The sequence below is a fragment of the Melanerpes formicivorus genome, unplaced genomic scaffold, assembly GCF_026170545.1.
Source record: "Melanerpes formicivorus ecotype bairdi unplaced genomic scaffold, bMelFor1.0.p_v2 SCAF_14, whole genome shotgun sequence".
Lineage (NCBI taxonomy): Eukaryota > Metazoa > Chordata > Aves > Piciformes > Picidae > Melanerpes > Melanerpes formicivorus.
Window position 1 is genome coordinate 12123531 of NW_027142366.1, and position 1153433 is coordinate 13276963.

The following is a 1153433-nucleotide window of genomic DNA, read 5'->3' on the forward strand; positions in this document are numbered from 1 at the left end:
GCTTTCACACCCAGGAGCTTCCAAATGGTGAGCACAAGCTCCCCAAGGGGCCACGGGTGGCTGCAGAAGCACTGGCAGGAGAGGAATGGGAATCTCGTGGCTGACATCCAGAGCCAGGGCTGGTTTGCCTCAGATATCAATCAAGTCTTGGCCCCCTCCAAAGCCAGAGACCCCCCTACTTCTCCAAACTTCTTCCCACAGTGAGCTCATTTGTGAGCAATTTCTCCGGTTCTCCATCAGAACTAGACCAACATTCTCCATATCTGTTCCCTTGATGCTGCCAGAAAACCCTCAGATGACTCAACACCAAGAGGATTTTCTGGGCTGGGGCAGCTACAGCATAAGACTTTGGAGACTCCATCCCTGCATGAATAAATGGCACTCACAGAGCACTCCCCACTCAGTACAGCATCAGGTCACTGTGAGGAGCAGCAGAGCCTGCCCACCCATGCAGCCTCCTCCCACCACCTCAGCCCCTCCACACTTGGGTATCACCAGCCAGTCTGCAGATCTCCAGTCACGGCAGAGATGGGGCAGCAGGAGGGATCATCATCACTTCTCTGTGCAGCAGGAAGCAGGTAATCCCCAGGATCATTGCCAGGCTGGGTCCAGCATCTTGGCTCAGCTGATCAGGACCTCCGCTGACATCCATCAGTGCAGAGCCTTTCTTAGGACCTCACTGACCATGAAAGGGCAACCCTGCAGAGAAATTCCTTTCCCAGAGGTGGTGCAGCCCTCAGGCAGGTCACCATGGATGGAGGGACTCCAGGACCAGTCTGTGCCAAGCCCCAGCTGCCTTAGTTGGGTGTTGGTGACACAGCAGAGTGAGGCCAGGAGGCTAGGCCATGGCTGGGGAGGTGGGCTCAGGGTGGTTGCTCTGAGGAAGGGCCACCTCACAGAGAAGATGGCAAAAGAGAGCAACTCCCATGTGGGTCTGGAGGTTTTGGAGATGCTGCTGGGAAGTAGAAGGTTGGGAAAGTGGTGCTGGAGGTTTGAGTCCCAGCAAGGGTAGAGAGAGATCCCAAAGGGGCTGTGGCTCTGTTACCAGAGAGCTGCAAGAGCAAGGGGGCTCCCAGAATTGTCCTGCCAGGACAAGGGGTTCCCCAGCTGGGGCTAGCTTGTCCCACTGGCCAAAAGCAGACTTGGTCCTTTGGTGCAGCATGTCCATGAAGGCTGTGGCTGGCAGGCTGTGACTTCTTATTACCATGGCTGTCCTGCCTGTCAGTAGGCAGACACCAGAAGCCTCCTACCAACAATGAGCTGCAAATGGCTCCCCAGCCCAGCTGCTGGCCTGCCCAGGCACTCATCAGTGCTTCTCCAGGGCACAGCATCTCTCAGAGGAGCATACTGGTCCAAGAAGCAAGATGCAAAGAAGAAAATCACTCTGCAGGAGAAATAAGTGATGAAAATGTCATAGGCTTCCCTCAGCAGCTCCTGATGTGATCACAAGGACCCTTCACCCTAGCCCAAGATAAACCTGTGGCCAAAGCAGACACAACCTCAGCTGCTGTTGTCACTTCATGGGCTGGGAGCTCTCCTGGAGAAAGATAAGAACGAATTGAGACTTTAATTGTCCCTGTCAGGTTTGTGTGCAGGTAAAACGATTTCCAGAGCTTTCCCTGGGTAAACAAATGCTCCTGAGATGTCCTCACAAGGCTTACGGTACCCAGGAAAGCTGACCATAAACCCACGGGCCACTAGGTGGACTCACAATAAACCAGAGCTGCAGAATGAGAGCGCCTCACTGGCTTCCACATCTCTGGGAAGAACCTGCTCAAAGCAGATGCGCTAAGAGTGAGTATTACCACAGGCAAGGACAGAAAACCCAGCAGCCTGCATCCAGCTCTCCACACTTGGTCACCAAGTATTGGCTAGAACATGGCCAACAGACCAAGCAAAAGTTTCTTTTGGCAGCTCCCTGGCAGAGCTGACCCTCCAGGTTGGGTGAGCCAAGAGTGTGGGGACAAGCACTTGCTCTCCAAGCTGGACTGCTGATAGGGATCAGATAAAAACAGCCAGGCTGGAAGTCTGCAGGGCTGTAGGACAGACATCAAGGCACCGCTGTGTGCTGAGTTTGCTTTCTCCAGCCAGGCTAGTGACCACATCTAAGGCAGAAGATCTGCCCCAGTGTTGCAAAACAGATCTGCTTGGGAGCAGAGCAGCTAATATTTCCAGTAGTGTTCCTGACATCAGCCTTCCCTTACTTCCCAGTAGCCCAGCTGGTTGGGATCACTGATGGTGGATAAAGGAGATCCAGCTCTCCCACTAGCTTCAAACAGACTGAATTAGCATGGACTGCTATGGGACAACTCTGCTGGCAGAGAGTAGCTGTGCCAACGCAGCTGTCAGTGATGTGAGCCACCAGCCAGACCCTGTGCTCCTCCCCAGGGAAGATATCCACCATGCACCCACCTCATCCTGTCCCATCATGGGGACACTGAAGCAGCAGGCTCAGAGGGCAAGCAAGGAATGGCCTGGGGCAGGTGGGTAAACCCCTGGGTTTGCAGAGGGGCTTGGAGACCAGGGACAGGAATGTCCCAGTGACACTGCTTCTCCCTCCCACCCTGGCTCCATGAGTTGGGAACATTTCTGTAGTAATAATCTCTCCTGAGCCCAAGCACTGAGGGATGGAACAGTCCCAGCAAGGCCTGGGCAGAGCATAACCTGCTCCAGACATCTCCATCTCACAAAGGGCCATGATATGAAGTAGGAGAAGGATTCCCTCCTGCAAATGGACACTGAAGGGTGTCCTTGCTTGGCCCCACTCTCCTCGAAGCATCTCTTGGGCAGGGTGGGCCCAGCAGGGAAGAGCTGACATCTCTTCTCTCTGCAGAGTGGTGCTGCTGGGACATGTCTGGACAGTGTCCCATCCCAGGTCTCCCAAGAGGAGCAGCAAACCTGGTGGTCTGGAGCATGGAGAAGCAGGTGTGCAGAACACGGCCCCAGCGCGGACCCCAAAGGTGGGTGCAGGAAGGCACGGGGGGTGGGGTGCCTCTGAGGAGGGCTTGCACTGGATAGTGGTGATGCCAGTTGAGTGTGTGTGCTATGGCTTTTGGCAGAAAGGGTTGATCAAAACAAGGGGGAGTTAAGTGGTCTTGGATGTGACAGGAGTCTGTTAAGATCTCTTTGCTATGCAAGATGTGGGCAACTCTTCTCCAAAAGCAGCACAGGGGCCAGGTGGGGATACTCAGGTCTGGTACCCATGTCAGTTCATGTGCTCCTCTCCTACAGCTCCTTGCCCAGGTCATGTGCTGCTGGACATGGAGTGGGTTTCCAGACCTGAGCAAGAACTGGGAGGAGAGAAATTTCTAGGCAGAAAGCTGGGGTGGAACCCCAGGGGTTACCTGGGGCAGCTGGTACAGAAGGGCAGAGAAGAGAAGCTCATGTGATCAAACTGGGCTCTGATGCAGCCAGGGACAGAGGAACATCAGCTGTTAATGTTAATAGCCATTACTGGTGCTCTGGAAGGCAAAGGCAAGCAGAGCAGAGCAACCACAAGCTGCTGTGACTCTCCCTGGCTGGTCAGACAGGAGGAGGAGGAGGATGGGTGAGATTTCTCTGCCCAGTACTCTGATATTGAGCCCAAAATGTGCCTTGGCATTGCTGGAGGTGGCTGATAGTCAGGAGAGACGCTGCAGATGGCTGAGGGCTGCTGAGAGGAGAGCCATGGGGTGTTGGGTGATCAGCTCATACAGAGCAGCCTCTCAAGGCCTGGCATGAGCTCATCCACACCAGCTTTAGGCACCCTGCAATCTGGCAAGAGAAGGTGAAGCACAGCTTGGGGAAGGAGGCTGGTGCCAGGCCAGGCACAAGGGGAAATATCACGTGGGGAATTGAAGGCACAGTGAGAACCTGGGAACAGGCCAAGGTGCTGGGATGCTGCAGGGGCTCAGGGTCACACACGGGGTCTTCCCTCTGCCATGCAGACATCTGAACCACCATGGGTAAATGCTGGTAGCAGCAAAAACTGCTGCTTGAGCTGGCCCTGGAAGGAGGCCACCCCAGCTGGAGGGCTGGAGTTTTCCTTATTTTTGATGTGAGCAGTAAAACCTCTGCCCCATCCACCTGTTGCAGCCCTGGCCCTGACAAGGGAGCAGGCTAGAGACCCCCAGCATACCCTGGGGATTTGCAAGAGAGCACCACATGGGCAGGAACAATTTCCACTAGACCAGGTTGCTCAAAGCTCTGTCCAACATGGCTCTAAACACTTTGAGGGACGGGGCACCCACAGTTATGCTGGGTAACCTGTCCAAGTGTCATCACACTCACAGTGAAGAATTTGTTCTTCATACCTAATCTAAATCTCCCCTCTTCCACTTTGAAACCATTTCTGAGATCATCAGTGCACTCCCTGCTCAAAAGTCTATCCCCAGCCTTCTGCTTAGCCCCTTTAAGCACTGAAAGGCCACCAGAAGGTCTCCCTGGAGCCTTCTCTTCTCCAGGCTGAACAACCCCAACTCTCTCTGCCTGGCCTCACAGAAGAGAGCTTCCAGCCCTCCCATCATTGCTTTGGCCTCCTCTGGCCCTGCTCCAACAGGTACAACAGGTCTCTGTTGTACTGAGAACTCCAGAGCTGGCCCCAGCATTGCAGGGGGAGTCTCAGCAGAGTGGAGCAGAGGGGCAGAATTCCCTCCCTCCACCTGCTGCTCATGCTCTGGGAATCAGCCTAGGATAGGGTCGGCTTCTGGACTGCAGCCCAAGAAGAGCTATCGGTCTCCTCTTCCACCCCAGGACATTGTTTTCTTGGCAGACCATTCTGCCATTGCTGCCTCAGAAATATGGGTGCTCCAGGCATGGGAGGGGAGCCATACAGATCTTTCTAAGGGCGAGCTGCCCTTGTCTCCCCTGGCCATCAGTGCAGGACCTCGTTCTTCAGGGTATTTCTATTTGACTTCCAATTTGCAAAAGGTTCTTTAACAAAACCGTAATTCGGCAGCACTTGTGACCCTGCAAGGTCCTTTCAGATCGCAGCCCAAGGTTGAACAGCACCATCTAGTGCACTTCATCCCCAAACCGCCGTGCCAGAGGGACTTCACTCCTACCTTCCCATTCCAAGGCTATGCGGGGTACCAGCAGCCCACAGACCGTCAAACATCAGTGCCAGGGCTGGCCCGCCTTGCTTTGGGGAAGCTGGGGAGTCACTGCAAAGAGGAGAGTGAGCTGCAGATGAATACTCTCAGTGCTGAAGCTGAGCTCTGGCAGAAGTGATGCTGGAAGGCTTGTGGCTCCTAAGCCAACCTGGCAGGGAACTCACAGGGCTACCAGAGAATGTCCCTTCGCAGCTCTGAGAGATGGGAGTGAAGGGCTTGCAGGGGGACTCTGTGAATCCCACCACACAGCATGGTGTGCACAGTCCTGGGCTGTTTGGATACTCCCCCAAAGCCTTTAGACCAAAGCCTGAGAGCAGTTCATATCTCACTAGATAGAGTGTTCCTGTCTCACTAGCTGTTATTGACTCTTCCAGGCAGCAATGAATGTGTGCACCAGGAGCTGGGAATTGTTTGGCAATCCAGGCTTGCATGGAGACCAGCCTCAGCTGCAGGCTGGCACCAGATCTGCACCAAACCACTGCTGGCATCTCAGCTGTGGCATGTATAAGGCAGGGCCACACTACAAACTGATGGGAAAGGGAGAAGTGACAGTTTGGTTCATTAGTGTCCACCCTTCGCTGATGGACCTTTCAGGGCGATTCCTCCTCTGCATAGCCAAGGATGCTTGGCTTGTTTGATCACCTCTTTGATATCCTCAGATAAATCTGGGAGTAGCTGGTGTTGGCCCCTGGCAATGTGTAGAGACCAGGCTTCTTGGTGTGGGTGAATGGAGGTGTGAAAGACACCAGAGGGAGTCTAGGGCTCTCCCAGCCCCTCTTAGCCCTGATAGAGGACCAGAAAATATGAGGCACCAGCACAGCTTGGCATCAGCCTACATGGCTGGGAGCCGCTGGGTGCAAGAGAAACCCTTGGCACTTTCTCACCACCCCAGGTCCACTCAGCCCTGAGGAGCAGTAAGCAAAGACAGGGAAGGGTGGCAGCATGGAGGGGCCCTGCCAAGCCTGGGCACTTCAGCCACCTGCAACCTCATGCACCCATCACCCCCACTCCCTTAGTCCCCCCTTAACACAGAGAATTCTGGTTCTGGTTTCACGCATGAATTCAGCCAAGGCCATCAAATCTCGCTGGGCCTTTCTCTGGGAGATGAAAGGCACTCTAATACCTGATCATCTCTCACCCATGAAGTTGCTTAAGTGCTGTAATCAAGGGTACTCTGGGCTCCTTTGAACGAGCTGAGAAGGCTGAGGTTCTCAGGCATCCCCCTGCAAGGCAGGGGTCAGTTCTAACTCCACCTCCTCTCCAATTTCTCAGCATTCTTTCTGAAATGCGGATGCTGAAGCCCCTCCTCCTGTAGCACCCAGCCCCACCCCAGCCAGAACATCCTCGTGGGGAGCCTGCTGCTCCCGTCCTGTCCCTCCTGCCTCCTAACCTCTCCCAGAGCCCACACTCACAGGGTGTGGGTTTCTAGAAGGGCTCAGTGGAGAGATCCTTTTGCAGCTGCTCACATTCAACTACGTTTCATTCTCCCGGGACTCAGCTTATGAAGTTCTCTACAGCTGTCTTGACCCTGACTCCTGCCCCTCTCATTTCCCTGGCCCCAGCGTTTTTCTCAGCAGGGCTTTTTAATCTATTTCTAGACCATTGATGGAAACGCTGAATAGCATTGGGCTTCCCATCCAAGGCCCGGACACCCACTGAGTGTGCTCCCATTCTGCAGGGATTCCCCACTGATGGCTGTCGGTTTGCCAGCTCCCAGTCCCTTTAAGGTGTCCCTCTTGATGCTGTATTGTGCTAATTTTTAATCAGAATACTGTATGGATTAAGTCACATGCCTGAACAGAGTCCAGGTCTATTATTTCTATGCCATAACCTTTATCAGCCAAACTTGTAATCTCTTCAAAGGATGACATCAGAGTTTGACAAGAGCTATTTTCCAGGAACTAGGCTGATTGCATTAATTATATCCCCATCCTTTAATTCTTTACCAGCTGAATCCCACATCAGCTTTTCTATTATTATTCCTGAGATCAGTATTGCACTGTTACATGTAAATCAGCTCCGAGCGTCGCTCACATGAATGAGCACAAGGAGCTGCACCATCCTCCCGGGCTCTGTGCTGGGGTGGGAAGGGGAGCAATGCTGCCTTGGGTGGACTTCTGTGACTTTTGGAGAGCTGGGGGGAAAAAAGTGAATCCTTCCAAAAGTGTTCCCTAAATGCATAGGAACAGGGACATGCAGTAGAATGATTACACCCAACCCCAGAAACCATCCCTATCAGAAATATTTCCGAGTAATTTCTCATTTTGAGAGGACTCTCCCGTGGCTTATTTGCATGCACAGCGTTTGGGATGGCACCCAGGGGTCTGCCTGGCTGAGTCCCTGGGCTCTTGGTACATCACCACTCTCCAGGGAAGGAGCAGGCTTTGCGTTTCCCTGGCGTGCTACCCTTGTTCAATCTCTGCATCTGGTAATCCCCTCCTTCTTCCCGCAACGTCCCCTGTCACTCCAGGACCGCATTGCAGTCCCAGTGCTGGAGTACCCTGCCTGGCCAGAAGCCCCGCGGAGTGAGACACGCTCCCACCACCTTTCTCCGTGCTGCTTGGCTATCTCGGTCCATACAGTGCCACCTCTTGGCCAGTCCCCTTATCTCCCTGCCGCAGAACTGCCCTGCTCGAAAGAGCAGAACACACTGCGGCTTCTAAACCAACTCTAGTTGTTCTTGGAGCCCATTGCTGCTGCCGGACCTGCCACCATGCTCCTCCACCCCCAGGCCCACTGGTGTGTGGTCTCTGCTGGGCACAGCTTGGCTGAAGGCGCTGCAGTTCGATTCTGGACAGAGCAGTAGTAGCCCATGGTGCTTTTGAGGGCAGCTGTCTTTTCCCTGGTGATCCAAGCCATCTCCGCTGCCAGGTATTGGAGTTCTTCAAAGCACGACCCTCTCCCCAGACCATCTCCTGCCCGCGATGCTCGGACGAACTCTGCAGGCTCCTTGTGGGCAGAGGGAACGGAGCCCATGAGCGCGGCTCCAGGCCTGCCGGAGCCCCCAGTGCCAGGCTCCGGGCCACGCCGCCATGTGCGGCTGCACCTCGGCTCTCGAGGCCTCCTGGGCCGGTCCCGCTCCGCCCCCGCGGCCGGCCGCCGGTTCCGCAGTACCGTCCGGGGGCGCGGGGGGCGCGGCTGAGCCGCTCTCCCCGGCGCTGGGAGGGAGGCAGCGGCGCAGGCGGAGCGGAGCGGTGCGGGGCTCACTGCTGCTGCTGCTCTCCCTTGTCGCCGCCACAACCCAGCGGCCGCGGCCATGGGCGTCCCGGGCCGGCCGCTTTGTGCCGCCGCCACCCCGCCGCTGCCCGCCGTCCCGGACCGCCGTTGCTGAGCCGCATGGGCCGGGCCCCGCGCCACCGCCGCCGCTGCTCCGAGCGGGTGAGTGAGTGAGTGAGCGAGGGAGCGGGGAGGCGGCCCCAGCGCAGGCCCTGCGCCGAGGCCGCGCCGGAGGCCGCCGCCGGGCGGGAGGCACGGGGCCGCGCCGGGCGCCGCCGAGCCGGCGCTAGGCCGCCCTGGGCGCGGGGGGCGGGCGCAGTCTGGCGGCCACGGGCCGGGCCGCGGCGCGGAGGGCGAGCGGGGCCCGGGGCTGCGGCGAGGGCTCGCCCGGGTCGCCTCCCCTGAAGTTGCCCGGGGGCGGTGTGGGGGCCCCGCGCGGTGTCCTGTCAGCCCGCAGAGCCTGCCCCGGCCCGGCGGCTCGGGGTGGCGGGGTCCCGGCCGTGGCGGGGGCGAGGTTGCCTCTGCCCAGGAGGCGAGAGGGTTCCCCTCTGGCGAGAGGGGCGGCCGTGAACCGGCCACCCGTGGCTGGGCGCCTCTCTCGTCCTCGCCGGCTGCGGCCGGAGCTCGCTTGCTCTCGGCGGGCACCCCGCGGGGCTCCCCCCGGCCGGGGCGAGGAGCCAGCGCAGCCTTGCCGCAACAATGACCGACATGGCTGTGGGGCGGCTGCCCCAAGTGCCGAAAGAACTGCCCCAGGGGGTCTGCAGCGCCCAGGGGCAGAGGTCTGCCCTGAGGGCCGAGGGAGCTGCCCCAGGCGGTCTCCGGCATCTGGGCAGGAGGAACTAGGGAGCTTTACCAGGGAGGTGGATGCGAGTCCGGAGCTCACATCCATACCGGGGTGCAAACGACCTAAAACCGCAGCGTGGTGGGAGAACCCAGCCCCGCTGCGCGGTACCAGGGCAGTGGCTGCGTGCTGCGGGTGCCTCGGACCGGGTGTGAGAGCACGGCTGGCTCCTGCGGTGCCCGGCAGCGATCGGGCTCACAGGGCCTGGCCGGCTGTGCCTGGCTTTCCGGGGCTGGTTTGCGGTGTGCAGGTGAGCTGTAAGCACAGGCACGGCGGAGGCGGCTGTTCTTGTCTCATTAGGGGAGAGAGAGAGAATGGGTGAAAAATGGCAAAGCATCCTAAAGACACGTTCGGTGGGGTGGAGTGAGCTCTGAGAAGGAGGCCATGCTAAAAGGTGTGTTTTCTCTCATATGCCGTTGAGGTAATCCAGTGCAAGGAGTAATTCATCGGGCAGCTGGTGCTCTGCGGTACTCAGGGCGTCAGAGCTGTTCTGTAAAACAAGACTTTTGCTACTGTCTTTAGATGATGAAGTTACTTTGTTGAGCAACAGAAGTAGCAACCCAGAGATTGTCCTTCTCTACCTTCTCCTCCTTCCCCGCACCTCCCATCCTCCATACTGACTCACTGCTCTTCAAAAACGTTGTACTTGATCAGATTTCCTTCTCGAGGTGGTTTTCTCGTCTTCCTTTGATGACCTGAGATTTTCCCAGGCTCACAGCGTGCAGTGGAGTTAGTGTAAGTGAACCTTTTCTCAATGGCTTGCCTACGAAAAAGGGTGCCAGAGCTGAGCTCCTGTGCTGACATGCCCAACTGAAGCAAGAATGCAGTCCAGATGCCCAAAATATTGGGGTCAGCCATGCACCTGGATTCCCCTAGAGCCAGACAAGGCGATGCAGAGTAGCTCTGAAACACAGAGATCTGTGAGGACTGTGGTGCTGCTGTGTCACTGGAGCTTACCAAAGCCACCTGTGTTTGATTAAAGTGCAGTCTCATTTTCAGGACTAACTGGATTTCCTTCCAAAATATTTCTCACAAGCCTTAAATTCCTGTTTGGGGGTGAAAATTTGCTAGCTTGGTCACCAGATAAAAGCATGCTGTCTCATTATGACCTGGTGCTTGTGCTGTCCAGGTAGGCTGTGCAAAGGAGTTGGTGGCGATGCAGCTGGTGGCACGTGTCCTGTGGTTCTGTGTGGTACTGCTTGTAGATCTTTTGGATGCAGAGACTGCCAGATCCCAGGGTTCTGGAAAACCACTGCTGTTGGGAAGTTAGCTGTTGTTTTGGTGCAGCACCAGCTGTATTCTGATGCTGAGTGCTGGATATGAAGCTTTGGGATATCTTGCAACTGGCATTCTTGGAGGGTGCCTGCTTTGAGCCCAGCTCTGCACACTCTGAAGTTGTCAAGAGCTTTGCCATTGATTCTGCTGGAAAATAAGTGTCAGTAGAGTCACAGTGCAGAGCAAAACCAGCAATCTCAGGGCGTTCATTGACAGCGATACTCATTTTTTCTTTCATCTCTTTCAGCCACACAAACTTGTTCCCATTGGAGCTACAAATACTGGTGATTTGAGATTTGAGCTCGTCCCACACTGTTCTTGCGTGAGCAAGGACCAGAAAAATGAATATCCAGGGGAAAGGCTTCCCCTTGGACCTTGGAGGAAGCTTCACTGAAGATGCTCCGAGGCCACCGGTTCCAGGTGAGGAGGGAGAACTCGTGTCCACGGATCCCAGGCCGCTTAGCCACGGTTCCTACTCCAGTAAAAGTGACGTGGTTAGAAATGAGACGTCCACCGCGACACCGAGGCGCTCCGATTTGGATTTGGGGTACGAGCCTGAGGGGAGTGCATCGCCAACTCCACCCTACCTGAAGTGGGCTGAGTCGCTGCACTCCTTGCTGGATGACCAAGATGGTATCAACCTCTTCAGGACGTTCCTGAAACAGGAGGACTGCGCGGATCTGCTGGACTTCTGGTTTGCCTGCAGCGGCTTCAGGAAGCTGGAGCCCTGCGCGTCCAACGAGGAAAAAAGACTCAAGCTGGCAAAAGCCATTTACAAAAAATACATCCTGGACAACAATGGCATCGTGTCCCGGCAGATCAAACCAGCCACAAAGAGCTTCATCAAAGACTGTGTCATGAAACTGCAGATCGACCCCGACATGTTTGACCAGGCCCAAACAGAGATCCAGTGCATGATAGAAGACAACACCTACCCCTTGTTCCTCAAGTCGGATATTTATTTGGAATACACAAGGACAGGTGGGGAAAGCCCCAAAATTTACAGCGATCCGAGCTCAGGGTCTGGGACCGGTAAAGGGCTGCCTGGTTATCTGCCAACTCTGAACGAGGATGAAGAGTGGAAGTGTGACCAAGAGGCCGAGCCCGAGGCCAACAGGGACTCAGCACCTTCCAGCAGGCTCACACAGAAGCTGCTCCTGGAGACGGTCCCGCAGCGTGCCGCCTCAGCGCGGCGCTACAGTGAGGGGAGAGAGTTCAGGTGGGTGAGCGCCCAGCCACTGTCCCTTCTGTTGGCTGCCTCTGGGGAACGGGTTGGGGACCTGCTGTGAGCACGAGGTGATGGGAAGCCCTGGAGGACCTTGGGTGGTGGGGAGCATCTGCATTGGGACAGGATGACCTTGCCCGGGCACTTTGGTGCAATGCAAAGCTTTATGTGAAGGTAGTCACAGGTGTTTTAAGGGTGTCTTTGCTCATTCTTGTCTGATTGCCCCAGATCACCCCTGCAGCAGGCTCCTCATCTGGGAAAAGTGCTGCTGGATGTGGTCTGAAGGCAGGTAGGGCTTGGCGGGCAGTGCAGAGCCGTGGGCAGTCCTTGTGCACGCGCAGGCGGTTGAGCAAGTTCCAGGTGCAAGCTGGCTGTAGCCATTCAGTGTTCAGTTACTGGCAAGTGCAGCTCATGGTAAAATGCACTAACTGGAAGCTAGAGGAGATACCTTCACCTTGGGAGTGTTTGTGTAAGGGAAATGGGGTCTGCAGCGCTCCCTGGTAACGCCGCTGCTTTCCCTGTGAGATTCCCAGCACTGCATTCTAGCGGTGTCAAAGTCAAATCCAGTTAAAACCGTCCCCTGCTGCAGCTTTTCCCTTCATCAAAGCCATTGCTGGGTTTTTATCTTTAACTGGAGGAGCCGCAGAGTTTTGCAGCCTGTTTATTTTCTGGGTCCCCCACCCACTTCCAGCCAACATGGATTTTGAAACTTGCTGAGAGCTCAGTTAAAATTCCAGACAATTAACTTAGCAGGGAGCTCCGTGGGATCAATACGTGTGTGTGTGTCTAACCCTGGCTGAATCAACAGAACCCAGCCAGGACACATTCCTACTTTTCTCTCTCTCTGGGTTATGGTTTTTTTTTTTTCACATAAAATCTCCTTGTTTTAAGACCTGCTCAGGCTAAAATCTGACGCTTTGTGAAGATTATGAAACGAAGTAGCTGAACTGTCCTTTTCAAAGCCTCCTGCCTCATGAAAAGCATTTCTGTATTTAATCTCCCTCGGCCGTCCCTTTAGGCTGGCAGCTGGAAACGTCTCGCCCTGCACGAGGGCTCGTTGCCTTTCAGCTGCCCAAGTGTTTTGGGGTTGATTCCTGGGATCTTTTTTTTTTCTATAGCTTTTTGGAGGAGGAGATGTTGTGTGTAAAACACTTGGGAGGGGACAGGGGGAAGAAGAGAGGAATTCATGTTGGACTCCTGCTGTTTTAATCAGGAGTCAGGGGGAAAAAAAAAGAATCCCAGGGCCTGGGACTTTCCCGTGGAGTTAATAAAAACCTTGAAGGTTTCCTGAAGTGTGTTTTCAGGGTGCACCCCTGAAGTAAAGGGTTAGAAAAGGCTACAATTTGAGGATCTTTTTATTTAAGCACTAATGGCTTTGAACTTGAAAAATAACCTTTTTTTTTGGAGGTTCAGCTGTGTTCAGTTTCCAGAGCAGGTAGCAAAGTCTTGCATACAGCACTGTGCCTCTTGGCTCCGGCCTCAGGAAAACAGGCACTTTACCCCTTCTCTGAACCTATCTGTGCCAGATTCTAAACTGGTTTAAGAAATGTGTGGTGGGAAAGAAGCGTTTTGGAGTAGAATTCCTCAGAGCCCAGATTGGAACAATGTGAAATAAGCCTTTACCTGGGGGACGGAGGTCAGGAGGAGCACAGAGCTGTTAATTGTAGCGTCCAGCAGCCTGTCATTGTGGCTACCGACTCTCTGCTGACCTATGGGGTAGGGAGGAGCAGGACTGTTCACCACTCTCCCCAGAGCACGAGTCACTTCTCAGCCTGGAGAGTCTGAAGTGATTTATTTGATTGATTTATTTTTTGCTTGATGTTGGTATGTGGGCTCCAGTGGCATCCAGAGCACTGCCACGGAAGATGCTGCTGCCAAACGCTGTAAGCTCTGCCTTTTTTAATGCTAAAAAATCTGCTGAGGTACTAAGTTTTCCGAGGCGATTGTTCCTCTTTGTGCAAGACTCTGTGGGCTGAATCGCTTCCTGGCTGTCCTATAGCAAAGCTGTCTTCAATAAGCCGCTTTTTAAGCCGTAGCATCTTCATCCTGCAGACTTTTTTGTTCATTTACTGCCTCACCTCAGTAGCTGTGCTGGAAGCTGGTGGAGCAGGAAGCAATACCTGCACTCAGTGTGAGCAGGTGATCTCCAGAGGTTCCTTCCAATCCTCCCCCATTCTGTGATCCTGTGATTTGAAAGGCTGGGTCCCAATTTATTGTGCAGATTTCCACCAGCTTTTGTGTTTTGCCTTGCCTGTAGAAGAATTTCTCCTTTCTGTTCTGGAGGGAGCGTTGAAATACGCTGGTTTGCATTCTCTCTGAGGGCCTGCCTAATCCCAGGATTGAACTTCTATCCCTTGACTTCCACGGAAGCCCTGCAGAGAGGAGTCTGAGCAAACTCATCAGAAGGGTTTTTCTGTTGGCAAATGAGCATCTTGAACGGGCTCCAAATTTCTTCGTGACAGAAGGTTCATAAACCTCCACGCGGCAGCTCTGCTCTCGGGAGAGCAGACATGCAAGTTCCTGCAGGAGCAGAAGACAGCCCTTGCTCCGTGCTGGCTGCTTTGAAGGCGTGCACATAGAATCAATAAGGTTGGAAAAGACCTCGGAGGTCATCAAGTCCAACCTGTCATGTCCCTCTGTGTCCCAAAGCCAGAGGCAGGGCTGTTCCACGCCGTGTTTCTGCCTGCGTAGCAAAAGGCCAATAGTCATCATAGTTAGGCTCCTGCAAATTAATTGGACATTGGTTATGGATCAGTGAACTTCAAAGAGGGTAACCCCATGAAGATCTTGGGCATTAACTGGCACCATCTGAGAGCGATGCTGCAATGGCTGAGGGTGGCTGCAGCGTTCAGTGACCTGCTCCTGACACACCAGAGCGACCCCCGTGCCTCCGGGAGCAGAACTGAAACCTGCACCTGACAGCAGCCCAGCCTGGGGAGCTCCAGGAAACCACAGGTCCCACAGAGCTGGGGGGTTGGTGTTTGATGGTGAGGGGCCACGGTTGTGCCTCTTGTCAGGGTGGGTTTGTTTGGTGCCCTGTCAGAAGGGGCTCCCTTCCCATTTCTAGAGTGTTGGAGAGCAGCTCTCAGGTATTGCCTTTGCTTTCTTCCTGTGATGGGAAGTGAGGTGAACCCATGTCATGAAGTGCACAAGATGTTGAAAAGGGACCCTGGTGATGAGAGGACACAGGGTGTTGGGTGAAGTCTCCAGTTTTTGGGTATTGAAGAGAGTTGTGGTGAAGCTGCTGGGGATGGATGGAGACATTTCTCAGTGGGGGCATAGATGTAGCATAGGTTTGGTTTTTTAAAGGAAGCTGGCTACATGATCCAAGCTTTAGTTTCCACAGAGCTGAGCTGACTAAGCTCATGGTGTTTCACAAGGGTTGGTGGTTCAGATGAAAAGGATGGGTGATGTGGTTCTCTGCCAAGGGTGGTAAAAACCACCAGAAGAGTCCTTATGCTTGTGCCCACATACCAGCAAGCTCTCTGGACATGTGTGAGGTCAACTCTCCACAAACCATGCAACCAGCACCTCTTCATAACAGGGTATACAGAGCAGGGACGTGGAGAAAAGCTAAAGGAGCTCTAGAGGGATGTGACAATCGCTGGTCTGAGGAGCTGTGACATGCAGAGGAGTGGTGTAGGCTGGCTTAGGGAAGATGCAGGATCTCTCCATTGCTTAAGCAGCAGTCAGAAGCTGGGCCTGCCTCAAGAAGTAGCTGAAATTTAGCTGGCAGACCTAGTTTTGAGGTTTGCTGCTTCATTCATAATTAAATATTAAATTGCACACTTGTGACTCAAGACCCTGTGGTAAGGAATCGGTGTTAATTGTGCCCAGCAATGCCCAGGAGGAGAACTGGGCATGCAAAATCCCCAGTGCTGATGCAGGAGCAGTTCTTAGAGAGTCAAAGGCTGTGTCTTAGTGATGTGGAGAGCAGCATGGTGCATAGAGCAACAAAGCTGGTGAAGGGGCTGGAGAACAGGTCTGGCGAGAAGCAGCTGAGGGAACTGGGGTTGTTTGGAGAAGAGGAGGCTGAGGGGAGACCTCATTGCTCTCTACAGCTCCCTGAAAAGAGGCTGGAGTGAGGTGGGGACTGGTCTTCTCAGATGAGAGGAAAAAGGCTTGACACTGCACCAGGGGAGGTTTAGGTTGGGCATGAGGAAAAATTTCTTTGCTGCAAGGTCAGGGATTGGAACAGGCTGCCCAAGGAGGTGGTGGAGTCCCCATCCCTGGAGGTGTTCAAGAAACCTGTGGCCATGGCACTTGGGGACAGGGTTTAGTGGCCATGGTGGTGTTTGGTTGATGGTTGGACTGGATCATCTTAGAGAGCTTTTCCAACCCAAAGAATTATCTGATTCTGTGATCTCGAAGGTCTTGGAGCTTCATGAGAGCTTGTTTGCTGAAGCAAATCAGCTACTGAATGTCAGAGTGGTGTGTAAAGGTGGGAAGAAAAGGTTTGGGTATTGAGCTTGGATTCAAATTGCTGGGGCTATGCATCAGTTGTGAGCAACAGAAACCTACCTGCAGCCTGTGCTGAGCTGTGGCTCTTTCCAGCTTTAAAGAAAATAAGTTCTAGAAGAATGGTTTTGGTTCTGCATTGTTCTTGAGAGAAGTTAGAGTGTGGAGGAGGGGCCTGGTGGTGGTGACTGGAGCAGTGTAAGGGACACAGGACCAACAGTGGTGGTGCTTTGCTCAGAAGTTCTGCCAGCCTGCTAAAGCTGTCGTTAAGCTGATGAACCTTCTGCATGGCTGTGGAAAGGATTTGTGCTGCTGCCTGCCAAGCTTTCAAATGGATTTCATTTGAAGAATACCTTTTGTGCCCCCAGCTTTGCCTCTACACAAATCAAGATGAAGAAGTGGTGTATTTGTTGTTTGGTTATGGATCAGTGCCTTGGCTTCTTTTTGAAGACAGGTAGTTAAGCTTTTAGCACTCTCTTGATAAATGAAGGGTCTTTTCTCCACTCCTCCACCAAACAGCCACCTGATTTCTTGTGCTTTTTATTTTGCTTACAGAATCTTTCCTCTTAAGAGCACAAAAGAGGAGTTCTGTTGGTCTTGGAGAGGCTTAGGCTAGACACGGCAGTAAAAAAGTCTTGATGAGGAGTGGCAGTGTGGGCCAGGGACATGTCACTAGAGAAGAGGAAATCACCATCCTTGGAGGGCTTTGTGGCTGGGTTAGAGCCATGGCCCATGTGGTGCAGTGCTGGTGATGGCCCTGTTTTGATGTGCACTTACAATAATGGCACAAATCATGAAAGACTTTGAGAACCAGGCTGGAACTGGTTTGGGTTCTGCTTGATTTCAGATAGAAGTGGGTGCTAAAAGGCTGAGTGGGAGCTGAACCAATGTCAAGACCCTGAGAAGTGTACTCAGGAGGTGGGCCACAGGGTGGGCACACCTTGGTTTTGATCTCCCCTTCAAGCTACCTTTATGTTTTAAGAGTTTCTTTGTTGTTGCTATAATAGACTAATCCTTTGAATAATTAGTTAGCACTGGACGTTTTAAAATGAGTTCCTCTTGGATGTGTTCCTTTAATAGTCTGTTAGATCCTGGATTTATTAACTCTGGAGACAGGCTGTGAAATCCTGTTAGGACAGCCTTTCTTGGTGGAAAATGGGCTGAGCAGGCTGGGGGATGCTGGGGGAACACACGCTGGCCTTGTGTTGGGGTACAGCCAGTGATTTCCCCACCTTCCCGAGCCATGCCCCGTCCTCCCTGGCTGTGGTTGTGAGCAGCAGAAGGGCCTCCCTAGGTTTGGGGCTGCAGAAGGTGCTCCAAGAAGTTACAGCAGTGGCTGCATGGTACAAAACTCCCTGCCACCAAGGTGCCATGCAGTGGCCTGCATTTCAAATCAACCGTGGACCTGGTGCTGCTGCAATCAGTGGGAAAATCTGGGTTTGGAGGTGGCTGTGTAGTGCAGAAAGTTGTCTGTGTTTTAAGAAGACCTCAGAAAGGAGGTTCTGATATCCTAAATCAGTTCCTGGAAATATCATTGGATTATTAGGCTCATCCTTAAATCCATTAAGCAAATTAGAGTTAATCAGGCAAATAAAAGCAGGCAGCTCTGTAGCAGGGCCCTGTCTCCTCAGCCACAGGCAGCAGCTGTAGTCGTATTTTAATGTTCCATTTGTCAGTGGATGGATTCAATCACTTCCCTGCCTTATGTGGAGGATTTGAAATTAGAAACTGAGGTTAATTATCTGCATTAAATGAAATCTGTGAAGATGACAAAAGCAGAAACCTCCCCGATTTGGCATGGTCTGTTAAGCCAGGCAGACTGCCTCAGAAGGAGAGGGGTTATTTTCCCCTGGTTTTGTTCCAACTGAAGGGGTTTAGTCACAGTAATTGAAATGATTAAAAAGTCAAATTGCTGGGGAAAATAATTCTGAGCATCTTTCTGAAAACCTCTGACACTTGGTGGAGAGCAGAGCCTGGCTCTGCCTGCAGCAGCCGGCGCTGGGCTGTCCCAGGCTGGGTGAGGTCGCTTGTCCTTGGTACCTTCTTATCAGCCTCTTCCATGGCAGTGGGATGTCACAGCTCTGCTGCTAGGTTGGTGGAGGTGATGTGGGAGTGGAACAAGACCAGAGGAGAGCCACATTTCTGAGCACATCAGATATAAACCAGATCCAGCCCCATCCATCCTAACACCAGTAATTAGCTAATTACTGCCTGCCTCGCTTGGAACTGCAGCACTGGGTTCTGCAAAGAAGACACTTCTGGAAACTCACTATCACACAGTCACAGACTGCACTGAGCTGGAAGGGGCCCCCAAAGATCACTTTGTCCAACCCCCCTGCAGTTAGCAGAGACACCTCTGACTAGAGCAGGCTGCTCAGGGACACATCAAGTCTGATCTTGAATGTCTCCAGGGACGGGGCCTCAACCACATCCCTGGGCAACCTGTTCCAGTGTTTTTCCTACTGAAGGAGATCTGTGTATCACCTCCTTAGATGATCATTTTTTCACCCATTTAAAGGAATAGACATTGTAGCTCCACAGTAGTAATTGTAGTGCTAGTGATCCAGGACCTGATGCCAACCTAAATCTGCCCTGCTCCACTTTTCAAACCATTGTCCCTCATCTTATCACTTCAGGCCCTTCCGACCAGTCCCTCTCCAGCCTTCTTGTAGGTCCCCTTCAGATAATGAAATGCAGCTGTAAAGTATCCCTGGAGCCTTCTCCTCTCCAGCCTGAACAGTCCAAATTCCTTCAGCCTGTCTTCACAGAGGTGCTCCAGCCCTCTGATCATCTTGGTGGCCCTGCTCTGGACCCACTCCAACAGCTCCCTGTCTCTGTGGTGTTGGGATCCCACAGTGATAAGCTGGTTTGGGGGGCAATTTATTTGTTCAGAGGCTCAGGTTTTTCCTACTGCTGCTGAACTCAGATATGAGCTGCTCCAGGGGATAGCACCCATCTCTGCTTGCCAGGGGCAAAGCCGCCCCTTTGCTGGTGTATTGGCACCAAGCAGCTGAGGAAGGGTCTGACTCTTGTGAAGACTCTTCTGGAGTCTTCTCTTTCTTGTCTGCCATGTGTCAGGGTGAGCTGCTTTGCCTGGAGTCATGCCTCAGAAATTGAATTGCAGCAGGCCAGGCTTGTGTGTGAGAGCAAACCCACCATCACTCACAGCCCTCATCTGGGCTGTTGCTGTTGTAAGGCAGTGATGAATTTAAGTACAACTGTTGCAGTTTTAAGTCAGATTATCCAACTTCTGTAAAAGTCACATGGGAAATGGATTTTACCTTTGAAGACCCCAGAATACACTTCTGTTGTAAGACCTGGAGTTGTTTGGTCCCGTGGTCCCCAAGACACAGCCTGCCTTTAAAGTACCAGCTTTTAGAAGGTTCTTAGCTGATCCAAGAGAAGAACAGCTTCCCTCTGTCCTAATGAAAACAGTGGAGGGAGGGGAAGCTGTAGCTCAAGGGAAAAAAAACTCTTTGAAATACCTCAGTGAGATGTACTGGTTAACAGCAGGCCCTCATGGTAGCTGCTGGACCAGGGGATCTAATGGCCAGAAGCTACTTGGTCACATTCTGCCTCCACCCTCCCACCCCCACACAGTCCCTGTCCTTTTGTGGAGCAGAGTCTCTGTCCTCTCCCCCTCTCCATTTTCTTTTTTAATCTTTTTTTTTTCCTGGAGGTGAAGTTTTTCTGTCCTTTACCTCCAGCCTGTGTGCAGAAGAGTGCTGGTGCTGGAAGGAGGAGAGCAGTAGGAACGTGGAAGTGGGATTGTCCCTTTCCCAGCAGCCCATGTTTAGGGTGGCTTAGCTCTGCTGAAGATTCATGCCTTTGGTATTCCAACTGATTTACCCTTTGCAGCCATCAGGTTTGGTCTTCTCGTGGCTGGCATGCAGTGTTTTAGATAGATGGGTGAGATTCATCTGGAAAAGGGGCTGCTTTGTTCTGCCAGCCTGGTCCAGGTGGTTGCTCCAGGACCTCCAGCTAGTGCAGGATCCATCCTTTGGTAGCTGAGGACTTCTCCAAGCTTTCACAAGTAAAGGACAAATTTAAACCAAGTCACAGGAGAGCTCCTGGGGATTACAGGTAGGATCCAGGGAGAGAGCTGTAGGGACTCTGAATCCCGCTGTAGCCACTGGGTTTGATCAACTTTATCCTGCCTCTGCCCCATGGAAGTGAGGGCTGCAAAACCATTTGGCACCAGACATGCAAATGAGAGCTGGGATGAGGCGACTGCTGCCCTCAAGGAGCCCAAAAGAGGAATCAACAAATAGAAATTATTCTATTAGCAAGGGCAAAGTTCACAGGTTAACCATCATGTCAAATCAATGAAGTACAGCCTTGATCTCCTGCACAAGGGCTTTATTGTCCATAACCAAGAGTGCCTGAGCAAAGGCAGCAAGTTCTTGCACTCCAGCAAGTTCTGCACTCCAGCATTTGCAGCATACTGAAGAAAGGGAAGCTCTGTACAGACTGCAGCACAAAATGCCTCCGTCGGACATCAGCTTCATTCCTGCTTCAAAAGATCATAAACCATGCCCTTGGAACCTTCTTGCTCTCCTTAGGGCCCTGCCCAGACTGGATTTCCACAGGGTGTGCACTTCTCAGTTTCTTAATCAAAAGTTGGGGTCTTTGGCTGAGGAGCTTTGTCTCTGTGCCTTGAATTCAGTCCCTGTGACTGTCAGAACATTTCTTTCTTAGGAAATGGGAAGTGGTCCTTCTTGAGCAAGGCCACAGAAGAGAGCTGTTGGGTATGCTGGCAACTTCAGGGGTGTGCAGCATGTGTCTTGTGCTAATGTGCTAGTGCTGGAGGAAGACCATCACCCCAAGTCCTTTGTTGCTTGTTCCATGGCTCTGCCAGGAAAAAGAAAGGGCAGAAGCTGCTGCCTTAGTAATGGATGTGTTTATGTTTCATGTGTCTTGGAGCATCTGCACATGCAGGGAAACTTTGTTTTCCTCTCTTGGGAAAAGGTCCTTTGGAAAGGCTGTCCTGACCCTTTTCAAGATGAGCCAGTGCTGGCAAAAATAGATGAGCTTGAAAGGAGAGGGAGGCGAACAGCAAAGGCTGTGTGGATGTGTCACTGCAGCACAGGATTTGTCACCTTGTAAAGCAGCACTGCAGTCTTCCCCTCCAGATACATGTGGTGAAGTTTGTGACCCAGGGTGATTTGAGTGCTGCCAGCTGGGGAAATTGGCCAAACTGGAGGCACTGGAGAAGGCAGAGCATTCTGCTGTCCCTAAGTGGTGGGTTTGGATCTCTCCCAGAAGAGGCTGAAGGAGCCTGTTGAAACTGATCTGTGAACCTTCCTCGTGGAGGGAGGAAGCTTTCCATACGGGCATGGGAAAAACTTTCCTTTGGTAATCCTGGAGATAACAGGTCACAGCTTCACCCAGTGTGTCTTGCACAATAACTTGTGGTCAGGCCCAAGTGTCTATTTTAGAAAGGCATCCAAGCGAGGGGAGGTCACGCAGCAGCTTCGTTATCTCTCGCCCCGCTTAGTGACTCTCACCGCTTCCAGTCAGTTAGTTCCTTATTGCTCCCCTCAGTGTTTTCCAGCTGGGGGGTTCTGGTCCTGTCCTCACTGGATTTAGAGGCTCCTTTGCATGTTTGAAACCCCTCTGAGTGGGTGTGAGTGTTCTGCTGTGGCAGCAGCTTTGTTATGGAAGGCTCGGTGGTTTTATTGGACTCCTCAACCCTCCAGCCAACTGTTAAACAAGCTGGAGCTTGTCAGGGTTGACAAACCTCCGCGCTGGTCTCAGACCTAACCTACCAGTTTAAAAGGCAGTTTTCTTTTGTCTGCAGGTTTCTGGGTGGGGACCATCAGGCTTCTAAGGGAAATTCACTCAAAGCCTCTCTTTTCCCCCTCCCACCTCAGATCAGTTCAGTTTTGTGTTAACTGTTCTGTCCCCTCCAAAGGCCAGAAGGCAGCGCCAGCCTGTGCTCTGATGTGCTGCTGCCTGAGGTCCTCTGCTGCACACCAGGAGTGCAAGGAGCTGGAAGTGTGTGGTTGTATGAAAAACAAACCAACTGCACAATTGGTGGAGATAAAATGGAGAAAGTTTTTTTGGGGTGATTCATCCAGAATTATTTAAAAACACCTTGAATTTATTCTTAAAGCTTTGGAGGAGAATTCTTGCCAGGCCACGGTGTTTGTGCACCTGAGTAAATGCCTGCCTCAGCAGTTTGTTGGTGTCAAGTGCTCCAGACCTAAATCCCTTCAAAACTAAACCCAGCACCTTTGTCTCTGCAGGCTATTCACTGGTGAGGTGGAAGCAGGCGTAGGACAGGCAGGCTGCTGAGGCTCACACCATGCAGTATTATTTTCCATGCAGATTTGCTCTCTGGAGGTTTAGGTGGCAAAGGTTGAAGCAGCTGGATGACCCAAATATGCAGATGGGACTGGTGGAGAAGTGGTTGAGGAGCAGCTTTCTGTGCCCACAGCCACGTCAGGCACGCTAGGGCCTCTATCTGTCCTCTTCTTACATCCCTCCAGCAGTATGTTGTATGGATCTTATCAGTGCTTGGGGATCTAGCAATGCTTAGAAATATCTGAAGGGTGGGGGGCAAGAGGATGGGGCAGACTCCTCTCAGTGATGCACAGCAACAGGACAAGGGGCAGTGAGCACAAACTGGAATCCGTCTGAACAGGAAGGGAAGCTTCTTTGGTGTGAGGGTGCTGGAGCCCTGGAGCAGGCTGCCCAGAGAGGTTGTGGAGTCTCCTCTGGAGAGATTCCAACCCCTCCTGGACAAGCTGCTGTGAGTGCCCCTGCTTGAGCAGGGGCATTGGACTGGATGATCTCCAAATGTCCCTTCAGACCCCTTCATGCTGGGATTCTGGGATTGTGGTGGTCTGAGGAAGAAGGGAGGGAAGTTCCTTTGGATGATCCCTCTTGGATGAAGCAGGCTGGCAGTGTCTGACCTTCAGGGCACTGGAGGATATTGTACTTTTCCTTGCTGGATGCCACTGCATCTTCCTGCCCACCATGGCAAAAGGCAGTGGTTTACTTTCCAAGCCTGCAGTGTTCAGCAGCAGGTTTCCAGTGCTCAGAGAGGGACATTCTTCAGAAGCTGCTCTCTGCCATTGCCAAGCAGCTGGGGACGTTCTGCACTGACCTGATCCTTGTGGGTTGTTGTTTTGAGGCTAACACAGCAGCCTGACCAACTCCCCAGCCCAGGTAAGCACTGGCACGGGGCAGGGCTGTGGCACAAGGGGCCAGCAGGGCAGTGGCACCACAGTGCTGGCACTGCCGCATGCTTTCATCAGGCTCAGGGTGTGCTTCTCCTGCAGCCAGGGGCATGGCACTGTCTGCACTGCCTTTGACTTTGCTCTGCTTCAGCAGAGCCAAGAGAGGAGGGGTAGGATCTCTGAGACCCACATCTCAAGTTGTGACTCCACTCCAAGCATTATCCACACCCTCAGTCCCAAGGACAGTTTGCCAGCTCCACCAGACTGCTTGGCTGGAAGGGATAAGAAAAGCTGGGGAATGCCAAAACTGCAGCACTTGTTCTAGCCTCTCTCTTGCAGCTTCAGTCAAGAGCTCAAGGAGATCTTTCTGATCCTGCAGCAGCCTTGGCAGACAAATCAGTTGGCCCCACACTGATCTGCTTTTCTTTCTTGATGCAGTGCTGGAGCTTCTCTCTCAGAGCCGTCTGTCCCTTGCAAATGTTGACTTGGCCACTCTCAGGCTGGAGGAGGTGGCTCGCTGAAGCTTAGTGCCTGACTGATACTCCACTGACTTTACAGTGACCATAATGACCTTTTAGTCCTCCAGTGCCTGCCCACAGCTCTTCCACACACTCAGAAGGGCAGATGCATCCTGCAGCTCACTGGATTTGCCTCCCCAGTGGTAGGATACACTTCAGAGGCAGCATGAACTCAGTGAGGTCATCTGGGTTTTGGTCCCTGACGGTGATGCCCTGAGTCATATGTGTGTGGATTGCTCCCTTTCTCACCTCGTGGAGGTTCTTCTGTCTGGAGCCATCAACCACATTGCCAGCAGTCAAGCTACAAGCAACCATTTTTCTTTGTTAATTGCTGCTGTGGCTTGGCACCAGCTGTGTCAGAAACCCTCCCAGGTAGCCCATCTTGGGCTGTGGACTTGGGTGTAGCGTGTTGCCTCTGGTGGTACAGAGCAGCATAATCCTCTCACCACCTTTGGAAATCATACTGGAAGCCTGAGCTGAAGAAAGAAGGTGGGACTGGAGCCAAACCTCTGCTTCAGATGGGACAGTAGTGGCAGGAATGCCTATTGTTCACAAAGGTGTTGCCAAGCCACAGAAGGCAATTAGCAGGGAAGGAAAAGGCACTTCCCTTAGAATTTGTATTTTGAAGACAGTTTCTCTTTTTAAATGGAATGTTGCACATGTTGGTGTGTCCAGAGGCAGCTTGGGGATTGTGAGGGTAAGCAGCTAGAATCATCCAAGTCGTGTATCTGGGCACTTGCTAAAACGGGCAGGTTTGGCCAGCAGGGTTTGTGTTCAGTGCTCAGATAGCCCACTGTCAGCAGGGTTTGTAACATTGGGGTCTGGCATGGGGAAGAAGTGAAACAGCCCAGAGTGTAGGGGAGAGGTCTCTGTCCCACCCTCTTGTTACCAATGCACTTAAGGTGGAAACAGTTTGAAACTAAATTTCTCCTCCTTTTTAGGGCCACCTGTTAGTGTTGCAGATCTGAACTCTCTAAAACTGTCATCCTCTTCCAGCCTTGACAAGGCTTTCTTGAGCTGTCCCTGCTTCACTGAGTCCCCCTGCCCAGCTGACTGCAGCTGGGGGTTGCACTGGTGTTAGGCTGCTGGATTTCACCTTTCCTGTCTTTGGCACTTTGACAGAACCCTGGCCCAGGCTGCCAGAGAGTTTGTGGAGTCCCCTTCTCTGGAGCCTCCTGGACATTGTGATCCTGGGCAGGCTGCTGTGGGTGCCCCTGCTTTAGCATGGGGGTGGGACTGGATGATCTCCAGAGGTCCCTTCCAACCCCCACCAGTCTGTGGTTCTGTGATCTTAGTGCTCAGTGCAGCAGTTCCCTCTGTTCTGCCACATTTTGAGTGTGAATTTGGATACAGAGCAGGATTTCAGTGGTGGGCACCTCAGGGGTGGGAAATCCTTGCTGTCTCTCAGGAATTCTGTCCCCTCATGCCACCTAACCTGCTGCTCACAGCAGCCCCACTTCAAACTGGAGGTTGGACTACTCTTCCAGAGGTCCTTTCCAAACAGTACCTCTGTGGTTTTAATCCTTAACTAATTAAGTGCCAAGCAGATCCTCCTCTGTCACATGCATGTCTGAAAGACTTAATTAGCTTCTGTGCAGCAGTGAGTCCTGCAGAAATTCATACTCATGTGGGTGAAGTAATGGCACTGACAGCTGGACTGGTGGCCAGGAGACAGGGCCATCACAGCAGAGAATGGTGAAATGCAGCAGGAGAGGCCTGCAGCCCTGCTCCAAGCCATGTGAGCCTGCATTGAAAGCAAGGGAGGAAAGTGCTGTACCAGAGCAGCCATCTACACTGGACCACATCCTTTTCCATCTCTCCTCCTCTGCTCCTCAAGGGCTATGTTTAATTCTCCCATCTAATCTTTGAAGATGAGCAAGGTTTGTTCCTCCCCTCTCAGTCACTTAGTGAGGTTTAATTTACCCTTTGATCCTGGTTCTCACGCAGTGACTGTGTGGGAGCTGCAGCATTGGGTTACAAATAAAGCAAGGGACTTCCTGTGAAGCCTTAAATATAGTGACCAGCATTAAACTTGAGTTTGTCAAAGAGCAGCAGGAGCAGGTTTTGGTCACTGTTGTTCAGTCTTTGCTATGCACCTCGTGATGCTCCCATGGGTTAACAACCTGCCACAGGTCAAGAGAGGTGATTCTGCCCCTCTGCTCTGGTGAGGCCTCACCTGGAGCTCTGTGTCCTGGTGTCCCCAACACAAGAAGGACGTGGAACTGCTGCAGTGGCTCCAGAGAAAGCCACAAAGATGGTCAAAGGGCTGGAGCATCTCTGCTCTGGGGACAGGATGAGAGAATTGAGGCTGTTAAGCCTGGAGAAGAGAAGGGTCCAAGGAGACCTTAGAGCTGTGTTTCCATATCTGAAGGGCACCTACAGGAAGGCTGAGGAGGGACTGTCCAGATTTGCCTGTGGTGATAGGATGAGGGGCAGTGGTTTAGAACTGGAGCAGGGCAGATTTAGGTTGGGCATCAGGAGGAAGTTCAACCTAAGAGAGTGGTGAGACACTGGAACAGGCTGCCCAGGGATGTGGTTGAGGCCGTGTCCCTGGAGATGGACTTTAGTGTCGGACTTGATGTGTCCCTGGGCAGCCAGCTGTAGCTGGAGGTGTCCCTGCTGACGGCAGGGCGTTGGGCAGGATGGCCTCTGAGGGTCCTGTCCAGCCTGATGCATTCTGTGATTTGGTGATCTAAAATCTGTTCTCCTGGTGGTGGTGAACTTCTCCTTGCAACATGGTGACCACATGTCCTGCATCTCTCCTCCAAGGCCAGTGGAGGTGGGAATGGGCAATGGACTATTTTTAGACCTCAGCAGTGAGACATTCCAGGAACTCCGGCAGGATTTTTCAGCGCCGGGCTGGAAGATTTTGAGCACAGATAGGGAAATGTCATCTCTTGTGAATTGCTCTAAATTACCTGCAATTTGTTGGGAGTTGCCATTGGGAAGAGCTCATTGCAACTGGAGATATTTGAGGAAGCTTTTGATTACCCTGAGCTTGTAAAGTGTAATTGGCTATTTCTTAATTGTTGTCCTGTGTGAGGTGTAATTAGCTGTAATGCAGAGCTTTTATTTGTCAGTGCCACAAACAGGAAACCAAGAGTGCCTGATTGAGATAAGTTTGGAGACTCCAACATGCCTTGTCACTGAATCAGGTGACTGGTTTGTACTGGGACTAGTCTCACCTGTGAAGTCCTGGAGGCCTTCAGAGAGCTTGGAAATGTTAAACAGCATCTTTGTGTATCGTTGTGCAGAAGTCTGGCTTGTACTTGTCCTTCAGACAGCTCCTGTCTTGGTGAGGTGGTTGCAGCTCTTTAGCCTGGCTGTGAAGGTTCAGAAGGAATAGTCTGAACTGGAATGAATTGCTTAAGTGCAGTTAATGAGATGGGGTAGAGCCTGCTGATGTTCATGGCTCTAGAGATAATTCAGTTAACTAAAGTTTAGCAGCCTGAAAGAAGCCAAGAGACAGAGAATCCCAGTTCCCAGTGGTATGTGATGGCACCTGGATGGGGAGCAAACAGAATAGGGTCATACTGGACTTGGATCTGCTGTGGACCCAAAGCATGTCTTACCCCAGCCCAACATGGCTGCACAGGGACTTGACCCTCATGTCCCTCTTGCTGCCGTGGCTCATCTGCCCTTGACCCAACCATGCTGGTGTTCCTCTAGGACCAGGGCAAATATGGGATTGTGGGTCTAGGATGCTGGAGTGACTCAGTTGGAGGGTTCTGTGTTGGATGGCCAAGGTCTGCCTGTAAACTTGTGTCTCTCTGGGGTCATGTCAAGCTTGCTCATGCTGAAGCTTTCACTGTTGTCATCTTCCCAAGCTGCCTCTGTCCTTAGAGCGTTAAACATCGTTGCCTCATTGAACTTAGCTGGTACCAGGAAGTTCTTTGCTGTAATTCTGGGTGGGTTTCATGTTTTACAGCAGCAATAGAAGTGTCAGGCTGGGTTTGTTCACCTCCTCTTCATCTCCACCCAGGCTTGACTATGCTAAGCCCAGGTGCAGCTCTGGGGAGGAGTGGAGGAAGATGTAGCCCAGATTGATGTGGCCGGTCTGGGCTTTTGCTTTTGGTGTAAGGGATGGAGAGATGGAAATGGAAAATGAAAAGCCCTCTCGTTGCCCACTGCAGCTGTGGGAGATGCTGTGCCAAGGCAGGATGGTTTATGGTTTGGGGGTTGGACTAGATGAGCTTTGAAGGCCCCTTCCACCTCAAAACATTCTGTGATTCTATGGACACCACGGCTTCCATGCCTGGGGGTTCGTGTGCATGTGTCTTTTCCTTACACGCAGTCTGGAGATTGACATTTCCTCCTCACTGTGTCTTTAGAGCATGACTTAGAAGCAAGAACCACCTGAGAGCATCCTCCAGGGGCTCCTGGCCAATCCTGCTGCCCAAAGCAGCAGCACAAACTTCTTTTGGAGGAACCTCCTAAAACAAAACCTTAAAATAACGCCCCTCTCCACAAACACAGAATTGTTTGGAGTTCTGCTCCTTTGGTGGGGAGCTGGTGCCGAGGAGCTCACACTACCACACCAGGGAAGGCTGTGAGTCAGCACAGCCAACAGTGGCTCCATTGATAGCTGCAGGAGTGCCACTCGGCTCTGTCTAGGCATTGTTGGTGCTGGGCTGCAGCGCCGGGGCTCCCGGGGCAGGCTCAAACACCTCTCGCCAGCCCTTGGAGATCAAACGCTCTGAGTCAGGCCACAGACAGTCATGGTAGGGCCCAGAGTAATTTTAACTCCTCTTTGTTTCCTTTTTTCTTTTTTTAAATCAAATCCTGTTTTGAGAGCAGAAGGGAAAGGACAGGCACAGTGGGCTGCATGGGACCTGCAGCTCATGTGGCATTGCAAAGTGACTTTTCCTCTGCCTCCCAAGCTGCCTCAGGGGAAACTCTGCCTAGACCCTGTCACATTCTGGGACAGGGAACTTGCCAACTTTCTCCTCTCTTGGTATCCTCTTATTTCTCACCTCTCTCTGTAAGGACATGAGGCAGAGCTGGAAAATAAACACTTAGCACCCACACACCGCTCCTCTGGCTGGTTTTGAACTGAAAATGCACACAAGCCAGAAAGCCTTTCAAGAAGGGCTTTAATTCATTCTTTTTTTCATGTCATTTTGGTCAAAGTGGGAGAAGGCAGGAGATGGGCAGGTGGTGGGAAGTGGGGCTGTGCTGCAGACCTGCCACCAGCTTTCCACTAGGTTTTCCCTTCTCCTTTTCCCAAGGTTTGGCTTGATGTCAGGGGTGGGGAACCACATGCAAGGAGCCCACAGCTTCCAACAGAGGTTTGTCTATAAACCAAACCTTAAAGGTCATGGGCATGAAGGACCATAGCTATTAATGTAGCAGCTCTTCATGCCAGGACCAATATGGCATGCCATGCCTTGGCTTGGTACCATCCCCTAGGCAAGAGAGGGTTACAACGGTCACAGAAGACCTCAAACTTGTCTTTGGTCTATTAAACCGCGAGTACCACACACCTTGCTACCTCAGGCCATGCTGCCCCAAGCTCTCTTCAGGTGCTCTGAGCAGGAGGTGCTCACCTCCCATCTCACCAGGAGCCAGCCAATTTCCAGCATCACGCACAATCTCAAGTATTTTATTGCTTAATTTAGGCCATAAAGTGCCTTTGATGTGTTGTGCAATGCAACGTTCCTGCTGAGAAAGTGGGTGGGGTAGCTTGATGGTATTATAAAAATAAATAAACTGCCTGGCAGGATTTTGAAACCACATGGTCACTGCTCTTTCTCCACAGATAAGGTGGCTGTTGAGAGAGAAATCTTGCTTAATATCTAACTTTGGGTGATTTATTTCTCCGGCGTCTCTTTCATCTCCAGCGTGTATTGGGCTGTCTGTGACTTCTGAGCTGATTGTCTTAAGCGTGATCAAAGGAGCCCCGAGAGTGTTCTTGCTTTTCCCACTGCTGTTTGTCCAGAGCATGACATCACCTGCTCCTGCTGCTCCCCGCTGCTGCACCGGGCGGCTGCGGTATAAATAGAAAACAGAATGGGCTTGTAGGGGTGATGAAATTTGTTCCACTTGCCCGGGAAAAACAGAGTGAGCTCCCCGAGCGCTTCCCTCACGCCCGGCTCTCCCCTGGCAGGCAGCAGCGCAGGCTGAAGGCTCGGCGGTACCTCGAGCGGGGCGTTGAGCGGGCGGCAGCGGGGAGGCCTCGGGAGCGGGCGGGCAGGGAGCAGCCGTGGCCGAAAGCCTGGGATTCTTCCCAGGCTATGCAAAGAAGAGTTTGGCCTTGCTGGATCAGCAGTGTGGGGGTGGTCTGCTGCGATGGGCCCCGGCAGGATGCGCTGGGCCAGGTCACAAGGCCCCGCCTAGCTCCTGCTCCACAGTTCAGGTGGCGTTTCTGGAGCTCAAGCAGCTCTGATTCATTGTGGAGGCCCAGGAGGGGCCAGTGAGGATGATGGGCCTGGGAGCTGCATTTCTCACCCAGGAAGGATGCTCATTTTCTGATGTGTCCCAGTGCTTCACCCCCACCTAACCTCAGCACATGGCAGAGGACAGCTGTCCTCTCTACAGGCTTTGCCATGTCCTCATCCACAAACCTCTGCCAGCCTCCCCGGGGACACCGAGCAGCATTTTCACTCCAATTGTCTAATTGATTAACTTATTTAACTTGGAACATTTGTTCCCAGCCTGTGTTTGACTTTCAGTTTCGTGCTTCTCTTGCAGATCAGGAGGGTAATCTGAGGGACTGAAAGCTTCCTGTGCCAGGCTGTAGCTCTTGGCCTTAAAAAAACCTGATAATTAAGACCCAAAAAATTTCCTCTCTCCTTCCTGACCTTGCCTTGACACACCTACAAGCCCTCATGGAAGTCCCACCCTGGGTAAACAGCCCACGTTTGTATTCAGAGGAGAGCTGCCCTGCAGCAGAGGGTCAGGGAAAAGCGTTGAAGATAAGGTGTGGGTTTATCTGCAGCAATTAGTCCTCAGTGCTGGGCTCTTTGTAGATTTTCTAATTGGCTTGGACCTTGTTCCTCTGCAGCACGTGGTGACTGCAGGAATACTGAACCTGCAAAAACAGCTAAAACTTCCCTCCTCACTGAGCCCTTGGGGCACCCTGCTGGCTGGGAAGCAGAAAGCCACCATCATTTCTGCCCTGCCACTCCAGTAGGATGAGCTTGGGGCCACTCTCTCCCCATCGTCCTCCAGGTTTTGCCCATCCATCATTAAGCTGCTGGTGGTTCTCTCTCTGTAGTCCCCAGGCCAAAGCAGCAGGAAAGGACTGAAGCATGGAGATTTCCCTTTGGATGTTATGGTGTGGGTTATGACCAGGATCTGCATGGCTTTGGCAGTGCCAGCTGCTCAAGGAGTGCTGGGTCTCCTCTTGCTGCAGTCATCACCCTGTGCAATGGGGAACTCCTCCTCTGAGCAAACCCAGCTGTTCAGTTTCTTCTCAGTAAACCAAAGGACAATGAGTTTGTCCCTCAGCATTGAAAGCTGTGCAGCACTAACCTGGGTTTGACTGAATCTCTCACAGCTTTCCTGTGGGATGCTGAGCAGTGGCAGTGACTGCAGTTGCCTGGTCTTGTCCTACCCACAGGCCTGCTGCTGCTGGCCAAAGCAGCCACTCTGAGCCTGCTCTCCAGAGACTCAGCAGCAGTGGAACCTTGTTCACCTCAAGGTCATTTTGCACAGGTTGTTGTAGCTGAGGCACTTCTTGTGTTGTTTGCACAGTGGTGGTGTCTGGAGGTCCCACTTGCTGGGCTGCCAGGGGAGGACGCTGTGGTTTGCAGTAGGGTGGGGATTCTCCAGCCCTCGAGGAACAACATTGTCCTTAGTGACATTTCAGCTCCCTGTTGTCATGGCTGGATGGTGGGCAGGAATGTCCCTCTGCAGCAGTTGGGAAACTCCTCTGCCTCTGAGACCTTGGTGAAGGGGGTAAGGGACTGGATTTTGGGCTGTGGACTGATGAAAGGATGAGCTCAGGTGGCCTTATGGCCACTTCATTGCTGCAACTGCAGGTCCTAGAGGTGTCCAGTTGGACTCTGCAAGATGCTCAGTACACACCACTACTGGAACAACCTGCATCTGCCTGAATTTCCCTGTGGGGATGTTGGGGTTTAACCTGGGCAGTGCTCCTTCCACAGCAGACAGCTGTATTTCAATGTGGTACATAACCAGCTGGGTTTTTTTTTGTTCTCCCAACTGTCTTATGTAGAAGCACTTCAGGAGTGGCTTCAAACAGCATCCAGAGGTGTGAATTACAGCTGATGTAATTAATTTGTGTCTGTGGGGCTGGCAGTTAGGAAGAACAAAAATCTAATCTTGGAGAAGATTAGGAATTCTTTGACAAAGGTTAAGCCAGGGCACTGCTGCCTTATCATTGGTGCTGGTGTCCTGTGGCAAATCTGTAATTGAAGCCATGAGCAGTAGGCAGGCAGCTCCTCATGCTGGCTTTAAAGCAGCAGCATCTCTGCTCACCTCCCTGGTTGTTTTGCAAAGCAAAGTCTCAAAAATGGTTAAGCATAAAACAAGCTTGAAGCAACTCCAGATCCTAAAGTCACTGCAGGGGTGCCCATTGCAAGGGCACTGGGAGCTGGAGCCTGCTGTGTGACTTTTGAAGTTTCTCCTTCCCAAGCCTACTCCATGTTGTCCCCTGTCTCTTTCTGCTCATCTGTTCTCATCCCTCTCACCCTGGGGTGAGTGAGCAGCACAGACACAGTGCCGGAGGTGAGACAAGGATGGAGGAGGCTGGACCAGCAGGCAGCTCTGAAAGGGGAAGCCAGCCCTGCCTCTCCAGCCTTGGTGTGCTGAGCCCCAGCCCAGCTGCAGCAGGATTTAGTCCTAGCACACTTACAGCCAGCATGCCATGGCAAGCTTCCCCAAGCAGCAGTTTCCACTTTTCCTCTTTGGTGTCTATTGTTTTGTTATTTAGGGAACTGGAGCCATGGTCCAGCATTTGAAACGTGGTTAGCATTAGGGGGTTGTCTGCTTTCACATTGATCTGAGCCTGAGCACATCCTCCCCTGGACATCTCGAGGGGGCTGCAGCTCTCCTGTGGCTCCCAAGCTTGGGCAGCGAGGTGGACTTGTGTTCTGTGCCAGAAGTCTGTCCCCTTGAGTCTCATCAGAGCTTCAGAGTGCTGGCTTGGGCTAGATCAGTCACTTGGTCATAAATAGGTTTCCAAAAGAGAGGGAGGGTGGCTGAGTGCTGGTGGTTTAGATGTAGTCATTTTATGAAGAGCATCAGGCATAGGCTGCCTTCTGGGTTATTCTCATTGTAATCTCATGTGTTAATAACCTGAGGCTCTTCAGATGAAAAATGTATCTCCAAGTTGCTTTAAGTATTTACTGGCATGGGAAGTTGAAGACACATGTGAAGGAAAGGGCCATCTGATGAGCTGCTATTGTTCTCTTAATTCAACCCAGGGGTGGCTTTGTGTTTGCTAAGGAAATGGTGCAGTGTTCCCTGCAACATGTTCTGCATGTCCCAGCTAGTCAGCAGCAGTAAAACATTCTTTTATAGCTGTAGAATGTTACCTTCTCAAGCATGGCTCCTTTTAGAGCCACTGCCAGGACTGGCGTTGGCACACCTGAGCCCACTGAGGTGGCTTTGGGAGCTGCCATAGCTCTATGGTTCTAGCACATCTCCCTCCTTTCCCTTGGTACCTTGGGCTCTTGCTCCCTGCAGGCAGTGTGTGCACCTCCTCACCTAAAGGGTGCTGTTGGAAGAGAAATGGAGATGTGCTGCCTGGACTACATCCTCTGTCTTCTCCCCCGCAACATTTGGACAACCCCAAGATGCTTCTCCTGCTGGGACCCACTCAGAGTGGGTCCAAAAGTGTCTGTGGGTTCCACAGCCCTATCTACTGGGCTTTGGGGACCCAAAGTGGTTGTGGACAGAGCTTTGCTGTTGTGTGAGCCAAGGAAAGCTGCAAACAGCCTGGTGGTTTCTTTGGGCATGCCCCTAAGAAAGAGGGATGAAAAGCAGGAGCCTTAGCACAGCATCTCAGAGGGGGCTGCTCTCCACAGTTGGCTGGCAGTGGTCCTCCAGGAGCCATGTCCGAGCTGGGGAGGGAATCAGTATGCATAGTGGTTTCTCCCTTCCCTTGGTACATTGTTTTTTTTGAGGAGTGTAGGATGGAGAGGATTAGAGCAAGTTCTTAGAGGAGGAGAGCAGCCAGCAGGGGATGGCTGGTCATTTCTGCTCCTTTTGTGGCACAAACAATCTCTCCTTTGCTACTTGCAGGGACTCGGGAGCCTTTGTGATGTTTATTAGGCTGAAAGATTTGGAGACCTCTGCTCTAGATAGGTCTCCAGCTGAGAGGAGAATCTTAAGACACTTGTGATAGTGTGGCCAGAGAAACTTAAATAAATATTTAGGAGATTTTAGTGTGTTTGGCATTTGTCAAGAATGGTTTAGCAGGATGAAATCTTCAGTGGGAAGGGTGGAAGTCCAGCTGAAATGACAGAGATGTGCCGGGGTTGGCGTTGGCACATCTTCCACACTTCAGGGATTAGGAGGAATTGTGCAATAGCAGCATAATGATCTGCAGAACTGGCTCATTTAAACTTCAGCTGCTTTTGTTTAGGAGATGGACTTAAAATCTGAAACTGGGTCAAAATCTCTTCGTGCTCTAGAACTAAAAGTACCGCACATTTCAGACTTGTGTTTGAAGAGGTAGTAAGAAAGAGCCCTTACTGCTGTTCAACCAGTCCTCCTGGCATGAATTGCAGCCAGGCAGGCAGTGTTGTCCTGCTAATTCTTGGGATACTGATACTGATCAGGATCAGAAAAGCTTTTCCTGGGGTCTGATGGTCGCCAACACATCCTCTCCTGCTGATTGAATCAGTCTTTGGTCCTCTTTAGGACTGATGGAAACCATCTCCTGCCTGAAAACAGCAGCTGAGCAAGCACCACACTGGGGCTTCCCTCATTCCTCTGCATTCTTACCACCTTTTCAGTTAGGGTCAGTGTCAGAGTGGCATCACTGCTGACTTGCCCTGAACTACCAGGGACACAGAAATCTTCCTCAGTAGTGGTCTTTCTGAAAACGAAGCCCAAATCTTTGTGAGCAGTGTTCTGAGAGCTCTTGTGGCTCCATATCTCCTTTTTTCCCTGCAGCTGCATTTCCAAAAGTATGTGAAGATGCTTCTTCCTGAGGGGCAGCTGCTCACAGACATGCATGGCTCCCTGTCTCCTGGGGGTGGCCCTAGTCAAGGAAATGTGCAGATATTTCGTTGCCCCAACCTGTTCCAAACTTTTCCCAGAGAATGCACCCTGGAGGGAGATTGGTGAGGCTGGCATCAGGAAGAGCTGCTTGGGAAAGCCCTCTGCCTTGCTGCTGGAGAAAGCAGCCTGATTAATTATTCTGGTTGCTCATCTGGACTGAGGCAGACATCCACTGGTAAGACTGGGAGCACTTGTGAAGTTGAAGGTCAGAAATTATGGCCCTTCATCAAGCAATCCCACCTGGCTGTCAACCTGCTGCCTGCAGGCAGGTAACAAAATAGCCCTGCACATGGAGTCACCAGGGGTGGAATTCATCCCTTCCTTTATTGTTTGTTTAAAGCTGCCCAGCAGACACATCTGCAGCATGCACAGACATCTGTTGCCATCTGCAGCAGAGGAGATGATGCCATTGAGCAGCTGCTGTGTTAGCAGCATGCACACACCGCACAGAAGATTCTCTCTTTACTCTTGATGTGGATTTTTATGGACTCATGGAATTGTTTTGGTTGGAAAAGAACTCCAAAATCATCCAGTCCAACCATCAGCCCAACACCACTGTGGCTATTAAACCACATCCCCAAGTGTCATGGCTACACATTTCTTGAACACCTCCAGGGATGGGGACTCCATCACCTCCCTGAGCAGCCTGTTCCTGACCACTCTTGCAGGACAGCAATTGTTCCTCATCTCCAGCCTAAACCTCCCCTGGCACATTTTTTTTACACCATACAATGGATAAACACAGTCCAGAGAGATCAGTCCTGGCATAAGAACTGCTGCCAAATTCTGTTCTCTCTCCCCTGAATGTGCCAAGGTACCACCAGCAGTAGTTGGCAGCCAGGTGCTGTCATGTTGTGTTGTGCTGGTGTTTCACAGCTGGACATGAAGAGGTGCAGGCTCAGCCACTGGTGTCCAAGCTCCTGAATGTTTGGGTTAATTCACCCCTGGTTTTCACACACAGGTTCAGGGGTGAAAGTTTTCATCAGCTTCATCATCAGAATGTTTGCCAAGGACATTCTGACTCCTGGTGGAGTCCTGCAGGGAGGTTAACAGTGATGGTAAAAGATCTCCTTTGGTGCACAGACAGAGCTGGCAGCAGGGATTGCAGTCCTGCTTGCATCACATTTCCCCTTCTGTAAAGCTTTGTTGGAGTTGCTCCTGGCTTTGTCAGACTGGGTTGTTGGTGTTCTTCCATGCTGAGATTCTGCCTAAGGCTGAATTACTTTGGCAAATTTTTAGCAAAAACAGAGGGGTAGGAAATGGGTTGTTTTGCTCATGTCAGAGCCTTACAGTTGGCTTCTCATTGATAACCTTCCAGCTCTCTGACTTTGAAGCAGGGCTGTATCACTTGGCCAGCAGGGTGCTGAAGGTGGGAGGGGTGCTGGCAGCTTTAACATAGATTCATAGTATGGTTTGGGTTTGAAGGTACCTTAAAGATCATCCAGTTCCAACCCCCTGCCACAGGGAGGGACACCTCCCACTAGCCCAGGTTGCTCAAGGCCTCATCCAGCCTGGCCTTGAAGACCTCCTGGGAGGGAGCATCCACATAGCTTTCACTGTCTATGTGAGGATCCATCCAGCTTGATTAAATTATGAGCTTGTGACAATTGTGTGAGCTCTGTAGGAGATGGTCAAGAATTGTGACCACCAGAGCATCTGATAGCTGTGTTTGCTCATGCCTAAGACTTTAGAGATTGGGAACTGCAATTCTTGTTGCTGCTGATTCTGGAGTCTAGGAAAACTGCAGTGCCTGGCCATGGACCTAGGCTGGCCATGGTGTTCTGCTCCTGCTGTAGAAGAGGAACACAGGAACAGCAACACATCACAACTGCACATGATTTGGGGCCCATCCACTCCTATCCAAAATGCAGCATGGAACCAGAGCTCAGCACTGGGACTTTTGCAGTGGACCTGTGCTGACTGTGGTGCCTGGGAAGGTGTCAGGTGGAGCTGGAGCTGCTGAGGTGGTTTTAAGATCTCTTCTGCATGTAGGTTTTCTGCTGACATTTGGCCACAGCCTCATTGTTATTCAGAGCATTCAAGAGTCTCTCCACACCTCCCCATCTGCATTAATTCAGTGTCTTTGGGGGCCTCTCTCCCCTGTTGAATTTAGTTAGGTGTTCAGGAGGGACTAAAAAGAGATCAACAGAAAATCAGAGTTTGGTCACCTGCCCTTTTGTCCTTTATCTGAACAGTGGCTAATTTATTCAGAACAAAAAGCACATTGCTGTCATTGTCACTCTTCATTTTTTTTTCAGCTGCTTTGAGTTGTATAGAGACAGGTAGGAATTGAACCAGAGCTCAAACAGCTCTTCTATGGCACTTAGGTGAGCATGGTACTTCATCCATAGCCCCACAGTAACACCCCCCAGGTGAAAAGACGCTGTGGAATTCATGTAATAGAGGTAAAAGCCCAAATACCTGCCTGCTCCAATGGATGAGAACCAAGCCACAGAAATTCCATAAGGCAAAAATAGCACCAAAGCCCAGTTCTGGAAGCCAAGCTGCACCTGGTCTGAATTGAAAGAAGAGAAAGCGAGCACAGGACTTCCCTGAGCAGTAATCAAACAGTGTGGTAGGATGGGCTGCAGGTCTGTATGGACTGTTTTCATAGATCAGCCTCCCAGTGGCTGCCCTGGCACTCAAACTGCCATCTGCCCTCTGCTTTGGAATTTAGCTGGACCTTCTGTCTGGTATTGCAATGACCCAGAAGCTACCTTGTGAGCTCCTCTGCAGTTTGTCTGCAAGCTGCTCCTTCATTTGATTGTTTTCATTCCCTACCTCCTTTAGCTGTCTTCCACTACATATTCATGTCCATTTAAATGAAGTGAGCTGGTTCTTGAACCTTGAACTATTTAGTGAATACCTCTGGAGATGCTGTCAGGAAGTGGAACATGCCCAGTGTGGTCCTTCTAGTTACAATCAAGGTATGGGCAGTGAAGCAGCATTGCTGACTGACCTGTGTCAGCTGCTTTGGATGCTGATCTCCTTCTCTCTCCCTGCTGAATTCTTTGATTTGCCATTCAGCCACCAACTTTAGGTCTGTTTGTCAAAGTCCAGCCCCAGACGTGAGAAGCTGAATCTGTCATTTTTCAATAGGACTTTGTGTGGCCTTGGTGCAGTGATGGATGGCTTACAGTTCTGCCTGGACATGCAGTGACTGTCTCAAAAACGAGGACTGTGACAGAAGGCTTCATTCTGCACCTTCTAAGGAAAGCTTCCTACAACCCTTACTCAAAGGGAAGGCTGCTGGAGCATCTTCACAAGCCTGCATTCCCTCTATGCCTGTCTTTCTATGTTCTGGGGACAGCAGCACATTAGCTGCTGTCAGGCTGCTACTCTTTAAAGAAGGAGAAAATAACTAGGAAAGGAAAGATCCTTTTCCACAACATCTGCCTCCTTCAGACATGAGTCTCTGTGTGGTTCATTCCTTCTGCTTGTTGTTGCTACAGTTCTTCAAGGGATTTGTCATTGCTGTCAGTCTCTAATGGACCTTCATCAGAGCATGACTCAGTCCACCCTCACTTCACCCTAACCACTGTGTTCAGTAGCCAGGTCAGTGTGAGCTGACAAGGGAACATCAGATTGGAAGCTCCCAGAAGAGCCCAGGTTAGGATTTCTGCATTTATTGTGGTGCTGACCTCTCTGCAGAGCTGAGCAGCAAGTGACAGAGCAGCTTTTAAAAGAAATTTATAGCTTGCCAGTATTTTGTTGTTGCTACAACTTGCCTTTTATTAATGTGATCCAACCAGTGTCCTTCAGCAACTTTGTCTGGGCAGCTTGGGAGACTCCAGAGAACTGCTGGAGAAGCTGTTTCATGGGGCTGCACTTCTGAGACCTACTTACCTGTCATGGGTGTAGGCAGCTGATGCCTCTGAGTTCCTGCTCATTATAAAGCACTGATTTGAGGTCTTTTGGCAGGGGGAATCTTCTCTTCTGTCCAAATCTAATGGTCTCTTGACTTTAAATGTGTTCCCAAGATAGAAGTGAAGTTAAATCAGGCTTTGCAGGAATTTTTAATGCCGAGGTATGAAACGTCTCTGTGAAAGTCTTTAGCTTCCCTGAGATGTTTTTTCATGTGCTGCCAATATCTGATCCCACTTCTTGACCTTTAATATACACAGAGAGAGAAGATTAGGATGTTTCTAATCAGCTGAATCTCCCCTCTGGGAGCTCTATTTAATCCTTCCTCTCAACTCTATCTCTGCCAGCCCTTGCCAGCCCTCTGTGTGTTTGGTTTGGTTACCAGCTGAGGTTGGAGTTCGGTCACCTCAGAGGTTCTTGTTCAGTTGGGGTTTCTTGCATCCTTTCTGCAGGAGTTAAAGCACCAGTGAGAGGCTCTGCTTTGGAGGCAGACCTCTTTGTTTCATGTGCATTGGGGAGGCAACCCTGTTCAGTGAAATAAAGTCTTTTTTTGAGCAGGATTATTGCTAATCCTCCCCACCCAGTCATTAGGAGGGCTTCTCCGAAGGGCCTCAGGAGCAAACCTGGGTGGTTTTGAGGTGCTAAGTCTGGGCTCTCGTAGAAGTTCAAAATACTACATCAACTGGTTTCTTCTGCCACCCAGATTTGTAATTTCATTAAAGTACCAAGTTTGTTGGCAGTCAATTGGTGATGATTATCGAGTCTCATGCTATTGTTTTGATGAGGAGTCAAGTGAGGCTGGCGAGTCTGTGGTCGTGCAGCTCAGCTTACGCTGCGTGGCCCCACAGTAGCAGCAGGCAGTCTAACAGCAAGGCTGCCACCACTCCTTGTACAGTGGAGCACCTTGAGCTGCATCTCCCCTCTTCCTTTCAGCCCTCAACAGCACCACTCTTGTGACTTACAGATCAGGAAATTTATCCCTGAAAGCATTCAGACAGCAGATTGCAGCACTGGGGTTTGTGGCCTCCTGGCAAACCTCAGTGACCTAAGCAAGGACTGAGCTCAGACACTCTCTTGTCCTCTTTGATTCCAGCAGCTCCTGTTCCCCAGCATGGTCTGCCATGTACCTATCATTGTCTCTGCCCTGTCCCATGTTCTTGAGCAGTACAGAGGCTCCCCATGTGCATAGGAAGGAGGGGAATGATCTGGAGTCATTGGCCAATGCTGGATGCTGTATTCCTGTCCAAAAACTTACTCATCGTACCAGCCCTGGTCTTAGGTTTCTGAGCTTGCAAAGAAATCTGCTTGTGAGTTTTGGGGTTTTTTTAAGCCCTTTCTTGTTGAGCAGAAATTTTGGCAAAGAAACGTTGAGGCATTGGAGAATCCCCAGTTCTGCCTGGTTGTGCCAGGCCTCCTCAGATCTTTCCTTGGAACGAGCAGGCCAGAGGAAATACTTTCCATTTCAGAGAAGCATGGACAAACAATGTTGCTTTAGAGGGAAAAGAAAAGCAGCAGACGGAGCTGGAGCGCTGAATCCTGCTAGCCAAAAGCATGCTCCTGCCTTTATCCAATCATTCCTGGAACACAGTGTTCTTATTGTACTCCTCCTCACCCTGCTCAGCGCCTCTCCTCGGGCTCAGGGCTCCGAGATACCCCAGCCATGATGCTGAGAGCTTTGGGTAAGGTAAAAAAAAGGCATCCAGCACATCTCAGAGCTGGAGCCTCTTCCTCGCCTGGCACTAGGAGAATTTGTGTCCTGAAAACCTGGATCCCGTTAGAAAAGTTCCTGCTGTCTGGAAAACAAAGTACTCTCTGGCCTGGTTTAGTCATTAAGTAAATTTGTGGTTTGGTTGAGATGAAGAATAATGAAGAAAAGCTGTGGAAATCCCAGGATTAATTTGATAGTTTGCAGGCAGAGGTGCCTTTAAGTGGAGTTGCTGCCTTCTGTAGGCTCTGAGCAGACCCAGGTACAAACCTGGACTCCCCTTGCTGCCCTGCTTCAGAGGCAGGCATTTGGAAGTCATTGGTTTCACAAAAGGCCTCCCTATGCAGGATGGGGGGCTGCTGTGGGCTGGAGCCTATGTTTCATGAGTTACGTGGGCATCTGCACAGCCAGCCCACAGCTGGAGAGCTGGGAGCTGCCTTGGGCTGCTGGTTCCATCTGCCAAGGGAGCAGCACCCCAGGCCCAGGCTGGGCAGAACAGGCAATCGCTCGCTTGGCATCACCTGGAGACCTCTGAAGGTTGGGGCCTTGCTGCTGTTTTCACTTCAGCATTGGCCCTTTGGGGCAGAACCATGTCCTCCACTGTTTCTTCCCATCTCCTAGCTGCTCTGTCTGCCTCTCCAGAGAGGCAGAGGCAGAAGAACCCACACAAAGACCTCCAGAGTGTGGTGTTTCTCTCCACCCCAATTTACCTGGGGGTATCACACAGGAAAGCAGAGAGCTGGGAGCTGGCACTGGCTCCTCTGTGTGCTCATCCACTTGAACATAGATGTGTGTGGATAGAGTCACTTGTTGTATTGCACACAAGTGGCATTTTGGGCTAGGAAGCCCCTTGGCAGAGCAGGAAGTTCTCACCTGTCAGCTTGTTGCTGAATTTTCCACAGCTCTCAGTGTAAGCAGGGGAAGGGAACTCCATTATCAGCACTGTGTGCCTGTGTCCACACTACAGAGCCAGCTGGCCCCAGGGTAGCATGTTTGGAATGTCAAAGAGTGGGGGGTGAGGACTTGGGTTCCACTTGGTTCAGGGAATTTTGCTCTGGGCTCTTCTGACCCAAACTCTTGAGTAGCTGGAGCACATTGTGAGCATGCTGGGAGCATGGCATCTCCTGCCTAGGATTGGGAGCCTGAGCTCCTGGGCACACTGTGAGGATCACGTAGAGAGACCCTGTGGTTTGCAAAGGTTTGTGTTTCTCTTCAAGCACAACATGACCTTAAAGCATGTTGGTGGCATTTCTCTTCTGAATTTACTCCCTAGGCATGTGACCCTGGACAGGACCTCTCTGTTCTGGAGGTGTCAGGAGGTTTTGGTCCTCAGGTCAAGGTCCTCTCGCAGTGTTTGGGATGTATTTTGTCAGTTACAAACTCCGTTACTAAAGCAACTTTTTGTGGCAGTGTGGATGTTCAGCACATCCTTCTGCAAGCTTTGTTCTGTTCCAGTAAAATCACAGAATCATAGAATGGGTTGGGTTGGAAGAGACCTTAAAGATCATCTAGTTCCCCCTGCCAGGAACAGGGACACCTCCCACTTAGACCAGGCTGCTCAAGGCAGAATTAAAGACAATTCTGTGGTGCACTCCTTGTCAGAGAGGAGGACGTGGAGGCATGCCTGACTTGTGGCTGATAGCAGTGTACCCTGCATGCAAAATGAACACAGGAGAGGCTTTCCCTAGGTTTGTAGCTTCCTAAGTCACCACAGAGGCTGTTGAATGCCTGATGGAGCCAGGCTGCTCCAAAACAGCAACCAAATCGTGTCTATAATTAGGCAATGGATGCAACCCAATAGCCTCTATATTTTATAGCAAATGTCCCTGTGTAATGCCAACCTTTCATCATGGATGAGGATTCACATTAATCATGGCATCATTAAAAACCCAAACAACTCTGTTGGGGTCTAAATTCAGACTGATGAGTTGAAATGAATCCCAGCAGATACCTGCGCTTGTTAGATACGGAGCACAACCTTCTGCGACCTCGCCTGGTGTCAGGAGGACGGTCCAAGGGCTCTGCTCATCCGTGAGCAGACTTCATGCTGCCCTTATTTTCTCTTTTATTTATTGTGCATTGAGCTATTAAATAAATGGGGGGTGCTGGGATGGCCTTATTCTAGGGAAGACATGAGGCATGCATTGTTTTGGAGAAGGGTTTGACTTTATTGTGTGTCGGTTTTCACGGTTTTGATTTGCAATCTGTAAGCAGTGGATAAAGCCTTACACTGGGGCAGCAAATGAGCACAGCCTCGGCTCTGCAGGGAAGGAGGAACTCTGTTGTAGATGTATATGCAGATGAAATCTTGAGGGACTCGTTCTGCAGTTTTCTTGGAACATGGTGGCTGCATTCTGTTGTCTGAAAGCTTCTCCAAAGAAGGATGGGGTGGTGATAGGACAACACAGCCACAATATGTAGCTTTTATTTGCCTCCTCAGGCAAATTTGCTGTATTGCAGCTTCATTCTTAGAACCTGACAAATTCTAAACCACTTTTCTCATCCACCTTCCTGTAACTCATGGTCTCTTGGTTCCATTTAATTCATCTTCTGTACCTTAGTCCTGCCGGGGAGTTAGAATGTCCTTGGTAAACGCAAAGGAGCGAGGAGCTGGGAACTCTTGGACTGAGCTTTTGTAACTGTACTTTAATACCTCACAGTAATTACTGCAGCTCCCCATAAAATAATCTCTGTGTAGTCCCAAAATGGGGTTGAATGCCCCAGAATAAAAGAGAAGAGCCCTTATCTGTGCTTCTGGTTACATTGTTATTTATTTCCCTTCTCCCTCCAGCGTGGGAGGATGAATGAGCACGGACCAAGACGGAGCTTTGCAGAGGCAAGCAGAGCTAAAGAGCGTCGCCTTTTTCATCAGCTTTTAAAAGCCAGGCTGTAATCATAAATTCCCTGATAGCTGGAGCATGCAGAAGTCATCTTTAAGCCTACAAGTGACAGGCTGCTGTTGCTTTTCAAACTTCAGATTTCATTTTTTTGTAAGACACAGCTTTGATCTGGTTCCTTTGTAATGCTCCGCAGAGCGCCGGGGCCGCCGCACTTGCCGGCTGCAGGGCTGGAAGTGAACTTTGTTGGCAAGAGCCATCTGGAGACCTCAAAGAACAGATTAACTTGTCCAGGATTGATGTGATCTTTGAAGGAGCTGCCCTTGCCTAGAACATGTGTGATTAGCTCAGTGTTGGCGATGATGAAGTTGAGGTGCACAGCAATGTCCGAGTACCCCAGAAATTGGGAAGAGTTTTAAGTGGAGCAACCCTGAGGATCTGCAATCAAAAGATCAACTAAATCCCCAGGTTTAACCTCTTGGGCAGACTTTGCATCTTCAGGGCAGCTTAAATCCAGTCAGGAGTAAAGGTTTTCAGCTGTACATCTTCATAGACATTTTGTTCTTAGCTCCAAGAATTAGTGATGAAGTCCCAAAGCTTTCACAGTAGTCCCCAGTGTCTCTCTAATAGTTTTGTGCCCAGTATGGTGCAACTTTTATGTTGGTTGCTGGTGCCATGGATGGGAGAGGGAGACTTTTTCTGTTCAGCTTGTAGATTAGTGTCAGAATCCTGGTGGATGCTGCTCTGATCCCCTGTTTAAAGGTGACCCTGCCACTCGGGCGATCTTGGCAGCATGTTCTCTTGAAACATTCTGCAGGGATTTGCTTTGGCTCCTGCATCACAAGCTCACATCTGCAGCCTTTCACTTGCTTGACTGGTTGTGATCATGGAATGTGGTGAAGGATGTGACAGTCACTTGTTGGGAGATGAGAAGTAAGGGAACTCTGTGTCTGGCCAGCCGGAGACCCAGCAAGCTGCCAGTACAGGGACTTGCTGGAGAGGGTGCTGCAAAGGGCTACAAAGATGCTGAGGGGACTGGAATATCTCTGTGATGAGGAGAGGCTGAGAGAATTGCAGCTTTTTAGTCTGGAGAAGAGCAGCCTGAGGGGGATCTGATCAATGCTTCACAGGTGGGTGTCAGGAGGATGGGACTAGGCTTTCTTCAGTGGTGCTCTGTGGCAGGACAAGGGGCAGTGGGCACAAACTTGAACATTAGAAGTTCCATCTAAACATGAGGAGGAATTTCTTTAAGGGTGGTGGAGCACTGGAACAGGCCTGCCCAAAGAGACTGTGAAGTCCCCACCTCTGGAGAAATTCCAAACCCACTTGGATGTGTTCCTGTGTGACCTTCTCTAGGTGACCTTGCCTTGGCAGGGGGGTTGGACTGGACGGTCTCCAGAGGTCCCTTCCAACCCCCAGCATTCAGTGATTTTAGAAAGGTTTTGTTTCCCTGGGTGGGAGTATGTAACTTTTTGAATGGAAAAATTATTTCTTTTCACACTGGCTAAAGGGGGAGATGTCAAAATAATGAGCTGGAAGGATGTCTGTGCATTGAACTTCATCCTCACAGTCATGAAGGCAAAATCTGAAGTCTTTTCCAACCTAAGTGATTGTCTGACCTGAGACACCTAAGAAAAGTAGCCCTTAGTTTTGGTTTGCAAATGAGGCTCTGCAAAGAGTTCTCTTGAGAGACATGAGAATGTCAAAGTTTGAACTAAGTTGTCAGAAGCTGGTGTGAAAAACCAGGGTGGGAGCGCAGAAACTCAGTAATGGAGCCTTGCTGAGTTGCAGCTCTGGTCTGTGATCTCTGGGCACCATCCCTCAGCTCAAACATCACCCATCAAAAGAGGAAAGGAGCCATCGTGTCCTACCATGAGGTTTCTCACTGCTGTGGAGGTGGCAGGGCGTTGCAGCTGCTTGACCTGCCTTCAGCCCTGGTGAGAGGTTTTTGAGCTTCTGCAGAGCCCATTGTGGGGTGTCCTTCCTGGGGCTTGCCAACATCCCCCCATCTCCTGCAGCTTGGAGCTTTCCATGGCAACTCACAACATTTAGGTGGTTATCAGCTGCCTCATGGCTCAGGCTTGTTTAGGAAAGAAGTTCCCTCTCATGTTGAAAATGAGCTTCTCTCCCAAGCTGTGGTGACCACAGATTCAGAGCCTGTCATGAAAGGAAGAGTGCTGGGAGCGCTGGTGAAGGGGAGTGCCAGTGGAATGCCTTGGAGTTTTGTGGTTGTCAGTTTTATGAGCCTTTATCTCTTGGGTTTACCAATCTGGTGTCTCAAAATGCTGCTTCCTTGATAGTGCCAGGGTCTGGAGGTTCCTCGCCATGCCACCAGCTGCTTTGGAGAGGCGCTTCCCTCAGGGTCAGGCAGGTGGGAGACCCTGGCAGGAGGAGGACTGCCAGGCTGCCTGGATTCTAGAACCACTTCAATTCTTCTGAGTAAAAATTTTCTTCCAGAAAAAGTCAATGTCATAAAGATTTGATGCTAGTAACAAATGAGGATGGTATCAATGAAAGATGATGAATCTGACCCATCCCTGTTAGACTGGGAGCTGCTCCAGCTACACTGGAATTGCTAGCAGACCTGGGAGACCATGGCTCTCAGACCTGCCAGTAGAGTGTTGTGCAACTTATTCCCTCCAGTGAAACTTTTAATTCTGCAGGAATGAGTTGCCCAAAGGCCTTTCACCTCCAAGGAAGCTTCCTCCTTGTTTTTTCCCATGCTTGCTGAAGAATGTCACCGAAGGAGGTAGCTAACTGCTGAGAACCTGAGGGAGTGCCGCTTGGGTTTGGCTTTGTAGGCAGGGTCTGTGAAGTCTTCAGCACCACTGTGGGTGCTGAAGGTGAAGCAGTTCCCCAGGATGTCCCAGTCACAGTTTTTTTTGCACAGAGCATTGTGTGTTTGGCCAAAACTGAGGCACTAATATCTTTGACCTAACGTGGAAGTAGCCATTGGGTGTAGTGTGAAGGACACTGGGCATCCCAGGCTGGAAGGAAAAGGATGTCCATAGAGATGCAGTGGGAACTCCAGCTAGGGCAAGAGCTTTGAATGGGACCTCACCTCTCTTCTCCCTTTCATTGAAGCTCCAAGGTCTGCTGGTGCTGGTATTCAAAGTGCTGTGTGCTGGTCTTGATTTGGAGTGAGAGATCTTGGGATGGGATGCAGCCAAACAGTCTGCAAAATAAACCCTGAACAGGTAGAAGAACGCCCGAAGGAGATGCTTGCTGGGTTTTCTACCACAGTCTTGACCCTTGTCATCATGACCAGAATTCAGAGTGATCAGTGGAGGTCCTTATGCAAAGGCAAGGCAGCTGGTCAGGTTGCCTTGCTCAGGTCGCTGTGATCTCTTATGTAATTGTTCCCGATGTGATTATTTTGAGGGCTGAGCAACCGAGGGCTCAGAAGAGCTGGGCAGCTTTATTTCCGCCATGTGTGAAGTGCTGTGTGTTCATTTCAAACCCTTCATCTCTTTCTAACAAAAGTAAAATAAAGCAGAACCCAGAAGTCTGTCGGAATTATTGTGCAGTTGGACTTTAAACGCTCCCCTTCCCTTTTATCGCCGTAGCCGCGCGTGGAGCTCGGCCTGTGAGGTTTGCAGCTGACATTTCAAATCTCTCTGAGTGTGCCTGGAGGCCTTTTCAAGCCACCTCCCCTCCCAGATCAGAAGTGACCATTTTTTTTTCCTGTTAGACTCCGTGTTCCTTTAATGTTTTCTTCCTAATAGATGTTGAAAGAGTTCTTCAGAGACACGGCACAAAACATTCAAATAGTGACAGGAGCCAGCTGAAGAGAGCTGTCAGGGAGGGGGGCGCGTTGGGAGAAGGATTGAATACAGATGGGTTCTCCAATGTACTGGAACCTGTTAGGGTTGCTTTGAAACCCTGCACAGCTTCCACCTCCTTACACTTACCAAGTTTATGTTTGCATTGAGGTATGAGAGGCAGAGCTGAAATGAGCTAATCCTTCTTGTGTGCATGCTGAAGTGTGTAATGCTGACTACATACAACAGTGGTGACCAGACTCTTGCCTGGGTCCTCACTGGGAAGCACACTCTGCAGCACAGTCATCTAGAGAGGTCAGGGACTACCCAGCAAACATCTGCTTGCTCTTGGTGCCTCCAGCTGTTGCAGATCCATACCTGGACAAAGTCTTCTGAGGTTTGCTGCTCTGGTTTTGTATCAGCAGCTACCTCTCCACCGTGGGCAGCAATGCCTCTCAACTAGAGTTGGTTGCCCAAGACCTCATCCAAACTGGCCTTAAACACCCCCAGAGAGGAGGCATCCACAACCTCTCTGGGCAACCTATTCCAGAGTCCCACCACCCTTCTACTGAAAAAATTCTTCTTCAGATCCAGTCAAACCCTTTGCTCCTTCACCTTCAAACCATCCCCCTTTATCCTATTGCCAGACACCCTCATATTTTAGTCTCTATATCACAGAGCCTTCTGAACAGACTGCTCCAACAATCCTTTTTTCAGAGAGTCCTGGCAGAAGGTCCACAGGAATTGGCACTGTATTTTAACTGGGTTTTGCAAAAGCATCCTCCTCTTTGCCACAGGGAAGGCCTGAGCTGGCCATCATTCCTGCCTCAGCCCCCATCACACATCTGTCAGCGCTTCAGAACTGACCGTTCTGCATGGAAAGAGCTGCTGGGGGGTGGTGCTAAGATTTGCACTTACTGGATCCTGCTTTTTAGGGTGAACTTGTTCAAGTTATATCCAGACTTAACTATTTGCCCTAGAAAGCTGTTCTGAAATCTGATGGAATAAGAAATGAGGCTGCTCCAGTGCACATTTACAGTGACAAAGTTTGTGTGCTAGAAAGTGTCTGTGGTGAGTCGCCATCATCCTAAGGCAGCTCTAAGTATTCATACCCAACTGGCTCTGTGTTGTCCCTGAGCATGGAGAACCCTCACAATGTTCCCCTCCTCAAACAGTCATGGAAAACCTCAGCTGACTCTCTTCTGAGTGCTCCTTGCACTGCTCTGCAACTCTGCTGAGCTTCACCACCAAAGGAGAAACGACTCAGAGGTTTGGTTGGTTTGTGGCAAGCAAAATCTTGGCTTTCTTTGTGGGGAGGGTGATTTGTTTAACTGTCCCCAGAGTGGACCTAAGCCAGTGGGGCTTCTCTTGGTGACTGTTGAACATCTGTGATCCCTTGTGTTAGTTCTGTGTCCAGGAGCAGCAGGGCAGGGTGAGGAGGAGCTGTGTGAGTGGTCTGTTGGCTGAAGGCTGTAGCCCTGTCAAGTTCAAGTTGTAAAATACTTTGGTAATGCCTCCACTCTTCTACCCCATACCGTATTAGACAGAAATCATTCTGAAAGCCACCTGGAGTGGGTTGTTTGCTGGTCCCAGCTTGTGGTATAGCTGTCCTGTGGTGGTATCTGGCACAAATATGCAGGAGCTGCCAACTCTTCCCTTCACTGGTGTCTTCCTGCCCTCTGGTCCTTCCATCTGTGCACTTCTCATGGGTTTCCATGTCTTATCTAAATGTAAACTCGGTAGGGCAGGGACTGTTTCTGTTGTCTGCAGGACTTTGACCACTGCAGTGCAGCCAGAAGAGCTTTTCCCAGCAGAATAGGAAAGTACAAACTCTGTAATATGTCCTTCTCTGGAGGTGTTTGCTCCAGGTCCGCTGCAAACTACAGTAACCAGGTGCCAGTTATGGAGTTGTTGTGTAAAAGATCTTGCTGATGAGCTTCACGATCTGAATTCAAACAGAGCTCTGACTTTCAGAGCTGGTATCAGAGCTTGGAAAACCCAGGGGTCCATCAGCTTCAAGCTATCTTGCAAATGCTGCTCTTCAAGCAGAGGGGTAGGCAGGGAGAGTGAGGGATTAAATGGTGCTGTGTCCATGGGAGTGTTTCAGCTCGTTCCTCCTTCTGGCAGACTGCAGAATGACTGCAGTGACAAGCAGATGCCTTCGTGACCTGACCCTCCTGTGGTGCAGCAGAGCTGGAGGCACTTTGGCAGCAGTAGATTTTCTGTGCCTGTGGCAGGCAGTGTGAAGAGTGCTTGCCTGCTTGTTTCACAGGCTGCTTCACTGTTACTGCAGGTCTCCTCCTGAGCAAGGAACTCCCTTCCCAAGCAGCTCACACAGGCAGCCTCTTTTCCTGTCATTTTGCTGAAGAGAAGGAGGTTGAGGTTGAGCTGCTTGCACAGGTACTTGAACAGCCTGTCTGAAGGATAGGGCATGTGGCTGTGTACAAACTGGTCTCTCTAGATCCATGGGCAGGTTGTCCACTGGAAGAGCTGGTGTGCAGAGGGTCCTTCCCAGAGTGCTCAGAGGGTCCTTCCCAGAGTGCTCAGAGGGTCCTTCCCAGTGTGCTCAGAGGGTCCTTCCCTGTGTGCTCAGAGGGTCCTTCCCAGTGTGCTCAGAGGGTCCTTCCCTGTGTGCTTAGAGGGTCCTTCCCAGTGTGCTCAGAGGGTCCTTCCTGGTGGAATCTGCAAGTGTTTGATGTACCGAGTCTGACATGTGAGGTCAGCTGTGGGTACTGCCTCCAAGAAACAGCTGCTTCTTACTTTGCCTCCCTCCCTTGGCAAACAGCTTGGAGTAAAGATGTAAAGGCAGCACAGACTGGGTGAGCTACATGTCCTTAACAGCTGGAGGAGCAGGAGCCAGTTCTGACTAAGGAAAATGCTGTCTAAATGTCCTGCCTTGCCCATGACAAGGTCAAGCAGTGAGCCCACAGGCACCATAAATCCAGACAGGATCTGAACTTCCTCCATACAGTCTTGTTCCCTCCCTTCTTCATCCCTCAGTGTCATGGATTCCCTTCTGCTTCCCCTTATGAGTCAAATTGTTCATGGTTCTGTCGGTGCAACTTAGCATGAACACAGCTTACTCTGTAGCCTGTCACCACCACTAGGGCTCCAGGCAAAGTGTTTCTGCCTGGTGATGCAGAGGATGGTCATGGTTCTGTCTGTCTCATCTGACTCTCCTTTCTCCTGCAGGCATGGGTCGTGGAGAGAGCCTGTTAACCCTTACTATGTCAACACAGGCTACGCTTTGGCCCCAGCCACCAGTGCCAACGACAGCGAGCAGCAGAGCATGTCCAGCGATGCCGACACGATGTCTCTGACAGACAGCAGTGTGTAAGTAATTCCAGGCTGCTGGGACACCAGCATGTGTGTTCATCAGTGCTGCAGTCATTGTGTTGGTCAGAGGGAGCCCAGAGAGGTTTGGGAGTCTCCTTCCCTGGAGACTTTCAAGACCTGTCTGGATGTGTTCCTGTGTGACCTGCCCTAGGTGACTGTGCTGTGGCAGAGCGGTTGGACTCAATGGTCTCCAGAGGTCACTTCCAACCTCCACCATTCTGTAAGGCTTTGCCACAGCTGACTAGACCAAGGCCATGATCATTCTGACTTCCTTTTCAAGTGGGGTTGTTCTGTCACTGTGCAGGCCACCCAAGCCTCACTGGTCTTGGGAACATCTGCAACACAAAATGCTTTGAGTGAACTCAACTAAATGGTGCTGGGTCAGAGTTCCTGTAGTGCTTCTTGCCAGGGGCAGTGTTGGATGGCTTTGTAGTAAATGGTTTGAGAAAGAGCAAGCTGATCTAGTGAAGGGAGTCCCTGCCAATGCCAGGGGCTTGGAACTAGGTGACCTTTGAGGTCTCTTCCAACCCAAACCATTTTATGAATCTATCTTCTGGACAGCAGGTGGAGATTTCTGCTTTTGAGGCTTTTGCTGCCAAACTGTTCCTAGTCTGTGATTGCTCTGCAGTAGGATTGGTGTCTGACCAGCTCTAGTTTGTCTGGTGAGCCCTGCAGTTCAACACAGCTTGTACCAACAGGCCCTCTCCAAATCTGCTCTGCATTTTTCTAGTTCTGACAGCTCCCTAGATCGTACCCATGAGAAGCCTTGAAGGTAGTCTGCAATGGCAGAAAAAAAGGAGTTAGGAGATTTTTGTGGTGACTGCATCTGTAATACACAAAAAAATGGTGGAAAATATTCCATGTTTGGTCTGGTTTTAGTAGTGCAAATGCAAAGTGTCTCTCTGTAGAGCAGGACCCCTTTGATTGTTCTCTTGAAAGCTGTCAGGTTCACAGATGGAGGAGGGATTTTATAAAGGCAGTGCTGCAAGCACCGAGTCCTCCAAGAGGCTCCTGTAGTGATGCTGAGTGTCAGGAGCTGTCAGGCCTTGGTGGAGAAGCTTCCCAGCCCCTCTAGGCATGTTGTTAAATGGTGCTGCAGCAGTTCCCCACCTGTCCTTGGTTAATAGAGTGAGCTGGTGACTGTGGAACATAGCCAGGGGGCTTCTTTGTCTGCTGTGGTGGCTCTGTGTGAGCTGGTAGCATGCTGCTGTCTGGCTTCATGGATGCTTGGAGCTGTTTAAGAGCAGCTCTTGAGCCCGCCATGCTCCCTGGTGCCAGCTCTTCACACCTTATCCATGGTATGTTGCAAAATGGAGGAGGCAGACCTTGGCCAAAGGGACATGGGAGGTGGAGGATGCCCCCAAGACAGAAAGCTGTAGAGGACCACTAATGAAAGGCTGCATTTGATATGGATCCAGCTGCTTTGCCACATCCTTCTGCCATTCTCCATCAATTTATATGGAGGAGTCCTCAGGAGCTGGCAGGGGTCATGTAACTTCTTGTTATCAGGAGAGGCAGATGTAAGAACTCTTCAGAATTAATTAGCTTGTGGCCCCCTCCTTTCACTCAGCCCCGGTGGGCTCATGGCCTTGCCCTGGTGGTTTTACCCACAATAAGCTGTGAGCATTTACTCCTGAGCTCTTCACCCTCCTGATTTTTCTTGCAGTAGCCATCACTTGTTTCTTTCACAGGCAGAATCATTTCTGTCTGCCCATCCTAGGCACTCTTTTTCCTTTGCTCCTTTTTTCTTCGGGCGTTTTATCCCTCCTATGCCTACCTTAGGCTGCTTCTAGGGCTTTAATTACCCCTGATACATGTGCTGCCTTCTGCTAATAACTAACCCAATCTCAGTGGGTCGTTTTAAGTAAGGCTCAGAAATCAGAAGGGTGAATCTCTGATCTTTCTTCCTGTACACCTCAGCCTGGATGCATGCAGATTGATCTGGATGTAGAGCCCTGACCTTTGGCTTACAAAGGCTCTGTCTGTTTCCAGCACTGGCTCTTCATTACCCACTTTAAAGCTCCAGTGCCGGGTTTTGTTCGGGTTTTCCGTGCCGTTGCTGAGCCTCTCTGCCTCCCCATTTTCAAAGGGATTTTTGCAGAATTGCTCAAGGCAGCAGAAATGAAGAACAACCAGACGTGAGCTGAAGAAGGGACTCCTGCTGCCTGACAAGACTTGCATGTCTGGGCGCTTTGAGTTCAGGCCTCCTCTGAGGAAAATGGCAATGAAAGCCTTGTTTGCTGACGAGTGAGGTTCTTCCTCCGGCTGCTGTTTACACCCAGCAGTCAGGCTCAATAATGAAGAGCTCCAGCATCTGCTCCAAGGCAGAGCTTGCACTGGGCGCCATCCCAAGGCAGGGAGCAGAGGAGAAGGTGTCCAGGCAGTCAGGATGCAAACGCTGGCTGATTGAGGAGCACCGATGAACTGGGCGGGCACGCAGGGAGCAGCAGGTGCTCAGCCAGCAGTGGCCAACTTGAGCTGGTGGAGAAGGCAGACACAGCTTCACAGACTGTATTGGGCTGGAAGGGACCCTCCAAGACCATCTTGTCCAACCCCCCCACAGTCAGCAGGGACACCCAGCTAGAGCAGGCTGCCCAGGGATACATCAAGGCTGATCTTGAATGTCTGCAGGGGTGAGGCCTCAACCACACCCCTGGGCAGCCTGTTCCAGTGTCTCACCACTGATTGTGCAGAACTTCCTCCTGATGTCCAACTTAAATCTTACCTCCTCCAGTTCCAAACTACTGCTGCCACTCATCCTATCACCCCAAGCCCTTCTAAACAGTCACTCCCCAGCCTTCCTGTAGGTCCCCTTCAGACATTGAAATGCAGCTTTACATTGAGCAGTTGCTTGTACTCTGATGTACTGCAGTGGTCACCAGCTCCCTTCCACACTTTGGTACTGTACTGATCATGGCACAGAAGGGTTTGGATGTGGCTGCATGCACAAGCCAGACCTGGGTACTGTTCTGACTATCAGGCCTCCTGAACTGGGCCGAAGGGAGGCAGGCACAGGCCTTCCAGGAGCACCCAGCTCTCCAGAGGGATTTAAAAAGTCCTTTCTGTGCTCCCAGCTATAAGCACACTTGCCTAAAAGACAAACTTTCAAGAGGATGTCTTTCCAATCACTGGTAAATGTTCTTGTAATGGGTTGAATTTATAGAAGCAGTCTGTTACCAGGCCCTGCTGCTGGAGGAGTTTGCTTTTTGAGTGGTTTAAAAAACATTGCTCTTAAATGCTTGTGCTCTGCTGATTATTTTTCAGTCTTCCTGTGTCATAGGAATTCCTCTGCCCTTGTAGGCAAAACAGCCCTAGTCCTCTTTGCTGAAACCTGTTTTTACAGTCAGCATGGCAGCTGTGTTGTTTTAGCTGGTTTGTGTGGAGGCAAGGTCTGGAGAGGACATCGTGAAAGGCTCTGGTGAGCGCTGGCCCAGCAAGTGTGCCATGGCCACAGGTGGGGCTGAGTCACTCACTGCTGATGTTCCGTGGAGGGTCAGGGCTTTGGGGCTCTGTCTCCCCCTGGGCTGCTCAGAGCCTGCCCCGGGCTTGCAGCAGTGTTCGTGGTGCAGCCCTGAACTGCTCTTGCTGTCCTGATAATCCCCACATAGGGACAGCTTCTTTCCCAAGTGAAGGAGGCAAGCCAGCCCCAGAGTAGGGATGGCCATTCACCAAAGCAGCAGGGCTTAGGGCTGTGCTTACCCCTTCAAAGCACCTTGCAGACTGAATATTGTTCCTCAGGTGGCTGCCTGTGGCCAGAGCACCTGGTGAGTTCCCTGGCATGCTTCTCATGTGAGAAAGGCCTCTGAAGGTGCTGCTCTGATAACAGAGTAATTGGTAGAACTAGCAGGTTTGCTGTGGGTTTGTGTCCTGTCCTCCCTGTGGCCAGGGATTCAGAGTGGCCTTGAGTGCTGCTGCATTTAAACAGGTTCAAGGGCTTTTTAATGTAGAAGATCCCAAATGATGACTTCTAGCTTAATGGTTTGGTTTGGAGGCTGTCTGCAGAGGAGGAAAGACAGCCCTTGTAAGAAGAGTGCAGCTGCAGAGCCACAGCAACACCTCCCTGCCCTCTAGAGCCTCTTGCAGGTTAGTCTGGGGAGGAGAGCAAGCCCCCACCTTTCCCCATTATCATTAAATAAACCGTGGCAAGCCTCTCGCTCCCGCACAGAGCTTTCTGGTGCTAAAGAAAATCCCGTGAGGAAACAGGGGGAAACAGCTTGGGAAAGTTGCCTTTTAAAAGTAGCTGTGCTCTGAAGAAGTTTAGATTTGATTTTATTTTATTTTATATATATAGATAGATATTATTTCTCTATCTATTGAAAATCTCCCACAGCCAGTACCTGACAAAAGGAAAACAAAAGTAGGGGATTGGTTTTCCTTGCTTTCCCCCCATCTATTGAATGAGGTTTTGTTGGGATAAAATTAAAGTGCTTATCTTTGAATTTGCTTCCTCTGGTTGAGTTGGCACAGCACATTGAGCGGAGGAATGTTCCAAGTTCAGAGGTGGCATTGGGGAATCTAGTTAAAATGACATCAAAGGCAGCACAGCGGGGCTGAACATGTGTTTGAAGGCGGATAGATTAGAGGCCATTATCAGCCCTGCGCTCCTGTGCTGGGAACAAAAGTCTCTCTTTCCGCTGGGACTGCTGCTGGGGAGAATTAAAAAAAAAAAAAAAAGGGGGGGGGGGGGCGGTGTGGAATGTGGAGAAAGAAAGAAAGAAAAATTGCAGCTTCTAACAGAATGCTGCTTCTGCTGCAAACCGCTGCGTGGCTCCGGAGGGCCATTTGCTGTCCCGGCAGCAGGTTTTGTGTGGTGCTTGACAGGAGATGTTGGTGACGACCAGCGAGAGCTAAAATAATCCCCCAGATCTTGTTTATTTTTCTTGTAAAAATCATGAAAGCCCAGCACGGTGGGGTTGGAAGGGACCTCTGGGGATCATCCAGACCAACCCACCTGGTAAAAGCAGGGGCACCCACAGCAGCTTGTCCAGGAGCACAATGATCGGGGGGGGTTGGAAGCTCTCCAGACAACGAGACTCCACCATCTCTCTAGGCAGCCTGCCCCAGTGCTCCAGCACCCTCACACCCAAGAAGCTTCTCCTCCTCTTCAGGTGGAACCTCCTGGGTTCTAGTTTGCACCCACTGCCCCTTGTCCTGTCAGTGGGCATCACTGTGCAGAGCTGGACTCCAGCACAAATTGCCTATTGTTTCGTTGCCATCCAGCCTGTGGCGATGAAACCCTTTAAGTGTTGTGACTCTTGAAGTTAGTTCTCAAACAGAAGTTGGTCATTAATGACAACAAAACTGCCAAGGGAAAGCTGTCAGAGTCACAGTGCTTGGGGACACCGCTCCGCTCCCGGAACGTGTCACTGCCAGGCACAGCGGAGGTGATGCTCCAGCCACACTCTTCCTCCTTCTGCATTCCCTGCAGCCACCAGCCAGAGCTGTAATTAGCTGGGCTAATTTTCCCTTGTCTCGTTTGCTGTCCTACTAAAAGCACTTGCCATTAACCATGGGGTTTGTTTTCTTTTCATGGTGTTTCATTTTGAATGCGTGGGTTACTGCATGAAGCTGCATTCTTCTGATGTCATTTGGTGATGGTTCCACCTGCACCCACATTGCCAGGGAGCAGCTGGCGTGGTGGGAATGGGACAAAGAGCTGCTGGTGACTATCCCCTCACAGGCTAGTGCCTGGAGCTGGGGTGGGTTGCAGGCAAAGTGCTGCAGTGAGTGATGTTTCCCTTGCCAAAAGGCTTTCAAAACCTGGTGGAACAGTTTGGGGCTTGTTCTGCAGGAGCAGCTGTACCTGGCAGCTGGGGAGAGGGTGCGAAGTGCATTTGGCTTGTGCAAACATCTTGTGATTGTGAGATGTGTTTGGATGGGCTCTTTGCACTGCTCAGGGAAGGACACAGCAGGGGTGTGTGGGAGTGATTGGTGCTTCAGCCAAACCTAAGCTTACGCCCTCTGGTCACTTCCACATGTCTCTGTGGCATTGCCCAGTGGTGACTTGTACTGCCCCGGGGAGATGTGTAAAATAAACCAGGAGAACCCCAAAGTGCCAAGCTCCAGGCTGCCATTTGGCTCTGCAGTGGCTGATTGTTCTCACAATCACTCTGTGTCACCAGGACATGGGCCCACCTCCTTACCTCATGACTAGGCTCTGCTTCACTCACTCTCTCCTCATCCCCAGGTGCCAACAGGGTGGTCAGCAAGGTGATCAGCTGCTGAGAACAGAAATGCATTTCCTTGCTTGGCCTGAAGTCATGCTCAGCCAGAGATGCCATCAGGGGTTCTTAGTGAATCCTGGTGCCTCTGACCTCCACCACTGGGACCCACGTGCACCCAGTGCCCATCTTTGCAGAAGCACTCAGCAGAGCAGCTTTGCACCTTCCCCCAGCTCATGGCAGAGTCAGGGACCTGGCTTCCAGACAGTCAGACCAAGGATCATTGGTACCATTGTCCCTCCCTCTGCAGAGACTTCAGTCACCAGCTCTTGCACTAAGGCAAAAAACCTGACCAGAGCTGGCTGACTTGGGTCTTGCTGCCTATAACTTCACTCCCCAACCTTGTCCAGTCTCATCTGGGCAGCGGGCTAGGTTCTTCCACAAGGGAACTCCAGTACCAAGCCCATCATTTCTGACTGAGCTAGAGATCATCTTAAGAGCAGTGAAGCCTGCCCCTTCCCTTTGATAAGCCATTTGAGAAGTTGTCACACTCTTACAAATAGATTCCTTGTTCCCCAAGTGAGCTCCCCTCGGAGATGCTTACTGAGCTCCCACTCCTCCTCCCGCTCCTGGCCTGCCCAGTGGTTCACTGTGTATATTACAGGTTCTTTTATAGGAAGCACCCAACTAGAAAAGGTACCAGGATGTGGTCCAAGTCCTTCTTCCAGGGCAGCAGTCACAGGAGCCCTGCCCCTGGCAGATGCTGTGTAAGCCTCTCTGCCACCTCATACTGGAGAGCTGCTGGTGCAGGGACTTTGGTGAGCACCAGTCCCATGCAGGTTCCTCTTGCTCTGCTGCACCCTCCCTGGGGATGCAATACCTCAAACGTGAAGGGGTTTCCTACCTGCTGCTCTGCAGCAGCAAAGCTTAGCTCTACACTGTGTGTCAGTGAGAGGCACTAAAGCAGGACATGTTCTTGTTTTCTTCTGGCAGAGATGGGATCCCTCCGTACAGGCTCCGCAAGCAGCATCGCCGAGAGATGCAAGAAAGTGCCAAAGCAAACGGACGAGTGCCACTACCTCACATTCCTGTAAGTAGCACTGTCCCCTTCCCCAGAGGCAGATCTGCAAAACATGTCAGCTCTCCAGCATAGAGAGCTCTGCTTTGCTGCAGTTTAACCCCTCCTTATATTCAGGTGGGGATGTTTTAAGACAAAGATCCACCCTCATAAGAAAGAGCTTGGTAGGCTTCTGCCAGGCTCATCAGCCAGGGCTGCCCAAAACGTGTTGCTTTTCTTCACTGCTCAGGCAGTAGCTGGTGCTTTCTCCTGGAGGAGAAGGGAAACACTGGCTGGCATCTGCCTGTGAGCAGGTTACGTGCCCTGGGGTGAGCTGGAGGTATTTGTGGAAGGTGCAGGAGGCCATTGGACATGGAGGCTAACGTAGCTCTCGGGCAAGGTCAACTGGGGAGAAGGGTGACTGTCCTGAGCAGGCAGCCGGCAAATAGAGGTGGAACCTATGCTCTAGGGCTCTGCAAAGCCTGCCTGGGGACATGAGGCAGGAGAGCAAAGCAGGTGCAGGTGTGAGTGTTTCATTTGTCTGATGCTGTCTCCCCAGTTGCTCCAGGTCAGCAAACGGCTTCTGGGAGATGAGCACAACCAGGGGAGCTCTGCAGCACCATCTGCAGCTCTGCTCTTTGTGCGAAGTTACAGGTGACATTTAATGTCTAGCAGGGAATAAAGGTGCTTCTCTCCCCTTTGGACAGCTGGACTCCAGCACAGATCAAATAAGGAGGAGAAAAAAAACCCTCCATCTGCTTTTAGCAGAAGTGCCTTCATACTCACCACAGCTGTTTTCATCCTGCAGCTGAAAGCAGCACAGCAGCGGCAGCAATGCAGCCTCGTTTTAATCTGATTTAAACAACACCCCCCCAAAACCACCACTCTTTGTTTTGCCTTTTAAATTAGATTATTTTCCTCAGATTTAAGAGGGTCTCCTGTGCTTTGATCACTGACTTGACAATGAAAGCCTGGCTGTGGACGTTCCCTGGCCATCCTTGCTCGGTCATCTCTCCTTTCACAGTGTGGCTGCTGCTGAAAGGCTGCCGCTTGCCTTTTGATTGCGCTCGATGCCGGCTTTACTGTAAGCGTGGCTTTGTTAGGGTTGCAGTCTGAAAGCTTTGGCCTTTATTTCTTCTTGTTGTTGTTGCTGTTCCCCAACAGTGGGGAACTACTGAGTGCATATTCTCTGACTTCAAAGCTCGTCAGTGGCTTTAGCTCTCCGGATAACAATAATGGTGGCTTTCTGTGGATTGTGTGCTCTGGCAGTGCCTGGCTGAACTGCAGGTTAGCAGCTCAGAGTGGGGAGTATTAAATATGTATAGTGAGCTCTGCTCTAACCAACTTCCATCTGCCAAACACTTCTTTTGTTGCACTGAATAAGTGTCATTGCAGCAGCAGTTCCTTGCAGACTAATTAGTTTTACTTAGCATTAAATTTTATCGACCTTTCTTGGAAACCAGTTGTAAAAAAATAGGGGGTGGGGGGGGATAAAAAAACCAAGGTTTAAATTGGCCACCTGCTGCTTATAAATTTTTATATTCTCCTACTTATCTCCATGGCCTTTTAGAATTACATATTCCTCCTAAACTACACACAGATGCTTCACAAGGATTTTTCTGTGAAGCAGCCCCTGCTCCCGTTAGGTTCTGTGCTGTAATTTTTCAGTCCCAGGGAAAAAGGCATCTCGATGGGAGCAGAGGGCTGAGGAGCAGAGTTAGTTCTAGTCCTTCTCCAGGGAATAAAAGTTTAGTTCAGACACTCTGGCACCTCCTGCCAGCCAATTACTGACACAGAATTGGCATCGACTTCAGAGAGGCACTGCTGTACCCTCGCTTATCAATCAGCTGAGCAGGGAGCAGGTAATTAGCCAAGGTGTTGTGACAACAGCAGTGTGAAGTGCTGCACAGCCAGTCTCCTAAACCCACCTCTGCACACTCCCTGAGTTGAGCAGCCCTGGTTAGCAGGGAGCTGTGTGGTGCTCCCAGCAGCCCAGGGTGAGGCTGCCTTGCAGCCCATGGCTGGAGCAGTCCCTGTTGTGGTGTCAGCAGGCTTCAAACTGTGCAGCATGACTCAGCTGCAGCCTCTGAGCGAAGGTCTTTACGGACTCCTGTCCAGGCAGTGCAGCCAGAGTACATGCTGAGAACAGGTCCTGCCGGCCATAGCAGAGAGCCTCCTGCTTCCAAAAAGTCTCTTCAGGAGTCCTTTAGAGACCTAATGGTGTGGCCCTGCAAATGGGCTGACAGTCAAAGCTCTGGAGGAACTTCTCTCACTTTTAGCAGCCAGGACCCCCGGCGATGGTGTGCACACAGGAGCCTGCTGCCCGCTGCACTGCCCCCACACAAAGTAGGCATGTGCTGGCCATGCAGGATGTCCTGCTCTCCATTTTGGCATGTGCATGGCTGTGTTCTGCACCTTCCAAACTCACTGGCTCCCCACTGCTCTAAGGTTGGGAAAGCTGTTTGGGGAAATGGCGCTGTGCCCAGGAATGCAGTGGGTGAAGGCCTAGCAGCAATGAGACCTTTGTATGTGCATCTGGCAGGAGCCCATTACCCAGCCAGTCAGGGCTGTTTTTCATGTGGTTCGCCATCTCCTTCTGGGATCTGAGTCTTTTGGAGCACCAAGGAAGGAAAGAACTAGCAAGTTCCCAAAGGAAGAGTAAAAGCCTAGAGAGTGCAGGTGCTTAGGGACTTGGTTTAGTAGTGACCTAGCAATGATTGGACTTGATAATCTTGATGAGAACAGACTGAGGGAGCTCAGTCTGTTCAGCCTGGAGAAAAGGCAGCTCTGGGGAGACCTTAGAGCAGCCTTCCAGTACCTGAAGGGAGCTACAAGAGAGCTGGTTTGTAGTGCTAGGATGAGGGGCAATGGATTTGAGCTGGAAGAGGGGAGATTGAGACTGGAGATTAGGAAGAAATTCTTTAGAGTGAGGGTGGTGAGATACTGGAACAGGTTGCCCAGGGGGTTGTGGATGCTCCTCCCTGGAGTTGTTTAAGGCCAAGTTGAGCAAGCTGGTCTAGTGGAGGTGTCCCTGCCCATGGCATGGGTGTTGGAAGTAGATGATCTTGAAGGTCTCTTCCTACCCAAACCGTTCTATGGTCTGTATTTACCCTGGCTCAGGCTTTCATCCATTGCCAGGAGAGGATGGGAGATGCTCCTTTCTCCCAGCAAATTCTCCAGCATTAAGACAGGGGACTCCTTGTTTGTTTTGTTTAATTGCATAGAGAAGCCACTTTGGATGGTTTTGCTGTAGCTCTGCCCCACAATGAAGGAAGCTGCAAGGTGGCTTCGTAGTATTCTTGGGTTGAACAGAAAGTTTGGAGTTACCTCTCTGCTGTGCTGCATGAGTGAGGAGTATGCAGGAGGAGCCCTGGGCTTGTGCTGCTGGCTAGCTACAGCTAGAGGAGCTTTCTCTTGCTTCAAGCTGGGAAGCTGCTCAGAATTCCTCACAGCATTTGGTGCTGTTGTCCTCACACCTTGCAGCAGCAGGCTCCTCACTAAGCCCTGCGTGCTGCTGTGGTGGATGCTGAAATCCAGCTGTCTGTGAGCTCTGCCACCAGTCTCTGGTACAGAAACACCATTTGTGGTTTGAAAACATGACAGGGGGATGCATTTATCTGGGACACATTGGGCCCCCAAAGTTCTTTTCTCTTGTCTTCTTTGACCTGCCTTCCTGATGACATCAGCCGTTGGGAATCATGGAAGAGGCATCAAACCTCCTGCAGTGTTCATCAGCCTCCTGTATTTCCCAACACAGAATTCTTTGGCCCAGTTGGGTCTTTCAGAACCTTGCCAGAGAGGTTGTGGAGTCTCCTTCCCTGGAGACTTTCAAAACCCATCTGGATGCGTTCCTGTGTGACCTACTCTAGGTGATCCTGCTTTGGCAGGGGGGTTGGACTCTGTCTCCAGAGATGCCTTCCAAGCCCCAACCATGCTGGGATTCTGTGATTCTCTGGTGAGGCTTGTAGAGATTCCCCAGCACACATTGACCCAGCTGGAGTAACTAAGGTAAGTGTGTGTGAGTCCTCCCTCAAAGTGACAACATCTCTACTACAGACATGACTTTGAGAGGTTTGTCTGGGCATCCTCTTTCCACCCTTTGAGGCCCAGATACTCCTGTTGACTGTATGGGAGCAAGGCAAGCATAGTCCCCCCAAAGTGGGGCTTGATGCCGAAAGAACTCATTTGAAGCCTTTCCCTGGCAGGTGGTGGTGTGTAGAGCTGGTGCCCGCTGGGGAGCTCATGGGGGTGGCTCAGCTCCCAGCTGCACCTCTGGGTCTGCCAGCCTGGCCCTGGCCAGTCAGCAAAGCCTCTAGGTGAGGCTGCAGCTGTCCCTGCCCCTTTGCTGAGCCCTGTGTGCTCTCCCCACAGCGGACGTACCGAATGCCAAAGGACATCCACGTGGAGCCGGAGAAGTTTGCCGCAGAGCTGATCAACCGCCTGGAGGAAGTGCAGAGGGAGCGCGAGGCGGAGGAGAAGCTGGAGGAGCGCCTCAAACGCGTTCGAGCGGTCAGTGAGCTCTTGCCTCCCCTGCCAGCCTGGGAGCCTGCCTGCTGTATGCCACAGGGAGCTTCTGCTGTGGAAGCAAGTGGGGTGACCGCTGCCCTGCTGCAACACTTCATCACTTGCACAGGGACTTCTGGAGGCTCCTGTTGCCCCAGGAGCTTCCACAGTGCTGTTCCCCATCCGTGCAGGGCTCTGTGATCTCTCTGCTTTGAGATACCTGCTATGGCAGGGCAGTGCCCACTTCAGCCACCAGTCAAGGCTGTGGATGCTCTCCATCCTCTTTTTTGGCACCCTTACTCTCCTGGCTGAGCAATCACTTCCATAAGAGAATGGGGACCTTGTAATGGGAGTTCTCCTTCCCCTTTGGGGTTTTGTGTGGTCTCAGTTTCCCCCACAGATGATTACTGGGTGGCAGGTGATTATGCTTGGAGGTGTCTGTGTCTGCTAGCAGGCTGTTTTTACTTCAGCCCAAAGGGTTCTGCCCATCAGTGCCTAGCACAGCCCTGGAAAATGTGGAACTGATCAGGTGTAGCATTCAAACACCCTTTCCTGGGCAGAGAAACACACTGACTCCATATGGGTGGCTGGAGAAGCTCAGCAAGCTGTGTCTACTGGGAGCCCTGGTACCACTGGGGCCCTTTTTAGCTCAAGGCCTTTCTAGATAAACTAAGGCAAACATGAGACCTTCAGCTCCACAACAAGCTCCAAAAGAGAGAATGAGGTCTTGGTCACACAGAGTCACAGAATGAGAGGAGTTGGAAGCACCTCTGGAGGTCATCCAGTCCAACCTTCCAACCAGAGCAGGATCACCCAGAACAGGTTGCACAGGGCAGCATCCAGGTGGGTTTTGAATGACTCCAGAGATGGAGACTCCACCGCCTCTCTGGGCAGCCTGTTCCAGTGCTCCACCACCAACATCTAGAATTACCCATGTGAAGCATATTCATACCCTATCTTTTCTTGTGAGATGCTGCAGCTCCTGAGTACCTTCACATCTTGTGCTGAGGGCACAGGAGAGGACACCACAGCATTACTAAACATCCCCAGCATCACCTTCTGTTACAAACTGGTGTGTCCCTGCAGCTGGTAGCTGCTGTGGCCCTGAGGCGAAGGCTCTGTGCTTTAACCTGCAGCAGTCCTTAAAGCAGAGGTGTCAGTGCTTCCAGAGCAGCTGAGCTGCAAGGACTCAGGGCACACCCTCCAGCCCCACTGAAGTGATTGTAAATGTTCATCTAGAAGCTCTTTAAACAGAGCTGGAGGTTGTGGTATTAGCCTTAGATCAGGCCTGCGTTTCAAATGCAGAGGAGGGCAGAAGGATCTGGAAGGCTCCCTCCAGCTCCAGCAAGTTCCCTGCCAGTGAAGTGCTGGTTTGTGCTTAGATTCCTGTTACTCTGGAGTAGCTCTGTTGTCCTGTCTGTTACCTTGTGCTCTCTGGACAAAGCCAATGTAACCAGCAGCATTCTCTGCTACCATAGCCCTAGAGCACTTCTCCTCCTCCCCCTGTGCCTCCGTTGAAGTTCCTACATGTCCCAAACAACGTTATCCCAGTCCTCTGCCTCCTTGAAGAGGCTGCCAGCAGTGATACCATAAAATCAGTAAATACCTGCAGGCCATAGAATAAATCTAAGGCTGTTTAAACACATTTTTATGTGACTTAATCTATTTTTAAGCCCAGGACTCCCACGAATGCTCTCTGTGAAACCTCTTTGCTGTCTGCAGAATGTGTTTCACTAACTGGCTGGCACCTGGCATTGGCCATTCAGGACAAGCTCAGAGTAAGCAATTGTAGGGTTTTTTTTAGGTCAGCACCTCAGGTGCAGGAGCTGGTGCCATCAGCCAGAGGAGAGCCTGAATCCTGAGGGATCACAGGGCTTTTTTCTAGGACTGGAACACCAGGACTACAGGGTAACCTCTTCCTGGGTCCACATGGCTCACTGAACAACAGCAGAGGGAAAAGCACCAACCTTAGTCACACTCAGCAGTTACCAGCTTAGCAGAGAGGCTGGAAATATTTAGCAAAAGCTAGGAAAAAAGAATTTCTCTCCCACATGCTGAGCTGCCTGCAGGTTGCTTTTCAAAGCCACATCATGCAGTAACATGGAGAAGAGGCATCTGATTGAAAGCCAAATGCCTTTGACTGAAAAGACTGTAAGATTTCTGGGCTTCAGGGAAACCAAACTCTGAATTCATTAATTATTCTGAGCAGCTTGGGGAGGGTTTAGAGGATATCTCTGTTCCTTTATTACTTTTGGAGCCACCTCAGCCTCATGGCCATGCATGGAAGCTGCAATATCAGATCATACAGATCAGTATTGGGTCACACAGTTCAGTATGGGATCACACAGCTTACTGTGTGATCCCACAGATCTCTCTGTCTGAGCTGAGCACGTTGAAAATAAGGCCAGAGAAGCAAACCCAGGGCTGAGATTGTCACTATTTGAATATCAAATCAGAGGGGGAATCATCTGCATGATGATCACAAAGCACTCAGGTTTAGGTGAGTTGTGGTGCTCCACAGCCAGTAACAGCCTGATGAGTGGCACTGGGAGAAGGCAGAACAGGCCAGCGAGGTGTCTCTTGTCTGCAGCTCATCAGTGCAGACCTCAGCCTCCTAAGTCAAAGGGCAGGGCACCACTGACCTTGCTGGAGAGCAAAGATAGCTCAGGCAGCAGAGTTGAATCCTCACTCTCTGACTGCAGCTGCCCCCGGCAGAGGATGGGGGAGGTTTCTGGTGATGCTGTGTCAACAAAGCACCATCTAGTGGTTATGGCACCCGGGGCTGCCAGGCTTTGCCCAGCTCACCCTGGGAAGGTGCCCAGACATGGATCTGCAGCCCACACCACCCCTGTGGCCAGGGAAGCTGAGCTTGTCGAGGAGGCTGTTCCCCAGCCCTGTGGGTTTCTTTGGTGTTATGACTTCCTGCTTGTGCCTACTTGGTCCTGTCCTTGTTTTATCATCCCTTTTTCCTGCCTGTGCCAGCTGTGGGTAGGGTGAGAGTGCTGGGTGGGCAGAGGGGTACAGGTTAGGCAGCAGGCTCAGGCAGGGGGGTGCAGGCAAGATTGAGTGAGTTGGAAAGTCCCTGCTGTAGCACCAGGCATAGACTGAAGTCAGGTAACTCAGCTGAGGAGCACCTTGCAGTGCTCCAGTGCCAGGGCTTGACTCAGCTGTGCCCAATGTCCTGCACTGCAGCCCTAGCTTGTGCTGCCCCAGACTCATGCCCTGTGTTGTTTCTTTCACTGCAGACTGAGGCAGTGACATTTGTGGCAGAATTGGTATCTGCAGCCTTGACTCAGACCCTTGGCCTCTGCCCTGCCTGAGGAGAGAGGAAGTTTGGGATAGGGACTCCAATTCCTTTGTTAGCTGCCATATTCTCACTACTGGGGCTTCCCTACCTGGTGTTAGGCTGACACCAGTGCTGGGGGGGGTGGGAAACCAGCTGCCCCAGGACCTGCCTGCGCAGCATTCACCTCAGCAGCACTCAGTCCTGCTTGGGGTCCAGATCTCCTGCTCAGTGATGCAGATGAGCTGAGCCAAGACAAACCAGTGCACCCCTCTCCTTTCTTAGCCCACCATGATCTCAGTCTTGCTGCAAGGCAAAGTACCAAGTGCCAGTTACTGGCAAAACAGAGCTGCAGGCAGCCAGAGGCTTTCTCAAATCCCAGTCACCCACTTGCTGGACCACCCTGGGTTGTCAGTTCTGTGCCACCCTGCTGTGGAGTGAGAGCACAGCCAGGGCTCTGGGCTGCCAGCAGAAAGGACATGCTGCCAGTCCTTTGGGATCTGTGCCAGGGTCAGATCTTGCCCTGCACATCAGTTGGTGTTTAAACCCAAGAGTTTTCCAGAAAATAGGAACCAGCCCTAAAAGGCTCCCAGGGGCTGAGGCATATCATTAGGTTTTCATAAACTGCTAATAAGAGCTTACCCCGTGGCAGGGATTTAGTCAGCACACGCCTCAGCTTTTCTTGTCCCTGAGCTAGGTGCCCAGGGACAGCACTTGGCAGGCTGCAGTGCTGTGGCTGGAGATGAAAGGTGCCTCTGAAGTTCTTCAAAGCAATTTGTTAGAGAGTGGTGTGTCCCCTCCAGACGTGGGCATCGTGTCACCTCCCCAGGCTTGCGGCACCCACGCCTGTGGCACTTTCAAAGCCTGGCATTGTCCCCCGTTGAGGTTTGAGCCCCCAGGTGTGACACTGGGAGGAAGTCTGTTATTTGCTTTCCTGCTCTGTGGTTGGCAGCTGAGTCTTTGAAGCTGGTTAGCAAGTGATGGATGAGGACACCCGCCAGGCAGAGCTGGTGGCACTCAGTGTTTTCTAGCAGAAGCATTTATCTGGCAGGGCAGGGGTACTCCACTGCAGCTGAGTTCTTTACTGTGCCAAAGGAGGAGAGCAGCAGGATTAAAGGACTCACTGGAATCCTGCTTATGTAATTAAAAAGAAAATAGGAATCCTGACTTCCAATAAAGAAACTTCATAAGGATCTGAGTTTATGTTGGAGTGTAAAGGAATTTGTCAGCATCAAAACTGTGCCTGTCAGCATGGAGGAGTTTTGTTCATCCTGGCAAGGACTTCAGAGTTGCTGACAGCATGTCCTGGACACTAGGGAGCCACAAGAGCAAGTTCCAGCCCCTTCCTTTATCTGCATGAAGTGGCTTCCACCAGCCTTAGCATGCTCAGGAGAAAGCAGTGTTATACTTTCAAAACTCTTTCTGCTGCTGTTGACCTTCAGTTGCTTCTGGTCCAGGCCCACCGTTTGCTTTGCTTTGGGAACTGTCACTGGGGTGGGGACACCCCCTGGCCTCACCTGACTCAAAAAGTGGTTTTACCACATTTCCTGCATCTTTGGGCTCTGATGAGCTTTGAAATGTGCCAAAGCCTCGTAGGAGGGCACAGGTACAGTGCAGTAAGTTTTTTCTGCTGCTGGTTATTACAGAGCCACCTTCCAGGGCTTGGAGAGCTTTCTCATGAGGCTCTGCTTGCTCACACGTCCAGCTGAGTTGTGACGTTTAGCAGAAGAAGCTGCATCTGTCAGTGCTGGTTGTGATGTGTGGGCTGCACTTCAGAGGTTGCCTTTGGGAGACCCTTGTTAATAGTAGCACAGAAGGCAGGTACAGAGACCTGAGCAGCACTGCTTGGTGGCAGCAAGGTGACAGCCACAGCTGGAACTGCACATGGTCAGGTTGAGCATTAAGGTGTTTTTCCAGAGGAGGGTGGCACAGTCTGGGACAGGTCTCCAGAGGAGCAGTGGATCCACATCTTGAAAACGTTCAAGATCTGGCTGGACAGAGTGAGGCCTGACCCCTTCAAGAGCTGGCAGCATCCCTGCTGCAAGCAGGAGGTGAGACTAGGGACCCCTTCCAGCACCCCGCTGCCATTCTCTGATTGCCCTTTTTGCTGCCTTGCAGGAAGAAGAGGGTGAGGATGCAGATGTCTCTTCTGGGCCCTCAGTCCTTAGCCACAAGATGCCTTCTGCCCAAGCCTTTCATCACTTTGCTCCTCGTTACGCTGAGATGGGCTGTGCTGGGATGCAGATGAGGGATGCCCACGAGGAAAACCCCGAGAGCATCCTGGATGAGCACGTGCAGCGTGTGATGAAGACCCCGGGCTGCCAGTCCCCGGGGCCCGGCCGCCACTCTCCCAAGCCGCGGTCCCCCGAGAGCGGCCACCTGGGGAAGCTGGCAGGGACACTGGGCACCGTTCCTGCGGGGCACGGCAAGCACGCAACCAAATCAGGAATGAAACTGGATGCAGCTAACTTGTACCACCACAAACACATCTACCACCACATCCATCACCACAGCGGGATGAAGCCAAAAGAGCAGATCGAGGCCGAGGCCACGCAGCGGGTGCAGAGCAGCTTCGCCTGGAACGTCGATCCGCACAACTATGCAACCAAGGCACGCAACTACACCGAGAGCTTGGGCATGGCCCCCGGCCCCATGGACTCCTTAGGCTACAGGTGAGTTGAGGCAGCACCCCACAGGAGCCCCAGAGCCCTGGCTTCTCTAGGGAGCTCTCTCACAAATGGGCTGTGGTGGTTGAACCACGTTTTCTCATGGCTTAAGGGCCTCTCACTGCTCTTCACCATGCAGCAGGAGTTGCTGTAAGCATAAGGTTGTGTCCTGGGCAGCAGCAACTGCTCTCCTAAGGTGTCTCTGAGAGGACAAAAGCTGCCTTCCCTCTTGCAAGGCCTAACCCATTCACCAGGAGGGTTCCTTTCTCTTCCTGACAATGTGATGGACACCACAGTGCTGCCATGGCATCCTGGCCCTAGGGGACATTCAGCAGGGTAGGGACCCTCTGCCCAGAAAAGGCACTTTGCTGCCTTAGGGGCTTTTGTCCATCTTGGCCATTTGAATTCCTCCATCCCCTCCATGCTGAGGGCAGAGGACAAAGCTCCTCTGCTGTGGACATCCTGTTACTGGATGACTACAAAGGTGAAAGCAGAGCTCAGGGTTGCCCAGGTTGAGGATGGTGATGAGGCAGGCACAGGGGAGAGCTGTGGCTCTGGGGTGATGCTTTGCAGAGTATCAGGGGTGGGATGTTTAGTGAAGGCAGGGGCTGGGGCTGCAGTGGACAGGAACAGCTTTCTAGAGTGGGAGGCAGAGTGCGGAGGCAGCCAAAGCACACTGCTCTGCAGGGAGGGAGAAGCACCTACATCTGCCCTGCTTCTGTGGCAAGAGGTTGTTGCTTTGACAGAGCATGAGTATGGCCCTGCTGGGTCCACCCAAAGTCCCATCTAGACCCAGGACTTCTCTGCAGCACCAACTACAGCACATGGTTAAGGGGGTTATAAGAAACACTTTTGGAGCTGTCCTCTCTCTGGCACAAACTCCCAGGTCTTGGCAGTGCCCAGGTCAGAGTTTCACAAGAGAATGGTTGCCATCTAAACAGTCTGGTTTGACAGGCAAGAGGCTCCTTGCTGAGCCCAGCTGAGCTGCTGTCCCCCACAGCTGCAGGATGGTTACAACCTGTGCAAAAAGGCTTTCTTCTTGTTTACAGTGCTGCTGGAGAATTTCATCTGATACCCACTATCCTCGGGGGGGGAAGCAGAGAAGTTGTCAGCTTGCCCTGCATTTGTAGATCAGCAACTGCTCTCCAGGCCTTTGTTCCCAGCAAAGCTGCCCGAGGGGCTGTCACTGCTCTGTGCTGCTCAGGCTCTTTTTCCTGTGCAGAAGCAGAAGGAAGGATGTGAGGACTAAGGCAGGTGATGAGGATGGTGGAGGTCCCATGAAATGACAGGCTGTGGTACTGATAGGCCAGCATGGGTGGATTCTGTGTGGCCACCTGAGCATGGGGCTGCCCAGCTGGGCACACTGACGTGTGGGGGTTCTGTAGGAGCCTTGGCTGCAACCCTAAGCATAGCCAGAGTGTTGGCTACTGCCTGGTGTCTGTTTGGCCATGGGTTTTGAGGTGCCTGGGCTTCTCACAGAAGAAAGCAGCCCCCTCCCCAGGATGTGATCTTGTACCATGGTGGGAAGCCTCGGTTCAGATGGGGGTGAGAAGCGAGTGCTGGGCATGGCACATCATCAATCTGGGCTGTCAGTGAGTCTGGAGGAGATGAGAAGGGCTCAGGTCTCTGCTGTATTGCAGCACCAGGAGGAACTTCATGCTCTGAGCAAAGGGTTTGACACAACCCTTCATGTGGCAGATCTGCTGGGCTTTTTGCCACATAGTTGTGGCTCACTTGGCTGGAGGAGAAGTTCCCTGCAGGTGTCTGGATGGAGGAACCTGCTGTGCCTAGGTCTAGCCAGTCTTGCTTTTAACCTCAATCATACACAGCTGGTTCAAGCTATGGTAGCACTGGGGGCTGCAGAAGGAAGCCAGGACCACATCTGTACTGCAGGCAGCACCAGACCCCCAGCAGGGCTGACTGCCTGGAGACAGAGATGTCCATCCTCTGCTGAGGGCTGCAGGGGCTCGGCTCAGGCAGTGCTAATGTCTCAAGCTTTGTCCTTGCAGTGGGAAGGCCAGTCTGCTCTCCAAAAGAAATGGTAAGAAGACTGATTCAGGGAAAAGTGATGGTGCCAACTATGAGATGCCAGGATCTCCTGAAGACGTGGAGAGAAACCAGAAGATCCTTCAGTGGATCATAGAAGGAGAGAAGGAGATCAGCAGGCATAAGAAAACAAACCATGGGTAAGGGCTGGCAGGGTGAGGGGGTCTTCACACTGTTATATTACACCCTCTGCACAGGGCTCTCCAGTAGTCTGCCTGGTTCTGGAGACCCCAGGAAGACAAGAATCCACTAGGCCCAGGGGCTGAGACCATTTGGAGACTTAGGATTGCCCTATAAGAGTTGGTTTTGCTGAAGAATGACTTGTGGCCACAGGAGGGAGGTGGCAGCCCCAGGAGACTCACAAGTTGCCTCTGTGGTTCTGAGGTGGCTGAAGCAGCACACAGTAGGCAGGCAGTGGGTTTACTTTAACCTTTTGCTGTAGGTGAGTGCCTGGGTCTTCTGCAAAGTGCTGGTAGGACCTGCTGCACCGAGTAAGCAGTTGAGCACAGGTCAGAGCTGCCCAGTGCTGGGAGCATCCTCTGGGATGGCCTTGCCTGCCTAGAGTGCAGCAAAGGACGTGGCTGTCTCAGGAACCTCTCTGGAGTCAGATGGATCTGCAGGCACCAACCCTCAGGCATTGTTTGTGTCTCTGGCATAAACTGGTGCTTGCTGCATGGTGGTGAGAGGGTTCTAGGGTCTCATCCCCCCTGACACATCTGTGCTGGTGGCTGAGTGCTGAAACTGCTGGTGGGTTCTTCTCTTGCTGGACAGTAGAGGCCAGGGTGAGCTGGGACTGAGTTCCAGGGCCATGGGCAGTGCGAGGTCACCATGAAGTCAGGCAGCAGGTTCTGCTGCTGGTGCTGGGGAAGGAGGAGCACATCCCTGCAACATCTCTTTCCTTGGAGATGCCAATCAGCAGTTCATGGAGAGGCTCCCAGCCTGTGTCATCAGCACATGGCAGAGCCTCTGCTGGGGGAGTGTCATGAATGAGGGAGCTGCCTCTTGGTGGTTTTATCTGAAGTATTGTGCACTTGGTGAGAAGCCTTAAGCAGGTGTGTGGGCTTGTGTCAGGGTTAGGTTGCTCACTCTTGTCCTGAAATCACCTCTAGAGATGGCTGGTGCTCCCCTCTCCCAGTGGTGCCCCTGTCCAGCTGCAGAAGCAGTGGGTCCACCTAGGAGACTTTGTGCCTGTGCAGAGCAGCTCTGCAGTCCATGTCAACCCTTTGTCTCTGTGTGCAGCTCTTCAGGTGCTAAGAAGCAGCTGTCCCATGACGTGGGCAGACCTCTCTCCATCGAGCGCCCTGTGGCGGTGCATCCCTGGGTCAGCGCCCAGCTCCGGAACGTCGTCCAACCCTCGCACCCCTTCATCCAGGATCCCACCATGCCGCCCAACCCAGCCCCCAACCCTCTCACCCAGCTGGAAGAAGCTCGCAGGAGGTTGGAAGAGGAGGAAAAAAGGGCTGGAAAACTCCCTCCTAAGCAAAGGTACAGCAGTGGTGTCTGTGATGGGAGGGAGCAGGGAGCCTGCCCTGAAGGTGGGCAGCTGGAGCTCACATCCACGTCCTCTGCTCTGGTCTTCAGCTCCCAGCACCATCTGGGTGGCAGCACATGCAGGGGGCAGGGAGTTCTGCTTTACTGCCTCTGTTATGGTGGTGCTGATGCCAAAACTCACATTGAAGGGCTTGTGGGCTTGTGGTTTGTGGATGGAGAGGCTGGAAATGCTCCTGGAAGGGTGGGGAAGGGGCTGCTGAGAGCTTGAGGAGGAACTGGGCAAGGGGAGCAAACCTAGAAGGACATGGTATGGGAGAGCTCTCTCTGCTCATTCACAATGACTTCAGGGGTTGGTGCAGGAGTGGAGTTAAGTGCAGAAGAAGATGATGTATTGACTCTTTATCTACACCTCCTGCAGGCTTCCAGCAAGGGCTGCTGGTGGCACTGGGTGAGAGCAGTGCCCTGCAGTCCTGCTGCGTGGCTGTACCCAGGTCTGTGACTCAGCTCAGTGCCTGTTGCAGAGCTCCTTCTGCTCCTGGGTTTTCTTGTGGGGAACATTATTTGCAGGGCAACATGGAGCTCTCAGATGAAAAGCCTGTTTGAAGTGTCAGATAATTACTGTTAACAGCTAAAAGCACTTTGGCCATTAAGAACCTTTCACAGCTTTATAGCTGTCTTCTGAAAACTTGAAACTTTGCAGCCTTGCTCTTAGAACCACCTCTGTAATTTCAAGAAGGAGCTCTTTTAATTGCCAAGCTCCAATTATTTTTGCTTGCAGTGGCCATGTGGCAGGCTTCTGCATATTTATAGCAGAGCACTGACTGAAAGCTAGGTAATGAGAGGGCTGTACCCTCCTCAGGTTCAGGCAGGTTTATTTGATCTGCCTTCCAGTGGGTGTAATTGGATGGGGTTTATTAGCAGGGTCGTTCACAGTCCTACTAAATTCATGCACCTTCCCCAGAAATGTCCAGGTGCAGGTGCACACTTTGGAAACACCACCCTGGGCTGTGTGCACATGCAATTAATACTGGAATGGTAATGAGGTGTGTTTTGTGAGCACTGTGCTGAATGCTGTGCAGGCAGCCTGAGCAATCCCAGCTCTTCATGAGGCCTGCCTCTTCTCCTGCTGAGAAGGGATCTCTCAGGCCTACCCCATGCATGGAAAAACAGGGAGCCACCTTCTTTGTCAGGGAACTGTTCATGAAAAGCAAATGTGCCCAGGTCCAGGGGAAGGCAAGAATGGATGCAGTGATCCCCAGGGAGCCAAAGACACCCTCCTGGGTGCTGGAGTCGCTCTGCTGGATTTTGGCAGGGTTGGGTGCTCCAGCTGAAGCATGCCTGAGCTAGAGAGCTCCTGCCATGGTTAGCACAGGAGCCTGCCTGAAAATAGACCACATGGCTCTTAGGAGAGCAGAGGCAGAGGGAGAGCTGACATGGAAACACCATCTGTGATTTATTTCAGTCGGGAGCTGTGACAGGCTCTGGGAAATTGGAGCCAGTGCCCCAGGTTTGTCAGCAGCCTTGGGGAAGCTCGGCGCCAGCAGCAGGAGAGGTGGAGGTGAGCCCAGGGCTGTCCTTGAGGCACCAGCTTGGGCTGTCTGTGGGAGGAGAGGACACTGTGCCAGCTTGGCAGGGCCAAGCTGACCTTGCCAGCATGGTTACCTGGCTCACTAGCAGTGCCCTTCCCCACCTAACTGCCCACTGCCCTGGCTGGGGCCCCAGCAGCCCCACTCCCTCCCCACCACTGCCCTGCAGCTCCAGTGCCTGTTATCCCAGCACTTGCATTGTGTTGCAAAAGAAGCCTTTCCCTCCCTGTTCCATAGCACTTGGAGGGACTTAGATCTCAGATCTTGCAGGTATTGCAGGACTAATGTCTGGTGCTGAATAACCTGCAGTTCCAGCACTGGTGTCCCAGTGACCATCAAGGTCCTTCCATGCACAGCCAGGTTTGGAGCCATTTGCTGCAGCTGTCACCACTCACTTGTGTTTGCTGCTGGATGGGGTGATTAGCACCAGGGAAAAGAGCTTTGCAGCAGAACATGAATGTGATCTCAGTTTGGAATTCATTGGGTTGGGCCAAGCCTTCAATTCAGAGGAGCAATGCTGGTGGCTGAGACACCTTCTGCAATTGGGTGCACTTCAGGCTTTCCAAGGCTCTCCAGCCCCAGGGCTGAGTTGGGTGCTTCACCTCTGCATCACAGTGAGGTGGGATTGGTGCTGTAACCCAGATTTAGCTTCTCTGTCACAACACCACTGGGTTACATGGTGAAAAAATGAGGAGCAGTCAGCAGGTGCAGTCAGAGGAGTGCTGCCAGTTCCTCATGTTTTGTGCTTGTGGCAGATGCAGCAAAGGGAGGTGATCTCAGCAGGAGCAGGGTGGTGGCACCTGGCTGTGTTTCTGGGTCATACTGCCACCCAGGAGATGGGTGCAGGTGGAAGATTTAATGAGGCAGGGCCCAGAGACAATCTGGTGTCCTGCTTGGATAAGCCATGGTCTCAAGAGATCTCCTGGCGGTGATGGCAGTGGGGGCTGTTGTGTTGTCTCATTCTCCCCAGAGGAGCTCTTGCAAAGTGACATTTTCAGTGCTTTCACATTCAGCAGCTGTGCTCAGCCTGCTGGGCATCAGTGGCTGTGGCTGGGCTGTCTGCCTCCTGCTCCAGCTGCACGGCTCCGTCTGACCCTGCTGTGACTGCTGGCAAACACAGGGACACCCAAAGCCGTGGGGCTGGCCTTAGCCCAGACTCGGCAGTTCTGCAGAGTTTCTGCTTTTAGGAGGCATTTGGGGCAGTTTTGGTGGGGTCCAGTCTCTTCTCCAAAGGAACAAGTGATAGGACAAGAGGAAGTAGCCTGAAACTGTCCCAGGGGAGGTTTAAGTCAGCCATGAGGAACAATTTCTTCCCCAAAAGGGTTGTCAAGGCCTGGCCCAGCCTGCCTGGGGCAGTGGTGGAGTCCCCATCCCCAGAGGGGTTTCAGAGCTGGGGAGATTGGCCTCCTGCACTGCTAGACCAACAGAAAGCTAGCAAAGGTCACCTTCCATGCTGGCAAGTCCAGATGTGGGGCTGAGGGACATGGTTTAGTGACCTGGTAGTGCTGGGGAAAGGGTTGAACTCCATGATCTCAGAGGTCTTTTCCAGCCAAAACAATTCTATGGTTCTGTCACTTTGGACATCATTTTGGGGCACATCTCTGCTCTGGAAAGAGGTGAGCACTGCAGCTGGCCTGAGCACAGTCAGAAGTGACCTTTCAGGGATCAATTACACATCAGGAAGAGGAGGAAGGCTCCCAGCCACCAGCACAGTCCCTCTCTAGCTTCTAGGCTGGCAGACCTCTGCATCTCCCAGGCAAAGGCAGCCCTGGGGGAAGAGGCTCTGGTGCCTGCACAGGGCACGTAGCTGTGTCCCCAGGTCCCCAAGCACACAGCAGCTCTCCTTAGTCACCACTTGTTTCTAGCAGATTGAGAGCTGCTCTGGGACTCTGAGGTTTTCCAAACCCCTTCAATTAACTTCTGGCTTGCAGGGTTCACAGAATTTGCCTGAATTTATGACCCATTTTTCCTTTAAATGCCTCATTTTTTTCCTTCCAAGGATGACTCAATTCTTCAATGTTTTTCTAGCTAAAGGGCATCCTGTGCTTTGATATGGGCATGGGAGAGGCTCTGAGAGCTCCGCTGGCACCAGAAGCAGACCCTTGTCTCTGCATCTTCTCCAAAGGTCTCCCAGGCAGAGCAGGCACCAGGAAGGTTGTTCAGTTGAACTTTAGACCTCTCCTGCCTTTGGAAAGAGGGGAGAAGACTTTGTCTGCTCTGCAGTGCCCACGTGTGTGTGGACATGCCCTTCAAAAGGTGCTCTGCCCGCCAGCCACCGTTGAAAGGTTAGGGCCAGAATCACTTCCAAGCTTACCTCATTGCCTGGCAAACTCTGGGGTTTGTAGCAACTTTCCAGCCATGCAAATACAAAATCCTCTCTTTTTCACCCAGCCTGCTTTTTAAATATTATTTTAAAGCTGCCAATTTTGTTTTATGTGCCTTTGAAGGAGAAGGTTGCCTCTGGCTTGGACCACACAGGCCAGGGTAGCAGTTTGTGTAGGCTGCTCCTGTGTTTGCCCAGCGTTTACGGCACCCCAGCGGAGAGGCTGCACAGAAGGGCAAAGCACCCCAGGCTTGGTTCTTGCTGCCTTTGTCTGCTGCTGAACTAGGGTCAGGACCAGGCTGACACCTTCAGTCTAGTGATGGCACCACAGAGCAAGAGACCAGAGCGACATCCTGAGCCAGGAGAGCACAGGAGCTCTGAAGTCACTGATGTCTGGGGGGTGGCAGCTGTCCTGTCACGCTGCACGGATAGGATGGGCCCCAAAGCCTCCAGGGCACATCCTGCTGCGAGCTTGGCCCTCCATCGATGGGAGCTGTGGGGAGCAGGAGCAGCCCTGTCCACACAGCCTTGCAGGCATGGGTCAGCAGAAGCTGTGCTGAGCTGTTTTGGCCACAGCAGCAGTAATCCTGAGTGGTCTGAGTGGTGTTGTCCCCAGGCATGTGTCCAGCCCTGCCTGCTTGGTGTGCACCAGGAACATGCTGATATTGACCAGGGTCTGCTTGTGTGGGCTTGGGATGCTCTCAGCTTCCCAAAGACTCCCCAAGGGAGGGCCATGCCCTCTCAAAACCTGGGGACAGGTTTCTTTAGCCTGAAGGGGCTGAGGTAGAACCTGCACCCTCCTTGCAGCTGCAGTCTGGCCCCATCCAGCCTTTCCAAGTGCCATTTACTCCTTCCCCAGCCTCAGCATGCGGCCCCATGCCAAGGGAGCTGGTGGGCAGAGGAAAGGTTGCTCCTGAGGGCCCTAGGTGCTAACTGGACATCTCCACCCAGGCTCTGCCCGTGCTGCCAGCTGGGCTGATACTCAACAGGTCACTTGTGTTTTGGAACAACAGGTTGAAGCCCCAGAAGAGGCCGGGCAGTGGCACCTCCCAGCCGTGTGAGAACATCGTGGTCGCCTACTACTTCTGCGGGGAGCCCATCCCCTACCGCACCCTCGTCAAAGGGCGCGTGGTGACACTGGGACAGTTCAAGGAGCTGCTGACTAAGAAAGGGAACTACAGGTAAGGGCTGTCCCTGCACAGGCTGTGGTGCCAGCAGACTGGCACCGACCCCTGGCAGATGGTGCTGCCAGCAGTCAGTGATGGTGCTCCCCACCAAGGCAAGACCTGGAGGTGACGGAAGTAGGTCAGGGGCTCCTGGAGGTCCTGACAGCCTTCCAAGAGGGCTGCAGTTGGGTGTGCTGCAGTGGGGATGTGACAAGAGCCAAAGCTCTTGAAGAAGCAGGTTACAGGGACAGGGCAGATTGGGTTTTGTCCTGCAGCACCGTTTGCACCTTCCAACAGAAGCTGCTGAGCTGCCCTGTGAGGCCTCTCTAAGTCTCCCTTCCAAATATTAGCTGCCATGGGAAAGGCTGCCTGGAAATGCTCAACCAGCATGGGTGCCTTCAGCCACTTTTGAGAGAGCTCTGGGTGGGCTGGGTTTGGAGCTGGAGTTCCTGAACATGCCTGCACACACCCTGACCACGCTGTTTTGTTCAGTGGATGAAGGCAGGGTCAAAGGTGTGGCCCCAGCTGCCTCCATGTCTGAGGGAACTGCTCTACATCCACTACAAGCTCAGGGGCTAGGAAGGGCAATACTTGGTTTTGGGGCCCGTGGTGCCCCCGTGACCATTCACCTGCTCTGCTCTTTATCCTCTGCCCCCACGCCCCTGGGCTTCAGGTATTACTTCAAGAAAGTGAGTGACGAGTTCGACTGCGGCGTGGTGTTCGAGGAGGTGCGGGAGGACGACACCATCCTGCCCATCTTCGAGGAGAAGATCATCGGCAAGGTGGAGAAGATTGACTAAGCTCCAGAGCTGCCAAGGCATGAGGACAGGACTGTGAAAGACTCTGGGACCCGCAGGAGAGGGCCTGGGGCAGACGCCGGCAGCGCTGCTGCTGGCAGGCGCCAGCTGAGCCCGGGGCAGAGGCCGGCAATCTGCCCTGCTCTGGCACGGACCTGGGCAAGCTCCCAGCTGCCGGTGGACATCGTCTCACCTGAGGGAGCTGCTGGTGGGAGCCTGAGCTCCCTCTCCATGCCGAATTTAAGTGTAATGTAGCATTGTACAGTGCGTTAGAAAGTGTAATATGACCTTGTTTACTAAAGCTGCATATTTTTGATATATTGTAATAAAAGGAGAATATTTCCCATGTCACAGTGCTCTTATGTCAGTGTCCAACCTGCAGGTACTGCACAGCCACTGCCCAGCTGCTCCTCGCCTCCACAGCCCCCTGTCCCCCGCTGGGGACGGCCTCAGAGCGGTGCCAGGGCAGAGCTGCTGTCCCCCAGCCAACATGGAAGGCCCTGCGCGAGAGAGGCTGTGGCTCAGCTCACCTCAGAAGACCATTGACTCATTCAGAACAAGGTGGTCTCCCACCTGCCTGGCAGTCTCACCTGCTGGATGTGATAGGATGGTTTTGTTCCTCCTGAGCTTTCTTGTGACCAACTGAATCCCCAAAGGCTGTCAAGGTCAGTGCCAGCTCACAGGGCTGGGGCTTCCCCATGGGGTGAGGTGCAGCTCAGAGCCAGAGCAGCAATCTGGGTGCTGGTGTCCTGTGGCCCATCCACTTGTCCCCCCAGTCCTGTTTCCCTGGAAAAGGATTTACTTCCCAGGAGGGTGCTGCAGTTCCACAGGGGGCTGGCACCTGTGTGCCCAGCACAGGTGTGCCCAGACCCCTGGTGCTGAGCTCCAGCTTTTCGGTCAGGGGACTCTTTAGGAGAAACAGAAGGAACAGGAACTGATTAGACACTAAAGCTGGGGGGGGAAGTGTCTTTTTTGAGTCCTGTGTCTTCTGTTGGCTTTTGTGTCTCAGAGGGCAGCAGGAGGGCCCTTCAGCCTGCTGCCAAATGCAGTGAGGGTTCGTGATGCCAATCTGTGGGGCTTGTGTAGGGTCAGGGTACCCCATACAGCAGCCAGCAGCCTGGGAAGCCTCCTGGGCTTACTCAGACACAGGAAAGCTGGGAGCTGCACTGGTGCTCCCACTGCCACCATCAGCCCTGCCTTATTCCTAGCCCTGCGCCAGCTCCTTCAGACCAGCCCTCGCCCACCCACAGCAACCAGGGCAGCTGCTAAAGCCCAGGGACTTCACAGCAGTGCTCAGCCTGCCCAGTGCTGCGCTTGGTGGCACATTGGAGCTGCCAGGGACCCAGCGGCACAGCCTGCAGTAAACGTCACCGAGTGCCTTCCAGACGCAGGGCTGTGACCTGCCTACTCCCCTCGGGCAGCCCTGCCTGGGCCGCGGTGGTTCTCCGCCCGGGGCCGTTTCTCAGCCCTGTTTCCCGAGGGTGTGGTGCTGGTGATGCTGGGAACGTGCCTGGGATTTCCCTCTCCCCCTCTTCTTCTCAGGGGGTCCCCTGTAAATATGTACAGCGGTCGCCGGCGCCACCGGCTCTGCTCTCTGTGCTGCCCTTGTACGATGAACGTCTCAGAGGTACTTGGATAAAGGAAATAAAACCCCAGCTCCCTGTGCCTGCTGTCTGCTTCCTTCCCCGTGCAGCCGACACCCGGGGCCCCGGGGCAGGGCAGGCCAGGGGCCTGGGCACATGGCGGGGCTGGGGAAGCTGGGAGGGCAGCTCCCTGGACGGGTGGCCAAGCAGGTCGTGGTCCCAGGGGACCAACACACTACCTAAGGAGGAGTTCCCCAGGGCGTGCGACCTGCAGGCCCAGGGACAAGGGATGATGCCAGGGCTTGGAAGGGACACTGGAGGGCCCCAGGGACTGTGAGCCATGCCTAAGAGGATAATGTGGAGCCCTGTGTTGGGCTCCTGTGTCTGTGATCAGCCAGCAGGTAAACCCAGGTTCTCCACCTCTGCCCTAGAGAGGTCACAGCCAGAGTACTGGGTCCAGTTCTAGGCTCCCCAGTTCACAAGAGACTGGAGAGAATCCAGTGGAGGCTACAGATTCTGAGGGGCCTGGAGCATCTCTGTGAGGAGGAAAGCTGAGAGCCCTGGGGCTGTTGAGCCTGAAGAAGAGCAGCCCCAGATGGGATCTGATCAATGCTCAGCAAGAGTTGAAATGTGGGGGGCAAGAGGCTGGGTCCAGACTCCTCTCAGTGGTGTCCAGCATCGGGGCAAGGGGCAGTGAGCACAAACTGGAACCCAGGAGGTTCCATATGAACCTGAGGAGAAACTTCTTTGGTGTAAGGGTGCTGGAGTAGGCAGGGAAGGAGGCTGCCCAGAGAGGTTGTGAGGTCTCTTTCTCTGGAGAGCTTCCTGGGCAAGGTGCTGTGGGTGCCCCTACTTTAGCAGGGGGGTTGGACTCGATCTCCAGAGGTCCCTTCCAACCCTCACCCTACTGAGATAATGTGATCCCTGGGGCTGAGATGTGATTGTGGCCTGGGGTGAGAAGACTGCCTTTGGGTCACAGAGACCCTAGCTGGTCCTCCACCACCTGCACCCTGGCAGCTCTGCACGAGGGCCAGTGTGGAGAGTACTGGGCTCCCCTCAGGGCTTTGCCCTCTGCAGCCTGAACCACCCCATGTCATTGAAGGGCTGTCTGGATGACCAGAAGACCCCTTGCAAACCCTCCAGGGCCAAACTGCCCTGTGGTTTTGCAGGCTCTGCCCAGCCTCATCCCTGCTGTGTCCCTGAGACACATGGGTGTCCCCCAAGATATGCACCTCGTGGTGCTGTGGAGCTGCAGACACAGACCAGAGCCTGCACCTTTTCCAGGTTGTTTATCACAGCAAGAAGGGCAGGGCTCAGAGCTCATCCCAGGATTCAGTCAGCAGGGCAGAGCTCAGAGCTCACCCCAGGATTCAGTCAGCAGGGCAGGGCTCAGACCTCATCCCAGGATTCAGTCAGCAGGGCAGAGCGCAGAGCTCAGAGCTCACCCCAGGATTCATCCAGCAGGGCAGAGCTCAGTGTTCATCCCAGGTTTCACCCAGCAGGGCAGGGCTCAGAGCTCATCCCGGGATTCATCCATCCTCAGTGTGCTCGACTCCCCTGTGCTGTTCTCGGGGCTCTTGGACAGCTGGAGAAGGTAGCAGTGAGACAAGGATGGACTCACACCCCCCTGCCTGTCCCTATCCTGCAAAATCTGTGCCCCTACCCAGCAGGGTCTGGGAGTGCCCTGGGGTGGGAGGCAATCCCTGGCCCTTGGGTTGGGGAATGTCACTCACCACTGGTGGCTCCTCAGGCAGTGTCCCTCCATTTTCCAGGAACTTGGAGAAGGTCTCCACATCTCTGGCACCCTTGTACTCAACCATCTGGAGCAGCAGGACAGAAGGGAGATGAGAGGTAATCCTGTCCCCCTGGAGCAGCCGAAGCCAGGCTGGCCCCACAAGTGCCCCCACCTACCTTCCTGCCTGGCCCTGCAGGGAAGTAGTGCAGAGTGGGGAAGCCACTGATGGTGATGTTCTCCAGCTCGTTGGCTGTGGAGTCCAGCTCAGCAATGACTATGTCCTCGTGATCCTTGTAGCGCTCACCCAGCTCCTCCCAGGCAGCCGCCATCGCCTGGCAGTGGGAGCACCATGGCGCATCTGTGGGATGGGCACAGTGCTGAGGCATGAGCCAGGGGACCAGGGCTCTGCCAGCATCATGGCATGGAGTCCCCTGGGCATGGGCCAGTGACAGCGCTGGGGGCTGTGGCAGCGCTGGGGGCTGTGGCAGCAGCGGTCTGAGCCTCTTGGCAGAGCTCAGGGAGGCCCATGGGCAGCCCCACACTTACAGAACTTGACAAAGACGTTCTTGGTCTCATCAAAAGCCACCTGCTCGAAGGTCTTCCCCACCAGGACTTTCACAGGCCTCTTGTCCCAGTCCTCCGGGGGCTCTGCACTCAGCAGGTGGGGCTGTGGGGACAGCCAGGATGGCCACAACCCAGGTTGGACAGTGCTGGGGCCCCGTGTGGCACAGTGCAGGCTGGGGCAAGGGGCCTCAGCATGCAGCCAGGGTTGCTCCTGTGCTACCTTTTGGACCACCCCTTGCCCCCTGCCACCATCCCAGCTCTGTGTGTCTCCACATCAGTGGTCTTCTGCCTGCCTCCTTCCCATAACAACCCCTCCAAATCCTCAGGCCTGGCAGCAGAAGCATCAGCAAGCAGGGGATGGTGTTCCCTGCACAGCTGCCATCACTAACAGTCCACAGGGAAGCATGCTTGGTGCTCCTGGCACGGTGCCACGTCGCTCACCTTCACCCTGCCGTCCAGCACCGCCTGGACGAAGCTGCGGATGGCAGTGTCCGAGAAGGAGTCCTGCTCCATCTGGTACTTGCGGTTGTTCTCCATCTTGACCAGGCGCAGGGTGGGGGCATCAGCCGGCGTCATGCCAAAGAAGGGGAGGACTTCAGCACCGTATCCAGTCACGTCCACCACCACGAAGAGCACCTGGGCAGGGGAAGAGTGACACTGAGGCTGTGTTGCTCTGTGGCCACCGCCCCATGTCCCTGCCGTGAGACCTCCTCACTTTGCCCCGGAAGGTGCCGGCGGCTGCGCGGAAGCCTTCCTGCAACGCCAGCTGGTCTGATGATGACTTGTTGAGGAAGAGTATCATGTGGTGGGGGATCTTGGCACCGAAGATCTGGCTGGAGTTCTAGGGAGGAGCAGGAAGGTGAGGGCAGGGGAGCCATGGCCCTCACAGAGATGGAAATGTGGGCAAGAAGAGGCTGTACCTCACTGCTGAACTCCATCACCAGCTTCATGCTGTGGATACGGAGCAGCTGGGTCAGCTCTGCCGTGTCCAACCCCCGTGTCGGGTCCACAGGGAAGTCTGTCCGTCCCTCGTCAAACTGCCAGAGTGGAGGCCAGTGAGGGATGGAGGAAGGCCAGGCTGCCCCTGCCAACCCCCTGCCACCTCCTCACCTTCTTGAAGAGGCAGACGGTGTCAGCCGACAGCCCATACACCTGGAAGAGCTGGTCCTGCTCGGCCACACCGAAGGGCATGTCCACCACCTCGCTGGCCACCTCGAGAAACGCCTGGGCTGCCTCACCCCCCAGGTCCTGCACAGCCATGCCGTGAGCGGCCGCAGCCACCACCATGGCCACACTCCAGCCCCCACCCAGCCCCAGCCCACCTTGAAGAAGCCAACGACCACCAAGTCCTGGGAGCTGATGAAGGCGGCCGCGGTGTCGGTGTCCTGCAGCAGCGTGGCGCTGGGGCCGGCCCGACGCTGCATCCAGCGCACGATGCCCTCGGCGTCCATGCGGCCTGCCACCCAGACAGGGGCCCCCACCATCACCCCAGCCACCCAGCTGCCAACCCTTACACGAGCCATCAGCCCCTGACCACCCACCCACCATTGCCACCATGGCACTGTCTGCCATCACCCCGTGCACCGTGGCTGTGCTGTCACCTGCCAGCAACACCACGCTTTGACTCCCATCAAGACATTGCCACCCCTCTCACCATCACCCCTGCCACCTGCCCTTACACTCCAGCCCACCCCAGCACCCAGCATGGTGTCTTCATCTAGGAGTGCCACAGCCCTACCGGTGTAGGCGATGGGGTGGGTGCGGTTGCCATCACGGAAGAGCTTGAGCGTAGGGTAGGAGGTGACTCCAAACTCAGTGGCCAGGGCTGTCTGTGCCGTGGCATCCACCTTGCCCAGCCGCACCGGGCTGGACTCATTCTTCAGCGTGGTGGCTGCCTGGGCAAAGCTGGGTGCCAGCCGCTGGCAGTGCCCACACCATGGTGCATCTGTGGGCAGGGTGCAGCATTGGTGGTAGGGACAGCCCCAGGACAGCTTTTGGGGTGTCCCAAGTAGGCAGGGTGGTCTTGGCAGGTTGCTGAGGCAGGTAATGGCTGCTTGTGCCTGTTGAGCTCCAGCTTGTGCCCCTGCCCAGGTGGCCTGCACTAGAGCCCATGGCTCACACCTGCGCCATGTGTCCGTGCTCCATGTCCCACATCCTCTCCCTGTGTCCCTACTCCATGACCCTGTCTCCATCCCCCTGCCCTGGCACATGCCATGCCCTGTGACCTTGCCCCTCTGCCCTGCAGCCTTGCCCCTGCCCACCCCCACATACACCCCTGCCCACAGTGGGACACTTACAGAACTCCACCAGCAGCAGCCGGTGCTCACTCAGGGCACGAGCGAAGTTGTGCTCGTGGAGCACCAGGACATTCTCCTCCTCCTCCAGCTCATCTGAGAGCACTTCCTCCTCCTCAGCCACCACCTCCTCATCTTTCTCCTCACCCTCCTGTGCTGGGCACAGCCCTGCCAGTGACAGCACAAGCAGCCAAACCACCCAGGCCCTGCAGCCCTGCATGGCGCTGGTGCCAAAGCCAGTGCCCAGGGAAGAGGACGCAGATAAGGGACCCAGGGCGGGTGGTGCCAGTCCCCTGGGGCTCGTGGCCCTCTGCTACTGGCTGCCTAGCACTGCTGATAAGCAGTAGGACCAGGTGGCCATTTTCCAGCTGCCTGTCCCCACAGCGTGGTGGGGATGGCAAAAAGGGTTGGGTAGAGGCGATGGGGACACAGACAACCAGTAAGAGACCAGTCTGTAGGGTTTAATGGCGATGGAAGAGCACAGCCTGCGACCGGGCGGGTAGGCGGGCACGGTGCCACCGTGGCAGGGTCATGGCCGCGGCCCCAGCACTGGGGACGTCGCAAAGAGCAGGCAGGCATCGGTAGTTAAAAAAAACCAGCAATTAAAAATAACTTTGGTTGCAAAGACCACAGCCGCGGGTGCCCGCTCGCCACGGGACCCCCCACAGCCCCTCACACAGCCCAGGCAAGCGCGGCGGTGCCGGCGAGGGGTCCCCCAGGCTGGCAGGCACCGCAGCCCCGAGCCGGCAGGGGGAAACGGGGGTGAGGGTGGGGGGTGTCAGTCCTCCCAGGCCTTCTTTATGCAGAGGCCCCACTCCCAGGAGAGGTGCTCCGTCTTGTCGTCGTCGGTGACGAGGGAGCGCACGCGGTAGCTGCCCCGCGCCAGCCAGCCCCGCGGCGCCTCCTCCGCCGGCGTCACCACCTCGTACTCCTCCGCCCGCGGCGCGTAGCTGCCCACCATGAAGACGTCGCGGTCCACTGGGAGAGAAGGGCGAGGAGGGCTGGGTGAGTGAGGCCAGGGCGGCACGGACCCCCCCACCGCGCTCCCCCCACCCCCACTCACCGGGCCGGCCCCGGCGGTAGGTGAGGTGCAGGCACCGCAGCCCACAGACGATCTCCCTGTTCACCTGTGGGCAGAAGGCAGGGGAGCCATGGGTAGATGGCCAGCAGCACAGCGCCACCACCGCTGCCCTGAGGATGTCTGGCCTTGGAATGGCACCTGCAGCTAGTGCCCTTTCCTGAACCCACCCAGGAGATCCAGCTTCTTGGTAAGGGCTGGGCACTGAGCAGCATCAAGGGTTGCAAGAACCCCCAAAAGGGACAAGGGCTCCAAAATGGTAGGAACACCACACACCTGCCCCAAAGAGGGGCAGAGACCTCCAGGGACTTCTGAGAAAGGCAGAAAGCCAGCATGGCTGGGACCTCTGAAAGAGACATGGACCTGGAGGTGGCAGCCCTCAAAAGGGGCAAGGACCATGGGATTGGCGGCACCCTGCTGATGCTGGGGACAGTAAGGCTTTCCAGGATGGAAAGGACACAGGAGGACAGGGACCCCAGAGTGGTCAGGGACATCAGGCAGAGCACAGGGGGCCCCCAGTAGGGGCACAGACCCCAGGAAGGAAGGGCAGGGAGCAGACATCCCAAGGTGGCAGGGACTTTAGGGCAGCAGAGACCTATAGGTGGCAGGAGGGACCCTGTGAGAAAGGGAGATACAGGAAAAGGGACCCATGGGGAGCAGAGACCTCTCAGAGCAGGGACTCCAGGGTATGAGAGCAGCAAGGCCATGCCCAGACAATGGGTACAGGGCACCACACACCCAACTCACCCTGAAGGACACCTTCACCCTGTAGTCCACTCCCTCCTTCAGCACAAAGGCCTGGCCCTGGAGCACCTCCAGGTCTCCTGCACGGGAAAATGACCCATCAGCCCAGCTCCCCTTCCTCCTCCTCCTCCTCCCATGGGTACCCTCACCACTCACCTGTAAGGTCCATGGTGATGGGTCCAGGAGCCTGCTCACACATCAGGGTGAGCTTTGTCACCTGCACATTGGGAATGCTGGCATCTAGGAACAAGTGGCAGGGCACAAACTTAGACCCACCCATGTCCAGTCCCTTGGCACTGGCATCTCCACCCCAGCACAGCTGGAGGGGCATTGCCCATGCCACCTGTAATGGCACAACAGGTCACAGTATCCAGAGAGGGGGTGTTAGGAGCCAGAGTGTGCTGGGCAGCCCAGGCAGGAGGCATCTCAGGCCAGCCCTAGCACTGACATCAACACCTTTGGGGTAGGACCACGTTCACTGGCCCCAGCCACAGCTACCTGCTGGGGTTGAGGTGAGATGATCCCTGGCTCAGGAGTGGCTCAAGGTCAGCAAGGAAGAGGTAGCACATGCAAGCAAAGGCATCCAGCCAGCCTGCACTCCCTCAGCAGCTTGCATCCCACCAGCCTGCACATTTCCCCCCCAAGGCTGCACACCCCCCATTGGGTACTCCTCTGGCTCGCACACACCTCACCAACTGGCATATCCCCCCCAGGCTCCCTGCACCCATCAGGGCACCGGACCCGTGGAGCCCCCTCCCCAGCCCAGGTACTGAAGGCACCGAGGGCAGCACCAGGCTGGGGTGGCTGCTGCAGGAGAGGAGGCACTGCCTGGGCACCCACAGCCGTGCCAGCCCGGGCCCTGCAGCTGCTCACTTCATCTGTCATCCCAATGAATTTCCCGGTCCCTTGTAGCCGTTCCTATGGAAACTGCAGCGGTGATCCCATATCCATGGCAACCGGGGTCCCCAGGCAGCCATCACCCTCTCGGGGGGATGCCAGGGTCCCCGCACAGGTGGGAGGCAAGGGCAGCGCCCACGGGGAATGCCAGCTAGGATGTGTCCTCCCTGCTGGGGATGCTCCGTGGTGCTGGGGATGCCTGAGCCTGGAGAGAGCCTCCACAGAGCCTGCATCACCTGCACCCCTATGTTACCAGGGTGCTGGGGTGCCAGGGTACTGAGGTGGATGCCCAGCTTGGCAAGCAGCCCCCAGCCTTACCCAGGACAGCAGGGATGGCACCCAGCAGAGCCTGCTTGTACTTCCGCAGGCTCTCGTCCCCTGGGTCCAGCTCCTGGATCTCCTGCAGGCTCTTCTTCTCTGGTGTCTTATACGCCAGGGCCACGTCGGCATCCTCCTCCTCCTCCAGCGACAGCGTCACCCCCTCCTTGTCAGCCATGATGTCTGCAGGGGACAGGCAGTGGCAGTCCCAGGGACACCCGGGGGACACCCCCACCCCCTGACAGGCAGGCACCAGTGGGCAGGTGGTGTCTGAGTTGGCAGATGCCATGGATAGATGTGGGCAATACCCCATGAGCAACCGAGCTGTCCCCCTTCCTGGCGCTGTGGGGACACCACCAGGCTCCGTGTCACCGGGGCCTGGTGGCACAGCTGAGACCCGAGGCGTTGCCACCAGCTGCATTTCCACGCAGTCACAGAGCAAGGCAAGCTGGTGCCTGTGTGGTATGCACAGTCTCGGGGGGGGGGGGGTGTTTGCAGCCCACCATGGCCCACACATGCCCTTCACATCCTGTCACTGAGAGAGGTCCTTGTCACCACCCCACAGCCCCCTTCAATCCTGCTGGGTAACCACCAGCCCCATCTACCACCCTAAACCCAAACTGCCAGTGACTGCAGGGATCAAAAAGCAGCTCTGGGGCAAATGGTGGATCTAATGGGTGTAAGGCGGGGGGGGTACAAGGGTGGGTGATATCTCCACAGCCCCTGTCTCTGCCCTGACTGCTGCTTTTTCCTGCCCCCATCCATCACCCTTCTGACTGCAAGTCCTGAGCTCCTCAAAGCCCCTGGAAACCCCATCCCTGAGGACATGCAGGGGGCACAGTCTGGGGTAGGGGCCACAGGGCCAGCTGTGTGGATCCCCAGGGTAGCATGGGTGACCAGGGCATGGAGCGGTGGCCTTGCTGCACCCCTGGGTGCACCCTGGTAAAGGCCTCTGCACCCTGGCAGCGTGTGGCACCCATCCACACTGGCTCCCAGCTCAGGGATGCACCCACCCAGGAGCTCTCCCAGCCCTGCAAGGGTGGCAGGACAGGGTGATACGCGCTGGGTGGCACAGAACAGGCTGCCCGGTGGTAGGGGTGGCTGGGGGGGGGGGGGTCCCCCTACCCCACGGGATGCTCTGGTCCCCCGGGGCCTGGGGCGATACTTGCTCAGTAACGCCCTGGGTGCCCGGGGTGCCGCTCACCTGTTGGAGACCCGGGGCGATGCTCCCCCCTCTCCCGGGGCACCCGGGCGATACCCTCTCACCGCTACTCACCTCGGTAGCAGAGCGCCAGCCAGAGCAGCTCCAGCAGCTGCCCGCCGGCCTCGCACACATCCAGGCCGAGCATGGCTAAGCCGGACCGGGAGGGGGACCCAGCGCCCCCGGGGCCGGGCGGGGCGGCCGCTACCGGGGCCCGGGGCGCGGCTCTGCCGGCGTCGGCGACTCCTCTGGGGCCAGCGGCCGCGCTCCTCTCGCCCGGTGGCGCCGAGCTCGCCGGTGACGGCTGCTCCGCTCCCGCCCCAGCCCCGCTGCTCCCCCGCTGCGCTCCCCGGCGCTGCCCGGCGGGGCGGCGGCGGCGGCGGCTCCCGCAGACGCGGCGGCTCCGCTGCCCGCCCCCGCCCGCCCCCGCCCCTCGGCGCCGGGCGGCTCCAGCCCCGCCGCTCATGGGCGGCGAGACTGCAGTGAGCTCATCGGCCGTGCGTGCCCGCCCCGCGCTGCCCGCACACTGCCCGCTCCCTGCCTGTAACCCCAATGCGATGCCCGCAATTCACCCTGCGCTGCTCGCACCCTGAACGCGCTATCCAGCACGCTGGCCGCAATCTGACCGTACCCTGCCCGTGCTGCCCGCACCCGGCCTGTAGCCCCAAAGCACTGCCCGCACTTCACCCTGCAGTACCTGCACGCTGCTCGCACCCAGCCAGCACCCAGTTCGCACTGCCCACACCCTGTGTGCTGTTTGCTCACATCTTGCCAGCACATCCACGCTGCCCACAACCCCTCACAACCCTGCCGGTACCCTCGATGCCCTGCCCGCACCCTGCCCGCACGCTGCCGGCTCAGCTGCTGCAACAGCTACAGTGGTTCCCCCTTGTGCCTGCACCGGGCAGCCACCGGTACTCCCCGGGGCCAGCCCTGTGCTTTCCCGGCCCGGCGCAGAGCCACGGCCCCGGACGGTGCGGGGTCGGAGGAACTCGGTCAGTGGAGCCCAGTAGGCAGGGAGAGGGCCGGTGCCGGGTCCCGGGGTCGAGGCTCGGTGGTATCCAGCGCAGGGCGTGGCCAGGCCGGGGCGGGGCCAGGGGCGGGGCCGGGCGGGGCCGGGGTGAGCGGCGCAGCTCGGGGCGCGCTCCCGCGATGACCATCGGCGGCCCCCGGGGCCGGTCCCCGCGCCTCCAGATGCCCTGTCTGCGGAAGGTGAGCCGGGACCGGCCCACAGACGGCTGGCACCGCGCCGGGACCAGGCGCTGTGGGCAACAGAGGCGGCCCGGGCGACGGGCACCGGTACCCTAGGGACCGCGGGGACTGGACACTGGGGCTGTAGAGACTGGGCACTAGCCCTTCGGGGACCGGGAAGCGGGCACTGGGACTCTGGGACTGTGGGACCGGGCACAGGCACTTCACTGGGCAATGCAGATATCGGGCACCGGGCACCGCCGGCGGCACGGGCGTCGGGATCGCCGGGGACCGGCAGCGCATAGTGTCCCGAGGGACAGCGGCACTACCCCGGCACCGCCGCGCTGGGACACCCACGGGTAGTGCTCCGGAGCTGCGGGCTCAGACAGCGCCCTCCGGCCCGGGCTGCCGCCCCAGCCCCAAAGACGGCCCAGAAATGCCCGGGGGCTGGGTGCCCCAGATCGGGCTGCAGGATGCCGGGCTGGCCCTGCTCCAGGCACAGGGTGATGAGGTATGGCTGCGGGGTGCCAGGCTGCGCCCGGGCTGAACACAGAGAGCCCTGCATTGGGGTGGGGGGGTGACACGTCGTGTCTAAGCTGGGCATAGGGTTCCCTACATCTGGCTGTAGGGTGCCAGGCTGTCCCTGAAACTAGCACAGAGTACCCTGGGTTGGAGAAAGGGAAGTCAGGGTTTCCCTGGGCTGGGCACAGGCTGCCTTGGGTCTGGGTGAGGGAAGTTAGGCTATCCCTGAGCTGGGCACAGAGTGCCCCAGGTCCAGCTGCAGGTTGCCAGGCTGTCCCCAGGCTGAGCACACTGTTCCCTGGGCTGGGGTGGGGGAAGCCATGCCATGCCCAGGCCTGGTGTGCTCAGATGAAGGGGCTGAGTGTGGTGAGTGTTTCCCGGCAGATGGAGAAGATGATCGTCAGCATGCAGGACCCCGACATGGGCATCAAGATGAGGAACCAGCGCCTGCTCATCACTGTCATCCCCCACGCCATGACAGGTGGGTCCCTGAATTGGGGTGGAAGAGGCTGGTGGGTGCTCTCTGGGTGGTCCCGGCACTGCACCCAGCCCTGTGGTACCCCATGCTGCTTGCCTCCCCCCACCCACGGGTGCTCAGCACTGCAGCTGGGATCAATTATGCATTGGGTGAGCGGGGCGGGCACTCACCAGGGCAGGCAGCCCAGCACGTCCTTGGCAGGGCCTTCATCACCCTGTGTGACCCCACCATGCCATGCCAGGATGCCCAGCTTCTGAACCTCCCTGTACCCAGTCTGGGGCAACCCTGTGGCACCACCACTAATGCTTTTTTGGTCCCCAGGGAGTGACATCGTGGAGTGGCTCATCCAGAAGTACAGCATCTCCGAGGAGGGTGAGTGCCCTGGCACAGGCAGCTGCCCGTGCGGGGGCGATAGGGGCTACTGAGCAACCATACAGCCCCCTGCTGCTGCTGCTCCCCCCAGAATCACTGCACCTCGGCAACCTGATCGTGAAGCACGGCTACATCTACCCCCTCAGAGACCCCCGCAACCTGGTGCTGCGGGCAGACGAGTCACCCTACCGCTTCCAGGTACGCTCCACCGTGGCATGGGCACTGCTCTGGGATTGGTGCTCCCCCGGTTTGGCACTGTGGCCCCACATGGTGTGTGCCTCAACTCTTTTCCCCCACAGACCCCCTATTTCTGGACCAGCACCAAATGGCCAGCCACAGAGCTAGATTATGGTAGGTGCCTCTGTGCTGCTGGCACCAGCAAGGGCTGCAGCCCCTTCCTGGCCCACCCTGAGGTGCCACCACTCCTCTTGCAGCCATTTACCTGGCCAAGAAAAATATCCGCAAGCAGGGTGACCTGATCGAGCACGAGAAGGTGAGTGGTGCCCTCCCCATGCCTATGATGAGGACCTCAGCTCACCCAGGGGGGTGCAGGGGCAGCAATGGCACCCTGAGCCAGACAAGGAGACAGCTGGCACACTGTGCCCTCCTGGGTGACACAGCTGCTGCTGCTCCCTAGGACAACTACAACCTGCTGCACAAGCGGATCAACCACACGTGGGACTTTGTGGTGATGCAGGCACGAGAGCAGCTCCGGTGAGTGTGGGCATGGTCCCGCTGCACCCCACTGGGATGGAGCACCCTTGGATGCCAGGGAAGGCTGGGTGCCAGCACCTCCCCACTGCCTTTGCATGGGCAGGGCAGCCAAGCAGCGGAGGAAGGGCGACCGCATTGTCATCGACTGCCAGGAGCAGGCCTACTGGCTCGTCAACCGGCCCCCGGTGAGGATGGGCTGAGGGAGCGAGTGGTGCTGGGCTCATGGGTGCAGCCCTGGGCACGGGCCTGGCACTGGGCACAGCCCAGGCCCGCTGGGTCCCATCAGCCCCCAGCATGATTCTTATTGCAGCCAGGAGCCCCCAGTGTGCTGGAGCAGGGCCCTGAGCGCAGGAACAGCCACACCACCCGTGTCCAGCTGGTGAGCAGGGGGCCAGGCACCCCTGGGGCTGTCAGTGGGCACAGGGTACACCCCCCTGTGTGTGCCCAGCTGCCCCAGGGGGTGCCTGGCTATCCCCCACTAGGTCGTACTCATGTTCGAGGGAAGCCCATCTCTGCTAACATCTGTGTGTCCCAGCTGAGCTGGGAAGTCCACATACTTCACACATGTGCATGCCATCCCTCTGTGCCCTCACCCCTAATCCCTGTGGGAACCCTCTGCTGGGCCCTTCCCTGTGGCATGATCCCACTAACGCTGCCCCAGTGACCCCTGCCCCGGGCTCTCCTCACTAACTACCTGCTTTCTCTTCTCTGCGCCGTGTTCCGTGCCCTCTGCCCACGTAAGTGTCACTAACCTGGGGCCGGTGCCATGCTGGGGTTGTGGGGTCAAGCCCCTGGGCTGTGATGGCTGAGCCAGAAGCAGGTGGGGATGGGGCTGGAGAACACAGGCGTGGTCAGAGGATGCCAGGGCAAGGAGTGGGTCTGGATGCCTGGGTCCTGGCCCATGGTGGCAGTGGCAGGGCTGGTGGGCACAATGTCCTGGGCCCAGCACTTCCTCACCCGTCTCTGCATCTGCTGCAGACCAAGAACATGGATTACTACAAGCGGGAGGTGAGTGGGGCGGGGCTGGGGGTGGCTTCAGGGGACAGGGGCTGTGGGCACCCCTGACACCTGCCCTGCACACGGCCCCAGATTGAGTACTGCAGGAAGGCCATGGCCAGGACCAGAGTGAAGTCCTCCATCTGCCTTGAGGGGTGAGTGGCTGGTGGCTGCCCTGGCTGTGGGAAGGGTCTCCGTCAGGGTGTGGGGGCACCTGCACCCCTGCAGCCAGCTGCTGGCACGGCAGCACCCACACTGCCATCACTCTTGATGGGGAGCAGATGCTGAGCACCCCACCCCCATCTTCCCACCATGTCCCCATGGCTGCTGGGGCTGGTGGCAGTGGTGAGCTGGTGGCTCTGGCCACCCCCAGCTGGCACTCCTGGCAGGTACATCAAGTTCAACGAGCAGTACGTGCCTCACGACCCCATCATGTCTGGCTGCCTGCCCAGCAACCCCTGGATCACAGACGACACCACGTACTGGGCCATGAATGCCCCCACGTAAGCACTCATCCCCCCCCAGCACCCCACCCCAGGGGAAAGCTGCCCACTGCCCACCCCAACAGTGGTGTCCCCCTCAGGGTGCCAACCCCCACAAAGCTGCGTGTGGAGCGCTGGGGCTTCAACTTCAGTGAACTCCTCATGGACCCTCTGGGCCGGGCACAGCTCCTTGAATTCCTCAAGAAGGAGTTCAGCGGTGAGCAGTCTCAGCTCCACTTCCCCTCACCCCCTGCTCCATCCCAGCATCCCCACACACATAGTCACCTCATGGTGCCCCCACCTCACTCACCTGTCCAGCACCCCCAGCCCCATCACCATGGCCCAGTACCATTGTGCCATCCCAGCATCACCAAACCTACTGCCCCATCCTGGCAACCTCAAAGCTACCACCACATCCCAGCACCCCTAGACCAACCTGTCCTGGCAGCCCTTGACCCACTACCACATCCTTGCACTCCTTGACACACTGCCACATCCCAGCATCCCTAGACCTACCACCCACTGCAGCAGCTGGCTCCATCTTTGGCATTTGGCCCACCAGCTGGCTGAGCTGTGAGTGCAGCAGTAATGGCCTGGGGGCCTCACCCCATCCCCAACACTGTGCCCCCCTCCCCAGCTGAGAACCTGAGCTTCTGGGAGGCGTGTGAGGCGCTGCGCTATGGGGAGCAGTCCCGCATCGATGAGATCGTGGACTCCATCTACCAGTGAGTGCCAACGGGCTGAGGATTTAGGGGGTTGGGGTTTGGTGGGGGCCAAGCCACCATGGTGCTACATCCTGCTGAGAACTGGGTGCTCACCAGCAGCTGTGACTCCCCAGGCAGTTCCTGGCTCCTGGGGCCACACGCTGGGTGAACATCGACAGCAAGACGATGGAGAGGACGCTGGAAGGCATCAAGACTCCCCATCGCTACGTGATGGATGATGCCCAGATGCACATCTACATGCTGATGAAGAAGGTAGGGGAAGGCAGGGCTGGGCTGTGCAGGGCAGGTTTGGGCAGGAGCCTGATGCCTCTGGTCTCCCAGGACTCCTACCCACGGTTCCTCAAGTCAGACCTATACAAGAACCTCCTGGCAGAGGCCATCATCCCTCCAGAGACCAAGAAGCAGCGGTGAGAGCAGGGAATGCCACCCGGGGTGGTAGTGTGGTCCCCACCAGTGCTGACCCCACTCTGCCCACAGGGTTTTCCCCTTCATGCGCAAGCAGCGGCACTCCAGCCCCAGCCCGGCGCTGCTCCTGCCCGCGGGTGACAGCGAGGAGAGGAGCAAGAGCCCAGCAGCAGCCCCTGTCCCCGAGGAGGAGAGCTGAGGGCCCCGGCCCCCTGCCAGCACGGGAGACCCCTCGGGCTCGGTCACAGTGTCCCCAGCACGCCCCGGCCCTGCCGGCAGTAGCACTGAAGGAGAGAAGCCATATGCCCCCCCCCCCGGCCAGCCTCCAGGGCCAAGCTGGCCCCCAGGCAGCCCGAGCTCACATCCCTGCACCCTCCTCGCCCTCAGAGACCCTGCACCCAGCCGGCCTGGTGCCGGGTCCCTGCCTCCTCCCACTCCCCAGGCACAAGACAATAAAGTCCCCGTGGGGGAACGCCGTGGCTCCCGTGGTTTTCAGGGAGGGGTGACCAGGGCAAGGGCTGCACCTGGTGGTGGGGATGGATTTTACCCTGTCCTCCCTTCCTGGGCTGGCAGCACCCCATCCTCTGCCTGCAGCACCCCGCGAGGGTACAGACCTCAGGGATGTGTGCCCATGGCACAGCCACCACACGACTCTGCTCCAAGGGGCTCCTGGTATGGCTGAGCTGGCACACAGGGCACTCAGTCACCCTGCTGCCACTGGTGTACAGCCCCCAGGGAGGACAAAAAGCCCTTTTGAGGTGAGCCAGAGGTGCCACAGGTCACCATGCCGAGGATGCAAGGGTAGGGGCAGGCAGGGAGTGGGGCTAGCAGCTGGGCCACTCTGCCTGCCCATGACCATTAATCTGACCAGAGGTCGAGGATGGCACTGCAGGATTATTCCCTTCCTGGGAGCCAAGCCCAGCTGGGGGAGGATTAATGCTGGTGGTTATATAAAGGAGAGGGGGGCTGGTGCCCACCAGCTCTCAGCCTTGGACCCCAGGGACAGAGCAGGCTGGGGGTGTCCCCAGCCTGCAGTAGACTAAGTGGTGCCAGCCCTCCCCCTGTGTAACAGCATGTGGCCACTTGGGGTGCTCAGGACTGCAGCATCCTGCCCTGCCCTGCTGCAGAGCTGGGGACCCTGGCGTGGAGCAGAGGGATTTCTCAGCTCAGTGCTGGGGCACAGAGGGGCCATGGGGCAGGGGAAGCTGCAGGAGCCTCTGTCACAGCATGAAGCTTGGGAGCCTGCTGCTGGCAGCCACCAGGCAGTGACAGATGGTCCCAGGCTCCAGGAGAGAGCGCTCCCTCCGGCTTGATTCCAGTCCAAGCCCCGGCATGGGATTTTCATGCTGCTGGATTGCAGCAGGAACTCGGGGTGTAAAACCAGGTCACAGAGCCCCAGGCGGGGGGCAGGGCCGGGCTGGCCCAGCCTGGTTATTTAACTCCAGCCTCCTGCCACGCTCCCATCTCTGTCCCTTGCTTTAGGGCAGAGCCAGACCAGCTCAGCCATCAAAGCACCACCAGGACACCTGGATCCTTCCCATAAAGAAAGGTTCCTACCTTCAAGAAGCCACACAAAAGGGTGGCCAAAAAACCCTCCCCAAGCCCTGCATAACCTCAGCTGCAACGAGCAAAGCCAGGCACCATTTACAAACAATGCAAAAGAGGATTTATTGGAACCATCCCAGTTAGACCAAGTCCTACAGGGCACAATTTGCAATAAGTTAAAGACCCAAACCGAACAGTGTCAAAACCCACACTAACACGTGACACAGTGATAGATGCCATCATCACCCATCTGAGTTATTGAATCAAGGCACAAAGTCATTCATTAAATACAGCAAAAACCAAACCAATGAACACAGAGAAAGAAGCTGAAAAAAAAAAGGACTGGTTTTGTTAGGAAGGTGCTGGTTTGGCACTGATGCGTTTAGTTGAGCTGCCACAGGGGAATCTCTGCTTCCAAAGTCTCTGGAAACATGAATGGACAATTTAAAGCCAGAAAAGTGCCCCCAAAGCCAAAACCCAGCTCTCCCAAAGAAACATTCAGTGTGCCTAAAGGCCAGGTCTGAGTGGGGATTGGGAGAGGCAGAGCATCAAAACAGTGTGACCATGGTGAGGACACAGCCTGGGCACCTTGCTCCCTGCCAGGGGAAGCTTGGTGGGATAGAATCCACACCAATGCTCAGGTCAGAGAGGGACCTAAAGCTGGGGCTCCCACTGCCCAGCTCTCTGTTCTGCCCCAGCAAGCTGAATCTGACCCTCACAGCTTAGTCCTCAGCTGAGCCATGAGGTGGGTGACTTGAGCCAGAAGACACAGCAGAAGAGCCTGCCTGCAGCCCCAGAAATCAGCTTAGAAGGAGAGGAACAGAGGGGGAAAGCCAGCATTTTAAGTCTGGGGTGCTTTGGAGGTTGTGGAGTGCTCTCCTGGGAGAATCCCCAGCTTCCTGCATAGCCTGGATGCCCCACGACTCAGCTCTTTCAGCAGCACTCATCCCACACAGCTCCCTTGACTGCCCAAGCTATGGGGCACAGGGCAGAGGGTGCCAGGGCACCATTTGGGTCACAACCAGGCCAGTTGGAAGCAGGAGATAAGGGTCCAGGCAGACCACTGATGCTGCAGCTCATTTTGCTGCACGAGTGGGAGAGCTGAAGCTGTGTGCATGTCCCTGGGTGACATCAGCTGCCCAAGCCAGAAGCCACCCTGCAGTAGGTGAAAGCTCAGCAGTTGCTATAAGAAGTGATGCCCAACCTTACCCAAACTGATGCCCAGCCACAGGTTCCTCATCTTACAGTATTTTCACACACACCCAAGCTGAGACTAGGTAAGGGAAGGAGGAGCTGGCCAAGCCCCCTCCCAGCACTGCCAAACCTGAGAGAGGTTTTTTGGAGGTTGTGTCCTCCACCCAGCAGTTAGGGGTGGGAGGAAGCCCAGCCCAGCAGCACAGGGCCAGAGCTCATGTCTCAGCGTGGCTGCTGTGGGCACTGCAGTTCTCAGGACCGAGCAGCTGATTCAAACCATTTTCCAGGCTTTCCACCTTGTTTCTACAGCCCCCACTGGTGCCCACCAAGGAATGGGGCAGAGCAAACATGCCACACTACCAAAGTGACCAGGGGAAACACCATTCTCACCCACCAACCTGTCCCATTCCCTCAGGCTACCAGGCTGGACAGAGAACATCTCTTGCAGATCCTCACCCAGCACCACTCCAGTCCCCACGGCAGGGAGGCAGTGCAGAGCTCTCTTGCAAGCTGTGCTGCAAAGAGGCCTTGTGTGGTTTCCCTGAACAGCTCATGTCCATCTTGCAGCCTGCCCACTTCCTGGCAAAGGGGACAACGCTTGGAGAAGGCTCCTGGGCAGCTGCAAGGCTGGATGAGTGTTTGCAGGGCAGCTGGCACTGCCACTCAGGTACAAAGCTTCCCAGAGCAGCAAGCCCAGCTCCCAGGAAAGGTTAAAGTGTAATTATACTCTGAAAAAATGTTCTAGATCCTCTGGCACTTCAGAACCAGCATGAGAGGTGGTGTCTCTAACAGCAGGGGTGAGCCAGCCTGGGAATCAGGATGGTTTCCTGATCACCTACAATCACATTTGGGGCAAGGAGGAGTACTGATGCTAATTCAAGGTGGGAGACCAGCTCCCATTCTGTGTCACCAACGCTGTACAGCTTGGCTGAAAAAGCAGCAGAGACAGACACAGGTAGGCTGGTGACTGCTGAGTAGGGCACATGGGGCTCTGCTGAGGAGAAAAAGCCATTTTTTAAGTATAATGTCACTTTACCCTGCACTCTGCTGGCCCAGGTGACCCTCAGCCACATCGTCTCCACCATGGCTGGGGTCTACCACTACACCTCCCTCCATGACTGCCAAAGCAGGGGCCCAAACCCAGGAGGAGAGCAATTGCAGATCCACTCACAGGCAAGTGCCTCTGCCACAGCCAGGAGAGCTGACTCAGGAAGGAAACCTAACATCACACATCCAAGCTCCACAAGAAATCACCATCTCCGGCATCCCCAGCGAGCGTTCTGCTGCAGCACCAGCTGAGCCAGCACAGCCTGTGGGCACAGAAGGACGGAGGGGGAAGCCCTCCTCCCCGAGCTGATGACACTTCAGTGGTGGCCAAGCACTGAAGTCCCATCAGATCTGAGGATGGGTGTGCTGGCAGCTGCCCCTCGCAGCCTGGGCATCCCCAGACACTGGAGGCGTTTCCTTGCCAGCCACGCTTTGGTTCGTGGATGGAGAAAGGCAGCTTCTCACTTGACTCTGTGAGCTGGGCTGGCAGGGGAGAGGCAGCCTGGAGATGCCCGGCCCAGGGTGGCCTCTCCCCATCCCTTGGCAGGCTCAGGCTCGGCTCTGGAATCGCATCCTGTAGAGGCGGTCCCGGACGTACTGCTCGCTGTCCACAGCCACCTGGTTCAGCCAGATCACCCTGCTCTCAGAGACGTCCTCCTTCAGCTTCCTCTTCATCAGAGACACCAGCCCCGGCTCCTCGCCGGCCTGAGGGCCCCTCAGCAGCACGTAGCAGGCGTGGCGGCTCCGCTCAAAGAGTGCAGCTGGAACGCAGAGCGGAGGGCAGAGCCCAGCCTCAGGTCTGTGCTCAGTCTGACCACCAGACCCAACACCATGCACCCAGCGCCCAGGAGGTACCAGATGGCCAGAGTCCTCCTGCACCATCTCGCTGGAGGGCTGGGGGCAGAGGACTTACCGTCAAAGGCAATCACTTGCTCTGTGCTATTGCGGAGCTCCAACAGGACATTCGTGTAGGAAGGATGGAAAAGATACAGCTTCTGGAGAGGAGCTCTGGATCTCTGCAACCAAAAGCACCCCATCAGGACAGGGACCCACATGTCATCCCAGAGCCAATGCCAGCACCAGGCTCAGCTGCTGCCCGTGTTCCACAGAATACATCCAGTCAGGTACCTGTGCAGGCCTGCCCAGCTCGCCCCTGTTCTTACTGCTGCATGCTCTCCTCCCACCCTGAGCTCCCCACACGGAGCAGCTCTGTCTACTACAGGTGGGAGAGAGATTTTTGCCTTAGGGCTGGTGGAGTCAGTAAGGAAGACCCAGGAAGCTCTGCTGGTGCCTGGGCATGCTCCAAGACACAACCTGTCACGGCAGCTGCCTGCCTCAGAGGGCTCAGTTCTGCAGCTGAGCTCTGCATCAAGGCTGCCAGCAACAGTCCTGGCTCAGGGAGAGGATGTTCACATGGCCATGGGACATCACCATGTGCAGTACTGCCACAGAAGGCTCCCAGTCAAACAGCAGCAACACCAGAGGTACCAAACCTGCAGCCTCTCACCTCCCCTGCAGTCCCACACCAAGGCAGGGCTCTGGGCAGCGCAGTGACTTCGCTCACACAGCCACAAAGTCCCTTCTCTCTACTTAGCAAAGCTGAGGATGACAAAAGCTGCTGTGCCACCACCAGCTGCTAGCAGGGATACTGCTACAGATGTTCTGAGGACCCAGTAGAGACCAGATCACATGCAGAGATCTGCCTGCTTCTAGCAGACCAGGCTGGTCAGCAACCACGCAGGCAGTGCAGGAGGCTGCAGTGGCAGAGGCAGGGACAGATGTCAGTGTGAACCCTGGGAGAAGGTGGCAGCTGCACTCAGCTGTGGCCCAGAGTCTGGAGAAGAGGAAGCACCCGGCAGCACTTCTCACCGTTTCATTCCCTGGTGCCTGGTATTCACCCCAGATGAGGAAGGCAGACCGATGATCAGCAGTAGAAAGTGTGGCTGGCCCAGGGCTCTCTGCTCTCCAGTTCAGCTTCAGGTCCCACTGGACTGCACCAGATCCACTCTCAACGATCATCACCTAGCAGGGAGGAATGAAAAGGAACTCGGATCAAAGAGCTCTAACAAGCCATGAGAGAGAAGTCAAGTCAGCTGTCTCTCCAGCACACTGTCTATGGGAACAAGTTTCTGACACATGGGAAGACGAGGAGGTACTTCAAGCTGAGCATCACAGAGCTGTGAGACCTGGGGCAGGCCACGTCAGAGCACAGTCACAAGTTCCACAGCTATTTCAAGGGGTTCAGAGCTTCGTCACTGAAGCCCCTTGCTGAGAAGAGAATTAAAGTGCCTGAGCTGCCTTCAATAACCTGTTGAAAGAGATCCTTTCCCAGCCTAAAGCTTCCTAAATTCAGCCAGAGGGAACACAACCCACCAGCTGTCCTCGCCTCAGTGCCTGCTTGAGCTGCGACATGCAGAGAAGGGAAATTAAAAGGAAGAGATTTCAAACCTTCTTCCTGTTGGGGCTGATTTCACTCTCAAGGACAATACCAAGAACATCAGGTTTGAAGTAACCAAGCAGCGGCTCCCTAAGGGACAGAAAGAAAAGGGAGAGATCAAAACACGCCCTGATGGCCTGGGGACACCTTGTGCCTTCAGAGCAGCCTCTATCCTCCTACTACCCCCCCAGTAAGAGACTTGACTGCTACATTAGGTGAGGCTGGTACCCCTCCCAAGCCTGAGCATCGTCCCAGAACAGCCACATCATGGCAGGCACAGGTGAAGAATCAAAGCTTTGGGCTCCTCCAGTTTGAAGCAGCACCTGGTATTTGCTAGCAGAGGACACAAGACACTAAGCAAGGTCGAGATGTGACCACAGAGCAGGCTCCTGTGTTTGGAATTAAGAAAACAAAATAGCACCTGGGAGGACACTGTGAGCCTGGCAATGCCACCCCTGGGTAACCCTACCTGACAACGTGGGACACGTTGAGGCTCCAGACGCTCTGGAGGCTGCGTGTGCTGAGCAGCGTGGCCATCTCCGAGCTCACCACCAGGAGGTTCTCCTGTGACGGCCCAGGGATCTTCGTCAGGTACCGAATGTCTGCAGAGCTGAACAAGGACACAAAACGATCACCTGAGAGCCCTGCGGCTGCTGAGCCTGGAGAAGGGGATTTGAGCAATGCTCAGCAAGAGATAAAGGCTGGGGGGCAAGAGGCTGGGGCCAGACTCTTGTCAGTGGTACAAGAGGCAATGGGCACAAACTGGAACCCAGGAGGTTCCATCTGAACATGAGGAGAAACTTTGGTGTGAGGGTGCTGGAACCCTGGAGCAGGCTGCCCAGAGAGATTGCGGAGTCTCCTCTGGAGAGACCTCAAACCCGCTTGGCCATTGTGATCCTGGGCAACTGCTGTGGGTGGATGATCTCCAGAGGTCCCTTCCATGCTGGGATTCTGTGATTATGCTTTCTAGATTGTGGATGGTTTCATTTGGGGGTTTTGTTTTTGTCCCCTGCACAGTAAACACAAATAGGAAACCCAGCCTGGCTTCCTTCCTTTCCTGTGAAACTCTGACCAGGCCATCAGCATCAGCCCTCTCCCCAAGCTCTGGCTCTGCTCCCAGTCCAAAAGTGAGGTAGCCAGTAAAGAGCAAAGCCACAGCAGTCACGCTGTCAGGAACACCAATGCCCTCCACCCACCATCACCTCACACCTGAGAAGGGAGAAGCGGTGTGTGGCATGGTCAATGTTCTTCTCCCACTGAGGATCTTGCTCAAGGCCAGGAAGCTTCATTTCCATCCCAGTTGCTGCACTGTAGAGATCTTTCAGGGAATATGCATAGAGAGAGTTTTCTGTGCAAAAAAGAAAGTGAGAATGAGGGAGCTGAGTTTTCCTGCCCTTCCTCTGAACTCTCCTTTCCAGAGCTGGCAGATGAACTGTATTTTTAGGGCTTGCATCATAGAATTGTAGTGGTATTTTGAGACTCCAGTCTGCTTTTGAATGCTTTTAACATCTTATCTCCTCATAATCCAACTGTTCCACAGTAATCATTTGCTATAAATGACTATTTAAACCTTATATTCTCAAATAAAATTACCACAGTATGCAACAATCCCTGGTTCAAGCAGAATTCCTCCCCTCCCTTCCCTGAATGTCCTTGAATAGCTCTTTTGCCAGGTGAAAGCAGGACCCAGCCTTTCAGGATGCAAAGTCCTCTTTCAGACCAGTGATTCCACTCTGCAGGCTGGCCCCAAACACAACTGTACCTGTATAGAAAAGGAAGTATGAGGAGGAGGAGGAGGCCAGGTCCAGCCTCACATAGCGAGCTTGGCCATCCACATCCAGGCTGCCAGGGGAGCCAATTTGTTTGCCTGTTTTTCCTGAATGGATGAAGGTCTTAATCTACACAGAGAAGGGATTGAAAAAATAGAAAGGTTAAAGCTGGACCATGCTGTCACTGCTCCAGCTCAGGGGTTTTCCACAGCTTCTGAGCAGCTGGTACTGAACAGCAGCTGAATGGGAAGAGCACAGGCTTGGATGAAAAGTCTCTCCCTTGTTTTGGAGGTGTGGGCATGGGTTGGATGACCCCTTTGCTGTGAATACTTCTGCAAGCTTGAAAACCACTCTGAGCACAGCCACAGAGTTTACTGTCTCTGCCAAGCCCCCTCTGCAGGCTGGCACTGCTGGACAGCAAGCCCCAGCTTTGCTCAGGACAGCAAAGATCAATTTAAGTCTATGGAGCAGTGACAGTGATGGAGAGGACTGAAGGGCAGAAACAAAGCAGCATTTGAACACAGACAGAAACCTGTCTTCACATGGTAGCTCTGATAAATATTTCAAGTGTCCTAATCTAGTCCTCCCAAGGCTGACATGAGTCCAAGAAGAAAAAAAAAGAGCTGACAGGTTTCTTTATATTCTTTATGGAGGGCAACAGAATCCAGGAGAATGAAGGCTGAAATCAAGATGAGATTCAAATGTCTGGGTAACATGCATGGCCCAGGGAGAGCAATACACACCAGGGAAAAGAGAAACACCAGGCCAGGAGAAACAGCACCCACCAGAGATGCTGAGTCAGGCAAGAACCCTTCCCTCTTCCTTCAGAGGCAGGGATTAGGAAGGAGAAGGAAGTCAGTTGCTCTCAAAGTGAGTCTGGAGTTTGCTGAGGAGGATGAGGAAAATACTGGAAAGGGAGAGCAACGTGTCCACCAGCTGTTCCCAGCCTCCTGCACTGGGAGGAGACACATACCAGCTCTAGTAGACACCTTCACCTTGCCCTGGCTCAGCAGCTGCCCTGGGACAGTAACAGCCAAAGGTGTTCACACAGTGAATAAGAATACACACCAGGCTACTCACTGCGCTGCTTAACATCTCCATGTGCTGCTTCAGACCACCCCGCCCTGAACACCATCTTATGTTCCCAGACTGTTCCTGCTGAAGCTTGCAGCAGGCAGGGGTAAATGAGACTCTCAGAAAAAGCTAGCTGCCTTCTAAATCTCCTGCACACAGACCCTTCCCCACAGGCTGCTCAAAGCTCTGCAGCAGTGTGATGCAACATTCAGCTTCAGCCCTCGTTAGCAACAAAGCTAATTCACAGCAGGGCTGAATCTCCCTTTGGAGGCTGCCTTTCCCAGGGCTGCAGAGCTCCTCTTGGGCTCCCTGTGCCCTGTTTGATTTCTCAGAAGAGAATGTATTGTTACTGAAGTTGACAGAATGCTTGCCAAATCCAGAGGGAAGAAAGGATTCCATACCAAGATAGCTAGAGAGGGTAAATGGAAAACAAATCCAAAGGCAGTCTTGCAGAACAGAGACCACATTCAAACATTTCTTGTCCGCCTCAGATTAAAGAAAAAGAAGTCTTGAGATAATTGGGATAGCAGAAGCAAAGAGGAAAGAAAACAGAAGAGAAATGTAGGAGTGGGAGAGGATGGAATTTCTGATGACTCTGGCAACAACAAAGCCTTGGAGAGCAGAACCCTGTTTACTTATGGAGTACTCTGGAGGACACAGGGCTCCCACCCCTCCCATCAGACTGGCAGGGAACTGTAGCTTTAAACAGGACAGACTGTGCAGGCAGATGATGCCCTACCACTCACACAGGGATGCAGATGTTTTCTATAAAAATACTTTTAGCTACATGACTTTGCCCCTCTAAGCCATGGGAAAAGCAACGTCAGAAGGGAGATTACACAACCGGCAGCAACTTCTCCGAGTGAGCCCCGGACAGAATAAACCAGCACAGCAACACTAGGAAGGGAGCTGGGCAAAGCAGAGCACAGGCAGTGCTATGAGAGGCATCAGGAAAAGGCAGGGGTGGCACAGAAGTGCTGGCTGTCAGCCATGCTTTGATATAAGAGCCAAACATGTCAGGGTTTGTTGCCTTCCACTTCTGTGAGCAGAGCCCCAGCAAAGCACAAGCTCACCCCACCCAGGCTCCCTCCACACGCAGCCAGGAACCCTGGCTGAGGAGGGGCAGGGATTCCTGACTAGCTTTTCTCTCTCGTTTTTTTTTTTTGAAGCCATAAAACACTTGCAGGAACCTACCCTAAGCCCACAGAAATAAATCAGAGGCCTCTGGATGCTTCCTCTTCGAAGGCAAGATGGAAATAAATAGCATTGCTGCCAGCCGCTGTGGTTCAGCCACTGCTTTTATCACACCCTCAGAGCGACATACCTTAGCTCCTGTAGCAATAAAGATGATCAGGTCCTGAACTCCATCACTATCCACATCTGGAATCACTGACACAGGAGCCAGCACAGTGTAATTAGCTCCAAAGTCACTGGACTGTCTCCACTGAACTTCCCCTGGAAGACAGATGTATTGGGAAATGTTCACTGAACTGTGCTAGCTTGAGAGGCTTTCACCAAGTGTTTGCAGCAGCCAGCCATGTACAGCCTATAAGCACCACAAACCAGGCACACTTAAGCTCTGTGAGGCACCTTGGAGCATTTTTAATGAGTCTCAGTATCCACAGTTTTAACTTCTGATGGAAAGTAATTCTGGCTGCCTGCACAAGCACACCCAAACATCTCAGGTCAAATCAACCCACAGGGACAAGCTTCTCTACAGGTCAGCACATAGAGAGTCTTCATTGTGATCTAAAACCTTGCTGCCATGTACTTAAATCTGCACAGACATCTGAAAACCATAAAGCAGCCACACTGAGCACAGTCTTGCAGCTACTCACAACAAAACCTTTGTTTGCTGCAACTTGTCTCCTGCAGATGTTCAGCCACAACCGAGTTCCCATCCCACCTCTCCATTCTTCAAAGCACAAGCACAGCACAGTCAAACCTGTTTGTAACTAGAAATAGTAAAGCTTTGGCTTTTAAAACTGGGGTTTGTGTGTGTGTGTAGTTTCCCTTCAAGAGCTCCAGGCTAGGTGGGTGACTACTTCACACGCTCTGCCCAGGGCTGCTGGTCGCTTCCCAGTCACTGCTCAGCGGAATTCAGTGAGGCGCAGGGAGACCACTGGGAGTTCTGCTTTTGAAGGAAGAGTTAAATGACTAAGTAGGAGGTCAGAGAGAAATGCTTACCCTCCCCTTTAAGCAGGATCACAGACAGCAATTATCATTTCAGGAATGCATCTGCTCTTTGTCAGAAGAGCAGTGGCACTGCAGGCCAAGGAATTACTACCTGACCCTGCCTGCTATCATTTAAGGCAGGCTGCATTTCCAGCAGGATTTCTCCAAAGCTTTCACTGAAACACTGGAAAAAATACTTGGATTTGTTACTATGACAACAGATGTGAAGCAGAAGATTGCCCCTAGGAAATCATGGGAAGGCAGAGAATTTTACCCCTGATGAAAACAAAGAGGCAAAGGAAGGAGAGGACTGAAGTTTTCAATAACTATACCCTTGAGCACAGCCCAAAGCTCCCAGAGGAAGGCCTGGAATCTGCATGCCAGCACACAGGACTCTGCTCCTTGCTGCTCAGACAGTAGGTGTAGCTTTGGAGGAAGCACATCACCCTCTTAGAAGAGCAGTCTGACTTAACAAAAACAGGTAACAGGGAGACAGATTCAACACAAAGCTTTGAGAAGCTTTCATGCTTTAACACCTGCTCCTGAAATGAACCCCACCCTGCTCCACCAACAGGAGACGGCAAGACCCAGTCTGACATCCCTCTGGGTGTCATGGTGCCTCCTCAGCACCAGCTCACAGCAGAAGCAAGGCAACAGAAGCCAAGATGGAAACTAGAGAAGTGCCCAGACAGCACATCTCACCTGGGTGAGAGGCTGGGCTCTTTGCTCCAGAAGGAATAAAACTATGATTTACATGACTGAGTTCAGCTCTCACTTCAAGCAGCTGCAGAAGAAGCAGAGACTTTTCTCCCTGCCAGACATTCTCCAAGTTGGATTTCTGGTTTATTTGGTGATCTCTCTCACAGAAGCAATTTTATACAACTGATCTTTGTGGTCCCCTTTCTGCCACATCCTTTAGGAGGTCAGAACTGCTCACAGGGCTCACAACTATCCCTTAGGAGACTAGAACTGCTCACAGGGCCCGCCACACAGGCTGCTGGAGGATAAGAATATGAGGGGTGGTGTAACACAACACACCTGTCCTCTTCCTTAAGACTCTGTTTCTGGCCCTAGCAGAGATGGAGTACATAGCTACACAGACTTTTGCTCTGACCTGGAACAGCTAATCTTAAGCCATTGTGTCCCAGTTTGCTTGTAAGATTAACATGCAGGAATGTCAGATGTCCCACACAAACAGAATCCTGCCCTCCCACCCTTTCCTTATTGTTTGTTCAGGTCATTTCTTTTGGAGGCAAGCCTTAACATAACTTGAACTGATAGGAACACTCTGACTTTATCAGCATTTAAAGATCAAAACCACATCAGAAGCTTTCAGATGATAATCTGCCTGCTTCTCCTTCAGTCTTCCTACAGGCAGAGGCTGGGCAACCCGAGAGCCCTGGAAGCTCACCAATCCTCCACCTGGATGAATCATCAACAACTAAAGGTTGCTCTGACTGCTGTTTTTAGCACAATGTGATCTAAGTCAGAGTTTGCCACTTTAAATACATTTAGCCTATTTAAATACATTTTATTCTGCTCTGTCCTCCTAACCCCCAGTAAAAGAACTAGGCTAAGAAAACCCTTTTAACCTACTTAACCACACAAAGGTATCAAATATGTCAGTTTCTGGGTTATTCACTTTTCTACCTGAAGCAACTTTTCATCTCATGCTTTTTAGTTCACCCATGGAACATTTCCTTACCGTATTGTTGCTGTGCCCTGTGGCTTAGCCTGGTTCCCTCTCTCCATGCTTGTGCAATTTCTTTACTGCTGTCTTTAGTTACATGCCTTTGGCTCAGCAGTCACCTGTCTACACTTTGACCTAAAAGCAACCACTTCATTAATAGTCTATAAATAACCTGTGCTAAAGCCTACTGATGAGGGTACTAAGCCAGCTCAGTTGGTACAGAAGCTTTCCAGCTCTGTGCTCTACACTTCCTTCTGCACTGCAAATTAAAACCTGTGCTGGCTTTTCCTCAGATTTCTCTTGCATGGTGTGAGGGGTTCAACACCAGATACAGACAGGATTCTAGATATGTTTCCAAGCATTGTTTAGAACCTTGGAAAGAGTGGCTCTCCAAAGAGAAATTATTTCAGGCTTCACCAGTGAGGAAGGTTCAACATGCAATCAATGGCCACTGCCCTGTGCCTAGAGAAGTGCTGCCACTCTTTGTCCTCACCAGGACAGGTTAGATGATGATTAATTTCTCCATCTGTAGGTTCAGAAATGAAGAAGGCTTTCCAGAGGGACCAGGAAAAATCCTGGACTGCTGAAACTGTTGAGTCCTTAACCTAAGTGCTCTCCTTGATGACTTCAGCACCACAGATCCCTGAACTCTCACTCCTCTTGCTGCTGCAGGCACCCACACGCAAAATGACTGAGAAGCACTGCAAGTGCAGGTTTGTGTCCAACCCCTGAGATATAAAGTGACACTTAGAGCCAGTGACTGCTTCTCCTGCTTCAAAAGCTGTTGAAATGCTGGTCTTGTAATACAGCTTCTGGAATAAAGCACCAGAGCAGTGGCCAGCCTTTGAACAGGGGCTGAGAGTGCAGAGGCTTCCCAACGGCCCAGCACAGGGCTGTCCAGAGAACAAAACCCTTGCACCCATTGTTCATGGACCAGCAAGTCATGCCACACTGACATCCCTAGCCTCTGAGGTCTGAAGGTCACCAGGTGAGGTGAGCTAGCAGCAGCATCTTCTGTGTGGCAGCAGGACCCTGCTCACCTGTCTGCAGACTGACTGCCGTGAGGGACGTTGGCTTCCCCACCACCAGGCAAGCCTGGGCCCCAGCTCCGCCGAGCTGCTGGATGCCACACTGCAGCCACTCCACGTCCTCAGCAGCAGGCCTCTCCCACAGCACTCTGCCATTCGTGCCAGACACAGCAGCCAGGAAGGCACACGGAGAAGGCAGACCTGAGGAGAAGAGGAGTCAGAGAAACCTTTGCTACTCTGCGCCACCCAAGAGCTGGGACTCACTCAGGTCCTCTCCCCACCCAGCTACCTGGTTTTCTCTCCCAGACCCACAGCAGCCTCACTAATTACAGCTAGAAGAGCAAGAACAGCCCTTTTACTGCAAGGCTTTCTGTTTCTGAAGCAGCTACCTTCATCCAGACAGGATCTGTTAAAGCTGCCACTGCCATTGCCAGCTTTGAAAGCGAAGATGACATCTTGCACTTTGTCTTCATTCACGTCTTCTATAGCAAGAAACTGGTAGGCCCCTGGAAGGGAAGACAAGCCAGGCAGTGGTGAGGATTGCCTCAACTAACAGCAGAGCTGGCTGGAGCACAAACCAAATTCCTCGAGCCCTACTCACTGCCTCCATCTCTGACAGTGTAGCATGAGGACAAATTTGCTTTGATGTTTATAAAAAGCCATCTACATGAGGACATAAGTGGCAAAGGACATTTTAAACTTGCTGTCCCCCAGAGGGTTTCTCTTTTTTTAAAGCCAAGCAGCCAGAATTTGAACTATGTTAAACAAAGAACCAAAGCTGGTGTGGGGTTGCTATTCCCAAAATACACAGAAAAACAAACCCAAACTTATGAAACCCAGCCCTAAATATTCCATCTTTCTCATCCTCAGCTAAAAGCAGCCTTCTGCAGCTCAGAGCAGCAGAACTTGGGATTTCTGCACCCCCTCTCAGAGCTCAGGCCCCACTGGTGAGTACTGGCCCTGCATTTACAGCACAAGCAGCACATGCCCTCTGCACACAGGACTAACAGAAAGCTCTCCCAGAAGCAAAGGCTGAGCCACCAGGGAGCAGTACCCAGGTTAAAGAGACAACCAAAGCAGCTATAAATATCTGCAGTTTATCAAAACCCAACAAGATGCAATTCCTCTTTTTGCCTTCCTGTTAGCCAGGGAGGAAAGTCAGGAAGCCATACTGGCAGAGGGAGCACCAAACTGTCCCCATATCTCAGCTCAAACTTCAAGGAAAGTTTTACAGCCCAACCTCCAACAAAGATTTGCCCCTCCACAGCCTTCCCCAGGTTGTTTTCCCAAACGAGGTCAGCCTGCTACCTTCTCAGAGCTTCAGAGCAGCATCTCATTTCCCCACTAGATCCTGTAAACACCTCCTGGAAGGCCACTCCAATTATGACGGGCCACTGCTTATCCAGGTCAGGTATTCACAGCTCTTGCTCCCAAGGGCAGCATCCCTGCAGACCTGGCTCCAGGTCTTAGGCAGAGGTCCACAACTCAAAGTGGTGGCACAGGAAGGAAGCAAGCATTTGTTTTGCAAGCTCACCTGCGCTGTCGTAGTTTCGGAACCAGGTTCTTTCTGAAACTGGGCGCTCCGGGCAAGGAATGACGAAGGAGAAGGCAAAGACGATGATCAGACACAGGAAGAGGGAGATGAAGAAGGCAGCAGTGCGCCAGCGGGACAGCCGGGACAGCCGTGGGGACTGCTTGATGATAATCCTTCTCTCCACAGAGTTCTCGTGGTTCTCCTGAGCTTTTGCATCCTCAGGCTTCAGAGGGTGGATCTCGGCTTCCGAGTCTTTGTTATCCATGGCAGCTCATTCATCCGTACTCAGCCAGCCCCCTCCCCTTCACCTGGGAACAAAGGGGAGAGAGGTTAGAACAGATCTGGGGATATATCCAAAAAAGCATCAAAATCTGCTGTTGCCTCCTGATGGTCACGCTGGAAATGGGAGGTGAACCACCCCTGAATTATCACAGAGCTGGCCACAAAGCACTGCTGGGGCCGGGGGTCTCCCACGTGGAGTGCTGGGATGCAGAAATAGCACTCTTCTTTCTTCAGAGGAGATCGGCTCTGCCAGACCCAAACAACAAGGCTACAGTCTCTCTGGACCATGGAGTGACTGGCTTGGAGATCTCACAAAACACACCAAAAGCTCCTTTAGCTGCAAAGACTTCTTGTCACCTCCAGCGTATGCTGGGCTTACTTCTGTCTGGAGAGGTGAAAGGAAACACTTATGACCTTTACATCCCAGCACAGGGCTGCTCCCGTCTGTAATGAGCACTTGAGCTTCCCCAGGAGAGAAACAAACACCACCATATTCTCTACAGGAACAAACTGAAGCTGTTCAGCACCTTCTCAGAAGAGAAACCACTCCACAGGGTCAGTCAGAAGGCAAGGGAGGTGTGTGGTGTGACTTCCCTCCCCAGAGGAAAACGAAGTCACCAGTTGAGCCTCAAATTGGGCAAAGGTAATTTCCTCGGAAAGGAGGAAGAGATACCAACTGCTGTTGTATTTTCTCCTGATATAAATCATAATCCTGAGCTACAGTAACAGGGAGGTTCTGTGCTGATTTGCTATAAAAAGGGGGGAAAGGCAAAGCTGTAGCAGGCTGCAGAAGCCTGTGACCCATTACCACAGCACTCTCCAGAGCCTCTCCGACAGTGCTGCTTTAGAAACCAGCGGAAGGGAAGAAATCAAAATGGACACGTTCCAGGAGTCTTGGAAAAAGGCTGCAAGACAGTGTCCTAAAAAGTTCTATCAGCACAAATCAACAGCACAACTGAGCCAGCATTCCATGATCCTACCTCAGCAGTCACGTGCCTGGGTTGTCCACAGGAGCAGCTCGCTTCCCCAGCAGAAAACAGCTTCAAGTCAGCACCAGCACACAAGGCGGAGGGCTGGGGCTGGCACCTCCAACCACACTGGGGCTCCTCATGCCTCACCCTTTAGGCCCAGCTTCATTTTCAAGTTCAAAGCAGCACAAGATGAAAGCCACCCACGGGAGACAAGGCTCCTTCAGGCAGCTGCAGCTCGACTGGGCTTCTCATGTTCCCAGATTGTCCCTGTTCTGCTGCAGGGAATTACAGAATCCCAGCATGGTGGGGGTTGGAAGGGACCTCTGGAGATCATCCAGTCCAACCCCCCTGCTAAAGCAGGGTACCCACAGCAGCTTGCCCAGGAAGCTCTCAGAGAGATTCCACAACCTCTCTGGGCAGCCTGCTCCAGGGCTCCAGCACCCTCACACCAAAGAAGTTTCACCTCCTGCTCAGATGGAACCTCCTGGGCTCCAGTTTGTGCCTATTGCCCCTTGTCTGGGCACCACTGACAAGAGTCTGGCCTCATCCTCCTGCCCACTCCCACTTTAGCTCTTGCTGAGAATTGATCAGATCTCCTCTGGGGCTCCAGGCTCAACAGCCCCAGGGCTCTCAGCCCTTCCTCCTCACAGAGACCCTTCAGCATCTTTGTAGCCTCCACTGGACTGTCTCCAGTGGAGTACTTCTCAGTCTCACTTGAACTGGGAAGCCCAGAACTGGGCTCATTACTCAAGCTGTGGCCTCCCTAGGGCAGAGTAGATGATGAGGAGAAAAACCTTCAACCTGATGGCCACACTCTTTCTGATGCACCTCAGGACACCAATAACCACCTTAGAAACAAGGCTCAAGGTGAACTTGTCCATCAGAACTCCCCAGTCCTCCACAGAGCCACTTCCCAGCAGGTCACCCCTCACCTGTATTGGTGCAGGGGGTTGTTCCTCCCCAGGTGCAGACTCTACACTTGCCTTTGTTGAACTTCACAAGGTTTCTTCTCTGTCAAAATCTCCAGCATGAAAGAGCTGCAGAAGCCTCTTCTCTGGGTACAAATCACAGTGGGGAGAGACCTACAGCAAGGCAGGGGTTGAGCACATGAGGCAAGCAGCACAGCCTGGCACACTGCTGCCAATCCCCACCTCATCTCATGGCCTGCTGGACTTCCAAGGCTGGAGCTATGAAGCACTCACTCAAACCCAAGCATTCTGGCATCTGCTCTGACAGCACAAAGAGCACTAGATCTCACTCCAAACAATTTAATTGAAGCTGCACAGTACCAGGCAAATGCAATTAAATCAGTTATGGAGAAGGTGTATCTTATTCCAAAGACCTCATCTGCCCTTCAAACCAGAGACACCTTCAGAAGGCAGGCTGTTTCCAGATCAGCTGAAGGCATCAGACAAGGGTAGGAAGGTTCCAGATGTAAAGGGGAAGAGATTAAAGAGCTGTGCATTCAGCTTTTCCGTGCCAGCCAGGCAAGCACTGCTCTGTTACCAGAGAGCTACAGCAGGTTCAAGGTACAAGGCTGCAGGCAAAGGTTGAGCAAATGATTTACCAGGGCAGAGCAACCACCAGCACAGCCACAGGACATCAGCAGTGGGTTGCAGCACCTCCCCTGTGCTGAGGCAGATGATCATGTTTCTCTGGCAGATGGAACAGATGGTTCTTCTTGAACACTGCTGTAACCAGTGTCCATGGCACGGGCACCAGCACAACCCCACCACTCTCTCCAGCACAGCCCTCCACAGCCTCCCAGTGTGGAATCAGGAAACCTCACAGGCACAGCTGGGTGCTTCCAGAACCTAGGAGACTTCCTGAGAAGAAGCAAACCCAAGGTCTGTCCCACTTGCTCCAGAGGGACACCAACTTCAGCCATATGGCAGGCGTGTTTTTATGACTCACTAGGAATGACACCACTGCATCCAGACTGGGATGAGAACCATCAAAAAAGGGATAATTATCCTGATGGCCCCAGCAACTCCCCCTCTTTTGCAGCAACTGATTACAAGGCCCTCAAAGCCTTTTAAGCAATTCTTCCTCTTGTCCTTCAGGCTTTAGAGGATGCCCTTTGCACCCCTGCCAGAGCAGAGGCAGTGCCAGAACAAGGACCACAAAGGTCAAGGGCAGAGGCTCAAACAATGCAGGAAACCCCAGCAGCAGCAGCTGCCAGAGGACATGCTGGCAACATGTGAAGCTCTGGACAACAAAGAGGTCTGGTGATCAGTTTAATTGAAGGCAAGCAGAAAATGACAGTGTGTCTTTCAGAGGCTTTTACTGTCCTCTGGCAGCCAGCTTTTTGTCTCCTGCTGGCAGAGGACACAAAATAACTCCCTGGAACTTTAACGTGTCCAGGCACCTCACAAGGAGCTCCAGAGCCAGGACCCTGAGCTGCTGTGTCATTAACAGCCAGACCTCAGAACCGGCACCAGCTCTGCTTGGGGACAGGAGCTTCACCAGGAGAGGACAGGGGAGAAAGACTTGAGAGAAATCATCAAACAACACACTTGAGCTGAACCCACACAGCCCAAGGAGCACAATACAGAGGTCTTCATGGAATCAGAGAATTGCTTGGGTTGGAAAAGCCCTCTAAGATCATGGAGTCCAACCTTGACCTAACCACCAAGGCCATTAAACCATGCCCCCAAGTGCCACATCTACATGTTCTTTGAACACCTCCAGGGATGGTGATGTCACCAGCTCCCTGGGCAGCCTGTTCCAAACCCTGATCACACTCAGAACAAATACATTTTTCCCAATCTACAACCTCCCCTGGCACCACTTCAAGCCATTTCCTCTCCTCCTATCACCTGACACTAGGGAGAAGAGGCCAGCCTCCACCTTACTCCAGGCTCCTTTCAGGGAGTCTCCCCTCAGCCTCTTCTTCTCCAGACTAAACACTCCCAATTTCCCCAGCTGCTCCTCACCAGACCTGTTCTCCAGACCCTTCACCAACTTTGTTGCCCTTCTCTGGACCTGCTCTAGGACTTCAGTGTCCTTCTTGGAGTGAGGAGCCCAAAACTGAACCCAGGACTCACCAGTGTCCAGTTGCACAACTGCTTCCCTACTCCTGCTGGCCACACTATTGCTGATGCAGGCCAGGATGCTCTTGGTCTTCTTGGCCACCATCTCACACAGTTCAATTTGCTGGTGATTCATCTCCATCACTCCCCTTACTCCCAGCAAGAGGACAAGTCATGAGCAGTCCCCAGTTAACACCAAGGAGGAACAAAGACCCTTCCCTCTCCCACAGCAAGAACACTGAACTCAGGACCAGGGCTTTACTCACCTTCCCGGGGCACTGACTGTCCTCTTGCACTGAAGCTGCAGAACAGACTTACAGACCTGATCTGAATCAAACCAGTGAAACTGGTGCAGCAAGGGGTTAGCACCAAGCCACAGCTACATCCAAGAGGCAACCTGTCATTAACAGTCAGCCAGAACTGCCTGCCCAGCACAGAGAACCACAGGCAGTTGGATGTATGAAAACTGACAACAGAATCTATTGAAGTCTGAGAGTGATGGAAGGTTTCACTCATTTGCTACCCCCAAAATACCCAGTCACAGCATGTGCAATGTCACCAGACAGCAGCTCTTCCTGGAAAACATCTAGCAATGTCCTGTAACTTTGGCTGGGTATTCAGCATGTTTGTATCTTTGAACAGTGAGGTCAGATTCCGCCTGGCCACCGTAGGAAGCCAAATGCAGCATCTGGCTGGCTTGGGGCTTTTTCAATTTGCTTTAAGCACCTTATAGGTTGCCTTCTTGTTGAAGCCTCAAACTGCCAACAGTAAAGACAAAAGAGCTTCCAAGTTTTGCTCTGAATAAGATGCAATGTTCCCTTTGTGGTTGCCCCCCACATCCAGTCTGTTCCATTTGGATCCCCCATCCAGCACAGCACTGCAGCAAACTCACTTGGGCAGGCACGTGCTGTGACAGGAAGATACTGTTGGGTCATTTTAACCTGCAGTCCCAGAGTGTGGCCAAGAGGGAAAAAAAACCACACAAGATTTCCTCCAAATGAGATTTTCCTTTCCAAGTACAGGCTGCAGCTTGGACACAGGGTTATCACTTTGATGCTCATCTGCAGCTCACAGCTGTTCCTCCATATAAAGTCACAGCCACGAGAACTGTCCCAAGGAGACAATTCTCTTCTCACACTGGGGTACTTCTGCTTGTGTCCCTTTGTAAGGACAGGGTTTGAAACTGAGACCACACCAGAGACAATGCAGGCACCCAGCTCAAACACCTGCTGCTTATGGTTGTCCTCCCCTGCCTTCCCCCTTGCTATTTTCCCTCTGTTCACACAGGGCTCTCTTCAAAACATCAGGTTTTTCTTAAGTGACACTTAACCCTTGGGGGTGGACACAACACATGCCACAGAGTGTGCACAGAATTAGAACCTCCTCCAGAGCACAACCAAATGTCACCTTAGAATGTGATCCATCTGTCATCTGTAGGAGAAAAGCCTTCTTTTCTAGGTGTTTTCATTACAGTGAGGGGCTCAAGGAGACAATCTGTACAGCAAAGAGCAAAACACAATCCAGGACTTGCCCAAGGGAGCAATGGGAAAAGCAAAGCTCTAAGCTGAAGAACAGCAGTAAAGCTGCAAAGCTGTATGGAACTGATTACAGGTTGGGCCAGCAGCACAAATGTGTGCCCTTTATCACCCCAGAGCTTACAGACTTGGCTGGATCCAAGCCACTTGCCTGGATCCAAGCCACTTGCCCTCACCACCTGCTGCAGATCCCTTGTGTCAGCCCCACGAGCAGCAGCTAGGGAGCTGTTTGAATCTCTCGTGACACAGACATCCCCACCTCACCTACAGGGCTCCATGCGTGTGCCAGAAGCCAGGAGTTTAACACACATGGGGCCCTGGAGAAACATCAGTCCATGAAAACCTTTTAGAGGAGGCTGTGGACATTTCCTGTAGGTTTATTAAAGCACATTTTTTAAATGGAGCCCTTCTTCCACAGGTCCTAAACCCTGTGCTGCCCACCGGGTCCTTCCTGCACAGCCTAGAGAGGTTTATGGCCTTTCTTCAGCTGCTGCTATCCTTGTCAGCTATCTCAATGAGAAACCTCTTTTCTCCCACCAGAAATTGATTTTGTCTTTTCCACACATTCACAGACAGTTCCACCATCACACAGAGCCTCTCAGCTGCAGCCTCCACAAGCAGCATGTTGAATGGGTCCCAGTTCTGCCCAAGCACCGGGGAGGGCTTGGCTCCAGTCAGAGTGAGCCGCCCTCTCTGCAGGGCAGGCTGCCTGTTTGACTCTCAGCAGTTAGGTAAGATGGTTTTGCTTTCCAAAATAAGAAAAAGAGGGTGGAAATGAGATTGAACACATGAAAACATTTTCCTTTCTGCAAGAAATGCCTTAATTTATGCATGCAGATGAGGCTTGTGGCCTGCTGAGGAAGAGACACAAATTTGAACCTTCTCAAGGAAAAGTACTGAAGGCTCTGTGCCAAGCTCTGTGGAGGTGAGAGTTTATTTATTTCTATTTGATTGAAACACAGACCCACGCTTGCAAGTGCTGTGCAAGCGTCTCCCCAGGACTCCCACACAGCTGCCAACCACACGGGATAAACTAGCTCAGATCAAACAGAGGATTAGAGCAACAGGCTACCTCGGCAGAGCCCCAGGCTTTTGCAAATGGGATTAAATTCTTTCTCGAGTGTCCTCTGGGCAATTTCTTGAGCTGATGAAGACGAAGAGTAAGCCCCTTCCATCACAGGCACCAGGGCTGGAGAAATGCAGCTGGCAGCACTGAACAGCCGCGGCGTGTCACGTACGAGCAGCGCTGCTTCCCCAGCCAGGTGCGGCTGCAGGACAGCGCAGACACAGCGTGGGGCCCAATCCTGATGCTAGCTCCTGCCCAGGTTCCCGCTCTGGCACCGGGGTCGGCTTCCTCCGGCGGCAGCGCCCGGGCAGCGGGGACACTTGGGGAGCAGGCTCCCTTCCCTACAAAGCCACCCACCCCCGCAGTGCCGGAGCCCGCCGGAGGAGCGGCCTAGAGACCAAGCCCGGGGTGTCGGGCAGCCCCGAGAAGCCGCAGCCGCGAGGGAGGGCAGAAGCCCGTCTCTGCCCCGCGGCGCGGAGGGGCTAGCTGCGTCGCGCCGATCTGCCCGTCCGCCCCAGCCCAGCCCCCTCCCGTCGCCCTGAGAGGCCTCACCGCGGCCGGGCACGAGCGCAGGACCGCCCGACCCCCGCCCCGCTTCGCACTCACCCCGCGCGCGCCGCCACCGCCGTCACTTCCGTCTCTATCCGCCACCGCCCCCCAGCGGAAGTGACATCACAGCACGTGACTCTCACTCCCCGGTGCCGCGCCTGCGCGATGCGGCGAGTGGGAAAGCGCTTTGCGGAGGGGAGGGTTTCGGGCACGGCGGCAGCGGCGGCGATGCGGGCGGAGCACCCGCAAGAACAAGGCCGGGCAGCAGTGGGGAGCCACAAACACAGATCTTTAATGCGATCAGACCGCGAGAGAACAGCACAGTCACGTACAGGCTACCCGAGAGCGCGCCCGTCATTCCCCGGGCCGCCCCGCCGCCCCCGCGCTCCACTCACCCGACACGGAGGTTACAAAAACAATACGTGAAACCGCGGAATTAGTTGTAAAAACGGACAGGGAAAGGGGTGGCATGCACTAAGGACTAACACCGAGGGAGCGCCGAGACGGCCGCAGTGGAACCAAAATCATTAAGCAGCTTATGGGAGCCTGAAAGGGGAGAACCACCCGCGGGCCCCCCTCCACACTGGACACAGCACTCGTCCTGCTTCCACTGCGTGGAAATGGCAAGAGCGAGCTGTCTAATTTAAAATGCCTGCCTCACCGAGCTGAGAAGCAGTGGCCAGGCCTGTGCCCAGCTCGGAGGGTGGCAAGCATTTTACTCACACAATTCTCACAAAATACCAATCCTTGGGGTCTTGCCTTTGGCTGGCCCAGCACAGCAGCCTTCCTCCCCTGGTCTGAAATAAACCTAGTTACAAATAAGCTAGTTACAATATGCAAATTCCTGCCACACGCCTTAGGACAGAGCAGGTGTCTCAGTACCACACAAAAACTGCGAGACTCCTTTCCTTGTCCTGCCCCTGCCTTTTGTTCCATCCTGAGCCACCTTAGCCATGTTCTGCCTCACTGGCCTGGAAAAACACCCATAAAAGCCTTTTTTTCCCCCCACCCCACCCCCACCCCTCCTTTTCTTTGTGAGTCAGAAAGCTCCACAGAGGAAGCTCTGACCCGGGAGTGCACAGTAAATAGGCAGACTAGCTGTGGCTGTAACTCCTCTACAGAAGAAATCAGTCCAGATTTTCCACTGTCTTGTGGGCTTTGATCAGTAAAAGTACTAAAACCAGATTGAAGCCCGCCTTAGGAATGTGCTCCAGCCAATTTGGCCATCCTCACAAAGAGCAGCTTTCAAAATCGGAGCCAATTTTTGTCTGTCTTGACTTAACTGGGACAGAGAGGCACCCCCCAAATGCTGGAGACATAAAAATGAGGTGGCTAAGCGCTAAAAAGGAAGAAAGGAAAAAAAAACCAACAACATAAAAACCCAACCAAAACACTTCTGAATTTCTTTTAACATATATAAACAGAAGGAGAAATTAATTGAGGACGAGCACTACTGGCTTGCTCACAGAGGGTCAGGTAGATCTTTTTGGAAAGGGCTGAAGCATTACAAGCCTGAGGGCAGCTCCGAGCACGCTGGGCCAGGACAAACACAGCGCGCCAGCCGCTGGCCTGCTCTGGGAAACACAATCCATCCGGATTTATTTACTCCCTACTGAAACAACCCCCTGTTAAACAGTACGTAACTCTGCGTCTCTACAAACTCACAGCTACCTGCCAAACAATAAAAATCCCAAACTACAAAAGATGAGTCGTATTCAGTAAATATAAATGGGGAATTTAGGCTTTGTGTAGAATGTTTATCGGACTATTTACAGTGCAACACAGATCGGTTTGAGTTCAGATCTCGCCAGCTTCTCTCTCTTCTGATCTCTTGGAACGAGATTTGCCATTTGTGCTCTCGTGGCGCCTCTCAGAAGAGCTCTTCTCTTTTCTCTCTCTGTCTCGTGACTTTTCTCTTGAAGATCGATCTCTAGAAGATCTGCAGCACAAAGCAAACCAGCACTGTGAGCTTCACAACTGAAAGAGCTTTCAGATATGCACAAAATTACATCGTCTGTCCCTAAGCAGGGCTGTGGCTTAACACAGGTTTCTTACAGACATGTGCCTAGGTACTGTGATGCTGGGAGTGGTGTCCCCCAAGAGAGTACCTCTAAGCCCTCTCTCAGCTTTATCTAGGAGAATACATATTTGGGAGTGCCAAGTGCACCCCACAGTCTTTGTTACTTCCTTCTCGGAGTGATCCTTCCAAGCTGTTCCCACATGGACTCTCCAAGCTCTTTCCTGGCCCCTTATTGTTTTACTAGGCCTTATTAACATGCCTGCAATTTCTTCCTTCTCTATCACTCAGCTCCATTTCTTCTAGAGCCATTTTTCACTGTGCTGTAAGCTAGCTGCTTTCTGCTCAGCTGCTCTTAGCACCAGCTGCCTTTTCTGGACTCAAATGCTTTCTCAACCCTGGGATTATTATCTGTGTCCTGACAAGGGTGGTCCTTGGCAGCATCCTGGGTCCAAAGCCAAGATGATGGAATTTGTATTTCCAGCCCACAAGAGGGGCAAACCTTTTCTGCTGCCTGCCAAAAAGACAGCTACAGATTTCCAGCAGTGCTTCAATGTATCAGCCCACACAGTTAAGCAGGGGGCTTCATGCTGGGTCCCACTGAAACAGCTAATTTCCTGTGGTTCACACCAGCTTACTGACTAGCAAACTTTAAGGGTGCTGATCCTGAACAGGCTCTAGCACCTGTACCACTTCAGAGCTAGGCAGAGGCTTGCTCTGTGCATTTTACTCTAGAACTCAGTCTGTGGCTTTTCCTTTAAAAGAGGAGGAGCTGGCAGGTACCTCAGAGGTTCCAGCTCTCATTCATGCTGATTTTAAGGCTTGGAAGTACTACACAATTGATACATGAAAACCTCACATCCCTCTGTAGCACACCAGCCATATCATTGCCATTAAATTGTGTCATTTAACCAGAGCACAACATAAGTCTGTCTGATACTAACTCTTCTGTTCCCACAACACCTGCTGCCTGCAGTCCTCCTTCCCTGAGATTTCCTGAGACCTCCAGATCCTGTGCTGTTTCCTCTCTCAAGTGAAACCTCAGACCTGCAGATCCTGAATGCAGGGTTCCTTACTCTCAAGGTGACACCAGAAGCTACACTTTCAGGGAACAGGGTTTTTCTGTTCATTCTCTTGGTTTCGTTTTCTTAACCTGACCCTGGGCTTTCCCCAGCCTCAGTCATTCTGTGAAGTATGGCACCTAAGCAATGCCCCTACCACCTCAATGGGCTGATTTGAAGGTGTTCAAGGTTTTTGAAATCATCCCTTACCTGCTCTTTAGTAATAGTTAATACAGGGTCTTCCTCACTTCCTAATTGTCCAAACTTCTTTTCTTTAATTTTCATGTTCAAGACAGATTTAAAAAAGGACTTTAGTATCTCAGCCATTGGAGAATCAACAGCATTTACACCCCCCCTCAATTATTAACACTTACTTTTTCAGACCATTATTTCCCTCCCCTTCATCATCAATCCTTAAAACCTTAGCTAAAGTGACACAAGACATACAACAGTAGGATTGTAATGGAGTGGTGGTGCCTAATCAGGTCACACAGTGCTAAAGCACTCCCTTGTTAATTAGGAGCCTTTAAAAGAAAGCAAGATCTGTCCTCAGCAAGCACCTGGTGAGAGACTTACTCCAGGGCTTAGAAAGGCTATAAAGAAACATGATAATTCCTCTGTTTTTCTAATACTCCTATACATAGTCTTGCCTCAGACTTCCTCCAACAGAGCAAGTGTTCTGCTGAATTTCAGAAAAGCCTTAACACCCTTCTTCAGACTGTGGTGCTGCTCCTCAGTGGCAGGAGAACAGTACACTCCTCTTCCTAGCTGCTTCTTTCACTCCCTTCACTGCAGATTCCTAAGGAATCCTCTCTCTCCAGCAGTCTCCTAAAGGCAGACTTCCCTTAGAGATCCCAAATCATACACATCCTTCCCCATGCTAGCACAGAGAAAGCAGCAGGTAACCACCAAAATAGGACATCAAAGCTGCCTCTGAGTGACTTGGCTTTTACAGGCCTAGGGAGGCACAGTTAGCTCAAGCAGGCCTTTGTGCTCTTTTCATACAAAAAAACCAACAACTCCTCAAGGCTCAGCACTTCAAATCAGAGAGCCAGTTCTATTTCCTAGATCAGCTGTACAGTTACTGCCCTACTGCTCCGTGAATGGCTGCTGGGAAATCCTGCTGCAGCCCAGGAGCCAGTAGAGGAAACTGCAGCTCCTGACTGAGAACCCTGTTGCACTCCTGCTTGCTCTGAGGGACTGGGGACACTCATTGGGAAGCCCTTTCCAAAGCACTCGTGTCAGGAATACCTACTTGTGTTTTGAACTCCTGTCTCTGGACCCCCGTCGGTGACCTCTGCTGTGGCTGCGGGAACGGCTCCGGTGGCGTCTGTGTCGGTCTCGGGACCGGGAGCGAGACTTCCGCCGTTCACGGGAAGCTGACCTCGAGCGCCTTCGCCTCCTGTCCCGAGACCGTGACCTGAGGAGGACAGCCATCACCTCAGACTCAGCCCAGCAGTGCATCAGATCTGGATATTCAACCTATCTCCCAGGCATCCCCAAGGGACAGATAGGAGCAGTCACCCTCCAGCCACATCCCCACCACACAGAGGACAGATCACCCTCGGGGTGGGCACCTGCTTCCTCTCGGTGTTTGAAAGACATGAAAGAAATCAATTCACAAAGGACAGAAGGAAACTCCATTTTAGTCTCTGGGAATTGAAGGTACTCATACTGGGTACCTGACTATGGCTATTGCCTTCGTGCTAGCTCTTGCCTTCCTGTTGAAGTCTCTGATTTTAACAGGTTCCAAAACATTTCTAGTATTTGCAGAAACTGGAAGGTTTCTTTGTAATGCAAGAAAAACAAAGGCAGAAAGTCTTTAAGGCTCTCACATAAATCCACTATTGAGACTGGAAATGTACCTTTCCATTTCAGAGCTACCAAGAAAATGCCTCAGGCTAAGCTCCCTTTACTGGAAGCCCCCACTGGTACTGTAAGCACCTGCCCATGACTACAGCAGCACTCGCCAGCCATGCCTCACGCACAGCCAGGCCTGCGGAAGTGGACGAGAGGTCAAAGGAAGGGACACATGGAAGTGCCACCCCTCGTATGGCAGAATGCCAAAAGAGCCTCCCTTGTCAGTGCAGCATGTCAGAAGCAGGCTGGTTTCAATCTGCTTTAAAAGCCAACCAAAGGATGTCAGCGTATATGGAAAGTGGTAGAGAGGAGGATCTCCATGACCACCTTAAAACCAAGCTCTTCACAGAGGTGAGGCGGGAGCTTTAATCATGAACCTGTTTTTACAGAGACAGATAGGTAACAGACACATTTCAGAGTCTATTACACATTTAATGAAAAAGGCATCAAGTACATTCTTGGACTCACACTCTGGAGCACCCTCTGCCCTGACCAGGCAAGCCTGTATCCACAGGGTACATGAAACACCACTGAAGTGCCCAAGTGGTTGCTCTCATCTCTTTCAGGGAGCAAAACAAACACTGGGGCACTGAGTGAGCTCCGTTTGTGAGACCCAAGAAAAACTTCAGTAACTAGATAGAAACACAAGCAGGCACTTGAGAGAGCTCTAGGAGAAGTGCACACTCACCGTCGACGATCTCTATTTCTTGATCCAGACCTAGAAAGAAAAGTCAAGCGTGAGAATGCATGGGCAAGGTTTTCAACAGAACAACCCACCACCCTGGCAGCTCTTTGCAGGGAGACAATACCCCAAGCAATATGTCAGTTACAAAAAAGCTACCAACACCCCACTAAAGCATTTCATTATCTCCAGTTTAGGGGGCAGAGGGGATAGGAATTGATCAAAATCTGAAGAGCTTTGTAAAAGCTCATATTTCTATGTGCAGAGCTTCTGTCAGAAGAGAACAGGTCCACAAAGCAATTTCACCTCTGTCATTAAAACACCACAACAAATCTTCCTGATGCTGATGTTTGCTGAGCACACAACACCTACTCCTCACCCTCTGCAGGCTAACACCAACTAGGCAGACGGACACAGGATGAGCTTTCTGATCTTGGTTTTTGAGGTAGCTGCACATTAAAAAGGTTTGAATAAAGAGAAATCAGCATTTTCTCATAGAATTACTATGGCTGGAAAAGCCCTTTAAGATCATGGAGGCCGAGGCCAATCCTCCTCTAACACAGCCAAGGCTGGTGTAAAACCACGGCCCTCAGTACCACATCTCTGCCTCTCTGAAACACCTCCAGGGATGGGAATTTAACCACCTCCCTGGGCAGCCTGCTCCAGTCTTTGAGAACCCTCTCAGTGAAGTTTCTTCTAATGTCTAGCCTAAACCTCCCTGGTGCAACTTATGAATCATATGACTCTGAGGCCATTTCCTCCTGCCCTCACTCATATTTATTCAATGAATATTAGAAGGAAATTTGCATCAATTATTTTCTTCCCTGTTTGGGAAAGATGAGCTAGGAAAAACAGAGGGGACACAGATGCAAGAGAAGACCAATTACTGAGAAGTAACAGTGAGATACAATGAAAATCCTTCACCACAGGTTTGGAAAGCCACTTAGAACTATCCAGGCCTCGCTGTTCTTTCTTGCACAGCTCCAGAGCTCACTCTCAGCTCGGCACTGTGAGCATTAGCATTTGACAGGCTTCACGCAACAATGTCACAAGTCTTTCAACTTCTGAAGCTCCATTACTCAGCACCACTTCAAATACTACTCCATGTGTAAGATACTCCCTCCCTCTTTCTCTACTGCCACACTTCAGATCCAGCTTACACCACAACATCACACAGTCAGAATAATCTCTTTTGGCTTTGAGAAGCGGTTGTAGAGACTTAGATACCCACTCTGTCTGCTCCCACCCCCTCTGCACACAGACTCTCAGGGGGTTCCATTTACACAGCCACAAAGCTGCTCCAGCACTAGAAGAGACAACTTTAAATGGCAATAGTGAAGCATCTCTTTTAATAAAGTAATTTAAAACCATACCTGGATAAGCCAGGATTAGAAGAATCAGTGTGATTTCATCATGAAATGAGATTCCTCAATCACAATAGGAATTTTAAATAACCCAACATTCAGAAAGGAATTCAGGTAGGAGGGCTGCAAACAAGGTGAAGCTGAACCTGGGAGTCAGGCTATCAAACCATGAGCTGAAGCAACACACAGGACCACCAAATGAAAAGCTGATCAAATGAAAAGCTGATCAGTTTAGGAAGGATGTTGACTTGCTGGAACGAGTCCAGAGAAGGGCAACGAAGTTAGTGAGGGGCTTGGAACACAAGCCCTATGAGGAGAGACTGAGGGAGCTGGGGCTGCTTAGCCTGGAGAGGAGGAGACTCAGGGGTGACCTTATTGCTCTCTACCACTACCTGAAGGGAGGTTGTAAACAGGCAGAGGTTGGTCTCTTCTCCCAGGCATCCAGCACCAGAACAAGAGGACACAGTCTCAGGCTGTGCCAGGGGAAGTTCAGGCTGGAGGTCAGGAGGAAGTTTTACACAGAGAGAGTGATTGCCCATTGGAATGGACTGCCCGGGGAGGTGGTGGAGTCGCCGTCACTGGAGGTGTTCAGGAGGAGACTTGACAGGGTGCTTGGTTGTGTGGGTTAGTTGATTAGGTGGTGTTGGATGATAGGTTGGACACGATGATCTTGAAGGTCTCTTCCAACCTGGTTTATTCTATTCTATTCTAACCAGGAGAGGGAAGCAGTAGCCACACACCTCCTTTTCATGGAACAGGACCTGACAGAGCAGCAGCACCTCCTGGAGATGTCTGGCAGGCAACTCAGTTCTTCTGGTGGTTGCTGTAATTACTCCAAGTTCTTAATGTTCTTTTCCTCCTGATCACTTTATTTGCCACCAGGGCACACAAAGCCCTTCCACAGCCCCTGAAAAGCCTGGCTGCTCTTCCACACTACGAGCTGAGCAGCACTATGCGCAGCAAACTCTTGATAATTACCCCCCAGACCTCAGGAAGCACTCAATGAAACGGCACTTTCCTTACTGGCCTGCCATCAGTCTACAGCAGGAGACAGCAGATGACTGATGTCCAGAGAAGTTTTCCTTCTTTTTTTGTCCCTGCATCACACCCTAATGGTGTATCCTGAGAGTAAATATCAAGGTCTGCACTTCCAAGCATGTCACCACAGAATTTGTCTTAAGGGATCACTGGGTAACCAGCAGCCCCCAGCAAACACACACAGGATTTGTTTGTTTACCACTAGGGTGAACAACCCAGTTCACTCATTCCTGGGTGGAAATCACAGTTTAACTGACAAATTAATAGATCTGTGAAAGTTTGAATCACAGAAATGTTTTAGTTGGAGAAGACCTCCATGATTGAGTCCAACCACTGACCTAAGACCACCATGGCCACTAAAACAGGTCCCCGAGTGAGGTAACTGGAGAGATGCTGTGACAATGAGAACAGCATTCCTGTTTGGCCACTTCCCTTGTCTGACAACTGCAAATAACCACCCCCTCTGCACCAGGCTGTTTGACTGAGCTCTTGACACACAAAATCCCTGTTCAAGGAAAGAAGAAATTGTTTTTCCAGTTCAGCAGGCCAAAGGAAGAGGAGCTCATCCTGGGAACACCAGTGTTCCAGCCACTCCCAGTCTTCGTGGATAGAAGCAGCCACTCCTTGAGACCTCTCAGATCCCCCAGGAAGTGTTTTCCAAAACTGTGCCCAAAGCACCAGTTATTGTAGGAGTGTTTCAGAGCAAGACAGGCAGCCTGGCACCTGGCTTACAGACACCAGCTCCACTCTGCTGCCACCTCCTAGCCTAGAAGGGAGAGTGGCTGTGTGGGGAATTTTGGCAAGACTAGTGTCTTCTGAGCAGACCCAGCCCGCACTTATCTGGAACCTTCCCACACAGATGCACTAGATAAGGGTGTTTTATGCAGATGCAGATTCCCAAAGACACAAACTAGAGCAATATAAGCTTGAAGAGACTACAGTTACACATGGGAGGTTAAACCACTACCTGTGCAGTCACTCTAAGGTGAGGGGTTGTGTGCTTGTTCATCTTGAACTGAATGCCAGGGTGCTCATGCAGTACTTGCAGCACGTCCAGCAGCTGCTCCAGCAGCAGATGCTGCTTTCCTGCAGTGCTCAGACACAAGGATCAGAGTATTTCAAAACCCCCTTCACAAACCAGTTACTAGCTTCCACTTACCGTCTGCCCATTCTCTCCTCTCGCTCTCTCTCCTCCCTCCGTCTCAAACGATCCTGGTTTCTCTTCTCTTGCTTTTCTGCCACTGTTTTCTAGAAAAGAGTTCACATTGCATTTCAGCCAGGGATCTGCAGAGGGACTATTCAGGGAGCAGGACAAAGGCAGCAAGACAAAGACGTTTTTCACTGCATTCTGCTCGTCAAGGCCTCCATCAAGGTTCTGCTTTTCCTCACAAGCACCAACAGACATCAGTGCACTCCCTCCCCGCTCTGAGCGCCTATGCTCCAAGAGACAAGCCCATATGCTTTGAGGTAAGGACTGTGTCACCATGAATACATACAATGAACAGTGCTCTGGCCTCATGCCAATGATCCACCGAGGCACTGACCTCATGTGCTGCCTAATGAAGGCGGCACAGGAATCACAACTCTTCCTCCAGCATGCTAGAGGTCTCTGTTTCCAAGCCAGGCCAGTACCACAATTCCATTACAAAACATTCCAGAACACTTCTGATGGCTTCAGCTACTGAAAATCTCCATTGACAGCACTGTGTGAAACTTCAGTGCAAGCATTTCATTAAGAGCTTTCAAAGCAAAAAAAAAAACCAAAAACCCCACCACACAGGGAGACAAATTTCAGTCATGTCAATGAGAAAAATACAGGTGAGTGTATCAATGTTCTGAGGAAAAAAATCACAGCAGGGGTCTGGGTTTGGCTTGATCTAAGGTACTCAGTTACCCAGAATTTACAGAATAGCTGAGGCCATGCAAACCTCCCTTTGAAGTTTCAGACATCCTGCAGTCAGAAATTTCTGGGCTTTTACAGACACTCTGCAAAGAATCCTGCATCAATTTAATAAAATTTAAAAAAAGCTGAACATGTACAGAGCTCCAAGAGAAGGTTTAAACAGGCAGGATTACCCTCAGCTGATCCAGTTTCTCACGAATCTGAATGAAACCCAAGTGTAATTTGCCTCCAAAGTGGTCAGCAAGACGCCGGTCGTTGTCATGGAGACCCAGATATGCTGAACAGACTTCACACACACGCAGCTTCTGCTGCTGGAAACTGGAGGCAGGCATTGAATTCCTGTATTCTTCCTGAAGGGATGCAAAAAAACCCATACAAATGTCAAGGAACCCTTACACAGTCACACCCCTTCAGAGAAAACTCTGCAAAGAATTGCTCTGCTGCTTGCAAGAATCAGACTCCATCTAAACAAGGTGCTGTACAAAACGCTGTGAGCACAGCTGAGCTGACAGTCTGGAGCCCTTGCAAGCAGCTAGTGACCAAACAGTTCAGAGGATGAACTCCCCCTGCCCCAGGCAGCTCTCTTCACCAGATAAAAGTTTCTGAAAAGCTTTTCTTAACCTATGCCACTGCACTGCCAACTGCTTGCTGCCACGTGGCTGGAACTGAAAGGAGATGCCGAAACACCAGAAACAAGGCAGGAATCCCCCCAGCTGTTTGCTACAGCCTCAGCCCAGCTCAGCCCACTATTACAACTTATAAGACAACCAACACCATACCTCTGCCTCTTTCTTTTTTGCTCTGACTTTCTCCACTTCCATCAGGATCTTTTGAGACTCGTCAACATTTCCTTCAGCTCCCAGCTGTTCAGCTTTAGCTAGGAGTTTTCCAATGTCTTCATTCAGCTCATGTACCTTCTCTGCCTGTAGAAAACAGTGCAGTTTTTAAGAGAAAAAACTTGCTAAAGATGCAGGCTGACTGTTTCTTTCCTCTAAAAATATCACTTAATCAAAGCAACTGTTGAAGATGATCTTAAAAGGTTTTCCAAACAAACTTCTATGATTCTAAGTACAAGCAAGGCAGTCACAGACACAACAGAGAGAAACTAAACATAGAGAGAATCTCCACTGCAAACAGTGGACCATTTCTGGCTCACAGGACACGAGAGACCACAAAATCAGCTTCAGAAATGCTTTGTGTTGTCCCAACGAAGCAAGTTCCCAAAGAGGAAGTGAGAAGACACCAGCCATGGGATGAATTTCCTATTCTAAGCCATCTGTTACCATGGAATAGTGTGAGGGGGAAGCAGTATGTTTCATTGCCATACTAAAGCAACTTCACTTAAACCATTAAGTCTGTCCCAAGAAGGATCAGAGCAACATTTGAGGAGGATGCTGGAGTCCACATAGCCCTTGTGGGGTTTGACTTCCCAGTATCAGTGGTGTCAGAGGCAAGAGAGCAACAGTGCTCTTGGAGAACCAGGACAGTACCTTTGCAGACACTTCTGCACTGATCTCCTCCTGTGTCTCAGCCAGGCGTTTCTTGGCCAGTTCTGTTCTCCTGTCACACTCTGCAATGAAGGATTCCAGGTGATCCATCGCCTGCATATTCAGACAGGGAATTGTGAGTCAAGGTGCTCCCCATTTTGACAGCAAACAGCTCGTTGGTGCAATCCCCAACATACAAACAACCTCAAAAACAGATGCCTCAAGGAAAAATATGAGACTTTGCAGGAAGTGTAAAATTTGACCCCAGCCTTAAGCCTGTCACTTGTCTGGAACCTGACACAGTTCCTTTACTCTGACACACAACAGGATGCTCACTGCTTTGCACTGGAAATTTCACCACATTGAGCAACAGGTAGCAAAGTACCAGAGTAACATGAAAAGGGAAGACAGAATTGTTCTTCCACTTGGTTTGTTCCATTATAGAAAGCTTAATCTGGCAAAAGTGAAACAGAGCAGCAGGCTTTTAATGTCAGATCTCCTTCTGGGACAGGTGACCAGGTCACAATGACCTGGTACAGAGCAGAGGTGTGGGATGCAAGGAATGCCAGAGGAGCCTCCCAGCTAGCTGGACAGGTGAGGTTACAAGAGCTGTAATTACTTGGGCAATTTGAAGTCAGCCATCAAGCCAGCAATCAGGAAGGGGCTGCATGCTCTTGTCAGGTAACACATCTGGCTGAAACGCCCACTGAGCTCTACTGTTCAGGTGAGCAACTTCAAGAGGCAGTTTCCCCAGAAGTAAGCAGGTGTCCATACTCACATCCAGCTCAAAGAAGAGGTCTCGCTCCTTACTCGCGATCTCGTAATCTGCTCGCAGGGCCAAGTCGTGGATCTTGGTACATTCCCCCAGGTCCATTCGCTGGGGAACACAAAAGGGAACATCAGTGTAAGACCCCCTAGCTAGGGCAAAAAACAGCAGACACTTAGCTCCTACCAACTGTGTCACATCAAAATACAGCCTCTTGAGGAAGAGGAGCTTCCTCTTCACCTGTAAGGGACAGAACTAGCCAGAGAAACAATGTACTCGCTAGAACCACTCTTTTAGGTGTTCCTGGAACAACATTAAAACACCTCAAATGCTTTCAGTCCAGTAATAATCCTGCTCTAGGTCACAGCACAGCCCCTGAAATGGCTGGGAGGGAGTCAGTAAGGCAGAGGACGCTGCAGCAGTAAGTGCTGCAACGGACACTAACTCAAATGCCTCCTACTGTAGAGCTCCAGCACAGCAGAACACCCAGCTCTGCTCTCTGGTTAAAGCTTTCCTGGAAAGCACCTCTGTGTCAGGACAAGCCCTAGTAAGACACTGAAAGATAGCAAACCATGGAACACAGAATGCTTCCTGGCAAGAGCAAGTGGACTTAGACAAGAAGGGCTATGGCTGGTAGCAAAGCACAACCTCAGGCTCAGCAAGAACAGACTCCTAATTCTACAGCTATCTCCTTCCCACATCCAGCTGCAGCCTGGAATTACAGAACCTGCCCTGAGCTCATTCCTACACACAAGCCCATCTAATGAGAGGCTTCTTGAGAGCATCTCCCTGCCCAGAAAGCCCTGCCCTCCATGCTGCCCTTCACTCCCATTGCACTCCATGCTATTTAGAACTTATTTTTCCTCAACCTAGTATTTAACAGCCACATGAAGTTAATTATGCTCTCAAAACATGGACATTGCATCTCAGCTATCAATATAGAAGAGAACATTTCTCTTGTTCTTAAAATAGGGGAAGAATGTGACATTTTGCAAGCCAAAAATAAAGGCCTAAGTGTGAGCCATAGTATGAATGGCAGGGTACACGTCATCAAATGAAGGAACACCCCAGCCAGTCATCCCCTTCTCTCCCGGTCACCACCAGTCCAAATGAGCCCAAACCTGAACACAGGATCACACAGGACATTAGGGGTTGGAAGGGACCTCTGGAGATCGAGTCCAACCCCCCTGCCAGAGCAGAACCATAAAATCTAGCACAGGTCACCCAGGAATGCATCCAGATGGGTCTTGAAAGTCTCCAGAGAAGGATACTCCACCACCTCTCTGGGCAGCCTGTTCCAGTGCTCTGTGACCTTCACAGTGAAGAAGTTCCTCCTCATGTTGAGGTGGAGCCTACTGTGCTGTAGTTTATATCCATTGCCCCTTGTCCTATCACACGGTGCAAAATGCACAACAGGTGCCTAATGAAGCGCAGGAAAAAGCTAAATACAGCTAATGGGGATCAAGGGATCAACACAGAATCCTTGGGGGACATCACAGAGTAGAGCTGGGGGTGCTGGGGACACCTGAGTGAAGCAGTGTACTCAGACAGCAGCAAGGAAGTCCTGAGAATGAAGCAAAGCAACTAAAGTAAGCTCCTCCCAGTAATGCTCCAGGGTTCAACAATTACCTGTGTTCTTAGCATAAACAAAGGAAACAACTCCAGGTGACTTGTCACTATTTAATCTTCCTCATTTTGCTCAGATTTACTAGAAACAGGAGGCCACAGAAGGCTACAGAAACAGACACTGTATTCAGGAACAGTCCTGCTGAGATCTCTAATGGTAGGAATTTAATGCCTACAAAAAGAGTTTGGTACTTTGAGAGCTTTATCAAGTTCACCTCCAGGCAAGACTCTCCAAGAATGCTAGCAAGCCACTCTTGTTTTACCACAGGAACAACTTGCCATGATGTAATTTACATCTTCTGTTCTTATGGTTATTCCACTGAGAATCCTTCCCAGTAGGGGGAGGAAACAGCCACATTAGATGCCATGGGCATGGATCAAAAATATTCTTATCTGAACTCTTCTTGCAAACTGAGTCACAGCCTCAGAATCACAGAATGCTTTAGGTTTCAAGGAACCTTCAAAGGTCATCTAGTCCAATCCTCTTGCAGTCAGCAAGGACACCTGCAATTTGAGCAGGCTGCTCAGAGCCCCAGACAACCTGACCTGTCATGGTTCCAGGGATGGGGCATCTACCACCTCTCTGGGCAACCTGGGCCAGGCCCTCACCACCCTCACTGTAAAATATTCCTCCCTGTGTCTAGTCTAAATCTTCCTCTTCTAGTTCAAACCATCACATCTTGTCCTATCACAAAAGACCCAGCTCAAAAGTCTGTTCCCAGCCTTCTGATCAGCCCTTTATCAGCACTGAAAGGCCACCAAGTCTCCTGGAGACTGATCTTCTCCAGGATAAACAATTCCAACTCTCTCAGCCTGGCCTTACAGCAGAGAGCTTCCAGCCTTCCATCATTGCTGTGGCCTCCTCCAGACCTGCTCCAAGAGGTCGAGGTCCCTGTCTGTCCTGTACTGAGGACTCCAGAGATGGCCCCAGCACTACAAGTGGGGTCTCCATGGAGCAGAGAGGCAATGAAGAGCCCACAGCATCCTCCAATGTTCCTCTCCCTGGTTATGAAAAGATAACAAATCCCTCAACCTCTTCCTCTGGGGGGGGGTGTGCTGGAGTCTCATCAGCACACAAACCTCACATCTACCTCCACAGCCTTGGAGGTCACCTAGGTGCAGGTAGACTTCCCCAGGTATTGCTCATTTTGGACAAGATGTGCAGCCCTTCTGACTCAAGAGTCCTCTAGTCCCAAGGAAGCCCAGTGAATACTCACCCCTTCCAGATGATTGTGACTTGCTCCAGCCTACACCCGTGGCTGGTTTGTAATACAGGAACTGGCAGAGCCTAAGTAAAGACTTAACTCCCCCTACACTAAAGATTTCATGCATTTAGATGCCAGTGATAATAAGTCCTGCTCACATTTGCTGAGCAATCCACATCCTGAGATTTCTCTTATGATCTGCACTAAACTGCTGCTCCAGCACAGTCCATTTCCATGAGGAAGGCTCTTTAGCTGCAATCAGAGCTGCAGAGTTTTGCCCAAGTGAAAAAGGAAAACACAGACCCCCATGAAACAATTCTGCAGCCTGCAGACTTCAGCTCACTCCCAACTCCCAGTAAGGGACACAATAAATCCCCTGAATTCCACCTGCCAGACTCATCTGTCTGCTTATTAGTGGAGCTGTAAGTTGGGAGGGTTACCATCAGCTGAAGCCACCTCTGATGGTGCTGCAGTACTTCCACTGACAGAATTATGCTATTAGCTACAGAGCTAATTCAGTGCAGGCCACTAACAATCTACCTGACAGCTCCCCTGACAACAGCACATGTGCATGCTCAACTTGCTTGTGTTCTCCCTGAATGCTCCTCCTTTCCCCTGGAGACCAAAAAGAGAACCATTAGAGCTTGTTTAGTGACGAGTTCAGAAAAGTTTCTGGGGCCAAAAAACAACAATCACAAGAACAGGGCACATTAAAGTTATAGTTCTCATGACCAGGAACACTGGTGTGCCTCCACAGAGCAAACATTAAGTCTCCTGCAGCTCCCAGGAGCATTCCAGAGCTTTCCTTACAGCCTGGACTCCTTCCCTTATTCTGCACCCAAAGGTCAGCAAATGGAACTCCATCATATCTCACTAAGCAAAGCTACCCAAGGGATCCAACTACCTGCTGGGCCCAAATCAGCCTCCCACTACAGAATATCTACACACACGAGGGATGCAGCAGGAACAACGCCTTCAGGGGCAGGAGGTGCCAGAAGGCTGGGAGCATCTGGTGGAAGTTTCCAAAAAGACCCAAGGTCCTGATTTCTGCAGTAATACACATCCAGGAACGGATGCTACCCCATCCAGCTGAGGCCAATTCACCCCTACAGCTCTCCGGTTGGAGCACAGCGAGACGCCTGTGACCCTGAGAGGGATCACGAGGGAAGCCTGCACGTTCCAGTCCACATCCATTCTGTGCTGGAACTGCTGACAGCTGCAATGCTGTCCCTATTCTGGACATCACATGTCCTTTCAACACAGCTCTGTGCCACCAACACTTCTCTTGCCCCTAAAAGCCTGCTGATGGCAGTGTAGAAAGCTCCACAGCCACTTAAAGGCCACCACAAGACCATCTGAGCAACCCACAACAGCACTTGTGCAGAAGCTGTTTTCCTTCCCGCTCCCAGGTGAGATTCCTGAGCACAAATTCCACAGCAAGAAGGAAGAGACAACTCACTGCAGACAATTACACCAGAAGCATGAGAAATGGATTTCTCACTGTGCATCTCTGCCCTAGAAGACTCACAGCCCATCTGACCTTGGACCTCCATGCTTCAGCACTAGCTCCACATCACTTAGTTGAACCCCCTCGCCTCACCATTTACTTGCTTCCTGGGAACACGCCAGCCGAGGCAGAAGGCAGCCTGCATCGTCACACCATTTGGGCCCAAAAAAGCTGGCTAGAATCTCATGCCGAAAAATATACCCTACCCAGAGCAACCTGCACGGGAGATGGAGGTGGGTAGAAGGTGATTTAAGCAGCTTCAAAACTCTGAAAGGGAAATGAGATGAAGGCTGATAGAACGATGGCTGGAAAACATAGCTGAGCTTCAAATTAATGGAAAGTAAATAGCTATGGAGGTGTTCAACTCTTCCAGTTTCACTCTGCAAGAGCAGCCATTCAGAAGCTTAATTCTCAGCACTCAGAGCTGAGGCAAGATTTTACTAAAACTCCTTCTACAAATGCTGCCACAGAGTCCTGCTATCACAGTGACACAAACAGGAGTGTCAGCCCTGCCTGTTGTGGCAACCCTGTGTCAAAGCCAGCTCCTGAAATACCAGCAGGAAGGGCTATAAATAATGACAGTATCTTCCAACAATCATGTTAAGTGGATGGACGATGTGAATCACCACAGCATTTAGTGTCAAACTGCAAGGGTACAGATGGATTTCAAACATCCACCCTGCAGCTGTGTCATGCAGCAACCATCACAGAAGAGCTGCAGTGTTTTCCTTTGAAAGCTGGCCTACAGCTTTCATCCAGGTGTCTGAGATGAACACATCACAAGATCTGTCAAAAGCCCACGTGACCTTTTGCCCATGGGAGTCAAACCTTTGAGAATTAGCCAGCTTTGTCCCCAGAGGGCAACAGGAAGGAGCCTGCTTGGGCAGTGACACACTGCTCAGACAGATCAACTTGACAAAGTCAGCCTGAGCTGTAAACTGCCATTACCACATCAGCTGCCATGAAAAAGCTGACACTCCGTCAGGGAAACATCTCATGGCTGGAGAGAGGAGACTGAAAAGTTCCAAGGTTTAAGGATGGTGGCAGCTGATAAGAAAAAGCTTGCTACCCTGAAGATGCAGCAATGAACCAGTGTGCCCAGGACAGCAGTTTAGCTGTCTTGAGACCTCCACAGGACAAGATTCAAGCCCTAACCACCTCAAGCTGCAAAAAGAGAAATAATAGCAAAACCTCGTGTGTAATTGTGAGAGAAAACAAAACAACACATTTCAAGCAAATTCTGTGAGCTCCTGATTTCAGTAGTTTCATGCACAGGTCACAGAAAGTGGAATTACACTGCTCTTTGGGCACAGAAAGCCTGATCTCTCCTGGAAGTCCCCCAGCATGCACAACTGAGCCCTGAAGGCTGCCCCAATGACTGCCTCACCAGAATCCCTTATTGCAGAGGATATACTCACTGTTCCAGCCAGGATATCATGAGGACAGCAATCCAGGAGGTGGCTCTTGCAAACACGATCATCTGTGAACTTCACCCTTTGTCTGGTTTCATCTCCTGAAATTCATTTGTGGTTTTAAATAAAGAGCCATTAGAAGAATGATAAGAGCACAGAGACGACGGCATCAGCATTTCACCTCAATATGCAGATTAAAACACTTGGTGTTCCTGCTCCCCAAAGTTACTCAAAAAAAAAAGAAAAAAGGGTATTCTGGAACACTTTGAATTGGCAACAAACATTATTTTAGTGTTTATTCATCCAGTACGCCATGTTAAACTGTGTTGGTGAGCCAAGCAACGTCCAAGGCCTGTCATCCATATAAAGAGACAGCACAGCCAGAAAAGAACACAGGAGACAGACAGGCTGGAGGCTGGCTTGCAGCCAAAACCTTGCCTTTTTTCCTTCCCTCTTATTTACTGTGAGGAAGGGACAGGAGATACCAAAACCCAAGCTACTGGAGGGCCACAAATCACAGAACAAGGCTGTGCTGGACGGTTTTTATAAGTGATTGCTCTTTGCTCATCCGAGAATTAACGGCCCAGCATCCATTTGGGTTGAAAACCACATCTGCAGCGTGCTGTGCAAGGCCCGTGCAAAGCCGAGCCTCACGGCTCTCGGCCTGCCACACCACGAGTCCTTCCCACCCACGTCCCACCCTCGGAAAACATTTTACACTCAGGAGCCACTTAAACAAAACAGTATCAGAAAAGCAGCCAAAAAAAAAAAATATATATATATACAAGTAACAAAATCCAAAGAGAAACAAAGTTAGTCAATACACACTGCGAGCTCCAACATATACTATACCCATCTGCATTCTTCAAGACCTCAGCTGCAGAATTTTATGCCCACTGTTGAAAAGTTTTAAAGGAAAAGCTTTCTTGCCCACACCTGCAGTAAGGAAGTCAGGGGAATGATACATAAAAGTAAAGGCAAAGTGGCAATGGTATGTGACAATTTTAAAGCTCATCTGTGTATACCACACAGGCCTGTGTAAATACTAAATTATGAATATAAATTGAGGATTTGCAAGCATCCAGGAATTATGTTGTGTCCACTGAAAATGGTTTGGGGGCGGTTTGGGTTTGTTTTTCTTTTTTTTTTCTTTTTCTTTTTTTTTTTTTTTTTTCTTTCTAAGCTACACTTTTAAAGTTACTGGTGGGGAAAAAAAAAGCAAACACTTTTTTTTTTTTTTTTTTGTTATAACAGCTTTAAAAATTGGTTGTGACTCACGGCTCGATGAACATGAGGCTTTTCTGCAACTCCCTTGCAGATTGATGTAGGCAGGCAAAGATACACTGAACCTTTATAAATAAAATAGAGGGGCCACAATTGTTCAGTTTGTATGAAATAAAAATATGGGAAGCAATTCAACAGCAACTCAACACACAAAGAAAGAAAAGCACTTAATTCACTTACGAAACAAAGTGCAAAGGACCTGCACAGCCCTGCTAACGTGCCAACGAGAATTTAAGGACTCGGCAAGTCGCAGAAGGGAGATAACAAACGGCAGCGGGAACGTATTTTGCACAGGCTATTATAGTCCTTTTCTTGGACAACTACCACGGCCGACTCCCGCGGGCATACCTACCTACATGCCTCCGTGCGTGCGGCGCGGCCTGGGCACGGAGCTGTCCCTACAGCCTCTCTGCGGCAGCCGGGGCACGGAGCAGCGGGCTCCTCCCGGAGGCCGGCCTGCGCCGGCCGCTTTCTACGACCAGGGGCGAGGCTGGCTGCTCCGCCGGACAGCCCTACCCCTAACCGTGCTCCCTGTGCCGAGCTCGCTAGGCCGCTCTTTAGCGCGGCAAGGCCCGGGTCCGCTCCACCGGCCCGCCCAGGTGGCCGCCCCGCACCCCTCGCTCGGCGACGGCCGGGACAAGGCCGCTGCGGGGCGGGCTGGGCCTCCGGCTTGGGCCCACCGTGCTCCCCGGCACGGGAGGAGGCCGATCGCGCCGCAGGTCCGGAGCGGAGGCAGCGGTCGGGACGGGCCCGGCCGCGCGCGGTGAGACGGCCGCCAGGCCGCGGCGTTTCCTGCAGGCCCCGCCCGCCCCTACTCACCGTCCCTGGCCGTGCCCATGAGCTGGTCCAGGAGGGCCCGCATCTGCGCCTGGGCCGACATGGCGAGCGCGCAGCCGGGCCGCGGGGCGCGGCGTGCGAGTGGCTCCGGCCTGGGCTTACACTTAGGCCTGGGCGACGGCGGCGATAACCACGGCGAAGGCTCCGGCCTCAGCAGCAGCGGCACCACGCAGAAGGCGCCGGGCGGAAACGGCCCCTCCCGCCCCCGCGCGGCATGCCGGGAGCGGTAGTTCCAGCGGGGGAGGGGGATGGGCGGGGCTGGGGCTGGAACTGGCGGGACCCAGCAGCTGCTGTGCTCCGCCCTGGCGCCGAGGGGCCCGGCCTGTGGGTGGGCGCCTGAGGCGCCGACTGTGGCTTCTCCGCCTCAGGGAGATACCGCCTTAGCGGCAGCTGAGGAGGCGTCAGACTGAGAAATGGGCTTGGGGCGCTTACTGCTTGGTTTCTGCTGGATGCTGCCATGACCTGGCCCCCAGCAACGGTGCTGTCCCTGAGTGCCCTGGCACCTGTTCCCCGGGCTGGCCAAATGTGAACCCAGTAGCCAGGATACAGCGGCTGCTGAGCTGTACCAAGCCATACCAGCCCATGCCGAGCTGTGACAAGTCATACCAGACCATACTAAGCCATGCCAGCCCATCCTAAGCCATGCTAAGCCATGCCAAACCATCCCAGACCATGGTAGGCCTTGCTAAGCAGTGCCAAAACATGCAGAGCTGTGCCAAGCTGTGTCAAGATGTGCTGTGCCAGGCTGTGCTGGGCAGGCAGGCAACAGTGGTGACGTCAGGGAGCAGATCGAAGGGTGCCTGTGGCTTATCAGCTCCCACCTACCGTGTTTGCCCAGCAGTGCCCAGGCAGGACAGCTGCTGCTCCCACCCTGGCATTGCCAGTGTGAGTGTTTGTAGAGGGGAAGGGGACCACTGCAGCGCCAGTGCCCAGTTCTGCCCCTCAACAGGGTGCCCCTAGAGCTGCTGGCCTGGGGAGGAGTGTGGGTGACAGCTGTGCCTAGGCTGACATTCTCCTCACCATTGCTGCACAATGCAATTGGCTGGGGACCCCGTGTTTGACTGGGGTGTTCAGCATGGGGTGGACTCAGGGCAGGGTGGCAAGGGGAGCCTCAGGGGAGCAGACCAATTGTGAACATCCCAAGAACAGGGGCACAGGACAGCTGTGGAACTGGACTCTGGCTGTCCTCAGGCCTGATGGCCAGTGTCCAGTGTCCCATGCCCTGAGTGTCACCAGCACAGGTGGTAATGGGATCCAGGCACTGTGTAAGGCCTTGCCATCCTGTGCCCTCCAGCTGTCACAGACAGGCTGTCCTGTGTCCCCTGACTTCCCTCTGTCCCCGACCACCCCACATCACCCAGCCACCTCAATTTTGCACCCATCTGTGCCCCATGCTTATGCTTTGCACTGCCCCAGGTGGCCATACTGGCCTGTCCCACGGCCAATGCACAAATGACACCTGGGGGGTGCCAAGCTGTTCACCATCGTCATTGTGGGCCAGCACAGCCATAGGCCTTCCATGGTGATGGCATGGGACACCTCAGTGTGTTATTCATGGTGACACTGCTGCTGTCTTGAGCAATGTCCCCACCGTGGGGCTCACCCAGCAGCTTTCCACACAATCACAGGTGCTGTCTGGCGAGAGCCTCCAGCCCCACCACCCCTCGGGGAGCACAGCACAGTGAAGTGCCTGTTGCACTGGCTGTGCCATCTGGGCCATGTCCTGCCACCTTGAAAGGTCCCAAACCCCATCCTGGGGCTAGTCAGGGAGCCCTGCACCCACCTTGGAGAGCATAAAGCTGGAGATGGGGGTCTGGACACACATGTGGGCTGTGCAGCACCTGGGTGGACCCCCCGGAGAGGCTCTGGCCGCTGCAGTGGCAGTGCCTGTTTGCAGAGGCACGGCTCGATCCACAGTGTGTTCTTCAGAAGATCCCTACTCCAGGAGTCAAAATAGCATGAAATTTAATTTTACGCCTATTTGACAAAGCTTGATTTCGCCTCCAATCAGCGGGGAGATAAGAGCCCTCGGCACAAGTGTGCGGGCAGTTCGGCAGCTGGGGCTGCCGATTTAATTGGTGAATTTACAGGAACAACACTTGAGAATCCCCTGGCTAGTGAACCATTAAGGTGAGCCCTGCCTTCCGTCCCCCGTCCCTCCCCGCGCCGCTCTCCCGTTGCTGGGTGCTAAAGCAAACCGCGGCTCTGTTTACCGAGGCTACTATTACAATACAGCCACCAAATATTTGCCAGCCGGCAGCTCGCTGCTCCGCTATAAATACTTCAGGCCCAGGTGGAGGGACGGGCAGGGGGAGCGGCGCGGGAGCCTATGCATGGCCGGGAGGCAGCGCCAAGGTGAGTGCCGAGCCACGGGCCCGGGGGATGCCCTCCCGCACCCGGGGTGTTTCTCCAGCTAGGGATGACAGTGGGTCTGGCTCTGTCACTGGGGCATTGCCCTCTCCCCACGGCCTGGGCGTGTGCGGTGCCTTGGAAGGCTGAAACCCCCAACTTGCGCTGGGGCAGCACAGAGGCGGGGAGGGGTGGGGGGACACGCGGTGGGGACGGCACAAAAAAGGACGCGAGGTGACTTCACAGATGCTATCTCAGGCTGGGTACAGGACCCGGCACCATGCACGGTGTGGCAGGAGCAGGACTTGTCCCCCCAGGTTTAGTCCCCTGCCCCAAGACTAACTTTGGAGCCGAGACAGGGGTGATGGCAGTCCCAGGCTCATGACCAGGGATATTCAGCAATGAGACAGGGATGGGGGACCCTAGGGCACAAGTAGCACTAACTATAGAGGGGCCTCATCCAGCTCAGTAAGACCCAGTGGTGGCCAAAGCCCACCAGGGTGGCATAGAGAGGTGGCCAGTTTCACTCCACCACAAAGAAACCTGCAGAGACATTGTGTGGCCAGGGCACAGAGCTCAGCATCCCAGGGGCTCAGCACAGGGTGACAGAGTGCTGAGCCCCATTCACCCCCATGCACATGCCCAGGGTGAAGGGAAATATCCTGCTGCCCCATGGCTCAGGGGGATGCCACCAATGGCCTACGTCTCTGCTGCACCATGTCCCATGAATCTGTGAGGACATCACTGCAGCACTACATGTCATGACTTGGGAGTGTTCCCACTGTCCCACATCTCATGGATTCAGATGGACATCCCCACTGCTTCATGTCCCACAGCTTGGGTGGTATGTCCCTGCTGTCCTACATCCCATGTCTTAGGGGGGGACATTCCTGCTGCTCTATGTCTGATGCCTTCCTAGGGACATCTCTGTTGCTTGATGTCCCAGGGATCAGTTAAGATATCCCTACTGCCCCAAGTCTGATGGCAGGGACGATATCCCTACTGCCCCATGTCCTGTGACTCAGTGGGGACATTCCTGCTCTCCCATGTCCCATGGGGAACATCTCCATGGCCCTGTATCTTATGGCTTGGTGGGGGCATCCCCACTGCCTGTGTTCTGTAGCTCGTGGGGCACATTCCCTGCTGCCCTACCCTGGCCATAGCATGGCACAACATTGTCCCCCTGCCACTTCAGGGCCAGGGCCAAGTGTCACTGCTGACCAGTGGGTCAGGGAGGCTTCTGGTCTGTGTGCCACCCTCACCCTGCTGTCCCTGCCCACAGGGTGAGTCCAGGTCCCCGGGTGCCCTTGCATTCTGACATGGCCGCGGGTGTCATCCGGCCCCTGGCTGAGCTGCGGCTGCCCTCACCTTTCCCACATGGCCTGCTGCTGCCCACACACCCTGAGCCAGACTTTCCTGACCTCTCTGAGGAGGATGAGGAGGAAGAGGAGGAGGAAGATGAAGAAGAGGCAGTGGAGGAGAGCTTGAGGTCAGAGTTGGCCATCCCCAGCACCGCTGAGACCACTATACGGCTCCTGAAGTTTTCAGAGCTCATCAGCTGTGACATCCAGCGGTACTTCGGGCGGTGGGGACAGGAGGAGGCCACTGGCAGCCCTGGCGTGCCCGAGGACTGTGGCTTGCCCCAAGGCGCTGAGGCCCAGCCCGAGGCTGAGGCACTTCAGGGCAGCCCCGCGGCTGTGCACCGGCTGGGGCCGCTGGCTGAGCTCTTCGAGTACGGCGTGCACCGGTGCCTGCCACCCCGGGGAGCTGCCAGCAAGACACAGCGTCTGGAGAGGAAGTACGGCCACATCACCCCCATGCACCGGAGGAAGCTGCCGCCCTCCTTCTGGAGGGAGCCAGGCCCTGGTCCCACTGGCCTCCTCCACACCAGCACCCCTGACTTCAGTGACCTCCTGGCCAACTGGACGGTGGAGCCGGGGTTGGAGCTGCCAGGCACAGGGAGGGAGCTGCCATCCGACCCAGGCCGACCGGGGCTGGAGGCCGAGCCCTTCACTGGGCTGTGACCCCACTGTGGCCCTGGGGGCCCCTGGCCCTGCCACGTGCCACCCAGTTAATGATAAACCCAGTGGCTCCGGTGCCAGCACTGGGGCACCTGGAGTCGCTGGGTCAGAGCTGGCCATGGGACGAGCAAATAAATGACTCCCACCAGGCACCAGAGTGTGCGCTGTGCTTTACCACGCGCTGCTGGGGTGTCCCTGCCCCTGCTGACAAAGGTCTGCTGCTTAGTGCAGCTTCAGCCCTGGCAGCAGGAAGAGGAGGGAAGCGTGGTGCTGGCAGCAGCCAGCAGCCCGTGTTTACTCTGTGGTCCAAGTTGGTGGATCCCATCCCCTTATCTTGGCTGCACCAGGGCAAAGGGCAACATGGGGCCTCATAAAGCACCAGGCTGGCAGCCAGCAGTAGGGACTTGTAACCATCTTGGGGAGTTGGTGCACCCCCACAGCTCCCCTACCCCATGGCAGTACTGGGAAACTGGACCTGCCCTCCCATGGTGCCAGGAGAGCAACCAGCCCTTCCCCACAGCCTCAGTGCCAGACCAGGCTGTTACCAGGGCCCGGCCAAGACATTCTATGCTTTGTTGTAGCTCTTTGTCAGCCTTGAAAGGAAATCACACCCAGAAAGGGGCTGCTGCACCCCACCTTGAGCACTCCAGCCCTGCTGAGGAAGTGGGGGGCCTTAGCCTACCCTCATGCAGCCCTCCAGTATAGACCCACTGCACCTTCCCAGCAGCAGTGGGGACAAAGCTTGGCTTAGCTCAGCCCGGGGGGAAATATGGACAGACACAGCACTGAGGCTGGGCAAGAAGGGAAGCAAGAGCCAGGCAGCACCACACAAAAAATACAAACAGGCTTTATTTCACTACAAGATCCCACCCTTGAGAGGCCCTCAAGGCACCACAGCACCCCAGCCTGAGAGAGAAGGGGGCAGGCCCAGGGCAGGGGAAACAAGGATGGTGGGAAAGGGAACTGGCGGACCAGGATTAGACTCCTTATCCATGGGAGTGCGGTCTCTGCTCCCTGCCTCTAACCACATCTAGGACTGCTGGTGGCTTTTGGGGTACCTGGTGGGGCCCAGGCTGCTGGAAAGAATCAGAACAAGCTGCAGCAAGTGCAGGAACACACCCTGGAGTGACTCTGGACCCCAGTGTGGGTAGAGGAGAGAGGCAGCAGCAATGGGGGGAGGAAGGCAGGAGTGGCAGAGGGCACAGACTAGGGCCAACACTGTCCCAGAGCAGGCAGCTTCTCCATCCCTGCCCAAAACCCCAGCACTGTTTCCCTGTATGCAGGCTGGGGTCACAGCAGCCAAAGGAGCCAAGAAAGAACAAGAGGCAGCAGCTGCTGAACCACAGGAGCCCTTTTATTGCACAGCTGAGTAGGGCACAGCCCCCTCCTCCAGTGGGAGGGGCAGAGACAAGTGCCTACCCCAGGGCTCAGCCCAAGGAGCATGGGGCAGGAGGAATGGGGAGCCCCACCCTGTCCTCTGCTCCTCACACAGACCCTGCAGCCAGGACCAGGGTCCCAGAGAGGATGGGTGGATGAGGCAATGGAGGCCATGTGCCATGGCAGAGGACTGTACCCAGTTCAGCAGGACATTTCTTCTCCCCTGGCACACTCCAGCCTTCACCCACCCTCAGGGACAGCCTTTGCCAGGAGCTAACAGAGCCAGAGGGGCATTCTGATTCCTTGGGGAAGCAGAAGAAGGGATGAGAAGAGGCAGCAGATGTGGGAAGGCAGCAACAGGCAGGAAAGCTGGGGCAGCACAGCTGTGCTGGTGCTCCAGGCACCGTGATGCCTGCACAGGCTGGCCCAGTCCTCTCCCCACCTCCCATTAAAAGGGGGTCCCCAGGTCTGACAGTTTGGGGCACATCTCCGCTGGGCAGTGCCGCCCCACATCACGTCTGTGCCAGTGAGAGCTCTTCCAGGCCTTCCTTCCCCAACCGATACCTGGCCAGGTCCTTACGGGTGACCATGCCCACCACCTGCCAGGGAAGGGACAGGGTACAGCTGGTATGCAGAGCCTGAGGACAAGGAGAGCCTGTCCTGTCCCCCTGCAAAGACCCCAGGCTGCCCACAGAGTGAGCAGGGACTCACCTCGTTGTGATTGTCCACAACCACCAAGTGCCGTAGTCCCAGGGCTCGGAAGAGTTTGAACACCCTTGGCAGAGATGCCTCCTGCAAGGCAGGGTAGGGCTGTGTGGGCTGCAGCCCTCCAGGCTGGCACCCAGTGCCCACCGCATCCCCCAGGTTCTTGGGGTGCAGAGGGTCCTTGGCCGTTACCTGAGGCACGGTGTAGGGAGAGGGGTTCATGAACTCGCTGAGGTCAATCATGCACTCGCGCTCGTCCTGGGAGACGTGGATGGACTGGATGGGGGGGAAGCGCGGGTAGGCATCCCGGAAATCCTTCAGCTTCAGCCGTCGCTGCACCAGGCTCAGGTTGGCTCTTTCCACAAAAACCTGGGGAGGAAAGAGACTGACAGGGACCGTCCTGCAGTGCCAACAGGTGCCAGAGCCAGGGAGGGAAGACAGCAGGAGCATGGAGCCTGTTTCTCACCCACGAGCCCAGTGCAGTGCTGGATAACGCTGGGGTAACCCCAGCGCAGCACGGCAGCCCCCACCGTCTCCTCAGGTGGGCTGCGGGAGATGACAGGGACCCTCTACCACCTCTTTCTGAGCAAAGTAGGCAGCAAGGGGCCTGAGGTATCAGTGGAACAGGGACACTGGGACTCAGACACAGCTCAAATGGCCTCCACGCAGCATCACCCACCTTGTGCTTCAGCAGGACGATGAGCTGGGAACGCAGGATCAAACCCCGCAGTCCTGCCACCTGTGACAGAGCATCATGAGTGAGACAGAGCTGGGAAGGGGAGGTGGGGAGCAAAGAGGAGGGTCCCATACTATGGCCAGCCCACCCTTGCATGGCCACCCACTAGCAGCAGCCAGCCTACCTGCGTGGTATCAGGATTACTCTCCACCACTGGGAAGCCGTTGTGGTTGGAGGAGGTGTCGCTGAGGATGTCCACAACTGTGCCCACACGCTCGATCCTCCGCAGGCAAGTGACAGGAGTGCTCATGACCTCTCTGCAAGGAAGGCTTGGTGTGAAACACTGCCCCAGGGCAGCACACCCCACACAGTGCCCCAAATAATGCATCTCTGCAGCCCTGATGCCTCTTCTGACTCCACAACCTGCCAGGGATGTGGGGAAAGAGTGCACTGCAGGCCACACTTCCTGCTGGGGAAGGAGTTGTGCCAGTGGCACTGGGAGACAGCAGGTTTCTGGGACTGCATCACCACCTATATTTCCAGCTCAGGCCAACAGTGTGGTTCAAAGCTGCTGCCCCAGGAGTGACAGGTATCCCTCAAACCACCTACCTGGCTGTGAGGGAGTGAGATGTTACTGGGGCCTCCCAGTGCAGGAAGGGCACACTCTGCAGCTGGATGTGCATGTCATAGAGCCCCTGCAACAAGAGCAGAGCTGGCAGGAGAAGCCTGGCAAGGTACCAATGGGTACAGCCAGGCCCCACCACAGCTCCCCAACACCACCACCCCTGACCCACAGTCTCTCACTATGTCCTGGTGAGCACACCAGCCCTCACCTCCACAAAATAGTCTCCAACAATCTTTGCTGTCATCAGCACCAGCATGATGGGGAAGCCATAGGTGACATTGCCTGTTGCCTCCATCATGATGACAGTGAGACTCAGCGTCATCCGCACGATCCCACCTGTGAGACACACCCAGGGGGTTTGGGTGTTTAGGAGTGCAGGAAAACATGAGGCAAGGGAAAACCAGATCAGCTGAGGCTCCTAAGTTTCTGCATGGTCATGCAGGACTGCCCATACAGGCAGGGATGCCCTGGCCAAGCCCAGCCTTCACCAGAGTCCCAATGCTGCCTGTGCTTGGCAGGGTCCTTAGGAAGCAGACAGGCTGGTCAAGAAGCTGTGCCAAGGAAGTAGGGATCACATTTGCCCTTGCCACCTTCACCCTGACATGAGCTCCTTCCTGTTCATGACAGCCAAGACTATGTCATGGGAAACTCACCCAGCTGTGCCGCAGCTCCCATCAGAGCGTACTTCCCGGGATCAGCCCAGATCTGAGCACAGGAGAGAAGAAGATGAGTCAGCTGCTGGCTCCAAGGCATCCAGAGATAGTGAGGAGTGCCCTGGCTCCCAAACTCCCCCTCTTCCAAAGTGGGGAGGACTACCTGAGGCTGCCCACATAGCCCAGCTGCTGGCAGGGCTCCCTCAGCACATGGGAAATGCCAGAGCCAGCTCAGGAAGACATCAAGCGAGGAGCCTACCCACTCCAAACTGCTGTGCCAAGCTCCATGCACACCTCCTATCCAGTGGCAAGGGATGAGAGCCAGGTGTTGTGGCTCCCACCACTCAACATTCCCTCCAAGGACTCACCGAGCCTTTGGTCAGGTAGGACAAGGAGATGCCAAAGAGCCTCCCCCAAGCAGCGCCAATCAGCAGGGAGGGGATGAAGACCCCTGCAGACACCGTGAGGCCATAGGTCCAGCAGGCCAGGAAGAAATACATCAGTGTGAACATGCCTAGTGTCATGGGGTTGTAGGAACCTGAGGTGGAAAGAGAATGGACAGTCAGTGCTGGTCCCCCAGCCCAGAGGACACTGCAAGGGGATGCAGCCATGGAAGCCCCATGACAACAGTGTCCCCAACAGTGGAAGTCCCTCCCACTGAGGGCACCTTTCACCCTAGCAGCACAGGCCTCTCAAGCCTCTTTAGGTTGTTTCTGCCCTCCTTAAGGGCCCCACCAGCCAGTCAGTGCCAACTCAAGCCCTCCCATCCCAGTGAGTCCAGCACATGCTTTTCCCCCATCTGGTGACCTATGACAACCTGTCCCCTTCCAGCCCTACAGTTACCAGCCTCCCATGATGCAGCATGATGAGGGACTGCCAGTGATGGAGGATGGGGTCAGGAGGCCAGAGGTGCTGGTCCTACTGCCAGTTTCAGGATCAGCTCAGAAGACTAGGTCCTGCAACCCCCCTCCTTCCCTGCAACTCCCACAGCTGCTTTGGCCAGTCCTAACATTGCAGAGAAGGCACAGGATGGTCATCACTTGGGCTCAGGTGGCCAACCTGCACTCTATGGGCTGAGGGTCTTAGAATTTAGAACAGTCTGCTCCCTGTCCACATGCAGCTGGGCATGAGGCTCAGAGCAGCAGGCAGAGGGCACACTGTCATTACACCAGAAGCAAGGGAAATGGGAACTGGAACCTGGGAGCCAAACTGCATTTCTCAAGCACATTCAAACCCCAAGATTGATCTCAGCAACTTGCCCAGAAGGTAAAGTCATTGTGGGGCAAGAGGTCCTGCTAAATAAGCAAACAGCCAGAGGCATCTCCAGGGTGGACTTCAAACAGCCCTCAAGGGTCAGACCTGCTCCCACGCAGCTCCCAACAGCATGCAAAAGTTCATGAACAAAACCAGGTCCTTGTCCACTGGCTCCTGAGACCACAGTCCTTTGGCCAAGCTGTGCCACCAGACACAGCATCCACCCCCCCTCCTTCCACCACCACAGGAAAGGAGCAGGCACAGCGCTTTAGTGCTTTGCTGGATCTTATTGTGCCCTCATGGGGCTGTGCTGACCATCCCCTGCCTTATCCCATGAGTGGTCAGAAAATAGGTTGACCACCTCAGGCAAATCTAGTCCCATTCCTCTTATGTTCAAGGTCCTGCTTGCCTCATGGACAAACCTGGAGGATCATGGAAGAGGTTGACAACGCTCTTCTCAGGTGTGTTGAAAAAGGCAGTTGCCATAGAGTTGTATTCTCCATCAGCACAGAAAAGCTGAAGAAAATAAAGTTAGAAGTGGCAGATCTAAGCTCTCCCCTGTGCCAGGGAAGGCTGACAGGTTCAGGGGGACCAGCTCCCACCAGTGCTGCTTTGGGCAGCAAGCACACCAAAATCACAAGGGGGTCTCCACCTCTGAAGGGCATTGACTGTGAGGTACAGTTCCACACAACCCAGCAGAGTCTCGTGTCCACACTCAGCCTTCAGTCTCTGCCCAGGCACAGGGTGCCCTGAGGGGCCATTGTCCAGCATCTCCTACCTGCAGGGGATATGCCACCGTGCTCCCCTGGATGGGCTGGCAGTCTCTGGAGCAATAAATCATGACAAAGCCCACAGTTGCTGTCACTGCTGCCACCAGCATGGCCTCGACCACCTGCAGGCAGGGCCGGTGGATGTACCTGTGGAGGGAGCAGAGCAGGGGGGCTGGCACCCAGGGACAAGGGACTTGACACATCACACTCGGCATACAGACAGGCTGGCTGCTTCTGCTCCCTTTCCAGGCTGTCCTGTTCTGTGCTCTGGTGAAACTGTCATGGGGAACCTGGGACAAGAGGCCAGTGGCAGCAGACCTGCCTGCCCCGCATGGAGCCAGGCACAGCTTCCATGGAAAAGTTGGCATGATCCAGCTTGGGGAGACAGTGCAGAGCCTAATGGAGGAAGCTGCAGCCCCCTCACTGTTCCACTGACACAGGTCATCCCTCCTTGAGGCCACAAAGCCAGTCCTGGTGTTTGAAAAGCTGGTGACAAGCACTGGCTGTGCCAGACTGGGCTCAGATAGCTTTAGCAGCTCCCTCCCTTCTCTTGTCACTCTCAGAAGCGTGTGCCAGGTCTGCACAGTGTCTACAATTCTTTGGGACCTCAGGTCATTGGGGGCAATACTTGGCAGGGTCAGAGCAATGGTGGGATGCTGCAGGTTACAGCACTGACTGCAGGCAGCAAGAGGTGTGTGGCATCTCTGCATCCCAGCTTCCAGGGGCTACTCTTGCTCATATTAAGTGAGATTGCAGCCTTGCTCTGGATGGGAAGGCTGCTTCAAGGGAGCAGAGAAGACACCAGCTAAGCCCTGTCAACCACCTTAGTTACCCAGGAGCTCCTACCTGATCCTGAACATTGTTAACCAGTAATTGAGGGCATTGAACAGTGCCCCAAGGATCCCACCTGCAAATGCAAAAGAGGAAAAGCTCACCCAGGCTCTCCTGTGGCTGCCAAGGACACAAGGAGCTCAAGAAGCCCAGGAAGACATCAACAACCCATCAGACATGGCCAGCAGCCCCAGGACACCTGGACAATGTCAGGACCTGGCACCAAGAGGAGGCCAGTACCAGCAGTGGAGTCACTGGGGGCACCTCTGTGGGGGTGAGGGCAGCTTGTCTGAAAGCAAGGGGCTGCTCACGACTGTGATGCACTGATCCCAATCCATGGCTTTGCAGTACATGGATTACAGCCTTTGCTGCAGGGTAAAGGCTGGGGCAGGATCCAATTCCCACCCCTGCAGAAGCCCCACAGCCTTTGCTCCAGAGTTTAATGGATTTCCCACTCTCCCCAGGAAACTGGATCCCAAAGCTTTCTAAGAGGCAGACAGAGAACAGAGGAAATTATTCAGACAAACTGAAGTGAAAGAGCAGCACTCTTACCAACCACTCCCATGAAGATGAAGATAGGAATTTCCTGGATTGTGTATCCCATTTTCTGCAGGCAAGAGAGAAATGCATTTCAGATCTCCTGCAGGCCAGCACCCTGTCACCATTCACTGGGACAGCAAAGGACTGTACTGGTGAGCAGCTCCCAGAGCTGCCTCAAAGTCTCCTCTGGATCCCCTGCAGCCTCCAGACCCAGCAGTGGTTGTAGTAAATTCTGCTGGGGATAGGGGAGCTGGGACCTGGCCAGACCTCACAGTCTGCTAGGGCACAGCCTGCCTCAGCCCCTGGGTGATGTTTTAGGACAGTCTGGTGGCCCCAGGCTGCTATAGGCTTCTCCTAACACCCCCAACAGAGACCTGCCTGGGGAACATCCGTGCCATACCTCGTTGTCAAACCTGCCAAAGTTGATAAGGCCAGGGCTGGAGAGATCCCAAGCATTGCCATGGTAAACACTCAGGACAGAGTTGAGAGTGAATGTTGAGATCATGGAGGCAAAGAACTGGAAAGAGAGATGCAGGCCAGAGTCACTGCCAGACACCTCTAGCCCCATGCCCTTGCACTACCCCAGAATCACCCCTCCCAAGGCCCTTGGATTGGGCTTGGTACCCACAGTGTGGCAGGGACAGGAGGCCACATTCCCTGTAGCAGCACTCTAGGCATCTTACACTGACCAGGGGCTCACTCCTGCTTTTGCCTCTCTATTGCCATTAGGCACAGCCTTGAAAAGGAGATGGCAGCAAGATGCAGCTCAGCCAAGTCCAAATTCAGCCTCTGAGGGCCAGAGCCCAGAATGGGAGCTGGGATGCTGCCCCCTGGGATGTGCTACAGACAGCTGCCTGCTGGGCAGGGATGGCAGGAGGCCTGGGTTCCAGGGTACTGGGAAAAGGCAGTGCCTCACACCTGAGCTGGCAGCTCTCCACCTATTGCTCCTGCATCCCAACACTTACGATTCTCCACGTCAGGAACTGGTTCCAGAAGGAAGCCCCTTCCTCCAAGCTGAAGAGGACACCCCCTGCAAACACGAGACAACATCTTCAGAAGGGATGTCCAGACCCTTGGATGACAGCACCACCCAAAGCACCCAAATTCCAGCCCACATGCCCCTTACTGCCTCAACCTCACAGGCTGCAGCCAAGGGGCCAACAAGGCTACCAAGCCACCACCAGCGATGTACTGAAGGCAGCGAAGCTCCTCCACTGCCCCATCCAGGGGAGGCAACACCTGGCAGAGATGCATTACCCCCCTCCTCTCTCTTCCTGGGACAGCTCAGAGCAGGACCAGGCACTCTGCAGGAGGGCTCCCTAGACAGATGCCAGCAGCTGCTTCCATGCAAAGGGGAGCAACCTCCAACCAGACACGAGCAGGTGCCAGTGGGGGTCAGAGCCAAGGCACATACCCACAGGGGCACCAAACGCCGCCGAGACGCCAGCAGCAGCTCCAGCCGACACAAAGTCTCTCTTCTCTGTGTCCCTGCGGAAGTACTCAAAGATCTGCAACATCCAAGTGAAGGCAAGCTTAGTGCTGGCCACACACATCAGTTTAGGGGAGACAGAGCATGCCAGGCAGGAACCCAAGCCACCAGCATGCCTGTTTGGGCACAGGAGGGGCACCTGCAGCCCAGCCCCTCAGCCCTCAACACCAACCTTGAAGTCTCGCTTTAAAGACGTGGATCTCCCCTGGGAGATCCCAGCAGCAATCACTGCTCCAGAGTGAATCATGGGTCCTTCCTATCAGCAGGACAGCAAAGTCAGATTGGAGAAGAAGAGTCCCAGGGACAGTCAGGGGTGGCTGAATGTTGCTCACCATGTCATACCCCTGAAGAAGTTGACCTGGAGGACTTCCATCTAGGAAATACAGACCTTGCCATTTCTTCCCCTAAAATTCTCATTCTAGCAAGTGGCTCCTGTGACCACCAGCCCTCCCTCCAACCAAGGGAACAGGGGCTTCCCTTGCCTGACAGCAAGGTAGAAAGGTCCTAGTGGAGCACCCAGGTCTCCCCATCTAACATATGCAGGGACAGTTGCTGATGGACGCAGGCTGCTGTGCTCCTGCCCCCAGCCGAGCCACACAGCCTGGCTTGGTGGCACCACACACCCCAGGAGCTCCCAAGCCTGGTCATACCACAGCCACCTTGGCCAGCAGACCAGGGAATAACACTGGGAAGTCACTGCAGGACTCCCAGTGCCTCATTCCCGGTGTAGGACCAGTGATGTGCTGTGGCACACGTGCCAACAGCAGGTAACAACATGCCAGCAGAGTGCCAGAGAGCACTTTGTGAACATCACCTTCCCCACAGCCAGGCCACCGACCACTGAGAGGATGACCCCACAGACTTTGATCACCAGGGTCTGCAAAACAGAGAGGACAGACACAGCACATCACACAGCTGGCACGAGGGACAGCCACAGAGGGCATAGAGCTGCTGCAGGGACAGGAGTCAGTGATGCTGGGGAGCTGGTGATGCTCAGCCCCACCTCGAGGCAGTGCTGCTGATCCCAGGACAGATTTAACCTCCCCAACACTGCAGGGCACAGCTATGGAGCCAAGACCTTGTGCCAGCTGCTTCCCTGCTACAGCAGGGATCATCCCATGGGGACACAACATGCCCAGCCAGCCTGCTGGAGGGGTCTCACCACAGGCAGAAGACTCAGATACCACCATCTCCTGCTTCCTACCTTGAGGCGAACAACATGTGGGATCTTCACGCCATTGAGGTAACATTTGATCTGGGGAATGCCACTGCCAGCTGCCACGGGCTGCAGGGAGCAGAGAGAGCCTAAGTGCCAGCTGCCATGCACAGGCTGGAGACACACACTGGCCACCACAGACCTGTCTCTCAGCACAGGGCACACCAAGCACACCTTTGGGGAGGCTCAGAGATGAGATCAAAGCCTATCTACAGGCTCTGGAGTTGGGCTTGAGGGAGGCAAAGGTACCAGAGAGAAGCTGTCTGAGCTCTTGGGGGACACTAGGGTGTTCCCATCACCATGCCATGGTGAAAGGCCCAGTGCTGCAGAAGAGTCACACTCAGTGATCAGGGAGAGCATGGGCAAAGCCACAAGGAAGCCACTTCTGATTCACAGTGGCCCATTCGGAGCCACCACCCCCTCCCCTACCCATAACCAGCCCCAGACCCTGGCTCATCTTCCAGAGCAGGTCCTCAAGGCATCCAGCCAGCCTGCTCTACGTTGACACTCATGTATGCCCAGCATGGAGAGGCTGAGGGGCCAAGGCTTGAGAGCCTTGGGCCTGTGCCCGGGGCTGGAGCACACCTTCTGCCCCAGGCTGCCAGTGAAAGGCACCACATCCATCAGCCTGACAATCCCAGAGAAACTCAACAGCAGAGCTGGAGCCAACACCAAGGAACAGAGGCTACCTAGAGCCACTCTGGTAGGAATGCATTTGCCATGACACGCACTTGCATGCTTCCTGGAGACGTGATCCTGCTTGCCCTGTGTAGAGCCAAGGCAGGAGGCACAGGGATACCCCAACCCAGACCAGCTCCAAACTCTTACCTCAATGAAAGCAACGATCACAGAGCCCACCATCACCACACTGGCATTGAGGGTGGCCCAGAGTAAGAGGGAGAAAGACAGGCCCTCTTTCTCCGTGAACTTGTCAATGTCTGGGGAAGCAGCTCAAGGAAATGCTTGTATCAGTTGGGTCACATCCCTCCCACCACAACTTGTCCCTAAAGTGCTTGTTGGGCTTCAGTAGCACAGCACTTAGGGCAGCCAGAGCTGCTGTGAGGACCCTCCTCTGTAACAGCAGTGCCCAGCCACAGAGCAGCTGGGCATGCAGCATCACCTTGGGTGGCAGGGTCTGTGCCACTAAACTCGGGTGAGGAAGTGTTGCCCCTTCCCAGCACAACTCTTATGGCTACCAGAAGCAGAGGTGTCAGAGCTCCTGACTGGCTGGTGGGCACAGCATGGGAGGATACTGCCCTTCACCACACGGTACTTGAGCCCAGCCAGGTTCTCCACCACGATGTCAATGAAGCAGGCGACCAGGCCGGTGAGGATGCCGATCATGGCGCAGATCACCCAGCGCTTGATCTCCACTGTGCGGAAAGCCTGGGGGACAGGCAGCCATCAGAGCCTCTGCCAGCACTGGGGGAACTCCAGCCCACCTCACCAACCTCCCCAGCACAGCCCTAAGCCCAGGCAGCTCCAAGGAGACCTGTCCTGGGAAAACCAGTGCTGGCTGCCCCAGGATCACCAAACTTGGCCACAACTGAGTTAAAGTCACTGCCCCTCAGTGGGGTCCCCAACAGCAGATGTAGTTTACCAGTTTGCTTGCCTCCATCAAGCCCCTTATTTTGGGCTTGTTGCTGTGATACAGACTCCAAAAGCCCCTAGGACAGATGTTTCACATGGATCCAGAAGTCCCTGTGCTCAGGGACCTGCCCCGTGCCACCAGCAATGCTACCATGTGCACCCAGGCTAGCTTCCATTTGAACCATCTTGTGCTGGGGCCTTGCTCCTGAGGATTTTGGTGCCCATAAACCCACCAAGGTCAAGTGTTGCTTTGCACACACCTTCTCCTGGCACTGAGAAGCTCCCCAGCAACCAGGCAGGGGAATGGTGGGGGCTGTGGGGATGGTGGGAAGCAAGACTCACAGTGTGGTTTATTCTCCTCTCCTCCTCCAGGAACAGCTGGTTTTCACTGTTGTCATAGTCCAGGCTCTGGGTCAGGAGAGGGAGATCCTGTTACTGTCTAGCGCAAGGGGAGAGATGCCCACGCTGCATCCTCAGACACTCAGCCCTGCCTCTCCACACCCCCACACTATTTTCCTTCTTCAGGCTAATTCCTTCCCCACTGAAACCCCTCAGCTAGGCAGCCCTAACCCTCATCCCACATTCCTTACCTGCTATATCCCAGAGACAGAGCCAAGGCAGAGGACGGACACTTACCTCGTATTTGAGGGACAGGAGCTTCTCATTGTGGGGGATCTCATTGGGACGCTGCCGAGGGAGCTCCGTCTCCTGCAGGACAGGAGACACAAGTTAAGAAAGCCAGGTCCAACCCTTCCCTCACTGAATGACTGCTGGTTTAACAACAGTTTTAATGCTCAGGAGTGGCAAGGAGGAGTGCAGAGGGCAAGCTGCCTGCCAGGCCAGGATCTGAGATCATTTCTCACCAGCTGGTGGATGTATGGGATTTAATGCAGATGGAACAGGCTGTTGGATGTGCCTCTGCCTTCCTAGGCAGGACCTTTTCCCACAGGCAGACAGAGCATTTGTCCAGCTGGGTACCATACTGCCATGCTAACTGTATGCTCTGGGGGAGGGCAACCTTTCACCTCAGCAGGAAATTCCTTCAAAAGCAGGGAGCTATTTCAGGCAGGCTTCTGGTCTGGGGCAGAAACAAAATTGTGCTTACTAAATGCCTCTGACCATGTGAGCTGCTCCCAAATTAGGGCATTTTCTGAGTATGCCTGAGCAGTCCCCAGGCTGCACCCTGCATCATTCCCTGGCCTCACATTACAGCTACAGCGGAGCAGGCTCAGCCTGTGCTCCAAGACACCGGATTAAGACGTGATCCTTCCCATTTAACAATTCCACAAGAAATATTTAGCAAAAGTTGTCATCTTCTTGCTCTTCCTCCAGCTCTGGAGCTGGGGCAGGAACATCTGGGGAAGAAAAGCTTTTCAGGTGTGCATGGAGCAGGAGGAGTAGCTTGAAACCTGAGAGGTTTTGCAAAGTGCCCTCTCTGCCGATAGCCCTCTCCCCAGGGCCAAGATATCTTCCCCAGCTGCTGTCACACTGTATGTCCCCTCCCCTGCCTTCACAGCAAGCTGGGCAGCAGGCAAGAGAAGAATATTAAATGAAGGAGGAAGAAATCCCTTCCCATCCCACATGGTTGTTCATTTGCTTCCACAGGAGGAGGATCCCTGTGCTGGCAAGCTGCTGACCCAAGAGGTGGAGGGAAAGGGATGTCTCCGGGCCAGTGCTGTAGCTAAGGGGAAGCAGCAAGGGCTGAGGCAGAGCAGCAAGCAGCTGCCCACATCTCAAAAATCCCCCAGCCCAGTAGCAAGCAGTGGAATCCTCATGGGGCAGGCAGGATGTGAGGAAGGCATCAAAAGTAGACATAAGTGGAAGAAGGGGAGGGGTCTTGGTAACACTGTGCCACTCACCAGCTCACGGATGTCCTCGTTGAGGTCCACATTACTCAGCTGCCCGATGCGCAAGAAGGAGGAGGCAGTGAGCTGAGGAGAGAAGGAAAAATGAGGTCAAGTCCAGAAGGAGCAGACATGCAGGTGCTTGTGCTCTGCTCTCCTTGCCTGGCTCCTTTGCCACTCTGCCCATCACCAGAATCCCATTAAGTGCAGCACCCACAGAGGGCTGCTCTTGGAAGGCACTGAGGAGGTGGGACGCAGCACCCTGGAGGGAACACAAGGAAGCAGCAGTTTGCTAAGGTTTGAGCAAGCTGCTCTGGCAGAGCTGGCTCACCCAGGAAGGTGCCAGGCAGCAGTGGTTCTTGCAGGACTGGCAGCTAACCTAAGCCAGCCTCCAGCTGATGGAGCAGCCACACAGGCAGCAAACCAGTGCAAAGCAGCACGTTCCACACTCCCCTGGAGCTGGAGAGGGACAGACCGCCCGAGCTGAAAGCACCATCTCCACAGCTCCAGGCACACCAGGACATGCTGGGGCCATCCCTCAGCTCACACAGCCAGCAGAAAGGGATGTCAGAGGGCACATTGGGCTCTGCCCAGAGTGGTTCCCAGCCAGGGAGATGAGAACACCGGCATGTCCAGCCCCTGTGCACCATGGTCAGGTTGGCTGCCAGCCAGCACACGTAAGAGGAAGCAGGGCTCATTGCTCTGGGCACTGGCACTTCTCTGAACTGGCCCCAGTGTGATGCTGGGAAGGAGAATTTGCATGTCCCTCTGGGGAGCAGGTTCTCCTTTTGCTGATGACCGCTCAGGCTTGTTACTGGCAGTGCAATTGTGTAACACAGGAGTTTTTGAACTGAGGCACCTCTCATCTGGTTGATAGAGGCAAAGGCTTGGGCTGCAGCTGAGCCACCTTCTAGATGGGCAGTGCCACCAGGGCACCTGTCAAACAGGCAAGCTGCTGTCACCCCTCCACTGTTGTAAAACACTGTTATGCACAAGGGTGTGAGCAGTGCTATCACCAAAAGCAGCCCAAACACCAGCTCTCAACATTAAGACCTTCACCTTCAGAGCCTCAGCCCTCTCCAGCTCCCAGGCTAAAGGCCTAGAGAATAAAACAGGGATGGTGAAGAACAGCAGAGCCCTGGTATGTTGGTGCCTCTCTCTCTCTCTGCCAGCAGATCCCAGACTGAGCTCCTGTTGCTTTAATCCCCACCGATCCCGTCTGGAATGCACAAGCCAGAGCAGCTGGGAGCCGTGCACATCACTGCAGACCAAGAATATCCCTTTGTGTTTGCAGTCTGACCTATTTTCCCATTTCTCTGTCTGCTCCACGTTTTCATTTACTCCCTGACCTGCAAAAGGGTTTTGCTGCAGCTTCTCAAACCCTTTTGTCTCCAACAGCCAGAGCCCACGGGAGGGGCTGAGCACAGAGTGCCCTTTGAGGCTGCTCTTGGGCACCGGTTTGGTGAGACCAGCTAGGGCCTTTGATTCTGATCTGCCATGACTCCACAATCCCTGTGGAAAGCATCCAGGTGGACTCTTTTTGTGGCAGTCAGAGCAGACTCCTAAGAGTCAGGTACACCCCAGAGCTGCCTGGAAAGATGTGGATGGGAACTTACACAGAGTCACAAGCTGGAAGCAAAATTCCTGGTTTCAGGGCCCGCTGGTTCCCAGCTGCTCTGGTAGCTTGCAGAAGTCTCAGCCAGGCCCCCACTGTTCTGAGAAGGGGGGAAGGCCATGATCCTTGCCCTGAAATTCTAGGGACTGAGACCCTGCAAGAGGGTCCACCTGGCTTCAGGAAGCACAGATTTATGATTCCCATTAGATGCCACATGGCCAGAGCAAGGTCAAAGCAGTAAGATGGGAACAGTCACATGTGCCTTGTCCCCACCTCAGGCCTGGGCTCAAACTTCAGGCATCAACACTTCAGACAGGACCACACCTCTGGTGAAATTCTCCTTCTGCTAGCCATGGGGGTCTGCAGAAAGCCCAAACATGGCTGAACTGGTGACACCCACCCTAGAACCCTTCCATGTGTAGTGAGCAGCAGGGATACAGCAGCTCTGCTCACAGTGGATTAGGAGCAGCAGGACCCAAGCAGAGATGAATGCAAAGGAGCTGTGAAGCTGAGCTTCATTAGGGAAAGCACCATATTCTTAACAGGAACCCACCTCCCCCAAGTCCTGGCAGCCCCCCACATCCAGATGGGCAGAGCCACTCCGGGAGCAGAGGGCTGGCTCCCATCTCACCCAGCACAGAATCACATGCTACTTCCATCAGCACCTGACGTTTTTAAGAGGGACAGGGGAGATCAAGCAGCCAGGAGCTAAGACAGAAGGTTATTTGTCCATGGCTCAAAGATCCACCAAGCACGTGGCTAGTGCCACCCTCCCTTGGGTGCTTTTCAAACTCAGGCCAAGAGAGCTGCTGATCCCAGGACATTATGATGTTGGTGTGACCATGGTATGATTATCTCCACATAACACACACTGCTGCCAAAACCCATGGGACACAGACAGGTTAAGAGCTCTACTGTCCCAGGAGAGGCCCTCAGGCCAGCTGAGCTTGCCTCTGACAGTGGCACACAAATACTGATGGCACCCAGCCCACAGCACTTGCCCTGATTCAACTCAACCCATGGCAGCCCCAAAAAGACCATCCCTAAAGTAAGTGGCAGCTGAAGGCAGATACCAGCCCCAGCCCACAGCATCACAGGTCAGGGTGGCAGACAGCAGCACCACTGTCTCCCCATTTGGCAAAGGGGACCAGAAGACACACTGCTATTCATGATGCCACAGAAGTTTTACCTCCAGGCAGGGCAGTTAAAGAGCAATCCCTGTATGTGGACAGCAGAATGACTCCATCCAAGGTTGAAACGCTGCCAAACCAGCCTGCAGTGTGTGCACAGTGCCCGAGCTGTGCCACCCAAACGTTGCTAATAAGCATCTGACCCTGCTCCACAGCCCATTGCCACAGGGATGAGCCAGTCTGTCCCTGCAGGGCAACACCCAGCCCCAGCACCCACTGCCTGGCATGAAGACACCCCCCATACACTGCCCCTTATCACTGTGCTGCTACTCACTAACGAGCAGGAAGCACATGACTTTGTTATCAGTGAGACAAAGCACCATGCAGACTGCATCAGGACCCCACAGCAGCACTGCAGGGAAGAAAGACAAACTGCATCCTCAGAGCCCTCCCGACCCCAGCACACTCTGCTGAGCCCCCAGTACCTGCCTGGGTGAGGAGGACAGCTCCAGACTGCAAGGCTGAGCTGCTGGGTGGCTCACTGGCAGGGGAAGCCCTGCCTACAGCAGCATATAGGGGAGATGAGCTGCAGGACTTCTGAAATCTTTTTTTCTGTGACACACAACCATAGCTGCAATGGGCTTCAAAGCAACACTGCTGCTGCCACCACCACCCCCAAAACATGTCACACCAGGAGAGAATGAGGTTCTTCAGCTACAGGCCCATAAAGGAGGAGAAGGCATCCAGATTCTCCCCATGACATTACCACTCAACTACAACTTTGCTTCCAGCTTCCCCCTGCCAATCCAGGGCACACCTATTCCTTACCTCTCACTTGCATGAGCCTGACAGATGCCATTATTGTCCTGGCCCACTTGTCTTTCTCCAGGCACCTTGTCCCATGTGTCCCATCTGCAGAGGCACAGCAGAAGGCTAAAGCACCACCACAGCCTCCAATGCTACGAGCACTCAGCAGAAGGGACCAGACTTGCTAAAACCTTGCTGCTTGGAGAATCTCCTATCACCACCTGCAGATACAGGCTTTGAATCAGGGTTCACCCAGCAGCTTCTCCTTTCCCTGCCAAGACTTTCTGATTGCAGCAAGCAGAGCATCTCCACCCAGCCACAAAGACTGTGCTTCACACCCTGTTACATGAAGTGAAAGAAAACTGAAACAACATCACCGAGAGATCCAGAAGAAGCACACAGGGGTTAAGAAGGACAAGCTATCCAGCAGTAGACTGGCCCACATTCTGGTGACACCTTGCACATGCCCTCTGTCCCAGGCTCCCTCTGGAGAAGAAGCCATATACCAATACCAAAGTGATAGCATTTCCTGGGTAGTGAAGGAGAGGTTTTTGTTTTCAAGAAACACCTAAGGCAGGAAATGAGCTGCTCCTACCAAAGCTGCCCACCCACTGCAGCCCAAGAGCCAACACACATGGCTTGAGAGCATGGGCAGTGGGCAGCCCACAGCAGGCACACTGCTTAGATCTACAGGCAGCCTTGGAATACTCAAGGCACCAGAAAGTCCTGGTGAGAAGACAAAAGCTCAGCCAGATCTGGAACAGTGCTTAGCTGGCCCCCAAAACAGAGGAGAGCTCAGGCACAGTCCTGTAGCATCATTACCTCTACAGTCATAAGTGTGTTTATCCATTCCCCCCTCACCTCCCACTCACAAACACTCCATATCAGTCTCTCTCACAGTCAGCCAGGGAACTATAAACCTGTCTCCTTTTGTCACTTCAAGGTCACTTTCATTTCTGTTAAACAAGCACCTGAGAAAAGGAAGAGGCTCCAGTGAGGACATTCTTACTGTTTTACCACAACCCAAGTTTAAGTCTTCCATGACCTCAGCAGCTCCAGCCTCTGTTTCTCTGCCAAAGCTGTCCTGCCTTCCCTCCTCCATCGGTATGACTGAGGCATCCAGGTCAAAGGGCCATCCAAGGGAGGCAAACAGCTGCTCTACACCAAAAGCCAACCCTGAGGTGACAACCCAGCTGCCATTGCCAGGTCAGTGCTGCTGCCAAGGGCACATGCGGTCCAGGCAGCTACCAGTCCAGCACTTCAGGAAGGTGCTCACACTCCACCAGGTGGGACATGAACTCTCCATGCTGTGAAGGGACATGGTAACATGAGCCTCCAATACCAACTGCCTCTGCTGTAGCAGGGCTCAGGCATTTCTTCCATACCTTGCAATCCCTAGAGGGATTTCACAGCCATGGACATGTGGTGCTGAGGGATGTGGTTTAGTGGTGACCTGGTAAGGTAAGGGTTGGACTCGATCTTGGAGGCCTCTTCAAACTAAAATTCCATGATTCTATGATCCCAAAGCACCAGGAAGCTCTTTCTTAACTAACCCACAGCCACAAGATCTGGTTGATTTCTTTTTTAACACCCTTCAGACCTGCAGAATTCACCACATGGTCTTTAAAGACTACCCATGCTGTGAATAAAGGGGGTCCTGTTGTGCCAGCCAGGAAGATTACTTGTATTTTCACACCAGAGCAGCTGCAATGGCACAGGCAACTCCTTCCAGCTGCTGTGTCCTGCTCCCACAGCTCCACACTAGGCACTTCTAGCCTAATGAAGCCTGTATTTCCCTCTCATTAGCCTGCTGTTCTGGCTTGCCCAGGAGCAGGGCAGAACAGAATCACGCCCGGCAAGCCAGCTGCCAAAGCTGAGCCAAGGCTGGCACCGCTCCTGCCTGGGCAAGCTCAAGTTTCCCAGCAAACTCTTCAAAGGAAATTCGAGGGTGCCACTTGCAGCAACACCTCTCCCACCTGCAGCTGTCATAGAAGTGTCCCATGGACCCAGTCTGGCATCCCACAGGCCTCACCTGGCCTTGACCAGAGCTGTGGCATGCCTGAGTTAACCACACCTCATGCAGAGGAGAGACTGCCCAGTAAAGGCCTCCAGGTACACTGGAGAGAAGTTTCTTCTCAATTAATTAGCAACAAAGAATTGCCCTCCCTGTGTTGGTAACACAGCCTACCCTGAACTTGCCTGTTGCCAGCATGGTTCTGTAGGCACTGTACAATGCCCACCACTATGCCAGAGTTAGAGACTCTTGTCTGAGCTAAACCAGGGCCCCCACAGCAGATTCCCAGGATCACAATGGCCAGCTGGGCTTGGAAACTCTCCAGAGAAGGAGACTCCACAATCTCTCTGTGCAGCTTGTCCCAAGGCTCCAGCACCCGCACACCAAACAACTTTCTCCTCAGGTTTGGATGGGACCTCCTGGGTGCCAGTTTGTGCCTGCTGCCCCTTATCCTGTCCCTGGGCACCACTGACAAGAGCCTGGCCCCAGCTTCTTGCCCCGTTTTAGCTCTTGCTGAGCACTGAGAAGATCCCAGCTGGGGCTGCTCTTCTCCAGGCTCAACAGCCCCAAGGCTCTCAGCCTTTCCTCCTCACAGAGATGCTCCAGGCCCCTCAGTATCTTTGTAGACTCCACTGGACTCTCTCCAGTAGTTCCCTGTCTCTCTTGAAATGGGGACCCCAGAACTGCACCCAGTATTCCAGATATGGCCTCAGTAGAGCAGAGTAGAAGAGGAGGAGAACCTCCCTCGACCTGCTGACTGCACTCCTCTGAATGCACCCCAGGACACCACTGGCTTTCTTGCTGGCAGGAGCTGGGTGCTGAGTCAGGCCCTACGCTCAAATTTTCCCCCATGAGTGACCCAGGGTCCCGTGCCCCTGCCATGGCTGCCTGGCACCTTCTCCCCTGCCAGGTTCTGTTTTCCCCGGCCCAGAGGAGTCCCCTCTTTCCCCGGAGACTGCTGAAAGAACGGGGCCCAGACAAACCACGGCTCCCTGCCGGCAGCCCCCGCCTAGCCCCGGGGCAATGAACGTGGTACAGCGCTAGAGGAGAGGCAGACAGGAACACGACTCCAAACCCCGACCCCTGCCACCTTCCGGGGGCTCTCGACGCAAGGAGGCGCGGGGCAGGGCAAATTCCCACCCGCGTACCCTGAGTCTCTCCCGGTGCCGGCACCCACCTGCCGGCCGCCCGGCGCCGCCCCCGGGCCGGTACCGTTGAGCAGCGGGGTGGTCTCGCCCGCCTGCCCGTCCTCGTCCTCCTCGTCGCGGTCGCGGCCGGACCAGGACACCTTCTTGGCGACGTTGGCCATGCGGGGCGGCGGCGGCGCACAGCTCCGCCAGCCCCTGCCTCCCTCACCGGCCGGTCATGTGATCACCACGCCGCCGCCCTCACGTGAGCGATACGGTGGCCGGCGGGGCCGCGCCGCCCCGAGGCACCACGGGAGCTGTAGGCCCGGCCGCGGCTTTCCCTCTGCTTGCACGCTTGGCCTGGGCCCACCGCCGCCTCCCCGGGAGGGCCGGGCCGCGCTGGGGCCTGGCGCGACCGAGACAGCAGCACCCCCCGAGGCGGCAGGGCCGCTGCAAGGCCTCGCACCGGACCGGTCGCACCCGCCGTCTGCCAGCCTTGGTCGTGGCACGGCGGCAAGGCCCCAGCAGCCCCTGGCAACACGGGGCTTGGGGAGCAGCTAGGGCCGGTGCTACTCCTGCTCTCCACGCAGAGAATTTCACACGGCAGCTGTTTGGGAGCGTTTTGTGTGCTTCATCCGTACCCCTTGGAGCAGCCCAGCTCAGCCCAGAGCTCGGCACTCCCCAGGGAGCCTCTCTAGGCACAGTCCCATGTGACACCTGCTCTGGCACCTCTGGCTCACTCCTGGTCACAGGCATTTCCATGCTACAACTTCCCCCAGGGTCTGACTCAGTGGCAGATGCCAGCAGTGGCAGGGGACAGACAAGGGTCACCCACACATCACCCAGCCTGTGGCTCCAGCTGCCTGTGCTGAGCAGCTCCTGCCCTGCTCTAAGTAGCACCAAGTGTTACAGTGAAGACCAAGACCTGAAATAAACGAAGTTACTTCTCTTCCTGGAGCATTTTAATAGGATCAATGGAGCTGTACATCTTCTGGGATCAGAAAACAACAACCTCCCAGCTTTGGGACAGACTCCAGGATTGAGGTCCTCTGCTGTACCAGCTGCCAAGCCCCCTTTTCCCCATCTCCTGCGGTCCCAGTTGTGAGATGCCCCCTCTGCTGGGTGTCCCGTCACCCCAGGAGGACACAGCTTATGCCGACACCAGCATGTGAGCCAGCCAGGATTGCTGGGAGCTGGCATCATTCCCACTGCAAGGCTCATCACAGGCAGTGCTGGAGGCAGGGGCACACCACCTTCTGCACCTCACCCTGCAGGGAGGCATTTGCCAGCATGAGAAGGGGGCCATGGGACAGACCCTGGCCTGTTGCCATGTTGGCTACCTCTCCAGGCAGGAGAGTTCGGCTCCAGAGACCAAAGCCAGCCAGGTGACCCACAAAAGCTGTGGTGCCAAAGTCCCTGCCAGGGTGATCCTTCTCCCAGCCTAATACCAATGAGCCACCAGCGGGAATTTCATAGCCCTGCTGGAAGCCAGAACCAGCAGCCAGCAGCCGCCTGTCCACGTAGAAGCGGTACTGGCCCCGGCTGGAGGACCAGGTGAGGCAGAGGTGGTGCCACTTGCCATCCAGGAGCGGCGTCACTGGGAGCTGCCGAAACTGCCCTTCCCCAATGACAAACTGTGCAGAGCCAGAGAGGTCCCCTTCTTGGCCTCGCACAGCCAGCTTGCTGCCACCATCCTCAGTGATGTAGGAGATGAGGGCACCAAGGCTGGGGGCCGAGGTGGCCAGCCAGGCACAGAGTGACAGTGCCCGCAGCTCCTGGTGTGGCCCCAGCTCCAGGATGGCCATGTGCTTGGCAGAGGTGTTGGGGAAGAGCAGGACAGCACCAGTGTGGCAGGCTGGGGAGGTGGGGGTCCTGTACCTATCCTCTCCTGACTGCTGGGAGGCCAGTGACTGCTCCTGGGGGACCACAGTCAAGGCTTGGACCTTAAGTGTCACAGCCTGAGCTCCTGGTGCTGCATCATGAGGGAACTCTGCATCCTCCCTGGTTACTCCATGAGGCCTGGCATCAGCTGGCAGCTGATGCCCTTCTTTCTGTTGGTGTGGTTGCCTCTGCTTTGCCTTCAGGGGCTGACGGCTGAGGATACGGGGGGCCACCCAGCCCTGCAGCTCCTGCTCCAGCCGGCTGCCCCAGCTCTGCGCAGCGTCTGTGAGGCTGTGCAGCTTGGTGCCAGCCTCTGCTAGTGCATGTGGTGGGTGGGTGAGTGGGAGGCGAGCTGGGTTCAGGACACCCACTCTCCCCTCCAGCCGCTTCACCCTGCGTTGCAGTCGCTGGCTGGCAGTGTCCAGGCGAGCCAGCTCGGTGCCCAGGGCAGCTCGGTCAGCAGCAGCTGCCTCTGCCTGCTCTGCCAGTGCCCGGAAGCGGCCATCGATGTTGTAGGAGATGTTGTAGTTCTCAGCGATGCTCTGGAGATGGCTCAGTGTCACCTCTTGGAGCCGGAGAAACTGCAAGGGAGCGGGGCAGGGCGGGGTAAGCTCGGATTCCCCATGCCAGGCCCCTTACAATGTTGCTGACCCCCAGTCCAGTCCAAAATGCCAACTGCCCCTCACACACAGTCAAGCTGTGTCCCCTCCAGACCCTGGGCACTCACCTGCTTCTCCAGCCGCTGCAGTCTCAGCAGCAAGGGGGCAGGGCGAGCCATGGGCCCCAGATCCTGGGTCAGGCCAACCTGCAGGGCAGCACCAAGGAGCAGGCAGAGGGTCAACGCTGTCCTCGCCATGCCGCTGCTGGACGCTTTCTGCCGCACACCAGGGCCAGTGCTGGCACCCACGGTGCTGCCCCAGCACGGCCTCCACCATGATGAGATCTGCAGCTGCTACAGGCCGAGCCCAGCACAGGGACTGCCAGCCCCACAGCCCTGGGCCAGGCAATCTGCGGGGGCGGGTGGCCACAGCTCCCGCTCCAGGGGTTCTGGCTGCCCGAGTCAGAGGCCAGGAAGGGGGAGCTGAGCCGTGTGTGCGGGAAAGGTGGGGAGTGGACCACAGGGTGCATGGTGGGACAACCCTTGTGGGGCAGCTCCTGGAGGGCAGCAGGGTAGGGGAGCTGTGACTGGCACGCTAGGTGAAGGGCAGGGTGGGCAGGCAGGGCAGGGCAGGGTAAGCAGGACAGGGCAGGGCAGGGCAGGGCAGGGTAAGCAAGCAGGACAGGGCAGGGCAGCAGAGCAGCAGTGTGGTGCAGGGCCTGCTGCGCGCGGGCCACCACGAGGCGGCAGCACGCGCGCGTGGCGAGGCGCGGGCCGAGCCTCGGGGCCGGGGCGGGGCCGGGGCGGGGCCGGGGGCCGAGGGCCTGCCCCGTACCTGGGAGCTGGCGGCAGGAGGTGGTAACCCCTCGGGCTGAGGGGACCCGTGTCTCTCTGTCTCCCTCCTCCTGGGGCCAGCGTGTACACGCCGGGCATCCCGGCGCGACATGGGTGTCCCTACGACCCCTCCCTGTGTCCCTCCCGCCCTGGCCCCCAGGGTGCCCCACGTCCTCCCTTAGCGAGTCATCGTGTCCCCTGCCGAGCGTCGAGGTGTCCCCATGTCCTCTCTCGGTGGGTCACGGTGTCTTCCGTATTCCCCTGCCATGGGTTTGTGTGTCCCTGTGTCCTCGCACAGGGGGTTAGAGTGTCCCCATGTCCCGTGCTGTGGCCTGACCCTCTACCCGTCTCTGTACCCCAAGGTGTGCTGCCTCTTTGCCGCCAGCTACTGGCAACCACTTGAGCCACTTGGCAACCCCTCATCCTCCCATTTGCCCCACGTCTTCCATTCAGCACTAAGGAGATTCTGGTGGAGCTGGATGAGAGTTCAGGTATGGCAGCAGTGTCTGTCCCACAGCATGTGTTGCCCTGGGCATGGAAAGCCACCAAAGCCACCAGCTGTTCCAGCTTCTGCTGCTTGGGACCCTCTGAAGCTGTTTGAGACAGGAGTCTCACCAGTCATGGGTACTTCAGGTGGCTGGGTGCTGCTTGGGTGCCACAGGCAAACTTTAGATGTTACCATAGGCAGACCTCATGCCCTGCCCATGTGCTGTCCCCTCTGCAGGGTCTCTGCTTTGGGATGATAAGAAATCATGCTGCAAGCAGAGTCCCAGCCTTGCCGGCAGGGCATGGTGATTGGCTGATCCAGGCTGTGGGAGCACTGGGGACGTTGTTTCAGAACCCTGGAAGACCCTGGTTTGTGTTGTATTTTAATATCACTTATCTCAGGCGCTGCCAGGCTGAGTGCATTAGAGGGCTGATGGGTCATCCCTGAGCAGTGACTCTGACATTTTGTTTTCCCAATTCTAGAATGTTCTCTGAATCTTCTCACCTGGCCTGGATATCACTGGGATGTGTGAGAAGAGCACGGAGCACTACACTGAGTTCTGGAGCACAGGAGATGTGGCTTCAAGTGGTGAACATGGCTCCAACATGGTGACTATCACGGCAGTCAATGCTGTCCTTCAGATCCACCTTCCTGCCGCAGTCTGTCACTTATGTGGCTTGTTTGCACCATGCAGGCAGGGGCAGCCAGAAGATTGGGCTTGTCAGTGCTGGAATGAATACAGGGATGTATTCGTGGGGATGCCTGGGCAAAACAGTTCATTGCCTTGGGATGCAGGGATTTGTTAGAGCTCGGGATGTTGCAGGCTCTGTGAAAGCTGCAGGTGCTGCTGGGCTACAGTAGCACTTAGGCTGTGACAGAGAGTGTCCCCAGCACTGACATCCTGCCCTTGGGGGCCTAGGTGCCTTTGGCAGTGTTTTATACAGCAAGAGCTGTGCCCTGCCCTAAGAACTCAAATGGGAGTCTGTCCTCCAGGCTGAAGGACCAGGAGACTGTAGGCCTGTGGTAAAGTTCAGAGGGGAATTAATAGCAGACTCAGAGAAGCTGAGCAATTGGCTTAGGAGGAGTCCACAGGACACCTGTGGTGCCTGTCAGCTGCATTCTCCCTGACAAGGTTTGTAGGAGTCATCCAAGGTCACTCGCTTGGCTGTTGTGGGGCTTCACTGGGAGGTGGGAGGCAGCTGTGCACCACAAGTGCTTGTCCTGTTTCAGGCAGCAGAGTTTATTGTAAGCACTTTTATCACTGGGTTTTGCTTCATCAGCCTTGGTTCTTGGTCAGCAGGGAAGTGCCCTCTGAATCTCAGTGCCTGTAGGTAGGTGGTTACCTGCTCAGTGTTTTGTTTTCATTTTCCAGTGCTGCTCTAGCAGTTCATGGTTCTGTGTCCGCAGATCAGCTTTGAAGGCAGCTGGGTCTCTGAGCAGCTTCCTGCAGGCATCCTGTGCAGGGCTAAGGAAGCACTGGGATGTGCAGAGGTTGTTGTAAAAGGAAGGTTTCACAGAGCCTCAGGTCAGAACTTTCTGTGGCAATTAGAGTTACAAACTTAAGTACAGTTAACTCCTGTAGGGTTACAAGAAAATACCACAACAAATCTCTGCTGCAGTGGAGCAGAAACGCTTCTCTCTTCTGTAAACCCCCATTTCTCATATTTAACTTGGTCAGTCTTTCAATGGCCAATCATGAAATACATTGTGCTTTAAAAACTGATGTGACTGCAGACTGATGTCCTGAAGTAAGCCTCTCAAATAACTGTTAAGAAGGCTTTTATTTTTAAAGTCATAAAGACCAGAGAACTAGAAAATAACTTGAGACATATTCAGAGCCTATCAGCTCTCAGCATGTGCTATTTCACAACATTTGCTGGAGTTATTTGCCTTTCAATAACAATGGTGTAAGGTCACCAATTTGAACAGCATTTCAGGGTTCCTGTTAAATGATACTTTTTGTTCTTATACATTCCTTCTCTTTTTCAATTTTTGTTCAGAAGGAAAAGATTACAAATTTTATTCTTCCACTGTTCTGAGAATCAGCAACTGGCACATCCTAGAGATACTGACTCATTAGTGCTGAACACAGCACTCCTTACAGCTTCATTTCGGCTTGTGCCCACCATTTTCAGAATGAATGACAAAATCCAGATCTCTGACAAAAAATCTTTTATCAAGAGGATTACACATTTCTGTACTATCAAGTTTGAACAAGAACTTCAAACAGACTTGACAGTATATCACCCAACTTTCATCACCCGACTGGTGCAGCCATTCCTTTTAGCGTGCTTCACTTGTCGCTTGCAGAAATTTTCCTGTTGCAAAACAACTTCTACTGCTGCACATTCAGATTATTTTTTAAACATGTATTGTTACATATACCAAGGCTTTCAGTTCAAAAACATACAAGGTCTTAATTGATGATTTTGTAAGTTAGGCTGCGGATATACACTTAAGCCATATCTATGCTACAAACTTTGGCCAACCATCAGGGAGACTCTGTGTGATCCTCATCAGTGCCACACTACACATACAGGCTGCTGTAAGTGCCACTATACTGGGGGAAGAAAAATCCAAACAAATCTCTCCTTTCAGCAGAAGGATGCTCACAGTCTTGCTGGTATGAGCTACATCCACACTAGGACTCGTGAATGCTCTGCCAGTATCCTATGTTAGCACAGATACACCAACAGCGTTTCCTAGGCTTCCTGTTGCTTCAATCCAACTTCTGTTTGCCTTTCATTTTCTTTAACTGTTGCAACTGCACAGCTCCTTTTTGATTTTTAAATTCTATCTTCACAGCAGCACACCACATTTTCACAAAAGGCAGTATTCAGAACAGTCATTTAAAGAAGTTTATTACATCAGTGAATCAGCAAATAGAATTAATCTCAAACAACGCCACATTAGCTTTTCTTCTTTCACCTAGCTTTAGCTGCACTCAACAGTAGTAAAAAAATGGGCCTATAACATGTAGGATGGAGATGAAATGAAGTTGAGATGCACTTTGAGGACTATTCCAATACAATGCATTTTCAGCTTTTCTACCCAAAATGCAGCCTGTGTAGACTTACGCCTTACATTTTCATATCAGCGTGTTTGCTACAGAAAGCAAATATTTTATACTCAATAAAAAAACCTCCTACAGTATCTTTAATCTTGTAACAAATTGTTAATGAACTTGAAGTAATTTAGCTTGCCTTCACAGAAAAGGTGATGTTTACTGGATTGATGGAAATGGTAATCAAATGCACTTGGTGAGTAATGGAAATGCTCAGACTTTCTATGTACTGGTATCTTGACCCACCAGGTAAGTTTTCAGTTCAATAATACTCTGTCCTGCCTCAAAAATGAATGAGGTTTTAGAAACCTCATTCAGCTTTGCTCAAAAGTGGAAAATGCCTACTGGAGCATCATGTAGTCTTAAGTAAATTTCAATGCTTTTTAAAAAGGCTTTTAAAGCTCTAACACTTTAGGAATCTAACTGTAAGCCTTCTCTAATCATGATCTTTGCAAATTTCAAGTCCAAGCTTAGCTGAAGAAATCATCAAGATGTGGAAGTCTTATGTCAGTCCAGAAGCTGAAGAAGACAGTAAGTTTCCTTGGCTTTTAATTTGTTCATTAGTTTAAGATCCAAGGACCTACAGATTTCTCTTGGTAGAAAAAAAACCCCAAAAACCCAAACCCCAAAAGTCTTTTAAACTTATGCTCTACCAAAAAAATTAAAAGCCCAGAGATTTGCAGACATAATAAAATTTATTTAAATTCCATGCATTAAGGTAGCTACAAGTGTAGTCATATGAAACTGAAGGACAATAACTTCTTCTGTCCATACAATGTAGCTGTAAGTGAAATGAATGGGAGTTCCACAGTTACAAAGAAACAAACAAAACAAAACCCCAAAGAGGTAAATCTGTTTGTTTTGAGTTATTTCTGACTTCAGATACAGTCACTAGCCTGTATCTGTAAACTTTTGGGGGAAGAAGTGGGCTCTCCACAACTGTACAACTGGAAACATTTAGTAGTTTAAGACATTCTGAAGAAGCTCTGAAGACACCTTGTGACTACAAATACTCCTGGAAACGGGGCAGGGGGGAGAAAAAAAATCCAGTAGCCTTCACCCTACTTATTAGAATCAGGATAGCAGTTGTAGACTGTCCACTTTCAAAGTGCAGCTAAATAGGGTTTTATTATGCAGCTCCAAGTTGTACTGAGTAAGCTTTACTTTGAACCAGTTTTGCTTTAATTTCTCAAGAAAAAACTTCACTGGTCCTCATAAGCCTACATTGTTTTTGATATGCAAAAATTGACACTGTGCTTGATTCTGACCCTCCCCTCTTTCATTCAGTATGTGCAAACTCTTAGGGATTTAAATAGTCTTTCTCCTTTCTCAGTTCAGACTGATCTTTAAAACAGCAAGGATTATCTGGCCCTCTAAATTACAGCCAGGGTGAACCGAGCAACTTATGTAACTGGCACTTCTTAATTGGCCCGGTTCTCCCACAAAACGCAGCTCATATAAATACTAACAGGCACTATTGCCACAAGTTCTCTTAATATTTTGCAAGTCTCGCTGATTTACTGCTTGTTAGCGGGTTTTCCCCGGCGGTTAAGAATTTAACAACGCTGAATTTGCCACAAAGACACAATACGCAGTCCTAGCCTTCCAGACTGACTTACTGTCTAGTACCGGCGGTTACATCAACCTGAATCTGCTGAAGATATTAACAAACGTAAAGCTAATGGAGGTGCCACATTTGCATGAATGGTTGTGTTGGGTGGGGTGGTGGCGGCGGTGGGTGGTGGTTTTTATTTTCTCCTTTTTAAGAATGCGTTAAAAAAAGGGGAAGGGGCAAAACCTGATGCTTTTTATTCTTACAAACTTGGTTGAGAGCCCAATTGCCTCTTTAAAACTGTGTGTGCAGGGAGGCCGAGGAGTTTAGAAAAGTCCCGGGTAACCCAAGCTCCCGGTTACCGGCGAGTTAAAAAGCGAATGCAACTGCGTTACATCTGGATAAAAAAACCTCGTTCATCAAAAGCAATCCCAATACCGAAAAAGGATTTCAAATCGAATAGTTTATTAACATGGTAGTCATCTTTGTAACATGTGCACACACACTCGCACACTCTGAATGATCTGCCTGGAAAAAAACCCAAAAATATGAGGTCTTAATATATATGCTGAGGGCTTAGGGGGGGGGGGGGGGGGGAAAGGAAATGAAACATTAAAAAAATTCCTTTAGATTTGTCATAATTCTAGGCAATTACGTCCACATCGCTTACAAAGCTATTGCCGAATCTTTCCGAGGAAGCAGAATTTGGGAGTGGGGGGAGGAAGGGGGGGTGGTGGAAAAAAAAAGATTAATTTTTTTTTTTTAATATTTTATTTTTTTTTGGGAAAATTCAACAGTGGCATAGCAGAGCTCTCAATATGAGAAAGCTGACATAATGTGGACCTTCGCTGGGAAATTTTGTCTTTGCAAAATATGGCGGGGGGGGGGGGAAGGGGGGAAGTTTATCAATGGGCAGAAAAATAAGAAGGCGGTGTGAAGTAGGCTTTTGCAGAGTCGATTTTCCTCACAGTATTGTGCGGGGGGGGTCATTGAGAAAAATGCTTAGTCCTTCTCTGGAACCAGTTTCAGAACTTTTCCAATTGCAATGGTCTTACCTAAACCAAGGAGACAAATAGAAGAGTTAACGCTGATTGCGTAGAGAACGGGGAAAGCCTCTAAGCAGGTGAAAACTTCTCTCCCAAAACACAGGCTCTTGAGAGTATCAGAAAGTGTACAGAGAAGAATAGCTGCACTGCAGAATGAAAGCACCAGTGTATTTTAAATGCATAATAAAATCTTAAAAAGAGTAAAATTGCTATTCTCACATCAAGAATACGTTGTGAATTGTGGGAAGCCTGCTCTGCATTCACCTAAGGAGAACGCAAGGCAGAATCTTTTTACCAGATCTGTTTAGTGCTTTTGAAAGAGTTTTTAAAAGATGTTCCACAAATCTACAAATTTTACCAGGGTAAGCATGAGTTAAAGCCCAGCACATAACCCCTGCTTTCTAACTCCAGAGACAGTAAAGTATGGTATTCATATTGCAGCTGGACATTGCAGGATGCACTAAGAAAACAGTGCTGGTAGCTTTTCAAATTCAGCCCTTTTGTTTCCCCTGTGGTAAACCACACTTTTTGCTACTAGCAAGAACTCTGCACAGTAACTATTTGCTTAGGTTTACTCTTCCATTGTTACCCAGACTGTGTATGGTCTCCTACTCCAAATAAGTGCATTTTCTTTTTAGCAGTTAGCAGCTGTCAAGCAGTCTTACCCTCATCTCTTAAGGTAAAGCGACCCATCTGAGGGAAATCTTTGAATGTCTCAAGGCAGATAGTTCCTGCTGTCCTTAAACGGGCAATGCATACTTGATCTTGTTTCACAAAACGGGGCCGTGTCTTACTTTTTTCTCCTGTTTTTTTGTCTACCAAGCAGATTAAGGCCTGTTATTAGGAAAAAAGAAAAAGAACAAAAAAATAGGCAGCTGTGATTGCTAAAATAAGGGTTAATTTGCCTTGGTGAACAAAACTGATGTGATCTTAGAACTAAACAAACCAACCCCTTTTAAGATTCACTGCACAAGAGTCAGTCATGGCTTACCACACTTTTCAGAAGGTTTATGCTAACAGCTGAAGTAATTTTTGGCTGTGTTACAGTACTGAACAAAGATTCCAGTCAAGACTGGGGCACTGATGTATGAGTTGCTCTGCAGACGTATGTCATGACAGAACTCCTCACCCCAACAAGAAGATTGCCTATATTTGTCTCACAACTTAAAAGGATACTTACTGTTATCTCAACTTCTTCAATACAGGTGTGGATGTGCAGCACAGCATTATAACCTGGGCAGATAATGGATTTGTGCTCAATTATCACTATCTGCAAAACAATTGAAAAGAAGTGGTTTTTTTTTCCTCATTTCCATTATAGAAGAGCGGAGAATAACCAAGTGCAGAACTGTATTAAAACATATCGAACAATGCACACACAATACATTTTTGTGAAAGAAAAAACCCAAACCCCTAAGTTGTTTATGATATGAAAGAATGTAAAAATTGGCCTTACAAGCTTTTGCTTTCATGATTACAGGCACCTAAACCTACACTGAGAAGTTCCATTAAAAACAAACGCTGTTTTAAAATCTCAGTGATGCCAGAGTACTGGACATACATGCTATTGTCACTTTAAAGATAGGATAGTAAATATGAAATCTGAACTGAAATGTTCAGAAACCCCTCCCCAGCTTTGTTGCCCTTCTCTGGACACCTTCCAGCAACTCAACATCTGCCCTAAACTGAGGGGCCCAGAACTGGACACAGGACTCAAGGTGTGGCCTAACCAGTGCTGAGTACAGGGGCAGAATGACCTCCCTGCTCCTGCTGGCCACACTGTTCCTGATGCAGGCCAGGATGCCATTGGCTGCCTTGGCCACCTGGGCACACTGCTAGCTCATGTTCAGCCTACTATCAACTGAACTACTGAAGTTTGGATTTCATGAAACACAAGGGAAACATTGTGCTACATTTTCTCCCCCTGCACAGCAATCACATGCTAGTTATTCTACCTGGGCATCAAACGTGCGTCCGGAATGACAGAGGTTGTTGGGATCACAGAGAATAAATCCTGGAAGGATCTCTTCCTCTTCAATTCCCTTCAGTCTGATCTTTAGATTTTCACCTGGGGCTACTGAATCAGTTTCTACGTCATCAGAAAGGATTCCAAGAACTTCCACATTGTGCTTGAAGAAAGCAAAAAAGCAGTTTTCTATTGTGAATATTTGAAGTCTGGTACAAAACAACTGTAATATAACAGGATTTGAATAAGTAACTCCAGTACAGTTTAAACTCGTTATATTTGGTTCTGCAAGCTTAAGAGCCTTTCAAATACTTGAATGAGGAGTTATTGATATCTAAAATAGCATATTTAATAAGCTGTTTTAATATAATTCTGTAGTATATATGCAGTGGAAAGCAAACTAAAAATATCCACTCAATATTATTTCTCCAAGTGAAATGAGTTTAAAAATTGCAGAGGTGAGATACAGCAGATGCATATTATCTAAGAAGAAAGCAAAAGCCACATTGCCATGTGGATATGTTGCATTCAAAATGTAACATTCTGAATATTAACACAATCCAGGAAATCCTAGAATCCTGAAGTCCTTCAAGACTTCCAGGAGAGGAGGATACAAATACCAAATGTATCTTAATGAACTTTCTCCAAGCAAACAGCTAACATGCATTTTCTGATGTCCTATATGTTTTAACCTCTCTTTGGATTTTTGCATCTTCACACAGTTCTAGATACCAACAGAGAAGAAATATTGGAAGGACTGAGAAGTTAAATTGTTTCAGAAACAACTCCATTTTGCTTCCTGAAGTTTTAGTACAATCCTCATTAACTGCCAAAGTAAAAATAATTAAGTATGTCATCAAAAGCAGCATCTATATACTGATCATAAATGCTGTAGTTTTAGTTAAAACCACTTACACTTTATTAATTTCTCCTAATCATGTCTGGGTGTCAGATGCAGCTCAAGCTGTTCTGTAACAAGCCACTGGCTGTTAAATTACCTTATGAAAAGCAGATCTGAAACTGTTTTAGTCTCAATTTCAGCAGCTCTTATAAAAGGTGACACAGAAGTCAATCTAATTAATGTGTTTTGATTAGGAAACAACAGCTTTCAGTAAGCTGTAGTTTTAATCAAATGTACAGTATTGAAATACTTTCTAGCAAACTACCTCAGCCTACAGAACTGTAAGAAGTGTGGCATCTTGAAGCAAGATGACTTGAATAGGTGTAAGGACAAAATTTCCAGGCCCTTTTTGTAAGAAAGCAGTGGAAACAAACACTACCATTAGCCAAGCACACTATTCTCATCCACTGCTTTTCCCCAACTGTGTTTTTACATCCTTGATTTTTGCATTATCACATTCCTCAGGAGAGCATGACAATTCCAAATAGTCATCTTCCAACATGGAACCTACCTGCAAAACCAGCCTATTCTTAACAAAAGCAAACTTTAGGTCTTTAACTGAAACACACTGTGTACTGTTTGTGTCCTTCAAATATTCATTTTCCTCTATTTAAGGAAGGGGAAAAAAACCAACCAACAAACCCACAATAAAAAAGGGGGGAAAAAATACAGAAGTTTTGAGTAATTTTAACCCACAGCAGGAAAAAAAGTTTTGTGGGCCAACCACAGAAATCCAAAGCAAAACAGTTCAAATATGCTTCAATGATTTGTAGCCCTGCAATTAAGTTTACTAAGGAGACACTACTGGAGTTCTGAATGCTGAGGAATTAAACCATAAACACACCTGGGAACATCACTCAGGTACAACATGAGAGCTTAGTTGTGTTCAATTGAGAAACAGAAACTTCCCTGACTCAAAGTGATGAGAATCTTTACGAATCAAGCTCTAAAAAACAGAGTAATAACATTAAGTATCTAAACCTTACCATACCTTGTTTGGCATCATCACAAGCTGCTGTCCTTTGCAAATAGAGCCCGACTCCAGCTTCCCGAGGACCACAGTGCCCATATCCTTCACAAAAACAAATTATTATATACAAGTTGGAAACATTTCTCTCTATTTATGATACAACTCTAAGTATGATTGCTTTGCCTTTAGTTATTCAGCACTGCTATACATAGTGTTTTGGAAACTGTTCTGATGAGAGATTACAGATTAAGAGCCTCACATAGTACAAAAATGATTTACTTCCCACCTCGGTTCAACAGCTGGCAATGCAGACATATCAAAGAAATGAAAAACAGCCTCTAAAAGTACAGCAGATTGTCCATTTGCTGCTTTTAGAAAACAGTCCATCTATACTTTCAAAGCTATTATTTTCATTTGTACCTTGTATTTATCCACTATTGGCAGCCTGATTGGTCCATCAACTGAGCGGTTGAAGTTTGGCAAGTTATCCAGGTATGGAATAAATGGTAATCCACTAAAAGAACAGAAGGCATTTGTTTCAAACTTGAGAGCACCCTTCTATTTGAGAATTACTCAGAATGGCTAAAAGCAGTCCAACAAAAGGCATGATTTTCACTCTGTTACCACTAAGAACAGTGACCTCTAAGAGTTAAACGTATCACAACATCCCATCATTAGTGTCTGCTTTACCCTGACTGACATGTTAATATCCAGGAAGCACAGGTATCTTAAGTTACATTACAGACATGTTGCAGATGCTAATTATTCCTGCAAGACTCTTGCCAGATTCATAACATGCTTTGGAAATACTAAACCATAAGCAAAGTCCAAACTTGATTTGCATTGGTATGTTATAACTGCCATGAACATGACATCCAGTGAGAGACATGGCTTGTCACTAATTATAATACAGCTTCAAGCAAACTGGTCACATTAAACAATTACTCATTCTTGCAGCATGTCAACTGCAGCATTCCTGGGAAAATCAAGGGCTACTACAGCACTCAAACTCACAAAGCCTAAGAACACTGCTAATACTATTACAGAGTCTGCTAACTTTAATCTTCTGCAGTTAGCAAATGCTTTTATTTGGCTTATTGCATGGCTGTGTTCCTATTGCCCTGACTGCACTTCAAGCACTTTAGAAAGCACAGCTACCACATACCATGACTCTGCTTCTTCCTAACTTCACTCTAAAATTCACTTTCATTGAAATACAGCAAATATTCAGGCTGTTCAATTTAAGATACATACATATACCAAGGACAGAATTCTGACTGTTCTTTGAGGTTTGCACCAGTCAGTCCTGAGCATGGCATGAAATGGATATCCTTTTTGGGATTGAAGCCAACTTTCTTCAAAAATGGCACCAGTTTCTCTTTACATTCCTCATATCTGTAAAAATGACAAGCAGATAAAGTTTCAATGATTCCAGCACGAGAAAACCCACAGACATTTAATTTTCATCAACGAAGTTGCTCCGTGAGCAGCAAGCAAGCCTCATAAAGCTGTGGCTTATTCACATCCTCACCCCAGGCTTCCAGCACAACTTGGTATTGTCTATTCCACCCATTCCCTCTGCTCCACAAAGCATTGCATTTCCTCCATAAACCTCACTTAATGGTCTGAGTAAGCAGCAGCATGTATCTATATCTGCTTTTAAGACATAGATCAAGGCCAAGATAGCAGGCCAGACCAAGCAGACAGATACTGAGACCATGATGCAGGCTTTCAGTGCAGTCGTGTCTTGGTCTCTTCCAATCTTCTATACAATTTCCTAAGACTTAATGCAATCTACTTCTATTGCACTTCTTCCTCTCAGTCAGTTTCAGCTGAATTCCACAATGTCAGAATTTTGGGTCTTTCCACAAAAACTTCCATGATCCTTGACAGCACAGCAAATTCTCTGACAACTCTTATTATACTGTGGGAGAAAACTCCATCCCATTATAACACAACTATCTCTAGGGAAGGACTAAGTTATACTTTTTAGCACGCTGCTTGAAGAAGTGAGAAGAAAGCTGTGACAGAAGCCATAAATTAAAATCCTTTAGCATCATTTGAGCATTATGGCAGAAGAGAATAACTTAACTTTTTCATTAGTTACTTAAATATTACACAGACTTTCTAGTTATTTTTATCCAGCCTCTATCACTGCAAGATTACCTCCCCTCTTCTCACAACTGTGATCACAAACCACTCTAATATGTTATTTCCTTATCCAACTCAGCTTATTATTAAATAAAAACTCCAAATAATACAGGTTGGACACAAAGTGAACAGGATAACAACTGTTCTCACCAAATCCAAGCTAGGAGTTCTGCAGATATGTGGCCATGCAATCAAGAATCTGGCAAGCTGAACTACTGAAAACAGTCGCTTCCTTGTAAGTTCAATATAAAGTTTCCCAGTCAGCAACTAAACTATGTTAGAATGCATGGATCTGTTCAGCATAGCTGCACAGCTCCTACCAGTTGAAAGTGAATGTTTTAAAGTAGTGTAGAACTTCAGGCTTAGTTGAGAGGCATTGTGCTTCTGGTTTTTATGTAGTTTTGAAAACCCCTGTCTACCAGTCTACCCTTCTTCCAGCAAAAACAGGATGGGGGAAAAAACCAAAACATCATCTTCAGAATTACTTCAAAACATAAAAATCACTTTTAAAAATCAGTATCTTTTAAAGAGGGTGAAAATGTTAAATATCACACTCACCTTTCATTACTCCAGTTTACAGTTGGATCATCCATTTTATTAATAAGAACTATTAAATGCTTTACACCTGCTGTTTTTGCTAACATGGCATGTTCTCTTGTTTGTCCACCTTTCTCAAATCCAGTTTCAAACTCTCCTTTTCTTGCAGAAATAACCTAATTAAGAATACACATATTAGTAAGTTCTACAATGCTCTCAACAGAGCAATCAACAGATAATACTGTTTTAGGCCAAAATAACTTTGGGTAGACAAAACTACTACAAGGTTTCAAAATGCTCTGGCACCTCCTGAATATTACCCACTAGTTTCTGCACTGACAAAAAAAAATAGCATGAGACTTGTAGACAATTTTATGAAGCTGCTAAGTTACTCCAAAACCCACTCAACTTGGTAGACTTAACAGCTGAACATTTTGCTCACTGACTGTAACTAATCAAAAGGCTTAAACAAACCAACAAAACCCCAAAAGCTTAATCCACAGTATATCCAAATTAAAAGAATCTGGTCTTACCAGCACAGCAAGATCAGCCTGAGAAGCCCCACCAATCATATTTGGAACAAAGCTCTTATGTCCAGGAGCATCTAGAATAGTGAAGTGTTTCTTCTCAGTTTCAAAATAGGCACGACCCACTTCTACTGTTTTACCTTTGTCTCGTTCTTCTTGGTTTGTGTCTAAGGCCCATGAAAGGTACCTAAAAAAACCCAACAAACCAAATATTCTAATTCTGTATTAATTTTTACTAAATTTATGTATTATGATTAATTTATTATAAAATAACCTTTTTTTTTTGCTCAGCTGTTCTAACCATCCCAGCATTACTGAACTCAAGCATTTCCAAGACTAATAGCGATGTTTTATTGAATGTCCTGGGAGCTGCAGTGCCCAGAGATGACTCTCCCTCACCAAAACCCAACTTCCAGTAAATATATTCTCCACACATCATAGAATCAATAAGGTTGGAAGAGACCTCAAAGATCATCAAGTCCAAGACCTAATGACTACTAAACCACGGCACCAAGTGCCACGTCCAATCCCCTTATGATGCAACCTCAAGTACTTTGAGCATTGTCTCAGTTTGAAAAGCACCTCTGGATCAAGTATAAAACAATTCCCCTTTCTCAACACAACTAACTAAAAATTAGTTCTGATTTGCACATTTGTATTATGAGAACTGTTATTAGTTCTTGGCTATTTGCACATAATAAACAGAGGTTGGCTATGAAATAGACATCACCTTTATTCACCCCCGTCTTTGATAATTTGATCAAATCTATTGTCATCCCATCCTAATCACATTTTATCCTATTGGCCACTGACAAACCTATATCTAATTTAGAAACATAAACTGCATCTTTTAAAACATTATCTAGCTCCTCCAGGCTGTGAAAATTGGTGAATAGAAAGGGGAGAGAAAAAAAAATACACTCGCCAAGAAAAGCAGTGGTAACTACACTAACTGGCTTAACATGGCAGTATTTTCCCACCATTACCAGGAGCTCATTTAGCTTGTCTTTTGTATCAACTGATAATATCTGAAGAGACACTGCTAGCTCAGCTGCTAGAGATCAGGGAGGGGGCATCAAGGACTATTAAAACACAAAGATGTCTTTTCCAGCTCAAGAGGTTCCCGAGTCAGAGAAAGCACTAAACATTGGGAATTACAGATACAAGCAGTAGTTCTTTGTCACTGATTCTGGTCTAAATAGCATGGTAGATAGCATTTGGTTTGTACCAGTATGCACGCTCCTCTGGCCTGTGTTTCTGGAAGCTTTCAGCCAATTCAAGCATCAGGTTTTACTCAGCTAACAAGATTCAAGAAGGAATTTGTGCGGTAGCTGGACGGAAAGTTCTTTTCGCAGAGTCTTTTTTTAGGGAAAGGAACATTTCTGAAGTGTCTACTCTGCACTACAGTACAGAATTTTGAATTGCAGAGTAAATCTGCTCAAATTTCAAGGCTCTCAACGGATGAGATGAGCTAAAAACCAGTTTCCCACTTTCATCACTGCACAGAGAGAAAAAGCACACTATTATCTTTCGTAAGTTCATACCATGTTTCTCTGTTTTTTTCTTTAGCTTCTCTTTCATACTTTTCAAGTGTTCTTTTGTCCACCATTCCTGTCAAATACCTAAGAAGGTGGGGGACAGGGAAGAGGGGGAGAAAAAACAAAAGGCAGTTTTACATAAGCAAAACCACAGCTCCACATATATAAATACTTACACAATCCCTACAAACTATTTTAAAACACTACAATAGCCTGATGTGAGCAGCAGTGGAATTTTTTTCTCCACCAAAAGCCACACCATTATCTGATATGTAAAAGTATATCAGTACCACTTCAGCAGAAGTATGAGGATTGTTTTGTTGTTGTTTTTTTTTTAACTAATTATAAAATGCTCTGCAGAAGGAAGTTTAGAAAAGGAATTACATCCTGTTAACTCCATTTCTGAGACTACTTCAAAATCCAGTAAAAATTATGATGGGTGAAATTTTCACCACCACCACCTCCTCGCTTTATGAAATGGAAAGGAAAGTATTTGTGATTTTTTTTTTTAAGATATGACAAGTAAACTGATACTTTAAGAGAGATCTTTTAGTTATACAAAGCATCAAGTAGTATACAGTTCTATTATATTAGAACTTTCCCTCAGACATTTCTGCTTTATCTTCTAATAACAGTAATCTACCTAGAAAATGAATTGTAACAGTAAAAAAAAGGGTTAATGACTAAGTTGGTACAAGGACTCTAATTTTTTTTCCCCCCTTATAACAAAGGGATATTCTGGGAAAATGAGAGACCACAGAAGCCTTTAGGAACACAACACATTGGTAGGAGGGTTAGGAATAGCCATCTCCTTGTACAAGGAGAATACTCAGACGCATCAGATAATGAAATGCTAATTTGCTCTAGTGGGAAGTACAAGGTTAAATGTAGCATGACAATTCCAGCATTCCAGTTGGATCAAAACAAAACAAGATCAAAATGCCAAGACAAAGACCTCCCACTTTTGCTGAGAATATTATTTTAAAATCACAGAATACTTTGCATCAGCAGGATAGCATTCATTTATTTTTTTTTTCAGGTGCTGCTTGCTTTCCCTTCCTTGGTTTTCACAAACTGTAAGACTCAGCTGCATTTATTCAAATAAATGCTCATTAAAATACTGCAGCCTCTAGATATAGAAAATAGATATATAAAATAGAAGATTAATTATTGTAATTGCAAATTTTGAAATCAAATTGGGCCTGACAATGACAGCACCAGAAAATAAGGATATTCAATGTTTGGTTTTTCTTTAATCTTCACCAAACCCATGAAGTTTAACAAAGGGTATAAGCAGCTTCACACAGCATTTTAAAATGACAGACAGTCATGTTCTAAGAAAGGGATTCAAGTGTTTTAATTTAATAATGCAGAGTTGTTTCCATTAAGTGAAACTCCTATAGCAGTAAGATCAAATCTGCTAGATTTATGGATTTCCAAAGATGGTTAAGTAACTAAATTGACAAAGAGAGCAACATTCTACTTTGAAAATATTCATCTCTGCTGATTAAATCCATAAATATTGCTAATTTTACTTCATATTTTTAATTCACAAGAAAACCAGCAAGTATAAAAATTGTTTAAGGATTTCCTTACATTATTTGTCCTCCAATAGTTGATTTTCCAGCATCTAAAAAAAAAAAACACAACACACAAACCAAACAAAAAATAAATCAACCAATTGTCATTCATGACTTAAAAGAGAATCTTACAAAAAGAAAGCAATTACAAAAAAGTTAATCTATTTTCAAATACACAGATTTTAATTGTTTTTGAAGCACCTTTCAGCTTCCCTTGTTTCCATAATAATTCACTGTCAAACTGATTACACTGAGTTTTGAAATCTGTTTTCATACATGTAACCTGGGCATCATCCACAAAAAACTCCCACCTCAAGCAGCAGTGATCCAGAACAAGTGTGGGTTAAGAGTGTGGGAAGCTCTTGTGAAAGCCCTCTCTCTGCTTGCTTTCTCCTTTGTCCCTAACATCTCTGGGCTGCCCTTCAATATTGGGATGTAACTCTAACCACAAGACTCAAGAGCAGGTAGTAAGAGACTACAAATTAAATTTACTGTAAAACTGACAATTCTTCTGTACTTTTGACACCACTTAAGAGTCTTCTGAAGCTTGTTGAAACTATTCAAATGGGGACATTTTGCTATAATGGCTTCTTTTAGCCAACAACTATGCTTATCTGTTGTTCACAGCAGCTTGATTAGAATGAATACTTCTAACCTGCAGACATGGTGAATACAATACATCCCTACAAAGAGTGGGATTGATTTGTAACCCTCTGAGTTCTAGGCAATACACAACACAAAGACCCAGCTGCTCCACGTTCATGTACAACTTACCTACGTGCCCAATGAATACTACATTTACGTGCTCTTTTTTAGGAGCACCTGGTGGTGCTACAACAGACTTCGGTTTTGGTATTTCCTCCTCCTCTTCCATCATTTCCTGAGTGCTTTCTTCAGAAGGGCCTGCATCCCCCGTGGGACCACCTCCTAGCTCTGCTTCACTTGTTTCTTCTTTGTGGTCCCATGACTCTTCTGGGGACATCTCTGTCTCTCCATTTTCCACTAAAAATTAAGCAATTACATATATTCAAATAGATAATGAAATTAAAAACAGTGACTGTGGAGAAAAGCTCCTGTCCCAAAGATGCAATCACTCTGTATTAATGTCTTCCTACATAGCAGTGGCCAATTACTGCTTGGTTTTGAAAGGACAATTACTGGAAGATTTCAAATTGACTTGTGTGCTGACATCAGAAAACTATGATTCACAAGGATAAAGAGACTTCTGTTTTAACAGGGCAACAACTTTTACAAGGGAATAAACAAATGTGAAGATCCACTCAGACCATGATGCAAGCCTGAATACACAGACACACACTATCATTTGATTAGAAAGAAAAGCAGAGGGATAGTGCTTTCAGTTCTCTCCACTGCCCTACAAATAAAGGGGAGACAACTTCCATGTTCTGATTGCTCATATTAACAAAATACATGGAAGTGATCAGTAACCACAATTTCATGCACAAGAATTGGACTATTTTGTAATAGGAAATTATTTTCAACTAAGGCACTGATGCTTTTCCAGTGTCCAAGTAATCCAACTGTCAATTATTTCCTAATCCAAGTAAAGACACAATGGAAACTAGTAAGAACCAAAACTGCAAAGGCTCAATACGGGATTCTTCAGTTTTGTTTTGCAATGGTCCAGCAGAAGCATTACAGTGGTATTGTATAGTACTATCACAGGGAAATGGAACAATTCTCATCTTACCAACAGATTCTGAAATTTCCATGTTAACAGCAGCATTTGAACCTGGGGGTGGGGAAAAAAGGAAGGAAAAAAGGAACTCTTAAGGATGTATTTACCATGACAATATGATGAGCAAAGAAAATCTGAATTACTCAATTAGTAAAAAGATAGTTCAGATATTTTGGCACTTGCCCATGCTGCTTAATATACAGATTCAATTTTTAAGATTCTGCTTCATGCAAGCATCATGACCTTCAATAAACCACTTGGTCTTTATGTGTGCTGCTTGACTGGCTATAAAGTTGTAAATAACCACAGACAAAAACACTGCCTTACAATAGAAGTATGAGGATAAAAAGAATGGAGGTTGGAAAATATTCACAGAGATTTTTAATAAGGAGATTCTTAGCAATCATTTTGAAATCATGTTCTATGAAGCTGTGTTGCACACAGTCAGAACACAAAAACAATTACCTTCACAAGAGGCTGTCTGCTCCTCTGGAAGGGTCTCTATTGGTGCACCTGTGGGAGGAAACATTAACTCTTAAAACACATGACAGTAACCAATTTCCACAATCAGTCATTAAAAAAAACACCAAACCACAATTCCCAATTCTATTGCAATAAGTATATGTAAAACAACTCAGCCAAGCAACAAAAACACCTCCCCCTCCAAGAACTGTACTAAACCATAGCCTCCAAGGACAAATACTTGTAAAGAACACTATCTAAAAGTTGTGAACACACCTGTTGTAAAAACAATGCAGTTTTTTTCCCCACACATGTCAAGATCCTTTAAAGCTTAACACTTAAAGTAATTTTTATACACACTGTATTTTACCTGCCTGGGCTATGGTGGCTATTTTAAGTGTTAGCATCTAACTGCTATTTCAAAAGGTCAAATCTGTTCCACTGTACCCAAAGAAAATGTGTGTGTGGTGCCACAACTGTACAGCTTACAGGCATACCTACAATGCTATTGTATCTCAATTTCACATAAACACTGGGTAGAAAATTAAAACCAGCTCTTAGGAACAAATTCTTAAGCTATTCTGTACTACTTAGTATCAAGAGAATTCATTCATTCACATGCCTGGTTAAGTTTGCCAGTTAAACACCACGATACAGTTGCATTAGTAGGAGCGCAATCTTAGTGGTCATGTGCATATCAAAGCCACAAGTATGCATTTTGGATCGATCACTCAAGCTTCTCATGCACTAAACCATGCCACTAACCTGTATGTTGAGCTAGAACTAATTATGAAACCTACCAAGAGTGATACAATCTGATTAACAGTTAAAAGACATGATGCTTCAGAACATTATTCCACACGACTAAGAGGCCTGCTATAATTTACCCCTAAAACCTTAACTTATCTAGGTTTTTCTTAGTATAAATTCAAGTTTGAAACAAGTCCACCACCTTGGTTTTTTTTCAGCCACATACCAAAATCATACCCTATGTTTAGCTGTACTCCAGCTCTCCTTCAATCCTTTTGCAAAAGCACAGATCTTACAGCATTACTTGCTCTGTATGCATGATGGGACCTGAAGATGAAACAAATCCCCTCAAAAGAACAAAACCATACAGAGAAGGACCTGATTCTAAGCCTCTTTGCTTTCGTGCTGTTTGCGTATTTGCTGCAGACTTCTATAAAGTGGAGCAGTGCTGCAAAAGCTGGAAGAGGGCCAGAGGACAAAGCTTGCAGGCAGGGTGAATGTGGGTCACAGCACAACACCCAATGACCAGCAGCAAACAGTGGAGGGGCACAGAAACAGAGAGGAGGAAACTGTTCTGAGCCAGGTTTCCTACACTCCTGTGTTACATTCTACATGATCTGCACTCCAGGGTCCCAAACCCAAGGGAATAAGACTTAAGAGAATGATTTAATACAGTAAGTAAATGCATAAGGATAGAATACCTTCAGATTCCTTCTAAGGAAGGATGTATTATATTACTCCCATTTGAGAGCTGGAAAAGACTCAAATCATCCCGTTTATGAGCACAGTAAGTAGTGGCATAGAACCTAAAGCTTCCATTTTGTGCCCTATCAGAAGACTGTTGGCTATTTCACACATACAGGGTTGGGATGCATAAATATATTCATTACAAGAACACCAGCTTTTGATTTCACTCCTGTCCAAAATGAAGTATTATTAAATGCACTTGCCTCGAAACAGAACCTCTGCAAGTGGTTGAAGAGCAGTTAAGTCAACCAAAACCATTCATAATAAACTTAGCTTTACTTTCTGGTCTGTAATACAGCAGGCATACAGACAAGAAAGAGAAGTTTCTTCACAAATAACAGAGAGGAGGTAGGAAACTCTTAACCTAAAAAGGTCCACCTGTTGAATTTTTAATGAATCTAGGACACAAGAGAATCAATGTGAAAGCTTGTGTATGGATCCTCAAGAGTACTAATGACACACAATCAAGGGACAACAGGTAACCCAGTTATGAGCAGAGCCACTTACTAAGTTCTGGTTACTTTGGTACACAAGTGGCAGCCATTGAATTTGAAAGTGGACACTGAATTGTAAGAAACATACAGTGTTTCTTCAAAGCAGAAAAGGAGTATGAACTGACCTCAAAAAAAGTTCATTGTAAAGAAACAAAGTAAAACCCAAAGAATCTTAGTTTCCAAAAGAACAGGTTTTAAGTGATAAAAGTAAACACTCCCTTAGTAATTGTTCACTTCTAATATATAATTCCAGGTTATGTCAAGATAGTTCAGGCACTGGTACACTGCAAATGAATATCCAAAAGTTTCACGTTGAAGGGTGAGATTTTGCTCTGTGTGGAAGTGAACAGATTGCCTGAAGTATACATTTAAGATAACCAATTGAAAAAGGATGCACTCCTCCTGCTGCTTGGACCACTGGGTTGCTGCATTTTGCTGTCATCTCTTCTTTCCTTTCAGTCTTAGGGCATGTGTAACTACTGAAGCTCCATGAAGAGAGATGGCCTGACTGAAAACTGAATCCAACAGCTTTTGGATGGATCAGCAGTCTGAAGCAACTTATCAGCTAGGTAGAAGAGCACTACTAGTGCTATGGCAGAGAGGGCAGGAAGCCACTCTCAACAGTTCAAGGAAAAGCACTTCACCTTCTAAGTTTCAGTTCTGAAACATCTAGGTAATCTTTGGATCACATAAAAAATGAGATGACAATTCTGAATCTTGTTGACGTAGGCTTACTACCTTGGGCTCAATACTGGATTAGGACATGAGAAGAAGTCCAAACTCCACACTGTCCCTGTGGAAAAATGTTTGGGCAAATCCAGTGAACTGAAGTAACCTTAATTTTGTCCATGAGATGAAGGCAGTCATTGTAACAAAACACATGAGGGAAACCGAGAAAGGTTCTAATAGTCCTTGCAACTTAACCTGATCTCTCCAAAACACAGGAGTAGATAAGCAGTTTCTCATTTTGTGTTTTCTGGAAGTCAGGAAACTCATAACATTTACTGCTAACATAGCTTACTATTAGTGTAAAAACATCACATACTGCAAGTTAAACACAAATCTGTTCAGCTTGAAAATTCTAGATCCTCACCTGTAAAAATCATTCAGATGAGAATCTTCTCACACGAAAAGGATTCAAAATCAGTAGTTCTGATGAAGTTTGGTTTTAAAGCCAGAATATGTCTTAAATTATGTCAAATCTTTAAGATTTTGCATACCATCCTCCACACTCCATCTCTCATCACACCAGAAGTCAAGAACAGTTGTTGCAACCTTATTCACTGCACTGCACAAGGTGAGGAGCTTATCTTTAGCCCTTTTCAACATCAAGGCCCGAGGACATATCTCTTGTCAATGCCATAGGCAAAAATGGATACACAAGCTGCATGTATCTACTGGCAGATCACCAGACAAGGACATTATGGCATTCAGACAGCTGGCTGAAACGAGGTGAATTTTTTTTAAATACAAAATTCACTGGAGGAGTAGAATAAAATAGAATAGAATTAACCAGGTTGGAAAAGACCTTTGAGATCATCGAGTCCAACCTATCATCCAACACCATCTAATCAACTAAACCATGGCACCAAGCACCCCATCCAGTCTCTTCCTGAACACCTCCAGTGATGGTGACTCCACCACCTCCCTGGGCAGCACATTCCAATAGCCAATCACTTTTTCTATGAAAAACTTCTTCCTAACATCCAGCCTAAACCTCCCCTGGCACAGCTTGAGATTATATTTACACTCCCAGTAAAAACTCCGAAACTGCACAACTTTCAAAACATGGTAATGGGTGCCTAAACCATAGCTAATGTCTGAAAGCAATGCCACAAACATCCACTCTATCTCATTCACCTGTCTTTCTACTATAGCTGATGAGTTTGTTGCATGTCACATTACATTTTGTACTTGCCTTTTTGCTGTACAATACAACCAAAGCTGCACAGGTAGAATGAATTAAAAAGTTATGCCTGAACCTCTGAAAATATTATTTTAGAAGAGTATGAGCCACGAACCTCACAGCATTAAACAGTTTAGAATGCTTATTACAGAAACAAGAGACAATGGCTTTATAATGACATTCATGGTGGAATGAAACAAGATTTTCATTTATAGAATAGGTACAGCTGCTAAACTGGGATTCAGGGTTAGAAGAGCTGCAGTTAAAATACAGTACTAAAGTCAAACACAAGTGCTAAGCAGTAGGGCAAACTCCCATCTTTATGCAAATGGCAGTATTTATCAGAGGAGCACAGTAAGCTGAGGGGTGTCTCCACACAAGCAGACACCATTTCAGCGGTTCAGTGGTCACTCCTCAGCAGCAGTTACCTGAGCCACATCGTGAGTGCCCCCACAGAACTGTGCAGAGGCCATAATTTGCTGCTGCGCATGGCAGCACTCACAGCTCCCAGCCTGCTCTGCTGCTGGAGTGAAAAGCAGTACTGGTACCTCACAAATGAGGTAGACTGAGGTTAGCAGAACTGTTTGCACAACACAGCAAAGTAAAGGAAAAAAAAAAAGAAGAAAAAAAAGAGAAAGAGGTACATTCAGTTTGGAAGAAGTGTCTTATCTACAAAGCAGGGAGTCCCTTGCTGCGTCTCCAATACAGACACCAAGTTCCTCCACAGCAATTCCTGGAAGGCTGAAGAGCGAAGAAATGCATGACACCTTTCTGTATGTGTGATCTGAACACCTAAGTTCAGCACATATTTACACAACAATCAATCAGTTTCAACAGTTTTCATGAATGACATAACAGATGCTTGCCCTCACCCTTAAAAAAAAAAAAGGGGTGGAGGGGATAAAGGGAATTATGGCCAAAAAAAAGGGTCTGAGTCAAACAGAACATGAGAATTACAAAATTATTTAAAAAAATAAGATTCTTAATTAACCAAAACCCACAGAAAATTACTTTCAGCTCAAGGAAGTGCTAAAGAGAAAACATTTCATATTCAGTACTTTAAAATACACATAAATAAAAGGTTTTCAGGAGGTCAGTGTAAAGCAGTTGTTTTCAAAGTTAGCTCAGACCCAAAATTATCTTCTTGTCTCTGCCCCACTTCATAGTCTATGCCCAAGCTTCACCTGCAGACACACAGATGTATGCCCACTTTTGAAATGCATCAGTGTAAGAGCAGTTTTAAGATGACTTCGAAAGTCCTCTCTGGAGACTTTCAAGATCCATCTGGATGCATTCCTGTGTGACCTGCAATAGATTCGATGGTCCTGCTCTGCCAGGGGGGTTGGACTCAGTCTCCTGAGGTCCCTTCCAACCCCTAACATCCTGTGATCCTGTAAAATTTACCAAAATAATTCACACTTGTGCTGGATGTGTAAGACTTTACTACTTGCTAACATAGTAAAAGAGCAACCTTTTTCCTTCCTGAGTGGGAACACACCTGAAATTTATCTTATCTAAACCAAATATGCTTCTTCACAACTAAGTCTAAGAAAGCTTAGAGGGATTTTCAAGGAATATAATGAAAATCCCTTTTCCCTAAGGCCAAGTATTTGTACCCAGTTTATAGCTTGATTCTTGAGAGAGAGATGTGAACACAAGCTCTGTGTTAGAACAGGTAAGCATTCCACACTCTAAGAAAGATCTCTTATAACCCCCAAGGAATGGAAATTAAAACAAACCCACAAAAACAAACCTAGGCAGCCCATGGATATTTCTGTAAGTTAAGCTCAGGATGGTAACATCTACATGTGAAAGAACAAACTTTACACAAATTCTCAGTCTGTTATAAAGAAGAAATAACATTGCTTTACCTGCCCTAAACTAACTCCTCTACTGGAATTCAGTCAGTGTCATTTTCACACAGACCTTTCAAAACACACTGATTAAGCTTTTTACTGCTTTACTCCTTCGTAACAGATGAGCAGCTGCTTCTCTTGGTTGTGTGTCTCTCCTCACAAAACAGGAGAGAACTCTGAAATTCTGGCAGTGGAATTGCAAAATCAGGCTGCCAGTAGGAACCAAGAATTATCCCAAATAATTTCTGTGTTCATTTCGATAGAGTTAATTGATCTTTAAGCTAATGTCATGCCTTCAAATACATTAAATCAGTAGTTCAAACCAGGGTGCTAAACACATGGTCAGCAGACTGCATGTAGACTCCAGGACAGTTCTAGTCCACAGCCAGCTCCCAGCAGTCTGTCTTTTACCAGAGTCATGCAAAGGCCACAAGCGTGATGAATTATTCTAACAGGAGCAACACAATCCTGGCTACCTTCCTGGGGACGGCTCAGATGCAGACAAAGGACATCTGTGTAATACATTGGCACCTTGACTGCATCACACAGATATACAATATCTGATCATCTGGCGAGTCAGTGCCAAGACATACAGCCTTTTCCTGCACTGACTGCTTTTAAAGAGGTTGCACAGCTCAGCTGTCTAGAGAAGCTGATACAGAAGAGCGCTGCTCTAGATAGCCAAGTGATGACTCAAATCAAGAGTTTTTTTGATAAGGATTTAGACCATATACTGCCATTCACAAAATGACACTGATTTGCTGTCATGTAACCATGGCAAGTTCACCGTTGTGAAGTATTAACACTAACAAGTATTGCCTTAACTTTGCCAGTTGAGAAGTATTAGCATTACCACCACCCTGCTAGTGAGAGAATCACCAGCATATGGCTATTCAAATGTTGACACAAGTAAATGATATGATGACACAATCCTTTATAATAGCTTCCTGAATTGTGGACTACTAGTTTTAGACAAACCACACTCAGCAAGTTCATATGCAAAACCAAGTCTCAAGATCTGAATCGTTCAGGAGTCTTAAAATACAGCCTCTAGAGAATGGTGTAAAATCAGACGGCTGCTTTTGGGGAACATAATGATACACATAATCCAATTTCTGGAACTGAAGAAGACACTGAAACACCTTTTGTTTCTGATTGGGGTGGCAGGGTGTGTATATGCGAGACATGTGAATGTCCCAACTAGCTACAAGGTCAAGAAAAATGAAGACAAAACCACAAAGCTAGATGCTATAACCATTTCTTTACAGCATCTGACAGCTGAGGATGTCCAGCTGCTTGAATGTAACTAATTGAAGTGACTACCGCAGGTGAGTGAATATATTTAGGGAGTGAAGCAATCCAAAGGGCACTGATTAAGCCAGATGTCACTTGGCTCAAGACTGTAAGGTGCAAGTTGTCTATGCTGTAGTTCACAAATTTGCTCAGAAATGTATGTGGAATGGTCAAAACAGCTACTGAGTGAAGCAGCAGCGCTAATACCACCAAAAGCATAAAGGCTTTCCTTACACTAGCTGCTATGTGTCACAACACACTTCTTGTTACTTTGTACTCATGACACTTCCCGCCCCCCACCCCCAAGCACACTCACTGCATACTTCAAAGCATTGAACAATTTATGTTGAAAGGGACCCCAGGAAATTCTCTAGTTCTGTCTCCTGCTCCAAGCAGTCAACAACAAATACTTAAAAATTATTTCTAACATGAAGCCAAACGAACATAAAATAGAATAAAGACCATGCAGAAAACTGAGCAATTTTACCAAGAATCCTTTGAATATTTGAGAGCTATGCAAAAAAACAAACCATAAGAGTGCAAGCTAATGCTGCATTTGCAGAAATTTAACTTCTCATACCTGAGATCCAAAACAAAACTTAGGTAGCAAAAATCTTTTTAATCCACCCATGCCAGGAAGGGTTTTAAGTATTCCCTAGTATCTCAGGTAGTGATAGGACTAGGGGGAATGGAATGAAGCTGGAGGTGGGGAGATTCAGGCTGGAGGTGAGGAGGAGGTTCTTCACCATGACAGTGGTGAAACCCTGGAATGGGTTGTCCGGGGAGGTGGTCGGGGCCCCGTCCCTGGAGGTGTTTAAGCCCAGGCTGGATGAGGCTCTGTCCAGCCTGATCTAGTGTGGGGTGTCCCTGCCCATGGCAGGGGGGTTGGAACTAGACGATCCTTGTGGTCCCTTCCAACCCTGAATGATACTATGATACTATGATCTCCATACCATGGCTTGACAGGGAAACAAACAAAAAGCCCTCCAAGTGCAATTACATTTTATATAAGCTTCCAAAATTAATAAACCACACTGTAAGTCACAGATGCTACAGAACAGTGAAGCTGCAAGGTGCAGTTGTGGTTAAGAATGTTTAGAAGCCCTAACACAAATTTACTGCAAATGTATTTTACTGACTATCACACCTTGCCTTAATTTAGTTAATTTCACTAGCTCAGCAACTGCTATCTACATAAGTTTCCATGCTCACTGGAAGGAACTGTGGTACAGCAACATCTGGTGTAGACAGACTCAAGTCGTCTCTACTTCACATTTTCAACAAAATCCAACAAGAAAAGAGTTTATGCAAATTAGCTTGACAGACACAATCTGATAAAGGCAAGTCCTTGCAGCTACATTTGGAACATACTGGTTTTAATCTGTTCCTTAGGTTCAAAAATGTAAGTAACATATGCTTTGTTTTTGCAAAGAATCAAAGGATAACTTAATTCCAAGCTAATTCTGAAACTGTCTGCAAGTAAAAAATATTTTAGTGGCAAGCATCAGTCAGGTATTCTCCCTAATATGCAATTTACAATTCAAAGAAAGCACACACACAAATCAGAAGTTTTAGGAGTAAACTGCTTGGAATGCAGGTCTCAGGAGCTTCAGGAACTTCCTAATTTTAGAAAGTTAACATCTTGTTCCCTAAATGGCTTCTGTGAGCATTATTTCAGTCCTCTAAACACAAGTGATAGGATTTTTATACAAATTACTAACCTCATAGTTATTGTGCAGAAAATGGAACATTATTACACACTACAGCTGTACAGTGGATATCAGTTCCCAACCTACAACATCCTTTGATTAATATGGAATTGTGAAGAAAAGCATTACTAAGGACTTCAGGCAGCTTATGTCCTCAAACTGACACAAAGCTTTTCAGATTCTTCCTAAGAATCACAATTAATGTAGATACTCCCCAATACAAACCAGTACTTGTACTGCCCTCAATAGAGACAGTAAGAATTAATTTTTCATGACATTAGAAAAAAAAACAACAGCACGAACACTTAATTCCCTATGGGAGCAAAAGCAAACTGGGTTGCTGAAAAGTAACCTATTCAGCACCATTGCCTAATCACATGTTCTGACTTATTTCCTGAGCAAGCTCCACCTAGTTCTTCTAGCCAGGAGAGTAGTTGTCACCTTACTTGAACATCTGCAAGGACAAGACTGTTAATTACTTTCTGTAACCCAGTACATCAAACCTGGGAAAGCACGTAATGAGTATGGTATTTCAGTTCAGAAAGAAACTAGGGGGTTTGTTTGCTTTATTGTAAACTGCAGATTTTTGTCTGCTTAATCTTAAGAGACATCCAAGTCAATTACAGGAACTCAAACTTCTAAACCTTAAAGATGACATACAAGGATGGTGGTAAAGTCATGCCAGGCAGATTATAGCACTACGTAGGCAATGTACTCAGCAGCTAAGATGGAAAGAAAAGGTATCCTGATCATTCCAGATGACCAATAAAGGCATCTCTGAAATGGCAAAGCTCATCATAGGCCTGAGAAATAGCAAAAGGAGAGCATGAATAAACAAATACAATGAGCAGGTGAAGAAATCCAATTGAAATCCTACCAAAAAAATAATAAAATATATATTAAAAAAAATAAATATAGGAAGTCTTAAAAGAAACCTTACAAAAGCAGCCAGGGAGAAAACCCAAAGTTAACATACAAAATCCTAGGAAAGTTTTCAGCTATAGCATTGATTATATAGATTAAAAAAAAAGCCCAACAACAAATGCTTAAAGCTCATACTGTCATGGCCAAAAAAACCCCACACTAAACTTAATATTCAAAGGTGCATTGCTGTTCAGCACAGCCTCAAGCTACCTACTCTATCTTTACACCTGTAAACCTTAGCATACACATTTATCCTAAATGGAATGCAAGTTTGCTCATGGATTCTTGGAATTATATTTCATATGCACTTAGGGGTTGCCTGCCTGCATAACACATGAGCAACATTTTTCTTATGAAAAAAAAAAAAAAATCAAGAGTGCTGAACAGCTGCAGAGAACAGTATCTGACATTTGCTCCAACACACACACACACACACAAGCCCCCAAGTTCATATAATGATATGGAAATTGTAAAAATCCACACATGAAAGTTACAGGTTTTAGTTGTTAACATCCAGTAACTTTAAATCCTAGGGAGAAGAGGACTAATTAATATATTAAATCAGAATGCAATACATAATAAGCCACAATCAACAGGAAATTGTGACAAACAATTACAAGTAGTCACTCTAACGAAATTTAATTACAAGAATCAATATCTGAAATACTAGTCTGTTTCACACTGTAGTAATAGGGATATACAAAATTATAGAGTAAGGTGTTAAAACTCCCATACTCAAGCAGGCCTCCAACTCCTTTGCTGTAAGACTGACATTAAAATACTGCCACAAAGTTAGCCAGCATGTCTGATATGTGGAAGGACCCTCAGTTAGGAGCTATACGTTGAAGTAACTCTCCTTTTATTTCCCATATGCAAAGTAAATCTAGTGTAAACACTGGTTGCTTACACAAAGATCCTCTGAAATTAAAAGCAGGGTAAATTTCAAGCGATTCCTTTGACCGAGCCAGCTAGACAAACCTCCCTTCCCTACTAATCACTTACCAGCGTTGTATTAGAACAACCAAACACACTGCTTGATAATCTTCGAAAAGACAGCTAAGATACATCCAAACCATTGGTGACTGAAGCACTGCTGCTCTCCCCAGCAGCACTACATTTATTACCACCAAAATCTTCGACAACTTCTCGAGCTACGTGGTTTCCTCTCGTCATGGGCGACCCTTTGCGAGTAAAGCTACCAGGAAAACGTACACAAGACCCACACAGAGCCAGCCCACACCATACACTGCTGCTGCTTGAACACAAAACCTGCACCGCGGCCTGGCTCCCACAGCACACCCCGCAGAGCCCCCACCAGACGTACAACAGCGGCCTGCAGACCCCTTCCCATAGTCCCCACGAACTCTCCGGGCTGCATCAGACGCCGCAACCAGCTCCCCTACAACGCCCCACGCTCCCCGCCCCCTCGCCCCCGGCCAGACTCTGCTGCCTTGCGCCCCTTCCCCCCCGTCTCCTGCGCAAGGCTTCCCCTCAGTGGCACCTCCATCTGCGCCTACCTTCACCTCACGCTGACGAGACGCTCCTGCCGTGAGGTCCCAGGGCCCAAGGCCGGGTCACTCTCCCACCCCGCGGGCAGGTCGCCTCTTCGACCACCCTAAGCCAGTGCTGCCGCCCAAGCGCGCCGCCCGCACCCCATCAGCCTGACCCACTCGGTCCCTGGGCTGCCAGCCACCTCCCGGGCCAGCCCACCCGGCTCCCTCGCCCGCCCGCCGGAGGCTCTCCGCGCTGCGCTCCAGCCCCGCGTGGCCCAGCCCGTCCCCTCCTCCCCCGCGGGGGCCCAACAGCTCTCTTCCTGGGCCCCTCCGCAGCACGGCCCCGAGCTCTTCCAACATGGCCCCCATCCCTCCGCCCTCTGCGCCCACCCGCCGGCTAGCCCTGTCCCGGCGCGGCAGTTACCGGGGGGCGGCGGCAGGCCTGGCGGGGGTGAGGGTGGCGGCAGGCCGGGCGCCGGGCCCCCCCTCAGAAAGGACGGCACGAACTCGGCGGCGTGGACATTGGGCACGAAGGGCTTGGCGTTGACGTTCAGCTGCCGGCTGAAGGCCGCCCCGAGCAGCTCCTGCTGGGCCTCGGCCTCCGCGGCCGGCGGGGCGGACCCCGAGCCAGCGCCGCTGCCCGGCTCGATGTCTGCCTGATCCCAGCAGTCGGGAGCCGAGTCGCTGCTGCTCCCGCTGCCGCTCCCGTTCGCCTCCATTTTGTGGCTGCCCCACAAGCCTCTGCGGCCCCGAAACGTCTCCCAGCGTCCGGGGTAAGGGGGAAGCCGGCGGCGGCACCGACTCAGCACTCGCTCCGGCGATTCCGCGTGTACTCCACCGCCCCGACGCGAGCGCAGTATGGCCTCCCGCAGCTCCCGTACTCCCTCCCCACAGCTTCCCCTGGCGCCATTTTAGTAGTTTTTATGTCCCCAGGGGCCTCATCCCATAGCACGGCCGGGACCAGGAGTCAGAACTACCCTGCCCATCATGACTTGCGCGACCTCCTTGGCCCTCCTCCCCGGGAGAGCTGGGCAGTGTAGTTGCCTCTGAGCTCTCTGCGTGTTAAGGAACTACAATTCCTGACAGCCTTCGCGTTCGTCTTCCGTTTTTTCCGTCTCCGCCTTCGATTCTGGGAGGAGACGGGACATGTAGTTGGCGCGAGTGCCTCAGGCGGGACAAGAACTACCCGTCCCAGCAGGCCAGGGTCTAGTATTCCCTCAGGCGACACTGGTGTCTTGCCCCGCAGGGCTCTGGGAAGTGCAGTTTGCAAAGGCGGCATCCGCGGGTGGCTGGTCTGCATTCCCTCGTTCCATAAGCGTGTTGTTTCAGCTGCCGACGGGCGTGTGGAACGCTGCCTCGTCGCGGGAGACGAGGCTGTCCCGGCTGCTCCAAGTGGGCCGTCTCTGTCCCTTGCCGCCGGAAAGCCAGCCTGTCCCGCGGGAGTGAGCGGCGGGGCTTGAGGAGAGAGGGCCCGGCGCGGCGTGTCACCTCTCTGAATTTCCACACCCACCCCCCACCCCCCCCCCACCCCCCTTCAGGACTCAGCGTATGGGAGCGGGTGAAGACATGCTCGATTTAGCTTTTATCTATGCAAAATTGCACCTACGTAGTCCTAGAAAGCGCCGGTGCTGAGAGACAGTACAGTGACAGCACCTCCGTGGGGTCAGTAACCTCCCAAGTGAAGATTTGTGAGCACGTGTGCACTCGCCTGAGGTGAGCACAACGATTTCTGTACATGCCCAGCTGTAGGTTGACAAGATGTTGTAAAAGTTTGGTAATTCTACAGCATGCTTTCACTTGGTTAGTCTGTGGCAGCATTTAATCTTGGAATGTTCAGCATAAGTACTTAGAACTAGAAAAAACAAGTGCTTGAGAGATGGGAGTTTCTATGAGTGCTCACATACAAAGACTGAGTCATCTGCAGCGTTGTTTATATTAGAACACTGTAGGACAGGTTATGAAGTTGTTTTGAAAGCAGACGGGCTTCAAATAGAATCATTAAGGTTGGACAAGACCTTTAAGATCATCATGTCCAACCATAACCTAGCTACCAGGACCACTAAATGAGATCCAAGGTGCTACATCTACAGACTTCTTTGAATGCCTCCAGGGATGGTGATTCCACCGCCTCCCTGTGCAGCCTGTTCCAACGTCTCACCACTAAGAAGTTTTACTTAATGTACAATATAAACCTCCCTTGGCACAACTTAAACCCATTTCCTCTCACCCTATCACTAATTGCGTGGAAGAAGTGACCAGCACCAGCCACACTGCAACCTCCTTTCAGGTAGTTATAAAGAGCAACAAGATCTCCCCTTAGCCTTCTCTTTGTCAGACTAAACAACTGCAGCTCCCTCAGCTGCTCCTCTATGACCTGTCCTTCAAACCCCTCACAAGCCTCATTGCTCTTCTTTGGACATGCTTCAGGACCTTGATGTCTTTCCTGTACTGTGACATCCAGAACTGAACATAGTACTCAAGCTGTGGCCTCCCCAGGGCCAAGTACAGGAGCATGATCACTTGTCTACTCCTGCTGGACACACTGTTTTTGATACAGGCCAGGATCCTGTTGGCCTTGGCCACCTGGGCAAACTGCTAGCTCATGTACAGATGTCTGTCCACCTGTACTTCCAGAGCCTTTTCCACTGGGCTGCTTTCCAGCTGCTCCTCCCCAATCCTGTAGTGTTGCTTGGGGTTGCTGTGACCAAAGTGCAGGAACACTTGGTCTTGTTAAACCTTATTCTGCTGGCCTCAGCTCATCGATCTAACCTGGCCAGATCTCTCTGTAGAACCTTCCTACCCTTGAGCAGATCAACACTCACACTCAGTTCAGTGTCATCTGCAAACTTGCTGATGGTGCCCTCAATTTCCTCAATCCAAATAATTAATAAAGATAGTAAACAGAACTGAACCCAGTACTGATCACAGGATTTAATTCTCTTTATCACAACTTTTTGGGCTTAGCTGTCCAAGACAGTTTTTGATACAACAAAGAGCCCACCTGGCTATGCCACAGGCTGCAAGGTTCTTCAACAGAATGCTGAAAATGTAAAGATCTCAATTCAGTAAAAAATCTAGTGGATTTTTGGTGGGAGAACTACACACATTCCTGAAGAGGCATTTATGTAACATAATTCTGGCACAAGAAGCAGTTAATTTCTGGCTGCACACCAGCAGCAGCATGTATGGCCTTGACAAGCAAAAAATGATAAATGGCAGGTAATGCACACATGTTGATGGAAAAAAGTGTTTCCACACAATCACATTCAGGGAAAACACTAGTGGGTAGCACTTATAAAAGTAAGGAAGAAAAATTGCAGTGCACAATGAAAGACCACTGAGAGCTTAGCCTCATCAGAGCCTGAATGATATTTTAAAGACCTCATGAAAGCCACTCTCTGGTTGTTCTCTAGCACAGAGTTCCTTGCCAGCTTTCAGACACACATTGTCAGGACCTCTATTTTTCAAAGTTGAGTATAATTAAGGAAGATTCTCATGTGTGTTACTGTTGTAATATTTAGAATTGTATTAAACTACAGGTTGCTCAGCTGCCTGTGGTAATGATGTTTCTGTCAAGAAGGGATAAAAAGACATATGCAGTCCTCTTGAGGGCTGGGGTAGAAGCAGGAATAGGATATGATACTTTTTTCATCAGGGGAATGGAGGAAGCATTTAGAAGTAAAGCTATGGGATTAAGAAATAAGTTTCCATATCAGGTAGTTCAGATAGTGTCATAAGGAACACCTCAATACAGCACATGGAACTTCTTAAAGTTTGTTTGTTGTTGTTATTTTGTTGATTTGGTTTGGGTTTGGTTTTGCTTTGTTTTGGGGTTTTGTTGGTTTGGATTTTTGAATTTAAATACTAACCTTATTAACCAGTATGTATCTGATATGTTTAGTTTAGTATGGAAACAAGGTAACACCATTTGGGACAAAGGAGCTCATGGGTTACTACTGCTGAACGATAAAAATCCAGTGGAAACAAGGCTTCACAAATTCCACTGACGCAGTAGTTTGTTATTGTACATTTGTCATTATGAGCATTTAATAACTCAGGTTTGTAATGACTGCTATGCTGCATGGCAAGCTTGTTTTTTGGTTTGAGCATTGAAACAGCCTACAAGTCAGGAAGGGCTTAACTGGAGCCAGGTACTGTGTTTTCAGGGTTAATTAAGACTTACTTAAAGTTGCCAGTACACAGAACATGTAGGCAGTAGTTCTTACATACACTTTGACACGCCTATGAAGACTTCTTGAAGGTTTTTGGAATGGAGCTTAATTCTGCCAGCTCCTGAAGTATGTTTTTGGGCAGGGTGAGGGTGGCGTGGGACCAGCCATGTGTTTGATCAGAGGTATGGAAGTGTATACTGCCACTGATTTCAGGGGAAAAGAATTATTTGTGTTATGCAATATTCCTTCCTTCCTTGATATGTACTTACTCCCTAGGTACTTGAGTGAATACAAGCAATTAGTCCATGAAATTTCAGAAGATGCCAGATGTCCTCTGGAGTGTACAAACCTGTTTTGCAGGCTGTCTGGCACATAGGAATTGTGTAAATTCAAACACTACATTTTTAACAGGGCTAGTAGTTTGCTTTTCCACTTATGAACAGCTGGTACTCCAAACAAAACCTAAGTGGAATCATGATAATGTAATGTCAAACTATCTACTGAAATGCAAATTGTCATTTTGCTTGCACTTTTTTTGTTTAAATCTCTTTTTCATCAAAATGTGTAGAATAAATATATTAGCTCTTAATTTAATAAATACTAAAAACCTTTTCTTACTGAGAATCACCCATATAAATTCATCATCACATCATGACTGATTGGAATTACCAAAATACTGCTTAGGAAAGAAGAGGATGGAGCACCTCAGGGTTAAAACATGGAGTCTGTGACAGTCACAGTTCTACCTGTCCTTGCACTGCCTTCTAAGCTCTTGTTAGACCTTTTGCTGAGTCAGTCTATCTCATTAAATTTAGCTACTGGGTTACTGAGATGAATTAACTCTGAAGTGGTGTTTGACAAATGCCAGAGCTTCTATCAAGTAAGAATGGAACAGGACTTTTTCAGAGAGAGCAAGTCATTCAGGTATGAAACTATGTCAAGGCAGTAGCTTCATCACTAGTTTGCAGCCTGTGATAAGTCAGTCCTATAGCAGTGGAATGGAGGTCTTAATTCATATGGTATTAGGAATAATATTCTGTACTTTAGTAGTAACTTTTCACAGAATCACAGAAACAACAAGATTGGAAGAGACCTCAAAGATCACCAAGTCCAATCCGTCACCACAGACCTTATGACTAAACCATGGCGCCAAGTTCCACGTCCAGTCCCCTCTTGAACACCTCCAAGGTTCTGACAAGCACTTTACACCCTAGCAGATATACCTATGAAACACCAATGCTTTTGGTTCTGTGAACAGATGCAGTAAAGAAAGGTATATTTCACTGGAAGGTTTCAAACAGGTTATCAGCTTCAAGCAGTTAACAGCTCACCACCAACAGGTAATATATTTAACGCTATGAAATAGCAGCAGTCTGAGGAGGAAGGAAAGTGGGTTTAGAGTGCTGGGTTATGAATGAATTGACTCAATTTACCCTGAGATCAGATAAGTTCCTGAGCTGCTGCAAAATGGCAAAGAAAACATTTGGCTGAGATTGGGAGGAGCAGCAAAGGAGTAAGACTTCCCTTTCTGGTGTGGCAGCAAGCTGACATTAAACTGACGCACTGTGAGCCATGCCCTGAAATTTAAAGGTATTCAAATATGTACATTAGTTATGCACTTAAATGAGTAGTCTGATATTTACAATGGCTTTGAAGTCAGAGCGAGCCTTTTAAAACAAAGCCAAAAGAACAAGTTATTTACTTAAGAGGAAGAAAAGATGAGAGTTACAAGGTAAATTATTAAGAGAAAAATACAGGAAACTATGCTTGGCTATGAAAGTGCCATTCTAGAAGCACAAGGCTTTTATCTGAGGCTTATGTGAAAGAACAATCTCAAAAGACATTCTAGAAGTTCAGTTTAGCATTACTTGGAAGAAGAACCAGGTGGAGTTAAATGAGTCCAGAAAGTTTTTGTGGAAAACATGATTAAAGCCATACCCAAGTACAAGTGATACACCTCTTTTGAAGGAAGGCTGTGTAAGTGTTTCTAAATACCTTTCCTAATGTTAATGAGGCCTGGCACAGAATTGAAAATGCTGAACTAGTTTAAGTTTGATTAGGTGCCAGGAGATTAGAAATTAGTATTCCTAAACACTGGTAAATTTTCTTTCTGGGTAGTCTGTGAAGATGTAGTGGAAAACTAGAAAAGAGTTTCAGCATGATGGCTTTTTCAAGAGCTGTCTATCCTAAGCTTCACCGGTGTTCCTGGAAGCTTAAGGGAACTATAAAGAGGCTTTTATATTTGCACCACACAATGTATCATCTGAGATAAGTTATCTTGACCTGGAAACATCTTCTTATCGATTTGTTTGTTCCAGCCCTGTTATTTAACAAATGCTGGTGTTGACCTGCTACTCTCCCTCTGCTGGACACTCGTATTAATTGCAGTATTTGTGTTGTCTTACATGAATGTATTCTAAGTTATTTGATTGGAAAAGATTCAAATAAAGGTCTTCCCTGGTTTACCAAATGTAACACCGTAGCATTAGCTCTCCTCCACAGGTGAAGAATTACTCCAAGCTTGCAAAGCAGCAACCTCAAAGCAGTTTAGCAACTTAACTCTGATACATGTCATTATGGGTTTGTGGTTAAGAACTTCTGAACTCAATTCTTCCTTTTGAGGTCTCAAATCTAGAGTTAAAGCCTTTCTTTTGGAACAGTTAAAGCACAGACTGCAGGCCTCAAGGACATAAAATGTATTGGGTTTTACTTTAGATAGCAAAGTACTACGTGGGTCCATACACCAAAATACTGGCTTACAATTCGCTGTGTCAGTCTCCTTACTTCTCAAATACTTCCTGTGCTCAGCTCATTATTTTCCAAGGTAGTTATGTTTTTCTCACTTCTGTATGCATACACAATCATTCTTTCTCTTGCTTTATTTAGAAATAAGGACTGAAAAGTTTTATTTTTTACAAGTATCATCCCTTTTTTTCAGGTGACTCTTACTGGAGGTTCAGAGCTCTCAGCTGTGTGATCCAGTGCTTAGCTGCCCTCTTGTTGACATCTGAAAGAAATCTGTCAGTTGGGTGCTAGCTAGTTTTTTGTTCAAGGTGCCTTTCTCTGAATGCAGTCATTGCAGCTTACTCCTTAGACATAATTTCTTCGGTAGTGTTAATACCATGAGCCTCCAGACTAATAAACAGTAGGGGGAAGGTGGTTTAGAGAAGTAGTTTTGCTATCAAAACTGGGTTTATGCATATGGGGATTTTGCTATCAAAATTCAAATCAAACATATGTGGGAGTTTAGGTGTGCACACTGTGAAAAATCTGTACATAGTTTATAAACCTTCTGACAGTTGAAAATATTCTAAATAGCAGGACTGTTTAATGTGGGAGGAATATCCTGAGCAAGGCACGTGCATCCAAGGAAAGGAAAAATAGGATCACTTTAAGGATGCATACACTGACTGAATTAGGAATGGAAAGGGTAAAGACAGGAGGGAATCTGGTTTAAAGAAGGGCAGAGACTGTGGTTTTAGAGATGTGAAAGCCAAGTGTAGGATTGGTGCAAGGAGGCATCAGGTCAGTTAAGATACCGAAGCAGGTGAGACATCTTCTGTTCTTATGCTTTCATCTTGATAGCAACATTTTGATTTAATTAGAAAATTAACTTTCTATTTTGTTAAATTTAGTTTCACCTGTAAATCTGTTGACTAAGATACACAGATTCTCTGGAAGTGATAAATTAAAACAGAGAATATTTTTGCTCCCTGTGATAAATTTGAGAATCTCAGGGGATGAGATGCTGAGTTAACTGAGCAACAATGGTAGCTTTTAAGTGCCAGATTCTCAAGAAAGATTCTTCCACTGGCTGTAAGCTAGTATTGTTCTAGAAGAAGAGAAACAACAGAGAATTTGGAATTCTGGATGCCATCACATTGTTCATTTTCTATTTTGATACAGAGGTGAAAAAATGCAGAAAAGGTGGCTAGTGTTTAAAGTGAGGCTTATAGATGTGCAAGATGAGTCCTTACTATCAAACAGAATTCAGCTGTACATCATAGAACTTTTCTGGTCCGTGTCAATAAAGAATATTTTTGTGAGATAATGTTGAATTCAGCACTGAAAATATCAATACAGGGTGTTAATGCATGCTGTGTGCCGTTCTGTTTGTTCTCACCCTTTCCTGCAGTAACTGTCTGACACGAAGTTCAGAAATGCTGTGTTGACTGTTGGGTTCCCTAACATCTCTAGGCCAGATCTCCTGCCTTGTACGTGTGGGAGGAGTTTCAGAACACTTACATTTCTTATGGAAAGTTTGACATACTGGCTGGGTGTCTCCAGGGAGGTGGAAATAGAAAACTAGTTTCATGTGGGATTTTCATGTGCTTTCTTTTCCCCTTAATTCTCCAGAATTCCAGTTAAGGGAGTGTTTTGTGTTAGAGATCCCTTAAGATTTTGGTTTCAGTAATGACTAAAGCAAAATGGCTTTATTGTTATGAAGGAAGAATAACAGTGTCATGGGATTCCTAAAGCTGCTCTTCTAGAGCTAGTTGAAGTTGCAGAAAATACTTACTTCGTTATAAAATGGTGAGAATGAAGTAGTGAACTCAGTATGGGATACAGATGATGTCTGAGATTTAGCTGACAATATTTCTACTGTTGTCATTTTAATTACTGTTTTTAAGGAACATTTTTCTCTTTGGTTGTTTTGCTCTTTAATCTTTTCTGGAAACACCAGATGTAGCAAGAGCAGCATCACTCTTTTCAAAGCAGTGGTCTAATTAAAATGTGCTGAACCAAACAGGCAAAATCCACTTTGTTCTCAAGTTTGCACTGTGCCCAAATGACATTAAATGATACTGCATGTAAAAGGGCATTGTTCTGTGCAGCTTGTGAAAGTTAGTGAAGGTGACAAATCCTTTAATAACCTCTTCCTGTTTATTAGCAGTGTGCACCCCATTACTAGAACAGCTTATCTCCTCCCAACCATACACCTAACAAAATATAGATTTCTGAAAGTAACCATTTCAGAAGGTTGAAATACTTTTTTTTGGAGATAACTGCCTGGGCAGCTGCTGTTCCTCAAAGCGTAGTAACTGTTGGGAAGAAAAAAATGGTGGATTTTTTGTATATACATTGATCTCTCTTTTTTTTAGTATTTTTGTGATGTGACTTATAAAGGACTTTTACATTTGGATTTTTTCTATAAATAGCTGTAGAGAATTGGAGAGGACTCAGACCAAGCCTGTACTGTTAGATCTGACAGTGTAGGTCAGTTACCTTAGTAGGTGGAAAAAAATATACATGGTATCCAAAAGAGCTGTGCCAGCACAGAACGACCAAAGTAGAAGCCACTGCACAGTCAGAAGAATTCTTTTGTCTGCCTAGCTAACATTGTTTGTGAAGGGATGTAATAATCCTAGCAGAAAACTCTCTTTCTTTTGATAAGTGCTATGAAATTATGCCAGCAGAATTTCTGAAGTACAGTCAGGCAAAAAAGCTGGCACAGGCATGAACAGAGAAACCCCAAAGCAGCATCAGAACAAAGCTGCTCTGTTGAAGTTATGTGTGGTAAATAGAACTTGACCTACTGTTCTGTGAGAGGTGATTTTCACTCTTTATATTTAATAATTGACATAACAGCATTACTTTCTTCAGTTCAGAGTTTTCATTTTATTGTTTCAGTGTTGAAACTCACAATAGCTTTTAGAGAGTCAAATAGTGAAAGAGAAATGATCCTTATCTTTTTCAGGTGACTAATTTCTGTCACATAGGTAATACCAATTTAACATATGTTTAAAATTGGCACTAGAAAGGATTTCTGGAAGTCTTAGTCTTTTCTATATGTTTAAGAAAACCAATAGTCAAAATTTGGGTTCAGGGCAGGAAGTGCTCTGGCAGGATGCTTAGTGCCTGTGCTCTGCTAAAATGGTAGGTAACTGTAGGTCTTCTGCTCATGATAGAAGCTTGTAAATTTGGAGTGTGTGTGTACAGCTTCAAAGTACTACCTCCTGGTCTGCACTGTGTGGTTACCTACCTGTACTGCCTTCATCAGTGAAAATTATTTGATTTCTGGAAGTCCTAGTCAGCAGTTCAGTATCCTAGAGGAATTGACAATATGTTAACATCATTCTTCTAAATAACAAGTAGATGTACTATTGCTTCCAGATATAGATAAAGTTCAGAGAGGAATTGTCAGTCGTTAATAATCACATTAGGAGAGCAAAGAAGTATATTTCATCCTGTTCTTTGTTGTCCCTGCGAAGTTGTGGCACAGGAAAACATTCTGTTTGAGTAAAATTAGACAGCATTTCTCTGAAGTCAATGAAACTATACTAATAAAAGATTAAAGCATTGGACTGAACTTGTTGGTCCTGAAATTCACTTATCTTACTCGTGGATACCATGAAGGTACTTGCACCAGTATCTGCCTTGTCCAGATCACATGATTGTAAAGGTTGAACAGAATCTTAAAAGCAAAACCTCAAATCACTCTATACATAAGCCACCACATGGTGCTTCATCAGAAACAGGTTTCTTCCTCTAGTGAGTGAATGTATGAAACAAGTCAGAACCAGTTTTATGACTTGAGCACCAGCACTGACTTCTCAGTGACATTTCTGGCATCACCCCCGGTCTGTATTCGCATTTCCTTTTGTCACATTTAAATCAGAGTTCGTCAATTCTTGTTTATCCACTAGTCTTGAATAAGGGGAACAGGAAGCTGACAGCTGTGCACCTGGCCTACAGAAACAAGAGCAGAAGCCACGATAAGCGGTTCCATCTGCTAGAGGCTAGAACACAGATTGATCCACTAAAAACAGTTTGTGCATTACCACATGGTGCATTTCATGGGAAAATAAGTCTCATACATAGTAATGTGGTAGGAAATTACAATCCCTTATACAATATTTTTCTGTTCTCTTTCTGTGGGCAAAAAGGCATAATTAACTTAATTATGTCAAAGGGAAATTTACCTGACAATAAGCCTGTAGTTCTAATCTATCTGTGGCAGTGATACTGGGGAGAGGCAGTTATTGCAGCTTGCTAGATATTACTGGTTAATTTTGTACTTAAATTCTATCAGATGAAAAAGGCAAGATAAAACTAAGATGTGTAAGTTATTTTCATTGTGCCACTCTGTTCTTGGAGCTTTTTTCCCTGGCATTTGGTCTGCATTGTATACACACACAAATCTATGTCTGTTCAGTGTGCCCTATCACCTGTTTGAGGTGTCATTTGCATTCTACCACAAGCATGAAATCTGTGGCCCACCTGTTCATCCATTTTGGGTACTGGCGTTTTAGTACAGTGATAGTTCAAAAAAAAAAAGGGGAAAAATGCACATAATGTTTTGAATTAAAATTGTAAAATATTCATATTGCTCTTCTTTCACCACAGGAATGTAACCTTCCTAATTTATTTTACAACTATGTTTATGATTTAAAAAAACCCCCAACAACAACAAAACCCCCAACACAACAGCTAAAAAATGGACTAAGCGAAAAAGCCAGTCAAAAACTATCAGATTAGATAAGGCTAACTTGGAAGTGAGGAGTAATATCCCAGTGACTAAGTCTCTAGATTTCATCTTTCCATTATAAATTAAGGTCTTGAATGTATTTTGTAAAACATAATTATGAAGTAATTGTTGACTGTGTACTTTAGACTAATCACATTTAAAACCAGAAACCCATTCATTAAAACAGGTAATCCTTTCATCATCTGTGTGTTGTAAGTATTTTTTGTCCATTCTGGGAAATGAGCATGAAGGAAATTGTCTGAAGTTGAGGAATGATTAAGTGGCAAGCCTAAAAACTAAACTGGTTGTATCTTCTTATTACTGTGCCTCCTGCCTCTTTTTCTTCATCTTATGCTCCATGGACTGGGCAAGAAAAGCAAAAGGTAAGCATTGCATAGTTTGCTTATTACAGGAAAACATAATTACTGCAGCCCATCACCATGAAAAAAACATTCTAAGGACAGGAATAATTATGATGAACTGCTGTTTGGAGGTATTCTTGCTTTTTTACAGTTTGTAATGTTCAGCACCTGTTCAAGAGATGTCTTCTATAAATATCTCTTTTCTGTTTCAGGCAAAATTTACATTGAAAACTATCTTTGTGCAGCTGCTCAGTTTTTCTACCATTGTGAATTGCTAAAAAAGGAACAGTAATTCCTTGGGAGGGACAGAGTTAAATTCTTTTTACTTACCATAGTACTATGTAGTGGAGCTGTGACTGAAGTCTAGCCATTATTGGTTGCTGTTCTTAAGAGTTGCTAAAACCGAGAGCTGAAAAGCCCTTTGTAGATGATCTTCACTCTTTAACAACTTCTGTGGCTTTCCAGTTCCGTAATTACTGACCCTGATGGCACACTGCCCCAAAAATGAATACTTTGATAATTTGCTGATCTCTTGTAAGCCTTGTCATCTTCGATGTTCTAGTACACCACCGCCTTCATGTGAAAACTACTGTGGTAAGAGTAAGTAATATTTCTGCAATACTTTGTGGCTAGGCAGGGCATTTTCATGTTGTATTTAACATGGGACTGTAAACGTAGAAACTTAAAGAAATCTAAAACTTGTTAAGAGTTTACCAGAATAATATATGGGCTCTAAAATACTAATGACCTATGCAGTGTGTCTTGCAGGATCGTTAAGAAGAGTACATTTTTAAAGCTCTCAAGCTTTACTTGAGCTCTCACTCAACAGAAACAGAATTATCTCTTTGATATAGAAGTTTTATGTGTTGGATATCTTTACTGTTTCATTGGCTATGATTTACAATTAATTCAATGCATCTCTTTTATTTCCTAAGGTACTGATTCAAGCGGAGTTCTTTGGATTTGCTTGGGCTCAGGAGGAATTTTAATGCTCACTCTGTGCACCTTAATGGTCTTGTTTAAGTGGAAGCACCTAAAACACTTAAAAGAAAAACTGAAAAACACAGGTAAATGAGTAATATTCTTTATCAAATAATTGTAGATCACTGTATATTTTAGCTAGTCTTAGAATGTGTATATTTTGCATGTAAATTCTATTCTAAATATAGATTGAATTGGATTTATGGGATTGTTTTGCATTCCTCAAACAGTCTCAGTGAAGTTACTGAAGTTAGTAGGGAATAAAATATCCAGATGATAACTTGTAGAAGCAGCAATCTCTTTTTGTTGGTACCGGAACATGTCAGGATTGTTCTGTTGCATATTCATTCCTGGCCTACTTGCTAGTGCTTGAGAAGTCATTTATGAACCCTCAACAGCAAAGGATCTTTATCAAAGTTTCACCCTCTTCTCACTGAACACAAAAGGGATTCTAGCCAGGTAGAAAATACACATTCAACTTTAGCTTTCCATCTTATAAAATATTAAATAAAGTTACTTAATATTTCACCCTGCAAGGAGTGTATGTGATATATTTTGGGAACGTGAAAAGAAAGAGGTTATTTTTACATTTTGCAAATACTTGTATGTGTGGAATGTTCAGCCAATAAATGATTAGAAAATATATCCTAGATAACTTAAATACTTATCCTGAAGAATAAGGGATATATTATCATAGGCAAAAGGTTCTCATATGTAGCTACATCTTAAAACTTTCACAATATATTAAGATTTTTCACTAAAGGTAGAAACATAGTTAGAACATCAAGAAATTTGGATCTTCAATAACTCTATGTCTGGTACAGTATGATGCATGTACTAAATTAATTTCTGTCTATTTACAGACTCTTCTGTGGAGCTGAATAATATTCTCAAGGTTAATACTGAAAGCAGTGTGACTATAGAAGGAATTAGACACTCACTTCAAAGTGAAACATTAATGTATTCAGTGGAAGAATGCACTTGCAGTGACTGTGGCTTGGTAAAACCTCAAACTGGCTGTGAAACTTCGTTTCCATTACCAGCCACAGAAGAAGGAGCTACTGTCCTAGTTACCACAAAATCTTTTGACAGTTTCAACTATATTCTGGGTGTCATGTGACTGCAAGAGAGGTATATTTTTACTGAATAATAATAAAGTAGTTATTGCAGTATAGCTATTAATGTTAATACTGCAGTCAGTGGAGAAGGCTAGTACATAATCCTTACAGGTCTTCCATTGAACTTTCATTAATGTTGTCTTCTTATATCTAACATGTCTTTGTTCAAGTATTTATACATTATTCTGTGTACTAAGCTAGTGTTTGGAATTTTTAATTACTGAAAGTCTCTACTTTTTCTGCCTTTGGAGACTGTATTTACTTATGCCAGATACATATGAAAATTTGCAAATAAATATTTCATGTTAAACTTGTGCTAAAAAAAAAATGCTTGATGGCACAGATAAAATGTTCCAAGAAGCAGAAATAAAGACCCATATTGTATCTCCAGTCTTGTAAAAATCATTTCAAATAGCCCCTGTGATGCCTGGAATAGGAATGTTTTAATAAAGAATACCTTTGTAGAATGTGGAGTTCCTCCAGTTCAGGTAGTATCTTGGGGAGGTTGTGATTCGGTGGAGCACCATATCTGCAATTCCAATGTATTCCTGATGGTGCAGACTTTCCTTTATGTAAAGAAAAATTCTCTGTACTTAGAAGTTCCTGTTCACAGTGGAGACAGAGAAATTTAGTAAGGCTTTATTCGAATAAAGGGAAAGTCCACAGGACAATTCCTGGTGGTATCTCTCAAACTGCTGGGAGATGCAGCTCCCTTTTATCCTAATTTCCCAGCTGCAAATTTCCCTCTCCTTTTCCCCATTGGCTAGGTATTCAGAATTTACAGTCTTTCCCAAAATGCCTACTACATGTCCCCCTTCACATGCAACCCCCCTTACTGCATACATCGTATGTTCATTTAAATTAGGTTCTTCATGACTTTGGGCGGAGAAGTTAATATTTAGAAGTCTATTAAGCCTGTGCTCTGATCAGAAAGTTCCCAAGTTTAGGCTATGTTCAGTGTCTTGTCATCCTCTGATAGATTCCCACTGATTTACCTTGAATTTAAGATAAAGTTCATTTGCAGCTGCTGCTTTGTTGTTTATACACATAGATAAGGGAAACTGTCTGTTTCCCCTCCCTTCTTCTTCTTCTAGCCCCCTTCAGACAATTCTTCCTTTGTAAAGACACTAGTTACTTTTAATCCCATCATTTAAGTGCCAAGTGGTTTTCAGGACTGTATTCTATAAAAATTGATTTCTATTTTACGGTGTTTTTTTTTTTACTTACCCTTGTTATACATACAAGGACTACTGATAAGATATAGTCATGCTAGGCTATTGCATGGCCTAAAATTAGGAATATACTTTTGTCACCTTTCCTAAGCATTAATGGTGTTTTCCCTAATAAGAGGTCAATTTATTCTTTCCTGGAAAACTGCAACACAAGTGACAACTTTTTTCTTTTTTATTTCCTTTTTTTCCTTTTTAATTTTTTTTTTCATTTATTTTTTCTTTTTTCCCCTTTTTTCTTCTTCTTTTTTTTTTATTTTATTTTTTCTTTTATTTTTCTTTTTTCCCCTTTTTTATTTTTTATTTTCTTTTTTTATTTTCTTTTCCCTTTTTTCTTTTTATTTTTTCTTTTATTTTTTTGTTTTTTTTTTCCTTCTTATTTTCTTTTTTTATTTTTTCCTTTCCCCCCCTTTTTTTTTATTTTTTCCTTTTTTTTTCCTTTTTTTTTTCCTTTTTTTTTTCTTTTTTCTTTTTTTTTGAGATAACTATCTATTTCAGGTTCCTGCATTACTGATGAATGAAAATGTTTTGAGAGTAGTAAAATACTGCACAAAAATCTATGAACAATCATTATTACAGCAGCTTTAGGAGGCTGAGCACAGAGTTTGGGCCAGTTAGGAATGAGTTGTGTAGGTCTGGCCACAACATAGCCAAAACATCTGAAAGAGGCCTGCAGAGCTGTTGAATTTTATTATCTGGGAACTGCTTAAAACAGTATTTTATAACCACGTTAAATGTTAAAAATGCTTAAAACAATGTTCTGCTGCTCCACACAACGCACAGCCGTGTGACAATTACACCGGACTGTAGTGATAGTTTGCAAATATAACCAGCAAGATGATGCCTCAAAAAAATATCTACAAAATGTAAGAAAATTACTTCATGATTTTCACTTTTAAAAATTTTTAAAAATATGTATTTGAGGTTTCAAAACTTTTCTGCCTTTTCTTGAAGCATGAACCTTTCAGGAGTTTTGGCAAGTAACAGTACAGACCATTTCTTCTGTATTTTTCGCGCTATTTGCCCAGTTATCACCGCACCGGTCGGACTGTTGGGCTTCCTGTGAATTGCAGGGATCGCCACAGGAGCTCGGGCCGGGGCTGGGCGCCCTGCGCGGGAAGCTCCGCTGCCTGAGGCAACAGTTGGTCTCGCGCCTTTTCCTCAGGTGCCTGTGAGAGGAGAAGGAGACGGAGACGCGGGCGGCGGCGGCGGCAGCAGCACCAGCACCCTGTAGACTCTTCGGGATACAACTGCAGACCAAAACCGGGCTCTGCCGGCATCCCGGCACGGATCGGTGTTTACCTTCCGGGGCGGCGGGGCGGAGTTCCGGGGCGGAGAGTGCTCGCTGGCCGGCTCGGCTTTGGGCTGTGCGGGAGGAGGGATCGGGTCCGGCGGACGAAGGGTGTGAGCCCCGAGGCCACCATGAGTGGTGAGTGGAGGGCTCGAGCGGGGCCTTCTCCGCTCCCAGGGCGCGCTCGGTGGGGCCGCCGGGTCTCTGGGGCACTGTCGGGGCTGGCATGGGCAAAGCTTGCCTGAGGGGACCCTGCCGCTCCGCTGCCTGCTCAGTCAGCCGTGGCTCCGTCCCCCGAGGGCCGAGGCGCCTTTCTCCCCGGCTGGGCTGGGGTCGTGGCGTGGCAGAGGAGACTTTGGCCTCTCTTGTCCCGCGGTGTGTGGTGAAGCTCAGCCCTTGCCTGTATCACCACATCCCGCTCCTCATTTTGGTTCCTGAAGGCCCCCATAAGTGGTTTTTCCCCCCTTATTTACAATCCTGCAGACTTCTCTTGAGCGTGACAGTGGCTCAAAGCACAAGCCATGCTGGTCTAGGGGATCGCCCTTGCCTCAGCTGTGCAAAATCACAGGAAATATTCCCGAGAAAATAAATTACCAAGATAAAATAATTAAAAAAATATAATACAAGAGTTGGGGCTATTCAGTCGGGAGAAGAGAAGGCTCAGGGGAGATCTTGTTGTGGCCTTCCAGTGTCTCAAGGGGGCCTACAAGAAAGCTGGAGAGGGGCTTTTTAGGGTGTCAGGAAATGATAGGATTAGAGGGAATGGAAAAAAAGTATAGAAATGGGTAGATTCAGATTGGATGTTAGGAAGAAGTTTTTCACCGTGGCGGTGATAAGACACTGGAATAGGTTGCCCAGGGTGGTGGTATAAGCCCCATCCCTGGATGTCTTTAAAGCCAGGCTGGATGTGGCTCTGGGCAACCTGCTCTAGTGTGAGGTGTCCCTGCCCATGGCAGGGGAGTTGGAACTGGATGATCCTTGAGGTCCCTTCCAACCCTATCAATTCTATGATTCTAATATGTAGTTGGCGAGAGAGAAAAGAAGCATGTCAAATGGACAGAGTGGTTAGTTCTAGTATCTAGGGTGTTTCTCTAATTCAGGCTTGACCAGGATGTGTCAGTTGTGGATGATTACATTTCTGGCCTTCACGTCTGTGAGTATGCACAGTACTGAATGTTTTGAGGTGTTTATGAGGGGAAATACTGAAAAGCTTTGCATGAGAATTGGGACCCATAAACCTTGGAGCTGGAGGAAGCTTAGCCTCTTGAATGGGCCAGCATGGAGATTTACTGGGTAGGATGGAAGGAGAAATTTTATAGATTGTGCCTTGTGTAAGTGTATGTATTATGTCTTAAAACACATTGGAAAGTGATGAATTTGGGTTCTTTTTAAAAGAGGTGCTTTAGTGAATGCTTTTATGGGCCTACTTTTATAACTTTAGTAATGGAAGCTGTAGACAGCGCTCTGCACCTGAAAATTAGATAGTATGTTTTTCTCCCACTCTGATTTAATACAAGGTGAGATCTGTTGCCAGAGATAGTAAGAAACAAAAAAAAGGAAGAGTTAACAGGAGTAACTAAATGCTGCATGCTTTATGGATAGCAGTCACTTCTGAGAATGAAACCAAAAATGAAAGCATTTCAGTTGTATTTTTCTGTTTTGTTCTTGCCTTTGTGGTAAGAGGAAAACAAAACATTTTTATGGATGAAGAGAAGAGGCAAAAAAACCGTTGTGGGGGACCTCACTAGTTAGCATTGTGAAAAATGCAAGTAACAGTCAAATATTTTAGACCATGGAAAAAGGAAGTTTCTCAAATGTTTCAGATCTTGACACGAGATAGACTCAAATCTTAATTCTGAAGTTTGTAAGTGTCAGCATTTTCATATAGAAAACATCAGCCTTTCAGTGATGAATTCAGGCTGGGACCAGCCTTCTGCAGATATGTACTGGGAGACTCATCTTTACAAGCTCCTTTTATTCTGTAACTCAAAAGGCAAGGTGGCACCTCTGGTGGCATAAAGCCTCATCATATATTTATTTTTAATACCTTTATTTTTTTTTTTCAAACCAAGAGATAAATGTTGTGTCTCCTCATAAACATGTAGCTACTTAGAAGGTAATAATGCCTAAGGTGGCTTTAAGGCTAGTAGTCACTTGCACAGCCAAACTTCCTAACCTACCCATGTGTAGCTCTTGCCAAGACCTGTATGACTTTTCCGAACATTTCAATTAGACAGCAGTATCACACTGGTTTTGCACCTTGCCAGCCCTTACTGCAATACAATACTGGATAGTATTTTTCCACAATAATGTAAGTGGAACAGAATAGGACAGAGGAATGTGTATCATTATCACGCTTGTTTCAGATCAAGGCGATAGGTAACATTAATATCATGAAATACAACCATGTACTTTTTTAGCAGCTGGAACAGCACTGTCTACATTTGTTTCACTGCCCAATTTTAGAACTTAAAAGTAAAAGGGTTTTACCTAAAACATTGATAGAAGGGCCTCTTTCCCTAACAGCTATAATTACATAATTATAATGTATATTTTTGCAGCTACACTGTGTTCTAGTGGATGTGAAGGTACCATCCTGTTGATTTGAGCATTACTTTAATATTAATAATGCTGTTTACTGATTACATACTCATATTTTGTTGGACAGTGTTGAATAGGCTAAACTTTAAAGTTTACAAGAATACTAGAATTATGTGCTTGCCAAGAATTAGGAGTGCTGTCACTTGTTTAATAGCGGTTTCAAAAAGCATATAAAATTGGAGCTAGTTGAGGATGAGGCAGCAGAATCATAATAGTGTAGTTCAAAGTAATATTTAAATTAGGCCTATGGTTTATCTTGAACTTGTACACCTATGCTAGAGCAAGCTCAAGGAACTGCAGTCTGAAATTTTGCATACAAGATTGCAAAAAGTGTGTAGGAGCAATCTGAGATTTTGAGGGAGCTGGGGTTGCTTAGCCTGGAGAGGAGGAGACTCGGGTGACCTTCTTGCTCTCTACAACTACCTGAAGGGAGGTTGTAGCAGGTGGATGATGGTCTCTTCTCCCAGGCAGCCAGTAGCAGAACAAGAGGACACAGTCTCAGGCTGTGCCAGGGGAGGTTTAAGTTGGATGTTAGGAAGATGTTCTATACAGAGAGAGTGATTGCCCATTGGAATGGGCTGCCTCTGGAGGTGGTGGAGTCACTGTCATTGGAGGTGTTCAGGAGGAGACTTGATGGGGTGCTTGGTGCCATGGTTTAATTATTTAGGGGGGTTGGATTGGTTGATGGGTTGGACACGATGATCTTGAGGGTCTCTTTTGGTCTATTCTATTCTATTCTATTCTATTCTATTCTATTCTATTCTATTCTATTCTATTCTATTCTATTCTATTCTATTCTATTCTATTCTATTCTATTCTATTCTATTCTATTCTATTCTATTCTATTCTATTCTATTCTATTCTATTCTTTATTTTTACCCTGCATTCTACATGTGGTCCTGAGGAGAGCTGTACCTCTAAAGAATTGGATGGCAATCCTGTTTTCCTTTACTTACACAGTCAGTTTTCTTCTGCTGTAGGTGCAGATATTTCTGGCAGGGTGTGGAGAAAAGTTTGTTTTAAAAATAGGAAAGTGTGACTGTGAACAACAAAAAATGACAGGGGTCACAGAGACAGGTGCAGTATGTAAGCTTATTTTAAATTTTTAACTGAGTAGATGTTGATGGGAGAAGTCTCTTAAGTTTCTTAGGTTTTGCAACTTTATACTTATGTTTTCACAATTATTTTTAGACTCATGTATGAACTTCCTTTTTTATGACAATAATCTAAATATAGCCTTTTTTTTTTTTTCTGAGTAATGTTGGTTTTATGCATTCTAAGTTTTGTATTTGTGTATGTGTAACTGCAGTTTTAACCACTATTGTGAATCAGTAGAGGAGTATTTTGGTCATTTTGTAATACACTGTTAGTCCTTAAGTCAGCTAGAGCTGATCACACTTGATTGATGCCCTAGTCTGAAAAATATGCTGGTGGTTGTTGTTATTGTTGTAAATGCTTAGTTTGAAAAATGAAGCCTATAAAAGCAAAATCTTAAACAGAATTGGTAGAGATTAATTTTTACTTCACATCTACCTGAAACAACATGGCTATGTACTATATTTTCTAGGCGTATTTGAGAGGAAAATGTAATCTCTGCTTGAGAAAACTACACAACTTAATATTTTATTTTTTAAAGAATGTTAGACTTGAGAGTATTCTTTTTCTTCTACCTGCAAAATTTCTGTGTTAAACAGCAATAGAAGAGTTCTGACAGCATGCATTGAGTAGAAACCTTGGCCAGCCATCCGTGTAGACATTGTGTGGTCTCATAGCCCTGTTGATAGTGAAGAAGATGATCTGAACTACATATGGAAATTATTGGTTGTAATCACCTGTAGTCATAATTGCCATTAGCACAAATTTACAGGTAAATAAAGGCAACATACACATGACACTGCACTCAGTCAGTGTAAATATAAGGCTGTTTGGTATCATATGCTTTAGTTTGCTAGAACATCAACATAATGATCATGTGTAGGTTTCTCTATGTTGTGCAAATTTTATATTGTACCTGGTTGCAAACCACGTCTATGTTACCAAATAGAACCAAAGATGCCGAAGAGATGTGAATTTAAAAACTGACATGTTTGAAAGGCAAGATGTTACCCATGTACTTAGTATTTTCATTTGACAGGTCTTTCTCAGGTTGCAAAATGTTTAATTACAGACATTTGTTCTGAAGTAGCCTCAAACTGTTAATACAAAGAGAAATGTTGCATTATTCCTATTCTCACAAGTATATGGATAGCTTAGGACTGTAAAAGTAGCAAGTATTGAAATAATAGTTGGCCTCACAGGTGGTTGTGCTAAGAAGCTAGGGGCAAACTGTGCTGACTGCACAATTTGGAAGAGTGTTTGGACTTAATGATCTTCAGAGGTCCCTTCCAATCCCTCCCATTCTGTGATTATATTATGTTTCATATCACTGCAATATGCTTTATATCATGAACGTAAAGCCTCACTAAAAGCAGATTCTAGATGATATTTCAAAAGGTATTCCTGCATATTAGAGAAAGGCTACTTAAAACCTCAGAACACAAACTGCATTATTTTACTTAGAGAAGAGACATTAATAGATTTTATTGGACTATTTGACAGGGGGAGAAAGTTTTCAGGGCTCTGATGTTGGCCTGAATGTATTTTTCTTAAAAAAATAAATAAATTTAAAACTGTACTACTTTGTTGAATTTCAGGTTCACAGAGCAATGACACTAAAAGGCAGTTTCTTCTAGAACGGCTACTGGATGCAGTTAAACAGGTGAGAAATCCAGTACATATTTCTATAGTATATTTACTCTGAGTTGTCAGTAATTGCAGGTACAGTCTTTGCCTATTTTTCTCCTCTACCAGCTGAAGAAGAAATTTTGTCTTTGACACAGTATCACCTGAATTTGTGTCTGCTAGGAAACAACTATTAGGATTTATTTATGTATGTATTTCACCATGAGGTTCAGTGAGTAGAATTTCATAGACTGGATTCAGTTTAGGAGAGCTTGGGGAGCAAAAGAATGTCTCAAAAGTATGTTTTATAAAGAATGATTCTTTTGTAATTGTAGCACTAAGTTGAATAGCAGCAATGTTTGTTCTTGTGCATATACATTTAAAAGTCAAAAGCAGTAATTTTGACTCAATTTTGAATTAATTGAAGGACCTGGGGGTGTGGTGTTCTGGCTATCAAGAATATATTTGAACTGCAGGAGTAGTCCTTTAGTGGAACATGATGCTGTAAAGCACTTTCCGATTGCAGGCTGTATTTGCCAGTGCTTTGTTTTGTGCTGCTTCTACTTTTTCTTCTGACTTAAATGTTTCAGAATATTGATACTAAAATGTGCTTATTGCAGTGTCAGATACGATTTGGAGGAAGAAAAGAAATTGCTTCAGACTCTGATAGCAGGTAAGAGAGTCTGAGAAACTTCCAACAAGCTTAGATTATCTGATGAGTGCTAGAGTTGATGAGAGTAGGGGAAGATCATGCAGCTATAAGCAACAGGAAGTGCAGAAGAGGAAGAAGCAGCAATAAGGAAAGAGAGGGGAAGCCCATGTCCTTTAAGGGGCAGCTTGTAATGCTGCTCTTGTGCATCTGTTTTGCCTTTTATGAAGTGGAAAAGTCTAGTAGATTTTTTGTCTGGGAGGTCATGTATTTGCTATAATTTCTGTTTTTAACAGCAGCATCCTTTTTGGCAAAAACTACAAATGCTCCACGATCATCTTGAGTGTTGTTTGAATTATATTCTGCTTTATTAGTAAAGTTTTCCAAACACCTTTACATTCTCTATTCAGAGATTTGGTATAGACCTGCTCTATGGAAATGTAGTTAATTGTTTTTTTTTTCAAGTGATTTATTTTCAAATTCTGTTGCAGAGTCACTTGTTTGTGTGCTCAATTTGAAGCTGTGTTACAGCACGGTCTGAGGAGGAGTCGGGGGTTGGCATTAACAGCAGCAGCGATCAAACAGGCAGCAGGTTTCTCCAGTAAAACTGAGACTGGTAATTCATTATTTGTAACTATGCTTGAACAGTTGATCAATGCAAGCGAGAGAGTTTCTAATGGAAATGTTAAGCAGTGCACTGAGCTGCAGACTGTTGGTAGAATACTTAATACTTGGAAAATGGTTATTGCTTTCTTAATATAGTTTAACTTCCATATGAAATTTCTCTAGAAATGTTGGTGTTTGGAAATCTGCACTTCCTACAGTTCCATCATGAGTAGTATCACTGGTAAATGTCTTCTGAATTCTGTTGTTGTTTTTTCCTGAAAGCAGTTGCAGAATACCTTTATGTTTTTATCACATTCAGACAAATGAGTCTGGTATGAGTGATACTCTTTTCTCTCATGTAATCACAGGTGTCATCTTTTTCTTTACCACACTGGAATACTGCTGTTTAGACTATACACTCAAACTTTCACAACTGAAAAATTCTAACTCCATTAAAAAGGATTTAGAAAAGTGTAAGCAAGGAGGGGCAGGATCAATTTGTTTTCTCTCGCATGCATTTTTTTTCTGTGTGTTTGAGAAAACCTTTTAGCCATCTTTTAACATCTGTTTTATGCATATTCCAAGCAATATGTATTTGCTGCAACATTAATGACTAATGATTGCCAAAGTTTGCCATAGAGTACTGATTCAAGTCATACCATTGAATTATGTGGTATTTGTTTTTTTTCACCCTAAGCAAATGCTAAGAGGTTAATTGTAATAAATACGTCTTTATTCAGCTAAGAAACAGGAATATGTGAAATACTAGGTGTTTTATTGTCCCTTTGTTTCTCCCAAATGAGAAATTTGAGGGAACTACTAAAAAACCTTTAAGGATATTTGGGGACAGGGCAAGGAAAGTATTTTAGTGGCATGGGATCTTGTTGACTTTTAAATGTGACACTTTTGTTTTTTTAAAGTAAGATAAATTTGTCATTTGCATGTCTGAAAGTTCTGGTGCTACTCATTCCTTTGGACCTAGCTTCTAAAATTTCAGAATGAGCAGTAAGATAGAGTCCCAAAGAATTTTTTTTCTTTGCATAATATTTTCCCAGCTGAACATATGAACCTATTCCATGAAATGCTATCTTAAATGTGCTTACAAATGTGAATTCCATTAAAAAGATAGAATCCTTTAAAGTGTGTGTTTTGCTATTTCAATGAAGTGAGACATTCTCAGTGATTAAACAGCCAAAGTCCTGTGGAAATAAATAACTCATTTAACTGGGGAATTATACAAAGATGGTAAATGATTCACCTTTGTTCACCCTTATGTATAATTACCTGCTTCTTTTATGGAGTGACATAAAAATGCATTCAGATATGAGTCTAGCCTTTTTAGTGGGATGGTGATGATGATTATTATTATTCCAGAGCCTGTATTTTGGTATTATGTGAAAGAAGTCCTGAATAAACATGAACTGCAGCGCTTTTACTCTCTGAAGACAATTACTACAGATATTGGTAGAGGCCGGGCTTGGTTGCGCTGTGCATTAAATGAGCATTCCCTGGAAAGATATGTTCATATGCTGCTTGCAGATAAGACTCGACTCAGGTACTGTATCAGATATCTTTGTAATCCATTGACAAACAAAATGCTGGCATAAAGAAAAAATTATCAAGAACTTGTGCTCTAGTAATAAACCATATGAGCTGCTATGCTAGTGAAACCACTTAACCTCCTACTTTGGTTTGGTTCCCTTTGGAAATTTGGCAGCTGTTATGATAGTGGCTTGTGCCTGTATCAACATGTGACCTTGAAACTGGTTTAATTGTAGCACACAACAAAATATGCTTCTATCCTCATTTCATTTCCATCCTCCTTCCTAACTCGGTCCCTTATTCTTTCAAGTTTTCCACACTGAGTCTCTGACACCATATTTTGAGGTGCCTCTCTTATTCCATTAAAATAATACAGAATTGCAGTCTTGATCTTATCAGTTCATCCCTGGTAATTGCCTGTTACCTTTAGGAGGTGCCCATATTGTATTTGAAAAGCTTCCCATCCGTCAACCAGTAGGTAGGTACTACTGAAACTCACTTGAAAATGATTTTGTTACACTTTGTCAACCTTCTTGTTACAGAGTTACTGAGAATAAATGACTATGTCTTGTGAAATCCTAAGGTAGTTTGGATGTGCAAAATGCACTTCAGTTCCTGCTTAACTGAGTTCTACCTCAGAAAGGAGCTTTTGTCAAATAAAGATGAATGAAACAACAAAGGAAAAACATAATCTGAAAAATCATTGGATTCGTGTGTCAGTAATTATGATCATATTTGTTGCAATACTTGCACGGTATCAGGATTATCAGTATTCCTCATTTTTCCCCCCTTTCTAATTATAGTGTCTTCTATGAAGACTGGTCTTTTATGATGGATGAAGAACGCTCTAGTATGATCCCTACAATGGCAGCTGGTAAGACTTTTCTCTTAAATGCTGTTCTTGGCAAACTAATTCATTTTGGAAAGTTGTTTCTGTTTGTGGAAAGCTTCTTGAACACTCTCTTTGCTTATGTGGAGAATGTGTCAGATGCACGTTGAGGGTGTTATGCCAATTTATGCTATAAATTGATGAACTGTTAAAACATTAGATCTGGCCTTCCTCCAGATCAGAAATCTTTCACATAATTTTTCTAAGTCTTTATTAGTCAAGGCTAACTTTTTTCCTAAAAAGTAGCATAATCCAGAGGAAACAAAGTAAGATATTCCTGACTAGAAAACAGCAATGATAGATGTTTATCGTAAGACCCAAATTATAAGTAAATACATGTGAGGAGAGTAAGAACAAGAAATGATAACAGCTAATTTACTTTTCTAGAGTTTAAACACAAAAGTTCTGTGTTACTCCCTTTACCTTTTCTCAGCTACATAGTTAAATGCCTCCTTTTACGAGTTAGGGTTATGGGAGGCTTTTTATAGAGACTACAGGAACCAACAAATATTTAAGTTGCAGTGAAATGGTTTTAAATAAAAGGCAATGAATAGACTAGTTCACAGCACTTAGAGTGCAACAGCCACCAAGATAAATTCAAAACTGTTTGCATCAGCTTGAACAACATCTGAAAAAGAATAAATGGTACATAAAAGAATAAGAATTTCTGCAGAAAGAACTGTGGGAAGTCTTTTGGGGAAAGTCTTACACGTCATAGCTTTGTTAATCCTTCTGTCTCTGTAATATTTGTACGAGGTATATAGTGGATACTTGGTCTTTTTCCCTCCTTTCTTTTATCTGAAGGTCTGAACTCCATTCTTTTTGCCATCAACATTGATAATAAAGATTTAAATGGGCAGAGCAAATGCACACCCACCGTGTCTGATTTGTTAAAGGAATCAACGCAAAATGTAACTTCCTTGTTGAAAGAATCCACTCAGGGTGTTAGCAGCCTTCTTAGAGAGATAACTGCGTCATCTCCTGTCTCGATTCTGATAAAACCTGATCAAGACACTGACCCACTTCCTGTTCTTTCAAGGAATGTAAATGCTGGTAAGCAGTCTTGTGCTGTTAGTGTCATTCAGAAACTTACAAAATATTCAAGTGTATTTAAATAACTTTTCCAATTAAATTTAATGCACTACTGTGGAACAAAAAACCTTGAGTCTGAAATTTTTTAGAAATACTGTTATGAATACTGACTGACAATTGTGGTTTTTTTTCTTGCATCACCGTGGGAGGGGCGCTGAAGTGTCTTACTGGGAAAGTGATTTGCTTGCAACCTGAACTTCAGTGTCTCACATGATTATGCCTTGTCATAATTTTTCATTTTTAATGTGTTTTGGCACTTTATCAGAAATACACTGCCATACATCTGTTATTATAGTAAGATAAAAAGCTGGTCGTCTTCTTCAAGTAGTACTCATGTTTACAGTCTGAATTCTTACATGAAGTAGGTAATAGGTACAAATGAAAATCAACTCATATGTTCATTTTACTTTTCCATGTGTTAGCGTTAAAACCAGTCTGTAGGATGTTAGTTATTAACAAAGACCAAAAGTCTTAAATCTCTTATAATTTGGAACTAATTGAGCAAAGTGTGATGTTCATTATACATTTTCATTTCCAAAAATAGCAAAGGTGTGTGTTATCGTCTTCAATTCCAGAAGCTGAGCTGAGAGTTTTGCTTTGTAAAGGTACAAAACTGGAGGAAGATTCTGGGATTTATGTATTTTTCAATTAAGAAGCAAGCTTTCAGTTTAGGTTTTATATTGTTTTGATCACAAGAAAAAGGGAAAAAAAAATCCCACATGTGAATGCAAGTAGGAGTAGAAGCTGAGATAAAGTCCATTTTTTATTGGCATTTAAAATAGACTTTGTCTCAAAATATGGTTTGCAAAATAAACTTGTGGTAAAACTTGTGTTGTCTAGCACTTTAAGTGAAATTAAAATAGTATGTCATACTAAACTTAGGATAATTTTGTTAATGTGGAATAGACTTGTAAGATGAAATAACAGGATAGTTGACCATATGCTGTATATGAGTACAACATAATTTACATTATGTGTTCAGTACATGTGCATACAGTACATGTAATGAACAACTTACAAAAAAATGCCACTTTAAAAAAATGAGTTTGCTCAAATGCCATTATAAATTGAATGTTAGGGCATGTCAGATGCTGTCATTAAAGTCTATGTTCTTTGCTGAAATTCTGTTTGCGTACAGAATGGGTTTTAACATCCTCTTTCTCTTAAAATATGTTAATGTTTTGGATGGATGTCTTACAGCTGGATTTGAATTAAGACAGAGTAATTTAGTCCAAATGTAAGTTGTTGTGGAGTAAATTTTTGTTACTTCTTAGAGTGCTTCAACTTTGCAAGATATTTAGCTTCATGTGCACATCAGAGTCAATGAGAACAGATAATAATTTAAAAGTGCTCATAGATGCGATGTGGTCAGAGGCAATTTCAGTGTAGTTCCAGACCAAGAGCTAATTAGCTGAGGGAGGGAGCAAGTTTTATCTTCTCCATCTGTAAACGGACTGCTCAGTTTCTGGAATATGGACAAAACAAATTCTATTTGATTGCAAGTTGTGGATTTTGCATGTGTTCTGAGTTTTTTCTTTTTAATTTTGAATCCCCAGAAATGTTACATGTTTTGTAAATGTCCTCTTCAGTATACACTAGCCATATTCCGTGGGAGTAAGTGATGGGAAGGCTGACATATTTTAAATTGTATTTTATAAGTTTGTTGAACTTCTTTTTTTTTTCCAGGCCCAGTAGAAAACTCTTATGAATGCACCTTCAAAATATCTTTCAAAATCTGAATTATGAATGACATATAAAATAAAGATGGTAGATACAGATTTAAAAGTTCATTTGTGTGAAAAGATAATGAAATGCTTTGTAGATCTAAGTGTCTTTTGTTTAGTACATTTCTTTTAAGAAAAAACCCTAAGTTTATTATATTGTTTTTCTTCTCTAAACTGTGTAAATTTCTATGTTTCTACTAGATTTGAAATACAAAAAAGATCGAAAAAAGAAGAAGAGAGTGACAAATATTATCTCATTTGATGAAGATGATGATGAGCAAAATTTGGGGGATGCCACAAAGGCCCTGATTACAGGAGAAAGTTCAGAGGAGAGTGTAGACAGATCTTCAGTTTTTGTGTTACCTTCATCTGAAAGCACTCTTGGAAAAAATTTGAATGGGAGTGAGAGTAACCATTCGTGGAAGAGCAATTCAGTGTTCATGAATGGTGAATATGAGTACCAGAAACTGGATGTGAAAAGCATTGATGATGAAGATGCAGATGAGGATGAGCTGTATGGGAAATCATTAGGAAATAAAGGCACAGAAGGTGAAAGTGAAGCTTCTGAAAAGTAAGTAATGTTGCAGAAGCCAGCTGTAAATGTTCCATGCTTCCACCCCTGTTCCTTCATGGGTACTGGCAAATTTATGTAACTAACTGAAGTATAAATTTTTTTCTCATTTTTTTCCCCTCTTTAAAATTTGTTTAAACCATTTGGGTCACTGTAGTGATGATATTTGGTTTATAAGTTCCATTGAAAGCCAGTGTTTCAGTACTTACTATCCTTGAAGTTCTCAGTTGGAATTCTTGTGTGGTATTGCCAGACTGTAGTTCTGGTATATTTGGTTCCCTTATTCTTTGTATGATCTGAACTCTATTTTGACTTAATGGTAAGCTCACATTTTTAAGCAGAATGTAAGCCTGTTATCATCAAAGTAGCTAGCTAAACAAGACAAAACTGAGGGAATAATAATCATCTTAAATACCAATATGCCCTCATCTGCTTTGGAATGCTCTAACCTTTAATGTATTTACATATCTCTGAACAAAAAAATTGTCAGGCAGATTAAAATGAAGATTTATTTTTTTTCCCCAGTTATATCTCTGGAAGAAACACAAGCATTGTGAACATGACTCTTAACTGTATAAATAGGCTTTGTTGTTTGTTTGGTTTAAACCTAGGCCTCATGCAATAGGCACATGCAATTCTCAGATATGCAGTTGGTCTCCTCTGCAAGTCCTGAATGATGACTCGGATGTGCTATTTCCTGTCAGTGCCATTGGCTCTTACTCCCAAACAGGTAGGTATTTTAATTTACTGAATCACAGCAAACTTTAGAACAGAATTTGTAACATGGGGCGATTCTAGGAAATAATGAGATTGCAAGGATATAGGAGATAGTGAGCAACCGAGATGAGAAGTTCAATTAAAATTTATTCTAGATCTGAGTCAGGTCTCCACATGAGTAGATCCTCAGTTTAAGAAGATTTATTCATGTCAGAATAAGCCCAGAATTTGTTGTGATGAAGCTATGGTCTTGTAAGGTATTTTATTAGTGGTTAAATAAGAGGTATCCTTTTTCTGGATATGAGTAAGCGGGAAGTGTGTGTGAGAATTTGAATTCAAGTGAGTCTCCAAAAGATTAGAGAAAGTGTACAGTACTGGATACAGTTGAATAGAAGCTGTTACTTGTTTATATAGAGGACGAGGAATGATTGGCTAAGAAATACTTCTTCAGAGAAGGATACAGGAATCATAGAGTCATAAAATCATATAATGATTTAGGTAGAAAGGGATCTTCAAAGGTCCTGTAGTCCAACCCTTCTGCTGTGGTCAGGGACACCTTCCATGATCAGGTTTCTCAAAGCTCCATCCAATCTTTCTGAGTTAATATTTTGCTGGCTTTTTATAAAACATTGCTTTCATAAAACTTAGAGCAGATATTCTCAATTAAGTAACCACTTAAAAACTTCTCAGTGACATTCAAATAATGTTTCAATTATAAAATTTGTCATACATTTGCATATACATTGTATGTGCCAGGAGTTAAGTGTTATCTCTTAAAGACAATTAACTGTCAATTGAAGGCCATTGTGAAAAAGTACAATTTAGTTAAGTTTGGTGAGAAAAATAATGTGAATCGTAAGATAATGCTGCACTGCCCTCTGCTGTGTTTTAAGACATGTACAGCTTAAGAAATGGCAGTAGTTTAAAAAAAAAAGTAGTACATTTTGACTTTTTTTTTTTTTTCCCTTGTGTTCCCACATTCTTCAGCTTATGAAGGAGTGACTTAATAGAATACTTTATACAACAACTGTTAGAAAATTCTAAGTCCGAAGATTTTTGAGTGTTTGACTGCAGCAGATTGAAAATTGGAGTTCAAGTAAATGTTACAATGTACCAGGAGCTAGAGCTAGGGATTTGTAACTGAACTCTAAGGTCAGGAGAGCAAGACAAGACTTAGTATTCCGTATCACTAAGGTTGGAAGAGACCTCAAACATCATCGAGTCCAACCTGTCACCACAGACCTCATGACTAGAGTAGGGAGGTCACTACTGCCCACTGCAGGCTTGAACTCACGACCTTCCCATAAGGGTCTTATTAGCACTGGAGACAGGACTGGAGATGACAACAGTAAACTTAACAGAGGGTTACTGTTAAACAAGGGTGATTTTTATCTCCTTGATAATCCTACTTCATTTCATCACTGTTTTGAAGACAATGCTCAGACTACTACAGATGATCAATGGCAGGCCTATGCAGATCCCTTCTGGCACAGCACACAGATAATGTTCAGTTCTCCTACTGCTCCTCTTTTTGGTAAACCCTATGGTCCAGCATGCAACCACAATGAGAGGGCACTGGGCTAGTGAAAGGGTCTTCATCAGTTACAGGAAACAGCCACATTCTGCTGTCTGATTTCAGCTTTCCATGTTATCATGGGGCTTTTCTGTACAGTCCAGAACTGAGAGTGTGCAGACAGTCTGCACTAAAGGCCCATCATTGCAACCCAATTGTCAGTCAGAGAGAGTGATACACATGGGTATGGTCAGTCTCTCCTCAGCCAGAATGACAATTTGATGAGATTGAAAGCTGCCTTAGGCAGTTGTTTGCTTGTCTTTGGAAGTCACACTTTTGCTAGATGAATGATACCAGAGTTAACATGGGTTAGCTTTTCCTGAGGGCAGTTCAGTCCAGTAACTAGCAAGCTCATTATTATTATGACAATACTTTTGCTAAAACATGTTTAATGAGCTGTTGTAAAATATGTGGTTTAACCCAATATTTTGGTGTATAGGTCTCAATACAGATAACTAACAAGACATATTTGAAATGGATTGCAGTATAATCTGTAGTGCTGTATGTTAATATCTGTGTTTTCAGTTTTAGTCTGTTGCAATGCTTCAGGGATGTGTCAGGGCATACCATATTTCCATGTGCCAAGAGAATGAGAAAGCCTGAGTCAAAATTCACTTGCTTGGAACAAAAATGAAATGTGCATTTTGGGAACTGAGCTTCAGTAAACTACATGTTAAAAAAAAAAATCACCTTTCTCCTCCATAGTCCTTCTGACATAGCTCTAATTCTTACTGACTTTTTTCCCCTGGAATTTCTGCTTTTTAAGTTCTATGCTATTTTAGCTCGTGATTTTAGGATTGTTTTATTGTAACCCTTACATCATGAAATACAGAGAATATCAATAAAAGGAGATTTTTGTTTCTTCCCACTTTAATGATAGGCCCACTGATGTGTGTATTTCAATCATGAGAGTTGTGTGTCTGTGGACAGATGCTGTACTATCCATGCTTTTAAAAAAATGTCACACCTTATGTTTGGTTACATAGGCTTAAGAAGCCAGAGGAAAGCTGTGGCACTGTGTTGGGAGTGCATAAAAGTCTTTTCAAGGTTTCATGTACTGGGGACTGACCACAAGCTCTTTTCCTGCAATTCACAAATGGATTTGTAACAAGTATCAGTTGCTTTGTGGTGGTTCAGCTCCTGGGGCTTGCAAAAAAACCAATTTCAGTAAGAAGGCTCTTCATAGATTTACAACATTGTTATCAACGTAAAATGTACATCTAGTTTATAATTTAGGAATTGTGCAGTACTAGGGGTTTTTTTTCATAAACTGATGTCTGTGTTCCTAAAGGGCTTGACAATCCTGCTGACATTCAGGGTGAATGTGCAGAAGCCAACCTAGGAGAAAGAAAATGTTTAAAAGCTTTAGTAAAGATGAGTATTTCTAGTTAAAAATGTAACTAACTTCCTGTGGTTTTGTTTTTATTTTATTTTTCAAGTATTGTTAACTGAAGAAGGCTAATGCTTGTGCATTCTACTCTAGGTAACTTGGAGAATGGAGAGGTGAATGAACATGTTCATGCAGTAGAACTGGTTCCAAGAAGATCTGATCTTCCTTACAGGTATGTCTCTGTTTTTCTTAAAAGAAAAAAAAGCTTTACCCTATGGCCACCAACTTATTACCCAATATATAGCTACTCAGTGCTGGAAAACAAATTGTTCATTGGGGTACTTTTGCAAATGTTTGGAAAGAAATGTAAAAGCCTGCACTTTGCATAGTTTCTTATATTGAACATTTTCTAATTATCTTGAAGGAGTCTTGTAGCCATGTCAGACAAGAGACTTAGTTCTCTGCTTTTGAAAAGAGATTTTATGTTGGTTTCTATGTTCCTCCTTCTGTGTTTTCCATTAGTCTATTGATTCAGGTATTGTTGTGTGTATTCTTAAATGAGATTCACAACTGATAACATTAAAGGATAATTAAATGTAAATTGATTGAATATGGGTGAATATGATGACAATACTGCTTCTGGAATGCTTTTTTTCTTAAGTTTTGTATTTTTTTCTTTCCCCATTTATTGATGACATTGTACTTTTATGACTAGAGTGGAAGTCAGTACTCCAGCTCAAGTGAATACTTTAAGCAGTATGTTGCCTTCATCCACTGTGCCAGAATCCATGACAATTAGTAAGTACTTCCTTGATATATCTAGATTGATGGAATTAACTTTGAAACCCTTTATTTCTATTTTTATTTCAGTGAGATCTGTTTAGAGAGGCATACAGCAGTTCATTTCTGGTATGCTGGCCACATTAGAAATGACTGCTCTAAAATTAGTTCAAAAATTGGCTGATCCCAGGTTATGGTTTGTTGCAGCTGGTATGACAGGAGCTTCTCTTTCTACAGAGAAACTGATGTCAGCCTTATACTTGATGTGAATTGAGTAGTAAAATGAACAGTAATGACTTCATTTGAAATCTCTACAAGCTCTGAAAACACTAATTGTAGGTTCTGATGTGATCTTACTTTTTTTGGCCTTCTTTAAATAATGCCTAGCTGGAAAAAAATGCAAATTAGCCTGGATCTCAGTCTGTCGTTTTCATATGGATATCTGCTCCAAACATAAATATGGGCTTTCATAATCAGAAACTTCAGTTAAGCTTAAGGTGGAGGATGGCCATATTTCCAGTGGTGTTAAGAGTTAAACTGCACAGGATAAAATAGCATTTGCTGTGGAAAGAGATTAACAGAAGCACGGGCAGTTTGTTTAATCCATCTTTAATATTTTTACTTCACAGAAATTTATAAAACAAAGAATTCTTAAACCAACCAGCTGTTCAAGCACATAAACCACTATGGCTTTGTTTTTCTAACTCTACAGAGAGTTTTGTAACTGAACTGGTTCCTAAAAGTCTGGGGTGTGTGTTTGTCTTTTAATAAATTTGAATATATACAAATTTAAATTATACCTTTGGGGAAGTTAGAAGTCATGCAGCCAAGATTCTTTTTCCAAGATTTCTTTATGGAATCATCAAAATGAATGAACCCTTGAAGTATTCTAATCTCATGCTCTAATGTGATGTTCAAACAGTACTTGTGTCAACGTAGGTTAAAGGAGGTAGGCCTGGGTACTGTTTGAGGCTCTGGCAGGGGTCTGCTGACTGAGATTTACGAAGCTGAAGAATCCTTTCTTACAAAGTAGTTTAGGAAGTGGGAAACTAATTTGAGACTTTTAAGTGGCATAATTGAAGGTGTAGATAGAGTTACTGTTGTTAGTTATTGTGATACTTTAGTCACGGGAGTTCTCTGCTCATGTTTGTTACTGCATTATCCTTTTGTTCTTACACTCTAATTTTATATTTCAGCAAGAGTTTTAAATGGGAATACTTCTGTTTTTATCAAACCCTTCATTTTATTGTTTGGTAGATGTAGTAGGTACCAGCAGGGGCCGCAGTTGGTCTCCTTCAGTTGCTCATGTAGCTCCTGTGTGAAGACAGCCATACAATAGAAAGAAAATCTTGTGATTTTCAATTCTTGATACTAACAATTTGTAAATGAAATGAACCATAGGATCAACAGAAGCATACATGCTATCGTTAGTTTCCTACTCCAGGGAAGGTTTTGGTGGAAGGAGTGGGGGGAAGCGTGTCAAAACATCTCTAAAGCCAGTAGAACGCTTAGTAAATAATCTCGTTGTCATTGTAATAAAAATTCAGCTGACTATACATATAAGTTAATACCTTTATAATAGCTGGTCCTGAATACATTAAATAAAAATGGTTTTGTCAGGTTATTGTTACTGGTTATAGATTCTCCATACAGGAAGAATTCAGTGCTATGACAAAGCCAGACACCGAAGCTCTTTTTCTCTGTTGCAATTAGCAGAAGAATTATTAAATGGTGAGGCTTATAGCTTGGTTGCATAGCAACTAATTCTAACACATCAGACAAGAAAAATGGAATGCAGTAGTGCAGTGAGAAAAGCTGTGAGGTCTCCAGTGGCTGGATTTTTGTGCTTCTTATTTCTGAAGACAAAGCTTGAATTGAATTTTTGAATTTAAAAAATTTTAAATCTATTATTCTCCTGCTTTCTTTCCAATTTAATAGTATAATTCAAATATTTTTTTTTCACTTCTTTTGATATGCAGGCTAGAAAGCTGTTATTGGAAGATACAAAATAGTGTTTCTGCACTTTGGAATTATTTTCCTGAATTTATGTCCCAGCAGATACATCTCAGAAAAATACTAATGCCACTGAAGAGAAATCCTAATCCTTAGTTAGTTTCACTGATTGTGTTAGACATAATTTGAAAAAGTGCCCTACTTTACTGATTGTTATCTTATAACCAATTTTATAAAGAACAAAGTTTGTCCAAAGTTAGAATAGAATAAACCAGGTTGGAAGAGACATTCAAGATCATCGCGTCCAACCTATCATCCAACAACACCCAACCAACTAAACCATGCAACCAAAACCCTGTCAAGTTTTATGTTTGTGTGCCTATTCCATTTTGGTATTTTTCAGTTTTTAAAAAAAAAGTATTTATCTTACCATATCTGAATCAGAGTTAGCTTTATGTCTGCTCCAATTATTGTCATTGGAATATCATACTCTTGTACTGCAGAGAGATCTGTCCTACCAGTACAAGTCTCCTCCTTTTATTTTTGCTGTTGAAAAAAAAAAAGGAAGTTTCAGAACTTTTCATTTTAGAAGGATGCTACTTTTGTTCTTCTTGACAAGGTTCTTTGATTAGAGTACTGCTTTTATTTAGTAAATAATTGGGAACTTAGTTTTTCCATGATAATTTTCTTCAGTTTTTAAAATTGGGCTTAGCCATGAAGATTAGCAAGGGTTGTAGCATTGTACCTGATTCCATATTTTTTCACATATTCTTGGGAAAGCCCACAGTTTTTTGTAGTCACTGAAGGACTTTATGCTAGCTGTGTAAGTGTTTTTGTACTTTGTCCTCTAGTTTCTGACCTTGGTTGCCACTGGTCACTGCCACGTAGTATATTCTTGTGACTTCTCTGAAAACACAGCTTTGGAAAGGTGGTGTATAAAATTTTCATCATTGAGAGAAAAGATGCAGCTCATTTTATGGACATTTTTTTCGTCATCACCCTTCTATACAGTAGAAGGCTAACACACTATTGTCTAATTTGTCCCCTGCTGAAATTTACCCTATTAACAGTGACATAACTGGATAGTATTTACAAGCTGCGGAGCACTAAATAAGACCTTAATAGCCATTGTTCATGCAGGTAGCATAGGGAGCATGTCTTTAAAGGTCAGACTTCTGATTTAAGATGTAACTAATCTGCTGGAAGTTTTATTTGTTTCTGAAAATATCTGTGTAAATTTGCACTTGGGAAAATAGAAAACCCATTCCTGTAGACTGCTCCCAGCCCACCCTGGTATTCTGTCTGCAGGATTGCAGAGGAGTGCTGCATGACCTTGTGTACTGAGAGATGGTTTCACTTAGAGCTCATTCTTCATAACAGGTGATTGCAAATCATACTTACCCAATCTTTGGCTAAACAGCAGAAGAGTTGTGAAACTTGTGACTTTTCTGGAGGTTGCTGGAAAATTGACAGGTGTTTCTTAAAGTATGGCACTTCTTTATATATTTCATGCTCTGAACATGGCCTTATAAAAACTTTAAAGAAGCTAGATTTTTGCATGTAGTATGCAAATGAATTAAAAAATGTTTTCAGACCAATATTTGCTCTATTAGTCTTTAGGCACTACAGATTAATTTCAACAGTCAAAGATAATTTTTGGTCTTTTAAGAAGTGATGTTTAATATGACAAAACTAATTAGCTCTTTCAGCTCTTTCCTTGATTGTTATATTTTTTACTGATAAAGACTGGTTTGGAATTGTTGGTTTGCAGTGGGAATCTATTTTTTAAGTTGCAAAAATATCTCTTAAGATTGCATATTTTGAGAGACTTCACCAGTTAAGTCAGTTTCATAAATACAGATATTACAAGTTATCACTTGAATTTAGATATGTTGGTGTTTGATGATGATTCCTAATAACAGTAGTGTACCTTTTTTCATTCATGTTACTTAACAGAATGCACAAAGCAGTTCAGAAGTAGGACATAAAGTCTCAAACAGTTTTCTGATGTGGATATACTTGGCCATCCTCCCACTGTTTTATTTAAAAAAAAGAAGAGGGAAGGGGAAAAAAAAAAAAAGACATGGGAAAAGATTGAGGTTGTGAAGTCCACAAGTCAGAAAATGCCAAATTTATGTTGCTGCTACCACCCCAATCTTTTTTTTTTGTTTAATTTAAAATTTATTCCTTTTTCTAGCCCACAAAATGAATAAGGCATAAGTCTGCCTAAAAACGTAGGCTATCATTATATACTGATCTCAGAGGCATCCAGAACACACAGACAAAAGCTTATGAACTGCAGAAGTTCTGGCAGGTTTGAAGTGAACCTACTACAGCTGATGATCACTGGAATGACTTTGTTTACATTCAGCTGACTGTTCTGACATTCTGCTACAATATTTCAAGAAGCATAAGGGAGAGTAAGAAATCAGGAGTTTTTAGAGTTTTAAATGTTACGGCTGAATTAAATAGGATGGTGGCATTTTAGTTCTGTTCAGTTACATCAAAAGATCACAAAGTTACATTTTCTGATTTTTCTGGGCAATTTGCCATTTATTTAGTTGCATTAGTGACTGTTTTACTTCCTTATATTTAGTGTGGATGGAGAGGTTAAAGAAGTGTTGATGGTAAACCATATAGTGTTTGTTTTTAGTAGTTGAAAGGAAATACATTTCATCTCGTTAATACTCTTCTCTTCAAGAAGAAATAACATAGGTGTAAGCAGAGAAGCAGTGCTGTTGCTAGGGTAAGCACAGGCCATACAAGCCTTCCTGGAATCCTGGGCTTTTAGCCAAAACTAGTTGTGTTGATGCTTTCTTCCACATCTCCACTGCCATCTGTAGTTGACCTAAATTACCAAGAAATACTGAGTATGAAGTATGTTTGCTTCTGTGATCCTAAATTAAGCATTGGCTTTTGTCCTGTATGTCATAATGAAATTTAGAGTTTCTGCTTAATTTTCAGAAAAAAAATGAGGCAAATGGAAGTAAAAAGCTTTTTAACATCTTTTGTTTCAAAAGGCTTTTTTCTTCTCCTTTTTATGCGAACCATAGTCTTTAACAGAATCTTGCTTTCATGCTCTGCATACTTATGTTTTGGAGAATGGAGCAAGAGGAAATGGGATTTCAGCACTCATGCAGAAGATTCTGGGTAGAATAAGGGAAAGAAGATTAAGTTATTAGGCAAGTTAAGGTTACAGTTTGAATAGACTGGTAATATTTGAAAGATTGAGACAATTTGTAATAGCTTCACTGTTTAAATGTTAATAAATCAGTAGACATTTAAACAGCCTGAGTGTGCATACAGGCAGTTATTGTAGAGTAGTCACCCCAGAATAAGGGTCAGAGCCAGCAGCACAATACCTTGTCTGAGTAGCAATGGCTTTAATTTCTTGAGAGGCCAAGAAATAATAGCAACTAACTCAGAATGTACATTATCATTTTAATGACACTCTTGAAATATTTAAAATGCCATTGTCTTGGTGCTTTCTTGAGGAGGATTCTGAATTCTGCTTTATCGTTAAAGATCTTTATTTTGTTAGAGAGCATTGCTATACTGAAAGCCTACTATGAATGATTTTTGATTGTATTGTACACTTGTGCAAGGCTTGAACACTTAGTGGATTATTTTGCTTTCCTCATCCTTGGAACAATTTTTCACATCACAGATAGGCTGCTGGATTGTGATCCATTTGCACAAGTCTGCATAGTATATTTCAGGGGTGTTGTAGTCCCTTAATTTTCCATTGTTAAACCCAGCAACAAACCCCAAAATGGCCCAGACAACCCCCCCTCAAATCCCCCAGCCTTTCCAATCTGCCCTCAAAGTGGCAGCATCTCATCACAACCAAAAGAATACTAATAGTGTGTTGAGTTCCCTGATAACCAAGTTTGATATTTTCTAGCTAGATGTAATATTTAAAACTCATACTCTTGGGTTTAGTATTTGTTTGGTTTTCCCCTCAAAGAAGCTATTATAGACCATCTCTGGAAAAATGATCATGAAAATCATGGAGCATGGCATATTTTGTCATATATAATCTTTCTAGTCTTAAGTTTTTCTACAGTTGCTGCATCAGTTCTAATGGTTACCTGGTAACTTCACTGCAGTGTGAACTTCACTCTTGCCAAAAAGGGTACTCTGCCTTTATTTCCAAGAAGGGTACTCTGCCTTTATTTCCAAGAAGGTGTTCTGTTCTGCCCTGACAGCTTTCTGCTATGTGCCTTGTGCCAGCAATATTAATAAGCTCAACAGTAAGATCACTTGGTAACTGCTTATCTAAAAAGTAGCCCAGCAGAAAGGAAAAACCCAAACAAATTCGATTTTGAGCTGGATTGCTTGCTGCTAGGACAATGTGTGTGTATAAACACCAGTGCCAGAACAAGGGAGGTGGTAGCAATGATAGGTAAGGCAAGCTGGAATGTGCTATTTGCTGAAAGCACAGCCTTAGGAAGAGTGGTTAAAGTAGCCATGTAATCACAGCTTTGGTTTTGAATGCAATTAATAGTCTTGAGGGAGAAAGCAGAAGTCTCCATAATTTGCATTATTTTTTTAAATATGTATTATTATTTAAATAGTCATAAATGCCCTTTTTGGCTTTTCTACAAGGTTTGGATGTGATTTTTTTCCCCCTCCAATAGCTGTATAGAAAACTGATATAAAGACACTATGTTACTGAAGAAAATAGTTATTTTTTCTGTGCTGAATTAATGGAGTGCAAAATCCTTCTAATGATCTACTGAAATGTTTCTTGCTAATGTCAATTAATTCACAAGCTGTAAGTGGAATGGGTAGGAAAATAATTGTCTACTTTGTCCATGGCCAAAGAAGAATAATTTTTTATAAAAAACAGGTCTAGCCTGAAGGAATTGGATTGGCTGATTTCAAGTGATATGAGAACCTTGCTGACAGAGGTATTTACCAGCAGATTACTAATGCCAGAAGGGAGTTGTGGTGGACACAGTAAAAGCTTTGACGTTTTGGCCATTACTGGAGTTGGACAGATTTGATCTGGTCCAAAGGACAATGTTAAGTATTTTTTAACTGGCAAGAAATTCTGTAACTGTTAGAAAATATTAAGAAAGATATGGGTACATCAGTGAACTGAGAATTCTCTAAAGGAGAAAAAAGTTGTCCAATGTCTTTGCTTCCTTCAAGAAATTAAATAATGCCAGTTCTGTTTGTATGATTTCAGGGAAAGCACAAAATATTTGCCGACGTCTGGTTTGAATATTTGTGGAACTGGCTTATTTATTATATATAAACATAGGAGGTTTTCATTTAACTTTTGTGAGGGATGCTTTATAATTGTGTCCCTACAGAAAGTCTCATAAAATTATTGATGAATATACATGAAATTGTTAAAAATATATATCTATATGTATTTTAGGACATATATACATCCTGGTGTTTGCTAGAAACCATTCAAATCGTAGAAGACCACCTGTTTTTTGTTGTAAAATTTGATTCCTGCAAGATCTGAAAGTCAGTATCTGTCTCAGCTTAGATGATTAAGCCCTAATGTTAATAATATGATTAAGTCCTCTTTTTTTTCCACCCCTGTAAATGTACAGTAAATAGTAATAGTGCAGCTGTGCAGGTGTATGCTAAAACCTTTACAATAGCAGGAGTCTGGGTGATGCAGTGCTTTGACCTAACACTCTGCTATATAATATTTGATTACTCAGGTGTCTGTTAAACCTAATCCCAAAGATGTCTTTAAAATTTCTAAAAATAAAGTGAAAAATATGTTATTCAGAGTAATGCCAAAGTATTTTTTTAAAGGCATTTTTAGGTAATTAAGAGGTTTGTATAGGAAATTACAAGGTTCAGAAAACCCATTGTCTTTAAGACAGTGTTGAATGCTGATCTTGAGAAGAAACGCTGTGAAGAAGCAATGACATTATCTCTGCTCTGGTGTCACTGTAACAATTTTACTTCCTGTGTTGGAATCTGTAGCTAGGAAGGCAAGCAAACTTCAGAAGTTAAAAAACTAACTGTGTCTCATTAAAGTGCACATAGTGAAAAGCTGCATTGTCCTATATGTGTGCAATGAACACAAAACAGCTGCAGCCACAGGCAAAGTTGTAAACATTTGTGTTGAAGCCAGACATAGACTAATCTGATTTGATCAGTACTTATGGTACCACGTTAAATAATACAATTTTGAAAGACTGCTCAAGTCAGTGATGAGATTAAAAGCATTTTTGGTGTTTTGCTGAATAGCAGATGGAGTTGGCATCATCTGCTGAATAAGTGATGCTATGAATGTGACTTCTAGATCTGAAATGAACAAAAGCACACAGAGAAGTTAATCTTTTTTGTCCCTTCTCTTTAGATGAACTTCGTCAAGCTATTGTGGCCATGATGAATAGAAAGGATGAACTGGAAGAACAGAATAGGTAGTTTTGTTTTTCTAGTCAAGAGGCACTATAAAAATATCTGTTCTCTAATACAAGCTGTTCTTTGTGTAAGCTGTGGCTAATTTTTGTGTGATCTTTTTATACATATGTATACATTATTTTTCTATGAAAGGTAAGCTTAATATTTCAATATTCAATGCTTGATACTGAAGAGTAATGTTTGCAGGTCAACTTTTTCCTTTGAATTGGAATCACCTCTAACTGTGTGTGTTGGGAGCTTTTGCTAGTTGTTTTTTTCAGAATCAGAGCTTATAGAGAAAAGATTGATAAGGTCTATTAAGACAGTGTTCCAAATGAGTAAAAGTTTGTCCTTATACAAACATTCAGAAGATTTCCTTTTTTCCCCTTCCAGTGCAGAAATGATGTAGGATGGCTAACAATGTTACTCTGAAAGTGGTTGTTGTCTGGAGTGTCTTTATGCCCACTTGGAGGAAAATGACAATGTAAAAATGATGTTGCTCGTGCAAAATGCTATCAAGCCTACTTTATAGTTAATCTACTGCAGTACATTGTTAGTTGAATAAAAATACAAATTTATTCAAGACATACTGTTTTTATACTGTAGTAAGGATATTTTGGCAATTTATGTTTTTCTAATTGTTGTATTTGATTTATTTTTTGACTGTTGAGACCACCAACAGATCCTGTTTTTCTGCCTCTTATCTTCCCCATTCCGATAAATGCAATTTATTGCCTCATTCAACTTGGCCAAAGGACCAGGATGTTTTGTATTTTACCATTATGTATCGTGCTGACCTTTGCTATCTCACCAAAGGTTTTATGCAGAGGTTTATGGCAGTGCTCAGCAGAGACAAGAATCCTTCCTTTTCCCTTCTCTTGCTAGTAAATATATTTGCAATAGGTTATTCCTGAGATGTATGGACTTGCACTGAAGCACTCACTGCATTTATTCTACTTGGTGGTACAGTACATACCATAATACATTGTCTTTTGGGCACGTTGATGATATTGTAATAGAGATTAATAGTAAGCCCTTAGAATTGTTTCTGTTTGACTGTTTTTCCTTGTATCTTTTCATAACTTTGTTTAATCAAATCAGGTCAATTTGTTACATTAAGTAATTAAATTTTAGGATAACATTAATGGCATAATTCAGGCAACCTCCTCTGCGATTTGTACAGTGTCCTCTAATTATCAGGTAGTGTTCGCAGTGTTCTAATGGAGGCTGCTGCGTTCTTCCAGATCTCTGAGAAATCTGCTTGATGGAGAGATGGAGCACTCTGCAGCCCTAAGACAGGAAGTGGACAACTGGAGAAGGAAAGTAGCAGAACAGGAAGAGCGACATGCAGTGAAAGTCCAAGCCTTGGCACGGTAAGAAGGGCTGAATTTGTCATGAAAAGTGACTACAGTGGAACAAGGAAATAAAAGGTTCTACATACAAGTGAGAAATACTTTCAAGTAGTTTAGTTTTTAGAAGAGCACAAGTGATTTAGGACTAAAAATCCTATGGACTTCAGTTGAATTTAAGATGGGGGGGAAAAAAAACAGTGAAAGATTTTCTGACAAAGGTAGTTGATTTGTTGTTTCTGTATTGGAGTGTATAGAAGTGGATGCGTTGGTGCACATGTAAAACTTTTTGGTGTTTGTATTTTACCCCACCAGTATTTCCTCTGGTACATCTCTTATATAGTTACACACTGAGATTATGAGGACCCTTCTGCTCCAAACTATTTCTTACTTCAGTGGGAGTTTTTCTGAGTGGTCTTGTTGTCAGTTAAATTGAGTAGGAATTGTTATATCTTTTATTCATTGCTTTCAGTTATATATAATGTCAGTGTCAGCACTGCTGCTGACACGGATACTCTTCCATATGTACCTTCACATAAATAAGCGGTAAAAAATGGATTATCTGTCTTCTTCAGTGATGTTTCTATCCTATATATCTTCCTTTGGTCTGATTATTTAAGCATGACTTCATTTTCCTTGAGCTGAAGTATTTTTTTGTGTCCTGTCGTCAGATTTTCATGTCTGACCACTTTACCAATTGCTTTGTCATGAGTAGCAGTTGTTGGCAAACAATAGCAGCAGTACCAATTTCTGAGGGGGTGCAACCCTTCCCCGTTAGCTCTAGGCAGGTCAGATGGAACAGGTTATCAGGACCATTTCCAGTCATCCAGTCATATCTCCATAGACACAGGCTCCACAGTGTCTCTGAGCAGTATTGCTAGCAGTGACCCATTGGCAATGCATTTCCTAATGCGCTGCAAGATACTTTTGGCTTTCTGTGCTGCAGAGGGTGCATTGCTTGCTTCTGGTCAGCTGCTTGTCCACAAGGATTCCCAAATCCTTCTCTGTAGAACTCTTTTCCACCCCCTAGTATGTATGATACCTACCACTAATTTTCCCTTGGTGCAGGATTTTTGCATTTTCCTTTGTTGAACTTCAAGGGATTCATTTGAGTCCAGTTCTCCAGCCTGTCCAGGTCCCTCTGAATGGTAACAAAACTGTTTGGTATATTAGCTGCTCCCCAGTTTTCTATTGCACTTGAACTTGCTGAGGGTGCACTCTGTCCCACATTTGGGTCATCAATGAAGGTGTTAAATAGTATTGGTTCCAGTAGTGATTTGTTTCCGCTTGACTTCATGCCTCAGCTGTTCAGAAAGAAAATAATTTTAACCCCCTTTGTCTAAATGTAATTTAGCTTAGCAAAGACTTGACAGTAAATGCTGCTGCACTAGTATGATTTTCTTCTAACAATTCTAGAGCTCTAGAGTAACCTATGCTGCCTAAGATCTTGGGGATGACTCATACATGTAGTAAACAACAAACCTATCTCACGTGTTAAATAAACTTAGTAATCTGTGCCTTATCACAAAGAGAAGTGATTGCTTCCTGCCTGTATGTGCCAGTTGTAGGCTACCACAGCCAAGCTTCCTATAAGCTTTTTATTGCATAACAGAACTAGTAGCTGAAAATTATGAATATAAACTTTTCTTACTTAGCAACAAAAACAAAAAGTATTCAGCATGTTACTAATGCTGCTTTTGATGACACATCAAATTGAACTACTCATTTGGAGGGAAGGAGAGAAGCATAAGTGGGTTTGTGATTCATGTGATGTGGGGCAATTGAGACAATGCAACTACTTCATCATTTTATATTCACATTTCAGGTTATAGGAATTGTATTCATATTTCTTTGACTCACTTCCCCCACAGTTTTAGAATTTGCAGTGACATGTGGATGAATCAGGTATTTGTCATGCAAAAACCTTTTTAAAGCATAGGTAAGGAGCTTTAATAACAATATCTAAAGAGATGCTCACTTAGACTAGTTTTTTAATTTTAAACAAGTCTATTTAATTTATTGCTATGGCGACTGGATATGTTGTGTTGATTGTTCTTCCAAAGGCCAGTTTACTTTATCACATGGTGAATAAAGTGTTGGAAACTGCTTAGGTACAGTAAATTCTTGTATCATGTTGGATGCGTCTCTTTAATGATTCATTGCAGCTCATTTTCTAGCACAGAAACTTCACATACAGTTATTTTGAAATGTAGCTTTTTCTTCTGAATGCCTTCCTTGGTTCACTTTGTGCACTGTAGATGCTGCTGCTGCAATAGTAAGAGTAGTACATTTTTTTATAATTGTTGAAGTGATTACTTTTGGCTATCTGCAAAATTGATTTATTCAGATGGTTTTCTAGACTCTCCAAAGAGTGTTTAGCCTCCTGGGCAGAATGCTAGCTTACTTACAGAAATTTTCCTGACCTTCCTAAGTTCTCTTTGAAAAATGGAATAATTCTTAGGTCATTTTAGTTTCAAGTAATGGTAATCTCTGTATTCCTTGTGAAGTGTTAGAATGGCTTTTTTTGTAATGGCTATGATACTGTATTCCTTGCAGACACATACAGACTTCTGGTGAGAAATCTTTTTATCTGGCTGTTTTTTTGTTTTTTTTTTTTTTTCATGAATGAATTGTTTAAACTTGTTTTAATGTAGTATATAGATTATTTGCTTTCCTGAATATCAGCATCCATTTCTGGAAAAATTGACTTTGTAGTTTAGGAAATCAAAAATATCATGAAACATCTAAAGTAATCAAAGACTGTTGAAATTTGATTGGTAATCAGTAGTTTATTCTCAAATATGTAGCAACTTCCTACAAAAGGAAAGAGTAAAGGTTTAATAATTCACAAAGCTGATTGGATATCCATAGAAATATGAAGATAGGGACATGCATAGGGTGTTTATATATAATTGTGGCATTGCTCACAACAGCAATTTATTTTTTGTCTGTATGTATACATATAATATATTGGAGGTGTGTGCATGTGTATATATGCACATGCATGATGAGGACCATTGAACATAGTTGCATTTGTTTATGAATATTTCTCATTCTTAAATAAATTCCCATAAATAAATTGCTTACCTTTTTGTGTATAAGCTGTTCAACAGCTGTAATCTGTTAACATGAAACCATGTCTGCTAATCAGATATGATTTCATAGAATCATAGAATGGTTTGGGTTGAAAGGAACCTTTAAGGGTTGACTAGTTTAACACCCTGCAGTCATCAGGAAAGTCTTTAACTAGATGAGATTGCTCAGAGCATCATTCAACCTTATCTTGAATGTTTCTATGGATGGAGCATCTGCCACCTCTCTGGGCAGTCTTGGCTAGTGTTTCACCACTCTCACTTAAAAAAATTTCTTCTTTACATCTACTCTAAGTCTTCCCTCTCTTAATTTAAACCCATCATCCCTTGTATTGCAACAAAGTTTGTCACCATCTTTCTTAAATACTGAAAGGTGACAATAAGGGCCCCCTGGAGCCTTCTTCAGGCTGAACAACTCCAAGTCTCTCAAGTTTGTCTTCATAGGAGAGGTCTTACAGACCTCTGACCATTTTGTGATCCTTTCTCTGGACCCAATCCAGCAGGTTCCTCTCTTTTTTGGTGCTTGTGAGCTTTGATTGAAATTCAATTTGTTAGAGCCCTTCCGAAGTATAAACTAATTGTATTTGCCATTCTAAATTTCCTTGTCTAGGATTCCATCTTTATTAATCACCAGTTTATTTAGGTAGACTGTATAATTTTTCTGCCATCAATGTAGTCTACCATAGAAAAATCTAAATTGCACAGTTAATGAGAAGTTCCTGATTATGAGATACCTGTTTCACTGATGTGTTTATATAGTCCTGGAAAATTAGTTTTCCTTGTACTCTGCTGTTGATGTGCAAGTGATTTTTATTATTTTTGTCATTGTGATGACATAACACAGATGTAGCTTATTACTACAGATAGTATATTTATTTCCTTTGAAAGGGGCTTTCATCTATTTTGAGAGAGCAGTAATATTTATTTATTCTGTTCATTTTATCAACAGAGAAAATGAGGTGCTAAAAGTGCAACTTAAGAAGTATGTAGGAGCTGTCCAGATGCTCAGAAGAGAAGGTCAAGCAGTGGAAGGTAAGGATAAAATGAAGGGAAGGTAAGGGAAGGGGAAGGGTTTATTTTGCTGTATGCTGCCAATGAGACACAATTTGTTGGAGGGAGATATAGTAACCACATGATGGGAGTACTTCTGGACTTGTATGAAAATTGACAATGAAACAATAACCAGTGAACAGACATATCTCTGGTTTACAGAAATCCTGGAGTGGATCCCTGTAGATATCCAACCACCGAATGTTCCATAGCTAGCACTTCAGCCACACAGAACAACCCTAGTGCTGTTGGGGGACATGGTTCATGCTTCCACATGCTGCTACCCATGACAACATCAGCCTTCCCCATGTAGAAAAATACTAACATCTGAAAAGATGGCAAATTCTGTTTCTGAGGGAACTGTCCCTGATGCATCTCTGACTGGGATGGTTGCTGTTCTGTCAACAGTTTTGTGGTGCAGACTGATATCAAGCAAAAAGAATGTTTTGTGATGGTGTACTGTCAAACTAGTGCTGAGCAGAAACAATCAAGAAGTCTTTGCTCTCTTTACTGAGTCATCACCAAAACAAATGAAATCATTTTTGTGAAAGTGGGGTTAGTAGGAGATAATTGCAATTATTTGCCTCTTCTAACCATGATAGAATAGTATCTCCTAGTAGTGAAAATAGCATACTTGATATCCTTTCCTTTTGAAAAAAATACTGATAGATTTTTGAACTGAACTTTAAAGAGTGTTTTCTGCTAGATGAAGTGGTCTGACTTTTTTTTTTTTTTTTTTTCTTCAATAAAGAGCTTTCCAGAAAAATATATCAGATGAAAAATTCATTTAAAAAATAATATGTGAATTAATGTGATATTGGAACATAAGAATAATATTAGGCTGGGGTCAGAGTGGCTGGAGAGCAGCCAGGCAGAGAGGGACCTGGGGGTGCTGGTTGATGGTAGGCTGAACATGAGCCTGCAGTGTGCCCAGGCGGCCAGGAGGGCCAATGGCATCCTGGCCTGCATCAGGAACAGTGTGGCCAGCAGGAGCAGGGAGGTCATTCTGCCCCTGTACACTGCACTGGTCAGGCCACACCTCGAGTCCTGTGTCCAGTTCTGGGTCCCTCAGTTTAGGAAGGATGTTGACTTGCTGGAAGGTGTCCAGAGAAGGGCAACAAAGTTGGTGAGGGGCTTGGAACACAAGCCCTATGAGGAGAGGCTGAGGGAGCTGGGGCTGCTTAGACTGGAGAAGAGGAGACTCAGGGGTGACCTTATTGCTGTCTACAACTACCTGAAGGGGGGTTGTAAACAGGCAGAGGTTGGTCTCTTCTCCCAGGCATCCAGCACCAGAACAAGAGGACACAGTCTGAGGCTGTGCCAGGGGAGGTTCAGGCTGGAGGTCAGGAGGAAGTTTTACACAGAGAGAGTGATTGCCCATTGGAATGGACTGCCCGGGGAGGTGGTGGAATCACCATCACTGCAGGTGTTCAGGAGGAGACTAGACAGGGTGCTTGGTTGCATGGGTTAGTTGATTAGGTGGTGTTGGATGATAGGTTGGATGCGATGATCTTGAAGGTCTCTTCCAACCTGGTTTATTCTATTCTGTTTTGAGGAGAGAAAATGTCTTATCTCTACATAATACCGTTAGTGTTTTGGAGATCAGTGTTTGCAGGCAGGTTGGAATAGTGTCTGTCTGAAGACCAGACATGTTCCTTTCTTTTCTGATTTGCTCTGACTCTGAAGAGCTGATGTTGTATCTGAGAGGTAATGAGATATGTTATCACCAGTGCTACCCATTTTTCTTCAGAGGTCAGTGGTGATAGGCAGGATAAATTGGCATCTTGATTCTAAATGGTCTTCCAGTGGTACCTGTATTTCCACTGACTAGAGGTGGTGTTTGGAGAGTCAAGGAGGCTTTCCAGAAACTGGCACCATCTGTCATATATATATATATATATATATATATATATATATATATATAAAAAAACTATATAAGCTGTATAAGTGGCTATGTGAACGAATACTCCACTGATTCTGCCCTTAAAGGCTAGTTACTGTACTTACCTGTAGTTGGAAAACTTCATTCATCCTTAAAAGGATTTTTGTTAGTGAGACCACATGTTTTTACTTCCGACTTTGCTGGAGTGTACTGATTCATATTAAGAATTATTCCCGAAAACCATCGCTTAAGCTTCTTATAATAGCAGAAATTATCCTTCATTAGATACTGACAGTTTCCATGATGAGTGTAATTATAGGAAAAGAAAAAAAAAATATTTCTAGGCTAGCTATATTCTGCCATGTTAAAATTATGCAAATCAGTGAGTGATAAGAATAGAAACTGAGTAGGATGGTCAGATTTTATACATGAAAAAGGGGGTTGGAACAGTACCAACAATTCTAAAAATGAATACATGCATGCTTTATGCTCAGAGGATATTTAATCAATCCACTGTAATCTTCTGTAATGTCTATCATGAATGACCAGAATATGTTTCAGCTATATACATTATTTGTAGTTAATTTTTCTTATATCCTAACTTCATGCATTGTCTTTTTAATAAAACCAATATTTATTTTCCCTTAGTTGCCACTGGAGATTTATGTGAAATTCGTAGTAGTACTGGAGCATCTGACTCAAAAAAGTACCTCAGCATGTAAATAATCCCTGAGAGCTAAGATGTTTAGATACATTCAAATAAAGAGAGTGAAATAATTTTTTTCCTTCCATCAGATTTATATAAACAGTATCCCTCATGGTTTATATACATAACTTGCAGTATCTCGTTGTAAACATTCACATTTTTCAGCTGTGAGCCTTCATAGTGAATGCATTATTAGAAAGAGCTATTTGGACTTCTCAATATATGTATTGCTGTTTAACTTAAGGCAAGTCACTGAATTCCACTTGTGGACCATAACAATTGGTCTTAAGTGATTTTACTCTTAATTAGCTCACATGCTTGAAGGGAATACAGAGTATATTTGCAAGACTTGATTTATTACTGTGGTCTGAGTTTGTGACAGTTTTGTGAAGAAAACAGGATGAAAAACTTGTATTTTTTTGCTTTTGTCATTGTAAGTCAAAATTCTTGTTGGTTTCCTATATACTAGTTTACATGCTCCTAAGTTAAACCTTCTAACTAGCCTTACCACATAGACAGGGACACAGAACTCTGATTTGTTTGAACTTGGAGAACTCCAAGCTCTCCTCTTTCGCTGTAATATTAGGAAATTGTCTTCTACAGGGAGGAGAAACTCTTGCATAAACCTAATTTCGGTACTGCTCTCTGTTATCATAATGAGTAATTTCAATGATGATTAATCTTCTTCCAAATGGTATCAAAAGGCTGCAATGTATTGTAGATTTTAGAACACTACATGTTTATACTTTCTGTGAAACTATTTTTGAAAGAGTCAAAATAGATTGAGCTTCTGCTGTTATTTTTATGACTATAAATAGAGAAGAATCTACGTTTGCCACAGTAATCAGATCAGATGCTATTGAGTATGGCTTTTGAATAGTTTCCTAAATTAATAACTGAAACTCAGCATAACACTTTGCCTGACAGTGACTTAAAAACACAACAAAAACTGCACTCAGCAAATGTGACTAGTCAGAACCATGTCAAGTTCAGAATATCATACCAGCTTTCAAAGTGAGAGATCACTCTGTAGACTGAGTAGTTTGATATTGTTTTTTTAAATACTTAATAAATGAGCACCCTGATTTCTCAGCCATCAGCAGGAGTTGAATGTGTACCATTTTTCAAACCTGCTTAGGTACAATAATATTATGTATAGGAAAATGCTGATCATAGAAGTTTCTGGCTGAACAATTCAAGCAAGATTTATGAGACATACCTCTTAAAATAGCTTTCAAAATTCACTTAATAATAATCTTCTGAATGTATATATTTTTCCTCAAAGCAAAAATCAGTTCCCAGGCTCAAGGCTATTTAGTCAGATGAATTAAGATGTCTTCTATCTACCATATAGTGCTTGTATATATAATTTAGATTTTGAAAAATGGTGAAAGCATTTGTTAAACCTCTCTTTTATTAGGGGTTGTTTACTTTATATTTGCTAAGCTGTGTTTTTAGAAATTCATGATCCGTGAGGAAAAGTTGAATTAGAACTTGGAGAAGACTTAGAGTAGGCCTTAAAGCAATCATCAAGTATATAAATGATAGCTAGGAGCAGGAATAGAATAAACTGCAGTTTTAATTCATTGTGGATAAGAAAAGAAGTAATGGGCTTAAATGGCAGGTGAAGGAAGTTTGATTAGCTATCAGGAAAACCTTTCTGAGAAGAATATTTAAATTTAAATAGATTGTGCAGGGAAGCATAAAATCTCCATTATTGGAGGTTTCTAGGAATGAATTAGACAATTGACTGTCAGGAATGAAATAACTACAGCTATTTCTGCTTTACACAAGCCCAGGAAATACTAGATGAAGTATGGAGTGTCCATTCTCAGTCCTATTTTCTGTAGTTTCTGTGTTATATAAGTAGTCTGTACAAGTGCTGTGACATGATATTTTGGAAGAGAAGTAGAAAAAAGGCATGAAAGAGAAGCATAGGCTTAATTTTCAAGGTCTTTGGCTAGGAAGTGCAGTCACTTCCTACAGATATTAGATGGCTGGAGTCAGGGAACAGAAAATGCTTTTAGTTTGCATTCTGTATCATTTGAGAGTCCCTGTCTAACACTGGTTACAAAAAAGCTCCCTGCAGCATTTGTATTACATCCTATTTTGACTTGTAGTAACTGTTTCTTTCAGAGCTATTACTTCTGAACAGCTTGTCTTAGATGTTTATGAAAGTTAGCATTTTGATTTGAGATCTCTCTTTTTTCAGTTCTGCCAAATATTTGGAGCACTGATGGTGAATTTACTATCCCAGAGCAAAAGCAAGCGGAAAACACTGAGGAACTGGCCAGCTCTTATGAAAGAAAATTGATAGAGGTAAAGTTTGTACTACACAAATTTTACAGAATTGTAATTGTAAGATAATACTTGAACCCATAAGTAGTTTCTTTGCTTAGTTGTCTTTTTTTTACCCATTGTAAAAGAAAGTCTGATTTATGTGTTAAAAAGAAAAAATGGAAGATTTACTTCTGTGGTAAAAATACAAATTTCTTTATTCAACTTCAAAGCATATTTAAAACAAATTGATAATAATTTTCCTAACAAGTGTACACATTTACACTTTGATTTTGGAAGTGAAGGTTTTAATAAATAAACAAGTTCCTTAAGGTTATAACTGGTGATGGGGAAGTTGAAAGTGTCATAGACAACAGTTTTAAGGTGTGGTAAAATGTACAGTACATGTTTAGAGACGTTGCTGTTTTGCCAGTTGAGCTTTAAAATGAGGGCCTACTGAAATCTGCAGCTGTTTCTGTGCTTTCTTACTGTTTTCTGATTGCCACTGCAATACAAAATCACTAGTTCTGTTACGTGACCACGTTACAAAAAGTTCTTAATGCAAGATTCACTTTAAGGCTAATGTAAAATTCATTAATGAAAAAAAAAAGAAAGATTAGAGTTTCATCCTAAATTTAAATAGAATTATTTTCCAGACAAAAGTAATGAAATTTAATATCCAATACCCATATCTCCTATTAAATATTAAATGAACATTTTTATAAAAAGTAAAACAGTTCTGTATGTCTTTCTCTGGCCCAAAATACTCTGAAATGGGATACTCATATTAACTGATAAAGTTGAAGATGACTAAAAATGCAAGTCATACATCAAAGAGATTAATATGGTGCTTCTAAAACATTTATACTTGGTTATCCCTTTCTCACAGGACCATGTGAAACTAATTCTCTCCCTAATGCATTCCCTTGGTTGAGTTCTTCTGAGTACTTTTCTCTGTTCTGTACCTACAAAAGAATATCTTAATTAAAAACTCAGGTAAAAGTCTCTTCATCTTTAAAAGCAGCTTCCTTAGTTCTGCTAAGTTTGTGCTGCACATTCAGGAGTTTGTTTTTAACACGTCTGATTTTGTGTTAGGAGTAGCACTGAGGGCACAGCATGGATGCAGCCACTGTAGAATCTTGTTATAAGTCACATCCAGAAGAGAAAGGTTGGTTCTGAATCTTACTTGCTAGTTGGTAACAGCATCTTTGCATGCTCAAAGTAGGATCTAGCCTCTGTAACATTCCAGATATATTGTTCCTTTTTCTGTCCACAGATGCAAGATGTAAGATCTTATTTTCAAAGGTTAGCCTGCATTGTGTTGCAGATTCAGGACTAGGATAAAAAACCACTCTCGAATGCTCTTCTGACAGTTCCATTCAGCTAGGTTTGGGTCTGAAAAATGTTCAGACTTAAGCAGTTTTAGTAACTGTGACTTTGTGCTTAGTAGACTGTTTCAGCTGAAGACAAAGATTTCCTTGAATTCCTTGGTAGCTGATCAGGATATTGAGGTCTCCCTGAGGAGAAATGACTAGCTGTCAAGAGGATAAAAATAATGGCTCTGCTGAGTAACTAGAGATTTTTTTTCTTCGTTTTTTTTTCCATTGAAATAATTTTGTTCTTAATAATATATTGAAGAAATTGTCAATTTCTTACCAAATTTATTTATTAAACAAAAAAAAGTACGTATTGATTTTCTTGCATTAGGATCTATAAATGGATTTATTTAACCTTTATTTATTTATTTATTTATTTATTTATCTAATGGCCTGCATCAAGAACAGTGTGGCCAGCAGGAGCAGGGAGGTCATTCTGCCCCTGTACACTGCACTGGTTAGGCCACACCTCGAGTACTGTGTCCAGTTCTGGGCCCCTCAGTTTAGGAAGGATGCTGACTTGCTGGAGTGTGTCCAGAGACGGGCAACAAAGTTGGTGAGGGGCTTGGAACACAAGCCCTATGAGGAGAGGCTGAGGGAGCTGGGGCTGCTTAGCCTGGAGAAGAGGAGACTCAGGGGTGACCTTATTGCTGTCTACAACTCCCTGAAGGGGGGTTGTAGACAGGCAGAGGTTGGTCTCTTCTCCCAGGCAACCAGCACCAGAACAAGAGGACACAGTCTGAGGCTGTGCTAGGGGAGGTTCAGGCTGGAGGTCAGGAGGAAGAATAAACTTTATTTAGAATAAACCAAACCAGGTTGGAAGAGACCTTCAAGATCATCGTGTCCAACCCATCAACCAATCCAACCCACCCAAACAGCTAACCCATGGCACCAAGTACCCCATCAAGTCTCCTCCTCAAGTGACTCCATTGGAGGTGTTCATTGGAAGTTTTACACAGAGAGAGTGATTGCCCATTGGAATGGGCTGCCCGGGGAGGTGGTGGAATTGCCATCACTGGAAGTGTTCAGGAGGAGACTTGACAGGGTGCTTGGTTGCATGGGTTAGTTGATTAGGTAGTGTTGGATAGGTTGGACGCGATGATCTTGAAGGTCTCTTCCAACCTGGTCTGGTCTGGTCTGGTCTATTCTATTCTTCTCTTCTATTCTTCTCTTCTATTCTCTTCTATTCTCTTCTTCTATTCTATTCTGCTATTCTATTCTTCTATTCTATTCTAACCATGTGGATAAACAAAGATTGCAACTAGCATTTCTGAAGGAGTAAAGAAACTTAGAGAAACTTCTACTGTTAGTGATTTTTCGAATAAATTATCTCTATTGTTTTGGACTAACCCATTCTCTTTCTTTGTGACTGTAGACCAGTAATGAACAAGTAAACGTGTCTAATTAGAGAGAACAATACTTCAACTTTCTTTGCAGTTTTAGGCTTAGATAATTGTGTACTCTTTTGCAGAGTAATTTTAGTGGTATATTTAACCTGCATTCTGTCCAAGTTAAATGCTCACCATGTGCTAAAAGGTATGAGAGAGATGTTAAAGACTCGATTCGTGACACTGAATTTTCATTTCACCTGGCTTAGACTGTTCCTGTTAGACTAGGGAATGAGGAGACTGGCCCCTCTGCAGGAATAACTGGCTTGTGATGTACTGAAGCTTGTATCACAATCTATTAGTCCTCTATTGTTCTGTAGAAATGTTTAAAAAACAGCTTAAAAAACCCCAAAACCCCACCTGTACAAGAAACATTTTCATAGGAGTTGGAATTTTTCTACATAAATTAACCAGGAATTGTGCAGTTTTTAAAGTTCTGCAGAAACCTGCGGTTTGCCTTTTAATGAACTTGAAAATACTCTTGTGCATCTTCCTAAAGCTCACAGACTTAACTTTTTGTGTGGTAGGTGTAGTATGGTATTTTTATGCCTGACAGATTGATCTCTGAGCATTTGGTATGTGAGGCTGGGAACGTGCATATGCCGATCACATGAACTCACTTTGTTCAAAGAAGTACACCCAGTAGATTAGAGCTAAGAGTTGATTTCTGAGTATTAGGTATTCATGAGATCTGACATATGTCAAAAAGGTTATGTTTAATGTTTTTTAAATTGCTGACAAATTATGCAGCTCTTCTGTGAAGTTGAAGTGTTTCAAACATTTGAAACAGTATCTACAAAAGATAATTTTGGTTATAGAATCATGGAATTGCTTTGGTTGGAAAAGACCTCCAAGGTCATTGAGTCCAATCATCAATCTAAGACCACCATGGCCATTAAACCATGTCCTGAGGTGCCATGTCCACACATTTCTTGAACACCTCCAGGGACAATTCCACCACCTACCGGGGCAGACTATTCCAATGCCTGACCACTCTTCCTGTAAATAATTTTTTCCTAATATCCAACCTAAACCTCCTCTGGTACAATTTGAGGCCATTTTCTCTCATTGTCACACCACCTCCCTGGGCAACCTATTCCAGTGTCTCAACACCTTCATGGTGAAGAACTTCTTCCTAACATCCAATCTGAATCTACCCACTTCTACTTTTGCTCCATTCCCCCTAGTCCCCCCAAGATCCTAAAATGTCCCTCAGCGGCTATCTTGGAGGCCCCCTTAAGATACTGGAAGGCCACAATAAAGTCTCCTCGGAGCCTTCTTGCTTACAGTAAACCAATTTTGGCAATGTCTGAGGCAATTATGTGAAAAGGCTGTGACAGCCACTGGGCAACTTACTTACCTGCTTTAAAAACCCCAGCTCTGACTACAAAGAATTGTTTGCTTGTCATTTTTTTTCCTCATGCTTTCTTTCCAAAAATCATTTTGGTTTGTTCTTTTATTACTTTTGATTCCCAAGTGGTTCTACATAGTAGTGGTAAACATAGAATCTTTTACTGTATTAATAATGTGTGCTCTTGGCTGTTAATGACATTCATAAGACAAGAATAAAAAGAAACCTTTATTTAAGAAATAAACTCTCAGATATTGAATAACTTGGTTGAAAACTCTGAGTGCTGTTTTATTGATTTACCATGACCCATTTTATTCGAAATCGATGAAGTTTTGTGTTTTTTTGACAGGGTTATGTAAAGACAATGATTTCCCCCCCCCCTTAGATATTAAATTGCCTGCAAATACTATTATTAAATAATAGCACTTACTTGCTTAGATTCAATGTTGTCTCATAGGACAGAGTTGGGAAAGAGCATTTTGTGAACCAAAAAATCGTTGTCTCTTAGCACTGAATTAAGAATGCAATTTGTATCTTTTTTGTTTGTTCCTCTTCTGTCAGTCATATTATTTATTGACACCAACTTTATTAGTGCACTTGCATCCAGTCTAGGTATTTTATTTTAGCCTCACTTCCCCTTTTTAATAAGAATTTGGGCTCTTTGAGTATGATTTCTGATATGGTCAGAACCAAATCTGAATGGTTATCTGGCCAAGAGAGTCTTGGGCCACTTGGGCTTTAATTATCTGCTTTAAACATATTGCCATGGAGAAAAACAGCCATAAAGATTATTGATGTTGCAGTAGGGAAAATTATTGCTTAAGATTCAGTGTGGAATGAATAAAGGAAGATGTGATGACATAGAATATAACTGAAAGCATATAATTACAGTGAGACCTCTATTGTTTTTAACAGACCTTGATGCAGGTAAAATTAGAGGAACTTAATATTCAGATGTATGTCTTATTGCTCCTTTTGGTTTACTGTAATGGTAATACATTTTTCTTTGACAAAGAGTACTGAAGTCTCTTAGTTATAACAGTGATTTTCTTCAGTACCATGTTTGCCAGTTTGCACTTTTGATAATATGTAAGAAGTGATTTGCTTGTTTATTTGCTTTAAAATTGTCTTTTTATTATTTAATTTTGCTGGGCACACTTTGTATTACTTCCAGTGTTTTGAGAGAACTCTTGAATTTACATGTTCATTGAGTCTGCAACTAAGAAGTTATTTCAGAGACATCCAAATTAGAGGGAGAGAAAACTGTGAAGATACTGCATCAGAGAGTTTGGATTTTGTCCTTTTGATAGGGACAGGCACTGAAAAATCAAACATGATTTCAAATATGTGAACTACTGGGGTCTTATAAATTTGTATATTGCTTTTGATAACCAATCAATCAACTCAGTACTATGTTTTGGTTTTTTTTTCCTGTGCATTTCAACTAGTAGCATACTGCATCTTTTTCTATGTGAAATACAAGAAAAGTTCTGCCTCCCAGCTTTGGCTTTCTGTAATTAACAGTGAACTGCTAATATTAACCTGAGACAGGTTATGAATTGGGATGAGTAGTATGGAATTTATCCAGAATTATGACATTATATTATTACTTTATCTAGTAAAGTTGACAGTTTCGTCTGGTGTGCATTTGCCATTTATGAAGCAGCCCTGCTTGGTAAGTGGCACCTGCTATGTTAGTCATATGGATTTAGACATCTTTTGTTTCTCAAAATGAGCTTACTAATTACTATTAAGTGTTTGACGTCAAAGAACCTTTTTTATCAGACTGATGGTGACTGAACAGTTGCGATATGAATACAGTGTCATTAGTTGATAATGTGGAAGTCCTAATGTTTGGATTTTTGTCAGAAGGAGTCAGAAAAAGAGTAATTATGGGACTGGGAATTTACTGTTGCTAATGGCATTAACTGCAACAAAAAGGCTTGGCAAGGTCAAAATCAAAAGCAGTAAATTAAAGCTGCTTTAGTACACTAGAAGTACTAACAAAAAAGCTTTTGATTGTTGAAACTGTCTTAATACTATGTTAAACCTTTGCACTTCAGAAAATGAGGAGTGGAACTAAAGGTTAACTCAGATGTGTGGCAAGATTTTTCTATTGTGATGTTTAAGATACAGCATCAATATTAATATCAGAGTGCTTATCTAATCAGGCTAACAAAATTTTATTTTTGGGGGTTTAATCACTCTGAAATCTTTGGCTTTTGTACTTCCTTAAAGTCCTATTACAGGGAAAATTTGTTGTTTGTTCCATTATCGTTATTGGGGTTTAGCTTGGAATTTGCTGCACATTTCAGACTAGCTTGGAAACTCAGAGTGAATGAGAGAAGTCAGTCTCGACACATTGTATCTGGGCTTAGTTTAACTCCTTTTGTGCATATGATGAATGATTGGATTTTTAAGGACTCCCTCTAATGTTAAAAGAAATTGGAAAAGTATACTTGGAAGTTCAAACTCAGTTATAATTTTTTTGGGGTATGTTCTTTTGAGTTTTAATCCATGACATCAGCTTCTGCCTTGTCAAATTGAAGCTGTTTTTTCTGTTTGCTTTGATTGTGTGGAGGATGCAGGTTGTCTGGAACAAAGCGCTGAAGTAAAAGTAAGGCCTAAAATAAACAAATTGAATTAAACTGCTTTATCTTGGGGAACTTCCCTGGGGAAGAGGAATAAGGCAGAATGATAATTAAAGAAAACTAAAATATAAAATTCGTAGATAGTAGTGAACTGCCTCCAGAAGGAAAGCTAGCAACTCTTAAGAGATTTGGCAGTAGTCTAAGTTCCTGTGCTGTCCTTGAAGGTCAATACTCATTTAACTGTGCTTTCATAATTCTACCCTATTGCCTCTACTGCTTTCCTAGCTTTGGGTGGCTGCCTTGGGACTGTTGATCTGGTGCTCTACCTCTGAGAGTGGCCCTCATCAGGATTCCTTTTTTTTTTTAATACAGGAGGCATATAGGGAGGATTTACATTTGAACTTCTGACAGCTGGAGTTTTCTGAAGAGTCTTTCTTTTGGCTTGTGAATAATTCTATAAACCCTTTTTGGCTCAAATTTCTTTGAGGCTCTGAGTGACATTATCAGTTCAGGACAACTCCCTTGTGAGATATGTTACGTACTGGTGGATCATCCATCATAATCAAAAGTTTTGTTCAATTTTATTGTATATTGGTTCTGGTAGAAGTAGGTAGAAGCCTTGGTGAATACACATTCCAAATTCCTTTTAGCCTTGCTCCCTATTTCTGCTGGTTTTCCTCTCATGTTCTCTTGATGATAATACATTACTGCTACAATTTAGGCTTTTGCTATTTGGGAGCTTTTTTGCCTTTTGGAGTTCTTCCCTTTTATGCTGTAGGCTTACACTTTACTTTTGTCTAAGAAAAATTCAAGAGCTCAATATTATCTTTAACCTTGATTTCAGTTTTATTGTTTCTTGCTTCTCTTGGCAGGGAACCAATGTAAACATAGTTTGCTCTGTAATTTGGTATAGTTTTCATCCTTGTTGTTCATTCAGCTCTGTTCACTCTCATGAACATCCTGTGTCAGCTGCTGGTTTCTTAATACTTGGACTCAAAAATGGAGAGTGCAGACACAGCTAGAGTGCATGTCCAAAAGGCCATGCTTGAGGCCTCATTTAGCTGTGTTTTGGTGGAATAAAAATTATAAATAGAAATTGCTGTGCATGTAAGAAATAAAATACTGCTGCCTTCCCCCTGCTCCCCCCAGCTTTTTTTTGACTTTTTTTTTTCTCAGTTTAGAGTGCAATTATCTCTTGGCTTTGTTTTTCAGGTAGCTGAAATGCATGGGGAACTGATTGAATTCAATGAGAGGCTGCACCGTGCTCTGATGGCTAAAGAAGCTCTTGTGTCACAGATGAGGCAAGAACTAATTGATCTGAGAGGGCCTGTAAGTGTGTGTTTGTTACACTCTAGAATAAGCTCTAAACCGTTACTCTGGATGAATGAGTGTGTAAGAAATAACAGCTGTCAAGCACACCTTTTTGGTATTTTTAATAGTGTTTGATTGTGTTTAGGAGAATTGAATGTAAAATAGGTCTTCAGACACTAAATGGTTTTCTACCAACTATCGCTTCACTTTGCCTTTTTGTGCTGAAAGAAAAGATTGAATTGAAATGTGAAAATGAACTGGGAAGAAACAGGAGTCAGGAATGTTTCAAATAATTGTCCATCTTCTGGGGGAGACATATTTTGATAGGTTGTGTTCATGGGATAATGTGATTTTGCTCCTAACTTTTTTGTTTGTGCTGGAAGCATTCACGCCTCTTTTATCGTAAGATTTGCGTAGAATGACTGATGACAATTCTGTGTATATTAGTGTGGCAGGATTTCACCTTTTATTTTCAGCCTTTTAGATGGAAACAATCACATTGTTGTATTAAGAGATGGCAAATGATAAATCACATGTATACTGTAGCTGTACTTTCTTACTGGGAGATTTTGGACTGTATGTCCCTGTTCAGAGATTTTTGGTTTTACTCACATATCTCTATATCCTAATCCAGTAGTTAGATATTGATACTATCAGATACTGATATGAGTATCAGATACTAAGAGAAAATTAATTCCTAAAGCTTTTTAAGAAGTAGAAAGGATACTGTATTTTTAAGTGCTAGGTTATTGTTAGTTGTTACTAGCTGCTATTGCCCAAACTGAAATGATGCATTGAATACAGACCTAAAGATTTTTGTGTTATTCTGAGAAGAGGATAAATTTCAGTTACATGTTAGTAAAAGAAACCTCTGTGCTGGCTGTCTGCTACTTAGTAACTTTTAATTAGAACTTGCAAAGCTGGTAAAGTTTGTAATTGTCAAAAGTTGTGGGATATGAATATTTGATCCCACTTTGACTTGTTGAAAAATAACAGCCAAATTCTTAACATTTTATTATTGAAATAGTATATATCATTTACAGTTTGTTATAAAAATATCTTCCATGCTTTTTCCACTATCTTTTCTTTTCCTTGCTGATAATCTATTTTAGTGGCTGTAATTTCTAAATCAATTGCTTGCAGTGATATTTCCAAATGTCTAGTTACTGGTTTCCAGAACTTCTGCAACCAAGAGAGGAATGTTAAAACAAAAAGTCTGTGTTTTCAAGAGTATGAGGCCATCAATGTGTTTTGTATAATACATCAATAATCATCTCAAGATCAGTAACCAATCTGTTCCAATAGAGATGGGCAAGCACTGGAACTCATTCATGACATCCTTGTTCTTATTGATGCAAAAATTGTACTGAAGTTAGTTAGAAAAAAATTAAATATATATATATATGTAGTGGTAGGATTTGTCACTTCAGATGGAGGCAAAGAGGTTGTAGGCACGATCGAAAAATGTCCATTCTCTGACACAGAGCCCCATTTTGTACATACAGGTCCCTGGAGATTTGAGTCAAACATCTGAAGATCAGAGTTTGTCAGATTTTGAAATGTAAGTTTCATAACACTCATATTTTTCTCTCCATACTGTCTTTATGGGAAAGAAGAATAAGGAAATAGGTTCAAAGATTTATTTTTTTTTTGTAGATTATTTCCAATAACTGAATTCTCAGCTGTGGTGTTCCGTTGTTAAAAAAATACAGAGGACTGCACAGTCTGTGCCCTGGTGTAGTTTTTAATAACAGATGTGAGAAGTTGAGATTTATGGAGATTGTCTTGGAGTGCTCTTTTCACTGAGCTGTGTTAGGATTTTAACAAAGCACTCTTTTCTGTTGCTCTGGATTGATAGATGCTATTCATAATATCATGGACTTTATATTTTTTTCATAATAAATCCTTATCAATGCATGTAAGTAGTGCTTAAAAAACCCACAAACAATAGAGCTGATCATCCCAGATGATCCTAAACTGTTGTGATTTGGAGTTTTGTCTTTATTGGTAAGACTAATGAATCTTGCTTTTTGTGTTTGAGGGGGTGATTTCTTTGAATCATAGCAATTTGGAAATGAATTACAAAGAATGAATGGAAATGGCTTCTCCATAATTGTGCAGTGCTCTTCTGTTATATAATGAACTCAGTTTTGTGGACCAAAATGTTGAGTTTGTTGAAATGAATAGCTTTTGTTTCATGTGTATAATCAAATGTTGTCAAATTCACACTGTAAAAGAATCCCAAGCCTGAAAAAAAACCACAAGTCTGCAAAGGGAATTGATTTAGTACTCTTTTTCAGTTGTGATAGGTCTAGAGCACACTTTCAGATACAGCGAGTATAAAAGTTTGTCAGAACTACAGTGTTTCTGCTGCTCTGTTTGAAACGTTGTTTTGTTGATCACTTTGATCATTAGATCACTGGAGGTAGTTGATTTGCAGTTCTTATAAATAAATGTTTGACTATTTTAAGTTTTTCTCTCTTCTCCTCAGATCAAACCGTGCTCTTATTAATGTCTGGATTCCCTCAGTCTTTCTGCGTGGAAAAGCTGCTAATGCATTCCATGTTTATCAGGTAAGTGGCTCTGTGCAAAGGTTTCTGACTAAAATGGCACATTTGAATAATCTAAAGATTGAAGTATAATTTCGGTAGAGAACAGTTAATAAACAGCAGCAGTAACTTTGTACATATTCATCCATAGGATTGTGTTGATTATCCAAATAGTGTATTTTGAGAGTTGGCTTTTCATACTTTAAAAGCATGCTGGTAAGATGGCTGTGTTGGGCAAGGAGTACAACAATTAGATATGAATCACTAATGGCTACTTCAGTATGCATATACATATATATTTCAGTTTGGAGGGATATCAGTGACCAGAAATGCTGCTAGACAGAGACTGATGTGGCATACTGTACTGAGTCAAAGACATTTTGAATGGTGCAGTAAGACTTCACTGTGTGTCATTGGAAGTGTTCATGGTGCGTTCAGCTTCAGCTGGGTCTGAATTTAGGGATATGCCCTCTAGTCTGCCTTGTAGTTGAAGCACTGAAGTGTTCCTTCATCCCTGAATTGTTTCTTTCAGAATCATGATATGGTCCATGGATAGAATGGCACCGTAATCGTTAAACACTCTTTAATACATTGTCCCAGGCTGTTTGTATTTATTTGTCAATTATTAGCAGCTACAAAAATTTTCTACATTTGTTTCAGCTGTGTGTACTTAGCTCTGAACAAGATTTCTGAAGCTGTTTAACATTCCTCTCAGTCTGATTTTTGTAGAATTTTGAATCATTTATGAAGTGTTGGCAGATAGTTGAAAAATGCAGGAAACACCTACCTTTGGGCCAGTAAAAGACAATGAAAAATAAGACTTCAACTAATGGAAGGAAAAGCTAACAATACTGAACAGGTAGTAATTTGTTCAAAAGCATTGAATAATCAGTCAAATTCAGGAACATTAGCATTTGTGGAAACATAACTTGTTGACAAGTACAGGGGTTTTTTTTTGCCTTTCAGGCTCTTGCATATTCTTCCACTTTGCTGTCACTGGCTACAGGCTCTTAAACCCAGACACCAGTCTGGTAATGCGGACTTTCTTAGATGCATCAATATCCACCCCAATACATCTCTCTTGCCCTGATGCTGTTGCATATGAAAAGTTAACATAATTTCTAACTGTCAAATCATGGCCATGACTTGTTGCAGTGAGAGACCTCCTGCAAAGGAAAACAGGCCATAATTTTCCATGTAAGTTGGGAATAAAAAGTTAACTTAAACTATTGCCTTCTCAGGCGTGTTTACTAGTGGTCTGTTGTGCACAGATTTTCCCTCTACATTTGGTTGGTTGTCAAGAAGTAGAAACAAAACAATTGTTGCAACTGCTTGTGGATGAGCTGTAGGCAGCTCTTTAGTAAGAGATGTTGTGACAGATGAAGGAATAGGAGGAAAACTGTATACTATTAAAGGTTGTGGGGAAAAAAGAATTATTCAACTTAACTACACTTAAATGCACATCCAATTCTAAATGGCATTTTCACTAAAATTTATACACTACTTGCTGTAACATCCACAGTTGTGTGTTAATTCAACTTTAATATTTTTTAAAAGCAAGTAAACATTACCTTTAGAAGGGAACTAAAACTTCTGTAATTCTTATAAAACTTTGATCTTGGTACCTGCTTAGATGTTTCCTTACAGAAAAATACATCAGTAGAATTCCTGACAGTTTTCAATCTCAGTAACAGGAATATGAGTGGCAAGAACATATGTTTAGTAAATTACTTTGTTTTCTGTCATTGTGTATGTAGGAAGAAAAAAACCAAACAACTTGAACTTATAGTAGCATAGTACTGTGATAAAATACTTGAAGTGATTTGCCACACCTCTGATCAAATATGACATCATATGCTTGCAGTATATTCTGCATTCTATAGCTACCAGGAAAGCATTGATTTGTAAAAACTTCAGAATAGCCTCAATAGCAACACTGTGCATTTATCTTGTTAAATCTGTGCCAAAACATGTACTCCTGATTACAGGGAATTTGATTCAGTGCTGAAATTGTGGAAGAGAGATATTTACCAGGCTACCAGTATTTAATGAACAGACAAGGAGTGGGAGTAACAATTAGGATAAATGACTGAGCTTGTTTCTGAGAGTCCTCTTATTCATAATAAACATTATTTTTGCTGCTTTATCATTTACTTCTCCAATGGCAGAAAATTAGAAGCCATGTATAACACTTTGTATCAACTACATGAGAAACTTCTTGTATATCAATGTAAATGAAAGTAGCAATATTGCAGAATGTTGATACTAGTGAGGTCATTACCAACATCTCTTGGAGTTCAGATTTCTTTGCCAGTACTTGAGTAACTGTAACTTGACATGTAAAAACTTGCCCCTGGTTGTGCTGATCAATACTGAGAGAAAAGTTGTCAAGCATACTTTGGAGAAAGCTCAAGTGTGCCAGTTGGAACAGGCAGTTTGAAGGTTTGGGTAACCATCATTTTTAGGTATGCTAAATATTTATCACTGTATTTAAAGCTAATAAGAAATTAGCCTTAAGCTGCTTGTCTTGTGTGAAAATTGGATGTATGAGTAATACTTTGAAGGTAAGATGTTGCTGCCAAATGAAGATTTACAGAAAGGCATGGACCTTGACCATTGGTTTTCCAAATGTGGTTCATACAGATCCATTTCTGACATGGTTTGGTTTCCTATGCATTTTGTGTTATTAGAGAGCTAGAAAGATTGTCCTTCTTGCCTCTATTGTTACACACCAACTCGCTAACCTTTGCTGATTTGAAATTGTCTATCTCTGCAGCATTTCGCTTGATGGAGACAGGAAGACAGTTTGACAGTGGAGACTTTCTATGTCATATTAATTGTTGAAGCACTTTAGAGTTCTTGTCCCTTTTCTGTTCCTTTTTGCTCATAAATACATGCTTTCTAGCAGATAATAAGCTACTGCATGCATATCACATGCCTTGGAAATGACCAAAAGATGTTGGAAAGTATAGCAGAACACCCAAAATAATGTGGAAAAGTATGAATGTATCAGGTCCACAGTATCTGTCATCCTTTTGTGCTTATTAAGAATATATGAATTAGGAGACATAAATCTGAGTAGCTGTGCCTCTTAAAAATAAATGCAAATTTTGTATTTTTACTTCTTAAACCAGGAGAAGAAGCAAAAAATGTCCATTTGCATATTGGGAGAACTTGACCTGGACAGAACATGACTAGACTCAGGCAGGAGTTGTGTTATAGTGCTTAATTGTAATTAATTTGTAATGCTGATGTGTAATGCTGTAAAGCATTTATTTTTGTGTCATTTTAATATTTTGAAAGGTTTCAGATGTCATGTTCAAAATCAGTACATTTTCCAGCCTTAAAAGACCCAGATGTTATAGTCTTCAGTGAATATAGAAGTTTGCAGCTTCAGCATACTTGTCAGATAGTTTCAACCATCCAATAGTTCATTTAAAGATTAAGAATTCTGGATTAGCTCAGAAATAAGGTTGTGGACTCTGAAAGCAAGCAACATTTTATAATGAATCTCACTAGATGTAAAAATTTCAATCAGACCTCTGTATTTGTAGAGTTAAACTGCACTCTTGCAGTAATGTTTAGCTGGCAGAATTTGCTGGTTATTAATATTAAGAATTTAAAAGCAAGGTCTAGAAACAGCCAAATTTTATACTCTGTGGGTTCAAGGTGACAGTTGTAAGCAGCAGATTAATCAGTTTTCATGATCTAGCACTAGCTAATACTGTCTTAAAAATTAACAGAGCCATAAATATAGATCATTCAACTGTGGATGTTACAGCAATTAGTGTATAAATTTTAGTGAAAATGCCATTTAGAATTGGATGTGCATTTAAGTGTAGTTAGGTTGAATAAATTGCTTTTTCCCTCCACTTTTTTTCTGGTATCTCACCATTTCACAAAGCTGGCAGACTTTCAGATAACTGCAATATATAAGTGGTGACTACAATAAAGATAAGCAATATATGTTGTGATGCAGGGGATTTAAAATTAAATAGCCATTTAGGTCTTTGTTTTCTCTTACACTGAGCAGTCCTCTGAGGACAAAGATCCCTTCTGAGAGTAGGGAAGTTCAGTTTTGTCATGCCCTGCGATATCATATGGGACTTGGTGTGGTAAGTATAAAGGTAGGGAGACTTCATATTTCTGCATAAGCTACTAAGTCATAGTGTGGAAGATGATTTCCATTTGATTTCCAGTAGGAGAGTATGGAGAGGTGGAGATCTAGTATTCTGCTGCATGAATGAAAAAAATGTTGAAAAAATAAAGGATTTATTCACTAGAATTTAGACATGTTTCTGGAATGAAAGGGGAATGCCAGGGGAAGTTTAGGCTCGAGTTGAGGAGAAAGTTCTTCACTGAGAGAGTTGTTAGCCATTGGAATGTGCTGCCCAGGGAGGTGGTGGAGTCACCATCCCTGGAGGTGTTCCAAGAGGGGTTTGGACATGGCACTTGGTGCCATGGTCTAGTAGGTATGAGGTCTTGGGTGACAGGTTGGACTTGATGATCTTTGAGGTCTTTTCCAACCTTGTTGATTCTATGACTTTTCACATGAAGGGTGATTTTAAATGCAGAACTCAGTTACTGGCACTTGAAGATTATAGAATTTATAAACTGGAAAACTAGAGGAAGATTGATGTGTAAAGAAGAGCAGATATTTGGGATGGGAATAGGAATTTAAATAAAATTAATGTAAATTCTATTGTAAAAGGAATAATGAAGGCAAAAATTCACTACTGTAATATTTACCTATAAAAAGGAAATTAGTTAAAAAGTGAGAAAACTGGTAAAACATAACACCTAAAAGGGGTATCTAAGATGGTTTGCAGGCCTAGTGGACACTTTAAAACTTGGGGTATTGCTCAGAGGCAATACATAACCTATTTTAAGAAAGGAAAACCAAGGGAAGGATGGCTTACTAGTACAATAAGGAAAGTTATTAGAAGTAAATAGATATATTTTAAAAAATATAAAAGAATTTAAGGTATCTCTAAAGAAAAATAGGGGAGTGTACACATTCTGGAGGTAAAAAAAAGTAAAAATAGTGTTACAGGCCTCTAAGAACTTCCATAAACCATGAAATCTAATGGTTTCTTTTGTACATGCTAGGAAGAGGCCACTTGCTAAAGTGACAGAAATATTCAAGCTGAAGAGGAAGGTGTCAGAACATAAAGCAGTAATGTTTTAACATCTGTGTTCACCATGGTGGTGTTCTGGGGGTTTCCTGTTCTGGATTATTCCTTGTGGAGAAATAGCAGATTATCTGTTGTGGAAGATCTTACTGAACTAATAGAGGATAAATCTTCACATGCAGTTCACCAGGAATTCAAGGGCAAAATGTTTGAATGCCTGATAAATAGCTTCTGGCTTGGATACCAGAAGATTTTAAAGTAGATAGTGTGACAATTTTTGAAGGGTTTAGGGAGATCTAAACCCAAAATTGTATGAAATCATTAGGAAAGTAATAGAAAAACAGAAAACTCTTATGCTGTGTATAATCTCTATCTTATCTGTGTGCAGTTCAAGTTGTCTCTAAAGAAGTGTATCAGAATGGGAGTGTGGGTGAAAAATGAAGCTTTTTCATTTGGAGAGCATATTAGAAATTCTCAGCCTGCAACAAAGACAGCTGAGAGGCGAACATGATAGCAGTCTTTCAAATCATGAAAGACATGGAGAGATTTTTAACTGTTTCAGAATGCAAATTAGAGCATCTATTGAAACTCTTAGCATGCAGTTTCAAGACAAGTGAGGGTGTTTTTCTCCACAACATAATGGGGGTAAAGGACATCTTGCCACAGAGCTTGTGAATATTGAATGTTTCACAGAATGATTGGGGTTGGAAGGGACGTCTTGAGATCTTGTCCACACCCCTGCTAAAGCAGATCCACTTAAATTAGGTGGTTTACATGAGTGTAGAAAATAATTGGGCCAATTAAATTGAAGGAAAATAAATCCAGACACAAAGATTTCCTTTCGTAGGAGATCCCTGGATAACAGTATTGCAGAAGATACACACCTTGTCTGGATAAGTATCACTCTTATTTTTGTTCATATTTAAGTGTACTTGCTAGAATACATTTTGTAATTCACCAGAATTTTCTGAACCATTGAAATCAATATGCTTTGTGATAAAAGTACAGTGGAAGCATCTTAGAGGTTGTGGCATAGGATTAAGATGAGTTGCCCATGTTTGTAATGCTATGCTGAGGTTGACTATTTTAGTCCTAAAATGGAAGTAATAGGTATGATGAGGAAATGTCTTTCCTTCCACTATTATTTCTTTCGTGCATAGCAAATGCATTCTAACCTTCTCCTTTCTTCATACTTGCTGAGCTTTGTTTTGCTTCAGGTTTACATCTTGACTCCTGTCTTGCTATTTGTTCTTTCTGACAGATTACTAGTATAATTAATTTTGCACCTGAGTGGAAAGATTAATTAAGATGACCAGTTGATGTCCTTCTTATGAATCAACAAATCATAAGGATTAATCAGATGTTACTGAATGAAATTATCTGGGCTGTGACAGGAGCTCAGACTAGATTGTCATAACGTAGCAAGAACATTAGAACAATTACAGCTATCCACTTTGAAGCTTCAAAGGTTTTACTCTTTTCCAAGTTGGTGATGGCTGTTAGTAAGTAGTGAACTGCCTAGTTATTAAGCATTACAGGACCTGGCCACATAGGAATAAACTAAGATATTTTACACAAAGTAACAGTTAAGAAAGCCTAGTTCTTTAAGCAGACAGTTGAAATATTAGGCAGCTTTATGAAATTAGGGTCATGCTGGCAAAAGTCTGCTCTTCCCTTGTAAACATCCTGTCTTCTCTTGTTTACTGCTTGCCTTGTGATGGCTGCTATTTGTGATCTGTGCAGTTTGATGCCGATCTTTTTGGTGAAACTTTTGTGTGAGGGAGATGTTGCTCAGTCAGCCTACCATTAGAAAATATTCTCTTTTCTAGTATATTCACAGGGATAAAAAGAGGATCTAGATCAGAATAAAAAAAATCCTGTGTTTACATTTTTACCTCTAGGTGGTGGTGGTTAGTTGCAATTTCTTCAGTGCCTGTGAAGCAAGATGGTTATTGCAATAATACCATTTTATCACATTTCTTAACTGTAGATTGTCTTTTTATTTTCTGTACACATATGAATTCCACTTTCCTGTGAAGTGTGCAGCAAATGCCATTAGTCATGCCTTTTATTGCTATAATTACCAGTGGCTGACACTTAGGATAATGAAACCAAGATTTTGTGATTCTTAAAGTGATATAAATATTTGAATGGCTACTTGCAAATCTGCCTTGTTTGCAGTGCAGTAAACAAATAAGATTAATGATGAACATGCTAATCAGGCATGACTGTTGTTACTTATTAAAGCACAAATTTTTGTCTATAATCAAATAACCATTCTAGCAATTTTTTTCTCTTTGGTCTGTATATTCGCATTTCTTTGACAATTACCTAATTAGGTTAGGAAAAACATGGGCATTTGAAAGAGAATGTGGTGAATGTTTTAAATTGCTCAGGGAATGAACCTAAGAGTAGTGCTTCCAACTTTCTGTAACATGATCTTAAAATACTGTTCTGTGTTTATATGTCATATGTTAAGGTATTTTCAGTAGTAGAAAACTAGTGTTGCTGTAGGGTGCAGCATGATAATTTGGGATGAACACGCACAAAACTGTATTCAGCAGCTACAGATTTCAATGTTTTCCTCTTAAAAGTCTGTGAATGAATATGGATAAATTGGAAGTGATAAGAATAATCCTAATGACTTTTAAGACAGTTTCAAACTATGCATCTCAAGAAGCTTGGTTTGTAGACAAAATTTTAAAATACCAAATGTGCCCACGTGGCCAAGAAGGCCAGTGGCATCCTGGCATGCATCAAGAATAGTGTGGCCAGCAGGAGCAGGGAAGTCATTGTACCCCTGTACTCAGCAGTGTTTAGGCCACACCTTGAGTACTGTGTCCAGTTCTGGGCCCCTCAATTTAAGAAGGACATTGAGACTCTTGAACATGTCCAGAAAAGGGCAATGAGGCTGAGGAGAGGCCTCGAGCACAGGCCCTATGAGGAGAGGCTGAGGGAGGTGGGATTGTTTAGCCTAGAGAAGAGGAGGCTCAGGTCTCAGACCGTATTGCTGTCTACAACTACCTGAAGGGTAGTCACCATCTCTGGAGGTGTTCAAGAGGGGATTGGACATGGCACTTGGTGCCATGGTTTAGTCATGAGTTCTGTGGTGACAGGTTGGACTTGATGATCTTTGAGGTCTCTTCCAACCTTGGTGATTCTGTGGTAATTGTTCTCTGTTATTCCTGTTGTATGATCTGTATTTGATTGATGAAGAGATCTGTATGTCTTAAAGGTCTAGATTAGAATACATTTACCCTAACAGTTTTATACTCAGGATTTACTTTGCTTGATTTCCCAACTGAATTTGCATTAAGTGTCTTGAAATACCTTGGCTTGTGAATAGTGTTCCCTGTCGAGATAATACAGCTTTAAATGTGTACTACATCGTGAACTCTAATATGCCTCTCATGCTCTATTATATGATTGCCAATAAATTCAATAATGCACAGGGCTCCAAATGTTGCATTTGAATTTCTTACTGTCTAAAAGAAATCAATATCTATGTAGATAGAGAAACAGGAAGAAATTCTTTGGCAGTTTTAGCTAAGAAATTATGCTATGTTTTTTCAGTACTTAAAAATTTAAATTACAGTGTACTGGATTCCTTAATTAGTTAACTGTGGGTTAGAGCTTAACAGGTAATGCTGAACTGCATGATTCATTAAACCACATATGCAACGATAAATCCTTAGTTAAATTAGGATTTCCATATTAAATAACGTGGTTAAAAATAGTTTAAGCTTTTTTGTCATCCCTGTCCCTCACAGGGAGGCTGAAATGTGAATCTTGGGAGCGTATACAAAATTTCAAACAATATGGTGGGTGAACTGAGAATAGGCAGGGAGAGAGGTTAGAGCTGGATGAGTAAAGACTATTTAATATAGGTTTTGCTGCATTAAATCAGTTTTATTGTAATTATGCAAAATACTTGCATTACATGTTTCCCTTAATTTTCCTTCAGAGGTATACTGAATTGTTAAAACAGATGGTCTCGTAGGTGTTTATTATCTTTCTTCTGCCTTTATTTTCAAAATGAGAAAGAAATGTGAATACTTTCTGCAGCCTGTTACAGTCATCCTATCTGAATTCTTGGTACCAAAACCAGTTGAATTTTTGTTTACATATGCATGTTGGGGGCCAGCCTCTTCAACTTGATGACAAGACTAGGGGGAAATGGTTACAAGCTGTTCTGGGGAGTTTCAGGCTGGATATCAGGAAGGGTTATCCAATATTGGAATCGCCTGCCCAGGGCAGTGGTGGAGTCATCAACCCTGGGAGTGTTCAAGCAGCATGTGGACCTGGCCCTTAGGGACATGGTCTACTGTTGACCCTTTGGTGCTGGATTGAAGACTGGACTGGACGGTCTTGGAGGTCGCTTCCAACCAGATACTCCCTGTGATATGTAACTCACACAATACCCTGAACCTCTTGTATTCTTAGATGTGATCATTTTGGAGTGATAGTTTTTGGGTTTTGTCATAATTGTGAAACAAGATGGAGTACTTTAGTAACAAAAAAAAGTTCTTGTTATTCAATAGAATCTGATGATATTAGTATGTATGAATATTTTCTACAGTGAAATACTACAGTTTGTTGGAAGTTGCATAGTATTTGCATGATAGATTGTATTTTGTTTCAAGACAGAATCCTCTTATAAATTTGAGAAACTAGGTGTCTGTAGAGAGAAGAGTTCTTTAAAAAGACCAAACCAAAGGAAGGTTGCATAAGCTGATTTGTGGGAGATGATATCTAACTTGGCTGCACTGGACTTCTGAAATGCCATGATTACTTAGTGAATTTTTTGGTTCTTTTCTGAGGACTTGGTGAATCTAGAGAAGGACCATGTTAATGTTTCTGTGATCAGGAAAAGCTACAACTCAGTGTTGGAAATGGTCACGTCAAACCCCAAATTAAGTTTTTTTTCTAGCACTCACAAAAATACAGTTGTTATTGCCCACTCCTTATGGAATGGTTGCTGGCGCTGCTTTTTTGCATAAACATTCTTCTGATAATTGCCTTACAACTTACTAAACTACCATTTTTTGGTTGGAAAAGCTAGGCAGTGCAGTGGCATCAGCAATCTTCCAGCTTAATTTGTGGCGCAAAATGACTGAGAATATTAACACACACATGAGAATGAATGAGCTACAAATTCTACAGGAGTAGCCATGGAATAGATCACTCTGTGTCTTTGAGGTTTGATGCTTGCTTTGTAGTTTCTGATTTGCGCCGTTTCAACGTTCTTTTCAAACGGTGAGTTCATTTCTGTGGAGCAAGGGTTATTCCCTAGTAATGAGTGAAATCTCAGCTTTCTCTAAGTATATTTCACTTCTGCATGAAGTTTTCCTAGAGAATGTACTTAGCATGTAATTGGTAATATGCTAATGAAATAATTAAGTGGCAAACAAAAACAGAATCACAAAAACTACAGCTGTGTTAAATTGCATTTAATGTCCTGTACAAGCAGAAAGAATGAACTCTGTTTGTTTTCCAAACAATAACATTTCTAGTTTATTTTTCAGTGTAATTTTTTTTAGTAAGTAAATTGAGTTTCATGCTTTGCATGAAATAATGTTTTGCACTTCTGATGCTACAAAGCTGATTTTCAAAGTTAAAACCCCATGTTCAGTACACAGAAATAAATTTTATAGTGGTATTAAATTATTTTTTTCCTTTGGTCGCTGGGTAGTAGAATATGTTGGAATAAATGCTAACAAAAAGTGGTAACAATGTTGCCCCAGAGCCATGTTAATATGAGCAAACTGTGTTTGTCTTGATTAATATAAAAGTAGGAGAGGATAGGACGAGAGAGAACAAGATAAACGATCTGTACACTAGTACACAGTCAGAGATGTATCTATGGATAAGTGATCCTGGAACTTAAGGTACCATTGCAGCATGGATGTGAAGATATTAAGCCATGAAGCTTTGAAGAGAGAAAGAGATGTTTGTTCAATGGTGTCTTTAAATCATTTCCTTCCATATTTGTGTTTTGCAGGTTTATGTTAGGATAAAGGATGATGAATGGAATGTTTATCGAAGGTATGCGGAGTTCAGAAGCTTGCATCATAAATTGCAGAATAAATACCAACAAGTGAGGACTTTTAACTTTCCACCAAAAAAGGCCATTGGAAACAAGGTACTTAACTCAAAGTATCAGTATCCACACTCATGAAAAGAGAGGTGACTATCATTAATAATTTTTACAGCTTCCAGACAGGTGATAATAAAAAGATATATGGAAATTATCAATAAAATTTGTAGGTCTTGTTGCTGGGCATAAAGTGCAGACATAAACCCCTGACTGATACTATGATACTATGATAATGTGGTTGTTCATTGCCTACCATCAGAGTGAAGGAAAGTACTTCTGAGAGCTTTCCTGGTTTTGTTTTTCATATATTAGAAGCTCATGCATTTAAAATTTCATTTTTAGTGGAAAATTTTGTAATAGAAACAATGTATTTTCTTCTTTGTTACATAACTAATTCTTTTTTGAAGTGGTGGAGTATCAGCCACTTCAATAAATTACAAAAGCCTTCTTTTAAGCTTTTTTTTTCTCCAAAATAGTCTTTCATCTTTAATTACTTTAAATAGTAATTGAATTACAGCTTCGGTTGCACAATTGATGCATAGAAAATTATCAGTTGAGCAACTCATTAAAAAATTTGCATCACTTACTCTTTCAGTGCTTTAGCTTTAGGCTAAAATTCTACCTTAATCTTGTATAAACCTACAATCACTTTCTGTCATATCAGATCTCAGAAAAAGTATCTGTTCTTTACAGTAAGAAATGGGTGCCATCCATTGCACTCCTGAAAGAGGCATAAGCCAGTTATGTAGCTGGAAATGACCAGTGATTATACTTCTGGCTGCCTGCTGTAAATAGCTTTCTAAGTGGTACTTCCACAGCAGATTTGCATGAGCTTACTTCAGTTATCACACAAGCTTATTTCCACAGCACATTATAAAGTCACAGAATGGTAGGGATTGGGAAGGGTCTCTAGACATCTAGTCCAACCTCTGTGCTAGAGCAGTGTCACCTGGAGCAGGTTGCTCAGAATTGCATCCAGATGGGTTTTGAATATATCTAGGGGAGGACACTCCACAAGCTCTGTGGGGCAGCCTGTTCCAAGGCAGTGTCATCCTCAAAGTAAGTTAGTTTTCTCTCATGTTCAGATGGAACTTCCTGTGTTCCAGTTTGTGCCTATTGTCCCATGTCCTATCTGTGGGCACCACTGAAAAGTCTGGCACCCTTTAGATACTGACAAACATTGATAAGATCCCCTCTCATTCTTTGCATCTCCAGGTAAACAGCTCCAGGTCTTTCAGCCTTTCCTTATAGGAGAGGCATTCCACTGCCCTCAGCATCTTCATAGCCCTTATGTGGACTCCCTCCAGTAGTTCTTTAACTGTCTTGACTTGAGGAGCCTAGAACAGCACACAATACTCAAGCTGCAGACCTGAATTGTGTTGTTAATTGCATAACTTCAGTAGACTGTTTGGTACTGTGGGACTAATGAAGGTGATATGCTAGATGTTAGTAGCGTTGAAAGAGAGTTTTGTTGCAACTGATACCTCTCTTGATACCAGCACTAATCTCCAAGACAAGAGGATACTGTGTTCTACTCCACAATCTAGAACCACTGTTGCAATTCTAAAATACTATCCACTACTTTACTATGCAAAATATTGGAGCTCTGAGGGGGGAACTTGACTAGTAGGGAGCAATATAGAAAAAATAATGGAGAACCATCAATTTGCATGCACAATTTTCCTGCTGCAATAGAAATCAGGGAGATCAGGATATATGTAGATACACATATGTACCAAACCTTAAAATTTCAAAGTATGCTTTTCTTGAAGTTTTGCATTTTTGTTGGCCTTAAGATACTTTGGATCTTTAGAATTCATATTTCCATTAATACAGCCTTTGTGAGTGCTGCCTTCCTCTCAGGTTCCTGATGTCCAAAGGACTGGTTTCATTCCATGACCTAGAGTGTGCTGAATTAATGTGAAGCTCATGAAGAGAAGCTTCATATGATCTTAATATTGATTGCAAAGGGACTCCTCTATGCTTTTGCATAATAACACTACCTTAATTTTTCAAATTTAAGATGAGCCCTTGCAGGTAGCTTCTGATTCTTTGCTAGTGCTATGTTGGCATTTCACTTCTTAAAATGTTGCTTTCAGACTAACGTTTAAGCAATAATATAGGAGTATGTACTGGACTTATTATTCTAACCTTTTAAATATTGCAGTGTCCTTAGAATCTCAGCTGCTACACTGTCCAGAATGGGTCTTAGTAACTGAGTAAACATCTAATTAAGTATCCTCCTGCAAGGGTATTGTCCCAATAGAGGACATATCAAAATAGAAGTGGTTCTTTGCTTCCACAGAAGATGTGAATTCAGTGATTGTTTAAGTGTATAGAAATTGAATAAGGTAGCTATTCACTGAATGCTGACTTGACTGCATGATATCCTTTGCTTTCCTTTAAAACATTGGATACCCTATATGGTAAGAATACACAGCACTTTCTGAGATTAGAAGAGAGTGACTTTGCAGTGACTCTTAACTGCATAGGAGGAACAAAACAGAAATCTAAAATAAGTTTACTTTTAGGAGATGCAGCTTTTTTAGCCTGTGGAACTTCTGGAGTTTGTAAGCCATTTCTCTAGCCATAGCTTGTTTTGTGCCCAAATCTTAGTTCAATAAATTAAATGTGTCCCTCTCACATATCAGTGACCAGGCTAAGTGGTGTGGTTTTGTGTATGTGTCTACATGTATAGACGTGTACACGTGTGACGACATCTGAGACAGCATTTAGGACATATATGAAGGTGGCTTCTGGAATGTACCTTTTAATTCTGCATGATCTATTCACCAGCAACTTTATACTTCACCCATACATGCCAGTAGAAATCCTGCCTTTGAACTGAGATGACTCTTATTTTTTTCCTGCTGGCTTAGTTGCATTTTTTATCAGTGTCTGGTCTGTTTGCCTGTTGCTGAAGATAGTGAAGAGTTTAAGGCAGTCTACAGGATAGCTTTTTTAGGATTAAAAGATACAAAAGGTTAAGATTTTTTTGCAAATTGTGTTTTCTGATTATAATGTTTGGTTTTTAACTGTTCATCAAGTAAAGAGTTGTCTGTGTTTATATATGTGGAGTAATTTGAAGCCATTCAAATTAGAATTGTAATATTTTTTCTCTTAAGGATTTCATATTATGCCCTTGATGTTACATCTCCTTACATTTTGGGCCAGCAGGACTTGTCTTTTCAGAGGAAAGTACCCTTTTAAAGCTTCCTTTCAGATGATGGAGGTACTAAACTCCCCTTGGAAAGGGATAAAAGGAGAAGGAGCATGAGAGGAATAAGTTTGTTTTTTTTTTTTAAGGAAACCCTCTTCTGAGTTCTGGAGAAAGAAGCAAGTGAAAAGGCTGCAAGGCTTTTCATCATGCTTAGGTCAAGGAGGCTTAGAAGTCAGAAGTACAGATATATGTGCTTTTGTACCTTATCGGGTGCAGTGGCTTGTAGAAACTATCCTTTTATCAGAGTAGTTTGTCAAAGTCATACTGTTATAAGGAGCTATGACTTAGCAGAGGAGAAAACAAAACTTCTGGCTAATTCCTTTGGGGCAGTGGGCTAAATAATATTTCTTAGTACTAAGCTTTGATAACCACTGTCTTCAAGTAGAATTAGTAGAAAATTATGACTCTGATGTTTCAGAATTGGAATACATTATTAAAGGAGAAAAGCTTTGGAAATATAAATCCTTAAATTCTATATTAAAAATTTGAAGTATGCTTTGGTTAGGAAATGTGTGGACATGTCACTTCAGGACATGGTTTAATGGCCATGGGGATCTTAGGTTGACAGTTGGACTCAATGATCTTAGAGGTCTTTTTCAACTGAAACAATTCTGTGATTTTGGATGTTGCAATATAGATGTTTTAATTCTATACTCTATTGTCTTTACTTAACTAGTTTACTGAGTTATTGTCATACACTATTTTGCAAATAGGTCACAGATAGAAAATAATCAATACAAACAGAAAATAGTAAATAATTTCACACTTGGCATACTTATTAAGATTTCTAGTCATAGCACACCTAATTTCTGACACTGTGACACTATTGCCTGCACACTAAGAGCAACTACAGAGTATTTCAGATTTTGAATCCTGATCCTCTGGGTTTTCTACTGGAAAAGACTGCAGTTGATGTTTTATGCATACAGCACTTGAAAAAGAGCATTCAGTTCTTCATTTCCATTTTTTTTTGTCATATTGCTATCTAAGAGAAGAGAAATAAGTCAGTAGGAAATGGTTGGCTTTTATATGACAAATACTTATCAGCAAACACTTCATCTTCAAGTTCTGTGGTATGAAATGTCTTGAGTTACCTGAAACTCAGCATGAAGGTTAAAGCCAGCACAGTGCAGAGCAGTGTATCACGTTTTCAGTGGTTTAATTTAAAAGGCAACTGTTTGCCAACTCCTACTTCTCCATCTCTTTCAGAATGTCTCACTGGATGAAAGTGTTCCTTTGGTGCCCAAGTGTAATTTTTTGGTGAAAATAGTAAATTGAGTCTCTTTCTTTACAAGTTACCAAAAAGTTGATGTTAATGGGTGGTGAAGTTTAGGAAGAAGCAACCCAGACTATATAGGGTCTACAAAACAAAATTTTGCCTGTCAAGGTGTTTTTAGTTTTGCTGTCTTGCAATCTTACGGTTAAGAAAAGGAATTTATCACCAAAAAAATATTGAAGCTAGAGCCCATAGAAACAGCTCAGATGGTGTTGCTTTACATCATGACATTAAGGGGGGGAAAAAAAAGAAAGTCATGTAATTTACATGCTGCTTGGACAACTGCTAGATAAAAATATTGCAGTTTTATAACAACTCATGCGTCATTTAGGTATTCTAGTAGCCTCCAAGTATAAAAGGAAAATACAAAAATAATTTGCTAACTTTATTTCTTATTGTGATGGTGATGCTAAATTGCCAAGTTACTTGGATCCCTTTCAGAGATATCTTAGCAGGGACACCTGATTACAGAAGTAAAATTAAAATCTCCTTTCTCTGAAATTTAAGTTTTATTCACATTCTTCTGCCTTTCCTGCACCTATCAATATAGTTGATTTCCCCCCCAACATATTGTTGGAAGGGGTGTTTAAAGATCATCTTGTCCAAACCCCCTGCAGTGAGCAGGAAGATCTTTAACTAGATAGATCAGGTCACTCAGATCCTTGTCCAATATGTTGCCATGGATGGGGCATCTCCCACCTCTCTAGGCAGCTTGTGCCAGTATTTCACCACCCTCATTGTAAACAAATTCTTCTTTGTGTCTAGTCTAAATCTTTCATCTTAGTTTAAACCCATCACCCTTTGGCCTGTCACAACAGGCCCTGCTACAAAGACTTCATAGCAGAGGTACTCCAACCATCACCCATTCCAACAGGTCCACATCTTTGATGTACTGGGGGACTCCAGTTGGACACAGGGCTGCAGATGAGGTCTCACCAGAGCAGAGGGACAAAATTGCCTCACTCCACCTACTGCAATGCTTCTTTTGAGGCAGCTCAGAATATAGTTGGCCTTTTGAGCTGTGAGTGCATATAGCTAGTTCATGTTCAACTTTGCATCCACCATTATCACCAAGAACTGCTCTGCATCCTGTCATCCCTCAGCCTGTGCTTGATACTGGGGTTTGCCCCAGCCCATGTGCAGGACCTTGCACTTGGCCTTGGTGAACCAAGGTTCATGAAGGCCCACTTCTCAAGCTTGTCCAGGTTCCTCTGGCTGGCATGCTTTCTCTCCAGCTTGTTAACTACACCACACACGTCATCTGCAGGCTTGTGGAGGGTGCCTTGATCTCACTGTCTGTGTCAGTGATATTGGCAAATTCTAACCTTACTTGCTCTCCAGGAATGTTTGGCCATTGATTGTACTCAACATATTCGGTGTAAAACCTGGCGAGAACTAAATATTGAATACTTGAGATCATCTGAAACACTGAAGATACTTCCTGCATGAAAGAGCTGATTTTCTTCATTGTCCTATGTGAAGTATCTTTACATGAAAGCACTATAAATAACAGGCACTTGATACTGATACTCCTCATTCAGTCAGTTTTTATTGTAGAAAACAGAATTGTTGTATCTCCTTTAGATGTCTTAGATGTTGTTGTGTATCAGCAGACTACGTAAGACTGCTGTATTGTTAGCCAGATCTGTCCAGAGAGAGCTTAGCTAGGAGAGTGGTACCTGGGCTATTCTGTGTCTTCCCATAACCATCCTCTCAGCAATTCTGTGGCAGTCTGCACCCATCTGTATTCTCTTAGCATCCCCTCTCCTGACTTGCTGAAACTAGCCAACAAGAGAGAAGTGGCTTAAGTTCTACTTGAAGGATTTTCCTGGGAAGGGAAAATACTTACTGAAATGTAGTAGAGAAACTATCATTACTGAACTTTAAAGGGGATTTTGACAGCAATGTCTTTCACTTGCTGAGGGGTTAGAAGAGAAATTGTAGGTCTTTGTTAACCTGTTTGTGAGTTTGGCTCTTTGCTATGGGTTCAGTGTTTCCTGGTTTTTGAAAATATATTTTGTTTTTTAGGGAAGCTTATATATATATAATATATATATATGTACTCATAAGCTTGTACACTGTGAGCTCTGTGTGTGTCACATTTGTAAAGCTTGGAGTTCGTTGGGTTGGATTTACAGTCTGTTTTTATTGCTCTTTAGGGCATTTTGCAAACCTGATAAGAAAGAAAACTGCAGTGTTGGGGGAAGCACTGAACTGAGACACATTTTAACTAATATTTTTGATGGTTATTGCTGTAATATAGGCTACTGAAAAACTGCTTCTCAATTTCATGAATTGTTTCCCAGAAGCTCCTGAATGAAAACATAGAGTAGACTGATAATACTTGGTCTGGGGAGAAAAAAATTCCCTGTTAAAGAGCCAAGTAAAAGATGAGCTCTAGGGGGTCTCTCTATAGGCTGCAGTTCTCTGCTGATACTTTTTTGATGAACAGTTGATTCCTGACCAGTTGACAAATTGACACATAGTTGGCATTTATGTCCTTAAATTATGAACTATTTAGATGACACTCTTATTTTGTTAGCATAACATTGAAATCGAGCTCTTTTTGGCATCAAACACATCACTAAAAAGAGATCAGTTTTGGTTTTATTCTCAGAATTTCTTTGAAGCTGTTGAGAGAGGTTTAGCCTTTTGGATGGATGATACTGCCAGGTATCTTAGGGAATATACTTGGTTCCAGGATTCTGTATGTGCCCCAGCCAGTTTAGAGAAGTACAAGACATAGTTTGAGATTTATTCTGTGAGCAAAGAATTTATCAAAATGAAATTGTGTGTTCTGATTGGGCATAGGTACTACACACTTTTATGTATGTGTTAGTATGTTTGTGCTCTGGACTTGCTTGGAGGATGCTGTACAACAACATTGTACTCTAAGAAAGCACAGACAAAACCTTAGTATTACTATAAACCTTAGTAGCTATAATGCTGTGATATATAAACTACCCTCTTACTCAAAAGAAAAGACAAGACTGTTTTTCAAAAATTATCATTTGAGTAAACCCCATATTTGTGAGCCATAGACTGATCTTGTAGCTCTTCTGGTGACCTGAAAAGGTTGGCACAGCTGCTGAGCTGCCATTTCCTTACTGAACAGCCAAGCAAGTCTGTGTGGTACTGCAGGAGATGAAGTGCCTGAAGTCTCAAAAAATTAGAAATGATAATGAAAATGTTGTAATTATCCACATAATTTTTTGCTAGATTGAGGGCATTGACAAGCCCATAGCTCACCCTTAGCACGTCATCTGCTGGATGGTTTTCAGTAAAGCCTGTTTTAAATGACTTTGTGTAAAAGTATTACTTTGTGGTATCACTGAAATGATGGAAATGCATCATCCATTTCAGGAGAGAAACACACAGCAATAATTCCCATTTTATAGTAAATTCCTCTTTAAAGAAAGATTTCATTTCAAGGCATGACAGTGCCTTGATTCTTTCTCTGTATTTTACTCTCTTAATTCCGGTTTGTTCCACTGAACAGTAAATGTAGAAATTCACAGGCTATTACAGTGGGCAGTTTCATCTGTAGTATGCCCTTATTCTATTGCATAGCACTAGCTGATTCTGCCATACAGAAACTGGCAGTAGAAGTGGGATGGAAAATTTAACATTGTATAGGTTCATTAATTTCAAAATTGGTTTTGTATAATACAGTAGTGTTTGGTATATTGAGTGTTGGAAGCTGTGCCTCTGTAAAACTGTTCCCTGATGCGATAGTTACTGAATGTCAGGTGCATTCAAGTCATATTTTATTGTGGCCTTTCCAAAGGTGTCAATTAGCCTGTAAAAATTAATACTTGCCTCAGCAATTGAATGGTTAGTTAGCTTCCATTTCAGCTTCTCCTTTCCATCTTCATTTTGAGATTAATGATTTGGTATCTTGTAAACAGAAGAAAAAGGATATAATTTTGCTAAGACTGGGTGACCAAGATGGTGAAAAATATTAGGCTACACTGGAATAGCCTGAGTTTATTTCTTCATTTGCACATTTGTCTTTCAATGAATGTGATGTTACCTTTATTTAGGGTAAGATGCATTGTGTACTAGCAGAGGCTGTTACAGCTCTTACTGAAGTTCTAAAGCTCTATTTCCTTTTATTTTAATTGATCTGGATTGAGTCCTGAGTTGTTTTGTTGTTTGATTTGTTTTTCCCTTTCCTCCAGTGCTAACAATAGGAAGAACATCAGATTCAGTGCATTTTATGTTGAGTGTAACAGCACCAAACACAGAATATAAAAGTGTTTTATCTGACCCTAAGTCATGGTAGGTAACCATGGCAATCTTACCATTTCCAGCAGCTCATGGAAAATATTTGAAACATCTTAAGGGAGCTGTCCCATTAATAATGAAGAATATCAGGTGTTTTGCCATCTGTTACATACTAACAGGGTATAGGAAAGACCAGCAGTTGTGTGAAACAATTTAAACTGCAAGTTGGAATGAAGTTAGACTTGTAATGAAAACCTGCAAAACAGCAAGCAGGAGAATGGTGCATCAGACTCTGCTTTTTAGTTTTTATAGCTTACCATCATCATCTGTTGAGATTCCCATGATGTGTTCACAGACTAAAATAATTTGACAAAATATTTTGAGAGACATTAATTTCAGGTTAAAAATATTTTCCTAGCTGTGTTTTGATGCTTCTGCAGTCTGAAGCAGGTTTGCATGTTACCAGAAGTTTTGTGGTCTCTTAATCACAATCTTTCCCTTTAATTTTTGCTTGTACATAAAAGTATCATTTAGGAGCTGGGTTAAAAAAATGTGAACCAGATTTCAGTTGTAGATGTTTGTGTCCAATGAAAAGAGGCAAAGCGTTAGCTTTTTATCATTTGAGGTTGAAAATGTTGGCCTGGTTTTGAACTAGTTAACAATTGTTAACAATTATTAACAATTATTTACTGTTTTGTGACAAAACTATTACTGCAGCAACTTGGCAGTAGCAACTGTGTGGCCAACCTGCTGCTGCAAAATTGCACATTTAATGATGAAGTATAGACCTAGAGCTGAGTTATTTTGACCTTGGCTTATATTACTTCTGTCAGGACGGTGGGCCTTAGTACGTGCCTCCTGAGTTTCATGGTAGAGCCTTCAGTGTCTTAGAGATCAAATTTATATCAGGCTAGAAAAGCATTTAATGAACTGCTTTCACACTGAGGTTAGTTTTCCAGGTTTTCTGTGTTTTGCTTGAGTAAATTAAGAAAAATAGCTGTATTAGAGGCAGTAATTTGATCAGCTGTAAACAGCAAAAAGCAGGTTTTTGCAGTCTTAATTAGAAAATTACTTTGTGGCATTGTTATCTGTAGTTAATGAGATTCTGTACAATAACATTGGGGATAGAAAGTACCTACAGTCAGCATTTTGTTGCCTCTGAAGGAAGATGTGCTTATTTAAATACATGTGTAGTACAGAAGTCATGCTAAAAAAAAAGGTTCTGCTTAAGAGCAAATTTGAACATGATTGCAATGATTTCACTCAAAATTGGTGTTGTGGAGGATTTGTGGCCTAAACCCTTAAGAACTGAAAAACTTAACGAGTGTGGTTCTTTTAAATGTGAGTGTTTCCTAGGGGTTTTGAAAACATGATTGATAGAAGTGATGAAAGTAGAATCAAGGAGTGTAATGGGGTGAGGCCAGTCCTTTGGAATGGCTATAAGCTGAGGCTGTGGCTGCACTGGGATCAGACTTGTAAAGGAAAGCAGTGCTCCTCCTTCCTTCATTATATGCTGGAGAGAATAACTCCATAACTGAAATGGTCTCACATGCTAAACACCACTATTACTCATGTGGTTAAAGCTTTCAGAAACAATGTTGTTCCACACAACACTTCTCCAAGACCTCCAATGTCTTACACTTTCATTTCTTCTGCCTCACATAGTTGCTGGTAGCTAATCAGTGTTCCTACCAGTGTGTTGATGTGATGCTTTAAATCATGGGAAGACAAGGCTGTCCTTTGAGCTAGTAAAAAAAAAAAAGCTATGACAGAACTCAATGAGAAAAAGAAAAGTAATAACATTACTGTTGCACTACACTTCTCTTTATTAGTTGCATTTCATTTTATTTTAATATTATGTGTTGCCACATACTGAAATTTTTACTTTAACATTTCCCAACAGTGTGTGTAGACTTCTGTGCCACACATTTGTCCAGACTTAGTCTGTGCAGCAAGGCATGGAGCAAACTGTTGCTCTGTTTTGTGTAGTAACTGTACTCAGTTGTGGAGTAGTGGGTGAGTGACTGCAGAGTGGATTGCATGAAGTGTCAGCAATGCAGCTTCATTTTTAAACCAAGTATCAGTTTCCAAGAGTTTTCAGACTTCATTTCTTCATTTATCAGTAGATCAGTTAATACCAGAAGCTCTTGCTACACAATTTGTATGTGTAGCTGTATGCTGCTGAAAGCCAGTGTGACTGATAAAATAGCCCAACAGGTAGCAAACCATATAATGCAAAGTTTAAATTCTCACATTGATTTTAACTATTGCACCTATTAATATAAAACTGGAATGTGAATCATAAAAAATGAGGCTATTTTACAGGATTAGTTGCCAGTATTTGCACATCTCTCTTAATTTTGGTTGAGTTGTCTTTTGTTTTTTTAAATTCTGTGAACTTAAGTTGCTCCTTTAAGAAATGCCATTCAGAATCTCTCTCATTTTCTTATGTCATCTAAAAACATTGTCCTTCCTGGGAACATTTCCTAATGAGAGATAAGAACTGAACACTTTCTCTATGCCATGGTTATGCACTGCCTTTCTAAGACTGTAGTATTTTATGGAGATCTGCTATTAGGAAAACAGTTCTGGTCCTTAGACATTCTGCCAGGAAGAGAGTTCAGCATCTAGCCAATCAGATCCTGGGCTGCATCAGAAGTGTGGCCAGCAGGTCGAGGGAGGTGATCTTCCCCCTCTACTCAGCCCTGGTGAGACCCCACCTGGAGTACTGTGTCTAGTTCTGGAGCCCCTATTACAAGAGGGATGTGGAGGTGCTGGAACGTGTCCAGAGAAGGGCCACAAGGATGATCAGAGGGCTGGAACACCTCTCCTATGAGGACAGACGGAAGGAGTTGGGGCTGTTCAGTCTGCAGAAGAGAAGGCTCCGAGGTGAGCTAATTGTGGCCTTCCAGTATCTGAAGGGGGCCTACAGGAAGGCTGGGGAAGGACTTCTCAGGATCTCAGGTAGTAATAGGACTAGGGGGAATGGAATGAAGCTGGAGGTGGGGAGATTCAGGCTGGAGGTGAGGAGGAGGTTCTTCACCACGAGAGTGGTGAAACCCTGGGATGGGTTGTCCAGGGAGGTGGTTGAGGCCCCATCCCTGGGGGTGTTTAAGAGCAGGCTGGATGAGGCTCTGGCCAGCCTGATGTAGTGTGGGGTGTCCCTGCCCATGGCAGGGGGTTTGGAACTAGATGATCCTTGTGGTCCCTTCCAACCCTGAATGATACTATGATACTATGATATTTTTGTGAGACAAATATTTTATCAGGTTGTGGGATTTTTCCCTTTATCTCTAAGAAGGACAGACTCAAGGCTTTTTTTTTCCATACTGCCAACATATTTCTATAGACTTAGTAAACACAGATCATCAAAACATCATATTTCATGCTTATTAAGAACATTTTGTTATGTTACAGAATTGGAAAATATATTCTCTTTGCATTTATATTTTCCTTTCCATTTTTAGGATGCAAAGTTTGTAGAAGAGCGACGCAAGCAGCTACAAAATTACCTAAGGAATGTAATGAACAAAATTATTCAGACCGTGCCAGAATTCACAGCCAATCCCAAAAAAGAGACTCTTATTCAGCTGATGCCCTTTTTTGTGTAAGTATCTGTCAAGTAGTCAAGAAAATACTAAGGCTTTTTAAATCACAATTTTACTTAAAATACAATGCTAACATCTGCAAAATGTTTGGTTTTAAATAGAAGGATCCTTTTCAAAGTACAAGTGCTTTTGTTATATTTAAATGAATATATGACGTGGAGTAATTATTGTTTATTTCAATGGTGACTTTGAAGAAAAAAAAGTGAATTTGTGAAGCTTTGAAAAATGCCAAAGTGACCTCAATATCTGCATCCATGCAAACTTTTTCAAGCATCAGGTGTTCTGGATTAATTTTATTTGGTCTTTGTCAGTTTAGTTTTGCTTTGGTTTGCTAGGGGTTTGTGTTTTTTGTTTTCAGTTTATTTATAGGCTGAGGGTAGGCCACTATTATTGTACTTATGAATCAAATTAAAAAGTCAACTGTGGAAATCTGTCAAGCTGTGGAAGTCCTTTGATCTGAATTTTATAACCTACCGACCCGTGTTCTCATTTCAGTAATGTTAATGTTGAATTCTTGTACAGAAACAGTATAAAACAGTCATCTGTTAAGAATCTCAAAAGAAAACCTTTGATATGCAATCATACAAAGGATATAATCTCTTAAATTAAATCTTTCCATTTTGATGTTCACATCATTCTTTGCCAATTGTGAGATTTAGATCTATTTAAGAAGTATTACTAATGAAATTTCGATTCTGAAGGTTAACTTACTTCTTTCACAAATAATTTTTCAGTGTAATATTTTTTCAGTACTACACTTGTACAAATGATGTATAGATTGAATATGTTTAGAGTAAGTCATTTGCTGTCCACAAACCTCTGCACAGGGATTGTGCATCTATGCTGGTGAATCTGTGAACAGATTAACTTGCAGAATCAAGGCCAATTTAAAGTTTCAGTAGGAGCATTCATACTTAGCTGTACTATTTGCATGGCCTTATGCAGAGTTTCCAATTTTCAGATTGAAACTTTACTTCAAGAAAGCTATATTTGTTAGAATATGTAATAGGGAAATGGAAGAATGCCAAGATGTATTTTGTGGCTTTTATGCTTTCTTATTTCTTCTGGAACTGAAAAAGTAAAAGTCCATCTTGATGATGATGATATAAATGGTAAAATGGTGTTTGCAGGGACAAACATCTTAAGAGACTTAACCTTTTCTCCTTAAGAACCTCTTTAGTAGAATTTGACTAAGGGCTCTAAAGTTTGAATTGGTTTCAAGTACTTCCAGTTGTGGCTTTTTGTTAAGTTATTTTAAAGAATTTGTCTTCACATTGTGCTTCATTTTGTTTTTTAAAGAAAATAGGGACAAATACAAAATACACTTGCGTTTGAATTTTGAGCTAAAATAATTTTTGCTCTTCCTGTCCAATTATATTTTATTTTAAGATGGTTAAGTATAGCTCTGTGAAGTAGTGAACTAATAATTTCTTGTCAATTTCATTTCATTGCTTGCTGCTTTAAATGTAGAGTAGGAAAATAAATTCTGAACAGTGTGCTATTTAAGGTCCCATCTTTTCATTGGCTTGTTTAAATGATTATTCAGAGTTCCACACCAACAAGCAGTAATGCAGAGTAACATCTGTTAAGTCAAGGCTAGCGAGTTTTTACTCCTCAAGTAGTTTGCTTATGAAAGAAATTCAATTTCAAGCTTTGTGGGGTATAAGATATTTTAATAAATTATGGTTATGGTTTTCAGCTTTACACTGAGTTGCTTTGTAATTATCATTACTTCAGCAGTACAAGTGGTCATAAAGATAGCAACGCAGTTAATACTAAAAAGTGACAAAAATGGGCAATAGCTTCAACCACAACTAGTAGATTAGGAAATACTGTAGATGCTCTAGTTAGAAATACTGATTGATGGAAAGCTTTCATAGTAGCAGTTTGTAACTTGAACTGCAGTGCAGTGTTTACATGCTTTAACCAAAATGGTTTTGTTTTTGCCAACACGGTTTGTCAACAATTTGTAAACACCACTATGATGCACTGCATCGATGCTGACCTCCTTTGGGTGTAGCTATGCAATGAGCTGCAAAAAGACTATTTTTAGAGGGGTTTTGTGTTTGTCAGTTTCATCTTTCTGAACACGTTGCGTGAAGCAATGGACTGTAGTGGACTCGAGAATAAGTTTTGATATCTGGACACTATGGCAAAAAGTTTTGTTTGTGTATGTGTCTCTGAATTATTCCCTTGGAGCTTCTTCTCAAATAATAAATGTATCGGCAGTCTCTCTTAGCAAGAGAAGATAGTTCACCATGGGAATAGTAGTGGGATTCTGGAAAAGGTAGGCTGTTGAGCAAAATAAATATATACCTCACCTGCAGCAGACAGAGTGGGGTTTTAATGCATTTTTCTACTGAGATATCAAACTCTGCCTCTGCAGCTAGAGCAGCAGTATTAAATTAGTATAAAGAACCTTCAGACAATGATGGAAGGAGCACATTTTAGAAAGTATCATCACTGCTAGGTTATCATTTGAATTCAATGTCCTTTATTTTCTGAGTGTCGTGACCTGGACCTGTTGGTGAGTAAGAAAAAGCATCTGAAATAAAAATGCATTTCAGTTCTACTTCCTATTGCCAACTTCTCCAGTATTGTTCTTCCTTAGTGGGTTTTGAGCTTCATCAAGATGTCTTGGACATGCTGGACTCTAAAGTGTTTATTACATGAATCTGTTGTAAACTTTATACTGTACCTGCAGTTCTTCTATTCTGATATTTTAACAATATTTTAATATAAAGCATGTCAAGTAGAGATATAATAATTCTGAACTATTTAATTTGGGGTTTATAGCACAAATATGTTAATAGTTGCTGATTATATGTTTCTTAATGAAAGAGTTAACAGTTACTAAACATTAAGAGTTTAGTCATGGGACTGTGCTCCAGAGACTAGTGATACCTTGGAGTCTAGGAGAAAGAATTGCAATCTTAATATGCATAAAAAGCCTCTGGGGTATTAGATTTAGGAAGCAATTGCTTCCTAGGGGGGAAAAAAAAAAAAAAAAAGAAATTATTTGGTGTTAAAGAGTTTCTTCTCAGTGCAAAATTAAATGGACACACTTCAGTGTGAAAATTAAAAATCCCATAAAGGTTGTGGCTGATTAGGCATCCTATGGATAGAAATTACAGGGTCAATTTTAATTAATCACTTTTAAAATCTGGTTTAATTCCTGGAATATGATTATGGTGAACAGAAAATGAGATTAACCTCTTCAAGACTGAACCCACAGCATATTAAATGCTGGAAGGAATATTGCCTAAAAGGTTGTGTTCCTTTGTGGATTTCTCCCTGTCAAATGCAGTGAATTCATACAGGCAGGCACAGATTTGATGAGGCAAAACACGATCTGTGTGAAATAGCCTGCCACTGTTACAAAGAGATCATTTTCTTTCGAAATTTGGATGCAGTTAACAGTTTGCAGTAAAATAATGTGAATCAGTTTGCTAGCATTTCTCTTCATTATTTTATGAAATGCTAGTGGTTAATCATGGAAGTGTAGTTTGTTTTGATACCTTATGCTGGGAAGTGTGATTGATGTTGTATTCTTTCTGTTGTAGTCTCTATCATTTGTAATCTCTTTGTATTTATTTTTTTAATTTATTTCTATTTTAATGCTGCATTAGCTCAGTCACAGGTTTGGTCAAATACTTTCCTTTACAATCCATTTTCCTGTCCTAATGTGAAAAAGAGATTCTGTCTCTGCTCATTTGCCTATGTACATGACAAATGACAAATTCTTTGTAATAATAAAATTGACATCACAATTTAAATTTTCCAGTCCATGCAGTGCAAAACCTAAATCAAGAATTGGCACTGCTGAATTGGATTCCTCCATCTGCTAGCTGGTGAAGGCCTCTCTCTTAATACTTATTAAATTACCATTGATTTGCATACACGATTGGTACATTGCATATAAAATAAAACATGTTATTACATGTACACTTAGGTTTTAATCACATACTGATCTATCAAAACAAAATCACACATATTAGCTCTTTGTAAATACACATTTAAGAACAAGAGAGGTCTTTGAGCAAAAGTATCATAGTTCTTAGGACCATATAATTGTTTCATTCAACATGAATCATCTTTTACATACGTCATTCATGTATGTGAAAAGCTAAAACCTGTGAAAAGTTGTGAAATGAAACACTAAAAAGTTGTGATGTTCCATTTTCTGTCTCTGTTGTCTTTATATAAAATGGCCTCATAATAGATGTAAACTGAAATGCAAGAAAAAAAGGAAAATACTTTTTACTGTTAGGGTGATAGAACATTCTAACGGGTTGCCCATCACTCTGTCCTTGGAGATGTTAAAGACCTGACAAGACACAATCCTGTGCAACCTTGTGCAAGTGGAATTGGCTAAGGATTCTCCAGAGGTGCCTTCCAATTTAAAATAGTCTATAAATCTATGATTGCCCGAGATCACAACCTGCAACTTCACCTCAAATGGTGTTTTACATAAACCCCACGCAAAGAAGTGTTAGCTAACTGTACAGCTGGTCAAACACATGTTATGTGTGAACAAAATGCAATGATATTCAAATAAGAGTACTGCCACTTATTGACTCTTTTGCTTTGGAAATGCAAATGTTTGGATTAAAATATATGCATGAATGATACAACCAGAATTTTGTGAATATTTTCACAGATGACTGTGCTGAGGTTTTTTTATCTTGTTTTCCAGGCCGCAGCTACGTGTTACAACAGTTTCTAGATAATGACTAATTATATGTTCTGCTGTACTGCAGAGCTGGACATTTGTTCTCTTGTGGTAGCTGCTCAAACATATGTTTTAAAGAAAGCAGAGAATCTGCTCAGTAAATTGTCAGGAAAAAGGCTAGGCTAGAGGTTCTGAGAAACTGTTGTCTGTGGGATGTGTTTGAACACCAGAGTAATCATCAGTTCTCTGTGGTGATTAGAGGGTTGTAATGTTCAAAAAATAGGTTGTCTCCATTTCACCACATAACATTACTGACAACATATTTGAGAGCAAAAGTTGTGTTTTTAGGGCATTTGTGTCAGTTGTCTTTGAATCACCAAGTTAAAAGGTAGTACATTATGTCACTGTTTGTACCTCTCTTTTTTCTGAACGTTTCTTGCTTCCTGGAAGATAAAGTTATGGGAAGTGCAACAGAGAGATACAGGTCCACCTGACAGGCAAATTGCAGTACCACTCAGTCAGCCACTGAAAAAGAAATACTGCCCTTGAAATGTTCCTCTAAGATATCTTTAATACTGAACAGCATGTAAAGCCCTGTATCTGCTTTTGGTCTCATTCAATTTGCAGTCTGTGGTGCCAGTATTCTACTGTGCATTATCAGATAAACAGTAAGATTAAAAGCAAAGAAGCAAGCTATCCCTGAAATAATGCACAGCAATTTCAGTGCAAAATAAGGAAGTTTTAATATGCTAATTTCTAAACCCATGAGCTGGTGATGGCTTGACAGTTCTTAAAGCTATTAGTGTACATATCTGTGCTTTATAGTAGAATAAATTACAGTATCCAGCTAATGTGTTGTGGCTGGTGGCCAAATTTTTACCTAACTGCATCCTTTGAAGTTGTAGATTGTGCTAGCAACTTAGCACTGAATGACTTCTGTATCTCTTTCACAGATCTGAGTTGTATTCTGTAACAGTAAGCAAGCACTCTGATAAAGAGGAATATAATTTACATTAACAAACTGGGAATAGCATTTGCCTAAATATGTGACTTTTAATTAGTAAAGCACCTCCTAATGCCTGAAACATGCTAATGAAACTAATTTATTGCTATGTTAATTGATTGATCTACTCAGAAAACTATGTGGAGACATTACACAATATTTAGCTTTCAATGGAATATGTTGCCAAGCACTGATGATTGTTGAAGTAAAAATATCTTAGATATATAAATTTGATTAGCATGTTCAGATAATGCAGGAAGTTGCAGTGCAGAAATGTATGGTTCTGTGGAATTTTTGCTCATGATAGGATGAATATATCTTATTTGGAGTGGATTGTCCTTAACAAACATACAGTTGTCTCACTGTTATTCTTGGTTTCTGCATTCCTCACTTTGTAACTGACAGTTTTGTTTTTAGTCTCTCATAACCTATGAGGCTTGACATCAAACTTAAAAAAAGTATCATGCCTGTTTTGATCTAACTGAAATGTGAAGAAGTAGGACAAAAAATTGTTTGCTTAAAGCGTATGAGAATTCATACTTTCATCTCTTTTCTTTCTGCAAGAATGATATTATGATGTTACGCTGTCATTGGGTTTTGGCAGATATCGACACTGAAGATCTGTATTACATGGCATTCTACAAATGTAATAAATTCTCCTTTCCCTGCTCTGCTCTGAGGGGTTAAGATGGCCTATGAATGTTAGAGGAAAACAAGGAAGGAAAAAAACATATCAGAGGATACAAGGAGGAGAAACAGTGATAAAGAGGGCAAGAATAAGTAAGGAGAGAGACACAGTAAAAGGAAGATAGGTTGCTTATAATAAGGGAGTATGAAGTAAATACAATCCTTTGCATTTTGGATCAAAATTTAAGCAAAGTGAAAATCTGGAGTCAGAATATATGCTTTGATGTTTATAAAAACTTTTCTTGGAGTTGTCAATCCTTTTCTCAATTGTAAAAGTAGAAAGGAATAGAAAATGTTTGATTTTTCTTAATTCTCTTATTCCTCTCAGCTGCATTTCTATAGATTCTATTTCTCTTCCCAGCAGTTGGTCATATTAAGGGAGATTTGCCAGCAGTGCCCATGTAACTTGATTTTATTCAGATGCAAGAAACTTTCTGTGCACGTCTCTGACTCCTGCCAGACAGTTTTCTTGCTCTTCCCATACCTTCTTGCTCTCACTTCTGTGTTCTCAGTCTTTCACTTTTAAGGCAGTACTGAGCCAAAAGTGTTTCAGAATTCAGTAGAAGTACAATTAAAAACATTTTCTCCTGCAGATTATGGCTAATAGCAAACATATTACAGAAACACATCCTTCTAATCTCACCTTAACGAAGCACCTTGGTGTTCAGTGTTGTGTTGTTCTAGGACTAAGGCAACTTGATGAAAAGGCATTTGTCATTTGTTTGCCTTGGTGTGATACTCAATAAAACCGGTATGTCCTACAGCTGCTGCATAATGCTCAAGCATTTTAAGTATTTATTGCCTCATCATTGAGTCTTGCCATTGAAAAACCCAGCAATTTCACTTACAGTTAGTATGATTCTTAACAATTACCATCTCAATAAAGATAGCGAGACTTGCTCTGCAAAGTTACTTGCTACCAATTGCTCAACAGGCCTCACAAATAGGTGTTTATGAGCCTGTGTCCATCAGGTAGATTTTTGTTACGCTTCTTTGTATTCAGTGACCTATACAGCGCTTATGAGAGAATAATTCAGTGTATACTGTACTAGAATTGAGTATTCTCCAGTCATCATGGGAAGTGTTTGAGGGCTTGTGATCTTTTATGGTTGCTTCAGAATAAATTCTTGTTTAATGCTGCCTGAGGCAAGAAGAATGTTACAACAGGCAATACCAATATTTTGTGACTGAACTTGGTGAAACAAATCAGGGAGAGGATATGGTATGCTATTTCCTTTGTATGTTTAGAAATGTACAAGAAAAGTTCTCCATTGCATGGTTCAGAGGAATGGGGGCAAAAATGTAAATCAGACAGGTTGACAGTAACAGTCAAAAGGGACATTGTGTTGCTATTGGTAGCTAACTGGTTTACATTGGTTTCCTTTATAAACACATGCTTTATGAAGCTCTGAAACAAATGGAGATTGCTGAACAAAGCCACGTTCAATGCTATAGCACATTTCAGTGCTGTACAAAATGAGCTTTTAACAGTGCTGTGCATTTTCTGATAGGCTCTAAGAGTTAGTGAAAATGCCAAGTGACCTTCCCTGAAAATACAAAATCATCAAATTACCTAATATTTTAAAATTGAATACCTTTATAACATGCAGAAATAGTTTAATGTCACTTTGAATCCCTATTAGTGTTCTTGAGTATGCTTGTTTCCCAGTTTGTACAAGGCCCAATCACTTTTCTTAGTCTAGGCAACTTGAGTTGAGTTGGAATGCTGGTCAGTTTAACTAAAGAACTGGTCTGATAAAAATATCTTTGGAGATATATATATTCTTTTTTAATTTAAATTTTTATTTGGCCCCAGGAATTGTATTATCACTTTTTGTCTTTTCCCTCCCAGTTAACAAGAGGCTTAGTAATGAAAGACCAGTCTAAGAGTCATCCTTCTTAGTGGCATTTACTTCTTCCTTTTGTCCTGCTGTTTTACTGCTCGCTAATAAACTCAGCAAGTCTTTAGCAAGAGATGGTTTTTCTAGACTCTAAAGTTTATGGCCCTAACATGCCTAACTTCTAGCAGTGCAAGAGAAGGTTAAGATTTTCTCATAAAAGCACACGCAGTTTTGTGTCGTTACAGCAGTGATCCTTGTTTCCTTGGTAACAAGCAAGTCATATGCACTCCTTGTTACAAAGTGAACTCCTTATATATATTCCGTACTGCAGCAGGTGGTTATGGGATTGGTAGCAAAGAGTGGGTTCTAGAGCCAGTAAAGAAAGTTTCAGTTTTGAGGCTGGGTAAAATAGGGAGAACCTATTTGTAACTCTCTTCTTTGCTTTATATACACCATAAAAATAAACTAGGAAAGAGACTTGCAGAAGTACAGTTTTAATTTCTGCCACCCCTGTTTTGCTGTCTTACAGTTCTTAGTTTAAATTTATGTTTCTGTCGATGAGGTAGTAATATAACAACAAATTGTAATGCTGCATACTCAAAAGTACAGGTTGATTTACACCAATAAAGTAAAAGCTTTATTGTGCTTCAGAATGTAGTCAAAACAGCTGAAATTGTAAATTATCTTGAATAAAAACAAGTTAGTTGGAAGATTGATGCATTTGAGCACCAGTTATTGACATCCAGAAATGAGTAGTCACAGTTAGGAAAAATGTTGTGGAATAGGAAATGTGTTGTTTGTGTCTCACTTCTTCAAGTGACTGTGACTCATTAAGACTCTCTATCACTCTCCACCACTTTGAAAATTCTTACTTCTGTTGCTTGTATCATTAATGGGTAAGAGGTTTCTTTCTACTTCCTGTGGTTGGAAAGTTTTATTTGTTCCATGAAGATCAGGTTGTTGTTTTTTTTCTCATTTCTAGTGGCACCAGTGATAAATGAGCCCCACTCTTTTGAAGTCCAGTCAAAAATCTGAATTAGCTGTCCATTTTCTCTGCTGGGATTTTTACAGCAAACATTAGCCTGGTAACTGAAAATGCTGCTGCTTAAGGCTATAAATTGTAATTGTGTAAATTGTGAAATAAAAGATACAGCTACCATCCATTCCCACATATATCTTAGTTATAAAGTTAGAATGAAGTAGAGCAAAACAGATATTTAAATAAGTGTGGAGATCACAGCAGAAAGAGGTAGCTAATAAGGTTTTAGACATCCAGCCATTGCTCTGAGAGAATATCTAATGCCCTTTGCAGAGTTCTGTATCTTAAGGTCTAAATGTGAATCGACTCATTTTCCATTGCCCATCAACAAAATCTCATTATTCCTTTCAGTGTACTTCTTGCATATTCCCCTAACGGGCAAGTATTTGCCAAGGTGTATTTGGTTAGCTAAGTCATAAACTGTTCCTAATTATGAACACACACACACACACACACACACACACATCCTACTTTTATTTTATCAGTATCTAATTCATAAACAGTAGATCCAATAGCCTTTAAAGCTCCTTGTACCAATTTTGAATTGGTAACAAATTTTTGCATCCTAGTTATGAAAAGTGGAGTACTAGAAATGCTAATATAAGTAAGTGTGCAGTACTTCAAAGTACCATCCTCATTCTTCGTAGCATCAAAGCATTTTATGATGGAATAAGGTATCAAGCAATCAATTTACATTTTTTTTTACTTTCAGCAATATTGACAACCATCTTGAAACTTTTTCTTTGTAATGTGAATGAAAGAACAAAGTTGTTCATGTCAAGCTTAGACATGTGATAGTTTTACTTGCTATTCAGATACTGAACTAATGTTTGTTTCTTATAAGCACTGTTGTTTTGTACCAATATGCTCACTTTACCTTCTTTTTACTGTCTGTCAGCGCTGGTTAATGTATTTAATGAATTGCACATAGGAACAGAATATGTTGTTAGGGTGTACAGTCCAGTGTGTAGGTTCTTATTTAAAATAAGTTAACAACAGTGCATGATACCAGAATAGTCCAGATTGCAATGCTAGGCAGTTGTTGGCTGCAGTTGTTCTTTTAACTGGAGTGACTTGTGCAGTGAGAACTCTCAAGTGAGGTTTTCAGCTTGGAGAAGTGTAGTAAAAATGCCTTAAACTGGTAGTTTTCCCAAAATATATTTTGGAAGGTAGAGCAGTAAAATACTGCATACTTTGAAATCAGTTTTTGCTCATGGAAGTCATTCAGTAGATTCTGAGGTAATTTCCTCCCCCCAGTGCATACATATAGACAGTACCCATCCTGAAGCCTTAGAATACATATCTGTATTTCCTCCTTAAGAAGCTTTTTCCTTGCAGAGTTCTAAAACTCCATTGTCTCTGTTCATTGCTATCAATATACTGTAAGTGGATGTGATATATAAAATATAAAATGTGCATTTGTGGGGCATATGGGCATACAAAATGAAGTCTAGGTGACTATTTTAATATTGTTCAAAATACAGACATCTGTGATATTATCTGTATAAGGCTACTGTGCTCATTCTCTAGGCCTAAGGTATGAACTCAATGGGAAAATAAAGGAAATGGAAACACCTGGCAAGGTAAGATAACCAGCAGCTCTTACAGATGCAATATTATGGTTGATTCTGACCATATTTGTATCTCTGATTCATTGTGGCATTCTGTCAGTCATTTCATTGTGTGCGCTGCTCAGTCTGTGCACATTGCACAGCTCAGCCAGGCTTGCCTCAAAGTCTGCCTGTCAACTCAATTTACCAGTCTTTCTTTGTTAAATCAGGTCACACTGAGAGCTTGAGGTGTGTGTCTTCTCAGTTCAGCAGGCTCTGCAGTGGGTTAATGTGCCATTTGTATTATCTCCAGATGGAATGCTAGCGTTAAACTTCAATCTGGAATAAAAACAAATGCATGATTTAGGTCTCATACAAAATGATAGTCAAGAGTTGCAAAGTATAACAATGGAAACAGTAAAATACAAACCAGTGTACATAAGGCTGGTTTCTGTTAACCTCCTAGTCTGCATCTGATTACTAGCAGTTGTAAAATGATGACATTTGGCATTTTTACATCTGAAAAGAGGCTGACATCTCTACAGGGTTGATAAAAATTTTCTCATAAGCACACAGAACGTATTGCTACCTGAATAGCTAAGAGATCTTACAGGCTTTTCTCTCTTCCTTACTTTCAGATAGCAGTAATTATGAAAGTTTCAGATCTTTTTGTGTTCATCAACAAGTACACGTGATATGTAAAGGAAGTTATGTCCCTTGTTTCCTGTGGCAGTAGTCTTGTCGAAAAATTCAAGTTAAACAAGACCACACTTGGCCAAATCTACGTGAGTTCCCTGTAATGAAGTTGGGGCTTTCAAAGATTAGTTTTTGGCCTACTGAAATCTGAAAAACACTTTGTAATATTTATTCTACAGCTGCACTTAAACTAGCTGATCTATAATTGCTTGTTAAATTTCTCTTTATGGAGATTATTTTAAGAAAATTGCCAGCTTCAGATATTCACAGTCAAATATCAGCATATGTAGCTGAGTATTGCATAACAGCTAGTTCAGGAGATATATTTTGGAGAATTTATAGATAGTGGAAGGGAACCATCTGCAGGTCTCTTACAGAAAATAAGTGTACCACCAGAAAGTGTTTTGGAAAATATAAACATGTTGTTTTGTAAGAAGCCATCTGGTCAGTCAGAGCAGTCTGTGTGCAAGTGCAGATGGATATGAGAGCTCTGGGATCCATAAGCCTTAGCTACCCTTCAGGATCTTCAAAACAATGTGTTAGAAAAGACCCCTTTTGATGATGTATTTATTATTTTTCTGTGTACAGTGATAGTACAAATGCTGCAAAATTTTGGGCTCTTTTTGGTTTTTTGAATGCCAGAATACTGGAAAAGCCTCAGTCTGGAGACCCATGAGAAGTTCAAATTTCTGCTTAGAAAAGTCATGAATGTAATAGACCCAGCTTTTAATGGGTGACGACAGGTACAGACATCATTGGCTTAAATTGAGAGTATATGTTCAAGAGAAAGGCTTTGACTTGCCATTTTCAGCTTGAATCCTGTTACAAGGGCAGCTTGGTTAAGATCCTTGCTAACTGTGCAGATGACCTACAAAATCAGTTTTATTCCAAGACTTTCTAAAGTATGGAAGAATGGAAGAAATCACCTTGCAGTAAGTGTATATTTGATACATGAAGGCAGCATTCTCCAGTGAGAGCAACATTTAGTGGATTTGTTGTTTAGGAACCAGAGTCTGGGTGACATGACCTAGCAGGTTAGCGGTATCTCCTTTTGGTCAGGGCAATAGACTTGTGTTCTCTTTTCAGTTCTCAAACATCTATTGTCTTATCACCAAATTGCCTTTCTGACATTCTGTGGAATTGGAAGTGGTATTTTTTCAAGGTACCTGATGCAGAAAAACAAGGACCAATTCCTGTAAGTCACTGCATGCTTTCATTTCCTACTGATGAGAGTCACAGTGGGGCACAGCAAGCATCAGTCAAGCAATGTTTGTGTTCTGTAGCCCTTAGATCAGGCCTTTGTGCAGAAGTAATCACTCTAGATTAAGGAAAGGACCCTTTTCATATTGGGTGGTTCTCTGTGACATTTGCAAACAATTTTGGCACAGGATGGCATTTGCAAACAGTTTTGGCACAATGTATTTATGTAATCCATTATCAGAAATACGCAAGCTAAGCTCTCAAACATGAGTTTATGATGTTTGCTGCAGATCTCCTGAAATGTCAATGTCTCAGTTCAGTTGCCCTCGAGAAATCTGTTAGGAGGAGAGGAAAAAAAGAAAAGAGAGAGCAAGTGTTGAAAAACACTGTTCCTTAAATGAGAACGTGTGTGTAAATAGACTCCCATATGTAAATTTGCCATAATTACAAAAATGGCAAGATTAAAAGAAATAATAATTTGCTAATGAAACAACATGACTTCAACATTTTTCTCTTAATGGAATCATTAGATTTGGAGTATTGCGATGCAAACCTGTTCTGTAATGCTTAGTTCACTGGGAAGAAACCCATAAAATAAGTTTAATTGCTTTTCCACTATGGAAAAGATTTTGAGGAGTAAAAGAGGCTTTGCTGAGGGATGGATATATAAGCTTTATTTGTTTAGCATGGGAAAGAGTAAGGAGTGCTCATGAAAATGTGGTTTAGAAAAATCTGTTTCTACATCTTATCTTATACTGCAGTCTTCCAGTGCTTATTTGTACCATTTTCTGTGCAGCACTGTCGGTAATGGATAAATGGATGCATCCATTCAAATATAGCCAGCAAATAATCTTCATAAGGGAGGTATCTTTGTACTTGTGCACACTCTTGGCTTTAATCCAGACCATAACAAGTTTGTTTATGCCTAACTGCACAGTTTTTCAAAAGGAGGTGGATTATTTCTTTCCCTCATTTGAACTTGTATTGAAAAAATATTTCAGCAGCCATCAATTTCTCATGTGAAAACAGCATGAATTAGCTACACGCCATCACTGAAATTCAAAACATCCTACAGAAGCTTTGTTCCTTGCTTTTGTTAGTCTGCCAGCTATAAACATAGTCCGTTCAATTCTGTTGTATTTCAGCTGCTATTTTTGTGGTGTATTTTTAATATGTTTGGCACTTCTGTGGTGATAGCAGAATCTATGAACAGTTAGTTGAAGGATTTTAGAATAACATTGTAATTATGGGCATTCATCTATTAATAACAAAAATTAATTATATGTATGCATATACCTGCCATATCACTTCACATCATTAACCAGTGAGTAAAGAAAGTGTTTGCTGCTAGGTTTTTAGGAATATGCTTTGAACTGTTTCAGAGGTCTCCAAATACATTCTCTGTAGGTTCAAATTGGGCCAAATGCTGGTTCAGAAATGCAAAATGACCTAAACTATGTGGAAATAATACAGGTAGCTTCACCACACAGCTGCGCTTCACCTGCAGAGATTGCACCCTCTCCACACTTGTAACCCTTAGTGATTCAGTGTAATACTAACCCAGGGACAATGTGACCAAAGTAATTTGTGTATTTACAACATCAGTCTAGGGGTAACATTGGGCTGTTCTTGTCTGTGATTATGTAGTCAGAATATCTGCAGAGTTCCTGAAGCAGAGATTCTTTGTAGTGGAACAGTCTTCTTCAGTTTACTTTTGCTAAAACAATGCAGTTTAGTCAAATTGCAGGAAAGATTTGTACTGAGAAGGCTGATGTTACTGTCTCCAAGAGCAGACCAGGGTAATTTTTCTTCACATCTTCTCATATGAACTACACAGTCCCCCAGAGTGTGATGATACCAACAGCAGTACAATTTCTTTTCAAGAATTTAAAGGTGTAACAGAATTACACTGAAGAGTTTCATAGAACCTGTGATATGTAGTAAGAAGAACCAGTAACATGAGAGTCTGCAGGGACTGCAGTTCCCTGTAGTTAGGAATCTACCTTGTAAATTGTGTAACTCCTGCTTAATTTTACAACTGCAAAATGAGCCAAGGAGTCTGTCTCTTACTATTCTGTGTCCACTCATTCTGAAATGTTGTGTCTGAAATTTTGTCCTAACCTTTAAGAACTCATAAATTATTTATTTATAAGAGAGTTTGTTTATTAGTCTTAAAACAGTTTCTGGGTAAGTCATACTGAACAGCTCTGAATGTCTGGCTCCTTTAAAAATCTTTCAGTAGACAACTCCTACATATTAAAAGGGATAAATCCCAAAGCTCCAGCTATTGAGAATTGCTAGGTGTGACCAAAGGGAAATAAAACGGGTCTGGTTTGCATTGTCAGGCAGACAGAATATTTTATCATATTTTTACTGTTAGTGCTACAGCTGAGTCAAATGCATGTAAATCCTGAAGACTGCAACAAAATCCAGTGGCCAGCTTTTTCTAAGCACAGGGTAGCTCTATGTGTAAGATTAAAAGACTGTCATGTCTAGCTGTCAGCCATTGTTAGTGCAGTCAAGTTTGTATGTATCACCTGCGCACCTATGTAGGCCATAAACAGTCTTCACATCACATCAGCATAGTCCTTTGCTTTCTGGCAAGGAGGTGGTGTAGGCATACACTGTATAGAGTGTCTCCTAAGACTGCTCCTGCTGCTTGCAAAGCAGGACTACCCTGACAAGGATAAAATGCCTCATCATCTTACTACCTTCTGGTACTGTATACATTCATGTGTTATATTGACCTCTAACTACAGATGCTTCATTGATCTATCTCTGAACCAGGGAGGGTCGGTCAGCAGCTTTTTCAGTTATCATTTAGTTAAAAATTTATTCAGAGCCATAAAATGTCCTCTATCAGGGTTGCCTAGTCTTCCTCACACCAAAATCGTCATGTGGCTGCAAGTCACAAACCTTTAAAAGATGATGAAAGAAGGAACTTCATGGGGAATTAATAGGAAAAAGATACAAGTGCCTTTCTTGTGATCCCATAACTTCTGGGATAAAATTCTGCTGAAGCAGATCCTTTGTGTATCAGCAGCTATTTACCAGCTTCTCTATGCAGCTGAGAACATTCAGCAGCTCACAAGTTGCTACTGTCCATTTGCCAGGCGTGCAACTCTAATGCTGGAGTTGCACTTAAATGGCTGGCAGCGATGTGAGAGTTACAGGTGATCCCTGTTGTCCTGGACTGGCTTTTTGTTAGTATTCTCTCCAAGGGCAAGCTTATTGCCAATTGTATTTATTTGTATTTTGAACTCGTTGGCAAAGTTGCATTAGCATTAGAGGGGTACCAAGATAATAAACATTGTAAATATTCTGAATCTGCTGGTACCTGGAGTACTAACCCCAGATTTCAGGAGCTCATGGCAGTGTACTGTGCATTTAACTCCTGCTGGCATCAATAACAAATTTTTCTCCCTGTTTGCCTAATTTGGAGTTGTAATTAAAAAAAGCATGAGGCTATATTTTTTATTGTTATTTTCTTTCTTACAGAGAAAATAATTGAAATCTATCTAAACAGAAAATGTGATTTTGTTTGCCAATTACTGTAATCTTCCTTTTGCTGGGTGGCCTGATGGTTGTTTAGTTTCTGTCTAATCTGGCTCCCGTAGTCATTTACTGGGCAGTGTCATACCTTCTGTGATTAGCTTTGCTTTCTGTGTTGGATTAAATGTAAACATTAGTGCTTGTCTTCATTACTGAGAACAAAGTCAACATTTCCCTTGTTATTCTGTTGACAGTACTCAGTTCTGTACTTTATTTACATATTTTCCCATCTTGATTACTTTTGTTTATTTGGAGAGTATGTGTTTAATTCCTCTATGCCAAGCCTCAGCTCACTCTCTATGATTATGTTTCCAGGAACAGGTGCACTATTTTCTATGTGAGTTGGTTTTAGCTTAGGGAAACTAAAAAGAATAGGTTAACATTAACCTGTCACCCAAGACCTCATGACTACTAAACCATGGCACCAAGTGCCATGCCCAGCCTCCTCTTGGACACCTCCAGGGATGGTGACTCCACCACCTTCCTGGGCAGCACATTCCAATGGCTAACAATTCTCTCTGTGAAGAACTTTCTCTTCACCTTGAGCCTAAACTTCCCTGGGTGCAGTTTGAGACTGTGTCCTCTTGTTCTGGTGCTGGTTGCCTGGGAGAAGAGACCAACCCCCACCTATATACAACCTCCCTTCAGGCAGTTGTAGACAGCAATAAGGTCTCCCCTGAGCCGCCTCTTCTCCAGGCTAAACAATTCCAGCTCCCTTAGCCTCTCCTCCTAGGGCTTGTGCTCGAGGCCTCTGTGATCTTTTCCAACCTTATTGATTCTATGATTAAGAGCAATCTACAGGCTCCCACAAACTGAGATTAAGGCCTGTATTCTTGAGTTTTTCCTTCATGGATCACTGTTGGGATCTAGGTTATGGTTAGAGTGCAGTGAAGTATTAAAAAAAACAAACCCTACCACAAACCCCAGAGTGATTGCTATAAAGCACTGATCTTCATTTTTATTATTGCCAACATATTTTCCAGGAAAGAGTTATGATTCTGTAGGATTCTATGAGTGGGTTTTACATTTCACATTCATAGCTGTTACTGTTAACATGACATCCATTCAAATCAGGATCCATCCCTGAGAACAGTCATGGCAGCTCTCTCCTGCCTTGTGGCATATGTTAATATCATGCTGTAATCTTCACAAGAAATGAAGACACTTGAGAGAAACAGCTGATATCTCTTGATGGAGCAATTAAAACTCAAGCACTTGCTTGGAAGATCAAAACACCATGTTTTGCTCACAACTTTTCTTTATCATTCCATTTACATTTACGGTAATTTTAAAAGAAGAGTTTTATTCTTTAGTAATGGTAATTATTTGTGCAGGTAGTTTTTTACTTGTAAAACTCAAAGCAGACAGCTAAGTTGCATCATTCCCATGGAGACTATTTAAACTACGTTGAAGTATAAATGCTTGTGGGCAAATATTCTTCCATGGCTGAATTTGGAGCAAAGAAGAGTCAGGGAGCTTGGAGGGGACAAAGCTTTGCAACAGAGAAATGGCAGCTGACTAGATACACCCGGGCCATTACTACAGCTCATAACTAAAGCACCAACAGGTGTTTGTTCCCAGAGCAACTGGAAACATGGGTGGCAGGTGTCCAGAATAGGAGACTGGTAATTGTGTGGCTGAATTATGTGATGTTGAGGGTTAACAGTCAGACATGGTGACATAAGGCAGGAATATTCAGGTGTTTAACATAAATTGGTGTAGGTATGTTGGTGAGCTCAGTATCTGGTAAATTATAGGGATGAATAGGAAGGAAGAAATGTTTTAGGATTTCAGATTTTTCTTCCCTGTGATGTTGACGAAATGAGGTAAACTAGATGAGATGGTAATTTTTTTAATTCTTTTTTTGTGTGTGCCACTTGGCATGAAAGGTAGTTGACTTTTTGCAGGTTTTGTTCTGTGTAAGCTGGAGGTGGGTAGCCCACAGATGTGAACACATAACTCCTTTCACTGGCTTCCTGTATGCTGGTGTCTGAGAACAGGCTTTCTGTTGTTAATTCCACTGCCAATCCTATTGATTATGGGTTGTTTAAAAGCTAATTTGGTAATTAAGGTTGTCTCCATTCCATGTCATTGTTGCGTGCAAACAGCTTGTGAATATGGAGGAGGAAGTGCCTGGCTAGTCACTGTAATGCACTGCTGTCTCAGCACATTGAAATTGCTACTTGTCAAACAAGAGTTTTACTCCTTTTATTTTCACATATATGATGCTTTGTGAATCCTGATGCATGTCTTCTGGGTTTAGTTACCTCAACATTTTCAACAAAAATGTATCCTAGATCTGTCTTTGCTTTCCTTAAAGATGATAATTACAGTACTGGCAGGAAAAAAAAATCCAGGTATTCACCTAACACTGTTCTCCTGAAAGTAAATCCTACATTTTATTATTATATAAACACCCTTGGAACATGTTCTACTTCTAAATCATTTGTTCATTAAATTACCTATCACTGAGAAGTGGTAGATCATACTACTTAGACAAATTCACCTAACCACCAGCAGAGTAAAATGTTGGTGATTTCTAGATGAGAATGGGTGGATACTGCCTCTCAACTAATAATTGAAATACAATTTTCTATCAATTACAAAGAAATTGTGTATTATGGTGAGCTTTCTTATGTGTGGTCGGTGGTTTCTGGCTTTCTAGTTAGTCCTGAAGGGGTCATCCATGTGAGTACTTGTTGTACGCGGTGTATTTGTGCATGATGTTGCCCTAGCTGGGGCACCACCAGAGACAGAAAGTAACAGTGCCTAAGTGCAGGTTTCACTATACAAGGAATGAGACTCCAGGTGTAATTGTTGCTCAGATGTAAACTAATGGAAGGTATTTTTACAGGGTTCTGAGCATTTCCTGATGAGTGTATCTCATCCAAAATCTATCACAGCTATTATTCATTTTACAGGATATTTTTAATGGTTAATAAACATTTTGAGTACAGTAACCATCTTGTTCTGCTAACTTCAAAGTAAAGTTAGTAGGGATAAAAAAGAGACCTGATCATCAGAATTATGTACAGTGTCATGGTTTACAGAAGAATTCAAATATCAATGCAGATGAAATTTGTGGAGAAAATCTTCATGCTGGTATGGAAACTGTTTTGTAGCATGAGAATATTCAAGTCAGGATCATCCAAATTATAACAAATGGAAGCATGATTATGTGTAATTATTTCACAGCAAGAAGAGATTGAATACGTCATTATGAATACTGTGTTATGCTGCAGAAGTATGTATATGGAGCGGTGTATTAATGAAACAGTTGGATAGAATATTAGAAATAATGCTTGTCATTTCTTGATCAATTCAGATCTGACCTTGATAGGAAACAATTACTCAGATTTTAAGCTGACAACATTGCTTTAATAGTGTCTTCAGGATTTTCAGTGTCAAAGAGAGGGATTATCTTACCATATCTTTCTCTCTCTTCTGTTAATAGCTGACTATTTAAACATCCCAGCTCAGTCTTTTATATTATTATGTGGAGGTTACCACTTCTCATTAATAATTATATTTCATTTCTACAAAATTGGGAGTGATGGCAGGAATGTGGCTTCAATTATTTTTACACTTTGCCAACTGGAAACAAGGATTTTACCCAGACCACTGCAAAGCAGGTGTTACTAGAGTATATAAAATGATTTGATGAAGTCAGAGTCTTTCTTAATAATGCCACTAAAGACGTGTTTTAGCTGATTGTAATTGGCAGAAGGTGCTGAGATATGTTGTATTAGCAAGTCAGAACTAGTTCTCATTTGTCTAATAAGGATCTCAGTATTATATAGGCAACTTTTTAAGGAAACTGCCTGCCTGAAGTTTGTTTGCCATGTGAAATGTTGAGGTTATAACCAGAAATTAGATTATTCTCATGACGAAAATATTAATTGAAGAAACTGGCAAGAAAAGTGTCCTCAGATTTATCTGCTGGCTAATGCCATTCTTCTTGAACTATGTTTAATACAACTCCAGCAAAACTAGAATAATGAATATCTCCAGAGATACATTTACATGTGAGATACCGATATATGAAGTACCTGATCCTGAGCTTTGCTACACTCCCAAGATGTGCTTATTTCTTCAGCTCTCTGATCTCTGGCTGGCATGGTAGTATTTCCAATTTTCTAACGATTTTTCTCTCTCTAATTCTACTCTGAAGGGTAGACAATGAGATGGGAAATAAATATCTTCATGTCAGTGTTCCCAACATCAGCTAAGAGAATACTGCAGTTCATATGTGTGTAAAGAAAAACACACAAAATGCAGTTTACGTTTTGATACGCAGCAAGAAACGAAAGGTATGAATAAACTAGAAGCTGATTTAAAAGACCAGTTATTTTAAGCTGTTTTCTATAGATGCACCTCAGGCAGAACTTGACACCAGGACAAAATCGATGGAACTGAATTGGTATCCAAACAAATGCTGGGCAGATCAATCAGGAATGCTTAAAAGCTAAACAATGACCTGGTGGGAAGAAGGAATTGATTGCCTCAGCAGGTTGCTATTTTCTTCCAAATGGGACAAAGCTAGAATGTAGAAAAGAACTTGATCTTTTAATACTTGGACATTCCACTGCTGAACAGGGTAATGCCTTGCAAGCAACTGGCTGCCTGCCAGACTCAGCCTAGAAAATTAAACCCTGTTAAGACTTGAGTGGCTAAGAAGGTAATAGGATGAATGAAGAATATTTTATTAAAGCTGAACAGGTGTAACTCAGACAGATGTGGACTTAAAGAGTAGGTTCTTATCACAGGGACTTGGGGTAGTTGTTCTGTAAAAGTTATCCTAGAATAGCTACTTCCTGTGTTAGATTTACATATTTTAAATTTGTGTTTTAATCTAAATAAAACCATCAGCTAGATGAACTCTAACTCAGTCCCAGAAACCTGGCCTGGGAACTGTTTTTGCTGAGTAAGACAAATGTGGGGATTTGCAAGCATTGTGTGTAGGTATGCTTATTCTGCCCTCCTCAATCCTAAACAGATTGGCCAAAATAGATTCAGACCACGTATCTCAATTTCATCTTTGTATGCATTTGCCAGAAATACTGACAGAATAATTTTTAAGTCTTCATGCCTCTGCCCAGGAGTTCATGGAATATCTGGCCAGTCAAACTGTCAATAGATGTCTTGTTTAGTGCCACATATTCTGAAGTATGACTTGACCTCAAGGCCAGGTCTAAACTATTAAATCTAGTAAAAGGAGCCAGAAGACATGGAAGATGAATCTTTTCTTCCTACTTGATTACCATGCATTTGGAGGTGGTTGGTAATTTTAGTCCCAGATTTAATAGTTAAACTTTCTGGATGTTATTTGAAAGTCAGCATTTTAATTGTAGACTAAAAAGAGAGAGCTGAAAGAGACAATAGAGATGGTAAGTTTTCTTACCAGGAGAAGAGAGGATAGAAAGGGGCTTAGGATATTAAATGTATGAGTTTTAACAAATATGCTAAGCTTTTTATTTGCTATCTGACATCTGTTTGCGAGGATGTTGATAAATTCAATTTAAGCGCTAGTTTTCTTTTCCATGCTGGATGCACAAAGAGCTAATTCTTGAGATAAACTTACATAGTATAATGATTTGTCTTAGAATTTCAGTTGTCATTATAAAAATTAAGATACTTAAGACAAGTTCTGTCTGTTCAGCTTATCTGATATATATCATTTAAATTAACAGAATAGCTGGCAACTTTTGTCCTTCATTGACAGACATTGGTGTTTGTGTCATTATCATAAGAGGATCTAATTACCTCAGCCTTGCCTGTGAGGGCAGAATGATGTTGATTCATATCTCTTCATTTTAGAGGAATTAATTTTGCACCTTTCCCACTTTTTTTTCCTTTGAGTGGCAGTTTTCCTCCAGGAGGGAGAATTAAGTGACTTCCCACTGGGGTGGCACTAATGTCATTTTGTGGAAATGCCAGCAGGAGGAGCTTGTGTATTAAAATGTACTTTCAATAAAGCAATCACCAAATTACAGTAATTGCACATAACACTGTGCTTTCTTCTGCCATGTAAACTACCACGTATTCCTGAAGTAGTTGTCTGTCGGTCTAATAAAGCTAAAGTACTATCAGCAGAGGCCATCATGCTGGTAAATTATCCTATTTTAGATTGAGAAAAGCCCAGTGGGGTGAACATTTATTCCATTGTCTATTTGATATTTAGATGCTTTTGTATTTACATGTTCTGAAAAATACATATTTGAAGACAAAATCTGAACCCTCTGAAGCCAGTGTTCCATGCTGTATTTTACAAGCATTAGAGTATCAACTGCTTAGCTGCAATTTTATAAATAGTGTAAAAATAATGAGTAATAATATTCATGTTGCTAAAAGAAATGCATGCTAATGAGCACAGCTGAAATTGGATTCACATGATCAGAATTCTCTACAGCAACTTAGATAGCATTGCTGAGTTTCAGAATTAGAAATCATAGGACCAGAGTTGGAAGTCCAATTACCCTTGGCTACCAAGAAATAATAATGTATGCTAAATTAATTTTTAGGGGTTTTATTCTAGTGGCAAGAAAAATAAGGAATTAAAGATCTGACTTGTTAATCTTGTTATTAAAGAAGAGGAGGACTTCCTAGTTACCTAGGAAAACTAAATGCTATAGTAGGACTGTGGTGAATCCTTCATTATTTTAACTAAGGTCATGTTAGACTGTCCTGTGCAGAAATGTACAGTACATTGTCATTAAACTACTTAATTTTATTTTGTTGATATTTAGCATCTGAACTGAACACATTTTTTTGTCTATACTACATTACAAAAATATATTTTAGAAAGTAATGGCCAAGGTGTGCATTTTAGGTAAAAAAGCTGATGGCTACCAGTGATGCAGCTGCCATAACAATTGCTCTGCTTCCTGCAAGTGCATTTTCCACTCAGTCCCAGAACTTGTGGAAGGCCTTTGCTTTGCTAAGATCTCTCCCATGTGGTTGCTCAAAATGCTGGAGTCTAACCTGAGTGTGCCTATGGCTTTTGCAGGGCTGGCTGACCTGTGAGGAAGGTCACTCTGCATGAAAACAGGAACAACATAAAGTTAGCCATTGTCTTAAAATATATCTGATAAGTGTAGGTGAGCAATTCCTCCCTTATGGACTTGTTAACACAATCTGAAGATAGGTAATGTAAGTTGGGTTTTTAAAAACTGGTAAAAATAAGCTTGGCTTTCTATCCTGTGTATTTATATTGCTTAGCTGAGTTGCAAAATGCAGAATTTAGTTTTATTTATTGATCTGTGTGTAAGCAGTATAATTAAAAACCATGTGGAGTCCTCTAAAAGAATGGCACGAGTACAATGCTATCCCTTTATACTGTAGTGTTCCGAGGAGTCTATAGCCTCTGAATACCACCTAGGTAAGCTGGAATTTTTTGTTACTGCTTGTTTTTGAACTTAATGTACTTCTTCTTGGAGTCTTTTCCAAAAGGCTCATTCATGTAAGGTTAGAGTCTGTTGTGGGTCTGAAGAGATTGAAGAATTCCCAACAGGGATGTATTACCGGTGTACTTCATCATGTAATGATACATCCATCCATAATTAGAGGATTGTTAAGTAGAGTAGAGCATCATCCAAGCTCTTGTCTATTTTGCCTGTATTTTTTATCACTTCAAAATGCTTTGCCCACCATTTCTGAACTGCAAGTCATAGAGATATGCCTTTATCCTGTAATCTGCAATCTTCCAGAAAGTATCAAAAGTTCTACTTCTCATTTTTGAAAGAGCCCATTTTGTAATTCACACTTGAGACACCAGTAGAAAGAATGCAGTTCTGTGTCGCTGAAGACGTGTGCTGTACTTTGCAGTCATGTGCCAGGCTCTCATAACATCTGCTTTTTTCATGTTTGGAATAATTAGAGAATAATTTATGTATAACATAAACTAGCTACTTCTGTCTTGTATTTCTTGTCTTCCTAGTGATATTCCACCTTCTGGAGAAGCAGTGAGCAAAAGCAACCGCTCAAGAGTGGCTACACGCTTCCCCAGACTATCTCGCAGCCATCAAAGGGAGCCACGAAACCTGGAACCTCAGAGTGGTGATCTTTGACCCTCTTTCAGAATTGTGAATACTGGCACCACATTCTTTAAGTTGTTCTGTGATTCCTTCCTAGCCTATATTTATAATATAAGCTCCTGAAGAGACTACAGCTGCATCAACTTAAATCCTGAAAGGAGACATTTATTACTAAGGGTCATATCCTGATTAACGACTTTGGAAGGCAGTAATCACTTTCTCAAAAGAATACGAGGGCTCTTCACGAGAGCTCAGCAAACTGAGAGGCATTTTCTTTGTTTTGTAAAGCTGCATTGCACATAGTCTCCTTTGTTATCTGAAGTTTTTTTCTGTTACTATGAATTCTGTGTTTGTACATGTACATTTTTGTGTTTCAGAGAGGTGTGGGTATCATGTCAAGACAACTTTTTTTTTCCTTAGAAGAATAGTTAAGGTTATCACTACTTAATACGTCAGAAGGATGTGCTTAAAAGAACCTCACTAATTTATTAGCTTTTGTAAATAGGAGGACTGGGGCCTTTTTAACTGTAAATCTCTGACACTCATAAAGGTTTTTAAAAATCTCAACAAAGTAGATGACAAGGGAAAACATTACAGGTGGGGAAAAAAAACTTTTGTACATTTCTAGTTAGATATTCTTAATAGCTTTCATCTGTGGGAAGTGATTATTAAAAATCAGAGAATGTAATAACTTTTTAGTGACATTTCAGTCTTGCGCTAAGGCTGCGTGCAATAGTATTGATTTCTACAAACCACCAGAAGCATACACAAAACTAGCATGGTGCAAAGTAGTGTTTTCAAGTCTTGGGTCACGTTTTGTTATTAATTTGTTGCTGATATTGCAGAACAGTCCATCATTAAAAGGGCAGGGTGGAATTCCTCCTCTGATTTTGTAAAACTCTTCACACGGTGATACTTAAAAATTGCCTGTAATGAAAGTGCCTGTTACCCATCACCTCTTATTGAAAAGTAGTTTGCAATTCTACTACTACTGTAAGAGCAACTAAAAGAAATGACAAGAATTATTACAAGTGGTGGAAGTCCTGACATGGATTAACTGGAATCCAGTTCAATACCCATTAGCTGCACTGCCGTAGGCAGTTAATTATATGTTAGCTATCTTCTTCTCTTCATTAAGTTTAAGCAGCGTACATTCACATTTTCTATCAATTGTATTCTGGTTTTCCTTTGTGTAAGAACATCTTTCTTCTCAGAAACTTTTTTTGGATAATGTTACTTAAATGGATGTATCTTGTAATTTTATTATCCATTCATTATATTAAATTCTCACGTCAGTTGAAATCTAATATTACCCTGCAGAAAGAAACAAGCCGATGGTTAGGAGCAGATTATTTTACATTGGTGCTTTACTGAAGTTCTAGGAAACTGGAACTTCTGTTCTGCAAATCTGTGACCATCATGTGTTGTTTAGTCAGGTAAGTGGTCCATTCATTTCCAGTGACTTTTCTGGAGTGAGCAGGGGTTACCCACAGAGACTGGCATCAGAGGGCTTGTTTCTGTATAAGCCTCAAATGCCAGATTCATACCATTGAAATATGTAGCTTAAAGATTGCACTGACTAGCAAAATGGAATTCAGTCTTACTGATGGTGTGAACTACAGTGGAACGTTTGTTTAAGAAAAAGGGAAGTGAGGGCTTGTCAGTTAATGCTTCTGTGGACTCCTCAGCCTGATACACTGCTGATAGCTTAGTTTGTTGAAAAGTAGCTATAATGGTGGTCCCACTTTGAAACAATTCTAAATTAATTTTTCAGAAATTAATTTCAGAAAGTGGAGGTTTAGTTGATAAAAATTTAACTTGCATCTATTAACACTGAATTCCAGGTAAATTGGACAGAAAACACCCTGTGGCAACCTTTGTGATGTATCTGTGAAGCTGTATTCATTTTCTGGAAATAATTCACAAATTAAAATGCTCCTTAATCAGAAAGTTGGAAATGGTAAGAAATCTCATTTAGCACAGACTAAATTTTAACTTATTTACTGTAGTTGCTTAGGAGTTTTTTGTATCTACATTTGGCTCTTGAAACTATTTCATTCCTGACTATCTTGGCAATTTTTAATGTATGTAAATCACATAAAAACACTAAACTTGTTTACTACCAACAAATTGTTGTTAGCTTTAGCTGAATTCTGTATCAGCTCCTAAGATTACAAACAATGCAAGCAATGTTCACTTTGTGATACAAGATACCATAATGAGTGCATTCCTAATCCATTTAAAAGCTTATCTGTGGTTTCTCTAGAATCTCAGAAAATAAGTAAAGCCTTTCTTCTCAAGATAACTTTACCACTTCAGACACCTGATTATTTTGAAGATCAGGGAGGTACTTGCATGATTCCAAGTAAACACCTAGTGATATGAATGGCCAATTTTTTATGCACCTCAAGACATTCTAAAATGCCCTGTCTTTGAGAGAACTGTGTGCATCTGTCACAAGCCCCACTTCTGCTTATTTACTGGAATCAGCAAAGGCTGTTGAAGAAGGTTGACCAACTGGTATGAAAAATGCCAAATAGTTATATTGTTCTTATAAAATACTTGTAAGTGTAGCAATGATTCTATCAATTGAATGATTTGATCAGTTTCTTCTGTCACCTAATTTCCATGCGTGTAGGTACAATATCTGTACAAATCTGATTTCCTTTGCTACTGACTGGTAGCTCTTAAACCTTCATATGGGGTCAGTGGCCAGTGCACAGTGAGTTGATGGTTCCTTTGGACACCACTGTCACACAAAATGGAGAACTTGGGACACACTGGTCCCTAGGGCTGTTCCTGCAAACCTCAGGCTACAGTCTAGTGTGAGTCAGTGTAGAGGATTCTGTAATATTAATTTCCATTTCTGTTTTATCTTTAGACATCCTAGGTTTCTTAGGGCTGCTCATCTGGAACCTTTAGTGACTATTCAAAATCAATTGTGAAAGTAAGTGGTACTGCTTTTATTTTAGTGCCATTCTCCAATCAAATGCAAGACAATTTCCTACAAAACACAGGACGGGCAAGATTCTTCCATCTTTGGCAGATGTGATTGTCCATCAGTATTCATTACATATTGACTATGGTTTTCAGAATCCCATTTCTTTAGAGATTCTGTCATTAATTACAGAGAATACATTGAACTGACTTGGCTTCTGTATTAAATCAGGTTTCTCAATAATAATGATAAATTCCCAAGGTTTATGTGAGGCAGGATATTGACTTAGTTATAAAGGCTTAAATTGATATGTCCATTAAATCACATGCTCTTAGGAAGAGTAATGATTTCAAAGCCAGTCTTTTTGTGGAAGGTATTGTTGATGTGATAGTTGTAATCAAATGATGCTATCTTACAGAATCTACTGCAAGTTGTACACTATCATGATTGGATTAATACAGGTGATTAGAGAAAGAGCATGATGATATTAAAGATCACTGGCTCAAAACTGTGAGCTATTGCTGAGGTGCATTTTTTTCTTGTGAAGTAATGTTTTCTGATTTGGAACAATATCTGCATGGTAGCTGTCGAAATAATTAGTAAGAACCTGCTAAAAAATGGGGTTGACTGGCTCAGAGCAGCAAGCTAATAATGAATGAGAGTCAGTGAGCCCCAAGTGAACTAATAATCCTGTTTTTCAGGGCATATTAATGATGTAGGACTATGGTATTTTATTAACAGAATCAATGATTAGTATTTTCCGATCTGGATGTTGTTCCTTTTGCTTCAAAGCACACAGGGAATCTTAGTTCTGCAGTAAGATTTGTGCCATTTCCAAGTTTCAGTCATCCCCATCCCCCGCCTCAAAACTTGTTTCATGCAGTATCTTGGAATTCTGAGCACAGGTAATAAATACCTGTGGATAGTAATATAGTAGCCTGCTTGGAATTACTTTGAGACACCTGTGGAACTAAAAGAAAAACACTTTTTCACCAAATTCTACAAATCTTGGTAATAGCACTGTGCTTGTCTAATTGGATCTGTAATATATATGAAAGTAAATATTTTTAACATCAGAACACAATTTTCTCCTTGGAAACAACAATAATACTTCTTTATCTGTATTGGAGCTTGAGCACTTCTGGAAAAGTGGTTCAACAACTCAAGAAAGTAAAGAAGTATTCCCTTTCAATTTCTGTAGGTTAGGGTATTTCAGTCAGCACCCTACATCACACAGAATACTAATTTGATTATTATTTAATCATTAGAGTCGTTTCATAGCATTATGTATTGAAAGAATCAATTTAATATATGAAATTATATATCTGAAATGTAGCCTATGTTTAAAAACATCAGTTAACCTACTTTGTATTTCACATCTTGGATGGAAGACAGAGCACCTGTTCTGCACAGTGGTCTGACACTGTACATTTCAATTATTTCTTACTCTGCACTAACTGTGCTTTTATGGTCCAGTTGTAGAAAACTTAGATTATTTATGAAATGTCATTCAAAAAATAATCAGAGCATACTTCTAATTGATAATAACTGCTTAGTTTTGGGCTAATAACAGCATGAATTTATACTAGGAAACAGCACTGAAATGTTTAGATAGGAATTAATTTTCCAGATCTATAAATTGCTGCAAACATCTTTACTTAAAAAAAAAGAAAATAAGAGTTTGTTACTGCATTGAAACACATTTATTGCACTGCCATGTGGGAGATCAGTTTCTTTAATGAGATTTCAGAAATTATGTCCCTACCGTGACAGAAGTTAAACTGTGGTAGCTGTTTGGTGGGTTTCGGTGTTTGGTTTTGGTTTTTTTTCCTGAGCGGAGTACTCGAGATGCTATAAATGATAGAAACGTAAACCTGGTGGAAGATCTTGTATGTGGGACCAAACCTGTTGACAACTGAAGAAGCTGGATTTCTCTTTTGCTTGGGGGAGGGAGGTGTTTGTTGTTCCTGTTAAACTGTATTAAAGTATTAACTCTGAAGCGTATTATATATGTACAGTATTCACGTAAGTATTAATCAGCCATTTGTGATATTATTTTAACTTGTTATGCTAATGTTTACATTATAGAATTTTAAAGCAAATGTGTATATATATATATATATAAAAAATTTTCTAAATACTTTCTTGGGTTTGTTTTTGTTTTTATATATATCCTGTGGTAATTTTGTTGTAATCTGGTTGAAATATGCTACTTTACCCAGTAGAAAATAAAAAAGTAACATCTCTTCTTGTATGAAATAGAGCATGATTACACCCTGTTTGCTTTCAGCTGTTTTCATGATTTTTTTCTGTAATGTATGGTATTTTTTTTTCCAATGAGTTTCTAGAATGATGTATGTAGAGATCAGACTTTAATTTGTTAAAGTCTTACTATTTCATTGTGTGAGAGGTAATACTACTGCCAAGGGAAGTTAGGAGGGTAACTTGCCTTGCCTTCTATTCATTGCTAGAGCAGAGCAGGAAATGCCTCTACCCCCATGTTTCTGCCCATATACAATGAGCTAAATTCCATGCTGCAAACCAGAATCTTACAGAAAAATAGGCTAAAAAAATCCTTTGAGTGGTAAGTGAGGGTTTTTTGTAAGAGTTGATTTAACATGCTTCTGTTATTTGTGGCGTTTGTCTTTCTTACACTCAGAGTCCATATATGTATGCTTTCATTGAATTATAACACTTTTGGATATTCAGACTGACACTTTCCAAGTTCATAACTGGATTCTTCCATACCCTGTGAAAACAAGCTGCTAGATTTGGATGCTTAACTGAAAAGGAAAGTTTTAAATTGGAAGCGTTATATACATTTAATCAATCTTTATTTTTAAAAGGGTCTTGTATCTCTACTCATGTGCAGCTTACAATTGTTTCATTCCTTGAGGCCATTCAAAAATTGCACCGTTAGATGCCCTTCCCATGGAGCTTTCCTTTGAGCCAGCTGCCATGCCCTGTCCTGCAGTGTGCACACTGGGCCTGTCACAGAACAGGCTGAGCCTCTGCGCTTTCTGCAGGTTGTTCTGAATGCCAGGCATGCAGCTGTTTGTGCTTATTCATTCTCTCTGAAGCTTTAGAGACTCTTATTTTTGTGCACTTGGACTTCTGCTCTTTACACCTTCTTGTATTTTGCTTCCAATATTTTTGGAGTCTCAGTTGGATCACAAAGACCACCCTTCCCCCCATTGTCTAAAATTTGTGTCTCTGGTAGTTCATCCTTCTGTAGTGCTTCAGCTCTGACTTTAATTTCTCCATTTTCCTATTAAGAATATTTACTTTTATTCCTGGTGCTACATGTTGTTCAGAAACAGCCAAAGTACATCAAGGCTTTGTTTTACTCAGTGTCTGAGTTCTAAGTCATCAATTGTGTATGGCATAAGCCTTTTTATAAACAATCCCAGCTCTTATCTGACAGGGCTGTCAAATACAAGGCCTTTCCCTGGGCATTACTGTTACTATAAAATAGATTTTGTGTTCATATGATCATAGAATCACAGAATGAGGTTGGAAGGGACCTCTGGAGAGCAAGTCCAACCGCTCTGCTTAAGCAGGATCACCTACAGCAGAAGAAAGGATGCAGGTGGGCTTTGAAAGTGTCCAGAGAAGGAGAATCAACCTCTCTGGCCAGCCCGTTCCAGGGCTTTCCCACCCTGACAGTAAAGAAGGTTTTTCTTCATGCTGAGGTACAACTTCCTGTGTTCCATATATATATATATTTATAGATATAAAAATATGTATATATCTTCACTGTCTGAAAAATATTACTAGGTTCAGCTAGTATAGCAAGAAGAGAGTTAATCAGGTTATTACTAATTTTAAAATATCCTGATTTTTTTTTTTCCCCTTACTTGGTTCCCTGATTTTTTCAAGTGCTAATTCATCCATGAATTAAATAATTTGCACGTGTGTCAAGCTTAGTGACAGATTCTACATCTCAGTTTCTACTAGGAAACTAAATTATTATTATTAATGTTCCAAATTTTATATGATATATGAAAATCAATTTTCAGCAGTGGAGATCCCAGGTGCCTTCCAAAGTGGGAGTGTAGGCTTATAGAGAAGTAGGAAATGAGATTGTTACACTTAAGTAACTTTCATAGAATCACAGAGTTATAGGATCGTTAAGGTTGCAAAAGATCTTTAAGATCATCAAGCCCAACCATAACCCAGCTACCATGACCTCTAAACCATATCCTGAAGCCCCACATCAGGCCTTGAGGTGGCTCAGTTGGTAGTGCATAACACCCTTAATGGGAAGGTCGTGAGCTCAAGCCTGCAGTGGGCAGTTGTGTCCTCCCCTACTCTAGTCATGAGGTCTGTGGTGACAGGTTGGACGCGATGATCTTTGAAGTCTCTTCCAACCTTAGTGATACTGAATACTGAATCTACACTCTTCTTGAACACCTCCAGAGATGGTGACTCCACTACCTCCCTGGGCAGCCTGTTCCAGTGCCTCACCACTCTCAGTGAAGATTTTCCTAATGTCCAATCTGAACCTTCCCTGGCACAACTTAAACCGATTTCCTCTTGTCCTATTGCTAGTTACTTGGGGGAAGAGACCAACACCAGCTTCATTGCAACCTCCTTTCAGGTAGCTGTAAAGAGCAACAAGATCTCTCCTTAGCCTTCTTTTCTCTGGTCTAAACAACCTCAGTTCCCTCAGCAACTCCTTTTATGACATGCCCTCCAAACCCCTCACCAGCCTCATTGTTCTTCTCCAGATATGCTCCAGGACCGTGCTCTTTAATTGCTTTTGCACTTCTGTACTCAGCCTCATCACTTCCAACCTGTAAGACCAGTGATGGATAATACTCAGAGGGCTGTACAAGACTGGAGAGTTTTCTGGGAACATCTCTCACAGCTTTCCCTGAGGGATGGGTCTTGTCACCTTAGGGGGCCCTCTGTTCCCCTCAGAAGGGACTTACCTGTGACAATTACTCTCCATTTTTTCTTAACACCAGTAGTCCTAGTGTGGGGCTGGCTGAGTCACCCCAGGCAACCCCCTGCATAGAGCTTTATCTACTTCCTCTGTACCCTGGTCTTCCAGTTGTGGAGCCCCATACCTGCTGTGTAAAGTGCAGCTGGAAAGGTGATGGAGGCTGGGAGGGGATTCACCTGCCTCCCCAAGCAGGGACCTGTTTCCACTCCTCCCTGTGTTTTAGGTCTCCTATTGCCTGGTGGCTGGAGAAGAGGGGAACTTCTGCCTCTTGACAAACCTCCGTCCACTGCCTTTGCCAGAGATTGTGATGCCCCCAGTCTATTTCTCTTTCACACTTCCTGATGCTCCTCAACTTTTCCAATTTCTCTTCCAGCTCTGCCACCTGGCTGAGCAGATCACTGACCTGCTCATACTGCACACACAGGTGTCCTCTCTGCTGTCCTCTTGTACCAGTGCCAATGTGCTCCCTGCAACCAGACACTTAGACAGTTTGTGGGGGAACTCCAGCTACAAGTCAAAGCAGGTAATGCTTCAGACATTTGTCGTCAGAAATATGTATCTTGTCTCCATAGGTACATAAGCAAGTCTATTTCTTAACTGTAAGACTAAATAAACAATTAGCATGTCCTTTATACTGTGCTGAATGTACGAAGGATCTGCTTTTCAGACCTGAGCTTTAGGTGCACATTAGTATTTTGTAGCATACAATTTAGCCATTCACTCAAATTGATCTTGAAGGAGCTCAAAATCTCAGTAGGCTTTTGTTTAATACAGTGATGGAACACACAGTTCTTTGTGCATCCAGAGTAATAGATACAACTTACAAGCAGATAATAAGATGAGAGGCATTTTGTGGTGATACTTTAATTTGAAACAATATTTGAGATATAACTGGCATTTTTGGAAACCATCTGGTTGATATTTTTTAAGGGTGGGGGGGGAAAAAGTGTGAATTGGCAAACAAGCTACATCACTACCTCTGAGTAATTCTGCTTTATCAGAAAATAGTAATTGGGTACTAGAAACAAAGGGAGAGAAAAGAAAGCACACGTTCTGATGTATCAATTAGCAACAGAAAAAGGCGTGAGGAGTTCAGTGTAGTAATACATTAAAAAAATAACGAAGAATTGTACCACATCAAACTTTTACCATATGGTCCATGATGAGATACAACAAAATAGATAATATAACTGTTACAGATTCTGTCAAGCCATAGGACCCTTTGGATATGTCAATAATTAACAAATAACATCTGTTGTCAACTGCTGTACTTAATCATCATGGGCAAGATTCTCCTCCCTACATGACAGAGGTAGACTATGATATTCTGCTTTCCCTTAGTGACTGAGAAAGCCTTCATGCAGAACTCCTGCTGAGAGGTAATTAATGGCAAATCTGGACATGCAGAAACAGCAGGACAAAGCTAGACTAGCAGTGCAGTGCTGACTGAGAGTTTTGATTTACCTTTGGCTAATTTGAGTCAGATAGGCTTTTCCTGACTGCCTTAATGCCCTACTGTGTATAGAGATTCCACTTTCAGAGTGGATGAGGAACTGTTTCAGATAGGCAGACAGCCTGATAGCCCATAGCACCATTTAAGGATGTAGAACAGAGATGTTCTTGTTTTGCAGACAACAGGAACAAAAATGTGTTGTTAGAACTTGTTAACTGGCTCCTTGGATACAGAGAAACTATCAAAAACAATGCACCTTGAGAACCAGCACCAATATAAGAGAAACTGAAAAAGGAAATTTAGTATCCTGAAGAAATTAAAAGAATCAAGTCTCAATTTTTCCCTCAGTTGCAATAGTAGTGGATGTCTGCAGGAGCTAATCTATTTGTCCTCCCCACTTCAAAGTCCGTTCCATCCTGAGAATGTTACAGGATTCCTCCAGACCAGCGGGTGCATTGAAGTAGCTCTGTGCCCTTTAAGTGCAGCTGATAGAGAGAAATGGGGATTTGAAAGTCAGAGATCTGACCTTTCGTTCCTATCCACATGTTCAAGAAAGGGTTTTAATAGACATCTTGTGCCAGAACTACTTGAAGTAATGAGATTTTGCTTTAATCTTCATTAGGATTCATTACACAGATAATGTATGATTCATTACATAGATAATGCATAATCTAATTAGATAAGATAATGCTCAAAAGTCTTTAATAGGAGGTGCTTAAATTGGTAAACAATTTTCATAAATTTAAGTAAGATTGTTTAATCACAATTGGTTGCTACTTCAAGTGTCACTGTGCTGATGTAGTATGACTTTGAAGCAGCCCCTCTGCTCCCGCTAACCTGGTCTGCATGGAATAAGTCAGTCTCCCAAGATGATAGCTTTTTTCTCTCCAACTAATTGTAATAACCAAACACCAAGTTTAAACAGTAACTGACACAATAGTATCAAGTCTGTTGATCTTTGAGGTCTTTTCCAACCTTATTGATTCTATGATCAAGGAGCTCAATTCCATTTTGAGAGCAGTGTTCTTTACTTCATCCTTGACTACTTTGCTTTGCCAACACAAGGAATTACTTTGCTTTGCTCCCATTCAATTTGGTCAGGAAGCATGTAGACAAACACCTCCCTTTGGTTTTGACCCATGACCAAGAGTAAAGTCTGAAAATCCTCTCTCCAAATTTGTTGTTGCATGTAGAGTGTTCTGATATCATTTAAAGAACAGGATCCTTTCCTGAGTTTCATGTCAATATACTATAAATGTCGTTCTCTCTTGTTGCTTGTGAGCTGTTGGAGTTACATCTAGACTTCTGTTACCTTGACTGTAAGAAGGAAGCTGAAGAGCTGAACTTGTTACTGAAGCCCACAGAGATGCATTTTTGGTTGCTCAAAAAGGAGACACAAAAAATAGGGAAAACATTGTCTGACCCGACAATGTAATTCTATTTAAGAAACAGAAATGTGCTGGATAATATATGCAGACACCTCTGTCATGAAGCCTCATGTGGTTTCACACCCAATTATGTGTGACCACCTTTGGTTACCATAGCAATTCTCTCTTAATTAGAAACTCACCCTCTGCTCATGGCCTGTTTGTGCTAAAGCATGAAATTCTGCTACATGCCTAAGCACTTTATTTATTTGTTTATATATTGACTGCAATTTACCGTGCCAAATGAATTCTTTATGCAGTAGCACTCTGTTTCTTTGATTCAAATATTGATTTGACTTGTAAAATTCTTCAGTATGTCCTTGACCCACTTCTAGTTTGTGTATAATGGCCAGGCAACCCCAAGGAAGAAGGCAGTGGTGTTAGAGATGCTAATATATGTAATAATATGATCAGATAGGTGGAGGCAGCTCTTTTACTGCTACTCTGAGTTGTTCACTGAAGAAGGAGTCATTGCAAAACATTCAACCTGTGTTCAGGCTTAATTTCAGAGCAATTTCAAAAGAAAGGAGTCTGCACCCATATTGGCTGTACTGGCTGTATTTGTGCCCAGCATAGAGAGGACAAAAACCACTGCAGGGTGTTTTGACTACAGGTGTAAGGGATTAGGAGATGTCGACCAGGTGATAGTTGAGCTCTCTCAAATTTGTAAAAGATTTTTTTTTGTTTGCTGCTTCTGCCATCTTAGGCTTAAATCTGATACAGAATCTCAAATACTGGATTTAGAAGTAAAATGCAATTGTCCATTTTTTTGAATGTGCCTGGTATAGACCAAAATGTTGTTTGTTACTAGTCTGACTGAAAGCATTCCTTAAGAAATAAATAGTTCATAAGAAACACGAGTAAAGTGGGCAGTAGGCATTTATCTTTAATTTCAATTTTACTCTTAATAATTGTTCTTGAGCCAAGCTGTGTGGCATTATTACCATAAGAAACCTAGCCTATTTTAAAATCTAATGTCACAGTGCAATTCATTAGGGTAGAATGAGATTATCCATCAGTCAAAAGCTTTACCAAGTACTCAGGAGAGCAGTCAGCATATATACACCTGTGTTTGCCAACACTCCCAGTATAAACAAATGACTTGTTATATGGTATATCTGTTGTGACTGGATTCTGTTTTTCTGTGAGTCAGCTCTTCATTTACTGAAATAGAGTAAAATGAGTAAGAGAGTCAAATTATAGGGAAGAAAGTCTGCAAGCTGTGTAATGTCCAACACATTTACAGAGAGGAATGATTATCCCACTTTGTGCTCTTTATGTGCTCCCAATTTCACTTCAGATCCCTCCTGCCACTGGATTTCTCCTACAGGATGGAGTTTCATAAAAAGCTCATGAATAACCAAGTCTCCAGTACCACACAGATCCTGACAGTCTTTCTCCTTTCCGATTACTCTTCTCTATTGCATTTGTGTTCCTCTGTAACTGCCAAATTGCATTACATATGACACTGTAAAGGCTTATAGCATGCCTATATAATGAAGGGAATAAAAGCAGTTTTCTATTACTACCACATTAAATTGGGATTGGATTTTGTATTATGAATTATCATCTTATTGCACATATTGTTAACCAGGAATGTAATGTTCCATTTAGATGTGACTGAGCTGGATGTGAGTGAATTTTAAGCATCTGAATAAGGGAAGAGGAGGGTGAAAGAGAAGGAAGGAGCATGTGTAACATTTTTAGTTTTTCAGATTATCTTCAGTGTATCCTAAATTCTCATACAAAAGCCTTTCACTCAGGGAGGTAAAAAACTTATGCAGTATGTTTGACTATAGCTGTCATCAGGGATAGTCTGAAAAATCCTTAATTGTGACATTGAGGAAAAGAAATAACAACAGTGTCCCACAGAAAACTGTCAAACATGAGACTCCTCTGGCTGTGCAGGGGGCATCCACATACGGATCCGTTCTAAAGTGGTTTAAAGCCCTACCACAGAAATCTATTCTGAAGGCTGAGGCTTTTCCTCGAGACTCATTCGTTTTAAATTATTTAGAGTATAAGGATCATCAATAAAATATCAAGTAATTTATCTGCTCAAGATGAGAACTAATGCATAAAAGGTGATGCTAAGGTTGTAGATACATAGCATTTAGTTGTAGATAAGCTAATGTGGGAAGTATTTTTTGAAATAACTTTAATTTCCCTTTGCTTTGATGTGTACAATCTTTGTCTATTTGTGCTTCAGCTGTTCATTGTTACGTAACTGTTCCCAGTGGTCTATGAAAATCAGGTTCAGTCTGAGGTTAAACTGTACCTTGTCAAAGCAGAGCTGTGACCCAGTATGAGCGACTTGTATGACTCCATTTGTTTTCCAGCTTTGTAAATCTTTTGACTCCCGTATGTGCATGCGTGGGAAGAGAAGAGCAGATGTGAGGGAAAGGTCAGGGATGCTGTGAAGTCTGTGAGGCTTTCCTTTTAGTTTTATGAGACTTAGATGCCTCCTTACTGCAGGTAGGTAAAAACATTCCTCAGTGGACAATAATGTTGGCTATTTAAAACAATTAGGAAGAAAAGAAAACATGCACATACCAAATGACAGCCAAATCCAGTATTGACTCACTGTCAGTAAAATACTCAACTGACAAGAAGGCATATAGACATATCTTCTATATCCATATCAAAGAACTGAATATCTGAAACAGCACTGAAACTGGAGAGCTGAGACAGTTTGTGTGACTGCATGTGTGTACACATATGTATGTGTATAGATAAATATACTCAGATACACAAGAGAGCCGTCCTTACCACTAATGCAAAATCCTACATGTAAGAATACAGACTTTATAAATTATGTAGCACAGTTGAAAGAAAAGAAATGTTGATTCCCTTTATATTTGGGGCATTAGGGAATGAATTGTCCTGGGTTACTAGGAGAGTCACTGATATAATCAAGTGTCACTACATGCTCTGTACAATATCAGGTGAGAGATCTGAGTTTAATGCCTAAAGCAGTATGGCTCAGGGACATTCTGTCACAGCTCTTTTGCTTCTAGCACTAAGGATAACTAGAACATTTTCCCTCTGAATCATATCTGCCATCAGTTCCCTCATGGAGAAATGGAAGGCATGAATTTTAAAGAAGTGTGGCCAGTAGGTTAAGGGAGGTTTATCTCTCCCTCTACTCCACTCTCATGAGACCCCCACCTACAATACTGCATACATTACTGGGGCCTCCAGCATAAGGAAGTCATGGATCTGCTTGAGCAGATCCAGAGAAGGGCCCCAAACATGGCCAGAGCACCTGCCCTGTGATAACAAACTCAGAAAGCTGAGGTTGTTCAGCCTGGAGTTCTGGAGAGACCTTACCGTGGTCTTCCAGTACCTAAAGGGGACCTACAGAAAAGATGGAGAGGGACTCTGTCAGGGAATGTGATAGGATGAGGGGTAATGATTTCATACTAAAAGAGGTTAGATATAGGTTAGGTATTGGGAAGAAATCCTTTACTGTGAGGGTGGAGAAACACTGGAACAGGTTGCTCAGAGAAATTGTGGATTCCCCCTGTCTCAAAGAATTCAAGATCAGGTTAGATGGTCTTTGAGCAACCTCCTGTAGTAGAAGGTATCCCTGCCCCTGTCAAGGGAATTAGAACCAGATGGTCTTTAAGGGGCGCTCCAACCCAAACCTCTCTATGATTTTATGATTCTATAGAGACCTTCATTCTTCTCTTTCTCCTAAAGAACTGAGTTAGAAGTTCTTTGAGGCTATATGTTTCCATATATAATAGCTCTCACATGCAGTACCTGCCTTTGCTAAAATACTTGGAAGTGACAGAATTGTTTAACATTTTCCTATAAATACCTACGATGGAAATGTATGGTGGGAGGAATTTTTCATACTTGTCTGTGTTTTTTAAAAGCAAGTCTCTCTCCTGTGTATGTTAGATTACAGTACAGCTTGTTTTAAAATTTTAGGGCTCTTCAACTTCTAGTGGCTGTTGGAATGACTCTTTTTCTCTCCTTTGCCTCTGTCATTCCATGCTACTCAGGAAGCATCATCTACATGAGAGGGATTTGCTTGAATACAAATGTTTTCCTTGACCAAACTATTTCACACTGTAGAAAAGCATCTCTTCCAACGTGGATTAATATGTCTGTTAAGATCTCAGCTGGTAATAACATCTACTAAGAAGTTTTTAATTCTGTTACTCATTTAGAATGGCACCTTTTATTTACATTGATATAATAATGGCATTTAGCTCTAATAAGAGTTCTTTGTATTGCACAGGAGTTTTCCCAATGCACTAGAGAATAGAGAGAAAAAGAATTTGCTTCTTTGTACTAGAGCAAATGATGCTGAGGTTGACATTACAATAAATGGCAGTCCTCTGACCAGTTCAAGTTATAATGTTCTGTTAGCTATAAAACAGGATAAACAGTGATCATTTTCCCATTAAAGGTGGGTTAGCTGAGGCTGTAATAGAGTACATGGTATTTTGAGATCAATGCCACTATAGATTAACTGTACTGTATATTGAGGGACATTGAGAAGGATTCTCCAGGTGTGCCATGTTCTGATGACAAGTACAGGGGAAATACTATCCATGGGCTGAGCCTACAGCTCCTGTAGGAGTAAAACCTGCCAGTGTAGCTTTGTCTAGGCCATAGCCCAAGGTAACTAGCTGTTATGACTCTTGGCCTTTGAGTTCTCTTTATCTCCTATTTGTTTTCTTCCTTTTGCTTGCAGTTTAGGGCTTTACAGGCACTTACAATTCAAGACAAACAAAACCAAAAATACCCCAATCTAAAACAAGCCACCAAAGCCATGTAATTGATCACCTTTAATCTGGAGTGAAAAAAATATCCAGAGTCAAAATATTTTTTTTTTTACATTTCTGTATGTGTTTTAGACTTGTTTCTCCACATCTAGCAAACATGGGTGACCATGGTTCATTTTGCAACTGGATATTGCACACTGCTTTTCTCTCTCTGGTGTCTGGTTTGTGCTTACCGTACTCATATTTTCCTCTGTTTCAGACCTGCATTACACAGCTTGGAAAGCAATTTGTCTGACCTGCTCCCTGGCTGAGAGGCAGTGCATACTTGTTGTATAGTGGTTGACAAGTTATCTGGAAGGTACTTGTTCTGGAAGGAAGCAGAAAAGGTGGTTGCTATTGTATGATTTGAAAGGAAGATTGATATCAAACTAATGCTTGTGTGGTGCTGTCATTTTTTGTGTTAGTGCAAGAAAGGAAAAATGTGCTTATACATGGACACTGAGTAAGAGAGATATTTCCATAGACTACAACTGAATATAGGCATTTGGGAAGACATTGTTTTGGAGTGAAAAGGGAAAGGACACTGAATGGGTAAGTATTGGAATAGATGACATACGGCCCAAAGTTAATAAAATAACGCCATTAAACCCCCCATCTTCAGGAGTATGTTTGTTGAGAACCTATATGCTAGTTATCTTTCTCTTATTCTAAAGGATACAGCAGATTTTCATGGATGGAGGAGAGCACAGTTCTTACCTAATGAAAACTGAAATGTAGTTGAGAGTAGGCTTGAACATGCCAGGAATGCTTAATTGGAAATGGCAAGAGGGTAGTCTATGGAGAGCCACAGTTGTTGCTTGTGTGATGTTCACTTGCTTGCATATCAGAGCTCTCATAGTAGTCAATTAGTAAATGGCTTGAAATAGAGGCAAACATCTTTCACTGTTGGTTTTTCTTTTGTTTTGTTTTGGTAACAAGTTGTGCCTGAAAAAGGAGGGACTGAGACTTTCACTGGTGAAATCTCTGCAAACGTATTTCTCCTCCAGGAGGCAGTTGGTAGGAAGGATTTCCAAGGTATTTCCAAGGAGTATTAGGAACCAGCTCATGTTCTGAGTTTAAATGTGCCTCTCTTCGAGTGGTTACATACCCCCTGTACCACAGGGCAGCAGACATGAATGGCAAGAAAACAGTAATTCGGGGAGAAAAGTTGTTTATTCAGCAGTCGTACAACTTGAGCATAGAGGCTACTGGCATAAATAAATGGAAGCAATTTACATACGTACATAGAGAGCATCGCATGCGATTCTCATTTGTAAAGCAGCGTAATGTACTACAGAGGCTTTTTAGTGTGAAAGAAAGGCATCGGAAGCAATTCTGAAACATATAAAGCTGACTATTTGTGTATAATGCTCCCCCCAAAAGAGCCACCTGAGGAAAAAAGACTTCTGTAAAGGGTATTGTAAAAAATATTAAAGCAGCATACTAACAGAAAACCTGTTGTGCATTTAGTCCAATATTTACAAAAGGGCTTATGCTCGAGGACTACATTCAAGCAGTAAAACTGTGGGACTTGTCTCCCCCTATTCTCAAAGAAGTAATCTTTCTACTTTCAGATATATTAAACCCCTGCAAAACCACTTATTCAGGTGGTGAATTCACATATTATTCAGATAGTGATTTATACCCAAAAGCCTTCATAAACTCTGCAAAGCAAAACATACTTTCCTTCAGCAATGAAAAAGAGATGCTTTTTTTGCCCAAGAACTATAGAAAAACAGAATCAGAAAGTTCCTCCCACCTGTCATTCCTTTTTTTGTCTTCCCCAAGTCACCTTATTAATACAATTAACACAGTACTGTTTCTTGGTGGAGATCTGTAACAAGGAGCTCCATTATTTATTTCATGTGGTGTTGGTGAAAATCACATGCAATGGTCTCTACTTGAGATTCTTGTATTTTCAGCTTCATTAAACTGTTGGTTTTGCTCTTCATATTAAGCAAAATGGCCTACTTTAGTTTGAAACAAGTTTTTAGCAACCAAACTAGATACATTGAGCAGTTCTGTACATTTTGTGAGATTCAAACATCTCACTAAAATAGGTCCATGTTGTAAAAATATTACATATATGCTAGAAAAAGGTATAGCTTAAAGTGTTTAGTTCTTAATGTATTATGAAATACAAAGCAGATACATACTTTCTGACATGTAGGGTTTTGTAATCATCTTAAGAAGTCTAGCTTCATGCCAATAAAGACTCAATCTGTAATCAAGTTTTAGTAGAGTAAGATAATGCATGTATTAATATTTTAATATAGTAAGTGCTCAGAGAGACAGTGGAATGTAATTTTGGTAGGCAGAGATATGGAGACACTTACACTTGCTGGCCAAATCTTAGCTTCCCTTGAGGTGATGATTTTGAAGCCCATTAAGCACATTCTTAAATTTTTTGTTTTGCATTGTTTTGCTTTTTGGTTGTTTTGTTCCTGTGGAAGAATGGACTTAAACTCAACCTTGAACTTTGAGGTAGCACTTCCATGTTTTCATCCAGCATAGTTCCTTTTCCACATTTTGGAGTAATTTCAGTGTGGGATTGTCTGGCTGGTGAAGTAATGAATCTATTTCCAGGGAGTAGGAGAGGAGCTAAGGAGCCAGGTTCACCTAGACCACCATGCTAGCACAGTTCCATGTCTCCTTTCCTCACCCCTGACATGATTTTACACTGAGTGAAATGAAATTTGGCCACAAGACTAAGGCAAGACAAGACAAGATGGTAGATTTGATGGCCTTTGTATTGTCAGGAAAACTTCTGGAAGTAGCAGTAGTAGCCACAGTGAAAGGGCCACCATTGGTGCCATTTATATTTGACTTAACTTGACTTAGAAAATGCCATAGTTGTGTGACTTAAAAGAGAGCTCTAGGGGTGCTCAGGACAAGAGGAGCATGTTACAGTTATGGCTGGTCTGCATAAAAATTGAGGAAAACTGAACTGTAGAATTCATTAATCAGTCTGTTGTGTAAACCAAAAATTGCCTTGAGCACAAACGCCAGAACAACTTTGACATTAGGGAGCTTAAGCTGCAATTTAGCAAAGTTAAAATTAATGTAATCCTATCATCCTTTATAAAATACTGAATTAAGACTGCTTGAGAAAATAAAAAGTTAATCAATATCACACCTACAGAAATGAATACTATGCCCACAAATAAGATCAGCCAAAAGCAGCATGCACATCTTAATCAGGGAACACAAAAGCAAGACCTCTGGGGGAAACCTGGAGTGGTTGTCTAGGAAACAACAACAAAAAACCAGTCTGTGAATACTGCTGGTTTACCAAGGAGTCAAGGTTCACAGAGACAGTGCAACTTTGCAAGGGGCAGATTCTGAAAGTAGAATTTCTTCTGAGAATTCTCAAATGATGGAAAGCTTTTTGAAATGTTGCATGATTTAGACAAAGAGGTGTGATTCACGAGGCAAAAGCCCTGGTAGCATTGTGGGTAATTCTGAGCCACTCGTCGCACCGTGAGCACAAATTTTGCAATTTTATGAGTGCCTGATTGTTCCAACTACCTTCAAATCCACAAGTAAATAAACACCAATGAGAATCAGATACTGACATATTTATTGTGAGTGTTAAATCTGTGCATGGTACTTGCTAGACAAGTTAAGAGCCAGCACACAGTACTGTACTTCCCTGGTTGTAACGGTGGGATAAGGTACTGGCTAAATTCAAGTGTATATATTAGACTTTTAAAAATTTCATGCACATCTTAGTTTTCTGCATATCCATCTGAAGTGTCAGACAACTGTGACATACATCCTTTTATATCAAGCACCCTTAGGTTTTTTTCTAATCAGTTCCTGGTTTTTATGTGTGAAAGGCAAATTGAAAGTTCATGAATTAAAACGGCATCTGCAAATTACCTCACCAGCCTGGATATCTGCAGTTTCCAGGAGGCTGCAGTAAAGGATGAGCTTTGTAAATTGCCTGGTCAAAGAAGAAAGAAAGGATGGTGTTTGTGTTGGATTTTATTTTTTCCCTCTAATTTGCAGCAGGACAGTGTTATAGAAGGTAGAGAAACTGAAAGTGTTATTGATTGCAACATTTTTCCTGTCATCTTATTTGACAGGTATTTTGGATCAAGGATATCAGTACCTGAAAAGAGCCCTTTGACTGTAGTCAAGAAATAGTTCCAATGTAATATTACAGACACAGTGAGTGGTCTCCTCTCTGAACAGCAGGTGTGTGCGTTATCTCTGTGGTGCAGGAGGAAAGGCCATTATGATAAGGGGTGATCAGTAATGCCAGTTTCCCTGACATATTTTCTGTCATCCTCCTGAATTTCATCTCCTCTTGGATATACCTGTCGACCACCCCAGCCTCATGGAGATAGGCATTAAGTGGGGCTGAAATCTAAATACAGCAACAGCAATATAGATCTATCAGTCCTGAGGCTGGTTAGAAAAGATAGGGAGAGTATTTTCAGAGTTCCTGTTTGCAGTTATTTTGGATGAGCTCTGAGCTGTTGCTGCCCAGGCACAGGTGGCATTTGGCTGGTGTGAAGCCAGGAGTGCACGCAGATGGGTGAGCTCCTTCCCGCCGTGGACCCCGCAGGCAGCTGAGCCCTCCCTCAGGCATCTGAAGGAGGTTCATGTGCCCTTCAGCCGCTCTCTTTTCCAGTCAAAATCAAAGTTTCAGGCTTTGTCAACAAGCTTTCCTCTTTGCACAAAGCATCTGCCAGCTTCTTCGCTTCAGAGAGTTTTTCTCCTCTGAAAGGTCACCTCAGCTTCCAGCCACCACTGCTGGCTGCCGATCAGGGTTTCTGTGCAAACTTTTCCTTAGTCATCAATCTAAAGTCTTCCCATACTTTCTTCCTGCTGGGTGCCCTTCTCTAGCAACCTTCTCCAAATTAAAGCTTGAGTGATTTGAATGGGAGAATCTTATGCTGCACTGTGCTGTCTTTGTGTTTTTCTTAAGCATCTGCATGCAATCCTCCTCTGCTAAACGAATTCCTATGGGGAAGATGGCTTCACTGCTCACTGAATCTCTTTAACTGCTGCATTTTTCTGGAAAACATCATTGACATGTAGCAGAGTATGCCTGTAACAGCTAAGCAAGCTCTGCCTCAGTGTGAGGGTAAGGGGAGGATAATTCCATTCTGATCTTTGCATTACCTGCAGACTTCACATTAACATCTTTCTCCTTTCAGGTGGAAAGGGACCACCTGCATCTGTCAATCCAATGAGAAATTTTGGCTGCTGCAGATGGGGTCAGCAGGATTTGACCTAAAAGCATGTGTGTGAAGGGTGGTAAGAGTCTGGCCTATTCATTGGACAAAGTGCGTTGCCGTACAATGAACACTCAACCAGTCACATAAGTGTTGTTGCAGCTGACCTAGAACTCTTTTTTCTTTGTTTGCTTCTGTGCCTTTTTTAATCAGGCAGGCAGAAACGTTTGCTTTGATCAGTCATCTTTCTATTTTCTTCTTCCTTTACCCCCAGGTGCCAGCTTTTATCATTTCCCACTGCTCCATGCATACAAACACTATAAACAAGTAGTAAAGTGTCTGAGTCATCAGATATAGTTCCTCAGGGAGTCCTGCAGAAGAGCAGTAGATCCTGATTTTTGCTACTGTTGCTGTGCTTATGTTAAGAATCCCATGGCACTGATCTGGTACTCATTTGTGAGGAACAAATTCATAACCGGATGAAGAAATTCAGGAAAATCAGAATATTTGTAATCTTCTGGTGGGTCTTATGTGCCTGCTGAGCAACAGACACATATATAGCAGCAGCTCTTTCCTGATGGGTTTTAAAGCAAAAGTGGGAAATGGCTGCTGTCATTAACAACTACTGAATTTGCGTATTTATTATATTATGACAATGAAGAGCAGGACTGTGAATAAACTAATGTTATAACTGATGAGGGATGCTTTCCAGATGGTGCCTTATGCAGAATCTTATTTCTGCAACAATTGCTGGTTTGATGCCTTTCCAAATGCTGCATTTTTCAGATAGTATCTTCTAGAGAACCATCCTCAAAGTATTCCCTCCAGATTTGATAGCTCTTGCTATCTTAGAAATTATGGTTTTTTCCTCTCTTCCTACTTGGTGTTCTTTAGAAAACAGTATCCAAAGTCATACATGGATATGGAAACACTCAATGAAAGGTCCATAAAATATGTATTGAATACCCTTCTTCCACCCTATTATAACCTTCCAACCTTGTGATTTATATGTATTCCAGTTGTTGTTATTTCTGTTGTTGAAAGAGTGTAAAATAAAGTCAGCATCAACCCAATCTTTCTAAAAAGTACTTGCTGCATCCAGAAAGAATGAAGGCAGATAAAGCACACTGATAGCACACTAGTGTGGCTGAGATTTAGCATCAGTATCATATGGTCATCAGTATCTGGTGTACTGTAAATTATTGAAGCTAATCCTGACAGTTGTCCCCTGTAGCTTGTGAATTTAAGAGAGTGATAAGAGCCTTTAAACACGTAGAAGTCTTTGGCTCATAATAATTTTGTAATGCCACTGGATTGAATTACCCATGGCAAGGGCACTGTCTTAAAAAGAAATCTAATGAATCCAGGACATGTGCAAGTGGAGCAAGAACTGCAGTGATAGATTTGCTATAGGTTTCAAGAATTCCCAGTACTGATACTTATACTGCTGGGAGAGGCCTACCAAAAGACATGGATACTTTGGTCACCTGTTTGTAGCAAAGTAAATTCCAGGGGCCAGCACTTACCTGGTATCTCCATGTCCACACTGCTACACACCACATGGTGTGGAAAAAAGTAAAGGTAACCTTTTCCAAGCCTCCTGTTTTGAGAGAAACACCAGTCTGTTATCGTGATATTCATGTCCCAGTCTAATAGACTCCTGTTTCAGAAGTTGCTTAATCTATAGTGCCACCATTGTCCTGTAAGAAGGGATTGGTTATGGCATTGCCTAATACTATAGCTGATAGCTACTAGTACTTGGTAGCAGTAGTAACTCCACAAAGAACATACATGCCTGATGTGATCTTCATATTCATCTTCAGGACTATCATCCTAGTCTGAGGCTCTTGAAAGCAATGGTGTTATTTACATGAGCCTTCATGTGTCTGCATGTGTGTGCACTCTCAGAGACAGCCTTTTTAACTTGGAAAAGTATCTCTCTTCTACATAAAATATATAAATGTTTTTATTATCTGAAGTATGCAGCATTCACTATGACTAATAAAGGCCAGAAAATGAACATAGATCTTACCAGACAGAGATGGGCTTTTGCCAATGCAGAGTGACATCTATAGAGCACTGTGCAGTCTGGCTTGATACTGCAAGTTTGTGCAAGCAGGCATTAGGGAACATGTTGAACTGTACTAATGAGTATGTGGACCATAGCTCTTAGTTTAAAACCTGATGGAAGAATTTAGCTGGGAAAGCATTCAGGAATGTATTACCTAATAATAATAAGTAGCTTATTGATTGTTAGAATAATTTAATGAGGATAGCACAAGGAAGACAAAAGGGATATACACTGTGCTTACTCTTAAGCTTTCTGGTTTGCTCTGTTTGAGTTCCTGGATGTTAAAAGACAGCACTGACTTTAGAATCATTGTTAATGAAACAGAGTAAAGTGGAAAAAGGTAGGAAAGAGTGCAATTCAGATCTAAAAGTAACAGTCTTGAATATTATATTGGACCACATATTTGATCTTTAATGGGATGATCAAAAATTAAGGCTTTAGAAATGCAGTACTATGAAATTGTGTGTTTGTGTCATTATTCAGTAAAATAAGTTTTTATACAAGCTTTAGAATTCTATATATGTTAGTACTTGTACATAAGCCAGTACTGCAGTCAGTGCTATAGCTTTTGTAGTTTGTAACTCTCTACGTTTGCAGCTATTTTTTATTGAAGTAGTACTCCTACATTAATTATGCTTAATTTTAATAAATTGCTCAAGCTCCTTGACTTCTGAATGCACAGTTTCTAAGAACAGACATAGCACAAGTACTACATTAGACATGGGCTGACTTTGACAGGGCAAGAGAGACTTTGTAAATGCATGGATGGCACTGTGTTATTAACTAGGAATGTGTTCCTCTCAGTAAAGATCCCAGGATGCTGAATTTGATTAGGCAGAAGAAATCATAACCAATATTCAGTTGATGTTTGTCTGTACCTGTTATATTGATAGCACCTATTGGTACTTTAAGAACATCTTGGAGGCATGTCTGGAGTTAAGACTTCAGTTAAACAGCTATGTAGTGCTTATCCATCACACTGGATTTCAGAATTAAGTGAGTAGGTTCAAAACTACAATTATTAGTGTCTAAAGAGAGTAGGTGTATGACATGCCTTGACAGCAAATAGAGCAGGTGAGAAATATGTATTGAACTAGAAAATGATTGAGCACAAGAATATCCTTCCTGCTTCTATTAAATGTGACACGGTGTGCCTGAGTGTTTGGATGTAGATTACTTGACGTTGCTAAACTCAAACATGTAAAAATTGATCAGGTCCCCAAAGTTATGATCAATTCAACATTTTAAAGAATGTTCTCAGTGGTTTTTTATTTTGGGGGGATATGAGCTAAAGTGCTGCTGACAGATGATCTTTGTGGGTTATTTTTGGATTTTTTTTGAGGGGTATTTTAGTAGATTTGAACATTTTTATATATTTTGATTAAAAGAAAAACCACAAAAGAACTGATATTCTTCCAAAGAAGCATGGTAAGGATCCCCCCCCAAAAGAACAAATCTTGTTGTGTGCATATTGGCTAGCAGTGTCTGGCTCTTTTTCCTTTTTATAGCCTACAACTTAGTAATATACTTAGGCTAATGTTGTTTCTTCATCCAGATTATAGTACTCAAACATTTCCCCCCAAAATCTTCTTTGTTTTGTTTTGAACCTCTGGGGAGAGTGTGTCAAGGAACAAGGTTTTGGAATCTCAGCTATAAATCTGGGTTGATATTAGGGATGTTAGTACCTTAGATGTGGCCAGGCACACTGTTAAATACTACCATTTTCCTGGGGCTTCCTTCTCCTGTATTTTGCGGTTTATATGAAACAAGAAAACAAATAAATAAGAAAAGCCCTCCAGAGCTCTTCCATTTATCTGTATGGATGTTTTCTTTCTGACAAACTTGTTAGTGAAGAAAATAAATCAGAATTTTTTAAGGTTTGCCTAATGCATGCACTCAATGGAATTTGATCCTAGCTGTAGTGACTTGGTGGATACAAACCCCAAACCTAATGTTGACAAAAAGAAACACAAAAGCACATCTCTTTTAGAGTGCATAAATCTAAAAGTTGAAGCCCATGGATAGATACACTGTGATCAGTAGATCAGAAAGACATTCTCTTTGAAAACAAGCAAGACAGACAGCTTTTAATGATATGAATAAAAATAACTTGCTAGCAAGTCGATTCTTACAAAATAACCTTGTCCCCATTTGTAACAAAGGACTTAAAGTTCTGTTTTCAGGCAGAGTGGAATTTTTAGAGCAGAATTCCAGGTTATTGACGTTGTTGGGTGACATTTTGTTCCAGTTTGCCAGCTTAAAGACCAGTAAGCAAATGGCTGCCAAGCAGCATGGCTAGCCAGAGTGTGAAACCAGTTTGGGGAGCCTTTTATTGTCACTGTGTTTTCTTTAACAAAAATGGAGCAGTAAGCAGAACTGAGATCAGAGGGTGCCAAAATAAGATTTTATTTTTCATAAATATTTGATGCCAAGTGTCAAGGGAAGAGGTTATGTGCTTATTTCAGCTTAAGTACATGTTTTGAACAGGCTTTGGACAGATGACCTCCAGAGGTGCCTTTCAAAATAAAATTTCCTCTGCTTCCTCTGTGCTTGATGTATCAACAAAGAGTATCTGTATGTATGAAACAAAGTGAACTGGTGTCTCTGATACCTTTGCAGACAACACTATGCACAAGTAGATGGGTTGCCCCTGCTGTGGGGATTTGATAAACTGTGCCTTGGTAATTGATGTCCCTTGCAAGCCCTTGCTTACTGAAGAAATTGTCACAGAGTATGTGAGTCTGGAATGAGTTTTATCATTATTTATCTTTGACAGTTTGTCTTGGAGCCTGAAAGTCTTGTGTGTGTGTGTAGGGTGGTTTGTGGATTGGTTGGTTGGTTTTGGTTTGTTTCTCATGAAATTCAGTCCAATGAAGTGACTGGCAAGCTCTTTGCTTACTCGAGATTGGTATGCCTGTGAATATTTTACCATATAGCAATGTGAAGGATGGTATAACTAGCCACCATGTGACATAGCTCTCTAGTTGGCATATGAATATGAAAATATGTCAGTGAGCTGAGGTTACTTCTTTTTCTCTAGTACATCAATAAATGGAAGTATTACATGTGCTTAGAGCTGTAATGTGATTATGTCTCCACAGGATACCAGGATTTAATGTGTTACATAGAAAGTTCAACTTATAGTATTATTCTCTTGCTTACTGTTATTTTTCAACCACTGTTGGTTGAAAACTTGAGCTGACAGTGAAAGTAACACACATGACATTTGTATTTTTACACAAGAAAAGTGTCACTGATAGTCATGAGAGAGGTTTCGCAGTCAATGAGCGATATTGTAGAAGCATAATTAGTTGGATGATGGTCTAGCATATGAATCTAACAAATGTATTCCTTTATCTGCAGCAAGGTAATTTGTCCACCTTAATCTATGTTTCCTGTAATGGTTGTAACAAAGAAAATAATTCCATTTGATTTTTAGCTTCTAGGAAGCCAAGAGAAATTGTAATTATTTAAAATTAACAATAATTTGGATCATTTGAGATCATATCAAAACAGGGCTTGCGAATACTATCCTAGCCTACTCCTTCCAGAATCCAAACCAAAAATTCCCAGGAATTTTGTTAATTTTGTTGTGATCATAAGCAGACTTTAAACTGGATCAGAAGTGAAGTTGTAGTGTCCAGCATCCCTTTGACAGCTTCTTTTTTCCATATTCAGTTCTGATAGCGCTGTGTTCTGACATTCCTTGTGTATACAAAGGAGAAAGCGCTTTGGAGGGCAGTTATTAGGTTCCTCCTAATGGATGGTTGCCAAAATTACTTTTCCCTGATTTGGTGCCCTGTAATTCTCCGTGAACTCTGTAATGCTGCAGGTCAGTCTGTGTTGAAATGAAAAACCAGCATGTCTGGAGATGGACATCTGAAAGCAGGGATATGTAAATATTTTTGAAGCGTGTAAGTTTCTCTGCCAGCGTTTGCTTTCAGAAGTGCCACCTTTCATCTGCACATCCATTTTGTTCTCTCTTCTTCCAATGTAAAAATAACCAGTCTTAAAGAGTTGCAGGTACATCATTGTAGGACTTAAGTAAGCTGTAATCTGCAGACAAAATAACCAGCAGTTAATCACTTTCATTCCTGTTCCTTTGCTCTAAAGCACAACATGGTGGTTGTAGCAATTGACCATCATGAAAGGCATTATTCTGACACTCTGCAGCTCTCCTGGCATTTACAGTAGAGCTTAGAGCCTGCAGTAGCTTTTCAAGTCATCTCAGTTTTTCATGCTACATAACAGCATAGTTTGCTGAGCCTTTTTCCCTGAGTCCTGCTTTGACTGAAGCACTTAAATATGGTGGTGCTCAACTGGCTTTGAAAATCTGATCAGTTGTTTACTGCAACAGAAGGAACAACAAAAAAAAACAAAGATCATCTTGGCATTCAGGATTTCAAAAACTGCTGTAAAAACACTTGGCAAATTTCATTTTTTGCCCCTAAGATAGGAAACCATCTTCTACCAATGGTCCTCCCAGAATTTAGCTAACTTGTGTGGTGGACTAAAAGTGAGAGTTTGTAAGTTTGAAAAATACTCTGACAAACATGAACTTGTGAAAAAAAATGGGGCAAACATCCTGCCCCAGCCAGGTTGTTCTGCTGTCCTTTCTGGAACACTGTCTTCCAGAGGTGCTGCCTTGTTATCTCTCTCCAGCCTTCAGCTGCATGGAGTTGCAGGAGGACTGACATTGGCTATTGGCACAAAAATAAATGTGTCAGGCTACAAATTCTTACATCCGGAATTGTGGTGAAAAATAGATTTTCTTAAATAGGAACAAAGCTTGTACAATTCCTCTGTATGATTGAGACATACTCTGCAGCAGAGAATTGGTAATGCTTCCTGTTGCTTTTAAAATCTGTGCCTCATTTTGACTGTGGGTTTCAGTCTTCTGAACAAATGCTTTTGCTCTGCAACTCAGTCATCCGAATTTCTTTAGTCATATTACACCACCTGGAATGGAAAGAAAAGGAGATGTTTACTGAAAATTGCAATCTGCTGGAGGTGAATTATCAGCTCCAGTTTTCTTGAGACAAATATTGAAGAGAGTTTTGTAAAGATTTTAACAATTTGTAGCTCATTGACAGGTTTAATCAATACCAGTGTGGAGGCTTTCAGCTAGACCTTTCTGCAAAGATCGTTCAATGGGATAGCTGATGGAGATGTCTCTGGTGTGTGTCGTGCTAGATGGCAGTGTTGAAGAGGCTCTCTGTGTCGTATAGCAGACTCTGGTAAGTTTAAAAATATGGCTGTGTTGAGCATAAGTATGAACAGGGCTTTTTCTCCTGCTTTCTTCTGCCACATGCATACATTTTTCAATGAGATCTCCACTGCTTTTAGGCATAGAGTGGTCTGTGTTGTGTGGCAGTGATAGAGGGAACAGTGATCAGTCTCACACTTAGTCCAACCAGGTGGTCAATATGCTTTACGATCTGACCAGTTGTGGAGCATCCTTGAAAGGTGGAGACTTCTTTGTCTTTTCAAAGAAGCCTGGGAACCAAACTTACTATCTACTCTGTCATAAGCATAAGAAAGTATGGCGATCTATAGTATATTTGGTGTCTCAAAGCAGTGTTTTGCTGTCTTGCTCTCAATTTCCCTTAAACATTATCATCCATCAGAAAGTGGAAAATATGCTCTTGAGCATGAAATCGAAAGCGTATCACGAGTGCAACCGCAATCTGAAGCATACCTCACTGGGAGTTTCTCTTTAACACACAGTGTAATTAATGTGTAAAGATGAGGGAGAGTTCTAATTATGCATTACTGATTATGGCACATTATAAGATCATTGACAGCTGATTAGAAACTTCCAAACTCGTTCAGCATTCAGAGGCTTTTTGTAATCAAATATAAATTTCAAATATGTGCCTTTGTATGTAACCTTATGTAGATTCTGTTTTCAGTGGCATTTAATGAAAAGCACACCAGAACTTTAGAGGGTTCAGTGTTGACTCGTTTCCTCATGCACTAATTCCATTGGAGTAAGCATAAGAGCTTTTGAAAAAGTTCAGCAATTTAATTCACTAACCAAACATATAAACATAAATGCAGAAAATGGATCCTTTATAAAGGAAGGATAGAAAGGATAAATAGGAAAGGATATAAAAGCATATACATTTTCTTGATAAAGGATAAAGTTACTATCCTTTTATCACTTTTGTCACATAAGACAAGCCTTGCTGTCTTACTCTAGTTCTTGGTTTCTGAGGTGAGTGTTCCTTATTTTCCCAACTGTCTCTAAATAGTACTGTAGCTGAAAACTTTTGAAGTGCACAGAGACTGAGGAACCAACTTCCCAGCCCTGGACACCCTACTTTGAGCTTAGGTCTTGAACCATTTTGCTGCTTGAATGGCTCCTGCTGCTGAGAAAAGCTGGCACCTTAGCTGCTTGTCAGCCAAATAAAGGATCTTGCATGATTTTGGCTGACAGTGGTACCTAGTGACATAACTGTGGGCTAAAGGAAGTGGTCATACTTTTTGACCAATTGCAGGTGAAAATGTTTGAATTAATTAGTTGACACCCCAAAATTCACCATATGATTAGCTGAAGAGTGTATTACCCTTTCTGAAATGAAGTAGGGTTGCTTCGTATGCAAATAACTTATTCAGCAGTTTATCCAAAGGATACTCTGAAATGTGTTCAATAAAATACCATTTGATTTGCCTTAGCTCAGAGCAGTAATGTCCTAATTTACAAATAGGGTAAGGAAATAAAATCATCTGGTTGATGCTAAATACTAGGTATTAAATTTCCCCAGTACCTTTGCTCCTTTTAACACTGCGCTTAGTAAAATTTAATGGTCAGGAGCAGGGATGATGACAGGTTGACGTTTCCCTTCCAAACAGTTTGATACCAGGTCAAGTAATGAAATTAGGATATTTTGGAGGATTACTAAGATTTTAATTTCCTCCTCCTTTGATGTCACTTAGAAAGTGGCTAACAATTCCAGCACATCAAAATGTTGTTGAATAATGTTTCTGAAGGCTTTTAGAGTCTTAATTTGAGTGAAACTTGGTTTGAATTTGCAAAAGCTGTAAGACTATTCAAACTTTTTTACTAAAAAGCTTTCTTTGATAAATGGTTATTTTTATCAAGACTTCTAAGTGCATTAAAATGCATTAGTCACATGTCTTGTTCAGTACTCATGACTGAAATATTAGCTACTCAGGGCTGAGGTGATAAAAAGGTGCAATGCACTTGACTACTCAGTAGTACATTACTTGCTGTCATGGTACCAGTTTTCAGGGAAAGCTCAGTCAAAGGAAGTGAGGTCTGTGGAAAAAAATAAATCTACCATTCTATTCTTTTTTCTAGGAGCCAGAATGTTGACAGCTGGCTTGACAATTCCCTTGACTCTCTCTGGGCATAGGTGTTAATTTAAAGTAATTTAATTGAATCTCAGCTGACACCATCAGTGTCTGAATTCACAAGAGCCTCCTGGAAATGCCGCTTATCCTGTTCCCTGTTCGGTGTTTCGTACTGTAACAAATCCTGTGCACAGTTGGAGACCCTGTTAGGTTTCAGCAGTGCAAATGCTGGACATAATTTAGTTTTATGGTAGCATTAAAGTAGTGAGTCAAAGATGAGCATAAATGATGAAGAAAAGGTTGTCTTAGTTCCTCAGCACAGAAAGAAAGGGTTCTGTATTTGCTAGGTTTTTATTGGGATAAAGACATCAGATTTCAATGATTTTCTTTTAGCTTGACTGTTGTTGCTAACTGGGAGGCTTCTCAGTGAAGCCCTCTTCCTCACCTTGCCCTCACCTTGCAAACAGACACACATTTTATAGTAAAATGAGTGGTTATGATTTGGTTAGGCAAACTCTTTCCTTGTAATGTGTCAGGCTACTCCAGCATTTTCCTACAGAGAAAACCGCTCGTGTTTGAAGCCACAGATGGGCTGACGGGTCAGTGCAGAGTCATAAAGATCTAAATGGCATTTATCCATACAGTCAAAGTCATACCAAAAAACCAAACCCCAAGCCTGCCAGTTTTGGATTATTTTTTTAAACAATAGCATTTCCAAATATTTTGCTTACATGTTTAGAGTAATTTCTACATCTACATTATCTGCTGTAGTAGTATAGAAACTTCTTCAACAGAATATTTCTACAGCTTGCCATTAGAGGAAAAAGAAAGAAACACTGGAAAAGAGAGCAATAAAACAGTGAATTGAGACACCCCAGAAACAGGTATCTAAGACCAAAGTAAATTGCAGCAATTGTCTTCCAGTTGTTACATGTATATAGAGAACTGTAAAAGAAAATTGCTACATTTTCTTGCAGCCCATAAGGCTGTAAGTTCAGAAGGTAAGAAACAAACCCTGTCATTAATTATTACATTAAGGATTTATACTTCCAGAGCTATGTTTTTCTTCATTGGGGTACAGTTCTAGATATCAGATCTCAATACCTAGATCTCAGAGTAAGAAGAGATTTATCACTTTTAAATGGTATTAAAGATTCATTAGAATTAAAAATGGTTTGTGTTTGCCAAATCATTCCCTCTAAATTAATTTATTATTTTGTGATAAGCAGTAATATTCACTGGTTAGTCTGGAAGTACACCCTAAGTGTGTACTAACACAATACTGTCACTGAACTAGGACATACTTTTGGTATTATTCTGGAAAATGTTGAGTGCTGCTATCAAGCAGCAGTTTGATCTCTCTCTCTCATTAACAGACCTTACTTAAGATGTCATTCATTCAGAGCTAATGGGAGGAATAATTAAATATCCTTTGTATGGTGGTAGTTGAAATGGTAAGAAGCCACCAGCAAGCTGCGTGGGCAGATGAGCTAGAATTCACACTGTACCTGACAGGTGAAGTTTTGCCCTGGAAGTGTGCTTGAAGCTCTAGTTTTGCTCATCTTTGAGGGAGAAAGTGAAGACAGCCAGAGAAGAATGAGAGAAGTAATTGGTAGTAATGTGAAGAATTATGCCCCTGGAGAAATAGAGATCCCATTGCAAACAGTTTTACAGCCAAGAAATACTTGGAATTAACAACCAATTGCTCTGGGTAAAGGAGACAACTGTTTCTGGTACTGGCTAATAACTTTGCTTTTAAAAAGCCTCTATCCTCCATGCTGCTGCCATGGTTAAGTGAGATCTGGTTGTGGAGCCAAATATGAGCCTCTGTCAGATCTCTGTTTTCACTGTGTGGTTTACAGCCCATTACAGTTTCTCTGCTATGGCTCTGTTGGGCTATGTCCTAGTTTCAGAACAATATCTTCACTATGTTTCAGTCCCCAGATCTACACCAGAGTTAATTAAAACTGGGAATGCTAATCAGCAGATCTTCCTGTAGCTGTGATATTTCTAAGGCCTTAACTGCAGTCACTGTTCCAAAGTCAAGTGACTTTTGCCTTCTAGCACTGTAGGAGACACTGGCACAGTGTTCCTGTGTCACAGATCCTGGAGTCTGCAGTGCCAGCATTCCTTACAACTGGAATTTCTGAATAGTGGCAAGTTCATTCCTGGATAGTGTGGCTTCAAATACCTCAGGATAAGGGCATAATTGAATTCTATACCAAATACCTGCCCTACATCTGCAAACCATGAAACAACAGCCAGACTCTTTGCTGCTGAATGTGTAAGAATGATAAAAAGGACACTGAGTAATTCAATGCCTGTCTTTGCCATGAATTAGATTACATCTATGTATTATAGCAGATGTCTGTTTTGAGGTCCTGAGACCTTGATTAGGCAGACTGCCCTAATGAGGGCATCTCTGTTGCCCTTACAGCCTGTACAACTACATTTTCTTTCCAGAGTATACTATTAGGAGGGCAGAGGGAAGTAGTAGCACACAGATGAACTAAAATGTAGGTAAATGTCCAGAAGCATTGCAATTGCAACTGCAATTGCTGAAGTCAACAAGGGGAAGAATTATTTACTTTGTTGCTTTAGATAAAAAGGAATGAGAAGCTTGGGATCCAGTGGAAATAGTAAGAAATAATGTAAATGCTTGAATTTGCATTGTGTAATGTTCTCTGAGAGCACGGAAATTTCATGGGTAACGTTTCATTTCCACAGGAAGTCTTGTGTTTATATTTAATTTCTAGGAACCCAAGGGCAAAGCAAAGCAATTAAAATGTTGAAGACTTAAACATAAACTTCAGAAGCTTCAAGTAAAATACCTTGAGCTGATTAGTGGTACAATGCATCTTTAATGAGAAATGAATTAGGAATGCTTTATTTCTGAGGAGGGTAAGGAGAGCCGTTAGATATCTGCATCGATAACAGAGGGCTTAGAAATAATCTGACACTAGGAGTTGCTGTTCTAGAAAAAATAGGAACCTCCTGTATGGCCTAGTGCCCAGATAAAAAGCAGTGAAACAAACAGATGTGTAAATGGCCTTTCTCTGCAGATCGTATTGTAAGGTGAATTTTGACAAAGTCCCCTCACTCTCTCGATGTGTTTAGACTCCCCTCTCTGATATGTATCATGTTCCTCCATTTTTTGTCACATTGTTAGTTTATCTTGATGTCTGATTTTAATGCAAAGTAGTTTATATTAAAAAAAAAACCAGTCTGTAAAACTTAGAATTAATTTTGAATGACCCACATATGAAATATGTATTTATTTACCCTGCATTTACCCACAGCAAACACAATCTTATTAAAAACAGGGCTCAGAAATACACTTTGCGAAGTATTTATTCTCAGTTATCTTATTGTGGCAGTGTACCAAAGGAAGGGAGTGAGAAAAGTCCTTTGATTGGGAAGATTGGCAGCTTTTATGGTTTTAAATGAATTGAATTTTAAATATGCATTTATTATCTGGGTTAAATTGCTACAGAGTGAAAAGGAATGCTGTTCTCTAAACAATAATTGGTCTATTTCAGCTTTCAAATTGGGTCACAGTAACAGACAGCGTTCTCCCTTCTCTGTTCTTTCCCTTGCTCTTTTTTCTTGCTTTCTTGAGAAGATGATTGAAACTCTAATCATTACTGTGCTGAGGCAGTGTATTCATAAACCACAATTTTTTTCATGGAGGATAGATCTTCTTCCTTACCTCTGTTTTGATGGTATGGTATTGTAAGACAGACACCTTGAAGAAGACTGAACAAAATATGCTGAAGCACATTGAGTACAGCAGTGCCAGTAATTGGTGGAATTTATCTTTGGTGAGGAACACTTCACCTGCTGTATGGCTAAAATAAAATCACATTTATTAATCTTACTCTATTTTACAGTTATCATATTCCTGTAAGTGCCTTTTAATCAAAACAGAAGGGCTGAGGATGGAGGGGAGATGACAGTGCTGGTCTGCAAAGCTCATGTGCTACATTACTGCTTTCCTGTTGTATCTCAAATTGCTCTGATAATTGAACAGGTTGGGTAGAGCTGGGGATAGAGGGAGACATTGACTCCCTCCATCTGCCACTGTAACCTTAAGTAAAGGTTAGGAGACTTGTTGTAAGTACATAAACCACCTAGATTATTGCAGTAGTCAGCAGACACTTCTTCAGGGGCAATTCTAGCTTGCACATCCATGACAGGATAGGATGAATTACCTACTGGAGTCACATATCTTCATCTGAAGGAAGTTGTCCAGACTGACACACCAGCCTTTACACTGGTTATGACAGCCCAAAACTTGGAACTGCTGGAATGGTAAGAGACTGTTCAGCTTAGGCTTATGAAAAATGAATAAGATTCATTGTCTTTGCAGTCCATGTGCTGTTCACACCCTGGTGGTGTGTTGGAAAAGCCATGTTCTGTGGTAGGAGTGTCTGTGTCACCTGTATCCAAATACAAGTCCCTGGTTTCCTAGCTGCTGTGCTGTTGGCAAACTATTCAGAAAGTGGCTGGATAGGCAGGTTGCCATAGGTGGGACTGTGGCTCTCAGTTCTTTAGAGCAGGGTGAGATACCTGCCTGTATTTTTATGCCTTTTGTTGTATGGGAATGGGTAAGACTGGAGCAGACATGAGTAATGGCCTTACCAGTTTGTTTAACAGGCCACATTGTGTTTTGTAACACTGTACCTTTCTAACCAATATTCAAGAAAGAGAGGGCTAGGTTTAGAAGCTGCATGTTTCAATGGCTGCCTACCCAAAAGTGACATAAGAAGACTTTAATTTTAAACAGGATCAGGCTGTAATGGATCTCCTAGAGGGGAAAAAAGAAAGCTGTTTATTAGTTGAAATGTACTAAACTACCTGCATTTGACAAAGTGCTAAGGAAGGAAATTGCTTCCAGAGAAACAAATGAAAATGTCAAATAAAAAAAGGGTAATGTCCCTCTGGCTTGTGGGTTCTTTGGTTTGTTGGCTTGGTTTCATGTTGTGTGTGTGTGGTTGTTTTCTTCTTTAGAGGACTGGTTTTGGTATGTTGTTTTTCTATTACTTGAACAGCTTTGGGTTTGTTGCTGTTGCTTTAGTTCTGTGATTTGCATAGGGTTGTTTTTGTTTTGTTTTTTCCCTTTTGTGTATCTATCTGCTGCATTGGTGTTGGATTTCATTTAGATTGGAGGCTAATTTGATAGTCTAGTCTAATGCTCTCCACTGAGCATCTTCCAATGAAAATGTGTCTGGGAGCACAGTGCCTGCATTTATCAGCCTTGAATTGCCTAATCTTCAGCTGACTGAGGAACAAACAATTAATAAAACCCTTTTATGCTGGGGCAAATGGGATTAGAATGGGTGCAAATGACTTGTGAGACCTTGCTCCATGGGAAGAGGAAATAATTTGTCTTGCTGAAACAGCTAAGCTAAAAAAACTTCTCCAAAACCCTCTACAAATCTCTCATTAAGACCTCCTTGTTAGTCTGCTGTCAGTTGTATGAGGCTGACAGCATCCACTGCTCTTTCAAGCTGCCCCTGGAATAAATGTGGAGGACATGGAAGCTGCCACGTGGCTGTTTGTCGTGGGGGAAATGTAGCAACAGATTGGCATGTTGGAGTTCACATGCTTCACCATGAAAAGGTTTCCTCTATTAGCTCTTTTTTCCAGTGCATTTCTCACATTCACCTGAGAAATTTGCCTCTCTGTTGGCTGTTATTTTGGTAGTGGTTCATGGTAACTGAGACTGACATGCTGGTAGCCTAAACCACCTAGTATTGCATCTTCATATCTGCCAGTGATGTGATGCCTCACATGACAGCATGGTGTAGGAAGAGAAAGAAGTTCCTAGTAACTGTAGAATATTAGTGAAGCAGGAACTCCTGAAAGTTGCCAGTGCCAACCCAGCATTTCTGCATGGTGGCTGTTTATCACGAAATAGCAGGTAATGGTGGGGCTTGCCTGGCAGGCAAGCTTTCTGATAGTTAATGTATGTGTAAACCTTTCCCTTGCTTTAAAGGATATTGCTGTGCTCAAGTAGCAGTTGCAAGGGAGGCTTAATGAGAGCATTAAGGAAAGAGGCTTATTCACAGCATTAACATTAGCTGAAACAATGATGTGTTAGCCTGCAGTGGCTTGTACGGTGACATGCATAGACAGAGGAGCTGTGCATTTTTAAAGAGTGAAATGTTCAGGGTTTAATACTTTGTATATTTGCTTATGTCAGCTCTGTTATTTGTTCTCACAGCAGAATAAAATCAGCTACTTGAGGATAATGTCTGGGAAAATGAGACATGAGAAAGAAAACAAGCTGCTATGGCGAGGTAAGGAAGGCATTGTTGAAGCAAAGTGAACATAGGTCTGAAAACAGAGATGTTAGACGAGACTTTACTTCTCTTACTGCCCATTCCCAACATAAAATGTGATTTAGTCTGTCACCCCCAGACGTTGAATGGTGTGGTCCTATCAAAATATTGCCTCTATTAAACCTAACAAGATTAGATGCTGGACCCAAATGGGCTGAAGGTTAAGTGGTGCAAACAGAGCCTGGTCAAGGCTTAGTGAACTTGTTTTAAAGATCTGGAGGAAGTGTTCTTAAATTGGCTGTTTTCAGTGACACTGGTAAACCAAGAGTGAGCTCAGAGTGTTTTGGAGCTTTTTTATCAATTTGCCTCCTGTAGATAGGTCTCCACCTCAGATTGTACTTAATTAGGTAGCATTTTGTTACTTCTCCGGGATGCTCTGGTGTTCTGATAGGAACTTTCCACATTTAACGAGAGTCATCAGGGGTTATCTCAGCCTTTTAGCTGCACACAGGAAACCAAAATTAATTGTGGTCACTTGATTCCCCCCCTGCCCCGAGTCCACAGAAATGCATGAGGCCTCACTTGCTCTCTGTTGCATCAGCAGTTTGAACTTCTTGTGACATCTTGTTTTAAAGTCAGCCATATGCTGACAGAGTTACGATTATCAGCCCTTTTGGAGAGAGAAAAATAGTGTCCCCAACATCAAAAGATGGGCTTTTAAAATGCTAATCAGTGTCTCCAGGGGTGGATTTTTTTTCATATTTTAACATAATATGAATTATTTTTCTTTACATAAACGTGATGTAGCACCACCAGGACCATTTCAAATTAGTTAAGACATCAGTCTTATTTCTAAAGTAATTATGCTAAGAAAAGTGATCAAAGGAAATTTGTCATGCTGGTAAAAAAGCACATTCTATTTCTTTTTTTCCCTTTTCTTACCTCTTTGCTTCATACAGCAACATGCTGTGGTTAAAAGCCCTTCCCATGTGTTACACAATTCCATCCACTTCATATGAATGAGAAACTGGGTGAAGTTCCCAGCTGGCATTCAACATAAGAAATGTTTTGAAACAAGGTGCATTGCAAGGGCAATGGTTTGTGTGTTTATTGCAAGGGTCACCAACCCTGGCTGTATTTAAAAGTCATTTGGATGTGGTTCTTGGGGATATGGTTTAGGGGTGAACCTTGTGGAGTAGGGTTATTGGTTGGACTTGGTGATCCTGGGAGTCTTTTCCAACCTGAATGTTTCTGTGATTCTGTGAAATGTTTGTTTTATTGCAAGGGAAACGTTTATTTGTTCTTCCACTGTCTTAGACTTTGGGATGCCAAGAAGCTTAGTGTGTGTGTGCGCTAACTTAGACTGTGCTTATTAAACTAAGGCAGTAGCAAAATGAGCAACTAATGAAGTGCTGGTTACCCCTTCCTGTTTCAGGCCTAGTGTAGGGAAGTCTTAATTCACTGAATGAGGCATGGGCTCGAAAAGGTCAAAGTACTACAGAAGCCATTCCCTCATTTCAGCTAATGTTATTTTCATCAGAATGCCATCCCAGCTACAAAGTAATACTTATGCACACAACTTGCTGTTCTCTGACATTTTAATTTTTTTCCTTTTGAAAACTTGAAAGGTGAGAACCAGAAAAACCCAAACAAGTGCTTTCCATGTTGCATGTCATCATCCTACGAGATTAATCACAATTTCACCAAGCCTTTTGGGATCTATCTGGGTTTCTCTACATTACTGTCTAGTTCAGTAGACAGTAATAGAAGGGACATTCTTAGGGATTGCCTGTCCTCACAGCTGGCGAGACAGACATCTACGCAAGAACCTATGTAATGTGTGTTAGCTGCCCAAATCCTCTAGAACAGAACAGACTAGAATTAACCAGCTTGGACGAGACCTTTGAGATCATTGAGTCCAACCTATCACCCAACACCATATAATCAACTAAACCATGGCACCGAGCACCCTGTCCAGTCTCTTCCTAAACACCTCCAGTGATGGTGACTCCACCACCTCCCTGGGCAGCACATCCCAATGGCCAATCTCTGTTGCTGGGAAGAATTTCTTCCTCACCTCCAGCCTAAACCTGCCCTGGCACAGCTTGAGACTGTGTCCTCTTGTTCTGGTGCTGGTTGCCTGGGAGATGAGACCAACCCCCACCTGGCTACAACCTCCCTTCAGGTAGTTGTAGACAGGACAAGGTGGCATGTAATAAAAATCAGCAACCCAGCTTTAGTTTAGTTTAGAAAATTCCAAAGTAAAGACAAATTTGGTAATACTTTTACACATGAACATAACAAGATATTCTTAGAGAGAAATTCTGAAAGAAAGGGAGAGTTTGGGATATAAATAAACCTTTATTTATTTGTTTATTTTAGCACAGCTTCAGCTTTGTGCTGAGGTGGTATCTTCGTAACAAAATGCCAGTGTTTCTTACAGTGAAATGACACTTGAGAAAAGCACAGGAAAATAATTACAAATAAGAATTCTGCTTGTATAAAAATCTCTTTTGTGTATTAGTACACTGTAACCCTGAAAATAAAACATTAGAACACTCTATACCTCTGCTATTAACATTTTCCTATTTGTGGAAAGACTTCCTCCCAAAGTTGTGCCTCAGTTTCCCAGGCTTTCACATTGGGCACAACAGTCCATACCCCAGTTAGCTCATGTACCTCTGCTGAACTTCTCCAGCTTTATGATGTACATGGACTGAAAGATTTAAGTCATAGTGAGACTATTCTTCCCTCTGCTGTAAACTAGCATCATCTCACTCCTGAATTTACTGTGCTTATTAAGTATCTCCCAGCTACAGAGGACCGAGTGACTTAGAGTACAGCCAAGTACAGTGCCCACTGAACTGGGCACTTAGGTACCTACCTAGTTCAAAGTAATCTAGCCTTAGATTGCCAGGTGTTCTCTTGAAAATGAGACTGAAAATGTTCAGCTAGGCAAAGTCAGAGAATAAAAGCAAAATAATTTCCCTTCTTTCTGAATCAGACGTTGCCTCTGCTCAGGTAATTGCCATGGGACAGAGTCCATCTTTCGTGCTGTCCATCTGCAGCTCCGGCTGTATCGCCACTGCAAGAAGTGCTACAGGAGTCATTTTAGACTCTCACACCTACCACAAATCAGGCTTGAAGGAGCCATCTAGATAAACTGTGGTGACTAAAATGTAATGAAACTGACTCTTCAGCACAGGATCTCTTCTCTTTCACCATTTTTAAGTATCTGTAATGTCCTCCAGGGAACCATGTTGTATGTGACTAAACAAAAGGGATAGAGTGCCTTACTTTCTCAGCCAGTATTGGTTGTGTTTGTCCCTCTTCAGGTGCTAAAGCAGTGCTGTCTCTGTTTCTAGATAACTTGTGGCATGGACTGTAATGTGCTCAAACAAAATACTCAGATAATAAAACCAGGTATGTGTTAATGACATGAAGACTTCTTTTGGGGGGTGCTACTAAACAAAAAAAGTGGATTGCAGCATATACATTTCTTTCTATATAATTTATTTTCAAAGACTTCTTCCAATGGGGAAAATATACTTTTTAGGGTAGTCAACATTTGATATTGTATAACATTACAGTAAGGCACTGTTAAATTAAATCTCAACATCAAAGGTTTCCCCTTGTGTAGGAATCAACAGTGACTTCTGGTAACAGCACAGCATATTCTCCCCATGCAATTTTTCCAACTTCTGAAGCTAGAGTAAGAATATAGCAAACTGAATGGCAGTTAAACTTTAAAGTGTTCTGCTTCTGTCAGTGGCATCTATGCAGGCTTCATTTATAGACTTTTCATTATATAAACCCAGGATGTAATGGGAGGCAACCCAGGCTCTGACTGCAAAACAGAATGCTCTCCTGTTGCTGCTGGCGCTGAAGAGCTAAGAAAATAAAGTATGAGCAATGGGCAAAAATACTACCTCTAGGTAACAAGATCTGATCCAAAGGTTGCTAAAAGTCAGCGGGAATCTGTTGATTTTAGAGTGTTTGAGATATATTTTTATAGAGTTAAGAAGTGCACCATTTTTATTGCAACACAAGTGACTAAATGTATTGATTTAAAAATACCCTATGAACTATAAAACTAAAATAGACCTGACTTAAAGGGCTGTCTGGAAGCTACAGCTCTCACTCTTTCATACACTGCTGGATAAGACTTCCTTGTTAGAGAGAAAAAGTAAACATCCCCAGAACATTCCTTTTCACTGATACATTGCCACATTAGTTCTGCTGTTCTTCCCCATTCATCACAGGTCTCATTTTCAAAGAGAGAAACCTGTCAACAACTTTGTTGTTATTTAGGGTGATGGCAAAGTGAGAGCTGTTCTGGGGCATGGTGCACTATCAGAAGTCTGTATCTTCAGCCTGGGGGAACTTTCTGAAGCTGTTGTCCTATGTGGAAAAAAAAATCACATCATTTGACAGAGCCTAATTTTGCTTAGCCAGCATATCTAGCAGCTCTTTCTCTATGCCTTGGCTGCTCAGCTCATTCAAACTGTAGTATCTATGAACAATCTTTTCATCTGTCACAACCACCACTCGAAGCCCATGCGTGTCTTCTCCCAGCTGACATCCTATTGCTGATGAAACCACCATTTCCAGTCCTCTGTAGGATCCTCCAGCATTCCTATGGTAATGTCCAGAAAATACAGCTTTAATGCCTGTTTAAAAGGAAAATAAAAGAGACAAAGAGAATGCATTTAGTTAGCAGCTGCAGTCTATGTATAAACTGTGTTTACAGTAAATACTGTTGAGGTTTTGTGCTGAGGCTTTCACAGCTGCTGTGCTTGTAGAGGAAGTTCTGTAGCAAGTACAGTTACAGGTGTCATGTTTATCTTCATTCTTGAATGGTTCATAAAGCTTGAAATTAAATCATTTACTTGAGCTTGTATTCTCAACAAGTAATTAGTAAACAGCAATAAGTCATTCTAATAGTAATAATTAGTAAAAACGTAATTCTGCTCCACTAGCTGCTTAGGGTTACCGGTTGCTGACTTCTTTATGCTGACTGCAAGGTGTGTTTGTCATCTTGCTGCTCCTTTGGCTAGAAAGAAGGAACACTCTAGAGGAAACATTAACATTACAATAAAAGTCAGTAATAGAGAACTGCTTAAAGAATGATGCTACCAAAACATGAGTTGAAATCCAAGGATTGTGGAGCTGTATTTATCAACTCACAGCCAGAAAGTTCATTAAGGAGAGCTTAAACCTACTTCCCCAAGGCCAGTGACCTTAAAGAAACCAAAACCCCCCAAAAAAGGCAAGCAGGAAACATAAAGGAGAAGATAATTTGTAATCTTTTCTCAAAGACATCAGGGGTTATCACAGATGGAACAGAGGCAGTACATCAAAGTAAACTAATAAGCAAAAGAGATTGTGAATTATATTAAGAGGGGAAGAAGGATGACAGTAGCCAAAAAAGGAACAGTGGACAATCTGCAAGTGGAGTCAGGCTTGCTAATGACATGAATGAACATTTACCTGGCAGGGGGTACAAACAAGGCAGGGTTATTCTGATTTCCTCTGTATTTTTAGTGACTTAAGGCTGTTCTGTTTCTTTCTTTTTTTCTTAAATAGACTTTTTATATTTTGGACTGTATTAGGGTACAAAAAAAATCACTCCATAAAAAACCAACTTAATACATCTGATCTGTTGCAGGAAACAACAGCTGTTTAAGTGTCATCCAAGCTTGGTCAGGAGTAGAGGAACAGCTAAATGACAAGTAGCAGCAGGTAAAGAGGACAAACATACTTCATGTTTAATGTACCTTGAAATCCTTGCCTGAATCATTGTCTGATTATGCACAATGTTTAAAGTCATGGCCAAGGATTCTTCCTCCTCTCCAAGAATATGGTAATTACAAAAATTAATGAAGTTTGCAAATGCTATCTTTGACCAACTTCTAAAGATGATCCACTGCCAGCTGTACTTTCCTGCCACACTCCTCAGTAGCTAGGAGATTGCTGCAGAAATGTTGAAACCGTTTCAAATTAAATGAAATTGTGTCATCCCAATCTCCAAATCAGTAATTTCCACTTCTTGTTTCTTCTGCCTTGCAAACATAAATAAAATGGCAGGAGCTGTAGTTTCTCAGAAGGGCCATCCAGATTATCTTACAGAACAGCTTCCCCTCCCCCTTTGAGGTTTCATAAATTTTATCAAGCATCTTTATTACTACAACATAATGAAATCTTGTTCAGCCTCAAGACTCAAAAAAGCAAGGGAAAAGTAATCTTGATGCTAAGTACTTATCTTTCCTGTCAAAGATTTTAAACCTACCAACACCACAGTTGAGAATCCAGCTTCTTCCTTTCATAGACCAGCACCTCATTTCCAGGTCATGCCAGCATCCTTCACCATCTAGCTGTTCTATGCACTGCTGACAGATACAGCTGAGCAGCACAGTCAACAGCATGTAGTTTGGCAAAACAATTATTCATCAGCTTTCTTGCTAATCTGAGACGATGCATGTTTTATTTTGAATGAAAATCTGCAGTTAGTATAAATAGCTAATTTTGCAAACAGGTTTAGGGTGTAATTTTTGGCATTCTTCAGTGTAAGACCCTTGGATTTCAGACTATTACAGCTTCCTGAAGCTGCCTCTAATGCTATTTTATACTGTTGTGAAACAGAAAAATTATGGACCAGATGGCTGAAACTGCTCGGCTTTTGTTGCTGTTGTTGTTGTTTTTTGTAATTGAGTACAAAACATGTAAATTAATTTTATATTTTGTTACAGCAAGTGTTGATTTATGATAGCATTAGTGACAATGCAGACGTTGGCTGATGCTCTTAAACACTTTTAAGTGTAATTTCTCTACTGAGATACAATAGGTTGTGTGCTCCTTATTTGTAAGGACACTTTGACGGTCCTACATAAAGCATCTGACGATACATTAATACTGAGTGACTCAAACCCCACTAAGTAGTCCCTGACAGTCTTGGCTACATAGCCAGCAGGTTATCGAAATGACTGCCTGAAAATGAATCTGTCCCATTAGATTGCTATATTGGCTAAAAATCCGCTGTGCTATAGTAGAACAAATATTTTCCTGGCAGTATTCTATAGATGCTGTGCCTTGCTGAATAGAATTGTATTTATATTGAAAAATAAACTAATAAGCAGAAGTCTAACCCTGTGCCCATTCCTGAGGAGAAGAGTGAAATTTAACACCTGTGGGGTCAAGTGCCAGCTGTTGTGGGGCTTTCCTCTGCAGCGATGGTCCTGCTTTCCACCCCATGCTAAAAGCCCTTCTTAAATATGCAGCAGTGATAATTATCTTTCCAACTGTAGTTTTTATCATTCCAGATCAATAATCAAGCCTATAAAGATGTACAGGGATGCACACTGTGACGACAATACCAAACTTCATTTGTTACTTTTCCATATGTTCCACACTTAACAGAAAAGGTAACACCTATGTAGTCTTGTTCAAGTAGTAGGCCAGGGATTGGTTTATTTCTGAGATACTATAACCTGAAGTGCCTTAATAAACAAATAAATAAATAAAGGGGGGTGGGGGTGGGTGGGAAGCTAGCAACAACTGATTTTGCCTCAATTTTGGAAGAATAGAAGCAATTTAAGCAGAGCTGTGATTAGGAGCACTCTATAACTTCAGAAGGAAATCCTTATTTCTCTAGCCAGAAAAAACTTCCACCCATTCTCCTACAGTAGACTTAAGACTTCTTTCACAGTGATTAAATAAAAAGGGTAGTAGGTGAACATGTCTTAAGAGAGCAATCCCTTTGCTTTCGCAGGAGTGATGTGAGGACTGATACAAAATACATAAACTAGGCTCAAACTATAGTTAAAAATTAAGCAGCTTGGAAAGCAAAATATAAATTATTCTGCTGTGTGCCTGGTAAGAGCTACATGTGCTTTCATCCTTCAAAATCCAAACCCTTCTCAAACAGCAAATTACTCAAGGTGGAAAATAGAGAATGAAATGACCTTGGCATTGGATAGTGGTGTGTGGGTACTGTCAGCTAGAACTTGTCCGTTACCCTATTTTAATTTATCAATCCTAATTATCTGCTCGGTGTAAACTGCTCATCCCTCTGATGTAGGAGTTACACTTGCAGGTCATTCAGCATAATAGCTTTGAGAGCTCGCTCTGCATCAGCTGCAGGAACCTAGCAAAATAGTTTGGGTGGGTTTTGGTTCTGTTTTTTATAAACTTGGGAGAAACCCAGCAAGACACCCTCAAAAGGTGATGGTGCACTATCAAAGCTCTGCGGCATAACACAAGTCAGGCAGCTTCTTTTCTTCTTAGGCAAAATACTACAACTGCACCTGCTAACTGCTGACACTTAAGGTATTTTGGTTTGGAACTGAAGACTGATTGGTAAGCAGTGACATTTGATACCTGAGAGCAGAGAGAACCTGTTTTAAAACCTCTTATCTCCGGCTGGCTGTGGGAGCAGGTTCTGCCTAACCAAGCTGCTGTTTATAGGTACTGTTCGTCCAAATGCTGACTTTCAGTGTAGCTCCTTCATTCAGCTCCTAATCGCACTAGGTGGGTATTCAGTGGTGAAATGCTCTTGTGGATCTCTCTGCTCAGCATTGGCCTCTGGCAGAATTCAGTACCTGCTTTATACAGCTCCCAGTGCAAATTTTGCCCAGACTTCACTACTTGGGCATTCTTTATTTCCAGTACTAGTATTAATTCTTGTTATCGTGGTGTTACACAGAATCAGAGTGGTTAAAGGTGATCTAGTTCCAACTCCCCTGCCATGGGCAGGAACACCTTCCACTAGACCATGTTGCTCAAAGTCTTGTTCAGCCTGGCCTTAAAGGCTTCCACAGCCTCTCTGGGCACCATCCTGAACAAAAACCCAAACATGTCACTGCTGTGTATTAATAGAAGTCTAACTGATGTTGTTTTTTCTCAACAGCACGTTTTTGTTCACTCAACTGTATTTCACTCCCTTTTGTTCGTTAGCATAAGAAGGAAATCTGAACCAGTCAATGCAATAATACTAAGATGACAAGCAGGCAATTTACTTTAAGATTCTTTTTATGTTTAAGATCAAAAGCAAGAGCAGAGATGTATGCACTCAAATTTAATTTATTCATTTCAGATGTTTTTTCTGAAGTAATACTGTCAATTGCCTAGCAAGTCCTCCCCAGTTTTTTTCCCCCTCTAAACTCTGTGAAGAAAGAAGAGTGTCCTGCCAGGCTTCATTTCTATAGCCTGCTTTAAGGTATCCTGAGGTCAGTTAAACACATCCAGCTATACAAAAGGTAGGTACAGCCTTTGCCACCACAGAAAACACTTCCCCCCCAAAAAACCCCAGGAGGGCAGTGATTTGGTTTTACTCCCTGGTTTGTGAAATGGCAGTTGGGAAAAGCTTTGACATAAAAGCTGTATGAAACACTAAAACACTACTGTGTAAATAAATGTCCCAAGGATGACACCTTCACAAGCATTCATTATTTCATTTTTTATGAAAGATAGAGTGATTTGAATGTAAATGTGACTGGAGGTTTCACAGTATCCATTAACCTAAACAAGCAGGATCCATTACTGCAAGACACTATTCATACCTAGTGCATTATTCATTAAAAAAGGGGAAAAAAAGAGGATTCAAATCAGAGTAAAGTAAAAAACTGTGAGGATAGTTACACTAAGAAAAAGCAACATGCAAAACAAACCACATGTACTGTCTCTGTGCTCAGCACTGCTCAGGCCACACCTGGAGTCCTGTGTCCAGTTCTGGGCTCCTCAGGTTAGGAAAGAGGTTGAGCTGCTGGAAGGTGTCCAGAGAAGGGCAACAAAGCTGGGGAGCGGTCTGGGGCACAGCCCTGTGAGGAGAGGCTGAGGGAGCTGGGGTTGCTTAGCCTGGAGAAGAGGAGGCTCATGGGAGACCTCATTGCTCTCTAACTCCCTGAAGGGAGGTTGGAGCCAGGTGGGGGTTGGGCTCTTCTCCCAGGCAGCCAGCACCAGAACAAGAAGACACAGTCTCAAGCTGTGCCAGGGGAGGTTCAGGCTGGAGGTGAGGAGAAAGTTCCTCCCAGCAAGAGAGATTGGCCCTGGGGATGTGCTGCCCAGGGAGGTGGTGGAGTCCCCATCCCTGGAGATGTTCGAGAGGGGCTTGGATGTGGCACTTGGAGCCATGGTTTAGTAGCCAGGAGGGGTTGGGTGACAGGTTGGACTTGATGATCTCTGAGGTCTCTTCCAACCTTATTGATTCTATGCTTCTATAATCACTGTCTGGTGTCAGACTGCATAACAATACCCTGGGTACTGAGTATCTGCTGGGGCAAAACAGGCCTGAACTGCCAAATGTGGTTTTGATGAGAACAGGACTGGAAACCAGAGATCCAGGATAGTTACCGTACAGTGTCAGACACAGGTGTTGCTCTGTCTCTTCCAGAACTGTACTTGGATTGTGAGAACACTTAAAACCAATGAGCTTCATGCCTGCACACCAAACATAACGTTTTCAGAATCAATCGTTCTGCTAAAAATCAGAATCTTTGTTAAAAGAAAAAAGTTTAAGTACAGGAATTGATTCTGATCTTAGTAAACCAAAGATGTCTTCCTGCCATGCAATTTACCAGCATTTGCTGATCAAACACAAAAAGTCCTTTTCGGTTCTGGCCTGACACAGCTACATTGGAAAAACAAAAAGATTCACTGCTTGCAAAGATCTAATTAGAACTCTTTTCCCCACAGAGCAGTAGGAGAGCATTAAAGAATGAAATACCTGTGTAGGTGCAAAATCTGTGAGTCCAAAGCAGCATAAATAATTCATGATAAAACAACCAACCCAAACATGGATTGTTCAAGAGTCAACTGAAGAGATGTAATACATATGTTGATAAGCTTTAGTCTCTTCCTTAGCTTGACTGTGAAGTGAGTTAATAAATACTTTGCTTTTACGCTAACTCAGACACTGCATCATATCAGTTCAGACTGTATGGCACACAGTGGCTTTGGCCAAGCCAGAGATAAGTGCTGAGGAAGGTAATTAACAGCTCATGTAATTCTGCATGCTACCTTTGATGTTATCTCTATGTTCAGAATCTTTAAAGCACAACTTACTTTTAAAAAAGTTTCCAACCCAATTCGTATTTTACTTTGGAAAAGCCAAGTCAAAGCCGTGGTACCAATACTGTTACACTGCTCATGGTTTCTACTGCAGACATTTCTCAACAGAAAACCCCAAACCACCCCTGCTTCCCCTCCAATTTCCAGTGTCTGCATTCTAAAGCCAACTCACCAAGTAAGCAGTGATCAGAAGAACTTCAGCAAGCTCTTACTCATTTTAACAGCTCTGGCAAGATGGACAGCTTTTACCAGCACTTCTCATTTCCTCTCGCTTCTCTCTTCAAGCTTTGTGAACCAAAGCAGCACACTGCAGTAAAAGGGTTTTTGTCTTACTGAGAATGTTGTATTTGGCTACTGGTAAACTGACTCACTGGCCTAATGGGGAAAGAGATCTAACAGATCTACTCAGATTTACTTTGGATGTTTCATAGACAAGATCAGTACAGGAAGGGATGACCAGGCTGACCAGGCTCAGGAGCCACTGCACATATATATAAAACCATCACAACCTCACAGCCTGCTGTAGCTCTGATTTATAACACTCTTTGTAATCATGACCATCTTACAGCGACTCTGAGTTTCCAAACAACCCCGAGCAGAATAATGACCTGAAAAAAATGGAGTCCTGTATGAAATATTCACCACCAAGAGGTCTGGTCATAGTGGAAAAAAAAAATCTGAGAGAAAATTTTGGCTACCCTGGTGTTGTTAGCACGCTGGTGATTTCATTTCTGACAAGGCTCATACAAGACAATAGTTCATTACCTGAAAGGAAACTACACCCTGAATAACATGCAGAAGGCAGGTTGTCTGTTAGCAGAAGCTAAGGTGTGGCATCTTCTTCCCAGAGATTACTATCTTACCACTGAGAAACCCTTCTAAACAACAGTTATGTGGCACCAGGGAACAAGATCAGCATGAGTTTGATGTAATTGTACTGTAACAGAACATAGGCGTTTAGCTGTCTCATGGATGATTCCCATCAGAGTGACTACATCCTGGACTTAGTTTATTGTGCAGTTGCAGTCCTGTCATCCCACCTTCTCCCTTACTTGCTCCTCTTGCAGAAGAATGCAAAGAAACAGAAGAGTGGGCATGTTTTCAAGTTCATCTAGGTAGAAATGCCTTCAATATGTGGACCAACAGACTTCCTGTTATAGGAGTAGTTAAGCCTTCATGAAAGGTCTCTATTTTAAATGTGAAATACTAGCTGAGTCATCTTTGTGCTTTACCAAGCAGATATCAGGTATATTCCATAACAACATATCACACACCTGTGTCCTAACCATCACAAAGTAGATGTTTGCTAGCTTCATTCAAGGAATACAGGCTGACCCCCAGTCTCAAAGTTGCAATGATTGCAGAAATCCAAATAGGCCAAAATGGGATGGAAAAATAATACATCCATATTTACCTTGAAGTATTCCAATAATTTCATAAACCCCACACATGCAGAAAACAATTATTCCTCACACTATCAGTTAATAGCTGGCCTAGAATTCAGACTTGAGCTAGTTTAAATTCTAGGGGTGTCTGACTACGGTTTCTATAATTACACTCACTTCCATGGCTTGCTTCCAAACCCCCCTGAATTCAGAAGAAGCTGTTTTCAACTCTGCTTTCAACTCAAAGCCATTTGCGACAGGTTTGCTGTGTCTGAAACGCGCCTGACCTAGCCTCAGTTGGAAATCAAACTGCTCAAGCCAGCGCTACGGACAGTGTAAAAATACCAGAAGAAAGTTACCAATACAAAAATAAACCAAAGAAAAGAAGGCAGATTTTCCAAATTAGGAAGAGAATGCCTGGAATAATCAGCATAGGCAATCAGTAGCAAGGCTTTATTTAGACTGAGCCTTCAATTAAATAAATGCTTTTCTCAGCAAAAGCAAATGAGACTGAAAGAGACCGAGAAGGCTAAATTAGTGCAATATGAATGACATAATAAATATGTAATGGGTACAGTACAGACCTTGCTTCTCCTCTCATGCACTCTCTAGAAAATTAGGGGCAAAAAAGTGGTTCTGAGCGGGTAATGGCATTTATCACATGGTCCAGATTATCGCCCTTGAAGTGCTGATTAATGCACTCATTTTTACAGTAACTGCAGACAGGGACCTTTGTTTACAGCATTTCATTTACAGCTTTCTGGCTCCCAGTGCAGGCTACAGGTAAATTTCAAAGAAAACATTTCTTCACCTAGTTGTGAAACATTTAAGTGTTTAACATTAAGAAGGACATTGAGACACTTGAACATGTCCAGGGAAGGGCAATGAGGCTGGGGAGGGGTTTGGAGCGCAGCCCTGTGGGGAGGGGATGAGGGAGCTGAGGTTGTTTGGCCTGGAGAAGAAGAGGAGACCTTCTTGCTGTCTACAACTGCCTGAGGGGAGGTTGTGGCCGGGTGGGGGTTGGTCTCTTCTCCCAGGCAACCAGCACCAGAACAAGAGGACACAGTCTCAAGCTGTACCAGGGGAAGTTTAGGCTGGAGGTGAGGAGAAAGTTCTTCACTGAGAGAGTTTTTTGCCATTGGAATGTGCTGCCCAGGGAGGTGGTGGAGTCACCATCCCTGGAGGTGTTCAAGAGGGGATTGGATGTGGCACTTGAAGCCATTGTTTAGTTAGTCATGAGATATTGGGTGATAGGTTGGACTTGATGATCTTTGAGGTTTCTTCCAACCTTGGTGATTCTGTGATTCTGTAAGTGCCACATCCATTGTGAAAGCTGACCTTTCAAAAATCAGCTGAACAAACCTATAAACCCCTCACTGAATTGCACTGTATCAATAAAGGCAATGTGATGCACTAAGTCCCTGGAAGAAGAATTCTCAGAGATAGGAAGAGTATTTGGAAGAACTACCATTATACTGGCTTCTGCTCTTTGCAAGGGTTTGGCTAGTAGGAGAAGCTACAGGCGGGGCTATAGGGATCATCACTCCGTTCCAGTGACTCTGCTTTTCTGTTAGCTGTTCATGTTTCATGGTAAAAAATAGGTTAAAACCAGAATTATTCTTATGTAACAAAGTCACTGTCTTCATTGGCCACAGCCCTCACTCAATCAGGGACTGAAGAGGAGGATATACTAGCAAAAGCTGATCCTATATATTCCCCCCCACCCCCAAGCTGCAGGAACTACAGAGGAGCAGCAAATAGACTTGCAATGGAAGCAAACAGGTGATGCAGCACCTCCACAAAGAAATGAAACACCTGAACGTTACCAAAACTCTGGTATCCTTTCATAGACAGGAGAACAAACTCAGCAGTATCCAGGTGCAGGGAGATGCTACTATGAGAGTTGTGCGTCTGCATATACACCCCCACACATCCATGTGTAGATAGGTCATTTTTCAGAGGCACTGTTTCTGGCAAACACAAGCACTGCAGTCAGGTGGATAAGCTGATCCCGTGCACATCCCATGCACAAGCTGCCTTGGCTTTCTTCCTTGCACTTGCAGCACACAGCTGCTTTCTGAAGCGCTGGACAGCGTGGTCAGTTCGGCTGCAATACCTGTTCTCAGAACAAATTTGCACTCCAAAATTAGGTTCTTTCAGCTTCCCTACAAGAGTGTGCATCAACCACAGGCATTTTTTGCCATACCTTTTTTCTCCCCTGGGCAGGTGGTGTACCTCATTTTTTCAAGACTCTAGTGCTGTGTAGTGAATGATAATATTTGGTAGTCTTTGTAAACAAAGCCTCTTGTGAGGAATAGAATTGATTTTATCTCATTGTAATTTGAGAGTGCTCACATCACCCCATCTGCCAAGCAGGTGTTACAGCAGCAAAGAAAGATGTGAAAGCATCCGTCACGGCACTGTTAAGAGAATTGTTCACTGCTCAGGCAGTTCTCTGAGAAAAAATCCAATCATTTTGCACCAAAAGAGCTCCAGTAGAAGGAAATAGCTCCACTGGTGTTGGGTGGGGATCAACACCCTCTATTTCATAACCTTCTCAGTCAACCTTAAATATCAACCTTCTTCATCAGAGAAGTTGTCTGAATAAAACAGAACTGAATGACTAGACTTTACAGCACATAGCACTATTTTAATGAAACTATGTTTGCAAACATCATCCTGCAGACCTGCAGGAAAACTCTCCCTTACATTTGCTGTGCAGACTGAAGACCCTGCAGTTGGTGGTCAGGGGATCTGTGTAGTAGGAGAGAACTTTGCAAAGTGCAGTGATGTCAAAAACTTCTTTATATTAGAGAGCACTGACCAGAGCTATATAAGAGAAGGATCTTAGTCTCACTTGTTTTTCCGGTATAATCAGAGGAGAAACAACAGACATAGCCAAAGGGTCACTCCAGATCACCTAATTACACTGCTGGTCTGAATAAGCCTTTCGAGGTGCTGTCTGCAGAAGGTCACTCTCAATTTCAATTTAGTTTTTGTGAATGCCTCTTGTGACCTTTCAGTGGAATTTATTTGCTACTTTTTCCATTTGAGTGAGGCTTTTCACAGAGTTGCAACACACCAAACCCTCCTGCTTTGCTGAGTGCTCTAAGGCTCAAAAAGTTTTTATCAACCAACACTCCAGCCCATGGATAAAACAGATTTCAAAACTTCAGTTAAGAAGAAATGTTGCTTCATGTTATTACAGACCCCCATGAAATAAATGCAATTTGTACTTGCTGCTGAATTTCTGCAAAAAATGCCCGTGCCAGCATGCTGGACCCCATCAGAGATGGTCAGTGGCCTGGAGAAACGCTGTTCTTACACAGTGACACAGGAAGTGTCAAATTTGGTCACTCCACCTGTACTGTACGTGCAGAAAGTCAAAGCTGAAAGCTGTTGATCTAAACCGCTGAAGCTAAGAGTATTTAAGTCATCTTGAATACTGATAAAGCAATATATAAGCAAGCACTGAGATTACTCAGTGTATGGGCTTTGCCAAAATCAAGGTCTCAATGGCAGGAAGAGGAAAATATTACTCCCTTGTCAACTTTGATTACACAACAAAGTATATAATGAAACCTAGCATATGTTGTCTGGTAAATTTTAGAAACAACAGCTTTCAGCACTCCATGCTTTAATTTTGTGCTTAAATATATCATAGCTGTGGCTGTTCAGAAAGCTGCTTCTTCCCTTAATACCATTTTGTCATAACATTTCTAAGAGGAGACCGTGGGTATCACACTCCTAATGAGGAAAGGTGTTACAAGTTACAGTACCTATAAGCACAAACAGAATGAGAATAAGATGCCATTTAATAGAGTTCAGTTGTTCCTTGCCCCCTTACGTTCGAATTGAAACTTCCTAACCAAACCTGAGAAACTGCTTTGAAGAAACTTAGATGAACTTAAAACTTTTTAATTAGGACAAACCAAACTGGAGACTGCAGGGAACTTCCTTCTATATTTCACATCTGTTATCTAGCGATTCTCTCTTGGATGCAAAATCTCTTATCTCCCTCTGAACCAAGAAGTATTTTCTCACCACTGTTGGTGCACAAAACCCAACTATTAATTTAAGCTTTGTTCAACGGAGCTCACAGTTGCTTGAATGTTTTATTTCATTAGAGCTACTAAAAAACATTTATTACTGTATTTTGTTGAGTAATGTAAGTAATTCCGGTGTGTCACTGATGGTTCTCAGAACAAAAAGGCTTCAAAAGGCTGTCTATAGCTCAAAATACCCCAGCTTTTTCAGACCATAGAAAAATCTTTAGTATCCTAAGCAAAGAATACTGAAATGGGATTTGTTGGACTTGTGTATTGCATAAACTGCTTCATTGAAAAAATCATTTATGACTTCTCTTTATCAAAGACATGGGACATGCAGAGCAGACTTTTCACTACACCACTACTACTTCATTATTTCCCCTACAAAGCTATGAGCAAGCCTATATATACCAGCACTGTAAAATTCTTCAAAGCTGAATATGCATTTCCTAGAGCAGAGTTGAGTGACTCCAGCAGATCTCACAGACGAGAACGTCAGGTCAGCTCATTCACACTTCTTGCACACACCGTTTTGTCAGTGTTTTACCTTCTGCATGTAGAGAAGGCAGAGCTTTGACAGCTGAGGCTAAACTTCCAGATATTGGTATTTTCATACAAATATGCTTTCAGAAATGCATTTTCACTGCAATGATAAACTGTGTTCTCAACTGAGGTGATTTTCATTGTCACTGCAATCGCTGTTTCAAGGACAATACTTGTTGCAGTGCATTTGAAGAACAAATGGTCTAGGAGGATTTCTTAGACACGCAGCATTACTTTGCATAGTAGTAGTAGTACATATTTACAAGTGCCAGATTTTCAATTTATAAATATTTATCATAAGGACATGATTTTATCTTTAATTAGCCCAACTGTTAAGGACACTTCTAATGTGAGAAATGCAATTCAGTATTTCATACCAGATGTAGCCTCTACAGCAAGTCTTTTATCTCAGCTTGTAAGGAGCTGATACGGTACTTAAACCCAAAACATTATGTAACATATAAGTGATTAGAAGAGATTAACTACAGAAGAGCTGGGCTCTGAATTTCAAGGAATAATTTTTCTGGAGTTTCACACCTCACTTTAAAGTACCATAAGTATCTGATTATTTCCCACATACACCTATATGAGTTCCTTTGCTCATGGCAAGACCTGCATTACTAGATTGTCCTTCCTTTCCTGTCTCTAAACCAGGTGAGTTATGGCTTGTGTCTGAAGAAAAAATATAAACATGAAAACTGGGACAATTCCAGGTCTGATCCAGGGTTAGCAAAAACTGAAATATGATGCCTGTCTAATAACATTGCATTGACAAATGCAGCAACCCCCAGAACATGCAAAACAAACCATCAGAGTGATTAGAAACACTGAAGCAGAGAACGAGAGACCAGAACGAAGGAAGCACTGGTGAGAAGTTAGTGGGAGAGGCCAGGTGGGCTCATTAGAAAGCAGACTCACTTTCTTTTCCAGAACAAGTTAACCCAAATTTCTAAATTAAGTGCTATAAGGAGTTAGCCTTCTTAAAGTAAGTCATGTTTAAAAGCTCTCACAAAAAAATGCAAAGTTGATTGTGATCTATTAGCAATATTCTGTGTTTCAATCCTTCAAGAATCAGAGAAACATTCAGGTTGGAAAAGACCCTCACCAAGTTCAACCAATAACCCTACTCTACAAGGTTCACCCCTAAACCATATCCCCAGGCAACACACCAAAACAACCTTTAAACGCATCCAGGGTTGGTGATTCAACCACCTCCCTGGGCAGCACATTCCAATGCCTGACCACTCCTTCTGTGAAAAATCTTTTCCTAATGTTCAGTCTAAACTTACCCAGTCACAGCTTGAGGCCGTTCCCTCTTGTTCTATCATTAGTTATCTGTGAGAGGAGACCAGCACCAACCTCTTCACAATGTCCTTTCAGGTAGTTGTAGAGAGCGATGAGGTCTTCCCCCTCAGCCTTTTCACACTAAACAGCCCCAGCTCTTTCAGTCTCTCCTCATAAGATTTATTCTCCAGGCCCTTCCTCAGCTTCGTTGCCCTCCTCTGCACTCATACCAGCACTTTGACATCTCTCTTGTATTTAGGTGCCCGAAACGGAACACAATACTCAAGGTGTGGCCTCATCAGAGCTGAGTACAAGAAGACAATCACCTCCCTACTCCTGCTGCACACAGCATTTCTAATACAAGCCAGGATGCCACTGGCTCTCTTGGCCACCTGGGCACACTGCTTGCTCATATTCAGCTGCTTAAATGGATGAACTGAACTGAGGGGAACACCACTTTCATGTCTCATGATATGCTGGAATCGATTTTTCTTTGGAAAAACAGAGTCAGAAAATAAGTGGTGCCATTGCATACCTGTGCATCTATCCTGCCTTGCTAACTGCCTGTTTGCAATCCACTGATAACATTTTGTGGTCTTACAAAGGTCACTCTCCAAATGAACAATAAAATGGAAACAGAACGCACCTGTTACTAAGGAAACTCTCAGCCAACTTACGAGCCAGCTAGTTTTTCTCAGCACTCTGAGAGTAAGCAGCACACTGAGCTGCTTACTCTCTGTATTCATTTAATTAGAAACATGTTTGATTATTGGATTTTGAACAGTACCTATTGACTCATTTACTGATTATATAAAACAGCAAGCAAAGGAAAATGTTTTAACATATTCATGAAGGAACTGAACAGCACAGCATGGTGGGAGGATTTTTAGGGATCGGAAAGAGGGACACAAGAGGAAATAATGGAGAGGGGGTACAAATGGAGGAGTTGGGGAATTTCCTTCATAGAGTTGTGCTGCATTGCTGTCTTCCCATTCTCTCTTTGTTTCCCCAATCATGAAGCCTACCCAACTTCTGTTTAGGCCTCTGGCTACACATTAGGAGAGTCAATCTAAACTATCCCTCTCATTAAACATGAGAACATAACGATGAACATTACAACAAATATTACAATATAACATTCTGCATAATTTCTTTTACTTCTTGATTAATTGTATTCCCAGTACTGAGTGCTGCCAAATGTTACTACATCATCTGGATGACAGGAAACTCTACAACAGAACTGCTTTGATTTCTACATTAATGCTTATTTGCTGGGATACACCTCTCTGGCAATGTGCTTCAACAAGCTCTCCAATGCACTAGAATGTGCTTTTAGTCAACAGTACTTATTTAGCTGCCCAACTCTCCAACTGCAATACTTTCTGTGATATTAACACTAGTACAATAACAGAGAAAGATATTATGAAGTATTCTCAGTGTGTCTCCTCATGGGAAAAAAAATCCACTTGCAAATGTCTGTTCCCTGGAGAGCCCTCAGATAGCTATGAATTTTGGCCCCATTAATTCGAAACAGTGGGAGACTCAGAGCTTAGAAATCGGGCTGGTTTTGGATGAGTCCAGACTTAATCATTATATGGTAAATTTGTAACAGTATCATAAACCCTTTGCATTGTTCAGCAATCCAAATAATGTGCTCTCCTACAAATACAGAAAAAATGGCACTGATGCAAGGATGGCAGGCTAGCAGGAAATTTTGAAGGACTAACACAACACAGGAATATGAAGGCAATCAACAGGAAACAATGGGAGCAGGCAGGAGGAGAAGTGTAGTGTGTCTGTCTCCATAGCATTCAAGAGTCATCAAACACAGTAAGGGATTTGGTACAATATGCTTGTTTTGGGATGGAGAGCAGGTGGAACTCATCCCAGAAATGGCCTCTATTAGTAATGGATATACCAAGGATTGATCTTAGCAGAGCAAGACTCTTTCTAACACAGAATACACCTGGAGTGCTCTTCGTTTAAAACTGGCTCAGTGTGGGAGAAAACAACCTCCAAGGTAATTCTGAATTCTGTTTTCATGTTTTATGTAAAACATGAATTCTGTGTTTTTCTCCTATGGCAATGCCTGCACTCCTTAGGCAGGAAAACCTCAGGCTCTCTTACATCTATCAGTACTTGCAAAATGTAATCCTTGTTTACTTTTAAGGAGGTTTTTTAAAAGGTTTACATTTTGTTTGGTATTTTTTACAGGTGATTAGATTCAGCTGGCAATTCTGACCTACAGGGAACGGTGAGGCTTTTAAGCATGAAGTTCCTGTATTTTGTCTGGCAGCATAAACATCAGCAAACTGCAATACAAATGGGAGAAGTTACCTGCTTGATGGAATTTTTCCAGTATCTCTTGTCGAACTGATTTTTCCAAGTTAAAATAGTCGTGATCTTCCTCTGGATTTCTCAGGAACAGAGGGATGTGCTGGAACACTATTATATGCCCGCATTTCTGTTTTGCAGCAGCAGCCAGCTGCTCATCGAGCCATGCATCCTGGGCTTGCTTCAACTCAGGGCATTTGGAAGAATCGAAGTACAACTGGGAATTCAGCACAAGAAAGAAAACACCTCCAACCCAAAAGCTGAAGTAGTCATCTCCCCAGTTCTTGCAATAATCATCTATTGTTTCTCTTGTGGGAGTATTGCCGATATCATGATTTCCACTCACAAATACCAGTGGTATGTCCTGGTCAGTGTTCTTCAGAACATTCTTTAGATCTTGCTCTTGGTCCTTTCTCCATTGAGAACCTATGGAAAAAAACCAAACATAGAATCGTAGAATTGTTAGGGTTGGAAGGGACATCAAGGATCATCCAGTTCCAATCCCCTGCCATGGGCAGGGACACCTCACACTACATCAGGTTGCTCAGAGCCACATCCAGTCTGGCCTTGAAAACCTCCAGGGATGGGGCTTCTACAACATCCCTGGGCAACCTGTGCCAGTGTCTCACCACCCTCATGGGGAAGAATTTCTTCCTAACATCCAAATACAATACAAATATCACCCTGACATACTTTAATGTTTATGCTGTCTTTTCCTACCTTCCTTTTTAGCTTTTGTTTATGTAACTATGCATAGTATGAAAATAATCTGTATTAGATATGCTCATGATAATATGCAGGGATCTAGGCTACATCTTCACTTTATTATTGTATGTCCACTCAACCCTTTGCCTTCCACTTCTTTTCCTCCCTTACCAAAGAGCCATTTTCAGTAACTTGCCTTAAGCAAGGCTCTGGGGAGGAACCAAGATAGCATAGCAGTAGGTGATAACAATGGTCAGTGTTGTGCTCTTTTCATCTATAGAGTGATGAGGTAGTGAAAAAATGCAGCAGCCTTGGATGGTGTAACAGCTTTACACAAGTGTTAAAAACAAGTCCACTTCTGGTTTACACTTCATGGCTATGCAAAGGAATTAAGGTTGGAAGGTTTGTGGTTGGGTGTTGTTTTTGGCTTTTTTCATTAGAAGGACCATTTTAAACAGGAAAAAAAAATGGTGGCAAATAATTGTGGCAAGATATTTATGTGAAGAGTCTGTTTTAATAACAAGCATGATGTTCATTTCAAAGCAAGGTACTGATGTACTTTGCTGGGGTTTCCAGGATCTCTGTTTTAATATTGTCATGGTTATCAGGAGTTTGTCCTTGTCTAGGAAGGTTTATGTAATTTCTAGATTAAAATCACTGGAAAAAAATATAGAGAGGATTAAAAAACCCCAAAGTAGTTATTGTAATGATGACAAAGGTTTGCTGAAGTGTAGTCTTTTATCAGAGGTCATTGATACGTTTAACATTCACTAATTAAGTGGAACAGTTATAAATTGTATTCTGTCCTAAGAGACAAACACAGACCATTTCACAAATAACAGCTGCATCTTTTTAGCCAAGAAGTTGCAGCAGGCTTTGTACAAGAACTCTGAAGTCAGATTGCTCAGGTTCATTTGCATACAAGTCTATACAAACCAGTCATTGTGTATTTTAACAGCTGTGGCCCATTTCTGTAACTACACATATGTATTATGGGACTCCTGTAATGTAAAATTTTTTCCCCCCTCCTTGTTTCTTCAAAATACCTCTGATCACTATGTTGACAAACACTAACCTTTAGTAACTATTATTAGTGAAGACTTCAATACCTTTTTGACACTCTACAGGTACAGGCTTAAGTACCACCTTATTTGTGTTAGGAGAAAAAAACCGTTCACATTATGTGTCAATATAAAGAGAGATGTGATATTTGATATGTGGTGCACAGAGTTAAAAACCACAAGTCCCTTGTGTTTAACTGCTGCACGGGGTAGCAAGTTACTGTAGCAAACTCTGAGCAACTTGAGAAATACTGGGTACATGATAGCCATGGTGGTCCTGAAGGTAGGGGACAGCAGAACAGTTTGTGGGGTATTTAATGTACCAGGACTATGGTCAGTTTAGGATGTCCTTCCAGTTATGGAAAATACCCTCACTGATCCTAGAAAAAACCATGGCAAATGACATCTCCTAACCTATGGAAGAGATGGAGTTGAAAAAATAATGCCCAAAATTGAACTCTATCTGGCACACTTCTTTCTGCCACTGTTTTTTGTTGCCGCTCCCCACTTTCCTATGCAAAGAGCTGGAAACTTCAAGCTATAGATATGAATGTATGGGGGTGGGGGGCAGGAAAAGGCAGGAGGGAAGGGTCTGTGAAGATGCATGTACACACATTACACCATCTTAATCTCCATGCTATCACTTAGGGAAATTTAGCTAACAGTTTCAGAGTATAAAGACATTTACACATAAGTTACAGAAATAATGTGTAGAATTCTGTATCCTTCTTCCTAGTGGTGAAATTCCAGCTCTAGGGACTAACACTAAGATTAGATTTGTTGACAGCAGGGCACTGGTTCCCACGTTTAATGCAACATTATTTCTATAGCAACACAGAGACATATTCAGTGCTTTATTGCAGAAAACAGATTGCTCAAAATGGAAAACAATGTCTCTGCCCAAAGAGTCTAAGAAATCATAATACAAAAAGATTGTTTAGGACAATTGTGTCTGGGCTTGACCTAGTAGAAGGTCAAACAAGTTCAAAAGAGAAGCCCATGGAGATAAGAGAGGGGAAAAGGCAGTGATGTCTGTAATTTCTGTTGTAGTGCTAGAGAGGAACAGCTAGGACATGGACAGTAACATCAGTTCTAATACAGCAGCACTACCTGTCCTACAATGAGCCACATCACTGTGCAGTGTCCCCTGAAGGCACCTCCCTCTATGTTTACAAGTATAGGCAAACTGCTTACAGAAGAGACAGAAGTGATGAAGGAAGCCACTAGCAAACCACAGTAGTCTCTGCCCTGCCATGAAAATTAGTCCCTTCAGTCTCTACCAGGCACAATTAGCTATAATATTTAATTACTCCAATTGCTATGAAGAACATTTTTACTTGCTGAGATGTTTTTCTTTGGCTTAGACAGAAGTTTGTTGTCAAAAAGTGAATAGGAAAAGAATATAATACCAAGAGGTAATGTAAAAAAATAACACGAGTGTCATTGTGGATGTAATTGAAATTAATTTCTCTTCTGTTTATCCTGGCATCATGTGCAGTGACATTTTTAAATCCCAGGCTAGAATAGTCTGGGTTTATGTTAGGTTCTGTAAATATAGTCTCACCCCAAGATGAAGGGCTTCACAAATTAATAGCCCATAAAAGGCAGTTTGGCTTTTATGAAAAACATGAAAGTGAGAACTGTTGCTAGTCAGTCGCCTGCCGTTTCCCACAGCTTCCCAGGCTGTCATTTTAGAGAGCTGAGCCATGTGAGCAGGAGCATAAAGGTGCAATGTCAGTGTCTCTGTTGCATGACATCTTTCTGTTGTGTGTCACTATTTTTCTAAACGCTTCCAACATTCTTTCCTGCACTGCTTAAAGGAGTCAGGGCAACCTTGCCTTCGCTCCCTGAAAGAGCAGATTTCAAGGAAGTACTTTTAGAGCACTTTCTGCTGATGCTGGCTTCAGTCAGCAGAATTCACAAAATATTCTGCCAAAGAAATAATCATTTAGCTACTAATCCACAGTTACAGCTTATTTGGTGTTCCACAGGAGAGAGCACCTCTATACCAGAGTGTTTGGATCGGTATTTTTAATGCATGAGCTATGAAACCAGCCTGGAGTATTGTTTACCCCAAACCTGCTCTCTCTGATGCATGCTGATAGGAGTTTTTGCATGAGGCAACTCTTGACTTACAGCAACCTCCACCAATGTTCAACTTTTCCCCCCAAAAGTATTACAAATGAAAAATTAGCCATTAACAATAGCACCATTATTCTACTGATATGAATTAGGAGAGGGAAAGGAGGAGGCTATAATGCTATTATGGGGTGCTGTCCCCAGGCTTTTTGGTGCCAGTTAGGAGGTACTCCCCCCTCAAAAAGGGAAGAGAAATCTGTCAGGCCCTGCAAGGGGGCATGAGTTTGGTGTGAATGGTGAGGACTTTGGCCTGGATGTCCAATTTATGTCATTGTCTAAGAGATGGAAGCTCCAATGAGGTAATCTAACCTTAATTTTTAACAATCAAACCTATTGGTCATAAATTCACATAAATACATCAGAGGTCAGCTACTCAGTGTTGTGTGATGACACTGCATTTCAGAGGACCTTCTACTTTCCAAAGGTCTTCTGAAAAGTCACTTTCAAGGATCTGGCTGGCACAGGCTGACTCGGTGGCAGAGCAGAACTGCTGCAGCTCAGCTTGTGACACTGATGTTGCTGCTGTTTCGAAACCTTCTTTTGGGGATGGGTTTTCTCAGAAGCCAGGACAGTACCTGTCTGGTTACCTGTTCTGCAGTTCTTGACACAGACAATACTGTGTCATGGTTTGCCACAAACATAAAAACGTGGACCTGACTTCCCAAGTTTGGCAAAGGGGGCCAGAGTACAAACTTAGAGCCCCACTTGTGCTTTGCACTAAGTCATGGTGGTCTGTCTCTGCATCAGCTTCGCTCTGCCTAGCCTGAGGAGCAGCACAGGCACTTCTAGGATGAAGCTACCCAAGATATGTCTTCAGCCAATTTAATGTGTAGAAATGCAGCACAATCTTTTCTTGAGTTTCTAAATCACTCAGTCTTAGTATCTCAACATATCTTAAGAGTGTCCCAAACTTAGAGGTGTTGCAAACATTCAATTTGTAAAGGAAAACACAAATTCTCAGTTTGAAAAAGTTAAAAAGAAGATTGTCTATGAGCTTTGATGTGAGCAACACACTTGGAAAGTCCTGATTAAACCACTGCAGTCTGCCTAACATTTAACCCAAGAACACCTAAGAGCTAGACTGAAGATTAAAATCCTCTACAAAATATCAGATAGAAACATTACCCAAATCTGATACAAGCAAAATGAAAAATGTCAAACCACCACTGATGAGAATGGAATTTATAAATACATTGGGTCCATTCCTACTGTAATTTATTGTATCAGGAGAATTATTCTGACATCAAAAGACAAATAATTCTTCTTGGAAGCAGTCACACGACTGTTATAGACAAACAAAAGAGAGATTTGTTTAGTTTTCCTGGGCTTCACAGTGCATCACAATTGCTTGAATCAAAGGGTCTAATTATTTTGTGCACTTTCCTGTTCTTGAGATGTTTGTCCTTTTTTTGTTGTTTGTTTTCTTGATTCTCTGTAGTTTTTCTACTCCTCTCCAAGCCATCTAGAAGACCTTCCCTAGTAGTGTTCCATAACTTCCTAGCGACTAGAAGAGAGGAGCCCAAGGCTATATTCACAGCATGCTCCTTTTGTAAGTACCCTGTGAAACACATTTAACCCCTCTGTAGGATCATAATCTCCTGTTCAAAGATGGCCTTTCATCTCTGCTGTCGTTTTGGATACTTGGCTGTTGGCTCCAGTTTAACAGGGCTACAACTAAGCTCCTACATAACCTCTCTAAGGTCTCTCAACTGAGCCTCCTACCCAGTAACAGCATCACTGCTGTGCTTGTCACTTGGAAGACAGCACAAACCCCAACCCAGTGCTATCATCAAGATCAGACTATTTTACAGGCTCCTTCTGCAGTCACATCTTTGCTGCATCTAATTTTTATGTGGTGCCATAAATAAAAGTTTAGCTGAGCTCAAAACTTGTCACATCTCACGGCAGAGAGTTTTCTGTTATCTTTGCAAATGTAACCCAGCATCCCTTCACAGCACTGATGCAGAAGTTTTCCCACCCCAAAGCTCTGACATGATTCCTCACTGTGCTGTCTTCCTTCCTAATCTTTACCATCTCAGTACATGCAACTCCTCTTAGCTGTCATGGCCAAACTCTTATCCTCTTCTCATTTGTTTACGTGTTATCATCCCATAAAATCAACGATTCTTTTACTGCCCATGAACAGTTAGAAAAAACCACTTTCCATTTTCCCTAGGATCCTACAAAAATGTGGTAATAATTAGGGCACTGGCACAGGAAAAAATCTAATCAGGCCACCCAGTGCAGCCTCACTGCTGCTGTTGTTAGTCTGTACTTTTTTCTGGTTCTTGTTTTAAAGTTGCACGTTTGCCCCCCAGCGCTGGCCACGATGAACTCACACAATTCCACAGTATTAGATGCAAGAATAAGCTGATCAATCTTAATTAACCCAGCATGCTCATTTCCTGAATTTATTTATGTTTTGGTTAGTCTGTGCTGTTACAGCTAAAATGTCTCCTCTCTCTTCTTTACACATACATACTTCTAACATTCAAGTAGCCTGGAAACAATCTTATGATGTGCAAAAAAAGATTATGCGGTTTAAAAGGTGACTTTATTCACTGCTGGACGAACTGAGTACTCAGTCTAACTTACAGAGATCCTCATCTCGTTAGTTGCACTGAAAAGCAGGAACTGAAATACTCATTTATCTACAGCTGTAAGCAACTGATTTCTCAGTACATTAGAAAGAAGTAATAACCTGTGCTGAGGCACAAAAAGTGATTACACGAAAGAATTTTGGTGAAAAATAAAAGATATTTGTTAACTTCAGGCACTGAAGCAAGCAGAAAACTCCCGTTTCAGCTAATAATTAACAATTATAGCATTAAAGCAATGACAAAACCCCCAAAGTGAACACGGAATCCTCTTAGGGGATCAGCTGCTCCTGCAGTTTTGGTGCATGACATTAAACCTAATGGCAACATTATTCTGAGTGCCAGCCACACAGGTGCCCACTTAACAACATAATTCATGGTGCTTACTGTTCCACCTTCTGCTGTGAAAATAAGCATTATGCTTCACTTAAGCACAACTCTGCTCTTACCCTTACTCCTAGCTACACAGAGCTGCCATAGCATAAACCATCACTGCCTTTGGGTCTGTTCTGATGAAATCATAACCACGAAAAAAAATACCACAATGTTACAAGAGTTAAAGCAACAAGCTTCATAAAACCAGACTGAAGGTATGAGAGTCCTGTTTCCAATGACAGTTCCATTTTTAAGAGACACAACAAGATTTTAATCTTTCACACTTCCTCCAAATGACTGCCTGTGAGAATTCTACAGCTTTTTGAGGCCATGTTTTCTTATAAGGAGTTACACAAAATCACAGAATTGTCAGGGTTGGAAGGGACCCCAAGGATCATCTAGTTCCAACCCCCCTGCCATGGGCAGGAACACCTTCCACTAGATCAGGTTGTCCAGAGCCACCTCCAGCCTGGCCTTAAAAGCCTCCAGGGATGGGACTTCCACCACCTCCCTGGGCAACCTGTAGCAGTGTCTTACCACCTTTGTGGTGAAGAACTTCTTCCTAACATCTCATCTAAATCTACCCTTCTCTAGCTTGGATCCATTTGTCTGATGAAACTGTCCTCACCTGTTAAAGAGCAACACTTGCAGTAAGTAGGTACCATGAATTACAAAGAGGTGTGCTTTTCCTGCTGTCTAAGGCATTGTCTGGCCTTACAAAATCTTTGCAATCAGCACAACTGCAGAGTGAAAAGGCACTTAGTATCAGCCAGAATTTCTTCCGTAGAATCCTTGGGGCTTTCTTAGCCCAATCTATATTTTGTTGTGCCTTTGTTCCTGGCTCCTGTTGGCTACAAGGTGTTCAGAGAAGACTTTACAACACAAACAGGAGGTGCACTATGGTCAGAGCAATAACACAGCTTGCTCTGAGACACAGACAGGAACTGGATGCTCTTAATCACTTCCTACCCATTAAAACGGCATTACCCTCCACTGACTACATAGGAGTTGGCAGTTTGGAAAAGACTTGGTTCAGCTTGACCGAGATAAAATTACGTGGGCCAGATCTCCTGCCACTGATTTCCAAGGAAGAAGAAAATCCTTTACAATTCAGAGAGACAGAAAACCCTGGAAATGTGCTTGGTAAAAAGCACACAAACTAGCAAGACCATTCGGATCACTTCGATGGGCCATACCTACACTGACTTTGTGAAAGTTACTCTTTACAACTAGAAAATTGAACAGAGGCAACAAAGATTCTAACACAATGTATTTACTATGCAATGTGCCAAATAAACTCACTGTGGATGTCTGCTCCATGTGTGCATTTTCAATTACTCATAGGTAGGAGTTGAGTTGCTAAAGCTGAGAATATGATAGGCTAAACTAAAACTTCCTGGGCTGAGAGAGAAGCAAGAAAAGAAATTATAACTGGACTAACTATACTTCCACATCTGTATAAGTTTTTATATACAAGATAGCTAAAATGCAGTGCTTGAACTAGTACTGAATCTAGTACTGATACTTTTATCATACATGATTTGAGATAATCATAATTAATTACATCTCAAAGATTCACATATAGAGATTCCTTAGTTCAGCTGTGGGCTGGACTACAGCTTGTGGTCTAAAATACAAATAAACACATACTTGCTAAAGATTAAATATTTGCTGTTGGCAGCCCAATGGTTTCTTTGCAATGTGACAGTGCAATATATTGTCAAACATGCATGCGGAATCTCTCATGCTTCCCTACTCTCAGGCTGATTAGAGCAAATTGAATTTCACACTAAGCAGTTTGGAGTCTTAGAATGCTCCATTAAGTTTTACTAGAATCAGATAATTAGTATAAACTGTTTATTTCTGCAGCTATAGTGACATATCTTGAAATACACATTATTAAGGATTTGACAACGTGCTGCTTACCTACATTCTTAGACTTCATTCATAGTTTCATAGTTTCATAGTTTCATTCAGGGTTGGAAGGGACCACAAGGATCATCTAGTTCCAACCCCCCTGCCATGGGCAGGGACACCCCACACTAGATCAGGCTGGACAGAGCCTCATCCAGCCTGCTCTTAAACACCCCCAGGGACGGGGCCTCGACCACCTCCCTGGACAACCCATTCCAGGGTTTCACCACTCTCATGGTGAAGAACCTCCTCCTCACATCCAGCCTGAATCTCCCCACCTCCAGCTTCATTCCATTCCCCCTAGTCCTATCACTACCTGAGATCCTGAGAAGTCCTTCCCCAGCCTTCCTGTAGGCCCCCTTCAGATACTGGAAGGCGACAATTAGGTCACCTCGGAGCCTTCTCTTCTGCAGACTGTACAGCCCCAACTCCTTCAGTCTGTCCTCATAGGAGAGGTGCTCCAGCCCTCTGATCATCCTTGTGGCCCTTCTCTGGACACGTTCCAGCACCTCCACATCCCTCTTGTAATAGGGGCTCCAGAACTGGACACAGTACTCCAGGTGGGGTCTCACCAGGGCTGAGTAGAGGGGGAGGATCACCTCCCTCGACCTGCTAGCCACACTTCTCCTGATGCAGCCCAGGATCTGATTGGCTTTGCGGGCTGCAAGTGCACACTGAGAGCTCATGTTGAGCTTTTTGTCCACCAGCACCCCCAAGTCTCTCTCCTCAGGGCTATCCTCCAGCCAGTCACTGCCTAGCCTGTATTTGTGCCTGGGATTGCCTCGACCCAGATGCAGGACCCTGCACTTGCTCTTATTGAACTTCATGAGGTTGGCCTGTGCCCACCTCTCCAGCCTGTCAAGGTCCCTCTGGATGGCCTCCCTTCCCTCCAGCGTGTCTGCTGCACCACACAGCATTAGTGCAAGAGTTTGGAGAAGAAAATAGCCAAGAACCTTGCTGGTTTGGGCTACATCCTACTGAGCATATCAAAGTTTTGGAAAGTGTACAACAGCAAAAGAAATGGATGCAGAAAGTTTCTTTAGATTAAGCTACCTTATTGTTAGGAAACAAAGTAAAACTCAAGCACTGCTCATGTTATTTCAGGTGACAGCACAGAACAAGCATTGATTAGTCAGTGACACATTTACTAAAAGATCACCTTGTAGTCAATGAATAAAATGTTTACTTACAGCCTGATTCAGTATAAACATTTCAAAGCCAAGAAAGCCAATGGCACCCTGGGGTGCCTTAAGAAGAGTGTGGCCAGCAGGTTCTCCTCTCCTTTTAGTCTGCCCTAGTGAGACCATAGTTGGATTACTGTGTTGTGTTCTGGGTTCCCCAGTTCAAGAGAAGGAACTACTACAGAGAGTCCACTGGGGGCTAAAAACATGATTATGGGAGTGGAACATCTCTCTTGGAAGGAATGGCTGAGAGACTCAGGGCTGTTTAACTGGGAAATGAGAGGTCTGAGACAGGATTGTATCAATTTTATTCAAAGGGCAGAGGGCAAGAGGATGGGGCCAAAGTAGAACACAGGAAATTCCACCTATACGTAAGTAAAGACATTTTTCTTTTGAGGGTGACAGAGCCCTGGAACATGCTGCTTAGGGATGTTGTGGAGTCTCCTCCTCTGGAGACTTTTAAAACCCACCTGGGCATGTTCCTGTGCAACCTGTTCTAGGTGAACCTGCTTTAGCAGGGCAGTTGGACTAGATTATCTCCAGATGCTCCTTCCAACACCTACCATTCTGTGATTCAGGAACAGGGATTTAACTGACAATTCTGCTGGAACTGCATGTGACAGTAGAACACAGCTGCCTCCCCCCAGATATGCCAGGCTGATAGGACCTGAAAAGCACCACACAACCTTGCCTCTGTTAACAAACCAAGCAGCCAGTTCATATGGCAAAAGAGAGCAAACATAGTACAGGTGACATGCTGCCAGGCATTTTGAAAGCTGGAACCATAGTTTAAGACACCATTTTCTAACCTGCTCATATGATTGTTAGAAGGACAAATCAAACACATTCTTGCCTTACAGATGAGCAAGGGAAGTTTTTAAAGAACTGTAATATTTTTGGTTAAAAGCTTTACAAATATCTCCCTCTCTACACACTTCCCTTAAGGACTAACAGAACAGCTTCATTTTATCTGGCAGTATATATTATTTTTAATTAATGTTCCTTTGTTTTTGCAAAATGGGTTATTTAATGGTTTAAAAGCAATGGTAACAGCAGTTCACAGCCAGATTTTCTGTGGTAAAATTGGGTTTTTTTGGGAAAGATATTAAGCATTTCTCTTCCTTTGTAGAATGCCTTAGTAATTTGCTGTATATAACATTAAGCACTTGAATGAGACCTGACATTGATACATTTGCAAACTGAATAAATTACAGAGAAATGGCAGCTTATGCATCTGCATGCAGATTCCAGCATTACATTTATATCACATCTCCTGTTCAAAACCCACCAGAAACATACCTCCAACAACTCAGTTACTGAAATGTGAACAAGCCAGTTGATACCTGATGCAATGAAGTACAGCAGCCTGCCTACTAGAAAGGCCATCAGGTCATATTGACTACAAAACAATAGTGAGTGCACAAGTGTGCACAGAAACACCTATGAAATATTTGCTAGGAGGGCAGAACCGTCACATGGAAATGACTGTGGACTGTATGAACTCTAAGAGGAGTTGTCTTGGATTTGAGTGGACAGAAACTCTTACCCCTTCCCAAAGGAGTAAAAGAAAAATGCTCCACACAAGATTGGAAAGAATTGGAAATCTAAATGGAAGTACTATTCATAACTCTATAGAGCAGTACAAAACCATACAACATTCATACTCGGCCTTGGCCCAGTTCTCTCCAACCTGGGGCTTGCCAAAGCCTCACCAGGCCAAAACACCAGGCCTCAATGTTCCCAAACAGGCAGACAACTGCTCCCCTTCGCTAAATGCAGCAGGCCAAAAGGCCTCAAGGACTGCCCTCCTCCCCCCCAGGCCAAACTGCACAGCAAGAAAACGCTTGCCAGCTCAAAGCCCTACTTGCCTGCAAACCAGATAGGAGCCACCACAATGCCTGGAGAGAGAAGGGGCAGAACAGACAGAAATGTCCACTTACAAAGGGGTTGCAGGCTTATGGAAACAAATTAACACAGATTACACTTTCTGGTCCACCTCCTGGGCTATCTAGTCCCTGGAAGATTGGACTCTATGGCTCTTAAACCCGTAAGAGTTGTGAAACTCAGTATTATCTCAGTGTTCCCTTCTTGCGGATTCAAAACCAAAAGACAAGTAGCAGGACTTCTGGGGGTTACCAACTTCAGTGCTTACTGAAAACAAGTTTTCACTGGCCTTCCCTGGTGAAGCCCAAGACCGGTTTTGTAGGTAAGAGAAGGTAGAACATTCATGATGGGCTTAAACAGTAATTGTTTTGAACTATTAACACTTGCTATGTTCTTTCCCCCAATTTAGAAAACTAAACAAATTAAGTTTTGAAGTTTGCAATTCCATGCTGCAGCCAATGCTTTAAGATTTAGTATCTTTTGCATAACTTATTATCACTTTTGGAAGAAGTCATATTAATGCACTCAACATCTAACAGAGACAAGAGACAGAAATATGGAGGACTGCGGCAGTTGCACATCAAATTTGGGCATGGGAAAAAGGCTTAAGATAATCCATTTAGCAGCTCTCTCAGGAGAGGGGATGCCTTCAAACGTTACAGTGATTAAACAGAAATGAAGCCATACTGCTGTCTGGACACCAGAGCCATCAGCTCTGCTATTCCTCAGCTCTGAAGCTGTCTATTCCAAAGGTATGTAACTTCACTCTCTACAGCATATGTGTCAGGGTTCTAAGGAGTACTGACTGTACCAAAGGCAGTATGCCCAGCTTATCTTACATACTGATCATCAAATTGCCAAGCAGAAGTCAGAAGTGCAGGTTTGAAATCATGTCCCTTAATTGCTGCCTAAATATGAATTCAGAATCCCAGTATTTGGCACCTGCTTTTGAAAATCTTGGTGCATGCCATTGCCTGGATTACATGAAAAAACACTGTTTGCATGGAAAGCAGGATAGGGGACAGAATTTTGAGGAGACATGTAGCCAGCAGTTTTGCTTTTCTCATAAAGCAGAGTGTTGCCCCAAATCATAATTAGTGGAACTGAGCTGATATGCTTTACTGAGGCTATATGGAGGAGCTACAGTGTTAGTAAAATATGCAGAACTTGTGGGGGAAGAAATGTACACCACAGATGCATACACAAACAGCACTGTGTGCAATTGTGGAGTTGGCTGGCAGGCAGGCAAGATGCTCCCACAGAAGTTAGGAACCCTGGAAGCAGTGGACAGGGAACAGGACAGGCAGGGGCCCAATATGCTGCTATGTTTAAAGCAGCCTTTTTCTACCTTTCAGAGGTACACTGCCTCAAGGACCAGTAACAGACCATCAATGTGCTGCTGATTGTTTGGAGACTACTTTTTTCAGCTTCTCTCTCTACTGTCAAGGCCTTTCCTGTCCCATTCACAGTAACAACATGTACCTGGCCCCAAGCTCCAGCTCACACAGCAGGTTCCTCTAACAAGCTGGTAACAAGCCCAGTAGGCCAGGACTGCAGCACTGCAAAGTCTGCCCAAAGAATATTAGTGTAGGGCTGGTGGCCTGCAGGTAGCAACAGCAATTTTCCTCTGACTATGCTTCTGGGCAGCAACAGCATTCACACCTAGATGTGACCACTCTCTAATTTCCCAGGATCATTAACATTCTCTTTTAATATTTGGGAGGTCTTTGGCAACATGAGCATATGAAATGGCATTCCCAAAGGATTAGGGGGGTGCCATGGGTTAAACAGATACTGGCCAATGTACACCTGTAACTGGCTGCAATGCACCTACAAGCAGACTATGGAACACTGTACATACAGGAACCATCTCTCTGCAGGTCAGTGCACAGCACAGTTTGCTTTTTACATCAAGACCAGCAGACTGTTGCTCCCTGCTGCTGAGTTCCTAAAGTTATACTACAAATATGACTATGTATTTCTATGTTGCCTCAGCATATGGATCTCTGTTGGATTAAACAGCAGTTGTTGCTAACACTGCTATTCTTTTTGGCACTCTTAAATTTTACAGACAGATATGGGAAAAAATATGAAGCTCAACTGCAATTTAGACATTCAGACTCTAACAACTGCCTTTAGCTGCAGCCTAACCTTGTCCAGCTCCGTAAGTCTGCCCCTGCTTTCTGTCCAGAAGTCCTTCTGGCACCTTTAGTTGTGCTCACAGGATGGAAGATACAATAGATAGCACAGTAAAATCATGAGGATATGTAACTGTCACAATCCTGGAAGATCTTACAGTCCAGCTACAGCCCAACAAAGAAAGTAAAGAGATAGCAAGCAAAAACCAGGACAATGCTTATTCTACCCAGTAGAAAACTACTGAACACACATGGCAAAACTGTCTCATGTTAGGGGAATACTTTTAACAATGTAAGAACTTAATCAGCCTTTTCATTAGCCTGGATACAAAATTCATATTGTAATTATACACATGCTACAAAGCTACTGTCCTTTCTCATGGACTCCTCTACAACAACATTGCAAACATTGAAATAAGATGAGGAAAGGCCACAAATATTCCAAATTTTCTGGAAAAGAAGGAATCTCAGGATCTCAGGTAGTGATAGGACTAGGGGGAATGGAATGAAGCTGGAGGTGGGGAGACTCAGGCTGGATGTGAGGAGGAGGTTCTTCACCATGAGAGTGGTGAAGCCCCAGAATGGGTTGTCCAGGGAGGTGGTCGAGGCCCTGTCCCTGGAGGTGTTTAAGCCCAGGCTGGATGAGGCTCTGTCCAGCCTGATCTAGTGTGGGGTGTCCCTGCCCATGGCAGGGGCGTTGGAACTAGATGATCCTTGTGGTCCCTTCCAACCCTGAATGATACTATGATACTATGAAAAGCCACTGTAAGAACTATATCAGTTTGTTCTTTTCTGTAGGGCAAACCCCCCTGGAACCAGGTGTACCAATTTCAGGGCCACTGCTGAGCTTCAAAATGGCACAAAGCAGCTCCAACTCTTGCAAACAGGAAAACTCCTTGCAGCTTCCCTCCTTTCACACAGCCTCTTCAAGGAGGAGGAATACAGCACAATAATCTCTTTCCTCCCTTAAGTTTTAAAAAAAAAAATTAAAAGTGTCTGAAATGAGCAAAACCACTTAAATATATTTAATAGCTATAGAATGAATTAAAATCTATTAAAAACAAGTCATACAACAGCAGAACCTGGGAACTAGGAAAGAAAGCATGAACAGGCACAAGTGCTTAGCTTGTGATTAAACAAGATGGACAATTGCTTCTGAAGCTAATGAGAGAAATGAAAGAATGGGCAGGTAAATTAAAAGAAGTGCCACCATTATTAATTCACTAAGCATGTCTAAAGAGCATACAAAAGAATTCTTGTATTGGAATCCAGTTTATTTGAAATATGACAATGTAGTCTCCTACCATCACTTACACAGCTGCCTAGATTGATTTGTTCATTGCTAATAGGTACAAAAAGAAGGTGGATCCTTCAAATTAGTCCTTTGAAATAGCAGATGCATGTGATGTGGGCATCCTCCTACCCCCTACACCTCTCAGCAAAACAAAGGAATTCTGAAATAGAGCACAACATCCACACCTCTGACCTGTCAGGTGCTGTTTGCACTCAGTTTAGCAGAGCTAAAGGTTCCTTCACCAGAACGAAGTGTTTCAGAGATGTGTTATAAATAACAGTTTGAAGCCTCTAATTAAACAATTATATAGTATAAAACAAAGGTAGAGGAAAAATTGACTTGGATTTGGACTTAATTGACTGAAAAGGCTGATGTCAGATTACATAGCACCTGGGCAGGAAATGTGTATTCTAGAGATTATGCCTTCACTTAAGTAAAGAAATTAGTACAAGTATCACAGTGTACTTCAAGTGCTGGAATACTCAATTCTAGTGATTTTGATGTGTTCTAATTAACATACACACACAAATGAATCTAAACCAGCAATAATAAACATTACTTGCTCACTGATCCATTATCATATTGCCAAAAGATCAAACTTAATCAAGTTCTGTCAGGGTTCTTTTTAATTATACACATTACTAGACAGTCTCATTTCATTTAGGCTCTAAACAGCTACATTTTATTACTGTTAGAGCTAAGTAAAGTTTGCAGGAGACTTGCTGTCTTGTTCTTTCACCCATGTAAGCAGGGCAATTAAAGAAAAATAATTAAAGCTACATCTAAAGCTACATCACAAAGGACTTTGCTGGCTAGAGCTGATGCCTATCAAATTCCTGACAGCAGTAGCATCATTAAAAAAGTGCAGTTAAACAATTTCTTCTGAAGGAATTCAGTCTCATAAAAATAGCTGCTGGATTCTCAGCTTCACAAGTCAGTGTTTCTCCATGTTTCACTCTGTCTCAGCAGGGTGACCTTGGTTGCAAACATCTGAATTCTCTGCTGTTGTAACAACAACAGTGGTGAAATGCAGAAGCTGCTTCCTGAACACCAAACTACATTCCAGGTATAGGACAAAGAAGGAAATAGAGTACTTCATGCTGAACTGAAATAGGAAAGACACAAGAAAGAAAGAGAGCAGGGCAGTTTGCTCTAAGTGTGGAGGGAGCTCTTTTATGGACTAGACAGCAGGTTTGTGGAGCTTGTGAGTCTGGATTACAGGAGAGGTCAGCCACTAAGAGTGGGGGTTTGCCACAGACCACTCAAGGGCAAAGAAGCAACTCGAAAAAGTCTACGGATCACAGACCCTGGCTCTCCTAGAAGACTAACCCCCCTGACACCTCCTGACAACAATCCAGCAGGGAGGTTGGGACAATCTCTAGACAACAGTGGGCCAGTGAGGGCCCCCTCCTCCTAGTGCTGCTACTCACAACCACAGAAGTGCTAGGGTATGTATTAATCTCTGGCAGGTTTGGATGTAGCAACAAACATAATGGAGTTCAAGATCCTGAGAACAGATATGGGACATCAAGACAGCAGACTGGCTTATCCAGGGAACTGGTATTGTGAGGGAGGCAGATCTGAAGGAAAAGCAGTTTCAGGGAGCTGATGTGTCTTCTAAGACAAGCTCCTCCTAACACAAGAATGGTACTTCCTGAGAGTGAGGGAAAGGGGTGAGAGGGACAGGGATGACAGGAGAAAAAGGAAGTAAACTATCAGGAAGATGACTTGGCTAAATACTGAGTACTGATGGGAAAACAAAGTCATAAAAAGGAGATGGAAGGAAGACAGACTTGAAAGAATATTGAAAAAGTACCTGGGCATGCAGGGCTGGTGTTGGGAAAACCAAAGCTCATTGAGGGCTAAAACTAGCAAGGGGCATGATAGCCAGCAAAACCTTCTACTATTACTAAATACAGAAGAAAATACAGGCCCACTGCTGAGAGAGGCAGTGACAAGTGACAGGTACTCAGTGCTGCTTTTGCCTGTTTTCACTGACATTTTCTCCTGAAGTTAAAGGAGCAGAGGAAATATTGGTAGCGAAACAGGATTCAGCCAAGTATCTCCTGAAAAAATTTCAGCCCAAGCAAATCCATAGGCCCTGAAGGGGTGCACCCAAGAATACTGAACGATCTGGCTGATGTTACTGTGAAGCACCTCTCTATAATCATCAAAACCTTCTGGAGTAACTTCATTACAGTCTGGATGAGTGAAGAACTGACTGGGTGAAAGGCTGGCTGGATTGTTGGCATCAAAGGGTAGTGGTTAATGGAACAACGTGGGAAGTTTTCATAAAACAAAGCAGGAGGTTCCAACTCGATGTGAGAATAAACACTTTTAGAAATAGATGTCCAGAGTTTCAGAGAAAGGCAGTGAAACAAACACACTATCAATCAACAGCAGTCTGCATTTTGCAGACTACCATTTGCCATACCAAGTTATGGCAGACTACCGTAACACACACCACTGTCTTCTGTCATTATCACAGCACATGTAGGTGTGAGTATCGAGTTAAGAGAAATTATTTTCAGTAACATAGTTGCACTGTAAAGTATTGCTTAAATTCATGAGTATGTACCACAATATTAGTGCCACCAGGAATAGATACCCTATTCTTGATTATGTAATCAAGAAAAACTTCTGAAAATAATATTCAGAGTACAAACTACTTTTAATCAGCAACTAAATACCAAGATACTGGCACTGATTACTTCGTTCTCTAATGACATCTGTAATGGATTCCAAGTGCTGTGCCTGATTGCTTCCCAGCTGATCAGGATTCTGTTCATCACTTCTAGCTGCTGGAATGCTGAGATTTCTTGGAGTTCTTTTGCAAAAGGCTTCAACACTGCTTCAGTACATTCTATAAAACAGTCATCATAAACTTTCCACTTAGTACTCCATGATAAAACATATTAAGAGAGGGAAATCTGCAGGTTCCCCTTCCCTCCTTTTTATTGAGAGGTCTTGATTACAGACAGACACTGGCCAATCATCATGGGCTGAGTTGAATCTGCTGCTGATGCTGCCATCATGTCAAGCAATAAGCAATTATTAGACCAATTAAAACACAGTGGCTCTAGTGAGGTGTTCACATGATTGTTTAGGCCAGTAGAAACCCTTAAGACCACTGAGTAATAAACTGTTCTTTCTGGCAGTGTCTTGGAAATTGCATGAGGCAGCTTCATGTATGTATATAATGCACATCACACAGAGAAATGATCCATTCAGCTCCTCTTGCACGTTTGTGAGCAAAATTAACAGATCATAACCTTCTGCAAAACTGACAAGTTGGCATTTAAAATGTTACCAAAGTCTGAGGCACACACTGATGAAAGGCACAGTAATGACTACAGAGATCCATTATTAGGGGGGGGAGGGTGATCACAAAAACTGCCACAAGAAAGACTTATTAATTGTACCTAGCCATACAGTACCCAGGGGAAGTCAGAAGACTGCTGGCTCTCTGTAGCTGGCACTTTATTAACAGAAAAGCCTCAGAACAACATTGTTTGAAGTCAGTATAGACAAAACTAGTCAGAACTATATGTTGTGTTATGAGCCTTTGAGACATATCCAGGGAAAATTAAATTCAGAATAGAATAAACCAAGTTGGAAGAGACCTTCAAGATCATCATGTACAACCTATCATCCAACACCACCTAATCAATGAAACCATGCAACCAAGCACCCCATCAAGTCTCCTCCTGAACACCTCCAGTGATGGTGACTCCACCACCTCCCCAGGCAGCCCATTCCAATGGGCAATCTTTCTCCAGCCTAAACTGTTTCACTCATTTATAGATTAAATATATTAAAGATCCTTTTCAACAGGATGCAGCACATCTGTTATTTTCCCTGAATTTTCTTCCCCGTAGCAAGGGATACTGAAGAGAATATTTAAAATGCTTACACAAATGAAAAGTCTTAATTGAAATGCTTATTAAAACTCTGCTACAGAAGACCAGATGATTCTTAGGAAGAGATTATTTTATGATTCTGGGTTAAACCTGTGCTTTGAAAATTAATGGAAGAACATAAACCAGTAAAACAACTGCTTAAAGGTAGACTTTACATTATGATCAAGCTACTGAGGTGTTACATAGTAGATTTTATCAAGCTTACATCTGCTGGCTCTTATACCTTCCTGCTCTAGCACTAAAATTGTGTTCTGGCCAAAAGGAAGTCTGTAGCCTATAAATAATGAGAAGTCAAATTGATTAACAATTTGACAACTAAAGTTTTAAAATTCACTTTGTGGGACACTGAAAGAATTAGTGAAAGGTGTCTAACATGCTCGAAACCTTGCTGTGCAAACAAGAGCCAGGAAGCACAATCTCAGACACAAGCAGAGTACAAACCTGCATGGTTTGCAAGCTCACTTGGTGGATTGTTGTGCCATCAGCTACGTAGTGAAGGTGGTGTGCAACTCTTCTTATCAAGCCTAAGAAATATAAGACACTGCTTTGATCTGCTTTCCAGACCACCTGTTAACTGGTAACATCACATTTTCTTTCACTTCCAAGAAAAACATTTGTCTTCCTAAAACAGAAAATACTACCAGTCTGTTTGAAAATTGTAACTGTCAAACTTTGTAACCCACCCTTCTAGGCAGTCTGTGGCTCCTCCTCTGGCTGTACACAGGAACACGCTCATTTCCCAGCACACCCCAACAGGAGAGCACTGAAACTTGAATTTGCTGACCTTTATAATTTTAAAACTTCAGATATTGAAGCAGCTGAAATATGAAGCACTTGACAGCCAGAGAATTCTCTGAGCTTCATGCACTTTAGGAACTCAAAAAGCTGTAGCTACTTTTTGTTCTCTTCTTGGTATTGTTTTCCCCCCAATGCCTGAGCGTGTGTTTGTCTTCTCAGAGCATTTGTTTAGGAGAATCAATTGTAACATGTATTCCTGGGCCAGTGGGAAAAAAGCAACTAAAAAAGGTACAGCCCTAAAATCAATTATACAGGAAGTCAGAGGAAGAAATTAGAATGTCTCAAGAATCATCTATAAACACAACAGAGTAGCATACCAAACCCTACAAAATAATATTGTGAAGTGAAAGAAATTAAATTAGCCTTGCTGCCAGCCTGAAATATAAAGAAAATGGAGTTGAAATCCCCATTCTACAATTTCAATTGCCTTACCTGGCATTCCATGGATAAGGTCTCCACACAACACAAAGAACTTGGGTTTAGGGTTTAGTTTGTTAATGGCCTGCACTGCTTGCTCTGCTAATTTGATTTCTTCCTCCCATTCATCATCTCCATTTTTAGTGTCTCCAGTTGCCCAAGCTTTCATCAGTCCAAACTGAGGATCTGCTCCTTGGATGAAGTAGAAGGGCCCCTTCCATTTGTACTCATCATCTAAGAAGAAAAAGACCCCCCCAAAAAATAATGTCAAGCACTAGAGAATCTTATAGAGAGAATGAAAGTTTCCACACATCATTATATTGACTGCTTTTCACCTAAGTAAGTTCAGGCCACTTCGAGGGAAGTACAGAATTCTGCAGGCATTCATATAGGACAAAGGCAGAAGTACAAAATTTTCCTCTAATGGGTTGCTGCAGTAAAAGAAAGTATATTAATCTAATTATACCACATGGTAATTGCAAACTGATTAGAGGAAAAGTGAAGACTTCAGCAAATACTGCTGAAAAGTAGAAGACCACAATACAGCACAAGTGCATAATGTTGATTGCTTTAAGACTCCAATTATTGCTTCTTTAATTAACAAGTTATAACATATACAACACATTTCACTTTTTATAGTTCCAGTAGACTTGCCATTAAATTATTAAGGAATTAAATGCTTTTTGTTCTCATACTTTCAGAGAGAAGCTGGATGTAGGCCATTCTTTGGAGTTGGAACTGAAGCCACTCAACACGACCAAGGTCAGCAAGCACAAAATCCAGCAGCTAGCAGCAATAGTGGAAATGCTAATTTAGAACTGCCACAATAGCTCCTAAGATCTGTGATAGAAAGGTGAGAACTCTCAAACAAATCTTCATTGGTAGAGTCAGTACAGACAGAGGGTATGACAGAACTCATCCTCCCACAATTTTCCTGTATACTTATTTCTCTGATACTATAGGATGGAATAAACCAGGTTGGAAGAGACCTTTGAGATCATTGAGTCCAGCCTATCATCCAACACTATCTAATCATCTAAACCATGGCACCAAGCACCCCATCAAGTCTCTTCCTAAACACCTCCAGTAATGATGACTCCACCACCTCCCTGGGCAACCCAGTCCAATGGCCAATAACTCTTTCTATGGGCACACTGCTGGCTCACGTTCAGCCTACTGTCAACCAGTACCCCCAGGTCCCTTTCTGCCTGACCACTCTCCAGCCACTCTGACCCCAGCCTGTAGCACTGCATGGGGTTGTTGTGGCCAATGCATAGAAACCAGCACTTAGATGTGTTAAATCTCATGCCCTTGGACTCTGCCCATCTGTCCAGCCTGTCAAGGTCCCTCTGCAGAGCTCTCCTAGCCTCTAACAGATCAACACCTGACCCCAGCTTGGTGTCATCTGCAAACTTACTGATGATGGACTCAATATCCTCATACACATCATTGATAAAGATATTAAAGAGCATGGGGCCCTACACTGATCCCTGGGGGACACCACTAGTGGCAAGCTGCCAGCTGGATGTGGCACCATTCACCATCTTTCTCTGGGCTCAGCCTCCAGCCAGTTCCTAACCCAGCTCAGAGTGCTGCTGTCCAAGCCACGAGCTGACAGCTTGGCCAAGAGTTTGCTGTGGGGGACAGTGTCAAAGGCCTTGCTGAAGTCCAGGTAGACTACATCCACAGCCTTCCCTACATCCACCAGGCGGGTCACCTGATCATAGAAGGAGATCAGGTTGGTCAGGCAGGACCTGCCCTTCCTGAAACCATGCTGGCTGGGCCTGATCCCCTGGCCATCCTGTCAGTGCTGTGTAAGTGCACTCAAGATGACCTGTTCCATACTCTTGCCTGGCACTGAGGTCAGGCTGACAGGCCTTTAATTCCCTGGCGCATCCAACCTGCCCATCTTGTGGATGGGCATCACATTGGCCAGCTTCCACACCACAAAAGGAGGATACACAGCACTACAAGCACATTAGAAAAAAAAAAATTAAGAAAGAAAAAACCAAAACAAACTGGCAAAGCACCAGGCAAACAAAGCAACACTTGGCCACAAGTTTGAAACAAAATTGAGTGCTGTTTCCTAGACTTATGTCTCAAGATGGAATTAAATACAAACATGAGTACACTGTGGTTTCTCCAGCTGTCTACATGCATTCATTTGTGACCTGAGTATTTCGGTTTTGACAGCTGGTTTTGCATTTATGCATTTAATATTATTGTGGGGTTTCTTAAACAGCAGTTAACTGTTAAAAACCTCATTGACCACATCAATCTGCAGTTGAATCTAAAAAATGATAAAGCAAATAATTTAAAGTTATAATATAATCCGTAAGTATACTCCTATATTACGTCTCTCTGATCTGAAACCTGTTTGAGGTTAAACTAATCTTCTAATAACAGCACATAAGCAAGTAGCACAGATTGACTTTTGGTTTTCTTCCAGATGATCTAGAACTGGAGGCTCTCATTTTGCAAGGGGGATAAGTTTCTTTCAAGGAAGTTTAGAAAATAGGTCAGAATTCATCTCTTGTACCATGGACATGGATAGATTGAGAAGGAACACGAGCAACTCCCAGCAGCTCTTTGCAATTGTCCTTTGTTGCTATGGCATCAGATCATTTAAAAAAATGCAAGCTCCTATATTTTAGTTAAAGCAGCACTTAATTTCTAAGCAAAATTATTTATGATCTGTTAGCATTGCCTGTTAGTTCATACCACCATTCACTTGTTTTAAATAATAACCATGTATTTTATAGATAGGAACTTTTAGCCACTTAGTAACTTAAAATTCTGAAATTGCTTTCATTTTTTGAATTATGTAACTTTTTCAGAGAACTGAAATGTTCCATCTATCCATGAGCTGACAACAGAAACTTTATGGAAGCAGCTGAAAGGCACAAAGTAATGTAGGGTTTTATTTTATGTCTTGCATGCTAAAATATGACTGCCATAAAAAGCAACTTACATGCTGCATCAAAGGCATTGTTTGTGCAGAGAAAGCTATAGGACAAAAAAACCACCTGGAAGCTTGCATGAGAAATCCTTGATGACCTATAAAAAAATAAATCTGAAAAAAAATGAATAGTCTGAAACAGGAGCCTGTATTGGAGGGGTGGCACCATCCTCAAACTCATAACATGGGAATAAAAGCTCAAGTTTTTGAACATGGCAGGATTTTAACACCTGTCCCTTTTCCAGCAACTTGGTGCACATTACTGATAAAGCAAAACCTACTGGTTTTGTACTGATTAATCTGAACCAAGTAATACTGACCATAGTAGCCTAAGGAAAATAGAGAGAAACAAATCTATCTATTTGTACAGGAACCACTCAGAAAAGACAGCTAGTCTTTGTTTCAAAAGGCTGTGTTGCCCTTTACAGAGCCCCAGGGATGGTACCTGGTGGCCAAAGGCAGCTGGAGCATCTGCAGCAGGCCGGGTAGGTGTCAGGCAGGCTGACTGGCACAGGCAGCGGGACTGGAACAGGTCCCAAGTAACAAGGAGCTTCATATATAATGCTTGAACAGGGAGAGGTCTGGTAAGCAGGCACTGCACAATCAGGGAGCAAGCACAGCTGATACAATACAGGTTGCCAAGCCAGACCAGGGGCTATTCTAATGTATGCTTCATGGAGTGTTTTATTTTCTGCTTTATAGTCATGCTAGTACAGTAGCTCTCTAGGTTTTAAGTAACATGAATGCTTCCAAGACTGTGCACAGATGTACCAGTTTGAGTGGGTGAGTGATGGTCATGTGAGGCAGAGAGAGAGACACTGATAAGATGAATTTGAAAAGAGAAGTTTAGTACACAGACAGAAGTGGCAGAAGAAAGAAGAAACAGAAGATGCAGGGGTGGAAGTGAAGAAGGGTGGGGGAGAACAGGAAGGAGATAGGAGGTGAAAAGAGAAAGGAACTGAAAATGATGCAGAAGTATATGTTTTACACTCCTGTAGGGGGAAAAACCCCCAAAAAATGATAAACTGAAAAAAACCCACAAAGTAGGGACAAGAGGAGAGGTCCAGAAACCTGGGCTACATAAATAACATTTACTTAAAATGTTAGTTTTATTAGCTAATCTTAATTCAATAATTTAGTTAATGGCTACTTTGTAATATTTGATAACTTGCCCTATAGTTAAAAAGAAAGCCAGAGTAAGGTTGAATAAATATTTTCTACCTTTGTTTTGTTAAACCAAATTCCATTAGCTTATTACTGAATTAGTATTTACTGACTGGAGTTTAGTATGTAGAAAAAGAAAATAAAGAAAAAGAATATATGGGAGCAAATTACTATGTGGATACAGTTGTGCTTCAATTACTATAAAGTACTATAAATAGAGTTGTACTGATGCAACACCAGTGGTGCAAATTTGCACCTGCACCAACTCTGAAGCCTGTTCTGAACTCAGCCCATCCAGGAACTAAGTCTTAATTGCCCTCACTGGTCTGTTTGCAGAGGAGTTTATGCAAGTTTTTGCAACTAGTGCAACTAGTTTTGCTTAAAACTCCTGGAACAGAACTCTTTCAACAGACGGGGGGGCAGCGATGAGAGACAGAATGCAGAAACATTCCACCATGACAGATCCAAAAGTCTTTTGCCTAATAGTTAAATGGTTGATCAATGGACAATGTTCAGATGATTATTAACAAAATTTCTGTACCTAATTCTCTGCCTTCCTAGGTGCTTTCTGCACCCTCAAGCAGAACAGGTACTCTAGCTAAGGAAGCTTAAGTATCACAAAAAAACTGGGCCATTTTCTTTTTGACTTTGCACCAAATCCCAAGAAGAGTGCTCAGACAAACCATTCTGCTAGGGGAAATGCCAAGGTCTGGCAGAGGGTTAGCAACAAACAGCATTGGGCACAAGTGGTGGGAAGGGAAACAGCTGGTTTTGCAGTGATCACGTTATGATGATCCAGGTCCTAGATGTTACTCCATAAGGTTTCAATGAAACAGCAGGCACAGTGGCTGTCATCCCTTCAAATGCAGCAAGCAATTACTATTATGGGAGTGACATCAAAAGCATCCTTCTCATTAGGAGTTTCAATTCCCAAGCCTTTAGATGAGCTAGGTAGGTAAAGCAGCAGCAGATTAGGACTCAATAAACTTTCTGCCCTCTCCCTTACATCAAAAATTGTGCAGAGCTGAGATCACCCACAATATGACTCTTCAGCCCTATGAGCACAGAGGTTGTGTGCAACTCCCTGAACATACCACAGCAACATAAAATGCAAATGCCAGACAAAAGGCAGCAGATTTCTCAGACAGTGGATACACATGTAGTTGTTCATTTTTGAAGGACAAATGTCTGTGGAGCAGCTCTTGCACACTGAGTCACACAAAACTCTTATCCCAAAACTTTTGTTCCTAGCCCTCCTTGAGAGCTGCACAGTTGAGAGCAACAGAAGTCAAACTTCAGAACATCTTGTTATGCCTCAGTTTCAATAGCTTCTCACACTTTTTCTGCTCCCATGCATGCCAAAGTACAGAGAGAGGATCAATACAATGTATTTTTAGTAGCACAGGCTGAAAAATGGTGCCAGCTTCTAATTTTATCTAAGGATTAATTCTGTGAAGGGCCAAAGTAGTCAGTTAAGAATTCACAAAGACAACCTCAGCCACGTACTGTGATTATGCATGAAAAAGCACTCCAAGGACCTCAGTGGGATTTAAGCTGAGCTTCACCATTTCTAGAGGACTATAGCTAATAACTCACCATTTCTGCCCTTTTTGCTTTTTCTGAATATGTCCTACCTTTTCTCCCCTCCTCTCCAAAGATCACAAGCTTATACAAACCACTGCAACCTGGCCTCTGACAGCCACACGGCGCTGGTGGGATTTCCAGTGTTTCCATGGGGGGATTTTTTACAAAGTACATAGGGTGGCTTCAACAGTACATTGGTTTTCTTCTTCCTCTAAAAGTTATGGCATTGCCTAGAACAAATCAGTTACAAAAAGTTAACTCCTGTCCATAGTCTCTCTATCGACACCAGTGTATCAGAAGAGGATGGCCATGGACACTGTATCATGGGCAGTAATAAACTTAAAGGCTTCATTCTCATGTTTAGTTTGCCAAGGGAATTAATTTCACTTCTCTGAAAGATCACAAAATAGCAGAAATAAGTACATGGTTTCCTGCCCCTCAGCTGTCTCTGCCTAGAAAGTGTGCCTGTGACTTTTTCTAAGTAAAATTGGACAAGAAGCACAATCTTGTTTTCCTAAAGAAGCAACAGGCAGGAAGGAAAATGGAATATTTTACATGAAGGCAGTATTTATACACTATAAACAATAGGAAAGACAAACTTTTTCCTTGCAATTTTTCTGCAGTTTACCTTTACCTTGTTTTCATTCCTCAGAGTCCTGGAATAGCTTGAAAAACAATAAAGGACTTGCATTAAATCTTAAACAGTTCCTTGATTAATATTAAAACATTATAAACAACTGTGGCTTCAAAACCACCATCATTACTGTATGTCCAAATACAAAGATTTCAAGCTAATGGAATATGACTTCCTTTCAGCTATTTTCCATGTGTACCTGAGAGACTAACAAAGATAAGACTGCTGAAGGTTCTACTGAAAAACCAAGCCAACCCATTATGAAATGTGCAATTTTATGCTTCAGTGAAAACAAAACTAAACAACACTTCAAAACATGGATAAAAATACTTTTTTTTTTTTTTCAGAGAGAAAATATAACTCTTGAAAAGAGTAATTATTGTAGAGATGAAGTATAGAGAGGCTAAACTACAGAGATGTCAGTGGAAACACTGACATAATGAAAGTTGCTCAAATAAATTAGGCACTGCTGCTATTTTTAAAAGATACACTTTTAAACTTCTTAGATAACTATCAAGGTAGGAGATGCCCCCTCAGATACAGTTTATTTGTACTGAGGGCTACAGAATGCTAAACTTGTCATGTCTTTATGCCCGCCCCCAAATTTAACATGTAAACTCATTACAGAAACCTTACAGCCCAAGACTGTAGGTGTGAAGGGGGGTGGCTTGCATAATGACAAGGTGAAGTCACAGAAAGTTGCTCAAAACCCACATAAAAATTTGCCTATTTCGTATGAGTTGGAGACCACATTGGGAATGGAATATGCTACTGGGAAACTGTTCTGATCAGTGCTCAAAAATATCAACATGGAAAAGCTCTAGAACAGTAATTATAATGTGCCAAGATCCAACACTCATGTGAAAGCGAGAAAAAATTAGAAATCAATTGTGGTTGCCTTTAATGTCAAAAGATGGCTAATGATATGTCATTATGGTGCCTTTTCAAAGTACAAAAGTCCTTGAAGGCAGCATGGAAACTATTCAAACACATTATCTCAGAGGCTCAGACCATATGCACAGCATCTGCTAACAACTTCTGAAAGACCACAAAGAATCCAGACTGCCTAAACATCATAAACAGCATCCACAAGGATCCTAGTAAGACAAGGACAGCATCTTTCAAAAAGCTAAAGCATTGAAATAAAGAAAACAGGAAAGATTTTTATGTACTGGAAGGTGTATAAAAGGTCCAAGAAGTGAAGAAGAACTGGATATAAATTTGAAAACTAATAAAGCCCTTCTTAGAGAAGTTATTAGCAGGTAGCCTACTAGACACTAAGGCTAACATGTTCCAGACGTGCAAGATGCACATAAAGATAAAGGTGAAACAGAATAATGTCAGTTTCTGTAGCCACATTTATTGTGAAGGAACTTGTGAAGATGTAATGCCAGGGACAGACAGAGTATCAGATCCATCTCAGATAAAAATATCAGCAGATGTTTCAACAAGTAGACATGAAGTAATAAACCATGCATCCACTGAAGAACTCAAACACAACAAACAGCTAACCCCTGGGGATTTACCTCGCACTTCTCACAATTAAAACTGCCTTTGCAATGGAGGAGCAGGAAGATGGCCAGCAGCACATCTACATTTAAGTGTCTCTTCAGCAATCTAGTAACTATAGACTGCAAAACTGGAATCTGTACAGGCAAGTTGGTGGAAACTGTATCAAAGACAATAACTACTGCACTTATGGACTCTTCAAAAAGAGTATAGATAGCTCTACATGGACAAGGGAAATCTACTTGATATTGTCGCCAAGAGGTATCTGAAAGTAGCTTACCAAAGGCCCTTAAGGAAGCCAAATTATCTTGAAAAATTATAAGTCCTTGCAGGCATAAAAGCTGGTAAAAATAAGAAGCAGACAAGACACACAGATCCTACCTGAATCTATACTGTGATCTACACTCTTCAACACATAAACAATCTGTAGCAGCAACTGAACAGTGGGGAAGTGAAATCTGCTAAAACTATGCCATTTGGCAGTGCAAGAATGAGGCCTGGTTGAGAAGAACCTGACTTCATCTTGCACTAACTGTGCAATAAAGTAGATGAGCTTAAATGGGGCAAAGTGCAGGATACTGCAGGTTATTAAAACATCACCAATTTCATAGAAACAACAACAGGTCTAGCAACTGCCACAAAGAAAGGTCACCCTAACATTCAGTAATGGCAGAAGGCACACAGAGGAAAGGAATAGAGAGCAGAGCAAAGTAAAAAACATGAGAAGCAATTGAATAAACTTTACAAGTTTGCAAAAGATTGGTGAGAGAGGCATGACAGAAGAACATAAAATGATATGTGGAATAGAGAATGTCTGTATGCAATTCTGGTTACCTGCCTCTTCCACGTAAGGGTTTTGGAACCATCAGCTAAACCTAGCAAAAGACAGGTTCAACAGACAACACTTCTGAACCAGTTAAGATGATGGCATTATCACTTGTTTAGTTTGTTGAAGAAAGGCTTCTCTCTATTTTCACAGGAATGCTTTGCATAGCATACTACTGGCATACCTGGGACAAAAACCAAAACCAACCAAACATACAAAACCCCAAACCCAACCCTCAAACCAAAGAGCTCCATGACATTTTGGGAGAAGTGGCAAAGACATCATTTACTGAAACAGTCTTGCTTCTTCACTGTGGCAATGCCAGCGACGAGCAGCGTGAGCAATCTGGCAGTGCAGGCCTAGAGCCTGACATGGTGGTAGGCCATGCTCAGCATAAGTGCAGAGCCAGCTAGCAGTGTAGCAAAACAGTGCTGTGCCTGCAGCATGTAACTAAAGCAGGACACTGGTAGCTATAAACACAGAAAGTTATCTTGGGACAACAGGACATGCACCTGCATCAACAAACCTCGTATGTCATTAGTAGTTGGACCAATAATCTATAATAGTGTGATGTGTGGTCACTCATGGGAACCAATGGAGCTATGCCAACAAGGCACTCCAAATTTATATAAGTTGCAGAAGTTCCCTTGCTACACACTTCTGCCTTTCCTTTCCCTTCTTCTTCTTTGCTTTACTTTACTCGCACCGTAGGCCTGCAATACTGGAACAATAAAGGAACAATACTCGATCATGTTGGTCAGCTGTATTGACTCCAATCTCCATCCCATTACTTCACTAGTATAGAATAGAATTAACCAGGTTGGAAATGACCTTTGAGATCATTGAGTCCAACCTATCACCCAACACTATCTAATCAACTAAACCATGGCACCAAGCACGCTATCCAGTCTCTTCCTAAACACCTCCAGTGATGGGGACTCCACCACCTCCCTGGGCAGTCCATTCCAACGGCCAGTGTGTCTCTGTGAAGAATTTCTTCCTAACAGCCAGCCTAAACCTGCCCTGGCGCAGCTTGACACTGTCTCCTCTTGTTCTGGTGCTGGTTGCCTGGCTACAGCCTCCCTTCTGGTAGTTGTAGACAGCAAAAAGGTCTCCCCTAAGCCTCCTCTTCTCCAGGCCAGGCAACCCCAGCTCCCTCAGCCTCTCCTCATAGGGCTTATGCTCCAGACCTCTCACCAGCTTTGCCGCCCTTAATAAGGGCTTTGTTGCCCTTAGTATGCTTCTAATGCACAATTCACACTGTTAGGAAAGTCAGAGAATTAATAAAAAGGTACAGCCAAAGTATACATAGATCTATTTATATAGGGTATTTATGCACTGTTTGCTATTGTGCTTTGATTACATGGGTAATTCAGATCACTAACCATGAACTTCTGATGCACATACATCACATATAAGAGCAAGTTACAGGTATAATTACCACATCATGTGAAAGCAGATTGAAGAAATTACTATTAGAGACTAGGGTGTAGAAGAATGATTTCATAGAAAAGGTAAAAAGAAAAAAATGAAATTAAGCTCTCAGTGGTAACTCTCTCATTTTAGAAAGAAAATGTATGCTAAGCCATAGCAACAGTAGTAAATGTTTTGTGTGGCTACCTGTTTAAGAAGAGTGAAACCTAAAGAGTCAGGAAAACAAAAAAATACGAACAACTGATTTTCATCTTAAACTGCAACGAACTTTGCCTCAGTTTTATCAGCCCTTGGTTCTGGATTGAGTTTCTTTTTCCCCCAATCATTTGGTTATAAAAGGTTGTGCTGAACTTTAGCCTCTTATGAAATAGCTAAGTAAATTATTCACAAAAACCCCATGTTGTACTCAAAGACTGGACTATGATAGTCTAAAAAGTCCTGAACAAGATTAAAACCAATAAAACATATAAAGAATACCAAACAAGGACACTTCAGGAGAAAGAAACATATGTGGAAAACTGATACCTAAATCACATCTTTTCTTCCTTGTTAAAGAAAACTTTCAAGAAGTACTTTGATAAAGCTTTTGTTCAGGAATTTTTACACTCCTATTGAACATTTCTTTTGTCAGTTTCATCACTATACAGTTGATATAACTAGATGGCTTGTCTGCCATCTGTCCTTTCAAACAAATGCTAGGCATTCTGTTTCAAACCAACCACACCATCTGCAATTAATAGGTTGCCAGAAATGCTGTATGCATATACTTCACATGCTCAGAGTTGGCGATTTTTATTTGGCAACAAGCAAAACCAAATATTTCCAATGAAATTCAAGAAAATACCACAAAGTTAATGGGACTGGATAGCCTTGCCCACCTCACCAAACCAATGCAAGCTGTAATTTATAAACAAAGGAAATACCCTCCATGCGTGGCAACAGGAAAACATTACTCAACACAGAGCTTGTTACTCACTTGGAAAACCTAAGCACACTATAAAACCTCCCCCCTTGGAAGACTTTCACAAACAGGTGATACACAGATACATGATCAACATGTTTCCCTGTGGCCCAAGCCACAGCAGTCAACAGGTGGCTGACATCTTTGGCTTGGCAGCAGTTCACCTGAGAGGAGGTAAATCTATAAGCAAGTCTCCCATAGAGCCGACTTACACTCAGGCGTTAACAGCCAAGAAGGTTAAACAAGCGTCGTTTGCACAGCGTCGAAGCATCAGAGACTCTGAGAGAGACTGAAGAACCTCAAAGAAATAGGGATCTTAGCTAGTTGTGTTAGGGTACACCTGCCCTTCATTTGGGTACCATAAGTAATGAGCTACCTGTAACCTGTTAGGTCAACACTACAGGAACAAGCATATGACAGAATGCTGCCGGCACCAATAGTTTCACAAGCCAAGACGAGATTTAGCAACACTGACAAGCATTTTAAACCGAATCTGGTGATGGACACTGCCATCCGCGCTACGGACGGACGGTGGGCCGGACAGCGGGCCGGAAAGCGAGGGCCAACGCTTCAACGAGCCTCTGCTCTCCCGTGAACAAACTCAAGGGCCCTCGGGGGAATCCCGGCACAGCACAGCGGCAGCAGACACCACAGCTCCGCACGCAGCCGAGCCGCACGCCGAGGGCGGCCGGCTGCCCCAACAGGCGCCTCCTGTCACGGGCTTCCTGGCGCCGGCGAACAGCTCAGGGATCTGCCCCAGCCCCTCAGAACACCTTCCCTACGCCTCCCCATCCCAGGCACTACGGACTCCTCCCGCTGCCGCCGGGGAAAGCCCTCGGCTTCCTCTCCGTACGCCCCTCCCGCACCACCGGCCCGCCTGCGCGGCGGGGAAGAGAGCCCGCCGGAACCCGCAGCCCTATGCCGAAGTTCCGCTCGGCACGGGCCCCGCCGCGCGTACCTTGGCGGAAGGCGGTCAGAGTCCTGCCCCGGGCCCTCAGAAACACGTTCCCCTCAGCCGCCATGGCTCCCACGCGCCGTGCGGCCGCTGGCGAGAGCCGCCGCTCGGCCCGGGACCGGTGAGGGGGTGGTACCGCCTCCGCCGGGGGCGGTGCCTAGGCGCGGGCGGGTACACCCGCGGCAGAGGCACGGCAGGCGCTATGCGGAGGGATAGAGAGAAATCGGCGAGAGCAAGGCGGTTAGGCAGGGAGGGACAGGCTGCGCTAGGAGAGAGGCGAGGGACGGTCCTGGAACGCGAGGGATACTGTGCAGTGGCTACCCGGCGCCGCCATGTTCGGGAGGCGGTGGGGGCCGGTTGTGGCGGGAGCCGGCGCAGTGACATGGCGGGTGCGGGCGGGCTGGCCTCCGGGGAGCGCAGCCTTAGGGAGCGGAACCTGCCCCAATGGTCTGGTAGCTTTTAAATGAATAATACTGAAAAAGTAATCCACTTTCTGTATTTTTCAGCTTCTACTTAACCTGTGACCTGAGGGGATGTGCTCCAGGTCAGAATTCCTCTTTAGCGTTAACTGCACTCACAAAGTTAGACATCACCACCAACTGCCCTTTGAAAAAGAAAGGGGAAAAAAAATCTAAAAAGCACAATAACAGTATCTGTTTGCCCCCACTGCCTGCTCTCCCCGACCCCAGGTACCTCATGACTGGCCCTGCCTTGGCCATGACTGCACATTGGTGGCTTCCGTTCTCAGCACCAGGCTACACAGTCGGGTGATGATTGAAATGCATGGACAACCCTCGCACAGCAATGTTTTCTTAATCTTTTCTTGAGTCCCTTTTGACCTGCGAATACAGTAAGGATAATACAGTTGCAATTTCCCAGTTGAACAGCTAGGACCCCATTATTCTGCACTGTGTGACATACAGAGTTTAGAGTGCCTCTTTATTGATCGTGTGAAATCAGTAGCAAAGTACTACATAAGTTCTTGTTATCAACTGAAGTGTATTCCTAAGGCTGGATTATTTTTTGCATCTGTAAAATGGGAGTGTTATTATCCACAAATGAAAACAGTTTCATTTCTGCTTGTAAACTGCTTGATGTTCATTACACGGAAAGCGCTAGAGGAATTTCACACACACCACCCCACCCCCTCTTCCCCTGTTTATGAGGCATTTGGTGTATTAAGCAAACACATTTTTAACTCTCAGGTGCATCCCATATCCTAACACCATCATAGGAACAGGTGCTCATGGTCAAATGCTGTAACTGTGTTTGATAATATAGAAGCAATTGGCATCATGATCCTAGGGTATTTTTGACCATTACTGTTTCTTTCCCATCTTCTCATCTGCTTAATAGGGCTGAGCAGTCACATACCAGAATACATGACTGCTTCATGACTTCAGCTCTAAACTCTGGATGAATTTTGCCAGTTGAATACCATCAAGATCAGACCCAAAAGTATAGAGAGAACATTATTGTTTTGGTAAGATAGTACACGGTAGTTTTGTAGTGCAAGGACATAAGCTTGTGATCAGCACACCAAATTAAGTTTGTTTTAACCTGGGTATGTTGCTAAAGGCAACTGTCTTTCTTAAGCCAAGTTATGCATGTCTGGAAGACTGAATCAGACCTGGCAGAGATGTAAATTCTAAAATCTTCTAGATGTACCTAAGCCTGTGTAATTTCACAGCTTTTTTTTTCTAGGCATGTGTAGGGGGCTATCCTACAAAATTCTGTTGTCAGTACTGTATTTGATCTTTTTGCAGTGTGGGTCACAGGTGAGCCTCAGGATGCTCAGCTTTTTATAAGTGATGAGTATTGTGACTATGCAGGGTCCCTATGTTGCCTTCTCTTCAAATGGAATCTTGTGGTACTACATGACCTTGAGTATTGTCTACTGTATAGAGGATCCCAGAAGAAATTTCCAGTTTGTAATTTACTGACATTTCCTTCTGGTTTTGCAGCCTGAGTGCAGAAGTGTTTTCATCTGCAGAAATAAAGGAAGATTTACATAAAAACGTGAGAACTGAGCCTGTGGAGTGTGTGTGCAGGAGGGGGATTTCTGCTCTCTCCTGCTTCCTTTACTCTGCCAAATTTGAAGTATGCATTTTTGAAGCCAAGACCATGGACCAAATGCTATACAGCTAAACTCATTTTACTATGACTAAATCGTTTAAAGTTACTAGTGATCTATGTTAGTTTAATTATAGACTTTCATGGAATTACTCCAGATGAAGCCTAGATAAAGCAGCAAAATTCTGTCATAGGACTTGAATTATTATACAAAGTGTCATGAATATACTGACACTGAATAAATAATTTGCAGTACCACGTGTATGGTCTTATTTATAGAGTATAAATTGGGAATGAATTTGAAAAGTTAGTGTGAGCATACAGGGAGGATTTGCCATTCTAGGTTAGCACGCAGTGTGTATTGAAAGTAAGACACATAAAAACTGAGAAATGGAGGCACTGAAAAGGAAATGCTTATATAAGGTTTTGCTTAGTAATGACTGTGGTTAGAATAGTGCAGATCTGAGGAGTCCAGATCTTCACAGAATCACAGAAACATTCAGGTTTGAAAAGACCCTTGGGATCACCAAGTTCAACCAATAACCCTACTCTACAAGGTTCACCCCTAAACCATATCCCCAGGCAACACACCAAAACAACCTTTAAACACATCCAGGGTTGGTGATTCAACCACCTCCCTGGGCAGCCCATTCCAATGCCTGACCACTCTTTCAGTGAAAAATCTTTTCATAATGCCTAGTCTAAACCTACCCAGTCACACCTTGAGGCCGTTCCCTCTTGTTCTATCATTAATTACCTGTGAGAGGAGACCAGCACCAACTTCTCCACAATGTCCTTTCAGGTAGTTGTAGAGAGCAATGAGGTCTCCCCTCAGCCTCTTCTTTTTCACACTAAACAGTCCCAGCTCCTTCAGTCTCTCTTCGTAAGATTTATTCTCCAGGCTCTTCCCCAGTTTCATTGCCCTCCTCTGCACTCGTTCCAGTACTTCTAAGACTATTCTAGTACACATTAGATCATGCTGCAAATCTTTACAGTTCTTAACAATTTGGAAGTTCTGACAAATCCAGTAGCAGACACTCTAGTTTTTACTGCATTTTAAAGTATGACTATATGCACTTTCAGAGACCTAGATAAAGTACTAATAAAACAAGTGTGTAACTCTAAAATTTGCTATCTCTGATGAACAATTCATATAAAGAGCAAAATAGTCAAAGCAGGCCTTGAAGGAGGGGGTCCTTTCTCTGTTCTCAGCAAAGGATAAAAGGACAAGAAATTGCATAAATGGAAGACTACAAAAGGTGAAAAGGACAGAAGAAGGCTGGTCTAGGCATTTGAATTAAAATTACAAAGCATATGCAGATTTGAAACTAAACCATTTTAATCTTGCACATACAATAGAATGACTATCTGCCATCTGGAAATCAGGGAATCCAATGAAAGTTAGAGGTGTAAACAACACACACTGGATTATCAACATCTGTTTTCAGTACATGCTGATATATAGGAGTCCTTGAGGGATAAGTTAGAAGAAATAATAGGAATTAGCAAAACTTGATGATATAAAAAGAATCACATTGTTGTGTGTTTGGAGACAAAATGGATCTTATACTAGCCCACTCTGTCTCTATCTCCTATCTTATCCTATCCTTTCTCCTGTTTCACTGCAGAGAGCAAAAGACTTCATGAAGACTATGCCAGTATAAAAAAACTGAGCAATCTAAAACATTACAGATTATGATGAAACTTGAGGGCTGCTCCTTTGACATCCTGTATGAGCATAAATTAATCAAAACACTAAAAAGCACTGTTTAAAAAATGTCCTGTTAATACTTGGCCTTGATACCAAATGACTTTCCATTCACAAAGGGCCATAAAACAATATAAAAAACATTAAAAAATATTTTGCCCAAAACAGCTTTAAAAGACTGGTTGACTGAGACCAGTATTTTGTTGCTAGGAAGGGAACAATGATGACTTTGATTATTTCCACAGTTAAGAATCCACAATGTAATTGATTTTTATCTGACTCATTTAGTGTGGGCAGGCTCCATTTGTTCAAGAAACCTGTAATATATTCCTTGAATCACTGTAACTATGAGAGATCTAAAAGTTGATGTAATGAGTTAAACACACTATTTAACTCAATTTGTTTTGCACACTGAATTCGCATTTCTGACACAGATACAGGCTCTATCTATATCTATTGGTTGTTATTGTGTGCTGCCAAATATTTAAGAGTTCTACTTTATTCAGGATGCCTCTGAGTTTGGATTTCCCTGACAGGCTGGACAGATGGGCAGAGTCCAACGGTATGAGATTTAACACATCCAAGTGCTGGGTTCTGCACATTGGCCACAGCAACCCCATGCAGTGCTACAGGCTGGGGTCAGAGTGGTTGGAGAGCAGCCAGGCAGAGAGGGACCTGGGGGTGCTGGTCGATGGTAGGCTGAACATGAGCCTACAGTGTGCCCAGGCAGCCAAGAGGGCCAATGGCATCCTGGCCTGTATCAGGAACAGTGTGGCCAGCAGGAGCAGGGAGGTCATTCTGCCCCTGTACACTGCACTGGTTAGGCCACACTTTGTGTACTGTGTCCAGTTCTGGGCCCCTCAGTTTAGGAAGGATGTTGACTTGCTGGAACATGTCCAGAGGAGGGCAACAAGGCTGGTGAGAGGCCTCAGTTTAGGAAGAACATCGAGACACTTGAACGTGTCCAGAGAAGGGCAACGAGGCTGGCAAGAGGCCTTGAGCACAGCCCTGTGAGGAGAGGCTGAAGGAGCTGGGATTGTTTAGCCTGGAGAAGAGGAGACTCAGGGGTGACCTCATTGCCCTCTACAACTACCTGAAAGGTGGTTGTAGCCAGGAAGGGGTTGGTCTCTTCTCCCAGGCAACCAGCACCAGAACAAGGGGGGACAGTCTCAAGCTGCACCAGGGGAAGTTTAGGCTGGAGGTGAGGAGAAAGTTCTTCACCGAGCGAGTCGTTCGTCATTGGAATGTGCTGCCCAAGGAGGTGGTGGAGTTGCCATCCCTGGAGGTGTTCAAGAAGGGATTGGACGTGGGACTTGGTGCCATGGTCTAGTCATGAGGTCTGTGGTGACAGGTTGGACTCCATGATCTTTGATGTCTCTTCCAACCTTGGTGATACTGTAACAGGTTGGTGAGGGGCTTGGAACACAAGCCCTATGAGGAGAGACTGAGGGAGCTGGGGTTGCTTAGCCTGGAGAGGCGGAGGCTCAGGGGTGACCTTATTGCTCTCTACAACTACCTGGAGGGAGGTTGTGGACAGGCAGAGGTTGGTCTCTTCTCCCAGGCAGCCAGCACCAGAACAAGAAGACACAGTCTCAAGCTGCGCCAGGGGAGGTTTAGGCTGGAGGTTAGGAAGAAATTCTACACAGAGAGAGTGATTGCCCATTGGAGTGGGCTGCCCAGGGAGGTGGTGGAGTCACCGTCATTGGAGGTGTTCAGGAGGAGACTTGATAGGGTGCTTGGTGCCATGGTTTAGTTGATTAGGTAGGTTGGATTAGTTGATAGGTTGGACACGATGATTTTGAAGGTCTCTTCCAACCTGGTCTGGTCTGGTCTATTCTATTCTATTCTATTCTATTCTATTCTATTCTATTCTATTCTATTCTATTCCATTCCAAGACTTCATTTTCAGGCACACTGAATACTTGCACCTTTTATTGAGTAATTGAGACCTGGGCTGCCAACAAGTTTGGAAGTCATGACCAGTAATGACACCAGTGAATGAGAGAGCTAGACGAGAAGAAATTATTTGATCTAGTGCCTTTTTGTGAGACATTAGGTATGAACTCCCATGGATCTTTGGGTCATAAATTTGTATTACAAGTGCTTGACATAGAAAAAAATGCATAGCAGTCCAGCAGGGATAGAGCTAGGTGAAAAAGTCAAGGTTTTAATTGAAGCACATGCTTCCAAAATTATACAGAAAATGTGAAATTAACAGCTACCCAAGAACTTTCTGATTTAAGTGTTCTCCAGAATTATTCCAGTTAGAATTGGACAGCGTTTGCCCACTATCTAAAGTTTATGATTACTATGTGGCTCAGTTGGTAGCGCATCAGACCCTTAATGGGAAGGTTGTGAGTTCAAGCCTGCAGTGGGCAGTAGTGCCCTCCCTACTCCAGTCCTGAGGTCTGTGGTTACAGGTTGGACTCGATGATCTTTGAGGTCCCTTCCAACCTTAGGAATACTGAATACTGAATACTGCTTCTCATAAAGACCCATCCAGTCATGAATGACAGGGAATTGGGCATTCAAATAGATCTGAAGAAACTATTCAGTACTTATATATGTGTATGTGTGGTTTGAGTACTACAGGCTTTAGGTATATATTAGTAGACTTAGTCTAAGGAAAAAATATAGATTTAAGAGCTTTTAATTCACATCTAGATCGTAAATTTGAACTTATTGGACTTTTCCTATTTTTAAATAAACGGATTTTCCAAGTGAAAGCAGCAATCTGGTAGAAGAAAGAGTATTTAGTTTATGCAACTATATGCATGACTCTCAGATTCCTTTCTGTTTCTTTGCTGATAAATGACATTTTATTAGGGAAAAAAACCCACAAAACAAAAAAAAAAAAAAACCCACAGATGATCATTAAGTACAGTTACTATTTCTGCCCAAAAAAAAAATCAAAACACCAGCAATCCTTCAAGTATTTAACTTAAAAAAAAACCCCAAAACAAACACAAAGCAAACCAAAACCCGTTCAGATCACTTAGATGTTTTTGCAGCTAGGCATACAACAAGGACATTTGTGGTTTACTGTTACATTGGTTCGCTCAAAGTGCATTGCCAATGTACTGGGCAAATCCCTTTGTCTTTTAGCTCAAAGCAGCAAATTCTGTTTCAGAATGGAAAACACTATTTTTACACTGCAGGTAACAGGAAAACTTTTTTTTTTAATAAAATGATACTTCATTCTTTATCCTTTCTTGTATGAAGAGAATTTGCCCTCATTTTTAAAGGAGAATTATTTGTTTTGGTCACCTAAATTTAGCAGGCAGGCTCTTTGCAGCTCACTTGCTTAACCAAATACTCATTTGAGAAGCACATGCACATCACTGTTCTGAGAGGATGTAACAGACAGGGCAGACTGACTTCAGAGTACTCTGAGAAAAACAACAGAGATTACAGGAAAAGTGTGAAAGAAGAATCATTGTCTTACCACTTTGCAAAGTTGTAGCTTCTGCTACAGAGTAAGGCTGGACACCACAGAACTGTCTGCTGTGCAAGTGGAAACTGTACTTACACATCAGCAGACAAGTAAACTCTATTGTTGATTTGGCTACAAGGGTCTCAGACTACCGCTACTCTTTCCTCAAAATATACCCATACCAATAGATTGCATCAGCAGGAGAGGATGTTATCTGTCTTACAGAATTATTCTGTCCCCTAAAATCCTCACAGAAATCTTCTACACATTAGTATTCACTCATGTTGTGTGCCAGGTTTTGCGTGTGAAATAGATCCTAAAATTGACTTTACCATCTGTGATGTCACTAATATAGCAGTCACTGAACTTCCTGAAACAGGATGACTATGAAGGACGCATTTATTTTGCCACAGATTTCTATAAAACAAAATGTTTTTTCTTTCCCCAGTAATTAAAGTTGGGAGATGAACAAGGAAGGTACTCTGGGAAAACCACAGATTAATTTAAGCATAAATGACCCATTTAAGTTTTTTTTATTTTAACTCAAGTAATGACTGAAGAAAATTAGTTCAGAGACTGATGAAGGATGGTAATTACCTGAATAGGTAATTATTGCTATTACAAACCTCTTAGTTTAATTTGTAGGAAATATGATATGAAAATTAAATAGTATTTGATTTTTTTATGTTTTAGTGTGGACTAGCTGTGTCTAGCACTTTTGTTTCTCAGAACTTCAAGGACCTTTCCTTTTCTATTAATGATAGTATTAGATAACCAGAAGGATCCATTTTTCAACAATATTATCTCAGTAATAAATTACATTTTCCACTTCTCTCAGGTTCCTGGTCTAGACCTGTAGGTGTTTTACAGGCCTTGGGTACAAAGAGATAAAGATCAAATCTGGACACGGATAGAAGCATACAGAGGCTGATTTATGAGTGAAGACATAACATGCACCACAAAACTCCTACTTTCAAAGTTAATAATAGATGAGGACAAGACTGCATGCCCTACAAGGCAAAAGCAACCCACCTGTTCTGTACTAGCCCTTCAACTACTCCCTCGCTCACTGTGTTTGCGGTGATTGTTTTCAGATCTCTTCTGTTTGTACTTATTCATAACAACTAAGTCAAGGACAACACTCTGTGTATTCCCAGAGTGGTGTTTTTCCCACACTGGTTTATTCCCATAGGTGTAAACTTTCAAATTTTTCAAGTCTCTGTTACAGATGTAACAAAGTCCAATGTCCAGAGAGGGGAAAAAAGCAGGATTTAATTGACAATAGAAAAGTGGTTTTCCCACTCTTTGAATTTTTCCTGTTTTTAAAACAATGGAGAAATAAACATTTATTTCTGGAAATGTTGATTAGTCTTATTGATACATTCCCAGATTTGCTGAAAGATGATCACAATAAAGACATGTCCCCTGTACAGCAGGCAAAATAAATTATCTAAAGTTCCCCTTCTCTAGCTGATCTGGAACCACTGAAGATAATTTTGATGTTTGCTGGTTGCTTGCAGGCATATGCAGTAGGAAACGTGTTAAAAGCTCTGTATTCCACACAGCAGTAGGCAAAGAATGAGAAAAATGTGTTCAATGTTTAGCAAATTTACTCCGTGGCAAATGTAGCCAGTGGCCTTGTGAAATGAACTGCTCCACCGAGTTTTGCTACAGAATGTAGCTTCATTGTAGCTTTAAAATCAGGTAAAAGTAAGACCCTACTGCTATGAAGCCTATTTATACTGGCTCAACAAGCATGGCGGCTTCATTGAATGCTGTTGTTCAAAAATGGCTCTGAAAATGGGAAAATTACATAATGCCAGTCCACAGAAGTAGAGAGACTGAAGGCTATTTGTCTGCAGGGACACACTCAACAAGCAGAAATGTAGCAAACCATGTTTAACCATGACATGTTGAGAACACTTGTCTGACAACAAGCAGCCTGGCTACAAACATATGGTCTTGAACTTATGCAATGGTCTTACTTTACAGAAAGCTGCTGGAATGAATGATAAAACAGGACAATCCTAAAAATAGTGAAGTGTGATTAACATGTTTTTTTGCACGCAGTGGGATGGATTCATCAACCATAACAATTTTTTGAATAATTACCCGTGCTGAATTTTTCATAAAAAAGCACAACAGTGTAATTATTGCAGTGTGAAACCCATTTGAATTAGAGCAAGATAACTTTGTCATTGGTAGGTAAATTCATAGTGCCAGAAAATGTTCTTCTCCCCAGGTTCTAGGAATTATGTGCCTAACATTCTCTTGTAGCACACAGTACAAGCCACTATGAACAATATTTATCTATAGCTGAACGTAAGGTATGGAGGGAAGTATTTAAAATGTTTAATTATTCAAATGAAGGAATTAATTTACTGTGCCCTTTTTCAGTTCCACAATATTTCTAAACATCAGAAGACCTTAGTGTGCTAGGAAAAATATAAGTGCCTAGGAAGAAATAAAAACTAAAATAAGGGAAAACAAAACCTGTCCTAACAATTGAAGCTATCCACATTGCATATGAAGTCATTTGGAGCTACATGCACAAATCCAAACCATGATATATTCCTGTGGATTTGGGCTCCTGAATGGAAGGAAATTGGATATATGAACTTGCCATTTCTAGTAGAGCATAGGCTGGTGGTGTTTGCATATTAACAGCAGAGCCAAGACTCTTGCAGAGATGGCAGGATTGCTAATTAGTATTTGGTATTTACCAACTAACTTCAATATAAAGAAAATACAAATTTACTTTTACTGTCTTTTAATTAAATCTGTAGCACATGCAAATTCACAGTAAGATGGGTGGTTATCCATGTGTCTCTTCCCTATAAATCTTTTTTATATTAACATCTTAGCATGAATGGAAATAGTCTTTTCAGGGAAAAGGCACATCAGATTCAAGTGCTTATAAATGCAGTACAAAGCTTTGATCTTTAGTGTTTAGGTATAGGCTTTCAAGAGATGTCTTCTTACTCCCATTTCATGATGAGTTCCATAATTCAAAATGTAACCTTTTGAGTTGCAGATGCCACAGGAATTGTATTGTATTCCAGTGAAAACCTTGAAGAAAGACCTTGAATGTGGACAAGGTGACATGTTTAGTGGATGAGGAAAAGACTGTGGATGTCATGTACCTGGACTTTAATAAAGCTTTTGATATGGCTCCCCCCAACATCTTCAGTCTGGACAGGCACATTCTTTGCTGGATCAAAACTGGCTGGATGGTTTGCCCCAATGACTGGTGGTGAATGTAGTTAAATCGTTAAATCCAGTTGTGGCCTGTCACAAGTGGTGTTCCCCAGGCCTTGGCATTTCTGCCAGTTCTATTTAACATCTGTATCAATGACCTTGGCAAGGGGATTGAGTGCATCCTTGGTAAGTTTGCAAACAACAGCAAGATGGGTGGGAGTGCTGATCTGCTGGAGCCAAGGAAGGCACTGTAGAGGCATCTGGACAGTCTAGATGAATGGACTGAGACCAATTGTATGATATTCAACAAGGCCAAGTGCTGGGTCCTGAACTTGTTTCACAGCAACTGCATGCAGTGCTACAGGCTTGGGGAAAAGTGGCTTGAAAGTTGCTTGGCAGAGAGGGATCTGGGGCTACTCAGTATGTAGACTTCTAGGTTCATCCTTCCAAGGTGTCTAACTCTCTAGATGGTTTATAGAAAGAGCTTATGTATCTGAGTGTGCATCTGAGAGTCCTCTCTGAAAGACAGGCATTATGGATGAACAGTTTCAAGTCAGGTATTTGGAACAGAGTAACTGGCTCTGGGGGAAAATCATATCCATGTATACACAATATATATATTCTATACATATTTTGTGTATAAAACTTGTGACTGCTAAATCTGATTCAGTGGGTGAAGATCTTGATGTAATATGCCTGCTTGACGTACAAAATATGATGTAACACTCAACAAGCTGCACTTCACTGCAATATTTACTTTTGTATATGATAAATTTCTGTTATTCCTGATGCCCAAAATGACAATACCTTTTAAACTTTGTCAGTTCTCACATGATTCTAACCTAGTCTTATCTGCCACTGTATTTTTTGATATTTTCTGCAAAAAGTATTCAAGACTTCTGAATTTGCCATTGCTGAACTTTTGGCAAAACAGCACTCATTGTTAAACTTACAAGCATACCTAGACAGAGATCTTCACCTTCCTTACTGGAACACACTGATTGGAAGACACCTATTATGTTTGCCTCTCTAGAAATCTTTATACCTAATTTGGCTCAGTAGAAGGTCAGACTAACTGGAAACCAGGTTAATTTACATATTTATTGTCAGGCAAACTATAGCCAAAGTTTAAATATCATTAAAGATAAAATGTGTCCCCATAAAAAAAGTTATTTATGCAAGTCAGCATATTTTAATTCATCTATCAAGAAGGAGGAGGAATCTGTGCAGAGAATCAACATAAAGACTGTATAATATTTGTCTGGCCTAGGTCCTCACTTCAGATTTACTTGGGACTGAACTGACTGTTTTTATAAGGCTAAATTTGTTTCCAGTGCAGATTTTGTAAGCTAAACTGTAGTAGGCATCTTCCCACTATGCATTTTAAGGCACTGAGAGATCTGTACATGGTCTGTTCATGCACTTGCCATGCTACAGTACTTGGAAGTCCATCAACTGTAAATAAAGATGGGAAGCTTGTCTAGGAACAGGCTGGGAAGCCCTGACCTAAAGAAGCATCTGTTTCCTTGCTGTCAGCCAGAAATAATTATATCATAAACAGACTGATGGTAGAATTTCCAGTCATTCCTTCTGGCTTCCAAAGCCAGAAGATATCTGTGGTTCTGGTGTTGCACTCTATTTTTGCCATTTGGATCCTAATTGGGCAACCAGGTACCCTTTGTCTTAATAAAAAGATTGATCAATTTTTTTACTAACAACCATCAGAGAATACTGGCTTTTAACACTTCTGCCAGGTTTGCTTAATTGGACTCTTCAGATGAAAAAAAGCTAGCATAAGGTTATACTAGTAGTCTCAAAGCTCTGATTTTCACACTTTAGCACTAATTTGCTTCTGGATAAACTTCGGTTAATCAGATTTCTGCAACTCAAGCAAAGAGAGTGAAATTCACCCCGGGCAAAAGGAGCCCCGGTCCCATTTAGAATCATTAGAATTTAATCTGCTAATACTCTCCCAGCACTTACTACTTTATCCAGCTTTTGAGGTGTAAGTGTTTTGGAAGTATTCAGGTATGTACACAGACAAGGAATTTCAGTAACTAAAATCCATTCAGAATTAATTTCTCAATGAAAAAATGTGTTATGCTTAACTCCTAATATATTGAATAACAGATGTATAAACCCTGGAGACTGGCATCTAGTTTGCCCACAAAAGCACTTGTTCCACTTACTCCTGAGAATAGCTGGTTCTGCTTCTGCAGGTGAAAGATTATCACCTTATCCATACCCACTCAGACTTTGACTTGTAACAGTCCTGCCAGCAAGGATACCAAATAATATAACATGTAATGGCATTCTTGTACAACGCAGCTGTTAAGAAGCAGGGCATTTAAAATAGCAATGTTTACTATTTGAAATTCAGAGTTGAGCAAATATCTTGAGAAGGTTGTGTGAACCATTATTTTTCACGCTTTTCCCTTCTTGAAGAAAAGACAATGACAGTATTTCTGGGTCCTTATATAGCCTAGTCTAGCAAGTATTTATCTTACCTTCTAGATCAAAAAAAACCCAACAAACAACCACCACCAAACAAACTGAAAACAAACCCAAACCTCTCATCCTTGTACAAATCCTATGTAAATAAAAAAGGTACAAGGTAGAAATTAACTTAGAGAACTTTCTGTTTGAGCTTTTGAACAATGACAAACATCATAAAATCACTCTGGGTAAAACTTGCTTAAGACAACTGGGCAGGTAGATAGGTATATGAAATATGTTTTTGCCAAGAAGGAGAACACACATTTACTTATCAACAAGGATTTTAGAGGATAACAAACCCACATCTGGGTCAAGGTAATCCCAAGCACCAATATAGGGTGGGGCAGGGACTAGCTTGAGAGCAACCCTAAAGAAAAGGACCTGGGGGTGCTGGTGGATGAGAAGCTCAACATGAGCCGTCAGTGTGCACTTGCAGCCCAGAAAGCCAATCACATCCTGGGCTGCATTAAGCGAAGCATAGTCAGCAGGTCAAGGGAGGTGATTCTCCCCCTCTACTCTGGTGAGACCCCACCTGGGGTACTGTGTCCAGTTCAGGAGCCCCTATTACAGGAAGGATCTGGATATGCTGGAAGGTGTCCAGAAAAGGGCCACAAGGATGATCTGAGGGCTAGAGCCCTCAGTCTGGAGAAGAAAAGGCTCTGAGAAGACCTAATTGTGGCTTTCTAGTATCTTAAGGGGGCCCACAACAAATCTGGGGAGGGACTTTTTAGGGTGTCAGGGAGTGATAGGACTAGGGGGAATGGAAAAAAAAAAAAATAGAAATGGGTAAATTCAGATTGGATGTTAGGAAGAAGTTCTTCACTATGAGGGTGGTGAGACACTGGAACAGGCTCCCTGCGGAGGTGGTAGAAGCCTCATCCCTGGAGGTTTTTAAGGCCAGGCTGGATGTGGCTCTGGGCAACCTGATCTAGCATGAGGGGTCCCTGCCCATGGCAGGAGGGTTGGAACTAGATGATCCTTGAGGTCCCTTCCAACCCTAACAATTCTATGATTCTATAACATATCATATGTGTGTCATTTCTGAAAATCTAATACACCCCTCTCATATGGTCCAGACTATGTAAAAGTTAAGAGAGTATTTTGCAGTTTCTGCAAGTAAATTTGTAAAGATCAACAAGACTCAACAGCTTTTTAGGACAAAATCATAAACTTCTTGTGGTGAGTACCATGATGTGTGGGGGAGGAGGGAGAAGTGCCAGCTGGATCCATCATCTATCCTGGCAATTAGACTGTGTTCATCACCATGGTATCAGAACACCTTTACAAGCTCTAAGGGTAATTGCAGTAAAGGATCTCTAGTTTCTTCTCATGTCCTAGGAGGGATGACTTTGTTATTCTTATTACTATAATTGTGGAACAGGTAGGTGAAAAGAAGGGATTTTACATTTTAATCTTAAGAAGATGAGATTTGTCATTGTTCCACTATATCAGGGAATGAACTCCACAGCTGTATGGCAGCTGCCAAGAAAACGTTATCTGTTCATAGTATAGAGATGACTATTCTCTTGTCCCGGAGGAATGCAGGCGTAGTGAAAGGTCATGAAGTCAGCAAGAACTAGCTTTCATCCTCTTACACTGTCAGGGCACAGGAAAGTTGCTTAGGATGGATATAGGCAGGAAGACTGAACGCGCTGCTGATTTTATTGGCTTTCATGGTAGTGCGGGCAGTTTCCCTCAGCATATGTGCTGGAGAGTTGTCCTTGTCACTCTGCCAGCAGGCTGTGCCTCCTCTGGGCTTCAATGTACTGATGGACATAGAGACCACAGCTCTGTCTGAGTAAGTTTTGAGCAAAAAATGTGGTTATCTGCACTGGATCTTAAAGGTGCTCTGAATGTCAAACTATTACTTATTAAAGTATTTCAACATTCTATCATATTCTGGCCATTAGAATGTGGTGCTTACCTTTGTTGGATTTGTCTTTATCTTTTTCTGTATGCATTAATGTTAGCTTGTGGGTTTGCTTTCATTGTGAATAACACTAACATTATCAAATGACCCCACTGAAACAAATGGAATTTTATGTTTTATTAAAAAAAAAAAAAGGAATAAAAATAAATGTTGATCCTTGGAGTGGAATTTTCACTCAATTGAATTTAATGGTAATATTCCTGCTAACACTAACAAGACCTTTTCCTTTGCATGCAGCTGTCCAGTAATTAAGCATAGCCAACAGATCTAATACTAAAACAGTTCTTTGCAATGAGATAAAAGACTGAAAACTGGATTCAGTTTCAGGCTTTGCATGAAGGATCTATTTCTGATCTTGCTGTGCAAGTGTTTTTTCTAACTTGTGCTAAACATTTTGACAGAAACAAGTGAAATAATTGGGTATTATGAGATATCTGCCTTTTTTCACTTATGGTCATTTTATGTGTTGCAATACTTGCATTGTTTATGTAGGAAAGTGATCCTATTGTTCAGCCATCTAAATTATCTGTTTCTTCATCACATTATTAAGGCTCACTTCAACTGTTCTAGTTTGCATAGAAATGACATGGAGTTTCCTTTGTATATTTTTTTTTTCCTTTTTAAAGAACAATCACTATATTCACAAGGAGAATTTGTTAAACTGGAAAAGTCACATTTAAGACTTCAAGGTGTATATAAATTACAAAATTGACTTTAAAGAGGCCAGCTTTCCATTGTGTGTGAATGAATGACAGACTAATTCACACACACAAAAACTGTGAGTTGTCCTTTTACCAAGTACTCAGTTACACCTAGCCCTATCTATATATACATTATTTCCATATTACACAGAAGTAGTCCTTTTGCAACTTCACATTTTACCCCAATGTAACTTGTTTATACAAATAAACAGATCGAATAATCCATTCTAAGAACTACTCTCAGGTGCCAGTGTTTTGTATTAAAAATTTGTTCAACCTTACTGCACTCTGCAATAACGCCCTACATATGTGTTAAGAAGCAGATAAGTATGTTATTAACTTTAAAAGATATTTAGCAGGTTAGATAATCTGCTGATTTAAGAAAACACAACAACAAAAAGATACCACTAGAACCTGCTGTCAGCATCTTTTTGCACCACTTCTCAAGACTCCCTAATGTTCATTTCACAATTACAGTAAAAATCTTTTATTTGTCCTATTATTTATCCTGCTGTGGGATCACTGCACTGTCACAATAATAAATAGGCAAATATATGTTACAAAACCACAAGACGAAAGAAAAAAGAGAGTAGTTACAAGAAGTGTTCTGCTACATAATATTTACTTTAAGGTTTTACTTTCCAGTGAACTATTGATATGATGCAAATAGCAGGGGGTCTGAATTGATGCATTTTCATTCAAGACAGGTGTAACAGGATACCTAGATAGATATTCTGGATAGATATTCCATATATGTAAGTATAACAGAGTTGCACTATGCTGAGAAATAACAGCCATGAATCCTGTTAACGTTATCAGAATATTCTCCAGAAAGAAAATGTAAGAAATGGCATTTACTTTTCCACCTTGAGATCATCATGGGTTTTTGACCCACCTGTCAGTATAGCTGGTTGATGTATGATTTCTTCTCGCTGGCTATCACACTAGAGGACAGAGAAGCAAATCCCTTAGGAACCAGATTTCATACTGCTCTTTACATTGGCTGTCAAGTGGAGTCAAGAAGGGACAGTTGTTACCATCTGCTTAAAAGTATGGTCTGGAATGTATTTGTGCACGTCAACAGTTTTCCAACATATGTGCCTAAATTTAGTCTCCGAGTTCATTATTGGGCTGGTGATTTCAGTGTAAGCTGTGATTATTCAGCATCCCTTGAACAAAGTCACCCAGTGCAGTTTCCATTTTAAATCAGTGGAAAGACGGTTGTTGAATTTCATAGATGCTGAGTTGGGCTGTGGATATTTAACCTTTGGCAACTACACTGACTATCTTGGTCAGACATGATAAGTGGATCTGATAGCCAGATGAAAACTGCAGTGTCATATAATCAAAGAAGCATTCCAGAACTCAGATCATTATTGCTTTCTCTGTACTTCTTACTTTGTCTGTCTTGTGACTTTTCATTTTAAAATTCTGAGCATCTTTTAGCATCCTTTAAAAATGGAACTGTCAGAGAAATTTTCTTCATCATAAATCTGAAAGTTCCTACATCTATATATTATTGCTATATATAAGATACAAAATACATCAAGCCTCAGATGGGCATGTTGTGACAATGTTAGGGAGAGACATCATTGAAGCTTATTATCAGGGAAGCACACTAAAAAGGTCTAATCTTGAGTAAGAACTTTTGATTTTGGTTGCCTGACAGTACATTTTGGAAGACATGCGAAATACACGGTGGCTAAAGTCTTTTGTTAGTTAAGTAATACAGCAACTTTACATTTCTGTAAAGAGCACTCTTCACTTGTGAGGTTAACAGCTCATTTGTATAGCCCTTGAGGGTTAATAGTGGTAAAACTGACAGACTATAACTGGCTCACTAATTTGACTTCTTGTTACAGGTTCTATCTGTGGATGTTCCGGGACTGGAGAATGTTTGTTCTAGACTGAAACTTATCTTCTTCTTAATCTCAGTTACTGAGGAGTCAGACAGCAGAGCATTAGACATTTTTTCTCTGCTACATGTCCTCTTCTACACCTAAGCATAGCTTCTCTGTGCTTAGGCACAGTATACAGCCTATTATACTCACTTTAACCTTGAAAATTTGTAATGCTATTTTAGGTCTGTTTAGAAAGGCTTCCTCTTTGCCTTGAAAAATTGAACTGATGAGAACAAAGGTAGTTGGGGTTTCAGTTGGAAGGATACAGAAGATGTTCCTTTTTTTTTTTTTTTTGATCCTCTGTAGCTTTTTTTTTTTTTTTTAACAAGACATAAAGGTTTTGTTGGCACTACTTTGGAATGATCTGCAGAGCCACCTTTGTCAGTTGCAGTAATCCTCAGACACCTGGCCTATCATTCCAGATCTACATTCCATGGCAGTCTGATTTATAACATGCAGAAACATACCTTGTTCACAGGTAACTGCAATAGTGTTACAGTTAAAAAGTAACATTAGTTTTGCCAGAGAGAAGCTGACTGGCAGTTTTCCTTGTTCACAATCAGAGCAATAGCTGTGCAACAGGCAAACCTGAGGGCACAAGCCATTTTTCAGCTGTACAGCTGAAAGCTGCTTTAGACAGCTTGGCACTTATTTTCCCCTGCTGTACATTGAAGATCTTTGCAGTGTACATGTTTCCTCTTGTGTATGCACAATTACTCCATTTACCTTCTAAATTTATCTGAATTCCTTCAAATTAAACTGAAGCTACAAGAACTCTCAGGATTTTAAGTCCACTCCAAATGTGAAGGCTGTTACTGCCTGCTTTAGCCCCAAACTCTGCAATTAACTATAGTTTTGGTTTTACAAGAAGACTCAAGAGAATAATATTAGGTGATAATTTCTACATTGCAGAATTGCAATAAATTACCTTCTGCCTCAGTGAGCCATGAAAACAAGTCTCAAGTTTTTTTCATTCATGAAGCACCTCCTAGCTCATTAAGATCTCTTGATGGTGATTCCTTTGCTTTGTGGAAAACGTATTTTCATACTTGAAGGCAATAGCTACAAAATGCTCAAAGTTTGTAAGCTGTTCTAGTTAAAGTTGTTATGACTTCATGAAGTTACAAGCACCAGCTCATTTTGTCCTGGTCTGTATATGCACCCCCCTTTTTTTTTTTTTACTGAAAAGAGACAGGTTAGTTTAAAAGATGCATGCTCAAAATATATAAAAGGAGAAATATATTTAGTGTCCACACAGTGCAGGCTGAGATCTCACACATTGCTGCACTGATACTAATGATTGCAGTTACTGGCTAAAAGAAGAAAGACTTATGAAGTGTTTACTGTGTAACTAAAAGAAATACCTAGATTCAATTGTGGTTTAAGCACCCATCAGTCCTAACAGCAGTGGAAAGCATACTCCTCACAGGGGAACGACAGAACTTTGTAGAACCAAATAGGACTGTCTGATCTGTGCTGGTTCAAGAATGTGGAGGTGTTCAAAAGAAACTTATGGGCCACGTCAGTTTAGGGTTCTTTACAATATCTAAATCACAGAACTGTTTTCAGTATCTATAAACCTCATGTTGCTTGTAACCTCCTTGTTAAACACATTTTACTTCTTCAGCTCATGTCTGTCAAGGTATTTTTTTTCCTGTCTCAAGCTACCCTCTGTCCACAGCAGACATCTTACATCTAACTGTGCTGTTAAAGACAGTGATTGCAAACAATTGGCCCACTATAACACAATCATCACCTCTTGTTTTCCAGCTGCACTACATTTTGTATCTATACATGCAAACATCCCATTACAGTATGAAATAACTATCAAGTAACAGACACGGACTGCTTCATTCCAATTTCCACATGACATTTCTTACCCCAAAATACCTTTCATATCAATACTACCTGAGATCAGGCCAGTCTAGCTGCTGTTTTCTGACAGATTTTACCAGCTTTGGAATGTCTCTTAATAATAATTATTGAGCTATATGGCATTTCTTGGGCATTAATGATTGAGTAGAAAGCTCAGTGCTCAGTAAAGGAGTATTCTCTCTAGCCTGTAATCAGTCCCTGGAAAATACTTTAAGGTTGCATCAACATTATTATTAACAAATATGAAACACAGATATTGGAATATGATAATTTCAATTGTTCTGTATTCTTCAGATTTATCACCACTTCAACATTCAGGTTAACTCATTAGATTTCTCTCCTAATTTCACTGTTTTTCAATACTTTTTTTATTTACATTAAAAACCCTGCAAGAACCAGTTCTAAGAGTGTACACAATTAAACACAGAACTGAACATGTATAAGGAACACATACATACCTAGAGTAGAAGTGTGCATGTGTTTATGTAACTTCTGCTGAGACACAGCTATATGCTGCTACAAAATTTACCAGGAAAAAAAAAACCACACATACGCCTGTTTTCTAGGTTACAGTTGAACAAGCATTGCCATTGATCCACATGTCAAAATCTCAATGAAAACCAGTTAAAAAGAAAGAAAAAGGCAAATATAATAGGAATACTTGATTTTGTATAAGGTCTGTGCTTAATTCACTTAACTAAATGAGTATCTGCTTGAGTAAAGACAACTCTCTAGATTCTAGGTGAAGCATTCATCTTCTCAATTGTTTCAGAGGCAAAATACATTTCTTATGGGATAAAGCTGTAGAAAAGTAGGTGATTATTACTTACCTTAAAGCAATGTCAGAATGAGAAGTCTTGAGAGCGGACAGCAATATTTCATGTTTCTCAATTTGATAAAGACAGCTGAAATAAATGAAAAGTGTATTGACTGAGTTGATCAAGAAAAGCCTTGTAAGGAATCATACAATCATTAAGGATAATGACCCAAGATGTGCCTCAATACTGCATGTAATACCCATTTATCTCAAATAGGTTTCTTGTTTCTACCATTATACTTAATGGGTTTATATTTCGATCATGTAGATGTGCTTACAGCTACATACTATGAAGCCATTAAATGCTGCTGGTCCAGTAAAAAACAGGTTTGTGCCCTAGCCTAGAACAACTCTAGTTCATAATTAGAATTCTAATTCTGGTATAGCTAAAATAGCTTCACTGTTAATACAACTAACAGGCACAAAGAGAATAACATCTAGAGTAACTTATGATTAATTAAGGTAACATGATTTATGGATTCTAGACTTGATGGGTCTGAGCTAAAGTCTTATAGCGCCACAGGTTTTTGTTTTCCTCATGGAGCTTTAACCACCCTCCTTTTTTTCCCCCAAATACATGCCACTTAGGGTCAGATTCTGATTGCATGGCCCTGAATCCCACAAATGCTGGAGTAGAGCATAAAGCCACAGGGCTTTTTATTTATTTGTTCATGTATTTTAATGTAGAGGAATTCTAAAGGAAAACTCCAGGAATTCAGTGGAACAAGAAACTTTTACCATAGCTAGTAAGGATTAATAGCCCATAAAATATTTTTGAAAAAATATTATTTCTGCACATGCACAGCACTGATCATGCAAAATATGTAAGCAGCTTTTAGCAGGCAGGTCAACGGGGAAACTTGCGTAATCTTAAGCGCCTGACAGGACTGGACCTTAAATGTCTCCAGACACAATAATAAGTATGGAACAGATTCATTTTGTGCAGTATTCTCAGCACAAACTGCATCACAAAGTGTTAAATAATAAATAATAGCAGAGAGAAGTATGCACAGGAGAGGAATGATAGATTTCAGAGGAGACTTGAAAGAGGATGTTGATGAGGTGGAGGTTTTACCAATTAAATATTAAAACCTCAAAATGCTGGTTTGGTCTGGGACTGATTGTTTTACTCTGCTGAGAAATAAAGGGGCTTTCTAACCTACCTACTGGACAAAGATACAAGGCTTATTGCCAGACTGTTCAGTGGAATCATCACTGTACTCAGAGTCTATTTTTAAGAGACGGCAAAGGATCACAATTAGCAAACTACAGCCCTCTCCGATTCCAAACGTCTGTTTTGTCCTCTGCCTCACCTTTCTGTTTATTTACCACTTAACAACTCCACCCGGAGTTGGCCCAAGTTCCTGAAGTGCAGCAGCAGTATAGCCCTTGGCAAGAGCAGGTGGGAGAAGGGTAAGACGCCATTACAGAGCCCCAGTACACCAGCCCCTCTTCCTCAGAGACACCAGTAGCCCACAAGGCTGCAGCCAGGCTCTTACAGACGTGCCCCCAAGAAAAAGGGAAGGTGCTTTAAGCACCAACCCGCGCTGTTAAATCACGCCATAATGGGTTTATTTCCTACATTTGGTGGCAGCATAGTATTCAGGATAATATTATCGCTACTTGCGCAGGTTACTGCCCAACCAAAAGATGGAGATGAGAGAGTTAAGTGACAGGGATGGGGACTGAATCACTGAAAAGTCTTTCCCAGAGTCAGTTCTCAGTTTGGGGGAAGTTATTTTAATTCCGTGTCTCGCAAACAGCCCGCAGCCTCAGTGTGTCCTCTGGAGCCAGTCTGACTGGCATTCTAACAAGATTTTTAAATAAATGATGTGCAGGGGCAGCTCCTGTTTAATAGGCATAAAGGCAGCCCCTCTCCGAAGCATGCAGTACGAGTAACACGGTACCTGTGCACAGCGCGCCGGGGCGCGGGCAGCGCCTGCTCACGCCTATGGTTTAGCGGAGGCACGGCCCCATGGACACCGCCCCGCCATCAGGACCGGCCTGTGCCTCACAGGTGAGCTAATTCCGGAGAGCGCGGGCTTGCGAGGAAAGCAGTAACCGGGAGAAGGAGCAGTCACCGGGAGGAGCACTCGTCGGGAGGGCGACGCTCTGCTCTCTTCCCGCGGAGCTGCCGCCGGTTCCCCCGCGGCGCCCACCTGGGCCCGCAGCCCGTGGGGTGCCTGCGCGGGATTGAAGCGTCCCCGCGTCGTCTCCCCCCGCCCTGGCCAGGCGCCCAGGCCGGCGCGCGCTGGCCGTTATCCCCCTCAGTGCGGCGCACGCGGGGCGGAAGGAGGGGAAGGGACGGGACGAGGAGACGCTCCCGCTCTTTTGGAGACGCACCTGTGGGGAGCGCCCGCCTAGGCGGGAAGTCTCTTATGTAAGGGATGGTGGGGAGCGGGGCAGGCCCCGCGGTGGGACTGAGGGGGGGGGGGCGAAGGGGGGACCGGCTCCGCGCATGGCTGTATAAGGGGGGAAAACCCCCACAGAGGGAATGATCGGGAGGGGAAAACCCCACAGAGGGAGTGCTTGGAAGGGTGAGACTGCCGGCCCCTTTGAGGGGCAGAGGGGTGCTCAGGCTGGGCAGGCCGGCGAGCAGCTCTGAGTCTAAGGCACTCAGCCTTCCGCGGGCGCCTTGGAGGACGGGCTGGGCTCGCCGGGCTGCCTCGCTCTCACCCGCACGCCACTCGCTAAGGCGGATTTCCCCTTTGGCGGCAGCCTTTCTCCGCCGGCTGGATGCCACGGCGAGTCCGTCCAGCCTCCCGCACTCTCCCGACGCTTCCCTCGGGTTCCCCCGGCTGCAGGCGGGGCTCGGCGGGCGCCGTGGCTGGCTAAGGGAGTTTGTGGGAGAGACCGCGCCGGGCTCCGCAGGGGAGCGGAAGGTGGGTGCCCCCGGCGCCTGCACCAGGCAGCACGGGGGAGGCTCCTTGCTCACCCTCTTTCCTCCTTCCCGCCCCTGCAGCGTCCTCGCCTCAGCCCTCCCGCACCGTGGTCGCCTCCACGCCCCTCTCGCCATCCCCTTCTCCCCAGCTCGCCGCGCAGCACAGCGCAGTGCCCCGCACTCCTACTGCCACCTCCACCCCTCAGTCCTCTTCCTCCTCCTCCCGCGCGCTCCCTCTCCCGCGCACTCCACAAGTGCTGCGCGCCCGCGGGCTCTTCGGTGGCGGAGCGGCGGCGGGCACTGCCCGGGGGCGGCGTCCTCCGCCCGGCGCTGTCCGGCCCGCTTGGGGCTGTCCGTGGTGCTGAAGGCGAGCGCGGGCTGAGCGGACGCCCGGCCCCTGACGGAGCCCCTTTATGTTTAGCTCCTGGCGCAGCGCAGCATCCAGCAGCTCGAGCGGCGGCGGCGCCGGCAGCAGCGGCAGCAGCATCGCGGAGCCGCGGCTGGAAGGCAGAATGGAAGGCTTTATTCGGCTGCTTTTCGGCTACTTGGTGGCGGACCTTCTCACGTTGGTGTGTCGGGCTCAGGAGAAAGCTGGCCAGCAGCTGGGGAGCTTCGTGGTGCTCTCGGGAGGAAACCACTCCAGCCTAGGGGAACAGCTAGACCCCTCGGAGCCACCTCCCACCCCGGACTTCTGCAGGGGCTACTTTGACGTGATGGGGCAGTGGGACCCCCCCTTTAACTGCAGCTCGGGGGAGTTTATCTTCTGCTGCGGCACTTGTGGCTTCAGGTTTTGCTGTAAGTTCAAGAAGACAAGGCTGGATCAAAGCACCTGCACAAACTATGAGACACCGTTGTGGATGAATACCGGGAAGCCTCCTTCCCGCATAGACGACCCTCTGCATGACCCTACCAGGGATAAAACCAACCTCATTGTCTACATCATCTGTGGGGTTGTGGCAGTCATGGTGCTGGTGGGGATCTTCACCAAACTAGGGCTGGAGAAAGCACACAGACCCCAGCGGGAGCACATGTCCAGGTAAGCCTGAGTGCCAGGCAGCAGTGTCCCCTTCCCCCCTACCTTTAAAGAGGAGAAAGGAGCCCATGTGTTCCTACTAAGCAAACAACTCCTGCCAGGCAGGCTGCATTCACCTGCAAGGCAACCAAGAGAGACCAACTTTTGGTGAGCAGAGTTCCTGTGGTTTCACAAGTCCAAGTTATCAAAGTACATGCATACTGAGATAGATTAAAAATAATTGTGGCGTCTGCACAGACAGTAGTCCATATTTATCTGCAGTGTCTGACCCTCTCCACAACAAGATCCAGCAAATGTTCCCAGATATACTGTGAATTAATAGGGAGACAAACAATCCTGAAATCAGCAACACTGAATTATAGAAAGCCTGATGGGTTCTCTCTCCCAACTGCCTCAAAGCTTGGAATATGTTTTTACTTCTCAACAGAAAAGTGTAAACAAATGTCATCTCTCTCACCCTCTCCAGATGCAAAATGGGTTTGGCAGGACCTTCCCTATTCCCCCAACCCTTGCAAGTGTGAGCTATTTGTAACATTTCTAGGATGTGAAAATGAGCCAGGGTGGAAGGAAAGAGTGAGACACAAAAAGGAAAAGCTATTGTAGAATTTCTTAAGATTTTTTTTGAGTTATTGTTGAGAGGTAAAAAATGGAATGTGAAAGTGATGTCTCATCCATACATGTGTGTTGTAATACTGTATACCACAGTATAATGGCTAAGTTATATCAAAGAGAACCTCCCCCACCCAGAGTAAGGCATGCTATGTACCTTCTACTCCAGATACTGGCAGCCTAGTGGTGGATAGGCAGGTGGGCAACTCAGGACAGAGCCCAATAGTTTTAACATATTCCAAGGCATAACACATTTGTCAAGTTTGCAGTCTGTCTGATTCTTTATGCTAATCCCAGGCATATGAAAGTGAAGCAGATGGGGGAAAGGCATTAAAAAAGGCAAACAGCTCCATTAAAGCATCTAAATAGATTCCAGCATATTGGGCAGCTTTAGTGATTAAATGCAATTAAAAGAATACCTCCTACTGGATGTGCAGTGTGGCAGAAAGCTTCCTCTTGCCCTGACTGGTAATGGTGTACTTCACAATCTTTAAAGCTGAGATGAAGAGTCATCCTTAGAAAGACAGTCCAAGAGGTCAACTCAACATCTGGAGCCTTATTTTTTACTGAAGTTTCTGCATGGTTTTTTGATTAACTGCTTATCTTCAAATGAACAGTGAAAAGCCACAAAAACACTCCTGCAAATGCATCACTAGTTCACTAGCAATTATTTACTATTTATAAACTGGCTGATATGGATACACTTACTACTGAGGGACGAAGCACATTGCAGAAATTTTAGTCAACATTGTGTGTCAGTGGTACTTTGACAAAGACAGTTTCTGTTGAGCACAGTATAATAATCCTTTAGACATTCTGAATATTCTCAAGTATCAAATTGAGAAAAAGAATACATGGATCCCAATTTCATTTTAAAATCTTGCTCTAAAACTACAGATCTTGTTTGGAAAAAGCTCTCCCTTGCTCTTTCTGTAATGTCTTCATGCAGGCAAAAAGGCAGGGCTCGTAACAGATACAAAAACCAGGACAGAGTGAAGGTACATCCATCCCTGCTTATATATGGCTTAATTAGGTCCTATTTCTACTAGCAGAATTTTTTTTTTTTATCTAAAATACAGGTGTGAAGTATTCTGAAAGGATATTCTGTCTTAGTTTATGGGAATAGAATTACAGGGGATTGGAGAATCATTGTGAAATCCTTCAGTCATGTATGCATAAAGATTAGGTTTCTGAAGTGGTTCTTAGAAAAGGTCGTCTGTTACCCTGATTACTTAACGGTGTCTGAGATCTTGTACTTTTCTTGCCATGAAAACATTCAAGTCAGGATTATACAGAAACTTAGAAAGTCATGATCACATGGAAAAACAGTCACCCACTCAGTACACATAATAGCTAGTCATGTTCTGAAAAAACAGTGCTGTAGCTTTGGGTTTTTTTTTAAGTTCTCACATTGCTCTTACAGCTGTGGGGTGGTCTTACCATTCACTTGCAAAAAGAGTTACATTTGTGAATCCCTTTGGCAACCTAAAAATCTGTTCATTTACTGAAGAACTGAAGTAACTTCTTTGTCCCAAATTGTGTTAAAATATTGCATTCTGGCTCATTTTTCACTACTAATGCTCTGTAAAAAAAGGCTGCAAAGCTTAAGGAAGAAATAATTTATCTGTTAAAAAAGTTAATAGTACCAACAATGAAAATAAGATGTAGCCTATATTCATATTAATGTTTTTTATAACACTCATCACTATAATATCAAACAACCAAACACAACACTTCTCAGTTGTAGTCCAGACCCTTATTAATAAGCAAAACTAATGTAGCATTGACAATGTTAGGTAGGCCAAACCAAAAGTACTGAGGGTTACTCCATTTTGGCTGGCAGCAAGAAACACAGAAAGGGTGATGTGTCATCTATTTTTGCGAGCTACGGCTGTTTCCATTCTCTTCCTTGGCCAATGGCTACATGAAACATCTGACTCTTCTTAATTCCTATGAACAAATTCACCTATGGAAGAGATGCTGCAATCAAAAGAGACAAGGCATAATGTAACCTGACATTTTTATGAGGGCTGATTTTTTTAATAAGTGAACAAAACACAACTGGTGTAAATGATATATTTCCAGTTTTGATGGACTAAACATATTTAAAAATGTGAGCAGAGACTTGACACATGAGAGTAAGAACATTGCCTTATAAACAGGAAGCAAAACTGTGCCACACTTATTAATCCCTTGCATTATTTCATCTTGCAGTCAGTGAATCTGCTGTTGAATTAAGGTGTGTGCAAGGGTGGTGCAATGTTAGCAAAGGAAACTACAGGCTTGGTGAGAGTTGTTTCTATACACTTGCTTTCATTATATTTTGTTTATTGCTATAACAAAACAAGCCAAGAACATGCCAATAATTTCATGGAATTTTCCTGAAATATTTGACAATGAAGAAGCATTGGGGAAATGTATTTATTTAGTGTAAATAATCCGGGGGGGGGAATCTTTATTGGGCATGTCCTCTCAGGAAAAAAGAGCCACAATGTGTCCTTTTTTTTTTTTTTTTAGTGAGCTTGTTACTTTCTTTTGTTTCAAGAAAAAAGGGCAAGTGTGACACTGTTGATATTTTCTTTCTTGTTAGATCAGTGCTTTTCAGTAAAACACTTACTGTTGGCATGGAACTGTAAATCTGGAAGATGAAAATGTAGAGGAGACTACAGTACTAACTCTACACAACATATTTCACTTTAGACATTATGATAATGCTTTGCTTATATAATTCTTCTCATTTAATAATTTGTTACTTGACATTAAAAGATTATTCTCTTCAACTACAGCATCCAAGAAATAAGTAATAATAGTAGTATCCAAACAAAATAACTCTTCCTTTATCCTCCTGCTTTCTAGGAGAATAGGGGAATAAGATGGTGTATGTTATCAGATATGGCAAAGGGAAGGAATGTGGCAGTGTTGTGCTTAAATGGAAACAGAAACTCATCTGTCTCTTGAAGCAGACTTAGAAGCTCTGTCAGGCATATGAGGGCAGCATGTTCTTGCTACTTAAGACTGCATCAGTGGGACATCCACTGATGGGGCTCCATCAGTTAAAGTGGAGAATACTCTCTTGAATTTGAGTGGAAAGGGAGAAGCTTCATTTCTACTTCATGGACCTTTTTTTGCAAATACAACCATACCTTTGTTTTCTTCACTAGTCTTTGTGGAGAATGTGCAAACAAGACAAGAACTGAAAGGACGGTATTTACAATCATGCTCTATGCTATAGCTCCTCTTTCTTTCCAGTAGTGCTTCTGGCAGTATGTTAGCAGCCTTCCAAATACTGTGAACCACCTGAGCTCTTCTTTCTCCTTTCACAATGTGCTGAGCTCACAAGCTAAGCCTTTTGTTGATCATTCAGAAGGCATGTACCTGGGGCCAAAAATAGTCTGACTTGCCAAAAATCCTGAATCCTCTAAGTGAAATTATTTCCCTTATGGGTTTTGACCTGGTTTTGAAAGCAAAATGTGACAAGTGACTTTTCATGGAATAACCTGTGTTTTGGCTTCCTTAAGCTTCTACCTATAAAAGAAAGGCCTGTCTCCACATGCTTTATTACACTTGAAAGTAGTATTACATATTCAAAGAGAAGAATCTTATAGCAAAAGAAATGCTGTGTTTTTGTGATGCTTGACTAGTTCTGGGCCCTGAACTCCAATGCAGGTAATGGTTATCCACTTTTATAGTACTGCAATCAACATCAATATACAGGACCTACTGATATTGCTACCTGACTAGAAAGTTATCTTGAGTTTTGCATTTTATAGCAAAGGTGTATGTATATATATATGTAGTTCATATAGAGAGAATTTTTCAGTGGGACCAACAATTTCCTCAGATAATAAACAAAATCCATATGAATATATTCAATTGTGACAACTGCATGAAGATATTATTACAGACCTTGGCCTATGTGGACATTTTCAAAGCAAACATCTGTTTGAGGATTTTATAATGTACTGAGTCACAAACTTCCCTTTATCCATTTCATTATATGGGCAAATCTCTAAAAGAACGAAACACAGGTACAGCATATCCTTTGTACTTCAGTGATACAAGCTGCTACAGATAAGGACAAGCTCTTTGTTATATGAGATATTCTGCCCTGAAAAAATTGTACAACTTTAGCTAACACAGTATAAACATAGGTGCTACATAGGTGCTGCATTGTTAAAAAATAGAACTTGATGGAGAGTAGTTCATTTTTCTTAACAGAGTGGGAGTTGGACAGCTAATTCCTTAAAACCCCTTCAAATAAAAGCCTCTCTAAAATGGCAGAAAACTTAGTGGGCATTTTCACAGGCAGGCAGTAGTTAATCTGCTGTCATATGGGGTGTTAGTTAAAGTCTCTAGTGAACAATATTTACCATCAGATTAAGGGCAACAAGGAAAGCATTTCTGAAACCTCCTCTCACAAAGTTGTATCTCACAGTTTTAACTCCCCCATTGAAGTAAGGAACTTACCTTTGCTGTTCTTCCCTTCCCAGAAATGTCTCCAGTTGCCTCTGGAATTAGATTTAATATTGATGTCAGTAATTTCCTTTGCACAGACACATATTTGCATAAATTTACTATATATTAATGGCTTTTGTCCCCACTTATTTTAACCGTTTTGCAATATACTGCTTTCCTTCTGCATCATTTTTTACATACCTTTGTGAGATTTCTTCTGTTGCATTTTTATTATTCTGCTATGTAGGCCAGCTCTGCTATTTCTGCTGTATAAGCAGTGCTTCAAATGGGAGCATTGCTCTGATACCATTAATCATTTTTTTACTGTCTTCTGACCTTTTACAGTACCAACAGAGTATTCTGTAACATGTTGATCACAACTGTAACTAATATTTTAATAACATAATGATAGCCATAAACACAATGAAACATCAGTATCTTTCAGCTGTGTACCAAAGCTGTGTACAAAACTGCATTCCTGCAATTTGAAAGCAAGATCCAGCTCAGGATTCCTCTCTGTCTGTAACTTAAATAAGGCTACTTTTTACTACTTAGAAGTACAGTGCTTCTTGACCAAGAAATCATTATGTCAGAGAAGTACAGTGGAGGAGCTAGATAGTACTTGCCTTAGCTTTCACCAGTGAGTGTGCTTATTTTTATTTATTAGTTTATAAGTTAGTCTTTCTTGATGCCTATCTGGCACACTGTATGTAGTTTTGTGGAAAATTAAACGGTGCCCAGAAAATGCATCCATTGCCTTAAAAAGAAAAAAAAGCCCAGGGGTCTAAAAATTAAAACTAGTAAACCAGAAAAAGAAGACAAATAATGGTCACTAATGCATTGACCTGAACAGAAAAAAGAATTTCATTGAACCCCGAAGACACTGGTAACACATACCATAGCTTTCCTTTGCCTAAGGCAACAGCTTCTGCAGGTGGGCCAATTACTTTGCACGCACAGTAGTTCAGGCAGCTATGTGGCATATACCTACGGGCTAATCCTGCTTCTACAGAAGTCAGTTGTGAAACTCCATACCCCAAAATCACAGGGATTGCCATGCTGAGAGTTTCAGAACTTAAAAGTCAGTAACTCTGGCTGCAGAGGGCTGGTACAGTTGCGTGTGCTTATCTGTATGCCCAAGAATAAATTTACACTCAGTAGGACACTTGGCAGTGAAACTAGTCCTTAGCAAATACACCTGAGGGAGATGAATCTGTCTCTCAGGTAGAGTTATTGCCTGCAGATCTGCACAAAAAGTCCACATCCAGCATCAGGTTGAGCCTGGCTTAACTGTCAGGAATCCTTTTGCTTGCTCCCTCTTTGCTAGCATAAAGCTTTCATCTTGTTTCTGTACTGGCTTCAAAACAGGAAGGATTGTTCCTGTGTAAGTTTTGCTCCATCTTAATGACTAGGACATTCAAAAGTTAGCCAAGGCATTTCTGATCTTCCGTTCTGGATGGGAAAATCTTAAATCCCTGTTCATGAAGAATACTATGCCTACTGGATTTCTACACGAAAATCATGTGATCTTTCAACTTTGGTGACGTTTTTGAATGAAAAGGGCCGAGACCACCGTTGTGTGCAAATGCGTGTATGAGAATTTACTTCGTCAGGCCATTGCTGGTCATGTAGGTGTGAAGATATCTAGTTTGTGGAAGCTACACAGACAGGGTCTAGGTACTGAGGTGCTCACCTTAACCAAGAAGGCAATGTTACTGACCACATGCAAGGGCAGAACAAACATCTCAACAAGCTTAATTTACATTCTTACAAAGCCAAGACAGGTAAAGACCATTATGTGTGTCTGTGTGTTACTGCTGGCACACTAAGACAACCTAAAAAGAGCCTTAGGTATGAAGTCTCACTATGAATCTGATGCCCTGATTTTCCTGTGAATAAAGTTGGTTTCTCCAGCAGCTAGTATGACAGAGTGCATCTTAAACTTCAAGTCCTTGCAATGTATTGGTAGTATCTTGCAGATTTCACAGTTTAATTCTGATTCTGTTTGACTTTCAGGGCTCTTGCTGATGTTATGCGACCTCAAGGTCCCTGTACAACAGATCACATGGAAAGAGATTTAAACATTGTAGTACATGTGCAACATTATGAAAACATGGACACAAGACCTCCTCCAAATAATTTACGTAAGTTGCATTATAACTTTTTCAACATCTAGAATGCTGGCACGAAAATGAGCATTATGAACCTAATATTGCTGGACCTCAAATGGGTATCAACAGTACATGGGATCTTGCAAATTAAACATATTCCTTATTTCATATTTAGAAATATTTCAGATTTCTTATTGCAAATAGTGCAACACTAAGAGAAAACCATTTTGAACAGAAACATTATTTATTATGATTATTTTACTAATATTGGGTTTGTATCTTTGTCCCTTTCTATGCAATGTTTTTGCTTAGCTCATTAAGCTATGCCTTATTCTGTGTTTTGGTATACTAAAATACATGTGGTTAAGCTTACAGAAAGATTGAAAGAGATGCTTCATAGGGCTGTAATATCCAATAGGAAAGCAGTCTCATTAGGCTGGTTTATCATCTCCATTAGTGAAATAGTCACAGGCTTTCCTGGAGAGGATGTGGTTGTATGTGGTTTTCATTTTAATTTTTTTTTTCCTAAGGGAAAGGTGAGAGAAAGATCATTACTTTAAGTTTTAAATAATTTTTTAATTCTGTATCTGCTATTACATGTTTATGTTATTGAAGGCAAGGTAAAAGTGCACCCTGAAGCTTCAGAGGAAATAGAGTGACATTTCAAGTGGTAATGAAGTCCTAAGCAACTTATTTCTCAGTTTTACATTAGACCACAGTACAGATCTTTCCCATGCTCAGATAGCTTTTCCTTTTGTGATACACAATCCTACTGCAATTTTAATTTGTGTTTATGTATTTATATATGTTTATGTGTTTTATATTAATACATATATATGCATACAGATTATAGATAATATATTTTACAAGTGCAATATATTTATAAAAGAAAAGGGTATCATTCAGAAAGGTTTTGATTGTGAGGCAGTGGATCACTTTATTCTGTGCTGTAGATCAATACAGACATGCATTTTACTGCAAATATGCTTTTACTGCATTGGTATTTTGATTTTGAAACATTCAAAGTATATGCACTAGTCTTTTACTTATCTTTCTGTAACTATAGGAAGCAGAAAGTTTGCTTATATTTGGACAGCTAATGAATTTGATTTGGACTGCATTTTTCAGTTGTGAGATTTTACTGCTTTCTTTTGAGGGAAGAGTGTAAAAACAATGGGAGAAAGAAAAGATTCATATGCTGCATGCACTCCTGATGGTTGTTTTTTGGTAGAGGCTGACTGTAATTTCTTATGCGCATTGTTACAGAGTAATAGGAGAGAATTTAAGCTATGACCTCTAATAAAGATACCACATAGAGTGAAGTGTGACACCTAATCTGTCTGCACTGCTCTCCAGCAAAGTACTTCCACCTTGGCCTGTGCAGTGCTACACTGCAGAGGGGGAAGTATTATATACTGCAGCATTACATCCATAATTGTGTAAAACCACACTACTTCTGGAGAGGAATTTATGGTTCTCTTGCAATCAAAGGTGTTCTAGCCCCCTGGAGCTCTGCGGTGGTGAACTTCTGCAGGTTCAAGGAGGATGGCAATATGCACTATATCATCCTTTGCTCTGTGTACTAGCTCTTTGCTAATCTCTGATCCTCCCTGTGACCATGTTTTCAAGAAGAAAGATGCCAAATTGTAGAATTATAATTTTCTCCCCTACATGAAATGTTTATTCAGAGTCCCTGTTAAAGAAGGAGCCAGAATATGAATAGATTCTTACTTCATAGATTGTATCTAGATTTTTGTAATCATCACACTGAGATATTTTGCTTAAAACTCTTTGTATGCCACAACATATGACACAACACAGCAGGTATTTAAATTCATTGTTTCTTAGATCTGAATTCAGATTTAAGCCTTACTTCTATAAAGTCTTACATATAAATGAAACTAGGAGCCACACAGTTGCTACATCAAGGAAGGAAAAAAAAGATGCATTTAATAGTACCTTAGGATCTTGGCTTGTGATGACTGCAGACATCTGTACCACCTCTGTCTTGGAATTTGGTCCTCTGGCAGAGATGGAAGAGTTATATATGAAACAGCTCTTGCACCATTGCAATCTACAACATAGAATCAGTACTGCTACTTTGGAGATCTCTTAATTAATTGAGTAATGAATAGGGGCAGCCCCAAGACTGCTTCACATCCAGCTCAAGTATTCCAGCTACAAATGGAAACTTCAGAAGCAAGCAGCTTAGATGATAACTGTTTCAGTTTTTAATCAACTTTATGGATTAAGCCAATCATTTTGGATGGTTCAGCACAGGCCTTCAAGTGTTAAATTAACAAGGGCTTTCCATAACCAATATTACATACATTTACTTCATACATAGTAGATCATTACTTTCTATTTGTTGCCATTATATTCCCTCATAAACACATCTAAAACATGACTAAATGACCTATGAGAATTAGCCAGAACATCATAAGTGATTAAAGTCTGTGGAGAGCATGTGCCTTTATGGTGCAGAAGAAATCTTTATAAAGAAAAACTGTTAAGACGGATTTTTCCAAGTCTAGTATCTTAGCACTTCAAAATTTCATAGTGGAGTTCTGAAACACTACGAGAATGGATATTACTTGCAGAAACTTTGGTATTGCAGCATTACTTGTTATAGTGCTGGAAAAGTGACAGTCTTTGGCTATCTTTACAGGCATATAAACAAGAGTGAATTACAGCTTTTGTAGAAATTCTATTTCAGATCTTTACTTGTACAGAGAAAATGAAATGGCTCAAAAATTATAGCATCAGACACTTTGATATGTATTTTGAACTACTTTTTTCTATGTTACCACTTTCTATGTAATAGCCATCCCAAAATCAAACTTTAAAATTTGTGACTTTTCACATTGGTCCATAAATCTGAAGAGAGCAGGAGGAAATTTTGTAGGCATTATACCCCTTCTGTATTGTGCCTTTCAGAACACTGAAAACAAACTACTGGAACCCCAACTGTATTAAGAATGATCTAATGTGAATGTCCATTTGCTATTTCTGCCCTCTTGAAAACATTTTGCTGGTGCTGTCAACCCATTCTGAAAGTGTTTTGTGAAGGGAAGCTGACAAAATTGACATGATCTCTGGTACTGAAAATGAACATGGTTTTGGATGGTTTATTACCAGAGGGCAAAGATTTTCTAAGTTGCCTGCAGCTAGCACAGATCTTTGCCAACACTAGAAGTCCAACAGAAGGCAAAGAGCAGAGATCTCTTTTCATAATTTTGCAGTTTACTCAGTTTCTTGTCCCTTCTTTTTTTGATACTCAGAAAAGAACAGACACATTGAAGGTTCTGGAAAAACACAGGTTTTGGTAATTTGCCCATGTGAATCCAGACAACCTAGATGCTTTTTGTAAACGCTGTTTTGTCCTTAGTGGTTGTGAGTTGCCGTAATTTTGTTCCAGAACTGTGCTTTACTTAGGATTAATTTTCTGTTATTTCTTTTCATTCACACACACTAGAATGTCGTGATGTAAAGAAGCAGGAGATACCTATCAAGAATCCTAGCATATAAGTTTTCTACCATGGAATGCTCAAGAAAATATTTACTTTTTTAAAAAAGAGGACATTTAAAAGTTATATTGAAAACATGAAACCAAACACAAACCTTCCTGAAGAATTTGATTTGTTTTATTAATCTCTGACTGTCATGAATCTTAAAAGCAGTTATTTCTGGTGTTGTTTCTAATGTGGAAACCATGTTAGTAGACTGAAATAATTTAAGTTAGTGCAATCCAGAGTCACTTTTCCTAATAATCAGTAAAAGCCTCCCAAGATAAAGGTAATTTTAAAGGGAAGTCACTTCCAGATTATGGAGGTTTAAAAATGACAAATGCTAGCCTTTAGTTAGTTTGACATGTATGGATTATTTCTTCATTTTGCATCTAACATTAAAAAAATAGAAGTGAGTTGTAAACACATCACTCACTGAAGTAAGTGTTGTACTCTACTGAATGGCTAGTTTTAAAACTGGCCAAGGATTTGCAGCATGTGATTAAAGTGACTGTTTCTCCTTCTAAATATATGCAGGGGAATAATGTGTTTGCTGCTGTATTTGATTGTCAGTTGTCCTGGATACTTACTGACTACACATGCTAATGTAGAAAACAAAGCTAAGACATTTCTGTAACTGGTACATTAAGATAAGTTAACTTTTGTTACTTCTTTGTTTCTGTTGAAGTTCTTGCATGTTGGAATAAGCATTCTGCAGTCCTATGCTTCCCCTCATTTCTGTAAATTGAAGCTCAGCCTCTGTTTTCCAGTGAGAGAAACTGTCACCAGTGTGACACTGAAAACACAGAATTTGCTAGAGTTTTTTTCAGTCTCTTTCACCATGCTTTTTATTCTTGTTGTTGAGCACAATGGTCTTTGGCAAACTCATAATTTTTATGTGTAACCTACATAAGCATGTTTAGATCAGATGATTCACCTTATTGCATTGCCTAAATGTAATCCCTACTGTTGCTTATTGGAAATAAGCATACCAGCATATTAAGAAACTTGAGTAAAGACAACTACTTCTATTTGAAATGCAAAGTTCCTGAACTATATGAAACATGATAGATAATTTATTTATACAGTAACTGTTGGACAGTGAATTGCATAATGCTGAAGAAACAGTAATTGAGAATGTGCAGGTATTACTGCAACATTGGTGATAGGGGCATTGACATTCTTCAAGAAACCTTGTTCAGACAGAGGGCTGCTAAATCCAAAGGACTGTATGCATGGCCTCACTGGTGTCGAGGTTCTTTGGTTGCAGTAAACCACTTTTTTCAAGCATGGCTATATGCATGAGTCTGTCCCAGAGGAACTGTTCTGTATTCTGCAGAAACTTCAGTTGGCTGTTCATTTCCTCACTCAGAAGGGCAGGGTTCTGGCCATGTTTTATGAGTGAAAAGATGGACAACACTAGTAAGTTTTCAGCCAAGAAAAAGATAGTTTTAGTACAGTGACAGAAAGAAGTGAAGAAGTACTGCTGATGGAGTACTTCAAGACAGTGAAGAATGAGGGGGAATAAAATGGCTATCTTAATTGGAGGACATACTTAGTTCACAAGAAACTACAGTGTTATGACAGAGAGATGGGACTGTAGACACAAAGTATTGGGAGTTTGTTTCCACTTAAAGCCTTCGTCTTCACTGCCAGTATGCAAAACCTAATTTTACTGGGGTTTCTCCAATCTATGGCAGGAAGAACTTCACGCTGTCCCAACCCCCCTGATCATTCATATTCAATTCCTGAGGTAAAAGCCCTAGGGGAGGGCTGCTTACTACATTTTGATTGTAATATACAAGAAGGAGGGAAGAAAAAAAAATCCACATTTACATGATATGCTTTCGAAAACTAATCATCCTAGAAAAAACCCCACACTGCCAGCCATGTCAAAGAAATACTGTATTTGAAAAATATAAAACTATCTGGAGACTACTTTTTAAACCTCTTCAAATTAATTTCTACATATGGACTTAATCTGAAACGATGATACCAGTACAACTTCAAAGCATTAACAAATCGGTGATGGAAGTTTTGTTAATATAATTACAGCTATATCAATAGCTCTAAAGCTTCCATGCTGGAAACAGTTTCCCACATAATCTTGGAGTCTGAAGATGCATTTCTCCTGCAAATCAGTCAGCCACTGTAAAGCAGTAATGTTTAATCAGTTCTGAATGTGTTTAGCCTCACATTCATTAATATACAAAATGTTTCTAATTTACATTCAGATTTTAATTCAGATGCATGATGATGATTTGAGTGAAAATGCTATGAAACTTCTTGAAGCACCTATGAGTATTTTCAAGCAAGTGAATTACAACCTGAGAAAGAACTCCTGACTTTGTCTAGGAAAGAAAAACGAAATACTTCATTTGTCATTGACTGTTGTACATGTCATCAATTCTTTTAGAAAGCAGGATGATTTTGAAAAGGCATCTTATACAAGGTATAAGGTATTTACAAGGACACCAGTCTTTTCCAAGTGTACTATGTCAGAAGTCTAGCAATGCTCATACAAGACAATTAATTGGATGCCTTTGAAATCATCCTGTCAGGTTAATCTGGCACATGAAAAAAACCCAACAAACCAAACCAAAAAAAGCTAAAGCAAATAGTAAACAGAAAATACTGCATGAACAAAGACTGAGGAATTGCATCTATAGATCTATAATCAATCTGTGAACTTAACAGCATTATGTATATTCAGTGGGTGTCCTCTTTATTCCAAAATATTTCTTTTTAGATAGGATTTCAGTGGAAACTCTATGAGAATGTTATGCATGCTCCCTGCAAGTTTATTTACTGGGCTATCTTTTGAACCACATTGGGCAGGTCTTCACAGGCTTTGCTCCATATAAGCATTTCCATTAGGACTGAACAATAACGTTTTTGCTCTATGTTTCTTCATTTATTGTACAATAAGAACAATTAGATTAGATTACTGCCTTGCATCCTATCATTTACTTCTAGTCAGCTTTTAATTCAGATAAATTTGACATATATTTATTAAAAAAAAAGTGTATTGGGGAGAAATAAATTTAATCACTGACATTATCCTTCAGTGTCAATAATTAACATTGTGGTAATAAAAAAGTATTTAGAATATAATTTTACACTTTATAATGTAGTTTAAAAATTTTAATTATTTAATAAAATAAAAATTATTGTCATGACAGAAGAGAGCATCACTGTACCAGACTATTATATACAGGCAGCTTGGAGTCACACAAGAGCAGACTTGAAAAGCACCTAAGAAGAATGAGGCTCATTTTGCTGTCATTGGGGTGCAACTTAACATACTTTAAAACGTTGCCCAAATAGCACAGGGATGTATTTACCGTATACAAAATGAAAAGTTCAATATCTAAATGTAGTTTGGCTTTGGAAAACAGTTGTATGTTTCCCTTATGATTCCACTTCTACTGCTGTATTATCAGCATAATTATTTAATAAGGGCTTAGTTCCGTGGGTGTTTGTTGTTAGACAGCGATACGTCCTCTTATCAAATATTCACCTGATGAAAAGGCAGTGCTTAGAAGAACAAGCAGCCTCTACTGTTTTGGCACTTTGCAATCTAAGTTTTACTTACTGAATTTTATTAACAAAGTGCTATTCCTATTAACTACTATTCAGTTCAACGTCCAGAATTGTATTTTATCTTTGGACAGGCACACTGAGTAATAGTGTACTCAATGCTGAATAAATCCCAGTGCAAAATATTCCCACTCTTAACCACAGCTCTTAGCAAGATCAGTGCTTCATGCCTGTTGCAATCTTTCATGACACTGGGATTCCTGATGTCAAAAACTAGTACAGAAAACAATGCCAAACTGATAGGAATCATGTTTTGGCAGAAAAACAACAACAATGCAACCTTGCAATGATTGTATTCTGCCAGATTTTAGCTCCTTAAAATGAAGAGGATAGAGACTGAGAGACTTTATTTTCTTTTTTTTTTTTTTTTTTTAATATGGCATGAGTCACCTAATTGAAAGACAAACAAAAAATACCTTTTGCTTTTCCTGCTGGTTTGCCAATACCATCACACAGACAAAGTACACCTGTCTTTTCCAAGGCAAAACAATATTGTTTTTAACTCTTAACTTACAGCTTAATTGTATCTTTACATCCATTAATTCCCACCCTCATATTTTGTCTCAAACCCCATAGATTTGTAACACGTATCATAAAAACATAAATTCATTAATATACCTGTTTCTGCCCATGAATTTAGGCACAAGCATTAACTATTGCAAACTGAAAGCAATAGCTAGGCATGTACATGTTTTATCCCTCTGGCTGTGTGAAACTTTGACACTGTATTTTAGATGTTAAAATGCCCTCATCAGAAATTTAACATTCTGTAAAATTACTTCCCTCTCCATTTCTAGATCAGTCATACCAACTTTGTCAGGCAGAATCAATGCAGTGCTTACAAAATAAAGTAGAAGAGGTTGGCTGCATATATTAAAAAGCTTATGAATACCTATTGCTGTATTACGAAGCAATTGTGATATGCCATGCAGTGGGAGACACTTCTATGAATTTCAATCTACTTTTTCAATCATAAATGACTTTTCAGTACCTTTGTTCTATGTTCTCTGCTTTACATCATAACTTCCCTTGAAATGTACACGTTGGCTCTGATTCCAGTTTATCACAAGATAAAGTCAAGAAGGGAACCAAGTGTGATTAATATTTATGAAATAGCTGTGATGTTGATCTTTATAATAGTAAAAGTAGTTGAAAGATATCTCTGGAACCACGATACAGAACTACACTGATGATAATTTCTAGATCACAGTGTAGATTTTAAATGTTTCTTAGCTATACTAATAAATTTAATCTTTAATTTTCCATTACCATGTTTAAGTAGCTTTTAAGAACCCTTCAGTAACATTTTTGATTTTAGCTCTTAGAGGAGAGTTGGACTCAACGATCTCTGGCACCTACCATGCTTTGATTCTGTGATTTAAGAGACATGTTCATACACCCAAGCTTAAGATTATAACTATGCCTCTGAACTCATTATGAGTTTGTAATGTAATTCAGTTATCCACTTGTCTTTTACCATCTACTCCTTACCAACTACAGGTAATGAAAAATTTAGGTATTCATACACACATAAGCATACACAAAAGAGAGTGTGCCTGACAAAATTCAGATACTTCTGGATTTAGTAATTTGTTTAGCTGGAAGTATCCAGAATAAACTAAGTGTCTTAAACACAGATTTGTTTTTTAACCTGAAATGATTGTCCTCATTGTGTTAGTTCACCTTTTACACTCTGCAGTACTGTCCAGAAAAATCCCTCAGCTTTTCCTATATCAATTTACTTTTCCAGGACTAATGTGAGCATTCATTACCACTTTTGAACTGTGTTTTTATTTTCTCTTAACATATCCTCCATACATACTATACCCTGTGCTTCCTATTTCTGTCTCTTCTGCTACTTGTCACAAGCTGGTCTTCTATGACTACAAATAATGTTTGATAATGCTTATTTTGTTGTTTTAAAAAGTCTGTGGTCAGCCATTCTGGACAACATATGAAAGAATACCACAACATAGAAAAGTATGGCAAATGACTGCTAGCATTTCTTCTTATAAACAGGGTACTGAAGACTTACTGTTTTCAGCCACACATTGGTAGTGCACATGATTCAGAGGTGAGGGCAAGCACAGCATATGAACCTTGCAACAAGAGTAAGATTTTGAGAGTGATCACAGTAACAGCTAGTTTAAACCAATCAGGTGGAATTCTGATTAGGCGAAAGTCCTAGTAAAGTGTTCACCATCTTTAATGCTTCAAGGACTTTACTCAGAGCCACTTCAACTCGTTTAGGATCTCATAAATATTTTATTAAGGTGAATTATGTTTTTGTTATTTATCTTGAATAAGAGGAGAGATAAAGGGATACACAGAAAATTTATCTAACAGCTTCACAAAAGTACACGACACAGCTTAGAGAATTCAGTGTTGGAGAAGGAAAACTGCATGTTCATTGCCAGGAGTAATAAAAGCTGCTCAGGGGAAGTGCAGTAAAAACTACCAAATAATTTACTAATTTGGTAAACCCTCTTGAGAAGTGTTTTGAGAAGGAGGGTAGAATTAGTTTCCAGCTAGATGTACTTTCCATTTTTATTCTGATTTCAGGAAAGTTTGGGGGTCTCAAATGAGAAAAATCTTCATGACCTTGGCACAGAGGGGAAAGGGAACCTTTCTTGCTCTTCTTCCATGCTCCTCCTCTTTAGCAGCACAGCTGCTGTAATTGAACAACAGTTGTCACCCCCACTATGCAGAACAGGCCTCTTGGAGGGCTTGTGAGGATACTGAATTCTCAACTGCTGAACCCTGGCACAAAATACAATTGCAGGTGGCAGCCTTCACTTAGGTAAATGGTCTAAGATTTCCCTGGAATGTTACATGAGCAGACAACCATGCACAATGGAGATCTGTTTTACTGAGACGCTTCCAGGTACAAAGGGAGCCAAGTCAGCACATTTGCTAGGGTGTAGTTGGCCAAGAACAGGGAGACTAACTGGTCTGGTAGTCTGGCCAGGTAGGTTTGACCTGTGTAAAACAATATGTTTGTATCATTCAGAGGCAAATTAATAGTTGAATTCTTGAGCATCCCTGTGTTAAAAAGAATGAGGCCTACTGACAATATTTTATAAAACAGCTTCCAACACAGGAAAAGTAGTCCTTTCAACATCATTCTCATCCAGGAGTTAAGCTAAAGGAAGCTGATAGCAATGTATATGTCTTTCTTTAATTATCTGGGGCCCAGAGGAGTTGCTGTGCAACATGCTCTCAGCAATTTCTGCTGGGGGCTGGGCTAAGAATCAGGGATGCATTTTTTTTCCCCTAAGAGCTTTGCTCTACCTCATCAAATAACTAACTCCAGTTTAAAGAACATATTTTGCATCTATAATAATTTATTAAACTATTTCTCCTTTTTTCCAAAGCTGGAAGGTTGGAGAGTTATGTTTCTCCTAAAGTAATTCACATTCTTGTTAGGGTTTCAAGTGAATTTCTGAAAAGCCAGCGATACTGTGAGGAAATGTTCCTTATTCTTTGTCAAAACCAAACCTGGCCACCATTTTTATTAGAACAGCTTCAAGTTTCTAGTCATGGCTCTTTAGTAAAATTGCTGTTTAATGCTTTAATTCATTAAATGAACTCCTATGAGGATTTATTAAGCAAAATAATTTATATTTATGACTACTTTCCCCTAATTTCAACACTTTGATTTTCTTTAGTTCTTGCTTTTCCTCCTTGCTTAAGGACCTCCACTTTGGAAAAGAGGTCTGTGAAAATGAATAGTTTCTCTCAAAAATAATTGGCCCCAGAAAGGATCTCCAAGAAAGTATAGAAAATCATAAAAAAGCATGAACTCTGTGGAATAAGACATTTGCAGAAGTGTTGTTTCAGACATTTAGCTAGGAAAAAATATCCTTTTTAAATAGAGTTATAATGAGGAAAAAAAAGCACTTCTATCAGCCATCTCTTTATTCTCTAGTACACATTTGGTTTATCTTTTGTCTGCAAGTTCTTGCTTCAACGTCAATGCACTAAAATGATACCTTGGGAGCCCAGTATCCTACTCCTTCATCGTGCAAAGCTAGGATTGTTATAGAGAGGCCATGCTAAGCCTGGATAAAAAATATTTGTAGCAAAACCAGTAACAGTTACCAGAAACTTCTGAATCTTGAATAATATTAAAAGTAAACTTATTTATGCTTCTTTGAAGATGTCCATAGTCTAGCAGATATAGTATGGAGGATAAGCAGATAAAATATAATGTACATTATTAAAGTAGCTCTTTCTCTGACTTCATTATATTAATACTATAATGTTCACATCTGATAATTACCTAACTCACTAATTATTTTTCTGATTGCAATCCTATGCCTTTTATAGAGAGGTCTAAATAACTATATGCAAATAGATTAGGCTTCTTTCCTCTCAGAGTAAGCAAATTACAATAGAGAACGAATCACCAGTGCTGCAGGATTCTTTTAAAATGTGTACAAATAACACACTTTATAATATGATGATCTTGCATTGTTGTAATCTAGCATTTTATAGCCATTAACATTTACTTGTGGAAAATCTGGTTTACAATATTATTTGCAGGCTACAGCTTATTTCCTAAGTAAAACCATTTCCATAGAGACATAGATGAAGATGCCTCTGGAGCCAGTGTTACCTTGCAATGTATGATTCAGCTATCCTGTTCTATGCATAGGGAATTATTTTCAGATTTTGTAAGCATCAAAATCAGCCAAACATTTTTAGAAGGGAAGACATACTGTCCATGAGACCTGGTCTCTGTAACTTAGTGCTTTACTCTGTTGAAACTGTCCACTGGAATTCAACACTAGCGTACCCCTTTACCACCTCTTACATTAGGAAGAGGAAGGATTGTGCCTCTCCAGTCCAAACCCTCTGCATCTCAATAATCCATATGCGGTACCTCAGTTTCTTCTTGTGTTTCTTGATTTAGTCTGGACAAAGAATCCAAACCTGTTTCTCTCAGTTATCGATTCTGCTATACATACACTGACAGATTATCAAACAGAACAAATGAAGCAAACAATTGGAGATGTTGTACTTTAGCCTTTTGTCTCCATTCAGCCATTTTTTTTTCTCCTATCAGCTGTAGAAATACATAATCCATGAGATCTTGAAGACACCAGAAGGGACAAATGGGTTAAAAGCTACCAAAGGGAGTAACAGATAGCTAGACAAGAAAAATTACATTAGCCTTGTTCTCTTTAAAGTAAATAAATCTAGACTTACTTACTGAGTGCAACAAAATGCTATAGGGTATTGTTAGCACAAAATTTGGAACTGTAAATCAAGTAAGTATTGAGATGCTGCTCTGAGAGTCTGTAATCATCAAATAGGGAGACCTAGCCATCAAAGACCAGGAATGTGAAGAAAACAAGAGAAGAGGATAAAATGATCTATGGGACATCCCCTTCCCTGTGGATCAAAGAAGTTCTATCAGGATGATGCCTGGTTTGTAGCTCTATATTAATCGTATAGGACAATCTGAAGAGAATTGGGATATGCTCACAGAAGAAGATAAAAGCTCAAAACTTGGCAGATGATTTCTTAATTGTTAATTATTCTTATTTCTGCTTTATGTGATATTGTTTGCTAGAAGCTTCCAAGTGGAAAATCCACAAAATACTAATGCAGCATTAATCCTCCTCTGTGGCTTTCCTGAAGATACTGCACAGCTTCAGGAATGGAAAGTCATTGGCATTAAGCAACCTGTGGCTAACTAGCAAATTGCAATGGGACAAATTCTAAATACATATTTGCCTGTGTGAAATCTATGTATGTAGTAGTGGATTTCCTTGCCCCATATGTCTGTAGCCGTACAAAGTTTGAAATTAGTGCATCCTAGAAGTTGGTCAGCATGAGCTAGTAACTTCAAGAATATTCTTCTCATAGTTACTGACAAATCTTTTCAGCTCTACAGGAATTAACACAAGAGGAATAATTTTCTCTTGGTTATTATCCCAGTAAATTAAAAGCAGAACATATGCATGTCTTAGTTCAACATTACAGCGTGACTGAATCTTGGCAGTCAGTATACCATGATCAAGTGTCCCTGCCCATGGCAGGGGGCTTGGAACTAGATGATCCTTGTGGTCCCTTCCAACCCTGAATGATACTATGATACTATGAATATTCTATCATCTGAAGAATCCTTTTGAAATATTTTCATAGTAACTTGCAGCCAGAGATTTCACTGTTCTTGACCTGTGTGAGATAACTGCAAGTGGTATGCAAATTGCTTGTTCTGTCTTGTGGATTTATATCAGTGACGGGTCCTAACTCTGTCATTCTCACTGGTTTTCCTCTGGTTAAGACATGGAGTGCTTTTTCATACTGTACCCAGGACTATAGGAATTGCACACTTACTCTTGTGTTGAAACAATTCCTGACATGCCCCCTGTATAAAAAATAGAGGCCTTACAACTAGATCTATGTCCATACAAAGCAAACCTGAGGTGTTTTTTTCAGTCTGCATGCAAGATGAGTGCCTCTGGGCATCAGACTGTAGAAAGGTTTCAGAAGCTTGTTTGGAGCTGGCTGTGATCCAACAATACAACATCACATTCATAGTTAGATACCTACAACTTGATAGCACAGGTTGCTGCTGCCACAGCTATCTGAAGTTGTATCCACTGCTATCACTACCAGTCAGAACAAACTAGGTTTGGCAAGCTGCAGTATACAATATCAGGAAGCCTGGCAGATCCAGTTCACAATTGAGGATCAGCATAGCCTTAACATAAAGAAATGCCAGATGAAAAGGTAACTTGCTCAGAGTGGATGTGTTGAATACATGGGATAAGAGAAGCTGTCAAAGAAAGATGACAATGAAGAGCTTCACTTCACAAGGAAGATGTCAGAAATCACGCAGAGAGAGTGGGTTTGATTTAAAATGCTCCAGAGATTCTTTTTTCAGAAAAAGATTCACAATTTCAGTACTAGGTAGTTTATAACACCTGGAGCTGCCTACATAGCTCACTGATCTCCCAGAACAGAGAGCTGGGTCTGCAGAGCAGTCATTCTGGCATGAGTAAATTTACCTGGACTGACTACGTGGCACTGTATCAACTTAACTATTTGGTAGATGTTTGGGTGATAAACATCACATATTTTTCTTTGTAAGCCACAGGTTAATATTATCAGAAGATAGTAAGTAAAAACAATCCTGAAAAGCAAACTAATTTTATACCAATAACAACAACAACTACTCAATGATTTACCTACTTGTGACTGAAAAGCAGTCCAGGCAAAGTCTCATTCTTCACACCCTGAAGGAGTACCTAGTGGATGATGCCATTGTTTCAGCTCAACCTCTCCCTCTCACTTGATCTCTTTCTCACTCATGAAAGCTTTTCTTGCTTTCCTGTTTGTGATTCTGCATTTCTGTGCTTGACAGTTGTAATGAAGAGATACCACAGTGACAAGGCAAGTACTCCAGAAAAGTACTGCCAGAAGAGATGAAATGAAAATGCTAATACCTGATAGCAATTTCTGGAAGTGATCATCAATATGTAAATTTATGTCATGCCCTGTAACAGAAAAAACAGTATTTGTTTAATGGTTATCACTAACTTAAAAAAAAAACCCAAACCAACAAAAATCAATGAAAACACTTAGAAATACAGGGAAGAAAACAACTAACAGTTAAAGTGTCATTGCAGCAGAAGGACCTGTAAAGGTGATATGGGGAAAGACAGCATACATTTGTCTCGGTTTCAACACCAACTCTAGCTGAAAAAGTGTTGTGAATTTTCAAAAGCTCAAAGTTGTGAGACTTGGCTTAGAATACAAGTGTGGGGTTTTAAAACAAATAATTCTGTTTTCTTACACACATTAACATTCTTATCACTTTAGGATACTGCATCTCTCTATATGTTCTGCAATGGAATATGACCACCTTCTCTCCCCACCAAATTTCTGAGCTTAGACCACTATTGCACAAAGTATACACAGCATCCACAGCAACATAATTCAAGATATATTACCCTCACATGTGTTATGTAATATGTACCATATGTACCATGTGTACAATATGTACACATCATATTCACAGGCCCACATTGAATCAAAAGAGTAAATGGAAAGTAATGTAACACATTATTTTCCTCCATTTTGCTGTCACCTCACCTTTATTAGCAGGGGAAGAACCTGTTTGTTATTAATACACTTTTATATGAATATATAAACAAAATTGCCTTCTAAGAGATGTGCTTTCTAATATTAGCTGCAGTTGCTGTTACAAGATTCCCTGAAGTAACTCACTGCACATTCTGAAGCAAACAAAGGTGTTTTAGCAGCGGCAGCGTGATTTTTCACCCATTATTTACAATAGTTTATAATTATGGGAATGATTAACTCTACAGGCAAGGAGATTTGTATCTTCAGATTTTAGGAATTAGTGCAAAATAATGAGAAAATGACAACAGCATACTGATGTTGCTACAAAACCAGGGAAAGTCAGGTATTGTCTTTCAGTGTCTTTGACAGTCTTTGAATTTCATCCACTCTCTTTTAAATAAATACACTTGAGATGCAACAGTATAGTTTGTATCAGCATAATGCTGTAATAATTTCAGAACTATAATACAATAAACACTATCATTGTTTACATAATCAAGATATTCTCATCTCATAATCCAAGGATGCTTGTAACAATCTGTTGTATCATTTACATTAACATTATTACCTACCCTGGGTACACGGAGATGTAATTTAAAACAGAAACAACAGTGTATTGGGGATAAGGAAATGCTGAACAAAACCTTAAGGATTTCTGGAGGTCACAAACATCCTGGCTGTTTGCCAGGATCACAGTTGCTGACTTGAGAACACTTTCTGTTTTCCCTGCAACTCCAGGTTAACAGAGTTACTAAAATAAACCCTTTGAAGAAATTAAGAATAGGTTCTAAGGAGGAGCTCATTTTAGGGGGCAAATGAGAGAACCCTAAGTTTTACTACATCTATATTGCTTCAAATAAGAGTATCAAAATACACAAAAATGTAAAAGACTACAAGGCTAAAATATCTACTTTTGTGCAATTCACTAGAAAAATTATGTTAGTTAGCAATGCCAGTTCAAAAATCAGATATAAAATCCCAGTGTACAAAACAGCATCTATTGAAGTGAACAGGGGCATTGACAAGAACACACTGTTGTGAAAAAAAACACCAAAACCACCACCACCAAACAGACAAAAAACCAACCAACCAAACAACACACACACACAAAAAAAAGCAAAGCCTGAAAGGACCGGATGGTGATGAAATAGAACATGGAGCTTGTCACATCTGGATCTCCAGTCTAAACAGTTGTAGTGTGTACAACAGGGGATAGTTTGCAAGTTTGCACCCTCAAATATTTGTTACTACATTTCTAATCTTTTGAGTATTAAATAATCTGGAAAGAAACAAATTTGTCCATTTGTTAATAGTGACAGTAACCTGTTCTGACTTGCTAAAAACAGAGATGAGAGTGTTTATTAGCAAATGTTTTATTTATCAACACGTTTGGTCTTAAGGAAGAAAAAGAAGTCTTTTAAACAGGGCACATTAGCTTTATTGATAGACCAAGTTTTGGGTGGAATTGTTACTTGGGGGAACTAATTTTGTGACAGACTCTCAGAGTAACTGGGCTATTTGGTAAGGTGGCATGCCTCTGCTTTCTCTTCTCTTACTGTTGTTACAGCACACTTTGGGCTAAAACAATCTCAGTGGCATTCAAATTCCTTCGCTGTGGGAGGAAAAAAGGGAAAAGCAAATGGGCAACCCTGTGATCCACAGCAATATGCTCACATTGGCCAGTCTACTCCTCTGACTGCCTCTTAGCTGCATGAGCTGTGTAGATTCATAGCTTTTAAAGGCAAGTTCTATTAGATCTATGATCTGTACAGACACCCTTTGTATAATACAAGGGCTGTAATTTTACCCAGCAGCTCCTATAATCAGCATGTGGGCCGTGAAAGCCAAACTGCTGATATCCTTTTGTACTGAAGGTCATATTTCAGTGACATTTTTTTTTCAAATGGTAAAGGCTTGTTCAATTTTTTTACTTGCTTTGTTGTCATATATGAATACAAACCAGAAGGGTAAAATATACTCACAATCCTAAGAGTTCCGTTAAACCCTAACCGATAGTAGGAAAAAGAATACTACTAATGCAAACAGCATATACAGAAGATTTTGCTTCCATGTGAATGCAATTAGAGCTTTTCCCTTAAGCTAATAGGATAAGTAACTATATGAGGAAATCAACAGCCACTGCAAATGTGCAGAAGGGAGAGAGTAGTGTTTGCTTGGTGTTCAATGGTCCATGTGTAATAAGCTGGCAGTTCCATCTAGTTCCTACTGGACAAATGTCTGCATCACAAATTCCTGCTTCTCCCCACCCCCAGCTGCACATTTGGAAGTTTCAGCGCTGAAGCCAAGGTTGAATTAAGAGAGACAGGGCTACATTTTCAAAGCTATTTTAATTTTCATTCTATAGATAAAGATATGCACACAAATAAATTCCTATTGCATATATAGCAGTGTGATTCAGGATATCAGTTAATTTCCTGAACTTGTATGCCTTTCACCAAATTATCCTGTGAGAGCTACTCTGATAATTTCTAAAATTTGGTCTCCCAACCTGATATAAACAGATTAATACTCTGTCTCTTGAGACTAAAATAATGTTTTATAGTTTTCAGTAGTTGCACTGATTCCTGGATGATAGTTTTGTAATAACGTACACAAAGGATCACAGTTCCTATTCATTTTTTAACAATGTTGAAAGGATTCCTCAATACTGCTAGTTCTTCCATAGAAAATGTAGTGTGTACACAACACAAACAAGCAGTGGTGGTTTGGCACAGTCATTGTTGGCATTAATTTGGGGTATCTTATTTTTCTATTTTGCATGCACAGATACTGCACTTCAAAACCCATATTGAATAACCTCTGCAGCAAACTATGGTTATGTGTAGCTCCCACAGCTCTACAAATAGAACAGCGAGAAATTGCCAGTCTTACATTGGTCCATAATATTTTAGCTTGATCTTGGCCAGGACATGGACCATTTTTTTTGTAATGTACCACATACAAACCATATTCAGTTGGACTTGTCCATGCCCAACTACATGGATTAAGGTGAGAAGGGCCAGGTACAAAAGTTGGCCAATAGTTACCTTAAATATCTAGAGCCACACCATCCTTTTTAGGAACTATAGCAAGCACCAGGGACTGCTGCCCTTTCACAAGGAAGAACAGGGCATCACTGAAGTTGTCCTTGGAACAGCAACCCCAGATAATGCTGTAACTTGCTAGGAGACAGGAAGGCTTGCATAGACTTGAGGCTGCACTCAAGCACATTGTGACTGAAGAAAACACAGAATTAGGGTGTAAGTGGTGGAAATACAAAAGACTCTTCTCAACTTCCTTTAGTTATGGGCAGTCCTTAATAACACAGAGCTCTTAACACTACATTTACAGTGCTATGGTTTAATGAGTCAACAAAAGCTAGGAACAATCTTTTATTTTTTAAAATCTTGAGTATTGACAAAGTCATACTGGTTTTTTAAACATTTCTAAAAAGGAGTGGCTACTTTCACATAAAAATATTTCAAGCACTACATATGTCCTTCTTTGTCATCTAAACCAGAATCTATACTTTTTACCCTCAATACTTGCAGGTTTGAAACAACATTTAGCATAGTTGGAATGGGGGACATGAGTGTAATTCATCCTCTTATTGTTATAAATGGTTTCTACTGTATGAAATGTGTTTTAATTTGTGGGCAGTATCTTGATAACCTAATCAACTCCCACTTCCCTATCTAACGTCATAAACTTCAGCCCCACTCTCTGCCATCTCTGTGGTTCTTTAGATGCATACTGACTGGTTGTATCCCATGAAGCTTTTATAACAATAGCAACTTCAACTAAACTATGTCACTTGGCTTCATCATATTTCCCCCAAAATGTCTTTGCCATCAACAGTCCTGAGTGGCAATTCTCCCTAGCTTTCCAGCATGTATAGGTCACAGGTAAAACAGCATGTTCTTGGCAAATGTTAATGAGTTTACAGACTGCTGAGTGTTACAATGACAAATTTGATAATATTTCTCTACTGACTTTATGCAGTCTTGGCACTGCAATATTTTTATCTTATATGAGGTCTCAAAGGGCCCAATCCAAAGCTCACTGAAGTCAAGAAAAAGAGGTGTATTAAGACAAGCAGCTTTTTGATCAAGCCTGAGACAGTGTTGTAAAAACATCCATGCACAGCAGCACCTTGCACCACTGCAGGTTTCTGTATCTCATTTTCTTTGTGGCTTCCCACCTGATCAGGCAATCTATTAAAGTCCAAGCAGTGAAGGCAGCTATCTTGAGTCAGATAATTTCCAGGTTCCTAGAAAGAGGCAACTTTATGCCCACATTACTGTTATAGCTCACATGGTATTGTGAGGGTTTACAGAGAGAAGGGGGGCAGAATGCAAGCAGCAGTGATTTCTAAAACCCTCTAGCGAGTCTTCTCCTTCTGCAGTAGGATCCCTCTCCTGCTTTTGCAGATATTTTCACCAGCCTTCTTGGACACAGTTCACTTTGCAAAGTAATCGCTATAGCTCTTACATAGGGGTAGACTGCAGACTGAAAGCAGAGAACGTTGCCCTCCTGTTTAGTTTCTCTGCTGATACTGGTACAAACAGAGAACTGTAGTCTGATGTCTTTCCTGGGCATTTTAATATATTCACAGATTGAAAGTTGACCTTTGTTTAGAAAGTCTTTATTTGAGGAGGATGCAGAGATATTTAGTTACGGTGAATGACAGCATTAATTATATAGCATTTGATGTAACCAGAAGTAAAGCTACTTTTAGAAAGAAAGAAAACTGTTTACACTTGCTTTGTTGAACAGTCTTCTGCAACAAGTTAATTTAAAAATACAGATTACAAAGCTAATATTTTTCAGATGAGACTCTCAATGAAATGTTGACCAATTACTGTAAATATCTGGTGGTAACAGATCAACTATCCGTGTCACTGAAACATACATCTTAAACACCAAACCATTGATAAGGGCCCAAACTAAAATCACTAAACTCATAAAGGCAATTGTTCACTGTTGTTTGAAGCTCTTCATATACATGTGTGAAAAAAAGTTGTATTTAATAGTTCAGTCAGATTGTCTCAGTTATGTCACACTTTGAAATCCATATGGTCTTTTTTTGGTATAGGAAATGGTTTTCAATCTACCTTTCCTCGGACATTTAAATATGGGAGAGTATAGCATCCATTTATTTATCAAGATAAATAGAGATCAATGGAAGATGAATGAAGTAAAGCAGACTCTTACAGAAAAACTAATGTAGCAGTATGGCATTGGTGTTCAATCACCCCAGAGTCACTACAAGCGCGGCTCCCAGCCAAGATGTTACCAAGCGAAGACATTTATTACATGCAAGGTTATATACTCTTTTTGAAAGCAGATGTGTCACATCTTAATTGGTTATTTTCTACTGGCATGCATGTAAGCAGGGCATACAATAGGTTAAAATTAGCAAAACAACTTTTCAGCACATCCAAATTCCACCAAGTCTTTCTTTCCAGTTACAAGATGTTTACATTCTTTTCTATGTCAAAAACTAAACGTAGCTTTCTCTAATTCGAGCAAAGGCAAATCTTCCCCTACAAACTAACTAAATAGTTAGAAAGGAATGGATAAATAGGACTGCTTTGGGCTTTTTTGTTTTCCTTTTTTGCAAGTCATTAAGTTTACTTTCACACAGTTTAGGGCCTAATAGCTAGGCATGAGTTACTATAAACACCCATTACCTCTGCCAGATAAACCCTTTTCTGTTAATGAAATAAATTTTGTGGGAGTTTTAGTGTCATACTGCTGAACATGTGGAAAAGGTTATTATCTAACCTGACTAAATATGCTGTCTTATGCAAGTATCAGAATTTTCTCTCCACATTAGCAATTCTGTTGTTTAGTTTAGACACTTGGGGGACTGACTGCTTTGGAGAGCCACTAACCATTTAAATAATAGATTTTATTTTTATGTTGAAACTGGTTTTGAAACACTTTAGTTTGTCAGCATGGTCAGGTACTTCTGAAATTCAACTGCATGACTATTTTACAGTTTCCTGAGAGCCCACTCTCATGGTAAAGACACAGAGGATGACTGTTTTCATTTCTGGTTCCAGTTTTTCCTAACACTCTGGGAAAATAAGTAGCATAGGCAGTAGTCCTTTCCATGCAAAGATAATCAAAGATCCTCCTCAAGGCACAGTCTTAATCCCTCTTCCATTCCACACAGCTACAATGAAAAAATACAAAATTCCCCAAGTCCTCAATATTAGAAAAACTAAAACTACATTTTCTGATCTAAGACACCTGCATTTTTCTTTCCTCCAAAGCATCTGCTCTAGTCAGTGCAACGTATCCTCTATAAACACTGTGTACATTCCACATACATTCTAAATATCTGGTGAAGCGGCACTTTGATTTTTTTTTCAGGGTGAAGGATGAATGTGCAGTGAATTCACAGAAAAAGCTGTGTGTAGAGATTATGCTGATAGGTGCAATTTATTTTTTATTTACAATTCTTCTTTTTCTTTTCTCTCCCGCTGTCTGAATTCAGCATCAAACAACTTTGCAATCTCACAATGCTGCTTCAAACTCTAAAGAAAGGGATTATAGCCAAAGCCAATTTGGGGTAGCTATACAAGATTACATGGCAGCTACAGAGTGCAATGTAATCTTTCTTACCTTTGTATCATGTAACCACAATATTTTTTCTTCTCCCCCTTCCCTTGAAGGATGACCTTGTCTGAGTTGCTCCCATCTAGGAAATGTGCTAATTGTTATTACTTTACTTCCTAACATGAATTATGTTTAATCCCATGCTTGCCAAATGCCTGAACAGTACTGTCATTGTACGTTGTGTTCTGTTTGGAAATACGGAGCATAAGCACTGTTCAAGGTAGCACATGGTGCATGATCCTTTTAGCTCTTTGTTTTGAAGGTGAACTTTAAGAAAATGCTCTTCATTATTTTCTCCTTCTTACTGTATTGGAAATTCCTGTGCTAGTTTTGGAGAGACATTAGAGCCTACTGGTCACAACTCTGACATCTTTAAACACAGCTTCATTAGGGAACTAAAGATGTCAACGACACACAGAGCAACAGCTGTGCTGCCTGTTTCAGATGCAATAGAAAGTGCCTGGAGTCTCAAAATCTTACTATTTGCATTATACCTATCTTGATTTTGTAAACACAGACAAGTGAAAGAAATAACCTACTATTCCAACATATACTTAAAACATAATATATCTTATAATTAATTGTTTGACTTAATATTATAAGTGCATTTTCATGAATTAGCAGATTTAATTTTCTTTCCCAAACAGTATTTTTTCAATGCCACCTTTACATGGCAAGATAATGACAGCAAATTAGCAGTTTAAAGTTATATACCATGCACTTCTGAGCAAATGTTTGGCTATAGTTTACTACTATCAATTAACTGTTTCCACCTACAGTGGTCATGATAGTGTTTTCAATATGAAAAGCAAGTCAAGGGAGGTGATCCTCCCCCTCTACTCAGCTCTGGTGAGACCCCACCTGGAGTACTGTGTCCAGTTCTGGAGCCCCTATTACAAGAGGAATCTGGATGTGCTGGAACGTGTCCAGAGAAGGGCCAGGAGGATGATCAGAGGGCTGGAGCACCTCTCCTATGAGGACAGACTGAAAGAGTTGGGGCTGTTCAGTCTGCAGAAGAGAAGGCTCCCAGGTGACCTAATTGTGGCCTTCCAGTATCTGAAGGGGGCCTACAAGAAGTCTGGGGAAGGACTTCTCAGGATCTCAAGTAGCGATAGGACTAGGGGGAATGGAATGAAGCTGGAGGTGGGGAGATTCAGGCTGGAGGTGGGGAGGAAGTTCTTCAGCATGAGAGTGGTGAAGCCCTGGAATAGGTTGTCCAGGGAGGTGGTTGAGGCCCCATCCCTGGAGGTGTTTAAGACTAGGCTGGATGAGGCTCTGTCCAGCCTGATCTAGTGTGGGGTGTCCCTGCCCATGGCAGGGGGGTTGGAACTAGATGATCCTTGTGGTCCCTTTCAACCCTGACCAATACTATGATACTGTAAATATAAGGCAGTATCTATATCTCAATACAATATTATATATAGAAGTGATGAGGCACAAATATTTCTCAAATGATTAAGAGGCTTTTCACAAAAGCTTTGACAAGTCCATATCTAAAAAAATCAATAGTTAAATGAGCCTCAGACTCCAAGATTAGCTAACAGATCCTCTAATTCATAGTACCTGATATTTCATACCTTAAAAAATTGCCATTTAGTCATTACTAACATTTCAGCAGAACATTAGTGTAAGTTAACTTTATATGGCAACGTAACCAAAACCATTTCAGCATGTTTAATTCCATATTATATGGAAATGGTGAATGTAATCCAGAAGCTGAATTTCTCTACCCAAAGCTGTCTCTTACATTTCTGCCCAGTGCTTTTCAGGAAATAAACACTTAGTTTGGCCAACAATTCATAGGGAAACTGCTGCTGGTTCACATGGAAGTATACAGGTAGTCTGTTCAGTAAGTGCCCATGATGCCAGCAGGTCAAATTAGTAAAGAAGTTTAGCAAACAAGACTTTTGGAGTCTTGGAGTCTTTGGAACGCATTTATGTTGGGTTTAAGAACTCCATCCTGCTCACATTGTAAAACATTAGTGCTCATCAACTCCTGCAAAACTAAGCAGAACTTTGCTTTTTGTGTGGATTTTGTTGAAGACTATGAGGGGGTAGTATGCCTTCCATTTATAGCACACCCACAGGTTTTGTTATTGCACTTTTATTAAAGTCATGATAGAATCATTAGCTGTGCAAATTGTTTTCTTACATAAGAAGAAGAGAATGTCATGTTGTTTTGGTTCAGGGGTGAGTAGCAGCCCTGGTACCACCCTACTGCTGTTGTGGCTACTCCCTCACTTTGCAGGCCCTGCTGCGGCTGGATCATTTCATCTTTACTCTGGATCACAAGGCTTTGCAGTCACTCTGTTCCCATTGTCCTGCCAGGAGAATGCAGTGAGTGGTGTCATGGGTCTCTAGTGGTCCCTCAAAACTGTCCTCTTGTGCATATTGCAGTCCTATCTGGATTATTGTTGTCCAGTTCTGGGCTCTCTGGAAAGAGTCCAGTGGAGAGCCACAAAGATGATCGGGGATTGGAGCATCTCTCTTGCAAGGAGGGGCTGAGAAAGCTGGGCCTCTTTAGCTTGGAAAAGAAAGGACTGAGAAGGGATCTTATCAATGCATATAAATATCTAAAGGGTGGATGTCATGAGGATGGGGCTGGACCCTTTTCAGTGGTTGCCAGTGATAGGACAAGGGACAATGGGTACAAACTAGAACACAGGAGGTTTAAGGGAAAAACTACTTTTACTTTGAGGGTGCTGCAGTACTGGAGCATGCTGTCCAGAGAGGTTGTAGAGCTTCCTTCTCTGGAGACTTTCAAGATCCACTTGCATGCATTCCCTGCGCAACCTGATCTAGGCAAACTTGCTTTAGCAAGGGGGTTGGACTAGATGATCTCTTCCAACCCTACCATTTAAGGCCTTATTCTATGATTCCGTTGCTCTTGGGAAAGGCAAAACTCAAGGTTTTCCCACCCAGCTCCAGCTGTCTCATGGCTGCCATATTCTCCATATGTCATCCTTCTTGCTATAATCCTGTGATTACAATAATCTACAGTAGTTCCTTTGAAACAATGCACCATCCCTTAACACACACACACACACACACACACACGTGTGCATGTGAACAATAAAGACCTGTTATAAGTACTAAAACTATGCATGGTTTATGTGCCTGGCTCAGTGTAAAGACTTTGCTGACCCATATGTCTCAGGTATATTTCATAAAGCCTGTGGTTCATGCAAATTGTATCCTTCTGTTCTTTGTGGCTGTGGTTTCACAGATAACATTTTCAGCAATAACACCTCTCAGAGTGTGCTCATTTCAACCCCCAGCCATTTTCCTTTTCCAGCCTCTTTATTGAGCAGCATTGCCCTCCTCTTTCCCACCACTTGCAATAGCATTGCTGCTTCACAGCTGTCTTTTGCGTCAGCCTGAAGGGCTGTTACAACTTTAATAAAACTTAGGAGAAAAAACCTGTATATGTAGTTAATGTTAGATAGGTTCCTCTCACATAGTCCTCACTGTGGCTTCACAAAATGGGGTTGGAAGAACACCAGGGCAGCAGGCTGCAGCCTTGGGGTATGAACAAGCTCTTCTGTTTGCATCCCTCCACTTTTAGCTGCAGGAAGCTCATGTTTCTGTAGACACAAGGTTTGTTTTCAACAATTTGGTGTCCTTTTGAGTTTGAAATGTGAGAGAAATAAGCTGGCTAATCAGATTTGAGCCAGGAAGTGGGCACTCCTAAATTAATGGCTATTTTCTTAAGGACTCTTAATTCCTTTAAGAACCTCTGATTTCCTTTCTTGCTGATTCCCCAATAGCTCAGAGTTAAACAAAGCAAATCCATTCACATATTTCAATATACCAACACAAGCTGCATAGTCATAAAGTAATTGTACATTAATCCTGTGTTCTTCGCATATGTATACAGACATATTAGACTAGGCAAGTCATTCTTCCTAGAAGAGCTAATCAAAGGTTTTAATTTAATCAGTTCATTTTATATTCATCTTTTCTGTTTTGTCAGCCTAATGCACATAATAAAAATTTAATCTCCTCATTGTTTTAGTAATGTAGACCACTATTTTATAATGGGTACTTGTCTGACAGTTATAGCCAGATAAACAACATTGGCCTGCCTATCAGGGATTGGAAATAACTTTTTTGTAGTCTATGTCTTGCCTGAAATATTTTATTCCTCAGCAACACGAGGGGCTAACAAGAAGCCTTTTTTTTTTTCCCTGACATTTGGTTGGAAATTTAAAGATATAAATAATTCCCAGCCTGTGCATAAATTGTCTACCATATCATGGTTTCCTGAGCCTCCTAGGAGTTCTGTGAGGCAGAACTGTGGAAAGGTAGTGCTATAAAACCCCCAAACAGCCTTGTTTTGCTCACTGAAAACCATTAACAATCATCAAAATAGTGGTGAGTAGAAATGGGGTTTCAACCCACAAGGCATAGAAAAGTGAACAGGAAACAAAGTGATTTTTCTTTCACAGCCACTGCCCTTTCATGATGGCCAACAGAGCACCAGCAATAGCATGAGGGCAATATGCTCCAGTGTGGCAACACCTTGCCCATTAGAAGCTTTCAGAACACACTGAAAATAAGCAAATGGTCCCTGTGCTATGAAGCCCAAAGAACTGCAGGCCTTGCCTCCTTTTATCATGGAAGATGCACACATGTTCTTTTTCATTATTTTTGTCTTTTCTTTCAGCCAATGCAGACAATCAGGCAACCCTGGAAGGAACACAGCATCTCAGTGACTGCACTGTGGAAAGCACATTCTCAGCCTTTCCAGGATGTTTTACACTGATATTTTCTAAATAAAAGCAACAGGTTCCTTTCCCCTCATTTATTTTTTCCCTGTCAGAAAAGCCTTTCAAGTACCATTTGTAACTTTTGAACTTGTTTATGCTATCATTCATAGCACTGCCATTATCCCCTGGAACATATTGTTGAGAGAGGATCTCCTTTCTATAATGCTTTTTTTTTTCCTAGCAAATTTCATAGAGATACTGATTTGAATTAATTGAGCAGATTAATAGCAGTTGCCTGATAGATTAGAGGAAGCCTGATATGCCACACATAATTTATGCCAGGATTCAGACTAATTCAAGGCTCAGAGAGCTGAAAGCCTCCTTTGTTCTGTACATAGATTACAAGATGCAGCCCCCTGACAAATCCAAAATTACAAACATGCTGCATTTGCTGTCAGGAAAGCTGCCTGCAATTAAGAATTTTTGCCATCAACAGTAAGAGTGAAAACAGGAATATAATCAGTGACCCTGAAACGTAGTCAGGTATCATTTGCCCTTACCTTTTATTTATTGGTATGAAAGAATTAATCCTGTTTGTCTCAAAACAGAAAGGTTCTTAAATATTATTCTGTTTTTCTATATAGATGTAGCTACTTGAAACCATTTGTATTAGCTGTATGAAACATATTAAACCACTTAAGATTGTACTATAATCATGCATGTACACACACACATTTGTAGTTTTGCATAAATGTATATAACAATAATCCTACTTGGACTCCCACAGATGAATTTAAGTAGGTTTCAGAGAAGCTAGCAATCCCTGGTAAAAACATGCCATTTTAGAAAAGGTTTTTTTCTCAAGCTGTAAAGTGAAGCAAAGGAAAGGCACTTTAAAACCACATAGATATTTACAAGTAAGACACTTCTGTTCTTGCTGCTAATAGGCTGTTCATTATCTTTTAGTGGTGCTACATAAAACCATCTCCTTTATTTTTTCACCCCTGAAAGCAAAAATGCCACTTATTTGCTTTGGCCAGCACAAGATTCTTTTGTCCCCAGCCTTTATAGACCGAACAAAGGAACCAGGATGACATAGAAAACACTCAGAGTTATCCATGAGAAAATCGTCCCAGTGTAGGCCTGCAGAAAGCCCACTATAGAAGGTATGCCAAGACAGCCTCACCCTGTTAATACACAAGCTGCTGAAGAAAAATGGGCAGTGTAACCAGCTAGGCACTGCCACTACACTTCTGCATTCACTTTCTGACAAGCTAGAAGCTTCTTAACACCATATGCCTGTTCTGTAAATACAAGGCTTTATCTTTCCCAGTGTTCCTAAGGTTCTTGCTACTAAACCAAATCTTTTTTATGACAGCTTTCCAATTCTCTCTTTCCCACAGACTTTGCTTGTTACAGAAAATGCCTAAAACACAAGTAAAATATGCAATCCAGGACATCAGCTAGCTGAGCAGACTGAGACCACTGATTGGTTTTTAACAATTTTGTACAGGTACTTTGTAAAATAAATGATTTAGTAGAATAAACCTTTATTTAGAATAAACCAAACCAGGTTGGAAGAGACCTTCAAGATCATCGCGTCCAACCCATCAACCAATCCAACCCACCCAAACAGCTAACCCATGGCACCAAGTACCCCATCAAGTCTCCTCCTGAACACCTCCAATAATAGCTTATAGGGAAAGGTTAGAAGGCTCTCTTTTCTCATGGTGCACTAATTTTAATGCTTTTATTATGTTTCCTGGAATACGTGGAATCTGTGGGCACAGTTTCAGGTCCTCTCCTGTTGTTTTGTGGTGGTGTGCTCCTGCAGCTGGAGATGGCATTTCTGAGAAAGCAGGTGTGTGGCCAGAATATCCCCACGACTCAGTAATCCCTGGCTGCCAGGGCTATCCCATAGGACTTTTGGCTGCCAGTTATCATTAACTTTAAATCCATTATTATTCTGTGAGGGGGAAAAAAAAACCAGCATCTTCCCAGGCTTCCCAGATCTTGTTTGTATATCACATGGAGAGGAAGTACATGTTGGTTGTGTAAGAAAGTTTGCTCAGTACCAATTTGGAATATTCATAAGCAAGTTTTTTAAAGCACTGCAAGAAGGGACCCAGTATTTGCAGAGAGGAAAGAAAAGCAGTCAACAAACTGAAACAAGTGACCTGTAACAAAGAGGCTTACAGTCTGATATTGTGGTGCATAAGAATACATGGAGGGTCACAGTACCCACCTTTGCCATGTAGTCAGCTATTTCAGGATTTCATCACTTTTTCTTTTATTTGAGGATGATTTCTGTGTTGCTTTCTTATTTTTTGTAAGAATTACCCCATTTTAAAGGGCTGTGACTTATAGAGCTTTTTCATATCTCTTTCACGTGCTTCTCATACAGTTGAGGTTATGCTGCCTTTTTGTGTACAAACACACTAATCACAGAAATTAGAGAAGTATTAAAATATACTTGTGTCACTACTCTGGAGCTGAAGTCATAAATAAAATGATATTGCAGTAGCCATGCACAACAATTACCTCAATTAATATAAGTTTTTAAAATGCTGCATTCTTCAAAGTGCACTGTACAATAATATATAGTCAAAGAATCAAAATTTAGGCTGGAAGGGACCTTCAGAGGATATCTAGTTCAACTACATGCTAAAACCAGATCAGGTTGTTCAGGGCCATGTCCAAGCAAGTCCTGAAGTCTTCAAAAGGCAGAGATTCTGTAACCTTGCTGGGAAACCTGTTGTAGTATTTAACCTGTAGAGCAGCACCTTTGCATCTTGTACTGTTGCATGATATTAATTCACAGATACAAGATCTCATTCTTTCTCTTGAATTTCATGAAGTTCTGCTCAACCCATTTCTCTAGCCTGTCTGGGCTGGGTTGGTGTGAAGAGCATCTGTTTCCTCCAGTGTATTCAAAGCTCCCTTCAGTTTGCTGTCATGCACATACTTGCTGAGAGTGTACTTCATTCCCTTCTCCAGGTCATTACTGAAGACATTAAATATAATTAGTCCCACTGCTAATCTGTGAAGGACCCCACTAGCTACTGCCTGCCATTTGGACTTAGCACCACTGGTCACAATACATTGATCTTACCACACCAGACAATTTTTCACCCACTATCTCATCCACATCTCATTATGGCAGACAGGGACAAAGACCACTCTAAAAATTAGGGTATAAAACATCCACTGTCCTCCTCTTCTCTACAGGGCTCGTAACCTCATCTGAGAGAGAGCATTGAGGTTGATCAGGCATGATTTGCCCTTTCTAAATCTCCTCTGGCTGCTCTCAGTCATCTTCTTTTCTTTCATGTGTTTAGAAATGAAGATAATCCCCTTAAAAGCCGTAACTTTACCAAGGACCCAGGTGAGATTGATCATGGATTTTACTGCAATAAATTGTGTTGTTAGTATTTCACTTGTCTCAGTTAAAAAAAAAAAAAGAAAATTAAAGCCAGATAAATTATTTTGGCTTCAAATATGGGAAAAAGCTGCTAAGTTGTTTGTAGCAAGAAACATCTCACTGACTGAAGAGGGATGGAAGCAGCCTGTTACCAAATACACATAGTAACCATGAGTCAGTTAATTTCACACACTGCTATAATGGAGATATTTTACTACTATTGTGCAAAATATTGAAGTACTTTATTAAAAGGCAGATAAATAACATCTTTTCAGAGGATGTGTGAATAATAAAGCCAGTTAAAAAATACCAACCTGAATCACTATTAGTCTTTGGGACTCACAGTTAAAAAATACCAACCTGAATCACTGTTAGTCTTTGGGACTCACCCTGTAAAGTGCTGAGCAAACACTTACTGAATAAAATGTGCCTTACTGAATAAAATTCTAATTAGAGTAATTGAGCTCTGATAGCTGCTATGTCATTAAACATAAATTGGCTTTAAACTAATTGTATTTGCATTGTATTATGACTTCTGTTAATGAATGCATTAATGTTTATACTCTGCAAATTCTTTTGAAGTGAAACATTAAAGTCTATACAACTTAATCTGAGGTGGAATGCCATTTGAACACAAACGTGGCACACCACTAGTGCAAAAGGTTCACTAAAGTAATGTGGTCCAGATCTTCACTGTTTATGATTAAGAGCAGTAGAAGAAAAGTGTCTGTCAGTTTTTTTGGACTTCATTCTAGACAAGGGGATCTGTGTGCTGGTCTCTGCAATGTAAGTCAGGAGATGGTTTGGGTTTTTTCTAATCTGGCCAGCTACCACTGGCCTTGCAGAGCCTATGATGAAGTCTCACTGAACAGCTTGCTCTAACTATACATCCTATTCCAGTAGCAAATTGTACAGTGGGACCAAATAGTTTCAAACGAAAGGCAGAAAAATCAAACAGCTGTTTTCCACTTAAACAGAATTCCCCACCAACCAGCCCAAAATAAGGAGGTAGGAAATGTACAGTGATACTGGATACACCATAACTGAGCTACATACTGCATTCTTCTTGTGGCAATGAGAATGAATACCAAGCACTCAGTCCTGACAGACCTCTCACGTTGGGTGGATCAGGAAAACTCAGTTCCTTAGCAATGCCAGCTCCTGTTGTGAAGCCTTATTGGCCTTGCCTAGGAAAATACCCCACACCACTCCGAAACAACACAGCGAGCCCCCAAACCAGCTTTATGCAGGTTTAACCTGAAAGGGAACCTCAGGCCACAGTGACATATTCAGAATAATTATCAATAAGCAAGTATTTGCTCTGGGAATTCTTTACATATAAAGCTTTCTTTCATATAATTGGTCTTGCCTCATTTCATTTCAGCTAACAACAAAGACTAAGACTTACTTGACTAGTTGAACTCAGAAACATAAAGCCTGTGTTGCTGTTCTTGTACCTCTGCCACATAACTTGCCACAGCTTTTTTTACCAAAACATTACAATTTCTACAGTACAAAATGCAAAAATAACCCAACCCCAAACCCTGTACTAATCTTCTTACAAACAATTACTTTCATCAACATTTCTGTGTTGACCTTATTCACTGGAATATTTGCAGGAGGCAAAGACCGGAAGAAAGGAAAATAGACACAAACTTGTTTAAATATTCTCATGAATATTCATGGGAACAGGTGTGCATTATTTTCAAGTTATTGCTTCCATAAGGAAAAGGGTGCAACTTATGAAAATTAGACACAGTTCAAGAAGCACACTGTAATAAAAGTATCAGGGAAAAAATCTGAATTTAAAATCTGCTGCTTTTCTGTTAAAAATGCTTGCCTAAAGCTTATTTTCAGGAGTTTGCATTTCCAAATACAAGTAGGCTAAAATAAAATAATTGATTAATTATATGCCAGCTGACCATTAATTTTCTTTCATAAACCAAATCATCCAATTGTCTGATTCAACTATGTTGAATATTCAGTGGCATCCCATAACTCTGGAATAGAAGGCAAGGATCATTTTTTGTCTAAATAATTCTAAACAGCTGGAAATCTGAAACTCCATTTGTCAAGACACTAGCACATGTCAAAGAGCTTACAATACCTGACACACTGCAGGACAGATCTTGCTGTTTCTGTCTTGAACATTTGTTGGTGTTCAATTTCTGTTAAGCTTAACTCGCTAACTAATACCACACTACTACTGCTACTTGGACTTCAGAAACTTGGAGTCTGTTGTCTTTTGGTCTAGATATGTATTGCAAACGTTTTATGTGATGTGAATAGCTGCTCTATAAATCCAGACCAAAACTAATTCTCTCTGGGTGTGAGCATTACCTCCAGGATTTGGGTAAAGGCTGAATGTGAACTTCCCTGGAACTTGGTGCTTCCAGGATGGTTTTGAGTTGTACTCAGCCACGTGAGATAAGATGAGAACAGCTATTACTGTCACAAATGATAAAGCCAAAAGTAAACAAGGGAATATCTTGACGAAGTAGTGGTTTACATTTTGAACTTTAGAATGGAAAAAAATCCCAAACAATTAATGCTTTTTATTTGCTACACACATTTTACCTGCAAAGTTTGATTAGCTTCCCTCTAATAGTGAAGTCTACACCACTGCATAAGTGGTGTACAAAGGAGGGACACCTATATCCCTCACTTCATGTAATGAGTGATACACTGCACTGCACTTTAGGCATGCAAATAATTGACCTGGAAATCTCAGGGGAAAAGGAGACATGGATATACTGGTGGGCAAGTCTGAGGCCTTTAAGATATACTGAACTCACCTTGCAATTTACAGCTCTGTGCATGCACCTGCATTCCTTTTAGCATGAGTTAGATTTACTTCATACTTGACATCCAAAGAAAGAAAATCTAGGATGATCTGACAAATCATGCTTTTCTTCTTAGTATTTGCCAGCATTTCCAGTGTAAATCACTAGTAAAGAAGTTGTGACTCTCCCAATGGATATTAATATGTGGAGCTAAATGGATGGAACCACCAAGTTTCCTGGCATTTTAAGAATGACAATTATGATGTGTCCAGTACTATAAGCATACCTTTTATACCTCCTGAAAAGTCAGGTTGTCTTCATAACAAGACTTTATTTTCTAGAACGCTGCTGCACATTCTACTAGAAAGCTTTCAGTAATTGCATATTATATGTATATTTTAAACAAATGTAAAGCCATAACCAACACTGCAGTTTAAGTGTAATGACTAATTTTTACTTTTTCTACTTTAAATTTCTATCAGCTGTTTCTGAAGTGCTATTGGTCAAAGGCAATAGTGAGAAGTTCTTTTTGAAATTAATCTCTCTCCCATATGTCAGGATTAAAATATAGTCTTACTGCAGCCTAATGAAAAACATTGAGCCTGCCTCCCTACAGTATTCAGTTTTCACCAGAACAACTCTGTTGACTTAGAATCTAAGCTGTGATTAAAGGAGTGTGGAAAAAAAACCCAGGAGCTCATACAGAACAGATTTAATAATTTATAATTTTTTCCCCATCAGTAACAAGGGAAAAAATACTACCTATATACACCTGATAACAAAGACAAACCTAATTACTGTCATTTCCAGGCTGGCCATATTAGGTCAAGGAATTCTTAGAACTTACAAGAGGACCATTATGACAAAGGTATTTTGGATAAAGAATGTGTTGTAGAAGGAAATGTAGAGAAGAGATAGCACGAGAAGTAAAGTGCTGCCTTGGTGTCATGACAGCACCCCATTCCACAATCTTCTTTCTACAGTGCTACTCTCCCTATGAAAATACACAGGAAATGTGATCTTTGGAGTGTATAGGTCTCTGTAAGTTAGATGAATAAGATTTTTCATAACAAATAAAAACCTACTATTTCAGATGGTGGCTTTAATAACAACTGGGAAATGTAAACAGTCTGCACAATGTTGTACGAAGATTAAAGGTGACAGAAATATATTCGAGTTCAACAGATTGTCTTGTGGTGAAAAATAACTTTATACAGTAGTTTAAGTGCTGAATAAAATGTTTTGTGACAGAAATTTCCTACAAAGGAAAAATTGAAGCAGGCATGTTTCCAGTCTAGGGTGCATATACTTGACATACAGCAAAATTCACAAATATTTAATTGTTGTTTTCACAAAGTAAACACAGTGAGCTCTCCACAGTTTTTAGCCAATGTCCTGTCTGATTACACTACTTTGAGCTAAACGTTTCAACAGTCACAAGCAGCCTTTGCTAAATGATTACCTATGATCAGCCCTACCTGATTATCAGTGACTGCACTAGCTAAAACATTCTGGAATATTTGTCCCTTAGGGCTTTGCTCACACTGTAGTTACCCCCACATGACTTTTTGCTCATTTGCAAAGGTGGATGACTACACAACTTGTGGAAGCCTCAGCTCTTGCCTAACAGTTAAAATTTGACATTGATTAGCATCATCAGTACAGGGTTTGTCCTCTTCCACCCTACTGTTTGCAATGCTCTTATATCATCTATGTTTAGGAACTAAACTGACTTCCCTACATGTTCTGCTCCATAGCATTACAGTTAAAAATCTCATCCTTGTCCAGTAAGTACATGTCTCTGTTTCAAGAGCAGACAGATGCTCTTTACCCCTTCCCAAAGGAGTAAAGAAAAATGCTCCACACTGGATTGGAAAGAATGGGAAGTTTAAATGGAAGTATTATTCATAACTACATATATTAGTACAAAAGCATATAAACCACACAAATCCATAGCCCACCTTGGCTATGGTACCCCCAAAAAGCCCCATTAGGCCAAACCTTTCCACAACCTCCCTCCAAACCAGGCCAAAAACCCCAGGCCTCAAATGTCCCCCTGCCACCACAGCTCTCTACCCCACCCCATACCAAGCCCAAGTGACGCAGCTAAAAATTCAGCTTTCCAGCTCCAGGATGCTCAAGGACAAAACCCTCACCTCCCCTGTAAATATGGCACAATGAGAAGAGAGCAGAGAGAGGAAAGGGCAGAACAGATAGAAATGCCTTTTTATAAAGGGTTGTAGGGCTTATGGAACTGAAATAACAGATTACATTTTCTGGTCCGTCCCTGGACCTTGCTGGTCCTCCTGGAGGTCCTCAACTCTGTGGTTCTTAAAGGCATCCAGCCTCAAACCATAACAGTACAGCATTATGGTATCTTTGTCTGCAGTGATAGAGAAAACTATAGCTTTGCAAACAAAGCTAAGTTGAGGATAATTTAGTTTGCATCAAAACCTGACTACATTTCATCTAACATTTGGCCACTACACTTACTCTGTGGGAGGAAACAAGAACTTAATAGATTATAAAGAAAATGTTCCTGCCTATAGATCATGTCTCCTTTATTAATGTCTCATGACTGGTGAATTCAGATGTATTTTGTAAATATAATTATTTTTTTTTCATATCAGTATTAGGAAAGAAAAGCAAACAAGACCAAATCTAATTAATGAGATGCTTTAGAAGATTATTTGAAGCAGACTGATTACCATGTATCTGTCTTAATTACAGTATACATAAACCAAATCATATGAAATATTAATCTTCTGTTTTTAGACAAAAAAGAATCAATACATAGAATGGAAGTTAAGGTTTTTTTCTGTGCACTTAAGAAATTAAGATAGCTTTATGTAGTTTTAGGATAGTTCTGGAATTTGACAATTAAATTAAAACAACCAAAATCCCATTCCTCCAAAACAAAAAGTTCTGAGTCTTCAGAACTAAGCACTTGACTGCTTTTTTAAATTGAATCATTAAATATAATCTATAATCCACTTGCTTCTTGCAATGCTAAATAAAAGCATAAATAATTTAATTGAAAAATTCAGGAGAATCAATTTGTGACAGATAGAATGGTTCTCACACAATATTGAGCAGCTACAGTTCTTATGTAAAAACCGTATTTCCTACATGATCATAATGAATGATTTCAGAAATGTTAATTATTTTGTTTGACTTCTCTGGTTCTCAGAGTCTTACTTCTTACTGACATCCTAAAACCACAGCTCTAAAGCTCAGCCCTGTGTTGCACCCTGCAGAAGATTCAGATGCAAATGTGGAACCTGATGCATAGGGAACATATTCTCCATGCTTTAGCCCTTAGACTTGCAACTTACATTTTCTGAGTTCAGATTTGAAACTCTTTTCATTTATGTTGCTCCTGTGCACTGAATACAAGTTTTAGTCCTTGATCTCCAGGATTTTAAGACCTGAAGTTATGCCCCAATATGTTGTGGTGCTCTTCGTGCTCTCCTCTCCAGTGGAGCAGTGAGCACCACCCTACCTGCAGTGCAGAATAATTGGTTTCAACATGCAGCAGAATTTCACACACAGAGGGCTAAAATGTTCAAGTTTGAGTTTCTAAAAGATACTGTATGAACCAGTAAGTGGTAAACAGGATTCCACTGTGGTTTAAAGTGGTAGAGAAAGTGAGGCAGGATAATGCAGGCAAGCTGCCAAATAGGAAAGTCAGATTTCTCAGCACAGACAGGACCCTTAAGCTTACAACTGTACTAGTAAACAGAATGAGCTGGGAATAACTTTCTGGCTTGAGGTCAAATGGTATTGCAAAGCACATGGCCATACAGCTAACTTCTCTTACATCTCAGACAGGGTGGCACAATACAAACTGCCTGTTGGGAACAGTTTGTGGCCTGTGTTGTCACCCAAGCCACATCCAGACATGCAGGTCAGTGCTGCTGGGCCACACCAAATCTGCAGGGGCTGTGCAAACTAGTGAATGATATGGAGAATTGTGTGCTAATGCCATGGCTGACAGAAAGGCTCTATTTAATTTACTCTTACAGTTTGATTATCTGAAAGATTCACACTTAAGCAGAAAGGAAATTCAAGCAGATTCCAACCAAAACAGTGCAACAACAATAGCCTAAAATTTCAAGTTAATTTTAACCTCAAGTATTTTGTGTGCAAGTTTTGCAACTCTGGTACACAGAGTCTCAAGCCATGCATGCATGTTGGGCCAAATTAATTAGACTCAGGGATTGCACATCTCTCATTCTGGAGTAGCTGGTACTCATAGATTACTTTACTAACACTAGAGTACTGTGTGGCTTCCACTGCCCTCTGGGGCTGGCAGTCACAAGGATTCAGAGACGTGAACACAGTGTTGAGCATACCTCCTCCAATTTGCTCCTGTTCCTTCTCTCCTCACATCTGTTTATGGCACCATGGCTTCTCTGAAGGTCAGCCGTGCAGCCTCCAGAGTACTAAGATTTTGTAACTAGGATTTGGCATTTAAAGTGCTTTTATTTTATTTTTAAGCAGTATTTTTGCTTTTTCTTTTTGAGTATTAGTTATCCAAAAATGTCAAAGACAAATTCCAAGCCAAAAACCTAAAAACAAACAAACATTTATTTTTCACTCTTTCTGTCTGTGCATACACACCCACAGAGCTAGTTTTCTCTGGTTTCTTTTCTTACACTGAGGACAACCATACAGGTTGGGGCTGTTGGTTCATTTGTTCAGCCGATTTTGCAGAACTGTCCTTGGCATTCAGGGACAAATAATTCATTCCAATCAGCAAAAAGGAGACAAAAGAGATAATCCAATACTGCAGTAGATTTGCAAGCAGTTCAAGGTCTTATCAGGCTTAAATATCTTTTTTTTCAAAGAGATGTAGAGGTTTCTCAAAGAAATGTATAGACCACTATAAACTTGAAGTAATAGTTACAACAGAGACAGCAGTGCAGAGGCAGTATGTGATTTCAGAGTCAGATGACCTTGACACTGTAATTATCAGCACACAGTCCATTATTGCTATGTCTTTAAAAAGACAATGATTACCCCTACGTTTCCTGATTGTCAGGAAAAGAGATTTTGATACTCATTTGTCAATTACTTGGAAACATTTAATACCAACTGTAGTTCCAAATTTCAAGTTCAATTTGCTGAGAGAAAAGATGCCAGTAAATTTTCAGTCTACTACACTTGGGCCAAGACAGATCTTAAGATAGCACTTAAAAAAAAAAAAAAGACAGACATAGGTACCATTACCTATCTACCAACAGATACAATTTTATGGTTTTTTCCTTCATAATAAACAATTTTGCTCAAGAGTAAAACACATCACTGACTTCACATGTAAAGCAGGAAGGAATTGTTTAGGAAACAATACAGGGACTAGGCCTTCCTATTGGTTTTAGTGCTCATCATTTGACAAGGTTTGACCAGGACCAAATCAATTACTTGGATTGCATTATTTCACTCCAGCCTATAGACATCATGCTTTAGCATGAAAGGAAGCCTGAAGAGAATTGGGTCATGATGACTAAGAGTGCAAAAAGTAGCCCAAAACCCAGCCAGATCCTGAAATTAAATACCTGCTCTCTCTCTCTTCTATCTAATAGCTGCAAAATGTTCTTTGTACTTCTAAACATAGCAGGGATCAATTTAAAGATAACAGAAACAGAGGTGGCAGTCAGTGGCTGCTCTTAACCTATTAGAGCAGCTGTACCTCATTTGGATAAAACTCCTATTAATCTCAAATTCTATGTGAAAAACAAAAGTAGGCATTAAGATGCCTTTCACCACTGGCTTGTGCTGATGGCCAGCATAAGATCTGTGCACCAGGAATTTCTAAAGTCAGGTTTAGTTGAGGCTGGACCCCTCCCCTACTGGCAGCATGCACTGGCCAGACATAAAACAACTCATTAAGAAGCCATGAACCATTGTCTGCTAAAGAAAGCTCCCCAAACCACAGACATATTCTACCACAAAATCACATTCAGCACATCATAAAAGGGAAATGTAATACAAGCTTGTTCTTAGTTTTTTCGTCAGCTGGTTGTAACTGTAGGTGACTGAGAGAGGCCACGTACCTCAAGGGCTTCCAAAAGTTTTGCCTCTCTTGGGCAAGGAGATACAGTTTGCCTTATGGTTCCAGATGGTTACTACAGATTAGCACTGCTTAGCTACGTTGCATTCTCAGAGCAGGCAAGCAGTAATTAATTGATTCCATCTGTATCTACATTTGGGCAGTGAGTGATTTATAGCGACCATTCCTACAAAGCAGCAGAGGGTACAGGATTAACAAATCAGCCCCAATGGGCTGTAGTGCTGTTGAGAAATTGACAGTACTGACAAGGCCCTCCATAAAAACATTGAGACTGAGCTATTGCAACCAACTTGCTATAGCTTGAAGATTGAATACAGAACATGCTATGCTACAGAACAGTAAGAATTATTTCAAGACAAAATTTGTCCAAATGCAGATACCGAAAATGGGATCTAAAACTACTATTGGGTAATTTTTGCATAGAAGGTCACATCACCTCAGATAATTGAAGCACTTTCTATCAAGATTTACCAGCTGAAGTTGAAGCAGAAATTCTGTCAGTGACTTATTTTAGGAAGGACAGAGTGCAAGATATTACAGTGCATATACTGAAATTGTCTTCCATTACTGCTCTTGGAGTCCCTATTATTCTGATAGGTTATTACAATTACATATTCACGAAAGAACAATATAACTTTTCTCATTGCTACAAAGCTTCCAATATTTACTGTAAGTAAGGATCTTTTAAAGATCAAAGTTCAAAGACTGTTCAAAACAGCCTCATATGTGCCACTACATGTGGTCAGGGTTATGATTCATATTGTGTGAATATTCTTATTCTGAATCAGTCAGCTAGTATAAAGGACTTTGTAGGATTTGCATCAAAAGTTCCCTGAATTAGTGTGTTTGCAAGTGGTCTTCCTGACATTGGGAAGCTCAGCAGAGAACCAAATTCTTCCTATTTACCTGCTTAATTCATAAAACAAGATCTATGGCAGTTCCTTATTTCCATAAGGTAATGTCTACAGTATTGAAATGATACTATTGTAGTTTTGAAGTATGTGACTTGTATCACAGAAGCATCTGAAGGACAAATGCAGTACTATTCTTGTTAGTGATGGCAGTTTTTCTTCAAAGGAATACTTGCTGGGATTAGTACTTGAGTACAGTCACTGGCCCTAGACTGATGGATGAAATAGGCTGGACTTTGGTTTAAAATGTGTCTGAATATTTTGTACATTTTGGTTAGAAGCCTAGGCAATTCTCTAAGTGTATTCACTTGATCACAAACCATTAAAAATTGCCAGGTAAAAATTTGATACTTGGAAACAAGTGACTTCTCTGAAAGCCAACCAGCACTCTTTGGTTTACAAAGGCAAACATGGCTCATGCAATTTATGCTCCTTTGCAGTCCTGGTACAAAACAGGTGACTGTAGTGTTTCAGCATGGGCCTATCTATTATTAAAATAAACTTGGAAGTACTCTATTCTGGCTGTGCTCTAGTAACAGCTGTCAGATTGAGCAGCACTTTGTAAATCACCTTCTGTTTAACATGCAGGTGTTAAGAGTTATTTATAACTGTACCGTATAAACGTCACAAAAGATGTTTGGTGATTCACAGACGATAACAAAGTACATACTGTGGGACAGACATGGGAGAGAAAGCAGCATGTTTTTTAGACAGAGCCATTTGGAGTTCTTCACACTATTCCTGAGCAGTCCCCAAGGGCATCAGCATTGTCACTGGATTAGACTTCTACTCAGTTGCTTGAAAACCCAGCTCTGCTGAAGCTAGCAAGAATGTTGCCCCTGTTTTTCTGAAAGCCAAACTTTCACTGATGGCTTCATGTGACAGCAGTATAGAAAAACTGAGTGAAAATTTGAGTGTGGTAGGTTTGCACTGAGTGCAGTAATCCCCTAGGTTCTATCTACCTCTGAACCATCTGATACTGTTCATATATATGTGACATATATGCTGTTTTGCTAAATACATAGTAGATGACAGCAAAAAAGTGGCCCAGGGGTTTCACCAGCCTGAGGGGAAAAAAGGCCTGTTCTGGCAAACTTGCCTAAAACTGTGCAAAGCAAACTTATTTCTAATTTGACAACTGTGATCTCTTTAACATCAGAATTTTCAAGAAGTCAGCAAAAACTTAAATGAAAATTTAAAGTGTCAGAATATCCTGTGAAAGGAGGTCCCATGCCACTTAAAGCTTGATGAAGGGCAGCTTTCGAACAGATTTACTCTTCTTTTCAGCTTTTTGACCAGAGAACATATGTGTTCTGAGGACCTTGACAGCACTATGTAGAGAGCTAACCTTGGAGCTTGCTGTTAATGTATAAGACAATTCAAAATAAGCCACAGATGTTTCCTCAGACTTTCAAAATATACATGCCATTGACCCCATGGTTTATGAATATATTTAATTTTTAATCTGAAGGCCTTTGGTTATGCTGTTGGCCAGCGTTCTCATGCCTAGTGATCTTCAGTCTCTTTCATGGCTCTGATCCCTGCTTTGGGATTTCTTGTTGATGCTCATCACATGCAGATAAAATGTAAGAATTTAAAAACCACTGATAAATTTGTAATTATTTTATCTATGCATTGCATATGCATTGGTTAGGCTGCACCTTGAGTACTGTGTCCAGTTCTGAGCCCCTCAGTTTAAGAAGGACATTGAGACACTTGAACGTGTCCAGAGAAGGGCAACAAGATTGGTGAGAGGCCTTGAGCACAGCCCTTGAGGAGAAGCTGAGGGAGCTGGGATTATTTAGCTTGGAGAAGAGGAGGCTCAGGGGAGACCTCATTGCCCTCTACAACTACCTGAAGGGTGGTTGTAGCCAGGAAGGGGTTGGTCTCTTCTCCCAGGCAACCAGCACCAGAATAAGGGGACACAGTCTCAAGCTGCGCCAGGGGAAGTTTAGGCTGGAGGTGAGGAGAAAGTTCTTCACCGAGGGAGTCATCAGTCATTGGAATGGGCTGCCTGGGGAGGTGGTGGAGTCACCATCCCTCGAGGTATTCAAGAGGAGATTGGACGTGGCACTTGGTGCCATGGTCTAGTCGTGGGTCTGTGGTGACAGGTTGGACTCTATGATCCTCGAGGTCTCTTCCAACCTTGGCTATACTGTGATACTGTGATTACCAGAGATTTAAGCTCTGATGAACAAAGAAAAGCTTTCTTCCTGGTTACAGGGGTTCTTTCTCCTTCTGCTCTTTGTGATGTGTTTGTCTCACTCAGGTATGACTGAATCTGCCAGAACCAATAAAGGTACCACATTATTATTTGCACTACTTTAAAATCTGTAGGGATGTAAGTTTTGGTCACTTACATACATCAGAAACAATTGTTAGAAGCATTTCCTAGCCATTGAGTGAATTTAATTCTTTGTGGCTGACAACAGTAGTTTTGACTGTAAAAGATGGCACAGTGAATTATTTCAAGGACAAAAAAATACTTAAGCAAAAATTGACAGATGGAAAACAAACTTAAAAATAGTATCAGCTGTACAATTCATGTTAAAAATTTATGATTGTGATGCAACAGAAAAGGTACAGATGCATCCAGATATTTTTTTCCTTCTTTCAAGTTTAGAATTTATTTGTCCTTTACTCTTTTGATTTACTCATGTTTTATAGCAACTTTCAGAAAAATCATGCTACAGTAAATTTGTCTTTTCAAAGCACCTCTAAAACCTCATACCATTACCTGGCAGCTAACGCAAATCTAATCAACTCATCAATTGCTTGTTGAAATAATGTCTTACAGTTGCTCTTGGACAACCTAACTACTGCCCCAAACCTGCAAGCTCCAATACCACCTATAAACCAAGTGAGCAAACAAAAAACCCACAGGCTTTACTAAGGCAGAAACAGTCAAACAGATCCTGACAAAACAGACCATCTAAATGCTATATTTATTTAGATTCTTCACACTCTTTCTTTGAAATGAGGAGACAGTGTCCACATATCCTTCACAGTTCATTAATCTTACCGGGACACAATGGCATATTAATCTAAAGTAGTGAGAAGAATGCTGACCACAGCTGACTGTAATACACACAAGATGTCTCATTGCATTTTTTGGGAGAAAAATGCAGCAGAGTATCCTGAAGGATGTAATTCCAAATGTAGGCATCCCCAGCATTTGCTTAAATAAAAATGCAAAGAAACCTTTGCCAAGAATTCTTTTGTTTTACTTAAAGTAACTTTGTTGTTCAGGCAAAACCCCGAAAGATTTGGAAAGTTCTCTGTTATACTCCTTTAAATTCCACCCAGGAGTGAATTTATAACTTCATTGAAATGGGCTATAAGAGATGAGATGGAGACATCTGCTGATTAATTAAAGAAAATTAATTTTCTTTAATCAGTCCCACGGTAAAAGACAATGAAAATGAGTATTAGAAAAGAGAGCTCTTTGTGCAGCTTGACAATTGAAGAATGTATATTACAATACACAACTCTGGAGCGTACCCTGGCATTGGCAGGCTCACTATGATATAGAATCTTGGGAAGAATAATGATAGCAGATTCTTTGGCTCAGCTTTCACCACTTTGACTGATGGATAGAAGTCGGTATCGCAGCTGTCACAAGAAGTAATGCCACTGACTGCCTGTTCACTGCTTTTTCTGTCTTCAGGAATTAGATGTTTGAAGTCACATACGAGCAATCATTAGTTTAATAATTTTGCTGATTTGTGTTTTATCAAGCAACAGATATTAACCTTTGAGGTTTTGAATTCTTAATGCAGTTTCAAATCATTATAGTTCTCTGCAGCCCACTGATATTTCTCCCATACTATTACAGTTGGAAAAACAGAAGTCGATATAGCAAATCTAGAATGCATTCATGAACCAGCAACATATGGAGCTTGGAAAGAGCTGCTTAGCACAAAACCATTTTAAATATTAAGAAGCATTAACATCATAATACCAGTAACTTAGAACTGGACTGTAAGGAACACATACACATGTTTCTAATTCTTGCAATAGCATATTCCTATTTTACTGTATCTATTTGGTTTTAAAACCCTTTCTTGTCTCCTCTCCTTCCTACTTGGAATATATTTTCACTTGACTGAAGCATGCACCCTTCCTAGGAGACCTCACTATCAGTCCTGGTTACAAGCACTCCTCAAACTGTGATTTTCTGTATGTCAATGTCCTATACTGATGCGCTTTTTTGGTGTCTTACAAAACCCAAACAACCAGTACCAGAAATTATATAATTTTCCAGACTTTCCAAAATTAAATATAGATGTAAAATTCAGAATAATCCACTGGATGTAAGGATTGTGTTTTGGCACAGGCATTGCAGAACTAAATTACTCAAGAAAAACAAATATAAGATAATCACTTACCAGAGATTAATTTTGATGATACCAGCTTCCCTGCCCCTTAGTTTCCATTAACTACAATGCACCGAGGAAACCACTACAGCTATCTGCCCAGACCAGGAAGGAAGTGCTCTCCCCACCCTTCCATCATCATGGTCAGGTGGGGCCATGACTTTTAAGTAGACTCATCCACTCCTTGTAAGGAAGGATTCTGAAATCCTCTAGGCATTGATTAAATCAACATGGTGTTAGGCTTCCTCTAATTTTATTGAGGTTTGAGAGATCCTGGGAGTGAGTACATTGACATGAGTAAAAATCAGTATGAGTTAAAATATACTTATAAGAGTTATATGAAAAAATAACATGGAGTGTAGAAGTAAAGTAATATCCCAGGTGTTTGGGCTGTTTTATCTAACCCTTAGAGGCTTTATTCAAGGAACATGCTGCTACCAGCTTAGACTCCATCTCCCTATTCTAAGTAATGGCAAGAATTGGAAACTGAGAACTTATGCTTAACACCTATGTATTTGATACAATTAGAGCATATATAAGCATCAATTAAACAAATATTCTCAAAACCTTAAAGAATCTGTAGATTTTTATCTGTAGGAATACGTTGCATTTTAAATAATGTCTGTATTTTTCCCTTTAAGAACAAAGACAAAAATGGGGGAAAAAATGATTTAATTTGATCTCCTGTGTTGTTGCGATTAAAGTTCAACTGGTTCAAAGGATATACATGGCAGAGAAGACTGTTTTATGGTAGGAATAACTGGACATGTTTTCATGTTAATCTAACTGAAGAACAACTCTTTCTGACAGCAGCTCTTTCCTAAGAACTGTGTCTTAAATCCAGTTCCTCACAAAGGGGAATTAGTGGAGCAGGAAGCTCTGGCTGTTCTAAAAGGCAGTTCATGCATTGCACTACATTAGACTTGTTTTCAAAAAGACAAGTAACACAATCTCTTACACTGTTTTGCCTCTTTAGCATAATAATAGGTGTACATATCTTATGCCATGTAGATTTTTTAAGTACTTCAGAATGCAACTAAGCAAATGTAGTAAAACACTGTAAAGTAGGAGGAATGTGGACAAGATCAACTCATGTTTTAGTCATATTAATCACTTTTCTTATGACTGAACTGTTAATCTACAGTTTGCTATTAGTTTAGTAAAGAAATTAAATATTTAGGAATTAGGGCAACAGAAACTACTTGCCAGAGGTAGAATGATCTACCACAGACAAAGGAGATTTAAACATGAGTTTGTATTACTCACAGAGGCATCCTCGGGCTCTGTTTTTGATTCTTCTCTGTGCTGTCTGAAGATGAACACTGGAATGCAAATGGAAGTTAGTCTCAGATCATCCTTATGCTACCAGATTTTTTATTATTGTACCCTTACTGGCATTCTGGCTTTTTATTTTGATTTTGCCATTTTTCCAAGCAAACGGTTTAGAAAAGCTAAGTAAGAAATCTCTGAATTTGTAAATCTGAACTAGAAGACTATTCTTAGTACCCACAAAGAATCAACTAGATCTACTCCTCAGTCTCCTTGGCCCAAGGTATCTTTCTAGCTAGTAAAAAGAATGCCAAAATAAGAAGGAGCTGCTCTTCCCAGAAACAGGTAACATGTTTCAGGAAGTGAAAGCTGTTAAGAAAGAGAAGATGAGCCAGGCATTTAAGATCTTAGTCAGTACTGATCTTCTAGGGCTTTGTTAGTGTGAAAATGTTTTGGAAAATAAAATAATGATTAAAAATTTGTGTAGATAATTTGTTCAGAAAACCTTTAATCGGTGCTTGTTTTAGCTTGCTCTCACGTGGAACAGCCAAAACCAGGCAGTTGCCCAAGACAGCAAACTGGGACAGTAGAACAGCCACTTTCTTCCCAATTACTTTTCCTCTACCAGAGCTTGGAAAAACAGAGGGGTTCTGCTAGTAACCATATGCTAGAAATTTTACAAACTGATAAAGGAAGTCAGCTCACCTTACAGAATGCTTCTCACTTCCACTGGGAAAGGAGAGAGGCATGAGAAGGAGGCAGAGTTTGAAAGACAGTTCATGCTACAAATATTCAAGCTTCCATGGAGAGAGGCTACTTGACAGTGCCCACTGGTCTCAGCTAACTGCACTCTGTGAAGGGGAGTGTGCTACTTGAAAGGTTATGAGCTGGTTCTGGCAATGCAACCCAAATGTAAGGAGGGAGAAATAGGGTTCATGGGGGCCAGGGCTTCCATGTGTGGCTCCATCCAGAGACAGGTCTGGTTGAGAGCAGAAGCTGAAAGCAGCTTAGTGCAGAGGACTGCAGTGGTGGGGGGTGAGAACCCGTTAAGGCCATTTATTAACAGTTGGTTGCTATTAAATTAGCCTTCCAGCACAGCCTTTCTAGCTCCCTGTGTGGTACTGACATCATGGAGTAGAAGCAGGAGTATTTCATCCTGATATTTTTTCCAGCACTAGAGCTGGGAAGGGGAAATGTGTCAGAGGATGGCTCCTCCCATTACCATCACACTGGTGTGTGGCTTGGTATGCCATCCTTCAGGGTCTTGCGAAGGAAAGAGGAGTATGCTGAAGATGTGTGACGTTTGCTTTTCTATTCTAATTTTCTTTCCCATGTCATGCCTCTGTGTGTCTCATGGGAGCTCCAAGTGATTAGCCACAAACTCTGGTTGATGATCCCTTTAAAAGCAGTTTGCTGTGCTCCTGTAGAAAACCACACTGTCCTTCAGGCAAAAGCAGCATATACAAAATATGATGTATTTGCTAATATTGTGTCTTTCACTCTTTGAAGCTGCCTGTAATTACCTATCTAGGGAATAGTTTGATGTTTACATTTTCAAGTATATGGCTGGTTGTATTTAGCATAATATTTTTCATTTTTTCCCTTTCTTGTTGCACTTTTTGTAGCCATAAATTAAATTACATTATGTTACAACAAGAAAGGGGATTGAAAACAAGACACAGCATTCATGAAACCAGAGACTAAGAACCAGTAAAGACTTTTTAGGTGGTGGCCATCTCCCCTGAGTATCTGGCTATTACCCATGACGTATAACGCCCAAAGGGATCCACTGACTAGTTTGACATCACTTCTCAGGGAGAAAAGCTGGCCAGCTGCCACAGCCTCACCCCCTGCAGCCAGACCAAATGTCTCTTGCTCAATAAAGCTGGCTTTGGGCCTTTGGGTTAAATCTTCTCTTGGATTTAAGAGCATAAATTCTGAAAGCCTTTGTTGGTTTCAAAGGAGGTATTCCAGATTTACAACAGTTTTCTTGTGATTGGAGGCCAAAGTGAGGTCTAGAGTACATAAAATATATCCAGGCTTTTGGTCTAAATTTATTAGGTTCCTTTATAAAGCCTTCAAACAAGATTTATCCTCTGGTTAAAAATACATTTCAGTTGACTTCATTTTTGTCAGCCATTGAACAGCCTCCTAAAAATCTTCTTTTGCCACTAACACAGCCTTTATTATTTATATGATATATGTGTATACATGTGAACAGCGCCACAGAAATAATTCCAACTATAAATTTACTGTCTTCACAAAATCATTGTGGCTTTGTGATTTTTCTTGAATTCATTTATTGCTTTCAAAAACTCAATCTCTAGAAATTGGAGTAGAGTAATTTATATTCTTTAGGTGGGTAATTAATTTTCTTCACACAAATAAACTGTTAATGGAACTTTACGGCTGCAGACACAAGCTGCGATGATCTTGAAGGCCTCTTCCAACCTGGTCTGGTCTGGTCTGGTCTGGTCTATTCTATTCTATTCTATTCTATTCTATTCTATTCTATTCTATTCTATTCTATTCTATTCTATTCTATTCTATTCTATTCTATTCTATTCCATTCCATTCCATGCCATTCCATTCCATTCCATTCCATTCCATTCCATTCCATTCCATTCCATTCCATTCCATTCATTCCAAATAACGGCCTCTAGGAAGTAGGCACTGACATCAGTGTTTTGTGTTTGTTTCTGCAGGCAAAATGTCACTCTGTGTTATTAGGTTTTGGGCAGTACTTGTTTGCACATTTTGGTTTTCAATATCCTGGTCATTAGAATAAGCAAGGCTTAATGATGCCTATTATAGTTTAAGTCTTTGAATACTTAACATATTCTTTAAGTATTTCCTGGAAAAATTCCTGCTGATTTTTATCAGATGCTTTATGTGCTGCTTTATGATATCAGCTGGCTTGACACAGCATTCAGGAATCCTAGACATTTTTAGAGAGATAAGCTACTGGCATGTTAGCCGGGTCTGTCTCTTCTGAACACTGCTTTGTATGAGCACGTTTTCAGCTGCAAGCACTGGGAAACATCAACCACGAGTTGTACTTTCTGTGCAGTCTGCTTCAGGCTACTTATTTTTTAACTGAAGAAAGTTTCAGACAGAGCAGTCCAGCCTTTAAAAAACATTTAGCCTAGCTCAGCAAGTGAGTGGGAGAAGGGCATAGAAAGTGGCAGTGGGGATGGAAAGTAGGAACCCAAGGGAAGGAAACTAATTTGGGAGACAGTTATTGGGAAGGGGAAAGACAGCTCAGAGAAGGAGGATGGAGTAGGCTATTATAATAACCAGCGAAGTCTGCATTGAAGTGAATATTATTAAAGAGATGAGTTTAAACTGGAGTCTTGAAAACTGAGCTGACAAAGTTAGAATAGAACTGGAGAAGGTAGAAACAGAGGAAGAAAGTTTTTGGAGGGAGAGGGAAATCTGGAAGTGTTTTCTAGGAAGACTTGCTCCATTATCTTCCCATGGATCGTAGTGAGGCTGACTAGCCTGTAGTTCCCTGGATATTGAAGAAAGAAGTGACTTTTATTTTCTTCCAGTTCTCAGGAACCTCTCCTGATCGGTCTTTCAAAGATAATAGATAGCCAACCTGCAATGACATCAGCTTCTCCTCAGCACTCATGGGTACAGCCTGTCAGGTTCCATGGACCTGTGCATGTCTGGTTCCTTTAAGTACTCCCTAATCTGATCCTCTTCCTCCCAAGGTGAGTCCACTTTTCTCCAGATCTTCCCAGTGGTCTCAGGGACCAGGTATTCCCAGAAGATGGTCTTACCAGTAAAGCCTGAGGCAAAGATACTTACTGAGTACAGTTATCATTTTTATGTCCTTCGTCACCAGGACACCAAGCTTGGACAGTGTCTCTATTTTCCTCCTGGGTCACTTCTCTCTGCTTCCATATTTTGCATAGATTTCCTTTATGGCTGAATCTTGTAAGGAGCTCCTTGTTCATCCATGCAGGCCTCCTGCTGCCTTTACTTGATTTTCTGCTCACAGAAATGGACCATTCTTGAACTTGGAGGTGGTGATCTTTGAAAATGAGGCAGGGAAGCTGCTGGAAAACATGTCCTGAATGTTAAATGCTGCCTCAGAAAAACACATTCTAGTGCATTTGTCAAAGGTTTCCTGTCCTCCTCTGATTAAGAAAGACACTTAAATGAATTTTTTCATAGCTGTTCATTTCTTATGCTCTGTCTGTCCTGAGCTGAGGCTCTGACTGACAGAAATGCTAAGCACTATTTATTGCAACCAAGAAAATAATGATTTGTAATTTGAACATAAAGAGCTTTATTGCTCCAAACACCATGTTCAGAGCATCTCAACAGTGCACCTCCAAGTTAGAGGATACTTTTGACCTTCATCTCTCTGTGCCTCAATTAGATGCCAGCCCTTATCTTGCAAGAGTTTGTGAAGCTAAATTAATTAGTCAATGTGAAGCCCTCAGAGACAGTAGTGATAAATGAGACAGAAAAGTCTATGCAGGAACTATTTCTCTTCTGAGACCATTTGAACAGTGAGAAACAAATAAGACTGGTGCCACACAGAGCACAAAAAGTGTATGAGAATGTGCTGAACAGCTTTTTGTAGAACTCTTCACCCTTGGCACTTAAAAAGGCAAAGTTCCTATAGAAAAAAGTGCTGAGAGATTATGAAATGCATATACACAAAGAATACAAGCACAGTTATATAGAGCATCTTAAATTCTGGCATTTTTCAACATTTAAATGATGATTTTGTAAACTTTGAGGTGTTTCTACATGTAGTTATGATAGAGTATTAGCTCAGCAGAACAAGTGGTAACATCAGGAGGTTTTGTTGTTTGTCACAGCCCTTCAGTTTTCCCTTGTGACTCACATTTTTGTTAAGATACTTTCATTATTAACACTAATGAAACTAATGAAATTCTGAAATGAAACTACTATTCACTAATGAACTACAGGAGTATCTCTGGTAACGTAAGAAATAATCTCATTAGAAATAACATGTTTCTTAGACACAAAACTGAACCATGACATAATGGAAAACATCTGTATTGCAAGGACAAATATGTATTTTATTTTCATTAGTGCAATGGAGCATAATTTCTTTAGAATTATGGTACTGTGACCACTGCAACTCTGTACATATTTTGTTACCATCCTTCATTTGATCAGGTTTAAAGCCTGGCTACAAGCCTAAGCTAGAGAATCAAAACATGAAGACTCTCTCCTGTCACCTTTCAAAAAACTTGGATTCTCTAGTGCCATATGGAACATGAACTTCTGATACAATGCTTGCCAGTCAAACAAAAAAATGAGAAACTTTTCTCCTGTTTACTTCAAAGAGATTTAAAATCAATGAACTTCAAAACTGAAAATGCAATCTGTTCAATAAAAATTTTGCTGTGGTTAAAGCCCACTTGAAACCATGGAGTCAGCATGGTTTTATAGCAAGCTGAGACTGAAAGAAATGGGATGAGTCAGTGGCCACATGCTGCTGGACCTTCAGTACTTCTTAAGTCCATCTAAATATGTCTGTTTCACGTTGCTGCAAGGCTGTTCCACAGCCTAACTTGCCTGCTACTTAGAAACCTGCTTCTAATTTACCTGTTGCCAGTTAAAAACACCTGGGTTTGTACTGTCCCTTCTTCCTCTGTGGTATTCACCTTGCAGATATGTTTTCCAAGAGTAATCATACCTCCTCTCAGCCTTCTTTTGTTGAGCTGAATGAGCTAAACTGTTGAGCTGCCTCTCACAGAATAGACTTCTTGTGCCTATTCTTTTGGGAATGCCCTCTCTGCATTTCCCATGTTTTGATTTCAAGTTTTTGATCTAGCTGTCCAGAACAAGAGTTTAGAGAAATTCTTTCAAATACTTCCAATAGCAACCCTGTTATTTAATCTTTTCAGGCTGCAAAACACTTCATCTGTACTTACAAACACTGTACTACCTAGTAAAAGGCACGTTTTCCACAGCTCTGGCTTGTGAAGGTTTACAGGTATCCTAAATTTAAAATGCCCACATTTTTTCCCTAATCTGCTGTTCAGCACAGAAAGAGAAAAGACTGGGACAGTGCCTTGTGTTGGGAACACAAACAATATGCAGTGAAACTCTGAACCAGAGCTTAAGTCTCACCAGAGTCAGAGCAACTCATCTTTTATTGCAAAAAGAGCAGCAAAGAGCACATAAACATGTAACCTACAGGAATGTTTTGTAATACTGAAAATTCCGCAGAAAAATGATGATTACTGCCTAGTAATGCTAAAAGCAAAACTGTAGAAATGAGCTTAGAGAAAGTCAGTCCTATTCCTGCTGAATACTCTGTAGGGGTAGTGAATGGTGGGGGTTGGAGTAGGATTCAAGTTTCATTGCTTCTATTTAATTTTGGGATATCAGGAACACATGTAACACAGCTCCTCAGGCAGCCTGGCAATACTCCAGCTCCCTGCTAAGTCAGTCCCCCACGAACGTTGCCACCTGCCCCTCTGCCAGCAACCCTGGGTAGAAACTTGTGTGAATCACTTCTTGCGCCTGGAAGAGGTTGCATGACTAACTGCATCCTTTCCATGTGAACTTGCAATCACCACCATAGGAAGTTTACACTTTTATGTCATTTATACAGTGAAAAACTATTACTCTGAATTGTGACAGCTGTCAATTTTCACATAATTAAAGAAGGCTCAATGCAGCACAAAAAAAATAGTAACTTTGCACTTATGGTCGCTCCCATCCACCCCCTCCCAAGAAACAAATATATAATTTGATCAGATTCTTTATGAGGGAAAAAAAGTGGTACTCAGAGGGAGCTGGAATCTGAACCTTCAAGTTTTAACATTTATACTATGAAGAATTTTTCATTAATGACAGTAATATCGGGTTGATGTGTCAGGTACTTCACAGTCTGAGATACTGTTAAAAATGTTACCAGCCACAGAAATTCCAAGAGGAATCTGGGTATACAAAGAGAGGAGTGCTGCTGGAACTGGATAATGAACAAAGAAGGTCTGGTTGGGGATATGAATCACAGAAAATTCCAGTTGGAAGAGAACTCGTATATCATCCAGTCCACCCTTTGACCCAGCACTGAAAGGTCAACACTAAACCAGGTCCCTAAGCACCAGGTCCCTAAGCACCAGGTCCACACGCTGCTTAAACACCTCCAGGGATGGTAACTCCACCACTGACCTGGGCAGACCACTCCAGTGTTTGATAAGCCTCTCTGTGAAGTATTTCCTAGCATCCAGCCTCAGCCTCCCCTGGTGCAGCTTGAAACTATTTCCTCTAGTCCTGTTGCTTGCCACCAAAGAGAAGAGGCTGTCCCACTCTTAGCTCCAATGATCCTTCAAGTAGTTGTGAATGTTGGAGGCAGCCTTGGCTGCAGTGACCATGAGGTGGTGGAGTTAAGGTGATACAAGATGGTATGAAGTTAGTAAGTAGAACTGCAGGCCTGGACTTCAGGAGAGCCAACTTGGACGTCTTCAGGGATTTACTTAGAGGAATCCCATGGGTTAGGGCTGTAGAAGCTAGGGGAGCCAAAAAGAGCTGATAAATATTCAAGCACCACCCCCTCCAAGCTCAAGATCGGTTCATCCCCATGGGTAAGAAATCAAGCAGGGGAGGCAAGAGACCTGCATAGATGAGCAAGGAGTTCCTGGAAAATCTCAAGTGGAAAAATGAAGTTTACAGTATGTGGAAAAAGGGACTGGCCACATGGGAGAAATATAGGAACACTGCCAGGGATGCTAGAAGGAAATCAAAGCCCTGCTTGGAATTTAATCTGGCAAAGGATGTGAAAAAAAACAAGAAGAGCTTCTTCAAGTGTATCATCAGGAAAAGGAATACCCCTGTTCCCCAGGGGTCACTACTGGGTCCAGTCTTATTCAATGCATTCATCCATGACCTGGATGAAGGAACAGAGTGCAGCCTCAGCAAGTTTGCTGATGTTATAAAACTGGGAGGAGTGGCTGATACACCAGAAGACAATGCTGCAGTTCAGTGAGACCTGGACAGACTGGAGAGTTGGGCAGAGGTGAACATGAAATTCAGCAAGGGCAAGTGCAGGGTCCTGCACCTGGGGAGGAATAACCCCACGCACCAGTACAGGTTAAGGGTTGATCTGCTGAAAAGCAGCTCTGCAGAGAAGGATCTGGGAGTGCTGGTGGACAGCAAGTTTGCCATGAGTCAGCAATGTGCCTTGTGGTCAAGAAGGCAAATGGTATTCTGGGGTGCATTAAGAAAAGAGTGGCCAGCAGGTCCCTTCCAACCTCTACCATTCTATGATTCTGTGATGTGGCATGCTCCAGTTGATGACAGAAATAAATCTTTTACATACAATGTCAAAGGCAGAGTTCTTCAGCCTACACAGACACAATGAAAAGCAGGATGATCCTAGGTGATAGTTTTTAAGTCTGTAAGTTTTAATTCAGGATTACACAATCATTCATTTGACTTAAGGAAAGATGAGAAGACCAAAGAAAGAGGAGAGGTCTTCAGAATTGTGCAGTTTGTGACAGGTACCAAAATTTTGTCCAAGAAGACCACACAAGTAAGTGAATGAGAGACCAATGAATTCAGTGAATCATATGACTCTGAACCATCCAATTGTTTCTTTGAAGGCCCATAGGTCTCTGAACAGTTATGTGAAACAATTTTCTTATTTCATTTTCTTTTTTACATTTTCAAATGAATAGTTACAACTATTTTTATTCATGACAAAAACTACATGTTTTGTGGGCAGTAGGAGTGCAGTTCTGTCTGGTAAAGAATTCTGTGTTCACACATTTCTTCTATGCAAAAAAAAGATTATCACCTTTGCAAAAACATTTTGCCATTGTGAACAGGTTTGAGTGATTTTGCTCAAGTCAGTAATAGTTCTCTGGGTTAAATGCAGAACTGTTTTATAGTTTGGCCTTTTTACTCTCTACTTGTTCTGCCTGGGTCTCCTCCACAACCCTCAATTTTCCCCCATTGCTCCCAGTTTCACTATATCCATCCCAAATTTGCCAACTCTGACACCATTACCCAGGTAATCTCAGCTTTTGTGGTCTTGGTGATGCAGTTACCGTGGTGCCTTGCGAGATGTTACTCCTCCAAAGGTCTCCAGAACACCTCCCCAGTTATCTGTGAAGCTGGGCCTTCTGTTCCATTTCTCACAAAACTCCCCCTTAGCCACCTGTGAAAGCCAGCCATCCTGGATGGCTGCACATCCTGCACAGCGCTATCTGTAACTTTAGTCATTGCCCACACTCTTATCAATCACCTTCAGTGCTTTCTCATGTAATGTCCAGTAATTTTCCACATCCTGTTCCTTTGCCTAACCTCTGGCCTAGTTATTTGCTCACACATTGATTCCCTAAGTTAGGTTTTCCATATTTCTTTTTCCCATCCTTCATTCATTGCAGGTGGAGCCTTTTCAGTCTCCTTAATTTTCAAATCCCACTGCATCATTTAATTATAAGCTTCTTCCTCACTTATCTTTCTCCCTGCTCAGTTGATCCACTTGTTCCCCAGATTAGGGATGTTACAGGATAAATTCTTCTTTTTCTTTACCTCCTCCTATCAGCCTGTTAAAATCTGTCAGTTGCTGGCCTCAAAGAAAATATAGTTAACTGCAGAAAGACTTCAGAAAAGAGAGGAGTCTTACTGTCAGGCAGAAGCAAATGGAAGTGCTTATCTCAGAAACAGTGGTGGAGCACTAATTCCTCCTTGTACACATCCTAAACCACCTCCTGCTGTCTATTACTGAGTGCAGAAGTACAAACTCTGATGCAGGAAGATAACCAGGTGCTTTTACATGTGTATTACAGAAAAGAGGCAGTATTGACATAAGATTAAGAAAATTAGGTCTTCTTAACCTGAAATACTTTGACACTGTGTGCCCAGCCCCCCCTCCCCCTTTTTCCCCCTTTTCCCCCCTTTTTTTTCCTTAACACAAATTTATACAATTCATGGCTCTTTGAAGGATTTCAAATTAGGAACTCAAAACCTGATGTGTCCAAAATAACAAGAAACTCCAGAGATTTTGTTAATAACAGGGAAATATTGCAGACATATTCTTATGTACTCCCATCATAGTGCAGTACTGAGACAGATGTAGCATGCTGCATTACAGCTTTTTGTCACTTCATATTTACTCTCTACTCAAAGCGAGATCCAGCCGGTGCTGTAAGTCTCTGCCGTAAGGAGTTGAACATAGCACTCCAGCAGCAAGAAGAGGATCTGCAGAGTAGGAGGAGGCAACACAATGTGTTTGGAAGTAGATGTGGTACTGATGGGACTACTTGGGTAATTAAAGCGAGCAGGGAAACTGAAGTGATAATACAGGCATCAGGATGACTCCAGTGAACTTGAGATTGTTATATTGTGTCGGGATGAGGCTTGCCATTTTCTCCTTTTCATTGCTCTCTCTCAAATTTATAGAGTATAACAGAGATTTGAGAAATGAATTATTCAGATTTCATCAGTGTCTTTTGCTTATAAGCACACATTTTGAAATGAAAAAATTACAACTTCTGGACAGTCTGTAATGATGGGGGGTTTTTACGATGCAGAACTTACAGTTTGTCTCTTGCAAATGAAATATCAACTGTACCTACAACATTTCCTATACAACCAGATATTTAATTTCTACAGCCTGACTAAGTATTCTTTAACAATTAGTGCATTTCTTTAACATTAGGTATGGATTTACCAGTGTAGCATGTGTTACTTTTGTCATGTCTAAGTGGAGCAGCCATAAAAGATGGCTCTGCCTCTTAGATGAGGCTGCATCCTACTCTGACATTAATTATCCAGAGGTACAAGAATGTCCCCCTTTTAACTGCAGTGTTAAATTCATCATATTCTGAACAAAACTGTATTTAAAACCCCACAGCAAATGCAAAGAAAAGCTCTTCTCTCTTAAATGTGCCTGGAATTTCACTACCATGAACTTTTCATAAATTCAAATTTCATTACTGTCCCTTATTTACATTGGACTGGAGGATAAAAATTGAATTGGGAAAAAAAAAAACCAACTTATAATCTCCTCTTCAGATTCACCAGCCTCTCAATACTCCCAGCCTGCACAGCAGAAGGCAGCTAGTATAGTAAGGATAATCTGAACAGCATCGTTTCAACGCGAACAAATCCAGAGGCATCTAAGGCTTTGGAAGTTCATGACAACAAGGTGTTCTCAAACACTTTTCATGGGGGCAACCTCGGTACGGTAATGGGTCGTAGCTTTGCCTAAAGCAATCCTGGTTTTTTTCTGAAGTCAGCTAAAAGCTAGATCAGGAAACTCCAGAAAAATAGTTCATTGGTAGGCGGGAAAACTGACATTAGCATTGAGTTAGGGGCCTTGGATGAAACAAACTGCCACCAGAGGTTATAAAGGACTGGAAGCTTTGATGTAGCTGGAGCAGGGCTCCTTTGTTTTCTATTTGTAAAAGGCTCCCCTGTGGAGGTTTTGTTTGGGTTGTTAAAATCTGTTTAACTCAAAGAGCTGACAATAAGCACTTGGGAGCAAACTGCCTCTTTGAAAGTCTTTTTGCTGTTCAACTGCATTGGCCAGCCCTGCCAGTTTATGGCTCTGTTAGCTCTCACTGCTCCGAAGGCTGTTTAAGCAAACAATTAGGCTTTGCTGATCACTCTGAGCACCAGAGGGGCAAAATACGCACTTTCTCTATAGCCTAGAAGACACGCAGAACAAAAACATTTTTTCACTCGATGTTCTTCATGCCACGGTATTGGGCAGCTTGAGGTTTCTGGGTTTAGTAGTGAAGGGCAACCTATGCTTAGCAAGGGCTTCATTTCAAATGTACCAGAGCCCTGGACTAAGCGCGAAGTGTTAAAGGTGTTGTTTTACACTTAATGTTCCTTGAGTAAGGCCATCTCTGTTCAATGCCTAACAAAAATGACTGATCAAGGTCGTTACGTGTTACCCCCACACCAACTGACCTGCTAACTGTTACTCACTATTTCCAAAATAAACTAATGGGGTTTCTGCCTCATGCTCACTGCATTGGCTGCTGCTTTCTCGGCCAGGACCTAAATGACAGGCACAACTGACAGGTTCACCACTGACTGTGTCCTGTGCATTTAATCCTGAAGCAAGAGAAAGAGGAAAATACAACATGATAGTTAGCCTCATATTCATCTGATAAAGTGATCCTTGCAATCCAGGTGATGTGTGGTGGGATGACTGCATATCATGTCAGCTGTCAGATCAGGCACCTTCAAAGTATGATTCCACCTACAGGAATGTGCCTGTGCTACCCCATTGCTCCCTAAGTCCACCTCATAGAATATAATTTGGAATGTGTGCGCAAGCAGAACAAATTCTGCTCCTAGGTGTATGCCATGGTGTGTATTAAAATGTACTAGAGCAAAATAATTCATAGATCAGCGATCTCTTGTGCTAGGTTCAACAGAACCATACAGAATTAAAAGATGGCCTTGGAAGTTTGCTGTGTTCTGGAAAGTATTCTGGTGAATTGGTGAAATCTTTGCCTCTAAAACCAAAAAGATTGAGAGATAATCTGTGCAAGAACATCTGATTTTTATATGGGAAAGCAAAGAAGCCAGATTTTCACAAGTTTTTCAACCAATTCTAAACAATATTTAATCAATTCCACCTCTGCTTAATTGGAGACTGTCTTTTTCCTGCAGCCTGAGATATCTAGAATAGTGTAATTCCAGCCAGGTCTTCTCCACACTCACTATTCCAGTTTATTGGAGTTGCCATGGCTAGAAAGATGATGGGCACAGTGTAAAGAATGCTTTGGTACCAGCACCATTTCCTCCCCTATAAACAGTAACAGAAAGAAGTGACTGAGAGTGAACTTTCTATGCTCATTTCTATGTAAATGAGCAAGAAGGTCCTTTAAGTTTGTCTCTGTGCTCAAGTTCCTCTACAGATTTGTAACCACAGCTAGCTTCATTTACTCTCCTGACAGTTAAAGAATCCATTTCCACTGCAGAAGACACTGGATGGAAAGTCACTACATAGCAGTTTGAGAAAAACAAAGAAGGAATTTTGCTTAATACAATTATTTTATACTGCTTTTATCTATCAAGAATGGCAGCACTTTTTAGAACATTTGGAGAAGGCAGGAGGTGTTTTGTGGGAAGTAGTAATGAAAAATTCATGAAGGATTAAAAATAGTTGGATTTTTTGGGTTTAATTCAGAATCTCTTTATATTTCCCTTAGTTTCCTTCCCTATTTATACTGACTATAAACAAAGAACTTGTTCTAAAAAAGTTAGATGAATGGGAATGAACTAGAGTGAAATAAGAAATAAATCAAATATCTCTAAAGTATGTGGTTAAACTCTAAACCCTATATCCATACCTGTGTCAAAAGTAATATGGTTTGCTCAGATATTCAGACCAACCCAATTTATCCACAGTTGCAAGGAATTTGTAGGTGATGAATTCCCTGAGAACCTGTCCATTTTCATTTTTTACCTGAGAAATGATGACCTGAGACATTGCAGTTGCATTTAGCTTTACCTGAGCCTTTTGCTGAGCCTGCACTCCCCTTTCCCATTGCTTGAATAAAGTGTTCCTGTAACACTGGGCTGTGGAGACTATTGGGAGAGAGAGAAAAGGCAAGAACAGAGATAATTGATGCTATTCTGAATCATGCTATCTGGAAGATCTCTTCAGCTGTAGCCCACTAGATACTACCAAGAGGAGTACTTTAAGTGCAGTTCTTTAGTGCAGGCAGCCTAACACACTCTTTTACAATTCCTCCCAATTTAGCCAGACATTACCAAGCCTTCAAAAGAATGCAGAAATAAAATAACAAGAGAATAGAGAAAACACTGGCACTGCTTACAGGGGAACGTAAAGCCCCTACAAGAAGGCTGACAATCCATTTTGAGCCTAGCTTACATGACACCAGGGTATAGGTATTTGAAGGATCATTTCCAAACTGGAATCCTTTCTACAGCTGTACCTGGGCTTCTGCACCCTTCCCAGGGTGATTAGGTCTCAGAGAAGCTAAGCAAACATGCAATCTATTTCTAACATCTATTGCAATCAAGCTGTATCTGTTCACAGTGACAAAACTGAAAAGTAGGTATTTGGTAGTTTCATACAAAGCTGTAAGCAAAAGATGAAAACTTTCTACAAGAAAGGGGAGGGCAGTGGATATTTGCTACCTCAGCTTTGCAAGGCTTTTGAGATCATCTCCCATGGCATCCTCATATGCAAGATTAAGAAGTTGAAGTTAGATGAATGGACAGTGGGGTGGATTGAAAACTGGCTGAAGGAGGGAGCTCAGAGGGTTGTGGTCTAGTTGCAGGTCTGTAACAAGTGGTGTTCCCCACGGGTCAGTACTGGATCCAGTCCTGTTCGATACATTCTTGAACAACCTGGATGAAGGGCTAGAATGCACCTTCAGCAAGTCTGCTGACAACACAAAATTGGGAGGAGCAGCTGACACACCAGAAGGCAGTGCTGCCATCCAGCATGACCTGGACAGGCTGGAGAGTCGGGCAGAGGGCAATCTTATGAAATTCAACAAGGGTCCTGTACCTGGGGAGGAACAACCCCACGTGCTGGTACAGGTTAGGCACTGAACTGCTGGCTAGCAGCTCTGTGAAGAAAGGTCTGGGAGCAAGAGGAGGAACTTCTTTACTTCAGGGGTGGTATAGCACTGGAACAAGCTGCCCAGAGAGATGCTGGAGTCTCCATCTCTGGAGTCATTTAAAAACTGCCTGGAAGCTGTCCTGTGTAGTCTACTCTGGGTGAATCTGCTCTGGCAGAGGGGTTGGGCAAGATGATCTCCAGAGGTCCCTTCTAACCCTTACCATTCTCTGAATCTGTAAATTTCAGAAGGGTTTCAGGGTTAATATTATTTTTGCTTGTTTTCTTTTTCTCACTCTAAATACGATGAGCAGAATGATGTTGCCATGGTGAGATTTTATAATGTACTTAAAAAGCACTTGTTACAGTTTTGTACCACAGAGCCACCTTGACTTATGTGTGAGCTGTAAAGATACAGGAAAAATCACCCCAAAGATGCAGATAGTCTACTGTCTCAGATGTTTGCAATACCTATTTAAAGTACAGGTGTCACAAATATTGTAGGAGCCACTATAGCATATGGAGATCTATACATTTGCAGCCAGAAAGGGAGAAACTGGTTGAGTAAAATCAATACAGCTTACACCTAAATGGTCACCATTATCTGAAGTCCAGCACTGCAGTAAACTAAATTAGAGATTACAAAAAACCAAAACAAAACACAGAGCTCTTGCAATAGACTCACATGAAATGCAGTGGGTTTGCTATAAGCACTACTTTGCCACTGCAAAAGCAGAGTTCTCACAGATTTCTGAGATACAGCACCATAGATACTTCTCTCAGGAAAGCAATAGCCTGGGGGCTAATGCTGCACTTCAGCTAAGTCTGTGCTGCTCTGAAAACAGTAAACTCTGGAGCAGTTATGGGGTTACCATGCTCTGCTTCCTCTCCATCTGATTTTCTTAATGACATCTGGAAGCATACCTGTGGGCAGTGTGCCCATACGCTACTGGTGGCTTCCTTTTTCCCTTGGCATACTCAGGCATGTGAGTAGCCAGCAAGTTCTAATTTTCCTTGAGAGCTTACTGTCTGCATAGCTGAGAAAATTCTGGGGCTCATCTTAAACAGGTAACACAGGCTTCTGCCCTGGGATTTCTCCAAGAACTTCAGAGCAGTTAAAGCTCTGGCACACCTGTAGCATGTCCATACTGCTGGTTTGTCTGGGATAGAGCTAAACAGCTCCCACTAGAGAGGATAAACTTTAATTAACATCTTTTAAAAGCAAATGTAAGCAGTAAGGCTTTCTCACTAGCCCCAGAAGGAAATATAATCCGTCCTGAGTTATCACTAACTGAAATGTCATGCTACTCTGTGTCCAGTTGGGAAAGGGGAAACAAAGATCAAAACTAGTACTTTCAGTTACAGTCAGAAAAGGGCCCTGCCGTTGCTGTCTCATTATGTCAGTGCTAGTGTGTGCCAAACAGCTCTACTGGAAGAAATAAACTCCCTGAATTTTCAAAGTGCCTCTTCTGAGACTATGGACTCTGTGCATCCATATGAGCTTGAACAACAGCAGAAGGCAGCACTTCTTGCACAGGCTGCCTTCACTTGGGTAGTATTTTGCACAGGATAAAGGAGTCACTCTGATTTCCTCCCTTTCATCAGCACTAACTCTTGGCTTCATGTTGTCACAGTGAGGCAGCCGCCTCAAAATGCCAAAGAACCAAGGGAAAGACCCTGCAGTAACCAACAGCCTTTCACTACTAGAATCAGGGACTTGAAAAGCTCCAGCAGAACTATGGTGATTTATATAGAATTTATGTGGATGATGTATGGTGGTCCCCTGAATCAAACTAAAATCATGTGTATATACACACACACACACACACACACACACACACATAAATACATGTAATATGTAGTTATCTTCTTTAAGGTTTGTCATATTGTATCTATATTTCTGGAATTTACTTGGATTACAAAAGGTTAAGTAGATTTTTTTCAAACCACTATTTCAAACATAAACACAGCACTACTATTTTGAAGAAATGAGAAAGCTGCTAAAGAGCCTTTCAGTACTAACCTAAAACTGTAGCAATTTCTGATTGCCTTGAGTCTATATGCTGTATTTTAGAGTTCTGGAATGGCTGAATAAAAAATAAATAAATCACTGGTCACAATCACTTTCAATACTTATGAATCATTTAGTTCAAATACAGGCACTCAGCTACTGACTGTATAGACTATACCTCCTGTGAAGATAAACCTAAACACTAATTATTGTTAGTAAGTGGTGTATACTAAGGTTAAATACCCTCCAATGGATTGGAAGCAGGTGTAAATATTTCTGAATGGCTTTGATCCAATGTGGGTCCAGCCTGAAAGCCACAGGGACTGTACCATTATTACAGTCCAGTGACATGAGACTAAAATATGTTCAAAAGGCAAAAAGAACAAAACTACAATATTAGGAGTAGGGATTGTTTTGGTTGTATATGATGACTGTACAGGTAGCATAAAGTCATCATAAATGAGAGTAGCCATCCATCCAAAGACAGCTACTACTATTGCTACGGCTGTAGGGGGCTGTGGAATGGTTCGCTGGTACTCCCGTACAGGAAGAGTGCTTCCTTGTTCTGGTAAAGCTTTGGTTACTAATGAATATTTAGCATTTGGAATCTGAATAATTGCAAAATATTTCCACAACCATGCACTATGGCCTTTGACCTTTCTTCTGCTGAAATCAGGGAGAAAACTTTCATAGACCAGTCCTAAGAGGTCAAGGCATGGGATGAAGTCCAAAGAGATCAATATCCACTATCAGACATGTATGAAATGTTGCACTTAATAATGTTCTTCATCTAACATAAATGAGACAGGTGTGCCTAGAAAAATGAGACTCATAAATCCTTTCAGTTTTCAGAATATATGCATATATTATTAAGAAACCTCAAATATACTCTAATCTTGATCCACACACACACACAAATCAACAAAACCCCACCAAAGAAACAAACAAACTAACAACCAACCTAAATAAAAAGATAAGTGATCTATAACCATACATTTTGGAGTAATATTTTCGGGTCCAAACATCCTTTAACACTTCCTGACTATTTGCAGCCTATGTATGGTCTGAAAAAATCCATTTATACAGTGCTGTAGCTAAAACAATAGGAAAATGTACTAGGTTCATGTGTTTTGAAAGGAGAGTATTTTCAGAACTCCATCTGAACACACAAATACTAACTAGCAAGAAAAAGAAAATACAAATAATACAAATTAATACATATTTTTTTTTTAAGAGGAAAGCAACAACAGTGGTTATGTAGGAAAAAACTACACTCAGCAGGGAAGTTTTCCAAAGTTCAGAACTTTGACTGTCTTTATGAAATATGTATAAGCTGTAACAGCCCATTCCTAGCTATGTGCAAGTGTATTTGAAGTATTAAACCAAGGGCAATTTGGAGTTAAGAGACAACAGAGAGATTTAGAACAAATCTTCAAAGGTGTGAGCTGACATATTTTCTTAATGAACATGGGTTTCAGAAATGGCTGCCTTGATTATTTCTGTCATAAAAATTTAAAATAAGTCACTTTTGAAGGAGAATCTTCCATACAGCAAGAGTTCAGCAGTTAGTAGGCCAAAAGAGGGTCAGCCAAGCTGCCATTACACCCCAAGCTGCAATGTGGTGGTTCAAACCATGGCAGCAATGCCTGGTGTTGCTACATGCACCACCTGCCCGATCTCACTGTCAGCCTGGAGATTTGCATGGTGCCTCTTATTCATTTACAAACTACCTTCAAATTATGCCCTCAGAGTTCTGACTGCTGAAACCACTAAGCTACAGGGGAATTCAATTATGGGTTAGGTTTTAAATAGTCTGTAATTTTAGTCTTACATTTCCAGCTTCCTACATAATCTAACATGTACTTGACAATGTACCTTTGTCAGACTGGCTTTGGGTCCAGCTGCTCAGGAAGACAAAGGGTGACACAACTGATGCAAGGTGAAAGGACATCTCCCTCCATTATGCTTGATAGGCATTATTTATCTCCCCTGCCCTCTGTCCCTCTGGAGGAGAGACAAATGTGATACTCCATAGCTCATTCCAGATCCTTACTAACATGCCATCCATGAAAGCCTTGTGACAGAATCTCTCTTTTTCCTTCATTGTGGAAGAAGAGCACCTATAAAAGAACATGAAGCCTAGCTAGAAATAGCCTTGTGGAAATTGTAACAGTAAAATGGAATATAAATATTGTTCATGTTGAAAAATGCAAATCATATTTCAAGATTACCATTGTTTTAAACCAATATCGCTTTAAAACAGACCCCTGAAATAACCACACGTATACATGCATTCAAACACACAGAGAAACGGACAGACAAGACATTATGTGTAACCAAAAAAGCCACTCCATATCAAGCATTCACTTTTGCAGTTGCTTAAAAGACAGGAAAAGCAGGAGACTTAGCATATTCTATACAAGTATTTATGGCTACACTCTTCTCCCTGTGACGTAGACACACGTTTTTGTACTCGTAACATCTACACATACGCATTAGATACGTGCCCTATTTTTATCCTGTCGTACAAGTAAAGGAAAAGATAATCATGAAGCCATTTCCCTGACAAATGAAACAATGAAGACAAAAACATTCTCTGTGGCCAGCCATCTTGTGTGCTACTTGGCAGAAATGACAATGTTTTTCAATATTGCCTTGCCTTTCTTTTCCCGTTTCCCCCCCCCCCCCCCCCCCCCTTCTGTGTTTTAGCAATTTTAAAGTATTTTTACAAGTGGAATAACTGCTCAGATTTTTTCCCGTGGTTCATCCAGTGTGTTGCAGTGGTTTCCATGGCTACAGTATGTGTGGTTGCCGTGGGGACGGCGGCAGCCAGCGCTGGCATTGGCTCCGCTCGCCCAACGGCTGCAATTGAGGGCAGAGTCTGAAGGGAGAGTGAGGTGCAGGTGATGCACACTGTGATCTAATGCCTGAACCCAGAAGTGCTTGATTTGTAATATGTGAGAAGTTTAATTGAATATTAAGTGGATTCCTCTTTTGAAGTAAGTTATGTGCTAGTGGATTAATTTTGCATGAGCAAAAGAATTCTGATTGCAGGGAGACAGGAGGTATGCAGAGAGGAACCAAATAAAAGTGTGGCGGTGACTCAGTATTGATGCTGATTTCTGCATGGAAGGCCTTGCCCATTTCCTTAATTTTGATTGAAATAAGAATTACAAGAAAATGCTACTATCAAGAGTTGGGCAAATGAGGAAAAACATACTTAAAGGCATATTAAAAAGCAATAGTACCAGACTGTACGTTACACTGCAGCAGCCCCTTGAAACACAAAGGCTGTGGGGCACATTGTCTGCAACTTCTTAGGCAGGAACTCACCTCTGAATTAGTCTGTAAGGCAGAAACACTACTGTCTGAGATTACCTCCATGGAGTACACCAGGCCAGCTAGCATGTGATTTTGTACAATGCACTAAGTATTTGTTATCTTTAAGAAACTTCATCTTATCAAACAGCTGCATAAAACAATCACATGATTCTTTCTTTGCTCTAAGGTTTCTTTTCTCTGTGAGCAGTTTCCTTCTTCCACTGAGTTTCAGTGGATAGTAAACTGTAGCTAGATGGTAAACTCTTGGAGAAGACATTACCAAATCAAATGCAATGAGCCTTCAAAATGGCTTGGGAGTCCTAATTACTCTGACAATACTTCTTCTGGTATTAGGATGAGTAATAACAACAGATTGGAAATGCTTTGAGCAGAGCAAGGAAAAATAACTGCTGCAAAGGAAACAGATAGTGAATACTGCACTGAGAGAGGATGTTTCAGTTGCCTCTTCTTGTGAAAAAAAATTGTTATTATATGATTTCTCCTTCTTACCCAAACAGGCTGATTCAAATAAGAGTTTGCATTGGTTGACAACAGTCAGTATTTATGTCTCCAGCCTCCTTTACTGATGCCTCAGAGTAAAGATAATTTAACTCTTACCAATAGCTAAAAGGAAGTCCCACAAAATCATTGCAAGTCATTATCAAATCAGGCTTTTGCCAGCCTTCCAGCAACCTCCATGAAACCCATTCTGACTACTGGCATAGCTGCATGATACTGGAAAAGCATTAGAATATTTATTTCTTTTTTAATCTTTGCAAGCACCTCCTCAGTGGAATTTCTGGGATCCTCTTACAAATTCTGTCATTTCCACTTTGAATGCAAACTGTTCAGTAGATAGTTTCCAAAATACACAAAAAGACTGTCCCTATTTGAAGAGCTTCCAAGTGAAAGACAGATCATCCAATATATTTCAGAGGAAGCAACACTGGACAGTTTATACACAGTTTGAGCTTAATGAAATCCAAGATGAAATAAGAGTCAAATTAATTCCTTATCATTAGGAAGTCCATCACTACCATTGTATCTATGTTTCTAACTTTGGAGCTTTGTTCTTTTTATATCATGTATTTTGGCTTTAACGAGCCAATATTGCAGATGTCCTTTGTGCAACATGACCCAGTCTCAAACTCTTGCATTGCCTTTGGCAATCAACAGTGAAATAAATATACACATATGACTCAGTATTGTAACTGTGACTAGTATGCTAACCTCACTCATTCTTTCTGTCTATCGCAGTTATTTCTGGGGCACCACACTATCTGAATGCTAAAAATTGTCCTTGACAGGAGCTGAACCCACACATGCTCAGTTTATGAAGAAGCAGTGTAATTTCTGGCACTAGAATGCCAGTTCGTTAGGGAAGAATTAATCTCTCTAAATAAAATAATTGACCAGTATGGTAGCCCCAGACTTGAGGTGGCTTAAACCAAAACTTGTTTGTAGTCTTCAAATCCTGGTAGTTGATCCAAGATTTTCATTTTCCTCCCACCCCCACAACTCATTTTTCCATTTTAGGATCAGGGAGGGGACCTAAAATACCATCAAAGACATATTTCTGGTAGGTCTGCAACCAAGAAATACAGAAAATCTGAGGAGTAGTAGGCTGCAACCCATATCCTCTCAATTTTATATAACACTCCATGCAGTTGGGTACATCTCTGGACATTTTTAGATGCCCACATTAGCATTTCTTAGCAAATTTAAATTTGGGAATATGCTTGGAATTCTATCTTGTTTTATCTTTGAGAATAGCAAACACAGGCAAATAAATCATATACTATGCTTAGTAATAATACTAATAATAGCTACTTTATAGAGAGTATTTCCCTAAGTTCAGATATGTTTATATTTTGATGATAATGAAAACATGAACAGAAAATGGGCAGAGTCTCGTGCTCTTGTAATTTTAGTATGCTCTGACAACAGTTATGTGGATGTCATTACACAGAAAATTCCTTGGCTTCGCAGACCTTGTCTTGCCTCAAAAAGTGGTACTTTTTAAATTATTGCAAGGTTAACATATTAAAGATTTGATGTGTTACAGCACTCCTGGAGAAGGGACACTTGCAGCAGGGGAGCTTAACACAGCACTCCCTGTTACACAATGGGAATGACACATGCCTTGTGAATTTTCATGATGGGTTCTGTGTTTAATTATTCTGTAGAAAAGACACACCTTTTCCAGTTAATGCATAAGTAAGTGCTCTCCTAATTTGCACATCCAGCAGTCGTTAAGGAGGAAATTTAGTGCAAGTAAATTGGCATTTTATATATCTAATGTGGTAATTAATGTCACTGCTGTGTATGCAGAGTGATTATTTTAAAAGTAAAAGCATGTGTTCTAAGTCATATTGAAAGAAAGCTAATCATTCTGTTTACAACTTGAAACTACTGAGCAACCTTAAATACCTGGCTGGCTCTAAGTATGGACTCTTTCCCTACACAACAGAGAGAGATGGAGTCCTTAAAACTTTAACTGAGAACTGGAGCCTTTTTCAGGACATACATGCTAGGTGTCTAAAGTGATGGCTTTGAAACCTCCCCAGATTTTAACCTGTGTTGCATGCTTCTCTCGTTAGTTTGTAATTCTTCTCATAATGTTCAGCAGGTCTTGTCACAATGAAATGGCAAGGACAAAGTGACTTAAGAAACCATTGTTATTGTGTTCTGATAACATTTGTGAGGGCAAGCAGAGAAAATTTTAGGTAATAATGCATAGAGCCATAACCTATGGAAAGAAAATCCAATTTTTGATGCCAGGGCTAATAAACAGGCAGATGTGAATACAAGAGGGGAAAAAAGGAGCTTTTCTGTAGATACCACAATATATTGCCTGATAATGATCTGACTTGGAGAGAAATTGGTTTTCCTGGGTAATCAGGAGAGTGATCTTTACATGAAATCCACACAGTATTGTACTCCCATTGCACTGATACAGGACCCATGTATTAATTCATGCCTACACAGTGAACTAGGCTGAAAACAGTCCTTCCTTCTTTGCACACCTTCAGGAAAAGCTACCTGAAGTCGTCCCCTAGCCTAAGTTCATCAGGTTACAGATTGTCCTTTCCTAAGTTTGTCCTAAAAGCAAAGCCCAGGGAACCTGAGAGGGTTACCTATGCTGGTGCTAGTGGACTTTTCTCTATGTCCCAGAAAGAGAATTAGGACAGAATTTACCTCCTTTTCCACCTTCATTATTTCTTTAACCCTCATAAGCTACCTTCTTTCCCCCACCCCCCCAATTATAGACAATAAACCCCTAGAATTTAACAAAATATTTTACAATTCTGTTGAAAAAGTTCTCAGAGAAAAAGTAACCAAAACAAAAAAACCAGATTGCCATTCAAAAGTGAATGTGGTAATGCCTCAGGCAGTGCCCTATAGCCAGGGGCCAAGTTTTGTGTCAGGACCCACCCTAGAGGAAGTGCTGCCAGCTGGAAGAACAGAGGAATCTGAAAGGGATAACAGAAAATATTCATGGCACTAATTTTAAATGTCACTCATACTGACATTCAAATACATCAAACATGCTTGCTTTTATAAAGGACTGATTGTTTAATATCTTCTTATCAGGGCAACAGAATAAACACTTTTCACCATTCTATCAAGTAACACATAGAATAACTCCGAACACACTGGACACAAGAATGGAATGAATATCCCTTGTGTTTACAGAACAGTATAAAATATTATGCTAAATTTTGTGTTGCTGCAATCAGTAAAGGAAAATATATATATCTGAGAAATACTTCACAATTCTCTCATGCCTGCCCACACAAGGAGCACTACTGGGTGAAGTTCAGGAGTGTGGATGCTACAGGAAGACTGGTTCAGCTACAGTAGTCAGGGCTATCCCTCCCATATTTTTAGGCAAAACTACTGATCAGATTCAGTTGCTCTTGCAAATATCACATTTCTAAAGAGGTTGCATAGACAGTGAAATGAAAATCAACATGAAACAATTACAGTATTAAAAAACCTCCATTATTCACAGGTCCCATTCTCTTAACCATGGTAATAAGGTGAAATAATGAGTAGCAAAGTAGCCAATATTTTTTTCAGCAGGGAAGCAATTGCTCCATGTGGATCTGAGTGCCTTTCAGCACTTCTACTCCATATATTAAAATATCTTTTAATAATCTGGGCAGCTTCCTCTTTTCTTCAGACATGGAGACTACATGATAGGTGAAATCACTGCTGATGGAACATTCTCAGCTATTATTCATAACCAGAAGTTTGCCAATATTAGTCTCTACTTGCATGCTTACTACAGGAATGTCAAAAGGAAAGTTTTTTGGCTTTTTCATTCTAAAATTGTATTTTCAATTAGCCTAAATTCAGTATAAATGTGGCAGATATTTTAATTATAGACAATCTTGAATTTGAAACAGCATGCAGTAAGGAGTCAAGGAAAGATACAGAAAGGTGAGACAGAGAAATGTAGGAGAAAAAAAAAAGACAACTTTATGCAAATATTAATAAGAGGGGAAAAAAGAGATCAAACAAAATTACTAAGCAACATGCTTCCAGATTTGAATGATATACAGGGAAGAATTAGCAACAGCCCCTTAATTTGTTACTAAATTACATTAAATAGCATTTTTAGACCAATTATATTGCTTTATAAGCAACAAGTTTTTTTCAGAGGACCTGAAGTCTCCAGTCAGTATTCATTCCAGCTGACATTAGGCTGATCTACTTACAGTGAATGACGTAATAGATCAAAGGAAAAAATTAAAAACAACCCTCAAGAAAGCCAAACTAAATCAACCTCCCACTGCCCAAAGAAGAGTTCTGGCAATGGCAAGTCTCTTGCACAAGACTGGCAAAAAAGGGTGAAGCCAAACAGTCTTACTGCAAGAACACATCAGAGTCAGGACTTAAAAATACAGCTGCAGCTTGCAGCCCATAACATAGATGCAAGAAGCTGCCATAGCCTGGGGAAAAAGTTGAGCACTGAATTGTATCACCTGCCTGCCTGGCAATCATCTCCAACAGACAGAGTAGCTTACAACAGAGCATACTGGTTTTATATCTTGCTCAGCAGCACCCTGGACTGAAAGAGGGAATCAGTTCTCACTTGTCTATTGGAGAGGAGGAAGCCCCTAGAGAATTCTGCTGCAGCACCTTAGCAATAGGCAGACCTTAATTTGTTCAGTGTTTAAATCAGAAGACATAAAGTGAACATTGTTCTTATGGTGAAATAAGAAGACTAATTTTCCAGTTCAAACAGAAAGTTCTAAAACAATAGTAAGAAGCATGCAAGAAAACCATACAAGAAAAAGCTTCTGACGCTATCAGACATTCCCCAATGCAGTTCTCCAGACTTCCCAATGTCACCAGCCAGATGTGGCAGCCCAGCATTCCTGGGCAGCAGCCTCTGTAATGGTTGCAGTAGAAAACAGAAATCATCAGGCAGGGCAGAAAAATGAAGAATGTTGTTTCCCTTTCTCAGGCATGGAAAAGGAAGCAAAATGCATGTTTTTACAAAAGAAACACTCCTTTTTCCTGAAAGCATCATAAAACCCCTAATAGAGTTAGCTGTACATCTGATGCTAACACATCAGTTAGAAGACTGGCTGGATTTCCTATAAATTATAAACTGAAAAGAACTGGCAAAAAGAAAAAAGGTGGTTTCCTGAGCCACATCTTTTGTGATGTAACCACATCAACAGTGAGCTCTAACACAGAGAGAATCTGACCAGCAACCACAGCAGATCCAAGAGTCAGCCCAGCCCTGCCAGCCTCAGGAAGGTGGAGAGAGCAGCAGCTGGCAGGGGATTTGGTGGAGGCTGGGGAGCAGCAGCCACTGGTTTTCAGGTTGCTGCTCTATGGCAGGCTTCATGGGGAACAGCAAGCAAATGAGTGAACGTGAAGATGAGCTGAGTGGGAGCTAGCTCTTTAGGATGGTTAGAATAGCATAGCCTAGTTATTGCTAAATGAAAATTTGTGTGGTGGAATGGAAAGAAAAATAATCTAAAGTAAGAAATGTCAGATTCCTCAACTTGGTCTTCATTGAAGCAGCACTAGAGGATTTGTCTGTGCTAAGATGCAAGCCAGCCCTTCAAGGAGCTCTGTGTGTGGCATTCCCCACGTGCTAACTCTCTTGAGGTGGCTTTTCTGCCAATGGCAGTGACACAGAGCTGCTTGCAAATGCACACTTTACAACAAGCAGCACGAACCCAATCGCTCCTAAGTGATTACCATTCCATTAGCAAACAGCAATATCTACAAGTCTCACACAATCTAAAGACAAATCAATTCTAAGTATATTAGTACTTTTAACACTTCCAAATTCTAAGTTAAATGCTTTACAAATTACATAATCCTCATTTAATTACTTTAATAAATCTTGCTTACAGATGACTGTGAAAATAAGTGAAAACTAATTCACTTTGTCTGTTCTGTCTGCAGTACTGACAAAAATATGGTCTAAAAGGTGGAGAAAAAAATCTTTAATTTAATATAATCACAGTATGCTAGCAGCACATGTTATTTTCCCTCTATTATAACTTGATATTTTAAAGGAAGGAACTCCTTATATGTGAAAGGACTTTTGTTCCATTTATTACAGAAAACAAATGTTGACTACTAACTTAAGAGATTTCTATTTTAAACACTGTTACCCATTTTACAGTATCAACGTCCAAGATTTTACTGCACAAGTTCATCTGTTATAGTAATTTGTTAATGGCTAGTGATCAAAACACAGAAGGATTTGGTCCAGTATGATTACAAACTATTGGCAGCCCCTGGGGCCATACAAACCAATTAGACATTTTGATCTTGCCTCTCTGGCACAAATGTATCAGAAAGGCAAGGATGCCACTGAGGTGTAGAAGAAAAACATGACATGATCATGAGCTGTTAATGACACTCAGAAAGCATCAAGTTACCTGCTTCACCATTTTTATATTGTCCATGTTATTAATTGTCAGCATCCTACTAAGAAAATGAGTTATTCCTACACTTGCAGTAAATAATCATGCAAGATAGGAGGCTTCCTCATGGTCTTTTAAACTGATTCTGAATGTCTGGGTAAGACTTCTTTGACTATCACAGAATTTTCAAGGCTGGAAGGGGCCTCAAGGATCAAGTAGTTCCAAACCCCCTGCCATGGGTAGGTACACTTTGCCCTAGATCAGGTGCATATACAGACTACATGTGCATTCATAAAATGTGAGGATTGAACCAAGAAAACCCAAATTCCATTAGCACTCTTTTCAGCTTCCTTTCTAGTGTATAAATTGACAATTTATCTAGGAACCCAAAGGAGAGACAAAGCCCCCCAAACTGGCAGAATATAAGCTTCTCCAGCCAAAATTAACCACCGCTATCTCTCCAGTAAATACCAGTATAAATCTCACAGTGTGTGAGGCATGCCTAAGGATGGGAAACTTGGTCATCTGTTTAGACTAACATTCATCAAGAAAATACCTTCCAAATCTTTCTTTCTCTCTTTCAGAAGGCATAATTTCTGGTGCCCTATCTTTCAGAAAGGAAGATCTCCACTGTAATAGCCTTTGTAATTTCACAGTCATGCAAACATTCGCACAGTACATAGATTCAGAAGACTGAATCTTTCAGTTATTGTCTTATGAGTTAAACTATTCAATTATTTCAAGTATTGATTTACAATTTCTTACTGACCTAGTTCCACCTGAAGCAGATCTGTTGCCAGCACTGCCTTTATCAGAAGTGCTCCTTTTGAGGGCTTAATAAGAATAGTTATGAATACAGTTGGTTTCTTCAATGCATTTGGAGATTATTTCATCATACAGAAGATTTTTTCATTTTATAAATGAAAACAGTATCTGATTAGTAGCTGACATATCATTATATGTCCTAGACAACTGCATACACACACAATATATTTCCTAATCACTGCACAGTACTATTTACATCACATTGCATGTGCAATATTACAACTCAAAAGCATTTTAAGCAGTCTAATTTTCTTCAGGCTTGGCACAGCTCTTTTCTTATGATTCCTGAAATCTGAACTCTGATCTAAGGAAGTGAATACTGTGGACATTTCCATTGTTCAGCAGTGAGGAAGTGGATTTGCATTCAAATGAACAGGGGGGAAAAAAAGGAAAGAGCAATGGTCTATAATTAAGACAGTGCATACAGAGATTCATTGTAAAAACTCTAAAAGCTGCTGATATTTTAAAGGAATATGTAGGAAAAGAGAGTTCAAGCATGCTGGAGCCTTTCCAGTTGAGCTTTTGGCAGGATACTTAGTTTAAGTGACCCAGTTGGAACCATTGTACCTAACCAGGCTAACTGGTGTAGATGAGGCTAAGAGCAGGATTTAGTTAGCATGACACTAAAAATACTGTACTGACCTGACAGCAGTCTCTGCTAGAGCTGTTCCTAGTGCTATTAATAAGCTGAAAAGCTGGACTTTGCAAACTAAACAATACCTAGTATTTAAAACACCTGGCAATGATAGATATGGGACCAAACAGTTTATTCCACTAGAACTCACACAAGGTAAGGGGAGGAGACCATTATTTTGAAAATGAAACTGGTTCTGAGAAACTGTAAGTTTGTTTTGCATCTGGCAGTAGGAATCTCCACTCCCATATACCCTGATACCCCAAAGTACTACTGGGTGCTATGAAGAACGCTGCTCCAAGCAAAGACTGTGACATTCAAGGAACTAGTAAGAATTTGAAATAGTAGCAAGAGTGCTCATATTTAAGTGTTCCTATTTTATAATTTTTTTCCTTTTTCTTTTTTATTTCTTTTTCTATATTTTTTTTCCTAGAAAGACACTGATTTCTTCAGCAGGCAGTATGGTGTCTGTGTGGTATTGGAGTAAGTCTGTGTGAGTGCTTTCTATCACATCAGTCAGAGGCCATTAAGCTGCCACAGTATAAAATCAGAAAATTATCTTTTAAAGGAGCATTTTTTAACCATTATTTGGGTATTTTCCTTCTTGTCATCACCAGAAACACAAGATTCTGACATTTAATCACTGCCTTCTTGTCAAATGGACCTGAGTTTGAAAACATCCTCATTAATGTTAATGATAGGCTACAAGATTTTTGCAGTAATATTTTTCTTCTATTCATGGATTATATTGGTTTGTTTGACCTTCTTATGGAGTTGAAAAGCTTTAGATGTTATTAATAGCCATTCTAATTAATTAATTGCCACTCTAATTTCAGAATATGCAATACATATAATACTGACTGAAACTTCCTAGTGACTGCTTAGTCTGTACGCACATAGTGGATGAGAATTTGGTATTCTTTCCTTCAAATAAAATCCTTTGGACCTGCTGGATATATTGTTATTTGGAAGCCCACTAAGTAGAACCCAGTTTCCATAAGGCTTTGAAAATCCTAAAAAAAGTTATAATAAATTAAATAACATAAAATAATATAAAATAAAATAAAGCAGAAGAACTTGTCAGCACAAATGGAATGTAGGGATAATGGCAATTAGAATTTGCACATCTAAATTATTTCATCTACGTGTGGGCAAGTCTGTGCCTCACTGGATGCAGCAAGTTAATAGGACTGTAGCCCACAGTCCATAATCTTGACTTTATCTTACTATGCCTAGTAAATAAGTGCAGCTATAACTAATAAGTAAGCCCCACTACTTTTAAGAAAAAATGTCTGGAGAAACCTATTAAACACGTTCTTTGATAACGATGAAACTTCTCAGTCCTTGAGAACTCTCATTTGGAGTAACTCTTACAGAAACTCTTCTGTGTTCCACTTAGATCAGTTTATCCTGTTCCCAGTCTATAACTTCTCAAAGCAATACTGCACATTTGTGCTTTTTTTACACTTGATACTCTGCATGAGAACATTGCCATTTTAATAAGTTACATGTTTACAGCTGGAGAAAAGAAAAGCATCATTTGCACTATCAAAATTAATATCAATTATCACTGTTTCCTGAAAAAGCAGGATTGTGGAGCTCTGTATGATTTGTCTTGATGGTTCTTCTATCCATTGCAGATACAAGCTAGTTTTCTATTTTTCTGTGCACTGAGACTATGATATGGCTGTTAGATTTTTCCCTGGATCCAAACTTTAAAAGCGAGACAATGCTTTAAATGAAACATAATGTTTCTACTGAAAATGCATCAGCCAAAACAGCATTCATTTTTTTCTTCTGTAGACATGTTATCCTGCTAGCAGTAAAATGAATAAAATGTGGAAACAAATCTGTTTTAAAAGTTTCCAGCTTTGCTTGGTTATTCAGTTCTCCTTGGCTGCACTCTAAATTTCCATCATTTTATTTCATATACAAACTGATCTGCAGAAAAATTAGATTCAGGTAAACTTGGGAAAGTCAAGATATCAAAGTTCATGCTTTCTCCAGAGTACACAAGGTCTTGGACCTGTCCTGGTCAGCACTCACCAGGGAAAACAATTGCCATGACAATGCTCTTCTTGGAGTGATGTGTTTGCAGTGTGCAGGATAGATGCAATACTCCCCCTGCTAAAGGCTACTACCCCATTGTCAGAGTGGGAGCAGCAGTTAGAGTTGCTCTGTATTGCATTTTAAATGGCTTAGGACTTCCTCTAACAGGGACACCAGCTAAGCACCCTGACAAGCAGACTGACATTTGTCACGCTCATCTAGAGAAGATACTTCTGTCATGTTTGAGTATGTTGACTGTATCAAACAAGCCTGCAATTGTTTCCCCTTTCAAAAGAAACACGTGTTTTCAAGCCAATGTTATTTGCAAACTACTGTCAGGAAATTTTGCTATAGGAAAGTTAAGTGTATGGTGTGCTCACATTTATTAAGTGTACAGCAAAGACTGCAGAGAAAATTGTCTGCTGTTTTGTTCATGAGCCCATTCATCTGTTCTCATAGAAAATCATTATTTATTTGTTTAGATTTGGCTGTCACGGTTAAGAATGAGTAACTCATTCCTGAGCTGCGAATGCTTCTTACTGAACTGGAGCCTAACCCCCTATTGAAGAGTAGGAGAAAACACAGAGAGTTTGTTCCTTTAAATCCTTTCCTAAGGCTTGCTTGTATCTGAATTATCCTACTTTTCATTTTATTCAGCAGCTTTCACAGCTACTACCTGTTGGTGGATTTGTGGTAATCCCATGCATTATTACCAACTCAAGTACTTCTCATCAAACAAGATGTTAAGTATCATGGTCTTTGGAATAACATAGTGCAGTGTGCCCGAACATCCATGTTTTAGGAGCTGGTGATCTTTCCATGAGGCACTGTTTCTTCCATTGATATTGGAGAAACTGTACACAAACATTGTCTGCATTTAGTTCCTGTGAACACTGTATATTACAATGGCACAAGGACAACCAATCTCCTCACATAAGGTACATACCTGGGATTTCAGGCAGTCCTGTATGCTTTGCACAGTGTTAGTAATCATGAGTGTACAACAAGTGTACCCTATGGATTTCCTAAAATTTTACCTTCATCCATACCATCACTTCCTTCTTGCTTGGTACCCTGTAGGTGATCTGTATCAGTAAGTTTCTTGTGCATTCATTCCCTCATTGTGGAATGGATATGAGATAGCTCTTAGCAAATAACCGTATTTCTACTTTCAAAGAAGGGAATTACTTTACTCACTAAAAACATGGAGCTGAAGGTAAGTTATCAGCTCATGTAAATCAGTCAAGCTCCATTAACCTCAGAGGAACTGCATCAAATCAGCCAAGCTGATGACCAGACCCTTAATTATTCTCTCAGTAATAGATTTCTTTGACCTTCTGCCTTAAGACTCTGGCCACTACATAGTTTTTAAACCTCAGCTTTTCATAAGCAACTGGGATTTCACTCAAAGGAACTCAGATATTGAATGTGTACTGGGGATTCTTACTGTACATTTTAAACATCTCATGCAACATTTAGAATTTTCGTTCTTGCTTAGCTGAAAATAATGCCTTTCCTTAACTGTGTAGTTTAATTGAGGTTGCTTCTTTAACCTTATTACTTCTAATTGAAGACAACAATAACAGAATTTTGGTGTGCATAGAAAGAAAAAAAATGCTTCTGCCTAAAATTTAAAATAAATTACCATGGCCCTGTTGGCTTTTCAGAAGTAAATGTCTCCTTTTACTCCTTAGAGGATACAGTCAGTGCAAAAAACTTAGCTAGCAATGGGCTTAAGAATAACTAGTTCCCAAAGGATTGTATTTCAGAGACTTTGCTCAAGATCTAAAAGCTGCAATGGCATCAGATAAACTTTCAAATGATCAAGCTGGTCAGGTTTCATTGACTCATGGATTATACCGTGTTCAAGTGTCCCAGAACTCCTCCAATTTAGGACTACACATGCCAGGGAAATGGTGTTAGCACAGTCACTTCTGCATTGCCTATTTGCCTTGCTCCTTGTGAGCCAGTACCCAGATACCCTGACTACATGCACCACAGTCAAGCTAATTCACTTACAGGTTTCTTTCTGAAGTGAACAACTGTTTTCCTCTGAGAAGACACCCTGCCACAGCTGCTATGCTATTTTCCTCTAAATTCACAGTATCACAGTACATTAGAAATTGGAAAGGACCTCCAGAGATCATTGGGTCCAACCCCCCTGCCGAAGCAGGATCACCTAGGGTAGACTGCACAGGAATGCATCCAGACGGGTTTTGAATGTGTCTAGAGAAGGAGACTCCACAACCTCTCTGGCCAGCCTGTTCCAGTGCTCCGTCACCCTCACTGTAAAGAAGTTTCCCCTCATGTTGAGGTGAAGTCTTCTATGTTCAAGCTCATACACATGGTTTCTTGCCTTATTATTGTGCACCACTGAAAAAAGCTTCACCCCCTCCATTTGACACCCACCCCTTAGATATTTATACACATTGATGAGATCCCCTCTCAGTCTTCTCTTCTCAAAACTAAAGAGACACAGGTCTCTCAGTCTCTCTTCATAGGGAAGGTGCTCAAGTCCCCTAATCATACTCATGACTCTCTGTTGGATTCTCTCCAGCAGGTCCCTGTCTCTCTTGAATTGGGAAGCCCAAAACTGGACACAGTATTCCAGGTGTAGTCTCACCAGGGCAGAATAGAGGGGGAGAAGAACCTCCCTAGACCTGCTGGACACACTTCTTGATGCAGCCCGGGATACCATTTGCTCTCTTAGCCACCAGGGCACATTGTTGTCCCATGGTAAACTTGCTGTCCACTAGGACTCCAAGGATTTTCTCTATTGAGCTGTTTTCCAGCAGGGCAGCCCCTAACCTGTACTGGTGCTGTTGTCATTCCTCCAAACAGGCAACATGGGTACTGATCCTATCCCTGTGGATCCTGTTCGCTCCTCCAAGGTCAGCTTCTCAGTGGCCTTGTATGCCCTCACAGCATATTGAAGGACATATAATCTACACCTGGCATCATACCATAAAAGCACAATCTTAGGAGCATTTTGGTGATGAGAGAGACAGTTTTACAGAAATGCCATGGATCATTTGTGACATACACATGCCTAAGTTCATTCCCAAACTCTTGCTCATAGGAAAGGAAATGTGAAACATCTCCTCTTTAGTAGCTGAAACTCTCTTACATATAATGTGGATTGATACAAGGTTATTTCACTCCCAAACTAAACTGAATAGCAGCAACTTCTTGTCAGGATAAATTAAGTGGAGGCAAAGATCTACTAGTTTGCGCATCAGCTGTATGGGTGTTTCTTACTGATGCTACACGTACTAAAAGCTAAACCAGCACAATATAATAGTGAAGCTGTCAGGTGGTTTAAGCTCAAGATTCAAATCAACCTTGAAGTTTGTACAGAATGTCCTCCACATTTAAACTGTATGTTTTTTAAATTCATAGCCTTCTTGCTGAGAGAGAAAATCAACTGGCAAAAAAACCTGCTTGTGATTTTTCATTCTGCTCCTGCAGTAACTGCAGAAGGTATCTCGATGAACTAAAAAAACTACCCTGACATCATCAGTGTCAATGGAAAAGTAAAGAGAAATTACATGCATATCTAAACAGCATCTGACACCGAGAATTCTCTGTACAGGGAGAAAACCTCTAGGGATGTCTGTGACAGAGAGCAAAGATCCTGAATCAGTACTGATGACACAAACCCTGGGACTAGAAGGAGTTGTAGCAGACTGGCACTGTGAACCAATTAGCCACAATGTGAAACAGAAACGATACATCTTTTTGCAGCGCCACACTAACACGTAGTCAGCCGCGCTGCCTTTGGAGTGCCAGCTAATTCTCAGAGGTACCTCTGAAGATGCCGCGATTTTGAAACTGAGCTCCACTCAGTGAGTGAAACATGCTCAGTATGTTCAAAGTAAAATCTGCACTTGGATTCACCTTCAGTTCTTCATTTCAGATGTGTAGCTTAGGTTGCTATGCACTGTTTTTCATACACAGGATCTACTTGTCAGATTAGGAAAAACGCTTTCTCGAAAAACTGTTAGATCCCTCTCCTCAGGAGTGGAAGTGGAGCCACCAGTCAGAGTACCCAGGCAAACCAGTCCCTTTATACCACAAAGATTTCTTAGGACAGTTGTTACTGTCAGACACCCATTTATTTACCTCCTTCATGCTGAAAAAGCAGTTTTCTTTACCTCCTTTGGAAGCTTTGGGGATAATGACGATTTAGGAAGGTATGGCTTCAGCTAAGCTCTCTTAGTCCCTACAGCAAGGAGTCCTAAGTCACAGCAAAGGCAGATTGCAAAGGAATTTTCTAGCATAGTATTTCTTATTTGTTGTGTATAAAAAAGCAATATAGTCTTCTGTCTTGCTCCAAACTTGTTGAGGAAAAAGCAATAAAGAGAGAGAAAATATTTTTTAAAAGTTTTCCCAAAGGAAATCCATAATAAACAGCTGAATGAAGGGACAGACTAAACTGAACAAAGGACCACGTTACCTAGAGGGAAACTCGGGCACAAATTCAGCAATTAAAACTAAAGGTAAGAGCAGAAAATAAAAGCAGAAAAAATGAACATTTTTCAAGTGGAAATTATCACCCATATCCAGAGACAACAGACACTTCATTTCCACCTCACTGCAATGCAAAGTTAATCAGGTGTACCTAAGCCACCGTCAGCAGCTCTGACCACACACAGAGCAGTATGGGGACACTTTCCCTGTCTTTCTGGAAACGGCACTGCAAATAGGAAACAGAAATACATAGAGAAATCCTGTCAGTGGTTAAATGTGGAGTTATAAATTTCTAGCAGCAAACTGCTGATGTAAACGGCGTTGGGATCTTCGCAGATGTCCATGTGTGAAGTTAAACCAGAACAGGTTCTGCACTGCCAGATGACAGTGTAACATCAGGTACATGAACTGGCCTGTGAACAAGCTAGCTCTTTACATTGTTCTGAGGGATAAAGAAGCACTAACATTCATAAGAATCTAATTTACAACATTTTAACAACATTTTATGCTAATAGAGACATCCAAGGGGCCTTTAATGTAAACAAGGCCCTGTATCTCAGACACTATTCCAGTTCATGCATCTGTTCAATAATAAATACTTAATTACCTCCAGGGTTTCTGGGGGCCTAATTAATAATGTGTGTAAAGTGCTCTGAGATCCCTTACATGAAAGACAGCAAAGAAGAACAAAGTACAAGATGTATTTTGTGAAACATAATGTTTTATAAACCGAAATAAAGCAAAGAACAAGGATACCAAATTGACAGGCATGACTTACTCACTAGTTTTCATATCCCCTTGCCTTCTCCACTGTGTGCTCCCTTTACTTAAATCAGGCTTGTGATTTAAGATGGATGAGCAGTTATTCCTATTACAGTTGGATATTATCATCTTAGAGGATAGCATAGCACAGGTGCATTCAAGCCTGCAAGTGGTGCACATAGAAGTAAGTATTGGAAGGCCATGTAACAGCATTGTAGGATGTGAAGGTTTTTCGCTTGCCCTGCATATTCTCTGCAGCCTTGTGCATACAGTCTACAAGAGAATCAGTCCTGTTCTCTGGGCTGACACTTGTCTTGACACTCCTACTGTACCTAGAGGATGAGCTATGTGTCCATTCACCACTGGAATTCTGCTGGACGGGAAGTGCATTTCCTAACCTTTAGTGAGGTCAGCAAAATGTTCACTTTCACATCTAAGCATGGTTTGTTTTTCCCTAACCCCCTCCCCCCACCCAGTTTCTTTGGTGCTGTTACCACACTTTCAATTTGTAACTATTTTTATGATCTCTTATTTCATACATGTAGAAACCTTAAGACATTTGTCAACCATTCTTAGAACCTAAAGATGATTTAATTTTCAGAAACAAACCACATCACAGAAACACAGGAAGACAGATGGGTCATTATGGCCAGGATGTCTATCTGTCTAGCCATCCATCTAGAAATGCAGCTCCATAAAAGCCTGCATAATAAATAAATAAGTAGAAACAACAACAAAGAAACCCCAACCAAGCCAGAAAAAAACACCCAGACCTATGGGTTTGGGGTTTTTTTGAGTTTTAATACTTGTACCCGTCTTATGTGTACAAAATCAGTTCCAGATATAAATGATCCATATCAGCTGCTGTTACAAAGGACATCATTGTGATTCAGTGGAGGTGAAAGGAACAGGGAGTACCAGGTGACAGACTACACAGCAAGGCTTTACATCACACTGTCAAGGTCAGCCCCTTTGGGTTCTGTTCCATCAGCTGTAATGCCGTATCTGCTTGGGGAAAGATAATCAGGACAAAGCAGAATTTATCTAAACAGAGATGCAAATTCAAAGTGTTTTCAAGTAGAGCCTTGAGTTCATGTGGATACTGTCATTCTGAAATAAAGCTTTAGTTGACCATAGTAAAATTAATTTACTTAAAAAGAATTTGTTTCTGATGAGAGGCATGAATATTGTAGTAAACTAATTTAGTCCCTGTCTAGACATGCTTCTAACTTACACTCCTGTAGTAGACTTGTAGAACAAAAGATCTTATAAAATCTTTCTATGCATTTCTTATCCTTTGAATACCAGCAGGAAAAAATGGAAGTACAGTCATGTTCAGTGACTACTGATATGAATTGTGGTTGAGGGAGGACTGATTTTAACAGAGGCTTATAATTTTGTAGGTGAAACTCTGTGTTGCCAATTGTACTGAACTAAATAAACATTTTACCACTGCAATTAAATATGGATTTAACTAGCAAGACAAAACTACAACCCTCAGACAGTAAAAACTGAGTCACTGACAAACTCAGCTTGTGACTCTTCTGTATATCAGAATGACTGCAACACTTCTGCTAAACAACATGCTCTGTGTGAGAATGGGCAGAAATCACCAGCCATCAACACAGCTTCACAAGACAGGGCTGTCTTCAGGATTTCACTGTACTCTGGGCTACTGCTTAAATTATATGGGCATGGTTGCTTAATGGATTTCTGATCCTTTCTTAAGGCAAACATTTTCTGCTTTCTTGCCAATAAGTGCTTGTCTTGATATAAAGTCAGGCAGTAACACAGAAAGCCAAAGCAGTGAGAAGACAGAATGCAGAAGCAGGAACTTGCAGGTGGCAGAAAGGACACACACACCCAGTGCTCCCCAGTTACTCCCCCAGGAGGTAATGACTGCTGCCATACTAATGGAGCATTTCACACCAATCTTACCCAGACACACTTTTGTGAAGCTGGCACGATACAGAGAAACTCTCTGGAGCTATTCCATGTTTTTCAAGAAACTGCTTCACAATGCAGAGTAAGTGCAAGATACTTTGAGAGGCACTGATGAAGTCTCAAGTTTCGCTAAACCTCAAAACATATGCATCTTGTAAGTTTTGCTTATGGGCTGACTAGGAAATCTTTTCTCTTTCCAGAGGTACTCTCCAGTGTTTGGTGAGTTTCACTGGGCAGTTTATGTGTACATAATACATGATCTTTAAGAAGAAAAACTATGTTTTCATTTATGTTGAGTTGAATGAGAAATAATTCCATAATGAGGATAATGCAGTACTCAGGAGAAGTGTCTGAAATACCATTTTCTTTGATTGTGACACATCTGTGTTTAAGACATATCTGGTGGTAGGGGACTGAATCTTAATGTAACATACTGCATGTTGGCTAGACAAACCAAAGGAAAAATAGAAGGAAAGGAATTAAGAGAATGATCCTTGTGAAAGCAAGGTCATTAAGTATGATCAATGCCCATTTGGACAACTCACAAATGCTCCGATGCTCATATGCAAATCATTTGAGTGGTTTAAAAGACATTTGAAAATCGATACATGAACATTCTGTTAAGTGCTTAAGTGGATATAAAGAGTATGCATGCTGTTCTCTAGCATTTGACATGGTAAACAGGCAAAACCTTGCTTCATTAGTGTCACCAGGTAGTGCTGGACATTATTTATATATCTGCTGTCTTTTGACTGTTGAGTGACAATGATTAAACTTGTAAAATCTGAGATCAAAAGGCTCAGGACTACATCACCTGCTACAGAAGGTATTAATTGGTCCATGTATTTATTTACCTTAGGCTATTTCTGCCACTTACCACAACTGCAGTGACATGAACTTTCTTTTCATCAGAAAAAGAAAGAAAATTCACAACATGGCAATTCTTGGCAAGCTTAAGCAAGTACAAGTTTTTCTTGTCACATTTCCAGGTCTTTCCATAGTGTTATCTGTATAGTAGATGATAACAGCATGTGCCATATACAGCTGCATCACACAAACAAAAATACATACAATAGCAATTGTATGCTGCAAATTTTCTGTGGAAAGCTTTTCCTACACAATTAGGCTGTGACAAAGGAGCTGCTTGCATTTTCAGCTTCACAGAAGTATAACGACAACATTTGTAGGGATCTGGAACTTCATTTATGGTGCAGATCACTACATGTAACATACCTCTCAGGCACTGATTCTTGTTGCAAGAAGCCCTTTAGCTCTATTTGATACATTGTAAATGAAAAACATAAGAGAGTAGAATTTTCAAAGGTTTGGCTGGGTTTTAAAAACAAATATTTTTGCCAGTCCAGTGCATGGACTCTGAGTTTAGCTTGGTTGTACTACTCCTTAAAGAATTACCAAGAATTTTCTCTTGACACTGCAATTCAGACGCACAACATATAATCCTTATAATTAAACTGGGAAAAGGCAAACAAAGAAACTTCAATTTGATTAAAATAAAGCTAGTTGTATTTTTTCTGTGATTAGTTCCATGTTTGATTACTTAACACATTAAAAGCTCATTACATGCTATGTTAGGATTGGATCAGGGAACTATACTCTTGTCTTGAGGTTTTCTAGTTCATTTGAGTTGAAATATTTTCTGCCATACCATAATTTAATTATTTTTTTAAATTTATGAAAAATTAATCATTTGAAGAAGCCACTAAAAATAATGGGTTTGATCTTACAAACAGGCTCAGTAGGATTAATCCTTCAAATCAAGAGATGAAAATGAAGTGCTACAGATTGTGTGTTCTGGATAAAAAAAAATTTGACGTGGAATCAGATATTCTTAAAAGTTAATCACAGAAATTTAATAAACCTTAAGGAAAATAATAGCAGCAAACAAAAAAAGATAAAAAAGCTAACAATGGGACACCTTTTATCCCCAGAAAAACCCACAGCAGGAACATCATAAGCATTTTTAAAACAAGAACTTGACATCTTCTTAGGATGACCATTTCATTGCTTACAGACAAGAATATGAACAAAGGTGAAAAAGTTGTCTCTGTTATAGAAACAAGACACCAAAAGGACCCTATCCCATGAGAGGATAACTGAGGAGGCTTATCAAGTTCAGTGGCATTAAGCACATGAAAATTAAATTGTGCAAGCGTTTATAGTACAAAAGTTAGCTGCCAAACTCATGTCAATGATGAAACACTTCTGTTGCTAAAGATTCTCAAGGGCACAGAATGGCTGTCAGCACTGTGCTATAGATCATGAGCACTTCCGTATTTCAGACTCGACCTTGATCGTATTTCTCTCTTACTTTTGTAGCCTATCGTTGATGTTCTCTGCAGGTGTCAAATACAGCTCCACTCCACCGCCAACTTTCATGTATATAGCATGCCACTTCTGCCAGATGATTAATGTTCCAATTCTTAAAAGTAAACACATTTCTCTAGTTCGAATTCTACACCAGGAGATAATATTTTAAGAAATGGCAGTTCCAGTTATTTGCAGTTACTAAAAGCATTCATCTTTATTTTTAAGGATTGAAATTTAATAATGGTGCATGGGGGTTACTGAGAGATTTATTTACTATGTTAGGAATGATTTATGAAAGCCTTGTTATGGGAGAGGAAATGATTGCAACTGAAGGTGAATTATTGTGCACAGTTTAACCACAGAACATCTTAAGTACCTGTAAAAGTATAATGACAGCTTTAGGGTTCTGATGGAATGAAACATAGTTCAGATTGCTTAGTCAGCTAGGAACACACCAGTGATGTCTCTCCTGAAGCTCAGACTAAAGCTAAACATTTCCTTAACTTCAAACTAATTCAGTGACTGTTCTTCCTTTCTCTTTCTCTGTTATAACAGGGAAAACCTCTCTTCCAAGTTTCTAACCAGGGCTTTAGAAAAGATAGTTTTTAAGTAATATATTTCAAACGAATTCCAGATCCCTGGTCACTGGAGCATGCCATCATCTGAGGAGTGCTAAAATTCAGACCTGTGAAGTTTTTTCCTGGGGCTACCTACTAAGCATATTGAGGATTAAAGACAGTTCTGTTACCATTTCTTGTTAATGAAAGACTGAAAATAAGAGAAACTCATAAAACTGTAATGCAGCTGCAGAGCACTATGTAAAAGGCAACATGTAGCAAAGAACTATCCCAAGCAGCAGCACTTCCCAAGAGTGGTAATCGTATCGCTAAGGGCAAGGAGCAGGGTTGTCAGTGAGGTGAAGTGACAAAGAGAAATCTCAAACAGCCGGAGGAGATCACAGCGGGATCCACGGCCGTGGACTGTTATGCAACAGGAGGAGAGTGGTGCAATGCAGGCACTGCCTGAACAAGGAATTAATCTAGGAAGTTAAACAGTCAAAGGGATTTCACATGTTTCTTAGCATCTGCTGATAGAACTTCATGTTGCTTCCAGATTAAATATGGTTGTAAATAATTAATGAACTTCTCTTACAATTATTATTACCTTACAGTAGTATCTTATCTATGAGTGAGAACAGGTATGGCAGAAAGTCTAGGAATCTTCATTCTTCCCATTTGCAGCTTACCACAGTAATGCCCATTCTCCTAATGAACACAAAGCAATCACAGATGTCAAGAACAGCTTGATGCAATATACTGGCACACTCCTAGGGAGTGATACCAAGTGTCTTATCATTCCTTCTAATGGGATTTTTGTAACTTATTTATTTATTTATCTTATTGTAAGAGTAATTTCCTAGCAATGTGCCAGGTAAAGAAAGATTCCACAGCGCATATAAGTCTTTGCTTCTACTCTTTGCCTTGAAGAGGATGTTTTCACCTGCTGAAAGCCACCAGAAAGGCATAAAGATGAGAAAAATGTTTGTTGATGCCATTACTGTTCAATGACATGGAAAAGACAGCAGAGGGAGTTTTATCATCTTAAAGTTTATTCATGCTGTGCCTGTCCTTCTTCCTGCTACATGCTTTTTGTAAGGGTGAAGAAATTCTGAAGAGAACGATTTTTAAAAAATAATATAAATATTAAGAAATGTAGATGCTGGAATATGGAAGGAGGAAAAGTACAACACTGAACAGATGAGCCTCTGCAATGTATGTGAAGTTTGCAAGTAAAGCACAGATTGCATTTTGAATAATGCATTTTGTATAGAAAGCTCTCTAAATAACTCAGCAGAGAACACAGTGTGTAAGAAAGACAATTAAGCAATTCTGACAATTAAGCTATGGTCTACCTCAAAATGAGAATCATTATTTACAGCTGAGATTGGGCACTGATGATATTTATAAAACAGCATGTTTAATGTAGACTGGAACAAACCTATGTCTTTGTAATACATAAAAATATTAGGTCAGCTTTGAGTATGAAATAAACAATAGGCCAAAAGAGTCTAATCTAGATAAGTAAAATGTGTTCACATTCAAGGATCCTGTCATGTAAGCATCCTAGTGACATTTTACAAATCACAAGAAAGTAAAATGGGAGCTGCACTCAGCCTCTAATTTTAAAGTTGTAAAACATTACTTCTAAACTCTGAAGGCAGTTTCAGAACTTGCATTTTGAGGGACTGTGGCTGCAGCTGAGCTGGGGCAGCACTTAAGAAAGCCTATCTCTGTCCTCTCAGAAATACAAGTCTCTTGTTACTGCAAAGTTGTGATGTGGAAGTCAAAGATGTCTTCTACTCTTATTGCTACATCTATTCCCTGCAGAAAAGAAAGCAGAAAGAGAGAGACAAAGTCTCAGATATTTATTAAATTCAATGATAATCAGAAGGGGAAAGCTGACAGTCTCTTCCAGAGTCTAGCCAAAGTACAAGGCAACAGCAAGACAAAGCAGCAAGGAAAAAGCAATGAATTCTTAGTAAGACTGAGATAATAGGCGTCTTCCTCTTATCACTTTAGATGATAAAACAAAGCTGAAGACAAGCTAAAAAAAAAGTTTATGATATTTTATCACTCAGTACTAAGTCTCTGCTCAGCTTAATGGTTTAAAACTTGATATTTAACTGTCATTTTCTATGATCTCATGCCAATAGCTGGGCACATTAATACACCGCTTTTATTGACAAGTCTTTAAATAGAGAAGACAGAGCACTGGCCAATTCAGATAAACCATGAAAGTCTACAATAAAATTGTGAACTTGTGCTTTTCAAATTGTATTTTTTATAATTTGCTGAAGTGTTTCCATTTTCTATTTTGTTTTCTTATCAGTCTTGGAGATCTTTTGATTTTGATTTAAACTTTTTGTTGTGGTTCTTTTTGACCCAAAAAAGCTCATAAACAAAAAAATTGCACTGAATCTCTAATCAAGATAGGATAAAGATATATGAAATTCACAGAATACTGAGATTTATAGAGAAAGCAGTTCATTTTCAGACAGTGTAAACTGCAAGATGCCAGACTGACATTTAACCTTTTCATGAGGTCACACAGTGGCAAATACTAGAAATTAACCAGTAAAAACAAACTGTCTTGAAATGCTTGAGAACACCTGCCTCAGGACTCTCCCTGAGCTGTAATTGTGGTTATGAGATCAGTGAACCTGGAAGCACAATCCCAGACAGAGGAGTCCTTCTGGACACCATTCATCCTATTCTGCCAATCCAGAATACCCAACCCACATGGCCAAACAGAAAAAGATCGTTTCTTGTGGCTGGTGGAGGAGCACAGTGGAAGGAGAAAAGGCATATCCACAGTTTCCCTGCGGCCTATGGGTTACAGCCTACCTCTAAAAGGATTTTAACAGTGACCTCAAGATAAAACTACCATCAGGTTGGCAAACACTGATAGGCTTTGCTGGCAATAGCACCTCACCTCAAACTTCTGTTTGCACTATCATAAATTTCAGTGGAATTACAAAAATAATATCCTCAGTATCAAGAGGGAGCCGAGTCGCTCAGTCTTTCAGATTTCTTGTCTAATGTAGCTTTTTAGTAAATATTTAATAGTCATATGTTAATAGCTAATTTACTGAAACATGGCTCTCTGTCAAGGAGCACTACAGGAATTTACTATACAGCAAGCTACTTATCATCATAGAATCATAGAATGGGTCAGGTTGGAAGGGACCATTAAGAGTCATCTAGTTGCAGCCCCCTTGCTCTGGGCAGGGGCATCTTTCACCCTTGGTGGGGGACACTCCTGAAATACTAAAAATGTGTCACTGGAAGTATTACTTAAATGCTGCTTGGATGGAGGATGCAAATCCTTTTAGTTGGCTCATTTAAGAGACTTCAAAAGGTAGTCTTTGAAGTTTAGGAAAGACCTTTGAAGTGGCTGAATATGCAAAAAAGAAATTAGAGTGTTTAGCACAAAGCACTGAACTTCATTAAGTGTTTTTATCAATTAGAAAAATACAGCAGGTTTTGCATAGCAAAAGAAGAAAACTAGGATATCCTGTTAACAAAAATTACAGGTATCTCCTGACAGAGCCTCTGAAGTTACTTAAGGGCTGCTTAATAAACCCCAGCCTCATTAGGGGTACAAAGACTGGACACACTTCCTTCAGAGATGCACCTACCTATCAGATAAAGGTAATAATCTGTGTTCTTATCAGCCATTTTGGTTATCTGCTCCTGCCCATGGGACAGAGCTGCAGCTTTGTAGTGTCTTGTGTAGTTCCCTTACATGCATATGCTTAGAACAGGGCAGCATCTGCATTTGACACAAACACTTCAAGCTATGAACTGTATCTGCTCTGATAAATTGAAAAGCCTGAATTGATTTTACTCCTGTTAGGGCCCTCTTTAGGCAGGATATGTACTTGAAAATGCATTATTGTTTTGCACATCATTAAACCTATTTTATCACTTTTGTAAATAAACACCAGTAGTCTTAAAGACCTCTTCTGTTTTTGGTTTCAACTAACAGATTTGGTGAAGTAGAGCTGATAGCACCTGAGATGCAAACCATCTACTGCCATGGTACAGATACAAAGATAGTAAGAGTAAAATTCTCAGAGTAAATATGGGGACAGCTACCAGGATGAAGTCTGTGCACAAAGCTGTACCACCTGTATATACATGGCTAGCAAATGACCAAGTATGCTCGCAGTACACAGGGGATGTCACCCTGCCTGAGAGAGGTTAAAGCAAATGTTGAAGAGTTTCAAGCTCAAGCCCTAATAAATACTCTTGCAGTAAACAGTTCATCCCTTCCAGAGGTGCAAGTTCTTTATGTTCTTGCTTATTCAGTCATAATAATGTACTATGCAAAGAGGCAGAACAATTTTCCTACAAGTAATATTTGAAACAGAATACAATTTACATCAGCAGTTTCTGTCTATAACTCATCTGTAGCTATGTATACATGAGGAGCTGGTGAATATTGTTATTTTGATCTGGGAAACTTTCCCAACCTGCTGTTTCTGTCTGCTTGATCAAAGCACTGAAGTTACGTGTTTGGGCTGCTTTGGGCTGCTGATTTTACAGCTTCTAATTCTTTCTCCCATAATAAGGGTAACTAAACAAGATGTGTTTTCTGATGAAACTGCTTCTATCAGAAAGGAAAAAAAAAGAGAGATAAGAATGCTGTTATTGGTGATCTGGACACTGGATTGCTGTAGCACCTACGTGATCACAAGCAGGAGCTGTCACAGAGAATACCATCCAGGCATAAGAGAGGCAACAGATGGATTCAGAAAACAAATGGGGAGTCCGATATAACAGTGAGACAATATTTGGTGACAAGAAAAGAGAGGTCAAAGCACACCAGCTGCATAATCACTCAAAATCTTCATTCATCATATGCAAAAAAAAAAGGCTTTAGGAAGCCACATGAAGGCAGACAACCATTAGCTCTGTGAATGCCGCCAGGAAGCTCATGCTAAGTGTGTAGATCTGCGTTTGAAAATGTAACAGATGAGTTATCAAGCTGATGTTACTGCTACAGGAGAATTTGGGAGCTGATGTATTAAGAACATCAGGGCTGACAGATGAGACAAGGATATAGCATAAAAATTATGTGATACATGTTGGAACATTTTAAAGCTTTCCCAGGTGGGATCCCTTGACAAATCAAGGGAAAAAAAAAGTGTCAAGCCTCAGCTCTAAAAGGAGGAAAACAACAACATGGATAAGAAGAATCACTTCTGAAATAGGAAAAATGTCCCTGATAAAATGAATACTAACCCTTCAGCATTAGGATTATCTTTCACCAGGTAGCCAACATCTACATAACACTTGTTTTGCCTGTTGGCTATCGTAATACTTTAGGGTAGAGCTAGTAATAGAATTGGCAGAGCTGAAAAACAACAGTAAAACAAATGGTGTATTTTTATGGTATTTTAGTCCACTAGAAAGCAGAAGGCACTAAATGCTCACATAAAACCCCCAAACAAACAAAGAAAACCAACTCAAAGAGCACTTTCAACCCAAAGTTACTCATAGCTGAGATTAGCCTGTTGCAGATTTGAGTTCAGGACAAAACCCAAACTTGGAAAGTTCAGATACATAGGTCTAAAATTCTGAAGGTATCAGAGGTTCATCTCTGCTGGTTTGAGATGAAAACCAAAACTCATTGTAGCATTGAACTACTACACTGTGCAATACACAACAACCACTTCTAAGCAATATCCTACCACATAAGCCTTTACCATCAACCACATTTAGACACTGAGTCTTATAAAGCTAACTAAAGATTAGACAAAGAAGATACTGGAAAGTAAAAAATAATTTTGGTATTACCAAGGATTTTTTAAACCTTTCACCATTTGGACATGTATAAAGAATGTGTGTGACACTTTGGGAAGTCTGGGGTTTGCACATATTTTTGTAGAAAATAGTAAGCTAGCCTACCAAATGAACTAAGGCTTTGGTTATGTTTACTTATACAAATCAAGAGTTACAAGGTCAGAATTTCAGTTCCTACAAATGGTTTCAGCTCTGATGACTTTGTATGTTACAAACTAATGGAGCAAAGAGGACTTACACTCACTGAAGATTTCACCCACACCGCTCCAGACTTTTTTGAGGAGTCAGAAGTGGAAATGATCAGCATTTAAATTTGCCCATTGGCAGCAAACGGACATTTAGATCTTTCCAGGCACTTGGACCACAGAGAACATCATTTGAACGACATGGATGATATGTTCTCAGTAATTGCCATCTAATTTCAATCTGCCTCTCTCCATTTAGTTCTTTTTTATGGCTTCTTCCTCCTGTCACTCCCACCCTCAGCCTTGGGGACTTTTATATTTCTCTCCTTGGCTGGCCCCTTTAACAAGGCCATGCCTTGTTATTTTATTACTCCTTAAATGGTCCTCTTGGACTCTTGGAGATTAGATGTTTGGGAGCATCTGCTCTCCCAATCTGACTGCATTGTCTGAAGCTGAAATATGAAAGTGTTTTGATAGGATTTGCTATGAAGGTGAAGGTGCACAGTTGGAGTAGCAAATAGCTGACAGCCTGAGAAGCAGCCATTTCTTAAGTCACTCAATTAACTAGGTTAGATTTCCTGTGCAAAAATGAGCCTGCTTGATCCTTCTAATTCTGCCAGTTTTTATGCGTTTGCTTGCAAATGTCTTGATTCTTACGATATCTCAGGTATAGCGCTTCATCTTATACAACATTTAGCATAGTGTAAGAAAGAAGAGTCAAGTCCTACTTGCATTAAGTTGCTAGTAGTTACATCATTAACTTTAATAAATGCAGTATCAGGTCCTGGTGTATTATTTTGGGTCAACCTATAGGTACTTCTGTGTAAATGTACACAAAGTGTAACAGTTACACTGAAATGGTTTCACTTTTTGTACAGCCAAATGAAATAGTTCTGACTGTTCAGGCTCTTCAATTTTCAAGTCAGCTATATCTACTTTTTGACTTTCTAAGCTTGCTGAATCATTGTGATGTATGAGTCATACTTGGCATTATTGTATTATATTGTCAGATGTAAGAAAAGAAAAATAACTCCATTCTGCTTTTTAAAAAATGTAAACTTATCACATACAAGCAATGGTTTTGTATTCTCAGTAATAATGCTTTATAGCAGAAATTGTCACAAAAATATTTTACTGATTAAAGTAAAAAAGCTTAAACTCCAACCAAATCATTGACACATTTGTAAGCATTAATCCATCATTTATCTTAACCACATCTAAGCCAGAAGCATTTGAGATCGCATGTGCTTTACGAGGAAGTGAAGTTTGACTTGATATCCTAGGGCACATCTTTTCCTTCTCTTAGAGTGCTACAAATGCTTAAGGCTGACTTTCATCCCTAAGGTGTCTGCCTGAATGCAGTAAAGGAAGTGAGTCTTACTCGTCTACAAGCCCAAAAAAGTTTGTAAGCGTATCTTACGCAACTGTCCTATCTAAAATATGTCATTTCCTGGAGGCAAGACAGAAAAAAACACTCAAGAGAAATAGGAAACTTAAAAAACTTATTATGCACTGGATGGTTCCCCTTAGCCTAATTCTTACCAGTTTGACTTTGGTTTCAATACTTCCTACTTTTTGGAATTTTAAGGGTTCAAACTAATACATAAATCTGATCTAAGTTTAATTCTTGTTAGAGTCACATTGACCTTTGTTCAGTGTGAAAAGTTAACTGAAGAAATAAAAGAATCCATTTCTAAAAAAGAGGTGTGGGTAAAACAGCTTGCAGGCAGCTTGCAGGCAGCTTGTCTCCTTAAGAAGGTCCAGTATCTTGAACAGATTTTTTGGTACGTTAGGAGGAACACTTGTTAATGTCAAATATAACAGCCCCGCTTATGTTACTCAATAAAAGTCTCCTAGATAACAGCACTGTTAATCTGTACAACCCCTGTGCCACATACCTGCAGTGCCACCTACAAAGGGGTGGTGGCCAAGCTCTCCTTTCCCTGGAGGTAAAGCACATGTCACTCCACAGGGCTCACCCTCCCTAAAGGCACTCTCAGACATTTTTGCTGCAATTTCACTTTCTAGTCTTCAACAGTCTGCTACATTTCTCAAGTGTGTTTAACACAAGAGGGATGTGAAAGACCCTACTTAAAGAGATCCTTCAGAAACAGGATAAAAGACAATTTACTTTCTTGCAGCAGTCAGACAGGCCAAACCCAGACTTATTGGGGTAAGTTAGCACTGAAGGAGTTAACAGTTTCCTTCCTCCACTCCCAGATTCTCTGCTTTTTAAGTAGTGGGCATATTTTACCTCACCTTCACCTGAAAAGGTGAATGAATTGGCAGCACTAGGAAAACAGGAAACACAACATGTGGTGGTGTGATTAAAGATTTTATAATGTATTTATACTCACTGGTAAGCACTTCTTAATTTCTGCAGGCTTAGTTTTGCAACCTTGATAAATAAATATTTTAACACCTTTGCTTGTAACTTTTCTGAAGTAAAAGTATCTTATTGGGTGAGAGTGACAATTATCAAAGTGAAGGTGGCATTACAAACATTTACAAGTTAAGCCATACTATATTTATTGGTCACAGTCATCACATTATCAATATGCTTAAACCAGGTTGATATTTATGCTCACCAACAGACCACCAAGATTACTATCAACCAAAAGAATGTTTTCTGCCTTACACTTGCAAGAAGCATTTCCAAGAAAGACATTTAGTCATAGCTTTGTGTGCAGCCCAAAGTGATGGCTGTAACACAAATACTGATATGAGCAAGCTTCTCAGACCTTGACTAATTGCTGACTGCTGACTGCTCAGTTTGTGAAGTCTGAGCTGAGCTACAAACACACATAACAGCTCTGCAGATATGAATCAGAGCAAGAGCAATTAGTTAAAAAAAAAATAAATAAAATCAGAAGCTGTTAAAAATAATCCATGTAATTTATTTATTTTTTTTACTTAATTGTCCAAAATTATGCACCCCCAGCCTTTGCCCTGTATTTAGTCACTCGCAGAATCAAACATGCATGATTTTTTTGGGGGTGAAAATAGGCATTTGTGTCTAGAGTCTTGATCTGCATGTGTCAGTTCAGGTGTGCATCCACAACATAGGAAATGGCACAGGAACACTTCTCAGTATTTTTAGCTACTATTAAGGTTCATAAATGACCAAAGTTGAATATAAGACAAAACAGTCACAAAAAAATATGCTACTAGACAAAATGAAATATGCTACTAGAAAATAAGAAGGAAGTCCCTACCAGAGATTTCAAGTGAGTTTTCTCTGCAGTTCAGGAAAACTCGTTGGAAGAGAACTGACTAACATAAGGTAAAGTCAGGATGCTCAAGGCCAGAGCTGCCATTCAGACAGGTTTTGGATTGGGCTGGAGTATTGGAAAAAAACAAAATGCAGCATGGACATATGTTGTAGTCTTACACCTTCAGACAAGCAACCTACAAAATTCTGCTGTAAAGGAAATGGGAGTGCTGGTGGAAAGGAGGCTGACCACGAGCCAGTGTGTGCCCTTGCAGCAGTGAAGGCCAACAGTATTCCCAGCCTGCACTAACATGAATGTCACCCATAATTTTTATCCTTTAGTCAGCACTCATCAGACCACAGCTAGAAGAGTGTCCACTTAATGTACCAAACACTCAGCATTATGGGAAACAAATCTGTTATTCCCAGAGGAAAATAAACCAAAACCAACCAACCAAAAACCCCAAAAGAACAACAACTAAAGCCTCCAAACCCCCAAACCAACCCCCTAGAAAACCCAAAATAGAATGCTTGAAAGGTGGAACATATGAAAGTGTTATTTGAGACATGTACTTTAATCCCTCGAGGTATTTTCCTACTTCACCCTCCTTTCTCCTATATCTTTTTAGACTTTCATATGCTTTATGAAAAGGATGAAAAAGATCTTAAAAGTTCTATTTTGGACTGAAAACTCTTTTCTTTCTTATCGCCCCAGGACATATTGGATTCCAATAAGCTACATAAAAAATCTATTTGGGATTTTCTGATATTCTCTCTGTCCTGACCTATTATTGTATCCTCTTTCAACACTTTGTGAGGACAGCAGTGTAGTAAGTGGATATTCAGAGGCTCCCTGCATACGTGGAACTCAGATGCAGCTGCCAAACAGCAAAATTCAGATTGTTGCTCACATTGAGAGTTGTGGGGGTTGTTTGGTTTTGTTTGTTTGTTTGGAGTTTATTTGGTTTATTTGAGTTTTTTGTTTGTTTGGGTTTCTTTTCATTTATTTAAGTATTTATGTAAGGATAAAAATGCTGAGCAAATACTGAGTAAAACTTCAAGCTTCACAGACAGGCATCTTGTCTGACATGGAGGCATAAAAGTCAGTCAGAAATTCTCAACTTTTTTAATTGGCACTGAGCAAATCATCACAACTGTTTGAACTCATCTTCCAATTTAAATTTAAAGTTTAGTTTTAAATTGCATGTCTGTACATTAGAAAGAGTGTGGCCAGCAGGTTAATGGAGGTTCTTATTCTCCTGTGCCTGGCACAGGTGAGGTCACATCTGGAGTGCTGTGCCTAGTTCTGAGCAACCCCAGTGCAACAAATGTGGACATGCTGGAGTGAGACCAGCAAAGGGTTGTGAATAAGATTAAGGGGCAATAAGGAGACAATAGCAGAGCTGAGAATTAAATGCAGATCCATCTACCAAGATACATTTTTCAACATTTATACACTTTAAACCTGTAATCTATGTTTGGATGCAAGTAACTACTTTCTCTCCCTCTCTCTCTCTCTCCCTCTCTCCCTTTCTCTCCCTCTCATTAATACAGGCTTTTCCCAAACTGTGCTAGCTGCAGCATTCCTAAGATATAAAACTGATGGGTAGCAAGTCTTCCAGCTACCTGTGTTCTCATCTGAAGGCTTGTGCTAGTTCTTGGAGGCACATCTTGTGGTTAATTCTTTTGGGGTTTCTCCTCACAGTATTATTTCCACAGTGTTTGATCCTACCTGAAGGTCACGAGCTAGTACCATTATCTTGCAAAAGTGTTTGTCCTCGAACAAATATTCCTTGCCACTACCTCTAGTTATCTTGAACAAAGATAAATTAAGTTGGCATGAGAGTGTAAGGAAGGAGGAAAGTAATAAATAATAGATCAGAAAATGAATATATTTAAGCCCTGCAGAACACAATAGGAAAATTCATTGCATTTTATCAAAAAAAAACAACCAACCACCCACCCAAACAACACAGCATCCTTAAAATAGCGGGGTGGCTGCTGCCATCTGAATCCTCTATGCATTTGCAAATTAAGTAGTACAAGTTTTGTGCTGCTTGATATAAAAAATTAAAAGTTCAATTTCTAAAATGCCTACATGTGTATTGAAATGGACTTTTCTAGTTCCTTCTGTTCTTTGGAATCTTCAAAGTTAAAAAACCAAACCCAAACAACAAAGTGAAAAAAAGTGTGTTTGTTTTCAGAAGATCAACATTAGGAATGAAATTGCTTTGTGTATGGATAAAACTGTTTCACTGCATTTAGTTCTAGCCAAGCCAGCCTCTCTGTTGTTCCATATTTCTTGCACTTCAAGTTCATTGCTCAAAGCAGCGTTCTGGGGAAGGTCCATGCAAATCTCTCTATAGGGAGTTCCCTGACCACACTGGCATATCACAGCAATTCTATGTGTACCTGCTTTAATGTTCACATTTTCTTGTGCTTTTTGTTTTTTAATTTAAGAAGATTTTCATTATTAATTATATATTTTAATACTTTTTGAAGCTAAGCATTAAGAACTCTTCATTAACATCTTGTTTATCATAGATCAGCTCATTCAATTATTGCCATAATAAACGTGTCTACATCGCTATGCATACTCACGCCAACTCGCACAAACCTAGGAGCACTTTTGAGGAAGTAAGAAATTCACAATTATGTTTTAACCCTTTCCAATTTTCTTTGCATTTTCATAGGCATTTGAAATGTTCTGTTTTTAAAAACCCTCTTTGAACTCACAGGAGGGGATTAGCCTTTTCAACTGACATCACACGCTAAGTGCACATGAATTAATTAGCAGTGGAGTACCTTTCAAAAAGAATTAATTCCTTTGTGATGGAAATCAAACATCTTCATATTGTTTTTCTCTTTTTGGCTCTTACAACTACTCAAAACCCATTTTTCCTACTTAACACATCTCACTGGGGCAGAAAAGTAATTTGCAGAGTGACTTGACAATCTGTTACACTGCACCAATACAAGCTCCTGTTTACACAGATGCTAAATATGCCCATGAAAGACTCTCACAGTTTTGAATTTAGCAAGAACCAGAGAACCTATATTGCATATCCAAGGAGCAGACTAAACTAAACCCTTAGATCATGGTTACTGGGCAAAATATGGCCATATATACACAGTTTTGAGGCTATATTTCAATATATATATTGTAACAATGCAATTTGAAAACCCCCATAGTCCTAGAATTTGTATTCAGTGCATTATCACTTGGAAAGTGAAGTATTTCAGGTAAGGGCAGGCACCAACTGGTGAGAATGTAACAAGCTTAACCTGGATTATGCACCATTCAAAAGCTTTTGGTTTTTTTTCTTTTCTCACAAAATACCAAATTTTGTGTCCATAAAGAACACAGAACCTTAAGTACATATTCTACTTAATTTCTTTTTTCTTCAACAGCCCACAGAGCTTCACTGACCAGAGCATAGGGAGTTTCGCCTTCCATGTTCTTTCTAATCCATTCCACATTTTGCATTTCCCTTTGGAGACCATCAGGAAAGCAGTCCATCTAGACTGTGACAATACATAATAGCTAGTACTAATTTACATTAAAATATGCATAGCTGTTTCAAATTATTTTTGACTTATCTGTCATACCTGCAACCATATATAAAATATTAATGAACTTTTATTCACAAGGTAGCTTTATTCTGAGTGTCTTTTCTTGGGTGAGGGATGACTGTGAGGAAAAAAATGTTAGTTCTGGTTTACTAAGCCTGAGGGGGTTTATAAGTCAAAACAAGCACTTGTAAACTCAACAGAGACTGAGGTTCAGGATTCATGATTGCTGCTAAGAATAAGCCCAGTGAAAGACTGCCTTCCAGTATTTCCATGTTGCTGCTTCTTTAAATCCACTATCAGTGTCCTGATTATCCCTGAGAGGGACACTATTAACTGAACACTGTCAGAGACAGTGAGCTATTTCCCCAGCACTGGATAAGCAGGAGCTAAATCTTCCCTGCAGACGACTAAGGTCATGCACCACGGGCATGCTTTTCTAGCTGGCCTAAATCAGCTTTCTCACCAGGAAGCAAAACAGGAATGTAAGGCAGGTCCATCCTGACCAGTGCCCAAGCTATTTCATTGAATGTCGGATCCTGACATGATAATGCACCAGGCAGGGTTGACATACTAGAGTACTATGTGAATCCTTCCACCCAAATGCCACAGGAGGAATTAAAATGTGCACCAGTCACAAAGCTCTTTGGAAAGACAAGCATGCTAAGGTTTAAAAAAACCCTCCAATTCAAATGCAAAATTTACATTCAAAGTGCTGGCAAGAGAAAAGGGAATTGCGTGGTGAGTTTACCAGATAAACAGAACTGTTAAGAAAGAGGACAGAGAATTATTGCCAAAGTTACAATTTAGTTTGGAGCATAATTAAAACCAATCTGACCGCTAGAGTTTCTGGTTGGAGTGGGATCCCTGTTTCGTCCCTTTATACTAGATTAATGTCTGTGCCAGTTGGCTGTATTGTTTCTATGACAAGCTATGATAAAATGTGCTGGGAAGACACAATTTTTTAAAAACAGAGGTAGACAAACATCTCCCAAATCTAGTCCCCTTCAAATTCTGAGGAATCCTGAATTCCAAGCAACTTGACTTTTTCTGAGAGGTATGATTTATGTTGAGGTTGCCTATACAGGATTTAGACGATTTCTATTTGATTCATGGCATAGAGGTAGATCCCTGATATGGTTCAGCAAAAGTTATTTGATGGCCTCAGTCTTAATGCCCTTTCCGATGATAGGGAACAATCACACAAGCAAGTTTAGAAACCACATTGGATACGGCCCAGCACTGAGACAAGTAGGATGCAAATCAAATAGCTCCCTAGATAGTTCTACATTGGTTTGGTAGTGTTCCTTTGGAGCTAAGTAGACAAATATTTCAAATTCTGATCTTGTACAAGAGAGAAAGTTTAAGCTGCCTTGGTGATAGTCTTTTGTGAGAGCATGTCTAACCTGTCTCATGGATTATCTGTCTTAGTATACTGGAAGCATTGCAGGCAGTGCTCTGTATTCTAATAGGGTACTGTAACAGAGACAAGATAACTGAAAAGCTGTAGCATTTAGGAAAGAAATGGAGGCATTCAGGAAAAGTTGGTGTGCTGCTTAATTCAGGGACAATAGACTAATTCATACTTATAACTTGAGAATATGTTTAAAGAAAGAATGGATAATATCGGACTATAGGCATAAGGAGATAAAAGTAAAAGGGAAATTAAGAAACAATGCTGATGGACCCAGTGACCTTTGCTGTTCCGGTAATTACAGTCATTATGTTCCTAAGTTACAGCATTCTCTCATGGCTGTGACTTGTATTCTATGAATAGGATCCTTAGTGTTAAAGTAAATCAGGACTTGTGCTATTTTGGGTTGTAAGCTAATAATTAAACAAACTAAAAAAACCCCAACATTCTACATTCCAATCCTTCCCCCATGCTTGAATAATAGGATGAGATAGAAGCTGACAAAAGATATTCAGACACAAAGCTGATACTTTGTGCTAAAATCTTCCCATTGTCTGTACACACTTCAGCAGGTGTGCTAAGTGATTCAGGCTGGGTATTTACTTAAGAACACAATGTTGCCAAAGCCAAGGCTTCACAAACTTGGTAAAATGCTAACTTTCAAAAAAGCATCCATTTTGAGGGTTGATTTTTTTTTCTTTTAGATTTTTAAACTTTAAGATATACTTCTGTAAAACTTTCAGTCTTCCTTTTGTGTAAGTAAGGCCTGACCATGCATGCAAATGATCCCTCTTCTCCCTTGCTCCTCTTTAGATGAGTTTCTTCTGGATAAGAGCTGTGACTCCGATACAAGTACAGTTTCAGAAGGTGGAGTTTCAGACTTTAGAGTTTTAAAGACATTTAGGCACTTAAACATGCCACCAACATTCAAGTGTGATATTCTGCCTCTCTAGGCAGTTAGTCCCTGATGCATGTATACTCCTATCAGGGATGCTACAGCTAGAATGTAAAAGACAAAGGCACATAAAACCAAACAAAACATCACTCTCTACAACTACCTGAAGGGAGGTTGTAGACAGGCGGATGATGGTCTCTTCTCCCAGGCACCCAGTACCAGAACAAGAGGACACAGTCTCAGGCTGCGCCAGGGGAGATTCAGGTTGGATGTTAGGAAGAAGTTCTATACAGAAAGAGTGATTGCGCTATGGAATGGGCTGCCTGGGGAGGTGGTGGAGTCGCCATCATTGAAGGTGTTCAGGAGGAGACTTGATGGGGTGCTTGGTGCCATGGGTTAGCTGTTTGGGTGGGTTGGATTGGTTGATGGGTTGGACGCGATGATCTTGAAGGTCTCTTGCAACCTGGTTTGGTTTATTCTAATAAAGGTTATTCTAATTCCTGATACAAAAATGTGAACAGAATCAGGTGGTATCTGTATTCAGCAGAAGGTGAAAAAACAAGGACAGTAATCTGTTTTCTTCTTAATTCCAGTCCAGTCAGTTGCTGGAAGAAATCCTTTTAGAAAACCTGCTGTGAAGAGGCTGCCAGCCTCTGTTGACAGAATCAAGGCTTATAACTTATGCTAAAGGGTTGCAAGGGGAGAGCAGTACCTCTCATGCTGTGGGGAAGGACCATGTCACCACAACAAGGTCAGGAGGGGCTGGGAGGGTCATCACCCATATGGGAAGAAGAAATTAAAATATTTTAGTTGATGATGAGACAGATGGGCAGGTGCCTCTCCTGCTCAGCTTGCTGCCTTTCTCTGCCCTACACAGTAGAGAACTGAAAACATTATAGAATAGAATAGAATAGAATAGAATAGAATAGAATAGAATAGAATAGAATAGAATAGAATAGAATAGAATAGAATAGAATAGAATAGACCAGGTTGGAAGATACCTTCAAGATCATCACATCCAACCTATCACCCAACACCACCTAATCAACTAACCCATCTAACCAAGCACCCTGTCAAGTCTCCTCCTGAACACCTCCAGTGATGGCAACTCCACCACCTCCTCGGGCAGTCCATTCCAATGGGCAATCACTCTCTCTGTGTAAAACTTCCTCCTGACCTCCAGCCTGAACTTCCCCTGGCGCAGCCTGCGACTGTGTCCTCTTGTTCTGGTGCTGGCTGCCTGGGAGAAGAGACCAACCTCTGCCTGTTTACAACCCCCCTTCAGGTAGTTGTAGAGAGCAATAAGGTCACCCCTGAGTCTCCTCCTCTCCAGGCTAAGCAGCCCCAGCTCCCTCAGTCTCTCCTCATAGGGCTTGTGTTCCAAGCCCCTCACTAACTTTGTTGCCCTTCTCTGGACTCGTTCCAGCAAGTACATACATTTACATTAGTACATACATTTCACTCTTAAGTGGACCACTTATTATGTCTTGACATTGATTAATGCATAAAAGTTGGGATCCCAGGATTGTTTTAGATAATGTAATATCACAGAATCACAGAATGCTAGGGACAATTGGTAGTGATTCTGGAGATCATCTAGTCCAATGCCCCTGCTGATGAGGGTTCACCTGTATCAGGTTGCACAGGACCACATCCAAGAAGGTTTTGAATCTCTCCAGAGAAGGAGATGCCACAGCCTCTCCAGACAGCCTGTTCCAGTGCTCTGGCACTCTCAAAGTAAAGAAGTTTTTCCCCACTTTCAGATGGAACCTCTTGTGTTCCATTTTGTGCCCAGTGTCCTATGTCCTGTTACTGGGCACCACTGAAAAGAGTTTGGCCCCATCTTCTTTGCACCTATCTTTCAGGTATCTGTAAGCACTGAGAAGATCTCCCATAATCTAAAATTAATTTAAAATAACAATGTTACTTAGTGGTTTTAAGGTAGTAATTAATCTGTATCACAGTGCTGCAACTGCTGCTCTGTTTCAGCCTTGAAGAAAGCTGTAGGTTTCCCATTGTGTTATTCCCATCCCCAACATATGGCAAGATGCCTGAGGCTAAGACTTTACTGGGAGCAGGAGTAATTGCCAAATGAGCACTTTGAACTGTTACAAAATCTGGCCTCTGCTGAGTCATGTGTAACACACAACAACCTATTTTTCTTTTTACTATGTAGTGTCTTCTTACTATTATTATGTATTCTTCCTGCTACATGAAGTGGTTTTGATATCAATGGTGTAGGAGCTCTATGCATTTTAGTTGGAATGACTAAAAGATTGAAAATAATATGTAGAGAGATATCTGCTCAAACCACTGAAGGACGATTATCCCATGAGATGAATCAGTAACTCCATTACGTTTTCAGGCCAAGTTCTTGTTACACAGTTTCGTGTTATAACTGTAACACAGATCCTCAATGAGAAGATTCAAAGGCTCTTTTTCAACACAACTAGCTGTTATTTTATATTTGCTTTTACTACTTGTTTGCAAATGGAGCTTTGATGCCTACAGAAGCTCCCAAATCTGATCCCCCACTGGTATCGTTCTCCCTTCCTATAAGCAAATACAGCACTTAGCAAAAGCAGAGCAGATGCTTTGTCTGTAGAAATTGGATTAGTTAAGGGAATTGACAGTCTGGAGTATTGTCATGTTGACAGAGCTTTTTAGTTTGATGTGAATTCTTGGGGTCTGTGGAACAGGGCCTGTGCATTTAGGTGGGTTGAGAGGTAGAGAGAAAATGAACTAGCACATCATATCTTCTGTTTCCATGCAGTTTAAAAGCATTTTGACTATTTCTAGACCCTGTATCACCTGTACAGAGAACTTTTTAGGGAGCAGCAAGTTTAAATGCAAACAATGTACTCTATTACTATTACTACTATTATGCAAAATCCTACTGAAAGGCAGAAAACTTTCCAATAATTTCAATTACAGCCTTCCAGTTACCAACCCTTTGGAAAGTCAGTATGCTCTGGTTGACTGCACAGAAAGTAGTGTCTTGTCCAGTCATAGAGACTGGCAATTATATAATGTTACACATTAAAGCAATTTCATCGTGATGCACAGATAGTCCGCGGGGTAGTTCAAAGCATTAAAAACTGTACATGCTTATCTGAAGTATCCCAGCTGACCTTGCAAAAACCTGCAGTAAATGTTAATGGAATACTGGTATGTCTTGCAAACCCCAGAAAGGTAGCAGCTCACATCAGGCAGGAGTTACTTGACACAATTTAATTCTGTATTGCTTTGGTTTTGGTTTATCTAGAAGGCAGCAAGCACTGCATTTCTGAGAACCCTGGTTTGAAATCAAGCAGTATATGAAGAGTGACTTGAGAATGTTTTAATAGTTTTGGTAAAAGTTGAATGTCAGTTGCATCACAGTGACAATCTGTGTAGAACTTTCAAGTATATACTGGCTGTGACAATATTTTACTTCTGTTGTCACAAGAGATACCATCTATATATACTGCCATGTTGACTGATTCTTGGTACGGCAGCATTTACAATGGGTGGCACTGTAAAAAGCTGTAAACTTTTATCATCTCATTTTCAAATTGACAGAAATTATTATTCAAAAGAACTGCTACAAATATTACAGCTGTCCAAAGACATTCCAGGCAGTGAAAGATTAGCATTGGGAAATTGTTTATCTGGACAAACTTGACCTTAACTTCTTTTGCCTGAAAAAAATCCCTACTATTGAGGGCTTCTGAGATGCTTTTCTACAAAACAAGATCCAGATTTTCCAACCAGCTCAGCTTTTGCCTAGACTTTCAAAGAAACTAACCAGATACTAAGCACCCATTGAGGAAAATGTATGCTGAGAGCAAAGCAAGACAATATGCTTACCCTCAAAAGACCTTTCAGCTTGCATTAGAAAAACTTAGGAAACAAGTATAGAAGTAGAGATGATTAGACCTTTGTGAAAAAATATTTATGCTAACATTGAAACCTTACCTAGTATTGACTTTTTTCCCAACTAATATTGTTTCTCAGATTCAGATTGGATTCAGATGCAGTTTTTGATATGCCAGATGAACTGGACTGTGCAGCTGCTAAATACACTGGGATGAAGATTAGGCTCTGATTTCTATTTTTCCAACAACCACCAAAAAAAAGCAGTAAAGGTTAGCAAAAACTTATCATTTGTCATGAATGAGATTTCTCCTTCATTTCTTATTTTAGCCAGCTCTGTGGAACACCATGAGAGAGGTGAGGTAAAGGAAAGGCAGGGGTTAAAATACAGGTAGCACTACTGCCAAGGACAGCAAGCACACCCACGTGTGGGGAAAGTCAGGTAACATTCCAATTGTATCCATGTAGTTTCCAGCTGAACATTATATTGAACATGAGGGGGTTTAGCTCACGTGCACACAGCAGGCATAATGTCATTCCAAACCTCACAGGTTACAGGGAATATCCATGACCCAAAACTGCACAATACATTCTCCTCCATCTTTTCCTTACTGCTGCAGGATCTGCTCTCTGCAGATAGAATAAATAGCTGAAATCTTTGCCTTTAATAATATGCTCTGCTGTTCTGGAAGAGTGTATTGATAGAAAAACAGCTGGGAATGTTCAATCCCTGTGAATGTGGATTTCATCAAGATTTCAGAATTGTTTTCCAGAAGATTTTGTTAACACCCTGTACTGCTCTGTCCTGAGAGACATCTCAGGATAGAGCAGAGGCTGGAGAAGATGCCAATGTACTGAAAGGGTTTAGAAGCAAGAAATCAACACATTACAATAAGTGTAGCGCAGTGCTGCCTGTGCAGCAAACAAATAATTAAAATGTTTAAGCCAGCAGCTTCCAAAACACAGGAGTTCATCAGCTTCTTTTCTCTCCCTAGAACTGGAGGAGGTCCAAGAAGGAGCAAGTGTATCACTTCCATTCTCTATACTGGAGCATCCTAATTGAAATTTGGAGAGTAGCAAATGATTTATTTTAGGAATGGGCATTAGAGAAAAATACTTTGGGAAACTTCAATGTCTTTTGAGCATGGTGATCACATCACCATTCTTATCGTAACAAAGCCCAACTTCCTCTGGGCCATAAAACTTGGACAGAGGCTAACCCTGAGCTGCTGAGTAGCACATGACTCCAGACTGGTTCTGCTATATATCTAAAACCAGATCAAAACTTCCAGTGCTTGAAATACCAATGCAAGCATACTGTAGGAAATCTGCAATCTAATCAATCTTTGTTGCTATCTGATGCTAACATTTTAGTTTTATACTTTTGCTTGGACTTGTTTAACTGCAGCAATTGTTGGCAAAAGATTTATTCCAAAAAATTCTGGTACCATTTAAAGAACTGTAATCTCTACAACATGACCTGATTTGGCCATGCTATTGAAACTCAGAGGTGAAAAGTATGACCTGACTTTATTGTAAGTAGTATGGTGGCACTAAATTTTAGCCAGAAGTGACTGAATTAGTTTAAGTAAAGCTTGCTCCCTGATAGGGTTTGTTCATTTATGCTCTTCGAAGACTAGTTGGTGAAGCCATCTTGAATACCTTCTACTCAAAAAAGCTTTTCTTTCTGGGAGGAGATCAAGATGTTGTCATGCAATGATGAACAGTTGAAATGGTGGCATTTTTCCCAGAAAGAGTGATTATTCAAGGATTTGTCCAACCAAAGGACAAATAAATTATTTCCAAAATCTCTGTGAAAATCTCAGTCTGATCAGAAATCTCAGGATTCTGTTTTTCCCTGATGAATGACACATTTTAAAATGAGAAGCAAAGCTCTATTTGTCAAAATCTGAATGAGTGACTGCACTTAAAAAGTTTAAAAATGTGAAAATGTGGAGGCAATACAGCTAATGAACCATGCAAAAGCATTTGACGGATCCCAGTTACTTACTGCTGTGTCTTTTGAATTAAAAAACAGAGCTGTGTTGTCAGGACTCATATACTTGAATAATAATGTTATTTCTATAGAATTCCCTTTGTGCTTCTCAAGTTGTGCTTTATTTTTAAATCTAACTTTATTTGAAAAGATTTTCATTGCCAAACTTCTTGAACTTACGTCAAATTGGGTACCATGGAGAAGGTCACTGAATGGACATTACTTCCTATGATTTAATGTGGCAAACTGATCCCATACACTGTAGTACTGTGCACCCGTTCTGTCATATGGGACCTGGAGAATTACCTCCAGAATGGTGAGTTAAACATTAGAGATTTTAAGAGGTTGTGTCACTTTTCTTCAAATTTAAATACTAGCAAAAGTACTCAATAAAAATGTTTCTGGATAAGAATAGTGAGGCAAAATTAAGATGGTGCTCAAACAGGGTTAAAGCAATGGGATGAGAAAACAAGCAGGAGTGCTCCCTGACAACATTCACTGAGGAAATGAAAACATTAATTCCACCTTTATAACACTTGTTGATACCATACTTGACATACACTGTTTGGGATAACAGTATGAGAACACTGTAATAGACAAATGTTGCAGATCACAAATGACACAAAACATTTTTGCTACTAGTTCTTTAGTATTTGGAAGAGAAGTATTTTTTCATTTAACTGCATCATGAACAAGAGAGCAGCAAACTGCACGAAGGAAAGCGTTCATTTAAACCTCACAACAATGCTGGGAAAAACCCCATAGCAAATGGGCATGGACATGTAACAGCTGGAGTAAAACTGTGAAGGCCACTAAATGCAAGTCCTGGGGCTTGTATTACTGATTCACCCCAAACCTCTGAGTACAAGCACACCACATGAGGATACTACATGATATAATTGCCCTCTGAGAGTCTCCGAAGGTATTGCAATAGATTTACTGGACCAATACACATGTCACAGTTACACTTATTTAATTTCCCAAGTGAGCTCTAGCAGAGCACTCTTATTTGAATAACACCAACAACTTAGAGCTCTAAAAGCTTGAGACTCATGCAGTGATTTACCCAGGAAACTTAGTTACAAGGAGTGATTGAAATTTATAGTTGAAAGAGTACTGCAGCCAGTTAGGGCAGCAAGATCTGTCTGTCTTGCACTTTTAGCCATTACTTCAGAATTGCGTCATTAAGACAGCAGCTCATAAGTGCCTTTGCCATTTGCCTTTCACATTATTGCAACTACTCTATCTCAGCTGCCATTTTTTATGCTGCTTTAAATGACAGTAGAATCAAGACTGTGCTCTGAATACATCAATTTACAAAGAGAATGTGACTTAAGTGAAGGCTTCAGAAGAGCTTACAGCAACCTAAAAATAGTTATTTATTCTATGTAACTTATTATTCATGCTCAGTTTAATAAACACTTTACAAAGGATGACAAATATCAAGTAGTTCAGGCAATAAGACATCTCACAAACTACACATTCCTGAATAAAACTCAAACAGTTAAAAAGTTAAGCAATCAGTGTAAAGTCATAGAAACATGGGATGGCTTGGGTTGGAAGGAACCTTAAAGATCATCTAGTTGCAAATCCTCTGCAATGGGCAAGGAGATCTTCCACTAGAACAGGTTGCACAAGGTGACCTCTAACCTGGCCTTTAACGCTTCCAGGGAGGAAGCATCCACAAATTCTGCGGGCAACCTGTTCCAATGCCTCACAAACCTCACAATAAACAATTATCTCCCAGTATCTAATCTAAATCTACCTTCTTTTAGTTTGAAACCACTGTCCCTCATCCTATAACTCTTTCAATACAACCACCCAGCCAGTTCCTTATCCAGAGTGGTCTATCCACACAATCCATGTCTCTCCAATTTAGAGACAAACTCACAGTTAAAACTTTAAATACCACCTCCAACAAAGTAGCTCTACCTGAACTACTTGATAACTTGAGAATAGAATAGAAAAGTAACAAAGATGATATATGCAGGTGGGAGAAGAAAAAGCATATTACATGCTGATCTGATTACCACACAGAGAATATTTTCATGAGTATATATCAAGGGATGTGTCTGCATCTGTAAGCTTTTGATCCCATTTGTACATGACCTACCCGAGGTGCTTGGGGCTTTTTTGGTTTCACAAAAAGTTAATAATTTGTGAGTATTTAAATTTCAGAGCTTTAGTCACTTTGAAAAAGACTTTAATCATCATAAATCAACTCATGAATGCATATTGAGATTAGTGAAAACTAACAGAAAGATGTATCACAATGCAGAAGACAGGAATGTGATTATAGTAACTTTCTACAGCCTATATAATAGGTATTATGTAGCTACAATGCTCCCTCACTCCTGGAATGACACACAAATTGAATTCTAAAGGCACTGAATTCTAGACAGTTCTATATAAATGTTGGAAGTCTGGTAGACTTTATGTTTTATTTCTTAATCCTGCAAGCATTCCTTCAGCAACAGTCTCTCACCAGTCAATACCTCTGTCCAGAAGGGATTAGTTAGTCAATAGTGATTCTCAGTAAGCTAGAAACACTTGCTCAATGTAACTATGTGTTCAAGTGAAGCTGCAGACATTTTTGCTTTCCTGTCAGGATCATATTCAGACTCAGCATCTTTTTAAAACAAAATATTCCAAAAGGTCATGAGACCATTAAAAAGAGGCAAGGATCAATGAAACTCCTGAGCATTTCACTCACTTCACTTCCAAAGTTAATAGGTTTATTAAAAACTTCTCCATCTGAACAGCTGTCTCTCTGAGGTTTCCAGTAATTACTAAGTCACACCATAGTAGAATTTACAAAATGCTTAAGTAAGAAATTTAAAACTTCACGAATCTCCTGGTCCCATCATTGCCATATTACAGGAAGATTTAAGTGTTGGAAGCCTCCAACGAATGCTACATCTTGTCCTTCCACTTTGCAACATGCTGGAATGCAGTAATGAAACAGGGGTTAGACAAACTGCATTTAATCCGGTAAATGTGCAGTCCATTCTAAGCCTTATGGAAATTCAGCATGGCACACTGACAGAGCTGCTTTCTTAGACAAAAGAACACTAGGCAGAGAGAAAAAAATAATTATTGAGCTCAAGCTCACACCTGGGATCAAGGTGCTATCAAAGTAATAAAAAAAAAAAAGGAGACATTACTCCTGGATTTTCTTCATTCTATCTCAACTATTTGTTCCTATTGTCAAAAAACTTCCAAATGCCTCCAATGCAATTAAATGGTGCATACAGATAGAAGCATGTGGATGTGCAAAGAATCCCTTCTCCCTTTCCCTGCTATTACAGGGGAACTAATACCAGCAATAAATCCAGTAAAGCTTTGTCTGCTATGTGTCTCCCGAACTACTGGGCAGGAATGCATTTTCTTTTCTCCTTGCATTCCAGTTCACATCTGAGATTCAGACAAGATACAGCCTTATGTTTGCAAATGAACACTGTTTAAAATCTTGGAAGCAGAGTTAGCAACAAAATATGCAAGCTTTTCTATTCCTAGCCCAATGCCTTATTCCAAAAACTTAACATTTTTCCTCTTTCCTCCACATAAAAGAGACATAGTCAGCTTTTAGCTGTGAATGAACATCATCAAATGGAATGGTTAGGCTGCTGTTCGCTAAATAGATGCACTTACAAACTCTACTGACCTTTGACAGGGAAACTGATTTTACTAAGGCACCATCCACTATGTTTCTCGGGCTTAAGGACACAATAAACAGCAATTTGCTTCCTAGAGTTTTGTGAGTAACTGCAGCAGAATGTCAAGCTTCTGGGTTGTGGTCAGTGAGCTCAAGCCCATCCTCCCCTTGCCTTGTTATAGTAGTTGTAAATCTTTCTATACGGAGCTTGAGGAAAAACATTTTGTTGAACCTAAATAGTGGGAAGGGAGTGAAGCACATAATGCATCCCAAACACCATGGTGACTATCACGGCAGCAGCACTATAGGAAATACAAAGTCATTTCAGGCAAGGAAAGTGAAACAAATATTTTGAAACATTGCTTAAACCACACAAAGTTAGAAGGACTGCAGGCATTAGCTGCAACTGCATGGAAAATGTGTACAGATTTAGGGTTTTTTTGCTTAAACCCCCTTACATTTTCTTAGCAAATGTAGATTCATTTTGGCTAGCTTTTTCTTTTTCTTTCACATTTATGATCCTTATTCAGTCAAATACTGGCAAAAAAAACCCAGTGAGGCAAGAGCAGAAGATCAAATGTCAAACAGACTTGCTATGAGCCTGCTTCACCTCTTCTCCCTTATGGCTACCTCTTTTTGCTTAATGCTATCCTATACTCCTCTTACACTGGTCCATGTCTTCCAAGAATTTCCAGTGATCACATACATATTCCCACTAACACTTGAAAACACTGACTTCAAACACTGACCCCTTTCCAGTGACTGCCAGTTCAGCTGCCCACTTCTCTATTGCTGTCTTACATCTCTGCAACTATTTTTAAGAAATAAATAAATGAACATGGGAAAGAACATTGCAACCTTAGTTATGCTAGTACCAGGTGAGATCCATTGTTCCTTACATCTGTTTTACTTTTCCCTGAAGTGCTCCTCTTCCTATTCTCTAAACATTAGACAAATTAGATCTGCAGTGAACTTTGGGCTTTCAGCTTCCTGTGCTCTTTTGTTCTCCAATTCATCTGTCTCAGAGCTCTCTATCAGCAACTGTCACCATAGAAACTGAGCACGTTTCAGTGATTACGTTTGCTGTATTATATAAAACTTCAGAGACAGTAAAAAAGTTTTAGAAAGGATTTGTAGGTGGGCCTCAGACGTCATCAGTATCGGAAAGTCTGTTCTGCACTGATCCCAGTCCTCTGTGTATTCATCTCAGGTCTGTCAACTAGTGGGATTTATTAAAGCCTGGCTGGCATGGTAAAGTCAGATCTGCTGCAGTAGTTTAACCTGTGGGTCACTCACAAGATTAAGATCAGAGACAAGTGGCTAGGATCCACTAGTTGGATGAGAACACAGAGTGGGAAGCATATGGAAAACTATCTTAAGAAGACATCAGGCCCCTACCTGTTCTTGAAAATACTGCAGCATCAGCATGAAGGGAGCTGCACTTGTCAAAATGAGTAGTGCTATAACTGTCATCAGCATGCTGGCAGTCCTAGGAACGAGTATTTTCTTTGTGGACACCAGAGAAAGCAGCTGCCAAGTACTGTGATTGTTGCTATTGCAACCATTGCTCTCAGTAGCTATCAGAATCTTAGCCAGAGCACCATCTCCTCTTAGTTATCTTACCTATCAGCATCTTCTTGTTGCTAATGTCAAAGCTATACAAGCATGAGGTAGAATGTGCTGGTATTCAGATTTCTACCTACAGTCAAGAGGCAACAGACTTATGTGGTGGTCTCCATCTACAGATTCAGTTTAGCAAGGTATTTAGGTACATGCTTGAGTAAGCAGATGACTACCACCAACTTCAGCCTCTTCAATGAGAAAAAGCCCAAAGAGACCCAGCACTGCTAATCTTTCCAACCTGCCAGAAGTATTTGCTTTTTGAGAATCACAGGGCAACAATAACACAAATAGTAATGTGAATGTTAATTGTGCAGTCAGGCCCCAGGTATGCAAAAGCACTACACTGATGAGCAACCAGCTCTGCTCTCAGGACCCTGCTGCTGCCCATAGGTGCTGCATTCCTGCAGTTTGCCAAAAGCTGTGGGAGTAACACAGCTGCTCGTACATTTCAGCTTAACAAAACAGATAATCTCAAGACTATTATTAAAATAATTTGAAGTAGATGTAAAAGTGACCCCTAATTAATGGGAATGATTCAGTGTGTACTTCTGTGGAATACCAGTCTATGCTTATTTTTGAACCACAGGAGAAAAAAATGTCAGAGTTGAGTATGTTGCTCAATTCGCCTTGTGTGGAATATTACTTAACACAATAGGAAGATGGAAACAGAAAAATAAGAAAACACTGACATACATCACTATTTAAATCTATCAGGCACATGCAGACTCCCCCAGTATGACACAATAGGTGTAGGAATACCAAGCTGGTATACTCCCTATTCTTCATTAGAAAAAGATAATTCCACATGGGGCATTTTAATCTTTTCTGGAACCATTTCATAATGCCCTAAGAGCTTTGATAATTTTTAATGTCTTTTCTACATAGACATTTTTCCTAAGGTCATTGTTGTAAGCCAAGTAAATGCTGCACAAGCACTACACAAAACCAGAGAAAATAAAAATATTGATTTTTTGCTCTTCTACTAATTCCCAATTAGTTACACAGAAGCTCCTCTGCACATGAAATGGTATTCATGTCATCAGCATTTATTTAACTCTCTGGGCCAGACTCTGCCCTCTTTTCTACTGTGTAAGTGACAGCAATCCAGCTCTGTGTGCAAGTGGGAAGTATTATTCTGAGTGTAATACTGAAAGAGTAAAGGTCAACAAATCCTGTTTCTGACCATTAAAGATGCATATGAAATTTGATAGGTAGTCACAGTGCACATGCACTGACTATTTTACAAGAATAAATATCTTGAGTAGTTACACATTTTGATAATTCGTATTAGTGAAAGAAGTTAACATTCCAAGCATCTTCTTCTCCAGGGAAGAAAGTACTGTAGATATAGGTTGATAAATTAGGCCATTACACAATAAACCAACAAGCCCTGGGTACAAAACCCTGCTAGATCAGTATCTAGCATACATTTTGTATTGGCACAAAGACTTTACAAGATTTAGGGCAACAAAAAGGAACAGCCAGCATGTGGACTTACACACTGCTCAACAGAATACACCATGATATTTACCATGGCAAATGCAGCACTGGAATAGCAGACTAAGGATGTCTTTTCTGGTGGAAGTAGCATAAAAGGCTGAAGAGCTCCTACAGACATCTGTGGGAGAGTCTTCCCGTGGCTCCCTTGGTAGGGGAACCGACCCTGAGCTCAGAACAAAGCAGCCTTTGTGCAGTCACTCACAGAGGCAGCACAGGCTGGACTGGGAAAGGCAAGGCACAAGCAGCAGCAGGATAATGGCACCTCCATCACACAGGGGAAAGGACCACACTGACAAAAAGCAATGAGGACTTGGCTGTAGCTATTGCTTTCACAGTTTTAGTGGGTGAAATTCCTGGAGTGTTGTGAACAGTTCCAGCTGTTGCCTGTGCCTCTTCCAGTGCTGGGAACAGGGGGTTAGGATCTATACTCAGAGCTGTGCACTCTGATCTTTTTGGCTGCTTTGCCAAATGAGAGGTGAGGAAATTACTGGGGAATGGCCCACCCTTCTGGAGATGGAGCAAGCAGAAGGTAGATTCTCTCCTTTTTTTTGCATTCTACAGTTTGTGACATGGGATGAGGGTGAGGCAGTTTCAACTTAAATTAAACCTTACACTGAAGTCAGTGCAATTGTCAGTGAACACAAAAATAAATTCCTTCTAACAGGGTAAGTAGACTTCAGATGCCGGCTTGAGTGCAACAAGCCCTCAAACCTGCCTGCAGGAGTTAGCACTGCAGAAGTTAGTGACATGGACTTCAGTCTGCCACAGCGAACTACTGCAACCATTGAGGCAGATAAAACCAGTTTGTTTACAGATCATGGGTGTCTTGTGGATAGGAAAAAAAATAGAGCTTTTTATTTATACTGCAAGTTGCATACAATATATTTGGTATAAAAACTGAGCCAACAATATTGGATATTGTAACATCACCTTTCCAAACACAACTAGCTAAGAAGTAATTTTCAGAACAACAGATGTGGAGGTTTACAACAGATCTGTATCTCTTAGTGCTATCGTTACTGCTACTTCAAAAAGCTTTCCTAAGACTACCTGTTTCATCCTACTCAGTGCTTGCAACCATTTCTTCCTCCTCTTTTTTCCTTTATTTACACTTAACTGTATTGGCAATATCATTACTAGTAACCAGCAGCATGTGATCTCTGCTTTAAAGAGACAAGATCTCTTGCAGAGAAATTAATCAGCACGAAGCAGGCATCAGAAACTATTTAGGTAATAATGCAGAAGATGGACAGCTGCCTTCAGCAGAAAAACAAATTTTTCTCTGTTACAAATGGGTGATTATATGGCTTAAAAAAGGAGCAAGAGAAAGTAAAAAATGGAATCAGAATGAGGATGCATTGTAGAGAGTCTCACTCTCTTTTTCTCTGTGTAAGAGAAGACAATGTGAAGGTCACTACACAAAACTCAGGTAGAAAAATAGTCCTGAGTCCTGAAAAAGAGAGAGGAATTAAAAGAATGGAGTTTCAAGGCAGAGTGCTGGCAATGCAAATCACCTAAGAGTTAAAGGGAAGGCAGAGATAGGTGACCTTACAGTGGCAGTCTGCTGCAGGCCACCTGACCAAGAAGATGAGGCTCTCTGTAGACAAGTAAGAGCAGCCTCACATTCATAAGACCTGGTCCTTTTGGGGGACTTCAATAATCACAGTATCTGTTGGAGTGACAACAAAGCAGAGCATTAGCAATCCAGGAGGTTCCTTGAATGTGTTGCTGATTCCTTCTCCAAGTGATAGAGGAGACCTTGTTCTCACCAACTGATGTAAGAAAGACATAGATCTGCTCAAACAGGTCCAGAGGAGGGCCATGAGCATGGGCAAGGGGCTGAAGCACCTCCCCTATGAAGACAGGTTGAGAGAGCTGAGGCTGGTCAGTGTGGAAAGAGACCTTATAGCAGGCTTACAGTACTTAAAGGGGGTCTGCAGGTAAAATGAAGAGGGACTCTTCATCAGGAAATGCAGTGTTGGTATGAGGGGTAATGGTTTCACACTTGAAAAGAGGGTAGACGTTAGAAGGAAGTTCTGCATTGTGAGGTTGTGTCCTCCATGGAAGTGCTCAAGACTGCATGGGGCTTTGAGTAACCTGGTCTACTGGAAGGTGTCCCTTCCTGTGACAGAGGATTGGAACAAGATGATCAAAGTCCCTCCCAGCCCAAACCAATCTATGAGTCTATGACAAATGAGGCTGATTTTCCTGTAATGACATAGAGAATCTTCTGTATTATGCATTGGAAGACAGAGGGAAGCACAGGACACAACTCACTTGTACAGTCCAAAGCAGAATAAAGCAACTACAGTGAATTTATTGATCTAAAGAGAAAGATAAAGCCGTAGGTGTAGAGAAGAACATTTCTCTTTGTTAGAATCATGATTCCAACACATTTACTGACCATTCAACTTAGAAACTGTCTTCATTATTGCCATAATTCTACTCACACTCATTATTCACTTTGACACAGTGCACTCTAGATGAGCGAAACACAAGGAAATACAAGTATCACTTCCCTGCAATTTAACAGTCTTTTAATTTGCCTGCCCAGTGGGAAGGACTGAATCTATGTTCCTTCTGATGAGAAAGCAAGAGTAAATCTGCACTGCTGAGCAGCAGTAAATTTGGCACTTGATGCTAGGAAGTATGATGTAATAGGGGTACTGATGAGTCCCTCTGGGTTTAGAAGTCTTTTAGATCTCCTGGTTTTGGTGTGTTTGCAACAGCTTAAAATGCAATCTAGTCACTCACAAAGACATTTGCTGAGTTTAAGTGCAAGTCCACCTGTGACAGCATTTTGTCTGCTAGGAGTACCTATGTCATATGATTCACTAGACAGAAGACAAAAGAGTAGTTATCAAAGGGCAATGTCAGTGGTTTCTGAGCAATAAAATTCAGTCTCATCAATAACCTCTACCCAGAGCCCTCAAAACTCTCCCAAGAAACAAATAAAAAATCATTGGCTTTTGAATCAGGGCTTGGTAGGATTGCCAGAGAGAGCACTGCAAAGTAGAAAAGCTAAACAAAATCGGATGTTGTTCACAATCACACAAGGATGAACAGAGCTTACTGGGGTTAGGCTTCCTTCCCGCTATCCACTCTGCTATACTTCCCTGTCCTTATCCCCACCATTTCCCCCTCTCCCTGGGGTTGCTTCTAAAAAGAAATAATATATATTTTTTTAATTAAATGTCATGACCCATTTTACTGTGTAGACCTACAGCTGCATCTGTGCAACTGAACAGGTTGTAAACTTCATCATGGTGGGACAAACAAGAGACTGGGAAGAGTGGAAGCATCTGAAATAGGCTTTGGTGGCAATAAGAGTTGCAAGAAGACACATCAAAGATGTGAACAGAATTTTGCTTTGGATTTTTTTTCTCTCTACTGAGATGAATTATAATAGAAGCAAAAAGATGAACAGGTGAGAACCAAAATCCAAGCATTTGAAAAATGAAGCAGGGGAAACAGGTAATTACACTTCTTGTGCACTAGCTGTGACAGAATGTTAATCTTAACACACAGCTCAGGGTGAATAAACAACTGCAAAAAGCCTAGATGTGAATATAGGTAAAGAAAGAAATGTTTAAGAATACTGCCACATATCAATTAACTGCTTGCTCAGAACAGATTGATTTCCCACCAAGCCCTTCAAAAGCCCGGTTTGGATCTCAGAGCAGATATAGGAGAGAACTCCCTTCCTCAGAAATTGATGTGAAAATGGAACATTTTGTTTCTTAAGTTCTGTGTAGGCTGAACAAACTTTTCTGAGAACTAGTATTAGAGTTATTACAAGCACTGAAGTTTCTGGTTGCTAAGATGCACTGACCTCTCCCAGGGAGCACATTGATTATCTGATGTATCTTTCACAAAAGCAAGAATGCAAAACACAGTTATTTGGAAATTAATATACAGCCTTTTCAATGGAGGAGTTTCAGACTAAAGTGGCTGTAGCCCACTGGGTAAATGTCATCCTCAAATGGGCATCAAAAGCAGAGGAAATTTGTCATTTATTTCTGTCTCCTATAAAAATATAAGGCTTGGTAAATCATGTTGATTTTAAGTCTTCTACCACTGCTTACGACAACTATGCTTGGCAACTAATGGCATTTGGGGAGCAGTTTGTGCACATTCTGTATCAATGTTATGAAATTTGTAAAGCAGATGGAGTCTCTCTGCTACCGCAACCTAAACACCCCTGTGGCTTTTATTTGTCAAATACACACATTGCACAAACATCCTGATTGCCTCTGCATCAAGGAAATCAATCATATCCTGAGTCCTCAGCAAGAGCCCTGCTCAATCCTTTATGGCATGACGTATTTCTGTGACTGAGCTGTGACTGGAAGCTGCTCACAGTGTCACCGGCCAGGCTGTACAGGGTCCTACAGATGAACGCTTTTGCTTGAGACAAGATTTGTTATGGAACATTTTCAAGAATATTTTCAAGAACATGAACAGATGAAACACTGTGGTTTTACTGTAAATTTGGGTAGCTGAGGAAATGAGACAAAGATCCAATGGGTGAGTGTATTGCCCATTTTATATGTCACAGCTGTGTGGCTTCTTAATAGCTCAGCTCTCCACAGCAGAGTTTAAGGTTTCCCAGTTGACTTTACTGCTATATTTAACAAACTAAATATAGAGAATACTTGACTCAGATTTGTAGAGTGCTAGTGCACTGTTTCTCACAAGACACCCAGGCTGGCAAACACAATTTGTGCCCTGGAATAATGTTGTGTGGTGTGTCTAGGGACACAACCCCAGAACTGCCCTTGGGGTTCTTCCCTGGTAGCCAGTAACATACTGGGGGATGTGGAGGCAGGGCCAGGGCACTTCACCTCATGTCTGGATACCCTTAACCTCCATCACCAGGGGGACTCTTATTCTTTTAAGTGAATTTTCCCTAATCTAATTCTAGTAACATTTCCAACATTTCTAATTACATAATTATCCACTAGACTAGTGAGAGGGGAGGGTAATTTTTAATTGGATGGAAGCTTTGGGTGAATTTTTAAAATTCTGATGAATATTTCTTACTATGCTAAATATAGGTTAACTGAAGTAGTCATTTTTTCCTTCCTTGCAGAGACAAGTGTTCTGTCTCCTTAACTCCACCTCCTAAAGATCCCCAGTAAATGTTTTACGTTTGTCCTTTTTGGGGGTACACCAGACAAGCTATTGTGCTTTACATATCGCCTTTGGGATGCAACAGGACAGACTGGCCAGGGAGGTAACATCTGCTTCTTGCTGATCTTAAGAGTTTATTCCTTTGCCTTGCTTGGGTTAGACCAGCACAGAGTAGTGCTAGGATGACACCCTTTGTTACACACTCACTTAGAAGAAACCTTTATTGTGATAAGAGAGATGCATGGGAAGTATTCTAATCAATGTTTACTTTTAGCATCTGGGCCTTAGCTCTAGCCTGCTTCATTGTCATTAGACCTATGTTGCCAGTGAAAGTACTCCATGCTATACAACCATGAGCATCAAATTAAAATTCACTTCTAAGATAATGTTTTGTGTTTTTAAAAAAGAAAAAAACCCAAACACTAAGATTTGTCAACAGTTTTGCCTTATTTAGATATTTTTTTTCCCCTGAGGAACTTATGAACCAAGCACTATATCTGAGCTTCTTTTGTTTTTCAGCTGTGGTAATATCAAAACACATGAAACCATCAATATATTCTGAAAGCTGTTGTAGCACCTTGCTGTTAGCACATCTCTTTAAAAATGAGATTTAAAAGAAAGAAAGCACTAATGCTTTACTTGAAGCATATTTTATGCATTAAAAATGTCACTATTCCAAACGATTCCTTTAACAAACCCTTACAGAGATCACAAGGTTAACAAGGTAACTAGATTATTCAGACTCAGGCTCTGCTGGAGCAGGAGTGTTAGCTGGAAAACAATGAAAGATCATGCAGAAAGAGAATGCAACACAGATATCAGACAAATGTCAAACTATCTGCACCTGGAACTAACAATGGGCTCCTTATATTTCTCACATGTATGATTATCGCTGAACACTTTTATTTACACAAGAAAATTAAAGCAAATCACTGGGGCAAGGATCAGCACAATTTACCAATCTCACTGAAATTCATATTGGTTGGGTTGGTCCCTGCCCATGGCAGGGGGGTTGGAACTAGATGATCCTTATGGTCCCTTCCAACCCTGAATGATACTATGATACTATGATTTAATGTTTTAGCATCTTAACTAAAAAAATCAGTATTTCAGTATGAGCTTTGGTCTAATTTCGACATATCCTGGCTAAACGTGGTTCTATAAGAACTTCCATTCTGGAGAGTGGAAGACAGACTGTGCCTTCCATGTGATTAGAAAGCATCTGAATGTCACAGAGCAATGGCTGTTGTTCCCCTCCTTTATAAAGCTTTTGCTTCACTTAAGCCTACGCTTGACTCAGCTAAAAATACGGTATCAGAACATGCTACGATAATGACAACAAAGTACAGGAAATACTCTTAAAGTAACATGTGTGATATTTTTACACTTTTCATAATTCAACAGCTAAAAAGAGAGACAACCATAAAAAATGACACAGCCATTAATTCAAGCATATAAGCAGAAACCACTCTGAACAAACCTTTTAGCTGTCACAGTGCTGTTCCTCCTGTCTGTCCACTTGTCCAATAATAAAGGGAAACTGCTTTGTAACTAGAAACAGCTCTCACTTTGTAGCCTGTTCTATTAATTTTTATATCTTTGTAAAAGTCCTACTACTTGAGGGCATTTGTGGAGTCAGACAGTATACCAAAAGATAACTTAAAACATAACTCAAGAAATAAGTTCTAGAAATCAGAAAACCCAGTATCCACTTAGACAACAAAACACCACTACGTGGTTCAGGGCAGGATATTTACTCTTAGGAGCACAGAGCCTGAGGGTTTCCAGAAGGGAGTGGTGACAGAGCAGTGCTGAAGCTGAAGGAGAGAGCGGGTGTGCAAACACACTGCAAATAAATCCCTCTCCCACAGAATCATTGTCTTTTCAAAACTGTGAATCAACCTCTGACCACTGGCACAGCCAGAGTACCTATTCTTTCAGTGTTCACAGTTTCTTCATACTCATCTCAGGGAAACTGATAACATTTCTCTCTACCTATTTTTCTAAAGATAGTGTGAAATTCACAAAACTCTTCCCAACTCACTCATGTACCTGAAGGAATTAATACTCAAGATATGACTTCAATACATTGATATTAAGATACATCTCTCCAATATATGATGCATATTTTTCAACAAAAGACTTCAAAAGAGCAGCGGAACCTTCCTCTGCTTCCAGCCTGTAGTGCTATGGTAGCTTCTAGGTAGGTACAGAAGAGGTAGAGATGGCTCATAGTTTCTTGACCTGGTCAAGTACTTCAGTAAGCACTTATGAATTATTTAGCAGTGGTTTAAAAATTAAAATGCCTTTGCTTTTTTAGAATAGGAGATATCTGACTTTAGTGTGCCACTTTCAATCAGGAATTGAAGTAGAGATGAAGTAGATGCACTTTTGGAGGAGATCTCAATTTTTACTGCTATGGCTGCCAAGCAGGGTGAATGGCACCACTAGATCATTTGCTGCTGGAAGAACTGGGGCTGTAACCCACTCGTTAGCCTATTAACACTTCTTAGGCAGCACTTTTTGTTGCATATTTTCGTCCTCACAGCTTCACCTGCCCTTATATAGAAGTCATCAGTAAATGACTGGGAAAGCTACCAGGTTTGCAAAACTAATGTTTTTCTTATCATCTGTTAGGAACAGAAAAGATTCACTAGGAGCAAAGGTCAGTCAGCTAGGGCACCTCTTGCCATTAAGTAGAAAGTATTTTCACATCCTTCCATACACATAGATAAACCAGCTACCAGACTTAAGCAATTAAGCTTCATTTCAGAAGTAGTTGGGTGGGTCAGAAGGAAAGAAGTTTTCTGGAGTACACGTGGACCTGCCTTAGAAACGTGCACTGAGACTATCATACAAAAAAGAATGGTTACAATCCATGGATTTTTAACGTGGGACCTTCATTTTGACATTTAATAAAGCAAAAAAATAGATTGCAAAGAAAACAAATATAAGAGAAAGCAGTGGAAGAATAAAGAGGACAGGTATCCTGGCAAGTTTATAAACTGCCTGTGCCAAAATGGAATCAAACTGGGCTCTCTTTAAATCTGGTTTGGTTTAATCATGCTGCCATTATAGCATCATAAAATGCTTTGAGTCAGAAGGACATTTAAAGGTTATCTAGTCCAATCCCCCTGCAGTAAGCAGGGACAATAACCATCCAGCCCCTCTGCAGTCTGTGAATAAGCACACACATGAAAACCTACACTTCCTTACTCTCTCTTTCAGGCAGGCAAGTGGGTTTGGGTTTTATGTTAAAAAGGTAGTGTGTTTTCTAGTGCTGAATCATAGTAAATGCTAAGTTAAAAAGTTAACTAAGTTTCAAGCTGAAAAGATATTTTTCTTTTCAAGAATCTTATATGTTATCTGTCTTCTCATGGTCCATCCTACCTTTAAAAGATAATGTATCAAACAGAAGGATAAGGAAAACAGAGAGAGCTGTACTAATGGAGAGAGACAGTTATCCAAATAGGGTGGCTGTCTGTCTCTGTTAGGATGCTTGCTTTAAGAAACTCCAAGAAATCTCTAATAAAGAGATTATATACAACTCAATACTTACTGTTGCCAAAAAAAATCAAATACTTACACAAAAGAGCAGGCACAGGGCAAATTTCAGTGTTTCTGAAATGCATCTCTCACTTCCAATTGCTTTCTATTTTTTTATACTTTGAGATGCCTGTCCCACTTACATAGATACAGGCCAAGCCCCATGAAATACTTTTCATGTCAATTTATACACTGATGGGAAGAAAATCTCAGTTCACCATGTCCCTTCACAGATGTTGCAATTCACCTTGATGCTGCTTTTCCAGCGTGCTGCATCAGGCATACCTGTTCCTATCAACCCAAATCAAAAAGGTTATACAGAAATAATATATTTTTCTTTTTTTTTTTTTTTTTGTTAATACTGATTATTTAAATATATGACTACAAATATAAAACACCATTTCAATATGTTATTATGTTTGGGCAGAAGTATTTCAAAGCTACAAGCAGAAGTTGAAAACTGTTACCTTCCTAAGAATTACAATTTTTATCAGGGCACGATGCTACATGGAGACGCAGGGCTCTCTTAGCTTGTGGGTTACAATGATTTAGCATTCTACCTAAAGCTTTTCTTTCTTTAGGTGGACTGTTCTGAGATTATATTCTGTGATCATTACATTAATTAACAGTAAAGTAAATTTTAGAGAGAATGGTAGGCTGAACATGAGCCTGCAGTGTGCCCAGGCAGCCAAGAGGGCCAATGGCATCCTGGCCTGCATCAGGAACAGTGTGGCCAGCAGGAGCAGGGAGGTCATTCTGCCCCTGTACACTGCACTGGTTAGGCCACACCTCGAGTCCTGTGTCCAGTTCTGGGCCCCTCAATTTAGGAAGGATGTTGACTTGCTGGAAGGAGTCCAGAGAAGAGCAACAAAGTTGGTGAGGGGTTTGGAACACAAGCCCTATGAGGAAAGACTGAGGGAGCTGGGGTTGCTCAGCCTGGAGAAGAGGAGACTCAGGGGTGACCTTATCACTCTCTACAACTACCTGAAGGGAGGTTGTAGACAGGTGGATGTTGGTCTCTTCTCCCAGGCACCCAGTACCAGAACAAGAGGACACAGTCTCAGGCTGCACCAGGGGAGGTTCAGGTTGGATGTTAGGAAGAAGTTCTATACAGAAAGAGTGATTGCCCATTGGAATGGGCTGCCCGGGGAGGTGGTGGAGTCGCCGTCATTGAAGGTGTTCAGGAGGAGACTTGATGGGGTGCTTGGTGCCATGGGTTAGCTGTTTGGGTGGGTTGGATTGGTTGATGGGTTGGACACGATGATCTTGAAGGTCTCTTCCAACCTGGTTTGGTTTATTCTAATAAAGGTTATTTACACAACATATAGTAATAGGAGGAGGCGGGACAGGTTGGTCACACATTGACATATCAGGAATCACAATCACTGATCTTAGATGAAGGAACACTGCCAGAACACACCTGTGGAATTCCTGAGGATGTATCTTTTTGGTTTGGCTAGGACCAAGCGACGTGCAAGTATAATGATATGAGCCCAATGGAAAGACTCACAGAACACCTCCCCCATACAGTCACTCAGCCCACCAGGAAAAAGAAAAAAGATCTTGTTTAGCATATCTTTTCCGTCATTCTGTAATATTTCTGTATATAGTACCAAGAATCAAGGCTGCTTCTTTTTTCTTTACAACGACAGCAGCTTAGAAAGTCATCTCTGTTCAAGATAACACTCTAAAGCAATATGCGTAAGAGATTTCTCTTGGGTGATACAACAAATACAAGAATTGACAACGAATCTGTTCAAGCTGTTACATGGGAATTGATACCTAGCTACACTGAAATGAGAGGAGCATGCTCCAGAATGAATGTGAGAACAGAATTTAAAATTCCTTGGGCTGCTGCCCATAAGGTGAGCCCACTCAGTGTGAGCACCAAGCAGATTGTGTCAGCAGAGTCTATGCTCCAGTGTTCAGCAGTTTCAGGTGGAAAATAGAAATTTCACACCATTTCAGTAGTTATGCATGCAGTAAACTCAGTCTTGCCCTTTAGCATCCTGGTTAATGTGAAGTAACCATAGAAGAAGTCAACAGAACTGTACCTGGTACTGGAAGTGGGAGTATTTGGCCCCGAGAGCTTTAAAAGAACCTCAGTGACAGAAGGAGATCAGGCACAGAAAAACTGTTTTGTGAGGGTGTGGGGTTGGGGTTTTTGTTAGGTTGGTTGCTTGGTTTGTTTGTTTTGGTATTGGTTTTTTTTCTTTTAAGTTTATGCAGTAGCAAGTGCCCTATCTTCTTGAATTCCCAACCTTTACTTAATTTTCTGTGGTGAGACAGGCAGTGCAATAAAAATGGACAGACTTTTCGCATTACTTTAGGTACAACTGAGTATAGGGCAGAAGAGTTCACTTTTCCCTACATATGCCTTCTTGCTGTAAGAGAAAGAATCAATGCCATCTCCATGTGCCATAGGCCTGGCTAAGCAGAGCATATACCCACAGTTAAAGCAGATTCAGATCTTCCAGGCACATATGTATGCTTTCACTGACAATTAAGATGCACTCTTAACATAGTTTGCCCTCTTTTAACTTCAGCAAATTATAGGTTTTATGGGGGAACATCTTCCAAGGAGCAAGTGAGTTGTGCTGATGAATCTCAATTATTTGCTAATGAGATGTGTAATTCCTAAGTACCACTTTGAAAATGTACCTCATACTGTTTGAATGTATCCTTGTGTTCTCTAGGGGTGAGGCAATTTCCTTGAACCTTGAAATGAGCTGGTAGAAGGAATCAGTACTTCATGCTTTCTGGGAAAAACCTACATTGCATGGAGCTGCATCAAAGCAGCAACTGTTGTGGGCAGGGAATGATTATAATGGTGTGAGGCTGAAAACTTTATTTTAGACTCCTGCATAATTGCAACAAGAGAATCTCACTGATGTGAGGCTAAGAAGAGGCAAAAGTGAATGTACTGCCATTTATTTATTTTTAAATGGAACGGACAGTTCCGAAATTGAATGCTTGTGCACAGCTGGCAAACTATGGACAGAGAAATAATCAAAGGGAAAAAAGGGAAGGGATAGAGAGAGGGGGAGAAAGAGGGAGAGAAGGAGAGGAAGATTACAAGTAAAATCACCACAATGGAAATGCAGTCTCAAAATACAGGAGTTATTAGTGTGGAAGATGCGTGACCACATAAAGGATAACTAAAAGAACTAGAAATGGAATCAGAAATAAAGTCATATTATTAAGCAATTTGACAGTAATTATTACTTTGCTTATTGGTTAAGTGGGTTTGCATAGTAAATATAGTTTTAGACATAAAATAAATTTAAACATTCTGCCTCGGTAATATTAGAAAAAGACAGCAAAATCTGAAAGCTGAATTTGGCTGCCATGTACTTCATTCATAGAATCATAGAATCAACGAGGTTGGAAAAGACCCCAGAGATCATCAAGTCCAATCCATCACCCAACACCTCATGTCTAACTAAACCATAGCTTCAAGTGCCACGTACAATCCTCTTTTGAACATCTCCAGGGACGGTGACTCCACCACCTCCCTGGGCAGCACATTCCAGTGGCCAATTACTCTTTCTGTGAAGAACTTTCTCCTCACCTCGAGCCTAAACTTCCCCTGGAGCAGCTTGAGACTGTGTCCTCTTGTTCTGGTGCTGCTTGCCTGGGAGAAGAGACCAACTCCCACCTGGTTACAACCTCCTTTCAGGTAGCTGTAGAGAGCCAGAAGGTTTCCCCTGAGCCTCCTCTTCTCTAGGCTAAGCAATCCCAGCTCCCTCAGCCTCTCCTCACAGGGCGGTGCTCATGGCCTCTCCCCAGCCTCACTGCCCTTCTCTGGACACATTCAAGCATCTCAATGTCCTTCTTAAACTGAGGGGCCCAGAACTGGACACAATACTCATGGTATGGCCTAACCAGTGCTGAATACAGGGACAGAATGACTTCCCTGCTCCTGCTGGCTACACTCTTTCTGATGCAGGCCAGGATGCCATTGGCCTTTTTGGCCACCTGAGCACACTGCTGGCTCATACTCAGCCAGCTGACAGCTGTATCCCCAGGTCCCTTTCTGCCTGGCTCCTCTCCAGGCACTCCGACCCCAGCCTGTAGCGCTGCATGGGGTTGTTGTGACCAAAGTGCAGCACCCAGCACTTGGACTTGTTAAATGCCATCATGTTGGACTCTGCTCATCTGTCCAGCTGGTCAAGGTCCCTCTGGAGAGCCCTTCTACCCTCTAACAGATCAACACCCGCTCCAAACTTGGTGTCATCTGCAAACTTACTAATGGTGGACTCAATCCCCTCAACTTGATCATCGATAAAGATATTTCATAGGATGGGGCCCAGCACTGATCCCTGGGGGACACCACTAGTGACTGGCTGCCAGCTGGATGTGGCACCATTCATCACCACTCTCGGCTCGGCCTTCCAGCCAGTTCCTAACCCAGGACCCTAGGATGGATCCCATCAGGTCCCATGGACTTGTGAGTATTCAAGTGGCTCAGCAAGTCCCTAACTACTTCCTGCACCCTAGACAGCCTCCTACCGTCACATCTCCCACCAGCCCTTCTCTATTTGAGAACAGCAGGTCAAGCAGGGCCTGACCCCTGGTAGGCTCACTTAACAGCTGCATCAGGAAGCTGTCCTCCATACACTCTAAGAACCTTCTGGACTGCCTCCCCTCTGGCAGGTTAAAGTCACCCATAAGGACAAGGTCTGATGATCTTGAGACAGCCTCCAGTTGCTTGTAGAATATTTCATCAATCTTTTCATCCTGGTTGGGTGGTCTATAACAGACTCCAACCAGGATGTCACTTTTATTAGCCCTCCCTCTGATTTTAACCCACAGGCACTCAATCCTTTCATCTGCAACCTCAAGTTCTGTGGCATCAAGAGATTTCCTAACATACAGGGCCACCGCTCCTCCTCTTCTCCCTCGCCTGTCTTTCCTAAAGAGCTTGTAACCCCCCAGTGCAGCACTCCAATTGTGTGAATCGTCCCACCATGTTTCTGTAATAACAACTACATCATAGTTTTCCTGGTGAACCAAGACTTCCAGTTCCCCTGGTTTGTTACCCATACTGCCTGTGTTGGTGTAGATGCACTTCAGCTGGGCTGCTGATTTTTCAACTAACTCTAGTTTATGTCCCTCTCTCTCTCTCTCACCCACCCCCTTCAAACCGAGTTTAAAGCTGAAATTTAAATTTGAAATGTCCTCTTCTGATGTGTCAAAGTTGTTAAAACAGCATGCCCCAAAAAGGTAGCAATCACAGGAAAAGTGAGAGGTCTAATAATTAATGGGAATGATGTAATTACATGGCACTGGGAACTAAAGCTTTGCAACAGACTGTTTAAACAATTAAATAATTGAAATAAGAGTGCTTAGAATGAAATTTCTGAGCATAAGCACTAGTGAGCAACTATATGTGACTAGAACAATTTCTACAGTATCTGCATTACCATAAGCAATTCATACTTCTGAATGCAACCCCTCCTGAAGATCTCTAGTTTTCTTTGGAGGTTACCCTGGTTCAGTTCTGCAGAACTATCAAGAGTGATTTTGGGAAATGAAGATGAAGTACCAGCAAATTTGAAGTTATCTTGAGGATGAAGTCAAGATACCTAAAATCACAGTCTCCTTTCAGACTCTGGTACCACCATCACCATCTATCAATGTCATGTGTGAATTCCCACTAAAAAATTGGCTGGAGCACTCCGGTTTAGAGAAAGAGGAATGCAGGAAATCTTGTGTCCTCTAATTCACATTAGTCCAAGTCTGCCTACACAGTAAGTGTAAGTAGTGGTGTGATTTTAAAATGCGTAAAAGGAAAAAAAAAAGTACTTGCCATGAATTTGGAGATGGTAAATGCAGTAGATTAAAGTGAAAATATATTTATCCTCTTCTGTTTGCCATTTGCTAGCTCTTCTCAGACACGTAACTTACTCTGTAGAAATCTGCAACAACAAATTCATGCATATTTTCTCACATTACACTTCTTAGAAACAAATAACTGGCTGTGGGTTAGCTCTTTCCCTAGGGCTAATTAAGAGTTAAGCTACCCTAAGAAGTTATCTTTGGAAATTATAGCTATTGTATGCTATTAAATGTCAGTTACTGGGGTATGCTGATTCCCACTGCATATTTATTAAGATTAATTTACAAAGTGTATTGAACATTTAAAAAATGTTAACAGATACAATTATTAATAAATCATCCTGACAACAACAAAAAATCCCTCTTGTTCTTCAGTAAGACCACGAGGCTCATTACATCTTTAAAATGAAACTATGACTGTTCTGTCAGATACAAAATTAGTGGTTTTCAGCTACCGCACTCAAGCAACTGTCTCAGCTGCACAGGGATGTTGGATAGTGTCAGTGTGGTAATTTTCAATGTATATAAAATATGCTGAAGGGTCCCTTCCCTCTAGCTGGCTGCCATTTCTGCCTGCATTTGGCGATATCTTACTGCCTTCTAAATTCCCAGGCCATGTTTCTGTAACAGGGGAAACCAGCCTGAAGGGCTGCAGAAGGAAGTGCCTCTAGAGGTTAGCTGACAAGTAATAGCTTCGGAAGTTCCCATGTCAAAGATGAAAAATTATTTCCAAAGTCCCTTGTCAGTGTAGATTTCAGTATTTATTCAATTTACACAAGATGACTTGAGGACACAAATGACTCTGCCACTTCATCATTTACAACCAATCCCCCAACATCTACAACAGCTGCTCACAAGAAAACACAGTGTCAGGGAACCTGGGGTTCTTTTCATATGTTTGTTCATTTTGTTCTTTTTTTCATTGCTATGACCTTTAAAAATAATTATTTGTGCAGATTTAATTTGATCCTTCATGAGTTGCTCTCTCATCTGCTCTTCTTTCATATTTCCTTTTAAATCTCTACACAACATGGTCAGTGGGTGCATTCCTCTGATTTTTGTGTTGGCCTTCCCTTGAAACATATTTTCCTAACATTTGGTTCTCTATTAGCCTGTGTCCCTGAAAACACTACCAACATGATTAATCAGCTACTGATTTTTCTCTCCTGCTCCTTTTATTAAAACATTTGGAAGATTATTCTTTGCTACCCTGATGACTCCTTTGCAGCTTGGAGCTGGCAGCTCTAGTTGTTTTTCCTAGGGTAATTCATCTTCTTGCTTTCTATGCACAGTTACTAACAAATCAATCAAACTCCTACCAAGAATTTAGCAGAGGCCTCGGATGGCAGGCTACACTATTTCAACTTGTATTAAAAAGGGACATGTGAAAAAGAGACAGAATTGTTCCCTCATTTTGTTTGAATGGAAACAGCTATTTATTTAAATCTCCAAGTGCTTGTAAATCAGAGGCATACGTAACAGAAGTAGCACAATCTCTTTGGTGTAGTAATACATAAATTCACCACTAAATTTTTTTGGAGGGTCTGGATATAAAGCTGTATCCCTGGGATGAAAGCATCATGATGTTAAACTTGGTAAAGATTAATTGGTTGTAATGATCAATACAATTAGGAGCACATTATGTAAATATGATGAAAACAATTCCATTTAGGGGGGAGGTGATTATAGTATGTGACAAAATTGTTTCCTTTCATCGGTCAAGTCAAAGTAACATATTTCACTATAATATAAGGACAATAGTATTAAGAAACCATTAAATCAAAACATTTCTCTGAGGTATTAATTAGAGAGGATTCAGTTTATGCACATAAACCTTTTTACTCTTTTTCTTAGATAGGTCATCTCATAAAGAGCTCAATGTTTGCAGTTCTGGGTTTAAAAACCTGCAGCTAACGAAATGGAAAAAAAAAAAGAGGAAATAAATAAAATGGTATTTTTCATCATCTTTTATATGATACCTCTTCAAATATACGGCATGTGGAAGAAATAAATGCAGTTCTCCCCTGACTCCTATCAGCTATTTTTAAGGACAAAAAAATATGGTCTCTGACAAAGTTAGGAGCTGTTTGCTCTTTACAGCCATTCCCAGTGCCCCCAGCAGGCATGGAGAAGCTGCATTCCCTTCCTTCCTCTCTGCCAACAGCCACTCAAGCTGATCAGCCAGGCAGGGACAGAGAACTCAATGTACAGGCAATGAACCTGAAAAGAACTGGGCAGCCTCTCCTCTGGGGCCTCACAAAAGGCCTCCTATAGTTCCTTTGCACCAATGCCCTACTACCCAGAGCTGCACTGCATGGCTTTTCTGCCATTCTTCTCTTGTTATTCCTTTTCAAAATAAGTGGAGGAAGGAAACTGGGCAAAATGTAGATTCACACCGCTGCAACAGGCAGAATACTTGTTACTGTGACTCTGACCCCATCAAAATAACTCTCACACTCATATTCCTGTGTATGCTAGTTGAAGAAAGAGCTCAGCTGGCTCCCTTCCCACTCAGCCACCCAGTCTTTGCGTCACTGAAGCAATTTGCTCCAGCAGACTGAATCACTCTCCCAACACACTGGGTGTGCCGCAAGTGCTGTCTCGCGTTTTCAGCTCTGAAGAGGCCCTTCTGTCCCTGCTGTACTTGTGGTGGGACAGAAGGATGTGTGCAGCCCTGGACTCATGCAGTCCTGGGCTAGGAGGAACCTGGTAATCCCCTACATTTCCTCTGGCTCTGGGGAGAACAGTTCTGCCAAAATGCAACACATCCATCTGCTATTCCATCCCAGCCCTCCTGGGCTTTATGGGATGCTTTGTGCTATGAGGACTGAATTCACATCTACCCACTCATGTAAACACAGCTACACTCCTAACTGCATGTGAGCCCAAGATGTGGCTATTACTCCTGCAGGCCTATGAAAGAAAAGGGACTTTTCTATGGTGACAGATAAGCCCTATTTGCCATATTGGTTATATGTTTCCTGCATTCCCAAGAGAGAATCTCACCCCTGATGCATAATCTTTGGGGCATTCTGACACTAAGTAACAGGAGATGACCTTTGAATGAGCTGCTTACAGAGTGCAGCACCTGGCCACCCAGTGACACTCCTCTGTCTTAGGGTCACAAGTTGACATGCCTACCTAGCAGTGTGTTGCATAATGAGCACCTGAAGGATGCACAAGTCTAGCTGTAAACAACCTCAGCTACCACCCTGGACCTTGTGTCCACAACAAAAGGAGAGCGACATTAGCTCCAAAAAGTTGTGGAAGTTGTGGAAAAGTAACAAAATTTAATGGTCTAGTTATATCTTTGTCTTCAATGAACTACAGAAACAGGTTCTTCTATGGGCAGAGTACCGTCTCACCTATATAAGCATTGTTCAGAAAAGAACAGAGAATAAGGAAAACTAAAAAACTACATTCAGAAAATCAGTTTCTAGTTTTGTATATTTCTCCACAACATTATTTACTGTTGCTTATTGTCACTATTTGTTTCTAATAACAATGGGGTTCTGACAAGTCCTTGCACATATTTTTAAAGTTTGAGCTGAAATACTTAGTTTCTTAAATATATGACTCTTTCATTCTCTGCTTGGAGGAGGCCTGGCTGAACTGAGGACTTACGGTATCAGACACTCTGTGTCACTCCTTCTGTTTCCTTCCTTTGTCACAATTTAATATATCCCATCCTGCTAGCTGCTATGAATCAAGAGCTCACTTTTGATTGGAAAAGAATTCAAATCAGTGAGCAAGTGGCATGACATATTTACCAGCTACAGCTGGAGTCTAGGTTGGTGGTTTTATTGTGCTCTATAGGTCATAAATGTTTTTCTTATGTCTCATACCTTTGTCTGTGTAGAAAGCATCAGCCTATGCTGTTGCTGTTTACAAGCATATAGATCAAAGCCACTTTTCTCAGTCCTATATATATGTATGTATATGTGCACAGAAGCAGTACGTTTGCATCCTTCATCAATCAGCTTGGTACAGGGGGGCTCCTGGAAAAAAGACAGGGTCTGGTTTTGAAAGTGTAGGCAAGAATAATTGCCAAGATTACCTTTTCATTATCCTCATTATCCTAGTCACATGCATAGTTTTTGTCCAAGCAGCCTTTTGTCTGTGAGGAAACAGAAGTGAAGAGGCAGCTGAGACAGTATAAGATCGAGCTTGGTGCTTGTAAAAAATCAAAATGAAGTCCATGCTTATGACACAGATCAGCCACAAGCCTTGTGTCTGTCTGTGACAACTGAATTAGAAACATTTTTCAAACAGTTCATTCCTACACAGAGGCTAAACATGTAAAGGTCAACAAAATGCTGAATTATTTCCTATTAAAATTTCAGTTACTGAAGGATGCTTTTCCACTGCAACTGAATTTTCAAAAGATTTCATGTGAAGCTTTGCCTTTATTTATTGATTGATTGATTGATTGATTTTCCTGCTTATGCATCTGCCAGGAGAATATATTCTGCACTATAGGCTGCTCTGGAGATAGTTGCTGCAAGACAGAGGAATTCCAGATGCACAGCATTGCTCAGTAACAACTGAATATGCATCCCTTTGTTATTGTTCACTACTGGAAAAAACATCACAATGCTTACAACTAAGAGTAATAAAGTAATGGGAACAGTTTATACTTTGTGCTTGGAAGGGTTCTGAAATTTCATTTACTTCTGGTTTAGATGAAAACTAAATATTTTGGCACTTCACAAAAGGCCAGTCCAGCACTGAAGCTCTGGCTGTCCTGCACTTCTCTGGATGGGACACAGCTGTGGAGCTGGGCAGCTGACTGCTGAGGAGCTGCAAACTGAAAAGCCAAAATCCCAGTGCCACATCAGTGCACCAGGAAAGCTGCACAACAGCCAAGAGCTGGAGCTGTCTCCTCAGCAGCTTGTCAGATGTGCCACAGAAGATGAGGGAGTTGGGGAGCAGCTCTGAGCTTTTGCTTTGCCATCAGCTGGCTGGGCAAGCATCAGAGGTACTTGGCAGATCAGCTGAGAGAGACTGAACGAACATTCAAAACCTGTCCATTTTTCATTAGCCTTTGGTTAAAACCAAATTGCCCCTGGGTAATGCTTTGATCTTCACAAATCAGCATTCTCCAGTCAAAGCATTTTTGACCAGATTTAGCAGAGGCTCCAAATCACAAATTCCACGAGAGCTGGAATTCTCTAGCAGACTCCTTTACAAATCCACTCTTTTGAGAGCATCACATTCTTGGGACCCAGGCCTGACGCCATAGGCTTTAATGTGTTGGGGATTAGAGCCCAATGGATTTCACACTAAGAACAAACAAGGAATAAACAAGATTCTTTAAGACTCTTGTGAACTACAGTCTGTTTCTGAAGACTTGGGACAAGAGAAAAACATTATATTTATATGAATTTACAGTATTTAAATTTTTAGTTCTCATTTTATCCTTCTTGAAGAGTGAAAAAGATTAGTAATGATTTATGCTATTTAGGAGTAGGGAAAAAACATGAATAATGAATGCCATTAATGCCAGCAGCAATTATAATTGAACTGCCCACAGACACTTATTTCTGCATATTTTTCCCCTCACTGCTACTACTATAGGAAAACATGAATTCACAACTGAATTTTATATAATTTTACATAGCTAGAATTAAGACTCAATATTTTCCTTACATGAGGGTCATGATACTGGCATTTAGTTGACTTCAATAGCCTGTTCTAATTGCACTTCATTTTAGAATCAGAACAATTCATTTGAGACTTATCAGTGCTGAGCCACAGGCCTGAATTTTTACTGCTGCATATACTCCTTCAGCTTCAGGTGTTTTGGAAAACATAAGTGAAGGCAGAATTTAACAAGTCATTAATTTATATGTCCTTTCTATTTGCTCAGAATTATTACCTTATATTAACTCTTCTAGCTTTAGTGCTCTCAGAAAATAAACACCTTGATTCCAGGATTCAAATGTCTTGTTCTTGAGATGGTGGCCAATCTCCCCAAGCAAACACTTACTTTACCTTAATCTCCTCTGTGTATGTACTTCTAATTCATTGTGTGGTTTTTAACTCTTTCTATGGCTGCAACATTAACACAGTATTTGCAGATGTACTGCACCAAAACAAAAATGTCACAAGATTTCCTGTCTATAAACCCAGTAGCATCATATTCTGGCACAGCAAGTAAGCCACTGGGACATGCAATTTTTATACACCTACTCAACTAACCAAGGGTCAAAGCTGGTGTTTTTTATACAGCCTATGGGGTTTACAACTTCACTCTTTTTCTGGAGTAAATATATCAGACTTTCTTCCTAAAATCAAAGTGGCCATAGCTTATTTCATAATGCATCATTCTCCTCGTGTAGCTATGGATAAGACACAGATTATCAACAGTATCTGCACAGCAACCACAATAGGCAAAGTAAGAATGGACTTCAGGGTCCAGAGCCTGTAACCCTTTAACCTAATGATAGTATTGCTCTCATGTAAAATGCATTACACTGTCAGAACAGAGATTCTGGATGAACCAAGCATATATACGATCGCTAGATACAACACATTTAAACACATTTGGTATTACACAGCTAAAAATGTGGGAGTGGGTGGTTGGTTCACATAAAACTGCTGCTAATGCACGATAATTGCTGAAATTTCAGAGGCTCAGCACATCTCAATTCTGCTTTTGGAAACAAGCACAACAATAACATACAAAAGTACTACAATTATTTAGATTATTAATAGCTCCTGTTACTTATAGTTATGTACAGCTATATCATTCTGTACTGTTGATATTGGCTCTGATATTGCTTAATTGAATTCTACCCAAAAATAGGTAGGAACTAAAGCTATTTGGAGGAAGATATAAGACAATTTTATAGCATGGTTTCCAGTGCCTCATGCCAATCTTTACTATTTCCCTACAACTGTAAAGGGGCTGATTCCTGAAAACAACAATTCCTGTTAGAAAGATTAGTGAAACTTGGGGTTTTATTCAAACCCCACTGCATACAATCCACCATCATGGATTAGCCTGAGGGATACACAGGTTTTATCTAGGTGCCTGCGTAGTGCCACTGTGGGGATGGCTTTAGATGTTTAATACATTATGCTCAAGCACTTTTTATCAAATGGATCCCATACAGAAAATAAAATACTATGGGTGACACTCTGCTCTTGTCCCACCTTGCCCTCCATTGGGCTAGGACTTCACGTGCATAATGTCTCTACGTGCACAACATGATTACCTAGAGTACGCATAACCAAACTGGTAGCAGGCTGGCTGGCTTGGCTTTAGAAGCATCAGTGCTGGGCTCTTCCAGACACAGCTGTCCCTGCTGAGACATCCATATGCAGAGGACCTTCTAACTCAAATGTAGTCCTATCCAGAGCTAGGACTTTAGAAGTTCAGACTTAAAATGCAAATATATTGCTTTTCTTCCCCCTTTAGACTGTTTGTGTTATCTTGTTATACACTAGATGACATCAGTGGCTGAGCAATGAGACTCCCCAGGCAGACTGGTATAAAATGAACAAAAAGTCAGTGACCTTGCTGCTAGCAGAACAACTCATTCATTACAAATTACAGCACCTGTTTTCACCTTTGCTCCATAGAAAGGCTTCACATTTTAATATCCTGAAGCTTAGAAAACATAGTTTTCTTGCCAAAAACGTTGTCTTGGAAAAAAGGTGTTTAATTCATTGCCTCTTTCTCAACTTCAGACAGAATGGATTAGAACAAAAGCCAAACTACTCCATCTGGAAGGGACTTACAACAGTCATCTAATCCAACTGCCTGGCCACAGGGCTGACCAAGTTAATGTTTATTATTAAGGGCATTGTTCACATGCCTGTTAAACACTGATAGGCTTGGGACACCATCCACCTGTCTAGAAAGCCTATTTCAATGTTTGAGAACCATCTCAGTAAAGAAATGCTTGTTAATGTCCAGTGTAAACCTTCCCCAATGCAACTTTGAGCCATTCCTGTCACTGTATCCCAGGGAGAAGATCTTGTATTTAACAAAAGATAAACTCTGTTTCAAAGTTTTTTCATTTATTTGTGGTTTTTTTTTTATGTGAATTCCCCTAAGCACTAGAGGATATAACAACTCATTAGTGGTTCTCTGTAGATATAAGTGATTCTCCTAGACAGGAAATTTAATCAAAAAGATCTTGTGGTTGAAATCAAACAAGGGTTACTTGTTCATATACTTTCTGTGCATTAAGAACACAAGTTCTAATATAGGCATCTGAGCTGCTGGCTACAAAATTACATTGTATGTGGATTGTACTGGATGTGGAAAGGCTCAGTACTAAATGTGCAGCCTTAGAACAGCAGACTCCTCTGACTTGCAGACATTATTGCTATTTTCTTGCTTAGAAAGTTTTGTCTGACTTGATTTTTATTTCCAACCATTTGATAAAACAGGGCCGTAGGATAGCATTGTACCTTTCAACCATTTCTTCTCATTCAAAATGGAAACACTCCAACTAAGCTGCCTCATGATACTACCTTGCTTTCTAACCACACATGAATCCATCCCAGGCCAGTGCAATGAGCAAAAGTGCTGTACAGACCACTTAAAATGAAAAAGACATTGTTGTAGTACAATAATTCTCCACCTTCAAATGTAAAAAACACTGGCAGAAGTATATTAAGTGCTTCCAAAAGATATAATAGTAGCACTATTTATATTGTAGGTCTTTTGGTGACTTCACCATGAGCGCACATGGTTGTAGTGGTGTAGTCAGGAATTGAGGCACTGAATTCTGAGTCTGTGGCTGTTTAATGACTATTTGTTCTCTCCTTGGAAAGAGAAAGGGAGGTTGGTTACCCTGCCTGCCATGCTAGGGACCCCATACAACTATCAGCAAGAACCAGCCTTGGATGAAGCATGACTGTTTTTTAATAGGTCATAAAAATTACAGAATTATGGAGTGTTAGGGGTTGGAAGAGACCGCAAAAGATCATCTAGTCCAACCTGGAGCAGGGTCACCTATACCAGCTCACATGGGAACACATCCAGGTAGGTTTTGTGTCAAATACTACACAAAAGATAGGAACATGGTAAAAAAATCCATAATTAAGATACAGAAGGGACTATTGAATTATTGCCATGGGATTTCTCTTTAATTATACGGGAAAGCAACTGTTAACCACAGTATTTCTGGCTGTAAACATACAATAGAGAGAGAATTTTCCTGAAGTATCATTAATTAACGTTGGAGGTAAAATACAATAAAACAACAGGAAACACATTCACAGCATATTCAGTTTCTGTGGGAAGTTTGAGTAATGATCCGTTATTGTAAACAGAGATTATTTACACTAACACGCTGTGAGAAGCAATAGTTCTGACAGAATTAATACAAGGACATAGCCTTTGGTTACAGAGGAAATTCACGGGCATCCAAACATCAGAGCTTCCAGCAGGCTCTCCTTGAAGCAAGCACTGTGCCTTTTTCTGCCTGGCAAATTCTTATCACATCAGGAATAAATAAATAATGATAAGATTGTATGGGAAAGTTTTCATTAACATCTATGTAACACCGAAAAAGTTCATTGCTGTGCAGGAAGCATCTTGCTCATGAGCAAAGCCTTCCAAACAGGTAACAGTCCCAGGGATGAAAACCTGACCTCACGTCTAGCTCCTGTTGATATTGATGTGCCTAGAGTTTCAGTTCTTCCAGGGACTGTTCATTTAAGCTGTCATAAATGAAAGCCCACAGAAAACAGGCCCTCAGCACCTGACTGTATTTGACACTAAAGCACAGAAGGTTGAGGCTTTAGCTTCCACAAGTTTCAGAGCAAAATGCAATTGAAGGAAGTGCAGGAATGCTGTTGCCAAAACAGTTTTGCTACTATCAAGAAAAGAAAAGGACAGCATACAAATCATATGTGTGTGTGCCTGGCAGGAGTCCACAAAGCCTTGTTCTTGGAAGACATTCTGAGAAAGCTAAAGAGGCATTCTGCAATTCATTAAAATAATGCATGCAGAGTAATAGGTTATAACTAGAACTAGCTGAGAATAGAAGCATCAATTTTACTTTTCCTTTTTGGCCTGCAATTTATTCTTGAGATGAAGAACTGCACTGTGAAAGACCAGTGGGTGACAACAGTCCAGCTAATAAGGAGATGAAACAGAAATGAAACAAAGGTCATCATTTAAAGGGATATAAATTGGGTCTCCTATTCAGCCTGTCTTCTGACATGTTTTACTTGAGGCAGGTAGCATTAGGCAGGCACTTGAAATCTGTCCTGGATGTTGTCTTCATGCCAAGATGAACTTGGGTTCAACAGCACTGTTAATTAGTATCATTGCTAAATAAACTGTCCCAGTCCTGTATTCATCATTTTGTATTAGCTAATTATGGTTCTTAAAGGAACTTAACTTTGATGTAGTGCCACTGTAAGTAATTATTGAAACCAAACACCCTGTATTTCTGTTTGAGTATCAATTTATCAAGAGAGGAAAAGGTCCTGTTTTGAAAGGTTTCTCACATTTGGTAAACCCATCCAACTTACCCTGCTGAAAGGCAAAGGACTGTGAGACAACAGCTTTTTATTTGGATTGTAACTAAATAAACAAAGTAAACTCCTTTAAGCCAGAAATGTCAGTCATTAGTGCATTGTCTCATTTAGAAAAAATAATGCTGCACAAATACAGATACTGGTGAAAATACTATATACTGGACTCAAAATAATGCTCCTATGGTTTAATGAAAGACAAAACCAGAGCTCAGGGAGCTGTCGTGGGATAGCAACCACCCCACTTCCAAAGCATCAGTGCAAACATAGCCCACGTTCATTTGCAGGGGACTCAACTCATTTTTATTCAGTGGCTTTGTGAAAAAGGTTGGTGGTCTCAGCCAACTCTCAAGTGACAAAGTTATACAACACAGCTCTGAAAAGGAAACTAATAAGAAATGTTTCTAATTAGGAAGGTTAAAAAAGATGAATGGGCTGAGACATTCTCACTGAGCTATGGGGCTTCTGCATGAGGTTAAGGCACACTAGCAATGAGGAGCACAAATAAACACCCCGACATGCACTGTGATGAGGCTATGAAAGGTAGTGTGAATCTAATTCATCAGCACCACATTTGTAAATGTGATGAGGTATCACTACAGCAGAGATGTTGAGTAACTGCAATTCAGTTTCTAAATATTGGCCTAACTCCATTACAGTAGGTGTTCATAAAATACGTTCAGACAGAGCTTTGAAATATTCTAAATTTGTCCGATTCTGCTATTCTTGAAAAATCTCCCTTTCACTGGGAACAAAGTAAAGGCTGATCAAAACCTCACCCTAAATAAGACAGTTTCCAAAGTATTGGATCTACATTTTCATACTTTTGCCTCAACTTACAGATTATACAGTGCTCCAGTTTCTAATAAGAGAGAATAATGAGCAGGATAGTAAGCAGAGAGAGGCCATATAAGGAACAACCTAGGAGCTGGAAGACTTAATAAATATTTTTTTCAAATAACAACATTCCAAAGAAATGAAAATAAATTGTCCAATGAATCATTTACAAAGGCCAGAGTCTTTGCTGTAGACTCACACTGGGGGAATTTATATTGTAATCAGAAAAGTAGGATACCTTTTATTTTAAATCAACTTAGCAGCGACTAGGAGATGATCATCTTCCTCTCTTTTTATTGCTGTTATGCCACAGAAGAGTAGTATGTGCCTGGGTTAATGTACATCTGCACCGAAAAAAAGTGCAGCACATCTCCAGCTCATAGCACAATAGTTCACACAATCTCACATGCTCAGCCTTACATAACTAATTCATTCTTATTTCCACCACTGGACAGATAGAGGCTTTTCCCAGCTCGCTCTTCAAGTCAGCTGCATAACTTTAATAAGAGTTGTTCTTGACTAAGCAACTTGCCTATGATAATGTAGCCCATTATTCTCAGAGGAACAGAGTGACCTGCGCCTAGACTACTGCAGTTACTTCGATAACTGCTTTCAGTAAAGACTATTTAGAAGAAAATATTTGCATTTAGGCAAAACACCTCTGTTCAGGAGGATGAAGTCTTTCTAAAGCCATTGAAATTTGCTTCTTCAAAGCAATAACATTTTCTTATGTATTGAAGCATATGTTCAGCATTGTCCCTTTAACAGTAGACCTACCACTCTACAAAAGGCTGTTAAAATGCAAAAATAGAACTAGGTCATCTTTATGCTGCACGTCAGCGTATGTGCATGGACATTATTGATCACAGAAATTACACATAAGAGGTTCTTAAAATAACACAGGGGCTGAGACGGCTGCTACCACAGTTGCCTTTTATGTCCAAAGCTTCAAAATAAAATGGGAGCAGTACTGAAATGATGAAAAGGAAACTAACATTCCTGTTGATTCAGGATAGCCTATGTCCCAATTATGGAAAGATATATAGGACCCCCAAAGACTTCATTTTTGTTTAATTTTAGTTATTAAAAGCTAGCATCTTCAGATGTTAGAACCAAATTGGCCCTTTCAGGAGATGGTGCCTCAGCACTCAAAAAAAAGTCAATAGTTTTGAGAAACTAACCAAAGTCATCATAAGTAAAGGCAGAGGACACACCTGAGGACAGGAAACACAGTTTTCAAGAGCACTTGGGAAAATTATAGCAGGTTTCTACTTGATGGCCCAGAAAGATTGATCCTGCTCACAGAGAGAGTCCTTTAAGTGCCATTGTCTTTAAGAACTCATCCAATGGATGAAGTTCTATAAACTGCCAAATAACAAACAAACAAAAAGCTTTGCTGTAGAGCCTTGAAAGAGAAGAAAGAACACAAACAAAGTAATTTAGTAATCATTTAATTACTGAATTAAGGGACAGCGGAAATAAAGGGAGGAAGGAATATAAATCAACAGTTAATTCATCAGACTTCTTAGAGCATCAAGACATGGTAATGAATAACAACTAATAAAGATTTGTCAAGAACAAATGGAGCTAAATGTAAGTAATTTTCTTCCATGACAATGTAAATGGCCCTTTAGATGGGGGGGGGAGGGAATTTAGATAAAATAAATCTTGATTTTCAATAGGATTTCAGAAACTGTTTCCAGAAAGTAGGTGCAAAAATGTCTGAAGAATGCATTCAGAAAATAGTCCCAAATGAGTTGTTTTGGTTATAATGGAAAGATACACTGACCCGGCTTCTGCAAGCATTTCTTCTGTCTCCAATATTATGCAATAGTTTCATTAATGAGGACAAGGGGACAGAGGATACATACACTCACTCAATTTGTGGGCAACACCAAGCTGGAAGTGATGTTGAAGTTCTTGAAGGACAGAATTAGATTTTGAAAGACTAACAAATGGGAAAATGGTGGGAAAAAAACAAGGTGTTTCCTTATTAAAGGAGTTGTAAGGTTCTATGTCTAAGAATAATCCTGTAAATGAACATAGAACAGGAAGGACATGTTAAGGAGTAGTCTGAAATAAAAGGATTTCTGGACTTTAGGGGATCAACACCATCATGCTAATGCCAGAGAAGAAATGGTATGCTAGGTTGCATAAATAAGTGGAGATGCTGCGAGACATAAAACACAAGAAGATTTGGGATGGCAAACCTCAAGATGTCTTCAGAAAGAATGGATTTCTGAAACCTCTAATTATTCTGTATGAGAAGACAGAAAACAATGTTATTCTGTAGTGCAGAGACTTCAAAATACATGAAATGCTGCAGCACAAGGGATAGTAATCATCTCTTATCCCTGAAGGATCAGAGAACTAAAACTTAAAGGACTTAAACTGCCTTGAAGGAAATGTGAAACAGATAATAGGACAAGCTCTCTAACAGTGAGGACAGCATTACAACTAGACCAGGTTGTGCAGGGAGGCTGTAGAGCCTCTCACTGAAGGCTTTTTGAAAACACGACTAACATCCATCAAGAGTACATGTAGCTCTTCCTGGGAGGAGTATAGGATAAATGAGGTAATCTTTTGAAAAGCCAGCCATAGGAATCTTCTATGCAACAAGATAACATGCATCCTACCCCATCACTGCAAATTTTGTTCTCTGCTGTTCCAAAAGATAACAAATTATGGTTATTTCTCTGAGAACAGAACTTTGATTCTTTACTGACCTTTTCAGTTCATACTCTGAGGTTCTGTCTGCTTAACACAGACTAACAAAAGTAGCACCAATATTAGTAAGACTTACACATGCAGATTGGGAAAGAAGAGGTCCATAAGTGGATATTACAGCTTCACATTTGCTTTTCAAGTTTTAATACTAGAAAATTCTAGTCTTTTTCTTCTAAAGAGTTGGTATGTTAGGACAGCTAATAGACAAGTTAGTGGAATGTCTGAAGGAAGGGAATTTTTAAATATATTCAAGCTGCCTAAAAATGTACACTTATTGGTCATCAATAACTATTACAGTAAGAGCAAGCAATAAACAAAGGACATAAACATTTAGAATAAGCATTATAATGACAGGCTCATTCCCATCAAGTACATTAATTGTGGAAAGAAAAGTAATTTCATTGAAAGACAAAGCAGGCAAAAGAAAGAATCGAGGTGGCTGGTACATCTTAGCAGACTCTTTTTATTTCTGTGAAAAGGTACAGAGGTGTTTGATTTGTAGAACAACTCATACCTCATGGGAAAGTGTAAAGAACATTATTCTGGGCAAAAAAACACCCCTCTGCTGTGTAAGTCACATTCACTGAATTTATCTTTTCTTAATTTGCATAGCTAAGGATATTTGCAGTGCTCAAAGTGTGTATAACTGGTGGGTTTAATTAATTTCTCAGCTCTGCTACTTGAGGCAAAAGAAGATGAAGGAAACAAAAAACATGGGTGGGAGTGAGAACTCAGCACTGCTCCCTGCCCTCCCACAACTCAAGCACTGGAAATTGATATGAAAGCAGGGTCTTGGTATCTCAAGAGTTCATCTGCTTATTGCCTTCTTAAAGGTTATAATCCTCTGTTTGTGAAGATACAATGGGTTGCTCTAGAGAAGATTACAAAGTCACAAATCCTATCAGAGGATTATAAGTCTGTCAGGTTGTAATTAGGAAGGAAAAGCAAACCTTCAGAGGACACAAAAATAACCTTCATAAAAGGAGATATGGTGTCACTTAATGAAAGTCTTCATGGAAAACCAACCTCAGACTGTAGTGTTTTTGCTAAGTAAGCACCCAGAAAATATTACAAGAATGTGAGTGAAATTGTACAGCATGGGGTCCAAGGGAAACGAAAAGCAGGAGAGAGGCTTCCAGTCACTTCAGTCACAAGGCCAGTGATATCCCGCACCATCCCTTCTCGGATGGCAGTAAAGCAGCCACCTGATTTCACAGAACTCTGCTCCTACACACTCGGGAGTCTAACCAGAAAAAAGAGCCCAAACCTGACCATGATGAAGGACCCCTCTCCTAGATCACTGTGACCACAGCAAATTCAGTACCTCACTGCCTCAGAAATAGTGGGAAGCTTCAGTCACCAGGTCTTGAATTTGACTGACACACAAAAATGCCATTGTCTCTCTCCCTATTTGTAACCTGTCACACAGAGTTCAGAAATACTCATGGGCACAGATTTAAACATAAAGTGAGAAGGCAACCCTGTTTCAGGAAGATTGTATGCACTTCCCTGGTTGGACTCAGATAGCAGTGGAGTCCCATAACTCTTAGGCCACATTACTACTGATTTTCCTCTGTGTCACTTCACCTCAAAAACTGTTATTCAAAGAAACCCAATCTAACACGGGTGAGTGTCTGGAGGATGGAAATAGAAAATTAAACTGAGGGGAAAGGGTAGGATCTGTACTGTAAAATTAGTGCTGTTGTCCTCATCTGCACTTCAGATGAAAGTATTCAGAACGGAGAGTCCATCTGTTTCTGAGCATGTGCACAGCACTGCCTTCATGTGACAGCAGCACAGAATTCCACTGCACTGGAAGGAAATTTGGCAAATTTTGCCATCTCAAAAGAGAAACAGGGCATTGTTTGAGTAACAACAGCACTCTGACTACTGAGCTCACTGATGTTTGCAATTTACCTCTCCTGCTAGAGGAAAGTCAGTTCCTCCTATGATATACACCATGGGCAGAGCACCATGGATTCCTTGACCTGTCTCCTTGACCATTTTCCCCACATCCAGATGAGTGACATTGTCTCTGAATATCTGCTCAAGAACCTCCCTACAGTAATGCTTTCTCAGAAAGACTGTATCCACAACAATCCTGTTGATCTGTGTCTCAAAGTAGATCAACACGGTGCTAAGAGCCACTCTACCATCCTATCTCCTGTCAATTTTCAATTTGATCCAACAGGAATTTTGGTGTCAGTCAGCATTATGAACCCTGCTAATTCATAAACACTTGCAGCAGGGGATACACTTCCCTGGCCTATGCTCCATGCTGTCAGCACAGTCCACAACACCATTGTGCTATAAGGAGTTTAATACCTTTTTCCATCTGTGTAACTGAAGATGTTCCTGTGTCAAATATTTTTCTGTTTGGGGGAAAAAAGTTTCTCTTCAGAAACCCATTGAAATTATCCATATGTGAGAGACTATGCAACCTCTACCATGGAAGACAGCAACATATCAAGAGGTTAATCATGTAGGAAGTGGATGGAAAACATACAGCACTAGATGTCAATATGCTGCATGACACTTGTGTTCAGTGGCACCATGGAGAATCAAGGTTAGAGCATGCAGCATAGGACTGGCTCCTTGATTGCTTGATAGGACAGGGGAAGGCACAAAGCAGTATTTTTGGTGACAGGCATCTACACTGTAGACTGTCACTTCCATTAAACAGAAACATTTTTTTGTCTGGATGAAATGCCATCCCACTCATCTCAGATCCTTTTTGTGATGGTGATTAGACGGGTACATTGTCTGTGTTACAGGAATGTTTTTGTGATACAGTGCAGAGACATAACAAATAACTGGCTAGCATAAAGTGCCATGAAAAATATGTGTTGTCTCAGAACTATGAGATTTAGGGAAAATATGACTACTCACATGACTTGTGCATCACTGAAAACAAGAAAGTCTGCATATTGTAAGGGATAGAGACTTATAGGGATTACTTATGATACCATTATATACAGAATAACACACCTCCATGTGCAACTAAGGGTAGAACCTCATCTTAAAAGCTGCATTGCAATATAGATGACAGAGATTGGAGTCAATACAGCTGACCAACATGATCGAGTATTGTTCCTTTATTGTTCCAGTATTGCAGGCCTATGGTGTGAGTATAGCACAGTAAAGTAAAGAAGAAGAAGGGAAAGGAAAGGCAGAAGTGTGTAGCAAGGGAACTTCTACAACTTATATAAACTCAGAGTGCCTTGTTGGCATAGCTCCATTGGTTCCCATGAGTGACCACACATCACACTATTATAGATTATTGGTCTAACTACTAACGACAGGCGAGGTTTGTTGACGCAGGTGCTTGGGTGTTGTCCCAAGATAACTTTCTGTGTTTATAGCTACCAGTGCCCTGTTTTAGTTATATGCTGCAGGCACAGCACTGTTTTGCTACACTGCTAGCTGGCTCTGCACTTATGCCGAGCATGGCCTACCACCGTGTCGGGCTCTAGGCCTGCACTGCCAGATTGCTCACACTGCTCGTTGCTGGCATTGCCACATTGCAAGGCTTCAAATGTTGAGAAATGGCAGCAGTTATAATCAAACCTTGGAAAGACTGTCAGATGAAGGATGATCAAAAGGAGTGAAATTATTTACTTCAGAAAAGAGGCTAATATTTGAAAAGTAAGGGGGGGGGAAGTCACACAAAATAATAGGTACAGAAGCTGGATTGTGAGCATTTATTCCTGGTAAAATACAAAATCAGTTAAACTGCAAGGCAGAGATATTAATTTCAGATAACAGGAATACTTTCCAGTTTAGGACTTGTACTAGAGTGTGGAAAATGTTGCTGCAGAGTAACATTAATTTAACAAGAGCTCAAATACCATTTCCTGATTATGTGGAGAACACGACCACATACAGATTTGTAACAGTTAATGTCACACAACCGGTGGACTAAACTGGATGGACTACACGTATTATGTATATTCTATATGTGCACAAACAGCACATTATCTAATGGGTGTACAGCTTCATTTTGATGCAACAACTGTTGTAGAACAGAACTCCTGTACCCTCCTAAATCAGTGCTGCTCTGGATGGGAACAAGAACGTACTTTAAAAATGCAAACCTGAAGAAAGGGGCAATGAATCTAAATCAAAAGACAACGATAATGGCAATAAAATACCCACAAAGAGAGAAATCACTCAAGTTACATAGGTGTAGGAAAATGCATGCACGCAAAAGCTCAGTTCAAGAGCATTGGGACAACCTACAGAGAGACAAGAACAAGTATACAGGCCAAGGATTTCAGTTTCAGATTTCAGGCTCAGTCCCATGACTGAAGAATTCATCTTATCTATGAAGGAATTGGTCTGAAAGGCACAATCAAGTTGTTAAAATCCCACAGCTTTCATCATATCTGGGATTTTTCAGAAATAGCACCTGTGGTTTGTTGGTGAGAGTTGTAGGAAAGTGAGTATGAATTTGCAGTGCTGGAGGAGATAATCTTGCAATTAAATATAATAAGAACAAGAAGGCAAATATGTGTGTTGGTGGCAGTGCAGTTACAGATAGGAGAGGAGCAATCACTTATATCTATCATGTTTTCATAGCTGTTATTTTCAATTTCAGTTAGTTCAGGGCATATCTTTTTCTCCTGAGTATCTGAAAATGCTCAGCTATTATTATATTTTGCTCTGAATTTTTCCTGCCCCCCCTCCCCCCCCAACTTCACAGACTTCTTTTGTCTGTCTTGTTCTCACTTCTTTTGTATGTGTGTCTGCAGGTGGCTTTTGTAGCAAAACCTCATTCTGCTTTGCTGCCCTTCCCCCATCCTCTCCTGTTTTGTTACAGCATCCCCTGTCTCATTTGTTCTTTTCCTTACACCTCTAACTGCTCATTTACTAATAGATTCCATTCTGTGCCTGTGGAGGCTTTTTTCATTTTCCCTGTCTTCAAGCACCAAATCACTGACTTCATTGTTACAGAAAGGAATAAATCCCCAGGCCACTCTATAGAAAGGTTTCATTCCCCCATGGCTGAAGAGAAGAGTAGTGGTTGATCTTAAGGGATATTCATGGCAGGCTGTTGGCTCTCAAACAGTGAACAACCTTATTTTTGCTAACCACCTACTAGCAGTCAGGTTGGATGAGGCAATGAGCAACCTGGTCTAGGGGAAGGTGTCCCTGCAAATGCTAGGGGGGGATGGAACTGGATGACCTTTAAGGTCCCTTCCAACCCAAACCATTCTATGAATCTATGAATCCCATCCTCTAAGCCTGAGTACTTCCCACAACCCTGAAAGCTTCTTGACAAGAAAAATCACTAGGTGAGCACAACAATATACTCTATAAACAATGCAAAAATCAAAACAAACAAAGAAACAAAAGTTTTGGGGCTTTTGACTTGTCCTACTGCATCCATACACGTGTATCAAGTGTTTCTGCATTGGGTTATTTGTGTTTAATAATTGCTGAGATGACCATTCCTTGATTTCTGAATGAAGTGCAGAAATTGGATATGACATCAACTTAATGAGACAGAGTGATGCATAACTACAGCAACTAATGACATTATTCTTGTCACTATACTGCACACTAAAGCAACTCCAAAATTAACAGTCAGGGAGGGCCGAAAACACTCAGAAAAAAAACAAACAATTAAAAAACCCAACCAAACAAAAAAAGCATTTTCATTGGAAAAACGCAGCAAACTGTTATTTCTGATATCTGGATACAAGTTTCAACCACACAGGCTGAGATACAGCTCAAGATAATAAAAAGATAACCTAATGATCAGTCTTCATCAGCTACTGGAAATGTGACTAGAAGCCAATACCTTAGCCTTTTCCAAAGGCTCAGTGTTGGGGGATATGAAGCTCACTCCACTTTCTCTAGCTTTACACTGGTTTTAGTGCAGCTTCCTTCCAGTTCTTTTCAGCCCCATTTGCCTCCCACAAACTTTTCTATACCTAGATCACTGAGGCAAACAACAGTCAAAAGCACTGCTCAGCATATGAAGACTTTTTTTGGAGATTCTTTTCCCCCCCCTGTATGTCTCAGATTCTGCCCAGCAGACATCTAGCTTCTGTGTGGTGAGCTCCAGAATGCTTTTACAAAATAGTGGTAGAAGGACAGAGAGCAAATTACTAATGTTCAGAATGCCACCTCAAAGCCTTGGGAGGTAGGGAGCAACCTGGCACCATACTTCCTTGCTTCAACAGAATATAAGAGAATTTGTGAACAGGCAGGTTTTTAACAGTATCACCACTGCTAATCAGGTCTGACTATTCATGCTAGAAGCTGCAGCACAAACACTTTTTTGACTCTTTGTGATGTTCACATTCTCTGTCTTTCAAAAATAAATACATAAATTGGCAGAGGCACAGTGCAGCTGGTTACATGGAACACAGCTATGCTAGACAATCTACTGGGGTCATGACAGAAGAAATGCATCAGCGTAGCCACAACTTCCAAGTTAAAGTTGTCCCCATTCAACGAAGCCAGCTATTTGCAAATACCAATCACAGAATATCTGGTTTATAATTATAAAGGATGTAACTCAGCAGGAGAGGTCAATGATAAAGCTGCTAGGGGTTTTTCTGGGTAAACTTTCTTCCAACTGAAACCCATCCATTTTATCTCAAAATATTTTGAATAATCCAATAGATTGTGATCTTCTCCTCAAAATTTAACACTTACTATTTTTGTCCAATTGCAGGGAAAAAATGTCAAAGTCTCAAGAATGGAAAGATCTTGAATTTCACACTGAGATCTTGCAAAGCAGTTTTTGTGAAATTTCTTTATTTCCTTAGTGAATCCCTGATCAGTATTGCTGAGACTGAAGCAGGGCGGGCAAGAACAAAACAGCACTGCCAAGGCCAGTATCTTCTTTCGGTACGAACGGGGATTACCCCAGTGTAGCTAGGTAAAGTAAGTCCTGCTTACAACCCGCAGGCTGCTCCCGGCTGAGTCGGGCTCCCTCTAGTGGTTAGACTCCCACTGCCCATCATTGTGCCGGCTGCAGGAGCTGAATTGCACCCATTGCTACTTCAATTACGCACATTTCCTAAATAGCATCCAAATATAGGTGATTTTACCCATCATTATTATATTAACTGTGTGTGAAGAAAACAATGTAAATGCCCCATTTGCTAATTTCTTTCAAGAAACCCAGAGATAAGGAATCAGATCACACAAGGTTTGGCAAGCTTGCAAAGAAATGGAATGTTCATTCACCAGTTACGGACAGTTCAGCTAAACTTTAGTATGATACAGATGTAGGCAGATGTATATATTAAGCTGAGATTTTCCTTCTAGGCCCTAGGAGTTAATTCCAATGAGAGTTTCTTTATAAATAGGAATCACTCTTCAATCTAGTTCAATGCACTTTGCCAGACTTTGGCCTTTTGCTCAATTTACTTTGTGCAAATGGCCAGCAGAACGAGTAATGTGAACTGTGTCCTCTAAGTGATGATTTAGTCTTGTGTAAGAATCTGACTAAAAGTGAGAGGCACTATGAAATCAGTGTGACACTGAAAGAATGACTGTCATAAATTTCATAATTCAGGAAAGTTTTGGGCTTTTAACAAGACAAAACAGAAGTCAAAGATGATCTGGAAATGGAAAATATATTTCTTTGTATCTTCATAAACACCAAGGGAACAAAACCTCAGCAACATTAGTAACCCAGCAACCGAGTAACAGCATAGTCTGCCACTAACACCTGGACAAAACACAAGTGCACCAAATTCATTTCCCTTGTTACATTCCAACTTTCTTCACTACTTTTAAAGAGATAACTGAACAAAAATGATAGGCCTATGTAAGAAACACACCTAGAAAAACTACACCATCAGTAAACCTTTTCACAGGCTTCAGGAGCTCTTGCTCATGCACTCAGCTTCATTCATCAGCTGTGGAAATCCAAGTGCCTCAATGCCCTTAAAATCCTGTTGAACTTCAGGGATATTTGGCTCCTGCCAGATCCTTTGGGCACTTGGGGGGTGGTTCACCCACTCTACCATGATAAGCCTTCTTTCCCCTAATTGCCCAGCTTTCTTTACACATGACCATAAGCCTGTGTTTGATGTTGTGAGAGTTACTGCATTGTCACCAATTCAGTACCATGGTTTCACTGCAGAAGGAAAATGCATTCACCTGTTATTTCCAAAGCCATGATAAGGTTCTAGAATTGACAATCGGCTCCAAGTATCTCCAAAGTCTGGAGAATGACTCTCCAAGAAAGGTAGAGTGACCATGCTGAAATCTGTGCAAAGGCACATTTGCAAACTGACTGCAGCATATAATTCTGACCACACTTTTTAGAGGCTGGAATCAAACATTAAAAATAACCAATATATTATGGTATATCATAGCAAGAAAAATATCCAGAGTGTGTTAGCTACTGAAAAGGAACAAATCAATTACAGAATGGATATGGGGTAAGCGCTGGCATGAAACTGCACATAAGCAGTAATTAGCTTCTGCTTTCAGATATGTCTGTTGGAGAAGAAGTTATCTTGGTATGACATTGTGATACCTACAGTCAGGTACCCTCCCTGGGTAACTTGTTGCAGTAAGTTCTAATATCCAGTCTAAATATACCCTCATCGAATCTTATGACATATCCTCTATAACCTGCACTGGGATAATGATGTTAAAACCTTAAGACTGATTTATTTTTCCTTAATACTTGTCAATTTTCTTTAATACAGATCCACCACAGATGAATAATGTCATGCCAACATCTCCCCTCCTTCCCCAGATGGCACATCAACATTCATATCCCAGCCTGGGACAGATCACAAACCCGTATGAGCAACAGCCCCCAGGCAAAGAGCTTAACAAGTACGCCTCTCTAAAGGCAGTTGGTAAGTAAGAAACACGATGCATGACTTCCTTGTTAGATCAGCATGTTGCATTTGTTGTCAGCTGACATTCTGCTTCAAAGTTTAAAACAAAGTCTTGCTCATCTGGTCTACTTCATGATAGAATTTCATCTAGAACATCATGTTCAGTGGGAAATGTATTAAAAATTAATATGAGGACTACAAAATTAACAGGAGGACTACAATTAGTGGTAAGAAAATAACATATAAGAATTGGTGATCATATGCATGTGTGTTTGTTTATGCATACAAAACCACACCATACCTACTGGACACCATTTTCCAGCCAGTTTTACCTGTGTTATAGGCACAGCATTCAGCTCTAGCTCTGTATGCCCTGCATATGCCTACCTATGCATTTCAGGTTGCATTTTTCATACCTATCTGATAGCACGAATGACAAACATCAGACGTGCTGCACATTTAAAGGGTATAATTTAGACACCTGCTATATACTTTCAAAAAGGCAACATGCTTCTGAAGTAGGAGCTTACACATTTTCTGCAGGATGTGCATTAGTAGGTCACTGGAGGAATATTCTGAGGCCTTATGATTGCAAACAATTAGTGCATCATAAAGCTCCTAATAAAGATCCTGTTTGTGGCTATTTTCTGTAACTGATTCATATTATACGTTATTATTTAAACCAAATGGGAGAATATCCTCAAAGAAACAGTTGTGTGGGAGGAAAAAAGACAATGGCAGGTAAATATTTCATCATAATTTTCATACTGGAAACATAAGCTGATAATACTTTACAGGGGTTGTAAATACCTGCTACACACTATGTGAAGACAGAGAGTTTATCACCTTACATTTCTGGCACCTTCTAGACAATAACAAATTAAGAAGTCAGGGGGTCCATTCGTAAAGAGCTTCTCACTAACCCTTGCTCAACTTACACATAGTGTCATAGTATCATAGTATCAGTCAGGGTTGGAAGGGACCACAAGGATCATCTAGTTCCAACCCCCCTGCCATGGGCAGGGACACCTCACACTAGATCAGGCTGGACAGAGCCTCATCCAGCCTGCTCTTAAAACACCTCCAGGGACGGGGCCTCAACCACCTCCCTGGACAACCCATTCCAGGGCTTCACCACTCTCATGGTGAAGAACCTCCTCCTCACATCTAGCCTGAATCTCCCCACCTCCAGCTTCATTCCATTCCCCTAGTCCTATCACTACCTGAGATCCTGAGAAGTCCTTCCCCAGCCTTCCTGTAGGCCCCCTTCAGATACTGGAAGGCCACAATTAGGTCACCTCAGAGCCTTCTCTTCTGCAGACTGAACAGCCCCAACTCTTTCAGTCTGTCCTCATAGGAGAGGTGCTCCAGCCCTCTGATCATCCTCATGGCCCTTCTCTGGACACGTTCCAGCACCTCCATATCCCTCTTGTAATAGGGGCTCCAGAATGGATGCTAACACAATTTCCCCATGAATTTAGAGCAGCATCCCACTGCCTATTTCCAGACAGAGTTATTTAGCTCAGGAACTTAAGACTTAAGAATCTAGCATCAGAAAAAATTTCATCACAACTGACAGTCCTTTATCCAGACCTTGGGATAGCAGACTTCTAACAAAATGTACATCAAAGTCTCTTCTCAAACAGTTTAGCTTTGCTGTAGTTTCCTTGTTTGTGTCTTACAGGGCGTTTTTAAATCTGTTTTTAAAAGACAAAGGTTAATCGCTTTCTGCTGAGTTTTGAATACAGTAACTTCACGATTTCTCCTTCAAAAGGTGATACTGTATAATGTGCTGATTATCACAGATTTATGCACTGATACCAGGTTTCTGCAGATGTCAATTTAGGTCAAGCCAGTCATCAAAGCTAAAAATTACTTAAGTGTAATAAAATGAGAGATGAAACACTCAAAAGAAACTTCTCTCATCTGCCCAAGAGCCACGGAATGTAATTGTTTTTTTCAAATCATTACATGAGAACTTCGTTATTTCTTGAGTGTCTGGGTACAAGTTTTTAGAGGAGCTAGATTATAGCCATACAGTTAAATCAACCTTGAAATACAGTGCACTTCAGCTCAGAAGTTGTGTAATGTCTCTCAGAATCTTAAATTAAATTAAACATAACTTTCAGCGACATTTTCTTCCAGGAGGATTGCACCATCTTCCTATGCTTTGTCCTATCCTTCTTGATTTCAAACCGTAATAGCCAAGTTGTAGAATCAAGAGAATTTTCACAATAAAAGTACAGAAGTGCTATGTCATTTTCCAAACTTCTCAGCAGAGAACAGTAGAGATTTGGAAACCGCTACATGTTCACACCTTCTGTTCGGATGTAAGGAGCAATAGTTAAATACACTCAATTTTAAACCACTTCCAGACTCTCATGGCCATGATTCTTCCCAAGTAGAATCTCTTGAGTACCTCTCAAGGTCACAGAGAAGTTTTTTCCATGATGCTAGCCAGGCCTAGGTTTGTGACCACGCTGACATCAAGCTAGCAATAATTTGGCCGTAAATGGCAAGAAGTTTAGATAACTGAAAAAGTGATGCTTTACCAGACACAGTATTAAATTAATCTTCACACAGCTGCTTTCTTATGAACTATGGAGGTCCTAAAACTTTGACTGTCAAATTTTAAAAGTGAGCTACTCATCCCTCAGTAACTGGCTGCTGTGAACATTAAGTTCATGCAAAAGGAGCAAGTCACAGTAAACTCTAACCTGAATTGGGTTTGGTACTTGCACTAAATTCAGTACCAAGATTCAAGGACTTGTGAAACAAAGAGACACCGGTGCCATTGCTATTAATTTGCACTGTGTTACTGAATGAGAATGACCAATATGTTGGTAGTGAGGCCAGCTTGATCTCTAAGAAGCTATTTGACAGCTGCACCCTGGACTTCAGACCATATAGCTTAGCAGAGCACAGTTGGAAGTTGGACTGTTCACATGTATGCAATGCAGTGTGTGCACTGCAGAGTGTCTGCTTCAGCACAACAGGAGAGGAGAGCTGAAAAGTCCAATGTGAATATGTTTTACTTAAAAAATGAAATATTTTTATATGAACCAGTTCAAATTGTGCAGCCAAACCCTTACACATCCAATGAAAGAGAGTATCTTCCTCACTCCTTCTTAGGAATATCTTTATTTGTTGCAGCCTCCAGAACCCCTTAAATACTGACCAGAAGCCACTGACCAAATTCACCTTTTCCACTGACTGTCTGCTGGTATTTACATCTGTACAATGAGAGTACATTCTGTGCCTATTTTATGTTCTCAGGTGAATGCTTGGAGTACAACAAGGTTATAGTCATATGAGATTTACTATTTTCCTCACTGCATCACAATTTTACTGTCCTACTTTAAGATACACACCACCAAGGAATAATCAGCAGAGGGCAGAGGACCCCTTGGAAATGAGACAGAGGAACATGCACCTTCTGAAAGCATAGATAAACAATCTATCTCCTAATATCTCTAGCCTGTCTGACTGACAGGGGCACTCCATTCATTATTTGGCCACTATTGAACAAAAGTGCCAAATTTGTCCCACCAAAGAATGTCAGAGAATGCATTTTAGGGAAAAAGTTAACAGTGTCTAATGCCAGCCCCACTAAAAGTTGTTGCTGAATGTCGTGTGGCATTTTGATTTTTTTGGTCACCTGAGATGACATGATCCTGGTTTCCTTCAGTGCTTTTGCAGTGTTTTATTATTTATGTGAAAAGTGCAGAAAGAGGTTTTTCTGCATAAATTATTCTTATTTCCAGTTCATCAACCATGTTTTCACTCCATGCTTTAATGGTTATTGCTCACTTAAGCAATCCTGACATGCCTAAAGCTACAAGTAGATGGAGAACTTGTATGTGAACACCTTCATGAAATTCAGGTCCCAGGACATATAAAGGTAGCTCATCACAAATTTTTGTACACATCATTTGGACACTCATTCAGAAAGCGTGAACAGACCAACTTCAGATTGCACTCAGCCAACCTGTAAGAGATGGAGTCCATCCTGCGGCTTAACAGTATAGAGTCACTATGCTGCGGCATTAGCTGTATTTATTCAGCCACATTGTTCTGCAAGTTTGACTCAGTAACAGTAACAGTAACTTTCCTAAGTTCCAGGGAGTGCAAAGGGAGTAACATTTTTTAGAGCTTCTTGCAAACATTAAAAAATGCCTCAACCCCAACTTTCTAATGCCTTGCAGGACTGGGAGAAAACCCAGCTGCTGGAGAGGTTCACAGACATACATGTGAAAACTGAACACATAAAACTTTCTGCTGTGAGGATGATTAAGGGACTGGAGCATGTGCCCCATGAGGAGAGGCTGAAAGCCCTGGGGCTTTTTAGTTTGGAGAAAAGAAGACTGAGAGGAGATTTAATAAATGTGTATAAATATCTGAGGGCTTCATGTCAAGAGGGAGGGGACAGGCTCTGCTCAGTTGCACCCTGTGATAGGACAAGGGGCAACAGATATAAACTACAGCACAGGAGGTTCCACCTTAATATGGGGAGAGCACTGGAACAGGCTCCTCAGAGAGGTTGTGGAGTCTCCCTCTCTGGAGACTCAAAATCCAGATGGATGCATTCCTGTGCAACCTGCTATAGATTGTATAGTCCTGCTTTGGCAGGGGGGTTGGACTTAATGATCTCCAGAGGTCTGTTCCGACCCATAACATCCTGTGATCCTATGATCCTGCAGTTTAATCTGTTTTGATATTTCTTCCATAAAATGCATTCTTCCCCTCTCTCACACACACAGAACTTCAAGGAACTGACTGGGCACAACTTAAGAAGAGATAACTCAGCCAGTTTAACTTCCTGCCAATGAAATAACAAAATACAACAAACAAAATTCCTCCCTGAAACTAAGACCCAGAAAGCCTTCAGTGATGCTGGGAGTTGTAGTCTCCTGTGGGATGAAATCAGATCTAATTGATTGGATATAGTAGGCTAGAAAGAGAGTATAATTGGCAGCAGATTCACCGTCACATCTCTGAGTCTACAGCTTCCAGCATTTCCTGAAGCTTCACAGTTCTTTGATCCCAAAGGAGACATTAGACAGTGCTCCAAGTGCTTGCAGCCACTAAACTCCAAAGTGAGATTCTGCAAATATGTCACTCAAAGAATAAATATCTCCTGTTAAGGTCACTGTAACTATGTAGAAAACCCTGTGATTGCAACTGTACCAATTGCACAAGGCAACACCACCCTCTAAAAGGTGAAGCACCTGATAAAACAGCCTGGTTTGTTTGTATTTTACATAGACATACACCAAAGGATCCAGAGGGAAAGACCATCATAAGGCTAACTACAGGGTGTAATCTTTGACCATCCTCCTCTCTGATGATCCATCAGTTGTATAAGTAACAGGCCGACAAAAGTCACAGAAAATTCAAACCCTTTTGTTAAAAAATAAGTTTATCTTATGGAAACAGTTTGATTTTTATAATTCTTGTGATAATGAAAAGGAAATAAAAGAACAAAGGAAAGGAGAGAGAGGGCGAGAGAGAGATCACACCACAGGCTGATAAAAAAATAACAGTAAGATGAGTCCAGTTGACTACTAGACAATACTTGTCTTTCAGGCTTTTTTACTGTTGTCTTACTGTCTTCTGTCTTTGAAGACTGCAGTCTTCAGCTTCCAGTAACCAGCTTTATTTCCATCTACTGAGATCAGTGATGGCCACAGGAAGGAAACTAGTACATCTAAATCAAGCATGGAGTAGTCAAACCTATTTCTATGAAATATTAATGAATTATGCATGAGATGTTTTACACATTAAGTGAAGACATGAGTTAAAATTTCTGCTTAGACAATATCATCAAATAAAAGTGAATCAATAAAAATCAAAGCTCAGCTCACACAAAGGCAGTCTAACAACCTTAAGCATTTTCACTTGCAAGCCTTTTTAAACACCCTTCTCCTTAGCTGTTTTATTTATCACTATAAACATAAGTGTACATGTAACCACATTTCTCATTCTGCAGTGCCTTTTTCCCCCATTATTTAAGACTAGTGGATGAACACAAAGACATGAAAGCAACAGTGAACACTTGCAGACAAATAGCAACACTGTGAGATCCCATATAAAGTTTAGATTTAATCTGCATTGTGACTTTTACAGTTTCAGCCATGTTGAAAGTCTTAAGCAAACAAATAATACCATGTTTGGGTTCTAACCAAATTCAAAGCCACAAAAACTGTTATACTCTTCAGCTTTGTACATGGATATATGTCAACAGAAGTAGCATGATGCTCCTCAGAATTACCCTTGAATACCAATGACGACTCATAAGACAACTGATAGAAATGAATCCTTTACCAACAACGTAATATAAATAGTAGCAGTTATCTGTCTGCTATTTTGGCTCTGCAGAGGATGTTCTAAAGAGAGCAAATGTGTTTAAGAGAGAAATTACACAGATAAAAGCCACAGAGATCATTGCTTTACTCCTACACATTCATACTATGATAACAAAAGGCTTTGGCATGGAGGGAGGAAGAGCAATGACATGATTTGTAATGTACACAGTTAGTTTTCCCACAAATCCTTCCCCTGACAGATTACTTGAAAAAGAATAAGAGAAAAAGAGATGCTGGGATAAAACAAAACAGACCACAATCTGATATGTAGTAGCTATGATATTACAGCATCAAAAATGTCACCAGCAGAAAATTGTCTGTCCCATCCTAATGACAATATTAAGTACAATAGGTAATTTTTATAGTTGGAAAGTCTGCAAAGCTTTCTAGGCTATGGAAGGGGCTCCTGTAAAAAGTTCACTTTCCCTTGGTGGGAACGTGCCACAGTGGGGGAGGAGGACATGCAGCTCAGTGCTGTTGGTTCTCTTTTTCACAAGTGAGGGTTATGATTACAGTTCTGGGAAAAAAGGTAGAGGCAGGAACTGAGCACTCCAATATGGCAGAAGACCTCTGTGTGTGTCTGCACACTATTAAATATTCATTGAAGTGAGCTTTATCACTGATCCTGCCTTGACTGTCTGTCAGCCACAAAAGCTTTTGCATTATGTGAAGGTAGGCTTCACATAAGGGTTCTGTTCAGAGCAGGCATTATTTCTGCTTTGCCATTGGGTTTGCTCAGTCTTCATGAAAACCTTATGAAACTGAGTTTCTTCTGACTGCAAGTTTGGCAATTGCCAGGGAATACGATTTCTTTTCGGTTTGACATAGACCTCTGGTTTGGAAACCACTGTCGATTATGCACAAGACTTTAATATTACAAACACCACACAGCTTAATATGAGGGAGACAGGAAGAGTGGGAAAGGAGAAGGAATAAACAGAAGTGGCTGTGTGCAAGTACAGCTATGGAATTACTTCCTAATTTTTTTCTCTTGGTTAATAACTGCATTAAGAAGGATTCCTTCTGGCAAAAACAACAGAAAAATACAACTTCCTGATAGAAACAGCTTATGTCACAGATCATTTTGAAAAGAGAAATATCAACTTCTATTGGAAATGATTGATAGACTATTCAAAATGATAGCAGTTAAGAAACAGATCAAACAAAAATAACTCCTGCTAAAATAGTTATTACATCACTGGACATTTTTTCATTTTGTTTGCACAATCTGAAAAGTCCTTAGGCCTCATCTAATATTGCAAAATAACAGTGCAAATCTAGTATGATGCCAGTGGAAAGAGTAACACAGGTTTATGTGAGCACTACAAACATGTCTTACTTATGTATTCAGAGACCTGGACTGTGTTCTCATGCAGCTTTCCACATCATCACAACTAGGAGTGTTTGTAGCTGATTTGCAGCTGATTTACATGTACATTTAAGTGTTACAACCCCCTGTATACTAAGAGAAACAAAAACATGTAATAAAAAGTGCTAAAACTGAGAACGAAATTCCACACACAGAAGAATGCCAACAGCAACGTGCGAAAAAAATGAAATTGTGCTCACGCTAAGAACTGTTATTACAAATAAATGTGGTCAGGATGGTAACAGTTTTTTCAGTCAGCATTAAGTAAGATAAATTGACACCTTAAGGAAAAACAAACACTCATTTTTAGATGCTGAATCACATTGCAGAACGCTGTGAAATTTTCTCCAATGTGACCCACATTACTCAGTGTTCAGCCTGCCAGGACAGTTCACCTGGTTTGCGGTCCACTCCCAGGAGCAAGGCACATTGCTGTGTGCAGACTGCCTGAATTACTCTGACTGCAGCAGTAGGGCCTATTATTGCACATGACTGCACAGTTTTTCTGCAAACATACAATGAAGCACTGCTCCTAGAATACTTAGGAAGCCCTGCCCCTAAACAAACTGAAGGTCTGCACTGACCAAAAAGGTTACAAACAATTTCATGTTATTGTTGATGTATGAAAGCATTGCTGCAAACTTTTGACACAATCAGATTTGTCCTAACTGATTTGCTTGAAAAGCATTAAATACTACCCAGTGAAAAAGTAAGTAGGATTACTGAAGGAAGAAGTGGAAGAAGCCTTTTAAGCAAATCTCCTAAGTGTTAACCTCTTTGGCTTTGGACAGCATTTTCAGAAAGCAAGCCAAACCCTCATTTCTGATAATCAGTTTATGCTGCAGTCATGCTTTATTCAGAAGTTAAGCATGACAGCATGACTCCTTACATAGTTTCTATTTCAAAAGGAAGTTTTCTTACCATGTATAAGGTTTCTAGTAAAACTCAAACTGAGAAATATGCCTAAATGAGATAAAACAAAATAAATGTTTCCCAGTAGAACATTCTATATTTATTTACCATTGTAGATGCTATGAAAGGACATGAGCTCAGAGGCCTTTAGAAAAAAAAGATGAAAAGCCAGATTTACAGATGCAGGACAGCCACTGGCTGCATTTTCAATGAAAAGTCAGAAATTTGAACACGTAATTTATGTAGATTTCTTTCGCAATTTCATCCATTGGTTCCAAGAATAGAACTGACAATCTTACTTCCTTCCCAAGTTTATAATTCAATCTATGATATTGAACCAGCAATTTAACATCTTGAGGCTTGAACTTAAAATGTTAAATTCCTTGAGGATGTAATAAAGTAGTGCAATCGTTGTCTATCTGCATGCAACAGATTCCAGTTCTCCTGAAAACACTTGCAATTTCAACATTACTTCTACATGGTATAGCCATCATATTCCCAGGTTGGTAGAACCTATTGATTCTAGTAAATTAGAAAAGCTCTGGTTTTCTTACACTGGTCAGATACAAGTATTCTGCATGTTGTTGGTCTCTAGACTAGGTAGCGACGTGTGTGTGTCTGGAGCATTTTGACCAGAATTAAATCATGATATCACTGCAGCACTTTGCAAAACTGTACCATAAATATTGCAATTTAAAACTATGCTAATCAATGCAGTCAAACAGACAAAGCACAATTGGAAAAGCTGTTTTACATATTCAAGGCAAAACCTGCCTAAATCTAGTAAACAAATGTTTATTGAAAGAAAAATATGACTTTGCAGTGCTGTGGTGGTTTTTTTTGGTCACAGAAGAAGGATGCTTCTGCTCACAGACATGGGGCTGCTCTTGTGTTCCAGGAAACTGTAACCCCATACACAAGGGTACACACAGTGCCTGATGCCTGAGGAGTTAATCAAATTCTGTCTCAGCACTCTCAGCCAAGCAGCAGCCTTTGCTGCCTGTAGTGGATAAGGAGAACATTGCTGAGACTGGAGGCTCTACTTACCAAGTCTAATTACATTCCGATTCTAAAGCATTCCTAATGCATTTCAAAACCCAGAAATATTCTGGCCTCTTCAGTCTTTCAGAAACTGTCATATAAGTAATCAATAGAAAAGAAATGTTTGGGCCTACATATAAATGTTTCATCATGTCTCATTGTGAAAGTAGTATTTTATTTCACCGGCAAAACAAAATGCAGTCTGGTATCTGGAGATGGACAAGCTCCTCTCGAGCAGTGTCTGCAGAAGAAAAAGTTGATATGGCATGTCTTTTCACACTTGGTCTCTCTCCAGATAAGTATAAGAAATGAAGTGGTAAAAGAGGCCAGAAGAACAATAATGCAGATCCACAAAAAGTAGATTCTACCAAAATTATGAAATTTATGGTGGTTCTATGCATTATGCATTTTCTTTACCTCTATCAGTAACAGGGGAAGAAATACGAGAAAGTATCCAGAGACATAAAATGGTATCTGCCTTCTCAGAATGCCTCAAACCAAAGTAAATTTGTATTAGAATTTTGGGGAGAAGAAAGGCAAATATTCAGGAGAGAAAGCAATGCATTGCAGCGCACAGGCCGAATTCTGCATTCTCAGAGGTCAATACAAGAACAGAGAAGGAGACAGTAAAAAAAAAATATTGCCTTTGTTCTTTCTTGTAATTCAGCATGATTTAAAATTGTCCCATTTTATACACAATCTTTCAGTGCCCCTGACATGAGAACCTCCAACAACCAACCATGAAGTAGATACATTCCTTCCTCTTGGTCACATACAGATCTGTCAGATCGTCCTACACCGTTAGCATTGTAGGAATGGAATCATGTCTACTTACAACATCTAGCTGTACTTTGTTTTCCAACAGACTTCATGTTATGCAAAACAAATTCTTCTATGCTCTATGATGCCTGGTGAATCCCTTTATTGGAAAGACAGGTCATTATTTGTGTGCTTTACTGGATGGAACACACACTATTCAGTGAATTTATAAGATCAAATTCACATCTGAGGATAGCTAATAGGAACTCAGTCCATGTTAGTTTTTTACCCTCATCCAAGAAAAAAAAAACAACTTCTGCTAGTGTGGAAGAGATATTTCTTTGATTTGCAGATGAACTCCTCCAAAACCTCACAGTTACCTTATATCTTGGATCCCTGAATATTTTGTCTTAGACATCAGCTTAGAAAAGCAAATGAGTAAGGAATCACACACTCAGGCAGGACTGACCACCAAAGGCAGCAGCCTAGTAATAACCTGGGCAAGATTCTTGTGTTGTCTTTAAGCTGGGATTCATAACACTTTTGTCTTTCCGTGAGTTTTCACTTTCCTTAGAGAAATGTAAGGTTTTCATTGCTTCAGGTAACTCTACTAACTTCTCAGCAAAGTTATGGCTGTAGAAGCAAAGCCTTGTTATAAACTGTTAAATATTAGATAGGGATAGCTTTACTGTTACAAAGAAAACATCCACAAATAGGCAGTTAGTGCATTTTAGGTGTTACCTGGTGTGTCATTGTACTAGTTTCATTGCTATCCTCTCCCCAGCACTTTCCATTGGCTTGCTTTCTGTATCTCTAGCCCCAGTTTTGAAATACAGTCTCTTTGCGGCTAGAGGAGAGCTCTCAGTTCCACAAAGTGGTTCTTAAAATACATCCAGATAAGAAACAATTCTGTGAAACATCTACTGAGACATAGGGTTCCCTACATATTGTTGTATCTTCTAACTGTGACTGCAAGCTTTCACTGAAGATTATTTCCTTTTTTAACAAATGTCTTCAGAGCTTTTGTAAGGGCTCACTCCTTTGTGGATTCTCCTCTTTCACTTCAGAGGTTTTTTCCCACTCCTAGGTGCCTACTTTGACAAAACCTGTACGACATAATTGTCTTTTAGGATTCTACACATCTCCCATTGCTGTAAGAAGTGGTGCAAGGATTCAGAGCCATTTTGCAGACCCACAAAGATAAGAGGATTGTCAATGAGGAAAAGAGTAAAAATTGCTGCTTTAGAACTACACAAGACCTCCTTATTTAGCTGCACTTTCTACACAGAAACTCTTGTAACTGCAATATTTTACAAGGAAAAGAAAAGCACTGCACAATGCTAATGCATGTTTCACAGGACTCTGTGTCAAGAGTCAGCCACTTTGATGACTACTTAGGGAGCAGAACAGTATTACATAGCTTTAGGGCCACCTCTTGGCACAGATAACATACACTTGAGTAAGCACAATGAGAGACTCTGGACCTGTTACAGCCACAAGGACTTTTGCCAATTATTTCCAAGAAAACATGTTTTCATCTATAGCATTTACTCTGTAAGTGACTCACTGGTTTGTTTTTTGAGTGACTCAATGATTTTATTTTATAACACATGAAACTTTCAAGTCTGGTCATGGTCAATCACTATAAGTGAAAGAAGAAACTTTGTCTCTGTTAGTGGCAGATTTAGGCAGAATAGTGAATCTTGTATCAAAACATACCATCAAAAGCCTATTCTGGCCACTTCATCTAAATGAGCCTAAAATCACTGAAGGTTTCCTAGGTGTTCCTCTAACTTTACTATGCCATGTAGCTTGGTAGCTAAACCCTCTCAAAACCAAAACTCAAGGAAAGAGGCAAAGGTCCCAATCTGAGACATCTGACAAGGATACTGACAAAGTCAAGATCAAAATAAAACAGACAGTTGTGGTCACTTTAAGGCAATGCTGGACTCAGATAGGAGTGAGGAGTGATCCACCTTTTAGATGATAAATTCATGGTTGTATAAGAATTTAAATCTACATTCTCTGGCAGCAAGGTGCATCCCAGCTTCTGCTGGGTGGTCCTCACCCAGACTCACATTTTGAAGAGCTTGTGCTGTGGAGCAGATGAAAATTCAAGATTTATTAGTCTAGAAAGACAAAGGAATACAAAGCATCTCTTTAGCTTAAGAAAGTGCTCAGCTGGGAGGGAGAAATCCTGCTTTTGATCCTTACACCTTTTCTACATATTTTCAGTTATTCATTTCATGCACAGCAGGTACAAAAGCCCAAGTTCTCCCCCCTTCAAGGCATGCATCTTAATGTTGGGGAAAAAAATTCATATTTCAATATTTTTTCTACTACAACAGTAACTAAAATTATGGGTGCATTACCCTAAGGATTAAAAACCTTACAAAAATATTAAAAATGTAAATATTTCTATAATTAGTTGCCAAAACTGGAGGAAGGAAACACAATGAATTACCCTTGGAATTAAAGCCCTTCTTTTACTCTTGTTCATTGGGCAATTTTGCAGCTCTAGTTCTCTAGTCCTTTTGCAAACACTAGAGTGATATCTTTAAATCCTGTTTTATTGATTTATATACAGAAGATGGTGCAAAAGGCACTTCTATATCATCTTTCATCTACAAATCTCAGTATACTCTACAAATAGCAATTAAACTTCATAACACTTAACTGCCTCCTCCAACGTGTTAACAACTTGTTTTATGGCTGATGAAACCAGCGCAGAGGGAAGTTGAGTCATGTACTCAAGGTCACAGAATAAATCCATCCTGTAACTCAAAAATGTCACTTTGCATGCTTGAAGTCCATAAAATATTTATAGGAGCTGGTTAAGAAAAGAAGAATTCCTGAGATTCACAGTTGATTTATAAAATCGTTGGCACTAAGAGATCACAAACCCATGCTTTTCCTGACAATATATTTGTTACAAAACCATGCTCAATACTATTCTGAATCTTGTCTTCTTTGAGAATTGGAAGTTTTCTGCACTAAACTAGCATCAGCCAGACTGGGGCAGAGCACACTGGTACTATGCAACCTATAATCTAGTCAGTATGCAAGAATAAAGACAGCTTCAAGACTTGGCAAAAGCTCTTTCAAACCACTGAGCAATATGGTTTTATCAATGCATTTTTCTGCTACTTATCTCCTGCAATCTTTTTTTCCCCCACCCAATTCTGGTAACACTTCTATGTGTAAAACTCTGTGTGCATGATGAAAGAAAACTGCTTTAAGGAGGTTAAAACATTAGATTAAGAGGCTGCCTTTCACTATTAGCACTTAACTCCTAGGCATACATAAGAAATTCTCAGACAAAATCCTGTAAACCATTATTTGATCAGGACAAACACAAACAGCAGCTCTCCCACACTACAAAGCACATGCAGTGAGCCATTTGTCATATGTTTGCCAGCCTTTGGCTTGACTTTGCCAGATCAAAGCCTGCTTTGTTCTCTTCAAGTCCAATTTCCAAACAACAGCTGAGAAGTCCCTAGAAGAGAACTAGGTTTCTTAAAGCAACTCTAATGTAGTTATATTTACAGAATTAATAATTCCACTTTCTGTATGATCTTCCCTAAGAAACCAACAAGGGGATAAAAATTTATATATAACATAGCATAAACAAGAGCAAACCCAAAGATGTGTCACAGGCACAGTACTTGTGAGGCTGATTTCTTCTTGGTTTAGTTTTTACAGTGGGGGTGTTGTTTATATGCAGCAATAATACAATTTACTCTTCTGTGAGGACATCAGTCTTGATGTGTTTGGAGATCTGAGTAACATATCTAATGTCTAACAACTCAGAGATGCATGAACACTGCTGGCAGTGGAAAAAGGTACAAGCAAGAAAAAAATAAAAAGAAATGAAAGAAGTAGCTTCAACTTGTGGCTTTTTTTCACTTACTCATACAAAAGAGAAAACCAGCATGAAAAATCAACCAATGCAGATATCTGCAGTTCTTGGCCATTATTTACATAACTGCATCACCACCATCTTCTTTTTAAACAGAAGTGATTATTTTCTTTGCAATCGATCACCAAAGATCTTGGTTATGCAAAACGAATTGTTGCAGCTTTATTAAGATAAATTTTGAATTGCAAACTTAATATTTGACTCCTTCCTTACATGAGATTACCTTACTTTTTAATTTTTCTATGCAAATTAAACCAATTTAAACATGGGAAAAAGCAGACAAATAAATCTATATAAAGATCTGGACATTAACTACACTGAATTTAAATGACATGAGCTAGCATGACTTTTCATACGTAGACAATGCCTAAATCATAAGATACAGAAGCCTGCTCCCCAAACCAGCTGACTTGCAGTGTCTTTGATATAAAAATGTATACACCTAAATACTTGATTGAATATTCATGATGCCACTGTTTTTCCTCAATTATTAACAACAGATTAATGAAAAATATAACAATACAGACTGTGTTTCCAACCTGGGTTATTCAACTTGTATATAATACTGTTTGGGGAGGTTCAGTGAATATTAACATATAAAAAGTACAAGCCATATTCAGAAATTAAGAAGACAAAAGAGAGAGAGTGATAAATAAGTACAACTTCTAGATGGTTCAGATTACAGATCTTTAATTGAAATAATTCACCCCAAAATCAAAGCAGAACTTAGCAGGTTCTCTTTGTAACATATTACACAGCTATCAGGAATTGCAACTGTCACTCATTGATTAAAAAAAGAGAGGGAGGGAGATGAGTAAGACTTACAAAGCCTAATTTTACAGCACAGACAAGCAATTTCAGTTCAACAGAGAGGAAACATCTTCTCTGACAACAAAATTAAGAATTTAAGAGCAAAGTCCTGTTGCAGTTGTTATAGAAAAAAAATACCATGAGATAATAAACAGCAGATCCTTGTGGTAATATTCCACCCTGTTGAGAAGCCAGGACAAGGAAGATGAAGAAGTGAAAGCTGATCTTGAAGATTAATGTGGTCCTGATGGGAATTTCACCATTGTGCATAAAGATACAGTTCAGAACTAAAGAGAAGGAGAAAATTCAGAGCGCAACAAAAGCCTCCTAGCAATTCTAGGGAGAGAGAAAAGGAGGAACAATAAACAAAAACAGTGCAGGGAATTAAAAACCTATTCATGATGAAGGCAAAAGGAACTGAGCTGTACAGACAGCTACATGCACAAGACTGCTGCAGAGAAACCTTAGATGGCATAGCTTCAAGGAAAATGGATGGATCTAGTCAGGGCACAGCAGAAGTCAAATCCAAGCTGACACAATCCTATATTCAAAGCACACCATTAATGATTAACACACCACTATGTTAGTTGATCTACATATTTGGCACTATGTTATATAAAATTCAAGATTTTTTTTTTGGGGGGGAGGAGGAGAATAAACTCTCTTTACACAAAAAAGCAAGATTTTACAAAATGAAATTCAGTTAAGATTCCCTTAAGCCCCTGGTACTAAGTCTCAAAATTTAAATCAGTTGCTGAACTGCTGCAGAATGCCTTTAGCTGCCTAAGCATGGTTTGTACTTTTAAGCAAGGCTAAATAAATGCCAGCAATAACAACAGTCATCAGACTTGAGCATGCAGTGGAAGACAGTAGTCTAGGAAATCACAGAGGGCAAAATCTTAATTTGAGAACTGCAATGCAGTATATGTTGACAAGGCTGTTGCTGTATTTCTTAATGGCATTGACCCCAGAAAATTCTGTTAGAACCTGGGATTTAGGCTTTTCCTCATCTGTAAAATTACTGTCTGAATACCTGAGCTTCAGCAACCAAAATATTTTCAGGCCTCGAAAGCACTAGTGTACTTCCAACAATTTAGAAGAACAGACCCCACTCTTCATTTTGCCCTAACCACTATTCAACAGGAATAGATCCACACCACCTGACCTTACAACCACCACCTGAATGGTGCTTTGCATTTAAAGGGCTGTGGCCTTATAAAACAGGGCATCCCAGAATGCCCTAATATTTCTAAGAAAGTCCTAAACTTCCTATGCTATGTGAGATGAGCAGCAATAAGATTCATAGGACCTGCCCCCATAATGTAACTATCAGCATAACCTGAGTAATTCGGGGCAGGGCACAACCTTTTGTTAAAGGGCAGCAGGTTTTTGTCTGCATGTATGAAAAGTCTATCATAATAACATCCAAAAATACAACACAGAGAGAAAATAAGGGGTGGGAATTGGCATGGATTTACCCTAGTGATTAGAGAGGAAAGGTGGCATGGATTTCTCCTACTGATGTACCTGTGTCTAGTTGGCAGATGTAGCTATGCATGACCTGCTGTAAAACTGCAGTATTTTTCTGAAGTCCAACTGATGTTTTTTGTCCCCTCTCTTTTTCAAATCCAAATAGCCGACAAAGTCAATGATGACTTCTACACCAAGCGCCGACACCTCGCAGAACTGGCTGCCAAGGGGAGTCTGCCGCTCCACCCAGTGCGCCTAGATGAGGAGAGAGCTTACACAATCGACAGTGGCCTAACCAAACAGAACGGGCAGAAATCCAAAATGTCAAAGATCCACACACACCCACTAGGTTACAATGCCCACTACAAGACCTGGGATCCCACCGACCAGTCTCTTAGACGGCAAGCGTACACAAACAAGGGGAAACACGGCATGCCAGACCCAACGTTAAGTGATCCACTGACGACCCGAAGCCAGCATTATTTGGGCCCACAGCCATACTTCATAACTAACAGCAAGACAGAAGTAACTGTTTGAGTTTGCTTTCTTTTTTCCTTTTTTTTTTTTTAATGAATCCTTTACAAAATCACACTCAAATACACACACAACACAAACACTCAACTGAAAGGCAAAAAATACATTTAAAAACATAAAATAATAATTACAAAAAAGGAAACAAGAAGGAAGAAACTTCCACCTGGACACTCTTAGTATCCAGCCAACTGTAGGCCGAAGAGTGGGTTAATACCATTCAGCAATACACACTGAAGGTTGAATTATAAACTCCATTTGTATTTCACAATGGAACACAGACCCTTGTGACTAGATTTTTTTTACTTGAAACTAAAATCCATGATGAGAAGTAGCACAATCTAGAAAAACTTTCTGTCTGCTTAAACATTTACACTTTGTTCCTGCCTTGAGACAGAGGAAGAAAGAGAAAACAATATACTGTAACATATTATTTCAGAGAGGAATTTTGTATAAAACCTATTAATAATCAATAGACCTGTAAAAAGCCAAGACCAAATATCTTGGTACAACCCCTAACATCTATTATTTTACTTCTACACCATCCTATAGAAAGTGCAAAAAAATATATAGACAATAAGGGACAAAGACTCTTTCACAAGAAATTCATGAAGACTGTTATGATTAAGAGCATATGGGAACTTTCTGGCTGGTAGAGAATTCTGCAGGATGATAACAAACAGCAGAAGATTTTATTTCAATTTACTTTGTTTGATTTGAGATTTTTGGGAACCTCCAAAATAAGAAGAGACGTATGACACAGAAAGCTGCTGGGGGAATAAGGGCATCAAAACATTCCCTCTCAGTCCTCCTGTTTTCAGGCAGATGGTAACAATTCTCACTTTGCAGACTGTCAGGACTTTTTCTTCACCTAAATGTTTTGCCTATCTTCAACTGCTTCAGACTGAAATTAAGCGTGGGTGGTGCCTTTACTGTATTACTATTGTTCAATGATAGTCTTGTTTCTCAAAGTGACCCCTCTGTTCCTTTAAGCTATTTCCTCATGTTTTGCTAAGGATGACAAGGGTTCTGCCCTGCTCAGCCTCCTCTGTTTGTCTCAAAGGGAAACTGGACTATATCTCCATGCAGTGGTTGCACAGTCGAGACTATTTAGTTAATCCCTCCATTTTCCCAGTTTAAACTTTTCCCCTCCAGTCTCTCATTTTGTACTTGCTTTTAGCCATGGTAGTTCTTTGTAGTTCAACTAAATGTTATATGGTATATTGTCTCTACTGTTTGGCTTTCTATAGTGGTGTTCCCTCTTGGTGGACTATTTGGCGGAAAAGGCTAATAATGGATTAGCCTCAAACGTCAGAGATCTGGGTTTAAACTAAACAATTGAACTTGTGGTCTTGACTGTGGTTCTGATGAGCTGGATGCCTTGTTCGCATGAGTAAAACCACTCTTGAATTCGGCATTAGTAGTAGACTCACAGTCCTGGGCCTGCAAAGGCTTTGGCACATCCACAAAGAGATAAACAGAGTTGGGATGGGACGGTGGTGCTGCAACAGCCTGATGGCAAGAAATGCACTCAGTCTTTCACTTAAATTCCTGCCCTTCCCTCAAAGCAACTTATTTGGCTAAATCCTAACTAGCTATCTCACTAAAGTTGTATTTTCACCAGCTGTTAAATTCTTCTGGAGATTAGTTTTGGAAGAGTATGAAGGGAGGAGTGAGATCTGTGATGTAAGAAGAATAGGAAGTGGCATTTCTTACCGTACTCAACTCACTAGCAGTGTTCTTCTTAGTCAAGGATGCAAGGGCTAAGAATTTGCAATGTGATTAAATAGAGAGCCCTTTTTTTAGCTATACTGAGACTGATTTACATCCTGAGAGCACCGGCACCTCTCCATAAGAGCACTGCTAAATTGTACAATCATATGTTTTAAGACTATCAGAAGTGGACAAAGCCCACAGGACAAATACTTTGCACACAACCCAGATTCTCCATTACCTTACTTTTATTCCTTTAATCTTTATTGCCTTCACAACTGGCTGACTTAATTTGACCCTTTATGGAATGTTGCTGTTAATCCATATGCTTTAGATACACATTACAGCTACACTCTAATTCACACAGGTTTCGTGTAACTTAAACATATTTTACGTGGAAATATTTTAGTAACTGTATGTTCTGTAAGTAAACCCGTGTTAATACTTGTTAACTACAGAGTTTATGATACCAATAATACTTCCTACAATAAAATGTTGGTTTGTTTTTTAAGAATGTTTATTTGTAAACATATGTATTCACTATATTAATATGAATTTCTTACCTGGCAATAAAACTGATTCTATGTGAATCCAACTTGCTGGCTGATTCCTAAATTTGTATTACCAAGCCAATATTTTAGTATTAATTGAGCTTCTGGAGCCTCTCTCTGCAGCCCTTGGGGTTCATCTCAGCATGAATGGTGGTCTGACTCTTCCATTGGCAGTATTGTGAAGAAAAAGTTCTTTGAAAAGCAGCTGCATGTTGTGTGCATTACATACGTGCAATGACAGTTACAGACAAGGAAACAATACCCACAAGACATTCAAGCTTTACAAAGCTGCATGTGCCCTGTAGGCCTCCAGGCACCACACACAGCTTGTTTCACTTGATCAGTCAATTAGTTTGGAGTAAAAAAAGAGCAAAGTGTGCATAGGGCCAGATCCAGGTCCTCATGAATACATGGGAGCTCTGCAATGAGTTTCAGCCATGTTTCAGGATTGGAACTACCCACTATGCACAGATGAAACACTGGTGTATGCTGCTTTGAAGTCTTTATATGTTCATTACAGAAAAACCTGTACCCATCTGTGTACCAAGACTGCTGGAACATAAAGTCCTTTACAGGCTTTCAGTACTGCTAATGGCTCATAAACCTGACAAAGAACAGAAGTTCAGAAAAGTAAAGTGTTTGGGTAGCTCCTCTTTGCTTTGCTGCAATGATATCTCCAGAACTCAGATTTTAGATTTTAATAGATCTGGGAAAAGATTTATGCTTTACCCTATTCTTATATGGAATGGGTATTGAATTTTCAGTACTATATAAATAACCTTTTGCAAATCCCTTCTGCACACAGTCCTGCACACTCTATTTAATCCTGGTCTCTACACAAAGTCGTGAAGGACTTCCAGTGATAAATATAGTCTTTACTGTAATTATATCATCTTTCTATTTGGCATAGATAATTTAATTTTGCTAAAAACAATTATGACAGGAAGTACTATTGTATTAGATTATATCATCTCATTTATCATCTAGTGGTGACAATGTGAAAATAGGATGAGTACCACATTACTAAAAAATAAGCGTTGTTATTTTTCTGAGTGGGAAACTCATATTATTGTCTCTACTGATTATATATGGCTTGGGATAACTGGTGGCATTTATTTCAGCATTAATCTGTGTATAGTAGTAGCAATGCCATTCTATCTTGGGTATGAATGCTGGTTTTGGCCAAGATGGAATGAAAGTAGTTTACATTTCCAGTTATCAAGCAATTGTTCCCTGTATTGTTTCTAAAATATCATTACTTGATCAGTAAAAAATAGCTTCAAGGATACATTAAAATGTTAATTAAAAGTAAAGAAAAAAAATCCTATATTAGTTCAATAACAAAGCCCTAAAGGTGTAAAATGCTGTTGCAAGATATTAGGAACTGCTTGGATAATTCCTGGTAACTAATCCTCTAAAAATGAGACTGGTTGGGGAGACCAAATGTGAGGTTTTCTAATTCCAAATAAAATTATTGATTTACCAGTAGTTTGGCAGAGGATGTAGCATACAGTGGCATTATTTCAAAAGTCACCTGGAGTCATGGCACTTTCCTGGTTTATAAGATGTGCATTACATTTACATTACATTCCATACAGCTGCTGCCCACCTTAAGAGGTGAGATGTACAAGATGCCACATCCTTCAAGCCACATTCAGTGAGTCCCATGAGGCTGCACACAGAAGAGTAGATGCCTAATGTGGTAGTATAGGATTCAAGCTTACCTCAAGTGTTTGCCTATGACATGAGCAGTGTTTTCTCAACAACAGGCTTAATGCCAAGGGATGACAATAGAAGTGGTGAAGGAAGAGGCTGTGCAAAGTGAATTTGTCATTGGTAGCTTGGGTTGTTACTCATAGAGCGCACCTCTTGCAGCACTTGCGCTCTGCTCTAGCAAACTGCACAATCAGACCAGCTGGCTCTCCTGGTATATATTGTGTTAGACCATGTTTAGGAGGGCAATGGCAGATAAGTGTGACTAATGAGGGAAGATAAACTTCCATGTTTCATGCTAAACCACTAAATCAATTCAATTGAAAAATGTGACATAATAGCACATTAATCTCAGCCTACAGATGGGGAAAAAAAAAAGAGCCAGCAAATGCTATTACAGCTAAAACCCCAGGGGAAAGCTTTCAATGTAAACACCAACATACAGCTCTAATTTGAAAAGTGGCTGTAAAAAACAATTTGCAGAATTCATGCTTTAGAGATTTTCAGACTCAAATTAGCTCAGCTTGCAAGTAAGATGTGTCCTTATACCTGCCAACTCAATCTGGAACATGAGTGTTAAACCAGACTTTTCCTCCCCATCCAGTTGCATTAATGAAAGTCAGGACTGAATTAGGAGAGTGGTTATATCCTGTATTTGCAGAAAAAAATGCTGTCAGACAAAAGCAACTGACAGGACCTAGTAGATGCTTCTTCAGAAGACATACCATAGACAATTTGATGCAACTCACTCAGTTGTGCCAGCCCTACAAGGTTATCAAAACCTAAGACAGATGTATTTGTCACCAGTGACAACAAATGACATTTTTTGACACTGGAAGAAAATCAGTCCTGACCCTATGTCTTCCTGTGTCAGAATCTGCCAAATAAACAGTGCTCAAACAGGCCAGGGCTTCCTGGATAGGCCCTCCCCATCCCAGGACTCTTAGCAACATAATGGTCCTGCTTCAAGAGCAAGGTGTTCTCTTCAATTTAATTTTTCATCTTCAGAGTTTAGGGTCCCTTTCTGGGAGACAGAAGCTACGGATTCAAGCTTACATGTTGTGGAGACAGGTCTAGACCCCCAGTCTACTACCACTGTTCTGGTTTCACATGTGAAGAGAATCAAATGTTACTTGTAGCTAAGAGCATGATTCAATGTTAGAAAAATTTTGGTCCTTCACAGATGCATGAAGAGACTCTTTGTACCGATCTCTCTCTGCAGGCAGCTTGAGATCAATTTTGCATCCAAACCCCAAATACTTTTGCAAAATGCTGGGGTTTTATTGTTGTTGTTTGTGGTGAGTTTTTTGTTGTTGTTGATTTTGTCTTGGTGGGTTTTTTTTGTTTTTTGGTTGTTTTTTTTTTAGTAAAGGCAGAATTCATTTTATTGGTCTATCCAGAGCATAACAATACACTCACTTAAATACACAGCTGTACCTTGTCTAAGTCAACACTAGCTTGTTTCACTTAGCAACTTCACCTTCATTTAAATTGTAAGAGGGACTGCTGTCTGTTAATAGGGGTTGATGCTGCAGTGACATAGTTCATCTTCTGAACTTGCACATCAAATGTTGTGTGCATCCCTCACAATAAATAAGGCTGGGAGTACAACAGGCTATCAACAGTGATGATCTCAAATCAAGAGAGAATGTCAGGCAGTGCTGCTGCTCAAGCTGAGGTTCAGCTACAAACTAGAACTGAAAAATGGGAATAATCACAAGCTTTTTCAGTGGCCATTGTCAGGGTTATTATGTCAAGGAAACAAGCCCCAGCATGTGTGCCAATGGAGCCACTAAAACTCCCTGAGCAGAAACAAATTATTCTTTAAACTGCATGCAGCCATTGGCCTCATTTTCACTCTCTCATATTTGGGTTCACACTAACATTTTGATCACAGATTTTGCCAATGTTAGTGCATATAATTCCCTGAGGTAATTGGTCCCCAAGGGAAAAGAGTACTTTACCTGCTTCTTAATATTTCTTTAAGCAACAGAAATATTGCAAATTGTAACTGTGCTCTTTTTCCCTGCCACAGGTGAACAGAAACTAGATTTTGCTTTGTCCTTTCACAAGTATGGAGAGACCTCAATGACTCCTACTTTTCTGTCTCTTTTCATGGCAGTGTTATGCTCCAGTATGGAGTGTTTGCATACCATCGAAGAATAACCCTGATTTGGAAAATCCACCTAATTATCTTGCTACATTTTAGAGATATTATATTACTTTTGAAGATGGGATCTACATCCCTAATTTGCTTCACTACTTTTGAAAATTAAATACTAAGAAAGCCACATGTTAAAGAAGAGACAGTCTAAAGGAGGAAAAGTGTCCTTTAAGGCTGTAAGGGGAATGATAATATTAAGAATGATAGAGAGCAACTTGACAGGATCCATTAAGGCAGAGACAGCTTGTGTATGCTATTATGCACAAGACTCTGCACAAGTATGCCTATGCAGAGGGAACTGTTCTGATTTTTACTAACAGTGATGTATGAAATGTATTTTTTTTCCTGTTCCAAGAGATGCATCTAAAGAGCACAAGGTTAAGAGTGCTCATAACAAAGGTGCCCCATTGAACACAGCAAGAGACACAACATTGTACAGTGTGACTCTAATAGCAAAGGCCTTGATCCTGTACTGCTGAGTTGGTGGCAGGCTTGTCAGTGTGGGAAGACCAAAACCCAGGCAACACACATTCACTCTTTGATATGAAAAAATGTTTAGGCTCCACTACAAGTCATTTCTTTCAATCAGACACCAACTAAATGGTACGTGAAAGAAAATGCAGCAGACAGCTGACACAGATCTCCTGGACTCAGTCACTGCTGAGACTGCAGTTCAAATAAATAATGCCTGCAACACTGCCTAGTACCAAAATGCAATTATCCTGCCAGGATCTCAGCTACCTGGTTGACACAGCTCATAATGGTAGGGAAGTCTCCACTCTCAGGTTGTTGCTTGACTTCAGTGTGCATCTTCAGAATCTGTGAAAAACAGCCACTACAGCCAATAGGATACTGCAATCTGCATAGAGTCAAAGTGCAGGGTATAAAACATATCACTTTTTACAATTAGCATCAAAACATACTGAATTTTGAGGCCTAGCTCAAATTTCCTTGTGATTTGCTGCCCAGCTTCTCAGAAACCTCTGCCTTAAGCACTCATCCTTGTTTTGATTAATATTTGGCTGCTTACTTACCAAGATACATTTTTTTTACATTCTCTGCACAGAATGAGTGCCACAGCAAACACTGGTATGCCTCATGCTCTTACTGCACTGTGCAAAATAGGTTATTATTTATTGATTATTTTATTAGCTGAGATATTCTCCAAAGATTGCAGCATGAGTTTTCAGCAGGAAATGCCTATTTCGCCACTCCCAAACTTACTGATATTCACAGTTCACTTATTTTTGAGGTTGCACTTCCTTAACAGGTTAGTAACATTTACTTTAAAAAAAGAATAATCTATATACACTACAAAGGCTATTCTGTTTCTTTTTATAATAGGAAGAGAATATATGTGTACTTGCAAAAAGATTGTGTCTGTGGGGAGCGTGAATGAACTGGTGGAAGAGAGAGGACACTACACTTTAGAGACAATACTGAATCCTTTACAGCTCTATCTGTAATATTACAGCCCAAACCATTGTGTAATACAAAAGCACTACAGAAAGTGAAGTGTAGCCAGTGCATTTAATAACTTCAGGGAAAGATGAAGTTGTCTTTCCAATAATGAATTTCCACCATGTTCCATTATATTTGTGTACTCTTAACAGTGACCTTTCAAGATGGGCCACAGTTCAGAAAAAAAGGTAACATACAAAACTGCATAGCTAGTCTTTGCAAAATATTACAGTAATCAGAAGCCCTGAAAACTCTTTTCTGTTGTCTTATCTGAAAATGTGAGGCACATGTATCTCTTACACGTATATATAGGAAAACAAGAAAGAAGGGGCCATGCAAGGGGCCATGGTGTGCAACACCTTGTTAATTCTGTCAGCATTAGAGAACACCAGCCAAAGGGCATATTACCGGTATTAACAGCAGCAAGCAAGCATGCATTAAAATGGTTAAGCAGGTAGCATTAATGGTGTGGGTTTTTCCTCTCTCCTCTGCACTGGCTTTGGCTTTTAGTTGTTTGCAGCTGCTTGACTGGTTGAATTTGGGTTTGTTAATATCAGAAAGGATGTATTCTCATCAACAAACAAAAAAATGAGGAAAAGGCAGATTATCAAAACTGTCCACTAGATCAAGAAAAAGTTACAAAATATAAGAGGTGACTAAGGCTGCAGTAAGAAAAAAATACATAGAACTGATAGTTATGCCTTTTAATCACTAAAGACATTTTACACCATCTGCTAATTTCCCCTCTGTCAGCTGCACAAGGGAACCACATGAGAGATGCCATAATAAACAGAGGTATTTTTCCCTCTTGGAGATCATAAGTCTCTAGAACCTGTGGCATATATGTTCACTTACACTCAAGCTGTTAATATATACAAGTGAGAAGAGAACCAGTATTTTTATCAATGTGGAATAGCAGCTGAGACAGACAACACAACCTCCGCAGAGGGACATATCCATATGTTACACAATAATGAATGCCAGAAAAATAATACAGTGTTGGGGCTTCTCTTGGAGGACTCTATTAAAAGGCATTTTAACTAGAGGTTAAAATAACACACCACATAGAACTGACATAGAACATGATATTAGGAAAAAAACCCAACCCACAACACATTTGGAAATGATCCACATTAGCCCCCGACCTGTTTCTATTACCCACTTAGGACACATACTGCCTCCTGCCAAAGCCCTGCTATGCATATACTATATTTTTCCATCTTTTCTGTTGCCTAGTAAAGGGTTTTGAATTTGCTGCCAATTCAATCCCTAAAGCACAGATGGGAATAAAAAGCATCTTATCTCCTTGCATACTATTCTGCATCATGTTTTCCACTATTTTCAAGCTGTACAATCTCTCAAGCTGCATGACATGAGTGTTTCCCTTAGGAGGCTATTTCACATAGACACAGAATTCTAATACCCCTCGTGCATATTCCTGTAGGTAAGGTTTGAAGCTGTGATAAAGAAGCCCTCTGCTCTCATCAGTTTTCATCTCCTTTCAGCAACAAGAGGAAGAATTGCCAGAAAGCTGTTTAAAGCTTTCTCGATCCAAAACTTCATATTGACTGAGATGCTAGCAGAGAAGGCACTTTTGGCACTCAGTGAAAACAGAAAGTATCTCCTGAAGGATCCTAATCACAGGTGCAGGTTTCTGTCCTGAATTCTCTCAGTGATGCCTTAAAAGTCAGTTGCTCATTTCTAATGGTTAAATTCTGCCTCCAATCAATAAGGTAGCAAGTAGCAGCAGATATCATACAGTTTATCAAGACTTTTGATTCTGGTTTGTGTCACATTTTCATCAGAAATTTGAGGAATGTGGGTTACATTAGTGTACTGCAAAGTATGATAATAATGAAATTGCATAGCTATCAGTAAGATTCTAACCAACCAAAAAGAGGAATCACAAAAGTGATCAAAGCATATTTGTATTTCATTGTCTAAGCCAGTAAGGAAACAGTATTACATTTACAGTTAACTGCTGTCAATTTAAAAGAGAAATGCAAAACAAGAATCAAAGTGTTTACCATATAGAATGGTGGTATGAAATCAATGGGACAGAGCACTAAGGACTAATGCATGGTACCATACACACAGAGTTATATATCCATATGTATACATGTATATATTATAGATAGGGATAATAGCACAGACATACACATTCTGTCATAACAGCTCAGGCAACAGACCTGCAAAGTATGGTGCTGAGAATTACAACACTATACAAAGTGACTGGGAGTCAAGAAAATCAGAGGCCAAATAGGAAAATCATGTAAAATAACCTTGCCGCTCTGCTCAGATGTAATAAAGCCTCAGCTAGAATACTGTGCCAAGCCTACCAGAGATAAGCGGGTTGCTGGAGAGTACCAGGGAAGAGAAAAATCAGTAAGGTCGTTGTAATCAGTTATTACTTAACCAGTATGAAGCAGAGGTGTAATGAAAACAAACTGTGAGGAAAACAATGAAAAAAACCCTACAGTTGTTTATGCTACAGAACATGGGGACACTACTGGAGAGATATGATATAATTTGTAGCAGAGTTACTGAAAAGAGGGTAACACAGTTCATGTCTAGTGGAAATAGAACACTGATTTAGATGACTTCTCCTTGGAGAAGGGGAAGGCTTCCACAGGACCTCCATGTAGTAATGCAGTTGCTATAAAGATGATGGAGGCTCTTCCAAGGAGACACATGGAGAACGGACAGAAAGGTTCAAGTTGCACCAGGAGAGGTTTCAGCTTCATTTTTTTGTTGTTGCTGGTTTTGTTTTTCTTTACAGCAAGAACAATCAGTTAATGGAACACCCCTATCCCCTCATCACTGGATATTTTATAGATGTGTATGGACAGAATGCTAGGCTCCCTTTCCCTTAAAAGGTTAGACCACTCAGCTCATCAAAGTTCCTCCCAACCTGAGCCATCCTCTGAATTGTAAGCTTCTCTTCTCATACCACTGGCAATGAAGGTAAGGAGTGACTTACATAAACACCAGTGTTAGTACTACTCCATTGATTACTAACAAGCACAGAGGACTTCTAATTTTAAGACATCATATAGCCAGTAATTGACAATAAATCATGTTGTAAGTGGCAGCGTAAAGTTGTTTGTACTATGTAGACTTTAGAAATACAAACCCTTCTTCAAAGAACTTGATTTTGAAGTAGAATTACCTGAGGCTAACACAGAATGAGTTTTGAGGATTCGATCAATTTGCACCACAGAAAAGTCAACAATTTTACCCAGGATTATAATTATATTCAGTCAGGCCTCTCCTCCCCAGAACATCACCATGCTCTAAAAGGCTGATGTCCTTTTGCCACTCCTTAGAGAATCTGGTTTTGATCATTTATCTCAACAGACTTCAGCATCATCCTAACTGAAGGTGGCAGAAACTCCAACAAGGTTATTAGGGTTCTGCCGTTTGGCTCACAGCGTTTGTCAGAATAAGTGCAAACGCGAAGCCAAGAGACATCAAAGCATTGGTGAGGAAAGGGGCCTCAGACATAGAGAGGGATGTTATTTTCATAGTGTATTTAGCTCATTTCAACAGGGTACACCAATTATGCCAAGGAAAGAAAGAAGAAACAAAACCAACCAACTAACAACAACAAAAAACCCAACAAGCAAACAAAAATACAGAAACTCACTTCAGAAGTATGACTGGAAAAGAGAAGGAACAACCCTGAGTAGGTACAGAAAGAAACTGAATTGTGTAACAGGGAAAGATTCTGTGCATAACTCTTCAGCATCTCTGTAGCCCTCCCGAAACTACTTTTTCCCTCACAACTTGTCTAGATGGAACTAGTGTAAACTGAGTGCTGAGTCTGCTATTCAAATGATAGCTATCAGGGAAACTTAGATGTTATATTAAGACTTTACAGGCAATGAGTATTTTCAGTAATGACTTAGAGGACAGACTAGAGAGTACACTTGCAGAAAGGAGTAATTTTTGTCTTCAAGAGCTTGAAAGACATGATTGGAATTTGAATAGTCTTGATGATCCAAGTTATTTCAGACCACTACAGAACTGCAATGGCATTTGCAAAGTACTGCTAACATAAGGACATGAAAAACAGACAAGGCAGGAAATGATGGACTAGGTAACTCTTCTGTAAAAAGTGGGTTTGAGTTCAAAAGTTGTATAGAAGAGAATCAATACAATCCTTCTACTCAGATAGGTAAGGCTTTAACCGAAATAGAATCCAGCACTCCAGAAATGAAGAACAGCAACGGTCAGATGATTAGAAATCACAGGGATAAAGAAGAGAGCAAAAGTCAAGATAAAACAAATCTATATTTTAGAGAGTATTTCTTCCTTTTATGCTAGAGAAAAGACATCTATGGAGAGACATGATGACAAGTACGTAAAGAGGTGCTGAAAAGAGGAAACCAATATACCACATAGGGACACAAGAGAAAAACCTAGTTGGTATAAGGACAATTTAGCCAAGTGTTGGAAGAAAAACCTTTTGAATGGCGTGGAATGACAAGCAGTGAAATGGATTATATACAGAGGCTGTGGACCTTCCATTACTAAATGGTTTTAAAGAAACACTGAACTGATTCTGTCAAGAATGATTTAGATATTGTTGAACCCTTCTTGAAGAAGAAAGATGGACTGAATGATCTCTTCTGTTACTGTTTTCTTTGAGGACCACAAGAAAGATGGGACCAAAACCCTGTTCCCCTAGGAATGAGGGGTTTCTTGCACATTTCTTTATCAGTTAGAAGCATGTGAAAGCTTCAATTAGCAACAGAAAGGTATCCAACATTTCCCCAAAATTCAACGTTTTACACTGCAATTGCAAATCAGTGCATTATAGACCCTGGATAAACATACAGCAGCTAAAACTGCCCTCACCTGGCCGTCAACCACCGTCTTTAAAAGACAAAAATCCTGATCTCCAATATAACATCCCACACAACTGATGTGATCTCAGAAGTATGGAAAGAACCTTCCTCTACAAGACAGTTTACCAATACAATATGAATAAATCATGCCTCTGAGTTCCAAGAAGGCATTTCAAAGGGTACAGTGGAGAAGAGGTAAAAAGGTTAGAACCAAGAAGCAAGATTTCACTTCTGAAAAACATGGGTTCCATTTCTCAATCTTAAATGGATGTCCTAGGTCATTTAGGATGACTCACTTCCTTCCTTTTGCTATTTCTTCATTAATAAAGAAAAAAGAAAAAAGGGATAAAAATAATTTATCTATAAGTTGACTGTCAGTTCCCTGGGACAAATAGCCCATAATGTTTAAGAGATACAGGAAGAGAACACATTCCCACTTGCTCCCAGTAGCATTTCTACAAGCTGTAGTCAGTCGAGAGAAGCACACACAGGGTTAAAACTTGAAACAGATAAACTCACTGAGAATTTAGACAATGATGTCACTGTGACCAAAAGTTGGCCTTAAGACAAATAAATGGGCTTTCAGTATTCCCTGCAGTCATTTGCTGTCCCTTGGCACCAAGATGAAATCATAATGCTCTGCAATTACAGATAGAAGAGACAAGACATGAGAGCTCTCCAAACAAGCCAAACATCCTGGAAAGTAAAAAAGAAAAAAAAAGGCCCAACAACTTGCTGCATGCTCATTCTCCAGACTCGAGGATAACCATCAAGACAATTTTCTTCTTATTAGCAGCTGTTCAGAAATCAGTACTAGATTCATTACTTAAATCAGTGGGCTTTCCCAGACAAAAAGAAAATTATGAAAAGAGGAGGACTCGAGAATAAATTAGCCAGACTGTAACAATGTCACAAACACAAAACCCTACGGCTCTGGAATGTAGAAACTACAAAAAGACAAATCCCATGTTCCCAGAATAACTCAGTGTAACCCCACATTCTTTTTTTTAGAATAGAATAGACCAGGTTGGAAGAGACCTTCAAGATCATCGTGTCCAACCCAGCATCCAACACCACCTAATCAACTAACCCATGCAACCAAGCACCCTATCAAGTCTCCTCCTGAACACCTCCAGTGATGGTGACTCCACCACCTCCTTGGGCAGCCCATTTCAATGGGCAATCACTCTCTCTGTGTAAAACTTCCTCCTAATCTCCAGCCTAAACCTCCCCTGGTGCAGCCTGAGACCGTGTCCTCTTGTTCTGGTGCTGGTTGCCTGGGAGAAGACACCAACCTCTGCCTGTCTGCAACCTCCCTTAAGGTAGTTGTAGAGACTCACTCCTGAGTCTCCTCTTCTCCAGGCTAAGCAACCCCAGCTCCCTCAGTCTCTCCTCATAGGGCTTGTGTTCCAAGCCCCTCACAGAGGATGGACTCGTCTACTGTAGTGAAGACTCCTCTGAGAAACATTACCAGATGCATCAGATGAAAATTAAGGAAATCTTATGCACTGTTTGGCTTATAATTTAAAAACAACTTTAAATTATATTTGAGGAAATGTGTGACTGTTTGAGGCTGCGCCTTTAAGAAAGGGACACCATGGCTGAATGTTTTATAAACAAAGGACAGGTCTAAACTAATTTCATTGGTGGATTGGTAGAGTGCAGCTTTAAGCTTCGAGTCCAGCTGAGACTTTCCTCAGTCTCAGTTCACTTTCCCTCCTCCCTTTTCACAGCTTGTGGCTTCTAGGCTCTCTGCCAGACTGACCTTGGACTGATAAGTGTGAGGCCTGCAAACCTACTAACACTTTGCTCTAATTTATAACTGCTTTTAATTAACAACTGCTCCTTTTCTCTCTTTCTAACCCTCTCTGGGGAAAAAGGGGAGAGAAGGGGGTACAGGGGGGGAACCCTCCTCCAGCAGGGGGGAGGGGAATTTCATTCCTGTATTACTTTGCTGTATAATTCTGTGTATATATTGTAAATACTGTAAATTGTGTATATATACCCTGCATACCCTAAACTGCTTGTAAATACAGCATTTTCCCTTTTTGCTCATCCGGCTGTGGTTAGCTGTGGTCAATTTTTTTTTCCCTTCACTTTGTTGGGGGGAGAAGGCCGGGCCTTCCCCTCAACCCATGACAAAATGTTGCCAGTAGATATCAGTAATATGCTTAAAATAATTACTTTGAGGTTTGTTAGGTATCTACATGCAATAGCATGGAGTGCTCTACAGGTAATTTTGCAAGTACTAAATTTATGGGCTGGTATGGTAGTGAGAAAAGGTCAATTCTCCCCCACACACAAACCACAGCTAAGTCAGTCGGAGAAGCAATATGGAAAAGAGCTGTATTTTTACAAGCAGAATGAAATGCAATGAATGTATACACAATATACAGTATTTACAGTATATACAAAAATATACAGGAAAGAACGTAACACAGAAAACTCCCCTCTTGATGGAGGAGGGTTTCCCCCAAAGCCCCCTAGTCCCCCTTCCTCCTTTTTTCCCAAAAAGTGTTAGAGAGAAAATGGATATTAAGGGAAATTTTGTTAGTTCAAAGCTGTTGTTAAGGGAAGAAAAGAATTCGTTTCTTATCTCATTAGTCCAAGGTCAGAACTGCCAGGAACAGAAGAAAGACAGCAGCTGTCCAGACTGACTGAACAGACTAAAAACCTGAAAGTTACATTCCTACTAATCTACCAAAGAAATTCATTCACAATTATCTTTGTTCTCCTTTTTACACCAAAACATTCAGCTAGAGCATTCCGCAGCTGTCCTTTTCCTTAAAGGCACAGCCTAAAACTGGCACAATCCACCCCTTCTAAACATTTTCACTGGCTGTTCATACTGCCCATCCAGTCTAAAACAATATCTACAAAAACTGTCACAGTTGGTTTTCAGTTCTGCACTGCAGCAGAGATATTTGTGAAAAATGGTGAGACTGACAGAACAACTTGCTCCCTCTTTCAGGAAAATCACTACTACCACTACAGAGGAAAGCACTATAAAATAAATCTAAGTTGAAATTTAGCAACAGTACAGATATGCATGTAAAAAGCATATCCCAGATTTACACTTGCAAAGCATGAAGTAGAAAAAAATGAAATGCTAATTGCAAAGGCAATCATCACCTCATATAGAACGTCACATAAATTTCGGCCATTGATTTTCTAACTGCTGTCAATGCTTTGAAGTTGTTTTGCTTTACCGTTGCTGTTTGCACGAGAATCATCGTCTTCAGCTTTGTAAACCTATGTCATGGTCTCTACTAAGTAGAGTGCTGTGAAGTGTGTTGAAAAAGGATGGTTAAACAGGACCTTTATTCTCAATTGTACTGGGTAAGAATCCATCTCCCTTGACAGACTGTGGGAGAAACTCATATATATGCCAAAAAAAAAGCCACAATTCCTTTTATTCTACATATCCATAGGCAACCATTCTCCACAAGCACTCCAGATCTGGTTGAATACAATTATATATGAAATATAAAAAAAGCATCCCCACAAGTTATTCTGCAGCTAAGAGATAGCTTCTCCATCTCATTACAGAATTGGTTGCTTAATATTTATAAATGTAAATTTAAAACAATTGTTCAGCTATTTCAGACAGAAAGTGGTGATACTTGCTGAATAATGCTGGCAATCATAATTTAAAGAGTTTACAAGCACAAGTTTGACTCTTGAAGAGAAACAGTTTGCTAAAAGAAATACAAATTGGATTAATATCTTTAAAATCATTATAAATTCTAGATAAATGCTTCACCACTGACGCCAGTGGGATCACTTCAAGTATACTGATCTCAGTAAGAGGCAGCATCGTGCCCAGATGTAATCCTTACAAATACTTTTCCTACTGACCTCCACAAGGATTAGCTAACACTTGGTGACTCTTACTCAGCAAGGTATTTAAGCACATGCCTTATATCTGACAGTTATCTCATAGTTAAGGGCAGAGGGTCTGGACCAAAAGCTAAATATGTTCTTAAGCATCTTATGGCACTGGGCTCAAGCTGAGAAAATACCTTTTTGAACCATGTGGAGTTATTGAAATCAAAAGGATAGCATCTGAACTTGCTGGATTACTTAACCTAATACAGCAAGCTGCTGTCTGCAAGCTGAGCTCAGTTTTGCCCAATACTGACTTCCGTGGCAAGCTTCTTGTGTTACAGTAACTGTTCTAGTCTCAACAAAAAAAAGAGGAATTAGCTAAAAACTTCCATTCTGTGATCTAGCACACTACCTGATGTTGCATTCATTTTATTCACTATTCACATAAAGACTAAAGTAACATATAGTAGGAAAACCTAGCTTACATATTATTTCAATTTCTACATGTATCGTGTCCCTTTTCCACCGGGTACTATCTTCTAAGGAAATGAAGCTACAGTGTTGTAAGATGATTGTAGATTTATCAAAATTAAGAAATACATATTTTTAATTTTTTTTAAAATAAAATGCCACTCAGTATACATCCTGAAAAGGGAAAAAGTAAAGAATAAGGAGAACAAGCACCTAACTGCAAAATGGGAAAATGAAGAGCCCTTTTTCAAGCAGTATCAATAGGAATCAATAGTTTTGTGAACAGAAGTGGTCACTGGTAACAAGTGGTGAATTCTGAAAGGCCTAAGCAACTTAAGGTGCTCTGGGATCACTTAGTAGATCTTCATAGATTTTAATTTCTTGACATATTATTCCTGTTTGTATGTAATTTTCAATTGTATTAATTTTTCTTTCTGGTGGTAGCATTTAACCTAAACAAATCTATTTTCAAATTGGAAGTATGAATCTTTACTTCTTTACTGAGGAAAATTATTGATAGAGCATTACTCAGAAGAAGGATACATTAATACATCAAAAATGATCAGTCTTTTCATTCTCTGTAAAACCAACGCATGGGAAGGGCATAAAAAAGCATAAGGAAGAGACATCCATTTTAGCATGAGATTTTTCAACTTTTTTAATGGCTATGGAACTGAAAGAGAAGCTGCATTCTGATCCTGGAGGGAGTTTCTCAACTGAATTAATTAAATCATGTTCACTCATGTCGTAAAAGATTTGGAAACAAAACTAGTTTTATTTTTATTTGTCTTCCTTATTAATAAAAGTAAGCAATCAGTTGTAGGACTCCCCTAAGAATGATTTACATCTAACTAGCCTGTAAGCTTTTATACATGAGATCACTCTTGATTTCAGTATTAGTTTTGTGTTTTTACTAGGTGAAAGGTTGACTTTAATAAAATGTTTTCACTTCCACACATTATCCATAGATGGGTGGTTCGTGATTTTTCTCTCACCATACTTTATCTTCCCCTAAGTGACTTTATTCAGCTTGCATGTACTCTCCAGCTTTCTAAGCACTAGCAAAACATACATCATTGGATAAAACAGCATCTCCAGTTTTAATGGAAAGTTGCAATGAAGACAGATATTTCATAAATGTCTAGAAAGATGGATAGCAAGCCAGAGAGAATTTTAAAAAATAGACAGTATCAATCTACATAATAGCATTCCCTGCCAAGAAATGGCCTATCTTAAGTGTGTGTAAACAGCAATATTATTCATGGTTACACCACAGTGTAATTGCTTGCTGGATTTGAATGAGGTTCCCCTGAATATAAATGAAGAGACAAAGTGAAGAATAAAGAAGCAGCTGAAGCTAGAAATCAGAAAACTTAAAATGAAAATCATGAAGTCAGATGCACCTCCTTTTATTGTGTGTGAATAGGAATGAATATTAAACCCAGAGATTTATAACATTAGCCAGTGAACAACAGAGAAAGCAATTGTTTCCCAGTCATGTTCTGCCAATGTGCCTCATCCCTGACACTCAGCATTATTGCCAGCAGAACCATAAGCTTGTTTTAAATAAAGTCCTTAAACTGGTTCAAACTCCATCAGAAGAACTGGTGATTGTTAGGAAGACAGACACAGTGAAGAACACTCACAAATCTGTATCCCTTTGTGCCAAGGAAAATCCAACATTGAGGTCATTCATGCTAAAAGGCATCAGCCAGGCCTGCCACACCTTCAGCGTGTTGATTTTTAACTGAAAAGTGTAACAAGAAACAAAAGGGAACTTAATCTGCCATTTTCAGTGTGTTGCCATGATTTGGAACAAACCCAAATGAGTAGCAATGTCCAATTTGTAATTCCCTTGTTTGGAAACTGGAGCAATAGCATTATACCTAAACCTTTTCAAAAAAAGACCAATACAGCAGGTGATCCACCTGAACTGCTTTTCCATATCATACTGGGACCTCATCCACTAGACTCTCAAGAGAAGTAAGAAACCAGCACAAAAATTGCCACAAAACCCTTACAACAGAAAATCTGGCCTGAAGCAGCTTGAAATGAGAAGACAACCTCCTCTCTGTAGCCAGTACAGAGATGATGGGACACTTGACGTGGCGAAAACAAAGAAACATCCCACAATAGATATAGCAAACTACTACCAATAAAAACAGTGAAAAGATACTGTATGTCTTCTTCCAAAATGAGCATCTCTCTATGAAGCACACAGTTGGCCTTTGGATTCCTCTACACAAATTAGGGCTGTTTTCCTCAAATATGGACATCAGGACAATGTTAATAATAAAAGACAGGAGCAAAGACTAAGCTGAAGGAGTGAGAAAAATTTTACTCTACCCAAAGAAAACCATGCTGGAGACTGCAGTGGCAATCACAGAACAGTGGATATATTGGCTGTCCTGTGAGTCCACACTGCAGCTAAATTTCTGCAGAGGCTAGCTGAGCTGGACAGTTTTCCCATTACAGCCCCACCTCCTCCACAAGAGAAAGAGCTGAATTCAGGTTAAAAAAAAGAGAAAGGTAGAGTCAGACATCTGCTTTATGAAACATGATTACTTTTGATTCAGAAAACTTATTTAATAATTCTGAAATATTTCTGCTGCAGGCATTTAAAAGTATTTCTAATTTTCTAAATTTGAAAATGAAAAGTTCTTACACGGAAGATGTAGATGTGCACTTCTCTGTTCAAGCAAGACTGATGAATCGGAACCTTCTAAAAGCCTGAGTTGGAAAACTATTCTTTAATGACCTTCAGCTATGACTGTTTTGTTTTGACATCTAGGTAACATTCAGCTATACTGTTTTTCCCTTGGTAAATGCAAAATTTACTCCAGCTCCTGACATAACAGTATTAATTTCTGAAATTTCCCATGTGCATCCTTAGTCCCTAAACAGGCTATTTCCTAAAAGAGTAAAGCAGCCCATATGCATTCAGCCTTCTTTCAAACTTCTTGAAACAGAAGAAAACTCCTGAAAAGAATTAAAGGATTTGGCAAGATTTAACTTACAGTAGAATATACACTTGGATCAAGTTAACAGTTTATTTTTCTACTCTTTTAAGTCCAGTTGTACTTGTTACCTTGTTTATTTTATGACAAACTGTGGATTCATCCACTGTACACTGTCAGCTGAAGTGGGAAGTTGTATTATTCAAACCTAGACATGGTCTCCTTCTGTAATGAGAATAAACACTTATTTAGAGTTCCTGAAATCCTATTTCACAACTTGTTCAGACATAGCGGGACAAAAAGGGAGCCAAAGACATTCTGATATCAGTATTTCCAGGAGTTATTCAGTGTACTTCAGACTCCACATGTTACAATTTTGATTACAGCAGATTATTTGCATACTGTCATTTCCCCAAAATACAAAAGCTACTTAGAAATACAACTACAATTGGAGTTGATAAATGTTTAAAATTGTTAAAATGAAATAAAAAAAAAAAGAAAGGAATTGCTGCCAGTCCTCCTGAGCAAAGTTGTAATTCTGGAGTTTCAATGCTTTCAAAACTTGCTGTGCTTCAAACAAGAAATTTTATGACAGATGGGATTCCCAAACTTAGTTTTCAAATGCTGGAGTTAATTTTAATTTTATTCACTCAAATGTTAAATCTTGGGCAAACATTGTTACAAAGATGAAATCAAATCAGGCATAAAAAATTTCAATAGAAACACCTGTGCCATCTACAGAGCAGTTATGTTTGAATGAATACATCTAGAATAATATCTATTATTAAAGCATTATAGATAACAAGTGTTGAACCCAGGAGATAATCCTGAGGCAGTCCAACAAAAAGACAGAGTCAAGGGGGGAAAAAAGTACTTAAATAGCTTTTTACGTTGCAAAGAGGCTAATAAGAACTACTGTACGACATTGTTCTAATAATCATATATAATAGTTATAGGATTTTTTGATTCAGAAGGGGACATCATCTTTCCCTTTCCCAGATCAGGCTGTAGAACGGGTCTTCCCCAAGATCAGGAAGCTCTTAGAGATGATAATGCTTTCCTCTTGATTCTGGTGCAAGCCCTTTTTGACTCTGACAAATGGTTATGCCTTGGACAGGAAGTTATTTGATAACAGATGTGAGTGTAAACTTCAAAGATGGCCAGAGAATGAGAAACTACCTTGACAAACTTCACCATTAAAAGCAGCTGAGTGGCTCTTTCAAGTTTCTTTCTTAATGCAATGCCGACATGAATGAAAGGAGAAACTACAACATCCAAGTCAATGCAATGTAAGTTAATTAGCTTCTAAAGAGCTTCAATATGTCACTTTAAACTATTAGGATAAATTTTATCTCTTTAAATTAAAAAAAAAAAAAAGGAATAATAATTAATATCATTGTTTCCCAGATCTCTGATGGGAATAGAAGTTTGGCAGCAGTTTTATAGCTGTCCGCCAAGTCATCAGGCATAGAATGTTACTTCAATAATGGATAAACGGCAACAGATTTGAAGTCAGCAGGTACGTAACCTAGGGACATAGAAGCATTAATTAAATCAGTATAGGCAGGCAGAAGCTCAAGAGGAAAAACCTAAACAAGAATTTGGGAAGCACTGATAAAGCTTGATTTTCTCTCTGTACAGCTTGTGCCTCCAGCAATCCAGCCCCTAAGATGCAAGAAAGCTGTGAAACGAGTTCTCAACACACTTGTCAATCACTGGACAATCACTGTATCATGGTCAAAAGGTACTTCTAGGGCCTGCAGGAAAATAATGGAATGAATATATGATGTAGGATTATCAGTGACTAAGCAACTGCAATTTTGATTATTGCAGCAAAGAGGCTTAAACAGAAGGGGGAGAGTGATAATGGATCAGTTAAGGATTATAATTTTTACTCTCTTTTCATTTCAAAGACTTTTGTTGTTGTTTGTTTCAACGCATTTGCTAATTTCCGCTTTCTGTATTAAAGAGAGAAAGAAGCTGGTTCTGCAAATTGTGAAATGAAACTACATCAGGTGGTATTCTTTTCAATTGCAAATACAGGGTTTGGAAAGGTTCATAGGCAGAAAGAGGTATGTATTTGTCACTGGAAATGGCTGTTCCTTTGTGAGGAAGATGCAATACAGAATCAGAAAAGAATAACATAGATTCAGATGAAATTTGACTCTGTGTGTATGAACTTCTATGGAAATTACTTGGTTTATTGTATGCAGATATGATTAAAAATCTAGCAAACTGTCAATTTTCTAGAGTCTTTATTAGTGGTCTGAACAAGAATGACTAGTAAATGAGAAATAACTTCCAACTTTGGTCTAAATAATCTGTATTCTATTGGTTCAATTTGCAAGCCAATATAACACATCAGTACTTGTTCTCTTCATAGAAATCTGTCACCTTTCTATCATGTGAAGAAAGTTTTTCAAAATGTAACACATCAGTACCTGTTCTCTTGATACAAATCTGTCACCTTTCTGTCACATGAAGAAGGTTTTTCCATCTGGTTAATAAATATGGAAGATTAATGCTGTCAGCTATTTAGGTCAAGTGAAATTAAATTAAGATGATGGTTAAATGGAAACTACATCGTTGTTCATGTTAGAATGCATCCTACAGAGCCAAAAATACTAGCCTAGAGCAGGAGTTTGTGTTCCTACCTCTACATATTCTTATTATACGAATGCAACACTTCTGAAAGAATCTGGCTTCATACCAACTTTCAGCAGAGCAAGAGCAACACAAAGAAGATTGTTCCACTCTTCAGAAATGAGGTGAAACAAAAAGAACATGGAATAGAGAAGTCAGAGTAGTATTTGTCTTATAAAAAAACCAAAGAAAAAGAACAGCTTTTGCAACATCACATGTTACACAGTATCACAGTATAACTTAGGTTGGAAAGGACCTCGAGGATTAGACCCCAGGACTAGACCATGGCACCAAGTGCCACGTCCAATCTCCTCTTGAACACCTCCAGGGATGGTGACTCCACCACCTCCTTGGGCAACCCATTCCAATGACTAATGACTCGCTCGGTGAAGAACTTCCTCCTCACCTCGAGTCTAAACCTCCCCTGGCGCAGCTTGAGACTGTGTCCCCTTGTTCTGGTGCTGCTTGCCTGGCAGAAGAGACCAACCCCTTCCTGGCCACAACCACTCCTCAGGTAGTTGTAGAGGGCAATGAGGTCACCCCTGAGCCTCCTCTTCTCCAGGCTTAACAATCCCAGCTCCCTCAGCCTCTCCTTACAGGGCTGTGTTCAAGGCCTCTCCCCAGCCTTGTTGCCCTTCTCTGGACACATTCAAGTGTTTCGATGTCCTTCTTAAACTGAGGGGCCCAGAACTGGACACAGTACTCAAGGTGTGGCCTAACCAAAGCACAATGACTTCCCTGCTCCTGCTGGCCACACTATTCCTAATGCAGGCCAGGATGCCATTGGCCCTCTTGGCCACCTAGGCACACTGCTGGCTCATATTCAGGTGGCTGTCGATCAGCACCCCCAGGTCCCTCTCTGTTTGGGAGCTCTCCAGCCACTCCGACCCCAGCCTGTAGCTCTGCATGGGATTGCTGTAGCCAAAGTGCAGCACTCGGCACAAAAATGAGGGAGGAAGGGGACACCCACCTAGCCAGCCAGATCAGCTGAATCAACCCTGGCGATCAATGGGGTGACAGATGTCGCAGCCAGATCGCCCTCACATCCAGAACATCACATGTTCAGAACATGACTGATCATTACATTTAAAAATTAAAAAAAAATAAATCCTTGCATTCTGATCATTATCTTTCCTGGTCTTAATTTACATGCCTATATAACAAGATGGAAATGTAACATTAGGGAAAAAAATAACACAGCACCTGAAAATGCAATGGGCTTTCAAAGCATTATTACTTTAGATTTGTTTTATTTTTAGCAATAGATAAAATATGTATCCAGGTTTCAAAAAGATGGGTCTGCCATTACCAGTTTGTGGACCACACCCTAATCTGCATTCTTAGTGAAACTGAAGCCAATCTAGAACACTCATCTGGAAAGGGGTCCTGTTTCCCAGGTTTTTTAAGAGATGGAACAGGGCCTAATGGGCAGACTGGTGACAGAAAGAGCGCTCTCAGAGTGGCTAAGGCAACCACCTCAAAATACCAGAAACAGATGACAGATCTCCACAAGAAACCTTTTCGTATATGCTCACAGCAGTTCAAATAACAGGTATTTTCCATTCTCTTCTCCCTATCTTAATGTGCAGCCAGAATAGGATTCTTTTTTCCAGCGTGATACTTTTCTATAAAGCCTTCAAACTGAGGGAGAAGTTGTATGCTTCAGTTATTTAATTTATTCATGAAATATTATGCATTTCATGCTACCTCCCCCCCAGGAACTTCAAGCAAAATTTGCATAAAATGTGTGCTTGAGAAAGGTATTTCAAATTATTTGCACTGCACTGAAAACCTACCTAAATCATGAAATTCATTTAGTTAGCCTTTGATGCCAAGACTCTAAAAGAGATGTTTTCTCACTACCAGAAGTCTTCTATTAGTGAATAGTTTACCTAGAGAAAACTAGATCAAAACAATTCCAAGTGCTAATTATGTTCTGCATATGAAGTTGCCCCACCTTCGTAGGCACAAAGAATGAATGGACAAGTTTTAAAATATAAACTCCTCAGACAGGCAATTAGAAAAGTACATCTCTACTGAAGAGAAATGAACAGCAGAGCTCAGTTTCAATTCACTGAAAATAATCCAGCAGTGTAGTCAGAACGGAAGAAGGACACATCAGTTACACAGGACCTGTGCATTAACAGCAAGACTAATCTGCATAGGCATGTTGTACAGCTCTCTCTAGAGTCCAGGTTAGAAGAAACAAGATGTGACAAAATGGAAGAGCTGCAAGTGGAAAAACTGAAAGCATCTGTGAAAAGGTTCAGCAGCCTTGCAGCAGCCTAATCAATCACCTGGTAAGTATGTGATTAACACACTTGGGAATTCCTGGAGTGTAATAATAGGTGGATAAACTGGGTGATACAATTTTGCTCTTTCTGCTGCTACAACTGGAAAGCAGCCATTCATTCTGGTGATGACAGCTATACCCTCTGGCCATCACCACTAATTAAATAGCTATCTTTCCTATTCCATTTTTCCCCTAGATACAGATGCTATCAAAGATAGAATATAGAGAAGGAACAGGAAACAAGATTTAGGTAGTAATTTTAAGAGCGAAGTGAGACAGCTTGAGAAATTAATGCAATCTCTTGGAAAACAAACAATGATTCTGTCAGGAAGGCAGGTGCAACAGTGTGTGAGGTGATGTGTGCATGGCCATACTGTTCTACTTAAAACTTCATGCTTTTAGCATCTCCTAAAATTACTAGGTAAATGCATAGCACATCCTAATGGGAATGGTTTATGGATAGTATGTTTGAGTGTAATGTACTAGCCACAAGTTATTGCAAGTTACAAAGCAGCCTGTTCCAAAATCAAGACTGACTCTGTTTGAAACTCTCAGCACACTGTCACTTTTTCCCAGAAAAGACAAGCGCTCACAACATTGCTTAGCCAAAAGGTCATATTCATAACATTATTTGTCCAAGATCCAGCCCAACATTTATAGGTCCCTGTGTGCACACTAGAAGCTTCATTCCAGTGCCCAAACCCTCTTCTGCCCTGGTAAACACAGGAGTTAGAAGGGGAAAAAACAAGTTTAAGCTTGAGGTGAGGAGAAAGTTCTTCCCAAAGAGAGTTGTTAGCCATTGGAATGGGCTGCCCAGGGAGGTGGTGGAGCATTTATATTAGTGCATCTGCATGGTTACAAAGACTGCACAATACAACAAACAGGAGAAAGATTTGGCTAAAGTGATCTGCCTAACTAAGGTCAATTCCCTTTTCTAAGTGCATCAGACTGCTTTTCTGATGTGCCTCATATACTCTTGTATGTATCTGTCATATGGGGGAAGGCTGTGAGACCTGGGTCTTCTCAGCTTGGGGAAGAAGAGGCTGAGGGGGATCTTATTAAGGCTGAAGGGGTGGTTGTCAGAAAGATGGGGCAAATCTCTTCTCTGCGGTCTCCAGTGACAGGACAAGGGATGATTGGCATAAACTTGAACAAAGGAAGTGCCACCTAATTGTGAGAAGTAACTTCTTCACTTTGAGGGTGGCAGATCACTGGAACAGGCTACCCATAGAGGTAGTGGAGTCTCTGTCTCTGGAGACTTTCAAGGCCCTCCTGAACATGTTCCTCCATGATCTGCTTTAGGTGATCTTGCTCTCGCAGAGGGGTTGGACTAGATAATCTTCAGAGGTCCCTTCCAATTCCTACCATTCTGTGATTCTATGATTCCTTATGGTTTCTGAGAACAGAGTGTTTCATAACCTCTCCTAGTTACAAGCTGCTATAATAGTAAGATCATAGAATACTGGTATGTTACAATAGAGAAATACTGTAGAAAAAGGACATACATGAAGAAAAATAATGAAAAATACTGACAAGACTAAGGGATAACAGGTAATTTCAACCTCTTAGTATGGATCAGCATGTGGTTGTACCAGTTCTCACATAAACAAATTAGTTACTCTTGCCCTAATCTTTGCACCAACATCCTCTCTCAAAGATTCTTGCATGTAAATGTGGCTTTGAAATTAGTCTTAAGTTTCAATCACCAAGAACTATCCTGTTGCCTGCTCCTTTGTGGATGAGAACAGTAGTCTCCATCCATTCTTATTGTATTTAAAACAAACCAAAACAAAACACAAAAACCTGCAAAAGCCTCTCATTGCACAAGCATGCCAAATGCAGAAAATTAACAGGAGAAAGCAGAACTTCAAATGAAAAGGGGGACTGCAGATCACTAGTGCAACTTAAAAAGGGAAATAAAACATCCAGTACTTAGGAAGTAATTGAATCCCACACTTCAATCATATTAATTAGCAACTTAATGTCCTGACACACTTTCTCGGGCTAGATCCTGGCAGCTAGATTTAGCGTAACGGGTACAAGGCACACTCAAATTGCAAATCTCTGTTGCTGTGATGGGTGTCTAAAAGAAGGGTCCAAAAAATATGAAAATGTGTTCCTTGCACAATAGTTCCCCAATTTGCAGCTCTTTGTTCACTCATACTTTTCCTTGGGAGATGTCAAAATACTGACATATCTTCAGAGGAATTCTGCAACTTAAGGCATTACTGCCCCAAGCTGTAGATCTCAGCCTTTTCACAGAGGTCATTCACGGCATTAGCTTAATAGGAGATGCCAACCTGTCAGCTGAGGAAGGTGGGATCTGCACACACATCCTGCTCTGTCAACTCCTGTATGGGCATGCTAACCTATGGCACAGAAGTTGGTGATATAATGCCAGGAACTGTTGCTACAACATTCATCACAAGATGTCTTCATCCTAAATATGAGCCTTATCGCAAAACCAGTTTTAAAGTCTTTTAACTTCAGTACAGCCAAATATTAAACCTGTGAGCACTGTGCCTGACATTAGTGTGACTATAAGATGGTACTTAAGTACCACGATGATATCTTGCTGAATTCAATTTTAATACATTACATACTGGTATTTCTAAACCAATTATTGAAGAAAAAAAAAAGTTAAGCCAGAACATACCAGCAACCACCTCCCCAGGAGACTGCATTAACTGAAGCAATCATGTAGTTGACACATGGTTTCTATTTCTAATGAGGCATGCCAACTAAAGTGAAAATAAAGGAGATACAAGCCCTGATACTTCCAGATAAAAAATAATTAGTCTCAGGACAGAAAGAACTATTATCCTGAGAGCTGACTGCCCAATGGCTCCCAACAGGTTTCTTGTGCTTTGTGACTGCTATGGCCTCAGAGGACACACAGACAACAGGTTTGACCTGCTATGGATGCTCCTGAATAATGTTTCTTTAAGGGACATATTTAATATATGTCCATATGTCTTTCCTTTTGACTTCCTAACTCTTACTGAAGTGATTAGAGCTGAGGGAGTTTCAGATGGGTAGAAGACAGAAAGTTTATGTACATACAACTATGAGTATCACCCTTCATTAACTTAGTACAATTCTCCCTGGGACAGGAGCTAAGGAGATAGCTGAAGACCTTCCTGCAATATTGGCAAAAATTGAGCAGATGATTGTGGCACTGGCACAGGGAATTCTCACATACTCAGTTCTCATCTGCAAGGGAATACATCCCAATATTTTCAGGAATAGTTACACTAACAACAGCTCCTAAGACATCTATTTAATGTTGTTTATTACCCTGCAGCAACAATTAACTGTGAAAAAAATAATGCCTGAGGATCTGTAAAACAACATTAAGATTTCACTGATCCTCAGTATGTGTTAGGATACACATCTCTATACAGATATATGCATATATTCAAAAATATATCAATTTGCAATGTAAACTTCAGAAAATACAGAACTAAAAGATAAATTAAAATGCACCTAACTTTACTCCCATTCTGAAAGAAGCAAAATGTAAACATATCATTAAGGGTTGGATTAGCATGTCTAATTCTGTGGAAATTATAATATAGATAAAAATGTAAAAGTGCAATTAAAAGAATGAAGAGAGAACATTAATAGGATGAACCATACACTCTAATGCAAAGTGAAATGTAAAACTCCAGACCTGTTTTTGAAATTACTAACTGCAGGGGAAAAAATTACAGTTTGTTCCTGGGAAAAGACTGGTAATGTGTGGTTACAGGTATCATACAAAACCTGTTCACAGCTTCTAAAACTTTTTAGGTATCATTTATCATTCACAGATTCATAGAAGGATGTTTTTCGTTCCATGCTTTACAGAAGGAATGGAAGGAAGTAGAATTTTTGTTAGAAATACTGCTGCATAGATTATTATTATTTCTTCTTAGGTCCACAGCTACAGATTAAAATGACAGCTTTATGTTATCCATTCTGTGACTTTTCCCCTTTGCAGTCTAAGCATCTCAGAGAATTTCCATTTCTAACTATTAAGAAAACAGTTTTAAGTACCCAGTTAGAAGTGCAGACAGTCCCTGTTTCTTGATACAGTGGTTTATATTATCTGAATTTAAATTTCACTTTGAGGGCTGTTAAAATGTTTTCATGTTACAGAATAGTTTGGTCAAGACCTGCTTAAATTAATCAAAGGTAAACCAAAAAATACCAGTGGTAAGGGCTTTTTTTCTTGGCCCTGATGCTGATGTAGGAGAAGACGCACCTCCTGAAGACTAATGATCAGTTATAGTACTGAAATAATTACATCCTTTTATTTTGAAAAGTGATGTATAAACTCATTTCCATAGTAACTTTGTCTTTCTAACTGTGGAATTTCTCTGTTGTACCCAATACACAATACTAGTTTGCCTCTGAAGTCTACAGAATGAGATGCAAGCGTTGCAGTTGTATTTTGTGTATTTACAGGTGCAAGAGCTGTCAGAAGATTTGTATCCTTATCTCCACCCTATTTTGGAATTAAGATTTCATTTTTAACTAAAACATAAACATGTAATCAAGTGATTCCCACATTAAGTGACCTCCCTGCAGTAAAACCTCCCTTTGTATCATGTGAGTTTTCTTGCTGCTGAGCAGAGAAAATAGATTCTGACCATTTAACTCCAGCTGATAGAGTATAATGCCCCCATAGAAAGCTATAGTCACACCTATGTCTAGAATGCCAGTTTCACAATATCTTTTGAGAATCATTAGAAAATATGATAATACCAAGAGTGCATGTATGCACAGACAATCCACAAACAGACAGAAGAAATGGTGGGAAACAAGCTATTCTTTCAACCACTGCAGCCAACTCATTATTCATTTGCTATGGACAGAAAGCAGCACCCATTTTATGTTTTCAAAACCATTACCGTTACAGAGAAAAATCACTGGTTTTGTGTACAAAGTAGAAATACAGTGTTTGGTGCCTTTTTAACCCACTAAAGGGTAACTTCTGGTGAAGTTAACTTTCATAATTTACTAATTTGCTCTTAATTTTCTAGCAATGAAAGTGTACAGGTATGACTCACAAAGACATTTTAAAGAGATATTTTTATCTGGACCTCATAATTTGGAGGTTATAATTAGACTTCAACAACTAGAATCAGGGATTCTATTACTGTATGCACTTTGCTCTACAAAGAGAATTTATTTACAGTGTTCTTATAGGCACAACTTCTTAAAATAGATAGTTGACCTAACTGGATTTCAAGCCCAGAAACAAGTAATTGTTCTTAGGTGCAAGTTAGTGGTGGGTCAGGTGTCCTAACAACACACTAACACACGCACCTCAATAACTGGCTTAAGGTCAGATAGATCTTTTTAGTGAAAGGAGTATGACAGCTTCCACAGTTTAATGTCTACATTGCCATAGGTGCAGAGGGCTGAAGAGCTGCATTTGGTGAAGCTCTACAGACGGCTACCTCAGCAGAGAAGCCTGCAGGATCAAAGCTGTGCCTCCAGGCTAAGACCAATGAATCCATTTCACGGATGACTTGAACCAAATTTTGATGCAGAAGTGAATCATTAACTCATTGTCTCTGTGTGGCACTAATATTTGTAAGCCACCTCAGATAGATCATGGCATAATTCAGGCTGGAAGGGATCTCAAGAGGTTTTCAAGTCCAGCTTCCAACTCAAAACTTCCTTCTGCTCATCTTTCTGAACTTCATTTATCTATCTATCTATATGTATATAACACAAATACATTTCTCTGCTGTGCATTGTAAGCAAATCCAGTTTAAGAAGGAGACGGCATTCAAAGATACAATTTTGCTCTGAAAAAAGCAGCCCATCTAATTCAACTTGCAAAATAATACAGAGTATACAGCATTAGCTTTAAGGTCATACTGGCTTTTCTGTCAGCAGCAAAGTGCACAGAGGAGTTAATGTTAGAAATTAAAATGAAACAAAAATGCTCTCTAATGAACTAATATACGTGGGTAAGGTAACATCTGCTACTTTGTTTGTAACAAATGTGTCAAACATTAGATATGCCAGCATTTATGCACATGCTCTGATGGAAGCTGGCGATTTTGCTTTATTCACCCAGCAGAAAATGGATGATTTTATGTCAAGGCAGAGTATCAGACCTCAGACCATTAAGACAGAAAGGTATCACTTTCTTACTTTCTTCTTAAAGAGACAGTTCTTCTGATAACTGCTGTAGGCTGGATATCACAGAATAGTAGTATTAATGGAAGTGATTTGGGAGCAAGGAAAGAATGCATTAAGACGACCTAAACTAAATCCTAGTAAGAAGTGGTTAGTAAACTGCACTAGGTCAAGATTAACTCCAGGACATGAGGTGACTCTGTCACTTCCTTTGTGTTTCTTGTTCCTTACCAGAAAATCTTAACAGGAAAATCCCAGTACTTCCCAAGGCAGTCTGCTAGCACAAAACCCACAGAGGATATCCCCTATTTCTTCCTGAGGGACCTCCATAGAAAGTCTGGGGAGTAATGAATATCACTAGATTGGTTAGTGCCCACCTTAAACAGTAAGCAGAAAGGATCTATGCCAAAGCCTATTTTTTTACAATAGTGAGAATGTAAAGTCTGAAAAGGTGATCTTGGAAGAAATTGCAAATTGACTAATGCCCAGTTTTCTTCTGTGATTATGTAAACTGATCACAGACATTTATTTGCTATAATGGACAACATCTTGAAAGCCTATTGCATCTAGATTAAAGATTTAACAAGGAACTAGACTAATTCCTCCATTTTGTTTGTAAAGTTCAACAGTTCATGTTAAGTAAAAGATGCTTTTAAGTTGCCTTCAGTCCACAAAACACAAAGTCCCTAAATAACAGAAACACAAAATCCTATGAGCCAATGAAAAAAATCTAGTTTCCAAACCACTTGTTTAGGTTCTTTTAAAATAAATCACACCTTGCAAAATTGCTAACATGGAGCAATTGTTTTTGTTTCAACTGTTTTCACGCAGAATATTTCAGCTGGTTTACCCTCTTAAAACTTTTTTTTTAAATCTCACTTTGGACAGACATGAAACCACAACTCACTGGAATAATATATCATAACATTACATTTACTTATTACTGAAGCATTTTCTATGAGGATTGAAATTGCTGTGCTTGTTACTGCCTCTAAAACAATAGCCAAGATCACTCTGTGGTCATAACATATGCTACTTAATCCATGATAAATAACTTTAAATTTTTTTAAAAAAGGCATTTAAAATTGGGGAACTTTATAGGAGAGAATTCTACTTGAGAACTGGAATATCAGAACTATCAAAGTTGTTTGAAAGTGCTGAGCATAATAAGGACAGATGAGTAGGTATGAAAAAGAGGGTTGTAAAAAGATAAACTTTCTTTATAGTAACTCATAAGAATATCCTATCTGTTATTGAAGTTCTTTCTGCAGTTGCATTTAGAGACTGAAAACTGAGAACAGAAACTTCAGTCTTACCTGCTGAACACACTATTGGTGCAGGAAGATCTTGACAATACACAATGATTTATAGCACATTCATTTCGTGCTACAAAAGGAACATTTTTTCATTCTATAGGTATTGAATGGCTCTGACAATTTCTAGTGAAAGAAAGGTTGTTCCTAATGTTACCCAGCTCAGGGACATGCTCATTTTTCAAAAGTCTACTTGATGGTCCCTAATACAATAGTATGTTGTGCACAGAATGCTGAAAGCTATATGCATTGACAAAGGATCCAGATTCTCAACTCTGCACTCTCAATTCTGCCCATGGGCAGAACTCCGCTTGAACATGGAGAACTCTTAGCACCAACATAAAATAGTGTTTGCTTGCACTGTCAGGGAGAAGAAAGTAGAGGACTGGGCCATGATGGTCAGGAGCACAATGTAAGTAATTAATAGCTCTTTGGTGGTGGGCAAATGAGAACTTCACAGATATTACAAATTGCTGTTTAAGAAGTTTCTCACATCAGTTTTGAATATTATCTACAATAGTTTGGATTACAGCATTAATAGCACTGGATTTCTTCTTTTTATATTAAAATAATCCAGGAAAAGGCAACATAACTAACGACTATCATCACTCCTTTCCCTTCTGTGCTGCAGAAGTCGGAGAGACTCCAAAACATTCAATTCTTTGTTGCTCAAATAAATCAGAACTTCTTGGCACTGTGATCACTACCTTCTAAGATCAGTATACAGGACTTAAGGAAATGATGCTAAATTCTCCAAGTGTCAGAGTAATTTGATGGGGTTTTGGATGTGCAGAGGGAATGGCTGTTCAGCTGCTACCTTCCTTTTAATTCTGAAAATGGAAATTCATTTATAAAATCATATTCAGTGCTACATATCAGATACAGACAGAACTTAGTTCACAAACTCATTTCAAATGATAAGCACAAAATGTGTCTCATGCATCCCACAAGCAAACACTGTGTTAACATTTAGGAAAGCTATCAGTGAGCTACTCAAAAGTTTAAATGGAACAGTTTAAATTGAGATGTTTAAAAGTGAAAATTAAACTGATGGCTGTGGCCCAACTACCAACTGCATTTTGAAAGTACTACATCAAAATGTGTTAAAGGACAATTGCATACAGTTTTTAGCATCTTTATAGTTATATATATATATAAATTATCCATCAATTCTCCAAACTGAAAAGCAGTATATATCAGTGGGAAACTTGTAGGACAGATTATGGCTTCAAAAAAATTCCCTAACTATGGATGTCAGCAGAGACTCTCATGATTCTTACAAAACCATTCAAACAGGCAGTCTGAGCTCTGATTCAGGAAAATGCTCTGATATTCAGGGTATCATTTCACAAGTACTGAATACTTAATGAGGATATCTTCCTCAATATTCGGCTGCATTTTCTCTTAAAGATCTTAAAACAGTAACACTAATCAGTATACTAAGATGAACACATGTTTTAGGTGAATGTCTTCATCAATATCCAATAGACTTGAGTGATCTGCAGCTGGTTAGCCAAACATGCATTTTGATTGCCACATGGCACAAACCAGAATTTGTGGTCTTATGTCAAGGCTGCTGTGTTAAAGCAATTTTAATACTCCCTTCACTGATATTTGAGAGGATGAAAAAAATCAAATCTCTGTTGTGAGCATCAAAATTCATCTCTAGTGTATTATTTCATAAAATCTGGAGGAGATAAAGGGGTGTGGATCAGTCTGGTTGGAATGAATGAACCTTGAAGAACACCACCCAGGATACTTGCGAATTATCCAATACAGATTGGTCTGTAGTGAGGAATGTGTTTATTTAAAAGGCACCACCTCAAAGATCAGAGATGTAATCTGTTATTGCAACCACAGATTCAACACAGACACTTAAGTTTACTCCATCAACACGACACTTATGAAATGTTAGGTAAAAACACAGGAAAAAATATGCATAGAAGCACATCACAGTTTCAACTACAGCCAAGTCTGGCAGAAGTCTATCACCTAGTGACAGCTTCCTTTTCTCTCAGTTAGGATGATATAAGGAGAAATGAGTGAGAAAAGTCCTGGGCTTCATTACTGTAGGAAGAAAATGGTTCCCAAGAGAAAAAGGATCAGCAAGTTGAAGTAGTTTGATATAATGGTCAAAGTCATAAACATTTCAAAATGTTTTCAGATTGTTCAAGCCAACTATATTCATGTTCAATGCATTAAAAACCAAACTTGATGACAGACAGAAAATAGTATTAGAGAATTGTCAAGGAAAGGACTGAAACTTAACTCCTACATCTGTACCACCCACTGACAGGTTAGAAGGAGAGTTGCCTGGTATATAAGAATCATAATTGCAAGTTCTTCCTTTGATTTTGGTATTTATTTCCCTAAAAGACAGCTATCATGTGCCTGGGACATGTTAGTCACTGTGTATTTCTGAACAGTGCATGTGCCAATAGAAAACAACATTGATAGAAACACCACAGTCAGAAGATTAATGTCATTACTTTGAGGTTACATATGCAGTGGGAAATCCTCACTGAACTAGTCTAGTGAAAATCAGAAGTGAAAAAAAAAAAGAGGCATGAATAGTTATTTTCTATTATTTCTATTGTTTTAACACCCCCCTCCCCAATCTTCCTTCTAGTTTAAATTCTCTGTTGTTTCCTTCTCCTTACTGATGCAGCTGGAAAAGTTACATAAAACAGTGGCTTAACACCTTCACTGCAAACAGTTTGCTAAGATAAGGAAACTATAAGCAAAAAACTTGTCTACACTGTTAGCAGGTAACATGTTATGATAAGAGATGTCCTTACAAGAGACCGAGTGGCTTTTATCAAACAGACATGCAGCTCTGCAGTGTGGGCCTCATTAAGGCTATATAATGGTGTTTAGATAAGCTACAATACGGAGCTCTCAAGACAGTTTTGAATCTGTTTCCAATACAAGATGGATGAAACAAGCCAACAAGAGGAAGAGATTATATTAAATACAGTTCTTTTGCTGTTTAATTAATTAATTAATTTCTTCAAAGGAAAAAAAATCACTGTTGAAAAAAACCCTCTCTTTTATTCTTTCTCTCATAATGACTGTATCTAATGCACTTCAGTATATACACCCGAACAGAACCTTTCTGCAGAGGTAAACACCTGCAAAAGGCTTCCACGTGATGCTTGCAGTTCAGATGAGCTCTCATAGCAGACAATTTATGTGAAGAGTTTTGAAAACCATGTTTTCAAAAGGACTTTCTCACCTGGGAAAAGGACAAACATTTTTGCAAAATGAAATTAAGTAGGACCACTGTGAGGTAACAGATACAGTATTCCAAAACTCAGTTATTAAAAAAAACAAAACCAAAAGGGCCACATGATGATAACATAAAGACAATTAGTCTCTGACTACCATATAAAACAGGTATGAGAGGGAGGCAAGGGTCATGCAGACACTAACCAAAGTAATAGAATGTAGTAAATCTACATTCTATAAAATCAGAAAACCTGCCTGATGAAAGCAAAAACCAAACAAACACTGTATCAAAGAGAATTCTATATTCTAGTATAAACTCAAAATAGAAATGGTTTTTTTAATATTGATTCTCAGGCCTCTGAAAACAGAGCGTTCTTTACATTTCTAGATCTTTCTTTCAAATCTAAAACTGAAATCTGAATTCAGTTCTGTTCCAATGAGACAACCAAAATGTTTTTATTGTATATATATCATTATTTTGATCTCTTGGCTTTGCCCTAAAACATTGGCAAAGAATATTCAACCTTGGTATCAGAATTTCATTCACCCTCTAGACGATGATAACATTCATTAGCAAGCTTTGCATTTGGCATGAAGACAAAAACTTCTACTGGTTCTTTGTATGCATAAGAATGGTCTCTGTCAGCTCAAAGCATGTTCACTTATGCTTTGCTCAATTTGGCCTTCGTCTGTACAGATCATATATGAACTACTCAGATTTAGCCAATGGGATTTTAGAAAGCTTTTCCCTTTGTATTCCCCAACACTCAAAGTACCATCATAGTCCTTAAGGATCTTAGAACAGCTAACTACTTTAAGTCTGTGCATTTGAAGGGCATTGATTAAATTTCATAAAACTCTGTAGATGGTTTCACTCAGAATTTAAATAGCTTATTTCATGTGGCTTAATTCATATTCACTTTAATGTAGATCAAACCAAATTAAGACCAATTTAATTATGAGTAAGGTTTCTTATACAGAGATTAAACCTTGTTTAAGCTGCTAAAAATTTTCAGTCACTGCATATGCTTACATATTGTTTTATCCTCAGTGACAATACTACATTGAAAAATGGCCACGTCACTCTGATATTTTTGCCCAAGCCAGTTGTACTTGTGCCCTTGTACACTGCAGTTTGTAACAGCCACAATTTTGAAACGATCCAAACTGAAAATAACTTGTTTGAAACACAGCTACTGCCAAGAGCAACATATGACAGCACCTCAGATTTGGCAGTTGCAAATCCAGGAAAGCCAGGCTGACCATTCAGTGCATTTCCTTCTCTCTACTGACTGATGCTTTACCTTTTATTTTCCCCCTGCTTTTGTGCATGCCAGCATTACCTTTGAGTCAATTACTGCAGAGCACTTGTCTTAACAAGCGACATTATTTAAAACTATTAAAAAGGGAAGTTTAACTAGCTTTCTCAAAGTTGGGGTTTGATCATAACATCTCTTCCAATAACAGCTTTCTTCCTTCAGACAATACACCTGTGTGATGTGCTTGAGACCAGAGTAAATGCCATCCTATTGGGATCCTCTGTGTTCAACCACACCATACCACAAGCTGCAGTGCCAGCCATTTTTAGTGCATGTGAATACATGCGGATCATGATGCTTCTGAAACATATCCAAGTGCCTGAACAAAATCACCTGTGATTTCTGTTAGTATTGCAATTCTTTGCTGCTTCCAAATCCACACAGTTGAGGGCCATTTTACACACAAAGCAGTTACAACACTAACATATAAATGCCAAAGATGCTTCAAAGGTCTATTAGAGCCCATTTTCCTTTGAACTGTGGTGCCTCCCGAAGTACACACAAATTTCACTGAAGCTGAATTTAAATTTAGATCACAGCTTCTCACAGAGAGCAAAATGTATATAAGACATCATGCTTGCCAGATTGACAGTTTCTGACCAAAGCTAGAAGAGCTGGATCAAATATAAATGGGAAATAAAAAACTTAAACTTTTATTTCAGTTGGAATAGGTACAGGAACTTATCTACATTCATAGCAACTTATTTTCATTTCACAATATATTCTAGGAGGAGTCTGCTTCACTGCGTTTTCATATTTGAAATCTGATTCACAGCAGTGAAATTATGCAGGTAACTCGACAGGCTGACTCTTCTGGTCCATGTGGGATAAACTCCAGGCATTCATGTGTTTTATATATTGCTATAGTTGCCTTCAAATCCAAGCTAAAAAGATGTATTTAATATAAAACTTGGAAGCAAAGGCAACTCTTGAATGAGTGAGTGCCTGAACTTCATCCCACACATTTTTAGAGCAGACACAAAAGTATTCTATCAGAAGTTACAAGTTTTCCTCAAGCCTAAGTGTTTTGGTTAGGTTTAAATAAAACCCAAAGCTGTTCTCAAATTCTGCCTGTGCTACACAGAGGCACACAAGTTACCCACAGGCTGAATTTAAGTGGTGCTGCTTTAAATGGAGTTGGAATGACCTCCAGAAGCCCTTTGCAACCTATAGTAGTCTGCAGTTCTACAAACAGCCATAACTGATGGCAGTATGTAATTATAAATCAGAAGTGACACCTCTCACAAAGGAACTATGCTGAGATTGTGATTCTTCTATTAATGATAGTTCAAAACTTAAGGTAAAATACCACCACTGCATCTCTATCTATAACTGTGTATGTGGGTGTTTTTTCTCCTGTGTGTTTTTTTCCCCTGACTCTGCCACATTTGGCTGTGATGTACGGGATGGTCTAGAGATCTAGGAGGCCTGTTTGTTTGACTATGCATAGAAAGCCTTGTGACTTGTCACAGTTAAAAATGACAAATATTTACAAATGGAAAGAAAAAATATCCAATGTCATTGTGCTAGGTTTCTCCTTGTTCACGATTAACTTATATCAAAGAGTGAAACAGTATACATAGAACACAACCCCAAGAGAAAAACCACAGTATTTTCTATATCAAAGTCACCACAATGCTATATCTACATTCCTTTACTTGCAGCTTTTATAACAAAGTGATTATTAAATTTGCTACCCCTTAAGCAAGGGGATTTAGTCCTCAGCAAATATGTGAAGATATAGCTGCAAGAGCTGTTCTTGGAGTGTAATGCGAAAACCGGTGAGCTTGTCTAGTCAAGACACAGACACAGTGCTAGGAGGTTCATGGCATTTTTCTTGTGGTTTGGGTGGGGTTTTTTGGTGGGGATGGGATAGGGTGTTTTCTTTTTTGTTTTTGCAGGCATTGCCACATGTATGTCCAGTGCCCATATCTTTTAGATAATATAACACTGTTTCCCTTTTCATGAAAACTTTTATTTTATGGGAACACATACCTGAGGAAAGATGGACAATAAAAAGGTTTTGACATCTCTGTCAGTACTGGTTCTTTACAAAGTACTGTGCTCAGCAACGTGCAGAGAAGTCTGACTTCCACTGATTTTAACCAAGCAAGATTTTCCAGAGACTTTGACTGTCTGGTTTTCCTACCTTTACCTAACTTTCCTCTGCTTACGAAGGAGAACATACAAAAGACATCTGCTGTAAAGCAGTAACATCTAATGGAGGAAAACCACCAGCTTGTGCCAGCAGAACATTTTTGGTCGTAAAAGTCTGATATACAGACTCCCTTGCTGATGGAGAATCTAAAGTTCATATCTCAAGACTCTTGTGTGGCACTTTCCCTATGAAAACATCTGTAAGGTTTAGAGAGGTTTTGGTCAAAAGAATCTCTTAGTGAAATCAGATCTTCAGTTAGTGGGAAACCATAATCTCACATGGCATTGAGGGACTCTTCCTCATCTGGAAAACATAAGCCTAATTTTAAGTCTCATTTGTTATACAGCAAAGTCAGTCAACTATTTTAATAGTATGATAAAGTAATCAAAATTCTATGCATTTAATATGTTATTGTTGTGATATTTGAAGAATCAATATCCTGGTTGAAATTCTAACCACCCTTCTATAATAAATCCCAACATACACTTTTACTGTCCTATATGGATCAGATCCTAATGTCATTCACAGAGAACTTAGTTAAAATAAATAATAATTCAAGCTACTGAAATAATTCTACATCTATTCAAGCAAGGGCAAGCAGAGTCTGCACAATTAGGCTGAGTTAGTGGTTTACTTTCCCTGTTGTTCTTCCTGAGATAATAGTTGATATTTCTACATTTCAATAGTGAAAGTATCCAAAACATCTTACAATAAACATTATCTTACTAATGGAAGATTTAATTGCATCCAACTAAATTCACTAACAGTGCTCTCTACACACTTAATTTGAAACAGCACAGGAAACATTAGGTGGCTCAAGGTTTCTAGGGTTTTTCCAATTATTTTAGTGATAAACTTCAAATCAAGTTGTACTTGATGATCTGTTTCCTAATCAGAAATTCACCTATATTTATGAAAGCAGCCAATGAGAATACAACATAAATTGGGAGAAAGTCAGTTCAGCTAAATTTTGACATGTGTTTAATGCATTTTTCAAATAAGTTCATGCGTCAGTTTCTCTTGCTTGTCCCTCATTGCTGTCACCCCCATCACAGTGAAATCATTAAAAGATCAGATTTTAGTCACAGAAATTAAGGTCACTAAGAGGCATACAAAAGAAGCCACTCCTTGATGTGAATATGGAAGCTTTTTGTTTGTTAGGTTACCATGTCGTTTGAAAAAGCTTATCACTTGCTCACAGAAAAAGTCATCATTTGCATGAAAAAGGGATCTCGGCATGCAGTCTTAATAGGAAGGTTCCACAGCTGATCTCTGCTGCAAAGACTGCCACAGGAGACCATGATAAAATTCTGGTTTGGCTGAGAGCTTGTTAACTATAAACCTGATCATCGTCATCATCTTATTTTATACGCGCACACAATTCATTAACATTACGGTTCAGCAAATAACAGGAGGTTTTGCTACCCTCCTTGTACTGTAACCCCTCAAGGGTCATGGGTTTTCCTCAGGAGAAATTCTGCATTCCACAAGCATGAGATTTCCTGTGTGGCTGCAATATGCTTCAATTACCATTACTGTGCATCTAGAATAATTTCACTGTGGTATAAACAGGGTACCAAACACAAGGAAGGTAGAATCCTTCGTGCTGTTGTGTGTGGCTACATAGGAGGCAGTGAAAATAAAGGTCTGGAAGTTTGCTTCCTACCATTCAGTGTTAAGATTAAAGTATTTCCATTCTGTTCCATAAAAATACTTTCCAATCATGATAGATAAAATAAAGCCTACTTGTTGTAAAGCAGAAATGGCAAACAGCACATGCCATGCTCTGAAAGTTTCTCATTCAGATATGCTGCCTTCTCTTTGCAGGCAAGTCTCTAGAAGCTTTGGGGAAGTTTATAGATCTATACAAACAATAGTATGTTTTGTCACTCAAGGCTACACCTCAAGCCAAACCTTCTTACTTTTTACTCTACCAGGAAATAAGAACAGACAGAACCATTATATAGTATATAAAAGATAATCTAACAGAACAGCATGTTACTGAGTGTCAGGTTTCTGTGTCCACCCCAAATAAGAGAGCTAGAAAACACAGCCTCAATACACAGTGTCCAAATCAAGAGACCCTGCCCTCTCCACCTGCAGAAATGATTACAGCACAGTTCAGGGTATTTGCCAGGGCAGGCCATCATGAAATTGGCAGAGAAGTGGCAGATCCTGACATTTTTAATGTGATCCAAACAGAGAATGAGACTAATGAAGAGGTGGAATGTGGGCAACAAAAATGTACCCACATCACATATGCCAAGTAAACAGAAGAATGGCTGGTACCTCAAGCTTGAGTCCTGACTATAAGAAAAAATTTGCACAGAATTAGCTGGTGTGCGCACTGCAATAGACAGCCTTAAGCTAGCAGCCAATTTCCTAGGACGAATCAAGGTTACTAACTGTTAAACTGAATTTAAAACAAAACAAAGCCTATCTGGAACAGAACTAGATAAGTGAGCACATGAGGAAGGTAGTTGCAGAAGAAAATGTACAGTATACTTGATACCATTCTATGTCGTCTTACTTCAGATCTGTGCCCTGGTCACACCACAGTCTAAGCAAGTGCAACACCCCTAAAGAAACTTGGAACAGCCCCAACTCAAGAATTAGAGATTGGTTCAACTCAGCCACTTCGAGAACAAAAATGAGGTAGAAAGACAGGAGAGCAAAAACCCCAAACCAGCTAACACACAAGTACCCTGAGTGCCACTGCTTCACCTTCCCCCTGCAAAACCCACATTGCAAGTGTTATGTGTCTCATGTCCAGGTACTGATGGATAGCAGGCACAAGCTCTTTTCCCCATTCTTCTCTACATGACCAGAGGCTACACGATGTGATTGCTTCATTTGCATGACTTCCCATCTCAAGGAAGACTTTACTTTTGTTGTCTCTTGAGACAGTAACTTTGTCTGCAGCGTGGGCTGAACATTTGTTACACTGATAAACACCACTGCTGTGTCTGATCAAGGCCTCCAGGTGCTAGCTGCACTACAAATAAGTAATAGAAATTTATAACAATTCCTTCCCTAGTGACAGATTATTATCAGTTTGTGTTGCCAAGATAGTTCACTACTCTCCAATACCTCTTAGAAATGAAGGAACAAAGGTTTTAAGCATTTTCACTTCTTTCTTTGTTACATAGAGATGAAAAAAATAAAAAAGATAAAAGACAGAAAAGCAAGAGGAGATTAAAAGGGCTCTAAGAGTCTCCTTTTTTACCTCAAGCCTTTGCAAAGCCTCAATAAACACTGACCCCATTGCATGCTGCTTACCTCCAAGTGAACATCCCCCTTATTAAGCTGATGAGGACAGACCACACTTAGCCAGCACTTCCCTTCCCTCTAGAAGGGAAATATTTTCCCCTGTTCTGATCATTGGGTAAACAGCTTACCTGACCTCAAGGACAGTGATTAGTCTGAAGCCCTCCTTGCATCACAGCCCTATTTACAGAACTCAGATAAAATATTTTTAAAACAAACCCCAATGAGGTTTGTGGGGTTTGTTTGCTTGTGTGTAGGGTTTTGCTAGGGGTTTTTTGCAATTATTTTTGGGTTCACCTGGCTCAATATGAGCTTAAACGTCTCTATTTCAGAAGCCTACTGACACTTCAGAGCATACAACTTCTGGTAAAGCAACAAGTGTTATCACCTCTTCGAAACAGGCTTGTGAGTTCACCTCTTGCAGGGTTTATTGGGTTGCTTTTAAAAGCTGTATGCAGAGAAGCTCTCAAGAAAGTCATCCTATTGCCACTGAGGATTCAGCAAATTGCTTTTAGACAGGGAGCTACTATAATGCAGGAGAGTTTTTCATTGCTGACCCAATTACATAAAATTTTAACAAAAGGGATGTTACTGCATAACATTAAGAGCGCTGAAAATTACATCCAAAGTTACATAGTTCCTCCTGTTGATGATTCTTACTACCCAGTTTTAATTTCACCCATTTCTCTGCACAATGCATAAAACTCACATGTGTTAATTCATTCAGGTAAGCTAAAGTGTCTTCCATACAGAAGTCTTCATCTGAAAATTATTATTTATGAGGTGTCAAGTGAACAGTGTTATAACTGTAAGAGACTATTCAGTAGAGACATGGGACACATTAAATTTTAAGAAACTGACACTCTTTGTTAATTAGAAATGCCAACATTTGACATTTTTATTCCCAAGAAAATTGATTTATTATAGATCCATTTAATCTGAGGGGAAAAGTTGCTGCTAGGATTTCTGATTCACATTCTACAAAGGTAGAATTCCAGCCACAGTGCAGTAGAATTTTAGATCACCTTATGCAGAGTAAATAGATATAAATCAAAGTCCTGTATACCTAAAAATCTGAGTAAGCACAGCTGTGTCAAATAACTGCTTTCCACCCACTTTCTGATTCCTCATTTCCAACCTGGGACTGTGGAAAGCACTTTTTAAGCAGTTCTAGCAGCTAGAAACAAAACCAATGATTTTACCACTCAGTAGCCAGTGCCAAGCAGTAGCTTTTTTGTTGTTGCATAATTTTGTTAAAATAAAATTTCCTCATTTTCAATACTATTTTTGTGCCTGGCAGTTTTATCTAATGAGGGCTGTTGATGCACAGTAAAAAGATTTCCTTCTATAATTGTGTAATACCACCATGGAGCACTGATAAGTCTTAAAGAGGTTCTTTCCAGAAAGAGGTCCTTTCCAGAAATCGCTATATTACCCCTCACCAAGATAGTTAAAATGTTGGAATAAACTACCTTAAGCATCAGTATATAAAAAAATAAACCACAAAAGCACAATGGTACAAATTGATTTTTTTTCCCCTAACACAAACATTTAACTGTCTCATGTGACCAGCTTATAGCCTCCCAATAAATTAATCATAGTGGTCGAAAAATTTGCACAACCAGAGTAATAGAGATAATGGTGACTCATATGTCAACATAAAGTGAGGAGAGGGTGAGACACACATTTTGCCACCTACCAAAAGAACCTGCATCAGGACCAAGAGGATACTTGACTATTCAAGGCAGTACTTGGCCGAAGTTCATCAGCAGTGATCCTTTCAGCCTGAGTCAAACAAAACCTGGTTTATTCTTACAACTGTGCCATAGTGTACAAGAAACTTGTTATTTTTCAATATGTAACAACAAGTTGGTGTGCTTGAGCTTCTTTGTTATTTATGCAGAACATGAATGCTTCTGCAAAACAAACACAGCAAAACCTGCTCATAATGGGCACCAAAGGGACTTGCACTTTTCAGCTCTTTGTAGCAGCTGGTTGAATAAAACAGGGTAATTAGACACTAGCACTCAGATGGCTGAGATTTACTGACTGTGAGAAGTAGCGCTGCCCCAAGTGAAGAAAGCAACATAAATAGATCTGGCTTGAGGGGTACCTTGGACATTGTCTTCATGAGGCATCAGTATGCCAAGTTTCCCCTGTGAAGGATGAACTGGCAAATCTTCTGCTGGCATGGGGTTAACATGCAAAGAGAATAATAGAGAGCCTATTTGAAGCATCTGGAGCATCGTACAGCTTGAATATGACATACAAGAAGAAAAGGTTCAGGGGAAAGATGCAATAAGAAAGGTATAGCAAAAAAAAACAAAAATAAAGAAAAAGGCATAATAAAGCAGAGACATGTAATAAAGAAATTGAGCTAGAATAATCTTCCAGACTCCACTTACACCTTTAGATCCACATTATTAAAGGCTATTCTATGAGGAGCTGTTGCACTTTGCTTAAGTCTTTACTGTAGGTTTCACCTGCGTCCCTACAAGTGCTATTGCCCAGATGACATAAATCCATTAATTTATTCTTCTACTGCTTGTTGCCATTTCAGTGCAGGAGTTGTTACGTGTCCTTCTGTATTTTGAAGTAACACTCTCCATGGTTTGCTGATGGGGAAAGCAATCCTTGGACATTTGGCACAGAGATTGTTGCAATTTATCTGCATAGACACAGGTGAGAATAGACCAAATGAGAGCACACCACCACAAGAGGCAATCTGTTCATACTCCACACCAATCATATGGCCTAATTGTGCAGCAGACTTACCTTTATCTGTGTCACCATGGTTATTTCCCAACAGTTTGTTTTGGAAGAGGTGCAGAAAAATGTTACAAAAACAAAGCTTTGTGAGAGCCTTCCTAGACACCACTTACCAAAAACTGCTGAAGGCAAGTGGAAGACGAAGGCAAAAGAAAGAACAAAAGGAATAGCTTGCCTTTTGTTTTCCTACCGATGTTCTGAAATGCCCTTTCAAAATGGTTTATCTTGAAGCATACAGACATGTGGTAGAGGCTGGGCATAATTATTTAGACTTACTGACTCAGATGTTACCTTTACCTGGTTTGTCAGTTGTCATGCACCATCTGACAATCATGTTGAAGAGATAAAGCACCAAAGTGACTGTCAAAGACAAATCTAAAGAGCAGCTGTTTAGGTAGAATTTTACAGAAGTGAAACAACAGTCCACAAACTCATCTATGAGACACTGGCCTTTTTGTTTTCATACCAGGATTTAAGGTCAGAGACCTGCAGAGCTACTGTATTTAAGTTAAGGTGCCAAAGGTAGGAGGCATTCATAACAGTTACCAATATTTTGCTGTCAGACTATGAGGTCCTATCAAAGCTCTTGGATATGTCTGCCCTTAACAGACAGTTAATCCAGTCTTAACAGTCTGGGTATTTCAAGTCATGATGCATTTATAAAGCTGTAGACATCACTAAACTAAAGGAGTTTGCAGTCATCCTGAAGGGACCAAACCAAAATTGATGTGAAATCTACTGGAGAACTGTATCCTCTCCATGTGCTCTGGACTAAGAGACTGGAAAATTTCTTGCCTTGCTGCAAAAATATTGATGCTCTAACAGCTGCTAGATGTTAAGACCACCTTTGGAGGTATTTCTTTGGCCCTACTAGCAGGAGGTAAAACCAGGAGTTGGAGTGACATGTTCTAGGCAGCTCTGAACTATATCTTAAAAGTCTCTTCCAAGCAAAACAATTCTATGATTCTATTAGATCCAAAAATTCCATGTTCTGTGATAAATTTAATGAGTGATACAATACAGAATTAAACTCCAGAGTGTTCAAAGACATGACGGGACAGCGAATGGAATGGAATGGAATGGACCAGACCAGGTTGGAAGAGACCTTCGAGCTCATCGTGTCTAACCTATCATCCAACACTATCTAATCAACTAAACCATGGCACCAAGCACCCATCAAGTCTCCTAAACACCTCCAGTGATGGTGACTCCACCACCTTCCTGGGCAGCCCATTCCAATGGGCAATCGCTCTCTCTATAAAGAATTTCTTCCTAACATCCAGCTTAAACTTCCCCTGGCATAGCTTGAGACTATCAAATTCTCACTGAAATTGTGTTGGAAATGGGTGTCTGTTTCCAAAGGTTCCCCTAGAAACTAAAATTTTACCTAGGAATTCATTTTGCATTGTTCTGCCTTATCCCAATGCCACTGCCTCCTACAAGCTTCCTTCTCTAAGAACCTTTCAGTCATAGAAAGTACAAAGTCCTGGTGATACCAAAAGTAAATAAATGAATATTTTATTATTTAAGGTAATGAATTCATGTTATATTCTCATAATGTAATTTAAAAATCCATGACAAAAGTATGCTGGAGGACACTAAAAATACAACCTATGAAATTAAATCTAAAAGCAAAGCCTTCCATCCTGCTTTCTTGAGGGAGAATAATTCCACACTGAGAACGTACAGCCATTCAAAGTAAAAAAGCAGATATAAGAGCTATAAGATACCAAGGGATGGGACAATGAGAACAGTGAATTAAATACATAGAGATTAATCAAGACAGGGACATATAATTTGTATGACAGAGTATCTTCAGCATTTTCATGAAAAAGGAACAAAAGGAGCATATGGAGAACCAGTGTCAGATTAACAACTAAAGATGATTGGATCACTTAATACTCCTGCCCCTTCCAATACTGTTTCATCACACTATGCCCAAGAGGTACCTTCCCAATAATTCCTATTAGAGAATGGACTAATTAACTGAGCAGAAAGACATTCAGAAACTCCTGTCAGTATAAGTCAATGATTAAATCTGGCACATGGCTTTTAAAGTTTTTGATAAATAGGTAAGATTTTCAATTAGTGTAGATTAAGTAGAGATTTACAGATTTCAAAGGCTAGCAGTTTAACAACTGTTTCAAATCTTCAGTAAAATGTTATTTGGTAACAGATGTTAGTCTCCTTTGCTTCTAAATCCAAAGGCGAGGAAGAATACCTTCTAAAATAGCTTTGTTTGCAATTTCATCTCAAGGGAGAAGGGGGGAAAAAAGTACTTCAATAAAAAGCCATAAAGAAAACCAGTTTTCTATTCACAGGAGCTAATTATGTTTACTAAAAAAAAATTAAAAATAATCAGAAATTACTTTCAGTAAAAAGCAAATAACAGCAGAGGGAGATAAATAAAAGCCCAACAGAATTGCTTCATGTGATTTTGCAATCACAGCATTTAGTCACAGCGCTGAAAAAAAGAATAAAAAGTTGCTTTCCAACAATACAGAAATAATAATGTTACAAGTAGCCAGTCAACAGGGGCAGAAAATGGGTAACTAGAGGAGAGTGACAGAACCAGCTTTTAGTGACACAGAGATAACAAAGTGATAAAAAAGCAGTAGAAAACACTGATGTGAACAAGTATTTGCAAACACCAGATAAAGAACAGCAGAAGGCAATAACTCAGGCTATATAACATGGCTGATAAAGCAGCCTTGCAACACTAATCACCTACAATCCCAGGACTCCTTTTTTTGTGAGGAGCAAATAACTCATTGTTTTGATAGGGTAGTAAATTTCATGCATAATTTTGAAGTGCTGAATTAAGATGCATCCCTTAGGAAAGCAGACAGTTTTCAAGTAATTGAGAAATGGTCATTGGAAATGGAATTACAATGCAGTTTGGATAGAACAATTCCCATATGGAGATTCCTGCAAAGCTGGACGTCCTTATTATTAGACCACTCTTGGTGCCCAGAAGCACCATTGCTTCTAACATTTGCCTCTGCACTAGTAATTTCTGACCATTCCACCTCCTCTCTATGGGAAGAGGAGATCTAGCATGACAAAAGAACAGACAGGTTATAAGAGAGGATGTACAGGCTTTATAGAAATCTCCCACAGCCATCTATAAGTACACACAAACCCTAGCAAAAGATTATCTGAGCATCTTAATTTGCTTCCTCTCTATAAACCAGGCAAGCCTCAAACAAGTTTTCCACGTAATCAGGCTTCTACCCATACACAAATACACTGCTCAGAAAACAGCTAAAGGGCGCATAGATCTAACTAATAAGAGTATGGCCAAAGCCCAGAAAGAAATGTCACTTCAAAACTATTAAAAACTGTCTTTAAACATTTGTCTTCATTGTGTTTATGAGATCCTGAGGTATAGAGAAATATGTGGCTGCACCTTGGGCCAATAATAAATTCAACAATGGAGCCTCAGAATGCAGGTAAATGACATGAGTTGGACACAAATTAGACACAATAAAATAACGGAATATTCGTCTCAGAACAATTTATTAATAACTGACATTAATTGTACCTTTCCTCTCTGATCTGTGAAGCTGTTCTCAATCATATAGTTTCAAATTTGCCTGCTCCCTGCTGTTATATTTTAAATGACTCCTCTTTGCACAGCCTTATTTTTATATTTTTTTTCTACACATCTGTATTAGAAGTAGAGCCTTCACACTTGCTAAAGGCTTCTGCCATCTGCATACAACAGGTTAAAGATAGCATCAGGAAGGAATCAGAATTCATACCTCTGAGAAGGAATTCTAGTTTTTGCTATACATAAAAATATCCCTGCATGCTCCCATTAAGAATAACCAAAAACACAAGTATGAGTCTCCTCTCTGAGCCTTCAGCTTTAAGATTGTCCCAGATCCTGACAAACAGCATGCAATTAAGCCAACAAGATCAGAAGAAGAACAGAACAGGAAACATATTTCTAAACCTCTCTGGAGGGTGCCATGTTTGCATGTGTTGATAGGACTACTGCCTTTACTTTGGTGATTATACTGCAGACTGCTTTATAACTCTTTCCTAGACTGATAAAAATGCACCTGATTAGAGCTTCATTGCTGAAAGCCTACAAGTTCTTGATGCACAGTTTCCCTTTTATAACAGACGTTCCCAACTGTTACCATTGCCCTGACTGGTCTTTTTTGAAGGCTGATATTGCAGTGATATTTTGTGGTGTACACCCGATAAAGGTGTATCAAACATTAAAGATGGCAGAAGATAAGCTTTTATCACCTAGAGCTATGTAATATTTTGGCCACTCTGAAACTCTGACAAATTGACAGTCATCCTCAACCCTATGAATTCAGCCTTTGCTTCCTCAGCTGCAAATAATTCTAAGAGAAGTCAAACAAAACACACTAAGTAAATTTTAGGGACTTATTAACCTGCTGTACCATATGGACCTTGGTTCTTGATTGCACCTAGTGAAATCAGGAAAAAAGCCCAAAGACTAGTGTTGTGTATGCAAACTTTAAGCCTTATTAAGAAAAAAATCACTTATTAGGAGAAGTCCTGAAATACTGCAGCAGAATTTCCTTGTCTTTAACCATTTTGACTGATAGACAGACTCGGACGTGGTGTCTACTGTTGTTCCATAAGGAAGAAAATACTGGTTTAGAGTATGTTGTATGTAAGTGTTCTTTGTCACCTTGTGCATTTTTGTGCAAGATTCCTGCCAATTTAGTGTGGTAGCAAATCTCCTGCAGAAACCTTAAGTAGAAAAAGAAGTATAATCTGAGAAGCTTTTCCTCACTGTTGTTAGGTTCTGACTGAAAAAAGTCAGTTCAGAGAATCCACAACAGCTCTCAAATTCCAAAGTCAAAACTGAAAGTTTGGCAGGTATTAAGTCTTAATCTGCTGAGCGTCACTCTGAATAGTTTTAAGGTATTCCCTGTGCAGGAGCAGAAACCTTTTTTTGGAAACTGACCAATATAATACTGTCACTGGGTACCTACTACTCAATCTGGGTAATTTTTCCCTCCCTCTAATTAACCACCATTTAACGGTTCTGTTGGATTTACATTTTCCACAGGCTCTAGACAAGTGAAGATTTGCATATTACTTCTGTCAAAAATCAGTTGGTCTTAATTACAGTTTAGTTGTGGTTTGCTTTACTTGTGAAGGATTTATTAGGATGAGAGGCACACAGTGAATATTCCTATACCTTTTGGAGCTGGGTTCTGCCACAATGTTTACATCTTTGGCATATATTTCAAGCATATATACAAATATTTAGTCAAGCATTTAGAGGCACAACTCAGGCTTAAAAGCACCAAATATGAAGTGCTAGAAGATTATTTATGTCTGTATCTGTGAAATATGAGGTTTCTTTTTTGTATTTAATCTTCATGGCTGTAAAGAGACATACAGCAAAGTCTCTTAACTAAGTTCGCATCTTTTTGTACAGCAATATTAATGGAATATCTAAAGCAAAACAGTAAACAGACTCAAAGTAGTGGGCTGAAATCCCTGAGAAAGGTTTAAGAACAAATTTGCTAGAGGGAGAAAATCTCTTTTACTTCTGCCATCTGCTATAGCTGGGGGAAATACCCCAAACCAAGATATGGAGTATCAAAGTCCTTTTGAAGTCATAACACAGCTTCATACAAGACTGTATGCCTCTTGATTTCACTTCAGTGTTTGTGTGGGGTACAGGTCTCCCCCACTGTTGAAATGACAAAGTTAATGTTAAGATGTTTTATCTGTTTAGTTACTTGGAAAGTTTGCAACCATACTAAAATTTCCCCTAGTATTAGGCTATTTTCAGTTGTTTTATCTGTTCAGTTACTTACAAAGTTTACAACTATACTAAAATTTCCCCGAGTATTCTGCCAGCAACACTAAAATGTTAATTGGTATTAAAAGTCATTAAACCAAAAAAGAAACTTCCGACATTCGTCCTCATCAACTGTGCCACACAGTGGTTAAAAAACCCAACCAAACAAAAACTAAAACAAATTTTATCATGAAGTATAATGCTGAAAAGAAGGAACTATAATCACAGAGTTGCTAAAAATGCTTGACTGTGTTCAGAGCTATAGGCCTGAGTGACTTAAGTGTTTAATTCCCATTGATCTTAATGGAACTTATGCACCTCTATTCTTTCATGCATCTGAGACTTGCATTCCTAGGGCCTTTCAATCACGGTGAAAAAATGTACCCTACCACTTGCTAAATAAGTTCAGTCTAGGTCGTATTTATGTCAGCTTTCATATGGGCAATGCTAGCAAAGAGAACAGCAATCATTTTCATGTAGCTTGGGGCTTGAAACAAGCTCTTACTTATACAGGAGTAAATTCTGAGTAATTCCATTTACTTCATTTGATTGGATCTGGCCTCTTGACTCTGACACTGCCTGTGGTTAAAAAAACTGTGCTGTAACATTTTTTTTTTCCCTCCAAAAGAAGACTGCATTTTAAAAAGAACGCTTACTAAGAGGAATGTCAAGTTTTTGCATCACTTATGGAGACTACTAGCATCTCTATATGGATATATAAGGACAAGCAACCAAAATGATTTTTTTTCACAACAAGAAGGGGGAAAGTGAAGCAGAAATATAAAATTTGCTACAAAATATCTTCACCTTACACAAACAACTACTTTCCCCTCCTTGTGCCTTCAAAACAAAACCAAACAAAACAAAACCAAGAAAAAAAGAAGAAAAAAAAAAGGGAAGTCTAAACACACAAGATGCCTGTAGTTGTGGTTGTGTTGCTGTATAAACTATATTGACAAGGGCAGAAAGAGCCACGCTAGAGATCATTACTCCAGTAGTTAAGGGAAAAGAAACGAAAACAAAACAAAGGAAAACAGAAGTCAGATACCTAAACAACTTCTTTCACTTTCTTGGTTGCTCTAACACAACTATTCCCAGCAGCAGCCTGGCAGGCAGGTGCAGGTATACAGCTGCTACTGTGCTGGATATCACATTGCTGCAAAGGGGAGCCACTTCTAAGCACGTACAGAACACCTTCTATCACCCCTTTAGCAGAGTTTCGAATTTGGCATATCTTTGTGTCACTACTCTTGAAAATGTTGGCTTTGCTAATTAAATATATAAATATTCCATAATAACTTACTTACAGTTCCCTGTGATAATTATTCTTTCCACCGAAAAATATGGCAACTGGAATCCTATGCACCACAGCATAAACTGTGTATGCCAAGAAAGAAATCAAAGTGTGTCATCACTGTTGATAGAAGGATAAATATAGTTGAAGTCAGATTAATATTTCCAAGATTACTCATTTCTACTTCAAAAGAGAAGCAAAGATCACGTGGAAAATGACAGCTACCCATCTGGGCCTAGAAAAGTCACCATATGGATGTCTTTTTACTAATTATAGATAAATTTTTGAACTAAAGGATTTCAAAGTAGGGATCTGTCAGTTCAAAAATATACTTCCCCTCCTCCCTCATTCAGGCAGTGCTTTGGTGCTGGCTAACCAATTAAGCAGAGCACTGGATCATATAGATTGGTGTCACCTTTAAGATGAATTTTTCTCTTACTTATATAATATGCAGTCACATTTGCAGCTCAGAAGAAATTTGTTTCAATGATTTCTTCCTTCCCCCCCTCCCCAACTCCCCCAGATCAGAGGAACCTCTATAATCTTTTAGCCCAATGACACACATATCAGAGGCCACAAGATTGCCTTAAATTACTGTTTCATGAACAATATGTCTACTTGAACTGTAGCATATACTCCTGGAGATCATCTAAGTTCAACCTTCCTGCCCGAACAGGTTCACCTAGAGCAGATTGCACAGGATAGTGTCCAAGTGGGCCTTGAATGACTCAAGAGATGGAGACTCCACCAACTCTCTGGGCAGCTCAGTCCAGTATTCCACCACCTTCAACATAAAGAAGCTCCTCTTGTCCTGTCATTGGGCACCACTGGTAAATGACTGACCCCATCCTCCTCCTGACACCTACTAATTAAGGATTTATAAGCAGTGATAAGATTGCCCTTCAATCTTCTCTTCTCCAGGCTAAAAAGCTCCACATCCCTCAGCCTTTCATCGTAAGAGAGATTCTGCAGTCCCCTAATCATCTTTGTAGCCTTTTGCTGTATCCTCTCAAGTAGTTTTCTGTCCTTCTTGAACCCAGGAGCCCAGAAGTGGACATAGTATTTCAGGACAGAGTAGAGACTAGTGTAACATTAAGTATATACACCTAATATGCAAATTGCTTCCTCTCCCACAACAAGATTTTTTTGTTGTTGTTGTATTTTGTCTGCTGCATCAACTGATTCTCTACCAGATTACTGAATTGGCTGCATGTGTTTGTAGACCAATCACATGGTTATTCAGCCTTTGTTTTGATACACTAACAGAGTGGCCTTCTTGATATTGGGAGATGTTTTGCTATAGTTCAAGTCAGAAAGCTAGCTGCTCTAAACTCTGCTGCAGCTTTTGGCCTCCTGTTAGAACTGCGAACACTAGTCAGTACTCTGATAGCAATTATCTGAGTGCCAAATGCAGAGGCTGTGCAGTCTTTTCCTGCCTGCTTAGCGGTTTATAGCATTTACACATGGATTGCATTAGCCTTTTTGTCACTACAGTGGAAATTAACTTCAGCACATAAAGGTAGCTGGTGTGAAGAAAACCACATCCCTAGTCAAGGTGGAGAAACAGGTTTTTCCCAATCATGTAGAGTACTCAGACTGTGCTCATGACCTCTGATAAAGTCTCTTTTTTCCTCCTCTCTGCTGACTACACTATAGGTTAGGCAAGGCAAAAACACTGGATGTTACTTCTATCTCCCAAATATGCTAAGGGTGAAGAGATGTGTAGGGAAGACTTCAAAAAAATTATAGTTGAGATCTGACCAACAGCTGTGCACTTCTCTGCAGATGACAATATCACAGTATCACAGTATAACTTGGGTTGGAAAGGACCTTGAGGATCATCGAGTCCAACCTATCAACACAGACCCCATGACTAGACCATGGCACCAAGTACCACGTCCAATCTCCTTTTGAACACCTCCAGGGACGATGACTCCACCACCTCCCTGGGCGGCCCATTCCAATGACGAACGACTCATTCGGTGAAGAACTTTCTCCTCACCTCGAGTCTAAACCTCCCCTGGCGCAGCTTGAGACTGTGTCCCCTTGTTCTGGTGCTGCTTGCCTGGCAGAAGAGACCAACCCCTTCCTGGCCACAACCACCTTTCAGGTAGTTGTAGAGGGCAATGAGGTCACCCCTGAGCCTCCTCTTCTCCAGGCTAAACAACCCCAGCTCCCTCAGCCTCTCCTCACAGGGCTTGTGTTCAAGGCCTCCCCCCAGCCTTGTTGCCCTTCTCTGGACACATTCAAGTGTCTCGATGTCCTTCTTAAACTGAGGAGCTCAGAACTGGACACAGTACTCAAGGTGCGGCCTAACCAAAGCAGAGTACAGGGGCACAATGACTTCCCTGCTCCTGCTGGCCACACCACTCCTAATGCAGGCCCTGTGCAGGACTGTACAGTGGATTATGCTTTAGAGCAATTGCCTCCAAAATGTACAAGCATTTTATTAAAATATGTAATATTTTTGCCAACTGTTAAGTATTGTGAAATAGCTTCTGGGATATTAAGGTAGAAATTACATATTTCCAAGAGATGTAAATGTGTTACAAGAGAAACCAGGTTCATTCTTAGCTGCCTTCCCCAGGCTTAGTTTGCTTAGGATGGCTCAACAAGTTTGCTTAGGAAGTTTCAACAAAAGACCCCTCTCCAAACCTGAGACTCAGAGGAAGAAAGGAGGAAATCCCTTTGAAGAATAAACAAAGAGAATTTAGCTTGTCTGCTGATAAATGCATTGGTATTCACGGAGTTAAGGGATTGGCACAACCAAGTTGTTTATGAGCTGAAAATATGAAGCACAATATGAATCATTACAATTCCAAAGAAAATAAGATCTTTTTGAAAATTATCAACAGCATATGCTTATGCTCCCTTAAAATTAGCTTCAGGGCACTTGTTTGTATCCCATGATAATACCAAGCCTGAAACAAAGAAGAAAGTTTCTATACTGTAAATTTTCTTCAGGAGTGAGTCCAAAAGCACATGGGTATGCAATGAGCATTGTTCAGTAAAAACCATACCCAAAGATTCTGTCCTACCAGAACTACTAGCAATGCAGCCACTTAATTAGAGCAACTAGTTTGGTGTTTTAAATGTAGATCTTCTCTGTGAAGGGAAACAAGTAATGTGAAATTAGGTATTTCTGATACAATAGTAACTTTCTAAACACATGCAGATCTGTTTAGGAGAACAGGGTATAAGGTAATGATCTCTCCATCCATTAAGATGGTTTAGCAAAAATGTACTTCAAATGGCGTGGCATGCGTGGTGGGGGTGTTTGTGTGTTATCAGTGTACAATATCGTACCCACAGACAAATTACAAACATTAAGCCTATTTGGCATGTTATTCTATGACACAATTAGTGTCATTGTAGGTATCTAAATCTATAGCAAAACCTGTTCTCAAGCAACTACAAAATAAAATAATCAGACCCTGAACAGAATGTTAGAATATTAGCCCAGACAGAAATCAAGATATTTTTACTAAGGACTTTAATAAAGACATTCATGATTTAATGGCACATTTCTTTGACTTAGCACAGACAAATATCAAAGTAGTAAGACTGCTTAACTTGAACGACAAAGATATTTTCTTTCATAGAACTTTAATTAGCAAGGGATGCTCTACATTCAACCTATCACTCAAATCTACTGTGGGTATCTTAAAAGGACTTCCTACTTACACCATGCATGTGCCATATATCATCTGTCCTAAGTGCCACCTCTATCCTGTATTACACCAATGATTTTCCTTACAGGTTATTCTGATTTATTTTTAAAATCCATATTAAATAATACAAAGAAAAGGGAAAATCCTTGCCTGAACAGAAAAGGTATTTGTTTCTCTGCTAACCATAAATAAGAGTTTGCTGATTTTTACAAGATGAAAGGTTTTCTCTTTTCTTTAATAGGACATTTCTTCTCTAGGCACTATTCTTAAGTTTTATGTTTATACTAAATAAAATAATTCTTACATGACATAGCGTATGTCCAAGGTGCTTTGCAGACCTGCAAACTGACAAATGGAAAAGGATGTACCTGTCTAGCAGCCTGGTTGAACAACAGGAATTAAGGTATTCTGAGCACGGGGTGGGGGTGGGTGGGGTGTGCAGCAGCCTCCTTTGTGCTTGGTGAGGATTGGGCTGGCAGCCTCATGAAGAAGGGGTAGCACTTGTGCAGAGCCAGCACAATCAGAGCAGCTGCTGAGGTGATAAAGGTTCCAGTATGCCTCTATCTTGGAAATGTGCTAACTCTAGCCACCATGGGAACTATCAGATGTCAGCAAGCATAAGGTGCTTGTAGGAGGGCTGGCAAATGGAGGCCTCTCATTAATCTATTTACAGATGAATGATGCCTTTTCTACAATCTCACACAGGTGTTTAAGTCAACTTCTGTTTATTACCCAACATACAAGAATCTGCACTGAAATTTGAGAAGCTGCCACTGGAAATGCACTCTCTCCTTTCTCAGTGGAATACATCTTGATCTTTTCTAGCATAGCTAGAGGAGAGGAGGAAACTTCACAGAGGGAACCTATTTCTCTTAAGCAGTAACCTAGAATTTTACAGTTCAAATAAGCATTCAGAGCAGCATCTAAAAATGCTAGTCTCAGTAAGTACTGATTAAGCTTTTAAGAACTATGAGAGCTTTAATTGTGTATTTATTTTGTGTGTGTGTGCAACTGTATTATTATGACAATTAACAACCATTTCTAGCTTCAAGTCACGGCTGTGTATGGCAACTTCTCTGAGGACTAGATAATCCTATGAAGCACGTTTACATCTAGGAAGCTTAGAGTGATTGATGATGTTTTCTGCCTAATTCTTGGAAGTGATGTGTGCTCATGTAATAGAAAGTTACCACAATGCACAATCGTGCCCAGCAGCAGCTTCAGACTGTTGAACAAGTTTTAGCCTGAGTTGGCATGATCATGCTACAAAATATTACTACACAGTAACACAGTCTGATCTAGGATAAAAAAGTGATGCTTGACCTGTCATTCATGCACTGATGTATATGAATTATGCCAGTAAGAGCTGATGGCCTTGCTCCTTTGTTTATCAACATAAGAGTGGATTTCCACAAGACAGAAAGTTCCACAGTTTTGCAGGTTTTAGGAGCCAAAGCCTTAACTCAGAAGGCACACTGCTTTCACCATTTATTCAAAATGTACTTCTAAACCTTTAGTTTCATCAAGGGTAGTGAAAAGTTAAGGATGCCAATCGAATAGTTATGGTTTGGAGAACAGGCTGTATAAAATTATCCACTGTTTTAACATTTATGAAATCTGTAATATCAGTGGGTTAAACCACAATTCCAGTTTTGTATGATCATTTTAACAAAGGATTACTCTTCGTTGGTACATGATGTTGCCATAATGAATGTGAAGCACAGTGACTGTGCTTTAATACACAGTTTCAAACTTCCTATGAAAATGTAATAACTTTTGCTGTTTCAAAGAAACATCTGGATTAACAAGTGCTTGTGCCATTACTCGCATGTACCTAGTGTGTAACACTGCTGTCATTTCTTCTGTTTTCACCCTCTGGAGAACATAAGAGAGAGAACAGAAAAATTCCCCCAAAATATCTTCTAGTCCCTGTGGGTTGAAGACAAAACAAAGATAAACATATGCTTCAAGGCATGAAGTCATCCAAGAAAGCTGTAGTTCAAACTTTCTTCTGCCTCCTGCTTCTACAGTTCTTACACAACAGATCAAGATCAGAAGCACAGCAAATGGTAGGCAGACCCTCAATCAGTCAGCTTTAAAAAATGGGTTTGAGTTCAAAAGTAGGTAAACTCCTCAGATATAAATAATACAAAAAAACTCAACACCCCCAAAAATGGTCAAGGAACCAGGAAGCATGTAATAGGATTGTTCAGTACATCTGGTCAGTGGTCTTTTCTCACAGGATATAAGAAATGAGCTTTTCTAGCAGATGGAGAGGAAGGAGGGGCAGCCTATGTTATCTTTTTAGGGAACCTTCACCTAGAAAAGTAGTTTGACAGGCAGGTGTAAGTTAACATAATTTACACATCTCTATAGCTTGGGTAAGTGTAGCCTATTAGTGCAGGATGATGTAACCTATGTGACAAGAGGTTCAAAACTGGGCAAAGATGAAAGAAGATGTGAGATGAAAGAGCTACAGTATATGCTGTGCAACTTACACCATTATTCCTATCACCTCTGTTCCCCAGCTCTTATAGATTAGGAGTGAATCACGATCTGCATGTAAGTATGAATATATTGAAAGAGCCATAGGCAGCAACCAGGGAAGCAATAAAATTGGACAAGTATTTGAAGGACACTTCAAAGAGTTTTACCCTAGAGAAAAAAAAAATTGATACTCTTTTTTTATCTGATTTTCTTTCCTCCTATGGTGCATTTGCACTGCAAGAAAAAGAACTATTTCCCTGTCTTTCTGTGCACTGAGGACCAAAACCAGCAAATTTGGGACAGGGCATATTATATTTTGTGTTTGATCACTCAGTAAGGAGAAAAATAAGTAAAATTCAATATTTCATCTCAATTTCCAACAGAAGTCATTACGTACATATTATTTTATTTTCCCACTCCCCTAGAATTCCCAAATCATTATAATGGCCTGGCAGCCTGGCTGGCTATTTTACTTACTACCTTTAATACAAGTCTTCTTGGAAGTCCTCTCTTCCAAATCTGTATTTAGAATGTATATTCACCAGATATACATCAACAAAAGCAACATAACATTTCCCTCATTGTATTTAAACAGCATCTATCTCATGAAGATGTGTAACCTTACAGGTTCATATGTTACAGAATTTCAACTAATTCAAAATACATATTTGTAAGTTCCTTCCCAGTATTTGCATAAGCCTGTGGCACCCCTGTGGCAGGTGCATAAAAGGCAGATTAAAGTGCCTTTTTTCCTAGGAAATACCCAAGTATATCCAGTCCCCTGCAATAGAATGTCTGCTACAAAATAAGCTAAAAAAAGCAGCAACTATTTTACTGGCAGGATCACTAAAATATAACTCTTCAGGCTATGAACTTACGGACAGACTGTGGTAAAGAAGATGGGATGTGGTAAGTTATTGAACTTTGGTTATTTGTGTCACTTATTAACTTCCAGATATAGAACCTGAGAGAGCAGGAATAAGATGGACAAAGAATATTCAACATCACGTGTTAGAGCATTACATCTAGCTACAGGACAGATGAATAGAAAACTTTAAATTTCTATGCCTCTTTACAAATAGCTCAAAAATAATAAAGTAAACCCCACTGTAACTATGTTATTTCAGTGTTCTTGTACCTATATACTGCTGTGTGAAGAAACCAGGCCTCAACTCCATAAAGTCTCCAATGTCTAGCAGTACTTTTTCCTCCATCCTGTGTGCCATTCTCTGATACCTAGTGCTTACCCCCTGCCCTCCCCTCACAGTGCTTTAGATCTCCTGTCTGTGGGAAGCTCTTTCTTCCTCCTCAAACATAGCCCAAGCAATGTGTAGAGCTGTATAATAACCTCCTTGCTTCTAAATATTTTTGCAGATCGACAGGATCTCATCAACGAACAGCTTATGTAGTCACAGAAACAGGTAGAGACCAAATTAGGGCCAACATCTTGTCATTGTCCATCATCCACCAACTTCAAAGTTAGATCAAATTATTTGTTCAGCACTTTATTTGATTATTATTTGTTCAGCACTTTATTTGATTATTCACACCACAATATTTCTGGGCAACCTGCGCCAGTGCTGGACTGCCCTGACAATGTAAATCTTTTTCTTTGTACCTAGATGGAATTGTTCTTGCAGTATTTGTGCTTGCTGGCCTTATTCCTTTTGCTGCATACCTCTAGAAGACTCTGCCTCTGATTTCTCTATAACCTCCCATTAGGTTAGCAATTAGATCTCCCTGACCTTGGCCTTCTCTAAGACTGAACACCTGTAGGTCTTGGTCTCCTGGTGCATTATCCTTGAGCCCTCTAAATATTTTCACGGTTCTCATCCATACTGGCTCCAGTATATCGATATCTTGTACTGGAGGTAAAAAGGACACAGTGGAAGTCAAATTCTCCTCTGTTTCTTTAGCTATATTTAGAGAAAGACTGACTTCCACTTTTCTCTAAGTATCTTCAAGGCAGAAGGATTTCTTGCCAGTTCTGGGGCTAGATAGTATTTAAGGGAAAAATGTCAAACAAGATGGGTTCCACATGCATTCAGAGTAACAGTAGCAGCAGTTTTTCACAACTATCTCAAAAATCAAATCATTATCTTTTCTACTTTGAGATCATACATATCCCCATCCTGGGATGCACGAAAAGCAATTCTACCCAAATCTAACACAAATAACCTTTATAAAGCAATACATAGTCTTTAAGCAAAACATAGTAAGTTAATGGAGAAAAATAACCATTTCTAAAAGTAGGGTCTCTCTTCCTACCATAAATCAAAGGGGCGCATCAGGAAAGTAGCCAATATGTTTCCACAGCAGGCAATGTCTAAAGCTTCTATGTTATACATATGAAGGTGTTCGGGAGACTTACCAAACAACTCTGATTCAGGGCTGAGTGGACATCTTTAGTTTGTATTCAGTTTATAAACTTTCCTTTGAGTACAGATTGATTTTAAAGAAATGAGGAAAAGACCAAATGAAAAATAGTAATAATTTCAAGTCTGATCAACTGAAAGTAAAGATTGAAAATTCCTTTACCAGTCTGTTCACATATTTATTCTTTGAAACAGCCCTCAAAAGGGGGGCTTAATAAATAATATTTAATAATAGCTTCAGGGTTCCTCTATAGGAAAACATAACAACTAGAACCAGAGACAGAAATATTGGACACAGGAGGACAAATATATCCGCATTCTAATTCTACCAGACCCTATAATCTTGAATTAGATTCACAGATTACAAGCTTGAACAGATATTTCTGTAATAATTCAGTAGACTTTATGAAAGAGTAGTTATCCATTAAATACAAAGTGCAACTGATAACAACAAGGTTCAAACTGCCTCAAAATATCTTCTTTGAAATGAAAATAAGTAAACTCCCTGTTCAAAAATACACTCTTTGGGAGTGTATTTTGGGAAACTAAAAGACTAAAAGCTAACCTCTCTCATTAGCCTGCTAAGTAGCTTTTCATACTTGCAAATTCTCCAGAGCCTTTGTAACATGGAATCATCTGTACCTTTAGAAGCTCTCTGCAAAACAATTACACGAGCATAGCCCATATCAGTTAATCCGACGTTTTGTAATGCCTTCAGCTTCAAGCACTAATTGTTCAATGTTCTGTTCTCCAGAATATATTCACAAACAATTCCCATGATCCTGAAAGTCCTTGCTAATTACCCCAATGATATCCATTCTTGCTCTACTGTCATCCAGCTCTATGATTCACCTCTATTACTCCTACATGGCCAGTCTTTGCTGAAGACAGCCATCTTCTTCATCTAATCCAGTCCCTCCTCTCTCCTTCCCCAGCAAACAGAGTCCAAATTACCACAATCTTCATTTCAGAAAATAACAAGTCTGATGGAGGGGAAAAAAGCAGTTCCTTGTGACAGAACTGTAGGCTGCTAAAGTCTTCCTGATGGAACATACATATCTTGTGCCACAAGACTCAGGTACGAGGGCAATGTGACTCACTTACTCTAGGGCATATTTTACCCAGTTGACAGGGCTTATGCAGGTGCAATCACAGCGTCAACCATTTATATAATCAAAACACAACCCTTCAACCTGCATAATGTGTTATCTTGTGGAACAGTAACAGGAGAGTATCATCTGTCCTAAGGGTGAAATAAAGCAAGCATAAAGTTCATAGTACATCCTCTGGCTGATTTGTACACCAAATCTGGATCACGATTCTTGATCCAGTGAATCTACAGCACTGAGAAAACATGTTAATGATCACCTGATAAATAATGATCAACATGACTTAACTTTGAAGAAAGATGGAATAATAATTTTGTGATGTCCTTGCAATAAACTAGCAGGACTCTGCATAACTGTAGCAAGCTCTTACAGCACAGTGCCTTCTAGAAAAGCACTGCTGATGTCTAGGCTGGTATATTTAAAAACAAGATTGACTGCAGGCTATTTATAAGAACTTCTGCTTGTGCACACTAAAAATGAAAGAGTTTAGGCTAAGAAATGCACTGACTTCATGTCATTTGTTTCTCCTTCAACATAAAATTGCACCTCAAGCTCCTCCCTGCCCCCAGCCCTGAAATTCCCAAATAGTTAGGCAATAAAAAAAGCAAAGAAAAACAGTGATGTGAAAATCTAGTTGAAAGAAAAATCACATTCTTCTAAATTATTTTCTGTCTTGAAGAGATTTTTAAGGTGGTCAAATTTGCTTTCTGATTTACAGATTACTTATACCTGGATCTCTTGCCTGGTCCTCATAAATATGCAAGTGGAAAAAGAGAGACTCAAGAATACATAAAACCTTTTAATACAATAGATAGTTGAAATGAAAATAGTTCCTTTCTGTCCTGACTTAAAGCTTTATTTATTGCTGATGCACTAAAGTGACAATTGTCTTAAAAAATCCCTATTTCATGCAAAGAAATAAAAGTACAAAACCTATTTTTAACACAGTGAACAACAGAGTCATGTACAAAAGAGTGACTGCTAATGCACGAGGTTTTTCTCACCAGAACATTAAAGAGATCGTTGAGAAAAGAAAACATATAGGAAGAGTGATACTTAGGACTGTTTTCTGATAGCTGGAGCTTTCTTGAATCAAAACACAACTTCCTTGAGTTTGTGTTGTGATATTTATTCTCCCCGAGTGTTCTGTAGTTTTTCTGCTACCTTGGCCTCTTACTTTGCTTGAAACCTAGATCATCTGAGGTAAGCTTCAAGATACACTGTGGTATGTAACAGTTTAATAATATGATATTTACTTCTCTTATCACGCCTATGAAAAAAATCTTGGATGTTTATTGTAAGTTGTTGCAAAATTTCAGTACCCAGATAATACAGATATTACATCATTAAAATTACCTGAAATTTCTCATATGGTATCAGCACATGAGCATGGAAATTCATCTCTGGTTTGCCTGGTAGTGTAAGGGCATGATTTGGAGGCAGGCAGGCAGGCAGAAAGAGGTTAATAGAAACAATAGCATGTTTGGAAATCTCAGTGGAGTTGGAGCAATAATTACAGATCAGCCTCTCACTAAACAAACCTTTCACTGCTCTCTTTGATTCTTATTCATTATTTTCTACAGTGACAAAATAATTTTGTGAATTGACCATGACTGTTAAAGGATGATACTGCAGTCCAAGGTCGCTTACTAAATAGTTAATATCACTGAAAGAATTTGTAAGTTCTTCCTGCATTTGGAACATTGTTTTTAACCACTTGCAGTATTCTAAAATGAAAACAGCTGTTCCATAAATAACCTGTCAATAGAGGATGAGAGATTCAAGTAATGTGAAGTTCCCATCTTAAACATGCTCCAGAGCTATTGGATGAGGTCTTAAACCCAGTGTTACCAGGCAACATGTTAACCAAACCAAATGTAATTTTTATACTTTGGTGAATGTTTTGAACGTTCTGATCTCTAGGTTTTAGTGCTTTCCATCATTTGTTCACTGTAATTACACTCTATATTTGTGCTCCCTCCAGTTTGACTAAATTTATTTCTGTCAGAGTTCCCATAAGGACAAAGTTCATTCCATGACAAAAATTAAAGTTTTTGAATAAACAGACACCTGGAAAGACTGTGGGTGATTAATTACTCCAAACAATTTGCTAGCAAGGCATTTCACAATGTTAGAATGAGATTTCTGTTTCTCAAAGATTTCATACTAACTGATCCAGTTCAATGCCAAGACCAATTGCTTTAAAAATAATCCAAATCACACAACAATTTTATAAAGGTAGAGCCTATAGTCCCACTTCTGCTAATTGATCTAGCTGATGTATGCATACTGCATAAGGAAGAGCCTCTGCTCTCTTAATGTGAAGCTTTTTCAGTTTGGGATGGTTTTTTTTTTAAATACTTATTGCTGATCTGTGGCAAGGACAAAAGGAGGGTACATGTTTCCCCCAACAACTGGTGAAAAAGCCAGAGACTGAGTGTCCAGTTCTGGGCCCCTCAGTTTAGGAAGGATGTTGACTTGCTGGAACGAGTCCAGAGAAGGGCAACGAAGTTGGTAAGGGGTTTGGAACACAAGCCCTATGAGGAGAGACTGAGGGAGCTGGGGTTGCTTAGCCTGGAGAAGAGGAGACTCAGCAATGACCTTATTGCTCTCAACGTCTACCTGAAGGGAGGTTGTAGACAGGTGGATGTTGGTCTCTTCTCCCAGGTAGCCAATACCAGAACAAGAGGACACAGTCTCAGGCTGTGCCAGGGGAGGTTTAGGTTGGATGTTAGGAAGAAGTTCTATACAGAGAGAGTGATTGCCCATTGGAATGGGCTGCCCGGGGAAGTGGTGGAGTCACCGTCATTGGAGGTTTTCAGGAGGAGACTTGATGGGGTGCTTGGTGCCATGGGTTAGTTGTTTAGGTGGGTTGGATTGGTTGATGGGTTGGATGCGATGATCTTCCAACTTGGTTGTTTATTATTATTATGATGACTATTATTATTATTATTATTAGCTCTCAATTTCAGAGCCAGGTGAATACTTCACTTTCAATTACACTCTTTTACTGAAAAGCCCATGTGTCGGTCAGCCAGAGCTTGGCTGACTCAAACTTGTTTCCATTTGCTGCAAAACATTTCACAATTTAAGAACAATATTTATGTTTCAGATTTTCCTCAACTCTGTTGCATTAGTCACAAGACTGGTCTTGTTCAGTAAGCACTTGCACTTCTGATTTTACTTATTCCAGGTACATTAGCATGCCTGATTTGACTTATTTTTAAAACAAAATTTCTCATTAAATATGATTTTTAAAGCAAAAATCAGTCAACCCTCTACATATGTAATGGTTCAAAGCTTTTATAGTTCAGTTTGAAAACACATCAGACTGAAACGCTCACGTGTAGTATTCACTCTTTGTTCACACTGTTCCTTTCAAACATGTCACGTGAACGAGCACAGCTTATTACTGATGTTGGCCCATTAAGAAATCTGTTTTATGCTCACACTGGCTGTGGTCTACTGAGGGCAAGGAAAAAATAACAAGAGACCCATTTGCCTGTGTGCGCCTCTGCAGACAGTATCCATTTTCTAAGTATCAGACAACACACTAAAAGATCTCTGAGCTTGGCTTTTCATATCTCAAACCTCTACTTAATATATGAAAAAGTAATGCTCAGTTAATAAGGAAGGCTTAAGCAACTATTCAAAGGAAGATTGAATGACTTGCAAATGCAATATAACTGGTAATCAGATGGGGAGGTTATCCAGAGTAACTGATCTGTGCATCTGCTCCATAGAATCTTCACAGCATTCTTATGCCTGAATTTAATTTATACTTCCAAACCCATCTCAGTCTAATTATCCTAAATTTTACAGAATATGATAGAAGAGCAGAAGATACAAGTTGGCACATCACTTAATTTCTTTCTACATACTTTAAACCTGTATACCAAAATATGGAATCTCCAATTAACACAAAAAAGCATGACCTTAAATGAACACAAAAAGGCATGGATATCTGCTCTTATGAGAACTAAATGGTGAAATTCAAACAAAATAAAGAGGGATTGCACTAAATCCAGATGTCTCCCTTTAAAAAAAAAATACACAAAACCAACTGACAATCTCTTCTCCTTTTTTCTGTTGCTCCAGTTTAACATTAACATGCAACATTTTTGTTTAAAAAACAAAGACCAAAAAGCCACTCAGGTTTTGTTGTTGTTGCTTTGTTTTTAATAACAAACACTTTTGAAATATAGAAATCGTGGAAAAAAAATACAGATGTTTTGTTTGGCTTATGCTTAAGTGAAAATTAAAAATGTTGTTTCAATTATGACTTTGTATCTCAACTCTGAAACAAAAATTACTAGGATTTAAAAAGTAAAATGGCTGATTTATTAGAGCTTGTGAATTGCCTGCTGTGCCCAGGCAGTAATGTTTTCTAATGTGTACGTCTATATCAATATAATGACAGCACCATGCTTCAGATCAACTGGATACTAATTACAGATTTACCTGATAGACTGGAATGGCTCCCAAGGAGCTGTTGCACTCTATTTAGCAAGTAAGTGATTCCTCTAAAAGCTGCATAAGGACTTGTAATGCTAAATAATCTCATCTGGATACCATTTTGTAATACAATTAAAAAAAAAAAAAGTTCTAATGAGCTTCAGCTAATACCTTGCAAAGATGTGGCAGGCCACTGCTTGGAGCTCCAGACACCAAGGTTTTCCTTGAACCCACAAAGCTCATTTGCACAGAAGAGAGATTACAGCCCTTGAAGCGGCTCCTCAAATATCACATTTAGTATCTCCTTTAACACTGGGAAAAGCAAGAATTCTCCATTACATGCATTGTAAGAACTAGGGTACATCCATTGAAATGATGAAGCACAATATTCAACAAAAAACTAATTTATTTTTCAAAGAGCACACAATTGGATCATGTATCTCATGACCACAAGAAATTGTGAAAGCAAAAGGAGTAAGTAGGTTCAAAAAAGGAGAGCACAGGGAATACAGCCAACAGACCTTTAACATGGTCTGGCTATAACCTGACAGTCAAAAGTCATCTAAAAGCTCTCATTTTTTGAAAGTAAGAGGATAAGTTGATGAAATAATTGCTTTAAAGACCCTAAATATTATCCACTCATTTTTTCATGTCATGGAAGCAGTTCAGGCTGGTACACAGCCTATAGTATGTATGGTAACTCCTACCTTCCACTGTACAGCATAAACAATCCCACTGCATCACTGTGGGAAGGTGTTACTCAATGTGAGCAGAGTATCAGGTTGTGAGCTGCAATCATTGTTTACACAAACTTGGAAAGCCTTAGACAAAGACAAAAAAATGACAATTTTCAATGAATGCTCTCCAAAGAGGTGACTAATTTGTTCATGACCTGTTACTAAAAATTTAATCAGTGAAGTGTAAAAGGTTCTATACTCAATATAATTGCCTGCCTATAATGTAATAGTAATAATGAAAACACCTACAGTAAAAACTTGTTAACTCAGTATGGGATATATGATCTCTCCAGTCTAAAGCAGAGAAATTATTCTGAGGCAGCATCTAGCAGAATTAGACCCTTGCTTATGCTCATTATATCTTTTTGTTTCAAAAGCACAGTAGCATAATCAATTGTTCCCATCTCATTTGGAAAATCAACACTTACAGTTCCTATTATGAATCACTGTTCTCCTTGTCTATCACTTAGAGCAAATATGTTTTGCTGGTTTTTGATTGTTCTTGTCTTCCAGGTTTTCACTTCTGGATAATAAAATGCACATCACTCACAATGCTAATAATTTGGTGATTTCTGAAATGCATACCCCAGACAAAGAAATGAAAATTGCACCGAAACAAGTTAAAGCAGAATACAAAATATACTGCAGTTTAGGAATGTTGTATTCAGATTACAGTGTGAACAAGTGAATTCTTGTCATTTACCTAAGCTTGTCATTTACCTATCCTGCTCTACAGGAAAAATTGATACTTATCTTTAAATAATTTATATTGTATTTGGTGTGGTAGCAAACACTTTCGTGCTAATCTGGATCTGAACTTAATCACTGGATACCGGGAGGGGAAAAAAGGAGAAGAGCTGAAGAATTCTAAAACTCTGGCATATGTAACTGTAAGCCTGCTCACTCACTCACTCTCCACAGATACTCTGGTTGGGTTTGTTGCAGTGATTCTTTGCTTTTGTTTTAAAAACAACAAATACAATTTACCAATAAACACACAAGAGTGAAGTGAGTCCACACAGCAGATCATAGATGAGACATTCTTGGAAAAACAAGTAAAGGCCAGAAATAGCCATTGCTGCTAGGCAGAATTCCCTGACCCCAGGGATATACAGTAAGTCTAAAACATTCTGTAAGAATTAAGCTTTATCACATCATAATCAATTATCATCTGGAAAAAAATGACAGTTCTGCATAGTAATTTGATGAGAAAAATGTATCTTGTATTTATCTTTTGTTATTTATTTATTATAGGGTATAAGTCTGTATTTTGCTAATGGTTAAGATCTTCTTAATTTTCTCACAAATAATCACATAAAAAATAGCTTGAGTAACGATGAATAAGAAGCCTTACACCTTCCCTTACAGGAAATACAATTACAGTAACTCCTGCAATCAGACTGAATGTAAAAGGATTATCTGTTCAATCTATTCACTGAGTGCCTCCATGCACACTTCTTCAAATCAATAGTTAGACTTAATAAAGAACTGTAAAATCCTTAGCTATTAAGAGTAAGGGGGGAAAAAAAACCCTTAAAACAGTATGTACTTTTGAAGTGTCTGCTCAGTAAACAAAGACTTCCCTTTTTCTGAAAAAGAAGAAAAGAACACCACATTGTATTTTAATGCTACAAAAGCTTAACAAACAGGATTCTCTAAGGAACCCAAGGAGATCAGGCACCTATTCCCTTAACGTCCTTTGAAAATCGTAGCATTTATCTTTAGAAGTGCTTGCAGCCAGCTGGAGTGAGGCTGGCTGAAAACATCCCACCAGAATTTTACAACCCTGAAGTCATGTAAATTGTACCACCCTCTTGATTTGCCAGCTTTTAAGTAAGAGGCATTTCTGTTGCAAAAATCGCAAGTATACCCTAGCATGCTCTAAAAGGGTGGGGGTGAGGAAAGCACACACTGAGCTTAAAAAAGAGGACGGAAATATAAGAGAGCAAGATGCTCCAGGGGAGGCAGGTGGTCTGTGAGATGCATGGGAACCAGCCATCCTTGAGCTGAACAGCAAAACAGGACTGAGGAACAGAGAGATGCTTTGTTGGTCTCCCCTGCTAGGAGTTCTATAAAGGGAAAAAAGAAATAATCACAACTGAAAAGGGTTATTTGCTGGCTTGTACTGAGCTGAGAAGATTCATTATGAGGCTTAACCGTGTAACTCTGTGCCCTGAAGGCAAATACCACCAAGGATGCACTTGCCTCAACCCATTCCAGACTGGGCATCCCTGCTGGGAAGGGAACTCAGAGCCTCTGGGAACTGTGTGAGTGGCACTGGCAGAAAGCTGGTGGGACTGGAAGGAACAGCAGTGGGGCCGAGAAGGCTGGAGATAAGACAGCCTTAATCTGTGCCTTTCAGTGTTAATGATGTATTAATTGGAAATATAGCTGGAGCTGAGACTTTCAGACTTGCTTTGCACTGCTGAGGAAAAACTGTCCCAAGGTTCACATCCATTGATAGATGGGAAAAAAGAAATGAGGAAGGCAGCCCAGACAACTGCAAGGGAACCATAAACCATAGTTCATGACGGACTCTTCTAAGTCTTATTCCTAGTGATAAAATGATTGTAGTTCTTTCCCAAGAGCATTCCTACCACATCAGAATTCAGAAGCAACTGGGTTTTTTTGGTTGGTTTTGTTTGTTTTTTTCCCTTAGAAATTTGAACTATATATATCAAACTGAACTTCTTGCTCAGATACAATATCATCATTAGTGAATACAAACAGACCCAGACTTTCAAAAACTACCTTGGAAAAAGGACAGCAAATGCTACTGATAACATTTTGTTACGCAAACAGAGACATGTGAAACCTTTGACTACTTCAAATTGATTCTTGTGCTGACAATGCTGTATGTTTGTAAAGGTTTATGAATAAGGATCAAAGGGGTTTTTTAATAGCTCAGAAGCCACCAACTATTCTTCTCAAGATCTGGGTAACTTTGTTCTGTGACTGCATGGATGGAAGAATTACTTTTCCAATACAAGATTTGCATTTTAACACCAAAGAAAACAGCTATGTCTTATATAATACAGTACAGGAAATACACTTTCAAAATTGCAGAAGTCTATTGAGCATACATGGCAAATTATAAGAAATGTAGCTGATCTCCTATTAAAGGGCTGATTCTTCTGCAAAACATGCTGCATTCAATACTCAAGGAAACAAGTTCAATAAACAAATATATACCATCACATGCAAAAAACAGTGAAGTCAAGCACAGAGAGCTCCTTTCATGCATCATTTCTGATTGTCCTACTTTGCTCTGTCAGGAACAGCAGCGACAGCTTAAGCGTTAAAGCTTTTTGACATTGCAACAAACCAAACAAAGCCTAGTTGCACATTTATTTTCTGCCACATTTAAAACATAAACAAAATAGGGAGGTCTTGGCATTCTCGAACAATGGCAGCCACTGGGGACCGTTTCCAGAGATGATGTTTTCCTCACATAAGGATTCTCACTAGCTGAGTAGAAAAAACATACTTGATAGCCAGCTCCCGCAGCCAGGCTGGCCAACACAATTATTGCACATTCTGTCAGCACATTTCCTCCCTTCAGCTTTACTTCTCCAATCTTTTTCAATATTGTTAAAATGAGCAATCATTCGTGATTCACACTCCCAAAAAAGGCAGAAACCAACAATTCCCAATGGCTATAAATTATTAATGCAATTGTGCCAATCACAGAGAGCTTAGTGCTTTTAAAAATGGAATGAGATGATCTGCACAGTTATTTTCAATCAGATTCATCTCTTATTAGGGGGCATTATGCATATGGCTTGCTTTCAGAAAGCTATCTTCTTTAAAAAAGATTATTGCACAGTCATTTCTTATGAAATACTATGCAAACTCTACACTTAGATACTAAATCAATTTTTTGTTTCAGGAAATAATTATAAGTAGTGAGTATTTGCTTGTGTAGATAGACTGATTCTTTCCAGTGTTAAAAGGCTGTTCTGTTCTCAGTTGTTACGCCCATTCAAACCACCCTTGCTTTGTGTTGCCCCTGATTTACACCAGTCTAGCAAATATATAGGCAGACCTGGTGGCTGTGGTGTAGCATTTGCTGCAATAGCTTTAACAGGCTGTAACAGATAAGTTTGTAAGAGTTCCTGTACAACCTATCTGTTGAAATATAGCTGGGTTATATGGCTGTCTCATAAACTACAAGCTACAAAAAAAAAATCTTCCTTTCTGGTACACAAAAATGTGGGGAAAAAAATACTGTCAAAGGCAGTTGAGATTCAATTTTGCAGAATCTAGCAGGTGGTCAAGAGGATGATTCTGTGTGTTCTCTGGTAAATGCTGTTCAACATTAGATTTTGGATTTTGTCCTCCCAGGGCCCGCACTGGAGAGTGTATGCAAGAGACTACATAAACTGGAGACACAGGATGATTATATATTTACTGTTGCATCTTTAAGAGGCTTGTAAAAATCTTTTCATACTTCCATCTCCATATGACATACACAGATTATCCCAACATCACACCATGGTGTCTAAGACCCATCAATACACTGAATACAAAGAAACAACAATCAAATTCAGTAATGTCTCAAGCTGCAGGAGTAGAAAAGTCCTATTCGCTTGACCATGCCTGGCTAGCAAGGTATAATCTGACCTGCATTATATTCAGATAATTGAAGAACTGAAATACTGAAATCACAAGTCTAAAGATAGTGAATGAGAGCCTATAAGCATGTTCCACATAATGGAATTTAAGTTGACTCAAGGAGTTTAATTGACTCAACAAAAACACCAGTAGAAGACTCAAGCACATGCTTAACTGCCTTCCTCAATATACGCCAAAAAGCAGCTCTCACTTTCTAAGACCTTGCTTTTCCCCATAAGCATCAGCTTCTTTTATCTTGCATTGATGGAAAAAGTGATCTTTAAAGCACCGAGCTGTCAAAATATTGCATCAGGATTTTGCTATATTATTTTACATATTCCAGCTCTGTATTTCAAGTACTGGCAATCCTCATACCAAGCACATCTTCTACAATATGGAGAATAGTCTGCTTCTTGTGGTCATATGCCACGGTGCCATTTAACAACATGTATTCCCATCTGTGAATCTGCTTTATGGCATTTGGCTTGTACTGTATTTTTCCCATCTAAAAGTCTGGCAATAGTTTCTCACTATTATTCTGATAAGAGTGTGGGTCAAACTCATTCTACTGTGAATGTGCATTTGTACTTGGAGAGAGTGAGTGATTGATTGGTATCAGGCAGAAGTGACTTCTCCTGTTACATTTCTGGCATGTTATTCTGTGGTTAATCAGTTCTACTGTGTGTCAGTCAAACCTACCAGATGTGACTCTAAAGGATAGCTGTTAGTTGCCTGATGTCTGTTTTGTCACTGATGTGGCTAGAGTGCTCCTATAAGTTAACAGCAAAAGAAAAAGGGGAAAGGAAAAAAAAAAAAGGAAAGCAGAAAGAAAAAAATGAGAAAAAAAAGAGCATGTAGGCATGTAGCATAGCAAGGATGAGGAAGCTGTATTTAGAAAATAGCTGTATTTGTCTATCTCCATTTCCAAACATTCAGTCAGTTGATTTTTTTCAATATGAATTAATCACAGGACTATCTGCCCTTGTTCAATCAGGAAAGATTCAGGCAAAGCAGTACTTGGGATTTTTGGTATGTCCTGGGGAGGGGTAATAAAGCATTATTATTAATTATTTACATGCTTAGCAGTTCTGGAACACATGCATTATGTATTATCTGCACCAAAAACACCACAGAAATTTGATTCATGACTATGCCTTTTCGACTGAAGCAGAGTCCCACTGAAATAAACACTGTCATGAAGACAGAAAGGAATATCGTTCTTTCCCAAAAGGACCTTAAATTTCAGCCACAGTGAAGGACTGAAATTCTCCTCATTTAATTAAAAAACATAAATTCATCCAGTTTTAGATACAATATAAGTCAAAGGCTGGAATTTGAAATATCCCAAGATTCCTTTTCCATTCTGTTTTATATCTGAGACTGGCCCCAAAATTGCCAGATATTTGACAATCAGTAGACTGGAAATCACAGCTCATATTTGCGACAGATTGTCACGGTAGGGCCAAACAGGCCCAGCACAAACCCAGACAGGCCCTGATGTGTCTACACAAGGTCCCACTCTCCCCACTCCTTTCTACAGAAATCGGGGAAAGGCGGGGAAAGGCACAAAGGGACAGGAACTAACATGTCTGGTAAGCAAGATTCCGTCTGGGGCAAGAGCACATGTACTGGCCACTGCTTCTCCCTGACCAGGCCTGTGTTTCTGCCTTTTATGGCCAGAGGCTGGTAGAATCTCTTTTTGTTGGGTAACAGTTTGCTGGCATCAGTTGCCCTATTGGCCCAATTGAACCTCAGGCAAGATATATATATACAGGGCAATTTCTAGCTGCCTTTGCCTTGCCTCTGTTTGTCTGCTTGGACCTGCCTTACTTGAAGCTGCCTCGAGTTGCCTGGTCCAGAGCCTGGGATAAAAACCACGAGCCTACTCACTGTAAGTTAGAGAAGAGCTTAGGAGCTGGAGCCAAGCCTTGCTTCCCCTTGCAACTAGAATTTTGCCGTGCCTCATTTTACCCAGGAAGATGCAAGAGCCTGTCACAAGAAGAATCATAAACAGCCTGCTCTCCTGCTGAAGTCAGACCAGCCCCGAGACCCCACAGCATTCCTGCTGGCAACCAGGCATGCTTGGTGCACGAGAGCACCCTAAAATCCTCAATGGCTAATACACAGCAGCAGCACTCCCCACTTGGGTGGAATCAGCTGTGAGCAATTAATTCATTGCCTCTTTGACTTAACAGTTCTTGTCGAGTCTTCCCTGCTGCGGTCGAGTGCCATTTTGTTTCTGGGGACTCTCTTTCTCTGTTATTCTTACCGGTTTGCTTAAAACTGTTAAAATTGTTATATTTCCCTAAATACTGTACATTCCCACTGTAAATATGTATTCTAACTGTACATAATTTTTTGCAATTTTAAAAAGTTAATAATTTTTTTAATATCCATATTTGCCACATCTTAAATATAAATTTGATCAATTCCTTAACACACGTGTGGTTAGATTAATCAAATTGCAGGCATTTAAGTATAGGGATATTTATTAAAATATAATCTTTAGTAATTGCACATTCAGTTCCACTGAATCTAAACTTTGTTTATGGATCTGAATAAACCTGCTACAAATTTTTAACAGAAGGTTGGTACTTCATTGCTGCTCAAGACTGTATTATATTTATGTTTTACTTACCATAAAAGCAAACTTATACTGTGCATTTGCAAAACCTTTCAGTAGCAGTTAAATCCACTGCCTGCAGAGTTCACTTATTCTCTTCATTCATTAGTTTCAGCAATATTACTTGTTTCAGTAGGATTTGGCTTCAGAAAGCCTGCCTGTCATTTGAAAATAAAACATGTAACACTTGCAGCCCAACTGTGCGCATCCCATTCACTTACACTGGAAACAAGATCACCCAAGTGCAGTGCTAGGCCTGTTTGTTATGAGGTAGAACCGAGTAGTGGAATTAAACAACTCACATGGCCTGAAGCCTGTCAGGGAGCAAATTTTGAAATAACCTCCACATTTTAAAGCTTTGAAATATTAAAAGTATATTTGAAATAAACAAACATCAAAGTTCAGGGTGCCCTTGGTAGGTGAGCACGATTCAGGAATTGCTACAAATCACCATGTTTATTTTCTTGTTTTCTGGCCTTTTTTTATTATTATTCTTTCTTTTTAAAAAATATTTACTACTGTATAATGGACTAACACTAGTTTCTGAAACAGAAATTGGATCCAAACATGAATTATCATGGGAATTCCAGGGCACGTACTTGCCCTAATGCAAATCTATAGCTACTGATAGCTGACAAAATTTACATTAAAATCTATTCCCAATCTACAAATTGAAATTATGCACAAGGTGTCTGATGGAGAACATCAGGAAGGTAGGGTTTTTTTCTAAGTGATGACTTAGGAGATTTTTTTAATTTTGTTTATAGCAAACCATAACTTATATCAAGCACAGATTATAAACCCTGCAAATGAGAATAGAGATGGTAAATGTGCTTCATTTTGATCACACAGTGAACATGACCCTTTCTCTTCTGACACCTTAGAAAACACAGTTATGCATCCAATGCAAAGCACAAATTGACTTTCATTCACTGACCTAAAATATTTATTTGCCTTTCCTGCTTTTACTTTTCAGTGAAAATGACACAGTGTCTTATGCACACCACTAAACAGCACTGTGGTGGTTTTACATTTTACTAGTAGGTCAAAAATAGATAAAAGATCACAGTCATTAGTCTTAAACTTCCTGTTCTACTCAAACGTGTGTCATAAACTAGAAGTGAGCTTGAGTTTTTGGCACTTCTCTAATTGGTACAAGTGCTTTGTTTTCCACATTGCTGAGGTATCATTATTGTGGTACAGAGGGAAGAACAGTATGTTAATTGTGAAGAAGAATCATGTCTTCCTTTAGCTAAATAAACAATACTGAGAAATGCAGAGAAAGGAGTCAGAATTCAGCAGATATTTTCACAGCTTCTTACACATTTAATATGTGTAAATGCATGCATATGCCTGTATATATGCACACAAAACACTCCGAGTTTTTTCACAGACAACTTCCTTGCACCATAAACAGATAAAGTCACAACAAGCTTTAGCTTTAATAATTCCTTGTAAGCAAATGCAGCACAGGCATCTGGCAAGGAGGATACTGGATGTAGACAACATTGATTATGCCAAGAAAAAGGATCTAGATGTGATTTTAGAAAAAAGAGCAGTTTGACAGTAAGTATATTTATAATACTGGCAGCATAGAAGAAACATGATGCTAAACTTAGAAAGTCAAAGGGACCAATTAAGGAGAGGTAAGTGAAATACTGTGATTATAACCAAGTCTCTCACAAAGGCAGTGATCACCTTTGTAATGTGCTTAGCAATGCTCTCTTATATATGACAGAAAAATTAAGCACTGGAGAATTTTACACTGTAAAAACCTCTACAAAGGGGATAAACAAAACACCACAGAGCTGACCTCATCCTGTTAGGAATTTAGGGAAACCATGCTTCCATCCTTTATCAATTTACCCATCTCTGCCTGTGCTGTAACAGCAGTTCTACAGAACTTAATTAACTGGCACTTGCAAAGTACTGCAAAGTTAATATTAAAGTAGCTAAACAAGTGCCAACTATTACAATTTTTAATATGGAGATCTGCTCCTTGGAAAGAGATAAAATTTTACTGGACGTGCAGGAATAGGTTAGGCCCCTGAAAAAGCAGTGAGAAAAAAAACTCAAACTCAAATCCTGTAGTTTTAATTGGGGTCTCTCAACCTAAAATCTGCAAGATAAAAAATAGCTGTTTGTCTGTCAAACCCATTCCCTTCATATTAGTGCTAAGAAACCTTTTTGGTTTTGGTGTCCTGGGATGTGGTCATTAACAGCAACAAATTTGGCACAAGTGACAGGAAGTTGTGTGGAACTGCATCGTGTCACTCCCACTCCTCTGGGTAACACTGGTACTTCATAAGAGCCAGGGAGCAGGTTCTTTTCTGGAGTAACCCATTTACATGGATCTGCTCTGACCCTCAGCAGGCTCTGGTCCTCACAGGGAAAGGGACCATTACAGTAAACATGTAAGAGGATAGTAACAGCACATATCTACAGGAGAACAAGAACACTCTCAGTAATATTGCCTCAGCCAGTGACAAGTATATATGTAGGCTCTCAGACAAATATGCCATTAGACAGCTACATTCTATAGTGCAGAATCACCGTGCTAGTTTAAGATTCAGTCCTTAATGGCTTTCTGACAAAGCTTTGGCTGTAGCTGGAGCAGTAAGTAGACATGTCCTTTCAAACTGCCACTTTATTTTTAATGTCTTCATCGCAAGCTTACTAGTAGTACGCTGTTTGTACACATTTTTTTCCTATGCATTCACATTACACAAAACAACCTGCTCTGGTAACTACCTTTGAGCACCTTCAAATTACTTGTCTATTACATCTTTGTTTCCTTCCTGGACAGTTGATCAAGTACAAAAACATAAGCTATTGTTGTTGGACCCACAGTATTAATGATGAGGTTTCAAAATCTGTCTCAGGACAGCACTGAGGAAATCTATTACTGAGGCTGACTTACTTCATAAACCTGTCAGGTGCATTGGTCAAAGCATTTATATCAACATCTCTAGAGAGCTGATGGACTCTTATGTAAAAGAAGATATAAATACTTTTATAGCTCCATTACTGTTTTGCTCCTTAGGATGCTCTAAGTTTTTACACTACTGGAAAGACAGGATTAAATAAACTCAATTCCCACAATGAAAGCAAGCTGTTAGGTTGTGAAGTAATGCTGCCAATGCAGTGTCACTTTGGCAATGCGTTCCTTATACTGTTTGTCAGCCCACTTTGATCAGTCTCACCTGAATTTTCTCACAGTCTCTCAAATTACACGCGTAAGGGACTGAGTGCTGGGAGACTCTGTGTGTATGTGTGTTAACTGGTGGCCTTACATGTTGCAGAAAAAAAGCATGCTTTTTGTAGATCACAAAGTATGAATGCTGAAAACATGTATTGCAAATACGGAAGTCTGAGTAAGGAATTTCTTAACCTAACATTCAAAACGTCAGTCTCATCATCTTCTTTCAGATCTATGAGTCTGACCAATGAATCAGATTGAAAGTTTGCTGATGGGTAATCCTAGGTACTAGTAGTAGCACACTACAAATCTGTCTCAAGATTTGTCATGTAACAAAATGTAATGAAGTTATAACAAATAGGTTTTTTTTAATTATGTTTCCACTACACTTAAGGACACTGAATGATTGATAGCATTTACCTTAGAGGAGACATGGTTTTCATTCATTATGTTGTGGAAGATCTAAAGTGGCTTATAAAGCCTCTTGGCCTGGCACTAGATTTCCTAACATTTTCCTCACTACAACAAACTTCTAGAAAACAGACACAATTTTAAACCTTGATATAGCTGCATTCCAACCCCTTCAAGTCATTGAGATCATCCCCTCTACTCCTCCATACTCCTACTTCATTGTACCTGAGCACAAATAGCATTTGTAAATGTCATTTGGGTTGCCACGAAGGCCTAATAATAAAAAAGATAATGCTTGCTCTTAAGAAAAAGTAAGTTACATACACTTCACAGCATTTTACCCACATTTGAAATTAATTAGATGTTGGTCTGAGACTCCAATCAAAGATGAAAAATGAAACAACTCTGCAAAAAATGTCATATTCACTAAAAAACAGCAAGAAGTTTGAGTAGGCTTTCTCCCAGTCTTAGCACCAGTACTTTTTAGATTTGTTGATTGTCAGATGACAGAAATAAAATTAAAATTATAAAAAATGAAGGAAAATCGTTTGGAATGTCCAGGTGCAGAAACAAGCATCCAGATGCTCTGTTCACATCTTAGCCATAATTAGTCAGAAATCTGAAATCTCAGAAGTATCACATATAACAAAAGATTATTTCTATTTTGTGACAGGTCTCTAACTGCTTACTGTGATTAAAACCAAAACCCTAAAATCTCTCAGCTGCCTAGGTAACACATTTTCTGATGTTCATTACTAAATGACACACAGAAATAACTTAGCAATGAAGAAAGCTCTGGATAAGTCACAGAAATAATATCAGAGTCCCTGGGTTCTCCTATGTTAATAAATAAATGACCTTGTGTTATATCATATCTGCTGTCTGCTAGCACCCTATGTCACTGAGCACCGGCCCATCATTGCCATAGCATCAGGCTACTTCACTGTAATTCTTTAGCAAGACATTATTGCTTATTTCCAGTTGGATTTAACTGGAGATTCAGCTCCTGCCTCCCAAAGCTCAGCCCACAATGCTGGTCCCTGGTCCCTCCCTACCTTGTTTTCTCTTCTGTTGTAGGGAGAGAAGAGCATGTAGGAGTACTCCATTGCTGAGATGAACGGGAGAGGGTTGCTCTCAAAACATCTTGCAGTCATGTTTTGCCACAATTCTGCCACCTCCTAAATCATGTCACTGCACAGAACATCTTGTGAACCTTCTGCACCAGGAAGGATTTGTAATCACCTGCAGTATGTGAACACAGAAATAAGATTATTTTGGGTTTGGCTGTTAGGAATAGTGGTTAATGTCTTCATCCCACAATAAAATACTGGAAATCAAATGAGCAGAGCAAATCAAATCAAATGAGAAGTGCAGACCACATAGCTGAAGTTCATGCACCCACAATCACACACAAAGAATCGTGAGGAGATAAATGAAAACAAAACTTAACTACCCAGATAAGCCCTAAAGAGAGGTTGAGCATAGGATAGCAGATAGTATAATAGAACAGATGGTTCACAGTGCAATCAGAGTTAAGTCATGAAATAAGTCCAAGAAGTTTATTATCTCTTGAAGACAACAGGTATTGGTACAGAGAGAGCTGCAGCTCTTCTCTTGATCAGGAAGTCACGAGTTTCATCACTGTCTCAGTCCTTGCCCTTTGCACTTCAGATAGGTATGTTCTGCCCACCCACCCACTCACATTTCTAATCAAAGCCTGAGTTCAGAACGCATGCAGTATTATGAGTCTCAAAAGGTATTGCAACATTTGGTAGAGCCAAACATCTTGCTTAATTCATTATTCACTACTTAAAATTTTGTCAGAATTCCAGGCATGAAGTGAAAGAATAAAAATGTGAGATAAAGAAGTTAAGCAATCGCACACCATCATCAACAACATAAATAAATCAGAAAGCCCATATGCTGAAATTCATGAATCCAAATTGCATGACAAAACACCCTGAGACTTCACAGAAATATCACAAAGTCCAGGATAAAGCATAAGAGGGGGTTATCTCCAGTAATTACCACAACTAGAAATGCCTGTAACTGCATGTTTTTTCTATGAACATGTAGCTTTACTGAGTGTGACAGTAAACATCCCTTCCTGATGCTTCCTGTAATCGTTCGCATCCTCCTGGAAACACAGTGGTGATCAGGGATACACAAAAAGCTTTGCTGTCAAAGCTCTCCACCAAAACCTACAATTTATGTAGCAAACAACATGCTTTTCAGATTTCACTGAATCAAGAGAGAACTCAAACTTTACCATAAGTCCTTGTACTCAAGGAGCTCCAGAAGAGGACTGTTAGAGAACTGGGTCTCAGTATTTCGACCTCTGGGTAAGGATGTACTCTCCATTAATCAAAAGCATTTTGACAAGTCTCTTGCAAGCTGCACAAAGAGTGAAGCAGCTTTGTAGCTTTGGCAACCCAGCTTCAGTCTTTCTTTGCACTACATTGGTGATAAAGTGGAAAAGCACCACAGCACCATACTCTTTTTCTTTTAACAGGTTTGACTTAAGAGTTCCAAACCCGATTTTAGCTGCATAAGGGTATTTAACAGGTATTACAGGAGTCTAAGCAGCAGACTGAGCCACAGATGGCAAACAAAGTGTCCACTTCAGGACAATAGGAAGATGTGAAAGCTTAAAGGACAGGTCATCTAAATTGTGGTTACAGAAGAAGTTGCCCCTGTGGAAATGGGCTGTAGTCACTGAACAAAAGACATTGCTGTCAGGTAGACTTAGAAAATGAGACTACAAGGCTTTCTCAGTAAGGCTGTGTACCACTGATTTGATCAAAATAGAAAGGACTCCCAACTCTTCTAAAATTCAAAATACAGCTGATCACAAATCATCAAAGTGCACTTCACTATGAGCAGTTTATACAAACCTCCAAATCTTCTTTGAAAGGCTACAAAACTTGATAGGCAAGTCAAATGATACAAACTCCATGATAATGGGTTTTGATATACTACTCCAAATTTTGCAAGGGAAACCCTAAATTTTAACTGCTTTACAGTGTCACTAAAGAAGATTTTAGTATATCAGTCCTAGAGAAATAAGATTTTAATAATACAGAGGTTTTATATGTTGAAAATATTATCTATTGCAAAAGTTAGGTTTTGTTGTTATCTGGAGAGACTGACTAAAATTATTGGCAGAGTATTAATAGTGTCACAAAGTTGTAAACTGTGGGTAGAAAAAACATACGAGAAAACAGGATGTTATCAGAAACCTTCAGGCTAGAAACCTGCCTTTGAATTCCTAAATGTGTGATAAGAAGAGTTATATAACACGGTTAAAACTCAATAAACAAAGCCTGTCTGCTCAGGAAGCCAGAATTAGACCATTTGCTTCCTATAAGGAGAAATGTTTAAACTTCCTTCTCTGTCAATGGTAAAATTATGAATAAACCTAATGAAAAAAAATATAGAATCTGTGGGAGTGAAGAATATGCTTGGCTATAACTTCACTTTTGTTTAACCACAGAAATACTGCTTGTTAAATGTTCCTCTGTCTTAAAATACTGCATTTGGTAAGATAGCTCTCTATTCTAATCACCCACAGAGTAGGAATAAAACCAAAAGTGGGGTACTGGAAGAGTATCTCGTAGTCTAACCACCTTCATTTGATAAAAATATCTAGAAAAGAAAAATCAGCTTTAGTCAGCTTAACTGTATCCTAGTTAATTGTTAATGACCTGGTTTAAAACTACCTGTACTAGGGAAAAGTGTCAAGCTTTTTACAAAATTACCAGAGACCACAGAGTAGGTTTACAGCATTCTCTTCTTTTTAAAAAGTGAGTAAAAGTAAGGGCCATCAAGAGTTCACACAAGCAGCATTCAGTCTTTTAAATACCTTCCTAACTTCAGAAAGTGGCCACTTCTGTTGTTCAAATACCGGCTGAGTCTTCAAACTGCATGGTGTGTATTTGATGTAAGGGACTATGTTGTTTCTACCTCTTTCTTCTGCTCTATGTTAGCACATAATCTGAGTAAGACCAACTGCATACTCGGATTTCTCATTCTGGAAATGAGTTTTGTAGAAATTACAGACATCCTGACAATGGACAGTTCCATTACAAGAGGCATAAGAAGTTTGGTCGCTCCTAGGTTATTGTGCCTTGTAAAGAAATGAGAGAAGCTACTAATCGGGGAAGAGGGAGTGAGGAAAAGACGGAACATGAATCAGCAGTGCACCCTTGGGGCAACGAATGCTAACTACACAATTAGCAGGAGCACAGGCAGCAGGTCAAGGGAACAGAGTATTCCATTTATGCAGCAGTTGTAAGATCTCAGCTGGAGTACTCCCTTCAGGTTTTTTATCCTTCAACACCAAAAAAAAACCAAAAAGACAACGACACTGATATACTAGAGACAGAGAGACAGTCAGTTAAGAGGCTGGAACACGTAAGGTATCTGGAGATGGTGAAGTCAAAGACAGGGTCTTCTGGTAGACTAGCAAAAGGACAATAATGAAAGCTTCAAAGTTAGCTCTGCTTTAAACAGATAACCTTTGGAGGGGTCTGTCAGTTTATTCTGTGTTTTTAGTCTGGATATAAACATGGTGTTTCAACAACTTATAAAATAAATAATAACATGACAGCAAGAATGTGCACTCATCATCGTCCACTTTTCATTTGTGACTTTACTGTACAATGATAAAATGTCTCTCCACTGTACCATGTGGTAGTATTTCAATAACAGTTCCTTTATACTAGGTACAATGAAGGTACAAAAAGCTATACTCTAAAATCACCATTCTGCAGTGATCCCAAAAGAACTGATTACAAGAGCTGCCCAAGCGTTTAATAAGTACACAAATAATTTCACAACCCGACTGCTCCTTGACACCTTTTCTGTAGAAGAACTACTTTGAGAGCCAGCATGCCCTAGTATTAGAGCAAGGAGAGGTGGGAAACAACACAATTCCTCTACCAGCAAACAGGGAGGTGAGAAGCTCCATGGAGACTGCAAACAGCCAGCTTTGAATAATCCAGTTCCCTGGATGGAAACTGGATGAGGGGGTTCCAGAGATCCATTCTGGTTCATATCTGTTTTGCTGTCATATTACACATTGTACAGAACAGGATTCAACACATAAGCAACCTTAAGTCTGAGATATTACAGTGGATAGAGCTACTTTTCTTAAAGGAAAGTAACTAAGCAATTTAACTCTTAAAATGTACTCATGGGTTGGAAATGCAGAGGTGTGCCCATTTAACTCAATGTGTGAGCACAAGACCTTCAACTATTCTAGTAGTGAAAACAGTACTGAGAAAGCAGTATCACCCAGTGTGCCGTCACATCCTCAGGACAGAACAACTACTTTTATGAATGTCACTACTCTAAGAAAGCAAATAAGCACTTGAAATAACTGAGCAAGGAAAGGAGTGGGAGGTTGATGTGTAAGCATCTTCTTTGCTAAGTAAAAGCAGCACAAACTAAATCCTCTGAATGTCTGGAAGCCTATTTGAGCAGAACAGTCCTGATCTGTATGACTTTCTACGACTATCTGGGTGTCAACAAGGAGAGTATTATGCATAGCTTGAGTATGCATTGAAAAAAAATAATATAATTTGTCTGAGTTATGGATTTTTAGAAATCAGGAATAATCCTAACATAACTCAAAATATTTTTTTTTTAGTTCTGTGCTTATTCATGAATAAAATAAATTAGATGGAAATCACATAGATGGCTTCATAAATACTGTATACAAATCAGAAGCAGGCAGACATGTATCTTGCTCTGATCACATTCCAAGAAAACTCAGCTTTTGAGCTACTTTGCAGGAAAGAGCAAAATACTAATCAAATCTATGTTTCACAGCAAAATAATCCAGAGATTGACTTTTTTTTGTTTGTTTGTTTCTTTCCTACCACTTTTATTACCACAGCAGGGTTACCTTGGTAGCCTAAACCAACACTCATTCAGATCAACAGAAAGGCATACATGGCCTCCATCAGACACTGGGCAAGTCTTTATGAAAGTAAATCCTCTGCAGCAACATTTGTGACTCTGGATGGTTGTGGCAGGTCCCTCATCCATGGCTTGCCCTACAACACCTAGAGCCACTGCAGAGATGGTGCAGCTGCAGGTGCCTCCTTCATGAGGTCTTGTAAGTTGTGTGTGCAGGTGGCTGTGTGGAGGAGCTGCCCTTTGCAGGCTGCACCATTCCTTATACAGGCAGCTGCCAGCAGGAGGAAGAAGCTGGTAATTCTTCTCAGCTCTCCATCAGGGCAGTATCATAGTATCATTCAGGGTTGGAAGGGACCACAAGGATCATCTAGTTCCAACGCCCCTGCCATGGGCAGGGACACCTCACACTAGATCAGGCTGGACAGAGCCTCACCCAGCCTGCTCTTAAACACCTCCAGGGACGGGGCCCCGACCACCTCCCTGGACAACACATTCCAGGGTTTCACCACTCTCATGGTGAAGAACCTCCTCCTCACATCTAGCCTGAATCTCCCCACCTCCAGCTTCACTCCATTCCCCCTAGTCCTATCACTACCTGAGATCCTGAGAAGTCCTTCCCCAGCCTTCCTGTACCTGGAGAAATATTGAGAAGCTTGGCAAGAAAACTGGTTATGAGGTTACTGACCTTCCATTACTTATTTTCATCTGGTTTTAGCAAGGAATGACAGCAAAGGGTGGGTCAGGCCTGTGCTGGAGTTTGCAGCAGACCACGGTAAATGATGGTGTTAGTCTTTCCGATGAATTGATAACCTGCGGCCCCTGAGCCTCAAATAATGCCATTAAATTAAATCCAGCTTTGTGTAAAAGATACATGCTGCTTCATTTCTAATGTACACATACTCATTAGATAGAAAAAAGAATTCACTGCTGAACATTCATTACAGAATAATAATTCTATTGTAAAGCAAAAGCAGCATTTGAGTTTGTTTCTGATACCACGTGGTGGTATCATAGAAATGTACAACACAATGAATGCAGTGAGAATCTGCTTTATGTACAGTGATTTGTTTCAAAATGTATTTAAATATTATACTATTATCCATACTCTGAAAATTGGAAAATAAGTATGATGAAGATACATTACTTTCCTGTCAGTAAATTAGAGAGTATTATTAAAACAGATGTTCATGAAGATCTACTAAAAGATGGGTTTCGTCTGAAGGCAAATGTTCGAGTTTCTAGTATGATGATGACTTTATGACTGGGGGCTTTAGAAATGTCTTAAGACAGTTTTAAGTTTTGCCCAACATTTGGGATGGCTTCTAACACTGAATTTTTTTACAGTAAGATACGTTACCTCCTGGAACTGATAAGTTATTTGAAAAGCTTAAAATGGATCTTAGTGGAGTTCTTAACAGAATGCACGTTTTACCATCTCTACTACTTGTGCTTCTCACAACAGACAAAATCCTGCACAGAGCTTGATGGCTAACAGCAAGTTAGCTGAAATTTTTTATTTGTCCTCAAAATATTTTTTATTCAATAATAAGCTGCAGAGCTTTAGCTTGAAAAGTATGCTGGAGTGAGGGAGATGCAAACTCATGAGAGGAGCAATTCTTTACCCAACAGCTTTTCAGGTGAGCTCAAAACCTTTACTTCTGCCCGTGGGCCCTTAATCTACTTTTGTATGAGGAGTTCCCCTGATCACAAACATACCAGTTACTCTAGAACACAAGATGGAATTACCAGTTCTTCTCATCAACATTTTACCCTTTTGAATTAATGGTGAGTCATTCTGTTAAACCAAAAATGGATCTCAGGTGTCATATACCCAGCTGTCCAGGTTCATTTTCCTCTTCCTTTGTAAACACCCAGTAAGCCAGGGTAGAACACAGGTTTTCCAATGGCAGCTCCACTCACTGTGCTGTACAAGGGCCATGACCCCGTTCACAACTGCTGTTGTTCAGCCCTAGCATATTTCTGCAGATGCTGGTTTCACTTGAACAGAATGGCACCACCCACAGCCTCTCCAAGGGAAAACCTCCTCCTACCCTAAAGCCATTCTGTTGTGCCAAGCCTCTTCTCTCTTCCCAAGCCTTCATTTAACATTATCTGCTCTTGGCCTCACATCAAGATAGAACTGTGTAACATAACTAATACACAAATCAGCAGTAAACATTCCACTGTGATACCAGATCAAAGCTAGAAAGAACTGACTAATTTTGGGGCCCACTGTACCATACCCTGTCTTTGCAGATCTCCTGTCACCACAGTGACAGGTTTCCCATGCACAGACCTAAATACTGAGATTTCAGCATGTCAAGAAATATTAGATCAAAAGAAGAGAATAAACTGACATTTTCCACACAATAAATAGCTTATCATTAGCATTATGTAAAGTGTTATGACAAACTTCATTTTGGGACTACTGATGAGCTTGGAAGTTATTCTTTAATCATTAACATTCTAAAGCTGCCTTTGAAAAGGAAAGTCTCTACTCATGCTCTGGTACATCTGTTTTGAATTTTGGATTTATTGGCACTGAAATTAACAATACCACAAAGCTTATCACCAGCCATCATCCTAGGGCTTTGTGTATCTGTTTCAGCTGTTCAGACTTCAGAGTTACTTTGATTCACATCACGGAAACTCGTTACTCAAATCCTTTCACTAACAGACCCCACTTCAGAAGGACACTTTTGGATCCCAAGTTAGTGAAGGCAATGAGATTAATCTGCCTTCTCTTAAAACAAACATACTACATTACAAATTATAGAATTGAATTTTATTTGAAAGTTGGCTAGAACAGACTGGAATTTCTGAGTAAATAACCTGACCCGGTGGGCCTAACAGCTTAAAATAAAAGGATTTGTACAGATCTTCTCCCCTCCAGTTACATCCTCACTGGCTGAATCCTCTGCTTCTATCATCCTTTCTAACCTAACACATTTCCATGGCTTCTTAGTTTCCAGTAAGCTCTGTGAGCCCCTTCTTGATTGCTTCAGATAGAGAGTATTATCTGCCACCACCTCTACTTCTTGCCTGTGACCTGCAGTCAGGTTTTCTAAGAGGTGCTCCTAATCACGTTCTACACTCTTCATTTCTTTCTAGCTTTCCCCCATGCTATCTGCTCCAGGGTACTGCAGAAAGTTCTCTGAGCTGGGAACACACAGCTACTCTGCAACAGGGTCCACTTTCCCATTTCACTGGCCAGTTCCCCTGGTGCCAGGCAGAACAAGGCAGTCTTCCTCTGACCCCTCCAGGCAGCCTACCATTTACAACAGCTGTGATCACACCAGATATACCATTTATCTTTCACATATACATAAAATCAACCATGTTATGAAGGAAACCATGTTAGAACTACTTAGATACCTTCCTGCTGGAACATGTCCAGAGAAGGGCCACGAGGATGACCAGAGGGCTGAAGCACCTCTCCTATGAGGACAGGCTGAGAGGGTTGGGATTGTTCAAGTTTGCAGAAGAGAAGGCTTCAAGGAGACTGTATTGTGGTCTTCCAATATCTGAAGAGGGCCTACAAAGAAGCTAGTGAGGGACTTTTTCAGGTGTTGGGTAGTGACAGGGCTAGAGGCAGTGGATTCAAGCTAGACGAGAGTAGATTTAGATTAGACGTTAGGAAGTTCTTCACCATGAGGGTGGTGAGACACTGGAACAGGTGTTCCCAGGGAGGTGGTGGAAGCCCCATCCCTGGATGTCTTTAAAGTCAGGCTGGATATGGCTCCAGGCAATCTGATCTAGTGGAGGATGTTCCTGGCCATGGCAGGGTGGTTGGAAGTATCCCTCAAGGGATCCTTGAGGTCCCTTCCAACCCTGACAGTTCTCTGATTCTGTGAATAGGGCCATCCCTAATCATATCTTTTCCAGTAGGACCCATAAACGCTAGCTGGAGCCAAAACTGCAAGGTAAGGAAACATTTTCTATCTTATCATGAAACAAAACAGGAATAAATGGCTGTCAGAGTCAGACTCCAAACTCAGGAACTTTTAACTATAAAAGTATTAAGCAAATTGGTTTGTTGGGCAATGCCTAATACAAAAAAGGAGGAAAGCTCAGCTTGGAGCTTGCCAGCTCAGCCTGTAACTTAAGCTCATAACAAATCTGAACACTCAAACACCACCCTTGCAGTCAAGTGAGATAAAGAAATGGTTTAGAGGTGATACAGTAATCAAGAACACGTGTTTCGAGCACTTTTGAAATTAACTGATAAGACCAAACCAGTATTTCTCAGATAGTTCAGAAGCCAGTATCTATACATAACACTGTTAAATAAAAGTCAGGAGCAGCAAATACAGTGAAAGGTTAGTATTTGGAATGCATTTTTTGCTGTGTTTGAAAAATAGGCTGTAACTAACAATCATTCAGTCACAGAATATAAACCTCTTATCAGTTGCCTCTGAAACTAAGCTTAGTGCACCCACTTGATATAAACTTCAGTACTTGCCAGGACTTACAAAATCAAAATCAATTGTTCATACTTGTATTCTAAACTGGGAGGGGAGGCAGGGAAGAGCTTTTGACTTCTAAAATTTTCACACTTTCAGTCTAATAATCAAAAAGAATAACTGCTGGTATTTTGAAGGTATCAATATACTCCAGATGGTACATTATACTTTCCTCCTCCCCACAATTTTTGAGGCACATTTCAGTTAAGATAACTGCAGTTTTAAATAACCTAACATCTAGGAAAAGAAACCAAATGTAAGCAGCACATGTAATCTACTGTTTTGCTTAATCTACATATTATGCTTACCTGCTGTGAGAGTCTAATTCATTCAGTTCACTTTGTTAAAGAAACCTCTACATTATCTACATTATTCCTTCCCTGATCATCGAGTTATCAAGGAACGGACACTCATAATTACTGCAAAATAATTCCATACAAACAAAATATAACCATTGCACAAATATAGATATTTGTCTGTTCTCCCCATAACACTTTGTATTATGTGCTTAATCGAGGCAGACCCATGTACCTTTCTGCAAGACAGAAAGGTACACAAGCAGAGCACCAGTCACCATGTCCCATGCCCTCCACACATTGACATGTACAAAGGCCATCTGACAACTGGGCCAGCAGCTCCCTCTGCATCACATTTTCATCTTTGCCAAAAGATTTCCACAGTAGACGTTTATTTGATTCTATCCATACTCTTGTTCTTTTCTGTTCATTAAAAGTCTGTCTGCCCATAAGATACTGTTGATAAATCTGAATTAGTTTAAGCTACATAGCTTGATAGCTCATATTAGCTTCTTATGAAACATGTAATAAGACAGAGGCAATGGCAAAGGAACATGAAGAGCAAGTTGTATTTTGATTTCAGTGATCACTATCAGACAAAGAGAATGCCATTAATAAAAAATTTACAGCTATAGTAACATACAGCTAAATCTCAAGTGCCATTAAGATCCATAACTATGTATCGAGGTCAAAGTAATTCATTCTTACTATTAAAGAAAATGAGCCCTCTAATAATTTATCTTTTAAATTCCTACCAAACAGTAGATATTCTTCTTTCAGTAGAAATTCACTTATAATTTGGCCAAATTACTGAATGTACCTTGAGGTTGGAGCCTTCATCACCTCTCTCAAGAAGAAACAGAAAAGAGTAACTGAAAACATTTTCTAATAAATAGCACCAATTTACCATGAGTACAGATCTGATCAGCCTTATTAATTCCACTATACTGTGGCTGGCCTCCTCCTCGCATAACATTTCAATGCTGAATGTGTTGCAACCAAAGGATAATTATGTAAGGAAAAGAAAGTCTATCGCCGACAAGCCTAGCCTCTTGCTTCAGTTCCTACTTCTTCATGATTTCTTCTTTGACCTGATGAAATTCCTTTCCAAGGAACTATATGGTTCTAATGCATGTCAGACAAATTAACAACATTAAAGAACTTTAAAGACTTAGAACATAAACAGGGTTTCCAAACCCCATGACTGTTTATGAGCTTTTTTAAGCTTACAGGTCTTTCAAAACTCTACCAAAGCTGCCTGAAAGGGCACATAAATCCAGCCATATACAGAGAAGTTGCTATGACAAACAGTGGTAAATCTGAAATTCTTCAGAATGCTACTATGGTCTTCAATCACAGGAAACCATCTTTAGATGTGGGAAAGATAATATTGTAAGATCAAATAAGTACATGAAAGCCTCTTGTTCTGAATGTACATGAAGTTTACTGAAAGCTTTTCTTTCACAAGGATGTTAGGAGAGTCAACTAAAACAAAGGGACTATGAGTAAGTATGACAGAAAGGACAGCAAAAGTGCTCCACAAAAACCTGCTTAATCATAGGAAATCAAAGAACAAATCAGCAAATCACACTTCTTTGGCGCTTGCCAGCTGAAAGTTTTGTTATAAATATCAGGTGAAAAAACAGAGTTCCATAGCCTTCTATTCTCTAAAATAATAAAATCTCTGTGCCCTCATTTCCAAGTTTCTAGGGTTCACTGAAAGACAAGAAATGTCTTCAGTAAAATATGGATGTTTCAATAGTTTTCCCTCCACACCAAGGGTTACAAAAAAAAACCAAACAAAACAACCACACTTCATTTTTTTTCCAGCAAGAGCATAGGAGAATTTGCCTCCTCTAATATCATATCAAACTCTCCACCTAATGTGTCTTGAGTTTTCACTTACTGAAAATATTTAACATTATTTACCCCAAAGCCATCCCTCTACACTGTGATGCAGATAAGCAAATAGTCATTTCTTCTGCCATAGGTAATTTGAAATGTATTTCTTGTTACATCTCACATTTCCCCCTCCTAGTTTAGAAAAAATTATATTTGTCAAGAATTAGAGACTGCTCCTTTCCATGAACCCTTAAAGTAATACCCAGAGCTTTGTACAACAGCAATTAAAGAAAAGATGAATTCTGACACAAGCCTTATTTTTTATAATTGCAAGAGAAAATGTGAAATTCAGATGGGTCTTGTTAGTGCTAAATGCACTCCTACTGACTTCAATTTGTTTTGTTCCATTAATTTATCATCTTACATTTGAAATTATTTTATAGTCTATTAGGAAAAGGCCTCAGAAGCATAAAGCAGTGCGATAACAGAATGAAGATGCAGCTAACTGTGATATTTCAGAGCAATTTGAATACTACTTGTGAATACACTATTATTCTAAATGCAAGCCTGCCACTTTTTATGCCTACAGCATATACAACATTGTTTAATATTGACAAATCTGACAGTCTTGGTGCCACAACTCAGTGAACCCCATCCACATGAGCCTGCAACCCTTACTACAAGTTCAGCTGGAGAAGACCTTGTAATTTGTTCACCAGTAACTGATGTGCCTTTGCACTGATGATCTCTCTCTGGTCTACCCAAGTCACTTTTTGAACAGCACATGCAGTGAAGAAGGAACTTAAAATCATTTCTAGCACGAATAAAGTATTTCAAAATTGTTTGAAGTGTTTAAAACCAAAAATCAATGCAGAAATTCATTCTTGGGAAGAATGCCAATACATAGAGGAAGCCAAAGCACATTATTGATTAATACCAGCATCTAGCTTCATTTTAAAACCACAAAACAATGTTCATGAACACCTCTCAGTATGACAAGAAACCCAGTAATTCACCAAGGTGGCCTCCGGCATGGTGTGGCTAGCAATGTGAAGGGCAGCACTCCAGCTTGCCCCCAAGGGCAACGAGGCTGTCATAACAGTACTGTGCAGCATCTCAAGGGAATGGGACCTGAGCAGAGTTTTGTCTTCTCACATCACAGAGCTTTTCACTGGAAACCCTCTCAGATTTCAGTGAATGAGCTCCTATCAGGTCTTAGATGACTTATATAAATGTACTTTCTTCATATAACAGCGAAGTAAGGTGAAGCTCATCTTTGCCAAGTCTTTGCACTGATCATAAATGGGTTTGCCTGAGCCACTGCTCTACCTTGGTTGAGGTAAATACTTCTGGACTTGGTATATTCCTGAGGATCTTTCCTGCAAGTCTCACTGGATCACCATGGCAATATTTTCCCCTTGCGGTAATTATATATCCTCCCTGAATATCTAAGGTAGCTACAGTCTGCAGAAATAAAAGTAATTATATAGCAGTCAGTGTAATACAGCTGTGGACAGCAGTAAATAAAGTGTTTGAGGGGATGGAGACATTGCAGAGCATTAGTAAAGTTGTGAAAGAAGAAAATAAGCCTGTTCCAGGTTGTGAGAATATACAATTTAATCCATGTAGAAATCTCATTCATCAGTAATTACAGGAGATAAGAATCTTCCCAATTAAGATGCGACAGAAAATGCTTTCATTTAATGTGTTCTGAGAAGTATCACATCAAAAATAATTAGAGAGAGATGTAAAAACTTTTGGATGTTTTAAATATATTGCCTCCTTTGAAATTTAGAAAAGCTTCAAAGAAATGTCAGGTTCTGGCATGCTACAGAAAGAGTGCTTCTGTTTAAAAACAACAACGCCTTTCCCCTAGTTTTATACATATTTGATGGAGCCACTCAAAAAATAATAACTGAAAAACTAATTTAAATTCAGACAAGATCCTTTGGATAACACTTTTAGCTCAGTGGTTGGAATTATTAGGAATGAGCCTGTGGCAAACCCTACATTGAGAACATGACACAAAGGAGTTTCTGTCAAGCTTTTTCAATTATTAGTCTTCTCTTCCTGGTTATTTATATTTCCTACCAACTCACATGTAAAAGTCATAGAGCAGTAACACAGGAGCCTCATCTCAGCAGAAGAGCCTAGCAGCCTGTGCTAGCAAGTCGTTTGCATTTTCACAGTTTAGATTTTTCTATGGGAGGCAAGAATGCAGTTTTTTGAATCTTACGTTATTGTCACATTTTTACAATGTCTAACCATTCATCATGCCTTTGGTAGCCAGTCTTCAGGGCCCACTCTCACTCATTAACTAATCAATTACACACTCACTAATTTGTTTTATTCAAAGATGATAAAGTACAAGAAAAAGGCAAATACGGATTTCATTCTAGTACTTCAAAAAGATTTTCTTAAAACTCTGGTTACACAGCCCTGTTCTAAGCCATAGATGCCCAGCCTTCCATATGGATTTTCCAAGCATCTGTGTGAATTCATTTTGATTCAGGTTACTTATTGTACTCACTCAGTAGGCTATTTCATGTGATATGGATTGGCTAAGCACTGTCGTCAACTCATTTGAAATCAATTCATTTATTGTTCACACCCTGTACACCATTTTTGACAGAGACATGGAACAATGAAACAAGAAGAAAGATCCACTGGAAGGCAAATAATAGCATAGAAAAAGGTAGGAATATAATAGTCATGGTCTGTAGACAAAAGAATAGAAAAATCAGAAACATGGAGATTAAAGACAAATACTGATCAAAGACAGAAAAGAAACAGCAGACAACCAAGAACCTGTGATCAAAATCTGACATAAAGGAGCAGAATTTGGCTGCAAAGAAGCAACTGGAACATCAGTAGTCTCAAATCACCTCTTACGTCAGATGTACATCCATATTTACCCATCATTCATAAAGACGGGATCAGAATCAGGACCTATACTTGCAAATGAAAACTATATTTGAATACTCAGAGGTATTTCTTGTGAGATTATTTCTCCTATGGTAGCATTCAAAATACTCTGTGTTGTGCTGGAGATACTTTAAACCTTTATTATTACAATTAATGGCTTGCGTGTTAAGTATATCAACATCTACTGGATAAAGAGCTGTTAATGAACCACTGATGAGCCCTATAAATTGGTGAATGTTTGGTAGATGATACTGTAGCATCTGTTCTAGGGACATGTGCCTACAGCAGGGACACAGTATCTTTCCAAGACATCTCAAGAAGCCATGAAGACCCACCCTGTGAAGATGACAGTACTTCTGTAATGTACCTAAAATACTACTTCCATAAGATACAGCTAAGAAAATAAAAGCTGTAAACACAACACTGCTTTCTACTGGCTTTACAACACTTCACAAGATAAGTTAGGTGCTGTTCAGTAAAGTATTACAATACAAAGTTGCTGAGAAAAGTTTTTCATTAAATGGACTTAAAGGACAAAACATTTAAAACTTCAAACTTCCAACAACTGGGATAGAAGAACAAGTTAAAAAAAAAACCAAACTATAGTAATTTCCAGTGAGACTGAATCTACTCTACCACTATCTTGACAGCAGCTCTGCAAAAAGCAAGGGCACTTCCCATATTATTTTAGTAAATCTCTAGTCTCTACACATAGCACCTCAAAGAAGCTCTCAGAATTAAATATGCCTCACAACAAGTAAAAAAAACTGTCCTCCTCTTTATCCCAGATACTGTCATGATGAGTTTTCTTGCACTGGCAGACATGAGGAAGTTATTATCTTAAGACAAATTTGTTTGTATCATTTCCTGATCACAAATGATAGCAGAACAGAAAATATTTTCCTTCATAAATCAAAACTTTTACAGCTATCCTAGCAATGGGTTACAGTACATTAGCATCTCAGTCTACAAGCTGCTGATGAAAGAGGAGCTACACAGTTAATGATTTAATCAGTACACTATGTTAATTACAATTGAGACAGAAATCAAGAGGAAAATGAAATATAGAAATAGCACATACAGGACCAATCCTGCTTGCTTCATTCACTGTGGCATTCCCATTTAGATTCAGTGTGACTAGCTCCAGAAGCACAACTGTTCCTCCACTGCAAATAGTCTGCAAAGACCCAAAATCTGTGGTCAGATCTGTCCCTCAGCCTTGAGGGAAGCTGACAGAAGGGAAGGACAGTCCTGCGATTAAAACCCTGCATGCACGTGCACACACACATACTTTTGTTCTCTATTTCACTAATTATGGTCTTAAACTACATCCAGAAATGGGTGAAAAAAGGACTATGAATCTGTTTTCTAGATTCAAGTGTTTCTAAGATAATAGGGTATTTTTAATTTTGCAACACCTAATCTGAACCAAACATTCTCCATCCCTAATGTAAGTGGTATATATTTATACATATGTATAAATTAGGTATGTGTGTGTGTCTTGCCACAAGGATGTATTTCAAGCAATTAAACCCTTGATAATAAATGGTTCATCAGTCCACAGGTGAGGTACTATAAGTGATTGCTCCTGTAGGTAGTAATCATCTGGTGCAATTGCTAGAATTATAAATTCCCTCTGGGCTGATAGGATTTTATCAACAAGAAACAGTGAAGTAAAAAAGCGTTCGGCAGTGAGGTTTTTCTTATAGTCTGAAACCTAGTATTAGAAATTTGCCAATTGGAAATGAATGTCTTTCCCTTGAAGATATCTGATCACTGAAGAGCTGTCAGAAAAAACATGTAACCACTTCCAGAATAGCTTCTTTGACCAGTCTATTCTAATGCAAATAAGAAATTTCAAGTTTTTTTTCCCAGTCACCACAAAAATATATGCAACTCTCAAGTGTACTGAAAGTGTTTTCCCATGGGCAGAGCATCATTCTATAAATCTATATAGACACTTAAATAACATCATCCTAGTTAAGTTAAAACACAACAGTTACTTACTATTATCACTGTCAACCTCTCAGTACAATTTATGGATTGTATTTGAAACTATTATTTGCCAAACCACCAGCTCCTCTGATAGCAGTCTGAGGAACTTTCACATAGACTGAACTTAGATCACTGAAGAAATTGGAACATTATGTTTACATTTTCATAAACCCCCTACCTGTTAAGTATACCATCCTTTTCCCTATTTTTTTCTACTAGTTTTCTTTAATCAAATATCAAAGCAGTAAAACCAGATGTGACAAATACTACTCATCACAAATACATCCACTCTGCTAAACCACAAATAAAATAACAAAACAATCTAACCCTTATTTCCATGTCAAATGGTTTCAACTATTCGGAAAAAAACCCAACCAACCAACCAACACACCCCACTTCTTCCTAACCTCTACATTTGTCTTACTAAACTTGTTACCTTAAAAATAATTTTTAAAAAAGTATTTACAGGGCGCCAGATCATCCCCTAATCACAAAGTGTTTAAGCATGTGGTTTATTGCTGGCTTTTTCAGGAGTAGGTGGGGGAGGAGGAGTATCTGTCTACTTGGCAAGGAGGTCACTAAATTGTGCTGTGCACCTCTGTTGCATTTCCAAACTGGCATTTGCTTCCAGTTGGGACACCAAGGACTTGCATGCCTTGTTGGATGTCATCCCATGCAATACTATTCACCTACAAAAATAAGTTCTAAGCAGACATCATCATTTAAAATGATACAATAGTAATTTATACACATTTTAAAATGAGTTCCCCAATGAATACAAGTTTTAATATAATTTTTGTTCACTTCTGCTACAGCCTTTCCTTCTCTTTCCTCTGTTAAATCTTTCCTTATAATCAAAATGAAACTCTTGAGGTGTTTCTGATGTGTTGTTTTCAGAACATGCTCAATGCACATCTAGATGCTTTAGCATAACAAACAGCAACAATAAGAACTTGATATATGTAAGACAAATTATAAAATGAGACCTTGGAAAACACAACAGAGGCATCAATGAATGGTTGAAGGGTCATCTCTGTTAATTTGATTACTCTGACACGGGAAACCTACTTGCACTGCAAAGTAGCAATTACAGTGTGCTCAAATTAGACAAGAGCAAATTTGTAGCAGTAACCCAATAATCTAAGAGCCAGCTAACCCAACATTTCAAACCATTGACCTGCCTGCTTTGCGGAAGCATTGGAAAAAGGGTGATGCTTGTTTTGACATGAAGCAGAAAACTTACCGTAAAAGACAAATACACATCTGCCTTAACACCCTTCCTGCTTCCGGTGTAGAATTACAGGGAACCAAGAAAAAAATATGGGACAGTGGCTACTATAAACAGAAACCCCACTATTTCAGAAGGAACTTTTGAAGCACCATTCATTCTTTTGAGGACAGGCATTTATTAACCTTATAACCAGGTACCAACAGCAAAATTAAAGAATTGAAGGAGAACAAGTACTTTGGGGAAGGATTCTCCAAGGTCTGCATTGTTAAGTTAGCAATGCAAAGTAGTGATTCTCCTGGTTTATTATTATTGGCTAATCTTAAGACTCTTCCAAATTTCCTTTGGGAGTGACAGTGTATGCTTCTTCCCTGTTCTTTTTTATTTTCCTTACTTTCAATTGTTGCAAACTGTCAGTGGTTCAGAGTGCCAAGCAGCTCTCAACTCTTCTGACTTCCCTGATTCTCTAAGATAATTTTTCTTTCCTGTATTTATATGGTAAACATAATGTTCACATCAATGCATGACACACAATTATAGATTTACAGTTTTTCAGTTTTGAGATATTTGGACTAGTCTGATCATGGTCATCTGTTTAAAACTTGCAGAATTTCCTGCTGAAGAACATGCACAGTTGTGTCCTGTAGGATGTTAATTAGCATGGCAAGGTACCAAGATGCTAAATACTTTGAATTCAAGATATTTACTGTCTTAAGATATAAATCACATAAAGCATATCCAGAAAAACCTGGAAACTGCTGTTTGAAGTGCTATCATTTTTAAGACCACTTCAGCAGCATAGCAGAATCAGGGCATTTCTAAGGGAGAAGGAGGAAGAAAGATCCTATATAAAAGAGAAAATACTCTCAGTCTCTCCAAAAGTCAAGGATGAGTGTAATGAAAAAAGAACAAATATTTAAATTAACTTTTTGAAATGTATTATGTATTTGGAAGCAGAGTCTTAAAAGCTAGCACTAACTGATGAATGGGGTAAGCTGACATTACCTTTTTAGGCTGATAATAGCTTTTGAAAATTCAACCTCAGAAGGATCAGAAATGAAAAACAAAGTGCATCAAGAAGATGAGGCAATTAAAAAAAAAATGGGAGCTTTGTGGAATTAGTGAAAGCAGCCACACACTGTTCCCTTTTTGGAAGCACTCCAATTCTTTAAATCAGATTAGGGTCAGGCCTAATTGTTTCAAGCACAAAGATGTGTGGTATTTATATGCTGGGTGCCTTCTTTTTTGACTGATTAGCTTTATGAAGATTAGCTACCAGTAATTTCTGAAATGGCTACTGTAAGATAATTAGCTCACAGCATGCTGCTGTTTGCACTGCCCAGGAGAAGAGTCTACTTGTCTCAGCTGAGAGAAAGATTACAGAAGATATTACAATCAAAGCAGAAAGCAAAGTTTCTCCAACAAAGTTCCTGCAAAATTTGATTCAGCTATTTTCAAAATATATTTTATAAATAGTATATGAAGATTGGTATGACCTGAATTGTGCTAGAAAATACTCCAATAGATAGTACAAAGTGCTTCCAGAAGGGTTTTCCTTCCATGGTGTCTCTTTCAGCTTTCATGCTATGTGGTATTTTGTTTAATCTTTTTATGATGTTCATAGAGAAGGAACAGTGATGCATCCAATGAGAAAATGGCACTTTTATGGACAGCTTACAATATGATTGATGGAAGTTTCTTCTGAAAGCAGTCTCAAGAAAAAACACCCTGGAGCCAGAAATATGCTTGCTAGGGTATTCGATAGCGATTCCAATCATAAAGCCTTCATAAAGACAAGTGGAAGAAATTATCATTTTCCATGGAACTACATGACATTCTGGTTCCCAGTTGCAGAAGATAAGGGGGAATTAAACATGCCTTGAAAAGAAGCAGCAGGACTTTTCATGTGAAGCTAAAAAATGGCCAAGTCCAAAGACCAGCTCCTTTAGATAAGTCTAATCACATTGATGTTAACAGGAGCAGTGAAACCCCTTATAAATTATTCAGGATAGGTGACTTTTAGAAAAGTTTAAGCAGCTGAGCAGCTATCATAAAAGCCAGCCAAGAATCCTCAACCCAATAGTGACATTTGTTATGTTAAATATGCTAATATATTTTCCATTTTGTTTCTATGTGCTCTATTATTTAAACTGAAATATTTTTGATAAATCTCCCAAGTGCAGCTGAGGGTCTGGTTACCCTTTGAACTGGGATTCATTTTATGGTGTTGTGCATACCATGAAAACTTAAGGCACCCAAAAGCTTTTAGGGTGCTCATACTCTGGGAATGGTTAATACAGATACAGCACCAAAACGATGTTTTTCATTAACTAAATTCACCTTGTCAATCTGCAAGACAAAGACACAATTAACACAAAGACAAATTAACACAAGCAAGTACACAAGAAGCTCTCTCCAAGATTTTGTACTGCAGTGCCTTTCAAACTAGCTAGAGATGTACTGCAGAATCAATCTGTGACTTAACAGGATTTATGAATTGCTGATTTACAATAGTGAAGTAGCTACCATCTTCACCCAGTTCATATCCAATTTGCTTTTTCCCTGGAGCTACCTGTAGTCACTGTTCAGCAGATATTTATAAGAATAACTCACAAAATTAGTCCATTTTAAATACAGGATTTAAAATACTTTCATCACTGCTAAGAGGAATTAGGTTTTAGCTATGTTTCTTTTGTTCCACCATGTCCTGGTCATGATACTGAACTAGAGTGGAACCCTTCTAATATGTCTGTCAGTGAAAACTTTTTCCATAAATTTAATCTCAATTCCTATTTTATTATGCACAAAACTTTTGGTGGTTCTTACATAAAGCCCATCACAAAATATGTGTCAACATACAATGACTCAGATAATGAGTAGGTGGGAATGTGTGACAAGTAGAATTTCTTAATGGAAAACTTAATGAGAGTACCAAACAAAATACCTATTAGCATTAGGAAGGACTGAAATATGATTTAAATCATTACTAAAAAAATTTAAAAATACCAAAACCCCACCCAAGCAATATTTAAATGTGAGATGATGAGTGAAAAAGAGAATATTAAAAGTTACTTCTCCATAGAAACATATGAAGTCATTGATACACCAGGATATTGTGGTTGCCTTAAGCTATACCCAGCTACAAGTCTTCAGGCTGCTATAAATAAGGTTTGTTAAAGTTCTTGGCTTGGAAGATAAAATGAACAAGAGTTTTTAATCTCAGGAGAAACCATGGTTAAACATTATAATTACTGAGACCAGCTATTTTAATATTCTGTTAATTTTAATGACCTTATTCATCAAAAGGCGATGAAAAGGATGACTAAACCTGAAATGGAGAGAGTAAAATGTATTCTGCTTAAACAACAAAGGATTTCAGAGATTCATGGCTCACGTTTAAATCTCAACACACAAAGTAATCTGAGTCATAACTCTCTTCTCTGTAATGTTAGAAATATAGAGAGATACTAAAAATTGTTAAGCAACATTAGAGAAAGCAAAGGACTAAATGAACTAGTGCATAATCCTGCTAAGAAATTTCAAAGCTAGATAGTGACACTCTACAGTATAATTTGATTGGTTTACTTTACTACCTCTCTTCCCTTAATATTAAGGACTTAAAATATCTACATGTAAATTACATGTCAAGAATCTTATTATCTCATGTCTCAGATATTGCTGTATCTTTTGTTCTGGCTTAATAATGGCTATTCAGTTTACTATTGCAAAAGCAAGTTGCTTACCAGTAACTAGACTACAAACACCCATAACAGACAGGAACAGAAAAAAACTTATGATTTGTTCTTAGCGTGAATATAGCCTCCCTTTTGGAAGATTACTTTGAGGATGTCAACCTATATCTCACATTTGTAGTATACCTGCTTGACAAAGTTAAACTAATCCTTAGGAATGCAAAGAGGCACTCTGTGTGTCTGGTAACAGGTAGATATACAACAGTTTGAACATCAATTTCAGAGCTTCCTGAAAAGATGGCAGATGCTACCAATGAGCACTTGACAGCTGAATGTGTGCAGACTGTTAGGTCTGAAGAGCAAATCATGGCTCTCCCAAGCAGGTAAAGCAAACATGACTACTGGTTGAAGTAGTAAGCCACATATTAAGAAAGGCATAATTTACAATTTATAGCTGCCCTAGAAGTTATATTTATCTTCTGCAACTATGATTTTTTACATACATTAAAGAAAGGTAAAAAAACCCCAAATACTCTCCAGTAAAAGATAGTAGAGTTTTCATCAGTTTTTCATGTGGATCTTCTCTGTGATCTCTAGAGTTTAATCCTCTATTTAAGCTCTACAAGCTGCATCTACACTGTCACATGAAGATTCATTGCTCCACCAGCCAGATCCACAAGAAACACTCTTGGCACTTTTCTGTGATGAATCGAACATAAATGTGCTTCAGATCAATGTTTAGCAACTGTATAAACATACCCTTCAAGCTGTGAGATAAAACAAAAATCCCTGAAGAGCAATGAGGGCAAAGGCAGCCTCATAAGGAGACATTCTGACCCCAGAATCTGGGGAAAGTTTTATTTCCTAGTGGAAATCTGGAATGATGAAGATGAAAACACAACTTGAGTGCTCTCTCTTTTCCGGTAATTGTTGCACTGGATCATGAAATTAAAATTATCAAGTCATAAAGATCCTGTATGGATTTCCAGAGATAATGCCTGTTCTCGCTAATTGTGTCAGCCTGGAGTAGCTGATTAGAATAATTAATCTAAACTTCTGATTACCCAAAGGAAGAAGATATTCTTGGATGCACAGGTGAAATATAATAATTGAGACTTCAAGAAGCTAATACACAGTAGTTAACAAGAGTATTTCAGAGTCCTTTTTCCTTCTCTTGCTTTCTAAGTAAGGATAGAGAGGAATGAGGGGAGCACATTGTATTAAGCCCATTTCTTTGCTGAGGGTACAGTGTTGTTGAGGTGTTAGATTCCTAAATGACAAAAGAACTGTGCTAGTATTCTATATTTCTGTACTGTAGTATTGTTACCAACTGTTTCTAGTACAACATTGGATGGTCTCAAATCAAACATGGGTTCTCATGATGCCCAGAAGTCACAGAAAAGTCCTAGCAGAATCTTAAAGATAAAAGTCAGGAAATGAGGAGAGGTTAAAACACTGAACTTTTGCCACCATAGTAGTCACAGAGAAAACCACAGAAAGGCTCCAAATGTCTTATAACCTAGAAACAAGTGACCCAAAAAGTCAGTCTTTTCTATAGGTGTACTCCACAAGAGTCCCTGCATTACATTCTTACATGCAAGTTTCCCCAATTTCACTAACTGGTTTATATTGCTATTCCACATCTGGACTCAGATCTAACCTAATCCTATCCTGGGTAAAAGTAACCAAAACAAAACAGATTATAAGTATCTGGACAAACCCCCTAACACCTGTCGAAAAGAAAGATCTAGTAACTGTGATGATGTTCCAATTCTGTCAAGTCACTGGAAGAATATTTGAAAAGCTCCAGATAAGCAGTTAATGGATACATTTAGAATTTTCATTGACAGAGTCATGTGTTTAGTTGTCTTCAATTATAAATCAGGAAAGCTTCAGCAACAGCAGCAGCTGAGAATCCAACTTAATCCTTTTATTATTTTCTACTATCTCAGGAAGAGAAGGACAGTTACGTAAGTCATAATTGCAATATAAGGTTCCATTTAATTCCTTAAGAAAATAGTACAATGAATTTCAATTGAGTGAAAACTGGAAACCTTCTGTTTGCTCTCAGCATGGACACTGATGATGAAACTTTGCTTATTGCTGTAACCACTCTTCATCTCTCATCCGCAGAGAAAAATTATGGGATTTTCACTTAAAACTCTCTATTAATTCCATCCTTTGTTCATAGTGCCATCGAACAGGAGGCACATCAACTACACACTGGACTGAAATTGCAGTTGTGTTGCTGTATAAGCAAACATGCAGTTAAGACCAGGAAACCCTAACTTAGGAGTCCAGATTTGGGTGCTGCCACAGAGCAGATGGAATATGAGACACTTCCTCAAACTCTCAGCTGCTTTGAGTGAGTACCAGCAGCACAAACGTGAACATATCACTGTGCAAAAACTGCCAGCACATTTGAGAAGTTCATTAAAACTCAGGATGCTTCTGACTTGTCTTTAATTCTGTGGGTAAATAATTGCCACTTTACAATACTCTCGACCAGAAACAAGGGTATCCTTTCAGGTGCACAGCTCCCTGCTCCCAAAGAAGTTGCATTTTTATCCCTAGGAGTTTCATTTCAGGAAAGGTTCTGCAATTGCTGCGCACCCAAAAGCAGTTCTATGGCAACCTGATCAGAATAAGGAAGGTAAATGAGAAATAAGTGAAACCAAGTGGCACCAAATTGCCAAAAGAGCTTTTCCCTTGCCTCAGGGAGGCAAAGCATACTGCTGCTCAGGCCATGGCTTGGAAAAATATTCTGAGACAGTTGTCTTATTCTTAAGCTGGAAAGTTTGTGTGCTTTCAAAAACCTGCTTAACTCTTTGCATATAGCTTATTTAGTTATTCTGTGCCAGAAGGATCTACTTGACTTTCTGAGTATTATGCTGAATGAAAGAGAGACGTGTGGGAAGGAGGAGGGGCTCACGCTGTCATGTGTTGCCAGGGGCTGGTTTCATTTTGAAAGGCTCGCAACACTACCATTTTCCATGTTAAGTGGAACTGCTTTATTTTAGACCCTCAGAAGAGCTTAAATCAGAAGATAACATTTCTCTAGGCTAATGTACTAACCTTCAAAGTATTAGATTTCTGAAGTCAAGCACTAGCTACTTTCCTACAGTTGAAATGAGTATGCCTTCAGGTTAATCCAGAGTTAGATGTCCAACAAATTCACTACTGTCAATCAAGCACAAATCACACAGACCCTTTGCTTCCAGAGGAAATAAACTCCTACAATTCCCAAGAATAATCTAAAGGCCGAATATCTAGTCACAAAACCAGTCCTATTAACTAGAAGGAAGGCACCCTTTCTGGGCTTCCCATTGCACTGCTTTCTTGGCCCCAAATTGTCCCACAAGTTTAGGTGTAGGAGGGAGACAACCAGCACTATTTTCAAGGCTTATTTTAAATGAAGACAACTAGTTATGCTACATACATGCTGGTGCTCTAGCATCCAGAAAGACATGGATGGAAAATGGGATCTACAAAGATTAGGCAGCATGGTAGTAATAGAAGAATTGTGCTGTTCATGTGAATTTTACTTTAATTTTTCAGGGAACAGTTCACCTTTCTATTTGCTGTGCTGATGAGGCACCAAAGTATTGTAGAAAATAACATGTTCCATGCCAGAAAAGCAATTCCACTCAAAAGCTAGAACACTAGGGCTAATTAGAGTGGCTCACATACTTTGATCAGGGATATATTAATGTTTTGTATGAGACCCTGCTCTTAGTTAAGTTTTTTTTACTAAATTATCTCGCTAATGCTTCCTGATTTCAAATGGGAGGGGAGGGAGAGAAGATGAAAGGAAAAGTTTTAAACAACTTGTAAATTTAAGAATGGTTTGCTAAATGTCTGTTTGGCTTCATAGAATGTATAATTGTTTTGTCTTATTAACACCTTGCTTTATTTATATCACTATTTATTAAACCTTGCATGATATACAGCACAGGAGAACCACAATGCTCTGGGTATTTTGTGCTTTATTCCACATTTGCTATTATTTTCTTATTGCTGTGAAGGCAGGGACCATAGCTGTGATGCAAGCACAATAAATAGCAGTAGTAATGACCTGTATCAATCCATACTTGCCCTCCAGCTACATTTCACATACGAGTAAATTCTACTGAATTTCGTGAGACAATTTTGTACCTAAGGAAGCCTTTTAGCTGCATAAGTTTTTAGGAATCTTCAGCATCCATACTTTCTGCATTTCACAGTATCACAGTATCACAGTATCACAGTATCACTTAGGTTGGAAAGGACCTCGAGGATCATCGAGTCCAACCTGACACCGCAGACCCCATGACTAGACCATGGCACCAAGTGCCACGTCCAATCTCCCCTTGAACGCCTCCAGGGTCGATGACTCAACCACCTCCCTGGGCAACCCATTCCAATGCCGAATGACTCGCTCGGTGAAGAACTTCCTCCTCACCTCGAGTCTGAACCTCCCCTGGCGCAGCTTGAGACTGTGTCCCCTTGTTCTGGTGCTGGTTGCCTGGGAGAAGAGGCCAACTCCCTCCTGGCTACAACCACCCTTCAGGTAGTTGTAGAGGGCAATAAGGTCACCCCTGAGCCTCCTCTTCTCCAGGCTAAACAATCCCAGCTCCCTCAGCCTCTCCTCATAGGGCTTGTGTTCAAGGCCTCTCACCAGCCTTGTTGCCCTTCTCTGGACACGCTCAAGTGTCTCAATGTCCTTCTTAAACTGAGGAGCCCAGAACTGGACACAGTACTCAAGGTGCGGCCTAACCAGAGCAGAGTACAGGGGCACTATGACCTCCCTGCTCCTGCTGGCCACACTATTCCTAATGCAGGCCAGAATGCTATTGGCCCTCCTGGCCACCTGAGCACACTGCTGGCTCATATTCAGGTGGCTGTCGATCAGCACACCCAGGTCCCTCTCTGTCTGGGAGCTCTCCAGCCACTCCGACCCCAGCCTATAGCTCTGCATGGGATTGCCATAGCCAAAGTGCAGCACTCGGCACTTGGACTTGTTGAAAGCCATCCCATTGGACTCTGCCCATCTTTCCAGTCGGTCGAGGTCCCTCTGCAGAGCCTTTCTACCCTCTAATTGACTAACATCTGCCCCTAACTTTGTGTCATCTGCAAACTTGCTGATGACTGACTCTACCCCTTCATCCAGATCATCAACGAATATGTTGAAGAGGACAGGGCCCAGCACTGATCCCTGGGGGACACCACTGGTGACTGGCCTCCAGCTGGATGCGGCACCGTTCACGACCACTCTCTGGGCCCGGCCCTCCAGCCAGTTCCTAACCCAGCACAGAGTGTAGTGGTCCAATCCACAGGCTGACAGCTTAGTCAGCAGTTTGCTGTGGGGGACGGTGTCAAAGGCCTTGCTGAAGTCTAGGTAGACCACATCCACAGGCCTCCCCACATCCACCAGGCGGGTCACCTGATCATAGAAAGAGATCAGGTTGGAGAGGCAGGATCTGCCCTTCCTGAATCCATGTTGGCTGGACCTGAGCCCTTGGCCATCCTTCAGGTGCGCAGTTATTGCTGCCAGGATAATCTGCTCCATCACTTTCCCTGGCACTGAGGTCAGGCTGACTGGCCTGTAGTTTCCAGGTTCCTCCATCCGACCCTTCTTGTGGATGGGGACCACGTTGGCCAGTTTCCAGTCATCTGGGACCTCACCAGTGAGCCAGGACTGGAGGAAAATGATGGAGAGTGGCCTAGCTAGCACATCCGCCAGCTCTCTCAGCACCCTAGGATGGATCCCATCTGGTCCCATGGACTTGTGGATATCCAAGTGGCTCAGCAGGTCCCGAACTAACTCCTCATGGATTTCCAGGGATTTCAGTGCACTTGCTCATTTTCCCAAGTCTTTTTCACCAGTTGTACTGCCCAGTTAGAAAAGCCAGGGTTTATACATGAAAAGGATGAGGAATTTCATGGCAGAGAAAGAAGTAAATTAATTCAATCTTACTCCAAAACTGCCTTGGATCATATTTATATAGTGACATCTTTTGTGATAACGGGGGAAAAAAAGAAAAAAAATAGGTATGTGTGTGGATATATTTACACATATATGAGATTCCTTATACATGTAGCAAAAAGTTTTAAAACTGGAAGTTTGATGACCATTTCTTTTTCCCATCTGCATGTTTAACCAGTTGTGAGTCTATCCGAGCATTTTGGTTCACATTTCTGTCACTGAAATCCTTGTTTACATAGGTCAATCAATTTTCACTGAACATGAAGGAAAACACTGCCTTAACTACAATGATATGGTAACACGGTTTTCCAAATTAGAACTGAAGTTCTACTTACAGCCAAATGATTGGGGTTTAAAGAAAAAATCAACCAAAACACACACACACACACACACACACACACACACACACACACACAAAACCCCAAACACACAAGAATTCCCCAGGAGAGCTTCAGATAGTGTGCCTGCTTCTTAGAGACCCCGCATGTGGCTCTTTTTCATTTACTCAGTCCCTGGCAGAATACAGAGCTTCAGTATTTCTGAACATTATGCTCCCTTTATAGCCACATGCCTCAAAATGGTCTGAATCTTTTAGTCACACAATGATACTGGAGCTAATGGGACACAAATGGTGGTTACTGACAAAGGCAGACCTCTCCAAGGAAATCTTGTTGGTCTCAGAATAGCTGTGACAGCCCCACTGACAAATTTCAGACCCCTGAATGATCACACAAGTACAAAATCACCTTTTTCTTTTAATACACAAAAGTAGTTTGTAATTGTTCAGAAAAAGGAACCTTTCCATCTGGACTTCTAGGCTTCGATGCCTGCTGCACAGACACAATGCAAGAAGTAATTATACTGCTCTAATGTTAATGTAATGGGTACCTGCACAATAGATACTTGATAGAGAACTCAACCAATATGCACAGAAAAAGAGTTGAAACATATACAAGACACTTCTAATTCAGCAGTCACAGACAGCTCACAGTTATCTCAGGGAGCACAAATAGACTGGAGTATAAGACAGGAATGAGGACTAGCAGAGACCCAACTCCCATCTCTCAACAGATGGTTAAGATCTGTTAGTAATTTTGATCCACTTTCATCACTGTGTCTAGCAGACTTTGGTTATTCACATGCTATAAAATCTGCAATGTGTTTTTCCTCACACTTCCTATTTCTTCACTTCGATGTCAGAATCACAAAGTATTTTTAGGTTGTGGGTTTTTTTCCTTTCCTTTTTCCTTCTAGCACTGGGATTCCTGTATCTCCTTAAGCTGGAATATTAATAAACAAGAAGGACCAGCTACTTTTTCCATCCACAAAGGCTTAATTTCACTATGACACACAGTAGATGTCAGCAAACAGCTGAGCAGAGAGACTACACAGCAGGGATCAACCAGTCTGAAACCCTGGCCGTGCTGTAAGTCGGTTGGCCATCACCAGCCCCAGCTGGTATTGCCACAGGATTTAATAAAGCAGCTTGCTGCCATTTTCATTGTCATGTCTTTAGCATCAAGCAGTTTACCTTTTCTAAACTAGGTACAAATGTGTCTTCTGAGGTTAAGAACTACAGAATGAGAGACAGGCTAAACTTGGCAGGGACTTCTAGCAGCTCATCTGATCCAACATACCTACTCAAGCAGGGCCACCCAGAACCAGTTGTCCAGATTGTTGACCAGTCTGCATGCAGACAACTTCTGAATGTCTCCAAGAAGGAAAACTTCATAAACTCCCTGAGCATCTTGTGCCAGTTCTTAGTCATTCTCACAATAAACAAGTGTTTCCTGGTATTTATCCTTAAAGATCCATTCCAGTCTAAACCCTTCTATGATTCCATGATATTCAGACAAAACCTGCATTTCAATTTGTGCCCATTGTTTGTGGTCCTGCCACACTGGACACCACTAAGAAAAGCCTGGCTCCATCTTCTATGGACCCCTCCTTCAGGTATCTAGATACACTGATGATATTTTCCTGAGCTTTCTTTTCTCCAGGCTGAACATCCACAGCTCCTTCAGGCTTTCCCCACAGGACAGATGCTCTACTCCTTTCATCAACTTCATGACCTTTTGCTGGATTCTCCCCAGTATGTCCATGCCTCTTATATTGAGGAGCCCAACACTGGATACAGAGCTTCAGGTGTGGCCTAGGTCATGCAGGCCATCTAGATGCAAAATGCAATCTAGATGCAAAATACAAGTTCATTAAAAAAAATATATAAGAAAACTCATGGCAGGCATTCCTAAACTATGGAAGTACTGAGTGTCTACTGGCTCTATCATGGCATATTTGGGTTCATATTTCAGCTTCCTAGATTCAGAGTCATCCAGCAGCAGCACTGCAATATCTAATTCACACAAACACTGCTATTCCAACCTGTTATTCTATGAATCTATGAATCTTTTCCACATATTCAGACCTGCTTTCTTGCAACTTTCCACGTGATAGCTCCTGACTGAGGACCACTCTGTCTGTTAGTCTGTGTTCACAGACCCTGTGGACTTTGAGCAGCAGTGATTCAATTAGAATTCACAACACTCAGTATGGCTTATAACACCAGAGATTTCAAGTCCTGGGCACTTGCTGTTTAGCTGTAGTTAAACATACTTGACAAGGCTGTAGCACAGTCATAGTTTCTGGCAGCACCCAGCAATGCAAGGAGCTGATGCAAAAGTCATTTTCTTCCATTCTGTCAGCCACACTAATCATCTCCTTCCAGCTGTGCCACAGTGCCAGAGGCTGCTTTTCAAAGTTTGCTCTGACATAACGGCAAGACACCTCGTGCAGAGCTGCCTGGAGCCTATCCACTCCTCTCCGACTGCAAAAACTGCAGATGGACCAAGTAGGGTGCTCTGCATCAACTAAGATGATACAAACTCAGGTCACGCCCAGAATACAGGAATGTTTATACCCAGATTTTTCTCCAGTTACAAGTAAAACATAAGCATGCAGTAGTACCAATAAAGTTATTACATATATGTATAATGTCTACATATTACAAATATAAAGTGTATGTGTGTATGAAGAGGTATTTCTGTTTAACAGACAACATTGGGTTCGGAAAAGCATATGCCTGTCACTGGACATGACAGGTTACAGTCCAAACTCAAAACCTGCATTAATGTTGTCAGCTGCATTCATCATGAATATATGAATAGTCTATATTGTGTTAATCTGCCTGGCAGATTAACGCTGAGATCACTTGAGAAAACTTTGAGATATAAGAGAGAGATTTCAAACTTTAAGGACTCTCATGAACAAAGTCCTTTCCATGTTAGGAGATGTGCATTGCTACCATCCACGTAACATTCACAACCTTATCCTTCAAGAGAATGCACATAGTTGAAACAAGAAGAAAACCCCTTTTGACTGAGACTTCTAAAACATATCTTGTTCTCTATGCACTCACTGATGCAATGCTAAATCAGAAAGCAAATAAATTCTATATATGGTAATAAAAACTACAGGGACTATCCTAAAATAGCAAATGCTTTTCTTCTCGTTTATCAAGGTGTCCTTAGACTTTCCCACAGCAATGATAATACCTAGCAACCAGAGTAATATAATAAAGGTCTACTTTTTAGAGCTAATCAACAAGTGTAATGTAACCTTTTGTTCAGAGCATTAATTTATCAACTGTGCTCATTTCCTTCCCGCTCTGTTTTTTCAGACTCCTAATATCAATGAGAAGCTGCAGAACCCACACTGAAGCACATCCATCACTTACTCAAATGCTGTCCTCCCGCTTCTGTCTCGCTCACACCATACTTACCTCTCCTCATATAAAACATGTAACAAAGGATCCTAAGTTTGAACTCTAGAGATCTGAAATTAAAATGAGTGCATAAGGCAATTCTCATGAACAAAAATACTGGCCGGCTTATACAGCCCATAATATTTTTGCCTTTCCCTGGAGACTGCAAGACCTTGTTTATTAACCTCAGTATTCCTTTTTATTGCAGGCAACACCACCACATACTCTACTTCATAAACTTGTTGTGGACAACTTTAAAATTCACCACATTTTGTCTCCACATTTCCTGTCTGCCTATTCCAGAACCCCACACTCATCATGGCAAGAAACCATCTCATAACTTCTACTTAAGATTTATTGATAATTAGTTTATTATGATTTTACTTTGAGTTACCTTTTAGTTCAAATTCAGCTTTTCACTCACTGGTATTTAAATTCTTCATATATTTAGAGGTAGCAGTGCATTACAAGCCATACCTTTTACCATTTCTTGTCAGATTGGATTTTCATTCACAATTAACCCATCAGTTTTCCTTGCAACTGCTGACCAGGATGGGTTCGAGTATCCTACATTCAATTCACTAGTGTCTTTAACATAGGCATTAATTTCTGCTGTAAACTTCCCCACGCAACAGCTCCTCAAATCACATGCCTATTTTTGCACTTTTATATCATACAGCAGCTAATAGTTTCCTTCTGATCAGCAAGAAGCCATTACACAGTGGTGGGCTTTTGACTCTTGATTATAATTGCTGAGTATCCAACTTCAGCAGATTTTTCTCAAATGCAGTACTCAAACTTTCATCCTATTGCTATCATTTGAATCCTCAGTATCATCTATTCTTGCCTATTTAATATTCTACTACTAGTCCAAATTGGTGCTATCTTCAATTCTGAGTTAGAAGCAAATTAATTAGCACATTTGCACCAAGATCACAAGAAAAGTTGCCTGGGAATTCTACATGCATAGGTTTGGCACTTTCCTCCTCACTACAAAGCACTGTTATATTCTTACGAGCTGCTGCTGACCTTTTAATCTTTGCATTAAAATCTGCACAGATCATTAGTTATGCACCCAAATCAGTAACTTTCTATTCGGCACTATACTCTTGAAATCAAGACTGATTAAATTCTTTCTCAGTTATCCTCACAAAAATAATCCCTTAAGGTCACCTGATTCATCACTGGTAAAGGAGCACCACATGTCATATTCCCCTTTCCATTAACATTTGTATTCATTTGCTCTTATTGTTAAAAAACAGTCTAAGGACTTACATTTTATTGACAGTGGAGTCAAGAGTTCACAATGTCTGTCTCACTTTTCTTCACTCCTGATTTCTTCAGAGCTTCATTTTGGTTTAACACGAGTGGATTTTAACCAATGATTTCCTGATCTATTGTATTTCACACAATAAGCATTTCTAGAATATCCTCATTAATAACCAGGAGCACAGCTAAAATAGAAAGTTTCTCACAGAGTTGGTGGTTGCTTCATGAAGAAACGTGTCACCTATCCTACTAGACACTATTATTGAGTATCTAGACACTATTATTGATATCAAAATCTGTTCTTCAATCTACATTCAGGAAGTCAGAGTTTTCATAAATTACATAAACCCCAGTAGCATACATCAAGTTTTGTTCCAACACCCCATCACATAATAAGGTACTAAAAAGACAAAACGATCAACGCTATCAAGCCATCATGTCTCCGGAAAAAAAACAAACCAACAGTCAGAAATACAGAAGGAAATATCCCAGAATACTTTTCTAGGAAAGGCAATTTTTTAGTTGCAGCCTATTCTCACCATGAGTGAACAAAACACAATGGTCTGTTTTACTAGCTCTGTTAGGCTGTATAATAGGATGAGAGCTTAATATTAGCTCTATAAATCCTCCTAGCATGAGCAGATTCAGGTTATGAAGACAAGTGTTTTTGTTTTCATTCCTAGCCTTCAGAGTGTGCATACATGTTTCACCATATCTAACTACTCTAGGATGGCAGAGAGACTGAATAAATACATGATTTATATTCCAGCCTTGCAAATTATAAACTGTGCAGGCAACCAATATATAAAAGTACTGGGCATCATTTCTCAACACACTGAACTTATTTCCCCCTCCTTTCATGCATGATTCCCCTTCAATGGCAGAGGTCAGTTGTGATGGCAGCACAGAAAACAGTATAATCCAGCTGAAGGAAGTGGAAGTAAAATCTAGAGAACTCAGCTGAACTATTGCCATCACTAAATAAGGGCTTGCCATGTGTGTGCTTGCAGGGAATAAATCTGATCAATGTATGACAATAAAGAATGAATGCTGTTTTCAAATAAAAACTGCCCCTAAAATCTGCCTCTCCTTCTTGAGGAATCAAAACGGATTTCGATAAATGAACAAAAGATGAACGAATAAATAATGACAGGAACAGGTAACGAGGTTGAACATAATGGCTTAGAATTGAGAGGGCCTCATAAAACATCTACATAATTCATGTTATTTCATGCAACATCATTCACAGCATTCAGCTGTATTTTATTAGCTACATTCTTATTTATTTATCCTAGGGAAGCCACCGTATTTCCGGTGAGGAAATAAAAATGTTCCAAGATTGAAGTTACTACAGATACTGTGTAACTCCTGTCAGATAACTATTAACACATCCCTGTTCCCCAGAGATCTTAAAAACTAGTTTTAAATAACAGAGCAACTGGACAAATTACATGCTTTTCTAACATCATTAGATGTTTTCCACATGAGACAGGCTTGAAAGACTAAGGCTAGAAACACTTTAACTCTCCCTATATAATTAGTATTTTATGGCCATTCTTGCTCTTCCTTGCGCCTGTATCTTTGAAAACTGGCTACCTTACTTTTTGTTTCCAGGAATACCTGCAGAATCTCATATCCACTGAACAATTTAATTCTGACACCTCCAAATTTTTAGGTTAAAATAACACAGATTTTCAAAAACAAACAAACAGCATGGAAACCAGTTCCCCAGGTGTAACATTAACATATGCTCAAATGCACAACAGGCAAACAGTTTGCAAACAAAGTTTCTAAAAAGCATTAATAAGATAAAAAAAATACTCATAAGAACTCAAAAATACACATAAGAACTGTGGTGTTTGGGGTTTTTTTTGTAAGGAAGGGCAAAATTGGAGTGAGTAACAACTGAATTACTTGACTTTTGAACTATGGCTTTCCTGATATGAGAAAACAAAATCTTTTTTTTCAAGCAACTCCCACTTCAGAAACCTAATTTTTAAGCTGCTAACTTTCACTAAGTAGTAGCCTAAGTGCTCCTCTATGATTTTAAATGAAAACACAAAAAGGGCTGCTAATTCAGGCTTAAGTTAAACACCTATTCCCCATATCATGTGGGAATATAACAAAAAATATATAATAGTGAATTTTCCTTTACAGAGATTTTTCTGCAAAAGGTTTGGTTTTGCTTGTTTGCTTTACTTTTTACAAACAGCAAATTAGTCAACATATCTAGGCAACTACAATGAGTGATTTCTTTCCAAGAGGATTTCATTCCTATTTAGGAAACATTTTCTCTTAGGTTTATTCAGTGATAAACGAAACTTTCCCAGTTGTGGCTCACAAGTTTATGGGAAAACTGATATTAAAAGCTTAAAATTCCAAATGAAAATACTGATGTCCCAAAACAGCTGCCAAGATCTGCAAAAGTTATAGAGACTGGTAACTTGTGCATGAGCCTTTAAAATCCACTCTTCTCAGGCCTTACTGGTAAGCATTTGGATAAACAAATTCTGATTTCTGAAAGACTAACAGAGCTGACCAGACTCTTTCCTTCAAGTTCTGCAAAAGAACTACAGAAAGATTTAGAGGGAGTAAGATTTATGTGGAAAAGACTGTACACGAAAGATGTATGGGGAAAAGACCGGACAGGAAATTAGGACACTATTTTAGAACAAGCTCACCCTGAGATCTCAGCAGTGGCCTTGAAGCATGATCACTCTTCCTCAAACTTTGCCAGCAGTACACAGCTGCTGGCTGCAGAAAGCCTATGAATCTCTCCATGATTGCTGTTATTTTTGAAAGCACTAAACACACCATCTGAAAAAACAAGTCCTAAATACTTGAATTTAAGGATAGAGAATTATGATTAAAGTCAAGCTTCACCAATTCACTGTACATTGTTCTTTAATGAGCACATTGATCCACTTTGTGCATTTACATTTTTGTAGTTTTTTTTTTAATTCCTCTTAGTTAATCTCAAGGCACAGGGAGGACTTCTGGCCACACAAGAAAATGTTGTGTTGTGGGGGTTTTGTGTTTGATGAAATTTGGGGTGTTTTTTGTTGGTTGGTTTTGGTTTTTTATGAAAGAGATTATGAGCAATAATACAAACCAACATTCTGAACCTTCAGCAGAAGGACTTACAACACCTCTTTGTATTCTGTTCTATGTTATAAAGGGCATAGGGAAAACAAGGTTCTGCAGAGGACAAAAAGTTACAGAAGACAGAAAATGAATCAAAGCAATCACAAGAATTTATAACATTAGAGCTTGAGCATAAAGGCTTTCTGGTTTTGAACTGCAGTTCCCTATATTGTAAAGCAACCCTATTCACATAAATGGAGTTTTTCTTTAAAGGAACAAAAATCTATTCCTCTGCCCTTTCAAAACTTGAAGTTTTGACCAAATTACAAAGTGCATGACCTGTAACATTAGATGAGAAAGCCCTTCTCACAGCGGAATTATGGAGAGCTGATTCCACCTTCAAATCCCAAACACAACTCTGCAAACAATTTTCCCTCTGGACAGATTAAGAGATGTAAGCACATATGACAAATAGTAATCATTCAGTTCAGTGGGCTAGCAGAAGATGCTAAGATGCTACAATAATGAAGATTTAGGAGATAAGGACAGAATAAAATATGTTCCTGCAAATGATGGGCTTGCTCCCAAGTAGTGCTTGAGGAACTAGAATAGAAGTAAATAAAAAATCTGAAGCATAGTGACAGCATGTAAATTTAAGGCTCAATCTATGATGTTCCCACCAGGTTGTACTAGGAATTTGGTCAGGTCTTTAAAATAAAATCAAATCTTGTAAAAATACAAGCAAACAGCATGTGAATGTCACAACTTCCTTCAGCCTCAAGCATTTAAACTCATTTAGCATCATTCACAGATTTTATATGAGCCCTGTGCTCAGCAAATGAACTCAGTGTGCACCCTTTCACTTGCTGTACTGCCAAAACTCAAAAATAAAAGCAACAGAAAGCCACATCAACAGAGATAAGAGTGTTTAACTGTATATACCTGTTTCGTAATAACACCACTAAATATAGTCTACCCATCCTTGGGAAGTGGAAAGAAAACAAAAGGCATTTGTAGTTTCAGGAATAGACTAGACTAGACCAGACCAGACCAGGTTCGAAGAGACCTTTGAGATCATCATGTCCAACCCATCATCCAACACCATCTAATCAACTAAACCACAGCACCAAGCACACCATCAAATCTCCTCCTAAACACCCCCAGAGATGGCGACTCCACCACCTCCCCTGGCAGCCCATTCCAATGGGCAATCACTCTCTCTATGAAGAATTTCTTCTTAACATCCAGCCTAAACATCCCCTGGCACAGCTTGAGACTGTGTCCTCTTGTTCTGGTGCCACTTGCCTGGGAGAAGAGACCAACCCCCACCTGGCTACAACCTCCCTTCAGGGAGTTGTAGACAGCAAGGTCTCCCCTGAGCCTCCTTTTCTCCAGGCTAAGCAATCCCCGCTCCCTCAGTCTCTCCTCATAGGGCTTGTGCTCCAAACCCCTCCCCAGCTTTGTTGCCCTTCTCTGGACACATTCCAGCAAGTCAACATCTTTCCTAAACTGAGGGGCCCAGAATTGAACACAGTACTCAAGGTGGGGCCTAACCAGTACAGGGGGAGAATGACCTCCCGGTTCCTGCTACAGTTCCTGATACAGGCCAGGATGCCATTGGCCTTCTTGGCCACCTGGGCACACTGCTGGCTCATGTTCAGCCTACTGTCAACCAGTACCCCCAGGTCCTTCTCTGCCTGGCCGCCCTCCAGCCACTCTAACCCCAGCCTGTAGCACTGCATGGGGTTGTTGTGGCCAATGTGTAGAACCCAGCACTTGGATGTGCTATATCTGATGCCCTTGGACTCTGCCCATCTGTCCAGCCTGTCAAGGTCCCTCTGCAGAGCTCTCCTACCCTCTAACAGATCAACATCCACCCCCAGCTTGGTGCCATCTGCAAATTTACTGATGATGGACTCAATGCCCTTATCCAGATCATTGATATAGATATTAAAGAACAGAGGGCCCAGAACGGATCCCTGGGGGACACCACTAGTGGCAAGCTGCCAGCTGGATGTGGCACCATTCACCATCTTTCTCTGGGCTCAGCCTCCAGCCAGTTCCTAACCCAGCTCAGAGTGCTGCTGTCCAAGCCACGAGCTGACAGCTTGGCCAGGAGTTTGCTGTGGGGGACAGTGTCAAAGGCCTTGCTGAAGTCCAGGTAGACTACATCCACAGCCTTCCCTACATCCACCAGGCGGGTCACCTGATCATAGAAGGAGATCAGGTCAGTCAGGCAGGACCTGCCCTTCCTGAAACCATGCTGGCTGGGCCTGATCCCCTGGCCATCCTGCAAGTGCTGAGTGATTGCACTCAAGATGACCTGTTCCATACTCTTGCCTGGCACTGAGGTCAGGCTGACAGACCCGTAATTCCCTGGTTCATCCAACCTGCCCTTCTTGTGGATGGGCATCACATTGGCCAGCTTCCAGTAATCTGGGACCTCTCCCATGTGCCAGGAGTATTGAAAAATGATGGAGAGCAGCTTGGCCAGCTCATCTGGCAGCTCTCTCAGCACCCTAAGATGGATCCCATCCAGTCCCATGGACTTGTAGGGATCCAAGCAGATAAGGAGATCTCTAACTACTTCCTCCTGGATCACAGGTGAACTATACTGCTCCCTGCCTCCATCTGCCAGCTCAGGAGGCCAATTGTCTGGGTTTAAAATATGTCTCCTGCAATAACACTGCCAAAATACACAAAGAACTTCTTATAAGCATCCTTTATACTCTGCAACAAATCACCTACAGGATTTGCTACACTACACTCTGAGCTGCTGTCATCAAAATCAACTTCTGCAATTGAAGACAAAAAAACAAAACAAACACAAATAGTGTCAAATATATCCTATGATAATACAAAAAAAAACCCAAACTCCAATGATGAGAATGGCTAAAAGTTTTATTTATTCTTTTGTGGGGATAAGATTTCTTATGCAGTGCATTTGAAACAAAGAACTATATAAAATTTGTTTTGCATAAGTGAAAACATGCCACTGGACCAAGAATGTAGGAGTTAATTAGAAAGTCTCATTAACAACTATATAGTATGTACAGTATTCCAACCATATCCTGGGAGAGAAGAACTGCAGAAGAGGAGGAGGAATACAGAGCAGGGAAATATCTACATTTCTTTACAGTTAAGATGCACTCCTCAGGAGAGAATATGCTCCTTTCCTGTGAAAGTCACTCTCTTCTCCACAGCTTTGAGACCTTCCAAAGTGAAATATAAAATTAATACTGCAATGGAGCACAGTTTGGTGAACACAACATCTTTTCTGATTTTGTAGCTTGGAAGAAATTTTGTGCCTTGGAAGAAAAATGATTGCACAGGTGGGGATGGGGTCACTATGTACTACAGTGTTATGCCCTGCTGAGACAGTCAGGGATGTGGAGAGTGTATTTCGCAGTGCAGCCAGGACACACTTCCTAGAGCTAGGGCTGCAGCCTTCACCCTAAAATGCAAAATAGCCAAAAACAACAGTACCTGGCAGGATCTTTCTCCATGGGATGTCTGACCATCTCCCCAGGCTTTTACCTTTTCTGTATCCACCTTAGGAATAAGAGAGCCTCCACCAGGCAAAGTGTTCTCAGTGTCTAGCCTGTATTTGCTTCTCTACAGTATTACGGCCAAGACACAATCTCAGAGACTACCGCATGTGAAGCAGAGCCTGCAGGGCTAGAGGCCCTTACCAACACAGCTCTCGATTCCTACCACATTTTGATATCTACTCTCTTTTGTGCAAGGAGCTAATTTTTTTCTTCCACTCCAGGAGGAGTATGCATTATGGATGGACCATCACTCAGCTAACAAGAGTACTGAGAATGTTCCTGAAACTTCCTTGTTCTCTAAGTAGCATGTGGATCTCAAACCAGAGAAGTCCAGTAGACCAGCTCCTGCTGTGCTACTGTGACCAGCTACTGGCAAGCAATTGCAGTGTTGGTATCATTTATTTCAAGTACACTGTATTATACAGAGAACAGTTATTCCCTTTAGACTCAAACCCCACCTTTCAAAAATACCTACAGCACTGTTTGACAGCCACGTTTTCTGGATGGACCTCCATGCAACAGTGTTTTTAAAATTTTATTTCATATCACCATGAAATGATTGCAGTGTAGTTTCTAAACAATAACACAAGTCACAAATGTTGGAGCAGCTATACAAAACCTCTGTAAAATACTGATTGACTCTGACGGCCTTTATACTGAGTTCACAGGTACAGTGGAACTTGGAGAAGGTTGAGTTCTCCAACTGAACCAATATTTAATAATTTATAAATTCTCTTGAATACTTTACCCTGAAGATTCTCTGGAATCAATCCCATTTTAAAAGCTGCAGCATTATTTTTCTTGAACGTAACTTCCCCCCCAAACTTGTCTGGTTCTTTTGTTTTAGCCATAAATAAAACTCATGAGCTTTCTCTCTTTCCTCTCTTTCTAGTGCATTATATATACTTTTTTGGGAAAAATGTCATTGCTAAAGTTAAATTTGAAGGGGACAAATACACACAAAATCCCATGAAATCTGCAGACCTAACCTCTCTGAGTTTACATTTTTGCCTTTTCAGAAAGGGTTAAAACTCTCCACTTTTCTTCTAACACAGAATAACTGTACCATGTAATCATTACTGCAACTGTCATACATGTGTTGTCAATTCTTCAACAAGCATCTAATGACCAACCATAAACCTTGTAGCAAGATGAAGGAGCTACCTATCCGACCATTTAGCAGCAGTAACAATCCATCTGTTGTACATTATTACTTCCATGAATCACCATCTTAATTTCAAAACAGATGACTGAATAGTGGCATAATTCACTAAGATGTTAAAGAGAGAATATTTTGTTTGTGATTACAACTGCTTACCTGAAATTACATTAGTAGAAGCTTAGGCTATAACTGTGTGAAAGACAGTTAATGACTGGAACTAAACACCAGGTTTTGTCTTCAGAAGTTAGAAAACAGCAAAAGTTTTGGAGATAGTAGTCTTGTGGAAATAAAAGTTGATATCATCATTCCATGTGATACCTATGCACAACTTTTGACTCCTTTGTATCAGGCTCTAAGCCAATACAAATAATTTTTTCCCTAGCTACTTCCTAACTTCATGGAGTCACCCTTTAGAAGCAAAAAGCAGCACAGAGAAATGTACCCATGCTGGGTGCCCAGGGGATCAATACAAGAGACAACATGCAAGTGCTGAACTCTTTACTTCTGGGTACTATAGTGGTAAGAGAATCTTTAATTTAATCAATTTTCTAGCCTACAGTACTAAGAAATAAACAATAACTAACGCAAATCTCTCCAAAACTATCAGCAAGTGTTTCTGTTACTCAGCTGATCAAGCATGTGATGCTTCTTCCTAATTTTAAATATCAGAAGTATATTATGTGCTGTTAAAACCTAGTTCAAAAGTTAAGAAGTCAACAGGAATCTTCTCATTGACCTCACTGGGTTTCAGTGTACTTAAGGAACTCGTAGCTGCACAAGAGGGGGGCATAAATTTACTGGTAAATTGTTCCAAAACATGACTTTGGAACAAAACAAAACAAAACAGGAAGAAACTAAAGAACTGGAACACATAACATGTGGGTGCAGTGATCATTTAATTGCAGACTGTAAATGGTGTCTACTCACAGTGCAGAAAGCCTGTGCTTTCAGAAGTACAAGGCGGCTGGGGAAAAAAGAAAGGGGCAGTATAAAGCAAAGAGTAACAATGTCCTCCCTCTGCTCAACTGCAGAGAGTTGGAAGGGTGCCTGTTCTTTAGCATCTGGCATGATTTTGTGCCTGTTACATATTCTGCTGCTTCATAAATTTGCCCTGACAAGGAAAGTATAATCTTCCCTTAGATAGTATAGTTATTACCCTCTCTAGATGATGAATCTGTTTTCTACTTTATGAGCATGGTGAGAACAGCAAGAAAGCTAACCAGCGGCTGGGGCTAGAGGTTCAACCATGTTGAATTTTTTTACTGTAAGAAATCACAACGTTGTCTTTGAGCTTCTCTTTACTACTCTCTGGCTTTACAAATTTTACTTGCTACTAAAACACAATAGTTCTCATCACATTTGCTGCAGGATGTCAGAATGTCCCATCACCCTTCTGCACACCACCATCAGTCACGCCACAGGCAGATGACTAAGGCAAGATCCCCCAAGATGTTCTTACAGCTACATAACTGTCCTAATAATGACATGCAGCTGCCTGTAGCAGAGTGCTTGCAGCAGCTGATAAATTCATAGTCTACTTGCTGTCCAGTTATCACTGTGTTGTAACAAAAAGCTATTGGTAGGTGTAGATACCACGGGTGAACAAGGTTCTGCACTTTGTATTGCTTGTCTTTTAATAACTATGTTGGGAATGCAGAAGTAACCAGTACAGTACAGCTTTAATGAAATTTAGAGCAAAACAGTACTAATGTGTGTAGATCCAGGCCCTGGCACATACTGCAGAAGGAGTTATGTGGCCCAAGGAAAGTTACTGCACAGTATGTTTGATAACTATGGATTACAACTGACCCACCATCTGGCACAAAAGAAAACAGGGTCACACTTCCAGCACAGAGCAGACACTGAGGAGTCTGCGATTACTCTGCCAGATAATACCGTGCTTGAATATAATATATTGTGCAGTCTCATTAACTGCATATTTTAACTCTACAGGAGTGTAATAGTTTGCCATAAAAAACACATTTATTAAGCTGAAGTACATATTGCTGCAATAGAAAAAGAGACAGGAAACTCAAAATTAGGAGACTCTCACTAATTGCTGAAATTTTTCCATTGTGAAAAGGTAGGAGATCAACAGTCTCAAACTCAGTCCACCATATGATCACTCCGAGAGAAATGTATGAAGCACCTAAACTTCAAAACAGGACGTGGTACATTAGATGGACAGGAAGAGTCAGAAAGAGCTAATTCCAGGAAAATCTATTTTCAAGGGCATGGCCTTAGCAATAGAATAGAGAGGAATACCACCAAAAACTACCAGAAGTGCAACACTTACCCAAAACAGTGATGCTATTACCTCACAGAATCTCATAATAGCCCCAGTTTTACAGAGCTGAGTCAGAGCTGGCTATCCTTTTTATCATTTCATCAAACTAGCTCTTCTGTCACATCATCGGAGCACTGCTGTACTAGGTTGCTCAAAAAATAAAGGGGGGGGGGAATATTCTGGATTCAGTTCTGAATCTTTTGTTCAGGCAAAACTCCTTGTGTACTTTCTGGTGGATATGAGGCCATTAGAAATTATCTCTAATGACAAAAAAAAAAAGAAATAAAATCAACATGTACTAAACCATAAAGAGAACACCAATGCCAAAAGTATTTTGGGTAAGTTGACAGGAAAGAGTAAATAGATATGTGAAGAACAATGTAAACTTCCAGTCAGAAGTGACAGCAGGAACCTCTCTCTCCTGTGTTGGACTCTTCTGAAAAAAATCAAGAGCAACAAAGAGATAGAAGATGAATTTTTTCTTTAGATCCTGAGTTTTAGCTGCACCGCATAAATAAATAATAGGGAATTCATTATTTGTTTGTATTTCAAACAGATGTAGTTTCAGCTCCTCCAATCCCATGTATACAACGTAGATCTTTAGATCCAAATATGGCATGAATCACTTCTTACCCAGAATGTCAGTCCAGACATAAGCACTGATGTTCTTAGCAGACACATCAGTCCAGCCATTGCCACTGGAGATGTATAAAGCCTTCAGTAGCTGTTTTTGGCAGATACAGTAATTTTAGTAAAGATGCCTAGCTTTCCCTTAATATTCTAACAAGATGCTAACACCTGCAGAGCCTTTTATGATTTCTATTACTGATAATGTACAGAAAAATTTATGCCAAGACAGTAAACAGAGCGAACCAGTTCCTTCACTGATAAAAAACAAAACCCAAGCAACCAATACAATGATGCCAGAGAATCTGCTTCTCAGCCTTGCCACAAGCTGTCGTGTACATCATTCAAACACACGTCATATTTTCCCGCGTTAAACTTTTTGTCTCTAGATACTTTTTATTTCACTGTAGATTAAGAGAGAGTAGCCACTTCTAGTTTTGCATGTGAATGCCTTTCTCTTTTGAAAAAAGTTAACATTTATTCTGGAGACAATACAGAAAAAGATCAAGGAAAAAAAACTCCTACAGGCAAGTTTCCTATTTAGCATTTGTGTTACAAAGATAAGGAAAACACAGACATCTCTCTTTTCCATAGTTCTATCCAAAATAACTATGACCACAAAGCTAACAAAGAAAAATGCAGCTGGGAGGATCATACTCTTTCAGGGTAGCAAAGCTGTAGTCTTAAGCTCCGATGTTGCTTTACCTTTGCTTTTCCTCTGCAAACAATAATTTGCAGATGAGCTAGCAAAAGGTTGATATAAACAATATCATCTTAAAATACTCCCACAAAAATCGAAGCAGTTATTTTTACTTAAAATATTTAATCTAACAAAAATTTTCAAGATAATAAAGAAAAAATATATACAAACATGATTGATCAGTACCTCTGGCAGCATTAATCAACATAAGAAATAACCAGGCACATTACAAGGAAAAAATGCTATCATGTAAGTTGAATTTATGTGCTTCAGCATTAATACACATATATAGAAATATTAGTTGTAAACATGATATCATCTGCATGAGTTTTATGGAAAAGACTGGGGGGAAAAAGCTTATGACATTACAATTGACACTATTCACAAGTATGTACTCCAGCATGGAGAACACAAAAATCAAAGGTATTGTATTAAATTACTTTTCAAATACTGTATTTGAAACACAGTCCTATTTTTGTAACAATGGTTTCAAAACTTCCACTCCTTGGTAAATCCAGGCACAGTTAGATGCTGTATAAACAGTAAAGCCATCCTTAGTTTGGTCTGCTTCATTACATTATATCACACATTTCTCTATAACAAATAGCTATTGAAACAGGACTGTCATCTGCTAGAGCTGCTGCTTGGTAAGCCTGCTTGCTACTTTGTTTTCTTACCTGGAAAGTTAAAATGACCCTTACCATTACTGCAGCATAAGAGGCAGGAATTCATGTAGGTTATTTCATGTACTCAGGACAGGTTATGAGAACTCTTTCCAAGGAATTGTTTTACCCTAACTATCATCAATAAGGTCTGCTCCACATAAACCTGTCAGGCTTCCTGGCTTCAGAAATATTTACCAGGTAGCAAGCACAAGGGTGGGAAAAATCAGTTCTTGAAACAAATCCTCTACGTTCTCTTTGAAGAGCAGCTAAGCTTCTTCATACCAACAGGAACCAATCTCATTCCCCTGCTACCACTTGTTTCACATGAAGTGGATAGTGCTGGATTGTGGCAAAGAGACAGCAACAAGCCAACAAAAGACAGCAGAGTGCTTAAAAATGACAAATTACTTCTCGATGGATGCCTGTAGTAGCTCCTTCACCTGTTAACGCAGATGACATTGAGTCACCTCATGACATTGGTAATCAAATAGTTAATGTATCTTAGAGGTTCTGTAACAAGTAGACCAGTAGGACACCACTTCAGATATTCAGTTGAACTACTTAGTCATTCTATTTAAACTACTGTTTCAAACAATATAGACAGATACAACAAAAAAATGTATACTTCTGTCTTGTCCAAAAGTCTGCAAGCTTTCTCAGAGGGCAGAGCAGACTAACCAATACCAGGGTCACAGGAGTTAGACCCCATTGATCACACTGAAAGGGGAGCAAATGTTAATTTACTCATACCAACACACAGGCCTGAGAGTAAACATGAATTATGAACTTTCCAGACTCTGCTATTATTATCGATGAATCTTAAATAATGAACTGCTCAGTACTTGCAGTCTCTTCCTCTTCATACAGTTTTGAGGCACCATGCTCCTAGGCATGAGGAGAAAATGTCAGAAAATCAGGAATAACCAATTTTGGATTTGGTTAAAGGGTTCACAGTGTCTACAGCTGGATGCTATTTTAACAGATTTTTACTTCATTTCTCAGTGATTATAACCACTTAGGAGTTTGATTATAATTTTCTTCTAGGGGCTCATTTTATAACTAGGCCCAATTTGATTCATATCCTCCATCAGCAACAGGAGACTAGAAATCAGCCATCATTATCATCTCACTTCCATTTTAGAGAGAAAGAAAAAAAGTCACCAATAATATTCTTCATGAACTTTGGGATTATTTTAACCCCTGTTTCACTGGATGCTATTAACACCTGCCAATGGAAGTTTCAAGCAACTCTTACTAACTTACTTTCTAAAAAGAGCAAGGAAAATATCTGGATAAGAAAAGCAAACTTAAAAATAAGGAGAGCATATCCAGAACAAGCTTAGTGGTAGTAAGTTCTTTGTTAGTTAAAGAAACTAAGAGCAGTTGAAGACTTCCAGTAACATGGTTTTCTTTTTTTTGCTTCTTTCTTCTGCTACTCCTGATTAATTAGAAAAAAGTCTCAGAAAGATAATTGTGTGTTTCGCTGCCCTTTAAAAGGCCTGTAAACAAAAAGACTGAAGTACTTTACAAAAACATAAATGAGTAAATCAATACACCACCATCTGGGTTTCGGAGTGAGAGAGAAACCCTGTGTTTAACAATCAGTTAGGCTGGCCAAAAAAATCTACCCACTGACATGTCAAGTAACACTTGGTAAATGATGAAGGAATGAGAGGCAGAGGCATTAAATGGTCAGAAAACACCCATACCTAATCCACAGAATAAATAAAAGTAAACACAAATGGGTGTTCTGTGTGCACAGACTGAAAGGAAAGCAGAAGGTTGGTTAAGACAAAACCAAAGGTGTCATCCAAAGTTTACAGGCCTGTAGAATACACAGCCTCTCCCAGATAATTTTCCTGGATTCTGCCTTAAAAATGCATCCTTATCTCCGAGGATACATTCTTTTTCCTCTGATTTCTGTTTACTTTTTTCCCCAGTCACTCTACTCTCCAACACATGAACTGCTTAACTTCCTTCTGACTTAAATTACTTCAGTTTTCTTAGTATATTGCTGCTACAGCTGCAGCACACCCAGTCCACCTCTGAGAACACCGAGGAAATACCCTAGAGAAAGCAACTTAACCTGCTGCAGGACTCATGGGCATCCTAACACATCTGCACTTCTGCAGTTTCAATATGGCAAAGTCACAGGTACCACTGAAATGAAATACCAGGGGCACTGAAGACAGCTTGAGATGGAGTTCTGCCTTTTAGGTCCCACCTTTATTATCTGCCTGTTTGCCTTCCAGCACTCTACAACTTTTGGGATTTTGACATTGAACTTTTACTGACACAAAAAAAAAAAAAAAAAATCAGAAACTCTTACAAACCTTCCATGTATTTTTAAAATTAAAAAAAAAAAAAAGACAAAAGGATGCCTAACATGAAACCAACTGAGCTAGATGCCCAAACAACTGAATTTTCAAAGAGAATTTTACACACTCCAACTGCTTCAGCCCTCCTTCTTCCCACTTCATCAGCCTCAGTCAGCTCCCAGGCATGCAGTATGGATAGAACCTCAACATTCTGGGGTCAGGTACTGTCTCCAGGCAGCATCACTGGGAATTCATCCAGTTCAATGGACAGACTTCGAAACAGACCTCTGGAGCAAGACAAACGTTGTTAATGACTGTACTGCACTTCGACAGGAGTAATTTCTATCACATTTGGATTCAAACTGCTTCAACCTTTGTCACAGAGATTAAGATTTAGAATTAGGTTTGCCTCATAAAGCTCAGGTCAATTTAGTAGTTGGTGCCAATTTGAAGTTGGAGTAATTGAATGTGGAAGGGCTAAAACTATACAAGAAAATACTGCTCCCCAAAGCCAAACCTTTAACTCAGAGAGGAAGTAGATGGGCATGTGAACAAATGTGTTTGCTTTGCAATTGCTATGTTTTCATTTCAGTTTTCTGTGTCATTTACCAAAATTCTTCAATAGTTAGTTTTGGGGCTTGGTTTTTTGTTGTTGGGATTTGGTTTGGTTTTTCATCTTCAGTTTGTTCTCAGAACTGAAAGGCATCAGCAACAGCTCGAAAACAAGCCCTGGTTCTTCTATTAATATAGGTTTTATTGTGCATGCTAGCACCTTCCTGGCTCACAACAGCTTAACAGGGTACCATGCTTAACAGCATGCAAAGCAAGAACTACCTTCAGTTCTGATGGCTGCATACTTCTGGAAGCTGAAAACGCTGCCAGTGTACACACACAAGTGGCACCACACAGCAGTTTAAACCACCTAATATAATACTGTGGAGTTTGCAGTTTGAAGCAGATGGATTTGGTAGCCCCTTTGGAACAGCTGAGGTAAGGAAAGGCAGTTTGACAACAACCTTGCTTTATAGCTATGAGAGTTGCTTTAAAATATTGTACTGCAAATTCATTCCTCATGTACTTGACAGTAGCCATGCATGCAAATCCATGTGTCCACACAGACAATTAGTGCAAAATAGCCACCGTGATGCAAACCTGTAACATAATTTGCAGTGCATTAACTTATCTGTGTTGAAATACTCACATTATTAACAATTGTTTTGCAAATGTATGGCAGTGATGCCAAGCTGTTGAAGTGTTTGCCAACTTTGTGGTCTGTGTTCCATATCTAAGTGTGTCTCAGAGACAATTCATGCAGAGCATAAAACACAGAGGTTATAATGACAGATCAGTGCCCAAACCAGAATTATAGGCAAGCTACACAGACTAATCCCAGCCATTTTTCAGGCTCTCTCAAGATATTTTAAAATCTTGTGCTGTCTACTACTAATTGAGTTTTCCATTAGAACCTCATGACATTTATAAGGAAAATAAAACCATCAAGCAAATACCTGTGTAACTGATTCAGGAAGCACAAATATTTGTGCAATGCTCATGTTCAAACAATTAATTAATTCTGAAATTGCTTCAGAAAGAACCAGACTGTAACAGAAAAAGGTTTCTTTGTTCCTCTACTTGTTGTTCTAAAATAATGGACAGAATATATTGCAAAAAATATTTGTATTCCTACTGTATATATTATTTCAGGAAGAGAAGCTGATAAATGTTTAAATCATTATCAAGAGAAAATAAAAGGGAAATCAAGCAAAAGAACTCCTTGTTTCCTCTATAAAGGATTGATCAAATACCTACAGTAATATCAGGCAACAGCAATAAAATTGTATTCTCATTAATACATTTTATTTTGTGCAATGTCTACTGAAACTCTTTATAGATTATTTTTGTGAAGAAAATTCAAAGGCCACTCAGATGGTTTTTACTAATTAAAAGAAGTCAGTAATACAGTAATAAGAACGTGTGAAGAGACTCAGTGGTGACATTAAGATGAAAATATAATGAGGTTCTACAAGAATGTTATGGAACTCAACATAATAAGAGTAGACTGCGGAAGCACAACCTCCCCTCCCCCCGGTGTGTTAATTTTCACTGTTTACATTAGATTTTAAAACACACACACACACACACACATTTTTTCTTATTTCCAACACATAGCAATCAAAAAGGCTGTGAAAACTTTTCCCATCACACCTCCATTCAAGACGCTGTCTATTTTGTTTCTCCTTCTGAAAACCACTATCCAAGAGGACCTCTTTCTCTCAGGTCAGCTAGATGCTGAACCTTGGAACATGAAGATTACTTGGGACAGGACTGTGAACATTCCCTATCATCTTCTTCTATCCTGGACCAGCACCAATCTCTGCTTCGCAGTTCCCAAGACAGGTGGGTAAGATCCAATTGAATTGTACAGACCTCACTGATGACCAGGCATGGTCGAGAGGCTGAGATGTGATGCTACAGATCATCACAGTAACAAAGCATGTATTACCCATTTGAACTATGACAAATATTTCAGTCATTAGCTCTCAGCCAAAATGGACTTTAAAGCCACTATCAATCACAGTCAGCGTCAAGTAAAAGACTAGAAGAGCAAAACAGTATTTCCTATCATAACACAGTATATTGCACTCTCTCCTTGCAGGTTATATTTACACTGGGCATGTAAAATGCACACAAGAAAGACACATGCATATATGCATGGCATTCACAAATGTCTCAAATGCTCACTGAACTCAAACAGCTACTGGAAGGCAGGTAGAAGACAAAAAATACCTAGGTCACCTGCCAGGGATCAAAGCTCTTGCTTTACATGTAACTAGTTTCATTCATTCCCTTCACATACAGGAAGCAACAACCTTCTTGTAAGTCTCTCCATATTCCCCATTCAGCAGTAAGTTCTAACCCCAAAGAGATGGTGTTATTAGAGCTTGGACTTTGCCTGTGACTGCTCTCCTCACAATAGAAAACGCAATCAGAGGAAGAATTTATGTCCTGCAATTCAATGGATGGATGTGCTTCTACGTAACTTCTTTAGTAATTACTTCTGTAAAGTATGTTTTCCTGTAAGTGAAATTCTACACTGTACAGTCATTTATTAAAATGTATAATTTATTGTGGCATTTTCCATATTCATGTCATTACTTTCCTTCAATACAACATTTTCATAGTCACATTTTCAATTTATTCTATTCATCTGGAGATAATGAAAGTTGCAGGGCAACTTATAAGCATCCAAACAGAAAAGTGTGCTATAAACAGGAACAAAATCAGAAGACAGGACAGAACAGGGCACTTACTAATAGAAACTCAAACATAACTGCAGAGGTAAAAAGTAGTGCAAAGTAGTCTGTATGTAAAGCAACAAAATATTCTCTAATATTCCCCTGAGTTATGTAGTCATTCAACTGTAAAGAACACGTTAACAATCCTAATTGGCATTCTAACAATTATTGCTGAGGGAACAATAAAAGGCAGCACAATGTCTTCAGGGAAAACTGAAAAGGAAATCCTGAAGGACCTATTTGGTTATTCTTTTTTTAGCCAGAAAGCTCGGAAGAGGCATCATCTCCTTTGTTATTCACACAAACACTGGAGCCCACTGTGTGCCCTCTGTCACAACACCCACAGCAAAGCAGGCATGCGTAACTCCATTAAAGACTGCAATATTGGAGCAAGGAGCAATGGCTAGTGGAAAGAAAATGCCAGGAGGAGAGGCAAGAAAGAGGCAAAAAAAGGAAAAGAAAAAACAGGATACTCGTCTCCTAGTGCTGTGGTTTCAATGGAGCAGGGAGGGAAGTCATCACCTTCCCAAGGGGAAAGGCAATACTTCTCCAGGGCCCTGGGAAAATGTTGCTAGCTATGACAAGTTGAGCCCAGCCAGCAACTAAGCATGCACCCAGCTGACAGCTCACTCCTCTTGCAGCAGTGTGGAAGAGAATCAGAATCTAGAAAACTTGTGGATCGAAGTAAAGATAAGGGGTTGGGGGGTGGAAACAAACACCTCATGCTATGTGTTTACCCTATAAACCTTTTGCCACCTCTAATATACTCAACTGTGGGGGGATACAGAATGCAAAACAGCAAGGCCCAGCACTGTGCAAGCACTGTTCATCTAAACCGTTGGTGTGTCACTGATGCTGTTTGTGTCACAAACACAAAGCACAGCACCACACCAGCAACCATGAAAAAAAGTAATTCCACCCCAGCAAGCTCCAATACAGTGGGATCCTGCACTGCTCCAGCCTGCCGAGCTTTACAGCTCTCCTACACACTCACTATCCCCTTGCCTCAAATCCCAAGAGAGGCTGCCGGTGAACCATGCCTATGGAGGAAGAGTGATTTCAGTGAGAGTAGACAACTGACTTTAGGAATGAGTAATGTTATGCTTGTAAAAAAGAAAAGAGCATCCTGAAGGTTGTTTTCTGAAGTTTCAGCATTTGTAGGTCAAATGAAAATGTTGCCAAGAGCAGATGAAACCAGACAGTGTTGCTAAATTTCTGTGCAAAATCCTTGTGACTTAAGGGAGTAAAGGAGACCTTAAGTATTTAACAAACTCCATTTATCTCTCCTGCAAAATAGTTCACAGACATCTTTTAAGTACCACTTTATCACAAATACACCTGACATGAAAATAGAAGCAGATATATATATGAGAGAGTCTTTTTTTCTTTAGTTTTATGCCTCTTTGTATCAAATCCTGGCAACTGTGGGGAATACTTAGCTAAAGAATATTATCTGCTACCCAGAAAGAAAACTTATCCCCACTTTCAATTGTAAATTACTTTCATAATTGCAGCTGAGTCTCTCATTTTTCCTCTAACGTGACCTGCTCTGTGAAAATCAATATCTCATTATCCAAGCCATAAGGTGAAGCAATTCCAGATCAGAATGCACAGCAAGTCTCTCCTCCCGGCTTGTCTAGAATGGTATGAATGCACTGAACCTTGATTCAGTGGGAGTTTTGCCGACAGACTTAATGTAAAGTTATTTAATAGCTCTGTTTCATTCAGAGGCAGCATACATTTAAATAACCCAAACTATCTGAAATGAAAACACTCCATTCTGCTGTCTAATGTCAAAATTATGGGGACTCTCCGCTACTTTCCAATAATTGCTGGAATCAATTATTGCACAGATGATTTCAAAGCAAACATTGCCATAAGCTACAACTTCATCGATGATCTAAAATAAGACTACTTGGAAGGTGTTTCAAGAACATGAACCAATAGCAGATGTACTATGGATTTTGCTCCCTTCCAAGACATTTCAAATTCAAGATCATCTCCTCAGAGGTAAGCAGATTTTACAGTGGAAGTCAGCACTTCATACTCAGTTTACTTAATCCTTTACTCTGAGAACACAAAAGAGGAGAAACAAATACAGCCAGGGGAACTGAGGGCACTTCAGCTTTCTGTTAGCATTGACTCATATACCCTAAGTCATTCATCTCTGTAAGCACAGAACAGCTGCATTTAGTGCTGTGATTAATTCTGCTTAGAAATGAACCTGCATTCCCAGATACTATGCCACTAACTTAAAGAGTTAATTTATTTCAACTTCCCAAACCTCTTTTTATTTTAGACACTTGAATAACTTCAAGTAAGCTAGTCATCTTGATTCCTTTTGAAGTCTATGAACAGAAACCTATCATGCACCTAAGTTGTTTTAGATGCCAGCTTTAGCGTGAGATGAAAGTAAGCCTGTCCATTAATTATAAAGAGAATCAAGATGCGTAACTTACATGTAGATAGCTATACTTAAAGATAGAAAAGGCTCACCAAAATTTCATTGTTCTTCCAAGTGAAATTCATACCAAAAGTATCATCCCCGGAGGCCATTAGGAGTCCAGACTTGCCCAGTACATTCGTACTGAAATTCCAAGACTCTTGGTTGGGTACCTGCTGACTACTGCAGCCCCTACAGACAATCTCACATATTCAGCTTCTAAACTCCAAGCTCAAGCAGTGAGCAACTTCACTTTGCTACGTGTTTACTCTGGGATTTTATCACATACATTTTCTTCCAAGCATTTTTTTGTTTTAGTGTGCCAACAGTTCACAGCAGGTACCTGAAGTGATGGCAAAAGTTTCTACACTGAAAAGTGTAAATATCAATAAAAATTCATTTTCATTAGCAAAGGATATTGTCCAAACACCACAATACGCACCTGATCGCAGTTAAAATTCGATACACTTAGATTTATCTATCTACTCCCTTGTCTGTACAGTTTCTCTTTATGAATATTTTTAGAACAGCAAAGATGAGAAGAAACAAACTCAAGGATGACATGATTACACCTATTTGATCAGGGAAAACACATTTTCTCTTTACAATGGGATTTCAGAGAGACTTTTTACAGACATTGAATCTTAATTCAGCATACAGTACAGGATCAAACACACAATTGAGTCTAGCATGTAGGAAAAATCCTGAAGGCCATATTCTTCTAGTGAATGAGATGCCCAGGAGGAATAAGGCTTCTTCAAGTGTTTCCAAATATAACTTTGTTTTCCTCCAAAAACTACTTCCATTTTCTGCCTTTCAATAATTTTGCTACTGAGACAGGCTGAACAAAAGCCAAGAACACAGACCCTGGCTTGATTGTGTGCATACAGAGAGAAAGAAAAAAAATCCTGCCACAAGGAAGCCTGCACTACAAATATACAGCACTAAAGGCAAGAGCAACACAGACAACTAGTGAAGAAAAATTGCACACAGAAAACAGAAGTGATATTACTGTCTTCATTTAGGAAAGAAGCAGAATCAGGAAAGCAAAGTAGTATCATTGAGTAATTTCAGGTCTTTCCTTATTTGGAATACAATAAAAATTTCAAACAGCCTTGGGTGTCTTATCTATTATGACCAATTTCAGTGGGGAGAGAGCTATTTCACCACTAAAATCTCAGTGAAGCTTGATTGTATCCATGGTACGTGTGCTACAATACTTGAGGACTTCTCTAAAACTAACTTGAACTTAATAGTACTTCAATATTATTCCTCACTTGTGTATCAGCACTACTTCTTTGTAGTGTTAAAAAATGATTGCCAGAGCACTACCATAAAGCAAGTACTCTTACTGTGCCCAAAAGAGCTCTTACTTCTGGGCTGTCAAAGTAGTACCTTTCTAGAATTCAAATATAAGACAGTCTTAAACAACTTGGTTTTGAAAGAGTAAAGTGAAAAAGGTCTCTCCCATGCACCTCTCTTGTTCCCTTAGAGCTCTTCAAATGTCCACATCTCTCAAAGCTGCAATCCTCTCCAGAGAGGATACTGAACTGGAGAACTGATATTTTCAGCATATTCATTCCATCCTGGGAATTAACAATGGGCAATTAAGACAGGAAACTGAGTTACCACAAGTACTCAAAATAGCTTTAGAAGGTTGAAATTATATCTAAAGAGAAAATATCATAAAAATATTTTCTAAATCAACAAAATCCATAAAGTTTCTGCAAGTCAAAAGGACATTGAAGAGCATTAAAGCACTACTGTGATCAATTATTGTGATCAAGTATTAATAGTTTACAGAGCAGTGACAGCAAACGTACACTCTGCTCCTAGCAGTCAGGTTCAACCGGTCATCACACAAACCAAAAATGGGCGGGGTTGAAAGTTCATTCTTTTATTGATCAAGTTTATAACAGAAAAAATAATTAGTATCTACAATTTATTTGACATTCCTGAAAATATCTGACCATATGTCGGATGTTTGTTTAACTTTCTGAAGTTTATTTCAAATGCTTGCTTTCCTAAACCTCAAATTTACCCACAACTGCAAAAACACAAGGGAAATGAAATTAAAAGGATAGCAGCTTCAGCTATTCTGAACACCTTTCTAATTTTCTTTACATAAAGTTTTTCTGCTGTTAAATTACTTCCCCCTGGATGGAATAGTAAGAAAGCTTAGACCAAGCAGATAGCTGGCTTCCGCGTTGGCTTCAGTTAATCTACAAATAAAAATCAGCATCATGATAGATTGTACATGACTGTTGCTTGATGACAAGTGTAGGTAGAATCTGATTTGGAGATTTATTTTTAATTCTTTCCTTAATTTGTTCTTCAGAAACACTTCAGGAAGAGAAGAACAACTGAAATAGAAGGGATAAGTAAATTCACCAGTAGTAAACAGAGAAAATAAATGAAAATAAGTCCTAAGAAACACAGGCAGATTTCTTTAAAAAGGCAGAAAGGTAAACATTCTGCAATTTGGTCTTTCAGGATCAGACTGATCCTGAGCCTCTCTGAAGTGTGAAGTGCTGGTTGCCAGGAGTATACTTATGGCCAATTGCAGTATCCAGAAAGAAGAATGTATCCTGTATTAGAGCACTGCCAGTTTGGTGTGACAGCTCTCACAGGCATACTATCTAACGTAATTTTGATCATCTTAACCTTTTTATGTAGTAACAGAAAAGAGCTGGTGTGGCACAGTACTATTAAACAAAACAATTTAAATGCAGCAAGTTCAAGACCCTCAAGCAGTTTAACTCTGAAAAGAAAGATTCACTGCAGCTGTGAATATTCACAGCTCTGCTTTAGTCTCTGCAGGCTTCTTCTTCAGCTATTTGTGCTATTAAAGCCTATTTGGACATCCACAAATGATGGTAATTGAAAGGGAAGGAGAAACAGATCAGAACATTATTTTGTTTTGTAACCAAAATAGTTCTTTTCAGGTAGAACTTGTTTCTATTAAAAAAAAAAATATACACACACACACATATATATATATATGTAAAATAAAGGAGAACACATTGTTTCACCTGACTTTCAGGCAAAGCTATAGCTATAGCTTATACCACTCGTATTTGCAAGATAGAGAGAGAGGAACTAATTTAACTCCCCTAAGTATGTGAGCATAGATTAGAAAGACAACACAGTCTCCAGTTGTCACCTGTAACAGGTCACGTTGAAAATGAAACCCAGGTTTCTTTTCCAAAGAATACAGAATGTTACTTACTATTTGGCACTACCCACTGCATTAAAAACAAAACAAGAAACTCCATCAGTAATAATTTAGGACTTCTTGGTACAGAGAATCACCACAAAACTAAAACTGTTGCCACTGCCATTTTTTTGGCTCCTTGTGCAACCCTAAAAATAATACCTAGCTTGAACATCTCTGAAGTAATCTGGTCCAATTTCAGACCTTAAATTTGCAGCTTCATTTCCTCTAATAAAGAATGGAAATTACAACTTTTTTTGCTTTCTCTTGTACTTCTCCAGGTACCATCAAGATGAAAGTTCCCCATATTCCGCACTTTCTATTGTAATGCTTTTGCATAATGTCAGATCAACTGAAATTTACACAGTAAAGGTAACTCCTGTGATTTGGTAATATATTCCAAGATTTCACTTTTTTTCTGAGGCTGACTTGTAGCAGTGCTTACAAAGCTAGCCCAGCAGTATGCTGCTAGACTTACACTCAGAAAAAGATACAATCTTTTTTTCCATCTTTTTGTATTTGGCAGAAGAATGCAGGTGGATTAGATGGCTAATGTGAAACAACACTGCCCAAAGAAAATGCAACATGTACTTTTCAAATATATGTTGCCATATCTTATTCACAATTATTAGTGTCTAAAGTATTAGACTTTTGAGGTTAGTCCAAGCCATTTAACCTTGTCATGACACTCCCTAGAATAGTCCTAATGATTAACCCCACAGAGGGATCGGATGTTATCCTCTCACATACTTTATATGTGTACTACGAGGAAAAGCTGCTGAGTGTAAAAGTTAATCGCTTTTTCTTGACGTGCAGCACACCTAGCACTGCACAAAAATGAAAGCCTAGGGATACATCACTATCACATACACAGAAAGATCTGTTTGGTTTGACTCATTCTTCATGGCATCATCATTTTCAGACTACACACTTCAAGCAGAGCTACATCAGACACCTCTTTTATAGGCACATGAATTGCATTTCTGATGAGCTAAGTGATAAAAATTGTTTGGGGCGATGAAGAGACAGACTTCTAGTTATAAACCTTTGTACAAATGTTACTCCATATGGGCATTTCAGGGAAAAACGATGAAGAGGAAAACAGGGCAGGAACATAATCACATCCTATTTGAAATTCCAACACTTGGACATGGGTTTGGGTTCTTCTAAAGTAAGAATACAATTTACCATAATAATATTGTTGCATTTTTTATGGTATCTCTGTTGTTCTGCTTAAGGAAGAGACACCAGTATACTATACTAGTTAATGAGGGGAAAACACAACTTGAAACAACAACCAAGTGAAGCACTTTTTGTTCCAGACTAACTCCTCACAAATTCTGTGTACAACTTTCCATCACCCCTCCACCCCACTTCATACAGTCACGAGTCTCCTCAGAAAGTACATTGTAGCTAAGGATAATTTGATTTGCAGAAAAATTAAAGCAAGTTGTTTTCTGTTATGCTTAAGTCAAGCAATTTCTCAGAGTTGTGGGGGTTTTGTTTTGGGCTTTTTTAGGCTTTATCAGGCTGTGTGTCATTTCCAGACCACACCATCAGAGAGTTCAACATACTAATTCTCCTCTATTGAATGTTAAAACAACTTCAATTTTTTTGATTATTTTTTAAATTTAAAAAAAAAAAAAAAATTATACATTTTGGGCTATTTTAATTTCAGTCATCTAAAAAACAGTACAACCAACAAGTAGAAGGAAGTAATTTTGCTTGCTATTAAGCAAAAAATGGCAAGATTAGTTGATTTTGGTTTTATCATTGTAAAGATGGAGATAGAAGACTTCTATGACGAAGTGACATTTAAGGCTATTAAACCAAAACTAACTGGACAGATTTATGTTTTTTCTCCAGTCATTAATGTCACTGTCACAATTATGTTCACCATAGGCTCTAGATAAAATATATCTAATGTATTTTATCAAGTAATTACAAAGAGCTCTGCTCAAAAGCTATGGCCAGTCAGAAAATCTGGATGGATTATTATATAGAGATGGCCACTGAGGGGTTGATTGGAAAAACCAGTGCCACTAAAATATTCTACTGTAAGATTCTTTTGTGAACAAGGAATAATCATATATGTAAGAGACACTGGTTGTGTGTTCCTAATTGGAAAGTGTTCCCTGTTTGCTTCACTTTTTGCTTCACTGATTGCTTCACTTTTCCATTTGGATTTGCAGTCAAAGGCTGAGGTTTATTCAGTTTTACCCCTGCTCCTCTGAATATCATACTGAATCTGAATTCAATATCCACTTATGGATATTCACCCTATGAGAAAACTCTCATTTAGAGGTACCTTGCACTGGGGAAAAGATTATTCATACATCAATAATGTGTTGGGGTTTAATTCAACCTATAAAATACTTGGAGACTCTTAGAAGATCACCTAACAGTTTAATTACCTGGGCTTTTCTACCACTTACACCTGCAATCTGACTTCAGAAGCTCTGTCTTCTAACACAAATGCTCTCACATGATTTGCATTTGGGTAATAGGTAAAAGAAATGCTCATATAAAGACTAGTTTTATTTTAATTCTACAAATAAATATAGTATATATTCACCTTAGCTTCATTTACTTGTTTTTTTCCCACTGTGGCTGTAACATATTGGATGACTTCTTTTTTCTTGGTCAACACTTTTAAAACAGAAATACTTGGTTGGTTCTGAATTGCACTCCTAAAGCAATAAAATATATTTTAACATCAACCATCTATCTGGAGATCCCTTTATATTTTTGCTATTTTCTCTACAAAAAAATGTGTTGAAGCCTGACATTTTTCTGGCTTCGTTGCAGCTCAATTTCCACAGCCCTTTATTTGACCCTCTGATTTTCCCCAGTGCTCTCCCTCTTCCATGCCTGGTTTTAAAGGACACAGTGTGAATTGTAGCAGCCCAGAAATCAGTCATGTGGCTTGATGGCAGGAAATAGTAGAACTACAAGGATTTCTCATCTTGCTATCCATTTGCAAACTGCCCATCATGGACTGAATCAGCAAGACTTAACAGCGCTCATAATTTTTTTTCTATTACAGAATTCTGTTCCAAAGAAGCGTTCAGCACACTGAATGAGATGCACAGCCTGCCTAAGCTAACAACTCAGAAGCCTGGTCATCAGACAGCTCATTTTTAATACCATCCTGCAATGCAGAGTTTCCAAATAGTGCATCATTTAACCACATCCTGAGAATAAGGCTGCCTTCAGCTGCAAGTATACAGACACTGGCTTATGTTAATAAGTCACAGACATTTCAGGTTCTCTTTAACCAAACATTTCTAAATGAACACCCCACATTTGTCAGCCTCATTCTTCCAACGTTATTTGACATTTTGTGATAACACAAAGGCCTCTGAAAGATGTCCTGAAGCCTCAGTTATGTCCTCAAACTTCAGTTCTTAATGAAGAAAACCACTAAAATGATGCTTTTGATGTTCAAAATTATTTACCTTGTTCTGTCCTTATTGTGTCTTTTCCAGTTTATTTAGTCAGACACTTATTTTGTATACTTATTTGTAAATACAAACCCACAAAAGTTTCTATTCTACCTGTTCAGCTAGCTCTTTCTTATGACTTTTCCTTCTATTATTAGAGCATCTAACATCTCACTCATGCATTCACCCCTATCTCTTTAATGAGGAGTACTTAAAATGCTCCATTTGGCTTTACAAAGTCCAGTCGTCTTCTGCTATAAATGGGGTCATCTTTGCAGGGTGGATAAGTTCCTATCTCATCAGCATAGCCTAGTGAGACGCAAACTGCATACCACCAGTGTCTCTCAGAAGACCCACACCCAGAGGATACAGGAAAACCCAGCCTCAAAGGAGTTGGGCTGCTTGGGCACAACACATGTGAAGCCAATTTGCCCAATACAAAAAATATTGCAACAAACCTGACACAAAAGTCATGAAAACCTCCTACTACAGACACAAGACAGTGCAAATATCAAGATGGGTAACTGTTGTACTTATAAGACAGAAGAAAATAAGCTTTCTACAATAAACTGTGGAAAAAGGAAGAAATGTTGCTGCTAAGAAGGCTGGAAGCACACTGTACATGAACATCAACTGTTTTACCAACTAAGACATCCTAATTAAATTTCTCACAAGAGAACAGAAGTAAACCCTTTATGTAGGAGCACCTGGTTTAATTTGTTGTTGACATTTTAAACCCTAATACATTTTTACATATAAGCACAGATGGTGTTCAGTGCTATTTGATTAACCTTTTCCCTGTGGCCCTGACTAAGAACCATGTATGCTCCATTCAACCTACATATTCAGAATAGAGTTCAGGAGGTTTACATGTGCCCTGGCATGACATGAAGCAGATAACTACCTGGAAGTTACTGGGAGGTACAAGCCAAACAAGAAAGCCAGGGCTTGTGAGACCAGTTTTTGTCTCCCTGCCTACAAAAATCAGTAGTTTATCCACTTTCTGTGGTAATCTTTCTTCATGAAAGGAGGTGTTACCAAATTTTTCTGTATTATTTGGGTCTGACTCTGTTTCAGTTAGTTTTACTGTGAGACTTGTTACAGAAAGCATATTCCCCAAGCTCTCAGAAAACATATTACCCAGCTTCAAAATCTCAGCTGACAAAACCATATTTATATGTGCTACCAAGGACACTGCAATGTTTGCATGCATACCTGTTAACACCTTAGATGGATACACCTCTACTCAATAGGTATGCTTTCATCTTTCCCACGGTTTCTATTGGTTCAAACAGTAAAAGGTAACATGTCTCCTCAAATTACAAAATTCTGATAACAGATAAGGCTGGTAAACCAAAAGTTTTAAATATTCAGATTAGTAAATATTCCTTAAAACCAGTGTTCCAGTAGTAAAAATATATATGTGAATCAAGAAACCCATAAAAATCAGTAAGTTGTCATCTGCTTAAATTATGAATATTCTTTCTTTATTCAATGTTATCAAGGCAAAACCAGAACAAACCAACCAAAAAAACCCCACCACACAAACCAACAAAAAACCATGTGAGAAAGAAAACTTGACAACTCTAATCAAGTATTATCATCTCATTTGCATCTCTGCAAGAGAGACATGAATATGCAGACGCTACTGAAAGCACAACCTGCTAAATAATGAACAACATTTATTTAGCATGCTTACTGCCCTTTGTATTGCTTTATTTATTAAGAAACCTCGCTCATCATCTCAAGTCACAATAAATGCCTCCAATATTATCCATTAAAATGTCATCACAGGAATAAACATCCTTCAAGGATTCCCGTTTCCAATGCACAATCCAGTGACTTATGTTTTTAAAAATATATATTTGATGTACTTTAGATTCTATTTAATTTTTAAACAGTGCTATCTTTCCTTATCTGTTCAGCTATGAGATCCTGAGTGACATTAGTTTCATAGTTTCATTCAGGGCTGGAAGGGACCACAAGGATCATCTAGTTCCAACCCCCCTGCCATGGGCAGGGACACCTCACACTAGATCAGGCTGGACAGAGCCTAATCCAGCCTGCTCTTAAACACCCCCAGGGACGGGGCCTCGACCACCTCCCTGGACAACACATTCCAGGGTCTCACCACTCTCATGGTGAAGAACCTCCTCCTCACATCTAGCCTGAATCTCCCCACCTCCAGCTTCATTCCATTCCCCCTAGTCCTATCACTACCTGAGATCCTGAGAAGTCCTTCCCCAGCCTTCCTGTAGGCCCCCTTCAGATACTGGAAGGCCACAATTAGGTCACCTGGGAGCCTTCTCTTCTGCAGACTGAACAGCCCCAACTCCTAGGGTAAAAGCAAAGCAAACTTTATCACTAAACAGCATACCAGATGTTTGGAGAACTATAAAAGAAAACTATAAATACAAGAAAACAGAAGCCATGGAGAGTCAGGAGGAGGAACAAAAAGAGGCAACAGTTGGCAACAATCTTTCTCCTTTTTCATTATCCTCTATTTACCTTCTATTTACCATGTTGATTACAGTAGCACCATTGGTGCACTGACCGAGCATTATCTTTTAGAAAGCCATCATCTGTCTCAAAAGCTGTTCTTATGGAAGTAGCAAGCGTGGAACGAGTCACCACCTCTAACAGACAACATCTCTTTCCCAAGTAATTCAGAAGCGAGCACTTGAGTGGTGAAATTTTTGGCAGTTTTGAGACTCTCAGTCTCCACTCAGCAAGACTCTGAGTGACTGGATCTCACTTTAAACTTAGCACTGCTTTATGTGAAGCAGAGGTTGGACTTAATGACTCCCAGAGATTTTTATCTGCCTATGTTATTCCATACAACAAAAAAATTCTCATTGGATTGCAGAGGAGGGGCCAAGAATCTACTGGGGAAAATCAACTGACACAACTTTTAGGGATCTCCACAGATAACACACTCAAAGCACACTGATTTTTCACTTCCCAATTTACTGGCCAGCTGAGCAAATTTTTGAAATTGTAAACACAAGCATCAGTAGACAAACTTCTGAAAATAAACATTTTCATGAATACAGGCAACCCTCAAGGATGAATACAAAGAGGTATTAGTCAGCTGTCATTGCCAGTGGTCCAAAAAATCCCTAAAAAATCTTGTTTAAAACCTTTGATCAATTCTTTTCACTTAATGGCAGTAAGGAGACTCATTGGATTGCCTTTCCTGGCGAGATAATCTGACTTTAAGGGCAAGATTGAAGACATTCAAAGTTCACTATTTCTCTCACTTCTCCACTGGAAATTAACAGCTCGTGGTTATATGCTATTCCGTTTGGTGCCAACATTTTCAGAGTCTAATGTTATCTAGCAACAGGAATGAGGTCAAGAAACTAGTTCAGCTACATTACTTTCTAGTCTCTTTTCTTCATCAAATTTACTGATGCCAATTAGCAAAGTACTAATGAACCTCTACCTATACTAAATGGCTGCTGCAATTCCTAAAACAAGTCAACTCCAATACTAACTCTGTAGGAAAAAAGTGGATTGGATCACAATATGCATTCTAGTTAATGAGGAGTATTTAACGTGCTTAACTGGGTCATAACCAGATAATTGCATTGACACTTTATTGCAGCCATTGTTTAGGGTAGTGATACAACAGTTTATAAACCAGTTATGGTACAGACAGCTCAAGACAGCAAGTGCTCTGCTTCTCATTTCACATGATAGTTCTGCAAACTGATGATTGACTATTAACACTTTTGCATGACTATAGTCAGAATCACACAGCAGTATTATAAACCTGCTACAACTAGTTTTCTGAAAGCACAACACACCTGTGGGCAGGCAGAGCTGCAGCCAAAGCCATAAGTGAGCATTCTCTAATTCTATGTAACCCACTGTCCAAATATATACAGGACCAGACATATAATTTCTCAACAATTTCAGATCACATAATAAGTAAACATTTTTGAAACATTATGATCTATTGATGTAAAATCCTAGTGTCTGAAAATGTATGATACCATAAAACCACCTCTCATTTATACATTCTTCATGGGGAAAGTGTGATCTTTATTCTCATTTGGAAAACCTTTTTCTCATAATTACCAACAGGCCTAAAAGTTGCTTCATTGTTTTTCAGGATTACACTTAAGAAAGTATTGTTGTTTACCACAGGAAAAATTTTCTAAAGCCTGTCTTTCTTTAGGAGCTGATATAGGACTGTGGGGAGAATGTCTCAAATTCACCAAAGCATCCAACTAACAGAGCAACTCACTAGTGATAGAACCCAAGATTATACCAAGACTAGATTATTGGAACATGTGAATGTCCAACTATTCAGTGATTCACATTAAGACATTTCACACAATGATGCCAACTTACAGCACCGTCTGCCTACTTTGTTATTGTGATGTCAAGTGTGACTGGGCAACAAAAATCTGAGAAGATGAAAAGATAACACACCTTCAGTATGAACGGAACTGAAAAAGAGAAAGTGCTGAAAACAGTCTTTGTTCCTTGGAATCAGGTTAACTCAGTACTCAGTCTTCACTAAGGGGATGAAGATCATTATCAAGATCAGCTTTGAATTTCCAAAGACAATATGGTATGCTAAAGTTTAAGTTTTATCTTAATATCAATAAATTGAATATGCTGTAAATATATGTATGTGTATAGTATATATTTTTGTAGTCTCATTTTCCTTCTGATCCTTTAAAAAGCAGTTTTCAGAGCCCAGCCTACTGACTTTGACTGTCCTTCATGTAATACACTGACTTTCACTTGCTAAGAACTGCTTACATGAAATCAGATTAATATCTTTACAGTCACTGCTATGCATTTCAATGTTGTTTTAAAATGCTAACAAACAAAAGAATTCCTACATTTCCAACCAATGATCTCTCCTGGTTTCCTGTTTCTCACTGCATCCAGTTTTGGGCTCCCCAGTTCAGGAAAGACGGAGAAGAGCTGGAGAGAACCCCATGGAGAGCCATGAGGTTGATTAGGGAACCTGAGCATCTCCTCTGTGAAGGGAGACTGAGATGCCTGGGGCTATTTAGTCTTGAGAAGAAAAGACTCAGAGGGGATCTCATAAATGTGTATAAATATCTGAGGGCTGGGTGTCAAGTGGAGGGGGCCAAGCTTGTTTTGGTGGTGCACAGTAATAAGGCAAGGTACAATGGGTTCAAACTTGAACATAGATGATTTCACCTCAACATGAGGAGAAACTTCTTTACAGTGAGGGTGACAAAGCTGCCCAGGGAGGTTGTGGAGTCTCCTTCTCTGGAGGCTTTCAAAACCCACCTGGATTCATTCCTGTGCGGACTACCCTGAGCGATCCTGCTTTGGCAGGGGGGTTGGACCAAATGATCTCTTGAGGTCCCTTCCAACCTCTAACATACTGTGATACTTCACTGCCTTCAGCAATGACAAAGTTACAAACATTATTTCAAATAAAGAACACATTATCAGTTGCAGCGTTTCAGTTAATCCAGAGCAAGACAGTAATAACTTACCTAGATAATGAAATCAATTGTCAAGGTCATTCTGTTGGATGAATGAGAGAGGCAATCCTTTAAAAGTACTTGTCAGTACACTTAGTGGTAGATGAAGCATGAAACATTTTTTGACAGCATATAAAACATTAGCATAGTATTATCAAAGTATTGTTCAGTGATCATTCTGGGGTCTAGCCTAACAATGGGATGATTAATCCAACAGCAAAGCTAAACACACATCACAATGCCTTCCCACTCGTGCAAGTGAGAATGCTGATGAGTAGTGAGAAATAGAAATTTTTTCCTGCTTCTGCACTTTCTCCTACATGAAGGAGGTGTTAGTGTGAGAAGACTGTTAACTGTCAAACACAAAACTTCAGACTGATTGAACGTGTAGAAAGGAGCAGCAGAGATAGCCCATGATCACCAGAAGCTATACACCGAACTTATTCCAAGAACCATCAAAACTTCTTTCAACAGGAGGAACTATACAGAGCTATACAGCAATAGCTACAGCAATTTTTACTCTCTAAGGAAAAACCCTGACAGCCAGAAGTCAAAAAAAGTACTTGCACAAACTTGAACCATTTGAGATTAAAATATTATTTTCTAATTATTTTTCTAGCATGCATTTTGCTCTGCTGATCTTCACATATTTCAAACCCAAACTTATTTCTTTGTATCACTCCTTTACAACACAAAAACATAATCATCTCAAAAGAAAACCATCTTACAGCATACAAATGTCTCAGTTGTCCTACTGTGAAAAACATGGTTGAGAATCATAAAGCACCCTGTGTCTAAGACATATAAAGAGCAGTTGAAATAAAGGACTGGAATAGTTATGCTAATAAATAAAAGCTCTGTGTACCGTTGGCAGAGTTATCTATAAAATAACTCAGTCTTGGAACATGAAATACAGTGTAATTGTTCAGCTTAAAGCTTTATCATACTTGAACTACACAAATCAATAGTTATTACAAAATTAAATAGACTTCCTGTATTCAAGTTTTGTTGGCCAAAACTTCTACTTTGGAAGAAAGATGGTTCATTGAGATTAAACACAAATCTATTTTGTATGACTCCCAAATACCTTTTTCCCTACTACTGATGTATGCTAGTAGAACAGTTGAAAACGATTGATTATACTTCTTAAGCTGTGGCTACTCCATACTGTCTTACAGAAAAAATGTCTTTTGATATTTTCTTTTTTCCCCCAAAGCAGCAATTGAGCAGACACATGAAGCTTCCGAACAGTGCACACTCCCTTCAGAGCATTCACTTAAGTAATAGTACATAAAAATCTAACCACATAAACATGGATAATCTTGACTTTATTTAGACAAAATATCAAGATCTGAATATAAGGAATGAATATAATGTAAATACCATAATAAACAATACTACCTTTGGAGTCTTTTCTTAAAGCATTAGACTTATTTTTCAAGGTACTGGAGGACTCAAGGGAATGGCTTCTCCCTGTGTAAGTTTAAGTCTGTTTTGGTATTTCTTGGACAAGGGAGGATGGCTTATCTCCTTTTCTTATGGGAATATAAAGTCTACAGCCCAAAAGTGCCTGCTTGGGAACTTGTGGATAATCTCACTGTTTCCATCCTTTTCAGGGCCTTTAGTAGATGTTTTTATAGAAGATTTCTTGTAGTTCAACACCACTATTCTCAGCCTAGAAAGCCACAACTGAATCTAAGAGGGAAATTTTATCCAAGACCATGGAAGACAATATATCCCAAGACTGGTTCTGATGTCCTATGTATATGAACATTTGGCCATTTGCCAAAAAAATAAATTAAAAAAAAAAAAATAAAGACAAGTTTAGAGTCAGGATGCGACCAAAAAGTGGTTCAATGCTTTAAGTCTAGTTTGTGCACTCCACCCAGAGCAGCCAAGCAGTGTCACAACACTGATGGATCCCTGCAGTCCAGGGGCAGCTCAGGCCAGAGGGCATCCTGGGGGGCTGAAGAGGCAAACCTGAGAGACGTAGACACACTGACTATGGCTCTACAGCTAGTTCACATTAACGAATATAGTTGCAAAAGATATACAAATACGCTCAAGAAAACAGTTTCACACAATAAACAACCCCGAGGCTTTGATTTTTAAATATCAGTCTTCGAGGAAAAGAACCAAAATAATTCACAATTAAAAAAAAATAAAAATAAATTAACAAACCCCAAAACAAAAACATTCCCTCACCTTCATTTCACCTGCCTGTTGTCTTAATACTCAAGGCTTCCATTTAATTTCCCCCCCATGACTACTGACATCAGGGAGTAAAGAATCAACCAAACCATTGCAGAATAGAGAATAGGCTATTTTACCCTGCTGAGAAGAACGTTTTCAAAACCTTATGCAATTTTTACAAGAATATTACATGGGAAGGTTGTTTCCAGCTACTGTAATATGTACATTATGATAAATTGATGTTTTCTGAATATTCATCATAAGACTTCTCACCCCAACCCCCTCCCACCTCCCCAATTAGGGCAATGAAACTTCAGTAATGTTGCTTCGTCTTGCAAGACACTACATTTCTTTTTCCTCTCATTAACTCTCACTATGATACATGTATTAAAGATTCATTTCTTTCACTCTGCTTCTGCAAAACACCAGATTTATAAAGGCATCATAAATAATATTCAGTGATGGAATATCTTATATTTACTTAATTTCACTTTTGAGAGAGAAAGTATTTTCTGTCCAATTTCAATTTTGAATCCAGAGAATACTAGTCATTGGGTTTGAATAACAGGTTTTTATTAAAATAAAATATGTGTATGGATTGATAAGTTCTGAAGATCTAAGTGTTCTGTCTGCAGCTCAGCAAGTATAGTAAACACAGATAGCTGTGATGTGAGTTTTTTTATACTGCCTTGCCAACAAGGCTTGTCGTAAGCTAGTGGAGCCATTGATAAGGGTGACAGAGTAATTCACTCTCGGCACCTATTTTATTTCAGCCTGGGTTATGAAACTCAAGCCAGGGCATTACCTAGTGTCTGTCATCCATCTGATTTTTGCCAAGTAGGAATTAAATTCCTTTAAACAAGGTGACTAACATGCCAGATGGGCTCTTGCTCTCTTTATCAGCATAGACCTACTCGTAATAGAAGCTTCTATTATAGTAGAGACCACAAAAGTAATCAGATGTAAATATAGTTAGAGACACCTTCAAATTTTGTTTAACACAAGACTTTGACAAGGCCCTGAACTCAAAGAGCAACTGTACCATGTAAAAGCAAGTGTAACCAACACACTTTAAAGCAAAAAGTATCAGAGAAACACTGAAGGTCAGAAGCTGTCAGAGCATACAACGCTAGGACTAGCCAGCAAGAGCTCACACAGACAGTGCAATGTAAAAAACAAAATCAAACAAAACCAAAACACAAACCTAACCAAACAACTTTATATTTAGAGAAGTTTTTTCTGTTACTTGTTATTTCTTAAATAGATAACATAATTTCTCATGATTACCTCAAAGCTTCCACAGCACTCCTATTTTCCAATATTATTTCTATTGCAGCAGGTTATTGCAGATTATATTTCTTACGTTATTAAGGATTATTTTATCTTCACTGTGATAACATATGCAAATAAATCATCTTATGTTTGTGGTATAACATTGTTTTTCTATAGGTTAAAATTTCAGGGTTTTATCAATTTAATCCCATAAACATCTCATGAGTATTCCGTTTAACCCATCTGCCAATTCTATGACAGTAAAGACAGAAATTCATCTGCAGGCACTTTTAAAAGAGAAAAAAAAAAAAAAGGAAAAGAAAGAGAGAAGGGAAGACTCAACATAAGATGTGCTGTAATGGCCAGAAAGTGTTCATTTCTAAGGAAGAAGAATCTCTAAATATTAGAACTCATAAACCTCCAGACAAAATAAAAGATCAACCACTGAAATCCTCATTCCAACCCCAGTTTTGTTAAGATTACGTGGCTTTTCAAAAAGCCTTCTTCTTCCAGCACACACCCCATAAAACTACAGAAATACAAATAATACAATTTTGACAGCCTAAAACTCAGTTAAAAATGCAAAACTCATTCAGAAACAAACAAGTAGGTAGATATGTGGCTGGTCAGCCATCAGTGTGAAGCTGGATCAATCTTCTCACTACTTATCTTGCACCTTGTCAAGATGCACACCTATAACCAGCAGTTAGTGCATTACAAGTGTTTTAAGAGAAAGAATATATGTTTAACTTTTAGCCAGGAACTCAAACAGAGAAATGTCTATCTGCTTCTTAAGCTCTGTAATAACTGTTACATTAACACCTAAAGGTTTGCTTGATAAAATGCAGACAAGAAAAGCTGGTAACAGGTAACACGCAGCTCATAATAGAAGTTGGGAAGAAAATAAGCAGCAGCACATCCCTCTCTCAGAAAACTTCCTCTATATACTCATATAAGAAAGCAGAGAACCCAAATTTGGGTTCACCATTTTTCTTTTTCTCCTCCTTTTTAAATAGAAAAAGAAAGTGAAATTTTCTTAGCTATCAAGATGATGTCTGAGATAATCTGACTTGCCTTTAAGATAGTGCTATTCAGACATAAGGCACTCTTAAGAATCCTTCATTTTCTTACTCTTATTTTCCTTTCCATCTGTAACATTCAGTATATGCAGCAGCTGCCTGCAATCCATCTAATCTAAAACAGTCATTTCACTCTAAAACATTAAGTGCATGTGTTTTGAAAAATAAGTCATGTAATATTCTACATTATTTAAAAGCTTTCATCATTCTTTGAAGGCTACTGTAAACAGTTGCTGCAGGGGAGTTCATTTAAATATATTCACTTTGAACTGCAAATTGTGTATGCTAGAAAACAGAATGACAGATATGATTTTACCTTCTTTCCTGCTAACTGTTGTTTACAAAAGTTATAAAATCTGTTTTAAAATGCAAGGGTATGTCAAGTTTTAGGCAATTAATTAACAGTGTTAGAATTAGTACCATGGGCTCACAACACTTGATGGGCCTTGGGAGGAATTAAGTGGCATTCAGATTAGGCAAGCAGAATTGCCTTTGATCAGAATACACAAGTCCACAAGGAAGCAGTCACTGAGATCAGGATCTGAGCCCACTGCTAAACACAGGCATGTGGAAAGTGTGGAATATCCCTAGCAACTGAACACTTCTGATTTTTTTTTCTAGACCATAGATATTAGCTTCAGAAGAAGACAGACAGAGTTGAGTGAGCCATGTCAGTGAGCCCTTCTCATTACCCACATACTTAGCACAGTCATTTCACCCTTTTTGTTGTACATGAGCATTTTGAGAAGCATGATGTACCATGCAAGATGGCATTTGCAGTGTACCATGAAGAGGAGTTTCACTGATGCCAAGTACTTAGGAACAGGATAGAGCATTCTGTAACTGATGCTTCAAGCACCACCCACAGGACCACACAACAAACATTTGTAGAATATCTTATTTTATTCTACTACTTCTTACTACTATTTCCTAGTAGTAACAAAGCTCAAGGGTGATACTGATGGTTTGGGTTTTTTTTAAACAGATCTTATCAATTTCCAGAACTCAGATCTTGTTTCTCAAATAATAATAATGCCATTAACAACAAGTTCTTTACCATGAGGGTTGTGGAACACTAGAACAGGTTGCCCAGGGAGGTGGTTGGGGCCCCACGCCTGGAGATACTCCAGGTGAAGCTCAACAGGGCAACCTGATCTAGTTGAGGATGCCCATACTTACCAGAGCAGGGTTGGACTAGATGACATTCAGAGGTCCCTTACAACCCAGACCATTCTATGATTATTTCAGCAATAAAGTTAGGTCACTGTGTTGAAAGTGCACTCAAAAAATTAAGATTAGTTTAATTCATTACTGGAAGTTTCTATGGGTTTTAGATGTACAGGCAGCACCATGCTTTGTGAATGTGTGTGTGCATGGAAACAGAGCACTGAAAAAGAAAACACTCTAGCAGAATTGCATCAACACTGATTTTAACAAACATTTTGGCAACAACAGCTTCAGCAGTGTCCTTGGATCAAAACTCTGCACAGATAATGAGTTTGTATGCATCAATAACTAAACAATTATGCCAGTTTTTGAGGCTTTTTTTGCCAAACAAAGTGTTTCAACAATACTGCTTAGGCAAATTAAAAACTATTAGGGCAAAAAATTACTTTCACTCCAGATTCTCACCATGGATTATCAAGTTAAATATATTTTTTTCATATCTCAGTCTTTAATTTATGCACAGACCAGAACTATTAACCCTAAATGGAGGAGTTAAGGATTTCATTATTATTTATTTGTCTGCATCTGCACCCCAGTTGCACTGTGTGAAGACGACAGAAACTGGTCTGTAACACCTACAGCAAACAAAGACTGCCCAGCTGGAGCCCCTCTTCTCCAGCCACGCTCAGCTGGCTGCTTCTAGTGACTACACATGTGCCACAAGAATGCCCAAACCAGTCAAAAGCCACTGAATAAAAGCACACTGCACATATTTCTGTCGAGTCATAAAAATGCCAAATATTCTACATAAGCTTCTCTCCCTAGCAAAAGTTTTCTGTGCCACATCTCTGTACTTCAGGCAGAAACCTATAAAATGTTTCTAGCATCTAAGAAATGATGCCATCATCTAAAAATAGTCTGGGTTTTCCCCTCAAAAATACAGTATTTTTGCCAACAGCTCTGCCTTCTATTTTGCATTAATATTTTCACTCTCTGTGCAGAGAGCTAATAAAATTGACAAGAGGATCCCAAAGGCACAGAATACAGTGGAAATCACATGAGCTGAGAGTGAACAACACAAAGGTACTTATATAACAAAGAAAAAGTTACATTTTCTTCCACCCATAAACCAATAGCAGGAAGCTTTTCACTCAGGGATGGAAGCGCAGTTGGAGATGGAAGGCACATTAGCCCTTTGTATCATCAGTGTAAGGATTTGCACAGCACATGCACAAGTTGTACAAGTGCAGAAGTTGAAGCATTGCATAAAGCCTACTTTGCCTGCAGGAATGTTTAGAAAGCCCTATCAATGCCAGCTGTGGAATAGTGATCACATAAGCATTAGAGAAAGCAGAGCTGTACACAAGAGCAAGCACCAGGAAATACAAGGTAGATCTGAGCAGATTCCTACCCAAAAGATTTGTTTATGATTTAACATCAATATTTTTAACAAAAAAAAAACAAGACAGAACTATTGAAAGGTTTACCCAAAGCTCCACATATAAAGCAGAACTTAGGGCACAGGCTGCCTACCTGTCTACCTTGACCCATCAGCTTGACAGTGCTCCTTCCCTGAGCTGTGTGAAGGGCAGTTCAGGTCCCTCAGGGTAACTCTGAGAACATGCCTCTCTCCTATCTTACACAAAATGTGTAAGGACAAATGCCCTAAAGATACAACTCTGTTTTCCTGTTTCATTTCCAAGCAGTGGAATTTTGGAGGTCAAAACAATGGGTGGTGTTGAATGGAAAACATTTTAATGAGATAAACAGCAAATTCAAATTTGTTTTGATCCAAAGAGGTACATATCATTTTTCCACTTGGTCAACGACACTAAAAAGTTCATTTATTTGCATCCTGTGTAAAGCATCCTAATCGCAACATGATTCTGTAGCTGTAAATAATCTCTGCCTCAGACTTCAGCTTAGTGAAACAGGATAAATATGCCACTGTCTGGATGAGTACCTGCACCCTTTGCTTCAGATTATCTCAGGTTTATGATTTTTTGTGTTTTGACTGGGGGGGGGGGAGGGGGGGGGGGAAGGGCACTCCCTCTAGAACAATTATTTTTTAGATAAACTTATCTGGATCAAATACCTTTTAGAATATTTCAAATGAAGGGATGAAATTCCCAGCAGTGATGAGTTCTATTGTACTCTTTCTTTATGATTTTAGCACTGTGAGGAGCTGCAAACACTGTTCAAAACATGCCCAGGTGTGCAACAGATCTACAGCAATTATGCCAAACTCAATTATTCAAGCCTCTCATGTGTCTGCCAGAACCATTGTCTTCTGATTTGCAAGATGGCTCCAATGAATGAAACAATCTCCCCATTCTCTTTAGGTAGATAGTATTCTGAAAGCTAAACAGATCACCCAAAACAGCCAGGCATGCATTTTACCATTTACAACCAGGAACTGCTTTACATGAAAATCTTAAATGCAGTGTTTCCTGCATGGAATATTTTATAGGAAGTTTCTAAATGTCTTGCCTGAATAACAGACATGGCATCTTATATACACATGAAACCTTTACATTTATCAAAGTTATAAATGCTCACAAACCTCCCACAGATGGTTTCATTGGCCAGTTGGCACGCCAGGCTGCTAACAGAACAGAAGCTATGGCAGATCAAGCTGCTTTAACTCTGCTGCTAAAGAGTCTGATTAAAGAAAAAACACTCTGATATGTTTTCATACAGCTTCCATGCCTAGAGAGAGCATCCAGCCTAGAAAGAGTATCCAAATAGGTCTCACTTGGGGTCTATTTTAGCTTATTAAGACTTATTTCAGATACAGAGATGCTTCATTGCAAATTCTACTTCTAAGTTTAAAAAGAGGAACCTCCAAAACTTGTTTCCTAATCTAACAGGAATGGTACATCGGAGCCACTAAATTTAATATAAAAGAAACTGAGCATGCATCCCCAAGTTCTTTTCATTGCATAGCCAAATAATAGCATGCCTAAGCATACTGCTATTGACAGAGTTGACTGCAAATTAAGTTACTTAAATGAATGGAAATATTATATGAAAAGCCATGAAGTGCTACTGCCCCAGAACTTCATCAGATCCTCCTGAAATAGCAGATGAAAAGTATTAGGATGAGCTTGTGAGCAGTGATACTATACAGGCTGATTTCCGAGCCTCATTTCATATAGATTCTACTGTGCCAAATAAAGCAGCTTTCAATTACTGCTTTCAGTGAAGGCATTCATGTGATCAATTTAAAATAATTAAAGCTATATATTTCTTCTCTGAGATCTCTAGTCTCTTACAAAACAGCTAAAACTGGCCAACAGGTTCAAAGGTATGGGGTGAAATGGAAAATGTAGAAAAGCAAATGCAGAGAAAGCCTCTTGATAAATGAGGGCTAAAACACCTACCTAAAAATAGAAATCTTTTCAAATCTATTGCATACACGTGAAAATACACTTATTGTTTACATGAGTTTTATAAACAACATTGACAGATCTTCCAAAGAAAGTTGCAGAAAGAGATCTTGGTGTGCATCCTGGTTGTCTGGCAGCCTCTCCTGTTTCCTCTCCATTTTCAAGGTTTTCATTCTGGCACACGCCACAGGCAGTAACAGCCATTTCAGTTGATCCTGGGACCCCATCTGTCTTAGCAGGTTTCACTACAAACGTTTGTCTCCTGCAGTTACTAAGATATCCTTGAAATGTGGACTAAGTGATCTGAGTATCATGACAGCTGCCTGTGTTTGTTGGATATTGAATTCTGAAGGACGTCACCTGCTGTATTCCTATCAACATACAAGACTTAATGATACTTTAAATATCAAAATTGTTAATCATGCACCCATGCATGAAAACATTAACAAAAATAATGGAAAGAATATCTGGAAAAAAGGTGAAAACTACCCTATTCTTCCAGATAGGAGCCCTTCCCTTGTCCACTGATGTAGTCACTGCATTGTAGAAAGCCACTAGGTTGGTCGGGCAGGATTTGCCCTTAGTAGAGCCATGCTGGCCGTGTCAAATCACCTGCCTGTCCTCCATGTGCATTATCAAAGCTTCTGGGAGGATCTGTTCCATAATCTTCCTAGGAAATTCCTTCAGGAGTCTGGAACACATCTCATCAGGTCCCATAGGTTTTTGTATGTTCAGATTCCTCAGGTGGTCATCACCAATGACAAACACTGCTTTACCTGGTCTTATGTGTAGTATATTTTTAAGTACTGCTTTTGTACTACCCCAGTTTATTCCAAAAACCAGTGAAGATGGTGAAGAACTACTAATAAATAGTTTAAAACTAAGCAAAATCACCTCAGATTATTAAACTTTCTGACTGTTTACCTTGTTTGAACTGTGTACCTTTCCACAGGAAAGGGAATTTCACAGGGCAAAATTTGTGTACTACTGCACAAAATTACATTACTTAATGAAGAAGCATAAAGGGACATTCATGTCTTTGAACAACTGCTAACGGTGGCACTTTTACCCCTTACCTTTCCCTTTCCTTCCCGAAGGTTTGCCACCACATGATTAAATACTACCACACAAAACTAAAAATATTCATATAAAAAGGGAAGGATTTAGAAATTCACAATACAGATAGCAATAGCAGAATATTGTCCACACCATTACAAATCTGACTGGCACACACAAATTACCATACTTCGTTTGAGGCATGCAGACCCCATAAACATAACCTCCAGGACAGAATCCCAGATGATGCTCCTGAGCACCCACCAGTTTATATCAACTCTGAGGCTGTACACAATTTGGAGTCAGCATTATTTCGCCTATTTCAATCTCTACATACCATTGCTTTAAATTTGCCTATTCCACAATCTTTTTTTCAGCTACATTCAGAGGAATTTTTCAACTTTTTCTACTCCCTTTTTCATAATAGCTGACAAGAATATGGTGAGAAGTAGATTTTAAACAAAGGAGAAATCAGTCAGTCCCTGATAAACTACTCATTCACTTTTGCTTTTTTAGTAGGCAGCACATTAGTGATATGAGTTTCTCCCTCTCTTCCTTAATAACTGTACTAATGCACCAATCAACTAGCTCAGAAAGTAAAACTTGAATAACAAACTGCAGCCACAACAGACTGAGTGCAGACTAAATTCAAGCCATTTCCAAGAGCTATTAAAAATTCAGAATTTCTCTCTTCAGTTACTATCTAAAATAAAGCTATGTGAATCACAACCAACTGCTATTCACTTCCTGGAACGCGATTCCCAAAGCCACTGGCACTGTTGTTCGCTGATCTGTTCAGTATCGTTCTTGCTACAAAGAAATGGTGGAGAGTAGGTTCTTTACTTGCTGAACCCAATTACTTAAGCAGCAATAAATCTTTTTACATTGCTTTCCTCAAGTTGAACCTGTAAATGGCATTACAGTGTTACTAATTCATTTTGAAAAATGCAGACCATCTGAATGGGAAATCTCTATACTGCAAATCTTAAGTGAATACAGGCAAAATTTGGCACAACAGCTAATATTTCAGAATTCCTTGTTCCAGGAAATGAAGGGTAAACAAGCTTGCTTGCTTTCTTTTTTTGTGTGTTTAAAAGGGATGATCATGTTTAGCAAATTTGTGCAGAGCAACATCTCAAACAGGAGATCAAAATGGGATTTTCAGATAAAGCTGTAGAATTAATACTTCACTAAATAACCAGTACCTGGAAAATATAGGGCTGCTGGCTACAGCAGCTCTAAAATAGGAGTTAGCTGGAGGGTCTGAAAAGCATTTTGTAGAGCTCTTCTGCTTTTTGCATTATGTTTCCTGCTCTTCCCAAATGTTAATTCTACGTCATTGTTGATCATTTGATTTTTTTCCTTAGCTTCCTTCAACACCTTTCAGCCATTCCCCTCAAGTCCAGTCATTTTACTGAGCTGTCCTGAAAAAAGGTTATTTTGAGGTTGTTTTGGTTTGGGCTTTTGGGGTTGGTTTTTTCCTCTCCATTTCTATTACCTACTCTGAACCATTTTTTTTTTAGCAATTCAACTTCTTTTGCTTTGCCCACCCCACCCACCATCTGCTCCACTCCAGTCCCCTTTCAGCTTCTGTCTTCATTTGTCGTATGGTCTCTCTTAGTTCCCTTGGCTATTTTCATTCTTCTTTCAGCTCCCACAAGTTTCTGAATTTCCTCTTACCTGCTCTGTTATGTTTTTTTCACTGCTTTCCTCTTTATTACACCTACTTCTTCCTGCAGCACTTCACTCTATCATGAGAAAAGCATCTCCCTTGGATTCTGCACATGCAATGTTGTAATTAGACAATTATTTCTCCTTCCTGTCTTCAGTCTTGTTTTTATGTCTTTCTACTGCTTAGTACTTTTCAGAGTACATCTAGGAAAAACTGCTTCAGCAGGAGGGTTGGACTAGATGACCTCCAGAGGTCCCTTCCAACCCCTACCGTTCTATGATTCTGTGACACACATAAAAGGTAGTGTTTTCTGTATTTTTCACAGCATCAAACTTGCCCTCAAGGACTGAAGAATATTGCTGTAATCTATGACAGATATTTATTAAAGTTATTCTTAACAAGCAACAAAGGAAACTCCACAACCTCTGCAGTCAGTCTACCATGGTGCTTGCCTGCCCTTGCTCTTTCCTCAAACTATGTAATGTAATGTATTTGCCTGAATCCATCATGACCTTGACTCCATAAATGCTGCACACAGTCCCACAGCTACACTCCCTCAGATCACTTTACATCCAGGCAGGATAAGAATACTGCATGCAGGCAAGGCAATAATATACTACTACCTGCCCCAGCATAAGTGTTTTTTGGTTTGTGCAGCTGTCATTGACAAATCAATTATCACAGCTCATTTTTTATCAGCAGAGACCCAGCAGTTCCATGCTGGCTCCTCACAAGGTAACCTTTCTTCCTTACAACTTTGAGTTAATTGTAATGGCTGCAGAGTCACACAGAACTGGGTAAAATTCATCTCTCACATTAGACGTTGGCATCCTGGCACCATTTGTCTCATCCAGCAGCAGCTTTAGAGAGCTCTCATGATTTGGTTTTGGTTTTGTTAGCAGCAGTACCAGCAGCCTGCATTTTCCATCTGCCTGACTGACCCAGGCATCAAGCAACAAGCAACTGAAGAGCTGCATTATCCAGCCTTCTCTCTTCTGACTAATAAAGCCACTTCAGTTAGTTTTTCTTTACAAGCCATGATTTCCATTTTGCTCTCCATTGAAATGTGTCAGCATGTTTGACATCACCATGTCAGATATCATCAGCATGATGTCCAAATCTGAGCAATATTTCTGCCTCATTAGCTCAAAATAACACAGACAAATTGCCTCCTGCTTCTTACATAAAAAACTCTTGCTAACATATCCCAAACTGAGATGTGGCCTTATGATACAACCAGCCTGTCTCTTGACAAACTGGCATACAGGCAACCTGCACTCCACTCCATTTCAGGGCCTCTTCTGCTACAGGCTGTAAAATCCATGGATGTCATGGTGTATGGTGTACTTGTGCTGAGCAATTTTGCTTCTTTAATATATTGCACTGCATTGCTTGCCCAGAAGCAGCGAACGTTTGGATTAAAATTAACTAGGTTCAAGAAAAAACACCCAAACACACACAAAAACAAACAACAAAAAACCCCCAAACAAACCCAGCATTTTTCTTCATGCAATCAGTTTTCTTTCAGTTTTCAAAAATGTATGCTATGAACCAGCCAAAAATATGAGCATCCCCCTTTGGGAGACACTCATAGACTGAGGGTCAACAGAAAACATCTACAACATTAAACGCACCTCCAGAAATGTTTGCATTAACTTTGGATTTGTGCAATTATTACAGCATATATGACCTTCCTAAAACTTTATAGCAGCCTCAAAAACATAAGTTTCAGCAGAAATGATTTCTCATTTCAGATCAGGAGTTAAACTCCATATTGAGGTTTTATTAAGGAAACCTTCATTTTTGTCTGAAAGACAGCAACATTTAGAGAAACAATTAACTGCCATACTGCACACAAAATCACACTTGGAAGTTTGATTAAATGAGTTTATGAAGAGAGAGTAGATTAAATCCAATTACTTACAGATCCCACACTTACTTTATATCATGTTCTACACTTTTGCATTAGTTGTGTAAAGTTCACAAAAAGCTTGTGAAGCTTATAAATAACAATTCAGAAAACTCTTCCAAAAAAGATTTCCAAATACAACTTACAGCTTTGAGTACTGGACCTGAAGTACTTGCAGCAGCTCATTTCCAGATGTGAGCCTAAGAAAGGAGAATTTCACCTTCTGATCTCAATATTTTCCTCTACAAATCACAAGAAATTTAAAAATAAAAAAAATTGAGTCCCCAGTTCAACTGAAACATTTGTTTTTATTTCAATTCATTAAGGAGACCACAAACATGTTTTTATACCACACTATTCCCCAAGAGCTTCACAGTCTTTCACTCTCAATAAGGAAAGTTTTAGATACAATTATCCAAAACTAGCTTCAGAGAAATTAAGCTCTGTCTATACAAACTCTCTGTCCAAGCCAGAACAAGGTCTAACTGAAACAACACAGTTCTCAATTACCTTGAAACCAAAGATTGTTTAGACAGCAAAGACAATTTGCAGAGTGCCAGCATAACACAGGAACCCAAACCTCCACACCCAATGCCTTACTCGGGTGGTTTTCTTTCTCTGGTAAAGCCATCTGGCAGAGGCATGTTTGGGAAAGCTGGTATCAGGAGACTACAATGCTTCACTATTATTCTGCCATGGATTTCAAATTTCATTATCATCATTACTGATGATCCAACACTATTACTAACAAAATAAAACAAACAAACAAACAAACCCCACCACACAGCACACAGTATTGTCCTCTATATTCACCGTAATTTGTGACATCTTTTTATCAGGAACAGCTACAAAGGCTGGCTGATGCACTTTTCATCAATACTGTTAGACCTTACTGCAGAGTTCTGATCTAAGTAATTGGGAGATACTACCATAGAGAAGGAATACACTTATCACACTAGTCATGTACCCAACAAGTACAGTGTTGTGCAAGTCTGACCTGTGTAGAGACACAGAGTGGCTTTCTGAAAGAGCAGAGGTGCAATTCAGCTATACACCAAGTTGAACTAACAGAAATAGCCGTTAGGTAACACATATCCACTCCAAATGCAAGTTAACTCAACTATACATTAAGCCTTATCAAAACACATTTCTGTGCATATTCCTTGTATTCCTTCTTGCATGAGGTACTAGAGAGTTCACACCTGCCATCTCACCAAGTTCTGGCAGCAGATGTCTAAGAGTCAACCTGCCTCTTTTTCACCAACTTTCTGCTAAAAAAATAATTACATCTTTCATTTCTACAAGAAATGAGCAAAGCTTTGACTCTGAGCCAGAAGGATGGTCACAACCTCCTTCTGGCATAATTGAAATATTTCATTGTCCCAGTGTGCATTCTGGACTTCAGCCTAATTCACAAGATCTTGATGAAATCTCCTCATGCTGTATTTTGAAGCGAGTTGTCTTTTTCTCCTGCAAGTTTCCTAGCTACCACCTAAAATCATAAAGATAAGAAACTGAAACTTGTTTTTTGACTACAAAAAGTTTTGATGTAGATTCTGGAAAAGCTTTTTAGTTTGTAGAACCTGAGAAAATATTCCACTGTATGGTTTTATCACATGTATAGTTATCTTCTTGCTTTAAAATTAAAAAATAGCATAGGCTTCAATAAGTACCTCTGCACAAAATTTGAATCTGTTGACAGCACCAGCACAGGAGGAAGGACAGCAGGAGAATACATATCATCTACACAGAACCTCCAGCAGAAGTTTTTAACTCCAGCAAGTGTAATAACACTGGAGTCCATTAAAAAAATATCAAACAGTAATAACTATCATATTTTCAAATTGGCAAAATTATTATTTGACCAAATGTGTATTCATCAAAATGTGAACAATAAAGGCAATTTTAAAAACAGTCAGTTTTATCAGTGATCTGTTTGACAATTTAATAAGGTTATTACTTCAGCTTTTTAATAGATACTCTATTATATGGAATATATTAGTCTGATTAATATTAATACTTAAAATACTTTAATAATAATATATTGGAATATCTTTTTAAACTTGGTGACAAAAATGTATTTTGCCTTTTTTGAACTCTTCATAGCTTCCTTTTCAAGAACCATCTATATACTTCATTTCTATTTGAGAACAGAATAGATTTCAAGTTCTTCAACTTTCTGAAACAATGGTACTACAGAAAAATAATGAATGCAAAGTCCACAGATCCTTGTGATATTTCTAATGTTCAGCTGTGGAAATGACAAATTTTTGTTGCCAGGAAAAGAAAATACAATGAATAGATAAATTATTTTTGCATATACTTCAAACAGAGATGAGCACAGATTCAGTAATATAAAGGAAGTAGCAATGAAAGATTTAATTCGTCAGATGAAATAAAAATAGCTGTGTTGAGACTTAAAAAAAGAAGCGCTAAAAAAAAAGTCTGACTAGTTTTGACATACAAACTTAATTACACTCAGAGAATTTTTGTATATCCAAATGTGGATACAGGAGCCTATTTTTAAAGATCAATTCTTTTTCAAAATCAGGAAGATTCTGACATCTTCTTGACAGCTCCAGAGCTATGTGTTATTCCCAAAATCAGGCTACTTCATCTTCATTCTCAAGGTACAAAAAGAACCCAGGTGAAGATCATTCAAGTTTTCCTTTACTTTAACATCTGCCCCAAATGTGTATAACTACCTTTGATCCACATCAGAGACAACACTGCCAGGCTGCTTTAATGCTTTTCTTTTTCCACACAAGGATGATACCAGGTATTTTCCTGAACAGTGACATCTGGAAAACACAAATACCTATACGCATACAATGTGTAAGCTAATATAAGCAACGTGCAATGAAGCCTTTCGATATTCCTTCTCGAGCAAAAGCATAACATGAGTCCTACTGGTCCTCAGGTTTCTATCTCTGTCTTATTTCATAGAATTCCTTCTTCAAACAAAAATTACAATCTACAGAATTACTCAATTAAGATCCTGAGGCTATCTTCACAGCAGCATTTTCCCTTACAGCGACAGCTCTTTTAAGACATTTTTTCATTCTGAGGCTTCATGTCTGAGAGATATCCAGTCAATGGAACACGTAAAAATAGCACCAACTCCAAAGCAAGAGTTAGAATCATTCATGTTTTTAAAGTTTTGCATGGATGCAACTCAAGCCGTGCATGTCTCTTTTTAAAAGCTTACATTCCTAGCATGGCTTGTATGAGCACATGAAGTGCAAGCTGAATTAAAATAAACAAGTTACAACTAGATCAGTAATAACGACTCTTAACAACTAATGCTTCCAGCGCAATTTCTCATACCCAGTCTTCACTAAACACATATTAAAAAGGCACTCTCGCCTCTGAGCAACAGTGAAATGAATCATCATCAGGATTCATCACAAATATCACAATTTGACAATCAAAACACTCTTGGATATTCTACTAGAGCATTTCAGAGACTGCAAATAATTTTCAGCGGTAGTGGAGAGGGTATTGAATTTGGGAAGAAATTATTCATTGTGTGTGGTGAGACAGGAACAGGTTGCCCAGAGAGGTTGTGGATGTCCCATCCCTGGAAGTGTTCAAGGCCAGGTTAAATGGGGCTTTGAGCAACTTGGTCTAGTGGAAGGTGTCTCTGCCCACAGCATACAGGTTGGACTAGATTCTAGTGATTGCAACGCCTCTACAGCCACCTACGGTGAATAGCATAGAATAAACCTTCAAGATCATCATGTCCAACCCATCAACCAATCCAACCCACCTAAACAACCAACCCATGGCACCAAGCACCACATCAAGTCTCCTCCAATGACAGCAACTCCACCACTTCCCCAGGCAGCCCATTCCAATGGGCAATCACTCTCTCTGTGCAGAACTTCTTCCTAACATCCAACCTAAACCTCCCCTGGTGCAGACTGAGACTGTGTCCTCTTGTTCTGGTACTGGCTGCCTGGGAGAAGAGACCAACATCCGCCTGTCTACAACCTCCCTTCAGGTAGTTGGAGAGAATGATAAGGTCACCCCGAGTCTCCTCTTCTCCAGGCTAAGCAGCCCCAGCTCCCTCAGTCCCTCCTCATAGGGCTTGTGCTCCAAGCCCCTCGCCAACTTTGTTGCCCTTCTCTGGACTCGTTCCAGCAAGTCAACATCCTTCCTAAACTGAGGGGCCCAGAACTGAACACAGTACTCAAGGTGCGGCCTAACCAGTGCAGTGTACAGGGGCAGAATGACCTCCCTGCTCCTGCTGGCCACACTGTTCCTGATGCAGGCCGGGATGCCATTGGCCCTCTTGGCTGCCTGGGCACACTGCAGGCTCACGTTCAGCCTACCATCGACCAGTACCCCCAGGTCCCTCTCTACCTGGCTGCTCTCCAGCCACTCTGACCCCAGCCTGTAGCTCTGCATGGGGTTGTTGTAGCTAATGTGCAGAACCCGGCTGGATGTGAGCCTGTTCCATTTCAGTATCTATCTCTAACCCAAATTCAAGAAACCAGAGGAATGATCTTTCTCACTGCCCTAGACACTGAGTCATACCAGCACAAAAAAAAGTTCAAAAGCTGATACAAAAATCAAAGATCAATCCTCAGGGACAATGAAATTCAGAGTGCCACAAAAGCTCTAACCCAGGCTCTCATTCTTCTTTTCACTGATACTGAGGAATACATTTTTTTAATCATCTTGTTTCATAAAACGGCATCACAACAATAAACTTTAGGTAGTCTCCTGGATGAAAACGTCTGTATAGTTCTAATTTCCATAAACCTCTTCCTTCCATGTATAAAATGTTAACAACAGTATTTTTGTACTTCATTACTGTTTATTTTATCACTAAGACTCATTCACTCAATGACAAGCATGCCATGAAAAGAGGCATTTATACTGTGCATAGGTACCAAATGTCATAGAAAGGCTGAATCCTGACTGTGTTTATACAGCAGCATGTGCAGTTCTTATGATCAGTGGAATATCCCATTAATAACCCAAGAGAATTCTGAAGAGAACATATGCAGACTAGAAAATGAAGCTGGCTACTCTAGATATTCCCCAGAAAGCAGCTTATCTTTATTTTTTCAATCAACATGAATGGACAACTTCTTGGATATTCCTTGCAAATTTTTCCCTTTTCTATGAATGCTTTTTAATTTTATCTTTGTTGTCACTGACATTGGCTGACTTACATCAAGTTTAATTCATTGCAAAGCGTGCTTTTGTCAAGAACTTGGTGCCCTGAACACACCATGCCATATTGTCCTGCTGTAACATGAAGCATGGCTAGTCTCTCCACCAGCTCATATCGGAATTATCAGGGGCTACCTCTCAGCCTGTTCAGTATTTGAACAGACATTTCATGAAAACCAAGAAAGCAGGGAGACAGCTACCTGTCCTCCATGCTTTGTGACTACTCTGAAATTCTGGGTGATTTCACTTCGGATATCTGCTCCTTTACATGAGACGGGGAATCTTTGCAGCTCTGGATTTTACACCAAAGCCATCACACAGACCAAACCAGAAAAAGGGAAGTTCTCTGCTTTTGGCAGATAGACTATGGCTGCACTCACTAGAATACGCTGCAAACTTGAGAAAGACAAACTGTGAGGACAGCAGCAGCTGCTGTGCTTGTGCTCTGAACCAACAGCCACCAACCTGCATCAGGGGCTGCCTCATGACATCTTGTGGGCCTGGCAGTGCCCTCTGTTCAGGAAAACAGCACTAGAAAGAGTCTGGTAATAAATTAATTTCATTAGCTCACTGCTACTTGTTAGGGCAGAACACTCCATTGTCATTCCTTGCAGGAGGATCTCTCATGTCACTAAGATAGCAAGATGATGATGAATTTACAGTCAAATGTTTTAGAAGTAGAAGATAAACAAAATTTTACAAGAAACTTGCTCCTAAAGAACATCATCAATAGAACCATACAGAAATTGTTTCACTGTGTTGGAACAGATATTAATTTTTCTTCTTGGAATCCCAGCTACTGTAGCTTTCACCATGACAAAAATCATTACATATGAAGTCTTTGGGAGGTTTCCAAAGTCTGTTAATTCCCCAGCCTTCTCAGATACTTAATCCCTTCAAGAAATGCATGCCGTTAGCTGCAGGAGACATCTGAACTAAGAACGACATCATACCTTTCGTCTAGACAATTAATTAAATCGCCAGAAGTAATGCACAGACAGTAGGAAACTTCCTCTTTTCAAATAAAAATCCATTAATGTATTCAGAAATATTCAGTAAATTACAGTTACAACCACAAAGAATATATTTAAAAGAAATGAGGTTTTGCATTTATATATATATATATATATATATATATGCCTCACATGCCTTGCTGGGGATGCACAGCACATGAATTTTATCACTTTGGGCCTCTCCTCTTTACCACAAGCCAGATGCCAGCACTGATAATGCTTCCCCCTGTCAAACGTGCAATTTCTCTTAATTGGAAGACTACATTTTTTGCGGCAAGCATCATGCATGGAGTGGAGCAGAAAATCTGTTTCCCAAGTTTATGTTTTAATCCTGGCTTTGTAGATGCAGTTAGACACATCTTTTGCAAATATGCTGTAAAAACACAAGGATTTACCAGTTGTATATTACGGACTTCAAAGCTTCCTTAAGTTTAAGCCTGTATAAATAAAGACATTAAATTGCAATGCTGGACAATGAGATTTCAGTAATCAAATTAGAACCAGAGGGGACAATTAACATAACTAAGAACAGGCAGGGTCTGGCAGAAGGAGAGAAGGAAGAAAAATGTAAGAAACTCTAGTCACGGGTGCCTCTCTATAAAACCCTAATACAAGAATTCAGTCTAAAGTCATAATTCAGTTTCACTGGATATATAATATAGATCCATCATATACTATACCACATGTAAATACACACATGCATATCTTCCATGTATACAGTGTAAAAATTAATTATGGTGCTCTCTAACAACACTCATCATCAATGGACAAGCCCTGTCCATGCAGGCTCTCATCTCAGTTGCACTGCCTCTCCTCAGATGTAATAGACCAGTCACAAAGCCTGGAAGAAGTAGATACTACATCACACAAACCCTGAGAGAATTGTCTTTTCTTGGACTTCTGATTCAGGCAAGCTGATAGCAACCTACATTTCCAGCCAAGTTCTTGATTTAACACAAGTAATTCTGTGTTACTTCATAAACAAGAGCTGTCAGTAGCCCAGCTGTAGAAAATTAAACTGATCCCATCTCTTAGTGAGCAGTACACATGATCTATGTCATAGTACAAAGATTAACTCCCTTTCTTATTTAATCAGGATTTGTCTTGTAAAGTGATTGATAAACCTGTTAGCTCACTGCTGTTAATTCTACACTTGATAGATTGGTTGGATAACTTTAATGCAATTGATTGTATTTTGAAGAATTTGCACTGATTCTGCCTAAAGACATGCTAGAGACTTTATATGCAAACAGTTGGCCCTTTTCTGCCCCAACAGCAGATGAAAGGCAAGTAGAGGGGGTTTTCCCTCTGAATTAAAAAGTGAAAGAAACAACCTCCTACTTCAGAGCACATCAGAATATAACAGAGCCCACCTTAAGTGTGTGGCAATGCCAGCGACGAGCAGTGTGAGCAATCTGGCAGTGCAGGCCTAGAGCCTGACATGGTGGCAGGCCCAGCTAAGCATAAATGCAGAGCCAGCTAGCAGAGTAGCAAAACAGTGCTGTGCCTGCAGCATGTAACTAAAACAAGACACAAGTAGCTATAAACATGGACAGTTATCTTGGGACAACAGGACATGCACCTGCATCAACAACCTCGTTGTGTCATTAGTAGTTGGACCAATAATCTGCAATAGTGCAATGTGTGGTCACTCAGAGGGAAGCAATGGAGCTATGCCAACAGCGCACTCCGAGTTTATATAAGTTGTAGCAGTTGCCTTGCTACGTACTTCTGCCTTTCCTGTCTCCTGTTTCTTCTTCACTTTACTGTGCTATATTTGCACTACAGGCCTACACCATCGGCCTGCAACACTGGAACAATAAAGGAACAATACTCGATCATATTGGTCAGCCGTATTGATTCCTATCTCCGTCGTCCAATATAAGTGAAACACTCCTCTTGCATTCCTAGCAAGCCCCTGTCTTATAGAAATGATTCAGGAAACTTAAGTGGCATGTTTTCCTATTTTGAGTGTTCATTTCAAAAATTTTAAATTTAAAAAGTAAATTGTCAGATCAGCCCCAGACACTATTAAAATGTTAAGTTATAGAGTTCAAACACCTTTATGTTACACAACTTAAAGAAAAATAAATTTATGTAAGTTTCATAGCTTTTAAGAAACAATAATGTGTGAAGTCAAAATTTAATTTGAAACTTGCCTACACAAATCCACACTTAAATTTATAACTGAGGATCTATGCCTAGCTAAATATACTTTGGAATGGCATCTCACTCCAAGATACTGCTTCAAAATGGAGTCTGCAACTGCTTATGCAAAGTGCCCAGCCATGTCAATACCCAACACATTCCATTAATAACACACAACTGAAGCACAGCATTCTTGGAAAATATGATTCACAGATTGATTGATAGATAAATAAAGTACTGATTACTAGCTAGTTCTAGAATCTGAAGAATTCATTTTAAGTATGTAACAAAGCTGCCACCCTCCATCAAAAATACAACCTCTTCTTGAGGATTAAAATATTTATAATGATATAAGTGGAGTTTGCAATAACACTTTGTCATGGGTCGAGTTTAATAGACTGGTGACATTCAACACAATGCTGCCATTGTGCCAGCTTCAAAATGAAAGTGCTGGTTGGAGCAAAGTGTCACAGGGCTTGAAGTTCAGATTGTGACATGAGAGGCTTCCAATTCTGGTTGCTGCTTCCAGTTTCTGGGTTTGGGGCACTAGTCTTTTACAGTGTGCTGGCTGCTGTGTGCTTGGATGGTGAGACATTGGCTAAAGCCATCGGTCATTTCCAGTAAACTCTTTATCTCAGCCCAGAGGGGATTTGTATGTTACTTTCCCTCCTGTCTGTGGGAAGAGAAGGGCTTGTAAGAGTGGGCTGTGTTAATCCAGAACAGACTTGAAGAGGATACAGTCAAAGTTTACTGAAAGAACAGTTGTGACAAAAACATCCATTGGCTTTTTACAGCCATGGAATCTCCAAAATAAGGAGTAACCCACAGTACAGCTTAGACTCCATTCAGTTCAGCTTACTTATGCAGCAGTTGCAGCAGCTCTTGTGTAATGCTGTTCCCACTGTCAATGTTCAACAAATTACTCCCAGAGAATTTAGGCACCTCTTATTCAGTATCAGTCTACAAAGACTGCATTATGGCTTCCAGAGTAGGTGAACAAAAATACACTTGTTTTGATATTCTTTTTATTTCAACTCCTAATACAGGATATTTTGTTCAACTTGGCCTGGATTTCCAGCATATAATAGGAGCCTTGGTAGTCTCATCAGCATCCCTGGGCTTTTGGGGTCTACATAAAATGTCTAAGTTCTGCACTAAGGTCTTTTAGGTGATAAACAACCATCTTCTGTTTCACAGATTTTCCTTCAGTGAGCACTTAGCAATGTAGGTCGCTCCTCACTTGAGCCCAGAAGGTGTTTTCATTTCTTTACTCCCATAAAATTGAAATCTACAAAGACCTGCTCTGGACTTGGCTTCAATATACTTTTCTCAATTGTCCTGGACTGTGGAACTACAAGCATCGAAATCTCTCAAAAGTTTGTATTTAGTTTACACAACATATAATTGTAACTGAAAAATAATCTTTACTCTCTGAATGCTTACTGGACTCTTTTTAGCCATAATGGGTGCTTTAGAATCTCCACTTATAACAGTGTTATCACACAGATGGGAAAACATTTATAAAGACTCTGCTAGAGGGTGGTGGTGGTCAGCAAAATGCCTATGGCTCAAGTTGCAAGCACTTCTGCAGAAATTTATGAGAACCACAGAAAGCAGCAAAGAGGAATCTCCTAGAAACATACAGGACTCCAGAATACGGCTGGCATTTAACTCTCATTCCATGGACATCTTTTTGCACTTGGAAATCTAAGACCATAATACCAAATTTCTGGAGACTGCCAGCCCAGCTGGGGTACAGCCAGAAACAAAATTACTCCCTATTACATTCACACTCAAGAGGACGTGTAATAAAGGCATAACACATCACCACTTTTCTCCGCTGTGAACTTCTGTTCAACTGCTTTCCCAAGTAATTTCTGAACATAAAATTGAAAATCTCCATACATCGTGTCTGTTTTTATTGTCAATACAGAAAATGAACACTAAGAGAGACAATTTTAAATTAATTCCTCTTAGGTGGATTCCTCATTAAAACATCAGTGAGAGATTTTGGGTACTTTTTAAAGAAAAAAAGTTGATTCTGTTTCTGTTAAAAACATAACACAGAGGCTATAAAGGGAGAGAGTTTGATTACTGCTGTAGATCTGCTTCACTTAACACAAATGAATGGAAAAGAAGACATGAACTCTGTGTGTGAGTGCAGTGACAGTCCTCATGAATTCAGAGAGTTTAAGAAGAATCCTTGGCAAATAAACGGGACAAGTGTAGCTTTTCTGGTGAACTCTTGACATGGAACCAATGTTTTATACTTGGCAGACAACGTGTTTAGGTAAAATAATAGCTCTGCTGCATTTCATGAGTGAAATCATCTTCAACTCAGTTACCCTTGATTTACACTGAAGCATAACTAGAGCATCTGGTGATCTCAGCTGATACTCCACTGTGTACGCTGCTCATTGCTAAGAGTGGGTAAATACTAATCTCTCACAACTTTGGTCAAGTGGTTTACCATGAAACAGCAGCTTGCAAGGCTTTTCTTCATAGTCCCCTCCTCAGATACATCCCCCCAACTTTTACCTCTCCAGAACAAGAGGACACAGTCTCAAGCTGCACCAGGGGAGGTTCAGGTTGGATATTAGGAAGAAGTTCTATACAGAAAGAGTGATTGCCCATTGGAATGGGCTGCCCAGGGAGGTGGTGGAGTCACCGTCATTGGAGGTGTTCAGGAGGAGACTTGATGGGGTACTTGGTGCCATGGGTTAGCTGTTTGGGTGGGTTGGATTGGTTGATGGGTTGGACGCGATGATCTTGAAGGTCCCTTCCAACCTGGTTTGGTTTATTCTAAATAAAGACGTTTTCAGTATTATGTACAAAGAATGAGGCACAAGACATTCCCTATCAAACCTTCTATAGCTGTGGCCTTTTAAACAAAAGTTTGCAGAAGCTAACCTATGACATAAAAAATTCAGAGTCCTACTTCTCAAAACCAGAATATGTTATCATAAATTTACCCTGAGCTCTCCCTCCCAACAGACAAGAACATGTAAAAAATTTATTAAACTATCCTCCCAATATTACCTACAGCAGACAAGTCTGGCATCAGTTCATACCAAGGGACTGTACTTCTCTTCTGAAGGAGCTGTGTTGTGCATGCCTTAGTTTGTTCCTAAGGAGGATACCCTGAACTGACACACTACAATTTAAAAAACAGATTCACAAGGTTTGGGACTGCAGAGTGAGTGCCTGCCTCCCACAGCGAAGGTGTGTTGCCAAAGCACATGCTCTGCCACTGCTATAAGCTACGGCTCACATTTGTTCCCCCACTTTCTAAACTGACATAGAACATTTTGTACAAAAACCAGTTCCTGTCAGCAATTTCAAGTACATCAAATTCATCAGTCAAGATAGCTGCATTAGAATCACTGATGAATACCAAAAAAAAAGTATTTCAAAATTTCTAGAGATGTTTAGTGTGTCGTTCAGAATAGGAAGATTATGTTTTCAAATCAGTGGTCACTAATACATAGATGAGAATGTGAGAATGTAAAACATGAAGATAAGGTAAAGTTTCCAAGCCTCAAAATAAAGAGAAAAATAAAGAGAGGTTTTATGTTATCTTGAGATCCCAATCTCATAGTTATTATTGGTAAATTCAAGATTTTCCTCAGCGTTCATTTGGTACAACCTGTTCTAGGTGAACCTGCTCTGGCAGGGGAAGGTTGGAGTAGATGACTCCAGAAGTCCTTTCAAACCCCTATCATTTTGTGATTCTGTGTAATTCACTCAATGTCTCTAAGAAATCAAACTGTCTGAATCACAAGCCACTTCAGTTCACAGAAGAGATGCACATTTATGAACCTTACCTTGTATATAATTTATCTTTGATGGCAAAGTGTTTTCAGTCTTTGTTTGGATTTGATTTTGCTAGTCTAGATGACCAGATATTGTCCCTAATGCTGAATCCTAAAGTGTTACTGGACAATAAGCTGAAACCAAAGGGTCAGAAAAGCAAAAGTAACTTCTAAGGCTGTTTACAAAAAAGATGGAACAGAAAATGCAGCAACTTATGGTTTGACCAGAAAAAACACAGACTTGCCCACCTACAATCAGTTGTGAAAGATTTGCTGTTAACCTGAGAGCAGGTATGACAGAAGGTGAAAAAGGTGACTTGCTAGTGCCACAAGAAGAAAAGCCTTTGTTTAATTGTAAGCAACATTTTTCTGTTCTCAGTCTAAAAATCTGATTCTTTGTATGCTTTTGGAACAAGAAACTAGAGCTGTTACCTATTAGGACAAGTATTTTAGATGTTAAATACTCACTTGAAATAATTTTAGGTGATTACAGTGAGAGATAGGTAGTTATGTGAACATAAAAAAGGCAGATGGACTGGTCAGAATTAATGATGAGTAGATGCTTAATGATGAACTCATGCTATGTTATAGTCAGGATAACAATTGATCTCTTGTAAGTTCTTCCTGAAGGCCCTATCAAAAGCAACCTCTCCAAGCTACTTGGCAAAACTGCTTGTGGCATAAAGATTTTCTTTCAGGTTTATCACTGAGAAACTAATCAATCACTTGACAAATACTAGCAGCTGTTAGTCCATCTTCAATGTTTTAACAAATCAAAAGCTATGTTGACCAGTATGACCTTTACCATGTGTGCACATGATCTATGCTGAAACAAGTTTTGAAACTGTCAGCACTTATTCCTGCTCAAAAAAAGAAAAATGTTTAAAACACACTAATGCCCAAGATTATTCAAACAACTACTGAAGTTAAATATTATGTATTGCAGAAGGAATCTAATTTCATAGTCCATATGCAAACTTGCAAAACAAAGTCTTTCCTGTCAGCACATCTCTGCTTATTCCTTTTGCAAGGGTATCTTTATTATGAATAATTATTTTCCTGTGTTTATCAGAAAAATAAACAATCTCTAACTACTGTTCCCCTAACTAAATTGTAAGAATATTTTCTCTGCATGAAAACAAGCAGTGCATCAAATCCTGAATGACTCCTGAGTGCTATTAGTTACAGGAAACAGATTTAGGACAGACTACAGTACCTGAAGGTACTGCTTGGCTTGCCCATAGAACCTGGCTGAGTCATGCAGCTCCAGGTTGATTCATGTAGCCAGTTTTGGGCTCCCTAGTTCAAGGGGGACAGGGAAGTACTGGAAAGAATGCAGAGAGCCACAACAATGGGGAGTGGAGCATCCCTTGTAAGAGAAGAGGCTGAGAGACATGGGGTTCTTTAGCCTGGAAAATTGAGGACTGCGAAGGGATCTTATAAATGTATATACATTTCTACAGGGTGAACATCATGAGGATGGGGCTGGGCTCCTTTCAGTGGTCGCCAGCAATAGGACAAGGAACAATGGGTACAAACTAGAACACAAGGGATTTCACTTGAGCGTAAAGCGAAACTTCTTTCCTTTGATGGTGCTGAAGCACTGGACTAGGCTGCCCAGAGAGGCTGTAGAGTCTCCTCTGGAGACTTTCAAAACCCTTCTGCACATGTCCCTGTGCAACCTGATCTAGGCAAACCTGCGTTCGCACAGATGTTAGACTAGATGATCTCCAAAGGTCCCTTCCAACCCCTACCATTCTGTCATGCTGTGTGTTTCCATATTCAGCACTGGGAGCATGGGGACATGCTGCTGTTGCTTGACTACTTCAGGAAACAGAGCTAGGGTGTCTGCATGACCTGTAGGGCATCTGGTAGGCAAGACTGGCCCATTCAAAGACAAAGGGGATTTCACAGCTTCTCTTTCAACTTCTACATATAATACAGCTTGTAAGATAACATGGGTACACTTTCAATCTGCATACACTTCAAGAGGAAATAGCAACTCTGTAGTCTGATTTTTGGCATAGTAACTAAGAGATCACTCTTGATTTGAATCTACATACTCAGATTTCACCTCATCTGAGAAAGAAGCAACTCACTTTTAGCAAAACCAGTTAAGCTTTATGATTAACAGGAGAAAAATATGTTTTTACTAGGTTTCAATTCTTCTCTAGGCAAAGTACAGTTGTTGTGAACAGTGAGATCTGGGAGACAGTTAACCTTTGTTTCAGAGAGACAAATTACTTTTTCATCACACACTATCATATTGGCAATTCAGCTCCATAGATGAACACAGTGGGAAAGTTTTACCAGGACAGAAAGATTTTACTGAAAACAGATTAGATCAAAGTAAGATACACCTCCTCCTGTGAAGAACACCATGGTTTTTCAGGCTACACAAAATGAAGAACAGAAGCAGGAAAATTAGAGGAGGTAGAATCACTTGAACTGCCACAAATCTTTTTCTATAATATCTCAGTACAGGGGAAGAAGCCTGCCTGTTGTGGATTATGTCATGTATGTTGTCTTCACATGGGCTTCTTTCACTGCTTCACCTTCCATAATGGCAAAAGCAAAATGCAAAACAAAATAGCATCATTTTCCGTAATCACCAGAAGAGGACTGACAAAGGTATATGTTAAGCACAAAAACCTTGAAACAAATTGTAAGGCTCAAGTTTGGTGTGCTAAAAAAGGACACAAGTGAATGCTTTAAGGCCTTAGTATTTGTGGGCAACAGGGCACTAGGATTCAGATTTATCATTAATTCCAATTATGTAAACTTTCTGCCACAGCAACACAGAATACAAACCAGATGCTGTAGTTTAGAATTAGTCTGGGTAAATTTGCCTAGCCTGCTGCTCCATCCTCACCTATCTTTTTGGTGTTCTCCTATCACACCTGAAAAGAAAACAGACTTGGCCAAGATTTTTCACAAAGAATATTTGTTTTGAGGCTCAGAAGTATCCAAAGCTCCTGACACACACAGTTAACTTCAATAAGCAAAGCCACAAAGTTACAATGAGAAAAGTAAAAATATAAAACAATCCAAATGGCAGCAAACTTTCCCCAGAGTTTTTCTCCCACCTGCATGTCCCTGCCTTTCAACGCACAGCCTGCAAGTATCTCAAGCTTTCAAATACTACAACCTGATACACAGATGACACAACACAGCTTGCCCCAGATTTGACTCAACCTTCACCTTTTCATTAATCTCTGCAAAAATGTATTCCTCTGCTTACCTTCACACATAAGCAATCCCATAAAGATGCACCTAAAAAGGAGAATCCTTATTATGATGTAAGAACTTTGGCCCTGATTTCCATCACATTTATGCTAAAACTTAACAAAACAAGCAAAAAAACAGAGTTCATCTGCCCGAGTTTAGTTTTGAAGATTTGTAAAAAGTTGGGGTTTTCTAAGTGTTATAGGCAAACTTCAATTTTAGCAACATAATACTGTCCTGGTGGACATTCAGTATTAATATCTGATCATCACTATAGAAAATCTGCAGTTACATTTCACTGTATTTTTTTCTTCCCCAGGACACCGGCACAAAAGGTATCTTACCATTGTAATTATCCTATGGTACAGTAATAGAGCTTATGTAAGCATAATGAACTAATTTTTATATATTTTACTGAAGTAAACTGGAATTCTCAGAGGTATTAAAGTTCATGCCTGAATGTTTTTTAACAGGGAGAAAACTCTAAACTCCTGATGCTATAGAAATGTAAATTTTAAAAAATATATATCTAGAGTAAATTGTGCTTTATTGCTTTCTGACTTCCTCTGCAGCTACTGCTCTTGAAATCCATTCCTAATACACCTTGAGGCTAAAATGAAGTCAGCTGATTCCCCTGAGTTCTCAAGACAAATACCATTTGGGGAATGAGAATAAATAGCTCTGAGAATCTTAAATTCTTCAAACAAAGTTACATCTGAAATATTTCTTGCCAGCTTCTTTTTCCTCTTCAGAATATTCTGGTGATGGAAAAGACTATTCTGACCCTTACTCCACATAAAAAAAAATCAGGCAAATGTCTTTTCCTTTGTCACACCTAACATGCAGCATGCAGCTACAAAGCAAAGAGGAGGAGTGGAGTTGCATTCTTCTCATGACTACATCCAGGCAGAGCTGGCATCAGCAGAGCTATGAAGGAAAGGGATTCTCTAAACATGGGGCCTTATGGAATACACTCAAAGTCAACAGGACTTCAAAAGGGTTCAATACTATGTATCTGCACATCCTACTGCAGAATTCATGACATGTTGCAGCTTGAAAGGAAACAAAATGTACAAACAACACTCCTCTTGATAATGAGTCTGCAAGAAGTTGGTCAGGGATGTTATTGCTATTAACGAGGGTGGAAAGCAAGGGAAACTAGTTATGTCAAGAAAAGCTATTCTCTTTCCATTTAATTCTTCATACTATCAATTTTCTCTCTGCTGAAACAGACTATGAAGTCTTGCCTAAAGTAATAGTACTGTAGATAATCATGAAAAGAAAACTGATTGTAGGTCAGATGCTGAAGACAACGATGAGAAGAGGAACAAAGGAGCAATGGCATGCTGTTACCATGAACACCACAGATATTATTTTGCTCATTAACTGCTCATTACATCCCATTAGAGTAGCTATTGCTTCAAATTATACCAGTGCTCCTGCAGAAAGAAGCATAAAGCAAAATTGTGATTCACTAAGTGCAACAATGAAAAGTGTTTTAACACTTTAAGTAATAGTACTCTGTGTTAGGCTTGGCTGAGTCCTCAGTAGGAGAGCAACTGTCAGAATTGTAGGAGCATCTCTCCTATGGAGACATAAAGCTAGGGCTCTTCAGTGTGGAGAGAAGGCTCCAAGAAGCCCTTATTGTGGCCTTCCAGTATCTTAAGGGGGCCTATGAGAAAGCTGGTGAGGGATTTTTTTAGGATATCAGGTAGTGATAGGACTAAGGGGAATGGAGCAAAACTAGAAGTGGGTATAATCAGACTGGATGTTAGGAAGAAATTCTTCACCATGAGGGTGGTGAGACACTGGAACAGGTTGCCCAAGGAGGTGGTAGAAGCCCAAATCCTGGAGGTTTTTAAGGCCAACCTGATCTAGTGTATGGTATCCCTGCACAGAGAAGGGAGTTTGGAACTAGATGATCCTTCAAGTCCCTTCCAAACCTTACAATTCTATGATTCTAATTCTAAGTAACTTCTCAAAATTTGCTTTCACCAAGTAGAACAGTGTAATTCTTTCAAAGGAAAATCAAAAAGTACTTTGCAAGTTATCAGTGACTTAGGCCTCGGAACACCTTTGGAAATAAAGTTGTATCAAATCTCCGATGAGAAGGCACGGTTTTGGAATCATAAGCTAGTTTAACACTCCAGCTGCAGTTCATCAGAAAGACAGTTCTTCAGCTGACAAATTAAAAAAAGGAAGATTGGTATCACCACATGCCTCTGGTTTCCAAGCAAACCCATGCAATTTAAAAAGTCTGTGAACTAACTCTACAGACTGTAAATAGCAACACACAACTGCAGTACGCAGCAGCCTACGTATGACTGGGGAAGGGGGAGGACAGGGGGAGTTAAGCAGTGAAAATAAGTAACCAGTCTTCCAGCAGACTGAGAAAATAAAGCTGAAAAAGAGACAATAAAGCCATGAAAGAGATAAGAAAACACCAAAAGAAGAAACCAACTGTAAGTTATAACCCAGCTTCAGTTTATTGCATGATTTTATAATTTTGTGTAATAATTTCCAATAATGCTATCAAATATTTAGGAAAAAATTACTCACCTATCATTGATTCACGTCCAATAGCAAAGTGATCACAGATCACTGTGATGCACATGAAATCCTGCTTTTTGCTGCAAGAGGAGAATGTATTTGCACAATATATCACATGAGACACCAGCTCAGCGAGGCAGGTTGTCCTCTCAACCTGGAGTTATATATAGTTCCCATTACTGACATGGAGAGAAGTGAATTGCCAAACACCCAAAGAATTTATAGCAGGAAAATATCTGCCTTCCCACCTGTTTCTTTATGTTCCTTTGAGCAATTAAATGAGTGTTTTGGTTTAGATTGCTGTAGGATAAGAAGTAGGAAATAACTGAAAACAGCAGCAGCCTCTTGAATCACTGCAAACCACTTTTTCCTGTCCAACCCCAAAGTTACTCTAAACCCTGAAGTTCTTTACAATCTGAATTTTCTGTGACTTGTGTGGTGACTCAAAATGCAGGAGAGAACTCCAGGTGACCTCTACCTGCATTAACGAAGAAGAATCACTGGTTTTGCCTTTTTTCCTACAGTCATAGCATTCTATTGTCATTTAGGAGAAGTATAAAAAATAAAAAATACACACGGTGCAGAATTGCTTTAAAAAAAGAAAAGAGGAAATAGTGCAATTTTACAATATCAGCTTCAGCATATCACTGCACTGTTTCTGGGGCAAGGAAGCCAAAAATCAAGTAAAATGTGAATAAACTCTTAAAACATTAAAAATCTTAAAGTCTATACACAAAACATGTTCAGTTATTTTAAAATAAGTGACTCAAAACTGGAGATTTTAATTTTTTTTCTTCATCAACTTGCAATTTAGTTGACGTGACACAGCTGTTGGCACTAGTGCTCAGGAATTTGGGCATGGTAATTACAAGCAAGTTTTCTTCAAGAATGAAAAATGGCTGGTAAATTTGCCACCTACCTCATAGGCAATAAAAGGAGAAGCTACAGGTATAGCAGAGTCACTGCTGCTAGTTTTTAACTAATCTAATTAATCTCACAACTCTCTTAACTTTGGCCCTTATTTAAATCATTACTTAACTATAAAACTGTCATTGGCTATTTTTTATAAGAGTCCTTGAATATGGGACAGTAGACACAGGTTCTTCTTCAAAATATGGCTACAGCAGAAGAATGTAATTTTCTATAAAACTTCAGTTAGACACTACAAAACAGTTTAGGAATGATAGATTTTCAAAGAGACAGAAAATAGCAACAATACTGCCTGCATTAAATAAATGTCTCTCAACACTGATGGCCCCTACCTATCTTGCCATGAACTTCAGAAGCATACACAGCATATATAATGTAAAATAAGAGATGATCTCTTCCAGCTCTCTCCAGAGATTTGGTTGGTTGGTTGTTTTGGTTTTTTTTTTTTCAGTTATCAGATTCAGTATCTTCCATATGCTGGAAGCAGAGAAGAAAAATCTTTAAAGAGAAAAAGCACCCACTAAGTGCTGCAATTGAGCATGTAACACCCAGCATCTTAGCTTATACAACTGTAAACTACAGGTAACAGTTACTAACTTTTGTTAAATTGCTATATAAAGATTGATACTAACCAGGCATCATTTCACAGAGCACAGACATGAAACTGTCTCTAAGGTAAAGCAGAGCTGCTGTTTAATGAAGCACAACCATACAATGTAATAGTTTTATTCCAAGAGCAAAACCAGGAAAGAGCAATTTTCAGTTTCCTTCTTTTTGAAAACAGCACAAAGAGACAAGGTGCTACTGCAGGTTTTATCAAGACATTGGCCTTTAGAGTTGTGCTATCACAGAAAAGTCCACGCTTCCTATAGGGCTTTCTTTAACCTTTTGTTTTTATGTGGAACTTCCCCATACCCTTGCCAGGAGCAAGGCATGTGCTTGCACTGTGCTAAAATATTGTTTGCCGACAGCTCCAAAACAGAAATCCCACTAAGTGATTTCTGGTACCGTTTAGCTATTCATGCTGTTGGGAACATGACCTGCTTAAATTTTTTAATGCTTACAGAAAAATACTGCCCAGTTATATGGTGCCTTGCACCAACTCGGGTTCAGATTCACAAGTGACATGAAGAACATTAACTAAGACTATGAAAGTTTCCAAACAAATCATGTAAAATCATGCAGTTAACAGTCATATTTTCATCGCAATATGTTGACAAAATCTTTATAGATTCCCTGAAAAACTTCTTCCCTGAACAGTCTTTTGCTGAAGGCATTTATCCTAGAGCTGATTTTATCCAGACAGCTAGTGTCAAATAAGTTATTTGTCCTTTAACGTTGCCACGTTTGTGTAAACTGAAACAAGCATCTCAAGTAGATCAGGAAATCTCCAGTTGCCCCAGCACTTCCATTTAATGCTACCATAACACAGAGCAGATGACCATACTTGCCCTGAAAGATTAATATTTTTAAAGAAAGATTGATCAGTACAGCCAAGTAGGAGTCTGGCATTTTCTTTATTTACATTTGCAGTCCTTTAAAGACTCAGTTGTGCACCCAGCAGCTGAAGACTGTGGAAGTCAGGATGCAACTGGAGCCAGTTAGTTCCCATCTTAAAAGCAGTCCCTCATTCTTCATAGGGCAGCAAAATTTTTAATCTCATGCTTGGGAAATGTGGATTTTAGAGACAACAAGGATGCAAGAACAAGACAGCAAAATTGGAAATGTGTAAAGGGAAGTTTGGAATCAGATTCCTGCCTAATGTTTGACCCATTGTGGAAAAAAGGGCACTGGGCTCTGAACTGAGTGAAGACTCAGGGAAGCAGCAGCCAATTACTTTCTCTAGAAAGAGAATCCCAGGCAGGTTTGCAGCCTCTGCTTTCAGATGCAGAACATCTTTTCAAAATGTCTACCACTTGTGACATGTTTTCAACTTGAATTATGTATCTTCTATTTCACCAAGTTCTAGCCAAATACCAAAACAGCACAAGCTCTCAGAGGCTGTCAGGGTCACCAGTTCAATGTGCACTTTCACACTGAACTCAGACCTCTTCTGATTTTGTCTACAGACTATTTGGAAACTGGGAAAAGCAATCTTTAAAGAAAACAATAGCAAAGCAAACTCTGTTTTTCCATATAGGTAAGAAAAAATCCAGCCAGAAAGCACAAGTGTATGCATACAACCCAGACATCTAAAGCAAATGTACCAAAAGCAAGAGATGACAGGGAACCTTACAACTGAAATGTATCAGAGATTCAGCAGGACAACAGGCACACTATACAGCTACAGTATTTGTGCTTTGTTCCTCTGTCAAGGATTAAGGCTGGGCTGGCCACTAGACAAATGCCAGATGTTCTCTATTAATTACAATTAGTTCTGCTCTAGCTCAAACCAGGCACTCTCCAAGATGCCTGATAGTAACATTTCTGACACTCTACAGAATAAGGGGTGACTAAGGGGATGGGGGTTGGGAGGTGGTGTGGAGAAGAAAAGGAAAAAGAAAGGGGATGCTAAAATAAAAGGGGGGGAAGTCAAGCAAAAAATAATTAAAAAAACAAACCAACCATCACACATGCACCAAAAACTATCCCTCCCCCAAGCCCAAGAAAAAAAGGGAAAAAAAACCACCACAGAATGAAAAACCAACAAGTTACAGTGTTTGTAAACAGACCTTTTCATTTCCACTACAACCAAGCACTGGAACAGCCAATGAGAATAAATGCTTGCAAATAGTATGATTTCACTCTAATTGAACACATGTTCTACAGTGCTGCTGAAGAGTTTGGTACTATTGTCTTTAAGTAGTTTGTAGTTATTTGATCTCATTTTCTTCAAGATCACTGAGCAAAGATGTAATATTATAATTTACTCAGGAAGGAAAAAATGACAGTGAGATGTCAGCTCAAAAATGCTCCATTTCTGACCAGTCTTAAATATACATGATATAATGTTTTAATGGAAATGTCTCATACCCGATTCTAGATCTGAATTCTAGTTCAATTACTTCAAAGCTTTCCTCTGTAGAGGCAGGGATTTTTTTCCACTGTCCAACAGGAAGGCAATATGGCTAAACATAAAACCAAAAGAACCATTAAAATAGAGACATTCTGAAAACAAGCTCACCTTGCCTCTCTTGTAGCACACTGGATGAAGTAGTGGCACTTTTTGAGAACACATTTTAAGTCAGCCACCTAAAAATGCATTTTCATCTAGGTTATTTCTCACATTACACACACATGTGCTCCTGTTAAAAAGGAGCGTGGGTGGGCAGGTGAGCCTACATAAGGACATAAATAGCTTCAGACAAGAAAAAAGTTAAACAGATTTATTTACTACGTAAAGGTTTATAGATGGTCACCATTAAGGACACTGACCACTTGGGAAATCACACTTGTATGAGAAAAATGAGGGATGAGTACAAAATTCTGCTGGTTCCCAAATCTGGCATTTCTGTGACAGACAAGAAAGTTCACAGGTACATTTCCTTCTGAATAAACCTGAAGGATTGCACATTTTTCACAGACCATCCAAGCACATCCATTTTTTAAAAGAAGTATCAAAAGACCTTATCCATCTGGAACTTCCTTCTCTGCCTAGACAATATATTCCCTTCCTGCTCCCATTTCAAAGACTCAAAAGTTATCAAAGGAATTTTCCTTTGAGGGCAGAGAATCAGTTCAGTGGTCAAGAAAAACTTAAATGTGAATCCCCATACATCAGTGTCACTCAGCACTGTTCTATAGCTGGCTGGTTTGTTTTCTAAAGACTTGCATAGGTCCACCACCAGAGAAGGAACGTTGGAGGTTTTTAACAAGCATATGGAAGGGAGCTCCATTTTTATTGACAATCTTCATCTGTTATAAACTAATATAGATTCAGTGGAGTCAACACAATAGCCTTATTCATTAATACCTCAGAATCTAACTCAAAATGATCACAAACAGTTCAAAACAGCCAGGCATTCTGAGTCTTCAGAGAGTTTCTGAGAGTTATGAGGATTGTACATAGTATCATAGTATCAGTCAGGGTAAAAAACCAACCAAAGAACAATACAACAACTTTGCAACATTTTGATTATGTAAGATTAAGACAAACCCCTATTCCACTCCCAAAATTATGTATTTACTCATATACATGCAATATACAAATCAAAAAAACTACTGCTTGAAAGGAACTAATTAAACTCAAAGCATATTTTGGGAAATCTTTCTTATGAAAGCTACTTTGGATTTACGACCAGACCGGAAGGTTCATTTATTCATTGCTAATGAGAAAGGTGGGATTACTCAGACAGGAAGCAGATCACCAGGTATTACAGCCCAGATCCTGCTGAATATAGGTAAATGTTAATGAAACAACTGAAAGGAAACAAGGGGCATAGAAAAGCTGAAAATAAACAATCAGGGAAAGGACACTGTAGCAAATGTCCTAAGTGCTTAAAGGTCTTACCATCTACCAAAAGACTTAGAAAACATTCATATGCACTTTTTGTACCTACAGGACAGATTCAGTTACTTTTTCAGTCTTGCATCTTCTCCAAGCCGTAATAAATTTTTTGTAAGATTTTCAAAGTGTCAAAATTATACATTTTGTAACATTGCTAATTCTTTCACTAGGATGTACACTGAGGGCATAACATGTTTGCATGCAATGACAAAAAAAACACCTTATTGAAATTTCCCAAAAGAATGAAATCCACAGTGAAACAATAGTATAGCAGGATGAAGGTGATTTCCCATACTAATACAAAGTCAAACATATGGGAAAGCCTTAAGCCTAAGATCTCCTAGTCAAATTACAGGAAAAGCTGCTCCAGGATCAATGTAAATGTGCATGTTATCCTGTGAAATCATCAGTCATTTAAAATCAGTATTACTCTGGGGCTGTTGCTCCACTTGGCTTAATAAATTCTCCAGGCAATTTATTGTCCAACCCTGTGGCATATATTGCCAAGTTCCCATATGCCAGAACAGCCATCCATGTCCTGAACAGGAAAGAAAGTGCCTGCCATATCATGCATTCAGTCCACTATAACACCTATGACTCCATCCACTAACATCACAAAGTAATGTTTTTCTAAAAAGCTAAAATACTGGAAAAGTTTCATAGTTTCATAGTTTCATTCAGGGTTGGAAGGGACCACAAGGATCATCTAGTTCCAACCCCCCTGCCATGGGCAGGGACACCCCACACTAGATCAGGCTGGACAGAGCCTCATCCAGCCTGCTCTTAAACACCCCCAGGGATGGGGCCTCAACCACCTCCCTGGACAACACATTCCAGGGTTTCACCACTCTCATGGTGATTCTAATCAATGAGAAAAGGTTTGATAGAATTGTGGTGAAGTTTTTACCGCTTACGGCAAAAGTGTTTCAAGTCTCTAGATTAAAGTTGTAACACTTCATTAAAACACACACATAGAGGTACAAATGAGAAAGGTAAAAGAATCAAGAAAACAAAAAATAAATAAAAGGTAGTTTCAGATTTTGTTAACAAGGAGCATTTGTCTTCTGCAAGCACTTCTGCTCAAAGTGCTTCCACTACTTTCAGAGAAAATGTTTGTTCACTGTGGATCTAGATACTTGAGCAAATAGTTTGATAAAACAGGACCTATCAGAAGATCAAAGCAGCTACTGAAGGGATCTGTATACCTAGCTACATTATATGATATTCAAGGGGTTTACTTCAAGCTCTACTTAATCTCATCCCTAGACTGAATAGTCCCATCATAAACACAAATCAAAGCTGTCCAAACAATGAGTCATTGGTTTGGACTCTTACATCTCCATTAAGTGTCAAAGTAGAGTTGCTGTTCACCCAGAACAGAACCACTAGTCTTGTTTCTCTTAAAAATAAGCCAGTGCAAGCACACCAGAACTGCTCTGCAGATGCAATCAACATCTGCTGAAATTCCAGAGGTATTGGAGAAATTCCAGAAAAGGTGATTTACACTACAGAAGAAAATGTTACTAACTCACATACGGAATAGCTTTTACTAAAAGCTAATTAAAAAAAAGTGAACAAAACTTCATTTGGGTAATAAAACTGGATGTGCCATCTTGAAACAGACAGGAACTGTTGTCACCCATGTGTACATACCACAGTAGATTGTTGTCCTCAAAGGATGCACTACAGCCAGCCTTTTCCCCACACTCATAACAGCTAATGGCTGTAGATCCTCACCTATATTCACTTACTACCAAAATGGGAATTCTGTACAGGTATAGAATTTGGAACATTATTGCCACCCTAAGTAACACAGGACTTGAAGCTTTAGGATTTGTTGCATGAAAGAGGTGATTGTCTCTTCAAGTGCCCGACTTATTTTACTGGACACTTCCATCAGTGTCATGCATCCCATATGACATTAGAAGGAAAACCACAAAGGGCTAACTGAGCTCCCTACGGAAGGACAAATTTTTACAAGAGATACTTTTTTCCCTACTTCAGTGGTTATTCCTATGGCCACTTTTCACATGTGCCTATCCATTCTACTCTACATTTCTTAGTATTTTCTCTGATTCTTTTGGAGCTTGCATAAAGCCAGCATGGCTGTTTTGGTGTTTCATATAGACATATACAGGCCTGGGAGATTTTGTTAGTGATTCCTTCCTAGCATTTACTACCACCAATGAATGCTATTGTTTGTCTTAAAAAAAAAAGATTAAAAATAATGGAGTTACAGACTTTCTGTAGGATTCCAGTCAGTCAGTTCTGAGAAATAAGAACAGTTTTAGCTTTGAAGAGCTCTTAAATATCTGCTTTTGACCTGCCTCTTTTTATAAAGATTGTAGGGAAATGCCAAGATTCTTAGGCCCCAGTATGGAATTTAGCCATTTAACTACTATAGAGGCTAAAGATCTTAATCATCTTGAGTTCAATCCTATTGCTTTACTCAGCAAAACAGAACAATAGATTTCAAACAACTCGCATCCAAAGCCCTCAACAACCATTCATACTCAGCCACGTGATAAAGTTCATCTCTCTGTTGCAGAAGAGCTACCTGCAGCTGTAGCAAGTCTAGCTTTCAGAGTCAAGCACATTCAGCCTGCCTGTAAACAAATTACCTGCAGTATGAATAAGGGATGGTGGACAAGCCAAGCCTGGGAGAAGATACTGGAAAAGTATTAGGAATCATGCCCCCCCCAGATAAGGAGAGACAACAAATGCAAATAAACGATGCTTCCAAACAACTCATGTACTCCTTGCTTTGAGACTATTGATTAGTTCAAGAGAAACTGCCATATAGCAAATCTGGTAAGGGTGATATAGAGCAGAAAGTGATTATTACACTGGTACAGGACTAAAAAAAATAAGTACAGATAGCACAATTCACACAGCTAGAACATGTAAAGCAATATAAATATAGTAAGGTATTTGAGCTGCTAGCTCCTCTGCAGTTAATAGTGTCCCGGCCCTGGCTGCAGAAATGTCCCGTAGGCTGCACTATGTCCCAATATTGACCTCTATATTTTGCCCTGGATAAGCCATTGGCTCATCTCCATCTGTAAAGTAAAACTTCTTTAGTTGCAGCAGACTAAAAAGATGCTGTTTGTTTTCAACAAGTGCTGCTGCTAGATTTACCACCTTCAACTGTCCCTCAGTATGCCACTGAAGAAACTCTTGAGAACAGTTGCTAATTCATCTTTCTGGGGAAGATCATAGATAACACAAGTGAAGGAACCCCAGAGGAGGAAGGAAAAGTCATTATTTGAGCTCAGATTCTCTCCTCTGTATAAACATTGCTCATTCTCAACAAACACGTTTGGTTGTGGAAACTGCTCTTTTGATTCTGCCAAACTCTCAAATAAAGGCTCACTGGGGGAAATTGTAACTAATGCTCTCCACACACACACATTCTGCAAAGTATCCCTCCCCATTTGCTGAGCACAGAAAATGCTTTTGCACAAAAGCTGTAAGCACTGCAGCCTCATCTAGCATTGCTGTAACTATTTATCTCTTCTCTCACAGGAAGGAGGCAGAGTTCAGTCTCAGAACATTAAGGCTATAAGGATGCAATAAAGGAACCAAAGGGACCTTAGTTCCTTTGTGATAATAGGCTTGTTCGATTAATACATCCTTACTGAGTTATTTTCCAACTTAAACTGAAATTGAAAATGAGACAGAGAAAGAATGAAGCACATTAGCATGGAAAAATGGGAACATCCCATGAAGAACTGTGTATCATTATGTGTATCATGTATGCTGTGTATCATTAGGAGCTACAGCCAGGTGACAGTAATCAATCCTACATGCCAAGGACAGAGAGAGAAGGAACTCCCAAAACAGAGTACTTGAATGTATAAAAGACATGAAAAGAGAAACTTACCACTATGTGTTCTGCCTAAAGAAACATTTGTATGTAAGTGTGAGAAATGTGATCATCCTTTGGGCAGAACCAAGTTACATCCTATTCCTTTCTCAGGGGTATTGGCAACTGCCAATGAACTATGTGCTGCTAGATTGTGCCCACTGCTCTGTCATTGGGCATCACCAAGAAGATCCTGACTTCATCCTCTCGGCACTCACCCCCTACATATTTATAAACATTAATGAGGTCACATTCCGGTTACACACAAGACAAAAATACTCTATGAATTACTTCACAAATATTTACAAAAAAATCCCTCTTGTGGTATGTATTTATTTTTTAATTGTACTAATTATGGTTAGAAAGAGAGCCACCTGAACTAGAAGCTTTTAAAAAAAACTGCTACAAGGGAGCAGCCAAAGAGTATGAAGTCAAGAGAAAGCAGACGAAGTAGACTGGGAAGTACAGTGAGGCATTAGCACTAACAGTAGCATCCCAGGGAATCTGGGATGGCCTAAAGCAGTGACCTAGCTTCTTGTACTAAGCTCCCAATTGCAACCACATCAGCAAAGCTCGGCACACAATTAAAAGACTGGAAACCAAGAATTCCAAGTATAGAACAGGCACTAAAACGTGTATTCTGAGATATACCTGCTACATCATCACATAACCCCTTCTTCCAATAGATAAAACAATCTGAATTTAATATAAGGGTGAAGAGCTCTTATATTAAAGGACAATGTACTGTCCTTTAATGTATTGCATTATCTCAAGCTTGTATGCTTTGTATTTCAAAGAATTTACTGCATAGGCAGTCAGAAGTGCAGCTTGTCTCTTAAATAATTTGGTGAATCCAGATATTTGACAGTAATACTGAACCAGATCTCATACACATCAACATTTCTTCTGAAATTAATTTCTAAATATCTTACATTCAAACTCTTTCAACATGGGTGATTGCAAATTTGGCTGTATTTTGTTTTGTCTTTACTACTGCCAGCCCTGCTAACTCATACTGGCTTAAACAGCCAAACTTCACTCTTATACCCCGCTATCACCAACAGCAGAGGTCTGGTCTCAGCAAGGCATTTCTGCAAAATCCCTTTAAGAAACACACATAAAATGTTAGTTTTCTCAATATTGGACATCTGTGCAGGTTTAGTACTTTCCACACAGTTCAGAGATACAACAGAAAGCCAGTACACTATTGTGCATTGAAGCTCACAAGGAAAAATTCTGGCATAAGTAGTTAAAAAACTCTAGGTAGCTCCTCTGCATCACTTTTTTGCCAAAAGGAGCAAAACCATCAAAACCAATTTTTTTTTTAAATTAAAAAAAAAAAAAAAACACCACCACACACATCAAGGAAACAAAATGCATGAAATGTAGGAGTGCAATTTTACTAAAGACACTCCTTTTAAAGGAAAACTTAATGTCTAGAGTACTATTTTCAGCCTTGTGACCCCTCTGTCAGAAGAAGGTTACAGCCCTCAAAGCTGTTTGAGCAAAGGCTTTACACAGCCTTTTCTCCTTCAGTGAAATTCCCTCCTAAAAGTTTGTTTCTTGTACAACTAGATAAAGCTTTTGTCTTTTTCTAACTTTTTCCCCTCTCCCTATTTCTTTGCTGTAAACACACATTTCAGACAAAAGAAGAAATATTAGAGAGGGACAACTGAAGAGAAATCAGTATCTGAATACTGCTTCATGTGAAAATGATTTTGCAGTGTCAGATAGTGCACTATGTATGTAAATAACTGGAGCCATGCCACACTGCATAGAGGATTAATGTTCTTTATGAAGTGGAAAAAGACTCAGAAGAGGCAGACAGTGCTAACAAAAGAGACAAGCATAAATTTTGCTTCAGAATAGCATGTCAGAATCTGTAAACCACTTCCACCTCAAAAGGTATTCAACCTTCACAGTTAGGATGTGTGTGCTCAAGACTTTGCTCAAATGAAAACTCTCACACTATCTCTTCTTATTTACCTGCCTGGTGCACTTCCTTCTTGATCCATGTCTCACAGCACCTGCTCCCTATGCTGAAGAAAGTTTTAACCTGTGAGTCTGCTCAAGCAAGCTGGGCCCAACTTCTCAGAAACAGCTCCTTGTACATTTCTAAAAGGCATGTATCCATACACACTTGTCATAGCTTAAGATTTAAAAAAAAAAATATGTTCTCCTATTCATGTCAAGCATTGGCACACAACAGAAAATTCTAACTTTGCTATCAGAATTTTTTTTCCTTCATTTAGCTGACACACTACCACATGAAGTGTGCATGGGAAAAATAAACACACTTTTTATTGGAGAGAATAAAATGACAAATTATTCTGACTTGAGATTTTATTTTAATCTTTTGTAACTATAGTGATTCAATCCCATATTAAGTCAGCGTTGCCTCTGCAGCAAATTCCCTTGCAACAAAGAATATTATAATCAGAAGAATATTGTTCGTCATGAATATAGATGAATTTTCAAATTGTCACAGCACTGAGCTGTCAACATCCAGAGACTTCTGGTGGATGGTGGAATCTGAGTTTTTTGCCATTTACCTATAGAAATACTATTCAGAGCCACCAGCATTAGGAATTCACTGTACTACTTAGTAGCTACTTACGTACAGTAAGAATTTATGTGCCCCATGCGCTTCTGTTGAAACAGCAGGAAAAAGGGTGATTGCCACCCAAGTCCATCTTGATACATCATGTCTGCATTCAGCCAGAAGGTCAAGATCAGGGCTAGCAGGGTAAACAGCACAGCACAGGCAACAACTCAGGCAAGCAACTGCCAAGCAAAAGCAGGAAGTACTCCAACATGGCTTCCCAGTGCTCTTCTCACAGCTGTCTGATCCAAGATTACACAGCTGCAGCATATCAAAGCCAATTTTGGCTACAGGCAACCAAAGATTTAAGACAAAGGAGTTTCATTTAAGGCCTAGCACCTACTAATTGAAAGCAGATGTATTATGGAATCCACCTTAAATTGGCAGCACTAAGTCATACCCACCAAAGTGTTGACTACTACAACATCTACTTACCTAATTCTTAATTAGCTTGAGCTTCTGGATGATGACAAATTTTGAAATGCTTTCACAGCATTAAGAATACCAGAATGACTGATAAGATGCAGAAAGCCATGGAGCCACGTGCATCAAGGCTCTGGAGATCATGAAAAACTGATTTGAGATGCGTAATTTAAGATGCTATCAGAATTCTGACAGTTCTTTCTGATCTGACATGGTGGATCTAGGAGACATTCATAATGGAGAAAGTATATGCATTATATATACATACACATAGACCCCCTTACATATATAGGCAGTATAGCACCCATTTTTCTCATGCTAATATAGCTTTAAATGTATAACATCATTTTTTTTTTGTCTTCAGTTTGTATTAGCTAGCTACAGGTTTAGCAACATTTTTTTTTGACACATTAAATCAACTTGGTATCCTGAAACATAAGTCTGGCATTATAATGGTGTGAGGAATACAGATGGCACTGGCAAGCACGTTTGTTCTGCCACCAGTGCTTCAGTATGAACTATAATAGACATATATTACTGAGTTACAAACTTAGTATCCAATGTGTAAGGTTATTAATGTTAAAGAGTACTAAGTACACTGTAGCTTAGTGAAGACCTAAAACTGCAGTTACAGTTACTCCCTTCCCCTCTGCTTACACTGCAAACCAAATCATTCATTCAGATAGTTTAAGCATGAGCAAAAGGATGTTCAGAGGATATTTCACACATGTTCAAGAAGTGAGATACAGATGTTTTCACCTTGCAGCTGAATTTATCAGGAGTAAGGATAGAGAGAGAATACTATGCTGTACTCTGCCTTTGGGTTTCTGTTCTGAAGAAAATGCATCTTTAATTTTTCACAAGCCATGGTCTCACACATTACTTCACATTTTAAGTATTAGTACTTTGATAACTACATGAAAAAGTCACTAACTTAGTGTTAAGTGTTCACTTAAAGTAAGATTTGTGATCTGCCAAACTACTTAACAGCTTGCAGTAACAAGTTTTAAGCCATTAACAAGCTCACAGTTAGATATAATAGGGAGGATGGATTCAAATAAAAACCACGTTCAAGTAGGGGAATGATTAATCATTGCTGTTCTCCTCATCATTTGTATTCTTAGCAAGAGTTGTCAACCTTTGTCCCAACACTAATGGTGAATTTCATGTGACTGTACCTGGCATTCCTAAAATTGATTAATTAGTAAGGCCACACTTTATTTGAAAGTGTAGAACGGAGTCACATTTTCATTCATTTCCCTTGGTAACTAATTATAAGGCCTGCTCAATGTACATCATAACAGTATCTACTTTACAGCACAAGTAATCATTTAGATACTGTAAATATCCTTCCAAATACTTAAAACAGAAATGCTTCAGCTATTTTAAAGTTTCATTAGAAACTGATGCTAGCCTTTTCTGGTAACTTCTAAATATTCCCTGCTTAGGAAAAACAGCAGGAACACAGCATTACAAAAATGAAATCCCTGTAATGGGAACTTACCACATTCACCTCTGAACCAGCACAAAGGAAAAAACAGAAAGAGAATATAGTAGTAAAACTTAAAAACCCCCAACACAAACGTTTGACAATCCAAGAATCATGGTTTTTTCTCCCTTACCTCCAGTACAGTACACTGGGACCTGGCAGCTATACGGCATCAAAAATAAGAGTAGAATATGCAAAAGAATGTATTTTAGAAATGGAAAAATTCCTTCTTTCCCATCTCTCAATAGCCTTGGGGCAACAGAGAGGAGGCTAAGAAGGGGCAGTGGCTCTGACTCAGCCATTGCTGTTCATTTTCCAGTAGCTTCAAGAATGGAGTCCCATCATACTAGACATACAAAGACACTAAAAGAAGCTTTGCACAGCAGCACTTAGCCTAAAAAGATTAGATAGTGTGTGGGAGAAAGAAATCATTTGTACCTGGGAAACTGACACACAGAAGCTACTCTCAATAGCATAAGAATTATCCTTAAATTTGTACCAGATCTAGAAACTTGACTGCCTCAGAACTGCAATTTACCACTCAGAATATAAACATACAACAAACACTAACAGCCTTAGAAAGTTGCAGTGTGCCTGCAAAGTAGTTTAGTAGATACACCAAAGATCAGACTACTTCCTTTTCAGCTCCTGGAATTCTCAGCTTGCTTAGGCTGTGCTCTGATTCACAAGATTTGCCCCCAAAGGCAAATTTCTGGGGGCATGGGAGGAAGGGGCGGGGGGAACAGGAAGGAAAAAATAGCTATTTGATTGGTTCCAAACCTCTTCTAAATTGGATGATACAGTGCGCATCAAGCAGTAGAACAGCTTCCATAGCAACACACACTCTCTGCTTAGTTATTTCTAGGGCATCTGTCACTGACTCTGTTCACTGAAAACAGTTGCAGGGAGTGAAGGTTGCTTGCAGACTTGTAAACAGCCACCTACATTATTTTAGAAGTGCATCTGTATTATTGTCAGAGTGTACCTTGCGAGAGCAGGCAGCTGAAAACTGCTGTTCCAAATTCATTATAATACAAATTTTCATTTTCCATCATCTCCCAAACAAAGACTTCAGTGTAGCCTACAGACAGACTACAAAACATCCTGTGAGAGCCCAATACTACAGATTAAACTTTCTGAAGCCAGAAGGATTAATTATGCAAGACCATGCTGGCTAGAATTGCATACCAGGTATTTTCATGTCTAAGCAGGAGTGAAATATTTTTTTAAACAGTCTCAATTTTTTCTAACATCATCCCCAATTCACTTTTTCTGAAGGCATAACAAATACTTTTAAGTATTAATTTACCTCACCTTAACAATATAACAAAAGAAACTAACAGTATAACTCGAAGTCCAACATGCATATAAAATCACAAAACCCTGTGCCTTAGTTCAAACTGCTGTAGTCTTCAAAGATTTTCTTGTATTAGTCCACAAGTTATACCGTATCGGCAGCTATCTTGATTTTCATCACCTTGGAAACACCACTACAGGCAACAAATCCCAGGAAAATATGGATTTTTTTCTTTGTAATATAATGAATTTTTAATTCTAAATCTTCTATTTGATGTTCTTAAGGAATTTCGCAATAACTGAGAAAAAAATGTTCACTTTGCATGAGGGTAAATATCTTCTATATCTAAGTAATAGCAATAGTGGCCATGATTTTGAAGATTATGAGCACAGAAAAACAAATAAGGCCTGATGAGCACATATCATTTCCCTCAACAAAAAAAAAAAAAAACAAAAAAAAAACAAGACTTATGAAAAAAAGATCACATTTATGTAAAATGTTAAATACTACTTAGTTTTTTAAATGTCTGAAATCACAGAATCACAGAATCAACCTGGTTGGAAAAGACCTCAGAGATCATCAAGTCCAATCTATTTCCTAACACCACGTGACAACTAAACCACGGCTTCAAGTGCCACATCCAATCTTTTTTTGAACATCTCTAGGGATGGTGACTCCACCACCTCCTTGGGCAGCACATTCCAATCGAAAATTACTCTTTCTGTGAAGAACTTTCTCCTCACCTCAAGCCTAAACTTCCACTGGCGCAACTTGAGACTGTGTCCTCTTGTTCTGTCACTGGTTGCCTGGGAGAAGAGACCAACTCCCACCTGTCTACAACCTCATTTCAGGTAGTTGTAGAGAGCAATAAGGTCTCCCCTAAGCCCCCTCTTCTCCAAGCTTAACAACCCCACTGCCCTCAACCTCTCCTCATAGGGTTTGTGCTTGAGACCTCTCACCATGCTTGTTGCCCTTCTCTAGACACATTTGAGTATTTCAATGTCCTTCTTATGCACATACAGGAGAAAACACCAGTGACTAGTGTTCTAAGTAAGAGCTCTATGGTATGTCGCAGCTACTGAAATCAATAACAATTAACACTATTTCTTTCACAGAAAAAAAATGCTAAAAAATGCTATTCTCTTGCCATTTAATATTTGGTAACATAGACTGAGAAGCTATATTGTAAGCTATTTGGTCTGGTTTTTAGTAAACACTGAAGAGCCACTAAGTATACACATCAAGCACACAGTGGGTAGTTTAAATGTTTTTGTCTTTTGGGTTTTTTGTAGTCCACTACCATATTCACTGAACAGTGAGTCACTGGAGAAGAAACAAAATGTTCTGCATCTGACATAACAAATGTATTAACAAAGATGAAAAAGAAATGAAGGAAAAAATACTTAATCTGAAATAGAAGAAAACTCAATTTTTTATTACCTACTCTTCGCCTAAAACAACTGCTGTGTGCTGACCTTCAGGGCATGCAGCAAACTCTCTTTCGTTGTAATGGCATTTAGAAAGAGCCAAAGTTTGATGAGACATGCAGACAGCAAAACTTTGTAGGACTCTACCAATATTTACTATTCCAATGAGTTCAGTTGCTTTGCTCTTGTTTATGTCAGGGTTACTTAGTCTTGATAATAGCTTTCGGGCTTCAGCAGAAGGGAGAGCACCTACAGAGTTAAGAAAGTGCAGGAGACCAGTTATGAGGACCAAAGGGAAGTGTCTGAGAAAAAAATACTTTTAAAATAGGTTGGAAAAGCCTCTCTGTGGGTATGTGCTAGAAGTCTTTACTAGAGTGCAGAGTGTCTGAGTTAACACTCTTTTGCTGTCAATAGTAACTATTGAAACCAGCCAACAAAATGTCTCATTTCATTCTGATTGCTGGCCAGAAAAAGGAAACCATTGCTTATTGCTGCTTCATTAGCTCCAGAAGCATAGACTTTCTGCAATGGCTCTGTCCTCAGGGATGGGTAAGTGAAATACCTGTTTAACCGAATGTGAGGGGCTGGGTAATTCCTTTTTAAGTATTGGAAAGTATAAGCAAATATAACTTAGGGAAAAAAAATGTTATGAATGCCATGCATCTATATAACTGTATGTCAGATGTATTAGTCTTATGTTTAAGAGTCCAAGGCACATGCTCCAAGTTGTTTTCCACAAGACCCAGTCTCTGAATGGCATACATGGCAACACAATGAATGATAACAACAAAGCCAGATATTGGACAGCTGCTCACAATGTAAGCATCACTCAATCTAAGCACTGATGAAACTGAGGTAGGAACTGCCTATGATGAGGTCATTTGAGTGTTTTATGATGTATATTAGCAGTGCTGCACAAACCCAGATTAGGTTGCTGCTTGCATCTATACAGTATCACAGTATCACTTAGGTTGGAAAGGACCTCGAGGATCATCGAGTCCAACCTATCAACACAGACCCCATGACTAGACCATGGCACCAAGTGCCACGTCCAATCTCCCCTTGAACGCCTCCAGGGTCGATGACTCAACCACCTCCCCGGGCAAATCACTCGCTTGGTGAAGAACCTCCTCCTCACCTCGAGTCTAAACCTCCCCTGGCGCAGCTTGAGACTGTGTCCCCTTGTTCTGGTGCTGGTTGCCTGGGAGAAGAGGCCAACCCCTTCCTGGCTACAACCACCCTTCAGGTAGTTGTAGAGGGCAATGAGGTCACCCCTGAGCTTCCTCTTCTCCAGGCTAAACAATCCCAGCTCCCTCAGCCTCTCCTCATAGGGCTTGTGTTCAAGGCCTCTCACCAGCCTTCACCAGCTACAAGGCAGCCTTCATTTACTTTGCACCATGCAAAGCCATGAAAGCAGCTGCAAGTAGAGGAACGCTATACCTGGCAAGGCCAACACGGCAACCTTGCAAACTGAGTGTACCTCTAGCATTGTGTTCTGAGAGCCCCGTAAAACCTGCATCTTCTGGCTTAGTCTGAACCCTTAATGGGAATCACGAAGAATTACTGCTATTATCTACTCTATTTTCTAAGTACAGTGAAGCAATATTACACATCCATCTATAATCTCACAGCAATCATCCAGAGTAAGTTAGAAAAGCTACCACAGAGCTGTAACAAGTGGAAGAAAATTGTGACTGTCTATCTTTCTACAATAATTTATATTCAGCTTGTTTTCTAAGTTTAAAAGCAAGCCAAATTAGATAGTGAAGAAAAAAGGCCAGCAGCCCATAGCAGATATGAAAGGCTAAATCAGTATGGATTAGCTATTCTAACTCACTAACAGCTATCAGGAAGAAAGGCCTTACTTATTTCTCCTTCACCAGAAATAAATTTTGTTGTTCTCCGTGAGCAAATGGTGCCATTCCTGTGAACCAGCAGCAAGCGAGTTCAGAGAACTAAATCAGCAGAATACCACTCAATGGGGGATAGGTTTCTGTCAGTGTGCTTCTCTGCCCAGGCACACTGCAAGGTCAGAGGAGCATCAGATCCAGTCCAAGAAAAAGGACAGGAGCCCATAGCAGGGCAGCATGCATTACATCAGTTTAGCTCCAACATCACACGGATCCACTGCAGGAGTCAATGAGAACTGCCGTATATCAAACAGTAGTGAGATAGCACCTGATAGCAGATCAGAAATGTTCTGCCTGTTTAGGAGGAAAACATGCAGCCCATCCAAATGCCTACAAGTGGCTTTAATATTGAAATGTTGGTTTTCTTTTAAAATACAATATATAATTGTTAAGACTATGCTAGATATAGCAACAATATCAACTGCACACCAAAGTTTAATGGGAATGCTTAACGAAAGTACTATTTTCATTAACTGAAAGTCAGTCTGCATATTTATTAGCTTGGCTATGACTGGTATGTGTCTCTAAAATGAGAGACATTGTAAATTCAGTCATAATTCAATGTAAAGATTCCAGACCAGGAAATTCTCCAAACAGTCTCTATACGACTTTTCATTAACATTCAAACTCCAAACCAAATCATTGTCTCTCAGAACAGGACTAGGCTCAAACCCTAGCTAAAAAGTTTCATTGCTGTCATGAAAGACAGAAGAGTCTCATCTTTTGATGCTTCCATTTTTTTGCAAAACTAACAGGAAAAAAAACCATGGGAAAACATTATACAACAGAGGTATCCCTAGTGGAAAATAAGGTGCCATAAAGCATTGTCACGCTGTGAAAGCTGATTTACATTTGGCCATATTTCTGGCAGACTAATGTTTGTTATTTTTCAGCAAATATATGTCCTGCTAAATACTTTAGGAGGATGGATAAGCCCGCATGGATGATGAAGTAAGGTGATGAATATATTCTCTAGTGAATTGCTACACAGCAATTAAGACTGTTCACATATAAGCATTTATTGAGGCTCACCAATATATTGGACATTGTTTTCATGGGAACACATCATTTCAGTAATCAAAAATTATGCTTTCATATAAAGAAAAGTATTTTTAATAAAGCCATCCACGTCAACCTTATGCAGTCAGCTACCAGTTCAAAGCCAAGATAAAGAATAAGTACTATGAACAAATATTTTTTAATGTAACATTAAATCCATGAATGTTGTTTAAATAATACTGGCACCCATTTATTTCTGTAGAAGTCAGAAACAGGAAAACACACCTATAAAAATGTAGACTTCAGTCCTGTCACAAGCTCACACTTACAGGTACAAATATGAAGCATTTGTAACTGTTAATTACAGGGACAATGATCTCTTGGTAGCATTCTTCATGATCAACAACAAAGTGGTTAAAACTATCAAGGAACAAAAGCAGCAAAGGAGAAACATTGTCTCAAATGATAGAACACTTTTTATATTACAGCAGCATCTAAGACATTACCCTGTCACTTCTCAACTGATGCTGCATACCACCAGCGTTGCCACAGAAGAGAAGCCATATTGTCTAGTTTAGGTGCCTGTGACAGTTGCATTACCCATACTGTTTCAGCTGTAGTTCAGCAGGCAATGCGATATTTCTACAAGTCATGAGAGCAATCAGAACATTTGAGCAAATTAAAGAAAAAATCCTACAACACTGTAAAATCTTCAGATGATCAGTATGTCTGAAACTTATTTTACAAAGAAAGTATTTAGAGAGTAAGGAAGAAAGAAACCTAAAAAAGTAATCTCACATTGTGATCTCACATTTGCAAGGCATGGGATGTGAATTCCTTTCATTTTTGAACATCCACAGAAAAAGAATTCTTGAGATCAAATTGAAGATGATTAAAAAGTCATCCTGAAAGACCTCTAAATAAAGAAAAGAAGGCAGTTTCTTAACATGCTCTCTGATTTAGTATTTCACTTCTGCAACATTCTGCTTCATTGCTAATGAATGATGGTAGAGGAAATAACATAAAGACTCTTCGGTATCTATGTCCTGTGTTTTTTCTTACTGTGTATTGTAAGAATGACAGAGCTGATCATTAAAAATGTTATAATTAAGTCCTGCAGTCACCAGATGTGCAGCTGAAAAGAGAAGTGGGAGCAATTCTGAAAATTATATCATGGGTAAAGAGAAACTGGTGAATAAACAGAGGAAACTATTAGAGAAAAATGTAGCCTCTTCTGTTAGACTTGGAGGGTGAAGGAAGGGAGGAAAAGAGGCAATATTCTGCTGTTTAAATAATCTAATTTCCTGCTGTGTCCTTTTCTGTGAACATGTAACTGCAGGTTAAATGCAAGTTGTGATTTAACTTACTGCAAAGAATGAAATTTCTGTCTCCCCCTTTCCTGATTAAAAAACATAATAGTTGGAAATGTGTAGAATCAAAATAACCAACTGAAAGGACTGGAAAAAAAATAGAATAGGAGTAGTTTCAGAATAGGTCATAAAGAAAAAGAACCAAATTTACAATGTGTACTCTCCACAGTTAGAAGGAAATACATATATAAGACAACTAGAAAGACTTGCCTATTTCTTTTTCCTCCCAACAACATAATTTCAAATGCCATTAATAACTTGAAGAACTTGTTCAAATACAATTAGGGAAAAGGACTTCAGCATGAGGCCAAGAGATATCAAAATGCAGTTCAAATTTGGTCATGAAAATCCCTCAGGCTCAAGGAACTGACTGGAGAAGGGCTCCCCTGTAACAAGCACATGAAATTCTACCACAGCTGCTCAGCCCTGGGCTGCGTGCCCACTCACAACACTCAGCTAGCAGTTGTAAAGCACTATTGTGTCAAGTCTGCCTGTCATTATAGCCCCCTACCTCTTCTTCTCCCTTACCCTAAATAGGGGGTAACTGTACGCAGACCATTCTGTCTCCTTCTCACAGTTGCTTACCAACTTAAATGGATTCTCTGCAAACTCCAAGAGATAACTAGCTTCATCAATTAAGACAAACAATTCTCCTCTGCTATCATGTGATAGTTCTAGACATTTTTATAATGGTAAATCTTCAATAGCCACAATTTAGAAACCAAAAGTATGTTAAGGATACAGACTAAAATCCAAATCTTCAGTGATAAATTTCTGTAAATGCTTGGGATTTTTAATTAAAATTAAGTAAAAACATGCAAGTATTTGAAACACTAAAAATAATCTACCTGATCTAACTGTTGTTATTTTACTCTCACATTATGCAAATACTAATTCCCTTGGCAGTATATATCCAGGGACACAATATAATAAAAATGAGTCATCAAAAGGCGTATCACAGATCAGAAGCAAGGTTACCCATTCTAAGACACTGAACTGCCTACAGCAGAAGAGGAAGTGCTTTCATTCCCGCAGACAGCTCCAAAGCCTTCGCCATGTGACACCCCTACCTCCTACAAGTCTTTTGGTTAATCATACTTACTGCTGAAAACCAGGTTAGAGCTCCAAAGAGTAAGAACACTCATTGCATACCTGAAAAGCCATGAAAGCGTTCCACATTGACTAGAGTGGGGCAAAAGATAGGTTAGAGCAGGCATAATTGATACAAGCTGTATTCTGGAATCTTTCTTTAAGTAACAGCTAGGGAAATACAACATAGAACTATTTGAGGATGAAGAACCAAGTGGTGTCCTTTTTTCTAGCAATCAAGAACCATTGGGAAGATGTTATTTTGACTAAATGTAGATCTTTCAAAGTTAGTATGAGAAATTATAATCAAAAGAGGATGTTTTGGGGTTTTTAATAAAGGTGAAGAAAAGACTCCAATCCAGGAGTCGCATTTTTCTTTAGAAAATATTTCATTTGGCATTTCTCTTATTCTGAACTCACTGAAGAAGTGTAGAGGCTGCTGTGAACTACAGCCAACCAGATCAGAGTCAGAAAAGAGCAAAGGAAAAACTGCTAGCTGGCTAACAGATGGAGTGATTAACTACACTAGAGGAATCAGTAAAAGAAAGTGAGAATAACTAGCAGGGAGCGTGGCTTTCCAGGGCATTTAAAAGGAAACCTGGTTTGGTTGTGGGGTTTTTTTTAGCCATTTCTGTACTTCGAAATCACTATTTTATTGTAGTTCCTTTCTCTTGCCTGTTAACTCTTCTGTTTCAAATCCTTGCCCTACTGTTGCAAACCTTGGAAAAGTGCTTATTTCTGAGCTACAAGAAAATGGAAAATTCCCTATATTTCTGGGAAAGGGTTCAAAATGCTAGTAAATATTTTAGTAATAAGCACTAAAATTTGAACTGGGTCCTATGCTGCTGTCAGTCAAGACCTTGATTTGTCTGACCATCTGTTTATTTTCCTGGTCTTACTGTCATACAGCTAGCAAACAAAAATTATGATCTTTTGAAGCATTATCTGCAGCTCCTGCTAATTTCAGCCTAGATTTATGGAGATTAAATGTTTTGGAAATCGGATAAGACCACATCCTAAAACTGATTAACTCAGTAAATACAAAGATTCACATACACATATTCTGGCAATGGAGAGGCATGGGTTTAGGATTATTCCAATTCTAAAATTTTATTTGTTATTTATAAAATTAGTAATAACTGCCTAAAGTACAATTCACAATGTATTTTAACATCTTCCAACCAATCAGAAAAAATATTCAAAGTTGCAAAAATTTCCCAAATACAGTCAGGTGCTTGAGTGTTAATCGAAACTTTAGTCCAATTTTAAAACCACTACAACTCACAGCGCCTTTCATAAACTTAGGGTGCTTGCCATCAGCTTTTCTGAGCCTTTCCTCAAAAGTACTTGTTTTCTAGAGAGCAAATGCTTAAATGGCCCCACTGTGGCACACTGTGGAGTGTGTTTATGAGTGGCTATAGGTTTACACAACAAACATGCAGATATTGTGTATCACATGAGGGAAAGCAAACACGCAGGTTCTGTGAGATAAGCACACCAGCCTGCATGGTAATGGGGAACAGACTAATCAGCCATAAACTGTCTAGGGCAAGAGCTGGATACCACTGGTATATCCACAGTACAGTAGTAGAAAGGTAAAAATACCTGCAATCTTAGATCACACCTAGAGAATAGAATAGTTTTTTTCTGTTAAATTATATTAATGAAAGGGTTCTACAGTAAAAGACAAAGCTAAAGGTAGTTGTAGAGAGCAGGATCTAGCCCCAGCTAGCCTTGTTGTATATGCATCTTTTTTACTACAAGCTGACAAGCAAACTTTTCTTCCAGTGTTCTTCCACATGCATGCTTTTCACTGCTGTAGTTTCCTAGAATAGCTAAATATACAGTAATGTATGGAGCACTGGCAAAGGAAGAGAGGAAAAATGTGACACTCACAGGAATTCCAAAGTATCTTATATTCTCTTTAAAATGCTGTCAGTCCTGGAAATGGTTTTCCTAAAGAGAGAATAGAAAGGTAGCTTGTTTTTTTTTTTAATAACCCCTCTTTACCATGGCACAAGGTATTTCTCTTTATCACAGAAGACAGTACAAAATTAACATCACTGGAGCAATTTAGATATAAATATACGATACCTGATAAACAGCATTATGTCTATCTACAAATCAACTCTAACTTTTGTTTTTCAGATGATCATCATTTCTGCAAAGGAAATTGCAGAGAGAGAAGGTGGCTCTCTGGAGGATTTCCCTGGTTTTGCAAAAGTTAGCATCTTCCTTCGAGAAGAATACGAGCATCACAAAAAAGTTTGTTCAAAAGAAATTTTGACAAGTGTCTGGGAAATTTATGTCTTAACCACCATGCAAAACATATCAAGGAAGTTCAATTAGCATCAAATGCCAGTCAAACTCTTCTCGAGACTACTTTCTATTTCAAGCCTACATTCTTGTTACATATGTTTTATAGCTTCTGGTTAACATTATGAAGGTGGCGGGGTCATCCCAGTATATAGTAATTGTCTTGCAAGCAGCAAAACTAACAATGGCTGCCTGCACAGCTAAGTTAGGACTGATAGGTTATGTAGATAATCGTACTTTTAACAAGCTTCTATGAGGAGACAGTAAATGAAGCAGGTGCTCTCATTATCCAGCTCAGAATGATTTAATCAGGAACATTTTGAGACAGTTCATTGGCTAAAACCAGAAGAATTTCAGAAAAAGTTCAAGTTCCTACACCTTCCCTGCAGAGGGAGAAGCAGAAAACAGACACTAAACAGGAAAAAAGAATAAAACTGACAAAGAGGCTTAACAGAAAATGATAGGAGAAAAAGACCTGGTGCTTTGAGGGAACAGTTAGGGAGGAAAATACAGGAACATCAGAGAAGTGCAGATGAGAGATACTGACAAGGAGCTCTACTGGAGCAGTCTTACCAGTGTCCACCTGAGAACTGTATTTCCAGCAATGCATTATTTGAAGTCTTCTTTTCCATTGTGTGATATTAATGTATCCCCATTCCAACATTCAAAACACACTGAAAGTGTTGTTTAAAAAGTCAGTTACAAAACAAAATGTAAGATTGTCCCTAAATAAACTGCCAATGATAAATACAGAATCTAGAATCTAGAAGATGCTATAAACCATTGGTTTGCAGCAAGTAACATTTTTGAGGTGACTGACATAAAAAGTTAAATAACTGATACATAAATACACACATATACCTGTCTTGCAATACATACATTAACCAACAAAGAAAACAACAGGTGATCTTCAATCTTGTTTTGTTTTTTGTCAAGAGCAGGGTAACATGAAGATGGTGACAGCCTACAAGAGGTACTTCTCTTATCAAATATAACAGAAAGAATAGGTCCACACAGATGAAAAAGGAAAAGGTAAACCTTCTGTACCATGACTTTTAAGGAATACTTTCTCACATTTGCTTTCAGAGCAATATTTCACATGTGCCTGCAGTAAGCTTCCCTAAATACCTAATGATGCAACTCTCTAGGTGGGTAACTGAGACACTTATGAGAAGGAATGATTCAATGGAGCCGAAAAATGCTTAGAACTATTTGTGTTCAATGGTCCCCTCCTGAAGCAACAGGAAATGGTACCAACATGGTTACAATAAAAAATGGAGCATTTGACAATAGCTTATTTGATTAAATCACAGAAGACACTTTTCCTGATACATCCTTCTCCTTTCCCTGGTATTTAAGTCAAACATTAGCACATTGCAGCAATGTAAGATTTGTTCGGGAGGCAGAAGGAGGTTTATTTGTTGGGTTTTTTCCCAAACCTGTCACAGATATAGCCATTTTATGAATCTCCAAATTATCTGCAAGCTAATGTTGCCAGAATACTGAAGACAAAAGGAATTTTTAGACCAGAACACATTACAGTTCATCCCAAAGCACATTCATGCATATTTCAGTTCTCAAGCAAATTCGTCTTCTGTTCTAAACATTTTCTAAATGCAGCTTATTGTAGTTTAATCAAAGGGGGAGAAGGTTTATATTGCAGGGGTTGGCTGGGATCATTAATCAATCTTTAAACCAGATTTGAAGTGGGAAAGGGGAAAAACCATGCTCACTGGGAACAAGCCTGGGATGCTTGTGAGGTGGTGCGCCAGCGCCACTGCTATTTCAGGGGAAGTAAGGGATAATACGCCATGTGTTGGGGAAGATGCAAGAGCTGTTGAGGAGTTAGGACTCACAAGAGAACCTGGGAACAATCAAGTGAATGAGAAAGAAAAGAGGGATAACGATATTGCCAGGTCTTCATGTGATAGGCTGAGGGGCAACACCAGCATGGGAGGGATGGGGACTAGTAAGGGCTTTCAGCCTGCTGCCATGCAGCATACTGGGGACACAGCAACAGAGTCCTGCATCTGAGAAGGAATAATAAACTGCACCAGTACAGGTTAGGAGGTGATCTGCTGGAGAGCAGCCCTGTGAAGGACCTGGGACTCCTGGTGGATCACAAGTTATCCATGGGACAGCAATGTGCCTTTGTGGCCAAGATGGCCAATGGTATCCTGGGGGGCATTAAGAGGATTGTGCCCAGCAGATTGAGGGAGTTCTCCTCCCCCTCTACTCTGCCCTGGTGAGACCTCACCTGGAATATCATGTCCAGTTTTGGGCGCCCCAGTTCAATAGGGACAGGGATCTAATCAAGACAGTCCAACAGAAGGCTACAAGGATCATTAAGGGACTGAGCATGTGACCAACGAGGAGAGGCTGAGACACCCAGGGCTTTTTAGACTGGAGAAGAGAAGATTAAGAGGGGATTTAAGAAATGTTTACAAATATCTGAGGGCTGGGTGTCAAGTGGGAGAGCACAGGCTCTTCTCAGTTGCACCCTGTGATAGGACAAGGAGCAATGGATATAAACTACAGCACAGGAGGTTCCACCTCAGCATGAGGAGGAACTTCTTCACTGTGAGGGTGACAGAGCCCTGGAACAGGCTGCCCAGAGAGGTTGTGGAATCTCCTTCTCTAGAGACTTTCAAGACCCATTTGGATGCATTTCTGTGCGACCTGCAATAGAGTCTATGGTCCTGCTCTGGCAGGGGTATTGATCTCTGGAGGTCCCTTCCAACCCATAACATCCAGTGATCCTGTGGTCAATAATTAAACCACACAAATAACAAAAAAATCTGCTGGTTGTTCTTAGCTGCTACATACGTATTTGGAGTCTATTGCTATTTACCAAGCACACACTGCTACTGCAGAAGCCAGCTTTACAGAACTCAAGTCAAACTGTTAACTTGCAGCAGTACTACAGCACTGTAATAGGAAGGTATAAAGATACAGAAGTTAGAACATACAAAAGAGTTTTAGCTTTAGTATTCCTGAATGCCTCTGATTTTCTCTTTCCCCACTCCCTAATTTCTTACATGAAAAAACATTCATAGTGACCATTAGTGACAACTGCAGGCTCTTTCTAGCACAAATATAATGTATTTTTACCCTATAAAACCTGGAACTCAAAAATCTTCTTTATGAAGTTTTATCATATATAAAGAACTGGTGATAGTTACAGAAAATGTATGTGATGGAATCAGAAGAAAATAGAATATTATTTGTAATAAGATGTGATAAGGCACATTCCCCATGCCTAAGTGTAGCTGCAAACATCTTTAATAACAGTATTTTTTAAGCAGACATAAACAGAACTCCCCAGCTTCAGAAATGAAGAAACAATTAATTATTCCATTTTCTGAAATACTGAAAATATCAAACCAGTCTAGTAGCTGATGATTTTAATTCTTCATGTTAGAATTTAGAACCACATGGAAAAACATTTGCTGTTTGTTGACTTAGAATAATTGAAATTTCTTTCCTCTGGAATCTGAGAAACAGACTCTATTCATGTGCTTTGTTCCTGATCCTCATTTTTTTCCAGCACAATTTAAATAGCACATCTCTCACTGACAAGTTCCTTCATACTGACAAGGAAGAAAGTTGCAGTTTTTCAGGTCTCCTTATGCTTATTTAATGAAGCATAAATATGGATGGCACCTTCCTCCTTACAGCAGTTGAAAACATTCAAAAATACATTCAGCTGCAAAAGCACCTCTTTTTCAACAAGTCTTTACATAGTTCCCATGGTTTTAATTATTGTTATAGATACTTATGCTTCCTTCACACACGTGAGCCATTCAATCTCTGAAACAATCTATCCACAGAAACTCATCACACTGATTTCAGAAAAAGTGTAAGATTAAACAAAATGCAGCATGCAGAAGAAAATCCTTATCCTTTTATGTAGTTTCCACTTATCATTCTTATGTACTTTCCACTTATCTTTAACTATAATTAACTCTACAGAAGTCTGTCAGCTAGTCCTGCATGAGATCAGTCATAGCTAACAGATAAATCTACCTAAACGTTTCCTGACAGATTTCTAGTCCTATTGCCAGCACACATGGAAAGAGTTAATTTTCTTCTTCATGTAAATATTATGCAGTCTTTTACCAAAAGACATTCCTGATAATCTATCTATCACTAGATGCTGCAGACTCTGTTGTAACATTTCCCAGCTGCTATTCCATCTCCTACTTGGTATTTCATCCTCCTTCTTCCAGCTCACTCTTAACTTTTGCCTTTTCTATTGCTCGCTTAATGCTGGGCTTTTTGTCCTCTTACCCAAGCATTCTGGAGGTGGAGAGATAGAGCTATACAGTTGGAGCAATCAAGAAAAGATGTCTGCCAACAAACACTGGCATGTGGGTCCATACACAATACCTGACTACAGAAGTTATCCAGGTCAGTTTGGATAACATGACAAATTTCACTAATATTAACCAGGAAATATACTGATGTCTAGGACAACTTTCTTATTTTGTACAGCCTTAGCTGTTTGTGATCTCTAAAAGCATTTCTTATCAGCTACTTACTATGTACTCTTTTTGCAGATTCTACCATAGAATATTAAATACTCTCTAATCTTTGTAAACATTGAGATCCAGAAAAAACACTTGTTTTTTCAAATTTTTCCATGTGACTGTGATGATAAGAAGTTCTAGCTTCAAAAGGTTCTCAAAGTCTCAGACCTGATGGGTGAGAGGTTCATGTCAAGTATTTCAAACATAGCTCATGGTTCAGATAAACATTTGCATATCAGGCATTATTGTAAACTGTTTTAAAAAAATGCTCAAAATTGTGCAGTATTAAGCACATGCTTAGTACTGGACCAAGCCTTAAGCAGTACTGGGTCACTCAGCACTCTGGAAAAGCAGATCACCTATAAATTCTATTCAATATAAGTAATTTCTAAGTATTTATTATTTAAAATATTGATCTCCATGTAAGTTCTTACCAAAATACACCCAGAATACCAGGACTTCATGCATGTCCTGTTTTCTGTCTCTGGGTTGAAATACTATTTCTTTTCTGAAATATCTTGTGAGGTGTTTCCCATGTCATTGCCATAGTTGAAAAAAAAGGAGAGCACCCCTGTAAAGTCAGAGAAGAGTTTATGAAAATATACAGCTGAATTGTCTACAGGAGACAGCTGGTACATGTATTGTTTTGTTCTTTACTTTTCTAAACCTGTATCTTTCATTTGGCAGAAATGTACCTGAATATAGGACTCATTATCATCCATTTTCCTCAGATTCACCCACTTTTCTATACCACATGGTTATAATTTTTCAATATGCAGGGAGATTTCCAACTGGATCTCTGAGGCTGAGCTTTTGCCTTTCTACAAAGGGGAAGAGAAAATACCGAAAGGAAGAAGAGAAGATAAAGATCCAATTAATTAAAGTTGAATGAACAGGCAGACAGGTACTGCTGAGCAGGAATCGCCCCACAAAAAAAGCCATATATTTTCAAATTGTCTAAGTTCTAGTACTCTAAACAACAGACATTTCATTTCAAAGAACATAGCTACATCCACTGTATAAGAGAATAATATAGTTGAGAAAGCACATCTATGCATCATCGCAGAATGCTAACCAACCCTGCTGCAGATTCTTCCAGCCAAGCATATATATAAAAAGTTTTGCAGGATTTTTGCATTTACTCAAACTAAAACATTCATGAATCTGCAATACTAACACACCACCACGCTGATTCCCAGAGATAGAGCCCTGGTATTCAGCTGGGACATTCCACTCGAAGCTGACATGTTACATTATGGCTTCATTGTATTTACAGATCATTTGGGGGCACATCAGGATCAAATACCTGCTCATTTCACATCTGTGCTTTGTAGAATAAGATGGATCGTGTAAAATACCTGGCTTCTAAAGTGTGAAAGAAGAGTAAATTCTAGAAAATGGAAGAATGTCTTGTAGGACAGAGGCATCTCCTAAGCCTCAACCAGCAGAAAAGGTACTTTGAGATCACAGTGGTAAACACACAAGAAAAAATAGAAAGGAGATATTCTAAGAAGTCTCTTCATCTATTAGCCTGCAAATTTCATCATTCCTGTTGGGTCAATCTAAGTGAAAAATTAGTCCTCACACAGAATTCCTCATGCTGAAGGACAACACAAAAATTAGGACCTCTAGCATACTTGAAACAACTAAAATTGTGCCATTTTATTCTTTCTCGATTCTTCCTTCTCCCTCCAGTATTTAACCCAATCTCATTACCACTAGTGTTAAGAATAGTTATCCAATCTCAGTGTGCACTGGGCAGGATGTTGTAAAGTATATTGCTTTTCCAAATTAAAAAAAAAATATATATGCATGGAATAAAGTAGCAAATGCATACCTTGGGCAAAAGCTACCTAGAGACTCTGGAGGAAGTGACTTATAAAATCACCGATTCCATTTGTGTCACAGCATTTACTCTAAAGTAATGCTAGTCTTGGACTGAGATTTGGAGACACCTCTGTCTTCATACAAAGGGTGTATTGCACGATGCTCACAGACATCCCTGGGGAGCCCAAAAAGATCACAGCAGGTATTACTCAATTATATTTTTACTGCAGATAGAGCTTGGTTGCACATAAAAGTTTCTCCACAATGTATCAAGCTTGTCTTAAATTGATTAGGAGTATTTTCATCTTGGCTTGGATATGGAGTTTTTACAGATTATCTACATTCAGAATAAGAATGCCTCTTCCTTTCTATAGTATTTTAGAATAGTCAATGTGTGAGCAAGTTGAAATAGTCCAGGGAGACTGTGATAAGCATATACATACGCACATACACATACAGACTGACTCCAAAACGTGTGAGATTTCTACATCTGAGTCCCAAAATGAAATTAACTATTTTATTTACAAGAAAATAAGCAAACTACTTAATTCCAGTTAAAAATCTGTTACATTCTAATACATCATCTTCAAGAACTTCATTGTCTTCTAACTACAGGCCTGATAATGCCAAGATACCTGCAAAACACCTACCTGTGTATTTTTCTTAGCCATATATCATATTGATATTTCCTACATAGAAACTTTGATTTCACTATATCAAAAATGTAAATTAAGTTTCAGCTGAGCCCATGGATACTATGACGTTTAGGTGCCATAGTGCAAGGTATAATGTATCTATTTTGGTGTCTGTTTATTGGAGAAATAATTACAAGCATTAAGGACACGCATATTTCCATCCATCTCAGAATACCACCTTCCACACTTCATTATCACTACTATTGACTTGACTAACATGTGTAGGTTGCGCTATACTTACCTGTAAATAAATCATAGTAATCACAGTATCAGCCAGATTATCAAGATTATCAAGTCCCACCTATCACCCAACCCTATCTAAGCACCTTCATTTGTTTCTGAAGTTACTTCAGACACCTCTCCCTGTTATTACATGCCTCCTTTTCATATTATGAATTTCACATGCTTTACAGCTTTTGTGTTTTACTTAAAATGTTGTATATAAAAGTAGAGCTTGACTAGTAATGCCTCTTTTCTTGCTTCTCCTCATGGGATGCAATTCAATTCCAAGTACTAATGTGAATTATTAATTTCCGAAAATCTTTCAACTATGTCTGAACCAAGCAGGTTCCTACTTTTCCTGCTCTTGGAAGGAGGGGAAGAATCATATTAGTTTCCATCCTTTGATATATATGATTTAATGACAGAATATGTATACTCCTATCTTTCTCAACAGACACTGTACAAGTTAAAATCTGTTTCTAGATGGACTACTGTGCCTAGACAAAATCCATTTGCTACCACAAGACCATAGGATCATGTCTTCAAATGTAAGGGTTTTACAAACTAAAGACAGTTACAACTCAACAATACAAACATACTTGCCTTTGGGACATATGTTTTATTATTACTTACATTGTGCCTTCTTTCAAAAAAATAAGTCAGTCACTTTACCTGCTTTCAGAAATTATAATTAAAGAAAATACAACCCTAACACCTAACTCTGTAACAGAGGTTTTATCCACAGACTGCAAAGTCAGTAACTATATGATCTCCCTTGTCCATGTAATGTTCCTAAAAGCAGTATTTTTCTTCAGCTCTATTTTAAAAATGAGACAGATCCCTTCACTATAATAAAAAATGTTAGAATTTAAGATTGTGTGAAAATACAGTTGCCAACTGCTAACAGCTATTTCCTGCAGCTCTCCGCCTTTGGTAAAATGCTTGACACAAGAAAAAAGAGGTGGACAATCAACACTGCTGGAATTAGGAGTGGGGTTTTCCAAAACAAACTGAAAGCCTGCAAGATGATCTATTTTTTATCCTCAGGTTCTCCAGTGGTGAATGTGGTTTATATATAAGCTTTTTATATATACACCTATGCACACAAACCCAAAACAATTAGAATTCTCAACACTATGACTTGCCACACTGAACTGTGAACATCAGTTTAGTCATGTGAATTTCTCTAAGTTTCAGTTAAATGCAGGTTACTGCATTCTGATTGCCTAATTTGAAGATTGGAAAACTTTGCTTTGCATGCTAATTTCATAAGGAGATAAATTTCACAGATGCACTGCCAGCCTGTCAGTTCTCATCGTCTCCCTCAACTTTTGAATGAATTGGCTAATTTTTTGACAAAAGGACATGGTCTCAAAGATATGAAGTTCCGACAAGTTTCCATGAGAACTGACAGTTGAGTAGGAGATAAAGACTGACATGAGTCTTCCCTGTGAAGAAAATATTGCTGTGTAAGCTCAGTAATTATCTATTACGCTTGACATACTCGCAAGTCGATCATCGTGTATATATCAGCCACACAATTCACTTGTGTGTAATTTGGAAGCAATCACAGGTCTTCTGTTTCTCATCCAGCCACAAGAGAGTGGCTGGCAGTGTATTTTGGAATCAATGGAGAAGTTAAGTTTTAGCAATGGAAAAGAAATGAAGGCGGCAGTGGTAGTTTGATTGTACATGACCTCATTTGAAATCAGCCTTCAGCATATACACTGTAGTAAGATTAATTTCTTTAAATTTGCAAAGTGTTTGTAATCATTAACCCACTATAATCCAAAACAATAAAATTCAGGAAAAGATCAGAGAAGTCAGGCTTATTACTGTGGTTTCAAAATGTTGCAAACAAGTTGCTGTTTATATTCTCCAGTGTTAACCAAACAGGCTAGTATCCCATGGTGCTTATGAATCTCTTCCTACAATCACCACTCAATCTAGGACACTATGTGCAATCACATCCTTTTTAGTTGGGTCTGCACTACCTCTGTTGGTAATTACATAGCTGGCACCTAGTTAGTTAGGGACAGATCTCAGCTTATTCATGCATCAGGAACTTTAATCCGTTCAGATTCACCTTTCCAGGTCTTTGAATGATCCTTTCCCTACAGCTGAGAGAATCCTAATGTTGCTTGTTCTTTGCTTCTGTTCAGTTCTGCTGATGCTCAGAAAGTTTTGAATGTGCTGGGTTTCATTCCAGTCTCTTCAACCACTTAAGGAGGAAAAACAAGTATCCCCTGCTTACTCCTATTTAATTTGTCTTCTTATTCAGGAAAAGAATTATATTACCTTTTCATGCAAACGCGTCACACCAGGACCTCACATTCTATTACTTTATGAATCCCTGATCTTTTCCAGTCATTGCTTTCAAAGACAGCATTCTGTTCCATTGATCAAGTACTTTACTTATATCTGATCAGACGTAGTGAACAGTCCAGAACAGGAGGTCCATCAATGTTACTGAAAATATTTGTTTGAATTATAATTTAAGCAGCTGTGCCCCTCCCTTGTCCAGATGTTACATAGCATAAATTGTAAGAAATCATTCCAAAGAAATCTGCATTGCAGTCATCATCAAAGTGAGTAAATAAAGAAAGGCTGATAGGACAGCTCACACTAGGCAAATCACTCTGATCTTCACAGAGAAAGGTAACATTATTTTTCCTCTTTTTTTAAATATAGCTTTTCTTCTAGATTCAGAGGCCTTCACATTAAACTCAAAGCTTTTAGCACCCACAGGACCATCTAGAATTAAATTGCAGCAGTTCCTTCGCATTTGACTAAGAAAGCATTGATAGATCACTGTGATTCTCTTGTCCTTGTACAGTAATCAAAGAATCATTTACTAATAGACTGAATTGCCTCTAAAATAAGAAATCACACAGCTCCACCCTGTGGAAGATAGGGCTCCTTCTGTAATGTCACAGCTCAGTTCAAATCCTACAGCTTTCTACCTTTATTAACAATTTAGCTGTAGACATTTATATCTAGAAGATGTCTATTGCAGACATCTTCTTTAATGTGTAATTCAAATAGCTTCACCAAGAGTGGGAACAACTTGGGTAGAGGTTTTATTTATATTCTTCTATTGCATTTTAATTTCCCATAACAGTTTCACAAACAGGTCCATACTTTAACAATTCATGTGTGTACCAAATGGTGTAGAATCAGCTACCTAACTTTCCTTCTGCCCTTTTTATTTGTCCCAGAAAAGGATGAACACCATACAGAAGTTTCCTCACATGAATACACCATAGATTAGTACTAAAAATATTTCATTTTCAGCCGAGTGGTACTTCTTAGCAGGAAGCATTTGCAGTCCAGTTTAGGTGACACAAAAGTGCAGGGCACCAAGCAACATAGAACTCTAATCTGTAATGTTTCCATAATCTAATGCCATTGAAGTAAACCAAACTATAACAACTTTTACCTCAGATGAACAAGGCAACTTTCCTCAACATCACAAAAAAATGTCTTCCTGGATTCTGCAGACAACTGTGGGACTGATCCTTATTCCTTTGTTGCAGTCTCATTCCACTGACAGCTTCAGAAAGAGCTGTACATCAGAAATAAACAGGCTACCATACGCACTCCACAGATGTTGATTCTACTACTGTTGTCAAGCATAGTCTGCATCTTCCTACTTCCTCCACCCTTCTGTGATTAATGTTACAGACAGAGAGAGCTTTGAAGTCCTCAGCAAACACAAGTTTATAATTATTCTTTGTGATTCTCTCCAGCAACTTCTTACAGAATTATGGCACCATTTACTATAAAAGGTGAATATATAAATTTGAAGAGGATATCAGAAATGCAAACTCAGACTTTGAGAGTGACTAAAAACTACAAATAATTTGAAAATTTCTGAACAATGAGGGTCTCTTTTTACAGTGGCAATTATTCATTCTCTCGTGTAATAACATTCATCCATCTACTGTTTGGTCAGTAAGCAATAATTTTTTGGGAACTAAGAGAAAACAAACATTAAAAAAAACTTGCTATGCTTGAACAAATATTGAGTCTGTCAATGCATACTCATTATTTCCTCCATCAACCACTTTACTGACAACTGTTCACCAGGTTTTGTACTTTCTTTGCATTCACTCTTCAACAGATACAGTGACCAGGTCACCACCATCATGTTCTCAATGAACAACAGAAAGGGAATTTTCAATAACAATTTGAATGTTATGAAACTCTGTATTTAATATGAACAAGTCTCAAAGAGAAGACCCAAAGACTAACTACAAATTTAATACTAATAAAAATTACAAAATACGGGTTAATGAAATTGGAAATTAAAATCATAAATCATTAAACTGCACAGTATTTTTCACATAAACTTCTACATCATGCTATTAAGTAAACTTTCATTTTTTATATTTTTGACTATGCATTTTACTTAGGAGAAGTGTGTTCAACATCTCCCTCAACAGAGGTCTTCAAACTGAAATCTATCAAAAAAAACATTCCTTGGTCTTTATCATGAAACTCGTTGGAAAGACCTCACAACATATTTTTATGTTTGGAACAATACTTTCTGTTTGGTTAAGAATATCTTTTTCTTAAGCTGCAAGCTAATGTAACACTTCTCTATCAGATTATTCCAGCCCACGTTCACTGACCTCTTCTGAAAAAGCAGCGAGTAACATGACTCATGGGACCATCCGCAGATGACTTTGGGAGCATATTTCCCATTAACTTACAATTTAAATGCATCAGTGGTTGCAAATGACCACAAACATTCCCTCAAGTCTTCTAATGTAATTAAAAGGATAAATTATTTTAAGTATTTTCATCTTTTTTAATTAGTTTTAAATTAATCTTCAGTGTGAGAACCAGAAATCCTAAGCAAGTAAGTAAGGAATTGTGCACACGAGCTTCTGCTGATCTTCAGATATACCAGATCTGTATGATGAATGTCAACACAATAACCAAAACCATCTTCTTATTAAAATACCATTTTGGACTATGCCAATCAGAGGCTGTCTGAATTAACACATGCAGGCAAAAGAACACAGTAAGAGAAAAATCTCCCAAAAATCATCTGAACACTGTATTTTTAGCTAACATGCCAAGACTGAAGGGGCAGAATGGCATCTTGATTATCTCCCTACAAAACATACTCCATGTCCCTGTTGCAACAATTCATCACCACTTCAACCCCCTGAATTCACCTTCCATATTGAGAAACATTATGGCATTTCTCTCCTCCGGTAGAAGTCAAAATAGTAACTCTCCAGATATAACTGACAAGAAAAATACCTCATCTCTTCTGCTAACATTTTTATTGCATGAAATTTCAGGAACAGTATCAACTTGATTTCTTTTTATTAAGTCTTGAAGTGATTTTTGTTTTTCTGAGAAGTATTGGTATTACTCTGAAATGCTGAAAACCAGAATCTACAGAAAGGATGAAGAAAAAGAACCAGATGAAAAGGCTTTACACTCCACCAATAGCTGTCAATCCTGACAAGAAACAGCTACTTGAGAATATAGGTGAATGCAAGAGTTCATCCACTTTATCCAAAGAGTCTTTGGATCATATTCCCCAATCTGCCAACAAGGTTGCAAATTAGTGCCAATCACACCAGATTTTTCTGTGATATGGACAGCTATTCAGGACAAACCGGGCTGGTACTATTAATCTACTTTGCATCTTTATCTAAAGAACCTTTGTATGACTTTGCAACCTTCAGTTACTGCCAAGATTAGCCACACTAAAATACTACTCTATAGGTAAGAAAAACATTTTCCTCCATCATAAAACAAACTACATTGCATAGTTTATAGCTGGAAGTCCTCTTAGACTTTTCAAGAGAGTGCCAAGAAACTACTGCTGGAAAGTTAATTTGTTCATCAGGGCTACAATTACTTCATTCCCCTGTAGGAGGGGATTAAAAATTAGGTTAGTTAGGATAAATACTTATGAAATATTAAAGCACTGTTACAAGACAAATAAAAAAACAAAAGAGTTGCTAAATATTACAACCGCTACAAATAATACTACACAGCGATACTCAGAGTGTGTATGATGCTTAGAAGACATATAACTACACATGGGCTCCAGCAGTAGCCTGGCACATCTAATCATCTGTAACCTGATGTCTGCTCGCGACTTTGCTGTGTACCATTAAAACTCACATGTTAACAAAATGTGACATTAGGAATAATTTAGTATTTCCTATTTTAGATTGAAAAACATGACTGTTAACTCTGAGGCAGGTCATTCTAGTTAAAAAACAGGACAAAGTTCAGTTCAAACACAGCCAAATTTGCTGTGTTTCCCAGTTACCCATTTAACTACTCCTTTTCCAGAACATAAGTATCTTGAATAAGGCATTGTAAGTGTAATCCTGAATTCCCCAGTAATCTAAATGGGAGATCTGGTTGCAAGAAGAATCAGACATCAGACTTAGGGCAGAAAGAATTAAGAATTAAGATGCCCACAAGACTTTACAGGTAGATGTTCTAATATAAAGACTTTTGGTCTATTGTGCATGAATATGAGTATGATTCTTTGGATTCTAAAGGACTTTAATCAGTGTTCAAAGGTTTTTAAGAATGTCATTATATATCTGTTTTATAGGATTATGAACATTTGCAAATGGGGTCATGTAGTAGTAATGCTTCAAAGGCTAAAAAGTTGGATCAAGATGTATTTTCCAAAACTTTAAAATATTTCAAAATCATAAGCCCTGCCCCGATGCATTTCCATATTCAAAGTGTTAGCAATCCTACAGTGATGACTGAATCTGCATAACTTTATCCAAAAATAAGTAGTAAGAGTTTATTTTAAATAAAATTAAAACAAAGCTACAACAATTAAAGCTACTGAAAGAAGCTGTGTACGCTTAACAAAAGTCTTCAAAATAATCTATATTTTAGCTTTTTGTTGCTCAGGAATATTATAAATTACTAAAGAGTAAAGATGTAAAAGGTTAATGAATTGTAACAACTTTAAAGAATGGCCACAAATAGCTCGCAACACAAAACTGCAGGCATGACCTAGATATATTTCTCTGAATATTGATAAAAGTGTTCTATTATGAGCCACATCTAAGTTTCCAACTTTATTTTTTCAGTCACTTAACTGAACACATTGCAACAGAAGCGATCCCTCTCAGTAATGTTCATCTTTTACTAATAAGAAAATACACATATTTAGGAACAACTGAGGAGTTCAATCTTCATTTTTAAGCTTTGTGACTGCAGTGCTATAAAGGAAAAACTGCTCATTGATGATGAGAAAAAAACCTTGGTACAGAATGGCCTGATAGATAATAATCCCAGAAATATTTTGTCAGAACCCAATAAAAGGCAAGAGAAAATAACCAAATGAAGTAATTTTCTTTTCAGTTCGTTAACAACTAGGGCAAAATTGTTAGAACACCAGTTATACTTAGAATTTGGGAGGCTAACAAGGTATTCCCATTGTTGTCAAAAAACACAAGAAAAAGAAAATAATTGCCTCAAATGTATGTGAGGTGATGGAGTGCAATAAACAGAACTGACTCAACAAGGCAGAAAAACTGATTTTTGGACAAGCCAAAGGGAAGAAATAGGAATGTTTTAAATTATCTGCTTTGGGGGATACAGTTCTTTAGCATGCGTTAGTCTGTATGCTGACAGAATAGAGAAGCATCTGTAAGGTGATAGATAAAGGTTAGGTTCAAAGATAACTTCTAGTTTTGTGATGTTTTTTACTGACAGTCATCAGGTTTGTACACAGACATAGTATGTAAAAAGCTTTCTAGTCAGTATAAATCTGTTCATGGAGGTCTGTAAACAGTGGCAGTGAGGAATGTACAAGCAGTCAACCCAGATGAAAGCTAAGGTCTATATCAGACAGTAACCTTTTGTGGATGACTAAACAGTGAAAGCATGGGTAGCATACAGCAAGATTTCCTGAACAGAAGGTCCTCATTCCAGAGCTTAGATCTTGGTATTTCATAGCTTTGGGTGGTTTATAACACCACTACTAAAACCCATGTAAACGTCTTGCACCCACTGTCTTCAAAATAAAATGGAGTCTAGGGAGTTGAAGGAAGCAAGGCAAGAGGTCTGGGGCAGCAAAAGAAGCTAATAAATGGGACGTGACTGCAAGGAACAAATCGGATTTGAAAGGCAACATTGCTTGAAGAAGAGGATGTAAACAGACTCAGGATAGAATTTTCATCTGCAGCTCTCCATCCCTAAGTGGCAGTACTGGGGACTCTCTGGAAAAGTAAGAACCAGGATTACACACATATGCTGACAGAACAGAAAGGGCACGCTGTAACCTATTGCAGCCTTAAAAAGAAAGGGGTACAGTGAAATCCAGGAAGAGAATTAGTTCAAACATCACTGGAGATATTTCTGATTCATTTGTATAGGATGTCAGACAATCCACCAAAGAATCTATAACTTCTTACTTTCCTAGCCATGCCACCCCAGGTGAGTACCGTCCTTCCTCTCTCACCTCACATGTATCATATTCTGAGAGAAGCCCCTTCCAGCAGTTGTTCTCAAAAGTAAATTTTTTTAACAGCATTGAGGGGCTTGAGAAGTTCTGTGAAAAAACTTTGGAAAATAGGGAGTGGTTAATTAGAGCACAAAGACAGGAAGGCAGATTTGGTATATTAAGAATGTGTCAAAGAAGGAATAGCAGAAGAAATAATACTTACCCATAAGGAGCTATTAATGGTACTGAAATTGTACCATTCATTTGCTAAAATGAACATGCTTGACTGTAGATTTTCTTGTCAGTCTATATATTTTGATTATACACACCACACAGCTCAGCAGTAAATTACTGCAATTAACTGATTCTTTTAAGATCCGCAGGAGTTGCACATGCACATCTCATGGTAGAACCCAGAATTCAACTCCAAATTCTTCTCTAAAATGTTTGTGCAAAGCCAGAACTGAGACTCAGAAGTGCTGACAAACTTCAGCAGGAATTCTAGAGAGATCTAAGGTTACTAAATACTGTCTACTAAATTCCCCTTAAGAAGAAAACTTTTCAAAATTCAAAGAAAATTTAGTTAATCTGTCACAGAACAGTTTGAAAAAGTAGTACAGCTTGAGTTCATTTCTTAAACACCTTAAGCATTCAGTCACCTTTTTTTTTATACCAAATACAGGCATTTCAATGAGAATCTTAGTGAACAGATAAAACGTTTTCCATGCTGTTCCTTTTTAATTTTAGTAGCACATTGACTTTGAAACTAGCACCATTCCATCTGTGAAACTACATAAAGTCATACATTTTACCTCATAACAAATAAGCCTAGCTCTCTATTTTTTGGCTGCATGAGTACAAAAGGACTTGACACAAAACAAAATGCAAATAATCAAGTGGAAAACATAACCCTCTAGAAGAAAGGTGTACCTCTACTTTTGTTAGGAGAAGTCTTTTTTCAAGTCTCATCATTTCAAGGATCTAAGAAAATGTTCACAAATCAGATGAGATTTTTGAGTGTTATATTTATAGAACATTTAATCTGACTAGCCTACAAAGTCCCTGAAAACATACACACACAGGATAAAATGCAGTATGCAAAGTTAAAAAGTGATTCAAGGAACTCTTGGAGCTCAGTAAAGGCAATTTACTATTCAGATCTAAAATAAAAAGCCAGCTTCAGTCTTAACTGTGAAATTATTGCTGCTTCATAATTAGAGGTTTCCTACAGGCTCTGAAGTATGCAAGCCAATGGTTTTCTCTCCTTTTCAAATTGCATTTAAAATGTCATTAAAAGTAGAACAGATCTAGAACAGATTCATAAAACTATTTTATTAGGACAGAAATATGAGAGGTGTGATAATTTGGTATGTATCTAATTTTTCAGACACAGATACTGGAAGTAAAGAGTAGAAAAGATGTATGGATCCCAATTCGGGGTTTTGTGTTGCATGGTAAATCCCAGGAAATCTGCTCAAGCTTCTAAGTGCTCAAAAAATGTTCCAGATAATTTTTACTAGAGAGAAGGTTGGTTTTCTTTATATGTTTCCAGGAAATATGATACATTTGAACTAGAATGTAAAAGCCAGAAATTAATGAAATAAAGAGAAAAGAAAGTATCACAATCCTTGAACTATTTCCTTTGGAGTAATGCAATACTGATAGGCGGTAGCATTATTTCTCACTTTCAACTGCTCAGAACAAAAACATTCTAAGAAAATAGTAACATTGTACTGTAGAGCCTCTGTGCATCATATTTTCGGGCAGACACTTGGTTTTTCCTTCCTACAAGCAGTTAACCAGCCTCTACCTCACTGGAATATTTCAACTAGGCAGACAGCCATTTTATTTACTTACAATGCTGTTTAACAGAAGAAGGGACAAGCCTTTTCCTTGGTTGAGAAACATTCTGAAACTTTTTAGCAAATAGTTATTCACAGTAAGAAGTCCATTTCCTCACTTCCCTGAATAGTCACACATCACTCGGCAAGGCATGAATTTATGGTGCAAATTTCAGAAGCTTGAGTCTGAAATTTGAGTCCTGATTTCCTCTGCTCGGTTGCCGTCCATGTCTGGACAGCCCAAAGTTCTAAGTAAGTCTTTTTACCCCTCAAATTCCCTTGAATCTATCTGCTGATTCAGGAAATACACTAACAGAGCACTGTAAAATGGTGTCAAAATGCTGCAACTGCTGTCTTTGCTGCATATACTCTATAAAAAATCACAGAAGAATGGAAAGCTCCATATATGAGGAAAGCTTGCTTCATTCTCTTTAAAAGGCAAGAAGTTACAGTGGTATGAATCTGACTCAAGAAGAAAATCAGAATACTCCTTCAGTGAAGAAACTGCAGGGGCCTTCAGTTATTGAAGTCTTAAGTAAATTATTACAAAGGTAATACATTAGTGTGATCCTACATTAGCAGCCATCTCCTGTTTCAATATTGGGCTACAAGCATTCTACTTAGAAATGTCTATCATGTAAAACAATATTAATACCACTTCTACCATTTTCAAATTAATATGAAAAGGTTTCTAATGGTCATGTTACTATTTTTCCATATTAGTACATTTCCATGCTAAACCACTCTTGTATTGGAGAAAAAAGTATGCATAAGAACTGATACTTCATATTAACTCATATAGTTACAAGATTTTATGAGTGAAATTTAGGAACAGTCAGAGTTTTGTCTGTTACTTGTTTTACCCACATGATACTGCCACATCAAGGCTATTGATCTATACTTCATACAAAGTTATCCTCTTCACTTACACTGCAAACACTGGGTTTGGAATGCAGCCTTAAAAACAATGACTCAGTCTGGTTTACCCACAGAAGTAAACATGCTTTGGAGAGAAAAGCACGTCACAAGTGTGGACTGATGAGAGTAACAGGCTGAGGTGCAAACTGGTTCCTGTTTTCCTGGTGCCTAAAAATCATGTTCTTCATAATGCTGCCTCAATCCTACTCATTTTTCTTGAGATCTTGTGCAAGCTATTTGAAAGTAACAACTTGATGTAACACCTGGTTTGTGAGTGAGAGAAACATGTCTTTTTCTACAGCTCCAGTTCAAATCTCTAAATTTTATAACCATTCTTTTTAGAATCAGAAGGATAAGGAAGTACTCATTGAATTACACGTTCAAATAACTTATGTTACCTATTCACAGTTCAGATAAACAAGACACATCACAAGATTACCTCTTTTCATGAAACCCCCATTTCTAGTAGCATTTGGAATATAATGTTTACCATGGTTTTTGTTTTTTTTTCACTTAGGAAACACAAAATCTTCAACTAAAATTGCAAAACTAGATTTACATTGCCACTACTATGGAATAAATCTATGTTGGTCACAATGGCAGATATTCACATATATGTAACATTATCTTATATACATCCCTGTTGAAATATTCCCTGTTGCATCACCAACTGCTGCTGCTTCTGCTAATAACAAAGCAGATAATTTGTAAAATTATCACATTATATAAATTATCACATCTCAGTGTGAGCAAGACCACATTCCTTAGAAATGTATCATAACGCTTAACATAGGTAACATTAAAACACTTTATCTATCTATGATTTTTATATATCACTACAATAAAGAAATCTCATTGTATTTCATGATTCTTACATCTAGCAAATATTAAGAGGGATAATCTACACAGTTATCATCTTATATTATTTATATAGGATGTAAAAGTAGAGAAAAAAATAAATCCAAACTAAGGTTGTTCAGGGTACGTAAGTATGAACTGTGCTTATCTTCATAGTTTTTAAACTAGTTTGTAATTGTGGAGAAAAAATACTGGGGACAAAATGCTGTTACTTGTATGGCAATTATACCTAAAGGGAAAATGAAGGTGAAGGAGTTAGTAATTCCAGGGCCTCATGGTCTGTGCAGAGCTAATGTAGGATGAGAACCTACCTTTCCCACACTAATGCTTCCTATCCATCAAGCCACAGCCCATTATCAGTCCTTTTACCGGAGTTCATTTTTAACCCGGCAAAAGCATGTCATGCTTAATTTTTACAAGAGCTGCCCTGAGAATAATTAGGTTTTCCTTTACAGGGGAAGTATTTTTTAACCTGTAAAGAATGTTCCATATGTAGACTGCTGGAGAAAAATACATTTCAACCAATTACAAATCCCAGAAGGTGCCCATCTCAGAAGTAAATATTCTCAGAATATTAACAGATCTGGCTAAATATGGCTTAGAATAAATTTCCAAACTATGGAACGTGGGCTTTTTTTTATTTCAAGGTATCTTTATACCTACAGATAAATATCAGTATTTCTATTTATGCCTTTTTTTTTATAAAGGATGTTTGTTCCAATTAGATATATATATATACACCTATATATAGATATATTTATTTGCTTGGGAACCTGGGTAACAAAACTAGGCCGTAATTCAGACTGCTTCAGCAGTCTTACCTTTTAACTATAAGCATGGCTTAGAAAGAATATAAAAGTAAGTTTTATGTAAGTTATCTAAATATTTGTTCTCTTACATGGAGTCCTTCTCAGCTCTTTACATTATCAGTAACCAAAGTTTGTTAATATTACACCCAAGAACTGTTAGTAGTTTTCAGACAAGACTGTTGCCATTACACAAATGGGTAAATTAATCATAGAATCGTTAAGGTTGGAAAAGACTTCAGAGATCAAGTCCAACCTATCACCCAACACCTCATGACTAACTAAACCATGGCTTCAAGTGCCACATCCAATCCCTTTTTGAACGCCTCCAGGGACAGTGACTCCACCACCTCCCTGGACAGCACATTCCAATGGCAAATAACTCTTTCTGGGAAAACTTTCTCCTCATCTCAAGCCTAAACCTCCCCTGGCACAGTTTGAGACTGTGTCCTCTTGTTCTGGTGCTGGGTGCCTGGGAGAAGAGACCAACCCCCACCTGGCTACAGCCTCTCTTCAGGTAGTTATAGAGAGCAGTAAGGTCTCCCCCAAGACTCCTCTTCTCCAGGCTAAACAATCCCAGCTCCCTTAGCCTCTCCTCACAGGGCTTGTGCTTAAGACCTCTCACCAGCCTCGTTGCCCTTCTCTGGACATGTTCAAGTATCTCAATATCCTTAATGACTCAGTCAGAGTTTCTTGCATTTATCTCTTCCTTAGTAATGACTAATAACTTGTCAGCATTAAAATAAAAAAAATAGTTGTCAAAAGTATATCTTAAAGAGAAGATTAATATTGGTGATCCAAATAATAATGCCACTCCAGTGGTTTGTTCTGTTGCAGTATCATGTAATTCATTTGCCTTTCATGTAGTGTTAATATGATTAATTAAATAAGTCTGTTAATGCCCTTTTAAAACATGTAAGTAAATGTCTCTCTGGGGAGGTTCTATTGACCATCTCACATTAATTTGAAAGCAGCCCATACTTTGTGTTTGTTTCTGATTTGACATGGAATTAAATTCCTGAAGTTACTCAAAAGGTTTATTACTTACATATGCATATCAGACTTTTTAAATATTACTCTACTGTTTTGTAAAGAAAAAAATACACAAAAATTAATTGCAAGGGTTAGGCCCCAGTTCTGCTCTTTTAAGGAAACAGCTGACAGCCCTCTACTGGTTAATGAATATATAAGCACAAGAAGCACACTTCACAATTATTTTATATTAATATTATATTTAAAATTAATTAGCCAACTTTAAAAAATATTAAAATATAGATAGTACAAAATAAAATCAGACTAGAGAGGCCTGAAATATTTTATTTGGACCATTAGAAAATGTGTTATTGCTAATTCATGTAGGAAACAATAGGCCAAGGCTGATTTGACCTAAGTGTCCATATTATTTAGGCTGTCCATTTCTATAGAATAATTCTTCATAGAAGTGGCCTTATTGGACTACAGCTTTTCATAATGTATTCAAACCAGAAATAAATGCTGTCATGTTATTCATAGACTCATAGAATACACAGAATTCCCTCCATAGGTTGGGAGGGACCTTAAAGATCATCTAGTTCCAACCCCCCCTACCATGGGCAGGGGCATCTTCCACTAGACCAGGTTGCTCAAGGCCTCATCCAGCCTGACCTAAAATACCTCCAGGGAAGGAGCATCCACAACCTTCCTTAGCAACCTGTTCCAGTGTCTTGCTACCCTAATATCCAGTCTAAATCTACCCTCCTCAAGCTTAAAGCTGTTCCCTCACATCCTATCTTCTCCCAGGCAACTAGCACCAGAACAAGAGGACACAGTCTCAAGCTGCACCAGGGGAGGTTTAGGCTGGATGTTAGGAAGTTCTTCACAGAAAGAGAGATTGGCCATTGAATGTGCTGCCCAGGGAGGTGGTGGAGTCACCATCACTGGAGGTGTTTAGACTAGAGACTGGATGAGGCCCTTAGTGCCATGGTTTAGTTGATTAGACAGTGTTGGATGATAGGTTGGACTCGATGATATCTGAGGTCTTTTCTAACCTGGTTAATTCTATTCTATTCTATTCTAATCACTTACAAGCCCTTGTAAAAAGCCCCTTTACAGCTTTCTTGCAGGCTTCCTTCAGATACTAGAAGGCAGCTGTAAGGTCTCCCTAAGGATTTGTTTTCTCCAGGCTAAACAGCCCAAACTCTTTCAGCCTGTCCCCATAAGGGAAGTGCTCCAGCACCCCGATCATCTTTGTGGCCTCCTCTGGACCCACTCTAGTAGCGGCATGTCCCTCTTATGCTGGGGCACCAGAACTGGACACAGAACCCCAGGCTGGGGCTCACAAGAGCAGAATAGAGGGGGAGAATCATCCATTGTCCCAGCATGTCCCTCTTATGCTGGGGCACCAGAACTGGACACAGAACCCCAGGCTGCGGCTCACAAGAGCAGAATAGAGGGGGAGAATCATCCATTGTCTTTTGATACAGCCCAGCACAGAGTTACCTTCTGGGCTTCAAGTGCACATTGCTGACTCACATTGAATTTTTCAACTGATACCCCCAAGTCCTTCTCCTTGAGACTGCTCTTCACCACCCTTGTGCTTGGGATTGCCCTGACACAGGTATAGGACCTTGCACTTGGCCTTGTTGAACTTCATGTGATTGGCTTGGGCTCACTTCTCAAGTCTGTCCAGGTCCCTCTGAATGGCATCCCTTCCCTCCAGCATGTCACACAGCTTGGTGTCACCTGTAAACTTGCTGAGGGTGCCTCAATCTCACTGTCCACATCACTGACAAAGATGTAAATAGCACGAGTCCCAGTACTGACCCCTGAGGGACACCACTTGTCACTGGTCTCCATTTGGACATTGAGCCATTGATAGCAACTCTCTGAATGCTGCCATCCAGTGAGTGGTCCACCCCTCAAGTCCAGTTTGGTGATCAGGATGTCATGCAGGCCAGTATCAAACACTTAGTAGTAAGTCCCGGAAGATGACATCACTTGACCTTATTTGCTCTTCCCCCTTCCCACTGATACTGTAACTCCATCACAGAAAGCCACAAAGTTTGTGAGGCATGATTTGCCTATGGTGAAGCTATGGTGGTTAACACCAATGATCTCTTCTTCACTTTCTGTATGCCTCAGGAAAGCCTTCAGGAGAATCTGCTCCGTGACCTTGCCAGGCACAGAGGTGAGACTGACTGGCATATAGTTTCTGGGGTCTTCCTTTTTTCCCTTTTTGAAGACAGGAGTTATGTTTCCCCTTTTCCAGCCAGCAGGGACTTCACCAGATGGCCATACCTTTTCAAACATGACAGAGAGTGGTTTGGTGACTTCATCTGCCAGGTGCCTCAGGACCTGTGGGAGGATCTCACTGAGCCCCATGCACTTGTGCCCTGTCAGGCTTGTTAGATAGTCTGGAACCTGCTCTTCACTTCCTTTTCCCACTGCCCACCTATGTTTTCTGGAGCTTGGGCAGAACAGCTAGAGCCCTCGCCAGTGAGCAGGCTGCCCGGGGGGGTGTGGAGTCTCCCTCTCTGCAGATACTCCAGACCCGTCTGGGTGCATTCCAGTGGCATCTGCTGCAGGTGATCCTGCTCTGGCAGGGGGGTTGGACCACATCAGTTTTCAAGGTCCCTTTCAGCCCCTAAAATCTGTGATTCTGTGAACACTGAGGCAAAGCCCTTGCTGAGCACCTCAGCCTTCTCTGTACTGTATAAGTTTTTGCTTTAGTCAGCAAATTGACCTGCAGGCCCCAAAAATGAAACGCTGTCCCAGTAAAAATATTGATTTTCTGGTATTTTTACGATTTAAAATAACTTTTAATGCAAACGTCAAATGGTTTAGTAGCAATAGCTCACCTCGGTACAAGCACCTGTGGGATGCTTGCAGAGCAGATCAGTCTCTTCCACCTCCGTCTTCGGGCCGGCGGTTCTGGAATCTTCCCCTGCCGCCGCCGCCGCCCGCCGGGGCTTCGCCTGAGGCGCCTCGAGCTCCAGGCGGGAAAGCAGGCCGCGCGAGGCGCTGGAGGAACGCACCGCCCTGGGCCGGCAGGGGGCGCTGCAGGGAGAGGGCCGGCGGCTGGCGCGCGTGCGCCGCTTTACTGGCGCCGGGGCCATGGCGGTGCTGCTGGAGCATGAGAGCCAGATCTTCCTGGACCTATTCCACCAGGACGGACTGGTCATCTGCGCCCGCGGGCTCGGCGTCGACCGCTTACTGCTGCGTTTCCTCCGCCTGTACTGCGAGCCTGCCAGCCTGGTGCTGGTGCTGAACACCAGCCCTGCCGAGGAGGTGAGGGCAGCCCCTGTCAGAGGTGGCACCCCGTCCCGCCCTTCCCTAGCACCGGCGTCCTCGGTTCACCTGCGGGACGCATCCCGAGGGCGGCCGGCAGCCCTCTCAGTTGTCAGGGCCTAGGGGAGGAGATTGCTGCCCGCTCCCCCTGAGCTGAGGGGCTCTTGGGACGGGTGGCTGTGGGGGCTCGGAGTAGCGGCAGGCGGATGGCGGCAGCGCGGGGCGGGTGCCTGGGCGCTGTGCCCGCTCTGTACTCCCTGGGGACAAGTTTCTTAGACCAGACGCGCTCGGAATCACATAAAGGGCCGAGTTTCCACTCGTGCAACACGATTCCCAATAACAAAAATAATGAGCTAAAATATGCTTGTGTGCATAACTTTGAAGTAGCAGAAAACTGTTAGGAGCCAATGAGCAGAAGGCGGTGAAAATTTTGACAGATTTGGCCCTACCTGTACAAAATGCCTCTGTTTTTTCTCAAACTAGGGAGATTTCTCACCGACAGGATGGTGATGCTCTAGGGTTTTTTGTAGTGACCGTGGATTAATGAGTATCACAGCTGTTAAAGCTTCATGTATATGACCTACTTGCTGTAGTTGCCCTGGATATGGGAATGGACTTAAAAGACAATCCCTTCCCAGATCTCTGTTCTGAAGTCACTATTAAAATTGCCTTTTTTTCCCTAAAAGAGCTATTAAAATATAAGTTACTTCGAGTGTTGTTTGCTCATATTTTCCTAAGGCTAGCTACTGCTGAAAATACATAATTTTTAAATCACATGGGTGAGTTTGGAACTGAGCAAACTACACCTGAGAAGAAAAAGATCGTGATAATTCTGGCTTCTATAAGTAGTGGTTTGGAGACATCCTCAAAATTAAGTTTGGGGGGGGTTGCATCCATTTCATCAGTTACCATCATGTCTTGTGCTTTTATTGCATTTGGTTTAGGAGTATTTTATTGATCAGCTGAGGTCAGATGGAGTTGTTCATCTTCCTCGGCGTGTTACCAATGAAATTACAAATAATACTCGCTATGAATTTTACACACAAGGAGGAGTCATCTTTGCAACAAGTCGAATCCTTGTAGTAGATTTCCTTACTGACAGAATTCCTGCAAACCTCATTACAGGTAAGAATTTAATGAAATAAAGCTAAGACTGTTCTGTTTAAAAATGCCTTAAACTTAACTCTGTAGGAAGAATCCTACTAACAGATACTGAGACCGAAGAATTATTCCTTCTGTTCCACAAACATTGAAGTAAAAGGAGCAGATAGGTAGTTCTTTCTCTGTTTCAAATGGTTTTCTTTGCTCCAAACTTACTCACTTGAGTTGATCATACAATTTGAAAGCATCCCCATTACTTTTAGATACTGGATCATGCATTTGTATGGCTTTCTGCTATCAATAAGTGGCTGAAAAATAAATCAGGGATCAAATAACACTGTTGACGTAAGAAACATAAAATTCAGACTCACTTCCAAAGAAGAATAATTGACTGAAGTAGTGTCCTGTGGTTTATGGGACACTGGTCTAAGACTAAATCATTTAAAACTGATTTTTATGTAATGTTTTTTTCAACTATACACACAGCCTACTTTTTGCATTAAAAAAATGACTCATGCCTTACTAATTTTGATCTTGACACACCTTGGACACAATCTAAACAGCAGCCTTACAAAGTAATGCAATTGCTATCACTGTACGTGATAATCCTGTCCCTTAATGACTCTGAGTTGTCGCAGGTTTTGCATTGCCACTAGAGGTCAGCGTGACAGCAGCTTGGGTAGACTCCCTGTTTCATCTAAAACTTGGGGAACACATGGTTCTGTTGCAAACATGTATTGTGTGTGAGATGGTACAAAATCGGTAAAAACTTGTGTTTCTTGAGGAGTTAAACATAGCAAAAAATCAGGAATGTGATTCCAGGTGTTTCAAATATTTATACAATTATGACTGCAGTGAAGAATTATTCCTGGTGGTTTTGGCTGAATAGAAATTATGTAGTTAATAGCAGAGTAAAACGTTGGTCTAGTAGACAGAGGCAAGTTGTTTCTACCAAGGCTTACACAGCAGGATATCTCCTTTCACAAGTAGAGAAGTATTGATTAGATGTAGGAAGGCAATATGATGAGTACATAGTCTCAGTGGCCTGCTAAAAACTCTTTTGTCTCCTGTAATGTCTTTTCAGAGTCACACCTTGGCAGCATGGAAGGTGTTCACAAAGGAGTACAATCATTATTTAGTCCTGAAAAACTTGCTTTGTAGGAGAGATATAAAAATGTCTGGACAAAAATACCTTAGTGGATTACTCCATGAACATGAGTGGCTAGCAGCTAGATGGAAGTTTTATTTTCTTTAGATGCTTTTTCATTTACAAAGAAAAGACATATTAAAATCAATGGCTGGGTGCTGAGTTGAAGAAATTTGTTATGGAAATGAAATGCGCTGTAAGTTTGTCAGCTTATGTAGGTACAAGGTAAAACCTGTAATTTTGATGTCCTTTGCTTCCATTTTAGAAAGGTATTTATTATTCCTCTGGAAGCTGTGAACAAATAAAAGTACCATGTAGGACTCCCTGCAGTAGGGCAAAGTGGAAAAATAGGTCATTTAACACAAGTAAACATGAGAGAAAATAACAGGTCTTGGCTGAGTCCCTAAATCCCTGAAGTATTTGCCTCAAATGCTTAATATAGTTAAAGCATTGTTTTGCTTCTCTGTACTTAGATATGCACAGTAAATCCCCTTTGTGTAATATACCCACAGACATGAAGAAAATTCATGGAGTACTCATGCAGTTGATGGTACCTTCTGTCCTCAGGTGTGAATGTGAATATCAGAAGGGGTGAAAAAGCAAAACAAATGTTTTCAGAACTTCTTTCATTATGTAGTCACTTGAACTGTTACCAGTGAAACATACTTGACAAGTCTGTAATTCTAGAACTTTGCTACAAAATAGTTCAAATATTGCAGTCTTGAAGATAGCAAACTTGGTTTGTTGTAATAGTGTATTAGTCTGGCATTCACTGTTACTCCTTTTAAGAGGCTAGAGTTTTGCCTCGGAAGTAAAGAATTTTCTGAGACAGTAAATCCTGCTACTCAAGCACAAGCTGTTGTTCGTTGGGTAGGGAGGGTTTTTTGCCCCCCTCTTTTTTTGGGGCCCCTCTTTTTTTTTTAATTGCTAAAGAAGTCTCATTAAGTCATTCCTGTTATTGGGGGAATTCCATGATACTGAAACTGAGGAAACCCTTCGTTTGAATTCCTGGAAGTGTGTTCAGCTGTCACTTTGCAAGATCTACATTCCTACTGTATTTCAGTTAAGGAAAAGAAATTAAAAATTAAAACACTAAGACAGTTTTGAGGCAAAATTTGCACAAAATTGGACATTCCTTTACTTTTTTTGACTTGAAAACCTTTTATTTTGCCAGGCATTTTAGTGTACAAAGCACACAGAATCATTGAGTCCTGTCAGGAAGCATTTATCTTGCGACTTTATCGCCAGAAGAACAAGCAAGGCTTCATTAAAGCTTTTACAGATAATGCAGTTGCATTTAACACCGGCTTTTGCCACGTGGAAAGAGTGATGAGAAATCTTTTTGTCAGGAAACTTTATCTGTGGCCAAGGTAAGGTACCTCTTTACTTCATTGGAGAGTTAAACTTCCAAAAAAAGATGAGGATCTTACAATGATTTTCTATGACAATGTGTATGCCGTCGTGCTGCTAATCTGTGTTCTGTTTTGTGCTCTAGAACAAAGTTCATTCAACTTTTGACAGAAGTGGTCTGAAAGATTCTAAATTTTCTAAAAATAGATGCAATTTAGATCTGTTAGGTGATGAACCTTATGATACAGGTGAACTGTTAGCCAACAGAAATCACAGCAAAAAGTGACATTTTTAATAGCTTAGGAATCTTCAGTTATTAAGCAGGTTATTTAAACCATGAAGTAACAGCTCTGCCGTTCGTGGAGGTGTTTGTTTCCAACAAATCTGTGATGCGGCTCCATGGATCTCTTTCTACATGTCAGATTTATTTATTTTTTAAATTCTGCATGAAGAGTATTTATTAATGGCTGACAGAAACCAAATTGCCAAGTTTGTGATGTGCATTAAGTCTTTCAGGAGCAGAGCCACAAGTGGAACCAGACACATGAGCTGATCACCCATCCAGTGCTCTTGACCATTTGTTCCTTTAGTCCAGCCTAGAACATGTTTCATGCCACCTGAATTGTACCATTACTCTTCATTGTAAATGCTTTAACAGTCTTTCCTTCAGTATCACAAGAAGTAGAAATGGACATAATTAGGATAGGAAAGGTTGAATAAAAGCTCTCAAGCTCTCTCCATTTTCTTTCTTGGTTTCTGAATCATGAAAAAAACTGGGGGTGCAGTAGGGGAGGCACCCACTGAGTTTCAGGTCAGCAGACAGTATTCTACAAGCCTCATTCTATTATTAATAATCAGCTAGCATCTAGGTACCTGTACAGCTGTGCAGGCTGTAAGGGTGGTGTCCAACAAGGATCTGCTGCTCATAATCGGAAGCTACAAACATCACAAATCTGCTAGTGGACCTGTGTGATTCCAAAGGATTTATCAATTTATTCCAGCTTCTCCCTTGAGACTTTTTTGTTGGTTTACTTTAGTATTTGCTCTACATAACAGTGATGTAGAATCTAGTGCAGTAGTTTTCCATGGATCATTCAGCAGCATTAGAATGACTCACATGACTAGAACAACTATAAGTCATAATCATGGAATTGAAGGTTTTCTGAGCTGTCTGAGATTGCAATCTTCACATCCATAGAAACAAGTATTTTGCAATTCACTTTCTTGTTTACATTGAAAACAATTGCAGTTATAGTTTATACAAACGTTGAATAATTGTACGTCAAGCAAACCATCCATGTAAATCTTAATCAGCTGTTTTCCTCTTAGATTTCATATAGCAGTGAACTCATTTTTAGAGAAGCATAAACCGGAAGTAGTGGAAATCCATGTCTCAATGACCCCTGCCATGCTTGCTATCCAGACATCAATCCTGGACATTTTGAACGCGTGTCTGAGAGAACTCAAACGTTATAATCCAACCCTTGAAGTAGAAGATTTGTCTTTAGAAAATGCTATTGGTAAACCTTTTGAAAAGGTAACCCTCTTGATTGTTTTCCTGTGTCTAACTAAAGAGGTGTATCAAACTGCCATGCAAACCAAAATATTACTTGTAAAATAAATAACCAGCAGCAACTGAGCATTCTCCTGTGGTATGGTCATTACTGGTACAAGGAGAGAAACTGTCCATCTAAAAAGGGTGATATTACAGTTTGTTCCTCCATTTCCAAAGTCTACAGTAAGAACATTTTGATTCATGATTGGCATATTATGGTGATGAAGGTGGTTGCAATTTCAGCTCAAAAGACTTTAGAGATAAGTATGTAGTTCTTTACACACACAGACACACACACCTTTATTTCCCCTTGAATTTCCTGCTTATATTTTTCTTTCCTCTGTTGGGAGAAGCACTGCATATATTACACAATATGCACATGCATGCATCTGCTGTATCTTTTAATTATTATAAATGCCATTAATTGTGTGTGCAGTGTTATTTCTGGCAGATTTGCAGTATTTTACATACATGCAGAGTAAAATCTTCAACCATCATAGTGAAACCTGCTTACTTCTTACTTGTGATTTCATCTTGATATGAGGCCTTCTGTACACTAAATACTTGGAGCTTTGGGTTATTTTCTTATGTGCTATAAGTTGCATACTTGTATGGTACTCATTTTATTTTGAAAATCAAATGACATTATAATGGCTTTTACCTTACCTAAGTAAAGGATGCTAGATACTAAAGGCTCAGGCTATTACCAGTGAGGTAAGGGTTTGCTTTTTAATTTTACCAGTATTTTGTTATTAATGGCAGGTATATACTGAAAGCACTCTGAAAGGCATCTAAATTATGCTTAGTAAAAAATAATTACTTATCAAAACAAATACCTCACCATCACATCTTTAATTTGGTATGCTTAATAACTTTGGGAAACTAGTGGCATTTCCTGTAAAGGGGAGGGGGAAAAAAGTGTGCTATCATCTTGGTTAGTATACTATGGATTTAGCATACTATAGATTTGATATCTTGAACTTTGCAAATTGTATTTCTAGACAATACGTCACTATTTAGATCCTCTCTGGCATCAACTTGGAGCCAAGACAAAATCTTTGGTCCAGGATTTGAAGATACTACGTACTTTGCTACTGTATCTAACTCAGTATGATTGTGTCACTTTCCTTAATCTTCTGGAGTCACTGAAAGCAAGTGAAAAAGCTTTTGGTGAAAATTCAGGTAAACACTGAGTAACCATACAAGTTAATGCATGAAACAGTGAAGTGTTTATATTTTTAATTAACATTCCCAAACATATGAAGGTATCTAATTAGGTTTTATATAACCAGCCATAAGGATGTAGGTTTTTATTGACAGATAATGCTTTCATCTTCCCACTTAACTGCTGTTACTTAACAGTGTGAGATTTGCATCACATGTCTGTCTTTTACTAAGCCAGTAATTACATGGGAAGCGGGTAGCACAGGTATTCCAGAGCAGAGGACTGGGGCTTGTACTGGAAAGGGTTGAAACACGTGCACATTGCAAATGTCAATCTACTGCTTCTTTCTTGTTCTCTTTAGGTTGGCTGTTTCTTGACTCCAGTACTTCAATGTTTGTAAATGCTCGAGCTAGAGTTTATCGCATTGCAGAGGAGAAACCAAATCAGAAAGGCAAAGTCTCTGAAAAAAGCAATGTAAAGAAGGAAAATGGTACCAACCGTTCCTAATTTTAAGTCTGAGTGTCACACGATTTCAAATGCTCTGCATATTATTACTTCTGCTGTGGTTCCCTATGTGATCTGGTAGCTGGGATAAGTTGAGACATAATCTAGTTCAACAAGCATATAATAAACAGCGTGGAACAGAGTCATGAAGAAGTAAGGGGTTCTTCTAAGCTTGCTCAGCTCTTCATTGGGAGAGCTTTTTTGGAACTGTTCTTGAATTACATTGATGTTTAGTCAGATCTTTATGATTTTTTGTGAGCAAGTAGGAGAGTACCATTGCTTTTATTAAAACCATATATATTCGGGAGTTTGAAAATTGAAGTATGAGTTAACATTTTAACTTTTTGCTTCACTAAAGCACTTATCCCCATTTTAAAATGTTTCTGTAAGACTGCTCTCCAGCCCATTAACATAGCAAGCTGCCTATGTAGGCTGTTGAATATTGTATTTGCCAATACCCATCGTGCTATTGACATTTAACCACTAATTTAAAGTTCTGAAGGATATTTTGGCTGTAAGAGCTGCTATGTTCAATCTCACTTTGTTTCAGAACTGAAAAGGGAACTGGTTCTAGAAAGTAACCCAAAATGGGAAGCTTTGAGAGAAGTACTGAAAGAGATTGAAAATGAGAATAACAACAGTGAAGACCTTGGTGGTCCAGGTGAGAGAATTCTAAGTGATGCAAATTTTAACAGTGCAGCTAGTTATTACTACTTGACTTTAGAGAGAAGGAACCTAACTCTTTACTGTAGTAGAGACTGTAGTTTTATTAAAGACCTAGTTTTAAGTTTAACTTGTGGGCTTGACACAAGTTTATGTACATGTACATCAACTATGAAAAAACAAAATGGTTTCATATAAACTCTTGCTTTGTTCTTGTTCTAAAAAAATAATGCTGCTGGTTACTATGCAGTACTGTTCAGGAAAGAATGTCTAATGAAAACACATTTTTACATAGATTTTGAGACCAAAGTATCAGCACGTTATCAAAACCAATAAAATTAGTAATGTGGAAATTTATAATCAAGGTACTATCCAGTTGTTGCTCAAGTGCAGGTTTACAAAAGATAGGAGTTCTGGTTTATGCTGTTTCCATCTCACACGTTCATCTTATGCACCTGAAAGCTTTGCTTCTCCAGGAGATGCACCTAAATGGGGCAGAGAGTAGAAGGCAAGCGCAAGTACGTTTCTATCTAACTGCTTTGTTGCCTTTCCTGTTTAGGACTTTTCATCCCCTTAAATTTAGCCAAGTTTTATTTTAGGAAATAGTAATGGTAAAAAAAGTACTCTTTTCTCCCACCCACAGTGTTCTGACTGGGTAAGAACTGGCTCTCTCACCTAGTGTTGTAGGAGTTTATCTGAGTCAGCTGTGGAGAATTGCTATTCAAGGCCCACAAATGTCAATAATACTGTGTGAGACGTATTTTTTTAATATACTTTTTAAAACAGCTAACAAATGCTGAAAATTAGAATGTTCTACCTTAATTTCTCTCATTTCACATTTCAAGAAAAAACCAGTAGTTTTCCTAGTATGTTTCATTATGTGCTAAATCTGCCTCATTTCAGATGGCCAAAAGGAAAACCTCACTAATTTAGATGGTGTAAGAATAAAGAACGCTGAACTTCCATTAACCTTCTCTAATTTTGTTTGGTACAAAACATCATGCAATTTAGACTCCCTGAAAGTCCAGAGCAACTATGACAAGCAAACATAAAAGCGTTTGGCATACATGCTTCTAGTATTATTAAGAACAGTTTGCTCAAAGGATGTCTTGTAGCTGAATAAGAAGTATGGCGTAACAGATTGTAAACATGGTGTTGTTTCTTGACTGCAGGGCAAGTGCTTATTTGTGCCAGTGATGACCGAGCTTGTGCACAGCTCAGGGAGTGTATTATTGCTGGAGCAGAAGCTTTTTTAACGAGACTGTATAATAAAACCTTTGGAAAGGATGAGAAAGCTGCAGAAGTATGGACTAAGGACAGAAAAGCTGTCAAGTCCAAAGGACATGCCAGACGAGACACAGGGCCTCAAACCAAAAAAGCCAAACTCACAGCTTCTTCAAAACAAAATAAACACAAGAAGCAGCAGGACCGGACTATAACTGAAATGATAGCAAAAACTGAGGAGGAAAATAAAGAGGATTTAGAGGTGGAAGATAACAAAGAATTAAGCAATAGCCAAGAAAGCAGTGCAGAAGAGACCATTCCTGAAGATTTCGATGTGAACTTGCCCTCAGACTGTTACTATGGGATTTTCAAGAACCCGCTCACAATTATCCATCCGTTGCAGGGGTGCAGCGATCCCTACGCACTCACTCGGGTCCTGCATGAAGTAGAACCAAGATACGTTGTGTTATATGATGCAGAACTAACTTTTGTTCGGCAGCTGGAAATCTACAAGGCAAGCAGGCCTGGGAAGCCTTTGAGGCAAGTTGATTTGGTCAGGGTAATTTTAGTCAAGGCAGAACATGCATCTCCTGATTTTCTTTGGCTACCTTTTAATTCCTTTTTAGCCTTCTTAATTTTAAACGGAAGCATAATGTCTGAGGTAACCAAGAAGTAATCTTTACCTCCCAGCACGTATTAAGTCCCTTAACAGCAGAGACATACCTGGAGAGGTGGGGTAAGATCATTCCACTTTCTACAAGGCCTCTGCTTAGATGATCTTAGTGTTCATAGGTCCCTTTTCAGGTGCTGTAGTCTCATTTTAAATCATCTCTATTTTAGATCTAATTAACTTCCATATTTCCTGAGGTCAGGTCATGCTGAAGATAGTAATTCAGAAACTGTAACAGAAAAAGTAGTAAAAGAAAACACAATAACAAAAGGGACAGATTCAGGGGTTGTGTACTTGGTACATTCAACACACTTGTAAATTTCAAAACCTCACTTTTATAAATTGATGTTACAGAGCAATTACAGAATATTTGTAATATACTCTGAGTTTTTGCATTATCTTCCATTATATGGCTGCCTGATACAGCATTTCTTGAATACACTATACCCTCATTATGCCTCCACCTCTCTGAAAATAACGTAGGGCAGTCTCTAAAGTCTTAGAATAAACACTTTACTAGCTACAGCTGAAATAAAATCTCTTGGCATATGAAATTATTACCCTTTGAATTATGCTTTATACTTCAGTCATCTCATGAAAATTATTTGCATAAATTTAACAGCGCACTTGTAATTTTCCAGTCAAAGATTTGTATATATGCAATGAAAATGGAAATCACTTTGGCAGTATATGTGTCTGTACCTGATAGCCAGGTAATGACTCTAGTGCAGATATGAATGAAAGCACTCATAAGGCTTATTGCATGTGGATAATTACTGGGTTATTTGTCCAATTAACTTTTTTAATTGCCTAATCAGCACGTGTTGTATCTACCAGCAGCATCATGTTCCCACATTTCAGAGCAGGCAAATCAGATGAGGTACACAATTAAGGGTTAGGAGATGCCCTGCATTAAAAAAGTAATAGAAATAAAATCCTATCAGTCTGTCAAAATGAACCTGAATTAAATTATGCTGGGGAAAAAAATTACTGTGTGGAAAAGCCATAGGTAATTAATTCTTTAAGGTAATTATGAATTCTTAGATGTTCCATATTTGCAGAATACTATTTAATTTGTTGGTGTATTTGGCTGTGATATAAATGACAGCTTGTTCTTTGTAGATCCTATGATTTTCTTGCACAAATATGTCATTTAAAAATCTCAGATAGTGGTTTTTCCTTGCCTGTGATGATTGCAGATTAAGAGAGTAACTTCTCCATTATACTTGCTTTATCTCTTTACTGAGTGGCTGACTGAAATCTTGGTCCACTCTGAGTCCCAGAATTCCAGTAAGTGTATCTGCCACTGGGAAAAGAAAAAGCACTGGATAGAATAATTTTTGTTGCCAATTTTGGAACATTTTGTTCCAGAAAAAGAGAGTGTTTTTTTAACTTGCCTTTTTTAAGGCAAATACTAACTGGTCAGACACTTACTGCTGCTAATCTTAAATATTGATTGTGGGTGGTTTTGACTTGATAGGAAGTTTTGTGATCCTAGTTTGTTTCCCTTTTTTCCCTTTCCTCCAAACCTACAGGGTTTATTTCCTCATATATGGGGGCTCCACAGAAGAACAGCGCTACCTCACAGCTCTGAGAAAAGAGAAGGAGGCCTTTGAAAAACTAATCCGGTAACAAAATTAGTTTACTATCCTAATTATTAATGTCTCATGTAATTTATCTATATACTTACATTTTAAATAGAGTGAGGTTCTTAACTGTGTGAAAGCTTTACATAAACTTTTTATTCAGTTGCTTTTTGTATGTTAGAAGAAATTACCCGCTGAGAAAATGAAAAGTCAAAACTTTCCTTTTCGATGCATCTGATACTTTATTTCTTAAACTTGGGGGGGTAGTACTAAATTTCAAAGGCTAACCAGTACCAGTTGTGTTTTTCCCTTATTGTCTATGAATTCCACTTCTGTAAGTGTGTTTTTATCTCTAGGTAACACTTTGTGTAAGATATTTCTAAGGCTTTTATGACTTGGTTTTTTCCCCCAAAACCAACTTGTTTCATTAGACTGTGCAAGATGGTATTTTTACTGACAGTGCCTTCTCAGCAAGTTATACTGCTATTGCTAGTCATTATTCCTGAGAAGTTCCCCAAATTAAAACAATCAGATGCTAAAAAGTTGAAAAGTAAAATATAGCTTCTAGCCTACCAGCCTGGAAAACTGTAAATTGCATTCCTGGTCAAGTTAAACGAGATTGAATCATACATGTGGCTGAGAGCTGTTAAAGTGTTTGATCTGTTTCTTTCATAGAATTGCATTTTAGTGTTTCTTTCTTTGTGGCTCCTTAGTGAGAAGGCCAGCATGGTTATTCCTGAAGAAGGAGAAGGAAGAGATGAAACAAACTTAGACCTAGTAAGAGATGCTAAACCTGCCTCTGCTTCTACAGACACACGCAAAGCAGGTGAGCAGTTTCTGTATTGCGGCTTGCGGCTTTGAGAGAGCCCTGTCACTAGTGCCATTGAGTCCTGTCTGGAGCAGCAGAGACCTAGGCACACTGCACATTGACTCTGCAGCCTTGGTGGTAAATAAGCATTATCAACCTTGCTCCACCTACCTCTTTCCATGCAACGACAAATAATAATGTTTGTCCTTGAAAAGAAAATATACAACAGAGAAGTCTTTTACCATTAAGACAGATACCATTTGAATTGTTTCTAGGCAGTTTGTTGGTTACAAGACTGTCTAGTGTTGCTTGTAGGGAGGTGAAATTAAAACTGGAGTCTACAGATAGCCAAAGACAGTGTTGTTCTTGAGCTAGTAAATGGTGGAGGCTTCTTTTGATTTTGGCAAAACAGGTTGCTTGGGTAAACAACTGCAGATTGTGGGGTTTGTCTGCTTTCTTTGCAGTAAAGGATTTCTTGTTGTTACAGTTCTAATCACATTTTCATTCCTTTCGTCTGACCTATATGTCTTCATCTTTACAGCTCTCTCCCTGTTTTGCTTTGCTCTCATTTTTGTAATCCTGATCTCCTTTACCATATGTTCTCCAGTCTTTGTTGTTGCATCTTGTGTGGCCTTGATGCTGCAGTCTCTTTATGTGTCCCACTACTAATCTATAGAGGCTGAAGTACACCCCCTACAGTAAAATGCCATTTTTTGTGGGGAAACAGCAGGAAGTTAAAAGGATCAGCTTCATTATTTCATCTTGCAGGCAGCGTTTGAAGATTCATCTGATCCATTTAAGCAATTTTCAACTAGAGTTTAATGTACTTTATTGTCACATACAGAAAGCTTATAGGTAGCATGATGATTCTATGAAACTGCAGGGCATACTCCATGATCTACAGTATAGAATGAAAATAAATTAAGTGTGGATTTATCGTACTGATTAATTTGAGATATATTTTGAAACATGAAGCCCATCCATTGCAGAAGCATTGACAGCACACAGGAAGACTCCACAGCGGGTCATAAGCATTAGATGAACTGTGTTTGTTTTGTTCTTCAGGTGGCCAGGAGCAGAAGAGCATTCAGCAAACTGTAATAGTGGATATGCGGGAGTTCCGCAGTGAGCTGCCATCACTGATCCATCGTCGTGGCATCGACATTGAGCCTGTCACTTTGGAAGTTGGAGATTATATTTTAACTCCTGATGTCTGCGTCGAGCGGAAAAGTATCAGCGATCTGATTGGCTCCTTAAATAATGGAAGACTGTATGCACAGTGCATCTCTATGTCCCGTTACTATAAGCGACCGATTCTCCTGATTGAATTCGATCCTAGCAAACCTTTCTCATTGATTCCACGAGGCTCTCTCCATCAGGAAATTTCCAGTAATGACATCACTTCTAAACTAACCCTTCTTACACTCCATTTCCCAAAGTTACGTATCCTGTGGTGTCCCTCTCCCCATGCTACCGCTGAACTGTTTGAAGAGTTAAAACAAAACCATCCCCAGCCTGATGCAGAGACAGCAATGGCCATCACAGCAGATTCTGAAATTCTTCCAGAGTCAGACAAGTATAACCCTGGGCCTCAGGACTTTCTATTAAAAATGCCAGGTATTAATGCAAAAAACTGTCGTGCTTTAATGAACCACGTTAAAAGCATTGCAGAGCTAGTGACACTGTCAAAGGATGAGCTCACCAACATTTTGGGCAATGCTGCCAATGCCACACAACTCTTTGACTTTATTCACCTGCCCTACCAAGAGGCAGTAGCTAAAGGAAAAAGCAAAAGATGATTAATGAGAGTGTTCAACACGGGGCACAGATAATCTTTTTGTGCACAATGCTTTGTCAAAGTACATGAAATACTTATAATAAATGCTAAGATAACCAGCTGTTTTCTTGCTAATGCTGTTCCCTCAGTTTTAACATATGAGTTAATTATTACTGAAGACAAGTTTCAAGAGGAATAAGAAATGTTTTTAATGGAGAAATGCAAATTATTTTTAGTCTTTCTACAGCTCTTTTACAAATTATATCACTGAATGAGCGGAATATGTTCTTCACCAAGTCCGTAAGAAGTAATTGCTAAGACTAACCAATAAAGGTGCATTCTTTGGAAAGTAAAGGTAAAAATGTATGGTCTTTTGGTTGGTATGTGTGATGTGCTTCATGATATGTCAAGTGCTTTTGTAATTGGAAACTGCAAGTTTTCAATCAACAGTGATGGAGCTGTTTGAAGCACATCATGGTCTTTTGTCAGAAGTTTTAGGGCAACAGATTTGGACTCGACAGTGAATTTTAGAACATCGTAATCCTTTATCACTGTAAATTACAATTGTGTGGTATGTTCTGTATTATATTTTCTTACTTTACTAGCAGTTACCTGTCTTTTTTGACATTCCAACTCTGTCTTGCTAGATTTTACAAAGTGCATTCCTTTGGTCTAGACTCTCTTAATAGAGATTCTGTGGTGGCTCAATACAACTTCTCAGCGTGCCTTACTTAAGCTTTGAAGATGTATTTTTCATTCAGTTTTGATAGCTCTTTAACCTCATTCACTTGAAAGTGTAAAATCTGGGTGTACCTTTGGGACTATTTCTTTATACCAGAGCTATTTCTTCTCTTCAAATGTGATAGTTTTCTAAGTGAAGTTTTTAAAAATTGCTGACAGTTCTTCCAGTATTATCTTCTGTCTTTGTCCTGTTGCACTTGCATTCAGTAAACATGTGTAGCATACAACAGGGAAAAAAATTATTCTTCTTTTGATAGTTTGTGAATGTGTATAGTGTTTAAAAACACATTCTGCACTAAACTTTGATACCACAAGTATGTAACAAACTACCAAAAGAGTTGGTCCCGTGTCATTACATGACAGTGGATTTACATTAGCTGCTTAGAAAATCTGTAATGATTTGCAAGTTTATTTTTTTTTATTCTAATACTCACAACAGATCAATACCATCTCTATTATTAAAAGAGAAAATACTGGTTTTATATATTCATATTTAGTAAAAATCACTCTGCACTTTCAGGTTTAGTGTTTCCTGTGTTTAAGTGTGAATTATGAATTTGTTAACTTATAGTCTAGGACTGAGCTGTGCCAGGTTTCCCAAGAGAATGTTTTTCTGCAGCTGCAGATTTCAGTATTAAATACATCCATAAGAAGCTTAGAATTGGATTTTTTTGTTTTCCTCATTTGCTTTTATTGATACCAGAACACTTTTAATTTTGGTGTGGGGTTATAATTCAGATATTTGACTTTCTATCACCCTACATTCTAATTTATTTCATTAATGTAAGAGAATTTTGCTTATTCAAGGCAATAAGGTCAGGGTTGAGAATGCCTGTAAAGTGGTGCTAAGAAAACAGAAAATCAGAGTACGAATGTCCTGAATATATGGACTATGGAGCCTGAGAACAGGAGAGTTCAACAACCTTCAAAACCATGTATTATTTGTGCATTTGCATCTCTAAGATGTTACAGGAACTGAGGGCTGGTTTCTTTCAGGTGTATTGCAGCTCGGCTTTGCCGGTGTTTATTTTTTCACTTGTATAAGGTGGAAAATGAAGGGTTATGTGAAAAGGTTTTGAAGTTGTAGCTTCATGTAGATCAAAGTCACATAATGCAATTAAATAATAACTTGTTAAATATCAAGGTTAATGTGCTTCTTGTTTATATACATGGAATTTTGGAAGATTTTTTTTAGTATTATTGGCTTGTTGGGGTTTTATTTGTGCTGGATTTGGCTTTTTCTTTAAATAACCACAAGTGACGTTGTATATTCTTATTCCTTATTTGTCATTTGGTATTTTCTGTATTAGATTAAGTTTTAAGTTAGTGGTGTGACCTTCTGGGGCAGTAGGTACGAACTCTGAACAAGAGTGGAAGAGATTACTCGTGAAATCACTTAACCCTCAAATAACCAAGCCAAAGAGTCTACCTGTATGCAGATGCACCAGCACGTCTGAGTGAATGGTGGCCTTGTGGTGTTTTTAGCTTGCTACTTTGTTGTCCTTTCTTGATGCTTTGTGGGTCTTTTTATTTAAAAAATAAATAGAATAATATACTGTCTTCAATTTGGGTTACTTATTTTAAAATGCTTTCTTGTGATATTTCATGTTACTTAATCTTAGTCTGTGCCTTTGTTACTACATATTCACACTATACTTCTCTTCCATCACAGTTTTAACCACATAGCCAAGTTTACATTTTGTGTTCAGTCCTTGAAGCAAGTAAAGTTGCCTTATTTACTCAATCTGTCCTGTGGCAGCTATCCGCAGCTTCTTTTCCATCAGGCTTTCCTCCCATGTGACCTTAAAGAAACTTCTGAGAATTCATTGAAATTTGCTTTCTAAAAACTGACAATCTTTATCTTGCTCTCTCCTTTCTTTCCTTCCCAAAGACATAACATCTTTATTCAGTTTTACTCACTTGCAGTTCACAAGCTCAGGCAGTTCTAGATTTGATTGCCCTCTCTGCTGCAAGAATGTACATGACTGACTAAATGTTTTGATAGGGTTGTATAAGGCAATACTCAAATGTTTTAGAGCTTCAGTGCCATTTTTTGAGTACAAAATGTTAAGAGTTCAGTCTTTTCAATACAAATAGGCTGGCTGTTCTTTCACTTGAGTTTTGATCTGTATTTTGCAAGCTTCTTCACAACAAATTAAAAGGGGAAAATAGCCACACTGTCTTGGGAAAAGGGAAGAAATGTTCAGCAGCTTGGCTAGCAAATACTTAGCTGAGAGGTGAATTCTTTAGTTTTGCTGAACTTAGTAAGGGTAACGAGGGCTCCTACATTGCTGTGGTGATTTGCTGTCCAAACAGATGATGTTGCTGTGATATATCAAAATGGGCCTGCATACATACTAATTTTAGTGTGATTTTTTTTTTAGAGCATGGCAAAATGGCCTTAATCCAGAACTGCTATAAAGCAGTCTTCCTAGGAGTATTAAATTTGGGGTAAATAGACACTGTTTCCTTAACTTGCATTTCCCCATATTTCTCTTTGGAAGAGACTCCCTCTGCAAATAAAAGCATAGATTGAATTTCCAGGGTCCTCTGTCCCTCAGCATTACTTTTTTTTCCTTTGTCATGTACTATCAAAGAGCAATAGACCATAGTTATGAAATAACTGATACGGTTTCCAAACCAGATTTATTCTTCAGTGCACTCTTGTTCTTGAGCTTCCCAGCTTCTTCCTCCACTTTCAGAATGGCTCCTACACCAGATCACAATAAATAATTTTCTTGTGAAGAGTCCAAGTATAACCACACCTACGTTTGTTTGAGATGGTAAGGTGTACCATGGCCTACTGCCATAGGCGGCTAAACAGTTTGAAGAAACTATTAAGCTGGATTTTAGGCAGGGGCCTTCCAGAAAGGATTTCTATAATGCCAGAGAGCATATTTCTAAATTTTGAGGGCAAAATCACTACTAAATCTATCATGTATGTACTGCAAATGTATTGAAGTTTTAGTTTTAGATCACCATTCCTCACTGCTCCAGCTTCTCTTTGATTACTGGTTCAACTGAATACAAATTCCACCAACCCTATCTCAGAAACCTCACAAGTATACCATGAAATATTATGTAATTGAATATGCAAGAAGAGAAACAAATTTACATCTGTAGATTCAGTGAATAAGCTCTGGTTTCTCTACCTTCAGTGCCTATTACATATTCTCCACAGGAACGTACTAATGTTCAAATTCCAAACACAAACTGATCTCCCAAGTGATTCAAAGTTCAGTTTGTCCAGTGAAATTAGCACATAATGCAAAAACTTGGCATTGCTGCATTTCAGCTCCCCTAGAACCATGCAGCATAGCTGTAATTCAAGTTATGTAGAGCTACTCAGTGGGACATAACATATTATTGTCCTTCTTCTGAACATCCTCTTGGGTGAAGGGAATGTCATAGGGCCCAGGGACATCAGGAATGGTCAGCTGCAGTGGAGGCCTGGATACCTACAGCATCATTTAGCACTGACTTGAAGAAATGTCTTGCAGTTCTTTGGATTTTTTTGTCCTTGATGCTGTTTCCAGCATCTTCATTCTTCATTCAACTTTTACCTTTCTTCTATTTTTTGTCTGAAATTTTCTTATTTATTTATTTTTTGCTTCTCTTATCCTACTAATGTCTGTCTGTATTCTTGTCCATTTGTTTGCTTTCAAGAATGCTGCTTAAATATTGCTACAACTTGTGAGCAGCCACAGTTTGTGACAACACTGAGTTCTTTGCAAGGCTGGCTGCACGGGACCCTCGTCCAGTACATAATATCCATTAATGTAGCATGCTTCATTTTCATTTTGGCCTCAGACTTGAGGCACACTGACACGTGGAGAAAGTACAGAGCTACAAGTTGGCAGTTCCTGTAACATGTAATTTCCAGTTTTGTCTTGAATTTCTTTTTAACAGATTAAAGCCAGGCCAAATATAGTTACAATAAAATTAGAATCAGTTGATTTTATAAATTATTCTCCCTCCTGGAAATTTTGCATAGAAAAATTCTTGGGATCTGACACATGGATAGCAGAAGTTGCACATTTTCTTGTGGCATTTATATCTCATGGCCCTTCCAACGCATTGCAGTAATACAACTGGCAAGTTTCTAGAGCCTGCACAAGCTCATATTCTATGCATAATAATTCATATCAGAACTTGGGAGATCTGCAACAGCAAGGATATTAACACCATGTCTCCTACTTTCATCTAAATGTTCTTTAATGAACTCCTTCAGTCTGGCTCTTTCCATTGTCACAATACACTTCGTTTCTGCTTCATCTTTAAAATCTGTGAATTGTTGGTCTCTGGTCTTTAAAAGTCAACATATATTTGTGTTAAACTGTTACTTGATTCTAACTGTTAAAATCTAGGTAATCTGTTTGTTACACTTGCCTTTCAGTGTAGCCATCCACATTTTCTTTAGTTTACAGAATGCCACACTACATTTCTAATGCCTGCAGTCTGAAAGCATTGCTATGACCGCTAGTTGGCGAAGAGAGACACTCCTAACACAGAGGTAGCTGGTAAGCAAATGTTAAGATCACTTTCAACTACACCACTACAGCAAAAATCTGGAGATCCTTTAAGAGTGCTGCCCATAGCAAATAGAAAGAAGAGAAAAACAACCAGAAGCTTTTGAGGTTTGTCCCATGCAAATCTTGGTGCATGAGGTATTGATAACCTTTATGACAGTAAAAACATTTCAACCAAACCTTGAATAGCAGTAAATCTGCTGTGTTAAAGTTTAACTATTATAGTACATTAGAGTTTTGTTAAATATTAGCGTTATACTGCACATCACCAGCTAACAGAAGTCACAATCAAATCAATATTTTCTTTCTCACGTCAGTATTTGCTTGACAGAAGGTTTGAATGATCACACACTAAGTCATTTTTTTTTTCCACAAAATGTTATTGATATTAAAATTGAGTGGGGTTTCTTTTTTTTCTTTCTAAGCCCCATCAGCTTCTTAGGGATGCCTCACATGTTTCTAATGGTTTGAATCACACATGCATTATTACCTAAACAGGGATTTCAAATTACATCCCCCAGGAATCTCAGACTTTCTTTCATTCGTTAATCAGCTTTGCTGATAGCATGTAACATTACACATACGTATTGGCGCACACACATACACACACAGACAAAGAATATCTGCTCTGTTGGGTAATATGAGCCTGCACATCTTCAGGGTCCATGTCTCTGAAGATGACCCTGAAGAAGTAAGCTAAGCCCATCCCTGTTTCCATATATAAAACTGTTTAATTGGTGGACTGCACCAAGAATAAATAATGAGGTAATTCCAAAGAACATTCCCAGAATAGTCAGCTAAGATTGTTTCTGCAAGTCAGAGCTATCTCCTTCGCTGGGTTTTAGGTGTCTTTGAATGTTTTCATTGTCTGAAGGTGAAGACCTTTTGTCTTGATGCAGTTTTAGGACCACTAGAAAATTTCAAGAATTAAGCATTCTGCACATCAATGAAGTCTTGGAGTGTTTGTTGAAGGTAAAAATTGTCAGAAGTTCAAATCCTAAAACTGGATCAAGGATTCTAACCAGTGTGGAGATGAAGTTCTTTCTGAGATGCCATTATTTATTTACAGCACAAGGTAATAGTCTTATTTTCAGTAAGTGAATTTCTGCAGAGAAGAAAGCTGGGGATTAAGTGGTAACATGGAGTCAAGAACCAAGAAGTTACTGGTTCGCAGCTATACTTACTCAGTTCAAGTCCTTGTTCAAAGAGTGAGTTTGAAACATCACACAGAAATTCAGGCTGGCAAGCAGGACCCAGCTCAGACCAAGAAAATCTGGATTTCTAAGCAACTGTAATTAGCTTGACCCTTATTGTTAGAGTTACACTGCTTAAACTGGCAGATTCCAAAATAGGATCTGGGCCAAATCAGTTATGATCTGGTTTTATTTATCTAAAAGGCTCATGTGGAGTTAATTTGCTGTTGTGTGCTAAGGAATAATTAATAAGTAGAAAGGATTATGAGCAAGTTAGGCCTGGAAAGGAAGAGAGAATGCAGCCATAACTTCAATTTTGAAATGTCTTATTTCACCATGAGCTTAACTTTCAAAGCTGACACAGGGATTTTGGTACATAATGCCTCATTTTCAACTAATTGCATCTTGACTGAACTTCCAAACCTTCAATTTGGAAGCTCAAATTAGCAGCTATATGATGGTTTTTTTTTCAAGTCTCTGTATATGCCAACTGGAGGATCTAGGCACCTTATAAATACTGCATGAAATAGATTGCATAGAAATGAGCCAAGGAAAAGGGGAAACTGTGAGGAAGAAATGGTTATGCAACCCAGGAAACAGAAGGAGAAAGGAGTCTTTTCAGCAGAGGAGACCTGTGTCCTATGTCCTCTTCTTTTGCTTTACCTTTCTGAGAATATATAAAACCCTAAGCTTACAGCACTAGCTATCTATTATTTATTTAGCAGTTCTTATAATGTACCTTTTTAGCAGTCAGAAGTTTTTCTTCAAATGCAGCCAGTTAATCCATACACCAGACTATTCTAACTAAATATATATATATAAAAATGGCAGTAAACAAGATGATTAACACTAAATTAGATACTCAGTTATTCACAAATTAGCAGCTTAGATTCTATCTCTATTTCCTTTCATGAGAGTGCTTTATAAGAGTAACTGATTGAGAAGAACTACTATTTCTCAGGCCTATTTCATTGCTTGTAAAGATTAAACTTACTTCTGTGACTGCTTATTAACTTCTGCTCTGCCTTTCAAGCTATCTGTTAAGAGGAGAGCACAAAACTGGGGCTACCACTGAAGGATTTCTCATAGATACCCAAATTTAGTTTGTTTGTAGTAGTATCGCATTCAACTATGCAGTTTGCAAACACAGCATACAGAGCTCACTGTACCCATCACACGTAACAAGTAATATGCCTCTGCAATGTACCCATGTATCAGACTGCCTGCTCACCAAGGCTACCCCAGTTTTAATGATTGGTAATCCGCCTTAGTTCCCAATTAGCACCAAACCAGAGAGATCTAAAATTCTTAATATGGGCTTGCAGGATCTCCATGAGAAGAACTTGGGCTTCTTTTCCTTGCTGGAACCAATATTTGATCATGAGATCACCATACTGTACACTACTTGTCTGTGTCTCCACACCACATATGGCTCAGAAAGTCCATGTTTTGTGCAGAATCTTTCCAAACAGAATCCAATAGTAGACATGTACAGACTGCACTTCTTCCTAACTGCACCTTTTTTAACTCACCCACCTCTGCTAGGGTCCTTATGCTCACTGGCAAAAAAACAAAACAAACAACAGGAAACCTTGGCCACCACTGTGTGCACTGTTTCAAACAATTATGGCATGTAACATAGTGTAGTGTTCTTAAAATTCAGAGAGCAAGATGATCTTTTTCATACTGCATTCCTACAGATAATTTAAATATCCATTTCTATTAGTGCCTATTTACATACTGTTTCTGTTTTTTTAAATGGATTTATCTGCCACTGAGGCACACAGCGAGGAAGGTAGTAATGCTTTTATTAAGTAATGATATATCACAGTCTTTAAATATATATATATATATAATCTGCTGTATTATCCCTAATCAATACCTTGAAAAATTCACCCTGAAGTTTGTTTGTCTCTGTATGTAGAGAAAATCGGTATCCTTACTTGAAGATGCCTTTTGTTATGGCTAAGAGGAAACAAAGAAAAATATAACTTTTGTAAAGAACTCCTACACAGCATGGTGTCAAAACTACAGTTTAACAGTTGAAGTGAAGAGTACAAACATCCCATCAAAGACTTCTTACCACCTGCCAAGCAAGATTTCATCTGGTGGTGCATATGCAAACCTCTGTTTACTTAACTATTTATGCAAATTAATTTTTCAGTTGGGTATGAGGTGTTTGCATTTTAAGCCTGCCAAACTGATTAATGACCTGGTCAACATAGGTTCTGGTTCACACAAAAAGTATCTGCAGATGAATAAGTCAAACACTACTTGCCAATTTGCATTTGTAATTACATTTCTACCCCAGGCATGCTGAATGATGGCAGTGGCAAGTGAATCAAATGGGATCTTTACAGCTTCCCAAATGCCACAATCTGAGAATATTTCATTAGCAATGTTTATAAAATAAAGGTTTCAATCTGGGATCTGATTAATTTTGTAAGGAAAAAAGAAAAACAAACTTAGAAAAAAAAGCAACCCTGTGCTATTTCAAAGCATAAAAAAAGACATATGAAGTCAAATTTTTGGTGCACTAGATGTGAGAAGGTCCAGAGGAGCTACAAGGGCTGGTGGCGAATGCTGATAGTTGAGACAGAAATGTGTTTAACAAAACAGCTATCTACAGTAGCTGCGTAGTCCATGGTGTCCTTCCTTCCTGGGACACCTTTGTGTCCTGTTCCACACAGATCTGCACACGTTATGTACAGCATAGTGGGACACTGAACTAGAGCTCTGCAGCTGAGTCACAGCTGCATCAGCATGGGCGATGATAAAACTGGGTTCCATGATTAAGCCAGTTACACAGTCCCAAGGAACAGGCAGAAGAGGGACATGAAAAGGATGGTGCTTAAAAGGTAGGATGAACATGAATAATTAATTTGCAAGGAGTTCAACATGATGTGATCACCTTCAGATTTTCCCCATCTGTTGCTAAGCAGCATTCTTTAGTCACAAGCTTTGACTTACAAAATGAACAGCAGCCTCCGCACATTCCACTATTTTTACATTTTAAACTGTTCTTTTGCCAAGCTTTGATTATAATTCTGTTTCAAAATGCTCTAGAACAAAACAAGATGAGCACTGAGATACCCGCATCCCTTGTGAAAAGGCATCAATTACTACCTGGGACAAGTAGCCCATGGACTCTCCAGTTTCAAACAAGAAATTAGTAGAGCCTCCATCTCCCAAGTACCAAAGTGCTTTTTGCCTCTCCAGCTTGAGTTTTACATGAGAAATTGAACTTGCATCTTGGAAAAGGCAAGAACACCACACATTTGGGTTTGGATATTCATCATCAGTTTCAATCTGCATAAACAAATCCCAGAATTTTTCCCATGGTGGTGGTGAATTAATGATATTAACTTTTTCAATCTGTACTAAGGATGTTGTTCCAATGATCCACCACCCATTTGACACTCTGGGCATTCTGACAAAAATGTAAATTAAATCAACGACCTCTCTGTGTGAGAAATTATTTCTCTCATTTAATTAGAAGTAATGGGCTGGCTGCCAACATTCCAAAACTCATACCAAACATCCCCACTGCAAAGACCTACCCCTCAAAGGCTTACATGCATGACCTGAAATTTCAGAAATCCTCCTTCTTGAAAGCTAAGAGAAGCAATTACAAAGATTTCGGGATCTTTCACAAACTGCGGGCTACTGATAGCCCACAATTAGCTCCACGTGTCTACAATTCAAACACACTACACTGGTAAACTCACTGTCATGGTGACAGCCAGCAAGCCAGCAACTAAACACCATGGGGCAGCTTGCTCACTCCTTCCGTGCCTTGTTGGGATGGTGAGGACACTCAGGAGAAAAAGTATGAGAAAAGAACAATTGAAAAGGATGACAGAAGAGAGAAGTAATAATAACAACAATACTTAATAATGGAATACACAAAGCAAGTTATGTACAATGCTCACCACCTGGAACCTGATCCCAGCCAAACCCAGGACACTTGGTTAAAGAGAATGAGCGTAAATTAACCACCAGTTACTGTTGGGCCAGCTTTTGCCCAGAGAAATACAGGTCTCTCCCAAGAATAATATCTGGAGATAAACCCTGAGGCTAGAAAATGATGAGTTGTTGCTGCTGGGCATGACATAGATGGTGTAGAACAGACGGTGAAGAATGTCATGGATTGAATCTGCTGCTGATATTCAATACCACGCTGCAGTCATATCAGCTTCAAAATGAAAGTGCTCACTGGAGCAAAGCATCATGGGGCTTGAAATTCAGATTGTAACAGGAGAGGCTTCTTGTTCCAGGTTCTGCTTCCCGTTTCCAGTTTTTGGGGTGTTGGCCTCTTTTGCTGGGCTGGCTGTGGGTTGGGGCAAGGTCATCGGCTTCTACTGCTGCTTCTGGATTTTGCTGTGCTTTTCTGCAAATAGGCTAAGGTCATTGTGCATTGTACCAGTTCCAGTAAAACTCTGTATCTCACTTCTTTACCTCAACCCAGAGATTGTGTTACTTTCCCACCCATCTGTGTGGGGAGAGAGAGTGGAGCTTGTGAGAGCAGGCTCTGCTAACCCAGGAGACTTAGACATGTCAAAATTTCCTAAACCCAAGCACTTTCTGCAGTTGTATCCTGTATTGGATTGTCTCTTGAGCTCTAATGTTAGTTCTTCCTTTATGGACTATGGATACTCCATAGATAAACTGGAAGAACTGACAAATATTCCTGGAACAGTGAATGTGTACTACAAAATGAATGCGTACTACAAAATGCTTTTCTCGGCATTTGAATTCTAGTAACATGTAATTAAACCTCTTGAAGGTTAATCATTCAATAAATACTCATGATGAACAAAAAAAAAAAAACCAAACCTTAGGTACTAATTGCAGCCTGAACATAAAAAACCTCAAAGTGGTTCACAGGTGCTCCTGGGTAAAGGCAGATTTACATAAATTCTCTGAAATGCTTAATTATTAATTTCATGCATAGAAATTGATTTTTTAATGAATGTGAATATATTCTTTTCAGGGCCTCAATGAAAGTATACATCCAACACATTCTAAAACAGCATCAAAAAATTGTAAGAGTTTCTAGACAATTCTTATGCCTATAAACAACAACAACAACAACATTAAATTTCTTCTGTTTAATAGAATTCAGTGACAGGGCATTTGTTTGTAAGGAGGTGTAATTGTAAGATACACTTCATCTCAGTGGGCGCTAATTGTGGTTGGCAAGGTAACCTATGAATAAAAGCTTGTCTGTGATGTGACATAAATTTAGCTGTGTTTTAAATGAAGTACTTCAGTTATTTGTGTTAGCAGATACAGGCTTCAAGTGCCTGCTTGAGAAAGATGTTACAAATGAATTTCATAATGCCTTAAGATTAGGCTAACAAAAACCCCCACCACTTGAAAATGTACACTAACATGGTTCTTTAAACTTCTTTGCAGGAGTTTACACAGAAAGTGGCTTTACATAGTGGTGTATGCGAATTGCCTCCCCAGAAAGCTAGTGGGCTTTTTGTATATAGTTACCAAATATTTATATATCAGAAAAAGAAAATTAAACCTACAGAACATAGGCACTGAAAGAAAGTCTTTCTATAGACAACAGTAGCAAGTTACTATTGATAATTAGTCGTTTGGATGCACTGGTTATTGCATCAACAGCAGTGAAATTCCGGGTTCATATGAAGCAGTAGATACAGACAGGAGTTACAGCAAGGCATTCTCATTCTGGACACCAGTGTCTTCACAGAATCACAGAATATTAGGGGCTGGAAAGGACCTCGGAAGATCATCTAGTGCAATGCCCCCGCCAGAGCAGGAGAGCAGGATCACCTATACCCGATCACACTGGAATGCATCCAGACGGGTCTGGAATATCTCCAGAGAGGGAGACTCCACAACCCCCCTGGGCAGCCTGTCCCAGTGTTCTGTCACCCTCACAGTGAAAAATATTTTCCTCATGTTTACATGGAACTTCTTCTGCCTCAACTTCCACCCATTGCCCCTTGTTCTGTCACTGCACATCACAGAAGAGCCTGACTCCATCCTCTTGGCACTCACCCTTTAGATATTTATGAACATTAATGAGGTGTTATCAACCTGCTCACAGACACATTGATCTAGAAGACATAAAATAAACTTTCTCTTTTCCAATATGCTTGAGAAAAGAATTGATGGAAAGCTTTTGGAAAAAAAAAAATCAAACATTAAGGTGTCATATGTAAGATTTTTACAGAGGCATCTCAAGCAAGTACACTGATGATTTCACTACTGCTTGTATTTGATATGACTCTGACATGTAAAACCATGCAAAACCGTGTGGCTGAATTTGATCATTCTTGTGCTAATTTAAAATTAGTTGCAGAATACTTTTATTGCATGTTTTAATGATGAATTATCTTTATTAACAAAGCTGAACACAGCATTTACATCTCTATAACAATCAAAGGCTTTATATGGAGCCTTTACTAAAACTGAAAAGCAGCTGCAGTTTCTGAATAATTTCTGGAATATTTTTTGCACTGTTTCAGTAAATAAACACTCCTGGCCTGAATTATACAGCTTACAATTGCATGATGAAGTACATACTGGGTTTAGATTACAACAAACATTATTTGGATATTAAAATATCCATATTGTGTCACTTACCTGCTTTCAATGTTCATCAGTTTTTAACTGCAGGACACTAGTTTGAAAGGAACAGGAGAGTTAGACTCATCTTTTCAAACAGCAGCACAACCCCAGCAGTTAAAATCATTGTACCTCTGTTTTTTATGCTTACTTCTATTGCAAGAAAGATAATACAGAGCTCAGTGTTATTCTTAGAGGCAAATGCCAAGTGCCATAGTTGAACTTTTCTGTAATAAGAAGGAAATGCTGTATATGTTCATACCCATACCCAAGACAGGAAAGGTGGTGCTCGAGAGACAAGACTTATTGTGTGGAGCTGGACAATTTCCAGAGAGTGATTTTACTGGACAAACTGTTTTTCAAGTAGTTATTTGATGCTCTTAATGCATCTTCCTTTTCACTGGACAGTATCACTACATTGTTTTAAAAAGCACAAATACCTCCAAGAAATGAGTAACAGCTGTGTTTAATGTCAGCCTCTTAACACATCTTTGCCTCTTGTTTCTTTCCAGGATTTTAGTATTCTGTCATATTCCTCATCATGGAAAACTCAAAGTATGCCATAACATGAGCCATGTCTATGCCTTTGTAGTCACTTAATTGACAATGCCTTAATACACACAACAGCTGACATAGTAAGAATAATCTACACTACACCTGGACATGAAAGAGATTTTACACCTCTTGCACAATGTTCTTGTCCTTGCTTGTTTCTCCATCTTCTGTACATTCTGTAAAGCTATGATCCGCATTTCTGCAACAATCACGTAACTTTGATTCTTATATACAAGGCAGAAATATGATTTATATGTTCCTGTCACCTGAAACTACTGCAGATCTTTTTATGTGTCTGGTTTGTAAAGTTTTTTGGCTAACAAAGAAAACCAAAAAAGGTGAAGAAGGAGACTGAACTTTGTCAGTATCATCTTTCTGTAGCAGGGGATGTCTTGTGTTTCCAGGAACACAAAGAAGCATTAGTGTTATTCTTGTTGAATTATTTGTTTTCCTAGAACTTTCTGTATCAACTTTTCACTCCCAAGACATTTTTTAAGAAGTAGAAAATTTTATAGGCAGGGCACCACCAAACATCTAGTGATTTTGGAAGAACAATATGTATGTTCTAGGCATGGTCATTGCATGGCTTGATGAAGCCTCCTAGATTTGTCCTTTAAGACCAAATGTAAATAAATAAATAACAAATGGAGCTCTGTTTGGTTGAATCCCTGGTTTGTGTTAAAACACAAATAGAACAGTACGAGTTTCTAAACAGCTTTCATTATCTCTACAAGTTTCTGGCCATTGTAGAAGCATTTGTCTCTGCAAAAAGGCCTTGAACCAAAGGCATTCCAACAGCTGTTCAATGCACAGTTCTTTGAACTGTATCAGTCTCTTACTTCCCTGTTACAAGCATCTGTTACTTTTTTTTGCCTTTTGTCCTGAATTTAGAACATCATTTCTCTCAGTTTGAGAAAATTATGTTCGGCCACAAGAGACATCAATTGAATTCTTCTTTTTATAATCTCTCTGCTTTAGCTTCCAAAGTTTCAGGACCTTCTCCAAATAATGTAATGACAAAGTAGTGCCAAAATCTTAATCTCTCTGCCACTACACAGCTTTTTTCCATTTTCTAGAAATATGAAATTTTAGATATGAATTAGTTTTATTCAATTTCACCTTAACTGTTTTGCAATCCTGAGTAGTCACTTGCAGTTGTTTACATTCCTGGTTTTAACAGCAGACTTCCACTTGAACTATTTTATTTGAAGGGTGACGGAAATAAATCTAGAGCAAATGACAGCTTCTAATGAGATCTTTACACAGGTCACTCCTAAGTTTCCAGGTCACTACTGGTTTTAATTTGTATCTGAAATTTGATACAAATCTAACTGTAGTCTAAAGGAATTTAGAAGACATGTATCCTGCTTTAAAAAGCAAAACAAATAACCCTTCCAAGCCCCATAAGCAGCTGTCTATAATAAAATATATAAGCACGTTGTTTAGCATCTTAGAACCGTAAGAAATTAAAAATCAAGGTGTTTGTGTTTTTTAACGCATGGGGGTTCATGCACGTGTGGTTTATCCGCTGAGCAAAGGCACTGAAAAACTGTTCCGAGCGGGGAACCATGTTTTGTATTGTTACTATGTTACCAGTACAGTGTAGTCTCCTAGCAAGTTCCTGGACACTAGCAAGTTGCAAATAATAGAGCTGTACTGGACTACTGCATCAAGGGTAGCCCCGTTCTTACTCTGTGAGCTAAAAACCCGCCAACCACAAAACCCAAAATCCCAGAACAAAAGCAGAGTTGCATAATGATAGGCCTGATACACTCATGGAATAAGACTAGCTCCTTTTGTAAGAGTCCAGGTGTTAGACTCCCTGCTGCGAGCACGCTGTTGCACAACACACGCAAGACACCCGAGCTGCGTGCGTGCCTGCTCGCATTCTGCTTGCCTTCTTTTTACTCTTGCACGTTCTAAAGCGTACATTGTGTTTCTAAAACCTCTTCTAAGAAATGATGGTGTTTTCCTCCTGACTAGCTAGATGTTTGATCGAGTTGTCACCTCAGATATTTATAGCTAAGCCTGAAGGGAAAACACATGAGCTACGAGTCCCATCTTGCTGATGTGTTTGCACCACCGAAATTTGAAGCCATACCCGAGTTTTTCTTCAATTTCGAATTCGTGCGACTGCACCACCTGGCAGGTCGCGGAGCGGGAACCGCCCCGGGGAGGTGTGCTCTACTCACCGCAGGCTCGCCTCAGCGCCGCAGCAATCCCGCCCAGCCCCGGGCCCCTCGGCTGGGCCCTGCCACCCCCAAGACGGGGCACGGGGGCAGTCTGGCGTGACCCTCCCGCCATCAGCCAGGTAGGTACAGAGCGAAGAGACACCTGAGATTGGGCAACAGCCCTCACAGGACGCCGCCTCGGGGGTAGGGCGAGGGACTGGGGACCGTTTTACGTCAGGCTTAGGGAAGCGGCCCCCGCGAACACTCCCGGAGAGCAGCCGGGACAGGCAGCGCAGTCAGAGGCGGCGCGCACCCATAGCCTCCACCGCCCCGCTGAGAGGCGCGAGTGCCCGGATGCAGCCGCCCCCTTCCCGCCCCCGCGCCTCCCGCGTCCCACGTGTGTGAGGCGACAGCAGAGCACTAGCGCGCGGCCTCCCCGCCCCCGCCCGCGGGCCAACCGCCGGGGCGCGCGCCCGAGGGCGGTCCCGGCCGCAGAGCTCGCGAGAGGACATGTCCGCGGCGGCGAGCGGGGGTGAGCGGGCGGCGGAGAGGGGGGGGAGCGAGCGGGGGGTGGACGGTGCCGCCGCTCGGCCGCGATCCCGCGTGGGGGGTCCGCGGTGGAACTCGCCACGTGACGGGGGGGGCGGCGGCAGTGGGAATGGCCGCAGCGCTGTGCCCGCGGGGTCGATCGATCGGGCCGCTGCCGCGGAGAGGACGGAGGGCGGTGAACAGCAGCCACCGGCCAGCTGTTCCGCTTGGCTACTAGGTAGCCTGCTGCCCCGCCCGCGGGTGGCCGCCCGCTCGCACCGGCCCGAGCCATCTTAAGGAAGCTGCGGCGTGTAGGAGTACGCCTCGCCGTCCGGGCCCGGCGCCAGGAGGGGCGGCCGCCCGCCCGCCCCTGGTGGGGGCCGGGAGTGGCGGCCTCCCCCTCTTTCCTTTGCCGGAGGAGAGCAGGATCCCCGCAGGGCCAGCTCCTGGGGACGCGACGGTGGCAGTGGCTGCGGTCCCTCAGCCCTGCCGGGGGAACTCTCGGCGCCGCAGGGCCGCGCAGGTGGAGTCCGCCCGGCGAGGGGTCTTGGTGCCGGCAAATCTCGCATCGGTGCGTCTCCCCGGGAGTGTTGCCCAGCTCGACTTCTGCCGAGCTTGTGCTGATAGATTTTCCTTCTGCTGCACTGCCGTCACGGATTTCATTTATTAATTTTTTTTGCGATCATTTTTTTAGTAAGGCACACAAAAGTCCTGGGTGAGGTGCGGTACCTTTGGATAGAAAGGCATAACTGCAGGGCCTGGCGTTAAAAACACCGGCATGGGAACGAGAGCTTTTACTTGTTTAAAGCAATAAAGTTGAGACCTCTCGATGGCTAAAATCATGCAATTAGAGTGTAGGCTCACATGCCTGTTAAAAGAGCAGCTGCCCTTGATCCAAGCGTTTGGTTTGTGATTATTAAACGTATGGATTCTAGCTGGCACTCGGTTAATAGTCTTTGTACAGAAAATAACAAGAGTATCTGCAGCAGTTGTATGCACAGGTGTGCATCTGAGGTGCACATAAATCAGTTAGCACTTGCGAGAGTGACATTGTTGGGAACGAAGGGAGCAGGTTAAGAGCTGTGCTGCAGTGCCTTTCTGTTATGCCAGCAAGTACGTTTGCGTTTATCCAGTTCATGTAGTTCTTTGCTGGTTTCTTACTGCAGTGCCGGTAACTGCTGCTATGCTACTTCAGTGTAGTCGAGAGAGATTGTACTAGGACCTCATTGTACTAGCTGAAATACGAAGTACACGATTTACAATAAAGTGAGTAATTAGTTGAATCATGAAGTAAATATCAGAAAATTATCTTGTGCATATTTCATGAACAGCACCATGAAATCTCATTGTTTTGCTCTCCGTGTCTAAAAGATTTAGATTAATATCAGTCACCTTTTAAGGAAAAAAAAACAATACAGCAACTTACACTGTACAGTGAGTATGACATGTTCAAAAGTTCTTGTTTATGGCAAGGTGATTACACTCCTTTCTCACACTCTTTCCCATTACAGTGGAAATATCCCCAGGTTTTGAATTCACTGGTGTGCTGAAGGTCTCAGCAGAAGCACAGCTGGCATTTCATAAGATTATTTTCTTGATGTTTGACATTTTGCATAGTTTCTTCCTGAAGTTTTCTTTCCTGCATAATTAGTTACAGTAAATTATGATTTAGTGGTACAACTTGCATTTAAAATTTGACAGAGTGCTGTCTGGTAATCACACCAGTTATTAAGAAAATAAAATCATCTGGAAGCTAAAAATACTTAGGATGTTATTGGAAGTGCAGAACAATTTTCACAGCATGTTTGTGTTTGGAGAAATGTGGAAAATGGAATGATAAAAGTGAATTTTTAGGAGCAGTTTTACAGCAGCGTGAAAATCACCTTAATGCTATTTTTAATTTGTGGGATTCTGTTGAATGAGTCATAAAAAAACTTCAAAGGTGGAGGTTAATACAGAGATATTCAGACAAATTTAGCATTTCTGCACATAAAATTATCAATAAATTGGAGCCCTTGCTTGTTAGCCTAGAAGTCAAATTAGATAATGGATGAAATTATGGATTATTACTATATTGGATAAAGAATATACTTTGTCGTGGTTTGTGCTTTGCTTTGGGGATTTTCTTAAACAGCATTTAGCTTACTGATTTTACAATTCCTGGTAGGAAGAGGGAATACTTTTTATTTGTAGGCCATTTCTGGGTTTGGGCCTTTTTGGTGTTTCTGCCTTGTAACCTCTTCCTCTTGTGTGTTTTCATTTGGTTTTCAATATGTTTAAATTTTAACCTCTTTCACTGATAGGTATAGAAACCATAGCATCAGCTTCAGCCTTCGGGCACACAAGCCTTTAAAAGAAGAAAATCTCTGTCAGGGTTCATAGCTCAGAACAAAGGCAACCTTGTGTGACTGGGCAATGTATGGGACCTTTTAGGCCAATACCTAGGGGTGCAAAGCCCAAACTGGAAAACTTCATTAATGTTGTAGGAGACATATATTAAACGTCAGCTTTAAAGACAACTTGTGATTTATTGATGTAATTTTTGTAACTTTTGTCACTTTAGCCTGCAGTAGGTTTCCACTGACATACCCGTATGTGTCTGTGTATGCATGCATATATGTGCACACATACTCTAAAGTATGCTAATAATCGCAGTGTTGATGATGGAACAGATAGGTTTGCGTTGTCGTAGCAAAAAATTAAGATGTGTTGGTGAGCAGTTTCCTTTTATTTTTCTTTATAAAGATTCCCATCTGTTGGAATGTAGAAAACTGAAATGTGTTTCTGTTATTAATTGAAGTTATAATGCATAGATATAATTGGCATGTGAAATTGCAAGTGTGAAGACATTCCAGCTCTAAGGAATTATGCAAAATGGACTTTTAGGAAGTAGGACTGGTCTTTTATATTGTAGCTGAATTAATTAAGAATTAAGAGGTGTATCAATTAAGAGGTGCACCTTCAGCACAATTCTTGCCAGAGGTATGATAGATGATGTGTTAGAATTTGAGTAGTAATATCAAAGGTGTTAGAAATTATCTTAGAGCATATTGAAATTAGTTTATCAATTTTTAACAACGTGCCTTATCAAAACTACAAAAACTAAGAAAGAATTACTTGGATTTTAAAGATTTGAATTTCTTAGGTGAAATAGAATATGTAACTTTTAAAATAAAGGATCCTTATGACCTTTTTTTTTTTTCCCCCCCCTATCTTCACTTTCCAATTGACCAGAAATGTGCTGAAGCAGACACTACAGGAGGAAGCTAGAGATACCAAGTAAGTGCTGTATATCTTAAAATAATTAAAACTTTCTAAATAGAGGGGGGTTACTGAGTAGTGTATCAATTTAAAGTGTACTGGGTTAACAGGCCTTTTAAAATTGAAGGTTTTCTGAAAGATACATTCTCATACAAACAGGAATTGGGGATATGTAGTACCAGTGTTACATAAGCTAAGAGCAAGTTATGCTGGTTTTGCTTTGCCATTTGATATGAGTGGGTTTTTTTAATGACTTCTTAGAATTTTGACTTAAATACTCTTTTGTTGATTAAATACTCTTTTCTCTTTTTGAAAGGACTGTCATGCTTGCAAGCCTTTACAAATTATGCTAGACTTTTTATGAATAGTTTTGTTATTGGTAGCTAAAGCTTTGACCTCTATAGCATTTTGTTTATTTTTAACAGTTATCCTGCACTAACTCAAGCTGGTGCCAGCACGGTGTCAGAGCACTTCACAGCACAGCACTTCTGAAGTACCACCAGACCCAATTTGTTTTGATTAAATAAATCCAGTTATAGATGGAGAGGAAACTTCTTTCTTGAAGGGAGTAACCAGTATTGCTTAATGGCTGCTGGCAGAATTCTGTTTTAGTAGTTAATAGGAAGGGACTTGAGCAGCTTCATAAACTAGGGAATTTACGTTACTTCAGCAAAACCATTCTCTGTTTTGGAGCTGTGTGCCTCTGATGTTCAGCTGCTACCAAAATGGTGAAAATTCTGATCTTGCCCCCTCTCTATCTTTGGTATAAGAAAAAAGACCCGGGGCAGGGGTGGGGTTGTTTGCTTTATTTTCAGAATAACTGAGACAGTGTATCAGTCTTAAAGCCTCCTTGCTAATTTCTGCTGAGGCCCCTCTAAGATGAAACAGAGCATTAGCACCACCTCTGCAGAAAGAGCCAGACACTGCAAACAACTTTCATAGTTAAGAACTGCTCCAGGGAATAGAAGAGCAAGATGTACAAAATCTCCTCAATACACACAGAAGGTGGTATGTGTCTGGAGCAGTAATGTATTCCAACAAGCCCCACAGCTGTAGTGCTAGGCAAAAATTAGCAGCTGGAAATGCTTAAAGATAGGGGAGCTTCCTTTAACCTGAAGGTAAGGTGTGTTTTGGGGGTTGCATTCAGGCAGAAGAGCAGGTTTGATTAGGTTGGCAAACAAGTACACACTGTGTCCTTGTTTAGTAAATCTGCAACCTTTGTTTCTTACTCTTGAGTATATCTGCTACCTTTTTAGCAGCATGCCTGAATAAGAGGTAACTGAAATTAAGCTTATTTGCACTTGACAACCATGAGTGTTTCATGTTTCCTTCTTTAAATAAAGTTATTCACAGTGAAGTAGTACTCCTTACATTGTTTCTTGAGAAGTTTTATCATTTGAAGTTTGAGAGCTTAAGTTGCATAATATTAATTATGGAATAAAATTTCTTCAAACTTTTCTTCTGTGGTAAAGATTCACAGCTGCTGTAAAACTCCTTGTTGGGGTTATTGGCTCTGTTGAAGCCACAGCCACAAAAATCTTCCATATCTTGGAACTCCAAAGCAAATGCACATTACAGAATTTATTAGTGTTCAGGTTACTACTATTAAAGCCAGATGTTAATACAGCAGTTTTGCACTTGTGCAATAAACTGAATCTCTGTGATTGTTGATTCAATAGACAGTATTTGAAGATTTCATATGTGAGTACTTGGCTTAAGCCATTAATTAAATGTTTGAAAACTGGCTTAAACCTGGGCATGATGCCAATGGCAACAAAGAGAGAATTCATAGTTAAGATCATTTTTGATCTTCACACTGACTAGTGAAAGCCAAATGAACAAAACATAAAAAGTTAAGACAAAAAGAAAAAACCCTACTGTTTTTCTACCCTTCTCAATTTGGATTTATGAGACAATTAGCCCTAATTTATATCCCTGAAAAGGCTGGGGCACTGTAGTCTTATTTCCACATTTTGTTTCTGATATTAAGAGTCTGCTGGACTAAGGAACAGTTGCTGAAAACTTGATTTAAAATTCTAGAGACGTTACCATTTGCCAGTTATTCTTTATAATAAATTTAAAAGAGCTTGCTCATAAAAATTCACCAAACTCATTATAGTAGAATTCATGTCATTAGTGTCTTCCAGTAAGGTCCACTTAATACCCTGTTTGGTTCAGACATCAATGGTATTATGGGTATCATGAAATGGCAAGTTTCTCAGTATCTCCAATACAAAAAAAGGTAGGAGAGACATAGACTCCCAGATGTTGACAGGCTGTCTAGTTCCATTGCTGCCACAATCCTTAATTTCCTTTTCTTTGGAAAAGTAAAATAGTAAAAAATGGTAAAGTTGTAGTTCAACCAAGGTTTAAGTGAGTGTTTATGGTTGTACAAAGGTGAACTTGTACTTAAAGCTTTTCAAGAATTAGAAACATTACTAACATTTTAGGAAAGTAATAGCTGTGACAAGCAAGGAAATCTGTATGAATGTCATTGTGGGTGTATTCCTTCTTACACCTCAGTGTTTGTGTCTAGGTAACCTCTTTGACACTGATAGGTGTTCAGTGCAAACTGAACTGTGGGCGTAGTAAAGTAACCGCTTGTACTTAAATGTTATCTGAGAAAACATGATGTCATTGTGAATGGTGTTTTGTGGTTTAGAACACTGTTCACAGTGCCTGTGCTACCAGTGGTTTTGTATGGTGTGACTTAGCCATCTTTCTGTATGGAAGTGACTTGGGAAATGGGAAAGCAAAGAAGTGTGTTTGTGCTTTTATAATCTTTCTTTGGTGGTCAGCAGGCAGATGAGGGCCCTGGAGTATATGTAGTTTGGAAATTGAGCTTGCTGACTGTGCTGAGATTGCTACACAGAATTGAATGCAATCTTTATGTTGGTTACAATTGCTCTGAATTGTACCATTTGTTTATTATTTTAGGCATTTTTGAATGGACTAATAAATCTCTCGACTATTTCAGAGTGTTTGCTTTTTCATTATGGTATCATGTTACTTGGTAGGTTATTTTTAAGGACTTTCTTTTAAAAATGCCATCTTAGTATCTTTCCATGGAAAGCACAAACTCAGGTAACCAAAAGAAATATCTCAATGTTTTGCTAATGATTTTCAATATACTCTCTATAAATACACTTTAAATATATTTCTAAGGGTTTTGTTAAAGACTTGCAAATTATGTGAATTAGGAAATAATTTTTTAACCTTTTTGAATCAGCTCTTCACGCTGTTTAGCACTGACATGTTAGATTTTCTGCTCAAGTCAATAAAATAATTATTTTTGGATGGCAGTATGTTTGTCATAGGTTTTCTTCTTATAGCTTTGCTTGTGCTGTGCATCCAACAGAAGGAAATGAATTTCTGGAGGTTTCTAGTAAGAAAATGGTAAAAAGAGATAAATTCAGACTGTTATTGATTTAGTATCACTATACAGCATCATTTGCTATGAAATTGAATGCAAAATTGACACTAAAGCTGTGCTTGCTTTCCAGTTCTTGTTTTCACATTTTCACTCTTACAAACTGGGGTTTTGGTTGTGGGTTTTTTCGATAAAACTGCAGGATTTAATGCTTGTACTCAGAGGAGTAGGTGAGCTCATAGTGATTAATGTATTTTTGTAAGTGTTAAGTTTTTTCAGGTAAGAAATTCAGAACTTATATACCATTAGCAAATAAGTGGTGGATGTGTGTGCTGTGACTGAATACTGAGGATTAGTTCCAAAAGTAAAGCTGATCAGTTGACAGGCCACTGTGTGGGACTTGCTGTTCTTTCTTTTAAAATGTCCAGTGTTTCTGTAGTTTTAGTACATGTTTTAGGTAAATTTTGAACATAATCACAACATTGTCATACCACTGTGTGTAAAGTTACAGGAATGGCTGCAAACCTCAGTTTTCTGGTTAATGTATTCAACTCTGTATTTCACCTGGAGTTTCTGTACAGCTGGCAGATTTGAATATCCTGGTTAAGGGTAGTGCTCACTGACATTGTTTCTAGAAGTTACTGCTTTATTATACAGTCTTCATTATTTCTGCATTTGTCTGGGTTATTTACAGTAATGCTTCTTTATGCTGATGTCCAATAGCATAGCAGCACTCAAATACTTTCACGTGATGTACTGATGAAATGCTGTTTCTGCAAAATGTAAACCATCTTTATGGTTACAGGAATTGTAAATCTTCCAATGTGAATTAAGCTGTAAATAATTCAGTCTACATCTGTAGACAGTTTCAACCCACTTCCTTTGCTTCTATGAATAACATAAAGTGTAATTGGTGATTTCTTCTGGAATCAGATCAGAATGGTGAGGCAAACTGTTCTGGCTTGGTAGATCCAAGTTGAGTGGTTAATGACTCCCTCCTTCCTCTGCCAAATGTTCCACCCTTCCTCTGTTCTGCCAATTTGACAGCTCTTTTACCAAGTCCTGTAAAATACGCCTGATTTTTAAAACTCATCATGGGAAAACAGAAAGGTAGTCTCTGCGGCAAAGGGTGAAATGCAGATGGTAACAACCTGCTTCAGCCAGTAGTTCATCTTTCTCTGTCCTGAAGAAGTTCTGAGCAGAAGCTAAGGTGAACAATATGGAGACAAATGAGAAATATTAAATGGAAGATGGAAAAAACACTAGAAGGTACATTACTTTTCTGCAGAATAAACCAGATTGATAGCTGACAGGAGGCTTGTGAACATAGTCCTAAATATACTGCTTCTCAAATATTTGGGGCAGTCATGGGGCCAGCCCAGAAGACAGAAATCCATAGCACCTTTTTCTGGATTCTTGACATCTGTAGGTAGGCTTTTGAATGTCTAATCCAGGCCTTGTCTTGGCTGGCTGAGGAACATGGTCAAGAGAAGAAAAGATGATATAAAGAGCATTTTTTTGTGGGTAAATTGGAAGTGATTTAGTGATACATGGAGAATAGGAAAAAAAAAAAGATAATTCAGGAAGAGAAATCAAGAAGGAAAGCAGGTACTGAAGTGATCTGGGGAAAAAATGAACTATGATGTGATGCCAGAAAAGAAATAATGAAAATAAGCCAAAAGAAAAAGAGAAGCCTGAGATATAATAATCATATCCCATGAGGTAATATTTAATATCTTGTTTTCATTTAATTATCAGTAGTTTTCCAGCAGTGCTTCTAATAAAACTTGGTGGTATCTTTTTTTACAAAAATATGTTTTAATGCTATTAAAAAGAAAAAGGGTCTGAGGAAAGAGTGGCCTTGATTTATATTTTCAGCCTTTTTTTGATTTATGAGTGATTAAATACACTGTGTGTTTTAGTGTTGGTAAATGGATCTATCCATAGTGTTCTGAATCATACTTACCTTAGTAAATGAAAGCTGATGGCTGTTAAATGATAGAAATGCCTTGTATGTCAGAAGGACTACTAAAAGAAATATGTTTTCTGTTGTGCTGCTCAAGGCCAAAGATGTCTAGTATACAAATAAAATTGAACTTAGTATGTAGGAGAGAAATTATGGCTTGAAGTATTTTTAGGCTTATGAGTTTGTGCATTTACTGTACTCTGTTTTAATGTGTTCATGAACAGAAATGCTCAGGAAGAGCTTCACCATTAGCATTATGCAGAAGGATATTAGGAAAATATGATTAAAAATATTTCAGTCCACGCTTTAAGGATTATTATTATTATTATTATTTTTTAATTTTACATGCTGCAGCTCCTGAAGTTTACTCCACATTTGAAGCACAGCAGAGAGGAAAGAACTATTCACCCACAGAATTTACTGAAACATGGTTAAGATGATACACATTGTCTTTTGGTGGAACCTCCCATTCCACCCCTACCAGAGAGTTTTCCCTGCCCATGTTTGTTTTCCATTTCAGTTCAGGCTAGCCAAGTTAGGAAAGGTAACTCTGTTCAAACTTGTGAAGCTGATTGAGCCCTCTGTGGATGAGGAGTATCCATGCCAACAGCTGACCCACCAGTGTGGTCAGAAGCATCAAAGCCAGAAACTGGGTGATGAAAATCATCCCAGAGTCTGGAGATTTCATCAACCAGCACAATTGCAAGTGGACTTGGTGGTTCAAACAGAAGTGCCCTATATGCAGTCACCATACCATTGGTCCTAAAGAGTCAATAAGTATAGCTCAATTTTTAGGAACATTTGAAGTAGCACTCTAGTGGTGGCAGGTGATCTATGTTAACCTGTAGTAAGAGCTGTTTAAGTTTTGTAGTAATAATGCAGTGTTTCACAGGAGCTTCCTCTATTAGCAGAGCAGACTCCAGGAATGGTGTCTCTTAATTCAGAAATGTCTTTTATTCTGTTTAACTGTGTTGAGTGGTGCTTGAGGTTTTAAGTATTTCTGAAGACTTTAATGTTTGGGTTTTGTTCAGTTTATTCTTGGTTACTGGCAATCCTGCTTAAGGAGAGGACTTTTTAACGTTTGTTTATAGCTGAGGGAGATGAGATTTTTCAATATTATTTTATAAGAAGGGGAAGGTTTAATGGCTTTTTTCACTTCAAGTTGTATTATCTCAAGACATACAGAATTTAGATATGTTACAGCTGTTGAGTAGCAATTTGTGCAGAAATCAGCTGTAAACAATTATATGGTTACCATCTACCTTTATTTATTTATTTTTAAGCAAGCAGTTTTGTAGGGAATGAAATATTGGAACACACAATATAGTTCAACAGATAAGACGTCTTTGAAAGTGGCTTTAGGCAACATAACTCTCCTCACCCAGGGTTTCTGCCCTACTAATCTTTAGCTAATTTCAGTATGGAAAATGGAGTTCAAGTTCATTGTAGCTTTGGAGATCGTGAGAAATTGGTTCTTAAAGCACTGAGGGCATGGACTGTGGATTATAGCATTAAACTGTTTAGAATATTAGTGTTTTCAGGCACTGTACTAATAACATGCTTTTTCTGGTTATTTAGAATATGGGTGTTGATCTGGGGATTAAGCTTGATCACTTGTAATCTTGGTTCTGCATTTATAAAGAAACAATAAGTGATATTCCTTCCTGTGGTCTCACCCTGTTTGCAGAGAGGAATATTGGCCTTGTTAGAAGAAATGCTCTTGGTTTGAGAAGTAAAAGTTTGGCTTTTGTTCAGTCAAGGCTGTTATTTTGTCCTTAACAAGGTATTTTAATCATAATACTATATTTGTGGTATATATTTTGCTTAATTTCCAAGGAACTTAGGGTTGTTTTTTTGTGGTTTGGGTTTTCTACCTAAAAGTTTGTGCCTAAATGCTAGGAATTCAGCATTCTTTTAGTATGCATCCTTATTGTATCTGTAAAACAAACCCCCAAAACCTTAGTTCTTTGGAAGACACTGCAAGGTATAAGCCTGTTACAACTGATGTAATTACATTTGTATTCTGACCTTTTGTCACTGTTGTGTAAAAAATTAAGTCACTTCATACAGTGTGGAATATGAACAGCTGAGCAGTGGTTCACTGTAACCAAATGTAATGTGACACACTTCTGTTTGCTTCCAGGTAAGGTGTAATAACCTTTCTTTAACCTATCAGTAGGTGTAACTGAGAAAGCATCAGCTGAAGACCAAGGAGGAGATTGTCCTCCTGAAGCCACGAATGTAAATGATAGCTGATATATGTGATGAAACAACTGTGCCTTTTCCTTTAAAGTTTGTAATGGAAAGTAATACTTTAAAGCCAAATAAATATACATATTTGCCCAGTTCCTGTAGCAGCTGGATGTAAGAAATGAGAAGTACATTGACCTCATTCTGACTTGAACTTACATGTATTGAGTAGAAGAATTGGCAATAGCATGGAGTTCAACTGTGGAACTGCCAAAATTTTATCACTGCCTCAGTTTATTTGAGAAAGATCTATCATACCGACACAGCAGGCATGTGACGAATACAAGCTATCTTTGAGAGCTCTAGGAGAGCCTTCAAAATCTTACCCTTGTAGCTCACCTAATGGTTTTGTCTAAGCAGGACAGCAATTTTTTTTGTTTGGTTTTTAATATGAAAAATAAATCTTAAAATTTCCATCACCACCTTTAATTAGCCCTTAATCATGCTTCCATTTCCATTCAAAATATATCTCATCATCCAAAGTAAACTGAATTGCTGAAAAGATGAGACGGTCCTGTGAACTTGCAAACTAGACATGTTAATTGTTTAGTAGTAGGCCTTGGATGTATTTCTAGGTAGAATAAAAAAGACTAAATACTTCTGATAACTTGCAAAGTAAACCCAGTCATTTACAGCAGCTAAATATGGATTGTAATGTTCTGCCATGCCTTTTACAGGGTAGCGAAATGATCATAAATAAGAAAACAGAAAAGAGAACATCTTAGAATAACTCCAAATCAGTTAGTGTAAATCAAGTAAAGAATGCATGGAGAATATAAAAAAGCTGATTTGTGGGTTGTTTTTTGTTTTGTTTTGTTTTTAAGTGCATTCTAAGTGTTTGGGTTTGGTGGTTTGTGTGTTGTGGTTTTTTTGGGGGGGTCCATTAGCAGGTTAAATTTCACAAGTTTTAGTTTCAGAAGAGCAACAAGTTTCCAGGGGTGCTAATTCACATTATTGTTTGTATTGTTAGTATCTGAATGTAGCTGTAGTGGTGCAAGTCAATATGCAGCAAAAAGTTTGTGAAAAGGAGATTTTCTATGTTTCCCTAACATTATGACTGAATGTCATCTGCAGGTGTCTGCTGAGTTGCAGTTCTGATAATCATTTTGATATGTGTAAGATCCCCCCAAAAGTTGCCAGTAATCCTTAACAATGTTACATTATTTTGAATCTATGTCTAATTTGTATTTATTTTATTGGTGCATGTAAGTAATAAGTTAAATTCTGCCCTGTAGAAGTTGGTTGTATTTTTAAAGAGGTTAAATATCATTCCTTGTTACACAAATAAAATGTTGCTAATCTCTGTAACTGGGTGGAAAGAAAAAGCAGCAAAGTCTGTCTTTTTCCAGAAAAATTCATTTTCTGGAAATGGTTGTGTAATGTTCAGTCATGCTTAGGAAGGTATGAAGTAGCATGTTAAACGGGAAACAGGCATGCAGTTCCTTCCTCTGACTTGAATCCTAGTGCTTTCCTTGCTTTGTTCAATTCAAGGGCTTAGTTTACAAGCAGCAAAATAAACAGAATAGCACCTGCAACTTAGTCATAAATGGGAACATCTTGAAGTAGCTAAGCAAACAGATGAAATTGTGGGGCGATTTAACCTTTTCTGAAATGACTTAGATGCTCGACCAACTTTTTTTTTGAAGACAGATCAGCATTTTGGCAATCAAAAGACTGAACACGGAGGGGAATTCTTAAAGAATATGATCCAATTGAGTGATCAGTTGCTAATTATTTTCTGAACTGTCAGAGCACCTCTTGTGAAAAGCTCTGTATATTTAATCTTTCTTTTTTAAGAAATGCTTGGTTCTAGAACATGACACCAAAATGTTTAGCAATTGTATGATGTGTTCATGTAAATATTTGACCCTTTTTTCAGACGTGAGCTATCAAATGCAATCAAAGTGTTTTGGTTATCATACATTTTGTCAACTTTAGTTACATAAATAGATTCTGCTGGATACACTGTTTGCTGGCCACAAAAGAATCATGGAGCCTGTGTTATTTTACCAATTCCTTCCACAAAATTCTGTCACAGACCAGAGGAACTGAATTTATTTCTTGGCAGTAAATATGTGTTCATCTTGCAATTACTTTAACCCTACTCCTAACTGCTTCATATTAAAACTGGTACCAAGAACTGAATTTTTTGGAATTCAAGTCACTTCCTTCTGAAATGATAATGTCACTTATGTTTTACTGTAAAAACAAACAACAAAAACCCACAAAAAGCAAACAATAGCCCCCACCCCCGACACACACACTTCAGTATGTGGAGATCTGCAGGCATGAGAAGCTGGAAGCATCATTTGTTTGCCCATCAATAATCAGAGAATCACAAAATGATAGGGGTTGGAAGGAACCTCTGGAAATCATCCAGTCCAACCCCTTGCCAGAGTAGGTTCACTTAGAGCAGGTTGCACAGGACAGCATACAGGCAGGTTTTCAATGACTCCAGAGATGCAGACTCTGGCCAGCCTGTCCCAGTGCTCTACCACCCTCAAAGTAAAGACGTTCCTCCTCCTGTTTAGATAGAACTTACTAGAAACATGCTTTGAGGATTAACTCCAGCTCAGCTCAAACCCAATACAAACTTCCTATATTCAAGTTTGTGTCCTCTTGTTGAGTCCCTGGGCACCCCTGAAAAAAGACTGGCCACCCTTGAAGTATTTATAATGATCAATAAGACACCTCCACACATCCCACCAACTCTTCTCCAGGCTAAAAGGCCCCAAATCGCTCAACCTTTCTTCATAAAAGTTGTTCTAGTTCCCTAATCATCTTCATCATCCTTTGCTGTACCCTCTCAAGCACTTCCCTGTCCTTCTTGAACTGGGGACCCCAGAACTGGACACAGTATTTCAGATGAGGCCTCACCAGGGCAGAGTAGAGGGGAAGCAGAAGCTCCCTCAACCTGCTGGGTGCACTCTTGATGCACCCCAGAATGTCATTGGCCTTCTTGGTCACAAAGGCACATTGCTGGCTCACAGTGAATTTTTTGTCCACCAGGCCTTTTTCCACAGAGCTGCTTGACAGCAGGTCAGCTCCTAACCTGTACTGACACATGGGATTGTTTCTCCTCAGGTTTAGGACCCTGCGCTTGCCCTTGTAGAATTTCTTAAGGTTGCCATCTGCTCAACTCTCCAGCCTGTCCAGGCCACACTGGACGGCAGCACAGCCTTCTGTGTGTCAACTGCTCCTCCCAATTTTGTGTTGTCAGCAAACTTGCTGAGGGTACATTCTAGCCCTTCATCCAGGCTGTTGAAGAATATATTGAACAGGACTGGCTGCTGTACTGACTCCTGGAGAACACCACCTGTTACAGACTCTGTGCTGCTGACCACAGCCCTCTGAGCTCCCTCCTTCAGCCAGTTTTCAATCCACCCCACTGTCCATTCATTCACGCTTTATGCAAAGACATCCAAAGATAGGAAGATTTCCTTCTAAGAGTTAGTAAAGACTCTCAGTGTAGAGTGTCATCATAATATTCAAAAGTATTAAATGTTTCTGGAGGTCCTCTAGTTTCTGCTCAGCGGTGTTAATTTAGCTAGAATAGTTACAAAACTTTAATCTCAATATTTTTTTTAATGAGAGGAAATTCATCTGAAATATTTATCAGAGCAGTTGTGGCTCTTTAAGAAGGAAGCAATTTCCACAGTGGTGTGGTAAGGAGCATAACAGGTCTTCAGTTCTGTCATATACTTCTGCACACTGTTTTTCAAAGAAATGAATAGTAACAGTGAGGTTTTGATAATGCATAATCCAAGATGATTACTCATAGTTAGTCAGGCGTTGATATTTCTCATCTTTTTCTGACTTTTATGTTTTTCCTTTGTAAAAATAGCTACACGATTTACATCGTTGTTGCGGTGTATTTCACTGTTACATTTATCTTCATTACTTAAACTCTGTATTTCACTGTTACATTTATCTTCGTTACTTAAACTCTGTATTTTAACTGTAGCATTGCAGTTTCTCTTGCAATATAATAACTGGATGTCAGTTTTAATTTCAAAGTTCACATACTTTATCCAACGAGAAAGGCTGTGTAAAAAAGTGTAACTGCAGAAGTTCCAAGCACCACCAACTTGTTGGCAGTGTTGATACTGTGTTGCTTGGGGAAAAGGAACAGCATTATGGTGTGTGCGGTGGCATGCCACAAGGGTTGGATATTTTCCAGACTGTTTTTCATAAAACTGTGTTTTGATCTTTTAATACACTATGAAACACATGAAATGAGAGGCCTAAATCTCAATGGAATAACCATTGTTTTTGCTACAGAGGCGAACTACATTTGAGACTTTTTCTCCTATCAGTGAAATGATGAATGTCAAAAATGAATTAGATTGATTCAGTTAATCTACTGATAATCTGGATGATTATTAATAGCAAATACTTTCTGCATCATTTTATACTCAGTTATAAATTCATCTTTACTAGTTCTAAATGTTACATCAGTAAGTGGATTTGAAACATTATGAGAAAACAAAAGAAAAAAAAATACACCAAACTTTTCCTCGAGCGAGCAATATTAAGGTTAGCCATTTGATTTGGCCAGAGTCTGAGAGCACTATGACTCTTAAATTTTATTATTATTTTTTTTAATCCCAGCAGATTTCTAAATTAAAAGCTGATTTACTGCCTAAGTGTCATCCAGATTTCGGAGTTTGTGTAGAATAAAATGCAGATCTAGTGTCTGAAATGGCAGGGAACTACGTATTTCCCCCCCTTCTAAGATTTTACTAAAGAAATATACTTTGTCTTTTGAAGATAAAATGTTTAAAAATAAAAGAAGCGTTTGTCTTCAGCAGTTAAGAAAGATAGCAACCACCTACATTCTGTGAGAACACTTACATAAGATTCATGCGCTGTACAGGAGTTCTCCTTTGCCAGTACTGGAACACTGTTTCTATGTAGTTGTCAGATGCATGTAAACCAAAGCCTTGCTAGCAATGCTGGTGCATATTCTATTTTGGTACTCTATTCTGAAGGTTAAGTAGGAAAATAATTTTGTTGTAATTTTCAATTTACTACTCTCAAACATTTTGAAGAATTCTGTGTTTAAAATAAAAATAAAACCCCACAATCCAACCCCCCCCCCCAAAAAAAAAACAAAAAAAAAACCCCACCCACCCAAGACCAAAACCTAACTCTGAAATCCTTTGGGACTACTGGGAGAGTGGAGTGGTTCTATTTTAGTTGCTACAAATAGGATGGTATTAGACTTTACAACAATCTATAAGTAGCAATATTTTTCATACCAAGAAGAATGATGTTTCATACAGCTTAATAAACCTTTAAAATGTCTTTGTTGCCAGGGAGTGGAACCCCAACTGACATCTGATTTCTGTGTTTCAGATTAGCATTATATAAAATGGTGCTTGTTTGGATTATGTAGAGTAAAATATTGATTTTAATAGTATGGATTTTTTTAACTGTATTTTTCATGGGCATGTTTTTACTTTTGAGTTTCAGTTTTCTTATGAATAGACTTTATTTAGTATATAGGTCTGCTTAAAATCAGGGGTTACGTAGATAATATTTACCATCTGTAAATCCAGATGGCAAATATGAAATAATTCTTCAGGTTTGAAGAGGCTACAGATAAATGAGAAAGGGGAGACAAATGTCCTATCTTTAATACAAAATGTAATAATACCATGGTACATTAAATTCTAAATCAGGTAAGTTTCTCACTTCTGCATATGACTGGATAAAGTATTGATTGTACAGGATTTGAGGTGAGCTAATGTTTTCTCCTACTGTTTTTTTGTGTTTGAGTTGCTGATGCCAAACACTCTGTTATGTTAGAAATGTCAGAATGAAGTACGGCTTTCAAAAACCGAGGCTAGATGGGACATGTTTTGCATATCACAAGTCCAGTTTCATGTGAAGTATAATGCTGCTGCTGGTAACCTCCAGCTGGTGATAAGGCTACAGTATGTACCTTCTCTAGCAGTTAAAATGAGTGTGCTAAAAACCAGTAGTGCTTTATTGTGTCATACATACAACAGTGTAAAAAGATGGTTTGTACATAGAGATGTCTTTTATTTCTTGCCTAATTTTTGTTTCTTTATTTGGAAACAGCTCATCAAAACCTTACGCTTAAGACAAACTACTAATTTCATAGATGCTAAGTTTAGTTGTTCTCTCTGAGATCTGACTGTCAACTGGAATGTTTCAAATTAGGATTAGAATTCTGCATTGGAGAACTTTGGGGTTTGAGGTTCCCTAGTGATCAAATTCATGTACTCTATGAAACCTCAGTAAAATTGGGATCTGAGAGTCACAATCAGCAGTATCATCTGTGAGCTAAATAGCAAGAGGCAGCAGTCACAGATTGTAGTATAAGGAATTCTGTTTGAAAGGGTGGGCAAGGCATTCACAATGAGGTTACCCAGAGATGGTGGAAATGCCAGCTTCAGAGATTTCCAAAACTTGACAAATTCCTGAGCAGCTACTAGTCCTGTATGGAACTGAGAGATGAACTAGGTGACCTCCTAGGAGATCCCTTCTAAACTTGTTTAGTCTGGTCCAAATCACAGGTTAAGCACATTTTGTGTGAGAGTTAACTTCTTTAGAGTTGCACTGCAATGCTGCAATCAAGATAATTTAATATGTTGCATACAATTCTAGCATGCTTTGTCCTTAGTTGAATCTCAACCATAGAAGCACATTTACATGCATTCCTGAAACAAAAGGTCTTTTCCAACCTGGTTTATTCTATTCTATTCTAATAGACAGGTGGATGTTGGTCTCTTCTCCCAGGCAGCCAGTACCAGAACAAGAGGACACAGTCTCAGGCTGCACCAGGGGAGGTTTAGGTTGGATGTTAGGAAGAAGTTCTACACAGGGAGAGTGATTGCCCATTGGAATGGGCTGCCTGGGGAGGTGGTGGAGTCACCATCATTGGAGGTGTTCAGGAGGAGACTTGATGGGGTGCTTGTTGCCATGGGTTAGTTGTTTAGGTGGGTTGGATTAGTTGATGGGTTGGACGCAATGATCTTGAAGGTCTCTTCCAACCTGGTTTATTATTCTGTTATTCTATTCTGTTCTAAATGGACATGTAACTAATTTAGCAGTGTGTTGTAGAAGTGACAGTTAAGCTGGTTAAACTTAAAGCAAGATACTGAGCTGTTATGGGGAAAAGAGTCAAAAGCCAACATGAAACATCATAAGTGTTAAACCTTTGGTAGAAGGAGATGTTTCCTATTACTTTCACCTGGATTTAATGTCATGAATACAGCTAATGTGGCTTAATCTCTTTGAAAAGTGACTCTTAAGACATAATTCATAGCTAATACATTGTGGATAAAATGCTGTGAATATGAGCAGATAAGCAGCTAAATTTTCACTTAAATTCTGCTCTGAAGGATCTTACTTGGTTAATAATCTACTTGATTTGTATGAGCGAGTGGGAGTTTGAGGAGAGTGTAATGTCAGGAAATCGAATGAGAGCTGAGTAAATTATGCTTCTAAAAGCTAAGAACAAAGAAAAAAATCTTGTATAACAGTAAGTTAATGTGTCTTCATTTAATGTGAAAGCACCAATTGGTAACTATGGAAAATAATGAAAAATCTGCACTTAACCACCATAATAGTTCTAATGAGGCATATACCAAGGAGTACTTGCTTATATTTCTTATTTTTAAATTGGCACAATCAGCAACATTATTCTGTAGCCTTCCTTGTGGTGTGGAGGCATTCCTTGGTGATCATGATCATTTTTTGTCATAAATATTTTTTTGTCCATTTTTTAAAAGTATCAACACAATGCCCCATGCTCTTTAACATCTTTATTGATGATCTGGATGAGGGCATTGAGTCCGTCATCAGTAAATTTGCTGACGACACCAAGCTGGGGGCAGGAGTTGATCTGCTGGAGGGTAGAGAGGCTCTGCAGAGGGACCTCGACAGGCTGGACAGATGGGCAGAGTCCAGCGGCATGAGATTGAACACATCCAAGTGCTGGGTTCTGCACATTGGCCACAACAACCCCATGCAGAGCTACAGGCTGGGGTCAGAGTGGCTGGAGAGCAGCCAGGCAGAGAGGGACCTGGGGGTACTGGTCGATGGTAGGCTGAACGTGAGCCTGCAGTGTGCCCAGGCAGCCAAGAGGGTCAATGGCATCCTGGCCTGCATCAGGAACAGTGTGGCCAGCAGGAGCAGGGAAGTCATTGTGCCCCTGTACACTGCACTGGTTAGGCCACACCTCGAGTACTGTGTCCAGTTCTGGGCCCCTCAGTTTAGGAAGGATGTTGACTTGCTGGAACGAGTCCAGAGAAGGGCAACGAAGTTGGTGAGGGGTTTGGAACACAAGCCCTATGAGGAAAGACTGAGGGAGCTGGGGTTGCTCAGCCTGGAGAAGAGGAGACTCAGGGGTGACCTTATCACTCTCTACAACTACCTGAAGGGAGGTTGTAGACAGGCGGATGATGGTCTCTTCTCCCAGGCAGCCAGTACCAGAACAAGAGGACACAGTCTCAGGCTGCGCCAGGGGAGGTTCAGGTTGGATGTTAGGAAGAAGTTCTATACAGAAAGAGTGATTGCGCATTGGAATGGACTGCCCAAGGAGGTGGTGGAGTCGCTGTCATTGGAGGTGTTCAGGAGGAGACTTGATGGGGTGTTTGGTGCCATGGGTTAGTTGTTTAGTTGGGTTGGATTGGTTGATAGGTTGGACGCAATGATCTTGAAGGTCTCTTCCAACCTGGCTTGGTTTATTCTAAATTATTCTAAATAAATATTTTGAGTGTGGCCATTGCAACACGTTGCATTTTAAAAACCTTTAAATACACACCCCGACGTATGTGAGATTTATAATCAGCATACCTGAAGTTTCCTGAGATTTTAAGGCTGAGTATGGGTAAGCAGTAGTTGTTACTTATGAAAAATAAATAAAAATAAACAAACAATTTGTCAAGAATAAGACATTTCTTCACTTCTAACAATTCGTGAAGATCCAATTTTGTTTGAGTGTCCCAGAACCCAGGGATGGACTTCACTGAAGTCCACATTGATTCATTGAAATGTTAACAATTTGAGAGTTGTATGAGCTATAAAAAGCCTGTACTAGTAATTCATATTCTGTCTCTCCTCACTGTAGATTAAGTGCCACATTAATGATAGAAAGGAAAGAAATAATAAATGGGGACTTTTATTCCACTCTGTATTTTACAATGAGTTGCTAGCATGCAATAAAACTAGTTTTGAAAAAATTAAGGGCAGAAAGCCTTCCTTGTTGGAGAGATTGAAAATTAGCTGGCTCTAATACAGTTCTGTGGTGGTGTGAAGTCCTTTATGAATATCAAAGTTGATTTTTGTACTGAAGGAAAGTTGTGCAGTGCTTCAAAATAGTAAAATACTTAAGTTATCATATATTAATTCAACGTTCTCTCATATAAGCTCCTGAAAGAAATGAGCATTTTGCTGATAAAAGGGCTGGATCAGTTGCTCGAAGGTAGGGCACAGGAGCTTCCAGACAGCCATGTGGAGGGTTAGCACAGTGTAATTTTTCTGTCAAAGTGAGCAGAGAAACTGCTTCTTAGAAAAATGACTGTTAAATGGCTTGTAAATGGATTGCTTAACTATACTTTGCAAAGCTGTAAAATTTATGGAAATTAGTAGATAATATGTTTATCATTTTGATGTTAAATTTTGTGTGCAGAGGGACTGACCAAACCAAAAACAACAAAACCCTTAAAAGTTAGGTGTCTACATGATTATTGATACTGTATTTTTTTCTTTATTAGTTTTATCAACTCTCGTGTTATTAAGAGACTGTTTGCTCTCCCTGTCTCCAGACAATTTAACACGATGGATCACCTGGGGACAGCAGATGCTGAAGAGGACTCTGGTTCACTCACACGCCTGGCTCCTAGCCCTCACAGTGAAGCAGTTGCGCATGAGTTTAAGGAGCTCTCACTGCAACCCAATCAGTACCTGCCTCCTCTCAATGAGAGGAAGAATGGTGAGTGCCAAAGCCACCACTCTCCTTTTCCCTACGCTGTTCAGGTGTTTTCTGTGGGAATAATGATATCTGTTTGATTTCAGATAACATTAATTGACTCTCTTCACTTGCTCTTCTCAAACCACAATATGTAGAGTTGAAGTGCTATAGTGTTTGTTATGAAATCTGTCCTGATCAGCTTCATCTGTCATGGCAGCTTGTGAGTCTCACTTTAAAACACCAATTGGAAGAGCTTGAGGCATAGTAAATGGAGTTGTTTATATTTTAGCAGAGTTTTAAAGCCACAGTGAACATTGAAATGATGTAAATGAAGTATGTGATTTTTTGAAGCTCTTTTGTTGCACTTTAAAAATGTTTTGTGGAATACTTTTATGCAGGAAGCATTATGCTTACTGTGAGCTTTGTTAGTGATCCTTTAAACCTTTTGTTTACTTGAATGAGTCTTTTGGCAGCAGTCCAGTAGAGGCTGAATTATTCTAGTATTGTTCTGCATAGTGCTGTTAAACTGGCTTGCACAATTTAGTACAGAAACTGTGTTTCAAGCTTTTCCAATGACACTTGAAGTGTGGGAGACTTATGCTCTGGTTTTATTTTGTATACTGTGGAGAGAGATTGTAACTTCCAGTAGAGGAAGCTGGAGGGCAATAGCATCTTAAGCTTATCCAGCCATTTAGAGCATGCAAGTGCTTACTCCCTGAATAAAGGCAAAAGCAGCAACATACTCTTATCTTCCAAAATGTTGATTTTTTTTTTCCAGATGGGTGTTCTTTCATCACAAAAAGTCTGTGAAATACAAATCCTAACCACTTAATGTTTTATATTTTAATAGAAGGAGAAGTAATGAAAGTTTTCATGCTGATTTGCTCTATAAAGTTTTTATTGTGAGGCTAAAATACTTCAGCTGAACCATCTCTAAAGCAAAGACTTTATTTGGGGTTAAGAAAAACAAGCTATTTATAGAAGGCAACCTTGAGTATATGTTTGGGTGTAATTACAAAGAATCATCTTTTGGGGATCTCATATGTTGGTCTGGATTGTCACATTTCTCATATTCCCCTTTTAAGATGTTTTCTAGTTAATGGCTCTGGGCAATCCTGGGTTAATATTAAAATTAATTTCAGTTTCTCAGTAGTTTGCATATTTCTGCATAATTAGGCAACACATACAATGCATTGATGATGTAAACTTGTGCCCTGTTTATTGCACCATGTTATCATCACTGTTCTCTGTTCTCACTTGCCAACATGCTGCAAAAGTTCCCTTTTCATTGGTTCTGCTTTTCACACTTGTCACTTGCTGAGTGGACAGGGAAGACACCTGTTACTCTAGCAGTCTAATGGCAATCACTGGTGTATAGTCCATGTCTGTCATGTCAGCAGTTGGGCTTCTCCCATAAATGGAGGTTGAGATACAGAATGCTGTGGCTGAAAAGGCCCTCGGTTTGCATCCCTGCCTGAAGGATGCTAGGTTGTGTACACAGTACTTGCTTTCTTAGTCAAGATGCTGTGTCCTTAGGAAGGACGGTGGTTGGGGGAGTGACATGGATGAGGCTCTTCTTTGGGAGCAGGAGTGGTAAGATTAATGACTAGGTGTTGTTTAGATGGACTGCAGTGGAGGAAGAATGACAGTAGCAGGCAGCATGGCACAGCTGAAGTACTAGTCAGAACAATATGCTACCCACGCACTGTACCACAATTTCACAAACTTCTGTCTGAGAGCCAGGAGGTGGCAAGGGAGGAAAGGATAGGCTGTCTGCTGCTGACAGCAGTAAGGTGGATGGGAATGATGCTGCTTGCAGGCTTCCAACCTGCTGTTTCAGAGTGAAGGGTGGGAAGGAATTGCACATGCAGATACCACCAAAAAAAAGGCAGCACTGCATGAGCAAATTTTTTTCCATGGTGGAGTAGAGCTTTCCCAGAATTGGTGAGCATACCACTTTGGCTAGTAGAGGTAGGTATGAAGACCTGGGTGTCAGGAGTCATGAAATCATTGTTTCAAGTTGCATGTAAAATGAAAAGGGGCTAGCTTCTGTGTTTTGCAGCAATCTCGGCTTTGCAGGGGCTTCCTTACCTATCGTGCTGTGCCAGGATCTCCTTCTGATAGTGGCTACTAGTTTGTTAAAAAGAGATGTAGATTACTCTTATGCTGTTGCCAGCCTGGCTATACTGTAAAACAGGTAGATAATTGGTTGGCACCTGTATGGGCCACTGACTGACCTTCAGCACTCTGTAGGCCTGCTGCAGCTCTTTGTCTCAACTAGAAATCATTTCAGATTGTGAGTGCCTATTCTTTATCCTCTGTGTTGTGTGGAGAAACACTTTTGTTCCAGATAATGGAAACTGATGAGTGTCTGATTCCTTTAACTCTGAACCAGACTACACACAGGATTCCATTCTGGCTCCCTTCAAGGTCGTATGTCTTGCACTGGAGAGGGGTAGAAAAGGTTGAGATATGCCTGTCATGGCTATCTGCTAGATCTTCTGCATCAGAATTGAGCTAATTGAGAAAAGGGCTAGGAGTCTTGAATGTATTGTCAGGGAAAAAGACTTGGGACAGTAAAAGTAAGAATAGGATAGGATAGGATAGGATAGGATAGGATAGGATAGGATAGGATAGGATAGGATAGGATAGGATAGGATAGGATAGGATAGGATAGGATAGACCAGACCAGGTTGGAAGAGACCTTGAAGAATCGTAAAATCTTTATTAGAAGAAATTAGCCCAAAGAAATTGGCCCAAAGAAATTAGTGTGTCTGACTGCATAAGAACAATGACACTCAAGAACAAAGACCTTAAGGCACTGAACTTTTGGGTAACTAGTGAATTATGATGAAGACACAACAACAACACCCCTAAGCAAAACCAAACCCCCACAATTCCCCTCAAAAAGAAAAAAACCCAACCAAAAAACCCTGACCAAACAAACAAATAAACCAAAACAAACCCAAATACTCCAAATGGTACATATTGAGTTTTCCCAAGGGACCAGTTGAGCCTGCTGGAAGACAGGCAGTTCTAAAAATAACTGAATGAAATCTACATCACACTGAACCTAGTGATACTACTTAAACAAATTTGATGAACCAAGGGAAATTTTCTGGCATCTAAAAGAGTCATGGGTATATTAGTTTGTCTGTTATCTCTTATCTTCTACTCTCTCATTATGTAGCACTGGTTACATGCATTCTTGGCATAGCTTTATGGCTTCTGAACAAATTCTTAATCCTCTGTGCAGTTAATAGATTTGAAACTGCAAATTTGATACTGAGGAATCGGGTGAGACTGGGACATCTCCTTGTATATGTGGTAGGATGGAGTTTTTTCCCTACTCTTAAGACCTGCAATTAGACATCTTTTTTTCCTTTCCTAATGGTACACAGGTAAGTTACTGTGGTTAGAAGTTATTTTCTTAGGAGAACTTGGAGAGATAAAGTGGAAAAAACATGGCTAGTGGGAAGACGAGAGAATAAGAAATGGAAAACTTAGTGCTAATAAAGAAATAGATTGGCACAGAAAATAATTGAAAATGTCAGCTTGAATTCTGCAGTTTCTAGTCACTAAGCTGAAAGCAGAGAGATCTGGAAAACATCATACAGATATTCTGATTACCAACACCCACAGTAACAACAACAAAAAATACTCCCAAAACCTCTAAGTATATTCCAAAAGACCTATCTATATACAGAAGTGTACAACTTCTCCCATTTTAGAATAGAAATGTGTGTGTATAGAGTATAGTGTATGTATGTGTGTAAGTGGAAGAATGTTTGCCCAGACTGGTTGTAGCATCTCCATCCATGGAGATACTGAAAATGTGACTGGGCACAGTCCTGGGCAGTCTGTTCCAGCTGACTGTGCTTGAGCAGAGGGTTGGGCTAGGTGATCTCAAGAGGTTGCTTCCAGCCCCCGTGATTCTGTAATTTGTCTTTCCTTTAAGGTTTTAATTGTCTATGGAACATACAGAACAAATATTATATTAAACAATCCTTTGTAAGAACACAAAACATATTATTATTTATATATATATATATACACACACATATATTTGCTTCTGTGATTGGGGGGTTAGGGGTTATTTTGGATGCTCTGGGGTTTTGGGGGAGTTTGGTTTTGGGGTTTTGTTTTCCTGAGTTTGGTCCTGGTTGGTTGGTTTGTTTAACAAACAGTATCGGTAGAAAAAAGAAACATCTTTTAACATGTGGAGATTTTGGTCTCCCTGTAAATATTTTAATGTTGTCTTATCTGTTGTGAGATGAGAGCAAACTTAAGTAGGTACTGATTTCCCAGTAAGTCTGTCTTTGTCATTGGTACTGCCAGTTCCCACAATCCTAGCATTCCCAGGGCATCAGTCAGTGTCTACAAGGAACAATTTTCAAATATGAAAGCATGTGAAAAGACATACAGGCCAAAACTCAGAGCTCTCTAGGGACCGTGACCTCTTAAATGAAATATATTCTGACATTTTCACAGGCTACATGAAAGAATTCCAGCAGGGTCATTCCATTTGGTAAACTTCTAAACAAACATTCCATCATTTTAGTTTGATTTATAGATTTATTATTTTTTTTTTAATTATCTGCTTATTGTAAAGAGATTAACATGGGAGACATGACCTGTGACTAACTCAATTTAAGGCATCTGGTATATATGAAAAGATCCTGTTAGAGGGCTTGGCATTTGAGTGATTACAGGAGATATGGAAAGTATGTTTTCCTTTAAAGAGCTCTCTTGATCAAACTGTCTTATTCTGATTTTTTTTCTTCCTTGAAATTCCATGTGGATAAGTAAATGCAGAGCCAGAAAGAACTGTTGAGTTAATTTTAAATTGCACTGTATAATTGTTTTAAATTGTTAGAACTAAATCCTAGTTGCATATGTTACTGTTGAAATGTGGACTCGTGATACAGCCACTACAAGAAAGTAATGTAGGCAAACAGAACTGGTCACTGATGGGCACCAGGCACTACTTAACTATATGCACCTTCAGCACGTCATGGTAGCATGGTAGATGACCAAATATTGTTATCTTACATTATTTTTGTTTGTATACATATTTTTATTTATATACATGTATGTTATATATATGTATGCATGTATATCTTATACATACACATATATTCTTTATAATATATATATTTTTATATATATATACATATATATGCAGTTCAACATGTGTGCAGTTAATCACATATTTTTATTTATTGTACATACATTTTAAAATACTGATTTATTTATATGCATATATGAGCAAGGCTGAATGGTAGGGAAGTTTTTCATTTAAAGAGTGAACACTACCAATATATGTCCTCTCTTGAAAGGAACTTGTGCAGGCTTTAGTGGGACAAGTAGAACATGCAGACTTCTACATTTAATATTGCTGTAAATGTTTGGGATTTTTCTGGGAGGAGTACCTGAGGTAGATGGTGACATAAGTAGTGTTGTCTGAGTCTTTTTTACTACAGTGGAGGAGAATATAAGCAGATGTTTCCCATTCTTCTGATGTAATTCCTTAGTCACAGTGCAGTACACAATGCTGTTTCAAAACTTAGGCAAATGTTCCATTAGATTTTTTGAAACAAAAAAATTTGACACACTTGGTGTTCTACTATCAAAAGAATATGAAGATGAGAGACCTGAACATTTTGGGATTTGGATATTTATCTTAAATACAAACCCAATACTGTCTGTATGTGATTTACTGTTGAGTTGTTTGATAAAGGTATTAAGAGTTCAAAGCAAAGAACTTACGTACTGCTATAGAATTATTATTCATTTAACAGAACAGGAAGGCAGAATAGAAATCTATTGTAACTGGAAATTTGGGACGGGAGGAATGAACAACAAAAAAAGCCAAACCACAAACAAACCCCCTTAAGTTAACAGATTGAGGCAAAATTCTTACTCTCTAAAGAAGTAATCAATTATAACAAGCAATCAATTATAACAAGCATTATTTAAATGAATGTTTCAGTTTGCATAGCTCACTCTTTTTCTATGTGAATAAATTATTACACCATGATATAGAGAAGGATTATCCTAACACAATATAAAGTATCAGGAAATTCATCAAGGTGTGTGTTAACCCAAGATGAAATAAATGCTTGAGTAATTAAGCTTCTTTTCTCCCACTTTAAAATTGTTGTGGTGAAATATGTTAAATGCCTAGGGCTGTTTTGGGCATTTGGGTTTGGGGGGTTGGGGAGGGGGTTGTCCAGAGTTTAAATTCATCTGTAGGGCTTGGAGATTTTTTTATGGACTTGCAAAGGAATGAGCACCATATGATGTGAAGAGTTGGAATGTACTGTTAAAGCAATTGTTGCTTAGTTACTCCATGTTTAATGAGGTTGTGAAGTTGCTCACAGTGATCTCACTCAGCAGATCACTGATACTTAATAAGATAACGGGTCTATTCTGAATGACAGACAAGCAGGCACTGTGGAGGGTACAATGTTGCTCTGTTGTTTTCTCCTGTACATTATGAGTTTGGCAAATATTTAGCAGATGCTTCCTCTTTTTAAATAGTGCTTTTTCTGTAGGTTGAAGGATTGCAGAACACTTGGAAGTCTGTGTTGCAGAGAGATGGAAAGAAAAAACATTGATTGCCTTAGATTAAAAGCACACATTTATGAAGAACTTGTGCAGTGCAGTGGTCGTACATGAGATGTTACTGGATTCTGGTTTATGGAACTGAAAGGGATGTTCCATTCTGAAGCCTTTTTTCTTCCTTTCACCCACTTGTATACAATAGGTACAACTGAAATAAACTCAGATTTAAATGTGAGGTACTTCAGCCTTCTGAAGATGATGTGAATTCCACCAGATTTACTTTTTATTGAAACAAAAAGCTTGTTGTGTATCTTTTACTTCAGCTTCTGGTTTTGATACACTGGTGCATTTTGTAATTGCATTGAAACCTATAATTGAAAGATACAATGTGAACTGCTTAAGATTTTTTTTTAGCTGAAAGCAGTACTTCTGTTTTGTTGTTTGATAGAAACCAGTGTTTCAGCCACAGTTTTGTTTCTAGCTTATTACAGGTTTCTCAGTGTCATTTAGCTACTTGTACTGTTAAAAATAGGTCTTTGGAAACAGGTACAGGTTCAAGTCAGAGGTTGTACATCCAGTGCTTACTTTGGAAATTAGTAGTTCTCTTTCCCATATTACAAAGCCTTCTGTATTTAAATTTACAGTCAGCAACAGAAAGACCAGATGAAAATTCAGCAATTTGAGTAAAGTTTTTGGCCTGTTTTTTAGTAATGCCATCAATGTTAAGTGACAATCGAATTCCATCTGCCTTTTAGAAACTGAACCAAAGCATTGCAAACAGTGAGTGGAGTTGAAATACCCCCAAGCTCTTTTGTATATCTTTTATATTTTGTGGGTTGTGTCCTATTTACTGTACAGCTGCTAAAATAAAGGAAAGACATTAAAAAGTAGTCAAAGAACAAACAAGTTGGTATTGTTTCACTAATACTTACTATAAAAAAAATTCAATTTTTCCATAGTTTTTCAAGACAGATACCATTGGAAACGTGTTTAAGGAATCAACGTGCCTTTGGTGGCTGATGACAGGAGCTCAAAAAATTACTACAAGATTCTTAAAATGTCTAAGTAAACCTGAGAAGTAGTTATGGTGCTTTAGCAGTCAAAAGTAAGAACATATGTGAACCGTCCTAGAAGAGTCCCTAATTTATTTAATTTAGCAGAGGAAAAAGCTTGTCAGTGGCAGGTGGATTGGCTCTCTGGCCATCAGGAGGAAGCACCTTGCTTTGATTTGCATGGAACCTGGCTGTAAATGGAAGACACTTTGGAACAAATGAGTATTGCTAGTTACCAGATGAATTTAATACTTGAATGTGCTATCCAGCTGACAATGCTCTTCAGAGTGTGAGAAAGTCCCTCATAAAAGCTTGCACTTGTCCCATGTTACAGTGCTGCAACTACAGCTACTGAGCCAGCACTTGTGAGATGCCTCCAGGTGCCTGTGAAACTGTCTTAGAATTTTAGATTTTTCTAAGGGACATGTTGAGACATGGTGATTAGTTCTTCTCTAAAGCCTTACCACTAAAATTAGTAGAACTGTATTGTTGATAAGTTAACCAATATAGCTGGGATTAACTTATGTTCAAAACTGCTGGAAAACAGGATGGTATTGGAATATGAGTCTTTTTTTGTGACATGGAGGATGAATGTCATTCTTTGTGCAGGCATACGAGCAGAATGTTCAGGCATTCTTAATATTCACAGTATAACTGCATCTGAACACAGCCAATTTTCTTCTTCCAAGGTATCTTTTCATCCTCGTCAGTTGTTATGTCTGCCCCTGCCCTAACTTTTCAATATCACATCACTTTTGTTGGCAACTACAATATTGGGTTATGTGGAAAATACACCTTTATTTTGACCACCTCTTGTAGTCTGCATAAGATTTTAATCATTCTTGTTTTCCTTAAATTCTGTGATTCCTGCTTTTCTGCGTGAAGTTATTTGTAAATTACTGGTGAGATTTTGGTCAAACTTCTTAAAGACGTTTTAAAGTATTAATCTGTGTTTTTCCTTCTATTGAACTGGGAGGTGAATTTGAAGCAAAATATTCAGCTAAACTGCAAATGGCTGAAGCATAAGCATATTTGTTTCTTTGAATTCCGCTGTGGAGCGGATAGCAGGATCTCCATGCTAGTAACGCTCATCTTTCTGAGCAGGTGAGACACTCATGAAGGCTTGAACTGCTGTGAGTCAACTGCTGTTACTGTGATCCAGCATTCATTTGTGCACTGGACACTCTTAATTCCTATAAAGCACTACAGACCAAAAGGAAGGCACAGAACTACCTTCAGAACTATGGCATTGGATACAAAATGTATTACTCCTTGGGTTCTTCACACTTCTTTATTAGTATGTTTATTTTTTGCATTTCAGAATAGTCTGTTCTCTGAATCATTTTGAAATTGCTTCAGACCAAAGTACTGATTTTTCAGAAAGTGTGTGAAGTGCACTGTAGCCTGCCCATAAAACAAGTTCTGCTGTTACATGTTGTTATACTGTTAGAATTTAATTAATCCCTCCAAACTGTTAACATCTGTGGTACAAGAAAAATATGCAGTATAATCTAGTATATCCAAAACTCTGTAAGATTCTATGTATAAATTTCACACAGGTTTCTTAAGCAGCATGTGTTCTGTTTGTCTGCATTAGGGTTTTTTTCTGAATGTGTGGAGTTTCTCAGCAGTAATATTTTTCTTGCACATAGTCAGTGTTCTGACTGCAGGCAGGGAGTAGATTCATTTGATTTATGAAGTTCTTCCACATTAATTTTTTCTTGTGTTCAGTATAAATCACTGCAAAAGAAAATGTAGCAGAATGGGCTGTAATTTGAATTTAAGTTAAATCTAAGCTGATAACTTTTATACAATTATATGCAAACAAGAAGTCTTTAGGCTGGGAGAGCTGCCTCAAATCATTTATGCTGCAAGAGTGTTGTTTGGGGGGGGGTTGCCTGTGTTGTCAGCTCCTTAGATGTCATGAAGTTGACGCAGCCTATTAAACTCACATCTCCTTTGAATCTGCAATTCTGAGTAGATCTAGGTCTCCTTTCTTGCAGCATTAGGAAGATGGGGAGAAGCTTTCAAGTCCTGTTGGCTGTCAGGTAGCCCCACATCCCATGGTATAGATTGCTTGCCCAGGAGTGCACTGTAAAGGTGAAGAGTTGATGTTGAGTGATTGTCCTGTAGAAAGATCCAAAGAGGCAAGATGGCTGGGTTTTTTCCTAGTTTCCAGTTTAAAAGTTCTCCATCAGGTGGCTGTTATTGTGTATTATTCTTTTAAAATCTGATGCCACAGAATTGGAACAGTTTTTCTGCGTGGAGATGCCCTTTATAATATCAGGCTGAAGGATTTTAAGTATGAGGTAGAGGTATGGAAAATGTGTGTAATGATTGCATCTTTAGGCCAAAGGGAAGGGACAATGCACCTTCTGGAGTTATTTGTTTACATGTAGCGACTACATGAAATTATGTATCGTTTTTTTCCTCTGAGTACATGAAATGTTCCCTTGTGGCCAATGCCAAAGAATTAGAGAGGATACATTTCCCCCAAAACTTCCAGGTTGACAGTGACATTGATGACTCATGTAAGATAAATGGGGTACACTAGAGAGATTGGCAGATTAGAAGCTGTGGGGGGAAATACTCCAAAAACTGCAGGGGACACAAGTAACTGTAATGCAAAAAGGAAAGGAGGAGCAGAATTTCTCTTTATACCACAAGTAATGACATGGAAATAAATAATCCTTGGTCTTCCCACTTAACTCTGCTAAGTAAACATCTCCAAAACAAGATGTAAAGCTGGGGCAGGTGGGAAATGTCCTCCACATAACTTTTTCAAATGCCTGTGTGCAGCTTTGCGTACTGGTGAAACTTAATGAGTAATGAATGTGTCAGTCAGGCAAAGATAAAGTATTTCTGCTGCCTGCAGCAGTGTTCAGAGTCGTGGGGGAAGGGAGGAGGAAGAAAAAAAGGAGAGTCCTCAGCAGTACTTTGTCATAGGTATCAACGAGTGCTGCTCCTTCAGCAACTGCTGGATTTATTTTTAACTGCTTGACTCATGCTTTGTCAGATGATTGACCATCAAGCTGCATACTGAAACACGAATGTGCAGAGGAAGCAAGCGTAACTAAAGGAAAAGGGGGAGTGGTTGTCTGGGAAGAGAGGTGGGATTTGGGAGTTCTGGTTCACATGCTCTGTGCCTGCTGTCTGAGCGAGTTACAGGCTCCAAAGCAGACTGAGCGTACTGCAGGTCAGCCTAGAAAGTGAAGGATGATGGCTGCTTCTGGCTGCACAAAGGCACAGTTGCTCATTCATTAGGAGAAAAGACCTGGCAGCAGTGACCAGGACAGCAGTGTACTGCTTGGTGAAAAAAATCAATATTTTTTTTTCTATGCTGGATGTTGCCATTCTAAAGGATTCTCATCATGATTGATAGCTCCAAGAAGCAGCAACAGGGCTTTTCTGAGATTCTACCTGCAGGAGATGTTAAGCCGCTGAAGGAGAAGGAATGCTTTGAGGTGAACAGCCAGAAAAGTCTCAAGGAAGGTCAGTCACTTGCTGGTTGGGGGACAAAAAATGCAGAAGCACTGAGCAGATTCAATTCACCAGCATTTGTGGTGTAATGCTGTATGTCAGGAAGAATTTTTGTACATTAAATGTTTTCCCACCTAAAAAAAATGTCTGAAAGCTAAATTTAGAATTTATGTGAGGCTATGAAAATGCTGATGATAACAGCTTGATAGAAATTGTAGTATGAAGCAGGGAGAGTGATTAAGTACTCTTTTCAGAGTAGCTTTTAGTGTTGAATTCAGAAAGTACTCTGAAATTGTCCTGTAAATATTCCACAAAAAGCTGCAAAATGTCACTATAGAAATAAAGACAATGAAATAAATGTCATTAAATGACGCTATTCAAATTAAAACCCCACAAACCTTTAGTTTTAGACATGTATTACTACCTCATTTTCAAGAGTGGTTGTCTCAGCTACTGTCTTTCTCTAGATTTCCCTTCATACTTTAAATTAGATTTGACTCTGTTTTCCAGATGTATGCTTTTAAAATTACATTATGTCTTCTTAAATGATTGCTCCTAGACTATGCATTAAATTTATGCAATGCACAAGGATTAGATTGTAACACAGCAGTACTCTGGGGATATGTGGGGCATTATTTCAAGCTGACAAATGGTACTATACCAGATTCATTTAAAGTAGTATTTGTTAGGCTGTAGCAATAATACTGCTGAGATATAGAAGCTGTCTTACTCCTTGTAGCTGGAGGTATTTTAGCTAGATTATATTAAGAAAGAGAAGAATGAGACCTCCTGAGGTCAGCTGCCAGCCCAGCACAGAACAGTTTGTTAACTGGTCTGTGTTAATGGATCAGGCTCTTCGCTGTTCAAAACTCGATAACGCCGGTTTCTTAATCACAAACAAACTGCATTTGTAGTAGACAAGATTCCTTTTTTCCTTTTACAGCACTCTGCTTTGGCTTTCTCTCCAGATGTTTCTGGATTGTCTGGTGATTCAAAGTTTTCTTCCCTGGTGTTGTGACAAAACTGCTACTTTTTCCCCGTGTATACGACAGCATTTCTCAGTTTAAATGCTGGGTTCATTTTGGGTTTAAATTTGGATTTTAATAATGTTTAAAATAGCAAAAAGGTATCCTATGTTCATTACTGAATTCAGTAACTGACATTTGATTTTAAAAACCCCTTCACTTAGTTCTAATTTAGGGCTAGCAAAAGCTCTGATTTTTGTATATTGGACTGATACCAGAAGTTTCTTATTGATTGGAAAGATGCATGTGGCTGTGAGCATAAAAGTTCTATTTCCTTTACAGGAGGAAAGTAATGACTAAAAGACAGTAATAAAAGAGAAAGGGCCAGCAGTGGCTTCTTTTTCATGGTGTTTGCCTTGCAACTCCATAGGCCCGGATACACCTGCTTCTGCTACCACTGAAGCTCTGTGGGGCAACAAGAACAAAGCAAGCAAGGGAGTTGAGAGGGACAGAGAAGTAAGCATACTGTTGTAAAAAAATAGTGCAGAGGGAAGAAAAAAACCTCAAAACCTAATTAATCTAAGCTGCCAAGATATAAAGGGGAGAAAGATGTGAAAAAAACCAGCATGGTGGATAGTGTAGGTGGGCTAATCAGTACCACAGTAATCATTATCTTCAGCCTTTGAATACGTCAGTTATGTAGAAAGTGGCTGAAGGAATGTACATTACGGTAATGATGGTCTGTCAGAGTAGCAAAACAATAATGATGGTCTGTCAGGGTAGCAACTAACCTGCAATTATGGGACACTCTTCAAGTCTAAATTCATGAATATTCTAGAGTTTAAATTATTCAGTGCATAAAAGAAGATATAATTGTATTCCTCAATCACCGTCTTTACTTCCTTTTCTCCTTTCTAGTACCCGTTCTTCATTTTTCACTTTCCCTCAGTGAATATTGCTTATCCTTTTCTCTCTCCTCAGATTGGCAACCTAATGATTAAATTAATGAACCTCTTTTTTTAAGAGTACGAATGACTACAAAATCTCCTCTTCCAGCCTTTCTTTTTTCTAAACCCTCGAAAAAGCAATTTTTTTCTTTCTTGTAATATGTAGAATGAATTATCAGAAGCACTGCAAATCTGAAAATCTGATTTGCATCTAGAGAGACTGAAACAGAGCTTCAGCTTTTCCATTTATAATGCTACAGAATGTGTAGTTCAGGTATTTTGTAGTTTTATGAAAATTCAATTGCAGTTGTTCGTTTCATACTATTTAAATAACACTGTATGTAACATAAAAACACTTCTTATTTTACAGAATAGTATATTCTAAATTAGCTACTGTGATTCTGTCTTTTTGGGTTTTTTTCCTCCCTTATTTAATTCAAACAATGGTGTGACTGATTTTGCCACTTGAATCGTTAACCCTTTTTTGTTAGGGCACAGAAAGACTCATGAATAACAACTGCGAATGGTTAAACCTGCAAAAATTAAAAATGTAATTCTGTTGGCAAACTCACGTGAAATATGTAAAGACAAAGTAATTCAGAAGGTGGTACAGCCTTTGCTTTTTAATTCAGTTTGATGAATCTAAAAATACTGAGGTGATGCAGTGTGCTTATTTCAGCAATTCATAGTTTATGAAAATTGTAAGCTGCAGTTCTTTTTCTACTCACAGAGATTTCTTAGGTGCTTGCTGGAAATGTCTTCATGATTTCTGGTTAATAGATTACCACTTCTAGTCAGGAAGGATTTCTTCCTTTCCTCTTTTGCAATCAAATCAGTGCTGCATGAGAATTGTTTATTTAACAGATTTCCTGCCATTGCTGGCATGTTCAGTACTGGTGATACACTTGACCTCTACTGCTCTCCCGCGGTGGCATGTTAGACCTGAAGTTTCTGCTGTTGGTTTGCTGCAGTTGGTTTGGGGAGCTTATTTTTAAAAAAAAAGAAAATCATCACATTTTGTTATATGGTGTTTCGAGGTGTCTTTCTGCAGTCTGTTAGGTATGTTTATTAAGACACATCTTATACAAAAAATACTAGGGGAAAAAAAATATTCCTGTTGGCTTAGCTATAAATTCAGTGTACTGAGCCTGTGAGTTAACTTGATGTATCCACCTCAAACATTCATGGGATAATTATATGTCTTACAAGTAATTCAGCACTTACTCTGCAAAATTTTCTTCTTTAGTGTAGCGCTTAAATGAATAATAGATACATGGTAATCTCCTTGTAATAAACAGATGTTTAAATACTTTGATAAATCAAAGCCACAATGTATGACTTTGATTTTGTGTGTAATGTGTATGCAGTTAGCAGATAGAGAGTCTAACCTAGAGTTTTAAGGAAACTTGATATGGCAACTTCAAGATTTCTTAAAGGTTATATAAGAGTTAGAATTAAGACCACTGCTGCCAAAAGTTGGTGAGTCTCATCCACTGCCTGTTTACTGCCAGCCTTGTTCTTGTGCTGGCATTAGTAACTGTGCAGCCCTGAAGCGAGGAGGATCAGTGAACAAATATTACTGAGGACTATTTATTTCAGTAGTGTTAATATTCAGCCAGAGCAGAGCCACTAACCTGACAGACTGCATCTTTACAATGTTGATGCAACAGAAGCAGCTGACAGTGGAGGGAAGAAGATATCGTTGTCTTTTCACCAGTAATCCTATCTTAGATCACGTTAAGTCATGAAGCTGCACTCTGAAACCACCGTCTGTTTTGCTGCTATGCTGGAGCCTTTCACAACATATCCAACAAAATATGTATGTACCTGAGCCTTTCTGATGCAAAGTTCTTCTTAATGCAGCAGTTTCCCTGTCGCTGTAGGCAACCTGACTCATCCACTGAGCAACCACCTGCAGAATTCTGATGTTGTCTACACAGCAGAGTTGATACAATGCCATTGCTTACATCTCAGCTGGCAATCAGGCATCTTAGTACCTTCCTCAGTGTTTTGAATTGTAATCTCACGAGTTGGAGGGTCTGCCTGGGTATGCATTTTGTTTGCTGGCTCTATAGTGCCTAAGCGAAGCATGGAAAATGAAAGTAATACCTTCTTGAGAGGGCTTGGCTGGAAACCATCTGTCATCATTCAATGTAATATGCCCCAACATATCATGATGCAAGTCTGTAGTAGATGGAGAATTTAAACCCAGGTTTCATGAGTCTCTTGACAGAACACTTCTTGGCTGATAGCATTGAGGAAATGCAGATTATTAAAAAAAAAAAAAATGACAAAACTGCGCAAAGCAGAGGAGTACTGCAGGTCCAGAACATCTTGTGGCTCTTGATATACTTATGGGATGGAATGTTACAGAATACTTGAAATGTAAGCTTTAGTTTATTCAGACTTTCCACACAAGAACATTATGATTTTTCTAATTTTCAAGATATAAACAGAATTGTGAATAGTATAGATTTTGCCTTTTACGTGCACATGCTTAGATATCTGTTCATCCCAGCAGACATTCTGGTAATCTGTTTGAAGGCTCGTGTATGTTCTGGCTTGTTTCTAAGCAACATGTTCCATAGCAATAGGATACAATACAGATTGTCCTATATCCCAGTCATTTAAACTGCTCAACTGATGATACTGTTACACTTTATATTTTTGTTTTCAATTCAGCTATCTTTCCCATCCAGCTTTTCATTTTCTGCTTTCAGTATGACTATGTTACTTTTGGAAACAGTTATGTGTACATCACTGCTGGCATACAGACAAATGCTTTACATCTCATTGGTATAGTTTAAACGCTCTGGAGGTCCCTGCAGGGACTTCCAGAATTCTGAAGAAATTGTCAGAAATGACCCTCAGTAGTCTCCACTCGCATGCTTTACATTTATCCAGAACATTTCTAAGCTGAAATGAAAGTATGACTGAATAGTTGCCTAAAATGAGTATGCATCAGATGCTGTTTCACTTTTCTTAATTATTTTGGCTATAGTCCTAGCAGAAAAATCACACAATAATGGAAAAAGCATATTTTATATACTTTTAAATTCTAGAAAAATAAGCACAGTATTGTTTTATAAAAACAAGGGAATATAAGTAAAATATTTTCTTTTTTAAATTATACCCTGGCATACATGGAATTTTTGAAGACTGAACCAAATGTAACATATTTTAGTTGTATTTAGATGATGTCTTGATTTCTTTAATGATGAATTATTTTTGTTTTAAAATTGAGACTATTTAACATACTGTATCACCATCTTCAGGCTGGTGGGAAGCAAGTGCCACAATTTTATCTTTAAAATGCTGTACAACTTAATTGAGAATCACTACCAACTAATCACAGGTACCTAAATATTTTTACAGCTTTTCCCTCTCCTTCCTTCCTTCCTTCCTTCCTTCTTTGACATGCCATGTAAATGAAAAGGGCGCTATGTTAACAGACGTTTGACTCTGAACACGTGGAATGAGGATTGTCAGGTGTAAACTACCTACCATATCCCATATTCTACCATACCATATCCTACTTTCCTGAAATTTTACCTTGCACACCATCTGCTCTGGATTTTACTTACTATACAAAACATTGAGATCGTTTTATTTTTCTTACTGTTCACAGAACAAATATCAGTTGAAAAGATAACTGGTTTTGTCTTAGTAAATAATTTAATGGATTATAGAGTACCACACACCCCATCCAGTGTTGAGGTAGAAACAATCACAACTCAGGAGTAAGGCAAAACATCCATCTCTGGATGGAAGAGTCACAGAGTTATGTACTTGATCCTTGATTTCTGCAGGTCCGTAACTCCCTGTGCTGTGCATTTGGTCCAGAATGCTCCTACAAAGTTGATAATCACTTGTGTGGTCTGCCTACCATTTTACTGCCTGCCATGTACCATTTTACTGCCATCCTGCTGTTTGTGTCCTTGTATTATATATGGTGTGGTCCTGATGCCAAAAGACTACTTCTAAATTACTTCAGATCAAGGATACAGGAGCATAGTTTACCCGCAGCAGTGCTTCATTGCAACTGGAGCATTGCTTTGTTTCATCCTCAAAACGTTAGAGACCTCAGCTGCATAAAGCTGTTTTAAGCTGGCAGAAAGAAATGAAGTATTTTCTGTGCAACAGCTCTTAATTTAAAGGAAAGGGCCCTGTTTCCAGCACTGTCTGTTTCCATGGCAGCCAGCCTAGCAGCTTGCACCACAGTTTCTACTGCTCTTGGAAATTTCCAAGGGAGTATGCAGGAATGTTGGACATTGCGTTTTCCCTTTTTTTACATACAGTTTTAAGGGCTTAAATAGCTAATATCCACTGGATTTTAACTTTGGAAGAAATAATGAGATGATTACATATGGAACATTAAAAAATCTTGATTCATTAGTTTTCTTCATGGAGTCACGTAAAAGAATTGCATGGTATTTCATGAACCTCTTCTTGATGGTCTGTTTCATCTGTGTAATTGTTAAAAGACAACAACTATTTGCTGTTTCATTTCATGTCTCATAAAAATAAAATTTAAATGTGATATAGAATTATTAGTGCTGAAACTGTGCACAGTACAAGTTCTGGTTTTTTTCAAGACAAGAAGCAGTGGTGAAAGCTTGTCAATCAGTGTAGATAACATTGTTCCTGCAGGACAACTACCCATTTATTTTTGGCCTCTTTACATTCCAGTGCTTGTGATTATATAGCACTCCTTTGAGATTTCTTTTCCATGGGATACAAATTACAGATCTGTAACAAAAATCAGTTTCTCAACTTTAATGTAGCAGTTTTTTTAAGTGATTTAGTAATACACTTTTTACTTTCATTTATTCTACCATTCAGACTAAGACTTGACTGGGCCGCTCTAGGCTTTTTATCTTTCAGAGAGTCTTACAGAGAATGGGATGTGTACTTGCTTAAGTGCCTATTTGTGCCAGCTTTCCTGTATTGAAACCAGCACAGCCTTCAGCAAGCTATTAAGGGTCTGCTTATTTTGATTATTCTTAATATTTGTGCCCCTTTAGGGCACAATGTATGTGAACCTGAACAGTATCCACTGTTTGAAAACACAGGCTACAAACTTTATAGAATTCACTGCTACAAAGAAATGTTTCAGAATGATAAAATGCATTGTTTAACAGATGGTGCATGATTTTTGCACCATCATGTCCATTCCATTCCATTTAGAAGTGGATAAGAGCAATCTGTTCAACACAGTGTTTGAGTAAGTACCACCCCATGAAGAATTATCGCTTCCACAGATTCAACGCTGCTTTGTCTGTAAATAGTTCTTTGTAGTAAAGAAAAAAGAAAGTCTGCATTATTTTAAACATCTACACCAACCTGCACTCTATTCCATGGAGAGTTTCTCACTGAAACAGATCAGAAATTCTTTGCCAAAAGTGCAAAGCTGTGTTCCAGTCTCACATCATTCATCCTTATCTTTGAAGATAATGCAATCATAGTTTCCTTACTGAAAACTTGTGATTTAGTTTCCATTACTCCTGTCCTCCATTTTTTTTCTGTTCTTTGAGCTGCTTTTTGTGGATCCCCATTTCCTTTTAAGCTTTTCACAAACCTCTTTCCTATTCCCTTCCTTTATGCCATGCCCACTTCAGGTTTGTCCTCATGCATAAAGAGACAAGTCTGTAACTTCTTTCTGGTCAGCTGTAGAACTCATTCGTTCTAACTACAATGACAATATAAAGGTCATTACTGACTGTAGTGTGACCATCTGCTCTGACACATAGACCCGTAAACCAAATATCCTCTTTGATTAGATATAGCTATGCAGTTCATGTACAGATGTTACCATTTCTTCCTTAGAAATAGCACTGATTTTTGTTATTGTTGTTGTTGTTGGTTTTTGTCACTGTGGGAGCTAAAAGTGGTTTAGGTCATTACGTCTTTTATTGAAATATTAGCGTTTCCCCAATCTGTTTTCTTTGGCAAAGCACTTCCATTCCACCCCCCCCCCCCCCAACTTTTAAAAATAATATATTTAATGTTTTTTATTTGCTATTTGCAATTACTTTCAATGTAGAAAGTTTCTTTAATAATGCATTCAACTACACATTATTTCGGGGGGGAAGGGGGGGATGGAAAAACAGACACTAAACTTTTTTTTAAGCCTCTTGATTTTGGAGTTATTTGCAAAAGCAAACATCTGGTTTTCATCCAGCTTTGTTTGTATTTAACCTTCTTGCTCTGGTCAAATCAAAATCTGCAATGATTATCTTCTCAGACCATCTTTCTAACTATGAGTCATCTCTTCTCTAGTATTCCCTCTGCAGTTCTTCCCTATTAGTCATGCTATACAGGCTGTCTTTGCTGTGTAAAGTTCTGATGTTTATTAAATAAAGTGAATAACTGCATGTTCTATATTTTCTATATATATAAAATTTCTTCAGTCCACCCACAGTTTTCATGACTTCAAAAACCATCCCTGATGTGCTCTGTGAAGCCCAGTGGTAGGTCAAGAGATGATGGGCAGGCAAGAAGTGTTATGAGAGACAGTAACTGTTTGTTCTGTATGTGTTTGCTGAAAACTGCTACAACTTCCCACCTGAGCACATATGGTTTGTATGCAGGTACATTCTTACTGTTCTCATCCTGTTACAGTCCTGCAGATTCTCTTGTAAGTTTTTTTCTGCAAAGCTTAAGGCAAATACCTAATCATAATTGAAGCCACAAATCAAAGATCCAATGCATTCATAAATTATGTAGCAGCATTTCCCATAATTTACATTTGGAGTTAAATTTCATTAAAGAATTAGTTGAAACCAGTTGAAAAATAAGAGATGAGCTACCTCATTCTTATTGATACTGTTTGCTAAAGAAATTTGGTTTAGTCTCTATCCTCCATTTTCTGAGCAAATAACACATCATGGCCATAGTCATGGGCAGGCAGCATTAATTTTTAAGTACTGAAAGGAATCACATCATCACAAACATAAGTAACACATCCATTGTTGGTTTTTTTTTTTTTTGTAGTGTTGATACTTCCATGGTGTAGGCCATGGTGATGTCAGTGGGAGGTACACAGCCTTTCCCCCTTTCTGACACACCTCATTCTAGATAGCACATTTAACAAGTCAATACCAGCTCACTTACAGTGTGCAAAGTGTATTCCTCTTTGGACACACGTGGTATATTCCTGACACTTCCACCTTAGTAGTGCTTTTGAAATGGGGTTCAAAACAGGACCTTGCATCAGATACTTTGATACACTTTTTTTTGAGGCTTTTTCGTTTGGCTGATGTTTTCCAGGAGAAATTTCAGGCAGCCTCTTTTTAAAGTTCAGTTTAGGGGAATGGAGAGGAATATGTATTAGAAGTGTTTGAGTATTTAGCTTACTGGTATTGTCAGACTGCAGTGTGAGGCCATTCTGATTAGGTAGATAAGGTATCCCTAGCTGAACCAGCTACACCTACTAAACAGGGTTTATGATAATGCACAGTAAAAAAAAAGAAAGTTATTATAAAGCATATTAGAAACCAGCAATACCACAGCACAAATGTGGGGTTTTTTATTCAATACTAGACTTGCCTATCATGTCGGTAGGTAAAGTACATCAGTGATACATCCTCCACTTGTTGTGATATTACCAGCTTTTACTTGTTGATCTACTGTGTTCCAGGTGATGGAATGAAAGAAATACTGATTCTGGTTTACTTACTGTCTGATGATGTATATTGGCTCTACTGTAGGCATGACTGATGCTGGAGCACATAATTTTTTTCAAGACCATGACCCTGAAACAGAGAGATATATGTTTAAAACTGACTTGTAAGTAGGTAGACACATTTGTAGTGCGTAGACTACATTTGGACCAAATACAGCTGTACGGATAAGATTCCTCCCCAGTGCAGAACATGCTTTTCAGCCCTTTCCATACAGCAAACTCAACTTAGAAAGCACTGCTGAAAAAAGCAGCACTTGAGTTGGTGTAAGACTTAAGGCAGCACAAGTTTGCATCTACTAGTTAGAGATGTCATTAAGAAGAGGTCATGGCTTACATGGAGCCATGTGAAATTAAGGATAACCAAAAAGAAATAATATGAACTATTACAAAAGAGTTCTTAGTTAGCTTTTTACAGTCATTTAATATTATTTGGAAAACACAATTCAATAATTAAAGCAGGTATTTTCAGATTTCCAGAGAAACTCAATAAATCTTCAATTACTTTCCATTAATTTACATTTCAGGGTTGTTACTTTTGCATTCTCCTATCTTTGTTTCTTGTAATTCTTGCATAACAATAAAGTCTGAACTGCTGTACCACAGCCCTGAAATGTTTGCATTTAAATTCTCAGTGTTTTTGTGAGACAAGAAAATAATGTCCTTGTTTTCAGGACTTGCTATTCCCAGTCTTAATGCTTTAGCCAGAAGAGTATCCTTCCTGTACTTTAGAACAGGAAATAAGCTGGTTCCTTTTAAATACTGAAAACAATGAACTTTGTCCTTAACTTGATTTTTTAGAAATTACATTCATTTTGATGTATTGAACAATGCATTAGTTTGTTTTGCTTCCTTGTGAAATACAATGGAAACAGCATGTCATAATCATACAGCCATAATAAGCTACCAAGGAAGAATTTATGATGGTCAATATTACATCTTTAATTTTTTTTTTTCTTGATGCTCTGCAAACATTATTTCTTCTTTGGCATAGTGCAGTCATTCAAGATTGCTTTAAGACATGTAAGGTGGCTGGTGTAAAGTAGTCATGTGCTGCAGTTTATGATATAAACTTTTTATACATCCTGATATTTTATTGAATTTATTATCTAAAACTAATTTTACAAGGGAAAAAAAATAAAATCCTAGATTTAGATGTATACTTAACACCTCTTATGAGGCCTAGCTGGTAGGAAATGTGAAGGTACATGTGAAACATCCTTTTATCAGCTGTGACCAAAAAAGCAGCAACTCCACTATAAGTAGTCATTGGAGACAATCACTCCAAACTATGTGAGTAGCAGTTGATCCATAATGATAGTGTCTTAGAGGTTACTATCAGGTCTAAGTATATGTATAAAAAATATTTCTAATGTTGAAATATTTAGTATTTTTTGAGTGTTGGGATTTTTTGTACTTTCCAAGGGATAGTATGCTTACATATAAATTAACCATTGTCTCTTTTTTTGTCAGTTCTTCAGCTGAGGCTACAACAAAGACGGACACGAGAACAGCTAGTGGACCAGGGCATCATGCCACGTAAGTCTTGTTATCCCAGTAATTTGCACTACTATACTGTATTAATTATGAACTGAACATATGAACTAATGAAGCATATATGTGAGAATAATTAAAAATAACTTTATCATTTGAAATGTCTTGTGGGATCCTTGTGCCAATCTAAATGAGCATGAAGTAAATTCATTGTCCTTACGTAAGGTTTCAGTTAAAATAGCCATTGTGTTGAAAATGTAAGGATTTGCAGACATAATCTGATTCTCCTTTTATTTTCTCTCTTTAAATAATGACTAATCTTTCTGAAATATATTGAATTATATAAATGACTGGTGATCAGTAACAAAGCCAGCAGTCCTTAAAGACCAGGATGGTAAGGACTGCCAAAGCCAAAGGACACACAGAAGTTGTGGCTTAGGCACCAACAGCCCTGTCTTCCATGATGCGATGCTACAGGACACGAGGTAGTGGATTAGGCTGGGCATCATACATTGGGTCATACAACCTCATGCAGAAGCTTCTGTGCCTGGCCTGTTTTCCAATTACGAATACGTTTCTAAGAATGTGGGGAGAGGTTTTTGTGGTCTGTTTTGGTTTTAGAATATTTTTGCCAGTTGCCAGAAGTTCCCAATGAATTTGCTATGGCTGGTAAACTGTCTAAATTGGTGTAAGAGTTTTATATTCTCTTCGGAAACAAAGATCGTGGTAAAAAATTCAATTAATGCCTTTAGATGCTGTCTTTGGAAGAGTTAAGATGTTGCTGATCACCTTAGTGTGAAGTGTCTCACTAAGGCAGCACTGTCACTAAGTTCATAAACACAATTGGAGATTTTGGGATTCTGTAATGCTGAGCTTACAATTCTGGCCTGCCTACCTACCATCCTTGATAGCATTGCAAGAAGTTATCAGTTCTTCAGTAAAATGCTTTTATCTTTAGCTCACTTTTACCACTACGACTTAATTGCAGATCATGCTGCTTTGACAAGCAAATAATGCTTGTAAATTTGTAACATACTTATACCTCAACTCACAGCACTTGTATTTTGGAAGTAAGTCATTGGCATGCTTTATGCAATTTCACTTTATTACCAGAGTCCATTTTATCCTTTATTGACTTCAGTCTGTTAGAGATTATGGTTGTTTCAGCAGTAGCACTTACGATACTTTAAATCAATTGAGGAATCGCAAGAGGGTCCTCCTCAGTGTGGTTATTTAGTGACCTAGAATTCAAGTGTAGTCAGTTCTTTTCTTAAAGATATTTTGGTGTTCCTCCACCTGGGCTCCCAGTGACTACTCATCATTTAGTATAACTAGTTTTGGCCTCAGAATGAGGGGTGCACAGAAAACATCAAGAATCCCCAAGTGTACAGTGTAAGATATGACTGGGCCCAAGATAATACGTCCAAGTAGTCTAAAAATTCAATTGTAAAAAGTAATTTTTCTTAAATAAAACCCCCAGCCACTGAAAACATATCAGCATTACATCAAGTTATTATAAACAGGCAGTGTGCACTGGTGAATTCTAGCCTGAAAGCACACTGTCTTAGAGCTAATCTCTTCTTGAAAATGTTGGTGTTTGCAGCAGGCTTCAGATTTTTTTGCTAAAGCATCTTCACCTTCCCAGGTCTGTACTGCTGACTATCTTCAGGCACAGAATTATCTATTTCTTTTAGAGTGAAACCTGGGAAAAAACTTCTAAACTCTCAGAAAGTGTTAAATATTTTGTTTTGTAGAATCTTATCTCTGCCAAAAGTGTGGCAAATAAGATGGATTATGCCTGCTGCCATTTCACTTCCTTTCCACAGTCCATGAAGCACTCTACAATTCCTATTTCTGGCTAAAAATAGGGTTTTTTTACTCTTTTGGCTCTTTAGCAGCTAACCAGAATTCTGTTCTCTAATCTGAACATTTGAGTCTCCTACAATTTTTTAACTATTTTTTTTAAATCAGCACAAATAGTTACTAAGGGGCTGTCCATTTCTCTCTACCAACAGTAAGTATGAGGTATAGACAGTAAATACAGTGGAACTAGTGAAATGGTATTTTGGCATTCTGAACCTTTATCTCATAAAATTTCTACTGTGGAACAGTTTTAGTGAATAGGCCTCGGTGTACATAGTGAAAAAGTTAACTGTTATATGGTACTATCTGTTAAAATCAAATATTTTAAGTATTCTGCATAGGACTGTTCCTCATCTCTTAAATGTAAGTGAATACAAGTATCATGAGTCAAATATAAGCCTAGTCAGATACAAACACAACTCTCATGGTATTAAGTACCCATACACATATACTGATGCTTCTTTTGGAAATCATTTCCTGTCAGTTTAACTCTTGCTCTCCCTTCACAGCTTTGAAAAGTCCAGCTGCATTCCATGAGCAGATAAAGAGCCTGGAGCGAGCCAGGGTAAACCACTTTGTGTAAACTTGTTACTAATATCTGAAAATGGATGGTCAGTTGTATGAGATACTAAATTCTCTGAGTACATGAAAACATATTACCACTACAGTAACAGCATGTGCTTTTATATAATAAAATAAATTATTGGTGTCAAAGCTGAGAGGAGCTTCCTTAAATCTTCACAGATCAAGGTGTGGGGGGGGTAAACTTATGGTCATAACATATTACAGAGCTACCTCCTACTTGAGTAAATTCTGCTTGTGCAATATTTCTGTAGCAGATCTATACCATTATGATTTTGGGTGGTGGTATGGGATTAAATCCAGAACCATTCCCAACTTGTTTGGCAAAGACAGAAATTCATTAGCACTGCTTCATTTCAGAGCAAAACAAACAAACCCCTCCATTGCCCTTGTGCTAATAGCAATGTTAAAACTAACTGAATGCAACTGCATCTGTTTATTGACTGGGCATCAGTGATTGATTAAACTACTTTGAATTTTCTACTAAACAGTAACTAATTCTATTTCCTCATTTCTTTAAAGACTGAAAATTTTTTGAAGCACAAGATTCGCAGTAGGCCAGACCGGTCTGAGCTGGTCAGAATGCACATCCTTGAAGGTAGGTACTCAGCTGTATGTATTTTTGGAGCTGATACTAGAATGAACACTAAGTTTTCTTAGGTTTTGATAATAATTAGTTCAAAAGGTGTATATGCTTTATTTCTCTGCTTTTATAGTGTCTGTTGCAATAGATACATCTATGGCAATGAAAGTATTCTCTACTATTTATTCCTTTGCAATTGCATATTGCTTTTATTCTGTAATGGTGATTACATCATGGTATATATACACATAGTGTATGTATTGCTTCAATTTGCAGTCATACTCTAATATAATCTGACAGCCTTGTACTTTTCCACCACCACCCTAAACAATATTTAATAAACTTGATTTTTTCACACTGCTTTGCTCTTTTCCTTGTTGCTTAAGTCATTGTTGCTCACTTCTCTCTATGAATGGGGCTGTATTAGTGTGTTTCAGCACAATCTTACCAAGTACAGAAATTACCAAATGACCATAATCCAAGTCAATTTAATAGCCACTAGTTTTCAAAAAAGACATTTGACTCCAGATAGGAGTCTCTGTACTGGTACTTCACATCCATATTGACAGGCTGTCTCCATGTTTTTATTCAGACAAAATTTTGAAGACTCAAATTCGTGCTGGAAGCTTTTTTTAAAGATAAATAAAACTTTCCAAGATGTTTGTCCAGAGAGAATCCCCAACAATCAACAGAAATATTAGCATTTGGTTTATAGTCCCTGCTTTATTGTTGGACATTATACTAATGTTTAATAAAAGAATTATTGGTGTTAAAAAAGAGGTTACTTTCATAGCAAAACATGATCATGAGGATGAACATCATCTACACATAATGGATTATTAGTTTGAGAGTTTTCAGAATAATACTTGCCTGGTTTATATACAAATGTAGTGCTTATTGCAATGACAGGACAATGTTGTTTGTCATGATAATGGAGAAAAGATGGACCAGAACATTTAAATCAACATGTCTTTTTAGAGACCTTTGCAGAGCCTTCACTACAAGCCACTCAGATGAAACTGAAGAGAGCTCGGTTAGCAGATGATCTCAATGAGAAGATTGCTCAGCGGCCTGGCCCTATGGAACTGGTAGAAAAAAATATTCTTCCTGTAGACTCCAGCGTTAAAGAGGCAATTATAGGCAAGTAGAAGTGCCACAGCTTCTATCCGTTATCTGTATGGCATTGTGGAAAACAATTTAATTCTTGAGGGTAAAGTTCACTAGAAGAAAACATACTCAAAGTTTATTACTAATTATTCTTTCAGCTTCTGAGTCCTAAACTCTGTTATCATTTAATTTAAGTTACCCTTTTTATATTCAAAACTAAGCTAGAATTATGTAGTTGTACAATACTGTCTTTGAAAAGACTTGCTTCTTCATAAAAACTTTGACAAAATAATCAAACATGTGGTCATGACTCATCTGGCATAGGTGTCTGTGTGCACTCCACATATGTTGAACATAGCTTTTAATCTCCTACTAAAGCAACTTGAATATGATTTAATATGGCTGTCATTATATTAAAAACACAATATGGATGTACCTTATGTTTAGACTGTGGTGAAAACTGATCATTTTCCAGCAATTAGCTAATTCTGTCACCAGTATCTAAATATAATTTGTGTAATTAAAAAAAAATAATGGTTTTGCTTATTTCTTTGTAAACATTCTAGCAGTTGGACAAGAGAATTATCCTCAGGCTTTGGATGATTATTCATTTGATGAAGACAGCAGTGATGCTTTATCTCCAGATCAGCCAGCCAGCCAAGAATCCCAGGGTTCAGCAGCTTCCCCTGGTGAGCCAAAACCAAGTGACTCACCATCACCAGTAACACCAAATGCTACTACTACATCAACACAGGTAGAGTTTTTAAATGTTAACATTTTTTTCACAGTATATTTTTCAATCTGGAAATATAGGGCATCATTTCACATAGAATGAATACATTTGTTGTTGCAAAGGAGTATCTGTGACTACATTTTCCATTTGGGAGTGTATAGACTAGAACCTTGGCTTAGCAGTTAGCAGTGATGAAATTCCCATAGACTGTAGTAAAGCCATGTCACTGAAATTCATTATGGCCTGTAGAAGGTCTACAGCTTTCCCAGATGTTTAAAAGGTCACATCCATGGTTTACTTCATCTGTTATTGATTACATAATGTCTGTCTTCATTCTGGGCAAAGTCTTGAACTTCTTTGGAGCTAAACTTAACCGAAACAACAACAGTTGACACCAGTCCCATTATGTCCGGAAAAGCCCATATAAATAAGGTTTCCTACATAATTTGGATGTTCTACTGCCTAAGGAATTAACTATTTAAGAGACGAAGTGACTTTTCTGTGAGGTTTTTATATTTTCTTGAGTTACTTAGAAAGAAAGGAAATCTGACATTATTTTCATGCTTTTCTTTTTCTTACGTATCCATTTGGAAGACACATTTATATATTTAAACTTGCAAAGCCAGGGTTCTGCATAGGGAAGTGTGCTGCAATTTATAAATTAAGACACAAACAAATGATAGGACAGAATTGAGTATTGAGTTCTTACTGGATAAAGCAATGTGAAATTAAACTAGACTATAGCTCTTGTTTGTGCTCTGGAGATGTTACTGTCTTAAAGACCATGGAGACTTGACACCTGAGTAGGTCAGGATCTGCAATTACTCCTCTTGATTTTCATATTACTGTAGTAGATTGAAAATGTATTGCAAAGTTCATATTGAAAATCAGTGCTGGACACAAAGTACAACACATACATTTCGTAGTTCTCCAGTGTACAAATTTAGATATTATTTGGGTTTTACACTGAGAAAACACGTGATGAATTAATTGAAAACAAACCACATGAAATTACATTCCTAGTAAAGAGTCAGGTTCCTAATGGGGAATTAAATAAAAATACTGAAAGGAATACATGCCCAAAGCTTTTCAAGTAGGAAGCATAAGATAGATATATGATTGCAGCTACAAAGTAACAGAGTACTTGAACTTGATTGAAAAAGCACTCTAGATAGAACTTCAATCCTTTGCCTATGGATTTCATAATAGACTAGTCACTTTGCTAAAATAAGGAATTAGTCTTCTGCAGAATAAAACGGATGCATACCTTGTTACTTTTGAAATAAAGAGTAACAGCACAGCATGTCTCTACAGAAGATGTGTCTGGGTAATTGCTCCTTCATTCTTTTAATTTCCTCTGACCAATTTCACATTTTATTATAACATAAAATAGAAAGAATGTTTTGAAAACAGTGGAGTGCAGCCAGAGTCCTTTCCAAGGCTTCCTCCTCCTCACATTTCCAGGCCTCAGAGTATGTAACATAACTTTGAGAACCTTCAGCTCTCATTGACTTATGGCATAAAACTTGCTTTAGCCTGATGTAGTTGCATCTGGTAAGGATTAGGCATTTTAACCACACCACTCTAAACAGATCAAATTGTGGTGTGCACAATTCTGAAGATATTAAGCCGTTATCTTCAAACAGCTGAAGTATTTTGCTTGATGAGATAGAATATAATGACTATTTTCTTAATATATTCACTATAGCTTGGTGACCTGCTAGATGCTTGTTTGCATTTAGAAGAAAAGAACCAGAGACCATATTATCTGTAACTCAAGATAGGCTACTTTTATGAAATAATCAAGTTAAGAAATTCAGACCTGTTAATTCAGTTTTTTTAATTTAAAAATGTATCAAGTAAGTGATGTGTACAGTTCATAGCCTCATCCAGCACTTTCAGATAAAGCTGGGAAGTACATAAACCGCTTTTGATTTCATGTGGCTATTAATCCTCTGTAGTTTAGGATAACAAAGTTATTCTATGGCAAGAGGAGAATGTTTCACACCATGATGTTCAAGCAGTATGAATTAAAGAGGTGTGGAAGGGTTGTTTATTTTGGTTTTGTTTTGTTTTGTTTTTTGAAAGTTACTAACTTCCATTTTAAAGAATTTTGTTATGCTGTCATTATGGACTTATTTTCATAGCCTATAAAGTACTGCTAAATAGTATGTTTGAAGTTGCTTCTTTGGGTTTAAAAAGAACCAGAATGATGAATGGTAAAAAATTATGTAATGAATAAGATGAAATTCAAGCATTTTTTAGATGAGACTTCAGGAAAAGAAAATAAAGGAACCAGTGAAACATGATTAGAATTCTGTGCTTTAGATAATACTGTATATGACACTGATACAAAGACAAAGTGTTTCTAAATGTTATTGCTATAACTAAAACAAGCTTTTTAAACTTGATAGCAACATGAGTGCAATATGTTGGAAAACAGCATCCAGAACCCTTTTTAAAGGGTAAGTCCCTCTAAAGTCTCCTGCCAATTCTTATGCAAGTCCAGTAAATAACAGATACTGTGTAGATCTCGGATGCTTTCCAGAGCAAACACTTTGAAAGCTGGATATAAAAATAGAGGCATTTATATCTTTAGCCTGCCACCATAAACTGACACAACCCAAGACAGGCATGTGTGCAATTTTTCAGTGACTATGCATGGCATACAGAGTGTTGCAATTTAGCAAAGCTTTTCCTCTGGGTGACTGCACCACAGAAGGATCAAAAGCACTATACAGTTTAGATAGGTTATAGCAGCTGTTTGCGGCTGATGGCTGGAGATGCAGCAAAATGTATAAAACACACAGAAGGGAAAATTACTGTCATTTAATTGTAAGCAGAAGTCAGAGGGCTTAGTGCATGCAGATGGCAGCTTGGTAATTGCCATCCCAGAAATACACATCAACCAGGACATAAAGTTGCGGTCCTTTGGCTATAATGTCATGGAAGAGTTAGTAGAGTGCATGAAGAAATGAATTAGGGAGAAGCACCCATTTGACTTAGTAAGAATACAAGGTTTTAGAATGTATTCTGAAGAAAAAGGATATTACTGATAGGAATGTAAGGGAAATGGATGGGCTTTTATAAAAGGAACATTGTACTAGGTGATCTAATGGCTTTCTTAAACAATGGAAATAAAACTGATCTAATCTATCTGGGTTTAATACCGTATGGAATTAAATAGTGAGAAAACTGGAGAAGATGAAGATTAGCACAGGTGAAGCAGAAAGAGGGAAGTATTGGGTTGATAGGAAGTTGGTACCTGTGCCCTGCAGGAGTTGATTAGGGAACATTCTGGTTTCATATTACCATTAACAACCTTGACAAAAAAAATAACAAAAGTTGGAAGGCACAGACAGCACAGAGTTGGATTGCTATCCAGAAAGAACTGGTTGATTTGACTTTCAGGAGAGAAATGGAATTCCAGTAGGACGGTATATTTCTTTAAAAGAAAAATACACAACACTTCTCCTTCCCATGTAAAACAAACCTGGGGACTCTGACTCATGAGTAAACTGAGGAGAAAGACATCTGAGGTGCAGTGGTCAGCAGTGTACTGATGGATATTTTGTACTTCCTCTGCAAAACTGCAAGGATGTCAGAAGAGAAGATTGCAGTAGAAGTGTTGATGCCACTTTATCTTTTATGAGAAAGGAGTAAAAATTAATTTGTGTAGCTAGAAAAACAAGGACTGAGATCTGGTTTTGTACAGTCCATATCCCATCATAGGCATATTGACTGCAGAAAGAAATAAGTTTTAAATTGGAAAACAATTTCAGCACAGAAAATACTGATATGACAAAGTGAAGATTGGTCATTATGTAGGAAAACTTTCTGGAATTTTCTGGTAAGCACAGTGGTGCCAGTAAAAGAAAAATAATAAGAAGAAAAAGTTCTACGCCTATGTGGACTTTCCTAAGTTTATAGAAGAAATTACACAGATTATATTTGCAACAGCAAGGGAACAAACTCAGTAAAGCTCAAGCTAATGAATTGTACCTATGAAGTAATATAATTGTGCTGCCAGTCAAATACAGAAGAAGTGCACCTCCTGGCACAGTCAGAGGTGTCGTTACCATGAAAATACAATAGGAAGCTGTCTTCAAGATAGATTTACTCTGCTGCTGTGTGAGCATTCTGAAACAAGAAGTTTGTTTTCCTGTAGTGATGTTTGATCTACATGGCTTTTCTCACAGTACTGGTTTGGGTGGTAAGCTTTATTATGAAAAATGTTAATGTTGGAAAAATAGTTATTATTGATATACTACCAAAATTGATACAGATACTAAAATCAGCTACTCTTTTGCTTTGGTGAAACTGGAAGTAAAACACATTTGGGATACATTTACAGGCAGTAGTTAAAATGCAAACTAAAAAGTCAAGGTAAGAAACTAGTTTATCTTGTTTGCTATATTTGAAGTGTGCCAAAATGACCACAAAATAGTCCTGGTTTTGACATTCCTCCTAAAAGTATTTTGTGAATTTGATATGATAGTAAATTGTCTTAACCTTTTAGTAGATTTTCAGATGGTGGATGTTTTTAATGTTTCTCTTTTTCCTTATATCTTTTTAATACTAGTATCCACCTTTAACCTCTCCAGTTCCTGAATTTCTCAAAACCCCCTCTACAATTGAACAGCAGGTTACACGTTCTACTGCTACAACCACCCTGACCACAAGTACTGTATCTGCAGCAAAGACTGGGCCAACGTTAGTAAAGGTAGGTTATCTGCAATGGTGCCACCTGAGGATTCTATTTTTAATCTGTGTCCTTTTCCAGTGCTATATTTAATGGAAGAATAAATTAATAATGTTATAGTGCCTGTAACAACTTTCACTAATTAGTGTTCAGAAGAGCACACTGGGTTGTTAACTGAAACCTTTTGGATGCTAAGATCAACCATTAATGCTTGTAGGGACTGGCTCATTATTTCAAGAGGTTCTTACAGTACAGCTGACAAAAGTTTTCAAGCAGAATTACCCTTTACATTTCTATGGAAGTTTTTAAGAAATAAGAACAATAGGTTTTTGCTATATTAAGGTTTTGCCTACTTTTTGTGAAATTAATCTTTCCTAATCTAGTTATGTATGAAGTATAATCTGATATGAACAGAGGGAACTGTATTCATAGTCTACCTGTAAACAAACTAGTGAACAGCGTAGGCCCTGTGCACTTTGCACAACTGCTTGTAAATGAGATGTCTGTTACAGCTCTTTCAATCTTTTCCATCCATAAACAGCAAAGCCACCCAAAGAACCCAAATGATAAGCATCGGAGCAAGAAATGTAAAGAACCAAAGCCAAGGGTGAAAAAATTGAAGTATCATCAATATATTCCACCTGATCAGAAAGGTGAGAAAAATGAGCCACAGATGGACTCCAACTATGCTCGTCTGCTACAACAGCAGCAACTGTTTTTGCAGCTGCAGATCCTGAGCCAACAGCAACAACACTACAACTACCAGACAATTCTACCTGCACCACTGAAGTATGTGAAGCATTGTTTGTGTCCTTTAAAGAAAAGATACATACATCAGTTACAGACTTTGTGCTTTAGAAGTAAATGTGTTTTGCAAATGTTAAGAGACAGTTAGAATCCCAGAAAACTTAAATGGCAGTTTGCATCACCATGGGTATTATTTGTGTGATTTAACAAGCTGATGAGATAGTTCCCTCGTTAAAATACTCCAGAGGTCTGAGAAGCATTTAAGGAGTCCTAGTTGGTTTTGTGTGACATGGAAACAGAACCTCCTACCCATCAGATGCAGCTTTTATAAGATGGATGTTTGAAACTCAAAAGCATTTACACAAAAGCAAGAAAGTTTTGACACTCTTTTCACTCAAATATGATATAGGTAGGCAGAGCAGAAGAGAAGCTTACAAACAATGGCTTTTACAAAGACCTACCTACATACTATTGTTGTGGTTTAATTGTCTTTTTACATTTTCACAGACCACAGTTTTGCAGTTTACAAATAGGAAGAAACAATCATTTTTAACTAGGTAAAATTTGTGTATTTTTTTATAGCCTCATCTCTAATGATTATATGAGTTCCTTAACACTGTGGATCTTCAGCACTTTTACCAGTGAGAAGTGTACCTTCTGATTTATAGCTAGAAGCATTCAGAAAAAGAAATCCTCAGAGTTGCCAGCACACTATGGCAGATGGAGAAGCTGTCTGTGGAGTTTCATTTTCACTAAGACCAATCTTTTCCTAGAAGTGCTTTCAGTGCCACAGTCACACATCCCTAAATGCAAATGACTTTTGACTGTTGTTTTTTTGGTGGGTTTGGTTTTTTGGTTTGGTTTTTGGGGGTTTTTTTTTTGGTAATTAGTTTTCATCAAATTATTTTTCCTCAGCGAGTGAGGCTAGAAAAGTTAAAGATACCATCTGTGGTTATATTTATAATTACCATGTATCCTAACATTTGGACTGGAGATGTTTCTGCCTGCTTACCCACGCTTCTTATGTTCCATTTACTGACATTTCAGAAACATTCCTTTATAAATCAGCTGAAGGAAATAAAAGAGCTGACTTATGGTACATAGTGGAAATGATGACTTTTTAATTTTATTTTTTTTACAATTATTTTGAAATTCTTATGTAAGACTCTTTTTACAAGTACAGCTGATAAAAATGCATCAGTTTCAGAGTAAACTGCTTTCACATCATCCTTACTACATATGAACATTGGACATGTATGTAAGATCAATACACAGAGTTCAGTATTTGGGGGAGGGGGGCTATTAATTGATGTCAAAAAACCCCAAAAACCTAGTTGCTGTGGCCAGTGATTAATTTTCATGAACTGATTCTACAGGCCATAGTATCATTCAGGGATGCCATGGCACTAATAAAAGCTACAAAGAGAAAATAAAATGTCAGCATACTATCCTTTTGTTTTCTTCTCTGTGCTGTTTTATTAAAAAGATTTAATGGTAGTGTTTTATGTTAAATATGTTTTGGTAAAAAAATTAATTTGTTCATTAACTTGGTAGACACTAGATTCATAAACACAACTTTTTGATTAAAAACATGATACATTTAGGACTGACATTGTTGTCCCCCTTTTTCCTTTTCACTTAAAGGCCACTGAATGACAAACAGAGTAACAATGGGAATACGCCACTGAATACTTTGAACAACAGCACACCAGCATCAGCTGCCAGCTCCCCCAGACAGAACAGTAGTATTCCTAGCCGGAAACCAGGACCTCTACCTTCAAGCCTGGATGACCTGAAGGTAAAAAATAAGAGAGATTTGTCCATACCTGTGCATCACTATAGGTCATATCATGCAAACTGTTACTGTAAAGAATAAGCTTGTTTTTATTCATATGCATATGTTGTAGAAATGACATTTATTTCCCAAGGAAATAGAAGAGGAAGAATAATTTCAGACAGATTCTGTAGGTACATAATCAAAACCTGGGGAGAGCTATTAGGTGCACTTCATGTGAAGTTTTAGCCCAAGCAGATTTAAACACTGGAGCAGTAACTTCCTCATGACAATTGTAGTGTATCATAGAATCCTAAAATGGCTTGAGTTGGAAAGGACATTAAAGATCATTTAGTTCTAACCCCCCTGCCATGTGCAGGGTGACACCTACTAGACCAGACTGCTTAAAGCCTCATCCAGCCTGGTCTTAAATGCTTCCAGGGATGAGGTGTCCACAACTTCTCCTGGCAATCTGTTCCAGTGTCTCACCACCCACATAGTAAAGAACATCTTTCTAATGTCCAGTCTACATCTACCCTGATTTAGTTTAAAACTTGTCCTTTCACCACAAACCCTTATGAATAGTCCCTCTCCAGCTTTCCTGTAGGCCCCCTTCAGGTACTGGAAGGCTGATATACTATCAAGAGAGAAGTCTCTGCTATGAAGGCAATATAGAAGTAACACTAGCAAAAGAGAACAAAATCAGAGATCCCACAAGAGTTCAACACATCATCTGAAAATGAACACTACATTTCATACAAGCTTCATGAAGCTATAAATAAAGGTGTAAGCTCTGCTTAAACTGTAATATGAAGGCATTGCATAGTATTTTCTTCCTTTGGAAATACATTAATTAATAAAGAAATTAATACTGTGAGGGACCTAATGAAAATGAGTTCTGAAGAAGCTTGCGGAGGTTTACGTTCAGATCCCAGGAACTCCACTAATGTACCAAACTTGAGCAAAGACCTAGGGACATCTAGTGGGCGCTTCGTTCATTTCTCCCTTCCTTAACCAAGATTTTGGGTTTCTGAGGGATGGGAGTTAGTATTTCTATAGACTCGAAGGTATAGAAAAGAGGTTTCAGAAGATCAGAATCTCAAGACAGTAATGTAGTGTTGTCACTTAATACCAATCTTTTAATATGAAACAAGTCTATAAAATGATCAAGGAACAGAGTTCAAAATAAGCCTTTTAAATTTCATATTATTAACTATTAACTTTTTAAGACACTTACATTGATATCTGAATTTGTGCTTTGTAATGATTAAAGATATTCACTTACCTATTTCTGCCTAGTTCATTAGTATTCCTATTAATATGGTAACTGTACCATAACCCATACTTGCAGACCTGCTAGTGGTGGTTTTAACACTGAACCATCTAAATCAGTTTTGATTAAGAATTCAGAATTGCATTGCTGAAAAACAGAAAAATTGGAATGCACTCTCAAGCAAGGGTACCAGAGGGTATCAGACTAAGTGAAACAGCTGATAACCATTATTAGGTGGGCAGTTATTTAACATAAAATTGCATTGATTCTCAGTGATGTTAAATGGATTGTTGTGACTTTCATTTCCAATTAATGACAACCTATAATTTAAAATTCTAAGCTAGCAAAGTACTGAAAAATTACTGAGATCACTACCTTTTATTCTTTTGGAGGTGATTCTAACATACATATAGCTCAAACACTCTGGTTAGATGTAGTGTATGTAAATCATAAATTGGAGCCATTCACTGGTACTGTTCTTTTTTAATTGCTATTTTGAAGCACAGAAATAATTTACACTCTACACATTTGCACTTCACTTTGTCTGTAATCTCACTGGAAAATTGAGAACGTTTCTCTATCAAAAATTAGATAGATTTTGAGTGCTTGTACTTTCAGTGTTTGTAAAAGAAACCCAGATGAGACTCAGCTGTAACTGTCCAGTTCCTAATTAGAGAGAGGTTGTGGTTGATGGGTCTCTTGAATTACCCAAATGACCTGATAACAATGGAAACAGATCTGTCTGTTGTGATCATGTGAGAAAGCGATTCAGTGTGGTATCATTCAATGCTTTTATCTGCTTTGCTGCCATGGTCTACAGGTTTGCTTCCAAAGTTTTTAGCCCAGAATTGGAGCTGGATGATCATTTTCCTGTTGTTCATAAAAATTCAGCATAACTTTGCTACTATTCATTGTACAACAACCAAACACTGCTAAGGTTTTAGTCAAACAGTGAAAGCAAGTAGCAGGTCATGGCAATATGCAGAGATCATGCATGCTGTCAAAACACAGAGGTGTAATAACCAGCAAATGTGCTGAAAAATAATTTTTCATATTAAGATATAATGAGGTAGCATGTATATAAGTAAGTTCTAATCCTTTTAAACTGTTATGCTTTATTTCAGGTAGCAGAGCTTAAAATGGAGTTGAAATTGAGGGGACTGCCAGTGTCTGGAACAAAAACAGATCTCATTGAGCGCCTGAAACCCTACCAAGATCTTAATAACAATGGGATTACTACTACAAGCTCTGTTACAGTAACCACTTCTACTGGGGCCACAGGTAACACTGGGGAAGCGACTGTGGCATTTCCTGTTGCAACATTAAACAAACCAGTGGCTAATACAATATCCAGCTTTCCTCCAGAAAAAACATCTACTGGACCTAGCTGCAAAATAGTAAATACTGAAAATATTAGCTCTCCTTTGCCTATATCTCCCTCTCCTTCAGAACAGTCTAGTCTAGGCACAGATGATACTAGTATGGCAGATACTTTCACAGAAATGATGACCATGATGTCACCATCCCAGTTCTTAAGTACTTCACCACTAAGAGCAAATGTGAGTGATGATAATCAGAATCGTAGTAGTGGAAGCATCTCAGCCATGGAGTTCGATGTAGCAGAAAAGGACCGCAAACTTCAAGAAAAGGAAAAACAGATTGAAGAGCTCAAAAGGAAACTGGAACAAGAGCAAAAACTTGTTGAAGTCCTGAAAATGCAACTTGAGGTTGAAAAACGGGGACAACAGCAACAGTCTCAAACTTCTGGTAACTCAGCTGCTTTGGAACAGAAGCAATTCAGTGCTGCTGTCAAAGATGAAAATGCTCTTACTGACTGCTCTAGTACAAGTCAACCTGTACCTGTAGCTAGTCACTCCTTAGGACAATCAGTATATACTAGTGGCCAGAATCCAGTTGCCAAAAAGGCAGTTGTTATCAAGCAGGAGATCCCTGTAGCCAAAGTTGAACCTCAGAATGCCATTTCTCAGTTTTATGTTAATCCACCGAGGCAGCCGCAAACTGCAGTTGTGGCTCAGCCTCAAGCTCTGTTAACTACCCAAGGAACTGCACAGCTGCTCCTTCCACTGTCTATCCAGGGACCGAATTCTACTACTGCAGTGCAGCTACCTGTTGGAAATATTAAGTTGCAGGTAAGGGTATTTTTGTTTTTCACTATATAAAGTGCATGGCACTATTTGCATAGTTAAATGTGCTGCTTGTATGATTAACTTACAGATCAGCCTCAGCTTGTTTCTGCTTTGGGAAGAAGAGCAGAAAATCTTAAAAGCCAGTCTCTTTATAACTTCTAGTGCTCACTTTCTTTGGCAACTTTTTGTTTCTGAAAAGTAATTGTCTTATCATGTACTGCTTCCATGCCCAGTTGCCTTTGATTTATATCAGCATAAACCACCATTTCATTAATTCAAAGTTGTAATAGAGCTACAAACACAGTACTTTATTTTGAGGTATACCTGTCTGTAAAACATGTATCTGAGCTTCCCTGTGTGGTGAAAAAATTGTGAATGCTACATTACAGAACTCCAATGGAGATATAAAAAGAAACCATCATTACACAATTATTATTTCTAGTCTGATTATAGGTAGTATCACAGTGAATGACTACAGAATAAACCAAGATAGGTTAAAAATCAGGAGGGATAAGAGTGATCTGACCAAGCTGAAATGTAGAACTAAGCATATATTTCCTAGTGGCATCCTTCTGCCACCCACATGGTTATTGTGCCAGCAGAGCATTATTTCAGCTCTAGTATGTACTTGGCTGTAGTGGCACATTGTGGGACTAGGATTTGGTGCTAGCATAGGCAGCATCACATTTCTCAATACTTAAGAGGGCTGTAAAATTCTGATGGAGATGGGCCCCACAGTCTGCAGTGCAAAAGCTATTCCTGATAGCTATGTACCCAGACAGACTTTTGTCTAAATTTTTCTAAAATCATTCTAGAATTCTGTAACAACCTTAAGCAGCTTGTTTAGTACTTCACTAATGCTACATAAAGTTTTCTTAACTGTTAGCTAAAAAAGTCTTTCCTGAGGTTAGACAAGCTTCTTGCGTTTCAGCAGCCATTAAAAACTTCTATGATCTTTTTAAAAACAACCTTTTTTCTTGCATCATCAGTTTTATCTTTCTGGTTACTCAAACCCAGTTCTTATACTCCTTTCTTACTGATTACACTCGCTTGATCTCTTATTATTTTCATTGGTCTCCACTGGATCCTCTACAGTTTAGCTTTCCTAAACTCTGATGGCAACATAACCACCAGCTTTTAGCTGGGAACGCACCAGTAGCAGAGTGAAAATTTTGTCTCCTATACAGAGGTGACACTCATCCTTCCCAGAATATATGCTACTGCTATTCTGCATCATCTATGCATTAGATTTTTACATGATATAATGCACTGTGAGATACAAATAATGCAAATATTTTATCTTCATCCTTTAGGCTCAATCACAAGCTGGAATACAGACCCCATCACAAATACCTGCTCCTATTTCTTCCTCTGGCCTGGTCCAGACAGCACCTCAGATGCATACTCCACAATCAAAACCAAATACCATCACGCAGCATGCACTTGGTCAGACCCAACAGATCAGAAAGGTTTGTGGATAGCAGTAAACATTAAGATAAATAGTTGTGTAATCTAATTCTAGGCAGTGCTTTTAGAATATTTTGTGTGTCATCTGCATCATATAAAAATGATCAGGTCACCTAGCATCTCTGTACTATGTTTTTCTGTATAATACAATGCCTTATAACTCCTCTTTCCAGGATTTTAGTCCGTGCAGGACTGGAGCTTTTCATTGCAAATAAATACATAAGGCTAAAGCCCTCTTTTCTTAACAGCACTCTTATGGCACCACTATGTTCTTCTTTGTGCTTGGCACAAGCAAGTGGTACGCCAGGTATTCCAGTCAGTTTCACTTACTTGCCACCAACTCAAAATGGAAGATTCTCTCTTAAGATAAAGCTTTTTACCTATGACTTCAGATACATATTCCTTTGTAGGAATTCCTTTTAGTTCTGCTGCTTTCATTGTTGGTTTCATCCTTACTTACAAAGCAAGCTATGGACTCAGATACTGAGGACAGCAATTCCAGCAAGTCAGCACCTCCCCATACTTACACCTCTTCCTGAAGAATGCAGGGAGTGATTCAGAGAGAGATCTTTCTCTTCCTCCCTTTCCCAAAACAGCCAGCTCTGAAATTTCTCATTCCAAAGCAGATGTTCATCAGGTGGATGCACAGCTGAGTGCCAATCCAGTCATGTTCATACAGTAACTGAAATCAGCCCATCAGCACCAGTGATCACAGAAGAAAAGGCTTTCTCCTCTTTTGAACCTCTTTCAGGCTGACCTCTATTATTAGGAACTCGGACTGGTTTTGGACATTTATTGCTTCCTTATAAGTGCTATTTACTCTAAAGCCCCTATCACTTAGGACAAGGTTTTTCAGCCTGTCCCAAGGGAAAGGGTAATTCAGAAAAAAACAGAAATCTAAAGATGAAGAAGGCAATTTTTGAAGAAGGTAATTTTTGCAGTATGTTACATAACTGTTACAAAATATCTCAGCTTTCCAAGTTTATATTCCAGTTTACAAAAGTGCATCATAAAACTCATGCTGTGATATGATTTGGGGTTTCTGCCTGTGATGTGTCCTTTAATCTGCTTCTGCTTTTGCTAAGGCTCTTGTTCCAGCTAAGACTTAATCTTAGAAGATGTATGCCATTCTCTAGATATCTGGCTAATAAAGGGGAACACAGCTAAATGAACATCATCGCTCTTCAGACTGCTTGCTCAATCTGTTTAATTTCATGGACATTGAGGTTATTCTGCTAATCTTACCTTGTTAATTTGACAGGTTCCATGTAGAAATTTTCCAGTCATCCTGAGATATGCACTTGTGGCAGAAACTAGCAGTTTGCTTTTTTTGCTGTCTAGAGGTTCCTTGAAATGATTGCAGGAGATAAAGAATTGTACCCTCTGGGATTTTTTTCCTCTATTCAGATCAGTTGTCATGGAGACCACATAGTTCTCATCAGAGTTCAGTCTGCATCTGGCTGTCCTGGAGCTTAACAGCCTGCCTATCCTACCTCCTTTTCCTCACACATCTACTGCCATCTTTTACATAGGAAACTAGGCAACATAACTGCATTAGTTTTTTATAGCAGAAAACACAGTGCTGAGGTGATACAATAGGTCAGGACACTCTTCGTGCATTCAGCATTAGATCTATCCATCTTCTGTTTGCATTTCATGTGGCATGGATATTTCAGCAGGCAAACTGAGCTGATGAACTGTGAGCAACACCACTTACTAATGTAACACGTCCTCATGAAGTTGGTTTTACTACCATACCAATTACCTCCATAAATAGTTGTTTTCCAGAAAAGTTTTCCTTGAGTCCATCTAGGCTTTCTCAGGTAGCTTAGAATTTTTTTACAAACCAGCTGATTATTCCATCTATTTACTCCTACACACTTGAGATATCTCTTCACATTCTGCCCTCCACATGGCCCTTTTCCTTCAGTTCATTCAGTAATGAGGAGATATCTCCACAGCCATTCACCTTGGTGGCAGAGAGGTGGAAAGTATGACAATTTTCACACAGGTGATCCAGGTGGAAAACAAAAACTGTATTAAACCCTCTCACAGCAGACTTAATTTTGTATCCAGACTGTACTCCACAAAGTTTATCCTAGCATTTTTTTCCAGCCACAATCTTAAGGCTGTCACGCCTTTGTGAAAAAGGTATCTGGGAGTGATACAGAATTTTCAAGAACAGTCTTACACACTCATACATTCATAGCACCTCTTCCTCTCCCTTTAACTTAGAAATATGAGAAGTAGGATATTACTTGGAATTATTGCAATGAGTGTATGGACCATCAGTTGAAGAAATAAAAATGTTATATACCAGTAACCAAATTTACAGTGGATACCCAAATTCATCATTTATATACTTTGCCTCTTCCTCTCTACTCATAGATAACTTTAGTTAAATGAAATGAGAATTCTGTGGCACAAACCAAACCATTCTGTCTAAACCCAGGCAGCCTAGGACAAGCGTAGACAGATATACTAGTTTGTATCAGGCCAGAAATGTTTATTTTATTGACTGCCCACTAGGTGCTGCTGCATGAAACTGTTCCATAGTCTTCTGAATGTATTACAGAAAAAATGTACTACACTTTCATCATGCTTCCTTGAAGATAGTTTTAGTTATCAGTGATGAGTGAAAGTACACGACAGTACAGTTTTTTTCAAAGAGCAACTGTTCTAGATTTACAAGTTATTCCACTGGAGTGAAACATCAGTACAAGTAACATTCCCTTAATAGGGAATTTAAGCAAACAACTATTTTTAAAAAGTCTTAAACTTGATTAATGTCATTAAACCAGTGTTATTATGTTTTTTAAAAGCCATAACCTAAGACCGATATATTAATCCTTTACAGGTTTTTCCACCTGCCACATCAAATACAGTATTTTCCTATCAGACTGCAGCAGTTACAACCCCTTCACAGTCTTTTATTAATAAAACATCAAATTCTAACATTCACACTGGTGGTAATCAGGTCTCTTCTGTGCAGAATGGACCTGCTACTCCTAATAAGGTAAGGCTACCCCAACAATGTTCCATAAAGGTCAGCTGTGTATTATTATTCTTAAGTAATATGACTATGTACATACTTCATCAAGGAGGAAGAATGTTCTGTAGACTTTAATAATGCATGTATATAAGTATGAGAAAGAAACTATTCCTTTATCCCTCTGATTACATATGCTATTGTTACTTGTAAATATGTAGATTGGTACAACAAAGTAGGACTGTCTTTAGAACTTGATACACGTGTTGTTTAGTCTCTATTTTGTTATTCATGCAGCCTGGCTCTCCATCTGAAGCCCAGCCTTATATCGTTCAGCAGTCCCTCTTCAACAACACAGTATCCAAGACAAAAGATCCTCCTCGTTATGAAGAGGCCATAAAGCAGACTCGCAATATTCAGACATCACACCGAGAGGTAGTTATTTTCCATGGTTTATTAAAAACTTTTTAATTTTTTTTTAAGAATTATCAAAGCCAGTTTTTATTCTAGTTTTTCGTTTGGCACCAAGATTTTCTAATATACCCTGTTAATATTTTCATAATTGTGTTTAACTACAGGACTCCTGTTTTATGATTCTGTTTATTAAAGTAACAGACATGCAAATAAGTCACATAGTACCCAATTAGTGGTATATGTAATTGAGGTAATGCTGTTATAGCTGTTGAACAATAATTAGCCTTCAACTGACTTATTTCAAGGAGAGGTCATACCCAAACTTCAGACAAAAAGAGAAAATAATACAAGTATTTTCCAAAATTATTAACTTGAGGAGAACGTGTGAGTCTACTTACACACATTTAGCAAACACACATATATATATATATACATGAACATAGGTGCTTGCTTGAAGAGTCTGGATTTAGTAAGCTTGATCCCACAGAGTGCTTTATCATTTTACAGTACCATTCATGATGGAAGGAAGTTGCAAACAAAACTAATGGGCATCCCTAACTTCATGAACCTCCAAAATATCTGAGAAGATGAAACCTTGTAGAAACCTAGTACTGATTACTGATTTTGTGGTGGCAGGCACTCATACAGAAGCATGGGTATCTAATGCCCTTTTGTATGTTCTTGGCCTCTGTGAGATCCTCCCAGTGATGGTACACAGGTCTTCTTCTGTGACTGTATCTACCATTAGCAAAATGCTTCCCCACTGACCTCGTTTCAGGAGCTAGATCTCCTGATGACAAATTACTTCTAATCTCTAGAGCATAACCAGTGTTCTAAACCACTGTTCTAGTTTTGAGAGCATTATAAAAGTCTTTATTTTTCCTATGCCATTTTTGAAAGAATGTGTTTGGGGGGGTGTTACTTTTTGCTTAAGGTCAGGAGATGGCTGTTTACAACAGACAGATGATGAAAGCTTTTCCCCCTTTAAAAAAGAAAAGAACACAAGTCTACAAATTTGAAGGGGGGTGGGGGGAGAAAAAAAAAAAAGAACAAAAAACCCCACCAAAACAACAAAATGCCTTTTACCCAATGGCCATTCACAGGTATCTCTGAGAGAACGGAGTTTACGGTGCACCCCCCAAAATACAAAGTCTTGTAGCTAATCCAGATACTACTCCTTACCTTATTTTTATGCCTTTCTCTTCAGGAAATCTTTGTTGTGTTTTTCAGATTTTTCCCCTGTTTCTTTGTACTGAAACCAACCACAGGGATTACAAGTGTCTGCCCAAACTACTTCTGTTTTCTAGATTGGCAGTTTCAAATGAAGAATTTTACGTCTTGGTTATAAGTTAGTGCTCATGTATTACTGAGAGAAACTAGGGTCAAGCAGCTCAGAAAAAAATACCACATGAACAAGAATAACCCTTTTTTCATGCATTACAGATGTCCAGTGCACACAGTCAGCAGATGGATGATCTTTTTGATATTCTCATCAAGAGTGGAGGTAAACTAATTGATATATGTGTGATGTAGGTATTTGAAATCACATAATAAAACCTCAGTGCTATAATCAAAGGAATGAAATTATTCTTTCAGGGAGAGGAATTAGAAGTTATGCAGCCCGTTACTACAACACATACATGTAAACATGCTGTGAAACTTGGCTTGTAAAGCCCAGGCCGGACCCTTGCAATAATCCACACAACATTCAAGTGATTAAAGTAACATCCTAAGTTAGCACAGACATACTTTATCAAAATTGGAAAAGTTGAGCAGGTCTATACAATGTATATTGAAATTAACATTAAATAGAATAAAGAGTTAACACATGTGGCTACCAAAATTTCATAAAATATAACCATGTATTGTCAACTCTATAAACCTCAAAGATACATTACTGGAAGAAGTATATGTGAACTACATAAATGCAATGAGTAACAACTTCCCATGTCAGTTAAAATAAGGGAGCTATCAGAAAGGAACTGAAATAACTGAAGTAATACATAGAGTAGCTTTGCAGTAAAAGGAGGAGGCTTTCAGGCATAATTAGGCTTTGCATAATAAGAAGCCATTAGACTACTGGGAAATGTTCTGGTGCCAAGCAATTCAATTAACTTAATGTTTTGTACTACTGTCATATAAGGATCTTGACAGCAGTGAATGCCAGAAGAGAAGTGACTGATTGGAGGCTCTTAGAAGTTTTTAGCTATATTCTAAACAAAGTATTTTCACTTTTTCAAAGCAAATTGCAAAGTCAGCTGAAGAAAATGCAGTATACGGTGACAGACTGGAATGTGACTTGTGCAGTGAATAATTCAAGCTAAATTAAAAAATGCTTTCAGTGCTTCTGTTAAAATATCACATGGGTAGTTCAAAGTTCAAGTTCTACCTCTGAAACAGAGGATGCAGGAAACACAGGTGTGCTTACTTAAATATTTTCTTTGAGTCGTATGTTACTAAACCTGTTTGAACTTAAAAGTAACAACTGCTCTGTATTTGCAAAGTTGCAATAAAAAATGCAAATGTTCCATGATCATCTTCATCAAGAACAAAGTAAAGCAATCAGGGCTCTTGCACTTATGTGAGTGAGTTCTACAATGAAAAATGTTTTGTTTATTAATGTACTTGAAGAATGAGAAGGTCTGCTTAGTAATGCTTTGCCTTTATCAGGCAATCATTTTAAGGTTTTAAGTATGTGGTTTTTGCTCATAAAACAGGTGCAAAGTACATTGTTAGGTGTATTTTTGCTGGGTGAAACATCATCTGTGCCGAAGGATTTATTTGCATATTCTGGTCTGTCTTTTTTTTTTTTTTCCCACTCCATTTGTATATAAGAATTAACTGGAAATTACTTTGCTTTATTTCCTTTTATTGTTACTGCCACTATCTTACATGGAACTTCTTGACAGAAGAGTAGTTCTTGATTCTAGAATCAGGAATAAATGCATCCTAATCACATCAGTTGATCTCTTATACTCTAATTCACCAAGGTGGACAGAGCACTGAACAGGGATGGAACTGAGAATTGAATCAGGTACTCTTCTATAAATGAGGAAATGTGCTGCTTTCGTAATTATTCTCATTAGTCAGAAGCACTATAAACATGAAGGAGGTAAAGCAAACACATAGAAATTTGTTCTTTTTTCACCAGTATAAGTATTGTAATTGGCTGAAGTATCGCTGAAAGCAGAACTTTGGAACTTGTTTTAAAATCTTGTGCTGTTCATAGAGTACCTGACATAGTCCCATGTGTATAATGTTAGCATTACCAGAGCAACAAAGTTACTCTATTGACTTCATTATGGATTTATCCCAAAGCAGGCCAAGAAGGGGTGGAAGTTGTAAGCCTGAGGGTAGATGTTGTTCTCTTTCCTGAATCCAACAGTGGTGTATTTTTTTTATTTCAGAGATTTCCCTTCCAATAAAGGAGGAACCATCTCCCATTTCTAAAATGAGACCAGTAACAGCCAACATCACTACAATGCCAGTGAATACAGTGATATCCCGCCCACCACCACAAATCCAGATGGCCCCTCCTCCTGTGTCCTTGGAACCAACAACCAGCTTGTCTATAAGTTTGGAAAACCAACTTGAAGCCCTCTTGGATGGAACTTTACCATCAGGTAATGAAATTCCTCAACTAACAAGCAGTACTGAGGACAGAGAGTCATTTTCTTTAATTGAAGACCTGCAGAATGATCTGCTTAATCACTCCGGCATTTTAGATCACTCTCATTCACCCATGGAAACATCTGACCCACAGTTTACCACTAATAATTCCTGTCTGTCTCTTGACCTTCCTGATACAAATTTGGACAATATGGAATGGCTAGACATTACAATGCCCAGCTCCTCATCTGGACTCACTCCACTCAGTTCTACTGCCCCCAGTGTGTTTTCTACTGACTTTTTAGATCCACAAGACCTACAGTTGCACTGGGATTAAGCTATAGCCAATGAGAACACAACTTGCAAGACTGTGTACAACAGAGGTCCATTATTATACCATTCTGATTGCAGTTCAAATAAATTAAGACAGTGATGTATGGAAGAACAGATGCTTGAAGCTAATTCCTTATTGATTTTCAAGTTTACAACAGTGAATTACTTTATGCTCCTATCAGTAATGCAGATCAGGGCCCTCTGAAAGCTGTACATCACAAGTCAAGAAAGCATGATTGTACTCACTGATTAAAAGTACCCTAAGGTAAATGCATCACAAATGTTTAAGAAAGAAGTTCTGTCTCTGACTTTGAAATGCTAAAATGAGCAGCACAACATGGCTAAACTTAGAGAAGAAAAAGTAAGATTTCAACTGTCTGTATTGACATAATGAACAAATGTTTGGGGGAGGGGGAGGTATCACTGCACTTCATTGTTCCTGTGGATAGCCTGAGCCAGGTTCAAAATGAATTGTGAGAGCAAAGGCAAGTAGAAACACTGGCTGGTTCAGTGAAATTTCATATATCTAGTCTCTTAATTTGTTCAAGTTGTTTTTATATTTTGGTTTTGTGGGTTTTAAAACTCTTCCCCCACTCTTTAATCATGAGGGAAGAATATAACTGCATCCAAAGGGATATTAAGTGTAACTGCAAGGAATCCACTGTAGCTATGCCAGGTAATATTGAGAACACTGAATTTTCTATAGCAATGCTCTGGATTTAATAGCTGGGTTTTAATGTGTATATCAGACAGTTATTTGTATACTCTTTTAACTTTGTATAGCTTATTTTTGTGAACAGAGGGGAACAGTGGTCTTCAAACAAGAGATTACTACAATGCAAAATAATAAATATCCTAATTTACTTTGTATTTGAGGGTATTTGTTGGGTCATTGAATCAAGTATCTCAGCATATTAGAACAGTTTGAGGAAGTGAAAAAGTTGAAATAATGCTGTTGTGCACTATGATCCTGCAAACATCTCTACAAGAATAGTCCCAGTGCCCTCAATAGGAGGTGTTTGTGGGAGCAAACTGAGTTGCAGGGGGCAGTAACACCATCATTTCTTGATAAACACTATTGAACAGCTTTGTCTACAACTACATAACATCAGGGAAGCTAAACAGAAAAGCAGCTCAGTGAGAATTGTAAATAGCACTGTAGGATGTACTGTTCTGTGATAAGAAGGCATATGTCATACCTGAAGCAGGTAACAGCAAAAATTAAGCTCTTACCTCACAACACAGCACTTGAAAATATTATCTGTTTTTGTTAAAGCCCTTAGTTGTTTTTGGTCAGAGTCCATTATGCATCCAGTTGGAAAAACAAAAGAAAATACTTTGAAATTCTGTAGTTGTCTCTCAGGAAATAGCTGTTAAATGTTGATATAGATTATGTAGACTGATAATCAAACATAAAATTGGAATTATTTCCTATTATAGAATTCCTGTATTAAGATCAAAGGAAACAGTCCCCACTCCTGAACAATGGAAATGTGATATGTTTTCCAGTCTGAAAACTGACCTCCTTGCAGAATTCCTTCCTCACCCCCAACCCTCCAAGATTTGTAAGAACTAAGAATGCCCTGAATCTCTTTCTTACTTCTTAGAATGTATCAAAGAGTATCAAAGTAATAATGAAAATTAAAAGTAACTGGTAGCTATTTAGCAACCTGTACCACATTTTTTTAAAAAGGGAAATATAACAAAATCATGTTAAAAAAAAAAGCAAACAACCAAACTTTTGTCAGAATTGTTGTTGTGGAATTAATTCCACAGTAAATGTTGTGGAATTAATTCCAAATTTATGCCCCCAGATACAGTGCAGTGTGGTTTAGTAATGTTACAGAATTTCATTGGCCTCGGATGAAAAACGAGGATTATGTAATTGATTCAGGATTTAAACTCTAATCATGTGTTTGCATCATATCAGTTACCAGCACTTTAAATCATTATATACCTTCAGTAATCTTACAGACCAGGATTTTACTTCAATCTGAAAGTAAGTGCAGAATAGCATCTATATTAACCTGGAGGATTTTCATAACAAAAAAATCATATTGAAATACTTATTTCCGTATTGCTGTGCCTACAATACTTGAGTACAATATTACACATGGACTGTCTGCCTTAAATTTTGATGGTATAGAACTTTTCAATAACACCAAACAAATACATTTCACTTTTTGCATTCCTTTTCATCATATTATCTTGGGAGCGAACACTCTGAGATACCAAGTGCCCTCAGCTGTTATGAGAATAAGAATTAAGGACTCTAGGTCTGATAGGAACAATTTTGAATGATATTTAGTGTTGTGCATTACTGTCAAATTATTATGTGTGATACACAAGACATCATACCACGTGTGGTTAGTTACCCCTTTTTGACCCTGCCTGCTGATTAAATAGGAGGCAAGTAAATGAATTTTGAAAACAAAGTACCCTAAAGCAACTGTACTGTCATCTTTGATGTGCATGTATATAGAGCTTAAAACTGGCAAAGTCATCTTGCTACGAAACTATCTTTATTGGCAGTGTAGAATGTTAACCAATCCATAGGAATCTATGTGCAGAAATAAACCCAAACAGTTCAGATGTGTTGTTATCAGTACAGTATAGCTTTCTACTCTAAAAGTCTATTTGTAAAAAATAGAAAATAATATTATTTAAAAAAAAATTAAGGGATCAGTTTAGTTTTCTGAAGTACAAATATTCTAGTGTAGGGAATGTGTGATTACTTTTTTTGTACATTTCAGAATTGTGTATTAAACCCTAGATATAATGGTTTGCTTTAGACTTTGTTCTGAAATGTGATATATTTGCCATAGTTATAAATGCCTGTTATGGCAGAAATAGATTTGCTTAGACTTTTGTGTGTGCATGTTTTACATGACATTTTTTGTAACACAAATACATCTTAGAAATGTAATCATGACTGTGCAGTTTGTACAGAACTGAATACTTTTCATGAAGATAACAGTTGCAAAGGAAAGCATTGGCACTAAATTTGCCATTTATGGCTGAAATATACTAGGAGAACACATCTTATCAAATGTGTTGTTAGTAGAACCTTCAAAGTAATTAAGAATACTATTTGATCAGTGTGAAAACTGAAAGTTTGTGTTTACACTTTTAGACACAGAGCTCAGATATATGTTTTGCAAGGCTTAATGTTATTCAAGGGGAGCCACATCCTGTGTTTAATACAGAAATGATATTTGTTACACGCTTTCAGTGCCATTCAGCATTGGTTAAGGCAAGTAAGTTTATAGGCAAAATTTGGTTTGATATTACAAATAGTTAAGAAATCATTGTCAGAAATACAGCCTTTTCTCCAAGAAAAAGATTAATTTGTCAGTTGTTCTCTATGGAAATGTAGAGTCTAATCCAGCATTGTGGGCTTGCAGAATCAGACCTTTAAAAAGCTGAGGTCACGACTTTTGGAAATCATCACTACTTAATACTGAAATTTCTTTCCAAGGTATTTCTAAATTCACAAACAGGAGTTATGTTCAAGGAAGCAGGTGATCAAAATAGAAGTGTCAGTATTCTATGTTATTTAATCTCAAACGTTCAGATGCCTGAAAAGTGCAGGCATGATAATTGGAAACCAAGCACAAGCTGCTGAACTGTTTTCAAGGCAGAGAAAATGCAATCACAGACTACATTTAACTGGAAGGGCATTATGTAATCAAAACACAGTAAAGCTCACTGATGTAAACAGTTATTTGGATGGCATCCTCAGTGTATTATAAACTTCAAGCAAATTCTATTAAAACTGGAAAACAATTCTTCCACTTATCTCTAGTATATGTTCTGTTGCAACTCTTTATATGGTGGTCTATTAAATCCCCTCTTGTTGACTTCTAGACCATGCTACAGATGGGTTTTTGAGATTCATGGAATGGAGTTGCATATAGTATACACATGGCCAATAACAAGCATCCATTAAAACCTGAAGTGATGTTAAATATTCCTTTTATACCAGTCTGCTACGAATGAATATAAAGTGCAAAAAAAGAGATACCTACATCACTCTGTAGGGTCCAGTACTGAATATAAAGACTTTTTAAGTTAAAAATGTATAAATATATTTGTAGAAATCTAGCCAAAAAAGCCATTCTAGCTATGAGAGCAAATTCTCACTAAAAAGCAGGGAATGGTTAGTAACTATATCATCACCCTATTTTTATAAGTAAATAAATACAGCTCAGATATTCAAAAGACAGCCTAAAATAAATTATAATTATATAAAGTTTTAAACAGGAACCAAAGCATTGCCATTTATATTGCCAAAGGAGGCACTTTGTATTTTGAAGCATAGGAAATCAAATCCCCGAAAGTATTGTCCATACTTTTTTTTTAAACTAAGGATGTAGATATTTTCAAAACTGTTTTTGATGTTTAATAGTAAAGATCTGGTTTTGTTGTTTGAGAAATTTGTATTAAGTGATAGCACAGGCTTTTTTCCAGGTAGGATTTTTCTTCACAGTACTGCTTGCAGTAGACATAACGCTACCCCTAGTAGGTGTTTCTCTTCTGATTTTCGTAGTCATAATTACGTCTTAGCATCTCATTTTGTGAAAAGAAGAAGACAGACACCTGGCTCTAGGGCCCTCTTCATTTAAGCACTACTTTATTAAATGCAAATTATGGCAATCAGGGCGTCAGTTTATGTATTGCCTTTCTATAAGAAACCATGATGCCTTTGTATTTGCTGTTTGCACCCCTAAAATCAATTCCATATGTTTGAATGCCATATGTTTTGCACATTGTACTGTATATATGTAATGCATACTGTATTTTTATATGTGTACTACATTTATCAAATATTTTGTACATAGTGGCAATATTGTAGCTACTGAGGAAATGTTTGATATTTCAGCATTTTTGCTAAGTGTCTCAAATAAAAAAGGAAAACTGTGTTCATTTGTCCATGTTTACTACTTTAAACTCATACAAGTCAGAAATATTTAGCATGTGTTTTAAGTACTTTTCTCACACAAAGGAGCAGCAATGAAATCTGCCCCTAGACTAATGCTAATGAAATCATAGTTTGGGTTGGAAGGGACAGTTAAGATCAACTAGTTCTGACCCCTCTGCCATGGGCAGGGAGCGCCACCTCCTACTAGCCCAAGTTGCTCAAGGCTCTATCAACCTGACCTCCATCAATGCTTCCAGGGCTAGAGCCTCCCATGATGGTTTGTCTTCCAAGTAAGAGCCAAAATCTCTCAGAAATTTCCTGAACTCTCAAAGATTAGGTTTGGATTTATTTTATTTTAAAGCAATACTATTAATATATAGTACTTCAGGAGAATGGGCTATAAACTGTTCAGTGTGCACGAGCTTCTTTTCATGATGAGGCTGCTTCATTTAAATATTTACTATTACACTTCCTTTTGTTGAGGCAGTTCCCATAATAGATCACACACCATTTCCGTATTAAAGCCTGTTCTAGGCTGACGACAGCAGGACTCAGCCCAATAGTGCAATATCCATGCTGCAGTAAGTAGCACCACTAACACTGAACACATTAAAAGTTACTAATATGCCCTATACATTTCATAAAATATGTTTTATGAATTGTAATAATTTTGAAAATGTGTAGGCTATATATGCCACAAACATATCGTCAGATACCGCAGGCCGAACACAAATACTGCAGAACAAGGGCATCACTTTTTGCCTGTGTGTTTCTGCATTACAGAATTTATAGTTGGACTGTATCAGAGATAAATCACTTGTTTTGGTGCCAGCTGGCAATTTGGGGGTTTATTGATTTACTTAGACCAAAAACCATAAACCCCTCCCTCCCAAACAACACTCGTATTAGTATTATGATGATGTTAACACAAGAAGGACTGATGAAGCTTGAGATTTTTTCAATAAAAGCATGTTCTACAAATGGCCATCATCACAGTATCACAGTATTACCAAGGTTGGAAGAGACCTCAAAGATCATCAAGTCCAACCTGTCACCCAAGACCTCATGACTAAACCATGGCACCAAGTGACATATCCAATCCCCTCTTGAACACATCCAGGGATGGTGACTCCACCACCTCCCTGGGCAGCCCATTCCAATGGTGAACGACTCTTTATACAGTATGAATCACTATATACTCCTAGCAGCTTCTTATGTATTATACAAATGTTGCTTATCCATAAATTTATAAAGTAACTCTAAGAACTATTTCCCTTCACATAAAAAAAATTACCTGAAGGTCAATTTCCAGTCTTCTCTGGAGAACGAGGACTGTGGGGCCACTCTGTCATAACACTGCATCATTCTGGAATCCCTTCAATTCACCTGTGAACAGAAACATTTCTTCATAATGCTAGGACAAAGCAATGGTCAGGCTAAGATAAAGTAGTTGATAACTGAGGAGCATTCCACTTACCCCACAGCAAGTCTTTATAGACTCAGTTATACAATTTCACAAATTCTGCATAAATATAATTGCTCCTCTGCATCCCTTGAAAAGAGTTAGGGAGATTTGTAGAAAGTCCTGGTTTACAAACCACTAAAATAGACATCAAGGCACTCTCCTAAAAACACCTCAATCTCTTAAGAAAGGCTTAGGGAAGAATGAAAAAAGCCCTGGTGATTATTTCCTCCTTCCAACACCACCTCTGACATTTTCCTTTGGGTAATTCATTTTGTGTTGTAAAGAAGCTTCCATCAGAAAAGAACATGATGTGAGCATTCAGCATGAGCTGAGACAAGGGTAATGACCAGCATAAGAAACGCTTCAGAACAAAAGCATTCACATATCAAAAGGTACCAAAGGCAGTTACACTTTATAACTAAAAACATAAATTTGAATTTTAAAACATCTATTGTGCTGATAAATGAGCTCACCAGCACTTTGTTTAGAAATAAACATATTTTTTTCCTGATACACTGATGGTAGGCAGTGTTTTTTAAACCAAATCAAGTATTTCCTCTTAATATACTCAGAAGATCTTTATGATTTCAAATTGAACTTTCAGTCTCTCCACACAGTTAAGGGAGATCATGAGCATTAGAAGTTGATGGCCCTTAGATGTGGCGCTAAGGAACATGGCTTAGCACCAAACTTGGTAGGTAGATAACAATTGGACTCAATGATCATAAAGGTCTTTTTCAACCAAAATGATCCTATGATCCTAAATACTGTTTTGGATGCCAGCTGACTACATTAATTAAAACTGTAGTGTATTTGAAAGGCTAACACTCATCTGAATTCCACAACTCAAGTAATCCCTTCTGCTTTCTCACACCACAAAATTACTTCTCAGCTCACAAAGATACAAAAGCTTGAGAGTAGAGTAGAGTAGAGTAGAGTAGAGTAGAGTAGAGTAGAGTAGAGTAGAGTAGAGTAGAGTAGAGTAGAGTAGACCAAGTTGGAAAAACACACACAGACATGAGCTGCAGAGGATCTGTGATGCCAAGTTACAAGTGGCAAGAATGGCACCGGGGTGGGGGGTGGAAAAGCATATTTTGTAATAAGCAAAGGTAGTAATCCAGAAATTGACAGACATCAGTGAAAGAAGGTTTATTAAACTCTAACTGCTTCCAGCTGACAGCTTTGTAACACTGAGATAGGTCTTGTCAGCTAAGGTAGCTGGCCCTGTGAGGCCACTTCTTATCATACAAGTTACAGGTATGAGAGTTGAGTGAGGCAGTTTCCACTCTTACACATCATCACACTTTAGAAGTGCTGCAGTGATGCCAGTGATCAAGACAGTCAAGCCATCAGGCACGAGTTTTCCTGATGATGGTTCAAAGAATATACAAAGAAAACCCAACAAACCCCAACCCTACTCTCTTAACAATTCCATTATAGCACGACCAGATCAGTAACTCTGAATTCAGCCTTTACAAAGGTACCTCTGTAGCATGCTGCTTCTGCACAAAACCAAACCAAAGGAAAAACCCCAACAGACTGATCAGTAGCCTCCACAGGTCAATACACAAAACTCCTTTCATCCCGGAAGATGGAAAATAACTCGAGAGTGTGGCAAGTTTCATAAATAATGAAAAGGAAATAAAAATGCAAAGCTTCGTTGTCAAGTCACGCTTGTGAATATCTAGGAGAAGGAATGTAGAGGAATATGTAATGTAATGTGTTTCACATTCCCAAGCTTATACAGGAATAAGCACCGCCCATTTAGTGCGTTCAATTACAGATTTACCGTTTTGCATTTCTGCTTCTGGCTCTAAATGCACGAGTGCCATCTCTTGGTAAGGAGAAGCCCTGCTGGGCGCCCACACAACTCCAGGCCGCACCTCCTGCTCCCTCAGAGGCGGGACCGCCCGCGCCCCGCCGCCGGGAGGAGGCGGGAAGAGGGCGCTGGCCTCGGGAACCCTTTCACAAACGGCAGGGCAGCTCCTGGCTGCTCCCACGGGGGGAGTCTTCGCCCAGCACCGTTCCCCAACGCCGCCTCTGTCCCGGAGACTTGCTCAGGGAAACCCATAGCCGCTTCCGCTGCTCCTGAGGAAGCAGCGGCCGCGCGCACCCAGACACACTGAAAGGCCAAAAGCCGTCAGGTGCCGACGCGGGCGCGCGCGGCGGGCCGCGAGGGCAGAAATAGGCGGGAGCACACTGTGGTACCGCCACTGTGCGGGAGTGGCGCCAGCGATAGAAGGGCGTCGGGAGAACCCTTTAACGCAGGCGCGGTGGCCAAGTGGTAAGGCGTCGGTCTCGTAAACCGAAGATCACGGGTTCGAACCCCGTCCGTGCCTTGTTGGGTCCGTGCTGGCGGTGGCTTCCCCAATCATTTTTAGGGGAAGGCGACTCAGCGACAGCCCCGTACTTCCGCTCTACGACGGTGGCAAGACGATGGTGCCTCGCACGGCCCCGAGAGATCGGCCGGCTGCCTGGGGGAAGCAGCAGAGCCCGCCTCCAATTCTTGAGCGCGCAAGTGTGCAGGCGCGAGGCGCTCCTGCTGCTCCCCGCCCTTGCCCGTCGCCCGCCTCAACAAAGCGACCTGCGAGCGCGACCATGCGTTTCACGTCAGCCACACCTGCACTCCTGTACCGGCTTCCGAAGCTTCTCTCCACGTTTGCAATGATAGACGTATTTTTCCTTAGCCCACCTTTCATGGAGCTTGATCCGTACTCGAGACCTCTCGAATTCAGCCTGAAGAAGCAAAACTAGACGGTAGTCGGAAATGGCAATGAACAAATGTCTGCTCGTGAAACCGTGGCGAACGCGTTCCCGGCATGACTGCCTCGAAGCCCATTGTGAAAGGGATTCAGGGATTCGTTTGTGTGAGAAGTTAAGTGGAGCCTCTTCAAACTCTTATTTGAAGAGACGTTCTCCACAGGCTGTGGCTACAGAGACCACCCTGAAGAATTCCTGGGTATATTCCTTGTTCCACCCCCCACTAAATCATTTATTTATTAATTGGGTCCTGTCTTGGGGTCAGTAAAACATGAGCTTTCTTCGTCTGTATCACTAACCTCTGAGAAGGATTATTTGCCATTCTGTTAGTGTTCCCTTTACAATTTTTTTAAGTAGAAAAACTGGCTGTGTGGCTCAAAATGAGCCAGGAGCTGTTGGGTTAAGCGCAGATGCAGTGCTCGCCCGTGCCGTGCACAAGCGAACCCGGGTACTGCAGATACTGCTGGCCCAGCGGGTCATCCGCAGCCAGCCAGTCTACCTGAGGGGGCTGACGGGACCAGCCACCAGACTTGCACACAGTTAAGGGCTGACAGCACTTGAAGCCATCCTAACGATGTCACTGACAGCACCACAAACTGGAGTAAATATTTATGAAATCACGTTTGATATTTACTTACCATTTGAAAGTTCAGTGTCTTTTGATTATTCCACAGTTTTGTTTTCTTCCTGGAAAATCTTCCTCTCTGTATGCACCATGGTTATCTAGACTCAAAAACTGTACAATTGTAAGAACAAAAATAACTGTCCTTGAATATTTACACTAGATTTTGTAAAGTCTTTTGCAATGGAATACATAAATTCTGTTGGTAGGTCAAAATCATTCACATTGTGTTTGGAGTCAAAGAAGGGCTGTAACTGTTCTATATAATGTGCTTTTCTTTGCACAGATTTGGTGCTATAAAGATCTGACTGTATTAAATGTCTGTGATTGAAATATAGATTGTTTGGGTTGGGTTGGGTTTTTTCCACTTAGTTTACTGTCAGTAAACAGTCACAAGTGTTTAGAACTGCTCTTTAGTAACTCTGGAATAACTTTGATGAAGTGTCAGGAGGGAGGAAATGACAGTGCTTACCATCCAACTAATTTTGAACTTGAAATTTCCAATATTAAATGTGTGACAACACTGCCCAATGTCCCTGGAGAGAAGAAAAATGTGAATTACTGATTTTTGAATGGTGATGCAGAGTACATACAAAACTACAACCCAAAACATTGCAAATTGGTTTCTTAGGTATCTTTCCTCCTGGATATGTAGGACAGTGAGAAACAGCCATGTCCCTGAAGCTGCATTTGTAAGAGGATTTTCAAAAGTAAACATAAAAATCAAACTCAAGGATAAAACATGTATCTGGTAAATACAGCTCTCTGTTACTGTAATCTTGGGGATAAACCTGGAGAAGAGCCCCCCTGCCCATGATGAGTAATGCTTCCATAAATCCTTTGGGTGTTTTTATAATGCGAGACTAAGCCAGGTACACACAAGAGCTACAGCTGCATCTCACCCATGTAACAACATTTTGAGGCCATGTTATGATACATACTGATATATTAGATAATACAGAGCCTGTTTTTCCAGTTTGCAGAGAAAACTTACATTGTACTAAACAACACTGCTAAATGATTAGCATGATAATAATTTTGCTTAGTAATGTTTTAAGACACAGCTTATGGCTTTTTACCTGAAATCAATTTTGTAATTAGAAAACCATCTATGAAATCACAGCATAAAAGAAACTAGTGCAGACCACAAATTGGTAACTCCAGCAGTAGTTAAGATGTAGAACTAGCATAGTGCACAGGTTTACTGCCATGACACAGACTCATTTGCATGCTGTTAAGTATTTTTGCAAGTACTACTATATTTGCCTTCATCTTTCTCCTTTGTAGACAACACAATCCCCAAAGTTCAGAATCTCTCCTTCCAGGGCAGTTTTTCTATACTTCTAACTGTCCTTGCTACAATCCACCAGATCCTTCCCAGCTGCTACACTGAAATGAGGACCCAGAGTGGACATACTACTGCTTCCCACCACTGAGCAGAGCGGAGCATTTCTACACATCACAACTCAGCGGGACTCCAAGAGCAGTACAGCAGGAACTGGCATTATATGTACCCAGCAAAGCCTGAGCTGCCACAATTGGAATGCTCTCAGAAGCTGCATAGCTGCCATCGCATCACACGACATGAGCCGCTGCATGTGAGCACAAGCTATCCGGACTGGCACACAGAGCCCTGTCCTCAAACCAGACCATGTGATATGAAATTCAGGCTGGAAACTTCCTCTCTCACCCCATACTTGGCAGCACTGCAGCCCCCTGCAACTCGTACCCAGAGGGGTGACGTTGGAGCTGGAGGGAGGCTACAGCACCCACAGCAGCCAGAATGCCAGGCATGGCAAGTGCTTCAAACAGCAGCTGGTGTCCAATGGGACTCAATCCCTGGGCAGAAGCTGTAGCAAGGAGTTATGTGAGATGAATCCTCTCCTTAACCCAGCTTCTAGTATCCATCATTGCATAATTTTGTAGACATTGTTTAGAAATCCCTCACACACTGCAGACTTACTGGTGAAAGCAGAAGACAAAGCAAATGTAATTTAGTTTCATCATTTCTTGTACTTTAACAGAGCTTCTTGCTGCCTTTTTGTGTTAATTGAATTTTACATGTGACAACCAGTATGACCAATAGAGGACAGCACATCCATTTCTTTTAATGATCAAAAGATCCTGAACTTGAGGCTGCTATTCACTTTTTCACTCCGGAAATGTGAGTGACAGGCAGAGTACAGCAGTGTGCCATAAATAAGCCAGCAAGCTTAAAAAGACCTTTTTCCAATTATCTGGAGGCAGTTAGAATTACAATAGATTAATTAAAACAAATCTACTTCTAACCAGGCATTATTGCTAACAAAACATCGGGTGCACCTCTCTGAAAACTAGGTCTGTATGCTAAAGCAATTGCTTAGTGAACACTGTGATAACAGCTAAAACGTACTTAAGAGTCAAAGCACACTTGGGATGTCAGGTGGACTCTGCTAATTCCCCTTCACAACTGCAGACAGACAAGGTGTCTGTAACTAAGCTTTGATTAAATGTGAGTGTTTATAACACACTGAAGTAAAGCCAGACTACACTGGGTTTATTGCATTTGATTTGGGAGCAGAGAAGGCTCTGCAAGTCATAATGAAATTCAAAGAACAAACCCAAGGATTTCATGTGGCTGAGGGGAATTTCATTACAGAGATTCAATTAACCTGGAAGAATTGCACACATTGAAATCTATTCTTTCCCCAGAAGCTGGCTACTGTGTTTTTATAGCAACCTTTGCTATTCCTGACTAAATAATGCTTTATTACAAATGCATTGACATCTTTGTATTATTATTAGAGTATAATAACATCTTCATCTGCTACTGCTCTGCAAACATTCATTTCTGCTTCCTCTGAAATGTATCAGTGCTTTTCTACAAGGATATGACTAAGGAAGGATTGGGTATTGGACACAAACACAAAGTAAATACACACATCTAGGATACTCATGAGGAATAATAGTGTGCTGGTCTGCTGCAAGTCCTGCTTTACATTTTTCAGTCAGGGCCTGATCCTGTGAATTGCTAGGCAGAATTAATTAACAGCCTAAGACCATGAAGTTAGTGGGGACTGACAGTGCTCAGCAGCTCTCAGTATTGGGGCCTTTAACTAAAAGCCAACCTGCAAATTTCCATTGATGTGAGTAAGGATATTGTGCACATCTACAGTAATAACATGAATTATTCACATCATCGTAGCATGAAAGATGCAACCCACAAAGCCTGGTTAAAACAACATGTGGACCTTAACTGGTGCTCCCCTGATACATGGCAGGGTCATCAGTTGGCCCATTTTCAGTTGTATGCACATACCCTTTATTTGCTGTGTGCACAGATCTGATCGGAGGACATGGAGGAAAGTAAATACAGGAGACAGACATCTACAAACATGAGTAGAAAATGAGGAAAGGAGGTTACTGATTAGCTTTCTTCCATAGGAAACTCCTAGATCATATTGGAGAAATGCGAGTTAAGTGTTTTACCATTCTTCCTTTTTTAACCATTATCTGATCAGAGAAGCATGAAAAGCACTTTATTGGTCACTTGGGTTTTTTTGTTGCTGGTTTGGTTTTGGTGGTGTTTTGTTGTTGTTTTTTTATCCTGTGCTAGGAGCCCTCTGCAGGAAGTGAAGCTGAATTTCACAAATCTTCCCTTTCTGACGTCTCCCGAATTTCTAGGAATGCCCCTTCCCTGTTACTATATTTGGAGGTAGTTTCTAGGAAAAAAAAATAATTTTCGGACGGTGGTGGCCTCCCCACACCTACTGCTGGCGGGCTCCGAGCCGCGGGGCTCCTGGCACAGCCCCCGCAGAGTTGAGGAGCCCAGAGCTCGGGCTCAGCAACTCCCGGCACAGACCGCACGTCTTTGTAGCTCTGTTGGAGGAACGAGCATGGAGAGGCAGTGGGAAGGGGAGAGGTGTCTTTGTGGCAACAATGAGTGAATCTCATCTTTTTCTTCCTTTTCCCCCCCTCTCTCTCCCGGTGGCTGCTCTTTTTGCTGGTTTCCCCTGGTACTTTTTTTTTTTTTTTTTTTTTTTTTTCCCCCTCCTTTTTTAAATGAAGAGGAATTTTAGGGGGAAAAAAGCAGAAACAACCTTCAGGATTTTTTTTTTTTCCCCCCCTCCGCACCCCCCTCTCCCCCTCCCCTTGATGTGGCCTCTTGTTTAGCTTGTGGCGTGACCGTGATGAAGAAATGTTTCTGGGCGCCTGGCAGGGTGATCTTTTTATGTAATGAGTCAGGATTTTGCCAACGGAAGGAGCCGGCTCGGAGCGAAGGGCTGTCTGCATGCGGGAACGGGAACCTGCCGGCCGAGCGGCACCCTCACCTCGGGATCCCCGTTTGCCTCGGGCGTTTATTTATTCTCGGCCGGCGGGGGCACGCCCGGGGGGACTGACAAGCGGTAAGTTGCGCGCTTCTTCCGCGCCCCCCGCCATGGCGCTTCCCGGCCGCCCGCCGGTAGAAGCGTGGCCCCGCGCACGTCCCCGCTGCCTGCCTTCCCCGGGGGCCCGCAGGTGGGGCCGCCGCCCCTCGCCTCCGCGGGCAGACGGGGCCGCGCCCTGCCGCGGGGATGGGGCGGCTCCGCGCCGGGCGGACACCTGAGCGGGCAGGCGCCGGCCGAGCCCGTGCGGCCGTAGAGAGGCTCCTCGTGCCACCGGCGGGGCGGGGGCTCGCGTGCCCGCGCGTCCCCGTGGCCGGCTCCCGCGCGCGGCACGTGCCGGCGGCCTCGCGCCCACCTGCCGCAGGCCGTGGAGGGGGCGGCTGCGGGCGGTGAGCGGGGAGGCCGGGCCCGCCCGGCCCCGCCGCCCTGCGGGCACCCGGGCTGGTCTGCCGCCGTGCCGGGCGCCCTCGGGAGCTACAGGTGTCCGAGCACCGGTCCCGTCCCAGCGCCTCAAGGGGGCTTCCGGGGTCTGCAGATAAGCGCGCGAAACGGTGCCGGTACGGACCGTTTAATAGGCTCGCGTGAGCTGATAGTACGGAGAATCTTCTCAGTCATCTCGGACGTACGTGTCAGACAGCTCCGCTTTCCACAGGCCGTGTCTTGTCTTAACATTTCTGCCTGCCTAGGATTTCCATCAGCTCTCCGCGCTCTCCTGTCAAGATCTTCTTGCCCGTCACACGGCAGTTCAGCCGGGACAGGCGTCCTGGGCTCTGGGTGCCTTATCGACAGTAGAATAAATACGATAGTGGCTTTTCAAGTACAGCAATTACCTCGTTTTATAGTAACTGATAGAATTTACCTACTTCAGTCATCCAAGTGTAAACTGTGATGCTTTTAAACTTGGATTTTATTTAGAAATTCTGTTAGAATTATAAACTGAGAATTTAGGAAATAGGCTCCTTTTTTCTGCAGAGCTCTACATTTCCTTTCCTACATCTTTGAAAGAAGTTCTTCAGAAACATAATGCTGAGGGTAGTAAGATTTAGACACGCAGCTGAATACTAAACCCCAGTGCTCTTAGTCAAAAGAGACCCATTTCAAGTGAGGAGGAATTATTTTCTAGTCTATTGTACAAATAACAACTTTAGAATAATCACAGATGTTTCTCTATAATGTGTCCATTTATCCTGAAATGTAGTGGAACACATAAGTAAGTTTTACTATTATTCTCTGGGAGGGTTCTGTGACATTTTACAGACGCTTAAGGTGCAGCTTACTTAATAAGTAGATAAATAACTTCATAAAACCAGTATCTATTAGCAATTCCTGCTGTCCTTAAAGTGAAGGAGTGTGTATTGTGACTTGCCTACAATATTCTCTTCCATTAGGCTGAAAATTACCCACTTGATAAGCAATGATTCTCTTGGTCGATTTGGCATATCTTAAAGATACTTTACTTACAAATTGAATCTCGGAAGGTTGTGGTTCCAGAGTCGGGGTTTTGGGGGCGAGATGAGCTTGTGTTTTATCCAACTGGCCCACAAAGTCCCGCTTTTGGTGGTCACTTTGTTCTGCAAAAGAAATCAGTACATTATGGCTCTTACAATGGACTGTAAACTTAGTAGTAAACTAGTGTTGCACTTAGTAAAAGGCTACTATGTATTTAAATAAATAGTATTTTAACTTTAATGTTTTCTTTGCCAATAAACAGGGGATAGAAAATGCTGTCATCCTGAAAGTTCAACATAAAAAAAAAATAATTCTAACTGTTGGTGCTGTTTTTGTCTTAAAAAGCCAGGAAAAGCAGAAGAAAATTGTTTGTTTCAGAGTTGTTATTCACTATAGGTGAATTGGGAGAAAAGGAAGTAATTCCCTAGAAAACAGGCAGCTTAAACCTTGAGAACATCAGACAACCAATGGTAATATTTGTACTGTCAATCCCCTCCTTGGTTTTTTGTTCATGATGTGTGCAGTTTTAATATATCCCTTCAGCTAGCTGAATTTTATGTGTGTTTGTTTGTGTGCCTATGCGTGCATGGTGTGTATCTATGAATCAATTTAAAGATTATTCTCTTTTTTTTAATAACAGAATATATTTTTATGAGTAAACTGGCAGAGTTGTTCATGTTACTACTTACATTTTGGTATCAATACCCTAAAGAATCTAAGCGTAAGTTTTACTTTAGAATTACATATTTGTGAATGTTGAAAATTTGTTAGCTGAACTTTCTTGTGGTTCTGACTATACTGTATATAGATTTAAGACCAAATGAAAGGCATTACTCTCACACAATATAATTCATATAATGGCTCCTGTGTACAACATATTCACACAAAATACATCCAGAAGCATCCTCTCAGTTGGTGTAAATGCATCTGTCATAGCTCTGACATTTTATGCCAGCTAATCACCTGCTTAAGTTTCATATAAACATCTAGACATTCACAATGCGGTCACATTATTGTTGCAGTCAGATTAATTTTATGTGCTGACCTACTCAGACTGAATCAGTTCAAACAGACCTGGAAATTCATGTGAAGTTACACAGTGATACACTTTTAAAGGGATGTTGTTGGGATGTGGTATATCACATGACTTTATGCAAGACCTGTACATTCATGCAAATGGATATCACGCTGAACTATCAAATTTTTTTTCCTGTGGACAGGTGATATTTTATAGCAATATAATTGCTGAGGTAGGACATACTTGAACCTCAGCACCACAAATTCCTCACTTGTTTGAGACTGAAATCTGATGTGGAAGAGCTTAGGTCACAACTGTGCTGCTATTAAGCCTTTTAGCTACAATTTTGCATGAAATAATGCTCTTCAAAAGCAGCATTTATGAGAAGGTTACATTTTCATGGACTAGTTAAGCTACAAATTTAACTGCTGATTTTTTTTTTCCATTTTGAATTCTAGAACTTAGTTTGTGAATACATTCTACACCTGTCCAGAATTACAAGGTGTCAGATTTGGATTGGCTTAACTCTGCTCTCTTCACTAATATTCTGACTACAGTAAAGCAGAGAATCAGAGATCATGAAGTGGATCAGTGTGCAGATCCTGCTGTAAGGGAAAAGAGAAACAAACTTACATATCGCTATAGCAGCAAAAATCAACTTTGTTGAAATAAAGTTCACCAACTATTACTTTAAAGCTGTTAAATGTATGTAATTTGGTATGGCCACTACCACTTTGACCAGCTGTCTGTATTTTTTTTTTTTCAAATGAGTTCTATTTGATTCTCTATTGAAGACACATGAAATTCACATGTGCTCCTTCTACTGCCTATAAGCAGGCTGTAGAATTAACAAGCTATTTAAATGGGGGAGCAGTGTTAAAGAACACATTTACACTTCTCTAGGCCTTCCTCATACCGCATTTTTATTCACATTTTTTCCCATTAGTAAGCTTATAAAAAGAGCTTCTCTTTGTCTCTAGTGTGCAGTAAACCAGAAAATTTTCTGCTGCTATGAATATCATGCATATATATCAAACTTTAAATGTATGTTCATTTTGTATGTGTTACCCATCTTAATGATGATCAGACAAAACACTGAGAGATTCACTAAACATCTGTGTTATAAAAATTCGATCTCTTTCCCTCAGACTGCTTTTCCCACAAGGTTTGTGTGCAGCATGGGGTGGTGGCTCCAGAGCTGAGACTCCTGAAGTGCATTGCATATCCAGAGCATTAACAATTAAATACCTGGGATCAGTCTGTCTTGCTATTTGAAATGAAAAGAAAGACATTTACAGAAGACAAAATGTAGATGTTATGTTTGGAATCAAAATTAATTTTCCTTGAGACAAAAACTCTCATGAATTATTGAAAAAATAATATTTAGAAACCTCAATGCCATTTATTGCATTTATAATTTATAGAATTGAAAGCCCTGGTAGCTATGTTTCGATTGAAAATAATGTTTAAACTACATTTTTTAGAATTACTTTTCTGCATTTTTAAGGAAACCTTTAAAAAAAAGAGCTTACAAACACTGATTCAGCAGAGGATTATCAAATGGCCTAATTTGTTTACTTTTGACATTTTATTGAAAGCAGTGAAAAGATCAGGATCTCCACCAGAATCCAGTGGATTGGTCTGTGGCCTGCATTTTCTGAAGCAAGGCCTCAACCTTTGACATCTCCTGACCTCGTATTGCAACAGAAAAGTTTTGTGACTCCCCTCTGATCTAGCCATTGAAAAAAAGAAAGGAAGGTAATGACCCTGAGTTTGCAAACTCATGACCTGGAACAGCTGAAAACTTTGCCTCAGTAAAGGCTACAAGATCAGTCTTCCCTCCCTATAAAAGCTTTCCAGAGTTTTTCCAAGGCAAGAACACAGACACCCAAGACATAATTTTTAAATGGTGTCTTATTCTTCCCTCTTAGAATGTTACCTGTCAGCACTGCTTGCCTGTCTAAAACCTGTACCTCATGCCACAAACAGAATCTATGCTAACATACACCCAGTATGTTCAGAATATATTTTTTAGAAGTATTACTCAAAAAATCTTGTTTTATTTGCCTCAATATTTGTATATAACAGATTATGGAAAAAAAAACCAACAAGCAAAACCCCCCAGAGTTTTTTACATGTCTTTAAAGTATTAGGGGGAAGAAACATTGTTATCACCTGGACACTGCACTTGTAGTGAAAGAAGCAGCAGAACAGTGGTCATATTGCATGAATTACCAAATCTACTTCAGACCATGCAGCTTGAGACTGATGCTTCTGGTGAAACTAAGGAATTTAAGGCATCATTTGTCCTGTTCACAGAGCACATCAGTTAATAAATACACAAATCTTATGTTGCAATGTCATAGGCTTTTCTCAGTCAGACAATGCAAATGTGTAGGGGATTTTGTAAAAGTACAAACCTGGGAAACAAAGAAACAAAGAATTGGTTTTGGGTTTATTCTGGGTTTGTCCTTTTTTTGCCTGCTGTCAGAATACCAAATGAATTTCTGTTTACAAGGTTTCAGTACAAGGACAACTTTTCTGTAGGTGACCTGTGAATGGATAAGCATTATTCACTTTTTTTCCAGGACGTTTCTTCAGCACGAACAGAATAAATAAAGATAATAGGAATAGAAATAAAACCACATCTATTTCTGAGGTCTTTGTGGGCTAGCCAGATATGCCTACATGTTAGCAGTTAGATTCAGAAGCATACTACTGATTATATCCAACTCCCTGCTGGATATGAGGCTCTCCAATTATCGACATCTCATTTTTCACATTGGAATCGTAATTCTCTACAGACAGGCTCTTGAGTTTTGTAATAGATTTTTTTTTTCTTGTCCTGTTTGGAGCCTACCTGTGCTCCTAGCTGAGCTCAAAAGAAGTCCTAAAAATTACTTCCTAATATACTGAATGCTTACAGCATTCATACAAATTAAAAGAATTAAACAAAACTGTTTAGTACTTTTCAGTTAATATTGCTGTAATAATTTAATTGAGCTGTTAATGGAGGAGGCTACAATTCACCAGTGTAACATAGTATTGGTGCCATTTTGTTATTTAAATATCTCAGCTTTGGTCAATCCAAACCCTTTTACTGGGCTCACGGCCTTTCTATTCCAAGTGATATAAAACAGCTTTTTACGTGATGGCTTTTCATTTATTTTGTAGGTTAGGATAAGAGTTAGAAAAAAGAAGACAAAATACATTTTGTCATCCACAACATGCCACATGTAGATGATTTTAGGAAAGACTGAGAAAAATAATTTCAGGATGTTACAGGATTGGCCTGCAATGATTAGTATAAGTAACTGAACACAGCAGTTTTACTGAAGGTGTATTTCTTTTTGTTATATTTTGCTGCTGCTGTTTGTATAACAGCTTTCTTTTGCAATAAAAGGCCTATTTCAAATCACACAATCTGTACACACCCCCATCAACAGGTGCCCTGTGTTAAGTCAGCAGTATCTCCATTGAAACCACTGGACCTACATCAACAAAAAACACAAGTGAGATGACAGTGAAATTCCTAGAGGAAAGAACCTGGTTCGTGTTTTTATATTTTAACATGACAAACAAAGAGGAAATGGATTACACAGAACACCATATCAAATAATATATGAGGAACTGAGCAGCAACTGTATTATATTTTATACACTACAAGAATCCATTGAAGAATATCCCTGATGGGTGCTATTTGGTGTGAATTATTTAAGAGTAACTTTTCATTAGGCATGTCAGTTGAATAGGCATAACTAAAAGCTCAAATGTGCTACCTGGTTTACTAAGGGGATTTACAAATCTGGAATATTCAGTCTTTACTAATTGGGATTACTCTTCTTATTTTTCCTCTGAATGATCTTTCTGTACATATGAAGAACTGCCTGCATGGTTTGTTGGAAAATAGTTTTAAATTCTTTAATATGAAATGTTCTATGATTTTATTATGTATCATTTTCTTCTGTAAACTAGCATTTGTGCTGTCACAAGTAAATCCTTAAAAATGACAGCTGCAGGTCAGCTGCTAATGATGATTATTCTGTTTTGGGTTTTGGGATGTGAAAGAACAAGAATTGTCCTGTGTTTTCTGCGTTTTATACGTAATGCTTTTAGCTTCCCAATAGTATTTCTAAGATAGCTGCTCTGGAGTTCACTTTGGTGAATGGACAGAACCATTTCAGACATCCAAAGTAAATGACTTTGAGGCTTTTTGAAAAACTACAATTTTCCTGTGCAGTGGACTAACAGGAAATTATGAAATCCTCGAGTATTGTTGGAAAATTGTTCTAATTTAAAAAAAAAATCTTTATAGTTTTGTTCTTGATGTTCCACAGCATTCACCACTTCCTGCATGGCTCTTTACCGCAGGGAAAATGAGGGACTTTTGGGGGCAGATGTGTTTCCATTACACTATCATAATGCCCCTAAAAATCCTTATTGCTCTTGCAGTATTCTTCTGTGTTACTGGGCCTGGTGTGAACTACTTGAAGACCTAGCTCTTAAGTACAGCTTTTCCCTAAAAAACACTGACTTTTATTTCCTTTATCTTATTTTTAGTTGTGTTTACTGTTGCTTAAAATATAAATGGCAAGATATGCAACCACCTGTTGGTAAAGAAATGTCATAAGTCATAAATCCAAGGGACATGCTGATAACTGCATGGTATTAAGAGGACTATATTTTGGCTTAACAGTGAAAGCTTCACTCTTTTGGTATAATGAACTTAGTTTTAACGTATGAATTTAGTTATGAATGTCTCTGAAAACATGACACAGGTTTTGCAAGTTAATCTGAATGACTGCTACATGGACCTCACTTAGAATAGTAACCCCTTTTAAGAACATACGTCAGGCAACTGATCAAGTGAATAATGTGCCCAGTATTTTCTTGAAAATAGATGCACAGAAATACTCCAAGCAAATTTTCATTCAGTCTCAAATATCTAGAAAAGACACATTTGGTTCTCAGCTCTTTTACTCAACTTGAAAGGTCTTTGTGTGGGCATACCTCTTGCTGGGACTTTTGAAGAAGGGGTGGCTCCTCCCTCTAACCTCTCTGTCTGAGTGTGAGAGGATGGGAGTGCTCACACTTGGTCTGAGGCAGTTTATTCCTGCTAAGTGGCAGATTCCCCTGAGGTCTGCAGATTTCCACAGTGCTTGAAAGAAAAGGCAGAACATATAAATACAAACATGGTTTGGTTTGTCTGTGTATTGTAGTGCAATACATCATCCCTTTGACATGTGTGGTGCTAGTATCATCCATTTCAGCAGCTGTGTGCAGGACAGTACAATAACTGGTTTGTGTTAAATGTGCTTTTGACTTCACTGTCTAGCTTAACAGAAATAATAGATATATGGCATCACATTGTCCCTCTGACAGTGTCTAATATCTTTAAATAGCCTTCAAAATACTTGGTGACAGGAAAAAGAAAACCAACTACCTGTGTATATTCGCCCTACTCACCCTACTCCTTTTATATTAAACTTTAATCCCCAAGGAAATGCTTTTCTTCATTCTGCTAAAGGACTGTTTCTCCTTTTTCAGGCAGAAAAATGTTACAGGTTAAGTCATGTCCTATAGGTCATAAAGCAAGCTTGCACTTATGACTGGAACCCAGAACTTTTGATGCCTCGATAAACACCACAATAACAAGAAAATTACTTTCTAGGACAAAATGAGCCATGTTGCACAACATTATATTCACAGGTCAGAACATGCTGGCATATGAATTTCAGCATAGAACATTTCAACATGCAACAGCATTTCAAGTGTGTGTAGACAGAAAGCAGTATAAAAATTAGTCATTACATTAATTCTGAATTTTCACATCAATACTGCAGTGTTTCTACTTGGACTGCTCATCGCAAGATGATTCCTAGCACCTTCTGACATAAATGAAAGGTGGTGTGGCTTGTGGCTTATGCAGCCTTTAAAATTATAAAAGTTACATAAAAGGTGTTAGATTAGCTGAATTATTAATGTTATTAATTTATATTTTTTTGCCATCTGTATACATGTTTAGCAAATGTTTTACTTCCAAACAACTTTCCTATCTGAATACTCTGCATCTAATTAAATCTTGAGGAAGAAAAACGTGTGAGACCACACATATTCTATGGAGTTCTTTAATATTAAGAATCACTGAATACTTCTAGACCTACAAACTGTATCACTTTTATATAGAGGATACTGCTAATACTAGCAGACTGGAATTTTAATTACTTTTAAAAACTCCTTTGAGGGCTATGCTAGTCACAATACCATGTGAAGATTTCAGCACTAAACCTGATCTAAATTTGTTCTGTTACAATCTTATCCTACATGTAATCTTGTGAGGATATCAGAATTATTTTTTTCCTACTGTAAGGAATCTTTCTTATAATTTCTTACATAACTTGTAGATTTCAACAGCTGATTCTTACATACGTATCTACTTATATATATATGTACAGGTTGAAGGGAAAATCAGATTCCCTCTAAACATATGCTCTGTAAATATGTAAAAATCTATTTATTACCTGACACTGCAACCAAGAAAAGGTTTTTTTAGACTTATCAATTCTGAGATTCAATTCATAGAAGGGAATAAAAATCAGTAACACTCTAGTCATTTGATATAAATGCAGAATTACCTGACATACAATTGTAATTTTTTGACACATTTTTATCACTGAATAATAAGCCTTCGAAAATGAGAGCCAAGCATATGGTTTGAGATGTGTACTTAAACTTTCAAATGCAGATACTTGCTTTAAAATGTTTAAGCATTTAAATTATTTTTGTTTGAAATACTATGTCACAAAAATCTCTGGATCTGATACCGCCACAGAGGAAAGGCTGCAAAACTCATGTGTTAAACTGTCCACTGAAGCTAAGGGCACTTTGTCTGTGAATGGGCTGTGAGTAAGTTTCAATATTAAGTACTTCGTAAAAGATTATTTTGCTCTGATTTTTTGGGGGGTTTTGGGTTTTTTTGCTGTTGTTGTTTTGTTTGGCTGGTTGGGTTTTTTGTTTTGTTTGTGGGGTTTTTTTGTTGGTTGTTTTGTTTGTTTTTAAATATGATCAAAGCAAAGATTTCTATGATCCTTATCTTAGGGATTTTGATTTCTTTCAGTTATAAGACCAAAAGTCATTAGCATGAACCAACAAATTCATGGCAGTGTTCTAAAAGTTAGAACAACAGAAACTAGGTAATATTTTTTAAATAGAACTTCCACAGTGGAACATATATTAAATATTTGTTATGTGCCAAGGAATTAGTAATATGAGAATATTTTTATTCATTTACAAAATGGAAGAGCATTAACAGCATTTTTAGGGGTTTATTATATGAAGCTTTTGAGATTACCAACAGTCTCACAATAGATGAACAGAAATAACAGAAAAGACACACAGTTATTAAATAGGCTGGATAAGTTAAATCAATCTCCATGTACTGAGTACGCTGTACAGACAGTATTTAAAATGCTATTCAGAATACAGAACATGGCTCATCCATTTTAATAATACTTGTTTATTTTACTTTGCTATGTTAGATTCAGTTGCCTACTGGATTAAGGCAGTATCAGTTCTGCTTCAGTCAGTACTGAGGGCATACCAGCACAGCTCCCTGTACCATTGCCCACAGGGCATGTGACTACATACATAACAGAATCAGAGTTTGAATGCAGGAAGCAGTACTGTAGCTGTACCACCATGAAGCTGTTCAGAAAAGCTCAGATAAGCCATCTAGTTGCACACTGAGAAAGATGTGTGAAAGGGGAGAGCTATAGCAAACAGAGTAGGAAGCAAATTACAAGAGGTAAATCACTAAGATGCTGTAAATAAGTCTATAAAATAAAGACCTAACTAGATTTCTGAACAGAAGACCAGAATGGGGCCAGAAGTAAGGCTAAAGGAAGCAGACCAGCATTCATGATGAGCCTAGAATGTATTTTGTCCATAAATGGTTAGATATGGGAGCAGAAATGCATACAAACATAAAGTCCATTAATAAATGTTTGCTACTACATTTCTCACATTAAACTGTTTCAGACTTTGTTAATTTGTTCTCATTGATGGCTGATAAAATCTGTGTAACTGGTTTTGTTTTTAGCTTTCCTTAACCTTTAAATGTGTGTAAACATTTTTATTCTCAAATTTAAACCACCAGTGCCAAGATTCTGATTGTATTACAAACAAGGGAAATGTAAGTTATGAAGTACTGACATAATTATAGCTGGAAGAAGCATTGCCAGTGTGTAGACAGTGCAGAAGTACAAGGAATGATTATAAGTTAATAAAGATCATTAAAAGAAATCACACATTTAATAATCATGTTTTCATCAAGGTAATATGATCTACTTTATACCTAAGCAATTAAAACAGGAGCTGAAATATTAACTTCTCCAGGAGTTAGACTTGACAGGTGATGTTATCTGACAATCTACTGAGTGATTTGAATTCTTAACCAAAATGATTTTTTGTTGACTTCTGGGTTGTGTTTTGGTTTGATTTGTTTGGTTGGTTTGGATTTTTTTACAAAAAGCCACATAAAATTTTTCTCTACTTTTCCATTGACAAATTGTATTTTGTATACTCCTTTAAAAGAGACATCTATGGCTGTCTGAGGCTTTCAGAGATCTCAGTGGTGAGAACAGCAAAAAAAAACCTAAATAGATTGTAGCAGGTTAGTTTTGTATCAGAGGAAGTGCAAAGATACTCCTCTAAAAATCCAGGGAATCTGCCTAGTCACTTGTGGAATTCTCCAGTAAGGAGCACTGAGTGTGCCCAGATCTTCAGATTGCAGTTTGAATCAAACACAGACTCCGATATAGTTATATTCAGGTCCAATATTTTGATAATTGATATAAAATCATTTTATCTCATAAATTTATTCTAATTTCTACCAGAAATTCACAAATATTTTAATTTTTTTTTAAAATGCTGGCTACATCTAACAACAAAAATAGCCCCTTTCTTAGAATGGATCTGAAATGAAAATTGTAGTTGTGGTTCCAGTGAGTACACGGGAAGGTGAATGTTGCAAATTCAAGAGGTTCTGGATTCAAGGTCTGTGCCCTAGTTTCTACTCTAGCTATAGGAAAATGCCTTCATTAGAACCTAACAAGGTAAAGTACTGCATATACTTCACCTTCCAAAGGCAGCAGTACAGCTACCAGCTGATTCCAGAATTAATTTTAGTCTGGAATAGCAGCAAGAACAAGTCAGCTCTGGCCTTAACATAGTATCTTTCTGAACCAGCTCTATTCCTATCTCCTCCTTTGCAGATTATCCAGTTAATAAACAGAAAATTCCAAGAAGTAAAAAAAAACCCAAAAAAACCCCAAACCACAACAAGCAACCAAAAACCTGAGGTATCTCCTTTTCAAGACACTTAGACTGAGCCACAGCTGCAATTTCCTGATAACATACCTCTTGCTAACAGCCCAGTATGGTGTGAGTGAGTGGAAAAATTATACCAGTTAGTTAATTTAAGCCTCTTGATTGTGTTGTAAAGCAGGACTCTGCATGCATCATGTCTTGCAATAGAGACATCGGTCTAGTGTGGTGGGTCGTCTAATGAAAGCATGCCTTTGCATGGGGGCATACAACACTGGTGTGCCTCAGAGGAGACTGCAGTGCAGACCTAGAGCTGGGGTGAAAGGGCCTTCTGGAAGGACCCTGTGAGCAGGTGAGAGGCTGGAAAACACCAGTCCTTTGCCTGCAGGGCAATGCCATGGCTCTGTCCTTTGTGCTGCATGCACTTTGGGGCTGGTCACTTGTATTATTGCTATGTTATGTTTGTTGCCTTTTTCATAGATGTCACCTGCCAAGACAGCAAGAAATGGTGAAGTGCTATGAGCACTCTACCTGACTCCCTAAGAAAATTTCCTTTATCATTGTTAATAATGGGATTGAAAAGCAGCCTGCTTTTCGCAGCAACTCTGCTCCTGCATAACAGAAACTGCTTAGCTACACAGTTTTAACTGATTTCACTAGGAATTAATATGAGCAGAGCAGTATATTGCACATCAAATTCCACAGAGTATACCTGTGGTAGCAAGTTTATCTTACCGCACACAAAAATGAATATTTTGACTGAAGTGTAATATTGGATGGTAGTAATATTATCTATACTATATATTCCAATTACATTTTCTGCCCCATTATTTATATTGCAGGGAAAAGAAAAATGTATTTTCCCATTCTACCTATGGAACACTTCTATCACTTCAGTATTTTATGCTAATGCACCAGAACATAGCAGTGTTACAGCAGTAAAAGCTGAGGTTTAAGCATATTTGGGAGACAGGGACTTTGTTTCTGTTCCATGTTTCTTCATCACCCAGTTCCTGATCTATGAGTTTTGCATATGGGTGTTAAGAGAGTTGAGAGAACAAACAATTTTCAAGGGCTGTATGCTATTTTGGAACAATTTTTGTGCTTTAGGCTGTGAATAATTATTACCCATCTTTAACACTAAGAATACAGAAAACATACTGAGAAAAGGCATAAGAACAAAATAGAGCAAACCGAAGTCTCTTTAGACTGCAGGCCATTTGCCAGCTTCTTCATACAGGAACTTTCAGTTCTGCTGCTTGCTTTGAGTGTAGCAAAGAGATAAACATTTTCGTGTTGGAAGTTTGCAAGCACTGCCATACGTGACAAGTTGATAAGCGCTATCAAGAATTGTATCAGGAGCTTATTAGTTCAAATGAATGAGATAGAAGCGTGCTGGGAAGTCTTCATGTGGAGCTGAAAATTTGAAAGTAATTGGTCAATGACCAAACTATTCTGTTGTACAAAGGTTTTCTGTTCTTAGCAACTGAAGCTTTCACTGCTATAGACAACTTTCTGCTTGTGGTAAATTCCTCAGTGTATCTGCCTCCTTTGTACACCTTACACTACTGTGTTTTGGCTTTGTATTTTCAGGGTGTACAAATATGAGTCTAAATTCTGCAGTGATAAGCATAAGCAATTATGCTGAAGTCATGGCACAAGAGGCAGGATTCATCTTAGTAACTTTGTTAGATTAAAAATAAGCAGTTTCTGCTCTTTATCTTTCCACATTAACTATGAATTTTGGGGTCTGGTTTATGCTTTTGTCTGTTGTAATTACTGAAAATTAAATACTACTTATTTAGGTATAGTACAAAATAGGTGTTATGATGGGTTCTGTTGTACACTTCTATTTGGCACTCCTTAAATTCCTGCCTGATTATTTTTGTGATGTAGGCCTACACTTGCCTTAGACAAAACTGATTAGTGTTTTACCTCTGCTATTGTCATCAAATATGTATTTGAACTAGTTATGACAAAAAAAAAGAAGTTAAAAATCTTGCTGTACATATATCTCAGTTGTCACTTTTAGTTACCTTTTTGTAATGGTATGCAGTATAATATAAACAAGGAGAAACAAAGAGATAATGCAGAGTGATGTAGTATCAGGATTTACTGAAGAGGTGGGTATATTAATCACAGATGATCAAAACACAAGGAAAAATATCTTCTTCCTGGGTTGCAGGAAGAGATGTTTAGCGTACACATATCATTTATTTTCTTGAACAACTATTTCAGAAGCCTTTTCAGTTTTTCATGCAGAAGTATCCATACTATTTTTATAGTCCCTTTCCACACTAAGACTGGCTTTTAAGCACTATTGACATTTGTGGTATGCCAATTTTTGTGGCTCTAGAGAAATAACATTAACGGACTGGAGAAAACTGTGACATATTTCGGCTGGAAAATGTTGTTACACTCTGTCAAAGAACTATGAAGAACTTATTTTAATATCCTGTCTCACAATATGGGGTAAAACGGACAAGAAAATTAGGACAGGCAGATGAAATGTATACTTTAGCAAGATGTGATCAGTAACTAGAAGGCTAATATTTTCAGTTATTTGCAAGACTTCAATGATTCCCAGATGCCTGAGGAAGGGCAAGGATGAGGACTAGGAATTTCTTCTGGATTTGATGGTTGCTTGGCACTGTGGAATGTAGATACCTTTGCCCATTTGTATAAGAATTGTGTCCTTTGCCTTGGTTTCCCACTGGAAGCTCACAACTGAATACCCAGACAGTCTTTCAGGACTTCCTTCTTTATTTAGCGAATGCATGCAGGGGATGCCTGTGCAGGATGTTTACTGACAGGAATAAAACATTTTTACACTGAGTGCTCATGAAAGTGTCACACATTTATGGATATTTGGTGAATGTAAACATGTTCCTGTCTGTCTTGAAGAAGAATGAACAAAGGCTTTTTTTCCTCTATATTCTCAGAGACTGAATACATTCTGCTGCAATACAGAAATTGTGGTGTTTTTTTTTTCAGATGCTTAGCTTCCTTGAAAACATAAACAGTTTTCTTGGTAGCATATGAATTCACCATATTAATATTATTCAACTAAGGGCTATTGTTTTGGGTTTTTTTAATTAATTACTCTCAGGCTAATAGACCAGAAATACTGTTATTAGCATGCCAAGTATTATCAATTTATTAATCTTATAAATTCAATCACTTAATAAATTAATAATTTTGTATTAGTTATTTATTATTTAATTGCTTATCTTGAGTACTGTGTCCAGTTCTGGGCTCCTCAGTTTAAGAAGGACATTGAGACACTTGAGCGTGTCCAGAGAAGGGCAACAAGGCTGGTGAGAGGCCTTGAACACAAGCCCTATGAGGAGAGGCTGAGGGAGCTGGGATTGTTTAGCCTGGAGAAGAGGAGGCTCAGGGGTGACCTTATTGCCCTCTACAACTACCTGAAGGGTGGTTGTAGCCAGGAGGGAGTTGGCCTCTTCTCCCAGGCAACCAGCACCAGAACAAGGGGACACAGTCTCAAGCTGCGCCAGGGGAGGTTCAGACTCGAGGTGAGGAGGAAGTTCTTCACCGAGCGAGTCATTCGGCATTGAAATGGGTTGCCCAGGGAGGTGGTTGAGTCATCGACCCTGGAGGCGTTCAAGGGGAGATTGGACGTGGCACTTGGTGCCATGGTCTAGTCATGGGGTCTGCGGTGTCAGGTTGGACTCGATGATCCTCGAGGTCCTTTCCAACCTAAGTGATACTGTGATACTGTGATACTGTGAGTTCTTCTGATTCTCAGATCTAAAATATTTAAACTTGAAAAACAGGCCAGACACTGAGATATACATGTCAGTTCAGCTATGGGATTTGGCCTTCATAAACCAGCACACTGAAATGAGACATCTCTTGATACAGGAGACAGTTGCACTGTTAAGCAACTGTAGCTAAGTATAGCTGTAAAAGATTCAGAAGGCAAGCAATATAGTAAGACAGGCTATATGGTGTAAATTCCAATTGAAGTTTTCTGTGAGGTCAATAGATTCTTGCAGTGCTATGAGATTCCTGCAAAGTGTCTAATATTTCATGGCAGCAGACCTGTGTATTGTGATAATCAGCAGAACCCACATTATGGAGCTACCTTGACTATGGCATGAAGAAAGCAGGATGCCAATAGATCATAATTCCCCAGGCTGTTTAGTTCTGAACTCATGCAGGCCTGTGAGAATGCAGAAGCAAGGAATAAATGTGCCAGTTTAGCTGACTGGCTGCCTACAAGAGCAACACACTGCTTAAAGAATAAATTGTGTTTTGGTTTCACAGCAATAACTTTGCTGCAGGTATTTCATAAGAAAAATCGTTCACATACGGCAGGCACAGACAGCATTTCTCCTCTGAGGTCTAAAAATACTTTTCCTTAGTTTTTGCAAGGACCCAAATGGCCATAAGGAGCTAATAAATCTAAGTTAGAAGAGAATACCGTGCAATAATATTTCACTTACATTGAGTCTCACAGATTGAATGTTTAAAGTAGAATAAAGTCCAGGTATCATAAAAGACTACTCATGTAGCATTTTAGAGTCATTATCCTGCCTAAAGGACACTTAAAATTTTATCATCAGGTTGTATTAGGTTAGGTATCCCAAAACAAGTATCTTTCAGGAAGGAACACTCATTTAGACACAAAATTTGACCCGAAAATGATCATAAATACCTCATTCAATTTTAGAGTCATGAAACTAGACCTCAACAGGAAACTTGTTACTTGTTCTGTTAACGTGCTCTTTTAAGTCTAGAGAAAATATAAGAATCACACAATAGCTGGTATAGATTGGCATCAAGTCAAGTAGTATGATGCCAGTTTGATATGAACTGAAGCTTTGGCTCACGTTGTCTTGGACTCTAGAAAATACCTGAGCATAACTTAAAAGACAAATCTCTCTCATTAGAAATGTTTTGTAGGGAATTCTGTTTTCTGGATTTCTGTGGCCAAGGGCTAGAGGTGGATAAACTGTTCTCAAGTAATGGCTCAGAGTTAGTTGACCTGGAATATTGCACCAGGAATTCATATCTTAAGGACTCCTAGTGTTTATCTCTGCTTAAACAGATAACGTCCCTCATCTGCTCTTTGTATAATGTATTCCAGTAATTACACAGAGTTCCCTTCTGAATTTAAATAAATAATAATAATTGAAAAATAGAATGAATCAAATTTTTATGAAAATGAGAGACAAATTTCTCAAGGCAATAAACTTTTGTTGGAAAGACGCTATTCTGTTGTGCTTGTAGTAGCCTAATATGATCTGATCCTCTGGATTTAAAACTGAACTTTTCTATGTGGGAATTGTTTCAATAATAATAGAAATCTGTGTTGGCTAGTCAGGCACTGATAGCCATACATTATATCCTGGAATTATAATTCAATATTTATTACTCCAGTTATAAAGCTATAAGAAACTAGAATGCGCTAGCAAAGGAAGGGATCTTCCCAAATCAATGCAAGAAAAGTACTACCAGAAACATTTTCTGAGTATCTGCTGCATCAGTATGCAGTTTTTAATCATTAAAAAGTGCAGTCTTTTGTAACTTGGAGATAAAGACTTTAATGAGAATTTTTGTGAATGTATTACTTTCCTGTTAAAATACTTGGAACACTTTGTTAATCCTAGTAAAGCAGCAAATGGAATGTAAAGATGAATGGGACTGAAATAATACAGTCCTTCTCCATGGGAAAAAAGGCATTCTAGAGCTGAATGATAAGTTCTCTACAGAAAAATATAAACTAAGTAGATTATTAGGAGGAATTCCTACAGACCATGACTAATTTAATCCTTATTGAAGTTCCACATTATACAAAATCAACAAATCCTTATTAAACAGTTTTTGATAATATGCAAATGCTTTATCTGTGCTCCTATAGCTGAAATATCCATTTCCAATTGACTTTCAGATGTGCAACTGTATTGATGGTTCTTAGCCAAGGCCTAAATTAAAAAGGGATAAAAATAATGAACGAACATTTTGGAATACAGGTAATGTTATTGTACCTGGTGCTGCCTCATTCCAACAAATGATGGTTTAAGGAGCAAGACCTGTCTATTGTCTATGTATGTATAGAGATTAGATGTGTACATACACATACGGTTTGCTTTACAAGATGCAAAGGACGTAACTCTTTCTTTATATCCAGCTTTTCACAGCTGTAGTATGATTTAACAGCATAACCCTACTAAAGATTGCAGTCTGGTTTTGTGGAATAAATCCAGATTCAGGGTAAAGTCTGTCAAAGTTTAGCAAATTTTTCTTTGATCCTATCTATCAGAGATACTCTGGCAGTATCCTGTTCTCTTCCCTTGTAACAAGGGTACTCCTCAGTGATCTTGTTCATCATGGTGCCTAAGTTTTAGATGCCCAAAGTAAGGAGAGATTTATTATCCTTAAAGTCACTATGTTCCTTAGAGGATTAAGAAATGAAAAGCTAGCACATTATTTTTCATATTTACAAGATTCTATTCTGTTGTAAAAAGAAATACTGAAAAAAGGCCCATTCTAGTATTGTCTCATTGTGGCTGCCTATTCTGACACTACTTTATAAACCTCCCAAATCTATCTGTGCAAACTACAGATACTTTAAATGACAAAAGAATAAAGAAATCCCTGAGATTGAACATAGAGAGAGACCATGTACTTGTAAACTAAATAATTTCAACCTATCTTAGAAACATGGAATGGTCTGGGTTGGAAGGGACCTTAAAGATCACTTAGTTCCACTCCCTCTGCCATGGGCAGAGACACCTAGCACAAGACCAGGTTGCTCAAAGCCCGTTCAGTTTGACCTGGAACACTTCCAGGGAGGGGACATCTACAACATCTCGTCAGTCTGCACTCCAGAGTCTCTTACCACTCCTCCCAAGGCTAAATTACACTGAATTGTATTAGATAAGTCCAATAACACATGAAAAATAAAAGGCCATTTAGATAGTTGATTCATAAAGAACTGACATGATCAAAAATGAAGTCTTAAGTGACAAAACACAGTCATTTTCTACTTAGAGAAAATTACTGGCAGTAATACTTGTATGTCATTAGAGTCATATTGATAAAACTTCCTAGAATAAAATAGTGTGCATGATGTGTATTGTAAAAACCTTGTGGGATAAGGTTATAGCAAAATCACTGAATTTCCTTATTCAGAGAAGCTCTACTGCAAATCAAAGAATGCTTAAATAGGTTTATCTATTACCAGACATTTCTCCTAGGCATAGATCCATTTTGAAATCTGAAAGTGATCTGCAGAACCATAAGTTTAGCATGCCTTCAGATAACATTTGCAAGAGACCATTTTGTTTATAACAGAATAGAATAGAATAGCAATAGAATAGAATAGAATAGAATAGAATAGAATAGAATAGAATAGAATAGAATAGAATAGAATAGAATAGAATAGAATAGAATAGAATAGAATAGAATAGAATAGAATAGAATAGAATAGAATAAGCCAGGTTGGAAGAGACCTTCGAGATCATTGCATCCAACCTATCATCCAACACCACCTAATCAACTAAACCATGCAACCAAGCACCCCATCAAGTTTCCTCCTAAACACCTCCAATGATGGTGACTCCACCACCTCCCTGGGCAGCCCATTCCAATAGGCAATCACTCTTTCTGTGTAGAATTTCTTCCTAACCTCCAGCCTAAACCTCCCCTGATGCAGCTTGGGACTGTGTCCTCTTGTTCTGGTGCTGGTTGCCTGGGAGAAGAGACCAGCCTCCACCTGTTGGGTTTTGACATAAGGTTTTATTCCGAGTCCCTATTTCTGTATTTTACTCTAAAAATCACTTATGTAAATTATGAGTGTCACTTAGATCAGTATGAAATACTCAAATCTCATTCTATGGAATAGGTTTTGCCTTTAAATTAACTGGAAACCAAGACCAAATTACCTTCAACATTTAGTATGCTTGAGCTGATTTACAGTTTAATTTCAACATAGCAAAAAGTTGGTACTAATGACAGGAAATCATGTGTGACTCCAGAGAGTTTGGCCAATATTTTTTTGGAATCTCAAGTAACTCAAGTACCAAGTGTGAGAAATTGGTAGAGAAATGAAGGAAATATCTATGCTAACCTTTTCATGCCAATTTAATTACCAAAATTAGAAAGTTTTGCTGTATTCAGAAAAAAAAAAATCCTAAGTTGTAGAGCTGTGCTGTACAAGCAAGGTTCCCTCTCTTATTAAATGCACAGTGATTAAACATTAGAGACTGTAAATGTAGTTAGATAAAAATGGCTGGTGTCTGTCCCAGAGGAGGTTCCTTCTGGAACAGACTCTGATAGCTATATTAACACAATGAGGATGATGACCTTTTAGATATTACTTACTGGAAATTTCTTCATATTCATTCTTTTGGAATACTCCTGCTGGTTTAGGAGAAGAGAGCACAACAAATTAACCATAAGCCATAGTCTAGGCTAAGAATCTGTGCTAAATTGCAATGGTCTGCTTAAAATACATAGAAGCTGCCTGCATAGTGCCTCTCTAAGCTCATTTGACTGCCGCCAGTACTACTAATCCTCTAATGTCATAAATACATAGGAAAGGCATGCTAATAAAAAAGACAGTACTGACACCATTAATCATGTACAGGAGTATATAAATACTGCTGAAATCTCTCTCACTTTCTCAAGAAAATCAGCACTGTAACAATTTCCTGGACAGACTTTACATTTATTTCTCTGCAAAAATCATTTATACTCTAGAAATAATTGTCTTTTAACTAAACATATTATTGAAAGTATCTATGTCAGCATTTAGTGAAATAGTTATAGATGTTTGTTATCTGTCCTGTTTGTGGTAAGGTCTGATTTACTTATCAGTAAAGTTTGCTCCAAGATGTAAAATTCATTTCAGCCTTATGTCAGAGCTATGTAAAGCTGGATTAGATCAATATCTAAAACCCAGATAGATAGTCTCTAAGTCTATAGACTTATGGGAGGGGGGGACAATGAGACCTTTCAAATTAGCTACTCCTATGCTGACAGAAATACCCAGCTAACTTGCATTTAGAAAAGGTTTTAACAAATTACTATTCTCTGATATAAGCTAGCTGCTAGATACCTGCAGAGCATGCTGGAACTCCACTCTGTGGAATTTAAGGGCACTGGTGGAATTTACAGAGTCCATATGCCACATTCCTAAAATGTTGATAAAGACTGAGTTTCAGTTACTTGCATGAAATTTTTAAAGGTCATAAAAATAAACACTAAGTTTAAAAACTCAGCAAAAATGCAGGAGAGTTTTAAAAATAATCTCTATTTCAGGTTTTGTAAACCTGAATTGTTCTGCCCATTTTGTAATATGAAGATATCTTTTATAATTCTGAAGTTACAGATGGTGACATTACTCATAAAGGGGCAGGGAATAAAGTGAGTTAAGATTACTATTTCAATATATAGCTTCTAGGGTTTTACACCAGTGGACTTCATATTCTGCTGACAAAATATTTTGAGAGAGATTATGTTTGTGTAAGAGACATTTGGCCAAACGCATCTTTGTTTCCCCCACGCTCACTCTGAAGTCTTTATCTTGCTCTGGGGTGTAAAAAGAATCTGTGTCTGGGGCAGTTTCAAGTTACAGTTCACATCAGAAGGGAGTTGTGAATATTAAGGGTGTTTGAAAATATGTTTCAAAAATGGAGGTATGCAAAAGCAGAAGTAAAAAAAATAATAATGTATTATTTCCAAATATGGTTTGCACCAACAACATGTAGATAATTGAAAACACTCCTGGGTATATTACAATAACATATGCTGAACCTTACATCTTCAGATATTAAATCTAAAGTACTGAACCTGAATGCTAAAAAAATAAATGAGAGGTATTACATTTATGTATTTGTGGGTATATAAATATTTCTAAATATTATATTACATCTTCATTTCACTTTCTTTTTAGAAAGAAAACAAATTTTCCTTGCTTGAGGAGCTTTGCCAATAATAAACTTAATTTCTCTTTGAAGCTATATAACAAAAATTACAAAATTGTCTTTTATTGCATTTTTATAGAGCTCCCTCTTGACAACGTTCCAGAGTGTGTCTTTCAGGCAGTCTTTTACTGCGAGAAACGTTGCATGCAGACAATCTACGTCACAGCAAAAACTGAAATTATATGTACTTTAAATAAAGCCAAGTAAACTGCTTTCCAGTTTCAAGTGATAGACTTTTGGAATAATTTCATAACTGTTCTCTACATGTAATATTTTAAATAGTTTAATCTTATCTGGCATTCTTCCTAATTTGTAAGCCTATAATCACTGATTTCCATATCCATGGGTGGTATTCACTGCACAGAGTCAAAAACTTGCTGTAAGGATAGTGGTGGTTTTGGCTAGCTCTCCAAACTCTGAATACTAAATTCGTGTAACATTTTTGAAGTAACATTTCTTTACGGTATATAAGTGTATTCTCTTTCCTGTGCCAAGTAGATCTGCAGTCTGCAGTGAAGATAATGAAACTTATGGAATTGCAAGCAGGAATTGGACATTTTGGATACAATGCTCTGTAGATTTTTTCAGTTCTTCTTACTCAGTAGAAAAATACATTTTGCTAACATATTTCAAGATTTATGGGAATTAAAAGATTGAAATTTTGTCGTACTCCTTGTTTTGCTTATTGCTTTTCTTGTGGGTAAAATATTCTAGTCTGTTATTCAAAAGCTATGTTGAAAACTGAGATAATTTATGTCCATACAAGTGTCAGGATTATGTATACGTATTTTAGATATTCACACTGAGTATAACTTTGATGTGAGAATAAAACTCCGATAAAGTATTTTTTCTAAGACAAACTGTATAGATCTTTAAAGACTATTTAATCATCACAAATGTTATGGGGCAGATGTCCTCTCTTACTGATAATGCTAATAAATGAGGCATATTTAGCTAATAATATAAAGATACAATTTAGAGTATTATGAAAACTGTATTTTTCCTAAAAGAAGCTCTCTACTTTGCTCACCTTTAGTGCAATATCATTATTTCTAGCATGGACAAAAATAGAAATGCAGGTTACAAATATAATAACAACATTTGCATCAATTATACATACCCATTTTAAACAAAAAAATGCCTTTGCTCCCCTTACAACTGTTGCTTTAAATTGCTACATTACATTTATACATTCCTCATGTTCACCAAGTGAAATTTCCTCGCTGTTTCTCCCTCCAACAGTTCTTTCTGATTGGTAGCTAGAACACTCATTTTCATCCAGAGAACAGTACATAAGTGAGTGTTAAGGACTGGCAGAGATGCAATTTTTCTATATTTCTCTCACCACAATTTAAGTGTGCTAGCACATCATAGGCTTCTCAAAAAATAAGGGAAAGAACAGATTTACTTATGGGGTAGGTGACTGGAGAGATGCTGGGGTATAGCATCAAATCTTTTACGATGTATGGCATAAAGAAAAAAATTGGAACGCACCAGTCCACACTTGCAAACACTGCATGGTTTGTACTGCTTCAGCAGTGCTTTTTCTTCCCTGCTTAAATGAATCCCACGACTGGTTCTGCAAGTCAGAACCAACAAACCTGGGCAAGAAAGGTACTCAGTGCCTGCTTGCACTTAGTTAAGTTCTTCGTGTTCTCAAACACGTTTGAATGTCAGCTCTCATTTCAGTATGTGAGAAAACTACATCTTTGCCACACTTGAAGCACGAAGTAACAGGAATTTCAAATAAAGGAGTCTTTTTAGTATAACACTTTAAATGCATTTTCTTATATAAAATTACAACAGCAAATAAAATATGGACTGAAAGCTAACAACTTGAGCACAATTACAGATTGGAAGCTGGAAATGTTAAATGGTAAATCAGAATCAGAAAAAAATCAGAATTACAAGTTCAGCTGGAGAATACTCTCCAAACATACATTACAAAACAAGATCTAAAGACTTACCAATTTTCAATTTATACATTAAATAAACATTGTATAGGAAGAAGGAAAAGTTTAACAGCAGATAGTATCACTTGAAATGTAATCATTGAAATTGTTCATAGTTTCATAACAGCATTTACCTAAAACAAGTGTTACAGCTTTGGTTCCTCATTTTTACCACAACAAAAACGTTGTCTTGTTTTGACAGGTAAAAGAGGTTGTAGAATAATAGGTCTTTTATGTTTGCAATATAAATATAGGTTTTTTTCCATTTGTCAAATGTCATAAGGAACATTCAGCAAACCTGTTAACAAAACTTGATGGAGCTGGGCAAGTTCCTCATCACATGTTCCCTATAGTTGGGGATTTAATTGTCTTTTTTCTTTTAAAAGTCTTCCCTTTGAAAATACAATAGCAATATGGCACATATAAAAGTGGTCATTATTAAACTTTTCAGCTTTTGTGATCACAATGATCATAATATATGGAAGAATAAGAGAACTGCTGGGCAAGGGTGGCTGGACAGTGTCTCCATGTATGACAGCAATCCTGACATTTCACATTCCACTAAGGGGGACAAAAGCAGTGTCCAGGATGTATCTCTAAAGGTCTGCTTCTGCCTCTTACCATGGGCTGATGCACTACTGAACTTTAAGAAAACTCTTAAAACATTTAGACTGTAATTTCTGAAACTTAAGCACTTTGGATAGAAATTGATTTCTGCTTTTTTTTCCAAACATCACAAAAACAACTTAAAATTTAAATGCACCAAAATGTTTTACAAAATACTTGAAACTACTCTGTTATTTGAGCAACAGTCCTGGCAGCACTGATGGAATTTGCTTTACGTACTGCTATGTTTCATACTTTTTCATTGTATAATTTGGTTTATTTCAACTGCAACTCAACAGGACTGCAAAGGAAGGTATGAATAAACTTGAATTTGAGATATTGCAACTGAGTACAGGAGTGTAGTGATGGTAAATTTTTCCCTACAAACCAACTCCTTGCAAGAACATTTAAATGTATGATTTCCTCTACAGAGCTCAAACCAAACACTGATGTTATTAAAATGAGTAGCGTGCCTGCAATATGTCCCTGACAGCATTGTTCCCTTACAATTGATTCATAAAATACAAAAGCCAGTACAAAAGGTTGCACAGCAGCTGGTACCCTACCTATGCAGTTCCCACAAAAGCTGCCACTGAAACATCTCAATGCATGCCAGAGATTTCTACACTGCGAATGCTAAGGAATTTAACTACATGGATTTTAAAGAAACCAACAGAATCATCAATTCTTTACAGTTATTACAGTTTTGCCTGTTGATATTTGTCCATTCTTTAAAGGAGATGGAAGCAATATAAAAACACAGGAGTTTCACTAAACCAGTAATGTTTTACTTTTCTCATGCTCATGAATGCAGATACCAATTAAAAAGGTGATGATGGTTAAAGCTTGAAGTATTGATGCTGATTGACTCTGTCAAGTCAATATTTACTATTAGAAATAGGATTAGATTTCATGTCATCACTCCAAATCTTGCATCCAGTCTTCTAGCACTCACTACCTACCATAATGTGACACATGTTCATGGGTTTGGTTTTCAGTGACTAAAACCTAGGGAAGAGCAATTGCCTGAATACTAGGCAAATGACTAAAAATTTCTTAAGGCTTACTCAGACACTGAAGACAAAAGACCCAACATTTCATGTTACAGTTCTCATTTTTACTGTTTTTCAGGCATGCTCTGATTCACCTCTGCGGACTACTTCATCTACCCCAGTTCAACTTCACATTTCTATTGTGGTACCTACAAATAACCAAAACAGCAATTTCCCTACACACTAAGTATTGTTAGCTATTAAATATATACTGTCTGTCTCCATCCCTGCTCTCTGTTTCAATTATTATTTTTCTGAAGATAAGAAAATCCCAATTTAACCACTGGAGAGCCAGGCTGCTTAGGTCACAAGATTCTCTTGGCTTAATCCTTGAGTATGAATCATGAACTTTCCCTAATAAGTACTGGCATTCTTCAGATGATCAAGCTAGCTTACTAAGGCTTCTAGGGCTTTCTACAATAACTATCACCATCAAAAGTATCAAAACCAGTAGCTGACTAAGAATTATTAAGACTGTAAGTTGTTTATTCTTACTTTTCTTTGTGGTCGTCTATTTCTCAGTCCTACATGGGTTGATATGGTAAATGGCAATAATACAACTCTGTTTAAAAAAAGAAAAAATTATGATAAAGATCAAGCAGACTGAAAAACATCAATGTGAAGAACTGGAAACCAATTCACTTGCTTTCTACACTGCCTGACTCAAAGTAAGATATGAATGCCCATGACTCTAGAAGATTTTTTCCCTCATATTTAGTATAAGAAAATTGTGAGATAATCAGATTAGTAGTAAGCCTTTACTCTGCCAATGACTTAAAACCTTTGCAAAAGAATCACACACTGAGAAGTCATAGTAAATGCCATGTGATTAAATAAATGCTTGGGTAAGAAAGAAATAAAATGAAGAGCCTAAAAAGAAAAAGATCAATAATTCTTAACACTTGAAAGTGGAACCAGAATATTCATTCTAGCTTCAGAGTACAGAAAATTGCTGAGATTAGACTCAAATCTAGAAACACACAGATCCTGGGCACTTCAGGGAAGATTTTATATTCATGCACCAAATTTATATACTAAATGTAGTAAAGGTAGAATAAATACAAACCTATTCAGTTTTGCTACCACAAATATTTATCTTTTACCAGGACTAGCACATCTAAATAAAGATTGAGCAAATACCAGTATGTAGTGTGGCACTATGACAGAACAGAAGTATATTTAATATGTGGAAAACATCAGGAGGTTTATACTTAATTGGCAATTAGTTGAACAATGTGTATATGTCGGTCTCTTACATATGTAAGAGCAACAAGACACACCCAAGTCACAGTCAAAATCACTTGGGAACTTTTATGAAAACAACAAATACTTTTCACAATAGCAGTGATTAAGCCTGAAAATCAAAGCAGAAAACCCTGAAAGGAAATCAGAAGTGAGTCAAAATCACCAGGCATTACTCTCATATTCATCATCCTATAAACTGTAGCATAAGAATGCAGTCAAAAGGAAAAGAAGACACAAGACAAAAAGACCAAATCCAAGACACACAAAGATGACAAATTTGAGAATACTACTAAAAGTAGGAGTCAATAGAAAAAGCTTCTTTGAGCGCTCAAAGAGCAAGTTCTCAACTGAGAACTAAATCAGTGAAGCAAGATTCTAGTTAATGCTTCTCAGAAACATAAAAATCCTTTGAAATCAAGTTTTGGTACTCTATTTAGGTATTTATAAATTAAAAAAAAATACACAAAAATATCTTAAAGGTTTAGTGCAGCCCATTTCTGAGGCATGATTTAGAATAGAATAGAATAGAATAGAATAGAATAGAATAGAATAGAATAGAATAGAATAGAATAGAATAGACCAGACCAGGTTGGAAGAGACCTTCAAGATCATCGCATCCAACCTATCACCCAACACCACCTAATCAACTAACCCATGCAACCAAGCACCCTGTCAAGTCTCCTCCTGAACACCTCCAGTGATGGCAATTCCACCACCTCCCTGGGCAGCCCATTCCAGTGGGCAATCACTCTCTCTGTGTAAAACTTCCTCCTGACCTCCAGCCTGAACCTCCCCTGGCACAGCCTGAGACTGTGTCCTCTTGTTCTGGTGCTGGCTGCCTGGGAGAAGAGACCAACCTCTGCCTGTCTACAACCCCCCTTCAGGTAGTTGTAGACAGTAATAAGGTCACATACTTGAGCAAAGGAGTAGCTGAAACTGAGTCTTGCTTCCAAGGACTTGCATCATTTAGCACTCATATTCAGGCAATGACTTGGATGCTAAGTGGTAATACCATTGGGTAATGCCAACTTGATGCAATAAAGTATTTAAAGACACAGGGTACTGAGCATTGACTTTAATGTTTGCACTTTAAACAGAATCTCTCCGGAACGAAGGTGTCCCTGCAGAAAGAGTAAAACATTTTTTCCTTCTATTAACTGCTTTTCTGAATACAGAATATGAGTTGTGCAGAAGATGTAGCATGGATGGGAAGAGATCTATGTAATTTCTGTCCTTTAAAAAACAACAAACAGCCACAAAGGTTCAAGCCACTTAAGTGAGAGCTAGACATACATAAGCAACACTTCAGGAAAATGAGGGGAAAAAAAGAAGAAAAAAAGAAGGTAAATTATTATTTCCAGACTTGGTGAAAACCACTGCACACATATAAACTATAAACACTCCATAACCTCATGCAAGATTTAACCTACATTTTAGGCAACTGCTTTGATAAGTATTTAGAAGTTTAAAGTTTTTCAGAAGCTGTATTACTCAGTTGTTAACTCTTATGACCTGTTCCTTATTACCTCTGAAAAGATTTTAATTTGTTTTGTTTTTTATGGCAGTGTACAGATGTGCAGAAAGCCTGTTTAACAAGTCATATAAAAAACCCAAACCAACCTCTAAAACTCCGCATTCACAAAACACAGCGTAACATCTTAACCTAATAAAATGGTGCCCTACTTTCTGATTTGCAGTCTTCAAAATTGGAATGCAAACATTTGACTTCAGCACTAGGACAAAATTACATCCCAACACAGAAAAAAAACCAACTTTGAAAAAGTTTTCTTATCTGGGTACTTCTTCCAACCCTACACTAGAAACTAGAATGAGAAACTGGTACTAGATGTGATAATATACTTGATGTGAATTAGGAATGGGAGCCGATACGCAGTTACTGTTGTACAGTGGCATAAGCAAGTGGAAAAGAAGACAGAAATACTATTTCCAGTGGATTTTTTTTTTTCCCTTTTGGATGAAGTGAGCTTGCACAGAGCACAGAGTTAAAAAAATGAACTAGAACTATAAAGCCAAAGTGCTGGCATGGCATGCTCTCAGGAAGAATCTGTCTGTTTATGGTTTCCATATGCTGTGCAAACAGAAAAATAATTGATCATTTGAGTATCTGAGCAGAAACTACGCATTTTTATTCATGAAAAGCAAAGTACTGCTGAAATTATTTTCAGAGATTAATAAATACTAAAAAAAAGGTAAGGATACAGCAAAAGTGAGACCATTTTGAATGCTGGACAAGTATATAAATTACTTCCTAAAGTCCTCTCAATTAGTATGAAGGATGTCATTCTTTATGACATGTCTTTGCTCAGACAGCTTCACCAGGAATCCAGTGCAGACTGTCAATTAATTCCTCACCTTCTCCAGGTATGGCTATATTAAAGGATAGAAAACTAGCAATCTAAATTGTAAAATTCAGAAAATTCTGCTCTTCTGTCAAGTGTAAATATGTGTGTAACATTTTTGTCTTCGGTCAGTAGTTATTTCTGCTGTTTTGTTGAGTTTTTCAAAGGGACAAGGGAAGGAGAACAATGAATTTTTTTTCTGAAAAGTACTACTTGTATATCCTATCTAATTCCAACTATTAAACTCAACTTAGCATAAGCAGTGATCAATAGAAATGAACATTATGGGGCAGGCACAAGTCAGTAAGGCAACAGCAATTAAACACTAACATAATTACTAAGTACTGTTGGCAGGTGTTCTCTGTCTTTCTACTCTAAGTGTTTTTGCTTGCCTGATGTACTACTAGTGGTTTTACATGGTATACATGTTTTTTTTCTTATGCATGTAATACATTTAAATATGTAAGTTCAGCAATGGCAATTATGTAAGTCTAATGTTCAACACATATCCCTTAAACTGTTTCCTTTCCTTCTAAGCTGTTCATGATCTTCATTTAGCTACCTTATTTATGATAGACTAATGTGTATATATATATGCAATATTCTTACCACATCCTACACTGTTTACAGATTCCAAAAGCAACTGAATTAGTTCTTTCTTCATAACAAAGAACACAGCATGTTGTTTTTATGTACCACTAGGAAAAAAAAAAACTGATAGAGAGGAAATGAAGCAGGGGAACAGAAAAACAAAATGAGAAATGAAATCCAAGTTTCTAATGCAGCGATGTAATGCCAAGAAACTGCTCCAGAGAAACCGATAAACTGCCAGCTTTTCTACCTGTTGCCAAGAAAACATTGCTGTGTTCACTGATCCTGTAATTAAACTGAGCATGTTCTGAAACAACTTCTGAATTGTGCCATCTTCTGTAAAGGGGGAGGGAGCTTCATTCCTGTAATACACCAATAGAAAGATGGTTCTTCTCTGAAAAGTAGGTAGAAGGGCAAGCTTGGTTTAATCATGTACATGCATTCTTTTAAGAAAAAAAAAAAAAGCATTTGGAAAGAGAAATCTTGCTGCCTACAGACCTTCAGTGGGAAGCACAGAACTATAATTTGCAGCATTCACAATACTAATGTGCAGGGCAAAAAGTCTCAATTACTGTGCTTTAATGTCCTGTAATAACAAGAGTCTTGCTGACTCCTGTTGTTCTCTTTTCAAATTTTTGATAAAGTCAGTTCTTAATTCTAGTGTTTTGTAGTATTTTCTTGCTAGGACTTTAAATATTTAAGTTATTTCAATTACCCATGCTAGTCAAGGTATTTGTATATGTCAATAAAACAGATCACACCAGTACATTTCTCCCATTTTATCTTTCTCATTTTACGTTTCTCCCACATTTTATCTTGTTCAATCCAACCTTGTCTAACAAAGATTTTGTCAATGTTGACTATACTCTCTTTACCTCCACTACAGTTCTTGAGTATCTTCTTAGGACTTCTTCATTCTTGATGCTTTTACATTTGATGGGTCAATGAATCATTGGTTTACCTAGCTGAATCACTCTTTCCTTTGTGGCTGGCCGTGCTAGGCAGGACAGTGGCCTGCTCAGACATCAGTCCTTAGAGTCCTTGGTGTACCAAGAAGGGTCTGGATCATCTAATAAAAACAAGTGTGAGAAAGCCCTTGAGAATCACTGAATTAAGGTGTGTTACCAGAGAATACTTCCTCATTAGCATTATGGAAGTATTTTTCATAAAGATTTTGTTTGGTTCTTCTCATGTGAAAGACATGTTTGGAGTCAAGAACTCCAGAAGAGTTTGTCTGTATTGTTCTCAGTATCTTTTACTTTGTTCCTTTTCTCCACATACAGCAATAGCAGCTGTCAGAAAGTGTTATCTTAGGGCTGACAGATTCACTCTGGAGTGAATAGCTTAGCATACCTGGCACCCACACTCCACTTCATTTGGAGGTGGCAAGTTGCTTTGTTTTGGCTTGTTTGGCTGATGAGTAACAGATCAGATTCATTCACCAGAAACAGAACTCTGCAACCAATCTATCCCCAAAACTGATCTATCCCCAAAACAAACTCAAAAGCTAAGCCAGGTCAAGTCACTCTTACTTTCCTGACTTGAATTTGCTCTGCTCTTTATTGCTGTTGATGTTGCCAATATCCACTGACACCACTGGACATGAATAAGCCCAGGTGGCACATTTTAATGATCATTGCTTCTATTCCTGGCACCAAACAATTAGTTCTTGTACTTCTAAGCCAAGCTTTGCTTTTTTGACAGTTTGTTTAGCAGAGAATGAACAGTTAGCTGTTGGGGCTGATTCATTCGTCATCACCTGTTGTTTCTCAAGCTGTCAGCAGTAACTCCAAATGCAGCTCTAGATTTCCACAGCTGAGCAGTTCCACTTATTACTATTTATATTTACTATTATGTTTATATATACACACATGTTTATTATGCCTTTTGTTTACTGTGGGGTTTTTCAATGTTACTGTTCAGGGGGATGTGTTCTCCACTTCAGCTCCATATTAGCTCACAGCCAGCTATGGCAGCACAACATGGAGTGGCATGAGAACTGAGTTGAAGTGCAGGACTGAAAACCAGGGACTCTTCACGCTTCTTTGACCAGCACAGTTACTGTTTGTGTCGTCATGACCTGACTTCAGTAAAATACTCACGTACTTCACAGTAAGAGATGGAAACCACCTTCTATAAAATCATGTAAGATTTTTAAATGTGCTTCACAGGAGATTATTCTGCAGGTACAAAGAAACCAAACCATGGAATTTTTACAAACATGATGGGCATGAAGGGACCTAATTCAAAAGATATTAGCAGTTCTGAAAGTCTAACAGGACTGAGCAAATAAAGAGTAGTAAAGATGCTTTAAAGGCCATGGCAAAACTCCTGCTTTTCCTTTTGCATAACAGCAGGATACAGGCTCTTTTGACATTCTTACAACATTCAGATGATTTTCTCCACAGCCCTTCTTGTTGAATCATTTAGACTTGAACATTTAAGTTTGTGTTTTCCCTTACTAAATTGTATCTTATATTTTTCAGACTATTTATGGAATTTATGAAGAGTATTCTAATTTCTAATCCTGCTTTTCAGCATACTGGAAGCTCCTCTCAATGTTATGAAACATTACAATTATATTCTGTAAACATTATGTTTTCAGTAGCCCTTGCAGTTGTCATGAGGCAGAGCTGAGCCTCTTTAAGCTATTGCTTGTTACAGCCTTCTCATCCTGTATTTGTCTCTTTTCTTGTGCCTGCCCTGGCAATGGAGTCACAGCACATTGGTACTGATATATGTAAGAAATCACCATCTTCCACAGAGGCAACACTTTGCCAGTAAGAGGCATCTTGTCTGAGAAGCGACACCTCCCAACTTGCACCAGGTTCTTAATGACATAATCTGGTGGGGAAAATTCAATCTGGCATACAGCCCTTCATGTTGCCAGTGTACGACCTAGATTGTATTTCCCTAGATAGTTTACGAGAATATCATCAAAAGCCTTATTAAAATTAAAATATACAACTCCTACTGCCTCTCCCACATTCGCAAAAGCCACTACTGTTGTAGAGGGAAATTAGACTTGCTCAACATGGTTTGTTGTTCACAAATACATCCTGTTACTCACTTCCTACTTGTCTTCTGGACGACTACAAATTATTTTTATTATTCTACAAATTTATTATTTTTCCACTTAGTGAAAAAGGAGTTAGTTGAATTCCTGAATAAAAGTGTATTTGCAGTTAAGTTACAGGAAAATTCATCTGTTCTTTGTGCTTTGCAATGGTAAAATACATATAGTTTCATTAAGTGCCTTTATAATGCCTTCATCTCTCTCATCTTCCTCTTGATCTTTTATAGTGTTTAACATACATGGGTGCCTTCTGCAGCTCCAGATTGATTTCTGTAGCAGCTTTCTATTCCATTGTGTTCATCCTTTGTCCATCATCCCCTCCACAACATTCAATTTATCATGTTTATCCTACTACTAGCCATTTGAAATCTTCTGCTTTATTAACAACTATGTTATCAATGGCATTATTATTAAAAATTTGCTGTCCATATAGCTAATTTATAGTTAAGAAAAAAAGAAGACACAATCAGTGCATGTCTATAACCCATTGCAATAATACTGTCATGTGCCTTCTGGAAACATCTCTCTCTTCCAAACAATAGAAGCAAAACCTTTACAGCTGCAGGCAGCTTAAAGAAAGTAAAACCTTGAGTCTTTGATTCTAAAGTTATATTATGATAATTCAAAAATATGTGGACTTCAGACAAGCTTTGCAACAGGTGACATTGTCTTTGAAACTGAAGGCCACACCAAGCTTTTGTAGTGTTAGAGACCTTAAATCATCTGTGAGCCAGGCTGCATACTAGCCCTTGTTTTATTATTCTTATGGGTCTAAATTAATTGCTTGCTGCAGAGAGTTTTGGATTGCTTTTTAACTTCAATTTACAAGCTATTGAGACTAAGAGTGGTTTTCTCTATGGATATTTATTTTATGTATTACCATCTATGCTGTTTGGAATATAACAGAAGAGCTTTTTATACACTCAGCTCGAAAGCATTAGTTTATAAGAAAAGCTTTGACACGTAGTGTATAAGTTAGTTCAACTGCTTACTTAACCGCATTGATTGTGAAATGCTGAACTCAAACCAGCTCACACAGGATTTGTTTTAATTTATCTATGTTGGAAGAAATAAAACATATAATTTAAGCCAAATTCCAATGCTTTGCTCTGAGTTTTACTAGTGCATGCCATCTAAAATGTGCTACTAATGCCAAAAAATAAAACACTGCATGTTCCTTTGCTTATCTTCCATGGATCAGTTTCCCATTTTGGTAATCACGCTCTAAAAGTGATGGCAATTGAAATAACCCAAACCATAAGTTTTTGAAAGCTATCCCTTAGTACAGACCTTGATTACCTTTGTGGTGAGGGGCTGTTTTGTCATGACTCTTTTATGTTGGTTTGGGTTTTTAAATGCCCTGCCTACAATTCTCCCATTCTTACTAAACATTCAGATAGAAAACTCTGTTCTTCTTCACAGATCTCCTGTTAAATGTGACAAATGCATTTAATCTGTTTAGAAAGATGAATATACTTCAATTATGAAAAATATTGGCACACTTTTTTTTGGACCTGAAATCTAAAGGATTAACTATTACATTTAAAAATATTTGTGGAGTTTCAGAATAAACACTTCTTTGCTCAATGGATTTAAGATGACAAGTACATCTGCAGGCTCATTCAATTACATTTTTAGAGTGAATTACAGAAACAAGTATGTGGAATTCTTTCAGGACAGGGCAAAAGTAAGAGTCTGTCTTTTTTCAGTTGCTACCACATATGCATATTTTCTAAAGATGACTCTGCCTTCATAAAATATTAATGGGAAGATTTTATCAATGCTTTCTATCAGAGTTTGAAAACAAGGTGAAAGAAGTAGGACTGTTGCCATCCTAACTCAGGTGGGATTAATTTTCTTTAGATATGCAAAAATAAGTTGTTCATCTAAATATACAGTCTCTGTGCAGTCTGGGGAAAGAGAAAGAAAGCAGAATAACTGTCTTCTGGAAGTGCCTGTCTCTTGAGAGAATTAAAAAAAACCAAAGTGCCTATTTCCTGGGGACTGACTCTAGAGAGATTCTGGAGTAACTAACTAAGACTAGACAGACACATTTTTAAAAAGTGGAGTAAGAACACTGTCACAAGAGAGACTAAAACTTTCTCTTAGTTGAGCAAGAATCAGAACAACAAGCTCTGCTCACAGAAATTACCAGGGAACTGGTCTGTCAGGAATGGCTGTTTGAATACATAGAGTTCATAGCTCCAAAATTAATGTGTTGGGTTGGCTATCTTGACAATTCCCCCAAAGAATCCAACAGAACTACAGACAGCTGCATACCAAAGGTAAGCCTACAGACAGTGGGCCAGTTTCTATTATGCAGCATGTCATGCACCATTGAAGACTATCATGGTAACAACACTGCTACTTTACACATTTTTTGCAAGATTAGCAAACCCTCTAACGTTTACTCCTCATGTTTGCAGCTAATACAGCTTTCACCTATATGTGTGGGGGGTAATCTCACTCAAATGCCTCATTTCATCCTGAACTACGTGAGATAGTTTAGACAATACAATTACCTGCCTAAGAACAGGATAAGCAACAGGGCACAGAGCAGCTTCTGTAGCAGCTGGTGTTTCTGAAAGTTGCCAGTGCCAAGCAAATGCCTAGAAATCACCTTGCTGAATTCATAAAGGTGAAAAATTCTTCCTGCTGCTTTGAGAGATCAAGATAGGGGGGAAAAAAAAAAAAGTGTCAGAAGTCATCCTTTTATATGCAAACACTAGTTTGCTGAAAACATAAGATAACAGGAACACAGAGTGATTCACAATGGCTCTAGGACTTACTTGGATTGCTAGGAGTAACTTTCAGCTCTGGTATTTCTGAGCAGCAAGTCAGTATTTCTCAGCAAGCATTCCTGATTAGAGTCATGGCTTTATTTTATTTTTTTTACTTTTGTGACCTTTTCTATCTGGGACAGCATATTTATACTTTCTGAGCTTCCAAGGATGAAGGCTTTATTTCTTTCTCTCTCCCAATTCTTGTGTGAGTAGGGCAAATTCTTTGGGAATGAATAGAAGTTATTTGGCCTATAAAACTTTCCCTTTTTTGGTTCTATCTTTCTCACATGATGTCATGCAGTTATTTTTCTGAATGACTTCAATGTGTTTGCCTTGACAAGTCTGCTATTATTATTATTATTATGCTTTTCATCTTTTTAAAAGATGAAACAGACCCCAACCCCCCATTTTTCTTTTCTCTTTCCTTTTTAGTTTTTAATGAGATCTGGGAATTGCATTGTAAGGAATATGTAAGACAATAAACACTACATGTGTTCTGTAAAAATCGACATTGTGTGTCCTGCACAATTTCTGTACTGATACCAATCTGATTAGGACTTATGAGCAAGCATTTTATACAATTTTAGTCTTACAGTTTTTCAATCTGTCATTGTCACTACCTCTACTCTGTTATACTATTTCACTGTTATTATGAAAGTATGATTATATTTGATACAAACTACAAGAAAGTATTCAAAAGAAATAGATTTCTAAAAGAATTCTAAGTATTTCTCAAAAAAAAATATCTGTGGTAAATGGAAATGTACAAACACAACAGACAATTCCCTCTCCTCTGGCTTCACAAGTGAAAAGGACAAATTATGGATTCCTGAAATAGAATTTTGCATTGCTAATAAGGAGCTTAGCAATCTGGAGTTTAGAACAGTGATATGAGATATAGCTCAATCTGATAAGGAGGTAATTCATAACACTGACTACCTTTCCTGCCTAGCTTCTTGGTTAAACAAATTTGTATAATCTGATTGTTGGCTTCTCAGTGCTAAAATCCCTGCAAAGTACTTCCTGAGAAGCTTGAGGAAAAGCACCATGCTTCTGTCATAGCACTTTTTCCTCTACTAGTGAGAATTTAAAGTAGTATTTTGTCCCTTGAGAATATATTGACTTTAAATGGCTATTTGGTACACATTCTGCTACTTTGTGGTGGATAGTCATAATAAAAACCAGCAAGATGTTATAGAATCTAAGCTGGTAGCAGTTCTGAACTACTGAAGAGATGTGTCCTTTCCAAAGCATCTCTCTCATTACACAGCATGGCTATTCTTCAAGAGGAAACAACAATTATGTAGGTGACTTAGGACAACTCACACTGCTATAGACTGCAACACTGTGGGAAAGAGCTCCACTAAAAAGAACACCCAAGATGACTCTACAAATCTGTGCCTAACATCTCTATTGTCATTTTTAACACTGCCTTAAAGGCGCTATGTGTTATTTACATAATACTTTAAATCCTTACAAATATTCAGTTTTTCATGGCTGTCCTGGGTTAACTCAGCCTTCTCACACACAGCCCTCTCTTTCCCCACATAGATGGGAGGGAAAGTAGCACAAAAGAACCTCTGGGTTGAGATAAAAAGTTGAGATAAAGAGTTTACTGGAAATGATAGAGCACACAATTACCTTTGCCTGCTTGCAGAAAAGCACAGCAAAATGCAGAAGCAGCAGAAGCCAGTGAACTATCCCTACCCACAGACCCACAGCCAGCCCAGCAAAAAAACCAAACACCCCAAAACCTGGAAACTGGAAGCAGCAACTGGAACAGGAAGCAGCTCATGTTACAAACTGAACTTCAAGCCCCAGGACAGTGCTCCAGCCAGCACTTTCATTTGTCATGCTACTGGCATGACAGCAGCATGGTATTTAGTATCAACAGCAGATTCAACTCGACCCATGACACTCTCCACCCCTTGTTCTATACCACCTACATCAATCCCAGCAGCACAATATCACACATCTCACATCATCCACTCTCCATATTCATTCAAAACAAGATCTCACTGCAGATGCTCTGGAGCTCCATGGACATGGATCAGTCCATGACCAGTCTAAATGGTGGGGCTATGTTTCCACCCCAGGGGCAGTGGATTCCAGTGATTCCTTCCACCCTTCCAAGTGAAAGCAAGCTGTGCCTTGCATTTTGGTGCTCTGCTTCCAAAACATCCAGCTGTTGGGATCACCCTTTTAGACCAGAAATTCAGATGAGTTCCACACCTCATAGTTTGATAGCATCAGAGTACACTTTGCCTCTGTATCTACTAAAACTTTATACTCTTACGGGTTTAACTTACCAAGCCATCGGTTCCATACAGTCCAATAAACCCAGCTGTCCCTCTCCTCCATCTGACTGGATGGCTTTCCATCTGGTTAAATGTTCACAGGTTCATTTTTAAACTTAAAATTATTTTCATATATAAAAAATAAATCCAAACCCACATAGTCACTCAACTTTTGGACACAACTACAACAGATTCATTATTGATTTTAACCAATTTTGCTATTAAAGGTATATTCTTCTTTACATGTGATTACTGATGAAATTACATACTTTTACAAAGTGCCTTAACTAGCTTTCAAATTTGAATAATTTAAAATAAAACCATCTGAATTAAACAAATTTAACACTACAAAATCCTGACTAAGTTTCAGAAGTTTTAAACTTTTAACTCTTCTTCCGTATTCTGAAACTAGACACACAAAATAATGATCCTCTGTTGGGACCTGTGCTTTCTGAACTCTACTCTTACCTCTGTTGCTCTATTTGTATTAGCTAATAGCATGTGCATTTAGAATACAGCAGGTAAAGACAATGAGGAGTACTGGAAATTAAACATGAGAAACAAAATCTTTGCATTCTTTCATGTTCTTCAATACTCGTCTAGGAAATGCATAGAAGAATTCCACATTAGAAAGGCATAAAGGAAGGCTGTCAAGGATTCTGACTAGCCAAAGAGAGGACCCAGAAAACCTGGCTGCACAAATATTTGCACTATGGGAATGTGGTCAGTGATTCAGTCTCTGGTTATCAAGATAAATTATGTTGTAACTGCCATTTCCCTCATTCTCTAAACTCTTAATGAAATTCAGCCAGCTGGTTAAAATCTAACCTCTTCCAACAGAGCTTCTCAGATTGTAGTCTGCAGGAATCAGAAGTTGCTCTGCAAAATATTTGTAATTTTTTGTTTGGTTGAGTTTGTTTGAAATTCATGCACTTTCATTCCTACCCATATAAAACAGAAAACAGCTCATTCTGCAAAGGGAAAGCATAAGTAATGGAAGTAAACATCTACTGATTTTTAGTCATTTAAAAGTCAGTGCTTTATAGCTGCAATGCATGGATTATCTGTGCATTTTTTCCTACTAAATCAAGAAATTCTCCTTTATATTTTCTGCATATTTAAAATATAACTCTCTTTCTCACCAACACAAACTACCATTAACATACAAAGAACTTCTTCACATCTTATTGGAATATATATATCAGCTGTTTGAATGTTTATGTTGACCATATGAATCAGCTGTTAAGTGTCAAACTGTAAATTTCGTTTGAAGTAACATGTTAACTATTAGTAATTTCATATTTTTGACTTTTAAGTCATCTTGCTGGTTTTGAGAAATATACTGGTACTGAAGAGATGCTTTAAACTATATATTTATGCAAGAATTAAAAAGAAAAGTGATGAATTATCCACCTTTCTTAAGTCTGAGACATTCCAAATATTAAGCATTCTCTGCTACAATTGCTTATGAGAATTACAAATTGCTTTAGGTACCTCAGTGCAACAGTTACCATTTTGCAGAATTACACTTTCATATGTAAGCTAAAATGGACAAACAAGGTGTAACTATAATGAGGATTCAACCTCACATAACCAAAACTCTTAAAATTTCATAGCAGAGGAAAAAGGAAGACATTGCTATCCTGATTATACTTCATGGTACAGAGAAGCATCAAGAGAACTTGAAGCATGGAAGTCTATAATAATTTCTGTGATTGTGAAGAATACTAGGAGAATTATAAGGCCTATTTATGTAATAGGCTTCAAACACAGTACTCTCTCCTTTATGGCACTTCATATACATGCTCATTTCTGTGCAAACTGTGAGTAAAACTGAGATTGTCCACTCAGTATTTCTGACAGCCATTTGCACTTGTTTTACCTGCTATCTTACAGACACTGGAGAAAACACAAGGTGAGAGGTGACTGTTACTTGTTGATTCCCCTTCACAAGTTACACATAGAGCTTTGTATGTACATTTCTGTGTGCTTAGGAGATGACTGGAATTTTGCTGCTCAAGACTTAATCCACTGCATAGTTTTGTCTGAACGATGACCTCTTTCTGCTCTCAAGATGTGAACACCCAGACTACTTAGTCATACTGCAACTCAGTATTTAAACAGAGTAATTATTTATAATTAGTCACAAAAAATGTTAATTATTAAAGATGATTAAGGTCTGAGGGAAGTCAACATTAAACTGATGTTCCCAGTGAATTACTTCTTTAGATCCTACATGACAAAACCATTACACTTGCTACTTATTTAATAACATACTATCAAGAAGGAGTGACAGGAGTTTCAGAGAGCAGAATCAATGCTAAAGCCATGAAAACAATTCATGTATACAGCTGCCTTATTGTAGCTCATGTAGGGTGGTTCACATGTAAAGCTGATGCTCTAAAGAAACTTCTCTAATTTACAGATACTAAGAAAATTCAGAGCTTTTGCAAAATCCCTTGGACAGATTGTTTTTCTTAAATCATCATAATCAGATACAAGAGTCATGTCTCACAAGTCTCTTAAGAGCAGGAGAAGGGGCTGAGTAACAACAAATGCTGTATAACCATTAACTGTTGGTCATATTGAATAAGGCCAAGCTTCTACACACCGGACTTTTTTCCTACTAGCCACATCTAGAGATTAGATCTATAATTATTTTTTTTGTCAATTCCACAGAACAAAAACTGGGGAAAAAACTACTAGAGTCCACTGCTGAGCATGTGAAATTAAGCTGTTATGTGTTGAATTTTAACATACAGAGCTGTGAAGTGCAGTGATCGCAAAGCTGACATTCCTTTGGTTATGTAGCACCATTATAGGACAGGCAATGCCAGCTGAGCTGCAGAGCTGACACAAATGAGCCAGCTTGCCAAGAAATTCATCTGCTGTGGTCAAACACTTCAGAAACAGCTGTGGTAGTTTTAAGATGTTACTTCTTTTACTAATTTTTTTACTATCCTCAAGTCCCATTAACTGAAATGAACTTCCTGAGCCAATTAAGTTCAGTGGAATCACTTTCAACGACAGCTAAAGATGACTGAATTCATTACACCACTAGGTCTATGCTGAAATGTACCTGCAATCTAGTCACATTAAGATCTCTAAGGGGACAAAGCATAACAAACAGCTCTGAGAAGCTAGTATGCATATACTTCTTGTAGGAAGAGAGGTTGTGGGGCCAATTAGCCAACAGAATGATAATAGATTTTGCTGTTAAAATCTAGCAAGCAGAGCTCATATGAGGATTTATGCCTCAACTTGCTAAAATGTGTAGATTTGTTACAGAAAAAACAAAGAAGTACATGCTCAACAGGCAGGCCATTTTCCTGCCAACATAAAATCTCAATTCCAAGCCTTTGGGTCATTCCAGTATTAAAAAATTGCCAGAGCTTTGTATTTTAATGAGGACAGCAGAGAACAGAACACTGGCCTCTAACTTAATTAAAAAAAAAAATTAAAACTTTATACTGGAAATACAAAAGATTTCTTTTCTATGGTCTTTCCTTTTTAATAGTTAATGCAGTATAGACATAGATCATCCTACAAACAAAAAAATGAATCTGACTTTATTTGTCTAAGTTTTGGTTGGTGGTTTTTTGTTTGGGGTTTTTTGTGTTGTTTGTTTGTTTGGCTGTGGCTTTGTTTTCTTGTTTGTTTTTAGTTGTGTTGTGTGTGTTTGGTTTTGTTGTTGGGTTGGTTTTCTATGGCTTGCTATCAGAATTAGCCAAACTAAGTTCCAGGCTATAAGAGCTGGACATTTGGTACAGCAACATCATTTCTAGGAATACTTACTTAGAATATTTAGATGCTTGGACCAAGCGTATGAATATTCACATTCCAAAGCTTAACATTTCTTTCATTGTCAGTTACAGTCTTCATATGCAGAAAATACACTTAATGTTAAGAGATCACAGGTAGATAAAATACCAACTGATGTAAAATCAGAACATTTAAAATCAATTCTTAGTGATTCTTTTTTGTCCAAATGCTCTTCTGCATGCATTAACATTTTCACTTTTTGAAACTCAGTCATTCATTTGATATCTGAAGAGTTTCTAACACTATGAGCTTTAGCTTATAAGTTCCTATGTACATCAGTTTGGAAATTTCTAAGCAAAGCAACTTAATTTGAAAGTGGTCAGCATGACAGTGAAAGTGTGGATGATGGAGCCAAATCAATATAACCTCTTAGGTGCTGAGATAAAGGGTTTCCCTTGTCTCTGGCCACACCATAGCATTCCCTCTCCTTGAACCCTCCTCTTCTGACAAGATCCTTATAAGAAGGACCCTTCTAATCTTTTTCAGTAAGTTCAGGGAGTGAAGCAAGCAAAAGATTAGCCTTACAGAAAAGGAATTAGTTCCCTGAACTGGTTTAACAGAGAGGCAGGAAACTGAAGCCAGGATCAAGAGGTCTGTTCCCATCAGGAGTAGCTTTCACACTGGCTCACCCAGATATGCAAACTGCACACTAAGGGCAACACAAAATCAGGAAGAAGCACTGTGGCTCCAATGTCTTTGCATAAAACATACTTATGTGCAAGTCAGAAATAATGGATGATGCTGTTATTCCCTTTAAACTACAGCAAGGGGGAAAAAAAGTAGTTAAAGCTTCAGGGGTGACAAAAAGGCAAAATTATGATTCTAAACTTCTAGCGTCCTACATGGTTAGAAGGTAGCAACTTTTCCGCTATGAAATATTATCAAATAAAAATTTAATTATTATTTTAGGCAAAGAAAAATATTAAATACAGCATATTAGCAGCTCTATTTATTTTTAAAGAAACCCACAACACACATACCAAAAAAATCGACAAAAAGCAAACACCAAAAATTACACTAGCAAGAGTACTTCAGAATCAGAGAAAATACATTTGAAACTGACTTCTGGAAATCCCTTCTCCTGCTCAAAGCATGACTAACAAAGTCCAAACTCTGGAACATGTCTCATTAAGTGTAGATACAGAATAGCATTTTGTTCCATCAGTTTTTCTCAAGTTTCTGATTCATAATCAATGTGAAATTCTGCTCAGAGAAGTACTGAATATATCTTTTCAGAGTTTATATAAAGCAGCTGCTGGCTTTGTCAGTAACCCTTCTACTTCGGAGTTATGTTGTATCTCAATTATCATTTTGCATATTTTATTCCACTCTAACACCTGTCTACATACTCTGCACATAAGCAGTCAGGTGAGTAGGTTGTGTGAAATGGAGAATAACACCAGTACAGCTTGTAGGCAAAACACTCAAAACTGTTAAGGAACTACATTTGAAACAGCATATGTCAGAATGTGGGAAATCTATCCCTGTACAAAGCATGAATCCTGGTTGCGGTTATGAAATTGCTGTATCATTAAATACCTCAGAGGATGTGAAGTCAACCATATGTTGTCAGGGCTGAGTCATATGTGTCTCAGACATGGGGCCTGTGGAAAACATCCCACCCTTGCAGCTTGAGTCAAGATGAAAAATAAAGGACAATGGGGAGCCTGAGCCAGGCAGCAATCAATTCACCCAAACTCTTCCTGCAAGCCAGGGTCTAGAGCTATAGGATTTAAAAAAAAAAAAAATGAAAGGAAGATCAAATGTTATGAATGAACTTCAAAAGCTAAAGCATTTGGGAAAAGGCATGACTCAGAGACATAAAACTTGTGCATGAAGAAGGAACAGTGAGGCGTGCTTTGCTAACTGTGGGCCAGCCAAGTGAGAAGGAAACTGGCTTCAGAATTCTGACACAGACATGCATGCAACATCACTTAGAACAGTTACGTACAGAAATGAATGACACCGAGCCCACAGGCTATGCCCAAAACAACATTCAAAACTGGGGGAAGTATACACAGTATATTTAGTGTTTTCCCATCTGTATGATATTTTGTGCCAGCTAACATAAAGAATCATTGATTTTATGGAATTTTTACATCTGTATGTTTCTGCTTCAACCGTCACATATTTTTAAGAGGTGAACTGTAAGCCCCAACTAAGTAAAATGGGGGCTGAAGGAAAAGATGTGTTTAATCCTTCAGAGAACTTAGGGATACATTTGTCAGTGCTCATCCTTGGGGTAGGGAGAGCCTGAGCAAGTTGCTAGTGAAGTCTCACATTTACCAAGGAACCAGAAAGAAGTCTGCTTTCACTTCTGATCAAACAAAACCTAAAGGTATACAGTCTGAGGGAGCTAGAACAAAAATGAAGCCATCTAGTCCATTTCTTGCTGACAGAACAATATCAAGCCTGTGACAAACCCATGTTTGTTCTCAGTACTACACGAGTTGAAAATTGGACATCAGTTATCCAGTTTTCACTTTCAATGTTAGCATAGCCATGATGGCTTTAGGAAATACTCCATGCAGTCCTACTTAAAAATGACTCTTCACTATTTGAGTGATCTTCATTAAGTAACAAAATTTGAGCTGCTATGCTGCTATGTTTCTTGCTAATTTTCCTATGCTCTTAGCCAAATACCAGAGAGAGATTTCCTGCCTATTTGTTCCAAATAAAAACATATATTCTTGACTATAGTATGATTAGACCCAAGCTACTGAACTGGAATTTCAAAACATTTGTAAATACACATAAAATAACTACAATATTCAGAGCTTTTTTCTTAACATTAGAAGTAACTAATTCTGTCTTTGACTTCCTTTACTCATAATAATCACCTCACTGCAACTTTTCAGGATAATAATTTGCAATTTTAATGTTTTCATTATATATTTCCAATGTGTTCTTAGGACAAAAGTATGAGGGTGCATTGTCATCATCTTATTTTCTGGGTGGAGAACCACAAGTAGAAACTTTGGAAATTGCACATTAGCACAATGTTCAAGTTAAACCATGTCCAAACAGCTTCGCCAGCCACGCACTTCAAAGCACTGGCAAGTCATCATGCAGTATTCTTCCAAGCTTTGCTTGATTTCCACAGTGGTGAATCATGACCATAAAAGAAGCTGTGTGAATGTTTGGTTGTTGTTTTTTTCCTTTTTTTTCCCCCCCCTCCACACAGGAAACAATAAACATTAATAAAAACTATGGTCAATAGAGAACTATAGAAATGCTCTCGGTGAGATCTAAGTGGCCAGTTTTTTCCACCTAGGACACCCAGTCAAAACACTTCTTATTGGAGACCTCACTGTGACTCATATCCTAAAATTTTAGGTACAAATTTAACCACTCCTAACTCTCTGACAAATGCTGACAAACAGGGGAAACCCTTTATGTCACCAAAACTGACAAAGTTTGGTTTAACTAATTCCAAAGCACTCTATCTTCTCTTGGTTTATAACTTAAGAAAATTAAATATGGCAAAAGCCCTTGTCACAGAGTTCACAGAAAATTCTATGACTGGTAAAATTAGATATCAAAGCTAATGAAGTATTAATGTAGATACTGAATTTGCATTAATGCAAATACTGATACAGAGATTATGAAATCTTTGTCTTTTCTTTTGAAAGGCAGTTCAAGGACTGTCATCAGATTCATAGTAAATAAGATAATCTGCATGTCCTCAAAATTACTCATCTGTCCAAATTTTTAAAAAGCAAATAATTCCTTAAACTGTATGGAAAACAAAAACAAAACCAAACCAAACACACACAACAACAACAAAGAAAATAAGCAAACAAGCAACAAACTAGTCAAAACCAAACCGCAAACATAGACTACCTGCTTGCAAAATCTTGGTTTTCCTCCACAGCATTTCCCTCTTCTGCTTACAGATATAAAACTATTTTTTTATTCCAACTGTATAAAGGAATGTACTTATTTCATTGTTGGACATGAGATGCTCTGTCAAATCCCAATATCGTACCCCTTTCTTAAAAAATGTAAAAGCACATACCTCTTGAATGATAGTAAAATTACCAAGACCTGGTAACAGGGCTCAGAATAGTACAGGATACATTCAATTTTGTTTTGTTTTAGGAATGTCTTTTGAGAATGTATTTGGATGCTTGAATCTCAAGGGAGATAAATGAGGGGACAAAAGCTTTGTGAAATGTGAAGTTCATCTGTCTTTTGGAACTCAGTACTCATCTAGAAAAAAGCCCTTCACTTCAGGACAGCAAAGACAGTATCTGAGATCTTTCACTGAATTACCACTTTAGTATGCCAAAGGCATACAACAAAAGTAGTTGCTGCATACTAACTTTCAAAAAAAAAAATCTTAAAGGACAGATAGTCAAAGTCAAGGATGAAAATATTAGTAAATGTAAGCTTTTTGTGCAGTATTAGGTATCATGTTCTTTGTCAGTCTGTTCAGTAATTCAACAAAAGGATAATTCATCTCAAGGCTGAAACGAAGCTTGAAACAAGAGCCCTCAAACCTTTCCTTCAAATAATTCCTATTTCTTAGTATTTTAATTAGTCAGTATTCATGAAGGACATCAAAGCTCCTGTATTTTGGCCACAAATTCTGCACTACCATTTCACACTACAATGGTAAAAATAACACCAGCAATTTAATATATGCATGAAATCTTTTGGTATTTTGTCATACAACGTACGAGAAAGCCTTCAATTCCATACTGTGAAAGGCCTGAAGCCACCCAAAACCCCCTGTTAGGTGTTTGGTTTTGTTTTTTTTCCCCAATAGGAATTACTAAAAGCAACCACTAACAAATACTGTAGAGGATCAAAGAGCAATGAACTGCATGCAGTTTCATTTCACAAAGAGATGGCATCTGTCTGAAATGTTCACTACACACAGATCTAAGCAGAGGTGAATGCTGGATTTCAGTATTAGAGGTAAAAAATGGTAGCATATTGTGTGGATATTTAAAAAAAAAAAAAAAGGATAATTGGCCTGGTAATGACATGTGGAATCTTGTGAACATCTACTGACAAATTGGTTGGTGAAAAAGGCATTAAAAGAAAAACAACTAAACAAAAATGAAAAAAAGTTGTTAGTCCAGTTACAGTAATAACAAAAATGTATGCTGGGAATCAACCTACCACAGACTCTATTTTACATAATTGTGTTAAAGACATCATATCTTTTATCTATGTAGGTGGTATCTATCACCTATTCACCTATAATTTTTTTATGAACATGAAAAACCACATTTGTGATAAATGAAAAACTTCCACTTCTCTTTCAGTGACTTCAAAACTAGCTCCGTATCACACAGAATCACCATGGTTGGAAATAATCTCTAAGATCATCAAGTCCCACCATGTTGCAGTACAAATCATGATTAGTAAAAATTAATTAATTAGATGTAACAGATTATTTAACCAGATTATATACTGCTGTGTATCCTGCATGTTTAGCAGTACCAGTGCATACTGTTTTAGATAATGCGTTAGAAAACCAGGGTAAGATGAAAGTGTTGATCCTTCTTATCCTAGAGAGCAGGTATAGGCTGGATCTTAGAAAGTCTTCAATACAAGGGTGGTGAAGAATGGGAATGGGCTGCCCAGGGAGGCCGTGTGTGCCTCCTCCCTGGGGGTGTTCAAAAAGAGGTTGGATGAGGTGTTGAGCAGCCAAGTTTAGTTGATAAGTGTCCCTGCCCGTGGCAGGGAGGTTGGAATAGATGATCTCCAAGGTCCTTTCCAACCTGAGCCATTCTATGAAAATATAATTATGTTAAGTAGCTAGTAACTAAGCAAAATACTTGGTAATACATATTTGTTCTGAGTAAATGTTTCTGAAAAAGAAACAAATTAATGTCTGCTCCAAAACAATTCACACAAATTACAGCAATAAGTTGGCTTTGAAAAGTTATATAACCTAAGGTTTATGTGCAGGAATTACATTTCTTAGATCAGTATCTTTCTTATCTGTTGACATAACTGTAACTCATCACTTATCTGAACTTAATGGTGAGACACCAGAATTGTAATTCTATCAAAATACTATTTAGATATCAGAAATAAGAGTGCTGGGTTGATAAAAGCTGAACCAGGCTAACACATTTACAACTTTCACATCTGGGGAAATGCCTTTTATGAAGGGTCCTGGCAAAATAACTGTAATGGCAGCAATGCAAATTTGGGCACATTCAGCTTTCATTAGTCTCACTGCCCATGCATCAATAACTGCTTCCGACAAACTTGCCTGCTTTCAGACAGCTGTTGCCGGGATTTGTTGTTGTGGGCCCACCACTGGGCAGTTCGTCACCTTTTCTACTCTCTCTAGACACTGGGACAAGGTTTAACTCAGCTCTCCTTCCCGGAGTGCTGTGGGCAGGCTCATGCCACACTTGCAGCTAACCTGGGGAGTCAGTACCTCATATTTATCCTGAAATAACTAGGCAGCAATCAAGACTGTTCAATTATTTCTTCCAGATGCTTTTTGATGACCCACTAATGCTGCTGCATCTTGACTCAGAAGAGCTAATGGAGGCATAAAAGAATGAGACAGAAGTTGTGAAAAACAAGAGAAAGAATAATCAAAAAGCTTTTCTGTTTGAGAAGAAAAATAATCCATTAGGAAAAGAATTGAACAGTAAAAAAAATAATGAGAAAGCATGTGTGCTGTGTTTCATAAACATGCTACTGTCTCATTCTCCTGTGTGGCATATCAAGTGTTGTTGACTTACAAGCATTTCAGAGGCTGGGTTTGTTTTGTTTTAAAGTGAAGGCAGCAGTTATGGCATTGCTTTTGATTTTGAAGTGTTTATGCTGGGTTTTTTTTAACACACACATACTTTCTTATTTCAAGAGGCCTATAATCAGTTATTTCATTTCAATTAGTCCATTCATTTTAATATATATTATCATTTAGATATCCTGTGTATGCTAGATCACCCACTCTATCTGGGTGCTTTTTACACCTTATTTATTCAGAAGTAGTTCTGCAAACCATGAGTCAAGGACCAAATTTACCAAAAGATAATACAGCAACAACATGGGGTTGGACAAACTGAAAACCTTAGGTAATGACAGCCTTCACAATAGCTTTCATAGTGACTAACATAATGGGGGGAGAAAAAGTTAAATAAATAGATCCTATGTATGTACAAGTTGTATTGCCAGTCCTATTAAAAAAAATCTGGGTTTATGTAACAATATTCAAAGCAACCATTAATCTAATAAAAAGCCATCAGTAGACTGGACTTACAGCTTCAGCTCTTGTTTAGATTTAAAGTACTGAAATGCAAAGATCACAAAAAGGTAAAAGTAAAGCTGTAACATTGCAAATAGAAGATTTCCTATCTCCAGTGGCCATCTCTCTGTAAGAAATGTGTTTGCTAATGACAGGAGCTGATGAGAACCAAATGGCTTCAGTCTTAATTTACAATTGTTTTAAACATACATAATACAGAATATTAAGCCAAAATCAGATGAGAACAGAAAAGCTTCTTAGAAAATACAGCTATGCTCAACAATTTCCATTGTTTTTTGGCACCAGAAATATTCCTATGACCCAATTTCCACCTGCTTATTGGCTTTATTTAACATCCAAAGTAAAGTACCAAATGGGAAACCGCTAAGCAAAAGTTAACAAAACATGAAGGTTTTTTAGCAGTTTGCCATGTGTATGACATTATTTCTCCACTTAAAAAAACCACCAAACCCAAACCCCCCAAAAAACCCACAAACCAACCAACAATTAAAAATTACAGGTTAGGAATGTGTTGTAAGATCATGTGCATTACAGTTCTTGAGTGCGTTATGAGTTAGGAGATCAACCGATTCCTGTTTTTACATCTTACAGCAGCAAACAAATAATCACACAAAATTAATTATAGTTAGCATATAAATTCCAAGATCTACATATACTTCCTTGTGGGTTTCACATAATGAGAAATACAAGAGTCAATAACTCAGGGACAGGTAATACAGACATGAAGACCACATTCAAAGTCCTTACCATTTTCAAACAGATCGCTTCCTAAGGCTATCATGGGTTGAGTTGAATCTGCTGTTGATATTCAATACCATGCCAGTCATGGCAGCTTCAAAATGAAAGTGCTGGCTGAAGCAAATTGTCATGGGGCTTGAAGTACAGGCTGTAACGAGAGGCTTCCTGTTCCAGTTGCTGCTTCCAGTTTCTGGGTTTGGGGTGCTGGTCTTTTCTGCTGGGATGGCTGCTGTGTTTTTGGGTGGGGGGAAATATATTGTTGATGGCTTCTGCTGCTGCTTCTGCATTGTGCTGTTCTTTTCTGTAAATGGGCTAAGGTCACTGTGCATTGTATCATTTTCAGTAAATCCCATATATCAATCAAATTGTTTTCATGTGTGTTACTTTCCCTCCCAGGTGGGCAGAGGAGGGCTTATGAGAGCAGGCTGTGTTAACCCAAGACAAAGGGTTTGGTTTACTGAAATAAAATTTTGCTTAAGTTTGTCAGGGGAAGATTTTCTGAAACCTTATTTAATTGTTTCCATTGTATATGTGCAACATGGTTGAAGTTAACACCCAGTAACTTTGTAAATTTCATGCTGCAAAATGTGACACAGTATTGGCAAGTGTAATTATAGTAGAGCTGCAACATTTCACAGAGAAAACTTACCCAGGAGATAAAACTGGTCTTACAATTCAGGAGTAGAATACACTGGTCACTCTTACTGTGTATAGCCTGCCACAAATCTCTACCAGGAATCAATTTATTCAGGTTTTTCACAGTATCTCAGAAGGTACCAGACTTTCCAGACACTTGTATTTCTCACTGACACACTACAGATGCAGAAGCACTACTTCCAAGTCACAAAATGACTATTTAATTCAGAGACAGAATTAAAACCCTTAAATGTACAACGCCACAGACTTGAGCTTTTTACCACAGCTACTACTTCTGATCAGTTCCTGTTTGGGCACTATGAGTAAGATTCCTCTCAAACAAATTGTCATGTAAAGTTAAGATCAGTTGACTCTGACCATTGCTTTTGCTCTACAGCTCACACAAAAACAGCTGGGCAGCTCCAGAAGATTGTTTAATCTCCTCAGACAAAGCCTGTGTGTTAGCATGAGAAGATCCTCCAGAGAGTCTGTTTTTATTGAAACTGATTTGTAGCTTCAACTAGATGAAATTAAACCTTCTCTTTATTTGGAATAAGAGTAATTCTCTCTTACTTGGGAACAGATGTTCTCATCCTTAGAATCATCAGAGAAATTAATAGAGAAAAAGATGCCTAACAACTCACTTTACCAATTTACAATTTTGAGATGAATATAAAATTTTCCCATCACGTTCTCCATAACTAACACTCACTGCAATTGCTCCTGGGGTACTGAGGGTTACAAAGTCTGTAAACCCTCTCTCTGACATAAATAATACAGGTTAATTTTGCCCTTAGGACAATGTGAAAACTTTTAAAATTGAGATCACTGTGTAGAAAGATTCTACAGGCTTTTGAACAGAAGCGTTAATTATGTTCTTTCTCTTTATAGAGGTGATTTCCCATCACAGCAACCTGCAATTGGGAAAATAACAGATAGCTGAAAACTATAAATGCTGAAGTTAGAAAGGATTTTTTTTTTCTTCAGACTAAGTGTGCACCTTCAAAAAAAGAAGTATAAGTGACTTATATATGTTCAATTGCAAAAAAATTAATTATTTGGGACCAAATTAAGTCCAAGTAATGATTTGGTTTAGGTGCTTCTGTTACAGAGTAGAATACTGCACTTTGCAGGCACTGTAAGACATGAGGAATTGCGTCCTGAGCAAATAAAAGTACATTTTAGAGTTTGTTACCTTTCTTTCTGAGCCCAAGACACTTTTTCTCTAGGCTCAAAGAGCTCTCTGGGCATAAATCACAGATTTTTATGAGTTCCTGTACTGTGTGGTTTCTAAACCTCAGACACTTTCAAGCCACCTTTAGAAGCCTTCTCCTGGAGATATCTGGCTCACCAACAATATTCTTAGTTGGCAGAACATTTGTGACTTAGAAGTAGGACAAAGCACATTTGGATACGATAGAGCAAAGACTGTTGAAACTTAAATAAAAAAATCCCAGAAGTGAAATTTTAACATTCTCATTAAAATCCCCCAAAACTACATGAATGTAAGACAGCCTAAATGCAAACTGAAACAATAACAAACCACAACAAAAAAAACCAAACAAAACCAACAACCAACCAAAAAACCCAAGCAAGCAAACAAAAAACCCAAACAATCCAAAAAGGAAGCATTGTTTCTTTGCAATGTTGGTTTCTGTTTCACAGGTATAAACTCAAAAGCTAAAAGAGGAGCAGTCTAGATTGTTGCAAGGAGATACTTCTACTCTGGACAGTTAAAGGAAAAAAAAAAGAAAGAAGAAACAAAAATACAACTTAAGACACCCTTCAAAAAGAAAAACCAAACCAACCAACCAACCAAAACACCCCCAGAAACTGCAAATGAACAAAACAAAACCAAGAGCACAGACACAAACAAAACCCCAAACCAACCAAACAAAACCCCCACAAAACAAAAACCCCAAACCAAAACCAAAGAAACCTTATTGCCCTCTACAACTACCTGAAGGGTGGTTGTAGCCAGGAGGGAGTTGGCCTCTTCTCCCAGGCAACCAGCACCAGAACAAGGGGACACAGTCTCAAGCTGCGCCAGGGGAGGTTCAGACTCGAGGTGAGGAGGAAGTTCTTCACCGAGCGAGTCATTCGGCATTGGAATGGGTTGCCCAGGGAGGTGGTTGAGTCATCGACCCTGGAGACGTTCAAGGGGAGATTGGACGTGGCACTTGGTGCCATGGTCTAGTCATGGGGTCTGCGGTGTCAGGTTGGACTCGATGATCCTCGAGGTCCTTTCCAACCTAAGTGATACTGTGATACTGTGATACTGTGAAACGCACCCCTCCACCCCCAAAATAACCCAGAAACGCCAGAGAAATTCAACTAACTCCCATTTTGTATGTAATCAGAGCAATACAATTAAGTGGTTTGGACCTTCGAGCTTTGGTCTATCTGTTATGAAGACTGAATACACCAGACACTCATTTTTCTCAGTTTGTATGTCTAACAACACAGACCATATGGAACAGGATAAAGCTTTCTTTGTGCTTACACAATGCTTTAAACTGTATTATAAAAATATCTGAAGAGAACTGCAGCAGATACCAAACATCACTAGAAAGGTTTCTTTTTGCACATTTAGTCCAAGGAATAAAGAAGTAGTGTCTTTTCTCCTACACATACCGAGAACAAAAGGGTATGTTTTCCTACAGACCACCATGCCTACATAAATAAACACTTGGTACTAACCAAGAAAACCTGGACTATGAATTTGAGGAGCAGCTATTATAATTGTTCTTTTACTTCCTTTCCCCTAGCACCTCACAGCTGGATTACTCCTGTGCAGTTCTCTCCTTGCAAAGAAAAGCAGCTTCTGTGCAAGAGTGACAGAGTAACTCCACAGGTTAGCTTTATAGTGAACATTTAGCTGCTTGAACTCAAACATGCCTTCACTGCTTACTCTAGGGAATATGTTTCAAAAAGTAAGAATTTGTCTTTTTTTTTGCCTAAGGCAATTTCCCAGAATTAATTTCTATATGAAATTTCTTACAGAGTAATTAACTACCAAATGCACAAGGACTCAGTACACATTGTTCAAACTAACATTCACAGTGGATGAACATAAATTTCTAGCTTCAAGTCTCTGTTGGGAGTTTACAATACCAGGAAAAGCTGCATTACAGGTCTTTTCAGGACAAGAAAATAAGTGGAAAAAATCATTGCATAAACTGACTCTGTATCATAACACCATCCTTACACATTTAATTAGAACACAGAATAATATTGTTTGCATATAATATCGGGGAGGTAGAGGGGAGGGTAAAGACCAAGACGGTAAGACATGGGGTTTCAGAGAGAAGACAGATCCTGGAAAGACAAATGAGGCAGAATAGCTTTGTCATAGCTTTGTCATATCTGTCAAATGAAACTGAAGAAAACTGTTGCACCCAAATTGTCAAAGACTTAATAACAGACAGAAAAATACTTAATTCCCTCTGTATTCCTTTTATGGACAAAGTTCACAGCATCCTGACTTAAGTACTCATTACATTAATTTAATGATTGTTTCCACGTACAATAGATGCCTCACATAAAAATACAATATACTCCTGGATTTTAACTGAATTTAGTCAGAGAATACTAATATCAAATACATAATTATTACCTCCACATTACAGATGGAGGAACTAGAGACACAGACGAGTTAAAGTGAGTTGCCCAATGTCACGCTACAAACCGGTGGCTAAGCTAACGGTTACAAAAATCAGATTATCCAGTGCTGTCCTACCAGGGAGGGGGGGGAAAATCTGCCTCATAAATAACAGAACAACTCAGAAGTGTTTTTCCACTTTGCCAACATTGTGGATAGATGTTGGCAGTGTAAATGTGTGGAATTTGGCATGGGGCCTCTCTCCTTACAATGTGTCATTCATCCTCATTTTTAGCATTTCAGTGGCTGTTCCTTTTAGGTGGCTATTAAAGGGAAGTAAAACCAGAACAAACCAAAACAATAGAATACACTTATGTGGCACTAACAAAACATGAAAGCTAAGCAGAGCATCCTCTTCTATCTGTGTAGCAGTAAACCAACTCTATAATATCAATCAGATAAATGCTGGAGTCATTCCACCCCTGGGTTCTATCAACATCTTAATACTTTAGTTTTTATTTTGTCAGGAACATGTGAAGTTCTCTATGATATGACTTTATGTTAAACTGAAAGAACAGGAGTACCAGTAAAACTGCCAGAGAAAATACTCTCTATAGAGTTAGCAAAAATAGGAAATACTGCACTGTTTCCCCTCATAATGCTGCAAATCTTCATAAATCCACTAAAGAACTATCCTCAACTAGAGACTTTATCTAAATATATTAAGTTTTCATTTACAAAACACTTGAAAATTATATAGGTTTGAGTGGCTGAGCTTCACTCCATGCACAGTCCAATCCTAGATAAATCAATGTCCTGAGGTATATCCCAGACATTTTACAAAGAGAAAGTTAAAATCAGAAGAATTTTATCTGACAGGAAGAATGTCAGAACTGTCTGAAATTCACAAAGGTTAAGTCTGAACTAACAAAAACATTAGCTTAACTTAAATGAGCTTTGCTACAGCAGCATGAACACAAAAGTGCAAATTTTTCAGGTGGGAGATTTTATGCACCTCATGGCTCAATATAGGTACCCCCAAAAAATAATCTTGAATTCTCTTAGACTGGGGTAATTTTTGGTTGGTTTAATACAAAATAACTCCACAGAAAATTTATCACCACCATGAAAATAAAAAACCCAACCACAACCCTCGATGTTTAAGGGCACTCTTACCTGTACTGATTAAACAGTTCAAATATGAATATAAATAATCTACAAGTTCTATGCATTCTTAGATGGTATTTGACAGCTACGGCTATTTACGAATAGTTCCTGCAGTGAAGGAGGGATCTTCCCTTTTGGGAAGGAGATTGTGTAGCAAAAATTAAAAGCTTGTGGAGGCAAGTAAGTATCTTATCCTCATTAAAATTGAAAATATTTGTAAACTGTAGAGGGTAAGTTGTATGCTGCTGTATAACCCTCCACAGAGCAGTGGAAATACAAATGAACTAGAGAAGAAAAAGTCACCATTGGTATCTGTCACAAAATCTGATGTAAGTGCAGATAAAACCACAGATCAGAATGTTTGCAGATTCCCACCCCAGGGTGGAATACAGACAAATCACTCTGTGAAGAATCACTATCATTTCAGACAAATGAGTTCTAGCAACTTTTCAACTCCTGGGTTTAAGATTCTGTAAAATATAATATTCAGCAGCACATATTGCATGAGAATTGGGCATTGTTCAGTGGAACTTATGCAGCTGCTTAAACTCTGAAGCTTGCACTTGTAGATCCCAGTCAACTCAGCACTAAAAAATAAGTCTTTCAGAACATGAAAGGTGTGAGACAGTTGCAGACCCATGAGAGTGAGCTGGATCCCAGAGTAGTGCATGAACTGGCATGTCTGGATATGATTAAGTGCCAAGCAGTTTTACAGTGATTTAAACAGGGCTCAAGCTTCAGGATATGAAGGGCTAGTGGGAAACTGGTTTTCAATGCAGCATAGTGTTATTTAATCACTAAATCATTACAACCTTTAATGAAATAAAGCACTCAACATTTTCAACTTGAGTATGTAAATTCTCCAGTTATTCATCTGCTTGGATATTTGGAATTTCATCAGGGCTATGAAGTTCCTGCTACAGTTTTATTATTAAGCAGATATTGTGTATCTATGATTATGGATGCTCTAACTTATTTATATAACCCATTTTTTCCATTCCAGTTTCCAGTACTAATTTCAGTTACCTAAAAGCCAGCCAGAGCATACTAAAATGGATCCACCCATTCAGAGGGATCACTGGCATAGTTCAGACTTTCTCCTAGGATCATTCACTCTGATTTCTACTCTAAAAAATGTCAGAAACATGGCAGAACTCTGTTCAGTTTGTTAACTACAGTGAGAACTCTGTGCTATTTGCACTGCAAGCTTTGAAAATTTAGTGTGATGATTTTTTACTTATTACTTTGAATGTGGATATATCTTAGCAAGGCTCTTTTAACCAATGGAGTAAACATCTATGTCTGTCAGGTTCAGAATACACAGAGTGAAAACAGCAATGGAAAAAAAAAAATGTAAAAGCTAATGTAAGAGTCCTGCAATCTTTTCTCATTTACTACAAGTCCCTATTATTTACATCTCACTGCAGTAAACTTTTTTTTTCTAGTTTAGATTATTTTAAACTTGGAAAGCAACTCACCGTTCCGTAGATGAAACTTGAAATCTGACCATTTTGCCAACCACAACTCTAAATCTATCTGAAATACAAATACTTTTTAGCTTTGAAACAAGACAAACCCCAAGTTTCCTGAACATGAGTTAGATAGCACTTAAGTTACTTAAAATAAGATATGAGTGCCAGCTTCCTGCTATTTTCCCTCTGAAGTTTATACCATTGGATTGCTAGCAAACACAAATTTAGCCAGATTTACAGGCTAAAAAGACAAATTTATTCTCTTCTGTTTCCCACAGAACTGAAATGTCAACGCCTGGCCTCATTCTTCCTGTTCATACCATGTAGTCATTTGATTGCAGATATCAAATACTTAAATTTAGAGCTAGATAAGTTTTCTTAGAATATACCTTGCAAGACAATGAATCTTCTTGTGATAGTGATGCCTGTCTCTCCAAAATCTGGCAACGTCCTCAGTAATTACCTTTAAACTGAAAAATTAAGCAAAAAAATCCTGAAATACTAGTATTCTACACAGAATCTTCTCAAATAAACATACAGATAGCAAATCTAGCTGGAATTCTTGCTAAGAAAACATTGTTCACTTTTACAAACTGAAATCAAATCATTAACTGAGGTGCCCAGGCTCTTATTAAGACTGTACAAAGAATCAGGGAATGGAATTTGCATAATGTAAACCATTTGGTTCTTTCCTCTTTCAGTGTCTGTTTGACTAAATGGTTTGCACATTGTCTGTTGGCATAAAAACAAAAGTAGGTACTTTGTCAAGATTTCTGATCTAAATACAACACTCTTGACATTTAATAGAAGAGCTATAGGAACCAAGTAGCAACTGCAGAGCCTCTTAGACTTTGACAGCACATGTGAATATGTATTAATTACCACTAACAAGGACAAGACACCTAAACAGAAGGTACAATTCTGCTTCTATACCCAGCAGTTCAGTTGAGTACTCAACACACCGAAGCAGTATTAATAAGGTTGCATATTATACAAGAGATCACTTTAATCCTTTATTTTGTCAATCTAGTGTCACATTTAAATCTCCACTATTTCATTGTCAAAGGGCATCACTGAACAGTCTACACAAATTCTTATTTGCACAAGCCTTTTCAAGTTTATTTAAGAAATATTAAATGTTCCAATATACTCAAAATTCTAACAACTAATTTACTGCTCACCTTTACGGATATCCTCTTTCCATTTTTCTGTTAGTATATTTTAGCGTTTTTCACATTTGAGTTAGACCTCAAGGTGCAAGGAAAATAACTCATCCAGTTTTCTCTAGCTTTTGTTTGACAATGTACTGTTCTTCAGGCTATTATATGAGCAGTTTGCCAGTGCCTCCAGCCTTGGCTTGCAGGAATTCCTTTGCATTGCTGGTAGTGTGGTTGAATAGTTCCAGGGTCCTTTGCTGTATGTTAAATAGTCACCATGCCAGATTATTAATTTTATGTTCCATTTTATGTAAATATTCTGCATGTGGAAATGGAGTGCTCGATCCATTAATATACTGAGATTACACAGATTGCCTGAGGCATAAAACAGCCTGTGAGAGTGAAAGAGACCGCAATTTCAAAACCAGTAACTTCAGTCCTTGCAGAGGGAAACAAGCTGAAATCTATTTGTCAAAAAGAGTAATGGAGATCTAAATATTGATTACCTTTCGCAAATCTACCTTAGACTGTATGCCTACATTTGAAATTGTATTCTATGTTCAAGTCACAGGAGTAGGCTTATCTCAGTAATTTATTCCTAAATATAAAGGAGATCCATACACAAATGAAACTACAGGTAGTGTAAATAGCAACCATTTTTCAGAGTTCTGAATGCAATATTACAGCTGAGTTTGTGTGTTGTGCTTTTTTCAGGAAAGTATTCAAGGAACAAGAAAAGTTTTTGATTTATTTGAGTGAACATTTTAGTAAGTAGAAACAGATGAGAACGGGATAGCTGTAGTTAAAGTTGGTGCGCTTTAGTGCAATGAAAACAGGGAACTACCTTTATTTAACAAACTGGAATACAAAACATATCACAACTCTACCTAGACTCTTGTAGAAACAAAAGACAGAATTTTCCAAATTCCTTATATAAGCTGAGGAATCATCAACACTAGATTGGAAAGCATTTATGGATGCAGCTTCACAACAGCACATTAAAAAACAAAACAAAACACAATCTGAAATTAAATCCAGGTTAAAGTGCAGATGTTTTCCAGACAAAATGCAGGATCAATTTTAACTATTGTGGAATTCTTAACAAATAGATATCTGTTATTTGTTATGAATGTTGCAAAAGCAAATTCCCCTAACACAAAAATGTAAAATGGCAGGCTCACAGACATGCATACTAAACATGCTTGGAAGGAGATTTGTTTTTGAAGAATAAGCAGCTGCTTGCATTGAAGTCATCTAATGTCTACTTAAAAAAATCCAACACTAAAAACCCCACAAACAAACAAAGACAACCGAGTATATAAATAAAATTAACATGTTCTGTCTTCCTTAAATATTGTAAGCTTAAAATTACATTTGAAAAAATATTCAAGGTAGAAGTTAATATATACATCTGTATTTACAGATAAACATACTCATCACTGAGAGAAAATTATTCACAGAGTCATTAAAATCAAACAAACTATCACGGTGCAAAGGGGTTCTGAGGCTTATAGAAGGAACTGGTAACCTCAAAGGCTGAATTTTAAGTTACCAGCTTTAACAAAATCGTATTCTCGATCACCTGATGGGTTGCAAATAGATCATCGATTTAGGACACAAGTGGCCTGACATGGCCACAACCTCCATATTTTCAAGTCCAGCTGCATGCTAATGCCAACCACATGATGCAGGGTCACTCCAGTAAACAAGCAGAAAACTGCAAGAACTTGCAGACTATAGAAGGCTCATGTACAAATGCAACTATCAGTCATTTTAAAGGAATTAATATAAGGGAAGAAAACCTAACTTTACAGTTTGGCTGAATGTTTTCTATACTGCATTAAGGAACAGTTGCATTCTACGAGAGTTTGTCTTGAGCTGGGACCAACCTGTGATCTGCGATAGCACTCACAGAACCACATGGCTACAAATAATTATTCTTTGGGAAAAAACTTAAATAATGACAGGAGATTAATGCGTACCTATTAGAGCAAACCCAAAATCTTCATTGTAAGTACATTGGACCTATAAATCCCAGCCTAATCCATCATCTATTTCTCCTCAACCAATGACAGTGTGCCAGTATTTCTGTAAAGCACACAGGGAACGTTAGTCTAAGTTTAAAGCTACAACAGTACAATACAGACTACTTAAGTGCTTATTCATGTACTAAATGTACTGAGGAGTAACTTGAGGAATCTTCTTCAATGCACACATCTGGTCAGCTGGCAGTAGTCTAAACACTTTAGAAGCCAATAAATTTTGATTATCAAGAGTCTTCTTGTGTATGCTCTGAAGCTCAGTTGCAGGACATACTTGTCTGCGTTACATTTACCATGATTTAAAGATAAAGAGTATGTCCAGGGTACCAGACATTTTCTGGGCACCATGACAGAACTCAAAGGTTTAAAGAAAGAAAGGAAGCATTGTAACATTTTTTTCCCCCCAGGATCAACACAAGTTTTAGCTTTCTCCCTCTTACTTGGTTTGTGCATAGGATGGGTAGTTAAATCTAGACCTCCACCTACATTATCTGAAGCCTTTAGCTTTTTGCTCCAAAACATAAGCTCAAAATTGAGACTGAGGCTGTTGCTTCCCAGTAATCTTAATTTATAAGGAATGGTTAATTTTCCCTTAGTATTCATTCACTCTTACCTGCCCTTCTTCAAATCCATGCTACCGGGACACTCACACTCCTTCCTTTTATGCTACACAATCATCTTTTTCTTCTTTGTCTACCAGCAACTTCCTGCACTCTGGGCCATCAATCCTGTGGATTCTGACACAAGTTAATGCTTCTCACCAATAAATGCTTGAGATGGATTTAAAAATTATCATCTCAAAAACAGTTTTAACTTGCTTTCTGATGCAAACAGTGAAGTGCTTGGTCACCACAGATAAAAGTATCATTGCCAAGTTTAAGCTTCAGTCAAATAAACACATTCTCTTGATGAGGCAGGATTTCAGCCCACCTACCTCATTTGTCTGCCAAGACAGACTTCTCCCATGTTTCTTCATAGCAGCTCTTCAGATTGTGTCACATTCTCAGCAACTTACCAGCTACACCAGCTCCATGAAGAAGCAGCCAGGCCAAAGCCTCACTATGCCTCTGGAGCTGAGTAATAGAACATAAAATTCCAGAGGCCAAGACCCAGGAAACTCCACAGCCATGAAGACCAGTGATGACAGCTTTGTTTTTCAGAAACAAATGTTGTAAAGATGTACATTCTATGCATGTTTTAAACATGCATTAGGAAACAAATGTGGATCTAATTTAAGAAGCTGCATTCTTTCCCTTCCTAAAATTAATGATTTAATTTCAAATGATGGGAAGTGTATCAAACCCCACAGAAGAAGGGGGTTTGAGACACTATCAGTGGGGTTAGTTCCTTTTTAGGCCACCTCCTCACCCCTGAAATTTCTCCACCTAAAATTAGTCTCAGTTACAGCCCCACATCCAGTCATATTTTAGTAGTTTATTTAGGTGTTGGCTGCTAAAATCAAATACACACAAAGACTAGAAGATGAAAGAGATACATTTTCTTAAGGGGTGTTAATTACAGGTAGAGATAAAGAAAACCATCCTGCTCCTCAAAATGACAATTCTGGAAGGCAAGAGGGTAGAAAGGGTGGGAATATCTATTAGCCTTTGTAGTTTAGAGGATGACGTACATAGCCTATTGTAATGCAGTTAAGACTTGTATGCTCCTTGAAGATATGTAAGTGTTGCTGTTCAAGAGTGAAGTCAGTATCATGAACATCCTAATGGCTTCAGCATAAAGACACTACGTGGATTCTCTTCTAACACTGTGGACCTCTATAGCAGAGAGCCCCTTGTCTCTTAACTTACGCTTTTGACAATCCCTTTAAATGCTTTTGTATTGTTCTGACATTATTTCTCTAAGCTCCCTCTCAAATCATGTTATGCCAGTTCTTCAGGATATATAGTAAATAACACTCCCCAGAATTTGGATAGAACACCATAAAAATTACCTGAATCATCTCCATAAGCAATGAATATTTTATACAACTTCAAAGTGTCTCATATATTCTGAGGGCTAAATTGGCAGTTTCTTTGTAGCTTTGGATACTCAAGATAAAAGCGATTTAAGTATTCACTAAGTCAGGAGTCTCGGAGAAGAAAAGTCTCTGGATCCTTGAGAGCAGAAGAATTCAGTTACTAATTTCCCCTTGCATCACTAATAACATTGCCTTCTTTCCCACATTTTTTGTGTGAGAATGTGATGAAATGGCTCCTATTAAAAAAACAACAACTTAATTACACTACTGGTATTAATCCAAAGTTAGAACAAACCATTTCAACATTCAACATCTTTAAATTATTGTTCCCGTTGCAATGCAACTTCTAGATAGCTCTCACAATCATTTAAAATCAAAAACCATTCGGCATGCCTTCAAACAGGTTATTGCATTGTTTGACTGACAGAAGTTCCCACTAATGAAAACATAATCTGGTGAAACCTTCTTAATAGCCCACTCTTCCACAGGAATAACTTTGAACTCACTGATTTGTAAAACTCTTCCCTCCTCCAAGGGAAACACATAACAATTTAAAACTTATGACAACATGCTTGCTTTTCTTGGTTATGCTTCACAAATATCTTGGAGCAGTCCATGGACCAAAAGGGTCTGCTAACCCCAGGCTAACACAGGAGATTGGTATACCATGAAGAACAAAAGAGGAATTCACCAAAAAAAGTTTAAAAATTATAAACTAATAAACAAAACCAAATCCAGTCCTAAGAAAATGTCTTTTAATTTTCATTTTATGGAAATACATCTTTTGTTTTCATTTCCATGATACAAAAAATGTTAGATATCAAACATTTTCTGAAATCTACCAATGCAGATCTTTTTTTAGACAAATAAAGGGCTGGTGTAGTTAGCAGATTTGTCACAGGTAACAAAAAACATTTTTACAAAACCCCCCACAATTTGGGGAAGAAGAAAGGAAGAAACAGATTGAGACTTAGGAGGCAAAACAGCAACAGATATTGGGGGGGGGGACACACACCAAACAAAAAACCAAACAAACCTACCTCCCACCACGAAAGTTTGAGAAAGTTGAAAGTTAAGGGTTTTTGGAAAGGCCAAGGTATGAGAAAAGTTGGTATTTAGATGAATACTGGCTGGGAGGGGAGGATAGAAAATGGAAAACTAAAGGAGATGTCCAGGTAAAGATATTGATAGAAAGCAGTATGTGAAACTGCAGTTCTACCTGTTCCAAAAAGGCTTACCTGAAAAAATAGCTAAAGATTAGGAGATTTGTGGTAAAACTGTCCTCAAGCACAGGAAATAGCCTAGCACAAAATATGTCAGAGTGCCAGTTCTTTTTGTACATTTCATAGCCAGCATGCCAGAGTAGGTGACCAAAATACATTTAGTCTTGCTTCTTACATCTAACAACATTTACAACAGCAAAGATTTCACATGATCAACAACAAGCCATATACTAGATAGATACACAGAAGTAAAATGGACAGTGATTGTTCAATAAACAGTTTAAAATAATTAAACTGATTTTTTTCAGAACACATACTGCATTGTTAACACCACTTAATTTAAATAAAGTATGGCTTCCAAGAGGTGCATTCTCACAACTGCCTTCAGTCAATTCCACTTGTTAAGGCAGTTGTTTCCTACCATGTTTCAGGGACTTCAAAAATTCCAGTGGAACTGGTTGTGAGGCCTCCTGAAAGACAGTCATAGAACAACATATTAATAACTTCAATACACAAACACTGAAAGGAATAAAACTTAAACCAAGCAGCTTTTTATTCTTTCAGAGCATACAAAGATGTATTTTCTCCACTAGAGTGAGGCTCTAGATACACTACTGGCAAGCCAATGTTTACAAAAGACAACCAAGAGACTCTTTCAGTGAGCACTTTAAAAAACAGGAAAAAGAAACCGAAGAGGTTAATATCAAGCTTCTTAGCCAAATGGCAAATGTTATCTTTTGCAATTAGTATTTTTAATGCAAGTAATTTTGGTTTTGCAATAACTGGGATGATGAAGTCAATGCTATTTATTATTGTACTTGCAATTATTCTTGTTTAAGGCAGTTAAGACAGTGAAGAGTATTTCCAGCCCGAAGTGGAGACGATGAATCAAACTAACTCTGATAAGGTGTATTTCCATAATGCCAAATACAGAGCATGAATTTTATACTTGGAATTACAGCAGACAGTCTTGTCATTTTGCATATGCTTCCATGGCCCAATTGCCCTGTTGAACTACAAGAAGAAAGCCATTTCTAAGCACAGCTGTTGAATCACCCAAAAAAAATTTTATTCTACCAAGTTAGGAGGAAGGATATTTGATTTACAATACCAGTTTCTAGACCAAAGTGGCTAGAGCAGACACTCAGAGTTTAAAGTATTTTAGCTAAAAAATATGTAGGCATCAAAGTCTGGAAAAAGATCTCTTCCATCAACCCTAAGTGAAAAGCCTTTAACCACATAACGAACACTAAAAGCTATGGTTACAAACACCACACAGAACTCTGCATATATTAATGTATACATCAAAAATAGTTTTACAAGACAGAAAAAAAATTGTTTGGTTTATAATTTGTATAAAAAGCACTACTTTTTTTTTAAGTACTAAATTGTGAGTTCTAAAGAAGCTTTTTTAAAAAAAGGCAACTTATAGAATACATTGCAGAAGTTAAAAAAAAAAAAAAGGCAAAAAAAATCACAATTTGACACTTTTAAAACAAACCCCTGCTATTTTTTCTGTTTTTCAAAATCTGCAAGTCCCAAAAGTGAGATTCTTCAAGCTTCAACAACTAACAATCCTTGAAACGTGAATGAACTCCTCATGGCTCAGTGAGCCTTCCAGTTAAGCGAAAGCTTGCTCAAAGCACGCGGTAGATTGTAAGAACTGTTAAGGGCGACTATGATGCACCAATCCAAAATACTAGGAAAGGGTTTTAAACACACTCATTTTCCATTACTGTAGTGCCAAGTGTTATTGGAAAATAACCCCACAGCAAAGTCATTCATAAATGCAAAACACCCAGACGGCTAAAGGACCTGCTTAAGTTTAAGGGCCCAGTAGCATGGCACCTGTCTGGCAGCTTACTCCTTCATTCAGTCATCTCAAAGTCAACACATTCTCAGGAAACGTTCTAGGGAGGAAAGGGTTTCAGTAGAGTGCAGCCTACTTATTTATACTAGGGAATATAAATCAGCAGTCTGACTGGGTCACACTGCACTCTGCCTAAAAGAGCACTGTGGCAAGCAGTGTGCCAGCAGTGGTGAGGGGCAGGCAGATAGACTGTCAAAAGATTTGGCTTAATTGCAGAGACCAGTAATATTCTGACCACATCAAGAAATTCCATTGTTTTCTCAGTTTACAGAAATATCTCACAAATAACTATAAATAAGGGATGCTAAGCAGTATTATCAGGATAGTCTTCAAGTGCTAATTATAAAGACACATATATTAGCTTTCAGGGCAGCAGGTAGATTTTATTAAAATTGGACTCATTTGCAAGCAACAGAGACTGTCTAATAACACACATCTGGCACATCAAGCTAGGTGCATTCAAGCATGCTATGATTCCATTTAATCAATGGTAAGGGAAAACTTTCACATTAAATTAACCTTACATTTTGTGACGAAGTATTGGATTAACAGAAAATCTACTCTAGATTCCTGTTCCAGAATTCCTTCAGTTTTGCTTATGATATGCAAAACCATATTGGGAAACTTTCACTAGGAAGTCACATTAGAAAAAATAAAAGAAAAATATAAAGAACAGCTAACAAAATTCAAAACACTTTCCTTTAAGGAAAAATGTAATCAAGTAAGGAATCAACTACATCCTGCTTCCTTTGGTTGATCTCAGATGAGGTTTTGTTCTCGGTTGAGGTTGTTTTGTTGTTGGGAAGGAGGGTGGGTTTTTGGGTTTTGCAGCATAAAAACCCCCAACCCACCAAAAAAGTAACCAATGCCCCAATATTAAGCTTAAAGAACTTTTCTGCACTTCTATGAATGTAATGGAGTAAGTTCACTGTTACAAGTTACTTTGCAATAACTGAAGACATTCAAGAAACCAACTTGAATTCTGTTCATGCCTAAGGTAGCTTCAAACATAACAGAACACCATGTGCACAAACACTGTGCTTACCTGCTGGAAGTTGTTCCGTCTTGATCTTTTTGAACTTTTTGGCTCTCTTCTTACCATCTGGAAGGGACTCTGCAAACGAGTCTGTCTGGTTACATTCTGGATTTTGACCTTCTCTCTCTTCCATATCATCTGAACCAGATTCTTCCTGAATAGGACTCATGCTTCTCTTTCCCACTGTACTGGTACCTGTAAAACTGAAGTGTAGGAGAAAAACTATTATAGAAGTCACGAATAAGAATGTTACATAGGTACTAATTATTGTATATCTATTAGGTAGTAGGATAAAGTGTAGTAAGTGGTATACTGTGAACTTACAGTAAGTGGTGTACTGTGAACTTAATCATGAAGTTTTGTAAGTTGGCTATCTAATCCAGTCTTATGTCGATGGAGGTATTCACCCTTTGTGCTACAGATGTCTTAGGCTTAGCTGCTGTTCTGATGAAATCACTCAACTCAAATATAATTAAAGCTGTTCTCTACCCCTACCTAGTTTTAATTTATATTCTCTTAGCTATGATAATTCTTATAAAACATTCTCAATAGACACTAACTTATAAACAACTGTTAAGCCTCAAACACACATCTTGATTGTATGTAATATCAAAGGCTTCTACTATATGTTAATTTCACCCTCTCTCCTGGAATTATACATAACAGAAATGCTTTTAAAGCTGCATAAAGATAGAGAAAATCAACAAGCTCCAAAATATAATTAAATCAGGCCTCAAAGTGAAGTGTCCAATGGACTGATAAAATAAGAAGCAAAAAGCCTGCACACACATAGGCAGTATTTGCATGAAGCCTGACTAACACAGTATGAAGGTGAACCTAGAGCTTCATCTCATTCAGCCTGCAATGAAATAACACTGCAGAGATTTTTTTAATTTACTGGAATGCTACTGTTCTATTTCCTCAAAAGACAAATGACAAAAGTCAAATTGGCATAAGAAAGGATGCAGGAATTACAAAAAAATTGTTCCCATGACAAAATTCCATAGATATAACTATCAGGTACTTAAATGTCTACTTTAAGGGTTTTTTAGCACAACACATGTTTTTTAAAAGGCAGTCTTACACTTACAAGCCTTTAATTTTTCATCAAGAACTACACAGAATGGCTGTATGCATGCAGCTAAGTCATGTTCTATTCTTTACAGAACAAAGCTTTACAAGCTATTTTATTTTTTCTTTCTAACCAATAATAGCAGGGAATTAAGGTATTTCAGTAAGGCTTCAGATAATGGACTGTTAAATTTGGCTGTACGGGTTTGGATTTGAAATGGAATTTTTTCGGCTGAACATTTTGCAACTTAAACCAGACTCTTTCTGGGATGTCCAAAGGCAATAAGCATGAAGCATTTGATCACACCTTATGTTCTTGCTTCCACTTGAGGAGCACAAACACCATTTCCTTTTATGAATAGTTGGCTTTTCCAAAAAACATTCACACACAGAAGATGTTCTTTCACCATTTCTTACAAATCATCATTTTGAGTCACACTGCAACTACCATCAATAAAAAGATGCAAGCCAAAAAGCTGGATGGAACTGTTTATCCTACATAAGGCACTGCCATATTGTAAAGAGGCAAAAAACTAGGTTTGGAAAGAAAAAAAAACTACAAGAGAACAAAAAGCATTCAGAAAATGAAACCCCACTATATATTTGTAAAGATTGTTTAGAAAAGTTTGCAAAATTTCTACATTTGGAAAAAATAGTCTGTAAATGCATAAGGAAGAAAAACTTTGGAGCTATAAATTATGACTCCCAGGACTTTTCAGGTGTATTCTGAGGACTTGACTCTTGGAAGGGAACTTGTAGTCACTGCAGGAAGAAGCTCCCTTTTTGAACTTAAGGCTCTTGGGAAGTTATTCTGATTAAAGAGAAACAAGTTCTCGACCTTTAGTGCTCATTTAGCTGTGTAACAAAGGACAAAAATTCCTGTCAGGCCTTATGGACCTATCTACAAGGTTCAGGGAAGGAGGAATGTGGAAATTATCAAAAGAAACCAGGAGCACAAAATCCAATATATATTTATAGCTTATAATCAAGAACTGGCAAAATCTTGTTTTCTCCCCAAATATTAGTTTTAGTCTACATTCTCTGTTTGCATGGATTCTAGATGACTATGGGTTTATATGTGTCTTATTCTTCTTTGACCTAAATTGACTACAGCAGTATTATTTATTCATTTAGTAATAGTAGCAAATCAGTATTGTTGCTTACACAAGTTAGAGCACTACTAAATCAAAGTTCAGTTTTCTAATTATACTAGCTATTGTGGAGTGTGTCTGTATTTCTGTCTCAGTTTCCTTCCTCTGTTGAGGAACAGCAAAACAAAGTGGAAGAACTGAACAAACCAATACCCATCAGTAACAGTACAGTTCAGATACACTACTTGTTTAGGGTCCCCAACTGTTTGGATACCTGACCCATTTAGATACAGATTAAACTGTCCATGAACTGTAATGTTATTTCAGCTACTGGAAAGCAGCATTCCAACTAGTAATATGACAGTTATTTTAGGGGGAGGGGGGAGGGGGGTGGGAATCAGCAAGTGGAGGGGGACAAAAGGTGGGAAAATAATGCTGCTGATGCAGTACTATATAATGTACAGGAGACTATGATCCACCTATCTGAACAGTGAACCGTTTTGGAGAATAGCAACCTATTAAGTGCTTGAAGTTTTATCAAATGCATCAGTTTCTCCTCTACTTCTCCATCTGACATTAATTATTAAACATATTTCCATTAAAATCAATTTTGATAGCTAACAGCAGTAATAAGTTATATGCAAGGGGTATATATTAATTCTGAGTGATTTTACCTTATGACTGCCATTAATACCATTATGCTATATTTTCTGAAGACTAGTTCTTTGATAATACAGAACTGTAGCTTAAGACAGGAATTAAATAACCTTTGTTATGTCTCAATCTGTCAATTTAAGACAAAATTTCTGACAAGAAATACCCAACAACTTCACTACTGAATGAAAACACAGCCAGGATATACTGTCATCACAGAGAGGAACAGCTCTTCTGCAGCTGTGCTCCCTGGCAGAAACTGATGCAGCAAGCTTATTAAATAATAAATAAATAAAGGATGTAGTAACACGAAGCTATTATAAGAGATCAGCTGCTGGATACACAGTATTGAGTGTTCAACTATATATGATTCAAATTAATTGGGACAAATAAACACAAATATACATGCACACAGCTATGTTTGTCCTGGTTATGTAAGTATTTTACATAGAAGTAGTTATAGATAATACACATAAATATTTTTGAGATATCTTTGTCTCAAAACAAAAATATTTATCTTGAATGAACTGAAAGACCAAAAAGTTTGCAGTTCCATGTTATGTCTGACCAGATTACACTTCAGAGAAAACATTAACAGAAAATTACTTGACAAGAGAACACAATCTGAAGAGTAACAAAGAAAAATAACACCAAGAAAAAACATGTACAAAGACTTGGATGAAAGGGAATTTGGGACAGGATCATATAATTTTACTAATGGAATAACAAGAGAACAAAAATTAATGTAACATCAGTTACAAATGAAGGTCTATCAACAAAATAAAGGCTGCTATCCAAGTCTATTTCAAATGTTGATTATCTGAAAACAAAGCTGCTTCTTGTGGAATCCTACAACAGTAAAAAAAAAGTACTAAAAACATTCAAAGAAATTAATTACTTGGGCACATTACTCACTGCAGGGTATTGTAATTTTACTGAATTCACTGAGAATTTTATTCAGCAATTTTCCAAATTTAACACTTGGACTTTGCAAGACAGTAACAAATCAGCTTTCTGCATTTACTGTTTTCCAAAGTACATGTTAAAAAAGTTGTCTATGCTTCAAACCATACATTGCCACACTGACACCTGTTTAGAATTTGTGAGACACCCAAAAATCCCCATTAACCAAGACGAGATTCTTCCTCTAGTGAAAATAGAACAAGGTCTTAGTATTTCTTTGCTGTAGACTCAGTTCTGGAGCCCCTATTACAAGAGGGATATGGAGGTGCTGGAACATGTCCAGAGAAGGACCACAAGGATGATCAAAGGGCTGAAGCACCTCTCCTATGAGGACAGACTGAAGGAGTTGGGGCTGTTCAGTCTGCAGAAGAGAAGGCTCCCAGGTGACCTAACTGTGGCCTTCCAGTATCTGAAGGGGGCCTACAGGAAGGCTGGGGAAGGACTTCTCAGGATCTCAGGTAGTGATAGGACTAGGGGGAATGGAATGAAGCTGGAGGTGGGGAGATTCAGGCTGGATGTGAGGAGGAGGTTCTTCACCATGAGAGCAGTGAAACCACGGCATGGGTTGCCTGGAGAGGTGGTCAAGGCCCCGTCCCTGGAGGTGTTTAAGAGCAGGCTGGACGAGGCTCTGGCTAGCCTGATTTAGTGTGGGGTGTTCCTGCCCATGGCAGGGGGGTTGGAACTAGATGATCCTTGTGGTCCCCTCCAACCCTGACTGATATTATGATACTATGACTCCAGATGCAATAAGTATTTTCAGACCATTTAATACAGACTTAACTACAGACCTAAACTGTAGCCACGTGTAAGCTAGTGGGAGAACAATCTTTACAGCTACTCATCTCTCCACTGTATGCACTCCCATGTTTTCCTAACTACAATAATTCAATTAAACTAAATTCATTTCATACAGATTTTTATCACCAGGTTCCTCCATATGGTTTTAGGGACCAAACATATCTCTACCACATTTAGAATTGCCACCATGACAAAAGCCATGAACATTTGACAGCCAGCCAAAATATACACCTGCATTTAATTTCACAAAGTAGGCAAATCATAAGCTTATGTAAGTGAGAAGAACAGAACAAGTTTAGTACATTTGTTACACGACAGATAACATTCACAGGAAGATATAATGAGAGCTAGAGTTTATCATAGCATTCCCAAAAGAGAAAAAGCAGAAAGACTTCAGTATTGGTTTTATGACAATCTCATCTGGTCTGTCAAACTAGGGAAAACACAAACACTCTGATCCAAAAGAACCCCAATTAAACAAACAAGGAAAGTGCCCAAAATATCACCTTACAGAAATACAGAAAATTCACTTCAGTACTCCACTGAAACTTGTTTTATACAGAACTGAGAGAATCCTGGGGTGGGGGAGGAGAATGGCAATAACTTGATAGATTAATTATACAACTCTACTGACTAAAAGACCCTTCTCATTCATAGCTACACAAATGACTAAGAAAGAAGCTTCCTATTACCATCATATCCAAACCCTGTCATTAATGTAAGAGGGTAAAAAGGTAACGAAAATATAGAACACAACACTGTACTAGAATCAAACCTAGCATCTCTTGACTTTATTCTCTCCTTAAATAATGAACTAAACACCTTTTCTAGTTTTAGCCATGCAAGTATCATCATTTGCCTTCCTGTTTCTGAAGCAGAAGGATGATTTCATCATGACTGCTCAAGATAGCAATTTAAACCCTTCTCTGTGGCAGTATTATAAACATGGAAAGCCATCCAAAACCCAACATGGCCTTTAAAAAGGGTCTAAGATGACAGCTACATTTTCAGATGACAGAAGCCATTCAGAGGTGTTACATGGAAAACAAAAAAACCTCAAGATCCTGAATTTTTTTAAAATCTGTCTAATCATGTTTCTCATTAAATTCCCTCTGCCCCTTTACCTATGATCTTGTGACAGCTGATGTACACTACTGGTTTATAGGCAAATACATACATGCAGATTAAAGTCACCTATTGGTTAAGAACTACCTGAAAATTTCTCAACTTCTATTAGAAACGCAGTATGCATAGAAGAGTTAGCAATGCAGGAAAAGTCTCACCTGTTAACACAGTAGTATAGACTCTGGGTGTAAGGTGTGCATTGAGTTTTTAACCGCTTCCTTTCCATCTCCTTCCAACTATCTTCTGTACATTTTCTCTTTGCCTGTTTTTCTTCATGTTTTCTCTCAACATATTCTGCGTATGTTTGGATCCTGTAACTTTCAGCATACCTGCTGGTGTTTACAGCTACGGGGAAGAAGAGTGATGTTACAACAAAACACTGTTAATGACAGCATGCCCTCTCCTGGAATAATTTATTTTGAAAAGCAGAAGGCAGTGAGCTTTTTGTTCTGTTCATGTAAATGACTTTTAGTTCCATCATGACTAATTAAAAGAAAAAAAACCACAACCAAAATGCTGTACTCTCCTAAATTCACATGGTATTACATATGCAAAACTCTTCTCAGAGTCAGACTTCATACAAAAAGGGTTAAATCTACTAAATGCTTTTAAATTAGAAACCATCAATTCTTCAGTCATAACCCTCTCCCAGATTGCTTGCTGGCAAGAAAAGATTTCCTGGATTTTTTCCCTTTTAGTCTCATTACTTAACCCAGCAGGTTTATTTTGCAAGTCTGCCAGGAAAAGACGACATTTGCAAAGCCTTTGCCAAAACTCTGTTTGATTGCTGTGAAACATAAGCTTATTTGAGCTGCATTTTTGGTTGCACAAGATATCCGTGGAAGCAACACTGAACTAATACCCAGCTGTTCCACCCTTGTATCTTTCTAATGTTTGGACTCCATTTAACTAAAAAAGACTGGGAGTTCAAGGTAGAAGGATTTCTGTCAATACAAAATTAGAATCACTTTAAAAGTAAAGAAAAAACTGTCACTGCCTTCACTCAGCAACAATTTCCCAAAATTCCTTCAAGTCCCAGCATCTTCACAGCTCTCAACCTTTAGTCTGCAAGCCAAGCTCTGGACTGAAGCCATCACTATAACAGATGAATCAGCATATTAAACTCACTGTCAGCTGGTGTCCTCTGCTGTTTTCAGCCTAACTCACTGAAAGTATTTTAAATCAACCAGTGAACCAGTTTAAATATAAAACAAAACAAACTCCCAACAGACTCTTTTCCATGTATCTGGGCTGGAAATTTTAAAATGCTCTAACTACAAAGAAGACAAAAACCCAGTTTTATTACATACTCCCAAACTTTTGGTGGAAATTTCAGATGCACCTCCAGCTTTCTGATTCCAGCTGAAGTGTTCTCTCTTGACTAGAGGTATTCTGTGCTGCCTCTAGCTCAAGCATTAGAATTAGCAAGCAAATCACAATTCAGAAAAGGTGAGGAAGGTAAGTGGATCTGGGGTTTTAACTCTTTCAAAATAGATCACCTATTCTGCATATTGGCTATGCTGCTATGAAATTAATTACCTCCAATACCAGTCGTGGCATATAGATGATGATGAAAAGTCCTTCTAACATACACAAAACCAGGCAAGAGAGCTGTGTATTTCATTGTAATCCCAAGAACAGATACCAGCAATTATGATGAATGGCCTCATGAGACTGTTGCATTAACCAGAGAGATGTTATGCATACCTCCTTTCACACCCCTTATTTGTTTTGAACTGTGAAGCTACAGGATCTGATTTTAAGAATTAGGAGCATATTTATTGCCCATGGAGTTCTGGTGCAAGCACCATGAATGAATTAATAACGCACACTGGAGTTACTGCATGCCAGCCGACATTCCTCAGGGTAAAATTTGTTTAGTTAAACTCAAGCATGTTTTTACATGCTAAAATCAAGCACGTAGTTACCATGGCTCATCTGATAAATAGTGATTTGTTAAACACAATAGCCATTTCACATTATTTGTTTTGCTATAAACTAAGAGGCAGTGTTATGGCTCTTCCATTTCATTCCCAGACAAATCTGGCTCGTATTTAAGGGAGGGGAGGAATTTTAAAAATCATCTTTATGCAGCCTTACACAGATGTATTTTTAAATTAAGAGTCAATACTTTTGAACAAAGGCAACTCTGCTTTCTTGAAATAAGGCCTGTTATTTTATAGCAACCTGTTAGAATTAGCCACACAAATATATGCATATATGTATGTATATTTAATGTAAGTTCTACGATGAATATATTGCTTCATCCACTGAACAACTGAAATGAAGGCACATTGATGGAGTAGTCTAAGGGGCCACAGACATTAATCAGCCTTGCATGGTCTGGAACCAAAGAGCAGCTCCTTGCAAAAGTTTAAAATACATTTTCTCTGATGCCTTTTTGACGCACGCTGTCCGTATTGCCACACAAAGTAAAAAGTGACATCATCCTGCATTGCCAATGCAAGAAATGCACTGCTAGAATGCTTTGTGAATTCTAACAAACTAAAGGGAGCTTGGGGTTGTTTACTTATTGAAATTGTAAGATAGACATCATTCTGTGAGAAACCTGACCTAGTAACCAAGACCACAGGGCTGCACTTTGTTGCTCTAGTTGCAGCCATAAGCTAACTTTCTGTCTCACAGTACAATAGCAGTAATTGTACATTATTTTAAGCATTTCTAGAGGATGTCATCTTCCCTAATTGCCAGGCAAGCTACTAAACAGGCTGACTGTCGTTGAGCGATCCAAGAGGAATGTGTGCAAAGATATTCTTTCAAGTCCTTCCTCTTACGCAGAGGAAAATCCTGACAGATGGCCACTGACAATATTAAGCCTCTCCATAGACAGATATGTAAGTGACCAGTGTAGGTAAAAACCCCACAACTTCAATAAAATTAATATACAGAACTAAACAGATTAAGGGCGCAATACTAAGCACTCATGTTTAGGAAATAATGAACTAAAAAGTGCACAGTGAAGCCTTAAAATTATCTCTGTATAGATGTTGTGGTAATTTCATCATGTTCTACTTAGAACACAGGGACTCTGCCTTGGTCAGATGGAGAGTATTTGAGTAATGCACAGCTAATTCAGTATTTTGTTTTATTCTCCTTCCTTGTTCTATGGTTCCACAGCCTTACTTATTGACTTCCAGGGTTATTAATGCTGCATTATAGAAAACAGAAGTTTGCATGTATACTTTTTTCATCACAGCATTGTCCAGTATGTCAAAGTTTCATGAGCTGAAACATCAGTGCTATATTATTGTATAGATAGAAAACAGAAGTAGAGACTCAACCCCCAAATTAAACAGTTTCTATTAAATTAACCTAAGTGGAATTAAACTGTCCACTACAGAAAGCATTCCATCAGAGCTTCCAATACAGCAGATGTATGAACATATTCCCAGAGAAGCCATAAATCTAAAAGAAACAGCACATGTCTTTATCAATGCATAATTCACCTGTATTACATTAAGTATTACTGCAATTGGTATTGCAGTACTCATGTTCTTTTGGTTTAGCCTATAAAGTTTTCAGGCCTTTAGGAACATCTAGACAATTTCTGCTGCAAGACACTACTGTTAAACACACAACTAATTAGTCAGACCAGGAATTTAAATGCAATTCTCCAGCCTCTCTCCCAAGATTGATAAAAATCACTGATAGTTGCTAGCGTTGACTCAATACAAAAAGCATTGAGCACACTCTGTTGGTTTGTCTCAGAGATGTACAAACTTGACAGAACTCTCACTAATTAGCCAACATTTCTGCCGATTTCTGCTCTTATCTCTAATTTTAGTTCAGTCTTTTCGGGGTGTGTCTTTATCTCACATGAGTCTTGCAATATATCATAACCCTAAATATTCTTCAGTATTAAACTGTTTGTTATTTTCTCTGGCAAGGCAGGATTCCTACCTCCTTTTATAACTAGCATTACGCACAAATTTTCTCCAACTTAACCAAGCTACATTCTGCTTCCTATTTTGGGTTCTTTATCCCATTTTTCTGTCAGACAGGGTAATACTTGTTAAATCAGTTTGTTTTCATACCTGGTTCAGTCACAGCCTTGCTGCTCCACCTGAAAATGTAAAATAATTAGTACCCAACTTTGTCCTGTTTGCTACTTCCCTGGCCACTCTTTGTCCAAAACAAAGAGCTTGCTATGTGGCTCATCTATGTAGTACTACATGAAACCCTGGTAACACAAAACCTTGGGTGACCTCCAAAAGGACCAACATGGCCCATCCAAACAAACAAAAAACACAATTAAAAGAAATTCCATTACCATTAACTTTGTTCTCAAAATAGTCTGGTTTGAAAGTCAAAATAAAGAACAGTGTAAAGGACAAGAACAGCACTGGAACACCTTTCCCTCCCCCACTAGACTAAATGGAGAGTTCTTAAAACTCCAAGCATTCTTCTGAATCAGGCAAAGAGCAAGCTATACTGACTTCCACCAATAAACAACTGTATTTAGTTTTCTTTCTTGATGTTTCATCACTTGGAGTAAATCCATGTAGTACCTCAGAGTTATTTGCGAATGGCACTCAATCAAATACAGAAATATTGCACAGGTTCAATCTCACCATCTTTGTGCTCTCTTCTCTCCCAGTACATACAAAAAAATGATGCTCTAAACTGCCTGATTTTTCAAAATGAACTAGTGATTTTTCAAAAATTCACAGACATGTAAAATAATCCAGAAGAGTACAAACCAAGCACATTCTTTTAGCAGGAAAGACGGATCCTGGGACTAACTGCCCTACGTAGCATGTTACTCTTGGACCTTTACAAAAGGCAAACTTCACTGTTCCACTAAATCCTGGGTTTGAGTTTTGTTTACAGTTTGGGGAAAATTTGTGTTTTGGTTTGTATTTTATTATTTTCTTCTGGAATGCTCACAGTAACTCATCACCAAACAGCTGAACAGCACAGTGGACTTCTAGTAGAGTAAATCCATCTAAAACTGTTACTGTCAAAACTGATCAATGGATTTATTTACCAGGCTAAGACACCTACATATGACAAACAGCACCCTTTAAAGCCTTGGCCATCAAGACATACCAGCAAGGCAGCTGTTTTATTTTGCTGGATGTATTCAGCTTTGCTAGAACTTTTACTGAGATGAAACCTTATCCTGAAAATAGTTTTCTCTACTGTCCACAGAAAATATCATACACAGGTCTAGTTCCAGTAGAGTCAAATAAATCTCAATTGTGACTGAAGGGAATCACAACTAAGTGCCAGTTCAACTACAGAAGGCGTGACTGACTGCTTTCCGTTCTCCATAATAGCTGTGCTGCCACTCTGAAACCTTTTGCATGTGACAAGGTAACTAGGAGCAGGCTTGCTTAGCATTGCTGAATGAAGTGACACTTCATCAGTGTGCTTCTCAAGATCCTTGTCCTCAAAGAAGATTAAAGAGAAGAAATCACTGCAAACTGTTCATTTTTAAAAACATTTTAAAATCTGACAGTTAAATAAAACAAAGTAGCAAAATCTCATGAAAGATCTAGGATCACTCTGCACTGAATCACACCAAAAAACATCTTGGTTTGCTCTGAGGTTAGAAGATAATTAAAATTCACTTACAATTTCTCTTACTGGTAAAACTATTTAACTGTGTGGAAGTTGGAACCTAATTGTTTGAAACCTATAATACCGTGCTATTTTGGACCTCAGAATCACTTTAAAAAATTTCAAAGCCCTGAAGAAGTTAAGTATTTACTGAGGCCAACATAACCCCAGAAATCTCGCTATAGTTGGCCGTCCAGAGATCAGCAGCCTCAATGCAACTATTAGGAAGTCTCAACTCCCTTAATACCAGTTGCAGCATTCAATCATAAAATGTGTGCTTCAACCTGCCTATTTTCAACATGCCTATTTCCTCCCTTTTCCATCTCCTCAGTTGTCCAAACCTAAAACAGGCTGGAAGGTACGGTACTCAGAAAGTGTTAAGTCTCGACATTTTGTTAGAGAATTAAAGTTTTTATCAATTTCACCAACACAGACCACCTGTTCAAGCTAAGAAAATCTAGCTCTTCAAAATCACCTGTACTGCATTTACTAAAATAAAACAAACAATTCTTGATTATTCCTTTTCACATGTTTGGAAATTCAGATTTCGAAAAAACTTTTGTTTAGGGAAGAAAACCACACCCAAAACAAATAATCTGAGCTAAAATACTATGTTAATCTTTGGTGCCCATTAAGAAAATCTTAACTTTGTAAAGACCTCAGTAATCAAAACAAAAACTGTGAAATGTATCAAGTCTAAAAAACAAACAAAAGTAGTCAAAAGACTTCCAACAATGTATTAAGAGAAAAACTACTATATTCAAACCTACAGAGTAAAGGGCGTTGCTTTAATGATGACAAAAAGGAAGGCTACAGGTGCCTGAAGGCAAATCTGTAATCAATCCTCTTAATTCTGCATCAGTAATGCTGAAAATTGTGCAATAGCTATCTCTATTATGATTGATACTACAGGTTCCACTGTAAAACCGTGACAATGTATCAACCAGCAATTCACTCTCTTGTTATAGTCAGGAGTCCTGAACAACACAAGCAGAAACTCACCAAATCTCATTCCCTGCTAGTACAGAAATGGGGAATTTTAATTTCCAGGAGCACTAGTAAAATGTTCAGATCTGTTAATTTACAAGTTTAAACAGTGTAATGGCTAAGATTTGACACTGCAGGATGACCCAAACTTCCTTGATCTACATTTAGGAAGTTTCTTACCCACAGTATGCATCTGACATGCATTTCACATTATATTATTGTTGAGAACACAGCCATGTGAAACAATTTTCCAATTAATCTGGGTAATGCAGTAGGTTCTACCTGCCATTTCCTCAAATTCAGAGAGAAAAGTCTAACATGCTCACAATCTCAAAATACACATGTGTATATTTTTAAGTTGTGGTGGTAAGCATTCATGCTACGTACAAGGTTCTATACTAATAACAGTAATAAACCATAAAGTCCAACCCTGAGAAACTCGTAAGTTCAGAAAAGTTAAAGACTTAAACAACAATCATTGGCTATCACAACTTCAGCTGCTGCACCTGCTTTAGTCCATTGCTCCCCTGCTGTCTAAACACATTGGTCTACTCAATGCCTAGAGGAAGAAGATATCATGCACACAGTAAATTCTGCATGAGCTCATTTATCAGGGCACTAACACATGGAACAACTTAACATTATTTCAATGCTTGCCATGTATGACAAGCAGTTGCTTTTCACATGTACTTAAAATTTCAGATTAAGTCCATTTATTGCATTTTAAAACAGCCAGAAAAACACATTCTCAAGAGGAGTCTTAAAATTACTCTTAGTTGAACCAGTGTTTTCAAATATTGTAGAAGTTGCTGATAATCAGAACACAGACACTACTCAACTGCACTTAAGCTTGAGGTAAAAAGAATTAAGAGCAAGTGATAGCTGCTAGGGGAAAAGAAACCAGGTACATTTTTTTATGAACTTGTTTATTATTTCCATTAACAGATGTCAAATGCCTCAGAACAGAAACCGAATTTTACTTTCAAGCAATTTAAAAATCTAATGTATTTAATGACTTTCTCTGTGGTTTAAAAATTAACACACCTTCAAGAAAGAGCATTTTTTTAAAGAGTACATTTTAGATGGCCTATAAAGACTCCAAAAGTGCAAATACATCTAAAGAAATCTCTTTTATTTAAGAGTGCATTTAGGATTATTTTTTTTTTCAGACTAGTGACCTAAATATTCACTGAAAGCTGTCTGGCAACAAAATTCAAGAAAATCCTGAAGAACAAGAGCCTATCATTGATAGAAGGCATTAACTGATCAATCTCCACCTAGCTAGCTGCCCAAAATGGCTGAGACACTGAAAAGGCACTGAAATACTTCAGGCTACACAGATTTATGAATTAAAATCAAATACTGGGTTTACTTCAAGCTTATTACAAGCTGAAGTCTGTCCCATCTTCCCCACCATTTTCAGACTATTTGTATAAAGTCTAGACCCCTGTAAGTTAAGAAGCACTGAAATAGTATTTATTTCATACTAACTTTTCCAGATAAAAAGACAACCTTATAAATATACAAAGCTGAATACCATCCAAAATTAAGCTTATCTAGCAAGCTGAAAGTCCTAAGAGCCAGAAGCTGTATGTCAAAAGTTTGTTCTGACATCTCTTGCATTTAGCAACTCGAGAGCGACACTGCTTTATCTTTGCCATACACTTAAAAAGCACATGCTCCATGTCTGACAGAAATGCTGATGCCACATGAAGTACAATTTGACAACAGTAAGATCTGTCTTCCAGATGTTCAGCTAAGGGAATACCAAGCATTCAACAATTTTTTATTAATTACCTACCTTGAACAGCAAACCACAACAGGAAGAACAAACAAACAAAAACCCCCAACAAAAAATGATTGTTGCTTGTTACTGTTCTCAGGTTACTTGCAAAAAAGTGAGAAACAGAGCCTTCCCAACTACCACTTTCAAAAGACACAGAAGTCCAACAGTGGTAACTGACAGAGGACAAGGCCCAGTGGAACTCAAGAACAATTCTTTCCCTACTAAACACAGAGGTACAACCTGCATGTAAGGCACCTAATTCCATGGTGATTATGAAACATTAGCCAGCATTTGTCTTGATGCAGCTTCCAATTCTAACTGTAGAGAGTGATAAGCTTTTATACATGCAGCAGCCTTTTCTACTCACACTGAAGTAGAGAGTGTGCCAACGTGCAAGTCAGATGAGTAACTGAGGTGATAGCAGTGGGTAAGTTACTGTAGCACCATCTAGGAAGGCTTCCAGCTTACAAAATGGCATAAAAACCCTACGGGTTTTATTGAAAACAAAGTCTTGCAAGTCTCACTCAGAGAAACAAGCAATCAGCTAGAAACAAGGAGGGAAAAAAAAAGGCACAAATATATAAACTTACAATGACCTGTAGATTATCTGCACATCAGACCATGGAATCACAGACCTCTGGAGATCAGCTAGTCCAATTTCCCTGCTAATGTAGGTTTGCCTAGATCAGGTTGCACAGGAACACATCCAGGCGGATGCAATGGAAATTCTCCAGAGAATGAGACCCCCACAACCTCTCTGGGCAGCCTGTTAGTATTTCACCACAAAGACAAATCCTCTTTGAAAGACAAATAGGTGGAACAATTCCAATCCTTTCATTTTTAATCAGCCTAAACTTCACCCATGGAAACTAAACTCGCCTTAAGATTTATCAGGTCTGAAATAAAAAGCTTCAGACATTTCAAGATAAGTTGCTACTTCACGAACATATCATCTGTGATTGCACAGCTCCGAGAACATTTTCACTTAAGACAGTTTAGATAAAAGCTCATTCCCTCCAATCACGTAATGCACTCATTGCTGCATGAACAGCATTTCCCTCAGACCTTTGATGGTGCAACTATATTACATACAGTTTGCAAATCATGAATGCTTCAGAGGTAAGAAATTCAGATGCAAGAAGTGCTAGCAATGCTTTCCTCAGTTACAGAGCTAGCTAAAATGGGGCTATAGTTTTGGCATTAGGATCACAGACCCTGTTGGCTCAGTGCATTTTACAGGAGCCAGCTGAAGTCAAGTCTTAATGCTGAAGTAAATTCAGAAACACTTACCTATTTGTACTTGTTCTGGTTGGCTCAGGGATACAAATGCTGATGTATCATCAATCCAAGAAATTTGAATGTTACCTAGAAAAGGCAAAAAACCCTGTTATTGCTATTTTATCTCAGGCTCAGCCAGATTTTAGCATAAAACATAAAAGAAGATACTCAACTAAGAGTAATGTCACCTGAGAAGGCTTCTCTGCTGTTGTGCATGAGCCTGAAACTGTTCAGAAGCAGTGACTGTTGGGGTTGTATAGGCATCCTGTATAGCCTCAGACCCACTTGAGTAAGGATCAAATGGGAAAACTGAAGTGTCTAATACATTTTTTTAATTCCCAGGGTATTTTTCTGCTGGTTCTTAGCTTTCTTTTTTTTTCTTTCACTTTTTTTTTTAACTTTAATAAATCTTGCAACGATTCTGTTAATGTTAGGGGTTTCTTCTTCATGTGTTTCCCAATTTTTCTGAGAAATTTCAGCTCGGTACTGAAATGACAAACAGCTCTTTGGGGTTTAAAACCTATCCATCATTCAGAATGGCAGCATTCCCTAAAGACACAGCATGGACAGGCTTGAGTTACCACCCCCTCTTCCTTTACTAGTACAGACACCTAAGGTACAAAATTCCAGTAGACTGCGATTGAGGTGGTATGGCAAGATTAACCACACAAGTGGAGAACTCCAGTACTCATGACACAATCTTCAAACCCTGGTCTGTTTAGATCCCACTTATAAACCATTTCCAGGATCACAGTATAACTTAGGTTGGAAAGGACCTTGAGGATCATCGAGTCCAACCTATCAACACCAAGTGCCACGTCCAATCTCCTCTTGTATGCCTCCAGGGATGGTGACTCAACCACCTCCCTGGGCAACCCGTTCCAATGACGAATGACTCGCTCGGTGAAGAACTTCCTCCTCACCTCGAGTCTAAACCTCCCCTGGCACAGCTTGAGACTGTGTCCCCTTGTTCTGGTGCTGGTTGCTGGCAGAAGAGACCAACCCCTTCCTGGCCACAACCACCCCTTAGGTAGTTGTAGAGGGCAATGAGATCACCCCTGAGCATCCTCTTCCAGGCTAAACAATCCCAGCTCCCTCAGCCTCTCCTCACAGGGCTTGTGTTCAAGGCCTCTCCCCAGCCTTGTTGCCCTTCTCTGGACACGTTCAAGTGTTTCGATGTCCTTCTTAAACTGAGGGGCCCAGAACTGGACACAGTACTCAAGGTGCAGCCTAACCAAAGCAGAGTACAGGGGCACAATGACTTCCCTGCTCCTGCTGGCCACACTACAATGAAAACATAATTTGAGTTAATATGAGAACCATGAACAAAGTCATGGACCTCATTTGGAAGCTGTTACAATGGAACAGCAGCTGGTAATAAGTGTCTCCATTCACGGCTTAAAATGCCAAAGTAGCACATAATCAAAAACAAAAAGCAAAGGAAAGGATTCCCTTTTCAGACACTGAAATTCTTTCACTTCAGTCCTCACATAAGTACACCTTTAGTACAATCCAGATATGTAACACCAATGCAATTCCTTTCAGGTATACCAGGAAATTAAGTTATATATAATGTCACACCACTATTAAACCTTCAGACATTACACCATTAAAAACAATGATGCAAAATGGCTAAAATAAATTTGATTTTCAGATGTTTCATCTATTTAAATTGATTATGGACTACAGGTTACAAAGTTACAGAGTCTCTGCTGAAATCCAGCCAGATAATAAACAGATTTTCTAATTATAAAAAATAAAAGCCTGGCTAGGTTTAGTTTGCATGCTATACATTTGAGCAGCCAGCTATTTAGGACTCTAATTTACAATCATTTTGATAATTGCCAAACCCCTAATTAATTCAGTATGGCTTCTGACATACTAAAGGTCTAAGGCTGCTATTAAGAAGAGCCTACACTAAGAAGTCAAATGTTATAATTTCTTTGGTAGGGCAAATGAATTCAATTTCTAATCATTCAGTCTTTGAAGAACACAGCATTTTGCTGCCTATTGGTAAGGGTCTTTACTGTAGGGAGAACATGATTTCAGCAGGAAAAAGCAGGAAAGCCCAAGCTGATTTGATAGCAACTCAAAACTGTAGTACATTTGGTAGGATCCCCACACTGAGATTCCTTTAAATCTCAGAAATTACTGCACATTTTAACATTCTTTCAAGCACATTCACAAGTTATGCTCTGAGTTTGTGCATCACGATCACCTTTTTTGTATTATTAATTACAAAACAGAATCTATGATTATATGAATCATTTAAGATATCCAACACCTTACTCTTCTGTAGTGCTTCAACATGGAAGTGCTGTGCATTTTCTGTTCCTTTCCTATATATATGGTAGGTTAATACTGCTATCTATCCCAACACAGCAAAAGGAAGATTAGAAAGAAAAATTTGTCTGAAAGTCTTGCAATTGTGCCCTTACCATAAAACATCAAACAGGATCAGTGACGGACTGAAATCTCCTGAAGGAGTTTCACTTACTGCACAGCTAGACTTCAATTTTCACTAAGCATCAATTCAAAATAAAATCCAACCTATTGATGGAACATCATTTCAGTATCAGATGCACATTCATTGCTGCACTCTGAATTACTCTGGTATTTTAGACAATGAAGGGTTTCAATACCTACCAACATATTCTTAAAATTATATTTGCTATGTCTAAAAGGGCAACAAGTCTAACAGCACACACTGAACACTGAGCTGCAATCTGAACAGAACTGCAAAAAATGCTCTTAGGCAATTCTCCACGCTTATAAGATAACCCTTTTCAGACTATGTCATATTTCATTATTATTAAGAAATAAGAATTTAAGAGAGACAAGATTAATAAATTAGATCATTCAGCAATATTGCTAAGCACTCAGTAAATATTGTGCATTTCAAAATGACGGGGAAAAGGCAATAAAGATCTGAAAAGCAAATGCTTCTGACTTGCAGTACAACATTTAGCAATCACCATCGCCACATGCCAGCTCACTGCGAGGCTAATCCAAATAAGCCACGTACAGCACTGTAACAGAATACCAGCTCTAGGGAAATAAAACAGATTTCTCTTTTTACACTTCTAAAATATATCAAATGTCTTTGACACTTTGAAGAACACCAGTTAGCCTATATGGCCCCCTGTCTATTTGCTACTACATGCAATGTCAAACAATGTCCCTTGCTAAAAAAACAAAGGTAACATCAAGCAAATAATTATCAAGTGAAATAAAACATCTTCACCCAAATAGCAGTAGCTGAAAATCTGATCTGCTTCTGAGATTAAAGATGAAAAGTAATTTTTTTTTTTCTATAAATTAATTTGAAAGTTCACTCTATGTAAATCCAAACACACAAGCAACAAGAACATCCATAGAATAAATCAATAGTGAGGGATTATGTCATTCAAGCAGATTTCCTTTCAATTTTTATACCACAGTGATCAGAGCTATGGAAAGGCTTCAGTATAAAAGACCAAGTAAACTAGGACTTAGCTTTCAAAGGAAAAATGTAAGGAAGATGTCTATACATATCTATGGGGATGACATGAGAACAGAAATACTACAAAAGATGTATAGAGGGGATTCACTATTTCATCATAAAATTAAGGGACATCTAACGAAACACACAGAACTTCTAAAATCAAAGGAATTTTTGCACAATACAGTTAGGGAACTGCCACAAAGAGCTGTGGATGACAAAAAATATATACAGGGTAACGAATGATTTTCACTGACTTAAAGACTAAAAGATGTAAGTGTGACTGCCACCTCATTACTCCTCAAGTTATAGACTTTTAGAAGGAATTACAGAAAAGTAATTTTTGCTTTGGCTCTGTTCTCATACATTTCTTACACAACTCTTAGTGGCAATTAGACACTTAGGACAGATATTAGGTACTTCATATAACCAGGAAGCTTACTAATATATTTCATTGGATACAAATGTTAACAGCTTCTGGATGCTCACTGCATCAGACAATAGAAATAGTTATAGCCTTTATTCTACAAGCAAGTGTTGAGGCATATACTAAGCATAGACAACAGTTTCCTGGTGAATGAGAAGGGTTAACAGAACTTCCACCTCTCTGGCAGGAAGACAGAGTACAAAGAAAGCAGGAACAGCTGAAGGAAACCCTGGCACAAGAAGGAGGAAAGGCCAGAAATACACAGAGAAAAATAGGATTCAAATTTTTAAAACTCCACCAAAAAAAAAAAAAAAAAAAAAAAAAAAAAAAAAAAAAAAAAAAGCAGAAAAGGGGAAAACCAAACAGGAATAACAAAACAGAGGGGAAAAACCAACAAAACAAACAGGGGACAAAAAACACGACACCACAAAAAACCCACTAAACCAAACAACTCCATGCCCAAAAAACCACCATCAAAATCAGTCAAAGCTCACAAGTCTGTATGAACATGAGCCCAGAAGGAGATATATTTTGTGTGCTATAAGTTTTCCTTAAACTAGTTTACCACTGAAAGGGACATTTTTCAAGCTCTGCTCTCTCTTTTTTTTTTTTTTGTGAAGCAAAACAATTTGCAGTGGTTAACAGGAACAGATGTCACAGTGTAATGGAACTTGCAAATGAGTCTCAAAAATGCATTTAAGAATCACTTCAAACTTACCTATATACTATCTTGGACTACTAAGACGAGATTCAAAGACAAAAAGGACTGGCTACATTTCAAAAGTAATTTATGCATCTTTGAGATCACTGTGACTCCATAATCACCTCCCTCTTACAGACATCTGTCAGGGTCTCACAAAATATAATGTATAGGTTTCACTCTACTTTTTATGACACTGTGAAAGTATGTGTTTTAATTAAAGCCCAAAGACACTCATAGAAGTGAGGGCTATACACAGAAGCTGTATTTCAGCAAACATTTTAATTCGTTCATATTTCACCAACAAATAAATTAAACAAATCTAGGAGTGTAAAGAAAGTGTTCTAAGAGACTGCATAGTAATGCAAACACTTGCACAGTGAAACTACATTCACCCATGGGACTGTAAAAACATCTTGCATGAACAGGTGTCCAGTTGGTATGCATGCAGTACTGGAAGACTTCAGGAACATGAACACTCCTTCTAGAGTGGCAAACGCAAAACAGTTCCAAGTCTGACACTGCAGCCCTTCAGCTGTTTCACTGCTTTCATTAGAAAGTTCATACAAGATTACAATTCTGCTTCAATTCATACTAGACTAAAAACAAATACAAACCAATTTTTCTGTGAAGTCAGATTAATATTGCTATTTGATTTAACAATGGATTAATTGTAAATTAAGCTAACTGTAAATTTAGCTAAATTCACTGTAAATTAAGCTAATACTTCCTTTTAACTGGTGTAATAAATTTAGGTAATTCATGCCAGATGCTGCCACTTTGTTTTGGCTTTTTGCACATCAGACATCCTCACATTGCACCTCCCTGTCTCTCTCACCAGCTACATCTAAAATAGTATGAGAATTCTGGAAGGAATAGGCTAGACTTTGTTTTGAGATACAATGGGAATAAGACCTAAAACAACATACAGATTAAATACTACCCAAAAGCCAGGAGTTTGTAAATCCAAGCATGAACACATTCAGCCCTGTAACCTGGAGAAGCGAGAGAAATGGGAATTTCAAAATTGAGTATCAGTATTTTGAGATGTGTAAGCATGACCCCTGGTGGCAGTGATCTGTGCTTGTGTTTAATGCCAACACCGAAGGGGTGGAGTTGATAACATCAGAAAAATCCTACAGCTGAGTCTTTAAAAGCCCATAGAAACAATGCCCAAACTGCTTTGATTCTTACCCCTGTAACAGCAACTCTAGAACAATCTCAGTAACATTCTACAGTCTCACATTCTGGATTGCCCATTCAGGAATGTAAAATCCTATCCAGCATTATACTGGCATCATGCTGGACTGCAGAGTAACAGTCATAAGGAACTGACTGAATTTTATCCATAGATGCAGAGACCCTTACCAGTCACAATTCTAGGTAAAGGGAAGAGCATCATTCTGTAAGTTGGCATGGTGACCCACAACAAGGCAGCAGTGACAACACTGACTACTTCCATCCTTTTACTGGTGATTAGACATGGATACTACAGCAATTATTTCAGTGTTAGGTTCAGGTTTGCCCTGAATCTTTTTGCCACATGCAACGTTAATCTAAGCCATTAAGTGCAGTACGTTACTTTGAAACAACTGCACTACGCTGCTCAAGTAGTAACTAACAGAACATCTCTTCATTTGCTTGTCTCCAAAAGCGAAAAAACCCATTTCACAACAGACAGCCAACTAGATACTCAGGTGCTTAAAACACATATGAAAATATATAGGTTTTGCAGCAATTATACTCAAAGGGACCAAACTGGTACTGGGACTTTAAGTAAAACACAAAACCCAGGAAGCTAGAGTGCTAAGCAGAGAATTTTTTGGAATAGGTAAATTACAATTTCAGTCATACAGGCACTGCCAAGACTAATGTAAAGCAAAGATGAATTTTTTTTTTTCCATAGAGTCATAGAATGGCTTAGGTTGCAAGGGACCTTAGAGATCAACTACTCCAACTTCCCTGCCATGAGCAGGAACCCCTCTCAACTAGATTCAGCTGTTCAAGGCCTCACCCAACCCAGCCTTGAACACTGGTAGAGGCAGCCACAACCTCCCCAGGCAATCCACTCCAGAGTCTCCACCATGCCCATACTGAAGAGCTTCTTCCTAAGATCTAGTCTAAACCTACTGTCCCTCAGCTTAAAAATACTGTTCCTTGTCCAATTGCTAGACACCTTTATGAAAAGTCCCTCTGCAGCCTTCCAGTGGGATCCATTCAAGTATTGGAACAGAGATTTAAGGTTCCCCCCCTGCCAGTCTTCTCTTCTCTAGGTTCCCTCAGCCTGTCCTCACAGAAGAGGTATTCCAGCTCTTGGATCATCTTTGTGGCCGCACTCTGGACTCAATCCAGCTCTGTGTCCTTCTTTATAAATGAGAAAGTGACCCCTCTGAAATAAACACTTTGAGAAATAGGTATTTCCCAATAAAAGCCTTGTTACGGAATTGAAGACAACAAGATGCATAAATAGCTATTATACTTAACACTCATTAAGCTAATTTCAACAAAGTATTGTGAACAAGTATTTCTGGAAAATCATGCAAAATACTACTTTAATGAGTAGAAGTTTTGCTCCACATAAATGTTGTGAAAAATTGAATTAATTTACCTATTTGAAACAACATAAAGCAAACCACAAACAAAACAAAACAAAATGCCCCAACAATTTGCAAGCCAAGAAGATCTCTATGAAAGCATCACCTTATCTCTCAATAAGGAACTAGAAACCAATCTGCAAGAAGAATCTTGGAAACAGCATCTAACATAGGGCTGTATGAAAGATCATTCTTGTTCTTAGGGACCAAAAGCACAACCACTGTTTTCTGCTGCAATGGTTATGTATCAGGATTTCACTGTCAATTAATTAGGATCAACTTGTCCTTAACATCATATACTAGTAGAGGAATAATAGGACTACTAGTATCCAGTTATTAGACAGCTTTATTGCTATTTCTTCAGAATTGGTTGGTGTTCACCATCTTGAAATCGAAGTGGCGCTCTCCAGATTTCCTTGCTTGCCTAGGTCACTTAAGCTACTACATGGCTTAAAGCAGACTGCAGGATGAACCTTTTTTCTAAGATCTGGATCCACCTTTCACACCATTCCCGATTTTCTTTATCCACCTCTTACCTCCTTCCAGGAGAGGCTGTAAATAAAGGGATCAAAAGTCTGCAGCATTCAACGAGCACCACATAAAGAGCAGTTAACCAGGGCAGACATTTTCAACACATCATTACAAAGTCAGTCCACAGGACACCATTCAAAAATTACAAAAGCCAATTCGTCATTACCAATACTAGGAGTAAGTCTGTATCCACAAATTAAACAACAACCAAAATCAAAAGGTACTTGGTAATGAAAAGAAGTTTAAATATATATATATAAAAATAGGGAAAAACAAACTCTATCACTCACCAAAGGCACTGAAAAGCTGGTAAAGGTCACTGGTCTTCCACTCTTTGGGAAAAGTGACGTGAAGAACATGATCTCGTTTTGGCTGCACTGTGAAATAAAAAAATATTTGTTAAAATAAGAATCCTTCCTGTTATTTTTAGAATATCCTACAACAAAATAACCAATTTGGTCAGGTAGCTTTTCTTTTTCTGTTTTTTAAAAAGCATAACTAAGGAAAGAAAAAGAAAACAAAAGAAAAGAGGGAAAATAGGCCAAGATCTCTGACACTACATCAGGCACCGATAAAAATGGGCCTGCAATTATGCAAGACAACAGTCACCACAGCAGTTATCTAGAGGCCTCTAAAACAAACTCCTAACCCAAACACATCATGAAAACAGGACAAAGACTTCCAAATGCACCAATTCTCTGCGGAAGTGACTGCAGCATGCACTCAACTACAGCATTAAAATACTAAACCAAAAATCTTCATGAAAGCTCCAGTAGGCATACACTAACAGTAGCTACAATACAGTCATAACTCAGCATCTCATAAATGAAATACTGAGGGCTTAATAAAGTCAGGGGGAAAAGAAGTTTCATAAGGTTTGTTCTGAGCAGTTACTTGGCTTGCTTCACTTAGGAACTTACTTTCTCAGTTTAATTCACCAATTCATGCTGTATGGCCTATTGAACAGCCAGCAATTCAAAGGTTTAAGGGTTTTCAACTCAGTAGTAGAGTTGTAACTGTAACACCCCCAGTTCCTGGTGTTAAAACTGCCTTTTTCAATTGATTAGAGACAAGAAACTACCTCCAACTTTCCAGTATCAGTTTATTCTTAAATCCATGTTGAATCCTCTGTTAAACCTCTATACCTTCTGCCGACAAAAATGAGAAATATTTGACTCATATTCTGCTTGACAGCCATTTTGTGCAGCAACTTCATTCTTTCTGAGGGAGTTGTTAATACACAGTAAAAAAAAAAGTCACTTTCACATATTCAACACTGATTGACCTAGCTCAAGTTGCCAAACTCCATTATTTCTGGGAAAAAAAAATGCACAAAGTTGCTATAACGCTGCAGAACAAACAGACAAACCCACCCATACTTATGACAGTCATCTAGTTGGGCACCTCACACTTTTTTCAAACAAACAAACCAGTCTCCAAACAGATCTACTACAGAAGTGTGGAACTATTCTTTGCATGCCTTTATTTCTCTGCAAAAGTGCTCCTTACGGACAACAAGCAACCAGACAGCTTCCTCAACCTATAGCATTTATATCTCAGAATAGAAACAAAAGTATCTAAAGCAGCAGCCAAACACGCCACCCTGAATGCACTCCCCATTCTGAAGCTTAGAAAGTCTTCCTCGTTCAGATTCTGCTGTGACATCTGCATCAGCTTGTTCCACAGGAGTGGCTTCCAGATAAAAGACAGACTTTCAGAGGCAGACTCTTTTTTGGCAACTCTACTTGGCAAATTATCAAAACAATCCTGTAAGCTGGCTAGCATGTGGAAGTAGCATCTTTACAGCTTAGTAGCTTTGGCATTCTGTCAATGACCTGAAGTATTTATCCATTCTTCCACTCAATATCAAACAGTTGGGGAAACAAGCATGCAACATAATTAGATAACCATTGCAATACATCTGCAGAGCCAGAGCTCAGTGATCTGATCACCCAATTGCACTAAACATATGCCCTTACAAGATTTATTTTCCTCTCCAGTAGTTACTTCCATCTTCATGGAACTCCATTCTGTTACTACTGAACTAGCATCTAGTCATAGCTTTACAGAATGGACAACGTCTTCATATCAACATTGCTTCCAGATGGGTATAATTTTTAAAACATTTGTGTACCTGACTTCAGAGTACAAAACTAAGCTTTCTCCTAGCTGTACACTAGCCTGTCCCACAGGTAACAGGTGGTAACTCATCTGAAGTTTTCTCCCTCAGTGTAACATCCCACAACAGTAAGGAACTTTATATTAGTAAAATCTGTTTTTATTAGATGTATTAGCAATTCATTACAGCCTCAGTTCTGTAACCTGAAATAACTTGAAATGTAATCATAATCTCACATGGTAGAAAAGTTATGGTGTTTTGATGAAATTGAGTAAAGGAATTGCTGCACACAAATTGTGAAGGAAAGCAGACAGGTTTTCAGAACTCTTCACTATTAACTAGTTTGCATCCTGCATATACTGCTGGGGTGAGGGAATAGGGGGAAACTTAAGACCCTAGTTTGGATGGTTTATGGCATTTAAGAATAATTACCCAGAATAAGCATAAAGCTTGAACTTCAAACTCAGTTACATTTAGTTACAATATTTTTATCTGTTTTAGTCAATCTCATCAATCTAGTCAATGCAGGCACTGCAGTCAAATTTGAATAACTTAAGGTTTTACTATTTAATTGACAAAGTGGGGACATCAGTTGACAACTGGCCACTAACCTCACCACAGGTGATACCCCATGCTTTAGATACACAATAATTAATCCTTATACTTCCTCCTCCAGGAAATTTGTTGGAGTGGTAGTAAATTTACAATGAAATAAGCTACTTACAGTCTGGTCCTTCCAGATTGAGATATGGTATGTCCATTACTCTCATAAGAAAGAGCCTGAAGCAAAATGGAAAAACACTATTAGCAAAGTCCTGCCTAAAGTTAATAAACCTTCCATTTAATAAATTTTAAATGTTGCTTCTGAAGAAACAGAATGAATTATCTTAATCATATCTTAAGCTATATTAAAAGAAACAGACCCTCTGATGAAGTCCAATTCATTATCTAACACTCCCTATTTAAAATGTTACTTGGTACTATGCTAATAATTTTACTTATTAAGCAAAACAAGAACAAAGAAGCCTTAAAATGTTAACTGCTGAAAAACATTAAAACAAGTAAGGAAATGAATATTCAAAAAGTAGCAGCTCCATGCAGTAAGAGCCAGTGACACAGTAGATATTGAAAAAGCTGTCACTTTAAATCCACAAATATCATCCAGTTTTCTAAGCACTGCATTTAAGATAGAATGGATCTTAAAACCTTAGAACTGCAAAAGTCATCATGAAATTTGAGTGGAGATAACCAAGATGAGTCTTCTGCCCTTTAATATGTAACAAAAGAGTTTCTCAGAACATTCAGGCTTTCAGTGCTTGAGCTTTTATTGAAAGTTCATATTTAGCTCTGAAAACCTACTTCCCTCCAAAATAAGCAGCCTAAAATCCTGTCACTGGTGTAGATGTCATGTTCCTGTTACAAAACATTTGCTGTGTATATTGTTCACTAGCGTGCTAAGTAAATAACTTTACTACTCAAACTTCAAAAAGCTTCTCAAAAGGTTATCAGATTACAGTTATAGTATTTACCTAAGTAACAGCTGATACATATGAAAATATTAAGGATGTAGACTGAGCTGTAATTTCCTAGAGATTCTTTGAAGCATACTGCACATTCACTGTGAGTTTTTTTAGGAGTTTGAATACGTCTTTAGGGTTACTTGTATCACTTAAAAGTCTACTGGAGTGCAGCTGTTAACTTGTCTTTACCATAAGTATTTCTACAGATCATCATGCTATTCAGAGCAATAAAACATATTGTTTTCATTTCTCTACACCTCTTTCTCCCCTTGGCTTCTAGTTACATCACAAAAAGAAATACAACATTCAAAGAATCCAAAGAAGTAAAGCTGTCATTGCAAGTAAGGGCTTGTGGGTAGGAGCAGGGAGATATGAAAGAAGACATGTTGCTTTAAACAAAATAAGTTTAAGAAAAAAAATAGTATCTCAAATCAACTCTTAGGTTTACAAAACAATATAGCACCTGAAATACACATACAAAAGCTATTATAATATAAAAAGTCCCATCATCTCAGCTTGTGTTAATCAGGGATTACTCAGGGCAGATTGTTCACATGAACGTGATTTTTCAAAGACATTGTGCATACAACAAAGCATAAAGATTACACAAATGCATCTCTGGAATTCTTGGTTTATTGAGTTGTTTACTATACAACTTACTGAATTATGCCTAAAAGAAGCAAGCAACCCTAAGGCAAAGTCTGTTTTTAATCAGCTCCACTCTTACAAGAAGTTGAAACTGAACATTTTACCTACTGTACACCATTAACCTCGTAGGAACATTAACCTATATGCTGGCCACCGCACCTGAACAGCAAGTCAGCAAGTTCCAAAACTTTGCTGACATAATGAAAAAGGTCAAAGTAACTACTGAAAAAAAGTGAAGGCTAAGTATGTAAAAATCAAAATTTGATTTTTCAGTTTTGACTCCTATTATTCACATTAGTGATAAGCCTATTCAAATAGAAAACATTCCCAAAATCCTGTCAATCACACCAATCATATAAAAGTTTTATCTCCAAACTGTATACAAGTAGCAGCACCTAATACTCAGACTTCATAAGCAACCCAAATAATCAAAAAACAGCCTGCTTTAAAGAACATTTTCAAGACTATTTTGATAATAGTTCAAACTGAGAACATTGCTTCTAGATAACTGCCTTACAATAAACTACTCTGGTCAGCTTCTTTCAGGAAAAACTTTTGTGACAGATAGTATAACTTTCATTTGTTTAGCTTACTGTTTGCATGTTGTAGTTTGTGTTTTGCTTGAAGAACATGACTACAGCACAAAGGAAAAGGTTTCCTTGTTCTGACTGCTGCTCACAGGATCAGGTAGAACTTCTGGAGGAAGGAGGAAGATAGTTTTTTTTCTCCCCAGGTGGAAAAGTGGTTGCTCAGCTAGGGAAAGCTTCTAGACCGCTAACTAAACTAGGTGCAGCAGGAAACTAGCTGGCAGTCCAGAGCCTAGCTGCGAAAAACTCCAAGCAGCAATGTACTGACTACAGACCTTTAAAATAATGAAGTAAACTGCACAAGCCCTGGAAGCTACTTGCAGGTGCTAAAGAAACCAAGTGCTGGAAATAGAGATTTGGTCTGCAAGACCAGAGCAAAAGAATTGTGTATTTAAATACCTGATGGCTCTGACTTCTGATATGTACTTAAGTGTTTTTTTCTTTTTAAAAAATACATATATAAATGGAGTTGTCTTATTCTGGTTTGTGAGTTTGCATTACAGAAGAAACACTAGCTTTAAAAATCCAAGCCTTAGCCTGGTCACTGTAAGTAGAAGGTGAGAGTCTCATTTCCCAGCTCTGACTGAGGTGAGGTGGCAGATGCTAGTTAGAATATGGCACAGCTTCTAAGATCATGTGAAAGTAAGACATGGCAAGTCCTCGAAGTTTTCATGATTCAAAACTAACAAACAGCTTTTCTGAAAGAAGCAGCTATGAGTTCTTAATGACAGAATGGACAAACTTCCTTTCTTCTTGTTAACAGTAATTTGAAGTTCTTGCTTTTTTTAGAAAAAAAAAATAAAAAAACTTCTCCCCACAATTGTTCTTAGCTTCCCATTTTGTTAGTTAGGCAGTGTTAACTCTGAAGCCAGAACAGACAAGGCAGCCTTCTTCTCAGAAAACTGAAATGTCACCATCAGAGCAATGTCACATTTGAAGTACATAATTAATTTGAAAAACTTAAACTCACTGTATTATTGTGACACAGTTTCAGAAGTTTCAGTTTGTACTTGTTTTACATATACATCTCTAGAGAGAACTGAAACATTTTGGCTGACGACTGAAAAACCCCAACCCCCTCACCTGGCATCTACTAGTTTGCATGTGTGTGCACACCGGTGTTACTGAACACACCCTGCGACAAATCCCATCTTAAAATTAAATCACACTGGTCAACTTTATCATCACTTTCACAATCAAATCAAGCAGTGACTATGGGTCCATCTTCAGTGTAAGGAATGTGCATACAATTCATTATGCTTGCTGGAATACATGGAGTTACTGCCTCATACATATGACATCTGTGTCAGGAGAGTCATCACTTAACTGCTGTCACTATAGAAATTTGGTTTCCAGACCAATGAAAGCTGGAAGCCACTGATCACAACTACTCCCTGATTTCTGTGGGCCATTTGAAGTTAAAGTAATTAATTTTAGCAACTCCCGTATCACAGGGTTTGAAAGGGTGGAGTTTCTTCTTCAAACAGAGTAAGGCACTATTAGCTTATTTAAGTGCTTTGCCTTTATGTGACAGGTGATACTATCTTTAGAAGCCTCATTAGGGAAAATGTACAGACTAAATACACAAATAATCAAAACTTTGATGAAAGACTTTCAGAATTCTCAAGTCTTACTTCAATTTGTTCAAGTAATTTGCGTGAAGATACAATTCAAAAGCAAAATACTGATCACAGCCCCATCCTAAATACTAATGATCATGTATGTTTATTATGCCTTCTTAACAATGGGTTACTTGATAATGTTAATACAATAGCTCGGAGTTATTTTGATTGATATTACACTAACGGTATTTTAGTTTTTCCAGACCATTTGGTGTACTCAATTTTAACTACCACCAGTTTCTGACAGTGTCCTATAACATAAAGAACATCTAACCAGTTTTTTTTGCAGTGCCACTATTCCAGAAATATTTTTCTAGAATGTAAATGTATTCTCAACACTGGCATGGACAAGGCAATTAAAGCAATCCAGGTACTCTTCTAAGTGTCCTTTTACAAGTAAGCAAAAATTAAACCATTCTCTTCAAAAGAAAAGGTATTTACTTTACAAACTCTGGCCTCTTTATAGCGTCACTAGCATGAACTAGATAGCCAGCCAAAACTGAATTGTAAAGAAAAATGCAGTTAGCCATTGATTCTGAGGCTAAAGATACATATTCAGAGGCAAATGTTACATGCCCATGTTTTAGCAGGTCTTTTAATACAACCACCACTTACTTGTTAAAAAAAGGTTCAATGAGTTCTGATCTAGCAGACACATGGTTTTTTGGAGGACTGAGGAATGAACCTGATGAATGAAGAAGAAATTCAGTATGTAATAAGCAGCTACAGACAGCACTAAGGAGGACGTTTGAAAAAGACTACAAAAATACCTAAGAAATTAGCCATGGAAATGAAGCACAGTCCAGTAATGTAAGCATCATATCCTGCTTCATGAAGTTGCTCAGCAGCTGTATCGTAACTTGGAAAACCTTCTGCACTTTCTGAGGAGAGAAAAAATAATCACTTGTAAAACAGGTTATCACAGAAGTTCAAGGTAGCCCTGTATGCTTACTCACACACTTACTTTGTCAGAGCATAACATCATTTGGGTAAGCATATACTACTTTCAGAGTTACTGATAATTCATAGTTCTGAAATTTCTGAAGTTCTAAAAAGAGGAGAGTTTTGGTTTGTATTTTTGAATGTGAATAAGCTCCTAGGATAGGAACTTGTTCTTAAGTTATTAATCACAGATATACTCAGCCAAAACAGAGTAATTGTTCTAACATGACAAGACCAGGATTCCCCACACAGCATATTTTTTTCCTGACTGTCTTCCATTTAAAAGAACAGTCAAGCTAACTGAAAACTCAGCTATTAACGTGTTTGCCAACCATTGACCTGTGGCCAGATTTTTCAAGGTATTTAAATGATTAAGATGGAACTAAGTGATTAAAGGATGTCTTTACTGACAATCGTGCTTTTTGTCTATGTGAAGACCTTGAGAAGTATCCCTTGAATCTGCTCTGAAAGCAGACACCTTAATAGGAACTTGTCTGAAGTGTCCAAAGTACCCAAGTTTCAGTAACAGAAATATGTATGGATTAAAAACAGCAATAAAAAAATACCGGTGTAGCTTTTACCATGGAAATCTATACTTGTTGTATTTTGTGAAAGAAACCCGAATCAGAATTTCATATATGTAAAATTAGAGTTGCAAACACCAAGCCTTTATTCAGATAAGTCCTTAGAATATTCAGTTTAAAATAAAGTTGTCATATTCAGACAACATTAAACTATACTGGCTTAGCAAAAAAAGACATCTCTTAGCATTTAACTTCTTTTTGTTTTTTCCATAGATACATGTCCAAAAGAAAACACAGTTTTGTTAACTATTTATTTATTCTACTTGCTTTGAATGTTCTGAACCACATTAATCATCTCCAAATAAACCTTAACAATTTGGAGTCAGTTAACTGCTATGGTCACATTCTGCTCAAGGAAAAATGTAAAATTGTATTACACCACCAAAAAATAGTATCTGACAGATGCCAAATTATGTTACATCCTGAGAAGAAACTACAGAGGACATGTCACTAAAAGGCCTGCATGTGATTACTGTACACTCCATATTCACGGCACTACGTTGGTCTAAGCACCAAATGCTCCTGCTCATTGTCCAAGGAGAGTGTAGACAATCCATCTTATTATCTCTCCTCTTATTATCTCTCCTGTTACTACAGCCTAAGTATATCTGTTCTGCACATTCAGCAATGCAAAGCATTGAGATTTTTCCCATCCAACATACCATACTGTTCAGCATTGCCCTCCCTTTTCTAAATCAGAAGCGTAAGAAAAATTCCAGAATCTTGAGATAAGCTTGCCCTCTGATTTTGTTCACATGAAAGCAATGAATGCTCTGAAGGAACTTTATTAATTTCCAGAACTCACAGGACTAGTCACTACTGTGGCTTTTTGTTGGTTTTTTTTGTTTGTTTTGTTTTGGGGTTTTGTTTTGATTGCCTATTAGAATGCTCTGGCTTTGATCTGAACAACAGCAACAGCAACCACATTAAAAGCTTTTAAAACATTTAAGTTACTCATCAAATTCAACACAGAAACCAAAATGCTATCATTAGAAGACGATGAAACTGCTGTTCACTGAATACATCCATTCTTTTATTATCTGAAATAAAGTGGAAGGATTCCTACTGACTTCTAAAAATAGTTCTAAATCGAACTGCACTGCATGTATGTTGCCCGCGATTTAAGTCCCTTTCATAATACTAAATATGAATAGAGGAATTTGCATTTCAGACCAAGAACAAAAATAATCAAAACACTTCAAAAATAAGACCATTTTGATATAGCCTTACCAACTTTAGGAGGGCTGAATGGAACCTCTTTTAAACGCTTTTCCAGTTCTGCAAGGGATGTATTATTAATGATCTCCTGCAAGAAAAGACATCATTAACTGCCACTGCTAAGCACATTTTCCCTGGAAATTGAAATCAGGTAGGATAAAATGAGTATTTACTGCTGCCACCTTGTGTTCTCTAAGGATTTCCACATAGCCTCATTCAAACTAAGGCACCAAAGACGTGTCAAGACAAATTTTAGAAAGTTAACTTGCCACACTAACAACATGAATCACATGCATGTATCAATACTTTTCAGAACTCCTGATGATGAATTGTGTCAAAGTGGTATTTCTGTTTGAATCTGGCTCCACACATGGTACATGTGACAGGAAAAAAGCAGCACCAACAGCAAGGCAAAATATCTTCATTGATTGTAATAGTTGATGGCATTCAAGATGAGCATTAAGAGTGTGCCTGCTGACAGAACACTCCTGAATAGTTTTATAAGTGTAAATACTGCTGACTTAAAGAAATACAAAGAGAGGAAAGAAACCAGATAATGAGAAAGCTGCTCCTATACTTCAGGTTAGCTGAGCTACATTGCTGAGTCCATATGTGGATATAAAATGTCTCACACAAAAAAAAAATGTATTAAGTTCTTCAGACTTCTTGAAGTTCTTAATCAAAAATACTTTGTTAATCAGTACAAAGGAATAAACATGCAGAATCAATAGCAAAAACCCATAAATCTCACACAATCTTTAATATTATATTAATTTACCTTAAAAGGTTGTGTACTTGCCATCAGTTTAGTATCCAATAGCCTAGAAACAACATAAGAGCTAAATAAGTTGCAATGGAAGAATATCAATTTTACCAAATCCTCAAGAGTGTTTTGGTGCACTAGCTGGGATAATAGCAGCTTCATTCTACTGAAAAACTACTCTCAGCTCTTAGGGCAGCCAAAACACACCTCAGCTTTGTTCAGCACAAAAAAGAAGACAGCAACAACGTGATAGAAAGAGATGCAAACAATAAATGGCAAATAAATCTTGTTCCAAATGTGGCGCAGATTCAAAACACCAAACATCATGCCAAAACCAAGGGGCTAGCAAAGCTGCATCTTTTGTCAAGTAGAAGAATAACACTGCTCTTCTGGAAAAAAGAAAGATGCTATAGAATACTTCAATGAAACTTGTATTTATCAAACTTGTTCCCATTCTTGCTTCCAGTAATATTTAGGTTACAGCACTAAGACAAAATGTCAGCTTGCTAAAACTATACTAAAACTAAAAATTTTAATTAAGAACTTACCGGGGAAAGACACAGGATGTTACTTCCTTGAAATCATTCAGGTCCTAATTTAACATTAAACCAGGAGATAAAATCCAAAATAAGGTAACTGCATATCAGTTTCAGCACAATACATTGCAGTAACTACAATTATCCAATCAGCTTCTAAAACTCAGATACAGTGACTGATTTCTCACTTTGTAGGAGATGCATTTATCTGCATTACCATAAATACCACCTGCAGCTGCACAGAACTACAGCCTCATTTGTCTGATAAGAGAAGTGCTCTACTATTACATCATTCAGACTACCTGTAATCCCAGCTGTGCTAACAGTTCTACTTCAGCCTTCCCAGCATTTGATATTTCAATGGAATATAAGCAGTCACTACAGAGGGGGAAGTTGCTTGCCTAGAGGTTTAGATCTTCCAAATGTCAAAAGTACAGGAACAAATGACAACTGATTGTGTTTGAGTACAGTGTGAACAGATCCCAAGCTTCCGTCTCCCATCTTATAATCAAGTCCTTCCTATAACTCCCACAAGCCCTTGAGAACTGCAAGTAATACAACCACCATGTGGGCCATGCTTTCAATGAAACCTTTGGCTTCTTCAATGTCCTTGGTGCCAGCACATTGCTTGGCTAAACTTAATTGTTAGACTACTGCAGACATGACCTGCTAGACTGCCCTACTGGTACCGCTACTTTCCACATCTTCATCCCAATGAAGATCATCCTGCTACAAGATTTGTTATTCTTAACTGTATTGTATTATACAAAAACAGCTATTTCCCACTTTGTAAACTAGAGGGGGATAACTACCACACAAACCAGTATCTTAACATCAGTTAAATTAACCTGCCATTATCCAAGTACTTTCTGAAGTACTAACAGATAACAGCAAGAAACCACAATTCAATTCCAACATTTCATTTGAACATTTTTTAAATGTAAAGGAGAAAAAAGCTCAGCTTTCTACACGAAGATTTAAGAAAATAAGGCAGTACCCCACAAGTAATAAGGGTTGTTTTTTAAATACTTTGCTGCTGTTCTTAACAGATTGTCATATGCTTCCATTCACAAGGAAGTTTGAAGGTAAGTCTGAAAAAAAATACATTGAGGAATTTATTCAATCTGAACACTCAGAAGATTACTTACGTCAGGTAGAGGACAGTAGAACTGGTGTATGGTATGCATAACATCCAGCAGCATATTGTGCCCAATAACAAGCTTGCCCTGTGAAAAGAATATCATTAGTTACACTCCAACGATGGCCATGGAAACCATGATGCATGTTGAAAGCATCTATCCCAGATGCGAGCCAAGGGCAGCTGAGAACAAAACAAATCAAATCAAATCTCCCCTTTTGCTTTCTGCCTGCCCCAGACCCCCCTATCCTCCCAGGGAAGCCACTGCTTTCCTCTACCCAGAACCACTTATCACAGCCTGCAGCAGCAGCTCAAAATGTTAGGATGCACTAGAACTGCTACTTACAACTTGGTTTCCAAATGTAATCTAGTTATGATTGAAGTGATTTCTCAGTCCGCTAGCTTTTAATTTACAACTTACACAACAACTCACAATATGTTCTTCACTGTTGTAATACACAATAGTTATTAGGGGCATGATTTGGTTTCTCACAGTGCAGAACCTTTCGTGCCAGATGTCGTACAAGCAAATTCCTTCTTAAAAAAATACAAGAAATTTTTTATCTGTTAACTTTGATTCATTTGACAAAAGAAGCTTTTCTGCTTTCAAGCATCCTTTATTTTCTAGAGAAAACAGTATGTGTAAGTTTTTAATGTTTGGGGGCTTTTTTGTTTGTTTTTTTTCTGGGGGTTTTTGTGTTGTTGGGTTTTTTTTCCACATAACAAAATAATTGTGCTGAGGAGATGGACATAAAACTACAGTCTATTTTAACTAAAAGAACCAAGCAGAAGAGAACCAAATGATGTTTTCTAATTACATCTTTAACTTCCAGAAAAAAAAAACAAATCAACATTTTTTAAGACACAGAAAAAAAAGCCCTCAAAACTTAGTTCCTTAGAATAATCCCCAAGCCCTAGGAAATTGGTATTGTTGACTCTTAACAGACAATGAGGTTGCTCATGTCATTAGTTTAAGAGATTAATTAACCTACCATACTCAACCATTTTAAAATATGAAGTAACATCAACATAAAAAAAACCAAGAAGCCACTTCAACTTGCATTTCATCTTATCTTCCAAAATATAACAGTGAAAGAATTCTTTCTTGGAATTTTTTTTTCTTACAACCAAAAGGGATATTAAGAAACACATTAGCTTACAGAATTAGCGATGGCATGAACGACTCTGGAAAATCCTACTGCATCATTCAATTCTTCCTGTAAGCAAAGATTCTGGCATGAGTGAAACCAATACTGTCAAACCTGTACCTGCCAACTGGCAGGCACACTCAAACTATTTCTCAAACATAACCAAGAACAGACAAGAGAGGACATGTCAATATTTGGATGATACATAAGGTCAAAGCAGGATGCTGCTGCCAGAATTCCATTTTTATATGTAGCTCTAGTTCACAGTGAAGCAGGGCAAATCACAAGCTATTGTAGTAGATTGACCCTGGCCACAAGCCAAACACCCATTCTTTTGTTCCCTCCCCTTTCCCAGGGGATAGGGCAGACAAAACCAACAAAACAAATTCAAGGGAAGGCAAAAGCACTTGTGAATCAATACAATTGTGGTTTAGTAAGAAAAGTAAAAGCTGTATGCACAAGTAAAGTCAAAAGAAGAATTCATTCACCACTTCCCACCAGCAGACAGGTGTGCAGCTGCTTCCTAGGAAGCAGGACCTCAGCATGCTTAAAGGGTGCTTGGGAAGATATAAATACCATAAACATATCCCCTCCCAAACTCTTGTGTGCCTCACCATCCTACTTTCTTTTGGGGAGGATGGAAGAGAAAGTCTTGACACTGTGCCTTGCTGATAGAGCAGATTCATAAAAGAAGGGATTCACTGCTCCAGCACATTGGTTCAGTATTCTACAATTATTTATTCCTTAAAATTTTGTAGAGTGCCTTGCAATTCTTGCTCAACAGCAAAGCCTAAGTTATCTGGTAGAACTTGGAAGATCAATTTCAGGTGACAGTCACAGCCAATCAAAAGGGAAATACCAAAGCTTGTCACACAATTCTGCACAACCAACTGAAGTTACAGGTCCTCCCCCTCCTTCTTTCATGTAACAACGAACTTATTTACCTGTTCTTTTGCTTGTTTCTGCTGTTCTCTTCTTTTTCGTTCTTCTTCATTCACTTTACTAATAACAATATATCTCTCCTTCTAAAATCAAAAATGGATAGTTTGAGGAACGGCTCCAAGAAGCCCATATTGAAGCTCATTGCAAGTTTCTGCACATTTACATTGTAAAGAAAATTAAGTCATACCTCAGCAGCAGTTACTTGGCAACATGACTCCTTCTATTGTAAGCACCACTTATCATCTACTTGCAAAAGCCTACTCTAGAAAACTGTATTAGATTCACCAACCCTAACTTTTACTGAATGGAATTTTTAGTTCTGAAGAAAAGTTTCTTCACACTTCCTTGTATAGAGTGGATTTCAAGTGTCTTTTGAAGCACAGATTTGTGCTATGAAGTGAGGATACAGCACATGATGCCACTACTTTTCCTCTAAGACAAAGATCTAATTTTCACGTAAGAGTTTTTACCAACAATGAATGCCAGGTTCACTACATCTTGAACACCTTTTAGTACACCACCAACACAACAAAAAAAGCCACACAAATACGTGCTTACACTTCAGACGTTGGTCAGACTTCACATTTAGGAACTAGTTCATTGTATTGCATTTAAAACGTTTCACATTTTGCATAACAAAGCTCAAATTAAATCTAAGAGTTCTAAAAGTTGATAAAATTGAGACACACAATTTCCTTTAAGCAGAACAAATATTACAGGTAGTAACATGCCTAGTTACCTTATCTGACTCCAAAGTTTCAACATGAATACCTTTTGGATACCTACATCAAAACAAATGAAAATAAATATAAGTAGCTGTTAATTTGGCATTTAACATATTGAAACCAAAACAGTACTTGGCCAATTTCACACTACACCATTAATGTAACTCGTAAGGGCAAGAGTTCCTTTTTAATTTACAATAGTGGAAAATTTGACACAACAGGCTAGTTAAATTTGCCTCCTTTCACTAGCTAACAGCAGCCAGCACTAAAATGTATTTTCTTATGTAATTTCCCACTCTATTGCTATAGAGCCTCTAACTTCTTATTTCTATAATACCAAATAAAACAACATCTAGATACTTCATTACAATCTAGAATCCCTACTCTCAAAGAATCAAAACCCAAAACACTATTGAGAAAGCTCTCATTTACTTGCAGCCACAACACAGCTTCTTCTTTGGTGATTGCATGACTTTAATGTCACTTATTCTAGGATTTATAAACAACCTTGAACTTCTTACTAACATAAAGATCTAAGAGGACACACTAACACAAATGTTGTTACTGCTGCTACAGGGTTGCCTCTATCCACCACAATCATGTTCAATTACCAAAGTACTACTATACACAGAGTATAAAACCGGCAGCAAGGTCAGAGAATGTGGTCTTCCATTGTTCAACAAGTAGATATTACTCTGATCTTCTCATTAAAATTAACTAGCCCTGAGTACATGACAGCACAGAACTAGCCTGCTGCGGCCTTCTTTTTGCTCCCGCTAAATCTAGCGCTCAAGAACACACACTAGAGTATGACTGTGCCCTCTCCACCCTGACTTCTCACAGTTTTTAACCTAGACTTGACTTTCAAGCTGCTTCACGTAAGAGACTTTAGTTGAGGCCAAACACGGTTGTACAAGAACATTTCGGTAGAGAAAATGACCTGTGAAGAGCTCAGGACACAAGGGCAATCCATGATCTCCACTGTTTTCTGCTTCAATTATCTCCATTCTAACTTCACAACTGTGCTATCTCTCACCAATATACACAGAGTGTACACAGCTGAATATTAAGAAAAATTCAATTCATAATCACACCCTTCAATCCACTAAGAGAAGATGCAAGAAGGTCAGAAAAAACTAACACTATGTGCTACTGCAAGTTACAGTTATTACATCAGTATCTCAAAAAATACACAAATGCTTGAAAACACCTCTCTTTTTTTAAGATTAGTTCTCAGGCTCACTTTTTGAAATATCATTTTATCTACAGAAGTTTTAATTTATTCACTTCTACTGTAAGTAACCAAAAGCCAGCTACTGTTACAACACTGAATTAACTAAATGTACAAAAAAAAGATTTCCACTGTATTTCTCACATTTTACTAGTGCATCAGAATAATGAAAATCTCATCTCTATAGCCTTACGGTTTCTCCTAAGGCCTTAAGGGATATATTTAGGCAAAGATGAGGGACAAAGCCAAGAAAGGAAAAGAGAATTGCTACCAGAATTAGGATTTTTTAAGTGATCAGAAATACTAATACTTGATATCTTAACAGAAAACCATAAACACACCAGTACCTACTGCACAGATATTAGTTTTTCAAGTAAAGCCCACAAGCACATGTACTTTCCCATCACTAAAAACCTGTCAAACTGCATTTGTTACGTAATTTTGGTCTGTGCTGTTCTATTAATAGATTTTAGACAGGAATGATAAAATAAATACTAAGTTTTAAAACATTCAAATTAATTATCACAAACCAGTTTAATGCAATTTACCTTCAAAATACTGTAAAAATCTACTCTTAGAAGAAAAAGTTTAAATTAATGATCTCTGAGGTTAGGTAGATGAGATCTTACCCAGATTTCTTATCAGAAATACTAAAAATATACAGCAAGGCAGTATTACCAGTAACTTACTTCCAGCTCAAGGTCTGATAAATTAATTTCCTCTGAAATCTAAAATAAAAAGACAATTGTGTCACTAATATTCCTCTTACAAATGCATTTCAAAGTAGTAATGTTCATTTAAAGTCAGCTCTACGTTCAACTCTAGAAAGGCTTTTCAAGCACATGCACTGCTACCCATAGGCTTGGAAGGGTCCTCCTGAAGGTCAGTTACCAAGCTAGCACATGCACCATTCTGCACAGTTATCCACATATCTTCTCATAAGTAAATACTGTTCAGTCATGATTACTGAGTATCAGTATAGTAATGTTACCTTACCCCCTGCTTCACCACATTCTGCTATTTCTACATTCCTTATTCCTTAAAATTCATTTTTTAAAACATCTGGGGATTCCAAAGCTAAGCAGACTTTGAGGAGAAAAAGACACACTGAAACCAGTTTCAGTAGACAGTATCAGCTATGAATAACTGATAGCTCAACAGATTTAAGAAATTTGCTTATAAAATGCACATCCAAGGTTTATGGAGCACTTCAGCAATAGAAAAAGGAGGCTCACATATCCACAACACTTCCTGGCCAGATTTAAACATGTTATCACTATGTGCAAAAGTTGTGGCGCATAGAGCAGAATATGATATCCATATAAATTACATTTTCTCATGCTTCAGGGGAGTCAAATGCAGATTCTGCTACAGTTAACCCAAGTAAAGATTCTCTTCCTTGTCTAGAATTCTCCTAATTCTAATATGCCCAAAATAAGTTATTTTTTTAGAGGATACATAATGTCAGAAACTGACCCAGTACACGGCTCCAGTTCCAAACTTTCATTTTCTTCATTCTTTAATAAATCTTCTATCTGCTCCCTGGAAGAAACAGAGTATTTACTTCTACATCTACTTTGTTCTCCACAAAAGAACAGAAACATAACATCAAGAACAGAATCATAACAAAGAACTTTCACAACTCATGAACTGTCAAAATTCTTTACACATAAAAACACGTCACTATTGGTTGGTTTAGTTTCAACATCATAAGAGGATAAGAAACAATTTTACTTACACTACTTTCTCAATGAATTTTTTCTGATCATCAGGAATTGTTACAGGGCACTTTGCAGAATTAGGAGAAATGTATGACAGAGAACCTGTACCATTGGCTTGAGACCGTTTTTCTTCATACTGTTCCCTTAGCTGTCTTTCTTCTTCCTGATTTAAATATGGAATTCCTTTTAAAAAATAACAAAACAAAACCCACACATTAAAAGCTCATCATAACTAAAGACAAATTAGTGTGAAGTAAGATTTAGGAAAGACTTATTACTAACCAAGCATTTGCCACTGCTATATCCCTGAGGACTCCAAACACATCCTTCCATCCTTCCATTACAGTCATCTGTTCTAAACCCCATTCTTTATTTATAGCATCTATACAGGGTTCATTTTAGCACAACCCAGGTTAGCTGGGTTTTTAAGAGCTGGACTTTTAAGAGCTATTTGCCTCATCTGCATAAGGCATGAGCCTGAGGACTGCAGAACTGTAGATCACAATCACAAAAATCTTTAGCACTCCTCTTCCTTCCTGTCTGCATCACTTCACTAAGAGACTGCAACAGCACCTTTAACAATGCACATTCTTCTGAACTGTGATTACTGATCCACTACACTACAGCTTGTTACTCTATATTTACCCACTAAACAAAAATAAACAGCCAAGCACTAAACTATCAGCATAATTGTAGATCTGGTAAGTCTAAGAACTTCATTATGTGTTAGCAGAGCATCACAAATGGCTGCATTTTTGCAGAAAATGAAGATGTCATAAATTTTACAGACACTGAAAGAAAGAAAAAAAACTAAACCACTCACCATTGCGAAAAACTTTATTAAAATCAAATCCTTGGTTTGCTAAAAAATCTATACTTGAACTCTGCAAAAAAAGAAAATAGATTCAGCACTTACAAGAGTATCTGTGGCACCAAAAGATCAATTATTTTTACATGTTTTAACAGATTATACGAAGTCCAAAGACAAGAGCTACCGTGTCTGTGACCATAAAGAGAGTTTAGGCTAATACTATCTTTGTTATTTATTTTCAACCTCCCTGAAGTACAAGAACAGTAAATATGCTAAAGGGATAAAGATGAGAGAATGAACAATGTAAGAGAGGAAATTAAAGGAAGCAAAATGCAGTTCAGAACAAATCTGAGACCATAATAATGCTGGCAATAGCCTGGGAAGCAGTAAAAGTGAGATAAGCAAATGAGAATAAAGGATCACACAGAAAAAGCAAAGGAATAGAAAGTCAGACAAGAAAGAGGAGAAAAATAAAAATAGAAACATTTTGCCAGGTTTTGAACATTAACACCAGAAACACCACAATGTAATGTGCAACAAGATTTAAAACCTGAAGTCAAATATATTTCCTTAAAGCTCATTTTTAAGGATTGCTCTTAGCTGAAGCTTATTTATTCTGCATGAAAAAAAAAAATCCCATAAACTTATTTGGTTTTCTACCTTTTATTTGTTAAAAGAACTAAACACTTCTCCCTTGACAATGCTGTAGAATATTCCTGGGACTATTTTTAAAGTTTGATGCAGGCATACCTTAACCAAACAAAATTGAACTTGTTTTACTACTAACCTGACAGACAAACTTGACATCCGGTGAACTTCTGTTAAAGGGTTTTGGAAAAATATAGAAGTTAAATGATTTCATGATATACCTGTGAAAAAAGATGAATTGCCTGTCAATACAGCTTATCAATATTATTTCATAAATTCCTAAGTTAGGAAGAAATAAGGTACTAACTTACTTTTCTTCTGTGTGATCATACTTAAAAGTGCAAAGGCCAAACTGAAAGAGCAAAAAATCCATGGAATGCTGAAAAGGAAAGCTTTGCATGAGAATAAAAATCATACACATTTAAAGAGAACAAGGGTGCATCCACAATTAATATGATTACTCTCAATTTCAAAATTAAGCAAATCTCAGTTTCCTTAACAAACATTTGCTCCAGTGGTCATTTTGAAGTAAATATGCCAGAACACCAGCTTTTCAACTAGATTTCACCCAAATTTAATCACCTCACTACTGCCTAAAGATAATGTGGCGCATGCACTTCCGTAAACAAATAGGAACTGAGGGAAGTCCCACCTCTCTCCACCCGTTGCTCACAAACAAAAGATGCTGCACCTAAAGCAACTGTCAAGTCTCCTCAATATTCCCCACAGCATGGGAGCAGGCTGTGAGGGACACTGACTGTGTATAGTTTCCAAATCCAAGCAATAATACATTTACTATTCTTCTAATCCATGTGGCAAATAGTGGGTAATATGACAGATGTACTAGCACAGTCTCTAGGCAAGTTACAATGATGTTCTCTAGTATTTCACAATAGCTGCATCAATTTCAAAAAGTTTTCTTAATAACACTGCAAGTACACAAGAACGTGAAGAAACATCATGGTCTCATTGGATGACTTGATCCTACTGAGGGGCAAAACACTCATTTCAAACACACAGAATACACAGGCTTATTCAATTCTATCATAGGGGAAAAAATAACAGGTGGTAACAAGACATAGGAAATGAGTCTTAGAATCACAGAATGGTCTGGGTTGGAAGGAACTTTAAAGGTCATGTAGTTCCAACCCACCTGCCATAGGCAGGGACACCTTCCAACAGACCAGGTTGCTCAAAGCCTGGTTCAGCTTTGCCTTCAACACTTTCAGGGAAGGAGCGTCTACAGCTTTTCTGGGCAATCTGTTGCAGTGCCTCACCAGCCACACAATCAAGAATTTCTTCCCAGTATCTAAAGTAAATCTATATTCTTTTAGTTTGAAGCCACTAACCTTCATCCTATCACTATACTGCTGCAGAAAGAGTCCCTCCCCACTTTTCCTACACTGACGGCCCCAGAGCTGGACACAGAATTCCAGGTGAGGTCTCATAGGAGCAGAGCAAAAGGGAAGAATCACCACTCTTGACCTGCTGGTTGTGCTTCTTTTGATACAGCCCAGAATGCAACTGGCTCTCTGGGCTGTGAGCACACATAGCTGGCTCATGTTCAGATTTTTATCTACTGACACCCGCGAGTCCTCCTTCTCAGGGCTGCTCTAATGCACTCATTGTCCAGCCTGTACTCATGCTTGGATTGCCCATGTGCAGGACCTTGCAATTGGTCTTGTTGACCTTCATGAAGTTTACACAGGCCCAACCTCTCAAAGACCCTCTGGATGGCATCCCCTTCCTTTAAGCATCTCAACCGCACCACACAGCTTGGCGTCATGAGCCAGCTTGCTGAGGGTGACCTTTCAACCCTTGCACACCACATATTGTCTCCTACAATCTTATGGAATTTTTTCAAAACTCTTTCCACACCCTCCAGCATCTTTTTGTGTGTGTGCTGCAGAGGTGGTGGCAGCTGGCATTTAATTTCTGTTCAGGGTAGCACACACTGGTAGGACATAATTTGGGAAGGACTCTAGTCCTGATGTAGGTTCTGTCACTGAATTTCTCTGACCCAGTTCCCCTTTGAACTGATACTTTTTAACGCTCTCAACATCCTTTAACAAGTTCTACACATCTGTTAACTGTTGGTGAGGAACATCTGTGTGTCCTGATCGTGATTTCTCCAAATTTAATGTAACACTCCCCAAATCTCCTGTCAGCAGAGACAATGAAACATGCAATCCCCACCTGCTCCACATAACTCAGTTTTACAGAGTTCTGTCACATTTCCCTACCTTGTCTTCATTCAGAGCAAAGGAGTTCTAACCTTTTTCCAATATTTTCATTTTATTCAAGGTAAACACCTACCTTTTTAAGTTTCTGATACCTTTCTTCTGGAGTGTCAAAGCCATTGGTTAATGCACTAACAGAAGGCCCATCACTGATCCCTGAAAAAGCAGAACATATTTTGCTTTGGGTTAAGTTTTTCAAAATTAACCACAGAAAAGAAATACAACTTGTAATCTAAGAAAACCATTTTCTCTTAAAGTACATGTCCCCCAGGCACAAATACAGGCTGGGCAGTGACTGGCTGGAAAGTAGCCCTGAGGAGAGAGACTTGGGGGTGCTGGTGGACAAAAAGCTCAACATGAGCTCTCAATGTGCACTTGCAGCCCACAAAGCCAATCAGATCCTGGGCTGCATCAGGAGAAGTGTGGCTAGCAGGTCGAGGGAGGTGATCTTCCCCCTCTACTCAGCCCTGGTGAGACCCCACCTGGAGTACTGTGTCCAGTTCTGGAGCCCCTATTACAAGAGGGATGTGGAGGTGCTGGAGCGTGTCCAGAGAAGGGCCACAAGGATGATCAGAGGGCTGGAGCACCTCTCCTATGAGGACAGACTGAAGGAGTTGGGGCTGTTCAGTCTGCAGAAGAGAACGCTCCCAGGTGACCTAATTGTGGCCTTCCAGTATCTGAAGGGGGCCTACAGGAAGGCTGGGGAAGGACTTCTCAGGATCTCAGGTAGTGATAGGACTAGGGGGAATGGAATGAAGCTGGAGGTGGGGAGATTCAGGCTAGATGTGAGGAGGATCTTCTTCACCATGAGAGTGGTGAAACCCTGGAATGTGTTGTCCAGGGAGGTGGTCGAGGCCCCGTCCCTGGGGGAGTTTAATAGCAGGCTGGATGAGGCTCTGGCCAGCCTGATCTAGTGTGGGGTGTCCCTGCCCATGGCAGGGGGGCTGGAACTAGATGATCCTTGTGGTCCCTTCCAACCCTAAATGAAACTATGAAACTATGAAACTATGTTGAGATTGTTTCAGTTGAGAAAGATTTTCTTCTATGGGAGTATGCAAAAACCATCCAGCTTAACATCAGTGTTCTAGCTGTTCCTGTACAAGACAAAATTAAAATGAAAGACCCACCAGTAACATAATGTTGATGGGCCTTTAGAACACAATGCACCATCAGAGTCAAACTGAAAATGGGAAGCGTGCTGTCTATAACAATACCTAACAACCACTGCATTTTCATAAGCACCACATCTAACGGAACCTAATCTTCACCACGTTTAGTTTTTATTATGCTGACTGAACTCAGTATCCCAAAGTTGAAGCAACTCTTATGACAACTCCGGTGCACAGACCCTCTGTTTCACAAATGCCAAAGTTCTTAGTGCTGTCCTTCCTTGTCCAAACGCTTGCAGGACCTCCCTTATTTATCCCAACGCCCTGTTTTCAGGAGAAGTATAAAATCTCACTTTTTTCCTGAGCTGTACCTGTTAAAAGGTTACAGTGGGGAAAGACTAGAAACGGCACAAGTATGACATGTATCATTATTTGATCAAAATCTTACTACCGCACACATAATAAGAGAGTCATTATTTTGGGATAACCTCAGCTTTTTCAGGCCAACACTGAGATACGCCACATGAGCAAACTCGGCACCTAGAACCCTTTCACAGACACTGCCAACAGCTCACAATCACAAAACAGGCGCGACCGTACCTGAAAATTCTCCATCGATGGCCAGGAAGTCCGACTCTTCAATGGCTTCATATACTTTGCTTAGGGTATCCTTAAAATCTGCGGGTAAAAGAGCAAAACACACCTAAGACTACTAACGACTTTCTACCGTAGCCCGCCGCCCCTCAGGCGGGCACAGGCGGCCCAAACCAGCTGGAGAGCGCGGCCCCGGTGGTGGGGCCAGAGGAGCTTGCCGCCCCAAGGCCGCCCGCACCCGAGGCCTTAGGGCGTCCGTAGAAGCTCGCCCGACGCACTTCTCTCAGGATTGTCCCTCAAGGGGCGAGAGGAAGACTGCGGACTCCTTTCATGCCCGCAAGAGAGGCTGAGGCCGAACCTCGCCGTCAGCCTGGAGATGGGCAGCGCAGACACCAGGACGTCCTCTGCGTTGCCCGTTCAGAGCGTCCCGCCGCGGCCGCGAGGTCTGACCCGAGCGCAGGGTACAAGAGCAGCTGGCACTCACTGCTTCTGATCACCTCCATTCCGCCCGGCCGCACCAGCCCGCCCAGAGCTGGGCCCGGCTCGGCACCACCAGCCGCCTCTGCCGAGCGCTTCCGGAAACCGCCCGCTGCCCGCCGCGCGTCAGCGCCCACGTGAGGGGCCGGAGGCGGCGGGCAGAAGAGCGCCATTTCCTCCCGTGGCGGCGCCTGCCGGCGGGTCTTTCGATGTGATCTTCGCTTACTTTGACTTACAGCCTCAGGCCAGGCCCGCCCCGGCCCGTCCGGGCGCGGCGTTTGAGAAACCGCTCCCGAAGGCGAGGTGTCTTCGTCCACGTGTGAACGGCAGTAGAGTCTCTGGTGCTGCTGCTGCAGCGGACCATTAGGCCTGAAAAGTGCCTTTCTGCTGCACGTCGCGATGTGTGACGGCGGGGGAGAATAGCCCTGCCAGCAGCTGCGGAGTGGAACAACTGATAGGGTCTCCAGAGAAAAAGGGAGTCCTAAACCAGCTGCTTTTGTGTGGGGTATTTTGAGTGTCAGAGATGTTGGGAAACACGGACCGGAAAAACAGAACTAGCAGCAGCGAGAAAGAAGGAGGTACCAGAAGGATAGTGGAGAACTACTGGTGATTATTTCTTAACGATTAAGTGTCAGGCGGAACTGGCAGGCGTGAACTACTATGGAAGAAGCGTTTGTCTCACTTTTAAAACGATAAAATCAGCACTTTAACCCATCATGGTAGAATAACTAAACAATGCTCAAGGCTTAGCAAGATGTCTGCACCAGCTTGCCTGGACCCTTCGGAGAAATCTGCATAATAGGGCAGAAGAAGCATACTTTTAAAACTACTAAAACTGGAATAATTAAATAATTGGTTCGGTAACTCTTAATTTGAACTGGACCTGCAGCTTGTCTCAAACTGGAACAAGAACAGAATCTTTAATACGATGTCAGTGTTGCACAGTGAAAACATGTATCTCAGCAGTACTTTCCAAAAATCACTCGATTCCTTCTGGGCTTCAGTCAAAAAGAAATGCGGTAAGATAACAGAGGCTAATGCAGATGACCGTGAGTGGGTAAGAGTCTCATGTGATAACATTAGCCTGTGTGAACCAACCTGGTGCCGCATGTTAGCACTGGAGTCAAGACTGGCGTCTGAAAGTTGTAATTTACTTCAGAGGCTAGACCTCCCGATCGTAACTTGTAAAATAAACCTTGAACAAAGTTTCTGTGAAGGGAGATTGCCTGGGTGTGTAGAAATGTAGCCAGCAAACATAGCTCACTTCTCATGAATATAGGGGGGAGTGTGTTAAGAAAAAAAGTGTAGCAGTGTTCCTGCCCGATGATTTTAAAAGCTTTGAAATAAAACGCTGTGAGATAAAAGAGCTCTACTGCCGTGGACTGTATGAGGAGCTCTCTGCTGCTGCCCAGCGGGAGGCTGTGCTGGAACCCCTTACCAGAGTGCAGTTTGGAGCCCGCCGTAGGACCCGAGCTCGGTTTTCCTTCCGCAGCCCCCGGACAGGATAGGCCGCTCAGCGTCCCTCCTCCCTGCCGAGCTTCTCACCTGCGTTTCCCGTTGAGCTACGGGCACGGCCGCGGGAGCGGCGCAGCGCTGAGGCCGGGCGCGCCCCCGTGGGGTGGCTGTGCGGAAGCACCAGCGGGGCAGGCGGCGGGTGAGTCCGCAGTGGGCGGTGGGTCTCGTTTCTTGTCTGCGGTCAGCGGGGGTTGCCGCGGAGCGCTGCGAGACCTATTCCCTGCCCGGGGTTTCTGAGCGGTGCCGTTCCGCTCCCCTCATCTGCTGCAGCGCGGGAAGGGGTGAGCGGGTGGCGCCTCCGAGGTGGGCCCGGCCTTGCTTGGCGAGAGGAAGCGGCCATCACGTCGCTGCAGGCCCGAGGCACCGGTGCGGCGGGTTTGGTGGTAGCACAGAGGGGGAGGAAGCAGGCTGAAGTTGGAAAGAGGCGGCAGGAGAGGAGCTAGTAAATTGCTTTCTACTTCTGACTCTTTTCTGGTCGTTCTCTGACTGACCGGTGAAATGTTTCGCACCCACAGACATCCTGTTGTCGCTGTTCCAGGGGAACTAGAAGAATGTTCTCGGGTGCAAAACCTTGTTTTGATTTCTGCTGTTGTGAGGTTTTGAGTTTGTCTTTGAGAAAGCCGACGGTCTTTGCTTTGAAGGAACAAGACGTGTTTGTCAGCAGTCTGCGGATCCTAGTTGCACTGTTGTATTCTGTAGTGCTTGAGTTTTGGTTGTTTGTTTTATTTTATTTCTAATTCTAGCTTGGCACGCTTATCTCTGAGCTTGATCTGGGTGGATTGATGGTAACTTAGTATTAAGCAGGAGTCACGTAGTGGAGAGTGCCAGTATAGAGTGTTTTGGTAGTGTATGAGAAGAAAATGGTATAGTTTTTGATAGCTTCGAACATGACTGATAAGTAATCTTATGAAACTAGACACATCCATCTAAGAGAATATAGTAAGAACATCGAGCAAATAGGTTTATCTTTTTGGTAAGTTGAAACAATCTTGGACTCTTCTTGTTTGTGCATTTTCTGAAATACCAGGAAATGCAGAGGTCCGTCCTTCACCAAATAGGCAAGCAGATCAATGCGGATCAATCAGTTAGAATTCTGAAGCACGTAACTTTGTGGATCAAATCCATTTTTTGTTAACATTGCCCAGTAATGTCGAACTGACCTTTGTTAGCAATGTTTCGTTCTATGTGCTTGGAAAGAATAATAGTGGGGTAAATGAGATCATTATGTTACACTGGTGTGTTGTGGGTTTTTTGGTTTGGTTTGGTTTGGTGTTTTTTTATTCTTTAATGTCACTTTCTAATGATGTTTCTTTTACTTGCTGTTTATTAATAATACTTTGATTAAAGATACTGTCAAAAGTCATCTAAGTCATAGTTCGGGGTATTTGTTTGTTTGTTTCAATTCCATATATTGAGTACTGTTTTGAATCTTAGAGGGTTGTTTTTTCACTTTCATATGTTCGGTACTATAGGAAGGGAAAATACAGGGAGATTGAACCCAGCTGTTTACATCTGGAGTCTGATTTTAACTGTAGTTTGCAATGAATATGTTGTTGAAAAAATAGAAGCTCTCCTCATAATGAAAAATTATGTAAGTTGCTTTAAAAGTTTCAAACCATGAAAGCGATTGAAGACTTAACAATGCTACATTACACTGCTTGCAATTCTAAATTTGTATAGTAAGAAATTTTTTTCTTAATGAGGTTTATCTTGTTACTTTGCAGAAGTAGTGCCTTACCTAGTTTGAAGATAAAAGGGAGCTTTTGATTGTATAAGACAAAGAAAATGGAAGAAGATGAGACTTTACAAAGTGAAACTGAGAGAGCAGAAGTTGAAACATGCACTACTCCTGAGGTCAGTCGGCAGTTATCATCCAGTGAGTTCCTTTGCCACTGCTGTTACGACATTCTGGTCAATCCCACCACTCTGAACTGTGGGCATAGTTTCTGTAGACATTGCCTAGCTTTGTGGTGGGTATCATCCAAGAAGAATGAGTGCCCTGAATGCAGAGAAAAATGGGAAGGATTCCCCAAAGTCAACATCCTTCTCAGGTGAGTGTGCTGTGCCTTCTTGAATTTCTAAACCCATTGAAATTAGTTGTCTGGTTTCTTGAGTTTGCTGCAGATTTTAGTAGTTTATTGGTAATCACGGCTGTCACAAAGATGTTTAAATCCTGAAATATTTTACATTCTGCAGTTGTACTGAACTGTTTAGAATTTTTCTGCATGGAAAGTGAGTTGACTGGCCATGTTTTAAGTGGATTTTTTTCTCCTAAATGTTCTTAGAAGTGAGAAATTTTCTTCTTTAAATACTGCCAGTTGTTTCCTAATAATTCTAAGTTAGAATTATTTTTTATAATTGAGTAATTATTTCTGTTTTAGGAATTGTATATAGGAAGAAATGTGATCTTACTGCAGCACAAAGCTAGAAATACCAGTTTGCTGTCTTGAATTACCCACAATTTCTTGATTCACTTTTAGGTTGATAATATTTCAATAAATAGATGATAAGATTTATAGTAGAGTTTTATGTTGTCTTTTGCTTAGCATTTTTGAGTAATCAAGGCTTCCCAGGAGCATACACAAGTCAGTTTTATCACATAAAAATTTAATCTTTATTTCTTATTTATTTTAACTTTCTCTGTCTTTAGAAGCTGAGGGAACTGTTTGGAAGTAACTGGTTTAACAAAATATTAATAACTAGTGTTTTCTTGGTTTAAAAGTCATAAATAGAAGCTGGAAAACAAAACCAAAAGTTATTCCCTTTTCTGAACATTAAGCTTCAGTGGTTATAGTACAATGACAAATATTTTTCCTATTAGGGATGTTATTGAAAAGCTATTTTCTGATGCCATTGAACAAAGAAAAGAAGATATTCAACAAAACAGTGATATAGCACACAGCTTAGCAACCTTCCAAAAATATGGGAATGACCAGATCCCTACAGTTCCGAACACAGGAAGAATTAATCCTCGAGGAGGAGGGTTTTTCTCAGGCGTTCTGACAGCTTTAACTTGTGTAGCAGTAAGTTTCACCCAATTGGTTTTCCATATTTACTTCATTAAGCATGCAATCAAAGATACTTAAACTACATGCACATAAAGAAGGTTGTCAGCACAGAAGAAACTTCATCTGAGCGAAGTAAATAAGGTAGCAGAATTACAATTGCAATATACATTAAACAGAAGTTGGACAAATTGGGTAACATTTCAAGATACTTTCTTGAATATTCCAGCATCCATAAAAAGAAAGACTCTACTTGTCAAGACCCCTAATGTGTGTTTATTCATATCATTAATATATTTGCTTTGCAGGTAAAGGAACTCTTTTTTCTTTCCCCACTCCCCCCATTTTGTTTCCACTCCCAGGTAGTTCTACTTGGATATCACTGGAGTAGCAGAGAATATGAAGATCTTCTTGTACACAAGCCTGTTGCTAAATGGACTTCAGAGGAAGTAATACGTTGGCTGGAGCAGCTCGGTCCGTGGGCTTCACATTATAAAGAAAGATTTTTACTGGAGAAAGTAAATGGAAGGTGAGAGAGCTATCATTTGATTGTGCTGCTGGATATTGGGGGTGGTATATTGTGAAATGACTATACTTCATTCTATAGATTGTGGGAATATTGTGTTGATGTATCAGAATAAAATTCACTTGAACCTGCTTTAGCAGGGGGTTTGGACTAGCTGATCTCCAGATTCCAACCAGATACTAAGCAAGCTAACTGAACATTTCCTAAGAACTTGTTAAAATGCTAACAGTGCAGACTAAATGATACTGAAAGTAAAACCATACTGACATATTATTCACCTCTCCCATTGTTTCTTTCTTGTGAAATTATTCTTATGCTATTGTTGCATTCCACTCGAGTTCTAGATGTGCTTTCAGTCCAAGTACCAAAGAAGTGTATTCAGTACTAGCCAACAAGCTGATAGATTTGCCTGCTGAAAGCAGGCAAGAGAAAACTTGAAGGATTTTTAAAACCCAGGGTTTGGGATGCAGTTAATTCAGGACACTTGATAGGGAGTGTAATTTGAAAGGTGATACCTTCTATCAGCAGCTTATTGTGTCAGTATGTAATTGCTAATTTGTTAAGTAATACCTTTTGGTGAAGACCTTAATTCTTCTTTTGTAGACTCCTTCTAACACTGACAGAGGAGGATTTTACAAAAGAGCCTTACAGTATAGAGAATAGTAACCACAGAAAAGCTATTATGGAGGAACTGGAATGTGTGAAAACTTTAGGTGTTAAACCACCACAGAACCTTTGGGAATATAAGGTAATTCTTATATGAAGTCTGGCATGTATGTTAAGTATTTTTAAAATAATATCTTTAAAAGAAAATTCTCTTAAAGGCGGTAGGAGCTTTAAGGTCATAGGATTACCCTTGTAAAGACTGCTCAATTCAATGGACAGTTGTACTTGAAAAATGATCCTTTGAAAAATTATTGTCAGAAAAAAACTGAGAACTGGCATGTCCCCTTCATTGTCTTTTGTCATTGTTTGAAACTTGATTATTTGATATCTTTCAGGCAGTAAATCCAGGAAAATCACTCTTTCTTCTCTATGCACTGAAAAGTTCTCCAAGACTCAGTATGTTATACCTATACGTGTTTGATTATGCAGAAGCTTTCCTACCTTTCATCCACACAATTTGCCCTCTGCAAGAAGACAAATACGAAGCTATTGTCCCAAAACTGCTAGTAAGTGCTCAAAACACTGAATGTGCTACTGGCTTTAGATAAAAACATTTTAAGACTAGCAACATAAAAACACATGATGTAATTATTCACTGTTTCATATCTTTACAATACAACTTTGTAAAAAAAATTCCTACAAAGTGGTTCCTTGGTTTGATTTTATTGTATGCAACCACTGTTGTAATCATTACATTTAATAGGATTGATTTAAGGCTTACAAGACTTCAAATCTGTGAAGCTGATATTTTTTTTTTTAGGTTCACATGACTATAGAAAGGCTGTTCACTTAAAATACCTGTATTTTAACAAACAGCATTTTAAAGTCTGTGTGGCTGTGATGTGTTATTCCAATCTAATGGAAAGTACTGCATTACAGTATATCTACCAGAAAGTGTAGTCAAGATAAATTACTGTCTTTAGTGTATGAAACACAGTTTTTCAAGAATAGAAGTGGAAATAAGCCAGTGTTGTGTCAGTTTAATATGAATTTGATTAACAGTCTTTTTGTCCTAATTTACAGGACCTTAAAGATCCTTCTTGGAAACAGTGGAGAGAATTCATTGTAAAGTATTTATTTTTACCATACCAGTTGATAGCTGAATTTGCTTGGGATTGGCTGGATGTGCACTACTGGACATCAAGATTTATAATTGTGAATGCCATGTTGCTATCTGTCCTGGAATTATTCTCATTTTGGAGGCTCTGGTCAAGAAGAGAATTGAAGTAAGTCTTCCTGAATTTGTTGAGGAGGGTAGAAAGTACTTGGTCTTGTAAAGAGAAAGTAACACTCTTAGGATTTCACAGTTAGTCACTGAAATGACAGTGTCTTGCCACAAGTCTGAGATTAATAAGAATATATGAATCTGAGTCCACACACATACTAAGACTCATTCCTGAATATCTTTATTTCTGTGTGTACTTGAAAGAGTTTCTTACAGCTGGTCTGGTGTAGCAGATGCAGTGATGGTAGTAAGCATGTACTTAACCATTGGGTCAATATTAACTCTTACTTTGGGAATTGCCTTTTATGGTAACTGGTATTGGCTCTCAACTGAGAACTAAGTACAGAGTATTGTTGTGGTACGCTTAGAGTATAGGCATTAAAGAATGAGTCCTCAGAATCATAAGTAAGCTTTATTATGCTGATACTTGTTCTGGTAAGTGATCTGAATTGTTGTTCTTGGTTACTGCTTCAGCTTTTATTTATAATCTTTAGAACTTGCATAGGGGAAGTTCTTGATTTGCTGTGTACTGGGTTCTCATTTTCTCTGGCGGCAGCTAGAGGGCAGAATGTGTGGTCAAAAAAGAACAGGGTACTTTGATATAATCTAAGAAAATCTGGAATTTGACCACTTCAACTTGCTGTGCTTTGTGATGTGAATAAATTGACTTAATGATTCCCCATGTAAAAGGTAGTATTACTGTAATTTAAGAAAATTATTCTGGGCTGCATAATGATATTTCACAGGTTCCTGAGTAAGGGCTAAATAATTTGAGGTTGCAGCACATATTAGCTTTTCTGAGAGTGAGTAGAAACAAAATTGAAAGTTCTCTAAGCCTCTCCCTTTCCTTTTTCACAGGACTCTTCCTCAAAGAATGTGGAGACATTTCTGGAAAGTTTCAACCCAGGGTCTTCTTGTTGCAATTTTTTGGCCTTTTATTCCTCAGTTTGTCTGCAACTGTTTGTTTTACTGGGCCTTATACTTTAATCCAATTATAAACATTGATCTTGTGGTTAAAGAAGTGAGGCGTCTGGAGACACAAGTTCACTGATGGGCATTGGAACTTTTGATCTGTTTAGCTCCTAAAAATGGACACCTGAAATGAGCTTGCTTTTCTTACATATGTGGCAGTGAAAATGGTGGATTATGTTAATTTTAAATGTACAAAAAAGCCTTAAGACAAGTTACTCTTAAACCATCTGATTCCAAATCCAAGGATGGGCTTTACTACCAGAAATTTGCAATTGAGAAAAAAACCACAAACACAAAACATGCCTGATTTAGTCACAGAAAGTGTCATGTCATCCTGTTTTTGATCAAACAACATTCTCTGTTCTGTCTGCCTTAAAATCAATATCTTCTGCACTACTACAGTGATTTTTTTGTTGTTTTTTTTTTTCTTTTAGCATTTCATACCAGCAGTGTGTTCCTCAAGTTTGCCAAAGGAAAGCTCTTCCTGGATAGGCTTGATACTGAAAATGCTTCAGTATTTTCAGTCTGCTTTACACATGAAGTTGTGACTGTCAGAAACACAGTCTCACAGTTTGTGCTAAAATTCCTGCTCTCAAAGACTTTTGGAAAATGTGCTCATTGCCATTATTCAGATCAGTTAGACTTCATCAATAGCTCCATTAATGCTCTTCTCTTGAAGTCAGTTGCTAGCTCTTATATTCAGGGTTGGAAAAGTGACCTGACACTGTAATTACATCTTATTGCAATACAATGTGTGTATCTAGGTCTGTGAGCAAACACTGACTGCAGAGTTATTTTGTGCCACCAGGATTGCCATTTGTAAATGTGTGGGGTTTGAAGCAAAAGTTAGGTTTTTCAAGAGCTTTGTCCTCCTGCATTCTACATTGTTTGAGGGTTTGTTTTTGTGTGGGGTTGTTGGTTTTGTTGTGGTTTTTTTATAGATATATATATAATATGAAGTTTAAATTTGCCTATGAATAGTTTTAAAGATTAAAGATCTCTTTTTGAAATCTTCATCCTTCCTAGAGAACTGTTTTTTGATTTTATGGATTTTTTTAGATTGAATGCTTGTGCAAACTTGTTCCATAGCCCTGTATCTTTAAGGTGAGAGGGGTGAAAGTAGATATAAAACACTTTTAGTTCTTAAACTGTTAAAATTAGCTCTTTGGAAAAAGTGTATATTTGGGACTTTGTGTTGCTGTTTTCCTAAAAGTCTTCAGCAAACAGTGAAGTGACTATCTAAAACCATCTTTACATCCTTATGAGGTGTATATACATCTAAACTTTGCAAACGTATGCTGTCCAAGGTCAAATGTTTATGGGAAAAGAAGGTGGTCCCAAGTGACTGTTACGTTTTTAATGTATCTGTCTTCGTGATGGTTTGTGTTTGCACTGAAGTTTTAAGGGTGGAACTTCTCCCCATGCTCACAGGAAACTCAAGGTGTTCACAGAGTAAGGAGTTTGAGCCATATTAAATAAACTTCTTAGAAAAACGTAATTGAGAAGTAAATACTAGAGCAGAATAATATTAGGCATTTTTAAATACAGGCAGGACTACTTAAGGTGAACGAGATGGAAAAGTTAAATTAGGCTTCATAATAAGTTTAATATAGATGAGAGAGCTCTTTGTGCTGACACTGTCACTTCATGCATTTCTTCCTGTCAGTTCTAAGTTAAGAAATGTTAAGGTAAATGTTGGTGGAGAAGTTTATTATAGCTTGTGGAGGGCGGATAAAAAGTTTACAGTGAATGGTATTATGAATCTGAAAAATATGTGAATCTGAGTATAAATAAAAATTGTAGCTCAGCTACTCCTTAAGAGGATAAATTCCTATTTAGTCAATAAAAGTTTACACAGAACTAATGAAGTCGCTTTTAGACTGTAAGTTAAGGTTTTACAAGCAGATAAATGTTTACTTTAGCCATTCTGGGGTGGAAAGGCTGAGATGGTAGGAAGAAGGATCAAGAAATGGGAAAATCATTTATGGTCACTACTGTGACCAAAAAAAAGGGCATTTTAGATTTAAACACATACAGAGTTTTCATAAAGATGGATGGATGTCATATGTCTAATACCTACACAAAGGCTGAATTTCACCACACATAAAGTCTGGCCACAAAAGGTATTTTGCATTGTAGGGAGCTTTAGAAAAGCATTTGGCAGCTTCACGGTCACATTCACATGCCATTTTCTGACATTTATCCTCTAGTGATTCTGAAACAAAACACAGTAAGTTTGATATTAGTCTGAGATAATTAAAAATACCAAATGGAATAGCTGCTACCTCATGTTCCATATTTGCCATATAAATGGCTGTTACATTTCAAGTGCAATAGGAAGTGTACTGAGCTTTAGTAAGACTTCAAGTTCTTCCATTTTCTTTAGCCAGAGTTCTGTGCTAGGACACCTCAGCAACAATATTCAAGCATGGGTTGGTTTAGTTTAGTGAAGTTGATAATCAGTGAGTCTCTCTTGGCACACGAGAATATAATCATGCACATTCTTTAATAAAGGAACTCTGATTCTTCTTTAGAACCTGGTATGTGACAGTCCCTGCCTGCACTGTTGTACTAGTGAGACTTGAGTTTGAGAAGGTATTTTCCATTTCACATATGCTTTAATCTGCCAAAGATGTAGCATTAAAATTAGATAGGTTAAATAAGCAATGCAGAGATGCTTCATGTTCAGCTTAAATTGCCCACTTTTTTTTATTAAGGCATTCAGTAAGAAGTTAGGTAAAGTGTGTTTAAGTATGATAAAATCCATGTCTGGCTATATTTGTTTTATAATTGTAGTGTTGTAATTTAACGGATTTCTTGGCATAAACATTTCTGCTTGGCATGAATATTATCTTCTACAGCAATATATTTTGGTTTTATTGTGCCAACTCAGAAGTGTTTGTTTTTTCTCCCTGCAACTGTCTCTAAGCTGAAGAATCCTTGATTATAGTTTGAGCATTTAATATTTTGAAAGATTATCCAGATCTACTTGAGATTTGTATCAGAGCAGAACAAGTGTTTGGGTTTGTGAATTAACTTCTGTTACGAGATTGGAAGTGTTATTAATTACTATTTTGTTTTTTTTAATCCTATTTTATGCTCCTTATGCTATTGGGCAGTTGTTAGGGTAGCTAGTTGCACCATCAACATGGGTATATCCACTGATAACTGCTACTCCTTCTGTTGTTACAGCTCCAAACTTAATCTTGTCCATGATATGCCAGGGACTTTGTTTCAGCTTTGCTTCTTGATGACATGCCTACTGTCTTGGCCAGTATTAAAATACTGTCAGCTTCTGGACTGGAACTGGAGAACCTTTACAGCCACACACAGGTAGATTGTAACTTGCCAGTTACACTAATTATGTGAATGCTCTCAAATTTATGTTTTGTGGCTTTGCACATGTTACTTCCATAAATAAACATACACATCAAATGTTTTATTAGCTTAGTGTTTGAAACTGTGTGTTGTAATCGTGAATTCATTCATAAATTTCAGCCATTATCAGCGGGGCTGTGCAGCTGATCAGTGGTAAGTATGCCAAGAACTTGTCCATTATAAATGGTATGAAGTATTTTCTGCTAGGTATGAAAAGGATCCTTTTTTTAAACAATTGTGATGATTTTTTTTTTGCCTCATGTTTGCAGTTTCGCTAGTCGGAGACCTGCAGGAAGTAGCATAATGTGGGTTCCTCAACATAGGTAAATGCAGAGTCAAAAGAGGGGGGTTCTGGTGGTATTTTCAGAAAGGGTAATAGGAGTTTATAGATTGCAGTTGGTTTCTTATGTGTGTCAGTAGGTGGGGATTAAGAAGAAGCATTTGCATTCAGTTGGAAGCACAGCATACCCTGGCAAAAAGGTCACAAAATGAAGGGCGGTAAAATAAGAATTTTACAGTTAATTAAAAAAAAATCTTTCCATGAAGTCAATGAGCCAATCAGTAAAAAAAATAAATAAATAATAATAATAAACCCAAATGAAACTAAACCCACAAAACCCCAAAAAAACCAAAACATCACCCCCAAACAGAAAACAACAAACCCCCAAACTAACTAGAATTGTTCACGTACCACATACAACAGTATTGTCTTCACATTCCCAGTGGTAATTTTCTATCTTAGGCTGACAACCTGCTTGTTCTGCTTTACCATAGCAGCAGTCATGTTTAAAGCAGCACCTGAGAGCAACAGAAATGGGCTTGCCTTAATTCATACTGTGGTGATTTATGGCCACATAATCTGTTTGGTTTCGATCATTGTGTTTCTACAGGCTGTGAAATAAACAGCATACACAAATCTACAGTTACCTATTACAGGGTAATTGTTTAATGGATCACCTGGAAAAAAAAGACTACTTTTTTATGTAGTCAGTGATGAGGAAAATGTCTAATAAATACTGATCCAGCAGAACTTCCTCAAGATGAAAATACAAGGAATCTTTAAAGCATTCTATGTTTTGAATAGAAGAAACTTTTATGTGGGTAAACCTCTCTCCTAGCACCTTCCAAGAGAGAGATTAAATGCCAGAATAGCCTGTCAGATAATGAATGATATATTTTTCTGCCAGTTACTGATGCTATTGTAACAGTTACAGGGATAGGATGAAATCTGTTAGACTGCACCATACTATTGTAAATGTTACCTTGCAGCAAAGTCCTTAGATGGCAGAAGAGCTTAGGAGCAGGTCAGGGAATAAGCATGGGTGCTATTTAATGCCATAATATAATTAAAACTGTTTCCTCAATATCATGAGGAAACTTGGAAAGTTCCCCAAAATGATTGTTTCAAAATTGTTCTGTCATCACTGGGACAATGAATTCACAGGCTTTGTATCACATGATGGAACTGAGCAGTGCAGGTGAGTATTAATGGCGTATTTTAATGTTTAAAAAAAGAATTCTTATGTGGAGTCCCAAAGACCTGAAATTAAATGGCTTGTAAATTTTTGCTGTGAACTAATTATACTGCTTTTTGACTTGGTGGAAAACCAGGGTATGTCTGTGAGATCTTTACATGCAGTCATTCAGTTTCCTCCTGGTAGCCTAAAACCATTATATGACCTACAGCAGGCACATGATGTTTAGTTTGCCTGAGGAATTCTTGTCTGCAACAGAAAAAGTGAATGCAGTGAACTCACTTGCGATTAGCGTTTCGTCCCATGCGTATTGAATAATCACTTTGTTATTCCATAAGAATTGCCATTCAAGGATCCTGCAGTACCTGGCAGTTGAGCAGCACATGCCTATGAAGTAGCTTAATACATCCAGTTTGTGGACAGAAATAAAAAAAATCTAGTGGGTCTCTGTTGCAGTACTAAGATAATTGAATCTGGAAATTGAGCTTCTTTTGCTCTAGTGAAGGCTATCTTCATCTCCCTACAAACATTTTTAGAATGTTTGATGCATCTCTCTGATAAATCAGAACTTGAGATTTCACATACAGTGAAAACTTGAAAATATACAATTTTTTATTTAATTATTATAAATACTCTTCCTCTTAGCTAATGTTCAGTTATAAATTAAACCGACGATAGCCAGTATGCTGCGGTCTAGTACTAAATACAAAGGTCTGCTTTTAGAATTGTTGTAGTAACAATAATTCCTTTTAATAAACAGTTATTTTTCAGCACTTTTAATTTTGCATCATTTTCTGTGTATCATTTTGAATACTAATAAAATGGAGTGGATGGTAGTGGAACCAAATTTTCAATTTTCAATTGCAGTTTCTTTTAATCTGTGGTTTTATGGATAGGTTGGATGTTTGAGCTTTAAAACTTCTCCAAAATGTTAGTTCCTTAGCTCTTGGCCAAACAGCAAAGAAACCCAATTGTGCTGTGAATCCAGTATTAATTCAATGAGAGTTTGAGTTAAAAGTAAGTAGGACTTGTACAGATCTACAGTGACACAATTCTAATTCTTCAGATGTTCTTGGCAATCTGAGGTGTGTTTATACTCAGTTCTTTCACTGATGTTAAATGGGCCTCTCACTCTATCATCTGCATACAATCAGTAGTTAATTACTTAGGTAAACAGTTACTCTTACCAGTCTACTCTGTCTTTGGGCCATCCTCTTCCTCCCAGACCACAGTAGCATCCATAACGTAGGTAGGCAAAAGGAGATCTTCCTGTAGTGCATCTAATGGCTCCAGCTAACTCAAGAACACCTCTTCGATTCCTGAAATGGGCTTCCCCAAAAGTGCCTTTATAAACCGTGGAAGAAAAACAGTTCTTTTTATGGAATTAAACATGCAAATGTAAAATAGTTGTTGGGTTTGTTTTGGGTTTTGTTTAATTATAATGAATGCCAGTACCTGAAAATAACATAGTTTTCTTTTTGAAATTGTTCTTTTTGGGCCCTCACTTGTGTGACCCAGTCTCTTTTTTCCCCAGTCTATAGTGAGCAGAATAATGAACAACATGGGAATAGCTGCAGTGGTTTCCTTCCTTCTAGGCAGCACATAATGACAGTCTTCAGTCACGTCCAGTCAAAACTGGCAAGGGCTGGCACGTGTTCTGTGGTCTAGCTCCACCAATCTGCTAAGATTAGATGCCCTAAGTATTTTCTCCTTGGCATAATGTGGTTTTGCCCGTGTCATTGTTCTGTAGAATGTAATGCTTTGCATTGGAACAATTACGTTCTCTGTGATGGGCTTCTGGTTTTCCTCATTTGTAGACAAACCAAGTAACCGATGGAGAGGGTGGGGTGGCTGTAGGGTGGGGAAGTGGGCAAGTGCTTGGAGTTGTTTCCAGGGAAATGAGAAGAATGCTTGCTTTTTGGGGCTTTGTTCCATTTTGTTGGGTTTTCTTGTTAAGAGATTCTCACCCTTGTTTCACCAGAACAAGATGTATTTAGGAACTTTGTTTTAGCATGTTGGTGCTAAAGCAGGAGGTGCACGGCAGCATATAAGTGTTGAGATACCAGGTGATTTTTTTATAGGGCTTCAGTTTCATCCTTCAGGTTGAGCTAATACAGCAAACTCACTCACTGGTAATAGGCATCATTTCCTTGCAGTGCAGCCTCCAAGCTGTTTGCAGTAATGTTAAAAAAGTTGGGTGACTACAAAACAAATTAGTGGAAGGCTGCTGATTAGAGTTGTCTTGCTAATTAAATTAATTTTTTTGTTGTGGTTTGGCGAGAACAATTTGTAAACCTTAACTCCCAGTACTGGATGCAGAATGGGAAAGATTTAAAAACTGATAATATCTGTGAGAGAGACAGCAGAAAATCTATTTAGATTTTGTCATTGAAAGCTTTGATACTTATTTTCCTGCAGAAAAACTGTATGATTATACAGTTTGTGTATAATGTGTGTCATTTACTATAATAGACTAATCTGTTATAATAGATTATATGGTTAACTGTAATCAGCTAATGGATGATCTGCCAGAAGTACTGTTCCAAACAGCTGAGTAACAAAAAATGTGTGATGTGGGATGGTGGTGGCCTCCAGCACTCCTTATTTCATTAAACAAAGGTATTTAAACACCTCCTGATAACCACCTTATGAAGAAATAAAGAACTACAATTGGTTTGCTTGTGAGAATGGTACAATAACTTACAGAATTACAGAATCAACAAGGTTGGAAAAGACCTTGGAGATCATCAAGTCCAACCTATTACCTAACACCACCTGACAACTCAACGATGGCTCCAAGTGCCACATCCAATCTCTTTTTGAACACCTTCAGACACAGTGACTCCACCACCTCCCTGAGCAGCCCATTCCACTGGCCAATTACTCTGTGAAGAACTTTCTCCTCACCTCGAGTCTAAGCTTTCCCTGGCACAGCTTGAGACTCTGTCCTTTTGTTCTGTCATTGGTTGCCTGGGAGAAGAGACCAACCCCCCACCTGTCTGCAACTGCCTCTTAGGTAGTAGTAGAGAGCAATAAGGTCACCCCTGAGCCTCCTCTTCTGTTCTTTCAGAAAGAATGTTTGTAGCTTATCCTGACTTAAAATACGTAGGTTTCCTAAAACTTTCCTGACTGACAGCTACTCCCAAATCTTGTCCCCTCCTGCTTTGTGGGCATGTGATCTAGGGAGAGGAGAGAATGTTGAAAGGAGTGCTTAAACTTGCACATGTGCACCTTTGGCACATCTTTAGTTAAAAAACCTTATTTTGGCTACGTAGTTCCTTGCTGTTCTGCTTAAAACTAGTTTTTAACAGTATCTGTTCTGTCATGGCTTCCGTTCCAGGGTATTATCTGGTGTTTAGTTAGATAAAAAGATCCTTTCAAGAGGTCTGTAAAATGTACTGGGTGCACTCTTTGGAACTTGTAGTTCTAAATGTCAAAATAACAGTCATATTGTGGAACTGACATGCGATCCTCTCCCATTCTGTTGCAGCTCTGAGTATGTGTTTCAGCTGTGGGTAGCAGAAGTGTTTGTTTGAGTATAACCAGATTGTCTGTAGCATTGAAAGTGTGATCTTCACTGTTAATAGAAGTTCAGTAAACTCCCAGATGGAAAAAACCCAAACCTGCAATAAGGCAGCAGCATTACAAATAACAATTGCTTATGCTTCAGTGTTTAGTAAGATTTAACCAGACTCTTGTCGCCATCCTGCAATGTCTGAAGGAACATGTTAGTGGTTAATGGCAAAGCTGGATGTGCTCCAAATGACCTCTTGGTTTATTGTTTGTATAAGCTCTGGAGACTTTGCTGTATATTATTATGGCTTTGTGAGATGTCTTCCACTGTGCCTTCCTCCTCCTCATTTTGTCTAGTTTCCTGAATAGCTTACAGCAGTATTTTAAAATTCAGAACCTTAAATTTCCTTATGCATAAAAGAACAAAAAAATGGGTTAGAAGCACATTATTTTTTTGTGTAGGGTTCTATTTCCTATAACATTTTATCTTGGAATAGGCATAATGCAAATATTAATTTTTTTTTCCAGATACAATTATTTTTGTGATCCACACTGTTGCATAATTGTGATACATATCTACATTAATCATTAGCATCTAATACAGTCTATGATGTTTTATGGGGTTTACCATGAATTTTGAGCCATTCTTTCAAAGTCTGAGGCCACAAAAACATTTTCAATGTTATACGTGTAAGATTTCCTACAGTGGTATCTGCTTTCTACACTAACAGTGTTCCAGTGTAGTTCAGAATTTGAAACTTGGGAGACTTTCTGATGCATCTGCAAGATGTTGCCAGAATTGGAAGCCTTTGAACTGTGTGCATTATAGAAATGTTGAGGTTTCTTAGATTCTTTCCTCCGGTTTCATAAGCTGTCAGGAATGGACTTCTTTACCTCATCTTGTTGCCCAGACTACTGATGTGTTATCTTCACAAACTGATCACATGTTCATTTTTTTAAAGGATAGATTTGCCTGTTTTGATACTGTGGACCAAGCATTGAGAAACAGGTAAACTGTATTTCCCTTCCTCCTCACTGCCTACAGGATGGGTGACACTGATGCCTGACTCAGAGGTATCAGATCAAAGCCAGACTCTGTAATGATCACTCTAGCCTGTTGGAGCCAGTGAAACAGTGTTTTATTCCTTTCCTTAAATGTTCTTGCTGAAGTTTGTGCTGTGCAAAGGATGAAGTCTGAAAGAGGGTAAAAATGCAGAATGAGTAAAGAACTGGGACAGTGAGCATGGTGGGACCTTAAGTTGGCCTCATTATGCAAGCACCTTACCTTGTAGTCTTTGTGTGCTTGCATTCCCCTTCACCCCAGACTCCGCTTCATTCTGTGCACACAAATCTATTAGAATAAGTTGATGCTCTTGTCCTTAGCATCCTTCTATTTGCAAGATTTGGTTTGGTGAATTTGCAAGGTGTGTAGGGATGTATTAAAAAGGCAAGATGGCAAAGGAGAATCAATTAAGGCAGCTGAATGCTATTCTGGAAAACTGGAGTTTATCCTTGCAGCTGTCACAAAGGTTCAGCTTGAGGTTAGCTTAATCACTTTAGAACCATGCCTGTAGAAGTTTACTAGTATTGTGCTCCCAGCCTGCTGAGTATCCTGGGGTTGGAGTACCAAAGGTTGCAGTACTCCGTGAGAGGCAGGCTGTGAGCAGTTGAACTTCCAAATAATTTGTAGTTGTAGGTAAAACCATGGGAACCTAACATTAGTGGGTACTTTTGTGTCAGCCCACCTGCCTATCAGAAAGAGAGGGATAATGTTGTTTCACAAAAGGAAAGGAAGAAGTATATTCAGATACTATACTGATTAATACCTCAGAAAACCTATGACTAAACATTCTGTAAATTATTACAATTAGCCTTTAATACTGCTTAATAAATAGAACCTAAGAAGCAAACAAAAGAAAAAGAATACTTGCAAACTGAGTAGTTGGCTATGCTCGAGTATGATGCAGGGGTCCTTTAATTACATTCTCACATCATAACATTCATAAAGACCGACTCATTCTTTCAGAATAACCCAGTTACGAGTTTGTAGACAATCTCGGTTCTAGCAGTTCCTAGCTTTTGCGCTGCTTTGTGACTGAAGTGCCCTGCGATAGTTCTCTCCACTGCCCACAGGTGCTGGCGCTGGTAACTATTGCCTTTGTGGGAAGATTGTTACTGCAGGTGCAGCCTGCAGTCTCGTTTTAAGTGCTGAGCTTTGTAACTCGCTTGCATATTATTGATGAACTTTAAGTAGTAAGGCGAGCCCCTCAGTCAAACCCCAGGTTGCTCAGGTCAGTGGGACAGGGCTGGGCTGTCCGCGCAGTTGCGCCCCGCTGCCAGCAGCTCACTGGTTCCCGTTTGGGTGAGTTACACGCAGCGTCCGCAGCCTTTCAGAGCACTCCTTCCAAGAGTGAACATTTCTCCTAACGCTATTTCATTTTCCTCTCCTCCCTTCTCCCCACGCCGCCAAGCCCCATCCCGCAGGGTACGGAGCGCGTCTCGCATCACAGCCCGGGGAGGTGCTGCTGGCCAGGCGCTGCCCCGCCACTCCGCACCGGCTCCCCGGGTCCGTAGTAGCTTCTACTCACCGGCCGCCAGCAGAAGTGGCAGCAGCAGGGCCGGCCGCAGGAGCAGGGCCGGCCGCAGGAGCAGCGCCGGGTGGTGCGGTCCCATGAGCAGCTCCCGTGTGGGTCTCGCAGATCCCGGGCAGGTGGGGTGCGGGCTCCTGGTAGAAGCGCGGCGCTCCGGGAGTGGAGTGTGTAGGTGTGAGCTGGGGCAGCTCCGTGCCGGCTATAAAAGGCTGCTTCTGCCTGAGCAGGGTCGCCGGAGCCCGAGCCCGTGCTCTGATGCCCATCTGGTCAGAAGGGAGGAGCTGCCGCTGGAAGAGCTGAGGAAAGTTGGGACCTGTCACTCGGGCAGCGGAGCACCGTGCAGACCTTGTCACCTTGTCTGCTGGCGTCTGATGAGGGGGCTGCATTCCACCCTTCCAGGACTTTCCTACTCTGGTAGCTATAATTTCTTTTTGAATTACAGCACGTCCCAGATAATTTAATCTGAAGAGTTAAGATGGTAGCGAACTGTGTTGCAAATTATTCTAGTGGTGAAGGAAAACGGAATACACTCACTATTCCTGTAGTCTGAATTGGCCATAATTCGTCTCCCAGTTTCTACATTTCTTGGAGGGCTAAAGAACAACTGGGTCCTACACTGGTCATGAGTATTTGTTGCTTGATCAAAGTAACTTTTTTACTTCCACATAACCAGTTAGAGCTGTGTACTATTTTTTTTTTTTTTTGTAGACTTAAAACATTTTTTCCATTACCTTTCCTACTGCTGTATTATTTTGTACAACTTACAGTTAAATGCCATATTGCAGTCACAATTTCATTGCCTCTCTCAACACAGTCAATACCACTTGCTTTTATGTGATTTTTGACTTGTTCATACATTCCAAGTATTTCAGCAGACCTTTTATTATTGTCTTGAAACCAGGGCATTTCCTATCAGTTGTTCAAGCCATCAGGATCACTGAATTTTTAAGTATTGATTTTTATGTGTGTGTGTGTGGTTTGGGTTTTTTTCTTGTGTTTGGGTTTGTTGTTGGGGTGGGTTTTTTTGGGGTTTGGGGTTGTTTTTTTGTTTTGGGTGGGGTTTTTTTTGTGGAGGGGGGGAGTAGGGAGGGTTATATTCCAGAATATGATCACCACTGGATCCCATTGAGGCCTACATAGCAACAAGGAAGAAGAGAGAAAACTGAAGTGTTTTTACAGAACTTGCCAAGAACTCATTCTTGGTCATCTTACTATTGGAGAGCAACTCATAGTGTTTGTTGTATTGAATGGTATTTTCATCAAAGAAATAAAATGGTTGTTTTAATGTGCATACTGAAGGATAATTCTACTTTTGCATTTAAATACTCTGATTTCTGCATTGTATCATTCTTCTTTGATCAGAAGCAAAGTATAAAATCATATGTGGTCTGATGCCAAAAGACAAAAAGCATGTACAGACAGATCAGATTTGCCTTTGCTATGCTCTCATTAATCCATGCTCTATAAAACGTTTGTGTTGGCACTGAAGTTAGGGTAGTGTGAGATAAATGTGGAAGCACATCAGTTTAAGGAAGGATATTGATACAGCTTTGTGCACCTGGTATGCCTTTGTGCAAATACATGCAGAACGCCAGCAGTAGTGTGCTAGCCCAGTCAAAACTGCACGATGCTTGAACGGAGCAGAAGGGATCATAGTGTGGACTTGATAAACCAGGAGAAAGCAGGGTTTCCAGCTCAAGAGCTTGTATTCTGCAAAGGCATGAAAGTTGTTGAGGGCTTGCTGTGTGACTTGCTTCCTGCTGATCAACAACAGTAGCTTCTGATATAATGTGCCATGATACATGTCAGCCAGGCTTTCTAGCCCAGTCTTTCGGTGTCTTGAGAATATAGTGGACCACAGCTACCACTGTGTTTCCCAGCAGAGACGGACTAGAACACTAATGAAATGGGGCCTGTGGCAGCCATAAATGTTGTCAATGACCCTGAGAAGCCTTGGTAATGTACAAGTCATAAAAGAAACACTGTTTATTTGGGATAGAATTGGAGTACTTTTCAAAATATTTTGTTGCTACTGTCATCAACTGGGTCAAAGCAATTTTCCCATTACTCATGGAGTCACATTGCTAATTACTGTTACTCTATTTTCATACTGTCACTTATACTGCATTTGTTTACCGACTCTTCCGGTCAATAAGTCACACCTATTAGAGTGCTTTAATAGTGTTAACAGCTGTTAAGTGAAACTTCCAGCTGAACAGTGTCCCATCCAGCATACCATTGGATATGACAATGAAAACAGTATCCAGGGAACAACATGGATTACATTTCATGTTTGTTTTTTGGGAGACTGATGCAACGTGTTTAGTGCACTTGATACTGGATTAATGCAGTTGATATGTTTTTCTCTGAAGGAAGGAAGGAAAGTAATCTCAAACCCACTGAAAAATAAAGTGGGACTTTAAACGTTCAGACTGGATCTGCTTCAATCACAAAGTAGATAAAGATGTGAAGTGACAAAACTTATAGGAAGTGATGAAGTAAGAAATTAATTAAAGCCAGGACTTCTGTTTGCTACAAGTTGTAGTAGTAAGTTCAAAGAATACTACTAAATGAAGTTGGGGTGGAGAGGGGGAGAAATCTGATAGAAGGGAATAGGAGGTGGAGTTAGGCTGTCCAGTTAATTGCCATGACATATGGCTAGGAAAATATACTAGTAGCAGGCTGGAAGTTAATATATACAATGATATAGTGTATTTTTTAAGAAGAGATTTAAAATTCCCTTTAAATTAGTAAATACATTTTTTGGTGGCAGTGCATACTTGTCATATTTGCCTTTTTCTGGTAGCGTTCCACTTAATCTGAAGCATTTGGTAACTTCTAGAAGTCGTATGTGCCAAATGGCATTTTCTTCCTTACTGATCAATTCTTTCTTCTTGTCAACTGGACCTATGCAGGGGTGGGAAGAAGCATTTGCTTTGCAAATATACTTTCCCAAACAAGGCTGCATGGGCATAATGGTTGCTTTAAGTAAGTTATTCCTAACTCTGAGAAAGAGTTATATAATCGAGACATAGTTATACTGAGGAATATTCTTACAGCATAACAATATTATGGGCAAACTTGTTTAAGTTAGTTGTAAAAGCCTTATTTCTCAGTATCTGAGTCTGCACATGCAGGAAGATTATAAGAATATATTAATCCAAAATGTGTAAATGTTGATGGAAAGTGCTAGAATGGTCTAAACTATGGTTAATGTGTCAGTTATGCACTTCCCTGTGAGCAAGTGAAGGTAGTGACTTTGAGAGCAGTGTAAGAGTGCATTTACTGCTGACTAAACAGCTGCCAAACTGTATTTTTATAGTAAGAGAAGTTGCTTCCTCTAATGCTTCTTATTTACTAAGAGAAGTTATTTCTACTGCAAAAGGGAAAGGCACTGACCGTCCACCTTGGTTCAATCTGCATTTAGCTGTTATGAAGATCTGTAGTCATGATGACGAGGACAGAAATTCTGGGGTCTGTAGGCATCTAAGGTCCTACAAAATCAAGACAGTTAAGCTATATGATATATTGCTGCCCCACTGAATTAATGAACTCATAAAGAATGATTACATTCCTTTCCCATTGCTAGAGACAGGAATGGAGATAGAGTGATTTGCTCAAGGTGTTACATGATGGCTGTAGCAGAGCTGGAAACTGCACCCTGGTATTCTGCGTACAAGTTGAAGATTGGGTTCTTCTGTGGCACTGTCTCCTGGAGGGAAATAATGAAAGAAAACATATACCTAACTGTGAGGATACCAGAATAATTAGAACTGAAGAGCTGCTTCCCAGCAGTAAGTCAACTGACTCTATTTACTTTATTGCTGTACTTGATAAATGTCCCTAAGTCCAGCATTTTCCCAGCATTTTCCCAGCATTGTCCCAGCATTTTCTTAAACAGGGGATAGGACATGGGCTTGGCCTGGAACACATCCCTTAGAAAGTGTAAGTTCTTCAGATACCAAGCAGTACACAATCAGCTTCTTCATTACCATTATATTTATTTAAAAAAAAAATATTCTAGTAGTTGTTTGGAAACATTCAGTGCCTTTGTTTGCATTTTTAGAGGCCTGTCTGGCTTTCTTCTCTTTCATGTACATCCATCCTCCCTTAGCTCCTTTTCACAACCAATGCTTCCTGTTTACCAGTGCTTTCTTCAGCTTGTGTTGTTGGGGATGTTGTTCCAAAAAACTACAAGACTTATAAAACACAGTTTGCAGAGACAAGCTCCATCTGGAATATCAGAAAACATCCTACTATGCCATTTTCCAATTTATTTGGTATTTACCATCTCTAATCTATTTCTAGCATATAAACCAAACTCAAACTGTAAGATTATACCAGCCTATAGCAAAACTTGTAATTCCTTTGGTAATAGTAAGCCTATGAGTAGCACATGTTCAGAGAGAATTTTGGGGAATATTGTCCTTTATGTGCTCTATGGCAGCAATGTTATTCTGTCCATTCTGCAAAAAACACTGCTGGTGTGTAGCTGCCCATAACAGGCAGTTGTGTGCTGGAGAAGTTGTTATTACATAAATCTTCTTGAAACTGGTTTACAGTTGTAATTTATACAGAGGAGCAAAATTACTCCTATAGTTTTCTTTCTTCATCTGGTTTTGTTCTGTTCCAGATCCTCTCCTGCTCCGTAAGGGTAATGGCTACCAGCATGAAGTCCATGCTGTGCACACACTCACCAAGGCAAATAACATGATTGCAAGGATGTTCTTGGAGTACCCTGTATATGCTGATGCAATTGTAGCCATTTTTATGAATAGGAAATATATCATCCATCTCTGAGCAAAGCCACAGACTGGAAGATTCTGGGGAAGGAGTCTATAAATAATTTCTGGCTTGCTTAGCTCTGAAGTTCCAGCAGTCATCTCTTGCCTTCTGAAAGATTTCTTACTGTAAGTGAAGTTCTAGATCTCAGCATTCACACCTGTAAAAAGACCCAGGGCATGCTTCCTGTGGAACCTAGAGTTTTTATTTTTCTATCTAGAAAAGAAAGAGACTTAGCAATGCATTTCTTAGACTTGTGAAATAAAATTTGAATTTCTAGCATATCTCTGGAAGGATCATGGATGTTTGAATTTCTTTTATACAGGTCACATCAGCTTGGATTCTTAAAACAGCTGATGTAATGACCAGGATGATGGGTCAGAGTGACCTCTCAGCAAGTTTGTAGGTGATAGCAAATTGGGGGGAGTGGTTGATACACCAGAGGGCAGGGCTGCTACTCAGACAGACCTAGTCAGACTGGAAAAATGAGCTGTTGGGTACCTCATGAAGTTCAGCAAAGACAAATGCAAAGCCCCACACCTGCATTGGCATAACCCCATGCAGTAGAAGAGGCCGTGAGTGACTGACTAGAGAGCAGCTTTGTAGAAAAGGAGCAGGGGGCTGTGGTGGATGAGCTGAACGTGAGTCAAGTGTGCTCTTTCAGCAAGTGTGCCAGCTGCATACTGGGCTGTAACTTAAAAGTTTGGAAGGAAGTCATCCTTTCCTTCCATTTGACATTGTGAAACTACATCTGGAGTTGTGTGTCTTGTTTTAAGAAAGGAATTGACATACTGAAACAAGGGTTGTGAAGGCACCAAACTGTTCAAGGGGCCGCAGGTCATGACATACAAGAAAAAGCTGAGAAAGATGGATTTGCTCTGGTGATGATGGTGAGGGGAGGCCATACTGCTCTCTACCACTTTCTAATGTAATGGTATAGAAAAGATAGAGCCTAATTCTTCCCAGAGCTGCAGATGAGAGAATTAGCACAACATGGGAACTTCAATACAGGAAACAAGTTATTCTATATATTTTTTCATCAAAAGATGGTCAATTACTAGAACAGCTTGTCCAGAGAGGCTACAGCTACTCCATGCTTAGAGATACTCATAACTCAACTGGACATGGCCTAAAGCAACCTGTTTTAATGGGACCTGCATTGAGCAGAAGGTTGGAGTCTGCAAACTTGAAGTCCCTTACCACCTACATGATCCTACAACTTTATGATGCTGATAGAAGATAGCTTCAAACTAGCAGTTCCATCCTGCCAGGGAGAGACTGCAATAATACTTTTGCCTAAAGGTTTCCTGAAACTGTGCCCTGCAGGCAGGGAAGGCATAGGCCTGTTCTACTGACATAAAATCTATGGATAATTAAGTTTTCTACATATCAGCAACTACGCTATGCAAATACACAAATCATCTGTACTGCATTCAAAGAGACTTAAGGCTTTGTTTGCCTACTTTTACTATCTACACAACTTTGTCATAGACAGAAGCAATGCTATTTCCATAAAGAACTACTTTCCCACTATTTTAACTCACTGTTCTGAAATTCCATTTATATGTTTTATCTTTATTGACCATTTCTCAATCTTATTCCAGTTCAATTTTTACTTTGAGTGGAGGGGAAGCTGCAGAACTGCATACAGTATGCAAGGTGGAGTCAGAACATGAATTTATAGAGACTGCAGAGATTGTTCCACTAAGAGGGAAGAGACAGAAATGCACGTAGTATGATTTTGTGTAACTTTTCCTTTTAGAATGTATACTGGCTCTTTGTTGTCTCTAAACATTTTTAACTGTTTAAAAATAAAATGCTGGTTTCTTACCTGTTTATTTGTTCACCTTTTATTGTTTTGTCCTTCATTCTGTCAACAGTGCAATACCCTACTAGTCAGATCTATTACAGATGGCAAATACTAAATACACTGTTACTTTTTTATGGTGTAAAACTTAGCACATTCTAATTGTGCCTCAGTGATTTTACCCTAAGTATTTTAATTTAAATTATGCTGAATGATTGAAATTTTGTCTAGTGTTGTTTTGTGGCTATAGCACCATGAAAATTAGGAATAATGTGGTGCTGCACGCAAAATTTTACTCTGACAATATTCAGATTATCTTTTAAAATAAACAGCTTATGCATACTTGACTTTTTTACTTCACAAAGCGAAACAGTGCGGCATACAGAGAGTATTCTGAATGTTATGTGTGGTCTGGACATAAGGTTGGCATGCTTAAAGTTAATGGTGAATTGATACTGCTGTGAGAATCTTTACCTTTTAATTTCCTAATTCTGTTTGGAATTCTTGAATGCCACATTACTGTTTTGATGTTGCTCTAGTTATTTCTTCTCTCAGAAGGAAGAAAAGATAAACCCTTATTAGTTTATGCACCATGTAATCCCTAGGAAGGATTTGCCAGGGACAGATAATCTTTGCTTGTGTCCAAGTCTTATTTCGAATGGAGGGCTGGGGAGGCCATACCCAAACATAATTACACTCACAATTCTAATTAATATTTATTCTGTAAAATATTACATTGATTTTTTTTGTTCAGATTTGTTCCTTCTGACAGCCTCCCTCAGAAAATACCTATATAGTGTTTATTTTAAAACCCAAAAGTAATTACTGTGCACCCCTCCTTCAAATGCCTGGGTAACTGTGTGCCAAGATGCTGATGAAGGTTCGTTTTAATTTCCAATCAAGTAGCACTTTCCATTTTTCAGTTTTTGTTGAAGCAATAGTTTGCCTATGGATGCATGCAAACATGTTTTGCATATACATGCAATGAAGCAGAATTAAAAAGAGTAAATTAGGTAATGCTCTTTAATGACTTCATCCCTGAAACTAGAGAAGGGAAGGCATTTTTCTTTGGACAGAAAGCAAGCGCTCAACAATATAAGCACTAGGTGATCACTTTCATATAAAGAAAGAAGAGGTTTGTACTGTAGCACATACACTGCATCCCCCCTTCAGCTTTACGTAATCTGCATAATTAACTGATTATCCCACAACTGGAAGAACGGGAATTAGGCAAGTCTTTTTATGATCATTATGACTGCAGCTCGAAGAGGAGGAGCTGCAGCAGTCCTAATTTTACTTGAAATACTGGACTTAGAAACCTATGTAAGAACACCAAGCAGCATCAGCCCCTCAGAGAAGGGGTGCCACTGAAACAAGAGTCACCACTTACTTGCTAAGCTGCTGTTTTCCACTCTTTTTTTTCTTTGAATTTTGGTTTTCATTACTTTGTTTTGGCCACCATACTTTCTTCTTTGGCTTCTTAGGTCACTTGTCGTTTATTCAGGGAGTTGAGTTCCGATCGTCTCATCTGACTTGTATGCCATGGGCCCTGCAATTTATTGTACCAGCCTAAGTAATTTCTTCTTTAAGCAAGACAAACTTTCTATCTGATTAAAGCATATGATTAAATCTGGAGTCACACAATTGTAGAAAACAACGAACTTCCTGTTCTATTAACAGGGGCCTGTGGCTGGAAAGAAGTCGAATCAAGAGTAGGCACAAGAGGCAAAGATGGTACAGCCTACTTCAGGGACAATTTATTTAAAACTGATAGGCTTACCGTAAGAGTTATAGCAAAAATAACACTTAATAAAAACAGTACTTTTGTTCTCAGCAAGAAAAAGACAGTTCATTCATTATTTGTTAGAGGTAATTACTTGAGAGAGCCAGAAGAAAAGGAAAGAATGGCAGAAAGTTCAATACTGTACCTTCCTACTATCGCTAAAAGGTAACAAAGAAAGATGTGTAACCCAGTATCTAATGCCTGAGATACAGCAGTTTACAGAAGGAAGTGCATTTAAATGTAAACAAATAATCACTGCAACAGCCGTCTAAGTTTTAAAATGGAAAGCTCAAGTTTACAGATTTAAATAATGAGACTTGGGGTAACTGAAGCCCTGTACAAAGCTGGTAGCAAGGTAGAGATATAAAACTGGAAGAGCCTAGCTCCTTGTCGTATTTCCTGTGCTTTAAAGTGTGCTAGCTGTGCTTGTTTCTTAAAGAAAGGCTGTCGTGTCCAAACTATGAGTAGAGAAAAACCTCAGAAGGCAGACAACATTTCCTTTTAAAAACAGCTCCTAACAATAGCTTAGCATAATTATACATGCTCCAAGCTGTGGTTTGGGAGAATGTTAACTCTCCTGTCAATTTAAAACTTCCTTTTGTAGACAGCAAATGGGTGGGGTGCCACATTTTAGAGTACAGCATTCAAGTTAAAAACCCAATCATCTAAGGTTAGTTCTGTATCTTAAACCATACAAGCTCAAAACTCAAATTCGGCGGAAGGCTAAGTGGTTAGAAACACAAAAATGGATTTATAAAACAACTTAAAGGGCTCAAAGGTACATGGAACACCAGGACTCTGCTTGTTGTAGCAACTTCTGTGTTAGCGGCAGCGCAATCCTGTTGCAATTGTTTCTCAAAACCAATTCTCTATTACTTCATATATCCCATACCCTGCCTTGTAATATTCATGTGGACTGTTGTGAAAGGTCCTGCTGCTCCACCAGTGCCATTATTTGTAATGGGCACTGTGAACTGCCCATTCATCTGGATTCTCTTCTGTACTTTAGAATTCCGTGAAACTCATTATATTGTGTTAGCCTGCTGTCAGAGAACTCATCACTTCTGAAACTGTGTATATGTATAGGAGTAATTTCTATACACCTAGATGCTTACAATAGAGCTCACAACTGCAGTTTTGTCAGTACTACACAATTAGGCAGCAGTAGCAGAGGAGTTTACGCTTGGTTCCCAACTTCCTGAGGAGTAGGCACACTAGGGAATACTGACTCTTTTGGATAAGAAAAGTACTAACCTTATTTTTCAAGGTAATAGTTTCTTCACAACAGTTCCCCATGGAATCACTTACTTACAATAAGTGTGATGTTTCACATGGCAAGCCAATTAAATCCCTGAGATTCTATGATTTTTTAGTCACACTACCTTGAATACCAAGGTAGATGGACAGAGAGATGCAATGCATCTATTTTTAAAGAAAATACTTTCTTAGAGCATCTGTGGCAGCAATCACAGATTGACTTGGGTTGGAAGGAACCTTAAAAAACATCTAGCTCCAATCTCCCTGCCATGAGCAGGAACACCTTCCACTAGACCAAGCTGCTCAAAACCCCATCCAAAGCATTCTCATGCTTTTCTACTTCTATGACTTCTGTAAAATTATAATCCTTCCAGTTTTTGAAAATCAGTAACTAAAACACTTTTAAAATATTTGTATTTTGATGGAATCTCAATTATGAAGTATTTTATTGTGGGTTGGATGTTTGTTTTTTTCTAATTTGAAGCAAAAAAATCTGCTTCTCCACAGAAGATAGACGTGACAGTAAAAAGTACATGTTTCTCGTATCTGGTTTTGGCACATTTTAAAGTTTCATTTGCTGGCTAGATCACTTAATGAAGTGACTGTTGATTCAGACTGAGCTATACAATGGCAAAATATTCCTGTACCATTACTGAAAAGCTGCATTTTGAATTCCATATTTCAGTAATGATTGTAAAAAAAACCCCAGAAAAACCTCTCATCAGTTCAATGTCGAGCAATAGAAAACCAGAAGCAAGATCAAATGCACTACCTAACTTCATTCTCCTTTTTCTGCCCCAAATATTTTCTTTAGAAGAACCTAGTCAATTCTGATCCCTCCTTATTTAAAGCTTTATTTAAATGCAGAGGTTTTCACTGTATCCATATATGTTTTTTTAAAGCGGTTTTGGTTCCAGTATGTTTTAGGAGACAGATTATTCAAATGGGTTTGTTTAACACTGTGTTCTCCAACATGAAGTAGAATGATAAAAAGCAAACACTACAGTAAGGGACTTGAAACTTGAATTTATTGGAATATTTCAGCTTGAAAGCACTTTGCCATTTTTACTCATGCTTATAAATCTAAGTTTTTGATGACTGCTTGCCCTTTTGGATTAAGGATAACAGTTCCTATCATCTGATGAATAACTGCTGATACTGTTTGCAGGAATTAAGGAACTGGTCTATAACATCGTGGTGGTGGCAGGTTTTGAAGGGCTTGAGCATCCTCCATGATATATGGAGAAAGTTAATAATTCATAAGAGCCAACACTGGGACTGGGAACTTTCTATTTTAGCCACGTGGCTGTGGTTAAGGCAGGCAGAGAGGTGTAACATTTAGCCATTTTGACCTAAGACTGCAGGGAAACTGACACAGTGCCAATGTGTTAATACCTTTCAGGATATGAGAGGTACACTTTAGAGGCTTTGAAGATATTTAACCTACTTAGCTCACCTATGAAAAGGATAATCTGATTACCACCTTAAAGAGGCTCCTAAGCAACTACTGCCTCTGCTCTTTTTGTTGGAATTGTAAAAAGAATTAGTGTCTCTTATTCGGTGGCAGAGAAACATAAACCAGTGACACTCTACCTTGTGATTACCATTCCTGACTGCAAAAAGAAAATCTGGCTTGATATCTGCTTGCTTATGCGAAAGTCCCCTGCACAACTTTTTTCAGATATATCATTGCTGCTAAGAGCAAGCTACCTGGCTCAGAAGTGAGCCAAACTGATTGTCCTCATGTGCTGTACTTTTGTTCAATTTATAGAGTTGTCTCAGAGCATGTAACCTGGATTCCTTTGGGGTAAAATGAGACAAGGTGTGCTCCAGCCTCTGCATGCAGCCCAAGTGTTCAGACCACAGCTATTCCAAAGTAAAAGCCCTGAAAAGTGCAGTGGTGCTGAGCACTGGACATCTACGCAACTTTTGCTCTACAAATGGGCTCCTTCTGGATGAGTCCACATGCTAAAGTAGACACAAGCATGCACAGACAGCAAAGTCAGCATGCATTTTGCTTCCTGGACAACTGTTACTATAAGTACACTCCTGGAAGTCACAGTAATTTGTATTTTAGACTATTATGAGATCAAGATCTAGATCTCAGCAAACCTTAAAAAAAGGGGGGGGGGGGGAGGGGAAAGATGTATTTTTGCTGTTCTGGCAGGGAACTCTGCCTGTGTAGAGGAGTATTCTATTCTTCAGGCTGCCTGTGTTATTTGCTAAAGCACCACTTCTTAAATGAGTTTGATTTTAAACCACTGTTTTCCTTTTCTCCATTTCTTTACAGGCAGACTCAACCCTCATACATAACCACTTTATCCATCTTTTCAGTTACACTAGAACTCTCTAGCATAAAACATCTGTTGCAGTTAATCTCTAAATATAAAACCAAGCAAAAAGGGACAAGACTTATTTAGGTGAAAAAAAAACAAGAAATTGAGTAAAAAACACTGTATAGCTCTCAACTACAGCTACAAGTATTATAAGTTGAATGAAACACTTCCTGAGATTCATGCTAACAGTGGCTGTGTGAGACATTGTCTGTTTTCCAAAAGAAGCAATCAGACACACCTAATGTTGTTTAATTAGTGCAGCCATACTTACAGAAAATGATAAAATTAAGACCGGATGTAAGCAGCTGAAGCTCATGATAATGGGTTAGCTAGTTACAACACTGATGTAAATATATTAGCAAGTAGGTCTGAAAATAGGTGTAATTTTCCTTATCTTAATCTCCATTGCCTGCTAATAACATAGAAATGGGTAAGACAACAGCAGAGAGAAAATGGAATAGAATACTGCAATGATTCAAGTAATCAGATTGCTACATTTAAACCTTCTTAACCATAATAAATGATAAGGAAACTATTAACTCTAAAGGGTAGGAAAAGTTCTGATATTCTTTTCTTTAGGGCAACTGCAAAGACTGACATAATATTACAAAATGAAAAGCTTCTCAGAAAGAAAAGAGTTGAAAAGTTAATAGCTTCACCATGTGTTTTCCTTGAATCTCTGAAGTATCTTGATATATATAAATCAGTATCTCATATTTCAATATACATTCTGCACTCTTAGAAAGTGTCATTAACTCACTGGACATGAAATGAGGTGCTCTGAGTACTGTCCAGAGAAATATCTGAGGTAAAATTATCTATAGTCAACTGAAACAGATCTGATATCACTGAATCACGAACTGAAGCAAGGTACATATATTCCTATTTACATACAGCCTTTATGTCCAGATATAAATTTGTCTGATCCTAAGAAATTCTGCAAATGTGTGACTCCCTTAAGAAAGTGGCAAAGAACCTTAAAAGATTTACAGGTCTTATGGGTATGCACTGTCAAGGTTCAGTAAGCTGGAAAACTGAAGTTAATCTGTCAGGAGTTTATACAGCAGAACTTTTACTTTTATTTCTGTCAGTCTCTCAGATTTTTTCACTCTTTAGTATTTTCTCTGAACTAATAAAAAATGCCCTACACCTTAGATTTCATGTTAGATCACATTTTCACAGCCCTCTGTGTGGCTCTTCAAACAAATACTGAATTTTGTAGTCCAACAAGTTTTATTTGCCTATTTTTTCATACTCTGAAAAACTAACACTTAGAAAGGCTATCTTAGGCACCCTGGTTGTAATGATTAAAAAACTAACCACTGCATTTCTGAGACGGTAAAGTTTGGGTAGTTGTTCTAAAGCACTTTCAGGTACAGCTTCCTGTAGTTGTGGTTCCATTTCTGCCACTCTTGCTATTTAAATGTCTGTGACAATACCAGGAGACAGTCTAAACTGTAGTGCCACTGACAGCCTAACAAGCTTGTCTTTTCCCGCCCCTTTTTCTTCCCCCGACAAAGCAAATTAGTGCAGCATGATTTATTTCTAAACAACTTAGATACCTTAGGGCATAAAGCTAGCTGGGGAAAAAAGCTCTAGATTCATGTCCCACTTGCCCATTTCAACCCTTACTACTTCTTTTTTTTTTTTTAACTCCTGACTTAGAGATCTAACATATCACACAAATCTCCCCTTTCGTACATTTGTTTTCTGAGTGGCAAAACACTGCACATAAATTTTAATCCCAGTAGCCCTAATTTTGAACCTTTCAACCTAAACGAATTATTATCTTCCACTTTTCGTGGATTCAGGTCGCACATGACCTTGTCGCTACCCCTCAGGATTCAAGTCACAAACCCCCTGGGCCTGGCCAGCACCCCAGGAAGCACAGCAGAGTGGCTCATGCCCTCTGCTGGCCTATGGGCTCATGACGCTGCTACTGGGGAAGGTAAAATTCATCTTCGGTTTAGTCAAATAATACAGAAGTTGCGGCGAGGCATCATGGATGACTTCTTCAGTTGATAATGCTTGCTTTGGATTACAATTGAGATATTAAAACAGAACCGTGGTGCTCTCTATTGGGTACTAATACTTCATTGTTATGTAAAGGATATGACTGAGGAATTCCTCTACTAACTCCTAATCAAAACCCCAGAGGTGTTTCACTGGCCTAAACAATTTCCAACAATGTTTTTAGAAGCAAGAAATCTTAAATTAATCTAAAAAACGCTAAGTAGTTTCCTAAGGAAATTAAAAATGTTCAGAGCTCATACCATAAAAGTTTCAGCTTAATTTGCTTTGTCGCTCTACTCTGCTGCCCCTCTACCACTGTCAACACCTTAGTGCTTGCAGAAGTCAATCACTTTCCTGCTAGGACATTACCACCATGTGCAAAACACAAAGGAACTGTATCTGAAACATGGTTGTTAAGAGTACCAAGTCACAAACACAAGTGTGCAACACATCATTTGTGCAGGAAGATAATACCATGCTGTGTAGCTCACGTCTAAAGGTAATTAAATAATAATATAGAGACTTTCAAGAAACAACAAACAAGTAAAAAAAAACCAAAAGGCTACCAAAATTTTTCTTATTTCCACAGAGCTAAGTGCTGTCTAGTGTCAGATATTATGTTCTTGCATAGGTTCTAAAAGTTGCTGCTTTAAAAAATAATTTATTTTCAAGGGTCAAGCCCCTAATTTGACCAGCAACTGCTGGAAACAGCAATTTCATCAGCATCTGTAATGAAAACACTTTTTGCTGTTTCAGTAATGCAGTGAGCTAGTGTTTTCAGCAGCATGATATGCCCATGGCAGAATAATTAAACCCCAGAGAAAGTGTAATTCACATGCAGTACACAAAGTTCTATCATGGATTTATTGAGAATCTACCACTATCAATGAAATAGCAGAAATAAAATCAAGGACTGGCAATACCTTCAGTGGGAGTTCTCCTTCACTTGCTGGCCAGCTACAAAAATGTGGGATACATTCTGGCCTGAGCAATACTCATTCATCTCCAGTATCTCACCTCAAGTTCCTGCAATAAGCAACCGCCTATGTCAGTTCTTACACTTGAGAACTGACATAACTGGATCAACTGGAGGTAACTTGTTGCTGGAAAAAGCCCAAAGGCAGCGTTTCAGCAATTTAATCTCACAGTCCCTCCACAGTAATTGGACTGGAACGATGTTAGGTGCAGGTATGCTTCACCAGGTCAGAGAACCTTCCATTACCATAACTTCACCTGATAAACTGCTGATTTGCTGTATTCCTTTTCATCTCAATTAACGGTAGTACAACTTGTACACTGTATTTATTAGAACCTGCAAAGCTTCTCTTTATATAGCTTTCCCATATACGCCACAACACTGTCTGAAATGGTGGGGTCATTTTTATCACGTTATTGCTTGGGACACCGGTACCAACTGGTCAGCTGCACCAGTGACGTTATCACTAACATTACTGGGGGGACGAAAAAAACAAACAAAAAACTATTGCTAGAATACCAATTATGTGCACTGTGAGAGGGAAAAATCCCGCCTCCTCACATGTGAGGGCATGAAGGTATGAGTGACGCCGCAGCCCCCCGGCTCGGTCGGTGCCCGCTGAGAGCCACTGTCGGGGAAGCAAAGGCAAAGCAAGGTTCCCGAAGCACCCTGCTCGCTGGTAGTTTATTATCTGGCAAAAGAGCTTTCCTGAGCTTGCGCTCTGAGTTCTGACAGGCAGAGTCAGAAGACAGAACAAGTTGCCGGGGTCAACAGTGCTCATCCCAGGTCTCGCCGGTGCGTGGGAATGAAGAATCCACATGCCGCCGAGCAATGCCCTGGCTACGTCTTCTAGAGCCAACTACCGTTCCCGCCGGGCTCTTGCACCCACCGGCTAACTCCGCGTTTCTTTCAGCATAGCTGCGGGCGAAGCACCCGGGCCAAGCCGGACGAGGAATGCCGGTTAGCGGCTCCCGTCACCTCACCATCCCTCACTCCCGAATTAGGCACCCCCCGGAGCAGGCGCAGCAGCCCCTACGGCGGAGCGGAAGGCGGGTGACGTCACCCGACGCGATGACTCCCATGGGGCGCCGCCATCGAGCGCCGCCATGGAGCAGCCCACGTCAGGCCGCTTCGCGGAGAACTGAAAGGTCCGCGGTGTCTCCGGCTGATGGCAGCTGGCGGCCTCGTTCGTGGCGCAGACGTTGCCTATTAAACCATCCATATGCCACAGTTTACTCAGGGTGATGAAGAGACCTAGGGGCCGACTCAACTCTGCAGCTGACTGACAGGAAAAAGATACGGGGCGAGAGATGCTAGGCAGCCAGCCAATCGTCATCAAACAGTTTCTTAACTGCAACCAATTAGAATTGCCCGTTTCCAAAACAAGTGTAACAACCCAATGAGAAAGCCCGCCCTACTGGCACTCCAGCCAATCGAGTCAAGACAACCTCCAAGCTGTGCCTGCGGCCTCCCAGCAGCAGAGGGCGCGCTCGAGAGCAGGGGGCAGTGGTGGCTCTCCCGAGGGCGGAGCGGGGCGGACGCTGTCGTTGTCACCGTCGTTGTCGCCGCCGCTATCGCGCGCCCGGATCGCTGGCTCCGCCTTCCGCAGCGCTGTGCACCCGCGGGCCTGAGGAGAAGGTAGGGGTTGCGCGGCCGGGGGTCGAGGTGGGGAATCGGGCGCCGCTTTCCCCGTGCGTGGCGGGGCTCCTCCGTCTAAGCAAGCGGCGCTCCTCTGCGCGGGCGGAGTCGCCCGGCTGGCCCGTTGCTTTCCGCTGCGTTCGACGGGACGGGGTGGTGGGGAGCCGCACCCGCCCCTCCTCACACTGCGGCCGCCAGCCGCTTTTGGGCCGAGAAGGCGGCTGCGCCGCCCCCCCCGCCCCGGTGTCCGCTGTCTCGCCTCTCCTTAGGGAGCGGAGCGGCCCTCCCGCTGTGCGTGTCTGCCCGGCACTGGCGGCGGCGGGCGCGGTCGGTTCCGATGAAGTTGGCCAGGCCGGGCAGCGGGCGCCCTTGGAGGGGGGTTAGTGTCGGCGTCAGGATCCAGTTGGCGCGAACAAAGGCGACGGCGCCGAGGGGCTGAGGGTGGCGGCTGGCCCAGGGCCCTCAACCCCGGCCTGACTCGGGCCCGGCGGGCGCGCCCGGTGCCCGGCTGCTCTTCGCCAATACTAGCATATTGTGCTGCTTCGTGATCGAAACAAAACGCGGTATTTGACAGGAAAAGGAGTTAAGCGCTGACAGCGGCCGGGCCGATGCCCGTCCCGTGGCTCGGCTTCTCCCGCGTCGCCGCGATCGCGTTTCGCGCCTGGCGAGTTGTTCGGGCTGCGTGTACTACGAAGTGCGCGCTGTCACCTGTGCTCCCATTCACCCGACTGAAGGGGAAACAGTGCCCGGTTTACGCGTCTTTAATGCTGCTCGGTTAGGCAGTACTGTTAGTGTTATTACAGACCGTCATGACTGAACTACAGGAAGTAGAAACAGCAACAACAAAAGACACCCCCAAAGGCTGTCAACTGCGGTCATTAGGAATCGCTTACAACAGCTTACGCTGGTGTACGTCCTCTTGATAAATCTGCATTTATTTATAAGATAATGCTTCTTCAGCTTGCATGTTGGATCTGTATTAAAATGTTTGAGGGAACTATAAACCAAAGTCTTCCAGACCTACCCTTTAATTTCCTAGGGAAATGGAGTGTGACTGAACAATGCATCCTTGTTCTCTCCTGTTTCTTTTATGGTTTAAAAGTAACGTAGGAGAGCTGTGAAAATAGAAAACAAACTTTGAACAGTGTCTTACTATTTTGTGGATGAAGAGATGCAACTTACTAGTTGAGGTAAATAAAGAATGTGGAATTAATGGGTGTTGAACTGTTGCTGTATATTCGGTTTAATTTTTTAAATTCAGATACTTCATTTTGACAAGCTCACATTCATTCCTCTTTACATATACACTGAAACTGAGTTATGCCTATGTTACTACGTGGCTTTTTCAGTGAACATGACAGAATAGTCTGTAACTAGAACTATTAGATTAGACAGAGGAACTAAAACTATTAAGATGTGTCATGTAATGTTCTCCCTGTTTCCCCCCCCAGCGTGTTACATGTTTGAAATGTCTTATGTAACAGTACAGTGATGCATGAGCATGAATATTGAATTGTATGCTCTTGCTATCTGAGGAAGTTATTTTTAAAAAGGTTTTGTATTAAGATTTCTGTTTTCCAATCCTTGTGTTGGTGTCAAGTTGGCCTGAGCCGAATTTGTTGAGCAGCTTACAATCTACGTAAGGCACTGTACTTTATTATCTGTAACTACTCATAAACTGTCAGATGCTTAGAATGTGCAATAAAATAGTTTTGGGAAGTGTTCTTTGAATCAGGCTTATTCTGTGTTGTGCAGGTGTCTGATGTCCAGTTTGATTCTTGGCTGAGTTGGAACTGTGGGTAATGGAGATATTTTTATTGGCGAGATCTTTCTAGGAAGCAGTGAGGGTATTGCTGCCACTTCCTTCTCTTGTTTATGTCTATTGGGTAAGGGCCTGCTTTCTTGTGCCCCTGCCTTCTTGGACCCAGATGCCATTATGCTTGTTGCTGCTGTTAGTGATGCGGGAAGCAGCAGCAGAGGTGGACTTCTTACAAGTGAAAAGGGTTTATACTATGTGCCTTTTAGTCATGTAGCCACTCCTACTGTTCTGCTTCAGCGTTCCTGGTTCTCTTTGCAGCATTGCCTTTATTCTAGGACTCAAGGTGTAACTTCTGTCTTCTGGAGTACAGTTTTTCTGTATGGAAACACTGATGAACTGTTCATGTCTTCATTTAACCCACAGGGTTCTGTTTTCACAACTGATTGCTGATCACGTTTTGATGCACGATGGTGTAGATAATGGGTTCGTTTTTGACTTAATTGATTTAATATTTTGAGTTTGTTACTTTTTCTTCTGTCTGGATCATAAAGAGGGAGATGGCTGATGCTAGAATACAAAAGGAGGTTTCTTTTCTTAGTGTGACTTTCACTAGACTTGTACCCTAGTCAGGGTTCTAAATTGAGCTGAAGTGCTGAGACTGGTAGAGATCGATCAGCAGAAATCATGATAAAATCTTTACTGTGCTTTGTACTGTACAAAGATCTAATCTGAGATTCCTGTAGCCCAATAACTGCATTAACAGTAAACTTAGTGACACAGGGCAAGGAACTATGCTTCTCTATCTTAGAAGAGCACCTCTGTAACTGCACTTAGTTGGTAAGCTTTAGCTCAGTGGAGATGGAAGTGCAGTAAGGACCGGTGACTTCCAGTTGCTTTCAGTATTTAGGCCTGGAGGTGCAGAGAATGCTTATCTGAAGTGTTTATAATAGCTGGAACCATTAGTGTCAATAATGAACAATAACAGAATTATTTGCTCAGCTGAAGGTTATTAATTCCCAGTGGTAGCACTTCTGGTCCCCAGATAATGTTATGCATTTTTTTCCTCTGTTCTCCATTCCTCTCTAAATAAGCTGTCTACAAAACAGTATGCAGCAGAAGAAAGGATTAGTCCTGCCTAGTTCCCTGTCCTTCAGGACTGAATTTTCAACTGGGGGAACTTGTGTATGGCAAACTGTAGATACTTGCTCCTTGGACTTGCAATTTAGAAATGAAAAGGCTAGACTGTTCAAAGTTTTAAGCAGTGTGACCTTCACTTTCAGATTAACCAAGGCCTGTATTTCCTCCTGCAGAAAAGCTCAGTTCTCTCAATTATGAATTAATTTGACTTGCATTCCAAATATCAGTTTTGCTCTGCAAGACAGTCCAGTAATTTTTATAGTTAAAGCTCTTGTGTCTGAATTATCTTGGGCATATCCTAAATATTGTGTCTCCTTTAAAACTCATCTTGGATTCCTCAGAAATGCCAAAATCTAGAAAACAAGAAGACTGTCTTTCTCTGTGCTGGAAAAAAACCCAAATAAACGATAAGAGGAAAGATCAAATGTGTGTGAGAGAAAAGTGTAGGTATTCCTGTCTGCTAGAGCTGGCACAAAGCTGTTTTTTTTCAAATCTCCTATTTGTATAAATAGGGACCAGCATCTATGAGAAAAGGTGATACTGGCAGCTGGCAGTGTACTGTCATTTGGCTTCTGCTTTTGTGAAACAGGATGAGTTGAAGCCTGTGATAAAGATAAAAGAGTACAAATTGTTCTTTAACTTGTTTGGGTTAGGCAGCTTTTATTGCTATTGTATTCTGTGGTAGGTTTAGCGAATTGAGTTTGTATTGATCATGCAGCAGCAATTACAGAAATACTACGTTTACTGTGACAACCAGTTCAGCCTGTGACTTTAAGTTACTGATCCATTTTAATAACACTAATACTAATAATAATAAAAATAACAGGTTGGAAGAGACCTTCAAGATCATCGCATCCAACTCATCAACCAATCCAACCCACCTAAACAACTAAACCATGGCACCAAGCACCCCATCAAGTCTCCTCCTGAACACCTCCAATGATGGTGACTCCAACACTTCCTCGGGCAGCCCATTCCAATGGGCAATCACGCTCTCTGTATAGAACTTCTTCCTAACATCCAACCTAAACCTCCCCTGGCGCAGCCTGAGACTGTGTCCTCTTGTTCTGGTACTGGCTGCCTGGGAGAAGAGGCTAACATCTGCCTGTCTACAACTTCCCTTCAGGTAGTTGTAGAGAGTGATAAAGTCACCCCTGAGTCTCATCCTCTCCAGGCTAAGCAACCCCAGCTCCCTCAGTCTCTCCCTTACCAACTTCGTTGCCCTTCTCTGGACTCATTCCAGCAAGTCAACATCCTTCCTAAACTGAGAGGCCCAGAACTGGACCCAGTACTCGAGGTGCAGCCTAACTTAGTCTGCCCTTTTATCTTTTTTTTTTTTTTTTCCAGAGCCCATACTATTTTTTTTCTTTTTAGCTTGGTTCTTTCAGTGAATTGCAGAAAGAGTAAAGAGACAGTGTAGGCTTTGTTTTTCTAGTAATGTTACATGTGACAAAGCAACATTTAAAACTTTTTTCTAGGTGGGTACATATGTGTATTTGTTTTAAATTCTCTCCCTGCAGATGGAGGAGAAAAGCTGTTGCTAAATAGATAGGGGGGGATTCATCTGAACATGGGTAGATTGCATTAATAGTCAAGCCGTGATTGTTATTTGCCTTGTATATGAGAGTCAAATGTGTTTATGGTTGCCCAAGAGGATCTATGGGTAGTTTGGATGGGAGAGATGCTGTTAGAGGTGCTATCTGAAAGAGTTTTAAATCCTCTGCAAAATCATGAAATACTGGGGCAATGTGACTGTCAAAGTATGTTAAGCAAAGATAATTTTTGCCTGAACAGCTTATGGATTGAAATGACTAAGTAGGGGAAAAAAAATAGAAAACTGCTTTGAATAATAAATGACACCACTCACATATGTTCATCATTTGCTAGCTATTCTATCTGTGATGCCAGTTTGTAACATTGCCGTTAACGTTGTTATGGAGAAATTGGATTTGCACATCCTCACATTTTTAATATACCGTTTATTCTTTAATATTTATGCCAAAGGCGATAAATAAATACACTTGTTACTGTGTTGGACTTTTTTAATCTCTTTGCAAACTGTTGATGTGGAATATTGAGGTTGCTTAAAATTAGTCTGCTTGCCCAGATCTTGACATATGCAAGACTCTTGTGTTGGCATGGCATTACTTTGTCAGTTGTTAATTCAGGGAGCTAAAATAGCTTTTAGTTGGAGGGGGAAATATTATTTGAAAACCAGAGCTATCATCACTGGGAGTTAATGACCTTCAGCTGACATTGTTTATTATTGACATTGATGGTTCCTTTTTTTATAGTTTTACATAGCTAGCTTAATTTTGTGGGAAAAAAGCACATGCTGGTATTGCTGCTGTCTTTGGTTGTCTTGAGGATGTTGTATTCTTACGATCCCTCATACGAATTCTAAAACCTAAGCCATGAATGTGTGCATAAATAAATTGGTTGCCAAATAAGTTTCTTTTTGGCTTTTAGATTTATTCATAGACATTCATTAAAACATTTATAATACAAGTCTTCAATGTATGCCCCAAAAGCACACTATGTATTGCTAACTTGTGGAAGAAAAGATGTTATGTAAAGTAACATGAAAAATGGTTATAAAAGGTGTTCATGATTATTTCCTCTTGGAGAGTAGATGACTGAGTTCTGTTTATCTACCTACAAGCAGTATCTGAACAATTCCTGTCAGTGAACTGTTGTAGCTGCCCAAAATATTTCTGCAGATTGATTTTTCATGTATTTTTTTAAAGGTTGGTGATATTAGAGAAGTGAGGTGAAATGGGGACCTTGGACTGCTTCCATTACTTTGCTTATTGACCTTAAGAAAATTATTCAGTTTCTTATGCTTGTTTTAGGAATGTGTTAGAATAGAACTAAGTCTTAATGCTTGAAATATGTTTCTTTATGATGCTTTTGAAAGGTTTGTAAACATTCAAGCTGAAAGCTCTTCAGTTTGTTTCTTTATTCCGAGAAAGTAGGGTTTACTCTCCAGCCAGTTTCTGTTCTCAGTTGTGATTTTGCTGAGTTTGCTGGGGGTTATTTTGGATTTTGTTTTACTTTGTTTTCATTCTTCCCTTGTTGATATGAAATGGTAGCCTGACAGAAAACTGGCTTTTTTTAGCTTAGTTTCAGGACTAACAGACAGGGATTGCATGCAGGTCAATTTTATTTTATTTTTTTTAGTTACAAATGCCTACACAAATAATTTTCTTCACAAAAAAAGAGAGTGTAATTCCTGAAGCTAAAAGCCTTTTTCTGAATTTCAGTATTTTCAGAAAAAACTTTGTCTTGCTGTTTTTTTTTTTGTAAAAGCAAGTTACGTTCTTATATTGCAGTTAGTCACAGCTCTGTGCAGCTGTGAAACCACATATCAGATAGCCTTATCTGGAAGATTAGACAGATCATTTTAGCCTGTTTAACTTGAATATTTGTAAATGTAGTAAATGGAAGGCATGGAGTAGAAAATAATGATTTATTCAGACTACTTGCATTTGATTGAAATGTCAAGATGATGATGTGGCATTATACTGAAGTTACTAATTGTTTTTTAATGCAGTAAGTAGTGTTTGCTAGTATAGTTTCCAAAATACCTTAGTCACTGGTAGATATTATTAAAGCTGTAGTATTTTGCTTCTAATTACACCGTAGTGTTTGGGTGATGATGAGAGACTCCAGAATTAGACTTAATTAGTAGTTTTCTAATGAGATTTGGGTTATTTATTATTGCTGTTGTTATTACTACTACTACTTCTATAATTATTTTAATAAATACACCAAGGTTTATTTTTAATTCAACTAACAAAAGAAATATGAAGCTATTAAAAGAGGACAGTGTGGAACCTTAGCTTGTTTTAGCAGTAGTATGTGCAATCTGTGCTTGTAGTTTGGTTTAGTTTCACTAACATGATTCTGCATCATGTGGAGTAAATAAGTGGAAAACCAAAGATAGAATCTTTCTTCTAATTCCTATTTTCTGTTAAAAGTGTTGGGTAACACTGGCATGGACAGACAGGGTGTTGGTTCTGGCCTGGGGCTTCTACCTGTATTCCATTGAGTACTTCAGTGTTTGAAGTTTCTTCAGAGCACGTTCTCTGAAGCTGTGGTGTGCAGTATTACTTTAGTACAATGGACTTAGTGTTGACGTGAGATTGGACCCTTCTGTACCAACGTACCAAATGCAAACTGCTACATACTAACAACCATTTTTATTTCTTCCCTTTTTGAGGAGTGGCGTATCCAAGAACTGGATGTTCAGGATAACATGTCCAATGTGTCAGAAGAGAGAAACACTAGACAACAGGACATTAAGAAAGGACTCCAGTTTATAGAGTATGATTTTTGTGGTCTTATTCTTGTATGCTTATACATATGAATAGCTCTGGGAAAGTCCTTTTAATGTAGGACCAGCAGAGGGAGGAAGGAAGACCTGTGTTTTTTCTCAGAATATTTGTTAGCGATAACATGAAAATGGGGAGCAGTCTTAAAGAAAAGACAGAATCCTTCTTTGTTCCCAAACAGAGCAGATTGAAGATGGGAGGGTATTCCTTCTCTGCTTTTGAGAAAAATCAGCATGGCATTTTTATGGTAGAAGAAAAACATAGATAGCCCTAAAACTCCACCTTATACTTTGGACAGCTACTAGGTTGTCACTGTAGGGGTAGAGTTTTTTCTTTACCACTACCCAAACATTCCAACTCTGTGGAGTTACAATTTAACCTAGTGAAAAATGATCTTAGTAGTTAATTTCCATTTGGACAAATGCCAAATTCTTCCCTAGAGGATCTTGGCTAGCTTAAAATCATTGTGAAATGTCACACTATTTCAGTGCTCACATAAAGCATTCTTTAAAACAAAACAAAATACAACAACAAACCAACCAACCACAAAAAACCCAAACCTGCCCTTTTGAGAATTACTTAGAAACAGATTCTTAGATAACCTGTATGGGAAGGGAGAAGGCTCCTATTTTTCTTCATGAACAGTTAAAAGTAAATACCTCTGCTCTGTGCTGGAGAAAATCTGTTGTGTGTAATACAAAAGCACTCTTTAAATTCCTGTGTCATTAGTATGACTTAATTAAAACTGAAGTGTTTTTTTGACAAATGATTTGTCATTTTATAATACTTACATGTATAATCTATTTCTGTACCGTGGAGGAGAGGAAGAAAATTGTTTTTAAACAGGCAATATTGAGGTTATAAACTCAAAGCATTCAAACCCTTAATATATTTTGAATAATTGAGTTACGTTACCATCTTACTTTTAAATGAAAATGAGTCATTAGTAATAAGAAAACACAGTTTAATCAAAACTAATCTTGCCATGTTCAGCGCAGGCCATGGACAGTATTTTGAGATTTGCCTCTGCAGTGAGATTGCTTTTAGTAAGAACCAGTGTTCTCTGATGTGATCATCTTTTAAGCAACATGTCTAAATAAATCTTGTAATTTATTTCTGTAGATCTACTCTGCCCTATCCAGGGACACAAGAACAGTATGAGGTAATGAAATAACTTTTGCATTTCCAGAAGGGTTTTTACCATGGACCTATTTTATTATGTATTCTTGTTTATAGTCATGATTTCTGTAATGGTATAGTATGAATGGTTATTTATGAATGATAATTTAGAATTTCCAGTGTAATGGAACTGGAGGAATACTTACATTGTGATACAGGTATTTAGGTATTTGGATGTTGGAATTCACTTACATAGCAATTCAAATTAAAGCTTTCTCTACTGGTGTTAGGGATGAATTTGGGGCATTACTTGAATAAAACAATGTGCTATTCTGAGAAAAGTTTGGAGTAGCTCTGCAAAAGTGAGATAAAAGGACCTCAATCACAAAGCTCCATAACGTATTTTGGTTTGCTTAATGTTATTATGTTGCATAATTTTTGACTTAACATTTTCAGACTCATCTTTGTAGCATTTTTATCCACTGGTAGGTGGTTTAATTGGATTTCAGAACACATTAGATAAAATTCAGTTGTTCACATTATAGATTAAAAAACCCCTTTTGCTCTGCAAAAGCAGCCTTTGTGTACTACTGGTTTGCCAGTTGCTATGGCTGCTGCTTGCTAAAAGAATGAAACATATTTATGTATATGTCTCTTTGAAGCTACTTATACAAAGTCATTCTTTTGTCTGTAGTTCAGCCTCTTTTATTTGCACTTTTTGTGATGTTGAGTATTAGAGATTGAAAAGTGCCAGAAGAAAAATACTGATAGAGCCAAAACTTGTGCATTTAATTTTGATTCTGTGAAGTTGCAAGTATAAATTTTCTATTTAAAATATATTTGGAAATAAGGAACATAACAAAACTGATACTGATTGATGTTTCTTTTCTTTGTTCTAGTTATTTATACGAGAGCTTGTTAGAAATCTTTTTAATGAAGGTAATGATGTATATCGAGAAGGTGATTGGAGAGGATCACTGAGTCATTATACAGAAGCTATAAACATAGCTGATTATGCTAATTCTGAAGAAATCCATGTTTCTGATGATATTTTAGAGAAGCTGCATGTGAACAGGATAGCATGTTTTTCAAATATGGTAAGCTTCTATTTAAACAGTATGATTTCTCAGGAGCAATGTGCTCAGAGAATATGTAGATGTGGAAAGGTTCCTAGTGAGTGAAAAGCTCTTAGTGTTGGTTTGAGAATTGTCATGCTTCAAATCATCATTTTGCATATCTTCTTTTTGTATCTTTCTTGTACCTTCTTTTTACAAGTATGATCATATAGACGTTTTTAGTTACTAGAGTATTACCATAAAAGAGTCATATTGGGCTTAGAAGTTGATGAAAGAGTATTTTTATCCATTTATACTGCTGTTGGCACCTGAGTCTACTGCTTTCTTTGTGGAATAAGATGCCTCTTGTGAAAAAGCTAATTTATCTTCATAACTGTTACTGGATTTTACATGAATGATGGCCCTGCTTGTTTTTAGCAGCATAAATTGGTGACTTACAGACCTCACACATGCAGTGTGCAGTGGCCATGGTAAATGTTTTATAGTGTTTCGATATCTATCTGAGGCAGTTTAAATTAATAATTTCAATGATAATAATATCTGATTAGCACCTTTTTTTTTTTCTTCCTTTTAGGGATTGCATGAAAAAGTTCTAGAAAGCTGTGAGATAGCATTACGATTGAATGAAAACAATTTCAGAGCGCTCTATCGGAAAGCAAAAGCTTTGAATGAGCTGGGAAGTTACAAGAAGGCTTATGATGCTGTAGCAAAATGTTCTCTTGCTGTGCCACAGGTAAGTAAATTACTAAATATTGATGATGATTTTTAAAGATTTACCACAGAAAACATACACATATATTAAGATCATTAAAGATTGTTTTTATTTGATATTTTTAATACAATTAAATGTTTCTCATTCCTCTAAGAACTGGTTTTGTCATGGAAGTGAAGGCTGCTAGGAGGGTTTACAGTCCCTGGTCTTGATTAGTTGTGTTAACTGTCGGCAAAAGAAAGTCACTTTGCAGTGGGCATCTAGTGCCGTAAATGTTTGTAATAAACTCTAGAACCAGTGAATGAATTGTTTAACATTCTGTACAGTCAGAAGTATACTCATGACAGAAAGAGAAAAAACACCTGGAATTACAACATACAATATTGATTGTTCTGATAACTGTATTTTAGCTTTTCAAGCACTTCAAAAGATTTTTCTGTCTCTATTGTCCTCCATCCAAATCACTTACTCTGCACTTAATCATAGGCTTTATCTATATTAGCAAGCAGTGTGTTGTAAGAATAGGAAAGGATTTGTAGACTAAGGTGCGGCTCATGAGGATCTGATTTCTGTGATTGGTGATTGTTTTGGTTTTGGTTTTTGGTTGTTTGGTTTCATTTCATTTTGTTTCTCAGTTTCCTCCAAAATGAATCTGATTTGGCTCAGACCCTTCATAATGCAAAATAAAATGTAATGAGTGACTTCAGAAATGCTTTCCTGAATTGAATTAAAATGCTGATAAAAATTTTACATGTTTTGCTCAAAATAGGCTGATCTCAGAACACAATTCTGAGTTGCTGGTGGTTATTTTCTTTTTTTCCTTCTTTCTTTTCCCTTTTTTCTTTTTTTTTTTTTTTTTTCCTTTTTACATGAAAATTACAGTGAAATGCCTGGACAGACTGTTGAGCATAGGTTTACCTCTTGATAGGGAGAAGGTTTCATTGCAGTTTATCTAAATGTGTAACTTTGGATCCTCACTTTGCACCTCCAGATCTGAATGTTTCTGCTTAAGATTTATGTGCCTTTATATAAGTTTTATAAATAGCTTTTTTTTTTCCCTCTTTCTGTAGGACACATTCTGAAACCCAAATCTTTAAATAATTTAAATGAATAGTTGTAACTATAAGACAGGTTGAAATACAACCAACTTTTCTAGTTCTGTGGTGGAATTACTGCCAAAAGACAGAGTTCTCATGAAATATTCATCAGTGTTACGTAGTAGATGACATTATGGGAATCAGAAATGTGGCCCTCTATTTATGTAAAAACAAAACAATGAAACAATGAAGGACAAACATCCTCTTGAAACGAACCAAAAATACCCACCCACAAAAAATTTCCACATCTCTAGGTTTGAAAAAAATCTTAACAGTATTTGAAATTCTAATAAAAAAGAAGAGAAGAATATTACCTATTTTCTGGCTTTTTTAAAAACCTCAATATACTGGAGTAATTTTACTTGAGGGTAGCTGCATATTTCAGTGTTAGCTTTCAGTCTCATGTGTTTGTAAAAGAATAAAGATGCATTATGAAACATCCTGCATGTAGGCATCTTGCAAAATACAGACTGAGTTGTAAACAGATGTCTTGACTGTAAATTATAAAATTCTTTTTATGTCTTTCAGGATGAAAGTGTGATTAAGCTGACCCAAGAACTAGCTCAAAAACTGGGGTTAAAAATAAGGAAAGCATATGTAAGAGCAAAGGTAAGATTTTATTTTAGCTTTTTATATTGAGGTTTCTCTCTCTGGGTATCAGTTTTGTATTTAATGAAGATATCTTTTCATTGCAGCCACCTTCCTCAAATTCAGTTTCTAGTGATGTGTCAGCTCAGGTAAGGTTTTATATGTTCCAAGTGCAAGCTGAATGCAGACTACAGGGACTAATTGTTACCTAATTTTACAATGAAATTAAAATGGTGCAACTAACCTTTTATATAAGATGCTATTATTTTGAACTTCAGGGTTCTTTTGAACTTTGTGACCAGTTTTGCTGTGTATTTATGGCAGAATAGGGCATAAGATTATCATTCAAGTTACCTTTGTAGAATAAATGCTAACTAAAGCATTAAATCCAGTCTGATGAATATATTTACTTGGTGTATTGAGGCAAGGGCATAGCTAATGTGTTTCATTATTCATTTTATTTTGTTGTTATCAAAGTGAAGGGTGCTGCTATAGAATCCCTTTTAATTCATGTGTTTTGTTTATGTGTTTGCTCAAATTTGCCTTCACTAGCAGAATAATTTGCATTTATCTTGCTATTTGAAATGTGTCTGAATAGCAGTAATGAAGAGTTCATTTTTATATTCCAGCCTTTTTCATGTGTAGACAATTTAGCTGTGAATGAATGAGGAGACATAGGAACATTTAGGACACTGTTTCAGTTCTTTTTAATTCCCTTCACTTTGGTTGGTTTGTTGCAGATTTTTAGTGATACTTTGAATGGATTTCAGTCTGCAAATGGATGCTTTACCTAAAAAAAAGTTGTCCTTTAAATTCCATTAGACTTCATAAATTTCAAATTGTATAAACCCCAAATTTGATGACTTGCTTACTCTGTAAATATGTATTTGAAAAAATTTAATGGCTCTTGTGCAGAGTGCTGAGTGATCTCTTTTCTCACTTACAGAATTCTTCTTCTGTAGAAGATATTGAATTAGGTGAGTCTCAGTGTGTTATAATATGAATGATAGGAAAGTGGATATTCATATCTTGTTATATTTGTAATGAAAGTTCTTAAGAAATATCATTCTTTCAATTGAAAGATGTGTGGTAAAAGTCTAATCTCTTCATCTCCAGAGCTACATATTTAAGTGGCTGACCAAATTTCCTTTCAATCTCCTCACCTTTATATAATCAGAACTGCTCCTATAGCAGTTGTCTCCTACTGTTTTCTTCAGCCTGGAAGAACAGGGAAGGGAGAATATGCCACAGATTTAATTAAGTATTGGGTCTGTAACTTTTCCTATCCTTTTAAATTTGAGTCATGTAAAAACTGAGATATAGGTATACATGAATTGGAAGTTGGTGGAAGCTGAAAATGTTTCATGTGGTTTTGCTTGAAAGTTCTTCATTTTTTCTCCACTTCTCCCCCCACATTGTCAGGGTAAAAGTTATGCAAGATAGTTTTACATCTTTGAACAAAAGTTCCAGTCATTCCTATCTTACCTGTTTCAGATTTATCTGACCAGAAGCAAGAGTTGGTTTCTGCTGCTTCTTCATCGAACTTTGTTTCTGAAGTGTCTAAAGTGTCATCAGTACCTGTACCATCTTTATCTTCTGTTATGCCTCTTCAAGTGGAAAAGGTTTCTTTGCCTTCTGCAGTGCTGGCAAATGGAGGGAATGTTTCTTTCCCTATGTCAGAAGCATGTCTAGATTGTGGTGATGGAGATATAATTATTGGGGAAGAACTCGATGAATTACTTGATTCTGTGCCTGATCCAGATGAAAGTGTAATGGTAAGACTTCTTCTGTTGTCTTTCTCGAGAGACTGTGCTCATAAGTGGGATCTTGTATTTTTATCAAGTGGGCTAGTAATGAAATGTAAGTTACCTTTCCTGGTTACATTGAGCTGTGTTTGTGTTTAGTTGGGTTGATTTTTCTCAGATGCAGATTCTTGCAAGTGGGGCTTTAAAGATATCAGGACCCAAGAGGCTCCAAGGACAGTAATATTGGGTTTAAGTGCTGGGAAGCATGAGTGAGGTTGGTGGGGGGAGGGATACTACTTCAGAAAAACTACTACCAGTATTTCCACAGTAGGAATCATAGAATAATAGAATGGTTTACGTTGGAAGGGACCTTAAAAATCATCTATGCCATGGGCAGGGACACCTTCTACTAGACCAAGTTGCTCAAGGCCTCATCCAACCTAGCCTTGAACACCTCCAGGGAGGGTGCATTCACAGCTTCCTTGGGCACCCTGGTCCAGTGTCTCACCACCCTCACTGTAAAGAACTTTTTCATAATATACAATCTAAATCTGCCCTCCTCAAGCTTAAAACTGTTCCCTCTTGTCCTAGATACTACTTCCAGGAAACACTATGAAAAACAAAGTAGACATTTGAAGTTTGGGTAGTGTGGTTAGGTTTTTGTGTTTGTGGGGTTTTTTGTGGAAACAAACCTCAGAACATGAGGGTGTGTTGGAATGCTCAACCTGTAGCTGTAGAAACTATAGTTCAGCATATACTCATAGTTTTGCAGTACCTGTGCTGTGGTCTTCCAGTGCATTCTTTAGGGAGTATCTCTGCGAGTCAGAGTTTTGTCCAGATCCACCTTCTGGATAACCAGAAAAAGTTTGACCATGAATCTAACTGGTTTATATTTTTCAGAAGAGAATATTAGATAAGTTCAAGGACAGGAAGACTTGTTCTTAACACACTGTCATTTCAGAACTAGAACAGTCTGTGAAGCATACGGTTGTGTCCTGGTTTGAGGTCAGGCAAATCCTCTCTTGCCCCTGAGAGGGGCAAAAGAATGACACTCACACAAATGGATTGCAGAAAGTGATAGAAAGTCTAAATAGAAACCAGTTAGTGTTTTACAGAAGCTACAGGCATAGTGACAAAAGAATCCCAAAGCATAGAGTCCCCTATAGCACAGCCAAAAGCCTCCCAACACTTCCTTCGTACCCAAAACCTCCAGGGCTCTTTCTTCCCCCTGCCCCCCGCTAGGCTAGTTTCAGACTGGCTAGATCTGAGACTGTCCCATCCCCCCCCCCCACTTTCTCTTCCTGGCATTAGGCCTAGCTAGGCCTAAAAGGCCTTGAGATACTCCTCCACTGTTACTTGATAGGGAGCATTTCCCATGAGAGCAGAGAGGGGAGAAATAGTAAGAGAATGACTTTGCAGATGGATTTATAGGGTGCAGGATATTATGGCTGTGAAACATGCTATTTCCTGTGTCCACCTACTGGGTTGGACCCTCGGGACACCATAGGTGTAACTTACATGGCAGGAACAGGAGGGACCCAGCCTAAACTGCCACAAGTTTCTCACCTGATAGTCAAAATAAGAGCACTGACTGATGAGCAGACTTGTCTGAATTTATCAGTAGGTTCTTTGCTGTGGCCCTGCCAGTCATTTGGATCCCGTAGTATTGCAGTGTTACGTGAAGCTGTGGCCTATTTAATTCTTCGACTAGTTAGGATTTGAATTCCTCATTCAGCTGTGGACAAAGCTGTAAATCTTTAAATAAATACTTGGGTTTCTCATTTTGTGGTTTATGCATTTTGTGTTTAGGAAAGTATTTAAAAAAATGTAGAAAGTAATTATTTTTAAGAGATCCTAGGAAGTTTGGCTTAGTAAATGTCAGGATAAAATGCAGTCTTCCAAGAGAGACTGAAGTCTTGTGTAGTGTAGAATCTTGAGTGAGTTGTAGGCTAAGAGCTTGGGCAACAGGGAGTTTCATGTTGGCCAAATTCTGTGCAGACCTATGCAGTCAGCCTCCAGTCGAGGTGGGGAGCTTCTTGGGATGACAGGGAGAAGGAAGGCAAACTTCCCCACGTGATATCTCCTTAACAAAAGCGTACAGAAGAATATGTTCTTTTCCATGGTGGGGGAAGGTGATCTGGTCTTTGCAGAATATGGTATCATTCGATTCTATCTATTCGAGGATTTATTTCAAAGCTATCTCTTTACTGCAATTTGAATTATGCTTTATTTATTTAGAAACAAATCCATGTTTATTTCTTACTCTTCCTACTCTTCCCTGTTGTCCTGTGTTTTAATCATGGTCTGGAAATTCAGCTGTGATCTGATTAATAGAAAATTAAAAAGCTGATAATGAGCGAATATACTAACTCACCCTTTAAAGTGGTTGATTAATGGATAACTCCTTTCATTAGGGCATTGTTTGGGGATTGATTAGTGTAGTTTTCTTAAGTGTATGGTAGGTCAGTGCAGTACTGTGGCACTGTAGCCCACCTGTTATTGTTGGTTTTCAATAGGATTATAAAAACTTCACAAAATCTTTGTTAAAATAAATACTATTGCAGACTGTGTGCTTGAAAGTGTTTTTGCTGTGTGTGAACCTTCTTTTTAAATTTCTTTTTCTCTCAGCAAACTACAGGAGCCAGAGGACCTGTTCCTGCAGGAAGTGTAGCTCCTAGTGTACCTTTCTCTGCCTCTTTGTTGGGGACACTACCAGTTAATGCAGGATTTGTTCCTTCACCTTCTCTTTCAGAAATCTTTTCACAGCCTTTAGCTTCTTCACTGGACAATTTTTGTTCACCATTAAGCACCTTTTCAATCAGTGATCCAAAAAGAGGTATGAAATTAGTCTTAACTTTTTATGATGAAAAGGTGTGCATGAGCCATCTGGCTTCTCTTTTTAACAAATGAGTTTTCACAAGTGTTCAGTAATAGTTAACTGTTGAGGAATGGCGTGAATTGCAGGGACATGGTTCTATGGAACAGCTGTTTGAACAGAGAGTGTAGGCCAGACTCCATCTTGTTGTTTACTGCTCACAGCTTAGCTAGTGTGCTGATGCAGCAAGGCCAACACAGCCCTGTGACTGTGCTTGCAGTTTCTCATAAGATAGCACCATGTGAAATAGTTACTTACATGATAGTAGTATGTGATACAAAGTATATGTGAAAGAGCCACTGAGAAAGGAGGTTGTGAGGTAGCACGTAGGCCTAACCGCAAGTAGGCTGGATATTATAATGTAACCCTGGACTAATAGCCAATAGAATAATGACACTTGTGCATATTTAGCTGAGATGCTTTATAAGCCGTGCTTTCGAACAATAAAGTTGAAGCTTGCTTGTCAATCATATTGATTGCTGCGAGTCTTGATCTGTGCTCGCAATTTTTGAAGGTATTGAAGGTTGGTTGTACAGCAGAGGTATAAATAACACTTTTTGTTTACTTGGTGTCTGCATAAGTATGCTCCAAGCCCACTCTGCTCAGTTTTGATAGTTGTTGTTTATCTTGCTATCCTTTTTGTACCACCCAAGTATCTTTGTATTGCTCTGGCATATGCTTCTGAAGCTACTACTGGTGTGAATCAGATGGTTTTGTTGAAGCTCACTGCCTAGTAGATTTTCAGTCCAGATGTTTACAATGGGCTTTTAATTGGAAAAAAGTACTCCTAGAAAACAAAAAAACCTTTAGTGTTTGTCATACTTGTACTTTGCAAGGATAAGAAATAATTTTGTACATAGGATGTTTCAGGGAACTGAAATAACAAAACTTCTTTTCATTCCTTTAGACCTTCCAAGTTCAGCTTCTAGAGATGGAACACCAACACTTAGCAGCAATAATTCCCCATTGTTTGTAAGTATTTTGATGTTTTCTTTTATATCAGTTCAAATGCTAGCACCTTGAAGGCTTAACATAGATCTTAATTTTTACAGTAGACATTTCTGTTATTGAAAAATGACTCTTTTACCATGAAGATGATTCTGGCTTGGAAAGCAGCATATAGTAGCTCACAGCAACCATAATGAAACACCAGAACAAATTTACAAGGGTAAAATTTGACTGTTGTCATAGCCACTTTTCCATTCTGAGGAACTTGCTGTAAAATACTGTAGGAAGTGTGAAATAATCAACCTTAAGACAGAAAATCTCTTATGATCTGAGTGCTGAATATTAGAAATCCTGGGGCAATGTCATAGTATAGGAACAGAGCCAAGACCACCTTGTGTCAGAATCCATCTGGTCTCTGTATTCTAGTTGTGCTTTGTATTTTCAGCCATGCTGCTGGCTGTTGATCATGTAGGGAAGGGTGGCATGAATGATTGCATCCTCATGAGCCAGGGTTGAGTAATAATTAGCCCACAAAGTGGTGTTCTTCTCTCTGTACCTGGATCTTGTGATATGCTTAGTCTGTGCTGGTATATAGCTTTTGTAGAATCTCCATGTGCCCTTCTCAGACATGTAGTCAAGTTTGTATTGTGGGGTTTTGTGTGTAGTCCTCCTTAGGGTTTGAATAATAATTTCAGTAGGTTAAATTTTAATTGCAGATAATCATATGGATTCAGTAAACTATGCTTTCTCCCAACAGATAAATGGACCTAGCAGTTTGTTTGGGTCTGAAAATTACATGGGAATTGCTGGCCAAACTAGAAATGACTTTTCAAATGTTTTTAGTAGTGGAAGTGCTAATATACCTGTATCTTCAGCACTTGTGGCAAGAAATCCATTAGAAGGCACACATGAGCTAAGACAGGCCTGCCAGTTATGTTTTGTCAAAAAAGGTAAGGGGCTTGTGGACTTGATTGGGTTGATTTAAAAAAAAAATTAAAAAAAATTAGTGCTCATAAGTTAGAATACTGTTGGCTTCTAAACAGTATTAATCTTGACTTGTTCTTTGGAGATGTAGCACAGCATCATGATTCAACAACTATTCAACATGTTTCAACAACTATTATCTGTTTCCTTCTTGTCTTTGTTTCTTATTCTAACAGATTCTTGATTCTTAAAGCCGTCACAGATCACCACACACTTTCCCCAGGCTCTAGGTTTACTATGTAAGGTCGTTCACATTCTGTATTCACTTTCCTCCCAACCCCCAGGGTACTGTGAAGAATGACACCTTTGCTCAAGACTAAAAAAAACTTGCAATACTCTCTCTGATTGGCCATGGGGAATTGAACTGCAGTTCAAAGTACCTGGTAACCTTCACATCCCATCCGTTTTATTGTTCTTTCAAACTAATTCTAAACTGTAATCTTGAGGCTTCCAAACCATAGTAATTATTAACTCCACTGCATCGACTCAAAGGATCTTAACCAGTACTAGGCTTTAACGTAACTAATCTTTTAGGCCTGCGCTGCTGCAGTTAAACAGAGCCATATTTTAGAGGCAATAGCTTTTATTGAGACTAATCTTAAAAATAAGCATTGTTTTTCAAGTTGCAGGTGTCTTTGATATTGATACACTAATAAAGACTTTATTGAGATGTTAAGGGAATGTCTATTGTAGTTTTGAGAACTTTTGCATTAGTTTAAAACTGCTTTTATGAGAAAAATCCATGTTTGAGAAACCATAGAACACTTTCTCTTAAAACCAGGAGCTATAAAATATTGGTGGAAGTACACAGCACCATCCTAGCTTCACTTTTTTTATCAGAGCATCTATTTCTTCTGTTTCTTTGCATCTCTAGCAAAGCCTTTAAGTGTCTCCTGCTTTTACTACTTACTTTTGAAATTATACTGTTCCATCAGCTTCTTGTCCAGGGGAAGTGGGTCACACTTTTGTTTCTATAGCCCCTTAAATAGCAAAATTCACTGAACCTCTGCTCATCTTCAAACTTTCCCCCTGATATCTTCATTTTGATTGTAAACTTCACTACAGTATCATCCTAAAACCAGAGTTTAAAGCTAGGCATATTTTTTTGTTTCCAAAATCACAAAGTTCTGGGACTGGAATTTGTATTTTTGGCACTCGTGTAGCTCTTTTACCTAGTATGTTTTGTCTCTGAACATAGTAACAGTTCTAATACAATAAAAGTTGAAGGTTAAGAGAACGATTCACTTGATTCTTGGAATTCATCTGCATTGGTTTATATGAATAAGAAATTCAACTTTTGAATCAGTTTATGAAAACATATGATTTGGAATTTGAAAAAATGCAGCAATTTGTTGCTCTCCCAAATCATCCCTCCCCTAAATAACCCGTGGGGGTTTTCTTGCTGAAACAGGTCCGTTTGTAAGTATTTAGCTTTTTCTGTTCTGCTCAACATGGCTGTTAATGACTTTTGGTTCTTCAGAGTTGGTTGTACAAGTAGTAATTCTATACAGTGTGTTCATGTACTTTGCTTTTGGACTTACGTGCCAGTCCGTGTGTGGAAATGTTAAGACTTGTGGTACAATATATGGATGTGTAAGCCATTGCCTCATATTGTTTCAGGTCCTAAATTATTGGATTATGCTTACCATCCCAGTTTAGAACATAAATGTAAGAAGGATATTCTAATTGGCAGAATAAAAAACTCTGAAGATAAATCATGGAAAAAAATACGCCCAAGACCAACAAAGACGCAGTACGTGGGACCGTATTATATATGCAAAGGTATGTGTCACAGGTAGAGAGTGAAATGGTCATGCCTGGACTCAAAGCAATATAGCTTAGCTTTGCTGCAGTCAAGTAAGAATGAGGTTTATTCTTGCTCATGGGAAGTGGAGAAGGAAATTGACTGGGTTGTTTGCATTTTCAAAGGCCTTAAGGAGAGACTATTGTGACCATTGTGATTATTCAGAGAATGTGCTCTTGGTCATGGAGAACTTTGCTTCTGCGTGCTGGGTTACTACTGTTAAGAGTTTTGCTGTATACATCTGTACATGTGATGTAAGTGAGATGACTTGGATTGATGTATTTAAGCAAAGGATATTCTGCATTCTCAGCATTATTGCCTTGGACTAGAGAAAGGATAGCTGACAGAGGAGTGCAACAGTCTGGGCAGTTTTACATTTTCAAAGCATGTCATTCAGTGTAAGATTTTTCTTCTGTCTGCTAGACTGAAGTGACCCATTTACAACAGATGTAGCCTCTTTACTAAAATAATTTGAAGGTAAGGTGGTGGAAGTTTTAAGATGAATTTCCAATAAAATTGGTGTCATACTCAATGTTATTTAGATGTTGCTGCTGAAGAGGAGTGCAGATATCCAGGTCACTGCACATTTGCATATTGCCAAGAGGAAATTGATGTGTGGACACTGGAGCGCAAAGGAGCCTTCAGTCGGGAAGCTCTTTTTGGAGGAAATGGAAAAATCAACTTGACTGTGTCCCGACTTCTTCAAGAACATCATGGATTATTTATGTTTCTTTGTGAGGTGCTGCTTTATTTCTAATAACATAGTAAAAATTATAGTAGATGATAAAATGCTTTGGTTCATGCATGACTATTTTGCAAGTCTTCATATGCATGTTCAGCAGTAATCTGGCTAGCTTTAGACAGCAGATGAGTTGAATGAAGTCTGTTAAAAACTTTAAGGTAAGGTATATTTTTAAGTGTATAATATACTTACTGTATGATTACCTGTTTTTGTATTCCAGAAATGTTTTGATCACAAACCTAGAATAATAAGCAAAAGGAACAAGGATAACTCATCTTCTTGTTCTCACCCTGCTATGCATGACTTTGAAGAAAACAAGTATGTCTGAAATACTATCTCTTTAAGGTTCAAATGGAAAAGCAGAGGTTTCAGGACATTTTTTTAATGCTGACTTTAATTTCTCTTCCTTGCTAAATGACTGTTAACACTTTGGTGGTATTGGTAAGACAGACTTACTGAACAAGGATTGTCTCATGTAACTGAATTGAAAGTGAACTGTGTCCTTGTCAATGCCTTCAAAAATAGTGGTATCCACCCTTCTGTTTGAATTTTATTTGGTTTGGTGTCACTTTGTTAATAGCTGGTGAGCTGCATTGATCTAAATAGATGTGAGATGTTAAATTAGTACAGGAATTTGTAAGTTTTCTGTTTAGCTTATTTTGCTGTAGTTTTAACTCAGTTAATAGCGAGTTTACCTTAATTACAGTGTCTGAAATAGACCATAGTCCTTATTAAATTAGTTGATAAAACATAGTGTCCTTGAAAGTTAATAAAGTCTTCATAGTGGAAATAGTGTAATGTAAGTTTTGGAGAATTAGTAGACTTACATTTTTATGTGATGGAAACACAAATGGGAGCATTTTAATTGCTTTGTCCTCCACTTCCCAGTGTTGAGGAAATGCTATAGCTCTAAAAGCTAGGCTGTTGCTGTGATGCATCAACACTTTAACATAGTGCTCTACAAAAGAGTAAGTACTTGTGTTTCAAATTAGACCAGGATACATACTTGAAAGTGAAAATTACATGCTTTCCCTCTTGGAAACCAGAGGTCCAGTTAGGTTGAATTCAGTAATGATTTGCAGAAAATGGATTCCTGTATTTGCAAGGGAGTTGGACTAGATAATCTCCACAGGTCCCTTCCAACACCTACCATTCTGTGCTTCTGTGTGACTTCTGGACTTCAAAAGAATATTGTTGTGTGATGTTGATTTACTCAGACACAAAATGATAATTGCTTATTCCTTCCTTTGGAAATTTTTTTGGCTTTCTGATTTCAACTCAAAAAAAAAAAGACATTTTAATAAGCTATCATGAGGAATGGTTACTTAACATTCCACACAGGAATAAAACAATTGTAAGGAATATCTGAAATTGTTTTTGAAACAGGTGCCTTGTCCATATTCTGCGGGAAACTATGGTGAAATATTCCAAAATCCGCCCTTTTCAAGTTCGCTGTCAGCTTGACTTGTGCAGACATGAGGTGCATTACGGCTGTTTGCGAGAGGATAAATGCTTTTATGCTCACAGTCTGGTAGAGCTTAAAGTCTGGATAATGCAAAAAGAAACAGGTGTGTTTGGTAAAATGCTCGCTTTACTCTTCATTGTTGGAGCCACCTCTCCCTTGGCTCCTTTCTGAAATTAACAACTTGGGATCAGGGCATTCACTTGTTGGAGTTTTTCATACAGCACATTGAATAAACAGTAATGTAAATATGATAAAAAGTATTGAGTAAACAGTTATTTTTTTGCCACCTGCCCCTGAAGAGTCAAGGGTAGCAAATTCTTAACAATTTCTATTTTGAAGTAAGAGTTGGCTTCTCCAGGAAACATGATTTGACACAAAAGGCTGAATTTTTGCGTTATCATGTCTTTGTGCTGCACTCATGCTTTACCCAAGTCAGTCAAAGCTCATCTCTGCTCTTTGAAATTCCAACCATGAGTGTCTGTATATGTATGCAATATATAAAAATAAAACCAGATAAAATCTTTGGGGCTTTGTTCGCATTGCATTTTGAGCATGCCTATAATTCTGCAACAGGCATAAGTACTCAAATTTTCCTCTTCCTTTACAGGTATTTCACATGATACTATTGTTCAAGAATCAAAGAAATACTGGCAGAACATGGAAGCTAGTGCCCATGGATCACAGGTATTTTGGTTTTTTTTCATTGAACTAATTCCACAGTGTCTTTGATGATAAGTCTTTTTCCATCTCTATGTATAATGTAGCTTATTTTAGAAATACTTTTTTAATGCTGTCTTGAAATAATCTCTTTCATGGTAGGCTTTCTTTGGCTTGTTCCACTTAGATTAAAATGCTTGCTTTCCTCCTACACAATTCCTTTTTGACTTGGTTTATTCTGTCACAACTGGAACATAAATCCTAAACATAATTTCCAAGTCAGCTACCATACAGCAATTAATTATTTTTTCAAAACACAGGAGTGCTATGTACTTAGTTTGTATATGTCATCACAACTTCTGGGTACATACACTGAAATAAGTTTAAAAAATTGTATTTGTTAAGAAATGTTTAGTTAGCTTGAAATTACAAGCAGAACTCTTACAAGACATGCAGCGTAACCTCTGACCTGGAGGTGTTGTAAGCCTGCCTTGTAAGGGAGAATTTATAATTAGGTATGGGTTGCTTTGCAGATGCAAAATACCTTTTGTTATTGTTGTTATTTTTTTGGCTTAAGATCCTTGGGAACCAAATGAAATATGGATCACTTAATCTGAAGATGAAGTTTGTTTGTGGTCAGTGCTGGAGAAATGGTCAAGTTAATGAGCCAGACAGAAACAAAAAATACTGCAGTGCAAAGGCCAGACACCCGTAAGTAAGATCAGACAGTGAAAATGTTACTGTTTTGTCAGTTGTTGAAAACCTCTTTTGGGACCATTGTTACTGCTTAGGAAAGAGCCATACAAGGGATGAATAAACCATACGGAAACAGAAGAGAGTCCTCTGTTTGTACTATGCTGACAATTGGTCACGAGCAACACTTGGTGACTGTTTTGGGCTTTTAATAATTATCAGTTATAGTAAAGTTTTAATAGAGTAAAGTTAAAGCTTTCATTATATATTTGAGATTTATAAAGACCCTTTCTGCACTTTCCTGGTTCTGCTTATGTGTATACATTGTGTCTTCTTTTTTTAATACTCTTTTCTTTCATTGGTTTTAGATGGACCAAAGATCGCCGTGTGGTGCTAGTAATGTCTAACGAACGTAAGAAGTGGATGACCATCCGTCCTCTTCCTGCAAAGAAACAAGTGCCTCTGCAATTTGATGTATGTCAACCTAAAGCTAATGGTTTAGTTAAGAGAATAGGGTAACTGGGAAGATACTAGTTACTGGTTTTGTCAGCTCTGCAGGAATATGTTTATAGTGCTTCGAGAGAGTTCAGCCTTAGAAAAGTGCTGATCTCATATGTTATCAGTGAAGCCTTTTCTCATCAGTGGGAATTAATCACTTTTTCAGTGATTTAACTAAGTTTTTACTATGTCCAGTAAACATTTCAGAAATAGTTTAAACATACCTGTGGTCTGGTAGCTTGGTTGGGGCAAAAAGCAGTCATGCTACTTGCTTCCAGCTGTTTGCTTTTTCTAACTACAATATAGGAATTTTTAAAATCAAATTAACATGATTCTGTTTTTCATGTCATATAGATGTCTAATTGGGAGGGGAAACACTAGCTAAAACTGGAAAAAAAAAAGAAAAGAAAGAAAAAATTCTACTATCATTCATTTTACTTTGTATTCATTTTTTTAAATTCACATTCCAGTTGTGCAATCATATTGCTTCAGGCAAGAAATGTCAGTATGATGGGAACTGCTCATTTGCTCACAGCCCTGAGGAAAGAGAGATGTGGACATACATGAAGGAAAACAGCAGTAAGTAGAAGAGTAAATGTAACATACTGTAAATATAACTGGTTTTCATTCTTACTACTTCTTAGTCCACTTTCTGTCTTTTGTGGTAAACTTTACCAAGTGCCTTTTTCAGAAATGTGAATAAGGCCAGACTGGGTATTCAAAACCCAGTATTCAGCAAAATAGTTATGTATTTGTTGCACTAGGATTCTGTTGATAACATCTGTGAGCAGATTATTTGTGGCAGACTAAATATAACAAAAACTATAGCACACTTTATATTAGTACTCCCAAATTCAGATAAACAACAGCACAGTTGTTATCTGCGCTTTGGGTACCTGTTCTGAAGTGTGTAACATCTTACTTTCCCCTAGGCTGAAATAGGTGTTGGTAAGTAGCCAGAGATTCTTACTGCTCTTGGTTCTTATCTCTAAACTGTGTAAATGTCTACATTTTGTCCTTCATTTTTTTTCTTTTAATAGATGAGGACTGAATTGTGCTTGCAAACTCAGTCATTTATCTAGTATTCTCAAACTCTTGCCTTAATTGCTAATTACTTATTTTAGCTTCTGCTCTCATTAGTTCAAGACTTGGAGCAGTTGTATGACATATGGCTAAAAAGTCAAAAACCAGAAAAAGGAGATGATACAGCTGCTCAGTCAAACAAAGAAAATGGGAAGCAAATTCACATGCCAACTGACTATGCTGAAGTTACAGTAAGTAATCATGGGTATAATTGTAAATGAAAATGTGGGGAGTTGCTGGTTGTTCTTTTTCTTCTCACATTCAGTAACATACATACTTGTCCTTATTTTCTTGGTGCTTCATTAAATGCAGCTTATGACAGTGCATAGTGATTCTTCTGAACCCTTTAAATCCAAAGGGGATCATAAACTTCAGGTTTAAATCAGTGTTTGAATTGCTGTTTCTGTTTAGGTAAAAGACAATTTACAGGCCAACACAAAGAAAACATTCAAAGTGTATTTGGAGCAGGTCTGTGCTTACAGTCTTGAATTCTCATTGTTTTCTTTTCAAACTGCTTGTAAAACAGGTGGATTTTCACTGTTGGATGTGTGGGAAGAACTGTAATAGTGAGAAGCAATGGCAGGGTCACATTTCTTCTGAAAAGCATAAAGAGAAGGTTTTCCACACTGAGGACGATCAAAACTGCTGGCAGTATCGCTTTCCAACAGGCTATTTTAGCATTTGTGATAGGTATGTGCCTTTTAAGATGTCAAGAATGCTGAAAAATGCCAGTTTGTAGTGTCAGTAATTACAGTGGTTATTAGTTTTGACACGTGTTTCTAGTGTTTCTTGCTTTGCATACATCCCAGCGAGTGGGACCAAATTAATGCTCTTGTGGTGTTCATAAAGGGTAGCAAGATTATTGCAGCTCCACAAGATACTATTACTATTGGTGTTATTAGAAGTTTACTTAAGCATCTGCATATTAATTGCTTGGGGAATACAAACCCAATACCTAGCTGGACAATGATACTGGATCTTTAAGGCAAGTAGAAATGTAACAACATCAAAACAAATTTGTTAAAATTGAGTATTTGTTACTGGAAATTTTTTATGAATTTATAGAAGAGGACTTCCACCTGTTGGTTTTCCCCAGTGCTGGTTGTATATTTTTGTTTACCTTTAGTTCTTAAATGCAGCCTGTTTACCTCATAGAAAGAGAGACATTTTTTTGGTAAATATGTTGAAAGTTCTTTCCACTGTTGGAATCTTCTTGGAAGGCTAAAAACTTCGGAATCTGCATTCTGGAGTTAAAAGATTTAATTAACTGGTACAGATACTTTTTGTTACTCCCAAGTTAAAAGATTTTGAGAGCCTTGGAGATCTTGAGAAACTGCACAATGTCTAAAACAAGTTATTTTTTTGTATTGACAGTCTTTGCATGAAAGCTTATGTGTTCCCTACACATAACATCCTAAATGTATTTGATGTTTTGAACACTAACAAACTTCAGATAGGCAGTATAAAGTGAATACAAACTGGCACACTTATAGGATAAAATACATTCTTAAGTCATACAGAGTGTTTAAAACTCAAATTTAGTTTACAAAGGGCAATTAATTAGTTGGGGGGGTGGGGTGGGTTAACAATTGTAGTTATTTAGCTTAGTGAGTTAAATGACAATATGTTAATTTGACCTGACAAAAATAGTTTCAGGCATTAAATGACTCAGTAAAGTAGTAGCATGAAGAACAGAAAGAAGAGAGCCATCTCTTGTCCTTTACAAATACTTGACAGCTGGAAAAGAGAAATACAATTGAATGCTAAATCATCTTATTTTAAAAGTAATTACTCCTCCAATTATGATATTTTTGTCCTTAGTATTTCAAAAATGTGACCAGAAGAAAATCTAGATACAATAATGGTGATAATTCTATGAAAACACTATTTGAAATCTGTCTTAACAGATATATGGCTGGTACTTGCACTGAAGGAAACAACTGTAAATTTGCCCATGGCAATGCTGAACTCCATGAGTGGGAAGAACGAAGACAAGTTTTAAGAATGAAGCTCAGCAAAGCAAGAAAAGACCACTTGATTGCTCCCAGTGATAATGACTTTGGAAAATATAGTTTTTTGTTTAAAGATTTAAACTAATACTGAGATGACACATACATGTTATCAGCTGGAAGCATAAACCAGAAAATTTGACAATAATCTAAAGCATGGGACAGAAAAGCTGCAGGTTTTCTGCTTTTATTGGCATATATTGTTCCTCCTGAACAGCAAAATGTAGTAGATTTAGGGGGATTGAGCAGACCTGTCTATGCTCTCATGAAGCAGAGTGGCGATTAAAGAAATCTGAAGTATTACGTGCTTACTCACCTTCTGTTGGACAGAAAGATAGGAAATAGAAGAGGTGGAAAGAGGTTATAATATCTAGGAAGCCCCCTAGTACCAGTCCTTCAGCTGAAAAACTTTAAGGTATCAAGGTATTACAAAACAGAACGTTATGGGCTAAGAAGAAAATGATGGATGAAAATTCTTCAGATCTTTTAATGGAGAGGATTTGTTTAAACAAAGTTTGCTACTTATCTATATGTAGGTTGCTAAAAAGGATTTTCTTATTAAAGATTTTAAACAAAATAACCATTTAACTGCAATATATGTTGAATGGGTATTTTTTCTCTATTTGTATGTTTCAATATAATTTACTGAAAAAGGATCTTGAGAGAAAAAAACGTATTAATTTTTGAAAATAAAGTAGTTAAAATTCTGTTTATTGGTCTTTGCTGTTTAAATGATGATTTTGAAAGATTACACTTGTATGTCAGTATTGTGTATTACTGTATGGACTAATGTTGCCTGTAATAAAGAGAACTTTACACAAAGCTGTTTTCTGCATGTAACCTTTCAGGATTGAGATTTTTGTAAAAACAATGATTTGCCTATTAGCAAAAGCTTGAGCAGCTGTAGCTAAAGATTGAGTTAAGTTTATATTTGTGTCTGCAGCTGCTCGTTTCCAGCTATTTCTGTATTATCATCTCATTGCATCACTCAAATAACAAAACTGGCCAACTAATTTGTCAAGTAGACAAGCATTTTGGAGCTGCTCAGTGCTGGGTCATGTTTTCAGCCTTTTGACTTGAGCTTAAACCACCACCTCAGCTGAGAGGGCTGGAACTTCAAATGGCATTTCCTGCAGACCACAGGAACTGGAAACCAGTCACGGGCTGAGATGACTTACGCCTGGTGAGCCTTTTGGCTTTACAAGCACTGGAGCTTCTGTTGTGTTTTGGCTTCTACGCAGATCATGCTTTCAATTTCCTTTGTGTGTCTACTTTTAAAAAATTATTATTTATTTATTTTTAAATTAAGCCTCTTCATTCAAGAAAAAGATAAAGATCGATTTCTTTTTTACCCCTATGACTGACTTCTCCCTCCTTTTGAGAGTATTTTTCTCTGTTACTGGTTAACCTTATATAATTAGAAAAGCTTTAAGAATGACTTCAGTAGTTTGAATGTAGTCATTGGCCATATAATGTGTATGTAAGAAGTGTTGTACCAAAGTTCAGTAAAGCCCATACATGACTAGTCTGGAAACTGTGTCCCTTTCACTTCACAAACTAAAAGCACAACGAATATTAACATCTTATGGTTAGCCATAGCTGGGAGAACCTGTGAAGTGTCTGTTCCTTACAGGCTAGGCTGAAGTCCATTTGAATCCAATGTATAGTAGGCATACAAATTTAGCTTGGTGCTTGAAATGCCACCTGCTGCAATGCCGGTTTTTTTATATTGTTTGTAATAAACTGAGCTTGAACTAGTGTGTTATGGACACTGTTATTTCTGTGACAAAATCTGATTGTATTGTGTGCCTTTCCGAATTGTTTTCTCGATTTTACGCTGTCGTTGTTTAATGTAAGTGCTCTGTAAATTATTGAAAGTAATTCTAGACAAAACTAAACATTGAATCCTTGTTCTATAAGGGTGGTGTGAAGTCTTTCATGACTGCAGTGTGGGGGCTGTTGGGGAAGAGCTGCTCGCGGGGTCTCGGAACAATTATTGGGGCGTTATTTACTTGCCGGTCTTGGCGAGAGAAATGTTAACCGTGTCCTGCACAGAGCAAGAAGCCGACAAGCCCATTCTGAACGTGGCCTTCCTGAGGCCGTTCTGCGGGCGAACGAAGGCCGCCGGCCTGACGCCTGCCGTCCCACGGCCGACCCGACTCCTCGCGCCCTTCCACAGCCCGGCCCGTTCTGCCTTCGCCTTTCCGAGGGGTCCCATCGTCCACCGGGACTAGTGACCGTAGTCCAACCGCCTGCGCGCCTGCTTGGGGCGGCGCGACGTGGCGGCAGCTGGTTCGCTGGCAGAGGGGCCCGCCCCGGCGCGGCTGACAGGCGGGCGGTAGGGAGACGTGTGCGAGCGGGAGCGGCCCGGTTCCCGCACCCCTCCCCGTCGCGGCAGGGAATGATGTCGTTATGCGGCGGCTCCGGCCCCGCCGCTGCCCCTCGGCTGCGGCCTCGCGCCGCCCAGATGGCGCGTCGGCCCGAGCTGCTGTGCGGCGCTGCCATCCTGCTGGGCTGCGCCTTCCTTGTCGCCCTCAAAGTCACCTGCAGGTAATGGTGGGGCCGGGGGAACGGCTTCGAGGGAGCCAGCAGAGGTTGGGCAGTCACGGGATATTGGGGCCTGGCTGAGGGAAGCGCCCGCCCGCCCCTGGAAGGCAGGGTGTGCCCCGGGGGCCTGGGGCAGAGGCGCTTGGGGGAGTCCCGCCTCGGGGCCTGCGGGAGTGCCAGGGCGGGCGGCCAGGCCTAGCAGAGCCGGGGGTCCTCCCGAGGCGCCACCCCCTGTGCCTGCTCTGCCCACGCGTCTGTCCGCGCTCTGTGTTCGGGCCCCGAGAAGCACCGCACGGGGCTGGGTCGTGTAAGGAATGCCCGTTTCTGGAGTAGGTGACAGGCATTGTCTTCCGGGGGCCGGAGGCATACGGTCCCCATGGCAACCAGGGCCCTTCTCCTGTGGTAGGGGGACACCGTCACCAGCTCAGCGGTGTAGCGGTGGGGGGACGCGGGGCCCTGTGACCCGTGGCGGGCAAGGGGCAGGCCCGGCGCCTGGCGTTAATCCGTGGGTGCGGAAGAAGCGGCGGTGCTTTAAAGAGCTATATGTGTTCGTGGGAGCTGTCGGGCAGCGGTGGACGGTACCCGGTAGGTGCGCGGATGCACAGGCACCTGAGGGCAGGCGCGTTTTTGGAAAGCTCGTTACCTCGTGGTGCCACGTAAGGGCTAAGGGCCATAGGGCTGACTCCTTTCCTTAGCTTGCTCAGCCAGCTCCTGGGCGTGGGAGTACAAAGAGGGGGAAAACAGGTCTCTTCTGGCTCCTGACACCCCAGTTACCTGCAGCTGCTTTAGACAGAAAGACGTTTTGTGGTGTTTTTTTTTCTCCTAGTCTGGTGGTGCTCCTCTTGGGAGCTGGAACTGTTCTCTTCGCAAAAGTGTCTGCGGTTCCTGTTTGCTGGGAGTCTGGTATACGTGGGTATGGAACACGTAGAACCAGGTGGTGTTTGTAGCTGAAAGTGTGAGGAGAGTTGGGTGATGCATGGTAGGGACATAAATGTGCTGCAGCTGGGCAGCTTAGCTCTGGAGTGTAGACTGGGATTTGAATGTTCTGGATGGATTTTAGGTCAAGGTAATGTGTGCTTCAGTTCGTACTCTATTAATTGAAGAAGTCTCTACTACATTTGGGTTTCAATTTTAGGAGTGGGAGAAGGCTACAGGGACATGATTACTTCCCTGTTCTATAGAATCTGACAAAGTTTGATTACAAGAAGCACTCGACTCACAGGTAATACTTCTGAAAAATACTAGGGCTCTCTTCTCACCTGTTGAAGACATATTCCTTGAATCAGAATGACTTTTAAGTCTGAATGAGTTGCTCTGTGAGCAGCAGTGCCTCTGTTCCAGCAATCTCTTATCTCACAATGACCAGATAATTTAGATGGAAGTGTAAAGCTCTTGCCATGTATTGTGCAGGTTTTTCTGAGCTTGGTCACCTCTCTTTTTCACTGTCAGTTTCTTAAAAAAAATACTCTTTTTCTTACACTTGCATCTATGTTGATGTTTGTTTTCTTCCTGTTCTCCTTTGTTTAAAATTTGGCTATTAGTTTCATATTGCTTCTACTTGTGTTTGAAAGTTTAGAAATGGAATGTGCTTCTTGCCACTCTGTACAGGAAGTTTGATTAAAGGGGTTTGGCTTTTCAGATTGTAGTTAAATAGACAGACCAATATCAGAAAAGCATTCCCTGTTTCGTTGCCATCAGAAAATTCACATGTAAAAATAGCCACTGGAAGATGGTTAATTGCATATGTTGACTGATTACAGTACATGGTTTCTCACTATATGTCAGCATGATTTGCAAGCAAGTCTCATCACCAGAGGACAGTTGCTACCATGTAATTACAATGTGGAACTTTTGAGACTGATGGATAAAAAACGTGGAAAGGGAAAATTCCTTTATTACAAGTCAATCCATTAGTGGGTTTTGAGGTGTTGTTGGTTTATAGTGATTCAAAAAATAACCGATGAAGCCTGACCTAACGTGTTACTGAGAAAGCCTGTGGTTTAGAACCTGAATTATTTCTGGCACTATGCAAATATCTTTTGAGGCAGCCTCAGACTAAGGACTGTGCAGTCCAAGGGGCTGAACCTCCAGGCATTTCCATGTGCTTTCCTTTATTATGAGGTTTTTCTGTTAAAGTGAGTGCAGCAGATGAGGTACCCAGTGTGTTAATAAACAGTATGTGATTATTATGTTTGTGAAATGATTCATTATGCAATACTCAGTTTATACTTGTGTATTTTTAGGGATTCAGTGCACTGTTGTCTTTGTAAACCTGGGATTTATGTAGAAGTACTCTGTTATGCATTTGGTGTTGCAGAGAGAGACAGCACTTAACAGATCACCTTAAGCAGCTGGTAGCTGTTTATTGTGTTTTGGCTTTTACCAATACTGGAGTTATGTTCATATTTGAAGGTAGATATGTAGTTCCTTACTTGCTTCATGGGACTTCTGTTGATCGGTTTTACTTTCTTGTAATTGTGGAGCCAATTTCACATCTCATTTTTATTGCTTACTGTCTAACTCTTGGCCCAGTTGCCCACTTTCAGTTAGTGTGGGATTAACACCTAGCTGCCCTTTTTCACTCTCAGCAGCTGATCAGCGTGTATGTGCGGACCTCTGAGTTAGAGTTGTAACACATCAGCATTGTGTCTTGTCCAACTGGCAGCTAGAAGTCATGGCAAGAAGCTAGAAGTTTGGATAAGTATGGAGGGAGCCAGGAGTTGATTCTGAGGTGGAGTAAGAACCTGAGGCTTGGGAAAGGAGGTGCTGGGTTACCGGCTGGGGGAGAGGGGGTGAAACAAAGGTAGAAGTCCATAGAAGATGCTGGATTTTTTTTGCCATCTGCATGGGAACATAATTTTGTACATAGTGGAATTAACTGCTTTCTCACATTTACAATTCATCAATATTTTCAGACTTCTGGATTTTGAAGTAAATATTGTCTCTTACATGTGATCTAAGAATTTCCACAACTCAGAAAATATACTGGGTGTGATTCTTAAATGCTGAGCTTTAAGTGCATGCTTAGTAACTTGGAAATGAGAGAAGAGCTGGGGCTTTTGTGGGTCTGCATAGTAGCAAAGGTACTGCTGACAAACCATAATGATTGTACAGTTTGGAAATGTGGCAGCATTGTTAGGTTGCTTAATATATGAGTTTGACAGTGTTCATGGCTCAATAACTTCACCATAATTACTAAAATGGTACCGTGAGGAGGATCAGACATCAGGTAAAAAGATTTTTTTGTTAGCTTTTTATTATGCTAGAAGGTGAAGGAATGCAGAGTCCTTCCTAAAACTTCCTGTCACGTAAGGAACCATAGCAAAATTGAGCATTGCAGTGATGTGGTCCAGCCTTTAGTCTGACTTGCTTTAATATAAATATGGGTAGTGGAAGACTTTTGAATTGGAGATCATTCACTTGCATTTAAGGCAGTTTATAACAGCTTCTGAACATCTGGGAAATGCTGAGTTCTGGATAGTTTGACTGCTGATTTGGAAGAAAATGGTTTCCTGAGTATTTAGTTTATTTTCTTAGTATTACTGGTCAAACTACTGTCTCTTGGGAAACTTAATCTGTCATAATCTCTACGTTGGCACTCTATTTGTTGATGATGTCCTTACATAGATGAGGAAGTGTGCCCTGGGTAGTTTGCAGTCCCTGCTCTAACCAGTAAACTAAACTAACACACTAACATATTCTTCCCTAATACTGCGTGGAAGGATGAAGCATAGAGTACTGTAAAGCAAAGCATAAAGCAGAGTAGTTAACTCTGTTTACAAAAACATCGTGTCACAAAACTTCATGACGAGTGTCTCTTCTTTTATCAGGGTGCTGTTACCTAAAGTACAAGTGTTAAAAGAGGATGAGGCCAGGGAAGAAATCCAAAGAAATCACTCTTCCTGGTAATTTTGTGCTCTATAGCAACCAGCAATAAGAGTGCAAGCTAACATACCCATAAACATAGTGCATGGTATCGCAGTGTGACCAGCTTGTTAAAGGTGATCTTTGGGGTTTTTTGTGGTATTTTATGACACTAACTCAGATAATGTAAGTTGCAGTCATTTGCATCAATTTCCAAAGTTTTGTCATTGCATGACCTTTGCAAAGCTTGAAAATTAGGGTTTTGAGCACACTTCTGTACATTCTCAATAACCACTCTTAATTTCCTTCCCACAGCCGCGCAAAAGATGTAACAATGCCAGCGAAGCTTCCAGTGAATTTTTTCTCTACAAGATCTCCAGTCATTGATCTCTTCCGGGGACAGTTAGACTATGCAGATCACCTTCGTCAGGATTCAGAAATCGTGCTGTATTTCTTCTATGCGCCATGGTGCGGCCAGTCCATTGCAGCAAGAGAAGAAATAGAGCATGTGGCCAGCAGGTTGTCAGACCAGGTAACTCCAGAGAAGACACAAATCTTAAACGTGATCTGATAGCTTTCTAGTGTCCACGCTAATGCTAGTTTCTGTCATCCCAAGGGAATGAGTAAGACTTGATTGCTCACATTTTAAGGTAACACAGCCCGTCACCATAATTTTAACATAACATACAGAGTGTTAGAATAAAGGGAGAAAACCTTGGATTCCTGCTCAGTTGTCTGTTATTTCTAGACCTGAGTGGGAAATAAAGTTTCTTCTCAGCTTTATTCACCTGCCTTCAGACAGCAGCTATAGGGAATTTGCTTCCAGTTCCAGGATCCTTGGAGACACTGGTAGTGATATAAGATAGCAGCTGTGCCCTGCTTTCTAGCAGTTGGTTACCTGTGAATGCTTCACAGGTACAGCTGTCCTAAACCTCTGCATTGAGCTCCACTCTGCAGAAAGGTAATTAATGCAGATTCTGACTAACTTAGTAAATTGATTTAGATTAAGAAGCTTTTAAACTAGAAAGAGAAATTACCAAAGGGAAAGCTGTTAAAATAATAATAATTAAAAAAAAAAAGAAAGAAGAAAAGTCTTGTGTGATAGAGTTAAGAGGATAGATAGGGAAAACTGAGTTGAAAAGACAGTGGAAATAGCAGATGGCATGGATTAGAAAAAATGCATGTTAGGTAAAGGTGGTTACAGTAATGTAAATGTTTGCTGTGAATTTTTGCCTGCTTTGCAGGTGCTGTTTGTGGCTGTGAATTGCTGGTGGAACCAGGGGAAATGTAGGAAGCAGAAGCATTTCTTCTATTTTCCTGTGATACACTTATACCATCGGAGGTAAGATACCGTAACTAGAGTCTGGGGGTTTTATTGTTCTGGGGTTTGTCCTTTTTTTGGACAAACAGATACGGTATAAAGTGCTGCATTTTGCAAATAATGTATTTATGACAACATGAAATAGTTGGAGAGGAGGAGATTCTGGGTGAGGCTCATCCTGTGTGCTATTCAGTTGTCAAGAGAGCTTGCACATGTCAGTTAAATGACATGCTGCACAATTCTTCATCCTTAAAGAAATGTTGTTTTACATCTCCCGGCAGTTCTACCTCCATTTAAAAGTACATAAATCAGATTTATGTATTGCTTTTAGTTGTCTGCTTGCTCTGTAGATGGATTGTATCAACTGGTCCAAATTTCTGACACCAATAAAGTATGTACTTAAGGGCCATGAAAGTCAGCAGAGTTTTAAGTGCATATTTAAATAGCTCTATGTACCGAAGGTTTTTTCCCCTACATTTGAGCTTTGCACTCAATTTTACATTGAGTTATTGTATCAAATTTGTACTATCTCATTTTTAGTATTTGTATGTATTAACTTTTTTTGGTGGGGGACAGAAGGTAAAGAAACAGTTTCTAATGCTAGGTATAATAGAGCTGGATTCTGTGTAGTTTATCACTTGTACTTTGACTTGTATCCTCTAGTCACAACCTGCAGCTCTCTTCCATCACAGAGGCTGATTTTGGGTTTGGGAGGGAAATTTATGTATTGAGGAGGAACAATCCTGATCTTTGGCTGATGAACTTGGAATAGACACAGATGGCACTGGCTTAATTCCAACTGTAGTAAAAACAATAATCCCGCTAGGATATACATTGACTTAAACTTACTTGATCTTGAAAGTACAGCACAATACACTTAGGTTTTATGAGTAACCTTAAGCAGTTGCAACAAGATGAGATGTATCTCCATAAAAACCCCAAAGGGCAATTTACCTGTCATACTAAACTTTGAATGTTGTGTACTGGGCATGTGCCATGTTGGAGCAGTGCATGTTGGTGTTAAGGCAAAGGTTTGTAATAAACCTTTGCAGGATGTAGAATAATGTCATGGGCTTCAGAAAACCATTTCAAAGAAATTGAATGTAGGTATCTCATATTTTTCAGTGTCTCTCTATATAAACTGTATTAAGAATGTATCTCATTAAATTCTTCAGTGAGAATGGATCAATTCCTTGTACTTCTGATTTTATTTTGGACTTTGATGCTTTATACAACCTAATGATAATAAATCAGATGGTGGATTTCAGGGGGATGAAGAAGCTACTCTAGAAATTGTAGCCACAAGACCCAGCCTGTGTTCTGGTTTAGCACTACCTAATATGATGTGATGAGAAACTGCAGACTCGCTGAGTCTGTTCAGCAGCACAGCTGGATCTGTCCCTGCTTTCCTGAGTGCTGCTCGTAAAAGTCTGTATGAAAAACACTGCACCTTTTCAGACTGGTACTGTGTGAACTTTTTCTAAAGATTTTTAAAAGTGAAGTAGAAATAGTGACAATTTTCAGGTGTGTGTTTCTGAGACATATATTTACTTAAGAAATACATGTACATGCTCTTATCATTCATACCTGCATTTTACCAGCTTCCTTAATGGGACTCAGAGGTGGTCTCTATCTCTTTGTCTCCCCCAACACACTGCACCTCCCCATAGACACTGCCCTGGAGTCACTGCAGTTTCTGCACTCTACCTCGAGTCTGGTAACACAACTCCTCTATCAGTTACAGAAGCCACTGTTAATTAACACAGAGAACGGTTCCCTAGAGGCTGAGCATGCTGTCTATGTAACTCCTATCTCTGCCACCCCCAGGAGGGACTCTATTGCTAATTTAAGTCTTAATGTTTTATTATTTTTTTTGGTACTAGTTTTGGACCAATTGAATACAAAGGCCCTATGAGTGCTGTTTATATTGAAAAGTTTGTTCGCCGGGTGATGACACCACTACTCTACATCTCGTCTCGATCAAAATTACTAGATTTCCTCTCAAATTATGAGGTACATGTCTCTCTTCTCTAGCTTTACCACTGTGGTTCAGAAAGAGTTTGACTTGTTTCTCAGTTAAATTTTATCTGCTCCAAAGTACTAGTTCATTTGCAGGATCCTGAAATCAGTGCCCCTTAAATTTGTTAAAATCATAAAAATATGAAATGACAGATTCAGAATGTTGGGTCCCTGTATAGTGGCTCTTATGATTTAGTGATGCCTTTAGCTTGTAGTTCTTTAGTATGTAGGGACAACAATCAAATTTGCTGTCTTACTGAGAAGTTACACAGAGGCAAGAAAGAAGGGAGAAATATTTTCACAAAAATCTTGCAGTCTAAGATGTGAAAGATTTGAGAGAGAGAGAATCATAGAATGGTCTGGGTGGGAAGGGACCTCCAAAGGTCATCTAGTCCAATCCCCAGTTTATAGTCATTGCTTCAATTTTTAAGGGAATATGAAACCTTTCTAATAAGATAAGCCTGTTAAGTAGAAGCAAATGTGAGATCATTGGAAATAATGGCTCCTAACCACTCTGTGTGCTGTAACTTCATTATTTGAATCCACCAGTACATTGTGTCTTATTAATTTTTGATCTGTTGTGTTGAGAGGTGTCAAGATTGGCAGCAGTACTGCTGGATTAGTAACTTCCAATTAGACAGACTGCACTTAGAACAGAACCATTTATAATCCCTTTAGAACTGCTCCTTTCTGTAGCACATAATGGAGAAATGCCATAATCTTACTAAACCCCAGGCTATTAGAGCAGAATGCTGGAGAAGTGGCCAAAAGGTGCAAGGGGCTTTCCAGTCTTTCAGAATGAAGCCAAGTTCCTCTTTGAGTTGGGCATGTTCTATTGGCTGATTGTGCTGCGGAGTAGAGCAAGACCTGTGCTGTTTAATAGAAGCTGCCATAGCACAAGGGGACGTGCTGGTAGTTACCATGGGTAGGTGCTGTGCTCTTCATGCTTTAATGTATCCCTCAAGAGCTATTAACAAGTTTAGTTTTCCAGTGTTTCTAAGTGGGAGCAGAGTTGGGAGTAGGGAGCACTGTGTTTCTGATGTTGATACGTCCTGTGACTACAAGCAATTCTGTTGTTCTTTCACAACTTCAGTCTTGCCATTCTGAAATTGTTACATTTTTGCCTCCTGTAGAGATTTGAATACAGGCTCTTGGGTTTTTTTAGTCTGTGTTATGTGAATTATTTCTTGATAACATAGTGACATTAAGCTTAAATTTACTGCAGGAGGTACATTTCCATTTGAAAAAGACTAAGATAAAAGGTAAATTTATGGGGGAACCAGAAAATAATTAAAAAAAAAAATATTGCTTAGCAGTTGTACAGATATTTTTATTTCTATGCTCAAACTTCCTCCCTTCATGTGCTTCGAATGCTGTGGCTCCAGGTGCTTAGTCTCTGTATCTATGGCCTATCTGTCATGCTGCCCTGCAGTCATTTAAAGGCTGGGGCTATTTCCCAGACTGTGCCATTAGGTGCTCAGTGTCTTGCCTCTGTAAAGTTAAGCAACAGGAGGAGAAGGGGATGTAAAAATAACAGCCAGCTCATACAGTAAGATCCATTCAGGGAGCAGGACATGACCTAGTGCAAGTCCACATGAGTGCAGTAAGAAAGACAAATGCTGAGTGATCAGGAGCTAGGATGCAGAGAAGACCTGAGAGTAGAGAATTGTGTATGAAGGTGGATGGAAAAGGAAACACAGTTCAGGTACAAGGAAAAGTTTGTTTCCAATCAGAGATAAACACTTTGTTTCATCCTGTTAAACAGGTAGAAATGTGAACGTACTTCATGTTCTCCACGCAAGATGAGGAACTTTTCATGCTGTGTAGGAGAAGGAGCAATCCAGGAAGTGACTTCAGTGTTTAAGAAGTGAAAAAGTTTGAGGAATAGAGTAGGTTACAGGCAATAACCTTGGCAGAAAGCCTTGGTTACTGTCTTTCTTTTGATATTTTTATTATTTTTAAAAATATATGTTAAAAAAGTTTATTTTTAGCAGAAAGAAAAGACTATAAAGGATAGATCATTAGGCATTTTCATCACTGTGTGCTGCTTGATCAGGCTTCTGTGTTTTCTTCACTGAGGGACTTACTAATGTGAAGCTCAGAATATTTCTTGAAAGATTTATCATCATCAATATCTGATTTTTCAGTCCTGTGTTCTGCAAATTTATGGTAGGGCTATTTACTTTTGACTTCAAAATCTTGAGCTGAGAATGACCTCTTTGTAGCTGATTTCCATATTGCACCTGGGCAGTGCCTGTTCTGCTCATTGCTATTTTCATGTCATTTTGGTATTAAGGTCTCCCATACTAAGTGTGGTGAGTTGAAATTTCGCCCCCACACTAAGGAAGCAGTAGGTTGCAGAGCTTCCTGTCACTGACTTTTGGTCCTCATTGTTTTGTTCCTCTGTCCAAGGATAGCCTTGTGTCTAATCTGAACTATGCAGTAGCTTGGTAAATTATTATAGTTTCATAGTTTCATTCAGGGTTGGAAGGGACCACAAGGATCATCTAGTTCCAACCCCCCTGCCATGGGCAGGGACACCCCACACTAGATCAGGCTGGACAGAGCCTCATCCAGCCTGCTCTTAAACACCCCCAGGGACGGGGCCTCGACCACCTCCCTGGGCAACCCATTCCAGGGTTTCACCACTCTCATGGTGAAGAACCTCCTCCTCACATCCAGCCTGAATCTCCCCACCTCCAGCTTCATTCCATTCCCCCTAGTCCTATCACTACCTGATATCCTGAGAAGTCCTTCCCCAGCCTTCCTGTAGGCCCCCTTCAGATACTGGAAGGCGACAATTAGGTCACCTCGGAGCCTTCTCTTCTGCAGACTGTACAGCCCCAACTCCTTCAGTCTGTCCTCATAGGAGAGGTGCTCCAGCCCTCTGATCATCCTCGTGGCCCTTCTCTGGACACGTTCCAGCACCTCCACATCCCTCTTGTAATTAGGGATTACATCATTAGTAGATGAGTGATTAATTTAAAGGCATCATGTCGAGATGAATTTCTGTTACGGCTGTGTTTTTGCACTTAAAAGAGCTACTGCACCCTTCTTGCTCAGGGTCATTTTGTTACTCCTGATCAGTTTCCTGATAGCCAGGACTTATAGCCCATAGTGTCCTCTTCTAATTCGTGAAGTTTGTGGTGATTTAATCTTGTGTTCAAGTTCCAGTAGCCAGCTTTTGACAGAAAAAGCATCTAGCGAAGGAAACCAGGAGCCCCAGCCCAACTCACCTGATTATCTAAATCCATTAAGTGTTAGCATGCCTCAACTGAACAGTAATGCAAAGGTACCAAGACTGAAAGCATCTTTTATAAGATGAATCACACCAAGAGATACTGAAATCTAGCAGTATTTTATCTTGTATTCAAATGTTTATTAGCATGTTCTTATTTCTAAGAAGTATTGATGAACAGAGTCCAGCTAAATATAAGAGCACCTGATGTTGGTTAGATCGCGGTATGTGCGTTCCTCACCCAAATCGTATCGTGAGATTCTGGATTGCCCTCACAAGAGGGCGCTCAAACTCCAGGCAAAAAGTTGTGGTTTACGACTCTATTTACGCTGTTGCCTTCTCTCCTACTATTTAAGTATTTTTTGTGTTCGTGGACTGATACTTCTGCAAAACTAGAACACAATAAGAATTAGAATTTAATGTTTCAGAGCAAGGGGAAAAAATCTCATTTGGAAAGCAGTTAAGATCTTGGAAGATATAGGAAGAGCTGCGTTACATCAGGAGAAAAATACACAGTTCCTACCACAATTCCATGTATGTGTCAGTACCTAAAAGCAGACTACTTTTTTTTTCCTTAACTATAGAGATGTAAGAGTTTCACTTCAAACTGGCACGTCTCATTCCTCATCTCACTAACCTAGCTGCTAGAAATGGTCTCATCCTTCTGAGGCACAGAGGAAGAAAGCACATAGCTTCTGTAGATTAAGAAAAAGCTTTGTTCACTCATGAAAACTAAGTGTGCTCAGGTAGATTATAATTTTCTGGCTTCAGGAGTAGTAGGGGAGGAGTTGATTTCTGGGATGTATCTGGCATGTGTCTTAACGTCACGTCAGCTTTCTTTGCTGTATTTGTGTAGAAGTGCTTTCTGAGCTTCAACTAACTGTGTAGGGTCTGACCCAGAAGTGGATTTAACTTAACAGCTTGCTCTTGTGTGGGGTACTGTGGTACTGACAGTGTGAGATTTTGCTTTCAGTTCTGGATGCACAGTCTTCTAACGTTGTTAGAAAATGACAGACTTCCACTTGTTAATTTAATTAATGCCAATCAAGAGCTTTTTTCCTTTGTGTTTCTACAGTATAGAGTTAGTGGTATGTAATGCTTTCTCTTCTCCACAGGTAACACTTTCCTCCTGCTGTTTTCTTTCCTGTGCTCACAGATAAAATGAGGCAGGAATTGCTTGCCTGCACAAATCTGAGATTCTGGAGTGTGGGGGTGAAACCAAAATTATCTTCCTTACCTCAATGCAATATAGCCAAACCATTAAAATAAATACAAATGGGAATAGAAGTAACTTCATTGAGTAGTAAAAGTATATATTTGGTTGTAAAAGCTAATCAGTAGTTGTGGGGTTTTTCTGTTCTATTTCCATTATTTCATGTTTATTGGTCTTCAAATTTCAGAGCTCTTATCATCACTCAGTCATTTAATACTGTCTTTCTGCAACTCTTAGGCAGCTGTAGTTTCAGTGATTCCCAATTACCTTTTCAAACTTTGTTCCTCACCCTTCTCTCCCTTTTCTAAAGTGCTTATCAAAATGTTAAACTCTGAGCATCAGCACACATCCTGGCTTTGACTGCAGGCAAACTTCTACCTGTAATTTTCTATCTTTTCTACTCTTCTGAAAGAGAACTTCTCATGTAACATATGGACAGAGCAATTAGTAGTAGCAAGTAAATCTCTTCATTCTAACAGAGGAACAGGAAAATTTGTGTGGTACTTGAAAAAATAAAGCTGTTTGAACTGTTTCTTATATGTATAATTGCAGCCTGTAATGGGGGAGGAAAATACAAATATTTTAGGATGGTCATTAAAAGGACATTAATCAGATCACCAATCAGGCATATAGCACTAGTATATATTCTCCCACTACAATTTCTTCTTACTGAAAAAGTGGTGTCTAAAAATGTCTCATGGAAACATTCTTCACAATCTGGAAGTCTTAAGCCTGCTATTACTGTACAGCAGAGCTGGCAGTCAGAATCCAAACATCACCTCTTGTAACAGTTTTATAACTCTTTCTAGATCTGACTTTTGGCTTGTCATGTTTTATAGTCCTTTTTTTTAACTTCTTTAATTCACTGGTGCCATAAATTCCTGTTGGTAGTAGAAGAGAAAGATGGACACTACTTACTAACCTGTTTGTTGTTTAAAAGTGAATAATAAATGGTATTATTTTGCTGTATGTTTTACTTTCTGTTTTATTTGAATTTTTATTTCCTTCTTGGCAATTGTTACTGCAGAAATTTCACTAATTGCTCATATCTCATTATTGACAATTTTCTTGGGGAACCTCAAGGGATTTTAATGAACAAGAATCTTGTGTTTAGCACTCATTCACAAAAGATAATTAGTTGTAATGGGCCATGTTGTAACTGATGAGCATCCCAAGATCTCTAATTCATGCTGAATTAGCTCAATTTATGTGGCTGGTATGAATAACTGAATTTCTATGACTGCTGACAATCATAGGTAAAATATGGTCATGTTTTTAAAAGCAAATTAAAAATTTTATATGTAAAACTCAAAGCAGTCTCAAAAGTACTGAATGAAAATATTTCTGTAGGAATGTATTTCATAGAGTCACACAATTACTTTGGTTGGAAAAGACCTCTAAGATCAATTCCAACTGTTGTCCTAACACCACTATGTCCATTAAACCATGTCCTGAAGTATCTACATATTTTTTGAGCACTTCCAGGGATGGTGATGCCACTACCCCACTGGACAGCCTGTTCCAATGCCTGACCACTCTTTCTATTAAGAAACAATAATTCATAATCTCCACCCTAAACTTCCCCTGGCGTCATTTTAGGCCATTTCCTCTCATTCTATCATTTCATACTAGGGAGAAGAGAAAACACTCACTTAACTCCAACCTCCTTTCAGGATGTTGCCGAGAGTAATGAGGTCTCCCCTCAACCTTCTCTTCTCCAGATGAAGCAACCCCAGTTCCCTCAGCCACTCCTCGCCAGACCTGTCCTCCAGACCTATCACCAGCTTTGTTACCCTTCTTTGGACATGCTCCAACCCCTCAGTGTCATTCTTATAGTGAGGGGCTTCAAACTGAACACAGTATTCAAAGTGCAGCCTCACCAATGCTGAGTACAGGCCACACAAATGAGTGGTTGAGAATCCTATTCCACAGCAATCTCTAGAGTGCTTTGTCTATCAAATGCTCTTTCTGTGTACACTGGTGGAACTGGGGAACAACACAAAATAACCAAATCCCATCGCTCACTTTGTCCTGAAAATTTAAGTTTGTTTGAGTGATGCATTAAAAAATATAACTAATAATAATTTCTGTTTAAGGTGTTTATACCCTGAAAAATCACATCTGATACTCCATTTCTAAAAGATGTTATGTTGCTTGTGGTTGCTATGTTGGTGCTGGAAATGACTGAAAGTAGTTGCAAAGTAAATACTGTTTTTAGCGATCTTTAGTAGCGAACATGGGAAATACGTGGTTTGGAACTTGTGCATCTACAGCCATAAACCCCCTCTTATACACAGCTTTTGAATGACAGCTTTAGAACTGATTCCCATTCAGTACTTTAATATTATTTTATTTTTAATTTTTTTTCTTGCAGCCTAAAGTGACTGTTCTTCAGTAAATATTGTCCTTTCAAAAATCTATTGAGCTTTACTGTAGACAAATAATAGCTGTGATTCATATTTCATACTTGGAAATAGTTTAATTGACTCTTAATTCTTACTATTTCAGCCAGGAGTTATAGGATATTTTGAGTTCAATGCTTCCCCTCAACCACCTGGTTATTTAACATTCTTCACCTCAGCGTTACATTCATTAAAGAAAGGTAAAAGCTTCATTTTCATAATTTAAGGTATCTGTGAATGAGTTCTATATATGGGTTTCAGTAGTGTTTTGCAGCTTGGGAATGTTTCTTGTTGATCTAGTTACGAGACTGTCTTACTACAGGGCAAAGATCGTGTACATAAAAGGCTTACTGTGTGTTTGGTCATCATTGAATCAAGTATGTGACAGACTGCTATTTAAAGAGACGTTAAGACAGTTTCCTCAAAGACCTAAATGGATGGCTGCAACCTGTAGAGAACCATAATCAGACGAGCAGTTATTTGAAGCAAGAGTGTTTGTCTTACACAACATTTGAAACATTTGGGTCAGAAGCATTAAGATGAACGTTACTTTGGCTAGACTTCATAATGGAATTCAACAAAGGGCTTTCTTGGGTGGAGATACAGAACTGGTACAGGGTAGCATGATGAGAAGGGCTTTCTCCCCCTGTTGTTTTGCATTAACAATCTGAACCATAAAAAAATCTTGTATTTAAATATTAAGAGCTTTTAAAATTATGACCTTTTTGGGAGGGTTATAAATTCTGGATATAACATTCTTTAAGATTAGTACATTTTATGGATATTGCATTCTGCCTGCAAATTAAGGAAAAATGGGTGGCATTATTTTGATGTGTTGCTGTTGGTTTTTTGTGTTGTGTTCCCGCAATCCCCCCGCCCCGTGCCAGCCTGTTCTCCTATATTTCATTCTATAAGTTCCCCATTTATATGTTGGGATAGTTCTTTTCATTGAGAAGATGAGAAGCATTCTATACTTGTGTGTGCATATTAATATAGAAATACAGTAATACATGTTTTATATATGTATTAACTGTAAATGTACATCATCTAAACAGTCATTGTTCATACCTTTTCCTTCTGTGTATATCTTGACTATTCAGATACCCTAACATGTAGCAAGGTGCATCAGTGATACCAGATTCTGTATTTAATACTCAGATCAAGAAATGGAACAATTCAGGTTACCATTCTCTATACTTCGAGTGTAGAAGAACGTTTCTTTTTCTTTTCCTCTTTTTTCTACTTCACCTAATCACAAATACTGGCAGTAATATTTTTGTGCTCTTACATAGCAGTATTCTGTGTTTCTTCTAAGGCTTTCAGGAGAGAAGTTCAGCTTGTATCATATTTAAAAAGTGAACATTTTCCCTTTCAGATTACCTTGGAACAATACGCTTTGGAGTGATCACAGATAAACGTGTTGCAGAGGAGATCTCCCTGGTGCATTCAGGCAGTGTGTATTTGCACAGACACTTCAACACATCTCTTGTGAGTATTGTATTCGGGTTGTAGTGACTCTGAGACAGAATATTGAGATTGAGGTTCTGCTGTAGTAGGCTACGAATGTTTCATGGAGCTTTAGAATGCAAAGATAAACTTGCCTTTGTTTATTAAAATGACCCTAGAAGATGTGCGCACTTTTCATTATGCACTTCCTTTCCTCACATTCATTAATAAGCAATACCAGTTCTCAGTGCAGTCTTAATCTTGATGTCTTTAAAAGACTAATTTAAAATGAATATGTGGAATGAATAGTGCAAAAAAAAAAGATGTAATATGCCATAAATCAAGATATGTGATGGTCCCAACTGAGGAGACAGATTTTTCATTTATCAAGAAAATACGTACTAGTGAGAAAAGTAAAGATTTTAATGATGTAGAAGGAAGAGGAGCTTTCCTAGTAGAATCCCTTTTACCTAAAAGATTGTGTGTTACTAAGATCTGATGACAATTTGGAGAGATTTCCCAAAGGGAAAGGGTATGCATAATGCTGAAGCTTCTTAAACGGTGTAATTCAATTCAGGCAGTGTTAAGCATTCCAGTAACAAAGCGTCCTTGTTTCAGGACTGCATTCATTACTAGACCAAGTGAGGATAAATAATTATTTTTTTCCCCCCTTTCAAGATCTACCCAAATGACATAATGAACTACACTGCTGAGAACATTTGCAAGTGGGCTCTAGAAAATCAAGAGATGCTCATACGGTGGCTGAGACCACATGGTGGAAAAAGCCTTCTTCTAAACAATGAGCTGAAGAAAGGACCAGCACTTCTCATATTTATACCTTACAATCCCTTAGCAGAAATTCATCCTCTTTTAGATGAAGTAAGTGATTTTTTTTTTCTTTTTTCTTTTGATTTATTTTTTTTCCTCAGAAATACTAGGGTTCTGAGCTTAATTGTGGTAGATGTCTCATTTTATGTCACTGTTCCAAATACTCAATTTTGTTTAAAAACACCTTTACTCAAGCCATATTATCATAGCTTCTTTATGCTGGTTTGCATCCCACGCAGTATACCTCTGTCTCTTGTCAGGACTTGTTTAGAACAAGCACCTAACTCTTTTCCTTGACCACCTTCTTTTTGTGGTGAGTACTGTGAGAGATGCAGATCTATGCTTTCAAATTCTCTTCCTTTGCCATTATTTCTATTTCTGAACTGCCTGAGCCAGAAGCTTGTGTAGTTGTGCGGTAAATGAGATGGGGAAACTAACTTGACTGATTTCTATCCCTGCCTCCCTGCCCCACCACAGCCCATTTTTTTTCAGCTGGAACCCATTGTCCCATTTAGTGTATCATACAGCTGCATGTCACCGCATAGCACTGAGGACAAGGAATAACCATCTGTGGAAGATGAAGAGCAGGCCTAAGTTTTGGTGGCAATGCTGAGTTGTATACATGTCATCCATGTTATGGAAGGGGTGGTTTCCACAAGGAGGCCTAATTACTGTTGCAGTACCTGAAGCAATGAGGAGGACAATGAAGATAAGATACAATATTTATCCAAACTAGAAATACACAGGACAGAAGCTAGATGGGTACGGTATAGGGCTGGGGAAATCTTGACAGAAAGACTAGGGAAGAACTGGAATTATTCTTGCACTAACTGGACTTATTTTAAGCAGATTTAATTCAGTGGTGCTCATCACAGATTAAACATTCAAGTAGCAGGTACCACTTATATAGATCAAATCAGTGCAACGTAGGATGTTTAGTTTCAGGTTTCATTCTGCTAAAAAACAGTATTTATATCAAAATTTGAAATGGGATACAAAATACTCCAGCTGGTCTTGTATAGCTGCACTTTGTTAAGGAGCTATTATGCAACTTGTTTACTGTAGGTAGAGATGTTTACTACAGCTGTTCTGTCGGTTTCATCAAGCAGTGACACCACTTGACTGTGATGCAGTTGCAAAGAGCAAGGCTATCAAGTTGTATGTTGAAAGCTCAGTGAAATGAGATTTCTTATCACAAATCTGGCTTTCTGCTCATAATTTTTACTCATATTTCTCCGTAAGTAGTCTTCAAGCAAGATTATAGTATGAGGGGTCAGGTGGTTTTTTAAGTGTTTAATTGAGCATTTTCAGGATGAAAACTTCTGAAAACATATTATTGAAGACCAACAAATTGTTGCTATAGACTGCATCTAAGGTGCAGTATTTAATCAGTATTTTACACGTATGAAACACTAACGGTCCTGTGACACAGCATCCCTCCAAGATGGGATGCTTTGACATCCCTTTGATAGTTATCATGATTCCTATCAAAGTGTCCTTCTGTAAGCAACATGTGTGTCCTGTATCTTGGTTATGTTTAATGTGATAGACAATAATGAAGCAAAACTTCCTCTTTCATTTTCTTTTCTTGTATTTTGATACTTATCTTCTAGAATGATAATTCCTCCTGTGGTCCATAGACATGCCTTTTTAGCTGCTTATTTCCTCTTGTTTATGAAAAGCAAAATGTTGATGCAGTGCAGGAATGTTTGTACTTAGAGGCAGGCTTAGGGTTTGTTTTTTTTTTTCCTCTTCTCTTCTTTCTTCTCCACTTCTCCACACCTGCAATATTACCACTAAATACCCATAGGTGGGAGAACATCACCATTGTTTCAACACTGTTAGTGATAGTTACAAGATTTTGGTACCACCTCGAGTACCTCTTTGTATAGGAATGTTTATTTTCTCTGTGTTTTGGCAAATAAGGAAAATTCAGGAAGCTGTGCTGATTAATGCTTCATGTAGTGGAATTTAATGTGAAAAATATAGTGTTAATGCACTGTCTTAAATATGAGGCAAAGAGCACCTTGAGATCAGTGTAGCCAACTGAAGAAATTTTAAGTGGCTTTTTGTAGTCTGTATTCAATTCTTACATGCAGAAATATCTGAAAATTTAACTATCAAGTTAGAGCCTCATTATTTTGTGTAAGAAAACAGGAGTGGCCAACTTCCTGTTCCTGAAGTTGCATCTCAAATGCAGTTATCTTTGAAGGTGTAACAGCATATATGCAATTAAAGTGAAGTATGTACATTTAATCTTCCTTTCCCCCCCACCCCTTTTCTTTTTTCTTATGTTTTCCCCCCTGTAGATTACCAAAGTGGCCTTGGAATACCACAACTGTAATAAAAGCCAGGCAGCTGAGCCAGATCTTCAACACATAGGAGACACTGATTCACCAGCTTTTGATTCCTCTGTACCAGATGCACATCCAAAATTATCAGAAACGTTTTCCATAACCAAGTACCCATGTTGTAACACAGTGGTGCTTCCACAGTGGCATTCAATATCCAGAACTCACAATGTCTGTGAGCTTTGCATTAATCAGACACTTGGTGTCAAACCAAATAAAGTCCATGGGCCACACTGTAACTTTTTAGCGATAGAAGCAGCTTTGGACTCTTTCTACCTCCAGGAACATACCTTTTTCCAGGTTATATCAAATACCATAGAGTGCAGCAATTTCTTAAGTTTCTATAGTCCCTTTAGCTATTACACTGCATGTTGCAGGACAGTAAACAGGCATTTTTTAAGTTTCATTAGTTCTGAGAATGCCATCTTTCAGACCCCCAAAGTAGCATTTTCTTCCCATGGGAAGAAAGATAACACCCAACATTCTATTCCTCACATTGAGGATAGGAATTGTTTCATTCCTAGCCTTCATATTAGTGACACTAACATTACAGGTCTGAGCTGCAGGACCAACAAAACCTTGAATCTCTACCTACTGGATTCAAATCTCTTTTGGATATATGCAGAGAGACTAGGAGCATCAAGATCTACTCATCTTAAGGAATTTGCTGCCATCGTTGACCTGAAAGAAGAAGTGCACTATGTCCTGGATCAAAATCAGTCACTTGTTGGATCTACCCTGGGTATGGTATCCACTATACAAATGCATGAAATAAGAAAATTGAGTTTGCAACTAAGCTTATAAATGGAAAACTTAATGCCGTTTTGAGAAGCGTGACTATAGCCAACATTATCAATCATAATGTATTCTCATTTATTTAATAGTAAACTAAGCAGTACAACCAGATGATGACATAAGAACTAAGTTTCACATACCAAAAAGTCAGTTACTTGAGAAGAAGTGAACCTTAAAATGTGTGATTCTTGACTACCTGATGCATTGAAGGAACTGGTAAAATTTCCATTTTAAAATGAGCTTGAGGGTAAAATAAATCACACTACATCTTAACACATTTAGTATTACAGGGTGGTGTTGGTGCTTGCTTAACTGTTCTGTGTACTACGGTGTCCATGAATTTCATACTGCCCACTTTTCAGCAGAGACTAGGCCTTCATCTTGCCCTCTGAAACCAACTTACAAGTGGGTTTTCATTTATTTTGAAGAGCACGTGTATTTTCAGGATACTGTGCTGAAATGGTTTTGGCCAAGTCTGTCACTACTCTGTTTCCTGGCTGAATTGGAGGAGAAAACCACAAAACTAATCATTCAGTCAACCCAATGATCACAGATTTGTATTTAGTACCTTTAACAGTGTTCAGTTTTTACAGACAGTTCCTAAAAGATTTTAATTGCCTCCCTCCTTTCAGCTATAACTTAATCATGCATGGATGTTCCAAACCTGGCCAGCTAGAAAGAAAAAAAAAATACAATTGTGATCTGGTGTGAAAATTTAAAAATATAAAATAGTGAGCTGTACCTCTCTTTGCATTTCAGAGATTCATTTGGTGATCTGCTGGCTTGTACTTAGGTACAAAAGTGCCAGTTTTACTTGTGCCTTGTTTTTGGACTGGAAATACCAGCACAAAATGTTTGTTTGATAAAGTACTCATTTTTTTCATATTTGATGTTCTATTTATTTGTCTTGAGTATTCTTATTTTTAATGCATAGAACAGTATGTCTTGTATTTAAATTGTCAAGAAAGATACAGTCAGTATCTTGCAGCAATTTAGAGAGCATGGTCCAGGCTCACAGTAGTGTGGCTGGAGGTGGTTGAGGTCTTTAGAGGGTGTTATAATGTTTTGCCACTGGCCAGTTACTTGTTAAGGATGTTTAAGGAGAAGGTTGAATGAAGAGGAAGGTGGTCACTGCTCAGTAGAAGGTGGGCAGTCATACTAGCATGAGACGAGCACAGTGTTTAAAGGTCTAAAGCAAAAGAAGAGTTACAGGGAAAGTTATTAAAACTGAAGGAATGGATGCGTATAAATGTGAAAATAAGTAGAGCCTCCAAGTTAAGGGCTAAATGCTTCAATGCTGTGAGAAAGTGGAAGCTGGTGAAAGGATACTATTGCTGACTGACCAGGTGTGTGGTTAGATTAGGAGGGCAGGAAATTATACTATAGTACATTGAACAGGAGTAGAAGCAAGATTAAAGGGTTGTGTGGCAAGTGAAGACAACTGTAATGAGTTAAACAAAACCAAAGGTGAAATTTTGTCTTGTTTTCACATCAGTGGTGCTTCCTTGAGAGCTGGTAAACTGTCAAAAATTAATGACTTGAAAACAGGTTTGCACTTGTCTTTTCTCTGAGTTCCAAAGTAAAAACTGCCAAAATCACGTATTTCTGAGATGGATATAACTTTGTTATGTATCAATTTCATTTCAGAGAACTTCATTAAAAATTTCAGTATTCTCTACAGTCCCTTGAAAAGGCATCTTGTGGATGACCCTTCGGTCCATATTCACGGGCAGCATGTCATCACCGAAGTGACTACTCCTACCTTTCATGAGACTGTGTTTCTGAGCGAAAAGGTACACCTCACTACTGAAAATGTGTTCAGACCTTTGAGGAGGGGTCTCATTCTTTTTTTGCCTTTATGTGCTTTTCTTATTGATATTACAAAATACCCTATTTTGTAACAATTTAGCTTATAGTTTTCTTAAAAAGGCGATTTGGAATAGTGTGAGCTTAAGTATATCTGCAAAAGATCATCTAGTGTGAAATACTCAAAAAAGTCGGTGCAGCTGATTCCCTAACAGGTTTCTGCCACAGTTCAAGATTTATTGGGTTTTGGGGGTGAAAGGAGGTGTGGGTTTTTTTTTTCCTCTGTGTGGAAAGGGGGGCATCAGTAAATAGCTTATATCGTAACATTGATAAACAACATTATACTTCCCTTTCACATTTTAAAGGTTCTGAGGTTTAGAAGTTGTGAATACTACGCCTCCTTTAGTGCAGATTAGCTGCAACAGATAATCAAAGTCACCTCTGTTTAATTTTCCAGAATGTCTTGCTGCTCTATTATGCACCATGGTGTGGATTCTGTGCTTCTCTGAATCACATCTTTATTCAACTTGCTCGGCTTTTACCTGCAGATAACTTCATTGTGGCAAGGTAAAAAAGATTGTAATTTCATCTCTCTAGAATAATCTTAAATTCATTGAAGTCATCAGCCTAGAAAATGATTACTTTTTCTCACCCAAAACTACTTGAGGGGGAAATATCCGTAGAGCTGTACTTGAGGATCAAATTAAAGGAGAGAAAAAAGCTTCAGACTGATGTTGAAACTGTTGGGGCAGGTCTGTTTCAGAGAAAGGTGTGTGCCAAAGGAGTGACTGAGATCTAATTGCTGAATGAGAACAGTTTGAATGCTGCACATGTTTTCCTCACAAAAAACCCCACATATTCGTTAAACTGAGATTCATGATCTTGAATATTGGTAATTAATTCTGCTGACTCACATGCACAATACATTTTTGACATAACCATTCAGACTTACTTTCACAGATACTTGTGTTTCCTTCTTTCCAGTCACTAAAATGGAGCTTTACGAGAAAATACAGATTGTGCCTCTGCCTGTTCTCTTTATCCTTGTCTCTGTTCTTAACAGGATTGATATCACTCGAAATGACCTTCCATGGGAATTTATGACAGATCGTCTCCCAACCATTTTACTTTTTCCTCACCAGAGGTAATGTAATTCTATCCCTGTGGGTTTTTATCTTTCATTTTAATGTTACAATAATTACCTGGTTACATATCTTAGTGGAGAAAAAAGCCAAACTAATTAATTTCCATATATGTGCTCCTACTTTACACATATTCTAATTGAAACAACAACAAAAAAACACACCTCAAGAGCCATGGATAGCTGATGATAGGCAGAAAATTAACATTCTCTCAAGGTATCACAGTATCACAGTATAACTAAGGTTGGAAGCGACCTTGAGGATCATAGAGTCCAACCTATCAACACAGACCCCATGACTAGACCATGGCACCAAGTGCCACGTCCAATCCCCTCTTGAACACCTCCAGGGACCGTGACTCAACCACCTCCTTGGGCAGCACATTCCAATGACGAACGACTCGCTCGGTGAAGAACTTTCTCCTCCCCTTGAGTCTAAACCTCCCCTGGCACAGCTTGAGGCTGTGTCCCCTTGTTCTGGTGCTGGTTGCCTGGGAGAAGAGACCAACCCCTTCCCGGCTACAACCACCTTTCAGGTAGTTGTAGAGGGCAATGAGGTCTCCCCTGAGCCTCCTCTTCTCCAGGCTAAACAATCCCAGCTCCCTCAGCCTCTCCTCATAGGGCTTGTATTCAAGGCCTCTCCCCAGCCTTGTTGCCCTTCTCTGGACACGTTCAAGTGTTTAGATGTCCTTCTTAAACTGAGGGGCCTAGAACTGGACACAGCATTACTGACCTTATTCTTCAGTTAATTTTCCTCATTATAATTTTGTATGTAAGATTTTTGGCATGGTCCAAATAAATTGGGTGACTACAGGATGGGGGAAAAGGGGAAAATTATTTAGATGGTGGTGCAGCACAGATCTAGTGCAGCTTGTATTTAATCACTTCAAACTGGGTAAGCAAAGAGAGCTCTCAGAATATTATAACGGTTCTTGCAGTAAAATGCAGAGATATGTTTGCTGTTTTTAATGAAGAAAAACAAAAATAAAGCACAGATGGAGAGTAGGTAATGCAGTCTAAGCTCAGTCTTGTTTAACAGAAAAAAATAACAGTCCTGTTGTTAGAGATACTGTTATGTGGTTTTTAAAATCATAAATCTGTGCTGAAACAAAAAGGTAGAAAATCTGACTGCTAAAGGAGGGCTTCTGCATCCTTGGGAAATTGCACACTCCTCTGTACTACAATAAATGTAATCAGAGGGACTTTGGAGTGTTCGTTGATCAAACAGAAGTTCATACAAGTTGCATTTCTCTCATTGTTCTACTGTTTGGCTTTTGGAGGGAATGAGAATCTCCTCAAGTGAAAACCACACTTGAGTGTAAAGTTATTTAAGAATTTCCTGTTTAATCTAACACAGCAATTATTGAAATACCTTTTTCTTTCTTAGAACAGTGCACCTACTACTTCATTATTTCACTTGGGCATAAATACATTTTTCCAGAGTCCTAACATTTTCTTGGCAGTAATTATAAAAAAAAATTGACCACACTGGTTTGTGTATAGCTGTTACAGTATAGATACTATAGAATCACATCATGGGCTTTTATGTATATTGCCAAAATGCTTTGGTTTTCCTTCTGAGTCAGTAACAAGTGCTGGATTTTTCACAGGAGAAAAATAGCAGCAGATTTGTTGGCATTCTGGAAGCCTCGCATTGTTTCTTTAAAACAGAAAACAAATGAAGCTTCAGTAGCAATCTAACACCTACAGAGGGAAATATCCAGAGGAGATTAGTGGTAAAACAAGGTGTACATGCTGTTGAAGTGAAACTGTATACAGCAAGCAAGATCTCAGAGAATGAGCCAAGAAATAAGAGTGTAGGACAGGGAAGTGTGATTTCAGGGAGATGGTTAGGATTGGGAATGATTCCTGAGGTAATGAAAGGAAGGGAATAAATTCATGAAGGGGTGAGCAGAAAAACAAGAGAAAGACGAAGGTGAGGTAGAGAAAGGCACAAAGGGTGGGTCAGGATAAAAGAACTCTGAAGTTCTTTTCTTTTTTAAAAACTTAGTCTTACACAATTACATTTTTTATAGAAAGGAAATGCAAACAAGTGCTATAACAAATATGTGCCTCTGCTATGGAACATTAACATTTTGATTTCCAGTCTTCTCCCTCAAGAGCTCTATCAACAGCAAATGGTAACTCAATGTTGTACTGCAGTTACAAAATCTTTAAACCTGTGTCTTTATATTTTGCAATTCCAAATTCATGTTTTCAGTACAGAAAGTTACGTATCAGCATGTATTCAGTATCAGTTCTGAGTCACTCTAACCTCCAACTCATCACCTTTGTGCAGTAAGCCTTGCAAATCAGCCTCTGATCAGTTTCTCTGCCACATTCCTGTTCCCTAGGCTAATTGAGCAGGAATTCTGTTGGAGTATTTCCAGGGTGTGTGCCTGTCTGTATAAAGACACTGTTACCTTCATCTACTGCAATATGCCAAATCCAGTTACCTATTGAGTTCTGCACATTCTGGTATTCAGACTCCCTCTCTCATTTGTACAGTCCATTAGTTCTAGCTAGCTTGAGTGTCTATAAGCAGAGGATGTGCTGGTTTGAAGATGCATAGTCTCAGTTTTCGTTTTGCTGAGCCACTTTTTGTGAGGTGCTCTTGACAGCTGGGACAAGTAGCAGTTGAATGCTGTTGTCTTATGCTTCATTAGGTCAAGTTGCATAAGCTGAAGCCCAACTAGACCTAACTCTTTTAACAACCACTGGAATACTAATTTTAGGGCTGGAAGACAACACTTACTTCAAAATATTGTTGTGGAATATAGCTTTAAGATCACTGTTCTCAGCCCCCACATAGTATTTGGAATTGAATCAAGTGACTTTCACTTTGAAGAAGGATCTAGTTTGCAGAACCATGCTTCTAAGGGACAGTGAGTATTATACATAACTGGATGAAAAGGTTTTTCTGGCATTTTAAAGCCTAGTTTAAGCAGGTTTTTAAAGCAGTAACAATTTATGGTAAGTGAAGTTTCCCTGTGTTCTCTCACAGTCATTTCACCTCCATCTTGCTCACACAAATACCAATCCAGTGCAGAGACACTTAGAGCACCCACACTGGAATAGAGTTTAAATGGTTCATCAAAAGAAAACAGTATGCTCCTTATTGCATGAGTTCAAGTTTCTCTTAGCTGATATATTAGCCATTTTTGATAAAAAACACAACTTAAGGTTGAACACAAGGTGTTTAGATTGAAATTATCCTTGTTTACCTAACTTAGTATTAACTTACCTTTCCAGGAAGGAGCAAAGTGTGAAGTTTCCTGAAGACTTTCCAGTTAACCTTCCTAATCTCCTTAAATTTATTTTACATCATGCAAGTCTTTCTTCATCAGAGCCCTGTACCAAAGAATGCCTACATAAGGGGACAGTTCTACAGCAAGGACACATCTCCCACTTAGAGAGAGAAATTCAGAAGTTAAGATCAGAAATCAGGGCACTTCATCAGGCCCATGACCAGCTTGAAGCACAGCTTTCTGAAGCTAGGAGAGAGGAACACAGACTACAGCAGCAAAAACACACACTGGAAAAGCAGCACAAGACTCTGCAGCTCCACAGTGAGCAGTTACAGGCCACATATGACCAGAAGAATCAAGAATTGTTAGAAATGGCTGAAAAGCTTCAAGAATTAGCTGATGCATCAGAAAACCTCCTTAAAGCAAATACTTTACTGAGAATCCTGGTGGCATCAAAGGAAGGAAAGCTACAAAGCAAAGAAGAAGGTAAAGAATCCCTTCCATCAGAGCAGATAATTTCTGAAGATCATGATATATCACTTGTAACAGCTGCTACCACATCAGAAGAAGAAAGGATTGATAATATTGATACCATAGACACAGAGCACAGTAGTGGAAACAGGACAGAATGATTACTTACACAGTGGAATGATGCAGTATCGGGTAGGTATTTATGCAAATTTTATTGAAATTCATTGTAAATAAAGACTTTTTCCCCCTATGATCCAGAAAAAGAAAAATCAAATGGAATATTTTTGTATACTTGAACTACTTAATAACCACATCTAAAGAGAAGAGGAGAATGGAAAACACTTTCTGCACTTTACTATTGCACTAACTTGCAAACACCTGTCCATTTAAATTAAAGATGCTGGTTTTTAGGGGAAGCAGTATGAAGCACCTCTGACTTAAGGACCAGTTCTTTTTCACTGGCTTTCTCTTATAGCTGCTAGAAAAATTAGACCTTTGATTTATACTTTTACATGATTTCTGAAGTTTGCCCTTTACACTGCATTCTCTTTGCTGAATTAAGAGATACTTCATCTGTGTAATCACTAAACTTGAGTGGACAAAGTCATCTTGCTACAACTATTCTGGTCTAGAACTTCAACACTTTATCACTTTTGTATACCAGTTACCTGACTGTCTTGAAATCTGCAAGAGCCATGTGTGAACTGTTCTGTACTGAAAACTAAAAGTCTTACTGAAGTAATAATTTTCTCTTTGATTTGTAAGGGGTCTAGAATATAGCAGGTTCAGTGTGTGGGTCTGGCTACACATACAAGTCTCAGACTAGTACCTTAAAAGCATGTCCCAAGGTAAGAGTCCTCTTACCAGCCGCACCCCATATAGTTCACAAGGCAACAGCAGGAACTTCTTGCTAGTGACAGTATTAATTCTGCTTAAAATTATAGCCTTCAATTAAAAGGCAAAGGTAGAGCTAAAAATGCACATCAATGTGTTACTGGAGAAGGACACAACTTTGTCTAGGCCATTGTCTTGCATACAGTTACAATTCTGAAGCAAGTTTGCTAGGCTTGTGTTACTTAGTTATTCCATATGCACAGGTACAAGCAGTAAATCTAATGTGTCATATAGAGCTGAAGAACTTGGACTTCATTATTTGTAACTCATTTCAGGGCACAGATTTACAGTAAATTTTTTTCCTAGGCAATAGTTTAAAAGTTTTAGTAGGCAAAGGAAGCTATTTATAAAGTCACTGAAAACAGGTCAGCAGCCTCAAAGCATATGTGCCTACCCCAAGAGTTCTAGAATATGTATGCTGCCATTGGTGGCTCAGTGCTGTTTCTTCTCTTTCTGCCCTCCCTCCCCTCAAACCTCTGATGCCCAGAATTGCCCTTTTAACACATCTTTACAGTTCCCATGGCTGAACTACAGCATAGAGCAGGAAATGGAAGGGATGTTCTTTTTTGTTTTGCAAAAAAAATTGCCAGCTAAAAACTTACACTGACCGGTCAGAAATCTTCTTTGCTCACATCAACATTTGTTTACATAGGAAAGACTCAAACTTATCTTTTAGTAATACAGTTAAATCAAGAGTTATCTACAGGATTAACCAAATTCTGTAGTTGTCTGTAGAGTAAAACACCTTTTTATAACAGGCTGTTGGCATATATCCTAACTGCTAAATAGACAAAGAGGGATTCTAAGAAAAATTCACACTAGTGGCACTTCTGCCAGTTTTAGGAAGTAACCACTTAGGCAGTTTCAGCATGCAGACCTACAGAAAAGAAAATCCTGCTCTACTGCCACTTTAGAACTCCTGGAAACCTTCTGGACCATGCCTGAGGGTTCAGTATCCATCATTAGTTTCCAGGTTGGAAACTATCCAAATGGCAGTTTCCTTGCAGTTTTCCTTCTACATACTTGCAGAACTCAGATGTAGCAGCAAAAAGCTTAACCTACTCAGCTGCAACTAAAGGAAATCAATTCCTTTCTTGCAGCTTCTGTGCTTCAACACATTACTGAAGGCTTAAAACTTCTGAAAGTATTTTCATGAGTCCAACAAACTGTTAGGAGTAAGAGTTCTGACTTCATAGCTGTGCATTCAAGTTTGTAGCAGAAGCATGCTTTAACTGCAGGTTTGGTGTTGAAGGCCTGGAATACCATCAGTTGTCATTTGGGAGTCTTGTGTTATGTACAGTTACATCATGTCATTCCTATGTTGTGGAACAAAAGCAAAAAGCTTCTGACAGCCTATTTACAGTTCACAGTTGCAAAGTAGTTCACATTACAGTAGTAACTCCATCAAAATAGCCTTAGCTAAACATTCAAGTAACAAAAAAGGCTATTAGTCTCTTCACACCAGTATATCCTGTGTCCATTGCCAGCAATGGACGTTATGCCAGGTCAGTCACAGAGGAACTCAGATACACAGTTGACACAAAGTGCTACTTTCTCAGTGCATGCAACTGCAAATAAAGCTCGAGGGTATTTTCTGATGAGAAGAGTGCATGTGACCAGGTCCTTCACAGTATAGAGAGTCTTCTGCTGGTTACACACATCAGCATAGTCCATGTACATGTGTTGCTCCAGGTTAGCTATGTGCTTCTGTGCCATTTGGAGTTAGCTTAGCTTTCCTTTCTACACAAGGTCCTTTAGCAGAGTACTGCACCAGAAGAAACGGCTCTTTGGTTTCTCCTTCACCCACAATGCTTTCCTCGTCTTCGGACTGGGTTATCCTCTGCAGACGCAAGTAACACCAGCAGCCCAGTATCAAGGCACCAAGAGCTGCAATAGCAATCAAAATAACAATAACAGTCACCACTCCAGTGGTGGGACTATGATCCATAGACATGGTCAATATTTCAGATTGTTCTGACTTCTTTAAGAAGATTCTTGTCTTCACTGTCAGGCTTGCTGCATCTTTGAACTGCAGTGGAAAAGACAAGACACTCAATGAAGTTGTACAGTTTTACCATAATCAGCAACATTATGTTGATGGTTGGTATCCTTCACATGACCTTCTTGCAGCCCTACAGTACTTACTCATTTTAACCTACTTTTTCAAACTGCCTTTGAAGATGCAGGTTTCCACAGTAAGCTAAAGCAAATGATAGATAAACTTATTTCAACTGCTGACATATTTATTGAGATAGCACACAGCTAACCTCCTAAGAGGTAACAGTTTACTAGAAGACAGATGAAACAGACTACAGAATTTACACAGTTCTAGGATTGGTAAGGTAATTGTAGTGAAAGTCAAGGCAATTACAGTGCAGTATCTTTACCAACAGAACTCAAGCTGAAGACTCAAGTTTATTCCATAATCTCTCATGGAATGGCAGACCTGTACATACTGCCACAGTCACTTCAGCAAGGACTCACTCATGAAAGATCAGTTCAACAAAGGGGCCATTAAGGTCCAGCATCACACAGCTGATTTGCACATAACCTGTCTACACTTCCAGCCTTGTAAAGTCCTGCAGACCTGATTTCATCCAAATAAGCAGAATGAAACAGGGTGTAACAGACATCCCCAGCACAGCTGTGTGCCCACTGCAGCTGGAGAGGTGTACAATTCTGCAATGCTTATTCAACACAGTGATCAGCTGAGTGATTAAGAATGACTTTCATGTAGGTTTTTCTCTCAGGGCATGTCTGAACTACAGTACTATTTGGTCTAGACAGGAGTACAGCATCAGCATAAAAGATGGTTTACCTTGCTTCTCCTGCAGGCACTGCATGTCCACATCAAGACTGCTTCTGCAGCCTGCACAATTGCTAGCCATAATGAAACCTACTAGCACTGTTCCCCCACAGCAGTTTGGTGCAGCACATAACCTTATATTACAACTAAACAATTACTGTCACCTAGAAAAACAATACTGGAAACTAGCATTGCAAATGCTACCCCTTTGCTAGATTAAGTGAGTTGACAAGCTATACAAGGTATGAGATTTTGCACATCACCATCCTCTCTATCACCAGGATCTTTTGGCAAACTTTTTAGACCTCAGCGTAATGACTGCTTGTAAAGGTCTGTACCTTGCTGGTTTTCAGAACAGCTTTGGAAACAAGATGTTCAATCCAGGTAACAACCTACCTCTCTGGACTATAAGAGACCACATTTCTCTCTCCCCACTTCTAACAGCCACAGACTGCAATGGTCTCACTTTGACCTGAAAAACAGATCTGCAAGTTTCTATCTGAGGGAGGAAGGGGGATCTTTAAGGGTGCAGATATCTTCAGAAGTCCCTTCCAACCCCTAACATCCTGTTATCCTGTGACAGCTTTGTTTCTTTATCCTCTGCTCTCGCAAGTACACTTAGTCAAGGCAGCTCCTTCTAGAATAAATTCACATTAATCATTTACAAAAGGACATATTTCACAATCTTTTCATGCAGAAGGTTTGCTCCTGACTTTATGGACAATGAAGACTGGACTTATCCTTCCAGTCTAAGGGGATCATCTGTAATTAGTAGCTCCAGAGCCCTTTAAGGCAACTGAGATGTTAACAGTTGTAGATACAGACAGGAAGTTGCAGGACCCATCCTTGAGGTAGGGTATTCCACATGAATGCTCATTGTTTACACTAGAAAGTTACTTCTAGCTGGATTAGGCTCCCTTGTCTCAGTGATTGTGCTTTATGGCAAGGAAAGTATTAGAGATTGAAAACTAGAAACCCCAGGACATGCAAGACAGATTTATTAAACTATTTCTAGTCCAACCATTTCTGAGTGCAACACAGCAACTTGCAGATTCCTCTTAAAATACCTTTGTCTGCCAAGTCAAAGCCTAAATCTCTGGATAGTATTCCATGAACCTTCCAGGAAAAGGATCCTGAAGAGTCATCTTAAGGTTCAAGGTCACTTTCTCAAGGCACTTCTTGGTGAGATAAAAGTGCAGAAGTTAATCCTTTTGCAGGCATATCCTCTTCAAGCAGTCTGGAGCCAGCACCCTCCATAAAGTCAGATATTAATCATCTGTACAGATCTAAAGTATCACAAACCAGCTAGTTAATGGTGCATGATTGCAACTGAGATGGTAGCACTGTTACTAGCTTTGATAGCTTTGTTTCAAACACATGCAGTGTTCTGGCACTGTTATTTTTCTGGCTTTATGTCACTGTGTACAGCCTCAATTCTATCCTTAGCACAATACATTTGCATGCTGTAACTATACTAGTAAGTTCTTCGGTTTCTATGTTGTTTTCTAGAGGCAGAACTTGAACTGCACTCACTACTTTCTAACAGCAACTAAGAAACAAAGGTTAAGCCGTCTCCAAAGTCCACTTCTTGATGGGAGAAATATTGGATACTCTAGATTCCCTTAATCTAAAGGACGTTCCAACTGGCTTTCAGACTCACTTGCCCTTAAAGCATAGCTGAGCTCAAAAAGCCCAGGAGCACACCAGCAGCACTGACTTCATTTAGCATTTTTACTCTGAGGCATTAAAAGCTGTAGTTTCTGATCTTCAAAGGGATTCCTAACACCATCCATATATATTTGGTGGTGCTTGTAGTGCTACATCCCTTCCCACCACACTTGCTATCAAAGCAAGCATCAAAGCATATTTACTCATTAAAATATTACTCTGATTGACTGGTGGAAACTACAAATAGCCTATCTCAGTTCTTGCAGCAATCAAGCAGTGAAAACATCAGCTAGAAACCATTTTTCCATAAATAACTGCTTCTGTGTCTTAACACCACCTTCTACTCAGAACTTCATTTGTTAAGGGTTTGGTGCTTTGAGGATTTTTTTTTTTTTAATCCAATTCAGAAATTGTAAGTAAAGGACAAAGTTTAAATTGCAGAAGGCTGCTAAGAGACAAATTGAGTGCAATGTTGGAATTAGTTTCTAAACTTGAGTTTTCCATGATAATAGGCCTTCTGCTGCAGAGTTCACTGTCCTCATCCCTGCAGACATGTTTCTGAAAAGAAATACTCCTACCATAAAAGCCAAAGCTATATGAAGATGCTTCAGAAATTAATCTAGTATATTTGGGTAAACCACAGCAAAGTCCTCAAGCAGTTATGTTCAAGGTCCAAGTATTAAATCTTTGGACTTTGTTTTTTGTGGCTTTGAGGGGAAAGGTAGGAGTCAATTTCTATTACAGTATTTTACCTACAGTAAGCTGGATGGGGCAGGGCAAAGGAAATATGAATAAAACTACCAGAGTGACCTTCAGCTTACAAATTATTAGAAAGCTTCCATATTAAGGCCTTTAGAAGTAACAGCACCTTACACTACATGTTACTAACTGTAAAAAAAGCCTTTTCCTGTATGTGCCAGTAAGATTAAGTTTGAGGAATGCTGCATACTCATCATAAAAGCATCACTATTGCAAATGGAAGATGAGAGGAAAACCCTCTGGGAAAATCAGAGCTGTAATTCTATTACTGGCACATGAATGCATGCTGTGTCCACACTACCCAGCCATCGTTAGACTTCACCACTTCTGATACAATGAGATCACTGTTATTCTTAATTAACTCCAGTTATTGTCACCTTTTCCTGCTAAGGCCAAGTTACCACACAAACTGGAGCTTGGCCAGAGGCTATTTTAGAAGCTGGGAGCTCTTAGTAAAAACTTTCAGTTCCGATCTCCTTCCAGTCCTTATTATAGTTATGATGAGGAAAAGAGCAAGGAAGGTAGCTAAAAGAGGCTTTTCTGTGGCTAATTAGTTATGGACAGTCTACCAACAACTTAGCATTCAAGCAACTGCTTGAAACACTAGAGTGAAAGCCAATACCTAATGGTATTAACTGGAACAGCAGTTAGCTTCCACAGATAGTAGTACCTTACACTTAACCAAGAATCATTTTAAAAGCTTTACATCAAGCTAAGCCACAAAGAAATTATTATTTTACAGAGCCCAGCAAGATGAAAAGAGGGGAAAAACAGCAGTTCAGGAAGTTTCTCAAACACAGCACGCAACTGCAAGAGTAAGCAGAGCTTCTCAGAAGCGTATCAAGTGCATGGCAAATGCAAGTTTATGCTGTAACTGCCTGGCAGGCAAGTCAGTCAGTGTATGCAAAACTAGAAGCAAGCTTCTGGTGCTACCATGACTTATACTTCAGAGGTAAGATCACGTATGCTTCAGAGATAATTGGATGGCTGGCAGACCATCTGCCACACTCTGGATTTGTATTTGGCAGTGTCATATCCGCATGGAGCTCTGACAAGAGGTCCGTCCTTGTAAAAGGGTAATTTCTAACATTCAGTTACCACAAGTAACATGCTAGGTATATCCTGTAGCATAGCTTAGTTCTTGATATATTAGAAAAATTGTGGAGATGGCAACACTAAGTTTGCTGATGGAAAAGGTTTTTGTACTTACACATTCAAGGTAGTTTTCCAGACACATGGTTTGGCTTTTTTTAATGACTAGCAACAGCTAGATAGCACTCATATGCTTCTAATATTCAAGCACTTTTTATAATCATCTCCAACCTTAAGACTGTAAATACCCCAGAAATCTGTCATATACCTGTACTGAGTAGCTCAACAGCTCAGGCTAGGAATCCTCTACTCAGTTTCAGAATCACCTTATTAGAAAAGTGAAGGTCACACTGGGTTTGGATCTTCTTGTCTGGCAAGTCTTTCTTCTCGCTCCTACCCTAGGGAGAGGGATCACATTGGTCTCTAGAGTCCCTTTTGCTCTTGGCTTTGCAGTTACATAACAATGCCTAACCATTAGCTGCTGGTACAGGCACCCACGGAAAGATCTGATACTGTTTCACCTACCTGCTAATCAAGACATGAATATTAGAAGCTGTTCTGAGTGCTTCCGGGCTACATAAAAGCAACATTAGATGCCTAAATCTGTGTTCATGTCGAGAAAAGGAGTGCGAGACAGCACAGTACACTGCAGATGCTCAGAGGAAGAAGCGATATTCCCTTGGAGCAACTCACGTTACCGTGAGCTCCCAGGACTGTCAATACGGTGGTTGGACTTACTCCGTGCCACGCACGTAACTCCTCGCACTAAGCTCTGCGGCGCTGAGCCAGCGGGGACGAAACTCGGGCCGAGGGAAGAGTGGGTGGCGGGGGCACGACCCACGTCCACCCCGGTGCCGCTCACCAGCCATGAGACAGCGCCTTGTGACTGCAGCGCGGCGGTGACAGCTGCAACCGCACCGGGGAAGGGGCAGGAGCTCGCGGGAGGGCGACAAGGCGGCACGGGCCGTTCGGGTGAATGGAGCCAGAACCGCCGGCCGAGCCAGGTCGTGCCGGGGCAGCCCCGAGCCAAACCCTTGGGCCTGCGAGGTGCCCAGAGCAGCTCGGCAGCTCGGCCACCTCCCCGGGCACGGACACCTCCCGCCGGACCGCCGCAGACAAAGAGCGACTCCGCCGCGGCGGCGCTCGGGAAAAGGCGGCCCCAGCCCCGGCTTGAGGCCAAAAAAGCACAGGCGGTTCCTCTGATACTCCCGAGACTCTGGATCCTGCTCAACACGGAACCCTGCCCGCGACGCGGCCCGCGTCCGCCCCACCAACCCCGGCTCACAGAACAGCGGGCTCGACCCCACCCGAGCTGTTGGGCCCCTATGGCGCCCAGCTGAACCTCCCCCAGTCCCTGCACCGATGCTGCCGCGCCCCCTGCCCCGAGCGCTCACCGTCAGCCACGGCCCCGCCGCTCACTGCCACCGCGGCGCACCCGCCGACGCCACCGCGGGCGCGACAGTTCCTTCGCCACCCGCGCCGCCTTATATCGGGGGCCGGGCGGCGCCGCACAGCGGCCAATGGGCGCCCGGCGCGCAGGGCCCAGCCAGCAACAGCTGACGGGCGGGGTGGCGGTGACTTGGCCCTCCTTTCCCTTTCCCTCCCGTGGGAGACTGTGCTGCCTCGTCAGGGTTTCGCGGGTCTCGGCGAGCGCGACCGGAGGGCCTGAGCCAGGCGAAGCTTAAGAAAAGGGCTCCCCTGCGGCGCGCACCCCCTCCTGGCGCCGCTCTCGCCCGCCTCAACCTGTAGCCCTGCCCAATGGGGAGGCGAGGGTGTGAGGGAGCAGCGCCTGGGCGGGAAGACGCCTCCCGCGCTGGGTAGCCCTGCAGCACGAGGGTGTAGGAAGTGAGGATGCCAGACCTGTCAGCCTCGGCTCCAGCTCTCCCCTTGCCATCCTCCGTGGAGGCAAAACCCGTCAGCTACCTCCCTGATTCCGCGAGAGGCTCTTTATCGACTCGACCAAGTGCAGCAATAGGGCAAGAGCTCTGTCACCGCCAAGGCCACCCCAGAACCACCGTGATGCTTGGTGAGCACTGACAGCCAGCGGCCGGCCCCGACCAGGCCATCCTGCCCTGGGCAGATTGACAGTCATCCCTGACTCTCAGGTAGGGAGTCTGTCTCAAACATCTAGTATGCTGTCATTTCCAGTATGTCCATTATATTTAATAATTCACCCCGTGGTGGTGCAGTGGCCATGTAAATGTATTAAGAAATTACTTAGTATAGGTTTTCATCACCCTTCTACTGAAGCTGGGCCTTAATGATGCCACAGAATGAAAAGGTGACAAGTATTGCAACAACTCAGACGTAGCAAAGTTGCTGGTAAAACAGATCCAAACTGGTTTGAGGTTCATCTAAAGTCTGAAGGAAGTTTGAGGGAACAAATCCTGACAAAAGATGATGTTCAGAAGTTCCTTTGACTTGTATAAACAGTTGTTTTACAATATAGATGCTGGTTTCTATCAATGTCATGGTTTAATCTCAGTGGTACTTAAAGCTCACATGGCCACTTTCTCACTCTCCCAATTGAATGGAGGAGAGGCTCAGAAGAGTGTGAGAAAACGTGTGGCTTGAGATAAAGACAGGTTAATAGGTGAAGCAAAAGCCATGTGTGCAGGCAAAGCAAAACAAGGAATTTATTCACAACTTCACAGCAGCAGGCAGGTGTTCAGCCATCTCCAGGACAGCAGGTCTCCAGCACCCATAGCAGTTACCTGGAAAAACAAACCCATCACTCAACATTCCCCCACTTGCGTCTTTTTCTCCCCCAGCTTTATATGCTGTCATATTGTCTGGAATAACCCTTTGATCAGTCAGGGTCAGCTGCATTGTCTCCCAACTTCTTGTACACCCCCAGCCTACTTACTGGTGGGGTGGTATGAGGAACAGAAAAGACTTTGTGACTCTGTGTAAGCACTGCTCAGCACTAGCAAAAACACCCCTGAATTATCAAGACTGTTTCCAGCACAAATCCCAACACAGCCCTATACTAGCTACTTCAAAGAAAACTAACTCTATCCAAGCCAAAAGCGGCACAACCATGTACGAATTTTCTAGGGAGTAATTTTTCCTTGCATGTGTCCACCATGACCATGTGACAGCCCTAACAGCATTGTTCCTTTCCATTCTCATGCCATGAAAATCTGGCTATGACCGAGTACCAAGATGAGTGCATCATCTCTGCTACTCACTCTCAAAGCTGCCCAGACATGAACCATCTTTTGCCTGGAAGCTGTACTGCTCCACTCACATTTTGGCCTCTCAGGAGGCCTTAGTAAAATGACAGGTAATACATAGGCTGCTTCCAAATCCCATATAGCCAGTTTACAGTATTAACAGAGAAGCTTTCTTGTAGTACAGACTGCCCTAAGCACACCATCTTGTAGTTTTGTTTAATTTAAAATGTACGGGGGCTAGGAATACCTGAGATACCACAGCTAATTAAGAACATTTTAGAGAACTTTTTGGTTAATGTAAAATTAATGTTTCATTCAAGCTTTGGCTCTTAATTAGAGCATAACACAGTATCAGTTTCTGCCATCACAGAAGAGATGATAAAGCACTACTGAAAAATCCTTAAAAGTTTAGGATCTTTTTTGAAAAGAAGACCAAGCACTGACACTGGGTTACTTTCCCTGCTAGTAACTAATGGTTTGGATTGTCTGGCAAAGCAATACCAGCCATGGCAGTAACCTATCTTTCTGTTAAATAAGCAGATGTAGAGGTAGCCTTTGGACCAGTACATTAACAAGTTGTCTAAATCTCATTTTGATATTTGAGTCTCTATGGAGATGCCTCTTTTACATAACCATGGATGTAGACTCCACTGTATATCAGTGTCCTAATCCACTTCACTGAGAACGGTCATGCCCTTTTGTACAAAAAGCATGAATGCAATTATGACAGATGACTGGTAAAAGCCATCCAGCAATAGCACAGCCTTAAGAGAAGATCAGCAGTCTCTTCTGGCACAATTTGAAAACTTTTTGCCTTTGAGAAACTTTTAATAGTGATTTTGTAACTCATGTTTGGTAAATTGCGCAGAGAACAAAGCAGGTTCATTCACATCAGTTTCTTGCCTTTGCAAATGGGCTGCTTGATCTGCACTGGCTTATAGCATGGGAAATTTCCACTCTACTATGGAGAAAGTATAGGGCTGGTAATCCATCAGAATTGCTTAAAAACTCCTCTTACTTTGCCACTTTCACCTCTACCCAGTTCATGCTTAAGGTTTAAAGCAGGGACAAGGCTCTATCGACCACTGATACTCACAGCTGGAGATCAGAAAGAACCCACTTAGACTTTACCAGGATCATATTCAGTTAAAGCAATCAAGTAACATGCTCCCCAATATTCATGACTTTTATAAACATATTTAACAATTTTCTGAATTTTTAATCACCATTTAGAACATTCCCTCTTGCTTTGATGTTTTCCTATCACAGCACTTAGCATTTTCAACCATTACATATGCTTGTTGACTTCATCTGCAGAAGAATTCTGGGGTCAGCTGTAATCATTGTGTGACAGTTTCTACCACACATTATCACAGTCATCCATATCTCTGCTTGATCTACTTTGAGCTGAGTTTCCCAGCTGTAAGTTCTGGCAGTGTAATAAACTTTGCTTTGCAGGAACAGTGTTTGCCTGGCACAATAGTTAATGGTATTATGCTGAAAAATAAGTTCCTTGGTACACATTTGGAAAACACATTTGGTAGAGTTGTTCAGCATCTCCTTCAAATTAACTTTACCACAAAGACATATGCCACAAAGCTATTCTCTGTTCCAAGACTGGAGGCAGAGCCAAAAAGATTTTCTTTTAGTTCTTTCTCTCATCCTTGGAAAAAGTCTACATATTTTCTGTTCCTGTATGTAGCAGCCTTTTCCCATTCTTTATGAACCCAGCACACTCCTATTTCCTTCTGTCATCAGTGTTGCGGCCCTGCATGTGCTTTGACTTTGGCAAAGCAATCTCTTCTATTTTGTAGTAGAGTCTGCAATCAGCTCCTGATCAGTTTCTTAGTATGAAACTGAAGGACTGCAGAAATGGGTGTGATTAGATCAGCAAGAGCTTAGCCTTCTTCAACAGTGGTAGTATTTTGAGGCTGCGTAGTCAATTGCTTAGTAACCAATTGACAGTCTTACTGGATTTTGTCACCATAGTTCTGCTTTTAACAGCAAGTACTTCCTGAAACAGTGTAAGTGCACTACTGCAAATCACAGTTCACACTAGTGAATTGCATGTTCTGTTGTAGATTGCCTTGTAGTGGAATGTCACTCCAGATGAAGCCTCTCCTATTGTAGCCAAGTGAAAAAGAAATCCCTTGTTATCTTAATATTTTTGCCAACTTGCTTTATTTTATTTTTAATTTTAAGAGCACTCTTGAAACCAAATCACAGTAACAGTTCAAAACAGAAGTGTCAGCCATTACAGAAAACCAGAAAGCACTGTGCAAATGATATCATGCCTGAACATGATAGGGGAAGAGAGCAACTGATGTCATCTACCTGGACTTGCGTAAAGTGTTTGATACTGTCCTGCATGACATCCTGGTCACCAAACTGGACATGCATGGACTTGAGGGGTGGACCACTTGCTGGGAGGTTGGAACTAGCCAATTTTTAAGGTCTCTTCCAACCTAGACCATTGTATGTGTCTATGAATCTATGATCGGTGCAAAGAGTAGACATCTAATGAAAACATTTGCTTCTGCACTTAGTGAAAACAACTGCCTGATGTTAGTAGAGGAACTAGAGGTGATTCAGAGATAAAATGGGGTTTGAGTGATGCAAACAGGGAAGGTGGAAGTGATCTGGAAACCTAAACTCAGACTGACAAATCAATTCAGACAGCTCCATCTAGTGTCTTAGTAAATCTGGCCACCTTTTTTTTTTTTTTTTCCCTTGCAAGGTTCCTGGTAAATTTTGCCTGGACATTGTTGTTTACTTTTCTGGGATCCAGGAAAATAGCCCACAACCTATGAAACCCAGGAGAGGAATACTGCATCAGAAAATCAGAACATTTAACATAAACAGTATTTAATACATGAAATAGCTATTTTGTCTATTAGCGGAAAAGACTATTACATATAGTAGTATGACTATGAGTAATAGTTTTAGCTGCAATTAGGATCTTTAGATTACTTTCCTGAATACCAGCAATTACTCACTCTACTAGAAGCTGAGCCATAAACTGTTCTGATGCTGGTTTTGCAAAGACCTTTGTTCTCCTTTGCATTCCTGCAGCTAATCTAACTGTAAATCTCCCCTCTTCCTTTTACTTTCATTGTTTTAAGCCTGAAATAATGATATTTTTAGTTCCTTTTTAGGATTAGGTGTACTCTCCCACTGAAAAGCTGCAGCTGGACATAATCTGAACTGATTCTGCCCTGCAGTAACTGCATTATGCTATGTTAAATCCTGTATCACAGACTACATGAGATTAGCTACATTATAATTATTGGTAGTATTCTATGGCCATTTTAGACAGTGGTAGCAGAGCTTTAGAGGATGTTAATAGAAGTTAGCTGTGGTAGGTGGTACCCTGGTCACTGTGTGGAGGTCCACATCTTCTGAAGAGGACAAGAAAGCTGCAAGGATAACAAGAGTTCAATGTGTGACTCTAGGGAAAGAGATGCCGTGCTGTTGCCAACACATACTAATCCTTAGCGAGTGAGGATTTGGGGACAAAGGAATTCAAGGTGGTAACCATGCATGGTGAGCAATGCACAAGAAGTGCACATTTGTGCTTGACTGTTTTGCAAGCAAAAATTTACATCCTTCTTTCATCAGCTAAGATGCTTATATGAGCAGTGCCAACTCCCTCTGAGGTTCAGGGAGGGCAGAGCTGTGAGTGCCTGTCCTCCAAGCATATGGTCTGTGGGCAATTTGCAGAGCAGCGTTTTCTCTGGTCACCCAGGGTTTATAAATCTTTCTTTTGGGAAATGCAGGTTAAGTTGTATATATCAAAAGTTCAGTGTAAATTTTATTTTGTGTGTGTGTCGGGGGGTGTTTGGAATAACTCTAGTTTAGAAAACCCTTTCTTGCAGCAGAATTAATGCACTGGCAAAGCTGTTCCCTACAAAACAGTTTACAGTAGCTGTAAATCAAATGTTTTCCAGGCACTACACTGGCCGCCTAGCAACCATGATACAGTAGTCTTGCCACAAGCCATCCATGTGTGCAGTCCTGTCAGATAAAGAGACCCACCAGTCATTAGTCATTAATAACAAGATACCTTTTTTACAATACAAAGTGCCCTGCAGATTCCCCAAGGTGAATGCACAAGATTTCAAAACAGCATTGCATTTTTCTTTTACAAACCCCTCCTATACTGTGTCCCTTATGGTGAGATCTCCAGTCAGCAGTTAATCCCTGGAAGGCAACTTCTGTAGGAAATATTTGAATTTTTTCCTTCCACTGTATTTCAGAAAGCCATAATCTTTAAAGCTGATATTAATTGCTGCAAGAAATCAGATCACCTTGCTACAGTGAAAAGTCTGTTAGCATTTAAATACAATGAAGTAATTTCTCTTATACCTGTCTGTTCCCTAGATGTTCTTACACCCTACCTGAGTGGCTGCTCTCCATTTTAGAGAGCTCTGTCTCTTGAAGAGTCTCATCTCTACATGACGTATGAATATGTGGCAATTTCTTTTATCCCTTTAGGCTTGTGAAGGGTCAAGAACTCTGTGGTGAGAATATTATCAGGAAAAACAGAATAGGCGATCTGAAGGACAAGAAAGCCACTTAAAAAGCTGAAGGAAAATACTGAGCATTGTGAGACAGTGACAGTACCACCTTAGCAACTTGTGCAGTTTATCCCAAATGTGATAGTTCCTTTCTTTTTTTTTTTTTTTTTTTGATGGTGTTTTTTTGTTTGTTTGTGTTTGGTTTTGGTTTTGTTGTTGGGGTAACATAGCTATGGAAAGACTCTGAATGTAGCTTCATGTGGGATATAGGATATCAGATATTATTCTGGAAACAGTTTTCTGGCATCAGGTACACATTGTTTTAACAGAAAAATCAATGACATTTGTAGCATTGAAACACGAAAGGTGTTATTAAGGTGACATATCTGTGAACAGTTATAACTGCAAACAGTTTTGCTTTGTAATATGATGTGTTGTTGCCCTTGGAACTTATTTCCTATCAGATATTTGGGTAAGGCTGTCTTCAGTGTGATTACTTGTATCTCGTATTTCCATTCCAAGTAATAAGAGGGTACTTCTGTTTGCTGGAGTGTTGATGTCATCATCAGATAAGCTGCATATAGCTTAGGTTTTATTAATAGCCTAAATAGTTTTCCAGTGTTTTATTCAGATTGCTGCTTATTACTCAAGCCTGTGCAATAGTGCAGAGCACCTTCAGCCCTTTGGTGCTCGTGTATATGTTTCAAAGATACATTCACCCTGGCTATGATCTTGAATAATACAGAGGAAAAATTTAAATTAACAGCTTTGATGGAGTTGTTATTACAGCCTCTTATGATGCAGACAGGTCTGACATGATTTTGCTGTGGTTCCTCTGGTATATGACTGTGATGGGTTACGCCCATCCTGGAAGCGGGGGGGAAAGCTTGTGAGAACATTGCCCTCCCTGCAGGGGGTTTTCCCCCTGAGAAACTGAGTGAGTCTGTTCCACTCCCCCTCCCTGTCCAGCAAGCCTATAAAAAGGAGGACACTGCAGCCATTAGCTCTCTTGGCCCCTGCCTTTGCCTGGACGAGAGGACTGCTGGCTCCCTACTTTTCTGCCACATGGTCCTCCCTTCTACATCCACGCCTCTTCAAAGAGACTGCTTTTGTATTCATATATTTTCCCCCATCCACCCTTGTGAACCCTACCTGTTATTGAGATATATATATATATATATATGCACTTTAAAGAAAATTCTTTACCTCTCTACTTCCAAGCCGACTCCAAATTATTTCTTGGTGGATTTGCGCCTTCCCTTTCTTTTTCTCTCTATTGGGAAAGAGGAGGGGGGAGCGAGGGTGGGATTCTCAGCCTTTCCCCATCTGAGCTCTTAAGTCCCAGTTAAGGCTCAAACCACCACAATGACTGAGTCATGTATTTTCTGATTGCTTAACAGCATCTTATTTACTAAATACAGATCAACAGCTGTAACTGGGAGATCTACAATGTGCTCAGATGGCTGATAGGAATGAAATGTAGATGGTGGGTCAAAACCAGACTAGCACACAGTACAGTCCAGAGGGTTGAAAAGCTTAAAAGAAACTGTTGGGAAAATCTGTCATACAGCTCTTCAGCCATTCAAATACTATTTAGGTTTCTTTAAAACAGACCAACCCAAGAACTGTTTGGAATAGAAATCAGCTTATTACCTAGAGGCACAAGGGAATCCTGCAGTTTTGCCTTTAGCTTGTGGAAGTTTAGACTCCGACAGCTAGTTCTAAAAAGAATCAAATTGGAAGTGGCACAAATGGTTATCACAGACCCAACACAGCACTTAGACCAGGTTTCCAGCTGATTTCAAGACACTAGGAAAGCCTCCTAGACACAACTGATATCCTTTACTTTACAGTGCTGGGATGAAATGTAAACTGATCATTCTAGACAAACCTGTTTTTTACAGCTGAGTTAATACAGAAAAAGCCTTGTAAATGGAAATCTGACATCCAGAGTGTCACTTACAGACACTATTGTGTAGATGTGCCAAGAATAGGAAGGAGTTTATTCTGTGATAGGAAGATGCCAGACAAGATAGTTGGGGAGAGGTCCCAGACACACAGGTCTACAGAATCTCCATTTTCTATTACTCTTCTTCATGTTCAGACTCCTCATGACTCCTTGTCTTCTGTAGTTAACTGTATCATCTCCTCTGTTGTGCTTATGAGGCTTTGGGAGTGCAGCAGTACCAGCCCTAGTCCTGTTACGTATGGTGAGGCCATAACAAGTGCTTCCAGGCACTGCCTCTTGCAGTTAGAATCACCTTGTCTAGGAGAGTGTGCCCAGGAAAATTAAATGTGTAAAGTTAGTGGGCATTGATTTGTTTCAGCAATTTCTTCTTGTCTTTTTGCTTAAGTGCCTCATCCAAAATTTTTATCTACACACTTTCTTACTGAGGAAATGAGGGCTGAAATGCTCCCAGTGGTGCTGTTCTCAATGGCTTTTAGTTCTTCCCATCACTTTGGAAGCATTCTGGGTCTTGAAATAATGCAGCCAGTCTTACAAACTGTTACCTCCAGTATGAGTAGTACACAGGGTCAGAATAAACTGCAAGAGAACTATTTAAGTCTTACTTTTCTTGGTGGTGACTATCTGTCCCCTACATCCAATGTCTATCAGAATTTGATAAACAGAAACCCACAGATAAAAGCAAGCAACCAAATAAGAAGTATGTCTGATTGCTGAGAGTTCTAAGACACAGCCTTACTGCACTATAGGCTCTGATGAGAGGCCTGCAGTGACACTTACTGGTTGAAAGAAGCTGGTATCACAAAGTCAAGATGAGTCAGGATTCTGTAAACTACTCTTAGATTTGAAGGTGACAAAAAAAGCCTGTACATAACTGGTTTGTCCAGTAACCTGCACCATAGGACAATTAAAATAGTTTCTTCAGAACCTCTGACTTTTCATTACTAATTATGTGTATGCAGGCCCTTTACTGTGGTTTTCTCCTCTATAGTTTCTTTTGTAGAAAGCTAATGATTGCTTGTCAAGTTGTTCCAAATAACTTCAAAAGTTGCCAGGAATTAGACAATCTCTTTCGGCTTTCTTGTGCTTATTCCCACAGGAGTGTATCTGAGTCCATACCGCTAAGCTCAGAAACCCGTAAACCAGTACGTTCTTGACAAATTACTCTGGAGAGGGGACTAAAATGCTGTTTAAAAATAGCAATACTAGGTTATTTTCTTCCAGTTAAAGAGTTACCTTGAGTACTTTTTCAAGATTTCTTTTGTAACCGGAAAGATAGGATGAGTATGTTGAAAATAGTGAAAACTGAGATTCTTGTCTTTCCCAGGCCTTGAACTTAAAGACAGTCTCAAGGTATGCCAGGGGAGGTTTAGGCTGGAGGTTAGGAAGAAGTTCTACAGGGAATGGGAATGGGCTGCCTGGGGAGGTGGAGGAGTCACCATCATTAGAGGTGTTCAGGAGGAGACTTGACAGGGTGCTTGGTTGCATGGTTTAGTTGATTAGGTGGTGTTGGATGATAGGTTGGACACAATGATCTTGAAGGTCTCTTCCAATCTATTCTATTCTATTCTATTCTATTCTATTCTATTCTATTCTATTCTATTCTATTCTATTCTATTCTATTCTATTCTGACAGCAGTATTTACAGGCTGCTCATTCTGTGAAGTAAGTTTAATAGTTTACTTCATGCAGATTTGGGCCTAGACCATAGTTGGAAGATAATATTTCTGAAGAAAGAAACCCCCCAAAAAACCCTACATAAATTGCAGCAAATCAATAGATAGTGCTTGGCTGATTTTGTTGACATGGAGTGGCTGGGCTAGTTTGTTGATACAAGCCTCAGTCTCTGAAGGTATTTCAGCCAAGTGTAGAATGAATAACTGCAGATGAGGTAGCAGCTCTGTGTCACAACTAAGTTTTCAGTCACATTTCCATGGCTTGTGATAAAATGTCTTACCCAAATCTATACAGGGATTGCTTGGCATGGTCTGGTAACTAGTTGCATTGCTTCCCACCTCTGCAGTCCTGTATGTTCTGGCAAAAATATTTTTATTCCAGTGCAGGCTGGGTGTGTATCCTGAAATAAGATGACTTTTTACCTTGCAAACTATTTTGCATGTGTCAGAAAGGTGAGAAAAGTGGGATCCTTGCCTGCACTGCTTTTAAATAAAACAGTGATTGTCACACTTTCAGAAGATTAACAGCAAGATTGTGAAAGCTCTTTGCATGTTCTGGTAGCTGTCAAGAATAAATTTGCTAGTCTGGTTTTTCAAATGTGAGAATACAGATGAATGTATAGTGGAAATAGCACCTCCTGCTTGACATTGGCTGTATATGACAGGATTTGCTGCAGTTACTGCATCTGTGCTTAGCAGCCACACAGTGTTACATTGGTGCCACAGAAGATTAGCAGTTGACACTCATTCCCAGGCTATGTTAAAACCACTTACACTACTTATGAGACAGCAGTGTAGTGGACTGTGTGGAGCCAGACACATCGTGTGTTCACACTAAAAACTGGCAGAGCAGTGAGTTTTGGCACCAGCTGGATGGTACCTGGGCTTTAATACATTCAAACTCCCTTTTCAGTTCACATCAACATGCAGTTCTGCCATAGCGAGTGGAACCTACCATTAGATAGAATCCTGGTTTTGCAGCCAAACTGATGGATCCAAAACCATGGATGGGATGTTTTAGGAGTCTTCTTTTCTGTTGTACTAGATGACTATTGATTGTGTATGTAGTTCTAGGGTTGGGAATTTTTTCCTTTCCTCCAAACTTTAACAAAAACAAATCTGTATTTGCATTCTGATTACATAATACATTGCCTAGTAAAAATAAACACCGCCTGTATCTCTCTCTGTAGCAGCAGCCAGTGACAGAAACTGTGGCCCACACTCTTATGTTGGCTAATTTACTGTATGAAAATGCAAATCACTAAGTGGAACTCAAGTGAGGGCCTTCTAGTGAAGACCACTTTAAAAATTATCCAGTATAAACCTGTTTTTTTCCTTTCTTCCCCCTGCCTTTCTCTTTCCTTTTCCTTAGCCAGAACAAAGCTTTACTGTGATTTTATAAAGCTAAGCTGATGGTGCCTATGCAAACAGCAGAAAGGATTCAAAGCTTGTTTAACTGAGGAGCAGTGGGATTTTTACTCACTCAGTTTTGCATCTTCCAGGTCACTGCTTTTAGCAGAATTTTGTTCAGGTATACATCCTGTGACATGATGCTTCTTCAGATGGTTTGTGCAATGCTATACAAATTCAAGTGTCAAATTGAAAGCTTGGAGCTATGTATAAGTAAAAGTACATCAGAGCAGTTCCTTAACCATGTGGATGAATTAACTTGAAATACTTCCTCCTGCTGTGTAGCAAGCCTTTTTATCCTGGTGCCATAGAAACTTTTAAGCAATTCACCTGTTTAAGTCTTCCAGACACGAGAATTAGAGATGGCAGAAGATATGTTTGTGGTGTCAAGTAGAGAGTCACTATGAGATTTACCTAGGTTCTGAGCTTGTGAAGAGCGACAGAGTTTGGGTCAGGAACCCATTTTTGCACACCAATAAAGACATGCTGTCAGGACAGCAGGCTTAGAACTGTCTGGGAGCCCTGGAGTGTGAGAATAGCCAGTGTACCATTGCGTGCTGTGTGCAGCTGTGGTGCAGGATATATGCCCTTGTTGGGGGCACAAGTGTTTTATGAGACTGTTGTATTTGAGATAATGCTTAGTTTCATCACACATTGTATGCTCCTCTAAGTGCTGCCACTTGTGTTTCATAGTGGAAGGCAGGGGAGAAACAAAGTGAGGATCACAGATTGTGATTATATTCTATTACAGCTTGCAAAGCCATAAAGGAGACGCTACACAGTTTGGGTGATAATTATCACTTACTTATATTTCTTCGTAGTACATTGACCTTTTTTTATTTTTTGACAATTGAGCTCTTTTGTAAGAGAAGCCTTGAACTCACTCTGTTCCACTCTTCTAGGGCAGACTAAATATGTTCCTACGCTAAATGTGGGGTTTTGCTCTCTAATTTTCCACTGAGTTCTGAAGTGACTTAATCATGCCAATAAACCTAAGCAGTTTTCATTCTTTTTGAGATACTGCAGTTCCCCTTCCTGCCAGTGTTTGCTTCTCTTTTCCCATTTTATGGGCAGAGAAGAGCCTATACAAAAAAGATTAAGAGCTGTAATTAGCACACTAAATTACTAGATACACTTAACAGTAGAATCAGAGATCAAGAACTTGGAACTTGTCCATCAGGTTGTTTGGTTGTTGCTGAATCAGCTTAGATCATAGTTTGAAAATTGGATCAAGCAGCCCTATTTTTATAAACTGAAATTTTTGTTAGACTCTTCAGTTGAGTGTCCCTCACAAAGACCTTGACTCTTCTTGAAAATACCGTATTTGATACCTCAGTTTTCTGCTGTTGTTATGTTCCTTACATACAGTTTAGTATATGAGCTAGAGG

At 40.7% G+C, this 1153433-nt stretch overlaps 23 protein-coding genes, 5 long non-coding RNA genes and 1 other non-coding gene across 66 annotated transcripts; 14 read left to right on the forward strand and 15 right to left on the reverse strand.

Annotated features, from left to right (window-relative positions):
* The first annotated feature begins 507 nt into the window (after positions 1-507).
* On the forward strand, positions 508-77933 carry AXIN1 (axin 1). 2 transcript variants are annotated; one of them, XM_068147061.1, is made up of 11 exons: positions 508-578; positions 2834-2960; positions 10670-11641; positions 50360-50500; positions 57658-57754; positions 62093-62230; positions 67626-68179; positions 70183-70359; positions 71459-71704; positions 76633-76800; positions 77459-77933. In XM_068147061.1, the coding sequence occupies exons 3-11, from the start codon at positions 10764-10766 to the stop codon at positions 77583-77585; spliced, it is 2526 nt and encodes an 841-aa protein (XP_068003162.1). In that variant the 5' UTR covers positions 508-578; positions 2834-2960; positions 10670-10763; the 3' UTR covers positions 77586-77933. The 2 variants fall into 2 exon arrangements, with proteins under 2 accessions (XP_068003162.1, XP_068003161.1); XM_068147060.1 differs by lacking the exons at positions 508-578; positions 2834-2960 and adding an exon at positions 8281-8468.
* A 2521-nt stretch (positions 77934-80454) lies between these two features.
* On the reverse strand, positions 80455-84157 carry PDIA2 (protein disulfide isomerase family A member 2). The gene is made up of 11 exons (XM_068147062.1): positions 83762-84157; positions 83203-83409; positions 82787-82920; positions 82575-82712; positions 82385-82501; positions 82180-82305; positions 81906-82100; positions 81447-81567; positions 81077-81258; positions 80899-80985; positions 80455-80750 (listed from the first exon to the last, which is right to left on the reverse strand). The coding sequence occupies exons 1-11, from the start codon at positions 83976-83978 to the stop codon at positions 80676-80678; spliced, it is 1599 nt and encodes a 532-aa protein (XP_068003163.1). The 5' UTR covers positions 83979-84157; the 3' UTR covers positions 80455-80675.
* A 41-nt stretch (positions 84158-84198) lies between these two features.
* ARHGDIG (Rho GDP dissociation inhibitor gamma) lies at positions 84199-88414 on the reverse strand. The gene is made up of 6 exons (XM_068147063.1): positions 88072-88414; positions 86796-86978; positions 85737-85820; positions 85584-85660; positions 84822-84885; positions 84199-84736 (listed from the first exon to the last, which is right to left on the reverse strand). Exons 1-6 carry the CDS (start codon positions 88142-88144, stop codon positions 84537-84539), a joined length of 681 nt encoding a protein of 226 aa, XP_068003164.1. The 5' UTR covers positions 88145-88414; the 3' UTR covers positions 84199-84536.
* Positions 88415-89106: 692 nt separating this feature from the next.
* RGS11 (regulator of G protein signaling 11) lies at positions 89107-94326 on the forward strand. Of its 5 annotated transcripts, none has more exons than XM_068147066.1 (17): positions 89107-89208; positions 90094-90190; positions 90509-90559; positions 90651-90757; positions 90859-90910; positions 90994-91052; positions 91197-91273; positions 91377-91458; positions 91584-91652; positions 92252-92281; positions 92363-92424; positions 92659-92772; positions 92853-92968; positions 93389-93476; positions 93590-93728; positions 93798-93883; positions 93954-94326. In XM_068147066.1, exons 1-17 carry the CDS (start codon positions 89149-89151, stop codon positions 94078-94080), a joined length of 1416 nt encoding a protein of 471 aa, XP_068003167.1. In that variant the 5' UTR covers positions 89107-89148; the 3' UTR covers positions 94081-94326. The 5 variants fall into 5 exon arrangements, with proteins under 5 accessions (XP_068003167.1, XP_068003168.1, XP_068003169.1 ...); XM_068147067.1 differs by having other exon boundaries at positions 92258-92281; XM_068147068.1 differs by lacking the exon at positions 89107-89208 and adding an exon at positions 89220-89295.
* Positions 94327-95524: 1198 nt separating this feature from the next.
* Positions 95525-116911, reverse strand: FAM234A (family with sequence similarity 234 member A). 3 transcript variants are annotated; one of them, XM_068147070.1, is made up of 12 exons: positions 116867-116911; positions 109375-109682; positions 108230-108346; positions 107853-108041; positions 104272-104402; positions 101867-102002; positions 101314-101452; positions 100574-100714; positions 100116-100194; positions 99537-99689; positions 98581-98683; positions 95525-98428 (listed from the first exon to the last, which is right to left on the reverse strand). In XM_068147070.1, exons 2-12 carry the CDS (start codon positions 109637-109639, stop codon positions 98217-98219), a joined length of 1665 nt encoding a protein of 554 aa, XP_068003171.1. In that variant the 5' UTR covers positions 109640-109682; positions 116867-116911; the 3' UTR covers positions 95525-98216. The 3 variants fall into 3 exon arrangements, with proteins under 3 accessions (XP_068003171.1, XP_068003173.1, XP_068003172.1); XM_068147072.1 differs by lacking the exon at positions 116867-116911 and adding an exon at positions 113926-113961; XM_068147071.1 differs by lacking the exon at positions 116867-116911 and adding an exon at positions 111560-111699.
* Positions 116912-117077: 166 nt separating this feature from the next.
* On the reverse strand, positions 117078-137020 carry LUC7L (LUC7 like). 4 transcript variants are annotated; one of them, XM_068147074.1, is made up of 11 exons: positions 136841-137020; positions 134744-134838; positions 129000-129098; positions 128225-128335; positions 127514-127657; positions 126908-127084; positions 125991-126079; positions 122436-122465; positions 121143-121307; positions 120098-120159; positions 118662-118748 (listed from the first exon to the last, which is right to left on the reverse strand). In XM_068147074.1, exons 1-10 carry the CDS (start codon positions 136899-136901, stop codon positions 120132-120134), a joined length of 999 nt encoding a protein of 332 aa, XP_068003175.1. In that variant the 5' UTR covers positions 136902-137020; the 3' UTR covers positions 118662-118748; positions 120098-120131. The 4 variants fall into 4 exon arrangements, with proteins under 4 accessions (XP_068003174.1, XP_068003176.1, XP_068003177.1 ...); XM_068147073.1 differs by lacking the exon at positions 120098-120159 and having other exon boundaries at positions 117078-118748; positions 136841-137019; XM_068147075.1 differs by lacking the exon at positions 120098-120159 and having other exon boundaries at positions 117078-118748; positions 134744-136086; positions 136841-136926.
* Positions 137021-138978: 1958 nt separating this feature from the next.
* PERCC1 (proline and glutamate rich with coiled coil 1) lies at positions 138979-141374 on the forward strand. The gene is made up of 2 exons (XM_068147414.1): positions 138979-139213; positions 140490-141374. Exons 1-2 carry the CDS (start codon positions 139188-139190, stop codon positions 141229-141231), a joined length of 768 nt encoding a protein of 255 aa, XP_068003515.1. The 5' UTR covers positions 138979-139187; the 3' UTR covers positions 141232-141374.
* Positions 141375-142059: 685 nt separating this feature from the next.
* Positions 142060-161719, reverse strand: CLCN7 (chloride voltage-gated channel 7). The gene is made up of 25 exons (XM_068147077.1): positions 161542-161719; positions 154814-154885; positions 153591-153662; positions 153297-153362; positions 152618-152750; positions 152193-152302; positions 151353-151433; positions 150963-151025; positions 150321-150404; positions 150074-150167; positions 149625-149689; positions 149060-149176; positions 148672-148726; positions 148135-148195; positions 147297-147435; positions 146941-147034; positions 145633-145802; positions 145265-145316; positions 144820-144947; positions 144596-144681; positions 144171-144303; positions 143990-144049; positions 143503-143679; positions 143317-143397; positions 142060-143204 (listed from the first exon to the last, which is right to left on the reverse strand). The coding sequence occupies exons 1-25, from the start codon at positions 161671-161673 to the stop codon at positions 143118-143120; spliced, it is 2412 nt and encodes an 803-aa protein (XP_068003178.1). The 5' UTR covers positions 161674-161719; the 3' UTR covers positions 142060-143117.
* Positions 161720-162511: 792 nt separating this feature from the next.
* PTX4 (pentraxin 4) lies at positions 162512-164284 on the reverse strand. Its single transcript, XM_068147415.1, has 2 exons — positions 164100-164284; positions 162512-163953 (listed from the first exon to the last, which is right to left on the reverse strand). Exons 1-2 carry the CDS (start codon positions 164226-164228, stop codon positions 162712-162714), a joined length of 1371 nt encoding a protein of 456 aa, XP_068003516.1. The 5' UTR covers positions 164229-164284; the 3' UTR covers positions 162512-162711.
* Positions 164285-169031: 4747 nt separating this feature from the next.
* On the reverse strand, positions 169032-195314 carry GSPT1 (G1 to S phase transition 1). Of its 2 annotated transcripts, none has more exons than XM_068147078.1 (15): positions 194881-195314; positions 183288-183335; positions 182835-182876; positions 181898-182125; positions 181140-181173; positions 179550-179627; positions 178012-178192; positions 177500-177654; positions 176045-176185; positions 175211-175304; positions 174812-174892; positions 172909-173082; positions 172134-172223; positions 171619-171787; positions 169032-170962 (listed from the first exon to the last, which is right to left on the reverse strand). In XM_068147078.1, the coding sequence occupies exons 1-15, from the start codon at positions 195173-195175 to the stop codon at positions 170910-170912; spliced, it is 1863 nt and encodes a 620-aa protein (XP_068003179.1). In that variant the 5' UTR covers positions 195176-195314; the 3' UTR covers positions 169032-170909. The 2 variants fall into 2 exon arrangements, with proteins under 2 accessions (XP_068003179.1, XP_068003180.1); XM_068147079.1 differs by lacking the exon at positions 194881-195314 and adding an exon at positions 194481-194575.
* An 8307-nt stretch (positions 195315-203621) lies between these two features.
* Positions 203622-209939, reverse strand: LOC137445400 (uncharacterized). The gene is made up of 3 exons (XR_010988394.1): positions 209015-209939; positions 204612-204675; positions 203622-203670 (listed from the first exon to the last, which is right to left on the reverse strand). It is a non-coding gene; the product is annotated as an uncharacterized lncRNA (long non-coding RNA).
* On the forward strand, positions 206578-208981 carry TNFRSF17 (TNF receptor superfamily member 17). The gene is made up of 3 exons (XM_068147080.1): positions 206578-207058; positions 207394-207525; positions 208303-208981. Exons 1-3 carry the CDS (start codon positions 206944-206946, stop codon positions 208557-208559), a joined length of 504 nt encoding a protein of 167 aa, XP_068003181.1. The 5' UTR covers positions 206578-206943; the 3' UTR covers positions 208560-208981.
* Positions 209940-211144: 1205 nt separating the features above from the next.
* Positions 211145-310145, forward strand: SNX29 (sorting nexin 29). Of its 4 annotated transcripts, XM_068147082.1 has the most exons (22): positions 211145-211215; positions 216372-216436; positions 217020-217072; positions 217540-217664; positions 219029-219209; positions 220000-220070; positions 220890-221138; positions 223103-223472; positions 224084-224202; positions 227246-227324; positions 227808-227890; positions 236163-236226; positions 237451-237579; positions 241597-241679; positions 246498-246604; positions 254481-254597; positions 256085-256140; positions 257071-257152; positions 268262-268402; positions 280548-280687; positions 304270-304306; positions 304865-304882. In XM_068147082.1, the coding sequence occupies exons 1-21, from the start codon at positions 211209-211211 to the stop codon at positions 304286-304288; spliced, it is 2340 nt and encodes a 779-aa protein (XP_068003183.1). In that variant the 5' UTR covers positions 211145-211208; the 3' UTR covers positions 304289-304306; positions 304865-304882. The 4 variants fall into 4 exon arrangements, with proteins under 4 accessions (XP_068003183.1, XP_068003182.1, XP_068003184.1 ...); XM_068147081.1 differs by lacking the exon at positions 304270-304306 and having other exon boundaries at positions 304865-310145; XM_068147083.1 differs by lacking the exons at positions 304270-304306; positions 304865-304882 and adding an exon at positions 291461-291506.
* A 33543-nt stretch (positions 310146-343688) lies between these two features.
* Positions 343689-395292, reverse strand: CPPED1 (calcineurin like phosphoesterase domain containing 1). Of its 3 annotated transcripts, none has more exons than XM_068147097.1 (4): positions 394475-394598; positions 382461-382679; positions 362026-362448; positions 343689-346033 (listed from the first exon to the last, which is right to left on the reverse strand). In XM_068147097.1, the coding sequence occupies exons 1-4, from the start codon at positions 394536-394538 to the stop codon at positions 345801-345803; spliced, it is 939 nt and encodes a 312-aa protein (XP_068003198.1). In that variant the 5' UTR covers positions 394539-394598; the 3' UTR covers positions 343689-345800. The 3 variants fall into 3 exon arrangements, with proteins under 3 accessions (XP_068003198.1, XP_068003196.1, XP_068003197.1); XM_068147095.1 differs by lacking the exon at positions 394475-394598 and adding an exon at positions 395165-395292 and having other exon boundaries at positions 343690-346033; XM_068147096.1 differs by lacking the exon at positions 394475-394598 and adding an exon at positions 393729-394308 and having other exon boundaries at positions 343690-346033.
* Positions 395293-417882: 22590 nt separating this feature from the next.
* SHISA9 (shisa family member 9) lies at positions 417883-596002 on the forward strand. Its single transcript, XM_068147098.1, has 4 exons — positions 417883-418520; positions 425598-425725; positions 576414-576569; positions 593363-596002. The coding sequence occupies exons 1-4, from the start codon at positions 417898-417900 to the stop codon at positions 593731-593733; spliced, it is 1278 nt and encodes a 425-aa protein (XP_068003199.1). The 5' UTR covers positions 417883-417897; the 3' UTR covers positions 593734-596002.
* LOC137445408 (uncharacterized) lies at positions 425983-816862 on the reverse strand. The gene is made up of 7 exons (XM_068147099.1): positions 816786-816862; positions 672397-672583; positions 474881-475128; positions 471065-471120; positions 440259-440309; positions 427652-427715; positions 425983-426217 (listed from the first exon to the last, which is right to left on the reverse strand). The coding sequence occupies exons 2-7, from the start codon at positions 672493-672495 to the stop codon at positions 426124-426126; spliced, it is 612 nt and encodes a 203-aa protein (XP_068003200.1). The 5' UTR covers positions 672496-672583; positions 816786-816862; the 3' UTR covers positions 425983-426123.
* A 179-nt stretch (positions 816863-817041) lies between these two features.
* On the forward strand, positions 817042-830787 carry ERCC4 (ERCC excision repair 4, endonuclease catalytic subunit). The gene is made up of 11 exons (XM_068147094.1): positions 817042-817215; positions 818160-818340; positions 820638-820833; positions 822143-822350; positions 823370-823550; positions 823895-824023; positions 824588-824698; positions 825873-826464; positions 828130-828222; positions 828894-829006; positions 830054-830787. The coding sequence occupies exons 1-11, from the start codon at positions 817042-817044 to the stop codon at positions 830785-830787; spliced, it is 2712 nt and encodes a 903-aa protein (XP_068003195.1).
* LOC137445411 (uncharacterized) lies at positions 820600-830066 on the reverse strand. The gene is made up of 2 exons (XR_010988401.1): positions 826648-830066; positions 820600-823993 (listed from the first exon to the last, which is right to left on the reverse strand). It is a non-coding gene; the product is annotated as an uncharacterized lncRNA (long non-coding RNA).
* A 9294-nt stretch (positions 830788-840081) lies between the features above and the next one.
* Positions 840082-846874, reverse strand: LOC137445410 (uncharacterized). The gene is made up of 3 exons (XR_010988400.1): positions 846582-846874; positions 843853-843889; positions 840082-841618 (listed from the first exon to the last, which is right to left on the reverse strand). It is a non-coding gene; the product is annotated as an uncharacterized lncRNA (long non-coding RNA).
* MRTFB (myocardin related transcription factor B) lies at positions 846620-919312 on the forward strand. Of its 9 annotated transcripts, none has more exons than XM_068147089.1 (17): positions 846620-846700; positions 850323-850367; positions 867736-867902; positions 890047-890112; positions 892440-892495; positions 893035-893110; positions 894074-894235; positions 894769-894956; positions 899518-899658; positions 900179-900426; positions 902029-902182; positions 904556-905581; positions 906892-907047; positions 909903-910061; positions 910332-910469; positions 911892-911952; positions 913856-919312. In XM_068147089.1, the coding sequence occupies exons 3-17, from the start codon at positions 867749-867751 to the stop codon at positions 914392-914394; spliced, it is 3324 nt and encodes a 1107-aa protein (XP_068003190.1). In that variant the 5' UTR covers positions 846620-846700; positions 850323-850367; positions 867736-867748; the 3' UTR covers positions 914395-919312. The 9 variants fall into 9 exon arrangements, with proteins under 9 accessions (XP_068003190.1, XP_068003188.1, XP_068003189.1 ...); XM_068147087.1 differs by lacking the exon at positions 846620-846700 and adding an exon at positions 847002-847092; XM_068147088.1 differs by lacking the exon at positions 846620-846700 and adding an exon at positions 847183-847659.
* Positions 919313-923043: 3731 nt separating this feature from the next.
* On the forward strand, positions 923044-923115 carry TRNAT-CGU (transfer RNA threonine (anticodon CGU)). The gene has a single exon. It is a non-coding gene; the product is annotated as a tRNA-Thr (tRNA).
* A 4779-nt stretch (positions 923116-927894) lies between these two features.
* On the forward strand, positions 927895-954423 carry LOC137445409 (uncharacterized). 2 transcript variants are annotated; one of them, XR_010988399.1, is made up of 3 exons: positions 927895-940665; positions 946228-946309; positions 953956-954423. It is a non-coding gene; the product is annotated as an uncharacterized lncRNA (long non-coding RNA). The 2 variants fall into 2 exon arrangements; XR_010988398.1 differs by lacking the exon at positions 953956-954423 and adding an exon at positions 950346-953949.
* A 36397-nt stretch (positions 954424-990820) lies between these two features.
* PARN (poly(A)-specific ribonuclease) lies at positions 990821-1040708 on the reverse strand. 2 transcript variants are annotated; one of them, XM_068147101.1, is made up of 24 exons: positions 1040616-1040708; positions 1040138-1040215; positions 1038505-1038584; positions 1036500-1036567; positions 1036328-1036409; positions 1035553-1035613; positions 1034747-1034912; positions 1034485-1034550; positions 1033698-1033736; positions 1031792-1031834; positions 1031055-1031135; positions 1030123-1030179; positions 1028973-1029050; positions 1027837-1027880; positions 1027304-1027346; positions 1026538-1026613; positions 1024552-1024662; positions 1024397-1024466; positions 1020129-1020184; positions 1017576-1017662; positions 1009565-1009639; positions 1000077-1000263; positions 994226-994419; positions 990821-991780 (listed from the first exon to the last, which is right to left on the reverse strand). In XM_068147101.1, the coding sequence occupies exons 1-24, from the start codon at positions 1040632-1040634 to the stop codon at positions 991728-991730; spliced, it is 1914 nt and encodes a 637-aa protein (XP_068003202.1). In that variant the 5' UTR covers positions 1040635-1040708; the 3' UTR covers positions 990821-991727. The 2 variants fall into 2 exon arrangements, with proteins under 2 accessions (XP_068003202.1, XP_068003203.1); XM_068147102.1 differs by having other exon boundaries at positions 1040629-1040673.
* A 117-nt stretch (positions 1040709-1040825) lies between these two features.
* Positions 1040826-1048596, forward strand: BFAR (bifunctional apoptosis regulator). Of its 10 annotated transcripts, none has more exons than XM_068147111.1 (8): positions 1040826-1041665; positions 1043848-1044174; positions 1044945-1045146; positions 1045437-1045657; positions 1046258-1046402; positions 1046656-1046826; positions 1047344-1047546; positions 1048404-1048596. In XM_068147111.1, exons 2-8 carry the CDS (start codon positions 1043909-1043911, stop codon positions 1048594-1048596), a joined length of 1401 nt encoding a protein of 466 aa, XP_068003212.1. In that variant the 5' UTR covers positions 1040826-1041665; positions 1043848-1043908. The 10 variants fall into 10 exon arrangements, with proteins under 10 accessions (XP_068003212.1, XP_068003210.1, XP_068003205.1 ...); XM_068147109.1 differs by having other exon boundaries at positions 1040826-1041627; XM_068147104.1 differs by lacking the exon at positions 1040826-1041665 and adding an exon at positions 1042171-1042262.
* Positions 1044714-1075427, reverse strand: PLA2G10 (phospholipase A2 group X). Its single transcript, XM_068147114.1, has 6 exons — positions 1074376-1075427; positions 1067454-1067612; positions 1059472-1059770; positions 1054558-1054714; positions 1052587-1052693; positions 1044714-1050732 (listed from the first exon to the last, which is right to left on the reverse strand). Exons 3-6 carry the CDS (start codon positions 1059554-1059556, stop codon positions 1050587-1050589), a joined length of 495 nt encoding a protein of 164 aa, XP_068003215.1. The 5' UTR covers positions 1059557-1059770; positions 1067454-1067612; positions 1074376-1075427; the 3' UTR covers positions 1044714-1050586.
* Positions 1059486-1066079, forward strand: LOC137445416 (uncharacterized). Its single transcript, XR_010988402.1, has 4 exons — positions 1059486-1059593; positions 1059702-1059888; positions 1063064-1063268; positions 1064108-1066079. It is a non-coding gene; the product is annotated as an uncharacterized lncRNA (long non-coding RNA).
* Positions 1075428-1075927: 500 nt separating the features above from the next.
* ZC3H7A (zinc finger CCCH-type containing 7A) lies at positions 1075928-1105310 on the forward strand. Of its 2 annotated transcripts, XM_068147115.1 has the most exons (23): positions 1075928-1076066; positions 1083185-1083288; positions 1084419-1084458; positions 1085315-1085512; positions 1086066-1086224; positions 1087829-1087909; positions 1087996-1088037; positions 1088835-1088865; positions 1089383-1089663; positions 1092262-1092469; positions 1093416-1093480; positions 1094214-1094406; positions 1096061-1096222; positions 1096787-1096983; positions 1097207-1097304; positions 1098373-1098554; positions 1099059-1099135; positions 1099686-1099819; positions 1100170-1100275; positions 1100770-1100878; positions 1101440-1101573; positions 1101909-1102072; positions 1103290-1105310. In XM_068147115.1, exons 2-23 carry the CDS (start codon positions 1083221-1083223, stop codon positions 1103477-1103479), a joined length of 2919 nt encoding a protein of 972 aa, XP_068003216.1. In that variant the 5' UTR covers positions 1075928-1076066; positions 1083185-1083220; the 3' UTR covers positions 1103480-1105310. The 2 variants fall into 2 exon arrangements, with proteins under 2 accessions (XP_068003216.1, XP_068003217.1); XM_068147116.1 differs by lacking the exons at positions 1101909-1102072; positions 1103290-1105310 and having other exon boundaries at positions 1075984-1076066; positions 1101424-1101560.
* A 431-nt stretch (positions 1105311-1105741) lies between these two features.
* TXNDC11 (thioredoxin domain containing 11) lies at positions 1105742-1132935 on the forward strand. 2 transcript variants are annotated; one of them, XM_068147119.1, is made up of 13 exons: positions 1105742-1105941; positions 1109769-1109843; positions 1110118-1110334; positions 1111047-1111144; positions 1113007-1113136; positions 1120102-1120195; positions 1121371-1121483; positions 1122120-1122320; positions 1124579-1125362; positions 1127063-1127208; positions 1127679-1127788; positions 1128285-1128365; positions 1131615-1132242. In XM_068147119.1, the coding sequence occupies exons 1-13, from the start codon at positions 1105793-1105795 to the stop codon at positions 1132240-1132242; spliced, it is 2826 nt and encodes a 941-aa protein (XP_068003220.1). In that variant the 5' UTR covers positions 1105742-1105792. The 2 variants fall into 2 exon arrangements, with proteins under 2 accessions (XP_068003220.1, XP_068003219.1); XM_068147118.1 differs by lacking the exon at positions 1109769-1109843 and having other exon boundaries at positions 1131615-1132935.
* On the reverse strand, positions 1132272-1141008 carry SNN (stannin). The gene is made up of 2 exons (XM_068147120.1): positions 1140695-1141008; positions 1132272-1135004 (listed from the first exon to the last, which is right to left on the reverse strand). The coding sequence occupies exon 2, from the start codon at positions 1134927-1134929 to the stop codon at positions 1134669-1134671; it is 261 nt and encodes an 86-aa protein (XP_068003221.1). The 5' UTR covers positions 1134930-1135004; positions 1140695-1141008; the 3' UTR covers positions 1132272-1134668.
* Positions 1141009-1153433: the final 12425 nt, after the last annotated feature.

Bases quoted from the DNA above. Each gene is read 5' to 3' on its own strand.
- AXIN1 (XM_068147061.1), top strand. From the start codon at position 10,764: ATGAATATCCAGGGGAAAGGCTTCCCCTTGGACCTTGGAGGAAGCTTC. The intron at 68,180-70,182 runs GTGAGTTGAGGC...TTGTCCTTGCAG, and splicing joins ATGGACTCCTTAGGCTACAG to TGGGAAGGCCAGTCTGCTCT. The intron at 76,801-77,458 runs GTAAGGGCTGTC...CCTGGGCTTCAG, and splicing joins ACTAAGAAAGGGAACTACAG to GTATTACTTCAAGAAAGTGA.
- PDIA2 (XM_068147062.1), bottom strand. From the start codon at position 83,978: ATGCAGGGCTGCAGGGCCTGGGTGGTTTGGCTGCTTGTGCTGTCACTG. The intron at 81,568-81,905 runs GTGAGCGACGTG...CTGTCCCCACAG, and splicing joins TGCTGGACGGCAGGGTGAAG to CCCCACCTGCTGAGTGCAGA. The intron at 80,751-80,898 runs GTGAGTGACATT...TACCTTCTCCAG, and splicing joins TGCCTGAGGAGCCACCAGTG to CTGTCCAAGAGCCCCGAGAA.
- ARHGDIG (XM_068147063.1), bottom strand. From the start codon at position 88,144: ATGCTCGGCCTGGATGTGTGCGAGGCCGGCGGGCAGCTGCTGGAGCTG. The intron at 86,979-88,071 runs GTGAGTAGCGGT...TGTCCCCTGCAG, and splicing joins GCTGGCGCTCTGCTACCGAG to ACATCATGGCTGACAAGGAG. The intron at 85,661-85,736 runs GTGAGTGGTGAG...TTTCCCGTGCAG, and splicing joins CATCACCATGGACCTTACAG to GAGACCTGGAGGTGCTCCAG.
- RGS11 (XM_068147064.1), top strand. From the start codon at position 89,624: ATGCCCGGGGGCTGGGTGCCCCAGATCGGGCTGCAGGATGCCGGGCTG. The intron at 90,560-90,650 runs GTGAGTGCCCTG...TGCTCCCCCCAG, and splicing joins GTACAGCATCTCCGAGGAGG to AATCACTGCACCTCGGCAAC. The intron at 91,274-91,376 runs GTGAGTGTGGGC...TTGCATGGGCAG, and splicing joins CAGGCACGAGAGCAGCTCCG to GGCAGCCAAGCAGCGGAGGA.
- FAM234A (XM_068147070.1), bottom strand. From the start codon at position 109,639: ATGGATAACAAAGACTCGGAAGCCGAGATCCACCCTCTGAAGCCTGAG. The intron at 100,195-100,573 runs GTAGGGTTACCC...TCTGTCCCTTAG, and splicing joins AACGTGTCCCACGTTGTCAG to GGAGCCGCTGCTTGGTTACT. The intron at 98,684-99,536 runs GTGAGAAGTGCT...TTTTGGTTGCAG, and splicing joins AGGCACCAGGGAATGAAACG to AGATCCAGAGCTCCTCTCCA.
- LUC7L (XM_068147073.1), bottom strand. From the start codon at position 136,901: ATGTCGGCCCAGGCGCAGATGCGGGCCCTCCTGGACCAGCTCATGGGC. The intron at 127,658-128,224 runs GTACTGTCCTGG...TGTTTTCTACAG, and splicing joins GTGCAGAAGTGTCTGCAAAG to GCAGAGAAGGTACATGAGCT. The intron at 126,080-126,907 runs GTAATCCTGCCT...ACTCTTTTCTAG, and splicing joins AGAAACTGGATCAGCTGAGG to AAAACAGTGGCAGAAAAGCA.
- PERCC1 (XM_068147414.1), top strand. From the start codon at position 139,188: ATGCATGGCCGGGAGGCAGCGCCAAG. The intron at 139,214-140,489 runs GTGAGTGCCGAG...CCCTGCCCACAG, and splicing joins GGCCGGGAGGCAGCGCCAAG to GGTGAGTCCAGGTCCCCGGG.
- CLCN7 (XM_068147077.1), bottom strand. From the start codon at position 161,673: ATGGCCAACGTCGCCAAGAAGGTGTCCTGGTCCGGCCGCGACCGCGAC. The intron at 144,304-144,595 runs GTAGGTGGTTTG...CCTTCCTTGCAG, and splicing joins TCTCACTCCCTCACAGCCAG to AGAGGTCATGAGCACTCCTG. The intron at 143,680-143,989 runs GTGGGTGATGCT...TTTCCTCCCCAG, and splicing joins TCGTCCTGCTGAAGCACAAG to GTTTTTGTGGAAAGAGCCAA.
- PTX4 (XM_068147415.1), bottom strand. From the start codon at position 164,228: ATGGCGAGGACAGCGTTGACCCTCTGCCTGCTCCTTGGTGCTGCCCTG. The intron at 163,954-164,099 runs GTGAGTGCCCAG...GCTCCCTTGCAG, and splicing joins TGCAGCGGCTGGAGAAGCAG to TTTCTCCGGCTCCAAGAGGT.
- GSPT1 (XM_068147078.1), bottom strand. From the start codon at position 195,175: ATGGAGGCGAACGGGAGCGGCAGCGGGAGCAGCAGCGACTCGGCTCCC. The intron at 182,877-183,287 runs GTAATTGTTTTT...CCCCACCCCCAG, and splicing joins GCAGACAGCCTCTTGTGAAG to GTTCAAATGCTGCTGTTAAC. The intron at 176,186-177,499 runs GTGAGTGTGATA...TCATTTTTACAG, and splicing joins GTAAACTGGAGTAATGAAAG to ATATGAGGAATGTAAAGAGA.
- TNFRSF17 (XM_068147080.1), top strand. From the start codon at position 206,944: ATGGCACACTGCCCCAAAAATGAATACTTTGATAATTTGCTGATCTCT. The intron at 207,059-207,393 runs GTAAGTAATATT...TTATTTCCTAAG, and splicing joins TGAAAACTACTGTGGTAAGA to GTACTGATTCAAGCGGAGTT. The intron at 207,526-208,302 runs GTAAATGAGTAA...GTCTATTTACAG, and splicing joins AGAAAAACTGAAAAACACAG to ACTCTTCTGTGGAGCTGAAT.
- SNX29 (XM_068147081.1), top strand. The intron at 217,665-219,028 runs GTAATTCATTAT...TTATTATTCCAG, and splicing joins CTCCAGTAAAACTGAGACTG to AGCCTGTATTTTGGTATTAT. The intron at 219,210-219,999 runs GTACTGTATCAG...TTCTAATTATAG, and splicing joins GCAGATAAGACTCGACTCAG to TGTCTTCTATGAAGACTGGT.
- CPPED1 (XM_068147097.1), bottom strand. From the start codon at position 394,538: ATGGCGGCTGAGGGGAACGTGTTTCTGAGGGCCCGGGGCAGGACTCTG. The intron at 362,449-382,460 runs GTAAGGCAATTG...TTTTTTCCATAG, and splicing joins CCTTATCCATGGAATGCCAG to GTTCTCAATGGAGAAAGGAC. The intron at 346,034-362,025 runs GTAACTTCTCCC...CCTTTTAAACAG, and splicing joins GGAAAAATTCCATCAAGCAG to GCATTAAAGCTGTATTTTCT.
- SHISA9 (XM_068147098.1), top strand. From the start codon at position 417,898: ATGTTTAGCTCCTGGCGCAGCGCAGCATCCAGCAGCTCGAGCGGCGGC. The intron at 418,521-425,597 runs GTAAGCCTGAGT...TTTGACTTTCAG, and splicing joins CAGCGGGAGCACATGTCCAG to GGCTCTTGCTGATGTTATGC. The intron at 425,726-576,413 runs GTAAGTTGCATT...TCTTTAATACAG, and splicing joins ACCTCCTCCAAATAATTTAC to ATCCACCACAGATGAATAAT.
- LOC137445408 (XM_068147099.1), bottom strand. From the start codon at position 672,495: ATGACTGCAAGATGTTTTGAGAGCAACCCTCTCCCGTTCATCTCAGCA. The intron at 475,129-672,396 runs GTAGGGAGGGAC...GTTTTCCAGCAG, and splicing joins ACAACAGAAGAGAAAACAAG to CTTCCCTGCCTCATTTTCAA. The intron at 440,310-471,064 runs GTGAGTAATACA...TTTCTGTTACAG, and splicing joins CAGAGCCCGAGGATGCCTCT to GGCATGACATAAATTTACAT.
- ERCC4 (XM_068147094.1), top strand. From the start codon at position 817,042: ATGGCGGTGCTGCTGGAGCATGAGAGCCAGATCTTCCTGGACCTATTC. The intron at 818,341-820,637 runs GTAAGAATTTAA...TTATTTTGCCAG, and splicing joins TCCTGCAAACCTCATTACAG to GCATTTTAGTGTACAAAGCA. The intron at 823,551-823,894 runs GTAAACACTGAG...TGTTCTCTTTAG, and splicing joins AGCTTTTGGTGAAAATTCAG to GTTGGCTGTTTCTTGACTCC.
- MRTFB (XM_068147085.1), top strand. From the start codon at position 850,273: ATGACCTTTTTTTTTTTTCCCCCCCCTATCTTCACTTTCCAATTGACC. The intron at 867,903-890,046 runs GTGAGTGCCAAA...TTTTTTTGTCAG, and splicing joins TCTCAATGAGAGGAAGAATG to TTCTTCAGCTGAGGCTACAA. The intron at 905,582-906,891 runs GTAAGGGTATTT...TTCATCCTTTAG, and splicing joins TTGGAAATATTAAGTTGCAG to GCTCAATCACAAGCTGGAAT.
- PARN (XM_068147101.1), bottom strand. The intron at 1,035,614-1,036,327 runs GTTAGTAGTAAA...CTTTTTTTGCAG, and splicing joins ATGTCAAGTTTGTCTGTCAG to AGTTCAAGTATAGATTTTTT. The intron at 1,034,913-1,035,552 runs GTGAGTGGTTTA...ATTTTTTAAAAG, and splicing joins TAATAAAGTTTTTCGCAATG to GAATTCCATATTTAAATCAG.
- BFAR (XM_068147111.1), top strand. From the start codon at position 1,043,909: ATGGAAGAAGATGAGACTTTACAAAGTGAAACTGAGAGAGCAGAAGTT. The intron at 1,045,147-1,045,436 runs GTAAGTTTCACC...TTTGCTTTGCAG, and splicing joins CAGCTTTAACTTGTGTAGCA to GTAAAGGAACTCTTTTTTCT. The intron at 1,045,658-1,046,257 runs GTGAGAGAGCTA...CTTCTTTTGTAG, and splicing joins CTGGAGAAAGTAAATGGAAG to ACTCCTTCTAACACTGACAG.
- PLA2G10 (XM_068147114.1), bottom strand. From the start codon at position 1,059,556: ATGGGACCGCACCACCCGGCGCTGCTCCTGCGGCCGGCCCTGCTCCTG. The intron at 1,054,715-1,059,471 runs GTGAGTAGAAGC...CGGTTTATAAAG, and splicing joins GCCACTTCTGCTGGCGGCCG to GCACTTTTGGGGAAGCCCAT. The intron at 1,052,694-1,054,557 runs GTAAGAGTAACT...TGTTGCTCTCAG, and splicing joins CCCAAAGACAGAGTAGACTG to GTGCTGCTTTAAACATGACT.
- ZC3H7A (XM_068147115.1), top strand. From the start codon at position 1,083,221: ATGTCCAATGTGTCAGAAGAGAGAAACACTAGACAACAGGACATTAAG. The intron at 1,096,223-1,096,786 runs GTATGTGTCACA...AATGTTATTTAG, and splicing joins ACCGTATTATATATGCAAAG to ATGTTGCTGCTGAAGAGGAG. The intron at 1,096,984-1,097,206 runs GTGCTGCTTTAT...TTTGTATTCCAG, and splicing joins TATTTATGTTTCTTTGTGAG to AAATGTTTTGATCACAAACC.
- TXNDC11 (XM_068147119.1), top strand. From the start codon at position 1,105,793: ATGATGTCGTTATGCGGCGGCTCCGGCCCCGCCGCTGCCCCTCGGCTG. The intron at 1,121,484-1,122,119 runs GTGAGTATTGTA...CCCCCTTTCAAG, and splicing joins GACACTTCAACACATCTCTT to ATCTACCCAAATGACATAAT. The intron at 1,127,209-1,127,678 runs GTACACCTCACT...TTAATTTTCCAG, and splicing joins CTGTGTTTCTGAGCGAAAAG to AATGTCTTGCTGCTCTATTA.
- SNN (XM_068147120.1), bottom strand. From the start codon at position 1,134,929: ATGTCTATGGATCATAGTCCCACCACTGGAGTGGTGACTGTTATTGTT.